Source organism: Somniosus microcephalus, chromosome 10, assembly GCF_052327205.1.
Source record: "Somniosus microcephalus isolate GS21.2 chromosome 10, FLI_Smic_1.0, whole genome shotgun sequence".
Taxonomy (NCBI): domain Eukaryota; kingdom Metazoa; phylum Chordata; class Chondrichthyes; order Squaliformes; family Somniosidae; genus Somniosus; species Somniosus microcephalus.
In genome coordinates this window covers 47021715-48175147 of record NC_140996.1, presented here as the reverse complement: position 1 = coordinate 48175147, position 1153433 = coordinate 47021715, and the positions used below count along the sequence as shown (strand labels likewise).

The 1153433-nt window shown below is 47.1% G+C and overlaps 1 protein-coding gene and 1 pseudogene across 1 annotated transcript; both read right to left on the bottom strand.

Annotated features, from left to right (window-relative positions):
• Positions 1-32935: 32935 nt before the first annotated feature.
• On the bottom strand, positions 32936-47933 carry LOC147111504 (uncharacterized; annotated as a pseudogene).
• A 726573-nt stretch (positions 47934-774506) lies between these two features.
• Positions 774507-783130, bottom strand: slitrk5 (SLIT and NTRK like family member 5). Its single transcript, XM_085998556.1, has one exon. It carries the CDS (start codon positions 781370-781372, stop codon positions 778763-778765), a length of 2610 nt encoding a protein of 869 aa, XP_085854682.1. The 5' UTR covers positions 781373-783130; the 3' UTR covers positions 774507-778762.
• Positions 783131-1153433: the final 370303 nt, after the last annotated feature.

Sequence of the window (1153433 nt, the reverse complement as noted above, 5' to 3'; positions counted from 1 at the left end):
GAATTTTTTTAAATAAGAGTGTAACAGGAAAAAAAGGCCAAAACAAGGAAAAATGGTAAAAAGACAAAGTTAAAAGCTCTATATCTGAATGCACGCAGCATTTGTAACAATTGTAACAAGATAAATGAGTTGACGGCACAAATAGATACAAATGGGTATGATCTGATCGCCATTACAGAGACATGGTTGGAAGGCGACCAGGGCTGGGAACTGAATATTCCAGGGTATATGATAAGTCGGAAGGATAGAAAGAAAGGAAAGGGAGATGGGGTGGCTTTGTTGGTAAAAGATGGGATCAGTGCAGTGATGAGAAGTGATACTGGCTCAGAAGATCAAGATGTAGAATCGGTTTGGGTGGAGATAAAAAATAAGAAGGGAAAAAGGTCTCTGGTGGGTGTAGTCTACAGGCCCCCGAACAGTAGCAATGCTGTTGGACAGAGTATAAATCAACAAATAATGGAGGCCTGTAAAAAAGGTATGGTAATAATCATGGGTGATTTTAATCTCCATATTGATTGGACAAATCAAATTGGCCATGGTAGCCTTGAGGAGTTCACAGAGTGCATCCGGGATGGTTTCCTAGAACAGTACGTAATGGAACCAACCAGGGAGCAGGCTATCTTGGATCTTGGATCTGGTACTATGTAATGAGACAGAATTAATAAATGACCTCATAGTAAAGGATCCTCTAGGAAGGAGTGATCATAGCGTGGTTGAATTTCAAATTCAGTTGGAGGGTGAGAAAGTTGTATCCCAAACCAGTGTCCTGATCTTAAACAAAGGCAGTTATAATAGCATGAGGGCAGAACTGGCTAAAGTGGACTGGGAAAACAAATTAAAGGGTAAGAAAGTTCTAATGCAGTGGTGGACATTTAAGGAGATATTTCATAACTCTCAACAAAAATATATTCCAGTGAGAAAGAAAGATTTTAAGAGAAGGGAGCACCATCCATGGCTAACTAAGGAAGTAAAGGATGGCATCAAATTGAAAACAAAGGCATACAATGTTGCCAAGTTTGGTGGGAGACCAGCAAAGGATGACTAAAAAAATAATAAAGAGAGAGAAAGATGAATTATGAGAGTAAGCTGGCAAGAAACATTAAAACAGATTGTAAGAGCTTCTACAGGCATATAAAAATGAAGAGGGTAGCAAAAGTAAACATTAGTCACTTAGAGGGTGAGGCTGGGGAATTAATAATGGAGAACGGGGAAATGGCAGAGACTCTGAACAAATATTTTGCATCTGTCTTCACTGTAGAAGACACTATCAACATCCCAATAATGGATAATCAAGGGGCCACAGGGAGTGGGGAACTAAAGACAATCACTATCACTAAGGAAATAGTACTCGGTAAACTAATGGGACTAAAAGATGACAAGTCCCCTGGGCCAGATGGCCTGCATCCCAGGGTCTTAAAAGAAGTGGCTGCAGAGGTAGTGGATGCATTGGTTGCAATATACCAAAATTCCCTGGACTCTGGAGAGGTCTCAGCAGATTGGAAAACCGCTAATGTAACACCCCTATTTAAGAAAGGAGGGAGACAGAAAGCAGGAAACTATAGGCCAGTTCGCCTAACATCTGTCATTGGGAAAATGCTGGAGTCCTTCATTAATGAAGCAGTAGCAGAGCATTTAGAAAAACATACTGCAGTCAAACAAAGTCTGCATGGTTTTAGGAAAGGGAAATCATGTTTAACAAATTTGCTGGAGTTCTTTGAGGATGTAACAAGTGGGGTGGACAAGGGTGAGCCATTGGATGTGGCGTATTTGGAGTTCCAGACTGCATTCGATAAGGTGCCACATAAAAGGTTACTGCATAAGATAAGAGCTCATGGAGTTGCGGGTAATATATTAACATGGATAGAGAATTGGCTAACTAACAGAAAGCAGAGAGTTGGGATAAATGGGTCATTTTCTGGTTGCCAAACGGTAACTAGTGGTGTGAAGCAATAAGCAATATTTTAGAAAAATACACCATCCTATGAAAATTCTGATATTATTAAAACATGAGAAACTGGGTTTAAAAATCTAAAAAACCTCAGAGACACAAGCTGTAAACAGAAATACAGGTTTCTGAGATAAAGATCAGTTGTTAACAAAGTTGTAAAAACCACATGCTTTTGAAATGGGAATGGGTTATTGACCAAGAAACCTATTGAAATAGCAGTTTGGTGCTTCCAAAAGGTCTGGAGTTTGGGAGAAACACAATGGAATGACCCAAGTAAAGTGTTAAAAGCCAACATGTTGAACAGAAACATTAAAAGAGGCATGTGCCTTTGGAAAAAAAATGACATCAAGTAAAAGAAACACCTGCTGGTCAAATAGTTTTTATGTTAAGCTTGAAATATGGAGTCCCGAAGTCTGATATGCAACCAATTGAGATAGCTAGAAATGCATGAAACACCCTGGTTAAAGTGGTTTTAATTTACATATTGTAAATATGATACCTATAGAACAGTTTGAAGATAGGACTTCAGTAGATACACCAAGCAATCACATGGTATTTGTATTGAACTTGGAGCAGCTAGCAGTCATGACATCTGCTAAAACCAGTTAAGCCAATATTAAGAATTGAATGAAAGTATTTTGTAAAAATGGCATCAAACAGAAACCATGCTGTCATATTGTTTTTATGATAACTATTGAACACCTAAAGGTAGAGACAGAAGCCTGAGAGTGGGCAGCTGAAATGACAGTAAGAATAGAAAGCATTCAATAGAGGTATCACTAAAGATAATTAGCTTACATCAGCAGAAAACTTCAAAGGAGAAACCACGAAAAAAGAATATAAAAATAAGAGCTTTTCAAACAGAAAGTCAGAAGTCACAGAATGGGCCAAGCGATTCTCTCACTCTTCAGCGGCATCTCTGTAAGTTTTTAACTTTGAGTTTCGGGGATCAAAGAGGTACTTTTAATTTGATTTTGGTGGATGTTCTGGATTTAGAAATAAGTAAGAAATGTAGAATGTAACGAAGTTAAGATTTCAAAATAAGGATCTCTGAGAAATAAGAAATATAAGCTATTTGTTTTTGAACTGTAATGTTGCGATGGACTCACCAGCTGTTAACTACATATCGGTTCTTTAATAAATTTATATAGTTTTAGAATTGTCTCAAATTAGTATTTCTGTATCAAACTCGCGAACTCGAATCTCTGTACATTCTTTGGTGAAGAGTTCCAGAGTTCTGGGGGGTATTCTGGACCCTCATAATATCTGGAAGGTTACAGTCTAGTTAAACTTATTAAAAGTGCTATCTGGAGGACGGTAATATCTTCAGGTCATTTCTTCCCTTTAGGGAGAGATAGCCTGAACCTTTAGACCCAATTAAACTTCTTATTGAATTTGGCTATCTCTAACTTTAGTTGAAGGTGAATGTCTGGGGAGTATGCCTGATCTGGGGTAGCCCGAAAAGGGCTAGGACTTGTAATTATCCCTTCAGTGGGGTGCCACAAGGATCGGTGCTGGGGCCACAACTATTTACAATCTACATTAATGACTTGGATGAAGGAATCGAGTGTAATGTAGCCAAGTTTGCGGATGATACAAAGATGGGTGGGAAAGCAAGTTGTGCAGAGGACTCAAATAATCTGCAAAGGGATATAGACAGGCTAGGTGAGTGGGCAAATATTTGGCAGATGGAGTATAATGTGGGAAAGTGCGAGGTTATCCACTTTGGCAGGAAAAATAAAATAGCCAACTATTACTTAAATGGAGAGAGTTTACAAAATGCTACAGTTCAGAGGGACCTGGGGGTCCTTGTGCATGAAACACAAAAAGTTAGCATGCAGGTACAGCAAGTAATCAAAAAGGCCAATGGAATGTTGGTGAGACCAGGCCTTGAGTACTGCATGCAGTTTTGGCCTCCTTATTTAAGGAAGGATATACTTGCATTGGAGGCAGTTCAGAGACGATTCACTAGGTTAATTCCAGAGATGAGGGGTTTGACTTATGAGAAAAGGTTGAGCAGGCTGGGCCTATACTCATTGGAATTTAGAAGAATGAGAGGTGATCTTATTGAAACATATAAGATACTGAGGGGGCTCGACAGGGTAGATGCAGAGAGTATGCTTCCCCTCATGGGGAAATCTAGAACTCGGGGGCACAGTCTCAGAATAAATGGTTGCCCTTTTAGAACTGAGATGAGGAGGAACTTCTTCTCTCAGAGGGTCATAAATTTGAGGAATTCTCTGCCCCAGAGAGCTGTGGAGGCTGGGTCATTAAATACATTTAAGGTGGAGATAGACAGATTTTTGCAAGATATGGGAGTGGAGGGTTATGGGGAGTGGGCTGGGAAGTGACTTTGAGCCCTAGATCAGCCATTATCTTATTGAATGGCCTATTTCTGCTCCTATTTCTTATGTTCTTATGTTCTTAAAGTCAGTTTTAATTAGATATATTACTTCTAGGCAGTGGTTTACTGGAAAATGTAAGTAAATCATTTAATGATGACATTAAGACTACGTAACCTGCTCACTCTTTTGGTTAATGAGTAATGCAGTCAATCACTATTTGGTTCATTTTTCAGTTAGTCAGCATTCACCAACTTCCTCTGCAAGCAAATATTTCCAAAGCACATTTTTCAACTGAGCCCATTGAACAATTCATAAAATGCATGCTTGATAACATATGAGAATACACATTTAAACTGATGGCAGCATAAAATATGTTTTGAACAATGATTCCTGAAAATGGATTCGTGTTTGTTCAACTTATTCTTACCTAACTGAATGAGTTGTATGATTTGGGAAATGGTCTTGTGAATTGATACTCAAACAACAGCTGAAAATAGATGGAGATGGATCAGAAGCACTTAGCAGATTTTTCCCTGCAGGATGTCCTTTTTGTGAGTTATTTGTACTTGTAACCAAAAATAATACAGTTACACAAAACCCAACAAAGAATCCTTGACTGACTAAATAGCTAATGTTGTACCCCAATGGCAGAAGTAGAAGTATAATATATCGGCACTTCTCAAGCTCTGAGAAACTCATTACATGTGCATTTTATTTTAGAGCACCAGATATATTTTACATTTGATGTGCTTCACAGCATAACCTCTTTTTCAATGTTATGAGTTATTCTCTACAGATGAAAAAGGGAACATCTGCTACATGAGGCAAAAAATAAATCAAAGAAAATTGCAGTTTGCATTTCTGATATCAATTTAGGAAGGGACAGAAACATTACACATGGCTTTTGACACTTCCATTGTCGTGTCTTTTCTTTTCTTTGTTTTTTTTTCACCAATTTATCTCCCCTCCTTTCTTTGTTGGGATATACAGGCACCAGTTATCCTCAATATCTCAATGAAGTAGCCACTATCCATCTGTGAAGGTTCTCCATGATGGATAGCAATTTAACCATGCGGGCGATCACAGTACAGCCTGATCTTCAACTGATGTCCACACATGTGTTGTGCCTGAAAGAGTTTTTGGATAGTGATCTGGAGCTGATACCCTGCCTGATTTTTCCTTCACTATCACATTGTACTGAGACCAATTGTAATGTACCTGCTGCCACTCTGTAGCAATCTTCTAACACAACACAGACCAGAGACTGAACCTGGGACCTTTTTGGTCTGTCTAGCTCAGGTATTCAGGTACAAGATAAGCCCAGTGAGTAATAAAGGAGCATCATGTCCTTTTTATCATATTCCTACAGTGTATAAAAAATATATTTAAAGAAGCACCAACAACAGGATGTAATATTGTACCATTAAATTAATAGAATTAAAGCTGGCAATTCTCCTCCTAGTGACAGTGTTCCGGGGGGGCCTGCCAGACAGCAGTAAGTCTCACCAGTTGCATTTTCATCAATTTCTGCCATAATCCTGTTTGAGTCTGGGCAGGATTGGGAAGGATACTCCAAGCCAAAGCATGATGGGGGTTAAATTGTGCTGTGTAGCCCTCATCTTGTAGGCGCTACATGATCTAACACTCGAAAATGGGGTCCAAGATGCGCGCGCACACTTCCGATGGGAAGTACGCTGGATGCCCTCTTGGTACAGTAGTTTGTGTGCGTGCACCGAATGACTGCCGGAAGCCTGCAGAACAGACAATTTATGACGTCAGTGTATCACGCTGATTTGATGCCAGCGCTGCAATTTTCGAACGCCACACTCCAGCCAGTCTTAACCTCACACAACTGAACACACGTTAAATAAAATGAAGAACCCCCCCACCAGTGCTACTTAAAGGGATCATAAACTACTTATAGGTTAGTTGCTAGATTATTTCTTCTGGCAGTTTGTGTTTTTTTGAGCTTTCCTAGACTTGGTTAAAGTTTGACTAGTGTACAGGGAGTGGTCTGGCTGGTACTGAAGAACTTTTTGTTCAGTTAAAAGTTTTTGCTGACACAAGTAGCTTCCAAACACGGGTGGCCTGGTAGGGCTTCCTCTGGGAATTGAACATTATTGGGAGAATGAAGAGAGGCCACGCAGAGCAGGACAAGCTGCTAGAAGAAGGAAAAGGAGGAGGGCGAGAAGGGCTCTCAGCAGGATGCCATATCCACTGAGGATCTTCAGGGAGCAATTCTCTTACCTCAACTTCAGCGAGGGCCATTGCTTGAGATGTCTTTGTTTCACAAGAGAGGTCGAGACTGAAATCTGCAATCTGCTGCAGCCACAACTGCAACCTCAAAGCAGGGCAAGGACAGCTATGCCTGTGGCTGTCAAGGTGACCGTGGCTCTTAACTTTTATGCATCTGGCTCCTTCCAGGCTACTTCTGGAGCAATAAGAAACATCTCACAGTTTGCAGTGTACTGCTGTATAAGGGAGGTCACTGAAACTCTCTGGGCAGGATTTTCATTGAGCCATGGAGGAGGGATTGGAGGCGTGTGGGGGGTTAAAATCTCAAAATCGGGGGGCATGAACCCCTCCCGCCCCCAACCCACCTCCATGCCAGTTTCAAAGGAGGCGGATACTGTTGTGTATGTACCTTTAAGGGAAGAACTGGTTTTAGACTGCAGTACCGGCAGTGACCACCCCAGTATAAAAGGCCCTAGCAGGCTTCTGTATTTCAGTCTGACGTTGCCCTCCTGTTCAGTAAAGTACCTGTTAAACTGTTCTCCCGAAGTCCGTGTATTATTGAGGCGCGGAATTTACAGTGGCGACGAGTAAGTTCGAATTCACCTGCCGTGTGGCATCATCTCACGGGGATCTCGCCCTGAGAGGCGGGTTCTTGGAGGTCGTAGTCAGAGCAACGGGCGTCGACCACGGGCAACCGCCCAAAGAATTCATCGGTGTTCGGGGAATTGCGGGAGAGACTGTGGAGAGCTGTGCTTGGCTCCCCAGTTAAGGTGTTCCAGCAAATCGTGCTGGTAGCAGGTAGTGCGATGACCTTTCTGGACTGCGGCGGGCTCAAGCTCGATCGAGCGGCTCTACAAAACGGGCCGCGCAGTGTCGCCGGGAAAAGAAAACAAGAGAGAGAGAGGGTGGTGCGCACAGGGTACGGTCGGTGCTCAAGAACCGGGCAGCAGAGAGAAAATAAACGGGGGGGAAGGAAAGCGAGACGCGCCGAAGCCATGGGTCGCCGCCATTACCCCGTAGAATGCTAGGAGCAGCGCGGCAGCAAGGGGAAGAAGGAAAAGTGCGGGAGGCGCCATTTTATCCTGTTGGTGAAGAAGGAAAAGCGCGGGAGGCGCCATTTTATTCCATTGGGGAAGAAGAAAAAGCGTGGGAGGCGCCATTTTAAATCACCCAAGATGCCAAAAAGTGGCAGTATTACTGCTTTCGACAACGAGGTAGAAGATTGGACCACGTATGTGGAAAGAATTGAAGTGTACTGCAAGGCAAATGAGGTGGCCGATGGAAAGAGGGCGTCGGTATTATTGAATTTGATGGGCGCGAGTACGTACGGCCTATTGCGGAATTTAATTTGAGGAGATTGTTAATACCTTACAGGAACAACTAAACCCTACACTGCTGCTGATAGCAGAAAGATTCAAGTTCAATAAAAGAAACCGGCACAAAGATGAGAGCAATGCTGACTATCTTACGGAACTACGCAAGTTATCGAAGCACTGCCAGTTTGGAGCAGGACTGGCAGACACCTTGCGGCATAAGTTTGTCTGTGGGCTCCAGAGTGAAGGAACCCAGAAACGACTACTTTCAAAAAAGGACCTGAAGCTAGAACAGGCTTTTAGCGTGGCAGTATCCTACGAAGCAGCAGCACGGGGAGCTGTGGAAATACAACAGAAACCACAAGAATACAGCGCTAACGAAATGGCATATGGAGCAGAAAAGTGCTATCGCTGCAGCAGAACAACCCATGAGCAGTAGGACTGCTGGTTTAAGGACAAAGTATGCAGGCAATGCGGAAAAATGGGACATATAGCAAGAGTCTGCAGGACGGGTTAGAAAACCAACACGACAAGAACTACTAAGGAACAGTACAGGAAAGTAAAGAAACTGACAGACAGTAGTTCGGAAGATCAGGAGAGTGATAAGGACTCCGGGAGAAGATCACCGAACCATTTGGGTCACCCTCATGATAGCAAGATGGAATTGGACACAGGATCAGCCCTAACTGTCATGAATTGACGAGACTATGAGCGGCTATTCTCACACATACCCTTAAAGGACACGTCCATTGTATTGAAGACATACACGGGGCAAAAGGCCTACCCCAGAGGAAAAATAAGCGTGCCAGTTAAATATAACAGCAAGGAAACACAGAAACTATATATGTATATACTACGAGATGGAGGACCATCATTATTGGGACGTGAATGGATCCGAAAAATGCAATTAGATTGGCATTCCATTCTGGCGCTAACTGTGACTGACAAAAAGGATGATGACGTCGCACCTGGACATCTGTCACAAATTCTATCTGACGCAGAAAAGGTGTTCCAACAAGGACTTGGGACTCTAAAAGGAGTAAATGCAACCATAAAGATTGAGGATAACGCAAACCCAAAATTTTTCAAGGCCAGACCGGTGCCATACGTGATCTGCCCAGCCGTTGATGCTGAACTGGAGAGTCTGGAGCATTCGGGTGTGCTGTCCAAGGTGGACTGGAGCGAGTGGGCCACACCCATCGTTCCTGTAATGAAGAAAGCATTGAGCAGCATGCCTGGGGAGCCAAAGAAGGTTCGCATCTATGGGGACTTCAAGGTGACTGTGAACCCAGTCCTGCACACAGTACAGTATCTACTTCTGCGGATAGAAGATATTTTCGCCTCACTATCTGGAGGGAAATGTTTTACAAAGATTGATCTGGCCCAAGCGTATCTACAAATGGAGGTGGAAGAAGCATCTAGAAAATACCTCACGATAAACACTCACAAAGGCCTTTACCAGTACAATCGACTGGTATTCGGGGTAGCATCAGCCCTGGCTATTTGGCAGAGGGCAATGGAGCAAGTCCTGCAAGGGATCCCGGGGACCCAGTGTTATTTGGACGACATCCTGGTTACGGGCGAAAATGACAATGAACACCTTGCCAACCTGGAGCAGGTGCTCACGAGATTACAGGAATATGGGCTACGAGCCAACTGCCCCAAATGCGAGTTCTTCAGGAGACATATCTCATATTGTGGCCACATGATTGATGAGGAAGGGTTGCATAAGTCGCCGGACAAGATTGAGGCTGTAGTAAAGGCTCCAGCACTGGAAAATGTGTCGCAACTGAGGTCGTTCCTCGGGTTGGTGAACTACTACCATAAGTTCTTGCTGAATTTATCTACAATTCTGCACCCACTGAACACCCTGCTGCAAACTGGAGTGACATGGAAATGGCGTGATGAGTGTAAGCGTGCCTTTCAGGAATGTAAATGCCTAATCACTTCAAAAGAAGTATTGGCCCACTACAACCCAACACTACCGATTCGGTTGGCTTGGGATGCGTCACCCTACGGCATTGGAGCGGTACTGTCACACAAATTCCGTGACGGTTCAGAGAGGCCAATAGCCTTTGCGTCGTGCTCGCTAACCTCAGCTGAGCGTAACTATGCCCAGATTGACAGGGAGGCCCTCAGCCTGGTGTGGGGGGTGAAGAAGTTCAATCACTATCTGCACGGGCAGAAATTCACCCTACTGACTGATCATCAGCCCCTGGTCTCCATTTTTAACCCAAAGAAAGGGCAATCCGGTGATGACGGCGCAACAGCTGCAAAGATGGTCACTTTTTCTAGGGGCACATCAGTACGACATAGAGTACAAGGGTACGAAACAGCATGGAAATGCTGATGGGCTGTCACGCCTACCGTTGCCTACGGTAGAAGAAACACCAGCAGTGGACCCTGTTGAGATATTCCATGCGACCATAGTCGAATGTTTGCCTGTTGCAAACTCGAGTATAGAGAAGGAAACCCGAAATGACCCGACACTCTCTCGGGGCTACGATTTGACGGTGAAGGGATGGCCAGCATATGGCGACAGTTCAAACCGGTGGCAGTGAGTCAGGAGCAGCCCGACTAGAGCGGGCCTTGTGGGAACACAGCATCGGCGGCATTTCAAACCGGCGGCAGTGAGTCAGGAGCAGCCCGACTAGAGCGGGCCTGTGTGGGAACACAGCATCGGCGGTAGTTCAAACCGGTGGCAGTGAGTCAGGAGCAGCATACCAGTTCAACAGCAGGGGAGAGAGGTAAAAAGTAATCAAAGTGTGACGTCACCAGGAAGCAGGTAATTGATTGGTTGGTGAGTATTTGGTTGGTGAGTATATCTCTTTTTTTTTTATACTTTAACTCTGGTTTACAGTTTCTAAGGTCTCTCTGGTGTAGCAGGGACTGTTGGTAAACCAGTTAACTGTAGTGTAATTAGTGGGATTGATTGATTTAATTTAAATTCAATTAATTAAAGGGTAGGTCATGGCAGGACAGCCGGGCCCCGTGATCTGCTCCTCCTGCGATATGTGGGAACTCAGGGACACTTCCGGTGTCCCTGACAACTACATGTGCAGGAAGTGCATCCAGCTGCAGCTACTGACAGACCGCAATGCAGCGCTGGAGCTGTGATTGGACACATACTGGAGCGTTCACGATGCTCAAGACAACGTGAATAGCACATTTACGGAGTTGGACGCACCACAGGTAGAGGTTGGACAGGAAGAAAGGGAACGGGTGACCAACAGGCAGCGTAGGGGTCCCCTGTGGCCATCCCCCTCTCCAACAGATACACCACTTTGAGTACTGTTGGGGGGGATGGCTTATCAGAGGAAGGCAGCAGCAGCCAACTTCCTGGCACCAGGGGTGGCTCTGCTGCACAGAATGGGAGGAAAAAGAGGGGTAGAGCTATAGTAATAGGGGATTCAATTGTAAGGGGAATAGATAGGCATTTCTGCGGCCGCAAACGAGACTCCAGGATGGTGTGTTGCCTCCCTGGTGCAAGGGTTAAGGATGTCTCCGAGCGACTGCAGAACATCTTGGAAGGGGAGGGTGAAGAGCCAGTTGTCGTGGTGCATATAGGCACCAACGATATAGGTAAAAAGCGGGATGAGGTCCTAAAAGCGGAGTGTAGGGAGTTAGGAGATAAATTAAAAAACAGGACCTCAAAGGTAGTAATCTCAGGATTGCTACCAGTGCCACGTGCTAGTCAGAGTAGAAATAGAAGAATATTTCTGATGAATACGTGGCTAGAGGAATGGTGCCAGGGGGAGGGATTCAAGTTCCTGGGACATTGGAACCGGTTCTGGGGGAGGTGGGACCAGTTCAAACCGGACGGTCTGCACCTGGGCAGGGCTGGAACCAATGTCCTAGGGGGAGTTTTTGCTAGTGCTGTGGGGGAGGGTTTAAACTAAAATGGCAGGGGGTTGGGAACATGAGCAGGGAGACAGAGGAAAGGGAAACAAGGATAAAAGCAAAAGATAGGAAGGAGAAAAACAAAAGTGGCAGTCAGAGAAAGCACAAATAGAAGTAAACAAATACGATTTGGTTGGGATTACGGAAACGTGGCTAAAGGAAGGCCAAGACTGGGAACTCAACATCCAGGGGTATTCAATATTCAGGAAAGATAGGCAAAAAGGAAAGGGAGGTGGGGTAGCATTACTGGTTAAAGAAGGGATTAACACAATTGTAATGAAGGATATTAGCTCTGATGAGGTGGAATCTGTATGGGTAGAATTGAGAAATACTAAGGGGAAAAAAACGTTAGTGGGAGTGGTTTATAGACCTCCAAACAGTAAGGCGGAGGTTGGGGATGGCATTCAAAGAGAAATTAAAGAAGCGTGCAATAAGGGCACAGCAGTCATCATGGGTGACTTTAATCTACATAGAGATTGGGCCAACCAAATGAGTAACAATACTGTGGAGGAGGAATTCCTGGAGTGTTTATGGGATGGTTTCCTGGACCAATATGTCGAGGGACCAACCAGAGATCAGGCCATCTTAGACTGGGTATTATGTAACGAGAAAGGATTAATTAGCAATCTTGTTGTAAGAGGCCCCTTTGGTCGGAGCGATCATAATATGATCGAATTCTTCATTAAGATGCAGAATGAAGTAATTGACTTGGAGACTAGGGTCCTCAATTTAAATAAAGGAAACTATGATGGTCTGAGGAGCGAGTTGGGTAGGATTGATTGGGGAATGGCACTCAAAGGGTTGACGGTGGATAGGCAATGGCAAACATTCAAAGACCGAATGGATGAACTGCAGAATTTTTCATCCCAGTTTGGCATAAAAATAAAACAAAAAAGGTGACCCAACCGTGGCTAACAAGGGAAATTAGGGATAGCATAAGGTCCAAGGAGAGGGCATATAAATTGGCCAGAAAAAGCAATAACCCTGAGGATTGGGAGCAGTTTAGAATTCAACAAAGGAGGACAAAGGGATTAATTAAGAAAGGGAAAATAGAATATGAGAGTAAGCTTGCAGAGAACATAAAAACTGACTGTAAAAGCTTTTATAGATATGTGAAGAGAAAAAGATTGGTGAAGTCAAGCGTAGGTCCCTTACAGTCAGAATCAGGGGAATTTATAATGGGGAACAAAGAAATGGTAGACCAACTAAATACATATTTTGGTTCTGTCTTCACAAAGGAGGACACAAATAACCTCCCAGAGATGCCAGGGAATATAGGGTCTGATGAAAGGTTGGAACTGAAAGAAATCAGTATTTGTAGGGAAATGGTGTTAGGAAAATTGATGGGACTGAAGGCCGATAAATCCCCAGGGCCTGATAATCTACATCCCAGGGTACTTAAGGAAGTGGCCCTAGAAATAGTAGATGCATTGCTGGTCATCTTCCAGAACTCAATAGACTCTGGAAAGGTACCCATGGATTGGCGGGTAGCTAATGTTACCCCACTATTCAAAAAAGTTGGTAGAGAAAAGGCGGGGAATTATAGACCGGTAAGCTTGACATCGGTAGTGGGGAAAATGCTAGAGTCCATTATAAATGATGTAATAGCAGAGCACTTGGAAAGCAGTGACTGGATCGGACAAAGTTAGCATGGATTTACAAAAGGTAAATCATGCTTGACTAATCTACTGGAATTTTTTGAGGATGTAACTGGTAAAATAGATAAGGGAGAACCAGTGGATGTGGTGTATTTGGACTTTCAGAAGGCTTTCGATAAGGTCCCGTATAAGAGATTAGCATGCAAAATTAAGGCACATGGGATTGGGGGCAAGGTATTGACTTGGATAGAGAACTGGTTGGCGGACAGAAAGCAAAGAGTTGGAATAAACGGGTCTTTTTCCGAGTGGCAGGCAGTGACTAGTGGGGTACCGCAAGGATTGGTCCTAGGACCCCAGCTGTTCACAATATATATTAATGATCTGGATGAGGGAATTGGATGTAATATCTCCAAATTTGCAGATGACACAAAGCTGGGGGGGAGGGTATGCTGTGAGGAGGATGTTGTGAAACTCCAGCACGATTTGGACAGGTTGGGTGATTGGGCAGAAACATGGCAAATGCACTATAATGTGGATAAATGTGAGGTTATCCACTTTGGTGGCAAAAACAGTAAGGCAGATTATTATTTGAATGGTAATAGTTTGGGAGAAGGGGAAGTGCAAAGAGACCTTGGTGTTCTTGTACACCAGTCGCTGAAGGTAAGCATGCAGGTGCAGCAGGCGGTTAAGAAGGCAAATGGTATGTTGGCCTTCGTAGGAAGAGGGTTCAAGTACAAGAACAAGGATGTCTTGCTACAGTTGTACAGGGCCTTGGTGAGACCACACCTTGAGTATTGTGTGCAGTTTTGGCCGCCTTACCTGAGGAAGGACGTTATTGCCATGGAAGGAGTGCAGCGAAGATTCACCAGGCTGATACCTGGGATGGCAGGAATGAAGTATGAGGAGAGATTGGGTCCATTGGGCTTATACTCACTGGAGTTTAGAAGATTGAGAGGGGATCTCATCGAAACCTATAAAATTCTGTCAAGCCTGGACAGACTAGATGCAGGGCGGATGTTTCTGATGGCCGGGGAGTCCAGAACCAGGGGTCATAGTCTTAGGACTGAAATGAGGAGGAATTTCTTCACCCAGAGAGTGGTGAACCTGTGGAATTATCTGCCACAGAGGACGGTGCAGGCCAGTTCATTAAGTATATTCAAGAAAGAGTTGGATATATTTCTTAAGGCTAAAGGGATCAAGGGATATGGGGAGAAGGCAGGGACCGGGTACTGAATTTGGATGATCAGCCATGATCTCACTGAATGGCGGAGCAGGCTCGAAGCTCCGAATGGCCTACTCCTGCTCCTATCTTCTATGTATCTATGGGGGAGAAATAGGGTGGGTAGCGCCACCTGTTAGCGCCTAAAGAGGAGTCAGTGGCTGTAGCGCCACTGGCTGCGTCTCCGGCGATATTCAGTAGGGGCACTTGCGCTGCGCCGCCACCGATGACGTCATCGGTGTGCGCAGCGCCGCATTCATGCGCCCTTCACGATATTTGGTAGCGAACGCCGCAGTTGCGCTGCTCGCTACCCACGCCCGGTTCACGGGGCCTTACTGTGCCGGCAGCGGCGCAAGTTAAGGTGGAGCTGCGGGGCGGCAGCTTTTCCGGCGGCTGCCTGCCAGCACCTCCGTCCCGGCCTCCTAACCCCCTCCCCGCGGCATTGCCGGCTGTTTCCCGAGAGCCCGGTGTATTGTTTTCTATGTGGGTTCAATGACGACACATTCATGAAAGAGTATGTCTTTTAATCTAAAGTGTGTTCACTTAAGTTAACTGCTTTACAGGAGACACCATCTTTGAGATCCATCTAAAACGAAACTAAACTGCCTCTCTCTCATGCCCTCTGCTGGTAAGGCATAAATAATCAAACAGGCAAATATGCTGGTAAGGCATAATAATCAAACAGGCAAATACCATCACTATTTGCTTATATCATTACATCTCCCTTTCTTAAAACAAAAGTATTTTACTTTTATCTAACAACATGTTTTCTTTGTATTACTCTGCATTTTAACTGTAACACTTAATGAACTTACATTATCATTATCAAGGTTTTTTAACCTTGTTTTGTGTGTTCACATGAAATATGTAAATACACTAGAACTTGAAGAGAGAATAAGATAACATTACTTCCTTCTATAACAAGAGTCCTTAAACTTGCTCATGAGTCTCTCAACAGGCTTCACGTGTCTTGAGAATTTTCTGATTGATTGTCCTTAAATCTGAGTTGTTGCCTCAGATGATGGGTTCTCAGCTGTGTGATCAGGTTGTTCAACAGTATCAGTCTTTTAACCTGCTGTGGCTGGTCCCATGAGAAGATCCTGACGATTTCTTCGCAGAACAGCACCCTCATCTGTCTGAATGGTGTATGATCTTGGTTGGACTTCTCTCAGGACAGTTCCCTTCTGAGTCCATATGTTTGTTTTATCCTTGAACCTTACTTGGTCACCAGTGTGGAGTTCAGGTAGGTTTTGTGTTCCTCAGTTATAGTAGTACTTTTGCTTTTCTTTCTGTTGTTCTTTGAACTTCCTCACTTTCTCCCCCTCTTTTGTTTTCAGGAGGTTCTCCGGGATGGGTAGGTTTGACATTAGCAGACGTCCCATAAGGGGTTGGGCTGGTGACATACCACACTCGAGCGGCGTTGTGCGGTATACAAGCATGCTTTGGTAGAAGTCAGTTCCACTGTCTTTTGCGTTGTACATCAGTCTTTTCACTGTCTGGACCGATTTTTCCACTAATCCATTGGACTGTGGAAAGTGAGGACTTGACGTTGTGTGGACAAAGTCCCACTCTTTGGCAAAGTGTCGGAAACTTGCATTGTAAAACTGGGGTCCGTTGTCTGTGAAGACCTCGCTTGCCACGCCATGTCTGGAGAATATGGCTTTCATTCATGTTATCACAGCATCTGCAGTGGTGGTGTACAGTCTACAAACCTCTGGATACAGGGAGTAATAGTCTGTGACTACAAGATAGTCCTTCCCTTGACATACGAATAGGTCAGCGCCTACCTTCTGTTAAGGTCTGTCTGGCGCTGGGTGTGGCTTTAGTGGTTCTACAGGATTGCTTGCTTGATATTTCAGGCATATTGTGCAGTTTGACACCTCATTTGTCACATCTTGGTTGATTCGTGGCCAGTACATCACCTCTCGTGCTCTTTTCTTACAATTTTAGATTCCCAGATGTCCTCCATGGATCCTTTTTAGCATCTCTTTTCTCAGACTCTTTGGGATAACTATTTTACTTCCTTTGTAGATGATGTCTTTGACCACTGATAGTTCCGCCCTGCAGTTCCAGTACTCTGCCATGTCAGGTGAGCAGTCTTGCTTCATGTTGGGCCATCCATCCAAGATGCTTTTCCTCAGTCGTCTCAGTGTTTCATCTTTGTTTGTCTCTGTCTTTATGAGCTCCATTTTTGCATCTGCTATGGGCAGTGCACTTGTGATCATGTCCACGTAGGCGTTCACGTCTTCATCCATTTTGGTGTTTGCGGGCTCTCTTGGGTCAACAGCTCTGGACAACGTGTCTGCTGTATACATCAGCTTACCCGGGGTGTACGCAACATTCAGTGTAAAGCGTTGCAGCCTGATCATCATTCTTTGTATTCTAAGCGGACAGCCATTTAGTGGCTTTTGGAACAATGCAATCAAAGGCTTATGGTCAGTCTCTACACTGATTGCTTGTCCTGACACAAACTGGTGAAATCTTTCACAGGCGTATGTGATGCTGAGCAGCTCCTTTTCTATTTGAGCATATCGCATCTCCACGTCTGTCATTGAGCGCGATGCATATGCAATAGGTTGCCAGTCGTCATATTTTTGCAGACGAACGGCACCGAGCCCACTCTGTGATGCATCTGATGATATCTTGATGGGTCTCGCTGGGTCATAAAACCTCAGAACTGGTTCCTCTGTGAGCAGTTTCTTTAGATCGCTCCATGACTTCTCATGCTCATGATTCCATTCCCATTCTATGTTCTTTTCAGTTAGTCTTCTCAGTGGCGCCATCTTTTCTGAGAGGTTGGATATGAATTTACCCATGTAGTTGATCATTCCATTAAACCTCTGCATGTCCTTTTTGCATTGTGGCTTTGGCATATTCTCAATGGCGGACACCTTTCTGGGATCTGGTCTGATGCCCTCACTGCTAAGGATATCTCCCACGAATGTCAGTTCTGTCACCCCGAGCTGGCATTTCTCTCTATTCAGCTTCAGGTTTGTTTTCCTTGTTGCTTCCAGCACTTTTTCAGTCTCTCGTCATGTTCAGTTCTCGTGGTTCCCCATACTATGATGTCATCCATCGAGGTATCAACTCCCTCCAGGTGCTCATAGATCATATGGATAGTTTTGTGATACACTTCAGGAGCTGAGGCAATGCCAAATGGTAACCTTAGGAATCTCTATCTGCCAAATGGACTGTTGAACGTGCACAGTCTTGAACTTGCCTCGTCCAGTTTCATCTGCCAAAATCCTGATGATGCATCTAACTTGCTGAAATACTTTGCATTTGCAAACTGTGACATGATTTCCTCACGTGTAGGAAGCTTGAAGTGCTCTCTCTTTATTGCTCTGTTTAGATCTCTTGGATCCAGGCAAATTCTGAGCTTTCCATTCTTTTTGTCCACAACGATGAGGGAACTCACCCACTCAGTTGGCTCATCTATCTTCTGAATCACGTTCAGGCTTTCCATCCTTTCCAACTCTGCCTTCAGTTGCTTTTGAAGAGCAAACAGAACTTTTCTGCATGGATGTATGACCGTTGGCATACTTTTATCTACTCTGATCGTGTGTTCTCCTGGAAGGCAGCCTAGACCCTGAAATAGGTCATTGTACTCTTTCATGAGTTCATCATAGACTGTGTCTCCTTCGCTTTCCACAACGAGGACTCTCTTTACCAGGTTCAGTCTCTCACAGGCTATTAAGCCTAGTATGGCCTGCACATCCTTTGGCACCACGATCAATGCTAGCGTGTGCTCTCTGTCCTTGTGTGTCACTTTGACAATGCATTTTCCTTTCACTTGTATATCAGTACCTGAGTATCCTGTCACTTTCACTTTTGTTCCATGTATCTTTGGTTTGGGTCTAATTTTCTTAAAATCAGTCTCTGATATCACATTAACTTGTGCTCCACTATCCAATTTAAATGGAATGTGTATGTCATTCACTTTTAGTGTCAACATCCAGTCTCTTTTTTCTTTTTTGTTTTCAGACACAACATCCACATAGAACTCGTCTATCTCGCTTTCATCTACTGCATGGACCTTGCTTTGTTGCGCTTGGTTCTTACAGCAACGGGCATAATGGTTGTTTTTGTTGCAACTATTGTATGTTTTACCATATGCTGGACACTTTTTTTTGGTGGATGCTGTGTACCGCATCGACTACATGACTTTCGATTGCCCCTTTCATTTTTGTTCGCTGGCCACGCCTCTTTTTTCACATTGGCGCTCTTTTTGTTAAACGGTTTGTGTCCGTTCTTTCTCACTGCATCCACATTGCAGCTACTTTTACTGAACAGCTCCTTTGCCTGCGACTTCACAGTCTCTGTAGCCCTACACAGTGCTATGGCTTCTCCCAGGTCTAGATTTTGCTCTCTTAGCAGTCTTTCCCTTAGACCATTATCTGGAATACCACACACCAGTCTGTCTTTTATCAGCGAGTCTGTCAGTCCCCCAACTTCACACATTTTGCTTCTGTTTCTCAGTTCAGTCACATACTGATCAATAGTCTCTCCCGTTTTCTGTACACATGTGAAAAATCTGTGCCTCTCAAACGTCACGTTATGTTTAGGTATGCAGTAGGCCTCAAACTGTTCCATTATTTTATCCAGCTTCATTTTGTCTCCATCAGCAGCGAATGTGAAGTTATTATGCACCTCCAGCGCTTCATCACCCACGACATGTAAGAACACTGACGCTTTCATTTTATCACTTTTCTCGTCAGCTCCGATTGCTGCTAAATACAACTCCAAACGTTGTTTGAACCTCCTCCAACTTTCAGCCACATTACCTGTCAACTGAAGCTTTGCCAGTGGGTGTAAACCTTCCATTTTTCACTTCGTTAGCTATTCTCCAAAGGTAAGTAACGATGTTCTCTTTTGGCTTGCTAATATGTGAAGAGCTGATTTCGCTGGGTAGCTTACTTGCCACGACTCCGTTCACTGTCTCATCGAGTTGCTAACTTCAGATTTTTCCTCTTCATCTCTTTCAATCCCTGTTCTGACACCATTTATTTTCTATGTGGGTTCAATGACGACACATTCATGAAAGAGTATCTTTTAATCTAAATTGTGTTCACTTAAGTTAACTGCTTTACAGGAGACACCATCTTAGAGATCCATCTAAAATAAAACTAAACTGCCTCTCTCTCATGCCCTCTGCTGGTAAGGCATAAATAATCAAACAGGCAAATACCATCACTATTTGCTGATATCATTACACCCGGCTCTTCTCCTCGGTGCCGGGCTCATTTGCCGGCACTCGCGATCAGTGGCTCACGCTGTTGCAGGCACCTCCCCCTTAACAGTGGGAGGAAGGCCTGCAGTACCGCAGCGAGCCTTGCCCCGTGTCCCTCGAGGGGCAATGAAACTGAATATCTGGCGATCGGTATCACTCTGATCGCTGCGCTAAATCCTGCGCTCCGCCGACTTTTGCGCCACTTTGGCGCCCCAACCCAATTTCTAGGCCTATGTATCTATGTATGACTCACTGTTGCCAGCATTCTCGCCAAGGAGAGAACAGCTGTCAGTGTGCCGGGAAACCTTGATGTGTGGATCCCAAATGGCAATTCCACCCAAGTTGAGAGATAGAGTGCTCAATGAGCTTCATGAGGGTCATCTGGGAGGGGTAAAAATGAAGAGCCTAGCCAGGGCGTTTGTGTGGTGGCCAGGAATCGATAAAGAAATCGAGGATATGACCAAGAGATGCACAGGATGCCAGAAGGTCCAAAACGCTCCACCACAGGCCCCGCTACATCCATGGGAGTGGCCCTCATCTCCATGGCAACGGGTACACATTGATTTTGCTGGTCCATTTATGGACTCAATGTTTCTAATCGCTGTAGACGCCCATTCGAAATGGCCAGAGGTCATTAAAATGTCCTCCACCACCACGGAGAAAACTATTGCAGTCCTAAGGACCATCTTTGCCAGGAATGGGTTGCCAGAACAGTTTTGCTCTGCCAATGGGCCACAGTTTGTGACTGAGGATTTCCGGAGGTTCCTGAAGAATAATGGGGTGAAACATTACACATCTGCCCCATATCATCCAGCCACAAATGGATTGGCTGAGAGGTTTGTTCAGACCTTTAAAAAGGCCATAAAGGCAATGTATAATGACGACATACCACTACAACACAAGGTGGATAGTTTCTTGTTTGCTTACCGGAATGCGACACATGCAGTAACCAACCAAGCTCCAGCCGTACTGTTCTTCAACCGAAGGCTAAGATGTCGCCTGGATTTGCTCAAACCAAACATAAGACGAGATGTTGAGGATAAGCAATTCCAGCACATAAATGAGAAGCCAACCCGGAGCTTCAAGGTAGGGCAACCAGTCTTGGCCCGCGACTACCGAACAGAAAAATGGCAGCCAGGAATGATATGCACACAGCAGGGACCACTAATGTACACAGTGGACGTTGGAGAGAGCACTGTGAGGCGCCATGCTGACCAGATTCTAGAGTCACAGGAACAAGCCAAACCCGTGCCACGAGAAGGTGCACCTGGTAATCAACCTGAAGTACAGATTGCGTCTACCTCAGAAGCAGTGGTATTGGAAGCTGACGAACCAACCAGTGACCATGAACCAGAATCAGCTTCGCCACAAGAACAGGATACTCGAGAAAGGCGCTATCCAGTTAGGATCAGGAAGCCTCCTCAAAGACTGAACTTATAAATGATTATGTCAGTTGATGTATATAATATCCAGAAAGTTGTAATTAGTTATTATTTAGTTGTTAAATTAATGTTATGTACTGTTTCTCTAAAAGGGGAGGAATTGTTGTGTATGTACCTTTAAGGGAAGAACTGGTTTTAGACTGCAGTACCGGCAGTGACCACCCCTGTATAAAAGGCCCTAGCAGGCTTCTGTATTTCAGTCTGACGTTGCCCTCCTGTTCAGACCTCATTCTCAGCATTGCTGGCTGTGCAGCTGCCTCAGCAAGCAGAAGGAGAAGGAGAAGGAGAAGCCAGACCAGGAGAAGGAGGAGAGTGGAAAGCGGTGGTCTCCTGACCAGGAAGAGGAGGACAATGAAAGACCACCACCTCCACCATCATCATCACAACAACTGGGGTGCCTGGAGAGAGAGGACAGAGGAGGAGAAGGAGAAAGGAGGCCAGCAACAACATCAACCAGGGGAGAGGCCTTTCCCATTACTGCCTCCCCAAATTGGCCTCCACTTCAGGAGAGGGAGAGAGGGGAGAGAAACCACCATCAACCAACACCAACTGTTCGGAAGGAGGGAGGAATATCATCTTTCAGAACATCTGCAGGTGGGTGTTATTTGGGGCACTCTCCCAAAGACTTTGTATTTTAGGTGGGGGGAGAAAAGAAGAAACAAGGCCAGATCATCAAGGGGTGTCTCTGTGTGTGTGTGTGTGGCTCTTGTTAAAAACTAGGCCACACACACCACTAATAAGCACCCCTTCTATTGCCTGACCTGGGACAGCTGGAGCTGCCTAGGTGAAGTCCAATTTCATTTATTACATCGTTAAGACCTGGTGTGTGACTGAGCCTGGGGCATCTCCAGCTTTCCCAAGTGAAGACATCTTCTCCCCCTGCCAGAAGACCACCACCATCAAAGACTTTAAATATCCATCGGAGAGTGCACCCCTGCCAACATCCACCCACCCACCATCCTGAGTGGCAACCCTGCCCTTGCGGCCTCCCTCCTTCCCAACCCCCCTTTCTCTCTCTCTTTGTCTCCCTCTGCCTCTTTCTCTGAGGCACCTCAGTTTCATCTATCTTAATTAATTACCTATTGAGCAGAGGGGAGAAGGCCCCTCTCCCAATTTCAATCAATAAGGGGAGAGGTGTGCCTTCAATCTAAACAGCTCCCTCTGCTCAAATAGAAGACATACAAATAACTGACACCATTAACACCTTCAGGCCTGTGACTTGGGGTGAGTGTAGCCCTTTTTTAGAAAACACCCCAAAATGGCGACTGCATCTTCGCCGGTGGTGGGGCCAGCCACAGCTGCTCCCGCTGCTTCTGCTGCCCCATCACCATTCAGACTGATAAAAAAGCTTGGGGTGAAGAGCTACACTCACCCCACTATGACTATTGAGGCCTGCGTTAAAGCCGTGGCTGGGGTTGTCGGCCACTCAGCCATCGTAGCAGCCTCATAAATGTACGGGAAGGCTGTTATTCCTGGGGTCGGAGCGGACGGTGTCCCTGGCTGTCGCCAAGGGGCTGACCGTGGGCGGGACCTTCCTGCCGGTGATTCCTCTCGAGGCCACCGCGCAGAGAATTGTCATCTCGAACGTCCCGCCCTATGTCCCTGGTGAGCTCCTCCTCCTACATTTGCACCAACTTGGGGAGGTGAGGTCGGGGATCACGCCCATCCCGCTCGGCTTCCGGGAAGCCAGCCTTCGCCACTTCTTCTCCTTCTGGCTCCAGCTATTCATCCAGCTGGCGCGGGAGCAGGACACCGACGGGGCATTCATCGTCCACCACGAGGGGACCACCTATCATGTCTTCTGGACGTCGGACGGTGTGCGGTGCCATGCCTGCAAGGAGGTGGGGCACATTCGGAAAAACTGCCCCGCCTCCAAAGCCGCCAGATCGTCTGGTGCGGCTGAGGCTGGCGCCGCTGCCGCTCCTCCCCCCGGATCTGCCCGCGCGACGGGAACACCTGATGCGCGGTCGACGTCGGGGGCCGATGGCACCAAGGCCTCCGGCGGGGGGGAAGGCAGCGCTTCCGGCTGGAAAGAAGGCGCGGCAAAAAACTAAAAACCTTAGGGCGGGTCCCCCCTTGAAGGGCCAGCCCTTGCCCTTTGCGCCCCTTACACCCGCGCTCCTCGCGGAGTTAATCGGGGCAAACTCGAGTGGGAGGGGCCTCGTGCCCGAGCCTGTGGTCGCAACCGCCGTAGCGGAAACACCAATACCTGCGGCCGGGCTCGGGCCCGAGGAACCCGACAAACCTGCTCCACCGGAGGGAGCAGAGGAGGAGGCCTCTGCAGACATGGAGGTCTCCCTCGCTCCCTCCTTGCTAAAAAGAAGGCGCGACCCCCTGGATGAGAAGGAGGACCGATGGAGGAAGGTCCCTCCGCACAGGGGGAGTCGTCGCCCGCCGCGGCTACTGCGCCCCCCCCCCGCTGTCATCACCACCGGCGATCGGCAGGTGTCGCCTGTCCCTCGGGAGGCTGAGGCAGATGTGTCTGTCCGGCACATGCCTCCCGCGGATGGGGACGAGACCCTGCCTGTGGGGGTGGGCGCAGGACAACCCGCGGCGGAGATTGACATTTTATCGGTGCCGTTACCCCTCGCCAGGTCGGGCGGCCTGGGGTCTGGGTCGGGCGAGCTCGACGAAAATGAGCTCGCCCAATGCGACCCGGACATCTCCCAGGGGCTGCTCGTCCTGGTAGAGGTTTTAATTCAAAACACCCCATCTGCTGAGTTGGAGGTTGGTGGCGGGGAAGAGGATGGCCCCCTGGCTGCGTCTCTGGTGCCGGACGTAGTGGAGGAGCTGGGAATTGTTCTCTCCCCGGTTTTTCCTGTCGTTCTGGCATCTGAGGCGGAGGGGGACTCCGAACCACTGCTGTCTTCTGTCCCGGCGCCCCTAGAGGAGCCCAGGGAGGAATTCTCTGCTGCCGATCCTGGGGGTGGGATCCGGGCGGAGGCGGGGGCCGGCTGGTGCGGCCAAGCCGTTCGCTGCGCACTGCGCGACAGACGGGTCGGCCGCTGGTGACGACCCCCTGGAGGAGGATGGGGACACGGTGATGGGCACGGAGGATGATTTGGACTCTGTGCCACTCGCCGAGTCTCCCCTCATTCCCGTAAGGGAACTCCGGGACTTTATGGCCACGTGCCTGGGTCGGCACAATAAGATCAGGCTGGCCCTCAACATGTGGTCGGAGCTGGCGCTGCTCATCGTGTCCGTCCGCGCCGCCGTTAAAATCATGGGCGCGGATGAGGGCGTGAACCCGCTCGAGCTGCGTCGGCTCAGAACGTTCCTCACTGGGCTGCTGAGGAAGTGGCGGCTGACCAGCGGCTGCGCTCCCTCTGCCCAGTTAGGTGTAGGTAGAGGTTGCACTATGCTTCTGACATGAAGATAACCATAGCCAGCCTCAACATCAACGGCAGCAGGGAGGCGCGCCGTAGATTCAATAATTTCTCGGTCCTTCGGGACGGGAAGTATGCGGTGTGCTTCCTGCAAGAAGCCCACACCATTCCAGGAGACGAAGCCACGTGGCTCCTGGAGTGGCAAGGAGGGGTCAGCATGAGTCACCTCTCCAACAATTCCAGCAGGGTGGCTATCTTGCTGGCCCCGCATTTTCAGCCGGAGATCTTGGGGGTCAAGGAGCACGTGCCGGGCCGCTTGCTCCAGGTCACTGTTCACCTGGGGGGCGTGCCGCTTCATCTAGTGAACGTGTACGCCCCTCAGACCGGTGCGCAGCAAGTGCGCTTCTTCGAAGAAGTGTCCGCTCTTTTGGGCTCCGTCGACGTGGGCGAGTGCGTCATCCTCGGGGGGGATTTTAACAGCACCCTCGAGGCGAGGGACCGTTCGGGTCCCCCGCAAAGCCCGGCGGCAATGGAGAAGTTGAGGGACCTGGTCGGGTCCTTCAACTTGGTGGACATCTGGCGAAATCTCCACCCCGACTCCAGCGCCTTCACTAGCGTGAGGTCTGGGGGAGGAAGGTCCAGAATCGACTGCCTCTACATTTCCCGGGCGTACAGCTCCTGCATTCCGGCGGCTTCCATGCGGCCGGTGCCGTGCACGGACCACCACCTGGTGTGGGCGGAGCTAGCTCTGCTGCGCGCGCGGTGGGGGGTCCGCATACTGGCATTTTAACAACCTGCTGCTGGAGGACGTGCGGTTCCGTGATTTGTTTCGTCGGTTCTGGGCCGACTGGAGAAGGAAGCAGGGGGGCTTCCCCTCCTTGAGGCTATGGTGGGACGTGGTCAAGGCTCACATCCGTCTCTTTTGTCAGGAGTACGCGAAGGGGTCGAACCAGAGGCGGGAAGCCCGGGTCGGGCGGTTGGAGAAGGAGGTGCTCGACCTGGAGTCCCGTCTCGGTCAGGTCGTCGAGGACCCGGCCCTGCGGAAGGTGTATGAAGAGAAGAAGGGCGCGCTGAAGGACCTGCAGCTCATCGGGTCCCGAGGCGCGTACGTGAGGTCGCGGATCCAGCTCCTGCGGGACATGGACCGCGGCGCCCCCTTCTACTCGCTGGAAAAAAGACGGGGGGTCGGTAAGCAGCTCTTGGGGCTGCTGGCCGATGACGGATCTCTGGTCTCGGATCCGGAGGGAATCAGTGCGGAGACCCGCGCCTATTACGGGGCTCTGTTCTGTCGGGATCCGTCCAGCGATGATACGCGCAGAGTTTTGTGGGAGGACCTGCCGAAGGTGAACCCGGAGGGCGCCGAAAAATTGGATGCTCCGCTAAGCCTGGCGGAGCTGACCGGCGCCATCCGCCAGCTCTCCAGGGGAAAGGGCCCGGGGCTGGACGGGCTGACCGTGGAGTTCCACAGGGCGTTCTGGGACATCTTGGGGGGCGACTACGCGCGGGTCCTGGGGGAAAGTTTGGCGACCGGTGAGATGCCCCTCTCTTGGCGCAGGGCGGCCATTGTCCTGCTGCCTAAGAAGGGCGATCTCCGCCTCCATAAGAACTGGCACCTGGTCTCCCTCCTCAGCATGGACTATAAAATCTTTGCCAGGGTCATGTCTGCTCACCTTGGCACCGTGCTGGCCCACATGATCCACCCCGACCAGTCCTACACGGTCCCGGGCCGGACCATCCATGATAACATCCATTTGGTTCGGGACCTGGTCCACCACTCCCAGAGGGCTGGTCTGTCGGTCGCCTTCCTTTCCCTGGATCAGGAGAAGGCGTTCGACAGTGTGGATCACGAGTATCTCTTCGGGGCTCTGCACGCATTCGGGTTCGGGACGCATTTCGTTGCCCGGATCCGACTTCTGTACGCCAGCGCAGAGTGTCTGATTAAAGTTAACGGGTCCTTGACGGCACCCCTTCGCTTCGGGAGTGGGGTGCGTCAGGGATGCCCCATGTCCGGTCAATTATACGCCGTTTGCATGGAGCCTTTCCTGCGCCTCTTGCGGAAGAGGTTGACGGGATTGGCTCTGCAAGGGCCGGGCGTGCACGTGGTCCTCTCGGCTTACGCCGATGACGTGCTCCTCACGGTCACGGATCCCGCTGACTTGCGGAGGATGCGGGAATGCCAGCAGATTTACTCGGACGCATCCTCCGCCAAGATCAACTGGGAGAAATGTTCCGGACTCCTGGTGGGTCAGTGGTGGGTGGACTCCCTGCCGGAGGAGTTCAGGCCTTTTGCCTGGAGCACCACGCACCTGCTCTATTTGGGAGTCTACCTTAGCCCTGCCGAGGACGCCTGGCCGGCGAACTGGCAAGAGCTGGAGGCCAAAGTCACCGCTCGCCTAGGACGCTGGACAGGACTGCTCCGAGTGTTGTCCTACAGGGGTCAAGCGCTGGTCATAAACCAGCTGGTGGCCGCCCTGTTGTGGTGCCGGTTGGTCACTTTGATCCCTCCCCCTGCGTTTTTCGCCAAGATGCAGAAGAAGCTCATCGACTTCTTCTGGGACAAAAGGAAGCACTGGGTCTCTGCCACGGTTCTGAGTCTCCCGCTTAGGGAGGGCGGTCAGGCGCTGGTGTGCCTTCGCACCCAGGCTGCGACTTTCCATCTTCAGACGCTGCAGAGATACCTGTACGTCGAGAATCCTCCGAGATGGTGTGCGCTGGCGACGTATTTCTTCCGCCAGCTGCACGGCCTCAATTACGACACGCAGCTCCTGTTTGTGAAAGTGGGCGGCAGGCGTGCCGGCCTGTGGGAGCTGCCTGTCTTCTACCAGGAACTGCTATGGGTTTGGAACTACGTCGCTTCCAGGCGGAGCTCTCCCCCATCAGGAGCGGCGGCTCTCCTTCGGGAGCCGCTGCTCAGGAATCCGCACCTCCACGACCGCGGGTTCGGGCGGCTGGCGGAGGGCAGGGCTGTGCCTGGCAAGGTGACCAGAGTCGGGGACCTGCTCGATGGCGGAGGAGCGGGCTGGATGGCACCGGAGGAGCTGGCGCGGCGCCTGTCCTGGGCTAATGTCCGGCTTGCGGTCGAAACCATCAAATCGGTAAAAGCGGCACTGGGCCCCGACTCCACTAGGTGTATCGAGGCGGCTCAAGCACGTGGGGCGATCCCGTCTGAGCTTACCCCCGTTCGGACGGAATTCCTCATCGGCGCCCGGACCTGAAACTCCCCTCGGGAACCGGCGCCTCACAATTTGAGCCGTCTCGAGGAAATACCCTCCGTGCCTTTTCATTCCGCGCGGAGGGGTTTCCTGTATGGGCTGCTCCTGCACACTCTCCACTTTGCCATCTTCGTCTGCCGTCTGGACACGCCTTGGCGTGGCATCTTGCTGACCGGCGGAGGCGGAGGTCCCCAATGGAGGGCTCTCTACGCGGGAGTCCTCCATTGTTCCATCGGGGACTTGGCCTGGAGGGTGTTGCACGGAGCGGTCCCATGCAATATGGTTTTAAGTAGGTTCACAGACTCCCAGGCTGCCTGCATTTTTTGCGGCCTGGAGGAGTCCGTGTTTCATGTTTATGTCGAGTGTGAGAGGTTGCAGCCCCTCTTTCACTACTTGAAGGGGCTGCTCCTCAATTTTTGGTTGCACTTCAGTCCCACGCTCTTGATCTGCGGTCACCCGGTGCGGAGGGGAGCGGGCAGGTTGGAGAACCTCCTCATGGGACTGCTCCTGGGCCTGGCCAAGAGAGCCATCAATTGGTCCAGGCAGCGGGTGGTTGAGGGGGTCGTCCAGCCAGATTGCCTGCCTCTCTTCCGCGGCCATGTTCGCGCCCGGGTGGCCCTGGAGATGGAGCACGCGGTGTCCGCCGGTGCGCTTGAGTATTTCTGCGACTGGTGGGCGCCACGTGGACTGGAGTGCATCATCAACCCAGAAAACCAAATTTTAATTTGATTTGTTAAGTTTTAGTTGAACTTTTGTTCATTTACAGTACAATTTGGTTTTTTTTTGGGTCCAAACTAAAAGAGTGCCCTCCTGTTCAGTAAAGTACCTGTTAAACTGTTCTCCCGAAGTCCGTGTATTATTGAGGCGCGGACTTTACAGATACCCGATCTGTGCTCGGACCCGCCTCCCCGAGGCGGGAAGGGGATTAGTGCCAATTAACTTCCTGTTAACAGGTAGTTAACAGGCAGTTTTTAGCCTAATCCCTATTTTTATTGCTGAAATGTGGGATTCCTGATGGCTCCAAACCATGCCAAGTTAGCGAGGCGGACCGTCGGGCTGAAGGGCTTGGAGTGTTCGAGATGAGTGATGGGTGCATGAGTGCAGAGGTAAGTGTGTTTGGTGTGTGTAAAGTGTTTAAAGAAATTTTACTTACATTTACTTACCTTTACAGCCTTCCTTCCTTCAGGTCTCGGGAGTCCCTCATCTCACCGGCACAGAAAGCAGAATGGCCGCGAGCTGTCAAAAGTTGCAGCATTCAGCTTTCTGTTCTGTAGAGATCTTGAAATCAGCATGAGAGGAAGGAATTAACTTGAAGTACAGATTGTCAGTGTTTGACAGCTTCAAACAGCTGTCAAACGCTGATATTTTATCGGTCAAAAGCTTTTGACAGATGAAATGTCAATCTGTGACCTCACCTGTTGCCGGGTGGCCCTTAATTGGCTGGGTGGGCTCAACAAGGCCAATCAAGTGAAAATCGCGTGGGTTGGCCACAACTCAATGGAGGCGGGACTACATCCCCGAAAGTTGTAGTCCCGCCTCCTACACGCCTCCTCAATGAAAATCCAGCCCTCTATATAAAAAGAGACAGTTTAATCTCATTCCCCCTTGCCAGAGACAAACAAACAGACAGTGCGAGCACACGGGTTTGCACAGATTGTAGGCTTCCCCATGGAGCAGGGTGCCATTGGCTGCATGTACATTGACTTATGAGTGCCTCATGTGAACTTGGCCATTTTTCTGAACCGAAAGGAATTCCACTCTCTCAATCTGCAGCTAGAGTTCAACCACAGACAGCTCATCATGTAGGTGAATACCCGTTATCCTGGCAGCTGTCACAAAGTCAAAGGGTGGTTACTGGGTGACAAGGGTTATCCACTGATGACATGGCTTATGACTCCGGTCTGGAACCCCATGCACATTTGCACATCAGGGCTACAATGAGAGCCATGCTGCCATAAGCAACATTATAGAGCACACCATCGGCATCCTCAAGCAACGCTTCCACTGCCTGGACTGCTCTGGAGGAGCCATGCAGCACTCAGCTGAGTGGGTGTTAATATTTGTGGTAATATGCTGCATGCTGCAGAATCTGGCGTTTATGTGGGAACAGACCTTGCCACCGCCTAGAGGTAACAAAGTGGTTGAGGAGCAGGAGCATGAGGAAGAGGAGGAGGAGCTGGAGGAGGAGGAATTGGAGGAAGTGGAGGAGGAAGAAGAGGAAGGGAGGCTACAATGTAGATGGCCCTTTTCTGCCGGGCTGTATGTGATCAAGTAATTCATGAGTGATGCCAGTAACCCTATTCACCAACAATCCCTCGCTCCTTACCTTTCCTCTAACACTGACCATCACATCGTCCCTTGTCCGACAAAACAAAAATACAAAACAACAAAAAAATGCACATTCCAATCCAATTTTATAAATTCAGTCATGACATAATGGCTGGAAAATTAGACCAGTTTGCGCTGACCTTTAAGGTGGATCCCGCGGCTGCTGCCATTTTGGGTAGGTCGGCAGCACTGTCGTTGCTTGCACTCGTTGCAGATATGGAAATGAGACAGATCATGACGTTAATGAGTGTGCACCACTGATTTGATGCACAATCTGAATTTTTGGATGTCGCCGCTCCTTTTAACGCCCTCTCCACATCATGACCAGCTGAACATGTGTTCAGCAGCAGGAAGGATCCCCCATTAGTGCTATTTAAAGGGATCATCAACAAGTTGCAGCTGACTTGCTTTGTCATTTCTACTGGCTCTGCGTAAGTTTGTGCAGCTGCTTTGAGCTTTCTACAGTTATTTAAAGTTGCTGAGGGGACAGGGAGTGCTGCTGTAAGTGGAGAACACCTTGCTTCTCATTTAAAGGGTTCTGCTCACACCACTTGCTCCCAGTCATGGGGACTCTACTTGCAGTCCCCCTCAGGCTTGAGTATGACAGGGAGATGGAGCAGAGACAGCGAAGAAGAAGGCACGATGCTCGCAGAGGGAGGAGGAACAGGAGGGCTCTCGACAGGAGGTCTTACCCAGCTACGAACTTCCAAGAGCAATCCTTCTACCTGCACTTAAGTCAGGAGCAATGTATTAGGAGGTTGGAACAGAACTCTGCCGCCTCCTGCAACCACACCTGCAGCCTCCGAGCTGGGTGATGTCAGTGCTGCCAGTGGCCCTTTAAGTCACCGTGACCCTCAATTTTTTCACCACCTGATCCTTCCAGTCTGGAGCAGGAGACATAGCTAACAGCTCGCCGTCCATTGCTGCTTCCAGGAGATCACAGAGGCTCTGTACTCCAGGAGAAGGGACTTCATTGCTTTTCTCTAAACAGATAGAAGCAGCAGGAGCGTGCACGTGGCTTTGCCAGGATATTGGGATTCCCCATGGTTCAGGGCATCATCAATTGCACACACATGGCTTTGCGCCACACACCAATCTTGAGATGTTCTGTAACCGTAAAGGCCATCGTGAGGGTGCAGCGCTTGTCACTACGAGTTCCTAGACCAGCTCAGGAGGAGGAGGAGTAGAAAGAGGGGAAGGAATAGAAGGGTGGGAGGAGGCAGGCAGCAGATTCCCATTCCATACAGGCTGTTTGCGAGCGTCTCATCAGTATCCGGTTCCAATGAATGAAACCGCAGATACCCATTGCTTACTACTTCCCTATCTTACCATCCTTCTGTCACGGAACATCACAGTGTCCTCTTGGGCACAAAGCTGAAAAGAAAGCCACCACAAAACAAGCATTCCAAACATAATTTATAAATTTATCAAATACAAATCAAAACAACGTCAGCTAATCACACTTGTGCATTCCCTTAGTGTCTGTCTTTCGTGTTCCTGCTCCTAAGAAGTGCTCCCTCAGTGGCTGTAGCATGGCTGGTGGAAGGCTGCTGACTTTAAGTGTTAAAGAAGCCATCCCCTATGGACAAGCCCTGCGAATACACAGGATCTGCTCAGATGAGGAGGAACGCGATGGACACCTACAGATGCTGAAAGACGCCCTCGTAAGAACGGGATATGATGCTCGACTCGTCGATCGACAGTTCCGACGGGCCGCAGCGAAAAATCGTATAGACCTCCTCAGACGACAAACACGGGACACAACCAACAGAGTACCCTTCGTCGTCCAGTACTTCCCTGGAGCAGAGAAACGACGCCATGTTCTTCGCAGCCTTCAACATGTCATCGATGACGACGAACACCTCGCTAAGGCCATCCCCACGCCTCCACTACTCGCCTTCAAACAGTCGCCTAACCTCAAGCAGACTATCGTTCGCAGCAAATTACCCAGCTTTCAGGAGAACAGCAACAACGACACCACACAACCCTGCCACATCAACCTCTGCAAGACATGCCAGATCATCAACACAGATACCATCATCACACGTGAGGACACCACCCACCAGGTACATGGTACATACTCATGTGACTCGGCCAACATTGTCTACCTCATACGTTGCAGGAAAAGATGCCCCGGAGCATGGTACATCGGCGAGACCATGCAGACACTGTGACAACGGATGAACAGACACCGCGCAACAATCGCCAGGCAGGAGTATTCCCTCCCAGTCGGGGAACACTTCAGCAGTCAAGGACATTCAGCCTCCGATCTTCGGGTAAGCATTCTGCAAGGCGGCCTTCTAGACACATGACAACGCAAAATCGTCGAGCAGAAACTGATAGCCAAGGTCCGCACCCATGAGGACAGCCTGAACCGGGACCTTGGGTTCATGTCATGCTGCATGTAACCCCACCTGACGTAGGGTCATCCAGACTCGAGTCGTCGTTGGCTTTTCTCTCTACACAGATGCGGCCGGACCTGCTGTGATTTCCAGCAGAAAAAATGTTTCTTGTCTGTTTTTTGTTTTTCACACAGAGCCCAGCATCTGCAACATTTGACCCCTTGTGACCACACCTCATTTTTCTTTGATGTAATGTTTTCCTGACTGACCTGTTTGGACACCATTCACACCTTTGATTGCTGTGATTATCTCTCTGCTGAGGTGTGATAAATGGCAGTTAGAAAGATACCTGTAAACATCTGATATTATTCTCGGACTATATAAATTGTGTCTTTATGCATCTCTCCACTTCACCTGATGAAGGAACAGCGCTCCGAAAGCTTGTGATTTCAAATAAAGCTGTTGGACTGTAACCTAGTGTTGTGTGACTTCTTACATTAAGTGGGGGAGACTGCAGATGACCTTGCAGGACAACCTCGAGCAGCTCTGGTCATAGAAGCCCCGGCTGTAGTCTGCACCACCTCATCATGGGCGGCAGCAGTCTGTGCTGGCTGGATGACAGGCAGCAGCAAGGGCACAGGCGGAGTGGCAGTGGTGGAAGTACGAATGCTGTTATCCTGAGAGAGGATAGCAGGTTCCTGCTCCACAGACCCATTGCCACTCCTCCGGGGTGGTGCCTCAGCATTTCTAGCCACCTGTTGTGGGATAGATTGATGGGGTGCTGTGAGACCCTGCAAGCCCCTTTCCGCATTCGTAAACCCAGCCACAATGGCAGCTGTCTGAGCTCCAATGCAGCGCTGAGACATTGGGTCATTTCCGTCTGTACTGCAATGGAAGCTGTGCCATCGTCCATCACACGCAACATCCCAGTTGGGTCCCCAAGGTCTCTCATGGAGTTGCCCATCATTTGCATCCTGGAAATCATGGGACCCAAGCTCCATGCAAAGCCCCATGCAGTATTGGAGCTGGACTCTTCCATGCTCCTTGACAATGACCAGAAGCTTGCTGGCAGGTTTGCCATTGCACCAAGCATTTCTGTGTGCATGCCCATCACGTTTCTTCTGAACGCCGCCCCATCAAAGTCATTGTCTGTGTCCTGTGCAGCAGAACACGTGTGCGAACTCGCCCTCTGTCAAGCTGATACCCGAGCTACCCTTTCCCTCTGGCTTGGCTGCAGCCCACTCGTGCCTGATGACTCAACATGTGCAGATCCCACCGCTATGCTAACCCCCAAAGTCCACGCAGTGCCTGTTTCTGAGATGGTGCCTGTGAGTGTCAGATGCAATGACAGTGTGTCTTCTTCTCTTTCACTCTCCTCCTGCATCACTTTGGGGACTAGCTGTGATGGTGGGACTTCTTGGGTATCTGAAAGGAGAAAGGCACAAGGGTCGGGTTGTGGTCAGGATAGGGGGGAAAGCAAGATATCCATCAGCAACTTGTAAGCGAGAGGAGATTGTGGGATGAGGGGAAAGTGGGATGTGAGAAAAAGGATTAGGTATGAGAATACCGTCATCATCAGCAATGCTTTCAACTTCCCCGCTCGCCACGGACTCCGTGACTGCCCCTACAATGAACTCCAGCACTGCTTCCTCCAGCTCTGTCAGGTTCTGCAGACGGGCTTCCCCTCCATCCGTCTGCTGCTGCTCCCATTGGTTATGAGCCACCTTTGCCTGCAAGAGAAAGGAAAGTGCATCAGTGAGTGTGGTTGAATAGCTGGCAGTGTGTGCAAGGTGTGAGATGTGGGTGTGAGTCTTGCCACAGTGGCAAGTGTGTGAGGGTGTGAAATGTGGGTGTGAGTCCTGCCACAGTGGTAAGTGTGTAAGGGTGAAGTGAAGCTATGCTTGTGAGCTATGAGTGGTAATTGCTAGAGATTGTTGGTAGGTGAGTCATGGGGGTGTGGTGCATTGAGCAGTGCGTGAGGCTAGTTATGCAGATGGTGGGATACGGCATTTGATGGTGCATTCACTCACCTTGACCACCCGTGTGAGTCATTAAGCTTTTTTGTGGCACTGGACCCAGGTCCTGGGGACAACACTCGTCGCACTGACAACTTCAGTGATCTCCTCCCACAGCCTTCTGCTGGTCTGCCTTGAAGGCCTCCTGCCCCCCTATGGGTCGAGGACCTGACGGTGTCTTTGAACCCCCAGGACCAAGGCCTCTGGTGCACCATCAGAAAATTTTCTCGCCCTCAATTTTGGCTGTTGGGCGATTACAATTACAATGAGGTGCTTCTGCAACAAAGCTTCTCCCCTTTAAGTAGTGCAGAGTGCCAAGGCCAAATTTATTGGCCAGTAGACTGCACCCGACATTGGCCCCCTGTTCAGCGCTAATCCAATCAACAGCACATTTATCATTATTATGAGCAGGCAGCACAAATGTCGTGTGCTGCCTGCACCACTATGAATGGGCATTATCCAATTTCTAGGCCAATGTATTCAAAAATAAACTAATCACCCTTGTGCATTCCCTTAGTGCCCATCTTCCATGTGCCTTTGCCTATCCTAGTGATCCTATGAGGTGCTTCCCCGATAGCTGCAGCAGGGGTGGTGGAAGGCAGCTGACCGTCAGTTGAGCAGACTGCAGTTGGCCTTGGAGGGTGACCTCGAGTAGCTCTGGGCCTTGGCCTGGGCTGCAGCAGTCTGGACTGGCTGGCTGACAGCAACAGCAAGGTCACTGGTGGAGTGACAGGCATTGGAGCAGGAATGCTGTAAATCTGAGATAGGATAGCAGGTTCGTAATCCACAGAGCCACTGCCACTCTCCCGAGGTGATGCCTCAGCAATCTTAGTAATCTGTTGGAGAACAGAATGATGGAGTGCTGTGATGCCCTGGAAGCCCCTTTGAACAGTGGTATCCAGTGTCACAATGGTAGCAGCCTGAGCTTGCAAGGCAGCAGTCTGAGCTTCGACGACAGCAATCAGATTTTTGATGGCAGATGCTGGTGCTGAAATGGAAGCTGTGACATCGGTCATCAGATGCTGCATTAAGGTGGGTTCCACAGGTGTGCTGATGGCGGTGACTACCCATTCCATGTTGGAACGGATGGGCTCCAAGGGCTGTGCAAAATCCTGTGCCAAGTTGCTGCTGGACTCCTTCATGCTCCTTGACATTGTGTGCAGACTTTCTGGCAGGCTTCCCAGTGCACAAGCATTTGGTTATCAGCACCCATGAGCCTTCTTCTATGGCCTGGCCCATTGAAGTCCTCAGCTGACTCCTCTGCAGCAGAACTAGTGTGCGACCTTGTCCTCCGGTGAGCTGGCATTTGTGCTATCTTTTGCCCCCAGCCTGGTTCCTGCGCACATAGACCTGGTGTCTCAGCATGTGCACATCCCTCCTCTATCCTAGCCTCTAAAATATACTCAGTATCAGTCTCTGAGCTGATGGCTGCATGTGTAAGATCTAGTGACAGTGCCTCCTCATCTTCACTATCATCTTCATCTTCCTCCTCTGACTGGAAAGGTTACAGTTCTTGGGTATCTGAAATGAAAAAGAGACAAGGGTTGGGTTGTGGTGAGGGGAGAAGAGTAACTGAGAAGTGCCTGCTTACACATTCTTCAGCTTGTGAATCAGAAGAGACTGTAGTTTGATGGAGAATTGGGATGAGAGAAGGAAGATTAGGTATGCAGATAACCTCATCGTCAATCCCTCCAGCACCCCCTGTGGCTACAACCTCAGAAATGCCTCATCCCATGATAGCCAGCTCTGTCTAATCAATAGGTGTTTACACATGCAGGCATGCTTGTCCTCCTCCAGTTTTTTGCTGCTGCCTCCTGTTACACACCACCTTCTCCAGCAAGAAAGAGGGAAGTATGCCAGTGTGTATCATGCAAGATGATTGAGTGATGTGGTTGTCATGGTTGAATAGTATGCAAGTGTGTGTGAGCTGAGAGTTGTGTGTGTGAGGGTATTAACAGTGCTAAGTGTGTGAGGGTGAGGTAAAGCCTATGAATTTTAGGGTTGAGTACTGATTGATAGAGATTATTGGTAGGTGGGTGATCTGGGCGTAGTTTATTGAGCAATGGCTGAGGCTAGTGGTGCAGTTGGTAGGATATGCCATTTGAAGAAAGAACGCAATCAACTCATGTCAGGTTGTTATCTTCTTCTTGCACTGCACTATATTCTTGGAACAATACTCCTGTCATTGACCTCCGGCACTATCTCTTCCCACTGCCTCCTGAGCATATGTTTGGAGGTTGTCCTGGCCTCCTGTGGATACAGGATGGCATTCCTTTTCTCCACCTCTTGCACCAAGCCCTCCAGTGCATTATATGAAAAACTTGGTGTACTCTCTCTCGTAAGTTCAGCCATTCCTCAAAGTATCATAGCACAGATTCACTTTTCAAAAAACTCCCACCACTTCTTGCAGCCACAGTGCACCTCCCCTTTAACAGGTGCAGGCTGACTTTAAGTAGCGCTAGCCACTCGCGATATTGGGCCCCCTGCTGATGAATGCAGCCAGTGAACAGCGCGGGTCGCACTGGCTGCACGCAGTAATCATTTTAAACAGCAGGCAGCATGAATTTAACATACTACCTGCAACTCAATGAATGGGGAAGGGTTAATCGCGTACTGCGATCATCACACCCCTTTTCAGGGGTTAGCCAATTTACCCCCCCCCGCCAAATATTTCTACTTTTTCAGATATTGAGATCCAGAATAAAGATGGGAGTATACGGTAATGTTTTAACAATATATTTTACATTTAAAAATAGGTGAATGTGTTTATTACAAGTCCTGCAGCCAGGAGGTAAATAGATTTATACTTACTGTAACATTTGCATACTGAATTATCATTGGCCCGCAGGCATCTGCAAGGAATACCTATTATATTCACATGCGATCACATGCTGAGTTGTCATTGGCCTGCAGGCATCTGTAAGGACTGCTATTGTTTAGAAGACTCAGAGGGTCCTGGCTCCATCTTGCACACACGGTGCTGTACTGCTGTGAGTCAGATCAGACCTGATGCTTCATTAAAATAGTTTAAACTGTAATACTCCGTTGTCCTGCAATTTATTATTTTTGTACAAAGTGTGCAAAACAAGACATGGTGTCAGAGCAGGGATTTGAAATGGACATCGTTGGAGCTCCCTTACCTCGAATGAATTGGGAATCTTTGAACTTACATAGAGAATGGTGCAAGTTCAAGCAACACGTGGAATTGATGTTCTCGGGTCCACTGAAAAGCAAAGGGGAGGAAGAAAGATGCAGTTACCTACTCCTGTGGATCGAAGAAAAAGGGAGACATTTTTAACACATGGTCTCTCACCGCGGATGAAGCAAAGGTACTGAAAAGTTATTTTGACCATTTTGAAGCATATGTGATGCCAAAGACAAATATGATATTCGCTAGGTGCAAGTTTCAGGAGAAAGTACAAGGAGCTAGTGAGTCGTTTGAACAGTTCGTGACTGAGTTAAAACTGCTGGTAAAAGACTGTGTATATGCAGATAAAGATGAGATGGTCAGAGACCACATTTCGTTTGGAATACATTCAGCTAAAATGAGAGAGAAACTTTTGAACGTTGGGTCCGGGCTAATGCTGGACAAAGCTATTGACATGGCTAGATCGCACGAGATAGCCCAAGCACAGTTGAAAACCATAACTGGCGCCACGAGCAGCTCGAGTGAACAGACAGTGCATGCAGTTAATAGACACACACCAAAGAACACTGCCCAGAGAGCGTGTTTCAGAACAGAAAGAACAGCAAGAGTTCTAAAAATCGGCGAAACAGACATAAAACGCTTCAAAAACTGTGGATATTGTGGAAACAACTGGCATGGAGAAAAGGAGTACTGCCTTGCCAAAGGAAGGCAATGTACTAAATGTGGTAAACGGAACCACTTTGCTAAAGTTTGCAAGCCTGTTTTCGGAAAAGCAGTACACACAATGAGTGACAGCCAAATGCCAGATAGAGAGCCAAATGCAGAGGAACTGTTTATTGATTCTGTGTCACAGAAAAAACAGATTTCATGGACTGAGCAAGCCTATGCCGATATTGAGATAGGAAAACAGGGCAAAGAGCTTAAGTTTAAACTAGACACTGGATCTCAGGTTAACATAATTCCTCTGAGTGAGTATCACAGCTTGAAGGATGAGTGTGAGCTACAGCCCAACTCACGCAGACTGACCGGCTATGGAGGTGAGCAGCTCATTGTAAAAGGCTCATGCGTGATGAAATGCAAGTACAAAGAAAGCGGCATGATATTGAACTTTTACATTATTGACACTCAAGCACCTCCAGTGCTAGGTCTAAAGGCATGTTTAGACATGGACCTCATCAAGCTAATGCTATCATTGACAGCACCAGTTGAGTAGCAGACAGTCATGGCGCAGTTTGCTGATGTTTTCAAAGAAACCGGACTATTCCCAGGTGAATGCACTATTCACCTTAACCCAGCAGCAACCCCTGTGGTTTGCCCACTGAGAAGGATACGCCTTGCTCTACGTAGTCACCTGAAGGAGGAGCTGCAGAGCATGGAGAATACAGAAATCATCGTCCGGGAAACAGAACCGACAGAGTGGGTCAACGCGTTAGTAGTGGTTGAGAAACCACATACAGGCAAGCTCAGAGTCTGTCTCGACCCCAGAGATTTGAACAAGGCTATCAAACACCCTCACTACCCTTTACCAATGCTAGATGACATCACACCCAAGCTAGTGGGAGCACGTTACTTCAGTGTAATGGACGCACGATCAGGATACTGGACTATCAAGCTCACGGAAGAGTCATCTAAACTAACAACGTTCAACACACCATTTGGACGCTACCGATTTCTGCATTTACCAGTTGGTCTTATCTCAGCTCAGGATGAATTCCAGCAGAAGATCGACGAAACCTATGAAGGCCTCGACAAAGTAGTCACAATCGTAGACGACATCCTCATCTATGGCAGGAATAGAGAGGAACATGACAGGAACCTCCGTGCGATGCTACAAAGATAACTGGAGGAAGGTATCCTGCTCAACCCCGAGAAAAGCATAATCGGATCCACCGAGATCAGTTATTTCGGGCATCGCCTCTCAACTGATGGCGTTAAGCCGGATCCAGAGAAAATCTCATCCATCAAGAAGATGGAGCCACTGAAGAACCGCGCAGAGCTAGAGACAGTAATAGGCATGGTTAACTACTTAGCCAAGTTTGCCCCGAGCCTCTCCAAAATCAATGCACCTATGCGTCAGTTGCACAAACAATCCAATGAGTTCCTGTGGGACAAACAACATGACACAGCATTTCAGAAAATGAAAGACCTAATCACCAGAGAACCAGGACCAGTTCTTGCCTACTTCAACCCCAACAAAGAGCTCAGACTACAAATGGTTCCGTCAAAGTACGGACTAGGTGCAGCATTACTGCAAGAAGGAAAGCCCATCGGCTACGCTTCCAGATCTCTCACAGACAGTGAAATCAACTTTGCTCAAATCGAGAAAGAGCTATATGCAATTCCGTTTGGATGTAAGCATTTCCACCAGTACGTCTATGGCCGACAAGTCATTGTGGAATCCGACCACAAGCCCCTCAAGTCAATCATGAGGAAACCACTAACCGCAGCCCCAGCAAGGCTACAGAGAATGATCCTTCAGCTTCAGAAGTACGACTTCACAATCATTCAAATCAATCAAATCAAATCAAATCAACTTTTATTGTCATTGTTAGTGCACAAGTGCAGTACAACGAAATGTAGGCTTACGGCTCCCGAGAGTGTACATTTGGATTAAGACATTTAAACATTCAACATACATTTGGCTTGTAGTATATTAACATAAACACAACCATAACCATAATAAATAATAATAATTCACCGTCCAGGCAGACATTCCTGTCGCAGGCACACTCTCCAGAAAGTCTCTTAGCTACCACGACAGCAGCCTCAGTGAAGGCATGGATGTGCAGGTGCACATGGTGTACAACAGCTTACCTGTGAGTGACACAAAACTGAAGGAGATCTGAGCAGGAACAGAGAAAGATGCACAACTCACACTGCTGAGCAAAGTCATACATGAAGGATGGCCTGAGGAAAGGAGGAAATGCCCTCAGAGCATATCTGAATTCTGGAACCACAGAGACGAAATGTCACAAATCAACGGAATTGTCTTCAAAGGGGAGAAAATCATCATTCCTACTTGTCTCAGAGAAGAGATGTTGACAAAAATTCATGCTGGACATATGGGCATGGATAAATGCAAACAAAGAGCACGTGACATTGGCCCAGTAATTCGGGTCCCAACGCGTGAGTACGGACGGAGTACCCACGCGTGGACCTGATGGAAGTGCTGGTTTCTTGCATGCACTACGCATGCGCGGTAAACCGGCATTTCCGAACCTCTGAACCAAGGGGTTCAGAGGTCAAACGCGTGCGTGCAGGAGTCTGCGCGTGCGCGTTGAACTTTCGTCTTTTTTACAGGTTTGCCCGTGCGTGAAGGCCTCAACATTTTACGAATGAAAAAAGCAGACGTAAGGGCTTCATTTTAAAAGGTAAGTGGTCTATTAATTAAAATTAGAACATTTTTTCCACAGGTTTATTATTTTTAAAGACTTTACAGTAAGGTAAGTGTATTTTTAGCCCCGATTTTTTATAAAATTATTTTTTTCAAAATTTAAAATTATTGTTTATAATAGTTTTTTAAAGTTAATTATAGTTCATTTAAGTAGTGCTGTTGTGTCTGTGTGTTGATAGAGACACTGAAGACAGGAATTGGTTTGATAGGTGTTTACTAAACAAAGTCAGGAGGGGAACTAACGGATACAACACAATACTCAGGCTTATATAGCCGAGTGACCATTACAGTACACATGGGGCTCTTAAAGGCACATACACTATAATTCCTCCCCTTTTAGCTAACCAGTACATAATATTTTAAGTAATTATTAATTACATGTTACAAGAAAAATAATCTATACATTGCTGCAGTTAATTAATTATAAGTCAGTCTCTCTGGAGGCTTCCTGACTCGGTCCGGATAACGCCTCGGTGGTGTAGTAGTTTCTGGTGGTGTAGTAGGTTCTTTTGGCAAGGCTGATTCGGCTTGAATGCCAGTGTCGGGTTCATCGGGTTCCAGTATCACTGGATCGGAGGTAGATATGGGTATCTCTACTTCATTGTTAGGCGTATAGAGTTGTGGTGTAGGTTGTCCCTTTTCGGATGACTCTATGATTTGGTCAGCATGGCGCCTTATTATGCTTTCTCCGATGTCCACGGTATACATCAGCGGTCCTAGTCGTGTGCAGATAGTTCCAGGCTGTCATTTCTCGGTACAGTAGTCCCGGGCCAAAACTTGTTGACCTATCTGGAAGGTTCTAGTTGGCCTTTCATTCATGCCTTGAAATTACGGTTCTCCACGTCCCTTCTGATGTTGGGCTTGATCAAATCCAGCCGGCATCTTAGGCTTCTATTGAAGAACATCATGGCGGGAGTTTGGTTTGTAACCATATGTGTTGCATTCCTGTATGCGAACAAGAAGTTATCCACCTTGTGCTGAAGTTTTATGTCTTCATTACCCATGGCCTTTATGGCCTTCTTGAAGGTCTGGACAAACCTTTCAGCCAATCCATTGGTGGTGGGATGGTATGGGGCGGACGTGTAGTGCTTAACCCCATTGTTTGTTAAGATCTTCCTGAATTCTTCGGACACAAATTGCGGTCCATTATCAGAACAGATCTGTTCCGGCAGCCCATTCCTGGCAAATATGGTCCTTAATACTGTGATGGTTTTTTCCGTGGTGGTGGAGGACATCTTTATTACATCCGGCCACTTGGAGTGTGCATCAACTGCGATTAAGAACATTGAGTCCATAAATGGACCAGCAAAGTCGATGTGTACCCTTTGCCAGGGAGATGAGGGCCACTCCCATGGATATAGAGGAGCTTGGGGTGGAGCGTTTTGGATCTTCTGACATCCTAGGCAGCTCTTGGTCATTTCTTCGATGTCTCCATCGATACCTGGCCACCATACAAACACTCTGGCTAGGTTCTTCATTTTCACTCCACCCAGATGCCCCTCGTGAAGCTCCTTTAGCACTTTATCCTGGCGTTTGGGTGGAATCACCACTCTGGATCCACACATCAAGGTTCCTCGGCACACTGACAGCTGTTCTCTTCTTTGCGAGAATGCTGGCAACAGTGGTTCGCCATGTGCTGGCCATCCCTTCACCGTTAAGTCGTAGACTCGTGAGAGAGTCGGGTCATTTCTCGTTTCCTTTTCAATGGCAGAATTTGTTACTGGTAGACATTCCACTATGGTTGAGTGGAACATCTCCACTGGGTCTACTGTAGGTGCCTCTTCTACCGTTGGCAACGGTAGGCGCGATAAACCGTCAGCATTCCCATGCTGTTTTGATCCTTTGTATTCTATGTTGTATTGGTGTGCCCCTAGAAAAAGGGACCACCTCTGTAGCCTTTACGCTGTCATAATGGGAACACCTTTTTCAGGGTTGAATATGGAGATGAGGGGTTGATGGTCAGTCAACAAGGTAAGTTTTTGCCCGTGTAGGTAATGGTTGAATTTCTTCACTCCCCATACCAGGCTGAGTGCTTCCCTGTCGATTTGGGCATAGTTACGCTCAGCTGAGTTCAATGAGCGTGACGCAAAAGCTATCGGCCGTTCCGAGCCATCAGGGAATTTACGCGATAATACTACTCCTATGCCATAAGGGGATGCATCACACCCCAGTCTGATTGGCAGTGATGGGTTGTAATGAGCCAAAACTTCATTGGACGTGATTAAGTCTTTGCATTTATGGAAGGCACGTTTACAGTCTTCGCTCCATTTCCAAATTACTCCTGTTTGTAGCAGTTCATTAAGAGGGTGTAGAAGAGTTGATAAGTTCGGTAAAAATTGATGATAGTAATTTATTAATCCCAGGAACGACCTTAATTGTGAAACATTTTCAGGTGCTGGGGCTTTTATGACCGCTTCAATTTTTTCAGGTGACTTATGCAACCCTTCCTTATTAATTATGTGGCCACAATATGATATTTGATTTTGGAAAAATTCGCACTTGGGGCGATTTGCTCGTAGGCCCCGTTCTCTCAGCCTAGTGAGCACCTGCTCCAAATTGGCAAGGTGCTCGTTGTCGTTTTCTCCTGTTACAAGGATGTTGTCTAGGTAGCATTGAGTCCCCGGAATCCCTTGGAGGACTTGCTCCATAGCTCTTTGCCAGATAGCTGGAGCGGATGCTACTCCAAAAACCAGTCGATTGTGCTGGTACAGCCCTTTGTGTGTATTTATCGTGAGATATTTTTTAGAGGCCTCTTCAACCTCCATCTGTAGATATGCCTGTGCCAAGTCAATTTTGGTGAAACGTTTCCCTCCGGATAGTGAGGCGAAAATATCTTCTATCCTCGGAAGAGGATACTGTACCGTGTGAAGGACCGGGTTTACAGTCACCTTGAAGTCTCCACAGATGCGAATTTTTCTCTGTTCTTCAGATTTATCATTCTTCAATGCTTTCTTCATGACTGGGACGATGGGTGTTGCCCACTCGCTCCAATCTATTTTAGATAATACGCCTGCCTTTTCCAAATTCTCCAGCTCTGCCTCGACTGCTGGACGAATTGCATATGGCACCGGTCTTGCCTTAAAAAACTTGGGAATTGCTGCATCTTCCACTTTTATTGAGGATGTGATGCCTTTCAAGGTTCCTAGGGCTAGATTTTCAGTATAGACAGTTTTGGGGCGCTAACCTTAGCGCCCGCCCGAAGTTAGCGCCCGCCCCAAAGTAGCGCCCCGTTGCCGGAAATTCAGTGGCTTCGCCCTAAGAGGTTGGTGGAGCGCTAAAAGAGGCGTTCCACTACTATCTTTAGGCGCTAAGCCGGCGGTGCAGAGCGCAACACCCGAGCTCGGGCGCAGCGCACGGCAGACACTCTGGTGCCAGTGAGCTCTTAAAGGGGAAGGGTGCATGTGTTTTTTTCAAAGGCAGAGTCTGGGGGGGAAAACAGCAGGAGGAGGAGGAGGAGGAGGAGGAGGAGGAGGAGGAGGAGATGATGATGATGATGATGATGCACCGTTCACAACAACACACTGGATCCTTCCACACAACACATGCAGAATGCCTTTTATAGTGCAGGAGGAGTGCCCTTTAATTTGCGCTCCCCAGGGTGTGTTGCGTTCCATTTTACAAATGCTCTGGGCGCCAGCCGCACAATGGGGCGGTCCGACTGAAGTTTGGATTTGGGGCGGCCAAAGGGCGTTGCACGAGGATGTGACGTCATTTTCTGCGCGCGCATCCGGGCGGCCGCTAAACTTTGCGCCGGCGCTAACGGGCAACTTAATTTGAGGCGGGGCGCAAACTGCGCTGCGCCCGGGCGCTACACGCATAGCGCCCGAAAATCACTTCTCTTAAGGCGCTAACTGCTGGCGCAAGCAACTGAAAATCTAGCCCCTAGTTTCTCTTGAATCACTTCCTTGGCGTTGGCCAAGATGTCTTTTAATCGTTCAGGTATGACGTCATCATCATTTTTTTCCTTACTGGTCACCGTCAGTGCCTGAATGGAGTGCCAGTCTAATCGTATTTTCCTGATCCATTCACGGCCCAACAGCAGTGGACCACCATCTTGTAGAACGTATAAATACAACTTCTGTATTTCTTTGCCGTTGTATACAACAGGCACCCTTATTTTTCCTTTGGGGTATACTTTCTGCCCCATATATGTTTTCAAGATAATGGATGTGTCTTTTAAAGGTATATGCGGAAATAGCCGCTCGTAATCCCGTCGATTTATGACGGTCAGAGCTGATCCTGTATCTAGCTCCATTTTAACTGGGGACCCTGCTATTGTGAGGGTAACCCAAATGGTCTGGTAATCTTCTTTGGCAATTACATTATGTAATTTGAGAGAGCTTAGTCTCTTGTTCCCGGAGTCGCTATCGCTTTTCTGGTCTTCGGAGCTACTCTCCGTCATCATTTGTATCTTTCTGTGCTTTTCCTTATTGATTTTTTCCTTTTCGTGGATTTTTTGTTTCCAGATCGGCATACACGTGTAATGTGTCCCATCTTTCCGCATTGCCTGCATGCTTTTTCCTTGAACCAGCAGTCCCTCTGGTCATGGCTGGATCTGCCGCAGCGATAACATCTCTCGAAACCCCTTGTCATTTCATGGGTGCCGAAGTCTTGTGGCTTTTGCTGTATCTCTGCAGCTCCTCATGCACTGAAAGCCTTGTCCAGTGTTAAATCATTCTCAGAAAGTAGCTTTTTTTGTGTTCCTACACTTAGGAGACCGCAGACGAATTTGTCTCGTAGAGAATCTGCCAGTCCTGCCTCGAATTGGCAGTGTAGGGTATCAACAATCTCCTTAAAATTCTTGTCCATCGGTTCGGCTGGAGTGATTAAGTTTCGTAACAGCTTGTATGTCTTTGCGCCCATTAGATTTAGAAGTACTGAAGCTTTTTTTTCATCTTCTATTCCATTTGCGGTGCAATATACCTCCACTCTTTCCACATATGTGGTCCAATCCTCTATCTCGTTATCAAAAGCATCAATATTGTCAGAATTAGGCATCTTAGAAAAGATATGGCGCTTCCCGCACTTTTCTTTCTTTTCTGCAGAAAAGATATGGTGCTTCCCGTGCTTTCCCGCCGCTGCTGCCGATGACAATGCTATTTCCCGCGGTTTCCGTTCTTTTTAATTTATTTATTTATTTACAGTTGGAGACTCGTTCCCGCCGGACTCTCTCTCTAGGTCTGAACGCCGACCTGCTTGCAGTGCCGGCCATCTCCCGAGTGCTCCCTCCCCATCTGTTACTGCTTGCCTCCGCTTTTGCTGCTTGGCCCAGCTGTAGAGCCAGCCGCTGGAGCCCCAGCCTGATGCCCAGGAAGGATTACCACAGTACCTGCCACCAGCTTGGCCAGCTGGTGAAACAACAGCTTCTTTCACTTCTTGATTCTTCTGGACGCCAGAGGAATCGATGTCCTTGAGGTGCTGCCGAATTGTAGGTAAGGCCGTTTCCACTTCGTCGCCACTGTTGTGTCTGTGTGTTGATAGAGACACTGAAAACAGGAGTTGGTTCGATAGGTGTTTACTAAACAAAGTCTGGAGGGGAACTAACGGATACAACACAATACTCAGGCTTATATAGCCGAGTGGCCATTACCGGCATTACAGTACACATGGGGCTCTTAAAGGCACATACACTACAATTGCGATGTTTTTTAAAATTTTATTTCAAGTTTAAGTACTGTTTTGGGCGCCCGGAGTTTTCACGAGTTTGACAGTTCTTACTATCAAACTCATGAATGAACTTTTGCAACCTCCAATTGGTTGCCCAGTGCTTACGTGATCCCAGCCAACTCATCAAATTAACTACGCCGCTGGATCACGCAAGCACAGTGCGCCGGGAGCTGAACCGGGCCACAGAGAGGAAATGCAAGCAGGCCCAGGCTTCAACTGTCGGCGCGCTATGTAAGTGTAGGTCAGGGGCTTGCACCCGCGGGAAGCCCCCGACACCAATTTCTGGGCCATTATGTTTTGGCCCGGAATGTGCAAACACATTGAGGATATTGTCGGAAAATGTTCCACTTGTCTAGAACGCCGCCCATCAAATGTCAAAAAGCCCATTATACCTCACCGTATCCCAGACAGGCCCTGGCAGGTCGCGGTAACGGATTTGTTCACATGGAACAACGAGGACTACATAGTGACTGTTGATTACTACAGCAGATTTTTTGAATTGGACAAGCTTCACAGCACCACATCTGCAGCTGTGATCCACAAGCTAAAGGCAGCCTTTGCCAGGCATGGCATGGTAGAGACTTTAGTCTCAGACAATGGCCCCCAATACAAATCAAAAGATGTCGAGTTGTTTGCCAAGGCATGGGATTTCACACATGTCACATCAAGCCCACATTACCCTCAAAGTAATGGCCTTGCTGAAAAAACTCTCCAGATTGCAAAAACACTCATGGACAAAGCCAAAGCTGACAAAAGAGACCCCTACATCAGTCTCCTTGAGTACCGCAACACTCCGGTTGACAACTTCACGTCACCAGCACAGCTGTTGATGAGCCGTAGACTTCACTCAATCCTTCCAAGCACCAACCAGCAGCTGCAGCCAGAGGTCGTCAGCTGCAAGGAAATGCATGCAAAACGTGTACAGAGACAGCAACACTAAAAGAGATACTATGACAGGTCAACTAGACTACTGCCGCCGCTGCACAATGGAGAATCCGTCAGAACCCAGGAGCATGACTACTGGAAGCCAGCAGTCATCATCCAGCCAGCTGACACTGAGCGATCATATCACATCCACACCCCAGAAGGACAGGTGTACCGCCGCAATTGCAGGCACCTCCTGAACACCAAGGAACAACACCGTCATTCCAACGAGAGGATCAGTGCAACAGAGTGTGATGAACAGAGCAATACACAAAACACATCATACTTACCTGAACCCAAACCTGAACCTGAACTGTTGACCATTTCAGGAGCATGCTCAGTTCCATACCACACAAGGTCGGGACGAGAGGTCAAGCCTAGAGTTATCCTTGACTTGTGAACTGTCAAAGGGTGTAGGCGGATCGCTGCCATACAAAAAAACTGTACATCGTTATTGAAACGTTGAGATGTTTTCAGTGCTAGTTAAATGCTGACTTTACTTATATGTTGATGCTACTGAGAACATTCTGTAGAAGAAAGGTTCAAAAGTAATGCATAACATTTTTCTTTTAAAATAAAGGGGATGTAACATTTGCATACTGAATTATCATTGGCCCGCAGGCATCTGCAAGGAATACCTATTATATTCACATGTGATCACATGCTGAGTTGTCATTGGCCTGCAGGCATCTGTAAGGACTGCTATTGTTTAGAAGACCCAGGGGGTCCTGACTCCATCTTGCACACACGGTGCTGTACTGCTGTGAGTCAGATCAGACCTGATGCTTCATTAAAATAGTTTAAACTGTAATACTCCGTTGTCCTGCAATTTATTATTTTTGTACAAAGTGTGCAAAACAAGACACTTACCTCCTGGATCCAGGGTGCCTAACATACCCCCCAACGGCCGGAGAACCCCTCCAACGAGGCCTCCGATCACCTTTCCAGGCCTTCTCCCCCCACCCCCAGGCCTCCACCCACAATGATGATGATGATGAGGCTGGCCACCATCCTCCAGTGGCTGGCCCTGATCATCCGGCCACCTTGTTGATCTTCCACCAACCCCCCCCCACCCCCCCGGCCGATCCCTGGCTGACCTCCCCTGCCCACTGCGATTCACTGATCACGCCCCAACCACGATCTCCGACCACCTCCCATCACCTGCCGATCCTGCATCATGACCGATCCTCTCTCCCACCTCCCGAGTGCTCTCCCCCTCCCGATTGCTGATCCCCCCCCTGATCCTGACCCCCCTCCCACCGATTCCGAGCCCCCCCGCCAATCACGATCCACCTCCCGCCAATCCTGAACCCCCTCCCGCGATCCCTCCCCTGCACCGACCCCTCGCATCTGAGGCTTACCTGTCCGCCATCAGCCAGCCAGCCTCTCAGCGTGTCAGCCAGTGGCTCAGTTGGTAGCACTCTCACCTCTGAATCAGAAGATTGTGGATTCTAGTCTCACTCTAGAGACTTGAGCACAAAAATCTAGGCTGAAACTCCAGTGCACTACTGAGGGAGCGCTGCACTGTCTGAGGTGTCGTCTTTTGGATGCTAGGTGGACATAAAAGATCCCATAGCTCTATTTTGAAGATGAGCAGGGGAGTTATCCCCACTGTCCTGCCCAATGTTTATCTCTTAATCAACATGACAAAGACAGATTATCTGATCATTATCACATTGCTGTTTTTGGGAGCTTGCTGAGCACAAATTGGCTGCCACGTTTCCTACATTACAACAGTAACTACACTTCAAAATTACTTCATTGCCTGTAAAGCACCTTGGGACATCTGGTGATCGCGAAAGGCGCCGAATAAATGCAAGTCTTTCTTTTCTTTTTAACCAGATGACATATATTTAAGGTGATTGGCAAAAGAACCAGAGGTGATATGAGGGGAAAAAAAAGTTTTCGCAGCGAGTTTTCATGATGTGCAATACATTGCCTGAAAGGGCAGTAGAAGAAGATTCCATGATACCTTTCAAAATGAATTGGATAAATACTTGAAAATGAATAATTTGCAGGGCTATCGCGAAAGAGCATGGTAATGCGACTAATTGGATAGTCCTTTCAAAGAGCCGGCAGAGGCACAATGGACTGAATGGCCTCCTTTGGTGTTGTATCATTCTATGATTCTATGATTGATTTCCCTACAACTGGATTCTCTTTGAAGTCTTCATGTGGCTTTATAATATAGGGGATTACTGTAATTTCGCTATAACAAAGCGCAGAGTTAGAACGACTTCAAAAAGTATTTTTTTTAAATAGTTAATAATTAATATTAAAGGATCAATAAACTTGATAATAAATGTTAGATTGAAAGCTTCTCATCTATTTCTGGTTATTTTGAAATAGTTTTGATCTCAATGCGAAAGAATTCTGAGCAACGATATGACTCATTTATCAAGGTTTTTGTTTTAGTCATTATAACGTATGCAAGGTTTTGGGTGGAGAAGGGAGAAATGGAATAATAGTTTCAACTAATTAGATACATATGCCAAATTACATAGTTGGCAAAAGCTAACCGAAAGTGTCAAAAAGCTGATACAGGCCCAAAAAACTGACAGACCAAAGACATGGGAACACAAGGAGCTAATCTTAAAGTTGTAGGGGTCGCAAAATCCCCTCAGCCCCTGAAGTATGGGAAATATTAATCCACATCCTGGATGAAGACTTGTGTGATGTAAATTGTCTCTGGGTTAGACAATGTTTTAAAACATACCCAGAACCGCAAAAGGCTGCGTTAAAAAGCTCATAAGCTAGGCAGTACTTGGACACTGGAATCAAAGAACTTTGTGAAAATCGCACACTTTAAGATTGTACATTTTATTAAAAGATGTACTCTTGAGTTCTGGACTGTTTAAATTGCCCAGGGCATAAAAATGGCTGAACAGACCTCATGGAAACAGAATTTTAAAAGGCAGCAGAAAAGGACAGACAGGCTTTTAGCATATGAAAAGCTCAGCGCTGCCCTGTAGTAAGTTTGAATGGAGCCCGAGCTGTCAGTCACTCTGTGGTATTGGGCGGGTCCGGTAACCTACAAACTGCTTGATTACACTGGGGAGTAGCCCGTTTGAATCAGCCAATCATTGGACAGCAAGCACAATGGGTTGCTTACACACATCCATTCACTGAAATTGACTCTACTACGTGATGTCTCCATGTATGAATGGAAGAAGTTAAAAGCCCTTCTCTTGTGTATTCGGACTTTTCAGCGTGAAATTGCGCACGGACCTTTTCGGTGCGAAAACAGCAGGGACTCCCAGGGTATAAAGATTAAGCCCAGGAAGTCCTCTGCCCATTTATTGTCTCTTTTACTCTTTGGGCTGCAGGTGAGCAAGGCTTCTGACCCACTAGCAAGACAATCTAGTGAGAAGTAAAGGGGTGGTAATTTAAGGGAAATGTTGCTAAGATTGTAAGATTTGTTAAGCAATTTTACCGTGATTACTTTGATCGTGTGGTGTAGTTTCTTTAGTTTTAATAAAATTTGACTTTCTTGCATCCAGACCATTTGTCCGTTTTTAATATATCATTAATTATAAGTTCCTCCAGTTGGAACTGGGAGGGGGCATTTAGCAATTCGAAACCGCTGATTGGAATTGGTCACAGTGCAGTGGCAAAGGCTGCCTGACCAGGTAAATTACCATAAACCAGTTAAAGGAGGCCCCCTACAAATTGGCGACCGTGGCAGGACTGGAGGCAGTTTTTGATATGATAAGTGTTCTGGATCTGGAGAAAGCATCAGCTCTTGCTTTTCTTGCTTTCAGTCTGTGGGTAGCCCTGCAGAAGTTAGCAGCAGTGTGTAAGCTGACCTATTATAGTATAGGTGGCTGGGTTAAGAAGGGGGAGATGAGGGTGCGGGAGGAGGTTACAGAGGCCAAGAATTGGGAGTCAGAGTTTGAAAAATACCAGGCGGAGGTAGAACGCCTCATAAGAGAGGTGAATGAGGCCAGAGATAGTGGGATGAGGGTGTGGGAAGAAAATGCACGCCTCACACAAGAGGTCACGAAATGCCAGGCAGTGATAGAATGCCTTGTGCAGGAAGTCACAGAGGCTAGGGACAGTGAGATGAGGCTACCGGAGGAAAACACACACCTCACCCAAGAAGCTAGCGAGGGCAAAAGCCATGCGAGGCACAAGATAGAGTTCCGAAAGTGCCAAATTACAGAAGCAAAGAGTAACGAGATGAGACTGTGGGAAGAGAATGCCCAGCTCACCTCAGAAGTAACAGAGCAGGAGGAAAATGTTAGGGAGGTAAAGGCAGCTTATAAGCTGGCCTGCAACCAAAGATTTAGTGGAGCAGATCATACCCCATGTAACAGAAAGATAGAGAGTTTGGGTATGGAGTTACTAAGGACTAAAGGGATGGTATGTCTCATAAGTCCGAAGGGAAGTCCGTCGGACAGTACCAGCAGCCCAAATCAAACCACCCCACAGGCAGCACCCAGAACAGAGCTGGCTAGGGAATTAGAGACCCCAAGACCGCAGCCCACAGCTCCGAGTTTTGAGGAGCTCTGGCAGTAAGAAGGGGTGGACAATGGGGTGGTAGGAGAACACCAGCAGGTCCCGCTAGGCAGGCAGGGACCAGGACCAGTGTACCCCCTCCGACAATGAAGGTACGGGGCGCCCGTGAATGATAATGACCCAGGGGCTGTTCAGCATACCTATCTGCTACCCTATGATACCCAACAGCTCAGAGGCCTGGTGAAACATATTCCCCTGCTCTCCAAAAAGGGAGACCCCACAATGCACTTCCAAGAGATAGAACAGGCAGCCTGTGTTAACGGCTGTGATGTCGAAGAGAAAGCCAAAATGTTGCTTTTCTCTGTAGATAGTAAGCTCTATCAGACCCTTTCGGATGAGGCTAAGAGAGGGCAGAAGGGTTTTGAGGACCTAAAGGAGGAAATAATGGAAGCCATGGGTGTGAACGACGGCAGTCCGTTCGATCGCATAGGGAAAACACTGCAGAAGGAAGGGGAGACCCCACATGCATTTGCAGACAGGCTGTGGCCAGTCTACAACAGCGCGTGTACTGGGGGACAAGAAAGGGCACACCTGAACCAACGGCAGCAGACCCAATGGCTTAGTTGCCTAGTGTCCATTTGCCTGCCCCAGATAAAAGCAAAGGCAGATGCTTGGTTTGACCACCGAGACCCCCTAGCAACCGAAGAGACTGTAATCCGGCAGCTCACGGTAGCATATAGGAATGGTAGGAATAGTGGGACCCCCCAGCAAAAGGGCAAGGTCCACGAGGTTAAACCTGGGGCTCAATACAAGAAAGGGTGGCGCCAGGAGGGGAGCCGTCCCTCCCAGAACAAGGTCACTTGTTACAGGTGCGGGGAGGATGGCCATTGGCGCAGGGATTGTGAAAAGCCTGGGAGAGACGATAAAGCCAGGACCCCCGCAGCCCCAACTCAGGAGGCAGAGACAGAAACTCCTCCCGATACAGTCGAGTCCGTCATGGAGTCGATAATATCTTTCCTCAGGGCCAATCAGGGAAAGGTAGCAGCCATAAGTGGTGCTGCAGCCCCCTCGCCCACCTCTGCCTCCCCACAATGACTGGAGCCTGCGCAGCCTGTCCGTCTGTGTAATCTCCGGTACGATGAATGGAAGAGACCACTCGCACAGATGGAGGTAGAGAAGGTTACAGGGACTTATTTATTGGATACGGGGGCATCATGCACCGTGATCCATATGGATAATCCCACCACCTCACCTCTGTCTAGCGGGGTTCCATACATACTATCGGGATTCACCATTCAGGAGCAGGCGGGGGTATACTCCAGACCCCTCTCAGTCCATCTGGGCATGCTCCAAACTAAGTGGACGTGCATCCTGGCAAAGTGGAATAAGGAGGAAGGAAAGGGGATCATAGGGGCTGACTTCATGGTGAGCCATGGGATCCTTGTGGATCTCCGCAACCACTGCCTTTGGGGGGCTAGCACAGACAGGGAAGAAGGTGTAGTGGTCATCCCGGGCAAGGAGGCTAAGGGGACCCTGTGTACTGTGAAGCCCAAAGAAGGTTACGACCTCAGGCTCATGGTAAATGGTGTCCCGGAGACACTGCAGGCAGTCATGCAGGCAAACCTCACAGCGTTTGCCACCCATAAACACGACTGCGGGAGGATCACAGGGTTTGAGGTTAAAATAGACGGGGACCCCATGGCCTGACCACAAAAGCAGTACAATTTCCCCAAGGAGGCAGAACCCGACATGGAGGCAGCCATCACCTCCTTAGTTAAACAGGGAGTGTTGAAGCCCATAGCCATTCATGTTAACTCTCCACTTTGGCCGGTTAGGAAACCGGACAATTCATGGAGAGCCACGGTGGACTATTGGGTGCTTAACAGCAATATCCCCGCGTGTGTCCCCACAGTAGAAGCAGTGGCTAATCTTATTAGCAGTATTCTAGCATCGGCAAACATATTCACGGTGCTGGACATTTCGAATTGGTTCTGGTCCATCCCTTTAAAACGGGAGGACCAATATAAGTTTGCCTTCACCTTAAGGGACAGCAGTATACTTGGAACTGTCTGCCACAGGGTTTCCACAACAGCCCCAGCATCTTCCACCAATGCATGAAGGATAGTTTAAAAGAGTTCAGTCAGCCCACTCAGTTACTGCAGTATGTGGATGACCTGCTCTTATTTACCAACTCGGTCAGGGAGCATGGCCCACTACTGGCTGAGCTGCTGGAGCTGCTGCAGAGAAAGGGGTTTAAAGTCAACCGCAAGAAGGCGCAGATCGGTCAGCAAGAAGTTAAATTCCTGGGTCTGACTGTCCGCACAGGAGAAAGGGCCATAGATAAGGCAAGGAGGGAAGCGGTCCAGGAGTTACCGATTCCCAATTCAGTAAGAGGGGTGAGGTCATTCCAGGGATTGACGGGGTACTGCAGGGATTTTATAGAGGACTATGCAGCCACAGTGGCCCCTCTGCTCCGTCCCCTACTCAAGGGAGTGAAGTGGTCCTGGGATGAGGGATGCCAGGCGGCATTTGTTAAGTTAAAAGGAGACCTGCAGACCGCACCAGCCCTAGGAGCGATAGATGGGAAAAGGGAGTTTTTTCTGGAGGTAGCAGCCAGTGGGGATAGCCTGAGTGCTGTGCTGCTCCAAGAGTGGCACGGTAGGCTGAGACCCGTGGTCTATTCCTGCAGAATACTCACCGATGTAGAGAGGAGCTACTCAATTTGTGAAAGGCACCTTTTAGCCACATATTCGGCTGTGAAGAAATCCCGGATCTTCGCAGGCACCTCTCCCATCACCCTCCTCATACACCGCACACCCACTCAGATGCTTTTGGATGGGAGGATTAAAGATGGGACAGTCAGCAGCATCCGCATTGCACACTGAACCCTTCTCCTCTCACAGATGGATCTGAAGGTAAAGGGCCTTTGCGAGCTAAAGCTTGCAGCCAATACCCTGGAACAGCCCATCGATGTTCCATAGATGGGGTATGGGAAGTGAACATAGGTTTACGGGCCGGGATACATCCCATGGGCCGCGAGATCTATGTAGACGGTTCCAGCCTGGTATCCGCTGGGGTACGACTCATTGGTTGCGGGATCTTTGACCCAACGGCAGGCATTGCCTTGGCAATCAAGCTCCCTAACACTATGAGTGCCCAGCAGGCTGAACTGTCCGTGGTGATGTACGTTGTTACACACCCTGACATCTTCCCTACCCCGTATACGATTTGCTCTGACAGTATGTTCACTTGCAACTCATGTACGGAGTACCTGGCCATCTGGTCCCGTCATGGGTATACCTCCGCCAACGGGAAGCCCTTGACAGTAAAGCCCCTGCTGGAGAAAATCCTGGCAGCTGTGGGGGAGGAAGGTGCAGTTTTCATCCATAAGGTGAAAACCCATTCCTCCACAGAACCCCGCAGCCAGGGCAACCAGCAAGCCGATATGCTGGCCAAGGAGAGTGCACGTGCAGGCACTTTCTGGGACCCATATGAGTCCGGGCCAGTGGCAACGATTACAGGCAGGGATGGGACACAGGGAAAATCAGGAATAGTGTTGGACCTGGACCTTAAAATGTTCCAGGCACAGGACCCCGCCCTAAAGGCAATAATTAGCGCAGTGATGGAGGGCAAATGGATAGAGGGCCCCTACAGCACAGCCCCTCTCACTGTAAGGGAGAGCATTCTGTTCAAGGCAGAACAGTGGGTAGTACCCCAGCAACACTGGAGGGAGTTCCTTCAGCTGGCGCATGAGGGGCCGGGAGCGGGACACCCCGGGCCTGAGACCACCTGGCAACGGGTGGAACAGGCGGGATGGTGGCCAGGACTCCGGGATGATGTCCGCGAGTTCTGTGCTAGCTGTCTTCTGTGTGCAGCAAATAATCCCGATCCCCACAAAAGGAACGTGCCCATGGGACACATTAGGAGGGTGGAGGGACCATGGCAGTCGATCCAGATTGACTATATACGGCCCTTGCCCACCACCCAGGGAGGCTACAAATACTGCCTCGTCCTGGTGGATGTGTTTTCCAAGTGGGTGGAAGCCTTCCCTTGAAGGATGGCCACAGCAATGGGGACTGCAAAGATCTTGGTGAAGGAGGTGTTCTCGCGGTGGGGACTGCCCCAGTTCGTGGAGTCTGACCAGGGAAGCCACTTCACCGGCCAAGTCATCCAGAAAACCCTCATGCTGCTCGGTATCAAAGGGAAGTGGCACGTAGCCTACAACATGCGGTCCTCAGGGATTGTGGAGCATATGTACCGTACCCTTGAAGAAAGATTGAGGAAAGGGGCTGTGGGGTCACCCCAAAAATGGGCAGAGACCCTACCTCTGAGTCTCATGGGGATCCGGGCCAGCCAGTCCAAGAGTACAGGGCATTCACCACATGAGCTCATGACCAGCATAGTTATGAAGACCCCCAATCATGTCCTTGCCCCAGTCCTCACTGAAGGCCAACTGCAGGAAATAAACCGGGATAAATTCACCCGAACACTCCTAGAACACCTCAAATGAATTTATGGGCAGGCAGCATCCAGCATGGGGAAGCAGCATCGGAATAACGGGCTGCAGCTCGAGCCTAGCAAGAGCCACCAGTGGGAGATAGGAGACCTAGTGATGGTAAGAAACTATGCCCGGGTGTGTAAGGGGTTTTAGATCGCCGAGGTTTCTCTCTAGTGGCCTCTCTCTCTTCCACATGGTGCGGAGTGGTCCTAAACGAATGGAGAGGGGAATGGAAAATGCGCCAGCCTGTTCTTCGCCTGTGAAGCCCGATAGCATATATGGAACCCCGGTGGACAGAGGTGAGGTGGTAGGGTTATTTGAGTGGATCACGGGGCACGATGCCCCCGTATCCAATAGATAGGTCCCCTGTACCTCCTCCACCTCCATCTCCATGATGTGGCTTTTCCATACATCATATCGCAGCGCGCACAGGTAGACGGGCTGCGCCAGCTCTAGTCATTTGGGTGCAGCAGTCGGAGCTGCAGGAACGACAGGACCGGTGGCGATGGCTATCCTCTCCTGCTCTATCATAAGAAACCGCATTGTCTCTATAATTGACTCTATCACAGCGGGATCCATAGCTGCACTGGCTCCCTTTTCTGGGACAGGGCTGCGGTTTGGACCTGGACTCGTGCTGGGGCGACGGTCTGGGCTTGGGCTTGGGCTGCGGGAGCTTTTCCCTTATTATCCTTCCACGGATTTTTACAGTCCCTGCGCCAATATCCATCCTTCCCACACCCGTAACAATTGAGCTTGGCTTGGGCAGGGCGATCCCCCTCCTGACGCCACTCCTTCTTGCTTCGGGCTGCGGGTTTTGCCTCATGCACTTTTCCCTTAGAGGGAGGAGTCTCCTGACTTCTACAATTCTTGTAAGCAATGTTAAGCTGTCGGAGCACTGTCTCCTCCATGATACCGGGACCTTGGAGGACAAACCACGATTTGGCCAGGGCCTGTATTTGGGGCAATCTGTTCGCAACCAGACAATGGAGCCAATGAACCCACTGTTCGGCGTTCATTGCGGCCCATTCAGGCATGCCCGGACAGCTGCGCCGATACACTGGCCACAGCCTTTCTGCGAAAACCTGCGGCGGTTCTCCAGTTAGCTGCACAGTCCCTTCCACACGGAGGAACGAATTACATTCGTCCACTCCCAGAGCCTCCAAGACCTCTTCTCTGAGTTCCACATACCCTGTCCATCCCCTCTTACTCCCGTCTGAGAGGCACTGAAGGATTGTGCTATCCAGGGAGAAGAGCAGCATCTTTGCCTGTTCAAGATCATCACAATCATTGATGGCAGCTGTTTCCTCTACCTCCCTGAAATGGACTCAGGGATCTCCCTTCTAGGAGAGTTTTGGGAGGTGGCTTATCATCGCTCTGAGTTGTTGGGCACCATGGGGCACCACGAGCTGGCTCATGTGGGGTCCGTCCGCGCCATATGTGGCGGTGGGACCGAACCTCTGGTGCTGAGTAGGACACATTGGTACCGGCTCCGGCTTTACTACCAGGGTTTGTTCCTCCTCCTGCTCCACCTCGGCTACCCCTTCTTTCACCACCCCCCTTCGGGCCAAGCCTCACTATAGCTCGCTGGTGCTGAGGGTTCAGTGGCTGGCGCCACAACTACTTCACAAGGAATCGGATTTTTGGATTCCTGCAAAAAGTCTATGTGACTTGCTTTTGGGCTTATGTGGCATACCATGCCTTTTGCCTTAACCAAGGCCGTTCTTAGGTCTTCTATGGTCTTTTGGCAGGGGCCATGGACTGTGCTCTCAAACCCATGCTCAAAGGACAGCTTGTAAGCTGCCTTAACCTCCACTACTCTCTCCTCCTGCACTCTTAGCTGTTGTGCGAGGCGGGCGTTTTTCTCCCGATTTCTCGCTTCATGAATCTTTGCCTCAGTAACCTGCCATTCCAGGTACTCTATTCTAGCCTGGTGTTGGCTGGCTACAACTTGCCGTTCCTGATTCAGCATGTGAAGCGCTGTGATGAGTTTTTCCCCACCCATGGCCTTTTCCTCTATTTCTGCTGCCTGGGTAGTGATCTTGGCTGCCTGTGCTGCAACGACTCTGTCCAAAATCTGGACTTGTTTCTTGTAGCACGTCAGCCACATTGCCTTTTCCACTGACTTTTTATGTTCTTTGCTCTCTGTCCACCTGATGGCTGCGTCTACCGGACGCCCATCCAGTAAGAGATCGGAAATCCACTGCTTAGTGAGATTTACCTTGCCAAAAACATAATCCGCTATCCTCTCATCCATAACACTTTGTCCATTCAAACCTGGGTCTAATACATTGCAATCCTGCTGCCAGTGCCCTGCCGTGGTCACCATTTTCTGTAAGGGGTTTTAGATCACCGAGGTTTCTCTCTCTAGAGGCCTCTCTCTCTTGCACAGTAAAACCTTGAGTGGTTCGACCCACTCGCCCCTTAGGTTCTAGACACTGGATTTGAGGCAGGAACTACAATGTAGAGAATACTCTATTGGCCAGGTTTAATGGAAACGAAATGAAACTTTATTGCATAAAAGAACAAATCAAACTGCAAACCAATAAGGTACATGGGAGGGAAAAACAAATCATACTACAGTACTGGCTAAGATATATACAGGCATATTATACTTTACAAAATTCATCACGAAATTGGGAAACACACGGAACATCGAGGGACAACAACTCATTGTTAAAATTACCCTCTAAATGCCCACGCCCGAAGCCTATCTAGAACAAATTGTGAGGGGCCAGAAACATGCTCACCAATCCAGTTGGAAAGTATAGAGTTTTGAAACAGGTCTGTGTTTTGATCCTTTCAGGCGTCCTGTCTCCACGTGGTCAGCGCTGTGGGCTGCGACACTCTCTCTTCTTCCTCGAGGTGAAGGTCACGGACAGGCTGGATGTCAGCAGGCCTGGAAGTTGGTGTGGGGAGAGACCAAATGTTTTACCATTCTCATATGGATTTCGTCACACAGCCCAGTTGGTTCACCGTTTTCATATACGTTTCTGTTGTGTCCGTGTATAATAAGACACAGACTGCAGGAGAACGGTACAACAGGTGTTTACTCAACGTGGCTCACGTTGGAACTGATCTGTACAGATTACTACTCAGTGCTATATACAGGTGTGGTCACTGCCGGTACTGCAGTATACATGAGCTGTAAAAGATAGTTCCCCCCTTAAAGGTATATACATTACAATTCCTCCCCTTTTAGATTAACAGTACCATAACACTCATTTAACAATTAAATATCAAACTAATTACAATTAACACTTTTAACATGCAACATTAGCTGAAAATAGTCTATTTATATATTCAGTCTTTGGGGAGGCTTCCTGATCCTTTCTGGATAGCGCCTTTCCCGAGTGTCTTGCTCTTGGTGCGGAGGCGATTCTGGCCCCTGTCGTCGGTTGGTTCATCAGTTTCCGATGCTACTGTTTCTGGGGTAGATGCGACCTGTACGTCGGGTTCATCACCAGGTACGTATGGGCGAGACATGGGGTTGACTTGTTCCTGTGACTCTAGGATCTGGTCAGCATGGCGTCTCACGATGCTCTCCCCAACGTCCACTGTGTACATTAGTGGGCCCTGCCGTGTGCATATCGTTTTTGGCTGCCATTTTTCTGTTCGGTAGTCGCGGGCCAAGACTGGTTGCCCTACATTGAAGCTCCTTGTTGGCTTCTCATGGATGTGCTGGAATTGCTTACTCTCAACATCTCTTCGTACGTTTGGTCAGAGCAAATCCAGGCGAGATCTTAACCTTCGGTTAAAGAACATCATGGCCGGGGCCTGGTTGGTGACTGCATGTGTTGCATTCCGGTAGGCGAACAGGAAATTGTCCACCTTGTGCTGCAGCGGAATGTTGTCATTGTACATAGCCTTTATTGCCTTCTTAAAGGTTTGTACGAACCTCTCAGCCAATCCATTGGTGGCTGGATGATACAGGGCGGATGTGTAATGCCTTACCCCATTCTTTTTCAAGAACCTCCGGAACTCTTCGGACATAAACTGTGGTCCGTTGTCGGAGCAAATCTGTTCTGGCAAGCCATTCCTGGCAAAAATGGTCCGTAGGACTGCAATAGTTTTCTCCGTGGTGGTGGAGGACATTTTGATGACCTCAGGCCATTTCGAGTGCGCATCCACGGCTATTAAAAACATTGAGTCCATGAATGGACCAGCAAAATCAATATGCACCCGTTGCCATGGAGATGAGGTCCACTCCCATGGGTGTAGAGGGGTCTGTGGTGGTGCATTTTGGACTTTCTGGCATCCTGAGCAGCTCTTGGTCAGGTCCTCAATTTGTTTATCGATTCCTGGCCACCACACATAAGCCCTGGCTAGGCTTTTCATTTTTACCCCTCCCAGATGACCCTCATGAAGCTCATTGAGCACTATCGCTTAACTTGGGTGGAATTACCACACGGGATCCACACATCAAGTTCCGCCGGCACACTGACAGCTGTTGTCTCCTTGTCGAGAATGCGGGCAACAGTGGGTCGCCATGTGCTGGCCATCCCTTCACCGTCAAATCATATACCCGAGACAGTGTCGGGTCATTTCGGGTTTCCTTTTCGATACAAGCGTTAGTTACCGGTAGGTATTCAACTATAGTCGAATGGAATATTTCGACAGGATCCACTGCTGGTGCTTCCTCTGCAGTAGGCAGTGGCAGGCGTGATAGCCCATCAGCATTTCCATGCTGTTTCTTGCCCTTATATTCAATCTCATAGTGGTGTGCCCCTAGAAAAAGTGACCATCTTTGTAGTTGTTGCGCAGTCATCACCGGAACGCCCTTCTTTGGATTAAAAATGGAGACAAGAGGCTGGTGATCAGTCAGCAAGGTGAATTTCTGCCCGTGCAGATAGTGATTGAACTTTTTCACTCCCCACACTAGGCTGAGGGCCTCCATGTCAATCTGGGCGTAGTTATGCTCGGCTGAGGTTAGTGATCATGACGCAAAGGCTATTGGCCTCTCTGAGCCGTCCGAGAATTTGTGCGACAACACCGCTCCAATGCCGTTGGGTGACGCATCACATGCAAACCGAATTGGTAATGCTGGGTTGTAATGGGCCAATACCTCTTTCGATGTGATTAGTGTTTTGCTCTTCTGGAAAGCTCATCTACATTTGTCACTCCACTTCCATGGCACCCCAGTTTGCAGTAGGGTGTTCAGTGGGTGTAGTATTGTAGACAAATTTGGCAAGAACTTATGGTAGTAGTTTACCAGTCTGAGGAACGACCTCAGTTGTGACACATTTTCCGGTGCTGGAGCCTTGACTACGGCCTCAATCTTCTCTGGGGACTTATGTAACCCCTCTTTATCGATAACGTGGCCACAATACGAGATTTGTGTTCTAAAAAATTCGCATTTGGGGTGGTTAGCTCGGAGCCCATATTCCAGCAATCTAGTGCGCACCTGCTCCAGCTTGGCAAGGTGATCACTGTCATTTTTGCCCATCACCAGGATGTCGTCCAAATAACACTGGGTCCCTGGGATCCCTTGCAGGACTTGTTCCATTGCCCTCTGCCAAATAGCCGGGGCTGATGCTACCCCGAATACCAGCCGGTTGTATTGGTAGAGACCTTTATGGGTGTTGATTGTGAGGTTTTTTTTTATGCTTCTTCTACCTCCATTTGCAGATACGCCTGGGCCAGATCAATCTTAGTGAAGCATTTCCCTCCAGATAGCGAGGTGAAAATATCTTCAATCCGCGGAAGTGGATATTGTACGGTGTCAAGGATCGGGTTCACTGTTACCTTAAAGTCCCCACAGATGCGAACCTTCCTTGGTTCCCCAGGCGTGCTGCTCAACAACTTTTTCATCACAGGGACGATGGGTGTAGCCCACTCGCTCCAGTCTACCTTGGACAGTACACCTGAATGTTCCAGATTCTCCAGCTCTGCTTCGACGGCTGGGCAGATCGCATAAGGTCTGGCCTTAAAAAATTTTGGGCTTGCGTTTTCTTCAATTTTAATCGTCGCTGTCATGCCTTTAAGTGTTCCGAGTCCTTGCTGGAACACTTCTTTCGCGTCAGTTAAGATATTTGACAGTCGCCCAGGTGTGACGTCGTCATCCTTTTTGTCAGCCACAGTCAGTGCCTGTATGGAATGCCAATCCAGTTGTATTTTCCGGATCCATTCAGATCCCTGTAATGGTGATCCTCCATCTTGCAATACATACAGGTCTAGTTTTGGTGTTTCCTTACCGTTATATATAATGGTCACCCTTATTTTTCCTTTGGGGTAGACTTTTTGCCCCGTGTACATCTACAAAATAAGAATTGTGTCTCTCAAGGGTATGTGTGAGAATAGTCGCTCGTAGTCCCGTCGGTTTATGACTGTTAGGGCTGATCCTGTGTCCAATTCCATCTTTACCTGGACTCCTGCTATCTTGAGAGTGACCCAAATAATTCGGTGATCCTCTGTTGTGATCACATTATGTAGTTTCAGACAACTCAGTTCCCTGCTTTCGGAGTCGTTATCACTCTTTTGTTCATCTGAACTATTCTCCGTCATCTTATGTACCTTCTTGTACTTCTCTTTGGTAGGTTTCTTATTGCTGGTTTTCTTTCCCGACCTGCAGACTCGTGCTATGTGTCCTACTTTTCCACACTGTCTGCACACTTTGTCTTTGAACCAGCAATCATTCTGGTCGTGTGTTGTTCTGCCGCAACGAAAGCACTTCTGTGTTCCGTATGACATTTTGTTTGTGCCATATTCTTGCGGTCTTTGTTTTATCTCTGCAGCGCCCCGTGCTGTTGCTTCATATGATACCGCAATGCTGAAAGCCTTTTCCAGCATAAGGTCCCTTTCAGATAAAAGCCATTTCTGGGTTCCTTCACTTTGAAGCCCACACACAAACTTGTCTCTTAAGGTATCTGCCAGTCCCGCTCCAAACTGGCAGTGTTTCGATAGTTTGCGCAGTTCTGTTAAATAATCAGCATTGCTTTCATCCTTCTGCTGGTTCCATTTTTGAAACTTGAATCTTTCTGCTATCAGCAGCGGTGTGGGGTTTAAATGTTCCTGTAGTATCGTTACTATGTCTTCAAAACTCGTTTCCATTGGCTTCGTTGGGGTTACTAGATTTCGTAATAAACCATACATCTTTGCACCCATTAAATTTAACAATACCAGCGCTTTCTTGTCATCTGTCACCTCATTTGCCTTGCAGTATACCTCTATTCATTTGACATATGTAGTCCAATCTTTGACTTCATTGTCAAATGCGGTGATACTGCCACTCTTCGGCATTTTGAGTGTGGTTTAAAATGGCGTCTCCCAATGGATTAAAATGGCGTCTCCCGCGTGCTCCTTCCTCCCCCGCTGCTGCCAACGCCGCTCCCGGCGGTTCTCGTGGCAATGGCGTCGCCCGGTAGGTTTCGCGCGCTTCTCCTTCGCTGCTGCCAACGCCACTCTCGGCAGTCCTCGTGGCAATGGCGGCGCCTCGCGGGTTTCTGTGCGTCTCTCTCTCTCCTTTTCTTCGACGCTGTTCAGCCCCTGAACACCGGCTGCGCCCTGTGCGCTCTGCCCTCTCTCTCTCTCCCCTGTCGACGCTGTTCGGCCCTTTGCTGTGCCGCTCGGTCGGGCTCTAGACCGCCGCTGTCTGGGAAGGGTTTGTGCACTACCTGTTGCCAGCCCATTTCACTGGACCACCTCGACTGGAAAGCCAAGCCTGGCTCTCGACAGCCTCCCCCGCAATTCTCGAGTCTCTGCTGGATGACTGGGCGATTGCCCGTGGTCGACGCCCGAGTCTCTGGCCTTGACCTCCAATCCACTGATCTCCAGGAACGAGTCCCCGGGAGGTGATGCAGAGTTGCAGGTAGGTTTGAACTTGCCTTGTCGCCAATGTTGTGTCCGTGTATAATAAGACACAGACTGCAGGAGAATGGTACAACAGGTGTTTACTCAACGTGGCTCACGTTGGAATTGATCTGTACAGATTACTACTCAGTGCTATATACAGGTGTGGTCACTGCCGGTACTGCAGTATACATGAGCAGTAAAAGATAGTTACTCCCCTTAAAGGTATATACATTACAGTTTCTCCTATAGTTGTCAGCATCCCGGGGTTGGTCGATGATCTCCTGACAGTTACCCAGGGGCTAGATGCTGACTCGACCGCCCATCTCAAAACTCGATCCTCCGTTGTCTCCGCTTGAACTCCGTACCGATGTAGAAGCCCAGCTGAAGCTCCGGATCCTGTGAGCCTCCTCAGCACCTCGAACTTTCTTCCGCACACTGATATCTACCCCGGGTCTCCAGATATACTTCTCAAAAGAGGCCTTTATCTCCCGCCAAATCAAGGTTAATCTTTGTTTAACTTTTGGCGGGCTGGTATCACAACCGGGTAGTTATTATGTTTTAAACTACTTTGGGATGGCCGGTAACGGCCATCTCTGGTCTGGAATGATCCTGTATTGTTTTGAATATCTTCTTGATGTCTTTAATGGGTCTTTGATGCTCCCTTTATGAATATAAACTGTTTCCCTCTGTCTGGGTAAACATGTAGATGGCCTTGATCTACAGGCCGATCTGAGTGGATCTGCATCCAATCCATATGTATGTGGTTCTGTCTGGTTTCGTTTTCTCCGAAACGGCCTTCCAGAACTTACTGTTGGCTGAATCCACAAAAAGGCTGTCTGGGGACTGCAGGAACCATTTTAAAGTGTCCGAAAAGCTGGTCACGGGGTCTGGTGGCCATTTTGTGTGCCTATTTTCCTGGGCTTCTTTTAAAACAGTCTTTAAAATTAAGGCCTCATCTGCCAATAGACCCTTATAGGACAATGTTCAATTTTGTGAATCTTACAGGCCCCCCTGATGATACTATAACTTGCTTGAAGTATCATAATTCGGGTGAGCAAAATTTTCTGACTCTCCACAATCAAACCATCCCCTGTATTTACCTATCTACGACCCCACGACACATGCATTTCCCATTTCAGAAAACCTACAGTGTACATTAAGCATCTATAGATGGCAATACATTGGAATTAAAATCTGATACACACACATTTCCAGACGTGGAGGGGGACCTAATACCCCTACACCACCTGGTTCGTACACATTGGCCTAGAAATTGAGTTTGCGCTGCGCCAGGGCTTTAGCGCCGGAAGTTAGCGCCGGCGCTAAGTCCCTTTGCGCGCGCCAAAAATTCAGTAGCGCCGCGCCCAAACGGCTGCTGGCGCTACTGAAGGGTTTTAGCGCCTGAAAACTGGTGCAACGCACCGCATTGCTGCGCTATTCCGGCGCTGCGGCGCCCGCTGCGGTGCGGCAGGCTCGGGAAGTGCAGGCCTCCTCCTTCCGTTAAGGAGGAGCTGGCTGCACCCGGCCGCGGCCCGCGCAAATCTCTGCAAAAATGAGCCCGGCACCTCGGACAAGTGCCGGGCTTGCATCTGTTCCGGGGGGGGGGCGGAGAAGTCCGGGGAGGGAGCTGCGGGCAGGCGGCCGGCGGGAAAGCGGTCGGCCACCGCGCCTCCTTAAAGCGCCGGCGCAGACTCCGGCAACACTCGTTTGCCGGAGTCTTAGTTGCGGCTGCCACTGGCGAGGCGGCCGCAACTGAATTTCAGCTTGGGGCCGGGTTACCACGGCAACCGGGACGCTGCGCACACCGATGACGTCATCGGTGCCGGCACAGCGCTACCGGTCTACCGCCGCGGAAGGGCCCCAGGCAATTTAGGAACCGGCGCCAATTGCAGCGCTAGGCCCTCTAGCGCCGCAAAATCGGTGCTAAGGGCACTGAATTTCTAGGCCATTATCTTTTATTAACAACTCACTTAATGAACTTCAATAATAAAAATGAAGTACACACAAAATTGCACATGAACAAACATCAAACATAGAGGAGGGAGGGGAACTGTAACTTTATACATAGCAGCAAAAATCTAAACGGGTGTCTCCTCGTCTACCCGCACATAATGCTCCCTCCATTCTCCTCTGTTCTCATACTTCTGCGAATGTCTGACCCTTTTACAGTGTACAAACAGTAAATAGATCAAAATAAAAACCTGACACACTACAAGGATGTGGGAGCTATCCTAATCCAAGAAGAGACTTCTATATTAGTGAACAGGTCCCACCACGGTGGGGTCACTATATCCAATATGTCTGCCCGTATTTCTAATGTCTTCTGCTCCAGCATGTAAAAATGTTTCTGTGAAACGGCAACGGCTTTTATTATCTTGGTGAGGTGTTCAGGGAGAGGCGGAATGATATACTGAAAATGTGCAATGAATCGTTGCAGATCGGTGAAATTCTCTTCGACAGTGAGGTGAACAGTGGAAGGTTCAGTAATGGGGACAATTTGCTCTTGGGCCACTTGAACTCCTGCCTTGGGTTTGAAGCAGAAACTGCTGCCACTCACCGGACACCAGCCGTGCTGTCCATGTTGGTAGTGGGGCACTGCAGTGGTGACACAGTATGTCCCACCTCCTATATATGCCATCTGCGGGGGCACATGACCTTGTGCCATTGCCTCCATGGTGCAATTTATAGGCTTCGCGCTAGCAGTTCTGAACCCGCACTATGGTTTCGAATAGGCATTCAAGTGATGGGGACACAGTATGATGTGTGCTACCTGGCTCCGGCACCCCGAGAGGTCGGTATCCGTCATTGCATGCTCCCATTGAATGATGTATGTTGGGACTGCTGTGTAGCGAATGTATGCACCGCCTTGAATGACTCCAATGTTCTCCACCCTGTATTCCGGGGCGGGTTTAGCTGTTTTTCCCATAACCGGCATTCTTACCACTATACCCATATTGGTGTGATTAGACCACCCACAGTCCACTGGGACTGGGTAGGCCTCGGATGCTAGTCAGAGCTGGCACGGACTTAATGCATTCTCAAAAGGGTGGAGGGCTGTGAGGTGCTTATTGCTGATCCAGGAGGGGATCAAACCTTGTTTTAAATCCTCCAGATTACTGCGGCCCTCGCCCAGTAACCACGCCCCATACAGCACGCACGCCTCGTTCTGCACAGCCTGATCTGATGCATTCCGATCCTCCCTGATGAGAGCATTTACCGTTTTTGCGTGTTTCGCCAGCTCAGCTATAATTTCTTTTAAGTGTAGTGTCATGGCCTGGTCCTCATTTAACTCAGAACCCAATACCTTATTCTCATCTGTCAGTATCTTTCTTAACCGCCCTTTTAAATCATTGATCTAAGTCTGCAGCTCCATGTCATCCAGAGTGTTGATGATGGAAGTCCCGTTGTTGAAAGCTGTAAAAATATCATTTACTGTACCCCTTCTTTGTCTCCCTACCCTGTCCAAGACCTCATGTGGTGTGGTGTACAGTCCGGCTCTGTCGACATCGGCAAAGTTGAACTCGCAAAACTGTCTGAACATGTTTGCTAACAGGACCTGGTACATTTGCTCCATTTCCTTGGGGCACCACTCTGGCAATCGCACCTCAGTGAGGTTTAAGTTCACTGAGGCCACTGCGTAGTGCACCCCTTGGTACAGCACCTGACCTGTGGGCACTAATACCAATCTGTTCCCGGGTCCTTTGGTCGTGGTGGGGCACCCTTCCTTGCGGGCTTTGGCTACCGGAATCGTGGGCAGGGGCTTGCGGGGGTGGGTGATGAGCTCAGTGGCATTCACCGGGATCTGAGAGTATGGGACTCCGCACGCCCATGTGCTGACGTCCCACCTCATCCCTTTTCCAGCATCCTGCCACTGTCTTTGGAAAAAGATGGAGACGCCTGTGGGGCAGACGCGTTCTGAACCCCACATACAGATGTAAATTCCCTCATCTGGTTCCCACCATTTGTCCCAACAAACACTCAATCCCCCATGAGTCCCCGTAATAGTCCGATGGGTATTGTTACCCAGTCTCTCCCACTCGACCGTGGAGTTCTTCATGGTTTTGCTCAACTTGCGCAACCACCACCATCTGTCCAAAGGAACATGTCCGTAGCATTCTAAACAGATCTTTTTCCCGATGGTAACACTGACTCTGGGCGCGATGGTCCTCACCCTGGGGCACATCAGAGAAGTCTCTCTGTATGCAAAACCCGACTGGCTGGAGTATTCTGTAGAGTTCAACCCCAGCCATCCTGGCCACTTCCCTTCGTGGAAATAGGTGGCTGTTTCTTCAACGTCCCGTCTTCCCGTCCCATCGGTCGCGATGGGGGCTGTGTCCCCGGAACAGCCATACACGATGGAGTCCTTGGTGTAGCCCCGATAGGCCAGGCTGCACCCGATCACCGCGAACGCGACGAGAATCCCCTTCATTATCCTTTTGGTTCCTGTAACAAATTAAACGATACAGCCAGGCTCCCGAGAGATTCTGGCCAAGGTGAAGGCATGATCGGGTCTTTCGACCTCGATCCAAAACAACACACATGCTGGGCAGATCCCAAAACTATTACTTATACACATTATCATCTTAAAAATTACACAACTTAAACTTAACTAAACTTAAACTTAACTTATGTACAACGCCGCCTGTCCCCGGGCAGCTTGCCTAATCCCTGTTTGGACTGCAGCTCACCGCTCCCTGTGGCGGGTCTGCATTGACCTGTAGCTTGGGTCCCTCGCAGCCTTTTGCTGCCAATTGGGGACTGCGTTTTTCCAGGGATTTGCCAAGTCGGTGTCTGCTGGGGTAGGGGGAATCTGGCCAGGTTTATTCTTGGCTTAGGCGACCGAGACGACCTGCGACAGGGTGCCTTGGGCGAGGCTCCCTTAGCGAGTGGACCTGTGGTTGGGACTTTAGCCTTCACGTGGCTCCTCCACGACTGCCAGCTTCGGCTCCCTTTCCTCAGGCTCCGCCCCTTTGGGAGTTGGGTCTGTGGCAGACGACTTCTCCCTACCTCTCCCTACAGTTGGAGAATCTCCGCCCCCAAGTTCTACCTCCCCTATGCCTGAGTCGAGGGCAGGATCCCCGTCCTCCGACTCCACCTCCTCCAGAATCGTGTCAGGGACGGGGCCTAGCTGTTCGGGCTCCCCCCCGATGGCGGTCGGATCAGGGGTAGGGCCTTGGTCTTCGGGCTCCTCCTCGTCTGAGTCCCAGGCCAATGGGGAAACCTCCCAGGTGGGCGGGACAGCTTCTCCCTTCAAGCAGGCTGCGGTTCCAGCCTGTGTGGTCTGTCACTTACTCCACGCCTCAGGCTTAGGATCTTTACCCTCAGACCTGACTTCGGTTGTTGGCTCTTTTGCACCCGGCTTAAACAGTTTGCACTGGTTGATGTGAAACCATTTAGTGCGCCGGGGCAACTTCACTGCGCTGGTGGCGAGGACCGGTGGGTCTTGCACCGACTCCCGTCTAGCCTCTTCTATGGCTCTCTCCCCAGCGCAGATGGTCAGACCTAGGAATTTTATTTCCTGCCGACCGACTCGTGCCTTCTTTGGTTTCACCTTGAAACCATCTTTTCCTTTCTCTCCCGTATTCGCTCCCCAGAGACAATGATGTCTAAGATCCAGGAGAATCCTGTGTTCTACTAGGAAATCAGACCCAAGGACTCCCTTTCCACTCCACGTCTCCCACTTCATTAGGGTACACTTCCACGTGGTGCAGAGTGGTCCTAAACGAATGGAGAGGGGAATGGAAAATGCGTCAGCCTGTTCTTCGCCTGTGAAGCCCGATAGCATATATGGAACCCCGGTGGACAGACGTGAGGTGGTAGGGTTATCTGAGTGGATCACGGTGCACAATGCCCCCGTATCCAATAGATAGGTCTCCTGCACCTCGTCCACCTCCATCTCCATGATGGGGCTTTTCCATACATCATATCGCAGCGCGCACAGGTAGACGAGCTGCGCCAGCTCTAGTCAGTTGGGTGCAGCGGTTGGAGCTGCAGGAACGACAGGACCGGTGGCGACGGCTATCCTACCCTGCTCTATCATAAGAAACCGCATTGTCTCTATAATTGACTCTATCGCAGCGGGATCCATAGCTGCACTGGCTCCCTTTTCTGGGACAGGGGCTGCGGTTTGGACCTGCACTCGTGCTGGGGCGACGGTCTGGGCTTGGGCTGGGGCTGCGGGAGCTTTTCCCTTATTATTCTTCCACGGATTTTTACAGTCCCTGCGCCAATGTCCATCCTTCCCACACCCGTAACAATTGAGCTTGGCTTGGGCAGGGCGATCCCCCTCCTGACGCCACTCCTTCTTGCTTCGGGCTGCGGGTTTTGCCTCATGCACTTTTCCCTTAGAGGGAGGTATCTCCTGACTTCTACAATTCTTGTAAGCAATGTTAAGCTGTCGGAGCACTGTCTCCTCCGTGATACCGGGACCTTGGAGGACAAACCACGATTTGGCCAGGGCCAGTATTTGGGGCAATCTGTTTGCAACCAGACAATGGAGCCAATGAACCCACTGTTCGGCGTTCATTGCGGCCCATTCAGGCATGCCCGGACAGCTGCGCCGATACACTGGCCACAGCCTTTCTGCGAAAACCTGCGGCGGTTCTCCAGTTAGCTGCACAGTCCCTTCCACACGGAGGAACGAATTACCGTCGTCCACGCCCAGAACCTCCAAGACCTCGTCTCTGAGTTCCACATACCCTGTCCGTCCCCTCTTACTCCCGTCTGAGAGGCACTGAAGGATTGTGCTATCCAGGGAGAAGAGCAGCATCTTTGCTTGTTCAAGATCATCACAATCATTGATGGCGGCTTTTTCCTCTACCTCCCTGAAATGGACTGAGGGATCTCCCTTCTCGGAGAGTTTTGGGAGGTGGCTTATCATCGCTCTGAGTTGTTGGGCACCATGGGGCACCACGAGCTGGTTCATGTGGGTTCCGTCCGCGCCATTTGCGGCGGTGGGACCGAACCTCTGGTGCTGAGTAGGACACATTGGTGCCGGCTCTGGCATTACTACAAGGGTTTGTTCCTCCTCCTGCTCCACCTCGGCTACCCCTTCTTTCACCACCCCACTTCGGGCCAAGCCTCACTATAGCTCGGTGGTGCTGAGGGTTCAGTGGCTGGTGCCACAACTACTTCACAAGGAATCGGATTTTTGGATTCCTGCAAAAAGTTTATGTGACTTGCTTTTGGGCTTATGAGGCATACCATGCCTTTTGCCTTAACCAAGGCCGTTCTTAGGTCTTCTATGGTCTTTTGGCAGGGGCCATGGTCTGCGCTCTCAAACCCGTGCTCAAAGGACAGCTTGTAAGCTGCCTTAACCTCCACTACTCTCTCCTCCTGCACTCTTAGCTGTTGTGCGAGGCGGGCGTTTTTCTCCCGATTTCTCGCTTCATGAATCTTTGCCTCAGTAACCTGCCATTCCAGGTACTCTATTCTAGCCTGGTGTTGGCTGGCTACAACTTGCCATTCCTGATTCAGCGTGTGAAGCGCTGTGATGAGTTTATCCCCACCCATGGCCTTTTCCTCTATTTCTGCTGCTTGGGTAGTAATCTTGGCTGCCTGTGCTGCAACGACTCTGTCCAAAATCTGGACTTGTTTCTTGTAGCACATCAGCCACATTGCCTTTTCCACTGACTTTTTATGTTCTTTGCTCTCTGTCCACCTGATGGCTGCGTCTACCAGACGCCCATCCAGTAAGAGATCGGAAATCCACTGCTTAGTGAGATTTACCTTGTCAAAGACATAATCCGCTATCCTCTCATCCATAACATTTCGTCCATTCAAACCTGGGTCTAATACATTGCAATCCTGCCGCGGTCACCATTTTCTGTAAGGGGTTTTAGATCGCCAAGGTTTCTCTCTCTAGAGGCCTCTCTCTCTTGCACAGTAAAACCTTGAGTGGTTCGACCCACTCGCCCCTTAGGTTCTAGACACTGGACTTTGAGGCAGGAACTACAATGTAGAGAATACTCTATAGGCCAGGTTTAATGGAAACTAAATGAAACTTTATTGCATAAAAGAACAAATCAAACTGCAAACCAATAATGTACATGGGAGGGAAAAACAAATCATACTACAGTACTGGCTAAGATATATACAGGCATATTATACTTTACAATAGTCATCACAAAATGGGGAAACACACGGAACATCGAGGGACAACAACTCATTGATAAAATTACCCTTTAAATGCCCACCCCCTAAGCCTATCTAGATCAGATTGTGAGGGGACAGAAACATGCTCACCAATCCAGTTGGAAAGTATCGAGTTTTGAAACAGGTCTGCGTTTTGATCCTTTCAGGCATCCTGTCTCCACATGGTCAGTGCTGCAGGCTGCGACATTCTCTCTTCTTCCTCGAGGTGAAGGTCACGGACAGGCTGGATGTCAGCATGCCTGGAAGTTGGTGCGGGGAGAGACCAACTGTTTTACCATTCTCGTATGGGTTTCGTCGCAAAGCCCAGTTGGTTCACCGTTTTCATATAGGTTTCTCCTATACTTGTCAGCGTCCCGACAGTTACCCCGGGGCTAGATGCTGACTCGACCTCCCATCTCGAACCTCGATCCTCCGTCGTCTCCGCTTGAACTCCATACCAATGCAGAAGCCCAGCTGAAGCCCCGGATCCTGTGAGCCTCCTCAGAACCTCGAACTTTCTTCCGCACACCGATTGCTACCCCGGGTCTCTAGATATACTTCTCAAAAGAGGCCTTTATCTCCCGCCAAATCAAGGTTAGTCTTTGTTTAACTTTTGGCGGGCTGATATCACAACGGGGTATTTATTATGTTTTAAACTACTTTGGGATGGCTGCTAATGGCCATCTCTGGTCTGGAACGGCCCTGTATTGTTTTGAATGTCTTCTTGATGTCTTTAATGGGTCTTTGATGCTCCCCTTATATGAATATAAAACTGTTTCCCTTTGTCTGGGTACACATGTTGATGGCCTTTATCTACAAGCCGATGTGACTGGATCTGCATCCAATCCATATGTATGTGGTTCCGTCTGGTTTTGTTTTCTCCGAAACGGCCTTCCAGAACTTACTGTGGGCTGAATCCACAAAAAGGCTGTCTGGGGACTGCAGGAACAATTTTAAAGTGTCCAAAAAGCTGGTCACGGGGTCTGGCGGCCATTTTGTATGCCCCTTTCCTGGGCTTCTTTTAAAACAGTCTTTAAAGTTAAGGCCTCTTCTGCCAATAGACCCATTTAGGACAATGTTCACTTTTGCGAATCTTACAGGTGGGAAATTTAGAGCCACTCTACATGGGACCCTATAGTATAGTTGATAGGGCCAGCCCCATGGTCTATGCAGTAAAACTACTCCGGTGCACAAAGTGGTTCCACGCCAACCAATGTAAATTGTATAAATCTGACCATACAAGTTCAAGTTCACAGGCTATAAAGACAGGCGCTGTGGCTTGTTTCAAGGGAAAAGTTGTCCGGCCCACCAATTGGGACACTTCCCCGCCCCAGTGGGACCTAAGTTTTGGCCAAAGTTTAAATTTGAACCAGTTATTTAGTTTAGAAACAGAGAAACCGCAGACTGAGAGCAGAAATCTGCAGGCTGCTGTGAGTTCATTCACAGAAAATCGCTTGGGGGGCTCCAGGGACGAGCCGCCTTTTGAAGAGATTGCTTGTGCATGCGTAGTCGCTGGTCTGGAGACAGGAATTCCCCAGTCTTTTGAAAGGCCTGTTCACATAGGCGCAGTTCCCCAGCCCGTGAACACAGCGCCTCCTCTTCAGTTTCCCTGCGCAGGCGCAGTCGTGCACCTGAGGGGAGAGGATTCCCAAAACTGGGTTCGCGCAGGTGCAGTCACCTGTTTGAATACAGAGGTTTCACAGCCTCTGCCGTGGGACTCCAGGGAGGAGGTTTGCGCAGGCGCAGTCACCTGTTTGAATACAGAGGTTTCACAGCCTCTGCTGTGGGACTCCAGGGAGGAGGTTCGCGCAGGTGCAGTCGCCTGTTTAAAGGGGCAATCTTCCCAGCCCACTGCTAGAGTGGTTCCCCCTATGGTGTGGGACTCTGGGGAGGAAGGGATAGCAATTCCTCTTGCAGGGGACATATGGAAGGAGCCGGTACCAGGTTTTGGACCTGGAGAGAAAGATTTTCAGCCACCAGCAGCGGGTGGTGAGGGGATACCTGCCCGCAGTACAGGAGTGGGTAGGGAAAAGGAGACAAACCCGGATTACTGGCAGCTGCCAGGTGTATTAAACAGTGTGGGCTATTTGCATCAGGGGGAGAAGGTTCCCTACCAGCGAGGGCTGTGACCCAGGCTCAGGGTCCGTCAGCCAAAGTTTCCCCCACAGAGACATCCCTCAGAAGGTCTCAGCGGGTCTGCAAGCCCAAAATAAGATGGTCACCAGAGTACCCGCCACAATAAGCAATCTCCCGAGCCCAGGAGGAAACAGATCACAGAGGTCCCCAACTAGCAGCCATAAGCTGCCAGGGACTAGAAGCAGGAGGCAGTCCAGCTTCGCTGCAGGCAGCAGTAATCTGCGACAGTGACACCAGAGATTAGTCTGGCCATCCGGAGACGGGCGGCATTTGTATTATAGCTTTGTGGTAAGTTACCAATGTTTATAGCTTGCTTTTAAGGTGTTTAAATTTTAAGTTTAGAATGTAACTAGTAGTTTTGAGTTTAAGTTTAAAGTTTAAGTTTATAAGTGTGCCAAATGCTTGTATTTTGATCTGAGGTCGAGGGACCCAACCTTGTCTCCACCTAAGGCAGCAGGTCAGTGAGAGACTTGGCTGCATGTCCTTTTAAGTTCTTTTGCGGGAGAGTGGACAAAGAAGCAGCCCTGTTTGCCCAGCCCGAGCTGGGCATCGAATGAAGATATGGTTACACAGAATGTTGCAGATCGCCTCGCCACTGGACAAATCCAGGAGGAGACCCCACAGCGACCTTCGGGAGAAACCAGACAGGGTCCGGAGGAACCAGCCTACTCATCCAACGCAGAAGAGTTGGCCCCAGCTGGGTGGGGCATGGCCCCAACCCAGCACTATCCTGACCAAATTTCACTTGCGGGAGACCTCGCTATTGAGGAGTCATGGTGGGGAAGTGCGGGCGCCTTGTCAGATAGGGACGCGTTCCCCGGGAGTGGGTGCTGATGGCCCGGGAAAGATTGTAAAGGGGAGGGGGAGACCCAAGAGTCACATGGGTGCGTTCGGGGAAGGGAGGAACTCACCCGGGGCCCACGGGCAAAGTTAGAGTGTAAGTGTGGCTGGGAAGGGTTAGTGGGTGGCCGGATCTGGGATCCAAGTTTGAGTGTGGGGCCAGTGAGAGCCGCCACACAGGCACCCATTATTTTCTGCAGCCAGTCGAGGGAAGACGGGAGGGGGAGGGGCTGGGAGTCACGATCCCATGCTCCCCGGTCTCGGTCTGTGAAACATGAGGGGTACCCTGCCTCCACAAAGGGACAAGGGGATGGCTCGGGGCTGGCGGATCAGACTGTTCTGTAAAATCCATTCTGTATGTTTTAAAAGTTTAAAACCATCAAAGGGGGGGTGGAAGGAACATTTACTGCCCGGGTGGAAGGAGCAATACCCACTCGAATTTCGTGACCCATCATTGGCATGTGATGGCCGGGGTTTATTTCAGCATTTTGTTTCAAATGTTTAATGAAGATTTTTGTATTTTGTTTTAGAGGCGTAGGATGATCTCCATGCTTGGGAACATTTTGATTACATTGTATAACCAAGATTGCAACATTTTGCAATATGTTATAATGTAATAAGTGGTGCAGGGGTATGAGACCCCCTATTGTAACATTTTGTAATTGATGTATCTGTAGATGCCTACCGTGCCATGGTTTTTCTTGGATTTGAGGGGAATAGACGGGCCAGGGAATCAGTGATAGGTAGCTATAGGTAAATACAGGGGATGATTGTTTGTGGGGGGTCAGAAAATTTTGCTCACTTCTTCAAGAGGATACTATAAGCAAGTTGGAAGTATCCAAGGGGGGAATGTAGGGGTCGCAAAATCCCCTCAGCCCCCGAAGATCGGGAAATATTACTCCACACCGTGGATGAATACTTGTGTGATTTAAATTGTCTCTGGGTTGGACAATGTTTTAAAACATACCCAGAACCACAAAAGGCTGCGTTAAAATACTCATAAGCTAGGCAGCACTTGGACACTGGAATCAAAGAACTTTGTGAAAATCGCACACTTTAAGATTGTACATTTTATTAAAAGATGTACTCTTAAGTTTTGGACTGTTTAAATTGCCATGGGCATAAAAATTTCTGAACAGACCTCATGGAAACATAATTTTAATAGGCAGCAGAAAAGGACAGACAGGTTGTTAGCATATGAAAAGCTCAGCGCTGCCCTGTAGTAAGTTTGAATGGAGCCCGAGCTGTCAGTCACCATGTGGTATTGGGCAGGTCTGGTAACCTACAAGCTGCTTGTTTACACCGGGGAGTAGCCCGTTTGAATCAGCCAATCATCAGACAGCAGCACAATGGGTTGTTTACAGACATCCATTCACTGAAATTGACTCTACTACGTGATGTCTCCATGTATGAATGGAGGAAGTTAAAAGCCCTTCTCTTGTGTATTCGGACTTTTCAGCGCAAAATTGCGCACGGACCTTTTCGGCGCAAAAACAGCAGGGACTCCCAGGGTATAAAGGTTAAGCCCAGGAAGTCCTCTGCCCCTTTTTTGTCTCTTTTACTCTTTGGACTGCAGGTGAGCAAGGCTTCTGACCCACTAGCAAGACAATCTACTGAGAAGTAAAGGGGTGGTAATTTAAGGGAAATATTGCTAAGATTGTAAGATTAACATTGTAGCCATTTATCCCTCATTTTTGCCATTTGCCTTCCGCTGTTTACCGTGATTACTTTGATCGTGTGTTGTAGTTTCTTTAGTTTTAATAAAATTTGACATTCTTGCATCCAGGCCATTTGTCCGTTTTTAATATATTATTAATTATAAGTTCCTCCAGTCAGAACTGGAGGGGGGAGGGTTTAGCGATTCAAAGCCGCTGATTGGAATTGGTCACAGTGCAGTGGCAAAGGCTGCCTGACCAGGTAAATTACCGTAAACCAGGTAAAGGATGCCCCCCTACAAGTGCAGTGGGCACATCTTAAACCATAGATTTAAAAAGATAATGGGCTGAAAATTCAGTAGGGTTAGCGCCCCATTTGAGGCGCTAGAGGGCCTAGCGCCAGAGTTATGGCCGGTTTGTAAATTCAGTGGGGCCCTGCCATCGGCGTTAGACCGGTTGCGCTGCGCCGGCACCGATGACGTCATCGGTGTGCGCAGCGTCCCGGTTGCTGTGGTGACGGGCCCCAACGCCGAAATTGAGTTGCGGCCGCCTCGCCCGTGGCAGCCGCAACTAACGATGTTTCAGCAGAGTCCTACGCGAGTTAGTGCCGGCGCATTAAGGTCGCGCGGCGGCCGGCCGCTTTCCCGCCGACCGCCTGCCCGCACCTCCCTCCCCGGACTCCTCCACCCCCCCCCCCGCGGAACAGATGCGTCTGGCCTGCGAGCCCGGCACTTCTCCGAGGTGCCGGGCTCATTTTTTTCAAGATTTCAACGGCCAGCGGGCGGGTGCAGGGAGCTCCTCCTTAACTGAAGGAGGAGGCCTGCACTTCCCCAGCCTGCCGCACCGCATCGGGTGCCGCAGCGCCGGAATTGCGCTGCAATGCGGCAGTCAGCGCCCATTTCGAGGCGCTGACACCCTCCTGTAGTGCCGGCAGCCGTTTGGGCACGGCGCTACTGAATTTTTGGCGCGCGCAGGGGGACTTAGCGCCGGCGCTAAATTTCCAGCGCTAAAGCCCTGGCGCGGCGCCAACTGAATTTCTAGGCCAATGTTTTGTACTCGAGATGTGGGCAATTCTGATGTGGCCACATTTATTGCCCATGGCTGGGTGGTGCCTGGCCTGCTGAGCCATTTCCAGCATTTTCTGTTTTTTATTTCAGATTTCCAACATGCACAGTATTTTGCTTTTTTAAAGGTGGCAGGTTCCCTTCCCTAAAGGACATTAATGAAGCAATTGGGTATTTATGACAATCCACCAGCTTTCACAGTTATTTTATCAGGGGCTAGCCAAAAATCATTGATTTAATTAATTAAATTACATAGAGTTACAATCAAGTCCACACCACAGAAATAGGCCATGTGACCTAACTGGTTTATGCTCCACATGATCCTCCTCCCACCACTCTTTGTCGAACCCTATCAGCACATCCTTCTATTCCTTTCTCCCTCATGCCCATATCTAGCTTCCCCTAAATTTGGAATGGCCCCCCAGATTCTCATCAACTTCTACCGTTGCACCATCGAGAGTATCCTGTCCAGCTGCATCACTACCTGGTATGGCAACTGCACCGCCACAGACCGCAAGGCTCTACAGATGGTGGTGAAAGCTGCACAACATACTATAGGAAATAAACTACCTGTTGTCCAGTATATCTACCCCGAGAGGTGCTGGGGGAAGGCCCTGAGAATCATTAAAGACATGAGCCACCCCAGCCACAACCTCTTCACCCTGCTCCCATCCGGTAAGAGATACCAAAGCATATGGTCTCGTACCAGCAGGTTTCAGAACAGCTTCTACCCCCAGGCCATAAGACTCATGAACGTATAAATTATTATTATTTATTACTGTTGTTTTATTTATTATTACTGTATTTTTATTAGTATTTTATCATTGTTATGCCATATTTATTCCAATGTTGGGAGGACTCATAAAAATCAACATTTCATTGTGCAGTACACACGTCTGCTGCATATATGACAAATAAAAAATTGAATTGAATTGAAAAAAAATGCATCTATACTATTTGTCTCAACTATTCCTTGTGATAGCGAGTTCCACATTCTAATCACTCTCTGGGAAAAGAAATTTCTCCTGAATTCCCTATTGGATTTATTAGTGACTATCTTATATTTATGTCCTCTCACTTTGGACTCCCCACAAGTGTAAACATTTTCTCCACGTCTACCCTATCAAACCCTTTCATTATCTTAAAGACCTCGATCAATTCACCCCCCAGTTTTCCCTTTTCTAGAGAAAAAATCCTCAGCCTGTTCAGACTTTCCTCATATATATATCCTCTCAGTTCTCATATCATCCTTGCGAATCTTTTTTGCACCTTCTCCAGTGCCTCAATATCCTTTTTATAATAAGGAGACCAGAACTGTGCACTCTAAGTGAAGTCTAGCCAAGGTTCAATGCAAGTTTAACATAACTTCTCTGCTTTTCAATACTATCCCTCTAGAAATTAACCACAGAATTTGGCTTGCTTTTTTTTTTACAGCCTTATTAACCTGTGTCGCTACTGTGATTTGTGAATGGGTACCACTAGATAACGTTGCTCCTCTACCCCATTTAGAATCTTAATGGCCCGGATTTTGAGGTCAGACGTGAATGAATGACACTAGCTGTTCATCACACTTACACTTGCTCACAGACTTTCTGTGGGCTTTTGCAAGGAAGTTGCAGTTATTAGAAATCCAAACCAGTGGGGCACCCTCTACAAGGGAGCTGTATGTGTGAATGGGGCAAGCAATGGTGTGCCTCCTTAACCAATCAGATTAAAGAATCCATACTGAGAGATTTCCCGCTCAAGCCTGCGTTAAAATTACAGTCGGGTCTCAATGATGTTATGGGGCTGCAACATGCATATGTAAAGAAGGACCCTATTGGTTCTGGGCACGTGTCCTTGCTGCCTGCTCAGGAGAGCAGGTTAAAATTGCAGATGTTGCGATCATGGTGGCTTTTGGACGGATACGAACCAGAGCGATTTTTACTGCCCAGCCGCCAGGTTTCTGCTGAGCGAGTAGGGTTAAATTCACCCCTCTAAACCGGGACATATAAGTTTGAATATTTAATTCAATGCCAAATTATGTACAGTAAGTGAAATAAAGAGAGGCAAAGAAAGATGGGATTAAGAGGGAGAGAGAGATAAAAGGGACAGAAAGAAAAAGTGCAAAAAATTATTTTAAATTTTTAATTTTTAAAAATCTCTAACAATAATTAAAATCTGAAGGAATGAGACACCACACTTGAAAAAGTTAATTTTCTGTGCCAAAGAGGCTGCTTGTCAGTAAATAAGACATATCGCACCATTAAAAATTCACTTACACTTGAATGGACAAACCCTAACTTATTATGGTATGTTTATTGAGTATTGGGTATGTATAGTGGGTAAGTACCACAACTACATGCCCTTCCATGTATTTCAATGGTGAGTATCCAGCGCAGCTTCTGGAGGAGCAGGTCAACTTGGACAGCAACCTCCTATTAAATGAATATTTTGCATCTGTGTTCACTATGGAGAAGGACGATGTAGGCATATGAATGAGGCATGGGGATTGTGATGTACTTGAACAAGTTAGCATTGAGAGGGAGGAGGTACTAGCAGTTTTAGCAGGCTTAAAAGTGGATAAATCCCCAGGCCCAGACGAGATGTATCCCAGAATAACAACAGAAAATGCTGGAAAAACTCAGCAGGCCAGGCAACATCCGTGGAGAGAAAATAGAGTCAACATTTCAGGTGAACCCTTTGTCAAGACTCAAAGAAGCACAGGAAATGAAATAGATTAAGAGGCCAGGCTGGGAGAGAACAAAAGAGAAGAGACAATTGGGCCAGAAATTCCAGGCCAGAAGCGTGAGTGCGCTCGGGGTACTCACGCTTCTGGCCGTTGGAAATGCCGGCGTTCAGCAGGAACAGCGCATGCGGGGAACGCCGGCATTTCCAGACCTCGAGCGCGTGCGACTGCACAGGCAGCGCTTGCGCAGTGAACTTCGTGGATTTCATTCATGAAATCCGTGAGGGTAAGTCCTCAGAACTTACACTGAAAAAAAGCAAGTGTAAAGTGGTTCATTGGCTGCGGAGGAAGATATATTTTATCGTGGAGCTTTTGAAATGCAATATTTTTGTTTGGGAAAGGGAGGGAAGTTATTTTAAGAAATTTTAAGTAAGTTTTAAAGTTAAAATTTTTTTTTTTTTTAAAGGGTTTTCAGAACGGTAGGTAGAAGGAGCAATTGTGGCTGTGTGAATGGAATGTGAGAATGAGTTATGTATGTATGTCCACATATATTCCTTTACGTATATGCATGTATGTTTTATATTCCTTTACTATGAATGTATGTTTTTAATTATGATTTTCCAATAAGTTACTTTCTCTGAAAGTCATAATTAAATAATACATTCATACACATAAGTAAAGGAATATATACATAACACGCAAAGGAATATATACAGACATACATACTTTCAGAAGCTCCACGATAAGAAATATCTTCCTCTGTAGCAACTGTACCCATGCTTTTTTCATGTGTAAGTTGTAATGACTGGACCTCACTGAAAGCATTAATGAAAGCGGCGAATTATACTGCGCACGCGCTGCATGTGCAGTCGCACGCGTTCTGCCTCTGAACCCCTTCGTTCAGAGGACAGGAAATGCCGGTTTTCCCCACATGCACTGTGCATGCTGAAAACCGGCATTTCATCCGGCCAGATGCGTAAGTACCCCAACCGTACTAGCGCATTTGGAAGGGAATTATTGGGCCAACATTTTACATGTCAATAAAATAAAAAATTTAACACTTGCACGACTTGCCCCCTCGCATCTGCGACTGAGGGTCCAAGGAGGTGCATTGAGCAAGAGGTCATCATCGGACGTATCCTCACACTGTTCCCTTTGGGGAACTGTATGAAGTGGTGGAAGGATTTATGGCCGTGATTAACGCTCATTCCGTGACCGTAACCATCTTTGAACCAGCCATTAGGGTGGTTAGTCCTATGGCGGGAGGGTTTTACGGGCTCCCACAACCCATCTGAGGGGGGGGGGCCACCAACACCCACGGATGCAAGTATCCCGCTGGATGTCCACCCAGAATTTAAAGTTGGAGCTCCGACTCCACTTGCCGGGACTGTCTGGAGTGGGGTTCAAAACCCTACTCCTTCTGGCCCAGCGGAGGGGATGCTTACTGCTACGCAAAAGGCCCACTCCGCACAAAAGGTGACACCCATACGTTTCCTGCGCCTTTTCCCTCCCCGTGACTGGAGCCCTATGCTGCCATTTCACGTTGCTAATCGGATTGGGCGTTTGTCATAGCGGTAGGATCCCCGCCGCTGGGCCAGATCAGGGTAGGGTTTCGAACCCCGCTCCAGACAGTCCCGGCAAGTGGAGTCGGAGCTCCGGCTCTAAATTCTGGGTTGACATCCAGTGGGATATTTGCGTCCGTGGGTGTGGGTGGCCCCCCCTCCTTGTATAGCTTGTGGGAGCCCGTAAAACCCTCCCGCCATAGGACTAACCGCCCTAATGGCTGGTTCAAAGATGGTTACGGTCACGGAATGAGCGTTAATCACGGCCATAAATCCTTCCACCACTTCATACAGTTCCCCAAAGGGAACAGTGCGAAGACACGTATGACGACGACATTGCTAAATAAATAAATGGAATTAAAAAAATTCTTTTAGGGCTTTTAAAAGTCTTTAAATTGCTTTAATTCTCTTTAAAACTACTTCAGATTACTCAAAATAATGTAAACATTTTAAAAATTTTATAAAAGTTACCAAAATCTTGAAAAAACTTCCAAAAACCTATTTAAACTGCTGCTTTGCATGTAAAAAAGCAAAGCAGCTTGACAGAAACATTGGGGGCGTGTCCAGTGAAACTGAGACCTCAAGGGGCGTGTCTCACTTACACTGCACGCTCCTGGGTCCGCGCTGGCTGCACTCCTGGGCGGCGTGACGTCATACGCTGCCCGGGATTCTTGTTTCAGTTTCTGGAAGTGCAGGCGTCCCTGGAGCTGATTGGCAGGAGCACGGGGTAAGTGCAAATACGGGGCTTGCACGCGCTGCAAGCCCCGTTCTGGAATTTCTGGCCCATTAAGAGGTATTCAAAATGAGACAAGATGGTGATAGGACTAGTGGAGACAAAAGACGGCTCTAGATTAGGTGTTCACACTAGTCCTATCACCATCTCGTCTCATTTTGAATACCTCTTAATGTCCCCTCTTCTCTTTTGTTCTCTCCCAGCCTGGCCTCTTAATCTATTTCATTTCCTGTGCTTCTTCTAGTCTTGACAAAGGGTTCACCTGAAATGTTGACTCTATTTTCTCTCCACGGATGTTGCCTGGCCTGCTGAGTTTTCCCAGCATTTTCTGTTGTTATTTCGGATTTCCAGCATCTGCAGTATTTTGCTATCAGATGAGATGCATCCCAGGCTGCTGTGTGAGGCAAGGGAGGAGATTGCAGAGGGTCCGACACAAATTTTCAGAACCTCTCTGGCCACAGGGGAGGTGCCAGAGGACTGGGGGACAGCTAACGTAGTACCATTATTCAAGAAGAGTAGTAGTGATAAACCATGGAATTACAGGCCAGTGAGCCTAAGATCAGTGGTAGGGAAATTATAGGAAAAAATTCTGAGGGACAGAATTAGTCTCCATTTGGAGAGACAAGGATTAATCAAGGATAGTCTGCATAGCTTTTTCAGGGGGAGATCATGTCTAAACAATTTGATTGAATTTTTCGAGGGGGTGACTCGATGTGTGGACGACAGTAGTACAGTTGATGTAGTCTACATGAACTTCAGTAAAGCTTTTGACAAAGTCCCGCATGGGAGACTGGTCAAGAAGGTAAGAGCCCATGGGATCTGTAGTGTATGTACCTTTAAGGGGAGAACTACTTTTTACAGCTCCTGTATACTGTAGTACCGGCAGTGACCACACCTGTATATAAACCCTGAGTAGGGATCTGTACAGTTAGTTTTAGAGTAACCCTCATCCAGTAAACACCTGTTGATTGTTCCCTGCAGTCTCTTGTCTAATTATTGAAGGACACACAACATCAAGATACACGGATATAACATTGGCAACGAGAAGATTCAAACCTACCTGCAACTCTGCATCACATCCCAGGGATTCGCTCCTGGAGAACAGTGAAAGAAGAAGGCCGAGTCCAGAAGCACGGGCGTCGACCACGGGAAACCCCCAGTCATCCAGGGGAGATTTGAGCATCACAGGGGAGGCTGTCGAGAGCCGGGCTTGGTTCTCCAGTCACGGTGGTCCAGCGAAACGGGCTGGCAACAGGTACGGCGCAGACCCTTCCCGGACAGCGGTGGCTAGAGCCGACCGACGGCACAGAAAAAGGCCGAGCAGCATCGACGGGAGAAGAGAGAGGGTAGAGCGCACAGGGCGCAGCTGGTGTTCAGGACCGAGCAGCGTCGACGGGAGAAGAGAGAGGGTAGAGCACACAGGGCGCAGCCGGTGTTCAGGACCGAGCGGCGTCAACGAGAGAGAGCAGAGCGCAGCCGATGTTCAAGGGCCGAGCAGCGTCAACGAGAGAGAGAGGCATGCAGGAAAATGCGCAGAGCGCAGCCGGTATTCAAGGGCCGAACAGCGTCAGCGGGGAAGAAAGTAAAGCGCGGGAGACGCCCTTTTGAGCCGCAGCGGAGAAGAAGGGAGAGCGCGGAAGATGCCATTTTGAGCCAGTCTAAACACACCCAGGGATGCCAAAGAGTGTCAGTGTCACAGCATTTGGCAATGAAGCCGAAGATTGGACAACATATGTCGAACGCATAGAAGTGTACTGCAAGGCGAATGAAGTGCCAGATGACAGGAAAGCGCTGGTATTGTTGAATTCAGTGGGTGCAAAAACATATGGCTTGCTGCGAAACCTAGTAACCCCAGAGAAGCCAGTGGAAAAGGATTTTGAAAACATAGTGTCAATCCTACAGGACCACTTAAACCCCACACCGCTGCTGATAGCAGAAAGATTTAAGTTTCACAAAGGAACCAGCATAAAGATGAAAGTAATGCTGAGTTTTAACTGAACTGCGCAAGCTATCGAAACACTGCCAGTTTGGAACGGGACTAGCAGATACTTTAAGGGACAAGTTTGTGTGTGGGCTTCAAAGTGAAGGAACCCAGAAACGGCTTCTATCAGAAAAGGATCTCACGCTGGACAAGGCTTTCAGCATGGCAGTATCACATGAAGCAGCAGCACGGGGCGCGGCAGAGATACAATGGAGACCGCAAGAATATGGCACAAATGAAATGTCATACGGAACAGTGAAGTGCTATCGCTGCGTCAGAACAACACACGACCATAAGGATTGCTGGTTCAAGGACCAAGTGTGCAGACAGTGTGGAAAAGTAGGACACATAGCAAGAGTCTGCAGGTCGGAAAAGAAAACCAGCAGCAAGAAATCTCCACAGGAGAAGTACAAGAAGGTACATAAGGTGACGGAGAGTAGTTCAGATGAACAGAAATGTGATACAGACTCTGGAAGCAAGGAGCTGGGTTGTCTGAAACTACATAATGTGATCAAAACGGAGGATCACCAAACTATCTGGGTCATGCTCAAGATAGCCGGAGTCCAAGGGAAAATGGAATTGGACACAGGATCAGCCCTAACAGTCATAAACCGAAGGGACTACAAGCGACTATTCTCACATATACCCTTGAGAGATACAGAGATTGTCTTGAAGACGTACACGGGGCAAAAAGTCTACCCCGAAGGAAAAATAAGGGTGAACGTTATATATAACGGCAAGGAAACACCAAAAATGGACCTATATGTATTGCCAGATGGAGGACCACCACTACTAGGATGTGAATGGATCCGGAAGATACAGCTAGATTGGCATGCCATACAAGCACTGACTGTAGATGCCAAAAAGGATGACAACGTCACACCTGGACGACTGTCAAAAATGCTAACTGACACACAAGAAGTGTTCCAGGAGGGACTCGGAACACTAAAAGGCATAACAGCGACGATCAAAATAGAGGAAAATGCAAGCCCAAAGTTTTTTAAGGCCAGACCGGTACCTTATGCGATCCGTCCAGCCGTCGAAGCAGAGCTGGAAGGTTTGGAACATTCAGGAGTACTGTCCAAAGTGGACTGGAGCGAGTTGGCTACACCCATTGTTCCTGTAATGAAGAGGTCGTTGAGTAATACGCCTGGGGAACCAAAGAAGGTTCGCATCTGTGGGGACTTTAACGTGACAGTGAACCCAGTCCTTCACACTGTACAATATCCGCTTCCGTGGATTGAAGATATTTTCGCCTCGCTATCTGGAGGGAAACGCTTCACTATGATTGATCTGGCCCAGGCGTACCTGCAAATGGAGGTAGAAGAAGCCTCGAAACAGTACCTCATGATCAACACTCATAAAGGTCTCTACCAATACAACCGGCTGGTGTTTGGGGTAGCATCAGCTCCGGCTATTTGGCAAAGGGCAATGGATCAAGTCCTGCAAGGGATTCCAGGGACCCAGTGTTATTTGGACGACATCCTGGTCACGGGCGAAAATGAAAGTGATCACCTCGCCAACCTGGAGCAGGTGCTCACTAGATTGAAGGATAATGGGCTCCGAGCTAATCGCCACAAATGCAAGTTTTTTCCAGAAGCAGATCTCGTATTGTGGCCACGTTATTGATGAACAGGTGTTACATAAGTCCCCTGAAAAGATTGAGGCAGTAGTCAAGGATCCAGCACCGGAAAATGTGTCACAACTGAGGTCGTTCCTCAGGCTGGGGAACTACTACCATAAGTTCTTGCCGAATTTGTCTACAGTACTACACCCACTGAACACCCTACTGCAAATAGGGGCACCATGGAAGTGGAATGACGAATGTAAATGAGCTTTCCAGAAGTGCAAAGAATTGATCACATCAAAAGAGGTGTTGGCTCATTTCAACCCAGCACTACCAATTCAGTTGGCGTGTGATGCATCACCCTATGGCATTGGAGCGGTGCTGTCGCAGAAATTCCCAGATGGCTCGGAGAGGCTAGTAGCCTTTGCGTCTCGGTCACTAACCTCAGCCGAGCGTAACTACGCCCAGATTGACAGGGAGGCCCTCAGCCTAGTGTGGGGAATGAAAAAGTTCAAACACTATCTGCACGGGCAGAAGTTCACCTTGCTGACTGACCGCCAACCACTTATCTCCATCTTTAATCCAAAGAAGGGCGTTCCGGTGATGACTGCGCAACGGCTACAAAGATGGTCCCTTTATCTAGGGGCGAACCAATATGAAATCGAGTATAAGGGCACGAAACAGCATGGAAACGCTGATGGGCTATCACGCCTGCCACTGCCTACTGCGGAGGAAGCACCAGCAGTGGACCCTGTCGAAATATTTCATTCGACTATAATTGAACACTTGCCAGTAACTAACGCTGATATAGAGAAAGAGACCCGAAATGACCCGACACTGTCTCAGGTATATGACTTGACGGTGAAGGGATGGCCAACACATGGCGACTCACTGTTGCCAGCATTCTCATCCAGAAGAGAACAGCTGTCAGTATGCCAGGGGACCTTGATGTGTGGATCCCGAGTGGTAATTCCACCCAAGTTAAGGGAGAGATTGCTCAATGAGCTTCACGAAGGCCATCTGGGAGGGGTGAAAATGAAAAGCCTTGCTAGGGCTTATGTGTGGTGGCCGGGGATCGATCAGCAAATCAAGGACCTGACAAGGAGCTGCTCAGGATGCCAGAAGGTCCAAAATGCACCACCACATGCCCCTCTACAACCATGGGAGTAGCCCTCATCTCCATGGCAACGGGTGCATATTGATTTTGCTGGTCCATTCATGGACTCAATGTTTTTAATAGCCGTGAATGCGCACTCGAAATGGGTTGAGGTGATCAAAATGTCCTCCACCACCACGGAGAAAACTATTGCAGTCCTACGGGCCATATTTGCCAGGAACGGCTTGCCAGAGCAGATTTGCTCTGATAACGGACCACAATTTGTGTCCGAAGAGTTTTGAAGATTTATGAAAAGGAATGGGATAAGGCATTACACATCCACCCCGTATCATCCAGCCACAAGTGGATTGGCTGAGAGGTTCGTACAAACCTTTAAAAAAGCAGTAAGGGCCATGTGCGATGACAACATTCCACTGCAGCATAAGGTGGACAATTTCCTGTTAGCCTACAGAAATGCGACACATGCAGTCACCAACCAGACCCCGGCCATGATCTTCTTTAACCGAAGGTTGAGATCTCGTCTGGATTTGCTCAGACCAAATGTACGAAGAGATGTTGAGAATAAGCAATTCCAGCACATCAATGAGAAGCTGACAAGGAGCTTCTATGTAGGGCAACCAGTCTTGGCCCACGACTACCGAACAGAGAAATAGCAACCAGGAACGATATGCACATGGCAGGGGCCACTAATGTACACAGTGGATGTTGGGGAGAACATTGTGAGAAGCCATGTTGACCAGATCCTAGAGTCACAGGAACGAGTCAACCCCATGTCTCGCGTACCTGGTGATGAACCCGACATACAGGCGGCATCTACCCCAGAAACAGTAGCATCGGAAGCTGATGAGCCAACCGACGACAGGGGGCCAGAATCGCCTCCGCACCAAGAGCGAGACACTCAGGAAAGGCGCTATCCAGAAAGGATCAGGAAGCCTCCCCAAAGACTGAATTTATAAATAGACTATTTTCAGTTAATGTTGCATGTTAAAAGTGTTAATTGTAATTAGTTGATATTTAATTGTTAAATGAATGTTATGGTACTGTTAATCTAAAAGGGGAGGAATTGTAGTGTATGTACCTTTAAGGGGAGAACTACTTTTTACAGCTCCTTTATACTATAGTACCGGCAGTGACCACACCTGTATATAAACCCTGAGTAGGGATCTGTACAGTTAGTTTTAGAATAACCCTCATCCAGTAAACTCCTGTTGATTGTTCCCTGCAGTCTCTTGTCTAATTATTGAAGGACACACAACATCAAGATACACGGATCTAACGGGATCCAGGGCAATTTGGCACATTGGATCCAAAATTGGCTTAGTGGAAGGAGGCAGAGAGTGATGGTCGAAATTTGTTTTTGTGACTGGAATCCTGTGTCCAGTGCTGTACCACAATGTTCGGTGTTGGGTCCCTTGCTGTTTGTCGTGTACATTAATGATTTAGATATGAATGTAGGAGGTATGATCAGTAAGTTCACAGATGACACGAAAATTGGTGGAGTGGTAAATAGCAAGGAGGGAAGCTTCAGGCTACTGGATGATATAGACGGGTTGGTCAGATGGGCAGAACAGTGGCAAATGGAATTTAAACCTGAAAAATTTGAGTTGATGCATTTTGGGAGGACTAACAAGGCAAGGGAATACACAATGAATGGTTGGACCATAGGAAGTACAAAGGATCAGAGGGACCTTGGTGTGCATGTACATAGATCCCTTAAGGCAGCAGGATGGGTAGATAAGGTGGTTAAAAAGGCATATGGGATACTTGACTTCATTAGCTGACGCATAGGATATAAGAGCAGGGAGGTTATGTTGGAGCTGTACAAAACGCTAGTTAGGCCACAGCTGGAATACTGTGTGCATTTCTGGTCACCACACTATAGGAAGGATGTGATTGCATTGGAGAGGGTGCAGAGGAGATTCACCAGGACATTACCTGGACTGGAGCGCTTCAGCTATGAAGAGAGACTGAACAGGCTGGGGTTGTTTTCCTTAGAGCAGAGAAGGCTGAGGGGGGACCTGATTGAGGTGTACAAAATTCTGAGGGGCATAGATAGGGTAGATAGAAAGGAACTTTTCCCCTTAGTAAAGGGGTCAATAACCATGGGGCATAGTTTCAAGGTAAGGGGCAGGAGGTTTAGAGGGGATTTGAGGAAAACCTTTTTCACCCAGAGGGTGGTTGGAATCTGGAAATCACTGCCTGAAAGGGTGGTAGAGGTAGGAACCCTCACAACATTCAAGAAGCATTTAGATGAGCTCTTGAAATGCCATAGCATACAAGGCTACAGACCAAGTGCTGGAAAATGGGATTATAATAGACAGGGTGATGGCCGGCACAGACACGATGAGCCGAAGGGCCTCTTTCTGTGCAGTGTAACTCTATGACTCTATGTCTCCTGATTTCCATGTTTAACTCCACATGTGTGGACGGCAGAAGTTGCTGTCCAATTTATTCTTATAACGGTGAGCATTGGCAGCCTCAACCTTATTTCTACCACAAAATCACAGCCATTATCCAAGCAGTATGTGGCCTCATTATTCTTCCTACCAAAATGCACCGCCATACACTTTTCTTTATTGAAGTTAATTTGCCAATTGTACACCTATTCTGCAAGTTTATTGAAGTCCTCTTGCATTTTGTCGCATTCTTTCTTTGTGTTAACTATACCCCCCAATATGGTGTCATTCGCAAATTTTAAAATTGCACTTCTGATTTCAGGGTCCAAATCATGAATGTAAATTGTGAACAACAGTGGTCCCAGCACCAATCCCTGTGGAACAGTACTTCCCACTTTTTGCCAGTCTGACTAGCTACCCTTAACCCCTACTCTCTATTATCTGTTTTGTAGCCAACTTGCTATTCATTCTGCTCCACATGCTCTGATCTTAGTTATGAGTCGACTATGCGATACCTTATCGAAGGCCTTTGAAATCCAAATATATTGGCCCAGAAATTAGGATCGGGGGCTTGCCGCGCGTGCAATCCCCTGATGTGCACTGACCCGGCGCACCGACATCTGAAGCCTGGGCCTGCTTGGAATTCCTGTCACTGGCCCGGTTCAGATGTCGGCGCGATGTGCTTGCCTGATCCAGCGGCGTAGTTAGTGCGATGTGCTGGCTGGGATCAGGGGAGGGGAAACTTCATTCATGAGTTTGATTATAAGAACTGTCAAACTCATGAAAAGTACAGGCGCCCAAAAGACTAGTTTAACTTTAAATAAAATTTTAAAAAACATCCCAATAATTAAATAAACTATAAATAACTTTAAAAACTATTTTAAACAATTAATCAAATTATTGAAAATATAATTTTTTAAGAAATCGGGTCTAAAAATAAACTTACCTTACTGTAAAGTCCTTAAAAACAATAAAGCTGTGGAAAAAATGTTATAATTTTAAACAATAGACCACTTACCTTCAAGAATCAAGTCCTTACGCCTCCTTTTTATATGTCTAAAAAGTTCAGGCCCTTGCACACGGGCAAACTTGCCAAAAAGAAGGAAGTTCAATGCGTGCGCGCAGGACCTCTGAACCCCTTGGAGGAAATGCCGGTTTCCCGCGCATGCACTGTGCATGCTGAAACCCGGCACTTCCAACGGGCCAACGCGTACACCGTCCGTACTCACGCGTTGGGACCGGAATTACTGGCCCATTACATCTACTACATTACACTTGTCTACTCTCTCTGTTATTTCTTCAAAGAATTCAATAAGGTTGGTCAAGCTTGGCCTTCCCTTTTGAAAACCGTGCTGATTACTCTTTATTATATTTTCAGTTTCATGGGGGGAAGAATTGGGTTGATTTGCACCTCTCATTAGCTCCACCTTCTGCTTGGGGCGCTACTACTGAATTTCCGGCAGAGGGACGGTAACTTTTTTGGGGCGCTGGTGACGTTAGCACCCCAAAAGGGGCGTCACCCAATTTTTCCCACTAGATGTTTTTCAATTAGATCTTTGAACAAAGATTCCATTATCTTCCCTGCCACCAATGTTAAGCTAACTATTATACAGTTCCTTGGACTTGTTCTATCTCCCTTTTCAAATATCGGAATCACATTAACTGTCCGTCAGTCCTCTGGCACTATTTCCTTTATTAATGATTTTTTATATATATGTAATAGTGCCTCTACTATCTCTTCCCTAACTTATTTTAATATGTGCCGATGCAATCCAGCTATGCCAGGGGTTTAATCCTCTCTAAGTTTGATTAGTTTATCAATTATCTCCCCCCTTTCTATCTTAAATGTTTTTATTCTCTTCTAATGTCATGCGCACCTTATAAGTCTCCCTGGTAAATACTGAGGCAAAATAATTATTCAATATTTCTGCCATTTCGCTGTCATTAAGTGAGTTTATCTTGTGCATCCCTTAGTAGCCCCACCCCTAGTTCCCTTTTGTTAGTTATGTGTCTGTGGAATACATTACTATTTCTTTTTATATTCCTTGATAATTTAATTTTGTAGTTCTTCTTTGCATGCCTAACTGTTACCCTGACTACTTTCCTAACCTTTTGATATTCCCTTTTGTTCTCCTCTCCTTTACCATCTATGTACTTAGAGTATGCCTTTTTCTTCAGTTTCAATTTTACCCTCATGACTTTATTCATCCATTTTGTTTCATTATAGCTAGTTTGCCCTTGTTTTTTAGAGGAACATTTTTCTGCTGAACTCTATTGATCATCATTTTAAATATTTCCCACTGCTGTTCTATCTCTTTGTCTGTCATTTTTCCCCCAATTTAACTTCCCTAGTTCTATTCTCATCCCCTCAAAATTAGCTTTCTCCAATCTACTACTTTGGTCTTTGTCTTACTTATGGCTCTCTCAATCATTATTTGAAAGCTTATTATGCTGGGATTGTTATTGCCTAGACGTTCCCCCAAGCTTACTGCTCTTATCTGTTTTGGTTCATTTCCCATTAGTAGATCCAGCAGTGATTCCTCGCTGGTTGGACTTCTTATGTACTGGGTAAGAAAGTTCTTTATACACTTGTAAGATTCGCAAAATTGAACATTGTCCTATAAGGGTCTATTGGCAGAAGAGGCCTTAATTTTAAAGACTTAGGGGGAGAAATTGGGTGAGTAGCGCCACCTGTTAGTGCCTAAAGAGGCAGTCAGTGGCTGTAGCGCCACTGGCTGCGTCTCCGGTGATATTCAGTAGGGGCGCTAATGGTGGCGTTAGGCATTTGCGCTGCACCACCACCGATGATGTCATTGGTGTGCGCAGCGCCCCATTCGTGCGCCGTTCACGATATTTGGTAGCGAACGCCACAGTTGCGCCGCTCGCTACCCGCGCCCGGTTCACGGGGCCTTACTGTGCCGGCAGCAGCGCAAGTTAAGGTGGAGGTGCGGTGCGGCCGCTTTTTCGGCGGCCGCCGGCCAGCACCTCCGTCCCCGGCCTCCTATCCCCCCCCCCGCGGCATTGCCAGCTGTTTCCCGAGAGCCCGGCACTTCTCCTTGGTGCCGGGCTCATTTGCCGGCACTCGCGATTGGGGATCACGCTGTTGCAGGCACCTCCCCCTTAACAGTGGGAGGAAGGCCTGCAGTGCCGCAGCGTGCCGTGCCGCAGCGTGTGGCGCTGCGGCACGTTGCGCTGCGATATTCAGTTTCAGCACCCTAAGAGGGACGCGGAGCGCCTCGAGCCTCGCCCCGTCTCCCTCGAGGGGCACTGAAACTGAATTTCTGGCGATTGGTATCACTCCGATCGCTGCGCTAAATCCTGCGCTCCGCCGACTTTTGCGCCACTTTGGCGCCCCAACCCAATTTCTAGGCCTTAGACTTTTTGAAGGAATCCAAAAACCCAATTCCATGCAAAGTAGTTGTGGCACCAGCCACTGAGCCCTCAGCACCGCCGAGCTATAGTAAGGTTTGGCCCGAAGGGGGAGGTGGTGAAAGAAAAGGAAGCCGAGGTGGAACAGGAGGAGGAACAACCTCTGGCAGTACAGCCGGAGCTGGCACCAATGTGTCCCACTCGGCACCAGAGGTATGGTCCCACCGACACCAATGGCGCGGACGGACCCCACATGAACCAGATCGTGCTGCCCCAGGGTGCCCAACAACTCAGGGCAATGGTGAGCCACCTCCCAAAACTCACCAAGAAGGGAGATCCCTCAGCCCATTTCAGGGAGGTAGAGGAGACAGCCGCCGTCAAAGATAGTGATGATCTTGAGCAGGCGAAGATGTTACTATTCTCCCTGGATAGCACAATCCTTCAGTGCCTCTCAGCAGGGAGCAAGGGGGGACAGAAAGGGTATGTGGACCTCAGGGATGAGGTCCTGGAAGTTCTGGGAGTGGACGAAGGTAATCCGTTCCTCCATGTGGAAGGGACTGTGCAGCTAACTGGAGAACCCCCACGGGTTTTCGCAGAAAGGCTGTGGCCAGTGTATCGGCGCAGCTGTCCGGGCATGCCTGAACGGGCGGCAATGAACGATGTTCAGCGGGTTCATTGGCTCCGTTGTCTGGTTGCCAACAGCCTGCCACAGATAAAGGCCCATGCCAAATCTTGGTTTGACCCCCAAGGTCCCGGTGTCACGGAGGAGACGGTGCTCCGACAGCTCACCATTGCATACAAGAATTGTAGGAGTTAGGAGACACCACCCTCTAAGGGAAAAGTGCATGAGGCAAGACCCGCAGCCCCAAGTAAAAAGGAGTGGCATCAGGAAGGGAATCGCCCTACCCAAGCCAAGTTCAATTGCTACGGGTGTGGGAAGGATGGACATTGGCGCAAGGACTGTAAAAATCCGTGGAAGGATAATGAGGGAAAATCTCCCGCAGCCCCGGTCCCAGAAAAGGGAACCAGTGCAGCTATGGATCCCGCTGCAATAGAGTCAATTATAGAGACAATGCGGTCTCTTACGATTGCGCAGGGGAGGATAGCCGTCGCCACCAGTCCTGCCGTTCCTGCAGCCCCGACCACTGCACCCCAATGACTAGAATCAGCGCAGCCTGTCTACCTGTGTCCGCTGCGATATGATATATGGAAAAGAACCATCGTGGAGATGGAGGTAGAGGAGGTGAAAGGTACCTATCTATTGGATACGGGGGCATCGTGCACCATGATCCACTCAGATAACCCTACGACCTCACCTCTGTCCACCGGGGTCCCATATATGCTATCGGGCTTCACAGGCGAAGAACAGGCTGGCGCATTTTCCATTCCCCTCTCCATTCATTTAGGACCACTCTACACCACGTGGAAGTGTACCCTAATGAAGTGGGAGGCGGGGGGTGGAAAGGGGGTCCTTGGGTCTGATTTCCTAGTAGAACATGGGATTCTCATGGATCTTAGAAATCATTGTCTCTGGGGAGCGAGTACGGGGGAGAAAGGAAAAGGGGGTTTCAAGGTGAAACAAAAGAAGGCACGGATCAGTCGGCGGGAAGTAAAATTCCTAGGTCTGACCATCCGCGCTGGAGTGAGAGCAATAGAAGGGGCAAGACGGGAATCGGTGCAAGACCCACCAGTTCCCGCCACCAGCGTAGTGGAGTTGCCCCAATGCACTAAATGGTTTCACATCAATCAGTGCAAACTGTTTAAGCCGGGTGCAAAAGAGCCAACAACTGAAGCCAGGTCTGAGGGTAAAAATCCTCAGCCTGAGGCACGCGATGAGTCACAGACCACACAGGCTGGAACCGCAGCCTGTTTGAGGGGAGAAGCTATCCCGCCCACCTGGGAGGTTTCCCCATTGGCCTGGGACACGGACGGGGAAGAGCCCGAAGACCAGGGCCCTCCCCCTGATCCGAACGCCATCGGGGGGGAGCCCGAACAGCCAGGCCCCGCCCCTGACATGATTCTGGAGGAGGTGGAGTCGGAGGACTGAGGTCCCACCCTCGACTCAAGCTTAGGGGAGGTAGAACTTGGGGGCGTAGATTCTCCACCTGTAGGGGCAGGTAGGGAGAAGTCGTCTGCCACAGACCCAAATCCCAAAGGGGCAGAGCCTGAGGGAAGGGAGCCGAAGCCGGCAGTCGTGGTGGAGCCATGGGCTTTGAGGGCTAAAATCCCAACCACAGGTCCACTCGCTAAGGGAGCCTCGCACAAGACAACCCTTCGCAGGTCATCTCGGATGCCTCAGCCAAGAAAAACCTGGCCAGATCTCCCCTACGTCAGCAGACACCGACTTGGGAAACCCCATGAAAAACGCAGTCCCCAATTGGCAGCAAAAGGCTGCGGGGGACCCAAGCTACAGGTCAGTGCAGCCCTGCCACAGGGCGCGGTGAGCTGCAGTCTGAACAGGGATTAGGCAAGCCGCCCGGGGATGGGTGGCGCTGTACATAAGTTTAGTTAAGTTTAAGTTTAAGTTTAAGGTGTGTAATTTTAAGGCGATAGTATGTATAAGTAATAGTTTGGAATCTGCCCAGCATGTGTGTCTGTTTGGGATCGGGGTCGAAAGACCCGATCATGCCTTCACCTAGGCCAGAATCTCTCGGGAGCCTGTCTGTATCATTTAATCTGTTGCAGGAACAAAAGGTACCATGGAAAAGATTCTCATCGCGCTCGCGGTGATCGGATGTAGCTGGGCCTATCGGGGCTTCACCAAGGACTCCATAGTGTATGGATGTTCCGGGGACACAGCCCCCATTGCGACGGATGGGTCGGGCACGCGTGACATTGAGGAGACAGCCACCGACTTCCACGAGTGGAGGTGGCCAGAATGGCTGGGGTCAAACTCTACGGAATATTCCAGGCAGTCGGGATTCGCATACAGAGAGAATTCTCTAATGTGTCCCAGGGTGAGGATCATCGCACCCAGAGTCAGCATTACCGTCGGGAAGATTTGTTTGGTCTGCACGGGACATGTTCCTTTGGACCGATGGTGGTGGCTGCGGAAGCTGAGTAAGACCATGAAGCACTCCACGGTCGAGTGGGAGAGACTGGGTAACAATACCCATCGGACTATTATGGGGACTCATGGGGGATTGAGTGTCTGTTGGGACAAATGGTGGGAACCAGATGAGGGGATTTACATCTGTATGTGGGGTTCAGAACGCGTCTGCCCCACAGGCGTCTCCATCTTTTTCCAAAGACAGTGGCAGGATGCTGGGAAAGGAATGAGGTGGGACGTCAGCACACGGGCATGCGGAGTCCCATACTCTCAGATCCCGGTAAATGCCACTGAGCTCATCACCCGCCCCCGCATGCCCCTGCCCATGATACCGGCAGCCAAAGCCCGCAAGGAAGGTTACCCCACCACTACCATGTGAACTGGGAACGGATTGGTATTAGTGCCCACAGGACAGGTGCTGTACCAAGGGCTGCACTACGCGGTGGCCTCTGTGATTTTAAACCTCACTGAGGTGCTATTGCCAGAGTGGTGCCCCAAGGAAACGGAGCAATTGTACCAGGTCCTGTTAAAAACATGTTCAGACAGTTTTATGAGTTCGACTTTGCCAATGTCGACAGAGTCGGACTGCACACCACACCACATGAGGTCTTGGACAGGGTAGGGAGACAAAGAAGGGGTACAGTAAATGATATTTTTACAGCCTTTAACACAGGGACTTCCGTCATCAACACTCTGGATGACGTGGAGCTGCAGACTCAGATCAATGACTTAAAAGGATGGTTAAGAAAGACACTGACATACGAGAATAAGGTAGTGGGTTCTGAGTTACATGAGGAACAGGCCATGACACTACACTTGAAAGAAATTATAGCGGAGCTGAAGAAACATGCTAAAATGGTAAATGCTCTCATCAGGGAGGATCAGAATGCGTCAGATCAGGCTGCGCAGAACGAAGGGTGCGTGCTGTATGGGGCGTGGTTACTGGGTGAGGGCCGCAGTAATCTGGAGGATTTAAAACAAGGTTTGGTCCCCTCCTGGATCACCAATAAGCACCTCGCAGCCCTCCACCCTTTTGAGAACGCATTGAGTCCATGCCAGCTCAGACTAGCTTCAGAGGCCTACCCAGTCCCAGTGGACTGTGGGAGGTCTAATCATACCATTATGGTTATAGTGGTAAGAATGCCGGTAATGGGAAAAATAGCTAAACCCGCCCCGGTATACAGGGTGGAGAACATTGGAGTCATTCAGGGGGATGCACGCATTCGCTACACAGCGGTCCCACCATACATCATTTGATGGGAGCATGCAATGACAGGTACCGACCTCTCGGGGTGCCGGAGCCGGGGAGCATACATCATCCTGTGTCCCCAGCACTTGAATGCCTATTCGAAACCACAGTGCGGATTCTGAACTGCTGGCGCGAAGCCTATAAATTGCACCATGGAGGCAATGACACAAGGCCATGTGCCCCCGCAGGTGGCATATATAGGAGGCCGGACATACTGTGTCACCACTGCAGCGCCCCACTGCCAACATGGACAGCACGACTGGTGTTCGGTCAGTGACAGCAGTTTCTGCTTCAAACCCAGGGCAGAAGTTCAAGTGGCCCAAGAGCGAATTGTCCCCATTCCTGAACCTTCCACTGTTCACATTACTGTTAAAGAGAATTTCACCGATCTGCAATGATTCGTTGCACATTTTGGGTATATCATTCCCCCTCTCCCTGAACACCTCACCAAGATACTAAAAGCCGTTGCCGTTTCGCAGAAACATTTTTACATGCTGGAGCAGAAGACGTTAGAAATAGGGGCAGACATATTGGATATAGTGACCCCACAGTGGTGGGACCTGTTCACTAATATAGAAGTCCCTTCATGGATTAAGATAGCCTCCCACATCCTTGCAGTGTGTCAGGTTTTTATTGTGATGTATTTACTGTTTGTACATTGTAAGAGGGACAAGCGTGTCCAGAAATATGAGAACAGAGGAGAATGGAGAGAGCATTATGTGCGAGTAGAAGAGGAGACACCCGTTTAATTTTGCTGCTATGTATAAAGTTAAAGTTCCCTCCCTCCTCCATTTTTGATAGTATTCATGTATGATTCTGTGTGTATTTTTCTTTCTTTATGGTATTTTTATTGATATGTGTTGCTATTAATAAAAGAGAATATGTATGAACCAGGTGGTGTAGGGGTATTAGGCCCCCCTCCATGCCTGGAAATGTGGGTGTCAGATTTTAATTCCAATGTATTGCCATCTATAGATGCTTTATGTACACTGCGGGTTTTCTGAAATGGGAAATACATATGTCGTGGGGTCGTAGATAGGTAAATACAGGGGCTGGTTTGATTGTGGAGAGTCAGAAAATTTTGCTTACCCAGAATTATGATACTTCAAGCAAGTTATAGTATCATCAGGGAGGACTGTAAGATTTGCAAAACAGAACATTGTCCTATAAGGGTCTATTGGCAGAAGAGGCCTTAATTTTAAAGACTGTTTTAAAAGAAGCCCAGGAAAAGGGGCATACAAAATGGCCACCAGACCCCGTGACCAGCTTTTTGGGACACTTTAAAATGATTCCTGCAGTCCCCAGACAGCCTTTGTGGATTTCGCCCACAGTAAGTTCTGGAAGGTCGTTTCAGAGAAAACAAAACCAGACCGAACCACATACATATGGATTGGATGCAGATCCAGTCAGATCGGCCTGTAGATAAAGGCCATCTAAATGTTTGCCCAGACAAAGGAAAACAGTTTAATATTCATAGGGGGAACATCAAGAACCATTTAAGACATCAGAAGGACGTTTAAACCAATACAGGGCCATGCCAGACCAGAGATGGCCGTTACCGGCCATCCCAAAGTAGTTTAAAACATAATAACTACCCTGCTGTGCTACAAGCCCGCCAAAAGTTAAACAAAGACTAACCTTGATTTGGTGGGAGATAAAGGCCTCCACGGAAAAGTATAACTGGAGTCCCGGGGTAGCCATCGGTAGCTTTGAGCTTTTGCAGCCTTTTCAGCCTGGAGCCTGTAGCTGGTAGCTTTTGAGCTAGCTTGCTCTTTCGAGAGCCGTGGAGGGACGTCGATCCGGAGACCAGCCAAAAAGGTGATTCGAGTCTGCGTCCCGCCCAGGGTAACCATCGGGAGATCATCGACAAACCCCGTGACGTTGACGAGACGAAGGACAGCAGCCCTTCAGAAGAAACCTATCTGAAAATGGTAAACCAGCTGGGCTCTGCGAAGAAACCTATTTGACCATGATCAAATAGGTGGTCTCTGTCCACGCCGTCGTCCAGGCCCGCCAGCATCCAGCCTGTCCGTGACCTTCACCTCGAGGAAGAAGAGGGAGAGTCGCAGCCCGCAGCACTGACCACGTGGAGACAGGACGCCTGAAAGGATCAAAATGCAGGCCTTTTTCAAAACTCTACACTTTCCAAATGGATTGGTGAGCATTTTTCTGGCCCCTCACAATCTGATCTAGATAGGCTTAGGGGGTGGGCATTTAAGGGGTAATTTTAACAATGAGTTGTTGTCCCTCGATGTTCCGTGTGTTTCCCCATTTCGTGATGACTTTTGTAAAGTATAATATGTCTGTATATATCTTGGCCAGTACTATATTATGATTTGTTTTTCCCTCCCATGTACCTTATTGGCTTGCAGTTTGATTTGTTCCTTTATGCAATAAAGTTTCATTTCATTTTCATTAAACCTGGTCGATCGAGTTTTCTCTGCATTGTAGTTCCTGCCTCAAAGTCCAGTGTATAGAATCTAAGGGGGAGTGGGTCGAACCACTCAAGGTTTTACTGTGCAAGAGAGAGAGGCCTCTAGAGAGAGAAACCTCTGTGATCTCTAAGAAAACCCCTTACAAACTGTACAAACTCCATTCCCTTTTCCCCTTTCCCTACCTCTTCCTGCCAGTTTAATTTGGGGTAGGTTAAATCTCCCATGATTATTATTTGCTGTCTTTTACTCATTTCATAGATTTGCCTACATATTTCTTCCTCCACTTCACTTCCACTATTAGGTTGTCTGCAGAATACCTCTGTTAACCTGCAGGTGCATCCTTGCACTCATTTGATATTGCTCTTTTCCCTCCAGAATACTCTGATAAAGAGGGATGGCGAGTGACATTTGAATAGATGATTTTGTAGACACATTACCATTGCTGTTTCCTTGGCAAACACTTCCATATGACTGATTGGTGCAACTTTAAGAAGATATGCATAGCTTCAGTAGTAAAAGCAAAAAGGAAGCAAAAAAATGACAAATTGTGAGTTTAAAATATAGTCACTCACTATAACCACCAAGCAAACTTCTCTTTAAGAAAAAGGATCTATATGGCTGGATTTTAGCCTCATGTTATTGGGTGCTGAGGAACTGAAATGCTGTTCAATGGCTGACACTGCACTGTGGGGCCGTCACCGTACATTTTTGGAACCTCATTGAACGTGGTGCACTTCTGCTGCACAGATCTTCAGTTGCACACAATCTTTCCCAACAGATTATGGTGCACAATACACAACAGGCCTCAGTGTCCAATGACATGGATTGCCTGTAGCTGATGTGCATCAATACTACTGCAGTTGAACATTGCATTACAAATAGTGTGACACAACAATAAGCAAATTATTAATGCTGGGGTTAGCCCTTCATAGCAGTTGGATTCAAATTCCCAGAGATCATGCTGAAGTCATACAGTGCCCAAACCACACTGCACCTAGAATACTGTGCACAATTTTAGTCACCAAAATATAATGTACAGTATCTAGAATACTGTGTATAATTCAAGACAACAAAACATAATGTACAGTATCTAGAATACTGTGTATAATTCAAGTCACCAAAACATAATGTACAGTATCTAGAATACTGTGTATAATTCAAGTCACCAAAACATAATGTACAGTATCTAGAATACTGTGTATAATTCTAGTCACCAAAACATTATGTACAGGATCTAGAATACTGTGTATAATTCTAGTCACCAAAACATTGGCCCAGTAATTCGGGTCGGTGGCTTGCCGCGCGTGCAAGCCCCTGATATGCACTTACCCGACGCGCTGACATTTCACCTCCAGGGACGCCTGGAATTCGTGTTTGAAAAAGAAGAATCCCGGGCAGCGTCTGACGTCATGCCGCCCAGGAGTGCAGCCAGCGCGAAGCCTGGAGCGCGCTGTGCAACTGAGACACGCCCCTTGAGGTCTCAGTTTAATAGGACACGCCCCCAATGTTTCTCACAAGCTGCTAAGCATTTTTACATGCAAAGCAGCATTTTAAATAGGTTTTTGGTATTTTTATGAAGCTTTTGGTAACTTTTATAAACTTTTAAAAACGTTTACATTATTTTGAAGAATCTGAAGTAGTTTTAAACAGAATTAAAGCTATTTAAAGACTTTTTAAAGCCCTAAAATATTTTTTTTTATTCCATTTATTTATTTACCAATGTCGTCGTCATACGTGTCTTCACACTGTTCCCTTTGGGAAACTGTATGAAGTGGTGGAAGGATTTATGGCCGTGATTAACACTCATTCCGTGACCGTAACCATCTTTGATCCAGCCATTAGGGTGGTTAGTCCTATGGCGGGAGGGTTTTACGGGCTCCCACAAGCTATACAAGGAGGGGGGGCCACCCACACCCACGGACGCAAATATCCCACTGGATGTCAACCCAGAATTTAGAGCCGGAGCTCCGACTCCACTTGCCGGGACTGTCTGGAGCGGGGTTCGAAACCCTACCCCGTCTGGCCCAGCGGCGGGGATCCTACCGCTATGCCAAAGGCCCAATCCGATTAGCAACGTGAAATGGCTGGAATGAGCACAATTCACGGCATTAAAAGAACTCACAATTGAACTGATGATGACCTCAGCAATCTCCTCAACGAGGTGGAGGCGCAGCGCCTGCTCATCATTGGTAATGAGAAGTCAAAGGCGCAGCAAAAAGGACAGATGATAGCTTGGTCTTTCAAGTGGCAGCATAGGGCTCCAGTCACGGGGAGGGAAAAGGCGCAGGAAACGTATGGGTGTCACCTTTTGCGCGGAGTGGGCCTTTTGCGTAGCGGTAAGCATCCCCGCCGCTGGGCCAGAAGGAGTAGGGTTTCAAATCCTGCACAAGACTGTCCCGGCAAGTGGAGTCGGAGCTCCAACTATAAATTCTGGGTGGACATCCAGCGGGATACTTGCGTCCGCGGGTGTTGGTGGCCCCACCCCTCAGATGGGTTGTGGGAGCCCGTAAAACCCTCACGCCATAGGACTAACCACCCTAATGGCTGGTATGAAGATGGTTATGGTCACGGAAGGAGTGTTAACGTGGCCAAAAATCCTTCCACCACTTCATACAGTTCCCGAAAGGGAACAGTGTGAGGATACGTACGACGATGACCTGTTGCGCAATGCACCTCCTTGGACCCTCAGTCGCAGATGCGAGGGGGCAAATCGTGCAATTGTTAAATTTTTCATTTTATTGACATGTAAAATGTTGGCCCAGTAATTCCCTTCCAAACGCGCGAGTACGGTCGGGGTACTTACGCGTCTGTCCGGAGGAAATGCCGGTTTTCAGCATGCACAGCGCATGCGGGGAAAACCGGCATTTCATGTCCTCTGAACGAAGGGGCTCAGAGGCAGAATGCGTGCGACTGTACAGGCAGCGCGTGCACAGTAAAATTTGCCGCTTTCATTCATGCTTTCAGTGAGGTCAAGTCAATTCAACTTACACATGAAAAAAGCATGAGTACAGTTGCTCCAGAGGCTGCGGTTGTTTGGGAAAGGGATTAAAGTTATTTTAAGAAATGCTGAGGTAAGTTTTAAAGTTTATTTTTGTTTTTTAAAACGGGTTTTCAGTACTGTAGGTAGAAGGATCAATTGTGGCTATGTGAATTGAATTTGCTGTGTTTATTAAATGTGAAAATGACTCCAACATTTTTAAGAAAGAAACTTTTCATCAGTAATATATTCTTTTAAGTAATTATGTATGTATGTCTGTATATATTCCTTTGCGTGTATGAATATATTCCTTTACTTATGTGTATGAATGTATGTATTTAATTATGACTTTCAGAGAAAGTAACTTATTGGAAAATCATAATTAAAAACATACATTCATACACATAAGTAAAGGAATATAAAACATACATACATATACGTAAAGGAATATATGCGGACATACATACATACATAATTACTTATTACTGATGAAAAGTTTCTTTCTTAAAAGTGTTGGAAATGTTACATTACTCATTTTAGAACACGCATTCTCACATTCAATTCACACAGCCACGATTGCTCCTTCTACCTACCGTACTGAAAACCCGTTTAAAAAAAAAACTTTAAACTTTAAAACTAACCTCAGCATTTCTTAAAATAACTTTGCTCCCTTTCCCAAACAAAAATATTGCCTTTCAGAAGCTCCACGATAAAATATATCTTCCTCCGCAGCCTTGGACCAACTTTACACATGCTTTTTTCAAGTGTAACTTGTAAGGACTTACCCTCACTGAATCCATGAATGAAATCGATGAAGTTCACTGCGCACGCGCTGCCTGTGCAGTCGCACGCGCTGTGCCTCTGAACCCCTTCGTTCAGAGGACCGGAAATGCCGGCGTTCTCCGCATGCACGGTGTTTCCTGAACGCCGGCATTTCATCCGGCCAGATGCGTGAGTACCCAGACCGTACTCACGCATTTGGACCCGAATTACTGGGCCATTATGTACAGTATCTAGAATACTATGTATAATTCTAGTCACCAAAACATAATGTACAGTATCTAGAATACTGTGTATAATTCTAGTCACCAAAACATAATGTACAGTATCTAGAATACTGTGTATAATTCTAGTCCTCAAAACATAATGTACAGTATCTAGAATACTGCGTACATTTCTAGTCACTGAAACAAATATACGGTATCTAGAATACTGCATACATTTTCAGTCACCAAAGCATAATGGAGTCATTTAGATGCTAGAGGCAGTGCAGATGAGTAACCTATCAGAGGGAAAAACTACATAGAATAATTTGATAAGTTAAATAAATAGAAGGAGAATCAGGTGAGCTCTGTTACAGGCATAGGATCACCCCAACCCTATTGTACTCTGCTCCATCCAGGCAATGCTTTACGCCCAGGTAGTAAAGACAATGGGCTGGATTTTCTTTCAGGTGCGGGTTGGTGTTGTGTAATCTACATTTCGTGTTATCCACACAAATCTAATTCGATGTGGGAGATTGATGCAATTTTAACTTAATTGCCCAACTGAGATCCAGCATGTGGGAACCAATGGCAAATGAGTATTTCCAGTCAGAAAGTCGCATAATATGATGTCATTATTGCTGCTGAATTTAAGGTCTGCAACAAGCTTTGCTTCATCTGCAGGCTGCCAACTTTTTGGCATTTACTGTTAGAGGAACCTGGAGTCACAATGGCCAGTTGCAGACCTAAGGCTGCTCCCAGGTTCGACGACATTGCCCTGCAGGCTTTAGTGGAGGGAGCAAGAGCTCACAGGAGGTGCTCTTCCCTTCATCAGGGAGGAAGAAGCCTCCCCAGCAGACAAAGGCTGTGTGACAGCAAGTGGCAGAAGAGGTCAACTCCTTATCGTCTACCCGCAGAACCTCAATACAGTGCAGGAAGAGATTTCATGATCTTCAGCGCACTGGGAAAGTGAGTATGAATTTCCCATCACTCTCAATCTGATCCCCATTGCCTTTCCTCACCAGCACTCAGATTTAGCAATCTCTTCCTCCACATCCCACTTGACATTGACATCCATGCACCCTTACCCATTCCCCCTCTCTCTATGGTCACATTCACCTAACTATTCGAATATGCAGCCCTCACACTCCCTATCACTCTGATGCTATGAAAACAACTGACAACACACAGGGAGGGCCATTGGTCTTGCCACCGCACTCCATATTTGTCTCCTTCTAAGCATTTATGCTATGGATTCTCTACACTCACCCCTTCATTCTCACTCAACATCCATTTGTCTCCCTCATTGCAGGAAAAGAGAGCTCACAATAAAAGAGAATGAGCGAGGACAGGAGGAGGGCCACCATCAGTAGCCCACCTCACCCCCTGGGAGGAGGCGGTCCTGGAGATCGTAGGAGTGGAGGGCGACGCACATATGGGGGATGGACAGATGGGTGCATCACACCAAGCTGGTGACAGAATAGTTTTCCATCTCTCTCATTGACATTGCATGAGTCACTGATAATATTTCGGAAGCTCTAACAGATGGACTAATGATCACCTGCAATATGCAATGTGCATGTAACCTTGACATCACATCTCTGACTCTTTCCTTTACTCCACAACAGGACCAGCGCAGGCAGCCGTCCCCATTAGCCAGGTGGAACAGACTGAGCCTCCAGACTCCTCAACTTCTGAGGGTGCAGCATCAGCAGAATTCAGTGCACCCAGCACCAGCGCAGACACCCGCACCTCGGTGGGACCTTCGGGACATCGAGTAGTGTTGTCACCTGGTGTATCACAGCTCACAAGTGAGCATCAGCAGATTGTGGAGACAGGGACAGCAGTGGAGAGTCCTAGTCGGAGGGCCCAGGACTCTGCCAGCTCGGCTCAGCTGCATGTCGACCCTTTGCCTCTGGGTCCATCCACAGTATCAGCGGTGATGGCACTCCAGGAAAAGATGCAGTAGGCTCTGGAAGGTTTTGTCTCCAGGGTCGCTGTGAATGTGGAGTGAATGGAGGAGTCCATAGCGAACATGAGCAGAGCCTTTGTGGAGTCATTGGCACATGAACGCATCACCACGTAAAGGATGGCAACCTCTGTAGAAAGGATGGCTACAGTAGAGGAGAGGATGGCTACGGCCATGGAGGAGCTAAGTCGCCAGTGTGTTGAAAACATGGTGATTGTTCAGAATAGACTGACGTCTCTGGAGGAGCGATGGTCAGCTGTTGAACAGAGAAACCAGACCTTCATGGCAGTCCATCTGAGTAGGACTGCCAGTGCAGATACAGGTCCCCATGGCCCCCCTGATGTGCAGCAAGGTGCTCTCAAGCCACTTGCAAGCGCTGAGGGGGACCTGACCCATGAGAGGGAAGTTGGTGGCAGACATCAAGGAAGTGGGTGCTCCTCTCCAAGTGCTCACATTTCTATGCCACTGCAGAGCCCTCGGTCAGAGCCCCACCGGAGTACACACCCAAGTGAGATAGGCGTCTCAACACCTGCACAGCTGCAGGAGCAGCAGACTGCTGATGAGCCCTCACAGGTTCGCTACCCCAGAGGACGCCCATCAAAGGTGTCGAGACAGGAGCAGCAAGAAAGTGAGCAATGGGCCTCCACATCGGCTGAAGCTACAGGGGAAGCACCACGTAGGAGCATGCGTAAGAGAAAGATACTGCACAAATAGTCAAAAGGGAAGTCACTTGTGTGAAATTTGATGTCTTATGTGTAGAAGCCACCATATGAATGATGTACATAAAAAATCTGATGGCTACTGCTGTAGTTGTGCCGTGTGTCATTTTGCAAATGGAACTTCCACATTGATGGCTTAGGATTACTTGCAATTGTCAGTATGGTGGTCAAATTGCTAGGAATCAGCTGATTTGTGGCCATTGTCGATGCTCAGGTAAGAAGATGCGAGGCAAAAGTGCTTGAGTGGCTAGGCTAAGCAAATCTGGCCAAGATGAATGCGTTCATTGCATCCCGGGCAGCTATGTTCTCACGTACTGCTGCCGCTGGTTGATGGGCCTCTGTAGGATGTTCGTTTTCGATCTCCTCCTCCTCCTCCTACGCCATGTTCTTCGCAGCCTTCAACATGTCATCGATGACGATGAACACCTTGCTAAGGCCATCCCCATGCCTCCTGTACTGGCCGCGCTAGATGTGCTCCTATCTAGCTATCCAGCAAGTTAAACACTCATTCAAAATAATTCTTCCTGAAGCCGTTGCTGTTTTGAAGCTTTACTTGAACAAATTTGTGAAACTGTAAACAAAGACAAAGTATGTTTTGTACATAAACTGAGTACTACACATTCGATATTACACAAGATATAAACATATTTACAACAGTAGAATAGACAAATTGTATAACTAACTAACATTTGAACTAACTTCTGTAACTATTAAATTTTAACCTTTAATAAACATAGTATTATCAAAATATTACTCTGACAACATTGCTATTATGCTAAGAACTAAAGATACTCACAGATATTGCATTTGGCCTAACATATGAAGTCAGATTACATTAGATTGTAAGTGGAACTTCTCATAGCAAATTCTCCATTACTCAAGTCAGGTTCTTCCTGGCAAAACTGCTCCCTGGGGTCAACAGGAAGAAAGGTAAGAAGGTCAAATGACCACTCACAGGAAGAAAGGAACAAAGGTCAAATGACCTCACACAGGAAGAAAGGAACAGATGACCTTTCCAGCTTACAAACTGTTAACACAATAACCGCCACCAGAGGGTGCTATTGCATGTAAAAAATGTCCATCGGTCCAGAACACCTCCACTAGTCGCCTTCAAACAGCCGCCTAACCTCAAACAGATCATCATTCGCAGCAAATTACCCAGCTTTCAGGAGAACAGCGACCACGACACCACACAACCCTGCCACAGCAACCTCTGCAAGACATGCCAGATCATCAACACAGATACCATCATCACACATGAGGACACCACCCACCAGGTACATGGTACATACTCATGTGACTCGGCCAACGTTGTCTACCTCACACATTGCAGGAAAGGATGCCCCGGAGCATGGTACATCGGCAAGGCCATGCAGACACTGCGACAATGGATGAACGGACACCGCGCAACAATCGCCAGGCAGGAGTGCTCCCTCCCAGTCGGGGAACACTTCAGCAGTCAAGGACATTCAGCCTCCGATCTTCGGGTAAGCATTCTCCAAGGCGGCCTTCGAGACACACGACAACGCAAAATCGTCGAGCAGAAACTGATAGCCAAGTTCTGCACCCATGAGGATGGCCTCAACCGAGATCTTGGGTTCATGTCACGCTACATGTAACCCCACCTGATGTAGGGTCATCCAGACTCGAGTCATCGTTGGCTTGTTCTCTCCACACAGATGCGGCCGGACCTGCTGTGATTTCCAGCAAAAAAAATGTTTTTTGTCTGTTTTTTTGTTTTTCATACAGACCACAGCATCTGCAACATTTGACCCCTTGTGACCCCACCTCATTTTTCTTTGATGTAATGTTTTCCTGACTGACCTGTTGGGACACCATTTACACCTTTGATTGCTGTGATTATCTCTCTGCTGAGGTGTGATAAATGGCAGTTAGAAAGATTACCTGTAAACATCTGACATTATTCTCTGACTATATAAGCTGTGTTTTTATGCATCTCTCCACTTCACCTGACGAAGGAGCAGCGCTCCGAAAGCTTGTGATTTCAAATAAAGCTGTTGGACTATAACCTGGTGTTGTGTGATTTCTTACATTCCTCCTCATCTGGGGAGGATATGTGAAGAGCCACTTGGTCCTCAGGAATCTGCAAGCCACGACGCTGTGCCATGTTGTGAAGTGCACAGCAAACCACAACAATTCTGGAGACCCTGTCTGCTGCTTACTGCAGGGCTCCACCTGATCTATCCAGGCATCTGAAGTGCATCTTCAGCAAACCGATGGTTTGCTCGATTATTGCTCTGGTGGACATGTGGCTGGAGTTGTAGCTCTCCCCAGCTTCATTGGAGGGTGCCCTCAGCGGCGTCATTAGTCACGTCCTCAGGGGATAGCCCTTGTCCCAAGTAGCCATCCGTTAAGTTGGTCTGGCGGACTGAATAATGGAGGCACACTAGACTGCCACAGTATGAAGGAGTCATGGCAACTGCCAGGGTACTTGGCACAGGCATGCAAAATTTCATTCTTGTGGTCACACACCAGCTGAACGTTAAGGGAGTGGAAGCCCTTGCGATTGACAAAAATACCTGGATTGCGATGGGGTGCCTTAAGGGTCACATGTGTGCAGTCAATGATGCCCTGCACCCTTGGAAAGCCTGCCAGATTAGCTAATCCAACCGCACGCGCCATGACACTTGCTTGATCCTTGGTGAAATGGATGTGATTGTGCGCGAGGGCAAAGAGGGCATTGGTTACCTGCGTGATGCAAGTGTGTGCGGCCACCTGGGAGATGCCGCTGATGTCTGCTGCTGATCCCTGGAATGAGCCTGAGGCAAAAAAGTTGCATGCGGTGGTGACTTTGATGGCCACTGGTAAGGGTTATCCACCTGGTCCTCTGGCCTGCAGGTCTTGTTGCAGCATTGCGCAGATGTCACCCACTACCTCTCGCGAAAGTCGGAGCCGCCTTTGGCATTGCTGCTCAGACATGTTGAGATAGCTGACCCTGTGTCTGTAGACCCTGTTCGGGGGGTATCTCCTGCGCCGACGAGCTTCCAAGCGCTGGCCTCTTCTGGCCTGTGCATCTTCAGCTGGGTGAGCAGCAGCCTGGCGCTCAGGTTGTTGCTGCTGATGTTGGGGCTGCTTCTGTTGTTGCTGCTGCTGTTGGGGCTGCTGTTGTTGTTGCTGCTGTTGTTCGGCCTCATCTAATATCCAGAAGGGAAGGAAATAAATGGCTCCCATGCTTCTGGTGGATGCCTCAGTTGAGGAAGCGCTCAGTGAAACTGGCGAGAGGGGTTTCCCAGGAGGTCACACTGGAGATGGGTGTCAGTCTCCAAACTTCCACAGCTGTGGTTATGCCTTCTAAAAGGTCCCCCAGACCTGAGACTACATAGTCCTGCCACCTGCAATTGATGGCTGATCAAATCTCCTCTTTAATGTTTGACCTGCAGCTGATAGTCAGCAATCCAATTGTGCTCTCGCCAGGTTTCACCGTCGTGTTTCCCACCAGGCGTGTTACATGTGGGAAAAGGGTTAAAATCGCAATGGCCATTCAAAATGGCATTATAGAGGCAATTTAGAGGTTGTTAAGGGCCTTAACAGCCTATCCCGCCTGTTGGAGGCGGGACGGAGTCGGGACCTTTAGACACGATTTTTTGAAAATTGCATGGAGGCGGGATGGATTCGGGGTCAGGCCCGCCCACCAGTTTCTGCAATTTTAACCATCCGCATGCCTCCAATCCCGCCTCCACGGCCCAATGAAAATCCTGCCCAATATCTACCCAATATATCATAATATTGTCAGTCAATTTATTTTTATTTATTTTATTTTAATTGTCTTGTAGTAGATATGTTTTAGTTCTGAAGTTACATAATGAGATCAAGGTATTTATTTGACATTCCTTTTTCCTCTATTTTAGTAGAGGTGTTACCCAAGTTACTTTAAACAAATTAACACTCCTGTTAAAATAGGAAAGAGACCTGTTTAAGACAAAGGTGTTCATGTGCTAGTATCCCATGGGCTAATTTCAAGGCTATTTGAATTTCCAACCCTGTATAAATGCTGCAAAGAGGTGGCTTCATTTGTAGCAACACAAGTGGGACAAATTATTCTAAGATAGCAGCATGAAACTAGTTTTAGAAATGTAATGTCGTAGATGCATTAAACAGAAAAATTATTACACATTGATGCATTTAACCAAAAGCAAAGAATGTGAGCTAATAAGGTGTTGATGAATGCTGCTAATGACTTCTGCAGGCAGCTAATGATAGCTTTTAGTAGGTGGCAAACAATCATTTTTTCAATGTGATGAATAATATGAATGAGTTTGATACATTTTCTTCAAGCTTAAGTTTACTTTTGTCTTCATCCAGATTTTGCCATTATACCTAACAGCCCTGACTGAACAATAATCAGGAAGTATATATTTATTTTTAGCAAACAGTGTAGTAGGAAGCCAAACCAGGTGCTTGTACACGGTTTATTTCTGTAACTTGGATAGCTCATTAGATGTAAATTTTGTACTGACTCGGTAAATGCTACAGAAGGAACAATTATAGATCATTGTCAGGGTGGGGCAGGCTATTTACATGTCAAAAAGCTCCATCTCACTGTTCATTTATCTGGTTTTCTTATCAATGAATTCAGCCTGTCACAATAAAATATTTATGGTATTTGGAGATTAAAGGCCCTATTTTTTGAATGTATGGCCACAGAGTTACTTTATAAAAAGTTTTTTTTTACTGCAAATGGGATTAGAATAGACAGGGCTTGATGGCCGGCACAGACACGATGGGCCGAAGGGCCTCTTTCTGTGCTGTATAACTCTTTGACTATGACTCTATGACTATGTATTTATCAGTTACAAATTGGATCAACTCATGCAATTATTAGGGAATCTAGCACAGGTACACTTTGGGCTGTAACTGGTTATTGCCATGCTGATAAGTAACTCTTTTTCAATGCAACATGTCTAAATATATTGGTGATGGTTACTTAAACTGTCTAATCACTGGCCATCAGCAATAATTACAGTTAAATACCAGAACAAGGTGAAAATGAGGCCACTGACCACTATAAGTCACTGGGGCTAAAGCATTCTTCTTCAGATTCCGGTTGGGCTAATTCGCTGCGTAAGGCCAAAACTGCACAGGGAGCTTTTAATATTTATGCAAACAAGCTGACCCCAGAGAAAATTGCGCAATTAACTCATGGTTCTTCTGCTTTGCCCTGGCACCTAGCCATTCTTAACTGAAGTTTACTGGATTCCAAAATCTACCCTATCCTAGCTACAAAGTTGGATCTCAGAGCAGAGCCCTTGTGAGTGGTTTTGCAGCAGAGTTTCTCCATCTCTGTTGCTACTGGACTCTCATCATTGTGTTAGGATGATGCTCTGTCACTCAGGCACTCGATTGTGCCCAACAAGGAAGCCAGCATTTCACGTTTTTTTTAAAAAATGGCTAAAAATTGAGGAGCGCCCCATTAGGGGGCATTAATTTTGTGGGGGTGCTACTCCCGGAAATAGTATTGGCCCCGCGACAGAAATTGAGTGGTAGCGCCCCAGGAGGAATGCGGGGCGCTACTGGAAGTGCCCCGTGTCCCTCTTGGGGTGAGGGAATATCACGGTGCTACATGCCGCAGTATTGCAGGTCTTCCTCCCCTTCTTAAAGGGGAGGGGCTTTGCCCAATGCAACCCGGGGCCCAGCTGTGCCCCCAGGGATCAGGAGTGCTGGCAAAAGAGCCCGGCACTCAAAAGAAGTGCCGGACACTTGAAGCGTAGCCAACACTCCACAAGGGGGGCGGTTCAGGAGGCCGGGGACGGCAGAGCAGGCAGGTGCTGGCAGGCGGCCAGCAAGAAAAATGGCTGCCCCGCACCTCGCCTTTAAGTAGCACCTCCTCGGCCGCAGGTAGGCCCCACGGACCCCGTCGGACGTATCATCCGGCGGTGAAACAGGGGGCGCTCCCGAAGATCGCGGCCGGGGCGTGTGCGGGGCGCTGTGCACGGCGATGATATCATCGCCAGTGGCGCAGCACTGCGGGGCGCTACCGGTTAGCGTCGCCACTAACATCCCACTAAATTTCGCGGGAGGTGTGTATTGAGTCTGTGGTTTCAATTGCAGTTATACTGAATAACAGGACACAGACTACAGAAGTAAGTAAACAGGTCTTTAGTGATTGAGGGTCAGGGCTGAACTGGGATACACTTTGCTCCGCAGGGTTTATATACCAGTGTGGTCACCACCAGTACTACAATGTACAGGAGCCATCAAAAAGTAGTCCATCACCTTAAGGTATCCTCTTATGGTGGTACAGGTTACATACACTACAATTCCTCCCCTTTTAGCTTAACAGTGTACACCCCAAATTAAACATTACATGGATAACATATATACAATTTACACACAAAACTGTTCAAAGATTCAGTCTCTGAGGAGGCCTCCTGATCCGGGCCGGATAACGCCTTTCAGAGGTCTCTGGTTCTCGTTGCTGGGGTGACTCATCCACTTGATCTCCTATGGATTGAACATCATCATGTACGTTCGAGTCTGAGGTAGATGCTACAGGCTCAATAAGTTCTTCAGCTGGTGTCTCTGCCGTAGACATGGGGTCGAACCTTGTTCTCGATTCCACAAGTTGGTCAGCATGATGTCGTATTACGTTCTCTCCAACGTCTACCGTGTACATCAAGGGTCCTTGTCGTGCACGAATTGTTCCAGGTTGCCATTTATCATTCCTATAGTCCCTGGCCAACACTGGTTGTCCTATTTCGAAACTACGAGTGGCCTTGTTGTTTGCATGCTGGAATTACTTGTTTTCGACTTCCCTTCGCACATTGGGTTTCAACAAATCCAACCGGGACCGCAACCTTCTGTTATAGAACATTATGGCAGGGCTTTGATTTGTCACTGCATGCGTGGCGTTTCGATACACCATCAGGAAATTGTCCACCTTGTGTTGTAGTGGAATATGGTCTTCACTCATGGCCTTTATCGCCTTTTTGAACATTTGTACAAATCTCTCGGCCAACCCATTTGTAGCCGGGTGATATGGGGCAGATGTATAGTGTTTCACCCCATTCTTTTTCATGAATTTCTGGAATTCTTCTGACACGAACTGTGGTCCGTTGTCTGAACATATTTGCTCCGGCAACCTATTCCTTGAAAATATGGTTCTTAGAACTGCGATCGTCTTCTCAGAGGTAGTGGTCGACATCTTAATCACTTCTGGCCATTTAGAATGTGCGTCTACTGCTATCAAAAACATGGAATCCATGAATGGACCTGCAAAGTCGATATGCACACGTTGCCATGGGGCTGAAGGCCATTCCCACGGATGCAGCGGTGCAATTGGAGGTGCGTTTTGAACTTTTTGGCACCCTGAGCAGCTTTTAGTCAGATCCTCTATTTGTTTGTCGATACCTGGCCACCACACATAAGCCCTAGCAAGGCTTTCCATCTTGACTCCCCCCAGATGACCTTCGTGCAATTCTTTCAGAACTCTCTCTCTTAATTTTGGAGGAATAATCACCCTTGTTCCATACATCAATGTTCCTTGACATACGGACAGCTGTTCTCGTCTGGCTGAGAATGCTGGTAACAGTGGTTCACCATGTGCTGGCCATCCCTTCACTGTCAAGTCATAGACAGTGTCGGGTCATTTCGGGTCTCTCTCTCAATACCCGCATTGGTGACTGGTAAGCATTCGATGATGGTCGAGTGAAGTATCTCGACAGGGTCAACTGCCGGTGCCTCTTCCGCTGTAGGTAGTGGCAAGCGCGACAGCCCATCAGCATTACCATGTTGCTTTGTACCTTTGAATTCAATATCATATTGATGTGCCCCTAGGAAAAGGGACCATCTCTGAAGCCTCTGCGCCGTCATTACCGGAACACCCTTCTTAGGGTTGAAAATGGAAACCAACGGCTGGTGATCTGTCAGCAGCGTAAACTTTTGGCCTTGCCGGTAATGGTTAAATTTCTTAACTCCCACACGAGGCTGAGAGCCTCCCTATCTATCTGAGCATAGTTGCGCTCAGCGGAGGTCAATGATCTGGATGCGAAAGCGACTGGCCTTTCCGAGCCATCTGGAAACTTTTGTGAGAGCACTGCCCCGATACCATATGGAGAAGCATCACAAGCTAAGCGAATAGGCAGCGTTGGGTTAAAGTGAGCCAACACTTCCTTAGAGGTGATCAGTGCCTTGTTCTTTTGAAAAGCCCGCTGACAATCATCGCTCCACTTCCATGGTATTCCCATTTGCAAAAGAGTGTTTAGCGGGTGTAACACCGTGGATAAATTTGGAAGAAACTTGTGGTAATAGTTAACCAACCTGAGCAACGACCTCAACTGGGATACATTTTCCGGTGCAGGAGCTTTGACAACAGCTTCGATCTTGTCAGGTGACTTATGGAGCACCTCCCGGTCAATGACGTGGGCACAGTACGAATTTCGCTTTTGAAAGAACTCGCATTTCTGGCAATTAACTCTGAGCCCATATTCTTTCAATCTGATGAGCACCTGCTCCAAATTCGCGAGGTGATCCTTATCGTTATCTCCTGTTATCAGGATGTCATCCAGGTAGCATTGTGTGCCTGGAATTCCCTGCAATACCTGCTCCATGGCCCTTTGCCAAATCGCTGGAGCCGATGCCACTCCAAAAACCAGTCAATTGTACCGATATAAGCCCTTATGCGTGTTGATCGTGAGATACTGATGTGACGCTTCATCAACTTTCATCTGTAGGTACGCCTGCGCCAGGTCTATCTTAGTGAAGTGTTTCCCGCCAGACAGCGAAGCGAAGATATCTTCAATCCGCGGAAGCGGATATTGCACCGTGTGAAGAACCGGATTAACAGTGGTCTTGAAATCGCCACAGATGCGAACCTTCCCAGGTTCCCCCGGCTTGTTGCTCAACGAATGCTTCATGACAGGAACAATGGGTGTAGCCCATTCGCTCCAGTCCACCTTGGACAGTACCCCTGAACGTTCTTGCCCTTCCAGCTCTGCTTCCACAGCAGGTCGTATCGCATAAGGCACCGGTCTGGCTTTGAAAAATTTTGGGTTTGCATGTTCTTCAACCGTGATGGTTGCCGTAATTCCTTTCAGTGTTCCAAGTCCCTGTTGGAACACCTCCTTAGCATCGTCTAAGATTTTCGACAGTCGTTTAGGTTTGACGTCGTCCTCCTTACAGGCATCTACAGTCAGTGCTTGTATGGAATGCCAGTCCACATTTACTCTCCGGAGCCATTCCCGTCCCAGTAGTGGCGGACCTCCATCAGGTAACACATGCAAGTCAATTTTCTGACTTTCTTTACCATTGTAGACCACGTTTACTTTTAACTTTCCTTTGGGGTATACTATTTGCCCCGTGTATGTTTTCAATACAATCTCCGTAACCCTCAGGGGAATGTGCGAGAATAACCTTTTGTAATCATGCTTATTCATGACCGTTAATGCCGACCCAGTGTCTAATTCCATCTTCACTTGGACCCCTGCAATCCGAAGCATGACCCAGATAGTTTGGTGGTCTGCTGTGTTACCCACATTATGTATTTTCAGACAACCCAGTTGCTTACTGCTGGAGTCTGAATCCGTCTTCTGTTCATCCGAACTGTTCTCTGTCACCTTGTGTACTTTTTTGTACTTCTCCTGCGGTGACTTTTTGCTGCTGGTCTTCTTTCCGGACCAGCATACTCTCGCTATGTGACCAAGTTTGCCACATTGCCTGCATTCTTTATCTTTGAACCAGCACTGGTTCTGGTCATGCGTTGTCCTTCCACAACGATAGCACTTTACTGTGCCCAATGCCATTTCATTGGTGCTGAATTCCAATGGCCTTTGCTGTATCTCTGCAGTGCCCCGTGCTGCTGCCTCATGGGATGCTGCAATGCTGATAGCTTTGTCCAGCGTGAGGTCCTTTTCCTCTAGCAGTCGCTTCTGGGTTCCTTCCCTTAGGAGCCCACACACAAACTTGTCTCTCAGTGTGTCTGCTAGTCCTGTTCCGAACTGGCAGTACTTTGATAACTTGCGCAGTTCTGTTAGGAATTCAGCGTTGCTTTTGTCTTTAAGTTGAATTATTTTGTAGAATTTAAATCGTTCCGCTATCAGCAGCGGCATGGGGTTTAAATGCTCCTGCAGGATAGTAACAATATCCACGAAACTCTTCCCTACCGGTTTGTCTGGTGTTACAAGGTTCCTTAATAACCCGTACATCTTCGCACCCATTGAGTTTAATAGGGTTAGTGCTTTCTTATCATCCGGTACCTCATTCGTTTTACAGTAAACTTCGATGCGTTCCACATAAGTGGCCCAATCTTCCACATCGTTATCAAAAGCAGTGATGTTACCCGTTTTTGGCATCCTTGCTGAGTTTCTCCTTCCCCTTTGGATATTATTATTTTTTTTTTTTTTTTTTTTTTTTCCAAGATGGCGGCTTTTCCCGTGCTTGGCGGCTTTCCCCGCGCTTGTCTTCTTCCCCCGCCGACTCAAAATGGCGATTCCCACGCTGTTGCCGTCCACGCCTCCCAGCGGTCCTTTACTTTCCCCTGCGTTGCTGCTCTTGTTCCCCCGCCGCTCCTGCGGTCTTTGTGGCCATAAACACTTTTCTGGCTGCAGCGCATCTCTGCCCGATTGCAGTCCAGCCCCTGACACCGGCTGCGGTCGTGTTCTCCGCCCTTTTCGTCGTTTTCCCTCCCCTTCTCCCACTGACAACTCGGCCGAATTCCCCCCCGTGCCGCTCGGTCGGGCTTACCCGCCGCTGTAGTAGAAGGGATGCTCACTGATGCTTGACTTCGTGGTCAGCAAACCAACCCGGGTTTCCGATGGCCTCCCGTGCGATGCAGGATGTTGAGGGCGGATGCCCTTTTCGATGCCCGTTCCTGAGGACGAAGCTTCCTTTGATGCAAAACTGCCGCAAGGTAAGATCAGACTCGTCGCCACTGTTGAGTCTGTGGTTTCAATTGCAGTTATACTGAATAACAGGACACAGACTACAGAAGTAAGTAAATAGGTCTTCCGTGATTGAGGGTCAGGGCTGAACTGGGATACACTTTGCTCCGCAGGGTTTATATACCGGTGTGGTCACCACCGGTACTACAATGTACAGGAGCCATCAAAAAGTGGTCCATCACCTTAAGGTATCCTCTTAAGGTGGTACAGGTTACATACACTACAGTGTGGGTGGCGCCGCGCCCTGGAGCTAGCTGCTTTGCGTCCCATTAGTACCCTAAGAGGGCACTAACGGGAGGTGCAAAGCAACCGAATTTTTACCCCAAAGAGTTTTAAAGCAATTTGGCAGAGAAATTTCTGCAGGATGGAATAGGCCTGATATGGAATCTCAGCATGGAGGATGGACTGCCAGCTGAGACAGCTGAATAGCAGTGAAATCACAAAATTAAGGAAGGAGATGTCCGATTTAAAGAAAAGTAAGTAATGCTGACTGTCAATCATCATAGATTACTATATAATTCGTCTGAATCATAATCGTCATACCTGGCAATATTCTTTAATTGCTATGTGTACACATATGAATCTTGCATTGATATCAATGGTAGTCTAAGGCAGTGGATTAATTATTCATTTCATTGCACAGTATTATTGGATGACAAAGTCCAACACCGCTTTCAGTGTGCCAGTGCAGCCTTCGGTTACCTGAGGAAGAGAGTGTTTGAAGACCAGGACCTCAAACCCGGCACTAAGCTCATGGTCTACAGAGCAGCAGTGATACCCGCCCTGCTTTATGCCTCAGAGACATGGACCATATACAGCAGGCACCTCAAAGCACTGGAGAGGTACCACCAACGCTGCCTCCGCAAGATCCTTCAAATCCATTGACAGGATAGGCGCACCAACGTCTGTGTTCTTGCTCAGGACAACATCCCCAGCATCGAAGCTTTGACCATGCTCGATCAGCTCCAATGGATGGGCCACATCGTCCGCATGCCCGATACGAGTCTCCCAAAACAAGCGCTCTACTTGGTGCTCCGGCACGGCAAGAGAGCCCCAGGTGTGCAGCGGAAGCGCTTCAAGGACACCCTCAAAGCCTCCTTGAAAAAGTGTAACATCCACACCGACACCTGGGAATCCCTGGCCCAAGACCGCATAAAGTGGAGGAGAAGCATCTGGGAAGGCGCCGAACACCTCGAGTCTCTTCGCTGGGAGTAAGCGGAAACTAAGCGCAGGCAGCGCAAGGAGCGCACGTCAACCCAGGCACCCCACCCACCCGCCCCTTCAACCACCGTCTGCCCCACCTGTGACAGAGACTGTAGGTCCAGCATTGGCCTCATCAGTCACCTGCGAACTCATTTTTAACGTGGAAGCAAATCATCCTCGGTTCCGAGGGACTGCCTAAGACGAAGATTGAACAGTATTATTAACTTGAGTTTATTTATGGCTGTGATGCAAGACAGGCACTGGGACTGTTGTGCAAGGAGAAATAAGGGCTGTTACAAACACAAGTACTAAAGTGTAGCTGAAGAAGTTAATTCTCTAACTATCTAACATATGCCTTTCTCATTCAGTATCTGCAAGGTATTTAGTTTATGGAATTCACCCCACCCTAGCATTGTACAAAATGTAGTGCAGCCTTTACTTCTTCTCATACATTGTATAATTTTCATAGCCAAGAAAAAATGGTATTGTGGTGGCAATAATTAGCATCAACTGGGGGACAGGGGCCAAAACATCAGACCACTCACCCCTCATGAAGAAGCCATAATAGATTACATAGGATTACATAAGATATGCAGCACAGAAACAGGTCATTCGGCCCAAGATGTCCATGCCGGCGTTTATGCTCCACTCGAGCCTCCTCATCTAAATCTGTCAGCATAACCCTCTATTCACTTCTCCTTCTTGTCTAGCCTCCTCTTAAATGCATCTATACTATTCGCTTCAAACGCTCCCTATGGCAGCGAGTTCCACATTCTCACCACTCTTTGGGTAAGGAAGCTTCTTCTGAATTCTCTAATGGATTTCTTGGTGACTATCTTCTATTGATGGCCTCTAGTTATGCTCTTCCCCACAAGTGGAAACATTGGGCTGGATGTTGTCAATGGGGAGCTTTTGGAGGTGGGACATCCACTTTTTGGGTTGTAGTCCCGCCTCCATCAACTTGTGGCCAACCCACGCTATTTTCCCTTGATTGGCCTTGTTAAGCCCGCCCAGCGGTCTTAGCAGGCCAATTAAGGGACACCTAGTTACTGTGACGTCAGTGATTGACATTTCATCTGTCAAGAGCTTTTGACAGATGAAAAATCAACATTTGACAGCTCTGTGAAGCTGTCAAACACGGACAATCTGTCTTCTAACTTGAGTCCTTCTACTCAGACTCAGTTAGAGAGCTCTCCAAACCAGAAAGCAGAGGCTGCAGCTTTTGACAGTTCAGCGGCCATTCTGCTTTCTGTGCCAGCGAGCTGAGGGACTCCCGAGAACTGAATGGAGGAAGCCTGCAGGAGAAAGTAAAGGTAAGTATGTAGGATTCGCAAAATTGAACTTTATATTATAATGGGTTGAATGGCAGAAGAGGCCATGATTTTAAAGACTATTTTAAAAGAAGCCCAGAAAAGGGGGCATACAAAATGGCCACCAGACCCCGTGATCAACTTATTGGGACACTTTAAAATGGTTCCTGAAAATCCTCAGACAGCTTTGTGGATGCAGCCCAAAGTAAGTTCTGGAAGCCGTTTCTGAGAGAACAAAACCAGACACTCACATATACATATAGATTGGATGCAGATCCAGTCAAGATCGGCCTGTAGATAAAGGCCATCTAAATGTTGACCCAGACAAAAGGGAACAGTTTCATATTCATGAGAAGAGCATCAAGGGCCCATTAAGGACATCACCAGGACATTAAAAACAATGAAGGTCATTCCAGACAAGAGATGGCCCATTACCGGCCATCCAAGAACAGTTTAAAATATAATAACTACCCCGTTGTGCAACAAGCCCGCCAAAAGTTAAACAAAGACTAACCTGATTTGGCGCGAGATAAGAGCTTCTGGAAAGAAGTATAATTGGGAGACACACGGGTAGGAATTTGGTTATTCAGCTTTCCAGCTTGCAGGCCTGTCCAGCTTTTGAGCTGGGTAAAGAGGAGCTGCTTTGGGAGAAGATCAGCGTGACTCCTCTCCATCGTTGGAGAGGAAGAAGAAGAAGACTAAGCCGCCATCAAGAAGGTCGTTCGAGCCGGCGTCCCGCCCCGGGGTAAAACATTGGGAGATCATCGACCAACCCCGGGCCATTGACGAAATGAGAGGCCATCGACCCACAGCAAGGACCAGGAGAAGAGACAAGAAAAAAACGACAGAAGAAGCCGAGGTTGAGCAGCCGCCCCCGACCCCCACCTCAGGAGAGAGGTGAGGCGCAGCTCGCTGGGGCTCCACGATCCACGTGGAGACGGGACGCCTGAAAGGATCAAACGCAGACCGGTTTCAAAACCTTGCCCTTCCTAGTTGGATTGGTGAGCATGTTTCTGGCCCTTCATAATCAGACCTAGATAGGTTTAAGGGGGTGGATATTTAAGGGGATTATTAACATGAGTTGTTATCCCTCGATGTTCCGTGTGTTTCCCTATTACATGATGATTTTTGTAGAGTATAATATGCCTGTATTTGCCTTAGTTAGTATTGTGTCGTTATGATTTGTTTGTGTTTTTCCCTCCCATGTAATCTCTTATTTGCTTGCATTTGATTTGTGTTACCATATGCAATAAAATTTCATTTTGTTTCATCAAACTTGGTCTATAAGAGTTTTCTCTACATTGTAGTTCCTGCCCCAAAGTCCAGAGTACAGAATCTAAGGGGTGAGTGGGTCAAACCACTCAAGGTTTTACTGTGCAAGAGAGAGAGGCCTCTAGAGAGAGAAACCTCTGCGATCTAAAACCCCTTACAGAAAATGGCGACCGTGGCAGGACTCTGGCAGCAGGATTGCAATGTAATAGATCCAAGTTTGAATGGTTGAAATGCAATGGATGAGAGGATAGCAGATTATGTCTTTGGCAAGATAAATCTCACTAAGCAGTGGATTTCTGATTTCTTACTGGATGGGCATCCGGTGGATGCTGCCATCAGGTGGACAGAGAGCAAAGAGCATAAGAAGGCAGCAGAGATAGAGGAAAAGGCCATGGGTGGGGAAAAACTCATCACAGCGCTTCATGCGCTGAATCAGGAACGCCAAGTGGTAGCTAATCAACATCAGTCTATGATAGAGTATCTGGAGTGCCAGGTTACTGAGGCAAAAATCAATGAAAGGAGGATCCGGGAGAAAAACGCCCGCCTCGCACAACAGCTAAGAGTGCAGGAGGAGAGAGTAGTGGAGGTGAAGGCAGCTTACAAGCTAGCCCTCGAGCACGGGTTTGAGAGCACAGACCACGGCCCCTGCCAAAAGACCATAGAGGACCTAAGAATGGCCCTGGTTAAGGCAAAATGCATCGTGTGTCTCGTCAGCCCAACAGCCAGTCACATGGACTTTTTAAAGGAATCAAAACAGCCGATTCCAGCTGAAGTAGTTGTGGTACCAGCCACCGAGCCCTCAGCACCGCCGAGCTATAGTGAGACTTGGCCGGAAAAACAGGGGGTGGTAAAAGAGGAGGTAGCTGAGGTGGAATGTGAGGCAGAACAGCCACTGGTAGCGAAGCCGGGACCGGCACCAATGTGTCCCGCTCAACACCAGAGGTTCGGTCCCAACGCCGCCAATGGCGATGTCGGACCCCTCCAGAACCAGCTCGTGATGCCCTATGCTGCCCCGCAATTAAGGTCCATGGTGAGCCATCTCGCACGACTCACAGTAAAGGGAGATCCCTCGATTCATTTCAGGGAGATAGAGGAAACAGCAGCCATTAATGACTGTGATGATCAGGAACAGGTGAAACTGTTGCTTTTCTCCCTGGATTGCACAATCCTTTGGTGCCTCTCAGATAAGAGTAAGAGGGGACGGAAAGGGTATACGGATCTCAGGGAAGAAGTTTTAGAAGTAATGGGAGTGGACGACGGTAGTCCATTCGACCGTGTGGAAGGGACCGTGCAACTATCTGGAGAACCCCCACGGGTTTTCGCAGAAAGGCTGTGGCCGGTGTATCGACGCAGCTGTCCGGGCATGCCTGAACAGGTTGCAATGAACGACGAACAGCGGGTTCATTGGCTCCGTTGCTTGGTTACCAACAGCTTGCCGCAGATACGGGCCCTAGCCAGATCTTGGTTTGATCCCCAAGGTCCCGGTGTCACGGAGGAGACGGTGCTCCGTCAGCTCAACGTTGCGTATAAGAATTGTAGAGGGCAGGAAACACCTCCCCAGAAGGGAAAGGTGCATGAGGCAAAACCCGCAGCCTCAAGCAAGAAGGAGTGGCATCAGGAGGGGAGTCGCCCTGCCCAAGCCAAGCTCAATTGCTATGGGTGTGGGAAGGATGGACATTGGCGCAAGGAATGTAGAAATCCGTGGAAGGATAATAAGGGAAAATTTCCTGCAGCCCAAGCCCAAGCCCAGACCGTTGCCCCAGCACCTGCCCAAACCCAAGCCGTAGCTCCTGCCCCAGCACAAGGAGCTGGTGCAATTATGGATCTCGCTGCGATTGAATCAATCATAGAGGCAATGCAGTGTCTGATGATTTCGCAGGGGAAGATAGCCGTGACCACTGCTCTTGTCGCTCCCGAAACCCCGACTCCTGTACCCAAATGACTAGAGCCGGCGTAGCCCTTCTACCTGTGTGTGCTGCGATATGATGTATGGAGACGACCCCTCGTGGAGATGGAAGTGGAGGAGGTAAAAGGGACCTCTCTGTTTGATACGGGAGCATCATGCACCGTGATCCACGCAGATAAACCCACCGCCTCGCCTCTGTCCACCGGGGTCCTGTCGGACTTCACGGGCAAAGAACAGGCTGGCACACATTCCATTCCCCTCTCCATTCGTTTAGGACCACTCTATTACGTCCGTGAATGCTTGAGACACGGACAACAGGATTTGAACAAAACAAGTCTTTACTGATGGAAGTCAATAGTGAAACTGGAACAACAGAGGCTCACTAGCGCCTTTTATTCAGGGGTGGTCACTGCCGGTACTGCAGTCTGAGACCAGTTATTCTCTTAAAGGTACATACACAACAATTCCTCCCCTTTTAGATAAACAGTACATAACATTCATTTAATAACTAAATGATAACTAATTACAATCACAATTACGATTGCTAGATACATTGGTTAAGTTTAAGCAATTATAAGTTCAGTCTTTGAGGAGGCTTCCTGATTCTGTCTGGATAACGCCTCTTTGGGTTATCAGGTTCTTCTGGCAATGTTGAGTCGGGATCAATGTCGTTGTTTGGTTCATCTGCTTCCAATATTATCGGTTCTGCGGTAGCTGCAATTGGTACGTCGATTTCATTACCAGGTGTATCAGATCGTGGTGTGGAGTTGAAGTTTTCCAGTGACTCTAGAATCTGGTCAGCAAGGCGTCTTACAATGCTCTCTCCAACGTCTATGGTATACATGAGAGGTCCTTGCCGTGTACAAATCGTTCCTGGCTGCCATTTCTCAGTGCAGTAGTTCCGGACCAAAACTGGTTGACCTATCTTAAAACTCCTGGTCGGCCTTTCATTCATATTCTGAAACTGCCTGTTCTCCACATCTCTTCGGACGTTTGGCTTAACCAAATCCAAGCAGCATCGTAGTCTTCGATTGAAGAACATCATGGCTGGAGTTTGGTTGGCAAGCGCATGTGTCGCATTCCGGTAGGCAAACAAGAAGTTGTCCACCTTGTGTTGTAGGGGTATATCTTCATTACACATTGCCTTGATAGCCTTCTTGAATGTTTGGACAAACCTCTCGGCCAATCCATTAGTGGCTGGATGATATGGGGCGGATGTGTAAGGCTTAACACCATTGTTCTTTAAGAACCTCCGGAACTCTTCAGACACAAACTGTGGTCCATTGTCAGAGCAAATCTGTTCAGGCAGTCCATTCCTGGCGAATGTGGTTCGTAAAACTGTGATAGTTTTTTCCGTGGAGGTTGAGGACATTTTTATTACCTCTGGCCACTTTGAATGTGCATCCACCGCAATTAAAAACATCGAGTCCATGAAGGGACCAGCAAAATCAATGTGCACCCTTTGCCATGGAGATGAGGGCCACTCCCATGGATGCAGAGGGGCTTGAGGTGGGGCGTTTTGGACCTTCTGGCATCCTGCACAGCTCTTGGTCATCTCTTCGATTTCTCTATCGATTCCCGGCCACCACACAAACGCTCTGGCTAAGTTCTTCATTTTTACCCAACCCAGATGACCCTCATGAAGCTCATTGAGCACTCTATCCGTCAACTTAGGTGGAATTACTACTCTGGATCCACACATCAAGGTTCCTCTGCACACTGACAGCTGTTCTCTTCTCGGCGAGAATGCTGGCAGCAGTGGTTTGCCATGTGCTGGCCATCCCTTCACCGTTAAATCATAGACCCGTGATAGTGTCGGGTCATTACGTGTTTCCTTTTCTATGTTTGCATTCGTCACAGGGAGGCATTCGACTATGGTCGAGTGGAATAACTCCATTGGATCCACTGCAAGGTCTTCTTCTTCCACCATCAGCAATGGTAGGCGTGACAATCCATTAGCATTCCCATGCTGTTTAGTTCCTTTGTACTCAATGTCATATTGGTGTGCCCCTAGGAAAAGGGTCCACCTCTGCAGCCATTGTGCTGTCATTATCGGTACGCCCTTCTGAGGGTTGAAAATGGAGACAAGAGGTTGATGATCAGTTAGTAGAGTAAATTTTTGACCGTGCAGGTAGTGATTGAACTTCTTCACCCCCCACACTAGGCTGAGGGCCTCTCTGTCAATCTGGGCGTAGTTACGCTCGGCAGAAGTTAACGAGTGTGATGCAAAAGCTATCGGCCTCTCTAAGCCATCAAGGAATTTATGTGACAGTACCGCCCCAATGCCGTAGGGAGACCCATCACACGCCAGTCTGATCGGCAGTGCTGGGTTGTAATGAGCCAATACTTCCCTTGAAGTGATTAAGTCCTTACTCTTCTGAAAAGCCCGCTTACAATCATTGCTCCATTCCTATGCTACTCCCGTTCGTAGCAGGGCATTCAGTGGGTGCAGAATTGTCGACAAATTCGGCAAAAACTTATGGTAGTAATTCACCAATTCGAGGAATGACCTCAGTTGCGACACATTTTCAGGTGCTGGGGCCTTAACAACTGCTTCAATTTTGTCAGGGGACTTATGTAACCCCTCTTCATCAATCACGTGGCCACAATACGATATCTGTTTCTTAAAAAACTCGCACTTGGGACGGTTGGCTCGCAGCCCATGTTCCCGTAGTCTAGTGAGCACCTGTTCTAGGTTGTTAAGGTGTTCACTGTCATCTTCACCTGTCACAATGATGTCGTCCAAGTAACACTGAGTCCCCGGAATCCCTTGCAGGACTTGTTCCATCGCTCTTTGCCATATCGCCGGAGCCGATGCTACTCCGAATACCAATTGATGATACTGGTAAAGGCCTTTGTGAGTGTTTATCGTGAGATACTTCCTAGAGGACTCTTCAACCTCCATCTGCAAATATGCTTGTGCTAGGTCAATTTTTGTAAAACGCTTCCCTCCAGACAGTGAGGCAAAGATGTCTTCTATCCATGGAAGAGGATATTGTACTGTGTGAAGGACTGGGTTCGCCGTCACCTTGAAATCCCCACAGATGCGAATCTTCCTTGGCTCCCCGGACTTATTGCTCAACGTTTTCTTCATGACAGGAACGATGGGTGTCGCCCACTCGCTCCAGTCGACCTTAGACAACACGCCTGCCTTCTCCAGATTCTCCAGCTCTGCCTTGACGGCTGGGCGAATTGCATATGGTACCGATCTTGCTTTGAAAAACTTGGGAACTGCATTCTCTTCTATTTTTATTGAGGCGGTTACGCATTTAAGCATGCCCAGTTCTTGTTGAAATACCTCTTTGGCGTTAGCTAAGATTGTTGACAATCGTCCAGGAGTGACGTCTTCATCTTTTTTACCATCCACCGTCATTGCATGAATGGAGTGCCAATCTAAGTTTATCTTCCTGATCCATTCCCGTCCCAATAACGGTGGTCCACCATTTGGCAGTATGTAGAGATACAATTTCCGTATTTTCTTGCCGTTGTATTCGACAGGCACCCTTATTTTTCCTCTGGGGTATACTTTTTGCCCCGTATACGTCGTCAAGACGATGGATGTCTCTCTCAAGGGTATGTGTGAAAATAGCCGCTCGTAGCCTCGTCGATTCATGACGGTTAGCGCTGATCCTGTATCCAATTCCATTTTAACTTGGGACCCTGCTATCATGAGGGTGACCCAAATGGTTCGGTGATCCTCTTTTGCGATTACATTGTGAAGTTTGAGACAGCTTAGTCTCCTGTTCCCGGATTCACTATCGCTTATCTGGTCTTCGGAGCTACTGTCCGTCATCTTTTGTACTTTCTTGTACGGTTCCTTAGTAGCCTTTTTGTTGTCGCTGGTCTTCTTCCCAGACCTGCAAACTCGTGCAATGTGTCCCATCTTCCCGCATTGCCTGCATATTTTGTCCTTGGACCAGCAGTCCTTCTGGTCATGGTTAGTTCTGCCGCAGCGATAACATTTTGCAAATCCCCATGTCATTTCGTGGTTGCCGTATTCCTGTGGTTTTTGTTGAATTTCTGCAGCTCCCCTGGCTGCTGCTTCATACGATACTGCCACGCTGAAAGCCTTATCTAGCGTCAGCTCTTTCTCTGAGAGTAACTTCTTCTGTGTTCCTTCACTCAGGAGTCCACAGACAAATTTGTCCCGTAGGATATCTGCCAGTCCTGCTCTTAACTGGCAGTGCTTTGATAGCTTTCGTAGTTCCGTAAGGTACTCAGCATTGCTCTCATCTTTATGCTGAGTTCTCCTGTGGGATTTAAATCTTTCTGCTATCAATAGTGGTGCAGGGTTTAGGTGTTCCTGTAGGACAGCAACAATTTCGTTAAAACTCTTCGCCTTCGGTTTAGCTGGAGTAATCAGGTCCCACAATAGGCCGTACGTTCTAGCGCCCATTAAGTTTAGCAATATCGATGCCTTTTTCTCCTCAGCTATTTCGTTTGTCTCGAAATATACCTCGGCTCTTTCCACATACGTGGTCCAGTCCTCTATTGTATTATCAAAAGCAGTGACACAGCCAGCCTTCGGCATCTTGCAAATCTAAAATGGTGCCTCCCGTGCTTTGCCTTCTTCCCCGATTTAACAAAATGGTGCCTCCCGCACTTTGCCTTCTTCCCCTCTGATTAAGATGGCGCCTCCCGCGCTTTGCCTTCTTCCCCGCTGTTGCTAGCACTGCTTTCCACGGTTCCCGTTGCAACCTGCAGCTCCTTGCGGTTTCTTGCGCATTTAATATTTTTTTTGTTGTTATTTTCCCGTCGTGGAACAACCCTGTGGGACTCTTGCCTCCCCCTTCTCGGGTCTATAGGCAGCCCGGCTTCGTAGCACCGGCCGCGCCCTGTGTGCTCCACCCTCTCTCTCTCTTCTTCCCGACAACGCTGCTCGGCCCCGTTGCAAACCACCCGCTCGAGTTCGTGACCGCCGCAGCCCAGGAAGGATCAGTGCACTACCTGCCACCAGCCCGATTAGCTGAAGCACCATCGACAGGAACCAGGCCCCGCTTCCGACAGCTTCTCCAGCAATCTTCAACTCCGCAACACAGGGCGGATGCCCACGGTCGACGCCCGTTTCTACTGCCACTTACTTTCTTCTCTTTCTGGCCTCGACCTCTGCTCACTTCGCTGTAGGAATGGATCCCAGGAGGTGGTGCAGACTGTAGGTAGGTTTGTATCTGCTCGTCGCCAGTATTACGTCCGTGAATGATTGAGACACGGACAGCAGGAGTTGAACAAAACAAGTCTTTACTGATGGAAGTCAATAGTGAAACTGGAAGAACAGAGGCTCACTAGCGCCTTTTATAAAGGGGTGGTCACTGCCAGTACTGCAGTCTGAGACCAGTTATTCTCTTAAAGGTACATACACAACACACTCCATACCACGTGGAAGTGTACACTAATGAAATGGGAGGTGGGGGGTGGAGCGGGAGTCCTTGGGTCTGATTTCTTGGTAGCCCACGGGATCCTCGTGGACCTGAGAAATCACTGTCTCTGGGGAGTGTGTGCAAGCATGAAAGGGGTAGAGGATGCCACTGTCAACCCAACGAAAGCACAGGTCGGCCGGCGGGAAGTCAAATTACTGGGTTTGACCCTCCACGCTGGCGAGAGAGGCACAGACCAGGATAGCCAGGAATCAGTGCAAAATCCACCAGCCCCCACCAGTTGTGCAGTGGAGGTGTCCCGACGCAACAAGTGGTTTCACATAAAATGGTGCAAACTGTTTAAACCGGGTGCTAGAGTATCAGCAACTGAAGCCAGGTCTGAGGGTAAAGATCCTCAGCCTGAGGGGTGCGATGAGCCACAGACCAGACAAGCTGGTGTTGTAGCCTGCTTGGAAGGAGAAGCCGCCCCGCCCACCTGGGGGAAGGCTTCCCCTATGGCCTGGGACTCAGACGAGGAGGAGCCCGAACAGCAAAGCCCCGCCCTCGACACGATTCTGGAGGAGGTGGAGTCGGAGGACGGAGGTCCAGCCCTCAACTCAAGCGTGGGGGAAGTAGAAATTGGGGGTGGAGATTATCCACCTGTAGGGACAGGTGAGGAGGAGTCGTCTGCCACAGACCCAAATCCCAAAGGGTCGGAGCCTGAGGGAGGGAGCCGAAGCCCACAGTCGTTGAAGACCCACGGGCTGTGAGAGCTAAAGTCCCACCCAAATGTTCACTCGACAAGGGAGCCGACCCAAATCCCAAAGGGGCGGAGTCTGAGGGAAGGGAGCCAAAGCCCACAGTCATGGAAGAGCCACGGGCTTTGAGAGCTAAAATCCCACCCGAAGGTCCATTCGCTAAGGGAGCCACGCCCAAAGTACCTCTTCGCAGGTCGACTCGAACGCCTCAGCCGGTAAAACCTTGGCCCGATTCCCCCGTTCTCAGTAAACGGCGACTTGAGAAATCCCTGACAAAACGCAGTCCCCGATTGACAGCAAAAGGCTGCGGGGAGCCCAAGCCACAGGTCACTGCAGCCCCACCGCAGGGAGCGGCGAGCTGCAGTCCAATCAGGGATTAGGCAAGCCACCCTGGGACGGACGGCGCTGTACATAAGTTAAGTTTAAGTTTTAGGTTTAAGTTGTGTAAATATTAAAGTGATAAGTGTTAAGTAGTTTGGAAACTGCTCAGTGTGTGTGCTATTTTGGATCGAGGTCGAAAGACCCGATCATGCCTTCACCTAAGCCAGAATCTCTCGGGAGCCTGGCGGCATTGTTTAATTTGTTGCAGGAACCAGGAGATAGATGAGAGGGATCCTCGTCGCATTCATGATGATCGGATAGAGCTGGGCCTATCGGGGCCGCACTAAGGACTCCACCATTTATGGGTGCTCTGGCAGCAGAGGCCCCGTCGCGACTGATGGAACCGGCCCACGGGACGCTGAAGAGACTGCCATATACTTCCATGAAGGGAGATGGCCAGGCTGGCTGGGGTCGAACTCTACTGACTACTCCAGCCAGACGGGGTCTGCATACAGAGAAACGTCTCTGATGTGCCCCAGGGTGAGGGCCATCGCACCCTGGATCAGCGTCACCGCCGGGAAGAAGATTTGCCTTGTTTGTAACGGACAGGCACCTTTGAATCGCTGGTGGTGGCTGCGCAAGTTGAGCAGCACCTTGAAGAACTGCACAATTGAGTGGGAAAGACTGGGTAACAACACCCATCGGACTATTACGGGAACTCATGGGGGGTTGAGTGTCTGTTGGGACAAATGGTGGGAATCAGATGAGGGGATCTACATCTGTATGTGGGGTTCAGAACGCGTTTGCCCCACAGGTGTCTCCATCTTTTTCCAAAGGCAGTGGCAGGATGCTGGACAAGGAATGAGGTGGGACGTCAGCACACGGGCATGCGGAGTCCCATACTCTCAGATCCCAGTAAACGCCACTGAGCTCATCGCCTGACCCTGCAAGCCCCAGCCCACAATTCCAGTAGCTAAAGCCCTCAAGGAAGGGTGCCCCACCACAACAAAGGGACCGGGGAACGGATTGGTATTGGTACCCAAATGTCAGGTGCTGTACCAAGGGGTGCACTATGCGGTGGCTTCGGTGATTTTAAACCTCGCCGAGGTGCGGTTGCCAGAGTGGTGCCCCAGGGAAACAGAGCAATTATACCAGGTCCTGTTAACAAACATGTTTAAACAGTTTTACGAATTCGACTTTGCCGATGTCGACAGAGCCGAATTGTACACCACACCACATGAGGTCTTGGACAGGATAGGGAGGCAAAGAAGGGGTGCAGTAAATAATATTTTCACAGCTTTTAATACAGGAACTTCCGTCATCAACACACTGGATGATGTGGAGCTGCAAACCCAAATCAATGGTTTGAAAACACAGTAAAGAAAGATACTGACTGACGAGAATAAGGTAGTGGGTTCTGAGTTACATGAGGAACAGGCCATGACACTACACTTAAAAGAGATAATAGCTGAGCTGGAGAAACACGCCAAACGGTAAATGCTCTCATCAGGGAGGATCGGAACGCGTCTGAGCAGGCTGCGCAGAACGAAGCTTGTGTGCTATACGGGGCATGGTTACTAGGCGAGGGCTGCAGTAACCTGGAGGATTTGAAACAAAGTTTAGTCCCCTCCTGGATCAGCAACAAGCACCTTGCAGCCCTCCACCCTTTTGAGAATGCATTGAGTCCGTGCCAGCTCAGACTAGCTTCAGAGGCCTATCCAGTCCCACTGGACTGTGGACGGTCTAATCACACCATTATGGGTATAGTGGTAAGGATGCCAATGATGGGAAAGACAGCTAAACCTGCCCCGGTATACAGGGTGGAGAACATTCGAGTCATTCAGGGGGGTGCGCACATTCGCTACACATGGGTCCCACCTTACGTCATTCGATGGGAGCACTTGAATGCCCATTCAAAACCACAGTGCGGGTTCAGAACTGCTGGCATGGAGCCTATAAATTGCAACATGGAGGCAATGGCAGAAGGCCATGTGCCCCCGCAGATGGCATATATAGGAGGTGGGACATACTGTGTCACCACTGCAGCGCCCCACTACCAACATGGACAGCACGGTTGGTGTCCGGTTACTGACAGCAGCTTCTGTTTCAAGCCCAGGGCAAAGGTTCAAGTGGCCCAAGAGCGAATTGTCCCCATTCCTGAACCTTCCACTGTTCACATCAATGTTAAAGAGAATTTCATCAATCTTCAGCGATTCGTTGCACATTTTGGATATATCATTCACCCTCTCCCTGAAAACCTCACCAAGATATTAAAAGCCGTTGTTGTTTCACAGAAACATTTCTATACACTGGAGCAGAAGACTTTAGAGATAGGGGCAAACATATTGGATATAGTGACCCCACCATGGTGGGACCTGTTCACTAATATAGAAGTCCCTTCTTGGATTAGGATAGCCTCCCACATTCTTGTAGTGTGCCAGGTTATCATTGTAGTTTATTTACTGTTTGTACACTGTATAAAGGTCAAACATTCGCAAAAGTATGAGAATAGAGGGGAATGGAGGGAGCATTATGCGCGGGTACAAGAAGAGACACCCGTTTAGATTTTTGCTGCTGTGTATAAAGTTAAAGTTTTCCCTCCCTCCTCTGTATTATTTTTGACATGTATTCATGTACATTTTAATTTTCGTGTGTGTACTTTATTTTTTCTTATTGAAGTTTATTGGATGTGTTGTTATTATTAAAAGATACTGTGTATGCACCAGGTGATGTAGGGGTATAAGGCCCCCCTCCACGACTGGAAGTAAGTTGTCAGATTTTATCTCCAATGTATTGCCATCTATAGATGCTTAATGTACACTAGGTTTTTCTGAAATAGGAAATGCATGTGGCGTGGGGTCATAGATAGGTAAATACTGGGGATGGTTAGATTATGGAAAGTCAGAAAATTTTGCTCACCCAGAATTATGATACTTCAAGCAAGTTACAGTTCATCACGGGGGAGTGTAGGATTCACAAAATTGAACTTTATATTATAATGGGTTGAATGGCAGAAGAGGCCATGATTTTAAAGACTATTTTAAAAGAAGCCCAGAAAATGGGCATACAAAATGGCCACCAGACCCCGTGATCAATTTATTGCGACACTTTAAAAGGGTTCCTGCAAATCCTCAGGCAGCTTTGTGGATTCAGCCCAAAGTAAGTTCTGGAAGCCGTTTCTGAGAGAACGAAACCAGACACTCACATATACATATAGATTGGATGCAGATCCAGTCAAGATCGGCCTGTAGATAAAGGCCATCTAAATGTTGACCCAGACAAAAGGGAACAGTTTCATATTCATGAGAAGAGCATCAAGGGCCCATTAAGCACATCACCAGGACATTAAAAACAATGAAGGTCATTCCAGACCAGAGATGGCCCATTACCGGCCATCCAAGAACAGTTTAAAATATAATAACTACCCCGTTGTGCAACAAGCCCGCCAAAAGTTAAACAAAGACTAACCTGATTTGGCGCGAGATAAGAGCTTCTGGAAAGAAGTATAATTGGGAGGCACACGGGTAGGAATTGGGTTATTCAGCTTTCCAGCTTGCAGGCCTGTCCAGCTTTTGAGCTGGGTAAAGAGGAGCTGCTTTGGGAGAAGATCAGCGTGACTCCTCTCCATCATCGGAGAGGAAGAAGAAGAAGACTAAGCCGCCATCAAGATGGTCAATCGAGCCGGCATCCCACCCTGGGGTAAAACATCGGGAGATCATCGACCAACCCCGGGCCGTTGATGACACGAGAGGCCATCAACCCACAGCAAGGCCCAGGAGAAGAGACAAGAAAAAAATGACAGAAGAAGCCGAGGTCGAGCAGTCGCCCCCGACCCCCACCTCAGGAGAGAGGTGAGGCGCAGCTCGCTGGGGCTCCACGATCCACGTGGAGACGGGATGCCTGAAAGGATCAAACGCAGACCTGTTTCAAAACCTTGCACTTCCTAGTTGGATTGGTGAGCATGTTTCTGGCCCTTCATAATCAGACCTAGATAGGTTTAAGGGGGTGGATATTTAAGGGTATAATTAACATGAGTTGTTATCCCTCGATGTTCCGTGTGTTTCCCTATTTCATGATGATTTTTGTAGAGTATAATATGCCTGTATTTGCCTTAGTTAGTATTGTGTCATTATGATTTGTTTGTGTTTTTCCCTCCCATGTACTCTCTTATTTGCTTGCATTTGATTTGTGTTACCATATGCAATAAAATTTCATTTCATTTAATCAAACTTGGTCTATAAGAGTTTTCTCTACATTCTAGTTCCTGCCCCAAAGTCCAGAGTACAGAATCTAAGGGGCGAGTGGGTCGAACCACTCAAGGTTTTACTGTGCAAGAGAGAGAGGCCTCTAGAGAGAGAAACCTCTGCAATCTAAAACCCCTTACAAGTAAAAGTTATTAAAACACTTTAGCCTTACCTCACACACTTACCTCTGCACACATGCACCCATCACTCACCAGCACAACGGACATCTCGACCCCTCCAAGCCGTTCAGACCAACGGTCCGCCTCGCTAACTTGGCATGGCTTGGAGCTGTCGGGAAGCCCACACTTCAGGGCTAAAAATAGGGATTAGGCAAAATACTGCCTGTTAATTACCTGTTAACAGGCAGTTAATTGTCAGTAATCCCCTTCCCGCCTCGGGGAGGCAGCTCCCAGCACAGGTCGGATACCCGCCTCCTGGGACATTGGCACAGAGGCGGGTTGGGGGCGGGATGGGTTCCTGCCCCCCGATTTTGCATTTTCCCACCACTTCCGCCTCCAAACCTGCCTCCTTGGGGCTTGGAAATTCGAGCCCATTCTCTCCGTATCCACTCTCACAAAACCTTTCATAATTTTAAAGATCACTATTAGGCCACCCCTCAACCTTCTTTTTTTAAGAGAAAAGAGACCCAGCCTGTTCATCCTTTCCTGATTTGTGTACCCTCACATTTCTGGTATCATCCTTGTAAATCTTCTCTGCATCCTCTCCAATGCCTCCATATCCTTTTTATAATATGGCGACCAGATGTTATCAGGCAGGAGACAATGCATGGCCTATATGATGTAGACGTTTGTGCAGTATTTAATATAAGTGTTTGTGCACTGTGTTAAAGACTGTCACTTGACTTATGTTTAAAGCAGTATTTATGTCCCTCTTTGAAATGTAACATATACTGCTACTGTAATAACAAATGCTTTCAAATGGCCAAATGCTAATCATGTTGGAAGCTGAATGACAAGATCAACCTGGTCCCTTACAGTCTGCAACCTGCACCAGAGGATGCTGCATTGCACATATTCCAGACAACAACCCAGCACCTCACATTTCATAGGATGATCGTGAACATCTGGATGCTGCATGGGGTGAGTTACTGATCATGCGTGAGGAAGTAACAAAGTAGTGGGTATTGAATGACACCTGTAGGGGGTGGCGTGTGCCCAGTCAGCTCTGCCCCTGACTGTCTCTGAGTGGTTCGAATCGCTCCCACACCCCTGGTTTCTAGACACCGGACTTAGGTACAGGCGGCGATACAGAATTAGAGTAGACAACTGGTTTTGTACAAGAAAACCGTAATTTTATTAAAGGCACAATAATGTTACAACACTGGAAAAATCACTAGAATAATTACAGACATATAAAAGTACACTTAGTTGGGAATGGGGAACACACGGCACAACGAGGGAACAATCACATTAATAATCCCCCTACCTTCTCCCACCCCCAATACCTAACTAGATTGAGCTTAGAAGGGCCAGGGATTTATGCTCACCAATGGTGTTTCCTTGACAGTTCCAAACCTGTCGATCAAGCCGGTTGCGGTTTTGGGGTTTGCTCTCTGTGTCCTTTGGGGCCTGCCGTCCCCACGTGGTCTCAGTCTTGGGAACTGCGAAGGTTCCTCAGTTGGGTTAAGTCCGCTGATGTGGTACAGGCACGGTCATGGATTTGTCCGGTAAGTCCCCTTTTCTTTTGGCAGAAATAGGGACAGTAAAGTCTTTTGTTGGATACCTTAGGTTGTAGAGTGGAAACTTCGTGTTTTGTTCTTCTTGTGGTGGTTTGGTCATCGAGTTTTGTTGCGGCTGGGGCTCGGTTGGTGGCCCTCGGTGTCGGATTGGTCGTGTAAGGCTGCGGTTGCGGCCTAGCTGTCTTCGTTTGAGCCTGCCCCGCTGTGCTGTGACGTTGATCTTGCTGTTTGGCTCCGTTCCTCACACCATGCCCCTATGGCTCGCCCTCGATCTTGTTGCTTGGCTTTGTTCCTTATCGTGCCCCGATGGCTGGCCCTCTCCTGCCGCGCGTTTGGCCCCCAGTGTTATGGTGGGCGTTTCTTCGGTGTCAGCGCGGGACAAGAAGAGAAGAATCGAGAGACAAGAGAGACCTTGGCTACTGGTGGGCCTACAATTATACAGGTTCTTCACCCCTTATCTGCGCGCCAAATCAGGTCGAGTGCTTTGTTTAATTTTGGCGGGCTCGTCTAAAGTGTTTACAGTCATTCACCTTAACGGCTTTTGGGGCAGTTGTCTCCTTGCTTAACGGCTTCAATATCCTGGCTGTTTGTCATTTATGAAGTTTAATCGTCTTTTCCTGGCTTGGTAGCTACTTTGAGCTGTTACCGATTATTTATGCAGAAAGTTAATGGCCTCAAGATTAGGTCTATCCTGAGTCGATCTGTTTCAAGATGAAGAATGCATATTCTGTGTTTATCTAGCTGTCTGGCTTTAGAAATGACAAAGTCTTTCACAGGTCCATGCATGCCAGGTTTCTCTTCAAAGCTTTGAATGGGCCTGCTACACACCCTCCTGCTTAGCGGGAATTAAGCATGACTGAGCCCTGTTGAGTGACTTCGTGATTCCATCCTTATAGGACTGTCAATGAAAATTGGGCCATTACATCGGCAAGAAGAGCTTAACAAGTCTCTTTGTTCGGTGCATGAGCAAATGCCAGTTGGAATGGAATGGACTGTGGATTTTACCACTCAGTTCATCATTTAAGTTGAGCAAAAGTTGTCTGCACTACAAACTGCCACTGAGCAACATGCAGCATGACTGGCATCTGCAGGGGTGATATTAAGCATGCAGGGTGAGAATGCACTATCACCATGTCTCAGGAATGATAGCTTGGTGCTGACACCCATACCCCAATGTTCGATACCTGTCAAATTAAGTACTTTTAGATATGAAATACAGATACACATGAGTTGGGGGATTCACAGAGGCCTGCTCTGGCTTTGTGGGAGAACTGGAGACTTGGGGCTGGATTTTGTCATGGGGCGGGTTGGGGGTGGGTCAGGTGGTCGGCGGGTCCCGCCTCCAATAGGAGGTGGGATAATTGAACGATTTGGCCCTAACTGGGCACTTGATTCCCAGCGTGTGGAAACCCCTGGCCCAATGAGTCTTTTGGTCCTGAAACTCACCTCTGATGATGTCATCTATGCAGCTGCATTTAAGGCCTGCAAGCAGCCTTTGTTCATTTTCTGCTTTACAACTTTATTTGGAGAGGCTTCTGAGGGATTTCTTTTGCACAGATGTCAAGTTCAAGGCCCAAGTGTGCACCCCGCTTTGATGAGGACTCCCTCAAAGCTCTGGTGGAGAGAGCCAGAGGTCAGAAGGAAGTGCTGTTTCCTTCCTCTGTGTTAAGTCTGTGTGTTCTAGTTATTGTTAATAAGAATCACTGCACACAGACCACAAGAATAAATTCAACAGGTCTTTACTAGTCGAAGGTCAGGCTGAACTGCCCAATAAATCATTACACAGCACTTATATACCGGTGTGGTCACCACCGGTATTACAGTATACAGCAGCCAAGATAAAGTAGTGCATCTCTTAAAATAGTTCTCTTAAAGGTGGAATGGTTACATACACCACAATCCTCCCTTTTTAGCTTAACAGTATATATTCCCCATTTAACATAACATAATAACATATATACACAACTTCATGTAAAAACAGTTCACAGATTCAGTCTCTGAGGAGGCCTCCTGATCCGAGATGGATAACGCCTTTCAGGGGTCTCTGGTTCTCGTTGCTGGGGTGACTCATCTAGTTGATCCCCTATGGATAGGACATCATCATCAGGTATATTCACTTCTGAGGTAGATGCTTCAGGTTCACTAACTTCCTCCACGGTTGTCTCTGTCGTAACCATGGGCTCGACCCTTGTTCTCGATCCCACCAGTTGGTCAGCATGACGTCGCATTACGTTTTCACCAACATCTACCGTGTACATCAGGGGTCCTTGTCTGGCCCGAATTGTTCCAGATTGCCATTTCTCATTTTTATAGTCCCTGGCTAACACCGGTTGTCCTATTTCAAAACTCCGAGTGGGCTTGTTATTGATATGCTGGAACTGTTTGTTTTCGACTTCCCTCCACACATTTGGTTTTAACAAGTCCAACCTGGACTGCAACCTCCTGTTATAGAACATCATGGCAGGACTTTGGTTTGTTGTTGCATGGGTGGCGTTTCGATATGCCAGTAGGAAATTGTCCACCTTGTGTTGCAGTGGAATCTGATCTTTGCTCATGGCATTTATTGCCTTTTTGAACGTCTGTACAAACCTCTCGGCCAGCCCATTCGTAGCTGGATGATATGGGGCAGAGGTATAATGTTTCACCCCATTCTTCTTCAGGAATTTCTGGAATTCCTCTGACACGAACTGTGGTCCGTTGTCTGAACATATTTGCTCTGGCAATCCATTTCTTGCAAATATCGTTCTTAGCACCGCGATCGTCTTCTCCGAGGTAGTGGTAGTCATTTTAATCACTTCTGGCCATTTAGAATGTGCGTCCACCGCAATTAAAAACATGGAGTCCATGAATGGACCAGCAAAGTCAATATGTACACATTGCCATGGGGTTGAAGGCCATTCCCATGGATGCAGCGGTGCAATTGGAGGTGCATTTTGGACTTTTTGGCACCCTGAGCAGCTTTTCATCAGATCCTCTATCTGTTGGTCGATACCCGGCCACCACACATAAGCCCTAGCAAGGCTTTTCATCTTGACTCCCCCCAGATGACCTTCATGACTCTCTCTCTTAACTTAGGAGGGATAATCACCCTTGTTCCATACATCAATGTTCCCTGACAGATGGACAGCTGTTCTCGTCTTGCTGAGAATGCCGGTAACAGTGGATCACCATGGGCTGGCCATCCCTTTACTGTCAATTCGTAGACCCGGGACAGTGTCGGGTCATTCCTCGTCTCCCTTTCAATATTTGCATTGGTGACAGGTAAACATTCGATGATGGTCGAGTGAAAAAACTCCACCGGGTCAACCGTCGGTGCCTTCTCCTCAGTAGGTAGTGGCAGGCGCGACAGCCCATCAGCATTACCATGCTGCTTTGTACCTTTGAATTCTATCTGATATTGATGTGCCCCTAGGAAAAGGGACCATCTCTGGAGCCTCTGTGCTGTCATCACCGAAACACCCTTCTTAGGGTTAAAAATGGATACCAACGGCTGGTGGTCTGTCAGCAGTGTAAACTTCTGGCCCTGCAGGTAATGATTAAACTTCTTTACTCCCCACACAAGGCTGAGAGCCTCCCTATCTATCTGAGCATAGTTGCGCTCAGCGGAGGTCAATGATCTGGATGCAAATGCGACTGGCCTTTCCAAGTCATTTGGGAACTTGTGTGAGAGTACTGCTCCAATACCATAAGGAGAAGCATCACAAGCTAAACGAATAGGTAGCGTTGGGTTGAAGTGAGCCAACACTTCCTCTGAGGTGATCAATGCCTTGCTTTTGCGAAAGGCCTTCTTACAGTCCTCGCTCCACTTCCATGGTACTTCTTTCTGCAAAAGAGCGTTCAGCGGGTGCAGCACCGTGGATAGATTTGGCAGAAACTTATGGTAATAGTTAATCAACCCTAGGAACGACCTCAACTGGGATACATTTTCCGGAGCGGGAGCCTTCACAACAGCTTTGATCTTGTCAGGTGACTTGTGCAGCCCCTCCTGGTCAATGATATGACCACAGTACGAGATCCGTTTCTGAAAGAACTCACATTTCTGGCGATTAACTCGAAGTCCATATTCCTTCAATCTGGTGAGCACCAGTTTCAAATTTGCAAGGTGTTCCTCATCGTCATCTCCTGTAATCAGGATATCGTCCAAGTAACATTGAGTGCTTGGAATTCCCTGTAATACCTGCTCCATGGCCCTCTGCCAAATTGCTGGAGCCGAAGCCACTTCAAAAACCAATCTATTATATCGATACAAGCCTCTGTGCGTGTTGATTGTGAGATACTGGCGGGACTCTTCCTCAACTTCCATCTGTAAGTACGCTTGCGCCAGGTCTATCTTGGTGAAGTGTTTCCCGCCAGACAGTGAAGGAAAGATATCCTCAATCCACGGAAGCGGATATTGCACCGTGTGAAGCACCGGATTAACCGTGATCTTGAAGTCTCCACAGATGCGAACCTTCCCCGGTTCCCCTGGCTTGTTACTCGATGAACGCTTCATGACGGGAACAATGGGCGTGGCCCACTCACTCCAGTCCACCTTAGACAGTACTCCTGAACGTTCTAGCCCTTCCAGCTCAGCTTCCACAGCAGGTCGTATCGCATAAGGTACCGGTCTGGCTTTGAAAAATTTTGGGTTTGCATGTTCTGCAATCTTGATTTTTGCCGTAATTCCTCTCAGTGTTCCCAGTCCCTGTTGGAACACCTCTTTAGCCTCATCCAATATTCTGGACAATCGTTCAGGTTTGACATCTTTTTTTCCGGAATCTACCGTTATTGTTTTTAGGGAGTGCCAATCCATATTTATTTTCCTGATCCACTCCCGTCCCAGAAGTGGTGGACCTCCCTCAGGTAGTACATATAAGTCCATTCCTTGGTGTTCTTTGCCCTTGTGTACCACCTTGACTTTTATCTTTCCGATGGGGTATACTCTTTGCCCCGTGTATGTCTGCAATACTATCTCCGTATCCCGTAGGGGAATATGTGTGAATAACCTTTTGTAATCTTGCTTATTCATGACCGTCAATGCCGATCCGGTGTCCAATTCCATCTTCACTTGGACTCCTGCTATCTGAAGTGTGACCCAGATAGTTTGTAGGTCAGCTTCCTTACTCACATTGTGAATTCTCAGACTACCCAGTTCCTTGCTGTTGGAGTCTGAATCCGAATTCTGTTCATCCGAACTCTTCTCAGCCACCTTATGTACCTTTCTGCACTTTTCCTGTGGTGACTTTTTGTTGCTGGTCTTCTTTCCTGACCGGCATACTTTAGCTATGTGACCAAGCTTGCTACATTTTCTACATTCCTGATTTTTAAACCAGCATTGGTTCTGATCGTGTGTTGTCTTTCCACAACGATAACATTTCGCTGTACCCAAAGCCATTTGATCTACGCTGAGTACCTTCAGCTGCATTTCCGCAGTGCCTCTCGCTGCGGCTTCGTGCGATGCTGCAATAGTGACAGCCTTATCAAGTGTAAGATCATTCTCTTCAAGTAGCCGCTTTTGTGTTCCTTCTTTCGACAATCCACACACGAATTTGTCTCTCAGTGCCTCTGTCGGTCTTACCCCAAACTGACAGTATTTCGCTAGCTTACGCAGTTCAATTAAATACTCCGCGTTGCTTTCCTCTTTCAGTTGCGTTCTCACATAAAATTTAAATCGTTCCGCTAACATCAGTGGTGTGGGGTTCAAATGATTTCTCAGGACAGCAACAATATTAGCGAAAGCCTGATCCGCTGGTTTAGCTGGTGATAGAAGATGCTTCAATAGCCCGTATGTCTTCGCACCCATTGAGTTTAGTAAGGTTAGTGCTTTATCTTCATCTGATATTTTATTTGCCTTACAATAAATCTCTATGCCTTCTACATACGTGGCCCAATCTTCAACATCAGCATCGAAATCGTTGATGTTACCACGCTTAGGCATCCTCGCAATCTTCTTGAGAAACAAAAAGAAATTTTTCTTTTATTTTTTTTTTCAAAATGGCGGTTTCCCGCGCATGTCTTCTTCCCCCGCCTACGAAAATGGCGGCTTCCCGCGTTTGCCTTTCTCCCCCGCTGGCTGTAATGGCGATTGCCGTATTGCTGTGTTCGCCCTCCCCAGCGGTTCTTAAATCGTGCCTCCCAGCCCCTCTTGCAGTCCGGTCCTTTCCCCCGGCTGCGGCTGAGTTCTACGCGTTTTTTTTAAAATTATTATTATTTTCTCCCGCGCCTCGCGGCCTCGGTAGCTGCCCGGCCTTTTTCCCCGGTCACGGTCGAGCTCTCTCTCGACGCTGTTGCGTCTCCCAGGCCGCTTGCAGCCCGGTCTTTTACACCGGCTGCGTTTGCATTCACCGCGGCTCCCGTGCCTGACGCTGCCCCAGTCTCAGCGCCTCTGGCCCTGACTTCTGTCTGGCTCTTTTCCCCGGCCGTGGTCAAGTTCTCCGCCCTTATATCCTCCATTTTTCCCTCCCCTACTTCACAGCCAACGTGGCCGACTTGCTGCTCGTCGCTGATCGGCTTACCCACCACCGTGGTAGAAGGGATGATCACTGCCTGTTGCTGATGGAAGGCTTCGTGTCAGGATTCTTCCTTGCTCTTCAGACCCGAGTCTTTTCTCAGCAGGATGATGAGGGCGGATGCCTCTTCTCGACGCCTGTTAAACTGCCTTGGATATATCTCTGCCGCAGGGTAAGATCGTCATCGTCGCCACTGTTAAGTCTGTGTGTTCTAGTTATTGTTAATAAGAATCACTGCACACAGACCACAAGAATAAATTCAACAGGTCTTTACTAGTCGAAGGTCAGGCTGAACTGCCCAATAAATCATTACACAGCACTTATATACCGGTGTGGTCACCACCGGTATTACAGTATACAGCAGCCAAGATAAAGTAGTGCATCTCTTAAAATAGTTCTCTTAAAGGTGGAACGGTTACATACACCACAATCTGGGAGGAAAAAGCCTCCCCAGCAGACCAAAGCTGTGTGGCTGCAAGTGGCACAGGAGGTCAGTGCCATCTCAATGTGCAGCAGAACCTGGCTGCAGTGCAGAAAGAGGTTTTATGACCTTCTCCGCACAGGAAAAGTGAGCATTACATCACCGTGACCCTCAATCTGCTCCTCATCTCCTCTCATCACCAGCACTCTTCATTGCCAACCTCTTCCTCCACATCCCACTTGAACCTTACATCTCTGCACCCTTAACCATTCCCTCTCTCTCTATGAACACATTCACTTAACTATTCGACTATGCAGCCCTCACACTCCCTATCACTGTTATGCTATGACAACAACTTACAGCACACAGGGAGGGCCCTTGGTCTTGGACCTCACTCCATCTTTATGTCCTTCTAAGCATTTCTGTTATGGATTCTCTGTACTCACTCCCTCATTCTCACTCAAACTCCACTTGTGTCCCTCATTGCAGGAAAAGAGAGCCCACAATAAGAGGAAAAGGGTGAAGACAGGAGAAGGGCCACCCTCAATAGTCCAGCTCACCAGTGCAGAGGAGGCAGCCCTGGAGATCGTGGGAGCCGAGGAGGATGCGCAAGTGGGGGATGGACAGATGGGCACATCAGAGCAAGCTGGTGACAGAATTGTTTTTCATCTCTCTCATTGACAGTGCATGAGTGGCTGTTAATGATTCTGATGCTCTAACAGATTGACTAATGATCATCTGCACAATTCCATGTGCATGCAACGTTTATATCACATGTCTAACTCATTCCTTTACTCTCCCACAGGACCATTGACAGCCCCGCTCCCCACTGTCCAGGAGGAAGAGCCTGAGCTGGAAGACTCCTCAGAGGAAGCTGCAACCTCTGAGGGCGCAGCGTCACCAGAATTAAGCGCACCCAGCACCAGCGCAGACACTCACACTTTGGTGTGACCTTCGGGAAATAGATTAGTGTTGTCACCTGGTGTATCACAGCTCACAAGTGAGCATCAGCAGATGGTAGATGCAGGGACAGCAGTGGAGTTTCCTCGTCAGAGGTCGCAGGGCGCTGCCAGCTTGGCTCAGCTGCATGGCGACCCTGTGCCTCCGGGTCCATCTAGAAGGAGAGCGGTGCTGGAACTCCAGGAACAGGTGCAGGAGTCTCTGGCAGGTTTTGTCTCCAGGGTCACTGCGAGTGTGGAGCGGATGGAGGAGTCCATCGCTAACATGAGCAGAGCCTTTGTGGAGGCATTGGCACCTGATTGCATCACCCCGGAAAGGATGGCAACCTCCGTGGAAAGGATGGTTACGGTAGAGGAGAGGATGGCTATGGCCATGGAGGAGCTAAGTCGCCAGAGTCTTGAAAACATGGTCATTGTTCAGAATAGACTGACATCTCTGGAGGAGCGATGGACAGCTATTGAGCAGAGAAACCAGAGCTTCATGGAAGTCCTCTGGAGTAGGACTGCCAGTGCTGAAACAGGTCCTCATGGCCCCCCTGAAGTGCAGCAAGGTGCTCTCAAGCCACTTGCTAGCTTTGACGTGGACCTGACCCATGAGAGGGATGTTGTTGCAGACAACAAGGAAGTAGGGGCTCCTCTCCAAGTGCTCACACTTCCATGCCACTGCAGAGCCCTCGGTCAGAGCCCCAAAAGAGTCCTCACCCAACTGAGATGGGCGCCTCATCCCCTGCACAGCCGCAGGAGCAGCAGACTGTTGGCGAGCCCTCACAGGCTCGCAACCCCAGAGGACACCCGCCAAAGGCATCGAGGAAGAAGCAGCATGAAAGTGAGCAAGAGGCCTCCACATCTGCTGAAACTACAGGGGAAGCACCATGTAGGAGCACGCGTAAGAGGAAGATAAAGCACAAGTAGTCACAAGGGTAGACATTGGGTGTTCTGTTGTGTTTAATTGTCAAAAGCCATCCATGAATTAATGTTACAAAATGACTTGATGGCAAACTGTTGAAGTTGTGGGCTGTGTCATCTCGCAAGTGGGACTTCCACATTGAGGGCTCAGGGCGACTTGGAATTGTCAGTATGGTGGTCAGAGTGATAGGAAGCTGCAGGTTCTTCTCCATTGTTTATGGTGTGGTAAGAAGGTACAAGCCAACTGTGTTTTATTTGGGCAGCCTAAGCAAACCTGGCCAAGATAAGAACATAAGAACATAAGAAATAGAAGCAGGAGTAGGCCAATCGGCCCCTCGAGCCTGCTCCGCCATTCAATAAGATCATGGCTGATCTGATCCTAACCGCCAATCTACTATCACAGAACCATCTCCTGAATCTAACAGAATTAGACACACGAAATAGGAGCAGGATCAGGCTACACGGCCCCTGGGCCCGCTCTGCTACCCACAGGGCCATGACCGATCCGAAACTAGACTCATGTCCAAATTCCTGCCCGTTCCCCGTAACCCTTAATTCCCTTTACTTCTAGGAAACTGTCTATTTCTGTTTTAAATTTATGTAATGATGTAGCTTCTACAGCTTTTTGGGGCAGCATATTCCATGGACCTACCACCCTCTGAGTGAAGTAGTTCCTCCTCATCTCAGTTTTGAAAGAACAGCCCCTTATTCTAAGCCTATGCCCCCTAGTTCTAGTTTCACCCACCATCGGAAACATCCTCCCCGCATCCACCTGATCCAACTCCTTCACAAGCTTATATGTTTCAATAAGATCGCCTCTCATTCTTCTGAACTCCAATGAGTAGAGTCCCAATCTACTCAACCTCTCCTCATATGTCTATCCCCTCATCCCCGGGATTAACCGAGTGAACCTTCTTTGTACTGACTCAAGAGCAAGTATGTCTTTTCTTAAGTATGGACACCAAAACTGTATGCAATATTCCAGGCACGGTCTCACCAATACCTTGTACAACTGAAGCAATACCTCCCTATTTTTATATTCTATCCCCCTAGCAATGAAAGCCAACATTCCATTGGCCTTCTTAATCACTTGCTGCACCTGCATACTAACGTTTTGAGTTTCGTGCACCAGGACCCCCAGATCCCTTTGTACTTCAGCACTTTCCAGTTTCTTGCCATTAAGATAATAACTTGCTCTACGATTTTTCCTGCCAAAGTGCGTAACCTCACACTTTCCAGTATTGTATTCCATCTGCCAAATCTCTGCCCACTTACTTAGCCTGTCTATGTCCCCTTGCAGGTTTTTTATGTCCTCCTCACTCACTACTTTCCCTCCCATCTTAGTATCATCTGCAAACTTTGATATGTTACACTCGGTCCCCTCCGCCAAATCGTTAATATAGATTGTAAAGAGTTGGGGACCCAGCACTGACCCCTGCGGAACACCACTAGTTACTGGTTGCCAGTCTGAGAATGAACCATTTATCCCAACTCTCTGCCTTCTGTTAGATAGCCTCTATCCATGCCAGAATATTACCCCCAATCCTGTGATTTTTTATCTTAAGCAATAATCTTTTGTGTGGCACCTTGTCAACTGCTTTTTGGAAGTCTAAATACACTACATCCACTGGTACCCCTTTATCCACCCTATATGTTACTTCCTCAAAGAACTCCAGCAAATTTGTCAAACATGACTTCCCCTTTATAAAACCATGCTGACTTTGTCCTATTAAATTATGATTATCCAAATGTCCTGTTACTGTCTCCTTAATAATGGACTCCAATATTTTACCTACCACAGATTTTAGGTTAACTGGTCTATAGTTTCCAGCCTTCTGTCTACTGCCCTTTTTAAATAAATGTATTACATTAGCAGTTTTCCAGTCTGCCGGGACCTTTGCTGAGTCCAGGGAGTTTTGGAAAATTATTACCAATGCATCCACAATCCCTACCGCCACTGCCCTCAAGACCCTAGGATGTAAGCCATCAGGTCCAGGTGATTTATTCGCCTTGAGTCCCATTATTTTACCGAGTACCACTTCCTTAGTGATTTTGATCGTGTTTAGCTCCTCCCCCCCATAGCCCCCTGTTTGTCCAGTGTTGGGATATTCTTAGTGTCTTCTACTGTAAAGACTGATACAAAATATTCATTCAGTGTTTTTGCCATCTCCATATTTCCCACCATTAATTTCCCAGTCTCATCCTCTAAGGGACCAACATTTACTTTAGCCACCCTTTTTCTTTTTATATAACTATAAAAACTCTTACTATCTGTTTTTATATTTTTTGCTAATTTAATTTCATAATCTATCTTCCCTTTCTTAATCAATCTTTTTGTTATTTTTTGCTGTTCTTTAAAGTTTTCCCAATCCTCTATCCTCCCACTAGATTTGGCTACCTTATATGCCCTTGTTTTTAGTCGAATACTATCCTTAATTTCTTTACTTAGCTACGGATGGCTGTCTTTTCTTTTACACCCTTTTCTTCTCAGTGGAATATATATTTTTTGGAAGTTGTAAAATAACTCCTTAAATGTACACCACTGATCATGTATCGTCTTACCCTTTAATCTATTTTCCCAATCCACTCTACTCAATTCCGCTCTCATACCTTCATAGTCTCCTTTATTCAAGCTTAGCACACTAGTTTGAGATCCAACCTTCTCACCCTCTAATTAAATATGGAATTCAACCATGTTATGGTCACTCATTCCAAAGGGATCCTTTACTAGGACATTTTTAATTAATCCTGTCTCATTACACAGGACCAGGTCTAAGGTTGCTTGCCCCCTGGTCGGTTCAGTTACATACTGCTCAAGAAACCCATCCCTAATACACTCAATGAACTCATCCTCAAGGCAGCCCTGCCTAATTTGATTTGTCCAATTAATATGATAGTTAAAATCCCCCATAATTATAGATGCTCCCTTATTACAAGCCTCAACTATTTCCTAATTGATACTCCGTCCAACAGAGTTGCAACTGTTCGGAGGCCTATAGGCTACGCCCACTAGTGTTTTTTTCCCCTTATTATTCCTTACCTCCACCCAAACTGTTTCATTATCCTGATCTTTTGACCCAATATCATTTCTCTGTATTACAGTGATTCCTTCCTTTATTAACATAGCCACCCCACCTCCCCTTCCTTCCTGCCTGTCCTTCCTGATCGTTAAATAACCTGGTATAAGATGAGTGCATCCCTTGCATCCCGGGCAGCAACGTTCTCGTGTGCTGCTGCCGCTGGTTGAAGCGCCTCCGCAAGCTGTTCGTTGTCACTCTCCTCCTCCTTTTCCTCATCCGAGGAGGCTATGCAATGAGTCACTTGTACCTCAGGCAGCTGCAAGCCATGATGCTGTGCCATGCTGTGAAGTGCACAGCAGACCACGATGATTCTGGAGACCCTGGCTGCTGAGTACTGCAGGGTTCCACCTGATCAACCAAGACATCTGAATTGCATCTTCAGCAAGCCGATGGTTTGCTTGATATTGGATCTGGTGGAAATGTGGCTGGAGTTGTAGCGCTCCTTAGCTTTGCTGGATGGACCCCCTCAACGGCGTCATTAGCCATGTCTTCAGGGGATAGCCCTTGTCTCCAAGTAGCCATCTGCAAAGTTGGTCTGGCAGACTGAAGAGCGGAGGCACACTAGACTGCTGCAGGATGAAGGAGACATGGCAACTGCCAGGGTACTTGGTGCAAACATGCAAAATTTCCTTCTTCTGGTTACACACCAGCTGCACGTTGAGGGAGTGAAAGCCCTTGTGGTTGACAAAAATACCTGGATTGTGATGGGGTGCCTTAAGGGCCACATGTGTGCTGTCTACGACGCCCTGCACCCTTGGAAAGCCTGCCAGATTAGCAAATCCAACCGCTCGCATGGTTACACTTGCTTGACCCTTGGAGAAGTTGATGTAATTGTGCATGTTGGAAAAGAGGGCATCAGTTACCTGCATGATGCAAGTGTGTGCGGCTGCCTGGGAGGTGTCTGCTGTTGATCCCTGGAATGAGCCTGAAGCAAAAATGTTGAGTGCGGTGGTGACTTTGACGTCCACTGGTAAGGGGTGTCCACCCATTCCTTGGACTCCAGGTCTTGCTGCAGCATTGTGCAGATGTCACCCACTAACTTTCGTGAAAGTCTGAGCCTCCTTTGGCACTGTTGCTCAGTCATGTTGAGGTAGCTCATCATCTGTCTGTAAATCCTGTTTTGGGGGTATCTCCTGCAGCAACATCCTTCCCTGCGCTGGCGCCTTCTGGGCTGTGCTGCTTCAGGTGGGTGAGCAGCAGGTTGGCGCTCCTGTTGTTGCTCCTGCTGTTGGTGCTGCTGTTGTTCAGGTTCTGCTGCTGCTGCGGCTGGTCTTCATCCGAATCTGAGGTTCAGGAGGAAAGGAAATAAATGGTTCCCATGCTGCAGGTATATACCTCAGTTGAGGAAGCGCTCAGTCAAGGTGGGGAAAGGGGTTTCCCAGGAGGTCTCAGTAGAGATGGATCTCAGCTTCAAAACTTCCAAAATCAGTAGACCTGCAAAACATTCTCCCAGATCTGAGAAAAGTAAGTTCTGCCACCTGCAAATGACCATTGTGGAAAACTCTGTTTTTATGGTGGAGCTGTAGCTATTAGTAAACCATCCACTTGTGAGCCTGCCAGGATTAACTGGCGTGTTTCAGGAGAGACATGCAGCACATGGGGAATGCGTTAAACTCTGAAAGGCCTCTCAATATGGCATTATAGAGGTACATAAGTGGTTGTTAAGTGCCTTAAGGGACTTTCCCGCCTCTTAGAGGCAGGACCGAAACGGGGTCTGCAAGCCTGCATTTGGGAAAGTTGCTCAGCGACGGGTCGGAGGCGGGATTGGAGCCCGACGGCATTTTTGGCAACTTTCCCACCTGACCCGCCTTCAAACCCACCTCCTCGGGCCTGGCAAAATCCAGCCCTTGGCCTCCATTTGGGACATACACAATGAAGCACAAAAACAGGTGGATGGCTTAAAATTCTTCCAGGCCCCTACCAGCACATGCTTCAGGGCCAGTGAGATGAGAAGTTGCAGCAAGCATCAAGTGCTTTCAGTAAGAATAAAACAGGCTATATTTGGCTTCCAGGGACAACATTCTGTGTATGCAGCATGTAGGTAGCAGTGTAATCATAAGCAGGCCGTTAAGCAACCTCTCAGAAATCTACTGCTTCCATTAACAATCACATAGAATTATAGAGTATCAGACAATCCACAGAGCTGTGGCAGACATAGCACAAGGGGTCAGCACAGCTGAGTACCATAATATAAATATTTACACAGAACATATGCACTCAATGAAATATACTGTAAATGAATTCTGGACATTATAAAGATTGAATTCATGTGTAATTTACTATTGCTAATATACACCCTTAATTTATCTGCAATCAAGACAACAGCCTGGGAAATATGTCACCTTTTTTGCACAAAGTAACATAGATAGATCTCAATGGGGAAAAAATGGAGATATTAGTTTAGATTCCCTTGTCCAGGCCAGGAATGGCCTGACTTTGCTGTTCTGAGGCACTTCGATGACACCCCTGCATAGGCATACCTCTTGGTAGAGCCTAGCGCTAGCAGAAGGAGCAGCTACAGGGCCACCAGGTATGTATCAAGCCTTGAAGATTGAGACCTTCTGGCTGCTGATGGAGGTCTCAATTAGACTCGGGAGAGGGGTCATTAAAAATTCAAAACATCATTGTTTGCAGTCTTTGGCCTGTCCCCTGGAACCCCATGGACCCTCCAATCATTGGGGGTTCAGGGGCAGGCCACAATGCCATGTTTTCAAGGTGGCATGCACTGAGGCATCCAGCAAGTGTTCACATAAGAGAATAAGGCAGGAGGTGGGGAATATCTCATCCCCTCTCATTTAATGGGCTTCATTGGGCCTACACCAACTGTAGGCAGAGACCAAGCTCCGCTCCCCAAAGGAAAGCTCTGGAAATCCCCCAAAATCTGTGGGATATGTTAAAGGGGTAGAACCAAGTCTCTGACCCTTTTTGCTGACCATTTGTGTCAGGGCAACAACAACAACTTGTATTTATATAGCGCCTTTAACGTAGTAAAACCTCCCAAGGCGCTTGACAGGAGCATTATAAAATTAAATTTGACACTCAACCACATAAGGAGATATTAGGGCAGATGACCAAAAGCTTGGTCAAAGAGGTAGGTTTTAAGGAGCGTCTTAAAGGAGGAAAGAGAGGAAGAGAGGCAGAGAGGTTTAGGGAAGGAATTCCATAGCTTAGGGCCTTGGCAGCTGAAGGCACGGCCACCAATGGTGGAGCAATTGAAATTGGGGATGCTCAACAGGCCAGAATTAGAGGAGCGCAGAGATCTCAGAGTGTTGTGAGGCTGGAGGAGATTATAAAGATAGGAAGCCAACGGGGAAGGAAAATTGACCCTCCTGTCTCATCAGCAAACATCAAACTTATCCTTGCCCTCTTCCTAAGCCCTGTCTTGCCATATGCTGTGCATCTTTGCCAAGCATATTTTTACTCATTTCAATGTCAATATTGTGCAGCATGCGACATACCTTTATTATTCTGCCAACTTAATCTGGAGTTGGCAGAATAATGGTGCTAAACATCTCGGAGTAATTCAAACATTGGAATGTTGATTCAGTAGTCTAAAATACACTCTATTATGGTTCTTCCTCTGTGTCAACTGAAATTTTCAAGACTAAGATCAACGGATTTTTGTTAGGTATGGGTAGCAAGGGATATCGAGTAAAGGTGGGTAAATGGAATTGAGGTACAGATCAGCCATGATCGAATAGAATGGACTACTCCTGTTCCTATGTTCCTATTATGTGCCTTGTTATTGGGCCATTCTTGAGAGATAGAGGGGGTCTTCAAAGGTGTCAGCTGATCCGATCAGGCAGTCATATCTCCTATGAGCCTTGTTTTCCCTTTCAAACAGTTATAGAACCCTTGACTCCATCAACTTAAGTGCACTGTGAATACTGCCCAGAAAACAATCAGTTTGTTGTATAATTTTCTGCGCAAAGTTGTTCACCATCTTTATGTCAGGTAAACAAAAACCTTTTTATTGCAAAGGGTAGGTTAATGTAATATAGTGCATGAAAGGTGAGCTGAGTATTCAGTCTTGTACTTGGGAAAATGCCACACATCTGGAAAAATTGGAATTCATCAAACTGCTATTATGTGGCACTGGTATGCTGAAAGGAAACATCCATTACCAATACAGGTAGACTATCCTTCATCCGAAAACCTCGGGACCAGCCGTGTTTCGGTTTTTGGAAAATTTCGGATTTCGGAAGGTATTTTATAAGACTGGGAAATTTGTCGGGGGTGGGTCGGCGGGGGTCCGCGGGGGGTCGGGGGTGGGGGTTGTCGGGGTCGGCGGTGGGGGTCGGCGGGGGTTGGGATCGGCGGGGGGGTTGGCGGGGGTCCGCGGGGGGGTCGGCGGGAGTCGGGGTCGGCGGGGGTGTCGGCGGGGGGTCGGTGGGGTGTCCGCGGGGGGGTCCGCGGGGGGTCGCCGGCGGGGGTCGGGGTCGTGTGCACGACTTACGCTGACCCTCTGCTCAGTGTAAGTCGTGCGTCACTCTGGTCATGTCGTGCGCACGACTTACGCTGAACGAAAAAACCTTCGGTTTTTAGAGGGTTTCGGTTTTCGGAAGTTCAGATAAAAGGTAGTCTACCTGTATTATGCTTCTGCAGGCAGAGTTGGATCAAGAATTCTTGAGGCCCTGGGCACCAAGAACATTAAGGGTCTCAATGCACCCTCAACACAACCCCCTCAATCCATTAAAACAGAAACATGTAATAAAATGCATGGAGAAATACACTTGTAGATTATTGACATACTGAACTAATAATAAAGCAAATTATATCACCATATATTCTGCTTAAATGAAACTGATGCTACCTGCAATTTTTTTGTGTTATGGTGACCATATTTGGCTTGGGCCCCTGGGCACAGGCTCTGTAGGCCCGGGCATTAATCAGCTCCTGTCTTCATGTCGGAAAAGAATAATGTAGCAAAAGTTCTCAAGGACGACTTACTGATGCTGGGCAGGAGCTGAGATTCCTGAAAGGTCTCTTGAAACTTTGCTTGCCAACCGACCTCAAAATGAATACTGACTGATCCTCGTGATGTCTCTAAATGGTACCTGTTAGGATCCAGTTACACAAACGCTTAATGCAAAATTTACCACTGAAAGAATGATTTGGACATTGACTCTTGATTGCATGGACAGGCTGAGGTCAGAGATTATGGCCTCGATATTAACCCCCCCAAGGCGGACAGGAGAAGGTCAAGGGGGTGGGTTAAAAATGAAAAAAACAGGGAACATGGTCCTAACCCTCCGCGTATAGACCCATTGCTATTTTTACAGTGGTGGGTTTTGAGGCATCTGAGTGCCCTGCCATCGAGAGGCATGATACTTCATTAACATATTTAAATCAGGCTCCCACAATGCAATTGGGTAAATTTAGCAGTTTCCCCAGGGGTCGAGAAACCCGGCAGTGAAAGTATGGCGGGAGCTGCCAGCTCCACAAGATAAATGCCTTTTCCAGCACTCCTTGTGGACTAGGAGGAGAAGGAGTGCTCCCCCTGGCCCCTCAAGGAAGCTCAGCTTCCCCTCTGCTGATCGTGGCCTTCTCTCTCTCCCCGCTGCCATGATCGCCACCCTCCCCCTCGCCTCGATGGCCTCTCTCACCAAGCTTCAATCACGGCCTTCCCTACCACCCTCCCCCAAGCCCCGAATGTCAATATTCCTGCCTTGCAATTGCCGTGGACCGTTCCCAAGGGTCCCTGGCTGTGGCCCTCTGCTGCTGGTTGTTCAACCTATCAGCTGGCCAGGTTATCAATTTGGTCAGCTGCTGGGCAGGAAATGGAAGAAATAAATCTTAATGAGGTCTTGCTGATGACCTGGCATCCCCGGCCTTGCCAGGTTCTTCTGCAGTTTTCCACCTTCCCCCACCCCCTCCCCACCTCTCCGCAAATATTGCGGACCACATCTTTGCTGGGCCACAGTCTCCTCAACCACTACTCTTCATTGAGATCATGGCAACTGACTTACTGCTTCACACATGCCACTTAAAGTCTTCTGTTGCTAATAACCAAATGCTCTGAGCAGCTCCAGTAACCACGTGAACATTGCCTATTCGCTCAGCCACTTTGATTCCTGGCTGAAGTGCGAACAATTAGCATATTGTAAGAAATTTGAACATTTCTTTTTAATCCATGTATAACAACCAGTTAACATGGAAAAAAGCAGCAAGTAGTGCCTGTTTTGTGCATTACAATATCTTACACACCATTCTAATGTTTGGAGCATACACTTTAATGCAAATTCATCAATTTACAGCTATTTAACATCTATTTAGCATATGCAGCATCACAAGCTCTCAGATGAAGTTAGATTAACCAGGTGTTGACGAATGTGAGCACTGCTATTTGATGTAATTTGATGATCAACCTTCACGTTGATTGATTGTCTGCAATTTTCAGAGTGAATGTCATCCATCCAACACCTTGGGAAAACCTGCAGTAGAAACAAAATGGTTGCCAGGTGTTTCTGTGGACTACCAGAGAATGAATAAGATGCCAGACATCTGGAACACTGCATTTGTCACCTTCTCATTGAGATGGACATAGTGGCCCTGATATTTACGGGGAGGCAGAGAGGTTGCAGGCCAGGTCGTATATGGCTGAAGAATCCAGCAAGGCCACAGTTGCAGAAGCCCTGCTGCTCTTAAAGGCAGGACCACATTAAGATTTTTTATCTCCGTTTCCCAGCTAGTAGCCAGCCAAATGGACAGCCAGGCTGGCAGGCAGGAGGGAGAACCACTGGCAGGGGGTCCTGACTGTGGAGCCTTGGGGACGGCCCTGGCAACTGGGAGGTGGGAGAGGCCCAGCAATCAGGAGAGATGGGGAGTAATTCGGCAATCGGGGCTGGAGGGAGGTTAGTCATCGCAGCTGGGGGACGCAGAATGCTTCCTTGAGGAGCCTGGAGGGAGCACGCCTGCCCTTCCTGGCCCTCAAGCAATGCAGAAAGAGGCACATATCTTGTAGAGCCAGCAGCTCCCGCCTCCCTTTTGTTGCTGAGTTGTCTGACACCCCGGGAAACATGTGCAGCAACAGTAAGTTTTAAATTGTGCTGCCAATTGCACTGTGGGAGCCCAATTAAAAAAGCTGAAATGCAAAAATTTCACTTTTTAACATCTCCCACTTCCCTCTAACTCTCTCCCACCTGTCATGGAGGTGCTAATATCGAGGTGGGTGTCTTGAACAACGCCACTGTAATCTGCACTTACCTTGGAACTGGGTAACATAAACATTAATAGGCACTGAAAAGTTTACAGTCATAGGCATGGTGTGAAGGAATAAGCCATATTTCAGAAAAATACACCATCATATGAACAGAATTCTGATTATATTAATACATGATATGGGTTTAAAAATCTAAAGTCTCAATGACACAAGCTGTGCAAACAGGCTTCTGAGATGGGATGGTTTGATAACACAAAAGTTGTAAACACCACAAGCTTTTGAAATGGGAATTGGTTAAAAATACTAAAACAATGGTCCTATTGAAATAGCAGTTTGGCACTTTCAGAAGGTTTGGAGTTTGGGAGAAACACAATGGAATGACCCAAGTAAAGTGTTAAAAATTAACACTTTGAACAGGAACACAGAATATTAAAAAACCATGTGCCTTTTAAACGTAACATCAAATGAAACAGGAAACACGATATAATATAACCAACTAAGATGGCTAGGAAAACAAACACCCTAGTTGAAGTGTCTTTAATTTACATGTTGTAAATATGATACCAACAGAACACTTTGAAGAAATGACTTCAATAGATGCACCAAGCAATCACATGGTGATTGTATTGAACTTGGAACACCACGGAGGCAGGAGTCTGTGGTTGTAACCAGTTAAGGTGGTTTTGAATTGAATGGAAGCCCTTCGATCAGAATGGCATCAAATAAATACTACTGTCATATTGTGTTTTGTGGTAAGTTTTTGGAACACCTAAACAACAGATAGAAGCCTGCAAGCTAATGGTTGAATTGGCAGTAAGTATAGAGAAAAGTTGACTAGAGACAATTAGCTTACATCAGCAGAAAACTTCAAAGGATAAAACACTAAAAAAAGGTATAAAAATAGAGCTTTACAAATAGACAGTCAGAAGTCACTGGAAAGGGGCAAAGCGATTCTCTCAACTTCAGAGGCATGCTCTGTAAGTTTTTAACTCTGAGTCTCGGGGATCAAGGTACTTTTAATTTGATTTTGGTGGATATTTTGGATTAGAATTAAGAGTAAGAAATGTAAAAATGTATGAAGTTAAGATTTGAGAATAAGGATCTCTGAGAAAAAGAAATGTAAGCTATTTGTATTTTGAACTGTTAAAGTTGCGATTGACTCATAAGCTGTTAACTGTATGTCAGCTCTTAAATAAATCTATATATTTTTAGAATTGTCTCACAGAGTATTTCTGTATCAAACTCGTGAACTCAATTTCTGTACACTCTTTTGTAAGGAGTTGCAGAATTCTGGGGGGGGGGGTTTCCGGACCCTGATAATATCTGGAAAGTTACATTCTAGTTAAACTTATTAAAAGTGCTATCCGCCGAAGGTAACATTTCACGTCGTTCCTTTCCTTTAGGGAGAGATAGTCTGAACCTTTAGACCCATTTAAGCATCTTATAGAATTCAGCTATCTTTAACTTTAGTTGAAGGTGAACGTCTGGGGAATATGCCTGATCTGGGGTAGCCCAAAAAGGGCTAGGACTAGTAATTATTCCTTCAATGGTTCAAACTGAAGACAACATTTATCTGTTATTAGATCCCTGGTATTCTGAAATTTCATTTCACCAACCTAATAAAAAGTAGACTAAATGTGATCCACCCAGAATGATTGGCTTAATTAGATTGAGTGGCAATTACCATTGCGATAAACTCGCAGATGATGCAGAATTGTGGTTATATTGTCGAGAAAGCTCTTACCACCTAAAATGTTATTGTGTTGCCTTGGTAAAGATCCAAAAAGATTCTCCTGAAAAGTTCTTGATCAATTTTATGTAAGTTCTAAGAATGGCTAAATTCCATAGTGCTCACAATTAACCATATGGCAAACAGGCAACCGCATGATTGTTGTCAATCAAAAGCAAAATACTGTGGATGCTGGGAAATCCAAAATAAAAATAGAAATTGCAGGAATCATTCATCAGGTCAGGTAGCATCTATGGAGAGAGAAACAGAGTAAACCGGGGAAATTTTAACCCTCAAGAATGGGTGGGAGGTAAAAAAATGATTGCATTGTAGAGCATGAGTGCAACCCGGCTCCAACATCGCCACTTCTGGGTTTAACGGAGGCGCGCTTGGATGCCAGCCAGAAACGGACGAAACTGGGGATTTAATTATTGCAGGTGGGTGGGTAGTTATTGGCAACGTCCTTAGGAGACATTAATCTGGCCTTTACAAGTTACTTTTAACTTAACTTAACTTTAATTTGAGCAGCACGGGCTTGGGAAACTGACCAGGGAAATGGAGGTGAGTTTGAGCAGCATTTCAGGTGGGTATTTAAACTTGTCATTGTCTCATCTGAATAAAAGCTGGTGTCTCAGTTCCCTCTGGCAAACGTCTGGCAGAGAGTGCTTGCAGGCTTTCAAACTGACAAGATCTGGATAGGAGGCGGGTTGGATGTGTTTGACAGCAAGTCAGAAGAGGAAGATCATCACCATCCACAGCAATAACGAGGTGCTGTGGTGGGATCAACATGTGCACAAGAGTGAGGTGCACAGGAAGGAGTTGCACAGGAGGGAGGTGCACAGGAGAGAGGTACACAAGAGTGAGGTGCACAGGAAGGAGGTGCACAGGAAGGAGGTGCACAGGAAGGAGGTGCACAGGAGAGAGGTGCACAGGAGAGAGGTGAACAGGAGAGGATCCAAGGTCGCAGGAGGCACTACCCATGTCACAGGGTTTACAGACAGAGGTTCAGCTTCCTTGACCTCTCAGAAGAGCAGTGCTTCCACAGGCTGAGGCTGTCATGTCAGGTGGTGGCAGGTATCTGCAGCATCCTGGAGGAAGACCTTGCACAGCAGAGAGGATTTCAGGTGGAGGAGGATGAAGGGGCTCATCAGTCATCTTTGGATGAGAAGAACATCGATGAAGATGAGGAGGAGGAGGAAGAAGTTGGGGCATCCTTTGTCAGACCAACCCCTTATATTGCTGCCCGGGATGCCCTAATATTGCGAAGGTACACCTAGTGTGAAACATAAAAAATGGAATCCTGCGATCCACTCCTACCACCAGGACCACCCCGCCCCCCAACCCTCCCTTTAGACGAAACAGTCTAAACCACTCATCCGCCCATTGCACATCCGCCCGATGGGTCCTGTCATATATTCATCATGAAGCAAGTTAAACAGCGAGCTGACATTCGGGATGCAATAATGGGCAAGACATGGAAGTGTTGCTAGTCAATATATTTTATCTGCCATCATAAAAAAAAGGAAACTTAACAATATAACATTGTGTTAAACACATGTGCATACCCTTGGTGAATTACAATTTCTTGGCCATATTGCTTCTGCATGGTGCATCCCTTGTGGCTTCAGCAGAGGTAGAGGCAGGCTGCCTTGACTGCTGAGATGCTTTTTGGCCTATGCTCTCCTGGTTTTGGAACCCCTGAGGGCCCCACCAAAGACTGATCCACATTCACCTGTGCTGGGGCAGATTCGGCCATGAGGAGATGAGGCAGCATGTTGGGTAATGGCTGGGGGGTGGGGGGACAACAGGTGAGAAGTGGGAGCACTTTGAGTGGAATTCCCACTTCCATGTCCCCTTTTGCCATCATCACTCTCCTGGGCCAGCACCACATCACTCCTACCACTCTGCTACAGACCAGATTGGTGGAGCTCAGTGACACATTGTAAGGCCGCTGATACGGTGTCTATCATCCTGTTTAAGGCAGCAGACATCATTTGCATGGCTGTGGACATAGCCTGCATGGATTCACTTGAGAGCCATGCTTGAAGCTCCATGGAGGCGACCACTCATTCCATGGCAGATAGTGTCGCAATTCCCTGCGTCACCAATCCACCAGCAATTGAGTTGGAATCTTTCAGCCTCCCTGCTATTGTGGAGAGTTTGTGTAGCATGTCTGATAGTACCTCGCTAAGTTGCTGATGCACTTCTAGCATTCCCCTTCTCAACGATAGCCCCCAGGTTCCAGCATCTGTGTCCAGCTGCACAGAGCTTCGAGTGGATTGCGCCCCCCCAAGCACAAATACTCGCCATAGAAGTGCGAGTATTTGTGCTGGTGCATGGCTGTACATCCTGTGATGGTTCACCCTCAGGAGGATTAAGGTCCTCGGAGGAATCGACCTCTTGCTTTATGCATGAAGGTCCTGGAAGTCAAAAGAAAGGGATATGATTTAGTCATGGCAAAGTCACAATCTTGACAATCACCATACTCAGTCTTCTCATCGTTCAGTCATTGATGAAATAAAGTCAGCATATGTGTGTCAGAGATATTTGTAATTTTGGTACCAGCTACCTATGAGCTACCTGTCACTCAATCTCTGACTGAGAGGGATACAAATGCACTATTTTTCTTTTTTTTATTATTTGTTTATGGGATCTGGGCGTCGCTGGCAAGGCCAGCATTTATTGCCCATCCCTAATTGCCCTTGAGAAGGTGGTGGTGAGCCGCCTTCTTAAACCGCTGCGGTCCGTGAGGTGAAGGTACTCCCACAGTGCTGTTAGGTAGGGAGTTCCAGGATTTTGACCCAGCGACGATGAAGGATCGGCGATACACTTCTAAGTCAGTGTGACTTGGAGGGGAACTTGGAGGTGGTGGTGTTCCCAGGCGCCTGCTGCCCTTGTCCTTCTAGGTGGTAGAGGTCGCGGGTTTCGGAGGTGCTGCCAAAGAAGCCTTGGTGAGTTGCTGCAATGCATCTTGTAGATGGTACACACTGCAGCCACGGTACACCAGTGCTGGAGGGAGTGAATGTTTAAGGAGGTGGATAGGGTGCTAATCAAGTGGGCTGCTTTGTCCTGGATGGTTTTGAGCTTCTTGAATGTTGTTGGAGCTGCACTCATCCAGGCAAGTGGAGAGTATTCCATCACACTCCTTACTTGTGCCTTGTAGATGGTGGAAAGGCATTGGGGAGTCAGGAGGTGAGACACTCGCCACAGAATACCTAGCCTCTGATCTGCTCTTGTTGCCACAGTATTTACGTGGCTAATTCAGTTATGTTTCTGGTTAATGGTAACCCCCAGGATGTTGATAGTGGGGGATTTGGCAATGGTAATGCCATTGAATGTCAAGGGGAGGTGGTTAGACTCTCGCTTGTTGGAGATAGTCATTGCCTGGCACTTCTGTGGCTTGAATGTTACCTGCCACTTATCAGCCCAAGCCTGAACATTGTCCAGGTCTTGTTGCATGCAGGCATGGACTGCTTCATTATCTGTAGAGTTGTGAATGGCGCTGAACACTGCAGTCATCAGCGAACATCCCCATTTCTGACCTTATGTTGGAGGGAAGGTCATTGATGAAGCAGCTGAAGATGGTTGGGCCTAGGACACTGCCCTGAGGAACTCCTGCAGTGATGTCCTGGGGCCGTGATGATTGACTTTCAACCACCACAACCATCTTCGTTTGCGCTAGGTATGACTCCAGCAAGTGGAGCGTTCTCCCCCTGATTCCCATTGACTTCAATTTTACTAGGGATCCTTGATGCCAGACTTGGCCAAATGCTGCCTTGAAGTCAAGGGCAGTCACTCTCACCACACCTCTGGAATTCAGCTCCTTTGTCCATGTATGGACCAAGGCTGAAATGAGGCCAGGAGCCGAGTGGTCTTGGCAGAAACGAAACTGGGCATCAGTGAGCAGGTTATTGGTGAGTAAGTCCTGCTTGATAGCACTGTTGATGACACCTTCTATCAGTTTGCTGATGATTGAGAGTAAGTTTATTGGGCGGTAATTGGCCGGGTTGGATTTGTCCTGCTTTTTGTGGACAGGACATACCTGGACCTCCTCCTCTGCATCTGTTAGTGACTATTTGTGGTGCCCACCTCCAGTCATCTCCCTCTCCCTTGTGTTTTCCCTCTCTTACATAGGATTACATCGGACATACAGCACAGAAACAGGCCATTCGGACCAACAGTTTATGTTCCACTCGATCCTCCTCCCGTCTTTCCTCATCTAACTCTATCAGCATAACCCTCTAGCTTCCCCTTAATTGCATCTATACTATTCACTTCAACAACTCCTGTAAGGGGTTTAAGATCACAGAGGTTTCTCTCTCTAGAGGCCTCTCTCTCTTGCACAGTAAACCATGAGTGGTTCGACCCACTCGCCCCTTAGATTCTGTACTCTGGACTTTGGGGCAGGAACTACAATGTAGAGAAAACTTTTATAGACCAAGTTTGATGAAACAAAATGGAATTTTATTGCAAAATGTAAAACAAATCAAAATACAAGCAAATAAAAGGGTACATGGGAGGGGAAAACACAAACAAATCATAACGATACAATACTAACTAAGGCAAATACAGGCATATTATGCTCTACAAAGATGATCATGAAATGGGGAAAACACACGGAACGTCGAGAGACTGTAGGATTCGCAAAATTGAACTTTATATTATAAAGGGTCGAATGGCAGAAGAGGCCATGATTTTAAAGACTATTTTTAAAAGAAGCCCAGAAAAAGGGGCATTCAAAATGGCCACCAGACCCCATGATCAGCTTATTGGGACACTTTCAAATGGTTCCTGCAAGTCCTCAGACAGCTTTGTGGATTCAGCCCAAAGTAAGTTCTGGAAGCCGTTTCTGAGAGAACAAAACCAGACACCCACATATACATATAGATTGGATCCAGATCCAGTCGAGAACGGCCTGTAGATAAAGGCCATCTAAATGTTGACCCAGACAAAAGGGAAGAGTTTCATATTCATGAGAAGAGCATCAAGGGCCCGTTAAGGACATCACCAGGACATTAAAAACAATGAAGGTCATCCCAGACCAGAGATGGGCCGTTACCGGCCATCCAAGAACAGTTTAAAATATAATAAGTACCCCTTTGTGCAACAAGCCCGCCCAAAGTTAAACAAAGACTAACCTGATTTGGCGCGAGATAAGGGCTTCTGGAAAAGAAGTATAATTGTGAGAACACCCGGGGAAGGACAGAACAGGACAAGGAGACGCAGGAGGCACGCTCGTCAGCTTTCCAGCTTGCAGGCCTGTCCAGCTTTTGAGCTGGGTTACGAGGAGTCGCTTTGGGAGAAGATCAGCAGGACTCCTCTCCATCGATGGAGAGGAAGAAGAAGAAGACCAAACCACCATCAAGAAGACCGTTCGAGCCGACGTCCCGCCCCGGGAAAAAACATCAGGAGATCATCGACCAACCCCGGGCCGTTGACGAAACGCGAGGCCCTCTCCAGGCTCGGGTGAAGAGACAAAATCAAACTACAGAAAGAACCTGACCGGGGTCGAACCGACGATCCCCGACCCCGCCGACATCCAGGCCAGCCGGTGTCCAGCTGCCCCCGACCCCCACCTCAGGAGAGAGGTGTGGCGCAGCTCGCTGGGGCTCCACAATCCACGTGGAGACGGGATGCCTGAAAGGACCAAACGCAGACTGGTTCAAAACCTTGCACTTCCTAGTTGGATTGGTGAGCATGTTTCTGGCCCTCCATAATCAGATCTAGATAGGTTTAAGGGGGTGGATATTTAAGGGTCTAATTAACATGAGTTGTTATCCCTCGATGTTCCGTGTGTTTCCCTATTTCATGATGATTTTTGTAGAGTATAGCATGCCTGTATTTGCCTTAGTTAGTATTGTGTCATTATGATTTGTTTGTGTTTTTCCCTCCCATGTACTCTCTTATCTGCTTGCATTTGATTTGTGTTTCCATATGCAATAACATTTCATTTTGTTTCATCAAACTTGGTCTACAAGAGTTTTCTCTACATTGTAGTTCCTGCCCCAAAGTCCAGAGTACAGAATCTAAGGGGTGAGTGGGTCGAACCACTCAAGGTTTTACTGTGCAAGAGAGAGAGGCCTCTAGAGAGAGAAACCTCTGCAATCTAAAACCCCTTACAGAAAATGGCAACCGCGGCAGGACTCTGGCAGCAGGATTGCAATGTAATAGATCCAAGTTTGAATGGTCGAGTTGCAATGGATGAGAGGATAGCAGATTATGTCTTTGGCAAGATAAATCACACTAAGCAGTGGATTTCTGATCTCTTGCTGGATGGGCGTCTGGTGGACGCAGCCATCAGGTGGACAGACAGCAAAGAGCATAAGAAGTCAGTGGAGAAGGTAGTATGGCTGATGTGTTACAAGAAGCAGGTCCAGATCTTGGACTGGGTCGTTGCAGCACAGGCAGCCAGGATCGCAACCCAGGCAGTAGAGATAAAGGAAAAGGCCATGGGTGGGGAAAAACTCATCACAGCGCTTCAGGCGCTAAATCAGGAACGCCAAGTGGTAGCTAGTCAACATCAGTCTAGGATAGAGTACCTGGAGTGCCAGGTTACTGAGGCAAAGATCAATGAAACGAGGATCCGGGAGAAAAACGCCCGCCTCGCACAACAGCTAGGCGCGCAGGAGGAGAGAGTAGTGGAGGTTAAGGCAGCTTACAAGCTAGCCCTCAAGCACGGGTTAGAGAGCACGGACCACGGCCCCTGCCAAAAGACCATAGAGGACCTAAGAATGGCCCTGGTTAAGGCAAAAGGCATGGTGTGCCTCGACAGCCCGAAAGCCAGTCTCATGGACTTTTTAAAGGAATCGAAACAGCCGATTCCAGCTGAAGTAGTTGTGGTACAAGCCACCGAGCCCTCAGCACCGCCGAGCTATAGTGAGACTTGGCCGGAACAACAGGGGGTGGTGAAAGAGGAGGTAGCCGAGGTGGAATGTCAGGAAGAACAACCACTGGTAGCAAAGTCGGGACCGGCACCAATGTGTCCCGCTCGGCACCAGAGGTTCAGTTCCAACGCCGCCAATGGCGATGTCGGACCCCACCAGAACCAGCTGGTGGTGCCCTACGCTGCCCCGCAATTACGGTCCATGGTGAGCCACCTCGCATGACTCACAGTAAAGGGAGATCCCTTGATACATTTCAGGGAGATAGAGGAAACAGCAGCCATTAATGACTGTGATGAACAGGAACAGGTGAATCTGTTGCTATTCTCCCTGGATTGCACAATCCTTCAGTGCCTCTCAGATGAGAGTAAGAGGGGACGGAAAGGGTATACGGATCTCAGGGAGGAAGTTGTAGAAGTAATGGGAGTTGTTATGTTCATTAATAACTAGTCGTTTTTATTAAGAACAGCTAGCTTTTGCTAGACACTTTATTGAGCACATGTGGACTAGGTACAGTATCTGTAGAGGCATCCATCTTGACTGCTGCCTTGTGGGTAGCCTGGTGCATCGTGGGTAGCCCACTCTTATATACATACAGCACCACCTAGTGTACCATTCCAGAATGACAGGTTACTGATCATTACATCCCCCTTTCTTTGAGGTTAAACAAAATCACTATCAATCAATATCAATCAATCATAACAACATAAACATCTTCAACAGTCAATACATTTTCAATGTAGTTTTCTTTGTACTCAAAGGTTAAGTCTATCAGGCTTTGTTACTTCACGTGTGGATCTTTTCAGCATAGGTAAGTCTGATGTGTTTTCATGAGAGCCTGTATGTGTGTTTGTGTTAGATTGTTCTGGTGGTGAGTGACAAGATTCAGTTGCGGCATTGTCATCGATTTGCTCTTCGATAGTCTCTTGTGTTTTTAGGAGGGAACGGCGGTTCCTCCTGAGAATCTGTCTTTCCTCAGTTCTAACAGTGTATGACCTTGGTCCTACTTCCTCAAGAACTGTAGCTTTCCTGTTCCATGCATCTGGATCTTCAATCCTGACAACATCATCCCTTGTCAATGGTTTCAGAGTTTTGGATGACTTGTCACAGAATCACAGAATCACAGAAACCCCACAGTGCAGATCGAGGCCATTTCGGCCCATCGAGCCTGCACCGACACATATCCCACCCGATCCCCGTAACCCCTACACCAACACATATCCCACCCTATCCCCGTAACCCCACATATTTAATCCCCCTAACACTAAGGGTCAATTTATCATAGCCAATCATCCTAACCCGCACATCTTTGGACTGTGGGAGGAAACCGGAGCACCCGGAGGAAACCCACGCAAACACGGGGAGAATGTGCAAACTCCACACAGACAGTCACCTGAGGCTGGATTCGAACCCGATTTCTGTTTCAGCTTTAACAGTTGAACTCTCTGTCTCAGTTCCTTACTCTGCTTTTCTTTTGCACAGCAGGGTAGCGTGGTACGCAACTTGCGACCCATTAGAAGTTCAGCAGGTGAAGAACCAGAGTCTAAAGGTGAGGCTCGGTAGATCAGCAGGGCGAGATAAGGATCAGACTTGCCTTCTGTCACTTTATTCAGTAGCTGCTTGAGAACTTGAACACCTTTCTCTGCCATACCATTCGACCGAGCATACAAAGGACTGGATGTGATGTGTTGAAAGTCATAATGTGCTGCAAACTGTTGCCACTCCTTACAGCTAAAGCACGGACCATTGTCACAAACGGCAATCCTGGGAATTCCATGTCTGACGAAGATGGATTTCACAGGCATTGTAACACTGCTTGCTGTGGTGCTTTAGAGCAGCGCCATCTCAGGATAGTTAGAATAGTAGTCAATCACTATTAGATAGTCTTTACCGTTTAAATGAAAAAGGTCCATACCAACCTTTTGCCATGGTGCTGTTGGTATGTCAGCTACTATCATTGGTTCCTTTGCTTGTTTGTTTTGGTGTTTCTGACATGTCTCACATTTGCCTATCATGTTCTCAATGCCCTTATTTATGCCAGGCCAATAAACAGTGTCTCTTGCTCTCCTTTTGCATTTTTCAATTCCGAGGTGTCCCTCATGAATCCTTTTGAGCATGTCTTGACGTAGAGCCTGTGGAATGACTATTCTGTTCTGTTTTAGTAATAGTCCACTTGCGACACTCAATTCTGACCTTATTTGAAAATATTTTGGACAGGAACCTTTTGGCCAACCATGATGAATGTTCTCTATTACTGTTTGTAATACTGTATCTTTTACTGTTTCTTCTGCTATTTGCTTTGATTTTGTGTCTGACACGGGCAGCGCAGCAGTGACCATACTCACATGAACACCCACGTCTTCTTCAGTAGAGTTCACTTGACTCATTGTGGGTGTTCGGGATAGTGCATCTGCTAACATTATGTATTTGCCTGGTGTGTAGATGAGTTCAAAGTCATATCTTTGTAGCTTCATCATGAGTCGTTGAATCCTTGGAGACATCTCATTCAGGTTCTTTTTTATGATGGCAACCAGTGAGCTGTGGTCTGTCTCAACTGTGAAGGTGGGAAGTCCATATATGTAGCCACGAAACTTTTCTAGTCCAACTACCAAGCCTAGACATTCCTTTTCAATCTGGGCGTATCGACACTCAGTACCAGTCATAGACCTGGAGGCATAGGCAACAGGCTTCCAATCTTCACCCTCTGCTTGTAGCAAGACCGCACCTAGGTCATCTTTTGATGCATCCGTTGACACTTTGATTCTTTTTGTTGGGTCAAAAAGGTGAGTAGAGGTGTGGTTGTCAGCACGCTTTTGAGGTTTATCCACTCTTGTTCATGTCTTTCTGTCCATGCAAACTCATTTGTTTTACGTAGCAGGTCTCGCAGACAGGCTGTCTTGGCTGACAAGTTAGGAATGAACTTTCCAATGAAGTTTGTCATCCCCATGATGCGTAGCACTCCTTTTTTGTCAGTGGGTCGGGGCATTTTGAGTATGGCGTTTACTTTTTCCATATCTGGCTCTATTTCTTTACCAGATAGATTATCTCCTAGGAAAGTGACTTCCTGGATGCCAAACTGACACTTGGCTTTTTTGAGCTTCAGTCCATTCTGGCGTATGCTCTGTAGCACTTTAGTCAGTCTCTCATTGTGTTCTTTCAGTGTGGAGCCCCAGATGATGATGTCATCAACATAGACCTGAACTCCTTCCAGACCTTCAATTATGTGTTCCATCGCTCTATGAAAGATTTCAGATGCAGATATTATCCCGAAAGGCATTCTGAGGAAACAATACCTGCCAAATAGTGTGTTGACGGTACAGTATTTGGTGCTCTCTTCATCCAGATTTAGTTGCCAAAATCCTTGTGAGGCATCGAGCTTTGTAAAGTATCTGGCACCTGACATTTCACTGGTGATTTCTTCTCACTTGGGAATCTGGTAGTGTTCATGTTTTATGTTTGCATTTAAGTCCTTTGGATCCATGCATATTCTTAGATCATTGTTCTTTTTCTTTACACATACCATGGAGTTAACCCAGTCTGTTGGCTCTTCGACTTTCCTGATGACTCCTAGTGTGGTCATTCTGTCCAGTTCATTCTTGAGCCGGTCACGCAGGGGTGCTGGAACTCTTCGTGGAGCATGTACCATTGGCTGAGCATCTTCCTTTAGCTGGATCTTGTAAGTGAATGGTCGAACTCCAAATCCTTTGAACACATCCTGGAAATTATTCACTACAGAATCCACCGAGTCATCTGGTCTGCTTATGGCACAGTTTATACGGTAGACTCTCTTGACCAGTTCCAGGTCCGCACAAGCTTTGTCACCCAGTAGTGAATCAAGTCCTTCAGCCACAACAGAAAACATGAGATGATGCACTTTGTCTTTGACTGTCACTTTAAGTCTGCATAAACCTAAGCTATCTATTTTCTGTCCATTATAGTCCTTCACTAGTACTGACTTTTTCTGTATTTTGGGCTTTTCTTTCATATTGTTAATGTCACTCATACTGATTAAGTTTGCTTTTGCCCCAGTGTCTAGTTTCAATGTAACTAATGCTCCATTTACCTGCATTGGGATCATCCATTTGTCCTCTTTTACTGCATTAACTTTATGTTCAGCATTGTTAATTCCTGAGGGCTGCACATTTTCTGTATCCTTTTTGATATTGTCACATGACACCATTCCCACAAAACATGTCTCACTTAAATCAGTGTCCTCAATCACATTAACTCGTTGCCCTTTCTTTGTTTTTACTTTTGAAAAGCATTGTTTGGCAAAGTGATTCTTTCCATTACACTTTGTGCACATTTTTCCAAACGCTGGGCATTGTCTTAACTGGTGTTTGTAAACACAGCGTTTACAATTAAAAATGTCATCCTCTGATTGCTTTTAATTTCTGTTCTGCCCATGTTTCTTCCCCTTGTAGGACACAGCTCCGACAGCAGCATTATCACTCATTACAATCGCATCATTATTGATTTCACTGAAAGTCTTCGCGTGCTTTCGAGCTAGCTCGCTGGCTTGGCATATTTTCACAGCATTTTCCAATGTTAGTTCGGTTTCTCTCAACAGACATTCCCTGACCTTTTTATCATGAATACCAAACACAATTTGGTCACGAATCATGGATGCTTTCAGCTCAGAGAAATTACATGTCTGTGCTTTCAGTTTCAGATCGGTCAAAAAGCTATCAAAAGTCTCATTTTGCCGCTGTGTCCGAGAACAGAACACGTACCTTTCATAGGCCTCATTCTTTTTGGGAGAACAATGTGTATCAAATTTCTTTAGCACATCTTCTAATTTTTCTCTGTTCTCCTCTGGATTAAATACAAAAGTATTAAATACCTTTATCGCCTGTGGGCCTGCAACCGTGAGCAGCAATGCTATTTTCCTTGCGTCTGGCTTCATACCATACCCGATGGCAGCAATGTAGATTTTGAATTGTTGTTTAAAATCTGCCAAATGTAGTCGATATTTCCTGTGAGTTTCAAACGCTCTGGTGGCTTCAAATTCTTCATGTCGCGTTGCACAATATTCAGCAGGTCTTACCAATCCTGGTACCATGTTATGTTCATTAATAACTAGTCGTTTTTATTAAGAACAGCTAGCTTTTGCTAGACACTTTATTGAGCACATGTGGACTAGGTACAGTATCTGTAGAGGCATCCATCTTGACTGCTGCCTTGTGGGTAGCCTGGTGCATTGTGGGTAGGCCACTCTTATATATATACAGCACCACCTAGTGTACCATTCCAGAATGACAGGTTACTGATCATTACAGGAGTGGATGACGGTAGTCCGTTCGACCGTGTGGAAGGGACCGTGCAACTATCTGGAGAACCCCCATGGGTTTTTGCAGAAAGGCTGTGGCCAGTGTATCGATGCAACTGTCCGGGCATGCCTGAATGGGTTGCAATGAACGATGAACAGTGGGTTCAATGGCTCCGTTGCTTGGTTACCAGCAGCTTGCCACAGATACGGGCCCTAGCCAGGTCTTGGTTTGATCCCCAAGCTCCCGGTGTCACGGAGGAGACGGTGCTCTGTAGGATTTGCAAAATTGGACTTTGTATTAATAAGGGTCAAATGGCAGAAGAGGCCATGATTTTAAAGACAGCTTTGAAAGAAGCCCAGAAAAAGGGGCATACAAAATGGCCGCCATGCCATGTGACCGGCTTATTGGGACATTTTAAAATGGTTCCTGCAAATCCTCAGACAGCTTTGTGGATTCAACCCACAGTAAGTTTTGGAAGCCGTTTCTGAGAGAACTAAACCAGACCCACACATATACATATGGATCAGATGCAGATCCAGTCAAGATCGGCCTGGAGACAGAGGCCATCTAAATGTTGACCCAGACAAAAGGGGACAATTTCATATTCATGAGAACAGCACCAAGGACTAGATAACAAGATCAGCAGGACATTAAAAACAATGAAGGTCATTCCAGACCAGAGATGGGCCTTTACCGGCCATCGAAAATATTTTAAAATATAATAACTACCCCGCTGTGCTCCCAGCCCGCCAAAAGTTAAACAAAGACTAACCTGATTTTGGGCGGGAAGTGGAGACTGCTGAAGAAAGCTATAACTGGAGGGGTTGGAGTTGTACGGACACTCAGACGGAAGACACGGCAGACACACACTCGGAGAGAGACACACGACCGAGTGGCAGTGGGTGAAGAGGAGTCGCTTCAGGAGAAGATCAGCAAACTCCAGCCCACCATCGGAGGAGGAAGAAGAATCAAGCCAACATCGAGTAAGCCATTTCGAAGCCGGCGTCCTGCCCCGGGGAAAATATCGGGAGATCAGCGACCATCCCCGGGCCGTTGCCAGAACGAGAGGCCATCGACCCAACTTGGGAGAAGAAACAAAAAAATAAAACCCCAATAGAAGAAAACTTCCAGCCACCCCGGCTCGGGAGAAGAGATAAAAACAAACTGAAGAAGCGATGGGAGCCAGCCCAAGGCTCCTCTGACCAGGGTCGAGCCGACGATCCCCGACCCCGCCGACATCCAGAACCAGCCGGTGTCCAGCCGCCCCCGACCCCCACCTCAGGAGAGGTGTGGCGTAGCTCGCTGGGGCTCCACGATCCACGTGGAGATGGAACGCCTGAAAGGATCAAAGGCAGACTGGTTCAAAACCTTGCACTTCCTAGTTGGATTGGTGAGCATGTTTCTGGCCCTTCACAATCAGATCCAGATAGGTTTAAGGGGGTGGATTTTAAGTGTACAATTAACATGAGATGTTGTCCCTCGATGTTCCGTGTGTTTCCTTATTTCATGATGATTTTTGTAGAGTATAAGATGCCTGTATTTACCTTAGTTAGTATTGTGTCGTTATGATTTGTTTGTGTTTTTTTCCCTCCCATGTACTCGCTTATCTGCTTGCATTTGATTTGATATTTTTCCTTATGCAATAAAATGTCATTTTGTTTCATCAAACTTGGTCTACAAGAGTTTTATCTACATTGTCGTTCCTGCCCCAAAGTCTAGAGTATAGAATCTAAGGGGCGAGTGGGTCGAACCACTCAAGGTTTTACTGTGCAAGAGAGAGAGGCCTCTAGAGAGAGAAACCTCAGAGACAACTCTGAAGGAAAACCTCTTACAGCTCCGCCAGCTCAACGTTGCGTATAAGAATTGTAGAGGTCAGGAAACACCTCCCCAGAAGGGAAAGGTGCATGAGGCAAAACCCGCAGCCCAAGCAAGAAGGAGTGGCGTCAGGAGGGGAATCGCCCTACCCAAGCCAAGCTCAATTGCTACGGATGTGGGAAGGATGGACATTGGCGCAAGGACTGTAGAAATCCGTGGAAGGATAATAAGGGAAAATTTCCCGCAGCCCAAGCCCAAGCCCAGACCGCCGCCCCAGCACCAGCCCAAACCCAAGCCGTAGCTCCTGCCCCAGCACAAGGAGCTGGTGCAGTTATGGATCCCACTGCGATTGAATCAATCATAGAGACAATGCGGTCTCTGATGATTTCGCAGGGGAAGATAGCCGTCACCACTGGTCCTGTCGCTCCCGAAACCCCGACCGCTGTGCCCACATGACTAGAGCTGGCGCAGCCCGTTTACTTGTGTGCGCTACGATATGATGTATGGAGACGACCCATCGTGGAGATGGAAGTGGAGGAGGTGAAAGGGACCTATTTGCTGGGTACGGGGGCATCGTGCACCATGACCACGCAGATAACCCCACCGTCTCGCCTCTGTCCACCGGGGTTCCATATATTCTGTCAGGCTTCACAGGCAAGGAACAGGCTGGCGCATTTTCCATTCCCCTCTCCGTTCATTTAGGACTGCTCCGCAGAAACTGGGAGTGTATACTGATGAAGTGGGATGTGGAGATTGGGAAAGGGATCCTCGGGTCTGATTTCTTGGTAGAACACGAGATCCTCGTGGATCTAAGAAATCATTGTCTTTGGGGAGCGGGTAAGGGTAAGCCGGGCAAGGTAGTCATAATCACAGGGAAAGGAGAAAGAGGGACCCTGTGCACCATGAAGCCGAAAAAGGGCTACGACCTCGAGCTCTTGGTCACAGGCGTCGACAAGATCTGCAGGCATTCGTGTCAGACCACCTGACAAAGTTTGCCACTCAAAAGCACGATTGCGGGAGGGTCACCGGGTTTGAGGTCAGAGTAGACGGAGACCCCATGGCCAGACCCCAAAAACAGTACAACTTCCCTGGGAAGCGGAGCCCGACATGGAGACAGCAATATCTTCACTGGTGCAGCAGAGCGTGTTGAGACCGATAGTCACCCATGTAAACTTTCCGTTATGGCCGGTGAGGAAGCCGGACGATTCCTGGAGAGCCACGGTGGACTACAGAGTCCTCAATAGCAACATCCCAGCCTGCGCGCCAACGGTAGCAGCAGTTACCGACCTGATAGGAAGTATTCCAGCCTCCGCGACCACGTTTACGGTGCTGAATATTTCTAATGGGTTTGGGTCCATCCCTTTAAGGAAGGAGGAGCAGTACAAGTTTGCTATTACGTTTAAAGGGCAACAGTACACCTGGAACTGCTTGCCACAGGGTTTCCACAACAGACCCAACATTTTACATCGACGCATGGCAGGGAGTTTAAAAGAGTTCAGCCAGCCCAATCAGCTAGTGCAGTACGATAGCAAAATACTGCAGATGTTGGAAATCCGAAATAACAACAGAAAATGCTGGAAAAACTCAGCAGGTCAGGCAACATCCGTGGAGAGAAATTTGAGTTGACGTTTCGGGTTGGACCCTTCTTCAAAACGGGAAAGAAAAGAAACTAGATCGAAGGCAGGGCTGCGATCGGACAAAAGAATAAAAGAAACAAAAGAAGTAAAAGAGATTAGAAGCTAGACGAGATGGTAATAGGCTGGGATTAGGTGTAAAGTGTACTGGCAGGGCAAAAGATAGCTGCCAGGTGTGAGGGAGAAACAAAAGGAAAGGGGGGGGGAAAGGAGTGGAACAATTACAAGAGAAAATGAAATGGGGGCCGAGCTTATGATCTGAAATTGTTGAACTCGATATTGAGTCCGGAAGGCTGCAGACTGCCTAATCGGAAGATGAGGTGCTGTTCCTCGAGTTTACGTTGAGCTTCCGTGGAACAATACAAGAGGCCAAGGACGGTGAGGTCCGAGTGGGAATGGAGCGGTGCATTAAAATGACAGGCGACCGGAAGCTCGGGGTCACCCTTACGGACTGAACGGAGGTGTTCCGCAAAGCGGTCACCCAATCTGCGTTTGGTCTCCCCAAAGTAGAGGAGACCGCATCGTGAGCAGCGAATTGTATTCTGTAGTGAGTAATTTCCAGGATGTGTTCAAAGGATTTGGAGTTCTATCATTCACTTACAAGATCCAGCTAAAGGAGGATGCTCAGCCAGTGGTACATGCTCCACGAAGAGTTCCAGCACCCCTGCGTGGCCGGCTCAAGAATGAACTGGACAGAATGACCACACTAGGAGTCATCAGGAAAGTCGAAGAGCCAACAGACTGGGTTAACTCCATGGTATGTGTAAAGAAAAAGAACAATGATCTAAGAATATGCATGGATCCAAAGGACTTAAATGCAAACGTAAAACGTGAACACTACCAGATTCCCAAGCGAGAAGAAATCACCAGTGAAATGTCAGGTGCCAGATACTTTACAAAGCTCGATGCCTCACAAGGATTTTGGCAACTAAAACTGGATGAAGAGAGCACCAAATACCGTACCTTCAACACACCATTTAGCAGGTATTGTTTCCTCAGAATGCCTTTCGGGATAATATCTGCGTCTGAAATCTTTCATAGAGCAATGGAACACATAATTGAAGGTTTGGAAGGAGTCTGGGTCTATGTTGATGATATCATCATCTGGGGCTCCACACTGAAAGAACACAATGAGCGACTGACTAAAGTGCTACAGAGCATACGCCGGAATGGACTGAAGCTCAACAAAGCCAAGTGTCAGTTTGATGTCCAGGAAGTCACTTTCCTAGGAGATATTCTATCTGGTGAAGGAATAGAGCCAGATATGGAAAAAGTAAATGCCATACTCAAAATGCCCGACCCACTGACAAAAAGGAGTACTACGCAGCATGGGGATGATAATCTTCATTGGAAAGTTCATTCCTAACTTGTCAGCCAAGGCAGCCTGTCTGCGAGACCTGCTACATAAAACAAATGAGGTCGCATGGACAGAAAGACATGAACAAGAGTGGATGAACCTCATAACAGTGCTGACAACCACACCTGTACTCACTTTCTTTGACCCAACAAAGAGAATCAAAGTGTCAACGGATGCATCAAAAGATGGCCTGGGCGCAGTCTTGCTACAAGCAGAGGGTGAAGATTGGAAGCCTGTTGCCTATGCCTCCAGGTCTATGACTGATACTGGGGCCTAGAAATTCAGTTGCGTTCGCCAGCCGTTAGCGCCTTAGGAGGGGTAGATCTCGAGCGCTATGCAATTAGCGCCCGGGCGCAGGACGATCTGCGCCTACGCCCAACTTCAGTAGACATTTAGCGCTGGCGCAAAGTGTTTGCGCACGCTCAGCTGCGCGCAGAACTTATGACGTCATTTCGTCGTGCAACGCCCTTTGTGTGCCCCAAACCGGAACTTCAGTTGTGCCCGGCCAATGTGGGCGTGGCGGTGTTAAGAACTGTGAAGTGGAATGCAGCAGAGGCCCTGCGGGCCTCGGGGAGCGCTAATTAAAGGGCACTTACACTGAACTATAAAGGCCAGCCATTTTGCTGCAATGACTTTTCTGCAACGGATTTCTGGACAGAGACCAAGGAAGAGACCTTACTGATTTGGCCCAACATAGGAGAGGTATTTTTGGCTTCTGGCCAGAGCTTGGAAATTTGCCTCATTGTCATTTCATTGTTTGCAAGTATATTATGGGGGCTGCATGGGGTTCCAACCCTCAGTTCCAGCATTATGTGCGAAGGGCTCGCAGACGCTGTGTGAGAGGGGCAGCCATGCCTAGACGCAGAGGGGGCATCAGGCGTTGGCAACGTAGGCCTTACCCACTCAGGGAATACCGCCAGCAGGTGTCCTATCTCACCATGACTGCCGCGCAGTGTGTTAAGAGGCTGCGCTTCAGAAGGGAGGTGGTTGCAGAGATCTGCCAGCTGCTTCACAGAGATCTGCGTCCACAGCTGATGTGCAGGACATCTCTGTCGGTGGAAGTGAAGGTCACGGTGGCTCTGAACTTTTATGCAAGCGGCTCCTTCCAAGCCGCTGCTGGGGACATAGCTAACATCTCCCAGTTCGCCGTGCATCGCTGCCTCCGGCAGGTCACCGATGCCCTTTTCACAAGGAGACACCAATTCATCTCCTTCCCCATGACCCTAGAGAGGCAGGAGCAGCGTGCAGTTGGATTTGCGAGGATCGCCGACTTCCCCATGGTGCAGGGCGCCATTGACTGCACGCATGTGGCTTTGCGGGCACCTATCGACAATGCCGAGGATTACCGCAACTGGAAGGGCTACCATTCCCTCAATGTACAGCTGGTGTGTGACCACAGGCAGCGCATCCTAGCTGTCAATGCCCGCTTTCCAGGCAGCAGCCACGATGCATTTATCCTGCGCCAGACTACTGTGGCTGACATGTTCCAGGCACAGCCTCCCCCAAGAGAATGGCTTATCGAGGACAAAGGCTATCCTTTGTGTACATGGCTCATGACCCCGCTCCGCGCGCCCAGGACCCCTGCTGAGGAGGCATACAATGAAAGCCATCAAGCCACAAGGAACATCATAGAACAAACGATTGGCGTCCTCAAGCAACAGTTCCGCTGCCTGGATCGCTCCGGCGGATCTCTGCAGTATTCGCCGGATAGAGTCTCCCAGTTCGTCGTCGTTTGCTGCATGCTGCACAACCTGGCTATCCGCAGGACACAGGCACTGCCACCTCACGTTGGACTACCACCTCAGGAGGACGAGCAGGAGGACCATGAGGAGGAGGAGGAGGAGGAGGAGGAGTACCAGCCCAGGAGGGAGCCACAAGGTCCAAGGGCCGTCCGTCGGCGGCTTATTGAACGACACTTCTAGGCCCCCTGTCAGGGAATGGCTTGTGGCAATGAAGGCACATGAATGCAGCCGCTCCGCAAGCCCTCAGCCGGTTAACGCAACAACCACTTGAAACATCACACATGGACAAGCTGAATAAAGAAAAAGCTTTATTGAACAAACTCAGGGCCCTTCCCACATGAAACCCAAAAACAGACAACACCCCCAAAAAACAGTCAAAAACATATCTCACTCCCACAACCTGGGGAGGAATAACAAAACTTGTCCATCCAAATGGCCTTCATCCTCGGCCTTACCAAAAGAACCCCCCCCATAGACAACACAACCACCCCCATATAAAAAAACATTTGCCAACACACTCTACTTGGTGTGCCGAGAGGGCGAGTCCTTGTCCAGGCTTTTCCGGCCCCTGGTCGACCTGCTGCTCCGCCTCAACCTGGGCCCTGTGGGTGCTGCAAGGCTGGGGGAAGGCTCCTGAGGGGCACATTGCGTGACGGCAGATGCCCTTGGGGGTCGGCCTAGACGAGCTCTGGCCCTCGAGGGGCCGGCTGCTGACTGCTGCAGCTGTGGCTGGGCAGCATCAGTCCCTCCAGCAGCTCGTCGCAGCTTCGCTGGGGGAGTGGCAGTGGCGGCTGCAGCAATGGGGGCAAGCTGGCTGATGCCAGGCGCTCGCTGCTCGCCTGAGACACTGGCACTCGGCCGGGCTGGCACTGCAGCAAGCGCAGCAATCTGGTGAAGGCCAGACCGCTGTGCTGCTGCAGCGCGGCGGGTGCCCTGGCGATGCCTGCCTGACACAGCGAGTGTGGCAGCAGTGAGTGCCCGTACTGCCCTGGTCTGTGCCCGCATCAGACCAGCCAGTGACTGCACGGCACCACTGATCAACTGTCCACTCGCTGCCTGTGCTGCCCTGAATTCGTCCCGACTCGCGTCCTGTGCTGCCCTGAATTCGGCCCGACTCGCGTCCTGTGCTGCCCTCAATTCGGCCCGACTCGCGTCCTGTGATGCCCCGAATTCGGCCCGACTCGCATCCTGTGATGCCCCGAATTGTTCGAGACCCCTGGCCTGTGCTGCCGCGAGTTGTTTGAAACCCCTGGCCTGTGAGGCCCCGAAATCGGACACACTATGAGCCAGGGACTCAATGGCCTCAGGCAACCGTGCCACAACCCCCATGAACTCGGTGTGCCGACGATCCGAGTCCGCGGACATTTGATCAAGGAGGCGCACCTCCTGGGCGAGGACCGTCTCCGGACTGGAGGCCGGACTCTCCCTCTGGGGAGAAGGCAGCCGAGCTGCCCGACCCTTCCCGCGTGGCTGCACGCCACTGGGCCCAGCAACGACACTCCCCTGCAACACTTCCCCCCTCTGGGGAGAAGGCAGCCGAGCTGCCCGACCCTTCCCGCGTGGCTGGACGCCACTGGGCACAGGAGCTACACCCCCCTGCAACACTTCCCCCTGGCTCTCCTCCAGGGAAGACGTGTCCCCTCCATTGCCATCCCCTGGCGCGGATGAGGGTTCCCCCGATGGGCCGCCTTCCTCTTGCTCCTCCTCGTCCTCCTCTTCCGAGGGACTGACACTCGCAGCTTCAGGGACCTCCTCCTCACCAGCTGAAAGCAGGAAGGCACAAGAGTAGCTTTAGAGTGAGGAAAGGGCGTCAGCGAGGGAGGCATAAGTGGTGGCATTCTGCGCATTGGTCGGACAGTGGCAAAGGATGTAGATCTGAAGCGCAAGGGGAACGAGAGAGGTCCAAAAGGTCATGTCCTTACCATTGGGGCCCAGCACAGGGTCGGCATCTCCAATTGCAACGGGGCCAATCACCCGGGCACCCATGAGTTGACCCATGCGCTCCTCCAGGTCAATGAGCTGCTGGAACTTGGGACGGCCTCCCCCGGTGACAGTCCGGCTCTTCAGATTCTGGGCCAGCTTGGCCTGCAAGAGAAAGGACGGCCTCTAAGTACAGCGTGGTGCCCTGTTGTTGTGTGCACTGCCTCCCATGGTTGAATAGCTTGGCCAGTGTGGTGCCCTGTTGTTGTGTGCACTGCCTCCCATGGTCGAATAGCTTGGCCAGTGTGTAAAGTGCAGAAAGTGCAATTGATGTTCATGCCAGTGCCATAGCTGCTGGATGAGGACTGGCCATTAGGCCTTTGAGGTCCCTTTGCCCATAATGTGAGGTGCACATGCAAGGATGAGGAGGACACTGGAAAGGGTACTCACCCTGACAATCCGAGTGAGGTCCTTAAACTTTTTCCGGCATTGGACACCAGTCCTGGGGACATCACAGGTGGCTATGACCCTCTGGGCGATATCCCTCCAGGCTCTCCTGTACACCCTGTTGGGAGGCTTCTTGCCACTGTCCGGGAACAAGATATGGCTTCTCTTCTCCAAAGCCCTAACCAGCACCTTTAAATCATGGCCAGAGAAGCGTTGCGCTCGCTCACGGGCCCTCTGCATCCTTCCTGGCGCTATTTCTCTCCAGCAGCAGTGTTTAGGCCTAGCTGGAAGGCTGCAGTATCCAGGGCGTGGCAGCAGACCAAGTCGACCCTTCCCCCTTTAAGAGCTGGCCGGCGCCAGGGTGTCTGCTGTCAATCAAAACATGACCGCACCTGCGCTGCGCCCGGCCTCGGCGGTATCAGTCTGCACCGCCGGCTTAGCGCATAAGGATAGCCGTGCATCGCCAGTTTTAGCGCTCGAGCAAACCCCTTGGCCAAAGCTACTGAATTTCGGCGAAGTGGCCGCCACTTTCCGGCGGGCGCAAACTTTAGCGGCCGCCCGACTTCACCGCCCCAAAAGTGGCTATACTGAATTTCTAGGCCTGAGTTTCGATATGCCCAGATTGAAAAGGAATGTCTAGGCTTGGTAGTTGGATTAGAAAAGTTCCATGGCTACATATATGGAATTCCTACCTTCACAGTTGAGACAGACCACAGCCCACTGGTTGCCATCATAAAAAAGAACCTGAATGAGATGTCTCCAAGGATTCAACGACTCATGATGAAGCTGCAAAGATATGACTTCGAACAGATCTACACACCAGGCAAATACATAGTGTTAGCTGATGCACTATCCCGAGCACCCACAATGAGTCAAGTGAGCTCTACTGAAGAAGACGTGGATGTTCATGTGAGTATGTTCACTGCTGCGCTGCCCATGTCAGACACAAAATCAAAGCAAATAGCAGAAGAAACAGTAAAAGATACAGTGTTACAAACAGTAATGGAGAACATTCATCATGGTTGGCCAAAAGGTTCCTGTCCAAAGTACTTTCACATCAGGTCAGAGTTGAGTGTCGCAAGTGGACTATTACTAAAACAGAACAGAATAGTCATTCCACAGGCTCTACGTCAAGACATGCTCAAAAGGATTCATGAGGGACACCTCGGAATTGAAAAATGCAAAAGGAGAGCAAGAGACACTGTTTATTGGCCTGGCATAAGTAAGGACATTGAGAACATGATAGGCAAATTTGAGACATGTCAGAAACACCAAAACAAACAAGCAAAGGAACCAATGATAGAAGCTGACATACCAACAGCACCATAGAAAAAGGTTGGTATGGACCTTTTTCATTTAAATGGTAAAGAATATCTAATAGTGATTGACTACTATTCTAACTATCCTGAGATGGCGCTGCTCTAAAGCACCACAGCAAGCAGTATCATAATGCATGTGAAATCCTTCTTCGCCAGACATGCAATTCCCAGGATTGCCATTAGCGACAATGGTCCGTGCTTCAACTGTAAGGAGTGGCAACAGTTTGCAGCACATTATGACTTTCAGCACATCACATCCAGTCCTTTGTATGCTCAATCAAATGGTAAGGCAGAGAAAGGTGTTCAAGTTCTCAAGCAGCTACTGAAGAAAGCGACAGAAAGCAAGTCTGATCCTTATCTCGCCCTGCTGAGCTACCGAGCCTCACCTTTAGACTGTGGTTCTTCACCTGTTGAACTACTAATGGGTCACAAGTTGCGCACCACGCTACCCTGCTGTGCAAAAGAACAGCAAAGTAAGGAACTGAGACAGAGACTTCTACTGTTAAAGCTGAAACAGAAGTCATACTATGACAAGTCATCCAAAACTCTAAAACCATTGCCAAGGGATGATGTCAATGTCAAACAGAAATAGACAGTTTCCTAGAAGTAAAGGGAATTAAAGGTTACGGGGAGCGGGCAGGAATTTGGACATGAGTCTAGGTTCGGATCGGTCATGGCCCTGTGGGTAGCGGAGCAGGCCCAGGGGCTGTGTAGCCTGATCCTGCTCCTATTTCGTGTGTCTAATTCTGTTAGATTCAGGAGATGGTTCTGTGATAGTGGATTGGCGGTTAGGATCAGATCAGCCATGATCTTATTGAATGGCGGAGCAGGCTCGAGGGGCCAATTGGCCTACTCCTGCTCCTATTTCTTATGTTCTTATGTTCCTATGTTGTCAGGATTGAGGATCCAGATGCATGGAACAGGAAAGCTACAGTTCTTGAGGAAGTAGGACCAAGGTCATACTCTGTTCGAACTGAGGAAGGACAGATTCTCAGGAGGAACCGCTGTTCCCTCCTGAAAACACAAGAAACTATCCAAGAGCAGATTGATGACAATGCCGCAACTGAATCTTTTCATTCACCACCAGAACAATCTCATGAAAACACATCAGACTTACCCGTGCTGAGAAGACCCACACATGTAGTAAATAAGCCTGATAGACTTAATCTTTGAGTAAAAAGAAAAAAGTATATATTGAAAATGTATTGACTGTTGTGAAAATGTTTATGTTTATAGAGCACTAACAAAAGTGTTACTGATACCATCTTTATCGTTTTTCTTGAAAATTGATTGATATTGATTTTGTTAACCTCAAAGAAAGGGGGATGTAATGATCAATAACATGTCGTTCTGGAGTGGTTCGTTAGATGGAGCCGTAGAGCTGTATAGAGCTGCATATTTAGTTGTATGTGTTTAAGACTACACTACCCATGATGCACTAGGCTACACAGAAGGCAGTAGTCAAGATGGCTGCCTGCACACAGAAGCACACATGCTGAATCTCTACAGATGTTGTACCTAGAGAACGTGTACTGAATAAATGACTAGCTAGAAGCTAGCTGTGTTCATAATAAGAATGTCCAATTATTAATGAACATAACACTATTGGCCGAGTTATTGGAGCTGTTAGGCAGAAAGGGTTACAAAGTGAACCCAAAGAAGGCACGGATCGGCCAGCAGGAAGTGAAATTCCTGGGTCTGACCATCCGCGCCGGTGAGAGAGCCATAGATAAGGCCAGGTGGGAATCGGTACAAGATCTACCGATCCCCACTACCATAATGGGTGTGAGGTCCGTTCTGGGACTGACCGGGTACTGCAGAGACTTTATTGAGGACTATGCAGCCACAGCAGCCCCGCTGCTCCAACTCCTACACAAGGGAGTGGAGTGGTCCTGGGATGAGGGTTGCCAGGCAGCATTTGAGAAACTCAAGAGAGACTTGCAGACCGCGCCAGCCCTGGTGGCCATAGATGGGGGAGAGGAGTTTTTCCTGGAGCTAGCGGCTAGCGGGAATAGCTTGAGCGCTGTACTGCTTCAAGAGTGACACGGCAAGCTGAGGCCAGTGGTCTATTCCTCCAAGGTGCTCACTGATGTGGAAAGGAGTTTTTCCAATTGCGAGCAGCATCTTCTGGCCACGCATTTGGCTGTGAAAAGGTCTCTGATCTTCACAGGCACCTCTCCCATCACTCTCCTCACCCATCACACACCCACCCGAATGCTTCTAGATGGAAGGATAAAGGATGTGACAGTAAGCAGTGCACACACTGCACGCTGGACCCTCCTCCTTTCACAGATGGAGCTGAAGGTGAATGGTCTCTGCGAGCCCAAGCTCGCGGCCAACATGTTATATCCTGGAACAGCCCATCGGTGTTCCGTAGAAGGGGTGTGGGAGGTGGGCTTAGGTTTATGGGCCGGGATACATCCCACGGGCCGCGAGATCTACGTAGACGTTTCCAGCATGGTATCCGCTGGCAAACCACTCACAGGGTGTGGAGTTTATGACCCCACGGCAAACATTGCCCTGGCGATTAAGCTCCCCGGCACCATGAACGCCCAGCAGGCTGAACTGTCTGCGGTAGTGTACGTCGTTACACACCCCGAAATCTTCCCCACCCCCTACATGATTTGCTCGGACAGCGTGTTCACATGCAACTCATGTACGGATTACCTAGCCATCTGGTCCCGCCGCGGATATACCTCTGCGGACGGGTGACCCTTAACCGTAAACCCCCTGTTAGAAAAGACCTTAGCTGTGGTGGGAGAGAAAGGGGATGTCTTTATCCACAAGGTAAAGGCCCATTCCTCCACGGAACCCCACGGCGAGGGTAATCAGCAAGCGGATACGCTAGCCAGGGAAGGTGCCCGCACCGGCACTTTCTGGGATCCCTATGGGTCCAAACCCGTGGCAGTAATCCAAGGCAGGGATGGGACTCAGGGTACCACAGGGGTAACACTGCCCCCAGACGTCAAGACCGTCCAAACCCTAGATCCCGCCCTAAAAACAGTCCTCAAGGCCATCACTGAGGGCAAGGAAGTAGAGGGTCCATACGGTACAGCAGCCCTCTCCACCAAGGAAGGCATGCTGTTCCGAGAGGAACAGTGGGTTGTGCCACAGCAGCACCGGAGGGAATTCCTTCAACTGGCCCACGAGGGACCAGGAGCAGGACACCCCGGGCCTGAGGTCACCTGGCAACGGGTGGAACAGGCGGGGTGGTGGCCGGGACTTTGGGACGATGTCTGCGAGTTCTGCGCCAATTGCCTAGAGTGCGCTGCGAACAACCCAGACCCCCAGAAAAGGAAGGTGCCCATAGGGCACATCAGGAGAGTAGAGGGACCATGGCAGTCGATACAGGTCGACTATATCGGGCCCCTGCCGACCGCCCAGGGAGGCTATAAATACTGCCTTGTCCTGGTGGATGTGTTCACAAAGTGGGTGGAAGCCTTCCCATGCCGAACAGCCACGGCACTTAGTACTGCCAGGATCTTGGTCCAGGAGGTGTTCTCGCGGTGGGGACTACCACGATTTGTGGAGTCTGACCGAGGGGCTCATTTCACTGGCCAAGTGATGCAGGACACCCTCATGCTCTTAGGCATTGAAGGGAAGTGGCACGTGGCCCACAATCCACAGTCATCTGGGATTGTGGAACGCATGAACCGCACCTTAAAAAAAAAGTTGAGGAAGGAGACGAGGGACTCGCCCCAGAAATAGGCGGAGGCCTTGCCTCCAGTCCTCATGGGGATCCGGGCTAGCCAGTCTAAAAGTACGGGGTATTCCCCGCACGAATTAATGACTGGAAGAGCCCCGGTGCTCACTGAGGGGCAGCTCCGAGAGGTAAATTGGGACAAGTTTGCCCGGAACTTCTTTGAGCGCCTGAAACAGATCTATGGGCAAGCGGCTGGGAACATGGGAAGGCAGCATCAGGGCAACCGATTGCTGCTTGAACCCCGAAAGGCAATTGAGTGGGAAGTCGGAGATCAGGTCATGGTGAGAAACTAAGCCCGAGTAGGGAGTTTAGCACCACTGTACATGGGGCCCTACAGCATTGTAGACAAGGCCAGCCCCATGGTATATGCAGTGAAGCTGCCCCGGCGCACTAAATGGTTTCACAGCAATCAGTGCAAACTGTGCAAACCGGGTGCTAGAGCATCAGCAACCGAAGCCAGGTCTGAGGGTAAAGATCCTCAGCCTGAGGCGTGCGATGAGTCACAGACCACACAAGCTGGCGTTGTAGCCTGCTTGGAAGGAGAAGCTGCCCCGCCCACCTGGGGGGTGGCTTCCCCTATGGCCTGGGACTCGGACGAGTAGGAGCCCGAACAGCAAAGCCCCGCCCGCGACACGATTCTGGAGGAGGTGGAGTCGGAGTACGGAGGTCCCGCCCTCGACTCAAACGTGGGGGAGGTAGAAATTGGGGGCAGAGATCCTCCACCTGTGGTGACAGGTGAGGAGGTGCCGTCTGCCACAGGCCCAAATCCCGAAGGGGCGGAGCCTGAGGGGAGGGAGCCGAAGCCCGCAGTCGTGGAAGAGCCACCGGCTGTGAGAGCTGAAATCCCACCCGAAGGTCCACTCGCCAAGGGAGCATGCTCAAATCCCAAAGGGGCGGAGCCTGAGGGAAGGGAGCCAAAGCCCACAGTCGTGGAAGAGCCACGGGCTGTGAGAGCTAAAGTCCCACCCAAAGGTCCACTCGCTAAGGGAGCCACGCTCAAAGTACCTCTTCGCAGGTCGACTCGAACGCCTCAGCCGGTAAAACCTTGGCCCGATTCCCCCGTTCTCAGTAAACGCCGACTTGAGAAATCCCTGACAAAACGCAGCCCCCGATTGACAGCAAAAGGCTGCCGGGAACCCAAGCCACAGGTCACTGCAGCCCCACCGCAGGGAGCGGCGAGCTGCAGTCCAATCAGGGATTAGGCAAGCCGCCCGGGGACGGGCGGCGCTGTACATAAGTTAAGTTTAAGTTTTAAGTTTAAGGTGTGTAAATATTAAAGGTGATTAGAGTTATAAGTAGTTTTAAATCTGCTTTGTAATTGTCCTATTTTGGATCGAGGTCGAAGGACCCGATCATGCCTTCACCTAAGCCAGAATCTCTCGGGAGCCTGGCGGCATTGTTTAATTTGATGCAGGAACCAGGAGAAAGACGAGAGGGATCCTCGTCACGTTCATGCTGATCGGATGGAGCTGGGCCTATCGGGGCCGCACTAAAGACTCCACCATTTATGGGTGCTCTGGCAACAGAGGCCCTGTCGCGACTGATGGAACCGGCCCACGGGACGCTGAAGAGACTGCTGTCTACTTCCATGAAGGGAGATGGCCAGGCTGGCTGGGGTCGAACTCTACTGAATACTCCAGCCAGACGGGGTTCGCATACAGAGAAACGTCTCTGATGTGCCCCAGGGTGAGGATCATCGCACCAAGAATCAGCGTCACCATTGAGAAAAGGATTTGTTTGAACTGTCTGGGACATGTACCTTTGAGTCGCTGGTGGTGGCTCAGGAAGCTGAGTAAGACCATGAAGAATTCCACGGTAGAATGGGAAAGACTGGGTAACAACACCCATCGGACTATTACGGGGACTCATGGGGGGTTGAGTGTCTGTTGGGACAAATGGTGGGAGCCAGATGAGGGGATCTACATCTGTATGTGGGGTTCAGAACCCGCTTGCCCCACAGGCGTCTCCATCTTTTTACAAAGGCAGTGGCAGGATGCTGGACAAGGAGTGAGGTGGGACGTCAGCACACGGGCGTGCGGAGTCCCATACTCTTAGATCCCAGTAAACGCCACTGAGCTCATCACCCGACCCTGCAAGCTCCTGCCCACAATTCCGGTAGCTAAAGCTCTCAAGGAAGGGTGCCCCACCACAACAAAGGGACCCGGGAATGGATTGGTATTTCTACCCACAGGTCAGGTGCTGTACCAAGGGGTGCACTACGCGGTGGCTTCGGTGATTTTAAACCTGACCGAGGTGCGGTTGCCAGAGTGGTGCCCCAGGGAAACGGAACAATTATACCAGGTCCTGTTAACAAACATGTTTAAACAGTTTTACGAATTCGACTTTGCCGATGTCGACAGAGCCGAATTGTACACCACACCACATGAGGTCTTGGACAGGATAGGGAGGCAAAGAATGGGTGCAGTAAATGATATTTTCACAGCTTTTAATACAGGAGCTTCCGTCATCAACACACTGGATGATGTGGAGCTGCAAACCCAAATCAGTGGTTTGAAACACAGTTAAGAAAGATACTGACTGACGAGAATAAAGTAGTGGGTTCTGAGTTACATGAGGACAAGGCCATGACACTACACTTAAAAGAGATAATAGCTGAGCTGGAGAAACACGCCAAAACAGTAAATGCTCTCATCAGTGAGGATCGGAATGCGACGGATCAGGCTCAACAGAACGAAGCTTGTGTGCTGTACGGGGCGTGGTTACTGGGCGAGGGCCGCAGTAATCTGGAGGATTTGAAACAAGGTTTAGACCCCTCCTGGATCAGCAACAAGCACCTCGCAGCCCTCCACCCTTTTGAGAATGCATTGAGTCCGTGGCAGCTCAGACTAGCTTCAGAGGGCTACCCAGTCCCAGTGGACTGTGGACGGTCTAATCACACCATTATGGGTATAGTGGTAAGAATGCCGGTGATGGGAAAGACAGCTAAACCCGCCCTGGTATACAGGGTGGAGAACATTGGAGTCATTCAGGGGGGTGCGCACATTCGCTACACATGGGTCCCACCTTACGTCATTCGATGGGAGCATGCAATGATGGGCACCGACCTCTCGGGGTGCCAGAGCCGGGGAGCACACATCATCCTGTGTCCCCAGCATTTGAATGCCCATTCGAAACCACAGTGCGGGTTCAGAACTGCTGGCGCGAAGCCTATAAATTGCACCATGGAGGCAATGGCAGAAGGCCATGTGCACCCGCAGGTGGTATATATAGGAGGTGGGACATACTGTGTCACCACTGCAGTGCCCCACTACCAACATGGACAGCACGGTTGGTGTCCGGTTAGTGACAGCAGCTATTGTTTCAAGCCCAGGGCAGGAGTTCAAGTGGCCCAAGAGCGAATTGTCCCCATTCCTGAACCTTCCACTGTTCACATCACTGTTAAAGAAAATTTCACAGATCTGCAGCGATTCATTGCACATTTTGGATATATCATTCCCCCTCTCCCTGAAAACCTCACCAAGATATTAAAAGCCATTGTTGTTTCACAGAAACATTTCTATACACTGGAGCAGAAGACTTTAGAGATAGCGGCAAACATATTGGATATAGTGACCCCACCGAGGTGGGACCTGTTCACTAATATAGAAGTCCCTTCTTGGATTAGGATAGCCTCCCACATCCTTGTAGTGTGCCAGGTTATCATTGTAGTTTATTTACTGTTTGTACACTGTAAAAAGGACAAACATTCGCAAAAGTATGCGAATAGAGGGGAATGGAGGGAGCATTATGTGCGAGTAGAAGAAGAGACACCCATTTAGATTTTTGCTGCTCTGTATAAAGTTAAAGTTTTCCCTCCCTCCTCTGTATTATTTTTGATATGTATTCATGTGCATTTTAATTTTTGTGTGTGTACTTTATTTTTTCTTATTGAGTTTTATTAGATGTGTTGTTATTATTAAAAGATAGTGTGTATGCACCAGGTGATGTAGGGGTATAAGGCCCTCCTCCACGCCTGGAAGTAAGTTGTCAGATTTTAACTCCAAGGTATTGCCATCTATAGATGCTTAATGTACACTAGGTTTTTTCTGAAATGGGAAATGCATGTGTCGTGGGGTCATAGATAGGTAAATACTGGGGATGGTTAGATTATGGGAAGTCAGAAATTTTGCTCACCCAGAATTATGATAGTTCAAGCAAGTTACAGTTCATCACGGGGGAGTGTAGGATTCGCAAAATTGAACTTTATATTATAAAGGGTGAATGGCAGAAGAGGCCATGATTTTAAAGACTATTTTTATAAGAAGCCCAGAAAAAGGGGCTTTCAAAATGGCCACCAGACCCCGTGATCAGCTTATTGGGACACTTTCAAAGGGTTCCTGCAAATCCTCAGACAGCTTTGTGAATTCAGCCTAAAGTAAGTTCTGGAAGCCGTTTCTGAGAGAACGAAACCAGACACCCACATATACATACAGATTGGATACAGATCCAGTCGAGATCGGCCTGTAGATAAAGGCCATCTAAATGTTGACCCAGACAAAAGGGAACAGTTTCATATTCATGAGAAGAGCATCAAGGGCCCGTTAAGGACATCACCAGGACATTAAAAACAATGAAGGTCATTCCAGACCAGAGATGGGCCGTTACCGGCCATCCAAGAACAGTTTAAAATATAATAACTACCCCGTTGTGCAACAAGCCTGCCAAAAGTTAAACAAAGACTAACCTGATTTGGCGCGAGATATGGGCTTCTGGAAAAGAAGTATAATTGTGAGAACTCCCGGGGAGGGAAAGAACAGGACAAGGAGACGCAGGAGACACACTCGTCAGCTCTCCAGCTTGCAGGCCTGTCCAGCTTTTGAGCTGGGTTACGAGGAGTCGCTTTGGGAGAAGATCAGCGGGACTCCTCTCCACCGATGGAGAGGAAGAAGAAGAAGACCAAACCACCATCAAGGGGACCGTTCGAGCCGGCATCCCGCCCCGGGAAAAAACATCAGGAGATCATCGACCAACCCCGGGCCGTTGACGAAACGCGAGGCCCTTTCCAGCCTCGGGTGAAGAGACAAAATCAAAGTACAGAAAGAACCTGACCGGGGTCGAACCGACGATCCCCGACCCCGCCGACATCCAGGCCAGCCGGTGTTCAGCCGCCCCTGACCCCCACCTCAGGAGAGAGGTGTGGCGCAGCTCGCTGGGGCTCCACGATCCACATGGAGACGGGACGCCTGAAAGGACCAAACGCAGACTGGTTCAAAACCTTGCACTTCCTAGTTGGATTGGTGAGCATGTTTCTGGCCCTCCATAATCAGATCTAGATAGGTTTAAGGGGGTGGATATTTAAGGGTATAATTATCATGAGTTGTTATCCCTCGATGTTCCGTGTGTTTCCCTATTTCATGATGATTTTTGTAGAGTATAGTATGCCTGTATTTGCCTTAGTTAGTATTGTGTCGTTATGATTTATTTGTGTTTTTCCCTCCCATGTACTCTCTTATTTGCTTGCATTTGATTTGTGTTTCCATATGCAATAAAATTTCATTTTGTTTCATCAAACTTGGTCTATAAGAGTTTTCTCTACATTGTAGTTCCTGCCCCAAAGTCCAGAGTACAGAATCTAAGGGGCGAGTGGGTCGAACCACTCAAGGTTTTACTGTGCAAGAGAGAGAGGCCTCTAGAGAGAGAAACCTCTGCTATCTAAAACCCCTTACAGGACAACAACTCATGTTAATTATACCCTTAAATGTCCACCCCCTTAAACCTATCTAGATCTGATTATGAAGGGCCAGAAACTTGCTCACCAATCCAACTAGGAAGTGTAAGGTTTTGAAACAGGTCTGCGTTTGATCCTTTCAGGTGTCCTGCCTCCACGTGATTGTTGGAGCCCTGGCGAGCTGCGCCTCGCCTCTCTCCTGAGTTGGGGGTCGGGGACGGCTGGACACCGGCTGGTCTGGATGTCGGCGGGGTCAGGGATCATCTGCTCGACCCCAGTCAGAGGAGCCTCGGGCTGGCCCCCATCGTTTTTTTCTGTAGTTTTTAATTGTCTCTTCTCCCGAGCCGGAGTGGGTCGATGGCCTCTCGTTTTGTCAACGTCCCGGGGTTGGTCGATTATCTCCCGATGTTTTACCCCGGGGCGGGACACCAGCTCGAACCGTCTTCTTCTCCTTCTTCTAGCGATGATGCTACTGATACGATGGCAGCACCACGATGGCTTTTTTTCTTCCTACCCCTGGGTTCCCAGATATACTTCTCATCAGAAGCCCTTATCTCGTGCCAAATCAGGTTCGTCTTTTGTTTTAATTTTGTTGGGCTGGGAGCACAACGGGGTAGTTATTATATTTTAAACTGTTCTTGGATGGCCGGTAACGGGCCATCTCTGGTCTGGAATGACCTTCATTGTTTTTAACGTCCTAGTGATGTCCTTAACGGGTCCTTGATGCTCTTCTCATGAATATGAAACTGTTCCCTTTTGTCTGGGTAAACACGTAGATGGCCTTTATCTACAGGCCGATCTTGACTGGATCTGCATCCAATCTATATGTATATGTGGGTTTCTGGTTTCGTTCTCTCAGAAACGGTTTCCAGAACTTACTGTGGGCTGAATCCACAAAGCTGTCTTAGGACTGCAGGAACCATTTTAAAGTGTCCCAATAAGTTGGTCACGGGATCTGGCGGCCATTTTGAATGCCCCTTTTTCCTAGGCTTCTTTTAAAACAGTCTTTAAAATCATGGCCTCTTCTGCCATTCGACCCTTTATATTATAAAGTTCAATTTTGCAAATCCTACACTCCCTATGGTAGCGAGTTCCACATTCTCACCACTCTCTGGGTAAAGAAGTTTCTTCTGAATTTCCTATTTGATTTCTTGTTGACTATCTTATGTTGATGGCCTCTAGTTTTGCTCTTCCCCACAATTGGAAATATTCTCTGTGTGTCTACTCTATCAAAATCTTTCATAATTTTAAAGACCTCTATTAATTCAGCCCCTCAGCATTCTCTTTACTATAGAAAAGAGACCCAGCCCATTCATCCTTTCCTGATAGCTATACCCTTGCATTTTTGGTATCATCCTTGTAAATCTTTTTTGTACCCACACCAGTGCCTTTATATACTTTTTATAATATGGCAACCAAAATTGTACCTAATACTCCAAGTGTGGTCTGACCAAGGTTCGATACAAGTTTAGCATAACTTCGATACTTTTCAATTCTATCCCTCTAGAAATAAACCCCAGTGTTTGGTTTCCTTTTATATGGCCACATTAAACTGCATTGCCACTTTTAGTGATTTGTGTATTTGTACTCCAAGATTCCTTTGCTCTTCTACCCATTTAGATTCTTATTTTCCAAGTAATATGTAACCTTCTTATTTTTCTTAACAATATTTAATACCTCACATTTATTTGTGTTGAAATTCATTTGCCAATTATATGCCCATTCTGCATGATTATTAATGTCTTGGGCCGCGGTTTTGCTGACCTTGTCCGATCCGTGGCGGGCGATGTCGGAGCCGGCTCCCAAGCCCGCTGCTGGCTCCATCCCACTGCTTGAAATGAATTTCTCTTGATAGAGCTTGTTAAGCCCACCCAGTGCTTTTCCCGGCCAATTAGAGGAAGCAGCTTTGGTGATATCATTTGATGCTGCGTTTTCTGCCGGTTTGCATAAAGGGACCATGGCCAACTTTATTTTCACATTTGTGCTGTCAGTGTTCTACAGCATTGAAGTGCTGCAAACACTGACAATGACTGCATAAAGGCACAGGGCTGCACCCAGGCTCTCCCACAGCACACAGGGAGGTCCTCTTCCCTTCCCATGGGCGGAAGAGATCTCCAACGGAGATCAACACAGCCTGGTTGCACATTGCAGAGGAGGGCACAAGCGGGGATGTGGTGAAGAGAACCTGGGTGCAGTGCCGCAAACATTTCAATGATCTCAGTAGATCACGAAACGTTAGTACAAAGTCACACTCAACCTCATCCTGCTGTGCCTCAAAATCTCGGCCTTGTAATTTGTTGCAGTCCTCCTCACTATTAACTATCCCCCCCAATTTAGTGTCATCTGTAAATTTAGAAATTGTGTTTTAGATTCCAAAGTCTAAATCACTGATATAAATAGTGAACAACATTGGTCCCAGCACTGGTCCTTGTGGGACCCCACTTTCCATCTTCAGCCACTCTGAATAGCTATCATTTACCCCTAGTCTCTGCTTTCTGTCTTGAAGTCAGCTAGCTATCAATTCTACTCCTACAAGGGGCAAAAAAACAGACCTGTGAGTGAGTGAGGTTTAGGTATTCACTCGATAGATGCAGTGCATTCGGTGAGGATGACTATTAGACAGATGCATCACATTGCATTAGGATTGGGGTGAGTGGTAACAGTGGATGGATAAATGGGGAGGTGATGAAGTGCATGGAAAGTGACAGCTGGGAGCTGCTGAAAGTTGAGTGGGTGTGAAAAATGATGTGATGGAGATCATTTAGTGAGACAAAGTGAAAGGGGCTGGGGCTTAAAGCACAGGATGTTGTTGAATCAGCAAATGTACTCACTTTTCCGGACCTGGGTATTACATTAAACTATCTCCTACATTGTATCCAACACTAAGGCACAACATTCCTGCTGCTCACCTCCTAAGCTACCTCCACCCAAGCCTTCTTGTTGAGACTACAGGTTGCTTCCTCCCATTGCTGGGGAAAAGTCTGTCCCTTCTGCTCCTGACTGCACCCAGCAGTAATTCCAACGAGACATCATTAAATCTGGGTGCTGCACTTGCTCTATGTCCACCATCCATCCTGAACACCTTCAACTTCCATTCGTGCATTGTCCCTTTAAATAGAGCTCACATTGTGTCCTGCGGATGCACATCATGTCCTCTGCGCAGCTTAGAGCTGCAAAAACCAGAAGTCAAAATTCATTGGTACCATTGAGTTGAGATCACAGATCCCTACCCATTTATTTGACTTCCAGGATTCACCCACACAACACCACCACCCAGCTCGGAAGCTGCCCTCATATTAATATCCGGGCCAGTGTTTCAGGTCGATGACCTTCCATTCATTTTCAAACATGTCACCCATCATTCATTTGAAGGATGATGTTACAAAGTAAATGTCAGTTTTTTTTTAACATTTTAACATTTTTCATTACCGAGGAGAAACAGCTTCACTTTTACACAAATGGGACGGAATTTTGCCGGCACTCAGGGGATGGGTTCGGAGGCGGGTCCGCTGTCAAAATCAAAAAGATTGACAGTGAGTCGGGATCCCGCTGTCAACCCGCCTCCATGTCAGTTTCCCAAGTGTCGGATCTCTGTCTGCGCTTTACAGACCTGACACCAAGCGGCAGGTGAGCCAACTCAGATACTTAAAAGATTGTTAAAAGGTACTTAAACACTATTTAACCTTCTACTTTCCATTTTACCAGCTTTTTCAAGAGGTACCCAGTGCTCGGGGATCATGTCAGGTGAGTTGGTCGGGCTGTCAATGACTCTCCATTCTTCTGAAGTTGACAGCTGCAAAAGTGGTATAAAAGCTATCATTTCACAGCTGTTCACTATCCAATCTGAGAAGCTGAAGCCTTCAGGATTTGGAACACCCTTTTGAGCTTTATGCAGTTTGGAAGTGTTTGGAGTAAACTCTCTATCCACTGTCACCTCCTTGGAACAACCTCTGTCACTATTGACATTCTGTCATCTCAACTTCAGCTGCCATCTATTCCATCAGCATCGGTGCCCTTCAAAAAATCTCACCTTGGTCCTCAGAATCCCTCCACAATCAGCACCAACACCAAAATTACCAGGCACACCAGCAGCATCAACAACAACATCAACCTTCTCCGCTATCACTTGATGCTGGACAGGATACAGGGCATCAGCACCTGATCACATTGCTGCCCGGGATGTGAGGGATGGACTCACCATGGCCGGAATTACTTCACTTGATGCTGTACACCCTGGCTGCCGATGGTGTGCCAGGTTGGCACCACCCCACACCAGCACCATAAAGCATCCCTACAATGACAATCCATTCCTTTAACACTCATCACTATTGCGGCGTGTGCCCTTATGTCTCACCATTCACTATAACTCATAAAGCCACTTCCAAAGGTGCAGACAAATCTGTCCAAGAAGGCAAAGTGTTCAAAATAAAGGTTTCAATGTTTGACAACACATTAGCAGAAACTCTACATGAACATTGGCTAAAAGACCCAAGTGCCTACCTTTGTGTGTTAGTTAGTATGATTGGACAAGGATGAGGGTGAGTGTGAGGGATGGCTAGTGAGATGGGGAAGTGATAATGTAGATAGAGAGAGAGGGATGGGTGGAGGTGCAAGGTAAGTTGGTGTGAGTAAGGATGTGCAGGAGTAGGGTAGGGAAGGCAGAGTGATGGGGATGTGATGAGTGGCACAGCAGGATGAGGTTGAGTGTGGCTTTGCAGAAACGTTTCATAATCTACTGAGATTATTGAAAGGTTTGCACTGTAGTTTATGTGCTTTAAGTCAGAACAACTTTTTACAGCTCCTGTATACTGTAGTACCAGCAGTAACCACACCGGTATATAAGCTGTGCGCATGCCTCTGTACTCCAGTCTAGAGATGACCCTCCTGCAGTAAAGACCTGTTGTTTGTTTATGTACAGCATCCATGTAATTCTTTATCCACTGAACCACGGATCTAACAGTGGCGACGAGTGTTGATGCAAATCTACTTGCAACATTAAACAAAAAAAATAAAAAATAGTCGAGTCCAGGAACACGGGCATCGACCGCAAGCAACCGCCCAGCAGTCAGGCAGAGATCCAACTTCGCTGGGGAGGCTGTGGAGAGCCGGGCTTGGTTCCCCAGCCACAACGAGCAGTAAGAGACCGACGACAGGTCCAGAGCAGACCCTTCCCGAGCAGCGGCGGCTGGAGCTGACCGACGGCGGAGAGAGAGAGCCGGGCAGCGTCGACGGGGTAAGAAAGAGGGTGAAGATAGCAGGGCGCAGCCGGGGATTGATCACCGAGCGGCGTTGAGGAAAAACACTGCAAACTGGAGAGAGAGAGGGTAAGAAACAGCCGGGTTCTAGACCGAGCGGCGTCGACAAATATCAAGAGAAGAACGCACAGAGCACAGCCAGGGATCACGGGCTGATCAGGGTCCGCGGGGCAAAGCAAAGGGAGATGCCGTTGAGCTGTGGAGAAGCAGGGAGAGCGCGGGAGGCGCCATTGAGCCGCAGAGAAGCAGGGAGAGTGCGGGAGGCGCCATTGAGCCACGGAGAAGAAGGAAGAGCGCGGGAGACGCCATTTTGTGAAATCGCAGCGGGGAAGACAGGCGAGCACGGGAAGGAAGGAAAGCGCGGGAGACGCCATTTTGTGCCAGCGGAGAAGAAGGGGAAGCGCGGGAGGCGCCATTGGGGATAGTTAACGCACAACCAAGGATGCCGAAGAGTGGCAGTATCTCTACGTTTGACAATGAAGTCGAAGATTGGGCGACATATGTGAAACGTATTGAGGTGTACTGCAGGGCGAATGAAGTGCCAGATGCTAATAAAGCACTGGTTCTGTTAAATTCCATGGGTGCAAAAACTTATGGGTTACTGCGAAATCTAATAACCCCAGAGAAGCCGGTAAACAAGGATTTTGGAAGCATAGTAGAAATCCTACAGGACCACTTAAGCCCCACACCGCTGCTGATAGCAGAATGATTTAAGTTCCATAAAAAGAACCAACACAAAGATGAAAGCAATGCTGAGTACTTAACGGAACTGCGCAAGCTATCGAAATACTGCCAGTTTGGAGCAGGACTAGCAGACACGTTAAGGGACAAGTTTGTGTGTGGGCTACAAAGTGAAGGAACCCAGAAACGGCTTCTATCAGGAAAGGACCTTACTCTGGACAAAGCTTTCAATATGGCAGTATCACATGAAGCAGCCGCAAGGGGCGCTGCAGAGATACAACGGAGACCGCAAGAATACGGCACCAACGAAATGACCTATGGAACAGGGAAGTGCTATCACTGCGGCAGAACAACACATGACCAGAAAGATTGTTGGTTCAAGCACCAAGTGTGCAGACAGTGTGGGAAAGCAGGACACATAGCAAGAGTCTGCAGGTCTGGGAAGAAAACCAACAGTAAGAAACCACCACAGGAGAAGTACAAAAAGGTACACCAGGTGATGGACAGTGGTTCAGATGAACAGAAAAGTGACACAGACTCCGGAAGCAAGGAGCTGGGTTGTCTGAAACTACATAATGTAACCGAAATAGAGGATCACCAGACTATCTGGGTTACACTCAAGGTAGACGGAGTCCAAGTGGAAATGGAATTGGACACAGGGTCAGCTCTAACAGTCATAAATCAAAGAGACTACAAGCGGCTATTTTCACACATATCCTTGAAAGCTACAGAGATTGTCTTGAAGACGTATACGGGGCAAAACGTCTACCCCAAAGGAAAAATAAGGGTGAAAGTGACATATGAAGGTCAGGAAATACCTAAAATGGATATATATGTATTGCCAAATGGAGGACCACCACTGCTAGGATGTGAGTGGATCTGGAAGATACATTTAGATTGGAATTCCATACAGGCACTGAAGGTGGAGGCCAAAAAGGATGACGAGGTCACACCTGGACGACTGTCAAAAATGCTAACTGACGCAAAAGAAGTGTTCCAGGAGGGACTAGGAACACTAAAAGGAATAACAGCAACAATTAAAATAGAGGATAATGCAAGCCCAAAGTTTCTGCAGGCCAGACCAGTGCCTTATGCGATCAGACCAGTGGTTGAAGCAGAGCTGGAAGGGTTGGAACATTCAGGAGTACTGTCCAAAGTGGACTGGAGCGAGTGGGGCTACACCCGTCGTCCCTGTAATGAAGAGGTCGTTGAGTAATATGCCTAGGGAACCAAAGAAGATCCGCATCTGTGGGGATTTTAAGGTGACAGTGAACCCAGTTCTTCACATGGTACAATATCCGCTTCCACGAATTGAGGATATTTTCACCTCGCTATCTGGTGGTAAACGCTTCACCAAAATTGATCTAGCCCAGGCGTACTTGCAAATGGAGGTAGAAGAAACTTTGAAACATTACCTTACGTTCAACACCCATAAAGGTCTCTATCAATACAACCGGCTGGTGTTTGGAGTAGCCTCGGCTCCGACTATCTGGCAAAGGGCGATGGATCAGGTCCTGCAAGGGATTCCAGGGACCCAGTATTATTTGGACGACATCTTGGTCACGGGCGAAAATGACGGTGATCACCTCGCTAACTTGGAGAAGGTGCTCGCCAGATTAAAGGAATATGGGTTACGAGCTAATCGCCACAAGTGCGAGTTTTTCCAGAAACAGATCTCGTATTGCGGCCACGTCATCGATGAAGAGGGGTTACATAAGTTCCCTGACAAGATTGAGGCAGTAGTCAAGGCTCCAGCACCGGAAAATGTGTCACAACTGAGGTCGTTCCTCGGGCTGGTAAACTATTACCACAAGTTCTTACCAAATTTGTCTACGGTATTACACCCGCTGAACACCCTACTGCAAACAGGGGTACCATGGAAGTGGGATGACGAACGTAGACGAGCTTTCCAGAAGTGTAAATAATTGATCATATCAAAGGAGGTGTTGGCCCATTTCAACCCAGCACTACCAATTCGTTTGGCATGTGATGCATCACCCTACGGCATTGGAGTGGTGCTGTCGCACAAATTCCCAGACGGGTTGGAGAGGCCAGTGGCTTTTGCGTCTCGGTCACTAACCTCAGCTGAGCGCAACTACGCCCAGGTTGACAGGAAGGCCCTCAGCCTAGTATGGGGGGTAAAAAAATTCAACCATTATCTGCATGGGCAGAAGTTCACCTTGCTGACTGACCACCAACCACTTGTCTCCATCTTTAATCCTAAGAAGGGCGTGCCAGTAATGACTGCACAGTAGTTACAAAGATGGTCCCTGTTTCTAGGGGCGAATCAATACGAAAAAAATATAAAGGCACGAAACAGCATGGGAACGCTGATGGGCTATCGCGCCTGCCACTGCCTACAGTGGAGGAAGCACCAGCAGTGGACCCTATCAAGATATTTTATTTGTCGATAATTGAACGATTGCCAGTAACAAATGCGGATATAGAGAAGGAGACCCGCAATGATCCGACGCTGTCACGGGTATATGAATTGACGGTGAGGGGATGGCCAACACATGGCGACTCACTGTTGCCAGCATTCTCATCCAGAAGAGAACAGCTGTCAGTATGTCAGGGGACAGTGATGTGTGGATCCAGAGTGGTGATTCCACCCAAGCTAAGGGAGAGAGTACTAAAGGAGCTACATGAAGGTCATCTGGGGGGAGTGAAAATGAAAACCCTTGCTAGGCCTTATGTGTGGTGGCCGGGGATCGATCAACAAATCGAAGACCTAACTAAGAGCTGCTTAGGATGCCAGAAGGTCCAAAATGCACCACCACATGCCCCTCTACACCCATGGGAGTGGCCCTCCTCTCCATGGCAACGGGTGCACATTGATTTCGCTGGTCCATTCATGGACTCAATGTTCTTAATAGCAGTGGATGCTCATTCAAAGTGGCCTGAGGTGATAAAGATGTCTTCAACCACTACAGAGAAAACGATTGCAGTCCTACGGACCATATTTGCCAGAAACGGTTTGCCAGAGCAGATCTTCTCTGATAATGGACCACAGTTTGTGTCCGACGAGTTCCAAAAATTCATGAAAAGGAATGGGGTAAGGCATTACACATCCGCCCCGTATCATCCAGCCACCAATGGATTGGCTGAGAGGTTCGTACAAACCTTTAAGAAGGCGATAAAGGCCATGTGCGACGAGGAAATTCCACTACAGCATAAGATGGACAATTTCTTATTAGCCTACCGAAACGCGACACATGCAGTTACCAACCAGACCCCGGCCATGATGTTCTTTAACCGAAGGTTGAGATCTCGTCTGGACTTGCTCAGACCAAATGTGCGAAGGAATGTTGAGGACAAACAATTCCAGCACATCAACGAGAAACCAACAAGGAGCTTCAATGTAGGGCAACCAGTCTTGGCCCGTGACTATCGAACAGAGAAGTGGCAACCCGGAACAATATGCACAAGGCAGGGGCCATTAATGTACACAGTGGATGTCGGGGAGAACATTGTGAGACGCCACATCGATCAGATCTTAGCGTCACAGGAAGGCGTCAACCCCATGTCTCGAGTACCTGCGGATGAACCCGACATACCGGTAGCATCTACTTCAGACCCAGTAGCAGTGGAACCTGATGAACTACCCAATGAACAGGGGTCAGAATTGCCTCTGCACCAAGAACAAGAACCTCTGGAAAGGCGCTATCCCGAAAGGGTCAGGAAGCCGCCCCAAAGACTGAATCTATAAATGGACCTTTTGTTATTGAATGTACATGTAAAAATGTAATTGTTATTTGAATATTAAGGGGGTATTATTAATCTAAAAAGGGAGGAATTGTAGTGTATGTGCTTTAAGTCAGAACTACTTTTTACAGCTCCTGTATACTATAGTACCGGCAGTAACCACACCGGTATATAAGCTGTGCGCATGCCTCTGTACTCCAGTCTAGAGATGACCCTCCTGCAGTAAAGACCTGTTGTTTGTTTATGTACAGCATCTGTGTAATTCTTTATCTACTGAACCACGGATCTTACATGCGCCACTGCAGCCTGGTCCTCCTGACGACATCCCTGATTGTGTCCTGCTGTGCAATGTGCAACCAGGCTGTGTTGGTCTCCTGGGGAGGTCTCTTCCACCCATTGGTGGTCACGTGCTGTGACTCCCTCCATAAGCATATGGAGGAAGTCATGGGAGAGCCTGGGTGCAGCTGTGCACCTTTGTGCAGTGCTTGCCAGTATTTGCAGCACCTCAATGCTGCAGAACGCTGACAGCACAACTGTCAAAATGAATGTGCACATGGTCCCTTTAAGGAAACCAGCTGATAACGCATCATCAAATGACATCATCAGACCCGCTTGTTTTTAATTGTTCGGGAACCTCGCAGGGCGGGCTTAACAAGCCCAATCAGGGCTAAATCATTTCAACAGAGCGCGATGGAACCGGGAGTGGAGTTGCAGTCCGCCACCTACCTCGGCCGCACTTAGCCCACCTCGGTAGACGAAATCGCGGCCATGGAGTGAGACTGCAAAGTAAAACAGACTCTTTGTGCTACACTTTCCATACAGAAAATACCATTATCACTGAACTGCCCTTTACAAAAACAGTGAAGTAATGATTAATTATTTTATTAGCTAACATTAGATATTGCTTTGTGTATATTAGTCATTTATTCTACTTACTCTAGAGACATGCATCCAGACTTTAATGATGCTGGAATATTCAGAACTGTTTTTTTAAATCTTATGACATTTTGCACAGTGATTTATAGAACTAGGAAGAATCACATGCTGTGTGTTTGATTTGAGAAAATTACCCAAAGTCTGTAACCCATTTAATTCATAATAAGCAGAGAAAAACAACTGTCTTATCAGTCAAATCTAATTAAAATGGTCCTGATGAAATGTATACAGTATCTTGGTTATCGTGCTTTGAGTGTTTCACTGATGCTGTATCTGTATATCAAACAAAGTGCTGAGCCCTACTGCTCTTCTTCTTCTTCTTAGGCAGTCCCTCCGAACCGAGGATGGCTTGCTTCCACATTAAAAATGAGCTCGCAGGTGACTGATTAGTCCAATGTGGGACCTACAGTCTCTGTCACAGGTGGGGCAGGCGGTGGTAGAAAGGGTGGGTGGGCGCGGTGCTTGGGTTGACGTGTGCTCCTTGCGCTGCCTGCGCTTGGCATCCGCTTGCTCCTGGCGAAGAGACTCGAGGTGTTCGGCGCCTTCCCAGATGCTTCTCCTCCACTTTGTGCGGTCTTGGGCCAGGGTTTCCCAGGTGTCGGTGGGGATGTTATGTAGGATTTGCAAAATTGGATTTAATATCAATAAGGGTTAAATGGCAGAAGAGGCCGTGATTTTAAAGACTGTTTTAAAAGAAGCCCAGAAAAAGGGGCATACAAAATGGCCACCATACCATGTGATCAGCTTATTGGGACACTTTAAAATGGTTCCTGCGCAACCTCAGACAGATTTTGTGGATTCAACCCACAGTAAGTTCTGGAAGCCGTTCCTGAGAGAACGAAACCAGACCCACAGGTATGCATATGGATTAGATGCAGACCTAGTCAAGATCGGCCTGGAGACAGAGGCCATCAAGATGTTGCCCCAGACAAAAGGGGGCCATTTCATATTCATGAGAACAGCACCCAGGACTAGATAACGAGATCAGCAGGACATTCAAAACAATGGAGGTAATTTCAAACCAGAGATGGTCCTGTTACCAGCCGTTTAAGACATTTTAAAATATAATGGCTACCCCACTGTGCTCACAGCCCGCCAAAAATAAAACAAAGACTAACCTGATTTTGGGCGGGAAGTGAAGCCACTGGAAGAAAAGTATATCTGGAGAGACCTTTTGGCAGTTGGGGCAAGCTTGGACAGTCACAAGGAGAGGAGAGTTGTTGGAAGAGCAAGCACCATGAACAAGCTGGCAGCTGGAGGACACGCAGGTTGGCACACAGACACGCCGGGTTGGAGAGCTGGAAACACGCAGCTTGAATCCGGACACCCAGAAGAAGGAGCAGTCAATCGCAGGCGTCCTGCCCCGGGGAAGCACAATGGGAGATCATCGACCGTCCCTGGGCCATTGCCGGAACGAGAGGCCATAGATCCAGCTTGGGAGAAGAGACAAAAAAATAAAGGTCCCAAGCGAAGAAACCTTCCAGCCACCACGGCTCAGTAGAAGAGAGGAAAGGAACCTGAAGAAGCAATGGGAGCCAGCCCAACGCTCCTCTAACCAGGGTCGAGCCGACGATCCTCGATCCCGCCGACATCCAGGCCCACCGGTGTCCAGCCGCCCCCAACCCCCACCTCAGGAGAGAGGTGTGGCACAGTTCGCAGGAGCTCCACGATCCACGTGGAGACGAGACGCCTAAAAGGACCAAACACAGACTCGATTTCAAAACCTTGCACTTCCTAGTGGGATTGGTGAGCATGTTTCTGGCCCTTCACAATCAGATCTAGATAGGTTTAATAAGGGGGTGGATTTTAAGGGTACAATTAACATGAGTTGTTGTCCCTCGATGTTCCGTGTGTTTCCTTATTTCATGATGATCTTTGTAGAGTATAAGATGCCTGTATTTGCCTTAGTTAGTACTGTGTCGTTATGATTTGTTTGTGTGTTTTTCCCTCCCATGTACTCCCTTATCTGCTTGCATTTGATTTGATATTTTTCCTTATGCAATAAAATTTCATTTTGATTCATCAAACTTGACCTACAAGAGTTTTCTCTACATTGTAGTTCCTGCGCCTAAGTCCAGAGTACAGAATCTAAGGGGCGAGTGGGTCGAACCACTCAAAGTTTACTGTGCTAGAGAGAGAAACCTCAGGGAAACCTCTCAAGGACCAAACCCCTTACAGTTGCACTTTTTCAAGGAGGCTTTGAGGGTGTCCTTGAAGCCCCACTGCACTGTGCATGCCGTACATTTATACAGCATCTTACTACTCAGGGCAAGCCAAAGCACTTCAAATCCAATGGATTATTTTGAAATAAAGTCACTGTTTTTATATAAATATACATGGGAGCAACACCCAACCTACATACATGATCTCAAAAACAACGAAAGAGATAAATTAATATTTAGTCTATTTTGTTCAGAAAGGAATATTGATTACGACAACACCCATCTCTTTAAATACTGCCATCAGGTATTTTATGTCTACCTAGACAGAACCTTAGTTTAACTTCTCATCCCAAAGGTAGAACCCCTTCATTAATGTATTGAAGTATCAGACTAGATAATGTACTTAAATCCTTGAGTGGGGTTTGAACTTATAACCTTCTGCATCAGAGGTGAAAGTGCTACCAACTGAGTCAAGCTGACGTATAGTAAAGACTCAATTTAAAACAGTTGAACAGACAGATGCTGTAGCACAAGTTTGTTTGAATAAAATATTGCTCAGCATTACAGTAAAGATGTTAACAGCTGTTTTTTATGGGAAACAACAGTTTTCACTGTAGGAGTTTTGCTAATTCTGTTTTGTGAAAATTAAACAAACTGCAATGATTCTTTCCTCTCCTACTCATATGCTTATAATGGAAAAGTGCCTGGATTTATATTTCCAATTACTTTCAGGAAGGTTTGGATTATATATATTTTTATTTTCCATATCAGCAAACTAATCATGAAGGATGATTCAATTAGTAAACTCTGTACTGTAATATTAAACTTGGGTAAAAATAATAGTTCACCAAAATAGCCCAAAACATACTGTAAATAATAAAGATGATGAACTGACTTCCAAGGGTATTCTAGAAAGTGATGAATTTTTAAAACCTGAAACAGCTACTTCTCCTTCATCCATGCATTAGAGAAAATGGAAGACCAAGCGACAAAATGTTCCCTGAGCAACTGCGGTGACACCAATGAACTGGTTAAAAGCAGAACATTTAAATAACCCATTAAAATTGTCCTTATAATAACAGCTATACTTCTTGACCTCTCCTGTGATGTAATGGTGTCACTCTGCTCTGTATACACTGATGATCAGTTTAATGGATAGTTCCCATGTCATTTATTGCTGCAATTCACACTGGAAACATATTTTCGATAATCAGTGATGTAACTAAAAGCTCCTACTTTTAACTTTTTAGTTTGAAGGTGAAGGTATATGCGTTGTAGTTAATGGGCGTGTATCAACCGAAACAAGAAAAAAATACACCGCATATAACCAGTAAACACTTTATTACATTCTAGTTAGTAACAATCCAAAAATTGAATAATAACAAGGGTAATGTATTACCCTGGAACACATCTACTTGTATGAACCAAAAGGTTGGTAGTTCTTAAACAAAATAATATAAGAAAGCATGGAACAACAAAAGAGCATTCATTCCATCAAACCTGTTCCTTTAACAGACCCTGAAGGATAAAAAAATGTGCATTATATTTAGTGTCTTAACGTGTCTCAAAGGCATTCACACATTGAATTACTATTGGAGTGCAGTAACTTTTCTTCTTCAGGCAAAACACAGTTGCCATTCTGCAAAAGCAATGAGATGAGAGGACAGATTTTTCTGTTCTTGCACCTGTGCATATTGGATAACCCTTGTGCAGTGAATAGGAGAAAATGAGACAGGGAAAATCACCCGCTCATGAAGGAACCCGCCCGATTTTCCAAACAAATGGATAGAAAATTGGGCAGACTCCCTCTTGGGTGTGTAATCCTCTTCGCCCAAGTTTCCTTTATTTGCTATGCCCAGATGATCCAATATGCCCAAGCATAGGAACAGGAAAATGTGTCCCAAGAGCTGTTTTATCATTGATTCCACCTGATTTCATAAACTGAGAAAAAGATTAACAAATACATTTTAAATAAAACTCCAGAATATTTATTTAATCTCACATGACACATTACTTGCCCATACCTCCCCATGCTTGATGCTTCCACAGTTCCAGCAGTTCAGGAAGCATCATGTTCCACACAGTATACAACCATCTCCATCACTACTTGTAATTAGAGCTCTCAGTTTCACTCCAGCTAAAATGCATTCCATGTTCATTTCGCTCTTCGCTTAAAACAGTTTTTCCTGCAAAAGAACTACTTTTATCCCTGCACAAAACCAGCTTTTCATTCTCATTTATTCACTGTCATTTTTACACTAACTAGACTACAGTCTACAGTGACCTACCTTTCTCCTCCTGGGAGAGGCAGCCCCTTTTTCCTTGACTGAAGCTGGTGTGTGCCAGTGTGAAAACTTGCATCAAGCTGCAGTCTGTACATTCTGCCGTAACAGTTTGGCAACCCTTGCAAGCAGTATCACCAGTGAAAGATCCCGTCAAACCCCTTATTGCCTGTTTCTGTGCCTCACACAGACATCCCCATGACATTCTTAATGTATTTATCTGAAAGAATATCAAACGAGTTTTCATGGATGCTTTTGAGTTAATTTAGACCACTTTGATCATGAGGATCAAATGGCATTCTTAAATTAATTTGGATATTGATTTTTGCAGCAAGGTTATCAAGTATTCCATACGAATATATGAGGCAAGGGTAACATGTCGATATAGCTAAGAGCTGCTTAGAATGCCTTTAAATCTTCACCGTGTCCTTTTACCTTTCAGACTGTGGGCAAAATGGAATCAAAGGAAATTTAATTGGAATATGCTGTGAATGCAACATGATGCATTAAACTTTTATGATAGGGATCCATGCTGAGTGGAAGGCAAGCCATTTGGAAACATTTTTGCTGCTAATTGTCACTGTGCTACTTACATTTCTACTCAGATATAGTTAACACTGGTAATATGAGTATTCATGGGCCTGCTTTGAGAATTTGCTTTTGCAAATATTTCTGTAAAATTGACAAAGTTAGTTATGAATAAGCGTACAAGTTAACAGGAAATATATTTGACTGGTGAAGCAAGTTAGGACAGGAATGTATGCTACGCTTATAAAATTACTCCTTTTCATAATCAGTTCTATTTTTTTTAACTCATCAATCATTTTTCTTGTGATTCCACTGATATTACATGCAGTCAGAATTGTTAATTGAATGACATTGCACATTTATATACCGTTCCAGCAACAATTCTCTGAACTTTGTTTATTTATCCCAGTATAATCCAGAAATAAGTCAATAGAACTGATCCTATTTTGTTTTATTCTCCCCCTCCTTTTTTCTGTAGATTTACTCTCTGCCTCACCCCTCTATTGACAATTTTCAATCCTCGGTGGTGCACAATTCCATTGATACCGGGCTCCCTCAAATATCTTGCTCAAGTGTCTGCTCTACACTTGTAAACCTGAAGTGTTTGTGCATTTATTTAACAGTTGTCCAAATAGACCCACTTGCAGCAGGGATCTCTGGATAATGAGCTGGATTTCTACCCAATGTTTTACTTCCTCATGGGTACTGAGCCTAATTTTGGCACCTCCACTGCCAACCCATTGGGATCAACCAATTCAACAGAGTGGAGACTCAAGCTTGGACTTTCCTGGTTTATATGGTTCAGCTGTTCACCGCCTTATCTAGCTGAACAGAGCATTGTTGCTGCTGAGCCCTTAGGGAATCCATTTAAAATCAGCACTGATTTGGTTTGGTAAAGTATTATGGTGGCATAGAATACTGGAGCATTAATGTGCTGCATCATAGAGTGGTATGACATGGGTTTATGCCCGCAAGTATCGAGCAAGACTAGAGAGGGTGGAAGGATTTTTTCCTTGCATAGTAATGCATGTGTGGTATACACTCCTGACTAAAACAGTGCTGAATGATAGTTGGTAATGGGACTGAATGTTCTCAGGGTAAGTAGAGATAGAAATGTTCCAGTGTTGTATGAAACATGTTGGTTTCATAGCTACTAAAACCATGGAAATATCATGCCATGGGCAGCCAATCAAGGATGAATGATGTCATGTGTAATGCTAGACAGATATTCTTGAGTTTTATTTGATTTAATTTTCAGATAGCAATTTGCATAGCCTTGCCTAATGAGATTAGAAGGGTTGCATAGGGTCCGGAGTAGAACAGATTGTACAAGGTCTGTTGAATAAATGGGCTCGATGGGTCAAAATTCCTTTGCTCGTTCCAGTTACTTATGCTTTCAAGTTTGGAATAACAAACAAATCAAAACATTGCAAAAGGATAAATTATTCAAAAGTGAGCAGTCTCTTTCAGGAATTTGTTTGTCTGAAAATGCCCATGCACTGACAGCAACCTCCTAAGATCAATCTTCTGTCTTCAATTTAATTTCTGAATGGACCATTAATGTCTACACTTCAATTGCTTCTCTTTAGGTGACTGGAGTTAAAGTACCTTTTTACTACCACCAGATATATCAAGCAGATGTTCTTAAGTATTTACAGCCCAAATCCATATTTGTCCTTAGCCAGATCTGGTTGCATAAAATCAGAACTGCATGAAACTTCAATTTGATATTCAATATTAACATATCTCGTGGGGCTAAAAGCAACTTAAATTTTAAAAAAGTGCTGACCTATGCTGGATTTTAAAAGTTTCAAGCTCTTATGGCAGCTCTAGTGTCTAATTTTACTCTTAACCTAATGTTTTGTTTTAACACCAAACCGTGGTCATGATCTATCTACTATTCTGGTCATTTTATTAAGTGTTAGTGCAGTATGAAGCGTGAAATCTTGCAGAAGGATTGAGTTCATCAACTTGAACTGAAAATTTGACAACATGCACCTGGAAGGAGTTTGATTTGAACCTTTTGTCATATATTTAATTGTTAACGAGGACACCAATAATATATTTTCAAGCACCTAGAACAGATGCACCCAGATGCAGCTGGCTGTTTGAAGCAGTTTATAAATTTCAGATTGCTCTGTGTTCAAATGTGATTAATAGAGATTTTGGTTCAACTCTTATCACGTGACATTACTGCGCCATGTTTCAGCAATTATAAGAGACCTATATTCATGTAACATTAACATTATGGCTAACTGCCAAAATACCTGAAACCTGTCTGCTTGAAACAATCTGCATGCACTATAATCTGGTTTATTATGAAAAATGTAATACCATATCAGTTCACCCATCACCAGATGACAACTTTGCATCGATTTCCCTTCCACGCATGACTTGAACCACTTTTGGAATTTCCTTCTAACTCAATATCTTTTCTTTAAAAAAAGAAAACAATGTTCAAACAAAATGCACTTGCACAGCTTTGAGGCATCCAAAACTGATATTCTCCAAGACTAAAACCTGACTGGCTACACTATGGCTAAAAGCCACATCAGTTTAGCATAATATCCATCAATAATTGCCTGACAGAAAGGAAGCAGTTAAAGAAGCAAAAATCTCTTCCTAAACTGCCAGCAGTGATTTGAACAGGACTGAATGGATCTACTGCAACAGCCTCGGCATATCACTTCGAACCACGGTCTGTCACAAGCTTCATTCTGAAGAAAAATGTACATCACCAACAACTTTGTGATTTATTACCTTGCGCTTTGCTTTACCAAACAAAGGAAATAAAACAAAACCATAATATGCAATTTCATGGATTTTTTTTGTTAATTTACATATGCTATTAATTGGTTTTCTAGTTCAATTTCATCTCTAACATTTGAATGGCCAAGCTTTTTTTCTACATTCTAGTGTGTCATCGACCATAATTATCAAGTCATTTATTTGAATACCTCAGTTTTAACACTGAATGTGCAAGTCTGTTTTAGTGCTGCAGAATGATATCATAAACATTGTACATGGCTTTGATAAGCAGTGGTGTATAGGAGCAAAAATGATGGACAGGTAAAGGCCTACTGGTCCATTCAGCCTGTCTCATACAGTTGTGATGTCTTGTGCATCACAATACATTCACTCTCCACCCCACCTGGAGCCATGTAGTCGCTTGGGAGAGGTGAAAAGCCAGATAAAAATACAAGCTAATTGGCAAACAAAACCTGGGAAAATTCCTCTCCTACCCCATTAGACAATCAAAACTCATCCAAGAGATCACATTGGCCCTGATTTACGTTACAGGATGTCTACCTCAGCTAGAAATAGGCCCAACTCTCGCTTGAAGAAATAAAATGAACCAGCATTCATCACACGAGCAGGCAACCTGTTCCACATGTCCATAATCTCTGGGAAAAGAAGAACCACCTGACATCCAGCCTAGTTCTGTCCTTACATAACTTATATAAGCATGACCACTGGTCCTCTTTAACCTATTCAGATGAAAATATTTGTCTACATAAACATAATCTTGTCCCTTCATTATTTTATAAACCTTGATCAAATCCCCTTCTGTCTATAATAACAACAGAAAAGGCTGGAAATACTCAGCAGGCCAGGCAGCATCCGTGGAGAGAGAAACAGAGTTAACGTTTCAGGACTGGGACCCTTCATCAGAACTGGAAAAAGCTGGAAATGTAACAGATATTAAGCGGGTGCAGAGACAGGGGGTGTGGTGTATGTGCCTTTAAGAGCCCCTGTGTACTGTAATGCCGGTAGTGGCCACTCGGGCTATATAAGCCTGTATAGTGTCTTGTATCTTTTAGTTCACCTCCAGACTTTGTTCAGTAAACACCTGTTAAACCAACTCCTGCATTCCGTGTCTCCATTAACACACGGATACAACAGTGGCAACGAAATGGAAACGGACTTACCTGCAATTCGGCAGCACCTCAAGGAGATCGATTCCTCAGAAGAAGGTTGAAGAAAAAAAAAAGAAAAAACTGTGGTTTCATCAGCTAGCCGGGCTGGTGGCAGGTACTGCAATAATCCTTCCTGAGCGGCGGGCTGGGGTTCAATCGGCTGGCTCTGCAGCGAGGCTGAGCAGCGAAGGCGGAGGCAAACAGAGACGGAGGGTGGAGCACTCGGGAGACGGCCAGCGCTGCAAAGCAGGTCAGCGTTCGGACCAAGCAGAGGGAGGGAAAAGTCCCAGAGAGTCCGGCGGGAACGAGTCTCCAACTATTAAAAATATCTGTATAAATAAAAACCGCGGAGAACAGCGTTGTCAGCAGTGGCAGCGGCGGGAAAGCGCTGGAGGCGCCATTTTTTTCTCGGCAGGGAAGAAAGGAAAGCGCGGGAGGCGCCATTTTTTTCAGGATGCCTAAGACTGGCAATATTACTGCTTTCGATAGTGATGTGGAGGATTGGACCACTTATGTGGAAAGAGTGGAGGTATATTGCACAGCGAATGAAATAGAGGATAATAAAATGGCATCGGTACTTCTAAATCTAATGGGCGCAAGGACATACGGGCTGTTACGAAACTTAATCACTCCAGCCAAACCGATGGACAAGAATTTTAAGGAGATTGTTGATACCCTACAGGAGCACTTAAACCCAACACCGCTGCTGATAGCGGAACGATTCAAATTCGTCAGGAGGAATCAGCACAAGAATGAAAGTAACGCTGATTACCTCACCGAATTAAGGAAGCTGTCAAAGCACTGCCAATTCGGGGCAGCACTGGCAGATTCTCTTCGAGACAAATTCATCTGCGGTCTCCTAAGTGAAGGAACACAGAAAAGGCTACTTTCTGAGAAAGATTTAACACTGGACAAGGCTTTCAGTGTGGCTGTATCATACGAAGCAGCAGCAAGAGGAGCTGCAGAGATACAGCAAAAGCCACAGGACTTCGGCACCCACGAAATGACACAGGGTTTCGAGAGATGTTATCGCTGCGGCAGATCCACCCATGACCAGAGGGACTGCTGGTTCAAGGACAAAGCATGCAGGCAATGCGGAAAGATGGGACACATTGCACGTGTATGCCGATCTGGAAACAAAAAATCCACTGACAGAGAAAAATCAATAAGGAAAAGTACAGAAAGGTACAAATGATGATGGACAGTAGCTCTGAAGACCAGAAGAGCGATAGCGACTCCGGAAACAAGAGACTAAGCTGTCTCAAATTACATAATGTAATTGCCAAAGAAGATTACCAGACCATTTGGGTTACCCTCACAATAGCAGGGTCCCAAGTTAAAATGGAGCTAGATACAGGATCAGCTCTGACCGTCATAAGTCGACGGGATTACGAGCGGCTATTTCCGCATATACCTTTGAAAGACACATCCATTATCTTGAAAACATATACGGGGCAGGAAGTATACCCCAGAGGGAAAATAAGGGTGCCTGTTGTATACAACGGCAAGGAAATACAGAAGTTGTATTTATACGTTCTGCAAGATGGTGGTCCACCGCTGTTGGGACATGAATGGATCAGGAAGATACGTTTAGACTGGCACTCCATTCAGGCACTGACGGTGGCCAGTAAGAAAAAAAATGATGATGACGTCATACCTGAACGATTAAAAGACATCTTGGCCAACGCCAAAGAAGTGTTTCAACAGGAACTAGGAACCTTGAAAGGCGTCACCGCCTCAATAAAAGTGGAAGATGCGGCAATTCCCAAGTATTTTAAGGCAAGGCCGGTGCCATACGCAATTCGTCCAGCAGTCGAGGCAGAGCTGGAGAATTTGGAAAAGGCAGGCGTGTTACCCAAGATAGATTGGAGTGAGTGGGCAACACCCATCATCCCGGTCATGAAGAAAACGTTGAATAATGATAAATCTGAAGAACAGAGAAAAATTCGCATCTGTGGGGACTTCAAGGTGACTGTAAACCCGGTCCTTCACACGGTACAGTATCCTCTTCCGAGGATAGAAGATATTTTCGCCTCACTATCCGGAGGGAAATGTTTCACCAAAATTGACTTGGCACAGGCATATCTACAGATGGAGGTTGAGGAGGCCTCTAAAAAGTATCTCACGATAAACACGCACAAAGGCCTGTACCAGTACAATCGACTGGTTTTCGGAGTGGCATCAGCTCCGGCTATCTGGCAAAGAGCTATGGAGCAAGTCCTGCAAGGGATTCCAGGGACTCAATGCTACCTAGACGACATCCTTGTAACAGGAGAAAATGACAACGAGCACCTTGCCAATTTGGAACAGGTGCTCACTAGGCTGAGAGAACGGGGCCTGCGAGCAAATTGCCCCAAGTGCGAATTTTTCCAGAAACAAATATCATATTGTGGCCACATAATTAACGAAGAAGGGTTGCATAAGTCACCTGAAAAAATTGAAGCGGTCATAAAAGCCCCAGCACCTGAAAATGTCTCACAATTAAGGTCGTTCCTGGGATTGATAAATTACTATCATAAATTTTTATTGAACTTGTCAACTGTTCTGCACACCCTTAAGGAACTGCTACAAACGGGAGTAATTTGGAAATGGAGCGAAGACTGTAAACGTGCCTTCCATAAATGCAAAGGCTTAATCACGTCCAAGGAAGTTTTGGCTCATTACAACCCATCACTGCCAATCAGACTGGCGTGCGATGCATCCCCTTATGGCGTAGGAGCAGTATTATTGCATAGATTCCCTGATGGCTCGGAGCAGCCGATAGCTTTTGCGTCACGCTCATTGAACTCAGCTGAGCGTAACTATGCCCAGATCGACAGGGAAGCACTCAGCCTGGTATGGGGAGTGAAGAAATTCAACCATTACCTACACGGACAAAAATTTACCTTGTTGACTGACCATCAACCCCTCGTCTCCATATTCAACCCTAAAAAGGGCGTTCCCATTATGACAGCGCAAAGGCTACAGAGGTGGTCCCTTTTCCTAGGGGCACACTAATATGACATAGAATACAAAGCATCAAAACAGCATGGAAATGCTGACGTTTTATCGCTTCTACCATTGCCAATGGTAGAAGAGGCACCGACAGTGGACCCAATGGAGATGTTCCACTCAACCATAGTGGAATGTCTACCAGTAACAAATTCTACCATTGAAAAGGAAACAAGAAATCACCCGACTCTCTCATGAGTCTACGATTTAATGATGAAGAGATGGCCAGCACATGGTGAACCACTGTTGCCAGCATTCTCGCAAAGAAGAGAACAGTTGTCAGTGTGCCGAGGAACCTTGATGTGTGGATCCAGAGTGGTGATCCCACCCAAACTCCAGGATAAAGTGCTAAAGGAGCTTCACGAGGGCCATCTGGGTGGAGTGAAAATGAAGAACCTAGCCAGAGCGTTTGTGTGGTGGCCAGGTATCGATGGAGACATCGAAGAAATGACCAAGGGCTGTCTAGGATGCCAGAAGGTCCAAAACGCCCCACCACAAGCCCCTCTACAGCCATGGGAGTGGCCCTCATCTCCATGGCAAAGGGTACACATCGACTTTGCTGGTCCATATATGGACTCAATGTTCTTAATCACGATTGATGCACACTCCAAGTGGCCGGAGGTAATAAAGATGTCCTCCACCACCACGGAAAAAACCATCACAGTATTAAGGACCATATTTGCCAGGAATGGGCTGCCTGAACAGATCTGTTCTGATAATGGACCGCAATTTGTGTCCGAAGAATTCAGGAAGTTCTTAAAAAACAATGGGGTTAAGCACTACACGTCCGCCCCATACCATCCCGCCACCAATGGATTGGCTGAAAGGTTTGTCCAGACCTTCAAGAAGGCCATAAAGGCCATGTGTAATGAAGACATAAATCTACAGCATAAGGTAGATAACTTCTTGTTTGCATACAGGAATGCAACACATGTGGTTACAAACCAAACTCCCGCCATGATGTTTTTCAATAGAAGACTAAGATGCCGGCTGGATTTGATCAAGCCAAACATCAGAAGGGACGTAGAGAACCGTCAATTTCAAGGCATGAGTGAAAGGCCAACTAGAACCTTCCAGATAGGTCAACAAGTTTTGGCCCGGGACTACCGTACCGAGAAATGGCAGCCTGGAACTATTTGCACATGACTAGGACCGCTGATGTATACCGTGGACATTGGAGAAAGCATAATAAGGCGCCATGCTGACCAGATCATAGAGTCATCCGAAAAGGGACAACCTACACCACAACTCTATACGCCTAATGATGAAGCAGAGATACCCATAGTATCTACCTCCGATCCGGTGATACTGGAACCAGATGAACCCGACAATGGCATTCAAGCCGAATCGACCTTGCCAAAAGAACCTACTACACCACCAAAAACTACTACACCACCGAGGCGTTATCCGGACCGAGTCAGGAAGCCTCCAGAGAGACTGACTTATAATTGATTAACTGCAGCAAATGTGTAGATTATTGTTCTTGTAAACATGTTAATTAATGATTACTTAAAATGTTATGTACTGGTTGTCCAAAAGGGGAGGAATTGTGGTGTATGTGCCTTTAAGAGCCCCTGTGCACTGTAATGCCGGTAGTGGCCACTCGGGCTATATAAGCCTGTATAGTGTCTTGTATCTTTTAGTTCACCTCCAGACTTTGTTCAGTAAAGACCTGTTAAACCAACTCCTGCATTCCGTGTCTCCATTAACACACGGATACAACGGGGGGGGTGGGGGGGGTTTAGGAGGGGAGGAAGGAATTGAAAGAACATGCTGTGAAAATGTTGCAAATGGGAATGGCAAAATCATACTGCATGAAACATGGGGCCAAGGATTATCTGAAATTGTTGAACTCTACGTTGAGTCTGGCAGGCTGCAAAGTGCCCAATCGAAAGATGAGGTGCTGTTCCTCGAACGTATGTTGAGCTTCACTGGAACAGTGTAAGAGGCTGAGGACGGTGAGATCAGAATGGGAGTGAAGTGGAGAATTAAAGTGACAGGCGACCGGAAGCTCAGGGTCACCCTTACAGACTGAACGGAGGTGTTCCGCAAAGCGGTCGCCCAATCTGTGCTTGGTCTCCCCAATGTAGAGGAGACCGCATCGTGAGCAGCGAATACAGTATATTAAATTGCAAGAAGTACAAGTAAATCGCTGTTTCACCTGGAAGGGGTGTTTTGCACCTGCTTAATATCTGTTACATTTCCAACATCCTCGGCCTCTTACACTGTTCCAGTGAAGCTTTTTCCAGTTCTAATGAAGGGTCCCAGACCTGAAACGTTAACTCTGTTTCTCTCTCATTGAGGTGCTGCAAACACTGACAAGCACTGCACAAAGGTGCAGGGCTGCACCCAGGCTCTCCCATTACTTCCTCCATATGCTTATGGAGGGAGTCACAGCACACAGGGAGGTTCTCTTCCCTTCCAATGGGTGGAGAAGACCTCCCCAGGAGACCAACACAGCCTGGTTACACATTGCACAGGAGGGCACAAACAAGGATGTCATCAGGAGGACCTGGCTGCAATGGTGCAAACCTTTCAATGATCTCAGTAGATCACAAAACATTACTGCAAAGCCACAATCAACCTCATCCTGCTGTGCCACTCATCAATTCCCCATCACTCTGCCTTCCCTACCCTACTCCTGCACATCCTTACACCAACTTAACTTGCACCTCCACCCATCCCTTTCTATCTACATTATCACTTCCCCATTTCACTAGCCACCCCTCATATTCACCCTCATCCTTGTCCAATCATACCAACTAACAACACACAATGGTAGATAGTTGGGTGTTATCGCCAATGTTCATGTAAAGTTTCTGTTAATGTGTTGTCGTACATTGAAATCTTTATTTTCAATAACTTGCATTCTTGGACAGATCTGTGTACACCTTTGGAAGTGGCTTAGTGATTTGCAATGAATGGTGAAACATAATGGTACCCCACCAATGGTGATGAGTGTGAAAGGAATGGTTTGGGCATTGTAGGGATGCTTTATGGTGTTGGTGTGGGGTGGTACCAACCTGGTGTATCATGTGACAGGCAGGGTGTACAGCATCAATGAAGTAAATCTGGCCATGTTGAGGCCATCCCTGGCCTCCCGGGCAGCAATGTGCTTGGGTCCTGATGTCCTGTGCCCTGTGCAGCATCAGGTGATTGCGGAGAAGGTTGGTGCTGTTGTTGGTGCTGCTGGCATGCCTGGTGATGTTGGTGTTGGGGTTCATCATGGTCTGATTCTGATGACCAAGGTGAGATTTTTTCAAGGACACCGATGCTGGTGGAATAGAAGTTTAGATGGCAGAAGCGATCTGTCAATGGGGAGAGAGGTTGCTCCAAGGAGGTGACACTGGATAGAGAGTTTGCTCCAAACACTTCACACCTCCATAAAGCTGAAAAGTGTATTCCAAATCCTGAAGGCTTCAGCCTCTATGTTGGAAATTGAACAGCTGTGAAATGGTAGCTTTTATACCACTTTTGCAGCAGTCAACTATTCAGAGCAATGCAGAGTCATTGAGAACCCGACACACTTACCTGATGTGATCCCTGAGCACCAGGAATCTCATAAAAAACATGGAAAAATCATTAGGACCTGAAAAAATGCTGCTTAAATACCTTTAAGCAGCTTCTTAAGTATCTCAATTACCTGACCTACTGCTTAGTGCCGGGTCTGCAAACCGCAGGCAGAGCCGGCGCTGGACAAATGAACAAGGAGGCGGGTTCAGAGCGGACTTCCGCACCGCTGTCAATCTCTGCCAGTTTGACAGTGGACCCGTCTCCGGACCTGCCCTCTGAGCGCTTTCAAAATTCAGCCCTATGTGTGAGCTTAAACAGTGAATAACAGAAGACTATCTGGTCATTGGAACCACCACACTCATTACCAAAGTTATCCTCATCCAGAATCCAGACAGGCACACTTCTAGCAAGAGTCATTAGTTTCAAACCAGTAGCAGAAACGCCGACCAACATTTCTAATCCCTAGCCAAGGGACGCTGAGACCAATTACAGCATATCTACTGTCACTCTCATTAAGATCAACCAACTCTGTACAGATTACGTTCGACCCTGTACTTTCCTTGTCTATGTAATTCAATATCACAATGCAAGCAGCATTTATACACAGAGCCATCAAGGTGGTTCTAGACTTTAAAAATATTATTGTCAATAATACAATTTAATAAATGTAGAGGGAATTGAAATATTTTAAAAATGCAGTTATCACTTTAAAGGAAGCTCATCCTCTGCCTGTATACCCTGTGTTGGTGGTACCAGCTCCGGCGCAGTACAGCCCTGTGTTGATGCCCTCTGTCCTGTGCAGCATCAGGTGATTGTGGAGAAAGTTGGTGTTGTTGCGGCTGCTGCTGGTGTGCCTGGTGCTGCTGGTGTTGGAGGTGATCGTGGTGGGATTCTGAGGACCAAGGTGAGAGAGTATAAAGGACACCCATTCTGATGGAATAGATGGCAGGTGAAGTAGAGATGTCAGAAGTGATCTGTCAATGGTGAGAGAGGTAATGAGGTCAGACTGGATGGAGACTTGTGTAAAGACTTGCAGCTTGGTGAATGTGTCGTGGAAATGCTTGTGGCTGAGAGAAGATATCTCTGTAAGGTGACAGCTTTTAAAGTACATTTGAAGCTATCAACTCAACAGCTGATTCAATGACCACTGAACTCCTGCCTCAGCTTGACAGATGTGGTCCATGGCCAGCGTGGACCCCATGAGCGAGCTGTCAAATGCAAATGGTAAGCTGAAAATCATTCTTAAGTTTCTCTAAACAAGCCACTAATTACCTGAATTGGGTCCCCGCCACTGTGTGTTGGGTCTGCTCAGTGCTGACAGACCCAACATTGGGAAAGGCGCATGGCTGCGGGTTCACAGCGGAGTCCCGATCCGCTGGGGAAAAAATACTCTCCCACTCATCCCACCACTGATCGTGCCCCCTGACCTCCTGGAAAATTCCGGACAATCTTTCTGTCACTCACATATACACACTCTTTCTTAGGAGTAGTATATTCTACAACTCTATTACAGATATTAAATCATTGTTCTCAGGACATATAACCCTTCCTAGGTACTTAGAAGTATGAAAATTCAACTATTCCTCAGGAGTAAAGGATATATTTTCACATTTTGAAAATATTATGGACAATGGGAGAGTTCATTTTCCTTACTCTGGTATGCGCCCGCCTTCAAGACTTCCACTTGCTTCCTCTCTGATTCTAAAATTCCCCAATGTCTCAAAATTTCCTCCTACTTTTTCTTTCTATGCAAGATCCCTGATACCCATTCATACCTCTAAAATTCCTTTCTACCATTACATGACCACTTTAATTCTCCTTCTCTTGATATATCTGCTTCAGTACATCGTTCCCCACTCATTGACAAGTTCAGCTTCTAAGGAATTTTGCCACATATAAAACAACAAAGCATAATCCCTGACGACCATGTGTGCGGGAAATGCATCCAGTTGCAGCTACTTGCAGACCGCATTGCGGCGCTCGAGCTGCGGGTGGATGAATTTTGGAGCATGTGCGATGCTGAGAGGCTCGTGGATAGCACGTTTAGCGAGTTGTTCACGCCTCAGGGTAGGGCAGCACAGGGGGTGACCATCAGGCGGAGCAACAAAGGCAGGCAGGTAGTGCAGGAAACCCCTGCGGACATCCCCCTTTCAAACAAGTATACCGCTTTGGATACTGTTGAGGGGGATGACTCACCAGGGGAAGGCAGCAGCAGCCAACTTCCTGGCACTGGGGGTGCTCCTGCTGCCCAGGAAGGGGGGAAAAAGAGTGGGAGAGCAATAGTGGTAGGGGATTCTATAGTAAGGGGAACAGATAGGCGTTTCTGTGGCCGTAGACGTGAATCCAGGATGGTTTGATGCCTCCCTGGTGCCAGGGTCAAGGATGTCACTGAGTGGCTGCAAGGCATTCTGGAGGGGGAGGGTGAACAGCCAGTGGTCGTGGTCCACATTGGTACCAACGACATAGGTAAAAAGAGGGATGAGGTCCTGCATGAAGAATTTAGGGAGCTAGGTAACAGATTAAAGAGCAGGACCTCAAAGGTTGTAATCTCTGGATTACTCCCAGTGCCACGTGCTAGTAAGTATAGGAATGGGAGGAGAGAGCAGATGAATGCGTGGCTAAAGAGTTGGTGTAGGGGGGAGGGTTTTACTTTCCTGGATCACTGGGCCTGCTTTTGGGAAAGGTGGGACTTGTACAAGTCAGATGGGTTGCACCTGAACCAGAGCGGGACAAATATCCTTGCGGGGAGGTTTGCTAGCACTGTTGGGGGGGGTTTAAACTAACTTGGCAGGGGGATGGGATACAGAGGGGAGCTGAAATAGGGGGGGATGTGCTGCCAATTATAGAGAAAAAAACAAGTCAGCTTGGTAGACAGGGCAAATATATAAGGGCAAGGCTGGATGGCATCTATTTTAATGCAAGGAGTCTTGCAAATAAGGTGGATGAACTGAAGGTGTTGATAAACACATGGGAGTATGATATTGTTGCTATCACGGAGACATGGTTGAGGGAAGGGCAAGACTGGCAGCTCAATATTCCGGGGTACAGAATCTTCAGGCGAGACAGAGGGGGAGGTATAAGAGGAGGGGGTGTCGCAATATTAATTAAGGAGTCAATTACTGTAGTAAGGAGGGATGATATATTAGCAGGGTCCTCTAATGAGGCCATATGGGTGGAGCTTAAAAACAAGAAGGGGGCAAGCACTTTGCTGGGAGTGTACTATAGGCCTCCAAACAGTCAGGGGGTGATAGAGGAACAGATATGTAGGCAAATCTCAGAGAAATGTGCAAATAATAGGGTAATAGTAATGGGGGATTTCAACTTCCCCAATATTAACTGGGATAGTCAGAGTGTGAAAGGCTCAGAGGGTGTAGAATTCTTGAAGTGCATCCAGGAGAGCTTTTTGAGCCAGCATGTAGAAAGTCCTACAAGAGAGGGGGCGGTACTGGACCTAATTCTAGGGAATGTGGCCGGCCAAGTGGAAAAAGTGCTAGTAGGTGAGCACTTTGGTGATAGTGACCATAATATGGTAAGATTTAAGGTGGTCATGGAAAAGGACAGGGATGGGCCAGAAATAAAGGTTCTAAATTGGGGGAAGGCCGATTTTAATAGGATAAGGCAGGATCTGGCCAAAATGGACTGGGATCAGCTACTTGTAGGAAAATCCGCATCGGAGCAATGGGAGGCTTTCAGAAGGGAGATTGAGATCATACAATGGCAACATGTTCCCGTAAAGGTCAAGGGTGGTTCCAAAAACCACAGGGAACCTTGGATGTCAGGGGATATACGAGAATGGATTAGGAAAAAAAGGAGGGCTTTTGGTAGATACAAAAGGCTAAAGACGGAGGAAGCCCTAGAGGAGTACAAAAAGTGCAGGGGGATACTTAAAAAAGAAATTAGGAGATCAAGGAGGGGCCATGAAATAACACTGGCGAGCAAAATAAAGGAAAATCCGAAGATGTTTTATAAGTATATTAAGGGTAAGAGGATAACTAGGGAAAAAATAGGGCCCATTAGGGGCAAAAGTGGCAATCTGTGTGTGGAGCCGGAAGATGTAGGAGGGGTTCTAAATGAATTTTTTGCATCTGTTTTCACTATGGAGAAGGATGATGTAGACATAGAAATAGGGCGGGGGGACTGTGATATGCTCGAACATATTAACATCGAGAGGGAGGAGGTATTGGCGGTTTTAGCTGGCCTAAAAATGGATAAATCCCCAGGCCCGGATGAAATGTATCCCAGGCTGCTGTGTGAGGCAAAGGAGGAGATTGCGGGGGCTCTAACACATATATTCAGGACCTCTCTGGCCACAGGGGATGTGCCAGAGGACTGGAGAACCGCTAATGTAGTACCATTATTCAAGAAGGGTAGTAGGGAAAAACCGGGGAACTACAGGCCAGTGAGCCTAACATCAGTGGTAGGAAAATTATTGGAAAAAATCCTGAGGGACAAAATTTGTCTCCACTTGGAGAGGCAAGGATTAATCAGGGATAGTCAACATGGCTTTGTCAAGGGAAGATCATGTCTGACTAATTTGATTGAATTTTTTGAGGGGGTGACTAGGTGTGTGGATGAGGGTAACGCAGTGGATGTGGTATACATGGATTTCAGTAAGGCCTTCGATAAAGTCCCGCACAGGAGACTGGTCAAGAAGGTAAGAGCCCATGGAATCCAGGGTGCCTTGGCACATTGGATACAAAACTGGCTTAGTGGCAGAAGGCAGAGGGTGATGGTCGAAGGTTGTTTTTGTGACTGGAAGCCTGTGGCCAGTGGGGTACCACAGAGATCGGTGCTGGGTCCCTTGCTGTTTGTGGTCTACATTAATGATTTGGATATGAGTGTAAAGGGTATGATCAGTAAGTTCGCGGATGATACAAAAATTGGTAGGGTGGTAAATAGCGAGGAGGGTAGCCTCAGTCTGCAGGACGATATAGATGGGTTGGTCAGATGGGCGGAACAGTGGCAAATGGAATTTAACCCAGAAAAGTGCGAGGTGATGCACTTTGGGGGGACTAACAAGGCAAAGGAATACACAATGAATGGAAAGACCCTAGGCAAGACGGAGGGTCAGAGGGATCTGGGTGTGCAAGTACACAGATCCCTGAAGGCGGCGGAACAGGTGGATAAGGTGGTAAAAAAGGCATATGGGATACTTGCCTTCATTAGCCGAGGCATTGAATATAAGAGCAAGGAGGTTATGATGGAGCTGTATAAAACACTGGTTAGGCCACAGCTGGAATACTGTGTGCAGTTCTGGTCGCCACACTACAGGAAGGATGTGATCGCGTTGGAGAGGGTGCAGAGGAGGTTCACCAGGATGTTACCAGGGCTGGAGCGCTTCAGCTATGAAGAGAGACTGGGCAGATTGGGTTTGTTTTCCTTGGAGCAGAGGAGGCTGAGGGGGGACATGATTGAGGTGTACAAAATTATGAGGGGCATAGATAGGATGGATGCTGAGGAGCTTTTTCCCTGAGTAGAGGGGTCAATAACTAGGGGGCATAGATTCAAGGTAAAGGGCGGGAGGTTTAGAGGGGATTTGAGAAAGAACTTTTTCACTCAGAGGGTGGTTGGAGTCTGGAACTCACTGCCTGAAAGGGTTGTGGAGGCAGAAACCCTCACAACATTTAAGAAGCATTTGGATGTGCACTTGAAATGCCATAGCATACAAGGCTACGGGCCAAATGCTGGAATATGGGATTAGATTAGACAGGGCTTGATGGCCGGCACGGACACGATGGGCCGAAGGGCCTCTATCCGTGCTGTATTACTCTATGACTCTATGACTCTATGACTAAAGTTAAAAGGTTCAGGATAGAGAATACAAAATATCAATGATAAAGTCAATTTTTTTCCAGTTCTTCCCTACCTTTAGTCTAATCTTCCTATTTTCCCAACATGTGGGAGGTAATAAAACTAAAGATTATTTCCAATAGCCATTTACTAAATACTATTTTTTACTTACAAGGTATAGTGAAGACACTTAACAGACAAACATCATTACATCACATTTCATTTCTTAGCCGTGAAACCTTGTTTGACTGCTGAAAATGGATATGGGTGGCTGATTAAATTACTGGCTTCATAACCCGAGATCCCATGAGATAATGAGTGACAAGGGGTGCCAGAGTGGTTGCTTGCTTTCACTGTTCACTGGAGCTTATTTCTGTTTCCAAAAATCTTTAATAACAATTACTAAAAGAAAAGTTTTTATCCAGTTTACAAATGAACTTACAACTTATTTCTTTACAGGGAGACATTATTCTCCTTTTGGAGGAGGAGAAATGAATTTTCTTGCAATAATTTAAGATATAAAAATAATAGTGTTATTTACTTTGCAGCATATTACATTTAAAATTTCTCAGTTAATTTCAACAAACCATTTACTGAAGTCATATATAATTGACTTTGGAAAGATTGAAGAAATTAGCTTTGTGCCATATTGATCAAAACAAGTCTAGCTCTGGTTTTTCCTTCCCTCAGGATCATATTATTAACTATTATTTTACTTATATAATAAATAAAGGTATTAAATGTTTGGGAATGAAGAAGTAGAGGGCATTAATGCTGATGTAAATAAAGTACCTGGATTATTGAATGTACACAGAAAAGGGAAAGGATGGTCCTCGTATATAAGAAAATGGGTGCACTGAAACAAACAACATGGGGAATAATTCAATATCGCCCATTTTGGGGTGGTAATATCGACCGGGCGCAAAGTTTAGCACCCGGCGCTAATTATCGCCTCCGACTGCAAAATTTGCCTCTATCGCCCCTGGAGGTGATTTGAGCGCTAAATCAGGGGCTACACACCTCTCTTAAGGTGCAAACGTCAGGGAGCGAGGCGCTACCTCAGAACGCTACTGAAGCTCAGGCGGTGCCAATTACCATGGAAGCCAGACAGACTGGCGCCATCCAGTTCTTAAAGGGGAGGGGCCATCTTGCTGGCCAGCCACTCACTGCTCATTGCAGCCTTGAATTTCGGCCTGGAGAGACCTCAAAAGCAATTGTTTTGGAAGCACTAATGGAGAGGCCCAGGGAAAGAGCACGGTGCTTAGGAACCTCAAAAGTGGTGCTCAGGGCCAAAACTCCTTAGGACAGCATTAAAACCAAAAATTTTGACGACAAGAAAAGGCAGGAAGCACCACCTTTGTCTTGTTTTGCACACTTTGTACAAAACTATTATATTGCAGGACAACGGAGTATTACAATTTAACACTTTTATTAAGCATTAGGCCTGATCTTACTCATAGCAGTATCAGTGGGGAAAAGCCTGGCATTAGGACCCCTAGCCTGGGTCTTCCAAACAATAGTAGTCCTTACAGATGCCTGCAGGCCGATGACAACTCAGCATGTGATCACATGTGAATATAATAGGTATTCCTTACAGATGCCTGTGGGCCAATGATAATTCAATATGCAAATGTTACATTCCCTTTCTTTTAAAAGAAAAATGTTATGCATTACTTTTAAACCTTTTTCTACATAATGTTCTCGGTAGCATAAACATATAAGTAAACTCAGCATTTAACTAGCACTGAAAACATCTCAATGTTTCAATAACGATGTACAGTTTTTTTTTAGGGCAGCGATCCGCCTACACCCTTTGACAGTTCACAAGTTAAGGATAACTCTAGGCTTGACCTCTCGTCCTGACATTGTGTGGTATGAAACTGAGCATGCTCCTGAATCGGTCAACAATTCAGGTTCAGGTTTAAGTTCAGGTAAGTATGATGTGTTTTGTGTATTGCTCTGTTCATCACACTCTGTTGAACTGATCCTCTCGTCGGAATGACGGTGTTGTTCCTTTGTGTTCAGGAGGTGGCTGTGATTGCGGCGGTATACCTGTCCTTCTGGGGTGCAGATGTGATATGATCGCTAAGTGTCAGCTGGCTGGATGACGACTGCTGGCTTCCAGTAGTCATGCTCCAGGATTCTGACGGATTCTCCATTGTGCAGCGGCGGCAGTAGTCTAGCTGACCTGTCATAGTATCTCTTTTTGTGTTGCTGTCTCTGTAAACGTTTTGCATGCACTTGCTTGCAGCTGACGACCTCTGGCTGCAGCTGCTGGTTGGTGCATGGAAGGATTGAGTGAAGTCTGTGGCTCATCAACAGCTGTGCTGGTGACTTGAAGTTGTCAACCAGAGTGTTGCGGTACTCAAGGAGACTAATGTAGGGGTCTCTTTTGTCTGCTTTAGCTTTGTCCATGAGTGTTTTTGCAATCTGGACAGTTTTTTCAGCAAGGCCATTACTTTGAGGGTAATGTGGGCTTGATATGACATGTAAGAAATCCCATGCCTTGGCAAATGACTCGAACTCTTTTGATTTGTATTGGGGGCCATTTTCTGAGACTAAAGTCTCTACCATGCCATGCCTGGCAAAGGCTGCCTTTAGCTTATGGATCACAGCTGCAGATGTGGTGCTTTGAAGCTTGTCCAGTTCAAAAAATCTGCTGTAGTAATCAACAGTCACTAGGTAGCCCTCGTTGTTCCATGTGAATAGATCCATTGCCGTGACCTGCCAGGGCCTGTCTGGGAGACAGTGAGGTATCATGGGCTCTTTGACATTTGATGTGCAGTGTTCTAGACAAATGGAACTTTTTCCGACAATGTCCTCAATGTGTTTGCATATTCCAGGCCAAAACATAATGTCACGTGCACTTTGTTTGCATTTTTCCATGCCCATATGTCCAGCATGATTTTTTGTCAACATCTCTTCTCTGAGACTGGTACGAATGATTATTTTCTCCTCTTTGAAGATGATTCTGTTGATTTGTGACAGTTCGTCTCTGTGGTTCCAGAATTCAGAAATGCTCTGAGGGCATTTCCTCCTTCCCTCAGGCCATCCTTCATGTATGACTTTGCTCAGCAGTGTGAGTTGTGCATCTTTCTCTGTTCCTGCTCGGATCTCCTTCAGTTTTGAGTCACTCACAGGTAAGCTGTTGTACACCATGTGCACCTGCACATCCATGCCTTCACTGAGGCTGCTCTCCTGGTAGCTAAGAGACTTTCTGGAGAGCGTGTCTGCAACAGGAATGTCTTTGCCTGGACAGTGAATGATTGTGAAGTCGTACTTCTGTAGCTGAAGGATCATTCTCTTTAGCCTTGGTGGGGCTGCGGTTAGTGGTTTCCTCATGATTGACTCGAGGGGCTTGTGGTCGGATTCCACAATGACTTGTCGGCCATAGACGTACTGGTGGAAATGCTTACATCGAAACAGAATTGCATATAGCTCTTTCTCGATTTGAGCATAGTTGATTTCACTGTCTGTGAGAGATCTGGAAGCGTAGCCGATGGGCTTTCCTTCTTGCAGTAATACTGCGCCTAGTCCATACTTTGACGCATCCACTTGTTGTCTGAGCTTTGTTGGGTTCAAAGCAGGCAAGAACTGGCCCTGGTTCTCTGGTGATTAGGTCTTTCATTTTCTGAAATGCTGTGCCATGTTGTTTGTCCCACAGGAACTCATTGGATTGTTTGAGCAACTGACGCATGGGTGCATTGATTTCGGAGAGGCTCGGGGCAAACTTGGCTAAGTAGTTAACCATGTCTAGTACTGTCTCTAGCTCTGCGCGGTTCTTTGGCCGCTCCATCTTCTTGATGGCGGAGATTTTCTCTGGATCCAGCTTAATGCCATCAGTTGAGAGGCGATGCCCAAAATAACTGATCTCGGTGGATCCGATTATGCTTTTTGGGGTTGAGCTGGATACTTTTCTCCTGTGATCTTCGTAGCATTGCACGGAGGTTCCTGTCATGTTCCACTCTATTCCTGCCATAGATGAGGATGTCATCTACGATTGCGACTACACCGTCGAGGCCTTCATAGGTTTCGTCGGTCTTCCGCTGGAATTCATCCTGAGCAGAGATAAGACCAAATGGTAAACGCAGAAATCGGTAGCGTCCAAATGGTGTGTTGAACATTGTTAGCTTAGATAACTTTTCCATGAGCTTGATAGTCCAGTATCCTGATCGTGCGTCAATTACACTGAAATAACGTGCTCCCACTAGCTTGGGTGTGATGTCATCTAGCTTTGGTAGATGGTAGTGAGGGCATTTGATAGCCTTGTTCAAATCTGTGGGGTCGAGACAGACTCTGAGCTTGCCTGTACATGATTTCTCAACCACTACTAATGCGTTGACCCACTCTGTCGGTTCTGTTTCCCGGATGATGATTTCTGTATTCTCCATGCTCTGCAGCTCCTCCTTCAGGTGACTATATAGAGCAAGGGGTATCCTTCTCGGTGGGCAAACCACAGGGGTTGCTGCTGGGTCACGGTGAATTGTGCATTCACCTGCGAATAGTCCGATTCCTTTGAAAACGTCAGCAAACTCCTCCATGACTGTCTGCTTCTCAACTGGTGCTGTCAATGATAGCACTAGCTTGATGAGGTCCATGTCTAAACATGCCTTTAGACCTAGCACTGGAGATGCTTGAATGTCAACAATGTAAAAATCCAACATCATGTCACTTTTTTTGTACTTGCATTTCATCATGCATGTGCCTTTTACAATGAGCTGCTCACCCCCATAGCTGGTCAGTCTGTGTGAGTTGGGCTGTAGCTCACACTCATCCTTCAAGCTGTGATACTCACTCAAAGGAATTACATTAACCTGAGCTCCAGTGTCTAAACCTAAGCTCTGTTCCTTGTTTTCCTATCTCAATATCTGCAAAAGCTTGCTCAGTCTCTGAAATCTGTTTTTTCTGTGACACAGAATCAATAAACAGTTCCTCTGCATTTGGCGCTCTATCTGGCATTTGGCTGTCACTCACTGTGTGTACTGTTATTCCAAAAACAGTCCTGCAAACTTTAGCAAAGTGGTTCCGTTTACCACATTTAGCACATTGCCTTCCTTTGGCAGGGCATTGCTCCTTTTTCCCATGCATCTTGTTTCCACAATATCCACTGTTTTTGAAGCGTTTTATGTCTGTGTCACCCATTTTTAGAACTCTCTCTGTTCTTTCTGTTCTGAAACACGCTCTCTGGGCGGTGTTCTTTGCTGTGTGTCTATTAACTCCATGCACTGTCTGTTCACGTGAGCTGCTCGTGGTGCCGGTTATAGTTTTCAACTGTGCTTGGGCTATCTCGTGCGATCTAGCTATGTCCATATCATAGCCCGGACCCAACATTCAAAAGTTTCTCTCTCACTTTAGCTGAATGTATTCCAAACACGATGCGGTCTCTGACCATCTTAACTTTATCGGCATATTCACAGTCTTTTACCAGTAGTTTTTACTCAGTCACAAACTGTTCAAATGACTCACTAGCTCCTTGTACTTTCTCCTGAAACTTGTACCTAGCGAACATCGTATTTGTCTTGGGCATCACATATGCTTCAAAACGGTCAAAATAACTTTTCAGTACCTTTGCTTCATCCGCGGTGAGAGACCATGTGTTAAAAATGTCTCTCCCTTTTTCTCCGATCCACAGGAGTAGGTAGCTGCATCTTTCTTCCTCCCCTTTGCTTTTCAGCGGCATCAACTCCACGTGTTGCTTGAACTTGCGCTATTCTACAGGTAAGTTCAAAGATCCCCAACCCATTTGGGGGAAGGGAGCTCCAACGATGTCCATTTTCAATTCCCTGTTCTGACACCATGTCTTGTTTTGCACACTTTGTACAAAAATAATAACTTGCAGGACAACGGAGTATTACAGTTTAACTCTTTTATTAAGCATTAGGTCTGATCTTACTCATAGCAGTACCAGTGGGGAAAAGCCTGGCATGAGGACCCCTAGCCTGGGTCTTCCAAATAATAGTAGTCCTTACAGATGCCTGCAGGCCAATGACAACTCAGCATGTGATCACATGTGAATATAATAGGTATTCCTTACAGATGCCTGCGGGCCAATGATAATTCAATATGCAAATGTTACAACCTTTAAATAGCGCTACCCCAGCCCCTTTCTGATTTGAAAATGTTCCAATCTACCTGTCGTACCTAGCAGCAGGCGCTAAGGCAGGGGGCACGACTCAATATCCAGTCTGGGATGCTACCATGGCGTTGCACGCTTGACTGACGTCATGCTCTGTGGGAGCAGGAGATTGTGGCGGTAGTGTTTAACACTGCCGCAAAATGACTGGTCAATTTCATGAGCAGCGCTAAAATTGCCGCGCTCGGGCGCTAAGTTCCTAGCGCTCCGTTAGTGCCCCCCAGAGGCACTAACGGGAGGCACTAACCAACTGATTTTTCCCCCCATTAGTTTAATGTGAGCCGGATTATTTTAGGAAAACAAGGAAGGAAAGTTTGTCATCAAATCAATGAAAGTATAATATATTACACCAGTAGGTAATAGTTATTTATGTAGTGATCAAAGTAAAGAATTTGGAAGGCTGTTAAATATCATGGGAGGAAAAGCAAAAGGTCAAAAAAAGAAATCATGGTAAATGAATGAAGGAGAAAAAATATCAAATAAATTTAGGACATTAGACAATGTGAAGAAAGTTGAAACTGTCAATATCACGATGCTGGGGGAAGGTAAAACATATAAATGAAGGCACAGAAAACTCTGGGCAAGAGTGATATCGACATGGGGTAAATATAAACAAGTTAACTGAGATTGGGATTCAATATTACAATATATGGACAAATATGAGATGGGTGACACATTGAATTAAAGTACTGTCCTTTCATCCCTAGGACTTGATTTTGAATCAATGCAAAAATAAATAATTAAAAGAATAAATTAAGAAAAAATAATGATTTGCATTTATATAGCATCTTTGATGACTTCAGGACATTTCAAAGTGCTTTAAAGCCATTGAAGTGTTTTTGGAGTGTAGTCACTGTTGTAATGTAAGAAACACGGCAGCCAATTTGCACACAGCAAGTGCCACAAACAACAACATGATAATCTGTTATATTGATGTTGGTTGAGGGATAAATATTAGGCAGGACACTGTGGAACACTCACCTGCTCTTCTTCAAAATAGTGCTATGGGATCTTTTATGTCCACCTGAGAGGACAGACAGGGCCTTGGTTTAACATCTCATCCAAGAGACAGCACTCTCTGACTGTATTGCACTGAAGTATCAGCCTAGATTTAGTGCTCAAGTCTCTGGAGTGGGACTTGAACCTCCAACTTTAAGACTTTAGAAGTGAGAGTGCTACATCTGAGCCATGGCTGATATGTAAGAAAGGGTAAGTTAATAGAACAGGGAGGAAAGAAAGCATAAAACCAGAAAGTGCTGAATCGGAGGTCAGTCAGCATCTGTAAAGAGAAAAATACATCTTGAATGTTTCAGGTATATGCAGTTCCTCCTTTTAACTGCACCTTCCTCTAAATGCTAATGAGAAGTTTTTTGCATGGTCAACTTGACTTGTAGTACCTTCAAAAGATTTGTTATTTTCCTTTTTAACAATTTTCCCATTAACCACTTAATTTCAGTTTTACAATCAACTTTGTTTGTATAAGAACAACAGAAAACGCTGGAAACACTCAGCAGGTCAGGCAGCATCGAGGAGAGAGAAACAGAGTCAACGTTTCGAGTCGGGGACACTGCCTCAGCTGGAGCATTTTAGACAATTCTGGGAACCACACTTCAGGAAAGATGGACAGGCCTTAGAAAAGGTACAGAGGAGGTTTTTCAGAATGTTCCCAGGGATGAGGGACTTCAGTTATAGAAACATAGAAACATAGAAGATAGGAGCAGGAGTAGGCCATTCGGCCCTTCGAGCCTGCTCCGCCATTCAATGAGATCATGGCTGATCATCCAAATTCAGTACCCTGTCCCTGCCTTCTCCCCATATCCCTTGATCTCCTTAGCCTTAAGAAATATATCCAACTCTTTTTTGAATATATTTAATGAACTAGCCTCCACCGCCCTCTGTGGCAGAGAATTCCACAGGTTCACCACTCTCTGGGTGAAGAAATTCCTCCTCATTTCAGTCCTAAATGGCTTACCCCTTATCCTTAGACTATGACCCCTGGTCCTGGACTCCCCGGCCATCATAAACATCCTTCCTGCATCTAGTCTGTCCAGGCCTGACAGAATTTTATAGGTTTCGATGAGATCCCCTCTCAATCTTCTAAACTCCAGTGAGTATAAGCCCAATCGACACAATCTCTCCTCATATGTCATTCCTGCCATCCCAGGTATCAGCCTGGTGAATCTTCGCTGCACTCCTTCCATGGCAAGAGCGTCCTTCCTCAGGTAAGGCGACCAAAACTGCACACAGTACTCAAGGTGTGGTCTCACCAAGGCCCTGTACAGCTGTAGCAAGACATCCTTGTTCCTGTACTCGAACCCTCTTGCTACGAAGGCCAACATACCATTTGCCTTCTTAACCGCCTGCTACACCTGCATGCTTACCTTCAGCGACTGGTGCACAAGAACACCCAGGTCTCTTTGCACTTCCCCTTCTCCCAATCTATTGCCATTCAAATAATAATCTGCCTTCCTGTTTTTGCCACCAAAGTGGATAACCTCACATTTATCCACATTATAGTGCATTTGCCATGTTTCTGCCCAATCACCCAATCTGTCCAAATCGTACTGGAGTTTCACGACATCCTCCTCACAGCTTGCCCTCCCACCCAGCTTTGTGTCGTCTGCAAATTTGGAGATATTACATCCAATTCCCTCGTCCAGATCATTAATATATATTGTGAACAGCTGGGGTCCTAGGACCGATCCTTGCGGTACCCCACTAGTCACTGCCTGCCACTCGGAAAACGACCCGTTTATTCCAACTCTTTGCTTTCTGTCCGCCAACCAGTTCTCTATCCAAGTCAATACATTGCCCCCAATCCCATGTGCCTTAATTTTGCACGCTAATCTATTATGTGGGACCTTATCCTGTCACTGCTTACCAAGTGCTCTGCTATTACATCTTTTATAATAGATTCTAGCATTTTCCCCACTACCGATGTCAGGCTTACCGGTCTATAATTCCCCGCTTTTTCTCGACCACCTTTTTTGAATAGTGGGGTAACATTAGCTACCCTTCAATCCATGGGTACTGTTCCAGAGTCTATCGAGTTCTGGAAGATGACCAGCAATGCATCTACTATTTCCAGGGCCACTTCCTTAAGTACCTTGGGATTTGGATTATCAGGCCCTGGGGATTTATCGGCCTTTAGTCCCATCAATTTTCCTAACACCATTTCCCTACAAATACTGATTTCTTTCAGTTCCACCCTTTCATCAGGCCCTATGTTCCCCGGCATCTCTGGGAGGTTATTTGTGTCCTCCTTTGTGACGACAGAACCAAAGTATGAATCTAGTTGGTCTGCCATTTCTTTGTTTCCCATTATAAATTCCCCTGATTCTGACTGTAAGGGACCTATGCTTGACTTCACCAATCTTTTTCTCTTCACATATCTATAAAAGCTTTTACAGTCAGTTTTTATGTTCCCTGATAGCTTACTCTCATATTCTATTTTCCCTTTCTTAATTAACCCCTTTGTCCTCCTTTGTTGAATCCTAAACTGCTCCCAATCCTCAGGATTATTGCTTTTTCTGGCCAATTTATATGTCGTCTCCTTGGATCTTATGCTATCCCTAATTTCCCTTGTTAGCCACGGTATGAGGAGAGGTTGGAAAAGTTAGGATAGTTCTCATTGGAAAAGAAAAGGATAAGAGGTGACCTGATAGAGTTTTTCAAGATGATAAGAGGTTTTGATAGCGTAGATAGAGAAAAACTATTCTGTCTGGTGAGTGGATCTATAACCAGAGGTCATAGATTTAAAATCATTGGCAAAAGATCTAGAGAGTAGATAAGGAGAATTTTATTCACGCAGAGAGTTGTCGGGATCTGGAACGCTCTACCTGAAAAGGTGGTGGAAGCTGGTTCCATAAATAATTTAAAAGGGAGCTGAACAGGAACTTGAGGATGAGGAAATTACAGGGATACGGACAAAAAGCGGGGATGTGGGACTAAGAGCCAGCACAGGCACGATGGTTTGAATGGTCTCCTTCTGTGCTGTAAGCTTCTATGATTCTATGGATAAGCCTGTGCATATGCAATTAGGTTGCCATTTGGAAGTCATACATTCTGTCCTTTATTGCTATAACCACAAAGAATAGGATAAACCTAACTCAGGCAATTATGACACTATCAGTCTCCTCACAACGATTAGTGACATGAAAGAAAGACTTGCATTTATATAGCGCCTTTCACAACCACCAGACGTCTCAAAGTGCTTTACAGCCAATGAAGTACTTTTGAAGTGGAGTCACTTGTAATTTGCTCACAGCAAGGTCCCACAAACAGCAATGTGATAATGACCAGATAATCTGTTTTAGTTATGTTGGTTGAGGGATAAGTGTTGGCCAGGACACCGGGGATAACTCCCCTGCTCTTCTTCGAAATAGTGCCATGGGATCTTTTACGTCCACCTGAGAGAGCAGACGGGTCCTCGGTTTAACGTCTCACCTGAAAGACGGCACCTCCAACATGATGGCAGGTGTCATTAATGGTACCATCAAGCAGCATATGGCGATCAATAACATGCTCACCGATGCTTAGTTCAAGAGTCAGTCAGCTCCAGAGCTCATTCCCACCTTGATCCCATTGTGGATACAAGAGTTGAATATGGGAGGAGTGGTGAACGTTGCTGCCCTTGATATAAATGCAGCATTCGAGTGAGTGGAACATGGCAAAACTGAGGTCAATGGAGATCAAAAGGAAAATTTTACAGTGGCTTACTTGACACAAAGGAAGATGGTTATGGCTGTCATTGGCCAATCATTGTAATTCCAGGATATTGCTGCAGGAGTTTCTCAGGGAAGCGTCCTTGGCCAATCCATCTTCAGCTGATTCATAAACACCATTCCTCTATTGTAAAGTAAGGCATTGGGTTGTTCACCGATGATTCTGCAGAGCTCAGCTGCATTTAAAAATCCTCTGATAAAGAAGCAGCCCATGCTAACCTGCAGCAGGAGTTGGACAATATCCAAACCTGGGCTGACAATGTAGGATTCGCAAAATTGAACTTTATATTATAAAGGGTCGAATGGCAGGAGAGGCCATGATTTTAAAGACTGTTTTAAAAGAAGCCCAGGAAAAAGGGGCATTCAAAATGGCTGCCAGACCCCGTGACCAACTTATTGGAACACTTTAAAATGGTTCCTGCAGTCCTCAGACAGCTTTGTGGATTCAGCCCACAGTAAGTTCTGGAAGCCGTTTCTGAGAGAATGAAACCAGACACCCACATATACATATAGATTGGATGCAGATCCAGTCAAGATCGACCAGTAGATAAAGGCCATCTAAATGTTTACCCAGACAAAAGGGAACAGTTTCATATTCATGAGAAGAGCATCAAGGACCCGTTAAGGACATCACCAGGACATTAAAAACAATGAAGGTTATTCCAGACCAGAGATGGCCCTTTACCGGCCATCCCAAAGTATTTTAAAATATAATAACTACCCCGCTGTGTGGTAAGCCCGCCAAAAGTTAAACAAAGACTAACCTGATTTGGGCGGGAGAAAGAGGCTTCTCCTGAGAAGTATATCTGGGGAACCCGGGGGTAGAAACAACACAGTCATCGTGGCGCTACCATCGTATCGGTGGCGTCATCGCTAGAAGAAGGAGAAGAAGATGGTTCAAGCCGGCGTCCCGCCCCGGGGTAAAACATCAGGAGATCATCGAACAACTCCGGGCCGTTGACGAAACGGGAGATCATCGACCAGCCCGAGGCCGTTGACGAAACGGGAGGCCATCGACCCACTCCGGCTCGGGAGAAGAGACAACAAAAAAAAGTACAGAAGGGAAAAAGGGGGCCCGTCCGAGGCTCCTCTGACCGGGGTCGAGCAGACGATCCTCGACTTCGCCGACATCCAGGCCCATCAGTGTCCAGCCTGTCTGTGACTGTCACCTCGAGAGAGAGAGAGAGAGAGAGAGAGATGTGGTGCAGCTCGCTGGGGCTCCACTAACCACATGGAGACAGGACGCCTGAAAGGATCAAAACACAAGACTTCAAAACTCTATACTTTTCCCATTGGACTGGTGAGCATGTTTCTGGCCCTTCCATAATCGGATCTAGATAGGTTAAAGGGGGTGGTCATTTAAGGGTATAATTAACATGAGTCGTTGTCCCTCGATGTTCCGTGTGTTTCCCCATTTCATGATGGTCTTTGTAGAGTATAATATGCCTGTATTTGCCTTAGTTAGTATTGTGTCGTTATGATTTGTTTGTGTTTTTCCCTCCCATGTACCCTCTTATTTGCTTGCATTTGATTTGTTTTACATTATGCAATAAAATTTCATTTTGTTTCATCAAACTTGGTCTATAGGAGTTTTGTCTACATTGTAGTTCCTGACCCAAACTCCAGAGTACAGAATCTAAGGGGCGAGTGGGTCGAACCACTCATGGTTTTACTGTGCAAGAGAGAAAGGCCTCTAGAGAAAGAAACCTCTGTGATCTAAAACCCCTTACAACAAATAGCAGGTAACATCCACACAACATAAATGCCATGCAATAACCATTTTGAACAAGAAAGCTCAGCCCTTCTATGGCACAATTATCACCAAGCCCTTCGCAATCAACATCCTAGGGATCACCTAGGGATCACCATTAACCAGAAGCTTAACTGCACTAGCCATATCATCACATTAGCTGCAAGGGCAGGGCCAAGGCTGGGTATTTAGTAATGAGTTGCTCACCTCTCCAAGCTTCCCCAAAATCTACAAAGCTCAGGTCAGGAGTGTACCAGAATATTCACCATTTGCCAGGATGAGTGCCGCCACACAAAACGCAAGAAGCATTTGATTAGCCTGCCTTGCCTGCAAATGGTGAGCAGTTGAGTGAGGTACCAGACCATATTTCAGCCTAAGCAATCAGCTTCAAAACAGAAAGCAGGAAAAGGGGAGAGAATTGGAAAAGAGAATAGGAGTGTTTGAATGGCCAAATGCTAATAAAACTATATAGCATTTTTCCAAGAGTATTTAAAGAAATGAAAATAGAGTGCTGCTGCTGATTTTTTTCAAAGCTTATTAAATATATGAATAGTGCGAACAAATTGGAATGTAACTAATGTTGTTCCAATTTTTGAAAAAGGTCAAAGCGTGATCCTAGTAACTATAGACCTGTCAGCTTGACATCGATAGTAGAAGAAGCACTGCAATCTATTATAAAGTAAGCAATTCAAAAGCACTTAATGAGAGTAAAGATAAGACACCATGGTTATTTGAAAGACAGGTTATGCCAAACAAAATTATAGAAATTTTTTGAGGAAGTAGCAGAATTGGTAATTGGTGTTAATGTGGTGTATATTGTACATCTTGACTTTCAGAAGGCAGTTTCTAAGGTGTCTCACAGAAGACCTGTGGCTGAAGTGAAAGTTATTTAAATAAAGCAGAGTTGTGAATTGCATAATAAACTGGGTAAAAACAGGAAACAGAAGAATCATTTTAACAGTTTTAATCAGGCAGTGTGAGCAGTGGAGGTCCCGCAGGTCAATCCTGGCACCACTGCTGTTCACAATATTAATATCCCAAATTCTTTAAAATAAAAGACTTAAGTTATCGGATGGCACCAAGTCGTGTGAGAAAACAGATGAAATTTTAAAATGGTCGTACAGAGTTATATCAGCACTTTGACAACAAGGAATTGATATTGACATACTGGAAAACATGGTTAAGACCAGACCTAAAGTACAGTGGAAAGGATTCTGAGAAGGACAACAAAGATGATTCTGGACTTTTGATTTATTGAGCTATGTAGAGGATGCCAACAAGGAGGATAAAAAAAATAAGAGTTTTTGAAATAATTCTCAAATTTCAAGTGAAAATAGATAGATTTGACAACTCGTGGTAATTTTTCAAAACCATTATTTTTCCGTACCTCACAATTTAATTCTAGTCACTTCTTTCAGCTGACATATTGATAGATATAGTAATATTACAAGATTTTGCCACTTCACTAATACATCATCAAAAATATAAAAACCTGTGTATTATTATCTCAGGATTACTCCCAGTGCCACATGCTAATGTGTATAGGAGCAGTATGATAAGACAGGTTAACGTATGGCTGCAGAAATGGTGCAGGAGGGAGGGCTTCAGATTCCTGGGATGTTGGAATCAGTTCTGGGGCAGGAGGGGCCTGTACAGGATGGATGGGTGGCACCTCAACAGGGCTGAGGCCAATGTCCTCACAGTGAGGTTAACTAGTGCTGTGGGGGAGGGTTTAAATTAATTTGGCTGGGGGAAAGGCAACAAAATGAAGCATTAGAGAGGAGATACAAGGTGCAGAGAGGGCGGTGAGAGACAAACAGCATTAGAATAAAGAATAGTTCAGAAATAGGAGGGATCAGACAGGGGGGCAGACTAAGATGGGTTTAGCTTGCATGTGCTTAAATGCACGGAGCATAGTAAATAAGGTTGGGGAGCTGCAGGCATAAGTAGCAACATGAGATTATGATATAGTGACAATAACAGGGACCTGGCTTAAACAAGGGGAGGAATGGGCACTTAATAGTCTTGGCTACAATGTATTCAGCAAAGATAGGGGAGGAAAAAAAGGAGGGGTGGCAGTATTGATCAAAGATACTGGTACATCACCAGAAAGGGATGATTTACTTGAGGGTTCAAAGACAGAATCTATTTGGTTAGAATTAAGGAACAATAGAGGAGTTATTATGCTGCTGGGTGTATACTATAGGCCACCAAATAGTAGGAATGTGAAAGAGGAGCAATTTTTCAGGCAAATTGCAGAAAGATGAAAGAACTTTAGAGTTGTGATAATCAGGGACTTCAATTATCCTAGTGTAGACTGGGATAGTAACAGTGTAAAGAGCAAAGAAGGGAATGAATTCTTGAACTGTGTACAAGAGAACTTTCTTGATTAGCATGTTTCCAGTCCAGCAAGGAAGGAGGCAGTGCTGGATGTGGTTCTGGGGAATGAAGTGAGGCAAGTGGAGCATGTTTTGTTGGGAGAGCATTTGGGAAACTGTGGTCACAATATCATTAAGTTTAGAGTAGTAATGGAAAAGGATGAGGAAAAATCAAATATGAAAATACTCAACTAGAGGAAAGCTAATTTCAGTGAGTTCGAAAGGGATCTAGCCCAGGTGGATTGGAATCAAAGATTGGCAGGCAAAATAATAAATGAGCAATGGGAAGCCTTCAAAGAGAAGATAGTTTAGGTACAGACTAGAATCATTCCCAGGAGGGAGACTTATAGCTATGTTAAAGGCGCTATATAAATGCAAGTTGTTGTTGTTGGGGAAAGGAAGGGTACACAAAGCTAGAGCTTCCTTGATGACTAAAGATATAATGATTAAAACTAAAAAGAAAAAGGAAGGTTCTGATAAATATCGGGTTCACAATTCAGTAGAGAACCAAGCTGAATACAAAATGTACAGCGGAAATCTGGAACAGGAAATAAGAGGAGCAAAGTGAGTGCATGAGAATAGATTAGTGGGTAACATAAAAGGGAACCCTAAAGTCTTTTAAAAACATATAAATAGTAAACGGGTAGTCAAGGAAGGTTGGGGCTGATTAGAGACCAAAAAAGAGATATTCTTGTGGAGGCAGAGGGCATGGCTGAGGTATTAAATGAGTACTTTGCACCTGTCTTCACAAAAGAAGATGCTGCCGACGTCACAGTAAAGTAGGAGGTCGTAGAAAATTAGGATAGGATCAAAATGGATAAAGAGTAGGAACATAAAAGGTTCGCAGCGCTCAAAGTAAAAAGGTTACCTGGTCCAGATGGGATGCACCCTCGGTTGCTGAGGGAAGTAAGGGTGGAAATTGCAGAGTTTCTGGCCAAAATCTTTCAATCCTCTTTAGATATGAGAGTGGTACTAAAGGACTGTAGGATTGCAAATGTTACACACCTGTCAAAAAAGGGGAGAGGGATAAACCCTGTAGGGGGTTTTCCTCGAGAGGTTTCCCTGAGGTTTCTCTCTCTAGAGGCCTCTCTCTCTTGCACAGTAAACCTTGGGTGGTTCGACCCACTCGCCCCTTAGATTCTATACTCTGGACTTAGGCACAGGAACTACAATGTAGAGAAAACTCTTGCAGACCAAGTTTGATGAAACAAAATGAAATGTTATTGCATAAGGAAAAATATCAAATCAAATGCAAGCAGATAAGGGAGTACATGGGAGGGAAAAACACACAAACAAATCATAACGACACAGTACTAACTAAAGCAAATACAGGCACCTTATACTCTACAAAGATCATCATGAAATAAGGAAACACACAGAACATCGAGGGACAACAGCTCATGTTAATTCTACCCTTAAATCCACCCCCTTGTTAAACCTATCTAGATCTGATTGTGAAGGGCCAGAAACATGCTCACCAATCCCTCTAGGAAGTGCAAGGTTTTGAAACCGAGTCTGTGTTTGGTCCTTTCAGGCGTTTCGTCTCCACATGGATCGCAGAGCCTCTGCGAGCTGCGCCACACCTCTCTCCTGAGGTAGGGGTCGGGGGTGGCTGGACACCGGCGGGCCTGGATGTCGGCGGGTTCGAGGATCGTCGGCTCGACCCTGGTTAGAGGAGCCTTGGGCTGGCTCCCATCGCTTCTTCAGGTTCCTTTTCTCTCTTCTCCTGAGCTGGGGTGGCTGGAAGGTTTCTTCTTTTGGGACCTTTATTTTTTTGTTTCTTCTCCCAAGCTGGGTCGATGGCCTCTCGGTCCGGCAACGGCCCGGGGATGGTCGATGATCTCCCGATGTGCTTCCCCGGGGCGTGCTTCTTCTTCTGGGTGTCCGGATTCAAGCTGTGTGTCTGAGCTCAAGCTGCAGGCTTGCAACTGTCTGCGTTCCAACTCGCTTTGGCCTCTTTTTCCAACTGCCAGAAAGTCTCTCCTGATATACCTTTCTTCCAGAGGCTTCACTTTCCGCCCAAAATCAGGTTAGTCTTTGTTTTATTTTTGGCGGGCTGCGAGCACAGTGGGGTAGCCATTATATTTTAAAATGTCTTAAATGGCTTGTAACAGGCCCATCTCTGGTCTGGAATTACCTTCATTGTTTTTAATAGCCTGCTGATCTCGTTATCTAGTCCTGGGTGCTGTTCTCACGAATATGAAATTGTCCCCTTTTGTCTGGGGCAACATTTTGATGGCCTCTGTCTCCAGGCCGATCGTGACTAGATCTGCATCTAATCCATATGCATACGTGTGGGTCTGGTTTCATTCTCTCAGAAACGGCTTGCAGAACTTACTGTGGGTTGAATCCACAAATCTGTCTGAGGTTGCGCAGGAACCATTTTAAAATGTCCCAATAAGCTGGTCACTTGGTATGGCGGCCATTTTGAATGCCCCTTTTTCTGGTCTTCTTTTAAAACAGTCTTTAAAATCACAGCCTCTTCTGCCATTTGACCCTTATTAATATAAAGTCCAATTTTGCGAATCCTACACTCCCCCCTGATGATACTGTAACTTGCTTGAAGTATCATAATTCTGGGTGAGCAAAATTTTCTGACTTTCCACAATCTAACCATCCCCAGTATTTACCTATCTATGACCCCACGACATGTGCATTTCCCATTTCAGAAAAATCTAGTGTACATTAAGCATCTATAGATGGCAATACCTTGGAATTAAAAATCTAACAACTTACTTCCAGGCGTGGAGGGGGTCCTTATATCTCTACATCACCTAGTGCATACACATTACTTTCTAATAATAACATCACATCTAATAAAACTTCAATAATAAAATAAAGTACATACACGAAAAATTCAAAATGCACGTGAATACATATAAAAAATCATACAGAGGAGGGAGGGAAAACTTTAACTTTATACAAAGCAGCAAAATCTAAATGGGTGTCTCTTCTTCTACCCGCACATAATGCTCCCTCCATTCCCCTCTATTCTCAAACTTTTGCGAATGATTGACCTTTTTACAGTGTACAAACAGTAAATAAACTAGAATGACAACCTGGCACACTACAAGAATGTGGGAGGCTATCCTAATCCAGGAAAGGATTTCTATATTAGTGAACAGGTCCCACCACGGTGGGGTCACTATGTCCAATATATCTGCTCCTATCTCTAGAGTCTTCTGCATCAGTGTGTAGAAGTGTTTCTGTGAAACAACAACGGCTTTTAATATCTTGGTGAGGTTTTCAGGGAGAGGGGGAATGATATATCCAAAATGTGCAACGAAACGCTGCAGATCGGTGAAATTCTCTTTCACAGTGATGTGAACAGTGGAAGGTTCAGGAATGGGGACAATTCGCTCTTGGGCCACTTGAACTTCTGCCCTGGGCTTGAAACAGAAGCTGCTGTCACTCACTGGACACCAACCGTGCTGTCCATGTTGGTAGTGGGGTGCTGCAGTGGTGACACAGTATGTCCCACCTCCAATATATGCCACCTGCGGGGGCACATGGCCTTGTGCCATTGCCTCCATGGTGCAATTTATAGGCTTCGCGCCAGCAGTTCTGAACCCGCACTGTGGTTTTGAATGGGCATTCAAGTGCTGGGGACACAGGATGATGTGTGCTCTCCGGCTCCGGCACCCCGAGAGGTCGGTACCCGTCATTGCATGCTCCCATCGAATGACGTAAGGTGGGACCCGTGTGTAGTGAATGTGCGCACCCCCCTGAATGACTCCAATGTTCTCCACCCTTTATACTGGGGCGGGTTTGGCTGACTTTTCCATCACCGGCATTCTTACCACTATACCGATGACGGTGTGATGAGACCGTCCACACTCCACTGGGACTGGGTAGGCCTCTGAAGCTAATCTGAGCTGGCACGGACTCAATGTATTCTCAAAAGGGTGGAGGACTGCGAGGTGCTTGTTGCTGATCCAGGAGGGGACTAAGCCTTGCTTTAAATCCTCTAGATTACTGCGGCCCTCGCCCAGTAACCACGCCCCGTATAGCACACAAGCTTCGTTCTGCGCAGCCTGATCGGACGCATTCCGATCCTCCCTGATGAGAGCATTTACCGTTCTGGCGTGTTTCTCCAGCTCAGCTATTATCTCTTTTAAGTGTAGTGTAATGGCCTGGTCCTCATGTAACTCAGAACCCACTACCTTATTCTCATCAGTCAGTATCTTTCTTAGCTGTGTTTTTAAACCATTAATCTGGGTTTGCAGCTTCATGTCATCCAGTGTGTTGATGACGGAAGTTGCTGTATTAAAAGCTGTGAAAATATCATTTACTGCACCCCTTCTTTGTCTCCCTACTCTGTCCAGGATCTCATGTGGTGTGGTGTACAATTTGGCTCTGTCGAAATCGGCAAAGTCGAATTCGTAAAACTGTTTTAACATGTTTGTTAACAGGACCTGGTATAATTGCTCCATTTCCTTGGGGCACCACGCTGGCAATCTTGCCTCGGTGAGGTTTAAAATCACCGAAGCCACCGCGTAGCGGTCCCCTTGGTACAGTACCTGATCTGTGGGTACCAATACCAATCCGTTCCTGGGTCCCTTTGTCGTGGTGGGGCACCCTTCCTTGAGGGCTTTAGCTACTGGAACTGTGGGCAGGGGCTTGCGGGGTCGGGTGACGAGCTCCGTGGCGTTTACTGGGATCTGTGAGTATGGGACTCCGCACGCCCGTGAGCTGACGTCCCACCTTATTCCTTGTCCAGCATCCTGCCACTATCTTTGTAAAAGATGGAGACGCCTGTGGGGCAAGCGCGTTCCGAACCCCACATACAGATGTAGAGCCCCTCATCTGGTTCCCACCATTTGTCCCAAAGGACACTCAAACCCCCGTGTGTTCCCGTTATTGTCCGATGGGTGTTGTTACCCAATCTTTCCCATTCCACCGTCGAGTACTTCATGGTGCTGCTCAACTTGCGCAGCCACCACCAGTGGTCCAAAGGTACATTTCCCAAAAAGTTCAAGCAAATCTTCTTGCCCACGGTGACGCTGATCCTGGGCGCAATGATCCGCACCCTGGGGCACATCAGAGACGTTTCTCTGTATGCAAACCCCATCTGGCTGGAGTATTCAGTAGAGTTCGACCCCAGCCAGCCTGGCCATCTTCCTTCATGGAAGTAGGCAGCAGTCTCTTCAGCGCCCCGTGAGCCGATTCCGTCAGTCACGATGGGGCCTCTATTTCCAGAGCACCCATATATCGTGGAGTCCTTGGTGTGGCCCCGATAGGCCCAGCTCCATCCGACCATCACGAACGCGACGAGAATCCCTCTCATCGTTCTCCTGGTTCCTGCAATAAATCAAACAATACAGCCAGGCTCCCGAGAGATTCTGGCTTAGGTGACGGCATGATCGGGTCTTTCGACTTTGATCCAAACAACACACATACTGGGCAGATTTAAAACTACTTACACTCTAATCATTTTAATATTTACACACCTTAAACTTAAACTAAACTTATTTACAGCGCCGCTAGTCCCCGGGCGGCTTGCCTAATCCCTGATTGGACTGCAGCTTGCTGCTCCCTATGGCGGGGCTGCAGTGACCTGTGGCTCTGGTTCCCCGCAGCCTTTTGCTGTTAATCAGGGACTGTGTTTTTTCATGGATTTCTGAAGTCGGAGTTTGCTGGGAGTGGGGGAATCGGGCCAAAGTTTTACAGGCTGAGGCGTTCGAGTTGACCTGCGAAAAGGTACTTTGGGCGTGTCTCCCTTAGCGAGTGGACCTTCGGGTGGGGCCTTAGCTCTCACAGCCCGTGGCTCTTCCACGACTGTAGGCTTCGGCTCCCTTCCCTCAGGCTCCGCCCCTTTGGGATTTTGGCAGGCTCCCTTGGCGAGTGGATCTTCGGGTAGGACTTCAGCTCTCACAGCCCGTGGCCCTTCCACGACAGTAGGCTTCGGCTCCCTCCCCTCAGGCTCCGCCCCTTCAGGAATTGGGCCTGTGGCAGATGGCTCCTCCTCACCTGTCCCTACAGGTGGAGAATCTCTGCCCCCAATTTCTACCTCCCCCACGCTCGAGTCGAGGGCGGTGTATTGATTTCTCTGTGGGTTCAATGACGACACATTCATGAAAGAGAATGAGTTTTAATCTAAAGTCTGTTCAACTCTTTATACAGCTTTACAGGTGACATTATGCTAGTGATGCATCTAGAACGAAACTGAAACTAAACTAAACTGCCTTGCTTGTCTCGGACACATGCCCTCTGCTGGTCAGACAAAAGCAATCAATACATGCAAACATGCTGTTAAGGCATCATAATCGAACAGGCAAATACCATCTCTATTTGCTGATATCATTACATCTTCTTTTCTTAAAACAAAAGTATTTTACTTTTAACTAACAACATGTTTTCTTTGTATTAATCTGCATTTTAACTGTAACACTTAATGAACTTACATTATCATTATCATGATCAAGGTTTTTTAACCTTGCTTTGTGTGTTCACATGAAATATGTCAATACACTAGAACTTGAAGAAAGAATAAGATAACATTACTTCCTTCTATAACAATAGTCCTTAAATTTGCTCAATGCGTCTCTCAGGAGGCTTCACGTGTCTTGAGGATTTTCTGATTGATTGTCCTTGAATCTGAGTTGTTGCCTCAGATGATTGGTTCTCAGCTGTGTGATCAGGTTGTTCAACAGTATCAGTCTCTTGACCTGCTGTGGCTGGTCCCATGAGAAGATCTCGACGATTTCTTCTCAGAACAGCACCCTCATCTGTCTGAATGGTATATGATCTTGGTTGAACTTCACTCAGGACAGTTCCCTTCTGAGTCCATGTGTTTGTTTTGTCTTTGAACCTTACTTGGTCACCAGTGTGGAGTTCAGGTAGGTTTTGTGTTCCTCTGTCATAGTAGTACTTTTGCTTTTCTTTCTGTTGCTCTTTGAACTTCCTCACTTTCTCCCCCTCTTTTGTTTTCAGGAGGTTCTCCGGGATGGGTAGGTTTGACCTTAGCCGACGTCCCATAAGGAGTTGGGCTGGTGACATACCACACTCGAGCGGCGTTGTGCGGTATACAAGCATGCTCCGGTAGAAGTCAGTTCCACTGTCTTTTGCCTTGTACCTCAGTCTTTTCACTGTGTTTGCGGGCTCTCCTGGGTCAACAGCTCTGGACAACGTGTCTGCTGTATACATCAGCTTACCCGGTGTGTACGCAACATTCAGTTCATCATAGAGTGTCTCTCCTTCGCTTTCCACAACGAGGACTCTCTTTACCAGTTGCAGTCTCTCAGAGGCTTTTAAACCTAGTATGGCTTGCACATCCTTTGGCACCACGATTAATGCTAGCGTGTGCTCTCTGTCCTTGTGTATTACTTTGACAATGCATCTTCCTTTCACTGGTATTTCAGTACCTGAGTATCCTGTCACTTTCACTTTGATTCCATGTATCTTTGGTCTGGGCCTAATTTTCTTAAAATCAGTCTCTGATATCACATTAACTTGTGCTCCAGTATCCAATTTAAATGGAATGTGTATGTCATTCACTTTTAGTGTCAACATCCAGTCTCTTTCTTCTTTTTTGTTTTCAGACACAACATCTACATAGAACTCCTCTATGTCGCTTTCATCTACTGCATGGACCTTACTTTGTTGCACTTGGTTCTTGCAGCAATGGGCATAATGGTTGGTTTGTTGCAACTATTGCATGTTTTACCATATGCTGGACACTTTTTTGGTGGATGCTGTGTACCGCATCGACTACATGTCTTTCGATTGTCCCTTTCATTTTCGTTCGCTGGCCACGCCTCTTTTTTTACATTGGCGCTCTTTTTGTTAACCGGTTTGTGTCCGTTCATTCTCACTGCATCCACGTTGCAGCTATTGTCACTGAACAGCTCCTTTGCCTGCAACTTCACAGTCTCTGTAGCCCTACACAGTGTTATGGCTTTTCCCAGGTCTAGATCTTGCTCTCTTAGCAGTCTTTCCCTTAGACCATTATTCGGAATACCACACACCAGTCTGTCTTTTATCAGCGAGTCTGTCAATCCCCCAAATTCACACGATTTGCTTCTGTTTCTCAGTTCAGTCACATACTGATCAATAGCATCACCCACGACATGTAAGAACAGTGACGATTTCCTTTTATTACTTTTCTCGTCAGCTCCGATTGCTGATAAATACAACCCCACACGTTGTTTGAACCTTCTCCAATTTTCAGCCACATTACCTGTCAACTGAAGCGTCGCCGGTGGGAGTAAACCTTCCATTTTGCACTTTGTTAGCTATTCTCTAATGGTAAGTAACGATGTTCTCTTTTGGCTTGCTAATTTGTGGAGAGCTGATTTAACTTCAGATTTTTTCTTTTCATCTCTTTCAACCACTTCTGACACCATGTATTGATTTTTTTGTGGGTTCAATGACGACACATTCATGAAAGAGAATGAATTTTAATCTAAAGTCTGTTCAACTCTTTATATAGCTTTACAGGTGACATTATGCTAGTGATGCATCTCGAACAAAACTGAAACTAAACTAAGCTGCCTTGCTTGTCTCGGTCACATGCCCTCTGCTGGTCAGGCACAAGCAATCAATACATGCAAACATGCTGTTAAGGCATCATAATCGAACAGGCAAATACCATCTCTATTTGCTGATATCATTACAGGCGGGATCTCCATCCTCCGACTCCACCGCCTCCAGAATCGTGTTGAGGCGGGACATTGTTGTTCGGGCCCCTCCTTGTCCGAGTCCCATGCCATCGGAGAAAGCTCCCCCCAGGTGGGCGGGACCTCTTCTCCTTCCAAGCAGTCTACAACGCCAGCTTGTGTGGTCTGTGACTCATCGCGCGCCTCAGACTGAGGATCTTTATCCTCAGACCTGGCTTCGGTTGCTGATGCTCTCGCTCCCGGTTTAAACAGTTTGCACTGATTGATGTGAAACCATTTAGTGCGCCGGGGCAACTTCACTGCATATACCATGGGGCTGGTTTTGCCTACAATCTTGTAGGGCCCCCGGTACAGTGCTTCTGAACTCCCCACTCGGGCAGAGCCTCCTACCATGACCTTATTTCCTACTTCCCACTCCTGGGCTCCGGTGGTGGGGATTGATAGATCTTGTACCGATTCCCGTCTGGCTTCATCTATGGCTCTCTCACCGGCACGGATGGTCAGACCTGTTAAGTCTGTGTGTTATAATGAGAATTATTACACAGACCACAAGAGTAAATTTTAACAGGTCTTTACTAGTCGAAGGTCAGGGCGGAACTGCCCAATAAATCATTACGCAGCACTTATATACCGGTGTGGTCACCACCGGTATTACAGTATACAGCAGCCAAGATAAAGTCGTGCAACTCTTAAAATAGTTCTCTTAAAGGTGGAATGGTTACATACACCACAATCCTCCCTTTTTAGCTTATCAGTATATATTCCCCATTAAACATAACATACTAACGAATATACACAACTTCATGTAAAAACAGTTCACAGATTCAGTCTCTGAGGAGGCCTCTTGACTCGGTCCGGATACCGCCTCGGTGGTGTCGTAGTTTTCGGTGGTGTAGTAGGTTCTCGTTGCTGGGGTGACTCATCTAATAGTCCTTCACTGGACTTAACAGCTTGAACTTTCGTAACTTCAGAACCAGCATTGCTGACTTCTAAAGGCTCGAGTACCTTGGGAAATTTTTCTACTTCCAGACTGATTTGGCTCAGTTCGGAGGGATCACGTGCATGACCTGTTAGGGGTGATAATGGTTCAGATGAGTCATCATCTTCTGCTTCTTCTTCTCTATTGTCTTCTATTTCCTCCATCACTTCAGCTTTTGCCTCTGCCACCAATTCCCTGAGTGGCTTATTACTGCTGACACTGCTCACAAAAGGGTGCTCTTTCTTCTTAGCTTTCAACTGATCGATGAATTTGACATAATCCCTTTCTTGCTCAGCTTTGATTCGTTTGGCCTCATTGCGCAGACGGTTTGTGTGTTCCTGATCCATTTTCTCAATCAGCTGCTTCTGCTGTCTTCCCAGATTCTCCAACTCTGTGTCAAAGAACTTTTTCTTTGCATTCATCTCTTGCTCAAAACGGTGAATCATTTGTTCCAATTGCTGTTGTAGTTTGAGATTGAGTTGAGTTCGAGCCCGGTGTTCCTCAGAAATGTGTATGTCTGTAGACTGGACAGACTCAGAATTCTCTGTCAACCTATGTTGTTGTTGTTCAGTGGAATTCTGTTCTGATACTTTGTTCTCTTCTGAAGCATTTATGCACTCCTTCGTTTTTCCATCATTAGTCTGCAAGTCCATTTTAGACTTGTCTTTTGCACATGGGCTGGTCTTACCATCATCAGTTCCAGAGTCTGAGCTGATTGCCTTCACCGAGTTCTCACTCTCGGCTTTGTCACTGTCACTGCTGCATATGCCCTCATCCAATATTCTGGACAATCGTTCAGGTTTGACATCTTTTTTTCCGGAATCTACCGTTATTGCTTTTAGGGAGTGCCAGTCCATATTTATTTTCCTGATCTACTCCCGTCCCAGAAGTGGTGGACCTCCCTCAGGTAGTACATATATGTCCATTCCTTGGTGTTCTTTGCCCTTGTGTATCACCTTGACTTTTATCTTTCCGATGGGGTATACTCTTTGCCCCGTGTATGTCTGCAATACTATCTCTGTATCCCGTAGGGGAATGTGTGTGAATAACCTTTTGTAATCTTGCTTATTCATGACCGTCAACGCCGATCCGGTGTCCAATTCCATCTTCACTTGGACTCCTGCTATCTGCAGTGTGACCCAGATAGTTTGTCGGTCAGCTTCCTTACTCACATTGTGAATTCTCAGACTACCCAGTTCCTTGCTGTTGGAGTCTGAATCCGAATTCTGTTCATCCGAACTCTTCTCAGCCACCTTATGTACCTTTCTGCACTTTTCCTGCGGTGACTTTTTGTTGCTGGTCTTCTTTCCTGACCGGCATACTTTAGCTATGTGACCAAGCTTGCCGCATTTTCTACATTCCTGGTTTTTAAACCAGCATTGGTTCTGATCGTGTGTTGTCTTCCCACAACGATAACATTTCGTTGTACCCAAAGCCACTTGATCTACGCTGAGTACCGCTGCCTTCAGCTGCATTTCCGCAGTGCCTCTCGCTGCGGCTTCGTGCGATGCTGCAATAGTGACAGCCTTATCAAGTGTAAGATCATTCTCTTCAAGTAGCCGCGTTTGTGTTCCTTCTTTCGACAATCCACACACGAATTTGTCTCTCAGTGCCTCTGTCAGTCTTTCCCCAAACTGACAGTATTTCACTAGCTTACGCAGTTCAATTAAATACTCCGCGTTGCTTTCCTCTTTCCGTTGCGTTCTCGCATAAAATTTAAATCGTTCCGCTAACATCAGCGGTGTGGGGTTCAAATGATTTCTCAGGACAGCAACAATATTAGCGAAAGTCTGATCCGCCGGTTTAGTTGGTGATAGAAGATGCTTCAATAGCCCGTATGTCTTCGCACCCATTGAGTTTAGTAAGGTTAGTGCTTTATCTTTATTTGATATTTTATTTGCCTTACGATAAATCTCTATGCGTTCTACATACGTGGCCCAATCTTCAACATCGGGATCGAAATCGTTGATGTTACCACGCTTAGGCATCCTCGCAATCTTCTTGAGAAACAAAAAGAAATTTTTCTTTTATTTTTTTTTTCAAAATGGTGGTTTCCCGCGCTTGTCTTCTTCCCCCGCCTACGAAAATGGCGGCTTCCCGCATTTGCCTTTCTCCCCCGCTGGCTGTAATGGCGATTGCCGTATTGCTGCGTTCGCCCTCCCCAGCGGTTTTCAAATCGTGCCTCCCAGCCCCTCTTGCAGTCCGGTCCTTTCCCCCGGCTGCGGCTGAGTTCTCCGCGTTTTTTTTTATTTTCTCCCGTGCCTTACGCTGACCCGGTCGCTGCGCCTCGTGGCCTCGGTAGCTGCCCGGCCTTTTTCACCGGTCGCGGTCGAGCTCTCTCTCGACGCTGTTGCGTCTCCCAGCCCGCTTGCAGCCCGGTCTTTTACACCGGCTGCGTTTGCATTCACCGTGGCTCCTGTGCCTTACGCTGCCCCAGTCTCAGCGCCTCTGGCCCCGACTTCTGTCCGGCTCTTTTCCCCGGCCGTGGTCGAGTTCTCCGCCCTTATATCCTCCATTTTTCCCTCCCCTACTTCACAGCCAACGTGGCCGACTTGCTGCTCGTCGCTGATCGGCTTACCCACCACCGTGATAGAAGGGATGATCACTGCCTGTTGCTGACGGAAGGCTTCGTGTCAGAATTCTTCCTTTGCTCTTCAGACCCGAGTCTTTTCTCAGCAGGATGCTTGGATGTATCTCTGCCGCAGGGTAAGATCGTACTCGTCGCCACTGTTAAGTCTGTGTGTTATAATGAGAATTATTACACAGACCACAAGAGTAAATTTTAACATGTCTTTACTAGTCGAAGGTCATGGCGGAACTGCCCAATAAATCATTACGCAGCACTTATATACCGGTGTGGTCACCACCGGTATTATAGTATACAGCAGCCAAGATAAAGTAGTGCAACTCTTAAAGTAGTTCTCTTAAAGGTGGAACGGTTACATACACCACAAGACCCAGGAATTTCACTTCCTGCTGGCTGATCCGTGCCTTCTTTGGGTTTACTTTGAAACCCTTTCTTCCTAACAGCTCCAATAACTCGGCCAATAGTGGGCCATGCTCCTCTCTTGAGTCTGTGAACAGGAGCAGGTCGTCCACATACTGCACTAGCTGATTGGGCTGGCTGAACTCTTTTAAACTCCCTGCCATGCATTGATGGAATATGCTGAGGCTGTTGTGGAAACCCTGTGGCAAGCAGTTCCAGGTGTACTGTTGCCCTTTAAACGTAAAGGCAAATTTGTACTGATCCTCCCTCCGTAAAGGGATGGACCAAAACCCATTAGAAATATCCAGCACCGTGAACGTGGTCACGGAGGCTGGAATACTTCCTATCAGGTCGGCAACTGCTGCTACTGTTGGCGCGCAGGCTGGGGTGTTGCTGTTGAGGACCCTGTAGTCCACCGTGGCTCTCCAGGAATCATCCGGCTTCTTCACCGGCCATAACGGAGAGTTCACATGGGTGGCTATCGGTCTCAACATGCCCTGCTGCACCAGTGAAGACATTGATGTCTCCATGTCGGGCTCCACTTCCCAGGGGAATTTATACTGTTTTTGGTGTCGGGCCATGGGGTCCCCGTCCAAACTAACCACAAACCCGGTGACCCTCCCGCAATCGTGCTTGTGAGTGGCAAACTTCGCCAGATGATCGAACACGAATGCCTGCAAATCTTGTGGGACACCCGCGACCATGAGCTCTAGGTCTTAGCCTTCTTTTGGCTTCATGGTACACAGGGTCCCTCTTTCTCCTTCCCCTGGGATAACGACTACCTTGCCTGGCTCACCATTACCTGCTCCCCAAAGACAATGGTTTCTTAGGTCCACGAGGATCCCGTGTTCGACCAAGAAATCGGAACCGAGGATCCCTTTCCCATTCTCCACCTCCCACTTCATCAGTATACACCTCCACTTCGTGTGGAGTGGTCCTAAATGAATCGAGAGGGGAATGGAATGTGCGCCAGCCTATTCCTTGCCTGTGAAACCCGACAGAACATATGGAACCCCGGTGGACAGAGGCGATGTGGCGGGGTTATCTGTTTGGACCACGGTGTACGATGCCCCCGTATCCAACAAATAGGTCACTTTTACCTCCTGCACTTCCATCTCCACGAGGGGTCGCCTCCATATATCATATCGCAGCGCACACAAGTAAATGGGCTGCGCCGGCTCTAGTCGTTTGGGCACAGTGGTTGGGGTTTCGGGAGCGACAAGACCGGTGGTGACGGCTACTTTCCCCTGCGAAATCATCAGAGACCGCATTGTCTCTAACATCGATTCAATCGCAGCGGGATTCATAACCGCACCAGCACCTTGTGCTGGGGCAGGAGCTATGGCTTGGGTTTGGGCTGGTGCTGCGGCAGTGGTTTGGGCTTGGGCTTGGGCTGCGGGAAATCTCCCTTTATTATCCTTCCATGGATTTCTACAGTCCTTGCGCCAATGTCCATCCTTCCCACACCCGTAGCAATTGAGCTTGGCTTGGACAGGGCGATTCCCCTCCTGACGCCACTCCTGCTTGCTTGGGGCTACGGGTTTTGCCTCGTGCACTTTTCCCTTCTGGGGTGGTGTTTCCTGACCTCTGCAATTCTTATACGCTACATTAAGCTGACGGAGTACCATCTCTTCCGTAACACCGGGACCTTGGGGATCAAACCATGATCTGGCTAGGGCCCGTATCTCTGGCAAGCTGTTGGTGACCAAGCAACGGAGCCAATGAACCCACTGTTCGTTGCTCATTAAAGCCCGGTCAGGCATACCCGGACAGCTGCGTCGATATACTGGCCACAGCCTTTCTGCAAAAACCCGTGGGGGTTCTCCAGATAGCTGCACGGTCCCTTATACGCGGTCGAATGGACTGCCTTCGTCCACTCCCATTACTTCTAAAACTTCCTCCCTGAGATCCCCAATCCCTTTTCATCCCCTTTTACCATCCTCTGAGAGGCACTGAAGAATTGTGGGATCCAGGGAGAAAAGCAACAGTTTGACCTGTTCCTGTTCATCGCAGTCATTAATGGCTGCTGTTTCCTCTATCTCCCTGAAGTGAATCGAGGGATCTCCCTTTACTGTGAGTTGTGTGAGGTGGCTCATCATGGACCTTAATTGTGGGCCAGCGTAGGGCACCACGAGCTGGTTCTGGTGGGGTCCGACACTGCCATCGACAGTGTTGCGACCGAACCTCTGGTGCTGAGCGGGAAACATCGGTGCCAGTCCCGGCTTCGCTACCAGTGGCTCCTCCTCACACTCCACCTCGGCTACCTCCTCTTTCGCTACCCCCTCCTTTTCCGACCAAGTCTCACTATAGCTCGGCAGAGCTGAGGGCTCGGTGGCTGGTACCACAAATACCTCAGCAGGAATCAGCTGTTTTGATTCCTTCAAAAAGTCCATGTGACTGGCTTTCGGGCTGACGAGATACACCATGCCTCTTGCCTTAACCAGGGCCATTCTTAGGTCCTCTATGGTCTTTTGGCAGGGTCCATGGTCTGTGCTCTCAAACCCGTGCTCGAGGGCTAGCTTGTAAGCTGCCTTAACCTCCACTCCTCTCTCCTCCTGCGCTCTTAGCTGTTGTGCGAGGCGGGCGCTTTTCTCCCATATCCTCGTTTCATTAATCTTTGCCTCAGTAACCTGGCACTCCAGGTACTCTATCCTAGCCTGATGTTGACTAGCTACCACTTGGCGTTCCTGATTCAGCGTGTGAAGCGCTGTGATGAGTTTTTCCCCACCCATGGCCTTTTCCTCTATCTCTGCTGCCTGGGTTGTGATCTTGGCTGCCTGTGCTGCAACGACCCGGTCCAAAATCTGGACCTGATTCTTGTAACACATCAGCCACACTGCCTTTTCCACTGACTTCTTATGCTCTTTGCTCTCTGTCCACCTGATGGCTGCGTCCACCGGACGGCCATCCAGCAAGAGATCGGAAATCCACTGTTTAGTGAGATTTACCTTTCCAAAGATATAATCCGCTGTCCTCTCATCCATTGCATTTCAACCATTCAAACTTGGATCTGCTACATTGCAATCCTGCTGCCAGAGTCCTGCCGCGGTCACCATTTTCTGTAGGGGGTTTTCCTCGAGAGGTTTCCCTGAGGTTTCTCTCTCTAGGGGCCTCTCTCTCTTGCACAGTAAACCTTGAGTGGTTCGAACCACTCGCCCCTTAGATTCTATACTCTGGAATTAGGCACAGGAACTACAATGTAGAGAAAACTCTTGTAGACCAAGTTTGATGAAACAAAATGAAATGTAATTGCATAAGGAAAAATATCAAATCAAATGCAAACAGATAAGGGAGTACATGGGAGGGAAAAACACACAAACAAATAATAACGACACAGTACTAACTAAAGGAAATACAGGCATCTTATAATCTACAAAGTTCATCATGAAATAAGGAAACACACGGAACATCGAGGGACAACAACTCATGTTACTTGTACCCTTAAATCCACCCCCTTATTAAACCTAATTGTAGTGTATGTGCCTTTAAGAGCCCCAGGTGTGCTGTAATGCCGGTAATTGCCACTCGGGCTATACAAGCCTGTATATTCTGTATATCCGTTAGAACGCCCCCCCAGACTTTGCTTAGTAAATACCGATGAACCAACTCCTGTCTTCAGTGTCTTTATCAACACACGGACACTACAGTGGTGACGAAGTGGAAACGTACTTACCTGCAATTCGGCAGCACCTCAAGGACATCGATTCCTCGGGCGTCCAGAAGACTCAAGGAAGTGAGAGAAGCTGTGGTTTCACCAGCTGGCCAAGCTGGTGGCAGGTACTGCGCTAATCCTTCCTGGGCGTCAGGCTGGGGCTCCAGCGGCTGGCTCTACAGCTGAGACAGGCAACAAAATCGGAGGCAAGCAATAATGGACTGGGAGGGAGCACTCGGGAGATGGCCAGCGCGACAAGCAGGTCAGCGTTCAGACCTGGAGAGGAACTCCGGCGGGAACGAGTCTCCAACAGTAAATAAAAAAAATTCAAAAACGGAAACCGCAGTAAACAGCGTTGTCATCAACAGCAGTGGCGGGAAAGCACGGGAAGTGCCATATCTTTGCTGCAGAAAAGAAAAAAAGCACGGGAAGCACCATATCTTTTCTGAAATGCCTAAGTCTGGCAATATTGATGCTTTTGATAGCAAAATAGAGGATTGGACCACATACGTGGAAAGAGTAGAGGTATATTGCACTGCAAATGGAATAGAAGATGAAAAAAAAGCTTCAGTACTTCTGAACTTAATGGGCGCAAAGGCATACGGGCTGTTATGAAATGTAATCACTCCAGCCAAACCAAAGGACAAGAATTTTAAAGAAATTGTTGATACCCTGCAGGAGCACTTAAACCCAACACCGCTGCTGAGAGCGGAACGATTCAAGTTCTTCAAGAGGAATCAACGCAAGAATGAAAGTAACGCTGATTACCTAACCGAATTAAGAAAGCTATGAAAGTACTGCCAATTCGGGGCAGGACTATCAGATTATCTTCGAGACAAATTTGTTTGCGGTCTCTTAAGTGAAGGAACACAAAAAAGGCTGCTTTCTGAAAAAGATTTAACATTGGACAAAGCTTTCAGTATGGCTGTATCATACGAAGCAGCAGCAAGAGGAGCTGCAGAGATACAACAAAAGACATAGGACTTCGGCACCCATGAAATGACACAGGGTTTCGAAAGATGTTATCGCTGCGGCAGATCCACCCATAAACAGAGGGACTGCTGGTTCAAGGACAAAGCATGCAGGGAATGCGGAAAGATTGGACACATTGTACGGGTATGCCGATCTGGACAAAATAAATCCACAGACAGAGAAAAAAAAATCAATAAAGAAAAGTACAGGAAGGTACAAATGATGACGGACAGTAGCTCCGAAGACCAGAAGAGCGATAGCGACTTCGAAAACAAGAGACTAAGCTGTCTCAAATTACATAATGTACTTGCCAAACAGGATTACCAAACCATTTGGGTTACCCTCACGATAGCAGGGTCCCCAGTTAAAATGGAGCTAGATACAGGATCAGCTCTAACCGTAATAAATCGACGGGATTACGAGAGGCTATTTTCGCATATACCTCTAAAAGACACATCCATTATCTTAAAAACATATACGGGGCAGAAAGTATACCCCAAAGGAAAAATAAGGGTGCCTGTTGTATACAACGGCAAAGAAATACAAAAGTTGTATTTATACATTCTACAAGATGGCGGTCCACCGTTGTTGGGACATGAATTGATCAGAAAGATACGTTTAGACTGGCACTCCATTCAGGCACTGACGGTGACCAGTAAGAAAATAAACAATGATGACATCATACCTGAACGATTAAAAGACATCTTGGCCAACACCAAAGAAGTGTATCAAGAGAATCTAGGAACCTTGAAAGGCATCGCCGTCTCAATAAAAGTGGAAGATGCAGCAATTCCCATATTTTTAAGGCAAGACCGGTGCCATACGCAATACGTCCAGCAGTCGAGGCAGAGCTGGAGAATTTGGAAAAAGCAGGCGTATTATCCAAAATAGATTGGAGCGAGTGGGCAACACCCATCGTTCCAGTCATGAAAAAAGCATTGAATAAAGATAAATCTGAAGAACAGAGAAAAATTCGCATCTGTGGAGATTTCAAGGTGACTGTAAACCCGGTCCTTCACACAGTACAGTATCCTCTTCCGAGGATAGAAGATATTTTCGCCTCACTATCCGGAGGGAAACGTTTCACCAAAATTGACTTGGCACAGGCATATCTACAGATGGAGGTTGAGGAGGCCTCTAAAATGTATCTCACGATAAACACACACAAAGGCCTGTACCAGTACAATCGACTGGTTTTTGGAGTAGCATCAGCTCCAGCTATCTGGCAAAGAGCTATGGAGCAAGTCCTGCAAGGGATTCCAGGGACTCAATGCTACCTAGACGACATCCTTGTAACAGGAGAAAACGACAACGAGCACCTTGCCAATTTGGAGCAGGTGCTCACTAGGCTGAAAGAACGGGGCCTATGAGCGAATCGCCCCAAGTGCGAATTTTTCCAAAATCAGATATCATATTGTGGCCACATAATTAATAATGAAGGGTTGCATAAGTCACCTGAAAAAATTGAAGCGGTCATAAAAGCCCCAGCACCTGAAAATGTTTCACAATTAAGGTCGTTCCTGGGATTAATAAATTACTATCATAAATTTTTACCGAACTTATCAACTCTTCTGCACCCTCTTAATGAACGTCTACAAACAGGAGTGATTTGGAAATGGAACGAAGACTGTAAACGTGCCTTCCATAAATGCAAAGACTTAATCACATCCGAAGAAGTTTTGGCTCATTACAACCCATCACTGCCAATCAGACTGGCGTGCGATGCATCCCCTTACGGCATAGGAGCAGTATTATCCCATAAATTCCCTGATGGCTCAGAACGGCCGATAGCTTTTGCGTCACGCTCATTAAACTCAGCTGAGCGTAACTATGCCCAAATTGACAGGGAAGCACTCAGCTTGGTATGGGGAGTGAAGAAATTCAACCATTACCTACACGGACAAAAATTTACCTTGTTGACTGACCATCAACCCCTCATCTCCATATTCAACCCTAAAAAGGATGTTCCCATTATGACAGCGCAAAGGCTACAGAGGTGGTCCCTTTTTCTAGGGGCACACCAATACAACATAGAATACAAAGGATCAAAACAGCATGGGAATGCTGACGGTTTATCGCGCCTACCGTTGCCAATGGTAGAAGAGGCACCTACAGTAGACCCAATAGAAATGTTCCACTCTACCATAGTGGAATGTCTACCAGCAACAAATTCTGACATTGAAAGGGAGACGAGAAATGGCCCGACTCTCTCACGGGTCTACGATTTAACAGTGAAGGGATGGCCAGCACATGGCGAACCACTGTTGCCAGCATTCTCGCAAAGAAGAAAACAGCTGTCATTGTGCCGAGGAACCTTGATGTGTGGATCCAGAGTGGTAATTCCACCCAAACTCCAGGATAAAGTGCTAAAGGAGCTTCAGGAGGGGCATCTGGATGGAGTGAAAATGAAGAACCTAGCTAGGGCGTTTGTATGGTGGCCAGGTATCGATGGAGACATCGAAGAAATGACCAAGAGCTGCCTAGGATGCCAGAAGGTCCAAAACGCTCCACCACAAGCCCCTCTATATCCATGGGAGTGGCCCTCATCTCCCTGGCAAAGGGTGCACATCGACTTTGCTGGTCCATTTATGGACTTAATGTTCTTAATCGCGGTTGATGCACACTCCAAGTGGCCGGAGGTAATAAAGATGTCCTCCACCACCACGGAAAAAACCATCACAGTATTAAGGACCATATTTGCCAGGAATCGGCTGCCGGAACAGATATGTTCTGATAATGGACCGCAATTTGTGTCCGAAGAATTCAGAAAGTTCTTAAAAAACAATGGGGTTAAGCACTAAACGTCCGCCCCATACCATCCCGCCACCAATGGATTGGCTGAAAGGTTTGTCCAGACCTTCAAGAAGGCCATAAAGGCCATGGGTAATGAAGACATAAAACTTCAGCACAAGGTGGATAACTTCTTATTCGCATACAGGAATGCAACACATATGGTTACCAACCAAACTCCCGCCATGATGTTCTTCAATAGAAACCTAAGATGCCGGCTGGATTTGGTCAAGCCCAACATCAGAAGGGACGTGGAGAACCGGCAGTTTCAAGGCATGAATGAAAGGCCAACTAGAACCTTCCAGATAGGTCAACAAGTTTTGGCCCGGGACTACCGTACCGAGAAATGGCAGCCTGGAACTATCTGCACACGACTAGGACCACTGATGTATACCGTGGACATCGGAGAAAGCATAATAAGCGCCATGCTGACCAAATCGTAAAGTCATCCGAAAAGGGACAACCTACACCACAACTCTATACATCTAACGGTGAAGTAGAGTTACCCATATCTACCTCCGATCCGGTGATACTGGAACCCGATGAACCCGACACTGGCATTCAAGCCGAATCAGCCTTGCCAGAAGAACCTACTACACCACCAGAAACTACTGCACCCCCGAGGCGTTATCCGGACCGAGTCAGGAAGCCTCCTGAGAGACTGACTTATAATTAATTAACTACAGCAATGTATATTATTTTGCTTATAACATGTAATTAATAATTACTTAAAATATGATGTACTGGTTAGCTAAAAGGGGAGGAATTGTAGTGTATGTGCCTTTAAGAGCCCCAGGCGTGCTGTAATGCCGGTAATTGCCTCTCGGGCTATATAAGCCTGTATATTGTGTATATCCATTAGAACCCCCCCCCCCAGTCTTTGCTTAGTAAATACCTATGAACCAACTCCTGTCTTCAGTGTCTTTATCAACACACGGACACTACACTATCTAGATCTGATTGTGAAGGGCCAGAAACATGCTCACCAATCCCTCTAGGAAGTGCAATGTTTTGAAACCGAGTCTGTGTTTGGTCCTTTCAGGCGTTTCGTCTCCACGTGGATCGTGGAGCCCCTGCGAGCTGCGCCACACCTCTCTCCTGAGGTGGGGGTCGGGGGCGGCTGGACACCAGCGGGCCTGGATGTCGGCGGGGTCGAGGATCATCGGCTCAACGCTGGTTAGAGGAGCCTTGAGCTGGCTCCCATCGCTTCTTCAGGTTCCTTTTCTCTCTTCTCCCGAGCTGGGGTGGCTGGAAGGTTTCTTCTTTTGGGACTTTATTTTTTTGTTTCTTCTCCCAAGCTGGGTCGATGGCCTCTCGTTCCGGCAATGGCCCGGGGATGGTCGATGATCTCCCGATGTGCTTCCCCGGGGCGTGCTTCTTCTTCTGGGTGTCCGTATTCAAGCTGTGTGTCTGAGCTCAAGCTGCAGGCTTGCAACTGTCTGCGTTCCAACTCGCTTTGGCCTCTCTTTCCAACTGCCAAAAAGTCTCTCCAGATATACCTTTCTTCCAGAGGCTTCACTTCCCCCCCAAAATCAGGTTAGTCTTTGTTTTATTTTTGGCGAGCTGCGAGCACAGTAGGATAGCCATTATATTTTAAAATGTCTTTAAAGGCTGGCAACAGGCCCATCTCTGGTCTGGAATTACCTTCATTGTTTTTAATGGCCTGCTGATCTCGTTATCTAGTCCTGGGTGCTGTTCTAATGAATATGAAATTATCCCCTTTTGTCTGGGGCAACATTTTGATGGCCTCTGTCTCCAGGCCGATCTTGACTAGATCTGCATCTAATCCATATGCATACATGTGGGTCTGGTTTCGTTCTCACAGAAACGGCTTCCAGAACTTACTGTGGGTTTAATCCACAAATCTGTCTGAGGTTGCGCAGGAACCATTTTAAAATGTCCCAATAAGCTTGTCACATGGTATGGCGGCCATTTTGTATGCCCCTTTTTCTGGGCTTCTTTTAAAACAGTCTTTAAAATCACGGCCTCTTCTGCCATTTGACCCTTATTAGTATAAAGTCCAATTTTGCGAATCCTACAACCCGGCAACTACAGGGCAGTCAGTCTAATGGCAGTGGTAGGGAAACTTTTATGGAGACCAATCCAGGACAAACTTAATTAGCAATTGGAAAAATATGGGTTAATAAATGAAAGCTAGCATAGATTTGTTAAAGGTTTGACTAACTTGATTGAGTTCTCTGATGAAGTAATGGAGTGGGTTGATGACAATAATTTGGTTGATATTGTGTATATGGACTTTCAAAAGACATTTGATAATGTATCACATAATAGACTTGTTAGCAAAATTGAAGCCCATGGGATTAAAGTGGCATGGGAGTATGAGATTAGCTAAGGGACAAAAAGCAGAGAGTAGCAGTGAACGGTTGTTTTTCAGACTGGAGAGAAATGTGCAGTGGTGTCCCCTAGGGGTCAGTGCTGGGACCACTGCTCTTTTTGATATATGTTAATGACCTGGACTTAGGTATACAGAGCATAATTTTTAAGTTTACAGATGACATGAAACTCGGGAATATAGTAAACAGTAAGGAGGATAGTATCTATGATTCTATATCTCATTTTGGCAGTATCAATGCATCAAGAAGTAGTGCTTCATTAGAGAAGCTGAGATTGGGTTGAATTGCATGCTTCAAGCAGACCTCCAGCCATACTCCAACATAAACACTGCCATTGGCAGCAAAGGTAACCACTATTTTCAACATTTACTTGTCAGTCTCCTTTCAGGCATCCATCAGGAACATCATTCCCATCTGCCAATCTATGGGTGCATACCATGTCCACCATGGCCCCCAATGCATGGACAGTCATCTGTCTCATAAAATAATCAAACCACACCCTATATGTTGTCCAATGCTGTATCTTAACTCCCACTTATTCCCTTCCTTCTTTCCTTCCGATGGACCACTACAAGGGCAATAAAAAGAATCAACACCCCAGGCTCGGTGTATCTTACCTGCACTTGCAAAGTGCTTAGGAGGGCTGGGACAGTAGACTGATGAGATTGCTCCTGTTGTATATCTAGAAAAAAAAACTTGTATTACAATGGTTGAATCACATGCAAAATGAGTTCCATTAGGCTTTGGCACCACTTCTTGTCCTTGAGTTTATGTATTGATGGCAGTGAGTGAGTAAGTTGCTAGAGTGAGAATGAAGAGCTTGATAAAAATGCAACTAGCCCTCAACTTAGGGAATCCTACAACTTCCCCATCCTTGACCCCTTCTTTAGCCTTTATGCAAAGTACCCCAAGTGGTCCCTTCTCAACGCAATTAAGGGGCCAGTAATTGTGTAGCTCTCTTCCACTACAAGGTTGTCATCCATGGTTATTATCCACCTTGTCTTGTAAGGAGAGAAACACAGGTAGAAGTTAATATTGCTCAGGGGAGATACCGTGAAACATCAGAAATATTGTACAGACAACAGTGATTACATGAACATGTATCACACAGCTACATTGGTAAGAAAGGAAAATAGAGTCCAACTTGTTAGACCTATTCAATTTGAGTATTATGATTCTTTCCACTTTTTAGTTTATAGTCTTAAATAATTTAGGTTTGAGGATCTGCAATGAAACACTTTACGATGCAAAGTTCGACAGGAAAGTTAGGGAAATGATAGAGGGGGAGGAGCAGCCTCAGTGATTAAGGATGCAATAATTTCAATGATAAGAGAGGATATAACGAGAGGTAAGCAGGCAGTGGAGACTTTACGCGTAGAATTAACAAATAGCAAAGGATTTAAGACTATAGTCAGAGTTGTGTATGGGCCCCCTGGTAGCAGCTATGAAGTGCTAGATTGTATAACTGCAGAGATTAGACAAGCATGTTGCAAAGGCAGAGTTGTTTTAACAGGTGATTTTAACTTTCATATAGATTGGGATAAGCAGACTAGCACCTAACAGAAAGGTAGTGAATTTCTTGAGTGTGTTCAGGATAGTTTTTTGCAACAATATGCAACAAGGGGCCATGCCATATTAGATTTAACAATGTAATGAGCCAGATTTAGTAAACAGCCTAACAGTGCATGAATTTATCTAATTTATTTATCTAATTTATCTAATTTATCTAATTTATCTAATAGCAATCATAACATGATCAAGTTCAACATAGTGTTTGAAAGGGAGAAACGCAAAACAGCTACAAAGATTCTAGATTTAGGTAAGGCCGACTTCAATGGGATGAGACAGAGACTGTCCACAGTAAACTGGGCAAATCTGTTAATGGGTAAAATAACAGAAGATCAGTGGGAGATATTTTACGGGTGTGTACGAGCTGTGTACACACCTGTAGTGGCCTTGCAAGTGCCGGTTTCAGGCATGCGAAGCGCATGCGCTGAAAATCGGCTCTTCCAATCTGTCAAGAATCCTCCTGACAGATCGCACGCCTGCACAAGAGAAGGGCCTCCGCGGGTGGAGAGTTCCACTTTCTGCTGAACCTCTGCCCGCTGACAACCTTTAAATATCTTATGCCTGGTAAAAGCAGGCATAAGGCCTGCTTTTGCCAGCATAAGAGTTTAAAAAAGTTTAAAAAAAAGTTTTTTCCGCTCATTTATAATTTTAAAATACTTTTAAAAAAGGTAAGTTTATTTTTAGCCCCGTAAAAAGCTTTAATTATTTTATTCAAAAAATTTAATTTTTGTTTAAAATATTTAATTTAATGTAATTTTAACTAATTTTAAAAACATGATGTTTCTTTTGAATTTATTTAATGCTTTAGTGTGTTTTTTGAGTGATGCCCATTCATACTTTTGACAGGTCTACGCTGAGAGACCTGTCAAAAGTATGAAGGGAGATTCCCTTCTTCCATTGGTTCCCCATGGCCCACATGATCCCAGGGACGCTTGCGAACCGCATGCGCCCCTGGGATAACTGGGCCTCTGCGCATTTCGTCATGGAGAGGCCCAGGAATGGAAGTGTTGGGACCACCAGAGCCCTCAGGTAAGGGTGTAGATTTCTTTCCAGATTGGAGGCCTCCGCATGCAGGAAGCCTCCAATTGGAAATTACGGGCCATTGTGATACAGAACCAGTTATACCCCTGAAAGGCAAGAGCTCCACTTGCCAGAAAAACAGCCATGGACAACTAAAGAGGTAAGAGACATTATAAAGAAAAGAAAGACTTGCACTTAAATAAAGCCTTTCATGACCACCGGGCGTAGCAAAGAGGTTTACAGCCAAAGAAATACTTTTTGAACTGTAGTTACTGTTGTAATGCCAGTAAAGCTCCCACAAACATAAGAAATAGGAGCAGGAGTAGGTCATTTGGCCCCTCGAGCAATTCAATAATATCATGGCTAAACTTCCACCTCAACGCCACCCTCCTGCAACATCCCCACCTCCCTCGACTCTTCCAACATCTTAAAATCCATCCAATGCACTCAACAACTGAGCCTCCACAGCACTCCAGGGCTGAGATCTCCAAAGATTCACCACCCTCTGAGGGAAGAAATGTATCATCATCTCAGTCCTAAATGGCCGACCCCTCATTCTGAGACTGTGACCCCTGGTTCTAGACTCCCCAGTCAGGAGAAACATCATCCCTGCATCCACCCCGCCAAGCCAGTCCTCTAAACTCTAGAGAATATACACAGACAATCAATCTCTCCTCACAGGACAATCCCCCCATCCCAGGAATCAGTCTGCTGAACCTTCGTTGCACTCCCTCTATGGCTAGTATATCCCTCCCTAGGCAAGGAGACCAAAACTGTACACAATACTCCAGGTGTGGTCTCACCAGGGCCCTATATAATTGCAGTAAGACGTCTCTACTCTTAAACTCAAATCCTCCTGCAATAAAGGCGAACACACCACCCGCCTTCCCAATTGCTTGCTGTACCTGTATGCTAACATTCAGTAATTCGTGTATAAGGACACCCAGGTCCCTCTGAACACCAACATTTTTCAATCTCTCACCATATAAAAATACTCTGCTTTTCTATTTTTCATACCAAAGTGGATAACCACATTCCTCCACATTATATTACATTTGCAATGTTCTTGCCCACTCATTTAGCTTGTCTATATCTACTTGAAGCCTCTTTGCATCCTCCTCACAACTTACATTCCCACCTAGCTTTGTATCATCTGCAAACTTGGATATATTACATTTGGTCCCCTCATCCAGGTCATTGATATAGATTGTGAATAGCTGAGGCCCAAACACTGATCCTTGCAGTACCCCACTAGTTACAGCCTGCCAACCCGAAAATGACCCATTTATTCCTACTCTCCATTTCTGTCCATTAACCAATCCGCAATCCATTCTAGTATATTACTCCCGATCCCATGAGCCCTAATTTTGTTTAATAACCTCTTGTGTGGCACCTTATCAAATGCCTTCTGAAAATCCAAATACACCACATCCAATGGTTACCCCTTATCTGTTCTGCTAGTTACAACCTCAAAAAACTAACAGATTCATCAAACACTATTTCCCTTTCATAAATCCATGTTGACTCTGCTCAATCCTATTCTTATTTTCTAAGTGCCCTGTTACCATGTCCTTAATAATAGATTCTAGCATTTTCACTATTACTGATGTCAGGCTAACTGGTCTGTAGTTCCCTGTTTTCTCTCTCCCTCCTTTCTTAAATAGTGGGGTTACATTTGCTAACTTCCAATCTGTGGGAACTGTTCTAGAATCAATGGAATTTTTGAAAATGACAACCAATACATCCACTATCTCTATAGCCAAATCTTTGAAATTCCGAGGATGTAGGCCATTAGGTCCTGGGGATTTATTGACTTTCAGTCCCAGTAATTTAAGAACATAAGAACATAAGAAATAGGAGCAGAAGTAGGCCAATTGGCCCCTCGAGCCTGCTCCGCCATTCAATAAGATCATGGCTGATCTGATCCTAACCGCCAATCCACTATGACAGGACTATCTCCTGAATCTAACAGCATTAGACACAAGAAAACAGGAGCAGGATCAGGCTACACGGCCCCTGGGCCCGCTCCACTACCCACAGGGCCATGACCTATCCGAACCTAGATTCATGTCCAAATTCCTGCCCGCTCCCCGTAACCCTTAATTCCCTTTTCTACTAGGAAACTGTCTATTTCTGTTTTAAATTTATTTAATGATGTAGCTTCGACAGCTTTTTGGGGCAGCATATTCCATGGACCTACCACCCTCTGAGTGAAGTAGTTCCTCCTCATCTCAGTTTTGAAAGAGCAGCCCCTTATTCTAAGACTATGCCCCCTAGTTCTAGTTTCACCCATCATCTGGAACATCCTCCCTGCATCCACCCGATCCAACCCCTTCATAATCTTATATGTTTCAATAAGATCGCCTCTCATTCTTCTGAACTCCAATGAGTAGAGTCCCAATCTACTCAACCTCTCCTCATATGTCCATCCCCTCATCCCCGGGATTAATCGAGTGAACCTTCTTTGTACTGACTCGAGAGCAAGTATGTCCTTTCTTAAGTATGGACACCAAAACTGTATGCAGTATTCCAGGTGCGGTCTCACCAATACCTTGTACAACTGAAGCAATACCTCCCTATTTTTATATTCTATCCCCCTAGCAATGAAAGCCAACATTCCATTGGCCTTCTTAATCACTTGCTGCACCTGCATACTAACCTTTTGAGTTTCGTGCACCAGGACCCCCAGATCCTTTTGTACTTCAGTACTTTCAAGTTTCTTGCCATTAAGATAATAACTTGCTCTACGATTCTTCCTGCCAAAGTGCATAACCTCACACTTTCCAGTATTGTATTCCATCTGCCAAATCTCTGCCCACTTACTTAGCCTGTCTATGTCCCCTTGCAGGTTTTTTATGTCCTCCTCACTCACTACTTTCCCTCCCATCTTAGTATCATCTGCAAACTTTGACGTGTTACACTCGGTCCCCTCCTCCAAATCGTTAATATAGATTGTAAAGAGTTGGGGACCCAGCACTGACCCCTGCGGAACACCACTGGTTACTGATTGCCAGTCTGAATATGAACCATTTATCCCAACTCTCTGCCTTCTGTTAGATAGCCAATCCTCTATCCATGCCAGAATATTACCCCCAATCCCGTGATTTTTTATCTTGAGCAATAATCTTTTGTGTGGCACCTTGTCAAATGCCTTTTGGAAGTCTAAATACACTACGTCCACTGGTTCACCTTTATCCACCCTATATGTTACTTCCTCAAAGAACTCCAGCAAATTTGTCAAACATGACTTCCCCTTCATAAAACCATGCTGACTTTGTCTTATTAAATTATGATTATCCAAATGTCCTGTTACTGTCTCCTTAATAATGGACTCCAAAATTTTACCTACCACAGATGTTAGGCTAACCGGTCTATAGTTTCCAGCCTTCTGTCTACTGCCCTTTTTAAATAAGGGTGTTACATTAGCAGTTTTCCAGTCTGCCGGGACCTTTGCTGAGTCCAGGGAGTTTTGGAAGATTATTACCAATGCATCCACAATCCCTACAGCCACTTCCCTCAAAACCCTGGGATGTAAGCCATCAGGTCCAGGTGATTTATCTGACTTGAGTCCCATTATTTTACCAAGTACTACTTCCTTAGTGATTTTGATCGTATTTAGCTCCTCCCCCCCTATAGCCCCCTGCTTGTCAAGTGTTGGGATATTCTTGGTGTCCTCCACTGTAAAGACTGATACAAAATATTCATTCAGTGTTTTTGCCATCTCCATATTTCCCACCATTAATTTCCCGGTCTCATCCTCTAAGGGACCAACATTTACTTTAGCCACCCTTTTTCTTTTTATATAACTATAAAAACTCTTACTATCTGTCTTTATATTTTTTGCTAATTTACTTTCATAATGTAACTTCCCTTTCTTAATCAATCTTTTTGTTATTTTTTGCTGTCTTTTAAAGTTTTCCCAATCCTCTATCCTCCCACTAGATTTGGCTACCTTATATGCCCTTGTTTTTAGTCGAATACTATCCTTAATTTCTTTACTTAGCCACGGATGGCTGTCTTTTCTTTTACACCCTTTTTTTCTCAGTGGAATATACTTTTTTTGGAATTTGTAAAATAACTCCTTAAATGTACACCACTGATCATGTATCGTCTTATCCTTTAACCTATTTTCCCAATCCACTTTACTCAATTCCGCTCTCATACCTTCATAGTCTCCTTTATTCAAGCTTAGCACGCTTGTTTGAGATACAGCCTCCTCACCCTCTAACTGAATATGGAATTCAACCATGTTATGGTCACTCATTCCAAGGGGATCCTTTACTGGGACATTTTTAATTAATCCTGTCTCGTTACACAGGACCAGATCTAAGGTTGCTTGCCCCCTGGTTAGTTCAGTTACATACTGCTCAAGAAACCCATCCCTAATACACTCAATGAACTCATCCTCAAGGCAGCCCTGCCCAATTTGATTCGTCCAATTTATATGATAGTTAAAATCCCCCATAATTATAGATGTTCCCTTATTACAAGCCTCAACTATTTCCTGATTGATACTCCGTCCAACCGAGTTGCGACTGTTCGGAGGCCTATATACTACACCCACTAGTGTTTTTTTCCCCTTATTATTCCTTATCTCCACCCAAACTGTTTCATTATCCTGATCCTTTGACCCAATATCATTTCTCTGTATTACAGTGATTCCTTCCTTTATTAACATAGCCAGCCCACCTCCCCTTCCTTCCTGCCTGTCCTTCCTGATTGTTAAATAACCTGGTATGTTTAATTCCCAGGCATTGTCAACCTGCAGCCATGTTTCTGTAATGGCCACAAGATCATACCCATATGTAGCTATTTGTGCCTTTAACTCGTCTATTTTGTTACGAATGCTACGTGCATTCAGATAGAGAACTTTCAAATATGTTTTGTGACACTTAGTTCCTGCTATTGCCCTTTTTATTACTTTACCTTTTACTCCACACCTTCTACCCCTTCCTGACACGCTCTGGTTTTTAATTTCCCCACTGCTACCTAAGTCTATGACCTTCTCTGTTGTCCTTTGTATTATTTGCTCTCTGGGAACCTCCCCCCCACTAGTTAGTTTAAAGCCCTCTCTACAGCCCTAGTTATATGATCCGCCAGGACTCTAGTCCCAGCACTGGCCAAGTGAAGCCCGTCCCAACGGAACAGCTCCCTCCTGTCCCAGTACTGGTGCCAGTGTCCCAGGAAGCAAAACCCATTTCTCCCACACCAGTCTTTTTCTCCAATACTATTTATTTATTATTATTAATTTCTTTCAGTTCCTCATTCTCACTAGACATTTGGTTCTCCACTATTTCCAGGAAGTTTTTTGTGTCTTCTTCCGTTAAGACAGACACACTGGGTTGGATTTTGCCAGCCCTGGAAAGGCGGGTTTGGAGGCAGTACTGCTGGGAAATTTGCAGAATCTGGGGGTGGGTGCCCATCCTGCCCCGAACCCGCCACGGTGCCATCTTCTCAGGAGGCGGGTAGCCGACACGCGCCGCGTCCCGTCTCCTGGAGGCGGGAAAGAGATTACAGCCACTTAACTGCCTGTTAACAGGTAGTTAACAGGCAGTTAAAAGGATTATCCCCATTTTTCCACCTGAGGCGTGGGCTTCCCGATGTCGGGAAACCCTTTCAGGGTCACCGAAGCGAGCAGTGGGTCTGCGGGGGTCGGAGGGTTCCAAAGCTGTGCTGTGACATTAAGTGATGGGAGCGAGTGTGGAGAGGTAAGTATGTGAGATGAGTGGAATGTGATAGAAAATGTTTACTTACCTTTGTTTCTTCCTGCAGGCTTCAACAGTTGGGGATGCGGAGACTCTCGCATCTCACCGGCAGAGATGACAGATGGCTGCTGCATTCTCCGATTTCTGCTCACAAAAGATGTTTGATGAGTCTTGAATACAAGGACTCATCAAACAACAGAGAATGTCACTGTTTGACAACTTCACAGTGCTGTCAAACGCTGATAATTCATCTGTCAAACATTTTTGACAGGTGAAACGTCATATGCTGACATTCTCCGTAACCGGCTTCCACTTAATTGGCCTGCTAAGCCCGCTGGGTAGGCTTAACAAGGTCAATCAAGGGAAAATAGCGTGGTTTGGTCAGAAGTTGATGGAGGCAGGACTGAAACCCTACAAGCAGCAGTCCCGCCTCCAACGCGCCCCCATTGGCAAAATCCAGCCGAAAGGATTTGTTTAATTTTTCTGCAATTTCCTTATTTCCCATATTAATTTCTCCTGTCTTAGCCTGTAAGGGATTCACATATACTTTCATTAATCTTTTTGTTTATACATACCTATAGATGCTTTTACAGTCTGTTTTTATGTCTCTCGCTAGTTTATTCTCATATTCTATTTTCCCTTTTTTTTAAATCAATTTCTTGGTCTTCCTTTGCTGAATTCTAAAATCCTCCCAATCCTCTGGTTTGGTACTCTTCTTTTGATCTAACACTATCTTTAACTTCTCTTGTTAGCCACAGTTGGACCACTTTTCCTATGGGGATTTTGTGCCTTAAAGGAATGTATATTTGTTGTAAATTATGTATTAATTCTTTAAATGCTAGCCATTGCTTCTCTACTATTGTATCTTTTAACGTAGTTTCCCAATCTACCTTAGCCAAGTCGCCCCTCATACCTATCTTCAGCAATGTGATAATGAGCAGATAATGTTCATTGAGGGATAAATATTGGCCAGGACACTAGGATAAGTAGAGAGTTTTTTTACTTCTTGCAAATAATTAATTAGACCATACCCATAAAATATATTCTAATATACTTTCCTCATTAGTTTAAGCTTTACACACAGAGGAGTTTCCCAAAATATTTCAGCAACTGCCAGTGAGACTCTGGGAGGTACATGTTCAAGTTTGATTGCAGTACTGCAGAGCTGAAGCACTTAAATTGGGCTCTTAGATCAAGACAGTGATGAAAATATGTAAACTGCTAAAGCTAGCTCACTTACAGATCAACAGACCTCATGGGCATTAATCACTGGGGAAAGGTACAAGATTCAATGTGAGTAGTAAACCAGAGAATCAGCATAAGCTAACCATTGCCAAATTAGCTGAAGTAGGTCTTGGCTGCCCAATGCAAAGGCCAAAGTAGTACTCAAGAAAAACATAAAACTAAAAGATAAAGCAAGCAAAAATGCTAAAAATAGTACAGATCCTGGTGAATAGGAAGGATAGAAAGAAAAGGGGGACAAAACAGAAAGTAAGAGCTACAAAAAGGAAGTATGAAAAGAAACTTGCAAGGGATATCAATATCAATACAAATGTTTTTTACAATTATATCAGGTAAAAAAGGCTGGTCAGGAGCCTTGAAAACTGATATTGATGATATTGTCAATGATAATAAGGAAATGGCGGACCTGTTGAATAATTACTTTGTGTCAGTATTTACAGTAGAGGAAGAGGATAGCATGCCAGAAATCCCAAAGAAACTAATATTGAATCAGGGACAGGGACTCAACAAAATTAATGTAAGTAAAATAACAGTAATGAAGAAAATAATGGCACTAAAGAGTGACAAATCCCCAGGACCAGATGGTTTCCATCCCAGGGTTTAAAGGAAGTAGGTTAGCACATTGCAGATGCCCTAACTATAATCTTCCAAAGTTCTCTCAATTCGGAAACTGTTCCTTTAGATTGGAAAATTGTGCATGGTTTTCCTCTCTCACCATTGTTTAAGAATGGTGAGAGAGGAAAACCAGGGAATGATAGGCCAGTTAGCCCATGATCTGTTGTCGGAAATTATTAGAGACTATAATTAAGGGTAGGGTGAGTGAACAGCTTGAAAATTTTCAGCTAATCAGAGAGAGCCAGCATGGATTTGTAAAAGGTAGGTCATGCCTGACGAAGCTAATTGAAATTTTTTAAGAGATGACTAATGTAGTAGACATGGGAATATCTATGGATGTTATTTATATGGACTTCCAGAAGGCATTTGATAAAGTCCCGCATAAGAAGCTGTTAACTAAAACTGAAACCCATGGAATTGAAGGCAAATTATTGACCTGGTTAGGAAATTGCCTGAGCGGCAGGAGACAGAGAGTAAGGATAATGGGCAGGTACTCTAATTGGCAGGGATCTGTGTTGGGGCCTCAACTATTCATCATATTTATTAATGATTTAGATGATGGGATAGAAAGCCACATATCTAAATTTGCCAATGACACAAAGATAAGCGACATTCTAGTGTAAGATTCGCAAAATTTCTGCATTTCCCCGAAGGCGGTTATTAATAAACGGGACCCTGTGTGGACATTTTAAATCAAAAAGGGTACCCAAGGTGGCGTCCGTGCCTTGTGGCAGAAAGCCTGTGGGATTTTAAAATGGATTCTGCAATGCAGACAGCTTGGAGAAATCGAAACCAAAGCTGCAGGTTTTTCTGTGAAGAGAGACTTTGGGCTAGATTTTCAGTATAGACAGTTTTGGGGCGCTAACCTTAGCGCCCGCCCGAAGTTAGCGCCCGCCCCAAAGTAGCGCCCCGTTGCCGGAAATTCAGTGGCTTCACCCTAAGAGGTTGGTGGAGCGCTAAAAGAGGCGTTCCACTACTATCTTTAGGCGTTAAGCCGGCGGTCCAGAGGGATAGCGCCCAGGCGGGGCGCAGCGCGGGTGCGGTCATTTTTGGACTGACAGCAGACCCCGTGGCGCCGACCAGCTCTTAAAGGGGGAAGGGACGAATTGGTCTGCTGCCACGCCCTGCACACTGCAGCCTTGCAAAGAGGCCTCAACACTGCTGCTCAGCCCCAGGGAGTCATGGCAACGCCAGAGAAGGCCCGTCAGCGTGCCCTGCGCTTCTCAGAGGGTGATCTGGACATAATGGTCACAGCTCTGGAGGTGAGGCGCAAGATCTTGTTCCCAGAGAGTGGGAGGAATCCAACCCACCACGACTACACCAAAGCCTGGAAGCAGATCGCCCAGAGGGTGACGTTCACCGGCGATGCCCCCAGGACCCACAAACAATGTCGTAAAAAATACAACGATCTGACCAGGATTGTGAAGGTGAGTAGCCTTTCCAGTCTCCTCCTCATTCTTGCATGTACACCTGACATGATGGGCAAAGGGAGCTGAAAGTCCTATTGGCCAGCCCTCAGCCAGCAGCATTGGGACAGTCATGAGCATCACATGGCCATTCGGCACTCTACACTTTGTCCAAGCTATTCCACCATGGGAGGCAGTGCACACTACATCAGGGCTTCACTCTGTCCACGCTATTCCACCATGGGAGGCAGTGCACACTACATCAGGGCTTCACTCTGTCCACGCTATTCCACCATGGGAGGCAGTGCACACTACATCAGGGCTTCAATCTGTCCACGCTATTCCACCATGGGAGGCAGTGCACACTACATCAGGGCTTCACTCTGTCCACGCTATTCCACCATGGGAGGCAGTGCACACTACATCAGGGCTTCACTCTGTCCACGCTATTCCACCATGGGAGGCAGTGCACACTACATCAGGGCTTCACTCTGTCCATGCTATTCCACCATGGAAGGCAGTGCACACTACATCAGGGCTTCACTCTGTCCACGCTATTCCACCATGGGAGGCAGTGCACACTACATCAGGGCTTCACTCTGTCCAAGCTATTCCACCATGGGAGGCAGTGCACACTACATCAGGGCTTCACTGCACACTTACAGCCCGTCCTTTCTCTTGCAGGCTAAAGTAGCGTTTAATCGCCAGGCGCGTGCCAGGGGTGGCCGCGCCAAGCTGCAGAAGCTCACTCGGCTGGAGGAGCGCGTGTGTGTGCTCATGGGAGCCCGTGTGATTGTCCCCACAGCGTGCGGAGTATCCGACCCTCCACTGCCCGGCAATGGTAAGGACCTCGCCTTTTGGCCCTCTCGCGTCGCACTGGCCCATCCGAGCTACCTCCTTTGCCACTGTCCCACCAATGTGCTGAATGCCACCAGTCCTAACTCCCTCGCTGACGCCGTCTCCTCACTCTGAAGCTACTCTTGTGCATTCCTGCTTTCAGCTGGTGACGACCAGGATCCTGAAGCTGCCAGTGACAGCACCTCCGACCAGGAGGAGGAGGAGGAGCAAGCCGGACCTTCGGGGGAACAGTCACGTCCCGCAGGAGAGGAGGAAATGCTTGACACCTCCTCACTGGACGAGTGCCTGGAGGAACTGTCGCAGGGCAATGCAGCTTCTGGGACCAGTGGCGTCCAGCCACCCAGGAGCCGTGCGCGTGGCCCGCGGCCTTCCCCCCAAAGGGGGCAAGGATCAGAGGGGAGTGCTGCTGATCGGCACACTCGCCGCCACCAACGCGGCAAGGGTCCCCTAGTTCGGCCCCCTCCTCCCCAGCGGGAGAGTCGCGACTCCAGTCTGGACACCTTCACCTCGGAGGAGGTGCGGAAGCTGGATAAGATGGCCGAGGATTCGGACCGGCGCCACACGGAGCTCATGAGCGTGGTGGGGCGCATGCCTGAGGCCATCGAGTCGCTGGCGACCAGTGTGCGCGAGTTCGGGGCAGCAACTGCCGCGAGTGGCCGCATGCTGACTGATGCCGTCAAGACCCTGGCGGCTGTGATGCGCGCGCACACCAGGACCACAGGGGCACTCACTGCTGCCACACGCGCTGTCTCAGGCAGGCATCGCCAGGGCAGCCGCCGCGCTAGACCATCCCAGCAAGCCGCCCCTCGGCTGATTGTTGCGGATCCTGCAGTGCGGGCCCGGCCGAGTGCCACCGTGCCACAGCACCAGCCAGCGCATCCCAGACGCCAGCTGGCCCACATTGCGCCATCCGTCGCCGCCATTCCCCCACTGGGGCGTCAAGGGCAAGCGGCTGCAGCTGATGGTGGCCAGGCTCAGGTGCGCCACTCAGCAGACGGCCCCTCGAGGCCCAAACGCCGTGTAGGCCGCCCCCCAGCGGCATCTGGCGGAAGGGCATCTGAGCCTCAGGCGCCTTCCCCCAGCCTCGCAGCAGCCACTGGGCAGAGCTTGCGAAGGAGCAGCAGGCCGGGCAGGCGAGGCAAAAGGCTGGGCAAGGTCTCGCCCTCGCGGGCCACTCAGTAGAGGGTGTGGGCAGCTTTCCTTTTATATGGCGGTGGCCATCTTTATTTTGCCCATGGTTGTGTTGTTGGAGGGCTTATTTTTTGCGTTAGGCCGACGTTGAGGCCCGGTTTGAAGAAAGGTGGAGTGACTCCTCCCCAGTTTGTGGGAGTGAGTCGTTTGTTGGGCTTTTTGTGGGGCCTGTTTATTGTTTTTGGGGATTCATGTGGGAAGGGCTTTTCATTTTTGTGTAATAAAAAATTATCTTTATTCATGCAGTCTCCATGGTTGTTCTTCTTAGTGTTTGTTGGCTTCGCCGGCTGAGGGCTTGCGGAGCGGCTGCATTCATCTTCCCTCATGGCCCCTGGCCATTCCCTGACAGGGGGCTTAGAAGTACCGTGTAATCAGGTGGCGTCGTGCGGCCCTTGGCCCTGGTCGCTCCCTCCTGGGAACGTACTCCTGCTCCTCCTCCTCCTCCTCCTCATGCTCCTCCTGCTCCTCCTCCTGAGGTGCTGGTCCAACGTCAGGTGGCAGTGCCTGAGTCCTGCGGATAGCCAGGTTGTGTAGCATGCAGCAAACCACCACAAATTGGGAGACCCGGTCCGGCGAATACTGGAGAGCTCCTCCGGAGCGATCAAGGCAGCGGAACCGCTGCTTGAGGACCCCAATAGTTAGCTCGATGATGTTGCAGGTGGTTTGATGGCTCTCGTTGTAGGCCTCTTCAGCAGCGGTCCTGGGCGCGCGGAGCGGGGTCATGAGCCAGGTGCACAAAGGATAGCCTTTGTCCCCGAGTAGCCATCCTCTTGGGGGAGGCTGTGCCTGGAACATGTCATGCACAGTACTCTGCCGCAGGATAAAGGCATCGTGGCTGCTGCCTGGGAAGCTGGCATTGACTGCCATGATGCGCTGCTTGTGGTCACAGACCAGCTGCACATTCAGAGAATGGTAGCCCTTCCTGTTGCGATACTGCTCGCCATGCTCCAGAGGGGCCCGCAAAGCCACATGCATACAGTCAATGGCGCCCTGCACCAAGGGGAATTCCCCGAGTCTGGAAAATCCCAATGCGCGCTGATGCTGGCTCTCCAGGGCCATGGGGAAGGAGATGAATTGGCTTCTCCTTCTGAACAGTGCTTCGGTCACCTGGCGGATGCAGCGATGCGCGCCGTACTGGGAGATGTTTGCTATGTCCCCAGCAGCGTATTGGAAGGAGCCGGTGGCATAGAAGTTCAATGCCACCGTCACCTTCACTTCCACCAGGAGAGACGTCCTGCACCTGAGCTTTGGCCGCAGATCTCGGCGAAGCAGGTGGCAGATCTCTGCAATCACCTCCTTTCGGAATCGGAGCCTTTTAACACATCGCGCGGCACTCATGTTTAGGTAGGAGCGCTGCTGGCGGTATAGCCTGACTGGGTAAGGCCTACGTGGCTGACGCCTGTAGCCCCCTCTGCCTCTAGCCAGGGCTGCCCCTCTCACAATGCGTCTGCGAGCCCTACGGACATGGAGCTGCAGCTCTGCGTTGGCACCCCATGCAACCCCCATCAAATCCTGGCAAACACTCTAATTTCCAAAAGGCCACTTGCAGCGCTCTGGCCTGAGTCCAAAAATACCTGGCTCTTGCTGCTTGAAACCAGTTAGCTATCCTCCTTGTTGTGTCTCCAGAAATGCGTTGCACAAGAGTGTTTTCTGAAAAAAGGCTGGCCTTTATACTGGAGAGTACGTCCCCTTTAATTTGCGCCCCCCGGGGTCCGCGCTGGTTGTGTTGCGTTCCTTTTTCCAAACGCTCCGGCCGCCAGCCGCACAATGGGGCGGTCCGACTGAAGTTTGGAATCGGGGCGCACAAAGGGCGTTGCACGAGGATGTGACGTCATTTTCTGCGCGCGCATCCGGGCGGGCGCTAAACTTTGCGCCGGCGCTAACGGGCAACTTAATTTGGGGCGGGGCGCAAACTGCGCTGCGCCCGGGCGCTACACGCACAGCGCCCGAAAATCACTTCTCTTAAGGCGCTAACTGCTGGCGCAAGCGACTGAAAATCTAGCCCTTTGTATTTTGCAACCAGACAGGACTCTGAATTATGCATTAGACCGAATTGGAGACAAAATCTAAATTCAGTTTAGGCCTATAGTAAAGGCCATCAAACAGTCTACATATATTATTGGAAACAGATTAACACAGCCAACGAGGCTGGACAGGCCCATCAAGGAACTTTCATGACAATACAAGTCAATTATCGGGCGGGTAGATGTGATTACCGGCCATCTAAAAACAGTTCGTATGGATTGCTACCATTATTTAAACTAGCCTGCCAAAATTAAGACAAAGCACTAACCTGATTTGGCGCGCAGATAAGGGTTTTCAACAAGGGTATAATTGAAGGCCCCCGGGTAGCACTCGGTGTGTTCGGGTCGTCAGGTGTGTTCATTGGTTGGTTGGTGTGCTGGTGCTGCTCTGCGGCCCCTTGCCCTCGTGGCTGCCGCTCTTTCCCCGTCCCGCGCTTACCCCCTGGCCTTTGCCAGTGCCTTTTCCCACTCGATCTGGACTCGCCCCGGCACCAGGTCGGGCAGACACGGACAATTCAGGCCAGGCGAGGCGGGACGCGACGAGGGGAGGAGGGATGACCACCGGAGGGAAGGCCACCCGAGGAAGACCAGCTGAAGACCAACTGAGGAGATGAACTGAGGGGAGGCTTCGAATTATCGGGCCTCCAGCCTCGGCCGACCTTCGAATATCTGCACACCAACTCAAACTGGCGGCTGTCGACGAAGGATCATCCCTGCAAGGTAAAGTACCCAAACAGAGACTTTAACTTTGGGGTACTCAAACCTGGACAATGCCCTTGCAGCGCCCGGAGACCACGTGACGAAGGCAGGCTCCAGAGAGCATCAAGAGCGAACCCCGAACCCAACCATTGTTTTGAGTCTAACAAACCTTTTGATTGGTGAGCATGAAGTTCTGACCCCTCATAGCTTAATCTAGTTAGGCATAGGGGGTGGGATAAGGATAAGGGGATTGTTAACATAGTTGTTTTCCCTCGATGTGCCGTGTGTTCCCCATTCCCTGTATAAGTATAGTTATGGTTCTCTTGTAATTTTGCCTGTAGAAGTGTACGCTTGTGATTTTCCATAAGATTGTATTAAGTTTTTCCACTTCAATAAAATCTTGGTTTTTGTTTACATCCAACCACCTGTCTACTTGAGTCTTCTCTGTACCGTCACCTTGTACCTAAGTCCGGTGTCTAGAACCCAGGGGCGTGGGAGCGATTCGAACCGCTCACAAAACAGTCAGGGGCATAACTGACTGGGCGTACATGCCTAACACCACCTGAAAGCAGAAAATTACAAAGGGATATTGATAGATTAAGTGAATGGGCAAAACTGTGGCAATGGATTTCAATGTACGCAAATGTGAGGTCATCCACTTTGGACCTAAAAAAGATAAACAAGGTACTTTCTGAATGGTGAAAAGCAAAAAACAATGGAGGTCCAAAGAAACTTGTGGGTCCAGGTACATAGATCATTAAACTGTCATGAACAGGTGCAGAAAATAATCAAAAAGGCTAATGGCATGCTGGACTTTATATCTGGAGGACTAGAATACAAGGGGGTAGAAGTTAAGCTACAGCTATATAAAGACAACACCTGCGAGCAGTTCTGGGCACCACATCTTAGGAAGGATATATTGGCCTTGGAGAAAGTGCAGCGAAGGTTTACCAGAAAGCCGGACTTTCAAGGTTAACCTACGAGGAGAGATTTCACAAATTAGGCTTGTATTCTCTTGAATTTAGAAGGTGATTTGATCAAATGTTTTCAAGATATTGAGGGGAACAAATAGCATAGATAGAGAGAATCTATTTCCACTGATTGGGGAGCCTAGGGGCTAGAAATTGTGTAAACCCAGTTTGGGGCAATAACTTTTATATCAGGTACTACCTCTTCCCTTGGAATGCTAAACGGAGGAAGAGGGGCAGGAATGGCAGAGCGCTGCACAATGTCCCGTACAGCAATGCCAGATTCACTGGCTCCTTCCCTCCCTTAAAGGGAAGGGCCAATGCTGAGGTCATTTAAAGGTAAGGCTGGGAATGGTTGACGACGGTTCCTGCGATTCGTTAAGAGCACTCTAAGAGATTGCAGGGCTGATCAATCATGGAATGGAAAAAATTCAAAAAACTGCACATTGAGGGTGATAATAAAATTTTGGCCTATCCAATGACCACTGCCTTTAATTACCGCTCCCCAAGCGGCCATCCACGGTGACAACACCTCCTGCAGCTGCCGTTGTTGACGCCCGGCAATGCTGCAGGGGGCGGAAGCGAATTTCAGATCTGGGGCGATATCAGGGCACTGCGTACCGGATGACATCATGATCACCGGGGTGCTAGAGACTGAGGCGCTAAGTCTTAACGCCAGCACAAAAGCGGCAATAAATTTCATCGGCGTTGCTCAATTCACTGCGCCTGGTCGCAAAACCATTTGTGCCTCATTATTGCCCCCGGAGGCGCTAACGGGAGGCGCAAAGGAGGCCAATTTCTCTCACATGAACTAGGGGGCATAGTCTCAAAATCAGAGCCAGACCTTTTAGGCGTGAAATTAGGAAATACTTCTACACACAAAGTTTGGAACTCTCTTCCGTAAACAGCAATTGATGCTAGATCAATTGTTAATTTTTAAGCTGAGATTGATAGATTTTTGTTAACCAAAGGTATTAAGGGATATGGGGCAAATGCAGGTATATGGAGTTAGGTCGCAGATCAGCCATGATCTCAATGAATGGTGGAACAGGCTCGAGGGGCTAAATGGCCTACTCCTGTTCCTATATTCCTAAGTTCCTTGATAAGTTTTATTCCATAGACAAAAACAGATCATACATAACTGATCCAGTAGCTACTATTAGTCCAACATTATCTTAGCTGTGAACTTGTCTCTTCCTGGGTGTAGGATTGAATCAAGCCACCTGTATTATCAGCTCTAAAACCACAAACAGAAGTGACCATTGGTTTCCTGTTAACGGTTAACTCGGTAGATCGGCTCATTGCATGATTATATCAGTAAGTGAAAAATGGCTGTATATAAGGCAAATTGAAAAGAGAACTCAGTGCAACTAAGTCTATCACACTGAATTGTAGTTAGTTTGCCCTGGGCACAAGCAAGGTCGAGGCTATTACTATATTCATATCTCGATATTGTGCTTTTATTGTCTAGTTCATAACCAATTCTCTGTACTGCAGGATTTATATATATTTTTAATTATTTGTTTATGGGATGTGGGCATCGCTGGCAAGGCCAGCATTTATTGCCCATCCCTAATTGCTCTTGAGAAGGTGGTGGTGAGCTGCCTTCTTGAACCGCTGCGGTCCATGTGGTGAAGGTACTCCCACAGTACTGCTAGGGAGGGAGTTCCAGGACTTTGACCCAGCGACGATGAAGGATTGGCGATATACTTCTAAGTCAGGATGGCGTGTGAATTGGAGGGGATCTTGGAGATGGTGGTGTTCTCATGTGCTTGCTGCCCTTGTCCTTCTAGGTGGAAGAGGTCGCGGGTTTGGGAGGTGCTGCCGAAGAAGCCTTGGCAACTTGCTGCAGTGCATCTTGCAGCCACGGTACGCCAGTGGTGGAGGGAGTGAATGTCTAAGGTGGTGGATGGGGTGCCAATCAAGTGGGCTGCTTTGTCCTGGATACTGCCGAGCTTTTTGAGTGTTGTTGGAGCTGCACTCATCCAGGCAAGTGGAGGGTATTCCATCACACTTCTTACTTGTGCCTTGTAGATGGTGGGAAGGCTTTGGGGAGTCAGGAGGTGAGACACTCGTCACAGAATACCTACCCTCTGACCTGCTCTTGTTGCCACAGTATTTATATGGCTGGTCCAGTTAAGTTTCTGGTCAATGGTGACCCCCCACGATGTTGATGGTGGGGGATTTGGTGATGGTGAAGTCGATGAATGCCAAGGGGAGGTGGTTAGACTCTCGCTTGTTGTAGATAGTCATTGCCTGGCACTTCTGTGGCATGAATGTTACCTGCCACTTATCAGCCCAAGCTTGAACGTTGTCCAGGTCTTGTTGCCTGTGGGCCTGGACTGCTTCATTATCTGAGGAGTTCTGAATCACACTGAGCACTGTGCAGTCATCAGCGAACCTCCCCATTTCTGATCTTACCTTGGAGGGAAGGTTATTGATGAAGCAGCTGACGATGGTTGAGCCTAGGACACTGCCCTGAGGAACTCCTGCAGCGATGTCCTGGGGCTGTGATGATTGACCTTCAACTACCAAAACCATCTTCCTTTGTGCTAGGTATGACTCCAGCCAGTGGATTGTTTTCTCCCTAATTCCCATTGACTTCAGTTTTACTAGGGCTCCTTGATGCCACACTCAGTCAAGTGCTGCTGTGATGTCAAGGACAGTCACTTTCACCTCACCTCTGGAATTCAGCTCCTTTGTCCATGTTTGGACCAAGGCTGTAATGAGGTCGGGAGCTGAGTGGTCTTGGCAGGTTTTTGATGATTAAGTGCCGCTTGATAGCACTGTCACTGATACCTTCCATCACTTTGCTGATGATTGAGAGTAGACTGATGAGGCGGTAAATGGCCAAATTGGATTTGTCCTGCTTTTTGTGGACAGAATATACCTGGGCAGTTTTCCACATTGTCGGATAGATGCCAGTGTTGTAGCTGTACTGGTAACAGCTTGGCTAGAGGCGCGGCCAGTTCTGGAGCACAAGTCTTTAGCATGATAGCCGGGATGTTATTGGGGCTCATAGCTTTTGCTGTATCCAGTGTGTTCAGCTGTTTCTTGATATCACATGGAGAGAATCAAATTCGCTGAAGACTGGCTTCTGTGATGGTGGGGTCCTCAGGAGTAGGCCGATATGAATCATCCACTCAGCACTTCTGGCTGAAGATGGTTGCAAATACTTCAGCTTTGTCCTTTGCACTCACGTGCTGGGCTCCACCATCACTGAGGATGGGTATTTTGATGGATCCTCCTCCTCCCGTTAGTTGTTTAATGGTCCACCACCATTTATGACTGTATGTGGCAGGACTGCAAATCTTTGATCTGATCCATTGATTGTGGGATCACTTAGCCTTGTCTATAGCATGCTGCCCCTGCTTTTTAGCATGCATATAGTTCTACCAAGACTGTCATAAACAGGTGCATCTGCCACAGGTAGATTGGTGAGGACGAGGTCAAGTAGGTTTTTCCCTCGTGTTGGTTCTCTCGCCACCTGTCGCAGGCCCAGACTCACAGTTACGTCCTTCAGGACTCGGCCAATAGTGATGCTACCGAGCCACTCTTGGTGATGGATATTGAGGTCTCCCACCCAGAGTACTTTCTGTGCCCTTGCTACTCTCAGTGCTTCTTCCAAGTGATGTGATGTTCAATATGGAGGAGTACCGATTTATCAACTGAGGGGTGGGGCAGTAGGTGGTAATCAGCAGGAGATTTCCTTGCCCATGCTTGACCTGAAGCCATGAGGCTTCTAGAGTCAATGTTGAGGACTCCCAGGGCCAATGTGCCACCATCCCTGGGTGTGTCCTGTCCCACCTGCCGGATGGTGATGGAGGAGTTTGGGACATTGGCTGAAAGGTATGATTCAGTGAGTATGACTATGTCAGACTGTTGTTTGACAGCTCTCCCAATTTTGGTAGAAGTCCCCAGATGTTGGTGAGGAGGACTTTGCAGGGTCGACTGGGCGTGCCATTGCCATGTCCATAGCCGGTGCCGGGTGATCCATCCAGTTGTGTTTCATAGCGGTTTGTTACAACTGACTGGCTTTCTAGGCCATTTCAGAGGGCAGATAAGAGTCAACCACATTGCTGTGAGTCTGGGTCACATATAGGCCAGACCAAGTGTAAGAAATAGCTGTTAGATTCAAGGATGGGTTTTAATTCTTAGAACAGAGACTGACAACAAGCAATCGGAAAAAGATAGCATAATTGCCAGCAAGGTCGAATATCAAACATCAAAATACAAATAGAAGTGACAAAGTAATTGTAACATGCAAGGAAACAGGGAGGATAGCACCTGCTAGATAACAAGGAGCCATGAAGCCATAAAATGCCCTTGAGGAAACTTGACAAAACATTCCTCAGAAAGATAAGAGGGAGGCCTTGTCAGTCATGCAGAAAGGGATGGTGAGGGTTGCCTTTCCGCTTCACAATTGGACAATAGGATGGGGATCAAATGATTGACACCAGGTGATTACCAGCCCACAAAAATAACTATAAATATAGACGACTGAGAGAGGAAATCAGGCAGTCAGGGGCGAAGGCTTCTCTGAGGGGGCTATGGCCTAACACGTTGGTTAAGTTTAGCCTCTGAGGTGGCTGATGGCCTAACATCTCCAACAACTTGAGAGATGACCCAACGGAAGTGACCACTGCAGCAGACTGCAGGAATCCACCCAATCCGAGACCACCGTACTGCCTCCCTGTCCGTCCATTCATGTCATTCCAATTCAGGAATCGTAGATCGCTCCTACTGTCACAGGTTGTATGTCTATTATACTCGGCTTGAACCATATGTAATATCTGATTATGCTTTAAAACTGTTGCTCTTTAATAAAAGCCTTACAACTTCTAAAGCCCTGTTGGGTAATCTGCGTGAGTCTGTGATCCTAATCTTTCATTGGTGTCAGAAGTGGGATCACAGAGTTAGGAGTTGTAAGGTTCCGGATGGGATGACCGGAGGGACCGGTCGAACGCACGTGATCATTGCTTAGACTGTGTATAGTGTTTTTTTCTCTCTGAAAGAAGGGAGCGGTAAAGAGCTAGTTGAAAGGTAAAACCAGAAGTACAATGACGTTGGCATATCACCGGGAACAGTTGATAGATAGCTTGAAGGAGGTAAAGCATAAAGTGCAGGAGAGAGAGGGAGAGATAAAGAAGGAAAAAGATTTAATTTGCAGGCTAACCAATCTGAAAACTCAGCAAAGGAAGGGAAAAAACAGGGATATGGAAAGCCAGGAAAAGCTGCTGAGACACCGATGTAAAAAGAGAAAATAAAGAGAAACTTAAAGTTTTACCGACATGGAAGTTATTAACATTTGTGCCGAGACAAATAAAACACAAGATTGCTGAGTGAAAGGAACCGTAAAAAATGCTGGAATTTCAGTTTGTGTGAAAGTGTGTGTTAAAGTGTGAAAGTTTTCCTGACTATGAATGTTTAAGAAGTTACAGTATTTCTTTTGTCTGAAAGTCTGTCTTTAAAAGAAAGATTCTGTTATGTTTGTTTTAGCTCCACCCACTTCTCTGTGATAAAAGTGTTTAAAATTTTTTGTCTTGTCTTGGATTTTGGAAGTTTTAAGAATGTGCGAATAAGATTGTGCCCCAAGAATTGGCAAAAAACCTTTGAACTAATTTAAGTTAAGCTGGTGTGTAAAAACTGAGAAGAGCAACAAAAAGTTTGTTTAACAAAAGATTAAGTTTCAGTCTAAGATTTAACCTTGGAGTCGCGGTTGCTATGGTGAAATCTTCAAACGCAGTTTGATTTGATTTGTTTAAATGTGAAAAACTAATTTTTCTCCAATTATATTCAATGTTTTTACAGTATTTTGGAAAGACATCTAAAGAAAGGGCAATAAGAAATATGACGTAATTTACTGTTTTCTGCAAGAATGTGCTATTTTGTTTTGTTTTATCTGTTCTGTTCATGTTTAGTTAAAGTGTGAAAACACAACTGTCTTTTCGATAGGGAAAGTTTTTTTTATTTACGTGAAGTGACGCAATTGCGTGTGCCTGACCATCTTTCGCACCACCTTCTTAAAAACCTGCAAAGGAGCTAACCCTTTCCACTGACAGCTGTTTAAGTTAACCAAGCAACAGCTTTAGTATGAAATTTAAAGATATTGGACATTATTAAATTTAAATTTCTTAATTTTAAGTTAATATTTCCCAGAAGGAAAATTATGATTTGATAACTTAACCCCTTGGGCTCTAAGTAGAGTCACAATGGAGTCTCTTCTTTCTTTTGTTATATGGAAGTTATCTTGTAAACTAATTGCAGCACTTCTGTCTCTAATGTTAAAACACTATGTAAGCCACCTAGCCTGAGAATCACTTGTTTCTGAAATTGGAAATGGAGGATAAATTTATAGAAATGAAATTGAACACTGTCAGTTCAATAATACTGCTGTTTGGATTTTGGGATAATTTTGAAATGACAAAATGGACTCAGGCACTATACATTTAGTTACTTTTGGGAAAATAAAATATCCTCTAAAATAATGATAAGTAAAAAAGTGTTAACAACTTGGATCAAGTGAGAACGTTTGATCTATGTTTTCTATCTTAAATATTGTACTGGACAGTAAAGTTTTTCCAGGACTCATGAATGAGATATGAATGGTAATTAAAGGAAAATGATTGAGGGTGTAAGATTGAAAAAGAAGAATTACACTACTGAACGGGAATTTTCTAAATTTTCTAGTGAAAGTCAGGAAAGTGTAGTTAAGAATAGTAAATTGATAGCTTTCTCTTAGAGACATTTGTGTTCCTGCCTTTAATGAACTTTTAAGAAAGCTGAATTTGATAGTCTGGCCACTACCCAAGACATCGGGCCCATGCAGAGGAAGATGAGCAAAGATCTCCAGACGACTACAATCTTTTGATAAGATGCCTGAAAGCCTGAGAAAAGCTTGTATTGGATGGTACGGTATGGAGATACCGGTATGAGTGTGCAAATGTGATTCGTTACGTATGAAGCAATTACCATCCAGGAATGTATGGTGAATTTACACTGAAGAACGGGTCTCAGACATGCTCAGTTACTTGACAACAGCAAGACATGAAATGGTTAATGTGGCTCAGGAGAGCGAGACAACTTTTAAAGCATTGACACATACTCCATCAAGAAACTATCTAATTAATGAAACAATCAGAATAGAGTTAAACACACTGGTACCTGTTAGATGGATTGAAATTGAAGTTGAAGTGGAGAGTTACATGGAATCTGGATTGGTACAATTGAGGGCTCAGGAGAAATCATGTTTAGTAAGAATTATCCACAAGATGGATATGAGTAAAAGCGATCTGGAGAATCTTTTAAGTCCATGATTTGTTGATTAGATGTTAAACTGTAAAGTCGCTTGAAATGATTGTAAGACTGATTTTAACTGTGACTGTAATAATTGTTTTTTGTAGGTAACAGAGCGTGGGAAAAACCAGTGCAAATCCAATATGAGGTGAAATTGGTGGTGCCTCCTGTGTCACTACTACCTCAACTACCATGCTTTATGGGTCTAACAGGACCTGCCCCATCAACCAACATGTTTTTAAGTATGAGCTACACAATTGTGTGGCACAATTCGGATACTTGGATATGACATTCCCCTGTTCTTTGAGGGTTTCAGTGAGCTCATGATGCGACTGCACTCCTCCCTAAAGCATTTTTATGTTTTGGAGCAAGACAACTCGAGAATAGATATTGAAATTGACAGCATCGGGGACAACTCACACTGGTGGGATGCTGGGCTTAATACATCAGCACACCCTTAGGTTCATATTATTTCACATGCTCTGGTAGTTATCCAAATTGTAATGATAGTGTATTTGATATATGTAACGTATGTAGTAAGACTTTGATACATAAGCCAATTGGGTACTCATGCCATGACTAACCAGCACTAACAAATTAATTGAGCACACCGAAAGAGAAGATCCGAAGCAATGTAGAGGAGACCCCAGGCGGGGTAACATCAGCAAAGATGGAAGAAACAGAGAATATCCCAGGTGGGGCAGAATTGGAACACCGGAACAGTGAATTGAATTTGAGTAAGGGGTCAGAAGTTGCTCCTTCTCCTCAAAGGAATGGACTGTAAGGAAGGGAGAAATCTTCAAGACTCCCTACAAACGAATGCCCAAGTTGAGAGAGCAATAAGAGATAGCTAGATTAGTCAAGATCCGATTGTGAGAAGTCAATAAGGATATTTCCTTCTCAAAGAAGGGAATTGTAAGAAATAGCTGTTAGATTCAAAGATGGGTTTTAATTCTTAGACCAAGGACTGACAACAGGCAAGCGGAAAAAGATAGCATAAATGCCAGCAAGGTCGAATATCAAGCATCAAAAGACAAATAGAAGTGATAAGGGAATTGTAAAATGCAAGGAAACAGGGAGGATAGCACCTGCTAGATAACAAGGAGCCACGAAGCAATAAAATGCCCTTGAAGAAACTTGACAAAACATTCCTCAGAAAGATAAGAGGGAGGCCTTGTCAGTCATGCAGAAAGGGACGGCGAGGGTTCCCTTCCCGCTTCACAATTGGACAATAGGATGGGGATCAAATGATTGACACCAGATGATTACCAGCCCACAAAAATAACTTTAAATATAGACGACCGAGAGAGGAAATCTGGCAGTCAGGGGCGAAGTCTTCTCCGAGGTGGCTACGGCCTAACACCTTGGTTAAGTTTAGCCTCTGAGGTGGCTGATGGCCTAACACCTCCAGCAGCTTGAGAGATGACCCAACGGAAGTGACCACTGCAGCAGACTGCAGGAATCCACCCAATCCGAGACCACCGTACTGCCTCCCCATCCGTCCGTTCGTGTCATTCCGATTCGGGAATCGTAGATCGCTCCTACTGTCACGGGTTGTATGTCTATTATACTCGGCTTAAACCACATGTAATATCCTTAAACCATATGTAATATCTGATTATGCTTTAAAACTGTAGCTCTTTAATAAAAGCCTTATAACTGCTAAAGCCCTGTTGGGTCATTTGTGTGATCCTAATCTTACACAGGTAAGGACAGAAGATTTCCTTCCACTGAAGGACATTAGTGAACCAGATGGGTTTTTACAACAACCCGATAGTTTCATAGTTACCGTTACTGACTTTTTATTCCAAATTTATTTAATTAACTGAATTTAAAGTCCCCAGCTACCATCGTGGGATTTAAACTCACATCTCTGGATCATTAATCCAGGTCTCTAGGATTACTAGCCCAGTAACATTACCACTACGCTGCTGCTCCCTTGAGAATAGCTAACACTTAACGGGCCAGAAATTCCAGAACGGGGCTTGCAGCGCGTGCAAGCCCCATATTTGCACTTACCCCGCGCTCCTGCCGATCAGCTTCTGGGACGCCTGAACTTGGAGAAATTGAAAGCACATTCCCGGGCAGCGTATGACGTCACGCCGCCCAGGAGTGCAGCCAGCGCGGACCCAGGAGCGTGCAGTGTAAGTGAGACACGCCCCTTGAGGTCTCAGTTTCACTGGACACGCCCCCAATGTTTCTGTCAAGCTGCTTTGCTTTTTTACATGCAAAGCAGCAGTTTAAATAGGTTTTTGGAAGTTTTTTGAAGATTTTGGTAACTTTTATAAACTTTTTTAAATGTTTACATTATTTTGAGTAATCTGAAGTAGTTTTAAAGAGAATTAAAGCAATTTAAAGACTTTTAAAAGCCCTAAAAGAATTTTTTTAATTCCATTTATTTATTTAGCAATGTCGTCGTCATACGTGTCTTCACACTGTTCCCTTTGGGGAACTGTATGAAGTGGTGGAAGGATTTATGGCCGTGATTAATGCTCATTCCGTGACCGTAACCATCTTTGAACCAGCCATTAGGGCGGTTAGTCCTATGGCGGGAGGGTTTTACGGGCTCCCACAAGCTATACAAGGAGGGGGGGGCCACCCACACCCACGGACGCAAATATCCCACTGGATGTCAACCCAGAATTTAGAGCCGGAGCTCCGACTCCACTTGCCGGGACTGTCTGGAGCGGGGTTCGAAACCCTACCCTGATCTGGCCCAGCGGCGGGGATCCTACCGCTATGACAAACGCCCAATCCGATTAGCTACGTGAAATGGCAGCATAGGGCTCCAGTCACGGGGAGGGAAAAGGCGCAGGAAACGTATGGGTGTCACCTTTTGTGCGGAGTGGGCCTTTTGCGTAGCAGTAAGCATCCCTGCCGTTGGGCCAGAAGGAGTAGGGTTTTGAACCCCACTCCAGACAGTCCCGGCAAGTGGAGTCGGAGCTCCAACTTTAAATTCTGGGTGGACATCCAGCGGGATACTTGCGTCCGTGGGTGTTGGTGGCCCCCCCCCTCAGATGGGTTGTGGGAGCCCGTAAAACCCTCCCGCCATAGGACTAACCACCCTAATGGCTGGTTCAAAGATGGTTACGGTCACGGAATGAGCGTTAATCACGGCCATAAATCCTTCCACCACTTCATACAGTTCCCCAAAGGGAACAGTGTGAGGATACGTGCGATGATGACCTCTTGCGCAATGCACCTCCTTGGACCCTCAGTCGCAGATGCGAGGGGGCAAGTCGTGCAAGTGTTAAATTTTTTATTTTATTGACATGTAAAATGTTGGCCCAATAATTCCCTTCCAAATGCGCTAGTACGGTCGGGGTACTTACGCATCTGGCCGGATGAAATGCCGGTTTTCAGCATGCACAGTGCATGTGGGGAAAACCGGCATTTCCTGTCCTCTGAACGAAGGGGTTCAGAGGCAGAACGCGTGCGACTGCACAGGCAGCGCGTGCGCAGTATAATTCGCCGCTTTCATTAATGCTTTCAGTGAGGTCCAGTCATTACAACTTACACATGAAAAAAGCATGGGTACAGTTGCTACAGAGGCTGCGGAGGAAGATATTTCTTATCGTGGAGCTTCTGAAAGTATGTATGTCTGTATATATTCCTTTGCGTGTTATGTATATATTCCTTTACTTATGTGTATGAATGTATTATTTAATTATGACTTTCAGAGAAAGTAACTTATTGGAAAATCATAATTAAAAACATACATTCATAGTAAAGGAATATAAAACATACATACATATACGTAAAGGAATATATGTGGACATACATACATAACTCATTCTCACATTCCATTCACACAGCCACAATTGCTCCTTCTACCTACCGTTCTGAAAACCCTTTTTAAAATAAAAAAATTTTAACTTTAAAACTTACTTAAAATTTCTTAAAATAACTTCCCTCCCTTTCCCAAACAAAAATATTGCATTTCAAAAGCTCCACGATAAAATATATCTTCCTCCGCAGCCAATGAACCACTTTACACTTGCTTTTTTTCAGTGTAACTTCTAAGGACTTAACCTCACGGATTTCATGAATGAAATCCACGAAGTTCACTGCGCAAGCGCTGCCTGTGCAGTCGCACGCGCTCGAGGTCTGGAAATGCCGGCGTTCCCCGCATGCGCTGTTCATGCTGAACGCCGGCATTTCCAACGGCCAGAAGCGTGAGTAAGCCGACCGCACTCACGCTTCTGGCCTGGAATTTCTGGCCCAACATTAATTCTTAAAGTTCTTCTGTATTTCAAGCATCCCAGAAAGATGTGAGTGAAGGTAGAATTGCAGATAACTGCAAAGGATTGTGTCTAAATGGGCATGCATAATAAGCACTAATATGAGGATCAAAAATTGTGAGGGGGATGAAAGAGTGCAATGTATCATTTATACTTTGCAATCATATTTCTGACAATGTCGTGATTCTTGGACTTATGTTTGCAGAGCAAATGGAATGTTTAGACTTCTTTCTGATCTGCAGACACATTCTGTGGGTGTTGCTTTCGGAGTTGACGTGTTGTCAACCCCGACAGATATTTTGCACTCTAATTCTTTGAAGCTTGTGTTTTTGTGTTCCAAATGTTGCTGTCCATCCGAGCCAGACCTGTTTGAGTACCCACTCTAGGATAGCATGTGAAAACATTTGGCATTTCTCTGCTACTCCCATTGCTGTTTTCATGGTTTTTAATACCTTGATGTCAGATTAAATATAATTGCCTCCAGAAATGCCACAGGCTTTAAGATCCATTTGCAGCCTTTTAAGGCACAATGGCGTGGGGGTGAAAATAGTCTTTGGCGGTCGTGCAAAACAGGCAATAACAAATTGCCTTCAATGGAAAGGGGTATAAAACTGGCTGTCAAATCACTCATTTTGCATTACTGTTAAAGACAAGTTTCATCCCTGAATCTCCAGCAAACAAAACTGTGAGTTCACAGTAAGAAAGAGCTTGCATTTATATTGTGCCTTTGACATTCCTGGGATGTCCAAAGGCACCTTACAGCCAGTTAATTACTTTTGAAGCATGCTCACTGTTGTTCTGTAGGCAGGTTGTGCACAATAAGGTCCCACAAACAACAATGAGATAAATGACCAGTTAACCTGATTTAGTGGTGTTAGTTGAGGGCTAAATGCTGGGTGTTCCCTCTATTAATGTTAATGAGATAGGTGATGGAAGTTTGAATGTTGGCAACCTCCAAAAGAATCAGCAGGTGTGTAGCCTGTACCATCTCCTTCCTCCATGGTCCAATGCCCATACAGGAAAATCTATCCAGTTGAGTGATGAATCAACTAGCTCACTAAAATTTCTTTTATCTTTCTCCTTGTCAAGTTCTGTCTCATCCATGAAGTATGCACCCCTCCTAGTCATGCCTCAAACATCAAGGCCTAGAAATTGGGTATAGCCCCGCTTGAGGCGTTAGAACTGGCGCTGCGCAAAGTTTATAGCCAGACGAAACTTATCGCCCCCAAAGGGGATTGTGGCTTGAATTCAGACATTGCACGGGCCTCCTAAGGCACAAAACTTCCGGCGCTGCCCAATATTGGCGCGGACGGGCGCAGCGCAGGTGATCTCAATTACCGATAACCACGAGACTTCCAGGCGCTGGCCGACTCTTAAAGGGGTGGGTCAGTCAGCCTTAGCTTCCACACTCAACGCCCTGTAGGCCTCAGAATCGCCGCTCGCCCTTCTCTGATGCAAAAAACTTGGTCAGGATGGAGAAGGTGAGACAGAGAGCAGAGCGCTTCAGCACTGAGGCTCTGGAGGAGTTGGTGTCCGCAGTGGAGTGCCGTCGAGATGTTCTGTATCCTAACAATGGCAGGAGGCCGAATCAAAAGGATTACCGCCGAGCTTGGAGGGATGTTTCTCAGAGGGTCAACTCCAGCAGCATGGCGACCAGGAGCCCTGTTCAGTGCAGGAAGAAATTCAACGACCTCACTCGGGTCGTTAGGGTGAGTGTTGTTTATGCAAACTTCTGATTCCCTCCATCTGCACCTGACTTCGCGCACCCTGTTGCCATGATGCCCCAATGGCCATCTGTCAGCAAGCACCATGGCCCTTTCTGGGCACACACATGGACATTTGACGCAAGGCATCATGTAAGGTCTCTTGCACCATGGCGGGCATGAGATGATCTCTCAAGGCATCATGTAAGGGCTCTTGCACCATGGGGGGCATGAGATGATCTCTCAAGGCATCATGTAAGGGCTCTTGCACCATGGGGGGCATGCGATGATCACTCAGGGCATCATGTAACAGAACTTCCCCTTCTTTCCCCTGCAGCCCAAGCTGGCGATGATCCGCAAGGACCCGCGTCGAACCGGTGGCGGACCTCCACAAGTGGTCACTCTCACGGATCTCGAGGAGAGAGTGCACCAGATTCTTGGAGGACGTCTGAGTGGTCCTGTTACCACTGCAGCTGCCGACCCCATTGTCGACAGCGAGGGTAAGGCTCTCACCTTTATCAGATTTGCCTTCCACTTGGTCCCCCCACCAGCATGCTTCCTCAGTGTGCAGCCATGTCAGAGCCTTGCCGCAATCTGGCATGCCTTGCCGCCAACCTGTCCTTTTGCTAAAGCCACTCTTCCACCTCCCTGCTTTCAGATGATTCATCACCAACTTGGGATCAACGCCCTGAAGCTGCCAGTGCCAGTGCCTCCGGAGGCGAGGATCAGGAGGAAGCCGGAGCATCCGTTCCAACCTCAGGGGAGCCTACACATCTGCAGACTGGGGATAGTAGTTCCCTGGAGGGGAGGGGGGGGCGCTGTGATGATGAGCCAGTTGCCGGAACAAGCGGCATGCAGCAATGCGAGGGGGGTAGGCAAGTTCGGCCACCGGCTCCCCGGAGGGCAAAGCAGGGAGTGATGACTGCTGCACAGAGTGCAGAGGAGGTGCGTAGCCTGGCTGAAATGAGCACCGAGGCCCGGCTCAGGCACACTGAGCTGATGGCTGCAGTGGGGAGGATGCCTCAGTCGATAGAAACACTGGCAAAGAGTGTGTTGGACATTGGAGCAGCAATGGAGAGGACTGTCCAGGGCTTCGGGGCAGCAATGGGGAGGACTGTCCAGGGCTTCGAGGCTGCTATGGAAAGGACTGTTCAGAGCTTCGGACAATCCCTGGAAAGGTCTGTCCAGGGCTTGTCCGAAGCACTGGCACCTGCCACACAGGTCCTCACTGCTGCCACGCAGTCACTTGCTGGCCTCGTCCACACCCAGATTGAGACAACGCAAACTCTCACTGCAGCCACCCTATCTGCATCAGCTAGGATCACCCCGGGCCCTTCCAGTACCATACAAGGCCAGGAATCAGTGGAGCAGGCGATTGTGGCAGATGAGCCGAACCGGTCCCCTCAGAGAGCCAGTGTGTCGTCCGACCATGGTGCAGGTGTCCTCTCTCGGCAGGTGACCATTGCTCATGCCACCGCTGGAACGTCTGCAGTGCAGCTGCCACCACCTGCAGGGCACACTGCTTCCAGCCATGCTCAGATCAAGCAGCCTGCGTCCACACCCTCCAAGACCAGAGGTCAGCCAGGCCGTCCCTCAGGGGCTTCTGCGCTTCCACACAGTCAGCAGGCATCCCCCAGCCTTGACCCCGCCACTGGGGTTCAATTACGTAGGAGCAGCAGGGAGGGAAGGGGCCGACCGCGAAAGAGAAGTCGTTCTCCATCAAGGGGCAAGCAGTAGAGGGAGGTGCTGAGACGTTTCTTTGCCCAAATTCAAGGACTCCCTCACCTGTTGTGATTGTTGAAATTGGTTTGTTTAGTTTTGCGGCTTTGCTGAAGAGTTAACTGTTATTTTGTTAGTTATGGTTTCTGTTGACATGACGTTGTTATGCTGGAAGGAAGGACTTTTGTGACAATAAAGAAAAGTTTTAATTTGCAATGGTACACATTACTATTTACAGTCATGCTGGCCTTCAGAGGCTTTCAAAGATCCGAAGTGCGCAGGACGAATGACACCCATCATTCCGCCAGAGGGGCCTCGAACCGAGTACTGATGAGCCTCTGACGGATGGCCCTTCCACTTTCAGGAGCCCTCCCATCTTCCACCTCCTCCTCCTCCTCCTCCTCTTCCGCATGCTCCTCCTCCTCCTCCTGCGCATGCTCCTCCTCCTCCTCATCCGCCTGCTCGTCCTCCTCCGCCTCCTCCTCATCCGCCTGCTCTGCTGGACCTTGAGGGACAGCTGGCATTGGCTGGGTGCATCGAATCGCCAAGTTGTGGAGCATGCAGCAGACGACGACGATGTGACCCACTTGCTCCGGCGAGTACTGCAGGGCTCCCCCCGAATGGTCCAGACAGCGGAAACGCTGTTTGAGCACACCAATAGTGTGCTCTACAATGTTCCTGGTCGCCTGATGGCTGCAGTTGTACAGCTCTTCTGCTGGGGTGGCGGCCAAACAGAGTGGTGTCATGAACCATGGGCAGAGAGGATAGCCCTTGTCCCCAAGAAGCCAGCCTCGTGGGCGAGCCGGCCCCTCAAAAAGATCACAAACTGAGGTCTGCCGCAGGATGAAGGCATCGTGGCTGCTTCCTGGGAACTGGGCGTTGACTGCCATGATCATTTGGCGGTGGTCACAGACCAGCTGCACATTGAGGGAGTGGAACCCCTTGCGGTTGCGGAAGTCCTCAGGATTCAGTAATGGCGCCCGCAAAGCCACGTGTGTGCAATCAATCGCCCCCTGCACCATGGGGAAGTCCGCAATAGCAGCGAAGCCCTGCGCGCGCTCCACCTGCTTCTCCAGGGTCAGAGGGAAGGTGATGAATTGACGCCTTCATCTATAAAGGGCAGCTGTAACTTGCCGGATGCAACAATGGACTGCAAACTGAGTGATATTCGCAATGTCCCCAGTGGCTGACTGAAAGGATCCGGTGGCATAGAAATTGAGGGCAACAGTCACTTTAAAGGACACCGACAGAGCGGTCCTGCACCGTAGACGCGGCTGCAGATCCTTAGCAAGCAGGTGGCACAGCTCAGTTACAACCTCCTTCCCGAATCGGAGCCTTCGCACACACTGCTCCTCCGACATTGCAAGGTATGACACCTGCTGCCTGAATACCCTCGCAGCGTACCCTCGGATTGGCCGACCTCCATTGCCCCTCCTCCTTCTGGCCAATCCTGGCCCTCCCGCCGTCTCTCTGCCCCTTCACAGTGTCCGGCCATGAGGACGTGGCCCTCCAAAGCAGCTCCCATTCCGATGCCAGTCGGTCAAAACGCTGTTCGGTGTAGCGCTCCAACTGCTCCAGACAGGTTTGAAGGTTCCAAGTATTCTAAGGCTAAATTCAAAAAAATCTGCTCCACAGTAGCTCACCAACTCTCTCCAGCAACGATCACAATGAACAGGCCAAGTGGCTGCAGCTTTTATACTAGAGCTGTCCCCTTTAAATAGCGCCCCCCGACTCCGAGAAGGGCCTGGTAACGTTCCATCGAACTGTCACTAATAGCGCTAGGCGCAAAGGTTCCGGGCGCCACCGAATATCCGGTCAGGGGCGCCTAAAAGGCATTGCACACTGAAATGACGACATGATCTGCCTGCGCATGCGGGCGCGCGCTAACACTTAGTGCAGGCGTTAAATGTATCTATATATATAAAGCGGCTCTTCTGTCTGTCTGTCCCGATGTCTGTCTGTCTGTCTGTCCGTGTCCTATACGTTTGAAAGTTATAGAGCGTACTGACGCGCGCGTCACCTCAAAAGAAAGCTTGCGATTCCGGACCGGTCATAGGTGTATTTACCTTTCGGCCGGACAAAAACCGCGCCCGTGGTATCTGAAAAACGTTCAGCGTTCCGCTCATTAGCATCTCATTAGCGACCGTGTGACGTCGAGGTCGACCAATCGGACGGCGGGTTCCTTCCTACAGTTGAGTGTCGAGTGACTCGACGATTGACCAATCCTACGCTTCGGTGACCTGACCGGTCGACCAATCGGTGCGTGTGTGGGCGGGCCTTATCCTTCTGAACCAAGGTGAGTGGCCGCCATCTTGATTTTTCACGATTTTTTCCCCACACTTTGTGTTAGGGAAGTAAGGTAAATATTTGAATTATGTGTTAGGGAATTAATTAACAATTTATTTGAGTTTTATATTGTGTTTAGCAACCCCCCCCCTCCTCACCCTCGCGCAGGGGGGACTCGGGGCCTGAAGCTCAAAAAATTTCTCTCTCTCTCTCTCTTTCTTCCCTCTCTCTCTCTCCTTCTCCTCTTCCCTCTCTCTCCTTCTCCTCTTCCCTCTCTCCTCTTCCCTCTCTCTCCTTCTCCTCTTCCCTCTCTACTTCCCCCTCTCAGATTTCACGGTGTCGCGGACGGAGCGCGGGCGGGCCGCCCGAAGTTTCCCGCTCGCTAACGGCCGCCAAGCCGCCCTTGCCTGCTCCCCGCGGGCCGCCTCGCGCCGCCCGCACTGACCGCGCATGCGCCGCCCGCACTGACCGCGCATGCGCCGCCCGCCCGCAGCGGCCGTCCATCAGCCACGCGATACGCGGGGGACCCCAGCTCCGGTCCGTCCCGGCCTCAGAACCCGACCGCGCCTTAAGCGCTAGGCCCCACACGGCCGCTATTGCAACGGCACTGGACCTCAGGCGCTAGGCAGGGGGAGGGGCCGGAGAGAGGCACAGAGGGGAGTGGGGGAGCGGGGGAGTGGGGGAGGGGAGGGGAGGGGTGGGGGTGGGCGAGGGGAGGGGAGGGAGGGAGGGAGACAGGGGAGGGGAGGGAGGGAGAGGAGGGGAGGGGAGGGAGAGGAGGGGAGGGAGGGAGGGGAGGGGAGGGAGGGATAGGACAGGGAGAGGACATGACAGGGAGAGGGGGGACACACAGGGGCAGGGAGACCAAGCGCCCCAAAATTGCCCTCGCAACGCGGGGCTCCCCAGCTAGTAGTCAATATGGGAGGTGTCGCTATCTTGATTGCGCCCGCCCGAACATTGGGTAACGCCCCAATTCTCGGGCTCTTTAGGCGCTAATCGCTGGCGCTACCAACCGAATTTTTAGGCCCAAGTACCTTGCATTGGTTCATACTGAACTTCATTTGCAACTGGTTAACACAACTGCCAACCGTGTTGATGTCTCTTTATAAGATCTTGACTGCCATTGATGAATCCATGGTATTTCCTAGCCTGTTGTCATCGTGAGTTTAACTACTTTGCATGCAGACTGCCATTCCAGGTGAGTTATACATATCAGAAACAACAAGGAGTCTGAGGATCTACTCAATACCTGTCCCATTGACACCTTGCTCTCTTTAAGACTGCATGCAGTTTTCTTTCCGTTAGCCAGACTGTGTTAGCATCAAATGTAAAACATGGGATGGATAAATGCAATACAAAAATTATATTTTTATTTATTTGTAATTTACAAGTCATCTCGGAGGATTCCAGGTAACTTGTCTTGCTCCATCCGTAATGTTTTAGGTAAATGCTCCGATCACTGCTCCAGACAAGAACAATGGATTAGATGGGAAGGTTGCCTGTTATATCAATCATAATTATGATAGATGATATAGGATCCTCCCGGGTAGACCTGCAATAGCAATCGTAATCAGTACAGATGATCTAGGATCCTCCCAGGTAGACCTACAACATCAATTGTAATCAGTACAGATAATTTAGGATGATCCCAGGTAGACCTGCTAAATCAATCATAATCAGTACAGATGATCTAGGATCTTCCCAGGTTGACTAAGAGGCATGTGAGGCTTAGTTACGTATTTACATTCCATCATTAAATTCTCTATTTCCCCAATGTAATTGCACATCTCCTTCCATTTTTCATAGCCTCTCTTGGCAGAAATTCATTGGGGCTCAGATTCGGGCGTGAAATTGGCAATGTTGCCGCAACATCCTCCCAAACCTGGAGCCTTAAGCTGGCCCGAAGTTGGGCCTTGGGCCTCATCTAAATAAATTAGGTGAGCTGTCGCCACCTGTCGCACCTCCTTGGGCTGTTTGAATTTTGGGCCGCCTGCCTCACCAGCAATGGTTAAGCGCACTCTTGCTACATCTGGTTCCACAATAAAAGTAAAAACAATTTTTTTAAACTTACGTTTTTGGTGGCTAGCCGCTTGCTAGGCTGCTCCCATGCAAGCAAAACCAGAGCAGACCCGATGCCTGCTCCACTGAGGGCAGCCCAATTTCCCAGTGGTGTCTTAAAACTGGCATTCAGCCCCTCATTATCATATGCAAGAGGCCTAATGCCTGGTTTAAATCTGAGATGGAGAGATTTTTGTTAACCAAATGCATTAAGAGATATGGGGCAAAGACGGGTAAATGGAGTTAGATCACAGATCAGCCATAATCTCATTGAATGGTGGAACAGGCTTGAGGGGCTAAATGGCCTACTCCTGTTCCTTTGTTCCTATGATTAGGTGGCCACCACAGCCAACTGAAAAGTGGCCTGACCCAATATCAGGTCAGACATCTTTGAGGCGCCCTTGGGACATAGGCCGTTGGTCCCCGATATTGGCCCATGTGACACACATTTTACATTTGCATTACTATTGACTTGTTTCAAATTATTTAGTTTTGAATCCCCTATTATGGAATTTTAACAGAAGTTAAATAAAGTTTTTTTTAGGTTATTAGTGGATGTTCTGTGCTGTTGCTTATGCAAGACTGGTGCATGGTCATTGATGTAAGAAAACTACTAGGCACTTGGTCTGAGTATTAAACAAGGCTTTAATCAACTGTTTTTCAACATGGAAATCTAGTTGTGCCCTTCACTAGTTCCTGTTAAAGAATGTCTTGAGCAAGCTGGGCCCATGCATGAGTATTTATGCTCTCCCTGTACAGCGCCACCAGCAGGCCACCCAGTATTATTTCCTAAGTCATTTTCACATGAATGACAAGATTCATGTCAGTCATGATGTTGAGTTTATAATCTAACCTGTCCCTTTAAGGCCGTTGCTATTAATGGGCAAATTTGGGCATTTGTAGCTCCTACTGAAGTCTCTCCAAGGCCCATTGTAACTGCATTTAAATTTCATCCTGCAAGTCAAGGGCCTAGAAATTCATTATAGCCACTTTTGGGGCGGTAAAGTCGGGCGGCTGCTAAAGTTTGCGCCCGGCGCAAATTCGAGGCCACATCGCCGATATTCATTAGCTTCGCCTTAAGAGTTTGCTCGAGCGCTAAAACTGGCGATGCACGGCTCTCTTTAGGCGCTAAGCCGGAGGTGCTGAGCGATACCGCCGAGGCCAGGCACAGCGCAGGTGCGGCCATTTCTTGATTGACAGCAGACACCCTGGCGCCGGCCAGCTCTTAAGGGGGAAGGGTCGACTTGGTCTGCTGCCACGCCCTGGATACTGGAGCCCTCCAGCTAGGCCTGAACACTGCTGCTGGACCCAAATAGCGCCTCAAAGTATGGAGAAGGCCCGTGAACGAGCGCAGCGCTTCTCAGAGCATGATCTGAGGGTGCTGGTTAGCGCTGTTGAGAAGAGACGCCATATTTTGTTCCCAGACAATGGGAGGAAGCCGCCGGCCCGCGTCTACCGGAGAGCCTGGAGGCATGTCGCCACCAGGATGACATCCAACAGTGAGGTCCCCAGGAGCGCTGTACAATGCCGCAAGAAGCTAAATGACCTCGCCAGGATTGTCAGGGTGAGTACCCTTTCCAGTGTCCTCCTCATCCTTGCATGTGCACCTCACATTATGGGCAAAGGGACCTGAAAGCCCTAATGGCCAGCCCTCATGCAGCAGCTATGGGACAGTCATGAACATCAATTGCACATTGTGCACTTAACACACTGGCCAGGCTATTCGACCATGGGAGGCAGTGCACACAAGATCAGGGCTACACACTGGCCAGGCTATTCCACCATGGGAGGCAGTGCGCACAAGATCAGGGCTACACACTGGCCAGGCTATTCCACCATGGGAGGCAGTGCACACAAGATCAGGGCTACACACTGTACTTAGAGGCCGTCCTTTCTCTTGCAGGCCAAGCTGGCCAATAATAAGAGGAGCCGGACTGTGACCGGGGGAGGCGGACCCCAGATCCAGCCGCTCACCGAGCTGCAACAGCGCGTGGAGCACATCATGGGTGCCCGGGTGATTGGCCCTGTTGCATCTGGAGATGCCGACCCTGTTCTGGGCACCAATGGTAAGGACATCACCTTTTGGACCTCTCTCGTCCCACTAGCGCATCAGATCTACATCCTTTGCCACTGTCCGACCAATGCGCTGAATGCCACCACTCATGCATCCCTCGCTGACGCCCTCTCCTCACTCTAAAGCTACTCTTGTGCCTTCCTGCTTTCAGATGGTGAGGAGGAGGTCCCTGAAGTTGCCAGTGACAGCCCCTCAGAAGAGGAGGAGGAGGAGTAGCAAGAGGAAGGCGGCCCATCAGGGGAACCCTCAGCCGCAGCAAGCCATGCCACTGTAAGGGAGACGTCTTCCCTGGAGGGGAGCGTGGGGGAAGTGTCGGAGGGGAGTGTAGCTCCTGGGACCAGCGGCCTGCAGAAACGCGGGAGGGGGGTGGAAGCTCAGCGGCCTTCTCCCCAGAGGGGGGAAGGGTCGGAGGGGAGTCCAATTGCTGGGCCCAGCGGTGTCCAGCAACGCAGGAAGGGTCGGCCAGTTCGGCGGCCTTCTCCCCAGAGGGAGAGTCCAGCCTCCAGTCCGGAGACGGTCAACGCCGAGGAGATGCGCCGCCTCGAGGACATGTCCGTGGACTCGGAGCGCCGGCACACGGAGCTCATGGGGGTAGTGGGACGAATGCCTGAGGCCATCGAGTCCCTGTCTCGGAGTGTCACCGAATTCGGGGCCTCTCTGGCAGCGACTGGCCAGGTGATCAGTGGTGCCGTGCAGTCACTGGCTGCTCTGATGCGGTCACAGAACAGGGCAGCATGGGCAGTCACTGCTGCCACAGTCGCTGTGTCAGCCCGGCATCGCCAGGGCACCCGGCGCGCTGCAGCAGCACAGCGGTCTGTCCCTCGGCAGATTGCTGCGCATGCTGCAGTGCTGGCCCGGGTGAGTGCCAGTGTCTCAGGCGACCAGCGACCGCCTGCCATCCGCCAGCTTACCCCCATTCCTCCAGCCGCCACTGCCACTCCCCCAGTGGAGCTGCCATGAGCTGCTGCAGTGACTGATGCTGGCCAGCCACAGCTGCAGCATTCACCAGCCGGCCCCTCGAGGGCCAGACCTCGTCTAGGCCGACCCCCAAGGGCATCTGCCATCACGACATGTGCCCCTCAGGAGCCTTCCCCCAGCCTTGCAGCAGCCACTGGCCTCACTTTGAGGAGGAGCAGCAGGGCGTCCAGGGGCCGGCAAAGTTTGCAGAAGGCATCGCCCTCACGGGACACAAAGTAGAGGGTGTGTCCAAATGTTGTTTTTTTTGGAATGGTTGTTTTTTCAAGGCCGAGGATGAGGCCATTTTTGTTTACATCTTTTGTTAATCCTCCCCAGGTTGTGGGAGTGAGCCATGTGTGTGAGTGTTTTTTGGTGGTTTCGTGTGTTCTTGGTTTTCATGAGGGAAGGGCCCTGAGTTTGTACAATAAACCATTTTATTTATTCACATTGTCCATGTTTGATCTTTGAAGTGTTTGTTGCCTTAACCGGCTGAGGGCTTGCGGAGCGGCTGCAATCATGTTCTTTCATTGGCACAAGCCATTCCCTGACAGGGGGCCTAGAAGTGACGTTCAATAAGCCGCCGACGGGCGGCCCTTGGACCTTCTGCCTCCCTCCTGGGCTGGTACTCCTCGTCCTCCTCCTCCTCATGCTCCTCCTGCTCCTCCTGCTGAGGTGGTGGTCCAACGTGAGGTGGCAGTGCCTGAGTCCTGCGGATAGCCAGGTTGTGCAGCATGCAGCAAACGACGACGAATTGGGAGACTCACTCCTGCGAATACTGGAGGGCTCCCCCGGAGCGATCCAGACAGCGGAACCGTTGCTTCAGGACGCCGATTGTTTGTTCGATGAGGTTCCTGGTCGCTTGATGGCTCTCGTTGTATGCCTCTTCAGCAGGGGTCGTGGGCGCGCGGAGCGGGGTCATGAGCCACGTACACAAAGGATAGCCTTTGTCCCCGATAAGCCATCCTCTTGGGTGAGGCTGTGCCTGGAACATGTCAGCCACAGTTGTCTGTCGCAGGATAAAGGCATTGTGGCTGCTGCCTGGAAAGCGGGCATTGACAGCTAGGATGCGCTGCCTGTGGTCACACACCAGCTGTACGTTGAGGGAATGGTAGCCCTTCCGGTTGCGGTAATCCTCGGCATGCTCCAGAGGTGCCCGCAAAGCCACATGCGTGCAGTCAATGGCGCCCTGCACCATGGGGAAGCCCGCTATTCTTGCAAATCCCACTGCACGCTGCTGCTGCTTGTCCAGGGTCATGGGGAAGGAGATGAATTGACGTCTCCTTCTGAAAAGGGCATTGGTCACCTGGCGGATGCAGCAATGCACGGTGAACTGGGAGATGTTAGCGATGTCCCCAGCAGTGGATTGGAAGGAGCCGGTGGCATAGAAGTTGAGAGCCACCGTCACCTTCACTGCCACCGACAGAGACGTCCTGCGCATCAGCTGTGGACGCAGATCTCTGTGAAGCAGCTGGCAGATGTCTGCAACCACCTCCCTTCTGAATCGCAGCCTCCTAACACACTGCGCGGCAGACATGTTGAGATAGGAGAACTGCTGGCGGTATACCCTGGGTGGGTAAGGCCTCAGTTGGCGACGCCTGTTGCCCCCTCTGCGTCTAGCCAGGGCTGCCACTCTCTCACGGTGCCTGTAAGCCCTTCCGACATAAGGCTGAAACTCAGCGTTGGCATCCAATGCAGCCCCCATAATATGCTGGCAAACACTGAGATCTCAATGAAGGCAAAGAGAATTGCAAAGCTCTGGCCTGAAGCCAAAAAGACCTGTCCTAGTGTTGGGCCAAAGCAGTAAGCTCTCTTCCTTGGTCTCTCTCCAAAAATCCGTTGCACAAGAGTGAATGCTGCAAAATGGCTGCCCTTTATAGTGCAGGGTAAGTGCCCTTTAATTTGCGCTCCCCGCGGCCCGCCTCGGCTGTGTACCGTTCCACTTCACAGTCGTTAGGGCCGCCCGGCGCACAATGGGGCGGCGCGAGTGAAGTTCCGGTTCCGGGCGCACAAAGGGCGTTGCACGACGAAATGGCATCATGATCTGCGCGCGCAGCTGAGCGCGCGCAAAGACTTTGCGCCAGCGCTAAATGTCTACTGAAGTTGGGGCGAGGCGCAGATTGCGCAGCGCCCAGGCGCTAAGCGCCTAGCGCTCGAGATCTGCTCCTCCTAAGGCGCTAACGGCTGGCGCAGCCAACTGAATTTCTTGGCCAATGACTGGATTTGTTCCTTTTTTTTCTTTACATTGCTTTGCATAGTAACAAAGGTTAATTTAATTATATAATTTAATAAACATAAGTAAATGTTTTAAAAGTTTTTGTCAGACTTTTGCAGCATTGAATCCTTTCAACCTGACCCTCTGACTTCCCTCTGAAAAGAGTGTGTAAGCCACACTTTTTGATTTCATGGAATAGACTACACAATCAAAATTGAAAGTTATATTATTAAAAGTCTTGCATCCATAGCATCAAACAGCTCAAAAGCATCACATGTTAAAGATATCACAGGTTAACTATTCATGTTCACTGCATGGGTGGTAATCTGGTGGAGTGGATCACATGCCATTATCGAACCTGTCTGATTTTCATTCACCAATGGATGAAAAATTACCATGTATGTCTGTGAGGCAAACAATTGTAATTGGCTCAAATAATCATTATATGTTATATGGGACATGCTGACTGACTCAAATATCCCATTGACTAAATTTGAACCAATCCATTCATTAGTCAGCTCGGGAAAGCCACCAATCAACAAGTAGTAACTATCAGAAAACCAACCAATTAAATTGCTAATTATTTCAAAGGTGCCATTCACAAACCAACATGCACCACAAAATCAACCAATCCCGTTACTCAAACTGTGTGCATCAAGTCTTTTGAGTGGCCTTGTTGTTTCCTTTCACATCTCAGTGCATATTCCTAAAAATTCATACAAAATAAATAGATTAGAAATTACACCATTCTTCAAACAACTTACCTATAAAGTTAAGCATCAATGTGCGTAGATGACTCCTAAAACAAGCAGACCTATGACACATTTACCAAAATATACTATTCTTTGTTATACTTGTAATAAAACCACAGCCAGCAAGTAAAACATCAGGGCAAGACTTCCCAACTAAGCACCAGTCATTGTTTTTCCATGTCATTAATTGCTGAATGTAGCTCTGGTACTGGAGCAGTACAAGTAGTAATCACTGACTTCTAGCTAACGTAGTTCAGTAAAACAAGAAGATAAAAAGCATAAAACTGTCAGCCAATGCAGAGCAACAGTGGGAATAGCATGGCTCAGCATTTCTGCTTTAGTTTACACAATACCTGTATTTGGATTGGTTATTGTCCGAAGCGTTATGGGAAAATGCAGTTTGATCATTTATATACATCATGTTGATAAATGAAGAAGAAAGAAAGCAAACATTAATCAGACTGTGAATCTGGGAAGTAGTGTATTAATTAGTTAATGTTAATGCAAGATACGCAGGCTTAGCAATAGTGAATTACATCAGCAACCAAAGACTAAAAGAGGTCCTCAAATCTTTGTTGCAATCACACTGAAGTGTATTTGTGATGGAAACCACAATATTACAACTACAAACCCAGGCACTTATATTTGTGAATACAGAGCCTGCACTTTTGCGTGTCCATAATAATTAATATTAAGATTTAAGTTTTCATGGAACAGAAAACAAGAGAATGTTTAGCCGAATAGCTTTTGAAATAAAGCAGCTCCATTTTCTTGTGCAATAATTTCTCACAGATTATTTTCTTATGCATGTATGACAAAATTGACATTGACCTTCTGGGTACAGTTTGGGTACAAAAACTATTAAACTGATTTATTGGCACATTAACATTACACTAAATAAACAGTTAACTATCCATAACAACTCCACTCAATAAAAAATAACCTTGACGACACCAGCTGTTACATACATTGAGTCACGATGTTGATCTAAAACAAAGGACTGTTGAGGACATAGCCCTATAATATCTTTGATGCTTGTTAATGTCTAGTATTAAGTAAGTTTATTTTCATCTTTCAATCCTTTGTTTATGAAGGATTATATATGGAAGCAGCATTTATATTTGGATATAAATAAATAAACTGTCACACTTTTAACATTAATTGGAAATTTATTGTTATTAGACTTTTGGGGGGAGAAATTCATTATAGCCCCGTTTGGGGCGCTAACTTATAAAAGTTGAAAAAATTAGCGCCAGGCGTTAATGTCTTTCAACATTTAAAAAATTTGGTTTTGTGCTCCAGGAGGGAAGTAGAGCACTAAATCAAGCGCTCCACTTAATTTCTGGAGCGCAACAGGCAGCGGGCGGGGCGGTAGGTGAGCATCGTTGCACACTGGGCCGAGCAACGCTGGCACGTTGGAAGGTTCCTTCCCTCCCTTAAAGGGAAGGGACATTGCTGCAGGCTCTGCAAGGGAAAAACTTACCTGGCACTCGATGGCAGCCGCGATCCGGCCCGATCAGCTCGATGCACTGCAGCAGAGTGCCGGGCTGATCGATCGCTGGAGAAGAAAAATGGGAAAAAAAACAGAACATAATTTCAGATTTTTTATTACTGACCTCGGCCACCTCGCCTTTAAGTATCGCCCCCGAAGCGTCCGCCCTCCCAATGAACGCCTCCAGCAGCCGTTGGTACTTTCACCCGGTGATGCTGCAGGGGGCGGAATTGCAGTTCGGGTCCGGGGCACTAGCGGGGCGATGAGCATGGTGATGACGTCATGATCTCTGGGTGAAGGAGACCGGGGTGCAACGCCATACCGCCACCGCAAACCTTCCGCCGAATATCGCAGGAGTTGATATTCTCACTGTGCCTAGTCGGTAACTGATTACCGCCCGTTATTGCCCCCCCCCCCACCCGAGGCAATAACGGGAGGCGCAAAGGTACCCAATTTCTCCCCCCAGATCTTTTGCATAGTCTGCATTCTTTAGTAAATTGCCTACTGTTAGCTCCCCCGCCTTCTTGGGGTGCTACCATTTAATATTGTGGTGCTACGCACAACAGTGCCACACATGTTGGCACATAACGCCGCGGTATTACAGGCCTGTCTCCCCTGATTAAAGGGGGGGGCCTAGCGCAGCGTGCACCAGGGCCCTGCTGGAGCACCGGGGAGCTGGGTGCCAGGAAAACAGCCCGGCACTCAAGTGGAATGCCGAGCTGAACGATTGCAGCTGGGACCCCGCTTGAAGAAGCAGAAGTGGGCAGGTGCTGGCAGGTGGCCCAAAAAGAAATGGCAGCCGGCACCTACCATTTAAATTGCACCACCGCGGCCACAAAATCGCCACCCTGACCCTGTTGGACATAGCGTCCGGCCGTAGGTCAGGGGATGCGACCGAACTTCGCAGCCGGGGCACGAGCAGAAGTCATTAGCGGCGGCACGCCCAGGCGCTAGGGGCTTTGCGTCCCATTAGCGCCCCCTGGGAATGCTAACTGGAGGCGCAAAGCAATCCAATTTTTCCCCTAGCACATAGGTTTCTATCAAAGTTAAACTTCTGTTTGACATTCTCCTAATCAGCATCGCAGTCCTTTTTACAATATGAAGTCCATATTGCAACCCTATTGAGAATATTTGCTGCCGGTAATTGGTGTCATATTTCAGCCTTCTCAAATCATTGCGGTTACAGTAGCAGACTAAAACTAGCAGATAGGCAAAGCCCCTGCCTATGGAATGTAACAGATGGAGAAGGTCACAACATTGTATGTTCTTGCACTGACCTTTTGCTGCAGCTTTAATTATTTATGTGCTGTAATTTTTGTGGTGCCAAAATTATTCAGCCTTTGAAGCCTTATGCCCTGGGATTCAGCATTTCAAGTCTCAAAGATCACACTTGTGTTTCTTTAATAATGTGAAGGCAGGGATGTAGTTTAATAAAGAAAAGGCTACTAAATAATTGCATATCAGAGATTGGGTGGCACAGATAGCTATCACTTGCATCTCGGCTTTCATTCAGCTGAGAAAAATTGGATGACAGACCCTTCTCACTTTTTTGGCTACACGATTTGCATTTGCCATTTTAATGAAAGCATTAAGAGCTAGAAATTCATTGCAGAATGGGCAGTATCATTAGAAAAATTGGAGAATTAGTGCCAGGTGCTAATGCTTTAGACTGCATGCAAAATTCATGCTCAATGCTCAAATAAATGATTGGGGCATTAATTCAAGTCTTAAAGCCCAAGCTCATTGGCGTTACACTCAAAGGGTGGACCAATATTGCGTGCAGTCTAAACGCAAGTCATCATTGCCACAGGCTTTTTCCAGTTCTCTAAGGGGAGATTCATTGATGCTGCAGAACCTCATTCTCAGCATTGCTGGCTCAGCATGCAGCAGCAGGTCAAGGGAAGGGAGCCGAAGGACTGAAGCAGCTGTACTCATGGCAGATCCACACCCCAGGGAGAGAGTGCGCAGATTCTGCGATCAAGCATTGGAGTCATTGGTGTTCGCTGTGGAGAGACGGAGGGCAGTGCACTTCCCAACAAGTGGCAGGAGGCCCTCACCACAAGTCTTCGGCACCATGTGGAGTGAGGTAGCGCAGCACATCTCAGGCAGCACTGTGGTCCCCAGGACCCACACACAGTGCAGGAAGAAATTTAACGACCTCACTCAGGTGGTCAGGGTGAGTCAATATTTCAACAAATGCTACAAACCACCATCAGAACCACAGTCTTCACACACTGCCCAAAGCACCACTCCCCCAGCACTCACCCACCAGCAATCTCTACCTACCAACACTCACACCCACATCTCACACATTGCACACAATGACAGCTATTCAACTATGGCAGGCACATCACCCAAAAACATTGCTCCACACTCACTCACACACTTTTCTTTCTCTTGCAGGCCAAGGTCGCTCACAACAGGGGGGAGCAGGAGCACAAGCGGGGGACAAGCCGACATCCAACCACTGTCTGATCTGGAGAATAGAGTGCTGCAGATTATTGGGCACCAGGTGGTGGGCACCATGGCCACTGGCGACATTGACCCCCCTGGGGACAACAACAGTATGTTCATCCCGACTGCTCCTTCTCACATCCCACTTCCCCCTCACCTCACAAGCGTTTCGCACTTTCTAGCTAATCATGCTGTATGGATGCATTTCTCCCTTCCTGCCCCCTCCCCTCACCTTAACCTAACTCTTGTGCCTTTATGCTTTCAGATAATCAGCAAGCACCTGAGCAGCCTGTCCCTGAGGGCACCATAGAGAGAGAGGCAGGAGTAGAGGAGGAGGAAGAATCCATCACGTCACTGCATGTCTCACCCGCAGGCATCAGCTCAGATACGGGCACTACGCATTCTTTAGAGGCTAGTATAGTAGCGGGATCTGCACAGGGTGATGCACCGGGGATGAGTGGGCTGCAGCAAGGTCAGGGGGATAGGGTAGCTCGGGGGTCAGCTCCCTGGAGGGCGAGTTCGTGCATGAGTTCTGCTGCACAGGACTCAGTTGAGGACCTCGATGAGGAGGCATTTAGAAGAAGGGTGATGGGCATGCAAACGGAGATGATAGGTGCAATGACAAAGGAGCGTGGAGGAGTCTGCCTCCAACATTGCACAGAGCTCTGCGCACACCATGGAGCCCATCATTTCCAGTCTGCAAAGGATGTTGACTTCCAGAGAGATTGTGGCGACCCAGACCTGATGCCATGTGTGATGGGTGATCTGGCAGCTTCCATTGCAGCACAGGCGGAAGCGACACAATGTCTTCGTGCTGTAATGCAGTGTATGCTTGTTGTCATTCAATCTCAGACTGCTCTCATGCAATCTCAGCTTGATGCCGTGTGAGCTCTGACTGCTGCCATCTTGTCTGGGTCTACCACCGTTGACCGGGGCTTTCACAGTGTCGCAGCTGGCCAGAAATCTTTGCTTCAACAGATTGCTAGGGATGCTGAGGTGCTGGCCCGGGGGATTGGCATTGGGTCAGTGAAGCAGGAACCTGCTGTCCTCTCTCAGGATGACAGCATTTCTGCTCCCACCACTGCTTCTCTGCCATTGCCCTTGTCGCAGCCTGTCATCCAGCCAGCCCAGACTGCTGCCGCCCGTGCTGAGGTGGTGCAGTCTACAGCCAGGCCTTCCAGGCCCAGAAATGGTCCAGAGTTTTGAGCAAGGCCATCTGAAGTCTCACGCACGGACACTCAGCAGCCTTCCACCAGCCCTGCTGCAGCCACTGGGCCAACACTTCATAGGAGCGCAAGAGTAGGCAAAGGCACAGTAACGACAGGCACTAAAGGATTGCACAAGGGTGAATGGTTAATATTTTTGGTGTAAATATGTGTTCACTGATTTTTGATAAATTTATTAATTCAGTTTGGATTCTTTTGTAGTGGGTTTCATTTCGGCTTTGTGCTGTGATATGGCCTGTGACAGGGATGGAATGATGGGGATTCGGTGAGCAACAGGGACTTGCGGTTTAATTTATTGGGATCGTAGTCTGATGAGGCGATCAAGAACGGTCCTTCCTGAAGGCCGATTGAATGGCTGCCTCCTCCCTCATTCCTGTCCCTCCTCCACCTCGTTCTCCTCCTCCTCCACTGCCTCTTCCTCCTCCTAGGGTGGTCCCACAATCCCTGGTGGTAAGGGCTGGGCCCTCATGATGGCCAAGTTGTGGAGTGTGCAGCAGACCATGACAAAATGGGACACCCACTCAGCTGAGTACCTGAGGGCTACTCCCAAGCGGTCAAGGCAGCGGAACCTTTGCTTGAGTAGACCGATGGTCTGCTTGAAGATGTTCCTGGTGGCAGCATGGCTGTCATTATGAGTGCTGGTTAGGAATGTTGGGGTTGCGGAGGGGAGTCATGAGACAGGTGGAGAGTGGATAGCCCTTGTCTCCGAGCAGCCAGCCACGAACTTCATGTGGTGACTGTAAGAGTGCTGGCACAGGATGAAGATCTCGTTGCTGCTGCCAGGATAGCGGGCATTCACATTGAGGATTCGCTGTCTGTGGTCGCACACCAACTGCACATTAAGTGATTGGTAGCCTTTCTGGTTACGGAAGCCATGTCGGTTCAGTCAATGGCACCCTGCATCATGGGGATTCCCACTATCTTGGTAAAGCCACATGCACATTCATCCTGTTTCTCTCTGCTGATGGGGAAGGAAATGTAGTCCCTTCTCCTTGTGTAGAGAGCCTCTGTGACCTCCCGAATGCAGCGATGGATGGTGAACTGCAAGATGTTTGCTATGTCTCCTGTTGCAGACTGGAAGGATCTGCTGGCGAAGAAATTGAGGGTGACAGTGACCTTGACTGCCACTGAGAGAACCATGGTCGCCCTGATCTGAGGCTGGAGGTCTGGTTGCAGGAGGTGGCAGATTTCTGTGACCACCTCCTTGGTGAAGTGAAGCCTTTTAATACACTGCTCCTTGCTTAATTGGAGGCAGGAGAAGAGCTCTCGGAATACCCTCGGAGAGTAAGGCCTCCTGTTGAAAGCCCTGATGGCCCTCCTGCTCCCTCTGGCCACATGTTCCATTGTTTCTCGCTGCCTCCGCACCCTCCGCAGTAGATCCTGGTGGGACAGGTCGACTGCTAGTACAGCCCCTATTAATGTAAGCCAAGTGTAGCGGTTTGATATTTTTAAGAATAAATGTAGCTAGTTTTTCGTTCCCACAACACTCCTCATACAAAATAACCTATAAATTATTGAATTAAATGGTTGCACAATGTGAAACTGACAAGATAGCACTGAAACTCCACTAACCTGACAGCTGCGACTCATTAATCATGATCCCTTTAAATAACATCCCTGGAGCCGGCTTCTGACTACTTCATGCCAGCTCCCAAAATTATAGCTTCCTGTCACTTCTTAAAGCTAGCCTACAATGCTTAAAGCTACCCTGCACATCTTAAAGGGGAGGTGTATTGTGGCTGGAGCATGTGCTGCTGAGAGTTGTGTAGGAAGTGAACCTGACCAGGGAAACAGTGAAGAATAGCACAACATGGGAGAAAGCGGGCTCCAAGGTTTTTAAAATGCTACACTGGAGGCCTTGGTGGAGGAGGTGGAATGGAAGAGAGATGTCCTGTATCTGCAGGGGGCCAGGAGCAGATAGCCATGGAGGTCAATGCCAGGTGTCTAGCCCTGAGGAACTGGATGCAGTGCTGCAAGAAGTTTAATGACCTCACATGAGTGGTCAAGGTCAGTGAATGCATCATCAAATGCCATTATGTACCAACTGCACCACTAGCCTCAGACACCCAACAATTCACCACATCCCCATCGGTCACCTATCAACAATCTCTAACAATCAGGATCATACTTAACTTTCATATGCTCCACTGCACCTGCACACATTTAGCACTGCTGCGAGCCTCACACCCATATCTCACAGCTTGCACACGCTGCCAAGTATTCAACCATGACAGCCACATTAACCAACAGTTTGCACATCACTCACTAACACACACCCCGTCTCCCTTGCAGGAGAAGGTGGTGCACAACCGGAGGCAGCAGGAGCTAACCGAAGGGGGGCAAGTGTGCTTGCATGTCCTAACCCCCATGGAGGAGATGGTGCTGGCCAATATTGGAACAGCAATTGCTGAACACAGAGCCAGTGGCAGGACTGGATCAATTGAAGATGACGATATCCTCATATGTCCAAGGGGGAGTGTTTGCTAGTACGCTGGGGGAGGGGTTAATCTAAAATGGCAGGGGGTTGGGAACCTGAGCAGGGAGATAGAGGAAAGGGAAACAAGGATAGAAGCAAAAGACAGGAAGGAGAAAAGCAAAGGTGGCAATCGGAGAAATCAAGGCCTAGAAATTCAGTATAGCCACTTTTGGGGCGGTAAAGTCGGGCGGCCGCTGAAGTTTGCGCCCGGCGCAAAGTGGAGGCCACTTCGCCGATATTCAATAGCTTTGGCCAAGGAGTTTGCTCGAGCGCTAAAACTGGCGATGCACGGCTATCTTTAGACGCTAAGCCGGCGGTGCAGACTGATACCGCCGAGGCCGGGCGCAGCGCAGGTGCGGTCATTTCTTGATTGACAGCAGACACCCTGGCGCCGGCCAGCTCTTAAAGGGGGAAGGGTCGACTTGGTCTGCTGCCACGCCCTGGATACTGCAGCCCTCCAGCTAGGCCTAAACACTGCTGCTGGAGAGAAATAGCGCCAGGAAGGATGCAGAGGGCCCGTGAGTGAGCGCAGCGTTTCTCTGCCCATGATTTAAAGGTGTTGGTTAGGGCTTTGGAGAGGAGACGCCATATCTTGTTCCCGGACAGTGGCAAGAAGCCTGCCACCAGGGTGTACAGGAGAGCCTGGAGGGATATCGCCCAGAGGGTCACAGCCACCTGCGATGTCCCCAGGACTGGTGTCCAATGCCAGAAAAAGTTTAACGACCTCACTCGGATTGTCAGGGTGAGTACCCTTTCCAGTGTCCTCCTCATCCTTGCATGTGCACCTCACATTATGGGCAAAGGGACCTCAAAGCCCTAATGGCCAGCCCTCATCCAGCAGCTATGGCACTGGCATGAACATCAATTGCACTTTCTGCACTTTACACACTGGCCAAGCTATTCGACCATGAGAGGCAGTGCACACAACAACAGGGCACCACACTGGCCAAGCTATTCGACCATGGGAGGCAGTGCATACAACAACAGGGCACCACACTGGCCAAGCTATTCGACCATGGGAGGCAGTGCATACAACAACAGGGCACCACACTGGCCAAGCTATTCGACCATGGGAGGCAGTGCACACAACAACAGGGCAGCACACTGTACTTGGAGGCCGTCCTTTTTCTTGCAGGCCAAGCTGGCCCAGAACCTGAGGAGCCAGACTGACACCGGGGGAGGCCGCCCCAGTTCCAGCAGCTCAGTGACCTGGAGGAGCGCGTGGGTCGACTCATTGGTGGCCGGATGATTGGCCCCGTTGCATGTGGAGATGCCGACCCTGTGCTGGGCCCCAATTGTAAGGACATGACCTTTTGGACCTCTCTCGTTCCCCTTGCATTTCAGATCTACATCCTTTGCCACTGTCCGACCAATGCGCTGAATGCCACCACTCATGCCTCCCTCGCTGACGCCCTGTCCTCACTCTAAAGCTACTCTTGTGCCTTCCTGCTTTCAGCTGGTGAGGAGGAGGTCCCTGAAGCTGCCAGTGACAGTCCCTCGGAAGAGGAGGACGAGGAGGAGCAAGAGGAAGGCGGCCCATCGGGGGAACCCTCATCCGCGCCAGGGGATAGCAATGGAGGGGACACGTCTTCCCTGGAGGAGAGCCAGGGGGAATTGTTGCAGGGGGGTGTAGCTCCTGTGCCCAGTGGCGTCCAACCATGCGGGAAGGGTCGGGCAGCTCGGCGGCCTTCTCCCCAGAGGGGGGAAGTGTTGCAGGGGAGTGTAGCTCCTGGGCCCAGTGGCGTCCAGCCACGCGGGAAGGGTCGGGCAGCTCGGCGGCCTTCTCCCCAGAGGGGGGAAGAGTTGCAGGGGAGTGTAGCTCCTGTGCCCAGTGGCGTCCAGCCACGCGGGAAGGGTCGGGCAGCTCGGCGGCCTTCTCCCCAGAGGGGGGAAGTGTTGCAGGGGAGTGTAGTTGCTGGGCCCAGTGGCGTCCAGCCACGCGGGAAGGGTCGGGCAGCTCGGCGGCCTTCTCACCAGAGGGGGGAAGTGTTGCAGGGGAGTGCAGTTGCTGGGCCCAGTGGCGTCCAGCCACGCGGGAAGGGTCGGCCAGCTCGGCGGCCTTCTCCCCAGAGGGAGAGTCTGGCCTCTAGTCCGGAGACGGTCCTCGCCCAGGAGGTGCGCCTCCTCGATCAAATGTCCGCGGACTCGGATCGCCGGCACACCGAGTTCATGGGGGTTGTGGCGCGGTTGCTTGAGGCCATCGAGTCCCTGGCTCATAGTGTGTCCGATTTCGGGGCCTCACAGGCCAGGGGTTTCGAACAACTCGGGGCAGCACAGGCCAGGGGTCTCGAACAATTCGGGGCAGCACAGGACGCGAGTCGGCCCGAATTGAGGGCAGCACAGGACGCGAGTCGGGCTGAATTCAGGGCAGCACAGGACGCGAGTCGGGACAACTTCAGGGCAGCACAGGCAGCGAGTGGCCAGTTGATCAGTGGTGCCGTGCAGTCACTGGCTGGTCTGATGCGGGCACAGACCAGGGCAGTACGGGCACTCACTGCTGCCACACTCGCTGTGTCAGGCAGGCATCGCCAGGGCACCCGCCGCATTGCAGCAGCACAGCGGTCTGGCCTTCAGCAGATTGCTGCGCTTGCTGCAGTGCCAGCCCGGCCGAGTGCCAGTGTCTCAGGGGAGCAGCGAGCGCCTGGCATCAGCCAGCTTGCCCCCATTGCTGCAGCCGCCACTGCCACTCCCCCAGCGAAGCTGCCACGAGCTGCTGGAGAGACTGATGCTGCCCAGCCACAGCTGCAGCAGTCAGCAGCCGGCCCCTCGAGGGCCAGAGCTCGTCTAGGCCGACCCCCAAGGGCATCTGCCATCACGCAATGTGCCCCTCAGGAGCCTTCCCCCAGCCTTGCAGCACCCACAGGGCCCAGGTTGAGGCGGAGCAGCAGGTCGGCCAGGGGCCGGAAAAGGCTGGACAAGGACTCGCCCTCTCGGCACACAAAGTAGAGTGTGTTGCCAAATGTATTTTTATATGGGGGTGGTTGTGTTGTCTATGGGGGGGGTTGTTTTGGTAAGGCCGAGGATGAAGGCCATTTGGATGGAAAAGTTTTGTTATTCCTCCCCAGGTTGTGGGAGTGAGTCATGTGTTTGACTGTTTTTTGGGGGTGTTGTCTGTTTTTGGGTTTCATGTGGGAAGGGCCCTGAGTTTGTTCAATAAAGCTTTTTCTTTATTCAGCTTGTCCATGTTTGATGTTTGAAGTGGTTGTTGCGTTAACCGGCTGAGGGCTTGCGGAGCGGCTGCATTCATGTCCCTTCATTGCCACAAGCCATTCCCTGACAGGGGGCCTAGAAGTGTCGTTCAAAATGCCGACGACGGACAGCCCTTGGACCTTGTGGCTCCCTCCTGGTCTGGTACTCCTCCTCCTCCTCCTCCTCATGGTCCTCCTGCTCGTCCTCCTGAGGTGGTGGTCCAACGTGAGGTGGCAGTGCCTGAGTCCTGCGGATAGCCAGGTTGTGCAGCATGCAGCAAACAACGACGAACTGGGAGACTCTATCCGGCGAATACTGCAGAGATCCACCGGAGCGATCCAGGCAGCGGAACCATTGCTTGAGGACGCCAATCGTTTGCTCTATGATGTTCCTTGTGGCTTGATGGCTTTTGTTGTATGCCTCCTCAGCAGGGGTCCTGGGCGTGCGGAGCGGGGTCATGAGCCATGTACACAAAGGATAGCCTTTGTCCCCGATAAGCCATCCTCTTGGGGGAGGCTGTGCCTGGAACATGTCAGCCACAGTAGTCTGGCGCAGGATAAATGCATCGTGGCTGCTGCCTGGAAAGCGGGCATTGACAGCTAGGATGCGCTGCCTGTTGTCACACACCAGCTGTACATTGTGGGAATGGTAGCCCTTCCGGTTGCGGTAATCCTCGGCATTGTCGATAGGTGCCCGCAAAGCCACATGCGTGCAGTCAATGGCGCCCTGCACCATGGGGAAGTCCGCGATCCTCGCAATTCCGACTGCACACTGCTCCTGCCTCTCCAGGGTCCTGGGGAAGGAGATGAATTGGTGTCTCCTTGTGAAAAGGGCATCGGTGACCTGCCGGATGCAGCGATGCACGGCGAACTGGGATATGTTAGCTATGTCCCCAGCAGTGGCTTGGAAGGAGCCGCTTGCATAAAAGTTCAGAGCCACCGTGACCTTCACTTCCACCGACAGAGATGTCCTGCACATCAGCTGTGGACGCAGATCTCTGTGAAGCAGCTGGCAGATCTCTGCAACCACCTCCCTTCTGAAGCGCAGCCTCTTAACACACTGCGCGGCAGTCATGGTGAGATAGGACACCTGCTGGCAGTATTCCCTGAGTGGGTAAGGCCTACGTTGCCGACGCCTGATGCCCCCTCTGCATCTAGGCATGGCTGCCCCTCTCACACAGCGTCTGCGAGCCCTTCGCACATAATGCTGGAACTGAGGGTTGGCACCCCATGCAGCCCCCATAATACGCTTGCAAACAATGAAATCACAATGAGGCAAATTTCCAAGCTCTGACCAGAAGCCAAAAATACCTCTCCTATGTTGGGCCAAATCAGTAAGGTCTCTTCCTTGGTCTCTGTCCAGAAATCCGTTGCACAAAAGTCATTGCAGCAAAATGGCTGGCCTTTATAGTTCAGTGTAAGTGCCATTTAATTAGCGGTCCCCGAGGCCCGCAGGGCCTCTGCTGCGTTCCACTTCACAGTTCTTAGCACCGCCACGCCCACATTGGGCGGGCGCGACTGAAGTTCCGGTTTGGGGCGCACAAAGGGCGTTGCACGATGAAATGATGTCATAAGCTGCACGCGCAGCTGAGCACGCGCAAACACTTTGCGCCGGCGCTAAATGTCTACTGAAGTTGGGCGTATGCGCGGATCGCGCTGTGCCCGGCCGCTAAGTGGCTAGCGCTCGAAGTCTACTCCTCTTAAGGCGCTAACGGCTGGCGGACGCAACTGAATTTCTAGGCCCAAGGGTTTAAATCAAACATGGCCATAGTAAATAATAATTCTTAAAGGTGTAAGAGTGTTAAAAAAACAAGCCTGAAGGCCGTGTGTCTTAATGCGAGGAGCATTCGTAATAAGGTGGATGAATTAGCTGTGCAAATAGAGGTAAACGGATATGATATGATTGGGATTACAGAAACATGGCTCCAGGGTGACCAAGGCTGGGAACTCAACATCCAGGGTATTCAATATTCAGGAAAAATAGGCAAAAAGGAAAAGGAGGTGGGGTAGCATTGCTGGTTAAAGAGGGGATTAACACAATTGAAAGGAAGGACATTAGCTCTGATGATGTGGAATCTGTATGGGTGGAACTGAGAAATACCAACGGGCAGAAAATGTTAGTGGGAGTGATATACAGACCTACAAACAGTAATGCGGAGGTTGGGGATGGCATTTAACAGGAAATTAGAGACGTGTGCAATAAGGGTACAGCAGTTATCATGGGTGACTTTAACCTACATATAGATTGGGCTAACCAAATTAGTAATAACTAGCTGGGGAGCCCCGCGTTGCGAGGGCAATTTTGGGGCGTGAGCGCAATTTTGGGGTGCTTGGTCTCCCTGCCCCTGTGTGTCCCCCCTCTCCCTGTCATGTCCTCTCCCTGTCCTATCCCTCCCTCCCCTCCCCGCCTCTCCCTCCCCTGTCTCCCCTCCCTCCCTCCCCTCGCCCACCCCCACCCCTGCTCCCCCACTCCCCTCTGTCCCTCTCTCCGGCCCCTCCCCCTGCCTAGCGCCTGAGTTCCGGAGCTGAGGTCCCCCGCGTATCGCGCGGCTGATGGACGGTCGCTGTGGGTGGGCAGGCGGCGCATGCGCGGTCAGTGCGGGCGGCGCATGCACGGTCAGTGCGGGCGGCGCGAGCGCCCCGCGATTTCCCGAGGCTCGCCCCCCCGCGATTTCCCGAGGCTCTTCCCCCCGCGATTTCCCGAGGCTCTCCCGCCCCCCCCCCGCGATTTCCCGAGGCTCTCCCCCCCCCCCCGCGATTTCCTGAGGCTCTCCCCCCCCCCCCGCGATTTCCCGAGGCGCTCTACCCCCCCCGCGCTTTCCCGAGGCTCGCCCCCCCCGCGATTTCCCGAGGCTCTTCCCCCCGCGATTTCCCGAGGCTCTCCCCCCCCCCCCGCCCCCCGCGATTTCCCGAGGCTCTCCCCCCCCCCCGCGATTTCCCGAGGCTCTCCCCCCCCCCGCGATTTCCCGAGGCGCTCTATCCCCCCCGTGATTTCCCGAGGCTCTCCCCCCCCCTGCCCCCCCCCACGGTTTCCCGAGGCTCTCCCCCCCCCGCGATTTCCCGAGGCTCTCCCCCCCCCTATTAAATTGTTATTTAATTCCCTAACACATCATTAAAATATTTACCTTAGTTCCCTAACACACAGAAAGTGTGGGGGAAAAAATTGTGAAAAATCAAGATGGCGGCCACTCACCTCGGTTCAGAAGGATAAGGCCCGCCCACACACGCACCGATTGGTCGACCGGTCAGGTCACCGAAGCGTAGGATTGGTCAATCGTCGAGTCACTCGACACTCAACTGTAGGAAGGAACCCGCCGTCCGATTGGTTGACCTCGACGTCACACGGTCGCTAATGAGATGCTAGTGAGCGGAATGCTGAAGGTTTTTGGGATACCGCGGGCGGGATTTTTGTCCGGCCGAAACGTAAATACGCCTATCACCGGTCCGGAATCGCAAGCTTTCTTTTGAGGCGACGTGCGCGTCGGTACGCTCTTTAACTTTCAAACGTATAGAGAACGGACAGACAGACATCGGGACAGACAGAAGAGCCGCTTTATATATATAGATACTGTGGAGGAGGAATTCCTGGAGTGCATACGGGATGGTTTCCTGGACCAATATGTCAAGGGACCAATATGTCGAGGAACCAACTAGAGATCAGGCCATCTTAGACTGGGTATTATGTAATGAGAAAGGATTAATTAGCAATCTTGTTGTGCGAGGCACCTTGGGTCAGAGCGATCATAATATGATAGAATTCTTCATTAAGAGAGAGAGTGAAGTAGTTGACTCAGAGACTAGGGTTCTGAATTTGAATAAAGGAAACTACGATGGTATGAGGTGCTAGTTGGGTAGGATTGATTGGGGAATGTAACTCAAAGGGTTGACGGTGGATAGGCAATGGCAAACATTCAAAGATCGCATGGATGAACTACCGAATTTGTTCATCCCTGTTTGGCAGAAAAATAAAACAAAAAAGGTGACTCAACCATGGCTAACAAGGGAAATTAGGGATAGCATAAGATCCAAGGAGAGGACATACAAATCGGCCAGAAAAAGCAGTAAACCTGAGGTTTGGTAACAGTTTAGAATTCAGCAAAGGAGGACAAAGGGATTAATTAAGAGGGGGCAAATAGAGTATGAGAGTAAGCTTGCAGGGAACATAAAAACTGACTGTAAAAGCTTTTACAGATATGTGAAGAGAAAAAGATTGGTGAAGTCAAGCGTAGGTCCTTTGCAGTCAGAATCAGGGGAATTTATAATGGGGAACAAAGAAATGGCTGACCAATTAAATACATACTTTGGTTCTGTCTTCACAAAGGCCTAGAAATTCAGTGGCCTGTGCCACCAGTTTGCGCCCAAAGAGGGCTTTTGCGCCACTGGCCACACCTACCGCGATATTTAGCGGGGCGCTAATGGCGGCGTTAGCCTGTAGCGCTGCGCCGCCACCGATGACATCATCGGTGTGCGCAGCGCCCCGCTATCGCCCCACTGGCCATATTTGGTCGCTGCCGCCTCCTCCGCGCCGGCTGCAAACAGCGACCAGTACACAGGGGCCTACCTGTGGCGGTAGTGGGGCGAGTTAAGGTGGAGGTGCGGCCGGCCGCTTTTTCAGCGGCCGCCTGCCCGCACCTCCGTCCCCGGCCTCCTACACCCCCCCCCCGTGGCATTGCCAACTGTCTCCCGAGAGCCTGGCACTTCTCCTTGGTGCCGGGCTCATTTGCCGGCACTCGCGAGCGGGGATCGCGCTGTTGCAGGCACCTCCGCCTTAAGAGTGAGAGGAAGGCCTGCAGTACCGCAGGCTGCCATGCTGCAGTGGGTGGCGCTGCGGCACTTTGCGCGCCGATATTCAGTTTCAGCGCCCCAAGCGGGGCGCCGAAACCCTTGTTTAGCGGCTGGCTTCCACTTGGGGCGCTGAAACTGAATATCCCGCTGGCGCAAGTGGCTCCGCGCGCAGCGGTAATTCCGGCGCTCAGGCGAGCTGGGCGCCCCAAACTGAATTTTTAGCCCAAATAACCTCCCAGAGATGTCGGGGAAGATAGGGTCTAATGAGAGGGTTGAACTGAAAGAAATCAGTATCTGTAGGGAAATGGTGTAAGGGAAATTGACGGGATTGAAGGCCGATAAATCCCCAGGGCCTAATAATCTACATCCTAGGGTACTTAAGAATGTGGCCCTAGAAATATTAGATGCATTGCTGGTCATCTTCCAACATTCGATAGACTCTGGAACAGTTCCCATGGATTGGAGGGTAGCTAATGTTACCCCACTATTCAAAAAAGGTGGTAGAGAAAATGGGGAATTATAGACCGGTAAGCCTGACATCAGTAGTGGGGAAAATGCTAGAGTCCATTATAAAAGATGTAATAGCAGAGCACTTGGAAAACAGTGACAGGATCGGTCAAAGTCAACATGGATTTACAAAAGGTAAATCATGCTTGAATAATCTACTGGAATCTTTTGAGGATGTAACTGTTAGAATAGATAAGGGAGAACCAGTGGATGTGGTGTATTTGGACTTTCAGAAGGCTTTCGACAAGGACCCACATAGGAGATTAGCGTGTAAAGTTAAGGCGCATGGGATTGGGGGCAAGGTATTGACTTGGATAGAGAACTGGTTGGCAGACAGGAAGCAAAGAGTTGGACTAAACGGCTCTTTTTCCAAGTGGCATGCAGTGACTAGTGGGTACTGCAGGGATCGGTCCTAGGATCCCAGCTATTCACAATATATATTAATGATCTAGACGAGGGAACTAGATGTAATATCTCCAAGTTTGCAGATGACACAAAGCTGGGTGGGCGTGTGTGCTGTGAGGAGGATGCCGAGAAATTCCAGTATGTTTTGGACAGGTTGGGTGATTGGGCAGAAGCATGGCAGATGCAGTATAATGTGGATAAATGCGAGGTTATCCCCTTTGGTGGCAAAAACAGGAAGGCAGATTATTATCTGAACGGCAGTAGATTGGGAGAAGGGGAAGTGCAACGAGACCTGGGTGTCCTTGTGCACCAGTCGCTGAAGGTAAGCATGCAGGTACAGCAGGCGGTTAGGAAGGCAAATGGTATGGTGGCCTTCGTAGCGAGAGGGTTCGAGTACAGGAAGTAGGATGTCTTGCTGCAGTTGTGCAGGGCCTTGGTGAGACTATATCTTGAGTATTGTGTGCAGTTTTGGTCGCCTTATCTGAGGAAGGATGTTCTTGCCATGGAGGGAGTGCAGCGAAGATCCACCAGACTGATACCTGGGATGGCAGTAATGACGTATGAGGAGCTATTGCATCGATTGGTCTTGTACTCGCTGGAGTTTAGAATGAGAGGGGATCTCATTGAAACTTATAACATTCTAACAGGACTAGACAGACTAGATGCAGGAAGGATGTTCCCGATGGTCGGGGAGTCCAGAACCAGGGGTCACAGTCTAAGGATAAGTGGTAAGCCATTTAGAACAGAGATGAGGAGGAATTTCTTCACCCAGAGAGTGGTGAACCTGTGGAATTCTCTACCACAGAAGGCAGTGGAGGCCAATTCATCTTAAATATATTCAAGAAGGAGTTAGATATATTTCTTAAGGCTAAAGGGTTCAAGGGATATGGGGAGAAAGCAGGGACAGGGTACTGAATTCGGATGATCAGCCATGATCTCATTGAATGGCGGAGCAGGCTCGAGGGGCCGAATGGCCTACTCCTGCTCCTATCTTCTATGTTTCTACACCTAAACGTTCTTCTCACATCCGACTTCCTCCTCTTCCCACAATCTTTTCTGACTTACAAACTGCAGATAGTGTAAGCATGCACTGCTTAATTTCCCTCCCCCCACCCCTCACCTCCCCTCACCACAACCTTACCCTTGTGCATTTCTCCTTTCAGATACCCAAGAAGTGCAACCTAGCCAGGCAGTGAAGGAACAGCAAGAAGACAGTGATGATGAAGACACACCATCACTCGAATGGCAGCCACCAGTTCAGATACTGACACTGCGCATAATTTAGAAGATAGCATAGAGGCAGGATCTGCACATGGTGAGGCACTGGTCATGAATGGCCTGCTGCCAGAGCAGGGGACACGGAGAGCGCAGGTGCCCGCTCGCCAGAGGGCGACGTCACACACGAGTTCTGCTGCAGATAACTCAGATGAGGACTTCGATGTGGCAGGTTATAGAAGAAGGCTGATGTGTATGCACAATGAAATGCTTCGTGCATTGGGAAGCCTGCCAGAAAGCCTGCGTTCAATGTCAAGGAGCATGTAGGGGTCCTGCACCAACTTGGCACGGGGCTTTGTGCAGAGCTTGGAGCCTATCCTTTCCAGCATGGAAGTGTTGGCCAACTCCATTAGTGCACTTGTGGACAACATTCCTGTTAAGTTGCGCGGCCATGTGGCCACGCAGTGGTTTGGTAGTCCCTTATAGGCCACTCACTGGCTTTACAATGGAAATAACCATGCATGCACAAAAAATTGAATGGGCCACGCAGCCAGTAAAAGGGCACACGCACCCAAAAAAAAATTACAGGGCACATTGCTTGTGGACCTAACCATGATGCAGTATCTGATGGTCAATGTCTCAGCTTCTATTGCAGCACAAACATCTTCCACCAGAAGCCTGAGTGCTGCAGTGGAAGCTCAGCCTGAAGTCATGCAAGCTCAGCTTGCTGCCATCATGGTTGCAGATTCCAGTGTTCAAAGGGGCTTGCAGGGTCTCACAGCAGTCCAGCAATCTGTCCTCCAACAGATTAGTAGGCTTGCTGAGGTGCCATCCTGAGGAAGTGGCAGTGGCTCCATGGAGTGTGAATCTGCTGTCCTCTCTCAACATGGCAGCACTTGTGTTCCCACCAGTGCCCTTGCTGCTGCCTGTCAGCCAACCAGGCCAGACTGCTGCCACCCATGCTGAGATGGTACAGTCCAAAGCTGGACCTCTAGGCCCAGAGCTGCTCGATGTCATCCTCAAAGGCCATCTGCAGTTTCCTCCACTGAAAGTCAGCAGCCTTCCACTAGCCATGCTGCAACCGTTGATGTAGCATTACGTCGGAGCACCAGGACAGGCAAAGGTACACAGAAGACAGGCACTGAGGGAATGCACAAGGGTGATTAGTTTATGTTTGTATGCAATATGATATGATTTCATTTATTAATTAGGTTTGGAATTTTTATTTTGGGGTGTCTTTTATTTTTGCATTGTGGCCAAGATGACGAAGTGATGGTGAGTGACAGAGGGAGGGTAAGGAGTGTAGGACTATTGGTGAATGGGGAATTGGGGTTGCGGTTACTGGTATCTCATTCTAAGTAGTTCTTTTTGTACAGCCCAGGCAGAAAGGGGTTGCCTAGGTTGCTGCCTCCCTTCCTTTTCCTCTTCTTCCTCCTCTTCCTCTTGCTCCTTCTCCTCCTCTTCCCTCTTCTAGCAGTTAGGCCTGCTCTGTGCGGCCTCTGCTCATTCTCCCAGTCATGCTCTATTCTAAGGGGAAGACCTACTAGTGCATTCATGTCTGGCAGCAACTGGCTTGTGGAGAAGTCTTGAAGTCAGGAAAAAGTTCTTCAGCATTTGCGAACCCATTCCCAGTAAACTTTTGCAACTTGAAACAACTATGGAAAGCACCAAACACTTGTAGAATCATACCAACAACCAAAAGAAATCAACCAGCAACTAACCTGTAAGTATTGGATGATCCCTTTGAATAGCACTGGTGGAGGATGCTTCCTGCTACTTAATGTGAGTTCAGCTGTGCGAGGTTAAGAGACGGCATTGGCTGGAGTGTTGAGCTCCAAAATTGCAGTGCTGGCGTCAAATCAGCGCTGCATGCTGATTGACATCATGATCTGTCTGCTCTGCATTCTTCTGGCAGACATTAACTGCTCGCGTACTAATGCCCTCACCATTATGGCGTTTGAAGTGTGCGCGCGGCATCGGATGGCATTTTGGTCCCCTACCACTACCGAGCCTAATTTTGCGCCCATAAAATGACCTATTCAATGCCAAATCTAGACCTGTTTTCTGTTTTGCTCCAGTAACCCCCCTTAATTGGTTGAGACAAAACATTTGGAAGAAAATTATTTAACATTTCAGGGTTATTATAATGCAGGAAAATAAATAAATAGTACAAAGAATATATATAAATAAATCCGAAATGGTAAAATTCTCACTGAATTAAAGGAATATTTAAATACTGGAGTATAAAGATGTAGATCTTTAAAAGTGGGATACCAGGGAAGAAAGTCATAGAAAGGGCAAATGTGATGACATTTATACACGCGGGGGTGGGGGGAAGGGATGCATTTATATAGTGCTTCACATATTTTGGAGTACAATGACTTATGATATGTGGGCAAACACAATAGCCATTTAGCATATGGCAAGATTCCACAGACTGCAATGAAATGAAGGCCAGTTAATCTGTTTTTGATTGAATGTTGGTTAGAACATGAGGAAAATATCCATCACTTCTTCAAATACTACTGTGTATTGTTTAACATCCACCTGAACTGCGAGAGCAGGCAGACAAGGCCTTAATTTAATACCTGAACAAAGTGGGCTGATTTTGTGCTCACATCCTAGAGTAAAGCTTAGTACACACCGCCTAATAACCCAAAGGTGAGAGATCTGCTAACTGGGCCAAGCTGAAACTCTAGAGGAGCACTGAATACCACAGCAAGAAGATGATAATGGATCTGTACTTTTGTGTACTCCATTACAGAAAGGAAATTGAAGCCATGGAAAGGTGCAAGATAGATTCACTAGAATGATACCAGGAATGAGAAGCTATAGTTATGATGACAGACATAAAAACTGGAGCTATATTTACTGGAGCAGAGAAGGTTAAGGGGCGATCTAAAATAATTGTTCAAATTTATTAAAATGATTGAGAGGGTAAATAGTTCAAGATTTTCTATTCACATAGTATTAGGATTTTAAGTGGACGCTTTATCCACTCTGATATCTTAATAGTACATTCAATTTAAATAATCCATGTAGTATTTTTAAATCTAATAATGAGTTTGCCATTTGATGATACCATATACATGGAATTGCACATTATTTAAGATAAATGTATGAGTTACTTGTGAGCATTGGACTGTAAATTTATCAGTGCCAAGTTTTTCTTTTATGTTATGGCTTATTGCTGTCTATATGCAAGGTACCAGTGTGCATCAGTTGGATTTTTTGGATTATTGTATGGCTGGGAAATTTCTTGGCGTGAGAGCAGCTCCAAGGAGGCTCCCAGCCTATTTACATAGGATTACATAGCATAAATGGCACAGAAACAGGCCATTCGGCACAACCAGTCCATGCCGGTGTTTATGCTCCATTCGAGCCTCCTCCCATCTTTCCACATCTAACTCTATCAGCATAACCCTCTATTCCCTTCTCGTATGCTTATCTAACCTCCCTTTAAATGCATCTATACTATTCGCATCAACCAATCCCTGTGGTAGCGAGTTCCACATTCTCACCACTCTCTGGGAAAAGAAGCTTCTTCTGAATTCCCTATTGGATTTCTTGGTGACTATCTTATATTGATGGCCTCTAGTTTTGCTCTTCGCACAAGTGGATACACTGGCCGTGAATTTCCCGTTCTCAGTGGGTCCGTGGTGAGCGACGTCGGTGGCAGCTCTCAGCTCTGCGCCTGTCTTAATCTCGGCCTCTGACATGACTTTCCCCTGATTAGCCTTGTTAAGTCTGCCCAGCGAGTTTCCTGGCCAATTAACTGGAAGCAAGTCTGAAGACATCATTTGATGACGTGTCATCAGCCGGTTTCCTTAAAGAGATCATGCGCAAATTTTCTTTGACATTTGTGCTGTCAGTGTTCTACAGCATTGAAGTGCTTCAAACACTGACAAGCACTGCACAGAGGCACAGCATGCAAGGAGGTTCTCTTCCCTTCCAATGGGCAGAAAAGCCCTCCCCAGGAGACCAACGCAGCCTGGTTGCACATTGCACAGGAGGGCACAAGCAGGGATATTATCAGGAGGACCAGGCTGCAGTGGCTCAAACCTTTCAATGATCTCAGTAGATCACGAAATGTTATTGCAAAGCCGCACTCAACCTCATCCTGCTATGCCACTCTATATCCCCATCACTCTGCCTTCCCTACCCTACTCCGGCACATCCTTACACAAACCAACTTACCTTGCACCTCCACCCATCCCTCTCTATCTAAATTATCACATCCCCATCTGACTAGCCACCCCTCATGTAATGCATATACCTTTAAGTGGGGAACTATCTTTTACAGCTCATGTATACTGTAGTACCGGCAGTGACCACACCTGTATATAGCCCTGAGTAGTAATCTGTACAGATCAGTTCAACTGTGAGCCACGTTGAGTAAACACCTGTTGTACCATTTCTGCTGCAGTCTGTATCTTATTATACCCAGACGCAACATTGACGACGAGGCAAGTTCGAACCTACCTGCAACTCTGCATCACCTCCCGTGGATTCTTTCCTGGAGATCAGTGGATTGGAGGTCAAGGCCAGAGACTTGGGCGTCGACCACGGGCAACCGCCCAGTCATCCAGCAGAGACTCGAGAATTGCGGGGGAGGCTGTCGGGAGCCAGGCTTGGCATTCCAGTCGAGGTGGTCCAGCGAAACGGGCTGGCAACAGGTAGCGCGCAGACACTTCCCGGACAGCGGCGGGCTAGAGCCCGACCGAGCGGCACAGCAAAGGGCCGAGCAGCGTCGACGGGGGAGGGAGAGAGAGGGCAGAGCGCACAGGGTGCAGCCGGTGTTCAGGGGCCGAGCAGCGTCAGAGAGAGGGAGAGAGAGACACGCAGAAACCCGCGAGGCGCCGCCATTGCTACGAGGACCGCCGAGAGTGGTGTTGGCAGCAGCAGGGGAGGAAGGAAAGCACGGGAGATGCCATTTTAAGCCATTGGGAGATGCCATTTTAAACCACACCCAAAATGCCGAAGAGTGGCAGTATCACCGCATTTGAAAATGAAGTCAAAGATTGGACTACATATGTCGAGCGAATAGAGGTGCACTGCAAGGCAAATGAGGTGTCAGATGACAAGAAAGCATCGGTATTGTTAAATTTAATGGGTGCAAAGACGTATGGGTTATTACGAAATCTAGTAACCCCAACGAAGCCAATGGAAAAGAGTTTTGAAGACATAGTAACGATACTAAAGGAACATTTAAACCCCACACCACTGCTGATAGCAGAAAGATTCAAGTTTCACAAACAGAACCAGCATAAGGATGCAAGCAATGCTGATTATTTAACAGAACTGCGCAAACTATCGAAATACTGCCAGTTTGGAGCGGGACTGGCAGATACCTTAAGGGACAAGTTTGTGTGTGGGCTTCAAAGTGAAGGAACCCAGAAATGGCTTTTAGCTGAAAAGGACCTTACGCTGGAAAAGGCTTTCAGCATTGTGGTATCATATGAAGCAGCAGCACGGGGCGCTGCAGAGATACAACAGAGACCGCAAGAATATGGCACAAATGAAATGTCATATGGAACAGAGAAGTGCTATCACTGCGGCAGAACAACACACGACCAGAATGATTGCTGGTTCAAAGACAAAGTGTGCAGACAGTGTGGAAAAGTAGGACACATAGCACGAGTCTGCAGGTCGGGGAAAAAAAACCAGCAATAAGAAACCAACCAAAGAAAAGTACAAGTAGGTACATAAGATGACGGAGAATAGTTCAGACAAACAAAAGAGTGATTACGACTCCGAAAGCAGGGAACTGAGTTGCCTGAAACTACATAATGTGATTGCAATGGAGGACCACCGAACCATTTGGGTCACTCTCAAGAAAGCAGGAGTCCAGGTAAAGATGGAATTGGACACAGGATCAGCCCCAACAGTCATAAAACGACGGGACTACGAGCGGCTATTCTCACATATACCCTTGAGAGACACAAAAACTATTTTGAAGACATACACAGGGCAAAAAGTCTGCCCCAAAGGAAAAATAAGGGTGACCGTTATATATACCGGTACGGAAACACCAAAACTAGACCTGTATGTATTACAAGATGGAAGACCACCATTACTGGGACGTGAATGGATCCGGAAAATACAACTGGATTGGCATTCCATACAGGCACTGACTGTGGCTGACAAAAAGGATGATGACGTCACACCTGGGCGACTGTCAAAGATCCTAACTGACGCGAAAGAAGTGTTCCAGCAAGAATTCGGAACACTAAAACGCATGACAGCGACGATTAAAATTGAAGAAAACGCAAGGCCAAAATTTTTTAAGGCCATATGCGATCCGCCCAGCCGTCGAAGCAGAGCTGGAGAGTCTGGAACGTTCAGGTGTACTGTCCAAGGTAGACTGGAGCGAGTGGGCTACACCCATCGTCCCTGTGATGAAAAAGTCGTTAAGATTGATCTGGCCCAGGCGTATCTGCAAATGGAGGTAGAAGCATCAAAAAAATACCTCACAATCAACACCCATAAAGTTCTCTACCAATACAATTGGCTTGTATTCGGGGTAGCATCAGCTCCGGCTATTTGGCAGAGGGCAATGGAACAAGTCCTGCAAGGGATCCCAGGGACCCAGTGTTATTTGGATGACATCCTGGTCACGGGCGAAAATGACAGTGATCACCTTGCCAACCTGGAGCAGGTGCTCACTAGATTGCAGGAATATGGGCTCCGAGCTAACCGCCCCAAATGCGAGTTTTTTAGAAAACAGATCTCGTATTGTGGCCACGTTATCGAAAAAGAGGGGTTACATAAGTCCCCAGTGAAAATTGAGGCAGTAGTCAAGGCTCCAGCACCGGAAAATGTGTCACAACTGAGGTCGTTCCTCGGGCTGGTAAACTACTACCATAAGTTCTTGCCAAATTTGTCTACAATACTACACCCACTGAACACCCTACTGCAAACTGGGGTGCCATGGAAGTGGAATGACGAATGTAGTCGAGCTTTCCAGAAGAGCAAAACACTAATCACATCGAAAGAGGTATTGGCCCATTACAACCCAGCATTACCAATTCGGTTGGCATGTGATGCGTCACCCTACGGCATTGGAGCGTTGCTGTCGCACAAATTCTCGGACGGCTCAGAGAGGCCAATAGCCTGTCGGGGGTTTTGCTCTGCCCAATTACAGGGGTCTTTAGTGCCTGTTAATGTATTTGGCCTCTGTCTCCTTTATACCCTTGCAGCTTATGTTAGCCTGCAGGTCGGGTGTCACTAAACACCCTCTAAGGAGATAGAGAACAACAGCTTATAGGGGAGGACTAGAATACGGTGATGACCAGCACAGTTTATATCTAATCTGGGGGGTACTCCTGAGCCCAAGGGCTCCTATAGTCCTCTCTCTTTTTCCCTAGCCTGCTGTTCCCTTGTTTGGCGGGTTCGAAGCGCCCTAATGCCCCTATCTGGTTCTAACTCCAGAATTTGGATGGAGAATGGTGCACTTTAAATAGACACTCGGAGACAAGTAGTCCTTGGGAAAAAAACAGGTGACAACCAATTTTATTTGGTTCTACCACAAACGTAATAAACACATACACTCTATAACTATAAATAAAATATGGGAGAGAACGGACATGACGAAAATGTTTTACACTGTTTTAACTTTACCAAGTCCAATCCCACCAACCCACTTTCCTACCTAGACTAGACTGACAGTTGCAGGCCCTTTGATTATACTCACAGCCTACTTTGAGTGCGGTTGTTGGGTTGTTGCTGTTGTTGGTTGGTTTGTGCTTGATGGAAAAGGCTCCCGAAATAACGGGAGTGAATGCCGTCTTCCACAGCCACTTCGGTCGTTGCTGTCTTCTTGTTGATGTCCCCGGGACGGGAGTCGGTATACGGTGTGGTTTCTTGCGGTGATGTTGCGCCGTCTGGTAGTGGAGTAAACGTTCAGTATGCCGATTGAGTCTGGGGTCTGATGGTGGATCTTCTCATCAGCGTGGTTGGAGTTCTTTAGATGGTAGTTCGCCCCAGCTCGTCTCTCCCTCAGCTTCTTAACTCGCTCTCCTGCTCTTTCTTCTGGTCGCCTAATAATCTCTTGGTTCTGTATTTTATAAACAATTGCATTTCGGCATCTTCGCGCCCAATTAAATTGGTGTTTACAAGTGTGAGGGCAGGGGTATTGTTTTGAGTGCACATCGGCTCCTCCAAGTCTGCTGTCCCATTGTGTCAGTCCTGGGACTTGATTATTTTGGGCCACCTCTTAACTGTAGTGATCCCAAAACTATTGTCCCTAGTCCGAGTTGATTAAGGTGATGATGGCCTGTACTCATAGTTCGATTAGGGGTGAGTCACATATTCAAACCTGGGCCGGGTAGTCCCCATTGGCCGGGGATTTCCTTGCTTCAGGCCCGACTCAGTCCCCTGATTGTCCTTTGAGAATGCACTTTGTTTCAATTGGCCAACATCTATGCTTCGCTTCTGAGCCACAGTCCCCTGTATTCAGATATCCCAGCCTGCTTTTCGGGACCACTGCATTGGCCGAAAATGTTGGTTTTAAACTGTATAGGGCAATCCAATTTTGGTCACCTTGCCCTTAGAGGGCTCCAATAAAACGTGGTTGTGGATTTTCAAACCCTACAAGCCTTTGTGTCACGATCACTAACCTCAGCCGAGCGTAATTACGCCCAGATTGACAGGAAGGCCCTCAGCCTAGTGTGGGGAGTGAAAAAGTTCAATCACTATCTGCATGGGCAGAAATTCACCTTGCTGACGGATCACCAGCCTCTTGTCTCCATTTTTAATCCGAAGAAGGGCGTTCCGGTGATGACTGCGCAATGGCTACAAAGATGGTCACTTTTTCTAGGGGCGCACCACTATGAGATTGAATATAAGGGCACGAAACAGCATGGAAATGCTGATGGGCTGTCACGCCCACCACTGCCTACTGTGGAGGAAGCAGCAGCAGTAGATCCTGTCAATGTTCCATTCAACTATAGTTGAATACCTACCGGTAACTAACGCTTGTATCGAAAAGTAAACCCGAAATGACCCGACACTGTCTCGGGTATATGATTTGACGGTGAAGGGATGGCCAGCACATGGCGACTCACTGTTGCCAGCATTCTCGACAAGGAGAGAACAGCTGTCAGTGTGCTGGGGGACCTTGATGTGTGGATCCCGAGTGGTAATTCCACCCAAGTTAAGGGATAGAGTGCTCAATGAGCTTCATTAGGGTCATCTGGGAGGGGTAAAAATGAAAAGCCTAGCCAGGGCTTATGTGTGGTGGCCAGGAATCGATAAACAAATCGAGGACCTGACCAAGAGTTGCTCAGGATGCCAGAAAGTCCAAAATGCACCACCACAGGCCCCTCTACACCCAAGGAAGTGGCCCTCATCTCCATGGCAACGGGTGCATATTGATTTTGCCGGTCCATTCATGGACTCAATGTGTTTAATAGCCGTGGATGCGCACTCGAAATGGCCTGCGGTCATCAAAATGTCCTCCACCACCACGGAGAAAACTATTGCAGTCCTACAGACCATTTTTGCCAGGAATGGCTTGCCAGAACAGATTTGCTCCGACAACGGACCACAGTTTGTGTCCGAAGAGTTCAGGAGGTTCTTGAAAAAGAATGGGGTAAGGCATTACACATCTGCCCCGTATCATCCAGCCACAAATGGATTGGCTGAGAGGTTCGTACAAACCTTTAAAAAGGCAATAAAGGCTATGTACAATGACAACATTCCGCTGCAGCACAAGGTGGACAATTTCCTGTTCGCCTACCGGAATGCGACACATGCAGTCACCAACCAGGCCCCAGCCATGATGTTCTTTAACCGAAGGTTAAGATCTCGCCTGGATTTGCTCAGACCAAATGTACGAAGAGATGTTGAGAGTGAGCAATTCCAGCAGATCCATGAGAAGCCAACAAGAAGCTTCAATGTAGGGCAACCAGTCTTGGCCCGTGATTACCGAACAGAAAAATGGCAGCCAGGAACGATATGCACATGGCAGGGCCCACTAATGTACACAGTGGACGTTGGGGAAAGCATCGTGAGACGCCATGCTGACCAGATCCTAGAGTCACAGGAACAAGTCAACCCCATGCCTCGCCCATACGTACCTGGTGATGAACCCGACGTACAGGTCGCATCTACCCCAGAAACCGTAGCATCGGAAGCTGATGAACCAACCGACGACAGGGGCCAGAATCGCCTCCGCACCAAGAGCAAGACACTCGGGAAAGGCGCTATCCAGAAAGGATCAGGAAGCCTCCCCAAATACTGAATATATAAATAGACAATTTTCAGCTAATGTTGCATGTTAAAAGTGTTAATTGTAATTAGTTTGATATTTAATTGTTAAATGAGTGTTATGGTACTGTTAATCTAAAAGGGGAGGAATTGTAATGTATATACCTTTTAAGTGGGAAACTATCTTTTACAGCTCATGTATGCTGTAGTACCGGCAGTGACCACACCTGTATATAGCCCTCTGTACAGATCAGTTCAACTGTGAGCCACGTTGAGTAAACACCTGTTGTACCGTTTCTGCTGCAGTCTGTATCTTATTATATCCAGACGCAACACCTCACACTTACCCTCATCCTAATCCAATCATACTAACTAACAACACACAAGGGTAGCCACTTGTGTGTTTTAGCCCATTTTCACGTGAAGTTTCTGTTAATGTGCTGTCAAACATTGAAATCTTTATTTTCATCACTTTGCATTCTTGGGCAGATTTGTGTGCACATTTGGAAGTAGCTTAGTGAGCTGCAGTGAATAATGAGACATAATGGTACCCCCCACAGTGGTGATGAGTGTGAAAGGAATGGCTTGGACATTGTAGGGATGCTTTATGGTGTTGGTGTGCGGTGGTGCCAACCTGCTGCATCATGTGGCAGCCATGGTGAACAGCGTCAAGGGAAGTAAATGTGGCCATGGTGAGGTCATCTCTGGCGTCCCGGGCAGCAATGTGCTTGGGTGTTGATGCCCTGTGTCCTGTGCAGCATCAGGTGATTATGGAGATGATTGGTATGGTTATTGGTGCTGCTGATGTGCCTGGTGCTGCTGGTGCTGGGGCTGATCATGGTCAGATTCTGAGGACCAAGGTGAGAGAGTATAAAGTGCGCCCATGCTGATGGAATAGATGGCAGATGAAGAAGAGATGACAGAAGCGATCTGTCAATGGTGGAAGAGGTAATGAGCTCAGACTGCATGGAGACTTATGTAAAGACTTGCAGCATTCTGAATCTGTAGTGGAAATGCAGTTTAGAGATGCTAGTTCTTAAGTGAAGATATCTGATACAACTGGGAGCTTTGAGTTGACATTTGAAGCTGTCAACTCATCAACTCATTCAATCACAACTGAACTCCTGCCTCAGCTTCACTGACGAGGTCTAGGCACAGCAGGAAACTGGTGGGAGACCTGTGAAAGTTGAAAAGCTGGGAAAAACAAGCATTGTTAAGTGTCTGTAAACAAGCCACTAATAACTTGAATTTGCTCCTCCGCCACGGCCTGTCAGGTCTGCTCAGCGCTGTCAGACCTAACATCGGGAAATGCAGGTGCGCGCATTTTGACAGCGGGTTCCCGACCTGATGTCAATCATTTTAAATTTCACAGCTGACCTGCACCAATCAGGTCCGCTGAGCACCAGCAAAATTCCGCCTACACTCTCTGTATCTACTCTTTCAAAGCCTTTCATAATTTTAAAGACCTCTATTTGTTCACACCTCGGCTTTCTCTTTTCAAGAGGAAAGAGCCCCAGCTTGTTCATCCTTTCCTAACATAGAAGATAGGAGCAGGAGCAGGAGCAGGCCATTCAGCTCCTCGAGCCTGCTCCGCCATTCAATGCGATCATGGCTGATCATCCAAATTCAGTACCCTGTCCCTGCTTTCTCCCCATATCCCTTCATGCCTTTAGCCTTAAAAAATATATCCCACTCCTTCTTGAATATATTTAATGAATTGGCCTCTACTGCCTTCTGTGGTAGAGAATTCCACAGGTTCACCACTCTCTGGGTGAAGAAATTCCTCCTCATCTCTGTCCTAAATGGCTTACCCCTTATCCTTAGAATGTGACCCCTGGTTCTGGACTCCCCAACCATCAGGAAAATCCTTCCTGCATCTAGTCTGTCTAGCCCTGTTAGAATTTTATAAGTTTCAATGAGATCCCCTCTCATTCTTCTAAACTCCAGCGAGTACAAGCCCAATCGACCTCATACGTCATTCCTGCCATCCCAGGTATCAGCCTGGTGAATCTTTGCTGCGCTCCTTCCATGGCAAGAACATCCTTCCTCAGATAAGGCAATCAAAACTGCACACAATACTCAAGGTGTGGTCTCACCAAGGCCCTGTACAACTGCAGCAAGACATCCTTGTTCCTGTACTCAAATCCTCTCGCTACGAAGGCCAAAATACCATTTGCCTTCTTAACCGCCTGCTACACCTGCATGCTTACCTTCAGTGACTGGTGCACAAGGATGCCCAGGTCTCGTTGCACTTCCCCTTCTCCCAATCTATTGCCATTCAGATAATAATCTGCCTTCCTGTTTTTAACACCAAAGTGGATAACCTCGCATTTATCCACATTATGTTGCATCTGCCATGCTTCTGCCCAATCACCCAACCTGTCCAAATCATGCTGGAGTTTCTCGGCATCCTCCTCACAGCACACACGCCCACCCAGCTTTGTGTCATCTGCAAACTTGGAGATATTACATCTAGTTCCCTCGTCCAGATCATTAATATATATTGTGAATAGCTGGCGTCCAAGGACCGATCCCTGCGGTACCCCACTAGTCACTGCATGCCACTCGGAAAAAGAGCCGTTTATTCCAACTCTTTGCTTTCTGTCTGCCAACCAGTTCTCTATCCAAGTCAATACCTTGCCCCCAATCCAATGTGCCTTAACGTTACACGCTAATCTTTTATGCGGGACCTTATCGAAAGCCTTTTGAAAGTACAAATACACCACATCCACTGGTTCTCCCTAATCTATTTTACCAGTTACATCCTCAAAAAATTCCAGTGGATTAGTCAAGCATGATTTACCTTTTGTAAACCCATGTTGACTTTGTCCGATCCGGTCACTATTTTCCAAGTGCTCTGCTATTACATCTTTTACAATGGACTCTAGCATTTTCCCCACTACCGATGTCAGGCTCACCGGTCTGTAATTCCCTGTTTTCTCTCTACCACCTTTTTTGAACAGTGGGGTAACATTAGCTACCCGCCAATCCATGGGTACTGTTCCAGAGTCTATCGAATTTTGGAAGATGACCAGCAATGCATCCATTATTTCTAGGGCCACTTCCTTACGTATCCTAGGATGTAGATTATCAGGCCCTGGGGATTTATTGGCCTTCAATCCCGTCAATTTCTCTAACACCATTTCCCTACAAATACTGATTTCTATCAGTTCCTCCCTTTCATTAGACCCTATTTTCCCTGACATCTCTGGGAGGTTATTTGTGTCCTAGTTTGTGAAGACAGAACCAAAGTATGTATTTAATTGGTCTGCCATTTCTTTGTTCCCATTATAAATTCCCCTGATTCTGACTGCAAGGGACCTACGCTTGACTTCACCAATCTTTTTCTCTTCACCTATCTCTAAATGCTTTTACTCTCAGTTTTTATGTTCCCTGAAAGCTTACTCTCATACTCTATTTCCCCCCTCTTAATTAATCCCTTTTTCCTCCTTTGTTGAATCCTAAACTGCTCCCAATCCTCAGGTTTACTGCTTTTCCTGATAGATATAACCTCGCAAATCTGGTAGCATCCTTGTAAATCATTTTTGCACTCTCTCCAGTGCCTCTATATCATTTTTTATATCATGGTGACCAGAGTTGTACACAATACTCCAAGTGTGGCCTAACCAAGTTTCAATACAAGTTTAGCATAACTTATTTAGTTTTCAATTCTACCCCTCTAGAAATAAACTCTAGTGCTTGGTTTGCTTTTTTAATGGCCTTATTAACCTGCGTCGCTACTTTACTGATTTGTGTATTTGTACGCCAACATCTCTTTGCTCTGCTACCCCATTTAGATTCTTATTTTCCAAGTAAAATGTGACCTCCATATTTTTTTTAACAAAATTTGATATCTCACATTTATCTGTGTTAAAATTTGTTTGCCAATTATATGCCCACACTGCAAGTTTATTAATGTCTTCTTGTAATTTGTTGCAGTCCTCCTCTGTATTTGCTATCACCCCCCTACTCCCTGCTTTCTGTCTTGAAGCCAGCTAGCTATCAATTCTGCTACTTGTCCCCTGACTCCGCAATCTCTGACCTTAATCATTAGTCTATTATGTGGTGCATTATCGAAGGCCTTTTGCAAATCAAGATAAATTACATCTACTGCATTAACCTTGTCTACTCTCTCTGTTACCTCTTCAAAAAATTCAGTGAGGTTGGTCAAGCAAGACTTTCCCTTTTGCAATCCATGCTCACTATTCATTATTATATTTTTGGTTTCTAGATTTTCTTCTATTTTTTTCTGTGCCATATTTCTCCTCTGTGCTGTAATTCCAAGCTAAGTGAAAAAACTTTCCTTTTTTGAATCTGAAAGTTATGTATGATGTTTTTTCTACAAACACTTAACATACTTGCATGAAATTCCTCACCTTGCTATTTTAACATCGGCATTAAAATAAACAGCTATGCCTCCATTAAAATAGCAGAGAGCGGAATTTGACATAAACACATATTAAGGGCCTGAAATCCCAGGATACCAATATTCCTTATTCTATACATAATCCAGTTGAATCCTCAATGAGGTTACTTGCTTGTCATTCTTGAAACATAGCTATTACTCTCCATATATTGTGACCCTCAAATTCTACAGCGGTTCTTGAGATCTACTATCATAACTTTGTCAGGATACCAGTGGAACCCACTGGGAATTGCACAAATGACAGTTATGCCACTTCTCTGGGGGGTTCTGCCAATCTCTCACTGAAGTTATGGCAGGAGATCCTCTGAACTCATTAACCAATCATCATGGTAAAGGTATATGAGGATCTGTTCAACTGAATAAATATTCCAATTAATTTGTTGAAAATCTGTTTTGCTGCACTTTGTTTCAAAAACCATCTTCATTGGACAAAGGACAATTCAATGCATAATTTAGCATCAAAGAAGAGAACTTGATAGTTACATAGAAATTCATAGGAACAAGAAAAGGCCATTCAAGCCAACAAACTGGCTCCTTTTCAGGGATCAACCCTACCTGTCTGCCTTTTCACTGTATCCTTCAACCTCAGTCACCTCAGAAATAACTGATGGTCTCTCAAAGCGATTTATACTGTTTGCTTCATTGGGTTTCCTCTGTAATTTAGTCTGTTCAATAATCTATGAATTCATTTTTAATGTTTATTCTCTACCAAAACTGTGGTCAATGGTGTTAAAGAGAAAACTCTCCAATGGCTAACACAAAGGAACATAGCTGTGTTGTCAGAGGCCAATCATTACATTGCTGCAAGAGTTCCTCAGGGAATTGCCTTTGGCCAAACCATCATCAATGAACTTTTCTCTGTCACGTCAGGAGTAGGACTATTCTCTGACAATTTCACAGTGTTCAGCTTAATTCACAACTCCAATAAAAAGGCAGCCCATGTCAGCCTACAGGAGGGTCTGGATTACACTGTGATAATAATTGGCAGGTCATACACTTAAGTAGTAGGTAATGGCTATCTACAACAAAGATAAACCCAGCTATTTCCCCCTGACCTTTAACCATCACCAACTCCCCAGCATCAATATCTTAAGGGGTCACCATTCATCAGAAGTTTAACTGGACCAGCTATATCAATGTTGTTAGCACTAAGACAGCATCAATCTGGCGGTGGCAGTGGCGGTGGTGGGCAGGAGTGAGCGCACGTGGCAGGTGGCAGCTGCCAATGACCAGCGGGAACGGTCTGAGGCAATGGTAAGTATGGAGGGGGGATTCCAGAGGTGATTGCAGGGGTGGCTTGGAGCAGGGGAAGCATGGAGCTCTCCTATCCTCCTGGCCCACAAGGAAATCTTAACAAACAAAATTCTCTTACCTTCTCAGCTCTTCTCTGGGTATGCTGTTCCTTGGCACACGGTGTTCCTGGCAAGGCTGGCACCGGGCACCAAACCGGCAACTGTTTGCCTAAATGGCATCTGGGTCTGTATTATGTTTTCATTTTAATGAGACCGGTCACATGCCTCCTAAAACTTTTTAGTAAAAATCGTGGCTGACATGAATGCAGTGGCAAGCTAGAGGGCAGGAGGCTGCATCTATTTTAATCCCCCACATGCCCCCGTACTCATCGGGCACAGGTTATGGGGGGAAGGTAAAATCAGCACTATAGTTTTAACAAACCATAGCACTGGCAACACCAGTGTCAGAAACAGAAGCCATCTTGTTTGCGATAAATTTTGCCTTTATTGAGCTACTAGGTATTGATTTCATTCAATGTGCAGATCTGATAATTGGCTCGGTAATTGGTAAGATTTACTATAGAAACCAAAGCGAATTGCTGTTGTTGAAAAAGCTTACAGTGGTCCAGATGTTAGCAGCAATGGATAAAATTACTGTAATTCTGGATGCTAGTTCAAAAGAGAAAATGGGGAACATTTTTACAGAAACTAAAACAAGCTCTGTTGCAGACAAAATGGCGAGGGGCATTTCATGTATTTCCGTAATCATATTCAGAAGTAATGGGCCAGAAATTAGGATCGGGAGCTTGCCGCGCGTGCAAGCCCCCGATCTGCACTCACCCTGCGCGCTGACATCTGAAGCCCGGGCCTGCTTGCATTTCCTGTCACTGGCCCGGTTCCGATGTCGGTGCGATGTGCTTACCTGATCCAGCGGCGTAGTTAGTGCGATGTGCCGGCTGGGATCAGGTGAGCACTCTGCAGCCAATCAGAGGAGGGGAAACTCATTCATGAGTTTGATAGTAAAGACTGTCAAACTCATGAAAAGTACGGGCGCCCGAAAGACTAGTTTAACTTTAATTAAAATTTTAAAAAACATCCCAATAATTAAATAAACTATAAATAACTTTTAAAAACTATTTAAAACAATTAATAAAATTTTTGAAAAAATTTTTTTTTTTACGAATTCGGGTCTAAAAATAAACTTACCTCACTGTAAAGTCCTTAAAAACAATGAAGCTCTGGAAAAAATGTAATAATTTTAAATAATAGACCACTTACCTTCAAGAATCCACTGCTTACGCCTCCTTTTTACATTTCCAAAAAGTTCAGTCCCTTGCACACGCGCAAACCTGTCTAAACGAAGGAAGTTCAACGCGTGCGCGCAGAGTCCTGCACGCACGCGTTGGACCTCTTAACCCCTTAGTTCGATGGAGAGGAAATGCCGGTTTCCCGTGCATGCGCTGTGCATGCTTGAATCTGGCACTTCCAACGGGCCCACGCGTGAGTACACCTTCCGTACTCACGCATTGGGACCGGAATTACTGGCCCAATATCTGAGGGTGATTGAATGGTGTTGATACACCATGAGATCATTAGAGGGGTTGTACTGCCAAAGTGTCAACACCCATGTCCTTAGTCAACTAAGAAACAAACTAAGATAAAGTTTTAAAATAGAAGTTCTAAAACAAGACATCATTGAAAATCCCAATCTCCTTGGCCAGCTTTTGTATCCCCAGGAGCAATTCAGAGGAAAGCTGCAAGTGAAGGGTTCTATGTGGCCTACAGACACTTGAATGTGGTTGTACAGTTGGATACATTACCCATGGCAAACATCCAAAATATTGTGCATGGTTCTGTGGGCCTGAGTATTGCAGCAAAATGTATTTGTACAGTGAATACTGGTAGATTACATCTGTTAAGCTAAAATCATATTTTTTCTCACATGAGTAACTATATCAAATCAAATGATGACTTCCAGCTTGAAGGCCATTCCTGCTAGGTTGAAACAGAAAATGCATGAGGTCTAATCAACTAGAAGTTATTCAGAGGATATTCAAAAGAACATAAGAACATAAGAAATAGGAGCAGGAGTAGGCCATTTGGCCCTTCGAGCCTGCTCTGCCATTCAATAAGATCATGGCTGATCTTTTACCTCATCTCCACTTTCCTGCACTATCCCCATATCCCCTGATTCCCTTAATATTCAAAAATCTATCGATCTCTGTCATGAATATATGAATTCCTTATCCTTTGCACACATCAGAAGATCTTGATTAATGTATTGGACAAAGAAAAAGTCCAGCTGAACTGTTAGATATGGTATTTGCCAGAAGATGGAAAATTGTAATTTCACAAAGAAAAAAGTGAATGATTTGGTCATAATCTTAGCAGGGATTGCATAAGATTCAGAGCACAGTTCAATATTACACAAGATTCAGAGCAAGGTTCAATTATTGCACTAGATTTAAAGCAAGGTTCAAAGAGAGCATGAGATTAAGACAGAAGTTCAATGATAGCATAAGTTTCAAAGCAAAGTACAATGATTTCATGAGATTCAGAGCAATGATCAATGATAGTATGAGATTCAGAACAAAGTTCAATGACAGCACGAGATTCAAAGCACAGTTAACTGATAGCATGAGATTCAGAGAAAAGTTCAATGAAAGCATGAGATTCAGAGCAAAATTCAATGATAGAATGAAATTCAGGGCAAAGTTCAATGATAGCATGGGATTCAGAGCAATGTTCAATGATAGCATGGGATTCAGAGCAAAGTTCAACAATAGCATTAGATTCAGAGCAAAGTTCAATGATAGAATGAAATTCAGGGCAAAGTTCAAAGCTAGCATGAGTTTCAAATCAAGGTTAATGATAGCATGAGATGCAAAGCAAAGTTAAATGAAAGCGGGATATTCAAGGCAAAGATCAATGATAGCATCAGATTCAGAAAAAAGTTCAATAATAGAAGGAACTCCAGAACAAAGTTCAAAGTCAGCATGAGAGCCAGAGCAATGTTCAATGTTAGCATGAGATTCAGATCAATGTTCAATGATGCACAAGATTCAGACATAAGTTCAATGACAGCATGAGATTCAGAGCAAAGTTCAATGATAGCATGGGATTCAGAGCAAAGTTCAACAATAGCTTTAGATTCAGAGCAAATTTCATTGAAAGCATGAGTTTCAGAAAAAAGTTCAATGTCAGCATGAGATTCAGAGCAAAGTTCAATGATAGCATGATATGCAGAGCAAAGTTCAATGATCGCTTGAGATTCAGAGCAAAATTCAATGATAGCATTAGATTCAGAGCGAAGTTCATGGTTGCAAGAGAATCAAAGCAAAGTTCAATGGCAGCTTGCGATTCAAGGCAATGATCAATGATAGAATGAGATTCAGACTATATATTCAGATCTACGTTCGATAATATCATGAGATTCAGAATAATGTTCAATGATAGCATGTGATTCAGGCTAATATTCAAAGATAGCATTAATTCCTGACAGAAGTTCAATGATAGCATGAGATTCAGAGCAAAGTTCAACAATAGCTTTAGATTCAGAGCAAATTTCAATGATAGCATTAGATTCAGAGCATAGTTGAATGATGGCATGAGATTCAGAGCTAAGTTCAATGATTGCATGAGATTCAGAGCAAAGTTCAATGATAGCATGAGATTCAAAGCAAATTCAATGAAACCTTGAGATTCAGAGCAAAGTACAATGATAGCATGAGATTCAGAGAAAAGTTCAAAGATAGCATGAGATTCAAAGCAAAATTCAATGATAGAATGAAATTCAGGGCAAAGTTCAATGATAGCATGGGATTCAGAGCAAAATTCAACAATAGCATTAAATTCAGAGCAAAGTTCAATGATAGAATGAAATTCAGGGCAAAGTTCAATGAAAGCATGAGATTCAAATTAAGGTTAATCATAGCATGAGATGCAAAGCAAAGTTAAATTAAAGCGGGATATTCAAGGCAAAGATCAATGATAGCATTGGATTCAGAAAAAAAGTTCAATGATAGAAGGAGCTCCAGAACAAAGTTCAAAGGCAGCATGAGATTCAGAGCCAAGTTCAATGATAGCATGAGATTCAGAGCAAAGTTCAATGACAGCATGAGATTCAGGGCAATGTTCAACAATAGCTTTAGATTCAGAGCAAATTTCAATGAAAGCATGAAATTCAGAGCAAAGTTCAATGATAGCATGGGATTCAGAGAATAGTTCAATGATTGCATGAGATTCAGTCTAAATTTCAATGATAGCAAGAGATTCAGAGCAATTTTCAATGATAGCATGACATGCAGAGCAAAGTTCAATGATTGCTTGAGATTCAGAGCAAAATTCAATGATAGCATTAGATTCAGAGTGAAGTTCATGGTTGTAAGAGAATCAAAGCAAAGTTCAATGACAGCATGCGATTCCGAGCAATGATCAATGATAGAATGAGATTCAGACTATATATTCAGAGCAACGTTCGATAATATCATGAGATTCAGAACAATGTTCAATGATAGCATGTGATTCAGACTAATATTCAAAGATAGCATTAATTCCTGACAGAAGTTCAATGATAGCAGCAGATTCAGAGCAAAGTTCAACAATAGCATTAGATTCAGTGCAAATTTCAATGATAGCATTAGATTCAGAGCATAGTTGAATGATAGCATGAGCTACAGAGCAAATTTTAATGATTGCATGAGATTCAGAGCAAAGTTCAACGATAGCATGAGATTCCAGGCAATGACCAATGATAGAATGAGATTTAGAGCAAAGTTCACTGATAGCATGAGATTCTGAGAAAAGTTCAACAATCGCTTGAGATTCACACTAAATTTCAATGATCGCTTGAGATCCAGAGCAAAATTTAATGATAGCATTAGATTCAGAGCAAAGTTCATGGTTGCAAGAGAATCAAAGCATAGTTCAATGATAGCATGAGATTCCGGGCAATGATCAATTATAAAATGAGATTCAGTCTAAATATTCAGAGCAACATTCGATGATTTCATGAGATTCAGAACAATGTTCAATGATAGCATGTGATTCAGATTAAAGTTCAATGATAGCATGAGATTCAGCATAATATTCAAAGATAGCATTAATTCCTGACAGAAGTTCAATGATAGCATGAGATTCAGAGCAATATTCAATGATAGCATGAGATTCAGAGCAATGTTCAATGATAGCATGAGATTCAGAGCAAAGTTCAATTATGCACTTATTTCAGACTAAATTTCAATGATAGCATGAGTTTCAGAGCAAAGTTCAATGATAGCATGAGATTCAGAGCAATGTTCAATGATAGCATGAGATTCAGAGCAATGTTTAACAATACCATTAGATTCAGAGCAGATTTCAATGATAGCATTAGATTCAGAGCATATTTGAATGATAGCAGGAGTTTAAGAGCAAAGTTCAATGATACCATGAGATTCTGAGCAAAGTTCAATGATACCATGAGATTCTGAGCAAAGTTCAATGATAGCATGAGATTCAGAGCAAAGTTCAATTATGCACTTATTTCAGACTAAATTTCAATGATAGCATGAGTTTCAGAGCAAAGTTCAATGATAGCATGAGGTTCAGAGCAACATTCAATTGAAAGGATATTTATTGTCGTAGCTTCTTTGGGGCTATCCCAGATCAGGTGTATTTTTCAGATGTTCACTTTCAAATTAAGTTTGAGTTAGCCGAATCCTAAAGACGATTAACTGGTTCTAAAGATCTGGGTATCACTCTCTAAGGTAAAGAGCACCCCGAGAATGTTAACATCCTCCAGATAGCAATTTAATACATTTAGCCAGACTGGAATGTCCCAGATATTATGAGGGTCCAGAGATCTCCCCTCAGAAATGTACCTCTTCACCAAAGAATGTATAGAGATTGGGTTTGCGAGCTTTTGATACAGAAGAGTTACGTGAGACAATTCTAAAAATATATAGAGAGTTATTAAAAGAACTGACATGCAATTTACAGTTGGTGAATCAGTCAATCGCAACGTTAACAGCTCTAAAAAGTGAAAAATATGATCTTGTTTTTAACAGAGAATCTCACTTTTAAATCTTTATTTCGCTACATTATTGCACTTCTTAAAAATTTCTACACAGGATATCCATCAATATAAAATTAACTTCGATCTCCGAGGTGCAAAGAGTGGTAGACCCCAGAGCCGCCTCTGTAGTCGAGAATCGCTTTGCCCAATTAAAGCGATTTGGCTACCTCATTGGTGACTTCAATATTTATACCCTTTTTCAGTTGCATTACTTAAGTTTTTTGCTGATCAAAGTTAATTATCACTTATCTTCCTGCTGACTTCTGCAATTCATACTGCCGCATCAGCTTGTAATATTCCAGATTCTGCTGAATCTCCAGGTGTTCTGGGCTCACCTTATAGAAGTTGTGAAGGGCAGATATCCCTTACTCCATGTGTCATCTTTAAGAGGTTTAATCAAGATCTTATATCCAGGGTTAACCATTATTCTGTTCCAACAAGGTCTCCCATTTGGAGCCACGCATTCCTCAGTTTTAATGAAGGTTATTTCTTCAGATTCTACAACTGTCTTATCTCAACAACAGGGCAATTCTTTCGTAAGATAGTATATTTTCTGAAAAGGTTATATAGTTTATTCCTTCACACAATGATAGCAAGAAATTCAGTGCAAAGTTCAATGATAGCATGAAATTCAGTGGAAAGTTCAATGATAGCTTGGGATTCAGAGCAAAGTTCAATGATAGCATGAGATTCAGAGCACACAGCAATGATAGCAGGTGATTCAGGCAAAGTTCAATAATAGCATTAGATTCAGAGCAAAGTTCAAAGATAGCATGAGATTAACAGCAAAGTTCAACAATTGTATTAGATACAGAGCAAAGTTCAATGACAGCTTTAGTTTCAGAGCAAAGTTCAATGATAGCATGAGATTTCGAGCAAAGATAAATGAAAGCATGAGATTCTGAGCAAAGTTCAATGATAGCAAGAGATACAGAGAAAAGTTCTACAAAAGCATTACATTCAGACAAAAGATCAATGATAGCATGAGTTTCAGAGCAACTTTTGATGACAGAATGAGATTCAGAACAAAGTTTAGTGATAGCATGAGTTTCAGTGCAAACTTCTGTAGGGGGGCATCTATTAACTTGATTAAGGTAATTTACCTGGTCTTGCAGCCTTTGCCTGCACTCTGACCAATTCCAATCTTTTACCTGGTTTACGGTAATGATGCGCTATCAATTACTCATAAAAGACTGAGAGTTAAGAGAGTAACTAAAGGCTTTTATTAACAAAAGAACGAAGGTCTGCCTCGAGTGGTCGACCGGTCCAGAAATACAAAGGGCTGGGGAGCAGTCACCTTTATACTAGGACTTGTGGGAGGAGTCAGCCGAGGCATGTCCAGGCATGTACACAGTGGAATACAAACAGTGGTTTACCACATTCACCCCTTGTTTAAAATTGAGTTCGGCGGGGTGAAGTGTATTAAAAGTTAGTGTATTGGAGTCTCTCCGGAGGTCTTGTCTGCCGCTGTGATCGGCGTGGCGACGGCAGGGGTAGTGGAGCTTCCGGTATCGAGTCCTGCGTGGGCTGTGGCACAGGCGTGTTGTCCTCGTAGATGTCGAGCGGGTCGCGGGGCCCAGGCCTGCCGTCTGCTGGGGCTGGATATCGGATCGTGGGGGTGGGTGGTAGTGAGTAGTGGGTTACTGCGGCCCCCGAGGGTGCAAGGTCTCTTATGGAGACTGTGTCCTCCCGCCCGTCCGGGTATGCAATGTAAGCATACTGGGGGTTGGCATGGAGGAGGTCGACCCTCTCGACCAGGGGGTCCGTTTTATGGGTCCTCACGTGCCTTCTCAGTAGGACCGGCCCTGGGGACGTCAGCCATGGCGGTAGCGATGTCCCCGATGTGGACTTCCTTGGGAAGACAAACATTTTCTCATGAGGGGTGGTGTTATTGGCAGTGCAGAGCAGTGACCGAATAGAGTGGAGCGCATCGGGTAGCACATTCTGCCAGCGGGAGGTTGGAAGGCCCCTAGACTTTAAGGCTAGCAGGGCGGCCTTCCAAACTGTCACATTTTCTCTTTCCACCTGTCCGTTCCCCCGGGGGTTGTAACTGGTGGTCCTGCTTGTGGCAATACCCCTAGTTAGCAGGTACTGACGGAGTTCGTCGCTCATAAACGATGAGCCCCGGTCGCTATGGATATAGCTGGGGAAACCGAACAGGGTGAAGAGGTCGTTCAGACATTTAATGACCGTGGCACTGGTCATGTCCGGGCAGGGGATGGCGAACGGGAAACGGGAGTACTCATCAATAATATTGAGGAAGTACACATTGCGGTCGGAGGAGGGGAGAGGCCCTTTAAAATCAACGCTCAGGCGCTCGAAGGGGCGAGTGGCTTTTATCAGGTGGGCCCTGTCTGGTCTATAAAAGTGCGGTTTGCACTCAGCGCAGACTTGGCAGTTCCTGGTCATGGTCCTGACCTCCTCAATAGAGTAAGGCAGGTTGCGGGCCTTGATGAAGTGGAAGAACCTGGTGACCCCCGGGTGGCAGAGGTCATTGTGGAGGGCCCGCAGTCTATCGATCTGCGCGCTGGCGCAGGTGCCACGCGATAGCGCATCCGGGGGTTCATTGAGCTTCCCGGGCCGGTACAAGATCTCGTAATTGTAGGTGGAAAGTTCGATTCTCCACCTCAAGATCTTGTCATTTTTGATTTTGCCCCTCTGCTTGTTGTTAAACATGAAAGCAACTGAACGTTGGTCAGTGAGCAGGGTAAATCGTTTTCCGGCCAGGTAGTGCCTCCAATGACGCACAGCCTCCACAATCGCCTGGGCCTCCTTCTCAACAGCGGAGTGTCTGGTCTCCGGGCCTTGGAGGGTTCGTGAAAAGAAGGCCACGGGTCTCCCCGCCTGATTGAGGGTAGCGGCCAGGGCAAAGTCGGACGCGTCGCTTTCCACCTGGAAGGGGATGGATTCGTCCACTGCGAGCATGGTGGCTTTGGCAATGTCTTCCTTGATACGGTGGAAGGCTAAGCGGGCCTCTGCCGTCAAGGGAAAAGAGGTGGACTTGATCAGCGGATGGGCCTTGTCCGCATAGTAGGGGACCCACTGGGCATAATAGGAGAAAAACCCTAGGCACCTCTTCAGGGCCTTGAGGCAGTGGGGCAGTGGGAGTTCCATAAGGGGACGCATCCGGTCGGGGTCGGGGCCGATGACTCCGTGTTCCACAACACAGCCAAGGCTGGCGAGGCGGTTTGTGCGGAATATGCACTTCTCCTTGTTATATGTCAGGTTCAGGAGTTGGGCGTGCGGAGGAATTTTTCGAGGTTTGCGTCATGGTCCTGCAAGTCACGGCCGCAGATGGTCACATTGTCCAGATATGGGAAAGTGGCCTGCAACGCATTTTGATCTACCATCCGGTCCATCTCCCTTTGGAAGACAGAGACCCCGTTGGTGACGCCAAAGGGAACCCTAAGGAAGTGGTAGAGGCGGCCGTTTGCCTCAAAGGCAGTATACTGGCGGTCCTCAGGGCGGATAGGGAGCTGGTGGTACGCTGATTTCAGGTCAATGGTCGAGAAGACGCGGTACTGCGCGATCTGGTTGACCATATCAGCTATGCGGGGGAGTGGGTAGGTGTCCAGCAGGGTGTAGCGGTTTAATGTCTGGCTGTAGTCGATGACCAGGCGCTGCTTCTCGCCGGTCTTAACGACCACAACCTGGGCTCGCCAGGGGCTGGTGCTGCCCTCAATAATCCCTTCCTTCAGGAGCCGCTCCACTTCGGTTTCAATGAAAACCCTGTCCCCGGCACTGTATCGCCTGCTCTTTGTGGCGATGGGCTTACAGTCGGGGGTGAGGTTAGCAAACAGTGGGGGGGGGGTGACTCTGAGTGTGGAGAGGTTGCACCTGGTGCGCGGCGGGCAATTTGGGAGCTGCTGGCTGCGGACTGTGAGTGGGGGTAGGGGTCCACCGTACGCCATCGTAACACTTTTAAGGTGGCACTGAAAATCTAACCCCAGCAGGATGGCAGCGCAGAGGTCGGGCAGGACCAGAAGTTTAAAATGATCGTACACGGTCCCGTCTACTACGAGTGTCACTACGCAGTAGCCGCCGATGTCCGCCGACTGGGACTCGGAGGCCATAGAAATCCGCTGGTGCGCAGGCAGGACTGGGAGAGAGCAACGCCACACCGTGTCGGGGTGGATGAAGCTCTCCGTGCTCCCAGAGTCAAAAAGGCAGATTGTAACGTGGCCATTTACCTTAATGTCCATTGTGGAACTGGCCAGCTGGTGCGGTCTCGCTTGGTCCAGTATAACGGATGCCAGCGTAGGGGTCGGTGTGTCGCTGCGGGTATCAGATGAGGCGGTGTTGGGGGCCTGCTGCGTTCCGGCTGTCGTCCAAGATGGCGGCGTCCATGATCCCCATGTGGCTGGAGGCGTCCAAAATGGCTGCTGTACCGGTGGTTCGCACAAGGCTGGTGAGGCCCAAGATGGCGGCCCGCATGGCCCACACGCGGCGCTGCTGGGGTTCAGGGTGGCTTTGGCCCTGCAGACGTTAGCGTAGTGTCCCTTCTTCCCGCAGCCCGAGCAGATCGCGTTTTTCGCCGGGCAGCGCGCTCTGGGGTGTTTTGCCTGGCCACAGAAGTAGCATTTCTGGCCTTGGGGCACTGCTGTCTGGCCTTGGGACACTGCTGCGGTAGTTGGGCCGTTGCTGGGGTGTGGCTGGGGTGGCACGGCGCTATGAGGCGGTCCTACCGTGTCCCAGGCTGTCATTCCCCGTGGCGTCCACGGTGCAGAGGAGTAGGCATCCATGCCCCGGTAGGCTGCATCCAATGATAGTGCGAGTTCAGAGGCCTTGTTGAGGTCAAGGTCACTCTGCTCCAACAGTCGCTGTCGGGTGTAATTGGATCTGTGGCCCGCTACAAAAGCGTCCCGGATAAGTTCCTCTGTGTACACGGCGGCCTTTACATCCTTACAACCACAGGCCCGGCCAAGCACAGACAGTGCCTGAAGGTATTCCACGGTCGATTCCCCAGGTTGTTGTTTACGACTCCCCAGAATGTGCCTGGCGCACACTTCGTTCACTGGGCGCGTGTACTGGTCCTTGAGGAGCTTGATAGCGTCCGCGTACGAGGTCGCGTCTTGGATGACCGAGTACACTCGGTGGTTCACTTTGGAGGTCAGGACATCCAGTTTGTCCTCGTCCGATTTGATTGCTGCGGAGGCGGTCAGGAATTTTGCGAAACACTTAAGCCAGTGAGTAAACTTGGTGGATGAGTCCGCCTCCTGATGATCTAAGTCCAGGCATGCTGGTGTGAGGATCTTCTCCATTATAAAAATTTTGTTAATAAAATTGATGCGCTATCAATTACTCATAAAAGACTGAGGGCTAGATTTTCAGTTGCTTGCGCCAGCAGTTAGCGCCTTAAGAGAAGTGATTTTCGGGCGCTATGCGTGTAGCGCCTGGGCGCAGCGCAGTTTGCGCCCCGCCCCAAATTAAGTTGCCCGTTAGCGCCGGCGCAAAGTTTAGCGGCCGCCCGGATGCGCGCGCAGAAAATGACGTCACATCCTCGTGCAACGCCCTTTGGCCGCCCCGAATCCAAACTTCAGTCGGACCGCCCCATTGTGCGGCTGGCGGCCAGAGCGTTTGTAAAATGGAACGCAACACACCCTGGGGAGCGCAAATTAAAGGGCACTCCTCCTGCACCATATACGGCACTCTGCATGTGTTGTGTGGAAGGATCAAGTGTGTGGTTGTGAACGGTGTATTTATGTTTCCGGACACCACCTCCACCACCACCACCACCTCCTCCTCCTCCTCCTCCTCCTCCTCCTCCTCCTCCTCCTCCTCCTCCTCCTCCTCATCATCATCATCATCATCATCATCATTTCCCCCCAGACTCTGCCTATGAAAAAAACACATGCACCCTTCCCCTTTAAGAGCTCACTGGCACCAGAGTGTCTGCCGTGCGCTGCGCCCGAGCTCAGGTGTTGCGCTCTGCACCGCCGGCTTAGCGCCTAAAGATAGTAGTGGAACGCCTCTTTTAGCGCTCCACCAACCTCTTAGGGCGAAGCCACTGAATTTCCGGCAACGGGGCGCTACTTTGGGGCGGGCGCTAACTTCGGGCGGGCGCAAAGGTTAGCGCCCCAAAACTGTCTATACTGAAAATCTAGGCCTGAGAGTTAAGAGAGTAACTTAAGGCTTTTATTAACAAAAGAATGAAGGTCTGCCTCGAGTGGTCGACCGGTCCAGAAATACAAAGGGCTGGGGAGCAGTCACCTTTATACCAGGACTTGTGGGAGGAGTCAGCCGAGGCATGTCCAGGCATGTACACAGTGGAATACAAACAGTGGTTTACCACAGGTAATTCACCTGGTCAGGCAGCCTGCTGCTACACTGTAAACCAATTTTCAAACAGCGGTTTCGAATCGCTACCCCACCTTCCAGTTCTGACTGAAGGACTTATAATTAATGATATTAAAACAGACACGTGGTTCGGATGAGAGAAAAAAAATCAAGTTTTATTAACTAAATGAACTACAATCAAATTATAAACTATACCACACGAACACAGTAAATTACAGTAAAATTGCTTAAATGGGGGAATGCAGATGGTAAAAATGAGGGATTAAATGGCTACAATGTTAATTAAACAACCTTAGCAATATCCCCTTAATTACCATCCCCCAACTACTTACTAGGTTGCTTTGCTGAGGAGTCAATAACCCTGCTCACCTGTGGTCCAGCGAAGTGAGAGAGAGAGAGAGAGAGAGAGAGAGATAGCTTCTCAGGAGCTATTTTTATACCTGGAAAAGTCTGTCTGCAAAATTCGCGCCCAAAAAGTTCCAATAGCAAAAGAAATGCTGTGATTGACTAATTCAAAGTGCTTGGAATGGGTTAATGTGTCTGCACTGTGGGGCCGAAATGTTCCTGCCCACATCCGGACTCAGAGACTAGGGTCCTCAATTTAAATAAAGGAAACTACGATGGTCTGAGGAGCGAGTTGGGTAGGCTTGATTGGGGAATGGCACTCAAAGGGTTGACGGGGGATAGGCAATGGCAAACATTCAAAGACCGAATGGATGAGCTACAGAATTTGTTCATCCCAGTTTGGCATAAAAATAAAACAAAAAAGGTGACTCAACCGTGGCTAACAAGGGAAATTAGGGATAGAATAAGATCCAAGGAGACGACATATAAATTGGCCAGAAAAAGCAATAATCCTGAGGATTGGGAGCAGTTTAGGATTCAACAAAGGAGGACAAAGGGATTAATTAAGAAAGGGAAAATAGAATATGAGAGTAAGCTTGTAGGGAACATAAAAACTGACTGTAATATAGATATGTGAAGAGAAAAAGATTGGTGAAGTCAAGCATAGGTCCCTTACAGTCAGAATCAGGGGAATTTATAATGGGAAGCAAAGAAATGGCAGACCAACTAAATTCATACTTTGGTTCTGTCTTCACAAAGCTGACACAAATAACCTCCCAGAGATGCCGGGGAACATAGGGCCTGATGAAAGGGTGGAACTGAAAGAAATCAGTATTTGTAGGGAAATGGTGTTAGGAAAATTGATGGGACTAAAGGCCAATAAATCCCCAGGGCCTGATAATCTACATCCCAGGATACTTAAGGAAGTGGCCCTGGAAATAGTAGATGCATTGCTGGTCATCTTCCAGAACTCAATAGGCTCTGGAACGGTACCCATGGATTGGAGGGTAGCTAATGTTACCCCACTATTCAAAAAAGGTGGTAGAGAAAAAGCAGGAAATTATAGACCGGTAAGCCTGACATCGGTAGTGGGGAAAATACTATAATCTATTATAAAAGATGTAATAGCAGAGCACTTGGTAAGCAGTGACAGGATCGGACAAAGTCAACATGGATTTACAAAAGGTAAATCATGCTTGACTAATCTACTGGAATTTTTTGAGGATGTAACTGGTAAAATAGATAAGGGAGAACCAGTGGATGTGGTGTATTTGGACTTTCAGAAGGCTTTCGATAAGGTCCCACATAAGAGATTAGCATGCAAAATTAAGGCACATGGGATTGGGGGCAAGGTATTGACTTGGATAGAGAACTGGTTGGCGGACAGAAAGCAAAGAGTTGGAATAAACGGGTCGTTTTCCAAGTGGCAGGCAGTGACTAGTGGGGTACCGCAAGGATCGGTCCTAGGACCCCAGTTGTTCACAATATATATTAATGATCTGGATGAGGGAATTGGATGTAATATCTCCAAATTTGCAGATGACACAAAGCTGGGTGGGAGGATAAGCTGTGAGGAGGATGTCGTGAAACTCCAGTACGATTTGGACAGATTGGGTGATTGGGCAGAAACATGGCAAATGCACTATAATGTGGATAAATGTGAGGTTATCCACTTTGGTGGCAAAAACAGGAAGGCAGATTATTATTTGAATGGCAATAGATTGGGAGAAGGGGAAGTGCAAAGAGACCTGGGTGTTCTTGTGCACCAGTCGCTGAAGGTAAGCATGCAGGTGTAGCAGGCGGTTAAGAAGGCAAATGGTATGTTGGCCTTCGTAGCAAGAGGGTTCAAGTACAGGAACAAGGATGTCTTGCTACAGTTGTACAGGGCATTGGTGAGACCGCACCTTGAGTACTGTGTGCAGTTTTGGTCGCCTTACCTGAGGAAGGACGTTCTTGCCATGGAAGGAGTGCAGCGAAGATTCAGCAGGCTGATACCTGGGATGGCAGGAATGATGTATGAGGAGAGATTGTGTCGATTGGGCTTATACTCACTGGAGTTTAGATGATTGAGAGGGGATCTCATCAAAACTTATAAAATTCTGTCAGGCCTGGACAGACTAGATGCAGGAAGGATGTTTATGATGGCCGGGGAGTCCAGAACCAGGGGTCATAGTCTAAGGATAAGGGGTAAGCCATTTAGGACTGAAATGAGGAGGAATTTCTTCACCCAGAGAGTGGCGAACCTATGGAATTCTCTGCCACAGAGGGCGGTGGAGGCCAGTTCATTAAATATATTCAAAAAAGAGTTGGATATATTTCTTAAGGCTAAAGGGATCAGGGGATATGGGGAGAAGGCAGGGACAGGGTACTGAATTGGGATGATCAGCCATGATCTCATTGAATGGTGGAGCAGGCTCGAAGGGCCGAATGGCCTACTCCTGCTCCTATCTTCTATGTTTCTATGTTTCTATGTTTCTAAAAGGGAATCCAACTGCTGTATTGTCTAATAATGGGTGATTCAAAAACCCATTCATTGCTTAAACTGTTACATATCAAAATCCGTTCCATGGTTTCAGTCTATCATTGTCTGTGAGTGCTTTGAATGGCTGTGTGAACAGAAGCAGTTTCAATCGATTGTCCTGCGGTTATTCTCAAGTGGGCTAATCTCTTAAGTAAATAATAAACTTCAAGTGCTGAGAGGGAAACTCCCGGGTTTGATTGGCAGGTCTATGACTGCCACTGTATCCTCCCACTTTTTCACACAGGCAACTCGAGCTGCTTTTAAAGCCCCAGTATCTTGGCCAATGCTTTCTGTGGTCATTTTAAAACCTTTTTCTGATTGCCCAAACTCCACGGAACAATTATTAATAAAAGTACTGTCTTAAGGTGTGTGAATATTTTCCACAGAGCTCCACGACTCCCGTGTTGTCCACATTCTTTCCATCTCAGAGCAGTCTTTTGCGGTTTTAGGCACATTTCAAAACATTGGCCCAGTAATTCCCCTCTGAACGCGTGAGTACGGTCGGGGTACTCACGCGTCTGGCCGGAGGAAATGCCCATGTTCAGCATGCACAGCGCATGCGGAGAAAACCGGCATTTCCAGTCCTCTGAACGAAGGGGTTCAGAGGCACAGCGCGTGCGACTGCACAGGCAGCGCTTGCGCAGTGAACTTCGTCGATTTCATTCATGGATTCAGTGAGGGTAAGTCCTTACAAGTTACACTTGAAAAAAGCATGAGTACAGTTGCTCCAGAGGCTGCGGAGGAAGATATTTCTTATCGTGGAGCTTCTGAAAGGCAATATTTTTGTTTGGGAAAGGGAGGAAAGTTATTTTAAGAAATGCTGAGGTAAGTTTTAAAGTTTAAATTTTTTTTTTTAAACGGGTTTTCAGTACGGTAGGTAGAAGGAGCAATTGTGGCTGTGTGAATTGAATGTGAAAATGAGTGTTCTAAAATGAGTTAACATTTCCAACACTTTTAAGAAAGAAACTTTTCATCAGTAATAAGTAATTATGTATGTATGTCCGCATATATTCCTTTACGTATATGTATATATGTTTTATATTCCTTTACTTATGTGTATGAATGTATAATTTTAATTATGATTTTCCAATAAGTTACTTTCTCTGAAAGTCATAATTAAATACATACATTCATACACATAAGTAAAGGAATATATACATACACGCAAAGGAATATATACAGACATACATACATAATTACTTAAAAGAATATATTACTGATGAAAAGTTTCTTTCTTAAAAATGTTGGAGTCATTTTTACATTTAATAAACACAGCAAATTCAATTCACATAGCCACAATTGATCCTTCTACCTACAGTACTGAAAACCCGTTTTAAAAAACAAAAATAAACTTTAAAACTTACCTCAGCATTTCTTAAAATAACTTTCCTCCCTTTCCCAAACAAAAATATTGCCTTTCAGAAGCTCCACGATAAGAAATATCTTCCTCCGCAGCCTCTGGAGCAACTGTACTCATGCTTTTTTCATGTGTAAGTTGTAAGGACTTGACCTCACTGAAAGCATGAATGAAAGCGGTGAATTTTACTGTGCACGCGCTGCCTGTACAGTCGCACGCGTTCTGCCTCTGAACCCCTTCGTTCAGAGGACAGGAAATGCCGGTTTTCCCCGCATGCGCTGTGCATGCTGAAAACCGGCATTTCCTCTGGCCAGACGCGTAAGTACCCCGACCGTACTCGCGCGTTTGGAAGGGAATTACTGGGCCAACATTTTACATGTCAATAAAATGAAAAAATTAACAATTGCACGATTTGCCCCCTCGCATCTGCGACTGAGGGTCCAAGGAGGTGCATTGCGCAAGAGGTCATCGTCGTACGTATCCTCACACTGTTCCCTTTCGGGAACTGTATGAAGTGGTGGAAGGATTTCTGGCCACGTTAACACTCCTTCCGTGACCATAACCATCTTCATACCAGCCATTAGGGTGGTTAGTCCTATGGCGTGAGTGTTTAACGGGCTCTCACAACCCATCTGAGGGGGGGGGGCCACCCACACCTGCGGACGCATGTATCCCGCTGGATGTCCACCCAGAATTTATAGTTGGAGCTCCGACTCCACTTGCCGGGACTGTCTGGAGCGGGGTTCAAAACCCTACTCCTTCTGGCCCAGCGGCGGGGATGCTTACCACTACGCAAAAGGCCCACTCCGCGCAAAAGGTGACACCCATACGTTTCCTGCGCCTTTTCCCTCCCCGTGACTGGAGCCCTATGCTGCCACTTGAAAGACCAAGCTATCATCTGTCCTTTTTGCGGCGCCTTTGACTTCTCATTACTAATGATGAGCAAGCGCTGTGCCTCCACCTCGTTGAGGAGATTGCCGAGGTCATCATCAGTTCAATTGTGAGTTCTTTTAATGCCGTGAGTTGTGCTCATTCCAGCCATTTCACGTTGCTAATCGGATTGGGCCTTTGGCGTAGCGGTAGGATCCCCGCCGCTGGGCCAGACGGGGTAGGGTTTCGAACCCTGCTCCACACAGTCCCGGCAAGTGGAGTCGGAGCTCCGGCTCTAAATTCTGGGTTGACATCCTGCGGGATATTTGCGTCCGTGGGTGTGGGTGGCCCCCCCTCCTTGTATAGCTTGTGGGAGCCCATAAAACCCTCCTGCCATAGGACTAACCACCCTAATGGCTGGTTCAAAGATGGTTACGGTCATGGAATGAGCGTTAATCATGGCCATAAATCCTTCCACCACTTCATACAGTTCCCCAAAGGGAACAGTGTGAAGACACGTATGATGACGACATTGCTAAATAAATAAATGGAATAAAAAAAATTCTTTAAGGGCTTTTAAAAGTCTTTAAATTGCTTTAATTCTGTTTAAAACTACTTCAGATTCTTCCAAATAATTTAAACGTTTTTAAAATTTTATAAAAGTTCACAAAACATTCATAAAATAGTAGATAACTTTCTTTCCCTGCAGCTGTGTAACTACAAAGTCCTCTGCAGCTGCTTGGAGAGATTGGGGGCGTGTCCTACTACAATGAGACCTTAAGGGGCGTGTCTCACTTGCACAGCGCGCTCCAGGCTTCGCGCTGGCTGCACTCCTGGGCGGCATGACGTCAAACGCTGCCCGGGATTCTTCTGTTTCAAAATGGAATTCCAGGCGTCCCTGGAGGTGAATGGCAGGCGCGTCGGGTAAGTGCATATCGGGGGCTTGCACGCGCGGCAAGCCACCGACCCGAATTACTGCCCCAATGTAGACAAGTCACATCACCCAATTCTTCATCCACGATGTGGACCAATATTTGCAAACTTCATGGAAAAATAGGGGAAATTTTGCAACCCCTCCAGTTCAATGATAGCATGAGATTCAGAGCAAAGTTCAATGATAGCATGAGATTCAGAGCAAAGTTCAATGATAGCATGAGATTCAGAGCAAAGTTCAATGATGGCATGAGATTTGAACAAAGTTCAAGGATTGCATGAGGTTGAGAGAAAAGTTCAATGATTGCATGAGATTCAGAACAAAATTCAATGACAGCATTACATTCAGAGTGAAGTTCATGGCTGCAAGAGAATCAATGCAAAGTTCAATGATAGCATGAGATTTCGGGCAATGATCAAAGATAGAATGAGAATCAGAGTAAAGTTCAATGATAGCATGAGATTCAGAGAAATGTTCGAAGATAGCATGAGATTCAGAGCAAAGTTCAACAATAGCATGAGATTAAGAGCAAAGTTCAATGATATCATGATATTCAGAGCAAAGTTCAATGATAGCATGATATTCAAACTAAATTTCAATGAACGCATGAGATTCAGAGAAAAATTCAATGATCGCATTAGATTCAGAGCAAAGTTCAATAATTGCATGGGATTCAATGTAAAGTTCAATGATCACATTAGATTCAGACAGAAGTTCAATGATAGCATGTGATTCAGACTAAAGGTCAAAGATAGCATGAGATTCAGAGCAAAGTTCAATGATAGCGTGAGATTCCAGGCATTGATCATTGATAGCATGAGATTCATCCAAAAGTTCGATGATAGCATGAGATTCAGAACAATTTTCAGTGATAGCATGAGTTTCAGAGCAAAGTTCAATGACAGCATGAGATTCAGGGCAAATTTCAATGAGAGCATAATATTCCATGCAAAGCTTCAATGATCGCATAAAATGCAGACTAAATTTCAATGATAGAATGAGATTCAGAGCGATGTTCATGGGAGCATGGAATTCAGGGCAATGTTCAATGTGTAGGGGGTTTCTCTTGCTCGTTCTGGTCTCCTACCAGGCTTCGTGCAATAATTACCCTTGAGCGGTTCGACCCACTCTCCCCTATGGTTCTAGACCTTGGACTTAGGTGCAGGGAACTGTAGTGCAGAGAAAGACTCAATAGACCAGGTTGAATAGCACGAAATGGATGCTTTTATTATTAAACAGTTTGCAGCATTATAAAATACATGTCATAAGCACAAATTAAAGCAACTACAAGCATGCACATATCTATAAACTTAATTCCATGGAAATGGGAAACACACGGCACATCGTAAAAGGGGAAACACATTACGATTACCCTTACCCCCTCCCCTAGACCTAGACTAAGTTTCGACCTGAGGAACTTGGAATCATGCTCACCACTTTCAGATTCGCAAAAGAGGGGGTTCGCAGCCTTTTGGTACAGCTTTCCGTCGTCACGTGGATTTGGAAACTTCTGGCGCAGCTTGTTTTTCTCTCTCTCAGGCGATGAGGCAGTGGACACAGCCTCGATGAGCGCTCGTCATGACTGAATCCGTTGTTGACACGAAGTTGAAGAACTGGCACATAGGAGACTCTGCCACCGATGTGATGTTGTAGAGATGGATGCACATTTACCGAATGGGATGTTGAGGCACTGGAGTGCTAGGCCCGGAGTGTCCTTTTATTTCTCGCTCCCGCCTGGCTTGGCGGTTTTTCAGAGGGTGTCTTCTCCTTCGGCCTGGGTCGTCGATGATCTCCCGACAAAAGTACCCGGGCCACCCTCGTTGTGGCCAAGCCTTGCCTGGCCGAACACCGACCACGTTCCGAAACCGAAGTGTTTAACCGAAGAGTCCGTCCCGAATTTCTTGAATCGCAATTGCTGGAACGTGTTCTCCAAGTGTGAAGCCTGGATCGTGAAGCGAAGCGTCCAGCCTGTGTCCTTACGAAAATTCGCCCTGATGGACTTTTCAAATCTATAGTTATACCCTTTTGGGACAGTCTTATCTCCCGCCAGATCATAGTCCAGTCTTTGTAATATTTTTGGCGGGCAGAAATCTCTGCAGGGGCGCTTTGTCTTGTAACGGGAGCTGGTGATAGCTTAACTTGCCTTCCTGGCCGATAATGTCTTTTACTTTGTCACCGTAACTCGGTTCACATATTGATCGGTCTGGAGATTGCCCTTGATGGCTGTTAAACGGTCTTTCCTTTGTACAGTAAATGGGTTTAAGTGTTCATTCTATTGTCCACCCATTTCTTGATGGGCCCCATCCTGTTACCTGGAACTGTTTTGTACATAGAATCCAATTAAAATATGTATGCTCAGTTCCCTGAGTTTCGGTTTCCCGATACTGGCTTTCGCGGGCTTACTGTCCTCAATCCACAAGCCTGTCTGGCTTGCAGTAGCAGAAATCAAATGGTCCCAGAAACTGATCACGAGGTCCGGCGGCCATTTTGTATGCCCTTTTTCCAAGGTTTTTCTGTATAAGCTTCTTTTGGTCAATAAAGCTGTATTATTAATCCTGTTTTCTTGCGTGATTAATTAATGAAAATGTTGAATCTTACAAATGAGGCACAAGCTTCATACTAAATATCAATGATAGAATAATATTCAGAGCAAAGGTCAATGATAGCATGAGATTCAGAGCAAACTTCAATGGTTGCATGAGATTCAGAGCAAAGTTCAACAGTAGCATCAGATTCCGTGCAAAGTTCAATGATAGCATGAGATTCAGAGCAAAGTTCGACGACAGCATTAGATTCAGAGCGATGTTCATGGTTGCAAGAGAATCAAAGCAAAGTTCAATGATACCATAAATTTCCGGGCAATGATCAATGATAGAACGAGATTCAGACTAAAGTTCAATGACAGCATTAGATTCAGAGCAAAGTTCAATCATAGCATGAGATTCAGAGCAAAGTTCAATGATTAATGAGATTCAGGGTAAAGTTGAATGATAGCATGAGATTCAGAGCCAAGTTCGATGATAGCATGAGATTCAGAACAAAGATCAGTGATAGCATTAGATTCACACTAAAGTTTAACAATAGCATGAGATTCAGAGCAAAGTTCAATGATTGAATGAGATTCAAGCAAAGTTCAATGATAGCATGAGATTCAGAGCAAAGTTCAATGATAGTGTAAGATTCAGAGCAACGTTCAATGATAGCATTAGATTCAGAGCAAACTTCAATGATTGCATGAGATTCAGACTAAAGTTCAATGAGAGCATGAGATTAAAGCAAAGTTCTATGATAGCATGAGATTTAGAGCAAAATTCGACGACAACGTTAGGTTCAGAGCGATGTTCATGGTTGCAAAATAATCAAAGCAACGTTCAATGATAGCGTAAGTTTCCGGGCAATGATCAATGATAGAATGCGATTCAGACTAAAGTACAATGATAGCAGGTGATTCAGAGCAACGTTCGATGATAGCATGAGATTCAGAACAAAGATCAGTGACAGCATGAGTTTCAGAGCAAAGTTCAATGATAGCATGAGATTCAGAGCAAAGTTCAATGATAGCATGATATTCAGAACAAAGATCAGTGATAGCATGAGATGCAGACTAAAGTTCAGTGACAGCATGATATACAGTGCAATGCTCAATGTTAGCATGAGATTCAGAGCAAATGTCATGGTTGCAACAGAAACAAAGCAACGTTCATTAATAGCGTGAGATTGCGGGCATTGATCATTGATAGCATGAGATTCAGTGTAAAGTTCGATGATAGCATGAGATTCAGAACAAAGTTCAGTGATAGCTTAAGTTTCAGAGCAAAGTTCAATGATAACATGAGATTGAGAGCAAAGTTCAATGATAGCATAATATTCAGAGCAAAGGTCAATGATTGCATGAGATTCAGACTAAAGGTCAATGATTGCATGAGATTCAGACTAAAGTTCAATGATAGCATGAGATTCAGAGCAAAGTTCAATGACAGCATGAGATTCAGAGCAAAGTTCAATGATAGCATGAGATTCAGAGCAAAGTTCAATGATTGCATGAGATTCAGCGCAAACTTCAATGATCGCATGAGATTGAGACTAAAGTTCAATGATAGCATGAGATTCAGAGCAAAGCTCAATGACAGCATGATGTTCAGAGAAAAGTTCAACAATAGCATGATGTTCAGAGCGAAGTTCAATGATTGAATGAGAATCAGAGAAATGTTAAATGATCGCATGAGGTTCAGAGCAAAGTTCAATGATAGCATGAGATTCAGAGCAAAGTTCGATGACGGCATGATATTCAGAGATAAGTTCAACAATAGCATGAGATTCAGAGCAAAGTTCAATGATAGCATGAGATTCAGGGCAAAGTTCATTGATAGTATGAAATTCAGAGCAAATATCAATGATTGCATGAGTTTCAGACTAAATTTCAATGATAGCATGAGATTAAGTGCAAAGGTCAATTATTGCATGAGATTCAAAGATTAGTTCAATGATTGCATGAGATTCAGAGAAAAGTTCAATGATCGCATAAGCTGCAGAATAAATTTCAAAGATAGAATGAGATTCAGAGCAAAGTTCAATGAAGCAGGAGACTCAGAGCAAAATTCAATGACAGCATTAGATTCAGAGTGATGTTCATGGTTGCAAAAGGATCATAGCAAAGTTCAATGATAGCTAAAGTTTCCAGGCAATGATCAGTGATTAAATGAGGTTCAGAGCAAAGTTCAATGATAGCATGAGATTCAGACTAAAGTTTAATGATAACATGGAATTCAGGGCAAAGTTCAATGATGCACAAGATTCAGACTAATGTTCAATGACAGCATGTTATTCAGTGCAAAGTTCAATGTTAGCATGAGTCTCAGAACAAAGTTCATGGTTGTAAGAGAATCAAGGCAAAGTTCAATGATAGCTTGAGATTCTGAGCATTGATCAATGATAGCATGAGATTCAGAGCAAAGTTCAACAATAGCATCAGATTCCGTGCAAAGTTCAATGATAGCGTGAGATTCCGGGCATTGATCAATGGTAGCATGAGATTCAGCCTAAAGTTCAGTGATAGCATGAGGTCCAGAGCAAAGTTCAATGATAACATGAGATTCAGAGCAAACTTCAATGATAGCATAAAATTCAGACTAAATTTCAATGATAGCATGAGATTCAGAGCAAACTTCAATGTAGAATGAGATTCAGACTAATGTTCAACAATAGCATTAGATTCAGCACAAAGTTCAATGATAGCATTAGATTCAGAGTAAAGTTCAAAGATTTCATGAGATTCAGAGCAATATTGAATGACAGCATGATATTCAGAACAAAGTTGAACAATAGCATGAGGTTCAGAGTGAAGTTCAATGATTAAATGAGAATCAGAGAAAAGTTTAATGATCGCATGAGATTCAGAGCAAAGTTCAATGAACGCATGAGATTCACAGCAAAGTTCAATGATAGCATGAGATTCAGAGAAAAGTTAAATGATAGCATAAGATTCAGAGCAATGTTCAATGATAGCATTAGATTCAGAGGAAACCTCAATGATTGCATGAGATTCAGAGTAAAGTTCAATGACAGCATGAGATTCAGAGCAAAGTTCATGGTTGCAAGAGAATCAAAGGAAAGTTCAATGCTAGTGTGAGATTCCGGGCATTGATCATTGATAGCATGAGATTCAGCCTAATGTTCTAAGATAGCATGAGATTCAGAGCAAATTTCAATGATATCATGAGATTCAGAGCAAAATTCAATGATAGCTTGAGATTCAGAACAAAATTCAATGATAGCATGAGATTCAGAGGAAAATTCAATGACAGCAATAGATTCACAGCAAAATTCAATGATAGCGTGAGATTCAGAACAAAATTAAATGATAGCATTAGATTCAGAGCGAAGTTCATGGTTGCAAGAGAATCAAAGCAAAGTTCAATAATAGCATGAGATTCCGGGCAATGATCAATGATAGAATGAGATTCAGCCTAAAGATTCAGAGCGACATTCGATGATAGCATGAGATTCAGAACAATGTTCAATGATAGCATGTGATTCAGACTAAAGATCAATGATAGCATGAGATTCAGCATAATATTCAAAGATATCATTAAATCCTGACAGAAGTTCAATGATAGCATGACATTCAGAGCATAGTTTAACAATAGCTTTAGATTCAGAGCAAAGTTCAGAGATAGCATGAAATTTAGAGCAAAGTTCATGGTTGCAAGAGAATCAGAGCAAAGTTCAATAATAGCATAAGATTAGGGCAATGATCAATGATATAATTAGATTCAGCCTAAAGATACAGAGCAACGTTCGATGATAGCATGAGATTCAGAACAATGTTCAATGATAGCATATGATTCAGACTAAAGATCAATGATAGCATGAGATTCAGAACAATGTTCAATGATATCATGAGATTAAGAGCAAAGTTCAATGATAGCATTAGATTCAGCGCAAACTTCAATGATAGCATTAGATTCAGAGCAAAGTTCAGTGATAGCATGAAATTTAGAGCAAAGTTCATGGTTGCAAGAGAATCAAAGCAAATTTCAATGTTAGCATGAGATTCAGAGCAATGGTCAATAATAGCATGAGAATATGAGCAAAGTTTAACAATAGAATTAGATTCAGAGCAAAGTTCATGGTTGCAAGAGAATCAAAGCAAAGTTGAGTGATTGCATGAGATTCCGGGCATTGATCAATGAAAGCATGAGATTCAGAGCAAAGTTCAATGATAGCATGAGATTCAGAGCCAAGTTCAATGATAGCATGAGATTCAGAGCAAAGTTCAATGACAGCATGAGATTCAGAGCAAAGTTCAATGATAGCATGAGATTCAGAGCAAAGTTCGATGATAGCATTAGATTCAGAGCGACGTTCATGGTTGCAAGAGAATCAAAGCTAGGTGCGTTGATAGCGTGAGATTCCGGGCCATTATCAATGATCGAATGAGATTCATACTAAAGATTCAGAGCAACGATCGATGATAGCATGAGATTCAGTACAATGTTCAATGATAGCAGGTGATTCAGAGTAAAGATCAATGATGGCATGAGATTCAGAACAATGCTCAATGATATCATGAGATTAAGAGCAAAGTTCAATGATAGCATTAGATTCAGCGCAAACTTCAATGATAGCATTAGATTCAGAGCAAAGTTCAGTGATAGCACGAAATTTAGAGCAAAGTTCATGGTTGCAAGAGAATCAAAGCAAATGTCAATGTTAGCATGAGATTCAGAGCAATGGTCAATAATAGCATGAGAATATGAGCAAAGTTTAACAATAGAATTAGATTCAGAGCAAAGTTCATGGTTGCAAGAGAATCAAAGCAAAGTTGAGTGATTGCATGAGATTCCGGGCATTGATCAATGAAAGCATAAGATTCAGAGCAAAGTTCAATGATAGCATGAGATTCAGAGCCAAGTTCAATGATAGCATGAGATTCAGAGCAAAGTTCAATGACAGCATGAGATTCAGAGCAAAGTTCAATGATAGCATGAGATTCAGAGCAAAGTTCGATGATAGCATTAGATTCAGAGCGACGTTCATGGTTGCAAGAGAATCAAAGCTTGGTGCGTTGATAGCGTGAGATTCCGGGCCATTATCAATGATAGAATGAGATTCATACTAAAGATTCAGAGCAACGATCGATGATAGCATGAGATTCAGTACAATGTTCAATGATAGCAGGTGATTCAGAGTAAAGATCAATGATGGCATGAGATCAGCGAAATATTGAAAGGTAGCATTAATTCCTGACAGAAGTTCAAAGATAGCATGAGATTCTGAGCAAAGTTTAACAATAGCATTAGATTCAGAGCAAAGTTCAATGATACCATGAGATTCAGAGCAAAGTTCAATGATAGCATGATATTCAGAGCAAAGTTCAATGACAGCATGAGATTCTGAATCAAGTTTAATGATAGCATGATCTTCAGAGCAAAGTCCAATGATAGCATGAGATTCAGAGCAAAGTTCAGTGATAGCATGAGCTTCAGAACAAAGTTCATAGTTGCAAGTGAATCAATGCAAATTTCAACGATAGTGTGAGATTCCGGTCATTCATCAATGATAGCATGGGATTCAGACTAAAGGTCAATGACAGCATGTGATTCAGAGGAAATTTCAATGATGCTCCGGTTTCCTCCCACAGTCCAAAGATATGCGGGTTAGGTTGATTGGCTATGATAAATTGACCCTTAGTGTTAGGGGGATTAAATACGTGGGGTTACAGGGATAGGGTGGGATATGTGTTGGTGTAGGGGTTACGGGGATCGGGTGGGATATGTGTCGGTGCAGGCTCGATGGGCCGAAATTGCCTCTATCTGCACTGTGGGGTTTCTGTGTGATTCTGTGTGTGTGATATCATGAGATTCAGGGCAAAGTTCAATGACGCACATGTTTCAGACTAAAGTTCAATGATAGCATGAGTTTCAGATCAAAGTTCAATGATAGCATGAGGTTCAGAGCAAAGTTCAATTATAGTATGAGATTCTGAGCAACATTCAATTGAAAGGATATTTACTAGTCCTAGCCCCTTTGTGGCTACCCCAGATCAGGTGTATTTCTCAGATGTGCACTTTCAACTTAAGTTTGAGTTAGCCAAATCCTAAAGACGATTAACTGGGTCTAAAGATCTGGGTATCAAACTCTAAGGTAAGGAGCACCCCGAGAATGTTACCATCCTCCGGATAGCACTTTTAATAAGTTTAGCCAGACTGTAACATCCTGGATATTATGAGGGCCCAGAGAACTCCCCTCAGAAATGTACCTCATCACCAAAGAATGTACAGAGATTGGGCTTGCGAGCTATTGATACCGAACACTTATGCGAGACAATTTTAAAATACAGAGATTTATTAACAGAACCAACATGCAATTTACAGTTGATGAATCAATCAATCGCAACATTAACAGTTCTAAAAAGAGAAAAAAATGATTTGTTGTTAACAGAGAATCCTACTTTTAAATCTTTACTTTGCTACAGTATTGCAGTTCTTAAAATTTTCTATACAGGATATTCATCAATATAAAATTATCCTCGATCCCCAATGTAGAAAGTGCAGTAGACCACAGATCCGCCTCTGTAGTCGAGAATCGCTATGCCCGATTAAAGCGATTCTGCTACCTCATTATAGACTTCAATATTTATACCCTTTTTCAGTTGTATTCCTTAAGTTTTTTGCTGATCCAAGTTAATTATCACTATTCATCTTTCTGCTGACTCCTGCAATTCTCACTGCCACTTCAGCTTGTAATATTCCAGATTCTGCTGCATCTCCAGGTGATCTGGGTTCACCTTATAGAATGTGTGAAGGGCAGATGTCCCTTATTTCATGTGTCATCTTTAAGAGGTTTAATCAAGATCTTATATCCAGGGTTAACCATTGTTCTCTTCCAACAAGACCTCCCATTCGGAGCCACACATTCTTCTGTTTTAATGCAGGCTATCTATTCAGATTCTACAACAGTCTTATCTCAGCAACAACAGAATTCTTTCATAAGATAATGGCCCAGAAATTCGAGTCGGGGGCTTGCCGCGCGTGTAAGCCCCCGATCTGCACTTACCCGACGCGCCGGCCGTTGAGCTTCAGGGACGCCTGGAATTGCTGTTTTAAAATGTTGACTCCCGGGCAGCGTCAGACGTCACGCCGCCCAGGAGTGCAGCCAGCGCGAAGCCTGTAGCGCGCTGTGCAACTGAGACACGCCCCTTGAGGTCTCAGTTTAACAGGACACGCCCCCAATGTTTCTGCCAAGCTGCTAAGCATTTTTACATGCAAAGCAGCAGTTTAAATAGGTTTTTGGAAGTTTTTTGAAGCTTTTGGTAACTTTTATGAACTTTTAAAAACGTTTACATTATTTTGAAGAATCTGAAGTAGTTTTAAACAGAATTAAAGCAATTTAAAGACTTTTAAAAGCCCTAAAAGAATTTTTTAAATTCCATTTATTTATTTAGCAATGTCGTCGTCATACGTGTCTTCACACTGTTCCCTTTGGGGAACTGTATGAAGTGGTGGAAGGATTTATGGCCATGATTAACGCTCATTCCGTGACCGTAACCATCTTTGAACCAGCCATTAGGGCGGTTAGTCCTATGGCGGGAGGGTTTTACGGGCTCCCACAAGCTATACAAGGAGGGGGGGCCACCCACACCCACGGACGCAAATATCCCACTGGATGTCAACTCAGAATTTAGAGCCGGAGCTCCGACTCCACTTGCCGGGACTGTCTGGAGCGGGGTTCGAAACCCTACCCTGATCTGGCCCAGCGGCGGGGATCCTACCGCTATGCCAAAGGCCCACTCCGATTAGCAAAGTGAAATGGCTGGAATGAGCACAATTCACGGCATTAAAAGAACTCACAACTGAACTGATGATGACCTCAGCAATCTCCTCAAGGAGGTGGAGGCGCAGCGCCTGCTCATCATTGGTAATGAGAAGTCAAAGGCGCCGCAAAAAGGGCAGATGGTAGCTTGGTCTTTCAAGTGGCAGCATAGGGCTCCAGTCACGGGGAGGGAAAAGGCGCAGGAAACGTATGGGTGTCACCTTTTGTGCGGAGTGGGCCTTTTGCGTAGCAGTAAGCATGAGATTCACACGAAAGTTCAATGATAGCATGAGATTCAGAGCAAAGTTTAATGAGAGCATGAGATTCAGGGCAAAGTTCAATGATGCTCATGATTCAGACTAAAGTTCATTGACAGCATGATAGTCAATTCAATGATAGCATGAGATTATGAGCAAAGTTCAATGGTAGCATGAGATTCAGAGCAAAATTCAATGATAGCCTTAGATTCAGAGCAAAGTTCATGGTTGCAAGAGAATCAAAGCAAAGTTCAATAATTACGTGAGATTCCGGGCATTGATCAATTAATTCATGAGATTCAGCCTAAAGTTCAATGATAGCATGAGATTCAGTGCAAAGTTCAATGATAGCATTAAATTCTGACAAATGTTCAATGATAGCATGAGATTTAGAGCAATGTTCAATGATAGCATGATATTCAGTGCAAAGTTTAACAATAGCATTAGGTTCACAGCAAAGTTCAGTGATAGCATGAAATTCTGACAAACGTTCAATGATAGCATGAGATTCAGAGCAATGGTCAATGATAGCATGAGAATATAAGCAAAGTTTAACAATAGCATTAGATTCAGAGCAAAGTTCATGGTTGCAAGAGAATCAAAGCAAATTTGAATGATCGCATGAGATTCCGGGCATTGATCAGTGAAAGCATAAGTTTCAGCCTAAAGTTCAATGAGAGCATGAGATTCAGTGCAAAGTTCAATGATAGCATGAGATTCTGAGAAAAGTTCAATGATAGCATGAGATTCCGGGCCATGATCAATGATAGAATGAGATTCAGACTAAAGATTCAGAGCAACGTTCGATGATAGCGTGATATTCAGGACAGTGTTGAATGATAGCAGGTGATTCAGACTAAAGAGCAATGATCGCATGAGATTCACTGTGACGTAATAGAACTCACTACGCACTTGGTTTGAGCATAAAGCAAGGCTTTAATCAATTTATTTCAGAACATGGAAATCTAGTTGTAACCACTAGCTCCTTGTCTTTTACAAAATGTCCCTGGCAAGCTGGGGCCAACGCACAAGTATTTATACTCCTTGGACAGTGCCACCAGCTGGCCGTCCAGTGTTATTTCATAGGATGATGAGATTTATGACATTCTACCTGCCTAAAAGATTTGGGAATCCGACGACTTCCTCTTAACCGATTAGGCGGACCATGAATAGCTGCAGTCTTTTAGAGTTTTGTTTAGGGCCAGAAGGCACGACTCCCCGGATTGTGTCTTGGTCCCTGGGCTGCTTGTTCCGTGCCGGTGGATCGACAGCGCCCGTGTTGCTCTGATCAACCCGAGGGAGGCTGGGCAGAACGTGACTCCGGGTGCGCATCCCCACAGGCGCAGAACTGGCTTTGTCCCATTGGTTAGCCGAAGATTGACCGGCGTCCTGGCCTGGGGTGGCCATCCCACGGGGAGCGCTCGGCTCCCTGAGCGGATCCAGTGGGGCAGCCGGCAGATCCCTCGATGTCCCAGGCAGGGCTTCATCCTCGGGGGAGCGCAGAGAGTCGGCCTCATCCCCGCGGGACCCTCCATCAGTCGGGTCCGCGGAACCGACCAAACAGGAAGCCAGGTCCCGGAGCGAGACAGTGGACTCCCGACCATTCCGGGTACCACACGTGGGCGTATGTGGGGTTGACGTCCGTAAGTTCTACCTCGTCGATGAGAAGATCGGTTTTTGTCGATCGGACGAATCTTCAGAGCAACACGGGGCCAGGAGCTGCCAACCATGACGGTAGAGACGCCCCATGGGTTGAGCGACGCTGGAAGCTAAAGAATCGCTCGTGAGGTGTGACATTGGTAGAAGTAGAAATGAGAGACCTGATGGAATGCAACGCCTCAGCGAGCATAGTTTCCCTCTGTTGGTCTGATAGATTGCGTGACCTCAACGCAAGACGAACAGCGTTCCAAATGATAGCATTGTATCTCTCAACCTGTCCATTACCGATGGGATGGTGCGGTGTCGTTTTACTTGTTGCGATTCCCCGTTGGGAGAGATAACTTTTGAGTTCCCTTGACATGAAGGAGGGACCCCGATCAGAGTGGATGAAATTGGACATACCACAAAGGGAAAAGACTTGATCAAGGCATTTGATCACGGTGGAAGTAAGCATATTGGGACAGGGGAAAGCAAAGGGAAAGCATGAATATTCATCCACCATAGTCAGTAAGTAGGTGTTCCGTGTTGAGGAAGGCAATGGCCCTTTAAATTCAATGCTGAGTCGCTGCCTAGGCTGCATAGCGTGTATGTGCGAGCCATCCGATGGATGGAAGAATTGCGGTTTTAACTCCGCACAAATTTTACAAGAGGAGCACATTCTTTTCACATCTTCCGTAGAAAATGGGAGATTTTTAGATTGCACAAAGTGCAACATATGGGTAACGCCAGGATGGCATAAGTCAGTATGAAGATCCGCCAGAGTCAAAGTTGACATAGAAGAACAGAATGCCCATGTGAGGGTATCCGGGGCCACATTCTCTTTGCCGGGTCGATAATGTATGGTGTATCCAAAGGCAGCCAATTCCATCCTCCAGAGTTGTATTTGGTTATTCTTGATCTTAATGTGTTTCTGGTTATCCAGCATAAAGTCCACGGAGCGCTGATCAGTTATAAGTGTGAAATGGCGACGAGCGAGAAAATGACTCCATTTACGTACCGCTTCAATGATGGCCGTAGCCTCCTACTCGACAGGAGGATAATGGAGCTCACTACCCTGCAAAGTTCTGGACAGAAATGCAACGGGTCGACCACCTTGATTCAAGGTAGCAGAAATCGCCACCTCCGATGCGTCGCATTCGACCACGAAAGGAAGATTTTCATCAATGGAATGAAGAGTGGCTTTTTCCAGTTGTCGCTTGAGGAGGTTGAAAGCTGAAATAGCCGTTGCCTCCGATGGAAATGACTTTGCGTGAAGCAGGGGCTGGATCTTGTCGGAGAAGTGGGGTATCCATTTCGCACAATAGGTGAACATGCCGAGTGCCTGACGAAGAGAGCCAAGATTCGTATGGGGAGGGAGCTCCTGAAGCGGACGAAGTCGCTCTGGATCCGGTTTGATGATACTGTTGCCCACCCAGTAGCCAAGGATGTTGACTGATGGTACTGATTTCACAGATTTGGATTCAGTTAAGGTTAAGTTGCGACGACGGAGAACGTCAAAAAATTTCTGGAGATTGGCATCATGCTCCTTCTGGGTATGACCAGCAATGGTGATATTATCTAGATATGGAAAAGTGGCCGTTAAGTTCTCCTGTTTGACTAGGCTATCCATTACCCATTGGAAGACGGCCACCCAATTGGTGACCCCAAATGGAAGGTGACAAAACTGGTAAAGCCGACCATTGGCCTCAAAGGCCGTATACTTTTTGTCACAGTGCTTTAACGGTACTTGATGATATGCGCTCTTTAAATCAAAAGTTGAAAATACCTTGTAGTTGGCAAGGTTATTGACCATGTCATCGATGTGTGGTAGTGGGTAGGTATCCAGGTCGGTATACTGGTTAATAGTTTGCGAGTAATCGATGCAAAGACGTTTCTTGTGTTGCTTCAGAGGATTTTTAACAATGACGACTTGAGTCCGCCAGGAAGATGAATATGGCTCAATGATACCGTCAGCTAGAAGGCAAGAGATTTCTGCCTCGATAAAGGCTCGATCATCTCGGCTGAAACGTCCTGATATAGTAACTATGACTATGGGCTTATATCGGGGGGAAAGATTGGCAAAGAAGGAGGGCTCGTCGAGCGAAGCCACTGAAAGCGCACAAAACGGTACTTTGGAAACAGTAAGCTCCGGCTTTGGCCTTCCAAACTCAAAAGTGAGTCTTTTGTGTTGTTTCTGGAAATCCTGTGCCAGGAGCACATCACTGCATAGGTTCTTGTGCACCCCGAGCCAGGTGGAGAAATAAGTGCGGCCATTGAGAATAAGATCGACAAGACAAAAGCCGGAAGAATTGGTGGCAGTGTCGTCAGAGCCTTTGCAATTTCCCTGTCCGAGGGGTAAATACGCAGTTTTAACTTACTGACAGCCTGCTCACTAATGAAGCTGTCAGAGCTGCATGAGTCGATTAGTGCATTCAAAATGTGTCCATTTATCGAAACATTCGTGGCTGCATGGGACAAACTTAGGGGAAAAACAGCTGTGATGGGTGGAGGGGCAGTTTTACCCTTGACAGCTGTAACCTTAGTAGTGGTTCTTGGGGGAGGAGCAGTTTTATAGATTGCAGCTGTAACCTTAGTAGTGGCTCTTGGGGGAGGAGCAGTTTTATAGATAGTAGCTGCAAAACTAACAGGAGCTCTCGACCGGTACACCTTAGAAAAGTGGCCTTTCTTAGCAACAGCGGCTCTTGACTGGCATACCTTAGAAAAGTGACCTTTCTTGCTGCAATGATTGCAGGTCGCGTTACGAGCAGGACAACATTTCCTATAATGGGATGCTCCTCCACAGAAGAAACACTTCCTTCCAGATTGCCAAGATGCAGCTAGGGCGGGGTCGTCATCAGTGCAGGTTTCTAGGGTAGGGTTGTCATCAGCCGGGTTGGAATCATCATCCATGAGGGCTTCCGCCCGAGGCCTATTGAAAGAGTCACTAAAAGAGATAGCAGCAGCCCGTGCATGTGGTAAAAGATAGGTGTCTGCATTCCTCTTTGCTAATTCCAGAGAACATGCCTGGTCATAGGCAGCCTGTAACTTGAGGGTTTTATTCTCCAACAGACGCTGACGTATGAAGGGAGACGCAATCCCATTAATAAAGGATTCAAGAATTAACTCCTCCTGGTACTGCTCAGCTGTAATAGCTTTAAGATTACAATCCTTGCTTAGCCTGCAAAGTTTCTGAAGGAATTTGTCAAGTGATTCCCCGGGTTGTTGTCGAGTTGTGGCCAGTAGATGCTGAGAACAAATTTCATTTGGGGACTTGACATATAGCTGCTGTAGTATTTGGATAGCGGCGTCTTAGTCTACACAGTCTTTGATATAATCAAACACATGAGGGGATACGTAATTAGCAAGTATCTCTAATTTATCAGGAACATTTTCACCACATACCCTGAGGAAGTTGCTGAAAGTACAATACCAGTGTTTCCATACCTTAGCAGCTATAAGTGAATTCGGGTCCAGGTCGAGGTGGGCGGGGCTGATTAGTTTCTCCATGATGGATCGATTACTTGTCTGAGTTCCCTTCTATGGTTCGAGTCATAGCTGGCTGTTCCCGAAATCACCCAAAGCGTGGAGTCGATATTAAGTTGATTAAATTGATGTAATAAAACTCACTACACACTTGGTTTGAGCATAAAGCAAGGCTTTAATCAACTTATTTCAGAACATGGAAGTCTAGTTGTATCCACTAGCTCCTTTTCTTTTACAAAATGTCCCTGGCAATCTGGGGCCAATGCCCGGGTAATTATACTCCTTGGACGGCACCACCAGCTGGCCGTCCAGTGTTATTTCATAGGTAGTTTCTCGAAGATGAGATTTATGACACAGTGTAATATTGAAAGATAGCATTCAATCCTGACAGAAGTTCAATGATAGCATGAGATTCAGAGCAAAGTTTAACAATAGCATTAGATTCAGAGCAAAGTTGAATGATAGCATGAGATTCAGAGCAAAGTTCAAGAATAGCATGAGATTCAGAGCAAGGATCAATGATAGTATGAGATTATGAGGAAATTTTAACATAGCATGAGATTCAGAGCAAAGTTCATGGTTGGAAGAAAATCAAAGCAAAGTTGAATGATTGCGTGAGATTCCGGGCATTGAACAATGAAAGCATTAGATTCAGAATAAAGTTCAATGATAGCATGAGCTTCAGAACAGGGTTCAATGATAGCATGAGATTCAGAGCAATGTTCAATGATAGCATGTGATTCAGAGAAAAGTTCAATGATAGCATGAGCTTCAGAGCAAAGTTCATAGTTGCAAGAGAATCAATGCAAAGTTCAACGATAGTGTGAGATTGCGGTCATTGATCAATGATAACATGGGATTCACACTAAAGGTCAATGACAGCATGCGATTCAGAGCAAATTTCAATGATATCATGAGATTCAGGGCAAAGTTCAATGACGCACATGTTTCAGACTAAATTTCAATGATAGCATGAGTTTCAGATCAAAGTTCAATGATAGCATGAGTTTCATAGCAAAGTTCAATGAAAGCATGAGGTTCAGAGCAAAGTTCAATGATAGTATGAGATTCTGAGCAACATTCAATTGAAAGGATATTTACTAGTCCTAGCCACTTTGGGGCTATCCCAGATCAGGTTTATTTCTCAGATGTGCACTTTCAACTTAAGTTTGAGTTAGCCGAATCCTAAAGACGATTAACTGGGTCTAAAGATCTGGCTATCACTCTCTAAGGTAAAGTGCACCCCGAGAATGTTACCATCCTCCAGATAGCACTTTTAATAAGTTTAGCCAGGCTGGAATGTCCCGGATATTATGAGGGTCCAGAGATTTCCCCTCAGAAATGTACCTCTTCACCAAAGAATGTACAGAGATTGGGTTCATGAGCTATTGATACCGAACACTTATGTGAGACAATTCTAAAAATATATAGAGATTTTTAACAGAACCGACATGCAATTTACAGTTGGTGAATCAGTCAATCGCAACATTAACAGTTATAAAAAGAGAAAAATATGATTTGTTGTTAACAGAGAATCCTAATTTTAAACCTTTACTTCGCTACAGTATTGCAGTTCTTAAAATTTTCTATACAGGATATCCATCAATATAAAATTATCTTCGATCCCCAAGGTAAGAAGTGCAGTAGACCACAGATCCACCTCTGTAGTCGAGAATCGCTTTGCCCGATTAAAGCGATTCTGCTACCTCATTGGAGACTTCAATATTTATACCCTTTTTCAGTTGTATTCCTTAAGTTTTTTGCTGATCCAAGTTAATTATCACTATTCATCTTTCAGCTGACTCCTGCAATTCTTACTGCCACTTCAGCTTGTAATATTCCAGATTCTGCTGCATCTCCAGGTGATCTGGGTTCACCTTATAGAATGTGTGAAGGGCAGATTTCCCTTATTTCATGTGTCAGCTTTAAGAGCTTTAATCAAGATCTTATATCCAGGGTTAACCATTGTTCTGTTCATGGTGTTCCAACAAGGTCTCCCATTTGGAGCCACACATTCTTCTGTTTTAATGAAGGCTATTTATTCAGATTCTACAACAGTCTTATCTCAGCAACAACAGAATTCTTTCATAAGATAGTGCATTTTCTGAAAAGGTTATATAGTTTATTCCTACACACAATGATAGCATGAAATTCAATGCAAAGTCCAATGATAGCCTGAGATTCTGAGCAAAGATCAATGATAGAATAAGCTTCAGAGCAAAGTTAATGGTTGCAAGAGAATGAAAGCTAAGTTCAATGCTAGTGTGAGATTCCGGGCATTGATCAATGATAGCATGAGATTCAGAAGAAAGTTCAATGATAGCATGAGATTCAGGGCAATGTTCAACGATGCTCACGATTCAGAATAAAGTTCAATGACAGCTTGATATTCAGTTCAATGAAACATGAGATTTTGAGCAAAATTCAATGGTAGCATGAGATTCAGAGCAAAATTAAATGATAGCTTTAGATTCAGAGCAAAGTTCATGGTTGCAAGAGAATCAAAGCAAAGTTCAATAATAATGAGATTCCGGGCAATGATCAATGATAGATTGAGATTCAGCCTAATGATTCAGAGCAACGTTCGATGATAGCATGATATTCAGAACAATGTTCAATGATAGCATTAAATTCTGACAGAAGTTCATGAGGTTCAGAGCAATATTCAATGATAGCATCAGATTCAGAGCAAAGTTCATAGTTGCAAGAAATCAATGCATGAGATTCAGCATAATATTGAAAGCATTAATCCTGACAGAAGTTCAATGATACAACTTCAGATTCAGAGCAATGTTCAATGATCGCATGAGATTCAGAGCAAAGTTTAACAATAGCATTAGATTTAGAGCAAAGTTCAAAGATAGCATTAAATTCAGAGCATAGTTGAATGATAGCATGAGATTCAGAGCAATGTTCAATGATCGCATGAGATTCAGAGCAAAGTTTAACAATAGCATTAGATTCAGAGCAAAGTTCAAAGATAGCATTAGATTCAAAGCATAGTTGAATGATAGCATGAGATTCAGAGCAAAGTTCAATGATAGCATGAGATTCAGAGCAAATTTCAATGATCGCATGTGATTCAGAGAAAAGTTCACTGATTGCATGAGCTTCAGACTAAAGTTCAATGATGGCATGAGATTCAGAGCAAAGTTCAGTGATAGCATTAAACTCTGACTGAAGATCAATGATATCATGAGATTCAGAGCAATGTTCAATGAGAGCATAAGATTCAGAACAAAGATAAACAATATCATGAGATTCAGTGCAATGTTCAATGTTAGCATGATATACAGAGCAACGTTCAATGATAGCATGATATTCAGAGCAATGTTGAACAATTGCATGAGATTCAGAGCAAAGTTCAACAATAACATGAGATTCAGAGCAAAGTTGAATGATAACATGAGATTCAGACTAAAGTTCAATGATAGCATGAGATTCAGAGAAAATTTCAATGTTTGCATGAATTTCCGAGCAAAGTTCAACAATAGTATCAGTTTCAGAACAAAGTTCAATGATAGCATGAGATTCAGAGCAACATTCAGTGATCGCATGAGATTCTGAGCAAAGTTCAAAGATTGAATGAGACTCAGAGAAAAGCTCAACAATAGCATGAGATTCAGACTAAAGTTCAATGATGTCATGAGATTCAGAGAAAATTTCAATGATCGCATGAGATTCACAGCAAAGTTCATTGCATGAGTTTCAGAGAAAAGTTAAATGATATTCAGAGCAAAGTTCAACAATAGCAGGAGTTTAAGAGCAACATTCAACAATAGCAGGAGATTCAGAGCAAAGTTCAATGACAGCATGATACTCAGTGCAAAGTTCAATGATAGCGTGAGATTCAGAGCAAAGTTCAGAGTTGCAAGAGAATGAAAGCAAAGTTCAATGATAGCGTGAGATTCCGGGCATTGATCATTGATAGCATGAGATTCAGAACAAAGTTCAATGATTGCATGAGATTCAGACTAAATTTCAATGATAGCATGATATTCAGAGCAAAGTACAATGATAGCATGAGATTCACAGCAAAGTTCAATGATAGCATGAGAATCCTGGAGTGTTTGCGGGATGGTTTCCTGGACCAATATATCAAGGAACCAACCAGAGGTCAGGCCATTTTAGACTGGGAATTATGTAACGAGGAAGGATTAATTAGCAATCTTGTTGTACGAGGCCCCTTATCGGAGTGAGCATAATATGATCGAATTCTTCATTAAGATGGAGAATGAAATAGTTGACTCAGAGACTAGGGTACTGAATTTAAATAAAGGAAACTAGGATGGTCTGAGGTGCGAATTGGGTAGGATTGATTGGGGAATGTCACTCAAAGGGTTAACGGTGGTTAGGCAATGGCAAACATTCAAAGACCGCATGGATGAACTACAGAATTTGTTCATCCCAGTTTGGCATAAAAATAAAACAAAAAAGGTGACTCAACCGTGGCTAACAAAGGAAATTAGGGACAGCATAAGATCCAGGGAGAGGACATATAAATTGGCCAGAAAAAGCAGTAATCCAGAGGATTGGGAGCAGCTTAGGATTCAACAAAGGAGGACAAAGGGATTAATTAAGAAAGGGAAAATAGAATGAGAGTAAGCTTTCAGGGAACATAAAAACTGACTGTAAAACCTTTTATAGATATGTGAAGAGAAAAAGATTGGTGAAGTCAAGCATAGGTCCCTTGCAGTCAGAATCAGGGGAATTTATAATGGGGAACAAAGAAATGGCAGACCAATTAAATACATATTTTGATTCTGTCTTCAAAAAGGAGGACACAAATAAGCTCCCAGAAATGTCGGGGAACATAGGGTCTGATGAAAGGGAGGAACTGATAGAAATCAGTATTTGTAAGGAAATGGTGTTAGGGAAATTGATCGGATTGAAGGCCGATAAATCCCCAGTGCCTGATAATCTACATCCTAGGGTACTTAAGGAAGTGGCCCAGGAAATAGTAGATGCACTGCTGATCATCTTCCAACATTCGATGGAATCTGGAACAGTACCCATGGATTGGAGGGTAGTGTAATGATCAGTAACATGTCATTCTAGAATGGTACACTAGGTGGAGCTGTATGTTTAGTAAGGGGCTACCCACAAGGCAGTAGTCAAGATGGATGCCTGTACACTAGTCCACATGGCTGAATAAATGACTAGCTCAAGCTAGCTGTTCATAATGAAAACGTTTATTTATTTATGAACATAAAATAGTACCAGGATTGGTGATGTCTGCTGAATATTGTGAAACACGACATGGAAAATTTGAAGCCACCGGAGGGTTGGAAACTCACGGGGAATGTCGACTGCAATTGGCGGACTTTCAAACAACAAATCGAACTCTACATTGCCGCCATCGGGATCGGTACGATGCCAGACACAAGGAAAATAGCATTACTGCTCACGGTTGCAGGCCTGCAGGCGCTAGAGGTATTTAATACGTTTGTATTTGATCAAGAGGAGGACAGAGAAAAGATGGACGATGTGCTAAAGAAGTTTGATACACATTGTTCTCCCAAAAAGAATGAGACCTATGAGAAGTACTTGTTCCGTTCACGGACACAGCAGCAAAATGAGACTTTTGATAGCTTTTTGACCGATCTGAAACTGAAAGAACAGATATGTAATTTCTCTGAACAGAAATCATCCATGATTCATGACCAGATTGTGTTTGGTATTCATGATAAAATGGTCAGGGAACGTTTGTTGAGAGAAACTGAACTAACATTGGAGGATGCTGTGAAAATATGCCATGCCAGTGAGCTAGCTCAACAACATGCAAAGATTTTCAGTGAAATTAATAATAATGCAACTGTAATGAGTGACTGTGCTGCTGTCGGTGCTGTGTCCTACAATGGGAAGAAACAGGGGCAGAACAGAAATGCAAAGCAATCGGAGGATGGCATTTTTAATTGTAAACACTGTGGTTACCTGCACCAGTCAAGACAATGCCCAGCGTTTGGAAAAATGTGCACAAAATGTAATGGAAAGAATCCCTTTGCCAAACAATGCTATTCAAAAGTAAAAACACAGAAAGGGCAACAAGTCAATGTGATTGAGGACACTGATTTAAGTGAGCCATTTTTTGTAGGAATGGTGTCATGTGACAACTTAGAAAAGGATACAGAAAATATGTAGCCCTCAGGAATGGACAATGCTGAACATAAAGTTAATGCAGTAAAAGAAGACAAATGGATGATGCCACTGCAGATAAGTGGAGCATTAGTTACATTGAAACTAGACACTGGGGCAAAAGCAAACTTAATCAGTATGATTGACATTAAAAATATGAAAGAAAAGCCCAAAATACAGAAAAAGTCAGTACGACTGAAGAACTATAATGGACATAAAATAGATAGCTCAGGTGTATGCAGTCTTAAAGTCACAGTCAAAGACAAAGTGCATCATCTCATGTTTTCTGTTGTGGCTGAAGGACTTGATTCACTACTAGGTGACAAAGCTTGTGAGGACTTAGAACTGGTCAAGAGAGTCTACCGTATAAACTGTGCCATAAGCAGACCAGATGACTCGGTGGATTCTGTAGTGAATAATTTCCAGGATGTGTTCAAAGGATTTGGAGTTCTACCATTCACTTACAAGATACAGCTAAAGGAGGATGCTCAGCCAGTGCTACATGCTCCACGGAGAGTTCCAGAACCCCTGCGTGACCGGTTCAAGAAAGAACTGGACAGAATGACCACACTAGGAGTCATCAGGAAAGTCAAAGAGCCAACAGACTGGGTTAACTCCATGGTATGTGTAAAGAAAAAGAACAATGATCTAAGAGTATGCATGGATCCAAAGGACTTAAATGCAAACATAAAACGTGAACACTACCAGATTCCCAAGCGAGAAGAAATCACCAGTGAAATGTCAGGTGCCAGATACTTCACAAAGCTCGATGCCTCACAAGGATTTTGGCAACTAAAACTGGATGAAGAGAGCAACAAATACTGTACATTCAACCCACCATTTGTCAGGTATTGTTTCCTCAGAATGCCTTTCGGGATAATATCTGCATCTGAAATCTTTCATAGAGTGATGGAACACATAATTGAAGGTTTGGAAGGAGTTTGGGTCTATGTTGATGATATCATCATCTGGGGCTCCACACTGAAAGAACACAATGAGAGACTGACTAAAGTGCTACAGAGCACACGCTGGAATGGACTGAAGCTCAACAAAGCCAATTGTCAGTTTGGCATCCAGGAAGTCACTTTCCGAGGAGATAATCTATCTGGTAAAGGAATAGAGCCAGATATGGAAAAAGTAAACGCCATACTCAAAATGCCCCGACCCACTGACAAAAAAGGAGTGCTACGCATCATGGGGATGATAAACTTCATTGGAAAGTTCATTCCTAACTTGTCAGCCAAGACAGCCTGTCTGCGAGATCTGCTACATAAAACAAATGAGTTTGCATGGACAGAAAGACATGAACAAGAGTGGATGAACCTCAAAACAGTGCTGACAACCACAACTGTACTCACCTTCTTTGACCCAACAAAGAGAATCAAAGTGTCAACGGATGCCTCAAAAGATGGCCTAGGCACAGTCTTGCTACAAGCAGAGGGTGAAGATTGGAAGCATGTTGCCTATGCCTCCAGGTCTAGCACTGATTCTGAGTGTCAACATGCCCAGATTGAAAAGGAATGTCTGGGCTTTGTAGTTGGACTAGAAATGTTCCATGGCTACATATATGGACTTCCCACCTTCACAGTTGAGACAGACCACTGCCCACTGGTTGCCATCATAAAAAAAAATCTGAATGAGATGTCTCCAAGGATTCAACGACTCATGATGAAGCTGCAAAGATATGACTTTGAACTGATCTACACACCAGGCAAACACATAGTGTTAGCAGATGCACTATCCTGAGCACCCACAATGAGTCATGTGAGCTCTACTGAGGAAGACGTGAATGTTCATGTGAGTATGGTCACTGCTGCGCTGCCCGTGCCAGACACAAAATCAAAGCAAATAGCAGAAGAAACAGTAAAAGATACAGTGTTACATACAGTAATAGAGAACATTCATCATGGTTGGCCAAAAGGTTCCTGTCCAAAGTACTATCACATCAGGTCTGAGTTAAGTGTCGCAAGTGGACTATTACTAAAACAGAACAGAATAGTCATTCCACAGGCTCTACGTCAAGACATGCTCAAAAGGATTCATGAGGGACACCTCAGAATTGAAAAATGCAAAAGGAGAGCAAGAGACACTGTTTATTGGCCTGGCATAAATAAGGACATTGAGAACATGATAGGCATATGTGAGACATATCAGAAACACCAAAACAAACAAGCAAAGGAACCAATGATAGTAGCTGACTTACCAACAGCACCATGGCAAAAGGTTGGTATGGACCTCTTTCAATTGAATGGTAAAGACTATCTAACAGTGATTGACTACTATTCTAACTATCCTGAGATGGCACTGCTCTCAAGCACATCAGCAAGCAGTGTAATAATACATGTTAAATCCATCTTCACCAGACATGGAATTCCCAGGATTGCTGTTAGCGACAATGGTCTGTGCTTTAACTGTAAGGAGTGGCAACTGTTTGCAGCACATTATGACTTTCAACACATCACATCCAGTCCTCTGTTTGCTCAGTCGAATGATAAGGCAGAGAAAGGTGTTCAAGTTCTCAAACAGCTAATGAAGAAAGCAACAGAAAGCAAGTCTCGTCCTTATCTCGCCCTGCTGAGCTACCGAGCCTCCCCTTTAGACTTTGGTTCTTCACCTGCTGAACTCCTAATGGGTCGCAAGTTGCATACCACGCTACCCTGCTGTGCAAAAAAAAAGCAGAGTAAGGAACTGAGAAAGAGACTTTAACTGTTAAAGCTGAAACAGAAATCACACTATGACAAGTCATCCAAAACTCTGAAACCATTGACAAGGGATGATGTTGTCAGGATTGAGGATCCAGATGCATGGAACAGGAAAGCTACAGTTCTTGAGAAAGTAGGACCAAGGTCATACACTGTTAGAACTGAGGAAGGACAGATTCTCAGGAGGAACCGCCGTTCCCTCCTGAAAACACAAGAAACTATCCAAGAGCAAATCGATGACAATGCCGCAACTGAATCTTGTCACTCACCACCAGAACCATCTGACACAAACACACATACAGGCTCTCATGAAAACACATCAGACTTACCTGTGCTGAGAAGATCCACACGTGAAGTAAAAAAAGCCTGATAGACTTAATCTTTGAGCACAAGGAAAACTATAATAAAAGAATGAAAAGCTTAGAGTTCATAAAGTAAAGCTTTGAAAATGTGTTGACTGTTGTGAAGATGTTTATGTCATTATGATTGATTGATATTGATTGATATTGATTTTGTTTAACCTCTACGGAAGGGGGATATAATGATCAGTAACATGTCATTCTAGAATGGTACACTAGGTGGAGTTGTATGTTTAGTAAGGGGCTACCCACAAGGCAGTAGTCAAGATGGATGCCTGTACACTAGTCCACATGGCTGAATAAATGAATAGCTCAAGCTAGCTGTTTATAATGAAAACGTCTATTTATTTATGAACATAACAGGTAGCTAATGTTACCCCACTATTCAAAAAAGGTGGTAGAGAGAAAACAGGGAATTACAGACTGGTAAGCCTGACATCGGTAGTGGGGAAAATGCTGGAGTCCATTATAAAAGATATAATAGCAGAGCAATTGGAAAACAGTGACAGGATCAGACAAAGTCAACATGGGTTTACAAAAGGTAAATCGTGCTTGAATAATCAACTGGAACTTTTTGAGCATGTAACTAGTAAAATAGATAAGGGAGAACCAGTGGATGTGGTGTATTTGGACTTTCAGAAGGCTTTCGATAAGGTCCCACATAAGTGATTAGCATGTAAAGTTAAGGCACATGGGATTGGGAGCAAGGTATTGACTTGGATAGTGAACTGGTTGGCAGATAGAAAGCAAAGAGTTGGAATAAACGGGTCTTTTCCTGAGTGGCAGGCAGTGACTAGTGGGGTACCACAGAGATTGGTCCTTGGACCCCAGCTATTCACGATATATATTAATGATCTAGACAAGGGAACTAGATGTAATATCTCCAAATTTACAGATGACACAAATCTGGGTGGGCGTGTGTGCTGTGAGGAGGATGCCGAGAAACTACAGGATGATTTGGACAGGTTGGGTGATTGGGCAGGAGCATGGCAGATGCAGTATAACATGGATAAATGTGAGGTTATCCACTTTGGTGTCAAAAACAGGAAGGCAGATTATTATCTGAATGGCAGTAGATTGGGAGAATGGGAAGTGCAACGAGACCTGGGTGTCCTTGTGCACCAGTCGCTGAAGGTAAGCATGCTGGTGCAGCAGGCGTTTAAGAAGGCAAATGGTATGTTGGCCTTCATAGCGAGAAGATTTGAGTACAGGAACAAGGATATCTTGCTGCAGTTGTACAGGGCCTTGGTGAGACCACATCTTGAGTATTGTGTGCAGTTTTGGTCGCCTTATCTGAGGAAGGATATTCTTGCCATGGAAGGAGTTCAGCGAAGATTCACCTGTCTGATACCTGGGATGGCAGGAATGACATATGAGGAGAGATTGGGTCGATTGGGCTTGTACTCGCTGGAGTTTAGAAGAATGAGAGGGGATCTCATTGAAACTTATAAAATTCTGTCAGGACTGGACAGACTAGATGCAGGGAGGATGTTCCCAACGGTCGGGGAGTCCAGAACCAGGAGTCACAGTCTAAGGTTAAGGGGTAGACCTTTTAGGACAGAAATGAGGTGAAATTTCTTCACCCAGAGACTGGTGAACCTGTGGAATTCTCTACCACAGAAGGCAGTAGAGTCCAATTCATTACATATATGCAAGAAGGAGTTGGATATATTTCTTAAGGCTAAAGGGATCAAGGGGTATGGGGAGAAAGGGGTATGGGTACTGAACTTGGATGATCAGCCATGATCGCATTGAATGGTGGAGCAGGCTCGAGGGGCCAAATGGCCTACTCCTGCTCCTATCTTCTATGTTTCTAATTTTCTATTCACAGCAAAGTTCAATGATAGCATGAGATTCAGAGTAAAGTTTAATGATTGCATGAGATTCACAGATAAGTTCAATGATCGCATGAGATTCAGTCTAAATTTCAATGATAGCATGAGATTCAGTGCAATGTTCAATGTAAGTATGAGATTCAGAGCAAAGTTTAATAATAGCATTAGTTTCAGAGCAAAGTTCACTGATTGAATGAGAATCTGAGAAAAGTTTAATGATCGCATTTGATTCCGTGCAAAGTTCAATGATTGCATGAGATTCAGACTAAAGTTCAATGATCGCATGAGATTAAGAGCAAAGTTCAATGATAGCATGAGATTCAGAGCAAAGTTCAACAATCGCATGATTTTCAGAGCAATGTTTAACAATAGCAGGAGTTTCAGAGCAATGTTCATTCATAGCATGAGATTCAGAGCAAAGTTCAGTGATAGCATGAGATTCAGAGCAAAATTCATGGTTGCAAGAGAATCAAAGCAGAGTTCAATTATAGCATTAGATTCTGGGCATTGATCAATGATAGCATGAGCTTCAGCCTAAAGTTCAATGATAGCAGGAGATTCAGAGCAAAGTTCATGGTTACAAGAGAATCAAACCAAAGTTTAATGATAGTGTACAATTCCAGACATTGATCAATGATAGCATGAGATTCAGACTAAAGTTCGATGATAGAATGAGATTCAGAACAAATTTTAACAATAGCATGAGATTCAAAGCAAAGTTCAATGATAGCATGATATTCAGAGCAAATTTTAACAATAGCATGAGATTCAGAGCAAAGTTCAATGAATCCATGAGATTCAGAGAAAAGTTCACTGATCGATTGAGCTTCAGACTAAAGTCCAATGATAGCTTGAGATTCAGAGTAAAGTTCATTGAAAGCATTAAATTCTGACTGAAGTTCAATTATATCATGAGATTCAGAGCAATGGTTAATGATAACATGAGATTTAGAACAAAGATAAACAATATCATTAGATTCATAGCAAAATTCAATGAGAGCATGAGATTCAGAGCGAAGTTCAATGATAGCATGAGATTCACAATAAAGTTCAATGATCGCATGGGATTCAGACTAAAGTACAATGATCGCATGAGATTCAGAGCAATGATAAACAATATCATTAGATTCAGAGCACAGTTTAATGATAGCATTGGATTCAGAGCAAAATTCAATGATAGCATGAGATTCAGAGCAAAGTTCATGGTTGCAAGAGAATCAAAGCAAAGTTCAATGATAGCGTGAGTTTCTGGGCATTGCTCAATGATAGCATTAGATTCAGAGCAAAGTTCAATGAAAGCATGAGATTCAGAGCAAAGTTCAATGATAGCATGGGATTCAGAGCAAAGTTCAATGATAGCATGAGATTCAGAGCAAAGTTCAATGATAGCATTAGATTCAGAGCAAAGTTCAATGACAGCATGAGATTCAGAGCAAAGTTCAACGATAGCATGAGATTCAGAGCAAAGTTCAATGGCAGCATTAGATTCAGAGCAAAGTTCAATGACAGCATGAGATTCAGAGCAAAGTTCAACGATAGCATGAGATTCAGAGTAATGTTCAAAGACAGCATGAGATTCAGAGCAAAGTTCAATGATAGCATGAGATTCAGAGCAAAGTTCAATGATAGCATGAGATTCAGAGCAAAGTTCAATGATAGCATCAGATTCAGAGCAAAGTTCAATGATAGCATTAGATTCAGAGCAAAGTTCAATGATAGCATTAAATTCTGAACAAAGTTCATGGTTGCAAGAGAATTAAAGCAAAGTTCAATGGTAGCGTGAGATTCCAGGCAATAAGCAATGATAGCATGAGCTTTACACTAAAGTGCAGTGCTTGGATGAGATTCAGAGTAAAGTTCAATGATAGCATTAGATTCAGAGCATAGTTCAATTATAGCATGAGATTCAGAGCAAAGTTCAATGATATGAGATTCAGAGCAAAGTTCAATAATAGTATGAGATTCAGAGCAATGTTAAATGATGCACAAGATTCACACTAAATTTCAATGATAGCATTAAATTCAGAGCATAGTTCAATGATAGCATGAGATTCTGAGCAAATTTGAATAATAGAATGAGATTGAGAGCAAAGTTCATGATTGCAAGAGAATCAAAGCAAAGTTCAATGATAGCATGAGATTCCGGGCAATCATCAATAATAGCATGAGATTCAGAGCAAACTTCAATGAGAGCATTCGATTCAGAGAAACATTCATGGTTGCAAGAGAATCGAAGCAAAGTTCAATGATAGCTTGAGAATCCGATGATTGATCACTGATAGCATGAGATTCAGACTAAAGTGCAATGATAGCATGAGATTCCGAGTAAAGTTCAATGACAATATAAGATTCAGAGCAATGTTCAATGAGAGCATGAGCTTCAGAGCAAAGTTCCATGAGAGCATGAGCTTCAGAGCAAAGTTGAATGATAGCAATAGACTCAGATCAAAGTTGAATGATAGAATGAGATTCAGCCAAATTTCAAGGATAACATGAGATTCAGAGCAAAGTTGAATGATAGCATGAGATTCAGACTAAAGTGCAATGATAGCATGAGATTCCAAGCAATGTTCAATGACAGCATAAGATTCAGACCAAAGTTCAATGAGAACATGAGATTCAGAGCAAATTTCAATGATAGCGTGAGATTCAGCCCAAAGTTCAAATATAACATGAGATTCAGAGCAAAGTTCAATGACAGCATAAGATTCAGAACAAAGTTCAATGATAGCATAAGATTCAGAGCAATGTTCAATGAGAGGATGAGATTCAGAACAAAGTTCAATAATAGCATTAGAGCCAGAGCAAATTTCAATTATAGCATGAGCTTTAGAGCAAAGATGAATGATAGCATTAGACTCAGAGCAAAGTTCAAAAATAGCAAGAGATTCAGAGTAAAGTTCAATGATTGCATGGGATTCAGAGCAAAGTTGAATGATAGCATTTGATTGAGAGCAATGTTCAATAATAACATGAGATTCAGAACAAAGTTCAATGCGAGCATGCGATTCAGAGCAAAGCTCAATGATAGCATGAGATTCAGGGCAAAGTTCAATGATAGCATGAGATTCAGAACAACTTTCAATGACAGCATGAGATTCAGCACAAAGTTCTATAATAGCGTTAGAGTCAGAGCAAATTTCAATTATTGCATGAGGTTCAGAGCTATATTAAAAGAAAGCATGAGATTCTGTGCAAAGTTCAATGACAGCATGAGATTCAGAGCAAAGTTCAATGACAGCATGAGATTCAGAGCAAAGATCAATGATAGCATCAGATTCAGAGCAAAGTTCAATTATAGCATTAGATCCAGAGCAAAGTTCAATTATAGCATTAGATCCAGAGCAAAGTTCAATGATAGCATTAGATTCTGAGCAAAGTTCATGGTTGCAAGAGAATCAAAGCAAAGTTCAATGGTGGCGTTAGATTCCAGGCAATGATCAATGATAGCATGAGATTCACACTAAAGTGCAGTGATTGGATGAGATTCAGAGCAAAGTTCAATGATAGCATTAGATTCAGAGCAAATTTCAACGATATGAGATTCTGAGCAAATTTCAATGATATGAGATTCAGAGCAAAGTTCAACAATAGCATGAGATTCAGAGCAATGTTAAATGATGCACAAGGTTCACACTAAAGTTCAATGATAGCATTAAATTCAGAGCAAAGTTCAATGATAGCATGAGATTCTGAGCAAATTTGAATAATAGAATGAGATTCAGAGCAAAATTCATGGTTGCAAGAGAATCAAAGCAAAGTTCAATGATAGCATGAGATTCCGGGCAATCATCAATAATAGCATGAGATTCAGAGCAAACTTCAATGATACCATTAGATTCAGAGCAACATTCATGGTTGCAAGAGAATCGAAGCAAAGTTCAATGATAGCTTGAGGTTCCGATGATTGATCACTGATAGCATGAGATTCTGACTAAAGTGCAATGGTAGCATGAGATTCCGAGGAAAGTTCAATGACAATATAAGATTCAGATCAAAGTTCCATGAGAGCATGAGCTTCAGAGCAAAGTTGAATGATAGCAATAGACTCAGAGCAAAGTTCAATGATAGAATGAGATTCAGACTAAATTTCAATGATAGCATGCGATTCAGACTAAAGTGCAATGATAGCATGAGATTCAGAGCAAACTTCAAAGATAGAATTAGATTCAGAGCAAAGTTCATGGTTGCAAGAGAATCTAAGCAAAGTTCAGTGACAGCATGAGATTCAGAGTAAAGTTCACTGATAGTATAAGATTCCAAGCAATGTTCAATGAGAGCATGAGATTCAGCCCAAAGTTCAGTGAAAGCATGAGATTCTGAGCAAAGTTCAACTACAGCATATGATTCAGAACAATGTTCAGTGACAGCCTGAGATTCATAGCAATGTTCAATGACAGCATAAGATTCAGAACAAAGTTCAATGATAGCGTGAGATTCAGAGCAAAGTTCAATGATAGCATTAGATTCAGAGCAAAGTTCAATGATAGCATGAGATTAAAACAAAGTTCAATGATAGCATGAGATTCAGATCAAATTTCCATGAGAGCATGAGCTTTAGAGCAAAGATGAATGATAGCATTAGACTCAGAGCAAAGTTTAAAAATAGCATGTGACTCAGAGTAAAGTTCAATGATTGCATGGGATACAGAGCAAAGTTGAATGATAGCATTTGATTGAGAGCAATGTTCAAAAATAGCATGACATTCAGAACAAAGTTCAATGACAGCATGTGATTCAGTGCAAAGTTCAACGATAGCATGAGATTCAGTGCAGAGTTCAATGACAGCATGAGATTCAGCACAAAGTTCAATAATAGCTTTAGATTTAGAGCAAATTTCAATTATAGCATGAGGTTCAGAGCAATCTTCAATGAAAGCATGAGATTCCGTGCAAAGTTCAACCATAGCATGAGATTCATAGCAAAGTTCAATGATACCATGAGATTCAGTGCAAAGTAAAAGGAAAAAGGGTGGCTAAAGTAAATGTTGGTCCCTTAGAGGATGAGACCGGGAAATTAATGGTGGGAAATATGGAGATGGCAAAAACACTGAATGAATATTTTACATCAGTCTTTACAGTAGAAGACACTAAGAATATCCCAACACTGGACAAACAGGGGGCTAAAGGGGGGGAGGAGCTAAACACGACCAAAATCACTAAGGAAGTGGTACTCGGTAAAATAATGGGACTCAAGGCGGATAAATCACCTGGACCTGATGGCTTAAATCCTAGGGTCTTGAGGGAAGTGGCGATAGGGATTGTGGATGCATTGGTAATAATTTTCCAAACTCCCTGGACTCGGCAAAGGTCCCAGCAGACTGGAAAACTGCAAATGTAACACGCTTATTTAAAAAGGGCAGTAGACAGAAGGCTGGAAACTATAGACCGGTTAGCCTAACATCTGTGGTAGGTAAAATTTTGAAGTCCATTATTAAGGAGACAGTAACAGGACATTTGGATAATCATAATTTAATAGGACAAAGTCAGCATGGTTTTGTGAAGGGGAAGTCATGTTTGACAAATTTGCTGGAGTTCTTTGAGGAAGTAACGTATAGGGTGGATAAAGGGGAACCAGTGGATGTAGTGTATTTAGACTTCCAAAAGGCATTTGACAAGGTACCACACAAAAGATTATTGCTTAAGATAAAAAATCACAGGATTGGGGGTAATATTCTGGCATGGATAGAGGATTGGCTATCTAACAGAAGGCAGAGAGTTGGGATAAATGGTTCATTCTCAGACTGGCAATCAGTAACTAGTGGTGTTCCGCAGGGGTCAGTGCTGGGTCCCCAACTCTTTACAATCCATATTAACGATTTGGAGGAGGGGACCGAGTGTAACATATCAAAGTTTGCAGATGATACTAAGATGGGAGGGAAAGTAGTGAGTGAGGAGGACATAAAAAACCTGCAAGGGGACATAGACAGGCTAAGTAAGTGGGCAGAGATTTGGCAGATGGAATACAATACCAGAAAGTGTGAGGTTATGCATTTTGGCAGGAAAAATCGTAGAGCAAGTTATTATCTTAATGGCAAGAAACTGGAAAGTACTGAAGTACAAAGGGATCTGGGGGTCCTGGTGCACGAAACTCAAAAGGTTAGTATGCAGGTGCAGCAAGTGATTAAGAAGGCCAATGGAATGTTGGCTTTCATTGCTAGGTGGATAGAATATAAAAATAGGGAGGTATTGCTTCAGTTGTACAAGGTATTGGTGAGACCGCACCTGGAATACTGCGTACAGTTTTGGTGTCCATACTTAAGAAAGGACATACTTGCTCTCGAGTCAGTACAAAGAAGGTTCACTCGGTTAATCCCTGGGATGAGGGGATGGACATATGAGGAGAGGTTGAGTAGATTGGGACTCTACTCATTGGAGTTCAGAAGAATGAGAGGCGATCTTATTGAAACATATAAGATTGTGAAGGGGTTGGATCGGGTGGAAGCGGGGAAGATGTTCCCGATGATGGGTGAAACTAGAACTAGGGGGCATAGTCTTATAATAAGGGGCTGCTCTTTCAAAACTGAGATGAGGAGGAACTACTTCACTCAGAGGGTGGTAGGTCCATGGAATATGCTGCCCCAAAAAGCTGTAGAAGGTACATCATTACATAAATTTAAAACAGAAATAGACAGTTTCCTAGAAGTAAAGGGAATTAAAGGTTATGGGGAGCGGGCAGGAATTTGGACATGAGTCTAGGTTCGGATTGGTCATGGCCCTGTGGGTAGCGGAGCGGGCCCAGGGGCCGTGTAGCCTGATCCTGCTCCTATTTTGTGTGTCTAATTCTGTTAGATTCAGGAGATGGTTCTGTGATAGTGGATTGGCGGTTAGGATCAGATCAGCCATGATCTTATTGAATGGCGGAGCAGGCTCGAGGGGCCGATTGGCCTACTCCTGCTCCTATTTCTTATGTTCTTATATTCTTATGTTCAATAATAGCATGAATTTTAGATCAAAGTTCAATGAAAGCATGAGATTCATTGCAAAGTTCAATGATAGCATGAGGTTCAGAGCAAAATACAATGAAAGCATGAGGTTCAGACTACAGTTCAATGCTGGCATGAGATTCAGAGCAAAATCCAATGATATCATTAGATTCAGAGCAAATTTCAATGAAAGCATGAGATTCAGAGCAAAGTTCAATGATAGCATAAGTTACAGAACAAAGTTTATTTATTTCAAGACAAAATGAATTGAGCAGTGAAAAAGACGAGAAATATATTTATGAAAAGTTAACAGCAAAAATATTTTTTTCTTGGTAATTTATAAGTTAATGTGGACAGCTTAGTGAAAAGATAGTTGAACTGATAAAACCGGTGAATCAGCTTCTGAAAACATACATAATGAAAAGGGTCAGATTCGATAGAAATATATAAGAGAATGCTAAAGGAGCTGTAACCAACTTTATAACTTCACCACTTTTGTTTCAGTTAATTACTGCAAGTCTGCGTGATTTTATCCTGTGATGAGTAGTGTATTGGATGATTTTTGGTCAGAAATGTTTTTTTGATCATTTTCAGTTGTGAGCAGTGTAGGGGGTTTTAGATCGCAGAGGTTTCTCTCGAGAGAGGCCTCTCTCTCTTGCACAGGAAAACCGTGAGTGGTTCGACCCACTCGCCCCTTAGATTCTGTACTCTGGATTTGGGGAAGGAACTACAATGTAGAGAAAACTCTTATAGACCAAGTTTGATGAAATAAAATGGAATTTTATTGCATAATGTAAAACAAATCAAAATGCAGGCAAATAAGAGGATACATGGGAGGGGAAAACACAAACAAATCATAACGACACAATACTAACTAAGGCAAATACAGGCATATTATACTCTACAAAGATCATCATGAAATGGGGAAAACACACGGAACATCGAGGGACAACAACTCATGTTAATTATACCCTTAAATATCCACCCCCTTAAAACTATCTAGATCTGACTATGAAGGGCCAGAAACATGCTCACCAATCCAACTAGGAAGTGCAAGGTTTTGAAACAGGTCTGCATTTGATCCTTTCAGGCGTCCCGTCTCCACGTGGTCGGTGGAGCCCCAGTGAAGTGCGCCACACCTCCCTCCTGAGGTGGGGGTCGGGGACGGCTGGACACCGGCTGCTCTGGATGTCGGCGGGGTCGGGGATCATTTGCTCAACCCCGGTCAGAGGAGCCTTGGGCTGGCCCCCATCATTTCTTCAGTTATTTAATTGTCTCTTCTCCCGAGCCGGAGTGGGTCGATGGCCTCTCGTTTCGTCAACGGCCCGGGGTTGGTCGATGATCTCCCGATGTTTTACCCTGGGGCGGGACGCCGGCTTGAACCATCTTCTTCTTCTTCCTCTCCGATGATGGCCGCTCCTTATATGGCTTTCTCCCATTTTCCACGATGCCTCCTTTCTACCTCTGGGTTCCCAGATATACTTCTCATCAGAAGCCCTTATCTCGCACCAAATCAGGTTTGTCTTTTGTTTTAATTTTGGCGGGCTGGGAGCACAACGGGGTAGTTATTATATTTTAAACTGTTCTTGGATGGCCGGTAACGGGCCATCTCTGGTCTGGAATGACCTTCATTGTTTTTAATGTCCTGGTGATGTCCTTAACGGGCCCTTGATGCTCTTCTCATGAATATGAAACTGTTCCCTTTTGTCTGGTTAAACATTTAGATGGCCTTTATCTACAGGCCGATCTTGACTGGATCTGCATCCAATCTATATGTATATGTGGGTGTCTGGTTTCGTCTCTCAGAAACGGCTTCCAGAACTTACTGTGGGCTGAATCCACAAAGCTGTCTGAGGACTGCAGGAACCATTTTAAAGTGTCCCAATAAGTTGGTCACGGGGTCTGGCGGACATTTTTAATGCCCCTTTTTCCTAGGCTTCTTTTAAAACAGTCTTTAAAATCATGGCCTCATCTGCCATTTGACCCTTTATAGTATAAAGTTCAATTTTGCGAATCCTACAAGCAGTCCTGGGCACCACAACTTAGGAAGGATATATATAGGCCTTGGAAGAAGTGCAGCGTAAGTTTACCAGAATAATACCCGGACTGCAAAGGTTAAATTAGGAGGAGTGATTACACAAATGAGGCTTGTTTTCCTTAGAATTTAGAAGGTTAAGGGGTGATCTGATCAAAGTTTTCATGATATTAAGGGGGACAGATAGGGTAATTAGACAGAAACTAATTCTGCTGGTTGGGGATTCTAGGACTAGGGGGCGTAGTCTAAAATTTAGAGCCAGACCTTTCAGGAGTGTAATTAGGAAACACTTCTACACACAAAGGGTGGTAGAAGTTTGGAACTCTCTTCCGCAAATGACAATTGACGCTAGATCAATTGTTAATTTTAAATCTGAGATTGATAGATTTTTGTTAACCAAAGGTATTAAGGGATATGGACCAAAGGTGGGTATATGGAGTTAGGTCACAGTTCAGCCATGATCTCATTGAATGGCAGAACATGCTCGAGAGGCTAAATGGCCTAATCCTGTTCCTATGTTTCCCTCCTAGTTGTCTCTTCCCCCATCATCTGTTGAATGCATTGAGCGTTTTCTGTGGTATGGCTTCACTGGCACAAGGTTTCCCATGATATTTCACCAATTGGCCATTCTTTATGCCTATGTGTCTCGACTGTATCTGTTTGATCAGAAATGGAATCACAACCAAATTCAATCCTATTGTCACAAGTACAGGTTGCTGAATAAGCCACATGTAGAAGCAGGGGAGGGGGCTGAGGCCAAATCTAGTATCACTACTATCACCCCAGCAGTGATTAATGAACTCAGCACTAGAGATAACACTTATGATCTTCCTGGTATGTCTGGCTCAATAACTCAGTGAAGCAACTCATTAAGCCATAAAGAAAGCCACTTATTCAAAAACAAGCTATTCCATTGTTGAAAAATTGCTGACAGAGGTTCAGGCCACACAAACAGAATATTCAACACTTACACAAATATAAATTTCATCAGCACTGCAGTAATATCCGGGATATAGGCCTAGAAATTGAGTGGGGTTAGCGCCCAATTAGCGGCGCTGGAGGGCATTGCGCTGGAATTATAGCCGTTTCTGAAATTGACTTGGGCCTTACCATCGGCGTTAGCCGGTAGCGCTGCGCCGGCACCGATGACGTCATCGGTGTGCGCAGCGTCCCGGTTGCCGTGGTAACCCGGCCCCAAGCCCAAATTCAGTTGCGCCCGCCTCGCCCGTGGCAGGCGCAACCAACGATTGTGGAAAGGGTTCTTACACGCCTTTGCGCCGGCGCATAAAGGTGGAGCGGCGGCCGGCCGCGTTCCCGGCGGCCACCTGCCCGCACCTCCCTTCCCGGACTCCTGCATCACCCCCCCCGCGGCCCTGATGTGTGTGTGCTGCGAGCCCGGCACTTCCCCGAGGTGCCGGACTCAGATGTCGGGGGAATCCGCCGGTCAGTTGTCGGCTGCAGGCAGCTCCTCCTTAACAGAAGGAGGAGGCCTGCAGTTCCCCAGCCTGCCGCACCGCATCGGGTGCCGCAGCGGGGGATTAGCGCCGGAAAACCCAATTGAACGCCCGTTTTGAGGCGCTAAAACCCTCCTTTAGCGCCCGCCGCCATCTGGGACCGGCGCAACCGAATTTTCGTCGGGCGCTGCCGCATTAACGCTGGCGCAAAATTTCTGGCGCGACAGCCCTGGCGAACCCACAACCCAATTTCTAGGCCATAGTTTCAGATGTTTAATAAAAGAAAGAAACTCTAGCAGTGATATGGGCCCGTATTTTCTGACCGGAGGCTTCCTGTGTGCTGAGGCCTCCGATCTGGAAAAAATCTACGGACTTACCTGAGGGCTCCTGAGGTGCGTATACTCAAAATGTGCAGGGCCCACGTATCCCAGAGGCGCATGTGGTTCGCAAGTGTCCCTGGGATCACGTGGGCCATGGGGAGCCAAAAGGAGATGGAGATATGAATGGAGATCACCCCAAAAACACTGTAAAACATTAAATATTTTTTTAAATCACAGTTTTAAAATGAGTTGAAATTAAAATAAGTTAAATATTTTAAACAAAAATGTAATTAAAAAAAAAATAATTAAAGATTTTTACAGGGCTAAAAATAAACTTACCTTTTTAAAAGTATTTTTAAATGATAAATGAGTGAAAATGTTTTTATTAATTTTTTTCAACTCTTATGCTGGTAAAAGCAGCCATTATGCCTGCTTTTACCAGGCGTAAGATTTCTAAGGGTTTTCAGCGGGCGGAGGTTCTCCAGAAAGCGGAACTCTCCACCCGCAGAGGCCCTTCTCCAGGGCAGGCGTCCGATCTGTCAAGAGCATTCTTGACAGATCAGAAATGCCGGTTTTCAATGCATGCGCTTTGCATGCCTGAAACTGGCATTTCCGATGTCCCTACGGGTGTGTACACAGCGCGTACGCACCCGTAGGGATTGGAATATACGGACTATTAACAAATTTTAACAAATATCCAAAAGTCTGGAAAAATCTACCATTCACTCCTCAACTACAAATGCACAAAAAGAAGGATGAATATTAATTTACAGACTGGCTTATATTCAAAATGGAGCAGTTTTGGAGTCAAATCACAAAGCAATAAAGTTGCTTACAAAGGATTATGCCAAGCTTGATGGAGTCTTTCATTGATAAGCTGGGACTAAGATCCTGATGAAACAAGGTGCAGAGATTGAAAAGCTGTAGTCTCAATGAAAATAAAGCTAGTCCCAAAGTGTTTTCATGCCCTGAAAATAGCAGGATTTCTAGCTTGTAATAAAAAGCTCATTTGGATATAAGTAGTGTAACTATTGTAGAAATATGTCAATGGATACAAATAACCATGCATATCTGTGGGGTGGAGGAGTGTCTGCAGGTTAAAATAAGTAATCAGTGCCCAACCAGTCTTTTGGTTCTAAAGCCATTCGGATAGAAATTTCTTTGCATTTCCCCAAGTTTTTGAGTACAAAATCGTCGTTCCACTTACCAAATTTGCACCAGAATTGCGTACAAAAAGTGTCGGCCACCATATTGGTTAGGGTTCTCATTAGACACCCCGGGTGGCTGCTTGAAATTAATGCTAGCCTCAGTAAAATTAGGACCCCTTTGGAAATTGGTGCCTGGGAGCTATTTAATGGGGTCCCCATCTCTATTCCAGTAAGTCTCTGGATAGTCGATTTGGGGGATTATTGGAGCCATTGTTGGCTGTCTTGGCTGATTTACAGCAGTTTTTGATACAACTTAGCTTTGAAGAGCTGATTTTTGGCTGCAGCTGCACTGTTTGACTCCATTGGCTGCAGAAGGCCCAGAAAAGGTGGGAATGTTGCTGGGAATATCATTGAGGCTCCCACACTGGCGGCAACAGCAATAACAGCAGCTGCACAGACCTGTGAAGGCTCCAGGAATGAGGCAATGCCAAGGAGGTGTTAAAGCATGTGAGTCTTCAGGCACAGGATGTATTATCTCAACATAACAGAGGAGCAGTGTGTGAGGAGGTTGTGCTTCAGCAGGCAGGCAGTCACTGACATATAGCACCTGTTGCAGTAGGAATTGGAGCCAACCACCAGAGCACACACAGCACTGCTTGTGGTGTGAAGGTAATGGTGGCTGTGATAAATCCATGTAGTGGAACAAGAACTCGAAGAGGCGATATCTTAGAATTAGCACAAGTACTTTATTAACAACTGTGTAGCAAACAAAACAGGTCTGCATCCTGGCATTCCACCTTTGCTGACCTTGACAGGAAGCAACCCACTGACCTTAACTAGTGGCAGCACTGGCTACAGCACCACCTGGTGGATAACCTTAATCATAACATCCCAGATTACTATATTCCTCCCCACTTAAGATTTCAGTATGAATTTCTTAACAACCAACCATTCCTAAGGGTCACATAAGAAGTCTCCATTCACTATGTTCCATACGTGATGAATCTAACAGGTCAGTATCAATCTCTCTGGTGGCTTGCGAGGCCTTTGTGAATGTCTAACAGTAAAGTCCCTGCTTGTTTGTAGTGAAGTCACCAGCTGCTCCTGAGCAGTGCTCAGAGTATCTGAATCTGCAACGATGGTTTCCTCTTGAAGAATAGGTTCCTGTGGAATTGTCTCTGTCCATGGTGGTGGCACCACAGATGCACTTGGATAACTGGGGGCAACACTGTCCTCAGCCATTGCATCTGGTGTGGTGTATGTAACCGTTCCACCTTTAAGAGAACTATTTTAAAAGATGCACTACTATATCTTGGCTGCTGTATACTGTAATACCAGTGGTGACCACACCGGTATATAAGTGTTGTGTAATGATTTATTGGGCAGCTCAGCCCAGACCTTCGACTAGTAAAGACCTGTTAAAAGTTACTCTTGTGATCTGTGTAGTAATTCTCATTATAACACACAGACTTAACAGTGGCGACGAGTATGATCTTACCCTGCGGCAGAGATACATCCAAGGCAGTTGACGGGCGTTGAGAGGAGGCATCCGCCCTCATCATCCTGCTGAGAAAAGGGGGGCATGGTGGCATAGTGGTTAGCACTGTTGCCTCACAGCGCCAGGGACCCAGGTTCAAATCTGGCCTCGGGCGACTGTCTGTGTGGAGTTTGCACATTCTCCCTGTGTCTGCGTGGGTTTCCTCCGGGTGCTCCGGTTTCCTCCCACAGTCCAAAGATGTGCAGGTTAGGTTGATTTGGCTATGATAAATTGACCCTTAGTGTTAGGGGATTAAATACGTGGGGTTACGGGGATAGGGTGGGATATGTGTCGGTGCAGGCTCGATGGGCCGAAGTGGCCTCTATCTGCACTGTAGATTCTGTGATTCTGTGATTCTGTGAAAAGACGCAGGTCTGAAGAGCAAAGGAAGAATCCTGACACAAAGTCTTCCATCAGCAACAGGCAGTGATCATCCCTTCTATCACGGTGGTGGGTAAGCCGATCAGCGACGAGCAGCAAGTCGGCCACGTTGGCTGTGAAGTAGGGGAGGGAAAAACAGAGGATATAAGGGCGGAGAACTCGACCACGGCCGGGGGAAAGGACCGGACTGCAAGAGGGGCTGGGAGGCACGATTTGAAAGCCGCTGGGGAGGGCGAACGCAGCAATATGGCAATCGCCATTACAGCCAGCGGGGGAGAAAGGCAAACGCGGGAAGCCGCCATTTTCATAGGCGGGGGAAGAAGACAAGCGCGGGAAACCGCCATTTTGAAAAAAAAAATAAAAGAAAAATTTCTTTTTGTTTCTCAAGAAGATTGCGAGGATGCCCAAGCGTGGTAACATCAACGATTTCGATCCCGATGTTGAAGATTGGGCCACGTATGTAGAACGCATAGATATATATTGTAAGGCAAATAAAATATCAGATGAAGATAAAGCACTAACCTTACTAAACTCAATGGGTGCGAAGACATACGGGCTATTGAAGCATCTTCTATCACCAGCTAAACCGGCGGATCAGACTTTCGCTAATATTGTTGCTGTCCTGAAGAATCATTTGAACCCCACACCGCTGATGTTAGCGGAACGATTTAAATTTTATGCAAGAACGCAACGGAAAGAGGAAAGCAACGCGGAGTATTTAATTGAACTGCATAAGCTAGCGAAATACTGTCAGTTTGGGGAAAGACTGACAGAGGCACTGAGAGACAAATTCGTGTGTGGATTGTCAAAAGAAGGAACACAAAAGCGGCTGCTTGAAGAGAATGATCTTACACTTGATAAGGCTGTCACTATTGCAGCATCGCACGAAGCCGCAGCGAGAGGCACTGTGGAAATGCAGCTGAAGGCAGCGGTACTCAGCGTAGATCAAATGGCTTTGGGTACAACGAAATGTTATCGTTGTGGAAAGACAACACATGATCAGAACCAATGCTGGTTTAAAAACCAGGAATGTAGAAAATGTGGCAAGCTTGGTCACATAGCTAAAGTATGCCGGTCAGGAAAGAAGACCAGCAACAAAAAGTCACCGCAGGAAAAGTGCAGAAAGGTACATAAGGTGGCTGAGAAGAGTTCGGATGAACAGAATTCGGATTCAGATTCCAACAGCAAGGAATTGGGTAGTCTGAGAATTCACAATGTGAGTAAGGAAGCTGACCGACAAACTATCTGGGTCACACTGCAGATAGCAGGAGTCCAAGTGAAGATGGAATTGGACACCGGATCGGCGTTGACGGTCATGAATAAGCAAGATTACAAAAGGTTATTCACACATATTCCCCTACGGGATACGGAGATAGTATTGCAGACATACACGGGGCAAAGCGTATACCCCATCGGAAAGATAAAAGTCAAGGTGATACACAAGGGCAAAGAACACCAAGGAATGGACATATATGTACTACCTGAGGGAGGTCCACCACTTCTGGGACGGGAGTGGATCAGGAAAATAAATATGGACTGGCACTCCCTAAAAGCAATAACGGTAGATTCCGGAAAAAAAGATGTCAAACCTGAACGATTGTCCAGAATATTGGATGAGGCTAAAGAGGTGTTCCAACAGGGACTGGGAACACTGAGAGGAATTAAGGCAAAAATCAAGATTGCAGAACATGCACACCCAAAATTTTTCAAAGCCAGACCGGTACCTTATGCGATACGACCTGCTGTGGAAGCTGAGCTGGAAGGGCTAGAACATGCAGGAGTACTGTCTAAGGTGGACTGGAGTGAGTGGGCCACGCCCATTGTTCCCGTCATGAAGCGTTCATCGAGTAACAAGCCAGGGGAACCGGGGAAGGTCCGCATCTGTGGAGACTTCAAGATCACAGTTAATCTGGTGCTTCACACGGTGCAATATCCGCTTCCGCGGATTGAGGATATCTTTGCTTCATTGTCTGGCGGGAAACACTTCACCAAGATAGACCTGGCGCAAGCGTACTTACAGATGGAAGTTGAGGAAGAGTCGCGCCAGTATCTCACAATCAACACGCACAGAGGCTTGTATCGATATAATAGACTGGTTTTTGGAGTGGCTTCGGCTCCAGCAATTTGGCAGAGGGCCATGGAGCAGGTATTACAGGGAATTCCAAACACCCAATGTTACTTGGACGATATCCTGATTACAAGAGATGACGATGAGGAACACCTTGCAAATTTGAAACTGGTGCTCACCAGATTGAAGGAATATGGACTTCGAGTGAATTGCCAGAAATGTGAGTTCTTTCAGAAGCGGATCTCGTACTGTGGTCATGTCATTGACCAGGAGGGGCTGCACAAGTCACCTGACAAGATCGAAGCTGTTGTGAAGGCTCCCGCTCCGGAAAATGTGTCCCAGTTGAGGTCGTTCCTAGGGTTGATTAACTATTAACATAAGGTTCTGCCAAATCTATCCACGGTGCTGCACCCGCTGAATGCTCTTTTGCAGAAAGAAGTACCATGGAAGTGGAGCGAGGACTGTAAGAAGGCCTTTCGCAAAAGCAAGTCATTGATCACCTCAGAGGAAGTGTTGGCTCATTTCAACCCAACGCTACCTATTCGTTTAGCTTGTGATGCTTCTCCTTATGGTATTGGAGCAGTACTCTCACACAAGTTGCCAAATGGCTTGGAAAGGCCAGTCGCATTTGCATCCAGATCATTGACCTCCGCTGAGCGCAACTATGCTCAGATAGATAGGGAGGCTCTCAGCCTGGTGTGGGGAGTAAAGAAGTTTAATCATTACCTGCAGGGCCAGAAGTTTACACTGCTGACAGACCACCAGCCGTTGATATCCATATTCAACCCTAAAAAGGGCGTTTCCATTATGACAGCGCAAAGGCTACAGAGGTGGTCCCTTTTCCTAGGGGCACACGAATATGACATAGAATACAAAGGATCAAAACAGCATGGGAATGCTGACGGTTTATCGCGCCTACCGTTGCCAACGGTAGAAGAGGCGCCTACAGTGGACCCAGTGGAGATGTTCCACTCAACCATAGTGGAATGTCTACCAGTAACAAATTCTACCATTGAAAAGGAAACGAGAAATGACCCGACTCTCTCACGAGTCTACGATTTAATGATGAAGGGATGGCCAGCACATGGCGAACCACTGTTGCCAGCATTCTCGCAAAGAAGAGAACAGCTGTCAGTGTGCCGAGGAACCTTGATGTGTGGATCCAGAGTGGTGATTCCACCCAAACTTCAACATAAAGTGCTAAAGGAGCTCCACGAGGGGCATCTGGGTGGAGTGAAAATGAAGAACCTAGCCAGAGCGTTTGTTTGGTGGCCAGGTATCGATGGAGACATCGAAGAAATGACCAAGAGCTGTCTAGGATGCCAGAAGGTCCAAAACGCCCCACCACAAGCCCCTCTACATCCATGGGAGTGGCCATCATCTCCATGGCAAAGGATACATATCGACTTTGCTGGTCCATTTAAGGACTCAATGTTCTTAATCGCGGTGGATGCACACTCCAAGTGGCCGGAGGTAATAAAGATGTCCTCCACCACCACGGAAAAAACCATCACAGTATTAAGGACCATATTTGCCAAGAATGGGCTGCCGGAACAGATCTGTTCTGATAATGTACCACAATTTGTGTCCGAAGAATTCAGGAAGTTCTTAAAAAACAATGGGGTTAAGCACTACACGTCCGCCCCATACCATCCCGCCACCAATGGATTAGCTGAAAGGTTTGTCCAGACCTTCAAGAACGCCATAAAGGCCATGGGTAATGAAGACATAAATCTACAACATAAGGTAGATAACTTCTTGTTGCCGTACAGGAATGCAACACATGCGGTTACAAACCAAACTCCCGCCATGATGTTTTTCAATAGAAGACTAAGATGCCGGCTGGATTTGATCAAGCCAAACTTCAGAAGGGACGTAGAGAACCGGCAATTTCAAGTCATGAATGAAAGGCCAACTAGAACCTTCCAGATAGGTCAACAAGTTTTGGCCCGGGACTACCGTACCGAGAAATGGCAGCTTGGAACTATTTGCACATGACTAGGACCGCTGATGTATACCGTGGACATTGGTGAAAGCATAATAAGGCGCCATGCTGACCAGATCATAGAGTCATCCGAAAAGGGACAACCTACCCCACAACTTTATATGCCTAATGATGAAGCAGAGATACCCATAGTATCTACCTCCGATCCGGTGATACTGGAACCAGATGAACCCGACACTGGTATTCAAGCTGAATCGACCTTGCCAAAAGAACCTACTACACCACCGAAAACTACTACACCACCGAGGCGTTATCCGGACCGAGTCAGGAAGCCTCCAGAGAGACTGAATCTGTGAACTGTTTTTACAGGGAGTTGTGTATATATGTTATTATGTTATGTTTAATGGGGAATATATACTGTTAAGCTAAAAAGGGAGGATTGTGGTGTATGTAACTGTTCCACCTTTAAGAGAACTATTTTAAGTGATGCACTGCTTTATCTTGGCTGCTGTATACTGTAATACCGGTGGTGACCACACCGGTATATAAGTGTTGTGTAATGATTTATTGGGCAGTTCAGCCCGGACCTTCGACTAGTAAAGACCTGTTAAAAGTTACTCTTGTGATCTGTGTAGTAATTCTCATTATAACACACAGACTTAACATCTGGAACCTTCATTTCAATTTCCTCGTGTCTGTGAAGCATCTGATCTACATGTCTGCGTACTACCCTTCCATCTCCCAACATGACCTTGTATGATACTGGCCCTGTCATTGTATCTATGAAGCTAGGAATCCACTTTGGTCCATAACTGAAATTCCTGGTAAGGACCGCATCGCCTTCTCCAAAACTTCGGCTTTGTTCTTTTGTCATGGTTCTCTTTTTGTTTGTTTTGTCTGTTTTCCATTTTCCTTTTTAGGTCTGGGTGGAGAAGGTCAAGAGTGGAGCGTAGTCTATGACCTAATAACATCTCAGCAGGAGAGAGTGCTATTGTGGATTGAGGTGTTATTCTGTAGCTGAACAGAACCCGTGACACTTTGGCTGCTAAACTCCCGTCTGCACTTTTTTTTCATCATCTCTTTAAATGTTTGTACGGCTCTCTCCGCAAGTCCATTTGTGGATGGATGATATGGAGCCGAGGTCACCTGCACTATGCCATTTTTTCTCATGAACTCTTTTGTCTCTGTACTCACAAAACAAGCGGCATTGTCACTTACCACGACCTCCGGTAGCCCTTGATTACTGAAGCTCCGATACAGGCAGTCTACAGTAGTAGTGGAGGAAGCAGAATTAACAGGATAAACATCCATCCATTTGGAATGTGCATCAATGATTATGAGGAACATCTTCCTCATGAATGGACCTGCATAATCTAAGTGCAATCTTCTCCATGGTTTATCCGGCCACTCCCAGGGGTGGAGATGAGCCGCTGCTGGTGCCTTCCTGTGTGCCTGACAAGTGCTGCATGTCTTGACTAGATTTTCTATCTCCTCATCAAGCTTTGGCCACCACAAGTAACTCCTAGCCAAGGCTTTCATATGCGAGACCCCAGGATGACACTGATGTAGACTGTAGTGCTGGCTGTGGAATAATCACTCGTGCTCCCCACAACATGAAACCATCCTGCACACTCAGCTCTCTTTTCCTGACACTGTAGGGTGTGAAGTCCGCCCCTTCCGGATGCTGTGGCCATCCCCTCACCACATATTCTCGAACTCTAGACAGTACTGGATCTTTACCTGTCCATGTTCTTACTTGCTCTGTAGTCACAAGTGCCGTGTCAGTATCCTCCAACATCAAAACTCTGTCCTCTGGAGCTGCACGGATAGGTGTGCCTGGCAGTGGAAGATGGCTCAAGGCATCTGCGTTCCCATGGTACTTGCCCGCCTTGTAGACGATGACATACTCATATGCCCTCAACATCACGGCCCACCTCTGGATCCGGGGTGACACCATCTGTGGAACTGCTTTCATTTCATTGAAAAGAGAGATAAGAGGTTTATGATCGGTGCATATGATGAACTTCCTCCCATATATGTACTTGTGGAACCTCTGTAACCCAAACATTACTGCTAACCCCTCTTTGTCTAACTGGGAATAGTTTTTTCCGCTGGTGTTAGAGTTCGGGACATAAACCCTATTGGTCTTTCAGTTCCATCTTCCATGCGGTGTGAAAGAACTGCCCCCACCCTGTAAGGTGAAGTGTCACAAGAGAGAATGATGTCTTTCTCTTCATTGTAGTGAACCAGCACATCCGACGACAGCATCAATTTCTTGGACTGTTCAAATGAAACCCCCTGCTCCTCTCCCCACTGCCACTGTGTCTCCTTACGCAGTAGTTTGTGAAGCGGTGCTAACACTGTTGACAAGATTGATAAATACCTGTTATAATACTTCAGCAGTCCCAGTTAAGCTTTTAACTCAGCCACATTGATTGGAGCAGGGGCATCCTGCAGTGCTTGTACCTTCTCCTTGAGTGGATGGAGCCCAGTGGCATCCACTCTGTGTCCCAGGAACACTGCCAGGAAAGTGCACTTACTCCTCTTGAGTCGTAACGCTGCCCTCTCCAATCTCTGTAGTACCTCTCTCCGAGTACTCAGATGCTCCTGGTAGTTTCTTCCCGTCACCAGAATGTCATCCAGACAGATGGAAACATGTGGAATCCCTTGTAGTACACCTTCAATTGTCCTCTGGAAGATAGCTGGACTAGATGAGACACCAAACGATAAGCGGTTATATGTAAACAAGCCCTTGTGTGTATTTATGGTGACATACTTCTTTGATTCATCATCCAGTGTAATCTGCAAGTATGCATGACTCATATCCAACTTTGTGAATTTCTTTCCTCCAGCCAGGTTTGCAAAGAGATCCTCTGTTTTGGGAATGGGATACTGCTCTAGTTTGGACACCCGATTGACTGTCAATTTATAATCTCCACAGAGTCTTACCGAATTGTCCGGTTTCAAAACAGGTACTATGGGAGCTGCCCATTCTGAACATTTGACTGGCTCCAGTATGTTCTCTCTCAATAGACGGTCAAGCTCAGCGTCTACCTTTGGCTTCATGGCATAAGACACAGGTCGTTGTTTAAAAAACCTTGGTGGTGCCTCATTGTCTACATAAATCTTAGCTGGGGGGCCATTAAATGTGCCAAGTTCCTCCTTGAACACATTCTCATGTTCACTCCACACTTCTTGCAAAGTCAACTGTTTGCCCGCATTTATTTGATGTACTGCTCCCTAGTCTAATTTAAATTCTTTTATCCAGCCCCGACCTAACAGGTTTGGTCCAGTACCCGATACTATAACTACAGGTAGCTGTTCCACTGTGTCCCTGTGCTGCACAGTCACATTAGCTGCACCTAATGTCACTACTCATTCACCTGTATATGTTTTAAGATGCAGAGAGCAAGACTGTAACTCTGGAACTTTTGCACGGTTCCACAATTTTGAGTACTCTGCCTTGTTCATTATGGTTACACCGCACCCTGTATCAACTTCAAAGTTCACCTTAGAGTCATTTACTGTCAGTTGCAATGTGATAGGAGCCACTTTTGGAATGTGCTCTAACATGCTATACATTATGAACATGTCCTCTTCTTCCTCAGCTTCCCCGCTGATCTGGTGTGCTCCCTGTTTTTTCACTTCTCTTCCTTGGTTTTGCTTTCCTCCCCCTTTTTGCTTGGATTCCTCCACAGGTGATTTTGCCCTGCATGCTCATTTTATGTGTCCTTGTTTCCCACACTTGTGGCAGTTTTCCTCCAGAAACTGGCATTCACTCACCAGGTGATCGCCCTTGCATTTATAACATGCCTTCCCATGCTCATGTTGTGGTTTCTGATGCATGTTTAACTTGTGCACAACAACCTGACCTGCAACTTGCTTAGCATTAGCCCTGTCTGAAGCCTGTATTTCTTTTACATCTCGGTTCACTGTCTCTATGGCTTGAGCAAGTTCCAATGCTTTTTCATAAGTAAGCCCAGTCTCGGATAATAATCTATGCTGCATTCGGTCGTCCATTATTCCACAAACTAGCCTATCTCTCAGCATTTCCTTCAGGTTGTTCCCATAATTGCAATCTTGTGCTAATTTACGCAACACCGCGACATAGTCCATTACACTCTTTTCCTCTTTTCTGTTCCTTGAATTAAACTTGAACCGCTGTAAAATCTCACAAGGCTTGAGGTTGAAATGTTCTTTGAGCAAGGCCACTAATTTAACAAATGATTTGTCTCCAGGCTTTTCAGGACTGAGCAGATTCCTCAGCAAACTGTAGGTCTGGCTTCCCACTGAACTAAGCAGAATGGCTTTCCTTTTTCCGGCATCATTTATTTCATTTGCTTCGAAGAAATAACCCAACACTTCACAGTATTCCTCCCAGGTTTGTGCTTGAATATCAAAAGCGGAGACAGTTCCTATCGTGGCAGCCATGCTCTCTTCCAACTGGTAGCTAACTTTAGCTCGTGATTTTGTAGTTTAAAAGTCCCGGCAGACTTCTCTTCTTTATTCAGTGCCCATTTTACCTCGTCGCCAAATGTGATAAATCCATGCAGTAGAACAAGAACTCAAAGAGACGATATCTTAGAATTAGCATGAGTACTTTATTAACAACTGTGTAGCAAACAAAACAGGCCTGCATCCTGCATCCTGGCATTCCACCTTTGCTGACCTTGAAAGGAAGGAACCCCCTGACCTTAACTAGTGGCAGCACTGGCTACAACACCACCTGGTGGATAACCTTAATCATAAAATCCCAGATTACTATAGTGGCTCTCAACTTTCATGACACAGGCTCATTCCAGGCTGTAACAGCTGGCATTTAAAAAAAAAAAATTTTGATGGGATGTGGGCGTCACTGGCTAGGCCTGCTTTTAGTGCCCATCCATAATTGCCCTTGAGAAGATGGTGGTGAGCCGCCTTCTTGAACCGCTGCAGTCCATATGGTGTAGGTACACCCACAATGCTGTTAGGAAGGGAGTTCCAGGATTTTGGCCCAGCGACAGTGAAGGTTCGGCGATACAGGTCCAAGTCAGGATGGTGTGTGGCTTGGAGGGGAACTTGTAGGTGGTGATGTTCCCATGCGTCTGCTGCCCTTGTCCTTCTAAGTGGTAGAGGTCGCGGGTTTGGAAGGTGCTGTTGAAGGAGCTTTGGCGAGTTGCTGCAGTGCATCTTGTAGATGGTACACACTGCAGCCACAGTGCGCCGGTGGTGGAGGGAGTGAATGTTGAAGGTGGTGGATGGAGTGCCAATCAAGCGGGCTGCTTTATCCTGAATGGTGTTGAGCTTCTTGAGTGTTGTTGGAGCTGCACTCATCCAGGCAAGTGGAGAGTATTCCATCACACTCCTGACTTGTGCCTTGTAGATGGTGGAAAGGCTTTGGGGAGTCAGGAGGTGAGACATTCGCTGCAGAATTCCCAGCCTCTGGCCTGCTCTTGTAGCCACAGTATTTATATGGCTGGCCCAGTTCAGTTTCTGATCAATGGTAACCCCCAGGATGTTGATAGTGGGGGATTCAGCGATGGTAATGCCATTGAATGTCAAGGGGAGATGGTTGGAGTCTCGCTTGTTGGAGATGGTCATTGCCTGGCACTTTTGTGGTGCGAATGTTACTTGCCACTTGTCAGCCCAAGTCTGAATGTTGTCCAGGTCTTGCTGCATATGGACACGGACTGCGTCAGTATCTGACGAGTCTCGAATGGTGCTGAACAGTGTGCAATCATCAGCGAACATCCCCACTTCTGACCTTATGATGGAGGGAAGGTCATTGATGAAACAGCTGAAGATGGTTGGGCCTAGGACACTGCCCTGCGGAACTCCTGCAGTGATGTCATGTGATTGAGATGAATGACCTCCAACAACCACAGCCAACTTCCTTTGTGCTAGGTATGATTCCAACCAATGGAGAGTTTTCCCCTTGATTCCCATTGACTTCAGTTTTGCTAGGGCTCCTTGATGCCACACTCGATCAAATGCTGCCTTGATGTCAAGGGCAGTCACTCTCACCTCACCTCTTGAGTTCAGCTCTTTTGTCCATGTTTGGACCAAGGCTGTAATGAGGTCAGGAGCTGAGTGGCCCTGGTGGAACCCAAACTGGGCGTCAGTTAGCAGGTTATTGCTGAGTAAGTGCCGCTTGATAGCACTGTCGACGACACCTTCCATCACTTTGCTGATGATTGAGAGTAGACTGATGGGACGGTAATTGGCCGGGTCGGATTTGTCCTGCTTTTTGTAGACAGGACATACTTGGGCAATTTTCCACATTGCCGGGTAGATGCCAATGTTGTAGCTGTACTGGAACAGCTTGGTTAGGGGCGCAGCTAGTTCTGGAGCACAAGTCTTCAGTAACACCTGTCAGTTTGATGTCCATACGGCCATCAGGCAAGTGACAGGTGCCTTCTTAATGAGGAAGCAGCAATACATCACCTTCTCAATGCAGGCTGCTGATCAGGTGGTGAGAGTTGAGGGGTTTAACTCCATTTCTGAATTTCCCCAGGCGCAAGGTGTAATTGACTGGGTACACATTATCCTGCATTCTCCCTATCACAAACCAGCCATGTTTTATAACAGGAAGGGATTCCACTCTCTGGTCTGTGACAACAGGCAGTGAATAATGTAGCTCTGTGCCTGCTTGTCACTGATTCTCTTCCGGTGCTGGAGGTGATGCTTACTCCCTCTGCCGCCTTCCTCCATACAGTTTGCATCACCCTCTTAAGGGGCTTCCTTCCTTTGGTGCACAATAATCATACTCTTGCCATGTTAGAAGGACCTCCAAGGAAACTTCCAAGAATCAGGGAGCACCTTCTTGCTATTGACTCTCCTGACCATGCTGGTTCAACCATTCTTGTAGAAAACTGATTCTGTTCTTGAACTGGCTGCAGCCTTTTTAAGGTTGCATCAGAACTGTATTTCCCTCCTTCCCGATGGTGGTAAACTTGTTGAGTGGCATTACTGTTTCAAACCTGTCCCTCATAGCAAATGCTAGCCCGGGAAGAAAATGCAATGGAATATCAGTGGGTTCATTTTGTCAGGTGGTATGTACCCTCCATTGCTAACCAGCCAATGGAAGGAAAATCCAGGCCTTAATGTCAGTTAAGGTTTTGTACAGAGCTACTAATGATAAATAGGCCTGTATTCTCTTTGGTAAAGTAAATTCAACAACAACAACTTGCATTTATAAAACGTACCAAGGCACTTTACAGAAACCTCATTAGGCAAAATTCTACACCAAGCAAAGAAGGAGATAGTGGAGTGGTGACTCAAGGCTTGTTAAAAGAGGTTTAGGGAGGGAATTCCAATGCGTAGAGCCTAGATGGCTGAAGGCACGGTCACCAATAGTGGGGTGAAGGAAGTGAGGGATGCACAAGAAGCCAGAGGAAAACAGACTTCTTGGAGCGCTATTGACAGAGGAGAGCAAGGATCAATAGTGCTTGATGTGCTCCAGCCAAATCTACTGATGGATGGCTAAAGCAGTTGTGGGCCTGATTAATCAAGTTTCTGCCTCTTGGATTTGAGGCAAAGATAGGGCCCATACAAAAAAAATGACCAGGGTGGGAGAGAAAGAGGGGGTGATATTCACCGGATATTTTAGGCAGTAAAGAGCCTCCAAGATGACCAAGATGGGGTCTTAATCTGAAACGTTGGTTTAGCCCGTGTTTAGCACAAGATGGCATCTTGCTAATGGAGTTGAAGCTTGCGCGGAGAACGACCACACAGAGGATCATTAAGGGGCTGATTCCCACTTAAATTGCCTGCTAGCACTCACTAAAGAGGTTGCATGGCATTTTGATGGATAGTGCTTGACCTAACTCCCTCTCCTAACAACGACCAGCTGATTGTGAGTAAACAAGGCGTTGTTGATGATTTCAAGCGCTACTTAAAGGCATACTCACCTTTTACTGTTCACTTGCTGCTGGAGGTTTGAAGACGACTTTTGAAACACATCAGGAGACTTCATGGGATACTTTGTCAAGACTTCACCAACACTCAAGCAACATTTATTCTGGGAATTTTCTGAGGACTTCACCTAAAAAGCATAAGTGCTGTGCTACTCTATCTTATAGGAGTCACCAGGGGAAAGGGAGTACTTTGTCATCGGCATCTTGCTAGGGGTCCCCCTTGGTCTGCAGGAGGAATGGGAGGAGGACCTATGACCAGGCAGAGCAGCACCAGCTGCTGCAGGAGAGAGGGATAAGCGTGACAGGATGGCGAGGTGGACTCCCTCCCCCTGTGGATATAGGACATCCCTCCTCCTCTGGATACCCTTCACTTGAACCTCCAGTAACACATCTGAGAACCTGCACACCCTCTGCCTCGGTGCCTGAGTCACCCTGAAACCTGCCGCTGTGTGTCATCAAGCACACTCCACAACTTCAGTGGAAGTGGGTGAATGGAGCCCACATATACTGCTCCATGAAAATTACATGCTAAAACCAGACTTTCAACAGGCATGTCTTATAAGCAGAGGACCCATTTAGCGCTTGTTTTCACCCTTGCACCAAAATAATGCCCTAAGGGTGTTATGGGGACAAGGGCATAAAATATGGAGGTGAGGGTGTGGTTGTGCAAATTGACAGCTGCAGAAGTATCGTGGTTAATGGAGGGTTAAAAACGATGTAGTTGAGAGTTAAGAAAAGATAAAAAAGGAGATATAGTTAATGAGCTGAGGTTCAGAATGACAGCCAAAATGGTCACATAGGGAATCAGCTTACATAGGCATGACAATGATTAGGAGAGACATGTTCTGATTGTAATCAGATGATAGGGAAAAGACAATATGGGTGGTCCCAAAGTTAGTCTGAGGTCATTTCTTGAATTGAAGTTGACTTGGAGTCAGCTTGGAGCATCGACAAAACAATATCCAGGTTCGGAGACTGTTGTAGAGAACTCGCCAAGGCTTCTTCGACAGCACCTCTCAAATCTGTGACCTCTACCACCTAGAAGGACATGGGTAGCAGGCGCATGGGAACACCAGGAGCTAATTCCGTAATAAGTCAAAATAATGCCCTAAGGGTGTTATGGGGACAAGGGCGTTTTCCAGGGTGGCTCCGCTGAAGCAGGTCACCATCCCGAGACTGGAATTGACGGCAGCGGTTGTTGCAGTTAAAGTTGACCAGGTGATGCGTAAAGAGTTACAGCTCCCATTAGAAGAATCTGTCTTCTGGACGGATAGCACGACGGTGCTGAAGTATATAGAGAATGAGAAGATACGCTTCAAGACCTTCGTAGCAAGCAGAATCTCATCCATTAGAGAAGCTACACAACCATCTCAATGGAGGTATGTAAACACCTCATTAAACCCAGCAGATCAAGCCTCACGGGGATTGAAGGCTGAAAACTTCACGAGGAGCGAAACTTGGATACAAGGCCCAAGTTATCTGCTGGAAACAGAGAGATCATGGCCAGAAAGACCAGATATGCCAAGTCAGATTGCTGAAGACGACGTCGAAGTCAAGAGATCAGTCACAGTAAATCTCATAAATACGAAAGAGAGGTGTATTCCATTAATTACTACATAACCAGGCCTATGTAACCTGAGCTTTTCCCTGTGTCCATTTGCATGCGTATTTTGGCTGCTGCTCCAGACCCGAGCCGTTCACTTCTATTTCCACATTTTTCTCCCCCCTTTTCCTTTTCCTTAATTACTCTTCGACTTTCCTACTCTCCTGCCGCTGCCCCAGGTTTGACTCCCTCTCAGATAAGCCTACAGCTTCCCTCTGTGCCTCTCTTGGCATCCTCTGAAGGGCCCATCGAGGCACGTGTCGCTGCCTCCTCATGGGCAGCAAACCCAACTGTCCCATCCTACTTTCACGCTGACCTTCCCACCCAGCGCGCCTGCTGGGGGATAATCTTGCCAATCTCCGCCCCATCCAAATTTCCCGTCCCAGTGCTGGTCCGGTGGACTCTGGCAGTGGGTCAGCCATCATCAACCCTCTCCGCATCTCCCTCCAGAATGTCTGTTCACTTACGAACAAGGACATTGTCATCCATGAGCTTGTCGTGAATGATTGCATCGACACCATGGCCCTGACGGAAACTTGGCTGAGGGGTGATGACACCTTACTTTGCACCACTTGCTCCGTCCAGAACGCCATGGTAGTGGTATGGCTCTCATCATCAAATCACAACTTGGTCTGTCCCCCTACTCCTCCGGCACGTTCTCCTCCTTTGAGCATCTCACCTTATTCCATCCCTCTCACCTGTCATTTAAAATTCTCGTTCTCTACAGCCCACTCAATTACCATAAAAACTTTATTACCAAGATATCTTCACTGCTTTGCTCCCTCAGCCTCTGCACTGAGCGACTTCTTATCCTCGGTGATTTCAACCTCCATCTCAATTCATCATGCTCTCTCTCCTCTGAGTTCACTATCCTCCGATCCTCCCTTAATCTCTACCTCCATGTAATCTCCCCAACCCGTATTCATGGCCATCCCCTCGATCTTGCCATCTCTGGTGGCCTTGCTACTCCCATTGTGCCAATCGCAGATAAGGCCATCTCAGGCCATTTCCTTGTATCCCTCTCCACCCAAATCCCCCTTCGACCACCCCCCAACCCTACTTCCGTCTGTGTCCGCCCCGGAAAAAAACTCTCTCCAACTCTCTTACAACTGTACTTCTGAAATCCTAACTATCGAGCCTTTGCCCTTCCATTCACCACGATATTTCTGCAGCTACAGATCTGCTCAACCACACACTCTCCCCCAATTTTGATGCCCTGGTCCCTATTAAAACAATTACTCTCTCTCACCCTGGCCGTTGCCCCCCGGTACGGCCCTCATCTTTGCTTCCTTAAGTCCAAGGGACACAGACTTGAATGGATATGGCGGACAACTGGTTTAGCCATTCACCGCCAGATCTGGCTGCACCACACAAAGCATTATCAGGTCCTGCTCTCATCTACCAAAATTGCTGACTATTCCAGAATGCAAAGATAAACCCCAGCTCCTATTCCCTACTGCAAACCATGTCCTTAAACCCCTCTCCCCTGTCTCCTCCACCCTCACCTCCGATAGCAAGTGTGAGGATCTCATAGACTTCTTTGTCTCTAAGATTGACACCATCCATTCAGCTGCCTCTGTCACTTCCCTTCCTTCCCTTATCCCACCGGGCCAAACTTGCAATAAGGTTCCCATCTGCTCTAGCTCTGAACTCGCATCTTTCTCCAGTTTCTCTCCGATCTCCCCTCATGACCTTTCCGCACTCATCTTGTCCATGAAACCACTTCCTGCTCACTCAACCCTATTCCCACCAAACTGCTGACAACCCAACTTCCTTTTCTGGCCCCCATGTTAGCTGACATTGCTAATGGTTCTCTCTCCTCAGGTACTGTCCCCCTCTCCCTCAAAACTGCTGTCATCACCGTTCTCCTCAAAAAAACAACCCTTGAACCCCCTGTATTGCAAACTATAGCCCCATCTCCAACATCCCTTTCCTCTCCAAAGTCCTTGAGCATGTTGTCACCTCCCAAATCCGTGCCCATCTTTCCTGCAACTTCATGTTTGAATCCTTCCAATTAGGTTTCTGCCCCTGCCACAATACCGGAACAGCTCTCATCAATTCACAAATGACATCAATTGTGACTGTGACAAAGGAAAATTATCCCTCCTCGTTATTCTCGACCTGTCTGCAGCCTTTGACATGGTTGACCTCTCCATCCTCCTCCAACGCCTCTCCACCGTCGTCCAGCTCGGTGGTAGTGCACTCGCCTGGTTCCATTCTTATCAATCTAATCGTAGCCAGAAAATCACCTGCAATGGCTTCTCTTCCTGCTCCCGCATTGTTACTTCTGGTGCCCCCCAAGGATCTATCCTTGACCCCCTCCTATTTCTCATCTACATTTTGCCCCTTGGCGACATCATCCGAAAACATAGCGTAGGGCGTGGCGCGTGAGCCCAGTCAGTTATGCCTCTGACTGCCCGTGAGCAGTTTGAATCACTCCCACGCCCCTGAGATTCTTGACACTGGACTTAGGTACAGGTAGCGATACAGAAAAGACTCGAGTAGACAGGTGGTTTGGATGTAAGCAAAACTCAAGATTTTATTAAACATTAAAATTAAAACGGTCTTATGAGAAGTTACCAGTATATAAAATTACAGGCAAATACAAATAACTATACTTATACAGGGAATGGGGAACACACGGCACATTGAGGGAAAATAGCTACCTTAACAATCCCCTTATCCTTATCCCACGCCCTATAACTAACTAGATTAAGCTATGAGGGGCCAGAATTTATGCTCACCAATCAAAAGGGGTCTGCTGGACTCAAAACAGCGGTGGGGTTCGGGGTTCGCTCTTGGCGCTCTCTGGAGCCTGCTGTCATCACGTGGTCTCCGGGTGCTGCAAGGGCGTTGTCCAGGTTCGAGTACCCCAAAGTTAAATTCTCTGTTTGGGTACTTTACCTTGCAGGGATGATGGTTCCTCTTCTTCAGCCGACAGTTTGAGTTTATATAAAGATAGTCGCAGGTTGGCTTAGACTGAAGGCCCGATGATTCGAAGCCTACCCTCAGTTTGTCTCCTCTGTTGGTCTCCCCAGTTGGTATTCCTCAGTTGGTCTTCCTCAGTTGGTTTCCCTCCTCCCCTCATCGCGTCCCGCCTTGCCTGGCCTGAATTGTCCATGTCCGCCCGATGCAGTGCCTGGGCGATTTCCAGATGGAGTGGGAAAAGGCACGGGCAAAGGCCAGGGGGTAAGCACGGGACGGGGAAAGAGCGACAGCCACGAGGGCGAGGGGCAGAAGAGCCAAGCAGAGAGAGAGAGCGAGAGAGCGATTGCTACCCGGGGCCTTCAATTATATTCTTTTCGAAAATCCTTATCTGCGCGCCAAATCAGGATAGTTCTTTGTCTTAATCTTGGCGGGCTATTTTAAATAATGGTAGCAATCTATACTAACTGTTTTTAGATGGCCGGTAACCGCATCTACCGGCCCGATAAGTGACTTGTTTTGTTATGAATGTTCCTTGATGGGCCTGTCCAGCCTCGATGGCTTCCTTAATCTGTTGCCGATTATTTATGTAAACTGCTTGATGGCCTTAACTATAGGCCTAACTGGGTTTAGATTTGTCTCCAATTCGATCTAATACATAATTCAAAGTCCTGTCTGGTTTCAAAATAGAAAGTCTCTCTTCACAGAAACTGCAGCTTTGGTTTCGATTTCTCCACAAGCTGCCTGCGTTGCAGAGTCCAACTTTTAAAATCTCACAGGCTTTCTGCCACGAGGCACGGACGCCATCTTGGGTACCCTTTTTGATTTAAAATGTCCACGCAGGGTTCCGTTTATTAATAACAACCTTTGGGGAAATGTAGAAATTTTGCAAATCTTAAACTACCCCCGTGATACTAAAACTTGCTTGAAGTATCATACTTTTAAGGTGAGCAAAATTTTTCTGACCCTCCATACAGACTTTACACACATCCAAGCATGGAGGGGGTCCAACACCCCTGCACCACTTGGTACACGTATCTTTATTAAACCGCGTCGCAATAAAAACAAAAGAAAAACCTTTATTAAAAATAACAAACACGAAAAAGACAACAAACTTCAATAAAAATACAGGGAAAAAGACTTAAACAGGTGTATCTCCCTCCACCTTTACATAATGTTCCTTCCAGATCCTCTGGTTTCGGAATTCTGACCACTAACTTTTTCCTTTGCACTGAATACAAACTAAATACAACACTATCCCTAACTGACAAACCATGAGAATGTGGGAAGCCAGTCTGATCCATGAAGGGACCTCTATATTACTGAAAATGTTCCACCAGGGTGGAATCACAATATCCAGTATCTTAGTCCCTATCTCTGCTGTTTTCTGTTCGAGAGTGTAAAAATGTTCCTGTGAAACTATAACGGCTTTGAGTATTTTGGTAAGGTGTTCAGGGATAGTGGGAATTTCATAGCCAAAGTGCACTACGTACTTTTGCAAATTCGTAAAATTCTCCTTCACAGTGAGGTGAACAGTGGAGGGTTCAGGAATGGGGACAATTCGCTCCTGGGCCACTTCAACTTCTGCCTCAGGTTTAAACCAGAAACTGCTGTCACTAACTGGAACCAACTGTGCTGTCCATGCTGGTAGTGGGACGCGCCGGTGGTGACACAATATGTCCCACCTCCTATATATGCTACCTGTGGGGGAACATGGCCTTGTGCCATTGCCTCCATGGTACATGTTGTGTTTGTACCACTATACACAACTACATAAAATAATAACGCAGCAGAGACTGAGAGTAACTTCAAGTGATCTTTACTGGGTAACTGGAACTTCGGCACTGACTATACAAATCAATATGCGTCTGTTATATACGCTCGCAACTAAGGATGTACATCCGCAAAACAAAGTAGTCCCTTCAATGTTGTATACATTACACTTCCTCCCCCTTTAGTTTAATAGTATATTAACGCAAAATTTATATAATTTACAGTAACCTTTTTGTTTTCTTAAAAGTAACAAAATTCAAATTCCAATATAACATTTTATTTTGTCAACAGCCCTTTTACAAGTCAAGTCTCTGGGGAGGCCTCCTCTGCCTCTCTGGGTAACGTCTCTCCAGACTCTTTTGCCTTTGGGAATGAGACTGTACAGGTTCAGGTGCATCAGGTGGGCTATCAGCACAGGTAGAGCTGTCAGCTGTGGATGAGGCTGGTGCTGATGCTGATGAATCAGGAGTGTCTGTTCCCATGTCAGGTGAGTCTGGGCGAGGTATAGGGGTGTTTTCCATCTGAACATCCAGGATTTGGTCCACATGATGTCTCAAAACGTTCTCTCCCACATCCACAGTATACATCAGTGGTCCCTCTCTTGTGGATATTGTCCCTGGTTGCCACTTTTCCATCCGGAAATCACGAGCAAGAACTGACTGTCCCACACTGAAGCTTCTTGTTGGCTTAGCATTCAAATGTTTGAACTGTTTGTTCTCTACATCACGACGTACATTCGGTTTAAGAAGGTCCATGCGAGATCTCAGGTTCCTGTTCAGAAACATCACCGCTGGAGTCTGATTAGTGGCTGCGTGTACTGCGTTCCAATAAGCAAAGAGGAAATTGTCTATCTTGTGTTGCAGTGATAGATTCTCGCTGTACATTGCTTTGATGGCCTTCTTGAAAGTCTGCACGAATCTTTCTGCCAAGCCATTTGTAGCTGGATGGTACGGAGCAGATGTGTAGTGCTTGATTCCTATTTCCTCATGAAACCTTGGAATTCGTCAGAGACAAATTGTCATCCATTGTCTGTGCAGATTTGTTCTGGTAGGCCATTTCTAGTGAACATGGTCCTCAGAACTGAAATGGTCTTTTCAGCTGTGGTTACTTTCATTTTAATGACCTCGGGCCATTTGGAATGTGCATCGACTGCAATCAAGAACATGGAGTCCATGAACGGTCCAGCAAAGTCGATGTGCACACATTGCCATGGTGATGAGGGCCATTCCCATGGATGGAAAGGGGCTTGTGGTGGTGCGTTCTGGACCTTTTGACATCCTGAGCAGCTCTTTGTCAGGTCCTCAATCTGTTTGTCAATTCCCGGCCACCACACGTATCCACGGGCAAGGCTTTTCATCTTTACCGTACCTAAGTGGCCTTCATGCAGTTCATCTAGCACTCGGTTACGAAGCTTGGGAGGAATCACAACTCGTGAGCCGCACATCAGTGTTCCCTGACACACTGATAACTGCTCCCTCCTAGCTGAGAATGCTGGAAACAATGAGTCACCATGCACTGGCCATCCCTTCACAGTGATGTCATAAACTTTTGACAATGTAGGGTCATTGCGTGTTTCTCTTTCAATGAGGGAGTTTGTCACTGGTAGCTGCTCAACTATTGTCGTGTGAAATACCTCTGCTGAGTCAACTGTTGTAGTTCTCTCTGAGGTTGGCAGTGGTAACCATGATAAACCATCAGTGTTGCCATGTTGCTTGGTCCCCTTGTATTCAATGTCATACAGGTGAGCCCCTAGGAAGAGTGACCATCGCTGTAGCCGTTGTGCCGTCATCACTGGAATGCACTTCCTTGGGTTGAAGATTGAAACGAGAGGCTGGTGGTCAGTTGGCAGTGTAAACTGTTGACCATACAAGTAGTGGTTGAATCTCTTGACTCCCAACACAAGGCTGAGGGCTTCTCGGTCAATCTGTGCATAATTGCATTCAGCTGCAGTCAATGATCTTGAGGCAAAAGCTATTGGCCTTTCTGAGCCGTCTGGGAACTTATGTGACAACACGGCACCAATGCCATGGGGTGAAGCACCACATGCCAGTCGAATAGGTAAGGATGGGTCAAAGTGAGCTAGCACCTCTTCTGAAGTAATGAGTCTTTTACTCTCTTGAAAAGCTTGTTCACAGCTGTCACTCCACTTCCATTGTGACCCTGTCTGTAGCAGTGCATTTAGTGGATGTAACACTGTGGATAGGTTGGGCAAGAACTTGTGATAGTAGTTCACCAGTCCAAGATATGATCTCAACTGAGACACATTTTCAAGGGTTGCTGCATTAATCACAGCTTCAATCTTGTCTGGAGACTTGTGTAAACCATCCTAGTCAATCACATGTCCACAGTATGAGATTTCCTTTTTGAAAAACTCACACTTGTCTCGGTTCGCTCGGAGCCCATACTCCCATAACCTGATGAGCACCTGTTCAAGGTTGGAAAGGTGGTTGTTGTCATTCTTGCCAGTAATGATGATGTCATCAAGATAACACTGAGTACCTGGGATCCCCTGCAGGACTTGGTCCATTGCCCTTTGCCAGATTGCTGGAGCTGATGCTATTCCGAATACCAGCCGATTGTACTGGTAAAGGCCTTTGTGCGTATTTATTGTCAGGTACTTCTTTGATGCATCATCAATTTCCATTTGGAGATAGGCCTGGGCCAAGTCAATCTTTGTGAAGTGTTCCCCTCTTGACAGGGCAGCAAAGATGTCCTCAATGCGAGGCAATGTGTACTGTATTGTGTGGAGGACTGGGTTAACAGTCACTTTAAAGTCTCCACAGATGCACGCTTTTCTTGGCTTTCCTGGTTTTGTGCTGGAGGTTTTCTTCATCACTGGAACTATAGGTGTGGCCCATTCACTCCATTCCACCTTGGGCAGGACCCCTAACTATTCCAAGTTCTCCAGCTTTGCTTCTACTGAAGGGCGAATTGCATAAGGCACTGGTCTGGCCTTGTGGAACTTTGGATTTGCGTTCTCCTCAATCTTAATTTTTGCTTTCATGCCCTTAAGTGTTCCTATTCCCTTCTTGAACACTTCCTGTGAGTCAGAGAGTATTTGTGACAGTCTCTCAGGAGTGGCGTTGCTGCCGTCCTTTGCTGACAGAGTGCTTGGATGGTGTGCCAATCCAACTGTATTTTCCTGAGCCATTCACATCCCAGTAATGGTGGTCCTCCATTTTCCACTGCATAGAGGTTCAATTGCGGTAGTTTTTTTTCTTTGTATGTCACTGTCACTTTTATTTTACCTTTGGGGCACACTCTTTGTCCTGTGTATGTCTTTAACAGTACTTTAGTTGGCCTGTAGAGATCACTGTTAAAGCTGAGCCTGTGTCCAACTCCATTTTCAGCCTAACTCCTGCCACTTCTGGAGTAACCCATATTATTCTGTGATCCCCTGTCTCTTTCACACTGTGTAGTTTTAGACAAGCCACATCCTCTTCCTCTGTGTTTGTGTCACCTTTTTCTTTATCTGAACTGTCTCCAGTCACGTAGTGTACCTTCTTGTATATATCTTTGAAAGGTTTCTTGTTTTCAGTCACTTGATGTACCTTTTTGTTACTCTGTATTGTATCAGTTTTCGGCTTCTTATTTGCTTTGCAGACTCTTTCAATGTGCCCTCGTCTGCCACATTGTCTTTAAACCAACAGTCATTGTGGTCATGTGACATTTTGCCACAGCGATAGCACTTCTTTTCTTGTTTCAGTGACCTTTTATTCATTGAATATTCCAGGGATTTTTGTTTGAATTTCTAAAGCGCCACGTGTTGCTGCTTCCATTGATATTGCAATACTTAGAGCCTTCTCCAATGTGAGGTCTTTTTCAGACAGGAGCTTCTTTTGTGTGCTTTCACTTTGCATGCCACACACAAATCTGTCCCTCAATGCGTCTGATAAGCCCACTCCAAATTGGCAATGTTCTGATAATTTGCGCAACTTTGCCAAATATTCAGAAATGCTTTCATTTTTGCTCTGGTTCCATTTATGGAATTTAAATCTTTCGGCTATGAGCAGTGGTTTGGGGCTTAAATGGTCTTGGAGTGTGTCCACTATTTGTTTGAATGTTTTGTTTGCTGGCTTTTCAGGGGTTAATAAACTACGTAGCAGCTCGTATGTCTTTGCACCCATAACACTCAGCAAAACAGTGGCTTTCTTTTCTACCTCCACTCCGTTAGCCTCACAGTACAACTCCACTCTTTCAATGTAAGTTGCCCAGTCTTCAATGCTGCTATCAAACGCTGCAATCATGCCAATCATCGCCATTTTTTTTCCAAACCCATTTTTCTTTCTTTACTAGTTAGCTAGCATCATGCAAGTCCTGTGCACTTTTCACTTGACTTACGTATCCCCTGCCTAGCTTAGCAAGTGTGCTCCGTTTTCTCTACCTTCTCGCTCCTTTCTTCCAAATTTCGGTGTCCTCTGGATGCGATGCCAGAATAGGAAGACGTAGGTTCATAATTCTCGTCGCCAATTTGTTGTGTTTGTACTGCTATACACAACTACATAAAATAATAAAGCAGCAGAGACTGAGAGCAACTTCAAGTGATCTTTACTGGGTAACTGGAACTTCGGCACTGGCTATACAATTCAATATGCGTCTGTTATATACGCTCGCAACTAAGGATGTACATCCGCAAAACAAAGTAGTCCCTTCAATGTTGTATACATTACAGTGCAATTTATAGGTTTTGCGCCAGCAGCTCTGAACCCACACTGCGGTTTTGAATAGGCATTCAAGTGCTGGGGACACAGGATTATGTGTGCTCCCCAGCTCCGGCACCCTGAGAGGTCAGTACCTGTCATAGCGTGCTCCCACTTTATGATGTAGGGCTGGACCGCTGTGAAACAAATGTATGAACACCCTTAAATGACTCCAATGTTCTTCACCCTGTATACCGGTGTGGGTCGGGCTGTCCTACCCATGACCGGCATCTGAACTACTACTCCCATGATTGTGTGGTTGGACCGCCCACAATCCACGGGGACTGGGTAGGCTTCGGAGGTTAGCCGGAGTTGGCACAGGCTCAATGCATTCTCAAAAGGGTGGAGGGCTGCGAGGTGCTTGTTGCTAATCCAGGAGGGGACCAAACCCTGTTTTAAATCCTCCAGATTACTGCGGCCCTCGCCCAGTAACCACGCCCCGTATAACACGCACACCTCATTCTGCGCAGCCTGGTCAGAAGCATTTCTGCCCTCCCTTATGAGAGCATTTACCATCTTTGCTTGCTTTTCCAACTCCGTTATAATTTCCTTGAAATGGACCATCATGGCCTGGTCCTCATGCAACTCCGAGCCCACTACCTTGTTCTCATCCAGTAATATTTTCTTTAACTGTGTTTTTAAACCGTTTATCTGGGTCTGCAGCTCTATGTTATCTAAACTGTTGATGACAGAGGACCCAGTATTAAATGCAGTAAAAACATCATTCCATACTCCCCTTCTTTGCCTCCCTGAATTACCCAAAAATTCTCGGTGTGTGGTGTCCAGTTCGGTCTTGTCCATGTGGGCAAAATCGAACTCAAAAAACCTCTTGAACATGTCCTTTAATAGGGCCTGGTAAAACTGCTCTGTTTCTTTGGGGCACCACTCCGGTAAATGTACCTCGGTGAGATTTAAAATCACTGAGGCTACCGCGTAGTGTACCCCCTGGCACAGCATCTAATCGGTGGGGACTAGTACCAACCCATTCCCTGGTCCCTTGGTGGCGGTGGGGCAATCTTCCCTGGATAACCTCACCGCTTGCGCCGTGGGTGGGGCACAAGCTCGGTGGCATTGACTGGGAATGGGGTGCAGGGAACCGCACACACCTTCAGGCTGGTATCCCACTTCATCCCCTCCCCGGTGTCGTGCCACTGCCGGTGGAACACGATGGATATGCCTGCGGGGCAGACCGTCTCTGACCCCCACATACAGATATAAATCCCTTGATCCGGTTCCCACCACTTGTCCCAACACACGCTTAGTCCTCCATGAGTCCCGGTAATCATCCGATGGGTGTTGTTTCCCAACCGTTCCTACTCAACTTCGGAGTTCCTCATGTCCTTGCTCAACTTTCTGAGCCACCACCACCTATCCAGTGGAATGTGTCCTTTACACGTCAAACATATTCACTTTCCAATGGTGATGCTGACCCTCATGGTAATGACTCGTACCCTGGGGTACAGGAGGAAGGCTTCCCCGTACGTGAATCCGGTTTGGCTGGAGTACTGAGATGAATTGGTACCCAGCCATCCTGGCCACCTTCCCTCATGGACGTAAATTACGGTTTCCTCCGCATCCCGCTCACTGCTCCCATCGATCGCTAGGGGTGCTCTGTCTCCCAAACACCCGTAGATGTGGGAGTCTTGGACATCGCCCCGTCTCTCTGCACTCATCCCAATCAGGGTGAATAGGATCACGATCCCTTCCATCCCGAAAGTCTTTCTGCAAAAAGATGTAAAAACATGCAGCCAGGTCCCCAAGAGATTATCTGGCTTGGTGAGGCATGGTCGGGTCCCGCGACCTCGACCCAAATATACACTTTTAACAAACTACTTAACTTAAAACTACCCATCACCTTATTTAACTTAAATCAAAAACACCCAAACTTAAGCTAAATAATTACACTTTACTTAAACTAAAACTTAAACTAAAACTATATACATCCGCCGCCCGTCTGCGGGCGGCCAGGCTAATCCCTGGTCAGGCTGTGACTCACCGCTACCCCCGGCATGACCGCACCGTCCTTCACTGTTGGTTCCTCACAGCCCGTGGCTGCTGGCTGATGACCTGTGTCCTTGGACCTCTCCCTGACTCGAGGGGCGGCCCTGAGTAACTGGAGGGCGGGTGACCATGGCTTGCTCGGCTGGGGCATCCGTGGGGACCTTCTAGGGGCTTTGACGGGTGGGGCTTTCTTGGCTGATGGTCCTTTTACCCGAACCGCTGCTCCCCCACGCTTGACCTCTCCCGAACCTGTGCTGGGGCAAGTAACTTTTCGCAGCCTGCTGCTGCGAGCTGAGAGTCTCCGCCCCCAGGTCCCATGGCAGGGTCCAGGGTGGGGTTTTCGACCTCAGGTCCCTCCTTCTCTACACCTGGGTTAGGGGCGGGGTTTTCGCCCTCAGGTACCTCCCCCTCATCTGGATCCCAGAAGAGTGGGGGAGTGACCCAATTGATGGGTGGGATGGCCCCTCCCTTCAAGCAAGCCACAGCGGCTGCCTGTGCAGTCTGTGGACTCCCTCCTGCTGCAGGCTAAGGATCTTTATCCTCAGACCTTTTCCCCAACTGGCTGCTTTCCCCTTTCAGGTGTAAACAGCTTATACTGGATGATATGGAACCATTTTGTACGCCGGGGCATCTTCAAGGCGTATACCATGGGGCTGCCTTTATCTACAATACTGTAGGACCCCATGCACAATGCCTCCAAACTACCTATTCAGCCATAATTCCTTACCATAACCTGATCTCCTATCTCCCACTTGTGGTGCTTCCTTGGGTTGAGCAGCAATCGGTTACTCCGATGCTGCCTTCCCATGTTCCCAGCCGCCTGCTCATGGACCTGCTTCAGGTGCTCAAAGCGGTTTCGGGCAAACCTGTCCCGGTTTGCCTCCCTGAGCTGACCCTCCGTGAGCACCGGGGCTAGTACATGGGTGGGGGTCTGCATAACCCTGCCAGTCACCAGCTCGTACGGGGAATACCCCGTTCTTTTAGACTGGCTGGCCCGGATCCCCATCAAAACCAATGGTAGGACCTCGGCCCATTTACGGTGTGAGTCCACCGTTTCCTTTCTTAACCTTTCTTTGAGGGTCCGATACATGCATTCTACAATCCCCGTTGACTGTGGGTTGTGGGCCACGTGCCATTTCCCCTCAATGCCTAGCAGCATAAGGGTGTTCTGCATCACCTGTCCGGTGAAGTGGCTCCCTTGGTCGGACTCCACAAACTGTGGTAGTCCCCACCTCGAGAACAGCTCCCGGACCAGGATCCTGGCAGTACCCAGAGCTGTGGCAGTTCTGCAGGGGAAGGCCTCTACCCACTTGGTAAACACGTCCACCAGGACTAGGCAGTACACATAGCCCCCCTGGGCAGTGGGCAGGGGCCCGATGTAGTCGACTTGTACCGACTGCCATGGTCCCTCTACCCTCCTGACATGTCCCATAGGGACCTTCCATTTGTGGGGGTCAGGGTTGTTTGCAGCGCACACAAGACAGCCTGCACAGAACTCACGGACATCATCCATGAGTCCTGGCCACCATTCCGCCTGTTCCAACTCTTATGTTCATTAATAAATAGACATTCTTATGAACACAGCTAGCTTTTGCTAGACACTTTTATTGAGCACATGTGGACTAGGTACAGTACCTGTAGAGGCATCCATCTTGACTGCTGCCTTCTGGGTAGCCTAATGCCTCATGGGTAATGTAGTCTTAATATACATACAGCTGGGTAGTGTAGTCTTATATACATACAGCTATATACAGCTGTACACAGCTCTACGGCTCCACCTAATGTCCACTATAGAATGACATGTTATTGATCATTACATCCCCCTTTCTTTGAGGTTTAACAAAATCAATATCAATCAACTTTCAAGAAAACAATAAAGATAATATCAGTAACACTTTTGTTAGTGCTCTATAAACATAAACATTTTCAAAACAGTCAACACATTTTCAAAGCTTTACATTGTACTCAAAGATGAAGTCTATCAGGCTTTTTTACTTCACGTGTGGATCTTCTCAACACGGGTAAGTCTGATGTGTCTTCATGAGATTGTTCTGGCGGTGAATGACAAGATGCAGTTGCGGCATTGTCATCAATCTGGTCTTGAATAGTCTCTTGTGTTTTTAGGAGGGAACGGCGGTTCCTCCTGAGAATCTGTCCATCCTCAGTTCTAACAGTGTATGACCTTGGTCCTACTTCCTCAAGAACTATAGCTTTCCTGTTCCATGCATCTGGATCCTCAATCCTGACAACATCATCCCTTGTCAATGGTTTTAGAGTTTTGGATGACTTGTCATAGCATGATTTCTGTTTCAGCTTTAACAGTTGAAGTCTCTGTCTCAGTTCCTCACTTTGCTGTTCTTTTGCACAGCAGGGTAGCGTGGTGCGCAACTTGCGACCCATTAGTAGTTCAGCAGGTGAAGAACCACAGTCTAAAGGTAAGGCTCGGTAGCTCAGCAGGGCGAGATAAGGATCAGACTTGCTTTCTGTCGCTTTCTTCAGTAGCTGCTTGAGAACTTGAACACCTTTCTCTGCCTTACCATTTGACTGAGCATACAAAGGACTGGATGTGATGTGCTGAAAGTCATAATGTGCTGCAAACTGTTGCCACTCCTTACAGTTGAAGCACGGACCATTGTCGCTAATGGCAATCCTGGGAATTCCATGTCTGGCGAAGATGGATTTCACATGCATTATGACACTGCTTGCTGTGGTGCTTGAGAGCAGCGCCATCTCAGGATAGTTAGAATAGTAGTCAATCACTATTAGATAGTCTTTACCATTTAAATGAAAAAGGTCCATAGCAACCTTTTGCCATGGTGCTGTTGGTATGTCAGCTACTATCATTGGTCCCTTTGCTTGTTTGTTTTGGTGTTTCTGACATGTCTCACATTTGCCTATCATGTTCTCAATGTCCTTATTTATGCCAGGCCAATAAACAGTGTCTCTTGCCCTCCTTTTGCATTTTTCAATTCTGAGGTGTCCCTCATGAATCCTTTTGAGCATGTCTTGACGTAGAGCCTGTGGAATGACTATTCTGTTCTGTTTTAGTAATAGTCCACTTGCGACACTCAATTCTGACCTTATGTGAAAATATTTGGGACAGGAACCTTTTGGCCAACCATGATGAATGTTCTCTATTACTGTTTGTAATACTGTATCTTTTACTGTTTCTTCTGCTATTTGCTTTGATTTTGTGTCTGACATGGGCAGCGCAGCAGTGACCATACTCACATGAACATCCACGTCTTCTTCAGTAAAGCTCACATGACTCATTGTGGGTGCTCGGGATAGTGCATCTGCTAACACTATGTGTTTGCCTGGTGTCTACATCAGTTCAAAGTCATATCTTTACAGCTTCATCATGAGTCATTGAATCCTTGGAGACATCTCATTCAGGTTTTATTTTATGATGGCAACCAGAGGGCTGTGGCCTGTCTCAACTGTGAAGGTGGGAAGTCCATATATGTAGCCATGAAACTTTTCTAGTCCAACTACCAAGCCTAGGCATTCCTTTTCAATCTGGGTGTATCGACACTCAGTATCAGTCATAGACCTGGAGGCATAGGCAACAGGCTTCCAATCTTCACCCTCTGCTTGTAGCAAGACCGCACCTAGGCCATCTTTTGATGCATCCGTTGACGCTTTGATTCTTTTTGTTGGGTCAAAGAAGGTGAGTACAGGTGTGGTTGTCAGCACTGTTTTGAGGTTTATCCACTCTTGTTCATGTCTTTATGTCCATGCGAACTCATTTGTTTTATATAGCAGGTATCGCAGACAGGCTGTCTTGGCTGATAAGTTAGGAATGAACTTTCCAATGAAGTTTATCATCCCCATGATGCGTAGCACTCCTTTTTTGTCAGTGGGTCGGGGCATTTTGAGTATGGCGTTTACTTTTTCCATATCTGGCTCTATTCCTTTACCAGATAGATTATCTCCTAGGAAAGTGACTTCCTGGATGCCAAACTGACACTTGGTTTTGTTGAGCTTCAGTCCATTCCGGCGTATGCTCTGCAGCACTTTAGTCAGTCTCTCATTGTGTTCTTTCAGTGTGGAGCCCCAGATGATGATGTCATCAACAGAGACCCGAACTCCTTCCAGACCTTCAATTATGTGTTCCATCGCTCTGTGAAAGATTTCAGATGCAGATATTATCCCGAAAGGCATTCTGAGGAAACAATACCTGCCAAATGGTGTTGAAGGTACAGTATTTGGTGCTCTCTTCATCCAGTTTTAGTTGCCAAAATCCTCTTGAGGCATCGAGCTTTGTAAAGTATCTGGCACCTGACATTTCACTGGTGATTTCTTCTCGCTTGGGAATCTGGTAGTGTTCACGTTTTATGTTTGCATTTAAGTCCTTTGGATCCATGCATATTCTTCGATCATTGTTCTTTTTCTTTACACGTACCATGGAGTTAACCCAGTCTGTTGGCTCTTCAACTTTCCTGATGACCCCTAGTGTGGCCATTCTGTCCAGTTCATTCTTGAGCCGGTCACGCAGGGGTGCTGGAACTCTTCGTGGAGCATGAACCACTGGCTGAGCATCCTCCTTTAGCTGGATCTTGTAAGTGAATGATAGAACTCCAAATCCGTTGAACACATCCTGGAAATTATTCACTACAGAATCCACCGAGTCATCTGGTCTGCTGATGGCACAGTTTATACGGTAGACTCTCTTGACCAGTTCTAAGTCCTCACAAGCTTTGTCACCCAGTGGTGAATCAAGTCTTTCAGCCACAACAGAAAACATGAGATGATGCACTTTGTCTTTGACTGTCACTTTAAGTCTGCATACACCTAAGCTATCTATTTTCTGTCCATTATAGTCCTTCAATAGTACTGACTTTTTCTGTATTTTGGGCTTTTCTTTCATATTGTTAATGTCACTCATACTGATTAAATTTGCTTTTGCCCCAGTGTCCAGTTTCAAGGTAACTAATGCTCCATTTACCTGCAGTGGGATCATCCATTTGTCCTCTTTTACTGCATTAACTTTATATTCAGCATTGTCCATTTCTGAGGGCTGCACATTTTCTGTATCCTTTTTGATATTGTCACATGACACCATTCCTACAAAATATGTCTCACTTAAATCAGTGTCCTCAATTACATTAACTCGTTGCCCTTTCTTAATTTGTACTTTTGAAAAGTATTGTTTGGCAAAGTGATTCTTTCCATTACACTTTGTGCACATTTTTTCAAATGCTGGGCATTGTCTTAACTGCTGTTTGTAACCACAGCGTTTACAATTAAACATTTCATCCTCCGATTGCTTTTCATTTCTGTTCTGCCCACGTTTCTTCCCCTTGTAGGACACAGCACCGACAGCAGCATTATCACTCATTACAATCGCATCATTATTGATTTCACTGAAAGTCTTTGCGTGCTTTCGAGCTAGCTCGCTGGCTTGGCATATTTTCACAGCATTTTCCAAATTTAGTTCGGTTTCTCTCAACAGACGTTCCCTGACTTTTTTATCATGAATACCAAACACAATCTGGTCATGAATCATGGTTGCTTTGAGCTCAGAGAAATTACATGTCTGTGCTTTCAGTTTCAGATCAGTTATAAAGCTATCAAAAGTCTCATTTTGCTGCTGTGTCCGAGAACGGAAGATGTGCATCAAATTTTTTTAGCTCATCTTCTACTTTTTCTCTGTTCTCCTCTGGAATAAATACAAATGTATTAAATACCTCTATCGCCTGTGGGCCTGCAACCGTAAGCAGCAATGCTATCTTCCTTGCGTCTGGCTTCGTACCGAATCCGATGGCTGCAATTTAGAGTTCGAATTGTTGTTTAAAGTCTGCCAATTGTAGTCAATATTTCCTTTGAGTTTCAACCGCTCTGGTGGCTTCAAATTCTCCATGTCGCTTTTCACAATTTTCAGCAGATCTTCACCAATCCCACTCCTGGTACCATCTTATGTACATTAATAAATAGACATTCTTATTATGAACACAGCTAGCTTTTGCTAGACACTTTTATTGAGCACATGTGGGCTAGGTACAATATCTGTAGAGGCATCCATCTTGACTGCTGCCTTCTGGGTAGCCTAGTGCCTCATGGGTAATGTAGCCTTAATATACATAGAGCTGGGTAGTGTAGTCTTATATACCTACAGCTATATACAGCTCTACACAGCTCTACGGCTCCACCTAGTGTCCACTATAGAATGACATGTTATTGATCATTACACCAACTGCTGCCAGGTGGTCTCAGGCCCGGAGTCCCGCTCCTGGACCCTCATGGGCCAGTTGAATGAATTCCCTCCGGTGCTGCTGCGGCACAACCCACTGTTCCCCCGGAACAGCATGCCCTCTTTAACGGAGAGGGTCGCTGTGCTGTATGGATCTTCTACTCCATTTCCCTCAGCTACAGCGCTGAGGATTGCTTTGAGGACGGGGTCTTGGGCTTGGACCATCTTAAGGTCCGGGCCTAATGTTACCCCTACACTCCGTTGGGTCCCGTCCCTGCCTCTGACCGCCGCCATGGGTCTGGACCCAAATGGGTCCCAGAAAGTACCTGCACGGGCACCATCCTTGGCGAACAAATCAGCCTGCTGGTTGCCTTGGCCGTGGGGTTCTGTGGAGGAAAGAGCCTTCACCTTGTGGATGAAAACCTCCCCTTCCTCCCCCACTGCTTCCAGGATCTTTTCCAGCAGGGGCTTTACTGTGGGTGGTCTCACGTCAGCGGAGGTGTATCCGCGGCGGGACCAGATGGCTAGATACTCCATACACGAATTGCACGTAAACATGCTATCCGAGCAAATCGTGTAGCGGGTGGGGAAGATTTCGGGATGTGTAACAACATACACCACCGCGGACAGTTCAGCCTTCTGGGCGCTCATATTGCTGGGGAGCTTAATCGCTAGGGCAGTGTTTGCCGCTGGCTCGTAAACTCCACACCCCATGAGACGCTCACCAGCAGATACCATGCTGGGACCGTCTACATAGATTTTGTGGCCTGTGGGATGTATCCCATCCCATAAACCTATGTTTACTTCCCAAACCCCTTCAATGGAACACAGATGGGCTGTTTCAGGATATACCATGTTGGCTGCGAGCTTTGGCTCACAGAGACCCTTCACCCTCAGATCCATCTGTGAGAGGAGCAAGGTCCAGCGGGCAATGCGGGCACTGCTCACTGTCCCATCCTTGATCCTCCTGTCCAGAAGCATCTGGGTGGGTGTGTGATGGGTGAGGAGGTTGATGGGAGAGGTGCCTTTGAAGATCAATGGTCTTTTCATGGCCCAATGTGTGGCCAAAACATGCCGCTCACAATTGGAATAGCTCCTTTCCACATTTGTGAGTATCGTGGAGGAGTAGACCACCGGCCTCAGCCGGCCGTGCTGCTCTTGGAGCAGCACAGCACTCAGGCTGTCCCTGCTGGCTGCTACCTCCAGGAAAAACTCTTTCCCCCCATCTATGGCCCCTAAAGGTGGCGCGGTCTGCAAGTCTTCCTTGAGCCTGACAAATGGGGCCTGGCAACCCTCATCCCAAAGCCACTCCACTCCCTTGTGTAGGAGTCGCAGCAGAGGGGCTGCGGTGGCTGCATAATCCTCAATAAAGTCTCTACAGTGCCCGGTTAGCCCTAGAAACGACCCGCACACCCGTTACTGTGTTAGGGACCGGTAGTTCTTGTACCGCCTCCCTCCTAGCCTTATCTGTTATGTATGTACCTTTAAGGGGGGAACTATCTTTTACAGCTCATGTATACTGCAGTACTGGCAGTGAACACACCTGTATATAGCACTGAGTAGTAATCTGTACAGATCAGATCCAGTGTGAGCCACGTTGAGTAAACATCTGTTGTAATGTTCTCCTGCAGTCTGTGTCTTATTATACACGGACACAACATTGGCGACAAGGCAAGTTCGAACCTACCTGCAACTCTGCATCACCTCCCGGGGATTCGTTCCTGGAGATCAGTGGATTGGAGGTCAAGGCCAGAGACTCGGGCGTCGACCACGGGCAACCGCCCAGTCATCCAGCAGAGACTCGAGAATTGCGGGGGAGGCTGTCGAGAGCCAGGCTTGGCTTTCCGGTTGAGGTGGTCCAGCGAAACGGGCTGGCAACAGGTAGTGCGCAGACCCTTCCCGGACAGCAGCGGGCTAGAGCCCGACCGAGCAGCACAGCAAAGGGCCGAGCAGCATTGACGGGGGAGAGAGAGAGAGGGCAGAGCGCACAGGGCGCAGCCGGTGTTCAGGGGCCGAGCAGCATCGAAGAGAGGGAGAGAGAGACGTGCAGAAACCCGTGAGGCGCCGCCATTGCCACGAGGACCACCGAGAGCGGTGTTGGCAGCAGCACAGGAGAAGCGCGCGAAACCTACAGGGCACCGCCATTGCCACGAGAACTGCCGAGAGCGGCGTTGGCAGCAGCGGGGGAGGAAGGAAAGCGCGGGAGATGCCATTTTAAGCCATTGGGAGATGCCATTTTAAACCACCCCCAAAATGCCGAAGAGTGGCAGTATCACCGCATTTGACAATGAAGTCGAAGATTGGACTACATATGTCGAACGAATAGAGGTATACTGCAAGGCAAATGAGGTGTCAGATGACAAGAAATCGTCAGTATTGTTAAATTTAATGGGTGCAAAGACATATGGTTTATTACGAAATCTAGTAACCCCAACAAAGCCAATGGAAAAGAGTTTTGAAGACATAGTAACGATACTACAGGAACAGTTAAACCCCACACCGCTGCTGATAGCAGAAAGATTCAAGTTTCACAAACAGAACCAGCATAAGGATGAAAGCAATGCTGATTATTTAACAGAACTGCGCAAACTATCGAAACACTGCCAGTTTGGAGCGGGACTGGCAGATACCTTAAGGGACAAGTTTGTGTGTGGGCTTCAAAGTGAAGGAACCCAGAAACGGCGTTTATCTGAAAAGGACCTTACGCTGAAAAAGGCTTTCAGCATTGCGGTATCATATGAAGGAGCAGCACGGGGCACTGCAGAGATACAACAGAGACAGCAAGAATATGGCACAAACAAAATGTCATATAGAACAGAGAAGTGCTATCACTGTGGCAGAACAACACATGACCAGAATGATTGCTGGTTCAAAGACAAAGTGTGCAGACAGTGTGGAAAAGTAGGACACATAGCATGAGTCTGCTGGTCGGGAAAGAAAACCAGCAATAAGAAACCTACCAAAGAAAAGTACAAGAAGGTACATAAGATGACGGAGAATAGTTCAGACGAACAAAAGAGTGATAACGACTCCGAAAGCAGGGAACTGAGTTGTCTGAAACTACATAATGTGATCACAATGGAGGATCACCGAACCATTTGGGTCACTCTCAAGATAGCAGGAGTCCAGGTAAAGATGGAGTTGGACACAGGATCAGCCCTAACAGTCATAAACCGACGGGACTACGAGCGACTATTCTCACATACACCCTTGAGAGAAACAAAAATTATTTTGAAGACGTACACGGGGCAAAAAGTCTACCCCAAAGGAAAAATAAGGGTGACCGTTATATATAACGGTAAGGAAACAGCAAAACTAGACCTGTATGTATTGCAAGATGGAGGACCACCATTACTGGGACGTGAATGGATCCGGAAAATACAACTGGATTGGCATTCCATACAGGCACTGACTGTGGCTGACAAAAAGGATGACGACGTCACACCTGGGCGACTGTCAAAGATCCTAACTGACGCAAAAGAAGTGTTCCAGCAAGGACTCGGAACACTAAGAGGCATGACAGTGATGATTAAAATTGAAGAAAACGGAAGCCCAAAATTTTTTAAGGCTAGACCGGTACCTTATGCGATCCGCCCAGCCATCAAAGCAGAGCTGGAGAGTCTGGAATGTTCAGGTGTACTGTCCAAGGTAGACTGGAGCGAGTGGGCTACACCCATCGTCCCTGTGATGAAAAAGTCATTGAGCAGCACGCCTGGGGAGCCAAGGAATGTTCGCACCTGTGGGGACTTTAAGGTAACAGTAAGCCCGGTCCTTCACACCGTACAATATCCACTTCCGCGGGTTGAAGATATTTTCGCCTCGCTATCTGGAGGGAAACGCTTCACTAAGAGAGATCTGGCCCAGGCGTATCTGCAAATGGAGGTAGAAGAAGCATCAAAAAATACCTCACAATCAACGCCCATAAAGGTCTCTACCAATACAACCGGCTGGTATTCAGGGTAGCATCAGCTCCGGCTATTTGGCAGAGGGCAATGGAACAAGTCCTGCAAGGGATCCCAGGGACCCAGTGTTATTTGAACGACATCCTGGTCACGTGCGAAAATGACAGTGATCACCTTGCCAACCTGGAGCAGGTGCTCACTAGATTGCAGGAATATGGGCTCCGAGCTAACCGCCCCAATTGCGTGTTTTTTAGAAAACAGATCTCGTATTGTGGCCACGTTATCGATAAAGAGGGGTTACATAAGTCCCCAGAGAAGATTGAGGCAGTAGTCAAGGCTCCAGCACCAGAAAATGTCTCACAACTGAGGTCGTTCCTCAGGCTGGTAAACTGCTACCATAAGTTCTTGCCAAATTTTTCTGCAATACTACACCCAATGAACAACCTACTGCAAACTGGGGTGCCATGGAAGTGGAGTGATGAATGTAGATGAGCTTTCCAGAAGAGCAAAACACTAATCACATCGAAAGAGGTATTGGCCCATTACAACCCGGCATTCCCTATTCAGTTGGCATGTGATGCGTCACCCTACGGCATTGGAGCGGTGCTGTCGCTCAAATTCTCGGACAGCTCAGAGAGGCCAATAGCCTTTGCGTCATGATCACTAACCTCAGCCGATCGTAACAACGCCCAGATTGACAGGGAGGCCATCAGCCTAGTTTGGGGAGTGAAAAAGTTCAATCACTATCTGCACGGGCAGAAATTCACCTTGCTGACTGATCACCAGCCTCTTGTCTCCATTTAAAATCCAAAGAAGGGCATTCCGGTGATGACTGCACAACGACTACAAAGATGGTCACTTTTTCTAGGGGCGCACCACTATGAGATTGAATATAAGGGCACGAAACAGAATGGAAATGCTGATGGGCTATCACGCCTGCCACTGCCTACTGCGGAGGAATCACCAGAAGTGGGTCCTGTCAAAATATTCCATTCGACTATCGTTGAATACCTACCGGTAACTAATGCTTGTATCGAAAAGGAAACCCGAAATGACCCAGCACTGTCTCGGGTATATGATTTGACGGTGAAGGGATGGCCAGCACATGGCGACACACTGTTGCCAGCATTCTTGACAAGGAGAGAATAGCTGTCAGTGTGCCGGGGGACCTTGATGTGTGGATCCTGAGTGGTAATTCCACCCAAGTTAAGGGGTAGAGTGCTCAATGAGCTTCATGAGGGTCATCTGGGAGGGGTAAAAATGAAAAGCCTAGCCAGGGCTTATGTGTGGTGGCCGGGAATCCATAAACAAATCGAGGACCTGACCAAGAGCTGCTCAGGATGCCAGAAAGTCCAAAATGCACCACCACAGGCCCCTCTACACCCATGGGAGTGGCCCTCATCTCCATGGCAACGGGTGCATATTGATTTTGCTGGTCCATTCATGGACTCAATGTTTTTAATAGCCGTGGATGCGCACTCGAAATGGCCTGAGGTCATCAAAATGTCCTCCACCACAACGGAGAAAACGATTTGTTGCGTGTTAAAAGTGTTAATTGTAATTAGTTTGCTATGTAACTGTTAAATGAGTGTTATGGTACTGTTAATCTAAAAGGGGAGGAATTGTAATGTATATACCTTTAAGGGGGGAACTATTTTTACAGCTCATGTATACTGCAGTACCGGCAGTGAACACACCTGTATATAGCACTGAGTAGTAATCTGTACAGATCAGTTCCAGTGTGAGCCCCGTTGAGTAAACACCTGTTGTAACATTCTCCTGCAGTCTGTGTCTTATTATACACGGACACAACATTATCTATGGCCCTTTCTCCAGCGTGCACGGTCAGATCTAAGAATTTCACCTCCTGCTGGCCGATCTTCGCTTTCCTGGGATTTACCTTGAAATCCTTCTGTCCTAGCAGCTCGAGCAATTCGGCCAATAGCGGGCCATGCTCCTCTTTCGAATCAGTGAACAGGAGCAGGTCATGCACATATTGGACCAATTGCCTGGGCTGGCTAAATTCCTTCAAACTGTTGGCCGTGCACTGATGGAAAATGCTGGGGCTGTTGTTGAAGCCCTGTGGCAAACAGTTCCACGTGTACTGTTGCCCTTGCAAACTTGTACTGATCCTCCCTCCTTACAGGGATGGACCAAAACACATTTGAAATATCCAGCACCGTGTAAGTGGTCGCGGATGCTGGAATACTCCCGATGAGGTCGGCAACTGCTGCTACTGTGGGTGCGCAGGCTGGGATGTTGCTATTGAGCACCCGATAGTCCACCGTGGCCCTCCAGGAATTGTCCGGCTTCCTGACCGGCCATAATGGTGAATTCACGTGCGTAGCTATCGGTCTCAGATAGACCTGCTGCACTAACGAGGACATGGCTGCTTCCATGTCCGGCTCTGCTTCCCTGGGGAATTTATACTGTTTCTGTGGTCTGGATCCGATGTCCTAGGGGGAGTGTTTGCGAGTGCTGTTGGGGAGGGTTTAAACTAAAATATATGAAAGCGGAATTGATTAGAGTGGACTGGGAAAATAGATTAAATGGTAAGACGGTACATGATCAGTGGTGTACATTTAAGGAGTTATTTTACAACTTCCAAAAAATATATATTCCACTGAGGAAAAAAGGGTGTAAAAGAAAAGATAGCCATCCCTGGCTAAGTAAAGTAATTAAGGATAGTATCCGACTAAAAACAAGGGCATATAAGGTAGCCAAATCTAGTGGGAGGATGGAAGATTGGGAAGTCTTTAAAAGACAGCAAAAAATAACTAAAAGATTGATTAAGAAAGGGAAGATAGATTATGAAAGTAAATTAGCAAAAAATATAAAAACAGACAGCAAAAGCTTCTATAGTTATATGACTAGATAATAATCTACCCTCCTGTTTTTACCCCCAGGTGGCCCTGGAGATAGCAGATGCTCTAAGGATCATCTTCCGGAACTCCATTGACTCGGGAACAGTACCCGTGGATTGGAGGGTAGCTAATGTTACCCCAATATTTAAAAAGGGGGGTAGAGAGAAAGCAGGGAATTATAGACCAGTAAGCCTTACATCGGTTGTGGGCAGAATGCTAGAGTCCATTATTAAGGATAAAATAGCGGAGCACTTGACAAATGGGGAAAGGATCGGACAGAGTCAACATGGATTTACAAAGGGTAAATCGTGTTTGACTAATCTGCTGGAATTTTTTGAGGAAGTAACTGGTAAAATAGATGGGGGAGAGCCAGTGGATGTGGTGTACCTTGACTTCCAGAAAGCCTTCGATAAGGTTCCACACAAAAGATTATCATGCAAAATTAAGGCTCATGGGATTGGGGGCAAAGTATTAACGTGGATAGAGAACTGGCTGGCGGATAGAAAACAGAGAGTTGGAATAAACGGCTCGTTTTCGGAGTGGCAGGCAGTGACCAGCGGGGTGCCGCAAGGATCTGTCCTGGGACCCCAGCTGTTCACAATATATATAAATGATCTGGATCAGGGAATTGGATGCAATATTTCCAAATTCGCTGACGACACTAAACTAGGAGGAGGGGTGGGCTCTGATGAGGATGTCAGGAGGCTACAGTGCGATTTGGACAGGTTGGGGGAATGGGCGGATATGTGGCAGATGCACTATAATGTGGATAAATGCGAGGTTATCCACTTTGGGGGTAAAAACAGGAGGGTAGATTATTATCTAAATGGCAATAGATTGGGAGATGGGGAAGTGCAGAGGGACCTGGGTGTTCTTGTGCACCAGTCACTGAAGGAGAGCATGCAGGTGCAACAGGCGATTAAGAAGGCAAATGGTATGTTGGCCTTCATGTCAAGGGGGTTCGAGTATAGGAATAGGGATACCTTACTACAGCTGTACAAGGTGCTGGTGAGACCGCATCTGGAATATTGTGTACAGTTTTGGTCGCCCCATCTGCGGAAGGATGTTCTTGCCATGGAAAGAGTGCAACGGCGATTCACCAGGCTGATACCTGGAATGGTGGGAATGACCTACGAAGAGAGATTAAATAGTTTGGGCTTGTACTCACTGGAGTTTAGAAGATTGAGAGGGGATCTCATCGAAACATATAAAATTATGGCAGGCCTGGACAGGCTGAATTCAGAGAGAATGTTTCCAATGGCTGGGGAGCACAGAACCAGGGGCCACAGTCTAAAAATAGCGGGCAAATCATTTAAAACAGAGATGAGGAAGAATTTCTTCACTCAAAGAGTGGTGAGCCTGTGGAATTCCCTGCCACAGAGGGCTGCGAAGGCTAATTCAATAAATATTTTCAAGAGAGAATTGGATATATTTCTGAAGGCTAAGGGGATTAAGGGTTACGGAGAAAAGGCGGGGACGGGGTACTGAACTGGTAAGATCAGCTATGATCTCAGACGAAGATCAGCCATGATCTCATTGAATGGCGGAGCAGGCTCGAAGGGCCGAATGGCCTACTCCTGTTCCTATCTCTATGTTTCTATGTTTCTATGAAAAGAAAAAGGGTGGCTAAAGTAAATGTTGGTCCCTTAGAGGATGAGACCGGGAAATTAATGGTGGGAAACATGGAGATGGCAAAAACACTGAACAATTATTTTGTATCAGTCTTTACAGTAGAGGACACTAAGAATATCCCAACACTGGACAAACAAGGGGCTCTAGCGGGGGAGGAACTAAATACGATTAAAATCACTAAGGAAGTGGTACTTGGTAAAATAATGGGACTCAAGGCAGATAAATCCCCTGGACCTGATGGCTTGCATCCTAGGGTCTTGAGGGAAGTAGCGGTAGGGATTGTGGATGCATTGGTAATAATTTTCCAAAACTCACTGGACTCAGCAAAGGTCCCGGCAGATTGGAAAACTGCTAATGTAACACCCTTATTTAAAAAGGGTAGTAGGCAGAAGGCTGGAAACTATAGATCTGTTAGCCTAACATCTGTGGTTGGTAAAATGTTAGAGTCCATTATTAAGGAGACAGTAATGGGACATTTGGATAAACATAATTTAATAGGACAAACTCAGCATGGTTTCATGAAGGGGAAGTCATGTTTGACAAATTTGCTTGAGTTTTTTGAGGAAGTAACATACAGGGTGGATAAAGGGGAACCAGTGGACATAGTGTATTTAGACTTCCAAAAGGCATTTGACAAGGTGCCACACAAAAGATTATTGCTCAAGATAAAAAATCACGGGATTGGTGATATTCTGGTGTGGGTGGAGGATTGGCTCTCTAACAGAAAGCAGAGAGTTGGGATAAATGGTTCGTTCTCAGATTGGCAACCAGTAACTAGTGGTGTTCCGCAGGGGTCAGTGCTGGGTCCCCAACTCTTTACAATCTATATTAACGATTTGGAGGAGGGGACCGAGTGTAACATATCAAAGTTTGCAGATGATACAAAGATGGGACGGAAAGTAGTGAGTGAGGAGGACATAAAAAACCTGCAAAGGGACATAGACAGGCTAAGTAAGTGGGCATTGATTTGGCAGATGGAATAAATACTGGAAAGTGTGAGGTTATGCACTTTGGCAGGAAAAATCATAGAGCAAGTTATTATCTTAATGGCAAGAAACTGGAAAGTACTGTAGTACAAAGGGATCTGGGGGTCCTGGTGCACGAAACTCAAAAAGTTAGTATGCAGGTGCAACAAGTGATCAAGAAGGCCAATGGAATGTTGGCTTTTATTGCTAGGGGGATGGAATATAAAAACAGGGAGGTATTGCTGCAGTTGTACAAGGTATTGGTGAGACCGCACCTGGAATACTGCACACAGTTTTGGTGTCCATACTTAAGAAAATACATACTTGCTCTCGAGTCAGTACAAAGAAGGTTCACTCGGTTAATCCCGGGGATGAGGGGGTGGTCATATGAGGAGAGGTTGAGTAGATTGGGACTCTACTCATTGGAGTTCAGAAGAATGAGAGGCGATCTTATTGAAACATATAAGATTGTGAAGGGGCTTGATCGGGTGGATGCGGTGAGGATGTTCCCAATGATGGGTGAAACTAGAACTAGGGGGCATAATCTTAAAATAAGGGGCTGCTCTTTCAAAACTGAGATGAGGGGAAACTTCTTCACTCAGAGGGTGGTAGGTTTGTGGAATTTGCTGCCCCAGAAAGCTGTGGAAGCTACATCATTAAATAAATTTAAAACAGAAATAGATAGTTTCCTAGAAGTAAAGGGAATTAAGGGTTACGGGGAGCAGGCAGGAAATTGGACATGAGTCTAGGTTCAGAATGGTCATGACCCTGTGGGTAGTGGAGTGGGTCCAGGGGCCATGTAGCCTGGTTCTGCTCCCACTGTGTTCTAATTCTGTGTTAGATTTCAGGAGATGGTTTTATTCCTGTTCCTGGCTGGGGTGGAGATTGCCTTTACAGAAGGTAAGTACTGTAGAAAATATAGGGACAGAGTGACCTCCTGGAAGAATTTTGATCGCCTAGATGGGTCGGAGAGGAATTTCCCAGATTTTTTTCTCCCAAATTGGCCATTGGGTCTTTATCTGGTTTTTCGCCTCTCCCGGGAGATCACATGGGTTTGGGTAGATGCAGAGTGATAGAAGATTTGAGGTTAGGATCAGATCAGCCATGATCTTATTGAATGGTGGAGCAGGCTCGAGGGGCCGATTGGCCTACTCCTGCTCCTATTTCTTATGTTCTTATGTTCTTATGGCAGGGGGTTGGGAACCTGAGCAGGGAGATAGAGGAAAGGGAAACAAGGATAAAAGCAAATGATAGGAAGGAGAAAAACAAAAGTGGCAGTCAGAGAAATCAACGGTTTAAATCAAACATGGCCACAGTAAATAATAATTCTAGTACGTCTAAGAGTGTTAAAAAAACAAACCTGAATGCTTTGTGTCTTAATGCGAGGAGCATTTGTAATAAGGTGGATGCATTGGCTGCGCAAATAGAAGTGAACAAAAATGATTTGGTTGGGATTTCGGAAACGTGGCTCAAGGAAGGCCAGGACTGGGAACTCAACATCCAGGGGTATTCGATATTCAGGAAAGATAGGCAAAAAGGAAAGGGAGGTGGGGTAGCATTCCTGGTTAAAGAAGGGATTAACACAATTGTAATGAAGGATATTAGCTCTGATGAGGTGGAATCTGTATGGGTAGAATTGAGAAATACTAAGGGGAAAAAAACATTAGTGGGAGTGGTTTATACACCTCCAAACAGTAAGGCGGAGGTTGGGGATAGCATTAAAAGGGAAATTAAAGAGGTGTGCAATAAGGGCACAGCAGTCATCATGGGTGACTTTAATCTACATATAGATTGGGCCAACCAAATTAGTAACAATACTGTGGAGGAGGAATTCCTGGAGTGTTTACGGGATGGTTTCCTGGACCAATATGTCGAGGAACCAACCAGAGATCAGGCCATCTTAGACTGGGTATTATGTAACGAGAAAGGATTAATTAGCAATCTTGTTGTACGAGGCCCCTTGGGTCAGAGCGATCATATTATGAACAAATTCTTCATTAAGATTGAGAATGAAGTAGTTGACTTGGAGACTAGGGTCCTCAATTTAAATAAAGGAAACTATGATGGTCTGAGGAGCGAGTTGGGTAGGATTGATTGGGGAATGGCACTCAAATGGTTGACGGTGGATAGGCAATGGCAAACATTCAAAGACCGAATGGATGAACTACAGAATTTGTTCATCTCGGTTTGGCATAAAAATAAAACAAAAAAGGTGACCCAACCGTGGCTAACAAGGGAAATTAGGGATAGCATAAGGTCCAAGGAGAGGGCATATAAATTGGCCAGAAAAAGCAATAATCCTGAGGATTGGGAGCAGTTTACGATTCAACAAAGGAGGACAAAGGGATTAATTAAGAAAGGGAAAATAGAATATGAGAGTAAGCTTGCTGGTTACATAAAAAATGACTGTAAAAGCTTTTATAGATATGTGAAGAGAAAAAGATTGGTGAAGTCAAGCATAGGTCCCTTGCAGTCAGAATCGGGGGAATTTATAATGGGGAAGAAAGAAATGGCAGACCAACTAAATACATATTTTGGTTCTGTCTTCACAAAGGAGGACACAAATAACCTCCCAGAGATGCCGGGGAACATAGGGTCTGATGAAAGGGTGGAACTGAAAGAAATCAGTATTTGTAGGGAAATGGTGTTAGGAAAATTGATGGGACTGAAGGCCGATAAGTCCCCAGGGCCTGATAATCTACATCCCATGGTAATTAAGGAAGCGGCCCTCGAAATAATAGATGCATTGCTGGTCATCTTCCAGAATTCGATAGACTCTGGAACGGTACCCATGGATTGGCGGGTAGCTAATGTTACCCCACTATTCAAAAAAGGTGGTAGAGAAAAGGCGGGGAATTATAGACTGGTAAGCTTGACATCGGTAGTGGGGAAAATGCTGGAGTCCATTATAAAAGATGTAATAGCAGAGCACTTGTAAAGCAGTGACTGGATCGGACAAAGTCAACATGGATTTACAAAAGGTAAATCATGCTTGACTAACCTACTGGAATTTTTTGAGGATGTAACTGGTAAAATAGATAAGGGAGAACCAGTGGATGTGGTGTACTTGGACTTTCAGAAGGCTTTCGATAAGGTCCCGCATAAGAGATTAGCGTGCAAAATTAAAGCACATGGGATTGAGGGGCAAGGTATTGACTTGGATAGAGAACTGGTTGGTGGACAGAAAGCAAAGAGTTGGAATAAATGGGTCATTTTCCGAGTGGCAGGCAGTGACTAGTGGGGTACCGCAAGGATCGGTCCTAGGACCCCAGCTGTTCACAATATATATTAATGATCTGGACGAGGGAATTGGATGTAATATCTCCAAATTTGCAGATGACACAAAGCTGGGTGGGAGGGTATGCTGTGAGGAGGGTGTCGTGAAACTCCAGCACGATTTGGACAGGTTGGCTGATTGGGCATTTTAATCACTCAACCATTGGTGGCTGTGCCTTCTGTTGCTTCAGCTTTAAGCTCTGGAATTCCTTCCCTAAACCTCTCCACCTCTCTACCTCCCTTTCCTTCTTTAAGATGCTCCTTAAAACCTATCTCTTTGACTAAGCTTTTGGTCACCTGCCCTAATTTCTCCTTCTGTGGCTCGGTGTCAAATTTTTTGTCTTATAACATTCCTGTGAAGTGCCTTGAGATGTTAAAGGCATTATATAAATACAAGTTGTTGTTGATGTGGCAATATATAGCCATTCCTTCATTGTCGCTATGTCGAAATCCTGGAACTTCTTACCTAACAGCACTATGGGAGTACCTTCACCACACGGACTGCAGAGGTTCAAGCAGGCAGATCACTGCCACCATTTCAAGGGCAATTAATGATGGACAATAAATGCTGGCCTTGCCAGCGATGGCCATATCTAGTGAATGAATAAAAAAAAAGTGAGTATTTTCCAAAACTGTTTGAGGGGTAGAGTATCAGTAGGCAAACTGCTGCAGGGTGTCCAGTGGAAAATAGAGAACCGCGGAGAGGTGGGTTGTCGGCCATGACCCAGCAGAGGTTGATCCAATGGTTCGGTGGAGGTGAGTAGTGGCATCAGTGTCAGTAATGCATACCTGCAGATCCAGGAAAGCAGAAGAGGGAAGAGCAGTGGGAATGAAAGGCAAGAACCCAGAGCAGTGATGTCCAGGGAGGCAGCGAACAGTGAAAGGTAAATCCACTGGCTCAGTACAGATGAGGAAGCTGGTAAGAAGAAAAGCTTTAGGGAAGTGCACAAAAGATTGCAAGCTGCCTTAGCAGTCTGGGAGCTGGTTCAACCCAGTCCAGCGAAGAGCACTGAAGGATGTGTGGAGTCAGCGACCATCAGAAGCAAGTGAAAAGTGAATAGCAGCGAAGAAAAGATCATCCAGCCGCAATAGAGAAAAATAAAGAGCAGGATGCGAACCAGCAGGAACAGATCAGATCTAGCTCCGTGTAGTGGAAATTTCCAACAGAGAATCAGAAAATTGAGGACAAAGGAGCCAGCCAGATATTACAATAGAGGCAGTCCAACAGAGAATACAGTTTTGTAGAAAGCGACTGCAACCATGGCGGTCACTGTAAAGTCCAGAGGCCAGTGGAGAATTGGATTTCGGACCAGGAGAAAGTGGCCTTCTATCCAGGACCCAGCAGAGTAAAGCTGAGAAGTCAACAATGCATTGAAGTACTGTCCAGAAACTCAGCAGCAAACAGCAGCAGGGGAGGGGGTGGGCACCGTACAACTGGTTACCTTAAAAACTGAAGCAACTGAGTAGCAGGTCAGAATTAAAGCAGTCAGGTCTTACAGTGTAGTCCAGCAGAACAGCATAGTCCTGTTGACAGAGGAATCCAGGAGTCCTGGAAATCAAATTTGAGCAGTGTTACAACTGTTGAAAAGAGCACAGTAAAGACACATAACAAACAGGGTCGTGGTATGGGCAATGTGCTCTGTGAAGGTAGCTTTCAACTTGTAACTTAGCTTATAGTTTGAGCTAAATGTACCCACTATTAGGGCCAGGTGATCTTAAGCAAGACCATAGGATGCTATTTTTCCCCCTCCCACATGGCAGCTGTCTTTCATTCTGCCAGCGCAATTCACACTTCATCAAGAGCCATCCTTTGTTCCTTAACATGTCCCATTACCATCTCCTCTTGCCTTGAATATCTCTTAATGCCTCTTTACTTCTCCTGTCTTCCATCCTAGCAGAGACCTTCCCTTTTGTTCTTTCATTCCCCTCCACCATTTCCCAGTCCCTAAACTTGCTTTTAAGCTTGTTCCATTTCCTGCTTTTTTCCAGTTCTGACAAAAGGTCTTCGACCTGAAACGTTAACTCGGTTTCTCTGTCCACTGATGCTGCCTGACCTGCTGAGTTTGCCAATGTTTTCTGTTGTTATTTCAAAGGATGGTAATGGTTGGCCACGGATAAAGTTGCAAAGGAGAGCTCAACCTAGAAATCTATCTATAGAAACATAGAAAAATAGGAGCAGGAGTAGGCCATTCGGCCCTTCGAGCCTGCTCTGCCATTCAATATGATCATGGCTGAGCCTTTATCTCAATACCATATTCCCGCTCTCTCCCCATACCCCTTGATGCCTTTTGTGTCTAGAACCCGCCGTCATCCTGTCCCACACGCGCCTTTCCCTCGGGCATGTTTGCCGGTATGGCAGCGACCCGACCGGCAGAGACGGACGACCTAATTGAAATCATTATGAACTTGTCAAACACTTAAGAGTCGGGAGCTGCCCGCTTAGGAGCCACCTTGGATATATAATTCCCTATTGGCACACCATGATCCACAGCTGAGTTCAATTTTTTTATATCCGTAAAGGGAAATATATTTCTGGTGAGTGTGGCTGCTCCTATTACATCTTAATAGCAAAGTTACTTCAATAATGTGTTGATCTCACTCGGTCTCTATAGAACAGGGATTGACAGCATCCTATTTCAATTAGTGGCAAAATTTATAGCACATTAAAATGTACCTTACTGTGCTGAACCCTGATGTCTCTGTGCCTATTACTATTTTATGCTCAGAGCAGTATTGTAAAAAGTATATCTGGTGCAAAATTTCTGTTTTAGATTATGAAAGTGGGTGCCAGCAAGTGAATGGATGAAACAAACTCATGGACCGGAATTTTCTGGGGTCCATGTGGGAGCCATCGGAGGCAGGTCAGGTGGGAAATTTGAAAAAAGCCAGAGTGGGTCGGAATCCCGACGTCATCCCGCCCCCCACATGCCTTTCCCTCGGGCATGTTTGCTGGTACGGCAGCGACCCGACCGGCAAAGACGGGCGACCTAATTGAAATCATTATGAACTTGTTGTCAAACACTTAAGAGCCTTTTTCCCTCTTCATTTCAAATTTCCCTGCATGGCCACAGGATTCACGTAGCTCTGGAACCACATCTGCCAAGCTGATATGGGAGTTGAGTGGCCATTGCTACAGCTGATTACTTGACAGCATCAAATGTACTATCAAAACTCCGACCTCAAAGCAGATCACTTTCCTCAAGCAGAAGCTGTTGCTGACTACATTGCCAGCACAGATTTAACTTTGTGCAGGCTGCAAGTGTTTCCAGCAAAGTCTCCAACCAGTGACACCTCATTGAAAGAACCTCTCCTACCATTGACAGATTGCTTCTGTCAACTCAACTTGACCTGCCGTCAATTCCATCAGAATGGGTGCCATTTATACTGTCGCACCTTGGTCCTCAGAGTCCTGATTTCCCTGATAGACTGATGGCTGGCTATGGGGTGGGGTGCTACAGGGCAGCCCGTTTCAGAGCAGTGAATGACTGACCGCAACATCATTATTTCCGTGTTTGGATGCATATGCGATAAATCCTGAAGTTAGCTTCAAAGGGGTAATAACAGTGAACGCTGTTCATTCGCTGTTATTACCCAACGCAGATTCTGGGCCATTATTGTTGTATTATTTGAAGACAAAAGAAAAGTCACAATAGCGAGATTCCAGTGAAGTGAGATAATACCAATATGTATTGCCGGCAACTGCCATTACCCAACACTCCATATCTGTGGAGAAGGGGGAACCTAGCTTGGTGCCTTAGAATAACGCTTTTCACAAATTGTATGTATGCAAATTGGTTGTCACATTTTCCTACAACAGTGGCTACATTACAACAATGTCTTACTGCAATTGTATAAGCCCCCCCCCCACGAAGATTTATTTGTTTTTTTTAAAAGAAACCCTGGTCAGACTGAGTTTTAAAATCCAGGGCACAACAAAATGGCTGCAGTCAGACCTCGTGACCGAAAGCCTGTCAGTTTCAATTCGGACCCTGGCAAGCTAACAGCTTGTGCATTTCAATGTCTGCAGCAAGGGGATCATGAAACCAGACAAGACTTTTGCATATGCATTGGGGACAAACCCAATTACAATCAGACCTACGCATAAAGGACATCAAGGTGTTTGCTCAAGCAATCAAAATAATCAGCGGGGCCATCGAGACGGGGCTGGCCCCCATCAAAACACCTTTTGAACAAAGGAGAGCAGTTGCAGAACCGGCAGGAACCGATTACCGGCCATCCAAGTCGATGGGCCAAGATCGATACCTTTTGTTTAATTCCAGCCCGCTCATATCAGACAAAAGAATGAGCTGATTGAGTATAGAGATAAGGGCTACCGAGGGGGTATAACTAGCCTCTCGAGAAGCCTTTCGCTCTCTCGCCTCACCTCCTGCGCCCTGCCTCGCCATCAACCAAGGAAGAAGAACATCAAAGGAGAGCCCGTCCAGAGAGGTAGGATGCCCTGTCAGAGACCTTTTAATTACTGGGGTATCTCTACCTGGACGGTGAAGTCTGTGCAACAGCGGGACCACGTGACATTGGCAGGCAACAGGGCAAAGGGGCAAGGCTTTTCTTTCAACATCTCAGGCTGGTGAGCATTATACTTCTGACCCATCACAAGATAAACTAGCTAGGTGTAGAGGGTGGGAGTTAAGGGGTTTGCTGAATTGTCATTTTAGCCATTTTCCCTCGATGTGCCATTTCTCCTCCCCTGTTAAGTGTAAGTGTACTGCATTTATATTATCCTTTTGTACAGTATTTTTATCTTATTTTCTCTGTTAATAAATTTTGGTTTTCTTTGTACCAAACCACTGGTCTGCTCGTTTGTCTATATCGCTATCTGCCAATAAGTCCGGGGATCAGAACTAAAGGGTGAGCGATCCGAACCGCTCAGAGATAAGGCAGCCAGAGGCATAACCAACTGGCCAAACCAAGTAGCAAAAACCCCCTACAGAATGGCGACCGTCGGCAGGACCCCGGCAGCAGTGTGCGATATAGCAGACAGAGGTGCGGACGAAGGAGCCGTAATGGAAGAGAGGTTGTCCGATTATGTGTTTAGAAAGGTGAATATCACCAAGAAGTGGATACTCACCCTATTACAGGCTGAGCGTCCCATAGATGCAGCCGCCCAGTGGACAGCCAGCAAACAACATAAGGGGTCAATAGAGAAAGCAGTGTGGCTTATGTGCTACAAGAAACAGGTCCTACTGTTGGACGGAGTTGTAGCAGCACAGGCTGCCAAACTTAAGAAATCGGCCCTAGAAATCCAGGACAAGGAGATAGAGATACAGGATAAGGCTTTAGCAGAGGAGAAATTGATAGTGGCGCTTCAGGCGCTAAACCAAGAAAGAGTGCAGACGGCAAAAGAACACCAGGCAAAAATAGAGCGCCTGGAGAGCTGGGTCGCTGAAGTTAAGAATAATACAATAGCAAAAATAAAGCGCCTGGAATGCCAGACTGCCAAAGTCAAAGGTAGCGCAAGGTACAAGGTGGAGTGTTTGGAGTTCCAGGTCAGAGAGGCAAGAGGTAGTGAGACAAGGTTACAGGACACAATTGCCCGCCTAACCCAAGAGATAAGAGAATAGGAGGAGAAGGTTAAAGAAGTAAAGGCAGCATATAGGCTGGCTTGCGACCGAGGCTTTGAGGAAGCAGATCATGGCCCCTGTAGGGAAGAGATAGAAACCTTGAGTATGGCTTTAGCGAGGGCTAAGGGGATGATATGCCTTATCAGCCCAAAGGCAGGCCAGTCGGACTTTACCGGCAACCCAAGCAGAACGGACCCACAGGCAGCGCAAAGAGATGAGCCAGCAAGGGAACCAGAGGTTTCACGGCCACCACCCATAGCTCCGAGCTTTCAGGAGGTCTGGCAGCATAGGGGGGTGGAAGATGAAGTGGTAGGGGAGGTGCAGCAGCCCCCGCTAGATAGGCCAGGGCCGGGACCGGTGAACCCCCTCCGACAACGGAGGAACGGCCCGCCCGGCGATGACGACGAACAAGGAGCCGTCCAAAACCAGTTTGTGATACCGCATGGCACCCAGCAACTCAGGGCCATGGTTAGTCACATCCCCAAGCTCTCCGAAAAGGGAGACCCCTCACTGCATTTTAGAGAGATAGAACAGGCAGCTTGCGTTAATGACTGCGATGACGCAGAGCAAGCCAAGATGCTGCTGTTTTCTCTGGAGGGTAAACTCCTCCAGACCCTATCAGATGAATATAAGAAGGGGCAGAAGGGATACGATGACTTAAGGGGTGAGATATTGGAGGCCATAGGTATGAATGATGGCAGCCCGTTCGCCCATGTAGAAAGAACGGTACAGCTCCCAGGTGAGTCCCCGCAGGCGTTCGCAGACAGGCTGTGGCTAGTCTACCGGAGGGCGTGCCCGGGAACGCCGGAACGAATGTTGATGGACCAAGACCAATTGGCCCACTGGCTCCGTTGTCTAATGACAAACTGCCTGCCCCAAATCCGAGCCCAGGCTGCAGCCTGGTTTGACCTCCGTAGCCCCCAGACCACCGAGGAAATGGTGATCTGCTAGCTCACAATAGCATTTAAAAATATAACGGGTATCGAGACGCCCCAACCCAAGGGGAAAGTCCATGAGTTTAAACCTGGGGGCCAGAATAAGAAAGAGTGGCACCAGGAGGGAAACCGTCCCTCCCAGAATAAGCTGAACTGTTACGGGTGCGGGAAGGACGGCCACTGGCGAAAGGATTGTATGAATCCCTGGAAGGAGAATAAGGGGAGGAATTCACCAGCCCCAGCCCAAAAGGCAGGGCCGGGTATCTCTCCCGCTGTGATCGAGCCACTCCTGGAGTCGATACAGTCCCTACGATCTCTCCTCCTGGCCAGCCAGGGGAAAATAGCTGCCACCACCGGTGTTGTAGTTCCCTCAGCCCCATCTGACTCCCCGCAATGACTGGAGCCCGCGCAGCCTGTCTACCTGTGTGATCTCCGGTCTGACGGATGGAAGAGACCACTCATGCAGATGGAGGTAGAGAAGGTTAAAGGGACTTATCTGCTGGATACGGGAGCATCGTGCGCCATGATCCACGCAGCTAACCCCACCACCTCACCTCTGTCTAGCGGGGTTCCATACGTCCTATCGGGATTCACAGGCAAGGAACAGGAGGGTGCGTTCTCCAAGCCGCTCTCAATCTGGCTGGGCACGCTCCAGACCAAGTGGACGTGCGTCCCGGCGAGGTGGGAAACGGAGGGAGGCAAAGGGATCCCAGGGGCTGACTTTATCGTGGGCCACGGGATCCTCGTGGATCTCCGCAATCATTGCCTCTGGGGAGCCGACACGGGTAAGGAGGGCAGTGTGGTAGTCATCCCAGGAAAGGAAGGGAAGGGGACCCTGTTTACTGTGAAGCCGAAAGATGGTTACACCCTCGGGCTCATGGCCGATGGTGTCCTGAGGGAATTCCAGGCATTCGTGCAAGCCCACCTGGCTGCTTTTGCCACGCACAAACACGACTGCGGGAGGGTCACCGGGTTTGATGTCAGAGTAGACGGGGACCCCATGGCCCGGCCCCAGAAGCAGTATAGCTTCCCCCGAGAAGCAGAGGCTGACATGGAAGCAGCCATGTCCTCTTTAGTACAGCAGGGAGTGTTGAGGCCCATAGCCACCCATGTTAATTCTCCGCTTTCGCCGGTTAAGAAAACGGACAATTCATGGTGAGCCACGGTGGACTATCGGGTGCTCAACAGCAATAGCCCCGCGTGTGCCCCCACAGTGGCAGCAGTTGCCAATCTCATCAGAAGTATTCCAGCATCTGCGACCACGTTCACGGTGCTGGATATTTCAAATGGGTTTTGGTCCATCCCTTTAAGGCAGGAGGACCAGTACAAATTTGCCTTTACTTTTAAAGGGCAACAGTACACTTGGAACTGCTTGCCACAAGGCTTTCATAACAGCCCCAGCATCTTCTACCAGTGTATGGCGGATAGTTTAAAATAATTTATTCAGCCCACCCAGTTAGTGCAGTATGTGGATGACCTGCTCTTGTTTACCGACTCAGTCGGGGAGCACGGCCCGCTGCTGGCCGAACTGCTGGAGCTGCTACAGTGTAAGGGGTTCAAAGTGAACCCGAAAAAGGCGCAGATCGGCCAGCGGGAAGTTAAATTCCTGGGCCTGACTGTCCGCGCCGGAGAGAGAGCCATAGACAAGGCGAGGAGGGAAGCGGTCCAAGAGCTACTGGTCCCCAACACAGTGAGAGGTGCGAGGTCATTCCTAGGGTTAACAGGGTACTGCAGAGACTTCATTGAAGACTATGCAGCCACAGCAGCCCCTATGCTCCGACTCCTACACAAGGGAGTGGAGTGGTGTTGGGATGAGGGGTGCCAGGCAGCATTTGTCCAGCTCAAGGGGGACCTGCAGACCGCACCAGCCCTGGGAGCCATCAATGGGGGGAAGGAGTTCTTCTTGGATGTAGCGGCCAGCGGGGATAGTCTCAGTGCTGTGCTGCTGCAGGAGTGGCACGGCAGGCTAAGACCCGTGGTCTACTCCTCCAGAGTGCTCACTGATGTGGAGAGGAGCTACTCAATTTGCGAACGGCACCTTTTGGCCACGTATTGGGCTGTGAAAATATCCTCGATCTTCACAGGCACCTCTCCCATCACCCTCCTCACACATCACACAGCCACCCAAATGCTTCTGGACGGGAGAATTAAAGATGGGACAGTCAGCGGTGCCCGCATTGCGCGCTGGACCCTCCTCCTCTTGCAGATGGATCTGAAGGTGAGGGGCCTTTGCGAGCCAAAGCTCGCGGCAAATATGGTATATTTTCGGGTGCTCGGGGAACAGGGCGCCGGTGGCGGTCGACGGTAGCGGCGTACGGGAGGCTTAGGAGACAACCGCTAACTTCCACGAGGGAACGTGGCCGGGGTGGCTGGGATCCAATTTGTTCCAGTGCTCCAGCCAGACCGGGTTCACCTACGGGGAGGCCTTCCTTCTGTGTCCCAGGATACGGATCATCACTCCCAGGATTAGCGTCACCATGGGCAAAAGGATATGTTAAACATGCAAGGGACACGTTCCCCTGGATAGGTGGTGGTGGCTCAGGAAACTAAGTAAAGGGATGGGGAACCCCAGAGTTGAGTGGGAATGGTTGGGGAACAACACTCATCGGACTATCACAGGGACCCACGGGGGGTTAAGTGTATGCTGGGATAAATGGTGGGAACCGGATCAGGGGATCTATGTCTGTATGTGGGGATCAGAGAAGGCCTGCCCCACAGGCATTTCCATCATTTTCCGCAGCCAGTGGCAAGAAAACGGGAGGGGGATGGACTGGGAGTCTCGCCTGGATGCATGCACGATCCCATACTCCCCAATCTCAGTTAATGCCACTGTACTAGTGACCCGCCGCCGACAGCCCCTGCGCACGACCGCGACGTCACGGATGACAGTAGAGGGATGCCCCGCCACCACCAAGGGACCAGGGAACAGCTTGGTGCTAGTACCTACAGACCAGGTGCTGTATCAAGGGGTGCACTACGCGGTAGCCTCCGTGATTTTAAACCTCACCGAGGTACACCTACCCACGTGGTGCCCCACAGAGACTGCGCAGTTGTATCAAGCCCTCTTAAAAGATATGTTCCGTAAATTTTATGAGTTTGATTTTTCAGGTGTTGACAGAACCAGACTATACACCCACAAGCTTTTGGATGGGATTGGGAGACAAAGAAGGGGTGCTTTTATCAGATTCCCCCTCTCCCAGAACACCTCCCCAAATTGCTAAAAGGCGTTTTAGTGTCACAATAACACTTCTATACCCTGGAACAGAAGACTGTCCAGATAGGGGCCGACATTTTAGATATTACGACCCCAACCTGGTGGGACATTTTTGAAAATATAGAGGTCCCATCCTGGATCTGTATGGCATCCCACATCCTGGTGGTGTGTCAGTTAGGGATAGTTCTCTACCTGGCGTGCATCCAGTGTAGGAGAAAGGGTCCCAAATTAGTGTTTAAAACCAAAAAGATGTGGAAGGAACATTATGCCCGGGTGGAAGAAGAGATACCTGTTTGAGTTTTGCGTCGCATCACTTAAACGTGATGGTCGTTGTTTGTTATTTTTAATAAAGATTGTTTCTTCGTTTCATTGTGTTATTTTAATAAAGATTGTGACTGTTTGATACTACAGAATAAAAATGTTGTAATGTACCAAGTGGTGCAGGGGTGTTGGAGCCCCTCCATGCTTGGATTGTTTGTAACAAATCGTATTTGCCATCTGTAGATGCCTGTCGTACAACGTGTTTTCCCTAAGTACGGGAAATGTGGGCTGAGGGATTATGGATAGGTAAATACAGGGGAAGGTTATTTGTGGGGGGTCAGAAATTTTGCTCACCTTGGTTGGACAGTTCAAGCAAGTTCCAGTATCCTAGGGGGGACTGAAGGATTCAAAAATTTCATACATCTCCCCCCCCCCAAAGATTTGTTTTTTTTTTTTCAAGAAACCCTGGCCAGACTGAGTTTTAAAATCCAGGGCACAACAAAATGGCTGCGGTCAGGCCTCGTGACCGAAAGCCTGTTAGTTTCAATTCGGACCCTGGCAAGCTAACAGCTTGTGCACTTCAATGTCTGCAGCAAGGAGATCACGAAACCAGACAAGACTTTTGCATATGCATTGGGGACAAACCCAATTACAATCAGACCTAAGCATAAAGGCCATCAAGGTGCTTGCTCAAACAATCAAAATAATCAGCGGGGCCATCGAGACTGGGCTGGCCCCCAGCAAAGAACCTGTTGGACAAAGGAGAGCAGTTGCAGAACCGGCAGGAACCGATTACCGGCCATCCAAGTCGATGGGCCAAGATCGATACCTTTTGTTTAATTCCAGCCCGCTCAAATCAGACAAAGGAATGAGCTGATTGAGCGTAGAGATAAGGGCTACCGAGGGGGTATAACTAGCCTCTCGAGAAGCCATTCGCTCTCTCGCCTCGCCTCCTGCGCCCTGCCTCGCCATCAACCAAGAAAGAAGACCATCGAAGGAGAGCCCGTCCAGAGAGGTAGGATACCCTGTCAGAGACCTTTTAATTACTGGGGTATCTCTACCTGGACGGTGAAGTCTGTGCAACAGCGGGACCACGTGACATTGGCAGGCAACAGGACAAAGGGGCAAGGCTTTTCTTTCAACATCTCAGACTGGTGAGCATTATACTTCTGACCCATCGCAAGATAATCTAGCTAGGTGTAGAGGGTGGGAGTTAAGGGGATTGCTGAATTGTCATTTTAGCCATTTTCCTTCGATGTGCCATTTCTCCTCCCCTGTTAACTGTAAGTGTACTGCATTCATATCATCCTTTTGTATAGTATTGTTATCTTATTTTCTCTGTTAATAAATATTGGTTTTCTTTGTACCAAACCACTGGTCTGCTCGTTTGTCTATATCGCTATCTGCCAATAATTCCGGGGATCAGAACTAAGGGGTGAGCGATCCGAACTGCCCAGAGATAAGGCAGCCGGAGATATAACCGACTGGCCAAATCAAGTAGCAAAAACCCCTACAGCATTGTGTATGCTTTTGTTCTCCTTACCTAAGGAAGGATATACTTGCCATAGAGGGAGGTTCACCAGACTGATCCCTGGGATTGGGGGATTGTACTATTAGGAGAGATTGAGTAGACTAGGCCTATATTCTCTAGAGTTTAGAAGAATGAGAGGTGATCTCATTGAAACATGCAAAATTCTTACAGGGCTTGACAGAATAGATGCAGGGAGGATGTTTCCCCTGGCTGGGGAGTCTAGAACCAGGGGTCATAGTCTCAGAATAAGGGGTCGGCCATTTAGGACTGAGATGAGGAGAAATTTCTTCACTCAGAAGATGGTGAATCTTTGGAATTCTCTACCCCAGAGGGCTGTGGAGGATCAGTCATTGATTATATTCAAGACAGAGAGCGATAGATTTTTGGATATTAAGGGAATCAAGGGATATGGGGATAGTGCGGGGAAGTGGAGTTGAGGTACAAGATCAGCCAAGAGGGAGATTTTCTTTTGGGACAGGCTTCACTTGAGCCATGTTGGGACCAGTGTCCTGGTGAATCAAATAACTAGGGCTGCAGATAGGGCTTTAAACTAAATAGTTGGGGGGGAGGGTTCAGGTGAGGGGAAATTTAGAAAGTTAAAGAGAAAGGACGAGACAATAGTGCAGGTAATGGTAACCAGATTGTGACAGGAAGCAACAGAGCATCCAAATATAAGAGTGCACCAGCAAACAGGGTCAGAGTAGGGAGAAATGGTAAAAAGACAAAATTAAAGGCTCTTTGTCTGAATGTACACAGCATTCCTAACGAGATAGATGAATTGACGGCACAAATAGAAATAAATGGGTATGATCTGATAGCCATCACAGAGGTGTGGTTGCAAGGTGACCAAGGCTGGGAACTGGAAATTTAGGGGTATTTGACAGAAAGGAAAATGACGTGGGCTCGCTCTGTTAATAAAGGATGAGATCAGTACAGTAGTGAGAAATGATCTTGGCTCAGAAGATCAAGATGTAGAATCAGTTTGGGTGGAGATAAGAAATACTAAGGGAAAGAAGTAACTGGTGGGAGATGTCTATAACAGTAGCTACACTATAGGACAGAGTATAAATCAAGAAATAATGCGGACTTGTAAGAAAGGTACTGCAATAATCATGGGAGATTTTAATCTACATATATATTGGACAAATCAAATTGGCAAAGGTAGTCTTGAGGATGAGTTCATGGAGTGTATTCGGGATGGTTTCTTAGAACAATACATTGTGGAACCAACCAGTTGTGAGGGAATAAGCCATGTTTCAGAAAGATACATCATAATTTGAACAGAATACTGATAATATTAATACATGATATACTGGGTTTAAAAATCTAAAGCCTCGGAGACACAGCCTGCAAACAGAAATACAGGCTTCTGAGATAAAAATCAGTTGTTTAACAAAGTTGTAAAAACAAAACAAGCTTTGAAATGGGAATTAGTTAAATATACTAAAACAATTACCGTATTGAAATGGCAGTTTGGCGCTTCCAAAAGGTCTGGAGTTTGGGAATAACACAATGAGAAGACCCAGTTTAAGGTGTTATAAGCTAACATGTAAAACAGAAACACAAACATTAAAAGAGGCATGTGCCTTTGAAAAGATGACATCAAGTAAAAGAAACACCTGCTGGTCAAATAGTTTTTATGTTAAACTTGGAAGACAGGAAACACAATTAAATATGCAACCAATTGAGATAGCTAGAAATGCATGAAACACTCTGGTCAAAGTGTCTTTAATATATACATAGTAAATATGATACCAACAAGAACACTTTGATGCTATGACTTCAATAGATGCACCAAGCAATTACATTGTGTTTGTATTGTACTTGGAACACCATGGAGTCATAACATCTGCTAAAAACCAGTAGAGCCAATATTAAGAATTGAATGAAAGAATTTTGTAAGAATGGCATCAAACAGAAACCATAGCTGTCATATTGTTTTATGATGGTTTTTGAAACACCTAAAGGTAGAGCCATAATTATGCATGTAATCGTTGAATTGACAGTAAGATAGAACGCATTCAAACAGAGAGAATGAATAAGACAATTAGCTGACAACAGCAGAGAACATCAAAGAATAAACCACTGCAAAAAGGGTATAAAAATAAGAGCTTTTCAAATAGAAAGTCAGAATTCGCATACGGGGCAAATGTTTCTCAACTTCACAGGCATGCTCTTTAAGGTTTTAACTTTGAGTCTCGGGTAATCAAAGTAATTGATTATGGTGGATAATCTGGATTTAGAAATAAGTAAGAAATGTAGAAATGTAACAAAGTAAAGATTTGATAATAAGGACCTCTGAAAAATAAAAAATGTAAGCTATCTGTATTTTGAATTGTAAATGTTGCAACTGATTCAACAGCTGTTAAATGAATGTTGGCTCTTAAATAAAACTATATGGGGGAGAAATACAGTTGTTAGCGCCAGCTGTTAGCACCTTAAGAGGGCGATAAGTGGGGCGTGAAGCGACTAGCACCCAGGCGTAGTGAGACCTGCGCCTCTCGCGAAATTGAGCAGACATTTAGCAGTGGCGCAAAACCGCAATGCCCGCTCAGCTGCAGCTCCTTACATCATTTCATTGTGCAACGCCCTTGGTGCGCCCCGAACTGGAACTTCAGTGGCGCCCCCCCTTCTTTCTGCCTGGCACTCCAAGCGACTGGTTGACTGGAATGGTTCCCAGTCGTTGTGGGGTTGTTGGGGGTGCTATATAAAGGAGGCTCTTCCTGGCTTCTTAGTGGCAGCCATTTTTGGACCACTACTTCTGTGTGAGAGCGAGCGAGATTTGCAGAGAGACAAAGGGAGAGGGCTTTCTGCATTGAGTCAGCGCTCGCACAGGTACTTCTGGTTTCAGCCTAGAACTTTGCAGTTGGATTGATTTTTCAATGCCATAGCCTTGAGTGGCCACACATTATGGGGACTGCAATGGGTGCAAACGTTGGGTTTCTCCATTGCATTGAGAGGGCTCAGAGATGCCGAGAGAGAGAGTGCCAATCATGGCCAGATGGAGGAGGGCCGACAGGCGTTGGCACAGGAGGCCTTACCCTCCCAGTGTATACCACCAGCAGTTCTCCTACCTCAACATGCCTGAGGAGCAGTGTATTCGGAGGCTTTGATTCAGAAGGGAGGTGGTCACTGAGCTCTGCCACCTACTTCAGAAAGATCTGCAGCCTCACCTGAGGAGCAGGATGTCTCTGTCGGTGGCAGTGAAGGTGACAGTGGATCTCAACTTCTATGCCACCGGCTCCTTCCAATCTGCTATTGGGGACATTGCCAATGTCTCCCAGTTTGCGGTGCATTGCTGCATCCACCAAGTCACGAATGCCCTCTTCAAAAGGAGACATCAGTACATTTCCTTCCACATGACCCTGGACAAGCAGCAAGAGCGTTCAATGGGATTTGCAAGAATAGCGGGCTTCCCCATGGTCCAGGGCGCCATTGACTGCATGCAAGTGGCTTTGCGGGTGCCTCAAGAGAATGCCAAGGATTACCACAACCAGAAGGGGTTCCATTCATTTAACGTCCAGTTGGTGTGTGACCACAGACAGCTGATACTAGCTGTCAATGCCCGCTTTCCAGGCAGCAGCCACAACGCCTTCATCCTGCGCCAGACTTCTCTGGCAGACCTTTTCGAAGACCCGGCTCACCCAGGCGGCTGGCTTCTCGGGGACAAGGGCTATCCTTTGTGCACCTGGCTGATGACCCCGCTCCGTGTGCCCAGCACCCCTGCTGAAGAACGATACAATGACAGCCATCAAGCGACCAGGAATATCATTGAGCACACAATCGGCGTGCTAAAGCAACAGTTCCACTGTCTGGACCATTCCAGGGGAGCCCTTCAGTACTCGCCTGAGCGAGTCTGCCATTTTGTTGTAGTGTGCTGCATGCTGCATAACCTGGCTATCCTCAGGACTCAGCCACTGCCAGCAGACATTGGAGCACCACCTGAGGAGGAGGAGGAGCACCAAGACGGGAGGGAGGCACAAAGTGTAAGGGCCGTCCGTCAGTGGCTTATTGCAAGTCGGTTCTAGGCCCCCTCTGAGGGAATGGCTTGTGCCATTGAAAGAACATGAATGGAATGGTTCCACAAACCCTGAGCCGGTTAAGGCAACAAATAGTTCAAAGAGCAAACATGCACAATCTGAATAAAGACAAATATTTATTTAACAAACTCTGTGCCCTTCCCGCATGACAAAGAAATACAGAGAAACACCCAATCAAAACAGCCAGACACATAACTGGCTCTCACAACCTGGAGACAATGAACAAAAGAGTTCACCAAAAATGACCATGATCCTCGGCCTTCACTAAAAAAATTAACAGCATTTTGCCACACCTCCTACTTTTTGGCCCGCGAGGGTGATCTGCTTCGCTTGCGAGATTGGCCCCTTCCCACCCTGCAGCTCCTCCGCAATGGGACCCCAGTGGCTGCAGCAAGGCTGGGGGAAGGCTGCTGAGTGTCAGAAAGTGAGTCGGCAGATGCCCTTGGGGGACGGCCTGGACCAGCTCTGGGCCTGGAAGGCCCGGCTGCTGACTGCTCCAACTCTGCATGGGTGGCAGCAGTCTGTCCTATGGGTGGTGGCAGCTGCAGTGGAGGAGTGACAATGTTGGCAGCAGGAATGCTGCCATCCTGACAGAGCACAGGCACTCCCTGGTCAGACAACACACTGGCACTCCCATGGCGCAGCACTGCAGCATGCGGAGCAATCTGCTGAAGCACAGACTGCTGGCGTACTGTGGTGTGGCGAGGGCCCCGGTGAATCCTGCCCAATCCAGCGAGTGTGGCAGCAGTCAGTGCTCGTGTGGCCTTAATCTGTGTCTGCATCAGACCAGCCACTGACTGCATGGCACCACTAAGCACTTGCGTGGAATCCGCCTTTGCTGCGTGTGCTGCACCGAAGTCCTGCAGACTCCTTGCCTGTGCTGCCCCGAAGTCCTTGCCAGTGACTCTATGGAGTCGGGCATCCTTGCCACTGCAGCCATGAGCTCAGTGTGCCTCTGCTACGCCTGGGCACCCATTTCAGCGAGGAGCCGCACCTCTTCTGCGCTCAGTGTAGCAGGACTGGAGGCCAGACTCTCCCTCCGGGGTGAAGGCCGCCGAACTTCCCTACCCCCCCCGCATTGCTGCAGCCCGCTGGGCCCCGGAGCATCACCCTCCTCAGACCCTTCGCCCCTGCTCCCCTCCAGGGATGCAGTGTCCCCATTATGGCCATGGGCTACCTCGGCTGAGGGTGGCACTGATGGTCCTGCTTCCTCTTCCTGCTTGCCTTCAGAATCACTCACAGTGGCAGCTTGAGGGCCCGCCTCCTCACCTGGCGAATCAGCATCTGAAAGCAGGGAGATACAAGAGTTGCTTTAGCGTGAGGACAGGGCGGCAGCGAGGAAGGCATGAGTGCTGCAATGCACTGTATTGGTTCAATAGTGGCAAAGGATTCTGGTGTGAGGCACAAGTGGAAGGAGAAAGGTCAAAAAAGGTGATGACCTTACTATTGCTGTCCAGAGCAGGGTCGGCATCTCTAGTGGCGATGGGGCCAATCATCTGGCCTGCCATAATCCGCTCCACTCGCTGCTCCAGATTGCTGAGGGCTTTAAGGTCAGGACGGCCTCCCCCGGTCCATTGCTGCTGCCTCCTATTGTGCGCCAGCTTGCCCTGCAAGAGAAAGGACAGGCTCTGAGTACAGTGTGAAGCCCTGATCTTGGCTGCAGTGCCTCCGAATGGTGGAATCGCCGTTACAGTGTGAAGTCCTGATCTTGGCTGCACTGACTCCCATGGTGGAATAGCCCTTACAGTGTCAAGCCCTGACCTTGGCTGCACTGCCTCCCATGGTTTGTAAAGTGGTGAATGTGCATGTGAGTTTCATGAAAGGCCCATAGGTGTTGGATGAGGGCTGGGCATTGGGGCTTTCAGGACCCTTTGGCCATAAAGTGAGGTGCACATGCAGGGATGAAGAGGATACTGGAAAGGGTACTCACCCTGACAACACGAGTGAGGTCGTTGACCTTCTTCCTGCATTGCACAGAGGCCCTAGGTACCATGCTGCTGGAGGTCATTCTGTGTGCCACCTCCCTCCAAGCTTTTCGATATTCGTTGCATAGCAGCCTCCTGCCACTGTCCGGAAACAGGATAGATCGCCTGTGCTCCACTGTGCCAATCAGAACCTGCAGGGCCCCCTCACTGAACCACTGTGCTCGCTCCCTGGCCCTCTCCATGGTCCTAGGCGTTAGAATGTGGCAGCAGGTCTGTCCAGGCTGAGAATCAGGGCTCCAATGTGCAGGGCGTGGCTGCAAGCCAAATCGACCCTCCCCCTTTAAGAGGTGACCGGCGCCAGCGTGTCTGCCTGCAATCGCTAACTGTCCACACCTGCACTGCACCCACCCTCAGTGGTAGTGCCTCGCTTATCCGGCTTAGCACCTTAGGACTGTCATGCAGCGCCTGCTTTAGCGCTCCAAGCACCTCTCGGGGCGAGGCAAGTCAATTTCAGTGAAGGTGGCGATAATTTGCGCCGGGCGCTAAATTTAGCGCCCGCTCGACTATAACGCCCCAAACGTGGCGATACTGAATTTCTTGGCCTATATTTTTAGAATTGTCTCAAAGAGTAATTCTGTATAAACTCATGAACCCAATTTCTGTACACTCTTTGAAAGGAGTTGCAGAATTCTGGGGCGTATTCCAGACCCTCATAATATCCGGAAGGTTACTGTCTAGGTAAACTTATTAAAAATGCTATCTGGAGGACAGTAACATCTTCAGTCATTCCTTTCCTTTTGGGAGAGATATCCTGAACCTTTAGACCCATTTAAGCACCTTATGGAATTCGGCTATCACTAACGTAAGTTGAAGGTGAACGTCTGGGGAATACGCCTGATCTGGGGTAGCCCGGGAAGAGCTAGGACCTGTAATTATCCCTTTAGAATGAACAGGCTATTTTAGATCTGGTAATGTGTAATGAGACAGGATTAATTAATGATCCCATAGTAAAGGATCCTATATGGAAGAGTGATCATAACATGATAGAATTTCACATTAAGTTTGAGGGTGAGAAACTTGGGTTTGAAACTAGTGTCTTAAATTTAAATAATGGCAATTACAAAGGTATGAAGACAGAGTTGGCTAAAGTGGACTGGGAAAATAGATTAAAAGGTAAGGCAGTAGAAAAGCAGTGGTAGCCATTTAAGGAGATATTTCATAACTCTCAACAAAGGTATATTCTAGTGAGAAAGAAAGACTCTACGAGAAGGATGAACCATCAGTGGCTTATTAAGGAAGTTGAGGATGGTATCAAATTGAAAGAAAATGCATAGATTAGTGGTAGGCCAGAGGATTGGGAAATTTTTAGAAACCAGCAAAGGATGACTAAAAAAAAATAAAAAGGGAAAAATAGATTATGAGAGTAAACTAGCTAGAAATATAAAAAAAGACAGTAAGAGCTTCTACAAGTATATAAAAAGGAAGAGAGTAGCTAAAGTAAACATTGGTCCCTTAGAGGGTGAGACTGGAGAATTAATAATGGGAAACAAGGAAATGGCAGAGACTTTGAACAAATATATTGTATCTGTCTTCATGGTAGAAGACACTAAAAGCATCCCAATAATAATAAATAATCAAGGGGCAAAAGGGAGGGAAAAACTTAAATCAATCACTATCACTAGAGAAAAAGTACTGGGCAAACTAATGGGACTAAAGGCTGACAAGTCCCCTGGACCAGATGGCCTGCATCCTAAGTTCTTAAAAGAAGTGGCTGCAGAGATAATGGATGCATTGGTTGTAATCTTCCACATTCCCTAGATTCTGGAAAGGTCCCAGTGGATTGGAAAACCGCAAATGTACCACCCCTATTCAAGAAAGGAGGGAGACAGACAGCAGGAAGCCATAGGCCAGTTAGCCTACCATCTGTCATTGGGAAAATGCTGGAATCCATTATTAAGGGAGTAGCAGCAGGTAACTTAGAAAATCATAATCCAATCAAGCAGAGTCAGCATGGTTTTATGAAAGGGAAATCATGTTTGACAAATGTATTAGAGTTCTTTGAGGATGTAATGAGCAGGTTGGATCAAGGGGAAACGGTAGATGTACTGTATTTGGATTTCCAAAAGGCATTCGATAAGATGCCACATAAAAGGTTACTGCACAAGATAAGATCTCACGGGCTGGGGGTAATATATTAGCATGGATAGAGGATTGGCTAACAGAAAACAGAGAGTCAGGATAAATGGGTCATTTTCAGGTTGGCAAACTGTAACTAGTGGGGTGCCACAGGGATCAGTGCTGGGGCCTCAACTATTTACAATCTATATTAATGACTTGGATGAAGTGACTGAGTGCACTGTAGCCAAGTTTACTGATGATACAAGAATAGGTGGGAAAGCAAGTTGTGAGGAGGATACAAAGAGCCTGCAAAGGGATAAAAAAAAATGGCAGATGGAGTATAATGTGGGAAAATGTGAGGTTATCCACTTTGGTAGGAAAAATAGAAAAGCAAAATATTTAAATGGAGAGAGACTACAGAATGCTGCAGTACAGAAGGATCTGGGTGTCCTCATACATGAAACACAAAAAGTTAGCATGCAGGTACAGCAATAATTAGGAAGGCAAATGGAATGTTGGCCTGTTTTGCAAGAGAGATGGAGTATAAAAGTAGGGAAGTCTCGCTACAATTGTACAGGGCGTTGGTGAGACCATTGACTGCAATAGAACCGAATATCAAGCGCTGCGTATAATGGGTGGCTGATCCGAGACGGCCCGTTATGCGCCACCGCTGGAGAAGAATTTCTAGGCCATTGGCTTTGGCAGGGGTACAGCATAAATTCATCAGCGTGATACCAGGGCTTAAAGGGTTAAATTAGTAGGACAGATTGCAAAAGTTGGCTTGTATTCCTTTGAGTTTAAATGTTTGAGGGGTGATCAAATTAATTCTTTGAAATGATAAACGGATTTGATAAGGTAGATACGGAGAAACTGTTCCACTGGCGGGGGTGTTAGAGATCAAGATCTAGACTTCAACTGGCTGGGGGAAGAGTGTGAGAGGAGGTAATAAAAGCAATGATGTCACAACAGGTGAGAGAGCATGATCCAAGGTTCTCTGATGCAGCAGTGGAGGCCTTGGTGCAAGAGGTGAAAATGAGGAGAGAGGTCCTGTGTCCACAGGGGTTCCAGGAGGCCCTCCAGGCAAATTCGTAAAACCTAATGGGAGCAGAAAGCCATTGTGAATGCCAGCACTATAGCCCTGAGGACCTGGATGCAGTACAGGAAGATGTTTAATGACCTCACACGAGTAGTCAAGGTCAGTGAATTCAGCTTCAAATGCTATATCTCACCATCTGCATCAGTAGCCTCACATAATGCTCAATGCACCACAACTGTATCACTCACCTACCAACAATCTCTACCAAATATGACTCATACCCCACATTCCTAGCTTCGCCTCACCCTCAGGTACTTACCACTTCTGCAAGCCTCACACCCAGATCTCACAGCTTGCACATACTGTCAGCTATTCAACTATGAAGGGCATATCACCCAAACACATTGCACCACACTCACTGACACACTGCAGGACAAGATGGCTCACAACCGGTGCTAGCAGCACCTAACTGGCGTGGGACAGGCACACCTGCATAACCAGACCCCGATGGAGAAGATGGTGCTGGCCATTATTGGGAGGTCCATCGCTGAGTCTATGGCCAGCGGCGGGTCTGAAAGAATACAGGATGCTAGTATCCTCATATATAATTCTCCTTCTCACATCTCAATTCCCCCTCATCCCACAATCTCTTCTGATTTTCAAGCTGCACATGATGTAAGCACATACCTCTTACTTTCTCCCCTTCCCCTCAGCACCAGCTTACCCTTGTGCCTTGCTCCTTTCAGATAGACAAGAACTGACACCTGAAAACAGTTTGCAGCATTGTAAAATACATGTCATAAGCACAGATTAAAATAACTACAATCATGCACATATCTATAAACTTAACTCTATGGAAATGGGGAACAGGCGGCACATCGTAAAAGGGGAAACACATTACGATTACCCTTAACCCCCTCCCCTAGACCTAAACTAAGTTTCGACTTGAGGAACTCGGGATCATGCTCACCACTTTCAGATTCGCAAAAAGGGGTTCGCAGCCTTTTCGGCACAGCTTTCCGTCATCACGTGGATTTGGAAACTTCTGGCGCAGTTTGTTTTTCTTACGCGATGGAGCAGCAGATACAGTCTTGATGAGCGCTCGTCATGGATGAATCCGTTACCGACGTGACTTTAAGAACTGGATGCCCATGGAAGACTCTGTCACCGATGTGATGTTGTAGAACTGCACATGGGAAGTTCCTGGTCGAATGGGATGTTGAGGCACTGGAGTGCTAGGCCCGGAGTGTCCTTTTCTCCGGCCTGGATCGTCGTTTTCCCGAGGGTGTCTTCTCCTTCGGCCTGGGTCGTCGATGATCTCCCAACAAAAGTACCCGGGCCACCCTCGTCGTCTTCCGTTCCGCACCGAAGTTACGAATCGTACTGAAGAAATGAATTGTGAATCGTAGCGGTCGAGGTGAAGCGAAACGTAATCGTAGTCGTAATCGTCCTTCCCCCTGATGGACTTTTCAAATCCATAGTTATACCCTTTTGGGACAGTCTTATCTCCCGCCAAATCATAGTCCTGTCTTTGTAATATTTTTGGCGGGCAGAAATCTCTGCAGGGGCGCTTTGTCTTGTAACGGGAGCCGGTGATAGCTTAACTGGCTTTCCTGGGCCGATAATGTCTTTTACTTTGTCACCATAACTCGGTTCGTATATTGATCGGTCTGGAGATTGCCCTTGATGGCTGTCAAACGTTTTTCCTTTGTACAGTAAATGGGTTTAAGTGTTCATTCAATTGTCCGCTCATTTCTTGATGGGCTTCATCCTGTAACCCAAGACTGTCCTGTATTTAGAATCCAATTAATATGTATGCTCAGTTCCCTGAGTTTCGTTTTCCCGATACTGGCTTTCGCGGGCTTACTGTCCTCAATCCACAAGCCTGTCTGGCTTGCAGTAACAGAAATCAAATGGTCCCAGAAACTGATCACGAGGTCCGGTGGCCATTTTGTATGCCCTTTTATCAAAGGTTTTTCTGTACAAGCTTCTTTTGGTCAATAAAACTGTCTTATTAACCCTATTTTCTTGCATGATTAATTACTGAAAATTTCAAATCTTACAGTCCCCCCGTGATACTGATAGCTTGCTTAAAGTATCAATAATCCTTGGTGAGCAAATTTTCCCTGATTCCTCATATCCAAACATTCCTGGTAATTAACTATCTATGACCCTCACGACACATGCAGTTTCCATTTCAGAAAAATTACCTTGTGTACAGTTGGACAATCATAGGCAGTATTATCTTACACTATAACACATTCATCTTTCAGATGTGAAGGGGGCCAATGCCCCTTGCACCACCTGCATACACCTTTTATTAATCAAACAAAACAGAAAACTTATCAATCAGCTATAACGCAACAGTATTCACACACTTAAATCATGCAGTGGCTAAAATCAAGAGTGGAGGGACGCTTTAACTTTTAATACTCAGCAACTTAAACTGGGGTGTTCTCTTCCCCCACTCGTACATAGCGTTCTCTCCATTCTCCTGTGTTCTCGTGCCTCTGGAGGCGTTTGCCTCTCTTGCAGTGCACGAACAGCAGGAATATTACAATTAAAACCTGACACACTACTAGGATGTGGGATGCTATTCTAATCCAGGCCAGGATCTCTATATTAGTGAACAGGTCCCACCATGATGGGGTGACTATGTCCAATATGTCTTTCCCTATCTCTAATGTCTCCTTTTCCAGGGTGTAAAAATGCTTCTGTGAAACTATAGTGGCTTTTAAAATCTTGGTGAGGTGTTCGGGAAGAGGGGGAATGACATAACCAAAATGTGCAACGAATCGTTAAAAGTCCGTGAAATTCTCTTTTACAGTTAGGTGAATGGTGGAAGGTGCAGGAATGGGGACAATCCGTTGTTGTGCCACTTGAACTTCAGCCCTGGGTTTGAAACAGAAACTGCTGTCACTGACCGGACACCACTCGTGCTGTTCGTGGCGGTAGTGAGGCGCTGCCGTGCTGACACAGTATGTCCCACCCCCGATATATGCCACCTGCGGGGGCACATGGTCCTTTGCCATTGCCTCCACGGTGCAATTTATCGGCTTCGCGCTAGCGGTTCTGAACCCGCACTATGATTTCAAAAAGGCATTCAAGTGCTGGGGACACAGGATGATGTGTGCTCCCCGGCTTCGACACCCCGAGAGGTCAGTGCCTGCCATCGTACGCTCCCATCTGATGGCATATGGCGGGACCACTGCGTAACGAATGTGCGCACCCCCCTGAATGACTCCAATGTTCTCCACCATGTATACCGGGGCGGGCTTTGCTGCGGGACCCAACACCTGCATCCTTACCACTATTCCCATGATAGTGTGATTCGAGCGTCTGCAGTCCACTGGGACTGGGTACGCCTCTGCAGCTAGTCTGAGCTGGCATGGACTTAATGCGTTCTCGAAAGGGTGGAGCGCTTGCAAGTGCTTGTTGCTGATCCAGGACGGGACCAAACCTTGTTTTAAATCCTCCAGATTACTGCGGCCCTCGCCCAGTAACCACGCCCCGTATAGCACACAGGCCTCGTTCTGCGCAGCCTGATCGGACGCATTCCGATCCTCCTTAATGAGTGCATTTACCGTTCTAGCGTGTTTCTCCAGCTCAGCAATTATTTCTTTTAAGTGTAGTGTCATGGCCTGGTCTTCATGTAGCTCAGAACCCACTACCTTATTTTCGTCAGTCAGTATGTTCCTTAACTGTGTTTTTAAACCATTGATCTGTGTCTGCAGCTCCACGTTGTCTAGAGCGTTGACAACAGACGTCCCGGTGTTAAAAGCGGTGAAGATGTCATTTACAGTACCCCTTCTTTGCCTCCCTACCCGATCCAAAACTTCCTGTGGTGTGGTGTATAATTTGGCCTTGTCGATATCGGCAAAGTCAAACTCGTAAAATTGTCTGAACATTCGGGTTAACAGTACCTGGTACAACTGCTCCGTCTCCTTGGGACACCACTCTGGCAATCATACCTCAGTGAGGTTTAAAATCACTGAGGCCACCGCGTAGTGTACCCCTTGGTACAGCACCTGACCGGTGGGTACCAATACTAAACCGTTCCCGGGTCCCTTCCTGGTGGTGGGGCACCCTTCCTTCTGGGCTAGTGCTACCAGAATCGTGGGCAGGGGCTTGCGTGGGCGGGTGATGAGTTCAGTGGCGTTTACCGGAATCGGGGAGAATGGGGCTCCGCATGCCCGAGTGCTGACATCCCAACTCATCCCTTTCCCTTCATCCTGCCACTGCCTCTGGAAAAAGATGGATGCGCCCTTGGGGCAAACGCGTTTTGAACCCCACATACAAACATATATCCCTTCATCTGGTTCCCACTATTTGTCCCAACACACACGTAATTGTCCATGAGTCCCCGTAATTGTCCAATGGGTATTGTTACCCAGTCGTTCCCACTCGATAGTAGAGTTCTTCATGTCCTTTCCCAGCTTTCGCAACCACCACCATCTACTTAGCGGTACGTTCCCATTACACACCAAACAGATCCTCTTTCCCACGGTAACGCTGACTCTGGGTGCAAGGATCCTCACCCGAGGGCATGATAACGAAGTCCCTTGGTAGGCAAAACCGAAATTGCTGGAGTATTCCATAGAATTCGTCCCCAGCCATCCTGGCCATCTCCCTTGGTGGAAGTAGGTGGCGGTTTCCTCAACTTCTCGCTTCCCCGTCCCATCCGTCGCGATGGGGGCTGTGTGAATTGTGAATTGTGAATTGTGAATTGTGTCCCCAGAACATCCGAACATGATGACGTCCTTGGTGCGGCCCCGGTAGGCCAGCCCGCACCCGATCGCCGCGAGTACCACGAGAATCCTCTCCATTGTATCCCTGGTTTCTGTAACCGATAAGATGATGTAGCCAGGCTCCCAATAGGTGCTGGCTTAATTAAACGGACGCTGGGGTCCCCTGACCCCACTTCCAAACAACCACACATTCTGGGCAGACTCCGAAAACTACCTTTTAAAACATCCCCATCTTCTTAAACTTTACATACCTTAAACTAACATTGTACTTACCTAGCTTAACTTATCAGTACCTAAACCTATGTACAGCGCCGCCCTCCTTCGGGCGGCCTACTTAATTCCTGTGAGGGCTGCAGCATGCCGCTCCCTGTGGTGGGGCTGCACTGACCTTCGGCTTTGATCCCCCGCAGCCTGTCGCTGCTGAACGGGAACCGTGCCTTTCCTGGGCTGCTCTGGACCGAGGTTGGGGAAGATAAGGAGAATTTGGCCAATGCTTTCTGGGCTGAGGCGTTCGAGTCGACCTACGAGGGGATGCCTTGGGCGAGGCTCCCAGGGCTGATGGACTGGGGGTCAGGACTTTCACCGTCACAGCCTGTGGTCCCACCACAGCTGCCAGCTCCAGCTCCCTTCCCTCTGGCTCCGCCCCCCCGGGGCCGGGATTTGTGGCATCCGACTCCACCTCACCTGTCCCTACAGGTGGTGAGTCTCCGCCCCCAATCCCTACCTCCCCTAAGCTTGAGTCGAGGGCGGGATCTTCGTCCTCTGACTCTTCCTCCTCCGTGATCGGGTCAAGGGCATGGTCGAGCTTTTCGGGCTCTTCCTCGTCCGAATCCCAAATTAGAGGGGAGACCTCCCACTCTATTGGGATGACTCCTCCCTTCACGCAGGCTACAGTTCCAGCCTGTGTGGTCTGTGACTCTGTCGCAGGCTGAGGATTTTTGTCCTCAGACTTGGCCCCTGTTGTTGGCCCTTGTGCACCCTGCTTAAACAGCTTGCACCGCTTCATGCTAAACCACCTTTTTTGTCGGGACACCTCTACTGTACGAGTGTCGCAGACCGGCGGATTTTCCACCGATTCCGGCTCATCCTCCTGGTCTACTGTTCTCTTGCCAGCGCATAGGGTTAGACCCAAGAATTTTACTTCTCGCCGGCCAACCCGCGCCTTCGTAGGGGTTTCCTTAACACTCTCCATCTCCCTCACACTCGTACCCTCTCCCCAGAGACAGTGATTTCTTAGGTCCACGTGGATCCCGTGGGCTACCAGGAAATCAGACCCCAGGACTCCCGTTCCACCTCCCTCTTCCCACTTCATCAGGATACACTTCCACGTGGTGCGGAGTGGCCCTAAACGAAGGGAGAGGGGAAGGGAATGTGCGCCAGCCTGTTCTTCGCCCGTGAAGCCCAACAGACGATATGGGACCCCGGTGGACAGGAGCGAGGTGGTGGGGTTATCTGCGTGGATTATGGTTCACGATGCTCCCGTGTCCAACAGATAAGTTTCCTTCACCTCCTCTACCTCCATCTCTACGAGGGGTCGTCTCCATGCATCGTAGCGGAGCGCACACAGGTAGACGGGCTGCGCCGACTTTAGTCACTTGGGTACAGTGATCGGAGTTTCGGGAGCGCCAAGGCCGGTGGTGACAGCTATTTTCCCCTGCGAGGTCATCAGAGACCGCATTGTCTGTATGATTGACTCAATCGCAGCGGGATCCACAACCGCACCATCTCCTGGTGCTGGGGCAGCGGTCTGTGCTTCGGCTTGGGCTGCGGGAAACCTCCCTTTATTATCCTTCCACGGATTTTTACAGTCTCGGCGCCAATGACCTTCCTTCCCACACCCGTAACAACTGCTCTTGGCTTGGGGGGCGCGATTCCCCTCCTGATGCCATTCCTTTTTAGCAGGAGCTGCAGGCCTCGCCTCGTGCACCTTTCCCTTTGAGGAAGGCACATCCCTACTCTTGTTGTTCCTGTAACTTATCATGAGCTGATCAAGTACTACGTCCTCCGTGGAGCGGGGTTTAGTGGGGTCAAACCATGTTTTGGCCTGCTGCCTCACCAACGGCAAGCAATTGGCGACCAGACACCGGAGCCAATGAGCCCTTTGGTCATCATTCAGCCCGTTCTGGTCCGGCCCCCCCGGACAGCTGCGCCGATACACTGGCCACAACCTTCCGGCGAAAACCCGTGAGGGTTCTCCCTCTAGCTGTACCGTCCTTTCCAATCGGAGGAACGGAGTTCCGTCACCCTCCCCTATAATCTCCAGGATCTCGTCCCATAACTCCTCATACGCCTTGTGCCCCTCTCTTGTTCTCGTCAGGGAGACACTGGAGGAGCGAGCTGTCCAGGGAGAACAGCAGCATTTTGGACTGTTCAACCCCATCGCAGTCGTTAACTGCTGCGGTCTGCTCCATGTCCCTAAAATGTACAGAGGGATCTCCTGACTCGGAGACTTTTGGGATGTGACTGATCATTTCCCTTAACTGTCGTGCGCTATGGGGCATTATGATCTGATTCACGAGGGGTCCATCCTCGCCATCCTGGTCTGGACCGAGCCTCCGGTGTCACGTGGGACACATCGGTGCCGGTCCCGACTCTACTACCTGGTGTTGCTCTACCTCAAGAACCTCTGTGTCTGACTTCTCCGTTTCCTTCCCCGGAGTCCAAGACTCAGTATAGGCGGGAGGTGCCAAGGGCTCAGGGGTTGGTACCCCAACTGCCTCTTGTGGAATCAGTCTTTTGGATTCCTTGGCTAAAAGTAGCTGGCTCGCTGGTGGGTTTATGAGACACACCAAGCCATTTGCCTTTGCTAGGGCCATTCTCAGGTCCTCTAGCTCCCTGTGGCAAGCGCTATGGTCGGTGTTCTCAGACCTATCCTCCATGGCCATCTTATATGCTGCCCTAGCCCCCAAAATACTTTCCTCCTGTGCCGCTATCTGCTTAGCTAGGCGGAAACACCTCTCTCTCATTCTACCTTCACTGGCCTTGGCCTCAACGACCTGACACTCCAAGTAATCTATCCTGGTCTCATGGCGGTGAGTTACGGATTGGCGTTCCTGATTCAGTGCGTTAAGCGATTGAATCAGTTTCTGGCCTCCCGCAACCTTTTCCTCTACTTCTGTTAGTAGCCCTTTGATCTGGGCTGTCTGTGCTACAACGACCTGGTCCAAAAGCTGGACTTGCTTTTTGTAGCACATCAGCCAAACCGCCTTTTCTACCAATTTCTTATGCTCTTTGCTTTCTGTCCACTTGATGGCTGCGTCTAGTGGGCGCCTATCCCTTAATAGGTCAGATATCCATTGTTTTGAAAGGTTTACCTTCCCAAAAACATAATCCGCTATTCTCTCATCCATCACATTTCATTTATTCAGACCTTGATCTAACACACTACATTCCTGCTGCCAAGGTCCTGCCGCGGTCGCCATCTCTGTAGGGGGTTTCTCTTGCTCGTTCTGGTCTCCTACAAGGCTTCGTGCAATAATTACCCTTGAGTAGTTCGAACCACTCTTCCCTACGGTTCTAGACCTTGGACTTAGGTGCAGGGAACTGTAGTGCAGAGAAAAACTCAATAGACCAGGTTGAATAACACGAAATAGAGGCTTTTATTATAAAACAGTTTGCAGCATTGTAAAATACATGTCATAAGCACAGATTAAAATAACTACAATCATGCACATATCTATAAACTTAACTCTATGGAAATGGGGAACACACGGCACATCGTAAAAGGGGAAACACATTACGATTACCCTTAACCCCCTCCCCTAGACCTAAACTAAGTTTCGACTTGAGGAACTCGGGATCATGCTCACCACTTTCAGATTCGCAAAAAGGGGTTCACAGCCTTTTTGGCACAGCTTTCCGTCGTCACGTGGATTTGGAAACTTCTGGCGCAGTTTGTTTTTCTTACGCGATGGAGCAGCAGATACAGTCTTGATGAGTGCTCGTCATGGATGAATCCGTTACCGACGTGACTTTAAGAACTGGATGCCCATGGAAGACTCTGTCACCGATGTGATGTTGTAGAACTGCACATGGGAAGTTCCTGGTCGAATGGGATGTTGAGGCACTGGAGTGCTAGGCCCGGAGTGTCCTTTTCTCCGGCCTGGATCGTCATTTTCCCGAGGGTGTCTTCTCCTTCGGCCTGGGTCCTCGATGATCTCCCGACAAAAGTACCCGGGCCACCCTCGTCGTCTTCCGTTCCGCACCGAAGTCATGAATCGTACTGAAGAAATGAATTGTGAATCGTAGCGGTCGAGGTGAAGCGAAGCATAATCATAGTCGTAATCGTCCTTCCCCCGATGGACTTTTCAAATCCATAGTTATACCCTTTTGGGACAGTCTTATCTCCCGCCAAATCATAGTCCTGTCTTTGTAATATTTTTGGCGGGCAGAAATCTCTGCAGGGGCGCTTTGTCTTGTAACGGGAGCCGGTGATAGCTTAACTGGCTTTCCTGGGCCGATAATGTCTTTTACTTTGTCACCATAACTCGGTTCGTATATTGATCGGTCTGGAGATTGCCCTTGATGGCTGTCAAACGGTTTTCCGCTGTACAGTAAATGGGTTTAAGTGTTCATTCAATTGTCCGCCCATTTCTTGATGGGCCTCATCCTGTAACCCAAGACTGTCCTGTACTTAGAATCCAATTAATATGTATGCTCAGTTCCCCGAGTTTCGTTTTCCCGATATTGGCTTTCGCGGGCTTACTGTCCTCAATCCACAAGCCTGTCTGGCTTGCAGTAACAGAAATCAAATGGTCCCAGAAACTGATCACGAGGTCCGGCGGCCATTTTGTATGCCCTTTTATCAAAGGTTTTCCTGTACAAGCTTCTTTTGGTCAATAAAACTGTCTTATTAACCCTATTTTCTTGCGTGATTAATTACTGAAAATTTCGAATCTTACAGGCACTGGTGGAGGATCACTAAATATAAGAGCACCAAGACACTAATGATGAAGACACAGCACTGTCACTTGATTTCACACACACAGCCACCAGCTCAGATAGATTAGAGGTGGGATCTGCACGTGGTGAGACACTGGCCTGCAGCTTTGCACAAAGCCGTGTGCAAGGTAGGTGCCGGATACCTCCATGCTCCTTGACATTGCACTTAGGCTTACTAGCAGGCCTGCCACTGCACCAAGCATTCTGTTGTGCAAACCCATCAGCGTTCTTCTGTAGACCGCCCCATCAAAGTCCACATCTGTGTCCTCTGCAGCAGAACCCGTGTGCGACCTCGCCGTCCATGGAGCTGGCACCTGGGTTACCCTTTCCCCCTGCCCTGGCTGCAGCCCACTCATGCCTGGTGACTCACCACATGCTGATCCCTCCTCTAAGTTACCCTCTATACTCCACGCAGTGCCAGTGTCTGAGCTGGTTAACGCTGATTTATGCCCATTTATGCCCATTTTAAGTTCAGGTGTATTCTAATGAAATTGAGAGGATACTTGGGCAAAACATGATAGTGGCAAAATGGGAGCAACAGTGGCCACATTTACAGGTCTAACTTTCAGGTTGCACCAACAGAGGAAACTCCAGCACACAAGGTGGAGTGATGGAAAAATTCTGTTCCTCCACTCCAGAAAATGTTGCTCTCAACAGCACTGTGTGGAAAGATTTGTGTTTCTCAGGGGAACATAAATGGAAATTCAGATGGTGTGTTTTCACCAATGACTCACTCTCTCACACCTTTTCGGCACCTGGGTGTTTACGGTGACCTGTAAGCAAGCTGTCCAGTTGCCTCGATAGCAGGAGGTGCAAGACCAATTTGGAAGAGAACGAAGCAAGGGGCAGGGGGGTGGGCAGTGGCAGGGGGGGCGGGGACAGGGGAGATGAGTGGGGGGGTGGTGGGGGGTGGTGCAGGGGTTGCGGGTGGAAGGAAGAAAAGGAGTGATCACTTATTGCTCACATTAGAAGCTAACATATTCTTAAAACAAGTGTGAAGCAAGAAGATTACAAGACTTTATAAATATGTAACCATGTCCAAAACTCAAACAGAGTGTAAGAGCCATAAAAGCTTAAGAAAATACTTTAAAATAGTGGCTAAATGGCATAATACAGTTAATTTACCTGACCGACTTATTGTATTAAGAAACCCCCTATTTTCTTGCTCCAGTAGTATAGTCCGACACCCCCTTCATTCTTGCCACAATGGAACAGTCCCTAAGCCACACATGGGTGCAGCCATTTTACAGTTTAAACTGCACGTGGTGAAAGAGGCAGAAGCTGTGAGGTTTGGAGCAGTACAGTTTTTGACCGTGTTCGTTTATACCTGTTTGCTTTGTAATTCCGTTTGTTAAGTGTTATAGTAAACAGTTTAAAAGACAAAGCTACGTTTGGGAACGTTTTATTTTGACACGCGTCTACTCGTTGTTAAAGGCCCCACAGCTCAGTGGCCTGCCTGTTTGGAAACTAAGAAGCGCCACTACATTAGTCAAAAACTTGCCCCCTAAGAAGGAAGGGATGGAATCGTCGGCGAACGTATACATGAATGGTCACGGAGCCAGACGACAATATAAGAAAGCGAAGGTACAGTGACTGTTACTTGCTTTGTTCATTCTATCGAGAAGCTAAATAAGAGCTGCGGGTAAAATGGCCGAGGCCTTGCGGAGCCAGGAGCTTCCCTCAGCCAGAAGGATTGCTAGCCAAAAGAGGGAAATAAAGCTCACCCCAAAGGCAATGGAAGAGAAGTTACATAGAAGCATAGGTGCAAGGAAGGCTAAATTAGCTCAGATAACTGGAAAAATGAAGATAATTGATCGCCTCATGGAAGATAATGCTAATATTAAGAAAGCTGAAGACATAATGTATTACGATTTCTCCAAGCTGCATGAAGAATTTAATGTACTCAATGAAGATGTATTAGCACTTCTGTCTGAAGAAGAGGGAAACGATGATCAGCACAACTGGTTTGATCTTAAATCAACCAGCATTAAGGACTATATCAAGGCCACGGAACAGTGGATTTTAAAGATTCGTCAAGATGCTGATACAGCAGAGAAAGATAAAGTTGACGATGAAGTCGGACCAGACGATAGCATTTCAGAGACTTCCGCCAGACCGAGCAAAAATCGAAAAGAAGGTAGCTCTGTTTCTGGACGCAGGTCAGTCGCTTCCACCACAAGCTCGTCGCGACGCATGAGAGTGGAGGCTGAACGGGCGGCGTTGATGGCGCGCGCAGCATCGTTAGCGGAGAAGCAAGCTCTTGAATGGGAAGAGGCCCGACTGCAGGTCCAAGAGGCCCAACTGCAGGCCCAACGGGCCCAGGTGCAGGCAAAGAAAGAACAGCTGGAGATAAAAACAGCTATCGAGGTCTCAGACGCCAGGTTGAGTGCGTACGAAGATTATGAAGGCTCACGGGATGGCGGGAGCCACTGCCAGTCAACGTTGTCACATAGAGTTGGATCCAGGGCACCTTCAAGAGTTACAACAGAGCCCGAAGGCAATCCCCTGGCATTACAGCGTGGAAGAGTGGCCTCTCCACTAACAGGAGCACGTGATGCTACCCCAGACGTCAGACGGTCTAGACTAGACCCTGCTGATGACCACCAGAGGCCTGAAGACACAGGGAGAAGCCTATACCGAGTGATGCAACATCAGAACGAAATTACAGAGATGCTTGTAAAACAACAGAATCTGTTTCGACTCCCTCAAAGAGACATACCAGTGTTCCAAGGCGACCCACTCAAGTATAAGCCCTTCATCAGATCCTTTGAACAAGCCATTGACTCCAAAACAGAGAGCAGCAGTGATAAGTTGTACTACCTGGGACAGTACACCAGTGGTAAACCACAAGACCTGGTCAGAAGCTGTGAACTCTTGAGACCGGACCGGGGATACATAGAAGCCAGGAAGTTGCTGCAGGAGCACTATGGTAATGAGCTGAAGATAGCCACTGCATATATTGAAAAGGCTACCAAGTGGCCATAGATCAGATCGGAGGACGGAGAGGCATTGAACGCATACGTTCTTTTCCTCATAGGATGTCGCAACACCATGGAGGATGTTGAATTCATGGAAGAGATGGACAATCCTACGACTATGAGAATCACCATCTCTAAGCTTCCTTACAGGATGAGAGAACAATGGAGAAGAACAGCCTTTGAGATAATGGAGAGACGGAAAAGTAGAGCCAGGTTTGCAGACTTAGTGAATTTCATAGACAAACAGGCTAAAATTGCTAGGGACCCATTGTTTGGAAACATCCAGGATGTCAGCCCGACTACTGATGGAAGAGTGAAAGCCAAGCCTGTTGAATCAAAGACCCTCAGGAAAGGTGGTTCCAGGGGAAGCAGCTTTGCAACTATCGTCACTCAGGCCGAGGAAGAAAGGCCCCAGAACTCCTCTACCAAAAGGAGCAGCACAGGGACATCTGCTGATGCCTTTCAGAAGCCATGCTTATTCTGCCAGAAGAATCATACATTGGATTTCTGCAGCGACATCAAAGCACAGCCACATAAGGACAGAATCGAATTCCTGAAGTGCAACGGCCTATGTTTTGGATGTCTCTCTCAGGGGCACCTGAGTAGAAACTGTAAGCAAAGAACAACATGCAGAGAGTGAACTCGGAAACATCCCAGTCTGCTGCATATCCATAAAGAAGAACAAGTCCCTAAGAAGAGTGAAGAAAACAATACCGACGAGACGGTTGTTTCAAGTGCTCTGGTGTCGCTAGAACCAGAGACTTGTGGACTTACTGGGGCCGGTGACAGTGATTGTATTCTTGCCATCGTACCAGTAAGGATCAAGTCTAAGAGGAGTGAGAAGGTTGTGGAGACTTACGCCTTCATGGATCCAGGTAGTTCAGCAACGTTCTGCACAGAATCACTCATGCGACAGCTGAACGTTAGAGGCAGAAGATCAGAAATCCTATTACGCACCATGGGTCATGAGAAGGCAATGCAAAGTTATATCCTGTCAGACCTAGAAGTGTGTGGACTTGAAGAGAAGGACTTCATAGACCTGCCTAATGTTTTCACACAGAGGGAGATTCCTGTTAGAATAGGGAACCTAGCCCTGCAGAAGGATGTGGATAGATGGCCTTACCTAGAAAAGGTGCGTCTCCCATACATTGAAGCAGAAATTGGCCTATTAATTGGAACCAATGCCTACAAAACTATGGAGCCATGGCAGGTGATAAACAGCAAGGATGACGGACACTACGCCGTCAGGACAGCCCTTGGATGGGTAGTCAATGGACCGGTAAGGAGAGATGATGGCAACAAGTCGAACAAGGAGGAACGACAAAATGTCACAGTTAATCGCATCTCGATCGCAAGCATCGAAGAGCTGTTGATACAGCAGTTCAACGCAGACTTCTCAGAACGCAGCTGTGAGGAAAAGACAGAGATGTCACAAGAAGACCATCAGTTCATGGATTTGATGACAAGGTCTACACAGTTCATTGATGGCCACTATCACATTGGTTTGCCACTGAGAAGACAGACCGCGAAGATGCCGAACAATCGCTGCATAGCAGAGCAACGCGCCATCAGTCTAAAGAGAAAGCTGAACAAGAACCCCGACTTTCACAAAGACTACAAAGACTTCATGAGAAACATCATAGCGAAAGGCTATGCTGTAAAAGTGCCTGAAGAACAGTTGAACAGAGACGATGGAAGGGTCTGGTACATTCCTCATCACGGGGTGTATCACCCAAAGAAGAAAAAGATCCGTGTAGTGTTTGACTGCGCCGCCTCATTCAGAGGAACTTCACTGAATGATCAGCTGCTTCAAGGTCCTGATCTTACTAATACCCTCACTGGCGTCTTGACTAGGTTTAGACAAGAGCTCGTTGCCATGATGGCAGACATAGAATCAATGTTCTACCAAGTCAGAATCCCTGATGAAGGTGCTGATCTTCTGCGTTTCCTTTGGTGGCCAGATGGCGACGTTAGTCAAGCGATGGTGGAATGTAGAATGGCCGTACACTTGTTTGGAGCCACATCATCTCCCAGCTGTGCAAGCTACGCTCTCAGAAAAACTGCAGAAGATGGCAAAGGCAAAGCACCATCAGAGGCCGTGGAGACAATCTTCAGAAACTTTTATGTCGACGACTGTCTGAAGTCCGTGTCAACAGAAGACGATGCCATCGCACTGTCAAGAGACCTTAGAACTCTGTGTTCGAATGGAGGATTCCATCTGACTAAGTGGATAAGCAACAGCAGAGCAGTTCTAGCTTCTATCCCAGAAAAGGAAAGAGCCACTGAAGTCAAAGATCTGGACCTGAGCCACGATGTCCTTCCTATCGAGAGAGCTCTTGGTGTACAATGGTGCATCGAGTCAGACACGTTCAACTTCAGGATAATGGTGAACGAAAGACCATCCACAAGACGAGGGATTCTCTCCGTGGTCAGTTCCATCTACGACCCTCTCGGATTCCTGGCACCACTCATGCTGCCGGTGAAGCTGATGCTACGAGAGCTGTGTAGAGACAAGAGAGGCTGGGATGAAGATATCCCAGAAGGTCAAGCTCAGAGATGGCACAGATGGCTGACAGATTTGCAACAACTTTCTAGCTTCAACGTCAGTAGATGCATCAAGCCCGCGAGTTTTGGAGTTACAAGGACGGCTCAGCTACATCATTTCTCGGACGCCAGTGAGGACGGCTATGGCACGGCTACTTACCTCTTGCTGACAAATCAACAGGGCCAGAAACATTGTGCCTTCCTCATGGGGAAATCCAGGGTGGCTCCGCTGAAGCAGGTCACCATCCCGAGACTGGAATTGACGGCAGCGGTCGTTGCAGTTAAAGTTGACCAGGTGATGCGTAAAGAGTTACAGCTCCCATTAGAAGAATCTGTCTTCTGGACGGATAGCACGACGGTGCTGAAGTATATAGAGAATGAGAAGATACGCTTCAAGACCTTCGTAGCAAGCAGAATCTCATCCATTAGAGAAGCTACACAACCATCTCAATGGAGGTATGTAAACACCTCATTAAACCCAGCAGATCAAGCCTCACGGGGATTGAAGGCTGAAAACTTCACGAGGAGCGAAACTTGGATACAAGGCCCAAGTTATCTGCTGGAAACAGAGAGATCATGGCCAGAAAGACCAGATATGCCAAGTCAGATTGCTGAAGACGACGTCGAAGTCAAGAGATCAGTCACAGTAAATCTCATAAATACAAAAGAGAACTTCGACACAGTGAACAAGCTTGTTAACCATTTCTCAGGATGGCACCAGTTGAGGAAAGCAGTTGCATGGTTCCTAAGGTTGAAAGAGTTGCTGCTACACCGGAGCGGTAAGAGAAAAGAGTACCGAGCCACTATCAGTCAGTCTGAAAGTAACCCTGATAAGCAGAGAATGCTTCTACAGCAGTACATGCATCAGCACAAGACCACATTGGGCAAGAATTCACTGACCGTGGAGGATTTGGCCAAGGCTGAGAAGGAGATAGTTCGCTTCAGTCAAAGACAAAGATACCCAGAAGAAATCGAAGCTCTACAGCGAAATACTCCAATCAAGAAAGGTAGTCATATCTACAAGCTGGACCCTACACTGCAAGATGGAGTACTGAGGGTGGGAGGGAGACTAAACAAATCTGCTATGCCAGAGGAGGCCAAGCATTCTGCTATCCTTTCTAAGGACCTCCGGGTTGCTACTCTCATTCTTCAGCATATACACCAGAGTATTGGACACAGTGGGAGGAATCACGTGCTTGCGAAGCTAAGACAAAGGTACTGGATTCCAGGAGCTAATTCCGTAATAAGAAAAATACTCTCTGAATGCATTGTTTGCAGACGGTTACACACTAGAGCTGGGGAGCAGAAAATGGCAGGCCTGCCTGAAGACCGTTTGTTACCAGACAAGCCCCCATTTACAAACGTAGGGGTGGACTATTTCGGGCCTTTCGAGGTAAAGCGAGGACGGAGCCTTGTCAAGAGATATGGTGTGCTTTTCACTTGTTTGACCATCAGAGCAGTTCATATTGAGGTGGCACACACGCTTGACACTGATTCCTGTATTAACGCCTTGCGGCGCTTTGTCTGTAGAAGAGGACAGGTGTCCATTATGCGTTCTGATAATGGCACCAATTTCGTCGGAGCGGAGAGAGAACTACGGGAAGCGATTGAAGGTTGGAATCAGCTTAAAATACAGGAAGCCATGATGCAAACAGGAATTAAGTGGATCTTCAATCCTCCGGCTGCATCCCACCACGGAGGTGTCTGGGAAAGACAGATACGCACCGTAAGAAAACTACTCAGTTCTGTACTGAAGCAGCAAGCGCTTGACGACGAGGGACTCCAAACCGTTCTGTGCGAGGTCGAAGCCATCATTAATGGCCGACCGATAACTAAGACATCAGATGATCCCAATGACCTCGAAGCCCTGACTCCGAACCACCTGTTGTTGTTGAAAACACAGCCAGCCATGCCCCTGGGAGTCTTCAAAAAGGAAGATCTGTATGCCCGTTGGAAGTGGAGGCAAGTTCAGTATATGTCAGACCTTTTCTGGACCAGATGGACAAGAGAATACTTGCCTCTGCTACAGGAGCGTCAAAAATGGTCCAAAACAAAGAGGAACTTCATTGTCGGAGACATTGTCTTAATCGTGGATGATTCAGCCCCTAGAAATTCTTGGTTGATGGGAAAAATAATTAAGACCATGCCAGACTCCAGAGGCGTCGTTCGTCGCGTTTGTTTGCAAACCAAGACCAGTACCCTGGAAAGACCGATCACAAAGCTCTGCCTGCTACAAGAAGCAGTGTGAAAGGTTCCTGAACGAAAAAAGTGGACATTTATATTGTAAATATGTTGAACTCATTAGTTTATGACTCTTAAGAATGTTTGAGTAATTGATATGCTTCATGTGCCTAGTCAATTAGGGGCCGGAATGTAAGAGCCATAAAAGCTTAAGAAAATACTTTAAAATAGTGGCTAAATGGCATAATACAGTTAATTTACCTGACCGACTTATTGTATTAAGAAACCCCCTATTTTCTTGCTCCAGTAGTATAGTCCGACACCCCCTTCATTCTTGCCACAATGGAACAGTCCCTAAGCCACACATGGGTGCAGCCATTTTACAGTTTAAACTGCACGTGGTGAAAGAGGCAGAAGCTGTGAGGTTTGGAGCAGTACAGTTTTTGACCGTGTTCGTTTATACCTGTTTGCTTTGTAATTCCGTTTGTTAAGTGTTATAGTAAACAGTTTAAAAGACAAAGCTACGTTTGGGAACGTTTTATTTCGACACGCGTCTACTCGTTGTTAAAGGCCCCACAGCTCAGTGGCCTGCCTGTTTGGAAACTAAGAAGCGCCACTACACAGAGGAACAGTCATATATCACACATGGGCATGCTCAGTAGGACAAGCTGGTGTACTGGTTTTAGACAGGGTTATATTGTTGACTCTGAACCAGGTGATTTAAAAGTGATTTGTTTTGTATATTTATGTAAATAAACTTTGTCTTTCTCACGATCTATCTTTAGCTCATTCTATATTTATTAGGAATCTAATGAGACTTGCGTTATAACACCCTGAGAATGGCATTGTTTCACTTTCTTGGTTCCTCTTTAATTATTTGGTGATTTAGTACCCTCATGTGACTTCTGAACAATAGATAAATTCCACTCAAATTCTAGTTTCTTCATATATTTCAGTTCTGAACATATACTACAATGACTGCCCTGACAACAATCATATTAGTGCAATCTCATATATTTAATTCCAAACTTTGGAGGTAATGAAGTAGGTAAGGGGGATTCCTTTCCGAATAGACTAAAAATGTATGGTGCTGAAATTGTGCTGTGGGACACTAACATACAAATGATTAATACGCTCATTTTAAATTCCCCTCTCTGCTATTTTATCAGAGGCCTTAACCCTTTATTCTGCTTCTGGTTTGTGTGCTATGCCTAACCTGGAAGGGCCTCTTGTGAAAATGGAAAAGTGTTTAACTCTTCAGATTAATAGCCAGTTCCCCCAATTAAACAATAATAATTTTATCTCAGCTTTCAATTCTTCTGCTATATTAACCTACTGTTTTATAGTTAATCTCATTTTGATTTCAATAATGTTCTGCTTATTTACCTCACGTTAGCATCGCACTATAGAAGCAAATTCACAAAAATGTCAATGATTTTCATTATAAATTACATGTTTGAAAAAGACTGAACAATCGCTTTATTTTTGCTAATATATAAACTCCACTTATTCTCTTCTATGATTCCATGAAACAAAGAAACATAGAAACATAGAAGATAGGAGCAGGAGTAGGCCATTCGGCCCCTCGAGCCTGCTCTGCCATTTAATGAGATCATGGCTGATCATCCAAATTCAGTACCCTGTCCCTGCCTTCTCTCCATATCCCTTGATCACTTTAGCCTTAAAAAATATATCTAACTCCTTCTTGAATATACTTAATGAATTGGCCTCTACTGCCTTCTGTGTTAGAGAATTCCGCAGCTTCACCACTCTCTGGGTGAAGAAATTCCTCCTCATCTCAGTCCTAAATGGCTTACCTCTTATCTTTAGGCTGTGACCCCTGGTTCTGGACTGTTGTTCATTTTTACCATAACCTCATTTTTTTTGTTGATTTTGTTTAATATCCAAAACTTTCTTCATCTCTTTGCAGCTCCATTAATATACAACAGTGAAACAACATTTTCTGATTATTTGTGTATGGTTTTCATATTTTCTTCAATTCCCTGTTCTCCTCCTGTGTTACTGTTTTGCTGCCTTAGGGCTTGTTAATAAGATTGCTTCTTCCACATATTCCACTGTTTCCTTTGACGTGCGATATTCACTGACTCACCTAAAAATAACACATTTTAACATCAAGGACTAAAGCTAACTCTTGTTCTTCAATTGCAAGTGATTCAACTGCAAAGTAAGCCCAGATCTGTCACTCTGGCACTGTTCTCATTAGCTAATAAGTCCTACAGAGAATTTTCGTCATTTTAGTTACTACGTTATTTGTAAGCATTGATTCCCGCCCGCAGCCATCCAGATGGAAAGGCTGGCTGGCTGTTGGGCGGGCAAGCCTGTGGCACTAAGCCACAGAGAAGAGGGAGGGAGGGATTGGGTTGTGGTGGGGGCGGGGGCAGTGTGGGGGTGTCAGAGGCTGAACTCAAAATTGGTTTTTGTAAGCCTAGACTGCAGCTATTTTCTTGCAAAGTGGACAGAGTCTGTCAGTTTATGGAGCAGAGCAGACTGTTTGATATTTGTGTTGAGCACCCTTTCTCGGAGCACAGCATTGGCAGGCTCATGTTCTCTTCTCACAATTGGTGGATACAATGGGCAAGAAATTGGGCTTGGTCGCACCTTTGTTTGGGTGCTAAGATTGCAATTAGGGTACCAAAATGGCGTCTGCTGTACGCACTTCTGACAGGAAGTGCGGCCGACGCCACATTGGTAAAGGCATTAGCTCGCATGCAGTTAACATCTGCCGGAAATATGCAGAGCGGAGAGATCATAAGTACATAAGAACATAAGAAAAAGGAGCAGGAATAGGCCACTTGGCCCCTCGAGCCTGCTCCACCACTCAATAAGATCATGGTTGATATAGGGCTCAAAACCACTTCCCTGCCCGCTCCCCATAACCTTTCACTCTCTTTTCTTGCATAAATCAGTCTATCTCCACCTTAAATGTATTTAATGACCCAGCCTCCACAGTTCTCTGGAGCAGAGAATTCCACAAATTTACGACCCTCTGAGAGAAGAAATTCCTCCTCATCTCAGTTCTAAAAGAGCGACCCTTTTTCCTGAAACTATAACCCCGAGTTCTAGATTTCCCCACGAGGGGAACATTCTCTGCATCTACCTTGTCGAGCCCCCTCAGTATCTTATATGTTTCAATAAGATCATCTCTCATTCTTCTAAATTCCAATGAGTATAGGCCCAACCTACTCAACCTTTCTTCATAAGTCAAACCCCTCATCTCTGGAAGTAACCTAGTGAATCGTCTCTGAACTGCCTCCAATGCAAGTATATCCTTCCTAAATAAGGAGACCAAAACTGTACGCAGTACTCAAGGTGTGGTCTCACCAATACCCTGTACAGTTGTAGCAGGACATCCCTGCTTTTATACTCCAACCCCCTTGCAATAAGGGCCAACATTTCATTTGCCTTTTTGATTACTTGCTGTACCTGCATGCTAACTTTTTGTGTTTCATGCACAAGGACCCCCAGGTCCCTCTGAACTGTAGCATTTTGTAATCTCTCTCCACTTAAATAATAACTTGCTTTTTTATTTTTCCTGCCAAAATGGATAACCTCGCACTTTCCCACATTATACTTCATCTGCCAAATGTTAGCCCACTCACTTTACCTGTCTATATCCCTTTGCAGATTCTTTGAGTCTTCTGCACAACTTGCTTTCCCACCCACCTTTGTATCATCCGCAAACTTGGCTACATTACACTCGGTCCCTTCATCCAAGTCATTAATGTAGATTGTAAATAGTTGAGGAGCCTGCTCCGATCCCTGTGGCACCCCACTAGTTATCGTTTGCCAACCGGAAAATGACCCATTTATCCCGACTCTCTGCTTTCTGTTAGTTAGCCAATTCTCTATCCATGCTAATATATTACCCCCAACTCTGTGAGCTCTTCTCTTATCATGATGTCAATTAGCTTGCATTGCTGATTTAATGCCATGGCTGCCATTTTGGAGCGCAACTTTCTAGCTGACATCCTCTCTTAAAGCTCACACAGCTGAACATGCATTAAGCAGCAGGTGGGTACAGTAGCATAGTGGTAGTGTTACTGCACTAGAGATCCAGAGTATTTGCCTAATGATCTGGAGAAGTGAGTTCATAATCCCACCACAGACGCTAAGCAATATAAATTCAGTTAATTAAACAAATCTGGAATAAAAAGTCAGTAATGGTGACTGTGAAGCTATCAGATTGCCCACCTTAAGGGAAGGAAATCTTCCTCCTGTAATGTGGTTTAATTTTAACTGCTCTCTGAAATGGCCTATAAGCCACTCAGTTGTTTCAAACTGCTACAAAGAAGAATCTACTAAGAATAAAACCAGACCCCATGAAGTCTCATGGTATCTGGTCAAACATGGGCACAGAAACCTCCCGCTGATGACTGCCCCCCCTCAGCTGATGAATCAGCACTCCTCCATGTTGAACACCATTTGGAAGAAGACGAATCCTGTCTTCACACTGAGGACACATTCAATCATGTTGTGTGGCACTACCACTGTGCTAATTGGAACAGATTCAGAACAGATCTTTCAGCTCAATACTTTGTATCCATGAGGCGCTGTGGGCCATCAGCAGCAGATTTATATTACACCACATTTGTGTAACCTTATGGCCTGGCATATCCCTCACTCACCCATTACAATCAAGCCAAGCCAGGGACCAACCCTGGTTCAAGGAAGAGTGTAGAAGAGCATGCCAGGAGCAGCACCAGGCGTACCCAAAAATGAAGTGCCAACCTGGGCAAGCTACAACACTTGACCATATACATGGTAAATAGCGGAAGCAGCATGCTATAGACAGAGTTAAGCGATCCCACAACCAACGGATCAATCAAAGCTCTGCAGTCCTGCCACACCCAATTGTGAATGGTGGTGGATAATTAAACAACTAACAGGAGGAGGAGGCTCCATGAACCACCCTATCCTCAAGGATGGTGGAGCCCAACACATGAGTGCAAAAGACAAGGCTGAAACGTTTTCAGCCAGACGTGCGGAGTGGATGATTCAGCTCGGCCTTCTCCTGTGATCCCCACCATCACAGAAGCCAGTCTTCAGCCAATTCGATTCACTCCACATGATATCAAGAAACAGCTGAATGCATTGGATGCAGCAAAGTCATCCTGGCTGTCATGCTGAAGACTTGTGCTCCAGAACTAGCCGGGCCTCTACCCAAGCTGTTCCAGTAGTTACAACACTGGCATCTACCTGACAATGTCGAAAATTGGCCAGTTATGTCCTATCCGCAAAAAGCAGGACAAATCTAATCTGGTCAATTACCGCCCCATCAGTCTACTCTCAATCATCAGCAAAGTGATAGAAGGTGTGGTCAACAGTGCTATCAAGCGGCAGTTGATCACTAATAACCTGCTCAATGATGCTCAGTTTGGGTTCCGCCAGGACCACTCAGCTCCAGACCTCATTACAGGCTTGGTCCAAACATGGACAAAAGAGCTGACTTCCAGAGTTGAGGTGGGAGTGAATGTGTTTGATATCAAGGCAGCATTTGATCGAGTGTGGCATCAAGGGGACCTAGTAAAATTGAAGTAAATGGGATTCAGGGGGAAGTCTCTTCACCGGCTGGAGTTATACCTAACACAATGGAAGATGGTTGTGGTGGTTGGAGGCCAATCATCTCAGCCCCAGGACATCACTGCAGGAGTTCCTCAGGGAAGTGTCCTAGGCCCAACTATCTTCAGCTGCTTCATCAATGACATTCCCTCCATCATAGGGTCAGAACTGGGGATGTTCGCTGATGATTGCACTGTGCTCAGTTCCATTCGCAAGCCTCCGATAATGAAGTAGTCCGTGCCAGCCTACAGCAAGACCTGGATGACATTTAGGTTTGGGCTGATAAATGGCAAGTAATATTCGTAACCCACTTGATTGGCACCCCATCTTCCAGCTTAAACATTCACTCCCTCCACCAATGGTGCACCGTTGCTGCAGTGTGTACCATCTACAAGATGCACTGCAACAACTCGTCAAGGCTTCTTTAACAGCACCTTCCAATCCCGCGACCTCTACCACGTAGGCACATGGGAACATCATCACCTCCAAGTTCCCCTCCAAGTCACACACCATCCTGACTTGGAAATATACTGCTGTTCCTTCATAGCCACTGGGTGAAAATCCTGTAATTCCCTACCTAACAGCACTGTGGGAATACCTTCACCAAATGGACTGCAGCGGTTCAAGAAGGGGGGTTGCCACCACCTTCTCAAGCTCAATTATATTTGGGCAATAAATGCTGGCCTGTCCAAATGACGCCCACATCCGTGAATGAACAAAGCAAAAGGACCCTTCACCAATGGGATCGTCCACTACCTACAGTTTAGTGGTTGGTTGGTTTCTTCTGACAGTTGCTACACATCTACACGTTTTTGGATCTTTCCATAGTTGTTTCAAGTTTCAAAAGTGTACAGGGAGTGGTGTGACAGGTGCTGAATTACCTTTTGCTGACTTCAAGGCTTCTGCACAAACCAGTTGCTCCCAGACATAAGTGCACTAGTAGGCCTTCCCCTTGGAATAGCGCATGACTGGGAGAATGAGCAGAAGCCACACAGAGCAGGACAAGCTGCTAAAAGGGAGAGGAGGAGGTGGAGAAGGGCTCTCAGCAGGATGCCCAGGGTGTCCAGGGAGCTATTCTCCAATCTGAACCTCAGCGACGAACAACGTTTGAGACATCTATGTTTCACTAAGGAGGTCTTCACTGATATCTGGCAACTGCTTCAGCCACAACTCCAACCTCAGAACAAGGACGGCATTGCTAATGGATGTGAATACGAACTTGGCTGTAAACGATTATGCATCTGGCTCCTTCCAGGCTGGTGCTGGAGATATTTGCAACATCTCACAGTTTGCCATCCTGTGCTGCATAAGGGAGGTCACTGAAGCTTTCTCTTCAATGAGAGATGACTTAGTTTCCTTCCCTTTTGCCAGAGACAAGTAGGACAGTGAGCACAAGGGTTTGCAAGTTTTGCAGGCTTCCCTAAGTTGCAGAGTGCCATTGACTGCACGCACATTGCTTTGCGGGTAACGCATGTCAACTTTGCCTTGTATTGGAACCAAAAGTGATTCCACTCCCTCAACTTACAGCTGGTGTGTGACCATAGGCAGTGGATAATGCAGGTCAATGCCCGGTATCCTGTCAGCAGTCATGTTGCCTTCATTCTGTGCCAGTCTGCTATGCCAGCTGTACTTCAGCCAATAAAGTATGCCAAAGGGCGCTGCTGAGCGATACATCAGAGGAGATTGTGGGATGAGGGAGAAGTGGGATGTGAGAAGGAGGATTTGGTATTAGGATACTGTTATCTTCAATGATCTAAGAGCATTAAAAAAACAAGCCTGAAGGCTTTGTGTCTTAATGCAAGGAGCATTCGTAATAAGGTGGATGAATTAGCTGTGCAAAAAGAGGTAAACGAATATGATATGATTGCGATTACGGAAACATGCAGCCAGGATGGCCAAGGCTGGGAACTCAACATCCAGGGGTACTCAATATTCAGGAAAGATAGGCAAAAAGGAAAAGGAGGTGGGGTAGCATTGCTGGTTAAAGAGGGGATTAACACAACTGAAAGGAAAGATATTAGCTCTGATGATGTGGAATCTGTATGGGTAGAACTGAGAAATACCATGGGGCAGAAAACATTAGTGGGAGAGGTATATAGACCTCCAAACAGTAATGTGGAGGTCAGGGATGGCATTAAATGGGAAATTAGAGAAGCGTGCAATAAGGGCACAGTAGTTATCATGGGTGACTTTAATCTACATATAGGTTGGGCTAACCAAATTAGTAACAATACTGTGGAGGAGGAATTCCTGGAGTGTATACGCGATGGTTTCCTGGACCAATATGTCGAGGATCCAACTAGAGATCAGGCCATCTTAGACTAGGTATTATGTAATGAGAAAGGATTAATTAGCAATCTTGTTGTGCGAGGTCCCTTGGGTCGGAGCGATCATAATATGATAGAATTCTTCATTAAGATGGAGAGTGAAATAGTTGACTCAGAGACTAGGGTCCTGAATTTAAATAAAGGAGACTACGATGGTATGAGGTGCGAGTTGGGTAGGATTGATTGGGGAATGTCACTCAAAGGGTTGATGGTGGATGGGCTATGGCAAACATTCAAAGATCGCATGAATGACCTACAGAATTTGTTCATCCCAGTTTGGCATAAAAATAAAACAAAAAAGTTGACTCAACCGTGGCTAACAAGGGAAATTAGGGATAGCATAAGATCCAAGGAGAGGACATATAAATTGGCCAGAAAAAGCAGTACACCTGAGGATTGGGAGCAGTTTAGAATGCAACAAAGGAGGACAAAGGGATTAATTAAGAGGGGGAAAATAGAGTATGAGAGTAAGCTTGCAGGGAACATAAAAAACTGACTGTAAAAGCTTTTATAGATATGTGAAGAGAAAAAGATTGGTGAAGTCAAACGTAGGTCCCTTGCAGTCAGAATCAGGGGAATTTATAATGGGGAACGAAGAAATGGTGGAACAATTAAATACATAATTTGGATCTGTCTTCACTAAGGAGGACACAAATAACCTCCCAAAGATGTCGGGGAACATAGGTCTAATGAAAGGGAGGAACTGATAGAAATTAGTATTTGTAGGGAAATGGTGTTAGGGAAATTGACGGGATTGAGGGCCGATAAATCCCCACGGCCTGATAATCTACAACCTAGGGTAATAAAGGAAGTAGCCCTAGAGATAGTAGATGCATTGCTGATCGTCTTCCAACATTCAATAGACTCTGGAACAGTACCCATGGATTGGTGGGTAGCTAATGTTACCCCACTGTTCAAAAAGGGTGGTAGAGAGAAAACGGGGAATTACAGACCAATAAGCCTGACATCGGTAGTGGGGAAAATGCTATAGTCCATTATAAAGGATGTAATAGCAGAGCACTTGGAAAAAAGTGACTGGATCGGACAAAGTCAACATGGATTTACAAAAGGTAAATCGTGCTTGACTAATCTACTGGAATTTTTTGGGGATGTAACTGGTAAAATAGATAAGGGAGAACCAGTGGATGTGATGTATTTGGATTTTGAAAAGGCTTTCGATAAGGTCCCGCATAAGTGATTAGCATGTAAAATTAAGGCACATAGGATTGGGGGCAGTGTAGTGACTTGGATAGAGAACTGGTTGGCAGACAGAAAGCAAAGAGTTGGAATAAATGGCTCTTTTTCTGAGTGGCAGGCAGCGACTAGTTGGGTACCGCAGGGATCGGTCCTTGGACCCAAGCTATTCACAATATATTTTAATGATCTAGACAAGGGAACTAGATGTAATATCTCCAAGTTTGCAGATGCCAAAAAACTGGGTGGGCGTGTGTGCTGTGAGGGGGATGCCGAGAAACTCCAGTATGATTTGGACAGGTTGGGTGATTGGGCAGTACCATGGCAGATGCAATATAACGTGGATAAATGCGAGGTTATCCGCTCTGGTGTGAAAAACAGGAAGGCAGATTATTATCTGAATGGCAATAGATTGGCAGAAGGGGAAGTGCAACGAGACCTGGGTGTCCTTGTGCACCAGTCGCTGAAAGTAAGCATGCAGGTGCAGCAGGTGTTTAAGAAGGCAAATGGTATGTTAGCCTTCATAGCGAGAGGGTTTGAGTACAGGAACAAGGATGTCTTGCTGCAGTTGTACAGGGCCTTGGTGAGACCACATCTTGAGTATTGTGTGCAGTTTTGGTCGCCTTATCTGAGGAAGGATATTCTTGCCATGGAAGGAGTGCAGCGAAGATTCATCAGGCTGATACCTGGGATGGCAGGAATGATGTATGAGGAGAGATTGGGTCGATTGGGCTTTTACTCGCTGGAGTTTAGAAGAATAAGTGGGGATCTCATCGAAACTTATAAAATTCTAACAGGACTAGACAGACTAGATGCTGGAAGGATGATCCCGACGGTCGGGAGTCCAGAACCAGGGGTCACAGACTAAGGATAAGGTGTAGGCCATTTAGGACAGAGATAAGGAGGAATTTCTTCACCCAGAGAGTGGTGAACCTATGGAATTCTCTGCCAAAGAAGGCAGTAGAGGCCAATTCATTAAATATATTCAAGAAGGAGTTGGATATATTTCTTAAGGCTAAAGGGATCAAGGGATATGGGGGGAAGGCAGGAACAGGGTACAGAATTTGGTTGATCAGCCATGATCTTATTGAATGGCGGAGCAGGCTTGAGGGGCTGAATGGCCTACTCCTGCTCCTATCTTCTATGTTTCTGTGTTTCTATGCATTCAGCCCTGCCGCTGGCCATAGCCTCAGCAATGGCCCTTTCAATAATGGCCAGCACCATCTCCTCCATGGGGCTAGTTCATGCAGGCATGCCTCTGCCACTTCAGTTAGTTCCTGCTGCCTTTGGTTGTGTGCCACCTTCTCCTGCAGGAGATAGGGAATTGGGACAGTTAGTGTTGTGCAGTCTGTTTAGGTGATGTGGCTGGCAGTGTGGGCAAGCTGTGAGATGTGGGTGTGAGGCTTGCAGCAGTGCTAAATGTGTGAGGGTGATGTGAATCATATAAATGTTAGTTATGAGGCCTGATTGATAGAGATTGTTGGTAGGTAAGTGATGGGGCTGTGGTAATTTGAGCAGTGCCTGATGCTAGTTGTACAGTTGGTAGGATATGTCATTTGAAGATGCATTCACTGACCTTGACCACTCGTGTGAGGTCATTAAACATCTTGTGGCACTGCATCCTTGGGACTAAACTCATGGCATTGACCTCCATGGCTATCTGCTCCCACTGCCTTTTCATCATATGTCTGGAGGACCTCCTGGCCCCCTGCAGGTTCAGAACATCTCTTCTCTTTCTCACCTCCTCCACCAAGACCTCAAGTGCAGCATCGGAAAACCTGGCTGCTTGCCCTCTCCCATGTTCAGCCATTCGTCTGTCATTCTCAGGTTAAATTCTGTTCAAAAGAACTACCAGCACCTGCTCCAGCTACAATGCCCCTCCCCTTTAAGAGGTGCAGGCTAACATTAAACAGTGCAGGCTAGCTCTAAGTATTGCTAGCAAGTATCAATTTTGGCCCCCTGCTGCTGCATGCAGCCAATCAACAGTGTGGTTAGAAATCATGCCAATGAGCAGGCAGCATGAAGATGGCGTGCTGCCTGCATTACATTGAACTGGCACAGTGTAATTACGCATCGTGATCCCCACGCACGCTTTCGGGAGCTATCCAATATCGCCCCCATTGTGTTTATCCTGCATTTTTTGTTTAGATTTTATATCTGCTGCATCTGTAGCTTTTGTTCTCTTTCATTTCTCATGTTTTGCTTGTACATGGATCTCTGATGTGTCTTTTCACCTTTCTCCCTTTGAAGGTGTACATTCTTTTGTCTTTTGCTTATAAAGTCTCAGGAAATATATATTGGCCTTGGAGGGGTACAGTACAGATTCACCAGAATGATACCATCCTTAGAGGGTTAAATTATGAGGAAAGGTTGCATAAACTTTGCTTGTATTCCCTTGAAGTTTTTAATATGATAAACTAATTTGACAGGGTTAATACAGAGAAACTGGGGTAAAAAATGCATAAGGAGGCCGAATGCCTCAAGAATGCCCGAACAATATTCAGCCTGAAATTTGGTTGGGTCATTTTCAGATGGTTGTTGTTAATGGGTGACAGGCCCTTTTGTATGCTAATGAGGGTCCTCACCCTTGTTTTAGGTACCCACAGAGAAATTGGGCTGCTCTGAGAGAAATAGGCGGCAAACTGCAGCGCTCAGGTTTTCCACAAGTGGAGGCGGCTTAGCCAGTGGCCGCTGCCAAAATGGGTAAGTAATTTTTTGAAATTGCTGTGGAGCCAGGTGGAGTAGGAGAGCTCCTCTTGGCTCCACAACACACCAGGTGGAGTAGGAGAGCTCCTCCTGGCTCTACAGCACACCAGATGGAGTAGCAGAGCTCCTCCTGTCTCCACAACACACCAGGTGGAGTAGGAGAGCTCCTCCTGTCTCCACAACACACCAGGTGGAGTAGGAGAGCTCCTCCTGGCTCCACAACACACCAGGTGGAGTAGGAGAGCTCCTCCTGGCTCCACAACACACCTGATGGAGTAGGAGAGCCCCCCCTGGCTCCACAACACACCAGGTCGAGTAAGAGAGCTCCTCCTGTCTCCACAACACACCAGGTGGAGTAGGAGAGCTCCTCCTGGCTCCACAACACACCTGATGGAGTAGGAGAGCTCCTCCTTGCTCCACAACACACCAGGTGGAGTAGGAGAGCTCCTCCTGGCTCCACAACACACCAGGTGGAGTAGGAGAGCTCCTCCTGGCTCCATAACACACCTGATGGATGCTGCTGGCTGCAATTGGCCGATCTCTACCTTCCCGACACTTCCCCGAGGTCCGCTGCCAGCGAGGCAAACAACCCAAAATTAGTTTTCCAATATAGGTGAATTGCCCCTGTAAGCATGACAGGCTTGCCAAATGATTGAAATGATACCCAAGGCCCAATCCAGGACAAAATTAACAGTCACTTGGACAAGTGTGGATTAATTAAGGAAAGCCAGCATGAATTTGTTAAAAGCAAATTGTGTTTAACTAACTTGATAGAGTTTTTTGCTGGGGTAACAGAGAGGGTCGATGAGGGCAATGCGGTTGACATGGTGTACATGGACTTCTAAAAGGCGTTTGATAAAGTGCCACATAATAGGCTTGCCAGCGAAGTTGAAACCCATGGAATAAAAGGGACTGTGGGAGCATGGATACAAAATTGACTAAGTGAAAGGAAAGAGAGAGTAGTGGTGAATGGCTGTTTTTCGGACTGGAGAAAGGTATACAGTGGTGTTCCCCAGGGGTTGGTACTAGGACCACTGCTTTTCTTGATATATATCAATGACTTGGACTTGGGTGTACAGGGCACAATTTCAAAATTTGTAGATGACAAAAAAATTGGAAGTATAGTGAACAGTGGGGAGGATATTGATAGACTTCAGGAGGACATAGATAGGCTGGTGGAATGGGTGGGCACGTGGCAGATGAAATTTAATTAGAAAAGTGCGAAGTTATACATTTTGGTAGGAAGAACAAGGAGAGGCAATATAAACTAAAGGGTACAATTCTAAAGTGGGTGCATGAACAGAGAGACCTAGGGGTATAGGTGCACACATTTTTAAGATGGCCGGGCAGGTTGAGAAAGCGGTTAAAAAGGCATATGGGTTTATGGGCTTCATAAATAGAGGCAGTACAAAAGCAAGAAAGTTATGATGAACCATTATGAAACACTGGTCCGGCCTCAACTGGAATATTGTGTCCAGTTCTGGGCATCGCACTTTAGGAAGGATGTGAAGGTGTTAGATAGGATGCAGAAAAGATTTACAAGAAAGGTTCCAAGGATGAGGGACTTCAGTTACATGGATAGACTGGAGAAGCTGGTCTTGTTCTCCTTAGAGCAGCGCAGGATGAGAGGAGATTTGATAGAGGTGTTCAAAACCATGAGGGGTCTAGACAGAGTAGATAGAGAGAAACTGTTCCCATTAGCAGAAGTGTCGTGAACCAGAGGACACAGATTTAAGGTGATTGGCAGAAGAATCAAAGGCGACATGAGGAAAAACTTTGTTTACTGGCTAGGATCTGGAATGCACTTCCTGAGAGGGTGGTGGAAGCAGATTCAATCACAGCTTTCAAAAGTAAATTGGATAAGTACCTGAATTTAAACAATTTGCAGGTCTACAGGGAAAGGGTGGGGGAGTGGGACTAGCTGCAGTGCTCTTGCAGAGAGCCAGCATGGGCTCAACTGACCGGATGGCCTCCTTCTGTGCGGTAAGCATTCTATGATTCTATAATTTCCGGTTGAAGCACACTATTCCTGGGCAGCACCAATTCTTGGCCCAAAAAAGGGTCCAGACAAATTTTTACCCCACTATTTCCTATGATGGGGGAATATAGAACTAGAGTGTTTAATCTCAAAATTAGAGCTGCGCCATTTAGGAGTGAAATCAGGAAGTATACCTTCTTGTTAAGTGTTGAGTCTGTGTGTTCCAGATATACTTATTTTAAATAACTGGACACAGACAACAGGAAAAACTTAAACAGGTCTTTACTACTTGAAGGTCAGGGCTGAACCGCTTTACAAATTACTACACAGAGCTTATATACCGGTGTGGTCACCACCGGTACTACAATATACAGTAGCAAGAGAAAGTAGTCCATCTTCTTAAGGTAGTTCTCTTAAGGTGGTACAGGTTACATACACCACAATTCCTCCCTTTTTAGCTTAACAGTGTACACCCCAATTTAAACATAACATGGATAACATATATACAACTTTCATGCAACTGTTCAAAGATTCAGTCTCTGAGGAGGCCTCCTGATCCGAGTTGGATAACGCCTTTCAGGGGTCTCTGATTCTGGTTGCTGGGGTGACTCCTCTAATTGATCTCTTATGGATTGAACATCCTCATGTACGTTCGCGTTTGAGGTAGATGCTACAGGTTCAATAATTTCTTCCACTGTTGTCTCTGCCGTAGCCATGGGTTCGACCCTTGTTCTCGATTCTACAAGTTGGTCAGCATGACGTCGTCTTACGTTTTCACCAATCTCTACCGTGTACATCAGGGGTCCTTGTCTGGCACAAATTGTTCCAGATTGCCATTTCTCATTCTTATAGTCCCGGGCTAACACTGGTTGTCCTATTTCGAAACTCCGAGTGGTCTTGTTATTTACATGCTGGAACTGTTTGTTTTCGACTTCCCTACGCACATTTGGTTTTAACAAATCCAACCTGGACCGCAACCTCCTGTTATAAAACATCATGGCAGGACTTTGGTTTGTCACTGCATGTGTGGCGTTTCGATATGCCATTAGGAAATTGTCCACCTTGTGTTGTAGTGGAATATGGTCTTCGCTCATGGCCTTTATCGCCTTTTTGAACGTTTGTACAAATCTCTCGGCCAACCCATTTGTAGCCGGATGATATGGGGCAGATGTATAGTGTTTCACCCCATTCTTCTTCATGAATTTCTGGAATTCTTCTGACACGAACTGCGGTCCGTTGTCTGAACATATCTGTTCTGGCAATCCATTTCTTGCAAATATGGTCCTTAGAACTGCGATCGTCTTTTCCGAGGTAGTGGTCGCCATCTTAATCACTTCTGGCCATTTAGAATGTGCGTCTACCACTATCAGAAACATGGAATCCATGAATGGACCTTCAAAGTCGATATGTACACGCTGCCATGGGGTTGAAGGCCATTCCCATGGATGCAGCGGTGCAATTGGAGGTGCATTTTGAACTTTTTGGCACCCTGAGCAGCTTTTAGTCAGATCCTCTATTTGTTTGTCGATACCTGGCCACCACACATAAGCCCTAGCAAGGCTTTTCATCTTGACTCCCCCCAGATGACCTTCATGCAGTTCCTTTAGAACTCTCTCCCTTAATTTAGGAGGAATAATCACCCTTGTTCCATACATCAATGTTCCTTGACAAACGGACAGCTGTTCTCGTCTGGCTGAGAATGCCGGTAACAGTGGTTCGCCATGTGCTGGCCATCCCTTCACTGTCAATTCGTAGACCCGAGACAGTGTCGGGTCGTTCCTGGTCTCTCTCTCAATACTCGCATTGGTGACTGGCAAACATTCGATGATGGTCGAGTGAAATAACTCAACAGGGCCAACTGTCGGTGCCTCTTCCGCTGTAGGTAGTGGCAGGTGTGACAGCCCATCAGCATTACCATGTTGCTTTGTACCTTTGAATTCGATCTCATATTGATGTGCCCCTAGGAAAAGGGACCATCTCTGGAGCCTCTGCGCTGTCATCACCGAAACACCCTTCTTAGGGTTAAAAATGGAAACCAACGGCTGGTGGTCTGCTGTGTTACCCACATTATGTATTCTTAGACAACCCAGTCCCTTACTGCTGGAGTCTGAATCCGTCTTCTGTTCATCCGAACTGTTCTCAGTCACCTTGTGTACTTTTTTGTACTTCTTCTGTGGTGACTTTTTGTTGCTGGTCTTCTTTCCTGACCGGCATACTTTCGCTATGTGACCGAGTCTGCCACATTTTCTGCATTCTTGATCTTTGAACCAGCACTGGTTCTGATCGTGCGTTGTCCTTCCGCAACGATAGCACTTTACTGCACCCAATGCCATTTGATTGGTGCTGAGTTCCGATGGCATTAGCTGCATTTCCGCGGTGCCTCGTGCTGTCGCCTCGTGCGATGCTGCAATGGTGACAGCTTTATCTAGCGTATGGTCCTTTTCCTCTAGCAGTCGCTTCTGAGTTCCTTCTTTTAATAGTCCACACACGAACTTATCTCTCAGAGCATCTGCTAGTCCTGTACCAAACTGACAGTACTTTGATAGCTTGCGCAGTTCAATTAAGAATTCAGCGTTGCTTTCCTCTTTCAGCTGCGTTCTTCTGTAAAATTTAAATCGTTCCGCTATCAGCAGTGGCGTGGGGTTTAAATGCTCTTGCAGGATAGTAACAATATTCGCGAAAGTCTTATCCGCCGGTTTATCTGGTGTTACAAGGTGCCTTAATAACCCGTACGTCTTCGCACCCATCGAGTTTAATAGGGTTAGTGCTTTCTTTTCAGCCGGTATCTCATTTGCTGTACAATAAACTTCAATACACTCCACATAAGTGGCCCAATCTTCAACATCGCTATCAAAAGCAGTGATGTTACCGTTTTTAGGCATCCTTGTAAGTTTCTTTAAATATTTTATTTTTTTTTCCAAAATGGCGGCTTCCCGCGCTTGGCGGCTTTTCCCGCGCTTGTCTTCTTCCTGCGCCGACTAAAATGGCGGCTTCCCGCGCTTGGCTTCTTCCCCCGCTGGCTACAATGGCGATTACCGCGCTGTTGCCGTTCTCGCCTCACAGCGGTCCTTACTTTCCCCCGACGCTGCTGCTTTCACTCCCCGCTGTCCTCGTGGGTATTAGCGCTTCCTTTCTTGCTGCGCGTCTATTCCGATTGCAGCCCAGCCCTTTACACCGGCTGCGGTCGAGTTCTCCAACCTTTTTCCTCCGGTCCCGCCCCCCTCCTCCACTGACAACGTGGCCGACTTTCTGCCCGTGTCGCTAGATCGGCTTACCCACCGCCATGGAAGAAGGATGATCACTGCCTGTCGCTGATGGTGGACTTCGTGGTCAGCAATTCCAACCCGGGTTCTCGATGCCTCCCGTGCGAATGCGGTGCTCAGCAGGATGATGAGGGCGGATGCCTCTTCTCGACGCCCGTTCTGGGGACAAAGCTGCCTTGGATGCAATTGCCACTGGGTAAGATCGACTCGTCGCCACTGTTGAGTCTGTGTGTTCCAGATATACTTATTTTAAATAACTGGACACAGACAACAGGAAAAACTTAAACAGGTCTTTACTACTTGAAGGTCAGGGCTGAACTGCTTTACAAATTACTACACAGAGCTTATATACCGGTGTGGTCACCACCGGTACTACAATATACAGTAGCAAGAGAAAGTAGTCCATCTTCTTAAGGTAGTTCTCTTAAGGTGGTACAGGTTACATACACCACAATTCCTCCCTTTTTAGCTTAACAGTGTACACCCCAATTTAAACATAACATGGATAACATATATACAACTTTCATGCAACTGTTCAAAGATTCAGTCTCTGAGGAGGCCTCCTGATCCGAGTTGGATAACGCCTTTCAGGGGTCTCTGATTCTGGTTGCTGGGGTGACTCCTCTAATTGATCTCTTATGGATTGAACATCCTCATGTACGTTCGCGTTTGAGGTAGATGCTACAGGTTCAATAATTTCCTCCACTGGTGTCTCTGCCGTAGCCATGGTTTCGACCCTTGTTCTCGATTCTACAAGTTGGTCAGCATGACGTCGTCTTACGTTTTCACCAATCTCTACCGTGTACATCAGGGGTCCTTGTCTGGCACAAATTGTTCCAGATTGCCATTTCTCATTCTTATAGTCCCGGGCTAACACTGGTTGTCCTATTTCGAAACTCCGAGTGGTCTTGTTATTTACATGCTGGAACTGTTTGTTTTCGACTTCCCTACGCACATTTGGTTTTAACAAATCCAACCTGGACCGCAACCTCCTGTTATAAAACATCATGGCAGGACTTTGGTTTGTCACTGCATGTGTGGCGTTTCGATATGCCATTAGGAAATTGTCCACCTTGTGTTGTAGTGGAATATGGTCTTCGCTCATGGCCTTTATCGCCTTTTTGAACGTTTGTACAAATCTCTCGGCCAACCCATTTGTAGCCGGATGATATGGGGCAGATGTATAGTGTTTCACCCCATTCTTCTTCATGAATTTCTGGAATTCTTCTGACATGAACTGCGGTCCGTTGTCTGAACATATCTGTTCTGGCAATCCATTTCTTGCAAATATGGTTCTTAGAACTGCGATCGTCTTTTCCGAGGTAGTGGTCGCTATCTTAATCACTTCTGCCCATTTAGAATGTGCGTCTACCGCTATCAGAAACATGGAATCCATGAATGGACCTGCAAAGTCGATATGTACACGCTGCCATGGGGTTGAAGGCCATTCCCATGGATGCAGCGGTGCAATTGGAGGTGCATTTTGAACTTTTTGGCACCCTGAGCAGCTTTTAGTCAGATCCTCTATTTGTTTGTCGATACCTGGCCACCACACATAAGCCCTAGCAAGGCTTTTCATCTTGGCTCCCCCCAGATGACCTTCATGCAGTTCCTTTAGAACTCTCTCTCTTACTTTAGGAGGAATAATCACCCTTGTTCCATACATCAATGTTCCTTGACAAACGGACAGCTGTTCTCGTCTGGCTGAGAATGCCGGTAACAGTGGTTCGCCATGTGCTGGCCATCCCTTCACTGTCAATTCGTAGACCCGAGACAGTGTCGGGTCATTCCTGGTCTCTCTCTCAATACTCGCATTGGTGACTGGCAAACATTCGATGATGGTCGAGTGAAATAACTGAACAGGGTCAACTGTCGGTGCCTCTTCCGCTGTAGGTAGTGGCAGGCGCGACAGCCCATCAGCATTACCATGTTGCTTTGTACCTTTGAATTCGATCTCATATTGATGTGCCCCTAGGAAAAGGGACCATCTCTGGAGCCTCTGCTCTGTCATCACCGAAACACCCTTCTTAGGGTTAAAAATGGAAACCAACGGCTGGTGGTCTGCTGTGTTACCCACATTATGTATTCTTAGACAACCCAGTTCCTTACTGCTGGAGTCTGAATCCGTCTTCTGTTCATCCGAACTGTTCTCAGTCACCTTGTGTACTTTTTTGTACTTCTTCTGTGGTGACTTTTTGTTGCTGGTCTTCTTTCCTGACCGGCATGCTTTCGCTATGTGACCGAGTCTGCCACATTTTCTGCATTCTTGATCTTTGAACCAGCACTGGCTCTGATCGTGCATTGTCCTTCCGCAACGATAGCACTTTACTGCACCCAATGCCATTTGATTGGTGCTGAGTTCCGATGGCCTTAGCTGCATTTCCGCGGTGCCTCGTGCTGCCGCCTCGTGCGATGCTGCAATGGTGACAGCTTTATCTAGCGTAAGGTCCTTTTCCTCTAGCAGTCGCTTCTGAGTTCCTTCTTTTAATAGTCCACACACGAACTTATCTCTCAGAGCATCTGCTAGTCCTGTACCAAACTGACAGTACTTTGATAGCTTGCGCAGTTCAATTAAGAATTCAGCGTTGCTTTCCTCTTTCAGCTGCGTTCTTCTGTAAAATTTAAATCGTTCCGCTTTCAGCAGCGGCGTGGGGTTTAAATGCTCTTGCAGGATAGTAACAATATTCGCGAAAGTCTTATCCGCCGGTTTATCTGGTGTTACAAGGTGCCTTAATAACCCATACGTCTTCGCACCCATCGAGTTTAATAGGGTTAGTGCTTTCTTTTCAGCCGGTATCTCATTTGCTGTACAATAAACTTCAATACGCTCCACATAAGTGGCCCAATCTTCGACATCGCTATCAAAAGCAGTGATGTTACCGTTTTTAGGCATCCTTGTAAGTTTCTTTAAGTATTTTATTTTTTTTTCCAAAATGGCGGCTTCCCGCGCTTGGCGGCTTTTCCCGCGCTTGTCTTCTTCCTGCGCCGACTAAAATGGCGGCTTCCCGCGCTTGGCTTCTTCCCCCGCTGGCTACAATGGCGATTACCGCGCTGTTGCCGTTCTCGCCTCACAGCGGTCCTTAATTTCCCCCGACGCTGCTGCTTTTACTCCCCGCTGTCCTCGTGGGTATTAGCGCTTCCTTTCTTGCTGCGCGTCTATTCCGATTGCAGCCCGGCCCTTTACACTGGCTGCGGTCGAGTTCGCCGCCCTTTTTCCTCCGGTCTCGCCCCCCTTCTCCACTGACAACGCGGCCGACTTTCTGCCCGTGTCGCTAGATCGGCTTACCCACCACCGTGGAAGAAGGATGATCACTGCCTGTCGCTGATGGTGGACTTCATGGTCAGCAATTCCAACCCGGGTTCTCGATGCCTCCCGTGCGAATGCGGTGCTCAGCAGGATGATGAGGGCGGATGCCTCTTCTCGACGCCCGTTCTGGGGACGAAGCTGCCTTGGATGCAATTGCCGCTGGGTAAGATCGACTCGTCGCCACTGTTGAGTCTGTGTGTTCCAGATATACTTATTTTAAATAACTGGACACAGACAACAGGAAAAACTTAAACAGGTCTTTACTACTTGAAGGTCAGGGCTGAACTGCTTTACAAATTACTACACAGAGCTTATATACGGTGTGGTCACCACCGGTACTACAATATAAAGTAGCAAGAGAAAGTAGTCCATCTTCTTAAGGTAGTTCTCTTAAGGTGGTACAGGTTACATACACCACATTAAGAGTAATGGAAACCTGGAACTCTCGCCCCAAGAGGCTGCGGATGATGGGGCAGTTGAAATTATCAAGACTGAGATCGATAGGATTTTATTCGGGTATGAAGGGATACAGAACAAAGGTGGGTAAATGGAGTTGAGGCTCAGATCGGCAATTGTAATATATGTGGTAGAACAAATGAAGGACAGAGACAGCATGAGTTGCTAGTTCACGTGCTTGCTTTGCTAGGCCTGAGCACACTGAGCATGCTCGTACTAAACCATGTGACAAACCATGTGATAATGCATTACACTGCTTTCCCCTTAAAAAATGTATGTATTCCCCTTTCAAATACAACAAAACTATGGTCACAACTTTCCCAGCATTACATGTACCACATAACAAAAACTCCTTGCTTTTTTTCTTCTAAATGCACTACAAATCCTACAAATGAACTACAAATCCAGCTTAATAACAGGTTTGCGGAGCCTTCCTGATCTTCTTACAGAAGGTTTTGGTGTTGAACCAGTTTTCAGACTGTTTTGCTTTGGTTCCGAACTCAAAGATGACCCTGTTTCTGTCTCAGATTTGTTTGAATCTGGTACTTCAGTTACTGAAGTCTGAATGGAGTCAAATGCATGTATGTGTTCATGATCAAGTGGTTCAAGGTCACATCTTGGTTCATCTCTAGCAGAGATCATTTGATCTACATGAACACTTCAGATGTTGTCGCCAATTTCAACCAAATATATTTTGGTCCCACCAACCTCTACTATGGTTCCTATATCCCACTTGTGTGAACTCAACTTGCCAGGGGGACTGAGAACACGAACACACTCATTTTGTTTGAAACTGCGTTTTTTCTGCTTCATGTCATAATAACGTTTCTGACTCAACTGTTTCTGTTCAACCCTTGAAGCCAAATTTGGTTGAACAAGAATCAATCGTGTTCTCAATCTCCTCTTCATCGAGATTTCTGCTGGGGTATATCCAGTTGTAGTGTGCGGAGTAGTTCTGTACTTCAGCAAGAAATTTGCTAAACGTTGCTCATGCTAGGTCCCAAACAACCCTGCAACACTTGCTTTTTGAGAGCTTCTTTTACTATTCTGACTGACCTTTTGGCTGCTCCATTTGAAGCTGGATGGTGGAACAAGAATGCGTTTGAAACCATTCCATTTCATGAACTCTTGGAATAGAGCAGAACAGAACTGAGGGCCATTGTCAGAAACAGCTCTTCAGGTAAGCCATGCCATGCAAAGATAGGCCTCAACTCATCTATGGTACGTTCAATTGTAGTATTTGAACCCATGTGTTTCATTTCAATCCAATTTGAATGACTATCTACAAGTACCAGGAAATAATCATTTGCTTTCACACAGAAGTCTACATGTACTCTCTGAAAAGGTCTACCTGGCCATGATCCAGGATTGTAGTGGAGTTTTGGGTGGTTTGTTTCTGCAATTTTGGCAAACACTGCATTTGCTGACAGGTGATTCAAGATCACTGTCCAATCCAGGCTACTAAACAAAACTTCTTGCAATTGATTTCATACTGACGATCCCTGGATGATCAGTATGAAGTTCGGCCAAAATTCTATCTCTCAAAGAAGTAGTTACCACCATTCTGTTTCCCCACTTGATACAACCTTGAAAAGAAAGAAATACTTGCATTTATATAGCACCTTTCACAACCACCAGATGTCTCAAAGCGCTTTACAGCCAATGAAGTACTTTTGAAGTGAAGTCACTGTTGCAATTTGGGAAACACGGCAACCAATTTGCGCTCAAAAAACTCCCACAAACAGCAATGCGATAATGACCAGATAAACTGTTTTTGTTATGTTGACTGAGGGATAAATATTTGCCAGGACACCAGGGATAACTCCCCTCCTCTTCTTCGAAATAGTGCCATGGGATCTTTTACGTTCACCTGAGAGAGCAGATGGGGCCTCAGTTTAACGTCTCATCTGAAAGATGGCACCTCCAACAGAACAGCACTCCCTCAGCACTATACTGGAGTGTCAGCCTAGCTTCATGTGCTCAAGTTCCAGGAGTGGGACTTGAACCCACAACCTTCTGAATCAGAGGTGAGTGTGCTACCAACTTTTTTTTAATAAATATACTTTATTGAACATTAAGAACATTTACAACATCTTCATCATTTCATTGTATGATACAAATCAATTCTGGGTTAGGTTGATTGGCTATGATAAATTGACCCTTAGTGTTAGGGGGATTAAATACGTGGGGTTACAGGGATAGGGTGGGATATGTGTTGGTGTAGGGGTTACGGGGATCGGGTGGGATATGTGTCGGTGCAGGCTCGATGGGCCGAAATGGCCTCTATCTGCACTGTGGGGTTTCTGTGATTCTGTGATTCTGTGAATTCCATCGATCTGCACAGCCATTCCGCCACCACATTTTAACAACAAGACCTGAAGTTTAATTTGTCCCCTGTAACATATATTAATCGATTGTACTTTAAAAATTGGTTGTAAAATACTATCCTTAAATTCCTTTCTGAATAAAACATCCACAGAGCCTTATAATGATCTTTTAGCTTATATTTAAAATACTCTTTTAGATTGATTCTCCTCCCCTTAAAAAACAGAGCATTCCTTCTTTGCACAATCACGAATCTAGCCAAACTGAACATTAAATTAATTGCCGCTCCGCTAGACTCGGGCAGACTCTCCTGCAATCCCCATCTCAAAATTGAGTCCCACGGGATTCCCATTCTCGCTCTTCGGTCCCCACCAGCAAAAAAGCTTCACACAACTGTCGAACATAGTTCTTAAAGTCATTTAACTGCGGACATAACACCAGTAAATGTGACAGAGTCTCATCCCGTGTCCCACACACTGGGCAAGCTGCCGCCTCCACTTGCCCAATCTTGCACAAGACGATCATGGTAAAAATCCGGTTATGAGCCAATTTGAAATCCAGTTCAATCCACTCTGGACATTTAAAATTCGCCCACACTCCCTTCCAAATCCTGTTGATGTCAAGCTGTGGGTATATACTCTGCCAAAACTCCTGACCAGCAGGTGTCTTGAATCTCCATTCTCTAAATACCTCATAGAAATCTCAAGTATTACAGTTGTCAAATTGAATCAACTCTCCCCTTTCTCCAGTACAAAGCTTGGAAAAGCAGGATGCATTTTACTTCCTTTGGAGATTTCCGCATTTATTTCTTCCATCCAATCGTGTGGCATTGCCCTCACAATCTTCTCATACATAATTCCGATTGCTTTTTCCTCTACCTCCTGATCCTCCTCCCACACCATGTCCCTCACTATCGCTTCCGGCAACCAACCTGGAATCACCTCTTATAATACATCTTTCACAGATATAATCCTAGCTTTTATAAAAGCTTGATTAAATAAAACCTCTCCTTTGATGTTGACCCACCTGTTCAAAAATAAGGGCTGTTCTAAAAATTCCTCAGCCCCCTTGGGCATAAACTGCACACTTTTTAAAAATTGGGCCCAAGTCTCTACAACCCCCTTATAAAACCTAGGGAGAAGTTTAATCGATTTCAAAAACATATTATTGTATTCCATATACAATATCCCCTGCCCTCCTATCCCACTTCATTTAAAAAAATGCTCAAAACAACTCTTTCAAAAACTTGTATTTGACTTCTGAAGAAATCTCTTCACCCATTTGATTCTAAAGGATTTTTTCTTCAAATCAATATCTGGGAAATTGAGTCCTCCCTGATTTCTCCATCCAATGATGGTATTGTAAGCCATCAAGGCTGGTTTTGCTTCCCATAAAAACCTCACACAAGCCTCTCTGATGGACTTTTCCGCCCACACAGGAATATCCTCCACCGTCAATAAGTAGCATAGCTTAGATAGCAGGAGGGCAGACAACACTGTCGCCCTTCCTTGCACGTTCAAACACCATCTTACCCATCTTCCCAAAATCTTTTTAATTTTCATAACCTTCGGTTCCCAATTTAATCGATCCACTTCATCCCTGTCTTTCTTGCACCCCATATGCACCCCCAGAACTTCCAAAACCTCCACCACCTTAAAGAGACATTCCCCCAACCATTCCCCCCTACCCCTCCCTGCAACCAGGCATTGGGACTTACTATAATTCACTATGGCTCCTGAAGCTCTACAATATTCCTCCACTACATCCAGAGCTTTCCTCATTGATTCCCCATTTCTCAATGTTAAGTTTGTGTCATCTGCATATTGGTGTATCACCGACACCAGCCCAGAACTGGGGACCACAATCCCAACTGCACCTTGTTTCTTTCGCATCATGTAACCTAATGGTCCTGCTACCAATGTGTACAACAATGGGGACAGGGGACAACCCTGTCTCACTGATCTCTGTATCGGAAAATACTTGGATAGAAAACCATTACATTTAACACAGCTAAATATGTTTGAATAAAAAATCCTTATCCACTGAATGAAATTTTCCTTGAAACCAAATGCTTCCAAAACCTTCAATAAAAACTCATGCGAGACCCTATCAAAGGCTTTCTCTTGATCTATCTTTAATACATAAGCTTCCTTCCCACTCTCTTCCATGAGTTCTATCGCATCTCGGATTGAGACCACAGAGTCTGCGATGGCCCGGCCTATGACTCCATAGGACTGAGAGGGCCAAACTTCCTGCGGTAACACCTCCTTCAAACGATTTGCCATAACCCTCGCCAAGATCTTATAATCCACGTTTAATAATGTGATGGGCCTCCAATTCTTCAGATCCCGTCTATCCCCTTTATTTTTATAAGCTAAGCTTATGATACCTCTCCTCATAGATGGGGGCAGGCTTCCCTCAATTTTAATTTCCTTAAAAACTTCGAAGAGCAATGGACTTAAAATCTCGCAAAATTCTGCACTTAGTCCATCGGACCCTGGGCTTTCCCCCCCCCCCTTCATTCCACTTATTGCTACGTTTATTTCCGCTAATCCTACTTCTTTGTCACACATGCTTCTCTCATCCTCCTTTAAACCCTCTTCAATAAAAGCAGTAACCTTCTCCATCACCAAATTGGAAATGTCTTCTTTAGTATATAACTCTTGATAAAAGTTGCTAGCCGCCTCTAAAATCTCCCCACTTTCATGAATGATCTTCTCCCCAACCTTCAACTCTTCAATTAATGATAATCTTCGTCGCAGCTTTGCTTGCTCTAGAAAATATCCAGTGCATCTTTCACCCTCCAATGCATCTCTAGCCTTTGTACGCAAAATGGCCCCCTTGCATTTTTCAGCTTGCAATAATACCCACTCTTACTTTAGCACCCGGAACTTAGTCTCCGCTCCCTTATCCCCTCCGTCAACTGCTTTACAGACATCCGTAAACCTTTTATTTATATTATTTTCTTGACGCTGGCTAGCTGCCACCCTCTTTTTCCCATAAAGTACCGAAAAACTTTTACCTGATATTTGAAATTATCCCACCAAACTCTTCTTTCTTTCAAGAACAAAGGTTGCTTCCGAGCATTCTTTATTATATTTATAATCCCTTCTTTATAAGCAATTTCTTTCAGGTATTGATTGTTTAAAATCCACACCCCTGAACCGATCTTAACTCTGCTGTTCCTAATTCTAAGAACCAAAGCCGAGTGATCACTAAAAATTATTTTTTTATAATAAATCTCCAACACCTCAGAACTTAACTGTAGGGGGGCATCCTTTACCTGGTTTATGGTAATTTACCTGGTCAGGCAGCCTTGCCACTGCACTGTGACCAATTCCAATCAGCGGTTTCGAATTGCTAAACCCTCCTTCCAGTTCTGACTGGAGGAACTTATAATTAATGATATATTAAAAACGGACAAATGGTCAGGATGCAAGAAAGTCACATTTTATTAAAACTAAGGAAACTACACCACACAATCAAAGTAATCACGGTAAAATTGCTTAACAGGGGAAGGCAGGTGGCAAAAATGAGGGATAAATGGCTACAATGTTAATCTTACAATCTTAGCAACATTTCCTTTAAATTACCACCCCTTTACTTCCCACTAGATTGTCTTGCTAATGGGTCAGAAGCCTTGCTCAGCTGCAGTCCAAAGGGTAAAAGAAGAGAGAGATGCTTCTGGGAAGCTAACTTTTATACCCCTTTTTTGGGGCCCGCCCAGATCTGATGTTTCTGGGCTAAAACAAAAGAGATCCAAACTGTCCACTTGATATACAAACAAATGCTAATAGCATTCAATTGCTTTGTAAACAAAGCATTGTCCTGTGGTCATCTGGAACCACAATTGATTGACAGTCTTGAGTACTAAGCAAACAAAGTCCCTTTGTTCATGCTGGCAGTTTCAAGCAATTGATCTTAGAGTCAATTTCAGTGAATAGATGTGTGTAAACAACCCAGTGTGCTTGCTGTCAGATGATTAACTGATTCAAACGGGCTACTCCCCAGTGTGAACAAGCAGCTTGTAGGTTACCGGACCCGCCCAATACCACAAGGTGACTGACAGCTCGGGCTCCATTCAAACCCACTACAGGGCAGTGCTGAGCTTTTTCATATGCTAACAGCCTGTCTGTTTCATATGCTAACAGCCTGTCTGTTCTTTTAAATTCTGTTTCCATGAGGTCTGTTCAGCCATTTTTAACAGTCCAAAACTCAAGAGTACATCTTTTAATAAAATGTACAATCTTAAAGTGGGCGATTTTCACAAAGTTCTTTGATTCCAGTGTCCAAATGCTGCCCAGCTTATGAGCTTTTTAACACAGACTTTTGTGGTTCTGGGTATGTTTTAAAACATTGTCCAACAATTTAAATCACACAGGTCTTCATCCACGATGTGGATTAATATTTCCCAATCTTCGGGGTCTGAGGGGATTTTGCGACCCCTACATTTCACCCTTGGATACTTCCAACTTACTTGTAGTATCCTCTTGAAGAAGTGAGCAAAATTTTCTGACACCCCACAAACAATCAACCCCATACAGCTACCTACCACTGATCCCCTGACCCGTCTATTCCCCTCAAATCCGAGAAAAACCATGGTACAGTAGGCATCTACAGATACATCGATTACAAAATGTTACAGTAGGGGTCTCATACCCCTGCACCACTTGTTACATTATAACATGTTAAAAAATGTTGCAACCTTGGTTATACAATGTAATCAAAATGATCCCAAGCACAGAGAGGGTCCTACGGTTCTGCACCGCTTGGAACTGTAAAACAAAATACAAAAATCTTCACAAAACATTTGAAACATAATGCTGAAATAAATCCCGACCATCACGTGCCAATGATTGATCACAAAATTCAAGTGGGTATTGTTCCTCCCACCTGGGCTGTATATGTTCCTTCCACCCCCCCTTTAATGGTCTTAAACCTTTAAATATACAGAATGGATTTTACAAAACAGTCTGATCCACCAGCCCGAGCTGTTCCCTTGTCCCTTTGTGGAGGCAGTGTACCTCTCATGTTTCACGGACTGAGACAGGGGAGTATGGGATCATGACTCCCAGTCCCTCCCCCTCCCGTCTTCCCTCGACTGGCTGCAGAAAATGATGGGTGCCTGTGTGGCGGCACTCACTGGCCCCACACTCAAACTTGGATCCCTGATCCAGCCACCCACTCATCCTTCCCAGCCACACTGACACTCTAACTTTGCCTGTGGGCCCCTGGTAAGTTCCTCCCTTCCCTGAAATCACCCATGCGAACCTTGGGTCTCCCCCTCCCCTTTACAATCTTCCCCGGGCCATCACCACCCACTCCTGGGGAGCGCGTCCCTATCTGACAAAGTGCCCGCGCTTCCCCCCATGGCTCCTCAATAGCGAGGTCTCCCGCAAGTGAAATTTGGTCAGGATAGTGCAGGGTTGGGGCCATGCCCCACCCAGCTGGGGCCATCTCTTCCACATAGGATGAGTAGGCAGGTTCCTCCGGACCCTGTCCGGTTTCTCCTGAAGGTTGCTGCGGGGTCTCTTCCTGGATTTGTCCAGTGGCGAGGTGATCCCCAACATTTTGTATAACCATATCTTCATTCGATGCCCAGCTCGGGCTGGGCGAACAGGGCTGCTCCTTTACCCACTCTCCTGCAAAAGAACTTAAAAGGACATGCAGCCAGGTCTCTCACTGACCTGCTGCCTTAGGTGGAGACATGGTCGGGTCGCTCGACCTCGGACCAAAATACAAGCATTTGGCACACTTATAAACTTAAACTTTAAAATTAAACTCAAACCTACTAGTTACATTCTAAACTTAAAATTTAAACAACTTAAAAGCACGCTATAAACATTGGTAACTTAACACAAAGCTATAATACAAATGCCGCTCGTCTCCAGATGGCCAGGCTAATCTCTGGTGTCACTGTCACAGATTACTGCTGCCTGCAGCGAAGCTGGACTGCCTCCTGCTTCGGGTCCCTGGCAGCTTATGGCTGCTAGTTGGGGACCTCTGTGATCTGTTTTCTCCCGGGCTTGGGAGATTGCTCTTTGTGGTTGGTACTCTGGTGACCATCTTATCTTGGGCTTGCAGACCCGCTGAGACTTTCTGAGGGGCATCTCTGTGGGGGAAACTTTGGCTGATGGGCACTGAGTCTGGTTCACAGCCCTAGCTTGCTGGGAACCTTCTCCCCCTGATGCAAACAGCCCGCACTGTTTAATATACCTGGCAGCCTGCCAGTAATCTGGGTTTGTCTCCTTTTCCCTACCCACTCCCGTATTGGGGGCACGTATCCCCACACCACCCGCTGCTGGTGGCTGAAAATCTTCCTCTCCAGGTCCAATACCTGGTACCGGTTCCTTCCATATGTCCCCTGCAAGAGAAATTGCGATCCCTTCCTCCCCAGAGTCCCACACCATAGGGGGACCCACTCTAGAAGCGGGCTGGGAAGCTTCTCCCTTTAAAAAGGTGACTACGCCTGCGCGAACCTCCTCCCCGGAGTCCCACGGCAGAGGCTGTGAAACCTCTGTATTCAAACAGGCGACTGCGCCTGCACGAACCCAGTGTTGGGAAACCACTCCACTCAGGTGTGCGACTGCGCCTGCGCAGGGAAACTGAAGAGGTGCCGCTGTGGTCATGGGCTGGGGAACTGCGCCTGCGCAAACCTCCTCCCCGGAGTCCCACGGCAGAGGCTGTGAAACCTCTGTATTCAAACAGGCGACTGCCCCTGTGTGGGAAAACTGAAGAGGAGCTGCTGTGGTCACAGGCTGGAGAACTGCGCCTGCATGAGCCCAGTGTTGGGAAACCTCTCCCCTTAGGCGCATGACTGCGCCTGCGCAGGGAAACTGAAGAGGAGCCGCTGTGGTCATGGGCTGGGGACCTGCGCCTGCGCGAACAGACCGTTCAAAAGACTGGGGAATCCCTGTCTCCAGACCAGTGACTACGCATGCGTTGGCAGTCTCTTCAAAAGGCGGCTCCTCCATGGAGCCCCCCAAGCGATTTCTGTGAATGAACTCGCAGCAGCCTGCAGATTTCTACTCTCAGGCTGCAGTTTCTCTGTTTCTGAACTAAATAACTGGTCCAAATTTAAACTTTGGCCAAAACTTAGGTCCCACTGGGGTGGGGAAGTGTCCGAATTGGTGGGCCGGCTAACTTTTCCCTTGAAACAAGCCACAACGCCTGTCATTACAGCCTGTGAACTTGAACATGTATGGTCAGATTTATACAATTTAAATTGTTTGGCGTGGAACCACTTTGTGCACCGGGGTAGTTTTACTGCATAGACCATGGGGCTGGCCCTATCAACTATACTATAGCGTCCCATGTAGAGTGGCTCTAAACTTCCCACCCGGGCATAGTTTCTTACCATCACTAGGTCTCCTATCTCCCACTGGTGGCTCTTGCTAGGCTTGAGCAGCAGCCGATTATTCCGATGCAGCTTCCCCATGCTGTCTGCTGCCTGCCCATAAATTCGTTTGAGGTGTTCTAGGAGGGTTCGGGTGAATTTATCCCGGTTTATTCCCTGCAGTTGTCCTTCAGTGAGGACTGGGGCAAGCACATGAGTTGGGGTCCTCATAACTCTGCTGGTCATGAGCTCATGTGGTGAATGCCCTGTATTTTTGGACTGGCTGTCCCGGATCCCCATGAGGATCAGAGGTAGGGTCTCTGCCCATTTTTGGGGTGACCCCACGGCCTCTTTCCTCAATCTTTCTTTAAGGGTATGGTTCATATGCTCCACAATCCCTGAAGACCGTGGGTTGTAGGCTACGTGCCACTTCCCTTTGATACCGAGCAGCATGAGGGTGTTCTGCATGACTTGGCCAGTGACGTGGCTTCCCTGGTCGGACTCCATGAACTGGGGCAGTCCCCACCGCGAGAACACCTCCTTCACCAAGATCTTTGCAGTCCCCATTGCTGTGGCCGTCCTGCAGGGGAAGGCTTCCACCCACTTGGAAAACACATCCACCAGGACGAGGCAGTATTTGTAGCCTCCCTGGGTGGTGGGCAAGGGCCCTATATAGTCGATCTGGATCGACTGCCATGGTCCCTCCACCCTCCTAATGTGTCCCATGGGCATCTTCCTTTTGTGGGGATCGGAATTATTTGCTGCACACACAAGACAGCTAGCACAGAACTCACGGACATCTTCCCAGAGTCCTGGCCATCATCCCGCCTGTTCCACCCGTTGCCAGGTGGTCTCAGGCCTGGGGTGTCCCGCTCCCGGCCCCTCATGCACCAGCTGAAGGAACTCCCTCTGGTGTTGCTGGGGTACTACCCACTGTTCTGCCTTGAACAGCATGCCCTCCCTTATGGTGAGAGGGGCTGTGCTGTAGGGGCCCTCTATCCTTTTGCCCTCCATCACTGTGCTAATTATTGCCTTTAGGATGGGGTCCTGTGCCTGGACCATTTTAAGGTCTGGGGCCAACAATATTCCTGATTTTCCCTTGAGTCCCATCCCTGCCTGTAATCGCTGCCACTGGCCCGGACTCATATGGGCCCCAGAAAGTGCCTGCACGTGCACCCTCCTTGGCCAGCATATCGGCTTGCTGGTTGCCCTGGCTGCAGGGTTCTGTGGAGGAATGGGCTTTCACCTTATGGATGAAAACTGCAACTTCCTCCCCCACAGCTGCCAGGATTTTCTCCAGCAGGGGCTTTACTGTCAAGGGCTTCCCGTTGGTGGAGGTATACCCACGACGGGACCAGATGGCCAGGTACTCTGTGCACGAATTGCAAGTGAACATACTGTCAGACCAAATCGTATACGGGGTAGGGAAGATGTCGGGGTGTGTAACCACGCACATCACCGCGGACAGTTCAGCCTGCTGGGCACTCATGGTGTTAGGGAGCTTGATTGCCAAGGCAATGTCTGCCGTTGGGTCAAAGATCCCGCAACCTGTGGGTCGTACTCCAGCGGATACCATGCTGGAACCATCTACATAGATCTCGCAGCCCGTGGGATGTGTCCCAGCCCGTAAACCTATGTTCACTTCCCATACCCCATCTATGGAACATCGATGGGCTGTTCCAGGGTATACCATATTGGCCGCAAGCTTTGGCTCGCAAAGGCCCTTTACCTTCAGATCCATCTGTGAGAGGAGAAGGGTTCAGCGTGCAATGCGGATGTTGCTGACTGTCCCATCTTTAATCCTCCCATCCAAAAGCATCTGAGTGGGTGTGTGGTGTGTGAGGAGGGTGATGGGAGAGGTGCCTGCGAAGATCCCGGATTTCTTCACAGCCTATTATGTGGCTAAAAGGTGCCTTTCACATATTGAGTAGCTCCTATCTACATCGGTGAGTATTCTGGAGAAATAGACCACGGGTCTCAGCCTACCGTGCCGCTCTTGGAGCAGCACAGCACTCAGGCTATCCCCACTGGATGCTACCTCCAGAAAAACTCCCTTTTCCCATCTATTGCTCCTAGGGCTGGTGCGGTCTGCAGGTCTCCATTTAACTTAACAAATGCCGCCTGGCATCCCTCATCCCAGGACCACTCCACTCCCTTGTGTAGGAGATGGAGCAGAGGGGCTGCTGTGGCTGCATAGTCCTCCATAAAATCCCTGCAGTACCCCGTCAAACCCAGGAACGACCTCACCCCTCTTACTGAATTGGGAATCGGTAACTCCTGGACCGCTTCCCTCCTTGCCTTATCTATGGCCCTCTCTCCTGTGCGGACAGTCAGACCCAGGAATTTAACCTCTTGCTGACCGACCTGCGCCTTCTTGGGGTTGACTTTAAACCTCTTTCTCTGCAGCAGCTCCAGAAGCTCAGCCAATAGTGGGCCATGCTCCCCGACTGAGTTGGTAAATAAGAGCAGGTCATCCATATACTGTAGTAACTGAGTGGGCTGACTGAACTCTTTTAAACTATCCTTCATGCATTGGTGGAAGATGCTGTGGCTGTTGTGGAAACCCTGTGGTAGACAGTTCCAGGTATACTGCTGTTCCTTAAAGGTGAAGGCAAACTTATATTGGTCCTCCCGTTATAAAGGGATGGACCAGAACCCATTCAAAATGTCCAGCACCATGAATGTGTTCGCAGATGCTGGAATACTGCTCATAAGATTAGCCACTGCTTCTACTGTGGGGGCACACATGGGGATATTGCTGTTAAGCACCCGATAGTCCACCATGGCTCTCCATGAATTGTCCAGTTTCCTAACCGGCCAAAGTGGAGAATTAACATGAGTGGCTTTGGGCCTCAACACTCCCTGTTTAACTAAGGAGGTGATGGCTGCCTCCATGTCGGGTTTTGCCTCCTTAGGGAAATTGTACTGCTTCTGTGGTTGGGCCATGGGGTCCCTGTCTATTTTAACCTCAAACCCTGTGATCCTCCCGCAGTCGTGTTTATGGGTGGCAAACACTGTGAGTTTTGCCTGCACGACTGCCTGCAGTGCCTCCGGGACACCATTTACCATGAGCCCGAGGTCGTAACATTCTTTGGGCTTCACAGTACACAAGGTCCCTTTACCCTCCTTGCCCGGGATGACCACTACACCTTTTTCCCTGTCTGTGCTAGCCCCCCAATGGCAATGGTTGCGGAGATCCACGAGGATCCCATGGCTCACCATGGAGTCAGCCCCTAGGATCCCCTTCCCTTCCTCCTTATTCCACTTTGCCAGGATGCACGTCCACTTAGTTTGGAGCATGTCCAGACGGACTGAGAGGGTTCTGGAGTATACCCCCACCTGCTCCTGACCGGTGAATCCCGATAGTATGTATGGAACCCCGTTAGACAGAGGTGAGGTGGTGGGATTATCCGTATGGATCACGGTGCATGATGCCCCCGTATACAATAGATAAGTCCCTGTAACCTTCCCAAGCTCCATCTGTACGAGCGGTCTCTTCCATTCATCGTACCGGAGATTACACAGGTAGACAGGCTGCGCGTGCTCCAGTCATTGTGGGGAGGCAAAGGTGGGCGAGGGGGCTGCAGCACCACTGATGGCTGCGACCTTTCCCTGATTGGCCCTGAGGAAAGATTTTATCGACTCCATGACGGACTCGACTGCATCGGGAGGAGATTCTGTCTCTGCCTTCTGAGTTGGGGCTGCGGGGGTCCTGGCTTTATCGTCTCTCCCAGGCTGTTTACAATCCCTGCGCCAGTGGCCATCCTCCCCGCACCTGTAACAAGTGACCTTGTTCTGGGAGGGACGGCTCCCCTCCTGGCGCCACTCTTTCTTGTATTGAGCCGCAGGTTTAACCTCGTGCACCTTACCCTTTTGCTGGGGGGTCCCACTATTCCTACCATTCCTATATGCTACCGTGAGCTGCCGGATTACAGTCTGTTCGGTTGCTAGCGGGTCTCGGTTGCCAAAACAAGTATCAGCCTTTGCTTTTATCTGGGGCAGGCAATTGGACACCAGGCAACGAAGCCATTGGGTCCGCTGCCACTGGTTCAGGTGTGCCCTATCTTGACCCCCTGTACACGCGCTGTTGTTGACAGGCCACAGCCTGTCTGCAGATGCCTGAGGGGTCTCCCCTTCCTTCTGCAGTGTTTTCCCTATGCGATCGAACGGACTGCCATCATTCGCACCCATGGCTTCCAGTATTTCCTCCTTTAGGTCCTCAAAACCCTTCTGCCCTCTCTTAGCCTCATCTGAAAGGGTCTGATAGAGCTTACTATCTACAGTGAAAAGCAACATTTTGGCTTTCTCTTCGCCATCACAGCCGTTAACACAGGCTGCCTGTTCTATCCCTTGGAAGTGCATTGTGGGGTCTCCCTTTTCGGAGAGCAGGGGAATATGTTTCACCAGGCCTCTGAGCTGTTGGGTATCATAGGGTACCAGGTAGGGTTGCTAGACAGCCCCTTGGTCATTATCGTTCACAGGCGTACCGTACCTCCGTTGTCGGAGGGGGCACATTGGTCCTGGTCCCCGCCTGCCTAGCGGGACCTGCTGCCGTTCTCCTACCACCCCATTGTCCACCCCTTCTTGCTGCCAGAGCTCCTCAAAACTCGGAGCTGTGGGCTGCGGTCTTGGGATCTCTAATTCCCTAGCCAGCTCTGTTCTAGGTGCTGCCTGTGAGGCGGTTTGATTTGGGCTGCTGGTACTGTCCGACGGACTTCCCTTCAAGCTTATGAGACATACCATCCCTTTAGTCCTTAATAACTCCACACCCAAACACTATCTTTCTGCTACATGGGGTATGATCTGCTCCACTAAACCTTTGGTCGCAGGCCAGCTTATAAGCTGCCTTTACCTCCCTAACCTTTTCCTCCTGCTCTATTACTTCTGAGGTGAGGCGGGCATTCTCTTCCCTCAGTCTCATCTTGTTACTCTTTGCTTCTGTAATTTGGCACTTTAGGAACACTTTCTTGTGCCTCGCGTGGCTTTTGCCCTCGCTAGCTTCTCGGGTGAGATGTGCGTTTTCCTCCTGTAGCCTCATCTCACAGTCGCTAGCCTCTGTGATTTCCTGCACAATGCGCTCTATCTCTGCCTGGCATTTTGTGACCTCTAGTGTGAGCCGTGCATTTTCTTCCCGCAACCTCATCCCACTATCTCTGGCCTCATTCACCTCTCTTATGAGGTGTGCTACCTCCGCCTGGCATTTTTCAAACACTGACTCCCGATTCTTGGCCTCTGTAACCTCCTCCCGCACCCTCATCTCACCCTTCTTAACCTAGCCACCAACACCATAATAGATCAGCTTACACGCTGCCGCTAACTTCTGCAGGGCTACCCACAGACTGAAAGCAAGAAAAGCAAGAGCTGATACTTTCTCCGGATCCAGACCACTTACCATATCAAAAAATGCCTCCAGTCCCTTCGTGGTCGCCAATTTGTAGGGGGTCATCCTTTACCTGGTTTACGGTAATTTACCTGGTCAGGCAGCCTTGCCACTGCACTGTGACCAATTCCAATCAGCGGTTTCGAATCGCTAAACCCTCCTTCCAGTTCTGACTGGAGGAACTTATAATTAATGATATATTAAAAACGGACAAATGGTCTGGATGCAAGAAAGTCAAATTTTATTAAAACTAAAGAAACTACACCACATGATCAAAGTAATCACGGTAAAATTGCTTAACAGGGGAAGGCAAACGGCAAAAACGAGGGATAAATGGCTACAATGTTAATCTTACAATCTTAGCAACATTTCCTTTAAATTACCACCCCTTCACTTCTCACTAGATTGTCTTGCTAGTGGGTCAGAAGCCTTGCTCACCTGCATTCCAAAGAGTAAAAGAGAAGAGAGAGATGCTTCTGGGAAGCTATCTTTTATACCCCTTTTTTGGGGGCCTGCCCAGATCTGATGTTTCTGGGCTAGAACAAAAGAGATCCAAACTGTCCACTTGATATACAAACAAATGCTAATAGCATTCAATTGCTTTGTAAACAAAGCTTTGTCCTGTGGTCATCTGGAACCAGAATTGATTGACAGTCTTGAGCACTTAGCAAACAAAGTCCCTTTGTTCATGCTGGCAGTTTCAGGCACTTGATCTTAGAGTCAAATTTCAGTGAATGGATGTGTGTAAACAACGCAGTGTGCTTGCTGTCCGATGATTGGCTGATTCAAAAGGGCTACTCCCCAGTGCAAACAAGCAGCTTGAAGGTTACCGGACCCGCCCAATGCCACAAGGTGACTGACAGCTCGGGCTCCATTCAAACCCACTACAGGGCAGTGCTGAGCTTTTTCATATGCTAACAGCCTGTCTGTTTCATATGCTAACAGCCTGTCTGTTCTTTTAAATTCTGTTTCCATGAGGTCTGTTCAGCCATTTTTAACAGTCCAAAACTCAAGAGTACATCTTTTAATAAAATGTACAATCTTAAAGTGGGCGATTTTCACAAAGTTCTTTGATTCCAGTGTCCAAGTGCTGCCCAGCTTACGAGCTTTTTAACGCAGCCTTTTGCAGTTCTGGGTATGTTTTAAAACATTGTCCAACCCAGAGACAATTTAAATCACACAGGTCTTCGTCCACGATGTGGATTAATTACCGACCTTCAGGGGCTGAGGGGATTTTGCGACCCCTACATAACCCTTCCCGCATTAACACAAAATCTATTCGGCTCTGTCTTAAAACATCACCCACCCAACCTGATTTGGAGAATTCCCTTTTTATGTGTTTCTGGTCCCTCCATAAGTCTCTCAAATTTAAATTTGCCATCATTTTTACAATCATCCCTCTGGAGTTATCATCCTTAAAGGTCATCTGGGCTGAAATGTCCATCCGAGAAAAAAATACATTAAAATCCCCCACTATACAAGAATTTTCCACCTCTGCCACTTCAGTGAATAACCCCCGAAAAAAATTGCAACGCTTGCAATGGTCGTTCGGAGCATACATATTAAAGAGATCGCAATTAAATCCCTCCATTTTTACCCTTAGCTGTAAAAATCTCCCCTCAGTGTCCTTGTCCATCAAGGCAACGTTCTCTTTTATGGACGGACTCACCAAAACAGCCACCCCTCTACGGTTATTGTTCCCACAACTTGCAAACACCTCTCCCTTCCAAACCTTCTGAACTCTTTCTAGGATATCCTCATCCCAAAAGGTTTCTTGCAGACACAACAAGTCCGTGCCTTTAAAACCCTGCAACAACTGCTGCAATTTCCTCTCACCCCTCAGTCCGTTCACATTGATCGAGACCAATGTAATCATGGCTCCAAAGAAGGGAAGTATGCCTGATAATCTCCCCATCATTTAATCTCTGGCCCTTCCCTCCTCACATGCTCCTTCCCAACTTCTCAGGCAGCTGTTGCTTTTTCCTGCAGCCTCCGACTCGTTTTCCCCTCCTGTTTAAACTTTCCCTGCTGTTTCAGCCTCTTCCTTGCATTAAGTTTGGGCCCAGGAGCTGCCATTCCTCCCTCCTTCTGCCTCTCACTAACCTTTCCCTTTCCACATGAGGCCACCCCACCCCCTGACTTCCATGTCTCTGTCCCCCTCTAATTCCTCACACTCAAGCTCTTCTGCAACCCCCTGTGCCTGCGCCCCATCCGATACATAATCCTGCTCCCCATCAGATATTTCATCTCCCATAGAGAGTCTTCCTGCTATCGCAGTTTCTCCCACTGTGCCGCTCCCTTCGACCACATCTCCACCTCTGACCCTTGCACCCTGTTCCCTCTCTCCATGGGACAATGGCGCACCTAAATTGTTCCCTTCTGACATCTCTATCTCTCTGATCCCATCCTGCTGTCCCTTTAAGGCTCATGCCTCTTGCTCCCTCTCCCCATCCTGCCCCCTCCCGCTCACCAAGATATCCAACTCCCCGCCTCTCCCTGGAGCACCCACATCCACCACACACCCCGCTCCCGCCTCCTCTCCCCCCGCAGCCACCAGACTCACCAGGGGCAGCCGAACCGCACTAAGGCTCGATTCTGCACTCGACCCTCGCTGCCCGCTGCTGTCTTTGTTCCCCTCCACAGCACTCGGCGTGTTTTCCGCCATCTCCATCCCGTCCTCCACTCCGCCATCCTCTGTCTCTTCCTGTGCTCCTTTCCCCTTCATTTTACCGGCTGTGTCCTCCGACTGCACCACTCCTCTGGCCATTCCACTCTCATCTCCTTCTCCTTCTCCCATCTCCTCATCACTCATATCGCTCCCTTCTGCCACACACTCACAGCGGGTGGGGCCTTTGTGACACACCCCACAGCTCTCCACCTTGCAGCTCCGAGCGATATGTCCTGACTCAATGCAATTGTAACAATACAAATCAGGACAGTTTCTTACGAGATGGTCATGTCCCAGACAATAGTGACACACCTTTACTTGGTTATCATGCAGCACACGAAAGTACTGCACTCCTTCCAGTGTCTCGAACATCATACTGTACGGCAATGACCTCACCACATCTGGGAACCATACCTTTACATACCTGATTCCGTCTGCTACCCGTGTTCCCGGATAGTAGCTCCTCTTTATTTCAGAACAGATTTTAATGTCCCACGACTCCAAATTTTTGCTCAGCACTTTGTCCTCAATTTACAATGGAAAGTTCAAAAATGAAACCACTGATGCGCTATCAATTCCTCATAAAAGACAGAGAGTTAATCAATAGGCTTTTATTAGCAAAGAACAGAGCATGCCTCTCGTGGTTGCCTAGTATCCAAAAGGGCAGGGGGCTGCAGAGCAGTCACCTTTATACACGAGCATGTGGGTGGAGCCAGGGGCGGAGTCAGCTGAGGCATGCATAGGCACAACAGTGTGCAACAACAACAACAACAACAACAACAATAACAAACAATGGTTTACCACATTCACCCCTTGTTTAAAATTGAGTCTGGCGGGGTGAAGTGTACTAAAAGTTCGTATAAACTAAAAGTTCATGTAATTAACTCTATCAGGTGGCCTTGTATGCCGTCCTGATCGTCGTAGCAGTGGCGGTGATGGTGCAGCATCCAACGCCGAACCTGGCATCTCGTTGAGAGGTTGTGTAGTCAATAGCGGGTCCTGGGGCTGCGGCATGCCGTCTACAGGGGTTGGGGTGTGGGTAGTGGTGGGTGGCGATGGTGGTGTCTCGTGTGGAGACTGTGTCCTCCCGCCCATTCGGGTACGCTACGTAAGCATACTGGGGGTAGGCGTGGGTAGTGGTGGGTGGCGAAGGAAGTGTTTCGGGAGCACCCGAAGGTGCGAGGTCTCGTATGGAGACTGTGTCCTCCCGCCCGTCCGGGTACACCACGTAAGCATACTGAGGGTTGGCGTGGAGGAGGCTCACCCTCTCGACCAGGGGGTCCGTCTTATGGGACCTCACATGCTTCCGCAGTAGGACGGGTCCTGGAGAAGTCAGCCATGTCGGTAACGAGATCCCCGATGTGGACTTCCTGGGGAAGGAGAACATTCTCTCATGAGGGGTGGCATTGGTGGCTGTACAGAACAGTGACCGAATGGGATGGAGCGCCGCAGGGAGGACCTCCTGCCAGCGAGAGGTCGGAAGGCCCTTAGATTTCAAGTTTAAAAGGACTGCCTTCCAGACCGTCGCATTCTCTCTTTCCACCTGACCATTCCCCCGGGGGTTGTAGCTGGTGGTCCTGCTTGTAGCAATACCTCTCGCGAGCAGGTACTGACGAAGTTCATCGCTCATAAAGGATGAGCCCCTGTCGCTATGAATATAGCTAGGGAAACTGAACAAGGCGAAGAGGTCATTCAGACATTTAATGACCGTGGTACTGGTCATGTCTGAGCAAGGGATGGCAAACGGGAAACGGGAGTACTCGTCAATTATATTGAGGAAGTACACATTGCGGTCAGAGGAGGGGAGGGGCCCTTTAAATCGCCGCTCAGCCGCTCGAAGGGGCGCGTGGTCTTGATCAGGCTTGCTCTGTCTGGCCTATAAAAATGTGGTTTGCACTCGGCACAGATTTGGCAGTTCCTGGTCATGGTCCTGACCTCCTCGATGGAGTAGGGCAGGTTACGGGATTTGATGAAATGGAAGAACCTGGTGACCCCCGGGTGGCAGAGGTCATTGTGGAGGGTCTTCAGTCTATCAACCTGCGCGTTGGCGCATGTACCACGTGATAGGGCATCTGGGGGCTCATTGAGTTTCCCGGGTCGGTACAAGATATCGTAATTGTAGGTGGAGAGTTCGATTCTCCACCTCAAGATCTTGTCGTTCTTGATTTTGCCCCTCTGCTTATTATTAAACATAAAAGCTACTGAACGCTGGTCAGTGAGCAGGGTAAATCGTTTTCCGGCCAGGTAATGCCTCCAATGTCGCACAGCTTCCACAATGGCCTGGGCCTCCTTTTCGACAGAGGAGTGTCGAATCTCGGGGCCCTGGAGGGTCCTTGAGAAAAAGGCCACGGGTCTCCCCGCCTGGTTAAGGGTTGCAGCTAGGGCAAATTCAGATGCGTCGCTCTCCACTTGGAAAGGGATGGACTCATCCACTGCGTGCATTGTGGCCTTCGCAATATCTCTTTTTATGAGAGTGAAGGCTGCACATGCCTCTGCTGTCAGGGGGAAGGAGGCGGACTTGATGAGGGGTCTGGCTTTGTCCGCATAGTTGGGCACCCACTGAGCATAGTAAGAGAAAAACCCTAGGCATCTCTTCAGTGCTTTTTGGCAGTGGGGGAGGGGGAGCTCCATAAGGGGGCGCATTCTGTCGGGTTCGGGGCCGATGACTCCGTTCTCCACTACGCAGCCAAGAATGGCAAGGCGCGTGGTACGAAACATACATTTGTCCTTGTTGTATGTTAGATTCAGCCGCTGGGCCGTACGGAGGAATTTCTCTAGGTTAACATCGTGGTCCTGCTGGTCATGGCCGCAGATGGTGACGTTGTCTAGATAGGGGAAAGTGGCCTGGAGCGCGTTCTGGTCAACCATCCGGTCCATCTCCCGTTGGAAGACTGAAACCCCGTTGGTGACGCCGAAGGGAACTCTGAGGAAGTGGTAGAGACGACCGTCAGCTTCAAAAGCTGTGTACTGGCGGTCCTCAGCCCTGATGGGGAGCTGGTGGTATGCCGACTTCAGATCAATCGTCGAGAACACCCGGTATTGTGCTATCTGATTGACCATGTCAGATATGCGGGGGAGTGGGTATGCATCCAACTGGGTGTAGCGATTGATCGTCTGGCTGTAGTCAATAACTAGGCGCTGTTTTCCGCCAGTCTTCACCACCACCACTTGTGCTCACCATGTGCTGGTGCTACTCTCAATAATCCCTTCCTTCAGGAGTCTCGCTACCTCGGATTTAATGAAGCTTCTGTCCCCGGCACTGTAACGCCTGCTTTTGGTAGCGATGGGCTTACAGTCGCGGGTGAGGTTAGCGAACAAGGAGAGGGGGGAGACTTTAAGGGTGGAGAGGCTGCAAATGGTGCGCGGCGGGCGATTTAAAAGCTGCTGGCTGCCGACTGTGAGTGGGGGGAGGGGTCCGTCGTACGCTAAAGTGACACTTTTAAGGTGGCACTGAAAATCCAAACCCAGTAGAACGGCAGCGCAGAGATGGGGCAGGACAAGAAGTTTAAAATTTTTGTATTCTGTGCCCCGTACTGAAAGGGTCACTACGCAGTAGCCACCGATGTCCGCTGACTGGGCTTTGGAAGCCATAGAGATCAGATGGCGCATCGGCAGGACCGGGAGAGAGTAACTGCGCACCGTGTCGGGGTGTATGAAGCTCTCCGTGCTCCCGCTGTCAAAAAGGCAGGTAGTGGCGCGGCCGTTTACCGTAATGTCCATCATGGACCTGGACAGTTGATGAGGGAGAGATTGGTCCAGCGTCACGGAGGCCAGCGTATGGTCAAGCGAGTCGAAGTGGTCGTCAGATGAGGCGATGGTTGAGTCCGGGTCCCCCGTGATTGGAGTTGGAGGCGTCCAAGATGGCGGACAAAATGGCGGCGCCCATGATCCCGATCCCCACGCGGCTGGGGGAGCCCAAGATGGCGGACAAGATGGCTGCCCCCACGGTTCACACGCGGCGTTGCTGGCGTTAGCGGTTTTACCTTTGCAGGCGCTGACATAGTGTCCTTTCTTCCCGCAGCTGGAGCAGGTAGCATTTTTTGCCGGGCAGCGTGCTCTGGGGTGTTTTGCCTGACCACAAAAATAACATTTCTGTGCCTTGGACATTGCTGCAGCAGTTGGAGGTGGCGGTCCCATGACCCAAGATTGCGGCGTCCACGGTGCAGAGCGGTTAGGGGAGAAAGCGTCCATATTCCTGTGGGCCGCGTCGAGCGAGAGCGCGAGGGACACTGCCTTTTTCAGGTCTATTTCTCCCTTCTCCAACAGTCTCTGCCGGGAGTAGTCGGACCTTAGACCCGCAACGAAAGCATCTCGGATCAGTCCCTCCGTGTGTGCTGCGGCTGATACTTCTTTGCAATCGCAGCCTCGGCTGAGTATCCGTAGTGCCCGTAGGAAAGCCTCCACCGATTCCCCAGGCTGCTGTCTGCGGGATCTTAAGAGGTGCCTGGCATAGACCGTATTTACCGGGCGTGCGTATTGCCCTTTAAGCAGATCGATAGTCGCCGCGTAGGTCGTCGCGTCCTGGATTAGTGTATAAACTTGGTGGCTCACCATTGAGGCCAGGATTTTCAGCTTGTTTTCGTCTAGGGTCACAGTTGAGGCTTCCAGGTAAGCCTCGAAACAACGCAGCCATTGTGCGAATTTGGTAGCCGAACCCGCTTCTTGGGGGTCTAGGTCCAGGCATGTTGGTCTGAGGGCTCGCAGCAGCGCCTGCTGCTCAGCGTTTGGCGCCGTCGGTTGAAGCAGCTCCTGCTGTTCACCATTTGGATTCGACATTTTGTTTTGCTAATAAAATTGATGCGCTATCAATTCCTCATAAAAGACAGAGAGTTAATCAATAGGCTTTTATTAGCAAAGAACAGAGCATGCCTCTCGTGGTTGCCTGGTATCCAAAAGGGCAGGGGGCTGCAGAGCAGTCACCTTTATACCCGGGCATGTGGGTGGAGCCAGGGGCGGAGTCAGCTGAGGCATGCATAGGCACAACAGTGTGCAACAACAACAACAACAACAACAACAATAACAAACAGTGGTTTACCACAACCACCACCTCCTCTGAATATAGCAGAGTCACCTCCAAGAATTTCTCACCAAATTTTAGATTGGGTAGCAGTTTTTCCACCTCCTCACGGCCACTGACCATCACCTCCAATCCCATATTCGGCTTTGTTCGGCATTCAAAGCAGTTTCCTTCGCCACAGTCCTCATGAACCGCCTGGATTATATCCCAGGCTCGAATCTTCTTATCTTCACACGGCACCACCACCGTGTTTTCTTTACCAAACCTCCTGAGGTCCTGGCCCAAATCTTTGGGCCTTGTTTTTCCCTTTCCCACCACAGTTTCTTCCCTAATTATATTTCATCACAGGTATATTGTCCTCTGAGGGGCCCGGCACTCCGGACCCCTCAGCAGCCATCTGGCTGTTTTTTGTGGGCCAAAAAGGCCCTGAAACCTGAAAACAAAACCCCAAAACCCACCACCAACATTTTACAAAACTCCTGTAGGGGGGCATCCTTTACCTGGTTTACAGTAATTTACCTGGTCAGGCAGCCTTTTTCCACTGCACTGTGACCAATTCGAATCAGCGGTTTCAAATCGCTAAACCACCCCTTCCAGTTCTGACTGGAGGAACTTATAATTAATGATATATTAAAAATGGACAAATGGTCTGGATGCAAGAAAGTCAAATTTTATTAAAATTAAAGAAACTACACCACACGATCAAAGCCATCACGGTAAAATTGCTTCACAGGGGAAGGCAGACGGCAAAAACAAGTGATAAATGGCTACAATGTTAATCTTACAATCTTAGCAACATTTCCCTTAAATTACCACCCCTTTACTTCTCACTAGATTGTCTTGCTAGTGGGTCAGAAGCCTTGCTCACCTGCATTCCAAAGAGTAAAAGAGAAGAGAGAGATGCTTCTGGGAAGCTATCTTTTATACCGCTTTTTTGGGGCCTGCCCAGATCTGATGTTTCTGGGCAAAAAGAAAAGAGATCCAAACTGTCCACTTGTCTGGGTAGGGTTTGGATAAAGTTGCAGTTTAAATGTGTCCATTGTCTGTGATGGCTTTCGAATAAAGCTGCAGTGGTTTGAATGTGTTCTCCCATTCATTTAAACGGTTCCTCCTCAGTTTGGATGTGTCCACTTGATATACAAACAAATGCTAATAGCATTCAATTGCTTTGTAAACAAAGCATTGTCCTGTGGTCATCTGGAAACGCAATTGATTGACAGTCTTGCGTGCTTAGCAAACAACATCCCTTTGTTCATGCTGGCAGTTTCAAGCACTTGATGTTAGAGTCAATTTCAGTGAATGGATGTGTGTAAACAACCCAGTGTGCTTGCTGTCCGATGATTGGCTGATTCAAATGGGCTACTCCCCAGTGTAAACAAACAGCTTGTAGGTTATCGGACACGCCCAATACCACAGGGTGACTGACAGCTCGGTCTCCATTCAAACCCACTACAGGGCAGCGCTGAGCTTTTTCATATGCTGACAGCCTGTCTGTTTCATATGCTAACAGCCTGTCTGTCCTTTTAAATTCTGTTTCCATGAGGTCTGTTCAGCCATTTTTAATAGTCCAAAACTCAAGAGTACATCTTTTAATAAAATGTACAATCTTAAAGTGTGCGCTTTTCACAACGTTCTTTGATTCCAGTGTGCAAGTGCTGCCCAGCTTACAAGCTTTTTAACACAGCCTTTTGTGGTTCTGGGCATGTTTTAAAACATTGTCCAACCCAGAGACAATTTAAATCACACAAGTCTTCATCCACGATGTGGGTTAATATTTCCCAATATTCGGGGGCTGAGGGGATTTTGCGACCCCTACATTCCGGCCTTGGATACTTCCAACTCTTGAAGAAGTGAGCAAAATTTTCTGACACCCCACAAACAATCATCCCCTGTATTTACCTATAGCTACCTACCACTGATCCCCCGACCCATCTATTCCCCTCAAATCCGAGAAAAACCATGGTGCGGTAGGCATCTACAGATACATCAATTACAAAATGTTACAATAGGTGTCCCATACCCCTGCACCACTTGTTACATTATAACATATTAGAAAATGTTGCAATCTTGTTTCTACAATGTAATCAAAATGATCCCAAGCACGGAGATGCTCCTACGTGTCTGCACCACTTGGAACTGTAAGACAATATACAAAAATCTTCATTAAATATTTGGAACAAAATGCTGAAACATTTGAAATAAAATGCTGAAATAAACCCCGACCATCATGTGCCAATGATGGGTCGCGAAATTCAAATGCGTATTGCTCCTCCCACCCGGGCAGTAAATGTTATTTCCAGTCCCCCTTTAATGGTCTTAAACTTTTAAAACATACAGAATGGATTTTACAGAGCAGTCTGATCCGCCAGCCCCGAGCTGTTCCCTTGACCCTTTGTGGAGGCGGGGTACCCCTCATGTTTCACAGACCGAGACAGGAGAGTATGGGATCGTGACTCCCAGTCGCTCCCCCTCCCGTCTTCCCTCGACTGGCTGCAGAAAATGATGGGTGCCTGAGTGGCATCTCTCACTGGCCCCACACTCAAACTTGGGTCCCTGATCTGGCCACCCACTCATCCTTCCCAGCTACACTGACACTCTAACTTTGCCCGTGGGCCCCGGGTGAGTTCCTCCCTTCCCTGAATGCACCCACGTGACTCTTGGGTCTCCCCCTCCCCTTTACAATCTTTCCCGGGCCATCACCACCCAATCCCGGGGAACGCGTCCCTATCTGACAAGGCGCCCGCGCTTCCCCACCATGACTCCTCAATAGCAAGGTCTCCTGCAAGTGAAATTCAGTCAGGATAGTGCTGGGTTGGGGCCGTGCCCCACCCAGCTGGGGCCATCTCTTCCACGTAGGATGAGTAGGCAGTTTCCTCCGGACCCTGTCCGATTTCTCCCGAAGGTCGCTGCAGGGTCTCTTCCTGGATTTGTCCAGTAGCAAGGTGATCCCCAACATTCTGTATAACCATATGTTCATTCGATGCCCAGCTCGGGCTGGGCGAACAGGGCTGCTCCTTTGTCCACTCTCCTGCAAAAGAACTTAAAAGGACATGCAGCCAGGTCTCTCACTGACCTGCTGCCGTAGGTGGAGACATGGTCGGGTCCCTCGACCTCGGACCAAAATACAAGCATTTGGCACACTTATAAACTTAAACTTTAAACTTAAATTCAAAAATACTAGTTACATTCAAAACTTAAAACTGAAACACCTTAAAAGCAAGCTATAAAAATTGGTAACTTAACACATGTAAGGGGTTTTCCTTGAGAGATTTCCCTGAGGTTTCTCTCTCTAGAGGCCTCTCTCTCTTGTACAGTAAAACCTTGAGTGGTTCGACCCACTCGCCCCTTAGATTCTATACTCTGGAATTAGGTGCAGGAACTACAATGCAGAGAAAACTCTTGTAGACCAAGTTTGATGAAACAAAATGAAATTTTATTGCATAAGGAAAAATATCAAATCAAATGCAAGCAGATAAGAGAGTACATGGAAGGGAAAAACACACAAACAAATCATAACAACACAGTACTAACTAAAGCAAATACAGTCATCTTATACCCTACAAAGATCATCATGAAATAAGGAAAAACACGGAACATCGAGGAACAACAACTCATGTTAATCGTACACTTAAATCCACCCCCTTATTAAACCTATCTAGATCTGATTGTGAAGGGCCAGAAACATGCTCACCAATCCCACTAGGAAGTGCAAGGTTTTGAAATCGAGTCTGTGTTTGGTCCTTTCAGGCGTTTTGTCTCCACGTGGATTCTGGAGCCCCTGCGAGCTGCGCCACACCTCTCTCCTGAGGTGGGGGTCGGGGGCGGCTGGACACCGGCAGGCCTGGATGTCGGTGGGGTTGAGGATCGTCGGCTCAACCCTGGTCAGAGGAGCCTTGTGCTGGCTCCCATCGCTTCTTCAGTTTTTTATCTATTCTCCCGAGCCGGGGTGGCTGGAAGGTTTCTTCTCTTGGGACCTTTATTTTTTTGTTTCTTCTCCCAAGTTGGGTCGATGGCCTCTCGTTCCAGCAATGGCCGGGGATGGTTGATGATCTCCCGATGTGTTTCCCCGGGGCGGGATGCCGGCTTCGAGACTGCCTTCTCGATGTTGGCTTTCTTCTTCCTCCTGTGAGTGCCTGCTTCTTCTTCTGAGTGTGTCTTCCATCTGAGCTCAAGCTGCAAGCTTGCCAGCTCTAGCTTCCTTTTCCAACTGCCGAAAAGTCTTCCAGATATGCTTTTCTTCCAGAAACTTCCGTCTCCCGCCCAAAATCAGGTTAGTCTTTGTTTTACTTTTGGCGGGCTGGGAGCACAGCGGGGTAGTTATTATATTTTAAAATGTCTTAAACAGCTGGTAAAGGCCCATCTCTGGTCTGGAATTACCTTCATTGTTTTTATTGTCCTGCTGATCTCGTTATCTAGTCCTGGGTGCTGTTCTCATGAATATGAAATTGTCCCCTTTTGTCTGGGTCAACATTTTGATGGCCTCTGTCTCCAGGCCGATCTTGACTGGATCTGCATCTAATCCATATGCTTGCGTGTGGGTCTGGTTTCGTTCTCTGAGAAACGGCTTCCAGATCTTGCTGTGGGTTGAATCCACAAAGTTGTCTGAGGTTGCGCAGGATCCATTTTAAAGTGTCCCACTAAGCTGGTCACATGGTATGGTGGCTGTAGTGTATGTAACTGTTCTACCTTTAAGAGAACTATTGTATGTAACCGTCCACCTTTAAGAGAACTACTTTAGGTGTGGCACTACTTTATCCTGGCTGCTGTATACTGTAATACCGACGGTGACCACACCGGTATATAAGTGCTGTGGCAGAATTTATTGGGCAGATTCGCCCTGACCTTCGAATAGTAAAGTCCTGTTAAAGTTACTCTTGTAGTCTGTGTATTACTTCGCTATACAACCCACAGACTTTACAGTGGCGACGAGTTCGCTCTTACCCTGCGGCAACAATACTTCTGAAGAAGTAAACGAGCGTCGAAAAGAGGCACCCGCCCTCGTCGTTTTGCTGAGAGAAAACTCGAGTCTGCAGACCAAGAAAGGAGGAAGGTTTCAAACACGAAGTCTTCCATCAGCAACAGGCACGGATTGTCCCTTCTGCCACGGTGGTGAGTGAGCTGATCAACATGAGAAGCAAGTCGGCCACGGTGACTGTGAGTAAAGGGAAAATAGAAACAAATAAACGGAGGATAAGGGCAGTGCACTCGACCACGGTCAAGGGGGAAAGGAGCCGGACAGAAGTCGGGCCCAGAGGCGCTGAGACTGGGGCAGCGTGGAGCAGAAGCCGCGGTACAAGCGGGCTGGGGAGCGTCGTGAGACAACTAGACCGCGACGGCGAAAAAGGCCGGACATATACCGCGACCACGAGGCGCTGCGACCGGGATCGTAAGGCGCGGGAAGATATAAACATAAATAAGCCACAGAGAACTCAGCCACAGCCGGGGAGGAAAGCACCGGACTGCGAGAATCTGGGAGGCGCGATTGGGGTGAAAAAGGCCAGACAGTGACTGAGACCACGAAGCGCTGCGACCAGATTGTAAGGTGCGGGAAGAGATAAAAATAAATAAACCGCGGAGAACGCAGCCGCAGCCGGGGAGTAAGCACCGGACTGCGAGAGGCTGGGAGGAGCGATTGGGTGAAAAAGGTTGGACAGTGACCGAGGCCACGAAGCGCTGCGACCGGGATCATAAGGCGCGGGAAGAGATAAAATAAATAAATCGCGGAGAACTCAGCCGCAGCCGGGGAGGGAAGCACCGGACTGCGAGAGGGCTGGGAGGCGCGATTGAGAGCCGCGCGAGCGGGAGAGACAGAGCCCGAGCGAGAGCCGCGCGAACGGGAGAGACAGAGCCCGAGAGAGAGCGAGCGAGAGCCGTGCGAGCGGGAGAGACAGAGCCCGAGGAAGACTGAGCGAGATCCAGCCCAGCGGCTGAAACTGTTCGCCGTCAACGGGTTGTACCCAGAGCCGGTTGCCCGGCCGAGAGAAGGGAACGCGCTGAAGCCGAAGCGCAGGCTGTGAACCCCGAAAGCCAGTGGCCGTCGCCCGAGGGAAAAGCTTACCCCTCCCGCCAGGGGAAGAAAAGCGGGAACCGCCATCTTGAAAGTGGGCGGGGAAAGAAGAGAAGCGCGGGAAACCGCGGGAAGCCGCCAGTAGGCGGAGAAAAAGACAGAAGCGGGAACCGCCATTTTGAAAGGGGCGGGGGAAAGAAGATATGCGCGGGGAAACCGCCATCTTGAAAAAAAAAAAAAAAAATTTTTAAAAAGAGTTAAAGAAATATTTTGTTGTTGTTTATCAGGGAGGTGAAGATGCCTAAGCGTGGTAACATCAACAATTTCGATTCCGAGGTAGAAGATTGGGCCACGTATGTGGAACGCATTGAGATATATTGTGAGGCCAATAAAATAGAGGATGATGATAAAGCTATAACCTTGCTAAACTCGATGGGGGCGAAGACATACGGGCTATTGAAGTATCTTCTAGCACCAGTTAAACCGGCGGATCAAACCTTCGATAATATTGTTGCTGTTCTGAAGGATCACTTGAACCCCACACCGCTGATGTTGGCGGAACGATTCAAATTTTATGCGAGAACGCAACGGAAAGAGGAAAGCAACGCGGAATACTTGGTCGAACTGCGTAGGCTAGCGAAATACTGCCAGTTTGGAGGAAATCTGGCAGAGGCATTGCGAGACAAGTTCGTGTGCGGGTTGTCGAAGGAAGGAACGCAAAAGCGACTGCTCGAAGAGAACGACCTTACACTGGATAGGGCTGTCCTTATTGCAGCATCACACGAAGCCGCAGCGAAAGGAACTGCGGAAATGCAGCTGAAGGCAGCGGTCCTCAGTGTGGATCAAATTACTTCAGGTGCAACAAAATGTTATCGTTGTGGGAAGACAACACACGACCAGAACCAATGCTGGTTTAAAAACCAGGACTGTAGGAAATGTGGCAAACTGGGTCACATAGCCAAAGTATGCCGGTCAGGGAAGAAGACCAACAACCAAAAAAAAAATCCATCACAGGAAAAGTACAACAAAGTACACAAGGTGGTTGAGAAGAGTTCAGATGAACAGAATTTGGATTCAGACCCAAGCGGCCAGGAACTGGGTGGTCTGAGAATTCATAATGTGAGTAAGGAAGCTGACCTACAAACTATCTGGGTCATGCTAAAAATAGCCGGAGTCCAAGTGAGAATGGAATTGGACACTGGATCAGCCCTATCAGTCATAAATCGAAGGGATTACAACCGGCTATTCTCACATATACCCTTGAGAGATACCGAGTTCGTATTGCAGACATACATGGGGCATAAAGTATACCCCATGGGAAAGATAAGAGTCAAGGTGAGAGACAGGGGCAAAGAACACCCCGGAATGGACTTATACGTACTACCTGAGGGAGGACCACCACTTCTAGGATGGGAATGGATCAAAAAATAGACATGGAATGGCACTACCTCAAAGCAATAACGAGTGAGGACTCGGGGCAGACAATCAGCTCAGACTCTGAAACGGATGACGATAAGACCAGCCCAAGCATGAAAGACAAGTCTAAAAAGAACTTGCTGACTAAGGTTGGTAGAACGAATGTGGGCCTAAAGGCTTATGCTCCAGAGGAGAACAAAGTTTCAGAACAGAATTCCTCTGAACAACAACAACATAGCTTGACAGAGAATTCTGAGTCTGTTCAAGTTACAGACATATATATTACTGAGGAACATCGAGCTCGAACGCAAACTTATTTCAGATTACGACAGCAATTAGAACAATTGAATTGCCGTCTCGAGCAAGAGATGAAAGCAATGAAAAAGTTCTATGATACCGAATGGGAGAATCTGGAAAGACAACAGAAGCAGCTGGGGAAGAAAAGGGAGCAGGAGCACACAAACCGTCTGCACGAGGAGGCCAAACGAATCAAAGCTGATTTGGCTTCTGAAGGGGCGTGCTCCAATCCGGTGGAACAAGATGTGCCGCAACTGAAGGCGCTGGTTAGCAGGTTGCAGGCAGAAAAAGCTGAGTTGGTCGACATGACTTCCGAGCTCCTACTGAAGTTGGGTGCAGCATCACCGAACGATTCATTTGTGGAAATTCGAATGATGGGGGCTGCGGATGATGGCGAAGTAAAAGCAGCAAAGGAGCCCCAGGACAAGGTTCTAAACAGCCCTGCAGCTAATGGAAAAGGGATGAGGACAGAAGAGTTAACAGCCAGCCAACTCCTCCAGGGCAAGGTTATAAACAGCCCTGTAGTTAATGGAAAAGGGATGATGGCAGAAGAGTTAACAGTCAGCCAACTCATTCATATGCTGAGGGATAAAACTCTAAAATGGGAAAAACTTAAATACGAGCCTCAATCTTCAAAGGGAAGGGAGCTCTCAAAAGTCATTGGAAGAGCTGAGGTGGCAACCCAGACTGAGAAGTCTGCAGCAGAACAGTCCTTAGATGCCAAAAGTACGCTGAAGCACGGCAATGTAGAACAACAGAATACTGAAACAGCTACTTCAGTAGAGGGATTGAATAGTCCGATCAATCAATCTCCGAATGAAGTTGAAGTATTGAAATCACAAATGAGGTCATTAGTAAAAGACTTGCAGGAAGCCCAGAAAAAGCGGGATGAATCTGAATGCATGATGAAGTCTCTTCAGGACAGATGTCGGGATTTGGAACAAAAGTCGGCTAACGTCCAGCTGGGTAAGGAGGAAATAGAAGACCCTCTCGCGGGCCTAGCTCAGGACGACACCGAATATTACCATGATCTGTTGAGTGACACTGAATATTACGAGGACCTGGTCTGCCCAGCTTGTGCTGAGAACTCCCAAAGTGCCGAAATCAGGATGAATCACTTAAAGTCTAAGGAACATAGGGAGATGGTGGCGTTACAGCTGGCAGCTGACAATGGAGCCCCGAGAGTCTCCAAGAAGCAAAAAAAGGAAAAGACGAAGCAGAAGATGATAACCATCTGAACCATTATTACCTCTACCCGATCACACACGTGGTCCCCCGAACGGAGCCAAATCAGTTGGAAAGTAGGAAAATTTCCCAAGGCAATCCAACTGTTTTTTGTTTGTTTTAAAAAGTTAGCAATGCTGGTTCAGAAGTGATGGAAGTAAAGCTGTTAAGTCTAGGGAAGGATGATGGGATGAGTCCCTCTAGCAAGGTGACCCGACTACACCACGGAGGCGTGGTCCGGACCGAGTCAAGAAGATCAGAGACTGAATCTGTGAACTGTTTCCCGCAGAGTCTGAATCTGTGAACTGTTTCCGCAGAGACTACCTCTGTGAACTGTTGTAGCATGAAGTTGGATATGTTATGATGTTATGTTAATGGGGAATATGTATGTTGTAAGCTAAAAAGGGAGGATTGTAGTGTATGTAACTGTTCTACCTTTAAGAGAACTATTGTATGTAACCGTCCACCTTTAAGAGAACTATTTTAGGTGTGGCACTACTTTATCCTGGCTGCTGTATACTGTAATACCGACGGTGACCACACCGGTATATAAGTGCTGTGGCAGAATTTATTGGGCAGATTCGCCCTGATCTTCGAATAGTAAAGTCCTGTTAAAGTTACTCTTGTAGTCTGTGTATTACTTCGCTATACAACCCACAGACTTTACAGTGGCCATTTTGTATGCCCCTTTTTCTGGACTTCTTTTAAAACAGTCTTTAAAATCATGGCCTCTTCTGCTATTTGACCCTTATTAATATAAAGTCCAATTTTGCAAAATCTACACTCCCCCCTGATGATACTGTAACTTGCTTGAAGTATCATAATTCTGGGTGAGCAAAATTTTCTGACTTTCCACAATCTAACTGTAGTGTATGTAACCTGTACCACCTTAAGAGGATACCTTAAGGTGATGGACTACTTTTTGATGGCTCCTGTACATTGTAGTACCGGTGGTGACCACACCAGTATATAAACCCTGTGGAGCAAAGTGTATCTCAGTTCAGCCCTGACCCTCAATCACTAAAGACCTGTTTACTTACTTCTGTAGTCTGTGTCTTGTTATTCAGTATAACTGCAATTGAAAACACAGACTCAACAGTGGCAACGAGTCTGATCTTACCTAGCGGCAGTTTTGCATCAAAGGAAGCTTCGTCCTCAGAAACGGGCATCGAAAAAGGGCATCCACCCTCAACATCCTGCATCGCATGGGAGGCCATCGGAAACCTGGGTTGGTTTGCTGGCCACGAAGTCAAGCATCAGTGAGCATCCCTTCTACGACAGCGGCATGGGGGGGAAGTCGGCCGAGTTGTCAGTGGGAGAAGGGGAGGGAAAACGATGAAAAGGGCGGAGAATACGACCGCAGCTGGTGTCAGGGGCCGGACTGCAATCGGGCAGAGACGCGCAGCAGCCAGAAAAGCGTTTATGGCCACAAGGACCGCGGGAGCGGCGGGGTAACAAGAGCAGCAACGCAGGGGAAAATAAAGGACTGCTGGGAGGCGTGGATGGCAACAGCGCGGGAATCACCATTTTGAGTTGGTGGGGGAAGAAGACAAGCGCGGGAAACCCGCCAAGCGCGGGAAAAGCCGCCATCTTGGAAAAAAAATTAAAATAATAATAATACTAATATCCAAAGGGGAAGGAGAAGCTCAGCAAGGATGCCAAAAACGGGTAACATCACTGCTTTTGATAGCGATGTGGAAGATTGGGCCACTTATGTGGAACGCATCGAAGTTTACTATACAACGAATGAGGTACCGGATGATAAGAAAGCACTAACCCTATTAAACTCAATGGGTGCGAAGACGTACGGGTTATTAAGGAACCTTGTAACACCAGACAAACCGGTAGGGAAGGGTTTCACGGATATTGCTACTATCCTGCAGGAGCATTTAAACCCCACGCCACTGCTGATAGCGGAACGATTTAAATTCTAGAAAAGAATTCAACTTAAAGAAGAAAGCAACGCTGAATTCCTAACAGAACTGCACAAGTTATCAAAGTACTGCCAGTTCGGAACAGGACTAGCAGACACACTGAGCGATAAGTTTGTGTGTGGGCTCCTAAGGGAAGGAACCCAGAAGCGACTGCTAGAGGAAAAGGACCTTACGCTGGACAAAGCTTTCAGCATTGCAGCATCACATGAGGCAGCAGCACGGGGCGCTGCAGAGATACAGCAAAGGCCATTGGAATTCAGCACCAATGAAATGGCATTGGGCACAGTAAAGTGCTATCGTTGTGGAAGGACAACGCATGACCAGAACCAGTGCTGGTTCAAAGATAAAGAATGCAGACAATGTGGCAAACTTGGTCACATAGCGAGAGTATGCCAGTCCGGAAAGAAGACCAGCAGCAAAAAGTCACCGCAGGAGAAGTATAAAAAAGTACACAAGGTGACAGAGAACAGTTCGGATGAGCAGAAGATGGATTCAGACTCCAGCAGTAAGCAACTGGGTTGTCTGAAAATACATAATGTGGGTAACACAGCAGACCACCAAACTATCTGGGTCATGCTTCGGATAGCAGGAATCCAAGTGAAGATGGAATTGGACTCTGGGTCGGCATTAATGGTCATGAATAAGCAAGATTACAAAAGGTTATTCTCACACATTCCCCTGAGGGATACGGAGATTGTATTGAAAACATACACGGGGCAAATAGTATACCCCAAAGGAAAGATAAAAGTAAAGGTGGTCTACAATGGTAAAGAAAGTCAGAAAATGGACTTGTATGTGTTACCTGATGCAGGTCCGCCACTGCTGGGACAGGAATGGATCCGGAGAATAAATGTGGACTGGCATTCCATACAAGCACTGACTGTAGATGCCTGTAAGGAGGATGACGTCAAACCTAAACAACTGTCCAAAATCTTAGACGATGCTAAGGAGGTGTTCCAACAGGGACTTGGAACACTGAAAGGAATTACGGCAACCATCAAGGTTGAAGAACAAGCAAACCCAAAATTTTTCAAAGCCAGACCGGTGCCTTATGCGATACAACCTGCTGTGGAAGCAGAGCTGGAAGGGCTAGAACGTTAAGGGGTACTGTCCAAGGTGGACTGGAGCGAATGGGCTACACCCATTGTTGCTGTCATGAAGCGTTCGTTGAGCAACAAGCCGGGGGAACCTGGGAAGGTTCGCATCTGTGGCGATTTCAAGATCACTGTTAATCCAGTTCTTCACACGGTGCAATATCCGCTTCCGCGGATTGAAGATATCTTCGCTGCGCTGTCTGGCGGGAAGCACTTCACTAAGATAGACCTGGCGCAGGCGTACCTACAGATGGAAGTTGATGAAGCGTCACGTCAGTATCACACGATCAACGCGCATAAGGGCTTATATCGGTATAATAGACTGGTTTTTGGAGTGGCATCGGCTCCAGCGATTTGGCAAAGGGCCATGGAGCAGGTATTGCAGGGAATTCCAGGCACACAATGCTACCTGGATGAAATCCTGATTACAGGAGATAACGATAAGGATCACCTCGCGAATTTGGAGCAGGTGCTCATCAGATTGAAAGAATATGGCCTCAGAGTTAATCGCCAGAAATGCGAGTTCTTTCAAAAGCGAATCTCGTACTGCGGCCACGTCATTGACCGGGAGGGTCTCCATAATTCACCTGACAAGATCGAAGCTGTTTTAAAAGCTCCTGCACCGGAAAATGTATCCCAGTTGAGGTCGTTCCTCGGGTTGGTTAACTATTACTACAAGTTTCTTCCAAATTTATCCACGGTGTTACACCCGCTAAACACTCTTTTGCAAATGGGAATACCATGGAAGTGGAGCGATGATGGTAAGCGGGCTTTTCAAAAGAGCCAGGCACTGATCACCTCTAAGGAAGTGTTGGCTCACTTTAACCCAATGCTGCATATTTGCTTAGCTTGTGATGCTTCTCCATATGGTATCGGGGCAGTGCTCTCATATAAGTTTCCAGATGGCTCAGAAAGGCCAGTCGCTTTCGCATCCAGATCATTGACCTCCGCTGAGCGCAACTATGCTCAGATAGATAGGGAGGCTCTCAGCCTCGTGTGGGGAGTTAAGAAATTTAACCATTACCTACAAGGCCAAAAGTTTACGCTGCTGACAGATCACCAGCCGTTGGTTTCCATTTTCAACCCTAAGAAGGGTGTTCCGGTAATAACGGCGCAGAGGCTTCAGAGATGGTCCCTTTTCCTAGGGGCACATCAATATGATATTGAATTCAAAGATACAAAGCAACATGGTAATGCTGATGGGCTGTCGCGCTTGCCACTACCTACAGCGGAAGAGGCACCGGCAGTTGACCCTGTCGAGATATTTCACTCAACCATCATCGAATGCTTACCAGTCACCAATGCAGGTATTGAGAGAGAGACCCGAAATGACCTGTCACTGTCTCGGGTCTACGACTTGACAGTGAAGGGATGGCCAGCACATGGCGAACCACTGTTACCAGCATTCTCAGCCAGACGAGAACAGCTGTCCGTATGTCAAGGAACATTGATGTATGGAACAAGGGTGATTATTCCTCCAAAATTAAGAGAGAGATTTCTGAAAGAATTGCACGAAGATCATCTGGGGGGAGTCAAGATGAAAAACCTTGCTGGGGCTTATGTGTGGTGGCCAGGTATCGACAAACAAATAGAGGATCTGACTAAAAGCTGCTCAGGGTGCCAAAAAGTTCAAAATGCACCTCCAATTGCACCGCTGCGTCCGTGGGAATGGCCTTCAACACCATGGCAACGTGTGCATATCGACTTTGCAGGTCCATTCATGGATTCCATGTTTTTGATAGCAGTAGACGCACATTCTAAATGGCCAGAGGTGATTAAGATGTCGACCACTACCTCTGAGAAGACGATCACAGTTCTAAGAACCATATTTGCAAGGAATGGGTTGCCAGAGCAAATATGATCAGACAACGGACCACAGTTCGTGTCAGAAGAATTCCAGAAATTCATGAAAAAGAATGGGGTGAAACACTATACGTCTGCCCCATATCATCCGGCTACAAATGGGTTGGCCGAGAGATTTGTACAAACGTTCAAAAAGGCGATAAAGGCCATGAGTGAAGACCATATTCCACTACAACACAAGGTGGACAATTTCCTGATGGCGTATCGAAACGCCACGCATGCAGTGACAAATCAAAGCCCTGCCATAATGTTCTATAACAGAAGGTTGCGGTCCCGGTTGGATTTGTTAAAACCCAATGTGCGAAGGGAAGTTGAAAACAAGCAATTCCAGCATGTAAATAACAAGGCCACTCGTAGTTTCAAAATAGGACAACCAGTGTTGGCCAGGGACTATAGGGATGATAAATGGCAACCTGGGACAATTTGGGCATGACAAGGACCCTTGATGTACACGGTAGACGTTGGAGAGAACGTAATACGACGTCATGCTGACCAAGTTGTGGAATCGAGAACAAGGGTCGACCTCATGTCTACTGCAGAGACACCAGTTGAAGAACTTATTGAGCCTGTAGCATCTTCCTCAGACTCGAACGTACATGATGATGTTCAATCCATAGGAGATCAAGTGGATGAGTCACCCCAGCAACGAGAACCAGAGACCCCTGAAAGGAGTTATCCGGCCTGGATCAGCAGGCCTCCTCAGAGACTGAATCTTTGAACAGTTTTGTGTGTAAATAAATTGTATATATGTTATCCATATAATGTTTTATTTGGGGTGTACACTGTTAAGCTAAAAGGGGAGTAATTGTAGTGTATGTAACCTGTACCACCTTAAGAGGATACCTTAACGTGATGGACTACTTTTTGATGGCTCCTGTACATTGTAGTACCGGTGGTGACCACACCGGTATATAAACCCTGCGGAGCGAAGTGTATCTCAGTTCAGCCCTGAACCTCAATCACTAAAGACCTGTTTACTTACTTCAGTAGTCTGTGTCCTGTTATTCAGTATAACTGAAATTGAAAACACAGACTCAACACTAACCATCCCCAGTATTGACCTATCTGTGACCCCACGACACATGCATTTCCCATTTCAGAAAAATCTAGTGTACATTAAGCATCTATAGATGGCAATACATTGGAGTTAAAAAAAAATCTAACAACTTACTTCCAGGCGTGGATGGGGTCCTTATACCCCTACATCACCTAGTGCATACATATTACCTTCTAATAATAACATCATATCTAATAAAACTTCAATAATAAAATAAAGTACACACACAAAAAATACAAAATGCACATGAATTCAACCAAAATAATACAGAGGTGGGAGGGAAAATTTTAACTTTATACAAAACAGCAAAAATCTAAACGGGTGTCTCTTCTTCTACCCGCACATAATGCTGCGTCCATTCCCCTCTATTCTCATACTTTTGCGAATGTTTGACACTTTTACAGTGTACAAACAGTAAATAAACTACAATGACAACCTGGCACACTACAAGGATGTGGGAGGCTATAATAATCCAGGAAGGGACTTCTGTATTAGTGAACAGGTCCCACCATGGTGGGGTCACTATATCCAATATGTCTGCCCCTATCTCTAAAGTCTTCTGCTCCAGTGTGTAGAAGTGTTTCTGTGAAACAACAATGGCTTTTAATATCTTGGTGAGGTGTTCAGGGAGAGGGGGAATGATATATCCAAAATGTGCAACAAATCACTGCAGATCGGTGAAATTATCTTTCACAGTGATGTGAACAGTGCAAGGTTCAGGAATGGGGACAATTCGCTCTTGGGCCACTTGAACTTCTGCCCTGGGCTTGAAACAGAAGCTGCTGTCACTAACCTGACACCAACCATGCTGTCCATGTTGGTAGTGGGGCGCTGCAGTGGTGACACAGTATGTCCCATCTCCTATATATGCCACCTGCGGGGGCACATGGCCTTGTGCCATTGCCTCCATGGTGCAATTTATAGGCTTCGCGCCAGCAGTTCTGAACCCGCACTGTGGTTTTGAATGGGCATTCAAGTGCTGGGGACACAGGATGATGTGTGCTTCCCGGCTCTGGCACCCCGAGAGGTCGGTACCCGTCATTGCATGCTCCCATCGAATGACGTAAGGTGGGACCCCTGTGTAGCGAATGTGCGCACCCCCCTGAATGACTCCAATGTTCTCCACCCTGTATACCGGGGCGGGTTTGGTTGTCTTTCCCATCACCGGCATTCTTGCCACTGGGACTGGGTAGGCCTCTGAAGCTAGTCTGAGCTGGCACGGACCCAATGTATTCTCAAAAGGGTGGAGGGCTGCGAGGTGCTTGTTGCTGAGCCAGGAGGGGACTTATCCTTGTTTTAAATCCTCCAGATTACTGCGGCCCTCGCCCATTAACCACGCCCCGTATAGCACACAAGCTTCGTTCTGCGCAGCCTGATCGGACGCATTCTGATCCTCCCTGATGAGAGCATTTACTGTTCTGGCATGTTTCTCCAGCTCAACTACAATCTCTTTTAAGTGTAGTGTCATGGCCTGGTCCTCATGTAAGTCAGAACCCACTACCTTATTCTCATCAGTCAGTATCTTTCTTAACTGTGTTTTCAAACCATTGATCTGGGTTTGCAGCTCCACATCATCCAGTGTGTTGATGACGGAAGTTCCTGTGTTAAAAGCTGTGAAAATATAATTTACTGCACCCCTTCTTTGCCTCCCTATTCTGTCCAAGACCTCATGTGGTGTGGTGTATAATTCGGCTCTGTCGACATCGGCAAAGTCGAATTCGTAAAACTGTTTAAACATGTTTGTTAACAGGACCTGGCATAATTGCTCCATTTCCCTGGGGCACCACGCTGGCAATCGTACCTCGGTGAGATTTAAAATCACCGAAGCCAGTGCGTAGTGGACCCCTTGGTACAGTACATGACCTGTGGGTACCAATACCAATCCGTTCCCGGGACCCTTTGTCGTGGTGGGTCACCCTTCCTTGAGGGCTTTAGCTACTGGAACTGTGGGCAGGGGCTTGCGGGGTCGGGTGATGAGCTCAGTGGCGTTTACTGGAATCTGAGAGTATGGGACTCCACACGCCCGTGTGCTGACGTCCCACCTCATTCCTTGTCCAGCATCCTGCCACTGTCTTTGGAAAAAGATGGAGACGCCTGTGGGGCAAGCGCGTTCTGAAACCCACATACAGATGTAGATCCCCTCATCTGGTTCCCACCATTTGTCCCAACAGACACTCAACCACCCGTGAGTTCCCGTTATTGTCCGATGGGTGTTATTACCCAATCTCTCCCATTCCACCGTTGAGTTCTTCATGGTGCTGCTCAACTTGCGCAGCCACCACCAGCGGTCCAAAGGTACATGTCCATGACAAACAAGGCAAATTTTCTTGCCCACGGTGACGTTGACCATGGGTGCAATGATCCGCACCCTGGGGCACATCAGAGACGTTTCTCTGTATACATACCCCGTCTGGCTGGAGTATTCAGTAGAGTTCGACCCCAGCCAGCCTGGCCATCTCCCTTCATGGAAGTAGGCAGCAGTCTCTTCAGCGTCCCGTGAGCCGGTTCCGTCAGTCGCGATGGGGCCTCTATTTCCAGAGCACCCATAGATCGTGGAGTCCTTGCTGCGGCCCCGATATGCCCAGCTCCATCCGATCATCACGAACGCGACGAGGATCCCTCTCATCTTTCTCCTGGTCCCTGCAATAAAACAAACAATATAGCCAGGCTCCCGAGAGATTCTGGCTTAGGTGACGGCATGATCGGGTCTTTTGACCTCGATCCAAAAAACACACACACACTGGGCAGATTTAAAACTACTTAAACTCTAATCATTAATATTTACACACGTTAAACTTAATCCTAAACTTATGTACAGCGCCGACCGTCCCCGGGTGGCTTGTCTAATCCCTGATTGGACTGCAGCTCGCCGCTCCCTGTGGCGGTGCTGCAGTGACCTGTGGCTTGGGTTCCCCGCAGCCTTTTGCTGTTAATCGGGGACTGTGTTTTTTCATGGATTTCTGAAGTCACCGTTTACTGGGAGCGGGGGAATCGGGCCAAGGTTTTACAGGCTGAGGCGTTCGAGTCGACCTGCGAAAAGGTACTTTGGGCGTACTCCCTTAGCGAGTGGACCTTCGGGTGGGACCTTAGCTCTCACAGCCCGTGGCTCTTCCACGACTGTAGGCTTCGGCTCCCTTTCCTCAGGCTCTGCCCCTTTGGGATTTGGGCAGGCTCCCTTGGTGAGGGGACCTTAGGGTGGGACTTCTTTTCTCAAAGTCCGTGGCTCTTCCACGACTGTAGGCTTCGGCTCCCTCCCCTCAGGCTCCGCCCCTTCGGGATTGGGTCTGTGGCAGGTGGCTCCTCCTCACCTGTCCCTACAGATGGAGAATCTCTGCCCCCAATTTCTACCTTCCCCACGCTCGAGTCGAGGGCGGGACCTCCGTCCTCCGACTCCACCTCCTCCAGAATCGTGTCGAGGGCAGGACATAGAAACATAGAAACATAGAAACATAGAAGATAGGAGCAGGAGTAGGCCATTCAGCCCTTCGAGCCTGCTCCGCCATTCCGCCATTGTTCGGGCCCCTCCTCGTCCGGGTCCCAGGCCATCGGAGAAAGCTCCCCCCCGGTGGGTGGGACCTCTTCTCCTTCCAAGCAGGCTACAACGCCAGCTTGTGTGGTCTGTGACTCATCGTTCGCCTCAGGCTGAGGATCTTTATCCTCAGACCTGGCTTCGGTTGCTGATGTCCTTGCACCCAGTTTAAACAGTTTGCACCGCTTCATGCTAAACCACTTGTTGCTTCGGGACACCGCCACTGTGCGAGTGGCGTAGACCGGTGGATTTTCCATAGATTCCGGCTCATCCTCCTGGTCTACGGTTCTCTCGCCAGCGCATAGGGTTAGACCCAAGAATTTTACTTCTCACCGGCCAACCCGCGCCTTTGTAGGGGTTTCCTTAACACTCTCTGGCCTAGAAATTGAGTGCCCTTAGCGCCGATTTTGCGGCGCTAGAGGGCCTAGCGCTGCATTTGGCGCCGGCGCCGAAATTGCCTGGGGCCCTTACGCCGTGGTAGACCGGTAGCGCTGCGCCGGCACCGATGACGTCATCGGTGTGCGCAGCGTCCCGGTTGCCATGCCGACGGGCCCCAGCGCCGAAATTCAGTTGCGGCCGCCTCGCCCGTGACAGCCGCAACTAAGACTCTGGCAATAGAGTCCAACATGTGTTTGCGCCGGCGCATTAAAGGCCCCGCGGCGGCCGGCCGCTTTCCCGCCGGCCGCCTGGCCGCAGCTCCCTCCCCGGACTTCCCCCCACCCCCCCCCCGGAACAGAAGCAAGCCCGGCACTTGTGCGAGGTGCCGGGCTCATTTTTTAAAAGATTTTCGCGGGCCGCGATCGGGTGCAGGCAGCTCCTCCTTAAGGGAAGGAGGAGGCCTGCACTTCCCGAGCCTGCCGCACCGCATCGGGTGCCGCAGCGCCGGAATTGCGGCGCGAAACGGCAGTTAGCGCCGATTTACCGCCGCAAAGACCCTTCAGTAGCGCCGGCAGCCGTTTGGGCGCGGCCCTGCTGAATTTTTGGCGTGCGCAGGGGGACTTAGCGCCGGCACTAACTTCCAGCGCTAAAGCCCTGGCTAAGCCAAAACTCAATTTCTAGGCCTCTATCTCCTTCACACTCGTACCCTCTCCTCAAAGACAATGATTTCTTAGGTCCACGTAGATCCCGTGGCCTACCAAGAAGTCAGACCCCAGGACTCCCGTTCCACCTCCCACCTCCCACTTCATCAGGGTACACTTCCACGTGGTGCGGAGTGGTCCTAAACGAATGGAGAGGGGAAGGGAATGAGCGCCAGCCTGTTCTTCGCCCGTGAAGCCCGACAGAAGGTATGGGACCCCGGTGGACAGAGGCGAGGCGGTGGGGTTATCTGCGTGGATTACGGTGCACGATGCTCCCGTATCCAACAAATAGGTCCCTTTCACACCCTCCACCTCTCTCTCCACGAGGGGTCATCTCCATACATCATATCGCAGTGCACACAGATAGACGGGCTGCGCCGACTCTAGTCACTTGGGTACAGCGATCGGAGTTTCGGGAGCGACAAGGCCTGTGGTGACAGCTATTTTCCCCTGCGAGGTCATCAGAGACCGCATTGTCTCTATGATTGACTCAATCGCAGCGGGAATCATAACTGCACCAGCTCCTTGCGCTGGGGCAGGAGCTACAGCTTGGGTTTGGGCTGGTGCTGGGGCGGCGGTCTGGGCTTGGGCTTGGGCTGTGGGAAATCTCCCTTTATTATCCTTCCACGGATTTCTACAGTCCTTAAACCAATGTCCATCCTTCCCACACCCGTAGCAATTGAGCTTGGCTTGGACAGGGCGATTCCCCTCCTGGCGCCACTCTTTCTTACTTGGGGCTGCGGGTTTTGCCTCATGCACCTTTCCCTTCTGGGAGGTGTTTCCTGACCCCTACAATTCTTGTACGCTACATTAAGCTGACAGAGTACCGTCTCCTCCGTGACGCTGGGACCTTGGGGATCAAACCAAGATCTGGCTAGGGCACGTATCTCTGGCAAGCTGTTGGTAACTAAACAATGGAGCCAATGAACCAGCTGTTCGTCACTCATTACAGCCCATTCAGGCATACCCGGACAGCTGCGTTGATACACTGGCCACAGCCTTTCTGCGAAAACCCGTGGGGGCTCTCCAGATAGCTGCACGGTCCCTTCTACACGGTCGAATAGACTACCGTCGTCCACTCCCATCACTTCTATAACTTCCTCCCTGAGATCCGCATACCCTTTCCGTCCCCTCTTACTGTCATCTGAGAGGCACTGAAGGTTTGTGCAATCCAGGGAGAAAAGCAACAGTTTCACCTGTTCCTGATCATCAGAGTCATTAATGGCTGCTGATTCCTCTATCTCCCTGAAATGAAGCGAGGGATCTCCTTTTACTGTGAGTCGTGCGAGGTGGCCCATCATGGCCCTTAATTGGGGGCCAGCGTAGGGCACCATGAGCTGGTTCTGGTGGGGTCCGATACTGCCATCGGCAGCGTTGGGACCGAACCTCTGGTGCCGAGCGGGACACATTGGTGCCGGTCCCGGCTTTGCGAACAGTGGTTCTTCCACACACTCCACCTCGGCTACCTCCTCTTTTGCTACCCCCTCCTTTTCCGACCAAGTCTCACTATAGCTCGGCGGTGCTGAGGGCTCGGTGGCTGGTACCACAATTACCTCAGCTGGAATCGGCTGTTTTGATTCCTTTAAAAAGTCCATGTGACTTGCTTTCGGGCTGACGAGACACACCATGCCTCTTGCCTTAACGAGGGCCGTTCTTAGGTCCTCTATGGTCTTTTGGCAGGGGCCGTGGTCTGTGCTCTCAAACCAGTGCTCGAGGGCTAGCTTGTAAGCTGCCTTAACCTCCACTACTCTCTCCTCCTGCACTCTTAGCTGTTGTGTGAGGTGAGCGTTTTTCTCCCGTATCCTCGTTTCATTGATCTTTGCCTCAGTAACCTCACACTCCAGGTACTCTATCCTGGCCTGATGTTGACTAGCTACCACTTGGCGTTCCTGATTCAGTGTGTGAAGCGCTGTGATGTGTTTTTCCCCACCCATGGCCTTTTCCTCTATCTCTGCTGCCTGGGTTGTGATCTTGGCTGCCTGTGCTGCAACGACCCGGTCCAAAATCTGGACCTGCTTCTTGTAGCACATCAGCCACACTGCCTTTTCCACTGACTACTTATGCTCTTTGCTCTCTGTCCACCTGATGGCTGCGTCCACCGGACGCCCATCCAGCAAGACATCGGAAATTCACTGTTTAGTGAGATATACCTTGCCAAAGGCATAATCCGCTATCCTCTCATCCATTGCATTTTGACCATTCAATCTTGGATCTACTACATTGCAATCCTGCTGCCAGAGTCCTGCCGTGGTCGCCATTTTCTGTAAGGGGTTTTCCTTGAGAGATTTCCCTGAGGTTTCTCTCTCTGGAGGCCTCTCTCTCTTGCACAGTAAAACCTTGAGTGGTTCGACCCACTCGCCCCTTAGATTCTATATTCTGGAATTAGGTGCAGGAACTACAATGTAGAGAAAACTCTTGTAGACCAAGCTTGATGTAACAAAATGAAATTTTATTGCATAAGGAAAAATATCAAATCAAATGCAAGCAGATAAGAGAGTACATGGAAGGGAAAAACACACAAACAAATCATAACGACACAGTACTAACTAAAGCAAATACAGGCATCTTATACTCTACCCTTAAATCCACCCCCTTATTAAACCTATCTAGATCTGATTGTGAAGGGCCAGAAACATGCTCACCAATCCCACTAGGAAGTGGAAGGTTTTGAAATCTAGTCTGTGTTTGGTCCTTTCAGGAGTTTTGTCTCCACGTGGATCATGGAGCCCCTGCGAGCTGTGCCACACCTCTCTCCTGAGGTGGGGGTCAGGGGCGGCTGGACACCGGCGGGCCTGGATGTCGGCAGGGTCGAAGATCGTCGGCTCGACCCTGGTTAGAGGAGCCTTGGGCTGGCTCCCATTGCTTCTTCAGTTTATTATCTCTTCTCCCGAGCCGGGGTGGCTGGAAGGTTTCTTCTCTTGGGACCTTTATTTTTTTGTTTCTTCTCCCACATTGGGTCGATGGCCTCTCGTTCCGGCAATGGCCCGGGGATGGTTGATGATCTCCCGATGTGTTTCCCCAGGGCGGGACGCCGGCTTCGAGATGGACTTCTCGATGTTGGCTTTCTTCTTCCTCCTGCGATTGCCTGCTTCTTCTTCTGAGTGTGTCTTCCGTCTGAGCTCAAGCTGCAAGCTTGCCAGCTCTAGCTTCCTTTTCCAACTGTCGAAAAGTCTTCCAGATATACTTTTCTTCCAGAAACTTCTGTCTTCCGCCCAAAATCAGGTTAGTCTTTGTTTTACTTTTGGCGGGCTGGGATCACAGCGGGGTAGTTATTATATTTTAAAATGTCTTAAACGGCTGGTAAAGGCACATCTCTGGTCTGGAATTACCTTCATTATTTTTAATGTCCTGCTGATCTCGTTATCTAGTCCTGGGTGCTGTTCTCATGAATATGAAATTGTCCCCTTTTGTCTGGGTCAACATTTTGATGGCCTCTGTCTCCAGGCCGATCCTGACTGGATCTGCATCTAATCCATATGCATACGTGTGGGTCTGGTTTCGTTCTCTCAGAAATGGCTTCCAGAACTTGCTGTGGGTTGAATCCACAAAGCTGTCTGAGGTTGCGCAGGAACCATTTTAAAGTGTCCCAATATGCTGGTCACATGGTATGGTGGCCATTCTGTATGCCCCTTTTTCTGGGCTTCTTTTAAAACAGTCTTTAAAATCATGGCCTCTTCTGCCATTTGACCCTTATTAATATAAAGTCCAATTTGGCGAATCCTACACACAAAGGTACAATACAAATGCCGCCCGCCTCCAGACGGCCAGGCTAATCTCTGGTGTCACTGTCGCAGATTACTGCTGCCTGCAGCGAAGCTGGACTGCCTCCTGCTTCTGGTCCCTGGCAGCTTATGGCTGCTAGTTGGGGACCTCTGTGATCTGTTTCCTCCCGGGCTCGGGAGATTGCTTTTTGTGGCGGGTACTCTGGTGACCATCTTATCTTGGGCTTGCAGACCCACTGAGACCTTCTGAGGGGCATCTCTGTGGGGGAAACTTTGGCTGACGGACCTTGAGCCTGGGTCACAGCCCTAGCAGGCTGGGAACCTACTCCCCCTGATGCAAACAGCCCGCACTCTTTAATATAGCTGGCAGCCTGCCAGTAATCTGGGTTTGTCTCCTTTTCCCTACCCACTCCTGTACTGGGGGCAGGTATCCCCTCACCACCCGCTGCTGGTGGCTGAAAATCTTCCTCTCCAGGTCCAAAACCTGGTGCCAGCTCCTTCCATATGTCCCCTGCAAGAGGAATTGCTATCACTTCCTCCCCAGAGTCCCACACATTAGGGGGAACCACTCTAGAAGCGGGCTGGGAAGCTTGTCCCTTTAAACAGGTGACTGCACCTGTGCAAACCTCCTCCCCGGAGTCCCACGGCAGTGGCTATGAAACCTCTGTATTCAAACAGGTGACTGCGCCTGCGCGGGAAAACTGAAGAGGAGCCGCTGTGGTCACGGGCTGGGGAACTGCGCCTGCGTGAACAGGCCATTCAAAAGACTGGGGAATTCCTGTCTCCAGACCAGTGACTACGCATGCGCGGGCAGTCTCTTCAAAAGGCGGCTCCTCCCTGGAGCCCCCCAAGCGATTTTCTGTGAATGAACTCGCAGCAGCCTGCAGATTTCTGCTCTCAGGCTGCGGTTTCTCTGTTCCTGAACTAAATAACTGGTTCAAATTTAAACTTTGGCCAAAACTTAGGTCCCACTGGGGCTGGGAAGGGTCCCAATTGGTGGGCCAGACAACTTTTCCCTTGAAACAAGCCACAGTGCCTGTCTTTTCAGCCTGCGAACTTGAACTTGTATGGTACATTGGTTGGCGTGGAACCACTTTGTGCACCGGGGTAGTTCTACTGCATAGACCATGGGGCTGGCCCTATCAACTCTGCTATAGGGTCCCATGTAGAGTGGCTCCTAACTTCCCATCCGGGCATAGTTTCTTACCATCACTAGGTCTCCTATCTCCCACTGGTGGCTCCACATACTGCAGTAACTGAGTGGGCTGAATGAACTCTTTTAAACTATCCTTCATGCATTGGTGGAAGATGCTGGGGCTGTTGTGGAAACCCTGTGGCAGACAGTTCCAGGTATACTGCTGTCCCTTAAAGGTGAAGGCAAACTTATATTGGTCCTCCCATTTTAAAGAGATGGACCAGAACCCATTCGAAATGTCCAGCACCGTGAATGTGTTCGCGGATGCTGGAATACTGCTAATAAGATTAGCCACTGCTTCTACTGTGGGGGCACATGCGGGGATATTGCTGTTAAGCACCCGATAGTCCACCGTGGCTCTCCATGAATTGTCCGGTTTCCCTAACCGGCCAATGTGGAGAATTAACATGAGTGGCTATGGGCCTCAACACTCCCTGTTTAACTAAGGAGGTGATGGCTGCCTCCATGTCGGGTTCTGCCTCCTTGGGGAAATTGTACTGCTTCTGTGGTCGGGCCATGGGGTCCCCGTCTATTTTAACCTCAAACCCTGTGATCCTCCCGCAGTCATGTTTATGGGTGGCAAACGCTGTGAGTTTTGCCTGCACGACTGCCTGCAGTGCCACCGGGACACCATTTACCATGAGCCCGAGGTCGTAATCTTCTTTGGGCTTCACATTAGACAAGGTCCCCTTACCCTCCTTGCCCGGGATGACCACTACACCTTCTTCCCTGTCTGTGCTAGTCCCCCAAAGGCAATGGTTGCGGAGATCCACGAGGATCCCATGGCTCACCATGAAGTCGGCCCCTAGGATTCCCTTTCCTTCCTCCTTATTCCACTTTGCCAGGATGCACGTCCACTTAGTTTGGAGCATGCCAAGATGGACTGAGAGGGGTCTAGAGTATACCCCCGCCTGCTCCTGAGCGGTGGATCCCGATAGTATGTATGGAACCCTGTTAGACAGAGGTGAGGTGGTGGGATTATCCATATGGATCACGGAGCATGATGCCCCCGTATCCAACAGATAAGTCCCTGTAACCTTCTCTACCTCCATCTGTACGAGCGGTCTCTTCCATTCATCGTACCGGAGATTACACAGACGGACAGGCTGCACGGGCTCCAGTCATTGTGGGGAGGCAGAGGTGGGCGAGTGGGCTGCAGCACCACTGATGGCTGCTACATTTCCCTGATTGGCCCTGAGGAAAGACTTTATCGACTCCATGACGGACTCAACTGTATCGGGAGGAGTTTCTGTCTCTGCCTTCTGAGTTGGGGCTGCGGGGGTTCTGGCTTTATCGTCTCTCCCAGGCTTTTTACAATCCCTGCACCAGTGGCCATCCTCCCCGCACCTGAATCAAGTGACCTTGTTCTGGGAGGGACGGCTCCCCTCCTGGCACCACTCTTTCTTGTATTGAGCCCCAGGTTTAACCTCGTGGACCTTACCCTTTTGCCGGGGGTTCCCTCTATTCCTACCATTCCTAAATGCTACCGTGAGCTGCCGGATTACAATCTCTTTGGTTGCTAGGAGGTCTCGGTGGTCAAACCAAGTATCAGCCTTTGCTTTTATCTGGGGCAGGCAATTGGACACCAGGCAGCAAAGACATTGGGCCCGCTGCCGCCGGTTCAGGTGTGCCCTATCTTGTACCCCTGTACACGCGCTGTTGTAGACTGGCCACAGCCTGTCTGCAAATGCCTGTGGTGTCTCCCTTTCCTACTGCAGTGTTTTCCCTATGCGATCGAATGGACTGCCGTCGTTCGCACCCATGGCTTCCAGTATTTCCTCCTTTAGGTCCTCAAAACCCTTCTGCCCTCTCTTCGCCTCATCTGAAAGGGTCTGATAGAGCTTATTATCTACAGAGAAAAGCAACATTTTGGCTTTCTCTTCGTCATCACAGCCGTTAACACATGCTGCCTGTCCTATCCCTTGGAAGTGCATTGAGGGGTCACCCTTTTCAGAGAGCAGTTGAATATGTTTCACCAGGCCTCTGAGCTGTTGGGTATCACAGGGTACCAGATAGGTGTGCTGAACAGCCCCTGGGTCATTATTGTTCACGGGCGTACCGTACCTCAGTTGTCGGAGGGGGCACATTGGTCCTGGTCCCCGCCTGCCTAGCGGGACCTGCTGGCGTTCTCCTACCACCCCATTGTCCACCCCTTCTTGCTGCCAGTGCTTCTCAAAACTTGGAGCTGTGTGCTGCGGTCTTGGTATCTCTAATTCCCTAGCCAGCTCTGTTCTGAGTGCTGCCTGTGGGGCGGTTTGATTTGGGCTGCTGGTACTGTCCGACGAACTTCCCTTCGGACGTATGAGACATACCATCCCTTTAGTCCTTAAAAACACCACACCCAAACTCTGTATCTTTCTGTTACATGGGGTATGATCTGCTCCACTAAACCTTTGGTCGCAGGCCAGCTCATAAGCTGCCTTTACCTACCTAACCATTTCCTCCTGCTCTGTTACTTCTGAGGTGAGGTGGGCATTCCCTTACCGCAGGCTCATCTCATTACTCTTTGCTTCTGTAATTTGGCACTTTAGGAACTCTATCTTGTGCCTCGCATGGCTTTTGCCCTCGCTAGCTTCTCGGGTGAGATGTGCGATTTCCTCCTGTAGCCTCATCTCACTGCCCCTAGCCTCTGTGTCTTCCTGCACAAGGTGCTCCATCTCTGCCTGGCATTTCGTGACCTCTAGTGTGAGACGTGCATTTTCTTCCTGTACCTCATCCCACTATCTCTAGTCTCATTCACCTCTCTTATGAGGCGTTCTATCTCAGCCTGGTATTTTTCAAACTCTGACTCCCGATTCTTGGCCTCTGTAACCTCCTCCCGCACCCTCATCTCACCCTTCTTAACCCAGCCACCTATACCATAATAGGTCAGCTTACATGCTGCCGTTAACTTCTGCAGGGCTACCCACAGACTGAAAGCAAGAAAAGCAAGAGCTGATGCTTTCTCCAGATCCAGACCACTTATCATATCAAAAACTGCCTCCAGTCCTGCCGCAGTCGCCAATTTGTTGAGGTGCATCCTTTACCTGGTTTACGGTAATTTACCTGGTCAGGCAGCCTTTTCCCACTGCACTGTGGCCAATTCCAATCAGCAGTTTTGAATCGCTGAACCACCCCTTCCAGTTCTGACTGGAGGAACTTATAATTAATGATATATTAAAAACGGACAAATGGTTTGGATGCAAGAAAGTCAAATTTTATTAAAACTAAAGAAACTACACCACATGATCAAAGTCATCACGGTAAAATTGCTTAACAGGGGAAGGCAGATGGCAAAAACGAGGGATAAATGGCTGCAATATTAATCTTACAATCTTACCAACATTTCCCTTAAATTACCACCCCTTTACTTCTCACTAGATTGTCTTGCTAGTGGGTCAGAAGCCTTGCTCACCTGCATTCCAAAGAGTAAAAGAGAAGAGAGAGATGCTTCTGGGAAGCTATCTTTTATACACATTTTTTGGGGGCCCAGCCAGATCTGATGTTTCTGGGCTAAAACAAAAGAGATCCAAACCGTCCACTTGTCTGGGGTTGGTTTGGATAAAGTTGCAGTTTAAATGTGTCCATTGTCTGTGATGGCTTTCAAATAAAGCTGCAGTGGTTTTAATGTGTTCTCCCATTCATTTAAATGGTTCCTCCTCAGTTTGGATGTGTCCACTTGATATACAAACAAATGCTAATAGCATTCAATTGCTTTATAAACAAAGCATTGTCCTGTGGTCATCTGGAACCGCAATTGATTGACAGTCTTGAGTGCTTAGCAAACAAAGTCCCTTTGTTCATGCTGGCTGTTTCAAGCACTGGATCTTAGAGTCAATTTCAGTGAATGGATGTGTGTAAACAACCCAGTGTGCTTGCTGTCCGATGGTTGACTGATTCAAACGGGCTACTCCCCAGTGTAATCAAACAGCTTGTAGGTTACCGGACCCACCCAATACCACAGGGTGACTGACAGCTCGGGCTCCATTCAAACCCACTACAGGGCAGCGCTGAGCTTTTTCATATGCTAACAGCCTGTCTGTTTCTTATGCTAACAGCCTGTCTGTCCTTTTAAATTCTGTTTCCATGAGGTCGCTTCAGCCATTTTTAACAGCCCAAAACTCAAGAGTACATCTTTTAATAAAATGTACAATCTTAAAGTGTGCGATTTTCACAAAGTTCTTTGATTCCAGTGTCCAATGCTGCCCAGCTTATGAGCTTTTTAACGCAGCCTTTTGCGGTTCTGGGTATGTTTTAAAACATTGTCCAACCCAGAGACAATTTAAATCACACAAGTCTTCATCCATGATGTGGATTAATATTTCCCGATCTTCGGGGGCTGAGGGGATTTTCCAACCCCTACACTCCCTCCAACTCCCAGCTGCAATCAGGCAACCAGCAACACCTGGCTCACTCCTAGCCCCTCCCACCTAGAGAGTGCTACCAACTGAGCCACAGCTGACACGCCACAAGACAATTTATTACGACAGTTATGGAATGGTTTCAGCTCTGTGTCCAGACACTGAGCAGTCCATCCATTCAAGATGTTATCATACACCCTTTTCAGTACTGAGTCCTTTTGAGTCTTAACTGCAATCTCAGCTGCATTCACGTGAAAGTCTTTGTCAACTGCACCTAGCATGAAAATCTTATCTTCACTCCCAACACATGAGTCCTCATGTGGCAACTTGGACAAAGCACCTGCGATTTTGCTTTGATTTGAAGTGCAATATTCAATCGTGTAGTCATAGTGTGACAACACTGCCCAAGCTTACGTTCTTGATGCAGCCTTTGGAGGGATGGCAGATTTGGGCCCCAATATTGCAGTTTGTGATCGGTTATCAGGGTAAACTTTCTGCCGATCAGGAACTGTTGAAATTTCTTGATTCCAAACACTATGGCGTGTGCTTCTTTTTCAATTTGTGCGTAGTTTCTTTCGCTCTTTGTGAGGATTCGTGATGCGAAAGCGATTGGGTTCTCTTGGCCATCATCCATTACGTGGCTTATTATAGCTCCCACACCATAACTGAAAGCATCACATGCTAACTTAAGCTCATGCTTTGTATCATAGTGCACAATAGAGCATCGCTAGAGAGACTTCTCTTACACACGTTGAAAGTTTTCTGCTGCACTTTCGTCCACTTCCACCGGACATCCTTCTTGAGGAGCTCATACAATGGAACTAAAAATCTAGATAACTCAGGTGAGAAACATTCGTAGTACTGGACCATTCCAAGGAAAGATCTTAACTCAGACACGTTCTGTGTCTATTGAGCATTGATGACAGCATCAACATTTTCCTTAACTGGTTGCAAGCCATTTGCATCAACTTTCAGACCAAGGTACACAACCTCGGGCTGCACAAAAGCACATTTGCTCCTTTTCAATTTGACATTGTGGGCATTCAACCTTTGAAGCACTATATCTAACACTTCTAGATTTTCTTCCCAGCCGGTTGTTGTGATCAGCACATCGTCTTGATTGCATAAGCAATTTCGAATTCCTTGCAAAATCTTATCATTCGTAGCCTGGAAAATTTTGTGAGAGGAGTTTACACCATACGGCAGCTTGGTGTTAATGGTCAAACATAGAAACATAGAAGATAGGAGCAGGAATAGGCCATTTGGCCCCTCGAGCCTGCTCCGCCATTACATGAGGTCATGGCTGATCATCCAAATTCAGTACCCTGTCCCTGCTTTCTCCCCATATCCCTTGATCACTTTAGCCTTAAGAAATATATCCAACTCCTGCTTGAATATATTTAATGAATTGGCCTCTACTGCCTTCTGTGGTAGCGAATTCCACAGATTCACCACTCTCTGGGTGAAGAAATTCCTCGCATTTCTGTCCGAAATGGCTTACCCCTTATCCTTAGACTGTGACCCCTGGTTCTGGACTCCTCGACCATCGGGAACATCCTTCCTGCATCTAGTCTGTCCAGTCCTGTCAGAATTTTATAAGTTTCAATGAGATCCCCTCTCAATCTTCTAAACTCCAGTGAGTATAAGCCCAATCGACCCAATCTCTCCTCATACTTCATTCCTGCCATCCCAGGTATCAGCCTGGTGAATATTCGATGAACTCCCTCCATGGCAGGAACATCCTTCCTCAGATAAGGTGACTAAAACTGCACACAATACTCAAGATGTGGTCTCACCAAGGCCCTGTACAACTGCAGCAAGACATCCTTGTTCCTGTACTCAAACCCTCTAACTACGAAGGCCAAAATATAATTTGCCTTCTTAACCACCTGCTGCACCTGCATGCTTACCTTCAGCGACTGGTGCACAAGGTCACCTAGGTCTCGTTGCACTTCCCCTTCTCCCAATCTATTGCCATTCAGATAATAATCTGCCTTCCTGTTTTTGACACCAAAGTGGACAACCTTACATTTATCCACGTTATATTGCATCTGCCATGCTTCTGCCCAATCACCCAACCTGTCCAAATCATCCTGGAGTTTGTCGGCATCCTCCTCACAGCACACACGCCCACCTAGCTTTGTGTCGTCTGCAAACTTGGAGATATTACATCTAGATCCCTTGTTTAGATCATTAATATATATTGTGAATAGCTGGGTTCCAAGGACTGATCCCTGCGGTACCCCACGAGTCACTGCCTGCACTCGGAAAAAGACCCATTTATTCCAACTCTTTGCTTTCTATCTGCCGACCAGTACTCTATCCAAATCAATACCTTGCCCCCAATCTCATGTGCCTTAAATTTACATGCTAATCTCTTATGCGGGATCTTATCAAAAGCCTTTTGAAAGTCCAAGTACACCACATCCACTAGTTCTCCATTATCTATTTTACCAGTTACATCCTCAAAAAAATCCAGTAGATTAGTCAAGCACAATTTACCTTATGTAAATTCATGTTGACTTTGTCCAATCCTGTCACTGTTTTCCAAGTGCTCTGCTATTACATCTTTTATAATAATGGACTGTAGCATTTTCCCCACTACCGATGTCAGGCTTACCAGTCAGTAATTCCCCATTTTCTCTCCACCACATTTTTTGAATAGTGGGGTAACATTAGCTACCCTCCAATCCATGGGTACTGTTACAGATTCTATTGAATGTTGGAAGATGATCAGCAATGCATCTACTATTTCTAGGGCCACTTCCTTAAGTACCCTAGGATGTAGATTATTAGGCCCTGGGGATTTATCGGCCTTCAATCCTGTCAATTTCCCTAACACCATTTCCCTAAAATTCTGATTTCTTTCAATGCCTCCCGTTATTTCCGCCCCTAAGTTCCCCGACATCTCTTGGAGGTTATTTGTGTCCTACTTTGTGAAGACAGAGCCAAAATATGTATTTAATTGGTCAGCTATTTCTTTGTTCCCCATTATAAATTCCCCTGATTCCGACTGGAAGGGACCTACGCTTGACTTCACCAATCTATTTCTCTTCACATATCTATAAAAGCTTTTAGAAACATAGAAACATAGAAGATAGGAGCAGGAGTAGGCCATTCGGCCCTTTGAGCCTGCTCCGCCATTCAATTAGATCATGGGTGATCATTCAATTCAGTACCCTGTCCCTGCCTTCTCCCCATATCCCTTGATCACTTTAGCCTCAAGAAATATATCCAACTCTTTCTTGAATATATTTAATGAACTGGCCTCCACCGCCCTCTGTGGCAGAGAATTCCACAGGTTCACCACTCTCTGGGTGAAGAAATTCCTCCTCATTTCAGTCCTAAATAGCTTACCTGTTATCCTTAGAATATGACCCCTGGTTCTGGACTCCCTGACCATCCGAAACATCCTTCCTTAACCTAGTCTGTCCAGACCTGACAGAATTTTATAGGTTTCAATGAGATCCCCTCTCAATCTTCTAAACTCCAGCGAGTATAAGCCCAATCGACACAACCTCTCCTCATACGTCATTCCTGCCATCCCAGGTGTCAGCCTGGTGAATCTTCGCTGCACTATCCCCATGGCAAGAACGTCCTTCCTCAGGTAAGGTGACCAAAACTGCACACAATACTCAAGGTGCGGTCTCACCAAGGCCCTGTACAACTGTAGCAAGACATCCTTGTTCCTGTACTCGAACCCTCTTGCTATGAAGGCCAACATACCATTTGCCTTCTTAACCGCCTGCTGCACCTGTATGCTTACCTTCAGCGACTGGTGCACAATAACACCCAGGTTTCTTTGCACTTCCCCTCCTCCCAATCTATTGCCATTCAAATAATAATCTGCCTTCATGTTTTTGCCACCAAAGTGGATAACCTCACATTTATCCACAGTATAGTGCATTTGCCATGTTGCTGCCCAATCACCCAACCTGTCCAAATCGTACTGGAGTTTCACGACATCCTCCTCACAGCTTACCCTCCCACCCAGCTTTGTGTCATCTGCAAATTTGGAGATATTACATCCAATTCCCTCATCCAGATCATTAATATATATTGTGAACAGCTGGGGTCCTAGAACCGATCCTTGCGGCACCCCACTAGTCACTGCCTGCCACTCGGAAAACGACCCATTTATTCCAACTCTTTGCTTTCTGTCCACTAACCAGTTCTCTATCCAAGTCAGTACCTAGCTCCCAATCCCATGTGCCTTAATTTTGCACGCTAATCTCTTATGTGGGACCTTATCGAAAGCCTTCTGAAAGTCCAAATACACCACATCCACTGATTCTCCCTTATCTTTTTTACCAGTTACATCCTCAAAAAATTCCAGTAGATTAGTCAAGCATGATTTACCTTTTGTAAATCCATGTTGACTTTGTCCAATCCTGTCACTGCTTTCCAAGTGCTCTGCTATTACATCTTTTATAATAGACACTAGCATTTTCCCCACTACCGATGTCAGGCTTACCGGTCTATAATTCCCCGCTTTTTCTCTACCACCTTTTTTGAATAGTGGGGTAACATTAGCTACCCTCCAATCCATGGGTACCGTTCCAGAGTCTATCGAGTTCTGGAAGATGACCAGCAATGCATCTACTATCTCTAGGGCCACTTCCTTAAGTACCCTGGGATGTAGACCATCAGGCCCTGGGGATTTATCGGCCTTCAGTCCCATCAATTTTCCTAACACCATTTCCCTACAAATGCTGATTTCTTTCAGATCCTCCCTTCCATCAGACCCTATGTTCCCCGGCATCTCTGGGAGGTTATTTGTGTCCTCCTTTGTGAAGCCAGAACCAAAGTATGTATTTAGTTGGTCAGCCATTTCCTTGTTTCCCATTATAATTTCCCCTGATTCTGACTGTGAGGGAACTACGCTTGACTTCACCAATCTTTTTCTCTTCACATATCTATAAAAGCTTTTACAGTCAGTTTTTATGTTCCCTGATAGCTTACTCTCGTATTCTATTTTCCCTTTTTAATTAGTCCCTTTGTCCTCCTTTGTTGACTCCTAAACTGCTCCCAATCCTCAGGATTATTGCTTTTTCTAGCCAATTTATAAGTCCTCTCCTTGGATCTTATGCTATCCCTAATTTCCCTTGTTAGCCACGGTTGAGCCACCTTTTTTGTTTAATTTTTATGCCAAACTGGGATGAACAAATTCTGTAGCTCATCCATTCGGTCTTTGAATGTTTGCCATTGCCTATCCACTGTCAACCCTTTGAGTGCCATTCCCCAATCAATCCTACCCAACTCGCTCCTCAGACCATCATAGTTTCCTTTATTTAAATTGAGGACCCTTGTCTCTGAGTCAACTACTTCATTCTCCATCTTAATGAAGAATTCGATCATATTATGATCGCTCCGACCCAAGGGGCTTCATACAACAAGATTGCTAATTAATCCTTTCTCATTACATAATACCCAGTCTAAGATGACCTGATCTCTAGTTGGTTCCTTGACATATTGGTCCAGGAAGCCATCCCGTATACACTCCAGGAATTCCTCCTCCACAGTATTTTTACTAATTTGGTTAGCCCAATCTATATGTAGATTAAAGTCGCCCATGATAACAGCTGTGCCCTTATTGCACGCTTCTCTAATTTCCCTTTTAATGCCATCCCCAAACTGCGCATTACTGTTTGGAGGTCTATTTCCCACTCCCGCTAATGTTTTCTGCCACTTGGTATTTTTCAGTTCTACCCATACAGATTCCACATCATCAGAGCTAATATCCTTCCTTACAATTGTGTTAATCCCCTCTTCAACCAGAAATGCTACCCCACCTCCCTTTCCTTTTTGCCTATCTTTCCTGCATATTGAATACCCCTGGATGTTGAGTTCCCAGCCTTGGCCACCCTGGGGCCATGTTTCCGTAATCCCAATCAAATCATATTCGTTTACCTCTATTTGCGCAGCTAATTCATCCAACTTATTATGAATGCTCCTCGCATTAAGACAAAAAACCTTCAGGCTTGTTTTTTTAACGCTCTTAGACCTTTTAGAATTATTATTTACTGTGGCCATGTTTGATTTAAACCGTTGATTTCTCTGACTGCCACTTTTGTTTTTCTCCTTCCTATTTTTTGCTTTTATCCTTGTTTCCCTTTCCTCTGTCTCCCGGCTCAGGATCCCAACCCCCTCCCAACCCTCCCCCAGAGCACTAGCAAACACTCCCCCTAGGACATTGGTCCCGGCCCTGCCCAGGTTCAAAGCATCCGTTTTGTACTAGTCCCACCTCCCCCAGAATTGGTTCCAATGTCCCAGGAATTTGAATCCCTCACCTTGCACCATTCCTCTAGCCATGTATTCATCTGAAATATCCTTCTATTTCTACTCTGATTAGCACGTGGCACTGGTAGCAATCCTAAGATTACTACCTTTGAGGTCCTATTTTCTAATTTACCTCCTAACTCCCTATATTCAGCTTTTAAGACCTCATCCCTTTTTTTACCTATATCGTTGGTACCTATATGCACCACAACAACTGGCTGTTCACCCTCCCCTTCCAAAATGTTCTGCAGCCACTCTGAGACATCCTTGACCCTTACACCAGGGAGGCAACACACCTGGAGTCTCGTTTGCAGCCGCAGAAACATCTATCTATTCCCCTTACAATTTAATCCCCTATTACTATAGCTCTACACCTCTTTTTCCTCCTGTCCTGTGAAGCAGAACCACCCCTCGTGCCTGGAATTTGGCTGCTGCTGCTTTCCCCTGATAAGCCATGGCCCTCAACAGTATTCAAAGTGGTATATCTGTTTGAGAGGGGGATGTCCACAGGGGACTCCTGCGCTACCTGCCTGCGCCTACTACTCTGCCTGTCGTTCACCCATTCCCTTTCTGCCTGTGCAACCTTTACCTGCGGTGTGGCCAACTGATTAAACGTGATATCCGCGATGTCCTCAGCATCATAAATGGTCCAGTATGTAATCAATCGCAGCTCCAGTGCCACAATGCAGTCTGACAGCAGCTGCAGCTGGGTACACTTCCTGCACACATGGCCATCAGGGACACAGAAAGTGTCCCTGAGTTCCCACATAGTGCAGGAGGAGCATACCATGGGGCTGAGCTCTCCTGCCATGACTTACCCTTTAATTAATTCAAATTAAATTAATTCAAATCAATCCCACCAATTACACCACAGTTAAATGATATACTTAAGGGCCCTGGTTCACCAACTGTCCCCACTACACCACAGAGAGCTTAGAAACTATAAACCACAGAGTTAAAGTTTAAAGAAGAGAGAAATACTCACCAACCAATCACTTACCTGCTTCCTGGTGGCATCGCACTTTGATTACTTTTTACGTCTCTCCCTCCCTCTGAGCTCGGAGCTCTGAGATTGGTAAGCCTAACTGAGCCTCGCCGCTGCTTTTAACACCACCGCCGCCACCTTGCTCCTCCCAGGTCCACCACCGTTGCCGCTCTGAGGCCTACCTGAGCCTCGCCGCTGCTTTTAACACCGCCGCCGCCACCTCGCTCCTCGCAGATCCACCGTCGCTCAGATAATGTTTGCTCTCTTTGTCAACATTCAGCTGAGCCTAAGAGTGCGACAGGTCAAGTTTGCGATGTAGGTAACGGGTACGGCTTATCCTCAACTGCTTGGTTGATAGTACCTTTGTAGTCACCACACAAACGCAGTTTTTTCTGCTTTGGGCACTACCACAATCGGGATAGCCCATTCACTTTTGTTAGTTTTTACTAGCACCCCGTTCTCTCTGAGTTTCACTAGCTCTTCCTTCACCCGATTTTTTAAAGCATAGGGGACCGGCCTTGCCTTACAATAGTCAGACTTTGCATTGGACTTGATGCGGATTTGCATGCCATTTCCAGTGATGCCCTCATAACTGTCTGTGAACATGCTGTCGTACTTGTTCAGCATTGTGTCGAGTTGCTTCTTTGAAGCATCTACACTGAAGATGTTTTTCCAGTCTAGTTTTAACTTTCTCAAACAGTCATTGCCAATGAGAGTTGGCCTGTTGTTGTAGCTCGCTACAATAATAGGCAGCTTTAATGACTGGCCATTGTGTTGAACTGTACATTCCATTTGTCCACATGTCTCCAGGATGTCTCCGGAGTAAGTTTTTAACTCGACGGTACTCTTTGTAAGAGGTATTTCATTAAATTTGCTCTCATATGTGTCCTTGCTCATGATAGAGCAGTCTGCCGCCGTTTCGATACACATATCAATATATTGCTCAGTCAGTTCTGAAGAAGGGTCATTGACCTGAAATGTTAACTGTATCTCTCTCCACAGATGCTACCTGACCTGTTGAGTATTTCTAGCATTTTCTGTTTTTATTTCAGATTGCCAACATCCACAGTATTTTGCTTTTGTATCAATATATTGCCCGTTGATCAAAAGTTTTGTATGGAAGTCTTTCACATGACTGCTAGCATTGCCGCTAGTGGCATAGATACTGTAGATGCCTAGTTCTTCAACATCAGGTGTGTTCACTTCAATAATGTGAATTACTCCATTTTGTTGTCGCTGCTTTGCATTGCCACGAGAATGGTTCTTACTTCCGGCTTTCGATCTAACTCTGCAAGCTGTTGAAATATGGCCTTGCTTCTGGCAGTGAAAACACTTTGCACTTCTGTATTGGCAGGACTGTGGTGAGTGATTTCCATTGCAGCGATAACAATTCACTGAACTGCTCTCACCAACATGCCTTTGACTTGGTCTCACAACTTTAGGTTTGGTGGTGGCTTTGTGACTGTAGACCTCAGCTGCACGAGTCACTTGAGTTGGATGGAGCTACCTAGCATTCTTAGATGCCATCTCCATAGATAGGGCAATTTTGCATGCTATATCAAATGTTAGGTTCGGTGTGTTCATTAACTTGGACTGTGTGCGCTCATCCACCAGTCCACACACAAACTTATCTCACAATGCACGATCTAAAAATGTGCCTATGTTACAATGCAAAGACAGGTTTTTAAGAGCTACAATGTACTCACTGATGATTTCACTTTGTTTTTGTTTTCTGGTAGTAAATTTATAGCTCTCTGCTATTTCTAATGGCTTTGGGTCGATATGGTCCTCGAGTCTCTCGACAATTTCTTCAAACGACACATCCTTCCCGTTCCCTGGCGTGACTAGGGTTATCAATGTTCCGTAGACATCTAGCGCAATCTCCATTAGAAAAATTGCATTCTTCCGTTCAGAAATTACTTTATTTTGAGCACACTACATGAGTACTTTAAACGTTTCCACTCAAATTTTTAACACTGTGTCCATGATCCCAAGAAATGGTTTTGAGATCCCATTCTCATTGCCAAAAATGTAATATATGTGGGTAGAACAAATGAAGGACAGAGACATGATGAATTGCTGGTCCATGTGCTTGCTTTATTAGGTCAGAGTGAACTGAGCATGTTCATACTAAACCATGTGACAAGCCATGTGATAATACATCAGCAATTATGTAATTGAATGGCAGACAGGCTCAATGGGCTGACTGACCTATTCATTTTCTTATGTTTCTAATGGGAAGGGAAATGGGAGAGGAGAAGATGATTAGGGGCAAAAAGGGGACTGTAGAGTGGCAGGAGGAATTTGAGCCTGGGGTAAAGGGAGGGGAAGTGCAAAGGGGAGGCAATGTTTGGGAAAATATCACAGGATGGAAAACTGCATCGGGAGAGAGTGGAGAGGAGGACCAGATAACTATTTCAGTATTGGGGAGGCAGAAAAACAGTTCATCAAATGGGTGATATGCTCCTTTGCAACAGCATCTAGGGAGATGGAAAACTACCACTGTCGTGGGGGGAAGGAATTGGAAAAGGGAGGGACTAAATAACTGCATAGTAGGCCAGCACAGAACACAGGGACAATAGAGATAGCAAGGGATGAGAAGGCAGAATGATAAGGGAGAGGGGCAGGGAGTGTGTCTGTGTGGAGAGAGGTACAACATTGTGCAATATTAGAAGCATGAGATGAGAAAGTGGAAAGTAGAATATGGTTAGAGGTTGGGGTAAAGGAGAAAGAGCAGGTTAGAGGCTGTGGAAGAAGGTAGGACAGTATTAATGTTTGTCAGGGTGAGGGGAAAGCTACAGCTGGCTTAAACACTGGGAGGGAGACAGGCAAGCAGAGTTAGAGGCAGGGGGATGGGAGAGAATTACCACTAGATGATATCAGAGTGGAGCTGGAGCTCAGGGGAAGTCATTGCCATGCAGCAACCAGCAAATTAAGCTGGGTTACAGCAAAACTGTGGGAGCGGGAGGAGGGCAGGGTTAGGGAGAGGAAATAGTGAGGGAGGGCATGGGAGAGAGAGGAGGGAGTAGGGAGAGACTGAAAGATTGGTGTGGTGGGACAGGGTGTGGAGGAGAGAGGAGGGGAGGAGGGAGTTAAGGATGGAGAGAGGGGGACTAGAAGGGAAGTGGGCTATGGGAAGGTAGGTGAACAGAGGACTACCAAGGCCTGCTGGTGGAGCACAATGGGAGGCATACAGGCTGGCGTGGAGGGCTGGGGAGAGAATCCAGAGACTGTAAATGGGATTGGGGTAATGAAAGAAGCAAAATAATATCAAAAACAGTTTCAACAATGATTTTTAAAAATTAAATTGCTTATATCTGAAAAGTTAGAGATAAAACTGAAAAGAAATTAATTTTACTTGCCCAAGGTGAAAATAACATGGCATCTGAGGTGGCACAAGCATTTCAGTAATATACTCCCAGGCACCACCCATTCGCCAGGGCCGTAACTGCATTCAGGCTGAAAGGCCGTGACTTTGCTGGCGCTCAGTGGATGGGATGGATGGTGGGTCAGCTGTGAAATACAAAATGATTGACAGTGGATCGGGAATCCGCTGTCAAAACACACACACCTGCATCTCCCGATGTTGGGTCTGTCAGCGCTGAGCAGACCCGACAGGCAGCGGCGGGGGACCCAAGTCAAATCATTAGTGCTTTGTTTACAACCATTTAGCAATACTTTTTCCCCAGCTTTTTGCAATTGACAGGCCGCCCACTGGTTTCCCACTGTGCCTAGAACTTGTCTGTGAAGCTGAGGCAGGAGGTCAGTGGCCATTGAATCAGCTGATGAGTTGACAGCTTCAAATGTCAAGTCAAAGCTCCCAGCTGATTGAGAAATGTTCCCTTAACCAGCAGCATCTCGAAACTGCATTTCCACTACAGATTCAGAATGCTGCAAGTCTTTACACAAGTCTCCATCCAGTCTGACCTTGTTATTTCTCCCACCATTGACAGATCGCTTCTGTCATCTCTACTTCACCTGCCATCTATTCCATCAGCATGGGTGCACTTTATACTCTCGCACGTTGGTCCTCAAAATCTGGCCATGATCAGCCCCAACACTAGCAGCACCAGGCTCACCAGCAGCACCAACAACCACACCAAACTTCTCTACAATCACCTAATGCTGCACAGGACACAGGGCATCCGCACCCGACCATATTGCTGCCAGGGAGGCCAGGGATGGCCTCACCATGGCCAGGTTTACTTCACTTGATGCTGTACACCCTGACTGCCACATGATGCACCAGGTTGGCACCACCCCACACCAACAACATAAAGCATCCCTACAATGCTCAAGCTATTCTTTTCAGACTCATCATCATTGCACGGGTTATCGTTATGTCTCAGCATTCACTGCAACTGACTAAGCCACTTCTAAAGGTGCACACAAATCTGTCCAAGAATGCAAAGTGTTGATCATAAAGATTTAAATGTTTGACAGCATACTAACAGAAACTTCGCATGAACATTGGCTAAAACACCCTAGTGCCTACCCTTTTATATTGTTAGTTGGTATGATTGGACTAGGATGAGTGTGAGTATGAGGATTGGCTAGTGAGATGGGGATGTGATAATGTAGATAGAGTGGGATGGGTGGAGGTGCGAAGTAAGTTGGTGTGAGTAAGGATGTGCAGGAGTAGGGTAGGGAAGACAGTGTGATGGGGATTGATGAGTGGCATGGCAGGATGAGGTTGTGTGTGGCTTTGCAGTAACATTTTGTGATGTACTGAGATCATTGAAAGGTTTGCGCCACTGCAGCCAAGTCCTCCTGACAACATCCTTGCTTGTGCCCTCCTGTGCATTGTGCAATCAGGCTGTGTTGTTCTCCTTGGGAGGTCTCTTCCACGCATTGGAAGGGAAGCGAGCCTCCCTGTAGGGGGTGGCATGCGGGTGGTGTTGCTTGGCGCATGCGTGCGCCCAGTCAGTTATGCCTCTGACTGTTTTGTGAGCGGTTCGAATCGCTCCCACGCCCCTGGGTTCTAGACACCGGACTTAGGTACAAGGCGGCGGTACAGAGAAGACTCGAGTAGACAGGTGGTTGGATGTAAACAGAACCAAGATTTTATTGAAGAAGAAAAACTTACTTAATACAATCTCATGGAAAAAGAATTACTAGTGTACACTTCTACAGGCAAAAATGACAAGAGAATCATAATAATACTTATTATACTTATACAGGAAATGGGGAACACACGGCACATCGAGGGAAAACAACGATCTTAACAATCCCCTTATCCTTATCCCACCCCCATACCAAAATAGATTAAGCTATGAGGGGTCAGAACTTCATGCTCACCAATAAAAGGGTTTGTTAGATTCAAAACAGCGGTTGGGTTCGTAGTTCACTCTTGGCGCTCGCTGGAGCTTGTCGTCGTCACGTGGCTTCCAGGCGCTGCAAGGGCATTGTCCAGGTTCGCGTACCCCAAAGTTACAGTCTCTGTTTGGGTACTTTACCTTGCAGGGATGGTTCTTCGTCGACAGCCGCCGGATTGAGTTGGTGTGCAGTTATTCGAAGGTCGGCCGAGGCTGAAGGCCCGATGATCCGAAGCCTCCCCTCGTTTGGTCTTCTTCCGCCGGTCTGCCCCTCGGTGGTTTTCCCTTCTCCCCTCATCTCGTCCCGCCTCGCCTGGCCTGAATTTGTCTGTGTCCGCCTGACCCAGTGCCAGGGCAGTTCCAGATGGAGTAGAAAAGGGCACGGGCAAAGGCCAGGGGGTAAGCGTGGGACGGGGAAAGAGTGGCAGCCACGAGGGCTGAGGAGCAGCACCTGCACACCAACCAAAGAACGCACCTGCCGATCTTGGACACCAACTCACCAACTCTCCGTCTTCACGAACCACGAACCTACTCAATGCTACCCGGGGCCTTCAATTATACCTTCAGTGAAAACCCTTATCTGCCTGCCAAATCAGGCTAGTTCTTTGTTTAATCTTGGCGGGCTAGTTTAAACTAATGGCAGCAATACATATTAACTGGTTTTGGATGGCCAGTAATCACATCAACGGCCCGATAATTGATTTGTATTGTCCTAAAAGTTCCTTGCTGGGCCTTGTCCGGCCTCGATGGCTCAGTTAATCTGTTTCCGATAATGTATGCAGACTATTTGATGGCCTTAACTATAGGCGTAAACTGAATTTGGGTTTTGTCTCCAATTCGGTCTAATGCATAATTCAGAGTCCTGTCTGGTTCCAAAATACAAAGTTTCTCTTCACAGAAAGCCTGCAGCCTTAGTTTCGATTTCTCCCAAGCTGTCTGCATTGCAGAATCCATTTTGGAATCTCACAGGCTTTCTGCCACGAGGCACGGACGCCATCTTGGGTACCCTTTTTAACTTTAAAATTTCCACGCAGGGTCCCGTTTATAAATAACAGCCTTCAGGGAAATGCAGAAATTTTGCGAATCTTACATCCCTGTTTGTTGTGACTCCCTTCATAAGCATATGGAGGGACTCCTGGGAGAGCCCGGGCACAGCCATGCACCTCTGTGCAGTACTTGTCAGTGTTTTCAGCACCTGAATGCTGCAGAACACTGACAGCACAAATTTCAAGGCAAATTTGCACATGGCCACTTTAAGGATACCGGTTGATGATGCATCATCAAATGACGTCCTCCGCCCCACTTCATTCAATTGGCCGGGAAAATTGCTGGGCAGGCTTAACAAGCCCAATCAGGGGAAAGTCATGACAGAGGCCGGGATGGAGCCAGCAGTGGGACCATGAACTGCCACCGACGTCGCCCGCAACGGACCCGCCGAGGTAGGGAAAGTCATAGCCAAATTCCCTGAAAAGCTATCTATCACTGGCTGTCACATTTTAAATAGGATATCCCCATTAATGTAACATGGGTGGCATCAACAGAGGTGTGGATACAATGGGGTAGAGTTTCCGTTAGGTGGCGCTGGTTATTTTAGCGCCATTTGCCCAAAATCTGCCAAACCAGCACAAAAGATTGTGAAACTTTCAGCACAAATTACATTCAGTGCAACTTGAGTTTCTGTGATCTTATGCGCCAGTTTAAAAAGCATGGCGCTAGAAGCAGGCCGTGCCCCCAAAACTGGCCACGCCCCTGGGGGAATTAATCACTATTGGGAGTTTCCACTATTTGGGCTCGTTTGTGGGCCTTCGAGGAGGTTTTAAAAATTAAGCTGGTTCTTTTTGGCACAGGGACACCAATAGGAATGTTTTAAAAGCTTTTGAATGGATTTTTTTTAATGTACTAAAAAACGGACTATTTTACCCCAATATAACTAGTAAATGATTCTATATATTAAAAAAAAATCATTTTCAGTAATTTAAAACCAGGTTACTCGTAGGTAGTGGACAAGACACTGTAATTAAAAATGCTTAATTTTAATTTTCAGCTGTATTAATCAAACTGCATCAAGTTTGCACTTAAATATATCAAGGATATATTTTTTAACGTTTTAATTTCAAAATTTCTTTTTAAAATGCTGCCCAATTGTGCTGGTTCATGGCAGATGTTGTGTTCGGTGACATGCAAATGTGTTTGAGTGGAAACTTGAGAAAAGAAACACTTCTGAAAATGGGGGCAATTTGTGCCCAAATCGGCGAATGCGCTCAAAGTGGAAACTCTACCCCAATTAGTTTTGAAAACCCCACAGGGACTGTTAACATAGGACTTTTGATTGGAAAAATGAAGCACCTTAGGATGTTTTACAATGTTTAAGGCCCTATATATAAATGCAAGTTGCTGTTTGTTAATAATATATAGCTGGATTAAAAATCCAACAATTAGAGTATTGTTAAGGCAGTATCAAGATGCCCTGAACACTACTTCAGCACCAATGGGAGAAAATTGGGATATGATTGCTAATTGCTGCAACCCTACACTTCAATTAACAAAACAAGAAATGTCTGTCGCAAATATACCTGTTGGTTCATGTCTGGAAATGGTATACCAGGCTGACAAGAACCCAGTATTGATATGCTGGGTACATATGTGCCGCCTTCCTTGTGTGTGATCTGACAATGGGGCAGTAATCAAATGACTCATCCAATAAAGTCTTCTTGAGACCCTTGCATTGAACTGCCACATGCTTCTCGGAAAACAGATGAAATTGATAAATAAAGTAGAAAGTGAAAATTGGCAGGCTAAAATTTAGATGTTATCATACGACTGTTTAACATGCTTGTATCAAATTCCTCTCTGCAATTGTAACAGGGTTGTTAACTTGTTTAGAATAAACTAAAATAATGGAGAAATAAATTTGATACATTAACCAGTCACGCAGCAACATTGCCAAAAATAATTTCTTAGCTGACAATACCTGTAGACAACTAAATATACTGTAATAACAACAGAAAATGCTGGAAAAACTCAGCAGGCCAGGCAACATCCATGGAGAGAGAAACAGAGTCAACGTTTCAGGTCGAAGACCTTTCATCAGTGTAGTGTCCGTGTGTTGATAAAGACACTGAAGACAGGAGTTGGTTCATAGGTGTTTACTAAGCAAAGTCTGGGGGGGGTTCGAACGGATATACACAATATACAGGCTTATATAGCCCGAGTGGCCATTACCGGCATTACAGCACACCTGGGGCTCTTAAAGGCACATACACTACAATTCCTCCCCTTTTAGCTAACCAGTACATCATATTTTAAGTAATTATTAATTACAATATATAAGAAAAATAATATACACATTGCTGTAGTTAATTAATTATAAGTCAGTCTCTCAGGAGGCTTCCTGACTCGGTCCGGATAATGCCTCGGGGGTGTAGTAGTTTCTGGTGGTGTAGCAGGTTCTTTTGGCAAGGCTGATTCAGCTTGAATGCCAGTGTCGGGTTCATCGGGTTCCAGTATCACCGGATCGGAGGTAGATATGGGTCTCTCTACTTCATCGTTAGACATATAGGCCTAGAAATTGGGTTTTGGCTTAGCCAGGGCTTTAGCGCCGGAAGTTAGTGCCGGCACTAAGCCAAAAATTCAGTAGTGCCGCGCCCAAACGGCTGCCGGCGCTACTGAAGGGTCTTAGCGCCTGGAAAAGGGCGCTAACTGCCGTTTAGCGCCGCAATTCCGGCGCTGCGGCACCCGATGCGGTGCGGCAGGCTGGGGAAGTGCAGGCCTCCTCCTTCCGTTAAGGAGGAGCTGCCTGCACCCGGCCGCGTCCCGCGCAAATCTGTTTAAAAATGAGCCCGGCACCTCGGACAAGTGCCGGGCTTGCATCTGTTCCGGGGGGGGGGGGGAGAAGTCCGGGGAGGGAGCTGCGGGCAGGCGGCCAGCGGGAAAGCGGCCGGCCGCCGCGGGGCCTTTAATGCGCCGGCGCAAACACATGTTGGACTCTGTTGCCAGAGTCTTAGTTGCGGCTGCCACGGGCGAGGCGGCCGCAACTGAATTTCGGCGCTGGGGCCCGTCGGCATGGCAACCGGGACATTGCACACACCGATGACGTCATCGGTGCCGGCGCAGCGCTACCGGTGCAACGCCGCTTTAGGGCCCCAGGGAATTTTTCAACTGGCCATAACTCTGGCGCTAGTCCCTCTAGCGCCTCAAAAGCGGCGCTAAGGCTAGTGAATTTCTAGGCCATAGAGTTGTGGTGTAGGTTGTCCCTTTTCGGATGACTTTATGATTTGGTCAGCATGGCGCCTTATTATGCTTTCTCCGATGTCCACGGTATACATCAGTGGTCCTAGTCATGTGCAGATAGTTCCAGGCTGCCATTTCTCGGTACGGTAGTCCCGGGCCAAAACTTGTTGACCTATCTGGAAGGTTCTAGTTGGCCTTTCATTCATGCCTTGAAACTGCCGGTTCTCCATGTCCCTTCTGATGTTGGGCTTGACCAAATCCAGCCGGCATTTTAGGTTTCTATTGAAGAACATCATGGCGGGAGTTTGGTTGGTAACCATATGTGTTGCATTCCTGTATGCGAATAAGAAGTTTTCCACCTTGTGCTGAAGTTTAATGTCTTCATTACCCATGGCCTTTATGGCCTTCTTGAAGGTCTGGACAAACATTTCAGCCAATCCATTGGTGGCGGGATGGTATGGGGCAGACGTGTAGTGCTTAACACCATTGTTTTTTAAGAACTTTCTGAATTCTTCGGACACAAATTGCGGTCCATTATCAGAACATATCTGTTCTGGCAGCCCATTCCTGGCAAATATGGTCCTTAATACTGTGATGGTTTTTTCCGTGGTGGTGGAGGACATCTTTATTACCTCCGGCCACTTGGAGTGTGCATCAACCGCGATTAAGAACATTGAGTCCATAAATGGACCAGCAAAGTCGATGTGCACCCTTTGCCAGGGAGATGAGGGCCACTCCCATGGATGTAGAGGGGCTTGTGGTGGAGCGTATTGGACCTCTGGCATCCTAGGCAGCTCTTGGTCATTTCTTCGATGTCTCCATCGATACCTGGCCACCATACAAATGCCCTAGCTAGGTTCTTCATTTTCACTCCACCCAGATGCCCCTCGTGAAGCTCCTTTAGCACTTTATCCTGGAGTTTGGGTGGAATCACCACTCTGGATCCACACATCAAGGTTCCTCGGTACACTGACAGCTGTTCTCTTCTTTGCGAGAATGCTGGCAACAGTGGTTCGCCATGTGCTGGCCATCCCTTCACTGTTAAATCGTAGACCCGTGAGAGAGTCGGGTCATTTCTCGTCTCCCTTTCAATGGCAGAATTTGTTACTGGTAGACATTCCACTATGGTTGAGTGGAACATCTCTACTGGGTCTACTGTAGGTGCCTCTTCTACCATTGGCAAAGGTAGGCGCGATAAACCGTCAGCATTGCCATGCTGTTTTGATCCTTTGTATTCTATGTTGTATTGGTGTGCCCCTAGAAAAAGGGACCACCTCTCTAGCCTTTGCGCGGTCATAATGGGAACACCCTTTTTAGGGTTGAATATGGAGATGAGGGGTTGATGGTCAGTCAACAAGGTAAATTTTTGTCCGTGTAGGTAATGGTTGAATTTCTTCACTCCCCATACCAGGCTGAGTGCTTCCCTGTCGATTTGGGCATAGTTACGCTCAGCTGAGTTTAATGAGCGTGACTCAAAAGCTGTCGGCCGTTCTGAGCCATCAGGGAATTTATGGAATAATACTGCTCCTATGCCGTAAGGGGATGCATCGCACACCAGTCTGATTGTCAGTGATGGGGTGTAATGAGCCAAAACTTCTTCGGATGTGATTAAGTCTTTGCATTTATGGAAGGCACGTTTACAGTCTTTGTTCCATTTCCAAATCACTCCTGTTTGTAGAAGTTCATTAAGAGGGTGTAGAAGAGTTGATAAGTTCGGTAAAAATTTATGATAGTCATTTATTAATCCCAGGGATGACCTTAATTGTGAAATATTTTCAGGTGCTGGGGCTTTTATGACCGCTTCAATTTTTTCAGGTGACTTATGCAACCCTTCCTTATTAATTATGTGGCCAATATATGATATCTGATTTTGGAAAAATTCACACTTGGGGTGATTTGCTCGTAGGCCCCGTTCTTTCAGCCTAGTGAGCACCTGCTCCAAATTGGCAAGGTGCTCGTTGTCGTTGTCTCCTGTTACAAGGATGTCGTCTAGGTAGCATTGAGTCCCCGGAATCCCTTGCAGGACTTGCTCCATAGCTCTATGCCAGATAGCTGGAGCTGATGCTACTCCAAAAACCAGTCGATTGTACTGGTACAGGCCTTTGTGTGTGTTTATCGTGAGATACTTTTTAGAGGCCTCCTCAACCTCCATCTGTAGATATGCCTGTGCCAAGTCAATTTCGGTGAAACGTTTCCCTCCGGATAGTGAGGCGAAAATATCTTCTATTCTCGGAAGAGGATACTGTACTGTGTGAAGGACCGGGTTTACAGTCACCTTGAAGTCTCCACAGATGTGAATTTTTCTCTGTTCTTCAGATTTATCATTATTCAATGCTTTTTTCATGACTGGAATGATGGGTGTTGCCCACTCGCTCCAATGTATTTTGGGTAATACGCCTGCCTTTTCCAAATTCTCCAGCTCTGCCTCGACCGCTGGACGAATTGCGTATGGCACCGGTCTTGCCTTAAAAAGTTTGGGAATTGCTGCATCTTCCACTTTTATTGAGGCGGTGATGCCTTTCAAGGTTCCTAGTTTCTCTTGAAACAATTCTTTGGCGTTGGCCAAGATGTCTTTTAATCGTTGAGGTATGATGTCATCATTGTTTATTTTCTTACTGGTCACCGTCAGTGCCTGAATGGAGTGCCAGTCTAAACGTATCTTTCTGATCCATTCACGTCCCAACAACGGTGGACCACCATCTTGTATAATGTATAAATACAACTTTTGTATTTCTTTGCCGTTGTATACAACAGGCACCCTTATTTTTCCTTTGGGGTATACTTTCTGCCCCGTATATGTTTTTAAGATAATGGATGTGTCTTTTAGAGGTATATGCGAAAATAGCCTCTCGTAATCCCGTCGATTTATTACGGTTAGAGCTGATCCTGTATCTAGCTCCATTTTAACAGGGGACCCTGCTATCGTGAGGGTAATCCAAATGGTTTGGTAATCATCTTTGGCAAGTACATTATGTAATTTGAGACAGCTTAGTCTCTTGTTTTCGGAGTCGCTATCGCTCTTCTGGTCTTCGGAGCTACTGTCCGTCATCATTTGTACCTTCCTGTACTTTCCGTTATTGATTTTTTTTTTTCTGTCTATGGATTTATTTTGTCCAGATTGGCATACCCGTGCAATGTGTCCAATCTTTCCGCATTGTCTGCATGCTTTGTCCTTGAACCAGCAGTCCTTCTGGTTATGGGTGGATTTGCCGCAGCGATAACATCTTTCGAAACCCTGTGTCATTTCATGGGTGCTGAAGTCCTGTGTCTTTTGTTGTAACTCTGCAGCTCCTCTTGCTGCTGCTTCGTATGATACAGCCATACTGAAAGCTTTGTCCAATGTTAAATCTTTTTCAGAAAGCAGCGTTTTTTGTGTTCCTTCACTTAAGAGACCGCAAACGAATTTGTCTCGAAGATAATCTGATAGTCCTGCCCCGAATTGGCAGTACTTTGATAGCTTTCTTAATTCGGTTAGGTAATCAGGGTTACTTTCATTCTTGTGTTGATTTCCCTTGAAGAATTTGAATTGTTCTGCTATCAGCAGCGGTGTTGGGTTTAAGTGCTCCTGCAGGGTATCAACAATTTCTTTAAAATTCTTGTCCTTTGGTTTGGCTGGAGTGATTACATTTTGTAACAGCCCGTATGCCTTTGCGCCCATTAGGTTCAGCAGTACTGAAGCTTTTTTTTATCTTCTATTCCATTTGCAGTGCAATATACCTTTACTCTTTCCACGTATGTGGTCCAATCCTCTATTTCGCTATCAAAAGCATCAATATTGCCAGACTTAGGCATTTCAGAAAAGATATGGCGCTTCCCGCGCTTTTCTTTCTTTTCAGCAGCAAAGATATGGCGCTTCCCGTGCTTTCCTGCCGCTGCTGCCGATGACAACGCTGTTTCCCGCGGTTTCCGTTCTTTGTTTTTTTTAATTTTTATTTTATTTGTTTACAGTTGGAGACTCGTTCCCGCCGGACTTTCTCTGCAGGTCTGAACGCTGACCTGCTTGCCGCGCCGGCCGTCTCACGAGTGCTCCCTCCCAGTCCGCTATTGCTTGCCTCCGATTTCGCTGCCTGTCTCAGCTGTAGAGCCAGCCGCTGGAGCCCCAGCCTGACGCCCAGGAAGGATTAGCGCAGTACCTGCCACCAGCTTGGCCAGCTGGTGAAACCACAGCTTCTCTAACTTCCTGAGTCTTCTGGACGCCCGAGGAATCGATGTCCTTGAATTGCAGGTAAGTCCATTTCCACTTCGTCGCCACTGTAGTGTCCATGTGTTGATAAAGACACTGAAGACAGGAGTTGGTGCATAGGTGTTTACTAATCAAAGTCTGGGCGGGGTTCTAACGGATATACACAATGTACAGGCTTATATAGCCCGAGTGGCCATTACCGGCATTACAGCACACCTGGGGCTCTTAAAGGCACATACACTACAGTCAGGACTGAGAAAAAAGCAGAAATGAAACAGATTAAGAAGCAAGTTTGGGGGCTGGGAAATGGGGGAGGGGATGAAAGAACAAAAGGGAAGGTCTAACACTATTGTCCCCAACAAGCTGGCCACCAAACTCCACACTCGAGGCCTGAACACTTCCCTCTGCAACTGGACCCTGGACTTCCTAACAAACAGATCCCAGTCTGTCAAATTAGGTAACCACACCTCCCCCCCCCTGACCCTGAACACGGGGGCCCCACAAGGATGTGTGCTGAGCCCCCTCCTCTACTCCCTCTTCACCCACGACTGTGTGGCTGTTCATGGTTCCAACACCATCATCAAGTTTGCGAATGATACCATGGTAGTAGGCCAGGTCACCAACAATGATGAGTCAGCCTACAGGGAGGAGGTCCAGCATCTCGTGAAGTGGTGCGCCGATAACAACCTGGCCCTTAACACCAAGAAAACCAAAGAAATCATTGTGGACTTCAGGAAGTCTAAAGGCGGAAGTCACACCCCCATCCACATCAATGGGGCTGTGGTGGAAAGGGTGGACAGCTTTAAGTTCCTCGGAGTCAATATCACAGAAGACCTCTCCTGGTCCCTCAATACCTCCTCTCTGGTGAAGAAGGCCCAGCAGCGCCTAAATTTCCTAAGGAGGCTGAAGGGATGTAACCTGTCACCCCTGATCCCCTCTAACTTTTACCGCTGCACAATAGAGAGCATCCTGACGAACTGTATCACAGTATGGTATGGCAGCTGTAGCTACTATGACCGGAAAGCCCTGCAGCGGATAGTCAAAACTGCCCAACGCATTACCGGCACCCGGCTACCGACCATAGAGCACATATACCAGAAACGCTGTTTACGGAGGTCACGGTCCATCATCAAAGACCCTACCCACCCCAGCCACAGTCTGTTCGCCCTCCTGCCATCTGGGAGACGCTACAGATGCATTCGCACCCGTACGACCAGATTTAGGAACAGCTTCTTTCCCAGGGCTGTCATCCTACTGAACTCCACAAATAAACTCTAAAGCCTGCACATCTGCCAATGCACTTTATTATGGTTATCTTTATGTTAAAGTATTACAAGCCAAATGTATGTTGAATGTTTAAATGTCTTAATCCAAATGTACACTCTTGGGAGCCGCTTGCCTACATTTCGTTGTACTGCACCTGTGCACTAACAATGACAATAAAGTTGATTATTATTATTATTATTATTATTATTAATATTAGGAGGGATGAGAAGACATTACGAGATATTCAAGGCGAGATGAGATGGTAATAGGACAAGTAAAGAGATAAAGGATGGCTCTAGATGAAGTGTGAAATGCTATCGTAAATATACTCTGAATGGGTTTCAATAAAAAACACAACCATACAAGAACAAAAGTAACATTCAAACAGAGCAAAATGAAGCTGCATAATAGGACAAATAACTCTCTATCAAATGACAGATGAGACAGAGCACTAACACCTAAAACACAGTACAAAATAAGCAATAAACTTACTGTACGACCAAACAATATGAAACAAAAGAGAAGTCAGGATAAATCATAAACATTGAAGATATGCTAAAGATATTCTTTATTAAATGACTAGAAGAAGAAATAGCTTAAAGCCGTCTACAAACATTAGGGCTGTAAAAACATGGGGCTATAAACGCACAGCCGTGAGTAGAATAGCAACGTGAATCTGCTGCCACAGTTCTGGAATAGATCCTAGGGAAATTGAGTAAGGAATGTTTTATTAAAAGTGTGAGTGTGGAACATGTCGCACATACAAGCACTCGTGATATTGAAAAATGATTATACGGAATTAATATGGAGATTTTAGCTATAGATATCATGAAGACAACTTTAAACACTGATTTTAATAAAAACCCAGCAAAGGAAATTTTAGATATAAATAAAATAATATAACGTTATGAATTCAAAAAATGGCAAGCAGATAGCAATAAAGTCAGACGATAAAAAAAGAACACTACAAAAGATAACACTAATACAGTGGAGATTTCTACATTATTAAAGGATGTCAAAATGCTTGCTAGATAAAATAAAAATGAAAAAAAACGGATACACAAGTGAAATCCTAACTCCCTAAGCAAAACCTAAACAATTGAATCGAAGCCGAAAGACAGCAGAACATGTTGGAAACGAACTGCAAAGAAAGTATTTGCTTGAACAAAAACCTAATAAAAATGAAGATCTCAAACTAATAGTATACAATAACCCATAACTGGGGGGTGAGGTTACAAGAAAAATAGATCTATTGTTATACAATTGAAAAAAATTAACTCAGAGCAAAAAAGCTATGGAAACTCCTGCTAGATGTTTTAGCTCCAGAATAACCAAAGGATTACACGGCCTCAGTAGAGCAAAGGTAATAAGACAATACCAATTGACTTGGGGCCAAGTTTCCTCCATTTTTAATGACCATTTTATTTTATTAGTGGCAACAATAATGTAGCAGCCAATCATGATGCCCCTACAATAATGATCTCTTCATGGATTCATCTTTGGCTGGCTCCTTATCCTTATCTGCCCCTAGGTGACACCACCTGCAGGAATGAGGTCAGCTTCCTTATGGTAATCGCATCCAACTTGACCTCTCTCTACCAGTTCCCTTTACACCCTGACTGCCTCTGCACTGGCAGACTGTTTGATTTTAAATTGTGGATGATGAAACACAGTTTCTTCCAATTGAGCTTCAGAAAACCAAAATGCACCAAAACCTAACAAAATCTCTTCACACATGCCACTGACTCTGTCCTCCCCTGCACCCCCACCCTCTGTCCCCTCTGCCCACTCCACCCACCCACCCCCCACCCCCCACCCCACCTTGGCTGCTCACTCAGGTTGAACCATGGTGTGCACAGCCTTGGTGTTCTGTTTGGCACACATCTGATCTTCAAACTCTCCATACCAATTCAAAAGACCACTTACTTTCAGCTTTACAACATTGTCCGTTTCTGCTCCCACCTCACTCACCACCACTGAAACCCTTATCCATATTTTTGTCACCTTTGGACTTTACTAAATTCATGGCTTCACCCTCCATCCTACCATTGCAATCATCTCCAGAATGTTGTCTCTTCTCTTGCTCTCTGGTTCTATGATCCTGGTCTCCTGTTCATTCCCACATCCTCCACTTAAATATTTATGCCAGAGCCTTTAACTGTCTTAGCTCTGTTCTCTGGAGTTTCCTCTCAGCGCCGCTGTCCCTCTCTGCCTTTCTCACCATTTTCAAAAGCCTTCTCAAACCTGAGGTCAACCAAGCCTTTGGTCATTTCTTCTATTGCCGTGCCTCAGAAGACCTGGGTCTGTTTCTTTCCTCTGAAAAGTGTCTTAGGGCATTTTTCTATGTAAATACACCACATAAATGTAAGTTGTTGTTCTGAAGCAACTAATGAGAAATCTGATTATCTAACTAGCCATCGTCCTATAAAAGTATTACATGTGCACGCATTATGTTTATAATATCTCAAATGTCGCACATGGCTGTCACAATTTCCTGCATTCAAAGTTTGCATCACACTTGCAACTGATTGGCCAAAATTTTATATTCATAAAAGAGCAACAAAGCAGAACTCTGGAACTATGACTGGTGAGCAAAACCTTGCCAATAAAGAAGTAGAAAAGACATTTATAAAATTGTTCCAATAAACAGTCAGCGCCAACAAATCAAAGCTCAGTAATTGATGAAAATCTACCAATAAACAAAAGAAAAAAACACACCAATTACGTTATATAATTTATTCTCATAAACAACAGCAACAACAACTTGGATTTATATAGCACCTTTAACACAGTAAAACATCCCAAGGCACTTCATATGAGTACTACAGGAAACTTTGGTTTATCCGGAGGTTGTATGTCCAGAAACCTCGATCTACCGGCAGAAATCACGCCCCGAAAAAAGCGCCTCAGTAACCGGCAATGTTGCCGGTTCCGAGTCCGAGTCTCCAATGGTTGCCGAGTTCGTCAGTGGGGGTAGTTCTACAAACTGCCACTACTCGGCCTCTTGGCGCTATCGGAAGTCAGAACACCTCAGAAACCCTGCATCAGGAGTCTCACCCTCCCACGCTGCCGGTAGCCTCTTCTGATCCGCCATTTTTTGGGGTTCCAGTCCAGTACTGTGTGTCTCCAACACTGCTGCAACTCATTGGACTGCATTATGGAAATCCCAAAAGTTGATCCAACCAAAAGGAAGAGAGTGGTGTTAACTTTAAAACAGAAAATTGATATATGCAAACGACTAGAAATGGGAGCGAAGCGTATGCACATTATGAAAGAATTCAAAATCGGTTCGTCAACAATGTACGACATCAAAGCGCAGAAGGATAAGCTGCTCAAGTTTTATGCAAGCTCGCAGGCATCTAAGAGTGTAGAGAAACGGCGCACGCTTCGTAAGCCTAAGCTTGAAGAACTGGATACCGTGCTTTGTCAGTGGTTTGCTCTGTGGCGTTCAGAGGGTGTTCCAATTTCTGGACCCATGCTAATCGAAAAAGCGAAGGATTTTTACGCAAAGATGGAGCTCACTGACAAGTGTGCTTTCTCTGATGGATGACTATCGTGCTTCAAGGCACGGCATGGGATACGACGACTCGATGTTTGCGGGGAGAAGAAATCAGCTGATCACAACGCCGCAGAAGAATACTGCGATTATTTCAATCGGATTGTGCAGCAACATGATTTGTCGCCAGCACAGCTATACAATGCTGATGAAACTGGCTTATTTTGGAGGTTTTTGCCAGAATCAACACTTGCTGGGGCTAGTGAGGCTAATGCTTCAGGTTACAAGAAAAATAAAGATCGTGTAACCGTGCTAATATGTGCGAACGCTGCTGCATCACACCAGGTTAAACTTCTCGTCATTGGGAAGTATAAAAATCCCCGTGCATTTAAAAATGTGAGGCACTTACCTGTTGAGTACTAAGCTCAAGCAAATGCTTGGATGGATAAGGAAATCTTTTCAAATTGGTTCCATCATACTTTTGCTCCATCTGAGGGAACATTTCCGTAGAATAAGGAAACCTGAAGATAGCAAATGCATTTTATTGCTTGATAATTGTAGAGCCCATCCGCATGAATCCGAGTTGGTTTCTGGAAATATTTTCACCATTTATTTGCCACCAAATGTAACTTCTCTCATACAACCCATGGACCAGGGCGTTATCCAAAATCTCAAGTGTCATTACAAGAAAGACTTCCTACGTAGACTGATAAGCCAAGATGACAAGACAGGTATTCAGGCATTTCAGAAGGAATACAATTTTAAAGATGCCATCTTTAATGTTGCATGTTCCTGGAAATTGGTGCAAGGTCACACTTTGAGACAAGCCTGGTGATAATTGTGGCCTTCTATAATGTTTGCTGAAGGTTCTTCTTCAGAGGAGGAATTTCGTGGGTTCAATCTTCGTCCACAGAAGACTACAGTAATGGAAATGGCTGACATCGTGAAAGATGTAGGCCCAGCAAACCCTCTACATCACCTCAGTGAAAGTGATATTGAGCAGTGGGTTGATGCAGATAGAGAAGTTGCTGTTGTGCATTTGCTAAATGATGATCAAATAACGGAGGCTGTTTTGAATCCAAAGAAAGAACATAAGAACATAAGAACATAAGAAATAGGAGCAGGAGTAGGCCAATCGGCCCCTCGAGCCTGCTCCGCCATTCAATAAGATCATGGCTGATCTGATCCTAACCGCCAATCTACTATCACAGAACCATCTCCTGAATCTAACAGAATTAGACACACGAAATAGGAGCAGGATCAGGCTACACGGCCCCTTAGCCCGCTCCGCTACCCACAGAGCCATGACTGATCCGAACCTAGACTCATGTCCAAATTCCTGCCCGCTCCCCATAACCCTTTATTCCCTTTACTTCTAGGAAACTGTTTATTTCTTTTTTAAATTTATGTAATGATGTAGCTTCTACAGCTCTTTGGGGCAGCATATTCCGTGGACCTACCACCCTCTGAGTGAAGTAGTTCCTCCTCATCTCAGTTTTGAAAGAGCAGCCCCTTATTCTAAGACTATGCCCCCTAGTTCTAGTTTCACACATCATCGGGAACATCCTCCCCGCATCCACCTGATCCAACCCCTTCACAATCTTATATGTTTCAATAAGATCGCCTCTCATTCTTCTGAACTCCAATGAGTAGAGTCCCAAACTACTCAACCTCTCCTCATATGTCCATCCCCTCATCCCCGGGATTAACCGAGTGAACCTTCTTTGTACTGACTCGAGAGCAAGTATGTCTTTTCTTAAGTATGGACAACAAAACTGTATGCAGTATTCCAGGTGCGGTTTCACCAATGCCTTGTACAACTGAAGCAATACCTCCCTATTTTTATATTCTATCCCCCTAGCAATGAAAGCCAACATTCCATTGGCCTTCTTAATCACTTGCTGCACCTGCATACTAACCTTTTGAGTTTCGTGCACCAGGACCCCCAGATCCCTTTGTACTTCAGTACTTTTAGTTTCTTGCCATTAAGATAATAACTTGCTCTACAATTTTTCCTGCCAAAGTGCATAACCTCACACTTTCCAGTATTGTATTCCATCTGCCAAATCTCTGCCCACTTACTTAGCCTGTCTATGTCCCCTTGCAGGTTTTTTATGTCCTCCTCACTCACTACTTTCCCTCCCATCTTAGTATCATCTGCAAACTTTGATATGTTACACTCGGTCCCCTCCTCCAAATCATTAATATAGATTGTAAAGAGTTGGGGGCCCAGCACTGACCCCGGTGGAACACCACTAGTTACTGATTGCCAGTCCGAGAATGAACCATTTATCCCAACTCTCTGCCTTCTGTTAGATAGCCAATCCTCTATCCATGCCAGAATATTACCCCCAATCCCGTGATTTTTTATCTTAAGCAATAATCTTTTGTATGGCACCTTGTCAAATGCCTTTTGGAAGTCTAAATACACTACGTCCACTGGTTCCCCTTTATCCACCCTATATGTTACTTCCTCAAAGAACTCCAGCAAATTTGTCAAACATGACTTCCCCTTCATAAAACCATGCTGACTTTGTCCTATTAAATTATGATTATCCAAATGTCCTGTTACTGTCTCCTTAATAATGGACTCCAATATTTTACCTACCACAGATGTTAGGCTAACCGGTCTATAGTTTCCAGCCTTCTGTCTACTGCCCTTTTTAAATAAGGGTGTTACATTAGCAGTTTTCCAGTCTGCCGGGACCTTTGCTGAGTCCAGGGAGTTTTGGAAAATTATTACCAATGCATCCACAATCCCTACCGCCACTTCCCTCAAGACCCTAGGATGTAAGCCATCAGGTCCAGGTGATTTATTCGCCTTGAGTCCCATTATTTTACCGAGTACCACTTCCTTAGAGATTTTGATCGCGTTTAGCTCCTCCCCCCCTATAGCCCCCTGTTTGTCCAGTGTTAGGATATTCTTAGTGTCTTCTACTGTAAAGACTGATACAAAATATTCATTCGGTGTTTTTGCCATCTCCATATTTCCCACCATTAATTTCCCGGTCTCATCCTCTAAGGGACCAACATTTACTTTAGCCACCCTTTTTCTTTTTATATAACTATAAAAACTCTTACTATCTGTTTTTATATTTTTTGCTAATTTACTTTCATAATCTATCTTCCCTTTCTTAATCAATATTTTTGTTATTTTTTGCTGTCTTTTAAAGTTTTCCCAATCCTCTATCCTCCCACTAGATTTGGCTACCTTATATGCCCTTGTTTTTAGTCGAATACTATCCTTAATTTCTTTACTTAGCCACGGATGGCTGTCTTTTCTTTTACACCCTTTTCTTCTCAGTGGAAGAAAATGAAAGTGTGATGGAAACTGAAGACAATGAGATTTCTGAAGTGAACAAGATTTCTTGGGCTAAAGCTGCAGGAGATCTTGCTTCATTCATCAAATTTGCTGAAAGCCGTTCTTGCTATTCTGCCCAAGAAGTTATGCAGCTCCATATTCTGCAGTCTACCTTTCTACAAAAAAGGCAAGAGTCCACTAAGCAAGCAGACATCCTGGACATGTTTAAAAAAGCTTCCAAAAGAGTTGGAGCAGTGGAAGTGCCTGAAGAATCTGTTGAAGTGCATGATCCTGATGACCCAGCTGGCATGGATATTCCTGATGAACCATTTGGCTTGGAATAAGTGTACAGTCAACCACCGTACAGTAATTTATACTGTACTGTACAGTCGTTTAAGTTTTGGTGCACTGCACAGTCGTTTATAAGTTTTGTTTTACTGTTAAGTAATTAAAGAGTTATGGATTACCATCAACTGGCAGTAGTGTACTTAATCAAGCATCTTTCACCATCCATTTAACACAACATTCTGTAGGTGAGTACCCAATTACTGTATATTGCACATTTCTTGATTTTTAAATTTTTCTTTGTTAAAAACAGCCTGGGTAGATAATCCGCTCACCACTCCGGAACTTTTGATAGATCGGCATCACGCCGGTCTCGTCGGTGCCGGATATCACAAAATTTCCTGTAAAAGACAAAAAGTTTTTGACACCAAGCCACATAAGGAGAAATTAGGGCAGGTGAGCAGAAGTTTGGTCAAAGAGGTAGGTTTAAGGAGCGTCTTAAAGGAGGAAAGAGAGGTAGTGAGGCGGAGAGGTTTAGGCAGTGAACTCCAGAGCTTAGGGCCTAGGCAACAGAAGGTACGGCCGCCTATGGTTGAGTGATTACAATCAGGGATGCTCAAGCAGGCAGAATTAGAGGAACGCAGATATCTAGGGGGGTTGTGGGAGATTGCTGAAGGGTTGCTGAAGGAGGTTACAGAGATAGGGAGGGGTGAGGCCATGGAGGGATTTGAAAACAAGGATGAGAATTTTGAAATTGAGGCATTCCTTAACCGGGAGTCAATGTAGGTCAGCGAGCACAGGGGCGATGGATGAACGGGACTTGGTACGAGTTAGGACATGGGCAGCCGAGTTTTGGATCACCTCAAGTTTACGTAGGGTAGAATGTGGGAGGCCAGTCCGGAGTGCATTGGAAAAGTCAAGTCTAGAGGTAACAAATGGTTGGATGAGAGTTTCAAAAGTGGGTGAGCTGAGGCAAGGGCGGAGACGGGCGATGTTACGGGTGTAAAAATAGGCTGTCTTAGTTATGCTGCGGATATGTGGTCAGAAGCTCATTTCAGTGTTAGATATGACACCAAGGTTGCAAACCTAACAATTTAGAGACCATGGAAGTCTCTAAATAAACCATTCATCCAACAGTTTTCTTTCTCAAATTCCAATATACAGGAATCAAGATATAGGGCTGAATTTTCCGTGGTGGTAGTGGGTGCGATCGGTGGTGGGTGGGATGGAAAGTTGTGTTTTTTGACAGCGGGTCTGTCACTGTGGAGCCGACCTGACCTGCAGCAATGGGGGACCCAATTGAAATCATTATGAGGTACTTTACAGGCACTTAAGAGCCTTTTTCCCCCAACTTTTTAAATTTCCCTTCATGGCCATGGGATTTTCTTTTATTTGTTTATGGGGTGCAGGCATCGCTGGCAAGGCCAGCATTTATTGCCCATCACTAGTTGCCCCTTGAGAAGGTGGTGGTGAGCTGCCTTCTTGAACTGCTGCAGTGCATGTGGTGAAGGTACTCCCACAGTGCTGTTAGGGATGGAGTTCCAGGATTTTGAACCAACGACAATCAAGAATCGGCAATATACTTCTAAGTCAGAATGGTGAGTGACTTGGAGGGAAATTGGAGGTGGTGGTGCTCCCATGCACCTGCTGCCCTTGTCCTTCTAGGTGGAAGGGGTTGCAAGTTTGGGAGGTGCTGCCAAAGAAACCTTGGCGAGTTGCTGCAATGCAACTTGTAAGTGGTACACACTGGTCACGGTAAGCTGGTGCTGGAGAGAGTGAATGTTTAAGGTGGTGGATGGGGTGCCAATCAAGCGGGCTGCTTTGTCCTGGATGGTGTTGAGCTTTTTGAGTGTTGTTGGAGCTGTGGAGAGTATCCCATCACACTCCTTACTTGTGCCTTGTAGATGGTGGAAAGGCTTTGGGGAGTCAGGAGGTGAGACACTCGCCACAGAATACCCAGCCTCTGACCTGCTCTTGTTACCACAGTATTTATGTGGCTTGTCCAGTTAAGTTTCTGGTCAGTTATGACGCCCAGGATGTTGCTTATAGGGGATTCTGCGATGGTAATGCCGTTCAATGTCAATGGGCGGGTATAAGACTCTCGCTTGTTGGAGATAGTCATTGCCTGGCAATTGTGTGGCCCAAATGCTACCTGCCACTTATCAGCCCAAGCCTGAATGTCATCCAGTTCTTTTTGCATGCGGGCATGGACTGCTTCATTATCTGAGGGTTTGTGAATGGCACTGAACTCTGTGCAGTCACAGGGAATAGTAGCATAGTGGTAATGTCACTAGGCTAGTAATCCAGAGGCCTGGACTAATGATCCAGAGATGTGAATTCATGGCAGCTGGTGAATTTAAATTCAGTTAATTAAATAAATCTGGAATAAAAAGCTATTACGATTGGATTGTCATAAAAACCCATCTGGTTCACTAATGTCCTTTAGGGAAGGAAATCTGCCGTCCTTAACTGGCCTGGCCTATACGTGACTCCAGACCCAAAGCAACGTGGTTGACTCTTAACTGCCCACTGAAATGGCCTAGCAAGCTACTCAGTTGTAACAAACCGCTATGAAACACAATATTAAGAATGAAACCGGACGGAACACCCAGCATTGACCTCGGCACTGGCTATGGACATGGCAACGGCACACCCAGCCCAGTACACCCTGCAAAGTCCTCCGCACCAACACCTGTGCCAAAATTGGGAGAGCTGTCCACAGACTAGTCAAGCAATAGCATGATATAGTCATACTCACAGAATCATACCTTTCAGTCAATGTCCCAAACTCCTCCATCACCATCCCTGGGTATGTCCTGTCCCACCGGCAGGGCAGAACCAGTAGGGGTGGTGGCACAGTGGTATACAGTCGGCAAGGAGTAGCCCTGGGAGTTGTTAATATTGAATCTGGACCCCATGAATTCTCATGGCTTCAGGTCAAGCATGGGCAAGGAAACTTCCTCCTGATTACCACCTACCGTCCTTCCTCAGATGATGAATCAGTACTCCTCCATGTTGAACACCACTTGGAAGAAGCACTGAGAGTAGTAAGGGCACAGAATGTGCTCTGGGTGGGGGACTTCAATGTCCATCACTAAGAGTGGCTCGGTAGTACCACTAATGACCGAGCTGGCTGAGTCCTGAAGGAAATAACAGCCAGTCTGAGACAGGTGGTGAGAGAACCAACATGAGGGAAAAACCTGCTTGACCTCACCCTACCAATCTACCTGTCGCAGATGCATCTGTCCACGACAGTATTGGTAGCAGTGACCACCACACTGTCATTGTGGAAACGAAGACCCGTATTCACACTGAGGACACCTTCTGTTGTGTTGTGTGGCACTACCACCGTGCTAAATGGGGTAGATTCAGAACAGATCTAGCAGCTCAAAACTGGGCATCCATGAGGTGCTGTGGGCCATCAGCAGCATTAGAATTGTATTCCAGCACAAACTGTAACCTCATGGCCTGGCATATCCCTCACTCTACCATTACCATCAAACCAGGGGACCAACCCTGGTTCAATATAGGAGTGTAGAGGAGCATGCCAGGAGCAGCACCAGGCATACCTAAAAATGAGGCGCCAACCTGGGGAAGCTGCAACACAGGACTACATGCATGCTAAAAAGCGGAAGCAGCATGCTATAGGCAGGGCTAAGCGATCCCACAATCAATGGATCAGATCAAAGCTCTGCAGTCCTGCCACATCCAGTCATGAATGGTGGTGGACCATTAAACAACTAAGGGAAGGAAAGGCTCCATGAATATCCCCATCCTCAATGATGGTGCAGCCAACACGCGAGTGCAAATGACAAGGCTGAAGCATTTGCAACCATCTTCAGCCAGAAGTGCCGAGTGAATGATTCATATCGGCCTCCTCCTGAGATCCCCATCATCACAGAAGTCAGTCTTCAGCCAATTCGATTCACTCCACGTGATATCAGGAAACGGCTGAGCACACTGGATACAGCAAAGGCTATGGGCCCCGACAACATCCCGGCTATCATGCTGAAGACTTGTGCTCCAGAACTAGCCGCGCCTCTAGCCAAGCTGTTCCAGTACAGATACAACACTGGCATCTATCCGACAACGTGGAAAACTGCCCAGGTAGGTCCTGTCCAATAAAAGCAGGACAATTCCAATCTGGCCAATTACCGGCCCATCAGTCTACTCTCAATCATCGACAGTGCTATCAAGCGGCACTTACTCACCAATAACCTGCTCACTGATGCCCAGTTTGAATTCAGCTAAGACCACTCAGCTCATGACCTCATTACAGCCTTGGTCTAAACACGGACAAAGGAGCTGAATTCCAGAGGTGAGATGAGAGTGACAGCCCTAGACATGAAAGCAGTATTTGACCGAGTGTGGCATCAAGGAGCCCTAGTAAAACTGAAGTCAATGGGAATCGGGGGTAAAGCTCTCCACTGGCTGGAGTCATAACTAGCACAAAGGAAGATGGTTGTGGTGGTTGAAGATCAATCATCACAGCCCCAGGACATTGCTGCAGGAATTCCTCAGGGCAGTGTTCTAGGTCCAACCATCTTCAGCTGCTGCATCAAGGCCTTCCCTCCAACATAAATTCAGAAATGGGGATGTTTGCTGATGGCTGCACAGTTTTCAGTGCCATTCACAACTCCTCAGATAATGAAGCAGTCCATTCCTGCATGCAACAAGACCTGGACGACGTTCGGACTTGGGCTGATAAGTGGCAGTTAAAACTCGCATCAAAGAAGTGCCAGGCAATGACTATCTCCAACATGCGAGAGTCTAACCACCACCCCTTAACATTCAACGGCCTTACAATCGCCGAATCCCCCCCCATTAACATGCTGGGGGTCACCATTGAACAGAAACTTAACTGGACCAGCCACATAAATACTGTGGCAACAAGAGCAGGTCAGAGGCTAGGTATTCTGCGGCGAGTGTCTCAACTCCTGACTCCCCAAAGCCTTTCCACCATCTAAAAGGCACAATTAAGGAGTGTGATAGAATACTCTCCACTTGACTGGATGAGTGCAGTTCCAACAACACAGAAGAAGCTTGACACCATCCCAAACAAAGCAGCCCGCTTTATTGGCACCCCATCCACCACCTTAAACATTCACTCCCTCCACAACCAGCGTACCGTGGCTGCAGTGTGTACCATCTACAAGATGCACTGCAGCAACTCGCCAAGGCTTCTTCGGCAGCACCTCTTAAACCCACGACCTCTTCCACCTAGAAGGACAAGGGCAGCAGGTACATGGGAACACCACCACCTCCAAGTACCCCTCCAAGTTACACACCATCCCGATCCTTCATTGTCGCTGGGTCAAAATCTTGGAACTCCCTTGCTAACAGCGCTGTGGGAGTACCTTCACCACACAGACTGCAGCAGTTTAAGAAGGTGGCTCACCACCACCTTTGTTGTGTATGTACCTTTAAGAGAATAACTGGTCTCAGACTGCAGTACCGGCAGTGACCACCCATGTATAAAAGGCGCTAGAGAGCCTCTGTTTGTTACTTTCACTATTGACTTCCACCAGTAAAGACTTGTTTGTTTTCACTCCTGCTGGCCCATGTCTCAATCATTCACGGACTTCACACTGGCGACGAGTAAGAAACGAACTTACCTGCAACTCGGCAGCACCTCAGACGACGTTGTTGAAGGTCGGAGCCAGAAGAAAGAAAAAAAAAATAGAGTCCAAAGAAACTCGGGAAACGGGCGTCAACCATCAATCATCGGTTTGAAAACTTGCAGGAGAGACTGTCCAGAGCCAGGCTGGGTTCCTCGGTCTGTGGTTTCCCAGCTAATCGGGCTGGTGGCAGGTAGTGCTCTGATCCTTCCTGGGCTGCGGCGGGCTGAAGCTCGATCGGGTGGCTTTTCAACGGGGCCGGGTAGCGAGTCGGGAAGCAAAGAGAGAGAGAGAGGGTGGAACACACAGGGCGCTGCCGGTGCTTCGAAGCCGGGCAGCGTTCGGACCGAAGAAGAGGGAGGGAAGTGTCCCAGAGGGTCCGCTCCACGACGGGAAAATAATAAAAGAAAAAGAATCAATATTTAACGTGCAAGAAACTGTGGAAAGCAGCGCTAACAACAGCGGGGAAGAAGGCAAAGCGCGGGAGGCGCCATTTTGTTAAATCAGGGAAGAAGGCAAAGCGCGGGAGGCGCCATTTTAGATTTGCAAGATGCCGAAGACTGGCTGTATCACTGCTTTTGATAATACATTAGAGGACTGGACCACGTATGTGGAAAGAGTCGAGGTATATTTCGAGGCAAACGAAATAGCGGAGGGGAAAAAGGCATCGATATTGCTAAACTTAATGGGCGCTAGAACGTACGGCTTATTGCAGGACCTGATTACTCCAGCCAAACCGAAGGCGAAGAGTTTTAACGAAATTGTTGCTGTCCTACAGGAACATTTAAACCCTGCACTGCTGTTGATAGCAGAAAGACTTAAATTCCACAGGAGAACTCAGCACAAAGATGAGAGCAATGCTAAGTATCTTACGGAACTGCGCAAGCTATCAAAGCACTGCCAGTTCGGAGCAGGACTGGCAGATACCCTACGGGACAAATTTGTCTGTGGACTCCTGAGTGAAGGAACACAGAAGAAGTTACTCTCAGAAAAAGAGCTGACGCTAGATAACGCTTTCAGTGTGGCAGTATCGTATGAAGCAGCAGCCAGGGGAGCTGCAGAAATTCAACAAAAACCACAGGAATACGGCACCCACGAAATGACACGGGGATTTGCAAAATGTTATCGCTGCGGCAGAACTAACCATGACCAGAAGGACTGCTGGTCCAAAGACAAAATATGCAGACAATGCGGGAAGATTGGACACATTGCACGAGTTTGCAGGTCTGGGAAGAAGACCAGCGACAACAAAAAGGCTACTAAGGAACCGTACAAGAAAGTACAAAAGATGACAGACAGTAGTTCTGAAGACCAGATGAGCGATAGTGAATCCGGAAACAGGAGACTAAGCTGTCTCAAACTTCACAATGTAATCGCAAAAGAGGATCACCGAACCATTTGGGTCACCCTCACGATAGCAGGGTCCCAAGTTAAAATGGAATTGGATACAGGATCAGCGCTAACCGTCATGAATCGACGAGACTACGAGCAGCTATTTCCACACATACCTTTGAAGAGACATCCATCGTCTTGATGACGTATACGGGGCAAAAAGTATACCCCAGAGGAAAAATAAGGGTGCCTGTCGAATACAATGGCAAGAAAATACGGAAATTGTATCTCTACATACTGCCAAATGGTGGATCACCGTTATTGGGACGGGAATGGATCAGGAAGATAAACTTAGATTGGCATTCCATTCATGCAATGACGGTGGACGGTAAAAAAGATGAAGACGTCACTCCTGGACAATTGTCAACAATCTTAGCTAACGCCAAAGAGGTATTTCAACAAGAATTGGGCACGCTTAAAGGCGTAACCGCCTCGATAAAAATAGAAGAGAATGCAGCTCCCAAGTTTTTCAAAGCAAGACTGGTACCAAATGCAATTCGCCCAGCCGTCGAGGCAGAGCTGGAGAATCTGGAGAAGGCGGGCGTGTTGTCTAAGGTCGACTGGAGCGAGTGGGCGACACCCATCGTTCCTGTCATGAAGAAAACGTTAAGCAATAAGTCCGGAGAGCCAAGGAAGATTCGCATCTGTGGGGATTTCAAGGTGACGGTGAACCCTGTACTTCACACAGTACAATATCCTATTCCAAGGATAGAAGACATCTTCGCCTCACTGTCTGGAGGGAAGCGTTTTACAAAAATTGACCTAGCACAAGCATATTTGCAGATGGAGGTTGAAGAGTCCTCTAGGAAGTATCTCACGATAAACACTCACAAAGGTCTTTACCAGTATCATCGATTGCTATTCGGAGTAGCATCGGCTCCGGCGATATGGCAAAGAGCGATGGAACAAGTCCTGCAAGGGATTCCGGGGACTCAGTGTTACTTGGACAACATCCTTGTAACAGGTGAAGATGACAGTGAACACCTTAATAACCTAGAACAGGTGCTCACTAGACTACGGGAACATGGGCTGTGAGCCAACCGCCCCAATTGCGAATTTTTTAAGAAACAGATATCGTATTGTGGCCACGTGATTGATGAAGAGGGGTTACATAAATCCCCTGACAAAATTGAAGTGGTTGTTAACGCCCCAGCGCCTGAAAATGTGTCGCAACTGAGGTCATTCCTCGGGTTGGTGAATTACTATCATAAGTTTTTGCCGAATTTGTCGACAATTCTGCACCCACTGAACGCCCTGCTACGAATGGGGGTAGCATGGAAATGGAACGATGATTGTAAGCGTGCTTTTCAGAAGAGTAAGGACTTAATCACTTCAAGGGAAGTATTGGCTCACTACAACCCAGCACTGCCAATCAGGCTGGCGTGTGATGCGTCTCCCTACGGCATTGGGGCGGTACTGTCACATAAATTCCTTGATGGTTTAGAGAGGCCGATAGCTTTTGCGTCACGCTCGTTAACTTCTGCCGAGCGTAACTACACCCAGAATGACAGAGAGGCCCTCAGCCTAGTGTGGGGGGGTGAAGAAGTTCAATCACTATCTGCACGGTCAAAAATTTACTCTACTAACCGATCATCAACCTCTTGTCTCCATTTTCAACCCTCAGAAGGGCGTACCAATAATGACGGCACAACGGCTGCAGAGATGGTCCCTTTTCCTAGGGGCACACCAATATGACATTGAGTACAAAGGAACTAAACAGCATGGAAATGCTGATGGATTGTCATGCCTACTGTTGCCGATGGTGGAAGAAGAAGACCTTGCAGTGGATCCAATGGAGTTATTCCACTCGACCATAGTCGAATGTCTCCCTGTGACGAATGCAAACATAGAAAAGGAAACACGGAATGACCCGACACTATCACGGGTCTATGATTTAACGGTGAAGGGATGGCCAGCACATGGCGAACCACTGCTGCCAGCATTCTCGCCAAGAAGAGAACAGCTGTCAGTGTGCAGAGGAACCTTGATGTGTGGATCCAGAGTAGTAATTCCACCTAAGTTGACGGATAGAGTACTCAATGAGCTTCATGAGGGTCATCTGGGTGGGGTAAAAATGAAGAACTTAGCCAGAGCGTTTGTGTGGTGGCCGGGAATCGATAGAGAAATCGAAGAGATGACCAAGAGCTGTGCAGGATGCCAGAAGGTCCAAAACGCCCCACCACAAGCTCCTCTGCATCCATGGGAGTGGCCCTCATCTCCATGGCAACGGGTGCACATTAATTTTGCTGGTCCCTTCATGGACTTGATGTTTTTAATTGCGGTGGATGCACATTCAAAGTGGCCAGGGGTAATAAAAATGTCCTCAACCACCACGGAAAAAAACGATCACGGTTTTGCGAACCATATTCGCCAGGAATGGGCTGCCTGAACAGATTTGCTCTGACAATGGACCACAGTTTGTGTCTGAAGAGTTCCGGAGGTTCTTAAAGAACAATGGCGTTAAGCATTACACATCTGCCCCATATCATCCAGCCACTAATGGATTGGCCGAGAGGTTTGTCCAAACATTCAAGAAGGCTATCAAGGCAATGTGTAATGAAGATATACCCCTACAACACAAGGTGGACAACTTCTTGTTTGCCTACCGGAATGCGACACATGCGGTTACCAACCAAACTCCAGCCATGATGTTCTTCAATCGAAGACTACGATGCCACTTGGATTTGGTTAAGCCAAACGTCCGAAGAGATGTGGAGAACAGGCAGTTTCAGAATATGAATGAAAGGCTGACCAGGAGTTTTAAGATAGGTCAACCAGTTTTGGCCCGGGACTACCGCACTGCGAAATGGCAGCCAGGAACAATTTGTACACGACAAGGACCTCTCATGTATACCGTGGATATTGGGGAGAGCATTGTAAGACGCCATGCTGACCAGATTCTAGAGTCACTGGAAAACGTCAACTCAACACCATGATCTGATACACCTGGTAATGAAATTGACGTTCCAATTGCAGCTACCGCAGAACCGGTAATATTGGAAGCAGATGAACCAAACAAAGACATTGATCCCGATGCAACATTGCCAGAAGAACCTGATACCCCAAAGAGGCGTTATCCAGACAGAATCAGGAAGCCTCCTCAAAGACTGAACTTATAATTGCTTAAACTTAACCAATGTATCTAGCAACAGTAATTGTGATTGTAATTCATTATCATTTAGTTGTTAAATGAATGTTATGTACTGTTTATCTAAAAGGGGAGGAATTGTTGTGTATGTACCTTTAAGAGAATAACTGGTCTCAGACTGCAGTACCGGCAGTGACCACCCCTGTATAAAAGGCGCTAGAGAGCCTCTGTTTGTTAGTTTCACTATTGACTTCACCAGTAAAGACTTGTTTGTTTTCACTCCTGCTGGTCCGTGTCTCAATCATTCACGGACTTAACAATCTTCTCAAGGGCAATTAGGGATGGGCAATAAATGCTGGCCTTGCTAGCGATGCCCACATCCCATGAATCAACAAAAAAAATGTCATCACACAGCTCGGCAACCACGTTTTTCAAACTGAGGCTTGAGTTCCATGGCCATTGCTCCAGCTGATTAATTGACAGCGTGAAAATCAAATCAAAATAAAAACATGTTGATTGTATCAGCTAACAGATTGATGGAGATTCTGTTTACTTGAAAAGCTACTGGAAAATGTTAATTTTTCACTGGCCATTCTCGGCTGTTGCCTTCCAACTGAACAGTAATTGCAGTGAATTGATCTGCACTATAAATAATGACATATATGACATATGTTGTTTCTGGTCAGGGTTTTCTCACAGTATACTGTGATTGTTCAGTTATACATTAAATCAAGTCATCAACCGTAACAATTTTAGTTTCATCACTCATTCCATTGGTTCAATTTGCTTTCAGTCCCTGAATATAACTAATTTAATTTTTCAGTCTGAGATTTTAGGGTGAATTTCCATGGAGTTTCTCTCACTTGTCCATTGTTAATTTCAACGGAAGAGCTGCAGAAATCCCAGAAACACATTGTAAGCACCACTTACACTATCAGGGATTTCGCACCTCTTCCGCTGAACTTGCGTAAGATTGTAAATCCAGCCATTTGCAATTACATTTAAAATCTGCTTAATTTCATGTATTACCCACACACACACATCATTTATTTGTACCAGTTACTGATACAAAAGTCTATAAATTTGTGACTACTGCACCAATAATTTCACAATTAATGTACTTTTTTAATTATGTTCCTGATAGTATTTGTAGACTGAGTCATATTACTTAATGATAATATTATTAAAATATTTCTTTGTCACTCATATATAACTTTTATTATTTTATTGTAAAGTAAAGATTCAACACCCACTATGTTAGATTAAACATAAATTTGGGCCAACACTTGCGATCGGAGGCTTCCGGACTGCAAAAAATCTACGCATTTACCTGGTGGCCCGGGAGATAGGGAGGCTTGAGATCCCGAGCCTCTCTGGGTCCAAGCGGGCCGAGGCCCACGTATCCCAGGGCACAGGCGGTTCGTCGGCGCCCCTGGGATCACATGGGCCGGCACAACCAATAAAAGAAGGGGATCCCCATTCATACTTATTGGAGTTCCATACGTACGGAACTCCCGTAAGTATGAATGGGGATCACTTAAAAAATACACCAACACAAGAAATACATTTTTTTAAATTACATATTTAAAATTATTTAAATAGCCATTTAATTAAATATTTTAAACAAAAATTAAATTTTTTGAAAAAAAATATAATGGGCCGGATTTTCTGACCCCCACGGGTGCTTACAGGGTGTGTACGCAAATATAGGTGCCTCGCAAGTGTCGGTTTCAGGCATGCAAATCGCATGCGCTAAAACCCAGCACTTGCGATCTGTCAAGAATTCCCTTGACAAATCCTCCCCCTGCCCTGGAGAAGGGCCTCCGCGAGTGGAGAGTTCCGATTTCTGCACAACTTCTGCCCGCTGAAAGCCTTTAAAAATCTTACGCCTGGTAAAAGCCTGCGTAAGGTCTGCTTTTACCAGCATAAGAATTAAAAAAAAAAAAAAAATTTTTAATTTTCACTCAGTTATAATTTTAAAATACTTTTTAAAAAGGTAAGCTTATTTCTAGCCCCATAAAAAACTTCAATTATTTTTTTCAAAAAATTAAATTTTTGTTTAAAATATTTCATGTAATATCATTTTAACTAATTTTAAATATGTGATTTAAAAAAAAAGTTATTTAACATTTAACTGTGTTTTTTAAGTGATCCCCATTCTTACTTTTGAAAGTTCTGTGCATAGAGCCCTGTCAAAAGTGTGAAGGGGGATTCCCTTCTTTGATTGGTTCCCCATGGCCCACGTGATCCCAGGGACGCTTGCGAACCGCTTGCGCCCCTGGGACACCTGGGTCTCTGCGCATTTCGTAGTGGAGAGGCCCAGTTTCAGAAGTCTCGGGCCCTACGGAGCCAGCAGGTAAGTGCGTAGATTGTTTCCGATTGAAGGCAGCCGCACACTGGAAGTCTCCGATCAGAAATTCAGGGCCTATATGTTTTTACAGGGCTAAAAATAAACTTAAATTATTGAAGAGTATTTTTAATTTATAAATGAGTGATAACATTTTATTTTTCTATTTTTTTAAAACTCTTATGCTGGTAAAGCAAGTCTTATGCCTGCTTTTACCATGCATAAGTATTTGACAGGCATTCAGCGGGCGGAAGCTGTGCAAATAGCACAGCTCTCCACTCGCAGAGGCCCATGCCCCGGGGATGCAGGGGATCTGTCATGAAGTGGGTTCCAATCCCGCTGTCAACCTGCCTCCGTGCAAATTTCCCAAAGGCAGCCTCCCAGACACCCGATCGGTCCAGCCACCAAGCAGCGGGATAGCCCCTTAAGGCTTGTTAACTGCCTGGATAATACTATTTTGACAGCGGTTTTACATTTTGCCACTTTTTCTGCGTGTTCCACGCCATTCCCAAAACACACCAGCTGATTGTACCAGGTTCACAAGTAGCTGCCTTCTTCACAGCTGCAGCTCCAGCATAAAAACGAAGCTCTCAAAAAGGCTCAGTTGCAAATGGCTAAACTTTGTTTTTTCAGGTCTTGGAAAACATTTTGCAAGTCTACTGATCCTAGAAATGGTGAAGCTGAGATCCATCTCCACTGTGATCTCCTGGGAAAACCCTCTCCCCACATTGACTGAGCGCTTTCTCAACTGAGATATCTACCAGCAGCGTAGGAACCATTTATTTCCTTTCATCCTGGTCCTCAGGTTCGGAAGAAGAGCAGCCGTGGCAGCAGCAGAACCAGACATAGCAGCAGCACCAACAGCAGGAGCGCCAACATCCTGCTCAGCCACCTGATGGTGCACAGGGCAGAATGCGTCAGCGCAAGGCTGCACCTCACCATTGGAGATACCCCCAACACAGGGTTTACAGGCCGAGGATGACCTTCCTCAACATGACTAAGCAGCAGTGCCAAAGGAGGCTAAGACCTTCGTGAGAGGCAGTTGGTGACATCTGCATAATGCTGCACCAACACCTGGAGCCCAGAGGAGCGGGTGGACATCCCTTACAATTGGCTGTCAAAGTCACCACCACCCTCAATTTTTTTGCTTCAGGGTCTTTCCAGGGCTCATCAGTAGACATCAGCAGCATCTCCCAGTTGGCCGCACACACTTGGATCACGCAGGTAACCGATGCCCTCTTTGCAAAGGCGCACAATTACATACACTTCTCCACGGATGAAGCAAATGTAACCTCGCGTGCAGTTGGCTTTGCAAATATGGCAGGCTTGCCAAGGGTGCAGGGCGTCGTAGACTGCACACATGTGGCCCTTAAGGCACTCCATCACAACCCAGCTGTTTTTGTCAACCACAAGGGCTTCCACACCCTTAACGTGCAGGTGGTGTGTAACCACAGGAGGAATATTATGCATGTTTGCGCAAAGTACCCTGGCAGTTGTCATGACTCATTCATCCTGCGGCAGTCTAGTGTGCCGCCACTCTTCAATCTGCTTAGACAACCTTCTGGATGGCTACTTGGAGGCAAGGGCTATCCTCTGAAGAAATGGCTGATGATGCCATTGAGGAGGCCATTGAACGAAGCTGAGGAGTGCTACAATGCCAGCCACATTTCAATCAGGTCCATCATCAAGCAAACCATCGGCTTGCTGAAGATGCAATTCAGATGCCTTGAGAGAACAGGTGGAGCCCTACAGTACTCAGCAGCCAGGGTCTCCAGAATCATCATGATCTGCTGTGCACTGCACAACATTGCACAACATCATGGCTTGCAGCTACCTGAGGAACAAGTGGTTCAGCACATAGCCTCCTCAGATGAGGAGGAGGAGGAGGAAGAAGACCTTGCGGAGGCAGATAAGCCAGCTGCAGCAGCCGTGAGCACATTGCTGCCCGGGATGCAAGAGATGCACTAATCTTTGCCAGATTCGCTTAGGTAGATGAATCAAACACATGTGGCTGGCACCTTCTTATCACACCATAGACAATGGACAAGAACCTGTGGGTTCCTATCACTCTGACCACAACCATTACAAATGCAAGTCGCCCTGAGCCCTCAATGTGCAACTTCCATTTCCCAGATCACATAGGCCAGAACTTCAACTGTTTGCCATCACTTCTGTTTAATCAAAACACAAAAGGATGACAATGACAAAAATTAAATACACCAGAAAACATAACACCCAAGTGACTACCCTTGTGACTAATTGTGCTTTATCTTCCTCTTATGCGTGCTTCTATGTGGTTCTTCCCCTGTGGCTTCAACAGATGTGGAGGCACCTTGCTCACTTTCATGCTGTTCTTGCTTCGACACCTTTGGTGGGCGTCCTCTGGGTTTGCAAGCCTGTGAGGGCTCAGCAACAGTCTGCTCCTCCTGCGTCTGTGCAGGGGCTGAGATGCCCATCCCAGTTGGGTAAGAGCCCTGGTGGGGCTCTGACCGAGGGCTACTCAGTGGCATGGGAGTGTGAGTGCTTGGAGAGGAGCCCCCACTTCCTTGTTGCCTGGCACCAACATCCCTCTCATGGGTCAGCCCCACTTCAGTGCTAGCAAGACGCTTGACTGCACCTTGCTGCACATCAGGGTGGCCATGAGGACCCGTATCTGCACTGGCAGTCCTACTCAAAAAGACTTCCATGAAGCTCTGGTTTCTCTGCTCAATAGCTGCCCATCGCTCCTCCAGAGATGTCAGTCTATTCTGAACATTCACCATGTTTTCCAGACTCTGGCGACTTATTTCCTCCATGGCAGTAGCCATCCTCTCCTTTACCATAGCCACCCTTTCCAGAGAGGTAGCCATCCTTACCATGGAGGTGGCCATCCTTTCCATGGAGTTTGCCATCCTTTCCGTGGTGATGCATTCATGCGCCATTGCCTCCACAAAGGCTCTGCTCATGTTAGAGTTGGACTCCTCCATCCTCTCCACACTCGTAGTAACCCTGGAGACAAAATCTGCCAGAGACTCCTGCACTTGTTCCTGGAGTTCCAGCACTGCTCTCTTTCTGGATGGCCCCAGAGGCAGAGGGGCCACATGCAGCTGAACAGAGCTGGGAGCGCCCTGAGGCCTCCGATGATGATTCTCCACTGCTGTCCCTGTCTCCACCATCTGCTGATGCTCACTTGTGAGCTGTGATACACCAGGTGACAACACTACTCTGTCTCCCAAAGGTCCAACCGAGGTGTAAGTGTCTGTGCTGGTGCTGGGTGCACTTAATTCTGCTGACGCTCTGCCCTCAGAGGATGCAGGTTCCTCTGAAGTTTCTTCCGGCTCAGGCTCTTCCTCCTGGACAGTAGGGAGGGGGTGACATGAATCTTGTCATTCATGTGGAAATGACTTATGAAGTAATACTGGGCAGCCTGCTGGTGGCGCTGTCCAGGGAGAGTATAAATATTCGGGCATGGGCCCAGCTTGCTCAGGACATTCTTTAACAGGAACTAGTGAAGGAAACAACTAAATCTCCATGTTGAAAACCTTGTTTAATAATCAGACCAAGTGCCGAGTAGTTTTCTTATGTCAGGGGGGTTGTCGATGGCCCTGTAATGGCAGGAGTTAGACATATGATATTAACGTAGCGTGCACATGGAATTGTGCAGATGATCAGAAGTCAATCTGTATGAGCATCAGATGATATATCAGTCATTCAGGCAAAGTAAATGAGAGAGATGCAAGTCTATTCTGTCACCAGCTTGCACTGCTGCGCCCGACTGACCGTCCCCCACTTCCACATCCTCATCGCCTCCAATGATCTCCAGCGCCGCCTCCTCAGCATTGGTGAGAAAAAAGAGCTATGGAAGGTGGCCCTCCTCCTGTCTTAGCCCTCTCTTTTATTTTTATTCATTGATGGGATGTGGGCGTCGCTGGCTAGGCCTGCATTTAGTGCCCATCCCTAATTGCCCTTGAGAAGATGGTGGTGAGCTGCCTTCTTGAACCGCTGCAGTCCATATGGTGTAGGTACACCCACAATGCTGTTAGGAAGGGAGTTCCAGGATTTTGGCCCAGCGACAGTGAAGGAACGGCGATACAGGTCCAAGTCAGGATGGTGTGTGGCTTGGAGGGGAACTTGTAGGTGGTGATGTTCCCATGCGTCTGCTGCCCTTGTCCTTCTAAGTGGTAGAGGTCGCGGGTTTGGAAGGTGCTGTTGAAGGAGCTTTGGCGAGTTGCTGCAGTGCATCTTGTAGATGGTACACACTGCAGCCACAGTGCGCCGGTGGTGGAGGGAGTGAATGTTGAAGGTGGTGGATGGAGTGCCAATCAAGCAGGCTGCTTTATCCTGAATGGTGTCGAGCTTCTTGAGTGTTGTTGGAGCTGCGCTCATCCAGGCAAGTGGAGAGTATTCCATCACTCTCCTGACTTGTGCCTTGTAGATGGTGGAAAGGCTTTGGGGAGTCAGGAGGTGAGACACTCGCCACAGAATTCCCAGCCTCTGGCCTGCTCTTGCAGCCACAGTATTTATATGGCTGGTCCAGTTCAGTTTCTGATCAATGGTAACCCCCAGGATGTTGATAGTGGGGGATTCAGCGATGGTAATGCCATTGAATGTCAAGGGGAGATGGTTAGTGTCTCGCTTGTTGGAGATGGTCATTGCCTGGCACTTGTGTGGTGCGAATGTTACTTGCCACTTGTCAGCCCAAGTCTGAATGTTGTCCAGGTCTTGCTGCATATGGACACGGACTGCGTCAGTATCTGATGAGTCTCGAATGGTGCTGATTGTGGGCTCTCTTTTCCTGCAATGAGTTTGAGTGAGAATGATGGCGTGAGTGTAGAGATTCCATAGCATAGATGCTTAGAAGGAGACAAAGATGGAGTGAGGTGCCAATACCAAGGGCCCTCCCTGTGCGTTGTCTGTTGTTGCCATAGTATCATAGTGATAGTGAGTGTGAGGGCAGCATAATCGAATAGTGAAGTGATTGTGTACATAGAGAGAGAGGGATGGTTAAGGGTGCAAGGGATGTATGGGTAAAGTGGGATGTGCAGGGTTAGGTTGACAATGCAGAGTGCTGGTGATGAGAGGAGATGGAGAGCAGATTAAGGCCAAGTGTGATGTTATACTCACTTTTCCTAAGCTGAACCGATCATTAAACCTTTTTCTGCAATGCACCCATGTTCGAGGGCACATGGATCTGGAGCTCACCTCCTGAGCAATTTGCAGCCAGAATGCTTTGGTTTGCTGTGGTGGCTTCTTCCACCCAGAGGATAGGAAGAGTACCTCCTTGCACCCTATGACTCCCTCCACAAGAGCATGGAGGGAGTCGTCATCAAATCGGGGAGAGGCCTCGGCCCTTGAGGCAGTCATGGCAGCAGTTGTCAGAAGGATATCCAGCAGCAAATAATGAGAGAATGAACCAAGGCTGCATGGGCCCCTTAAATGCAGCTGGCTCACAGACATCAGCAGAAGTGAGTTACAGACCCAAAACACTAATTGGCCAGGGGAGCGCACATGCAGGGACTCAATTGCCCAATTAGGGCAAAGTTGCAAATTTTTACTGGCTGAAAGCGGCGGTGGGATCAGAACCCGCTGACCACCTGATCTGCGCCCAACCTGCCACCAATGGTAAAATCGCGGCCATAGAGTGCAGAAGTGTGGAAATTATGATGAACCTGTATAAAACATTGGTTAGACCCTAACTGGAGTACTGTGCACAATTCTGGGCACCACACTTTAGGAAGGATGTGAAGGTCTTAGAGAGGGTGCAGAAAAGATTTACGAGAATGATTCCAGGAATGAGGGACTTCAGTTACGTTGATTGACTGGAGATGCTTGGGTTGTTCTCCTTGGAGCAGAGAAGATTGAGAGGAGATTTGATAGAAGTGATCAAAATCATGGGGGATCTGGACAGAGTAGACAGAGAGAAACTGTTCCCATTGGCAGACGGGTTGAGAACCAGAGGACACAGATTTAAGGTGATTGGCAAAAGAACCAAAGGCGACATAAGAAATTTTTTTTTTACACAGCATGTGGTTAAGATTTGGAACGCACTGCTTGAAAGGGTGGTGGAGGCAGACTCAATCTGAAATTTTAAAAGGGAATTGGATAATTATCTGAAGGAAAAAAAATTGCAGGGCTACAGGGAAAGGGCAGGGGAGAGGGACTAGCTGAGAGCCGGTACGGGCTCGACGGGCCGAATGGCCTTCTTCCATGCTGTAACCATTCTATGATTCTATGATAACACATTGAGTGGGCTTAATAGGCTCCATTAATGTAAGTTCATTTTGTACAGCGGATGGAGCCAGCAGTGGGATTGGGAGCCAACACGGACACCGGCCACACCGGACCCGCCAAGGTAAGGAAAATTCTGGCCATAGTTTCTCGTGTAAGACATCTAAAATACATAATACATTGGTAAGTATTTCACAAAAGTTATTTTTTATGTCTCTATATCTTCAATAATATTTTTTTCCTTGGAGGTTCAACATCTCTGAAAAGCCATGGTTTTGATTCAATATTCTTTCTAGAGTTATCTTTCTGTTAGCTGAAGAATCTTTACCTACAATTCCCACTATGCTGCAGTCTGAACACATGCACCGTGGTCAGTCTCCCATCATGCATTGGTACCATTTCCCTCAGCTAATCTGTTGAACAGCTCCCTGTCTTCAAGCTATAAAAGTACGTATACATTTGTTTTTCTAAATGATTCCAGAGCAAGCTGAACAGTGAACTGTAGAACTTTCTTATAGTAAGTTTTGTAAGGAAAACTGTTTTGAAGTGCTTAGTTTTTACTTCAGAGGTAGTCTGGCCGAGACAGAGACAAAATGGGTTATTTTTAACCCTCCCTGATTGTCGAGAATGAAGCAGTTAAAATGGAGCAGCTCCATTTCCCGTTCCATTCCTAACAATTCCCCATTTTAATGGGAGTCTCATTAATAAATGCTAATCAGAGTCTTTTTACGTACATCTAGGAACAAAAGAACAGGAGTAGGCCATTTAGCACCTCGAGCCTGTTCCGCCATTCAATGAGATCATGGTTGATCTGTGACCTATCTCCAAATACCCGCCTTTGCCCCATATCCCTAAATATCTTTGGCTAACAAGAATCTATCAATCTTAGATTTAAAATTAATAATTGACCTAGCACACAATGCCATTTGCAGAAGAGAGTTGCAAAATTCTGCCACCCTCCACCCTTTGTGTGTAGAAGTGTTTCCTAACTTCACTCCTGAAAAGTCTGGCTATAAATTTTAGGCTATGTCCCCTAGTTCTAGATTTCCTAATCAGTGGAAATAGTTTCTCTCTATCTACCCTATCAGTTCCCCTTAATATCTCAAAAACTTTGATTAAATCACCCCATTACCTTTTAAATTCCAGGGAATACAATCCTAGTTTGTAATTTAACCCTTGGAGTCCAGGTATCATTCTGGTAAACCTGCGCTGCACTCCCTCCAACGCCAATACATCCTTCCTAAGGCGTGGTGCCCAGAACTGAACACAGTACTCCAGGTGTGATCTAACCAGGGTTTTGTATAGCTGTAGCATACCTCCTACCCCCTTGTATTCCAGACCTCTAGATATAAAGATCAGCATTCCATTAGCCTTTTTGATTATTTTCTGTACCTGTTCATGACATTATAACAATTTATGAACATTGACACCATAGTTTCTTTGGACCTTGTAAAGTCTGTAAGTTGTGCAGTAAATAACTTCAGAGACTTTAGAAGTACAAACAAAACAGGTCTTTACTATTCAGAGGTCTGGGCGATTTCTGATCTAGTTAACGTATCACAACCCTTATATACTGGTGTGGTCACTATCGGTATTACAGTATACATGAGCCAATAAATAGTGCCACCCTAAAGTAGTGCTCTTAAAGGCGAATGGTCACATTCTATAGTTCCCTTAAAGGTAAACGGTTACATACACAACACTCCTCCCTTCCTAGCTTATTACTTACAGAATCCCGTTAAACATACAATCTTCAATTTTATATAAACAGTTTGCAGATATACTCTCGATGGAGTCAACGTCATATAACAATTTACAGATATACTCTCGATGGAGTCAACGTCATATAACTTCATGTTTAACATAACATAATAACATATATAACTTCATGTCAAAACAGATCACAGATTCAGTCTCTGTGGAAAACAGTTCATAGATTCAGTCTCTGTGGTGTAGTCGGTTCACATTGCTGGAGTGACTCATTCAATAGTCCTTCCATGGGTTTAACAGTTTGAACTTCCGAACTGAATTGGCTCCGTTCGGAGGGACCACGTGTGTGATCTGGTAGAGGTAATAATGGTTCAGATGGGTCATCTTCTGTTTCGACTTTTCCTTTTCTGCTTCTTGGAGACTCTCTGGGCTCCACTGTCAGCTGCCAGCTGCATGCGCAGTTCCTCCTTCTCTTCCTCCTTTTTCCGTAGTAGAGCCACCTTCTCCCGATGTTCCGTAGACTTTCGGTGCTCCTCCATGATTTCTGTATGGTGGGAGTCGAAGTTACAAGTTGGGCAGGACAGGACATAGTAATATTCGGAGTCGTCCTGAGCTAGGCCAGCGAGAGGGTCTTCTATGTCCTCCCTACCCAGCTGGACATCAGCCAGCTTTTGTTCCAAATCCAGACATCTTTCCTGAAGAGACTTCTTCACGTGTTCCGCTTCCTCTAACTTTTTCTGGGCTTTCAGCAAGTTGTTTACTAATTACCTCATTTGTGATTTTAATACTTCAACTTCCTTTGGAGATTGATTGATCGGACTATTCAATCCCCCTACCGGAGCAGTTGTTTCAGCGTTCTGTTGTTCAACCTTGACATGAGTCAGCGTACTTTTGGTATCTAAGGGTTGCTCTGCTGCCATCTTCTCAGTCTGTGTTGCAACCTCGGCTATTTCAATAACTTTTGAGAGCTCCAAACCCTTCTCCTCTGACGATTTAAGCTCATGTTCATGGCCCATTCTTACGGTCTCTGTGTTTCTTACAGTTCCCTTTTCTTCCACTGAAAAGATTTCCAGTTGCATCTGTTCTTCAAGTCGTTGGACCTCGGCCATTGCCGCTTCATATTTATTTTGTGTTTCCTTTAATAATTTAACGAGTTCTTGGACATCCTGTATTCCCTGTTCTGGTATGTCTTCCACCACTAATTTTTTTCCTATGGATTGAATCCCTAACGATGAGTCAGCCTTGGCCTGAAGCTCATCAAACATTTCCTGCAGACTTTGTAATTCTTGCTTATGGTCAACCTTTAGTCGTTCATGTTCAACCTTTAGTTGCTCATATGCTTTCACTAACACGAGCTTTTCGGACGTTGCCAAGTTAACCCCTTCCAGGATTGTAGTCCGAGCCTGTTCATACTGTTCTTTCAACTCGTTACACTCTGCTTGCAACAAGTCGTAGAGGTGAACTGGAATACCATCCTGACTTCCTGAAGATTCCTCTTCCTTTGGATCGTTCTGTGTATATTCTAGTTCCTGAACAGCCTCAGGGAGATGTGATTGGTACTTGGCCACGATGGCTCTATGGTCGCTCTCTGCTTGAGCGAGCTGTCTCTGTTGTCTTTCCAGGGACTCCCATTCGGTGTCCCAGAACTTTTTCACCTTTTCCATCTCTTGTAGGAGACGGGCACTCAACTGTTCTAATTGTCGTTGTACTTTGACATAACGTTGAGTTCTAGCCCGGTGTTCCTCCGTAATGCATATGTCTGTAGCTTGAACAGACTCAGAATTCTCTGTCTTTATGCACGCCATCGATTTTCCAACCTTAGTCCGTGAGTTCATGTTAATCTTGTTTTTCATACATAAGCTGGACTTATCGTCTTCCGGCTCGGAGTCTGAGCTGCTTGTCTGCACCGAGTCCTCACTCGTCATTGCTTGTCGGTAGTGCCATTCCATGTCTATTTTCTTGATCCACTCCCGTCCCAGAAGTGGTGGTCCTCCCTCAGGTAGTACGTACAGATACATTCGTGGGTGTTCTTTACCCCTATCTCTCACCTTGACTCGTATTTTTCCCAGGGGGTATACATGATGCCCCGTGTATGTCTGTAATACGAATTTGGTATTTCTTAAGGGTATGTGAGAGAATAGCCGGTGATAGTCCTTTTGGTTGATGACGGATACAGCTGATCCCGTGTCCAGCTCCATTCGTACTTGGACTCCCGCTATTTTTAGTGTGACCCAGATCAACTGTAGATCAGTTACTTTACCCACATGGTGGATTCTCAGACTATCCAGCTCCTGGCTGTTTGGGTCTGAGTCTGAATTTTGTTCGTCTGAACTCTTTTCAGCCACCTGATGCACCTTGTTGTACTTTCCTTGTGGTGGTGGCTTCCTTTGCTTGTTGGTCTTCTTTCCGGACCTGCATACCTTCGCGATGTGACCCAGTTTGCCACATTTCCTGCACTCTTGGTTCTTAAACCAGCACTGATTCTGGTCGTGCGTTGTCTTTCCACAACGGTAGCATTTGGGAGTGCTTGCTGTAATTTGGTCCACCCCGAGTGCCGCCGCCTTTAGCTGCATTTCCGCCATCCCTTTCGCTGCGGCTTCGTGCGATGAAGCTATGAGGACAGCCCTGTCCAGTGTGAGGTCGTTTTCTTCCAGAAGTCGCTTCTGCGTTCCTTCTTTGGCCAAGCCGCATACGAACTTGTCCCGCAGCGCCTCTGTCAAATTCCCTCCAAACTGGCAGTATTTCGCTAGCTTACGCAGTTCGACTAAGTATTCCGCATTGCTTTCATCTTGCCTCTGGGTTCTGGCGTAAAATTTAAATCGTTCAGCCAGCATCAACGGTGTGGGGTTCAAGTGATCCTTCAACACTGTTACGATCTCTTCGAAGGTCTGGTCCACTGGTTTAACTGGTGCTATTAGATGTTTCAAAAGCCCGTATGTTTTTGCTCCCATCGCATTTAACAAAGTTATTGCCTTGTTGTCATCCTCAATTTCGTTGGCTACGCAATATATTTCTATGCGTTCCACATACGTGGCCCAGTCTTCTATTTCTGCATTAAAGTCATTAATATTTCCTCGCTTAGGCATCTTCTCTTTTTGAGAACAGTACAAGTATTACTTTACTTATTATTAATTTTCTTCTCTCTTCTTGAGAACACACCAGCCTTTCTGAAAAATCTTATTACTTTTCTGAAATTCTTAATAATTTCCAAGATGGCGGTTTCCCGCTTCTTCCTTCTTCTTCAGCGGTTTTCCCTGAAAAATGGCGGCTTTCCCGCGCTTCTCGCTCTCCCCGCCCACTTCAATGGCGGTTTTCCCGCGCTTGGCGGTCTTCACCCGGTCCCCCGACGCCGTCTGTCAGCCCGAGTGCGGCCCTTATCTATAATGCGATCGCTGGATCGCGAAGCGGCTGCCGGCCCTTATCTGTAGATCCGATCGCTCTCGCGGCTCTCGGCCCTTATCTGGAGATGCGATCGCTGGCTTGCAACGCCTCCCGCTCGGCTCTGGCTCCCCCGCTCGTGCGGCTCTCGGCTCTGACACTCCCGCGCCTACTCGCAGGCTCAGCGCTTCGTGGCAGCGGTTGCTGCACGGCTTCTCACATTGCCCGCGGTCCGGCTGTCACCCGACGCCGTTGGACCCGAATGCTTTGCCCTTCTCCTCCAAATACTTCTACCCCGTTTTTTTTAAATTTATTTGTTTTAACTACTCACAGTCTCTTCGGCCGCCTTGTTTTAGGCTGATTGGCTCGCTCAAGATGTGGTAGCAGGGTAATCTGTGCCTGTTGCTGCCGCAGCTTTGCTGTTAATCTTCCAGCTTCCAGTAAGTACTATACTTTTAGTAGACGGAGCCTCGTGTTTTCTTTTTGAAGCTCTCTGCTACTGGTTAGTCTTGCCGCAGGGTACGATCGGACTCGTCGCCACTGTAAAGTCTGTAAGTTGTGCAGTAAATAACTTCAGAGACTTTAGAAGTACAAACAAAACAGGTCTTTACTATTCAGAGGTCTGGGCGATTTCTGATCTAGTTAACGTATCACAACCCTTATATACTGGTGTGGTCACTATCGGTATTACAGTATACATGAGCCAATAAATAGTGCCACCCTAAAGTAGTGCTCTTAAAGGCGAACGGTCACATTCTATAGTTCCCTTAAAGGTAAACGGTTACATACACAACAGACCTCCACTGTTTCTAGCTTTTCTCCATATAGAAAGTACTCCGATCTATCGTTAATTGGTCCATCTTATACTTGGCCATTTGCCACAGTTTTGCCCATTCACTTAATCTATTGATATCCCTTTGTAATTTTATGCTTCCATCTACACTGCTTACAACGCCACCTATCTTTGTGTCATTGACAAACTTGGATATGTGGCTTTCATCATCTAAGTTATTAATAAACACAGTGATTAGTTGAGACCCCAACACAGATCCCTGTGGGACACCACCAGTTACATCCCACCAATTAGAGTACCTCCCCATTATCTCTACTCTCTGTCTCCTGTCACTCAGCCAATTTCCTAACCAGGTCAATAATTTGCCTTCAATTCCATGAGCTTCAACTTTAGCTAACATTCTCTTATAATGGACTTTATCAAATTCCTTCTGGAAGTTCCTATTAATAATATCCATAGACATTCCCCTCTCCACTACTTTAGTCACCTCTTCAAAAAATTCAATCAGGTTCATCAGGCATGACTTACCTTTTACAAATCCATGCTGGCTCTCACTGATCAGCTGAATATTTTCAAAGTGTTCAGTCACTCTATCCTTAATTATAGACTCTAGGGGGGAAAAATTCAGTTGGTATGTAAGGATTTCAGGGGTTTCTTTTAAACTGGTTTAAGGTAATCTACCTGGCCAGCAGTCTTTTTGCTGCTGCACTCTAAACCAATTTACAAACAGCGGTTTTGAATCGCCACCCCTCCTTTTGTTCTGAGTGGAGGAACTTATAATTAATGATATTAAAACGGAACACATGGCTTGGATGAGAGAAAAAAATCAAGCTTTATTAACTAAAAGAAACTATAATCACAATATCCAACTATCCCACATGAACACAGTAGAATTGTAAAACTATATAGCAAGGGGATACACACGGCAAAAACGAGGGGTACAATGGCTACAATGTTATTTAAACAATCTTAGCAATTCCCTTAAATCACCATCCCCCCCCTTAACTCCTGCTAGGTTGCCTTGTTGAGAGTCAGAAAATCTCTGCTCACATGGTCCAGCGAAGAGAGAGAGAGAGAGAGAGAGAGCTCACCTATGGTACCAGGAAGTCAAGAGAGCCAAGAGCCAAGAGAGCGAGCTGGCTGCTCAGCCTTTTTTTATACCTGGCGAGCCCCTCACATCCTGCCTTGCAAGGGCTGTGTGCAAAATTAACCCCAAAGCTGTGATAGGCTAACTCAAAGTGGTTAGATTGAGTTAATGTGATTTTCAGAGCTCCCTTTGCTGAAACAAAAGGGAGATACATCTGCTCTATTGTCCAGTACTGGGTGATTTAAAATCCTTTCAAATGTTAACGCTTCCCATTTAAGATACAAAAAGTCTCTTCTGCAGTATCAGGTGTATCTAAACAAATGCTAATAGCATTCAGTTGCTTTGTAAACAAAGCAATGTCCTTTGTCTTCATTGAACCTTACTTCCAGACACAGAAAGCTGCATTCCAAACCTCTTTTGTCATTCGGCCATGTGGTGTGACAGCCATTTTATCCCTGGAAATTTTAAAAGCACATTGCCCAGGGATACTTTAATCAAAAACACGAATCTTCAGAACTGTAAATCATTGCAAATTCTTACAGGTAGCCCCACCCTTTAGCGCTTTAAGAGGGCGCTAAGTGGGGCGCAAACCAACCAGTGCCCGGGCGCGGCAATATCTGCGCCTCTCGTGAAATTGACCGGACATTTTACGGCGGCGCTAAACAATACTGCCCGATCTGCTGCGCACGCAGATCTTGATGTCATTTGAGAGTGCAACGCCATTGGGGCACCCCGGATGGGAAATTCAGTGGCGCCCCCCTCCTTTCCACCTGGTGCTACCAACGACAGGTTGACTGGAACGCTTCCCAGTCGCTGTGGGGCTGGGGTTGGGGGGGGTGCTATTTAAAGGGGGCCTCTTCCTGGCTTTTGTGTGATAGCCATTTTTGCACCACTCGTTCTGAGAGAGAGAGAAAGATTTGCAGAGAGACAAAGAGAGAAAGAGAGACTTCTGCATTGAGTCAACGCTGTCTGAGGTAGTTTTGGCTTCTGACCATAACTTTGCAGGTACTTTGCTTTTTGACCTTCATAACTTTGATTGCCCAGATACTATGGGGGCTGCAATAAATGGGAACGTTGTCCTTCTCCATCACATGAGAGGGCACAGAGATGCAGAGAGAGAGTGGCAATCATGGCCAGATGGAGGAGGGCCAACAGTCCTCTGTACAGGAGACCTTACCCTCCCAGGGTTTTTCGCCAACAGTTCTCCTACATTAATATGTCTGAGGAGCAGTGTTTGCGAAGGCTGCGATTCAGCAAGGAGGTGGTCACTGAGCTCTGCCACCTGCTTCAGCCAGATCTGCAGCCTCAACTGAGGAGCGGGATGTCTCTGTCAGTGGCAGTGAAGATAACAGTGACTCTCAAATTTTATGCCACCGGCTCATTTCAATCAGCTACTGGGGACATCAGCAATATCTCCCAATTCACGGTACATTGCTGCATCCGTCAGGTAACAAATGCCCTCTTTAAAAGGAGACAAGAATACATCTCGTTCCCCATGACCCCGGCCAAGCAGCAAGAACACGCAACGGGCTTTGCGATGATAGCGGGCTTCCCAATGGTGCAGGGTGCAATTGACTGCACGCATGTGGCTTTGCAGGTGCCGCAAGAGAATGCCGAGGATTTCCACAACCGAAAGGGCTTCCATTCCTTAAACGTCCAGCTGGTCTGTGACCACAGACAGCTGATACTCACTGTCAATGACAACTTTTCAGGAAGCAGCCGCGATGACTTCATCCTGCACCAGGCTTCTGTGGCAGACCTTTTCCAGGCACCGCATCACCCAGGAGGTTGGCTTCTCAGGGACAAGGGATATCCTCTGTGCACCTGGCTGATGACACCACTCCGTTTGCCCAGCACCCCTGCTGAACTACAATACAACGACAGCCATCAAGCTACCAGGAACATCGTTGAGCACACAATCAGTGTGCTCAAGCAACGGTTCCGCTGTCTGGACCATTCTAGAGGAGCCCTGCAGTACTCGCCTGAGCGAGTCTCCCACTTCATTGTTGAGTGCTGCATGCTGCATAACCTTGCAATCCTCAGGACCCAGCCAATGCCACCAGACATTGGAGCACCACCAGAGGAGGAGGAGGAGGAGGAAGATGAGGAGGATGATCATCAGCAGCACCAAGGCGGGAGGGAGGCACATAGTGGAAGGGCCGTCCGTCAAAGGCTCATAGCAAGTCGCTTCTAGGCCCCCTGGAGGGAATGGCTTCTGCCATTCAAACAACCTAAATTAAACCATCCCGCAACCCCTAAGCTGGTCAAGGCAACAATGAGTGCAAAGAGCAAACATGTACATTTTGAATACAGACACTTCTTTATTTCACAAACTGTGTCTCATTTCCGCCTGACAAAGTAATAGAAAGAAACACAAAAAAAAGCAGTCATTCACATAACTGGCTCTCACAACCTGGAGACAACATCCAAAACAGTAACAAAAATTTGACCACGAACCTCGGCCTTCAACAAAACAATGAAAAACATTTTGCCACACCTCCTACTTTTTGCCCTTCGAGGGTGATCTGCTTCCCTTGCAAAATTGCCCCTTCCCACCCTGCAGCTCCTCTGCAATGGGACCCCAGTGGCTGGAGCAAGGCTGGGGCAAGGCTGCTGAGTGTCAGAAACTGAGACTGCAGATGCATTTGAGGGATGGCCTGAACCAGCTCTCTGTCTGGAGGGCCTGGCTGCTGACTGCTCCAACTCTGCATGGGCAGCAGCAGTCTGTCCTACAGGTGGTGGCAACTGCAGTGGAGAAGTGCCAGTGGTGGCAGCAGGAATGCTGTCATCTTGAGAGAGGACAGCAACTCCCTGCTCGACCGACACACTGGCACTCCCACGGGGCAGCACTTCAGCATCCGGAGCAATCTGATGGAACACAGATTGCTGGCCTGCTACAGTGCGGTGAGAGCCCCGGGGAAATCTGCCTGATCCAGAAAGGGTGGCAGCAGTCAGTGCTCACGTGGCCTCAATATGCGTCTGCATGAGACCAGCCACTGACTGCATTGCAGCACTTAGCGTTTGTGTGCCAGCCGCCTGTGCTACAGCGAAGTGCTCCACACTCCTTGCCAGTGATTCAATGGATTCAGGCATCCTTGCCACTGCACCCATGAGCTCAGTGTACCTTTGCTCCACCTGGGCGCTCATTTCAGCGAGGACCCGCTCCTCATCTGCGTCCAGTGCAGCAGGACTCGAGGCCATACTCTCCCTCTAGGGAGAAGGCCCCCGAGCTTCCCTACCCCCCTCGCATTGCTGCAGCCCGCTGTGTCCTGGAGCTTCACCCTCATCAGACCATTACCCCCTGATCCCCTCCAGGGAAGGCATGTCCCCAGTATGGGCATGGGCTGCCTCAGTAGAGGGTGGCACTGATGGTCCGGCTTCCTCTTCCTCCTCGCCTTCAGCTTCACTCTCACTGGCAGCTTGAGGGCCCGTCTCCTCACCTGGTGAATCACCATCTGAAAGCAATGATGTACAAGAGTGGCTTTAGCATGAGGACAAGGTGGCAGCAAGGGAGGCATGAGTGCAGCGATTTAGTGATTTGGATTGAAAGTGTCAAAGGCTGCTGTTGTGAGGAACAAGTGGAAGGAGAGAGGACAAAATGATGATGACCTTACCATTGCTGCCCCGAACGGGGTCGGCGTCTCCAGTGGCGACGGGACCAATCACCCGACTTGCCACAATCCTGTGGACGTGCTCCTCAAGATCGCTGAGGGGTTGCAGCTGAGGCTGCCCTCCACCGGTCCGTTGCTGCTGTCTCCTATTATGAGACAGCTTGGCCTGCAAGAAAAATGATGGCGTCTGAGGAAATATGCAGCCATGATCTTGCCTGAAATGCCTCACATGGTTGAATAGCCCTCACTGTATGCAGCCATGATCTTGCCTGAAATGCCTCCCATGATCTTGCCTGAAATGCCTCCCATGGTTGAATAGCCCTCACTGTATGCAGCCATGATCTTGCTTGAAATGCCTCCCATGGTTGAATAGCCCTCACTGTATGCAGCCATGATCTTGCCTGAAATGCCTCCCATGGTTGAATAGCCCTCACTGTATGCAGCCATGATCTTGCCTGAAATGCCTCCCATAGTTGAATAGCCCTTACTGTATGCAAAGTGTGGAATGTGCGTGTGTGTTTGATGAAAGGGCCATAGGTGTTGGATGAGTGTTGGGCATTGGGGCTTTCAAGACCCTCTGGCCATAAAGTGAGGTTGAGATGGAGGGATGAAGAGGTTTTGAAAAAAAGGCACTCACCCTGACGACCCGAGTGAGGTCGTTGAACTTTTCCTACATTGCACATGGTTCCTAGGCACCATGCTGCTTGAGGACACTCTCTGAGCCACCTCCCTCCATACTTTACTGTACTCGCGTGGCAAAGGCCTCCTGCCACTATCTGGGTACAGATTGTATCCTCTGCGCTCCACCCCCGAACCAGAGCCTCCAAAGCTCGCTCGCAGAAGCGCTGTGCTCGCTCCCTGGCCCTTTCCATAGTGCCTGGCTGCTAGATTTAGCCACAGGTCTGCCCAGGCCGAGATTCAAGGCTCCAGTGAGCAGGGTGTGGCTGCAGAGCAAGATCAACCCTCCCCTTTAAGAACTGACCGGCGCCAGTGTGTCTGTGTTCAATCGCTAACTGACAGCACCTGCGCTGCACCCGCCCTCTGAGGTAGCGCCTTGCTCCTCGGCCTTAGCGCCTTAAGAGAGTTGTGTAGCGCCTGACTTAGTGCTCCAACCATCTCCAGGGGCGATAAAAGCCAAGTTTGCTGTTGGAGGAGATAATTAGCGCCAGGCGCTAATCTTTGCGCCCGGCCGATAATTGCGCCCCAAATGGGGCAATACCGAATTTCTCCCCCTGGTCTATAATTCCCTGTTTTTTCTCTCTCACCTTTCTTAAATAGTGGCATGTGGAATTTTCCAATCTAACGGAACGGTTCCTGAATCGAGAGAACTTTGGAAGATTATAGTTAGGACATCTGCAATGTTCTCACCGACTTCCTTTAAAGCCTGGGATGGAAACCATCTGGTCCTGGGGATTTGTCACTCGTTAGTGGCATTTTTTTCTTCATTACTGTTATTTTGCTTACGTTAATTTTGGTGAGTCTCTGTCCCTAATTCAATATTAATTTCCTTTACGTAAATACTGATGCAAAATAATTATTCAATGTGTCCGCAACTTACAATATCACCGTTATCTGTTTTCAAGTGCCCCTGAACATCCTCTTTTTCCTAACATAATTGTAAAAAAAATTTGTGTTGATTTTGATATCCCTTGCAAGTTTCTTTTCATACTCCCGTTTTGTAGCACTTACTATCTGTTTTGTCACCTTTTGTTGTTCTTTGTATCTGTCCCAGTCTCCAGGATCTGTGCTATTTTTTGCATATTTGTATGCTTTCTGTTGTAGTTTTATGTTGTCCCTTACGTCTTTTGCTGTCCACCTGCTCTGAATCATATGACCATGGTGGCATTTTAAGCTGTTCCTGAGAGGGGCGCCTGCAGTGTCAATCCCACCAGTTATAACAGTTCGGAAGCCAGAGAGCCACTGAAAGTAAGAGAAAAACGTTTCTTTAGTGGGGATAGGAGGAGCGGGAGTGCTCCTGTGGGGCCCACAAGAAAAGGACGGGTATCTGCTGCAGCGGGTGCCCCCTTCCCAGCTTCAAGACCCTGGGAGCACCATTCCCTTCAGACTTACCTTTCTGCCGGCAGCCTTCCCTTGGTGCTGGTGGGTGGTCTCCAGGCCATCTGAATTTTACAGTCTGCCGCCTGCCACCTGACTCTTTCCATACAAAACGGGCGAGCAACTGACCGGCAGCATTCAAAGGAGGCCTAGCAGTTAAAATCAGCTGGTTCTCTGACTCAAACTCCTGGGAGGGAATTCTGTCCGCTCCTGCTGGAAATTACAATTGGCCCTAAAAAGAAAGAGATAGAAAAGCAGAAAGAGGCATGGAGGGAGCACAAGAAAGACATCGGCAGAGAGATTCAATAGCGCTGTGCCTGTTTTTCAGGTGCAGAACAGGCACCTAATCATCCGATACAGCAGGTGGGGCGCTCGCACCCATTGCATTCATCATATCCGTTAAAGCAGGAAAAGGGGTGTCCAGGGCCCGCGCCTGAAACAGGCATTAGACCTTGGGCCTGTTTGAGGTCTCCTATGTAAAATTGGGCTGGACTAAATGTAGCAGGCACCGGGCCAGCTGTGTTCAGGAAAATGTGGTCTGCATGCAGCCAAACTAGCAGATCTTAAAGTAATCACTGGATGCCAAATCCAAAATGTGGAGACTGAGGAGCAGAAGTGCTTCTCCCGCCTCCTCTGCAGTGCTGAAGACCATTGCTGGCTCCCGATCGGCCCTTTCCCTCCTTTCGATCTCGGTTCCCCCCTCTCCCAAGACACTGTTCGCAACCTTGGTGTCATATTTGACCCTGAAATGAGCTTCCGACCACATATCCGCAGCATAACAAAGACCGACTACTTCCACGTCAGTAACATCGTCCGTTTCTGCCCTTGCCTCAGCTCATCCACTGCTGAAGCCCTCATCCATGCCTTTGTTACCTCTAGACTTGACTATTCCAATGCACTCCTGGCTGGCCACATACATTCCACCCTAAGTAAACTTGAGGTCATCAAAAACTCAGCTACCCATGTCCGAACTCGTACCAAATCCCGTTCGCCCATCACCCCTGTGCTCGCTGACCTATATTGGCTCCCGGTTAAGCAACGCCTCGATTTCATAATTCTCATCCTTTTTTTCAAATCCCTCCATGGCCTCGCCCCTTCCTATCTCTGTAATCTCGTTCCCCCCGAGATATCTGTGCCCCTCTAATTCTGCCCTCATGAGGATCCATGATTATAATCGCTCAACCTTTGGTGGCCGTGCCTTCTGTTGCCTGGGCCCTAAGCTCTGGAATTCCCTGCCTAAACCTGTCCTCCTCGCTGCCTCTCTTTCCTCCTTTAAGATGCTCCTTAAAACCTATCTCTTTGACCAAGCTTTTGGTCACCTGCCCTAACTCATCCTTATGTGGATCGGTGTCAAATTTTTTTTTGTCTCAAAATACTCCTGTGCAGCGCCTTGGGACGTTTTACTATGTTAAAGGTGCTATATAAATACAAGTTGTCGTTGTTGACCTACCCAAGGGCCGCTGCTGATGACAATGAGGCCCAAAATTGAAAAAGGCATGAGGCCCAATATTGGGTGTGACTTGGCCTACCCGCTCTGGTGCCTGGAACATTTCCTGCGCCCAGTTCACACTGGCTTTTATGAACCAATTTCTAGGCCAATAGAGAGACACAGTGAGAAAACAAGAAGGAGGGAGAGTTAAATGTCTATATTTTTGATGCATTCTAAATGGTTACAGCATTTATCTCTATATACTGCAAATTTAAAATCAATGGTTGTTCACATAAGGGCAAAAGACAAGGCTGAAGCGTTTGCAATCATCTTCAGCCAGAAGTGCCAAATGGATGATCCATCTCAGCCGCCTCCTGAGGTCCCCACCCTCACAGATGCCAGTCTTCAGCCAATTTGATCCTCTCCCTGTGATATTAAGAAACAACTGAGTACACTGGACACAGCAAAGGCTATGGGCCCCGAAAGCATCCTGGCTGCAGTGCTGAAAAATGTGCTCCAGATCTAGCCGCACCTTTAGCTAAGCTGTTGCAGTACAGCCACAGCACTGACATCTACCCGATAAAGTGGAAAATTGCTCAGTTAGGTCCTGCCCAGTAATAGCAGGATGAGTCAAATCCAGCCAATTAAATAAACAAAGTGATGGAAGGCGTAGTTGACAGTGCTATCAACATAAAAACATAAGAAATAGGAGCAGGAGTAGGCCATTTGACCCATCGAGCCTGCTCCGTGATTTAATAAGATCATGGCTGATCTTATACCTCAACTTCACTTTCCTGCACTATCCCCATATCCTTTGATTCCTTTAATATCCAAAAATCTATCGATCTCTGTCTTGAATATACCCAACGACTGAGCCTCCACAGCCCTTTGGGGTAGAGAATTCCAAAGATTCACCACCCTCTGAGTGAAGAAATGTCTCCTCATCTCAGTCCTAAAGGGCCTACCCCTTATTCTGAGACTGTGACCCCTGGTTCTAGACCCCCCAGCCAGGGGAAACATCATCCCTGCTTCTACCCTGTTAAGCGCTGTAAGAATTGTGTATGTTTCAATGAGATCACCTCTCATCTTCTAAACTATAGAGAATATAGGCCTAGTCTACTCAATCTCTCCTCATAGGACAATCCCTCCATCCCAGGAACCAATCTGGTGAACCTTCGCTGCACACCCTCTATGGCAAGTATATCATTCCTTAGGTAAGGAGACCAAAACTGTACGCAATACACCAGGTGCAGTCTCACCAGGGCCCTGTATAATTGCAGTAGGATGTCTTTACTCTTATACTCAAATCCTCTTGTAATAAAAGGACAACATAGAATTTGCTTTCTTAATTACTTGCTGTACCTACATGTTAACTTTCAGTAATTCGTGTACAAGGACACGTAGGTCCCTCTGAATACCAACATTTCCCAATCTCTCACCAATTACAAAATACTCTGCTTTTCTATTTTTCCTACCAAAGTGGATAACTTCACATTTCTCCACATTATATTCCATTTGTCATGTTCTTGCCCACTCACTTAGCCTATCTATATCCCCTTGAAGCCCCTTTGCATCCTTCTCACAACTTACATTCCCACCTAGCTTTGTATCATCAGCAAACTTGGATATATTACATTTGGTCCCCTCATCCAAATCATTGATATAGATTGTGAATAGCTGAGGCCCAAACTCTGATCCTTGCAGTACCCCATTAGTTACAGCCTGCCAACCCGAAAATGAACCATTTATTCCTACTCTCTGTTTTCTGTCCATTAATCAATCCTCAAATTCTTGCTAGTATATTACCCCCAATCCCATGAGCCCTAATTTTGTTTAATAACCTCTTGTGTGGCACCTTATCGAATGCCTTCTGAAAATCCAAATACACCACTACCACTGGTTTCCCCCTCAACTATTCTGCTAGTTACAATCTCAAAAATTCTAACAGATTTGTCAAACATGACTTCCCTTTAATAACTCCATGTTCACTCTGCCCAATCCTTTTATTATTTCCAAATGCCCTGTTACCACGTCCTTAATAATAGATTCTAGCATTTTCCCTATAACTGATGTCAGGCTAACTGGTCTGTAGTTTCCTGTATTCTCTCTCCCTCCTTTCTTAAATAGTGGGGTTACATTTGCTATCTTCCAATCTGTGGGAACCGTACTCAAATCTATGGAATTTTGAAAGATGTCAAACAATGCATCCACTATCTCTATAGCCACCTCTTTCAAAACTGTAGGATGTAGGCCTTCAGGTCCAGGGGATTTATTAACTTTCAGTCCCATTAATTTCTCCAGTACTATTTTTTAACAAATACTAATTTTTTTCAGTTCCTCATTCTCGCTAGACCCTTGGTTCTCCACTATTTCCAGGAAGTTTTTTGCATCTTCTTCCGTGAAGACAGACACAAAGGGCTGGATTTTGCAGGCACTCAGAGGATGGGTTTGAAGGCGGGTCTGCTGTCAAAATAGCAAAGATTGACAGCGGGTAGGAAACCCGCTGTCAACCCACCTCCACGCGAGTCTCCCAGGTGTCGGGTCTGTCTGCGCAGAACTGATCCGACACCAAGCGGCGGGGGAGAAAATTTAGATCATTAAATGCCTTGTTAAGAGCCAATTTAATGCTATTTTGAGGGTACGTTGCAATTTTATGTGCTCTCCCATGGGTTACCCGCTGATCAGGGAACACGCCAGCTCACCCTGTCATGAGTTGAGTCTTTGATTTATCTGATAAGCTGACAGCTGCAGAAGTGGTATAAAGGATCAATTTCAGAGTGCAGAAAATGTTTGTTACTGTATTTGGAGATTTCTTTAGCTTGCAAGTATTTAGAGCCAACTATTTAATCAGTGCCACCTCCTTGGAACAACCTCACTCACCATTGACAGATCGCTTCTGTCATCTCACCTGCAGCTGCCATCTAATGCAGCAACATCGGTGCCCTTGGAAAAATCACACCTTGATCCTCTGAATCTTTCCATGATCAGCCCAACACCAACATCACCAGGCACACCAACATCACCAACAACATCACCAACCTTCTCCACCGTCACCTGATGCTACACAGGACACAGGGCATCAGCCCCTGACAACACTGCTGCCCGGGAAGCCAGCGATGGCATCACCATGGTCAGATTTTCTTCACTTGACACTGTAAGCCCTGGCTGCCCCATTATGCACCAGGTTGACACCATCCCACACCAGCACCATGAAGCATCCCTTTAATGTCCAAGCCATTCCATGCACACTCATCACTATAGCGGAGCGGAGGGGGTGAAGGGATAATTACTAGTCCTAGCCCTTTTTGGGCTACCCCAGATCAGATGTATTGCCCAGACGTTCACCTTCAACTGAAGTTAAAGATAGCCGAATTCTATAAGATGCTTAATTGGGTCTAAAGGTTCAGACTATCTCTCCCTAAAGGAAAGGAATGAAGTGAGGATATTGCCATCCTCCGGATAGCACTTTTAATAAGTTTAACTAGGCTGTAACCTTCCAGATATTATGAGGGTCTGGAATACCTCCCAGAATTCTGCAACTCCTTACAAAAGAGTGTACAGAAATTGAGTTTGCGAGTTTGATACAGAAATACTACTTGAGACAATTCTAAAAATATATAGATTTATTTAAGAGCTGACATACAGTTAACAGCTTGTGAGTCAATTGCAACTTTAACAGTTCAAAAATAAATAGCTTACATTTCTTATCGTCAGAGGTTCTTATTCTCAAATCTTAACTTCGTACATTTTTACATTTCTTATTCTTAATTCTAATCCAGAATATCCACCAAAATCAAATACCTTGATTACCCAAGACTCAGAGTTGTAGGCTTGCAGAGTGGTTCTGAAGCCAAGAATCGCTTGCCCCTTCCGAGCGACTTCTGGCTTTCTATTCTGAAAAGCTCCATTTTTATATCCTTTTTGCAGTTGTAAATCCTTTGACGTTGTCTGCTGATGTAAGCTAATTATCTCTAGTCATTTTCCTGTTGAATTTTTTCTATTCTTACTGTCAATTTAGCTGCTGCATGCATAATTATGTATCTACCTTTAGGTGTTCCAAAAACTTAGCAAAAAATGGCTACAACAGATTTATCTCTTTGATGTCATTCTTATCGAGGATCTTCCATTCAATTCTTAATATTGGCTTAACTGGTTATTAGCAGACGTTGTGACTCCTGTGTGTTCCAAGTTCAATATGAAAACCATGTGATTGCTTGGTGCATCTATGGAAGCCATATCTTCAAAGTGTTCTGTTGGTATCATATTTACAACATGTAAATTAAAAACACTTCAACCGAGTATTTACTTGTTTTCTAGCTATGTCAATGGTTGTATTAAGAATTATGTCTTCTGTCTTTCAAGTTTAACATGAAAACTATTTGACCAGCAGGTGTTTCTTTTACTTGATGTCAACGTTTCAAAGGCACATGCCTCTTTTAATGTTTCTGTGTTTCTGTTCAATGTGTTAGTTTATAACACTTTACTTGGGTCATTCCATTGTGTTTCTCCCAAACTCCAGACCTTCTGGAAGTGCCAAACTGCTATTTCAATAGGGCCATTGTTTTAGTGTTTTTAACCAATTCCCATTTCAAAGCTTGTATGGTGTTTTACAACTTTTGTGTTATCAAATCATCCCATCTCAGAAGCCTATATTGACACAGCTTGTGTCGCCAAGGATTCCAGACTTTTAAATCCAGTATGTCATGTTTTAATAATATCAGAAATCTATTCATATGATGGTGTATTTTTCTGAAATATGGCTTATTCCTTCATAGGGGGAGGGAAGTTATGTCTCAACATTCAGTGGAGCTCAGTAAGACACTTCTCAAGGTGCGTACAGATCTGTCCAATAAGGTGAGGTATTGACAATACAAATCTCACTTTATAACATCACATTACCAGAAACTTCACATGAACATTGGCTAAACCTCTCAAGTGCCTACCCTTGTGTGTTGTTAGTTGGTATGCTTGCAATAGGAAGAGGGTGAGTGTGAGGGGTGGCCAGTGAGATGGGGAAGTGATAATGTAGATAGAGAGGGGTGGGTGGAGGTGCAAGGTAAATTGGTGTGAGTAAGGATGTGCAGGAATAGGGTAGGGAAGGCAAAGTGATGGGGATGCGATGAGTGGCACAGCAGGGTGAGTTTGAGTGTGGCTTTGCAGTAATGTTTCGTGATCAACTGAGATCATTTAAAGGTTGGCGCCACTGCAGCCTGGTCCTCCTGATGACATCCCTGCTTGTGTCCTCCGATGCAATATGCAACCAGACTACGTTGATCTCCTGGGAAGGTCTCTTTGAAGGGAAGAGAATCTCCCTGTTGCTGTGACTCCCTCCATAAGCATATGGAGGGAGTGATGCGTGAACCTGGATGCAGATGTGCACCCTTTGTGCACTGCTTGTCACTGTTTGCAGCACCTCAATGCTGCAGAACACTGACAGCACAAATGTCAAAATCAATGTGGCCGTGATTCCTTTAAGGAAACCAGCTGGTGATGCATCAACAAATGACGTCATCAGACCCACTTCCTGTTAATTGGCCAGGATCCCCGCAGTGCGGGCTTAACAAGGCCAATCTATGGAAAATCATTTTGAGAGATTGACTGCAGACGGGAGTGAGACTGGAACCCGCTATCCAGCTCTCCCACTGCCATCCCGCCACCGCAGGAATATCCAGTCCACAAGAATTTCTTTGCTGAATTTTAAAATCCTCCCAATCCTCAGGCTTACCAGTCTTTTTGGCAACATTATAAGCCTCTTCCTTTGATCTAATACTATCTTTATCTTCTCTTGTTAGCCATGGTTGGACCACTTTTCCTGTGGGGGTTTTGTACCTTAAAGGAATGCATGTTTGTTGTAAATTATGTATTAATTATTTAAATGCTAGCCATTGCTTCTCTACCATCATACCTTTTAATGTAGTTTCCCAATCTACCTTAGTTAACTTGCACCTCATACCTACGTAGTTTGTTTTGTTTAGATTTAAGACCCTAGTTTTGGATTTAACTAAATCACTTTCAAACTCAATATGAATTCTATAATTTTATGGTCACTCTTCCCGAAAGGCCCCTTTACAACAAGGTTATTAATTAACCTTATCTCATTGCATAATACTAGATCTAAAATAGTCTGTTCTCTAGTTGGTTCCTCAACATACTGATCTAGAAAATTATCTTGTACACATTCCATGAATTTGTCCTTCACACTATTATTGCAAATTTGGTTTGCCCAGTCTATATGTAGGTTAAAGTTCCCCATGATTATTGTATTACCCTTGTTACACGCGCCTCTAATTTCCTGATATATACTCTGCCCTACATTACAGCTACTATTTGGGGGCCTATAAATAACTCCCACTAATGTTTTCTGCCCCATGCTGTTTGTTAGCTCCACCCAAACTGATTCTACTTCTTGATTTTCAGAGCTAAGATCCTTTCTTTCTACTGCCTTTATCCCATCCTTTATTATCAGGGCTACCCTCCTCCTTTTCCATTTTGCCTATCTCTTCTAAAAGTTAAGTATCCTGGAATACTTATTTCCCAACCTTTCCCACTTTGCAACCACGTCTCCATAATGGTTATTTTGTTGCAAATGCTTTGCACATTCAGATATAAAGGCCCAGAAATTCGGGTCGGGGGCTTCCCGCGGGTGCAAGCCCCCGACCTACACTTACATATCGCGCTGACATTTGAAGACTGGGCCTGCGTGGATTTCCGGTCTGTGGCCCGGTTCAGCTCCCGGCGCGCTGTGCGTGCGTGATCCAGCGGCGTACTTAGTGCGATGAGCCGGCTGGGATCACGTGAGCACTGGGCAACCAATGGGAGTTTACAAAAGTCCATTCATGAGTTAGACATAAGACCTGTCAAACTCATGAAAAGTCCAGGCGCCCAAAACACTACTTCAACTTTAAATAAAAGTTAAAAAACATTCCAATAATTAAATTAACTATTAATAACTTTAAAAAACTAATTTAAACAATTATTCAGTTATGCCAAAAAATTTTTTTCAAGAAATCAGGTCCAAAAATACACTGACCTTACTGTAAATTCTTTAAAAATAATAAACCTGTGGAAAAAATTTCTAACTTTAATTATTAGACCACTTACCTTATAAAACTAAGTCCTTACGTCTGCTTTTTACATTCGTAAAAAGTGGAGGCCTTCACGCACAGACAAACCTGTCAAAAAAAATGAAGTTCAACAAGTACGCGCTGCCTCAAACGTTGCTAGGGAACTGCCTCTGAACCCCTTGGTTCAGAGGAGAGGAAATGCCGGTTTTCCGTGCATGCGCTGTGCATGCTGAAATTCGGCACTTCCAACGGGCCCACGCGTGAGTACCCTGTCCGTACTCACACATTGGGACCGGCATTACAGGGCCATTGCCTTTAGCTTTGACTTATTTCTATTTTTCCCTGATGTCACCTGAGGCACTGATGCCTTATTACCTTTGTTACTGTCTCTGTCCCTTCCTGACCCACTCTGCATATTTTTACCAAAACTGTACTCTGCTTTAGAGCCTTGAAATTTCTCTTGCTGCTTTTAACTTTACACTTTCCTGAATCCTCCTATCGCACCCGCACCCCCACACCCCTTCATTAGTTTATAGCCCTGTCTACTGTCCTAGTTATTTGGTTCACCAGGACAATGGTCCCAGCCCAGTTTAAGTGGAGCTTGTCCCAACGGAAAAGCTCCCTCTTTCCCCAGTACTGGTGTAAGGGGGGCATCTTTTAACTGATTTAAGGTAATTTACCTGGTCAGGCAGCTTTGCCTGCACTCTGACCAATTTCCAATAAACCAATTTTCAAACAGCGGTTTCGAATCGCTACCCCACCTTCCAGTTCTGACAAGAGGACTTATAATTAATGATATATTAAAACGAACAAGTGGTTTTGAAGTGAGAAAGTCAAACTTTTATTAAACTAAAGAAACTATAATCAAATATTAAATCATACCACACGAGCACAGTAATTACATTAAAATTGCTTAAATGGGGGAAAACAGACAGCAAAAACGAGGGGTAAGTAACTACAATGTTAATTAAACAATCTTAGCAATATCCCCTTAATTACCATCCCCCTAATTCCTTACTAGGTTGCTTTGCTGAGGAGTCAGAAACTCTGCTCACATGTGGTCCAGCGAAGTGAGAGAGAGAGAGAGAGAGAGGCTCACCTGTGATCCCAGGAAGTAAAGAGAGTGATAGCTTCTCAGCAGCTATCATATATACCTGGTGAGCCCCCCCTCCCCCCTGCTGTATGCCTGTCTGGGAAATTTGCGCCCAAAAAGTTCCAATTCACAAGAGAAAATCTGTGATTGGCTAACTCAAAGTGGTTGGACTGGGTTAGAGTCTGCACTGTGGGGACAAACTGATCCCGCCCACATCCGGTGTTCACCTGGGCTAAAACAAAAGGGAATGCACCAGCCCTATTGTCCAGAATGCACACCTGTGAAACCAACTCCTGCATTCCGTGTCTCCATTAACACACGGATACAACAGTGGTGATGAATTGGAAACGGACTTACCTGCAATTCGGCAGCACCTCAAGGAGATCGATTCCTCAGACGAAAGTCGAAGAAAAACAAGAAAGAAAAAAAAAACTGTGGTTTCACCAGCTAGCCGAGCTGGTGGCAGGTGCTGCAATAATGCTTCCTGGGCGGTGGGCTGGAGCTCCATCGGCTGGCTCTGCATCGGGGCCGAGCAGCGAAGGCGGAGGCAAACAGAGACAGAGGGTGGAGCACTCGGGAGATGGCCGGCGCTGCAAAGCAGGTCGGCGTTCGGACCAAGCAGATGGAGGGAAAAGTACCAGAGAGTCCGGCGGGAACGAGTCTCCACCTATTAAATATACCTATGTAAATAAAAACCGCGGAGAACAGCGTTGTCAGCAGCGGCAGCGGCGGGAAAGCGCAGGAGGCGCCATTCTTTTTCTGCGGGGAAGAAAGGAAAGCGCAGGAGGCACCATTTTTTTTTCAGGATGCCTAAGACTGGCAATATTACTGCTTTCGATAGCGATATAGAGGATTGGACCACATATGTGGAAAGAGTGGAGGTATATTGCACAGCAAATTAAATAGAGGATGATAAAAAGGCATCAGTACTTCTAAATCTAATGGGCACAAGGACATACGGGCTGTTATGAAACTTAATCACTCCAGCCAAACCGAAGGACAAAAATATTAAGGAGATTGTTGATACCCTACAGGAGCACTTAAACCCAACACCGCTGCTGATAGCAGAATGATTCAAATTCTTCAGGAGAAATCAGCACAAGAATGAAAGTAACGCTGATTACCTCACCGAATTAAAGAAGCTGTCAAAGCACTGCCAATTCGGGGCAGGACTGGCAGATTCTCTTCGAGACAAATTCATCTGCGGTCTCCTAAGTGAAGGAACACAGAAAAGGTTACTTTCTGAGAAAGATTTGACACTGGACAAGGCTTTCAGTGCGGCTGTATCATACGAGGCAGCCGCAAGAGGAGCTGCAGAGATACAGCAAAAGCCACAGGACTTCGGCACCCATGAAATGAAACAGGGTTTCGAGAGATGTTATCGCTGCGGCAGATCCACCCATGACCAGAGGGACTGCTGGTTCAAGGACAAAGCATGCAGGCAATGCGGAAAGATGGGACACATTGCACGTGTATGCCGATCTGGAAACAAAAAATCCACGGACAGGAAAAAAATCAATAAGGAAAAGTACAGAAAGGTACAAATGATGACGGACAGTAGCTCTGAAGACCAGAAGAGCGATAGCGACTCCGGAAACAAGAGACTAAGGTGTCTCAAATTACATAATGTAATTGCCAAAGAAGATTACCAGACCATTTGGGTTACCCTCACGATAGCGGGGTCCCCAGTTAAAATGGAGCTAGCTACAGGATCAGCTCTGGCCGTCATAAGTCGACGGGATTACGAGTGGCTATTTCCGCATATACCTTTGAAAGACACATCCATTATCTTGAAAACATATACGGGGCAGAAAGTATATCCCAAAGGGAAAATAAGGGTGCCTGTTGTATACAACGGCAAGGAAATACAGAAGTTGTATTTATACGTTCTGCAAGATGGTGGTCCACCGCTATTGGGACGTGAATGGATCAGGAAGATACGTTTAGACTGGCACTCCATTCAGGCACTGACAGTGACCAGTAAGAAAAAAAATGATGATGACGTCATACCTGAACGATTAAAAGACATCTTGGCCAACGCCAGGAAGTATTTCAACAGGAACTAGGAACCTTGAAAGGCATCACCGCCTCAATAAAAGTGGAAGATGTGGCAATTCCCAAGTTTTTTAAGGCAAGGCCGGTGCCATACGCAATTCGTCCAGCAGTCGAAGCAGAGCTGGAGAATTTGGAAAAGGCAGGCGTATTATCCAAGATAGATTGGAGCGAGTGGGCAACGCCCATCGTCCCGGTCATGAAGAAAACGTTGAATAATGATAAATCTGAAGAACAGAGAAAATTTGCATCTGTGGGGACTTCAAGGTGACTGTAAACCCGATCCTTCACATGGTACAGTATCCTCTTCCGAGGATAGAAGATATTTTCACCTCACTATCTGGAGGGAAATGTTTCACCAAAATTGACTTGGCACAGGCATATCTGTAGATGGAGGTTGAAGAGGCCTCTAAAAAGTATCTCACGATAAATACACACAAAGGCCTGTAGCAGTACAATCGACTGGTTTTTGGAGTAGCATCAGCTCCAGCTATCTGGCAAAGAGCTATGGAGCAAGTCCTCCAAGGGATTCCGGGGACTCAATGCTACCTAGACGACATCCTTGTAACAGGAGAAAACGACAACGAGCACCTTGCCAATTTGGAGCAGGTGCTCACTAGGCTGAGAGAACGGGGCCTACGAGCAAATCGCCCCAAGTGCGAATTTTTCCAGAAACATATATATTGTGGCCACATAATTAATGAGGAAGGGTTGCATAAGTCACCTGAAAAAATTGAAGCAGTCATAAAAGCCCCAGCACCTGAAAATGTCTCACAATTAAGGTCGTTCCTGGGATTGATAAATTACTATCATAAATTTTTACCGAACTTGTCAACTCTTCTGCACCCTCTTAACGAACTGCTACAAACGGGAGTAATTTGGAAATGGAACGAAGACTGTAAACATGCCTTCCATAAATGCAAAGGCTTGATCACGTCCAAGGAAGTTTTGGCTCATTACAACCCATCACTGCCAATCAGACTGGCGTGCGATGCATCCCCTTACGGTGTAGGAGCGGTATTATCGCATAGATTCCCTGATGGCTCGGAGTGGCCGATAGCTTTTGCGTCACGCTCATTGAACTCAGCTGAGCGTAACTATGCCCAGATCGACAGGGAAGCACTCAGCCTGGTATGGGGAGTGAAGAAATTCAACCATTACCTACACGGACAAAAATTTACCTTGTTGACTGACCATCAACCCCTCGTCTCCATATTCAACCCTAAAAAGGATGTTCCCATTATGACAGCGCAAAGGCTACAGAGGTGGTCCCTTTTCCTAGGGGCAAACCAATATGACATAGAATACAAAGGATCAAAACAGCATGGGAATGCTGATGGTTTATCGCGCCTACCGTTGCCAACGGTAGAAGAGGCACCTACAGTGGACCCAGTGGAGATGTTCCACTCAACCATAGTGGAATGTCTACCAGTAACAAATTATGCCATTGAAAAGGAAACGAGAAATGACCCGACTCTCTCACGAGTCTACGATTTAACGGTGAAGGGATGGCCAGCACATGGCGAACCATTGTTGCCAGCATTCTCGCAAAGAAGAGAACAGCTGTCAGTGTGCCGAGGAACCTTGATGTGTGGATCCAGAGTGGTGATTCCACCCAAACTCCAGGATAAAGTGCTAAAGGAGCTTCATGAGGGGCATCTGGGTGGAGTGAAAATGATGAACCTAGCCAGTGCATTTGTGTGGTGGCCAGGTATCGATGGAGACATCGAAGAAATGACCAAGAGCTGCCTAGGATGCCAGAAGGTCCAAAACGCCCCACCACAAGCCCCTCTACATCCATGGGAGTGGCCCTCATCTCCATGGCAAAGGGTACACATCGACTTTGCTGGTCCATTTATGGGCTCAATGTTCTTAATCGTGGTTGATGCACACTCCAAGTGGCCGGAGGTAATAAAGATGTCCTCCACCACCACGGAAAAAACCATCACAGTATTAAGGACCATATTTGCCAGGAATGGGCTGCCTGAACAGATATGTTCTGATAATGGACCGCAATTTGTGTCCGAAGAATTCAGGAAGTTCTTAAAAAACAATGGGGTTAAGCACTACACGTCCGCCCCATACCATGCCGCCACCAATGGATTGGCTGAAAGGTTTGTCCAGACCTTCAAGAAGGCCATAAAGGCCATGGGTAATGAAGACATAAATCTACAGCATAAGGTTGTTGGCATACAGGAATGCAACACATGTGGTTACAAACCAAACTCCCGCCATGATGTTCTGCAATAGAAGCCTAAGATGCCGGCTGGATTTGATCAAGCCAAACATCAGAAGGGACATGGAGAACCGACAATTTCAAGGCATGAATGAAAGGCCAACTAGAACCTTCCAGATGGGTCAACAAGTTTTGGCCCGGGACTACCGTACCGAGAAATGGCAGCCTGGAACTATTTGCACACGACTAGGACCGCTGATGTATACCGTGGACATTGGAGAAAGCATAATAAGGTGCCATGCTGACTAGATCATAGAGTCATCCGAAAAGGGACAACCTACACCACAACTCTATACGCCTAATGATGAAGCAGAGATACCCATAGTATCTACCTCCGATCCGGTGATACTGGAACCAGATGAACCCGACACTGGCATTCAGGCCGAATCGTCCTTGCCAAAAGAACCTACTACACCACCAAAAACGACTACACCACCGAGGCGTTATCCGGACCGAGTCAGGAAGCCTCTAGAGAGACTGGCCTAGAAATTCAGTATAGCCACTTTTGGGGCGGTAAAGTCGGGCGGTCGCTAAAGTTAGCGCCCGCCAGAAAGTGCAGGTCAGTTCGCCGAAATTCAGTAGATTTGGCCAAGAGTTTGGGCGAGCGCTGAAACTGGCGTTGCACTCCTATCTTTAGGCGCTAAGCCGGCGGTGCAGACTGATAACGCCGAGGCCGGGCGCAGCGCAGGTGCGGTCATGTTTTGATTGACAGCAGACACCCTGACGCCGGCCAGCTCTTAAAGGGGGAAGGGTCGACTTGGTCTGCCGCCATGCCCTGGATAGTGGAGCCCTGCAGCTAGGCCTGAACACTGCTGGTGGACCCAAATAGCGCCTGAAGCCATGGAGAAGGCCCGTGAATGAGCGCAGCGCTTCTCCCAGCATGCTTTGAGGGTGCTGGTTAGGGGGTTGGAAAGGTACAAAGAGATCTTGTGCCCGGACAGTGGCAAGAAGGCTCCCAGGAGGCAGTACAGGAGAGCCTGGAGGAAAATCGCCCACAGGGTGTCAGTCAACAGCGATGTCCCCAGGACTGGTGACCAATGCCACAAGAAGTACAACGACCTCACTTGGATGGTCAAGGTGAGTACCCTTTCCAGTGTCCTCCTCATCCTTGCATGTGCACCTCACATTATGGGCAAAGGGACCTCAAAGGCTTAATGGCCAGCCCTCCTCCCGCAGCTATGGTACTGGCATGATCCTCAATAGCACTTTCTGCACTTAACACACTGGCCAAGCTATTCGACCATGGGAGGCAGTGCACACAACAACAGGCCACCACACTGGCCAAGCTATTCCACCATGGGAGGCAGTGCACACAACAACAGGCCACCACAATGTACTTAGGGGCCGTCCTTTCTCTTGCAGGCCAAGATGGCCCAGAATTTGAAGAGCCAGAATGTCACCGGGGGAGGCCGTGCCCAGTTCCAGGAGCTCAGTGAGCTGGAGGAGAGCGTGGCTCGACTCATGCATGGCCGGGTGACTGGCCCTGTTGCCATTAGAGATGCCGACCCTGTGCTGCGACCCAATGGTAAGGACATGACCGTTTGGACCTCTCTCGTTCCCCTAGCGCATCAGATCTACATCCTTTGCCACTGTCCGACCAATGCGCTGAATGCCACCACTCATGCCTCCCTCGCTGACGCCCTGTCCTCACTCTAAAGCTACTCTTGTGCCTTCCTGCTTTCAGCTGGTGAGGAGGAGGTCCTTGAAGCTGAGAGTGCCAGTCCCTCGGAAGAGGAGGACGACGGGGACCAACAGGAAGGCGGCACATCGGGCAAAGCCTCATCCGCGCCAGGGGATGGCAATGGAGGGGAGACGTCTTGCCTGGAGGAGAGCCAGGGGGAAGTGCTGCAGGGGGGTGTAGTTCCTGGGCCCAGTGGCGTCCAGGCACGTGGGAAGGGTCGGGCAGAACGGCGGCCTTCTCCCCAGAGGGGGCAAGTGTTGCAGGGGAGGCCAGTTCCTGGGCCCAGTGGCGTCCAGGCATGTGGGAAGGGTCGGGCAGAATGGTGGCCTTCTCCCCAGAGGGAGAGTCCGGCCTCCAGTCCGGAGACGGTCCTCGCCCAGGAGGTGCGCCTCCTAGGTGAAATGTCCGTGGATTCTGAGCGCCGCCACAAGGAGTTCATGGGGGTTGTGGGACAGTTGCCTCAGGCCATTGAGTCCCTGGCTCATAGTGTGGTCGCTTTCGGGGACTCACAGGCCAGGGGTGTCGAACAACTCGCGGCAGCACAGGCCAGGGGTGTCGACCAACTCGCGGCAGCACAGGCCAGGTGTGTCCAGCAACTCACGGCAGCACAGGACAGGGGTGTCCAGCAACTCGCGGCAGCGCAGGACGCGAGTCGCGAGTTCATGAGTGGTGCCATGCAGACACTCACTGATCTGATGCGGGCACAGACCAGGGCAGTTCAGGCACTCACTTCTGCCACACTCGCTGTGTCGCGGAAGCATCGCCAGGGCACCCGCCGCCCTGCTGCTGCACAGCGGTCTGGCCTCCACCAGATTGCTGCGCTTACTGCACTGCCAGCCCGGCCGAGTGCCAGTGTCTCTGGCGACCAGCGAGCGCCTGTCATCAGCCAGCTTGCCCCCATTGCTGCAGCCGCCACTGCAACTCCCCCAGCCAAGGTGCGACGAGGTGCTGCAGAGACTGATGCTGCCCAGCCACAGCTGCAGCAGTCAGCAGCCGGCCCCTCCAGGGCCGGTCCTCGTCTAGGCCGACCCCCAAGGGCATCTGCCATCACGCATTCTGCCCCTCAGGAGCCTTCCCCCAGCCTTGCAACACCCACAGGGCCCAGGTTGAGGCGGAGCAACAGGTCGGGCAGGGGCCGCACAAGGCTGCACAAGGACTCGCCCTCTCGGCACACCCAGTAGAGTGTGTTGGCAACGGTTTTTTTTATATGGGGGTGTTTGTGTTGTGGGGGGGGCTTATTTTGGTAAGGCCGAGGATGAAGGCCAATTGGATGGGCAAGTTTTGTTATTCCTCCCCAGGTTGTGGGAGTGAGATATTTTTGTGACTGTTTTTTGGGGGTCTTGTCTGTTTTTCTGTTTCATGTGGGAAGGGCCCTGAGTTTGTTAAATAAAGCTTTTTATTTATTCAGCTTGTCCAGGTGTCATGTTTCCAGTGGTTGTTGCGTTAAGCGGCTGAGGGCTTGCGGAGCGGCTGCATTCAGGTGCGTTCATTGCCACAAGCCATTCCCTGACAGGGGGCCCAGAAGTGTCATTCAATAAGCCGCCGGCGGACGGCCCTTGGACCTTGTGACTCCCTCCTGGGCTGGTACTCCTCCTCCTCCTCATGGTCCTCCTGCTCGTCCTCCTGAGGTGGTGGTCCAACGTGAGGTGGCAGTGCCTGAGTCCTGCGGATAGCCAGGTTGTGCAGCATGCAGCAAACGATGACGAACTGGGAGACTCTATCTGGCGAATACTGTAGAGATCCGCCGGAGCGATCCAGGCAGTGGAACCGTTGCTTGAGGATGCCAATCGTTTGCTCTATGATGTTCCTTGTGGCTTGATGGCTTTCGTTGTATGCCTCCTCAGCAGCGGTCCTGGGCGCGCGGAGCGGGGTCATGAGCCATGTACACAAAGGGTAGCCCTTGTCCCCAATAAGCCATCCCCTTGGTGGAGGCTGTGCCTCGAACATGTCAGCCACAGTAGTCTGGCGCAGGATAAATGCATCGTGGCTGCTTCCTGGAAAGCGGGCATTGACAGCTAGGATGCGCTGCCTGTGGTCACACACCAGCTGTACATTGAGGGAATGGTAGCCCTTCCGGTTGCAGTAATTCTCGGCATTGTCGATAGGTGCCCGCATAGCCACATGCGTGCAGTCAATGGCGCCCTGCACCATGGGGAAGTCCGCGATCCTGCCAAATCCGACTGCACGCTGTTCCTGCCTCTCTAGGGTCATGGGGAAGGAGATGAATTGGTGTCTCCTCGCGAAAAGGGCATCGGTGACCTGCCGGATGCAGCGATGCGCGGCGAACTGGGAGATGTTCGCTATGTCCCCAGCAGCAGCTTGGAAGGAGCCGCTTGCATAAAAGTTCAGAGCCACCCTGACCTTCACTTCCACCGAGAGAGACGTCCTGCACATCAGCTGTGGACGCAGATCTCTGTGAAGCAGCTGGCAGATCTCTGCAACCACCTCCCTTCTGAAGCGCAGCCTCTTAACACAATGCGCGGCAGTCATGGTGAGATAGGACACCTGCTGCCGGTATTCCCTGAGTGGGTAAGGCCTACGTTGCCGACGCCTGATGGCCCCTCTGCATCTAGGCACGGCTGGCCCTCTCACACAGCGTCTGCGAGCCCTTCGCACATAATGCTGGAACTGAGGGTTGGAACCCCATACAGCCCCCATAATAAACTTGCAAACAGTTAAATCACAATGATTCAAATTTCCAAGCTCTGGCCAGAAGCCAAAAATACCTCTCCTATGTTGTCCCAAATCAGTAAGCTCTGTTCCTTGGTCTCTGTCCAGAAATCCAAAGCACTGAAGTCATTGCAGCAAAATGGCTGGGCTTTATAGGTCAGTGTAAGTGCCCTTTAATTAGCGCTCCCCGAGGCCCACAGGGCCTCTGTTGCGTTCCACTTCACAGTTCTTAACAGCGCCATGCCCACATTGGCCAGGCGCCACTGAATTTTCGGTTTGGGGTGCACAAACAGCGTTGCACGACGAAATGACGTCATAAGCTGCTGAGCGGGTGCAAACACTTTGCGCCGGCGCTAAATGTCAACTGAAGTTGGGCGTAGGCGCAGATCGTTCTGCGCCCGGGCGCTAAGTGCCTAGCGCTGCAAATCTACCCCTCTTATGGCGTTAGCGGCTGGCAAACGCAACTGAATTTCTAGGCCACTGACTTATAATTGATTAACGGCAGCAAATGTGTAGATTATTGTTCTTGTAATATGTTAATTAATGATTACTTAAAATGTTATGTACTGGTTGTCTAAAAGGGGAGGAATTGTGGTGTATGTGCCTTTAAGAGCCCCCTGTGTACTGTAATGCCGGTAATGGCCACTTGGGCTATATAAGCCTGTATAGTGTCTTGTATCTGTTAGTTCACCTCCAGACATTGTTCAGTAAACATCTGTGAAACCAACTCCTGCATTCCGTGTCTCCATTAACACATGGATACAACATATTTACCAGCAGCTATCTGCCACTTATCCCCCAAACCGTCCTTTCTCCTAAAATTTGAGAAAACCGTGGTACAGTAGACATCTTACAGATACATCAGTTTTCAATAAGGGGTCTCATACCCCTACATGCTTGTAAAATTATACAATGTAAACCAAATTTACAAACACCTTTTACATTGTAACTTATTACAAAATGTAATCAAAATGATCCCAAGCACGGAGAGGGTCCTACGCCTCTGCTCAACTTGGGGCTGTAACACATAATACAAAAAAAAACATTAAACATTTGAAACAACATGCTTAAATAAAACCCTGACCATCACGTGCCGATGATGGGTCGCAAAATTCGAGTGGGTATTGCTCCTCCCACCCGGGCAGTAAAGGTACCTTCCACCCCCCTGTTGATTGTCTTAAACTTTAAAACAGGCAGAATGGATTTACAGACCAGCCTGCTCCGCCAGCCCCGAGCCTTTCCCTTGTCCTTTTGTGGAGGCAGGTTACCCCTCACGTTTAAAATTACCTTGGCACAGACCGAGACCGGGGATTATGGGACCAGGACTCCCAGGCCCACCCCCTCCCATCTTCCCTCGACTGGCTGCAGAAAATGATGGGTGCCTGTGTGGCGGCTCTCCCTGGCCCCACCCAGATCCGGCCACCCACTCATCCTTCCCAGCCACACTTACCCTCTTTGCCCGTGGGCCCCGGGTGAGCTCCTCCCTCCCCCGACCGCACCCACATGACTATTGGGTCTCCCCCTCCACTATACAATCTTTCCCGGGCCATCACCACCCACCCCCGAGGAATGCATCCCTGTCACACAAGGCGCCCGCACTTCCCCATCATGACTCCTCAACTGCGAGGTCTCCCGCAAGTGAACTTCGGTCAGGATAGTGCTGGGTTGGGGGCCATGCCCCACCCAGCTGGGGCCATCTCCTCCCCATAGGAGGCATAGGCAAGTTCCTCCGGACCCTGTCCGGTTTTTCCCGAAGATCGCTGCGGGGTCTCCTGGATTCGTCCAGTGGCGAGGTGATCCCCAACATTCTGTCTCCATAACTTCATTCGATGCCCAGCTCGGGCTGGGCGAACATGGCTGCTTCATTTTCCAATCTCCTGCAAAAACTTAAATGGACATGCAGCCAGGTCTCACTGACCTGCTGCTTTAGGTGGAGACATGGTCGGGTCCCTTGACCTCGGACCAAAATACCAACATTCGACACACATGTAAACTTAAACCCTTTGCACTTAAACTTAAAACTAGTTATATCAACAAAACTTAAAATATACCTTAAAAGCATGCTATATTCACACATAGCTATAATACAGAGGCCGCCCGTCTCCGGATGGCCAGACTAATCTCTGGCATGGTCACAGATTGCTGCTGGCTGCAGCAAAGCTGGACTGCCTCCTGTCTCTGGTCCCTCGCAGCTTATGGCTGTTGAGTGGGGACCCCGGTTCTTTGGCTTCTCCCTGGTTCGGGAGTCCACCTTACTCCACTGTAATGTGGGTGACCATCTTTTCTCGGGCTTGCGGACCCACTGAGATCTTCTGAGGGGCGTCTCATTGGCGGAAACTTTGGCTGGCGGACCCTGAGCCAGGGTCGCGGCCTAGCTGGCTGGGCACCTTCTCTCCCATGTCCAAAACCCGTTACTAGCTCCCCTGCAAGAGGAATTGCTATTTCTGCCCCCCCAGGGCCCCCCATCATGAGGAAAACCATTCTAGAGACTGGCTGGGAAGCTGGTCCCTTTAAACAGGCGAGTGCGCCTGCGCAAACCTCCTGAAAAAGAGCCGCTGTAGTCCCGCCGGCAACTGCACATGCGCAGACCTCCTCCTCGGAGTCCCACTGCAGAGGCTGTGAAGCCTCTGGCTTCAAACAGGCATCTGCGCCTGCGCGGGAAAACTTAGGAAGAGCCGCTGGGGTGCCGCAGGCGACTGCGCCTGCGTGAACAAGCACTTTACAGGGCTGGGGAACTGCTACACTAGTGCAGGCAACCGCGCCTGCGCATTCGGTCTCTTTCAAAAAGGTTGGAAGAACCGCTGGGTCTTCCAAGCAGACTTCTGTGCCTGCGCGTCTATTCTGGGAAGCGGGGATCTTTAAACGGCCGACTGCGCTTGCGCGCTCGGCCTCGCAGAGGAAAGGAGTCGCTGGGTGTTCCGGGTTTGCGACTGCGCCTGCGCGAACCTCCTGTTCGCAAAACTCTCCCCTCGGGCGCACGACCGCGCCTGCGTGGGAAAACTGAGTAAGGGCCTCTCGGAGTTCTGGGTCCGTGACTGCGCCTGCGTGAACCCGGTGTTGGGGAACCTTTTCCCTCAGGCGCTCAACTGCGCCTGTGCGGGCAAAGTTAAGAAAATCCGTTGGGGGTACGTGCAGTGGAACCGTGCTTGCGCGAACCTGATCCTGGCAAAACTCTCCCCTCAGCTGCACAACTGCACCTGCATGAACCTTCTGCTCAGATGATTGGGAGATTCCCGTCTCCAGACCAGCGACTGCGCATGCGCGGGCAGTCTCCAAGCGATCTGTGAATGGATGGGCAGCAGCCAGCTGATTTCTGATCCCAGGCTGCTGTTTCTCCATTTCTAAGCCACATAACCTTTCCAAATTTAAACTTTGGTTTGAATTAGGGTCCCACTGGGGTAGGGAAGTGTCCCAATTTGTGGGCTGGACAACTTTACCCTTAAAACAAGCCACAGTGCCTGCCTTAACAGGCGGTAAACTTGAAATTGTCTGGTGGACAAACTCATGTTCTCTTACCCGGGTGGCTTTAAATGGGAAATGTTGGACCGGCACCTGCCTTTGGTCTGGGGCCAAAACTATCCCCTGTGTGCCTCCCTTGTCCCGGATTTCTGCTACTGGACCTGCTCAACAGGGGCCATGATCTACTTCCTCGATCCTTAGGTCCCAGGCCAGCTTATAAGCTGCCTTTACCTCCCTAACCTTCTCCTCCTGCTCTGTTACTTCTGAGGTGAGGCGGGCATTCTCTTCCCGCAGTCACATCTCACTCCTCTTTGCTTCTATGATTTGGTACTTTAGGAATTGTATCTCGTTCCTTTCATTGCTTTTTCCCTTGCTAGCTTCTTGGGTGAGGTGTGCGATTTCCTCCTGTAGCCTCATCTCACAGTCCCTTGCCTCTGTGACTTCCTGCACAAGGCGCTCTATAAATGCCTGGCATTTCCTGACCTCTAGTGTGAGGCGTGCATTCTCCCGCACCCTCATTCCACTAGCTCTGGCCTCATACACCTCTCTGAGGCATTCTACCTCCGCCTGGCATTTTTCAAGCTGGGACTCACGATTCTTGGCCTCTTCAACCTCCTCCTGCACCCTCTTCTCACCCTTCTTAACCCAGCCACCTATACCATGATAGGTCAGCCTACACGCTGCTGCTAACATCCGCAGGGCTACCAACATACTGAAAACAATGAGAGAAACAAGAGCTGATGCTTTCTTCAGATCCAGACCACTTATCATATCAAGAACGGCCTCTTGTCCTGCCGCGGTCGCCATTTTGTAAGGGGGGCATCTTTAAACTGATTTAAGGTAATTTACCTGGTCAGGCAGCTTTGCCTGCACTCTGACCAATTTCCAATAAACCAATTTTCAAACAGCGGTTTTGAATCGCTACCCCACCTTCCAGTTCTGACAAGAGGACTTATAATTAATGATATATTAAAACGAACAAGTGGTTTTGATGTGAGAAAGTCAAACTTTTATTAAACTAAAGAAACTATAATCAAATATTAAACCATACCACACGAGCACAGTAATTACAGTAAAATTGCTTAAATGGGGAAAACAGACAGCAAAAACGAGGGGTAAGTAGCTACAATGTTCATTAAACAATCTTAGCAATATCCCCTTAATTACCATCCCTTAACTCCTTTCTAGGTTGCTTTGCTGAGGAGTCAGAAACTCTGCTCACATGTGGTCCAGCAAAGTGAGAGAGAGAGGCTCACCTGTGATCCCAGGAAGTAAAGAGCATGAAAACTTCTCAGCAGCTATCTTATATACCTGGTGAGCAGCCCCTCCCCCCTGCTGTATGCCTGTCTGGGAAATTCACGCCCAAAAAGTTCCAATTCACAAGAGAAAAGCTGTGATTGGCTAACTCAAAGTGGTTGGACTGGGTTAGAGTCTGCACTGTGGGGCCGAACTTATCCCGCCCACATCCGGAGTTCACCTGTGCTAAAACAAAAGGGAATGCACCAGCCCTATTGTCCAGAATGCTAGGTGATTTAAACCCATTCATTCCCAAACTATGCATATGAAAAGTCCTGTCCAGGGTTTCAGTCTCTCATTGTCTGTGAGTTCCTTTGAATGGCTGTGTAAACAGAAGCAGTTTGAAATCGATTGTCCTGCGGTATTCTCAAGTGGGCTAATCTCTTAAGTAAATAAACAACTTCAAGTGCTTCTGAAGGGAACCTCCCTTTTTGATTGGCAGGTCTGACTCACAGCCACTGTATCCGCCCACTTTTTCACACAGACAACATTACAAGCGGTACAGGCTTTCCAAACCCCACGGTTCTTGGCCAACGCTTTCTGTGGCGATTTTAAAACCTTTTGTGATTGCCCAAACTCCAGGGAACGATTTTATTAATAAGGTACTGTCTTCGGATGTGTGAATATTTTCCACCGAGCTCCACGACTCCCATGTTGTTCATGTTCTTTCCATCTCAGAACAGTCTTTTGCGGTTCTGGCACATTTTTCAAACATTGTAGACAAGTCCCATCACCCAATTCTTCGTCCACGATGTGGACCAATATTTTCAAATCTTCAGGGAAATTAGGGGAAGTTTTGCAACCCCTACACTGGTGCCAGTGCCCCATGAACTGAAACCCATTCCTCCGACACCACTCTTTGAGCCACACATTTAAACCTCTAATCTGTTTGTCCCTATACCAAATTGTGTGTGGCTCTGGTAAAAATCCAGAGATTACTACCTTTGTGGTTCTGCTTTTTAATTTGGATCATAGCTCCTCAAACTCCCTCAGCAGAACCTCATTCCTTGTTCTACCTATGTCGTTGGTTCCTACGTGGACCATGACAACTGGAACCTCCCCCTCCCACTCAAAATTCTTCTCCAGCCACGTGAAGATATCCTTAACCCTGGCAGGCAACACAATCTTTGGAACTCCCAGTCGCGGCTGCAGTGAAAAATATCTATCCCCCTGAATATACTGTCGCCTACCACTAGCACATTCCATTTTACTCCCCTCACTTGAATGGCCTCCTGTACCATGGTGCCGTGATCAGCTTGCCCATATTCCCTGCAGTCCTTGTTCTCACCCACACAGGCATCAAGTGCCTCGTACCTGTTGAACAAGGTCAAGGGCTAAGTCTCCTCCATCACTACATCCTGGGTCCCCATACCTTCCTGGCTTGCAGTCAAACCCTCCTGTCCCTGACCATTGACTATTTCAAATGTACTGCTTAACCTAAGGGGTGTGACTGCCTCCTGGACCAAAGTGTCCAGGTAACTCTTCCCTTCCCTGATGCATCATAATGTCTGTAGCGTGGATTCCAGCTCAACCTCTCTGAGTCGATGTTCCTCTAGCTACAGACACTTACCACAGATATGGTTGCTCGGGATCTCATTGGTCTTCACCAACTCCCACATGCTGCAGTTAAGACACACCACCTGCACTGCCATCTCTATCTAACCTTATTTTATTTATAAAGTTAGTTACAGTATTTATTCAAATGATAATTTTTAGTTTAATTAGTTAATATAGTTTAAGTTATTAATTCAATAAAGTTACAGTAGTTTATACTCTCCCAGTTCTGAATTTAATCCACTAACCTAACCTAGAGTGCAAAAGAGCTGAAATACGCACCAACCAATCACCTTCCTGCTGTGCTGTGACATCACTCTTTGTTTTTTTAAGCAGTCGCTCTCACTGCCTCTGCTCCCACTCAGGTACGTGCTGTGTCCTGTGCCTTCTCAGCTCAGCTCTCTTTATGCCGCTGCTCCCGCCATTCTCACTCAGGTCTGCGGCACTTACTCATCAATAATCTGCTCACCAATGCTCAGTTTTGGGTTCCATCAGGACCATTCGGCTCATTACAGTCTTGGTCCAAACATGGACAAAAGAATTGAAATCCAGAGGTGAGATGAGAGTGACTGCCCTTGACATCAAGGCAGCATTTGATCGACTATGGCATCAAAGAACCCTTGTAAAATTGAAGTCAATGGGAATAAGGGTGAAAAATCTCCACTGGTTGTAGTCATACCTAGCACAAAGGTTGCGTTTGTTGGAGACCAATCATCACAGCCCCAGGACATTGCTGCAGAAGTTTCCTAGGGCAGTGTCCTAGGCCCAACCATTTTCAGCTGCTTCATCATTTACATTCCCTCCATCAAAAGGTCAGAAGTGCAACAGTTTGCTGATGATTGCACAGTGTTCATTTCCATTCGCAATTCCTCAGATAATGAAGCAGTCCATGCCCACATGCAGCAAGACCTGGACAACATCCAGGCTTTGGCTGATAATTTACAATTTCCATTCATGCCACACAAGTACCAGGCAATGACTATCTCCAACAAGAGAGAGGCTAGCCACCTCACCTTGGCATTCAATGGCATTACCATCACCGAATCCCCCACCATCAACATCCTGGGGTTATCATTGACCAGAAACTTAATTGGATCAGCCATATAAATACTGTGGCTGCAGGGCAGGTAAGAAGCTGGGTATTCTGTGGCAAGTGTCTCATCTCCTGACTCTCCAAAGCCTTTCCAACATCTACAAGGCACAAGTCAGGAGTGTGATGGAATACTCTCCACTTGCCTGGATGACAGCAGCTAGAACAACACTCAAGAAGCTCGACACCATCCAGGACAAAGCAGTCCACTTGATTGGCACCCCATCCACCACTCTAAATATACACTCCCTCCATCACCGGTGCACCGTGGCTGCAGTATGTACCATCTACAAGATGCACTGCAGCAGCTTGCCAAGGCTTCTTCAACAGCACCTCCCATACACGTGACCTCCACCACCTAAGATGACAAGGGCAGCAGGCACATGGGAACACCACCACCTGCAAGTTCCCCTCCAAGTCACACACCATCCTGACAAGGAAATATATCGCCGATCCTTCATCATCGCTGAGTCAAAATCGTGGAACTCCTTCCCTAGCAGCATTATGGGAGAACCTTCACCAGACGGACGGCAGCAGTTCAGGAAGGAGGCTCACCACCACTTGTTCATCGGGCAATTAGGGATGGGCAATAAATACTGGGCTTGCCAGCGACACCCACATTCCATGAATTAATAAATAAAATAAAAACACAAGACTTTCACAAACTTCTTTCCAAATATTTGCAAAAATTGGAACAAAAAACAATTTACCCTGCAAATACTGTATTTCTGTGCCCAAATCTTGCACAAGGAGTCAGGTGCAACTGTTGCCAGTTCCCTTTCAATGTGTGATGCACCCTGAACTTACGCAAAGTCATTCATTGCACTAAGTATTTCTATTTTTAGTTTTCATAGTAATTGCACCTCAAAATGTGGAACATGAAGGTGCTTCTTTAAAAGAAAATTACATCATGCTGGTGTGGATCTCTGTTGATATTTCAAGGCCATATTTGCCTCACTTGTTATGGTAGTTGGGACTTAGACAAACCATTGTGTCACTCCCCATTTTACATAGAATTACATAGAATATACAGCACAAAATTTACACTGTAAAGTAGTAAAACTGATTACTTGTTAAGGTCTGGTAAACATTTTATTTTGCTTGCTTTCTTTCTTACTTCACATTTCTTTGCAGTAAATTAAAAAAAATAATATAAATGTAACTGTGCCAGAAACTACTGAATGAAATGTATCTGGATGATGTGTTCTGGGCATTTTATTATGAGATTCACACCCCCTTATTTAATGTGATGGGCTTACTGTACATCACTTCTACATCATGGTGTACTCTGAAGAAATGTAACAGTCACATTTTTGGATTGATGCATCAGCGCGACTGCAGTCCATGAAGGGTAATAACCGACAGAGCTAAAATAATCATTATTGTTGCAAGGCAGTAACTCGCCACTGGATTCAGAAAATGCATAAATGATGACAGCAAAGGTTATCTGATCCGGAGAACTATGCAGTCTTTTAAATATACTCTGCTATTCTTTATGTTATGTATTGTAAGACATGTACATCCTTACTTCAGCCTAACAGTACTTAGAGTTCGGACCCGTATTGGAACAGACAACTCAAGACAAAGATTTCAGGGTAACTATTCTTTATGTAAAATCAACAACGATTACAAGCAAGTACAAGCATACATATGTACTAACACCAACGAGTGATCAGTTCGGCGGTGACTCGTAGGTTCTCTTCTCTGTGCGACCGATCAAGTCAGCCGACTCACTGCAGCAGTCCCGAGTGTCTTTTGACTGCACTTTATTTACCTCAAAACTTAGCAGACCACTCAATGCATATGTGTCCCAGACCACGTTAACAATGGACAGCTGTTGTTTTTCTTTCTCCTCTCCTTATCTGTTAATCAGTGGGGCTCAAGCCGGTTACGTCATTGTCTGAAGAAATTCCTGTTAACAATGGCTCGAAGGTTTGTTTTACAGAACTCTCAAGGCCCACTTCCTTATCTGTGATTTTTACAGAATTTGCCCAGTAACACGGCCCTCAGTCTCTCAAGGTATGCCGGTCCATTAAATTTGGTCAACTTTGAGTTTAGTTAAGTTACTTTACAATGACGATGTATTCTTACAAAGTCCACCCTCAAGTGGCTGTGTATCCGAATGATTGGTCACAGGCACTTACACCTCATTATCATCTTCTTTCCGTGTCTTCTGTAACAGCTTGACCAACTTTCACTGTTTGCGACGCCTGTTGACGTGACAAGTTATTATCAGTAAGTATAACACAATCACCAGCTGAACAATGACCAAGACATGGGAGATAATCCTTATCCATGGGCGAACCTCGATATTCCTACTGATATCCCACCAGGGCGAATCATCCCCAACCCTGGATATTTTGTTTAGTCACTTGTGGATTTCTCGGGCCAAGGTATAACAATGCTTCTTGGACTGATTGATGCACCTCATTAACTCGACCAAGTTTTCTTGCAGCGGTGGGATGTCACAGCTGAACCGAGTCACATACTGGTTCAACTGCTCTTTTAACTCATCCTTTACAGTAATATTTACTTGCTTATGTGAATAAATGCTTAACAACACCCACGCCCCAATTCTCACAGGTCTGATTGGGGGAAAACAAAAGGTTCCCGACACAATAGGACAAGTCATGTCATTACTGTACTCCTATTCCCGGTGCATAGTAGTCACACAATATTCCCCCTTCCCTTGATATGCAGATCGTACGGGGAGGTGCCACCCTGGAGTCACTTTCATGGTACAATTCCACACCACCCTATCCCAATTGAACCCACAAGCAGAGATGCATGTTCCGCTACATTGTAGGGGCAGATGAACGTATCCCGAGCTTGAGCGCATCTGGTAAGATCTGGGGCCAACTATGTAATCCCATCCACTCGGGTCACGTATAGTGGTGGTTCGTCATACTCTAGTAGGTGGTCTTCGCAATGTACCCCTATGTTCTCTACATGGAAAAGAGGACTTGGAGCTGCGTTTTAATATAATATAATACCATCCCTAAGAGGGTGATGTTCTTTTCCTCTGCCAATCACACTGGTGTTTCACCGGGTGCACCTGTACCAATCCTCTGACTTGGTACATAGTCATGGTGAGTTGGTAAGTGGACATCGCCTTCAGATGTCAATCAATCACCCACGAGGGGAGTTTCCCCTCAGCAATGCACTGTAGGTTTTCTCGGGTTTGTTCAACCACCCAAGACCCATACATTATACATACATCTTTTTGCGCGACCTCACTAGAGGCATTCCGGTCTTCCTTTGAAACCTGATTTATCGTCTTAGCATGAGATTCTAGATATTTTACCACATCCTGCAGGTGTATGGTCATAATTTGGTGCTCCTCAATTCCTCTTGCTCCTGATCATTCATTTCACACAAAATTTTCCTTAAACTGTTTCTAACTGTCTTTACAGATTGGTCTAGGCTGGCCAAATCAAGGCTATTAGCGAGGGAAGTTCCAGTGCTAAGATGGTTGCTATGTCATTCACCAGGCTGCACTGCCTTCTGGTATGATTTCCCTGGGCAGTAAACCGAGTACCATTTTCCTCAAATGTGCCATTAGACACATAACCATCCCTAAAGTCAATGTGCTATAATGGCTCCAATTCCAATTCCGCCAGCATTTCACTGATCTCTTCCCAAAATCCCTCTATCAGTTCCTGCATCATTTTCCTTTACAATTGTGCTGTTTCAGGCTTGCACTAACCAGGCAGCCCCAACTCGGTCAGATTCAACATTAGTGGCACTACCTCGTGGTGCATGTCATGGTACAAAACCATTTGAGTCGGGATCACCATCAGCCCACTTGTTGGCTCTGGGGTGTGTCTGGGGCAACTTTCCTGGGCCTTCTGTGCTTTATTCGTAGGGAAGGGAAGTTTAGGACAGGCTTTCAATTCCACCATGTGTATTATTCCATTGTTACATTCCTGCACATGATAGGTCATAGTGCAGTTTGGATGACTACTGTTGGCATGACCGCCTTTCCTGAAACATAGAAACATAGAAGATAGGAGCAGGAGTAGGCCATTCGGCCCCTCGAGCCTGCTCTGCCATTTAATGAGATCACGGCTGATCATCCAAATTCAGTACCCTGTCCCTGCTTTCTCCCCATATCCCTTGATCCCTTTATTCTTTTAGCCTTAAGAAATATATCTAACTCCTTCTTGAATATATTTAATGAATTGGCCTCAACTGCCCTTTGTGGTACAGAATTCCACAGGTTCACCACTCTCTGGGTGAAGAAATTCCTCCTCATCTCTGTCCTAAAAGGCTTACCCCTTATCTTTAGACTGTGACCCCTGGTTCTGGACTCCCCCACCATTGGGAGCATCCTTCCTGCATCTAGTCTGTCTAGTCTTGTTAGAATTTTATAAGTTTTATAAGTTTCAATGAGATCCCCTCTCATTTTTCTAAACTCCAGTGAATATAAGCCCAAGCGACCCAATCTCTCCTCATACATCATTCCTGCCATCCCAGGTATCTCGCTCCACAGCAAGAACATCCTTCCTCAGATAAGGTGACCAAAACTGCACACAATACTCAAGGTGTAGTCTCACCAAGGCCCGATAAAACTGCAGCAAGACATCCTTGCTCCTGTACTCGAATCCTCTCGCTATGAAGGCAACATACCATTTGCCTTCTTAACCGCCTACTGTACCTGCATGCTTACCTTCAGCTACTGGTGCACAAGGACACCCAGATCTCGTTGCACTTCCCCTTCTCCCAATCTATTGCCATTCAGATAATAATCTGCCTTCCTGTTTTTGCCACCAAAGTGGATAACTTCGCATTTATCCACATTATCCTGCATCTGCCATGCATCTGCCCAATCACCCAACCTGTCCAAATCATACTGAAGTTTCTCGGCTTCCACCTCACGGCACACATGCCCACCCAGCTTTGTGTCATCTGCAAACTTGGAGATATTACATCTAGTTCCCTCATCTAGATCATTAATATATATTGTGATAGCTGGGGTCCTAGCACCAATCCCTGCAGTACCCCACTAGTCACAGCCTGCCACTCAGAAAAATACCCGTTTATTCCAGCTCTTTGCTTCCTTTCTGCCAACCACTTCTCTAACCAATCAGTACCTTACCCCCAATCCCATGTGCATTAACTTTACACGCTAATCTCTTATGCGGGACATCATCGAAAGCCTTCTGAAAGTCCAAATTCACCACATCCACTGGTTCTCCCTTATCTATTCTACCAGTTACATCCTCAAAAAATTCCAGTAGATTATTCAAGCACAATTTACTTTTCTAAATCTGTGTTGACTTTGTCTGATCTTGTCACTGTTTTCCAAGTGCTCTGCTATTACATCTTTTATAATGGACTCTAGCATTTTCCCCACTACCAATGACAGGCTTACCGGTCTATAATTCCCCATTTTCTCTCTACCACCTTTTTTAAATAGTGGGGTTACATTAGCTACGCTCCAATCCATGGGAACTGTGACAGAGTCTATAGAATTTTGGAAGATGACCAGCAATGCATCTACTCTTTCCATGGCCACTTCCTTAAGTACTCTAGGATGTACATTTTCTGGCCCTGGGGATTTATCAGACTTCAATCCCGTGTAGGATTTGCAAAATTGAACTTTATATTATAAAGGGTCGAATGGCAGAAGAGGCCATGGTTTTAAAGACTATTTTAAAAGAAGCACAGAAAAAGGGGCATACAAAATGGCTGCCAGACCCCGTGATAAACTTATTGGGACACTTTAAAATGGTTCCTGCAAATCCTCAGACAGCTTTGTGGATTCAGCCCAAAGTAAGTTCTGGAAGCCGTTTCTGAGAGAACGAAACCAGACACCCACATATACATATAGATTGGATGCAGATCCAGTCAAGATCGGCCTGTATATAAAGGCCATCTAAATGTTGACCCAGACAAAAGGGAACAGTTTCATATTCATGAGAAGAGCATCAAGGGCCCGTTAAGGACATCACCAGGACATGAAAAACAATGAAGGTCATTCCAGACCAGAGATGGCCCGTTACCGGCCATCCAAGAACAGTTTAAAATATAATAACTACCCCGTTGTGCAACAAGCCGCCAAAAGTTAAACAAAGACTAACCTGATTTGGCGCGAGATAAGAGCTTCTGGAAAGAAGTATAATTGGGAGACACACGGGTAGGAATTTGGTTATTCAGCTTTCCAGCTTGCAGGCCTGTCCAGCTTTTGAGCTGGGTAAAGAGGAGCTGCTTTGGGAGAAGATCAGCGTGACTCCTCTCCACCGTCGGAGAGGAAGAAGAAGAAGACTAAGCCGCCATCAAGAAGGTCGTTCGAGCCAGCGTCCCGCCCCGGGGTAAAATATCGGGGGATCATCGACAACCCCGGCCCATTGAAGAAACGAGAGGACATCGACCCACTCCAGGCCCAGGAGAAGAGATAAGAAGAAACTGAAGAAATGAAGGGGGCCAGCTAAAGGCTCCTCTGACCGGGGTTGAGCCAATGATCCCCGACCCCGCCGACATCCAGGCCAGCTGGTGTCCAGCCACCCCCAACCCCCACCTCAGGAGAGAGGTGTAGCGCAGCTCGCTGGGGCTCCACGATCCACGAGGAGACAGGACGCATGAAGGGATCAAAACGCAGACCTGTTTCAAAACCTTGCACTTCCTAGTTGGATTGGTGAGCATGTTTCTGGCCCTTCATAATCAGACCTAGATAGGTTTAAGGGGGTGGATATTTAAGGGTATAATTAACATGACTTGTTGTCCCTCGATTTTCTGTGTGTCTCCCTATTTCATGATGATCTTTGCAGAGTATAATATGCCTGTAATTCCCTTAGTTAGTATTGTGTCGTTATGATTTGTTTGTGTTTTTCCCTCCCATGTACTCTCTTATTTGCTTGCATTTGAGTTGTGTTACCATATGCAATAAAATTTCATTTTGTTTCATCAAACTTAGTCTATAAGAGTTTTCTCTACATTGGAGTTCCTGCCCCAAGTCCAGAGTACAGAATCTAACGGGTGAGTGGGTCGAACCACTCAAGGTTTTACTGTGCAAGAGAGAGAGGCCTCTAGAGAGGGAAAGCTCTGCGATCTAAAACCCCTTACAGAAAATGGCGACCGCTGCAGGACTCTGGCAGCAGGATTGCAATGTACTAGATCCAAGTTTGAATGGTCGAAATGCAATGGATGAGAGGATAGCGGATTATGTCTTTGGCAAGGTAAATCTCACTAAGCGGTGGATTTCCGATCTCTTACTGTTTGGGCGTCCGGTGGACGCAGCCATCAGGTGGACAGAGAGCATAGAGCATAAGAAGTCAGTGGAGAAGGCAGTGTGGCTGATGTGTTACAAGAAGCAGGTCCAGATCTTGGACTGAGTCGTTGCAGCACAGGCAGCCAGGATCACAACCTAGGCAGCAGAGATAGAGGAAAAGGCCATGGGTGGGGAAAAACTCATCACAGCGCTTCAAGCACTGAATCAGGAATGCCAAGTGGTACCTAGTCAACATCAGGCTAGGATAGAGTACCTGGAGTGCCAGGTTACTCAGGTAAAGAGCAATGAAACGAGGATCCGGGAGAAAAACACCCGCCTCGCACAACAGCTAAGAGCGCAGGAGGAGAGAGTAGTGGAGGTTAAGGCAGCTTACAAGCTAGCCCTCGAGCACGGGTTTGAGAGCACAGACCACGGCCCCTGCCAAAAGACCATAGAGGACCTAAGAACGGCCCTGGTTAAGGCAAAAGGCATGGTGTGTCTCGTCATCCCGAAAGCCATGCACATGGACTTTTTAAAGGAATCAAAACAGCCGATTCCAGCTGAAGTAGTTGTGGTACCAGCCACCGAGCCCTCAGCACCGCCGAGCTATAGTGAGACTTGGCCAGAAAAACAGGGGGTAGTAAAAGAGGAGGTAGCCGAGGTGGAATGTGAGGAAGAACAGTCACTGGTAGCGAAGCCGGGACCGGCACCAATGTGTCCCGCTCGACACCAGAGGTTCGGTCCCAACGCCGCCAATGGCGATATCGGACCCCACCAGAACCAACTTGTGATGCCCTACGCTGCCCTGCAATTAAGGTCCATGGTGAGCCACCTCGACCGACTCACAGTAAAGGGAGATCCCTCGATTCATTTCAGGGAGATAGAGGAAACAGCAGCCATTAATGATTGTGATGAACAGGAACAGGTGAAACTGTTGCTTTCCTCCCTGGATTGCACAATCCTTCAGTGCCTCTCAGATGAGAGTAAGAGGGGACGGAAAGGGTATATGGGTCTCAGGGAAGAAGTGGACGATGGTAGTCCGTTCGAACATGTGGAAGGGACCGTGCAACTATGTGGAGAACCCACACGGGTTTTCGCAGAAAGGCTGTGGCCAGTGTATCGACACAGCTGTCTGGGCATGCCTGAATGGGTTGCAATGAACGAGGAACAGCGGGTTAATTGGCTCCGTTGCTTGGTTACCAACAGCTTGCCACAGATACGGGCCCTAGCCAGATCTTGGTTTGATCCCCAAGGTCCCGGTGTCACGGAGGAGATGGTACTCCGCCAGCTCAACGTTGCGTATAAGAATTGTTGAGGTCAGGAAACACCTCCTCAGAAGGGAAAGGTGCATCAGGCAAAACCCGCAGCCCCAAGCAAGAAGGAGTGGCATCAGGAGGGGAATCATCCTGCCCAAGCCAAGCTCAATTGCTACGGGTGTGGGAAGGATGGATATTGACGCAAGGACTGTAGAAATCCGTGGAAGGATAATAAGGGAAAATTTCCCGCAGCCCAAGCCCAAGACCAGACCGCCGCCCCAGCACCAGCCCAAACCCAAGCCGTAGCTCCTGCCCGAGCACAAGGAGCTGGTGCGGTTATGGATCCCGCTGCGATTGAATCAATCATAGAGACAATGCGGTCTCTGATGATTTCGCAGGGGAAGATAGCCATCACCACTGGTCTTGTCGCTCCCGAAACCCCGACCGCTGTGCCCACATGACTAGAGCCGGCGCAGCCCATTTACTTGTGTGTGCTGCGATATGATGTATGGAGACGACCCCTCGTGGAGATGGAAGTGGAGGAGGTAACAGGGACCTATCTGTTTGATACGGGAGCATCGTGCACCATGATCCACGCAGATAACCCCACCGCCTCGCCTCTGTCCACCGGGGTCCCATACCTTCTGTCGGTCTTCACGGGCGAAGAACAGGCTGGCGCACATTCCATTCCCCTCTCCATTTGTTTAGGACCACTCCAAACCGCGTGGAAGTGTACACTAATGAAGTGGGAGGTGGGGGGTGGAGCGGGATTCCTTGTGTCTGATTTCTTGGTAGCCCACAGGATCCTTGTGGACCTGAGATATCACCGTCTCTGGGGAGCGGGTGCAAGCGTGAAAGGGGTAGAAGATGCCACGGCCAGCCCAACGAAAGCACAGGTCGGCCGGCGGGAAGTTAAATTCCTGGGTCTGACCCTCCACGCTGGCGAGAGAGGCACAGACCAGGATAGACAGGAATCAGTGCAAAATCCACCGGCCCCCGCCAGTCGCGCAGTGGAGGTGTCCCGACGCAACAAGTGGTTTCACATAAAACGGTGCAAACTGTTTAAACAGGGTGCTAGAGTATCAGCAACCGAAGCCAGGTCTGAGGGTAAAGATCCTCAGCCTGCTTGGAAGGAGAAGCTGCCCCGCCCACCTGGGGTGAGGCTTCCCCTATGGCCTGGGACTCGGACGAGGAGGAGCCCGAACAGCAAGGCCCCGACCTCGACACGATCCAGGAGGAGGTGGAGTCGGAGGACGGAGGTCCCACCCTCGACTCAAGCGTGGGGGAGGTAGAAATTGGGGGCGGAGATTCTCCACCTGTAGGGACAGGTGAGGGGGAGTCGTCTGCCACAGACCCAAATCCCGAAGGGGCGGAGCCTGAGGGGAGGGAGACGAAGCCCACAGTCGTGGAAGAGCCACGGGCTGTGAGAGCTGAAGTCCCACCCGAAGGTCCACTCGCCAAGGGAGCCGAGCCAAATCCCAAAGCGGCGGAGCCTGAGGGAAGGGAACTGAAGCCCACAGTTGTGGAAGAGCCACGGGCTTTGAGAGCTAAAGTCCCACCCGAAGGTCCATTCGCTAAGGGAGCCACGCCCAAAGTACGTCTTCGCAGGTCGACTCGAACGCCTCAGCCGGTAAAACCTTGGCCCGATTCCCCCGTTCTCAGCAAACGCCGACTTGAGAAATCCCTGACAAAACGCAGTCCCCGATTGACAGCAAAAGGCTGCGGGGAACCCAAGCCACAGGTCAATGCATCCCCACCGCAGGGAGCGGCGAGCTGCAGCCCAATCAAGAATTAGGGAAGCCGCCTGGGGATGGGCGGGGCTGTACATAAGTTAAGTTTCAGTTTTAAGTTTGAGGTGTGTAAATATTAAAATAATAAGAGTTATAAGTAGTTTTAAATCTGCTCGGTATGTGTGCTATTTTGGATTGAGGTCGAAAGACCCGTTCATGCCTTCACCTAAGCCAGAATCTCTCGGGAGCCTGGCGGCATTGTTTAATTTGTTGCAGGAACCAGGAGAAAGATGAGAGGGATCCTCGTCGCGTTCATGATGATCGGATGGAGCTGGGCCTATCGGGGCCGCACTAAGGTCTCCACCATTTATGGGTGCTCTGGCAGCAGAGGCCCCATCGCGACTGATGGAACCGGCCCACGGGACGCTGAAGAGACTGCCGTATGCTTCCATGAAGGGAGATGGCCAGGCTGGCTGGGGTCGAACTCTACTGAATACTCCAGCCAGCTGGGGTTTGCATACAGGGAAACGTCTCTGATGTGCCCCAGGGTGAGGGTCATCGCACCCTGGATCAGCGTCACCGCCGGGAAGAAGATTTGCCTTGTTTGCAACGGACAGGTACCTTTGAATCGCTGGTGGTGGCTGCGCAAGTTGAACAGCACCATGAAGAACTCCACAATTGAGTGGGAAAGACTGGGTAACAACACCCATCAGACTATTACGGGAACTCATAGGGGTTGAATGTCTGTTGGGACAAATGGTGGGAAACAGATGAGGGGATCTACATCTGTATGTGGGGTTCAGAACGCGGTTGCCCCACAGGCGACTCCATCTTTTTCCAAAGGCCGTGGCAGGATGCTGGACAAGGAATGAGGTGGGACGTCAGCACATGGGCGTGCGGATTCCCATACTCTCAGATCCCAGTAAACGCCACTGAGCTCATCGCCCGACCCCGCAAGCCCCAGCCCACAATTCCGGGAGCTAAAGCCCTCAAGGAAGGATGCCCCACCACAACAAAGGGACCCGGGAACGGATTGGTATTGGTACCCACAGGTCAGGTGCTGTACCAAGGAGTGCACTACGCGGTGGCTTCAGTGATTTTAAACCTCACCAAGGTGCGGTTGCCAGAGTGGTGCCCCAGGGAAACGGAGCAATTATACCAGGTCCTGTTAACAAACATATTTAAACAGTTTTACGAATTCGACTTTGCCGATGTCGACAGAGCCGAATTGTACACCACACCACATGAGGTCTTGGACAGGATAGGGAGGCAAAGAAGGGGTGCAGTAAATGATATTTTCACAGATTTTAATACAGGAACTTCCGTCATCAACACACTGGATGACGTGGAGCTGCAAACCCAAATCAATGGTTTGAAAACACAGTTAAGAAAGATACTGACTGACGAGAAACAGGTCGTGGATTGTGAGTTACATGAGGACCAGGCCATGACACTACACTTAAAAGAGATTATAGCTGAGCTGGAAAAACACACCAGAATGGTAAATGCTCTCATCAGGGAGGATCGGAATGCATCCGATCAGGCTGCGCAGAACGAAGCTTGTGTGCTGTACGGGGCGTGGTTACTGGGCGAGGGCCGCAGCAACCTGGAGGATTTGAAACAAGGTTTAGTCCCCTCCTGGATCAGCAACAAGCACCTCGCAGCCCTCCACCCTTTTGAGAATGCATTGGGTCCGTGCCAGCTCAGAATAGCTTCAGAGGCCTACCCAGTCCCAGTGGACTGTGGACGGTCTAATCACACCATTATGGGTATAGTGGTAAGAATGCCGGTGATGGGAAAGACAGCTAAACCCACCCCGGTATACAGGGTGGAGAACATTGGAATCATTCAGGGGGGTGCGCACATTCGTTACACAGGGGTCCCACCTTACGTCATTCGATGGGAACATGCAATGACGGGTACCGACCTCTCGGGGTGCCGGAGCCAGGGAGCACACATCATCCTGTGTCCCCAGCACTGGAATGCCCATTCAAAACCACAGTGCGGGTTCAGAACTGCTGGCGCAAAGCCTATAAATTGCACCATGGAGGCAATGGCACAAGTCCATGTGCCCCCGCAGGTGGCATATATAGGAGGTGGGACATACTGTGTCACCACTGCAGCGCCCCACTACCTACATGGACAGCACGGTTGGTGTCCGGTTAGTGACAGCAGCTTCTGTTTCAAGCCCAGGGCAGAAGTTCAAGTAGCCCAAGAGCGAATTGTCCCCATTCCTGAACCTTCCACTGTTCACATCACTGTTAAAGAGAATTTCACCGATCTGTGGTGATTCGTTTCACATTTTGGATATATCATTCCCCCTCTCACTGAACACCTCACCAAGATATTAAAGCCGTTGTTGTTTCACAGAAACATTTCTATACACTGGAGCAGAAGATTTTAGAGGTAGGGGCAAACATATTGGATATAGTGACCCCACCGTGGTGGGACCTGTTCACTAATATAGAAGTCCCTTCTTGGATTAGGATAGCCTCCCACATCCTTGTAGTGTGCCAGGTTATCATTGTAGTTTATTTACTGTTTGTACACTGTAAAAAGGTCAAACATTCACAAAAGTATGAGAATAGAGGGGAATGGAGGGAGCATTATGTGCGGGTAGAAGAAGAGACACCTGTTTAGATTTTTGCTGCTTTGTATAAAGTTAAAGTTTTCCCTCCCTCCTCTGTATTATTTTTGACATGTATTCATGTGCATTTTAATTTTTGTGTGTGTACTTTATTTTTTTCTTATTGAAGTTTATTAGATGTGTTGTTATTATTAAAAGATAGTGTGTATGCACCAGGTGATGTAGGGGTATAAGGCCCCCCTGCACGCCTGGAAGTAAGTTGTCAGATTTTAACTCCAAGGTATTGCCATCTATTGATGCTTAATGTACACTAGGTTTTTCTGAAATGGGAAATGCATGTGTCGTGGGATCATAGATAGGTAAATACTGGGGATGGTTAGATTATGGAAAGTCAGATAATTTTGCTCACCCAGAATTATGATACTTCAAGCAAGTTACAGTATCATCAGGGGGGATTGTAGGATTCGCAAAATTGCACTTTTTGTTATAAAGGGTCGAATGGCAGAAGAGGCCATGATTTTAAAAACTATTTTAAAAGAAGCCCAGAAAAAGGGGCATACAAAATGGCCACCAGACCCCGTGATCAACTTATTGGGACACTTTAAAATGGTTCCTGCAAATCCTCAGACAGCTTTGTGGATTCAGCCCAAAGTAAGTTCTGGAAGCCGTTTCTGAGAGAACGAAACCAGACACCCACATATACATATAGATTGGATGCAGATCCAGTCAAGATCGGCCTGTAGATAAAGGCCATCTAAATGTTGACCCAGACAAAAGGGAACAGTTTCATATTCATGAGAAGAGCATCAAGGGCCCGTTAAGGACATCACCAGGACATTAAAAACAATGAAGGTCATTCCAGACTAGAGATGGCCCGTTACCTGCCATCCAAGAACAGTTTAAAATATAATAACTATCCCGTTGTGCAACAAGCCCACCAAAAGTTAAACAAAGACTAACCTGATTTGGCGCGAGATAAGAGCTTCTGGAAAGAAGTATAATTGGGAGACACACGGGTAGGAATTGGGTTATTCAGCTTTCCAGCTTGCAGGTCTGTCCAGCTTTTGAGCTGGGTAAAGAGGAGCTGCTTTGTGAGAAGATCAGCATGACTCCTCTCCATCATCGGAGAGGAAGAAGAGGAAGAGTAAGCTGCCATCAAGAAGGTCGTTCGAGCCGGCATCCCACCCAGGGGTAAAACATCGGGAGATCATCGACCAACACCGGGCCGTTGACGAAACAAGAGGCCATCGACCCACTCCAGGCCCAGGAGAAGAGATAAGAAGAAACTGAAGAAATGATGGGGGCCAGGCCAAGGCTCCTCTGACCAGGGTCGAGCCGACGATCCCCGGCCCCGCCGACATCCAGGCCAGCCGGTGTCCAGCCGCCCCCGACCCTCACCTCAGGAGAGAGGTGTGGTGCAGCTCGCTGGGGCTCCACAATCCACGAGGAGACAGGGCGCCTGAAGGGATCAAAATGCAGAACTGTTTCAAAACCTTGCACTTCCTAGTTGGATTGGTGAGCATGTTTCTGGCCCTTCATAATCAGACCTAGATAGGTTTAAGGGGGTGGATATTTAAGGGTATAATTAACATGAGTTGTTGTCCCTCGATGTTCCGTGTGTTTCCCTATTTCATGATGATCTTTGTAGAGTATAATATGCCTGTATTTGCCTTAGTTAGTATTGTGTCATTATGATTTGTTTGTGTTTTTCCCTCCCATGTACTCTCTTATTTGCTTGCATTTGATTTGTGTTACCATATGCAATAAAATTTCATTTCGTTTCATCAAACTTGGTCTATAAATTTTTCTCTACATTGTAATTCCTGCCCCAAAGTCCAGTGTACAGAATCTAAGGGGCGAGTGGGTCGAACCACTCAAGGTTTTACAGTGCAAGAGAGAGAGGCCTCTAGAGAGAGAAACCTTTGCGATCTAAAACCCCTTACACCCGTCAATTTCCCTAACACCATTTCCCTACACATACTGATTTCATTCAATTCCTCTCACTCATTAGTCCTTATATTCCCCGAATGAATGTGCCATTGGCAGGGCACGATTTTGCCATCGCTATCTAGTTTGACTGGAATTTCACACTGTGGGGTCATCTGAACATTCTTTATCCCCAAGGGGTCTTACACACCCATAGTTTCCCTTGTGTTCCCGCCACCACCATGGCCAACATAACACAGTCTCTCTGTCATCTTCCAATTGAGCTGGGTTTCAATGGTTCCCCCTAGGTCCCCTATCTGATGGTACCTTGTGTTGTTACCTGCCTTCGCTTGGATAAACCATACACGCGGCTGACTTGTAGTCCCACACTTACATTTTACACTTATCCCCCTCCATTCTCGGGTGGTTATCTGTACTGTTCCCGAGCAACTTGTTTCGCACATGCCCGATATGGATCAGAGGGTACCCTCCCGAGTGGTACCTCGGGGCGAAGTTACTGGGTCAATGGTAATCTGACTGTTGTAACTTGAACCGCCAGGCCTACTTTCACATAATAGCTCCACTGTCATTACTATCGTTCCACTGTAGAGCATTCAGCCACACAGCAACCAAAATAGTCTCCCCATCTTTTCTCTGCCTTGTTCTGGCTTGTGGGAGAAGGGAAAAAAGGTGGTGTGTTACTCCCGGTCCTGCAACCCTTCATCCTACCATCGGCTACTCAGGCTCTATACTAACTATTCGCTATACCACATTGGCCGCTCTTGCAGCCATTGCCTCAGATTGTAACCATACTGTACCTGGGGAGCCGCCACACCAGGCGGAGGTGCTTCATTGGGTGGGAGCACCGCATTAGGCACCCCTTATCCATCATCCCATTGGAGAGGATGAGTCTGCCTCACCATGCTCATGATCGTGGCTTGCTGTCTTCTTGACCTGCTGGTGGGCTGAAAAAGCTTCATCTGGTTAATGTGAAACCATTTGATTTTCTTAGGTAGTTGAACCGCATACACCATAGGACTAGCTTTGTCAACAATGCTATATGGCCCCTTGTAGAGGGGTTCAAAGACTCCCACCCTTGCATAGTTTTGTACCATTACCTGGCTTCCTACTTCCTACTCCTGGGGTTTACTCGGAGCTAAGTGTAGTTGGTTGCATTGGTGTGCCTTCCCAATGTTGTGGATGGCCCTTATGTACATCCTTTAAAGTTTCCCAAAGGTCACTCAGGAATTTATCCCTGGTCACTGCCTCCAGCTGCTTGTCTGTCAAAGTGGGACCAACAGATGTGTGGGGCTTCGCATGTGTCTCCCCGTTCCCAATTCATGTGGGGAGTGACCCGTTCCTTTGGACTCATAACTGCGTATTCCCATAAGGATTCGGGAAAGTACCTCATCCAGCCTGGTGGGGTTTTCGTTCAATTCTTTATGCAGAGCCAATTTCAATGTACAGTTCATTCTTTCCACAATACCTGATGACTCCTCACACTATTGAGGGTATTCTATAGGCCTCCAAATAGTGAGAGGGAGGTGGAGAAGCAAATCTGCAGGGAAATCGCAGAGATATGCAAGAGCTATGGAGTGGTGATATTGGGGGACTTTAATTACCCAAATATCGATTGGGATAATGCTAGGGTAAAGAGAAAGCAGGGGGAGGAATTTATGGAATGTGTTCAGGAGAACTTCCTGAACCAGTATGTTCTTGGCCCAACTAGGAAGGAGGCATTGCTAGATCTAGTGCTGGAGAATGAGATGGGCCAGGTCGACCAAGTGTCTGTGGGAGAACACTAGGGTACGAGTGATCATCGTATCATAAGATTTAGAGTATCAATGGAGAGGAGCAAGGAACAATCTAGAGTGGAACTTCTAAACTGGAATAGGGCTAACTTCAATGGGATGCGAAAGGATCTAGCCAGGGTAAAATGGAACCAAAGACTGACAGGAAAAACTTTAACAGAACAATGGGTGATCTTTAAGGAGGGGATGTTCCAAGTACAGGCTAGGTACATTCCAACAAGGGGGAAGGGTAAGGGAACCAAAGCAAGGGCTCCTCGGATGACGAGGGAGATAGAGAAGATGATGAAACAAAAAAAGAGGGTGTATGATGCATGTCAGGTGAATTCTTCAAGGGAGAACCAGACCAAATACAATAGGTAGAGAGGGGAACTGAAGATGAAAATAAGATTGGCAAAGAGAGAATATGAGAGTAGAATGGCGGTTAACATAAAAGGGAACCCAAAAATCTTCTACCGGCATGTAAACTGTAAGCGGGTAGTAAGAGACGGGGTGGGGCCTATTAGAGACAAAGAAGGTGATATATGCTTAGAGGTGCAGGGCAAGGCTAGAATACTCAATGAGTACTTTGTATCGATGTTTACTAAGGAGGTGAATGCTGACAAAATATCGGTAGAAGTGGAAAAGGTAGAAGCAATGGAAGGGATGAAAATTCACAGACGGGATTTACTGGAAAGGCTGGGTATGCTTAGAGTGGATAAGTCGCCTGGTCCAGATGGCTTGCATACCAGGTTGCTAATGGAATTGGGGGAGGAGATAGCGGAAGGGCTTGCCATAATTTTCTAATCTTCCCTAGATATGGGGGAGGTGCCTGAGGATTGGAAAGTGGCAAATGTGACAACATTGTTCAAGAAAGGGTATAAGGACAATGTGAGTAACTACAGGCCAGTCAGTTTAACGTCAGTGGTGGGTAAAGTTTTAGAAACAATAATCAAGGAAAAAATTAATGGGCACTTGGAGATGTTTAAGTTAATTAAAGAGAGCCAACACAGATTTGTAAAAGGCAGATCATGTTTGACTAATCCAATTGAATTTTTTGATGAAGTAACAGAGAGGATTGATGAAGGGAATGCAATGGATGTTGTCTACATGGATTTTCGGATGGCGTTTGACAAAGTACCACATAGAAGGCTGGTTAACAAAATTGAGGCTCATGGAATAGGTGGATCAGTGGCAGCTTGGATAAGGAATTGGCTTAAGGACAGAAAACAGCGAGTTGTGGTAAATGGCTGTTTTTCAGACTGGAGGATGGTAGACAGTGGTGTTCCCCAAGGGTCAGTGCTGGGGCCACTGCTTTTTTATATATATAAATGACCTGGATATTGGAATACAGAGTAGAATTTCTAAATTTGCCAATGACACCAAACTTGGGGGGGTGAGAATGATACCAATCAACTGCAACAGGACATAGAAATTAGATTAGTCAAGCATGATCTGCCTTTTACAAACCCGTGTTGGCGCTCCTTAATTAGCTTAAACATGTTGGGCTGAAAATTCAGTAGGGTTAGCGCCCATTTTGCGGCGCTAGAGGGCCTAGCGCCGCAATGATAGCCGTTTCTGAAATTCACTTCGGCGCTGCCATCGGCGTTAGCCGGTTGCGCTGCGCCGGCACCGATGACGTCATCGGTGTGCGCAGCGTCCCGGTTGCCGTGGCAACGCGCCCGAACGCCGAAATTCAGTTGTCGCCGCCTCGCCCGTGGCAGCCGCAACTAAGTCTCTGGCAACCGAGTCTTACACAAGTTAGCGCCGGCGCATTAAGGTCGCGCGGCGGCCGGCCACTTTCCCGCCGGCCGCCTGCCCGCACCTCCCTCCCCGGACTCCTCCACCACCCCCCCCGCGGAACAGATGCATCTGGCCTGCAAGCCCGGCACTTGTCCGAGGTGCCGGGCTCATTTTTGAAAAAATCAAACGGCCAGCGATGGGGTGAAGGCAGCGCCTCCTTAACGGGAGGAGGAGGCCTGCACTTCCCCAGCCTGCCGCACCGCATCGGGTGCCGCAGCGCCGGATTAGCGCCGCAATGCGGCACTCAGCGCCCATTGGGAGGCACTCACGCCCGCCAGTAGCGCCGGCAGCCATCTGGGCGCGGCGCTACTGAATTTTTGGCGCGCGCAAGGGAATTAGCGCCGGCGCTAAATTTCCGGCGCTAAAGCCCTGGCGCGGCGTCAACTCAATTTCTAGGCCGTTAACTTTTTCCTTGATTATTGTTTCTAAAACTTTACCCACTATCAGCACTGCCACCCCACCTCCCTTTTCCCCTTCCCTATCTTTTCTGAACACCTTGTACCCTTGAATATTAAGTGCCCAGTCCTCACCATTTTAAAGCCACGTTTCCATTATTGCCACAACATCATATTGCCATGTGGCTAATTATGCTTGTAACTCACCAACCTTATTCACCAGACTTTGCGCATTTAAAAAATGCCTTCTAAACCCATTTTTGAATTTTTTGTAGTCTTTCTTAGTCTGCTCCAACCTAATATGATACTACAACCGCCTCCAGTACTATCTTCTCTCGTACTAGCCAACACATTCACTCTTTTATGCACCTTATTCCTCTTTTCTACTCCTATATGCTGGTGCCCATCCCCCTGCCAAGCTAGTTTAAGCCCTCCCCAACAGCACTAACAAACCTCCCCGGAAGAATATTAGTCCCGGCTCTGTTGAGGTGCAACCCATCCGGCTTGTACATGTCCCACCTTCCCCAGAAATGGTCCCAATGCCTCAGGAATCTAAAGCCCTCCCTCCTGCACCATCTCTCCAGCCACATATTCATCTGTTCTATCCTCCTATTCCTGTACTCACTAGTACATGGCACCTGGAGTAATCCAGAGATTGCTACCTTTGAGGTCTTGCTTTTTAATCTCTCTTCTAGCTCCCTAAACTCTGTCTGCAGGACCTCATCCCTCTTTCTGCCTATGTCGTTGGTACCGATATGGACAATGACCTCTGGCTGTTCACCCTCCCCTTTACTGCCCAGAAGATGGTGAGCAAGTGCCGCTCACAGGTAGAATCGCCTTTTTCTACCTCTGATAATACCTTGGAGGCATAAGCTACCGGTCTCAAATGCCAATTTGTTTCCTGCATAAGGACAGCGCACAAACTGGCATCTGTCGCTGCCACTTCTAAACATAAGCCCTATTTAGGGTCCACAGCTCTTGGGCTGGGGCTGTCTGTAAGTCCCTCTTCAGCTGCAGAAATGCCTCTTCGCGGTTCTCGTTCCACTCCCATTCTACTCCTTTCCTTAACAACCTTAGTAAGGGAGCTACCGTGGCAGCGTAATTCTCTATGAATTCCCTATAGTAACCTTGCAGACCCAGGAATTACTTCAGAGCAGTAACCGAACTCGGACAGTGCAATTCCTGGACTGCTTTGCGTTTCGCCTCGTCTATCGCGCGCTCTCCCGGTCGAAGAGTCAGTCTGAGAAATTGGACCTCCTCTTGCCCTATCTGAGCCTTCTTGGCGTTTATCTTAAAACCTGCTGCATGAGCAACTCTAACCGTTCCTCCAGTAGCCCCTCATGTTCCTCCAGTAGCCCCTCATGTTCCTCCTCACTGTCTGAGAACAGCAACAATTTGTCCACGTATTGGACAAGTTGGCCTGGCTGACTGAACTCTGTCAGGCACTTGGCCATGCGCTGGTGAAAAATAGATGGGCTGTTGTAGAATCCCTGTGCCAGGCAGGTCCACGTATATTGCTGCCCTTTGAAGGTAAAAGCGAACTTATACTGATCCTCTGGGTGTAAGGGAATCAACCAGAACCCGTTGGATATGTCTAGTACTGTGAACATGGTGGCGGAACTGGGGATATTGCCGATCAAATCAACCATGGCGGCTACCATGGGAGCGCAGGCGGGAATGTTTTTATTCAGGAATGTATGGGGGAAAAATTCAGTATCGCCCTGTTTGGGGCGCGATTATCAGCCATGCGCAAAGTTTAGCGCCTGGCACTAATTATCGCCTCCGACTGCAAACTTGGCTTTTATCGCCCCTGGAGGTGATTGGAGCGCTAAATCAGGTGCTGCACACCTGTCTTAAGGCGCAAAGGCCAAGGAGTGAAGCGCTACCTCAGAGTGCTGAAAAGCTCATGTGATGTCAGTCAGCAATGGAACACAGACACACTGGCGCCGGCCAGTTCTTAAAGGGAAGGGTTGATCTTGCTCTCCATCCACATCCTGCTCATTGCAGCCTTCAATCTCGGCCTGGAGAGACCTGTACATCAAATCTGCTGGAAAGAACAATGGAGAGTACCAGGAAAAGAGTTCAGAGTGCAGCCCCCACAGTCTCTTCTAAATCGTTACAAGGAAATGCAAATTAAAATGAACCTGCAAAGTGCTGCTCAGCACCCAAATCTCCATCACACAGCGTTGAATCTCTCCAGAAGTCTCTCTCTCTCTCTCTCTCTCAGAATGCGTGGTGCAAAAATGTCACCAACAAAAAAAGGCAGGAAGTGGTCGCCTTTAAATAGCGCTCCCCCAGTCCCTTCCTGACTGCAAAACGCTCCCCTCAACCTGTCGTTGCTAGCGGCAGGCGGTAAGGGAGGGGGCGCCACTCAATATCCTGTCAGTGGCGCTACCGGGGTGTTGCGCACTCGGCTGACATCACGATTTGCTGTCGCAAGAGTTCGTGGCGGTAGTGTTTAGTGCCGCCGCAAAATGTCTAGTCAATTTCGCACGGGCGCTAGTTGCTTTATGCCTCTTAAGGCGCTAACGGGAGGCACAAACAGCTGAATTTTTCCCCCTTATAATCTATAGTCATCTGCCAAGAAGCATCTGGTTTCGTGACTGGCCAAATGTTGGAAATGACATGCGTCGCGAAGGGCCTCAGTACCCCTTGCTCCACCAAGGACACAACTGCCTTTTCCAAATCTCGCTCCGCTTCCTTGGGGAATGTGCATTGTTTTTGTGGCCTGGACATCGGTCCTCCCCCCACCCGCAGCTCCACTCCTGCCACCCTGCCACAGTCATGTTTGTGGGTAGCAAAAACTTCCTTTGCATTCCGGACTACGGCTTGGTATCTTTGAAGCACCCTGGCCGCTAACGTTTCCAATTTGTATGGTCCGGCAGGTGCTACCACCTACGCTTCTCCATGTCGTGAGGGTATTACAACTATTTCCTCATTATTATCCACCCCACCCCACAGCCAGTTGTTATCCATGTCCACTATGACATTGTGGCAAGCATCCAGTCTGAACCTAACACTCCCAGCCCTGGCTGGTCCCATTTTATTAATATGCATGTCACTTTGTTTGGAGGGGCCCTACCATAAAACTCAACGGTTTTGACACCACCCCAGCCGCTGACTCGCCCATAAAACCTCCTAGGATGTAGGGGGTTCCACTTGACCAGGGAGACCTCATTGGGAAGTAAGCGTGGACTACCGTACTCGACACTCCAGTGTCTACTAAATTGTCCCCTCTCTCTCCCTCTACAATGATGTCTATGCACAGCATTCCCCAATCATCGTTCTGAGTGGACACAGGTACTCGGGCTGGGCGAGGCCCCTTCATGCTTGGGATTACACTCTACCTTCCCCCTTTATCGTGTGTATTTTCCCCCGGGGCATCTAGTCCCGCAATTCCCTCAAGCATTCTTTCACACACCTGGTAACTAATGTGGTCATATCTTCTTGGGTGGGGACGCTTGGCTGTGGCTCCTCTGATTTGGGGATCTCTGACCTTCCTTTCTTTGGGAGCTGACAGCTACACACAAATTGTCCCACACACCACAATTGTAACATTCCCATCCCTCGGCTCCCCTTTTCAGGGTAGTCCCTTCTTGCTGCCACATCAGAGTGGGGCCCCCTTTATTGGGTCCCTTCTCCTTCATTTCGCTGACCTTGCCTTTCGGCTTATTCATCACCCAGGTGTACCTTTTATCTTCCTGGCACGCCTCGAACTGCAGGGTCATTTTCCTCAAGACCCTGGCTTCAGTATTTGCCCCATCCTCTGGGTTAAAATCTGCCATCGCTGCTTGCAAATAGGGCAGACTGAGGGAGATCAGGGTCCACAACCAATGGTTACGCGCTTCTCCGTTCAGGTCTGCACTCCTTCCCGTCCCTCCCATAGCTGCATTATAGGTCGGCCATAGCCTGTCGGCAAATGCCACCAGGTGTTCATTTGGGCCTTGTTCCACATCTGCCATGGCCTTAAAAGGATTCCCTGTTCCTTGCCCCACCACCTGGGCAACCCTTGACTTCAACGCTTCGGTGGGAGACTGACTGACAAAGACACTGGGATTAGGGTAAGTAGCAGCAAGCGCTTGTTCTCCTCCTCATACAGGCCATTCAGAGTAGCCATCTGTTCTATCTCCAGATAATTCCCTTGGGGTCCCCTCCCTGCTCCAACTTCTTCAAATCACAAGACATTTTCCTTAACTCTTTCGTATTATATAGGAACTCAAATTCCCGATCAAATGCACCCCATTCCCCTTCCCTTTCACCAGGTGCCAAGTACCGCCGTTGGCGCATCGGGTTCATGGGTGGAGGCTGAGCTCCTTCCGGCGGAACATTCCCTTGTCCCTTATCCAATTTTTCATCACCCCCCTTCATCAATTTCACTATCACTTTCTTCACTCTCATGTCCATCCTTCCCGAATGAGGAGGTCATGGCACTTACAATGCCTTTTGAATCTGCAACTTCTCCCCCAATTCCCCAATCACTTATTACTTTCAGTGTGATCCCACGGGTGCTCTGTTCCTCTAGAGCCTGTTTCTGGGTGACCCCAAACGCAACCTTTAGGTCCTCATTAACCTTGCTGCCTGCTCTGCCCGATGTCTCTGCTTGGACACCTCCTCCGACCAGACATCACACTGATCCTGGTTATTCATACACTGGCTTGGAAGGTTATTCATACACTGGCTTTGAAGGTACAGTTCTTTTTTACACCATCTTTCCTTTGCCATTTCAAACTTCTCCGCAAGCCTTTTCCTACTTTCCCTTTCTTTTTCTAATTCTCTCACAAGTTGGTTTACCACTGTTACTCTATCATTGGCCTTATTCGGCAGACCTTTGATCTCCTTTAGCATCTTAATTTTCATTCACTCATGATGTTTAAACTGTCTCTGGTATCATTAACCAGACGGCCTTCATTGTCTCTGGCCGACACATGGACCCTTGTGTCCATTGTTCGGCCTCAGAGACCAGGTCATCCCCCTCTATTATGACCCATACCCATCCCTCCTTAAGGGGTAACTTCCCTGTTACATACTTTGTGACTAATTCATCCACTGTCTTTGCCATTGTTTGTTCCGAATGGGTCCCTGTTTGGGCACCAAAATCTGTTAGACATGTAAATTTTTACTCCAGTCTAACAGTACTTAGTGTTTGGACCCATATTGGAACAGACAACTCGAGACAAAGATTTCAGGGTAACTATCCTTTACTTAAAATCAAAAGCAATTACAAGCAAGTATAAGCATACATACTTGATCAGTTCGGCGGTGACTAGTTAGGTCTCTTCTCTGTGGGACCAATCAAGTCACCCGACTCACTGCAGCAGCCCCTCGTGTCTTTCGACTGCACTTCTTATACCCCAAAACTTAGCAGACCACCCAATTCGTATGTGTCCCAGACCACGTTATCAATGGCCAGTAGTTGTTTTTCTTTCTCCTCTCCTTATCTGTTAGTCAGTGGGCCTGAAGTCTGGTTATGCCATTGTCTGAAGAAGTTCCTGTTAACAATGGCTCGAAGGTTTGTTTTACAGAACTCTCAAGGCGCACTTTCTTAGCTGTGATTTTTACGGAATTTGCCCAGTAACACGGCCCTCAGTCTCTCACGATATGCCGATCTATTAAATTTGGGTCAACGTTGAGTTTAGTCAAGTTAGTTTACAGCGATGATGTATTCTTACAGATTGGGTGGAGCTTGAGGGAACAATTTAGTGAGCTTAATACAACAAGAAAACACTGCAGATGCTGGAAATCTGAAACAAAAACAGAAAATGCTGGAGATACTCAGCAGGTCAGGCAGCATCTGTGAAGAGAGAAACAGAGCTAACGTTTCAGGTCGATGGCCTTTCGTCAGAATTGGAAAAAAGATTAAATGGAACAGATTTTTAAGCAAGTGTAGGGGCTGGGAAAGAGGGGAGGGGATGAAAGAAAAAAAGGGAAGTTCTGTGATAGGATAGAAGGCAGGAAAGGTTAAGAGACATTAAGAGATATTCAAGGCAAAAGGCGATGGTAATGGGACAAGTTAAGAAACAAAGAATGGCTTTAGATGAATTGTAAATTGCACTGGCAGAATGAAAGACAGCTGCCATGTGAGAGAGAAGAAAAGAAGACACAAACAAAAGGTTTGGATAAAAAATATATATATGATAGGGGCAGAGGTTATGGTGAAGGGACAATTACTAGTCCTAGCCCCTTTAGGGCTACCACGGATCAGGCGTATTCCTCAGATGTTCACTTTCAACTAAAGTTTGAGGTAGCCGAATTCTAAAGACGCTTAATTGGCTCTAAAGGTCCAGACTATCTCTCCCTAATGGAAAGTAACAACCTGAAAATGTTACTGTCCTCCAGATAGCACTTTTAATAAGTTTAGCTAGACTGTAACATTCCAGATATTATGAGGGTCCGGAAAACTCCCCCAGAATTCTGCAACTCCTCACCAAAGTGTGTACAGAGATTGAGTTTGCGAGTTTGATACAGAAGTCTTATGTGAGACAATTCTAAAAATATATAGATTTATTAAAGAACCAACATGTAATTAAAAGTTGGTGAGTCAATTGCAACATTAATAGTTCCAAAAAGAGAAAGCTTACAATCCTATTATCAGAGTACCTTACTCACAAATCTTAACTTCGCTACAGTTTTACAGTTCTTAAAGTTCTATTCAGGATATCCATGAAAATTAAATGCCTTTGATCCCCGAGGTACAAAGAGTTGGAGACTTACAGGGCCCCCTCTGAAGCCAAGAATCGCTTTGCCCGTTTAAAGCAAGCCTACTATCCTATTTGAGGGTTCAATATTTATACCCTTTCCAAGTTGTATTTCCTTTAAGGTTTTCTGCTGATGCAAGCTAATTATCTCTAGTCATTTTTCTGCTGACCCCTGCAATTCTTACAGTCACCTCAGCTGGTAGAATTACAGAATTATGTCTCTTCTCTAGGTGTTCTAAGTTTACCATTAAAAACGGTGTTACAGCAGGTGTGTTTTTTACTTGATGTCATTTTTACAAAGGCAGATGTTTCTTACTTTTATGTGCTTCTTTATGAAGTGTAAATTAGAACACCTTGTCCAGGGTGAACCATTGTTTCATTCCAAAAGGTTCAGCCTGCCGGAGCCTTTAAGCTTCTGTTTCAATAAGGTTATTGATTCAGTGTCAACAACTTATCTTATCTCAATATGCCAGAATGCTTTCACAGCTTTTTCATCGTTCGGTTTCTAGATTTCCAGACCCAGTTTGTCATGTTTTAATAAGGCCAGAATTCTTTCATAGAATGGTGTATTTTTCGGAATAGGTTATATGGCTTATTCCTTCACAATTGTCTGCAATTGTTGAACTATGTGTTGAGCCCTGAAGGCTGTAAAGTGCCTAATTGAAAGATGAGGTGCTGTTCCTCGAGCTTACGCTGAGCTTCAGTGGAACAATGCAAGAGGCCGAGGATGGTGAGGTCTGAGTGGGAGTGGAGCGGAGAATTAAAGTGACAGGCGACCGGAAACTCAGGGTCCCGCTTACGGACTGAACGGAGGTGTTCCACAAAGCGTTCACCCAATCTGCATTTGGTCACCCCAATATAAAGGAGACCACATCGTCACCAATCTTTTAAATTGAAACTCTGTTAAACTCGGCCTGCAATAATGCTAGGTTTTGTTTTACTGCACACTAGGGGAAACAGTGTATTATATATGGATGAGTTCAACAAATCTGCAATCCCAGCAGGAAGCTGCAATTAAGGTGAGTGCATTGCAAAATATTGTAGCCTTGTCTCTGCCTCCAATCTGAGCAGGGTTAGTTGTAAAGCTAATGGCTACTCTTCGGGACATACTTCCATACTTCCACCTGGTGCTGCATCAGGAAAATGAGGCAGCTGCTGGCACGACATCCCTCCCACTTCATTTGCAAAGCATTTTCATATCCGCATCTGTTGTAAACACAAGTGCACCAACTGCCCCTCATGGGATCCATGGGAAATTCTTCAACAATGTAAAAGGGGTAGAGACCAATGATCCCTGTCATTTTTTACAAGCCCCTTTAACGGACAGAGCGGCCCATTCAAAATATCACGCATGTACGGTTTTTCTATTTAAAAGCTGACAATTTGGCAAGCTGGCTGCACGGACCTTTAGAGCACTGCATGGCCATGCAGCTTAAAGGGAACATTGTTGGGACTCAGCATCACGAGACTCATTTTCCCTGCGCTTTGCATTCAGAACATAAGCAATCCCCAGTTGTAAAACTGAGGAAGGTCGGCGCATATAACTGCTGTTATATTACAAGTATACAAAAAGAAAATCAAATAATTATAAATGATCCATTTCCCCAAAACCCATGGTAGTGTCCGCGTATCAATAACACACGGACTGCAGGGGAATGGTAATAACAGGTGTTTACTGAACAGAGGGTATGCTGGAACTGAAAGTACAGAAGCCTGCTACGGCTTTATGTACAGGTGTGGTCACTGCCGGTACTACAGTGTAAAAGCAGTTCTCTCTTAAAGGTACATACAAAACAATTCCTCTCCTTTTAGATAAACAGTACATAACATTCATTTAACAATTAAATAATAACGAATTACAATTACAATTTTCTCTGTATTTTATACATCAACTGAAGTAATCATTTATAAATTCAGTCTTTGAGGAGGCTTCCTGATCCTGTCTGGATAGCGCCTTTCTCGAGTATCCTGTTCTTGCGGCGGAGTCAATTCTGGCTCATTGTCATTGGTTGGTTCGTCAGCTTCCAATACCACTGATTCTGAGGTAGACGCAATCTGTACTTCGGGTTCATCACCAGGTGCGCATGCTCATGGTATGGGTTTGACTTGTTCCTGTGACTCTAGAATCTGGTCAGCATGGCATCTCACGATGCTCTCTCCAACGTCCACTGTGTACATTAGTGGTCCCTGCTGTGTGCATATCATTCCTGGCTGCCATTTTTCTGTTCGGTAGTCGCGGGCCAAGACTGGTTGCCCTATCTTGAAGCTCCTGGTTGGCTTCTCATTGATGTGCTGGAATTGCTTATCCTCAACATCTCGTCTTATGTTTGGTTTGAGCAAGCCCAGGCGACATCTTAACCTTCGGTTAAAGAACATTATGGCTGGAGCTTGGTTGGTGACTGCATGTGTCGTATTCCAGTAAGCAAACAAGAAATTATCCACCTTGTGTTGTACTGGTATGTCGTCATTATACATCGCCTTTATTGCTTTTTTAAAGGTCTGAAAAAACCTCTCAGCCAATCCATTTGTGGCTGGATGATATGGGGCAGATGTGTAATGTTATACCCCATTATTCCTCAAAAACCTCTGGAAATCCTCGGGCACAAACTGTGGTCCATTGTCAGAACAAATCTCTTCTGGCAAGCCATTCCTGGCGAAGATGGTCCGTAGGACTGCAATAGTTTTCTCCGTGGTGGTGGAGGACATTTTGATGACCTCTAGCCATTTCGAATGTGCATCCACGGCGATTAAAAACATTGAGTCCATAAATGGACCAGCAAAATCAATGTGTACCCATTGCCATGGAGATGAGGGCCACTCCCATGGGTGTAGCAGGGCCTGTGGTGGAGCGTTTTGGACTTTCTGGCATCCTGTGCATCTCTTGGTCATATCCTCGATTTCTTTATCGATTCCCGGCCACCACATAAACGCCCTGGCTAGGCTCTTCATTTTTACCCCTCCCAGATGACCCTCATGAAGCTTATTGAGCACTCTATCTCTCAACTTGGGTGGAATTACCACTCGGGATCCACACATCAAGGTCCCCCGGCACACTGACAGCTGTTCTTTCCTTGGCGAGAATGCTGGCAACAGTGAGTCGCCATGTGCTGGCCATCCCTTCACCGTCAAATCATAGACCCGAGAGAGTGTCGGGTCATTTCGGGTTTCCTTCTCTATACTTGAGTTTGTAACAGGTAGACATTCGACTATGGTCGCATGGAATATCTCAACAGGGTCCACTGCAGGTGCTTCCTCCACCATAGGCAACGGTAGGTGCGACAGCCCATCAGCGTTTCCAAGCTGTTTCGTACCCTTGTACTCTATGTAGTATTGATGTGCCCCTAGAAAAGGACCATCTTTGCAGCCGTTGCACCGTCATCACCGGAACGCTCTTCTTTGGGTTAAAAATGGAGACCAGAGGCTGATGATCAGTCAGTAGGGTGAATTTCTGCCCGTGCAGATAGTGATTGAACTTCTTTACCCCCCACACCAGGCTGAGGGCCTCCCTGTCAATCTGGGCATAGTTACGCTCGGCTGAGTTAAACGAGCACGACGCAAAGGCTATTGGCCTCTCTGAACCGTCAAGGAATTTGTGTGACAGCACTGCTCCAATGCCGTAGGGAGACGCATCACATGCCAACCGAATCAGTAGTGTTGGATTGTAGTGGGCCAATACTTCTTTTGAAGTGATTAGGCATTTACATTTCTGAAAGGCACGCTTACACTCATCACTCCATTTCCATGCTACTCCAGTTTGCAGCAGGGCATTCAGTGGGTGCAGAATTGTAGATAAATTCGGCAAGAACTTATGGTAGTAGTTCACCAACCCGAGGAACGACCTCAGTTGCGACACATTCTCCGGTGCTGGAATCTTGACTACTGCCTCAATCTTGTCTGGGGACTTATGTAACCCCTCCTCATCAATCATGTGGCCACAATATGAGATTTGTTTCCTGAAAAACTCGCATTTGGGGCGGTTGGCTTGTAGCCCATATTCTTGTAATCTAGTGAGCACCTGCTCCAGGTTGGCAAGGTGTTCACTGTCATTTTCGCCTGTAACCAGGATGTCGTCCAATGAACACTGGGTCCCCGGGATCCCTTGCAGGACTTGTTCCATCGCCCTCTGCCAAATAGCCGGAGCTGATGCTACCCCGAATACCAGTCGGTTGTACTGGTAAAGACCTTTGCGAGTGTTTATCGTGAGGTATTTCCTAGATGCTTCTTCTACCTCCATTTGTAGATATGCTTGGGCCAGATCAATCTTCGTAAAGTGTTTCCCTCCAGATAGTGAGGTGAAAATATCTTCTATCCGTGGAAGTGGATATTGTACTGTGTGCAGGACTGGGTTCACAGTTACCTTAAAGTCCCCACAGATGCAAACCTTCTTCGGCTCCCCAGGCGTGCTGCTCAATGATTTCTTCATTACAGGAACGATGGGTGTAGCCCACTCGCTCCAGTCCACCTTGGACAGCACACCCGAATGCTCCAGACTCTCCAGCTCTGCTTCAATGGCTGGGCAGGTCGCGTACGGTACCGGTCTGGCCTTAAACAATTTTGGGTTTGCGTTATCTTCAATTTTTATCATTGCCGTTACTCCTTTTAGAGTCCCAAGTCCTTGTTGGAACACCTCTTTTGCGTCAGTTAGAATTTTTGACAGTCGTCCAGGTGTGACATCGTCATCCTTTTTGTCAGCCACAGTTAGCGCCTGAATGGAATGCCAATCCAATTGTATTTTTCGGATCCATTCACGTCCCAATAATGGTGGTCCTCCATCTTGTAGTATATATTTATACAGTTTCTGTGTTTCCTTGCCGTTGTATTAAACGGGCACCCTTATTTTTCCTCTGGGGTAAACTTTTTGCCCCGTATGTGTCTTCAATACAATGGACGTGTCCTTCAAGGGTATGTGTGAGAACAGCTGCTCATAGTCTCGTTGATTCATGACAGTTAGGGTTGATCCTGTGTCCAATTCCATCTTTACTTGGGACCCTGCTATTATGAGGGTGACCCAAATGGTTCGGTGATCCTCCTTTGCGATCACGTTGTGTAACTTTAGACAACTTAGTCTCCTGCTCCCATAGTCATTATCACTCTCCTGATCTTCTGAACTACTGTCTGTCATTTTTTTTTCTTTCTTGTATTTTTCCTTAGTAGTTCTTTTAGTGTTGGTTTTCTTTCCCGACCTGCAGACTCTTGCTATGTGTCCCACTTTTCCACATTGCCTGCATACTTTGTCCTTAAACCAGCAGTCCTTCTGCTCATGGGTTGTTCTGCCGCAGCGATAGCACTTTTCTGCTCCAGATGCCATGTCGTTGGTGCTATATTCTTGCGGTTTCTGTTGTATTTCCGCAGCTCTCCGTGCTGCTGCTTCATAGGATACTGCCACGCTGAAAGCCTTTTCTAGCTTCAGGTCCTTTTCCAAAAGTAGTCGTTTCTGGGTTCCTTCACTCTGGAGCCCGCAGACAAACTTATCCCTTAAGGTATCTGCCAGTCCTGCTCCGAACTGGCAGTACTTCGATAACTTGTGTAGTTCCGTAAGATAGTCAGCATTGCTCTCATCTTTGTGCTGGTTTCTTTTATGGAACTTGAATCTTTCTGCTATCAGCAGCGGTGTAGGGTTTAGATGTTCCTGTAAGATATTGATAATCTCTTCAAAGCTTTTCTCCATTGGTTTAGCTGGGGTAATTAAATTCCGCAATAGGCCGTACGTTCTCGCGCCCATCAAATTTAATAATACTGATGCCTTCTTTCCATCGGCCACCTCATTTGCCTTGCAGTACACTTCAATTCTTTCCACATACGTGGTCCAGTCTTCTATTTCGTTGTCGAAAGCAGTGATACTGCCACTCTTCGGCATCTTGGGTGGTTTAAAATGGCGCCTCCCGCGCTTTTCCTTCTTCCCCAATGGATTAAAATGGCGCCTCCTGTGCTTTTCCTTCTTCCCCTTGCTGCCAATGCTGCTCCTAACGTTCTAAATAGTAATGGCAGTGCCCCGTGGCTTCGGCACATCTCTCTTCCTTCCCCTCATTTTATTTTCTCTAACGCTGCCCAGCTCTTGAGCACCGACCGCGCCCTGTGCGCTCCACCCTCTCTCTCTCTTTTCCTTCCCGACGACGCTGCACGGCCCCCTTGCAGAGCCGCTTGATCGAGCTCAATCCCGCCGCAGTCCGGAAGGGTCAGCGCACTACCTGCTACCAGCACGATTTGCTGGAACACCTTGACTGGGGAGCCATGCCCAGCTCTCCACAGCCTCCCCTGCGATTCTCTGCACTCCGATGGATCACTGGGCGGTTGCCCGCGGTCGACGCCCGTTGCTCTGACTTCGACCTCCAAGAAGCTTCTTTTCAGGGATGGATCCCCGTGAGGTGATGCAGTACTGCAGGTGAGTTCGAACCTGCTCGTCGCCAGTGTACTGTCCGCGTATCAATAACACACGGACTGCAGGGGAACGGTAATAACAGGTGTTTACTGAACAGAGGGTATGCTGGAACTGAAAGTACAGAAGCCTGCTACGGCTTTATATACAGGTGTGGTCACTGCCGGTACTACAGTATAAAAGCAGTTCTCTCTTAAAGGTACATACACAACACCCATGACTCAACATGTTCGTGTCATGAATTGCTGAATGTGTAGACCAAAATAACCCCAGGCTCATTTCTCATTCTGTGCTAAGTTAACTTAACTCATGTGGGGATGCCACTATTAATCTTAGTACTTTTGAATTAGAAGCTGAAAAATTGACCAAGGTTCCTTCTCCTGATTTCATTCTGTTGATATCCAGTGAGGACAGAATCAAACTTAGATTGGTCTCTAATAGTGAGTTGAGGCCCTTGTAGTTTAATAGTCTCCTTACATTAGCTGTCAAGACTCACACATGAAGAATGGCCACTTGGTACCAGAAGGCCGCTAACACTCTTAAAATCACATCTTAGAAAGTAGTCAGAGCCCTCAGAAGAGGAGTCAAAATTGGGGAGGAAAAAACATTAAGAAAGGCTCTTGGATCCCGCTGCACCTTTTGGGTGCAATCATTCTGATTAATACCCAGGGAAAGAGAACAGAAAGAAAATCAGTCCAGTGCGCAACATTTAGGCAATTGTAACAATGACAATGTATCATGATTCTGATCTAGGTAGCTACTGGAAGTACTAAAATTCTGTAACTAAAGCCCGCAAAGTTTCCATGTAACTATGACGTAAGAGAGGATTTGAGACATTTATTTCCGAGGAGATTTGCGTGTAACTGATTTCCACTGGTTTTACATCAAAACCTTGCTAAGCACGAAATTCCTCGCTCATTTGCTCCATTTCTGAGATACATCCACCAAAGTCATCTGCCACTGAATTACATAGTCCCATTCCCATGCTACAGACCATTTTGTGTGAATTTCCTGGACTCATGCGAATAACGTGCAGGCGTAGATTTATACTCCAGCATTTAGGTGCAGCACAGCCCAAAGCCACCTGATATTGATGTAACTGATATATTGGGAGTGGTGGTTTTCTTCATGATTTAAAAAAAATTCTTACTGAGATCTTCAGCTTACTTAACCAAAGTTCTGTCAATCTCAATGCATCCAAAACTTCTTGCACTTCCACCCAACTCCCACCGTGTTCACAAGGACTAAGCTGCTGAAATGACCTTCCCAATCACCCCTGTACTGCATAATAGTGGAGGAGGAGCAGCAGAGGCAGGAGACTCCGAGAGTGAGGCGTCATGACAGAAGACGACAGCCTGCTTGCTGTTACCCCTGTTGGTGGCGCTGGATTTGCATTTGTTTTGTGCTGGTTTTTCTGCTCCAAGTGCAGGGAAATGAGCTCCACAGGAAATTAATTCCTGTTTCCAGATCGGCGCAGCAAGCGGTGTAAATTTCACCATAATTTCTGCGCAAATGTGTTGCAGGAAATACCGGCCTGAACCAATTTTCTGTAGACTGGTACGTGCTGTAATAACCATTGTTCAGCAACTAGTAGTTACATCTGCAATTAGGAAGTAAATTCAATGCAAATGCATTCCAGCGATGTTGGATAGGATAGAAGATCCCCACTGATAGCCATCATTGAGGTTGTTTATGCATTCCAAGATAGAGTCTACTCATTATGTTCTGTAGAATGTGATTATTTTATTTTTGGGCCTGTTCCTGCTGAGGTGCTTATTGTTGGTTAGCAGAGAACTGTTATAAAAGCTCTAATGAACTCCCATTAACTGATTCCTTCATTATTTTTCCTTCTATTAAGTGAATTGCTTTTTATCTGTTAAACTAATACAGCAAATACAAAAAAAGTTTATAGTTCTATTAATGTATGTCATTCTAAGAAGACTTGCATTTATATAGCGCCTTTCATGACCACCAGATGTCCCAAAGTGCTTTACAGCCAATTAAGTGCAGTCACTATTGTAATGTAGGAAATGCGGCAGCCAAATTGCACACAGCAAGCTCCCACAAACAGCAATGTGATAATGACCAGATAATCTGTTGTTTTGTTATGTTGATTAAGGGATAAATATTGGCCAGGCCATCAGGGATAACTCCCCTACTCTTCTTCAAAATAGAGCCATGGGATCTATTACGTCCACTTGAGAGATCTGAAAGACGGCACCTCTCACATTGCAGCACTGCACTGGAGTATCAGCCTCAATTTTTCTGTTCAAATTTCTGGTGTGGGATTATGAACCCACTACCTTCTAACTCAAAGGCAAGAGTGCTAACCACAGAGCCACAGCTGAAACCATTTTGCAATGTTTTGCACTCACAAGTACAGAATATCCTGTTTCCAAGTGTTCTGGTAGAAAAAATTTACTGTAGCCGGCAAACAAATGGGGCAGGATTTTCATTGAGCCGTGGAGGCGGGATTGGAGGCATGTGGGGGGTTAAAACCCTGAAATTGGGACCACATACCCATACTGCCCCCAGCCCGCCTCCATGCCAGTTTCAAAGGAGGCGGGTACCCGACCCGCACTGGGACCTGCCTCCCCGAGGCGGGAAGGGGATTAATGCCAATTAACTGCCTGTTAACAGGCAATTAACAGGCAGTTTTTAGCCTAATCCCTATTTTCATAGCTGAAGTGTGGGATTCCCGACGACTCCAAACCACGCCAAGTTAGCGAGGCGGGCCGTCAGGCTGATGGGCTTGGAGGGGTCGAGATGTCCGGTATTCAGGTGAGTGATGGGTGCATGAGTGCAGAGGTAAGTGTCTTTGGTGTGTTTAAAGTGTTTAAAGAAGTTTTACTTACATTTCCAGCCTTCCTTCCTTCAGGTATCGGGAGTCCCTCATCTCACCGGCACAGAAAGCAGAATGGCTACGATCTGTCAAAAATTGCAGCATTCAGCATTCTGTTCCGGGGAGATTTCTAAATCATCCTGAGAGGAAGGAATTAACTTAGAGTACAGATTGTCAGTGCTTGACAGCTTCAAACAGCTGTGAAACACTGTTATTTCAGCTGTCAAAAGGTCTTGACAGATGAAATGTCAATATGTGACGTCACCTGTTGCCGGGTGGCCCTTAATTGGCCTGCTGAGCCCACTGGGTGGGCTCAACATGGTCAATCTAGTCAAAATCGCGTGGGTTGGCTAAAACTCGATGGAGGCGGGACTACAACCCCAAAAGTTGTAGTCCCGCCTCCTACACGCCTCCTCAATGAAAATCCAGCCAATGGTGTCTGTCGTTCGTTAGACTTGCCCTTGCCCATTTAATTTCCATGAGACTTTGCACTGGAAATTGCTGTAAGTTGGAGATCAGAATTGCACAGCACCCTCTACAGGGCATCTGGGATCTGTGTGAACAGGGCAAGCAACTGTGCATCTTCTTAACCAATCAGATTGAAGTTTTGTAAAATGAACAGCGCAGAGTCAGAACACGGATGTGGCAATTAGAATGGCCCAGTAATTCCGGGCCCAACGCGTGAGTAAGGATGGGGTACTCACGCGTGTGCCCGGAGGAATTGCCGGTTTTCAGCATGCACAGTGCATGCGCTGAAAACCGGCATTTCCTGTCCTCTGACCCAAGGGGTTAAGAGGCTGAACGCATGCGCGATATTGGGCAGCGCGTGCGACTTGGATTTCCTCTATTTTTAGAGAGTTGCGCGTGTGTAAAGGGCTCCGGCATTAACGCATTGAAAAACCACACGTAAGTACTTAGTTTTACAGGTAAGTGGTCTATTAATACAATTGAGACATTTTTTTTCCACAGATTTGTTATTTTTAAAGAATTTACAGTAAGGTAAGTTTAGTTTTAGCCCCAATTTTTTATATAAAACATTTTTTCAAATTTTAAAATTATTGTTCAAAATAGTTTTTCAGAGTTCTTTATGGTTCATTTAAGTAGTGCAATGTTTTTTTTAATTTTCTTTCAGGTTTAAGTAGTGTTTTGGGGCCAGGAGTTTTCATGAGTTTGACAGCTCTTACTGTCAATCTCATGAATGAACTTTTGCAACCTCCCATTGGTTGCCCTGTGCTCACGTGATCCCAGCCGGCTCATTGCACTTAGTACGCCACTGGGTCACGCACGCACAGCGCGGCAGGACCTCAAGCGGGCCAGTGAGAGGAAATGCAATGCGGGCCAGAATTAAAATGTCAGCGCGCTGGGTAAGTGAACATCGGGGGCTTGCACGCGCGGCAAGATCCCGATCCTAATTTCAGGGCCAATATCCTGTTTCCAAGGGTTGGATTTTCTGAATGGGAAGCTTTTGGAGGCGGGACTGCTGCTTGCTGGGTTTCAGTCCCGCCTCCATCAGCTTCTGGCCAACCAGCAGGATTTTCCCCTGATTGACCTTGTTAAGCCCGCCCGGCAGGCTCAGCTGGCCAATTAGGGGGAAGTCAGTGACAGAGCACGTCAACGTATGACGTGTCATCTGTCAAGAACTTTTGAAAGAAGAAATGTCATCATTTGATAGCTCTGTGAAGCTGTCAAGCACTGACATTCTGTGCAGTTTGATGAGCCCTTGTGTTTAGGACTCACCAAATCTTTCTACTTTGTAGAAATCAGGTGGCTGTTTATTGGAGGATGCAACAGCCAGTCTGTAATCTCCACAATGGAGATGTCGGGGATTCCGGCTCCACAGCGGCTGAAGGATGTAGATAGAAACAAAGGTAAGTTAACATTTTAATAACACTTTACACTCACCTCACATACTTACCGCTCCACACTAGCACCCATCACTCACCTCTACATCACACTTTCAGACACCTCCGTCCCCCGCAGACCTCCTATTCGCCTCCTACATTACCTGTTAACAGGCAGTTAATAGGCTTTAATCCCTTCCTGCCTCCAAAGAGACGGGACCCGGGGCGGGACAGCTTCCCACCTCCTGGCAAGAGGGCATGGAAGTGGGTGGGGGGCAGGTTTGCCACCCAGCCCCAAATTCTGCAACTTTCCCGGCAGTCCTGCCTCCAAACCCGCCTTCTCGGGGCTGAGAAAATCCAGCCCCAAGTGTTTTGGTAAAATTTATGGACCAGTAAATTAGTGAGTTTAATGTCATATTGGAGACAGAAAGTGAAATAAAGAGAGGGGAAGAAAGATTGGATTAAGAGAGAGAGAGTAAAAGAGACAGAAAGAAAAAGTTTTAAAAAAGTAATCTAACGTAATACATTCTTTTTTGAAACCTCCAACAAAAATTAAAAGTTGAAGGAATGAGACTGCATACTTGCAATAGCTAATTTTCAGTGCCAGCAAGGTTGATTGGCAGTAACTGAGACTTATTACGCCCTTAAAAAGGGTACTTCAAATTAAATGGACAAGCCCTAACTTTCTTTGCTGTGCTTAGATTGTATCTACCGTGCAAGTACAGGAACTTCACTCTGTTCAATGCATTTGAGTGAGGAGTCAGACAGCGAGATGACGTTTTCTCAAAGCAAACTGTGGAGCAGTACAACTCGGACACCTACTTCTGGATTTTCATGTTTAACCACGCCTCCGCACTTGCCTGAATTTGCTGTGCGCCATTAGCTTCACCGTTATTTTGATGGTAAAATCTGACCCAATGTCTGCAATTTTCCTAAAGGAGGCAGCTTGAGTGTGGGTCCGCTGCTCAGAGGCTTTCAGACCCGTTCTCGGCTGCCGCCTCCCACAACTTACGATTTTGTTTTAATTGGCCTCGTTACAGTCGACGTGCAGGTCCCTCCAGGAAATTGCTTGGAGGCTGTCAGTTTCCCGCATCTTTTTTTAAAATTCATTTATGGGACCAGGGCACCGCTGGCAATGCCAACATTTATTGCCCATCCCTAGTTGCCCTTGAGAAGGTGGTGGTGAGCCGCCTTCTTAAACCGCTGCAGTCCATGTGGTGAAGGTACTGCCATAGTGCTGTTAGGGAGGGAGCTCCAGGATGTTGACCCAGTGACGATGAAGGATCGGTGATATACTTCCAAGTCAGGATGGTGTGCGACTTGGAGGGGAACTTGGAGGTGGTGGTGTTCCCATGTGCCTGCTGCCCTTGTCCTTCTAGTTGGAAGAGGTCGCGGGTTTGGGAGGTGCTGCCGAAGAAGCCTTGGCGAGTTCTGCAATGTATCTTGTAGATGGTACATACTGCAGCCACGGTACGCTGGTGGAGGGAGTGAATGTTTAAGGTGGTGGATGGGGTGCCAATCTAACGGGCTGCTTGGTCTTGGATGGTGTCGAGCTCCTTGAGTATTGTTGGAGCTGCACTCATCCAGGCAAGTGGAGAGTATTCCATCACACTCCTTACTTGTGCCTTCTAGATGGTGGAAAGGCTTTGGGGAGTCAGGAGGTGAGATACTCGCCGCAGATTACCTAGCCTCTGACTTGCTCTTGTTGCCACAGTATTTATGTGGCTGGTCCAGTTAAGTTTCTGGTTACTGGTGACCCCTAGAATGTTGATAGTGGGGGATTCGGTGATGGTAATGCCATTGAATGTCAAGGGGAGGTGGTTAGACTCTCGCTTGTTGGAGATAGTCACTGCCTTGCACTTCTGTGGCACGAATGTCCAGGTCTTGTTGCTTGCGGGCATGGACTGCTTCATTATCTGTGGAGTTGTGAATGGTGCTGAACACTGTGCAGTCATCAGCCAACATCCCTATTTCTGACCTTATGTTGGAGGAAAGGTCATTTATAAAGCAGCTGAAGATGGTTGGGCCTAGGACACTGCCCTGAGGAACTCCTGCAGTGATGTCCTGGGACTGTGATGATTCACCTTAAACCTCCACAACCATCTTCCTTTGTGCTAGGTATGACTCCAGCCAGTGGAGCGTTTTCCCCTGATTCCCATTGACTTCAGTTTTACTAGGGCTCCTTGATGCCAGACTCGGTCAAATGCTGTCTTGATCTCAAGGGCAGTCACTCTCAGCTCACCTCTGGAATTCAGCTCCTTTGTCCATGTTTGGACCAAGTCTGTAATGAGGTCGGGAACTGGGTGATCTTAGCGGAACCCAAACTGGGCATCAGTGAGCAGGTTATTGATGAGTAAGTGCCTCTTGATAGCATTGTCGATGACACCTTCCATCACTTTGATGATGATTGAGCGTAGACGGATGGGGCGATAATTGGCCTGGTTGGATTTGTCCTGCTTTTTGTGGACAGGACATACCTGGGCAGTTTTCCACATTGTCGGATAGATGCCAGTGTTGTAGCTGTACTGGAACAGTTTAGCTAGAGGCACGGCTAGTTTAGGAGCACAAGTCTTCAGCACGATAGTCGGGATGTTATCGGGGCCCATAGCCTTTGCTGTATCCAGTGTGCTCAGCCGTTTCTTGATATCATGTGGAGTGAATCGAATTGGATGAAGACTGGCTTCTGTGATGGTGGGGATCTTTGGAGTAGGCCGATATGGATCATCCACTCAGCACTTCTGGCTGAAGTTGTTTGCAAACTCTTCAGCCTTGTCTTTTGCACTCACGTGCTGGGCTCCACCATCATTGAGGATGTAGATATCCTTGGAGCCTCCTCCTCCCGTTAGTTGTTTAATGGTCCACCACCATTCACGACTGGATGTGGCAGGACTGCAGAGCTTTGATCGTGGGATTGCTTAGATCTGTCTATAGCATGCTGCTTCCCCTTTTTAGCATGCATGTAGTCCTGCGTTTCATTTTGAGGTACGCCTGATGCTGCTCCTGGCATGCTCTTTTGCACTCGTTGAACCAGGGTTGGTCCCCTGGCTTGGTGGTAATGGTAGAGTGAGGGATATGCCGGGTCATGAGGTTACAGATTGTGGTGGAATACAATTCTGCTGCTGTTGATTGCCCACAGTGCCTCATGGATGCCCAGTTTTGAGCTGCTAGATCTGTTCTGAACCTATCCCATTTAGCACTGTGGTAGTGCCGCACAACACGATGGAGGGTGTTCTCATTGTGAAGACCTGACTTCATCTCCACAATGACTGTGCGATGGTCACTGCTGCCAATGCTGTCATGGACAGATGCATCTGCGACAGGTAGATTGGTGAGGACGAGGTCAAGTAAGTTTTTCCCTCGTGTTGGTTCACTCGTCACCTGTCGCAGGCTGGCAGTTATGTCCTTCAGGACTCAGCCAACTCAGCCAGCAGTGGTGCTACTGAGCCACTCTTGGTGATGGTCATTGAAGTCCCCCACCCAGAGTACATTCTGTGCCCTTGCTACTCTCAGTGCTTCTTCCAAGTGGTGTTCAACATGGAGGACCGATTCATCAGCTGAGGGAGGGCGGTAGGTGGTAATCAGCAGGAGGTTTCCTTGCCCATGCTTGACCTGAAGCCGTGAGACTTCACGGGGTCTGGAGTCAATGTTGAGGACTCCCAGGGCCACTCCTTCCTGTCTGTATACCACTGTGCCGCCACCCCTGGTGGGTCTGTCCTGCCAGTGGGACAGGACATACCCAAGAATGGTGATGGAGGAGTTTGGGACATTGGCTGAAAGGTATGATTCTGTGAGTATGATTATGTCAGGCTGTTGCTTGACGAGTCTGTGGGACAGCACTCCCAATTTTGGCACAAGTCCCCAGATGTTGGTGAGGAGGACTTTGCAGGATGGACTGGGCTGGATGTGCCGTTGCCGGTGCTGAGGTCGATTCCGGGTGGTCCATCCTGTATCATTCTTATTATTTTGTTTCGTAGCGGTTAGTTACAACTGAGTGACTTGCTAGGTCATTTCAGAGGGCAGTTAAGAGTCAACCACATTGCTGTGGGTTTGATGACACGTTGTTTGGATGAGAATTTAAAGGGGCTATGTACCTTTCGGGAAAAATTTCAACGTGATGGTTTGGTGCTGTAAGATATAGAAAGGGGAGCTGACAGTGTCTGTTGTGAACAAAATTTAATGAATGAAATTGCTGGTCATATTATCCCAGAAAGAATGTTATGATTTTTTAAAATATCAATTTGAAAATTTGACTATGAAATGAAAAAGATGCCAGATTTGTTCCAATCATTGGCTTAGTGATTTTAATGCTTTTTTCTCTTAAAGGTGCTGGCTCCTGCAGGAATGGCAGCCCCAATAACTAAGACTGCACTCAGGTTCAATGAGGGCTCTCTCCATGCTCTTGTTGAGGGAGTTAGAGGATGTCAGGAGCTCCTCTTTCCTGGAAATGGAAGGAGGTGGCCTCTTCAGCAAACCAAGGCAGCTTGGCTGCAAATTGCCGAGGAGGTGAGCTCGAGGTCTGTGTGCAGGCACACATGGGTTCAGTGTGGAAAAAGGTTTAATGATCTGCTGAGATCACCTAAAGTGTGGCCTCTGTGTTCTGGGATATGGAAGTTCCAGAGTGAGGGTGATTTCCATGTAGAATGTTGGTGGTGACACTGAGCACAAACCAACGTTTATTGGACAGATGATGCCTGGGGTTTTGAGAATGTCGGACTTATATTCATCTCCATGTGCCAGCCACCTGTGGTTGGAGCGTAAGATGACGCAAATCTGGCATGGATGAGTGCATCCCTTGTCTGACAGCCAGCAATGTGGTCGCCTGCTGCTGGATTGGCCACATCCGACCCCGCAAGGCGTCACTCCCCGTCCTCCTCCTCCTCCTCCTCATCCTCTTCCTCATCCCCTTCATCGTCCTCTTTATCTTCCTCCAAGGAGACTGTGGGCTGAGCCACTTGTTCCTCCGGCAGCACTAAGCCGCGCTGCTCTTCCTCCCAATCTGCTGACCAGGATGAGAGGACGTAAATGGTTCCCATCCCATTTTTATAGATTTCAGTTGAGGCAAGAAGCTTGCAAGCGCACACTCAAAGGGCTGGATTTTGTCAGCCCCGAGGAGGCGGGTATGGAGGCGGGATTGCCGGTAAAGTTGCAGAAAGTGGGGGCGGATGGCAAAGCCGCACCCATCCCACCTCTGTGCCCTTTTGCCAGGAGGCGGGAAGCCGTCCTGCTCCGTGTCCCATCTCCTCGAGCTGGGAAAGGGATTAAATCCTTTCAACTGCCTGTTAACAGGTAGTTAACAGGCAGAAAAACAGATTCGTCCCATTTTACCTTTTCAGGTGAAGGCTTCCCGACCTCGGAAAACCCCGCCGAGTTGGAGGAGTCGAGTAGGAGGTCTGCGGGTGTCGGAGGGGCCTGAAAGTGAGATGTAGAGGTGAGTGATGGGTGCAAGTGTGGAGTGGTAAATATGTGAGGTGAGTGTTAAGTGTTACACAATGTTCACTTACCTTTGTTTCTGCCTACAGCCTTCAGCCACGGTGGTTCCGGTGTCCAGACATTTTCGTTGTAGATTTCACAGACTGGCTGTTGGATCCTCCGAACCAACAGTCATTTGCTTTCTACAAAGTTGAAAGGTTTGATGAGTCCTCAACACAAGGACTCATCAAACTACACAGAATGTCAGTGTTTGACTGCTTCACAGAGCTGTCAAACACTGATTTTTCTTCTTTCAAGAAGTCTTGACAGATGGCACGTCAGACATTGACGTGCTCTGTCAGTAACTTCCCCCTCATTGGCCTGCTGAGCCCGCAGGGAGGTCTTAATAAGGTCAATCAGGGGAAAATCTAGCCCAATGTGTATGTTTGAGAGTTGCAATGGCCACAGTACTCAGTTCAGCATTGGGGTAACCTAAACCGCCAAGATTTTACTTAAGATTACTGCACTTGCTTCTTCTTTTATTCCAGCATACAAACAAATTATAGCAAGCTGAAAATAGTAATGACATACCAGACTTAACATTTTGGACAGTCTTCCGTTACAGATTAAAACCCTTTGGGAAATTTTGCAGTGGAGTTTCTGTTTATAAATATTTCAGTGTGATTGTCTACCACATGAATAACAGGCTATCCACTTAACATGAACTGACTGCCTGACCGATGGTGACTGTAAAATACCAAGCTAATTTAATAACTTATATTATGTAGGAAGACTGGTCTCACGCTGAGAATCTGAATTTAGAATCCAACTTAATAGATAAACATCATGCAGTAGCTCCAGTATATGGATCCTGGATTTAGAAAAAGAAATACATTTTATCATTCTTAGGCTAAGCTGAAAAGGAATAGTTACAACATTATAAGGAAATAAGTACAAAATATGAATGTACAAACTACTCCTTAAACCCTTCCCTGACCAGTAGTGATTACATTCTATGTCTGAAGGTTGCATTCAATTTTGATGGTTGTGGACTAACCTTTACATTTTGCATTTGGCTGGATACCAATTCTTAATTTAGTTACAGATGCTGCATGGTTCATGTTCAAGTTATTCACAGAATGCCACAAAGAGCCATCCTTTTACTGACAGTACAAAGCAGAGAACAATGCAATTTTATAATTAGTTTACTGTCATCCAGGAATTAGATTTGAGTGCAATCACTCAGAGTGAGACTAAGGTTAATAGTGACCTGCATTTAGCAACATTTAATAGTCTCCATAAAATGTTAAATTGCTTCAGCTATTATCATTACTGTACCACCCAAGGTAGCTGTAAACAATGCATGAAGATCACTTGCATTGGATATCAGCCATTTTGCTTTGCCTGACAGGCAAACTAAAAAAGGTAGGAGAGGAAAAGCAATGGCTTTAGTATCATCAAGTAAAGGTTCAAAAACTATAAATCAATTATGTATGAAAAATGGAAGGATGTTTATTATGCTAACACAGAGAAACTATGGGGCATATTCTCCTTTTTCAAAAAGAATTAGGCAAAATGTCACTTTCCCACATATTTTAATGACCAACAATCATAAGCGTAGGCACACGTTATTTTGCGAGGTGTGGTTTTGTGAAACAGATTTTTGTTAGTGAGAGTGACAAGAATCAAACCAATCATGGCAGAACTCTAATAATAATTCTTAAAAAAGTTTCCAGTATTAACTGAGTCATTTAATGGGTAAATAGGGAAAGTATGTGAATCCCGCTGTGGAGTGCACAAAACATTTTAGAAAAGGCTCAGCATCAAATTTATCACATTTGTTTCACTGACACGGCCTTGAAAGACCTTGACATATGCACATTGGAGATATGGGAAGACATTTTCGGTTTGGGAGGACAACTGACAAGAACACTACAGATGAAGACCGAATAGTAATATGCCACAAATCATATGAGCTTAACAGCAATTACTGTGAGAAACTAAAGGGAGGTGCAGTGGACATTTTTTATGTTCAGAAGGAAACATAGAAGATAGGAGCAGGAGTAGGCCATTCGGCCACTCGAGCCTGTTCCACCATTTAATGAGATCATGGCTGATCATCCAAATTCAGTACCCTGTCCCTGCTTTCTCCCCATATCCCTTGATCCCTTTAGCCGTAAGAAATATATCTATCTCCTTCTTGAATATATTTAATGAATTGGCCTCAACTGCCTTGTGTGGTAGAGAATTCCATAGGGTCACCACTCTCTGGGTGAAGAAATTCCTCCTCATCTCAGTCCTAAATGGCTTACCCCTTTTCCTTAGACTTCTGAACTCCCCTGCCATCGAGAACATCCTTCCTGCATCTAGTCAGTCTAGTCCTGTTAGAATTTTATAAGTTTCAATGAGATCCCCTCTAATTCTTCTAAACTCTAGCAAATATAAGCCAAATCGACCCAACCTCTCCTCATACGTCATTTCGGCCATCCCAGGTATCAGTCTGGTGAATCTTCACTGCACTCTCTCTATGGTAAGAACATCCTTTCTCAGATAAGGTGACCAAAACTGCACACAATGCTCAAGGTGTGGTCTCACCAAGGCCCTGTAAAACTGCAGCAAGACATCCTTGTTCCTGTACTCGAACCCTCTTGCTATGAAGGCCAATATACCATTTGGCTTCTTAACCGCCTGCTGCACTTGCATGCTTACCTTCAGCGACTGGTGCACAAGGACACCCAGGTCTCGTTGCACTTCCCCTTTTCCCAATCTATTGCAGCTCATTTAATAATCTGTCTTCCTGTGTTTGCCACCGAATTGGATAACCTCGCATTTATCCACATTATACTGCATTTGCCTTGCATCTGCCCAATCACCCAGCCTGTCCAAATCAAACTGGAGTTTCTCGGCATCTACCTCACAGCACACACGCCCACCCAGCTTTGTGTTGTCTGCAAACTTGGAAATATTACATCTAGTTCCCTCGTCTAGATCATTTATATATATTGTGAATAGTTGGGGTCCTAGCACCTACCCCTGCGGTTCCCCACTAGTCACTGGCTGCCACTCGGAAAATTACCCATTTATTGCAACACTTTGCTTCCTGTCTGCGAACCAGTTCTCTATCCAAGACAGTACCTTACCCCCAGTCCCGTGTGCTTTAACTTTGCATGTTAATCTCTTATGCGGGACCTTATCGAAAGCCTTCTGAAAGTCCAAATACACCATATCCACTGATTCTCCCTTATCTATTCTACCAGTTACATTCTCAAAAAATTCCAGTAGATTATTCATGCATGATTTACCTTTTGTAAATCCATGTTGACTTTGTCTGATCCTGTCGCTGTTTTCCAAGTGCTCTGCTATTACAGCTTTTATAATGGACCCTAGCTTTTTCCCCACTACCGATGTCAGACTTACCGGTCTATAATTCCCCGTTATCTCTCTACCACCTTTTTTAAATAGTGGGGTTACATTAGCTATTCTCCAATCTATGGGAACTGTCATAATTCTCATCATCGAGAAACTACCTATGAAATAACACTGGGCGGCCAGCTGGTGGCACCGTCCAAGGAGTATAAATACTTGTGCGTTGGCCCCAGTTTGCCAGGGACATTTTGTAAAGACAAGGGAGCTAGTGGATACAACTAGACTTCCATGTTCTGAAACAAGTTGATTAAAGCCTTGCTTTAATCTCAAACCAAGTGCGTAGTGAGTTTTATTACGTCAGGAACTGTTCTAGAATCTATAGAATTTTGGAAGATGACCAGCAATGCATCTACTATTTCTAGGGCCACTTCCTTAAGTACCCTTGGATGTAGATTATCAGGCCCTGGGGATTTATCGGCCTTCAATCCCATCAACTTCCCTAACACCATTTCCCTACAAATACTGATTTCATTCAATTCCTCCCTCTCATTAGATGCTATGTCCCCCCGACATCTCTGGGAGGTTATTTGTGTCCTACTTGTGGTGTATGTGCCTTTAAGAGCCCCTGTGTACTGTAATGCTGGTAATGGCCACTCGGGCTATATAAGCCTGTATAGTGTCTTGTATCTGTTAGTTCACCTCCAGACTTTGTTCAGTAAACACCTGTGAAACCAACTCCTGCATTCCATGTCTCCATTAACACACGGATACAACAGTGGCGTCGAATTGGAAATGGACTTACCTGCAATTCAACAGCACCTGAAGGAGATCGATTCCTCAGACGAAAATCGAAGAAAAACAAGAAAGAAAAGAGAAAAGGGAAAGACTGTGGTTTCACCGGCTGGCCGAGCTGGTGGCAGGTACTGCAGTGGTCCTTCCTGGGCGGGCTGGGGCTCCATCGGCTGGCTCTGCAGCGGGGCTGAGCAGTGAAGGCGGAGGAAAACAGAGACAGAGGGGGGGAGCACTCGGGAGACGGCCGGCGCTGCAAAGCAGGTCGGCGTTCGGACCAAGCAGAGGGAGGGAAAAGTCCCAGAGAGTCCGGCGGGAACGAGTCTCCACCTATTGAAAAAAAAAACCTATGTAAATAAAAACCACGGAGAACAGTGTTGTCAGCAGCAGCAGCGGCGGTAAAGCACGTGAAGCGCCATTTTTTTTTCTGCAGGGAAGAAAGGAAAGCGCGGGAGGTGCCATTTATTTTTCAGGATGCCTAAGGCTGGCAATATTAATGTTTTCGATAGCGATGTAGAGGATTGGACCACATATGTGGAAAGAGTGGAGGTATATTGCACAGCAAATGAAATAGGAAATGATAAAAAGGCATCAGTACTTCTAAATCTAATGGGCGCAAGGACATACAGGCTGTTACAAAACTTAATCACTCCAGCCAAACCAAAGGGCAAGAATTTTAAGGAGATTGTTGATACCCTGCAGGAGCACTTAAACCCAACACCGCTGCTGATAGTGGAACGATTCAAATTCTTCAAGAGGAATCAGCACAAGAATGAAAGTAACGCTGATTACCTCACCGAATTAAGGAAGCTGTCAAAGCACTGCCAATTCGAGGCAGGACTGGCAGATTCTCTTCCAGACAAATTCATCTGTGGTCTCCTAAGTGAAGGAACACAGAAAAGGCTACTTTCTGAGAAAGATTTGACACTGGACAAGGCTTTCAGTATGGCTGTATCATACGAAGTAGCCGCAAGAGGAGCTGCAGAGATACAGCAAAAGCCACAGGACTTCGGCACCCATGAAATGACACAGGGTTTTGAGAGATGTTATCGCTGCGGCAGATCCACCTATGATCAGAGGGACCTCTGGTTCAAGGACAAAGCATGCAGGCAATGCGGAAAGATTGGACACATTACACGTGTATGCTGATCTGGACACAAAAAATCCACGGACAGGAAAAAAATCAATAAGGAAAAGTACAGAAAAGTACAAATGATGACGGACAGTTGCTCCGAAGACCAGAAGAGTGATAGCGACTCCGGAAACAAGAGACTAAGCTGTCTCAAATTACATAATCTAATTGCCAAAGAAGATTACCAGACCATTTGGGTTACCCTCACGATAGCGGGGTCCCCAGTTAAAATGGAGCTAGATACAGGATCAGCTCTGACCGTCATAAATCGACGGGATTACGAGCGGCTATTTCCGCATATACCTTTGAAAGGCCAACTAGAACCTTCCAGATAGGTCAACAAGTTTTGGCCCGGGACTACCGTACCGAGAAATGGCAGCCTGGAACTATTTGCACACGACTAGGACCGCTGATGTATACCGTGGACATTGGAGAAAGCATAATAAGGCACCATGCTGACCAGATCATAGAGTCATCCGAAAAGGGACAACCTACACCACAACTCTATACGACTAATGATGAAGCAGAGATACCCATAGTATCTACCTCTGATCCGGTGATACTGGAACCAGATGAATCTGACACTGGCATTCAAGCCGAATCGACCTTGCCAAAAGAACCTACTACACCACCAAAAACCACTACACCACCGAGGCGTTATCCGGACCGAGTCAGGAAGCCTCCAGAGAGACTGACATATAATTGATTAACTGCAGCAAATGTGTAGATTATTGTTCTTGTAATATGTTAACTAATGATTACTTAAAATGTTATGTACTGGTTGTCTAAAAGGGGAGGAATTGTGGTGTATGTGCCTTTAAGAGCCCCTGTGTACTGTAATGCCGGTAATGGCCACTCGGGCTATATAAGCCTGTATAGTGTCTTGTATCTGTTAGTTCACCTCCAGACTTTGTTCAGTAAACACCTGTGAAACCAACTCCTGCATTCCGTGTCTCCATTAACACACGGATACAACACTACTTTGTGAAGACAGAACCAAAGTATATATTTAATTGGTCTGTCATTTCTTTGTTCCCCCTGATTCTGACTGCAAGGGACCTACGCTTGATTTCACCAATCTTTTTCTCTTCACATATCTATAGAAGCTTTTACAGTCAGTTTTTATGTTCCCTGGAAGTTTACTCTCATAATCTATTTTCCCCCTCTTAATTAATCCCTTTGTCCTCCTTTGCTGAATCCTAAACTGCTCCCAATCCTCAGGTTTGCTGCTTTTTCTGGCCAAATTATATGTCCTCTCCTTGGATCTTATGCTATCCCGAATTTCCCTTGTTAGCCATGGTTGAGTCACCTTTTTTGTTTTATTTTTATGCTAAACCGGGATGAACAAATTTTGTAGTTCATCCATGCAATCTTTAAATGTTTGCCATTGCCTGTCCACCGTCAACCCTTTAAGTAACATTCCCCAATCCATCCTAGCCAACTCGTGCCTTATACCATCGTAGTTTCCTTTATTAAAATCAGGACCCTAGTCTCTGAGTCAACTACTTCACTCTCCATTTTAATGAAGAATTCTATCATATTATGATTGTTCCTCCCCAAAGGGCCTCTCACAACAAGATTGCTAATTAATCCATTCTCATTTCATAACACCCAGTCTAAAATGGCCTGATCTCTAGTTGGTTCCTCGACTTATTGGTCCAGGAAACCATCCCATATACACTCTAGGAATTCCTCCTCCACTGTATTGTTACTAATTTGGTTAGCCCAATCTATATGTAGATTAAAGTCACCCATGATAACTGCTGTGCCCTTACTGCACGCATCTCTAATTTCCCATTTAATGCCATCCTCAGCATTACTATTTGGGGGTCTGTATACAACTCCCACTAATGTTTTCTGCCCCATGGTATTACTCAGCCCTGCCCATACAGAATCCATATCATCAGAGCTAATATCCTTCCTTTCTATAATGTTAATCTCCTCTTTAACCAGCAATGCTACCCCACCTCCTTTTCCTTTCTTCCTGTCCTTCCTGAATATTGAATACCCCTGGATGTTTAATAATTTGAAAAAGTACCAAACTAAGGCAAGAATATTTCTATAAAATCCATTCCTATCTATCCAGTCATAGCCAAAGCATCACCTGCGGTTACCTCTGGAGTCCCTCAAGGATCTCACCTTGGCCCCCTCCTATTTCTCATCTAAAAGCTGTCCTTGGCGACAATATCCGAAAACTTAATGTCAGGTTCTATACATACGCTGATGACATGCAGCTCTACCTCACCAGCACTCCATTTGACCCCACCACTGCCTTTGATTTGGCATGCTGCTTGTCCAACATCCAGATGAGCAGACATTTTCTCCAAATAAATATTGCAAAAACCACAGCCATTGACTTTGGTCTCCACCACAAACTCTGTTTCCTATCCACCAACTCCATGCGCTTTCCACTGTCTGAGGGTCAACCTGACTGTTCACAATCTTGGCATCCTATTTGAACAAGGTGCTGAGCTTCAGACTCCATATCCTCTCTTCCATAAGACCGCCTACTTCCACATCCGTAACATCGCCCGTCTTCGCCCCACCTCAGCTCATCTGCTGCTGAAACTCTGGTCCCGCAGTGACAGTGGCAGGTATTTTCCGATGTGTTAGTAGTGGGCGCGATCAGGGGTGGGTCGGGCAGGAATGTTGTTATTTTTGACAGTGGGTCGGGAACCTGATGTCATCCCGCTCCCAGGTGCTTTTCCACCAGGCATGTCTGTCATCACGGAGCTGACCTGACCGGCAACGGCAGGCGACCCAATTGAAATCATTATCTGGTAGTTTACAGGCACTTAAGAGCATTTTCACTTTTTAAATGTCCCTGCATGGCCATGGGATTCATGCACTCGGGAACCAAGTCTGTCAACCTGAGGCGGGAGTTCTGTGGCCATTAAGAACATAAGAACATAAGATAAGAACATAAGAAATAGGAGCAGGAATCGGCCATTTAGCCCTTCGAGCCTGCTCTGCCATTCAATAAGATCATGGCTGATCTTCTACCTCATCTCCACTTTCTTGCACTATCCCCATATCCCTTGATTACCTTAATATTCAAAAATCTATCGATCTCTGTCTTGAATATACTCAATGACTGAGCCTCCATGGCCTCTAGGGTAGAGATTTCCAAAGATTCACCACCCTCTGAGTGAAGAAATTTCTCCTCATCTCTGTCCTAAATGGCCAGCCCCTTATTCTGAAACTGTAACCCCTGGTTCTAGACTCCCCAGCCAGGGGAAACATCCTCCCTGCATCTACCCTGTCAAGCCCTGTAAGAATTTTGTATGTTTCAATGAGATCACCTCTCATTCTTCTAAACTCGAGAATATAGGCCCAGTCTACTCAATCTCTCCTCATAGGACAATCCCCCCCATCCCAGGAATCAGTCTGGTGAACCTTTGTTGCACTCCCTCTATGGCAAGTATATCCTTCCTTAGGTAAGGAGACCAAAACTGTACACAATACTCCAGGTGTGGTCTCACCAGGGCCCTATATAATTGCAGTAAGATGCCTTTACTCTTATACTCAAATCCTCTTGTAATAATGGCCAACATACCATTTAGGGTTAGGGTTAGGGTTAGGGTTACCTAATTGCTAGCTGTACCTGCATGTTAACTTTCAATGATTCGTGTACAAGGACACCCAGGTCCCTCTGAACAACAACATTTCCCAATCTCTCACCATTTAAAAAATACTCTGCTTTTCTATTTTTCCTGCAAAAGTGGATAACTTCACATTTCTGCACATTATATTCCATTTGCCATGTTCTTGCCCACTCACTTGGCCTATCTATATCCCCTTGAAGCCTCCTTGCATCCTCCTCAGAACTTACATTCCCACCCAGCTTTGTATCATCAGCAAACTTGAATATATTACATTTAGTTCCCTCATCCAAATCATTGATGTAGGTTCTGAATAGCTGAGGCCCAAGCACTGACCCTTGCGGAACCCCACTAGTTTTAGCCTGCCAACCCAAAAATGAACCGTTTATTCCTACTCTCAGTATTCTGTCAGTTAACCAATCTTCAATCCATGCTCGTATATTACCCCCAATCTCATGAGTCCTAATTTTGTTTAATAACCTCTTGTACGGCACCTTATCAAATGACTTCTGAAAATCCAAATACACCACATCCACTGGCTCCAGCTTATCTAATCGGCTAGTTACAACCTCAAAAAATTCTAACAGATTTCAAAAATCCCTGTTGACTCTGCCCAATCCTATTATTATTTTCTAAGTGCCCTGTTACCACATCCTTAATAATAGATTCTAGTATTTTACCTACTACTGATATCAGGTTAACTGGTCTGTATTTCCCCATTTTCTCTCTCCCTCCTTTCTTAAATAGTGGGGTTACATTTGTTACCTTCCAATCCCGAGAACCATTCCAGACTCTGTGAAATTTTGGAAAATGACAACCAATGCATCCACTATCTCTATAGCCACATCTTTCAAAACACTAGGATGTAGGCCTTCAGGTCCAGGGGATTTATAGGCTTTCAGTCCCATTAATTTCTCCAGTAATACTTTTTTACTAATATTAATTTCTTTCAGTTCTTCATTCTTGCTAAACCCTTGGTTCTCCACTAATTCCGGGAAGTTTTTTGCTTCTTCTTCCGTGAAGACAGACACATAGGGCTCGAATTTCATCGGGTCGTTGAGGTGGGATTCGAGGCGTGTGGGGGGTTTAAATTGCAAAAAATGGCGGGCGGGCCCAACCCCGCCTCCATCCCGCCTCCAAGCAATTTTCATTAAATTGTGTCTACTGGTGCCGTCTCCGTCCCGCCTCCAAAAGGTGGGATAGGCCGTTAAGGCCCTTAGCAAGCACTAAATTGCTTTTATAATGCCATCTTGATAGGCCTTTGTGATTTTAACCCTTTTCCCATGTGAAGCACACCTGTTCTGAAAAACGACAGTGAAACCTGGCAGTAGCACAATTGGATTGCTGACTATAAGCTGCAGCTCAACCATTAAATAGGAGATTTGATCAGCCATCATTTGCAGGTGGCAGGACTTTGTTGTCTCAGGTCTCGGGAAACTTTTAGAAGGCATAACCACAGCTGTGGAAGTTTGGAGGCTGACACCCATCTCCAGTGCGACCTCCTGGGAAACCCCTCTCGCCACCTTGACTGAGCACTTCCTCAACTGAGGCATATACCAGGAGCATGGGAGGCATTTATTTCCTTCCCTTCTGGACATCAGATGAGGACAAAGACCAGCTGCGGCACAAGCAGAACCATGAACGACAGCAGCACCAACAACAGCTGCACCAACTGCAGCAGCACCAACAGGAGCGACAAGCTGCTGCTCACCCACCTGAAGCTGCACAGGCCAGAAGGGGCCAGCGCATGGAAGCCTGTCAGCGCAGGAGATACTCCCCTAACAGGGTCTACAGACACAGGGTCAGCTAACTCAACATATCTTAGTAGCAGTGCCAAAGGCGGCTCCGAATTTCGTGAGAGGTAGTGGGTAACATCTGCGCAATGCTGCAACAAGACCTGGAGCCCAGAGGACCAGGTGGACAACCCTTACCAGTGGCCATCAAAGTCAACACCCCACTCAACTTTTTTGCCTCAGGCTCATTCCAGGGATCGGCAGCAGATATCAGCGGCATCTCCCAGGCGGCCGCACAAACTTGCATCACACAGGTAACCGATGCCCTCTTTGCCATCGTGCACAATCACATCTATTTCACCAAGGATCAAGCAAGTGTCACTGCGCATGCGTTTGGATTAGTTAATCTGGCAGGCTTTCCAAGGGTGCAGGGCATCGTTGACTGCACACATGTGGCCTTTAAGGCACCCCATCGCAATCCAGATATTTTTGTCAACCGCAAGGGTTTCCACTCCCTTAATGTTCAGCTGGTGTGTGACCACAAGAAGGAAATTTTGCATGTTTGTGCCAAGTACCCTGGCAGTTGCCATGATTCCTTCATACTGCGCCAGTCTAGTGTGCCTCCGCTAATCAGTCCGCCAGACCAACTTAACGGATGGCTACTTGGAGACAAGGGCTATCCCCTGAAGACGTGGCTAATGACGCTGTTGAGCAGCCCATCCAACAAAGCTGAGGAGAGCTACAACTCCAGCCACATGTCCACCAGAGCCATAATCGAGCAAACCATCGGTTTGCTGAAGATGCACTTCAGATGCCTGGATAGATCAGGTGGAGCCCTGCAGTACTCAGCAGCCAGGTTCTCCAGAATCATCATGGTTTGCTGTGCACTTCACAACATGGCACAGCATCATGGCTTGCAGATTCCTGAGGACCAAATGGCTCGTCACATATCCTCTTCAGATGAGGAGGAGGAGAAGGTCGAGGAGGAGGAGGAGGCGAGCGAAAACGAACATCTTGCAGAGGCCCATCAACCAGCGGCAGCAGTACGCGAGTATATTGCTGCCCGGGATGCAAGGAACGCACTCATCTTGGCCAGATTTGCTTAGCCTAGCCAATCAAGCACTTTTGCCTCGCAGCTTCTTACCTGAGCATCGACAATGGCCAAGAACCAATGGATTTCTAGCAATTTGACCACCATACTGATAATTGCAATAATCCTAAGCCCTCAATGTGGAAGTCCCATTCGTAAAATGACACAGGCCACAACTACAGCAGTAGCCATCAGATTTTTTATTTACATTAATCATCTGATGGCTTTTTAATATAATACATCAAATTTCACTCAAATGACTACCCTTGTGACTATTTGTGCAGTATCTTTCTCTTATGCGTGCTCCTACGTGGTGCTTCCCCTGTAGCTTCAGCAGATGTGGAGGCCCCTTCCTCACTTTTTTGCTGCTCCTGTCTCGACACCTTTGGCGGGCATCCTCTGGGTTTGTGAACCTGTAAGGACTCGGCAACAGTCTGCTGTTCCTGCGGCTGTGCAGGGGTTGAGACGCTGATCTCAGTTGGGTGTGGCCTCTGGTGGGGCTCTGACCAAGGGCTCTGCAGTGGCATGGAAATGTAAGCGCTTGGAGAGGAGCCACCACTTCCTTGATGTCTGCCACCAACGTCCCTCTCATGGGTCAGGTCCCCCTCAGCGCTTGCAAGTGGTTTGAGAGCACCTTGCTGCACATCACGGGGGCCTGTATCTGCACTGGCAGTCCTACTCAGAAGGACTTCCATGGAGGTCTGGTTTCTCTGTTCAATAGATGACCATCGCTACTCCAGAGATGTCATTCTATTCAGAACACTTGCCATGTTTTCTGCACTCTGGCGACTTATCACTTCCATGGAGGTTGCCATCCTTTCCATGGTGATGCGTTCATGCACCAGTGACTCCACAAAGGCTCTGCTCATGTTCGCAATGGACTCCGCCATTCGCTCCACACTCGCAGCAACCCTGGAGACAAAACCTGCCATAGACTCCTGCATCTGTTCCTGGAGTTCCAGCACCACTGAGCTTATGGATGGACCCAGAGGCAGAGGGTCGACATGCAGCTGAGCCAAGCTGGTAGAGACCTGCACCCTCCGACTAGGACTCTCCACTGCTGGCCCTGTTTCAACAATCTGCTGATGCTCACTTGTGAGCTGTGATACACCAGGTGACAACACTACTCTATCTCGTGATATTCCCTCTGAGGTGGGAGTGGCTGCGCTGGTGCTGGGTGCGGTGAATCCTGCTGACGCTGCACCCTCAGAGGTTGCAGCGTCCTCTGAGGAATCTTGAGGCTCATGCTCTTCCTCCTGGATAGTGGGGATGGATGCTTGCGATGGTCCTGTGGGGGAGTAAAGGAAAGTGTCAGAGATGTGAGGCCAAAGTTGCATGCACATTGCATATTGCAGATGATCATTAGTCTAACTATTAGAGCTTCAGAATCATTATTAGCGACTCATGCAATGTCATTGAGAGAGATGGAAAACTATTCTGTCACCAGCTTGCTGTGATGCACCCGTCTGTCCATCCCCCACTTGGGAATCTTCCTCCACTCCCATGATCTCCAGGACCGCCTCCTCCCAGGTGGTGAGCTGGGCTACTGAGGGTGGCCCCCCTCCTGCCCTCACTCTTTCCATCTTATTGTGAGCTCTCTTTTCCTGCAATGAGGGAAATAAATGGAGTTTGAGTGAGAATGAAGGAGTGAGTGTTGAGCATCCATAGCATAGGTGCTTAGAAGCAGACAAAGATGGAGTGAGGTGGCAAGACCAAGACCCTGTGTGTTGTAAGTTGTAATTGCATCACAGTGATAGGGAGTGTCAGGGCTGCATATTTGAATAGTTAGGTGAATGTAACCATAGCAAAAGAGAGGGAATGGGTAAGGGTGCATGGATGTCAGTGTCAAGTGGGATGTGGTGGAAGAGATTGCTAAAGCTGAGTGCTGGTGAGGAGAGGCAATGGGGATCAGATTGAGGGTGATGGGTAATTCATACTCACTTTTCCAGTGCGCAGAAGGTCATGAAACCTCTTTCTGCACTGAAGCCTTGTTCTGCAGGTTATTGACAAAGAGTTGACCTCCTCTGCCACCTGGATCCACACAGCCTTGGTTTGCTGGGGAGGCTTAATCCTCACTGAAGAAGGGAAGAGCACCTCTTTACTTGCTCTTGCTTCCTCTAATAAAGCCTGTAGGGCAACATCATCAAAGCGGGGTGCAGACCTAGTTCTCTGGCTGGCCATTCTTCCTGCAGGTGCCTCTAACATGCAAGGGCAAAAGCTTGGCAGTCTGCAGAAGAAGCAAGGCTTGTTGCAGACCTTAAATGCAGCAGCAATGATGACGTCATTGGAGGCGACTTTCAGACTGGAAAAACTCATTGGCCATGGGTTCCCACACGTTGGAACTCAATTGGCCAATTAAGTTAAAATGGCATCATTTTCCCACATCGATTTAGAATCAGGTGGTTAAAACGAAATGCGGGTTACACGACCCCAGCCCGCCCCAGTATCAAAATCCAGCCCATAGGCTGCGATTCGGTCGGCGCTCAGAGAAGTGGGTCAGAGGTTAAAGTGTTATTGATTGATGGCGGGTCCTGAACCCACCATCAACACACTGCCAAACAGCTTTCCCAATTGTCGGGTCCCCGACTTGTGCATGGACCCAACACCTAGCGGCAAGAAATGGATTAAAGGCAAGTACCTGCCTATTAATAGGTACTTGTCATTAGTTTTCAGCCTGCTTTTGGATTTTCCCGCTTCTGGGTCAGGTTTCCCAACATCCGGACACCACGCCAGGTAAGTGTGGCATGTTGTGAGTCTTGTGTAATGTTTGTGAAAAGGTGACAGCTGAAGAAGTGGTGTGAAGGATTCAATGTTGCACATGGTGCCATTCAGAGCAAATAAAATGGTTACTGCATTTTTAAAACATTTACAGATTTCTTTAGCTTACAAGTTTATAAATCCAATTCCAATGCCACCTCATTGGGAGAACCTCTCTCACCAGTGACAGATCGTTTTTGCCATCTCCCCTGCAGCCGCCATCTATTCCAGCATATGGAGGGAGTCATTGGAGAGCTTGAGTGCAAGAGTTCACCTTTGTGCAGTGATTGTCAGTGTTTTCAGCACCTCAATGCTGTCACACACTGAGAAATCAAATGTCAAATTAAAATTGTGCATGGTCTCTTTAAGGAACCCAGCAGATGACGCATCATCAAATGACGTCATCAGACCTGCTTCCTGTTAATTGACCAGTAAGGCCAATCAAGGGAAAATCACATCTGTGGAGTAGAGGCAGCTGGGGGCAGGGCTGGAAGCCGGAAACCAGCTGTCCCGCACCGATCCCGACACCACTGACAAAATCGCAGCCAAAGCATTTGTTTAATTTCTCTGCCATTTCCTTATTTCCCATTATAATTTCTCCTGTCTCAGCCTGTTAGGGGCCCACATTTACTTTCACTAATCTTTTCCTTTTTACATACCATTACATTCTGTTTTATGTCTTTTGCTAGTTTACTCTCATATTCTATTTTCCCCATCTTTATCAATTTCTTGGTCCTCCTTTGCTGAATTCTAAAATCCTCCCGATCCTCAGGCTTACTAATCTTTTTGGCAACATTATAAGCTTTATCCTTTGATCTAATGCTATCTTTAACTTATCTTGTTAGCCATGGTTGGACCACTTTTCCTTTGGGGTTTTTATGCCTTAAAGGAATGTATATTTGTTGTAAATTATGCATTAATTCTTTCAATGCTAGCCATTGGTTGTCTACCGTCATACCTTTTATTGTAGTTTCCCAATCGACCTTAGCCAACGTGCCTCTCATACCTATGTAGTTTACTTTGTTTAGATTTAAGACCCTAGTTTTGGATTTAACTAAATCACTGTCAAACGCAATATAAAATTCTATCACATTATGGTCACTCTTCCCTAAAGGCTCCTTTACGACAAGGTTATTAATTAACCCTTTCTCATTGCACAATACTACATCTAAAATAGCCTGTTACTTAGTTGGTTCCTCAACATACTGATCTAGAAAACTATTTTGCATACATTCCATGAATTAGTCCTTCACACAATTACTGCAAATTTGGTTTGCCCAGTCTGCATGTAGTTTAAAGTCCCCCATGATTACTGTGCGTCTCTAATTTCCTGATTGATACTCTGCCCTACATTACAACTACTGTTTGGGGGCCTATAAACAACTCCCACTAATGTTTTCTGCACCCTACTGTTTCTTAGCTCCACCCAAACTGATTCTACTTCTTGATTTTCGGAGCTAAGATCCTTTCTCTCTACTGTCTTTATCCCATCCTTTATTATCAGGGCTACCCCTCCTCCTTTTCCATTGTGCCTATCTCTTCTAAAAGTTAAGTATCCTGGAATATTTAGTTCCCAACCTTGGCCACTTTAAACCATTATGGTTATTAGATCAAACCTGTTAATTTCTATCTGCACTATTAATTCATCTATTTTGTTGTGAATGCTATACGCATTCAGATATAGAGCCATTAGCTTTGACTTACTTCTATTTTTCCCTGATGTCACTTTAGTCACTGATGCCTTATTACCTTTGTTACTCTCTCTGACCCTTCCTGACCTACTCTGCTTAGTTTTACCCAAAACTCTACTCTGCTCTAGAGCCTTGATATTCCTCTGGCTGCTTTTAAATTTACTCTATCCTGAATCCTCCCACCCAACCTTCGTTAGTTTAAAGCCCTGCCTACTGCCATAGTTATTCAGTTCACCAGGACACTGTTCCCAGCCTGGTATAAGTGGAGCCCGTCCCAACGGAACAGCTCCCTCCTTCCCCAGTACTGGTGCCAGTGCCCCATGAACTGAAACCTGTTCCTCCCACACCACTCTTTGAGCCATACATTTAAACCTCTAATCTGTTTGCCCCTATGCCAATTTCTACATAAGCCACAACAACTAGATCCTCCCCCTCCCAGTCCAAGTTCTTCTCCAGCTGCGAGGAGATGTCTTTAACCCCGGCACTGGGCAGGCAACACAACCTTCGGAACTCTCGGTCGCGGTTGCAGAGAAAAGTTTCTATCCCCCTGACTATGCTGTCCCCTACCACAACTACATTCCCTTTCACTCCCCCCACTTGAATGGCCTTCTGCCCCATGGTGCCATGGTCAGCTTGCTCATGTATCCTGCAGGCTTTTCCCTCATCCACACAAGCAGCAAGAACCTCATACCTGTTGGACAAGGGCAAAGCCTGAGGCTCCTCCATCACTGCACCTGAGGTCCCCTTACTTGCCTGAGTTGCAGTCACACCCTCCTGTCCCTGACCACTAGCCAGACCTGTACCACTACCTAACCTAAGGGGTGTGACTGCCTCCTGGATCAAAGTGTCCAGGTAACACTCCCCATTCCTGATGCCCCGCAATGTCTGCACCTCAGACTCCAGCTCAAAAACTCTGAGCTGAAGTTCCTCAAGATACAGACTCTTACTGCAGATGTGGTTGACCGGGATCACAATGCTCTCCACAAATTCCCACGTGCTGCAGTTGCAGCACCACACCTGCACTGCCATCCCTATATGGCCTTGTTTTATTTAATTAAATGTAATTAAATTTGTATTAACATTATATTAACTTGCTCCAGCTGATTACTTGGTAGCATCAAATGTTCAGTGAAAGCTCCCACCTGACAGATGATCACTTTCCTCAGGCAGGAGCAGTTGCTCAATCCATTTCCACCACAGATTCTGCAGGCTGCATGTGTTTCCAGCAAAGTCTCCATCTAGTGTCACCTCATTGGAGGAACTCTCTCACCATTGACAGAACGATTCTATCATCTGTACTTCACCTGCCATCTATTCCATCAACATGGGTGCCCTTTATACTGCCTCACCTTAGTCCTCAGAATTGGACTATGATGAGCTCCAACACCAGCAGCACCAGGCACACCAGCAGCACCAACAACACCAACCTTCTCCACAATTACCCAATGCTGCACAAGACAGAGGGCATCAGCACCCAAGCACATTGCTGCCTGGGAGGCCAGTGATGGCGTCATCATGGCCAAATTTAGTAACTTTAAGCTGTGCACTCATATGAATGCCACATGATGTGCCAGGTTGATACCACCCCACACCAACACCATAAATCATCCCTACAATGACCAAGCCATTCCTTTCACACTCATCACCATTGCGGGGGGTATCATTATGTCTCACCATTCAGTGCAACTCACTAAGCCACTTGCAAAGCTGCACACAAATCTGTCCAAGAACGCAACGTGTTGAAAATAAAGATTTTTTATGTTTGACACCACATTAACAGAAACTCTACATAAACATTGGATAAAACACCCAAGTGAATACCCTTGTGTGCTGTTAGTTGGTATGATTGGACTAGGATGTGGGTGAGTGTGAAGGGTGGCTAGTGAGATAGGGATGTGTTAATGTAGATAGAGAGGGTTGGGTGGAGGTGCAAGGTAAGTTGCTGTGAGTAAGGATGTGCAGGAGTAGGGTAGGGAAGGCAGAGTGATGGGGATGTGATGAGTGGCACAGCAGGATGAGGTTGACTGTGGCTTTGTACTATTGTTTCCTGATCTAATGTGATCATTGAAGCATTTGCAGCACTGCACCCAGGTCCTCCTGACCACATTCCTGCTTGTGACCTCCTCTGCAATCTGAAACCAATCTGTTTTGGTCTCCTGGGGAGGTCTTTTCCACCCATCAGAAGGGAAGAGGACCTCCCTGCGTGCTCTGACTCCCTCCATATGCAGGGAGTCAGCAGAGAACCTGGGTGCAGCCCTCTGCCTCTGTGCAGTCATTGGCAGTGTTTGCAGCACACTAATACTGCAGTGTACTGACTGCACTCTGCTAGATTAAACTTCAAATCTAAGGTAGCCATGAACCCTTTAAAGATCCTGGCATCATGAGTGACATCACCAGACCTGCTCCATATAATTGGGCCGGGTAACGCGCTGGGCGGGCTTATTAGGTCCCATTTTCAAATGCGGGATGGAGCCAGCAGCGGTGTCATGACCCTGCCACACAACCTCATCCTGCTGTGTCTCTCATCACATCCCCATCACTCTGCCTTCCCTACCCTACTCCTGCACATCCTTACTAACACCAACTTACCTTGCACCTTCACCCATCCCTCTCTACCTACATTATCAGTTCCTTATCTCACTAACCACACCTCACACTCACCTTCATCCTAGTCCAGTCATCCAACTAACAACACACAAGGGAAGGCACTTGGGTGTTTTATGCAATGTTCATGTGAAGTTTCTGTTAATGTGTTGTCAAACATTGAAACCTTTATTTTCAACACTTTGCATTCTTAGACAGATTTGTGCAAGCCTTTGGAAGTGGCTTAGTGAGTTGCAGTGAATGGTGAGACATAACGGTACCCCCCACAATGGTGATCAGTGTGAAAGGAATGGCTTGGTCATTGTAGGGATGCTTTATGTTGTTGGTGTGGGGTGGTGCCAATCTGGCGTATCTTGTGGCAGCCATGGTGTACAGCATCAAGTGAAGTAAATCTGGCCATGGTGAGGTCATCTTTGGAGTACCGGGCAGCAATGTGGTCGGGTGCTAATGCCCTGTGTACTGTGCAACATCAGTTGATTGTGGAGAAGATTGGTGTTGTTGGTGTTGCTACTGGTGTGCCAGGTGCTACTGGTGTTGGGGCTGATTGTGATAGGATTCTGAGGACCAAGGTGGGATAGTTTCAAGGGCACCGATGCTGATGTAATAGATGGCAGGTGAAATTGAGATGACAGAAGCGATCTGTCAATGGTGAGAGAGGTTCTTCCAATGAGGTGACACTGGATACAGATTTTACTCCAAACACTTGCAACCTGCATAAAGCTCAAAACCTCTTCCAAATGCAGTAAGCAACAGCTTCTGAGCTTGGAAAGTGAACAGAAAACAAAGAGTAGAGAACAGAAAACAAAGAGTAGGTATAAACGGGTCTTTTTCTGGATGGCAGGTTGTGACTAGTGGGGTACCGCAAGGATCGGTGCTTGGGCCCCAGCTATTCACAATCTATATCAATGATTTGGATGAGGGGACTAAATGTAACATTTCAAAATTTGCTGATGATACAAAGCTAGGTGGCAGTGTCAGTTGTGAAAAGAATATGAAGGGACTTCAAGGGGATCTCGACAGGCTCAGTGAGTGGGCGAGAACATGGCAGATGGAATATAACATGGATAAATGTGAAGTTATCCACTTTGGTAGAAAAAACAGAAAGGCAGAGTATTTCCTAAATGGTGAAAGATTAGGGAATGCAGATGCTCAAAGGGACCTGGGTGTCCTTGTACATGAGTCACTGAAAGTGAATGTGCAGATGCAGCAAGCCATTAGGAAGGCAAATGGTGTGCTGGCGTTCATTACAAAAGGATTTGAGTACAGGAGTAAAGAAGCCTTACTCCAATTATATAGGGCCTTGGTGAGACCACATCTGGAGTACTGTGTACAATGTTGGTCTCCTTACATAAGGAAGGGTAAACTTGCCATAGAGGCAGTGAAACAAAGATCCACGAGATTGACTCCTGGGATGGTGGGACTGTCGTGTGAGAAGAGATTGAGTAAACTAAGCCTGTATTCTCTTGAATTCAGAAGAATGAGAGGGGATCACATTGAAGCATACAAAATTATTACAGGGCTTGATAGGGTGGATGCTGGGAGATAGTTTCCCTTGGCTGGGGAGTCTAGAACCAGGGGCCACAGCCTCAGGATAAAGGGTAGGCCATTCTGGACTGAGATGAGAATACATTTCTTCACACAGAGGGCGGTGAAGCTTTGGAATTCTCTACCCCAGATGGCTGTGCAGGCTCAGTCATTGGGTATATTCAAAACAGAAGTCGATAGATTTCTGACTAGAAAAGGCATCGAGGGATAGAAACATAGAAACATAGAAGATAGGAGCAGGAGTAGGCCATTCGGCCCCATGAGCATGCTCCGCCATTCAATGAGATCATGGCCGATCATCCAAATTGAGTACCCTGTCCCTGCTTTCTCCCCATATCCTTTGATCTCTTTAGCATTAAGAAATATATCTAACTCCTTCTTGAATATATTTAATGAATTGGCCTCAACTGCCTTTTGTGGTAGAGAATTTCACAGGTTCACCACTCTCTGGGTGTAGAAATTCCTCCTCATCTCTGTCCTAAAAGGCTTACCCCTTATATTTAGACTGTGACCCCTGGTTCTGGACTCACTCACCATTGGGAACATCCTTCCTGAATCTAGTCTGTCTAGTCCTGTTAGAAATTTATAAGTTTCAATGAGATCCCCTCTCATTCTGCTAAACTCCAGCGAATATAAGCCCAATTGATCCAATCTCTCCTCATACGTCATTCCTGCCATCCCAGGTATCAGTCTGGTGAATCTTCGCTGCACTCCCTCCATGGCAAGAACATCCTTCCTCAGATAAGGCGACCAAAACTGCACACAATACTCAAGGTGTGATCTCACCAAGGCCCTGTACAACTGCAGCAAGACATCCTTGCTCCTGTACTCGAATCCTCTCGCTATGAAGGCCAACATACCATTTGCCTTCTTAACCGCCTGCTGCACCTGCATGCTTACCTTCAGCGACTGGTGCACAAGGACACCCAGGTCTCGTTGCACTTCCCCTTCTCCCAATCTATTGCCATTCAGATAATAATCTGGCTTCCTGTTTTTGTCACCAAAGTGGATAATCTTGCATTTATCCACATTAAACTGCATCTGCCATGCATCTGCCCAATCACCCAACCTGTCCAAATCATACTGGAGTTTCTCGGCATCCTCCTCACAGCACAAACGCCCACCCAGCTTTGTGTCATCTGCAACGTTGGAGATATTACATCTAGTTCCCTCATCTAGATCATTAATATATATTGTGAATAGCTGGGGTCCTAGCACTGAACCCTGCAGTACCCCACTAGTCACTGCCTGCCACTCAGAAAAAGACCCGTTTATTCCAACTCTTTGCTTCCTGTCTGCCAACCAGTTCTCTATCCACGTCAGTACCTTACCCCCAATCCCATGTGCTTTAACTTTATACGCTAATCTATGGCAAAAGGGCTGGTGAATGGAGTTGAGGCAAAAGATCAGCCATGATCTCATTGAATGGCTGAGCAGGCTTGAAGGGCCAAATGGCCTACTCCTGCTCCTATTTCTTATGTTCTTATGTTCTTATGTGAGATGAGATCTTTTATAACACATTTGCAGCTTTCAAGTAAAGAGAATATCCCCTGGTCATATAACTCCCGAGCAGCTTACCTGACGTGATCCCTGAGCTGTGGGCGACCTCATAAAATTGTACGGTGAGCTCAATATACCACTTAATGGGCTGATAACAAGGTCATAATGACCTGAATTGCCTCCCCCACTGCTGCATGCCGGGTCTGTTCAGCACTGACAGACCTGACATCTGGTAAAGGCACATGGCGGCGGGTTAACAGTGGAGTCTTAATCCGCTGTCAAAAAAAAACATTTTCCCACCCGACCCGCCTGCTGACCCACCAAAAAATTCACCCCGAAGGCTTCAGTTATATGGAAAGACTAGAGAAACTGGAGTTGTTCTCCTTAAAGCAAAGAAGGTTTAGGGGAGATTTGATTGAGGTGTTCAAAAACTTGACGGGTTTTGATAGAGTAAATAAAGAGAAACCTTTTCCAGTGACAGAAAGGTTAGTAACCAGAGGACACCATTTTAAGGTTATTGGCAAAAGAACCAGAGGCAACATGAGGAAAAATAAATTTAGGCAGTGAATTGTTATGATCTGGAATGTACTGCCTGAAAGGACGGTGGAATCAGATTTAATAATAACTTTCAAAAGTGAATTGCTTAAATACTTGAAAAGGAAAAGTTTTCCAGGCTATAGGGAAAGAGCAGGGGAGTGGGACTAATTGGATAACTCTTTCAATGAGACAAGATGGGCCGAATGGCCTTCTTCTGTGCTGTAGCATTCTATGATCCATGCCTTTGTTACCTCTAGACACGTCTATTCCAATGCATTCCTGGATGGCCTCCAACATCTGTAAACTTGAGCTCACCCAAAACTCTTCTGCTTGTATCTTAACTCATGGCAAATCCGTTCACCCATCTTCCCTGTGCATGCTGACCTACATCGGCTCCCAGTCTGGCTACGCCTCAAATTCCAAATTTTCAGCCATGTTTTCAAAACCCTTACTGGCCTCGCCCCTTCATATTTTTTGTATTTGTTCCTGGGCTGTGGGCGTCACTGGGCATTTATTGCTCATCCCTAATTGCCCTTGGGAAGGTACTGAGCTGCCGTCTTGAAGCGCTGCAGTCCTTGTTGTTAAGGTACCCCCATAGTGCGGTTAGAGAGGGAGTTCCAGGATTTTAACCAGCGACAATAAAGGAACTGCGATATATTTCCAAGTCAGGATGGTGTGTAATTTGGAGGGGAACTTGGTGGTGATGGTGTTCCCATGTGCCTGCTGCCCGTTTCCTTCTGGATGGTAGAGGTCATGGGTTTGGGACCTCCTCCAGTCCTTTGAGATCTCTGTGCTCCTCCAATTCTTGCCTTGCGTGCATCCCCAATTTTTGTTGCTCCACCCTTGGTGGCTGTGCCTTGAGCTGTCTAGACCCTAAGCTCTGGCATTCTCTCCACCTCCCTACTCTCTCTCCTCCTTTAAGACAGCCCTGAAAACCTCCTTCTTTAAACAAGCTTTCTGTCAACCATCCTAATATCTCCTTATGTGGCTCTGTGTCAAATTTTGTTTGAAAGCGCTCCTGTGATGTGCCTTGGGACATTTTGCTGCGTTAAAGGCACTATATAAATGTAAGTTCTTGTTGCTGAGATATAAGTAGTTAAGTGGTAGTTGTAAATATATGTAAAATGGTTGGACTTGCACAGAAAAAGTTAAGAAGGATGTAGAAATAAAGGTATTACAAATAATAACAGCAGGCTAATCTTAATTAGACTACGCATGATTGAAAATAAACTGTGCTGCAGAAATAAATTCTTTGTGTTTAAAGATTAATAATAGGAGGGCAAGAAGTGGGAAAAGTGATGCTGTTTCTCGGGAGAAACTGTTAAACGTGAAATGAGAATTGCACAAGCAATAAGCACTGAAAAGGATTGGACTTGACGATGCTGAACATATTGAAAATAATAAAGGCATGACTGACTTTACATTCAAAGGTACTACAACTGTGTCTTCTTTTATTTCAGCATGCTAACAATTCTAACAAGTTGAAAATAATAATGACTTGCCTGACTTAACGTTTTAGACAGTCCTCTATCATTATCAAAAACCTTTATGAAATTCTGCAGTGGAATTTCTATTTCTAAATATTTTACCAAATTAATGGTTTAGTAATCCAGAGGCCTGGACTAATAATCCAGAGAGCGTCAGTTCAAATCCCACAATGGCAGTTTGAGAATTTGAATTCAGCTTTAAAAAATATTTAAAATATGGAAATAAAAAGCTGGTATCAGTAAATTGACTATGAAGTTGGCAAATTGTCATAACAACTTAACTGGTAAACTTATGTTCTTTAAGGAAAAACTGTCCTTACCCGGTCTGGCCTATATGTGATAGCAAAATACTGCAGATGTTGGAAATCCGAAATAACAACAGAAAATGCTGGAAAAACTCAGCAGGTCAGGCAACATCCGTGGAGAGAAATTTGAGTTGACGTTTCGGGTTGGACCCTTCTTCAAAGCTGGAAAGAAAAGAAACAAGATCTTACTTATATCTACACCCAGAATATCCACCAAATTCAAATATCTTGATTACCCGAGACTCAAAGTTTAAAACTTACAGGCCTAGAAATTCAGTTGGGCGCGCCAGCCGTTAGCGCCTTAGGAGGAGTAGATCTCGAGCGCTAGGCGCTTAGCGCCCGGGCGCAGCGCGATCTGTGCCTCGCCCCAACTTCAGTAGACATTTAGCGCTGGCGCAAAGTCTTAGCGCGCGCCCTGCTGCGCGCGCAGATCATGACGTCATTTCGTCGTGCAACGCCCTTTGTGCGCCCGGAACCGGAACTTCACTTGCACCGCCCCATTGTACGCCGGGCGGCCCTAACGACTGTGAAGTGGAACGGTACACAGCCGAGGCGGGCCGCGGGGAGCGCAAATTAAAGGACACTTACCCTGCACTATAAAGGCCAGCCATTTTGCAGCATTCACTCTTGTGCAACGGATTTTTGGAGAGAGACCAAGGAGGAGAGCTTACTGCTTTGGCCCAACACTAGGACAGGTATTTTTGCTTCAGGCCAGAGCTTAGCAATTATCTTTGCCTTCATTGAGATCTCAGTGTTTGCCAGCATGTAATGGGGGCTGCATTGGGTGCCAACGCTGAGTTTCAGCCTTATGCCGGAAGGGCTTACAGATGCCGTGAGAGTGGCAGCCCTGGCTAGATGCAGAGGGGGCAACAGGCATCGCCAAGTGAGGCCTTACCCACCCAGGGTATACCGCCAGCAGTCCTCCTATCTGACCATGTCTGCCGCGCAGTGTGTTAGGAGGCTGCGATTCAGAAGGGAGGTGGTTGCAGACATCTGCCAGCTGCTTCACAGAGATCTGCAGCCACAGCTGATGCGCAGGACGTCTCTGTCGGTGGCAGTGAAGGTGACGGTGGCTCTCAACTTCTATGCCACCGGCTCCTTCCAATCCGCTGCTGGGGACATCGCTAACATCTCCCAGTTCGCCGTGCATTGCTGCATCCGCCAGGTGACCAATGCCCTTTTCAGAAGGAGACGTCAATTCATCTCCTTCCCCATGACCCTGGACAAGCAGCAGCAGCATGCAGTGGGATTTGCAAGAATAGCGGGCTTCCCCATGGTGCAGGGCGCCATTGACTGCACGCATGTGGCTTTGCGGGCTCCTCTGGAGCATGCCAAGGATTACCGCAACCGGAAGGGCTACCATTCCCTCAACGTACAGCTGGTGTGTGACCACAGGCAGCGCATCCTAGCTGTCAATGCCCACTTTCCAGGCAGCAGCCACGATGCCTTTATCCTGTGACAGACAACTGTGGCTGACATGTTCCAGGCACAGCCTCTCCCAAGAGGATGGCTTATCGGGGACAAAGGCTCTCCTTTGTGTACCTGGCTCATGACCCCGCTCCGCGCACCCACGACCCCTGCTGAAGAGGCATACAACGAGAGCGATCAAGCGACTAGGAACATCATAGAACAAAAAATCGGCATCCTCAAGCAACGGTTCCGCTGTCTGGATCGCTCCGGGGGAGCCCTCCAGTATTCGCAGGAGCGAGTCTCCCAATTCATCATCGTTTGCTGCATGCTGCACAACCTGGCTATCCGCAGGACTCAGGCACTGCCACCTCATGTTGGACCACCACCTCAGGAGGAGGAGCAGGAGGAGGAGGAGGATGAGGAGTACCAGCCCAGGAGGGAGGCAGAAGGTCCAAGGGCCGCCCGTCGGCGGCTTATTGACCGTCACTTCTAGGCCCCCTGTCAGGGAATGGCTTGTGCCAATGAAAGAACATGATTGCAGCCGCTCCGCAAGCCCTCAGCCGGTTAAGGCAACAAACACTTCTAAGATCAAACATGGACAATGTGAATAAATAAAATGGTTTATTGTACAAACTCAGGGCCCTTCCCACATGAAAACCAAAAACAGACGAAACCCCCAAAAAACACTCACACACATTACTCGCTCCCACAACCTGGAGAGGATTAACAAAACAGTGCAACAAAAATGGCCGTCATCCTCGGCCTTTGTAAAAAACAAACATCACATCCTTGGCCTTCAAAAAACAAACATCAAATTCTCGGCCTCAAAAAACAAACACAACTGCCCACACATTCTACTTTTTGGCCCGCGAGGGCGATGCCCTGGGCATCATTGTGTGGCCCCTGCCCGCCCTGCTGCTCCTCCTCAAAGTGAGGCCAATGGCTGCTGCAAGGCTGGGGGCAGGCTCCTGAGGGGCACATGTCGTGACGGCAGATGCCCTTGGGGGTCGGCCTAGACGACGTCTGGCCGTCGAGGGGCCGGCTGGTGAATGCTGCAGCTGTGGCTGGCCAGCATCAGTCGCTGCAGCAGCTCCTGGCAGCTCCACTGGGGGAGTGGCAGTGGCGGCTGGAGGAATGGGGGCAAGCTGGCGGATGGCAGGCGCTCGCTGGTCGCCTGAGACACTGGCACTCACCCAGGCCAGCACTGCAGCATGCGCAGCAATCTGCCGAGGGACAGACCGCTGTGCTGCTGCAGCGCGCCGGGTGCCCTGGCGATGCCTGGCTGACACAGCGAGTGTGGCAGCAGTGAGTGCCCGTGTTGACCTGTTCAGTGGCCACATCAGAGCAGCCAGTGACTGCACGGCACCACTGATCACCTGGCCAGTCGCTGCCAGAGCTGCCCCGAATTCCGCCCGACTCGCTGCCTGATCTGCCCGGAATTCCGCCCGACTGGTGGCCTCTGAGGGCCCGAACTCGGTCACACTCCGAGACAGGGACTCGATGGCCTCAGGCAACCGTGCCACTACCCCCATGAGCTCCGTGTGCCGGCGCTCCGAGTCCGCGGACAAGCCCTCGATGCGGCGCATCTCCTCGGCGTTGGCCGTCTCCGGACTGGAGGCCGGACTCTCCCTCTGGGGAGAAGGCCGCTGAGCTGGCCGACCCTTCCTGCGTTGCTGGACGCCGCTGGGCCCAGCAATTGGACTCCCCTCCGACCCTTCCCCCCTCTGGGGAGAAGGCCGCTGAGCTTCCACCCCCCTCCCGCATTTCTGCAGGCCGCTGGTCCCAGGAGCTACCCTCCCCTCCGACACTTCCCCCACGCTCCCCTCCAGGGAAGACGTGTCCCCTACATTGGCATGGGTTGCCACGGCTGAGGGTTCCCCTGATGGGCCGCCTTCCTCTTGCTCCTCCTCCTCCTCCTCTTCTGAGGGGCTGTCACTGGCAACTTCAGGGACCTCCTCCTCACCATCTGAAAGCAGGAAGGCACAAGAGTAGCTTTAGAGTGAGGAGAGGACGTCAGCGAGGGATGCATGAGTGGTGGCATTCAGCGCATTGGTCGGACAGTGGCAAAGGATGTAGATCTGATGCGCAAGTGGGACGAGAGAGGTCCAAAAGGTGATGTCCTTACCATTGGTGCCCAGAACAGGGTCGGCATCTCCAGATGCAACGGGGCCAATCACCCGGGCACCCATGATGCGCTCCACGCGATGTTGCAGCTCGGTGAGCGGCTTGGTCTGGGGGCCGCCTCCCCTGGTCGCATTCCGGCTCCTCTTATTATTGGCCAGCTTGGCCTGCAAGAGAAAGGACGGCCTCTAAGTACAGTGTGTAGCCCAGATCTTGTGTGCACTGCCTCCCATGGTGGAATAGCCTGGCCAGTGTGTAGCCCTGATCTTGTGTGCACTGCCTCCCATGGTCGAATAGCCTGGCCAGTGTGTTAAGTGCACAATGTGCAATTGATGTTCATGAGTGTCCCATAGCTGCTGCATGAGGGCTGGCCATTAGGGCTTTCAGGTCCCTTTGCCCATAATGTGAGGTGCACATGCAAGGATGAGGAGGACACTGGAAAGGGTACTCACCCTGACAATCCTGGCGAGATCATTGAGCTTTTTGCAGCATTGGACACCGCTCCTGGGGACCTCGCTGTTGGATGTCACCTTGGTGCCGACATGCCTCCAGGCTCTCCGGTTGACGCGGGCCGGCGGCTTCCTGCCATTGTCCGGAAACAGAATATGGCGTCTCTTCTCCACAGCACCAACCAGCACCCTCAGATCAAGCTCTGAGAAGCGCTGCGCTCGTTCACGGGCCTTTTCCATGGTTTCAGGCGCTATTTGGGTCCAGCAGCAGTGTTCAGGCCTAGCCGGAGGGCTCCACTATCCAGGGCGTGGCAGCAGACCAAGTCGACCCTTCCCCCTTAAGAGCTGGCCGGCGCCAGGGTGTCTGCTGTCAATCAAGAAATGGCCGCACCTGCGCTGCGCCCGGCCTCGGCGCTATCGCTCAGCACCTCCGGCTTAGCGCCTAAAGAGAGGCGTGCATCACCAGTTTTAGCGCTCGAGCAAACTCTTAGGGCGAAGCTAATGAATATCGGGGAAGTGGCCTCGAATTTGCGCCGGGCGCAAACTTTAGCGGCCGCCCGACTTTACCGCCCTAAAAGTGGCTATAATGAATTTCTAGGCCACAGAGCGTGCCTGTGAAGTTGAGAAATGCTTGCCCATTCAGCGACTTCTGACTTTCTGTTTGAAAAGCTCTTATTTTTATATCCTTTTTGAATGGTATTTTCTTTGAAGTTTCCTGCTGATGTAAGCTAATTGTTTTATTCATTCTCTCTCTTAAATGCTTTCTATTCTTACTGTCATTTCAGCTGCTGCATGCATAATTATGTCTATTCCTTTAGGTGTTCAATAGTTATCAGAAAAACAATATGACAGCAATGGTTTATGTTTGATGCCATTTTTACAAAATTTTTTCATTCAATTCTTAATATTGGCTTAACTGGTTTTTAGCAGACATTGTGACTCCATGGTGTTCCAAGTTCAATACAAAAACAATGTAATTGCTTGGTGCATCTATTGAAGTCATATCTTCAAAGTGTGCTGCAGGTATCATATTTACTATACATAAATTAAAACCACTTTAACCAGAGTGTTTACTTGTTTTCTAGCTATCTCAATTGATTGCATATTTAATCGTGTGTTTCCTGTCTTCCAAGTTTAACATAAAACTATTTGATCAGTAGGTGTCTCTTTTACTTGATGTCATCTTTTCAAAGGCACATGGTTTTTTAATATTCTGTTTCTGTTTCACGTGTTAGTTCTTTAACACTTTAAACTGGGCATTTCATTGTGTTCCCTCCAAACTGCAGACCTTTCCCGAAGCGCCAAACTGCCATTTCAATAGGGTCATTGTTTTAGTATATTTAACCAAATCCCATTTCAAAGCTTTTATGTTTACAACTTTTTAAACAACTGGTCTTTATCTCAGAAGCCTGTATTTCTGTTTACAGCTTTTGTCTCTGAGGTTTATTAGATTTTTAAACACAGTTTCTCATGTATTAATAATGTCAGAAATCATAGGATGGTGTATTTTTCTGAAATATGGCTTATTCCTTCACAACTCCAGTACCCATACCAATGCAGTTGACTCTTAACTGCCCTCTGAATTGGCCGAGCAAGCCACTCCATTGTATCAAGTTGCTGTGGTTCAAAGAAAAGGCCCACCATCACATTCTCAGGGCAACTCGGGATGGGCAATAAATGCTGGCCTTGCCAATAATGCCCACATCTCAAAGAAATGTAAAAAATCATTTGTTCTGTGATTTGTGCATTATGTTACAGCAACATGTCCATACACAAATTGTGCACAAGTGCTTGCTATTTGATAATATAAGATCCAAAAGGATCAGTGTGCTTCTGTTCTCATTAGGTACAATAATGCAATGGTAGATGCCTGAAGTTCTACAACACTTTGGGCACTGGAGTCCTTTATTATCAGTAATAGGGGCCTAAAGTCTATTCCACGTCTGATGAGCTCTATATGACCAGATAATATCTAGCATGATAGGAGCCTTTGCACCAATTCTGCACATGATTCATTAAGTCACCAGAAATTATTCAAATTAGGTTGCCTCTCCATAATAGGACTGGAGTACTTGAGTAGCATTGAAGACTGTTTCCAATGGGCGTTGAAGTGGAGGTCCGCATAAAAATGATAACATTTAACTCCAGGGCGGTCCTTTCATGGTCACCTTTACTTGAGGCCAAATTTTCTCAATGCTTTCATGGGCAATTCTTCAGTAGGTACTTTGAGCCCTACCACATAATTGTAGCACAGTACAGGCAATAAGCAACCACTTCATTGCACTGGTGTCTAACATTCGATCTTCTGGTCCTCCAAACACATCATGGATTATATGCAGACAATGTGACTAAAATATTTAAATAAAGTGACCTTGCATTGTCATGCAAGATCACTGCAGACCTAGAACAATTGTGCCGGCACTACATTATTGGTCTCAAAGGCCGGAATTTTCTGTACCTGGGTGGGTCAGGTGTGGGTGGTCACCATGGCGGGTCGTGACCCCCGTTTCTCAATTCATCCAACTCCTGAGATTTACTTTCCCTTAATGGCACCTATTAAGGCAGTCCTGTGCGTTACCCGGCCCTATTAAATGGTACGGATCTGATGACATCATAGATGACGTGTTTTCAGCTGGGATATTTAAAGCAGCCATGGCAACATTGCATTTGAAGGTTCATCTCGGATTGTGCAGGTATTGCACTGGACCATTGGAGTGTTGGAAAGACTAGAAAACATGACTGCACAGAGTCAGAGGGCTACACCCAGGTTCTCAGATGACTCCCCCCATATGCTTGTGGAGGGAGTGAGAGCACGCAGGGAGGTGCTCTTCCCTTTTGATGGGTGGAAAAGACCTCCCCAGCAGACCAAAGGAGCCTGGCTCCAAATAGCAGAGGGGGTCAACAGCAGGGATGTTGTCAGCAGGACTTGGGTGAAGTGCTAGAAATGTTTCAATTGTCTCATTAGGTCAGGAAAGGTGAGTGCAAAGCCACACTCAACTTCATCCTGCTGTGCCTCTCATCACATCCCCACCACTCTGCCTTCCCTACCCTACTCCTGCACATCCTTACTCACACCAACATACCTTCCACATTCATCCATCCCTCTCTCCCTATCTACATTTTCACATCCCCATCTGACTAACCACCCCTCAATCTCACCCTCATCCTAATGCAATCATACCAACTAACAACACACAAGGAGGCCACTTGGCATTTCCACCCCACTCCAAAGGGTACAATACTAAAGGGGTTGCATGAACAGAGAGAGCTAGGGGTATATGTGCGCAAATCGTTGAAGGTGGCAGGGTAGGTTGGCAAAGCAGCTAAAAAAGCATACGGGATACTGGGCTTCATAAATAGTGTCATGGGGAAAAATTCGGTTGGTTAGCACCTCCCGTTAGCGCCTCCCGTTAGCACTTAACGACTTACCACCCGAGTGCGGCAATTTTACTGCCACCCACGAAATTGACCTGGCGCTTTTCATTGGCGCTAAACACTACCGCCATGATCTTCTGCTTCCGGAGGTCATGACATCATCGAAGCATGCAATGCCCCGGTAGCTCCCCGATCCGGAAATTGATTCTCGCCCCCTGCTATAGTGCCTGCTGCTAGGAACAACTGGTAGAAGGGTCATTTTGCAGTCGGCTGGGAGCTGGGGGAGCGCTATTTAAAGGCGTGCACTTCTGCTTTTTCCTTTCGGCAAAATATTCTGCATATGCAGGTTGAGAGGGTGAGAGACGTCTGAAGAGATTTACCGCTGTCCTACAAGGAGTTTTGTTCCTCACCAACACTTTTCAGGTTCCCACTTCTGTCAGTTTTATTACTATCATATTTAGAAGATTAAATGGGGCCTGTACTAACTCGGGGCGTTGTTCTCCAGCTTAACCTTCGGAGGCAGCAGAGGTGCAGAGAGAGATTGGCAAATGTAGCCAGAGGGAGGAGGGCCAACAGGGCTCTGCACAGAAGACCTTACCCTCCCAGGGTATTCGAGGAGCAGTTCTCCTACATCCATTTGTCTCAGGAGCAGCGTTTTAGAAGGCTGCGCTTCAGCCAGGAGGTGGTTACTGAGCTCTGCTACCTCCTGCAACCAAAGCTCCAGCCTCAGCTCAGGACCAGGACGTCTCTATCGGTGGCAGTGAAGGTGACGGTGACTCCCACCCATTAGACATGGCATGGGGTCTGGGTTCCCACTGTCTCTGGAATTCAACCATCCTCTGAGTATTCATGGCCGTGATATCGAGGTCCTCAACCGAGTCCTGTGCAGCAGAACACATGTGCGCACTCACCCTCCGGGGAGATAACCCCCGAGCTTCCCTTCCCCCATGGCATTGCTGCAGCCCGCTGGGTCCCGGAGCTTCACCCAGATCAGATCCAAAATCCCTGCTCCCCTCTGGTGAATGCGTGGCCCCAGTATTGGATATTTCACCCTTGGGAGATGCAGGCGGTGAGGCGCGGGCTACATGTCCCTCCTCCTCTCCCCCATCACTGCCACTGTTCGGCTAAGGGACAGGCTGGTCAGCTGGTGGGTCACTATCTGAATGCAAGAAGGTGCAAGGGTGGCTTTAACATGAGGGCAGTGGGGCAGGAAGGGAGCAAGGACTGGAAACAATATAGTTAGAGGGAAAGTGTAAAAGGCTGGTGTTGTGAGGGGAAAGTGGTATGAGAGAAGAGATAAAGCTGACGAACATACCGTTCCTGTCCCCAAGGGTGTCGACCTCTCCAACAGCCACAGTGACGAAACATGACTGGCGATGAGTCTGTGAACTCGCTCCTCCAGTTGTGTGAGGGGATGCTGCTCCGCCTGTCCTCCTGTGTGTTGTTGCTCCCTCCAGTTATGTGAAAGCTTGGTCTGCAAGAAAAAGGTGAGCATCTGACTGAGTGTATAGCCATGTGTTTGGCAGATGTGCCTACCATAGTTGAACAGCTGTTAATGTCTGCAAGGTGTGGGATGTGCATGTGACCTTTATTAGATGGGCATAGTTGTTGGGTGAGTGTTGGGGATTTGGGAATTTACACCATCTGTGCACAGACTGAGGTTGAGATGGTGGGATGTGGTGGTTTTTCAAGCATGTACTCACCCTGATCACCCGAGTGAGGGCGTTGAATTCTTGCGGCACTGGGTGGGAGTCTTTTGGACCAGGATCCTGGATGAAACGTGCTGGGCAACCTCCTTCCAGATCCTTATAAACTCCCGGGGCAATGGCCTCCTGCCAGTGTCTGGAAGCAGCAATGCCCGCCGGCGTTCCACAGCGCCAACCAGAGCCACCAATGCCTGGTCGCTAAACTGGCGAGCTCTTTCCCTGGGCCTCTGAGTAGCCATCATGAATCTTTGCTGAAGAATTTTACCTGCTTGCAGGCCGAGGTCAAAAGCTGCAATGAGCAGCATGTGGCTATGCAGCAAGACGGACCCTTCCCTTTAAGAACTGGAAGGCGCCAGTCCATCTGAGTACCAGGGTAATTGACATTGCCTGAGCTTGAGTAACACTCTTAGGTTGTGCCCCGTTCCCCAATGTTAGCACCCTAAGAGAGGTGTGTAGCACCTGATTTAGTACTCCAATCACCTCTAGGGGCGCTAGAGACGAATTTCACGATCAGTGGCGATAATTTGTGCCGGGCGCTAAAATTTGCGACCGGCCGATATTGGCGCCCCAAAATGGGCGATACCCAATTTTTCCCCTATAGAGTACAAAAGCAAGGAAGTTATGATGAACCTGTATAAAACACTGGTTCAGCCTCAACTGGAGTATTGTGTCCAATTCTGGGCACCGCACTTTAGGAAGGATGTGAAAGCCTTGGAGAGGGTGCAGAAAAGATTTACAAGAATGAATCCAGGGATGAGGGGCTTCAGTTACGTGGATAGACTAGAGAAGCTGGGGTTGTTCTCCTTAGAGCAGAGAAGGTTTGATAGAGGTATTCAAAATCATGAGGGATCTGGACAGAGTAGATAGAGAGAAACTGTTCCCATTGGCAGAAGGGTTGAGAACCAGAGGATACAGGTTTTAAGTGATTGGCAAAAGAACCAAAGGCGACATGAGGAAAAAACTTTTTTATGCAGCGAGTGATTAGGATCTGGAATGCATTGCCTGACGGTGGTGGAGGCAGATTCAATCATGGCTTTCAAAAGGGAATTGGATAAGTACCTGAAGGAAAAAAAATTGCCAGGCTACAGGGAATGGGCGGGGGAGTGGGACTAGCTGAAGTGCTCTTGCAGAGAGCCAGCATGATCTTGATGGGCTGAATAGATGGCAATCTATGGACAATGCTGTGGGGCGGTGCAAATCAGGCGCTGCATGCAGCAGCCATATGGGTGTAATGTCTGAAATTAGGTAAATCTGACAATGAAGACGCCATCCCTGGCCTCCCGGGCAGCCATATGCTCGGGTGCTGGTGGGATATGGATCTCAGGTTCTTACTGCTCCTCCTCCTCCTCCTCCTCATCTTCCAGCTGATGCTACTCCTGCTCCTCCTCCTCTGAAGAGGCTGTGCACTCAGTGCCTTGCTCCTCATGCAGTGCTAATCCTCACTGCTATGCTATGTTGTGCAGGGCGCAGAAGACCATGATGATTCCGGAGACCCTGGCAGGTGCATACTGAAGGGCTCCTCCAGATCTCTCAAGGCATCTGAAATGCATTTTCAGCATGCCTATTGCCTGCTCTATGACACATCTGCTGGAAGTGTGGTTTTCATTATATCTCTCCTCGGCCTCAGTACTTGGCCTCCTCAAGGGTGTCATGAGCCACGACTTCAGTGGATAGCCCTTGTCTCCAAGTAGCCATCCGGAAAGTCTGTTTGCGGCAACAAAGAACTGAGGGAGGGTGGACTGGCGCAGGACAAAAGAGTCATGGCAGCTGCCAGGGAATTTGGCGCACACATGCATGATGATCTTCCTATGGTTGCAGACAAGCTGCACATTGAGGGGGCGAAGTCTTTGTGGTTGCTAATGACTCTTGGGTGATGATGGGGTGCCCTGATGGCCACATGTGCACAGTTGATGATGCCCTGCACCTGTGGGAACCCAACCAGAGAGGCAAAGGCCAGCGCCCATTCAGTAATTCTGGCTTCATCAGTAGCAAAGTTGATATAATTTCCTGACTTGTCAAACAGAGCATTGGTGACCTGTGTGATGTATGTGTGTGTGGCTGACTGGGAGATGCCGCAAATGTCTGCAGCAGATCCCTGGAAGGAGCCTGAGGCAAAGACGTTGAGGGCGCTGGTGACTTTGACAGCCACTGGTAAGGCATGTCCACCTGCTCCTCTGGGTGGCAGGTATTGCTCCAGCAATCTGTAAATGTCTGCGATGACCTGGCACGATAGCCTGAGCCTCCTTTGGCACTGCTGTTCTGTCAGCTTGAGGAAGCTCATCCTCTGCCTGTATACCCTGTGTTGGGGGTATCACCTCTGGCTCAGTGTAGTCCTTAGCTGATACCCTCTGTCCTGTGCAGCATCAGGTCATTGAATAGAAGGCTGCTGCTGGTGTGGCTGCTGCTGCTGGTGTGGCTGGTGTTTTTGGTGCTGGAGCTGATCTTAGTCCGATTCTGAGGTCCATGGTGAAACAGTATAAATGGCACCCATGTTTATTTAATAGATGGCAGGCCAAGTAGAGATGAGCGAAGCAATCTGTCAATGGTGTGATAGGTGCTACCAATGAGGTAAGAGTGGATCCCGACTTTGCTGAAAATAATTACAAACTCTGGAAAGATAAATCTGTGCTGAAAATGCACTCAGCAACAGCCTCTGCTTTAGGAAAGTGCCCAGTGTAGGATTCGCAAAATTGAACTTTATATTATAAAGGGTCGAATGGCAGAAGAGGCCATGATTTTAAAAACTATTTTAAAAGAAGCCCAGAAAAAGGGGCATAAAAAATGGCCGCCAGACCCCGTGATCAACTTATTGGGACACTTTAAAATGGTCCTTGCAAAATCCTCAGACAGCTTTGTGGATTCAGCCCAAAGTAAGTTCTGGAAGCCGTTTCTGAGAGAACAAAACCAGACACCCACATATACATATAGATTGGATGCAGATCCAGTCAAGATCGGCCTGTAGATAAAGGCCATCTAAATGTTGACCCAGACAAAAGGGAACAGTTTCATATTCATAGGAAGAGCATCAAGGGCCCGTTAAAGACGTCACCAGAACATTAAAAACAATGAAGGTCATTGCAGACCAGAGATGGCCCGTTACCGGCCATCCAAGAACAGTTTAAAATATAATAACTACCCCATTGTGCAACAAGCCCGCCAAAAGTTAAAACAAAAGACTAACTTGATTTGGCGCGAGATAAGAGCTTCTGGAAAGAAGTATAATTGAGAGACACACGGGTAGGAATTGGGGTTATTCAGCTTTCCAGCTTGCAGGCCTGTCCAGCTTTTGAGCTGGGTAAAGAGGAGCTGCTTCGGGAGAAGGTCAGCGTGACTCCTCTCCATCGTCGGAGAGGAAGAAGAAGAAGACTAAGCCGCCATCAAGAAGGGCGTTCGAGCCGGCGTCCCGCCCCGGGGTAAAACATCGGGAGATCATCGACCAACCCCGGGCCGTTGACGAAACGCGAGGCCCTCTCCAGGCTCGGGTGAAGAGACAAAATCAAACTACAGAAAGAACAATGGAGACGATGGGGGCCAGCCCAAGGCCCCTCTGACCGGGGTCGAGCCGACGATCCCCGACCCCGCCGAAATCTAGGCCAGCCGGTGTCCAGCCACCCCCGACCCCCACCTCAGGAGAGAGGTGTGGCGCAGCTCGCTGGGGCTCCACGATCCACGTGGAGACGGGACACTTGAAAGGATCAAACGCAGACCTGTTTCAAAACCTTGCACTTCCTAGTTGGTTTGGTGAGCATGTTTCTGGCCCTCCATAATCAGATCTAGGTAGGTTTAAGGGGGTGGATATTTAAGAGTATAATTAACATGAGTTGTTGTCCCTCGATGTTCCGTGTGTTTCCCTATTTCATGATGATTTTTGTAGAGTCAAATATGCCTGTATTTGCCTTAGTTAGTATTGTGTCTTTATGATTTGTTTGTGTTTTTCCCTCCCATGTACTCTCTTATTTGCTTGCATTTGATTTGTCTTACCATATGCAATAAAATTTCATTTCGTTTCATCAAACTTGGACTATAAGAGTTTTCTCTACATTGTAGTTCCTGCCACAAAGTCCAGAGCACAGAATCTAAGGGGTGAGTGGATCGAACCACTCAAGGCTTTACTGTGCAAGAGTGAGAGGCCTCTAGAGAGAGAAATCTCTGCGATCTAAATCCCCTTACAGAAAATGGCGACCGCAGCAGGACTCTGGCAGCAGGATTGCAATGTAAAAGATCCAAGTTTGACTGGTCGAAATGCAATGGATGTGAGGATAGCGGATTATGTCTTTGGCAAGGTAAATCTCACTTAGCAGTGGATTTCCGATCTCTTACTGGATGGGCGTCCGGTGGACGCAGCCATCAGGTGGACATAGAGCAAAGAGCATAAGAAGTCAGTGGAGAAGGCAGTGTGGCTGATGTGTTACAAGAAGCAGGTCCAGATCTTGGACCGGGTCGTTGCAGCACAGGCAGCCAGGATCACAACCCAGGCAGCAGAGATGGAGGAAAAGGCCATGGGAGGGGGAAAAAACTCATCACAGCGCTTCACGCGCTGAATCAGGAATGCCAAGTGGTAGCTAGTCAACATCAGGCTAGGATAGAGTACCTGGAGTGCCAGGTTGCTGGGGCAAAGATCAATGAAACAAGGATCCGGGAGAAAAACGCCCGCCTCGCACAACAGCTAAGAGCGCAGGAGGAGAGAGTAGTGGAGGTTAAGGCAACTTACAAGCTAGCCCTCGAGCACGGGTTTGAGAGCATGGACCACGGCCCCTGCCAAAAGGCCATAGAGGACCTAAGAACGGCCCTGGTTAAGGCCAAAGGCATGGTGTGTCTCGTCAGCCCGAAAGCCAGTCACATGGACTTTTTAAAGGAATTGAAACAGCCGATTCCAGCTGAAGTAGTTGTGGTACCAGCCACCGAGCCCTCAGCACCACCGAGCTATAGTGAGGCTTGGCCGGAAAAACAGGGGGTGGTAAAAGAGGAGGTAGCCGAGGTGGAATGTGAGGAAGAACAGCTACTGGTAGCAAAGCCGGGACCGGCACCAATGTGTCCCGCTCGGCACAGATGTTCGGTCCAAACGCTGCCAATGGCGATGTCGGACCCCACCAGAACCAACTCGTGGTGCCATACGCTGCCCCACAATTAAGGTCCATGGTGAGCCACCTCGCACGACTCACAGTAAAGGGAGATCCCACGATTCATTTCAGGGAGATAGAGGAAACAGCAGCCATTAATGACTGTGATGAAGAGGAACAGGTGAAACTGTTGCTTTTCTCCCTGGATTTCACAATCCTTCAGTGCCTCTCAGATGAGAGTAAGAGGGGACGGAACGGGTATACGGATCTCAGGGAAGAAGTTTTAGAAGTAATGGGAGTGGACGACGGTAGTCCGTTCGAACATGTGGAAGGGACCGTGCAACTATCTGGAGAACCCCCATGGGTTTTCGCAGAAAGGCTGTGGCCAGTGTATCGACGCAGCTGTCCGGTATGCCTGAACGGGCTGTAATGAACGACGAACAGTGGGTTCATTGGCTCTGTTGCTTGGTTACCAACAGCTTGCCGCAGATACGGGCCCTAGCCAGATCTTGGTTTGATCCCCAAGGTCCCGGTGTCACGGAGGAGACGGTGCTCCGCCAGCTCAACGTTGCGTATAAGAATTGTAGAGGTCAGGAAACACCTCCTCAGAAGGGAAAGGTGCATGAGGCAAAACCCGCAGCCCCAAGCAAGAACGAGTGGCGTCAGGAGGGGAATCGCCCTGCCCAAGACAAGCTCAATTGCTACGGGTGTGGGAAGGATGGATATTGGCGCAAGGACTGTAGAAATCCGTGGAAGGATAATGAGGGAAAATTTCCCGCTGCCCAAGACAAGCCCCGACCGCCACCCCAGTACCATCCCAAACCCAAGCCGTAGCTCCTGCCCCAGCACAAGGAGCTGGTGCAGTTATGGATCCCGCTGCGATTGAATCAGTCATAGAGACAATGCGGTCTCTGATGATTTTGCAGGGGAAGATAGCCGTGACCACTGGTCTTGTTGCTCCCGAAACCCCGACTGCTGTGCCCACATGACTAGAGCCGGCGCAGCCCATTTACTTGTGTGCGCTGCGATATGATGTATAGAGACGACCCCTCGTGGAGATGGAAGTGGAGGAGGTAACAGGGACCTATCTGTTGGCTATGGGAGCATCATGCACCGTGATCCACGCAGATAACCCCACCACCTCGCCTCTGTCCACCGGGGTCCCATACCTTCTGTCAGGCTTCACGGGCGAAGAGCAGGCTGGCGCACACTCCATTCCCCTCTCCATTTGTTTAGGACCACTCCACAGTGCGTGGAAGTGTACACTAATGAAGTGGGAGTTGGGGGGTGGAGCGGGAGTCCTTGGGTCTGATTTCTTGGTAGCCCACGGGATCCTTGTGGACCTGAGAAATCACTGTCTCTGGGGAGCGGGTGCAAGTGTAAAAGGGGTAGAGGATGCCACGGCCAACCCAACGAAAGCACAGGTCGGCCGGCGGGAAGTCAAATTCCTGGGTCTGACCCTCCACGCTGGCGAGACAGACGCAGACCAGGATAGACAGGAATCAGTGCAAAATCCACCAGCCCCCGCCAGTCGCGCAGTGGAGGTGTCCCGACGCAACAAGTGGTTTCACATAAAACGGTGCAAACTGTTTAAACCGGGTGCTAGAGTATCAGCAACCGAAGCCAGGTCTGAGGGTAAAGATCCTCAGCCTGAGGCGTGCGATGAGCCACAGACCACACAAGCTGGCATTGTAGCCTGCTTGGAAGGAGAAGCTGCCCCGCCCACCTGGTGGGAGGCTTCCCCTATGGTCTGGGACTTGGACGAGGAGGAGCCCGAACAACAAGGCCCCGCCCTCAACAAGATTCTGGAGGAGGTGGAATCGGAGGACGGAGGTCCCGCCCTCGACTCAAGCGTGGGGGAGGTAGAAATTGGGGGAGGAGATTCTCCACCTGTAGCGACAGGTGAGGAGGAGTCATCTGCCACAGACCCATATCCCGAAGGGGCGGAGCCTGAGGGGAGGGAGCCGAAGCCCACAGTCGTGGAAGAGCCATGGTCTGTGAGGGCTAAAGTCCCACCCGAAGGTCCACTCGCCAAGATAGCCTGCCCAAATCCCAAAGGGGCGGAGCCTGAAGGAAGGGAGCCGAAGCCCACAGTCGTGGAAGAGCCACGGGCTGTGAAAGCTAAAGTCCCACCCGAAGGTCCGTTCGCTAAGGGAGCCATGCCCAAATTACCTCTTCGCAGGTCGACTCGAACGCCTCAGCCGGTAAAACCTTGGCGCGATTCCCCCGTTCTCAGTAAACGCTGACTAGAGAAATCCCTGACAAAACACAGTCCCCAACCGACAGCAAAAGGCTGCGGGGAACCCAAGCCCCAGGTCACTGCAGCCCCACCGCAGGGAGCGGCGAGCTGCAGTCCAATCAGGAATTAGGCGAGCCGCCCGGTGACGGGCAGAGCTGTACATAAGTTAAGTTTAAGTTTTAAGTTTCAGTTGTGTAAATATTAAAATGATAAGAGTAATAAGTAGTTTTGGAATCTGCTCATTATGTGTGTTGTTTTGGATCGAGGTCGAAAGACCCGATCATGCCTTCACCGAAGCCAGAATTTCTCGGGAGCCTGGCAGCATTGTTTAATTTGTTGCAGGAACCAGGAGAAAGATGAGAGGGATCCTCGTCACGGTCATGATGATCAGATGGAGCTGGGCCTATCGGGGCTGCACTAAGGACGCCACCATTTATGGGTGCTCTGGCAGCAGAGGCCCCGTCGCGACAGATGGAACCGGCGCACGGGACGCTGAAGAGACTGCCGTATACTTCCATGAAGGGAGATGGCCAGGCTGGCTGGGGTCGAACTCTACTGAATACTCCAGCCAGACGGGGTTTGCATACAGAGAAACGTCTCTGATGTGCCCCAGGGTGAGGGTCATCGCACCCAGGTTCAGCGTCACCGCCGGGAAGAAGATTTGCCTTGTTTGCCACGGACAGGTACCTTTGAATCGCTGGTGGTGACTGCGCAAGTTAAGCAGCACCATGAAGAACACCACAATTGAGTGGGAAAGACTGGGTAACAACACCCATCGGACTATTACGGGAACTCATGGGGGGTTGAGTGTCTGTTGGGACAAATGGTGGGAACCAGATGAGGGGATCTACATCTGTATGTGGGGTTCAGAACACGCTTGCCCCACAGGCATCTCCATCTTTTTCCAAAGGCAGTGGCAGGATGCTGGACAAGGAATGAGGTGGGACGTCAGCACATGGGCGTGCGGAGTCCCATACTCTCAGATCCCAGTAAACGCCACGGAGCTCATCACCCGACCCCGCAAGCCCCTGCCCACAATTCCGGTAGCTAAAGCCCTCAAGGAAGGGTGCCCCACCACAACAAAGGGACCCGGGAACGAATTGGTATTGGTACCCACAGGTCAGGTGCTGTACCAAGGGGTGCACTACGTGGTGGCTTCGATGATTTTAAACCTCACCGAGGTGCAGTTGCCAGAGTGGTGCCCCAGGGAAACGGAGCAATTATACCAGGTCCTGTTAACAAACATGTTTAAACAGTTTTACGAATTCGACTTTGCCGATGTCAACAGAGCCGAATTGTACACCACACCACATGAGGTCTTGGACAGGATAGGGAGGCAAAGAAGGGGTGCAGTAAATGATATTTTCACAGCTTTTAATACAGGAACTTCCGTCATCAACACAATGGCTGATGTGGAGCTTCAAACACAAATCAATGGTTTGAAAACACAGTTAAGAAAGATACTGACTGACGAGAACAAGGTAGTGGGTTCTGAGTTACATGAGGACCAGGCCATGACACTACACTTAAAAGAGATAATAGCTGAGCTGGAGAAACACGCTAAAACAGTAAATGCACTCATCAGGGAGGATCAGAACGCGTCCGATCAGGCTGCGCAGAACGAAGCTTGTGCGCTATACGGGACGTGGTTACTGGGCGAGGTCCGCAGTAACCTGGAGTATTTGTAACAAGGTTTATTCCCCTCCTGGATCAGCAACAAGCACCTCGCAGCCCTCCACCCTTTTGAGAATGCATTGAGTCCGTGCCAGCTCATACCAGCTTCAGAGGCCTACCCAGTCCCAGTGGACTGTGGACGGTCTAATCACACCATTATGGGTATAGTGGTAAGAATGCCGGTGATGGGAAAGACAGCTAAACCCGCCCCGGTAAACAGGGTGGAGAACATTGGAGTCATTCAGGGGGGTGCGCACATTCGCTACACAGCGGTCCCACCTTACGTCATTCGATAGGAGCATGCAATGACGGGTACCGACCTCTCAGGATGCCGGAGCCGGGGAGCACACATCATCCTGTGTCCCCAGCACTCGAATGCCCATTCAAAACCACAGTGCGGGTTCAGAACTGCTGGCGCGAAGCCTATAAATTGCACCATGGAGGCAATGGCACAAGGCCATGTGCCCCCGCAGGTGGCATATACAGGAGGTGGGACATACTGTGTCACCACTGCAGCGCCCCACTACCAGCATGGACAGCACGGTTGGTGTCCGGTTAGTGACAGCAGCTTCTGTTTCAAGCCCAGGGCAGAAGTTCAAGTGGCCCAAGAGCGAATTGTCCCCATTCCTGAACCTTCCCCATTCCTGAACCTTCCACTGTTCACATCACTGTTAAAGAGAATTTCACTGATCTGTGGAGATTCGTTGCACATTTTGGATATATCATCCCCCCTCTCCCTGAACACCTCACCAAGATATTAAAAGCCATTGTTGTTTCACAGAAACATTTCTATACACTGGAGCAGAAGAATTTAATGAAGGGGCAAGCATATTGGTTTTGGTGACCCCACCGTGGTGGGACCTGTTCACTAATATAGAAGTCCCTTCTTGGATTAGGATAGCCTCCCACATTCTTGTAGTGTGCCAGGTTTTCATTGTAGTTTATTTACTGTTTGTACACTGTAGAAAGGTCAAACATTCACAAAAGTACGAGAATAGGCGGGAATGGAGGGAGCATTATGTGCGGGTAGAAGAAGAGACACCTGTTTAGATTTTTGCTGCTGTGTATGAAGTTGAAGTTTTCCCTCCCTCCTCTGTATTATTTTTGACATGTATTCATGTGCATTTTAATTTGCATGTGTGTACTTTATTTTTTTTCTTATTGAAGTTTATTAGATGTGTTGTTTTTATTAAAATATAGTGTGTATGCACCAGGTGATGTAAGGGTATAAGGCCCCCCTCCACGCCTGGAAGTAAGTTGTCAGATTTTAACTCCAAGGTATTGCCATCTATAGATGCTTAATGTACACTAGGTTTTTCTGAAATGGGAAATGCATTTGTCGTGGGGTCATAGATAGGTAAATACTGGGGATGGTAAGATTATGGGAAATCAGAATATTTTGCTCACCCAGAATTATGATACTTCAAGCAAGTTACAGTATCATCAGGGGAGAGTGTGGGATTCGCAAAATTGAACTTTATATTATAAAGGGTCGAATGGCAGAAGAGGCCATGATTTTAAAGACTATTTTAAAAGAAGCTCAGAAAAAGGGGCATACAAAATGGCTGCCAGACCCCGTGATCAACTTATTGGGACACTTTAAAATGGTTCCTGCAAAATCTTCAGACAGCTTTGTGGATTCAGCCCAAAGTAAGTTCTGGAAGCCGTTTCTGAGAGAACGAAACCAGACACCCACATATACATATAGATTGGATACAGATCCAGTCAAGATCGGCCTGTAGATAAAGGCCATCTAAATGTTGACCCAGACAAAAGGGAACAGTTTCATATTCATGAGAAGAGCATCAAGGACACGTTAAAGACGTCACCAGAACATTAAAAACAATGAAGGTCATTCCAGACCAGAGATGGCCCGTTACCGCCCATCCAAGAACAGTTTAAAATATAATAACTACCCCATTGTGCAACAAGCCCGCCAAAAGTTAAAACAAAAGACTAACCTGATTTGGCACGAGATAAGAGCTTCTGGAAAGAAGCACAATTGGGAGACACAGGGGTAGGAATTGGGGTTATTCAGCTTTCCAGCTTGCAGGCCTGTCCAGCTTTTGAGCTGGGTAAAGGGGAGCTGTTTTGGGAGAAGATCAGCATGACTCCTCTCCATCATCGGAGAGGAAGAAGGAGAAGACTAAGCCGCCATCAAGAAGGTCGTTCGAGCCGGCGTCCCCCCCCGGGGTAAAACATCGGGAGATCATCGACCAACCACGGGCCGTTGACGAAACGAGAGGCCATCTCCACCTCAAGAGAGAGGTGTGGCGCAGCTCGCTGGGGCTCCATGATCCACGTGGAGATGGGACGCCTGAAAGGATCAAACACAGACCTGTTTCAAAACCTTGCACTTCCTAGTTGGATTGGTGAGCATGTTTCCGGCCCTCCATAATCAGATCTCTTATCACAGAATCACAGAAACCCCACAGTGCAGATAGAGGCCATTTCGGCCCATCGAGCCTGCACTGACACATATCGCACCCGATCCTCATAACCCCTACACCAACACATATCCCACCCTATCCCCGTAACCCCACGTACTTAATCCCCCTAACACTAAGGGTCAATTTATCATAGCCAATCATCCTAACCCGCACATCTTTGGACTGTGGGAGGAAACCGGAGCACCCGGAGGAAACCCACGCAAACACGGGGAGAATGTGCAAACTCCACACAGAGAGTCACCCGAGGCCGGATTCGAACCCGGGTCCCTGGCGCTGTGAGGCAACAGTGCTAACTATGTTCATTAATAAATAGACATTTTTATTATGAACACAGCTAGCTTTTGCTAGCTACTTTTATTGAGCATATGTGGACTAGGTACAGTATCTGTAGAGGCTTCCATCTTGACTGTTGCCTTGCGGGTAGCCTAGTGCCTCATGGGTAATGTAGTCTTAATATACATACAGCTGGGTAGTGTAGTCTTATATACAGCTCTACACAGCTCTACGGCTCCACCTAGTGTCCACTATAGAATGACATGTTATTGATCATTACATCCCCCTTTCTTTGAGGTTTAACAAAATCAACATCAATCAACTTTCAAGAAAACAATAAAGATAATCAGTAACACTTTTGTTAGTGCTCTATAAACATAAACATTTTCAAAACAGTCAACACATTTTCAGAGCTTTACATTGTACTCAAACATTAAGTCTATCAGGCTTTTTCACTTCACGTGTGGATCTTCTCAACACGGGTAAGTCTGATGTGTCTTCATGAGATTGTTCTGGCGGTGAATGACAAGATGCAGTTGCGGCATTGTCATCAATCTGGTCTTGAATAGTCTCTTGTGTTTTTAGGAGGGAACGGCGGTTCCTCCTGAGAATCTGTCCTTCCTCAGTTCTAACAGTGTATGACCTTGGTCCTACTTCCTCAAGAACTGTAGCTTTCCTGTTCCATGCATCTGGATCCTCAATCCTGACAACATCATCCCTTGTCAATGGTTTTAGAGTTTTGGATGACTTGTCATAGTATGATTTCTGTTTCAGCTTTAACAGTTGAAGTCTCTGTCTCAGTTCCTCACTTTGCTGTTCTTTTGCATAGCAGGGTAGAGAGGTGCGCAACTTGCGACCCATTAGTAGTTCAGCCGGTGAAGAACCATAGTCTAAAGGTGAGGCTTGGTAGCTCAGCAGGGCGAGATAAGGATCAGACTTGCTTTCTGTCGCTTTCTTCAGTAGCTGCTTGAGAAGTTGAACACCTTTCTCTGCCTTACCATTTGACTGAGCATACAAAGGACTGGATGTGATGTGTTGAAAGTCATAATGTGCTGCAAACAGTTGCCACTCCTTACAGTTAAAGCACAGACCATTGTCGCTAACGGCAATCCTGGGAATTCCATGTCTGGTGAAGATGGATTTAACATGTATTATTACACTGCTTGCTGATGTGCTTGAGAGCAGCGCCATCTCAGGATAGTTAGAATAGCAGTCAATCACTGTTAGATAGTCTTTACCATTCAATTGAAAGAGGTCCATACCAACCTTTTGCCATGGTGCTGTTGGTAAGTCAGCTACTATCATTGGTTCCTTTGCTTGTTTGTTTTGGTGTTTCTGACATGTCTCACATTTGCCTATCATGTTCTCAATGTCCTTATTTATGCCAGGCCAATAAACAGTGTCTCTTGCCCTCCTTTTGCATTTTTCAATTCTGAGGTGTCCCTCATGAATCCTTTTGAGCATGTCTTGATGTAGAGCCTGTGGAATGACTATTATGTTTGTATTAGTAATAGTCCACTTGCGACACTCAATTCTGACCTTATGTGAAAATATTTTGGACAGGAACCTTTTGGCCAACCATGATGAATGTTCTCTATTACTGTTTGTAATACTGTGGCCTAGAAATTCAGTTGGCTGCGCCAGCCATTAGCGCCTTAGGAGGAGCAGATCTCGAGCGCTAGGCGCTTAGCGCCCGGGCGCAGCGCGATCTGCGCCTCGCCCCAACTTCAGTAGACATTTAGCGCCGGCGCAAAGTCATTGCGCGCGCTCATCTGCGCGCGCAGATCATGACGTCATTTTGTCGTGCAACGCCCTTTGTGCGCCCGGAACCGGAACTTCACTCGCGCCGCCCCATTGTGCGCCGGGCGGCCCTAACGACTGTTGAGTGGAACGGTACACAGCTGAGGCGGGCCGCGGGGAGCGCAAATTAAAGGGCACTTACCCTGCACTATATAGGGCAGCCATTTTGCAGCATTCACTCTTGTGCAACGGATTTTTGGAGAGAGACCAAGGAAGAGAGCTTACTGCTTTGGCCCAACACTAGGACAGGTATTTTTGGCTTCAGGCCAGAGCTTTGCAATTCTCTTTGCCTTCATTGAGATCTCAGTGTTTGCCAGCATATTATGGGGGCTGCATTGGGTGCCAACGCTGAGTTTCAGCATTATGTCGGAAGGGCTTACAGACGCCGTGAGAGAGTGGCAGCCCTGGCTAGACGCAGAGGGGGCAACAGGCGTCGCCAAGGGAGGCCTTACCCACCCAGGGTATACCGCCAGCAGTTCTCCTATCTCAACATGTCTGCCGCGCAGTGTGTTAGGATGCTGTGATTCAGAAGGGAGGTGGTTGCAGAGATCTGCCAGCTGCTTCACAGAGATCTGCGTCCGCAGCTGAGGCGCAGGACATCTCCGTCGGTGGCAGTGAAGGTGACGGTGGCTCTCAACTTCTATGCGACCGGCTTCTTCCAATCCGCTGCTGGGGACATCGCTAACATCTCCCAGTTCGCCGTGCATTGCTGCATCCGCCAGGTGACCAATGCCCTTTTCAGAAGGAGACGTCAATTCATCTCCTTCCCCATGACCCTGGACAAGCAGCAGCAGCGTGCAGTGGGATTTGCAAGAATAGCGGGCTTCCCCATGGTGCAGGGCGCCATTGACTGCACGCATGTGGCTTTGCGGGCACCTCTGGAGCATGCCGAGGATTACCGCAACTGGAAGGGCTACCATTCCCTCAACGTACAGCTGGTGTGTGACCACAGGCAGCGCATCCTAGCTGTCAATGCCCAATTTCCAGCAGCAGCCATGATGCCTTTATCCTGTGACAGACAACTGTGGCTGACATGTTCCAGGCACAGCCTCACCCAAGAGGATGGCTTATCGGGGACAAAGGCTATCCTTTGTGTACCTGGCTCATGAACCCGCTCCGCGCGCCCAGGACCCCTGCTGAAGAGGCATACAACGAGAGCCATCAAGCGACCAGGAACATCATCGAACAAACAATCAGCGTCCTGAAGCAACGGTTCCGCTGTCTGGATCGCTCCGGTGGAGCCCTCCAGTATTCGCAGGAGCGAGTCTCCCAATTCGCCGTCGTTTGCTGCATGCTGCACAACCTGGCTATCCGCAGGACTCAGGCACTGCCACCTCACGTTGGACCACCACCTCAGGAGGAGGAGCAGGAGGAGCATGAGGAGGAGGAGGAGGAGGAGGAGTACCAGCCCAGGAGGGAGGCAGAAGGTCCAAGGGCCGCCCGTCGGCGGCTTATTGAACGTCACTTCTAGGCCCCCTGTCAGGGAATGGCTTGTGCCAATGAAAGAACATGATTGCAGCCGCTGCGCAAGCCCTCAGCCGGTTAAGGCAACAAACACTTCAAAGATCAAACATGGACAATGTGAATAAAGAAAATGGTTTATTGTACAAACTCAGGGCCCTTCCCACATGAAAACCAAAAACAGATGAAACCCCCAAAAAACACACACACACATGACTCACTCCCACAACCTGGGGAGGATTAACAAAAGATGTAAACAAAAATGGCCTTCATCCTCAGCCTTCACAAAACACCCATTCCAAAAAACAAAACATTTGGACGCACCCTCTAATTTGTGGCCCGCGAGGGCGATGCCTTCTGCAAACTTTGGCGGCCCCTGCACGCCCTGCTGCTCCTCCTCAAAGTGAGGCCAGTGGCTGCTGCAAGGCTGGGGGAAGGCTCCTGAGGGGCACATGTCGTGACGGCAGATGCCCTTGGGGGTCGGCCTAGACGAGGTCTGACCCTCGAGGGGCCGGCTGGTGAATGCTGCAGCTGTGTCTGGGCAGCATCAGTCGCTGCAGCAGCTCGTGGCAGCTCCACTGGGGGAGTGGCAGTGGCGGCTGGAGGAATGGGGGCAAGCTGGCAGATGGCAGGCGCTCGCTGGTTGCCTGAGACACTGGCACTCGCCCGGGCCAGCACTGCAGCATGCGCAGCAATCTGCCGAGGGACAGACCGCTGTGCTGCTGCAGTGCGGCGGGTGCCCTGGCGATGCCTGGCTGACACAGCGAGTGTGGAAGCAGTGAGTGCCCGTGTTGCCCTGTTCTGTGACCGCATCAGAGCAGCCAGTGACTGCACGGCACCACTGATCACCTGGCCAGTCACTGCCTGAACTGCCCCGAATTCTGCCAAACTGGTGGCCTGTGAGGCCCCGAATTCGGTCACACTCCGAGACAGGGACTCGATGGCCTCAGGCATCTGTGCCACTACCCCCATGAGCTCCGTGTGCCGGCGCTCCGAGTCCGCGGACATGTCCTCAAGGAGGCGCAGCTCCTCGGCGGTGACCGTCTCCAGAATGGAGGCCGGACTCTCCCTCTGGGGAGAAGGCCGCCGAGCTGCCCGACCCTTCCTGCGTTGCTGGACGTCGCTGGGCCAAACAATTGGACTCCCCTCCGAACCTTCCCCCCTCTGGGGAGAAGGCCGCTGAGCTTCCACCCCCCTCCCGCATTTCTGCAGGCCGCTGGTCCCAGGAGCTACACTCCCCTCCGACACTTCCCCCAGGCTCCCCTCCAGGGAAGATGTGTCCCCTACATTGGCATGGCTTGCCGCGGCTGAGGGTTCCCCTGATGGGCCACCTTCCTCTTCCTCCTCCTCCTCCTCCTCTTCTGAGGGGCTGTCACTGGCAACTTCAGGGGCCTGCTCCTCACCATCTGAAAGCAGGAAGGCACAAGAGTAGCTTTAGAGTGAGGAGAGGGCGTCAGCGAGGGATGCATGAGTGGTGGCATTCAGCGCATTGGTCGGACAGTGGCAAAGGATGTAGATCTGATGCGCAAGTGGGACGAGAGAGGTCCAAAAGGTGATGTCCTTACCATTGGTGCCCAGAACAGGGTCGGCATCTCCAGATGCAACGGGGCCAGTCACCCGGGCACCCATGATGTGCTCCACGCGCTGTTGCAGCTCGGTGAGCTGCTGGATCTGGGGTCTGCCTCCCCCGGTCTCAGTCCGGCTCCTCTTATTATTGGCCAGCTTGGCCTGCATGAGAAAGGACGGCCTCTAAGTACAGTGTGTAGCCCTGATCATGTGTGCACTGCCTCCCATGGTCGAATAGCCTGGCCAGTGTGTAGCCCTGATCTTGTGTGCACTGCCTCCCATGGTCGAATAGCCTGGCCAGTGTGTAGCCGTGATCTTGTGTGCACTGCCTCCCATGGTCGAATAGCCTAGCCAGTGTGTAGCCCTGATCTTGTGTGCACTGCCTCCCATGGTCGAATAGCTTGGCCAGTGTGTTAAGTGCAGAATGTGCAATTGATGTTCATGACTGTCCCATAGCTGCTGCATGAGGGCTGGCCATTAGGGCTTTCAGGTCCCTTTGCCCATAATGTGAGGTGCACATGCAAGGATGAGGAGGACACTGGAAAGGGTTCTCACCCTGACAATCCTGGCAAGGTCATTTAGCTTTTTGCGGCATTGTACAGAGCTCCTGGGGACCTCACTGTTCGATGTCACCCTGGTGGCGACATGCCTCCAGGCTTTCCGGTAGACGCGGGCCGCCGGCTTCTTCCCATTTTCCGGGAACAAGATATGGCGTCTCTTCTCCACAGCGCCAACCAGCACCCTCAGATCATGCTCTGAGAAGCGCTGCGCTCGTTCACGGGCCTTCTGCATCCTTTCAGGCGCTATTTGGGTCCAGCAGCAGTGTTCAGGCCTAGCTGGAGGGCTGCAGTGTCCAGGGCATGGCAGCAGACCAACTCGACCCTTCCCCCTTAAGAGCTGGCCGGCGCCAGGGTGTCTGCTGTCAATCAAGAAATGACCGCACCTGCGCTGCGCCCGGCCTCGGCGGTATCGCTCAGCACCGCCGGCTTAGCGCCTAAAGAGAGCCGTGCATCGCCAGTTTTGGCGCTCGAGCAAACTCTTAGGGCGAAGCTAATGAATCTCGGCGAAGTGGCCTCGAAGTTGCGCCGGGCGCAAACTTTAGCGGCCGCCCGACTTTACTGCCCCAAGAGTGGCTATAATGAATTTCTAGGCCAGTATCTTTTAATGTTTCTTCTGCTATTTGCTTTGAATTTGTGTCTGACACGGGCAGCGCAGCAGTGACCATACTCACACGAACATCCACGTCTTCTTCAGTAGAGCGCACATGACTCATTGTGGGTGCTCAGGATAGTGCATCTGCCAGCACTATGTATTTGCCTGGTGTGTAGATCAGTTAAAATCATATCTTTGCAGCTTCATCATGAGTCGTTGAATCCTTGGAGACATCTCATTCAGGTTTTTTTTTATGATGGCAACCAGAGGGCTGTGGTCTGTCTCAACTATGAAGGTGGGAAGTCCATATATGTAGCCATGAAACTTTTCTAGTCCAACTACCAAGCCTAGACATTCCTTTTCAATCTGGGCGTATCGACACTCAGTATCAGTCATAGACCTGGAGGCATAGGCAACAGGCTTCCAATCTTCACCCTCTGCTTGTAGCAAGACTGCACGTAGGCCATCTTTTGATGCATCCATTGACACTTTGATTCTTTTTGTTGGGTCAAAGAAGGTGAGTACAGGTGTGGTTGTCAGCACTGTTTTGAGGTTTATCCACTCTTGTTCATGTCTTTCTGTCCATGCGAACTCATTTGTTTCATGTAGCAGGTCTCGCAGACAGGCTGTCTTGGCTGACAAGTTAGGAATGAACTTTCCAATGAAGTTTATCATCCCCATGATGCGTAGCACTCATTTTTTGTCAGTGGGTCGGGGCATTTTGAGTATGGCGTTTACTTTTTCCATATCTGGCTCTATTCCTTTACCAGATAGATTATCTCCTAGGAAAGTGACTTCCTAGATGCCAAACTGACACTTGGCTTTGTTGAGCTTCAGTCCATTCCGGCGTATGCTCTGTAGCACTTTAGTCAGTCTCTCATTGTGTTCTTTCAGTGTGGAGCCCCAGATGATGATGTCATCAACATAGACCCGAACTCCTTCCAGACCTTCAATTATGTGTTCCATCTCTCTATGAAAGATTTCAGATGCAGATATTATCCCGAAAGGCATTCTGAGGAAACAATACCTGCCAAATGGTGTGTTGAAGGTACAGTATTTGGTGCTCTCTTCATCCAGTTTTAGTTGCCAAAATCCTTGTGAGGCATCGAGCTTTGTAAAGTATCTTGCACCTGACATTTCACTGGTGATTTCTTCTCGCTTGGGAATCTGGTAGTGTTCACGTTTTATGTTTGCATTTAAGTCCTTTGGATCCATGCATATTCTTAGATCATTGTTCTTTTTCTTTTCACATACCATGGAGTTAACCCAGTCTGTTGGCTCTTTGACTTTCCTGATGACTCCTAGTGTGGTCATTCTGTCCAGTTCTTTCTTGAGCCGGTCACGCAGGGGTGCTGGAACTCTTCGTGGAGCATGTACCACTGGCTGAGCATCCTCCTTTAGCTGGATCTTGTAAGTGAATGGTAGCACTCCAAATCCTTTGAACACATCCTGGAAATTATTTACTACAGAATCCACCGAGTCATCTGGTCTGCTTATGGCACAGTTTATACAGTAGACTCTCTTGACCAGTTCTAAGTCTTCACAAGCTTTGTCACCCAGTAGTGAATCGAGTCTTTCAGCCACAACAGAAAACATGAGATGATGCACTTTGTCTTTGACTGTCACTTTAAGTGTGCTTACACCTAAGCTATCTATTTTATGTCCATTATAGTCCTTCAGTAGTACTGACTTTTTCTGTATTTTGGGCTTTTCTTTCATATTGTTAATGTCACTCATACTGATTAAGTTTGCTTTTGCCCCAGTGTCTAGTTTCAAGGTAACTAATGCTCCATTTACCTGCAGTGGGATCATCCATTTGTCCTCTTTTACTGCATTAACTTTATGTTCGGCATTGTCCATTTCTGAGGGCTGCACATTTTCTGTATCCTTTTTGATATTGTCACATGACACCATTCCTACAAAAAATGTCTCACTTAATTCAGTGTCCTTAATTACATTAACTCGTTGCCCTTTCTTAGTTTTTACTTTTGAAAAGCATTGTTTGGCAAAGTGATTCCTTCCATTACACTTTGTGCACATTTTTCCAAACGCTGGGCATTGTCTTAACTGGTGTTTGTAACCATAGCGTTTACAAATAAAAATTTCATCCTCCAATTGCTTTTCATTTCTGTTCTGCCCATGTTTCTTCCCCTTGTAGGACACAGCACTGACAGCAGCATTATCACTCATTACAATCGCATCATTATTGATTTCACTGAAAGTCTTCGCGTGCTTTCGAGCTAGCTCGCTGGCTTGGCATATTTTCACTGCATTTTCCAAATTTAGTTTGGTTTCTCTCAACAGACGTTCCCTGACTTTTTTATCATGAATACCAAACACAATCTGGTCACGAATCATGGATGATTTCAGCTCAGAGAAATTACATGTCTGTGCTTTCAGTTTCAGATCAGTTATAAAGCTATCAAAAGTCTCATTTTGCTGCTGTGTCCTTGAACAGAACATGTATCTTTCATAGGTCTCATTCTTTTTGGGAGAGCAATGTGTATCAAAATTTTTTAGCACATCTTCTAATTTTTCTCTGTTCTCCTCTGGATTAAATACAAATGTATTAAATACCTCTATCACCTGTGGGCCTGCAACCGTAAGCAGCAACGCTATTTTTCTTGCGTCTGGCTTCGTACTGAATCCGATGGCAGCAATGTAGAGTTCGAATTGTTGTTTAAAAATCCGCCAATTGTAGTCGATATTCCCCTCGAGATTCAAACCTCCTGGTGGCTTCAAATTCTCCATGTCGCTTTTCACAATTTTTTAGCAGGTATTTACAACTCTTGGTATCCTGGTACCATCTTATGTTCATTAATAAATAGATATTATTATGAACACAGCTAGCTTTTGCTAGCTACTTTTATTGAGCATATGTGGACTAGGTACAGTATCTGTAGAGGCTTCCATCTTGACTGTTGCCTTGTGGGTAGCCCAGTGCCTCATGGGTAATGTAGTCTTAATATACATACAGCTGGGTAGTGTAGTCTTATATACAGCTCTACACAGCTCTACGGCTCCACCTAGTGTCCAATATAGGATGACATGTTATTGATCATTACAAGATCTAGATAGGTTTAAGGGGGTGGATATTTAAGGGTATAATTAACATGAGTTGTTGTCCCTCAATGTTCCGTGTGTTTCCCTATTTCATGATGATTTTTGTAGAGTATAATATGCCTGTATTTGCCTTAGTTAGTATTGTGTCATTATGATTTGTTTGTGTTTTTCCCTCCCATGTACTCTCTTATTTGCTTGCATTTGATTTGTGTTACCATGTGCAATAAAATTTCATTTTGTTTCATCGAACTTGGTCTATAAGAGTTTTCTCTACATTGTAGTTCCTGCCCCAAAGTCCAGAGTACAGAATCTAAGGGGCGAGTGGGTCAAACCACTCAAGGCTTTACTGCAAAAGAGAGAGAGGCCTCTAGAGAGAGAAACCTCTGCGATCTAAAACCCCTTACACCAGCTGTCAGGTGGAAATTTTTATTGTACTTTTCATGCTGTGCATTAATCAGGTAGATCAATGGTCACTCAACCTCCGCCTCAGGTTCACAGATGTAGTTTTCGAGCTAACAATGAAATCAGCAACAGCATCTGCCTTAGGAAAGTGACCTGGTGCTAGAAATTCATTACAGCCAAGGAATGAGCGGTATCAGTAGAAATGTTGGAGAATTAGCACCAGGCGCTAATGCTTTAAACTGCGAGCAAAATTCATTCTCACTGATAAAACAAATAACTGGAGCGCTAATTCAAGTCTTTAAGCCCAAGCTCATTGGCGTTACACTCAAAAGGTGGACTAATATCGCAAGTCATGATTAACACAGACTTTTTTCAATTCTTAAAGGGGAGGTTCATTGATGCTGCAGCACCTCATTCTCAGCATTTCTGGCTGTGCAGTTGCCTCAGCAATCAGCAGTAGGTCAAGGAGAAGGAGCCAGAGAACTGAAACAGATGTACACATGGCAGATCCATGCCCCAGTGAGAGAGCCCATAGATTCAGCGATCAAACATTGGAATCAAACCCTTAGTGTTAGGGGGGATTAAATACGTGGGGTTACGGGGATAGGGCTTGGGTGGGATGGATGTCGGTGTAGGGACCGGGTGCTAGGGTTGGATGATCAGCCATGATCTCGTTGAATGGCAGAGCAGGCTCGAAGGGCCGAATGGCCTACTCCTGCTCCTATCTTCTATGTTTTCTATGTTTCTATGAAGCATTGGTGTTTGCTGTGGAGAGACGGAGAGCAGAGTTCTACCCAACAAGTGGCAGGAGACCCTCACCACAAATCTTCCGTACCATGTGAAGGGAGGTAGCGCAGCATGTCTCAGGCAGCACTGTGGTCCCCAGGACCCACACACAGTGCAGGAAGAAATGTAATGACCTCATTCGGGTGGTCAGCGTGAGTGAATGCTTCAACAAATGTTACATACCACCATCTGAACCATAGTCTTCACACACTGCCCAAAGCACCACACCCCCAGCATTCATCCAGCAACAATCTATACCTACCAACACTCACACTCACATCTCACACAGTAACGAGAGGCACTAGGGGATTGCGCAAGGGTGAATAGTTAATATTTTTGTTATAAATATGTGTTCACTGATTATTGATAAATTTATTAATTCAGTTTGGATTTTTTTGTGCTGTGATATGGCCTGTGACAGCAATGGAATGATGGGGATGTGGTGAGCAACGGGGATCTGGGGTTTAATTCATTGGAAACACAGTCTGATGAGGTGGTTACAGACTGCCTTTCCGGAAGGCCGATTGAGTGGCTGCTTCCTCCCTCGCTCCTGTTCCTCTACTTCCTCATCCTCCTATTCCTCCTCCTTTCTCTCTTCCTCCTCCTGAGGGGATTCCAGAATTCCCGGTGGCAAAGGCTGGGCCCTCATGATGGCCAAGTTGTGGAGCATGCAGCAGGCCACCACGAAATGGGACACCTGCTCAGCTGAGTACTGGAGGGCTACTCCCGAGTGGTCAAAACAACGTAACCATTGCTTGAGCACCCCGAATGTCTGCTCGATGATGTTACTGGTGGCAGCATGGCTCTCATTATATGAGTGTTGGGGTTGTGGAGGGGAATCATGAACCCATTGGAGAGCAGATAGCCCTTGTCTCCGACCAGCCAGCCATGAGCTGGACGTGGTAGCTGGAAGAATGCTGGCACACCGGTCTGGCACAGGATGAAGGCATCGTGGCTGCTGCCAGGATAGCAGGCATTGACATTGAGGATTCATTGTCTATGGTCGCACACGATCTGCACATTGAGTGAGTGGTATCTTTTGCAGTTACGGAAGATCTCAGGATTGCTTTGAGGTTCCCGTAAAGCCACGTGGGTGCAGTCAATGGCAGTGTGTCCCATGGGGAAAGCCGTTATCCTGGCAAAGCCACATGCATGCTCATCCTGCTTCTCTCTGGTGATGGGGAATGAAAATTAGTCCCTTCTCCTACTGTGGAGCACCTCTGCGACCTCCCAGCTGCAGCAATGGATGGTGAACTGCGAGATGTTAGCTATGTCTTCTGTTGCAGACTGGAAGGATCCGGTAGTGAAGAAATTGAGGGCGACGTTGGCCTTGACTGCCACTGAGAGAGCCGTGGTTTCCCTGATCTGAGGCTGGAGGACTGGTTGCAGGAGGTGGCAGATTTCTGTGACCACCTCCTTGGTGAAGTGGAGCCTTCTAATACACTGCTCCTTGCTTCATTGGAGGTAGGACAAGCGCTCTCAGATTATCCTTGGTGGGTAAGGCCTCCTGTGGAGAACCCTCATGGCCCTCCTCCCCACTCTGGCCACATGTTCCAGTCTTTCTCACTGCCTCTGCTCCCTCTGCCATAGATCCTGGAGGGTGAGGTCGACTGCCAGTACAGCCCTCATTAATATAACCAAGTTTGAATTTTTTAAGAATAAATGTAGCTACTTTTTAGTTGCCACAACACTCCTCATACAAAATAACCTTGAAACTACTGAATTAAACTGTTGCACTATGTGAAACTGACAAGAAACCATTGAAACTCCACTAACCTGAAATCTACAAGTCATTACTGACGATCCCTTTAAATAATGTTCCTGGAGCTGGCTTTCTGCTGCTTCATGCCAGCTCTCCCTGTTGCTGTTTACTGCAAGCACTAAGGTAGGTGGTGACGATGAATTTCACAGATCGGACGCTTAGTCAGCGTTGCACGCTCACTGACATCACAATCCACCTGCCATTGAGGCTCCTGCTGATAACTGTTAGCAGCATCGCTGTGTTGGGCAGGATTTGACCTGCGGCATTGAATTCACCACGCCCCAGCGATAATGCTCTAGCACCACATTAGCATCATCTGCAGGCCCTAATGGGAGGTGCTAAGGTACCGAATTATTCCCCTGTATGATTCTGAAAATTGTAATAAAACCGCTTCAACCGTATGGAGATTGAAATTGCGAACGAATTGTGAGATGATAATGGGCAGATTCAACTGTAGGAAATCAGAATGTGTTCTTTGTTTGTGAAGAGACAAAATGGTGACAGTCAGCAGGGGGTCCTTTGCCTGGTGGTCAGTATGTGTTCTTTGTTTCAGAGGCCACATGGACAAGAAGAAAGAACATGATTGACAAGGAAGCCCCACCCCCACATATCTCAAGGAACAGGAATGTATCATGTGGAAGGAACTCCAATCAGGGAAGGTTTGGAGTGAAACTGACCTATCAGACATTGGCAGAGAGTAAGATAACAGAAGTAACCCAGGGATGGGAGATACAAGATTCAGAAGGAACACTGAAGGAACCAAGAGGGATTCAGAAGAAGCCCAGAAGGCAGAGCAGGAAGAAGAATGAGCTGAGAAAGCTGGCCAGTCTATGTTTCGACATACAATTTCCCTGGACCAAACACCCAGAGATAAAGGAGTATGTATGAAAGTCGGACATATGCTTAGATATTGTTAAAGGGGTACTTTTATGTATGTTTGAATTGCTAAGGGGGTACTTTTATATATGTTTGAACTAATAAGTTGCAGGCATACTCATTGCCGAGAGTTCTTTGAATTTATTGCCAAAGGTGCTTCTATGCACACTCGAATTTTGAACTATAGTGTGAATAAAGACCAATTTTATTGATCACATCCTTGTCTGTCATTATTAAGCTAATTCGTAATTCTTGAGGACTGAACAGTAGTAAGAGAAAGACTTACCTCCTGCCTGCACCCCCTCCCCTACCACCCAGTGTCAGGTAGGAGTTTTTATTGTACTTTTCGTGCTGTGTACAAATGAGCTGGATTAATCGTCACTAAACTTTTGCCTCAGGTTCACAGATGTGGTTCCCAAGCTGTGTGATTCCTGTGGTATTCCAGGAAAATTTGAAAGGTCGTGTTAAAAAGAGGTTTAAGGATCTGACAAGTACCTAATAATCTTCTAAATTAGGTCGGCCACCTCTACCATTCGGGTCACTGCCACACTGGCAAACATCCCCGAGGGAAAGGCACGTGTGGGCGAGATGATGGCAGGTTCCCAACCTGCTCAAAAGTATTTCAAATTTCCTCCCGACCCATCTCCAATTATGCCCATGCAGATGCCAGAAAATTCAGGCCATAATTTCTTATATTCGCAGAACAAGGAGGAGTTAAATAGAATTAACGTTTCAGGTCGATGACCTTTCGTCAGGACTGGAAAAAGTGAGAAGTAACAGATTTAAGCAAGTGCAGGGGCAGGGAAAGGTGGGAGTGGAGGAAAGAACAAAAGGGAAGGTCTGTGATAGGTTGGAAGGCAGAAGTGAATAAATGACAAAAGGTATGATTGTACAAAGCAAAAGGAAATGGTAATGGGACAAGTAAAGAAACAAAAGATGAGTCTAGAAGAGGTGTAAATGGGAATGGCAGAATCATCAAAAGGGGACGTGGAGCAGCTGTACATTTAAAGGATAACATAATGGCAGTAGAAAAAAGTGTCACAGATATCAGCAAGACAGAAATAGAATCCATGTGAATAGAGATCAAAGATAATAAAGGATCAGTCACACTAATAAGGGTAGTCTACAGGCCACCTAATAGTGGAAGGGAGGAGGAGGAAGAAATATGCAAACAAATTAGGGAAATAAGTAAAAAACTTAGGGCTAGATTTTCAGTTGCTAGCGCCAGCAGTTAGCGCCTTAAGAGAAGTGATTTTCGGGCGCTATGCGTGTAGCGCCCGTGCGCAGCGCAGTTTGCGCCTCGCCCCAAATTAAGTTGCCCGTTAGCGCCGGCGCAAAGTTTAGCGCCCGCCCGGATGCGCGCGCAGAAAATGACGTCACATCCTCGTGCAACGCCCTTTGTGCGCCCCGATTCCAAACTTCAGTCGGACCGCCCCATTGTGCGGCTGGCGGCCGGAGCATTTGGAAAAAGGAACGCAACACAACCAGCGCGGGCCCCGGGGGGCGCAAATTAAAGGGGACGTGCTCTCCAGTATAAAGGCCAGCCTTTTTTCAGAAAACACTCTTGTGCAACGCATTTCTGGAGACACAACAAGGAGGATAGCTAACTGGTTTCAAGCAGCAAGAGCTCAGGTATTTTTGGACTCAGGCCAGAGCGCTGCAAGTGGCCTTTTGGAAATTTGAGTGTTTGCCAGGATTTGATGGGGGTTGCATGGGGTGCCAACGCGGAGCTGCAGCTCCATGTCCGTAGGGCTCGCAGACGCATTGTGAGAGGGGCGCCCTGGCTAGAGGCAGAGGGGGCTACAGGCGTCGGCCACGTAGGCCTTACCCAGTCAGGCTATACCGCCAGCAGCGCTCCTACCTAAACATGAGTGCCGCGCGATGTGTTAAAAGGCGCCGATTCCGAAAGGAGGTGATTGCAGAGATCTGCCACCTGCTTCGCCGAGATCTGCGGCCAAAGCTCAGGTGCAGGACGTGTCTGTCGGTGGAAGTGAAGGTGACGGTGGCATTGAACTTCTATGCCACCGGCTCCTTCCAATATGCTGCTGGGGACATAGCAAACATCTCCCAGTACGGCGCGCATCGCTGCATCCGCCAGGTGACCGAAGCACTGTTCAGAAGGAGAAGCCAATTCATCTCCTTTCCCATGGCCCTGGAGAGCCAGCATCAGCGCGCATTGGGATTTTCCAGACTCGGGGAATTCCCCTTGGTGCAGGGCGCCATTGACTGTGCGCATGTGGCTTTGCGGGCCCCTCTGGAGTATGGCGAACAGTATCGCAACAGGAAGGGCTACCATTCTCTGAATGTGCAGCTGGTGTGTGACCACAAGCAGCGCATCATGGCAGTCAATGCCAGCTTCCCAGGCAGCAGCCACGATGCCTTTATCCTGCGGCAGAGTACTGTGCATGACATGTTCCAGGCACAGCCTCCCCCAAGAGGATGGCTACTCGGGGACAAAGGCTATCCTTTGTGCACCTGGCTCATGACCCCGCTCCACGTGCCCAGGACCGCTGCTGAAGAGGCCTACAACGAGAGCCATCAAACCACCCGCAACATCATCGAGCTAACTATTGGGGTCCTCAAGCAGCGGTTCCGCTGCCTTGATCGCTCCGGAGGAGCTCTCCAGTATTCGCCGGACCGGGTCTCCCAATTTGTGGTGGTTTGCTGCATGCTACACAACCTGGCTATCCGCAGGACTCAGGCACTGCCACCTGACGTTGGACCAGCACCTCAGGAGGAGGAGCAGGAGGAGCATGAGGAGGAGGAGGAGGAGGAGCAGGAGTACGTTCCCAGGAGGGAGCGACCAGGGCCAAGGGCAGCACGACGCCACCTTATTACACGGTACTTCTAAGCCCCCTTTCAGGGAATGGCCAGGGGCCATGAGGGAAGATGAATGCAGCCGCTCCACAAGCCCTCAGCCGGCGAAGCCAACAAACACTAAGAAGAACAACCATGGAGACTGCATGAATAAAGATAATTTTTTATTACACAAAAATGAAAAGCCCTTCCCACATGAATCCCCAAAACAATAAACGGGCCCCACAAAAAGCCCAACAAACGACTCACTCCCACAAACTGGGGAGGAGTCACTCCACCTTTCTTCAAACCGGGCCTCAACGTCGGCCTAACGCAAAAAATAAGCCCTCCAACAACACAACCATGGGCAAAATAAAGATGGCCACCGCCATATAAAAGGAAAGCTGGCCACACCCTCTACTGAGTGGCCTGCGAGGGCGAGACCTTGCCCAGCCTTTTGCCTCCCCTGCCCGGCCTGCTGCTCCTTCGCAAGCTCTGCCCAGTGGCTGCTGCGAGGCTGGGGGAAGGCGCCTGAGGCTCAGATGCCCTTCCGCCAGATGCCGCTGGGGGGCGGCCTACACGGCGTTTGGGCCTCGAGGGGCCGTCTGCTGAGTGGCGCACCTGAGCCTGGCCACCATCAGCTGCAGCCGCTTGCCCTTGACGCCCCAGAGGGGGAATGGCGGCGACGGATGGCGCAATGTGGGCCAGCTGGCGTCTGGGATGCGCTGGCTGGTGCTGTGGTGCGGTGGCACTCGGCCGGGCCCGCACTGCAGGATCCGCAACAATCAGCCGAGGGGCGGCTTGCTGGGATGGTCCAGCGCGGCGGCTGCCCTGGCGATGCCTGCCTGAGACAGCGCGTGTGGCAGCAGTGAGTGCCCCTGTTGTCCTGGTGTGCGCGCGCATCACATCCGCCAGGGTCTTGACGGCATCAGTCAGCATGTGGCCACTCACGGCAGTTGCTGCCCCGAACTCGCGCACACTGGTCGCCAGCGACTCGATGGCCTCAGGCATGCGCCCCACCACGCTCATGAGCTCCGTGTGGCGCCGGTCCGAATCCTCGGCCATCTTATCCAGCTTCCACACCTCCTCCGAGGTGAAGGTGTCCGGACTGGAGTCGCGACTCTCCCGCTGGGGAGGAGGGGGCCGAACTAGGGGACCCTTGCCACGTTGGTGGCGGCGAGTGTGCCGATCAGCAGCACTCCCCTCTGATCCTTCCCCCCTTTGGGGGGAAGGCCGCGGGCCATGCGCACGGCTCCTGGGTGGCTGGACGCCACTGGTCCCAGAAGCTGCATTGCCCTGCGACAGTTCCTCCAGGCACTCGTCCAGTGAGGAGGTGTCAAGCATTTCCTCCTCTCCTGCGGGACGTGACTGTTCCCCCGATGGTCCGGCTTGCTCCTCCTCCTCCTCCTGCTCGGAGGTGCTGTCACTGGCAGCTTCAGGGTCCTGGTCGTCACTAGCTGAAAGCAGGAATGCACAAGAGTAGCTTCAGAGTGAGGAGACGGCGTCAGCGAGGGTGTTAGGACTGGTGGCATTCAGCGCATTGGTGGGACAGTGGCAAAGGAGGTAGCTCGGATGGGCCAGTGCGACGCGAGAAGGCCAAAAGGCGAGGTCCTTACCATTGCCGGGCAGTGGAGGGTCGGATACTCCGCACGCTGTAGGGACGATCACACGGGCTCCCATGAGCACACACACGAGCTCCTCCAGCCGAGTGAGCTTCTGCAGCTTGGCGCGGCCACCCCTGGCATGGGCCTGGCGAGTAAAGGCTACTTTAGCCTGCAAGAGAAAGGACGGGCTGTAAGTGCGCAGTGTAGCCCTGATGTAGTGTGCACTGCCTCCCATGGTGGAATAGCTTGGACAGAGTGAAGCCCTGATGTAGTGTGCACTGCCTCCCATGGTGGAATAGCTTGGCCAGAGTGAAGCCCTGATGTAGTGTGCACTGCCTCCCATGGTGGAATAGCTTGGCCAGAGTGTAGAGTGCCGAATGGCCAATTGATGCTCATGACTGTCCCAATGCTGCTGGCTGAGGGCTGGCCAATAGGACTTTCAGCTCCCTTTGCCCATCATGTCAGGTGTACATGCAAGAATGAGGAGGAGACTGGAAAGGGTACTCACCCTGACAATCCTGGTCAGGTCGTTGTATTTTTTACGACATTGTTTGTGGGTCCTGGGGGCATCGCCGGTGAACGTCACCCTCTGGGCGATCTGCTTCCAGGCTTTGGTGTAGTCGTGGTGGGTTGGATTCCTCCCACTCTCTGGGAACAAGATCTTGCGCCTCACCTCCAGAGCTGTGACCATTATGTCCAGATCACCCTCTGAGAAGCGCAGGGCACGCTGATGGGCCTTCTCTGGCGTTGCCATGACTCCCTGGGGCTGAGCAGCAGTGTTGAGGCCTCTTTGCAAGGCTGCAGTGTGCAGGGCGTGGCAGCAGACCTATTCGTCCCTTCCCCCTTTAAGAGCTGGTCGGCGCCACGGGGTCTGCTGTCAGTCCAAAAATGACCGCACCCGCGCTGCGCCCCGCCTGGGCGCTATCCCTCTGGACCGCCGGCTTAGCGCCTAAAGATAGTAGTGGAACGCCTCTTTTAGCGCTCCACCAACCTCTTAGGGCGAAGCCACTGAATTCCCGGCAACGGGGCGCTACTTTGGGGCGGGCGCTAACTTCGGGCGGGCGCTAAGGTTAGCGCCTCAAAACTGCCTATACTGAAAATCTAGCCCATAGAATATTAATCAAGGGGGGATTTCAACTACCCCAATATTAATTGAACAGAAGAGGTAGGTAAAAGGGATAAGGGACTGGAAATCTTACAATGTGTACACGACTCCTTTCTAACCCAATATGTAAAAATCCCAACAACGGAGGATTCGCTATTGAATCTAGTAATGGGGAATGAACCAGAGCAGTTAAATGAAGTAAAAGTAGGGGGACATCTAGGTAATAGTGACCATAATACAATACGCTTTAAAATAGTAATAATTGAAAATGACATAAGTATGCTGAAGTCCAGGGTAATAGATTGGAGAAAAGTTGATTTTGAAGGGCTGAGAATAGAACTTGTGAAAATAAATTGGACAACAATATTTGCACACAATGATGTAGAACAGCAAAGGGAAATGTTTAAAACAGAGCCCAGGAAAAATATATTCCACTAAAAAACAAGAACACACTAAACACTAATGAGACACCATGGATGAATAAAGCCATAAAGGAAAAATTGGGGGTAAGGAAAGAGGCATACATTAAGTACACGAACAGCAGGGGAGAGCATGATAAGGAAAAATATGATGACATTTGGAAAGAAGTCAAAATAAAATTAGGAAGGCAAAGAGTAACAATGAAATTAAATTATCAAGGAACATAAAACAAAATAGTAAAATATTTTACAGGCACATCAATAAAAAAAGAAAGGTCGGGATGGGAATATGGCCACAGGCAGTGATAGAGAGATGGCAGAAATATTAAATAATTACTTTGCCTCAGTATTTACCAGGGAGATAGAACAGGTGGACATGGCATTGGATTATGGGATTAGTAATGAAATAACTGCAATTAAAATAAAAAGAGGAGATATATTAAATAAACTAATCAAACTCAAAGAGAAAAAAAGCCACAAGGATTCCACAAGGATCAGTGCTGGGACCAATGCTGTTCACAATTTATATTAACAATTTAGACATTGGAATCAAAAACACAGGGAGGATAATTCAATTGGTTAGCACCTCCCATTAATGCCTGGCAGGGTGCTAATGAGGCGCTGATGCAGTAGCACTGGGGTGAGGCAAATCCAGTGCCATATGACAAATCTGCCCTTCCCCCTCATAGCGCTGCCACTAACAGTTACCGCTGGGGACTTCAGTGCCAGGCAAATTTTGATGTTAGTGAGCGTGCAATGCTCACTGGGCACCCGATCTGAAAAATTCATTGTCGCCCCCTGCCTTAGCGCCTCACCTCGCCAGTGACAAGTGATGTTAAGCAGGCAGCTGCCAGCTCCAGGGGTGGTATTTAAAGATATCTTCAGTAATGAGTCGCAGCTGTCAGGTTAGTGATCTTTCACTGCTTCCTTGTCAGTTTGACATTGTGCAACAGTTTAATTCAGTCATTTAAAGGTTGTGTAATATCAGGAATGTTGTGGCTACTAAAATTAGTTAAATTTATTCTCACAACATATCAAAGTGCTACACTTGGTTACATTAATGCGGACTGTAGTTGCAGTCGACCTCACCATCCAGGCTCTACAGCAGAGGGAGTGGAGGCTGTGAGAAAGATTGGAACATGTGGCCAGAGGGAGGAGAAGGGCCATGAGGGCTGCTTGAGTCATCCAGCTCCTTCTCCTTGACCTGCTGCTGCTGGCTGAGACGGCTGCACAGCCAGCAATGATGAGAATGAGGTTCTGCAGCATCAATGAACCTCCCCTTTAAGAACTGGAAAAAGCCTTTGGCAATGATGACTTGTGATTAGACTGCACCTGATAATGGTCAGTGTTTCGAGTTAAAGCCACTGAGCTTGATCTTGTATTCCAATCCTTTCTTTGTGCAATGAGACTGAATTTTGCATGCAGTCTGAAGCATTAGCGCCTGGCGCTAATTCTCAAACTTTTCAAAAGTTACCGCCCATTCCTGGGCTATTTTGAATTTCTCCCCCATAATTCCTAAATTTGCGAATGATACCAAATTGGGGGGTATAGTTAATACTGAGGAGGACAGCAACAAATTACAGGAAGACATTTATAAACTTGCAGAATGGGCACATAATTAGCAACTGAAATTCAACAGAGATAAATGTGACTTATTACATTTTGGTAGGAAGAATAGGGAGGTCACTTATTATTTGGAGGGTGCGAGTCTGGGTGGGGTAGAGGAGCAAAGGAATCTCGGAGTACAAATACACAAATCACTAAAAGTAGCGAGACAGGTTACCAGGTCATAAAAAGCAAACCAGGCACGAGGGTTTATTTCTAGAGGGATAGAATTGAAAAGTAGTGAAGATATGCTAAACCTGCATCGAACCTTGGTTAGAACACATTTAGAGTACTGCGTACAATTCTGGTTGTCGTATTATAAATAGGATATAGAGGCACTAGAGAGGGTGCAGAGAAGATTTACAAGGATGATACCAGAAATGCGAAGGTATACTTATCAGGAAAAGATGAACAGGCTGAATCTCTTTTCGCTTGAAAAAGGAAGGCTGAGGGGTGACATAACAGAGATCTTTAAAATTATGAAAGGTTTTGATGGAGTAGATACAGAGAGAATGTTTCCACTTGTGGGGAAGAGCATAACTGGAGGCCATCAGTATAAGATAGTCACCAAGAAATCAAATAGGGAATTCAGAAGAAACTTCTTTACCCAGAGAGTGGTGAGAATGTGGAACTGGCTACCACAGGAAGTAGTTGAGGCAAATAGTATAGATGCACTTAAGGGGAGGCTAGATAAGCATATAAGGGAGAAGGGAATATAGGGTTACGCTGACAGAATTACATGAGGAAAGATGGGAGGAGGCTCGAGTGGAGCATAAACGCTGGCATGGACTGGTTGGGCCAAATAGTCTGTTCCTGTGCCGTACAGCACATGTAATCCTATGTAATAGCTGCCACCTGAAAAAATAGGGGCAGATGTTAAGGTCTGAAATTTTTGAACTCGATGGAACGTGCCTATTGTAAAGTCTGTAGGTATTATGGCGAATTAATACACAGACTACAAGAGTAACTTTAACAGGACTTTACTATTCGAAGGTCAGGGCGAATCTGCCCAATAAATCCTGACACAGCACTTATATACCGGTGTGGTCACCGTCGGTATTACAGTATACAGCAGCCAAGATAAAGTAGTGCCACACCTAAAATAGTTCTCTTAAAGGTGAACAGTTACATACAATAGTTCTCTTAAAGGTAGAACAGTTACATACATTACAATCCTCCCTTTTTAGCTTACAACATACTTATTCCCCATTAAACATAACATCATAACATATATCCAACTTCATGTTAAAACAGTTCACAGATGTTGTCTCTGCGGAAACAGTTCACAGATTCAGTCTCTGCGGGAAACAGTTCATAGATTCAGTCTCTGCGGAAAACAGTTCACAGATTCGATCTCGGTGGATGCGCCTTCCGTGCTTCTTGACTCAGTCCTGACAACACCTCAGTGGTGTAGCAGTTCCCTGTGGTGTAGTCGGTTCACGTTGCTGGAGTGACTCATCCAATAGTCCTTCACTGGACTTAACAGCTTGAACTTCCGTCCTTCTGAACCAGCATTGTTGGCTTGTAAAAACTTGAGTACCTTGGGAAGTTTTTCTACTTCCAAACTGATTTGGCTCCGTTCGAAGGGACCCCGTGCGTGATCTAGTAGTGATGATGATGGTCCAGATGATCATCATCTTCTGCTTCGTCTTTTCCTTTTCTGCTTCTTGGAGACTCTCTGGGCTCCACTGTCAGCTGCCAGCTGCATGCACAGTTCCTTCTTCTCGTCCTCCTTTTTCCGTAGTAGCGCCACCATCTCCCGATGTTCCTTAGATTTTTTGTGATTCTTCATGGTTTCTGCACTTTGGGAGTTTTCATCACAAGCTGGGCAGAACAGGTCATCGTAATATTCGATGTCGTCCAACAGGTCATGGTAATATTCGGTGTCATCCTGAGCTAGGCCAGCGAGAGGGTCTTCTATTTCCTCCATACCCAGCTGGCCATTAGCCAGCTTTTGTTCCAAATCCAGACATCTTTCCTGAAGAGACTTCTTCAGGCGTTCAGCTTCATCCAGCTTTTTCTGGGCTTCCTGCCAATCTTTTACTAATGACGTCATTTGTGATTTCAATACTTCAACTTCATTCGGAGATTGGTTGATCGGACTATTCAATCCCTCTACTGCAGCAGCTGTTTCAACCTTCTGTTGTTCAACAGTGACATGAGTCAGCGTACTTTTGGCATCCCAGGGTTGCTCTGCTGCCATCTTCTCAGTCTGTGTTGCAACCTCAGCTATTTCAATAACTTTTGGGAGCTCCAAACCCCTCTCCTTTGAAGATTTAAACTCCTGTTCAATTTGTTCCCATTTCAGAGTCTTGTCCTTCAGTATATGAAGGAGTTGGCTGACCATTAACTCCAAACCCCTCTCCTTTGAAGATTTAAACTCATGTTCAATTTGTTCCCATTTCAGAGTCCTGTCCTTCAGCATATGCAAGAGTTGGCTGACCGTTAACTCTTCTGACCTCATACGTTTTCCAGTAGCTGCAGGGCTGTTTATAACCTTGCCCTGGGGCTCCTTTGCTGTTTCTACTTCGCCATCATCCGCAGCCTCCACCATTCGAATTTCCACACTTGAATCGTCCGGTGATGCTGCACCCAACTTCAGTAGGAGCTCGGAGTTCATGGCGACCAAATCAGTCTTTTCTGCCTGCAATCCGCTAACAAGCGCTTTCAGTTGCTGAACATCTTGCTCCACCAGATTAGAGCACGCACCTTCAGAAACCGAATCAGCTTTGATTCGTTTGGCCTCCTTGCCCCGACGGTTTGTGTGCTCCTGCTCCTTTTTCTCCATCAGCTGTTTCTGTTGTCTTCCCAGGTTCTCCCACTCTGTGTCACAGAACTTTTTCATTGCTTTCATCTCTTGTTTGAAACGGCAACTCAATTGTTCTAATTGCTGTTGCAATTTGAAATGAGTTCGAGCCCGGTGTTCCTCAGAATTGTGCATATCTGTAAACTGGACAGACTCAGAATTCTCTGTCAAACTATGTTGTTGTTGTTCAGTGGAATTCTGTTCTGAAACTTTGTTCTCCTCTGAAGCATAAGCATTTATGCACTCCTTCGTTTTTCCAACCTTAGTCAGCAAGTCCATTTTAGACTTGTCTTTCGCACCTGGGCTGATCTTATCGTCATCCGTTTCAGAGTCTGAGCTGCTTGTCTTCACCGAGTTCTCACTCATTATTGCTTTTAAGTAGTGCCATTCCATGTTTATTTCCCAGATCCACTCCCGTCCCAGAAGTGGTGGACCTCCCTCCGGTAGTACATATAAATACATTCCTTGGTGTTCTTTGCCCCTGTCTCTCACCTTGACTTTTATCTTTCCCATGGGGTATACTTTCTGCCCCGTGTATGTCTGCAATATGATCTTGGTATCTCTCAAGGGTATGTGTGAGAATAGCCGGTTGTAATCCCTTCGATTTATGACTGATAGGGCTGATCCTGTGTCCAATTCCATTTTCACTTGGGCTCCGGCTATTTTTAGCATGACCCAGATAGTTTGCAGGTCAGCTTCCTTACTCACATTGTGAATTCTCAGACTGCCCAGTTCCTGACCGGTTGGGTCTGAATCCGAATTCTATTCATCTGAACTCTTCTCAGCCACCTTGTGTACCTTATTGTACTTTTCCTGCGGTGACTTTTTTTTGTTATTGTTGGTCTTCTTTCCTGACCGGCATACCTTAGCTATGTGACCAAGTTTGCCACATTTTCTACATTCCTGGTTTTTAAACCAGCATTGGTTCTGGTCGTGTGTTGTCTTCCCACAACAATAACATTTCGATGTACCCGAAGTAATTTGATCCACACTGAGTACCGTTGCCTTCAGCTGCATTTCCGCTGTGCCTCTCGCTGTGGCTTCGTGCGATGCTGCAATAAGGACAGCCTTATCAAGTGTGAGATCATTCTCTTCTAGCAGACGCTTTTGTGTTCCTTCCTTCGACAACCCGCACACGAACTTGTCTCTCAATGCATCTGTCAGATTTTCCCCAAACTGGCAGTATTTCGCTAGTCTACGCAGTTCGACCAAGTATTCCGCGTTGCTTTCCTCTTTCCGTTGCGTTCTCGCATAGAATTTGAATCGTTCCGCCAACATCAGTGGTGTGGGGTTCAAATGATCCTTCAGGACAGCAACAATATTAGCGAAAGTCTGATCCGCCAGTTTAGCTGGTGATAGAAGATGCTTCAATAGCCCGTATGTCTTTGCCCCCATTGCGTTTAATAAGGTGAGAGCTTTATCATCATCTGCTATCTTATTGGCCTCACAATATATCTCGATACGTTCTACGTACGTGGCCCAATCTTCCACCTCGGAATCGAAGTTGTTGATGTTACCATGCTTAGGCATCTTCACTATCTCTCACTATCTTTCTGCGAAACAAACACGAAATTTTTCTTTAACTTTTTTTTTTCAAAATGGCGGTTTCCCGCGCTTGTCTTCTTTCCCCGCCCACTTTCAAAATGGCGGTTTCCCGCTTCTGTCTTCTTCCCCGCCTACTGGCGGCTTCCCGCGTTTCTTCCCCTGGCGGGAGGGGTAAGCTTTTCCTTCGGGCGACGACCGCTGGCTTTCGGGGTTCGCAGCCTGCGCATCGTCTTCAGTGCGTTCCTTGTTCCCTTTTCTCGGCAGGGCAACCGGCGCTGGGTACAACCCGTTGACGGCGAACAGTTTCAGCCGCTGGGCTGGATCTCGCTCAGTCTCCCTCGCTCGGGCTCTGTCTCTCCCGCTCGCTCGGGCTCTGTCTCTCCCTCAGCGGCTTCCAATCGCGCCTCCCAGCCCTCTCGCAGTCCGGTGCTTTCCTCCCCGGCTGCGGCTGAGTTCACCGCGGTTTATTTATTTTTATATCTTCCCGTGCCTTACGATCCCGGTCGCAGCGCCTCGTGGCCTCGGTAGCTGCCCGGCCTTTTTCGCCGGTCGCGGTCTAGCTGTCTCACGATGCCGTTGCGTCTCCTAGCCCGCTTGTACCGCAGCTTCCGTGCTCCACGCTGCCCCAGTCTCAGCGCCTCTGGGCCCGACTTCTGTCCGGCTCCTTTCCCCCAACCGTGGTCGAGTTCACCGCCCTTATCCTCCGTTTATTTTTATTTTTTTATTTTCCCTTTACTCACAGTCACCGTGGCCGACTTGCTTCTCGTGCTGATCGGCTCACTCACCACCGTGGCAGAAGGGACAATCAGTGCATGTTGCTGATGGAAGGCTTCGTGTCTGAATTCTTCCTTCTTCCTTGCTCTGCAGACTCGAGTTTTCTCTCAGCAGAACGACGAGGGTGGGTGCCTCTTCTCGACGCTCGTTAACTGCTTCGGAAGTATTGTTGCCGCAGGGTAAGATCGAACTCGTCGCCACTGTAAAGTCTGTAGGTATTATGGCGAATTAATACACAGGCTACAAGAGTAACTTTAACAGGACTTTACTATTCGAAGGTCAGGGCGAATCTGCCCAATAAATCCTGACACAGCACTTATATACCGGTGTGGTCACCGTCGGTATTACAGTATACAGCAGCCAAGATAAAGTAGTGCCACACCTAAAATAGTTCTCTTAAAGGTGAACGGTTACATACAATAGTTCTCTTAAAGGTAGAACAGTTACATACACTACACCTATTAGAGCTTACGTTGAGCTTGGTTGGAACAGTGCAAGAGGCCGAGGACAGAGAGGCCAGACATTTATTTAATGATGTGGATAATGAAGTACGGCTAAGTTGGCTAAGTTTCCACAGCAATCTGCCATTATGTAGAGAGCAGTGGTGAGTGCATGGTACTGCCGAGCAAGGATTAGCAGAAGGGGGGATGTTGAAGGTCTTACAGTTGCAGAACAGATGTCTGGCATGCTGACTGCCTCTTCTGTGTTGTCACAGGATACACACAGTAGTGGGCATGCTTGCCAAGAGAGGATGTTGAGCATTCCTTCTTGCACACATGGTTAGGTTGCCATACTATTTTCCACTGCTGTGTGTATGAAGCAATGCTCCACATGAATAAGTTGAATCATAGATAGAAAGAGTATCTTTCACGTTGTTCCTATTGCTGAAATGGATATCTTGGGGTTTAAATTCCAAGAAGTAGACTAGACTGGCTTCAGTTTGCTGACAGAATGATTACAGACAACTATGATAAAGAGGTCGACAGACCTCAAAGCTGCCGAGCAATCTACGCTCACAGATCAGCAGGGCTGGTGAGGATGTGCCCTCTCCCAGTGCCACATATGGAACAGCACAGGAATAGCTGATTGGCATTCATGTCAGTTGCATTTTTGCACCACTACACAGCACTGCACAACTGACTGCAAGCACCATCTGTCAGGGCCCCAGCTACATGTTCCTCTGCTGGCCGCCAGAGGGCAGTTTTGGATGCCTCAGTACACTGCTGCCATGCCTCTGGACCTCTCTCCTCAACTGTGTCTTATTAAAGTATTTGGCTCTCCTGTGTCTCATTTGAATAATTGTGTCACGTGACCAATCAGGCCTGTTATTTAAGCTTCCTGTCCTCTGGGCTCAGTCTTGAGTTCTCATGCCTGCAAGTCACAGCTCTCTGCTCGTCCTGTGTTTGAGGAACCTCCTGGAGAAGCTTCTTTTGGGTTTTGTTCCATCTCAGGTCTTACCCTGTGTTTTGGTAAACCTTCTGAGAAGCTACTTTTGGGTTTTGCTCGCTCTCGGGTCTCACCCTGTGTTTTGGTAAATCTTCTGAGAAGCTACTTTTGGGTTTTGCTCAGTCTCGGGTCTCACCCTGTGTTTTTGGGAAACCTTCTGGAAAAGCTTCTTTTGGGTTTTCCTCATTCTCGGGTCTCAGCCTGTGTTTGTGGAGCCTTCTGAAGAAGCATCTTTTGAGTTTTACGCCATCTCTAGCCTCCGGTTGTGTGCCTGCACTTGGGTCCATCACCGTACCGTAACACCATCTCTGAAAGCAATGCATCCACAGTGACTTGAACAAAGAAAACTCCTGGCACTACTGCATGTGCATCAATGCTAGTCGCAAGTAGAGGTAGTAGGCCTTCTGTATCACAAGCAACTTACCAGTTCTTTATTTTAATTGTTCTCATATTGTTCAGTGACACTGGTAAGGCCACATTAATTGCTTATTCTTTGTTGCCTTGAGAAGGTGATGGTGGGGCGCCTTGTTTAACCGCTGCAGGCCTTGTGGTGATGATGCAATGTCAGATTCCATGTGTACGCTGACAACACCCAGCCCCACCTCACCGCCACCTTGATCGACCTCTCCACTTCCTATCATTTGTCACACTGCTTGTCCGACATCCAATGTTGGAAATCTTCTGTGATGTCCCCTGTGGGACCCTGGAAGGATCATAAATATTGTGACCTTCATGGCCACTCGTTATGTGGTGGGTGGTTGGCTGTCTCTGCTCAACTTCATGGACTAGGTGCCAGATGTGTTTGACAGTCTCCTTGCTGAGCCTAAGGGCCTTCCATGCAATGCTTCTCAATCATCCCCAGATATCTAATTGTGTTGCAGTGCACCTGTCTGGGGTGGCTTGTCCTGCAAGAAGTGCACCTTCCATACCATCAGTGCATCCAGGCCACCCTCTCCTCTCCTGGTCCTGCTGTACTGGAAGATACCCAGCAATGGCAGCTGCTCCTGTGATATGAATCTGAAATCTCCTTTCAGCTGACTAACGCTATTTGCACCTCAAGTTCAATTTTCAGTTTTCGTTTTTTATTTCAATCCCCCTCCGCCCACCGTCTTGTAATGCTGCATGTGTTTCCCAGAATTAGCCTTTTCACCTTGACAAGCAGAAACAAAACGTTTTTCTTTTGTTTCTGTGAACACAATTAAGGACGGAACAAAACCACTTTCTGTGGTTTGGCAGCCCATTTGCGCGTGTCTAGTTTTCCATCAAAATTAATCAAGAGAGAAAAATATGGCGTCTATTCATTAAAGAGATATAACAGAATTAATTTAAACAAGAGAATTTGGTTAATTAGGAAATGTTCACGGAGACCCCAGAAAGTGTGAGGTGAAATAACGAATTGTTTATTTTGACATATCCAGGTTAGCTTGATTTGCGCTTAAAAATCCGCAATCTTTTGCGCCAGTTATGCCAATATCGGGGGAATTGTGTCGAGAAATACAGCGCAATCGAGCGGAAACTCCAGGCCAGAATATATTGCTATGTTTTAGCATGATGTAAAAATATAATATTAGGAAAGCATAAATATAGTGGCCCAGAAATTCCGTTCGCAGGCCTCCCGCAGGCTGCGATCTGGAAAAATCTGCACCTGGACCAGAGGGCTCCTGGGAGGCGCAGAGTTCTGTTGCTGGGCCTCTCCAAACTGCCGGTGCACAGGGCCCACGTATCCCAGGGGCGCAGGTGGTTCACAGCGTCCCTGGGATCACATGGGCCATGGGGAGCCAATCAGCGAAGGGAATCTCCATTCATACATTTGACAGGAAGACCTGTCACATATATGAATAGAGATTACCCCCAAAACCATAGTAAAACTTTAAATATTTTTTTTTTTTAAAAACACATTTTTAAAATGACTTTAAATTACATAAATTAAGTATTTTAAACCAAAAAATTTTTTTTTACATTAAAGTTTTTAACGGGGCTAAAAATGAACTTACCTTTCTTTAAAGTATTTTTAAATGATAAATCAGTGGACCTTCCTTTTAATTTTTTCAACTCTTATCCTGGTAAAAGCAGGCCTTGCACCTGCTTTTACCAGGCGCAAGAATTGTAAGTGTTTTCTGCGGGCAGAGGGTCTCCAAAAAACAGAACTCTCCACACGCAGAGGACCTGCTCCAGCACAGCCGGAGGATCTGTCAAGAGCTTTCTTGACAGATCGGAAATGCAGGTTTCCAGCGCAGGCGCAGTGCATGCCTAAAACCGGCATTTCCGTTGGCCCTACGGGTGAGTACACAGCAATTTCTGCCTCATTGAAAACTGAAAAATGAACTTGAGGTGCAAATAGCGTTATTCAGCTGAAAGATTTCAGATTCATATCACAATACAAGCTTAATTTAAGCACTTATGTGCTTTAAAAATGTTTTAGTACACAGCACAGCTGATACAGTTGATTTTTCCCAAGTGGAACTGGAAGTACTACAAAATCCTTCGAGTGCAACTCTTGATGTCAAGTGAGTCATTGAACTCATATCTGAGCAATTATTACTTTCAATTATTGTGTTGGAAGAGTCAGATACTAGACTTTTGTGAACACAGAAGAAATGTTGACTTTTAACTTAAGTAAAATTAAACCTTCTCAGTAATTGGCAACTACAGAGGAAACATGAGTTGGCATTCTTGTAGCTGTAAATCTCCAAATGTCAAGTGAGATACTGAATCATGAAGCTATACACTGCTGTTTTTGTCAGTGAATGCGGATGCAGGAATAAGGACATATTTCAGAAGCCTGGTGGTGCATTCTATTATAGACTCGTGAGATGCAGGCTCTGCAGCATGATTCAGGACACATGGTAACTATCAGTCTCTGGGGGCTGCCTGGAGAGGCACATAGCTGGTGAGATTAAAAAGTGAATTTATAACTTCCCCAGAGGAAATTAAAAGGAAAAATGTTGAGGGTGAACCAACCTGCCATTCTTATGCACTTCCAATAGCCCATTCACAGAATTATTGATAGAAGCCTAAGAGTAAGTTATCACTTCTACCTTTTTAGTTGAGGGAGGTGGAGGAACTCACTCAGCAAAATGGAGGAGAAATAATTAATAATAATAATAAAAAATGCACAGAGAGGTTCAATTTTAATATACTATAAATAGGGTTTGCTTATACTTGAAATATGTAGATTAGAACTGAGTTGGATAAAATTGCCATTCATACTGAATACATTAAGGCTGGGTAGAAGGATAATGCTTCTGTTTCATTGTCAAACTTTTTTAGTTGTGAAATCCATAAATCCATATTTAGGATATGTAAAAAAATATATAGTTTACTTAAGGAACTCATACTTGTCATTTAGTTCTTTTAAAAAATACATTTAGACCTGTTTGAGAACAATTTGTCTACTACAAAATACATGCTGCTTAAATTTGGAGGTAATATTTAATAGTAATGACTTCCTAATATCAGCTATAAAAAAGAGGAAATTACTTCATTTTATATTTTGCCTCTATGTTTCCCTCTCTGTAACATAGGAACATTAGGAACAGGAGTTGGCCATTCAGCCCCTTGAGGCTGCAAGGCCATTTAATTAGTTCATGGTGGACCTGCATCACATCTACATCACTCTGCCTTCCCTACCCTACTCTTGCACATCCTTACTCACACCAATTTACCTTGCACCTCCACCCATCCCTCACTATCTACATTATCACTTCCCCATCTCACTAGCCACCCTTCACACTCACCCTCATCCTAGTGCAATCATATCAACTAACAACACACTTGTGTGTTTTAGCCAATGTTCAAATAAAGTTTCTGTTAGTGTGGTGTCAAACATTGAAACCTTTATTTTCAACAATTTGCATTCTTGGACAGGCTTGTGGGCACCTTTGGAAATGGCTTAGTGAGTTGCAGTGAATGGTGAGATATAATGGTACCCTCCCCCCCGCCTCCGCAATGCTGATGAGTGTGAAAGGAATGGCTTGTGCAATGTTTGCATGCTTTATGGTGCTGGTGTGGGGTGGTGCCAACCTGGCGCATCTTCTGGCAGCCAGGGTTTACAGCGTCAAGTGTCGTAAATATGTCCATGGTGAGGCCATCGCTGGCCTCCCGGGCAGCATTGTGGTCGGGTGCTGATGCCCTGTGTCCTGTGCAGCATCAGTTGATTGTGGAGAAGGTTGGTGGTGGTGTTGGTGCTGCTGGTGTTCGGGCTGATCGTGGTGAGATTCTGAGGACCAAGGTGAGATAGTTTCAAGGGCACCGATGCTGATGGCAGGTGAGGTTGAGATGACAGAAGCGATCTCTCAATGGTGAGAGAGATTGTGCCAATGAAGTGACACTGGATAGCAAGTTTATTCCAAACACTTGCAACCTGCAGAAAGCTCAATCTGTCGTTCAAATGCAGTAAGCAGCAGCTTCTGAGCTTGGAAAGTGAGATGGGAGCTGTTATAGCACATTTGCAGCTGTCAAGTAATGAGATGACCCCCATGTCATACAACTCCCGACCTGCTTACCTGACGTGATCCCCGAGCAGTGTGGACCCTGTGGGTGACCTCGTAAAATGGTATGGTGAGTTGAAAATACTTTTTAAAGGGCTATTAACAAGGTCATAATGACTTGAATTACCTCCCACGCCACTGCATGTTGGGTCTGTGCAGCACTGACAGGCCTGACATCTGCAAAAGTCGCATGGCGGTGGGTTGACAGCGAGGTCCCGACTCGCTGTCAAAACATTTTTTTTCCCCACCCAACCCATCACCGAACGTGCCCGCTGACACCCTGAAGAATTCTTCCCTGAGGGATTGCACAAGGATGATTAGTTAATAGTACAATTGCAAATATGTGCATTGTGTTTATTGATAAATTTCTTAATTGTGTTTGGGATATATTATGGGGTGTCTCATTTCAGCGTTGTGCCCAAGAGAGCGATGTGATATTCCATGACACAGGGATGGTGTGATGGGGATGTGGTGTGCAATGGAGATCTGGCATTTCCTTCATGCGAATCGGAGTCTGATGAGCTGCACATGGACAGCCAGTCCGGATGGACGAATGGGTGCCTCCCTCCTCATCCTCTTGCTCCTCATCCTCATTCTCATCCTCTTCCTCCTCGTCCTCCTCCTATTCCTCTTCATCTTCCTCCTTATCCTCCTCTCCCTCATCCTTCTCCTGAGGTGGTGGCACAATCCCTGCTGGCAAGGGCTGGGCCTCATGATGGTGAAGTTGTGAAGCATGCAGCAGACCACCGCGAAATGGGACACCTGCTCTGGCGTGCACTGGAGGGCTCCTCCCAAGAGTCAAGGCAGCAGAACCATTGCTTCAGTAGCCCAATGGTCTGCTCGATAATGTTCCTGGTGCAGGCATGACTCTCATTATATGAGTGCTGGGCACAAGTGTTGGGGTTGCGGAGGTGAGTCATAAGCCAGGTGGAGGGCGAATAGCCCCTGTTTCCGAGAAGTCACCCTCGAGTTTGCTATGATGGCAGGAAGATAGCTGGCACAACGGACTGAAGCAGGATGAAGGAATCATGGCTGCTGCCAGAATAGTGGGCATTGACATTGAGGATTCGCTGTGCATGGTCGCACACCAACTGCACATTAAGTGAGTGGTAGCCTTTGTGGTTCCAGAAGATCTCAGGATTGTTTTACGGTGCCCGCAAAGCCACATGCATGGGGAAGCCCACTATCTTGGCAAAGGCAAATGCATGTTTGTCCTGCATCTATCTGCTCAGAGAGAAGCAACCGTAGTCCCTTCTCCTGGTGTAGAGAGCCTCAGTGACCTCCCGGATGCAGCAGAGGATGGCAAACTGTGAGATGTTAGCTATGTCTCCTGCTGCAGACTAGAAGGATTCGCTGGCGAAGAAATTGAGTGCCACGCTGACCTTGATTGCTAATGGGAGAGCTGTGGTCACTCTGTTCTCAGGCTGCATGTCTGGTTGTAGAAGGTGGCAGAGTTCTGTGACCACCTCCTTGCTGAAGCATAGCCTCCTAAGACACTGTTCCTTGCTTAAGTGGAGGTAAGAGAAGTGCTGTTGGAAGACCCTAGGTGGGTAAGGCCTCCTGTTGAGAGCCCTCATGGCCCTCCTCCTCCTGCCTCTGTTTGCAGGTTCCGGTCTTTCTCGCTGCCTCCACTCCCACTGCCATAGTTTCTGGAGGGGGAGGTCAACTGCCAGTACAGCCCCCATGACTGTGAGCAAGTGTTGTGAGCAGAAGCCTTTAAAAAGTATTGAGGGACTTCTGCGCTTTAATCAACACTCCTTGTTACCAATAAAAACTTGAAATAACTAAAGAAAGCTGCTTCAGTTGCAGGAAGTAGCAAACAGCTGCTGAAACTGCTGAACCATGTCAGGTGCAATTGATTGGGGATGGTGCCTTTAAATATCACTGCTGCAACCTGCTTCCTACTGGCAGACACCAGCTCTCCCTGTCGCTGTTCTGCACTGCTGTTAAGGTAAGTGGCTAAATCCAATGTTGAAGATCGGGCGTCAAGTGAGTGTTACACACTCACTGACATCACGGTCTCTGTCATTTAAATGTCCTTGGCGCTCGTGTTTCCAGGCAGCGTTATCTGCAGCTCTAAAATGGCCCATGCCGATGGATCCACCACCAGCTGGCGGAAGGGCACCAGCCACCGTCTTTTCGACATTTCATGGCAGCAGCGAATAGCGCTAACGCTTCCAATTTCTCCCCCATGTCTCCTTGTTCTTGATTCCCCCACCAGAGGAAATAATTTCTCCGTATCTACCCCATCTAATTCTTTTAACGTTTTAAACACTTCAATCAGATCACCCTTCAATGTTCTACGCACAAGAAAATACAAGTCAAGTTTATGCCACCTTTTATCATTATTTAACCCTCTAAGCCAATTTAATATTCTACATCATACTATTTTCCTTGTTTAGAATGGCACTCTATCAATTATGCGTGAATATTGTTAATGCCAGATAATTTTGAATGGTTCAAGAAAGATTCCCTAAGTTGGTCAGTTTTCCATTTTCTCCCCCCAGGTATCCTGGGCAAAACTGATGAACTCACTGACAGGGAGAAAATTGGCCAGTAACTAGGATTTTAAAATCTCTTTTCCCAGCTGTGAGTCTATAGTTCTAGCATTGTAGAGGCTGGACATGCCAAGGCAGTGCCAAATCCTCTTGGCCAAAATTCAGATGTCTTCATAAGGACAAGAGGGATGTGGAACACACAGCTAGTCAGTTCTTTACAGAGATTTACCTGATAGTTCAGTCAATAAATGATGTGGTGTTAAAATTACATTCCTGTAAGGTATGAAGCTTGATCACAAACATAACTGATTGCAATCAATACTTTTTCTTCGTAATTCTCCCTTGATTCAGCAATGTCAAGTCTCTTCTGAATGTTTGTGGACAATAATGTTAAATTAGCACATCTAAGCCTATGGAATGCATTTTTACAGATCTACAATTACAAAGCACTATATCATTCAAATCATAAATGACATCGGGTGAGGGGGGGAGGATCATCGGTAGCCGGGGGTGAGGATCATCAGGGGAGGGGATGAGGAACATCAGGGGAGGGGGCGAGGATCATCAGGGGAGGGGGCAAGGATCATTGCGGTTGGGGGTGAGGATCATCGGGGGAGGGAGCGAGAATCATCGGGGGAGGGGGTGAGGATCATCGGGGGAGGGGGCAAGGATCATTGGGGTCGGGGGTAAGGATCATCAGGGGAGGGAGCGAGAATCATTGGGGGAGGGGGGAGGATCATCGGGTGAAGGGGTGAGGAACATCAGTGGAGGGGCGAGGATCATCGGTGAGGGGGTGAGGATCATCAGGGGGGAGGATCATCAGGGGAGGGGGTGAGGATCATCAGAGGGGTAGGATCATCAGGGGAGGGGGCTGAGGATCATCGGGGGAGAGGGGAGGATCATCGGGGAGGGGGCTGAGGATCATTGGGGGAGGGGGGAGGAACATTGGGGGAGGGGGTGAGGATCATCAGGGGGAGGATCATCAGGGGAGGGGGCTGAGGATCATTGGGGAGGGGGCGAGGGTCATCGGGGAGGGGGTGAGGATCATTGGGGGAGGGGGTGGGGATCATTGGAGATGGGGGGTGAGGATCATTGGGGGAGGGGTTGAGGATCACCGGGGGAGGGTGTAATGATATCAGCAAATAGTGATGTTATTTGCCTGTTTGATTATCATGTCTTACCAGCATGTTTGCATGTATTGATTACTTATGCCTGACCAGCAGAAGTCATGTGAGAGACAAGCAGTTGGAGTTTAGTTTCAGTTTCGTTCTAGATGCATCACAAGCATCGTGTCTCCTGTAAAAGCTGCATAAAAGAGTTGAACAAGCTTTAGATTAAAAGTCATTCTCCTTCATAAATGTCTCATCATTGAACCCACAAAGAAATCAATACATGGTGTCAGAAGTGGCTGAAAGAGATGAAGAGAAAAAATCTGAAGTTAAATCAGCTCTCCACAAATTAGCAAGCCAAAAGAGAACATCGTTGCTTACCATTGGAGAATAGCTAACGAAGTGAAAAAATGGAAGGTTTACACCCACCGGCGACGCTTCAGTTGACAGGTAATGTGGCTGAAAATTGGAGTAGGTTCAAACAACGTGTGGGGTTGTATTTATCAGCAATCGGAGCTGACGAGAAAAGTAATAAAAGGAAATCGTCACTGTTCTTACATGTCGTGGGTGATGAAGCGCTGGAGGTGTATAATAACTTCACATTCACTGCTAATGGAGACAAAATGAAACTAGATAAAATAATGGAACAGTTTGAGGCCTACTGCATACCTAAACGTAACGTGATGTTTGAGAGGCACAGATTTTTCACATGTGTTCAGAAAATGGGTGAGACTATTGATCAGTATGTGACTGAACTGAGAAACACAAGCAAATCGTGTGAATTTGGGGGACTGACAGACTCACTGATAAAAGACAGACTGGTGTGTGGTATTCCAGATAATGGTCTAAGGGAAAGACAGCTAAGAGAGCAAGATCTAGACCTGGGAAAAGCCATAGCACTGTGTAGGGCTACAGAGACTGTGAAGTCGCAGGCAAAGGAGCTGTTCAGTGACAGTAGCTGCAACGTGGATGCAGTGAGAAAGAACAGATACAAACCGTTTAACAAAACGAGCGCCAATGTGAAAAAAGAGGCGTGGCCAGCGAACAAAAATGAAAGGGACAATCGAAAGTCATGTAGTCGATGCGGTACACAGCATACACCAAAAAAGTGTCCAGCATATGGTAAAACATGCAATAGTTGCAACAAAAACAACCATTGTGCCCGTTGCTGTAAGAACCAAGCGCAACAAAGCAAGGTCCATACAGTCGATGAAAGCGAGATAGAGGAGTTCAATGTAGATGTTGTGTCTGAAAACGAAGAAGAAAAAAGAGACTGGATGTTGACACTAAAAGTGAATGACATACACATTCCATTTAAATTGGATACTGGAGCACAAGTTAATGTGATATCACAGACTGATTTTAAGAAAATTAGACCCATACCAAAGATACATGGAATCAAAGTGAAAGTGACAGGATACTCAGGTACTGAAATACCAGTGAAAGGAAGATGCATTGTCAAAGTAACACACAAGGACAGAGAGCACACGCTAGCATTAATCGTGGTGCCAAAGGATGTGCAAGCCATACTAGGTTTAAAAGCCTGTGAGAGACTGAACCTGGTAAAGAGAGTCCTCGTTGTGGAAAGCGAAGGCAAGACAGTCTATGATGAACTGAATGTTGCGTACACACCGGGTAAGCTGATGTATACAGCAGACATGTTGTCCAGAGCTGTTGACCGAGGAGAGCCCGCAAACACAGTGAAAAGACTGAAGTACAAGGCAAAAGACAGTGGAACTGACTTCTACCAGAGCATGCTTGTATACCGCACAACGCCGCTCGAGTGTGGTATGTCACCAGCCCAACTCCTGATGGGACGTCGGCTAAGGTCAAACCTACCCATCCCGGAGAACCTCCTGAAAACAAAAGAGGGGGAGAAAGTGAGGAAGTTCAAAGAGCAACAGAAAGAAAAGCAAAAGTATTACTATGACAGAGGAACACAAAACCTACCTGAACTCCACACTGGTGACCAAGTAAGGTTCAAAGACAAAACAAACACATGGACTCAGAAGGGAACTGTCCTGAGTGAAGTTCAACCAAGATCATACACCATTCAGACAGATGAGGGTGCTGTTCTGAGAAGAAATCATCGAGATCTTCTCATGGGACCAGCCACAGCAGGTCAAGAGACTGATACTGTTGAACAACCTGATCACACAGCTGAGAACCAATCATCTGAGGCAACAACTCAGATTCAAGGACAATCAATCAGAAAATCCTCAAGACACGTGAAGCCTCCTGAGAGATTCATTGAGCAAATTTAAGGACTATTGTTATAGAAGGAAGTAATGTTATCTTATTCTTTCTTCAAGTTCTAGTGTATTGACATATTTCATGTGAACACACAAAGCAAGGTTAAAAAACCTTGATCATGATAATGATAATGTAAGTTCATTAAGTGTTACAGTTAAAATGCAGATTAATACAAAGAAAACATGTTGTTAGTTAAAAGTAAAATACTTTTGTTTTAAGAAAGGGAGATGTAATGATATCAGCAAATAGTGATGTTATTTGCCTGTTTGATTGTCATGTCTTACCAGCATGTTTGCATGTATTGATTACTTATGCCTGACCAGCAGAGGTCATGTGAGAGACAAGCAGTTGGAGTTTAGTTTCAGTTTCGTTCTAAATGCATCACAAGCATCGTGTCTCCTGTAAAAGCTGTATAAAAGAGTTGAACAAGCTTTAGATTAAAAGTCATTCTCTTTCATAAATGTCTCGTCATTGAACCCACAAAGAAATTAATACAGAGGGGGCTGAGGATCATTGGGGGCCGGGGGTGAGGATCATCAGGGGAGGGGGGGAGGATCATTGGGGGAGGGGGGGAGGATCATTGGGGGCCGGGGGTGTAGATTGTCGAGGGCCGGGGGTGAGGATCATCAGAGGAGGGGGGAGCATCATCAGGGAAGGGTGTGACGATCATCAGGGGAGGGGTTGAGGTGCATTGGGGGCTGGGGGTGAGGATCATCGGGGGCTGGAGGTGAGGATTATCGAGGGCTGATGCAAGGAACATCAGGGGCCGGTTGGAGCAGGGGAGGTGGGATGGGGGTCTGCCGAAGATTGGCCGCAAGGTGGCTGTAGGAGCAAGGAAGGGTTCTGCAGAAGATCGGGGCCAGGGGGAGCACAGGAAAGGCAGGATGAGTGGGGGGAGAGGTCTCGCGGTGGGATCGGAGGTCTGAGGGCGGGTGATCGGAGGCCTGAGGGTGTGTGGTCGTGGCGGGGTAGCCTGGGGGGTGGTCAGAGTCCTAATAAGGCATTCTCCAATCATGGGGGGGCGGGGGGTTAGGCAGGGACCCTGGAACCAGGAGGTAGGTGTAAAGGCACTTACCTCCTGGATGCAGCAGTCCTCACCTTGCTGTAACTGCCAGGTTTTATGAAGTGTGTAAAACCCGACCAGCTACAGTTAAAAACAAAATGGAGTTTAAGTAAAAGCGTTCCAGCCTCATTAAAATATTTAAATTGACATCCCGCCTCCTGGCAGCCGGTTGGCTGCCAGCCCCACCCCGCCTCCTGTCCCGCCTCTGTTATTTTTAACAATTTAACTACCCTATGCTCCTAACCCACCTGTTTTTTTTAAGTTAAAATTACCCCCCCACTTCTAATTACTATTCAAAGATCTCTTATGCACATTCTGCACATGTGGATGGCAAGTAAAGAAAGAATTCCGTTAAGCTGTGATGCACCTCATGCCCAAATAAACAGTGGACACTCACTCTCGAATCTTTTACATGGAGAACAATGTTGTGAGGTACCACTAATATAACAGGAGGGGTTGGGGGGAAAAAAGGAAAATTGGAAAAGCAAAATGCTTTGTAGTAACTAGTTATATTCTTACCTGCAATTACTGCACTAACCCAGGTGGGCAGAGGAAATGCTTCAAGGACACCCTCAAAGCCTCCTTGAAAAAGTGCAACATCCCTACCGACACCTGGGAATCCCGGGCCCAAGACCGCACAAAGTGGAGGACAAGCATCCAGGAAGGTGCCGAACACCTCGAGTCTCTTCGCCTGGAGCAAGTGGAAGCCAAGCGCAAACAATGGAAGGAGCGCACGTCAACCCAAGCACTCCACCCACCCGCTCCTTTAACCACGGTCTGCCCCAACTGTGACAGAGACTTTAGGTCCCGCATTGGACTCATCAGTCACCTGGGAACACATTTTTAGCGTGGAAGCAAGCCATCCTCAGTTCTGAAGGAATGCCTAAGAGAGGGAGAGCGAGAACCGTTTACCACAAATATTTGTTGAATGACATCAGATAACTACCCCGGAAAGTTGGTTCATGGAACAAGGCAGAAGTAAAGTTGTTTTCTGTGCAGCTACTGACAAAACATTGTTCACAAACAAGATGCCTTTTACATGTCCTGGCACTTTGCACCATTTACCAATTCAGAGAGCAGGCAGACATATTGCTCCCAGGCTTTTGTCAATGTTACTGTTGATTTGGCTCCTGGGATGTGCAGGAGTCTTTCCAAGGTGGTCTGTCCACTTACTTTCTCATCTTCCATGTGGAAGTGCACTTCATCCCCCAATGACAAAGCCGAGATCAGAAACATTTCTTATGCGTAAATGCAAGAATGCACCATTCCATGTGCGCTGCCCATTCTCCTGCCATACATAGTGCTTCTTATATATTTGGAGAGGGGGAGATATGAATGACATAATGCTTAGTAATTATAGATCTGTAAAAAATGCATTCCATAACCTCAGGTTTGCTAATTTATCATTACTGTATCCAAAAACAATTAGAGACTTGAAATGCTGAATCAAGGGAGAATTGCAATTATGTTGGCCGGAATTTTCTGGGGTCCATGTGGGCACAATTGGAGGCAGGTCAGGTGGGAAATTTGAAATAAGTTACAGTGGTTTGGAACCCGCCATCATCCCGCCCCCATGAGCCTTTCCCTCGGGCGCATTTGCCGGTGCGGCAGCGACCCGAACGGCAGAGGCAGGTGACCTAATTCAAATCATTAACAGGTAGTTGTCAGACTCTTAAGAGCATTTTTTAGACTACCTTTCACATTTCCCTGGCTGCCCATGAGATCCAGCAGCTCGGGAACCACGTCTGTCAGCCTGGGGCAGGAGTTGAGTGGCCATTGCTTCAGCTGATTAGATGATAGCATGAAATGTATTATAAAACCTCCCACCTCACAGTTGGTCACTTTCCTCAGGGAGAAGCTGTTGCTGACTGCATTTCCAGCACACAATTTGCATTCTACAGGCTGCAAGTGCTTCTAGCAAAGCTGCCATCCAATTTCACATCATTGTTACAACCTATCACACCATTGACAGCTTGCTCCTCTGATTTCTACTTGACCTGCCATCTATTCCATCAGCATGCGTGTTATTTATACTGTGTCACCTTGGTCCTCAGAATCGGACCACAATGAGCCCCAACACCAGCAGAACCAAGCACACCAGCAGCACCAACAACAATACGACCAACCTTCTCCTCAACCAGCTGATGCTGCACAGGGTTGCACTGCACCAGAGGCGATACCCCCAGCACAGAGTATATAGGCAGAGTATGAGCTTCCTCAACATGAATGAGCAGCAGTGCCAAAGAAGGCTCAGGGTATCGCGCCAGATCGTCACAGACATTTGCACATTGCTCGAGCAAGACCTGCAGCCCGGAGGAGCGGGTTGACACGCCTTGCCAGTGGCTGTCATAATCACCAGTGCACTCAACTTCTTCACATTGCTGCCCGGGAGGCCAGGGAGGGCCTCATCATAGCCAGATTTGCTTTACTTTATGCAGTACACACATATGGCTGCCACATGCTGTTCCAGGTTGGCACCACCCCAAAGCAACACCATAAAGGATCCCTACAATGTCCAAGCTATTCCTTTCATACTGACCACCATTGCTGGAGGTACCGTTATGTTTCACCATTCACTGCAACTCACTAAGCCACTTCCAAAGGTGCACATGAATGTTTCCAAGAGGGGAAAGTGGTGAAAATAAAGATTTTTATGGTTGATAATACATTAACGGACACTTGACATTAACAATGACTAAAGCACCCAAATGGCTACCCTTGTGAATCTACTTGTGTGCCATCTTTCTCTTCCGCGTGCTTCTACGAGGTGCTACCCCACAGTGTGGCTTCTGCAGAGGTAGAGGCAGCCTGCTCACTTCCCTGCTGTGACTGCTTAGACGCTCTTGGAGGATGTCCTTTGGGTTTTGGAGCCTCTGATGGCCCCACCAAAGTCTGCCCCTCCTGCGACTGTGCAGGGGCAACCTCGGCCATTGCACTCCGAGGAGCCTTCTGGGGCTCTGACTGAGGGGGTGGCAATGGGGGAGAAGTGTGAGCGCTTTCAGAGGAGCCCACACTTCCATATCCCCTCTCAACGTCATCCCTCTCATGGGCCACCCGCACTTCCCTGCTAGCAAGGAGCTGGACAGCACATTGCTGCATATCAGTTGGGCAATGAGGGCCCACGTCTACGCTGACATCCCTCCTAGACAGGAGGTCTGCCATATTTGCTCCATAGATAGCCATCTATTCTCCATAGTTAGCCATCTATTCTGCATATAGACCATGTGCTCCTGTGAGTGGCACATTAGCTGCTCCATGCAGGTGGCCATCCTATCCATGGAAGAGCCTACAGTCACCATCGCCTGCAACACAGTGGTGCTCATGTTGGAGATGGACTCCTCCATTCTCTGAACATTTACAGACACTGCGGTCGTAAAACCTGTCAAAGTCTCCTGCACTTCTTGCTGCACCTCCAGGATTTCCCGCTTTTTCGATGACCCACGAGGCTCAGCTTCTGCATGCAGCTGAGCAGAGCTGGAAGCATCCTGTGCCCACCAGTGAGGAGTCTCCTCTGCTGTCCCTGTCTCCACCATCTGCTCTTGCTCACTTGTGACTTGTAACGAACCCGATGATAACACTACTCTATCTCGCGTGGGACCCACCGAGATGTGCGTATCTGCGCTGGTGCTAGGTGCGATTATGTTTGGTGACGGTGCACCATCAGAGGCGGAGGCTCCTCTGAGGAGTCATCATCCTCTTCCTCCTGCACTGTGGGGGGGCTCTTGATGGACCTGTGTGAGAGTAAAGAGATGAGTTAGGTGTGCAATATGAAGAATAGGTACACAAAGCATTATGCACATGATGACCATTCAATAGCTGATAACATCAGTCTCCATATGAGTGACTGATGTATGCCTTGTAGCTCTATGCTATGTAATTCTGTCATCAGGTTGCTGAGATGTCCCCCTCTATCCGTCTCCCACCTCCAGCTGCTCGGCCACTCCCGATACTTCCAACGCAGCATCCTCTACTGTTGTGAGGGTGGCAAATGATGGAGGCCCACCTCCAGTTCTCTCCCTCTCCTTCTTATTGTACACTGTCTTCTCCTGCAAGGAGGGAAAGAAGAGAAGGTTGCGTGAGAGTGAGGGAATGCCTGTACGGAATGGATCAGTTACATCTTTGAAGGGTGACTATGATGGAGTGGGCTGACAATGCCAAATGGCCTCCTTGCTTGTTGTTAGTTGGTATGATTGCATTAGGATGAGGGTGAGTGTGAGGGGTGGCTAGTATGATGGGGATGTAAAAATGTAGATCGAGAGAGAGGGATGGGTGGACGTGCAAGGAATGTTGGTATGAGTAAAGATGTGCAGGAGTAGGGTTGGGAAGGCAGAGTGATGGAGATGTGATGAGAGGCACAGCAGGATGAAGTTGAGTGTGGCTTTGCACACACCTTTCCTGATCTAATGAGATCATTGAAACATTTGCAGCACTGCACAAAGGCCCTCCTAAACACATCCCTGCAGTTGACTTCCTCTGCAATTTGTGCCAGGCTCTTTTTTCTCCTGTGGAGGTCGCTTCCGCCCATTGGAAGGGAAGAGGACCTACCTGCATGCTCTGACTCCCTCCACAAGCGTTTGGAGGGAGTCATCGGAGAACCTGGCTGCAGCCCTCTGCGTCTGTGCAGCCATTGAAACCTCCAGTGTGCTTCCTGCACACTTCTAGATGAACCTTCAAATGCAATGTTGCCATGACCCCTTTAAATATCCCAGCTGAAAACGCATCATCGATGACATCATCATTTAATAGGGTCGGGTAAGGCGCAGGGCGGGCATAATAGGCCCCATTAGCGCAAAGTCGATTTCTGCAGCGGGATGGAAGCAACAACAGGGCCGCGACCCACCACGCCGACCGCCCAGGTACAGAAAATTCTGGCTGTTATGTTTGTGATCAAGCTTCTTATAACAATGTCAGGAAACACTTTAAAATGACTGTTCAAAGAAACATTTTCCATATACAGGAAACTCTCGTTTAAACGGCACCTAAATATCTGGAATTCTCCATTACAGGAAACTTCGCGATACCCGGCACCGACGGGACCGAGCTGCTGCCGATCTATCAAAACTTCCGGATAGACCAGCGCTAATGTTGAAGGATACGGAGGTTTTCATCTCCGTATCTGACAACAAACACTGTTGCTTAGCAACAGCTTGTAAACACTTGACCCGTACCTTGGAAGCTTCTCTGAAGCTGTTGCTTAGCTACAGAGACGCTTTCCAGAGCCTGACTGTTAAAAAAATGCTAGGAGAAGAAAAAAAACCTAACCAAAGTGGCTGCTGAATTCTGCCGTTAGATTGATGTTTCCGGACATACAACCTCCGGATTAACCAAAGTTTCCTGTAACTGGCAAAATTCATACTCCAAAAACAACACCTCAATAACCGGAAATGTTGCTTTAATCCTCCAATTTGCTGAAAGTCAGCCTTGCTACTCTGCCCAAGAAGTTATGCACCTCCATATTCTGCATTCCACCTTTCTACAAAAAAGACAAGAGTCCACTAAGCAAGCAGACATCCGGGACTTGTTTAAGAAAGCTTCCAAAAGAGTTGAAGCAGTGGAAGTGCCTGAAGAATCTGTTGAAATGCATGATCCTGATGACCCAGCTGGCATGGATATTCCTGATGAACCAGCTGACTTGGAATAAGTGTACAGTCGACGACAGTACTGTATACAGTCGTTTATAAGTTTTGTTTTACTGTTAAGTAATTAAAGAGTTATGGATTACCCTCAACTGGCAGTACTGTACTTAATCAAGCATCTTCCACCATCCATTTAACACAACATTCTGTAGGTGAGTACCCAATTACTGAAAACTGCACATTTCTTGATTTTTTAATTTTTGTTTGTTAAAAATAGCTTCGGTAGATAACCCTCTCCGCCATCTGGAATTTTTAATCAACCGCACCATCCTGTGGAGATCACTTCCGCCCATTGGAAGGGAAGAGGACCTACCTGCGTGCTCTGACTCCCTCCACAAGCGTTTGGAGGGAGTCATTGGAGAACCTGGGTGCAGCCCTCTGCCTCTGTGCAGTCATCAAAACCTCCAGTGTGCTTCCTGCACACTTCTAGATGAACCTTCAAATGCAATGTGGCCATGGCCCCTTTAAATATCCCAGCTGAAAACGCATCATCGATGACATCATCATTTAATAGGGCCGGGTAACGCGCAGGCCGGATACCAAAGAGTTTCCTGCAGAACTTTGTGATTTGATTTGGGATTTCATGCTAGCTGCTTCCTGCTGCCTTCCAGCATGGTATTGTACAGTAGGTATTGAAACTAAGTCCAACAAAAATCCAAGCTGGCTGCATGCAGTTGATTAAAAGCTAATGAAAAAAAAGACAAATGATCAATATGGCTAAACATAATAAACCTTTCACTGTTTACATTTTCTCAACATAATTTTTATATGCAATACCTTCTCTCTTTATCACATTTTACAAAAGGATATGTTCTTATTTTGGCTCCTGTCTGCCAAGCAATATTCTTGATTGAGAGGACAGGTAGGTGATCTACTCACAAGCTTCTTCCAATTTCTCTTCCTAACTGATGGTTACCAAATGTTCAAGAGCACCCAGCATTAAATTGCCCTATTATTGCTTTCTCTCTCCATTTGAGGAATCACTTTATTTCTGCTCAGTATGTCTTTTCCTTCTCACCCACCCCCCGCCCTCCTCCAACAGACTGCTGATTACATTTTTCCTACAACCTTCAGCTTGAATTTTTTTTGCACCGTATCTTGATGGAAGTACAAGCCAATAATGGTGCAGCGATGGAAAGGGGTATCTGGGGCCATAGTGAACGGCGAGACCAACAGTATATCTCCTTAACCAATGAGATTTAAGAATTGAGAATGAAATGGAGGAACAACAGAGACAAAGGGTGAATTAGAGTCAAATCAGGTACAGAAACACAACAACAACAACTTTCATTTATAGTAAAATGTCCCAAGATGCTTCACAGGAGCGTAATCAAACAAAATTTGACACCGAGCCAAAGAAGGCGATATTAGGACCGGTGGCCATAAGCTTGGTCAAAGACGGAGGTTTTCAGGAGCATCTTAAAGGAGGAGAGAGTGGTAGATTGGCAGAGAGGATTAGGGAGGGAATTCCAGAGCGTCGGGCCTCAGCAGCTGAGGCACATCCGCCAATGGTGGAGCGGGACTTGGTGTGAGTTAGAATATGGGCAGCAAAGTTTTGGATGAGCTGAAGCTTACAGAGGGTGTAAGGTGGGATGTCGGCTAATTGAGCATTGAAATAGTGGAATCTAGATGTAACAAAGGCATGGGTGAGTGTTTCAGCAGCAGATGAGCTGAGGCAGGAGTGGAGATGGGTGATGTTATGGAGGTGGAAGTAGTTGGTCTTTGTAATGGAGAGTATAGGAACATAGGATCAGGAATAGGCCATTCAGCCCTTCAAGCCTGTTATGCCATTCAATTAGATAATGGCTGATCTGTATCTTAACTCCATCTACCCGCCTTGGCTCAATAACCCTTAATACCCTTGCCTAACAAAAATCTATCAAACATAGTTTTATCATTGTCAAATGACCTAGCTTCAACAGCTTTCCGGGACAGAGAGTTCCAGGTTTCCACTACCCTTTGTGTGAAGAAGTGCTTTCTGGCATCACCCCTGGACACCCTAGCTTTAATTTTAAGGTTATGCCCCCTTGTTCAGGACTCCGCACCAGAGGAAATTGTTTCTCTCTGTCTACCCTGTCAACTCCTTTGATCATCTTAAACACCTCAATTGTATCACCCTTTAATCTTCTTCTATATTTAAAGGAATATAAACCTAGTCTATATAACCTGTCTTCATAATTTAACCCTTTTAGCCCGATATCATTCTGGTCAATCTCTGCTGCAACCCTCCGAGACCAATATATCCTTCCTGAGGTGTGGTGCCCAGAACTGAATGCAATATTCCAGACGGGGTCCAATCAGAGCTCTGTCCAGCTGTAACATAATGCACACCCCTTTCTATTACAGCCCTCTTGAGATAAAGGCCAACATTCCATTAGCCTCTTAAACTATTTTTTGTACCTGTCCAGTATCTTTTATTGATTTCTGTACTTGGACCCTAAATCTCTCTGCTCATCCTCAATTCCTAGTTTCTCGCCATTTAGAAAATATTCTGATCTATTTTCTTAGGTCCAAAAGTGGATGACCTCAGAGTTTCCCACATTGAACTCCATCTGCCACAGTTTTGCCCACTCACTTAATCTATCAATGTCTCTTTGCAACTTTCTGCTCCCATCTACAGTATTTACTGTGTTACCTAACTTAGTGTTGTCAGCAAACTTAGATATATGGCTCTCTATTCCAACATCCAAGTCATTTGACAATATAGTGAAAAGCTAAGGCCCCAGTACAGATCTCTGGGGGACACCACTAGTCACATCCTGCCAATTTGAGTACATACCCATTATCCCTACTCTCTGTCTCCTACCTCCTGACCAAATCTATATCCAAGCCAATAGGTTGCCTCCAATTCCATGTGCTCTCATTTTTGTTAACAGTGTCTCATGTGGAACCTCACTGAATGCCTTGTGAAATTCCATATAAATAACATCCATAGACATTCCCTTATCTACCACTCCCTTACCACTCAAAAAATTCAACTTTGTTCATTAGACATGACTTACCCTTTACAAATCCATGCAGGCTCTCTGATCAGATCATATTGATGAAAATGCTCAGTCACTCTGTCACAAATAACAGATTCAAGTAAATTCCCCACAACAGACATTAGACTAAGAGGCTTACACTTTCCTAGTGTATCTCTCCTGCCCTTCTTAACTAATGGAGTGACATTGGCATTTCCAATCCAAAGATACAATTCCTGAATTGAGAGAGTTTTGGAAAATCATGACTAACGCATGAACAATTTCCTCACCTACTTTTTTTAATACCCTGGGGTGGAAAGAATCGGGTCTTGGAGATTTGTCCATTTTTAATCTTATTAATTTCTCCATTAGCATTTTTAATTATACTGAATCTAGTTAGTTCCTCTCTTAATTTATTTTTTAGTTTGCCTTTTATCTCTGGTAGTTTATCCTCATCCTCCATTGTGAAGACCAATACAAGGTAGCTATTAGTATGGTTGCCATTTCCATTTACAATAACACCTGCATCTGTCATTAAGGCACCCACATTACTCTTAGCCAGCCTCTTTCTATTAATATATATGTAAAAACCTTTAGTGTTGTCATTGATATCCCTCACAAGTTTTTTCTCATAGTCACTTTATGCAGCTTTTACCACTTCCTTTGTATCACTTTGCTGTTCTCTATATCTCTCCCAGTCCATGGGATCTCTACTGTTCTTTGTTTTCGTATAAGCCCTTTCTTTTAGTTTGATACTATCTCTTGCTTCTATTGTTGACAATGGTTGTTTAATTACACACGCTTGCCCTTTAGGGGTATGTACAGGTCGTTTATTTTACCAAATGCTTTTTTGAACACTGTTCATCCATAGTTTTATCCATTAATAGCTCTGCCAAGTCTATTGTGGTTAATTCCTGCATCAACCCTCCAAAATTACCCTTACTTAAATTAAAATCTTGATTCGTGACTCACCCTTCGCCTTTTCAAATCTAATATCAAAAGCTATGATATTATGGTCACTGTTAGCTAGGTGTTCCCTTACCGAATTGACAAATTCAGGTTCATTACACATCAGTAAATCAAACATGGCCTGTTTTCTTGTTGGTTCAAGAACATATAGGCCCAGAAATTCTGGTCGGAGGCTTCCCGCGGGCGTAAGCCCCCAACCTGCACAAACGAACCGCGCCGACCGTAATGCTCTGGGCCGGCATAGAATTCCATTGATGTGCCTCCTCAAACTGCCGGTGTGCAGGGCACGCATATCCCAGGGGCGCAGCTAGTTTGCAGCATCCCTGGGATCATGTGCGCCATGGGGAGACAATCGGAGCAGGGAATCTCCTTTCATAGATTTGACAGGAAGACCTGCAAATCTATGAATAGAGATCACCCTCAAAACATAAGTAAAACTTCAAATATATATATTTTTTTAAATCACATTTTAAAAATGACTATAAATTACATAAATTAACTATTTTAAACAAAAATTTTAATTTTTGAGAAGAATAATTAAAGTTTTTAAAGGGGCTAAAAATAAACTTACCTTTCTTTAAAGTATTTTAACATGATAAACAAGTGTTAAAAAAATGTATTTTACTGATATCACCTCTTACCTTGTTAAAAGCAAGCCTTGCACCTGCTTTTCCAGGCGCAGCTGCTACCCACTTACCCGGACTGCATCAACCTGGAAAAAAACGGAAGTTGCAGGTGTACGCGCTGCCTCTCCGGCACAGGCGGTTGACCTGCGAACCCCTTTATTCAGAGAATGGAAATTCCGGTTTCCAGCGCATGCGCAGTGCATGTGTGAAATCAGCACTTCCGTTGGCCTTATGGGTGAGTACACAGCGCATACACACCCATAAGGAATGGAATTTCGGGGCCATTGTTCCAGAAAACTGTCCTGAAAACACTCAATAAATTTGCTGTCTTTGGGACTAGAGCTATTCTGCTTCCAACAGGATGTAGGGTCAGAAGCTCAGCTCAGGGTCAAATAGGATGTCTGGGTTACAAATGGTCTGGTTCAGCCTCAGACAGTGGCCAGGGAGAGCGATGAAGTTGATGGCTAGGGAACAGAGTTTGTGGCAGGGAACAAAGAAAATAGCATTGGCCTTCCCAATATTTAAATGGAGGAAGTGTCTACTCATCCAATACTGAACGTTGGACAAGCAGCGTGTCAGGGGTCGAGAGATGTTGTGGTGAGGTAGACCAAATGGGTGCTTGCACAGAGTGAGTCAAAAATGCCATGCAAATAATCACTCTGTTTTGGATGATGTCACTGAGGATCAGCATATAGATGAGAAATAGGAGGGGGGCCAAGGAGGGATCCTTGGGGGTCTCCAGAGCTAACAATGTGGGAGCGGGAAGAGAAGACATTGCAGGTGATTCTCTGCCTATGACTGGATAGCTCGGAATAGAACCAGGCAAGGGAAACCCGACTGGCCACAGTAAAACCTGCAAAGCAAGTTAAAGCTGAGGCTTTGAGCCTCATTATCATATTTAAAGTGCCAACCCACCTCATGTGAGAAGGTTGACTGCCCGCACCTTGTCCCGCCTGAGTGAAAGCCGGAAGTCGATGGATTGGAGTGGGCTTCCTGACACGCTTCCAATATTTCCCCATTTAATCCTCCACCTACACCCACTCCCACCCACTCACCTGTGTTAAAATTCTCCTTGATATGTGGAAATCTAGAACTTTCTCCCCCATAAGGCTGGGTCAGCTAAAATTTTCAAGACTGAAATAAATATATTTTTGTTAGGTAAGGGTATCAAGAGATTATGGGGCAAAGGCGGGTAAACAGAGTTAGCGGAACAGATCCGCCCTGATCTAACTGAATGGTCAAACAGGCTTGAGGTGCTGAATGGCCTACTTCTGCTCCTATGATGAGCAAATGGAGTATGCGGTGTGGCTGACGATCAGTAGCCACAGAAAATGACAGAATGGGTTCCAGCTGACTCTGCAATTACTTCATTGCTGGTCACTCTATCATCTCTGTTGATGCCCATCAAATAGGGAATAGGGAATAGAAATCAAATAGGGAATTCAGAAGAAACTTCTTTACCCAGAGAGTGGTGAGAATGTGGAACTTGCTACCACGGCAAGTAGTTGAGGCAAATAGTACAGATGCATTTAAGGGGAGGCTAGATAAACATATGAGGGAGAAGGGAGTAGAGGGTTATGCTGACAGATTTAGATGAGGAAGGATGGGAGGAGGCTCAAGTGGAGCATAAATGCCGGCATGGATTGGTTGGGCCAAATGGCCCGTTTCTGTGCCGTATATCCTATGTAATCCCAACAACATCCTTGCCTAGTACAGTATTTTACTTTGCGTTCGTTTTAATGAAAACACTACCTTATTCATAAAATAGAGTAAAAATATGAAAACTATATTTGAGCTAGTATTTACTGTGTACAATACCTGAAGAAAGTGTGACAATAAGCAGAGAGCTACGGAAGGTGTAGCAAGTTGGGAGATGTTGAGATGTCAATGGCCAGCTTGGTTGTGAAAACTGACTAACTGAAACTAATATACTCTATCAAATTCCCAATCAAATATACCTTTGGTGTACCCCTCATATACATCCTGCAATGCAGTGTATGTCACCAGAGCAAATATTGCCATATTGCTAAAATGCAATTAAAATTCTGTATAAACAATCGTAAAGCTCCCAACACATTTGGAAAAGATATTTCTTGAAGCATGCAAATCTCAGACTTATCAGTGTTAACAAGAAGAGGCAACTTCTTATCAAGGAACAAAGAAATCCAGTATGACAAGACATCTCAGTTTAAAAAAAAAATAACACAAGGACATTTGTTTCTTACCATATTACAAAGATTAACACTACCTTCTGTCCTTTGAAACATTTTTACTGCGGCCTGAAAAGACTTACTACTCATGTGTCCAAGTGTATGTCACTATGCCTATAACATGTTTCAAATAACTTCAATTTTAAGTAATAAATTGGCTGAAAAACTCAATTTTAATTTATGCACAGTAACAATTTGGAACAGATTCTTATAGTTTCTATAAACTTCTGATATGTGTAAAATAAAAATAATCTATAGAAATAACACTTCCAACAGCAGTGTGAATGCATTTGTCACAGGTTGAGTTGCAACATAGAGGTTGCAGGGAAAGTTCTGGGAAATAGACCAAGGCAGTGTTGGTCTGCTTCAATAGAGGCATACTGTTGATGAATGACTTTGTCTGTTTGATGGGTTTGTGGGTAGGGAAATAGAGTTATAATAGTGGAGCACAGGGTCTGGGAAAAGGACAGTTGGAGAACATGCAATGTTGAAGATGACAGTAAATCAGATAAATATGGGGGAAAATACAGATGACATGAGAATGGAGCAGGAAATGTAAGAGACAAAAATAAAAATGAGATTTACAGTCTCAGAAATGGACAAAAAAGTGTCAGTAAAACCAATGAAAAATATAAACAAAATGATCCAATCAAAAAAGACTCTGCAAGATTGATAAATTAAATATGGACCAATCAGGTTTAATTCATTGTGAATAAGCATTATTCATTGTGATTTAAAACTGTGACCCATTTTGGTGTAACTTGCTCTTCAAATTAAACAGTTTCAATGACTTCAATTTCAGGTGTCAGCTGTGGCTAACTGGGTAGCAAGCTCACCTCTGAGTCAGAAGGTTGTGGATTTAAGTTCCACTCAAGTGACTTGAGCACATAATCCAGGCTGACACTCCAGTACAGGTGGACATAACAGATCCCATGGCACTATTTTGAAAAACAGCAAGTGAGTTATCCCCGGTTGTCCTGGCTGAAATTTATCCCTGAGCCATCACTAAAAACAGCTTATCTTCTCATTATCACATTGCTGTTTGTGGGGCCTTGCTATGCTGCTGCGTTTCCTACATTACAACAGTGACTACACTTCAAAATGGTAGTTTGTTGGCTGTAAAGTGCTTTGGGATGTCCTGAGGTCATGAAATGTGCTGTATAAATGCAAGTCTTTCTTTTTTTTACTTTAACAGGTTTATGATCTGCATTATTCTTTTAGATCATGAATCCCAATATTAAAATTTCCCAGATGTTATTGGGTTTGCAAAGTAAAGAGAAAATAAAGTTGCAGTAGGAAGGAGATAAATGAGAAATAAAAGTGTTTTTTCAATATTAAATTTTATTAGAAATTTGTTTTGTTAAAGATGAGGTTACGTGAGAGAATAATGGAACCTGCTCTGTCAGGCCCCGGGATGGGTTGGTACTTGTGTACTTTGTATTTTAGTTGCAGTTATATTCATATTTTGGCTATCCTATATGATCTACTACAACTATATTTGTTATTCTGTAAGATTCAAATTAATTTGGTTCTTCGAAACAGTCTTTTTTCAATCCATTGTAATGTTCATGTTTCCTCTTAATTTCCTTCTAAATCATAGCAATCATAGAAACTTACAGCACAGAAGGAAGCCATTCGACCCATCATGCCTGTGCTGGCTCTGTGAAAGAGCAGTAGGCCATTTATTTATAATTGTCTGGGTGGGTGAAAATCCCAGTAAGTTTCACCTTCACCTATGTTTCTTTTGTTACGTCAGTCAAGGGGAATTTTAAAATCTTTCTGCATCATGCCCTCCTCCATCTTTTCACCATTAAGCAAAAGCATCTTCTTGATTTCCAATTTTCAAATTAGATTTCTGTAACTTCATTGCTTTCTCACACAGACAGTCAGACAGTTTTGATGTATCTGGATGGATTATAGATACTCTGGATATCTTTAGTTACATCTGTTCAATTGGTCCAATAGAAGATACTATGCCAGGCTGCACTTGTAATCTTCATTAAGAGACCAACATGGCAGACCATATATTTTACTGGGTGCACATCATGTGAAAGGATTTGCTCAATACCTTAACGAAATATAGGAGCTGAAATGCCTCTGTGTGCTATTTATAGGCATTGACTAATACATTTGCAACAAATGTCAGTGTGCTACTTTAACAAAATCATTAACCGGTTTGAAATAAATGAGTTCAGGACACTGTTAAAATAGTGCGCACAAGAATTTGATCTGAACCAATGTGCTAAAAAAAAACGATGAAGTCCAAAAAAGCCGTGATTATAATATCAAAGTGCTATGAGGAAACTGAGTAGCTTGATTATATACATTGATGTATCTGCAACTTGCTTGTTAATAGGGTTCTTGGTTATAGGATTAAACCAATAAACCCAATAATACCTCCCTCCCAAAGAGAAAAATTTCAGTAGCATCGATAAAACACCAAGATAATGACAGCAAAAACCCAGCTATGTCTTTATCTTATTCTGGCTATGCTTTGCAGGTTGAATATTCAATAAGAATTATTTCCTTAAAGTAAAAATATCATTTTGTTTTACTCAACATGATATATAGGAAGCATTTCTTGTGACTGTCAAATAATACTTGGTCCAAGGTGAACATAGCAATGCTCTACACTGAGTATTTTAGCTCCCAATTTTACCTTTTTGTAACGAAAGAAAAAAATACTGATAAAACCCAGAAATACTACAATGGAAAAATACCTAAAATGAACACTGAAAGGCTATGCTGGGGGTACAATGTGCATTTTATTACCCTATTTTCCTGTCATGTCTGTTTTTTTTATTATATTCAGTTCAGGTTAGGCAGAAGAGGGATGATGGGAGTAGTTGGGATTCATAGGAATCTTTGCATCACATTGTGTGATGTTTCTGATGTACATGTTGGGCTAATTACCAGGCTCTGGAGAGCAGGTTTTTTTGCAGTTTGTGAAATAATGTAAAAAATAAATGAAATTGTATTCATAAAAAAATCACCAAAACCAGGAAACTCTGTAGGTAGTTAACAAAATAATAAACCATATGAAGATTTAATTTGCTGTAAATTAATGTCAGGTTTGCTCTTTAATCATAAAAGTGTAGCAGATTAATATAATGTATCATGTAACTTTTTTATAAGTATGACACAACAAATCAAAAGCATGTCACAGAGACAGTTAACCATTCCACAAACCAATCCTAAGCATTGTTCACTTGGGTTGCTTCACTGACACTGCTCACTCAATATCTTTCATGATTTAGAAACTAAAACTGTATATTATATTCAACACAATATAATAAAGCAATAAAGGATTGTAATCGCATTTTTTTTACTGAGCACAAAATAAATTATTTCATTAAAATAAATCTTAGTGGTCTACTTTCAATTTTTGCTTTGTGAATTATCTATCAGTAACTTTCCGAGTAATAACTGTAGTAGGGATCTGGCTATGAAATGCTTGTTACTACCTTATGAGTGTATATTTGTGTTACAATTCATGATACTTGGACACTGACTCAGCAAGCCAATTTCTGCTAGGTCCATCAGAAAATCAGATGACATTACAAAGCAGGACCTCATGAGAATTAACAATAATTGGTGTGCATTGTGAACCTTTGGGGTTTAAAACAATCTAAAATATTTCACAAACTGTTCATATTTAGTGAAATATTATTGTAGGCACATATAATGCAAAAAGTAATATACTTATATCAAGTTTCGATCAAGATCAGCAGTGTTGATTCCATCTTTGCATAACAAGTTTAAATTGCACCATCAATTATTAACTTGATGGCTGATTCTATTTCCTCTGTATCATTACAAGGTGCCTACCATTAAGTGGCTTACAACTAACATAGCTGGACAACAAAGCTTATTTGGATTAACGTGAGGCACTACTGAGTTACTTAATGCGTGACAACATCCAACTCACTGTAATGTATTAGTACATGATCAGTTGTTGTTACAGAGTGTCAGCCCAATTCCTGCGTTTTAGTGTTTTTTTTTAAATTTTCAACTTGTTCTAGCCACATTTTGGTTGCACGAAATATGGGTTTCATCTGTGCTTTATTTTTTTGTTGAAAAGGTAAAATCAAAGTAATATTGGGTACAAAACAAATGTTGCTGTTTCACCCTAATGGAAAGTTTCAGTGTTATTTGGTAGACTCTGTACCACTGTTGAGCTAAGTAAAGTACCATTTTTATTTTAGAGGAAGCATTCTTATATCAAATTTAATATGCAAAAGATTGATATACCAGACACAGATTCAGCTAAGTTGTTTTTCCATTATTTTCAGTGTTTTCAAAATAAATATCAATTTCAAAAACTTTGTGGGGAAGAGAGGTTGGACGCTGAAACAGGGAACCCTATGTCTCCGTGATTATGTGAATAAATATTTATGAAATGGCCCCTAGAAGATGGTCAATCAAATGCCTTGGAGTTAGTAAGCTATGTAGATAGTAGATCATGCTACTTTACCAGAATAAACTGTGTCAGTTTAAGGGAATTCTTTGATGATGTCATTGAAGTCATTTGGCAAGTTGCAATATGAAACCCAATTCTGTGCACTCATTTGACCAATCACAGTTCAAAAATGCATCACTGCAAATTATATATTTTTCAGAAAACGTATGTGAGATCAAGCAATAAATATATTCAGAGCATCTCTTAATAAATTGAAATTATGATTTTTTACAGTTTCTTGCATCCAGATTTTGCACATTTTACCAATTTGATGGTTACTAATATTGGGCCAGATCTTGCTGGAAAAGTAACGGTGTGTTAACAACACAAACCATTATTAATGCACAAATCAAGTAGCAAAATCAGGGGATGAAGAGATTCGCCTTGAGTTGCGAATCTCCAGAATTTGCTGGTCGATTTACATCGATCTGCTGTTTGCTTTGCACAACCGGCATCTCGCCTTTAGCCTTCCCATTATTTTTAAGAACTTGCTGGATTTGCACACTATTTGCCCATTAAACTTCCCACAGAAGGTTGGGGCTCATAATTAATAGCGTAAATACCCTTTTAACAACTCAATAATTGTTAATGCAATGTAAATCAATCTCCCCAGCCCAGAAAGGGAACAATTTAAACTGCTGAGACTCATTCCTGCATGTAGTAAATTGTTATGAGATTTTTAAAAATTTCAAAAAAAAAGTTTTCTTAATTTTCCTTTCCGTCTCTTTTCTCTCTCTCTTAATCAAATCTTTCTTTCCCCCTTTTTATTTCTCTTTCAGTACCTGATTTGACTCTGATTCACCCTCATTCTCCATCATTTCTCTGTTTCTTTCTCAATCCATAACGATAATTGGTTAGGGAGATACACTGTTGGTCCCCTCATTCACTAAGGTCCCAGATGTACCATTACCCTCGCTGTGCTGTTATCAGCTTGCACTTCCAACAAGTTACGATGCAAAAGGTTTTGACTTAAGGGTGCAGAAAAAAGTCTAACTAATGGTGCATGCCCCGCTCCAGCAAGATTTGGGCCATTATTTTATTAATTAATTATTTTTGAATATATTCACAACAAGCACAAATAATTGCATTTTTTATGCACACTAAACAGAAATGATATTGGATGTGACTGGGCATTCAAGCAGTTAAGCATTGTTTCTTATTTTTGGAATGGTGATTCATTGATTCAAATGCTACACCAATCTGAATAATGTAGCTATTTCACTTACAAGTGATCATTTTAATGAATAACAGTGATGTAAATACCTCAAGTCACATTCAATTAAACAATAACGAATGTCCAAAACTCTTCCCCTTTAACAAACATATGTTATGATTTACTAATCTTAACAATACCTCTGGTGAGGATGCTATAAATATGTTGTGTTTTATTACACCAAGGTAGTTAAAACCAACAGAGGAGAAAATATAATAAATACTATAAATGTTTTAAGTGAGATAAATTTAGTGCTTCTGGGATGTTGTGGTAGCTTTTTTCAGCAAAGGAGAAAGTCTGGATTCCCTTTATTAATATGTTTCTGCATTGCACCTGAGCCAGGCAAAGGGGAAAGAATGCATCTGCTAATATGCACTGCAAATACCTTTTGCTAGAAATGCTTGCCTACCTTAACATGTACACAGTAAAAACCAAAATGAAAAACAGTACTTTTATGATAAATAACAGTAGCTCCCCACTGTACTGACAACGCACTGGTAATTTCCACATAGCTAGGCCCAGCCCCATCTTAAGTTTGGCCATGATGGTTATATATTTATAAGAAGCAAGTGTGAGAAGGCTTTACTGAATCTTTAGTATAATTTAATCAGTAGATATGGCATTTTTAAAATGAGTTAAGATTTTAATGAAAATAAGTCCACAACTTAAAAACCTTTTTGAGAAATCAGTATAGCTGTAATTTCTAGTAGATTCAAATCTTGCTTTTTACATGAAAATGCCATGAGATCTAATTATCTTTATTTTTCAGATTTCAGTGAGCATTGCATCAGCTTGTGTTTTGTGGCTGAAATGTTTGAGGTAAGTCTGCTGTTAGCCAAATGTCGAAGAAAAGTACTGTACGGTTAAATAAATCTAAAACATACCGCAATAAAAACCTACAATGTAAAAAAGCATTTGTGACTTGACAGTTTGCTTTACACCAAATAATGAACTAAGTGGACTCAATATTAATTCTCACACGCTATAGTTGAGAGAAAATTGTGACAAGTGGTGAAACAATCTTTACATACTACAGCAGTATTATTAAAATGCATCTTAAGCGGTTCAAAAGAATACGGCGTAGAATAGTGGGGAAAGCCTAGCTACTTGAACACATTTTGCTTTAAAATCCCTGTCTTATGAAGACATGATGATGACCTTATTTAGAGACCAATTGATATAGACAATGACTGAATACTGACCAACCGATGGTATGTATTTGTTAATTATAGCATTAGAGAGTGGTGTACAAACACCAAATTTGATGATTTAATTGTGCAGTTCAAAAATACTGCTGCTGACCATTGTGGAGACCTCTACTGGGGACATTAATGCAATCTGTACAATCGGTATTCCAGATCTTGCTCTGACTGCTTCTGTTGCTAAAACTGCTTCATCAACACACCATCACATTAACCCTTAACTCACATATTCTAGTTGCTGCTGGCTCTTGTCGGAAATCCGGTTTGGCAAAAAAAGCAACTCCATGTCAACATATGGCTAAAATGAGCGACAGTAAACCCAGTTTACAAATGCCTTTTTGTTGTACTTTGTTTTCTATTTGGCTTTATTTAATTTGTAGCCAATGCGAAACAATTTGCCATTGTTTTTAAGTTCAACTGCCTCTTACAATTTCTGTTTTTGTTAAACTATATACTGTATATAAAAAAAATATGCCACACAAATAGCCAGTTTGAACACCTGGTGGTGTAATATAACTGCCCCTTTCAGTTATTTTTCTTTACAAGGGTACAGACATTACATACAGATTTGTACAATCCATCATATAGCCCTGCATGGCCCCAGTGCACACACTGATTTGTGCAATTCTGAGATGAATATTAAAGACCCTGAGGTCTCTTTCTAATTTAAAAGTGCAGAATGCATACAAAGACATCCACTTGAAGAATAAGAGCTTCATACTAAAATTAGGGGTGTGCTAGCCTCTTGGAGTTTGATGGAAGGCCATTTTGGCTCTAATTATAAAGACTGCTGAAGCTAGAACCAAACCCGAACTGTGCATTGTACATCACCTCTGACACACAGTGATCCACTGCAACAGGTATGTTGAGTCCTGCGGCATACTGCAATGTATTGATGCATTTTTGTACAACATGCAATATTTCTGATGTCATCTAGGAATAAGCAAAATGTTTTGGTTGGCGAGGTAACTCCCAGGTGATTTTTGTGTGACTAGAAGTAGTTCTCTGCATCTATTTTGTAACTAAAATACTCGGTTTGAAGTACACGTGGAGAAACAACAATCTTACTAACACACTATGATGTAATGCTGTTTTAGTAAAAACAGTATTGTTTCCAGATGTGGGAAAGCTAAGAAAGCAAGAAAGATTGTAATGTCCCTTCAAGGGCAAGAAAACCCAAAACGTTTACTTATGCCTACTGTCATCATATCACCAGGCCAATCTTCAGTTGGGCTCCTTTGATCCTAGCAAATTCAAATGTTTTCAGTGGACCCATTGGTTTTGGTGCACACCCCTAGTTCAAATATCCATTCAAGGTGATAATCTTGTGCCAAGGCACTTTCACCTCAAACATTTATGTCGAACAGAAAAAAAAATAACCAAACCTCAGATAATTAGAAATAAATACTGTATATAAACTCTGTGGCTCAGAACTGACTGCACGTTGTCTGTTTTTCGAGAACTTCGAGGTAGTCCGGCTCAACATGAAGCTTTGCTTTCAGTTCCAGATAGTCATTTCTAATTTGCTCAGCATATACATTACTGGGTGCCCCGTACAGCACCGTCTCCCTCATCCTTTCCGGATGTAAATACTGACGCCTAACTTCATAGTTTGGTGAATAATTATAGTTTGGTGGGCTACCATATTTATAGTCAACACTGTTCCCACTGGGCGATTCCTTTTCGGGCTCTAAAATGCCACGGTAGAAATGATCTACATCTTGCACTGGGGAGATCTCCTCATGGGGCTCTATGGTGCTGATGCTGTAAGTGGGGCTTCTCAGTTGGTTTTCTATCTCCTCGTCTCCGTGGCTTCGGTAGGTGACTTTCAGCTCGTGTAGGTCCCTGTAGTCGTCCACTGAATTGCCCTCCCTCGATCTGTAGATGGGGTTCTTGCACATGTGTCCCAAAGGGTGAGGGATGTATTCGTACACATGACTGGCTGGACTCTTGGCTTTGGGTGCCGACCTGTGGCTGTAAACGCTGTACTGCAGGTTGAAAGAGCTCACGTCGGAGTTGTTGGTGCTGGCTCGGTCACTCTGGGCCTTTTTGCGCCGTTTCATCACCACTACGAAGAGCCCAGCGGCGACGAACACGGACGTGATGAAAACCAAAAGCAAGCTGAGGATGAGGACAGAGAGGGGCACAGAACCTGTGTCAGCGATGTATTGAAAGGGGGTCGCTGCGTTGGTGGCTGCCTCTGTGGACTGGGCAACGGAAGGGGCCGGAGTCGACATCACTATATCAGAGTAATCGGGGCAGATTAAATCAGATTTAATCGTTCGCAGGTCTTTCCCTGCGAAATTTTTGGGCGATTCACAGATCACGTCATTGATAAGAGTGCCGGTATTAAACCTTTCCAGCCAATGCTTCATGCCCACTATATCACAAGTACAATCCCACGGATTTTCGTACAACTGGATCTGTATCAAGGACTTCAGTTGCTCTAGGACTCCAACCATAGGCAGGGATGTGAAACGGTTACTCCGCAAACTGAGCCTGGTCAGATTCAAACCGAGAAAGATGTCAGCGGGGAAAGCCCTCAGCAGGTTGTTATTTAAAAAGAGCAACTGCAAGTTGGGCACGGGCTTAAAGGAGCCGTGCACGATTTCTTTAATGGCATTGTACTCTAAGTACAGGTACTGCAGGCTTCGGAGCCCGTAAAATATTTCCGAAGTGAGCCTTTCGATGCAATTACCATTGAGGTAAAGTCGGCGCAAATTTGTCAGATTCATAAAAGCGCGATCCTGCACGACCTTTATTTTGTTGTTACCCAGATGCAATAAATCTAATCCCGGCGAGTCAAAGAAATCCGAGCGCCGGACGGTCAGTATGTAATTTCCAGTGAGGTACATCTTTTTGGGATTGTAGGGCTTTGGCTCCAGCTCGGATATTCTTTCGATCTTTTTTTCCTGGCAATTGACGTTCAGACCCAGGTCGGAGATCTGCATGTTACACGTGCACTGGCGAGGGCACACTAAAGGCACGGGAGGCTTGGTCTGATAGGCGAAAATGGGGCCATAGTTGTAGCCTTCTTTTAAGGACGGGCCCTTGGAGGTGGGGCGCACACGTGGTACTTTGGGGAGGCGAGTGCCTTTCGGGGCTTTGGGCGGAAACTTCGACACCGACGAGGAAGTGTCGATGGAAGTTGCCGGGGCTGGGGTGGTATAAAAATACCCGTGGGTGGTCAAAGGTGGCATGGGTTTCCAATCGGAGTCGATGTTCATTCTCCTGGGGCAGAGCTCCTGCTTGGCGACCTCGTCCAGGTCCCTGCCGTGCAGCCGGAAGGGGGTCTCGCAAACCACCTCCCCGACCAAGGCCGTGTAAGAAATGCTATCCAGCCAAGCCTTCAGGGCGATCAGCTCGCAAGTGCAGTTCCAGGGATTCTCCTCCAACTGCAGCTCCACCACCCTGTCCATGTGCTCCAAAAGCCCCGCGTAGGGCAACATCTTGAGCCTGTTGCCCCGCAGGTCGAGGTGGGTGAGGGGGACGTATTTGAAAATGTTACCGGCTAGGCTGCTGAGGAGATTGTCGTTCAGGATCAGGACTTGCAGCATGTGCAGTTTGCTAAGCGAGCCGGCTTCGATCGAGCTGATGTAGTTATAATCTATCTGGAGGTATTCCAAATTCTCCAGTCCTGAAAAAGTGTCATCCCGTATCCCTTCTAATTTGTTGTTGTTAAGGTGCAGCCTCCTGGTCGCTCGCAGCCCGTTGAAAGCGCCCGCTTCGATGTCCTGGATCTCGTTGCCACCCAGATGCAGAATAGAAACGCCAGTGAAATTAATGAACTCGTTCGGATACAATCGGTTCAGCAGATTCCCGCTTAGGAATAAATGGTAGACAGGGAACCGCGGCGGGCTGATCTGGAGGAGGCTGATGATCTCGCTGTTTTCACAACCCACGACCAGTATCTCGTCTTTCTCCTCACAGGAGCAGAGATTCTCGCAAATGTCTCCGTAGCTTTCGATGGTTTCAGCCCAAGACAGGACGAAGGATGCAAAAGCGATGGTTTGCGTTATCCAGACATACATTTTCATGGCCCGAGTGCGGATCCGTGTTCACTCTAGTGCTCGGTTGCAGCTTATCACCTTTAGAAGAGAAGAAAGAGTGTAAATACTTTCCATTGCAAACGATCAACTAACGTCACCAAATAACCCCCCCTCCCCTCGCCACCACTTTCACGGGAGGGGGTGATTCCTGGCGGCACCCTCGGCTGCTGAAATTGCCGTTAGATTCCCAACTGATCGCTGCAATGACGTCGAGGTCATCAAAAGTTAAAATGACTTCCGATATAATTCCAGGGATCTGTGCGTTTGCTCGCTTCGAAACCAGATCCTCGAGTGGAAGTTCAATGTACTCATTCAATGCATTGGTCGAGGAGACGCACTCGGCGGATAAGCAATGATTGGAGGCTCTGTTAGTTGAGATAGGAAGTTGCATTTAGTGTTAGCGTCACTTAGCACACACTGCGTTCACGTCACTCGAACATCAACATGCATTTGACTGGATTTCAGAAATATATTCTTCATTAAATCTTTTCGCAGCGTTAGGCTGACAAAGACACTCTTAGCAGTTCCGAATTAAAAGGAAACCTCGACCATTTAAAAAAGGAATTTTGAAAGTAGTAATAGCTCTAATCAAACGTATGGATATTTTGCAAATAATTCCACATAAACTGTTCCATTTGTTTTCACATAAGCCACAACAAAGCCCACACTTTTCGGTTACAGCGACTGAGCGCTCTGAGAGGCTCTTGCGGTTCATATGCTCCACTTAAAAGATGACAAAGTAATGCTGGAAAAAACATTACGCACGGCTTTTCTTTTTTCTCTCTCTCATTCGAACGGAATGCTGGATTTTTCCACTGACTTACCCCGTCTCCCCAAACACTGGCGGGGTTGAAGAGCAGCGCGACATACCCAGCCATATCTGACAGCTTCTGCTTCCACCCGGAATTTCGCAAGAGCTGCCTGGTGAAAGTAGTTAGATTGGAACCTCTGTCATGGATAAAGCTCATTGCCAGTGTTACAGCGCAGGAAATGCTGCTTCTAATCGGCGAGAACTGTCGCAGCTCTTCATCCTTCAGGGTAAAAGATACCCAAGTTGATTAGCGGCAAACCGATGATCTACGTCAGTGAATTAATACCCAAATTTCATCTAGCTAGAAACAAATCCGATCTCCTGCACTTTTCTCTCTCTCCATTCAACCACTGCATTAGAGACTCCGCAAAAAAGAAATGCAAAATTCTACCCACTGATGCTGAAAATCACTTCGTGTCGAGCGCGCTCGCCTTTCGCGTTCCCCGCTTCGCAACCTCAAGGATATCGAATGCACAAGGTTGCAGCGCAGCGTTAGCACAGAATCCTTCAACATTCTCATTCCCTGTAGGAATCCCCCTTCTCACTGTGGACGGATGAGGGCTGTGTTCTTTCCCCTTTATCAGTACCGTCTCCCATTGTTGCCCCTGACGTTGTGTCCATGGGGTAGTTATTTCCTCTCCTCCCAGAAAGTTGCACAATTCCATCAAATATATCAGGATAGAAGACAGCAATAAGAGAGGTTAAACTTCCATGTTGAGCACTATTTGAACAATCGCAGCGTAATCAAGCGAAGCCCGACATAACGTCGCCCTCCGGATCCCCGCTATGTGTGTTTCATGTTTTAATGTCAGAGGGTTTTATTTTTGCATTATTTGCCCAGCGTTCAACACTTTTGACGGCTGAGTCTGGCATCGAGTATATATACATATATATAAACCTGCCTACTTCCAGCACCAAGAGGCAGCGGTGGTTGTTTTAGACCATTCCTGGTACATTCATGTTAATGAAATTAGAATTTACTTACCCAGCTCGGCTCCTGAGAGGTCATAATATTGCAGGAGGTGCTGCGCTTCCGCCCACGGTCCGAGTTAAGCTGTTGGTTTCGATGTGTGCTTAGCAATCCTTAAAGTGGTTCTTCTGCTTATTTATATCTCTCTCTATATATATATATTCTTGTTGTGTGTGGGGCTGTGCTAAAATAAAGGCGCGGGTTTGGCAGCCTGCTTCACGTTAGCAACGTGCCGGTCAGCTGGATGGAAGACTTTCCTTACTCCACTTCCACCAACTTTACCAGGCGATTAACAAGGCTCGCCGATCAACACCAGTCCAGCAGGCTGCTTGCTTGCCCTTCATGTCGGCGCTAAAATAAATATAATCCCATCCTCCCCCGGACGGGTATTACAGCATTTCTTTTAATCGCGAACTGTAAAATATGGCTGGAGCGAACTCGTCTCTTGGTGTGCCTTAAAGTGGAAACCCGGGTTCTGGAGCTGGGGAGTGTGCTTGTCTGGAGAAATCCACTGCCGTGTGAATGTGGACTTCAACCAACCCTCGGGGAATGCGGAAGGGTGTCGCTGGAAGTCCGTTTAATGTAGCTTTGCCTTTCCAGTATCCATTGCCATTGAACGGTAAACGCTGCTGTCAATAGTAACGATAATCCTTGCTGTGATTTTGGAGAAAAAAAGGATTCTTAAATTTGAAATGGAAATTGAAGGTTAAAACATGTAGCACATATAATCTCTGGAAAATAAACCGTCGTGCCCGAGTCTTCTACTAGTTTCAAGCAGTGCTCTTCCTTCGGTTTTATTCGACGTTGTAATTTTTTTTCATTCCACCAAGGCTGATCCAGTCCATATTTTTAAGAGGGTAATAAATCAGCGCTAACAAACCATTTGTAGGAGCGTCAGTATTTAGTGTACTCAGCGTGGTTGTTTGTCATTCCAGCCATTTCCCAAACAGCAGGCAAATAACCAGCAAAAAAAAATTGCTCAGCTGAACTGAGCCTGGCAATGGCCAATAGATGGCAGTGCAGGGTGACAGAAATAAGGACTGATACAGAAAGCTCCATATATTTGACTTTGCTGACGTCCTGGCAAGAGGAAACTAAGAAAGCAATTGTGTGGAAGCACCTGATTTAGGGATGGATTTACCTGGTCTCCGCCCGGGGTCCTATTTCCCACTGCTTGTCAACACATAATATTGGCTCACAATGCGCAAGCCGCCGTAATTGGCGACGGGGCGTCAGAAATCAGAGTTTAAAATTGATGCAGTGATAACGACCAAACAACCCCCCAGCTTTTTTTTTTCATCACCACAGCCCAATAATAATTTTATGTTTAAAAACACATTTGCAATGGTAGAACAGGACACAAGTCGTGGGTTCACAGCACTGAGGCACTGGGATTGTGTTATTGTTTTAAATTGCAGCAAATCTGTTCTTCGCTGTTGAGATGTGCATGTCATTCCCTGTCAGCATTATTATATATTTCAGACTTGGAACAATGAAAAATTGAATAATGAATATATAGGGGGGACTTTGCTGATTCGATTTGAATACTGTTGTGCAAGGCACATACCAGCGATGAGGACTCCTGGCTTGTTACATCTATAACAAGCGAGGAGGACATGACATGGAATTCTGTTGGGTTTGGTCCAGTTTCACCTGAAAATTATAGCTTTGAATGGTAGAGAACAGCCAGCAGTGATCTGACATTCAGAAAAAGAATAGTTTGTGTTTATAATAGTCACTGTATAAACAGAGTTTCTTCTTAAGATGCATTATTTTCAATATCTCTGTTGTTTTAGCTTGTTACATGGATAGTCTTACATTGAGGCCTTTGGCCTACCACCAGCCTCTGACATCTAACCCCTTGGTTCTGCTGTACCTCAGTCTCTGACCTTTGTTTTGAGATCCAGGCCTAATCGACAGCTTTGGCCTTTAAACCAGGGTGCCTGCAGGAATCTTAACAGACCATTCTAGTCTTTTCTCTACTCTGTGGCTACAGCACACTTGACCTAAGCCTTTCTGAGGTTTAAATGTCCCTGTTTATCTGACTTTAGAGCTTCTGCAGCATTCAAAGCTTTACATTTTTCAATAGCATTTTCTCACCCGCAAAGCCTATTTAAAAATCTTTTTTAGGAAAATAGGTCCTGATGCAAATAGTTATAGTCTTACCCTAGCTGCCATAGTTCCCTTTGCATATCACTACCTGGGAGGGCAATTGAATTTAAGCATGTTATGTAGTAAACCTTAGGTCAACAGGACATAGAAACATAGAAACATAGACGATAGGAGCAGGAGTAGGCCATTCAGCCCCTCGAGCCTGCTTCACCAATCAATGAGATCATGGCTGATCATCCAAACTCAGTACCCTGTCCCTGCCTTCTCCCCATATTCTTTGATCCCTTTAGCCTTAAGAAATATATCTAATTCCTTCTTGAATATATTTAATGAATTGTGAATATATTTAATTAATTAAGGACTAAAAGTAAACAAAGGAGGATCAAAAGTAAAAGAACCCAAAAAAATGGAAATTGCAAAGTTGCAATGCACCTATATCAGGACTTCATACAAAGATATCAAATTAATATATTATAATAGCTAACTCTATTTGAAGCTATCAGCAGCAAGGGACATAACTATTTGCTTTGAGCATACATGCCAACCATTAGCTTTTTAAGATGACATCAGGATTTCAACAATGTGTCAGCAATGGGAAAGAAGGTTGCCAATATGAATCAATCAGATCAGCTGGAAGGCAGAATTAAAGACTGTTAGAAGCACTTTTTCCTCCAATAGCTCACAAACTTGAGATGGAAAGGCTTTAAGATGAGCTGATGGTTTCTGAGAGTCATAGTTACAGGAGTGATTATTTAATATTTGTCCCCAAAGAAATTATGTATGACAAATAAATAGCTAAAACACTTATCATTTTATTCAAAGGAACTTTCTAGGACATGCCCAGCTGATGTTTTATGTAAAGGTTTATTTTATTCAACACTAGTTGAAGCCACTTCTAGAGATAAAGATGATGCTCCCTAAAGTAAATGCATTAACTGGCTTCATTTTAGCATCTTTGTCACTGCACTTGTGAAATTACCAAAGTTTGAAAATAGAACAGCGAATGCAGTTGGAGCGGTGATTACTCTTACTTAATTTTTACAAATTACACTGAGCAGCCGATATTTAAGATTTCACTGCACTGTACGACTGTGATGTTAACCATTGGCTTGTTTGTATGTGAGTTATATAACCTGATTATGTTTTAGAAAATTGTTTATTTGAGTTCCTTAGTTATTGTGCTGTAATGAAAGAGAGCTACACTATGTGCATTCGAGCTTTCATCCATGGGATAATGTGAAGATTGACATTCATAATCTATAAGAGTGAAATAGATTATAATTTCAGACTGGAGTCATTAGTTCAGTTGTCCTTGAGAACACAAAAATTCAACTTTTTTTAACTGCATTACAAAAACAGGCAGAGAAAGCCTTTTCAGGAAAAAAGGATATCTTCTTGTGGAGGCAGAGGGCATCACTGAGTTACTGAATGACTGCTTTGCATCTGTCTTCACAAAAGAAGAGGATGAAGTTAAATCTCACAGTAGAGGAGGGGGAAGTAGAGATATTGGATCAGATAAAAAATAGATAGAAAGTTTGGCATCACTCAAAGTTAACAAGTCAGCTGGTCAGATGGGATGCATCCTAGGTTGGTGAGGGCAGCTAGGATGCAGATAGCAGAAGCTCTGACCACAATCTTTCAATTCTCCTTGGATATGTGAATGGTGCCAGAGGACTGGAGAATTGCAACTGTTACACCCCTGTTCAAAAACAGGGAGAGGGATAAACCTAGTAACTACAGGCCAATTAGTCTAATGTCAGTGGTGGGAAAAGCACTCGAGACCATTGTCAAGGACAAAATTAATTCTCAATCAGTGAAGCATGGATTAATAACGAACAGTCAGCATGGATTTGTTAAAGGCAAACTGCGTCTGACTAACCTGGTTGAGTTTTTTGAAGAAGTAACATAGAGGGTTGATGAAGGTAGTGTAGTAGATCTATATAGGGATTTTCAAAAGGCATTTGATAAAGTGCCACATAACAGACTTATTCTGAAAATAGAAGCAGATGGCATTAAAGGGACGGTGGTAACTTTGTTATGTAATTGGCTCAGGGATAGGAGGCAGAGAGTAGTGGTGAACAAATGTTTTTCTGACTGGAGAGAATTATGCAGTGGGGTTCCCAGAGGTTGGTAGTGTGACCGTTGCTTTTCTTGTGACCTGGTCTTGGGCATAGGGAGTACAACTTTGAAGTTTGCGGATGATACAAAACTTGGCAACGTAGTAAATAGTGAGCAGGATAGCAGCAGACCTCAGGAGGACATAGACAGATTGGTGAAATGAGCAAACACATTGCAGAAGCAATTTAACGTGGTAAAGTGATGCACTTTGCGATAAACAACATGGAGAGGCGATGTAATCTAAATGGTATTACTTTGAGGAGAGGAAAGAACAGAGGGACCTCACAAATTTTTGAATGTTGCAGGGCAAGTTGATACAACGGTTAAGAAAGTGTATGAGATACTTGGCTTTGTAAATAGGGACATTGAATACAAAAATAAGGAAGTCATGCTAAACATTTCCAAATCTCTGGTTAGGCCTCAAGCTAAAAATGATTGTTGGCAACAATAACAGTCAAACCCTGAACGTGTTTTTTTGGCATTCCTTCGCTGTTGTAGGGTGTATTAACCTGCTTATCTTAACTTATCTTAACAAATGAGATATCAGCCATGGCTGAGTGGTAGCACTCTCGTCTCTGAGTCAGAAGGTCGTGGGTTCTAAGCACAATCCTGAGATATATGCACATAACCTAGGCTGACACTACAGTGCAGTACTTAGTGGGTGTTGCACTGTTAGAGGTTCCGTATTTTGGATGAGATGTTAAACTGAGGCCCTGTCTTCCTTCTCAGGTGGACATAAAAGATCCTATTGCATGTTTTGAAGAAGAGCAGGGACTTCTCCCTGGTGTCCTGGCCAACATTTATCCCTCAACCAACCACAAACAGGTTATCTGGTAATTATCACATTGCTATTTGTGGTACCTTGCTGTGCGCAAATTTATTGCCACATTTCCTACATTAGAACAATGACTATACTTGAAAATGTACTTCATTGGTTGCAAAGTGCCTTGAGACCTCCTGAGATCATGAAAGGTGCTATATAAATATACAGTATATTTTTTTCTTTTTAACCCCATATAGCTGTACTGAAGTTCTTAGAATGATTTTCATACTTAAGATGGAGGAGAATGTCTGTGGCCTTCTCCCAATCTCCTGCCACAAATTCAGTGGAAGATCGGTGGAAACTCCTGGAGAAAATGTACAAGCCACCATTTTTAGCAAACCTTCAAGGGTTCTGCCAATCCCCCGTTGTAGAGACACTGCTGAAATTCTAGGCCATATAGCTGTAACCCTTCCAAGATAAATTATTTTTGAATTGAAAGACAGCGTTACAGCAGGTTTTAAAATACTAGAAAATGCACTAAGTGTGAAAAAGCATCATTGTGAAGGAGGGCATGCCCATAGATCATCCTAGAAAATAAATCTTATGTTTTCAAGCATTCACATCTTTCTTCAGTTGGTTCTAAGTCCACCACTGCTACAAACTGCCCTTTTGTGTACTTAGGTTTTTAAAAAAATTTGCAATAAAATGATTGCGTGTTGTGCATGCTGGCAGTTTAAGTTATAAGACACCAATGTCCCCTATATTTTCAGTGTCACTCCTCACCTTCACATGTCACAAGGTCCATATCTAGGGCTGTTATTGAGCTGTCAGCTTTGTGGGGGCTGTCTGTTTTTGTTAATTTTCTAGATTGGCATGTATGTTTCTAAATAATACATAATCTGGACTCACTGGACATTCTTGTTAAAATTTTTACTGTGATGGTCTATTATTCCATTATGTAAATTTGTGAATAAGCTGAAAGATTTTGGAAGTTTAATATTTGGGTAGTAAGATTTGTAAGTAGGTAATGAGAACAGTACATTTATTAACGTTTCCTTTAATTAGTTTTATATCACAGTGAGAAGTGAGAAGCTGTTTCTCTGTTGAGACTATTTATGTTCTCCTCTGAACTTTCCCATCCTATTGCACAGTTAGGCATTCATTTCTCACTCGATCCTAAAACTGACTTTTACAGATCTCACCCCAAAACAGCTGGTAACCTGGAGTCCATATATTGTAGCAAAGTGTCCCAAGGTTTGATGAGTTAAAGTGGATACCATGCATAAGTGGGAAATAAGGAGAAGCAATTAAAGGCATGGTTAAATAGGTAACTTTTGCCAAGGTTACCAGCAGAGAGAGAGGGAACGAAATGAAGGAGTTTAGGAAGGAAACTGGAATTCTAGCAAACAGGCTCTGCCATAGATGGTGGAGGGGGAATGCACAGAAAACCAGAGGAATGAAGCATTTAGAACAGCGCACAAGGGTGATGGAGGAGGCCACAGGATTAGGTTGGGGTTAGGCCATGGAGGAATTTATAGATGAGGATGATGATTTTGAAATCAATACGTTGGAAGATGGGGAGCCAATGTAGGTTGGTGAGCACAAGCAGGACATAATGCAGAGAGGATGTGGATGGCAACATTTTTTCAATATTGGAGTATATGGAGGCTATAGCTTGGGAGGCCAGCAAGAAGGGTAAGTGGGGTTCAAAAATGCCCGGGATATGCTCCACTGCATCACCAACCATATTCTTGCAAGTTCAAATTACCACCAGAAGTGATCTTGGGTACACCAAGCACTGGCCAACTGTTCAGCAAACATATTTAAATCAAGGGAATACAATATAGTTGCATCTTGCATTGTTATGCAGCAATCATTATCTGATGTAAATAATGCCTAAATAAAAAAGGCATCATCAAGGCATTCTGCATAAAGGCAGAAGTTACTCTTTGCAGTCACTAGTCCTTTATTTACAATGCTGGCAAACTTTTGCTTTACAACCATTTTATTTCATTTCTATATATGGAAGCCTGGTGAAAGACTGTGGTGGTTCTGTCCATCTGTTTAACTAGAAAATGTTTTCCCCTCTCCACCTCATCACTTCAATCTAGATAGGGCATTGATCCTGGGTCATTCATTCTGATAATGTCACTGTCCTTAACGGGCATAACAGATGAAGAGGAAGAGTAACATAGGAGGATGGGGTAGGTCTGGTAATAGCAAAGGCATCTGTTCCCTGTCCATCAGTACTCAGCCATCGAAAGGTACTGACCTTGATGTACCTTTTTGAATCTGACCCAGGAGTAGTATATCCAGAAACACTGCTTCAATAAAGAAGCAATCCAAAAGCTGTGTGACATGTAGCAACTGGATCTCCATCCCATCTGAGGAACTCCCACTGTCCTCTTTGTAGTAGTGAAAGTAACGATAGCCTGCAATATATCCCAGTCAGCTGTTAATAGGTGCAGCAGGAAAGTGGCAGATACTTTATTTACAAGTGTTATTAACTTCATTAGCTTGTCTATCAATGTGAACTCTCAGCTGGAGAGGGAAATGAGCCTCTATTGAATTGCTGAATTGACCAGAGTGCAACGTACAGCTTATGTGTGACCCTCTTCACTGAGTAATGGATGTCAACAGGCCATCCCAGGGGACTGTCATTACCCCTTCATCCTGACAGGTCTACATACCATCTATATTTCAGTGCCAAAGGGCAGTGAGCAGTTAGATTTTTTGAGACCAGGGATACTCACTTACACCATGGTTTGAGTTATGTTTCTCTCTGTGACGCACCACCCACCACTGAGACCCTGCTCTACAATCCAATAGGCCATCAATGATGCCAACTCCAACTCTGCCTCCCTCCCCACAGACTCCGATTGACAGCCACATTCTCCAATCACACCCCTCTGCCTGAGACTGTGGGGAGGAAGGCAGATTTGCAGTTGGTCCCAACTTCCCACTGAGATGAGAATTCACGGGATTTGAGTTGAAGCCTTGTTTAGAAAATGGCATTGGTGTCGACTGACAGTGATACCTTGTGTGTTCTTAAACAGAAGGGTTTTTTCTTCGATCTTGAGAGGAGAAGGGTACAATTGTGAAACAAGGCAGGATGACAACAGTGTTGCAAGTCATAAAGAAAGACAGGAATTGCAGACCTCCTGGTATGAAAATATTAAGTGGTTAACTGACAGTGCAGTAAGTAACAGGCTATATGTTTGGCCTTGTCTGCTATTGCCAAATAAACAAGGCACTTGGATGTACGAGGTTTATTGTGATTAGAAAAAAATCTAGCACTGCATCTTTACATTGTTCCTCTCAAGAACATATGCAAATTTAAGTTTCTCTGAAGTGTATGGAGAAGGTAGAAACACCAATTGAGACAATGGTCCAAAATTTGCTGAAGCAGGGCATCTCACGGTAAGCACTGAGTTGGATATTTTCCCTCATCCATCAGCTCCAATTAATATTGCGCCGCAAATTGCTGGAAGTGTCAATTAATAACGGCACAGTGAGGACAACGGAGCAACTGGGACCTCGGTGAATGACGGGACCAATAATCTATCTCCTTAAACAATGAAATTTGAGGATAGGGAAAAAAACAGAGTGAATGACAGGGAAGGAAATAAGGTGATTTAGAGTCAAATTAGGTACAGAAAGAAATGAAGACTGGATCAAGAGAGATAAAAATAAGAGGCAGAAAAGAAAAGTAAGAAAAACATTTAAAGTTTGACAGTTAACATTTTAAAAACCTCTAGGAGCAATTTAATACCTGCAGGAGTGAGACTCCATCGTTTCAATTGTTCCCTTTCTGGGTCTCCATGGTTGAGTGGCATGTCAGGACCATAAATCTCATCATTAATAGGGTCCTTATATTGTGAAATACCAGATTAACTTTCTGTGGTGAGTTTAATTTGTATTTAAAGCGCAAATCCAGCAATTTCTTGAAAGTCACTGGGAAATTAATCAACAATTTGTGGTGATTCGCAACTCATGGCATATCTCTTCCTCACCACAAATTGTTGGATTGTTTTACTCACTAATAAGGACGTGCACTTTTATTTTGCAACAACAGCATATTGCAATCTTACAATACAATGGAAATGTGCGTTAAAATCTAGAAGTGATGAGAAGACTCATTGGACGCAATTTCCCCTACCTCAGCGGGTCCGTTGTGGGTGACGCCTGTGGTGGGTCCCAACTTCGCTACTGGCTTCAGCCCGCTAACCAAAATTATTTAACGTTGATTGGACATGTTAAGCACGCCCAGCGTGTTTGTCGGTCCAATTGAAGGAAGTGGGTCTGATGACGTCATTTGATGATGCGTCATCAGCCGGTTTCCTTAAAGGAACCATGCGCAAATTTAGTTTGACAGTTGTGCTGTCAGTGTTCTACAGCATTGAGGTGCTGCAAGCACTGACAAGCCCTGCACAAAGGTGCACAGCTGCACCCAGGCTCTCCCATGACTCCCTCCATCTGGTTATGGAGGGAGCAACAGCACACAGGGAGGTTTGCTTCCCATCCAATGGACAAAAGAGATCTCCCCAGGAGACCAACGCAGCCTGGTTGAACATTGCACAGGAGGACACAAGCAGGGATGTCATCAGGAGGATGAGGCTGCAGTGGTGCAAATCTTTCAATGATCTCAGTAGATCAGGAAATGTTAGTGCAAAGCCACACTCAACCACATCCCGCTGTTCCACTCATCATTTCCTCATCACTCTGCCTTCCCTATCCTACTCCTGCACATCCTTACTCACACCAACTTACCTTGCACCTCCACCCATCCCTCTCTATCTACATTATCACTTCCCCATCTCACTAGCCACCCCTCACACTCACCCTCATCCTAGTGCAATCATACCAACTAACAACACACACTTGCATGTTTTAGGCATTGTTCATGTAAAGGTTCTGTTAATGTGGTGTCAAACATTGAAATCTTTCTATGTTTATTTTGAACACTTTGCGTTCTTGGACAGATTTGTGTGCACCTTTGGAAGTGGCTTAGTGAGTTGCAGTGAATGGTGAGACTTACTGGTACCCTCCCCCAATGGTGATGAGTGTGAAAGGAATGGCTTGGGCATTGTAGGGATGTTTTATGGTGCTGGGGTGGAGTGGTGCCAATCGGGCGCATCATGTGGCAGTCAGGGTGTACAGCATCAAGTGAAGTAAATCTGGCCATGGTGAGGCCAGCTCTGGCCTGTCGGGCAGCAATATGGTCAGGTGCTGATGCCCTGTGTCCTGTGCAGCATCAGTTGATTGTGGAGAAGTTTGGTGTTGTAGTTGGTGCTGCTGGTGTGCCTGGTGCTGCTGGTGTTGGGGCTGATCGTGGTGGGGTTCTGAGGACCAAGGTGAGATAGTTTCAAGGGCACTGTGTAGGGGGTGGTGGGGTTGGCACGTGCGCCCAGTCAGTTATGCTGCTGACTGTTTGTGAGCGGTTCGAATCGCTCCCATGCCCCTGGGTTCTAGACACCGGACTTAGGTACAGGCGGCGATACAGAAAAGATTCGAGTAGACAGGTGGTTTGGATGTAAGAAAACCAAGATTTTATTGAAATTGAAATTAACACAATCTTATGAGAAGTTACTAGTATAAAATTACAGGCAAATACAGAATAACTATATACTTATACAGGGAATGGGGAACACACGGCACATCGAGGGAAAACAAACTATATTAACAATCCCCTTATCCTTATCCCACCCCCTATACCTAACTAGATTAAGCTATGAGGGGCCAGAATTCATGCTCACCAATCAAAAATCTGCTGAATTTAAACAACGGTGGGGCTTGGGGTTCACTCTTTGTGCTCTCTGGGGCCTGTCATCATCACGTAGTCTCGGGGCGCTGCAAGGGCGTCATCCAGGTACAAGTACCCCAAGGTTAAAGTCTTTGCTTGGGTACTTTACCTCGCAGGGATGGTGGTTCCTTTTCCTCGGGCGGCAGTTGGAGTTTGCATGAAGATAGTCACAGGTAGTCAGGATTGAAGGCCCGAGCATTCAAAACTTTTCTTCAAACGTATTCCAATTCGTCTTCCCAATTCGTCTCGCCTCCTCACCTCGTCTCGTCCCGCCTCGCCTAGCCTGGTTTGTCCGTGTCTGCCTGGTGCAATGCCGGGTGTTCCTGATGGAATGGGGAAAGGCACGGGTGGTGGCCAGGCGGTAAGCACAGGATGGTGGAAGAGCAGCAGCCACGAGGGCGAGGAGCAGGAGCGAGAGCCAGAGCCAGAGAGAGAGATTGCTACCCGAGGCCTTCAGTTATACTCCTCCCGATAGCCCTTATCTGCACGCCAAATCAGGTTAGTTCTTTGTCCCAATCTTGGCGGGCTAGTTTAAATAATGGTAGCAATCTAAAGTAACTGTTTTTAGATGGCCGGTAATCGCATCTACTGGCCTGATGTCTGAGCTGTATTGTTATTAATGCAACATAATCGGCCTGTCCAGCCTCGATGGCTTTCCTAAGCTGTTTCCGATTATTTATGCAAACTGCTTGATGGCCTTAAGTATAGGCCTAACTGGTTTTGATCTGTCTCTGATTTAACTTAATACATATTCAAAGTCCTGCTGTCTGCTTTTCAAAATACAAAAGTCTCTCTTCACAGAAAACTGCAGCTTGGGTTTCGATTTCCCCAAAAGCTGCTTGTGCCACAGAGTCCAAGCTTTTTTAAAAATCTTGCAGGCTTTTGGCCACGAGGTGCGGACGCCATCTTTGGGTACCCTTTTTCATTAAAATGTCCATGCAGGGTCCCTTTTATTATTAATAACCTTTGGGGAAATGTAGAAATTTTGCGAATCTTACAACTGATGCTGATGTAATAGATGGCAGGTAAACTTGAGATGACAGAAGCGATCTGTCAGGGGTGAGAGAGGTTGTTCCAAAGAGGTGACACTGGATAGAGAGTTTGCTCCAAACACTTATAACCTGCATAAAGCTCAATCTGTCTTTCAAATGCAGTAAACAACAGCTTCTGAGCTTGGAAAGTGAACAGCTGTGAGATGGGAGCTTTTATAGCACATTTGCAGCTGTCAAGTAATGAGATGATCCCCTGGTCATACAACTCCCGATCTCCTTACCTGACGTGGTCCCCGAGCAGTGTGGACCCCATGGGAGATCTTAAAATGTAAAGGTGAGCTCAAAATACTTCTTAATGTGCTGCTAACATGGTCAAAATGACCTGAATTGCCTCCCCTGCCACTGTGTTCCTGACCCGCTGTCAAAAAAAAACATTTCCCACCTGACCCACCACCAAATGCGCCCACTGACCTTCCCAAAATTTGCTTCCATTATCATCACTGCTGTTTTATCTCACCAAGAGTTTGCTCTTTATAATCACAATGAGTCATTTGAGTTGTCAATCAAGGTAACTAGAAGCAATTGTTTGATTACTATTTTCATCACAATGTTGAGCTGAGAGCCCAGTGGCTCAAAACAATGCCCGTATTGTGGGGGTTTCCCAGGACTATTGGAAATGATTTAACCTCTTGCATAACTGCAGAAATATTGCCGTACCTCGACAAGAAATTCAATGATTTTACTTCTTTTACCTGCGAAGTGGACGATACCACAGATATATCTCAGTTAAGCCATTTTCAATGGTTTTGATATGTGGATGGATATGGGAAACATCGGAAAGGTTTATGGACTGTAAAGACGTTAGTTTAGACAAGAACAGCAATTTCTTTGAAACAAGGGATCTACTCCATAATCACCAAATACAAATATAAAATAAAGGTGGTTTCTCAGTCATATAACAGTGCAGCTGTGATGGCTGGTGAGCTTGAAGGTTTGCAGGCATTCATAAAAACAAATGTTCCACAGGCTCTTTTTGTGCACTGTTTGAACTTTATTCTGCAGTAGGGGGCACAGTGCATCAAACAAACATGTTGGTTCTTTCCAACATTTGTAGCATTTACCACTTGCTGAAGTAAATTAACTGAGCTGATGGGCCTAGTTGCAGGAAGAATATCCTCGATGTATACTGTGCAAGGGACATCAAACATCACAGTGTTATATGCAATCCTCTAAGAGCGAGATAGTCTGTGTGCTGTTTACAAGGGAATGGCACTGTTTAGGATGGTGCATCTTGAAGGCAGGCTTCTGTTTATCTCTTGGCTCTAAAAGTTACCCAATTTCTATTCTTAGCATTCTCTGACCATGATTTCTTTAATATTACTGTTTCTCTGTATGATATTCTACAGCAAAAAAAACCACAGATGTGAATTACTGCAAGGTACAAATTCAGCAAGAATGAGAAAAAAAATCAGAATCTAGGTAGCAAAGAACATGGAAATACTTGAAACTGTAGCTGCCTCATTGAAAATAAAGGCGTGGCCTAGAATTTCAGTATAGCCAGTTTTGGGGCGCTAACGTTAGCGCCCGCCCGAAGTTAGCGCCCGCCCCAAAGTTGCGCCCCCTTGCCGGAAATTCAGTCGCTTCGCCCTAAGAGGTTGCTGGAGCGCTAAAATAGGCGTTCCACTACTATCTTTAGGCGCTAAGCCGGCGGTGCAGAGGGATAGCGCCGAGGCGGGGCGCAGCGCGGGTGCGGTCATTTTTTGATTGACAGCAGACCCCGTGGTGCCGACCAGCTCTTAAAGGGGGAAGGGACGATTTGGTCTGATGCCACGCCCTGCACACTGCAGCTTTGCAAATAGGCCTCAACACTGCTGCTCAGCCCCAGGGAGTCATGGCAACGCCAGAGAAGGCCCGTGAGCGTGCCCTGCGCTTCTCAGAGCGTGATCTGGGAATAATGGTGACAGCTCTGGAGAAGAGGCACAGGATCTTGTTCCCAGAGACTGGGAGGAATCCGACCCACCAAGAATACACCAGAGCCTGGAAGCAGATCGCCAACAGGGTGACGGTCACCGGCGATGCCCCCAGGACCCACACCCAATGTCGGAAAAAATGCAACGACCTGACCAGGATTGTCAGGGTGAGTACCCTTTCCAGTCTCCTCCTCATTCTTGCATGTACACCTGACATGATGGGCAAAGGGAGCTGAAAGGGCTAATGGCCAGCCCTCAGCCAGCAGCTTTGGGACAGTCATGAGCATCAATTGCCCATTCTGCACTCTACACTCTGGCCAAGCTATTCCACCATGGGAGGCAGTGCACAGTACATCAGGGCTACATTCTGGCCAAGCTATTCCACCATGGGAGACAGTGCACAGTACATCAGGGCTACACTCTGGCCAAGCTATTCCACCATGGGAGGCAGTGCACACTACATCAGGGCTACACTCCGTACTTACAGCCCGTCCTTTCTCTTGCAGGCTAAACTTGCCAATAATCGCCAGGCCCGTGCCAGGACCAGGGGAGGCCGTGCCAAGCTGCAGAAGCTCACTCCCCTGGAGGAGCACGTGAGTGGGCTCATGGGAGCCCGGCTGATCGTGCCCACAGCATGCGGAGTAGCTGACCCTCCACTGCCCGGCAATGGTAAGGACCTCGCCTTTTGGCCCTCTCGCGTCGCACTTGCGCATCCGAGCTACCTCCTTTGCCACTGTCCCACCAATGCGCTGAATGCCACCAGTCCTGACTCCCTCGCTGACGCCGTCTCCTCACTCTGAAGCTACTCTTGTGCATGCCTGCTTTCAGCTGGTGACGACCAGGTCCCTGAAGCTGCCAGTGACAGCCCCTCCGAGCAGGAGGAGGAGGAGGAGGAGGAGGAGCAAGAGCAAGCCGGACCATCAGGGGAACACTCAGGTCCCGCAGGAGAGGACAAAATGATTGACACGCCCTCAGTGGACGAGTGCCTGGACCAACTGTCGCAGGGGATTGCAGCTGCTGGGACCAGTGGCGTCCAGCCACCCAGGAGCCCTGCGCGTGGGCCGCGGCCTTCCCCCCAAAGGGGGGAAGGATCAGAGGGGAGTGCAGTTGATCGAGACACTCGCCGCCACCAACGTGGCAAGGTTCCCCTAGTTCGGTCCCCTGCTCCCCAGCGGGAGAGTCCCGACTCCAGTCCGGACACCTTCACCTCGGAGGAGGCACAGAAGCTGGACAAGATGGCCGAGGATTCGGACCGGCGCCACACGGAGCTCATGCGCGTGGTGGGGCGCATGCCTGAGGCCATCGAGTCGCTGGCGACCAGTGTGCACGAGTTCGGGGCATCAACTGCCGCGAGTGGCCGCATGCTCACTGATGCCGTCAAGTCCCTGGCGGGTGTGATGCGGGCGCACACCAGGACAACAGGGGCACTCACTGCTGCCACACGCGCTGTCTCAGGCAGGCATCGCCAGGGCACCCGCCGCGCTGCAGCATCCCAGCGAGCCGCCCCTCGGCTGATTGGTGCGGATCCTGCAGTGCGGGCCCGGCCGAGTGCCAGCGCGCCACAGCACCAGCCAGCGCATCCCAGATGCCAGCTTGCCCACATTGCGCCATCCGTCGCTGCCACTCCCCCACTGGGGCGTCAAGGGCAAGCGGCTGGAGCTGATGGTGGCCAGGCTCAGGTGCGCCACTCAGCAGCCGGCCCCTCGAGGCCCAAAGGCTGTGTAGGCTGCCCCCCAAGGGCATCTGGCGGAAGGACATCTGAGCCTCAGGCGCCTTCCCCCAGCCTCGCAGCAGCCACTGGGCAGAGCTTGCGAAGGAGCAGCAGGCCGGGCAGGGGAGGCAAAAGGCTGGACAAGGTCTCGCCCTCGCGGGCCACTCAGTAGAGGGTGTGGCCAGCTTTCGTTTTATATGGCGGTGGCCATCTTTCTTTTGCCCATGGTTGTTTGGTTCGTGGGCTTATTTTTTGCGTTAAGGCCGAGGTTGAGGCCAGGTTTGTACAAATGTGGAGTTACTCCTCCCCAGTTTGTGGGAGTGAGTCGTTTGTTGGGCTTTTTGTGGGGCCCGTTGATTGTTTTTGGGGATTCATGTGGGAAGGGGTTTTCATTTTTGTGTAATAAATAATTATCTTTATTCATAGAGTCTCCATGGTTGTTCTTGTTAGTGTTTGTTGGCTTCGCCGGCTGAGGGCTTGCGGAGCGGCTGCATTCATCTTCCCTCATGGCCACAAGGCATTCCCTGACAGGGGGCTTAGAAGTAACGTGTAATAAGGTGGCGTCGCGCGGCCCTTGGCCCTGGTCGCTCCCTCCTGGGAACGTACTCCTGCTCCTCCTGCTCCTCCTCCTGAGGTGGTGGTCCAACGTCAGGTGGCAGTGCCTGAGTCCTGCGGATAGCCAGGTTGTGTAGCATGCAGCAAACTACCACAAATTGGGAGACCCTGTCCGGCGAATACTGCAGAGATCCTCCGGAGCGATCAAGGCAGCGGAACCGCTGCTTGAGGACCCCAATAGTTTGCTCGATGATGTTGCGGGTGGTTTGATGGCTCTCGTTGTATGCCTCTTCAGCAGCGGTCCTGGGCGCGCGGAGCGGGGTCATGAGCCAGGTACACAAAGGATAGCCTTTGTCCCCGAGTAGCCATCCTCTTGGGGGAGGCTGTGCCTGGAACATGTCATGCACAGTACTCTGCCGCAGGATAAACGCATCGTGGCTGCTGCCTGGAAAGCTGGCATTGACAGCCATGATGCGCTGCTTGTGGTCACACACCAGCTGCACATTCAGAGAATGGTAGCCCTTCCTGTTGCGATACTGCTCGCCATGCTCCAGAGGGGCCCGCAAAGCCACATGCGTACAGTCAATGGTGCCCTGCACCAAGGGGAAGGCCGCGAGTCTTGCAAATCCCAATACGCGCTGATGCTGGCTCTCCAGGGCCATGGGGAAGGAGATGAATTGGCGTCTCCTTCTGAACAGTGCTTCGGTCACCTGGCGGATGCAGCGATGCGCGCCGTACTGGGAGATGTTAGCTATGTCCCCAGCAGCGGATTGGAAGGAGCCGGTGGCATAGAAGTTCAATGCCACCGTCACCTTCACTTCCACCAACAGAGATGTCCTGCACCTGAGCTTTGGACGCAGATCTCTGCGAAGCAGGTGGCAGATCTCTGCAACCACCTCCTTTCGGAATCGGAGCCTTCTAACACATCGCGCGCCAATCATGTTGAGGTAGGAGCGCTGCTGGCGGTATAACCTGACTGGGTAAGGCCTACGTGGCTGACGCCTGTTGCCCCCTCTGCCTCTAGCCAGGGCTGCCCCTCTCACAATGCGTCTGCGAGCCCTACGGACATGGCGCTGCAGCTGCGCGTTGGCACCCCATGCAACCCCCATCAAATCCTGGCAAACAGTCAAATTTACAAAAGGCCACTTGCAGCGCTCTAGCCTGAGTCCAAAAATACCTGAGCTGTTGCTGCTTGAAACCAGTTAGCTATCCTCCTTGTTGTGTGTCCAGAAATGCGTTGCACAAGAGTGTTTGCTGCAAAATGGCTGGCCTTTATACTGGAGGGTACGTCCCCTTTAATTTGCGCCCCCCGGGGCCCGCGCTGGCTGTGTTGCGTTCCCTTTTTCAAACGCTCCGGCTGCCAGCCGCACAATGGGGCGGTCCGACTGAAGTTTGGAATCGGGGCGGCCAAAGGGCGTTGCACGAGGATGTGACGTCATTTTCTGCGCGCGCATCCGGGCGGGCGCTAAACTTTGTGCCGGCGCTAACGGCCAACTTAATTTGGGGCGAGGCGCAAACTGCGCTGTGCCCGGGCGCAACATGCATAGCGCCCGACATTCACTTTTCTTTAGGCGCTAACTGCTGGCGCAACCAACTGAATTTCTAGGCCATGGTGTTTGCCCGAATCTATTTTGAAATAGTAGATGACACCACCATCCCGTTTTTTGCTTTGTTTGCAGACATCAAGGCCTTGCATTTTCTTGAGTTAGCCAATTCATGAAGGTTAACAGCTTTCAACAAGCAGTTTCCGGCAGAAGCAGTCACATCACTTGTGAATGCCTCTGGTAAGTACTTTGGCCGGGAAATTCGATAAGGCCCGAAAATGGTTGTGAGCTCCACGATGCGAGAGTTGCTCGCGTCCATTTAGAAAGCGCAGGCAGCACGTCAATTTGGTGCTGCCTGCTAATTTAAATGATTTTGGTGCACAGCCTAGTGACTATCGCACTACTGACAGGCTGTGCGCTCAACAGGAGCCCCAAGGTCACGTTGCTGGAGCGACACTGCATTTCCTTAAAGCTAAGTTGTTAGTTTTCAAGGCAGTCTCTACCCCTTAAAGCTGAACTGCCTTCTGCAAAAAAAAATCATTTCAAACTAGGCAGTCTGCAGCTCTTAAAGCTGAACTGCCTTCTGCAAATTAAAAAATGGTAAAAGTGCTTCAGCACTAACACAAATGGCTCAACAGTCCAGGAAAAGGGCACCCAGGGTCTTGCACACAGGACTCGAGCTTTGTGCAGGGGGTCAGCACTGAAAGAGAGGTCCTCTACCCAAAGGGGGCCAGGAGGTCCTCCAGAAAGAATGATGTGGGACCAGATCACCGAGGCCATCACTGCCAGCAGTGTTGCCCCCCCACACCCCCGCCCCGCCACCCCCCAGGACCTGGCTCCAGTGCCCAAAGAAGTTTCATGACCTCAGATGAATGGTCAAGGTCAGTGAAAGCCATCTCCTAGCAACTGCACCACTAGCGACACACACTGCTCAATGCATGACCCCCAGCCACTCACCTACCAACAATCTTTACCAAACACAAGACACAACTCACATTCCTAGCTTCACCTAACCCCCTTGGAGGAGCAGGTGCTGGCCATTACTGGCAGGGGCATGGCTGAGCCTTTGACCGATGACAGGGCTGAAAGAAAAAAGATGCCAGTATCCTCATACGTTACCCTTCTTCTCACATCCCACTTCCCCCTTATCCCATTATCTTCTGAGTTACAAGCTGCACATGATGTAAGCATGCTGCTGTTGCTTTACCCCCTCCTCTCACCACAACTTTATCCTTGTGACTTCCTCATTTCAGACGCGCAAGAAATCCAGCCTGCCCAGCCAGTGGTTGACAATCAAGAGGGAGAGGAAAGTAAAGCAGAGGATGACAAAACACCATCACTCGATTCGACACTCCCTGCCACCAATTCCTCGAGGTGGTCCTGCAAAGCTATCTGCAGTGTCCCCCCACCCCCCCACTGAAAGTCAGCAGCCTTCCACCAGACATGCTGCAGCCACTGGAGTGGCACTGTGTAACATCAGTAGGATAGGCAAAGGCACACGCACAACAGTCACAAAAGGAATGCACAAGGGTGATTAGTTAATTTTTTTATGTAATATTGGATGCATATACAGATAAAGTTCGATTGGAAAGTTTGCTTTGTGCTGGCTTTTATATCAGCATTCTGAGGACACTGTCAGTAACAGAGGGAAGGTCATGTGTGGGACAAACGTTGAAAGGGGAATTGGGGTTGTGGTACTGCAAGCGGATGATTTGATTCTGGATATCCCGGCCGGAAAGGGGCTGTCTGGGTTGCCTCTTCCTTTAGCTTCCTCCTCTTCGGCTTCTTCCTCTTCCTTCTGTGAGCAGCTTATCCCCTTTGCTGCCTCTCCTTGATCTCCATGTGATGTTGCAGACTAAGGTGGACTGCAACTAGAACCCCCAGGACTTTGAGCAAGTGTTGCTCTCAGAGGCTTTCCTTTAACATCTAAAGCCTTGCAAGTGTCCAGCAGCACTCCCTGAACTCCCTGCACACTTTAAGAACTTTCTAAGTGTATTGCACCAAGCCACTACTGCAATACAATGTAAAAAAAAAAGACCAAAAGCTAAAATCGAAACTTACCTGAAAGATGTGTGTCTCCCTTTAAGAAGCACTGGCAGCCTCTCTGTAGTACTGCTGCATACATGTTCTTCCATGTGTGGTTTGGAGAGGGCCGTATGGGAAACGGCGACGTCCAACATCACAGTCATGCATCAATTCAGGCATTGCATGCTGATTGACGTCACAATCTGCATATTTACATGTTCCATGCTGGAAGCGAGGCGGTTGCCATTTTTTCAGCAAAAGCAGCCTTAATGTCCAATGCTACACCCCTGAATTTTGCAGCCTTTGATCAGGATTATTGAAGAATGAATTTGGTGTTATCTTCAGTGACAGTCAATTTCGGGAATGCTCTGTGAAATCATCCGTATCAAAAAAGAGTGAGACTGAGTTTCATGATGTGTTGAGGGAAGCATACTTCTTCTCTTGCTTAGTAGCCACAAGGCCAGTGACAACAGTAACAATTGAAAGAAGCTGTCCTTGCCTCAAATGTATTAAGAGTTGCTTGAGGAGCTCTGTGGACCAGGGATGTCTCTGCACATTAGCAACTATCTCAATTAAAAACAAATTGCTTTCTTACCTTGAAAAACAACCCATTGATACAGCAATGTCATTGAAAGGCTTGCAGCAAAAAGGGACAGGCCACTTGACCTACTCTACTAGACAGGTCTGGAGGGAATCTGCAATATGCTCCTGGTCAAGTTATTTGAATGATATTGGTCTGCTGCATTCCCCTTAATTTTGCCTGAGCCAGAGGTGTCCAACTGCAGCAGCCAAAGGGGCAACCAAATGTGATGGAACAGGGAAAAGGAGAAGATCCTCACTCAGAAGGCCCACAAGAGGTTGCTGAGGAGAACAACCTACAGCATGAAACATCAGAAACAACCTTATTAGGGATGTCTTCTCCCTAACATCTGTAACCCTCTGAAACATACACACTGCCTCCCACTCGTTGCCACCATAAACTACTGCCTCCATAGTTACCTCAAAATAAATAGCTCCCATTACCAAATTCTGCATATCTTCAATAACAATCAGTACCTATAGCTGAAGTATCAACTGCTTGGGAAATTCACATTTATTATTTGTACATCCAAACCATACACACAATTGGTTCTTTACACTACGGTGCTTCCCTTTGATGTTTCTAAGTGCTTTCCTACCTGCTTCTTCCAGGCGGTACCTAAGGGTTGGGATCCATGAGGTTCCTAGCAGATCAGTATCTGTATGAGCATCTTGGGCCAGACGTGGCCTTACTCTTCAATCATCAACGTCCTGAGAAGGACTGACCACAGAATGCATCTGCAGCCCTGAATCTGCTGTATTGCTCACAGTCCAGTAGGATTGTAGAAAACACCATTTTTAGGGCACCCCTTTTCACCTTTAGGGTACTTTTAGGCCATTTCTCCTACACAGCCTCAGCATCAAACATTCCCTGGTTAGGGATATCACAGCCAGATGCAGAGGAATGCTTTCTCCATTCTGCCTCAACAACATGCATTAGCTAACTTCAGATGAGCACCTGAACTGCACCAGTGTGTCATTTTTAAAATTTCCCACACCAGTTGTCCTGTGGCCTTGCTGAGTAAGATTGTTAATTAGTGCCAAATTAGGGACAGTTTTGTTCTGTAAGTCCATGCCTACTAAAAGCTGAATTGAAACTACCCAAACTCATTTCACATAGAACATGCACACAGAGAAGACATTCATCCCATCAATCTGGGCTGAATTTGAACCAGGTCCTAGAGATTGAAGACCAAAGTCTACCCATAGTTCCCATACATAACATCTTTGGCTGTTCAACATTCATACCTGGCAATAGGTGTGCCCTTTTCACTGCACCGGTTTCTTCTTTCTCTTTATCCATCACTTCACTTTCTATTCTGAATCTCTCTGAGCAACCACCTCCTCTCTGTATCTATTGTGCTGCTTTTCCCTTTATTCTTCACTTTATTTGGTCATGATGTACTGGTTGTTTCAGCATTCCATTTATTTCCTGTTCCACAGACAGAATTTCAGGATCAATGTATTTCTCTCAGCTTCAATCTTTCATTTATCAGTGATTCTGACTGACACTTTTACTTTCCATCCTCTCACTTACCTACATCTAGCAATGTGCAATTCAGGTCTGTATCCATGAAGCTACTTAGTATTCTTCCCTCAAGAGTAGGCCTTTTGTCATCTGTATCTTAAATTTCTGTGTTGCAATTATCTTCGCAGCACATTTCTAAGTCCAGGAAATTCTTGAGCATCATGCCTTCACTTCAAGCCTTTCTCCTCCATGCTGCTATTCTCCTATATTTCAGATACTATTATGACTCCCCTCAACTCAGACACAGCCTGATGTGAGCTCATGCATACTTGATATCGGAAGGTTTTATAAAACATGACCACCATTAACCTCACTATCTGTTTGGCTCCTTGGGTGCATACGTGCTCAGTTTCTCCCCCATTCAGTACTAAATGTAGAGAATTAAGACTCCTGAAAATCCTTCATTACAACAGTGACTACATTCACAAGTACTTAACTGGCTGTAAAGCACATTGGGAAATCCTGAGCTCATGAAAGGCACTTTAAAAATGCAAGTCTTTTTTTTCTTTCCTGCATGACTTCCTTTGAAGTCATATTTGGTAAAGCACAGTACATTATGTAATTTAGATAAACGTAGTACATTTTTTGAACCGGTTCACCTGCCTTCTAAGGTTATTCTAACTTTTGTCATCGTATTCTGGTGGATTGCAGTCTAACTTGGCCAAGGTCAAGTCAGTCTCACATCAACTAATTTTCTAATAGAATTGTTTGAGCTTGCCTACATGAAGGGTGAATCAGGAACTATTTGTGTCACCATTTGTAAATGCATCTGTAACCATGGTGGTCTGCTTTCCTACTATGTATTATTCTTCCCATCATTCGGCAACTTCACTGAAAAAATAACTTGTTTAATAAGAAGTGATGGCTGCTGTGTTGGACAACACATAACCCCCTGTGTTGTTTGTATTATTTCCTTTTCGCTTTCTCTTTGGTTGCAATCTGTCCAAGTTTCAGAGAGTTAAGTTATATAGACTGGGCATCATTTCAGGTAAGAAAATTAAATATTCTGAGCGCCCCTTTCCTTCAGCACCCAGCTCCTGCCTGAGCAGGTAGATCTCTTTCCCAAGATTCAGCTTGTTGTGTTGGTGAGTTCAACAACACAATAGAAAATGTAACTTCAAGAGCTTTTATTCTCCTGACTGACATACAAAACAGTCTGCTGCAGAATGTTCCAAATCTCATAGTAGATTCCTCTTTAGTCTTACTGAGCATGTATGTATTTGTGGTTCCCAGAACAGCAATGTATCATTGCTTCTTAAAGCAAACATTCACCATATGACATCAAATAGCACTAAGAAATTAAGGGGTCTCATACCAGAAATTTCAGAATTTTGTTGCACTTTCTTGCACTTGTTTGCTTAGTCACTTTAACATTTATTCCATTTACATGCAAGTTTTATTATAATGTTCTCAGTATAAAATTACATAGAATTTACAGCACAGAATTGTATTCTACCACAATCTGTAACCTCATAGCCTAGCATATCCCTCAATCCAGGCGACCAACCCTGGTTCAATGAGGAGTGCAGAACAGCATGCCAGGAGTACCTAAAAATGAGGTGCCAACCTGGGGAAGCTGCAGCACAGGACTTAGTGAGTTGCAGTGAATGGTGAGACATCACGGTACCCTCCCCCTCAATGGTGATGAGTGTGAAAGGAATGGCTTGGGCATTGTAAGGATGTTTTATGGTGTTGGTGTGGGGTGGTACCAACCTGGCACGGTACCAACCTGGCGCATCATGTGGCAGCCAAGGTGTACAGCATCAAGTGAAGTAAATCTGGCCATGGTGAGGCCTTCCTTGGCCTCTAGGGCAGCAATATGGTCAGGTGCTGATGCCCTGTGTCCTGTGCAGCATCAGTTGATTGTGGAGAAGTTTGGTGTTGTTGTTGGTGCTGCTGGTGTGCCTGGTGCTGCTGGTGTTGGGGCTGATCGTGGTGCAATTCTGAGGACCAAGGTGAGTTAGTTTCAAGGGCACCGGTGCTGATGGAATAGATGGCAGGTAAACTTGAGATGACATAAGCAATCTGTCAATGGTGAGAAAGGTTGTTCCAATGAGGTGACACTGGATAGCTTAAGCAGAAATTCTTTTTTTTTAAATTCATTGGCCTAGAAATTCAGTGCCCTTAGCGCCGATTTTGCGGCGCTAGAGGGCCTAGCGCTGCAATTGGCGCCGGCGCCTAAATTGCCTGGGGCCCTTCCGCCGCGGTAGACCGGTAGCGCTGCGCCGGCACCGATGACATCATCGGTGTGCGCAGCGTCCCGGTTGCCATGGTAACCCGCCCGAACTGGGAAATTGACTTGCGGCCGCCTCGCCCGTGGCAGCCGCAAGCAACGTTCTGGCAGAGGTGCCTTGCACAAGTTTGCGCCGGCGCATTAAAGGCCCCGCGGCGGCCGGCCGCTTTCCCGCCGCCCGCCTGGCCGCAGCTCCCTCCCCGGACTTCCCCCCCCCCCCCCCCGGAACAGAAGCAAGCCCGGCACTTGTCCGAGGTGCCGGGCTCATTTTTAATAAGATTATCGCGGGCCGCGGCCGGGTCCAGGCAGGTCCTCCTTAAGGGAAGGAGGAGGCCTGCACTTCCCGAACCTGCCGCACCGCAGCGGGCGCCGCAGCGCCGGAATAGCGCCGAAATTCAGCGCATAGCGCCAGTTTTCAGGCGCTAACAGCTTTCAGCAGCGCCGGCAGCCGTTTGGGCACAGAAGTAGTGAATTTTTGGCCCGACCAGCACGACTTAGCTCCGGCACTAACTTCCGGCGCTAAAGCCGTTGCTGCGCCAAAACCCAATTTCTAGGCCATTGTCTTGGTAAGAACTGTGGCCTAGAAATTCACTAGCCTTAGCGCCGCTTTTGAGGTGCTAGAGGGACTAGCGCCAGAGTTATGGCCAGTTTAAAAATTCCCTGGGGCCCTAAATCGGCGTTGCACTGGTAGCGCTGCGCCGGCACCGATGACGTCATCGGTGTGCGCAGCGTCCCGGTTGCCGTGGTAACCCGCCCGAACTCCGAAATTGAGTTGCGGCCGCCTCGCCCGTGGCAGCCGCAAGCAACGTTCTGGCAGAGGTGCCTTACTCCAGTTTGCGCCGGCGCATTAAAGGCCCCGCGGCGGCCGGCCACTTTCCCGCCGGCCGCCTGCCCGCAGCTCCCTCCCCGGACTTCTCCCCCCCCCCCCCCCGGAACAGATGCAAGCCCGGCACTTGTCCGAGGTGCCGGGCTCATTTTTAAGCTGATTTGCGCGGGCCGCGGCCGGATGCAGGCAGCTCCTCCTTAACGGGAGGAGGAGGCCTGCACGTCCCCAGCCTGCCGCACCGCATCGGGTGCCGCAGCGCCGGAATTGCGGCGCGAAATGGCAGTTAGCGCTGATGTACCGCCGCAAAGACCCTTCAGTAGCGCCGGCAGCCGTTTGGGCGCTGCGCCACTGAATTTTTGGCGCGCGCAGGGGACTTAGCGCCGGCACTAACTTCCGGCGCTAAAGCCCTGGCTAAGCCAAAACCCAATTTCTAGGCCTGTGTCTTTATCTTTGAAGGTATTTATTTAATATTGCAAAATGCACAGGCTCCAGTATGTAGAACCATATACATTTATTTATGTGTTTGATCCAAACACTTGCAACCTGCATAAAGCTCATTCTGTCTTCCAAATGCAATAAGCAACAGTTCTGCGCTTGGAAAGTGAACAGCTGTGAGATGGGAGCTTTTATAGCACATTTGCAGCTGTCACGTAATGAGATGATTCCATGACCATTCAACTCCTGACCTGCTTACCTGACATGATCCCCGAGCAGCGTAGACCCCATGGGGGACCTGGCAAACTCTGAAGGTGAGCTGAAAATAATTCATAATGCTCTGTTAACCAGGGCATAATGACCTGAATTGCCTCCCCCACTGCTGCGTGTTGGGTCTGTTCAGCGCTGACAGACCCGACTTTTGGGAAAGGCGCATGGCAGTGGGTTGACAGCGGGTTCCAGAAAATTCCCTCCTATATCTCACAATTAGAAATTAGAAATAAAAATTAGAAGAAGTGATTATATAGAATAAAATTTAAGGAAAAGTATTTAATGCTACATTGATTAGTTCCTTTAAGAAAACAAGTTCAGCAAATATAGGTTTAAGAGCAGGATTGAAGGTTTAAGAACAGGATTGAAGGTCATAGTGTTAATTACAGGAACATATGTGCCTCCCTTAAGACACTGAGGGCTCGATTTTGCCAGGCCCGAGGAGGCGAGATTGGAGGCGTGTGAGTTGTTAAAATCGCAAAAAATGGCAGGCGGACCCAATCCCACCACCATCCCGCCTCCGAGCAATTTTCCCACATGTGAGTTTTCTGACCCCGTCTCCATCCTGCTTCCAAGAGGTGGAATAGGCCCTTAAGGCCCTTAACAACTATTTAATTGCCTCTATAATCCCATTTTGAGAGGCATTTCCGATTTTAACGCTATTTCCCACATTCTGCACGCCTCCTCTGGAACATGCCAGTGAATCCTGGCGGCTTCACAAGTGGACTGCTTACTAACAGCTGCAGCTCCACCATTATAAAGGAGTTTTCACCAATCATCATTTGCAGGTAGCAGAACTTTGTTATCTCATGTCTGGGGGAACTTTTAGCAGGCATACTCATTGTTCTGGAAGTTTGGAGCCTGACACCCATCTCCAGTGTGACCTCCTGGGAAACCCCTCTCCCCGCCTTGACTGAGCACTTCCTCGACTGAGGTATTTACCAGAAGAATGGGAACTATTTATTTCCTTTCCTCCTTGACATCAGATTCGGACAAAGACCAACCACAGCAGCAGCAGAACCCTCACCAACAGCAGCACCAACTGCAGGAGCAATAGCAGGAGCTCCAAGCTGCTGCTCACCCAACTGAAGCTGCACAGGCCAGAAGGCGCCAGCGCATGGAAGCACGTCGGCGCAGGAGATACCCCCAAAACAGGGTCTACAGACAGAGGATCAGCTACCTCAACATGACTGAGCAGCAGTGCCAAAGGAGGCTCAGACTTTCGCGAAAGGTAGTGGGTGACATCTGCGCAATGCTGCAGCAAGACCTGGAGCCCAGAGCAGCAGGTGGACACCCCTTACCAGTGGCTGTCAAAGTCACCTCCGCACTCAACTTTTTAGCTTCAGGTTCATTCCAGTGATCAGCAGCAGACACAGCGGCATCTCCCAGGTGGCCGCACACACTTGCATCACGCAGGTAACCAATGCCCTTTTTGCCATCGCGCACAATCACATCAATTTCTCCAAGGATCAAGCCAGTGTAACTGCACATGCAGTTGGGTTTGACAATCTGACAGGCTTTCCAAGGGTACAGGGCGTCATTGACTGCACACATGTGGCCCTAAACGCACCCCATCACAATCCAGGTATTTTTGTCAACCTCAAGGGATTTCACTCCCTCAATATAAAGCTGGTGTGTGACCACAAGAAGGAGATTTTGCATGTTTGTGCCAAGTACCCTGGCAGTTGCCATGACCCCTTCATCCTGTGCCAGTCTAGTGTGCCTCCACTCTTCAGTCCGCCAGACCAACTTTGCGGATGGCTACGTGGAGACAAGGGCTATCCCCTGAAGACATGGCTAATTATGCCATTAAGGAGCTCATCCACCGAAGCAGAGGAGAGCTACAACTCCAACCACAATTCCACCAGATCCATAATTGAGCAAACCATCAGCTTGCTGAAGATGTGCTTCAGATGCCTTGATAGATCAGGTGGAGCCCTGCAGTACTCAGCAGCCAGGGTCTCCAGAATGGTCATGGTTTGCTGTGCACTTCACAACATGGCACAGCATCGTGGCTTACAGATGCCTGAGGAACAAATGGCTCATCACATAGCCTCCTCAGAAGAGGAGGAGTAGGAGGAGGAGGAGAGTGACAAAGAACAGCTTGCAGAGGTGCATTAACTAGCGGCAGCAGCATGCGAGCATATTGCTACCCGGGATGCAAGGAACGCACTCATCTTGACCAGATTTCCTTAGCCTGCACAATCAAACACTTTTGCCTCGCACCTTCTTATCAGACCCTCAACAATGGCCAGGAACCTACGGATTCCTATCACTCTGACCACCATACTGACAATTGCAATTAATCCTAAGCCCTCAATGTGGAAGTCCCGTTAGTGACATGAAACACGCCACAACTGCAACAGTTTGCCATCAGATTTTTTAATGGCAATAAGCATCTGATGGCTTTTCAACATTAAACATAACATTACACCCAAGTGACTAACCTTGTGATTACTTGTGCATTATCTTCCTCTTACGCGTGCTCCTACGTGGTGCTTCCCCTGTGGCTTCAGCAGATGTGGAGGCCCCTTGCTCACTTTCCTGCTGCTCCTGTCTCGACACCTTTGGTGGATGTCCTCTGGGGTTGCGAGCCTGTGAGGGCTCGGCAACAGTCTGCTGCTCCTGCGGCTATGCAGGGGTTTAAACGCCGATCTCAGTTGGGTGGGGACTCTGGTGGGGCTCTGGCCGAGGGCTTTGCAGCGGCATGGTCGTGTGAGCGCTTGGAGAGGAGCCCCCACTTCCTTGCTGTCTGCCACCAACATCCCTCTCATGGGTCAGCCTCACTTCAGTGCTAGAAAGTGGCTTGACAGCACATTGCTGCACTTCAGGGGGGCCATGAGGACCCGTTTCTTTACTGCAATACTACTCCCGAGGACTTGCATGAATGTCTGGTTTGTATGCTCAGTAGCTGACCATCGCTCCGCAAGAGATGTCAGTCTATTGTGAACAATGACCGTGTTTTCACGACCCTGGCGACTAAGCTCCTCCATGGCCGTAGCCATTCTCTCCTCTATGGTAGCAGTCCTTTCCACTGAGGTTGACATCCTTTCCGTGGTGATGCGTTCATGCGCCAACGCCTCCACAAAGGCTCTGCTCATGTTAGCAATGGACTCCTACATTCGCTCCACACTCGCAGTGACCCTGGAGACAAAACCTGCCAGAGACTCCTGCACCTGTTCCTGGAGTTCCAGCACCGCTGTCCTTCTGGATGGACTCGGAGGCACAGAGTCGACATGCAGCGGAGCCGAGCTGGAAGCGTCCTGCGCCCTCCGAAGAGGACTCTCCACTGCTGTCACTGTCTCCACCATCTGCTGATGCTCACTTGTGAGCTGTGATACACCAGGTGACAACTCTACTCTATGTCCCGAAGGTCCCACTGATGTGTGAGTGTCTGCGCTCATGGTGTGTGCGCTTAATTTTGCTGACGCAGCGTCCTCAGAGGTTGCAGCTTCCTCTGAGTGGTCTGGAAGCTCAGGCTCTTCCTCCTGGACAGTGGGGAGGGGGGCTGTCGATGGTCCTGTGGTGGAGTAAAGGAAAGAGTTAGAGATGTGAGATCAAGGTGACATGCACATTGATTAGTGCAGATGATCATAAGTCAATCTGTTAGAGCATTCGATTCATTATCAGTGACTCATGCAATGTCAATGAGAGAGATGCCAAACTGTTCTGTCACCAGCTTGCTGTGTTGCACCTGCCTATCCGTCCCCCACTTGGGAATTGTCCTCGATCCCGGCATTTTCCAGGGCCGCCTCCTCCGAGGTGGTGAGCTGGGCTACTGAGGGTGGCCCTCCTCCTGTCCTTGCTCTTTCCCTCTTATTGTGGGCTCTCTTTTCCTGCAATGAGGGACACAAGTGGAGTTTGAGTGAGAATGAAGGAGTGAGTGTAGAGAATCCATAGCATAGATGCTTAGAAGAAGACAAAGGGCCCTCCCTGTGTGTTTTAAGTTGTCATTGCATCACAGTGATAGAGAGTGTGAGGGCTGCATGGTCGAATAGTTAAGTGAATGTGACCATAGAGAGAGAGGGAATGGGTAAGGGTGCAGGGATGTAAGTGTCAAGTGGGATGTGGAGGAAGAGGTTGGCAAAGCAGAGTGCTGGTGAGGAGAGGCAATGGGGATCATATTGAGGGTGAAGGGAAAGTCATACTCACTTTTCCAGTGCGCAGAAGGTCGTGAAACATCTTCCTGCACTGCAGCCGGGTTCTGTGGAACATAGAGATGGCATAGACCTCCCTGGCCACTTGCAGCCACACAGCTTTAGTTTGTTGTGGTGGCTTTTTTCTCCATGAGGAAGGGAAGAGCACCTATTTATTAGATCTTGCTCCCTCTAACAGACCTTGGAGGGAGGGCTCATCAAATCGAGGTGCACACATTTGCTTGCTGGTGGACATGGTCAGTAAATTAACTCTTTCATACAATGTCCAAAGCGTTTCCAGTCTTCAGAAGAAGCAAGGCCTTAAATCTAGCAGCACTGATGACATCATCGGCGGCGACTTTCAGGATGGAAAGACGAATTGGGCCAGGAGTTCCCACACGCTGGAAATCGATTGCCCAATTAGGGGAAAATCGCTCTTTTTCCCCACCTCACACTGGAGTCGGGTTCAGGACTCTAAAAGCATCTGACATGCCCCAGCCCGCCCACACTGGCAAAATCGAGTCCTGAGTAAGTTGGCTGGAGACCAGAACATATAAATTTGCATTTTGTCTGTGAAGACAATGGCTTGATGATAAAATGGCTTTTACTTCCTTCATAGGAGTAAATTTTTTCCCTGTTTTCAGGCGACAATGGAACAATAGTGGAGGTAAAATGGCAATGCACTATTTTGCATTTCGTTCCTGCTGCCAATCTGCCCGCCATCATTTCCATCCAGGCCTGGAACTACATAGCTAGAGCGCCTGAATGATTATTAAGGTTAGTAAATCAAGGTCCTACAATGTATGTAGGACCCGATGCAATTTTCAGATACCAAAGGGTGAAACGTGCATAGCACTTGCTCTGCCCATTGGTATATGGTGTAGAGTGGCCACGCAAATAATGAGAAGTAAAAGTTTTAATAATTATTTTGGGGGGGCCAAAGGAGAATTAATGCTGACCACACAATTATCCAAAGTAATTCTTTCAGTAGCTTAGCCTCTCCCTCTGGATCAAGTACATTTATCTGAATATTAGGCATGTACAGGAGTTGAGGAATAAGCTGACACTGGGAGATGTGAAAGAAGGCAAATCAACATTAAGAACACTAGAAGCATTAGAAATAAGAAATTAGAAACATGGCAAACCCCAGGTAATGGAAATTAATTTAATATTCAAGCGTATTGCGTGTACAGAAAGGACAGAATAAAAAGGTGGCATATGCATATATATAGGCAATATATGTCAGGACAAATTGACAGGTAAATGGAGTTGATCCAGAGGGAAGGGAAAGTAACTGAAAGAACATAAGAACATAAGAAGTAGGAGCAGGAGTAGGCCATTCAGCCCTTCGAACCTGCTCCAACATTTAATAATATCATGGCTGATCTTCTACCTCAACTCCACCTTCCCGCACTATCCCCATATCCCTTGGTTCCCTTAATATTAAAAACACAACAATTTCTGCTTTGAATATACTCAACGACTGAGCATCCACAGCTCTCTGGGGTAGAGAATTCCAAAGATTCACAACCCTTTGAGTTAAGAAGCTTCTCCTCATCTCAGTCCTAAATGGCCGACCCCTTATTCTGAGACTGTGACCCCTGGTTATAGATTCTTCAGCCAGTGGAAACATCCTCCCAGCATTTACCCTGTCAAGCCCCATAAGAATTTTATACTTTTCAATGAGATCACCTCTCTTTCTTCTTAATGCTGGGGAATACAGGCCTAGTCAATGCAATCTCTCCTCATAGGACAATCCCCCCATCCCAGGAATCAGTCTGGTAAACCTTTGTTGCACTCCCTTTAAGGCAAGTACAGCCTTCCTTAGGTAAAGAGACCAAAACTATACATAGTACTCCAGATTTGGTCACAGCAAGGCCCTGTGTTTTTTTTATTCGTTCATGGGATGTGGGCACGCTGGCAAAGCCAGCATTTATTGCCCATCGCTGCTTGCCCTTGAGACAATGGCGGTGAGCCACTTTTTGAATCAATGCCATCCTTTGTGGTGAAGGTACTTCCACAGTGCTGACTTTGTTGCAGCAGTTTGGTACAACTGAATGGCTTGCTCAGCTACTTCAGAGGGCAGTTAAGAGTCAACCACATTGCTGTGGGACTGGAGTCACATATAGGCCAGACCAGGTAAGGACAGCAGGTTTCCTTCCCTAAAGGACATTAGTGAACCAGATGGGTTTTTACGACAATCTGGTAGTTTCATGGTTACCATTACTGATACTAGCTTTTTTTTAAATTCCAGATTATACTCCAATCTTTTTGTAATTAAGACTAACATACCATTTGCTTTCCTAATTGCTAGCTGTACCTGCATGTTATCTTTCAGTAATTTGTGTACAAGGACACTCAGGTCCCTCTGAACACCAACATTTTCCAATCTCTCACCATTTAAAACATATTCTGGTTTTCTATTTTTCTTACCAAAGTGCTGAAAGAACTACTTTGGATACAATTTTTTAACATGGAAAGATCTAGCTGAGTGCTCGGGTATGCTACAGACCACCATGTCATCACAAGAAGGAAAGGAGTGTGAGAATGGCAAAGTTATTTTAAAGGGTAAGATTACTCAACCTAAAATATATTGGGGAAACCCAACTGGTCTAGAGTCAGATTTGCTAAATATATTGCACAACTACTTCAGGACTCAGAGTGTAAGGGAAGCCATGAGAGGCAGTGCTCACCCTGATCTCGTACTCATAATTGAACGGTGGGTGAGATAGGAAGAAAATTGTGAGGTAGTAATGCATTCCAGAACTTTAGAGAGGAAATTAAGGATGAAGATAGAGCAGTACTTAGACATAATAGAAGAGTTGAGGATAAGTTTTTAAGTAATGAGTGAAAAGGGCAGTTTTGAAAGAAATAGGGACAATGCTGAAAGGTAAACTGGGAAATTTCTCCAAGCTGCTCCTGATCCGCCAGTGTTACTTTGCCGGAAGTGCTGCAAAAGCTCTGTTTATCCAGTGAAGTAATGGTGGTGGAGCGGAAGCAGCTCCAAGGAATTTCCCAGCCAGAGTTAGGCCAATGATGTCGGTGAGCATGGAGCTGAGAAGGGAAAGTCAGGTGATCTGGGACTCGTACAGGACTGGATTAAGGGAATAGATGGTCGTTTCATGAATGAGTTTAACAAAACTGTCAGGAAACTAGAGAAAGAATGAACAAACATATGTTTATATCGTGCCTTTCACATCCTCAGAAAATCATAAAGCACTATACAGCCAATTAAATGCTTTTGAACTGTAGTCACCATTGTTATGTAAGCAAATGCAACAACTAATTTGCACACAGCAAGTTCCAAATAACAGCAATGTGATAATTACCTAGATATGCGGCTCCATAGCTCCCGATTTTTTGATGTTACGGCTGCCGTTTTGTGTCCAAAATGCTTTCCGAGGAGTGCACGCACACTTCTAGTGTGGGCCATGCCAGGTGCCATTTTGGTGAGGTTGTTTGCATCGGCAGCGGGAGCATGCACCAGAAGTATGCAGAGTACGAGATCATGATCTCCTGCCAGCACTGCCATTTTCGACCTCAATGCTTGAACTAACCTTTCACAGCTAAAGATGCATTCAGCAACAGCAGGAAGGACCCCTCACCAATACTATTTAAAGGGATCATCGCCTGCTTTCATGTTAGTTGCTGATTGTTTTCCACTGGCTCTTGGTGAGTTTGTAGAGGTGTGTCTTGGTTTGGTGTCTTATTTGAAGTTGCTGAAGTGTTCAGGGAGTGGTGTGGGAGCATACTTCAAGGCTTCTGCTAAGACCACTTGCTCGCAGACATTGCTGCTGCACTTTCTATCCCCCTTGGCTTGCAGCATGACATGGAGAATGAGCAGCGGCGACACAGAGGAGGAAAAGCTGCTCAAAGAGGGAGGAGGGGTCTAGCGCTCTCAGCAGGAGGCCATATCTAACCAGGACCTTCAGAGAGCACTTCTTCCACCTCAAACTCAGCAAGGAACAGAGCATGCAATGTCTCCGCTTTGCTAAGGAGGTGCTCACTGAAATCTGCCACCTGTTGCAGGCAGACCTGTAGCCTCAGAGTAGGGTGAAGACGCCATTGCCAGTGGCTGTGAAGGTGAGCTTGGCTATGAATTATTATGCGTTGGGCTCCTTCCCGGTTAGAACAGGTGACATTTGCAACATCTCACAGTTTGCCATTCACCGTTGCGCAAGGGAGGTCACTGAGGCTCTCTTTGCAAAGGGAGGTGATTCTTGCCAGAGAGAAGCAGGTGGAGCGAGCACACAGCTTTGCCAGGATAGTAGGCTTCCCCATGGTGCAGAGTGCCATTGACTGCACACACGTTGCTTTGCGGGCGCTGCAAGTGAACTCGGAGATGTGCTGCAACCGAAAGGGGTTCCACTCCCTCAATGTCCAGCTGGTATGCAACCATACTCAGTACATCATGCAAGTCAATGCTTGGTATCCTGGCAGCAGCCACGATGCCTTCATTCTGCGGCTGTCGTTGTACCATCCGTTTTTCAGCCATCACGACAAACCAGAAGGTGGCTACTGGGCGACAAGGGCTATCTGTTGACCACCTGGCTCATGACTCCAGCGCGCAACCCAACCACACCTGAGCATCATGCATATAACAAAAGACATGGTGCCACATGGAGTTTGATTGAGCAGACCATTGGGGTCCTTAAAAAAGCTTCTGCTGCATGGACTGCTCTGGAGGAGTGCTGCAGTACTTGCCAGAGCACGTCTCCAGGTTTGTCATGGTATGCTGCACAGCTTCGCCATCATGAGGGCACAGCCTTTTCCACCAGGTATACGGTGAAGAGCTGAGTGGAAGAGGAGAATGAATATGAGGAAGAGGAAGAGGAGAAGGAGAAGGAAGAGGAGATGGAGGATGAAGAGGAGGAGGAAGAGGAAGGGAGGAGCCAACCAAGACAGCCCCTTTCTGACAGGCTGCCCGTGATCAACTGATCCAACTGCGGTACCAGTGAATGCAACCCCATTTTCCCAATCCTTACCTTCCCTCTGTTACGGATCATCACAGCATCCTCTTGGCTACAATGTTACTATAAAAGCCACCACAAAACAAACATTGCAAACCAACATTTTACATCAATCCAGCCAATATTACATAACTAATTCAACTAATCACCCTTGTGCATTCCCTTTGTACCTGTCTTCTGTGAGCCTTTGCCTGTCCCAGTGCACTTACGCAGTGCTACCCCAATGGCTGCAGCATGGCTGGTGGAAGGCTGCTGACTTTTAGTGGGGAGACTGCAGATGGCCTTGTAAGATGACCTCGAGCTGCTCTGGGCCTAGAAGGCCCAGCATTTGCCTGCGTCACCTCGGCATGGGCAGCAGAAGTCTGGGCTGGCTGGTTTACAAGCAATAGCAAGGGCACTGTTGGAGTGGCAGTGGTGGGTGCATGAATGCTGTCATCCTGAGATGGGAGAACTGGTTCATGCTCCACAGAACCACTGCTACACCCCTGGAGCGGCACCTCAACAATCCTAATAAATTGTTGGAGGACAGATTGCTGGACTGCTGTGACACCCTGCAAGCCCCTTTCAACACTGGTAACTGAAACCATGATGGCAGCAGACTGTGCTTGCATGGCAACAAGCTGAGTTTGTATGACTTCAGTCTAAGCTTCCATTGCAGCACTCAGACGTTGGGTGGCTTCTGCTTGTGCTGCAATGGAAGCTGAGACATCAGCTATCAGACGCTGCAGCATGGGTTGAGTCCACAAGTACACTAATGGAGTTGCCAATCACTTCCATGCTGGAAAGGATGGGCTCCAAGCTCTGTGTAAAGCCCTGTGCAAGGTTGGTGCTGGACTCCTCCATGCTCCTTGACATTACACTCAGGCTTTCTGGCAGGCCTACCAATGCACCACGCATTTCATTGTGCATACCCATCAGCCTTCTTCTGTAGGCCGGCCTATCAAATTCCTCATCTGAGTCCTGTGCAGTAGAACTTGTGTGTGACCTCGCCCTCCGGGGAGTAGGCACCTGTGCAACCCATTCTCCCTGCCCTGGCTGCAAGCCATTCATGCCAGGTGCCACACCATGTGCAGATCCCATCTCTAACCAATCCTCTAAAATATGCAGTGTGTCAATATCTGAGCTGGTGTCTGTGAGTGTGAAATGATGCATCATCTACATCACTTCCTTCTTCCTCTTCCACCTCTTGCTCTTCCACTACTGCCTGGTCAGGTTGCACTTCTTTGCTATCTGAAAGGAGAAAGGCACAAGGGTAAGGTTGCGGTGAGGAGAAGGGAGAAAAGCAGGATGCACATGTTTACAGCATGTGCAGCTTGTAAATCAGAAGTGATTGTGCAATGAGGGGGAAGTGGCATGTGAGAAGGAGGATTAGGTATGAGGATATCGGCATCTTAATTCTTTCAGCCCTACCGCTGGCCATGGGCTCAGTGATGGGCACGCCAATTAACTCCAGCACAGTCTGCTCCACGCGAGTCAGTTCATGCAGGCGCACCTGTCCTCTGTTGGTTAGGTCCTGCTGCCTCCGATTATGAGCCACCTTGTTCTGCAAGAGAGAGGGAAGTGTGTCAGTGAGTGTGGTGCAATGTGTTTAGGTGATGTGCCTGTCATAGTTAAATAGCTGGCAGTGTGTTCAAGCTGTGAGATGTGGGTGCGAGGCTTGTAGCAGTGCTAAGTGTGTGAGGGTGCGATGAAGCTATGAATGTAAGGTATGAGTCATATTAGGTAGAGATTGTTGGTAGGTGAGTGATGGGGGTGTGTTGCATTGAGCAGTGTTTGAGGCTAGTGGTTCATTTGTAAGGCTGTGGCATTTGAAGATGAATTCACTGATCATGACCACTCGTGTGAGGTCATTAGAATTCTTGTGACACTACGTCCATTTCACAGAATCACAGAATCACAGAAACCCCACAGTGCAGATAGAGGCCATTTCGGCCCATCGAGCCTGCACCGACACATATCCCACCCGATCCCCGTAACCCCTACACCAACACATATCCCACCCTATCCCTGTAACCCCACGTATTTAATCCCCCTAACACTAAGGGTCAATTTATCATAGCCAATCAACCTAACCCGCACATCTTTGGACTGTGGGAGGAAACCGGAGCACCCGGAGGAAACCCACGCAAACACGGGGAGAATGTGCAAACTCCACACAGACAGTCACCCGAGGCCAGATTCGAACCTGGGTCTCTGGTGCTGTGAGGCAACAGTGCTAACCACTATGCCACCGTGCTGCCCACAGTAAAAGGACCTCTCTCCTCCTGTCCACCTCCTGCACCAAGGCCTTCAGTGCTACATTTGAGAATCTTGGGAAACCATCCCTCCCCTGTTGCCCCATTAGTATTTCTTCTTCCTGCTTAAACTCTGTTCCCAGCCAGTTGAAATACCTGCTGCAGTCAGAATGCACCTCCCCTTTAAGAGGTGCAGGCTGCCTTTAAGAAGTGCAGGCTAGCTTTAATTGGTACGAGCCTCGCACGATCTTGGGTCCCCTGCTGAGTGTGCAGCCACTCAGCAGCACTGGGCTGCATGCCACAATCATTCTAATTATCAGGCAGCATGAAGTTGGCATGCTACATGCTTTACTTTGAACGGGCGTGGGTTTTCGGGACAATAACATTTTTAGCCCAATCTATTTAAGTAGTGTTGGCTGAGGGATAAATATTTTCCAGGTCACGGAAAACTCACCTGCACTTTTTCAAATAGTGTCAGGGATCTATTATGTGTTTCTAAGTAAGAAAATAGTGCCTTGGTTTAACATCTTATCCAAAAGACAGCATCACTGACAGTGTAGCATACCCGCAGTACTGCACTGAAGTGTCAACCTAGATCATATGCTGCATTCTCTTGAATGGGGCTTGAACAAATGGCCTTCTCACTCAGAGGCAGGGGTACTATCACTGAGCCAAGGCTGTCAATTCTGAAAGCTAAAGTGTATATGTGTTACATGCATTGTCATAAGGTGATCAGAAGGAAGGACTGAGAGTCAAAAGGAGAATGCAAGCGTCATAGAAGGCAGAGGCACCTGAGTTAATGGCCTTGATTTCTGACAAGAAGAAATCCATGAATTCCTTGCATTAAATGGAAAGTACGACTTAAGGGAAGACTTATGTTGATTTTTTGTGTCCTCCGTTTCTCTTCATTTTTTGATTCTAAATATTGATTTGCTTACTCAATTCTTTTAATTGATGGACTGCATAAATCAATTTTCCCATTAGGTGTCAAAAAGTTGAATGGATTGGCTCAATGCTGTCAGATGAATGACAGCGAGAGCTCAGTATTGTGAACATTACTAGTTAATGTGCAACATATTTTACCGGAAAGTGCTACCAACAAGCTGTCAATCAGCTTGAACTGGAATAGTAAATTCGACATCCTACAGGTCCCAAGTCTACACTTTTGCTAACATCAATAAATCTCTTCTCCAATAATCCTACAATGTGCTCAACAAGATAGATCTCATTTCTGGAATAGTATTTGGAAATATTTTAAACTTATTTATTTTTCTACAGTGTGCTCATTAATGTGATTTGAGAACTTTGCAACATACTACAAAATGTTAGCTTTACCAACATCAATGGGCTGGATTTTAACTTTGCAACGCGTTAGGAGCGAGCGGGTCTGCTATCGTGCGGGAAACCTGGAAGTAAGTGCAGCACATCTGTCAGTGGCGTTTTAACCCAGCCACTGCATTACCATATAATTTCTGAGTTTCCCAACCAATTAGCATGAGCGGGCATGATGATGACCCGCATGAGTCGATTTCAACTCCAGTATTTAAAAGCACACTCCAAACATACAATTTGATGGAGTTTGGAGCTGGAAGTACAGTAGAAGGAATTGACAGAATGGAGTCCAGATGTTCAAAGGCTCCACCTTGTTTAAGTGACGTCTCCTGAGATGAGCTGCTGGGGGCTGTAAGGCCGCACAGCGAGATATTGTTCTCTACTGACAGAAGGAAGAAGCCTGCAGGTGAAACAAAGAAGGCGTGACAGGAGGTTTCCCATTTGGTCAGCATAAGAAGGCGGTGCCGCGCTCGTGGATTCAATACAGAAAGTGGTTTAATGACCGAAGCAGGGTAGGAAAGGTGAGTACAGTGGCACATTCACCTACACCCTGATGTACGTATCAACCCAACCCTCTCACTCTGCCTTCCCAAGCCTACTCCAGCACATCACTCCTCACACCAACTTACCTTGCAGGTGCACCCATCCCTCTCTGTCTATGCACTTCCTCACATCTCCATCTGCACATCCACCACTGACACTCACACTCATCTTTATTCAATGTTATGCCTCGCCCTCATAGTCACCCTCAACAAACTCTCTCCATCCTCTTGTTTAACACATGCCATTGCTTTCACTCATAGATCTCTTCTTTCTCTCCTACAGGAGAAGAGAGAACAGAACACGAGGGAGAGGCAGTGAACTGGAGGCGGCCCTCCAGCCATCTCGCAACAGACAGCTGCAGAGATTTGGATGCTAGTGATCAATGGAGTTTCGGCATGCTTGGTGGGGAGATGGGGGCCTCCCAGCTACCTGGCGACAGAATTAAATATCAGACAACCACACAACACTCACTCATGTTGACTTGATCTCAGCAGCGAGTGAAATATGATCATGTGCATAATGATCACTTAAAACAGTCTTACCTTGACAGTTCTAATTCATGTCTTTAATTTCCCACAGGGCTGTCAAGCATCCCACAGGAGGTGGTCCAGGAGGATGACGACGATGACCACTCCTCAGAGGAGCTCACTCCCTCTGAGGGTGGACCGTCACAGGACTCATGCAGACCATGCACCAGCTCAGATACTCACACTTTGGTGAGACAGATAGTTAGGATTTCACCTGGTGACTCACACATCACAAGTGAGCAGGAGCAGATGGTGGAGTCAGGGACAACAGTGGAGAGCATGCGTCAGAGACGGTTGGTAGCATAGTGGTTATGTCACTGGACTAGTAATCCAAAGGCTCGGATTAATGGCAGCTGGGGAATTTAAAATTCAGTTAATAAATAAACCTGGAATGAAACTACCGGATTGTTGTAAAAACCCATCTGGTTCACTAATGCCCTTTAGGGAAGGAAATCTGCCATCCTTACCCGGTCTGGCCTATATGTGACTCCAGACCCACAGCAATGTGGTTGAATCTTAACAGCCCTCTGAAATGGCCTAGCAAACTATTCAGTTGTATAAGGCGGCTCACCACCTCCTTCTCTCGGGCAATTAGGGATGGGCAATAAATGCCTGCCTTGCCAACAACGCCCACATCCCGTGAACGAATAAATTTTAAAAAACAGTGGAGAGTCTGCGTCGAAGGCCACAGGATGCTCTGATCTCTGCTCACTAGATGCTGTAGCTCAGGGGCGCTCGACAAACAGGATAATTCTGGAGCAGCAGCAAAGAATGTGTGATGTACTGGCAGGCGTTCCAGCTGCACTGTGAATACTTGCAGAGAGTTTGGAGCAGACGTTCTCAAGCATGAGTGGCATGATGTCACAGGCATTTGCAATGATGTATTCGTCCATGGAAAGAGTGGCCGCCTGCATGGAGCATCAAACGCCCAATCAAACAAATGGATGCAGGTCTTCACCGATGGCTTGCACACTATGAATGCCACCTTAAATAGGATAAATGACACCCCCAGCTTGGCTGTTCATTGCCCCACTGATCTGCAGCAAAGTGTTCTCCAGCTCATTGCGAGCAGAGAAATGCGGGTGGGCCATGAGAGGGATAATGATGAAAGAGGACATGGAAGTGGGGAATGAGCTCAAAGCACTTCCAATTCATACCCATTGACCCCTCCCCCCCATCCCCAGTCAGTGGCACACATGCTGCCTCATGTCCTAATGGCCGAGTCTGCCCCTGCAAAGGTGTTGGTGGAGCAGTCTTTGGTGGGCCCCTTTACAGGCTTCAAAACACAGAGGACGTCAGCCAAGAGCATCTCAGCAGCCAGAGTAGGGATCTGAGCAGGCTTCCTCCACTTCTGCTGAAGCCACAGGGGTTGCGCCACATAGAAGTGCTCGGAAAAGTAAGAGTAGAGATTTGTAGTTGCACAAGGGTGTGTACATGGGTTGTTGCATAATGTTAGATTGGTAAGTTTCTGTTTTATTTTTGAGCCACATAAATATATTGTTTGTTTCGACTACATTCCCAGCTTGCCCATTTTTGGTTGCTGCCTGGTGTAATGAAATCTGTTTGTCTTGCCTGTATTCGTTTTGCACTCATGTATATTACCCTCCCCCACACTGTGTATAGTTTCACTTCCTCTTTCCTGACTAACCTGGAAGGTTCCAGGTCTTGGCTCTTGGCTCCGCCCCTGACTTCTCTTACATAAAGATCCCAGGATCTGTATGACTCATTCCTGTGAGCCAGTCGGTGTGTTGAGATGTTAGCTCTGATCTTAGTGATTAAAAGCCAACTTGTTTAAGTTAATAACTTCTAGTTTTGTGGTTATTGAAGGCACATCAATTTTAATCACTAAAGAATACTAGGATGGATCGACTCCTAAAACCAGAGCGTCTGGACTTGGATCCACATTCTGCTGAAGCATCAAATCAATTTGGACACTGGCTCAAATGCTTCGAACTCTTCGCGAGGGCCTCATCTGCTAGCGAGGTAGATAAACTGAGTCTACTGACTACTCGCGTTAGTCATCGGATTTATTCGTTCATCCGGGACGCCACCTCTTACACGGAGGCCATCACTATCCTAAAGGCCCAATACCAGAGGCCAGTAAACGAAGTGTATGCCAGACATCTGCTGGCTACACGCAGGCAGCGACCTGAGGAATCAATGGACGATTTCTTACAGGGCCTAAAGAACTTGGTCCGGGACTGTAACTGCAAGGCCGTGACGGCCAACGTGTACTCTGACGAATTGGTCCACGATTCCTTCATCACGGGCCTCAAATCGAATTATATCCGGCAGAGACTGCTGGAGAAGGAGATCCTGGACTTAAAAAAGGCAGTGGCCACTGCACGATCGCTGGACGTGGCCCAGAAAAACTCTGACTCTTATTCTTCCGGCCATGCGGCCCTCACCGCCTCGTGCGCGCCGAGCGGGCCGTCATCTTGGAATCAGCCATCTTCCCCCATCCAGGTCTCAGACCAGCTCTACATCGCCGGAGTCCCCACACAGAAGTTCACCCAGGAGTCCTACTACAGCGGCAATGTCTCGAGGCCCGAAATGCTACTTCTGCGGCCAGGCCAAGCACCCCAGACAACGATGCCCAGCGAAGGACGCTACATGCTTCAAATGTAAGAAAAAGGGGCATTTTAGCAAAGCCTGCAGGGGGAATCCGTTTTCCAACTCCGTCACCGCCTCGTGCGTGCCGTGCGGGCTGCCATCTTGGGATCCGCCATCTTTTCCCGACTCAACGGCCGCCCAGGGCCCAACAGTGGCTTCGATCACGGTGGATCAATCCAGGCCACACCCGTTGACAAAATCCATGATGGACATACAGGTAAACGGGAATTTAATGAAATGTTTAATTGACTGTGGGAGTACCGAGAGTTTTATCCACCCTAGTCTGGTACGGCGGCACTCTTTAACGCTATCCCCTACACGGAGCAGAATTGCTATGGCTGCTAAGCCCCACACTTCGGACATTTTGGGCTACTGTGTGGTAACACTGACTGTAAAAGGCATGGACTACAAGGATTTTAAACTCCTCGTGATGCCAGAACTCTGTGTTAATGTAATCTTGGGCCTGGACTTCCAGTGCCACCACGAAAGTGTCACGCTAGCATATGGCGGGTCCCAGCCGCCACTCACAGTCTGTGGCCTATCAACCTTAAAAATCAGCCCGCCCTCTTTATTCGCTAATCTCGCTCCGAACTGTAGGCCCATAGCGACCAAAAGTAGACGGTACAGTCTGGAAGACAGACACTTTATCAAGGCGGAAGTGGACAGACTCCTGCGGGAAGGCATTATTGAATGCAGTACCAGTCCGTGGCGTGCCCAAGTAGTCATAGTTAAAAATAGCGAAAAGAAACGGATGGTAATTGACTACAGCCAGACTGTTAATATTTATACCCAGCTGGACGCCTACCCTTTACCCCGCATATCAGAAATGGTCAACCAGATTGCGCAATACCGAGTCTTCTCGACTATCGACCTCAAATCCGCGTATCACCAACTCCCCATTAGAACGGAGGACCACCCATACACCGCCTTTGAGGCGAACGGACGCCTCTACCATTTTCTCAGAGTGCCCTTCAGGGTAACAAATGGGGTCTCGGTCTTCCAACGTGAGATGGACCGCATGGTTGACGAGAATAAACTACAAGCTACCTACCCCTATCTGGACAATGTCACTATCTGCGGGCACAACCAGCAAGACCACGATCTAAATCTTGTGAGATTTTTAAAAACTGCCCTAAAGCTGAATCTAACCTACAACGAAGACAAATGTGTCTTCAACACAACCCGTCTCTGTATCCTCGGCTGTGTGGTGGAAGATGGGGTAATTGGACCGGACCCTGACCGATTACGCCCCCTAAAGGAACTGCCCCTGCCACACAATCCCAAAGCTTTAAAAAGGTGCCTGGGATTTTTTTCGTATTATGCCCAATGGGTGCCCAATTACTCTGATAAGGCCCGACACCTCATTAAATCGACGTCCTTCCCACTATCAGCTGAAGCTCGGGAGGCTTTCACCAGTATCAAACAGGACATTGAAAGGGCTGCACTGTGTGCAGTGGACAAAAGCATTCCCTTTCAAGTCGAAAGCGATGCGTCAGACTTTGCCTTAGCTGCGACCCTCAATCAGGCTGGGAGACCTGTGGCCTTCTTCTCCTGAACCCTTCAGGGACCTGAAATCAGGCACTCTTCTGTCGAGAAGGAGGCACAGGCTATAGTGGAGGCAGTGCGGCACTGGAGACACTACCTAGCCGGCAAACGTTTCACCCTGCTCACCGACCAGCGGTCGGTGGCTTTCATGTTTAATAACAAACAAAGGGGGAAAATGAAGAATGACAAAATACTCAGGTGGAGGATCGAACTATCCACGTTCGACTATGATATTGTGTACAGGCTGGGAGCCCTTAATGAACCCCCAGACGCCCTATCGTGGGGAATGTGTGCCAGCATTCATACGGACAAATTACAGGGTCTCTACAGCAAGCTCTGTCACCCAGGGGTCACCCGACTATACCATTTTATAAAGTCCCGCAATCTGCCCCACTCCATCGAGGAGGTCAGAGCAATGACCAGAGCCTGCCGCATCTGTGCGGAATGCAAGCCTCGTTTCTACAGGCCTGACCGTGCACACCTTTTCAAAGCCACACGCCCATTCGAACGCCTAAGTCTGGACTTCAAGGGACCCCTTCCCTCTGCCGACCGTAACGTATACTTCCTCAATATCATCGATGAATATTCCCACTTCCCCTTCGCCATTCCCTGCCCAGACATGACCAGTGCCATGGTCATCAAGTGTCTCTGTAATCTATTCTGCATGTTTGGCATGCCGAACTACATACACAGCGATAGGGGGACGTCATTTATGAGTGACGAACTGCGCCAGTTCTTGCTCTCAAAGGGGATAGCCACGAGCAGAACCACTAGCTACAACCCCCGGTGAATGGGCAAGTGGAAAGGGAGAATGCTACTGTTTGGAAGGCTGTCACGTTAGCCTTAAAGTCAAAAGGCCTTCCGACCTCCCGCTGGCAGGAAGTCCTCCCAGACGTGCTCCACTCCATAAGGTCTCTGTTATGTACAGCCACTAACACTACCCCTCACGAAAAGATGTTCGTTTTCCCCCGGAAATCCACCTCGGGCATATCTCTACCCGCGTGGCTGACGTCTCCGGGGGCAGTACTATTGCGGAAGCACGTGAGAGGCCATAAAATGGACCCCCTTGTGGAAAAGGTACAGCTCCTCCATGCAAACCCTCAGTACGCCTATATCGAATATTCTGACGGGCGAGAGGACACTGTTTCCATAAAAGACCTTGCTCCCTCGGGGAGCGGAGAGAACGATGAGAGACTATCCGAGGAAGACCTACACCAAAAAGAGACAGGACGCCCAGAGGTATCAATACCCAACTTTAACCTGGAGGACACTGCAGATAACCTGGAAGACACTGTGGAGGCCCGGACAGCGGAGGAACCAGAATCCACTCCCCTAGAGGCACCCCAACCGGCTTTGCGCCGATCACTGAGAACCGCAAAACCTCCTGACAGACTCACTTATACCAACTTTTAAGAAATATCACCCCGATGGACTAAATCTATAGAAGGGGTGAATGTAATGAAATCTGTTTGTCTTGCCTGTATTCATTTTGCACTCATGTATACAGGTAGACTACCTTTTATCTGAACTTCCGAAAACTGAAACCCTCTAAAAACCGAAGGTTTTTTCGTTCAGCGTAAGTCGTGCGCACGACATGACCAGAGTGGCGCACGACCCCGACCCCTGCCGACAACCCCCCACGGACCCCCCCGACCCCCGCCGACCCCCCCGCCAACCCCCCCACCGACCCCGACTCCCGCCGGCCCCCCCCGCCGACCCACCCGTGGACCCCCGCCGACCCCGACTCCCGCCGACCCCCCCGTCGACACCCCGCCAACCCCGACCCCCGCCGACCCCCCCGCCGACCCGACCCCGACTCCCGCCGACCTCCCCGCCGACCCCCCCGCGGACCCCCGCCGACCCCGACTCCCGCCGACCCCCCCGCGGACCCCTGCCGACCCCCCCGCCGAACCCCCGCCGACTCCCCCCGCGGACCCGCGCCGACCCCGACCCCCGCCGACCCCCCAGCCGCCCCCCACCGCCGACCCCGACGACCCCCACCTCCGACACCCCGCCGACCCCCACCGCCGACCCGACGACCCCCACCCCCGACCCCCCGCCGACCCCCACCGCCGACCCCGCCGACCCCCACCCCCGCCGACCCACCCCCGACAAATTTCCCAGTCTTATAAAATACCTTCCGAAATCCGAAATTTTCTGAAAGCCGAAACACGGCTGGTCCCGAGGTTTTCGGATAAAGGATAGTCTACCTGTATTACCTTCCCCCACACTGTGTATAGTTTCACTTCCTCTTTCCTGACTAACCTGGAAGGTTCCAGGTCTTGGCTCTTGGCTCCGCCCCTGACTTCTCTTACATAAAGATCCCAGGATCTGTATGACTCATTCCTGTGAGCCAGTCGGTGTGTTGAGATGTTAGCTCTGATCTTAGTGATTAAAAGCCAACTTGTTTAAGTTAATAACTTCTAGTTTTGTGGTTATTGAAGGCACATCACCTGGCAAGTGCCCTTTTCACTTGCCATGAATGGTAAGGCATGAATTGACACCTAGCAATGGGGGGGCTGTGAAAGGGAGGTTTGGATATTTGCAGGACTGCATTGTGTTAGTGTCATTGGAGGGGGGGTGGGGGGTGGGGGGTGGGTGGGGAAAGTGCCTTTTTCATGTTGTTGTCAAATGGGTGACCTGGTAGAACCAAAGTGAACCTCGCAATAATGAGGGCATCCTGGCTTCCCGGGCAGCAATGAGCGCTGCTGTTGGTGCACTGGCCTCATCACATTCTGCCTCCTCCTTCTCTTTCACCTCCTCCTCAGAATCATTTGAAGAGGCTCTGTGCTCTGCGCCTTATTCCTCCAGCAGGTCCAAACCTTGCTGCTGTGCAATGTTGCACAGAGCGCAGCACACCACGACCATTCTGGTGACCCTGCTTTGTACATACTGAAGGGAGCCTCCAGATCTGTCCAGGCACCTGAAGTGCATTTTCAGCATGCCGATGGCTTGCTCAATGACACAACTGGTCATCATATGGCTTTCATTGTATTGCTCCTGAGTCTCATTGGTTGGGTTTCTCATGGGTGTCATCCGTTACATCTTAATTGGGTATCTCTGCGCAGCCAGCCAGTGAGTCTGCTTCGAGGTGCGAAGAGACCAGGGGGGGGTGGACTGTCGCAGGACGAAAGCATCATGGCAGCTGCCTGGGAATCTTGTGCACACCTGCATAAAAAGCTTTTTGTGATTGCACACCAGTTGCACATTGATGGGGAGGAAGCCCTTACGGTTGATGAATACACCTGGGTGATCTGAGGGTGCCTTAATTGCCACATGTGTGCAGTTGATGACACCCTGCACCTGTGGGAGGCCAGCCAGAGCCACAAACCCAACCATCCACTCATTCTGACTGGTGTCATTGCAGGAAACGTGTACATCATTGTGATAAATCCATTAAGTGGAACAAGGACTCAAAGAGGCGATATTGTAGAATTAACACAAGTACTTTATTAACAACTGGGAAACACATACATCAGGCCTGCATCCTGGCATTCGACCTTTTGCTGACCTTAACAGGAAGTAAAACCCCCGACCTTAGCAGCAGCATTGGCTACAGCACCACCCGGTGGACATCCCCAACCATAACAACCCAGATCACTATATCCCTCCCCCCTTAAGATTTCAGTATGAATTTCTTAACAAACAACCATTCCTAAGGGTCACATAAGAAGTCTCCTTTCACCATGTTCCATACTTGACGAATCTAACAGGTCAGTATCAATCTCTCTGGTGGCTTGCGAGCCCTTTGTGAACGTCTAACAGTAAAGTCCCTGCTTGTTTGTAGTGAAGCCACCAGCTGCTCCTGAGCAGTGCTCAGAGTATCTGACTCTGCAACGATGGTTCCCTCTTGACGAATGGGTTCCTGTGGAATTTTCTCTGTCCTTGGTGGTGGCACCACAGATGCACTTGGATAACTGGGGGTAAACCTGTCCTCAGTCATGGCACCTGGAACCTTCATTTCCATTTCCCCATGTCTGGGAAGTATCTGATCTACATGTCTGCATACTACCCTACCATCTCCCAACTTGACCTTGTATGATACTGGACCGGTCATTGAGTCTATGAAGCCAGGAATCCACTTTGGTCCATAACTGAAATTCCTGGTAAGGACCGCATCTCCTTCTCCAAAACTTCAGCTCTTTGTTCTTTTGTCATGGTTCTCTTTTTGTTTGTTTTGTCTGTTTTCCATTTTCCTTTTTAGGTCTGGGTGGACAAGGTCAAGAGTGGAGCGTAGTCTATGACCTAATAACATCTCAGCAGGAGAGAGTCCTGTGGTGGATTGAGGTGTTATTCTGTAGCTGAACAGAACCCGTGACGCTTTGGCTGCTAAACTCCCTTCTGCACTTTTTTTCATTATCTCTTTAAATGTTTGTACGGCTCTATCCGCAAGTCCATTTGAGGATGGATGATATGGAGCTGAGGTCACCTGCACTATGCCATTTTTTCTCAAGAACACTTTTGTCTCTGTACTCACAAAACAAGTGGCATTGTCACTTACCACAATCTCTAGTAGCCCTTGATTACTGAAGCTCCAATGCAGGCAGTCTTTCGTAGCAGTGGCGGAAGCAGAATTTACAGGATAAACATCCATCCATTTGGAATGTGCATCAATGATTATGAGGAACATCTTCCCCATGAATGGACCCGCATAATCCAAGTGCAATCTTCTCCATGGTTTATCCAGCCACTCCCAGGGGTGGCGAGGAGCCGCTGCTGGTGCCTTTCGGTGTTCCTGACAAGTGCTGCATGTCTTGACTAGATTTTCTATCTCCTCATCTAGCTTTGGCTACCACAAGTAACTCCTTGCCAAGACTTTCATATGCGAGACCCCAGGATGACACTGATGTAGTTGCTCTAGGATAGACTGTCGTGCTGGCTGTGGAATAATCACTCGTGCTCCCCACAACACGCAACCATCCTGCACACTCAGCTCTGTTTTCCTGACACTGTAGGGTGTGAAGTCAGCCCCTTCCGGATGCTGTGGCCATCCCCTCACCACATATTCTTGAACTCTAGACAGTACTGGATCTTTACCTGTCCATGTTCTTACTTGCTCTGCAGTCACAAGTGTCGTGTCAGTGTCCTCCAACATCAACACTCTGACCTCTGGAGCTGCACGGATAGGTGTGCCTGGCAGTGGAAGACGGCTCAAGGCATTTGCATTCCCATGGTGCTTGCCCGCCTTGTAGACAATGACATACTCATATGCCCCCAACGTCACGGCCCACCTCTGGATCTGGGATGACAACATCTGTGGAACTGCTTTCATTTCATTGAAAAGAGAGAGAAGAGGTTTATGATCGGTGCATATGGTGAACTTCCTGCCAAATATGTACTTGTGGAACCTCTGTAACCCAAACATTACTGCTAACCCCTCTTTGTCTAACTGGGAATAGTTTTTTTCCACTGGTGTTAGAGTTCGGGACATAAACCCTATTGGTCTTTCAGTTCCATCTTCCATGCAGTGTGAAATAACTGCCCCCACCCCATAAGGTGAAGCGTCACAAGAGAGAATGATGTCTTTCTCTGCATTGTAGTGAACCAGCACATCTGACGACAGCATCAGTTTCTTGGACTGCTCAAATGAAACCCCCTGCTCCTCTCCCCACTGCCACTGTGTCTCCTTGCACAGTAGTTTGTGAAGAGGTGCTAACACTGTTGACAAGTTTGGTAAAAACCTGTTATAATAGTTCAACAGTCCCAGGTAAGCTTTTAACTCAGCCACATTTGTAGGAGCAGGGGCGTCCTGCAGTGCTTGTACATTCTCCTTGAGTGGATGGAGCCTGGCGGCATCCACTCTGTGTCCCAGGAACACTGCCTCATTCCCCAGGAAAGTGCACTTACTCCTCTTGAGCTGGAACCCTGCCCTCTCCAATCTCTGTAGTACCTCGTTCAGAGTGCTCAGATGCTCCTGGTCGGTTCTTCCCATCACCAGAATGTCATCCAGATAGATGGAAACATGTGGAATCCCTTGCAGTACACCTTCAATTGTCCTCTGGAAGATAGCTGGTCTAGATGAGACACCAAACGGTAAGCGGTTATATGTAAACAAGCCCTTGTGTGTATTTATGGTGACATACTTCTTTGATTCGTCATCCAGTGTAATCTGCAAGTAGGCATGACTCAAATCCAACTTTGTGAATTTCTTTCCTCCAGCCAGGTTTGCAAAGTGATCCTTTGTTTTGGGAATAGGATACTGCTCTAGTTTGGACACCCGATTGACTGTCAATTTATAGTCTCCACAGAGTCTTACCAAATTGTCCGGTTTTAAAACATGTACTATGGGAGCTGCCCATTCCAAAGATTTCACTGGCTCCAGTATGTTCTCTCTCAATAGACGGTCAAGCTCAGCCTCTACCTTTGGCTTCATGGCATAAGGCACAGGTCATTGTTTAAAAAACCTTGGTGGTGCCTCCTTGTCTACATAAATCTTAGCTGGGGGGCCATTAAACGTGCCAAGTTCCTCCTTGAACACATTCTCATGTTCACTCAACACTTCTTGCAAAGTCAACTGTTTGCCCACATCTATTTGGCGTACAGCTCCCCAGTCTAATTTAAGTTCTTTTATCCAGCCCCGACCTAACAGGTTTGGTCCGGTACCCGATACTATAACTACAGGTAGCTGTTCCACTGTGTCCCTGTGTTGCACAGTTATATTAGCTGTGCCTAATGTCGCTACTCATTCACCTGTATATGTTTTAAGATGCAGGGAGCAAGGCTTTAACTCTGGAACTTTTGCACAGTTCCACAATTTTGAGTACTCTGCCTTGTTCATTATGGTCACGCCACACCCTGTATCCACTTCAAAGTTCACCTTAGAGTCATTTACTGTCAGTTGCAATATGATAGGAGCCACTTTTGGAATGTTCTCTAACATGCTATACATTATGAACATGTCCTCATCTTCCTCAGCTTCCCCACTGATGTGGTGTGCTCCTTGTTTTTTCACTTCTCTCCCTTGGTTTTCCTGTCCTCCTCCTTTTGGTTTTGATTCCTCCACAGGTGATTTCGCCCTGCAAGCTCGTTTTATGTGTCCTTGTTTCCCACACTTGTAGCACTTTTCCTCCAGAAACCGGCATTCACTCACCCTCGTATCTATAACATGTCTTCACATGCTCACGTTGTGGTTTCTGACTCATGTTCAACTTGTGCACAACAACCTGACCTGCAACTTGCGTAGCATTAGCCCTGTCTGAACCCTGTATTTCTTTTACATCTCGGTTCGCTGTCTCTATGGCTTGAGCAAGTTCCAGTGCTTTTTCATAAGTAAGCCCAGTCTTGGATAATAATCTACGCTGCATTCGGTCATCCATAATTCCGCAAACTAGCCAATCTCGCAGCATTTCCTTCAGGTTGTTCCCATAATTGCAATCTTGTGCTAATTTACGCAGCACCGCAACATAGTCCATTACACTCTCTTCCTGTTTCCTCTTCCTTGATTTAAACTTGAACCGCTGTACAATCTCACTAGGCTTAGGGTTGAAATGTTCTTTTAGCAAGGCCACTAATTCGACAAATGATTTGTCTCCAGGTGTTATGTTCATAAATAAATAGATGTTTTCATTATGAACAGCTAGCTTGAGCGAGTCATTTATTCAGCCATGTGGACTAGTGTACAGGCATCCATCTTGACTACTGCCTTGTGGGTAGCCCCCTACTAAACATACAGCTCCACCTAGTGTGCCATTCTAGAATGACATGTTACTGATCATTACATCCCCCTTCCTTAGAGGTTAAACAAAATCAATATCAATCAATCATATCGACACATAAACATCTTCACAACAGTCAACATATTTTCAAATCTTTACTTTATGAACTCTAAGCTTTTCATTCTTCTATTATAGTTTTCTTTGCACTCAAAGATTAATTCTATCAGGCTTTCTTACTTCACGCGTGGATCATCTCAGCAGAGGTAAGTCTGATGTGTTTTCATGAGAGCCTGTATGTGTGTTTGTGTTAGATTGTTCTGGTGGTGAGTGACAAGATTCAGCTGCGGCATTGTCATCGATTTGCTCTTGGATAGTTTCTTGTGTTTTCAGGAGAGAACGGCGGTTCCTCCTGAGAATCTGTCCATCCTCTGTTCTAACGGTGTATGACCTTGGTCCTACTCCCTCAAGAACTGTAGCTTTCCTGTTCCATGCATTTGGATCCTCAATCCTGACAACATCATCCCTTGTCAATGGTTTCAGAGTTTTGGATGACTTGTCATAGTGTGATTTCTGTTTCAGCTTTAACAGTTGAAGTCTCTGTCTTAGTTACTTACTCTGCTTTTCTTTTGCACAGCAGGGTAGCATGGTGCACAACTTGCAACCCATTAGGAGTTCAGCAGCTGAAGAACCAGAGTCTAAAGGTGAGGCTCGGTAGCTCAGCAGGGTGAGATAAGGATCAGACTTGCTTTCTGTTGCTTTCTTCAGTAGCTGCTTGAGAACTTGAACACCTTTCTCTGCCTTACCATTCAACTGAGCATACAGAGGACTGGATGTGATGTGTTGAAAGTCATAATGTGCTGCAAACTGTTGCCATTCCTTACAGTTGAAGCATGGACCATTGTCGCTAACGGCAATCCTGGGAATTCCATGTCTGGCGAAGATGGATTTAACATGCATTATGACACTGCTTGCTGATGTGCTTGAGAGCAGCGCCATCTCAGGATAGTTAGAATAGTAGTCAATCACTGTTAGATAGTCTTTACCATTCAAATGAAAGAGGTCCATACCAACCTTTTGCCATGGTGCTGTTGGTAAGTCAGCTACTATCATTGGTTCCTTTGCTTGTTTGTTTTGGTGTTTCTGACATGTCTCACCTTTGCCTATCATGTTCTCAATGTCCTTACTTATGCCAGGCCAATAAACAGTGTCTCTTGCTCTCTTTTGCATTTTTCAATTCCGAGGTGTCCCTCATGAATCCTTTTGAGCATGTCTCGACGTAGAGCCTGTGGAATGACTATTCTGTTCTGTTTTAGTAATAGTCCGCTTGCGACACTCAATTCTGACCTGATGTGATAGTACTTTGGACAGGTACCTTTTGGTCAACCATGATGAATGTTCTCTATTACTGTTTGTAACACTGTATCTTTCACTGCTTCTTCTGCTATTTGCTTTGATTTTGTGTCTGACACGGGCAGCGCAGCAGTGACCTTACTCACATGAACATCCATGCCTTCCTCAGTAGAGCTCACATGACTCATTGTGGGTGCTCGGGATAGTGCATCTGCTAACACTATGTGTTTGCCTGGTGTGTAGATCAGTTCAAAGCCATATTTTTGCAGCTTCATCATGAGTCATTGAATCCTTGGAGACATCTCATACAGATTTTTTTTTATGATGACAACCAGTGGGGAGTGGTCTGTCTCAACTGTGAATGTGGGAAGTCCATATATGTAGGCATGGAACTTTTCTAGTCCAACTACCAAGCCTAGACATTCCTTTTCAATCTGGGCGTATCGACACTCAGAATCAGTCATAGACCTGGAGGCATAGGCAACAGGTTTCCAATCTTCACCCTCTGCTTGTAGCAAGACTGCGCCTAGGCCATCTTTTGATGCATCCGTTGACACTTTGATTCACTTTGTTGGGTCAAAGAAGGTGAGTACAGGTGTGGTTGTCAGCACTGTTTTGAGGTTCATCCACTCTTGTTCATGTCTTTCTGTCCATGCAAACTCATTTGTTTTATGTAGCAGGTCTCGCAGACAGGCTGTCTTGGCTGAAAAGTTAGGAATGAACTTTCCAATGAAGTTTATCATCCCCATGATGCGTAGCACTCCTTTTTTGTCAGTGGGTCGGGGCATTTTGAGTATGGCGTTTACTTTTTCCATATTTGGCTCTATTCTATTACCAGATAGATTATCTCCTAGGAATGTGATTTCCTGGATGCCAAACTGACACTTGGATTTGTTGAGCTTCAGTCCATTCCGGCATTTGCTCTGTAGCACTTTAATCAGTCTCTCATTGTGTTCACTCAGTGTGGAGCCCTAGATGATGATGTCATCAACATAGACCCGAACTCCTTCCAGACCTTCAATTATGTGTTCCATCGCTCTATGAAAGATTTCAGATGCAGATATTATCCCAAAAGGCATTCTGAGGAAACAATACCTGCCAAATGGTGTGTTGAAGGTGCAGTATTTGGTGCTCTCTTCATCCAATTTTAGTTGCCAAAATCCTTGTGAGGCATCAAGCAGATTCCTCATCAAACTGTCGGTCTGGCTTCCCACTGAACTAAGCAGAATGGCTTTCCTTTTTCCGTCATCATTTATTTCATTTGCTTCGAAAAAATAACCCAACACTTCACAGTATTCTTCCCAGGTTTGTGCTTGAATATCAAAGGCGGAAACCATTCCTACCGTGGCAGCCATGCTCTCTTCCAACTGGTAGCTAACCGTAGCTCGTAATTTTGTTGTTTAAACATCCTGGCAGACTTCTCTTCTTCAATCAGGGTCCTTTTAGATACCTCATCGCCAAATGTGATAAATCCATCAAGTGGAACAAGAACTCAAAGAGGCGATATCGTAGAATTAACACGAGTACTTTATTAACAACTGGGAAACACATACATCAGGCCTGCATCCTGGCATTCGACCTTTGCTGACCTTAACAGGAAGTAAAACCCCCGACCTTAGCAGCAATATTGGCTACAGCACCACCCGGTGGACAACCCCAACCATAACAACCCAGATCACTATAATCATTGTAAGCCCTGGCAAACAAGGCATTAGCCATCTGTCTTATGCATTTGTGGACCACCGACTGCAAGATCCTGCAAATGCCTCCAGCAGAGCCCTGGAAGGAGCCAGAGGCAAAGAAGTTGAGGGTGGTGGTGACTTTGACAGCCACTATTAAAGCTGACCACCAGGTCTATCTGGCAGCAGGGCTTGTTCCAGCAGCCTAAAAATGTCTGCCTCCACCTGATGCCGCACTCTGAACCTTCTGAGTCACTGGTGTTCCGACATGTCGAGGAAGCTTATCCTCTGTCTGTCGACTCTGTGTGCTGGGTATGGCCTCCTGCCAGCTGCACCTCTCTGCTCATCCCCTCTCTCCTGTGCAGCTGCAGGACTGTGAACAGCAGGCCGTTGCTGCTGCTGCTGCTGGTGCAGCTACTGGTGCTGCTCCTGCTCCTCATCTGAGGTCCAAAGTAACACAGCATAAGCAGCATCCATGCTGACCTGTTAGATCTGAGCTCCAAATGGCAGTTCAGACGTACAATCCTCCAACGTGTAGATGACACCTCCAAAGTTGTAAAAGTTACGTCTCACCATAAGTACTGTGAACAAATCCTTTCACACAAGCATGCAAGGAAGCAGCTGTGAGGTGTCAGTACTTATTGGCATTCTTCAGCGCCCTCAATTGCTGTTGTGTTCTCACCTTCCTTTCACTGGCGAGTTCCAGGAAGCCCGGGAAACCTGTAGACCCACAGTTAAATTGCGAAAGCCATATTAATATCACTGTATTGAGCGATTAACATATTAATGGCCCAGAAATTTGGGTCTCCATGGGTGAGTACGCGCTGGGTACTCACGCGTGGGCCCGATGGAAGTGCCGGTTTCCTGCATGCACTGCGCATGCGTGGGAAACCGGCACTTCCATTCCTCTGAAAGCAGGGCTTCAGAGGTCGAATGCGTGCGCGGGGGAGTTTGCGCGTGTGCTTTGAACTTACGTTTTTTTTACAGGTTTCTCTGGGAGGGTAAGTCTTTAGAATTTAGAAATGTAAAAAGCTGGCATAAGGCCTGCTTTTAACAAGGTAAGTGGTCAATTAATTAAAATTAAAACATTTCTTCCACAGGTTTATTATTTTTAAATACTTTAAAGCAAGATAAGTTTATTTTTAGCCCCGTTAGAATATAAAATAATTTTTTCCAAAAATTTAAATTATTGTTTAAAATAGTTATTTAATGTAATTTATAGTTTATTTAAAAAGAGTGTTTTTTAAAAAATTTATTTGAAGGTTTACTGCTTTTTTGGGGCCGTAGTATTTATAAGTCTTGACAGCTCTTCCTGTCAGTACTTATGAATGGAGCATTCCCTGCTCCGATTGGCTGCCCATGGCCCACGTGATCCCAGGGGACGCATCAAACTAACTGCGCCCCTGGGACACGCAAGCACTGTGCGCCGGCAGCTGGAGCAGGCCCTGGATCGGATTTCCACGGGGCCCTACAGCTCAACGGCCGGCGCGCAAGGTAAGTGCAGGTCGGGGGCTTGCACCCGCAGGAAGCCCCCGACCCGAATTTCTGGGCCATTGAAATTGATAACCCGCCTCTCTCTCTCGAGGGGTTGCATGATCACAGCCTAATGCACTGGAGTTAAATGTGGAAGTCGGCGGGTTTGAACCGGCTTTCCAACGTACTAATATTTTCCAGGACTTAACCCCCCAGCCGCACCCAAACCCATGCGCTCACCCATGTTAAAATTCCCTACAATGACACTTCACCATTCTTTCAGAATTATATATTTAGGTCATTTCAACAATTAAAATATTCTCTAGACGATCAATCTTTTCATAGACATGTCTCTTGCTAATACTTCATTCTCACCACCAAAAACAAGAATTAGTTCAATCTCCTTCCCATAGCCCTTAGAAAATTCTATCAACATGAACCAATCTAATTTTAAACTGATTCTTTACGACTGCACAGTCCTCAATGATAAAACCTCCTTGGAATTAACCCAGGAAAAAGATTTGAAGTATTTTACGGAAAATAATCTCAGAGAAGTGTTAAAATGAGAATAAACGATTTTTTTAAATTGGCACATATTCTATCAGGTATCATTAAAAGACTGCATCAGCCAGTTAAGTTTACCCTTCATCATTTTCCTTGGTGCCCAATTGGTCAACTGAAAAAAACAGGTGCATGCTTTGGTTGTATAGGAGAAAAAAGGCCTAGGAATTCCTGTCACTGTAAAGATTTGCACCAGCAATAATTCAAGGTGATAGCGTAGTCGATTTGGGAGTGCAGCATAGTGCCTGTTTCCTGATTGGTCTTCACGGAGTTCCATATTGTTGGCTGTGAGAGCAAGCTTCTGTGCACTGAAGCACACAAAGCATGCATTAGCTCAGTTAGAAGTATTATTTCCAGCATAATTGGAGGTGATCTGTGAGGCTAAGCCAGAGCTTTCAATTTGCATGTGCAAAGAGCACCTTCCATCCATATAACCAAAGCATTGCAGCTGGGCCAGCATCTCTGTATGTGTTTTTGTTTGTTTCCATACATCATTGTTCTATATATGCTACACAGTGGAGATTGCATTCAGAGCTCCCCTAACACCTGTCTTTATTGAGGAATGTCAACAAGAGTAGGAAAGGGCTGGCAGAGATGTAAGGTGGCCAGACCCACCACTATGCTATGCACGAGGTGTACAGTCCCAGGCACAACTAGCCTGAATTGATGGAAGAGCAGTGCCTTAGAAAGCTAACCGTTTAGTAAATCACTGTTATAAAGGCAAACACAGTAACTAATTCACACACAGCATGGTCCCACAAGCAACAAATAAGATAACTTACCAGTTAATCTGTCTTTGATGTTGGATGAAGGATAAATATTGGCCAGGACACCAGGAAAACTCACTTACTCTTTTTCAAATAGCGCTCTGTGATTTTTTATATTCATCCAAACAGGCAGATGGAGCCCAGTTTAACTTTTCACTTGAAAGATAACATCTCTCACAATGCAGCACATAACAGAAGTGTCAGCCTAGATTAAATGCTCAAATTCAGTGTGATCTGAACCCATAATTTTCTGATTCAGAAGTGAGAACATATCTAGCTGCTCGTATGCATGAAGACCATATAATTTAATAAAAATATATAGATCAACTGGGCAACACCTCTGGTGCTACACCCCGAACTCTGCCACCCAAAATATAACTCACATAAGAACATAAGAATATACGAACATAAGAACGTAAGAAATAAGAGCAGGAGTAGGCCATACGGCCCCTCGAGCCTGCTCCGCCATTCAATTAGATCATGGCTGATCATCCACCTCAACTCCACTTTCCCGCCCAATCTCCATATCCCTTGATTCCCCTAGAGTCCAAAAATCTATCTATCTCAACCTTGAATATACTCGAAGACTCAGCATCCACAGCCCTCTGGGGCAGAGAATTCCAAAGATTCACAACCCTCTGAGTGAAGAAATTCCTCCTCATCTCAGTCTTCAATGGCCTACCCCTTATCCTGAGGCTTTGCCCCCTTGTTCTAGACACTCCAGCCAGGGGAAACAAACTCTCAGCATCTACCCTGTCAACCCACTTCAGAATCTTGTATGTTTCAATGAGATCACCTCTCATTCTTCTAAACTCCAGAGATTATAGGCCCAATCTACTCAATCTCTCATCATAGGACAGCCCTCTCATCCCAGGACTCAATCTAGTAAACCTTTGTTGCACCACCTCCAAGACAAGTATATCCTTCCTTAGGTAAGGAGCCCAAAACTGTGCACAGTACTCCAGGTGTGGTTTCACCAAGGCCCTGTACAATTGTAGCAAGACTTCCTTACTCTTATACTCCAACGCCCTTGCAATAAAGGCCAACATGCCATTCGCTTTCCTTATTGCTTGCTGTACCTGCATGTGAGCTTTCTGTGTTTCTTGCACGAGGACACCCAAATCTCTCTGAACACCAACATTTAAAAGTTTCTCACCATTTAAAAAATATTCTATTTTTCTATACTTCCTACCAAAGTGAATAACCTCACATTTCCCTACATTATGCTCCATCTGCCACCTTACTGTCCACTCACTTAGTCTATCAATATCCCTTTGCAGACTCTCTGGGCTGGATTTTACCAGCCCTAAGGAGGCAGGGTTAGAGGCGGAACTGCTGGGAAAGTCAAAAAAAATGGGAGCGGATCCCGAACCCCCTCCCAAGCCACCTCCAACCAATCTTCCCGGGAGTCGGGTCCCTGATTTGCGCAGGGACCTGACTCCTAGCAGCGGGAAGAGGATTATAGCCACTTAACTGCCTGTTAACCGGTAGTTAACAGGCAGTTAAGAGGCTTTTTCCCATTTTGTGACTTCTGCTGTGGGCTTCCCGACATCGGGGAACCCTGCCAGAGTAAGTGAGACGTGCTGTGGGTCTGTTGTACTGTTTGTGTATAGAGGACAGCTGCGATGTGAAGGATGCAATGGGACACTGATGAGTATCAGAGTTAAGGAAATGTTGAGAAAGTCATTTTTAATGTGTTTAGATTTTTCTGTAGGTGACAAGCTTTGAAGCGTTTGTGTGGCCTCACCTCATTGGGAGAAGTAACAGATCGCTTCTGTACACTCACCTGCAGCTGCCATCTGTTTCATCCTAAAGAGAGAGTCATTGGAGAGCCTGGCTGCAAGGGCTCACCTTTGTACAGTGATTGACAGTCTTTGACAGCACTTCAATGCTGTCAAACACTGTCAAATCACCTGTCAAAAAGAAATGTTTCATGTCCCTTTAAGAAAACCGGCAGATGAAGCGTCATCTGACACCGGCTTTCCCTTAATTGGCCAGCAAGCCTGCAGGGCAGGCTTAACAAAGCCAATGAGGGGAAAGTAGCGTCTATGCATCAGACATCGCTGGGGGTGGCACTAGAACCCAGAAGGCAGCAGTCCCACTCCCAACTCGTCTTGGTAATTAAAATCCAGCCCTCTGTGTTCTTCTCACAGTTTACTGTCCCACCTAGCTGTGTATCATCAGCAAACTTGGATACATTTCACTCGGTCCCTTCATCTAGGTCATTAATATAGATTGTAAATAGCTGAGGCCCCAGCACTGATCCTTGCGGCACCCCACTAATTATAGCCTGCCAACCTGGAAAAGACTAGTTTATCCATGTTAAATCCGTGAATCTTGAGGTATGGTGTTCTTCAATAAATAGACGGAGACTGCAGATGAACAATTAGCAAGTGTTTACTGGATGAGGGTATTCTAAAAACTAACAGTACAGATCCCTACTCAGGGTTTATATACAGGTGTGGTCACTGCCGGTACTACAGTATACAGGAGCTGTAAAAGTAGTTCTCCTCTTAAAGGTACATACACTACAATTCCTCCCCTTTTAGATTAACAGTACCATAACATTCATTTAACAGTTAACACTTTCAACATGCACATCAACTGAAATAGTCCATTTATAAATTCAGTCTTTGGGGTGGCTTCTTGATCCTTTCTGGATAGTGCCTTTCCTGAGTGTCTTGCTCTTGGTGCGGAGGCGATTCTGGCCCCCTGTCGTCGGTTAGTTCATCAGCTTCCGATGCTACTGTTTCTGGGGTAGATGCTACCGGTATGTCGGGCTCATCACCAGGTACGCGAGACATGGGGTTGACTCATTCCTGTGATGCTAGGATCTGGTCGACATGGCATCTCACAATGTTCTCCCCAACATCCACTGTGTACATTAGTGGTCCCTGCCGTGTGCATATCGTTCCTGGTTGCCATTTCTCTGTTCGGTAGTCGCGGGCCAAGACTGGTTGTCCTACATTGAAGCTCCTTGTCGGCTTCTCATTGATGTGCTGAAATTGCTTATTCTCAACATTTCTTCGTACATTTGGTCTGAGCAAATCCAGACGAGATCTCAACCTTCGGTTAAAGAACATCATGGCCGGGGTCTGGTTGGTGACTGCATGTGTCGCATTTCTGTAGGCTAACAGGAAATTGTCCACCTTATGCTGCAGTGGAATGTCGTCATCGCACATGGCCCTTACTGGCTTTTTAAAGGTTTGTACGAACCTCTCAGCCAATCCATTTGTGGCTGGATGACACGGGGCGCATGTGTAATGCCTTACCCCATTCCTTCTCATAAATTTCCGAAACTCTTCGGACACAAACTGTGGTCCGTTATCAGAGCAAATCTGCTCTGGCAAGCCGTTCCTGGCAAATATGGTCCATAGGACTGCAATCGTTTTCTCCGTAGTGGTGGAGGACATTTTGATCACCTCAGGCCATTTCGAGTGCGCATCCACTGCTATTAAGATGGACCAGCAAAATCAATATGCACCTGTTGCCATGGAGAGGAGGGCCACTCCCATGGGTGTAGAGGGGCATGTGGTGGTGCATTTTGGACCTTCTGGCATCCTGAGCAGCTCGTTGTTAGGTCCTCGATTTGTTGATCGATCCCCGGCCACCACACATAAGCCCTAGCAAGGCTTTTCATTTTCACCCCTCCCAGATGGCCTTCGTGAAGCTCATTGATCACTCTCTCCCTTAACTTGGGTGGAATTACCACTCGGGATCCACACATCAATGTCCCCTGGCATACTGACAGCTGTTCTCTTCTGGATGAGAATGCTGGCAACAGTGAGTCACCATGTGCTGGCCATCCCTTCACCATCAAATCATATACCCGAGACAGTGTCGGATCATTTCGGGTCTCCTTCTCTATATCCGCGTTAGTTACTGGCAATTGTTCAATTATAGTTGAATAAAATATTTCGACAGGGTCCACTGCTGGTACTTCCTCCGCAGTAGGCAGTGGCAGGCGTGAAAGCCCATCAGCGATTCCATGCTGTTTCGTGCCCTTATACTCTGTTTCATATTGGTTTGCCCCTAGAAAAAGGGACCATCTTTGTAGCCGTTGCGCAGTCATCACCGGAACGCCCTTCTTTGGATTAAAGATGGAGACAAGTGGTTGGTGGTCAGTCAGCAAGGTGAACTTCTGCCCGTGCAGATAGTGGTTGAACTTTTTCACTCACCACACTAGGCTGAGGGCCTCCCTGTCAATCTGGGCATAGTTGCGCTCGGCTGAGGTTAGTGACCGAGACGCAAAGGCTACTGGCCTCTCCAAACCATCCGGGAATTTGTGCGACAGCACCGCTCCAATACCATAGGGTGATGCATCACACGCCAACCAAATTGGTAGTGCTGGGTTGAAATGAGCCAACACCTCTTTTGATGTGATCAATTCTTTGCACTTCTGGAAATCTCGTTTACATTCGTCATTCCACTTCCATGGTACCCCCGTTTGCAGTAGGGTGTTCAGTGGGTGTAATACTGTAGACAAATTTGGCAAGAACTTATGGTAGTAGTTCACCAGCCCGAGGAACGACCTCAGTTGTGACACATTTTCCGGTGCTGGAGCCTTGACTACTGCCTCAATCTTTTCAGGGGACTTATGTAACCCCTCTTCATCAATAACGTGGCCACAATACGAGATCTGCTTCTGGAAAAACTCACATTTGTGGCGATTAGCTCGGAGCCCATATTCCTTCAATCTTGTGAGCACCTGCTCCAGGTTGGCGAGGTGATCACTCTCATTTTCGCCCGTGACCAGGATGTTGTCCAAATAACACTGGGTCTCTGGAATCCCTTGCAGGACTTGATCCATTGCCCTTTGCCAAATAGCCGGAGCTGATGCCACCCCGAACACCAGCCGGTTGTATTGGTAGAGACCTTTGTGAGTGTCGATCATGAGATATTGTTTCGAGGCTTCTTCGACCTCCATTTGCAGGTACGCCTGGGCCAGATCAATCTTAGTGAAGCGTTTTCCTCCAGATAGCGAGGTGAAAATATCTTCAATCCGCGGAAGCGGATATTGTACCATGTGAAGGATTGGGTTCACTGTCACCTGAAAGTCCCCACAGATGCGAACCTTCTTTGGTTCCCCAGGCGTATTACTCAATGACCTCTTCATTACAGGAACGATGGGTGTAGCCCACTCGCTCCAGTCCACTTTGAACAGTACTCCTGAACATTCCAAACCTTCCAGCTCTGCTTCGATGGCTGGGCGGATCGCATAAGGTTCTTAAAAAACTTTGGGCTTGCATTTTCCTCTATTTTGATCGTCGCTGTTATGCCTTTTAGTGTTCCGAGTCCCTGCTGGAACACTTCTTGTGCGTCAGTGAGCATTTTTGACAGTTGTCCAGGTGTGACGTCATCATCCTTTTTGGCCTCTACCATCAGTGCTTGTATGGAATGCCAATCTAACTGTATCTTCCGGATCCAATCACGTCCTAGTAGTGGTGGTCCTCCATCTGGCAATACATATAGGTCAATTTTTGGTGTTTCCTTGCCGTTGTATATCACGTTCACCCTTATTTTTCCTTTGGGGTAGACTTTTTACCCCGTGTCCATCTTCAAGACAATCTCTGTATCTCTCAAGGGTATATGTGAGAATAGCCGCTTGTAGTCCCTTCGGTTTATGACTGTTAGGGCTGATCCTGTGTCCAATTCCATTTTCAATTGGACTCCATCTATTTTGAGCGTGACCCTGATAGTTTGGTGACCCTCCATTTTGATTACATTATGTAGTTTCAGACAACCCAGCTCCTTGCTTCCGGCGTCTGTATCACTTTTCTGTTCGTCTGAACTACTCTCCGTCACCTTATGTACCTTTTTGTACTTCTCCTGTGGCGATTTCTTGCTGCTGGTTTTCTTTCCCGACCTGCAGACTCTTGCTATGTGTCCTGCTTTTCCACACTGTCTGCACACTTGGTCCTTGAACCAACAATCCTTCTGGTCGTGTGTTATTCTGCCGCAGCGATAACACTTCACTGCTCCATATGACATTTCATTGGTGCCATATTCTTGCGGTCTCCGTTGTATCTCTGGAGTGCCCCGTGTGGCTACTTCATGTGATACTGCCATGCTAAAAGCCTTGTCCAGCGTAAGATCCTTTTCTGATAAAAGCCGTTTCTGGGTTCCTTCACTTTGAAGCCCACACACAAACTTGTCCCTTAATGTATCTGCTAGTCCCATTCCAAACTGGCAGTGTTTCGATAGCTTGCACAGTTCCGTTAAATACTCAGCATTACTTTCGTCTTTATGCTGGTTCCTTTTGTGAAACTTAAATCTTTCTGCTATCAACAGCGGGGTGGGGTTTAAGTGGTTCTGTAGGATTGCCACTATGCTTTCAAAGTCCTTATCCACTGGCTTCTCTGGGGTTACTAGGTTTCGCAGTATGCCATACATTTTTGCGCCCATGGAATTCAACAATACCAGTGCTTTCCTGGAATCTGGCACTTCATTCACCTTGCAGTACACTTCAATGCGTTCTACATATGTCGCCCAATCTTCGACTTCATTGTCGAACGCTGTGACACTGCCACTCTTTGGCATCCCTGGGTGTGGTTAGACTGGCTAAAAATGGCATTTCCTGCGCTTTCCCTTCTTCTCCGCTGGCTCAAAATGGCGTCTCCCGTGCTTCCCTTTCTTCCCGCGCTCGCCCTTCTTCTCCACTGTGGCTTCAAAAATGGCGTCTCCCGCGCTCTCCCTTCTACTCCACTGCGGCACAAATGGCGTCTCCCGCGCTTCCTTTCTTCCCCCGCAGACGCTGCTCAGCCCTTGAGCACTGGCTGCACTCTGCGCGTTTTCCTGCGCGCCTCTCTCATTGACGCTGCTCAATCCTGAACCCCAACTGTGCTTTACCCTCTCTCTCTTTTTGTTTTCCGTCAACGCCGCTCGGTCTTCAACCCCCGGCCGTGCCCTGTGCGCTTTACCCTCTGTCTTACCCCGTCGACGCTGCTCGGCCTTTTCTCTGCCGTCGGTCGGCTCCAGCCGCCGCTGTCCGGGAAGGGTCTGCGCTGTACCTGTTGCCAGCCTGTTGTGCTGGATCGTCGTGACTGGAGAACCAAGCCCAGCTCTCAACAGCCTCCCCTGCAATGCTCAATCTCTGCTGGATGACTGGGTGGTTGCTCGTGGTCGACGCCCGTGCTTCTGGCCTCGACTTTCTTCCACTTTCCTCCAGGAGCGAATCCCTGGGAGGAAATGCAGAGTTGCAGGTAGGTTCGAATCTGCCTCGTCGCCACTGTTAAATCCGTGAATCTTGAGGTATGGTGTTCTTCAATAAATAGACGGAGACTGCAGATGAACAATCAACAGGTGTTTACTGGATGAGGGTATTCTAAAAACTAACAGTACAGATCCCTACCCAGAGTTTATATACAGGTGTGGTCACTGCCGGTACTACAGTATACAGGAGCTGTAACAGTAGTTCTCCTCTTAAAGGTACATACACTACAATCCATATTCTCTGTTTTCTGTCTGTTAACCAATCCTCTATGCATGCTACTATATTAGCCCAACCCCATGAGCCCTTAGCTTGTGCAATAACCTTTTACGTGACACCTTATCGAATGCCTTTTGGAAATCTAAATATATTACATCCACTGGTTCCCCTTTATCTACCCTGCTAGTTACCTCCTCAAAAAACTCTAATAAATTTGTCAAACATGATTTCCCTTTCATAAAACCATGTTGGCACTGCCTAATCATGTTATGATTTTCTAACTGCCCTGATACTACTTCCTTAACAATGGATTCCAGCATTTTTCCGATGACTGATGTCAGGCTAACTGGCCTGTAGTTCCCTGTTTTCTCTTTCCCTCCTTTCTTGAATTCTCACATCTTCTATAAGTTTACAGTTACTTTTCTGCAGGTGGGAAATTGAAGAGAAAAGAAATTCTGAATGTAATGGGATGCATCAATCACTAATTTATATAATGATGAACCATTGTGTTGGTGATGTTCTGGGTATTGTTTATGTATGGCTGTGTAATCATAAAGTAATCTCTTTTGAACAACTTCCAGGGAATGCATACCAGTAAAGTTTGTTGCTTAAACTCTTGAGATTGTAATAACTGTACAGGTAATTATCAAATGAAGGTTTTCTGTTTCTTACATCCTGTAGTTAGTCCTGTTCCTTTTTTCTGTGAATCTCATGATTAGAACTCGCAACATTATAATATACCCAAGTAAATTAAAGTATGTAATTTTCTGTAATCTGAGGAGTCTGTAAATATGATTTTCAGATTAACTCAATAGAAACACCTAATAAGTTACATTTTTAAAAATATCCATGAAGTTAACCACACGTAGAAATTGCAGTTGTTAATAGGAATGCTTAACACATTCATATGATATACCTTTGCTAATTTAACAGAGGTGTGGCCTGAAGGTTAAGACCTCTGTTAAAAGAGCAGGCAGACAAGTGTCATATTAATGTGTAAAGTGTTCTTCTGCTAATTTTTGCAACTTTCATTTCTGGCATCTAAAATTCAAACCATTATGCAAAGCAATCAGTGAAGTATATGCCAGTATATTGGGTTACCCCTCCAAATCCCTTCCTATCTCTGTAATCTCTTTCAGCCCCACAACCCCCCCAGATTTCTGCGCGCCTCTAATTCTGCCCTCTTGAGGATCCCCGATTATAATCGCTCAACCTTTGGTGGCCATGCCTTCTGTTGCCTGGGCCCTAAGCTCTGGCATTAACTGCCTAAACCTGTCCACCTCGCTCCCTCTCTTTCCTCCTTTAATATGCTCCTTAAAACCTATCTCTTTGACCAAGCTTTTGGTCACCTGCCCTAATTTATCCTTATGTGGATCGGTGTCAAATTTTTTGACTTAAAATACTCCTGTGCAGCGCCTTGGGACGTTTTACAACATTAAAGGCGCTATGTAAATACAAGTTGTTGTTGTTGTTACAGGTCTTGCTATACATTTTTGAAAGAGTGAGCAAAACCTAATCTAGACTGACATTTCAGTACAGTACTAAGTGTGCACTGCTCGATGGTGCCATCTTTTGGATGAGATGCCGAGACCCCAACTACTCTCTCAGATGGGCATAAAAGATCCCATTGCATTGTTCAAAGAAGGGCAGGGGAGTTCTCCTGGTGTCTTGGCCAATATTTATCACCCAACCAACATTACCAAAAATAAATTGTATCGTTATTTGTCTTGTTGTTTGTGGGACCTTGCTCTGCCCAATAAAGCTGCCAAGTTTCCCCATATTACAACAGCAACTACAATTCAAAGGTATTTCATTGACTGTAAAGTGCTTAGGGATGCCCTGAGGTTGTGAAAGATGTTACATAAATATGAGTTATTTCTTTCTTTCTTTTTGATCTTAAGTAATGGTTGTTATTTATTCGTCTTGTCCATAAATAGTACACATATAAATATCAGTGATACTAAATAAAGTGTACTTTTATGTGATGGAAAATGTGAAGTTCCAAAAGTAAAATACAGCTAGCTATATCACAAGATAAATTTAACTGATATTTGTAAGGCTGGTGGTACATTAGGATATATCATTTGAAACTGTAAAATGAATTGAAAGGAAGTTCGAAACATGACATTTTTAAATTATAAATATTGTTGCGTGAAATATATCTTGTATGGTGTGCTAAAATATTTCATGTTTTTGACAAAGAAGTGATGGCTCAACAGAAAAATGTCAGTGTGATAGTCATTATTTCATGAGTTGCTGTTTTTAGATATAGGATAACATTGAAATGCTTACAATGCAGATTGAATGGAAACATCATTCACAATCTTGTAAATTACAGTGAGAATTTCATTTTCCTTGTTACTGTTTGCAGCTCCACAACAATCCATTGGAACATAGTTGTAAACTCAATATGATACAGAGAGGCAATTCTATACTACATCATAATGCTGCTTATGGTTGTGCATGTTTCATTATAATTTAAGGACATGAGTGATAGGTGACTATGAATGTGTGGATCAAGGGATTCCAACATCAAATTATGATGCAAACTAAGTTACCAGAAGACAAGAGTTTGAGGCCTAGAAATTCAGTTGGCTGCGCCAGGCGCTAACGCCAAAAAAGGGCTATATTTCCGTCGATAAAACCTTAGCGCCGGAATGCAGACCGATCTGCGCCGACGCCCAAATTCATTTGAGATTTAGCACCGGCGCAAAGTGTTAGCGCCCGCTCGGGTGCGCGCGCAGCTTATGACGTCATATCCTCGCGCAACGCTGTTTTAGCGCCCCAAACCGGAAATTGAGTGGCGCCCGCCCAATGTGGGCATGGCGCTATTAGGAATTGTAAAATGGAACGTTGCAGAGGCCCTGTGGGCCTCAGGCAGCACAAATTAAAGGGCACCTCCACTGACCTATAAAGCCCAGCCATTTTGCTGCAATGACTTCACTGCTTTGGATTTCTACACAGAGACCAAGGGACAGAGATTCCAGATTTGGGACAAGATAGGAGAGGTCTTTTTGGCTTCTGGCCAGTGCTTTGACATTTGACTCTTGCTGATTTCACTGTTGCGACCTTGATTATGGGGGCTGCATGGGGGGCCAACATTGAGTTACAGCATTATGTGCGGAGGGCTCGCAGACGCTGTGAGAGATGGGCAGCCATGCGTAGGCACAGAAGGGCCATCAGGCGTCGCCAACATAGGCCTTACGCACCCAGGCAATACCGGCAGCAGGTGTCCTATGTCACCATGTCTGCGGCACTTTGTGTAAAGAGGCTGCGCTTCAGAAGGGAGGTGGTTGGAGAGATCTGCCAGCTGCTTCACGCAGATTTGCAGCCACAGCTCATGTCCAGGACGTCTCTCTCGGTGGAAGTGAAGGTCACGGTGGCTCTCAGCTTTTATGCAAGCGGCTCGTTCCAAGCCGCTGCTGGGGACATCGCGAACATCTCCCAGTTCGCCGCACATCGCTGCATCCGGCAGGTCACCGATGCACTGTTCGCGAGGAGACACCAGTTCATCTCCTTCCCCATGACCCAACAGAGGCAGCAGCAGCATGCAGTGGGATTTGGCAGGATCGCGGGCTTCCCTATGGTGCAGGGCGCCATTGACTGCACGCATGTGGCTATGCGGGCACCTATAGACAATCCCGAGGTTTACCGCAACCGCAAGGGCTACCATTCCCTCAATGTGCAGCTGGTGTGTGACCACAGGCAGCGCATCCTAGCTGTAAATGCCCGCTTCCCAGGAAGCAGCCACGATGCTTTTATCCCGCGCCAGACTACTGTGGCTGACATATTCCAGGCACAGCCTCCACCAAGGGGATGGCTTATCGGGGACAAGGGCTACCCTTTGTGCACATGGCTCATGACCCCGCTCCGTGCGCCCAGGACCCCAGCGGAGGACTCATACAACGAAAGCCATCAAGCAACAAGGAACGCCATAGAGCAAACCATAGGCGTCCTCAAGCAACGCTTCCGCTGCCTGGATCGCTCCGGCGGCTCTCTACAGTATTCGCCGGATAGAGTGTCCCAGTTCGTCGTCGTGTGCTGCATGCTGCACAACCTGGCTATCCGCCGGACGCAGGCACTGCCACCTGACATTGCACCACCACCTGAGGAAGACGAGCAGGAGGACCATCAGGAGGAGGAGGGGGAGGATGAGGAGGAGCAGGCCAGGAGGGGGCCAGAAGGCCCAAGGGCCGTACGCCGGGGGCTTATTGCTCGACACTTCTAGGCCCGCTGTGAGGGAATGGCCTGTGGGAATGAGCGCACCTGAAGGCAGCCGCTCCGGAAGCCGTCAGCCGGTTAACGCAGCAAACACTTGAAACATGACACCTGGACAAGCTGAATAAATAAAAACCTTTATTTAACAAACTGAGGCCCCTTCCCACATGAAACTCAAAAACACAGAACACACCCAAAAAACAGTCACAAACATATGTCACTCCCCCAACCTGGGGAGGACTAACAAAAGTTGGCCATCCACATGGCCTTCAACATTGGCCGTAACAAAAAAAGGGCCCCCCTCGCCAACAGAAAGACCCCCATAAAAACAAAAAATGCCTTCAATTTCGGCCATCCACAAAAATCAGCCCCCAAAACACAATCCCCCCCATATATACAATGCCGCAGAGACCACACTCTAGCGGCTGTGCCGAGAGGGCGAGTCCTTAGAGAGCCTTCCCCGGCCCCTGCCCGGCCTGCTGCTCCACCTCAACGTGGGCCCTGTGGCGGCCTCAAGGCTGGGGGAAGGCTCATGAGGGCCCCCATGCGTCGCGACAGATGCCCTTGGGGGTCGGCCAACACGACGCACGTCCCGGGAGGGGCCGGCTGCTGACTGGTTCGGCTGTGGCTGGCCAGCATCAGTGGCAGCAGCAGCTCCTCGCACCCTGGCTGGGGGAGTGGCAGTGTCGGATGCTCCAAGGGGGGCAAGCTGGCTGCTGCCAGGCGCGCGAGGCTCAGCAGACACAGTGGCAGTCGTCCGGCCTGGCAGTTCAGCTGGCGCAGCTATGTGCTGGAGGCCAGCCCGCTGTGTTGCAGCAGGGCGGCGGGTGCGGGTGTGACGCCTCTGCGTCAAAGCGAGTGTGGCAGAAGTCAGTGACCGCACTGCCCGGGTATGTGCCTCCAGCTGCTGTGACAGCGTGTCGAAGGAACCACCTCTCTGGCGACTCTCCTCCTGCAGTGCCGCGAGTAGTTCGACCCCCTGGCGTGTGCTGCGGCCAGTTGCTCCACCCCCCTGGCCTGTGATTGCCCGAATGCTGCCACACTCTGAGCCAGGGACTCGATGGCGTGCGGCATCTGCTGCACAACCCCCATGAACTCATGGTGGCGCCGGTCAGACGCCACCGAGATCTCTTGCAGGAGGCGCACCTCCTGGCCGAGGCCACTCTCCGGAGTGGAGAGAGGACTCTGCAGCTGGGGAGAAGCCGGCCGAGCTGGCCGACCCCTGCCGCCTGCCTGGACCCCACTGCAAGCAGGATCTGCCCTCCCCTGCAACACCTCCCCCTGGCTCTCCTGCATGCCAGACGTCCCCCCTTCATTGCCATCCCCTGGCACGGCTGAGGGCTCGCCCGATGGGCCGGCTTCCTCCTCGTCCTGGACGTCCTCCTCCTCCAAGGGCCTGGCACCCGGCGCCTCAGGGACCACCTCCTCCTCAGCAGCTGAAAGCAGGAAGGCACAAGAGTAGCTTTAAAGTGAGGACAGGGCGTCAGCGAGGGATGCCTGAGCGGTGGCATTATGCGCATTTGTCCGTCAGTGGGAAAGGATTTAGATCGGAAGCACTAGGGCAACGAGAGAGCTGCAAGCGGTCATCTCCTTACCAGTGGCTCCCAGCACAGGGTCCGCATCCCCGATGGCTACAGGGCCAGTCACCCGGGGACGCAGGAGTCCAGCGACGCTCTCCTCCAGAGCACTTAGAGCCTGGTAGTGGGGCCGTCCACCACCGGTCTCCACCCGGCTGCGCGCATTTCTTGCCAGCTTGGCCTGCAAGAGAAAGGACGGACTCTAAGTACAGTGTGGTGCCCTGTTGCTGTGTGTACTGCCTCCCATGGTGGAATAGCCTGGCCAGTGTGGTCAGTGCAGAAAGTGCTGTTGATGATCATGCCAGTGGCATTGCTGCGTGAGGAGGGCTGCCCATTATGCCTTTGAGGTCCCTTTGCCCATAGTGTGAGGCTCACATGCAAGGATGAGGAGGACAGTGGAAAGGGTACTCACCTTCACCAGCCGACAGAGGTCATTGAACTTTTTGCGGCACTGGTCCGCAGTCCTGGGCACATCTGAGTTTGAGGAGACCCTGCGTGCGATGCTCCTCCAGGCTTTCCTGAACTCTCTCGTGGGAGCCTTTCTGCCATTGTCCGGGCACAAGATGGGTCTTCTCTCCTGGACAGCATCAATCAGCACCCTCAGTGCATGGTCTGAGAAGCGCTGGGCTCTTTCACGGGCCATCTCCATCTGTCCTGGCGCTATCTTGCCCCACCAGCACTGTTGAGGCCTAGCAGCAGGGCTCCAGTGTGCAGGGCGTGGCAGCAGTCAAAGTTGACCCTTCCCCCTTTAAGAGCAGGCCGGCGTCAGGGTGTCTGCTGTCAAGCAACACATGACCGAACCTGCGCTGCGCCCGGCATCGGCGTTATCAGGCCGCAGCGCCGGTTTAGCGCCGGAACCGAGCATTGCAACGCCGGTTTCAGCGCTCGCCAAAACTCTTGGCCAAATCCACTGAATTTCGGCGCGGTTGCCTGCAGTTTCCGGCGGGCGCTAAATTTACCGAACGCCTGACTTTAGCGCCCCAAAACTGTGCAAACTGAATTTCTAGGCCTGAGAGTTTAAGGGAAAAAAACATCAAATTTCCTTATTGAGAAAGCTCTTAAAAACTAATAAAATGTGATTTTAAACTTCCACTGATCTACCTGAGTTAGTAGTGTCACCCAAAACGTCAGCAGAAGTGGTCCACAACAAGTTAAAGGAGTGAAATGATGTTAAAAGAAGAACAAAGGATAAAAATACTCGTTAAAATGGCTGCCACCACCAGGGAACTTTCCACCAGATTATACCTGAGGTTCCACCAGGGGAAAGCACCAGTAAAGCTCCAATACAGGGCAAAGTTGTATCTGAACAGTGTGGCCACTTCAAATTGAGAGTTTAAATAAGTAAGGAAATTAATGGACACCATTTAGCTCCATTAAGAATAGAGTGATTAAGATCACATAGGACAATATATATGTACAAAGTGAGGGGGAAGTTCTGTTCTTTGTGTCATTTTATGATAAATTCAAACCCACAAATTATATCATCATTCTAAGATGTGTTCAGTGGAACACTGAAATTGTTACCTTGTATGAAGGTAATAATAACAATCTGTATTCCAGCTCAGTTGCTGAAGGACCTAGAATGCTCTTTGACTTATGCTTCAGTATGAAAACAGTGACAATATCCACAATAATTGGCAGTATTGTGCTAATAGTCACAAATATCACTGAAACCTTGCCTTAATTTTGAGGTAAAAGCATATTAGACAATTACATATGTTTCATTAGTCTGATTTATCAATCGTTCATCTTAATTTTGCTTGCAAAGTATGAGAATTATTATTCCTTTTCTAATATGCCAAATTGTACCTAGGATAATTCTGAATAGAAAATAATGATGACAGCTTATGATAAATAATGGAGTTTAAGTACGATCATTTGGAGACTTTAAATGTCAGTCCATTTTTTCTGCAAATAACATTAAAGCATGCACAGATGGTTCTGATTACTGATGAGAGCTGAAGCACACAACCACATTTCTCACAAACTGCAAATTGAAAATAAGAGTCAAATGACTTTTCTTCAAGGATTAACATTTGTTTACTAATGGTGATAGCAGTTGGATAGATCTGCAGGAGACGTGGGAAGATTTTGCTATGTTCCTTCGTAACCAGCATTAAGTAAGTGTGTCAGCAGCCATTTCATCGTGATCTGTGGTGCATGGGTTTTAAATACAAGCAAAAGCAAATCTGTGGGCAAATGGAGGACAGAAGGAAGCAGAAAGCTGACTGCAGAAATTAGGTGCTCGAGGCTGTTGTTCAAGGCATCAAGGAGCGGCATGATATATCCTACGGGGTGAACAGCTATTCTTGCGCCCCAATAAAAAGTGAGTAGGCTGATTTTGGAACAGATTACTAAGAGGGTTACTGCAGTGGCCCTTGCACAGTGGACATGGGACAAAGGAAAAACATGGCTAACCTGAGAAATACTACAAAGGTAAGTAATGAATCTTGACATGGTATGTCATGATTTTAAAAATATATAGTGGGTGAGGAATGGATGTACTATTCAGCTTTCAATGGAAATCCTTGCACAGAAAATAATACATTATGGCCTAGAAATTCAGTTGTTAGCGCCAGCCGCTAGCGCCTTAGGAGGAGGAGAAGTGGGGCGCTAAGAGGTTAGCGCCCGGGCGTGGCATGATCTGCGCCTCTCGCGAACTTCAGTCAAGATTTAGCGGCGGCGCAAAACCGCAGCACCCGCTCAGCTGCGCGCGCAGATCCTGACGTCATTTCATGGTGCAACGCCCTTGGTGCGCCCCGATCCGGAACTTCAGTGGCGCCCCCCTTCTGTGCGCCTGGCGCCCCCAGGGACTGGTAGAGGGGAACGGTTCTGAGTCACTGCGGGGCACGGGGGGCGCTATTTAAAGGGGACTCCTCCTGCATTATAAGTGGCAGCCATTTTGTGCCAATCCTTCTGTGTGAGAGACAGATATTTGGAGAGAGACAAAGGGAGAGAGCTTTCTGCTTTGACTCAGCACTCGCACAGGTAATTCTGGCTTCAGGCCAGACCGTTGCACTTGGATTTAACTTTCAGGGCCATAGGCTAGAGTTGCCACATATAATGGGGGCTGCAATGGGTGGAAACGTTAGCTTTCTGTATTGCATTCAAAGGGCTCAGAGACGCTGTGAGAGAGTGCCAATCATGGCCAGACGGAGAAGGGCCAACAGGCGTCAGCACAGGAGGTCTTACCCACCCAGGGTATACCGCCAGCAGTTCTCATATCTGAACATGTCTGAGGAGCAGTGTGTTCGGAGGCTGCGATTCAGAAGGGAGGTGGTCACTGAGATCTGCCACCTGCTTCGCAGAGATCTGCAGTCACAGCTGAGGAGCAGGACATCTCTGTCGGTGGCAGTGAAGGTGACGGTGGCTCTCAACTTCTATGCCACCGGCTCCTTCCAACCCGCTACTGGGGACATTGCCAACATCTCCCAGTTCGCGGTACATTGCTTCATCCACCAGGTGACCAATGCCCTTTTCAGAAGGAGACGTCAGTACATCTCCTTCCCCATGACCCTGGACAAGCAGCAAGAGCGTGCAATGGGATTTGGAAGAATAGCGGGCTTCCCCATGGTCCATTGACAACACGCATGTGGCTTTGCGGGCACCTCTAAAGAATGCCAAGGATTACCGCAACCGGAAGGGCTACCATTCGTTCAATGTCCAGTTGGTGTGTGACCACAGGCAGCTCATACTAGCTGTCAATGCCCGCTTTCCAGGCAGCAGCAATGATGCCTTCATCCTGCGCCAGACTTCGGTGGCAGACATTTTCAAAACCCAGGCTCACCCACGAGGATGGCTTCTCGGGGACAAGGGCTATCCTTTGTGCACCTGGCTGATGACCCCGCTCCGTGCACCCAGCACCCCTGCTGAAGAGCGATACAATGACAGCCATCAAGCTACCAGGAACATCATTGAGCACACACTCAGCGTGCTCAAGCAACGGTTCCGCTGTCTGGACCATTCCGGAGGAGCCCTAAAGTACTCGCCTAAGCGAGTTTCCCATTTCGTTGTAGTGTGCTGCATGCTGCACAACCTGGCTATCCTCAGGACTCAGCCACTGCCAGCACACATTGGAGAACCACCAGAGGAGGAGGAAGAGGAGGAGGAGGAGGAGGAGGAGGAGCACCAAGATGGGAGGGAGGCACAAAGTGCAAGGGCCGTCTGTCGGCGGCTGATTGCAACTTGGTTCTAGGCCCCCTCTCAGGGAATGGATTGTGCCAATGAAAGAACATGAATGGAGCCACTCCGCAAACCCTCAGCCGTTCAAGGCAATAAATAGTTCAAAGTGCAAACATGGACAATGTGAATAAAGAAATTTTTTTATTGTGCAAACTCTGTGCCCTTCCCGCATGACAAACTAATTCAGATAAACCCCCCAAAAAACAGTCAGAGACATAACTGGCTCTCACAACATTCAGAAAATGAAAAAAACAGTTAAACAAAAATGACCATGATCCTCGGCCTTCATATAAAAAACAAACACAACATTCCCGGCCCTCATATAAAAAACAAACACAACATTCCCGGCCCTCATATAAAAAACAAACACAACATTCCCGGCCCTCATATAAAAAACAAACACAACATTCCCGGCCCTCATATTAAAAGCAAACACAACAGTCTCGGCCTTCATATATAAAAAAAACATTCTTGGCCTTCATATATAAACACAACAATTGGCCACACCTTCTACTTTTTCCCCTGCGAGGGTGATCCACCTCGCTTCCGCGAGTGGCCCCTTCCCGCCCTGCAGCTGCTCCTCAATGGGACCCCAGTGGCTGCAGCAAGGCTGGGGGAAGGCTGCTGAGGGTCAGATGGTGAGACGACAGATGCCCTTGGGGGACGGCCTGGACCAGATCTGGGCCTGGAGGGCCCGGCTGCTGACTGCTCCAACTCTGCTTGGGCAGCAGCAGTCTGTCCTATGGGTGGTGGCAGCTGCAGTGGAGGAGTGACAGTGTTGGCAGCAGGAATGCTGCCAACCTGACAGAGCACATGCACTCCCTGGTCGGCTGATACACTGGCACTCACACGGGCCAGCACTGCAGCATGCGCAGCAATCTGCTGAAGCACCAACTGCTTGCCAGTGACTCTATGGAGTCAGGCATCCTTGCCACTGCAGCATGAGCTCAGCGTGCCTGCGCTTAGCCTGGGCGCCCATTTCACCAAGGAGCCGCACCTTCTCTGCGCTCACCGTAGCAGGACTGGAGGCCTCACTCACCCTCCGGGGAGAAGGCCGCCGAGCTTCCCCACCCCTCCCGCGTTGCTGTAGCCCGCTGGGCCCCGGAGCTTCACTCTCCTCAGACCCTTCCCCCCTGCTCCCCTCCAGGGAAGACGTGTCCCCATCATGGCCATGGGCTGCCTCGGCTGAGTTGCTTTAGAGTGAGGGCAGGGCGGCAGCGAGGGAGGCATGAGTGCTGCTATGCACTGCATTGGTTCGATAGTGGCAAAGGATGCTGGTGTGAGGCACAAGTGGAAAGAGAGAGGTCAAAAAGGTGATGACCTTACCATTGCTGTCCAGAACAGGGTCGGCATCTCCACTGGCGACGGGCCCAATCAGCCGGCCTGCCATAATGCACTCCACACGCTGCTCCAGGTTGCTGAGCTCTTTCAGGTCAGGACGGCCTCCCCCGGTCCGTAGCTGCTGCCTGCAATTGTGGGCCAGCTTGCCCTGCAAGAGAAAGGACGGCCTCTAAGTACCTCTAAGTACAGTGTCAAGCCCTGATCTTGCCTGCACTGCCTCCCATGGTGTATTAGCCCTGACAGTGTCTAGCCCTCATCTTGCCTGCACTGCCTCCCATGGTGGAATAGCCCTGACAGTGTCAAGTCCTGATCTTGCCTGCACTGCCTCCCATGGTGGAATAGCCCTGACAGTGTGAAGCCCTCATCTTGCCTGCACTGCCTCCCCTGGTGGAATAGCCCTGACAGTGTCAAGCCCTCATCTTGCCTGCACTGCCTCCCATGATGGAATAGCCCTGACAGTGTGTTAAGTGCTGAATGTGCAAGTGGTTTTCATGAGAGTCCCATAGCTCTTGGATGAGGGCTTTCAGGTCCCTTTGGCCAGAAGCTTAGGTGCACATGCAGGGATGAAGAGGGTAGTGGAAAGGGTACTCACCCTGACAACCCGAGTGAGGTCGTTGAACTTTTTCCTGCATTGAACTGGAGTCCTGGCAACCATGCTGTTGGTGGTCACCCTGTTCGCCACCTTCCTCCAGGCTTTTTGGTACTCACTGGGAAGTGGCCTCCTCCCACTGTCAGGGAAGAGGACAGGTCGCCTGCACTCCAGTGCGCCAACCAGTAGCCTCACGGCACCTCGCTGAAGCGCTCCGCTCGCTCCCTAGCCTTCTCCATTGTCCTGGGCGTTGAACGGTTGAACCAGCAATGGTCAGGCCTTGCTTCAGGGCTGCAGAGTGCAGGGCGTGGCAGCCAAATCAATCGACCCTCCCCCTTTAAGAGCTGACCGGCGCCAGTGTGTCTGTCTTCAATCAGCAACTGGCCGCACCTGCGCTGCGCCCGCCCTCGGTGTTAGCGCCTCGGCTCGCCGGCTTAGCGTCTTATGATAGTCGTGTATCGCCTGCTTTAGCGCAGCAGCAACCTCTTGGGGCGATGCAACTCAATTTCGGTGAAGTGGTGCTAAGTTGCGCCAGGCGCTAAATTTAGCGAACGCCCAGCTGTAGCGCCTCAAACGTGGCAATACTGAATTTCTAGGCCTATATGTTCCTATGAGAACAGTAGGAAATTCAGCAATGTAGAGTAAAATGCATTAAGTGCACCTTCATTTGCATGTAGAATTCTGATATAAGAAGTAATTAGAGACAAGCAGCTGACCAAAGGGATGTGATTGATAAGCTGGCAGCAAAGCATGAGCAGCCAGTACCACATCAGGATGCAATGACAGGGAAGTGCAACTAACATGAAGAATACCAACCTACCTTCCCTATGCATGATTTTGGAAGGATCATGCTTACATTGTCAACGCAATATATCCCAGAACACAAGACACAGTTATTCTCCTTTCAGGCAAAGTTGACTTTTAATTGCCAGGAGCAGATACAGATAGACAGTGAGCGAATCACTGTAGAGAGCTTACCCCTCTTTGAGATGGCTACGTGGACATCATAGGCCAAGAGATCCAAGATCCCACGAGAATTATAAAGCAGGAGAAAGTCTACCAAGTAAAGGTCTATATTATAATGCTGACTTTATGCAACATTGCCAATAAGTAGAGCATTAACAGAGTAATAGAGCACCATCACAGAGTACACTGTGTCCTGCAAGTGCAGCCACAATTATTATGTCACATATATTGGTTTTGCAAAAATGCAGGAAGTGTCAGAGCCTAACCCTATATACTGCCAGTGAGCACCCACAGCGCCACCATATGAAGCAGGCACTAGCTCAAAGTCATTTACTGGAGGATCATACTTCTGTGGTAGAGGAGGGACCACAAGGTGAGAAAATGTATGAGGAGGGAAGCATAAGCCCTGTTGACAACAGAATACCAAACAGCTATTGGGTGTAGATCCTGCATTGTTACCGGCTGTGCAGAGTCACAGATCTGCAATTCAAATCTGCTCAAAAGAGCATGTATCTGCATGAGTATTAGAGTCTTTAATACAAAAGCAAAGTACTGTGTATGCTGGAAATCTGAAATAAAAACAGAAAATGCTGGAATTCCTCAGCTGGTCAGGTTGGAGAAAGAAACAGAGTTAACGTTTCAGGTCGATGACCTGTCATCAGAACTAATCGGGGGTGATTTTCCCACTGGAGGTGAGATGGAGGTGGGTTTCAGTATGGGTGGGTTTGAAACTCGCCTCCACTGATAGGTTTCAAAAATTTGCGATTTTCCCATGATTGGCCACTTGATTTCAGAGGTGTGGGTTGCCTTGCTCAATTAGTGTTTTGGGACTGAAACTTGCCTTGACAGCACTTTTCCAGTCTGATTTTATGGCTTCTTGCTCCCTTGGCTCACTCCACAGCATTTCTGCGTCTCCTGCACCACCTCCAACATCTTTTGAGAAACCACTATGTCCAATTCCAAGGCAAGAGCCTACCCGAGGCTCTCGAATGAGGCGCTGCAAATGTTGTTTGAGTGGGTGACAGCTAGCATGGAGGTGCTCTTCCACTCATCTCGGAGGAAGAGGCCTGCCAAAGAAACCAAGGCTGTGTGGATACAGCTGGCAAGGGATATAGCCTCCAGATCTGTGTGCAGATTGGGAGATTGATTCTGTGCATTGATGAAATGCCATCCCTGTTGGAAAGCCTTAAAATGATTTGAAGCCAAAATGTTGGCGTTATGCCATCTGTTCTTTTGCCTTAGGCAGCTCCACATTACGGGCACCACCACACTTGCGTTATCAGGTTGGTGGCCTGCGTGAAAGGAGGCCAGAGAGACATGTCCATTGTCAATGATGTCCTAGGATGGAGCCAAGGACATGTGCCAACTTGGGCAAACTATGCAAATCTGGCCATGATAAGTTCATCCCTTGAATCCCGGGCAGCCATGTGCTCGCGAGCTGCCGCTGCCGCTGGTCGCTACACCAGCGCTCTGACCTCCTCCTGCTCCTCCTCCTCCTCCTCCAGATCCTCCTCCTCCTCTAAATCCTCCTCCTCCTCCTAATCATCCTCATCTGAGGTCCATGCAGAAAGATAATGAATGGTTCCCATGCTGCTTGTAGATGCCTCCTTTGGGGAAGTGCTCATTGCAAGCGGGGAGAGGGTCTTCCAAAGAGATCCTACAGTTGATGGAGTCAAGCTGCAGCACCTCTGGCTTCGGAAGGCCTTCTAAAAGTGCTCAAAGACCTTTTAAAGCCAAGGTCTGGCACCTGCAAGTAATCCTTGCTGCAGTAAACGATGTCTTGTTAGACCTGCAGCAGTGAGGAGACCACCCACGAGTCAACTCACCAGGTTTACCTGGCATGGTTTAGGAGGTGTGTGGATCACGCCGAAAAGCTGGAAAAATCACGAGGGCCTCTAAAAACAGACTTAGAGAGGCTCTTAATGAGCATTTAAGGATCTTTAATAGCGCAATGGCCAGCTGGAGGCGGGAGCATTTCCCAACCTCCAAATCCAGCATCGGCAAAATCCCGTGGAGGCGGGTTCTGAACCCGCCCACTTTGATTCTGATTTTCCCACCTTTCCCACCTCCAAACCCGCCTCCTCCAACATCAGATAATCACCCTCATCAGTTTGTCATAATTTCATAACTTTTTATTTCAGAATCTTTAATATGTCTTTGTGTTCACAGCAAGCAATGTGCTAAGAGCTATTGCGAAGGTGTCTGAATCTGCTATCCAAATTTACACAGTCATGGAGAATGCATTATGTGCAGCTGTTATTTGTAAAAGTTGTAGGCAATACCAAGGTGTTGCCAAGAACCAAACATCCAGCCATCATCCAATCTTCCCAGAAGCCACGCATTAATATGTATTAATATGCATGACCTTTTCTTAATGGCCTTTAACAAGCCTTTAATGAGGGAAGTTTATTACTGGTCTCATTCCATTACACTTTGACACATGGGAAGAAAACTGGAAGCAACTACTGGAAGCAAAATCTTAGGACTGGATTTTCTCAATGGGTAGCTTTTGGAGGTGGGACTGCTGCTTGCCAGCTTTCAATCCTGCCTCCATCAGCTTCTGGCCAACCAGCAGGATTTTCCCCTGATTGATCTTGTTAAGCCCACCTAGCGGGCTCAGCAGGCCAATTAGGGGGAAGTCAGTGATGTGACATCTGTCAAGATTTTTTGAAAGAAGGAATGTCAGCATTTGACAGCTCTGTGAAGCTGTCAAACACTGACATTCTGTGTAGTTTGATGAGACCTTGTGGTCAGGACTCATCAAACCTTTCAGTGGATCCAACAGCCAGCCTGTGATATCTACAATGGAGATGTCGGGACTCCGGCTCCACAGCGGCTGAAGGCTATAGGCACAAACAAAGGTAAGTGAACATTTTCTAACACTTTACACTCAACTTACATATTACCATTCCACACTTGCACCCATCACCCACCTCTACATTGCACTTTCAGACCCCTTCGACCCCTGCAGACCTCCTACTCATCTCCTACACCCTGGTGAGGTTCCCCCAGGTCGGGAAGCCTGCACATCGAAACAAAAAATGGGGATAATCCTATTTTCTGCCTGTTAACTACCTGTTAACAGGCAGTTAATAGGCTTTAATCCCTTTCCCGCCTCGAGGAGATGAGATCCGGAGCAGGACAGCTTCTCGCCTCCTGGCAAGAGGGCACGCAGGCGGGTTGGGGGCGGGTTTGCCACCCGCCCCCAAATTCGGCAACTTTACCGGCAGTCCCGCCTCCTTAGGGCTGACAAAATCCAGCCCTTACAGTTTTCTAACACTTTCAGCGCTGAAATAATTCATAATTACTTTTCCATAACTTAGCAGAGAAAGAAAAATATGTCTGTGTTCTAGATGTGTGATTACTAAATATCGATATATGTTAGAATAGATTGTCTGAATAAATAATCAAATACTCAAGTTACATCCCAGCATTTGATAAGGCTTATTGACAACAACCTCATCTTACTGGATACAATCTGTGAATAGTCAATAATTATCCCTAATCCTTATTCTCTTTAATCGTTCCCAATGAATACCTCAACATCATGTACACATTTATGTCTTACATTACTAAGGTTATATTAAAATTTCTTTGCTATTCGTTAGGCATTCAATTACAGTAGCTGCTCTAGATCTCTTTCAGTTTCTTATACTTATCACTTAGCCAGATAGTTTGGTGTCATGTCCTTCCTATCATGTAGAAGCTGTCTAAACAATGGTGAAGCTAAAGAAAATCCTGCAGAGGTCCACCAGTCTCTAGCCCTCTCTTTCCACCAGCCTAGAGGTTTTTCCATCCTCTGTCACCTTCTGTTTTCTATTCCAAGTTAGTTAGTTAATTTACTATTATTCTTGTAACCTTAATCTACTTCATCTTACTGGAGTAGTCCAAAACGGATACACTAGATAGCAATATACAAGCTCCACATACCACATCTTCTGCCTGTAAAAACTCCTATAGACAGCATTGTTGCCTAGAACTCTGTCCTTGAATGTAGAAAGTCAATGCAGAAATAACCATCATTTCATGAACCAAAGACATTGGAACATGCACTTGGTACAGTTCCCTTTAGATATATTCTACTGTGATGCTGGCAAATGTATAAAAACAAAAAACACCTTACATTTGTCCTATGTTCTGTCTGACCTGAAAATCATTAATACTGTCACTGAGCGGAAAAAGGAAAAACAATCCTTTCCCAATCTTTCCATCCTTCACCCAGGTAGTGCAAAAAGTACAAATTCATCCACAAGCATGCTAAAAATGAATAGCGAGACCACTATCACTTGCTCTTGCCTGCAGCACTCATCATTTGACTAGTCTTTCTTGTTAGTATAATTATCTTCAAATGTCATTTTGCTCTGCTGAAAATCCTCAGTGTATTTCTGACAATTTTTATTATTTACTTTCTCCATAACTTTGCTCATGCAAAATATTTAACCAGCATAATATGCATAAAGCTACAATAAAAACAAACAAAAACAGTAATATAACACTGTCCCAAAGTACCTGAGGTACCGCTTGAATATTTTCTGGAGTACGTAACTGGGGGAATATGCGAGTACTATTTTTTGAAGAAATATATTACGGCAATTTTATATCTAATCTGAAGCCTCCTTGAGATCCATTGTTCTCTAAAGTGTTTATTAAAACAATAAAATCTAATTAAAGCAAGGTGCTAATTGTTATACTATTACATTTATTTCAGGCATAACAAGTGATTCATATATTGCTAATGTAAAATATTCTGATAAACATCCTGTGAGCCATTTATTGTTTCAAAGAAATCCGTTCTCCCTAAGTACTTGCAAGTCCTTCTCCATTGTAAAACTGGTTACAAATAAAAGCTGAATAGAAGTTAGTGAACGTACTTCAAAAATGAAAGCAATGATATAAAACTGTGGGCAGTGCAATTGTGATTTTCTGATATGAGCTTGCCATCACCACCAGCGGGTATTCATAAAATCACGCCCTATGCTCAGACTGGACATTGTACCGAAACTGATGACAATGTTTCAATCCTTCCATTTTGTTCAACAGCATTCACCTTTGTAGATCTTAGCATCTGAACTTTTCACGTGTTTGTATGAAATTCATTTTCAGCTGTTTTAATGGAAGCATTACCCATGGACAAATAATCTGCAAAAACTCACTATATCGATCACAAGAGGTTAGATTTTCCAGTGTGTGCGCCTCCAAGGTGGGAATGTTGTCTTCTGAAAGGCCATTGCAGGTCTATATCTAATTAGGGATTCTGTGGCAGCTCCTGCTTGGGAGCTTAAGCATTTGGAGGCCAGATATGCGGCACTGCTGCAACTACACAAAGGCTATTTAAAGGGAATTGATGATTAAGCACAAAACTGAATATTTGGGCAAGCAATGGCGTGATGAACCAGAAGAACACCTCACTTTACTGTGGCAGCAGTGGAGGCATTGCTGTAGGAAGTGGGTGAAACAATCATTGCCGTTTTTTGCTTTCCAGGACAATCTCCCCTCATGTGCACAGTTCAGCGGGGTTGAGAGGAGACGGAGTCAAGAGTAAATGCCATCCACACCCTGCAGAGGATGCTGAAAATCTGACATAAAAACAGAAAATGCTGGAAATACCCAGCAGGTCAGGCAGCATCTGTGAAGATGCTGCCTGACCTGCTGGGCATATCCAGCATTTTCTGTTTTATATAAAGCAGGTGGGTTGTTCACAGTCCTGTACCTCCATTCACAAAGGGTAGATTTTCTAATTCCTACAATGGTTTTCTCCTGATCCAGAGACTTGGAATGCAATTGCCTTTGATCATGACCAGGTATGTGTATTTTTGTGAGGGTCTACGGATATAATTTGTGTCAGAATGGTGGTCTGGGTAGCTCACCTCTGGTGCTAGCTGAATTCCCTGGCACCATAATTAATTTTGCATTTACTTGCCAACTGTAACAGGATTCTATAGCTTGAAGTTAAATGCCTTGTTGCTCCCTGAGCTACAGTAAAACTGAAATTGTAAGTGGCCCTTTCATTATCCCTTCTTCTTTTATGAATTTCTTATTCTGATGAACTCTTGTAAATGCTTCAATAACAGTTGGGTTCGCAATGACATTTTAGATTCCTTCATTGTCGCTGGGTCAAAATCCTGGAACTCCCTACCTAACAGCACTGTGGGAGTACCTTCACCACACGGACTGCAGCGGTTCAAGAAGGCAGCTCACCACCACCTTCTCAAAGGGCAATTAGAAATGGGCAATAAATGCTGGTCTTGGCAGCGATGCCCACTTCCCATAAACAAATTTAAAAAAAGATAATATTCAGCTGGTTTCCTTTCTCATATTCAGTACCATTCACAACTCCACAGATAATGAAGCAATCCATGACCACATGCAACAAGATCTGGACGACGTTCAGGCTTGGGCTGATAAGTGGCAGATAACATTCACACCACACAAGTGCCAGGCAATGACTATGTCCAATAAGCGAGAGTCTAACCACTAGCCCTTGACATTCAACGTCATTACCATTGCTGAATCCCCCACCATCAACATCCCGGGGGTCACCATTGACCAGAAACTTAACTGGACCAGCCACATAAATACTGTGGCAACAAGAGCAGGTCAGAGGCTGGGTATTCTGCAGCAAGTGTCTCAACTCCTGACTCCCCAGAGCCTTTCCACCATCTACAAGGCACAAGTAAGAAGTGTGATGGAATACTCTCCACTTGCCTGGATGAGTGCAGCTCCAACAACACTTAAGAAGCTTGACACCATCCAGGACAAAGCAGCCCACTTGATTGGCACCCCATCCACCACCTTAAACATTCACTCCCTCCACCACTGGTGTACCATGGGCGCAGTGTGTACCATCTACAAGATGCACTGCAGCAACTTGCCAAGGCTTCTTCGACAGCACCTCCCAAAACTGCAACCTCTTCCACCTAGAAGGACAAGGGCAGCAGATGCATGGGAACACCACCACCTCTAAGTTCCAACTCCAAGTCACACATCATCCTAACTTAGAAGTATATCGCCGTTCCTTCATCGTCACTGGGTCAAAATCCTGGAACTCCCTCCCTAACAGCACTGTGGGAGTACCTTCACAGCAAAGGACTGCAGCTGTTCAAGAAGGCGGCTCATCACCACCTTCTCAAGGGCAGTTAAGGATGGGCAATAAATGCTGGCCTTGCCAGTGATGCCCACATCCCATAAACAAATAAAAAAAAGATAAACATCTCCTGCATGTTCAGGTGCCAAAAAGTAAAAAAAATAAAAAAGCAACTGAAAAAAATTAAAATAATACCCCCTAAAACCATTTGCCTCTTTAAAAGGTTTTTGTTTATATGGAACTTTCCTTTGCACCCACTCTAGAGTACACAGTCCAATTCAATTTTTTTAAAGTGGGATTGTTTGTGATTGTACACTTTAGGCAAGTTGAAGCTGGCTCACAATGCATATCGAACAGGTATATAGCAAAATGGATCCCCATTCAATTTTCTTGCCGTTACCCTCCGGTACCATCAGCCAGAAAATCCCTCAGTACTGCACTAGAGTGTCAGCCTAGATATCTGTACTTAAGTTTCTGGAATGAGACTCTGAACCCACAACCTTTGGACTCAGAGGCAAGAATACTACCACTGAGCCAGAGCTAATGCCCATAAAAAACAGAAGATAAATTTTTTGCAAGCCAAACTCAGTCAAACTATGAAATTTTAGTACTGCCTATTTTATTGTATTGCAATGGAACACGAAGATACATTTCCTGTGGGACCGTGCAAAATTTACCCATAGTATCTTAAAGCAAAAGATGAACAATGATCGATAGTGATAGAAATTGATTATCTGAGATGCCTTCTTGGAATTTTTGTGTTCTGGTGTCTTAGATATGAAACAATATGAAAGAAATTTTTACTCAGCACAAATGTTGGTGCAGTGAATCAGCAATGACAACTCAAGTAGAATGTGTGATGATATTTTATCGAAGACAGTTATGTACTTTTATGTGCAAAGTACAATATTAACAGGAAGACCATAAAAACACTGGCTAGGCTGGTTAAAGGATGATATTAAAGGGTAAATTCACTGATCCCAGGATCCCATCTGGAAGAGAGTGAAGGTTGCAGAATCAGTACTACCATGTTGTAGCCCTATATCTGACCTGCGCTCCTTTCTAGCGTGGCTCCCCACTGTAAGCACAAGATTGATGAATTTACCCATAGAGTAAAGAACTTGCTATTATGGACAGAGATATTAGGAAGGCTTTTTGTTGAACCTCAGGGCTGATTAAAGCTTGGATTCTACCAGGCTAGGTAATAAAGGTGAGGACATTAGGGCAGTTCAAAATGCAGTTGAGTGCTAGTCTGAAGGATTGGGCTACTAGAGGGATCAGCTTGATGGACTGAATGGACTAGCTTTCTCCTTGACGGTTCTTGTGAAACAGTTTCATTTAATGCCGGTAGAAAGGTTTGGAGATAGTTTAATCATTTACGACGTCACAACCAGGGAAGGAGCTGATTGGTAAGTAGGACCTGGTGAGTATTTCTACAGTCCAATCATTAAAGGAAAAGTAAGGTCTCTAGTTTAGAGTAAGTAGTGTTTAAAGGGAAGTAACATCCCTAGTGTATTTAATATTCTTTATTTTAAAGGAAGTAAAGGGAGTAAATTAAGGGTAGGACATGGCAGGGCAGCTCGGCAGCATGGAGGGCTCCTCCTGTGCTATGTGGGAAGTCAGGGACACTTTAGGTGTCCAGGGCGAACACATGTGCAGGAAGTGTCTTCAGCTGCAGCTACTCGAAATCCGCGTTTCAGAACTGGAGCTGTGGCTGGAGTCACTGTGGAGCATCCGCAAAGCTGAGATCTTCATGGATAGCACGTTTAACGAGGTGGTCACACTGCAGGTAAAGAGTGCATAGGCAGACAGGAAATGGGTGACTGCCAGACAGAGTAAAAGAACTAGGAAGGTAGTGCAGGAGTCCCCTGGGTCCACCTCCCTCTCCGATGGTTTCTCAGGGGAATGCAGCAAGAGCCAAGTCCGTGGCACTACAAGTGGCTCAGCTGCACAGGAGGGGAGGAAAAAGAGTGGGAAAGTAAAAGTGATAGGGGATTCTATCGTAAGGGGAACAGATAGACGTTTCTGTGTCTGCAGATGTGACTCCAGGATGGTATGCTTCCTCCTTGGTGCCAGGGTCAAGGATGCCACTGAACAGCTGCAGCGCATTCTGAAGGTGGAGGGCGAACAGTCAGAGGTCGTGGTTCACATTGGTACCAACGACATGGATTGAAAGAGGGATGAGGTCCTGCAACAAGAATTTAGGGAGCTAGGTAGCAGATTAAAAAGCAGAACCTCAAAGGTTGTAATCTTTGGATTACTCCTGGTGCCACGTGCTAATGAGTATAGGAATAGGAGGATAGAGCAGATGAATGCGTGGCTAAACAGTTGGTGCAGGAGGGAGGGCTTTCTTTTCCTGGATCACTGGGTCTGCTTCTGGGGAAGGTGGGACCTGTACAAGTCAGACGGGTTGCTCCTGAACCGGAATGGGACCAACATCCTTGCGGGGAGGTTTGCTAGTACTGTTGGGGGGATTTAAACTAACTTGGCAGGGGGATGGGATACCGAGTGGAGCTATAGTAGGGAGTGATGCACATCCAAATATAGAGGAAAAAACAAGTCAGCTTGGAAGGCAGAGCAAATATGTAATGGCACAAGGGAGTATGGCAAGGCTGGATGGCATTTATTTTAATGCAAGGAGTCTTGCGAGTAAAGCAGATGAACTGAAGGTGTTGATGAACACATGGGGGTATGATATTGTTGCGATCACAGAGACATGGCTGAGGGAGGGGCAGGACTGGCAGCTCAATATTCCGGGGTATAGAATCTTCAGGCGAGACAGAGGCGGGTGTAAAAGAGGAGGGGGGGGTTGCAATATTAATCAAGGAGTCAATTACTGCTGTAAGGAGGGATGAGATATTAGCAGGTTCCTCTAATGAGGCCATATGGGTAGAACCTAAAAACAAAATGGGGGCAAGCACTTTGCTGGGAGTGTACTATAGGCCCCCAAACAGTCAGGGGGAGATAGAGGAACAGATATGTAGGCAAATCTCAGAGAAGTGTAAAAATAATAGGGTAAAATTAGTAGAGGATTTCAAATTCCCCAATATTAACTGGGATAGTCAGAGTGTGAAAGGCTTAAAGGGTGCAGAATTCTTAAAGTGCATCCAGGAGAGATTTCTGAGCCAGCATGTAGGAAGTCCTACAAGAGAGGGGGCGGTACTAGACCTAATTCTAGGGAATGTAGCCGGGCAAGTGGTAGAAGTGTCAGTAGGAGAGCATTTTGGTGACAGTGACCATAAATCGGTGAGATTTAAGGTAGTCATGGAAAAGGACAAAGATGGACCAGAAATAAAGGTTCTAAATTGGGGGAAGGCTGATTTTAATATGATAAGGATCTGGCCAAAGTGGACTGGGATCAGCTACTTGTAGGAAGATCCACATCAGATCAGTGGGAGTCTTTCAGCAAGGAAATAGAGAGAATACAACGCCAACATGTTCCCGTAAAGGTCAAGGGTGGGACCAATAAACCCAGGGAAGCCTAGATGTCAAGGGATATACAAGAATGGATTAGGAAAAAAAGGGAAGCTATTGGCAGATACAAAGGACTAAAAACTGTGGAAGCCCAAGAGGAGTATAGAAAGTGCAGGGGGGTAATTAAAAAATAAATTAGGAGAGCGAAGAGGGGGGCATGAAAAAACATTGGCTGGCAAAATAAAGGAAAATCCTAAGGTGTTTTTGTGGTGATTATTCTTGTTTTATAAGAAGCATTGTAATTGGTTGCCTGTTTTCCTGCCTTGAGATATATGCTGTAAACTTATTGGTTAGTTGATTCCATGTGACCTGTGGTGGCCATCTTAAATTCAGTTTTCTACAGTTTGGTTGAGACTGGGTGCTCAACATGTACTTGCTGGTTTTTTAAGGTTAATAAAGCCTAGCTTTTGAAAGGCAATCTACTCCTTATTTCAATTTATTAACCTTTTGCTATAATGGAACGATATCTTCGACCGGAACGATTTAATGCTGACCTTAATTCTGCAGGAGTGGATGATCAATGGAAACATTGGTATCGTACATTTAAAAACTTTCAAGGTTCCCTTTTGCTTTTCCTTGTGCAGATGTATCAGCTACTACAGTTATTAAATGTCTGACTCAACTTTTTGTCATCTTTGGGATGCCTGCGTATATCCATTCGGATCAGGGAAGTTCTTTTATGTCTTCCCAGTTGAAGGAATACCTCCAGAGTCGGGGAATTTCTACTAGCAGAACTACCCCGTATAATCCCCAGGGTAATGGACAGTGCGAACGATACAATGGGGTGATCTGGAAGGCAGTTATGTTGGCTTTGACATCCCGGAACCTTAAGAATACACAGTGGGAAATGGTACTGCCTGATGCCCTGCATTCCATTAGATCATTGCTTTCAACGGCTACTAATGTGACCCCCCATGAAAGGCTCTTCAACTATCCGCGGAGATCCACTATGGGATATTCGGTACCTTCATGGCTTACTATGCAGGGACCTGTGCTGCTCCGACGCCATGTTCGACTGTCAAAGTATGATCCTTTAGTGGAGGAGGTGGAGCTATTGGAGGCAAATTCCCAATATGCTCACATTCGATTCCAAGATGGGAAAGAAAGTACGGTTTCAGTTAAAGACTTAGCTCCTTGTGGTGGCCAGCCCTCTCCTGAGGACATTAACAATAGCCATAATTCAGGTAATGTTGATGTCGTCACAGATACTACGAACATTTCCAATCCTATTGCAGACACTTACAATTCTCTTAGTCTGCCCCCGATGGATGTTCATGACCCTCCCAGTCTACCTTCTAATGGGACTTCCAATCCGGAAACCGTTGATAATCGGGATATTGATAGCCTCCCTGCAGAAGATATTTCTGTGTCTCCTGGTGTGGGAGGGCAAGGAACTCCACCAAGGCTAAGAAGGTCGACACGAACAAGATATCCGGTCGACTGATTAAAAATGGACTTTTAAAATAATTAATAATTTAATAGTAAAATTTTAAAATTGTTGAAGGCATTATACATGTATTGCTCTTGTCATAAATAACTAATTGTAAACTGTAAAGGCTACCTAGGTTGAAGTATATTTTAAAAGGAGGGGTGAATGTGGTGATTATTCTTGTTTTATAAGAAGCATTATAATTGGTTGCCTGTTTTCCTGCCTTGAGATATATGCTGTAAACTTATTGGTTAGTTGATTCTATGTGACCTGTGGTGGCCATCTTAAATTCAGTTTTCTACAGTTTGGTTGAGACTGGGTGCGCAACATGTACTTGCTGGTTTTTTAAGGTTAATAAAGCCTAGCTTTTGAAAGGCAATCTACTCCTTATTTCAGTTTTATAAGTGTATTAAAGGCAAGAGGATAACCAGGGAAAGAGTAGGGCCCATTAGGGACCAAAGTGGCAATCTGTGTGTAGAGCCGGAAGATGTAGGTGAGGTTTTAAATGAATATTTTGCATCTGTGTTCACTATGGAGAAGGACAATGTAGGCATAGAAATCAGGCAGGGGGATTGTGATATACTTGAACAAATTAGTATTGAGAGGGAGGAGGTACTAGTGGTTTTAGTGGGCTTAAAAGTGGATAAATCCCCAGGCCCTGACGAGATGTATCCCAGGCTTCTGTGTGAGGCAATGGAGGAGATTGCAGGGGCTCTGACACAAATTTTCAGTATGTCTCTGGCCACAGGGAAGGTGCCAGAGGACTGGAGAACAGCTAACGCAGCATCATTATTCAAGAAGGGTAGTAGGGATAAACCAGGGAATTACAGGCTAGTGAGCCTAACATCAGTGGTAGGGAAATTATTGGAAAAAATTCTGAGGGACAGAATTAGTCTCCACTTGGAGAGGCAAGGATTAATCTAGTATAGTCAGCATGGCTTTGTCAGGGGGAGATCATGTTTAACCAATTTGATTGAATTTTTCGAGGGGGTGAATAGGTGTGTGGATGAGGGTATTGCAGTTGATGTAGTCTACATGGACATCAGTAAGGCTTTTGACAAAGTCCCACATGGGTGACTGGTCAAGAAGGTAAGAGCCCATGGGATCCAGGGCAATTTGGCACATTGGATCCAACATTGGCTTAGTGGCAGGAGGCAGAGGGTGATGGTCGAAGGTTGTTTTTGTGACTGGAAGCCAGTGGTGTACCGCAGGGCTGTGTCCTTTGCTGTTTGTAGTGCACATTAATAATTTAGATATGAATGTAGGAGGTATGATCAGTAAGTTCGCAGATGACACAAAAATTGGTGGAGTGGTAAATAGTGAGGAGGGAAACCTCAGGCTACAGGACGATATAGATGGGTTTGTTAGATGGGCAGAACAGTGGCAAATGGAATTTAACCCTGAAAAGTGTGAGGTGATGCATTTTAGAAGGACTAACAAGGCAAAGGAATACACAATGAATGGTAGGACCCTAGGAAGGACAGAGGATCAGAGGGATCTTGGTGTGAATGTACATAGATCACTGAAGGCAGCAGGTCAGGTAGATAAGGTGGTTAAAAAGGCATATGGGATACTTGCCTTCATTAGCCGAGGCATAGCATATACGAGCAGGGAGGTTGTGATGGAGCTGTACAAAATGCTAGTTAGGCCACAGCTGGAATACTGTGTGCAGTTCTGATCGCCACACTATAGGAAGGATGTGATTGCATTGGAGAGGGTGCAGAGGAGATTCACCAGGACATTACCTGGGCTGGAGCGCTTCAGTTATGAATAGGGACTGGGCAGGCTGGGGTTGTTTTCCTTAGAGCAGTGAAGGCTGAGGGGGGACCTGATTGAGGTGTGCAAAATTATGAGGGGCATACATAGGGTAGATAGAAATAGTAGAGGGGTCAAAAACCAGGGGGCATAGTTTCAAGGGAAGGGGCAGGAGGTTTAGAGGGGATTTGAGGAAAAACTAATTTGCTAGTATGTGAAACTGCAGATATCTGTATTTGTGCTGGTGCATGGTGCAGTGTGGATAGGTGTGTGAGTGGTATCTACCATGGTAGCATTGAAAAGTGAGTAATTCAGAAACTGCTCTTAAAATATGAAAATGGAAATATCTAAAGTACATAATGTTATACAAAAAGCACACAGACATAGGTGAAAGCATGTTTTCTAACTCTTAATTCAGGTTACACTTCTTATCAGTAAGGTGCCATGGACAACATAAATAGTAATCAAGCTCAGTAGCCTTCTCCAGACTTTGCAGGCCAACAAGTTCTGTTATGACTTCTTCTATTGGAGTCAGGATTTTGGAGTAAGGGGATACATTACTGAGCCAAGTATTGCTGGTGTTCTGGCCAGTGCCCCTCACATAATGATGAATACCTCAATGAAACAGCCATTTGCAGATTAATTCAATGTTGTGACTCCAGTTTCCAGTCAGCGTGTCAGGATCGGCAGCCAGTTTGTTTCTTATAGCAGTTGAGATTCTTATTTCTTGCTGATTGAGATGATAATTGTGGCTCTTTATTGGTGGCTTCATGAACAGTGGGTGTATCACTGGGCTGCTGAGAGGAAAGTGTGGTGTCCCCACATGTTTGCAAATTGCTCACCTTTCACAAACATTTATTGAACTTAAAAGAGCTGAGCACGTGACACATAAGAAAAATCCCAAACAAGGTTCCGATGGTTTAGCTGGAAGAGAGTGGGTTTGAAGATTGAATATATGGTTAGAATGGAACTGTTTTATTATTCTATTTTATAGTAGCATTCATCTTCCTTTGAAAAAATAGAATGGTAATGTGTGGGTAATGTTTAGAGTTCTATTCATCCTTTACTAGATTGATAGTGTTTTTATTTATCATCAAGGGAATACAAAACACAAAGAAGTACTTATTTGTAAGGGGTTTTAGATCGCAGAGGTTTCTCTCTCTAGAGGCCTCTCTCTCTTGCACAGTAAAACCGTGAGTGGTTCGACCCACTCGCCCCTTAAATTCTGTACTCTGGACTTTGGGGCAGGAACTACAATGTAGGGAAAACTTTTATAGACCAAGTTTGATGAAATGAAATGAAATTTTATTGCATATGGTAACACAAATCAAATGCAAGCAAATAAGAGAGTACATGGGAGGGAAAAACACAAACAAATCATAACGACACAATACTAACTAAGGCAAATACAGGCATATTATACTCTACAAAAATCATCATGAAATAGGGAAACACACGGAACATCGAGGGATAACAACTCATGTTAATTATACCCTTAAATATCCACCCCCTTAAACCTATCTAGATCTGATTATGAAGGGCCAGAAACATGCTCACCAATCCAACTAGGAAGTGCAAGGTTTTGAAAGAGGTCTGCGTTTGATCCTTTCAGGCATCCCATCTCCACGTGGATCGTGGAGCCCCAGCGAGCTGCGCCTCACCTCTCTCCTGAGGTGGGGGTCGGGGGCGGCTGCTCGACCTCGGCTTCTTCTGTCGTTTTTTCTTGTCTCTTCTCCTGGGCCTTGCTGTGGGTCGATGGCCTCTCGTTTCATCAACGGCCCGGGGTTGGTCGATGATCTCCCGATGTTTTACCCCAGGGTGGGACGCCGGCTCAAACGACCTTCTTGATGGCGGCTTAGTCTTCTTCTTCCTCTCCGACGATGGAGAGGAGTCACGCTGATCTTCTCCCAAAGCAGCTCCTCTTTACCCAGCTCAAAAGCTGGCCAGGCCTGCAAGCTGGAAAGCTGAATAAAACCCAATTCCTACCCGTGTGTTTCCCAATTATACTTCTTTCCAGAAGCCCTTATCTCGCGCCAAATCAGGTTAGTCCTTTGTTTTAACTTCTGGTGGGCTTGTTGCACAACGGGGTAGTTATTATATTTTAAAATGTTCTTGGATGGCCGGTAACGGGCCATCTCTGGTCTGGAATGACCTTCATTGTTTTTAAAGTCCTGGTGATGTCTTTAACGGGTCCTTGATGCTCTTCTCATGAATATGAAACTGTTCCCTTTTGTCTGGGTCAACATTTAGATGGCCTTTATCTACAGGCCGATCTTGACTGGATCTGCATCCAATCTATATGTATATGTGGGTGTCTGGTTTCGTTCTCTCAGAAATGGCTTCCAGAACTTACTTTGGGCTGAATCCACAAAGTTGTCTGAAGATTTGCAGGAACCATTTTAAAGTGTCCCAATAAGTTGATCACTGGGTCTGGTGGCCATTTTGTATGCCCCTTTTTCTGGGCTTCTTTTAAAATAGTCTTTAAAATCATGGCCTCTTCTGCCATTCAACCCTTTATAATATAAAGTCCAATATTGCGAATCCTACATATTGGCCCTGAATTTGCAGTCGGTATCATGGCATATGCTCAGATACCTTAACTCCATGATGTCTCTCATTTTATTTCCTTATACTAATTATTTTTTATATTTCTTTGCAATTAGTTTTGTTAAGCGAACTCGGGATTTCTGCTTGTGCTTGTGATTGGTCAAGTTCCTACTGCGCAATGGCTTTGCTGCGCATTTCACCTACCCATTCAAGTCAACATGCTGGTGAAAAGTTGGGCTAATTGCCCACCAACTGCGCATTACTTACCCTGAAAATTTTAATGTCTGGTGCAAACAGGCGCAGGAGCCTGTTGCACAGCATAAGGAGAGGGGGGATGAGAAAATTGTATTCTTTTATGCTACAGCTCATAACAATGAGGCACTGGTTTGTGTCTGAGTGGATACAAACTTTTAAAGAAACTTTCATTTGTTCGAGTTTGAAAACAGGACCTTTGTGTACGAAAGACTGAATATTAGAGATATTTAGTAGATGAGAATCATATATGTATAAATTTAAGTATAGCCATTGACCAACTAATATTACCCATAATTACTCCTGGGTAACTAAAATGCTAAGACTTGTTCAGAATGCAGCTGCAAGGACAGTCAAAAACAGTTTTGACCAAGCTTTGATAACAAACAGCCACAGGCTGCGAGTGAAGGTTAAATTGTTAAATTACATATCCTAACGCTAAGCAGAAATTAGAGTTCGCTTAACAAAACTAATTGCAAAGATATTTTAAAAATAATTAGTAAAAGGAAATAAAGTGAGAGAGATCATGGAGTTAACATATCCATCTGATAGATTTAAGTGAGATAGCCTGGACACCATCAAGCCTAGGGAGACAGCGCTGAGATGGGCCCTTTGGTAGAGAAAGGCCTTGTACCACTTGTACCAGGGGAGGCTAGAAATGAAAGAGATATGGTAAATTCCAATGGGGTGAAGAACTATAAACAAGATAACAAGACAGCAGGATAGGGTTGTGGAAAAGTACTGAAAAAGGAGTGGCCGAGATGCTAACCTTAGTCTGCGTGACAATGGTATTTTGACCATTAGAATCAATTAAAGGAGGTGATTTTGTTAAAGACCATATATGGACACTGGCCAAATGAACTTTTGTTAAGAAAAGTGTTAAAACCTCGATACTCAAAGAACAACTTTACACAGATTTACTGCGAGAACAAAGGAACAGACTTAAGACGACGTCATCTGTGTCCAAGAGGTTCCAGAGACCAAGGGCTATCACCTATTGTTAAGTATATTATGCTGTAAGCTTAATAAATCTTGATCTATTGCTCAAACTTACTGGCTGCTGCCTATTGGTGTCTTGTCCAATAAGATCTTAAATTTGTGTCACCGTCTTTGCTGTCCAAAAGCCTTTTGTAGTTTTGATTTAATTCCCAACATATATTTAGATAGGATTTAATTCCCTTTCATGATTTCCTCATGTTATCAAATATTTAAACTCTCAATTTTAGATTATTTAAATTAATCAAAAGTTAGGTAGTCAAAAGAGGAGAAACAAATTTGTTAGGATGAGAAGGTTGTAATTATAGGTTTGTGTACTATAATCTTGGTTTGTGTATTAAATACTATTGCAATCATTGTATTAATAAAGTAGCATTTCTGGCTGCTAAATTATTTAAAATGAGTTGTGGGCAAATCAGCAATCTCTGTTTCCTGATTGTCAGGAAGTGAAAGGAGAACCGCCCCACATGGTCACAGGTTCGCATATACACCACGGTGTGCCCCTGGGATCCATGGGTCCCTACGCTGCACACAATTCTACAGCATTTGAAAGCAACTTTTCAAAGGGGGGTTCGCACGAGGTAAGTGCGATTTCATTCGGATGTCAGCGGTGTACTCATTAGCTATGCCCATGACTGTGAATTCAGGCCATTGTCTATACCAGAAATTAATAATAGCCGAGTCTGGAATTGTACCAAATGAATTGCTGATGTACAGATTTATTAAGAGCACCAAGAGAATCTCTTGAAAGCAGGGAGAGTTAGAAGTTAAGACGGTGATTAAAGAATTCTGACATTTAAAATGTAGTATTTAAAATAAAAGTAAACACCAGCAAAGATAATCAATGCTTGATGAGATAGATGGATCCAGGTGTGTGAATGCTTCAACAATGTTTTCCTGTTACTTAGAAAATATTATATTGGCCCGGATTTTCCAGGGCCTATGACCGCGTAAGCGGTGCGTACAGACTGTAACTGCCTCGAAAGTTCCGGGTTTATTGCACATGCGCGAAAAACCGGAACTTGCGATCTGTCAAGAATCTTCTTGACAGATCCTCTGCATCCCCGGGAAATGGGCATTTGCTGACACGGAGTTGGGCTATTTGCCCAACTACTGCCCAGCGAATGCCCATGAAAATCTTATGTCTGGTAAAAGCAGGCGTAAGGCCTACTTTTACCAGCATAAGGGTTTAAATTAATATTAAAATAAATTTAAAAAAATAATTTTAACATTCAAAAACCTGTAAAATAAGTTTGTGTTATTTTTGGCCCCTTGAAAAATGTTAAAATTTATTTTTCAAAAAATAAATTTTTTCTTTAAATGTTTAATTAAATTGCATTTTAATTAATTTTAAATAAGTAATGATTTTTTTAAATTTCAGCCTTGTTAAAATGTATTTATTGGGTGATTCCTATTAAGTTCATGGGGATTCCGTACGCAAATGGAATCCCCATGAGCATAATGGGAATCCCCTTTCTGATTGGTTGGGCCGGCCCACATGATCCCAGGGACTCTTGCGAACCACATGCGCCTCTGGGATAAATGGACCTCTATTGTTATGTTCATTAATAACTAGACATTCTTATTATGAACACAGCTAGCTGTTGCTAGTTACTTTTATTGAGCACATGTGGACTTGTACAGCATCTTGTAGAGGCTTCCATCTTGACTGCTGCCTTGTGGGTAGCCTAGCCTCATGGGTAATGTAGTCTTAATATAATATATAGCTGGGTAGTGTAGTCTTCTACATACAGCTATATACAGCTCTACTGCTCCACCTAGTGTCCACCACAGAATGACATGTTATTGATCACAACATCCTCCTTTCTTTGAGGTTTAACAAAATCAATATCAATCAACTTTCAAGAAAACAATAAAGATAATATCAGTAACACTTTTGTCAGTGCTCTATAAACATAAACATTTTCAAAACAGTCAACACATTTTCAAAGCTTTACATTGTACTCAAAGATTAAGTCTATCAGGCTCTTTTACTTCACGTGTGGATCTTCTCAACACGGGTAAGTCTGATGTGTCTTCATGAGATTTTTCTGGCAGTGAATGACAAGATGCAGTTGCGGCATTGTCATTAATCTGCTCTTGTATAGATCGAGGTCTCCTTGCGATCTTTGCTTGGAGAGGGTTTCAGTGTGTCCTTCACTCTTCATGCCATAACTCTCAATGTAGTCAATGCACTCTTGAAAAACTGCTGGCAGCTGGATCCCATCATACAGCATAGTCCTCTCAGCAACCTCAGCTAATGGAACACCAAAGATTGGCTTGAGGGAAGAAGGAGTATCCAACGGAACTGCTTCCTGCTCTGGTGCAGGCTTCTTTTTCTTTTTCTCTTTCCACTGCTTAACAACATCTGCTGCGGTTATATCTTAGGACTTTTTCTCCTTGTGTTTTTTCTCTTTGTGCTTCTCTTTGACCTTAAAGTCTTTTTCTTTCTTCTTGAAGAAACTAGGCTTTTTGAAGACATGGATACCCTTTGGCCTTTTCATCCTTGATGGGCTCTCTGCTTCATCACCTGAGTCATCTGGTCTGCTTATGGCACAGTTTATACAGTAGACTCTCTTGACCAGTTCTAAGTCTTCACAAGCTTTGTCACCTAGTATCGAATCAAGTCTTTCAGCCACAACAGAAAACATGAGATGATGCACTTTGTCTTTGACTGTCACTTTAAGTCTGCATACACCTAAGCTATTTATTTTCTGTCCATTATAGTCCTTCAGTAATACTGACTTTTTCTGTATTTTGGGCTTTTCTTTCATATTGTTAATGTCACTCATACTGATTAAGTTTGCTTTTGCCCCAGTGTCCAGTTTCAATGTAACTAATGCTCCATTTATCTGCAGTGGGATCATCCATTTGTCCTCTTTTACTGCATTAACTTAATGTTCAGCATTGTCTATTTCTGAGGGCTGCACATTTTCTGTATCTTTTTTGATATCGTCACATGACACCATTCCTACAAAAAATGTCTCACTTAAATCAGTGTCCTCAATCACATTAACTCGTTGCCCTTTCGTCGTTTTTACTTTTGAAAAGCATTGTTTGGCAAAGTGATTCTTTCCATTACACTTTGTGCACATTTTTCCAAACGCTGGGCATTGTCTTAACTGGTGTTTGTAACCACAGCGTTTACAATTAAAAATTTCATCCTCTGATTGCTTTACATTTCTGTTCTGCCCAAGTTTCTTCCCCTTATAGGACACAGCACCGACAGCAGCATTTTCACTCATTACAATTGCATCATTATTGATTTCACTGAAAGTCTGCGCGTGCTTTCGCGCTAGCTCACTGGCTTGGCATATTTTCACCGCATTTTCCAAATTTAGTTCGGTTTCTCTCAACAGACGTTCCCTGACTTTTTTATCATGAATACCAAACACAATCTTATTATGTCCGTGAATGATTGAGACACGGACAGCAGAGTTAAACAAAACACATCTTTACTGGTGGAAGTCAATAGTGAAACTAACAAAACAGAGGCTCACTAGTGTCTTTTTTACAGGGGTGGTCACTGCCGGTACTGCAGTCTGAGACCAGTTATTCTCTTAAAGGTACATACACAACAATTCCTCCCCTTTTAGATAAAGAGTACATAACATTCATTTAACAACTAAATGATAACGAATTACAATCACAATTACTGTTGCAAGATACATTGGTTAAGTTTAAGCAATTATAAGTTCAGTCTTTGAGGAGGCTTCCTGATTCTGTCTGGATAACGCCTCTTTGGGGTATCAGGTTCTTCTGGCAATGTTGAGTCGGGATGAATGTCGTTGTTTGGTTCATCTGCTTCCAATATTATCGGTTCTGCGGTAGTTGCAATTGGAACGTCGATTTCATTACCAGGTGTATCAGATCATGGTGTGGAGTTGACGTTTTCCAGTGACTCTAGAATCTGGTCGGCATGGCGTCTTACAATGCTCTCCCCAACGTCCATGGTATACATGAGAGGTCCTTTTCGTGTACAAATCGTCCCTGGCTGCCATTTCTCAGTGCAGTAGTCCCAGGCCAAAACTGGTTGACCTATCTTAAAACTCCTGGTCGGCCTTTCATTCATATTCTGAAACTGCCTGTTCTCCACATCTCTTCGGACGTTTGGCTTAACCAAATCCAAGCGGCATCGTAGTCTTCGATTGAAGAACATCATGGCTGGAGTTTGGTTGGTAACCGCATGTGCCGCATTCCGGTAGGCAAACAAGAAGTTGTCCACATTGTGTTGTAGGGGTATATCTTCATTACACATTGCCTTGATAGCCTTCTTGAATGTTTGGACAAACCTCTCGGCCAATCCATTAGTGGCTGGATGATATGGGGCAGATGTGTAATGCTTAACACCATTGTTCCTTAAGAACCTCCGGAACTCTTCAGGCACAAACTGTGGTCCATTGTCAGAGCAAATCTGTTCAGGCAGCCCATTTCTGGCGAATATGGTTCGTAAAACTGTGATAGTTTTTTCCGTGGTGGTTGAGGACATTTTTATTACCTCTGGCCACTTTGAATGTGCATCCACCGCAATTAAAAACATAGAGTCCATGAAGGGACCAGCAAAATCAATGTGCACCCTTTGCCATGGAGATGAGGGCCACTCCCATGGATGCAGAGGAGCTTGTGGTGGGGCGTTTTGGACCTTCTGGCATCCTGCACAGCTCTTGGTCATCTCTTTGATTTCTCTATCGATTCCCGGCCACCACACAAATGCTCTGGCTAAGTTCTTCATTTTTACCCCACCCAGATGACCCTCATGAAGCTCATTGAGCACTCTATGCATCAACTTAGGTGGAATTACTACTCTGGATCCACACATCAAGGTTCCTCTGCACACTGACAGCTGTTCTCTTCTCGGCGAGAATGCTGGCAACAGTGGTTCGCCATGTGCTGGCCATCCTTTCACCGTTAAATCATAGACCCGTGATAGTGTCGGGTCATTCCGTGTTTCCTATTCTATGTTTGCATTCGTCACAGGGAGACATTCGACTATGGTCGAGTGGAATAACTCCATTGGATCCACTGCAAGGTCTTCTTCTTCCACCGTCGGCAACGGTAGGTGTGACAATCCATCAGCATTTCCATGCTGTTTAGTTCCTTTGTACTCGATGTCATATTGGTGTGCCCCTAGGAAAAGGGACCATCTCTGCAGCCGTTGTGCTGTCATTATCGGTATGCCCTTCTGAGGGTTGAAAATGGAGGCAAGAGGTTGATGATCGGTTAGTAGAGTAAATTTTTGACCGTGCAGGTAGTGATTGAACTTCTTCACCCCCCACACTAGGCTGAGGGCCTCTCTGTCAATCTGGGCGTAGTTACGCTCGGCAGAATTTAACGAGCGTGACGCAAAAGCTATCGGCCTCTCTAAACCATCAAGGAATTTATGTGACAGTACCGCCCCAATGCCATAGGGAGACGCATCACACGCCAGTCTGATCGGCAGTGCTGGGTTGTAGTGAGCCAATACTTCCCTTGAAGTGATTAAGTCCTTACTCTTCTGAAAAGCTCGCTTACAATCATCGCTCCATTTCCATGCTACCCCCATTCGTAGCAGGGCGTTCAGTGGGTGCAGAATTGTTGACAAATTCGGCAAAAACTTATTATAGTAATTCACCAATCCGAGGAATGACCTCAGTTGCGACACATTTTCAGGCACTGGGACCTTAACAACTGCTTCAATTTTGTCAGGGGACTTATGTAACCCCTCTTCATCAATCACATGGCCACAATACGATATCTGTTTCTTAAAAAATTTGCACTTGGGGCGGTTGGCTCGCAGCCCATGTTCCCGTAGTCTAGTGAGCACCTGTTCTAGGTTGTTAAGGTGTTCGCTGTCATCTTCACCCGTCACAAGGATGTCGTCCAAGTAACACTGAGTCCCCGGAATCCCTTGCAGGACTTGTTCCATCGCTCTTTGCCATATCGCCGGAGCCAATGCTACTCCGACTACCAATCGATGATACTGGTAAAGACCTTTGTGAGTGTTTATCGTGAGATACTTCCTAGAGGACTCTTCAACCTCCATCTGCAAATATGCTTGTGCTAGGTCAATTTTTGTAAAACGCTTCCCTCCAGACAGTGAGGCGAAGATGTCTTCTATCCTTGGAAGAGGATATTGTACTGTGTGAAGGACAGGGTTCACCGTCACCTTGAAGTCCCCACAGATGCGAATCTTCCTTGGCTCCCCGGACTTATTGCTTAACGTTTTCTTCATGACAGGAATGATGGGTGCCGCCCACTCGCTCCAGTCGACCTTAGACAACACGCCCGCCTTCTCCAGATTCTCCAGCTCTGCCTCGACGGCTGGGCGAATTGCATATGGTACCGGTCTTGCTTTGAAAAACTTGGGAACTGCATTCTCTTCTATTTTTATCGAGGCGGTTACGCATTTAAGCGTGCCCAGTTCTTGTTGAAATACCTCTTTGGCGTTAGTTAAGATTGTTGACAATCGTCCAGGAGTGACGTCTACACCTTTTTTACCGTCCACCGTCATTGCATGAATGGAGTGCCAATCCAAGTTCTTCCTGATCCATTCCCATCCCAATAACGGTGGTCCACCATTTGGCAGTATGTAGAGATACAATTTCCATATTTTCTTGCTGTTGTATTCGACAGGCACCCTTATTTTTCCTCTGGGGTATACTTTTTGCCCCGTTTACGTCGTCAAGATGATGGATGTCTCTCTCAAGGGTATGTGTGAAAATAGCCGCTCGTAGTCTCGTCGATTCATGACGGTTAGTGCTGATCCTGTATCCAGTTCCATTTTAACTTGGGACCCTGCTATCGTGAGGGTGACCCAAATGGTTCGGTGATCCTCTTTTGCGATTACATTGTCAAGTTTGAGACAGCTTAGTCTCCTGTTCCCGGATTCACTATCGCTCATCTGGTCTTCGGAACTACTGTCCGTCATCTTTTGTACTTTCTTGTACGGTTCCTTAGGAGCCTTTTTGTTGTCGCTGGTCTTCTTCCCAGACCTGCAAACTCGTGCAATGTGTCCCATCTTCCTGCATTGCCTGCATATTTTGTCTTTGGACCAGCAGTCCTTCTGGTCATGGTTAGTTCTGCTGCAGTGATAACATTTTGCAAATCCCCGTGTCATTTCGTGGGTGCCGTATTCCTGTGGTTTTTGTTGAATTTCTGCAGCTACCCTGGCTGCTGCTTCATACGATACTGCCATGCTGAAAGCCTTATCTAGCGTCAGCTCTTTCTCTGAGAGTAACTTCTTCTGTGTTCCTTCACTCAGGAGTCCACAGACAAATTTGTCCCGTAGGGTATCTGCCAGTCCTGCTCCGAACTGGCAGTGCTTTGATAGCTTGCGTAGTTCCATAAGATACTCAGCATTGCTCTCATCTTTGTGCTGAGTTCTCCTGTGGAATTTAAACCTTTCTGCTATCAACAGCGGTGCAGGGTTTAGGTGTTCGTGTAGGACAGCAACAATTTCGTTAAAACTCTTCGCCTTCAGTTTGGCTGGAGTAATCAGGTCCCGCAATAGGCCGTACGTTCTAGCGCCCATTAAGTTTAACAATATCGATGCCTTTTTCTCCTCCGCTATTTCGTTTGCCTCGAAATATACCTCGACTCTTTCCACATACGTGGTCCAGTCCTCTATTGTATTATCAAAAGCAGTGATACAGCCAGTCTTCGGCATCTTGCAAATCTAAAATGGTGCCTCCCGCGCTTTGCCTTCTTCCCCGATTTAACAAAATGGCGCCTCCCGCGCTTTGCCTTCTTCCCCGCTGATTACGATGGCACCTCCCGTGCTTTGCCTTCTTCCCCGCTGTTGTTAGCGCTGCTTTCCACGGTTTCTTGCGCGTTTAATATTTTTAAAAAAAAATATTTTCCCATCGTGGAACAACCCTGTGGGACTCTTGCCTCCCTCTTCGCGGGTCTATACGCAGCCCGGCTTCGTAGCACTGGCCGCGCCCTGTGTGCTCCACCCTCTCTCTCTCTTCTTCCCGACAATGCTGCTCGGCCCCGTTGCAAACCACCCGCTCGAGTTCGCGACCGCCGCAGCCCAGGAAGGATCAGTGCACTACCTGCCACCAGCCCAATTAGCTGAAGCACCGTCGACAGGAACCAGGCCCCGCATCCGACAGCTTCTCCAGCAATCTTCAACTCTGCAACACAGGGCAGATGCCCATGGTCGATGCCCGTTTCTACTGCTCTTACTTTCTTTTCTTTCTGGCCTCGGCCTCTGCTCACTTCGCTGTAGGAATCGATCCCAGGAGGTGGTGCAGACTGTAGGTAGGTTCGTATCTGCTCAGCGCCAGTATTATGTCCGTGAATGATTGAGACACGGACAGCAGAGTTAAACAAAACATGTCTTTACTGGTGGAAGTCAATAGTGAAACTAACAAAACAGAGGCTCACTAGTGCCTTTTATACAGGGGTGGTCACTGCCGGTACTGCAGCCTGAGACAGTTATTCTCTTAAAGGTACATACACAACAAATCTGGTCACGAATCATGGATGCTTTGAGCTCAGAGAAATTACATGTCTGTGTTTTCAGTTTCAGATCAGTTACAAAGCTAACAAAAGTCTCATTTTGTTGCTGTGTCCGAGAACGGAAGATGTATCTTTCATACGTCTCATTCTTTTTGGGAGAGCAATGTGCATCAAATTTTTTTAGCACATCTTCTAATTTTTCTCTGTTCTCCACTGGATTAAATACAAATGCATTAAATACCTCTATCGCCTGTGGGCCTGCAACCGTAAGCAGCAACGCTATCTTCCTTGCGTCTGGCTTCGTACTGAATCTGATGGCTGCAATGTGGAGTTCAAATTGCTGTTTAAAAGTCTACCAGTTGCAGACGATTTTTTCTGTGAGATTCAAACGCGCTGGTGGCTTCAAATTCTCCATGTCGCTTTTCACAATTTTCAGCAGATCTTCACCACCCTGGTACCATGTTATGTTCATTAATAACTAGACATTCTTATTATGAACACAGCTAGCTGTTGCTAGTTACTTTTATTGAGCACATGTGGACTTGTACAGCATCTTGTAGAGGCTTCCATCTTGACTGCTGCCTTGTGGGTAGCCTAGCCTCATGGGTAATGTAGTCTTAATATAATATATAGCTGGGTAGTGTAGTCTTCTACATACAGCTATATACAGCTCTACTGCTCCACCTAGTGTCCACCACAGAATGACATGTTATTGATCACTACATCTATGCAGGTGTATGCGTAGAGGCTCAGGAGCGCGAGTCTCCATGGATCCAGGACCATCAGGTAGGTTTGTAGTTTGATTGTGGTTCGGAGGCATCCGCCCGCAAATTCAAGCCCAATGTTGCATTAATGCAGCTAGTAACAGAACATGCTCTAAAGAAAGTAACGTGGAAAGATACAGAAAATTAACCAAATTTGACTGATTTGAGGTTTCAGCAACAACTACAGTATTTTTAATTGTCCAGTTCCCTTTTTGATAGATGTGAGTACAAGTATTGTTTCACTGAGAAGTATATCCATAATATTCGAATAAATAACATTTGCATTAATGCCACAGACGTCCCTTTTGCAGGAAGCTTACACTATTCCATTTGATTCCATTCCAACGCAGGGGTACGGTAGATTACTGGTTATTTTTCTGGATGGGTAATCCAGAGGCTAAACTAATAATCCAGAGAATGTGAGTTCAAATTCCACCATGTCAGTTTGCGAATTGGAAAACAAACCTGCAATTAAAAAGCCGGTATCATTAAAAGTGACCATGAAGCTGTCGAATTGTCATACAAACCCTACTGGTTCAGTAATGTTCTTTAGGCAACGAAACATACTGTCCGTACCCTGTCTGGCCTATATGTAACTCAAGTCCTACACTAATGTGGTTGGTTCTGAAGTGGCATAGCAAGCCATGCAATTGTATCAAACTGTGAGCAGTTCAAGAAGATGGCCCACCACCACCTTCGCAGGGCAACTAAGGGTGGCCAATAAATGCTGATCTTGCCAGTGATGCTCACATTCTGAGAATGAATTTTAAAAAGCTTATTCATGGTATAGATGCAGCTGGATTAATTTTGGCATCTGTAAGGGTCAAGGGTTAAACAACAGAACTATGTGAGTTAGTTCAGTGTCATCTGCACATTATATTCTGTCCTATTTTTCTGTCTCCATTTTTACTGTAATGAAAAACATTTAAAAAAGTGTGTGATACATTCAGTATCCAGTGGGAGTGGAGCACAAATCTTGGTTAGATGCAATTTTATCATAGAATCATAGAAACGTACAGCACAGAAGGAGGATATTCAGTCTATCATGTCTGTACCGGCTGAAAAGAGCTATCCAGACTAATTCCACTTTTCCACTTTCCAGCTCTTGGTCCATAGCCTTGTAGGTTACAGCACTACAAGTGCATGTGGAAGTGTGGGGTGATAAATTTTTTGAGGAAAGACAATGGGCAGGATTTTCATTGAGCCGTGGAGGTGGGATTGGAGGCATGTGGGGGGTTAAAATCGCAAAAACTGGCGTGCGGGACCCCCTGCCGCCTGGTTTCCGAATCCAAGCAATTTTAACTCAGGCATGTCTGATGGTCCTGACTCTGTCCCGCATCCAACAGGCGGGACTGGTTGTTAAGGCCCTTAACAAGCACTAAATGGCCTCTATAATCCTATTTTAAAAGACCCTTGTGATTTTAACCCTTTTCCCACGTGAAACACACCTGGTGGGAAACGCGACAGTGAAACCTGGCGGGATCATTATTGAATTGCTGACTATCAACTGCAGGTCAACCTTTAAAGAGGAGATTTGATCAGCCATGATTTGTAGGTGGCAGGACTTAGTGGTCTCCGGTCTGGGGCAACTTTTAGAAGGCTTAACCATACCTGTGGAAGGTTGGAGCCTCACACCCATCTCCAGTGTGACCTCCTGGGAAACTCCTCTCGCCACCTTCCCTCAGCGCTTCCTCAACTGAGGCATATACCAGAAGCATGGGAGCCATCTATTTCCTTCCCATCTGGGCATTAGAGGAGCTCAAGCAGCAGCAGCGGCACCAGCAGAACCAGGAACAACAGCAGCACCAGCAACAGCAGCAGCAGCAGGAGCGCCAGACTGCTGCTCACCCACCTGAACCAGCACAGGCCAGAAGGGGCCAGCGTCTGGAAGCCCATCAGTGCAGGAGATACCCCCCAAACAGGGTCTACAGTCACAGGGTCAGCTACCTCAACATGTGTCAGCAGCAGTGCCAAAGGCAGCTCCGACTTTCGCGAGAGGTAGTGAATGACATCTGCGCAATGCTACAGCAAGACCTGCTGCCCAGAGGACCAGGTGGACAAGCATTACCAGTAGCCATCAATGTCACCACCACACTCAACTTTTTTGCCTCAGGCTCATTCCAGGGTTCAGCAACAGACATCAGCGGCATCTCCCGGGTGGCCGCACACACTTGCATCACGCAGGTAATCGATGCCCTCTTTGCCATCGCGCACAATCACATCCATTTCACCAAGGATCGAGCAAGTGTCACGGCGCGAGTGGTTGGATTAGCTCATCTGGCAGGCATTGCAAGGATGCAGGGCGTTGTTGACTGCACACATGTGGCTCTTAAGGCACCCCATCGCAATCCAGGTATTTTTGTAAACCGCAAGGGCTTCCAATCCCTTAATGCTCAGCTGGTGTGTGACCACAAGAAGGAAATTTTGCATGTTTGTGCCAAGTACCCTGGCAGTTGCCATGACTCCTTCATGCTGCACTAGCCTAGTGAGCCTCCGCTATTCAGTCCACCAGACCAACTTAATGGAGGGCTAACCCCTGATGACGTTGTAATGATCAATAACATGTCATTCTATAGTGGACACTAGGTGGAGCCGTAGAGCTGTGTAGAGCTGTATTTAGCTGTATGTATAAGACTACACTACCCAGCTGTATGATATTAAGACTACATTACCCATGAGGCACTAGGCTACCCACAAGGCAACAGTCAAGATGGCAGCCTGCACACAGGAGCACACATGCTGCATCTCTACAGATACGGTACCTAGAGAATGTGTACTGAATAAATGACCAGCTAGAAGCTAGCTGTGTTCATAATAAGAATGTCTATTTATTAATGAACATAACATGGTACCAGGGTGGTGAAGATCTGCTGAAAATTGTGAAAAGCGACATGGAGAATTTGAAACCACCAGAGCATTTGAATCTCGAGGGAAATGTCGACTACAATTGGCAGATTTTTAAACAACAATTCGAACTCTACATTGCAGCCATCGGATTCGGTACGAAGCCAGATGCAAGGAAGATAGCGTTGCTGCTTACGGTTGCAGGCCCACAGGCGAGAGAGGTATTTAATACATTTGTATTTAATCCAGTGGAGAACAGAGAAAAATAAAAAGATGTGCTAAAAAAATTTGATGCACATTGCTCTCCCAAAAAGAATGAGACGTATGAAAGATACATCTTCCATTCTCGGACACAGCAACAAAATGAGACTTTTGTTAACTTTATAACTGATCTGAAACTGAAAGCACAGACATGTAATTTCTCTGAGCTCAAAGCATCCATGATTCGTGACCAGATTGTGTTTGGTATTCATGGTAAAAAAGTCAGGGAACGTCTGTTGAGAGAAACCAAACTAAATTTGGAAAATGCGGTGAAAATATGCCAAGCCAGCGAGCTAGCTCGAAAGCACGCGAAGACTTTCAGTGAAATCAATAATGATGCAATTGTAATGAGTGATAATGCTGCTGTCGGTGCTGTGTCCTACAAGGGGAAGAAACGTGGGCAGAACAGAAATGAAAAGCAATCGGAGGATGACATTTTTAATTGTAAACGCTGTGGTTACAAACACCAGTTAAGACAATGCCCAGCATTTGGAAAAACGTGCACAAAGTGTAATGGAAAGAATCACTTTGCCAAACAATGCTTTTCAAAAGTAAAAACAACGAAAGGGCAACAAGCTAATGTGATTGAGGACACTAATTTAAGTGAGACTTTTTATAGGAATGGTATCAAAAAAGATACAGAAAATTTGAAGCCCTCAGAAATGGACAATGCTGAACATAAAGTCAATGCAGTAAAAGTGGACAAATGGATGATCCCACTGCAGATAAATGGAGCATTAGTTACATTGAAACTGGACACTGGGGCAAAAGCAAACTTAATCAGTATGAGTGACATAAAAAATATGAAAGAAAAGCCCAAAATACAGAAAAAGTCAATACTACTGAAGATCTATAATGGACAGAAAATAGATAGCTTAGGTGTATGCAGACTTAAAGTGACAGTCAAAGAAATAATGCATCATCTCATGTTTTCTGTTGTGGTTGAAAGATTTGATTCGATACTAGGTGACAAAGCTTGTGAAGACTTAGAACTGGTCAAGAGAGTCTACCATATAAACTGTGCCATAAGCAGACCAGATAACTCAGGTGATGAAGCAGAGAGCCCATCAAGGATGAAAAGGCCAAAGGGTATCCATGTCTTCAAAAAGCCTAGTTTCTCCAAGAAGAAAGAAAAAGACTTTAAGCACAAAGAGAAAAAACACAAGGAGAAAAAGTCCAAAGATATAACCGCAGCAGATGTTGTTAAGCAGTGGAAAGAGAAAAAGAAAAAGAAGAAGCCTGCACCAGAGCAGGAAGCAGTTCCGGTGGATACTCCTTCTTCCCTCAGGCCAATCTTTGGTGTTCCATTAGCCGAGGCTGCTCAGCGGACTATGCTGAACATAAAGTGAACCAGCTGCCAGCAGTTTTTCGAGAGTGCATTGACTACATTGAGAGTTATGGCATGAAGAGTGAAGGAAACACTGAAACCCTCTCCAAGCAAAGATCGCAAGGAGACCTCGATCTATACAAGAGCAGATTGATGACAATGCCACAACTGCATCTTGTCATTCACCGCCAGAACAATCTCATGAAGACACATCAGACTTATTCGTGTTGAGAAGATCCACACGTGAAGTAAAAGAGCCTGATAGACTTAATCTTTGAGTACAATGTAAAGCTTTGAAAGTATGTTGACTGTTTTGAAAATGTTTATGTTTATAGAGCACTAACAAAAGTGTTACTGATATTATCTTTATTGTTTTCTTGAAAGTTGATTGATATTCATTTTGTTAAACCTCAAAGAAAGGGGGATGTAATGATCAATAACATGTCATTCTATAGTGGACACTAGGTGGAGCCGTAGAGCTGTGTAGAGCTGTATATAGCTGTATGTATAAGACTACACTACCCAGCTGTATGATATTAAGACTACATTACCCATGAGGCACTAGGCTACCCACAAGGCAACAGTCAAGATGGCAGCCTGCACACAGGAGCACACATGCTGCATCTCTACAGATAAGGTACCTAGAGAATGTGTACTGAATAAATGACTAGCTAGAAGCTAGCTGTGTTCATAATAAGAATGTCTATTTATTAATGAACATAACATGGTACCAGGGTGGTGAAGATCTGCTGAAAATTGTGAAAAGCGACATGGAGAATTTGAAGCCACCAGAGCATTTGAATCTCGAGGGAAATGTCGACTACAATTGGCAGATTTTTAAACAAAAATTCAAACTCTACATTGCAGCCATCGGATTCGGTATGAAGCCAGACGCAAGGAAGATAGCGTTGCTGCTTACGGTTGCAGGCCCACAGGCGATAGAGGTATTTAATACATTTGTATTTAATCCAGCGGAGAACAGTGAAAAATTAGAAGATGTGCTAAAAAAATTTGATGCACATTGCTCTCCCAAAAAGAATGAGACGTATGAAAGATACATCTTCCATTCTCGGACACAGCAACAAAATGAGACTTTTGTTAACTTTATAACTGATCTGAAACTGAAAGCACAGACATGTAATTTCTCTGAGCTCAAAGCATCCATGATTCATGGCCAGATTGTGTTTGGTATTCATGATAAAAAAGTCAGGGAACATCTGTTGAGAGAAACCAAACTAAATTTGGAAAATGCGGTGAAAATATGCCAAGCCAGCGAGCTAGCTCGAAAGCACGCGAAGACTTTCAGTGAAATCAATAATGATGCGATTGTAATGAGTGATAATGCTGCTGTCGGTGCTGTGTCCTACAAGGGGAAGAAACGTGGGCAGAACAGAAATGAAAAGCAATCGGAGGATGACATTTTTAATTGTAAACGCTGTGGTTACAAATACCAGTTAAGACAATGCCCAGCGTTTGGAAAAACGTGCACAAAGTGTAATGGAAAGAATCACTTTGCCAAACAATGCTTTTCAAAAGTAAAAACAACGAAAGGGCAACAAGCTAATGTGATTGAGGACACTAATTTAAGTGAGACTTTTTTTAGGAATGGTAAAAAACAAGTTACAGAAAATTTGTAGCCCTCAGAAATGGACAATGCTGAACATAAAGTCAATGCAGTAAAAGTGGACAAATGGATGATCCCACTGCAGATAAATGGAGCATTAGTTACATTGAAACTGGACACTGGGGCAAAAGCAAACTTAATCAGTATGAGTGACATAAAAAATATGAAAGAAAAGCCCAAAATACAGAAAAAGTCAATACTACTGAAGAGCTATAATGGACAGAAAATAGATAGCTTAGGTGTATGCAGACTTAAAGTGACAGTCAAAGAAATAATGCATCATCTCATGTTTTCTGTTGTGGTTGAAAGATTTGATTCGATACTAGGTGACAAAGCTTGTGAAGACTTAGAACTGGTCAAGAGAGTCTACCATATAAACTGTGCCATAAGCAGACCAGATGACTCAGGTGATGAAGCAGAGAGCCCATCAAGGATGAAAAGGCCAAAGGGTATCCATGTCTTCAAAAAGCCTAGTTTCGCCAAGAAGAAAGAAAAAGACTTTAAGCACAAAGAGAAAAAACACAAGGAGAAAAAGTCCAAAGATATAACCGCAGCAGATGTTGTTAAGCAGTGGAAAGAGAAAAAGAAAAAGAAGAAGCCTGCACCAGAGCAGGAAGCAGTTCCGGTGGATACTCCTTCTTCCCTCAGGCCAATCTTTGGTGTCCATTAGCCGAGGCTGCTCAGAGGACTATGCTGAACATAAAGTGAACCAGCTGCCAGCAGTTTTTCGAGAGTGCATTGACTACATTGAGAGTTATGGCATGAAGAGTGAAGGAAACACTGAAACCCTCTCCAAGCAAAGATCGCAAGGAGACCTCGATCTAGACAAGAGCAGATTGATGACAATGCCACAACTGCATCTTGTCATTCACCACCAGAACAATCTCATGAAGACACATCAGACTTACTTGTGTTGAGAAGATCCACACGTGAAGTAAAAGAGCCTGATAGACTTAATCTTTGAGTACAATGTAAAGCTTTGAAAATATGTTGACTGTTTTGAAAATGTTTATGTTTATAGAGCACTAACAAAAGTGTTACTGATATTATCTTTATTGTTTTCTTGAAAGTTGATTGATATTCATTTTGTTAAACCTCAAAGAAAGGGGGATGTAATGATCAATAACATGTCATTCTATAGTGGACACTAGGTGGAGCCGTAGAGCTGTGTAGAGCTGTATATAGCTGTATGTATAAGACTACACTACCCAGTTGTATGATATTAAGACTACATTACCCATGAGGCACTAGGCTACCCACAAGGCAACAGTCAAAATGGTAGCCTGCACACAGGAGCACACATGCTGCATCTCTACAGATACGGTACCTAGAGAATGTGTACTGAATAAATGACTAGCTAGAAGCTAGCTGTGTTCATAATAAGAATGTCTATTTATTAATGAACATAACATGGTACCAGGGTGGTGAAGATCTGCTGAAAATTGTGAAAAGCGACATGGAGAATTTGAAGCCACCAGAGCATTTGAATCTCGAGGGAAATGTCGACTATAATTGGCAGATTTTTAAACAACAATTCGAACTCTACATTGCAGCCATCGGATTCGGTGCGAAGCCAGACGCAAGGAAGATAGCATTGCTGCTTACGGTTGCAGGCCCACAGGCGATAGAGGTATTTAATACATTTGTATTTAATCCAGCGGAGAACAGAGAAAAATTAGAAGATGTGCTAAAAAAATTTGATGCACATTGCTCTCCCAAAAAGAATGAGACGTATGAAAGATACATCTTCCATTCTCGGACACAGCAACAAAATGAGACTTTTGTTAACTTTATAACTGATCTGAAACTGAAAGCACAGACATGTAATTTCTCTGAGCTCAAAGCATCCATGATTCGTGACCAGATTGTGTTTGGTATTCATGATAAAAAAGTCAGGGAACGTCTGTTGAGAGAAACCAAACTAAATTTGGAAAATGCGGTGAAAATATGCCAAGCCAGCGAGCTAGCTCGAAAGCACGCGAAGACTTTCAGTGAAATCAATAATGATGCGATTGTAATGAGTGATAATGCTGCTGTCGGTGCTGTGTCCTACAAGGGGAAGAAACGTGGGCAGAACAGAAATGAAAAGCAATCGGAGGACGACATTTTTAATTGTAAACGCTGTGGTTACAAACACCAGTTAAGACAATGCCCAGCGTTTGGAAAAACGTGCACAAAGTGTAATGGAAAGAATCACTTTGCCAAACAATGCTTTTCAAAAGTAAAAACAACGAAAGGGCAACAAGCTAATGTGATTGAGAACACTAATTTAAGTGAGACTTTTTTTAGGAATGGTAAAAAACAAGTTACAGAAAATTTGTAGCCCTCAGAAATGGACAATGCTGAACATAAAGTCAATGCAGTAAAAGTGGACAAATGGATGATCCCACTGCAGATAAATGGAGCATTAGTTACATTGAAACTGGACACTGGGGCAAAAGCAAACTTAATCAGTATGAGTGACATAAAAAATATGAAAGAAAAGCCCAAAATACAGAAAAAGTCAGTACTACTGAAGAGTTATAATGGACAGAAAATAGATAGCTTAGGTGTATGCAGACTTAAAGTGACAGTCAAAGAAATAATGCATCATCTCATGTTTTCTGTTGTGGTTGAAAGACTTGATTCGATACTAGGTGACAAAACTTGTGAAGACTTAGAACTGGTCAAGAGAGTCTACCATATAAACTGTGCCATAAGCAGACCAGATGACTCAGGTGATGAAGCAGAGAGCCCATCAAGGATGAAAAGGCCAAAGGGTATCCATGTCTTCAAAAAGCCTAGTTTCGCCAAGAAGAAAGAAAAAGACTTTAAGCACAAAGAGAAAAAACACAAGGAGAAAAAGTCCAAAGATATAACCGCAGCAGATGTTGTTAAGCAGTGGAAAGAGAAAAAGAAAAAGAAGAAGCCTGCACCAGAGCAGGAAGCAGTTCCGGTGGATACTCCTTCTTCCCTCAGGCCAATCTTTGGTGTCCATTAGCCGAGGCTGCTCAGAGGACTATGCTGAACATAAAGTGAACCAGCTGCCAGCAGTTTTTCGAGAGTGCATTGACTGCATTGAGAGTTATGGCATGAAGAGTGAAGGAAACACTGAAACCCTCTCCAAGCAAAGATCGCAAGGAGACCTCAATCTATACAAGAGCAGATTGATGACAATGCCACAACTGCATCTTGTCATTCACCGCCAGAACCATCTCATGAAGACACATCAGACTTACTCGTGTTGAGAAGATCCACACGTGAAGTAAAAGAGCCTGATAGACTTAATCTTTGAGTACAATGTAAAACTTTGAAAATATGTTGACTGTTTTGAAAATGTTTATGTTTATAGAGCACTAACAAAAGTGTTACTGATATTATCTTTATTGTTTTCTTGAAAGTTGATTGATATTCATTTTGTTAAACCTCAAAGAAAGGGGGATGTAATGATCAATAACATGTCATTCTATAGTGGACACTAGGTGGAGCCGTAGAGCTGTGTAGAGCTGTATATAGCTGTATGTATAAGACTACACTACCCAGCTGTATGATATTAAGACCACATTACCCATGAGGCTCTAGGCTACCCACAAGGCAACAGTCAAGATGGCAGCCTGCACACAGGAGCACACATGCTGCATCTCTACAGATACGGTACCTAGAGAATGTGTACTGAATAAATGACTAGCTAGAAGCTAGCTGTGTTCATAATAAGAATGTCTAGTTATTAATGAACATAAGAGACGTGGCTAATGATGCCGTTGAGGAGACAATCCAAAGAAGCTGAGGAGAGCTACAACTATAGCCACATGTCCACCAGAGCCATAATCGAGCAAACCATCGGTTCGCTGAAGATGCACTTCAGATGCCTGGATAGATCAGGTGGAGCCCTGCAGTACTCAGCAGCCAGGGTCTCCAGAATTGTTGTGGTTTGCTATGCACGTCACAACATGGCACAACGTCGTGGCTTGCAGATTCTTGAGGACCAAGTGGCTCCTCACATATCCTCCTCAGATGAGGAGGAGCAGGAGGAGGAGGGCAAAAATGAACATCCTGCAGAGGCCCATCAACCATTGCTGCCCGGGATGCAAGGAACGCACTCATCCTAGCTTGATTTGCTTAGCCTAGTCAAACAAAAACTTTTGCCTCGCAGCATCTTACCAGAGCATTGACAATGGCCTAGGACCAGAGGATTGCTAGCACTCTGACCACCATACTAACAGTTGCAAGTATGCCTCGGCCCTCAATGTGGAAGTTCCAATAGCGAAATGACAGACGATACAACTGCAACATTTGCCATCAGAAACTTTATATACAATAACAAAGTGATGGCATTTTTACAGTAAACACAAAATTGCACCCAAGTGACTAACCTTGTGACTATTTGTGCAGAATTTTCCTCTTACGCGTGCTCCAACATGATGCCTCCCCTGTGGCTTCAGCAGATGTGGAGGGCCCTTGCTCACTTTGCTGCTGCTCCTGTCTCGACACCTTTGATGGGCGTCCTCTGGGGTGGCGAGCCTGTGTGGGGTCATCAACATTCTGCTGCTCCTGCGGCTGTGCTGCGGTTGAGATGCCCATCTCACTTGGGTGTGTACTCCGGTGGGGCTCTGACCAAGGGCTCTGCAGTGGCATGGAAGTTTGAGCGCTTAGAGAGGAGCCCCCACTTCCTTGAGGTCTGCCACCAGCCTCGCTCTCATGGGTCAGGTCCCCCTCAGCGCCTGCAAGTGGCTGGAGAGCACCTTGCTGCACATCAGGGGGGCCATGGTGACCCGTATCGTCAATGGCATTCCTACTCAGAAGGACTTCCATGAAGGTTTGGTTTCTCTGTTCAATAGATGCCCATCGCTCCACAAGAGATGTCATTCCATTCTGAACAATGACCATGTTTTCCATACCCTGGCGACTAAGCTCCTCCATGGCCGTAGCTATCCTCTCCTCTACCGTAGCCATCCTCTCCTCTACAGTAGCCATCCTTTCCACGGAGGTTGCCATCCTTTGCGTGGTGATGCGTTCATGCGCCAATGACTCCACAAAAGCTCTGGTCATGTTCGCTATGGACTCCTCCATTCACTCCACACTCACAGCAACCCTAGAGACAAAACCTGCCAGAGAATCCTGCATCTGTGCCTGGAGTTGCATCACCTCTGATCTCATGGATGGACCCAAAGGTAGAGGGTCGACATGCAGCTGAGCCGAGCTGGCAGAGTCCTGCGCCCTCCAACTAGGACTCTCCACTGTTGTCCCTGTCTCCACAATCTGCTGATGCTCACTTGTGAGCTGTCATACACCAGGTGACAACACTACTCTATGTCCCGAAGGTCCTACCGAGGTGTGAGTGTCTGCGCTGGTGCTGGGTGCGCAGATTTCTGCTGACGCTGCGCCCTCAGAGGTTGCAACTTCCTCTGAGGAGTCTGGCTGCTCAGCCTCTTCTTCCTGGCTAGGAGCGATGGATGCTTGTGATGGTCCTGTGGGGGAGTAAAGGAAAGAGTCAGAGATGTGATGCCAAGGCTACATGCACATTGCTTTTTGCAGATGCTCATAAGTCCATCTGTTAGAGCTTCACAATCATTATCAGTGACTCATGCATTGTCAAAGAGAGAGATGGGAAACTTTTCTGTCACCAGCTTGCTGTGTTGTACCCCGCTGTCCGTCCCCCACATGCGCACCATCTCCCAGTCCCACTATTTCGAGTACCGCCTCCTCCCAGGGTGTCAGGTGGACTATTGAGGCTGACCCTCCTCCTGTCCTCACTTGCACTCTTTTGTTGTGAGCTCTCTTTTCCTGCAATGAGGGAGACAAGTGGAGGTTGAGTGAGAATGAAGGAGTGAGTGTAGAGATTGCATAGCATAGATACTTAGGCGACAAAGATGGAGTGAGGTGGCAAGACCAAGGGCCCTCCCTGTGTGTTGTCAGTTGTTTTCATAGCATCAGAATGATAGGGAGTGTGAGGGCTGCATCGTCGAATAGTTATGTGAATGTGAGCATAGAGAGAGACGGAATGGGTAAGGGTGCATGGATGTCAGTGTCAAGTGGGATGTGGAGGAAGAGATTGCTAAAGCTCAGTGCTGGTGAGGAAAGACAATGGGGGTCAGATTGAGGGTGATGGGAAATTCATACTCACTTTTCGAGTGCGCTGAAGGCCATGAAATATTTTCCGGCACTGAATCCAGGTTCTGCGGGTGACTCCCAAGGAGTTGACCTCCTCAGCCACCTGCATCCACACTGCCTTGGTCTGAGTGGGAGGCCTCTTCCTCCCTGAGGAAGGGAAGAGCACCTCCCTGTTGGCCCTAGCCCCATCCACCAATGCCCGCAGGGCCACCTCGTTGAAATGAGGAGCTGATCTGGGCCTCCCGCTTGTCATGTTTCCTGCAGGTCCCACTTACACCAAATGGAGAAATCTTGGAAGCCTGCAGAAGAAGCATGGCTTACTGTAGTCCTTAAATGCAGCAGCAATGATGACATCATCGGAGGCGACTTTCAGTCATGAAAACCCATTTGCCAAGAGTTCCCACACATTAGAAATCAATTGGACAATTAAGTTAAAATTGCATCAATCTCCCACATTCATTTAGATTCGGGTGGATAACACGAAATGCGGATAACATGAAACCATCCCACACCTGAGTTACAATCCTGCCCAATGAATGAGAGTATACACTCAATGGAAAGATGCTAAAGGACGAGCAGAGAAACCTAGGCCGGAATTTTGCTGATGCTCAGCAGACGGGATGGGTGGCGGGTCAGCAGTTAAATTTAAAATGATTGCCAGCGACGATGAAGGAATGGCGATATATTTCCAAGTCAGGATGGTGTGTGACTTGGAGGGTAACTTGGAGGTGGTGGTGTTCCCATGCACCTGCTGCCCTCATCCTTTTAGGTGTTAGAGTTCAAGAGTTTGGAAAGTGCTGCCGAAGAAGCCTTGGCGACTTGCTGCAGTGCATCTTGTAGATGGTACACACTGCAGCAGCCACAGTATGCCGGTGGTGGAGGGAGTGAATGTTTAAGGTGGTGCATAGGGTACCAATCAAGTGGGCTGCTTTGTCTTAGATAGTGTTGAGATTCTTGAGTGTTGTTGGAGCTGCACTCATCCAGGCAAGTGGAGAGTATTCCATCACACTCCTGATTTGTGCCTTGTGGATGGTAGAAAGACTTTGGGGAGTCAGGAGGTGAGACACTCGCCACAGAATACCCAGCCTCTGACCTGCTCTTGTTGCCACAGTATTAATGTGGCTGGTCCAGTTAATTTTCTGGTCAATGTTAACTCTATAAAGCATCTCTACAATGCCGAAGCCATTCCTTTCACACTCATCACCATTGTGGGTGGGGGGGGTGGAGGTTACCGTTGTGTCTCACCATTCACTGCAACTCACTAAGCCTCTTCCAAAGATGCACACACATCTGTGCAAGAACACAAACTTAGAAATTCAGTTGGTAGCGCCAACTCTAGCACCTTAAGAGCGCGAGAAGTGGGGACGGAAGCGGCTAGCGCCCGGGCGCGGCGCGATCTGTGCCTCTCGCGAACTTGAGTGAAGACTTAGCGGCGGCGCAAAACTGCAACGCCCGCTCAGCTGCGCGCACAGATCCTGACATCATTTCATGGTGCAACACCCTTGGTGCGCCCCGAAATGGAACTTCAGTGGCGCCCCCCTTCTTTCTGCCTGGCGCTCGCAGCGACTGGTTGAGAGGAACGGTTCCCAGTCGCTGTGGGACTGGGGGGGCGCTATTTAAAGGGGACTCTTCCTGCATTCTTTGTGGTAGCCATTTTGGACCACTCCTTCTGTGCGAGAGAGAGAGAGACAAAGGGAGAGAGCTTTCTGCTTTGACTCAGCGCTCACACAGATATTTCTGGGTTCAGGCCAGAGCATTGCAGTTGGATTTATTTTTCAGTGCCATAGCCTTGAGTGGCCACATATAATGGGGGCTGCAATGGGTGGAAACGTTGGGTTTCTGCATTGCATTGAAAGGGCTCAGAGACGCCGAGAGAGATTGCCAATCATGGCCAAATGGAGAAGGGCCAACAGGCGTCGGCACAGGAGGCCTTACCCTCCCAGGGTATACCACCAGCACTTCTCCTACCTCAACATGTCTGAGGAGCAGTGCATTCGGAAGCTTCGATTCAGAAGGGAGGTGGTCACGGAGATCAGCCACCTGCTTCAGGGAGATCTGCATCCTCAGCTGAGGAGCAGGACGTCTCTGTCGGTGGCAGTGAAGGTGACAGTGGCTCTCAACTTCTATGCCACCGGCTCCTTCCAATCCGTTACTGGGGACATTGCCAATGTCTCCCAGTTCGCAGTGCATTGCTGCATCCGCCAGGTCACGAATGCCCTCTTCAGAAGGAGACATCAGTACATTTCCTTCCCCATGACCCTGGACAAGCAGCAAGAGCGTGCAATGGGATTCGCAAGAATAGTGGGCTTCCCCATGGTCCAGGGCACTATTGACTGCATGCATGTGGCTTTGCGGGCGCCTCTAGAGAATGCCGAGGATTACCGCAACCGGAAGGGGTACCATTCGCTGAACGTGCAGTTGGTGTGTGACCACAGTCAGCTGATACTAGCTGTCAATGCCCGCTTTCCAGGCAGCAGCCACGACGCTTTCATCCTGTGCCAGACTTCTGTGGCATACATTTTCGAAGCCCCGGCTCACCCAGGAGGCTGGCTTCTCGGGGACAAGGGCTATCCTTTGTGCACCTGGCTGATGACCCCGCTCCGTGCGCCCAGCACCACTGCTGAAGAACGCTACAATGACAGCCATCAAACGACCAGAAACATCATTGAGCACACAATCGGCATGCTGAAGCAACAGTTCCGCTCTCTGGACCATTCCGGGGGATCCCTAAAGTACTCGCCTGAGCGAGTCTCCCATTTCATTGTAGTGTGCTGCATGCTGCACAACCTGGCTATCCTCAGGACTCAGCCACTGCCAGCAGACATTGGAGGACCACCAGAGGAGGAGGAGGAGGAGGAGATGGAGGAGCAACAGCACCAAGATGGGAGGGAGGCACAAATGCAAGGGCCGTCCGTCAGCGGCTTATTGCAAGTCGGTTCTAGGCCCTCTCTGAGGGAATGGCTTATGCCATTGAAAGAACATGAATGGAGCCGCTCCACAAACCCTCAGGTGGTCAAGGCAACAAATAGTTCAAAGTGCAAACATGCACAATCTTAATAAAGACAATTTTTTATTTAACAAACTCTGTGCCCTTCCCGCATGACAAACAAATGCAGAGAAACCCCCCCAAAAACAGTCAGACACATAACTGGCTCTCACACCCTGGAGACAATGAACAAAACAGTTAAACAAAAATGACCATGATTCTCGGCCTTCATAAAAAGCCAACACAACATCCTCGGCCTTCAGAGAAAAAAACACAACATCCTCGGCCTTCATAAAAAAACAACACAACATCCTCGGCCTTCAGAGAAAAAAACACAACATCCTCGGCCTTCATAAAAAAAAGCACAACATCCTCGGCCTTCATAAAAAAAAACACAACATTTTGCCACACCTCCTACTTTTTGTCCTACAAGTGTGATCTGCCTTGCTTGCGAGATTGGCCCCTTCCTGCCCTGCAGCTCCTCCGCAATGGGACCCCAGTGGCTGCAGCACGGCTGGGGGAAGGCTGCTGAGGGTCAGATAGTGATTCGGCAGATGCCCTTGGGGGACGGCCTGGACCAGCTCTGGGCCTGGAGGGCCCGGCTGCTGACTGCTCCAACTCTGCTTGGGCAGCAGCAGTCTGTCCTACGGGTGGTGGCAGCTGCAGTGGAGGAGTGACAGTGTTGGCAGCAGGAATGCTGCTAACCTGACAGAGCACAGGCACTCCCTGGTCGGCCGAGACACTGGCACTCGCACGGGCCAGCACTGAAGCATGCGCAGCAATCTACTGAAGCACAGACTGCTGGGCTGCTGCGGCGCGGCGAGGGCCCCGGCAATTCCTGGCCGATCCAGCAAGGGTGGCAGCAGTTAGTGCTCGTGTGGCCCTGATCTGTGTCTGCATCAGACCAGCCAGTGACTGCATGGCACGACTAAGCACTTGGCTGGAAGCCTCATGTGATGCAGCGACGTCCTGCTGACTCCTGGCCTGTGCTGCCCCGAAGTCCTGCTGACTCATGGCCTGTGCTGCCCCGAATTCCTGTACACTCCTTGCCAGGGACTCTATAGATTCAGGCATCCTTGCCACTGCAGCCATGAGCTCAATATGCCTGCGCTCAGCCTGCGCGCCCATTTCACCAAGGACCGGCACCTCCTCTGTGCTCACTGTAGCAGGACTGGAGGCTGCAGTCACCCTCTGGGGAGAAGGCCACCGAGCTTCCCTACCCCTCCCGTGTTGCTGCAGCCCGCTGGGCCCTGGAGCTTCACTCTCCTCAGACTCTTCCCCCTGCTCCCCTCCAGGGAAGACGTGTCCCCATCATGGCCATGGGCTGCCTCGGCTGAGGGAGGCACTGATGGTCCGGCATCCTCTTCCCCCTCCTCGCCTTCCAATTCACTCACAGTGCCAGCTTGAGGGCCTGCCTCCTCACCTGGCAAATCAGCATCTGACAGCAGGGAGGCACAAGAGTTGCTTTAGAGTGAGGACAGGGCGGCAGCGAGGGAGGCATGAGTGCTGCTATGCACTGCATTGGTTCGAGAGTGGCAAAGGATGCTGGTGTGAGGCACAAGTGGAAAGAGAGTGGTCAAAAAGGTGATGATCTTACCATTGCTCTCCAGAACAGGGTCGGCATCTCCAGTGGCGACGGGGCCAATCAGCCGGCCTCCCAAAATCCACTCCACTCGCTGCTCCAGGTCGCTGAGGTCTTTAAGTTCAGGCCAGCCTCCCCCGGTCATTTGCTGCTGCCTCCTATTGTGGGCCAGCTTGCCCTGCAAGAGAAAGGACGGGCTCTGAGTACAGTGTGAAGCCCTGATCTTGCCTGCACTGCCTCCCATGGTCGAATAGCCCTGGCAGTGTCAAGCCCTGATCTTGCCTGCACTGCCTCCCATGGTCGAATAGCCCTGACAGTGTCAAGCCCTCATCTTGCCTGCACTGTCTCCCATGGTCGAATAGCCCTGACAGTATCAAGCCCTCATCTTGCCTGCACTGCCTCCCATGGTGGAATAGCCCTGACAGTGTGTAAAGTGGTGAATGTGCATGTGATTATCATGAGAGTCCCATAGGTGTTGGATGAGGGCGGGGCATTGGGGCTTTCAGGACCATTTGGCCATAAAGTGAGGTGCACATGCAGGGATGAAGAGGATACTGGAAAGGGTACTCACCCTGACAACTCGAGTGAGGTCGTTGAACTTCTTTCTGCATTGCGTTGGTGTCCTAGGGACCATGCTGCTGGAGGTCACTCTGTGTGCCACCTCCCTCCAAGCTTTTCTATATGTGTTGGGCAACAGCCTCCTGCCACTGTCAGGAAAGAGGATAGGTTGCCTGCGCTCCACTGCGCCAACCAAAACCTTCAGGGCACCCTCACTGAAGCGCTGCGCTCGCTCCCTCACCCTCTCCATGGTCGTGGGTGTAGCGTTGTCGAAGCAGGTCTGTCCAGGCCTAGATTCAGGGCTCCACTGTGCAGAGCGTGGCTGCAAACCAAATCGACCCTCCCCCTTTAAGAGCTGACCGGCGCCAGCGTGTCTGCCTGCAATCGATAACTCGCCGCACCTGTGCTGCGCCCGCCCTCGGTGGTAGCGCCTCAGCTCGCCGGCTTAGCGCCTTATGATAGTTGTGCGCCACCTGCTTTAGCGCAGCAGCAACCTCTTGGGGGCGATGCAAATCAATTTAGGCGAAGGTGGCGCTAAGTTGCGCCGGGCGCTAAATTTAGCGAACGCCCGGCTGTAGCGCCCCAAATGTGGCGATACTGAATTTCTAGGCCAAAGTGTTCGAAATAAAGATTTCAATGTTTAACAGCACATTAACAGAAACTTTGCATGAACATTGGCTAAAACACCTAAGTGCCTACCCTTGTGTGTTGTTAGTTGGCATGATTGCACAAGGACGAGGGTGAGTGTGAGGTGTTCCTAGTGAGATGGGGAAGTGATAATGTAGATAGAGAGGGATGGGTGGAGGTGCAAGTTAAGTTGGTGTGAGTGTGGACGTGCAGGAGTAGGGTAGGGAAGGCAGAGTGATGGGGGTGTGATGAGTGGCACAGCAGGATGAGGTTAACTGTGGCTTTGCAGTAACATTTTGTGATCTACTGAGATCATTGAATGGTTTGCGCCACTGCAGCCTGGTCCTCCTGACGACATCCCTGCTTGTGCCTTCCCGTGCAATGTGCAACCAGGCTGCGTTGGTGTCCTGGAGAGGTCTCTTCCACCCATGGGGAGGGAAGAGGGCCTCCCTGCATGCTCTGACTCCCTCCATATGTATATGGAGGGAGTCTTGGGAGAACCTGGGTGCAACCCTGCACCTCTGTGCAGAGATTGTCACTGTTTGCAGCATCTCAATGCTGTAGAACACTGACAGCACAAATGTCAAACTAAATTTGAGCATGGTCCCTTTAAGGAAAATGTTGATGACAAAATGATGACATCAGACCCGCTTCCTTCAATTGGCTGGGAAGTGCGCTGGGAGGGCTTAACAAGCCCAATCTCAGGAAATACATTTCGGAGGCCGGGATGAAGCCAGCAGCGGGGTGAGACCCGCCACCAATGTCGCCCGCCGAGTTAGGGTAAATCGCGGCCCTAGAGATTAAAATACATAATTCCTTGAAAGTGCGAGTGGAGACAGATGAAGCAATAAAGAAGGTCAATAGCTTTTTGTGTTTTATAACTAGGGGCAGAAATTACAAGAGTAAAGATCTCATGATATATTTGTACAAGGCAATGGTTAAACTACTGCTACCCTGCTTAAATAGTAGAGTCTAAGTAAAACATATCAGCAATTAGACCGTCGTGGAGCAATGCCCCCATGTTGCTAAGTATCTGGGTCAGTGAGATTTCTATTTTAACCAACCATTGGTGCAGTACATCCTGGCTCATGTCCTTCAGTACTGTTTACACAAATGAGGTGAGAGGTTTTAATCACTGAGTCCTGCTATCCTTGGAGCCTTCTATTAAAAGCAGTCTTTTTCAGGAGAATAACAATATGCTTTGAATAAACAGGTACAAGAGTAGACATTACAAATCCCTTTAATAATGGAAAATCTTGTAGGAGTCGTTGACCTCCCACCTGATCTCTGGTGTATCTCAAGCAGCAGCAGTTTTTGTGGTCTTGTTTATAGCTTAACTAAATGCAAAGTAACTTGACTGCAAATTGTTTGACAGCTGCTGAGTGCATTGGATTTGTTAGCTGCATGTGTGATTAATAACAGTCCATCTTCAATCTTTCTCACCTTCATCTGTCAAAGTCTTCCATTCTTTGCCTGCTCTACTGTTTCTGAATAATCTTCATTATTTCCATGTGTGTTGCAACTGCAACAGGTTACTAGTTCAATTTGGGTTAAGTACGCTAAGCTACTGAAAGGAATATACCACATACATATATAATATATAAATATATATAGATAGATATATCTGTGTATACACATGCGCCTTCTTGAAGCCTATAGGACTGATTCCCTGAACGCTGGTTGGGGATTGTGGGCTGGCAGCTCCTGATTTTCTATCCATTTAAATGAATAGATGGAAAATCAGGAGCTAAAGGCCTGCAACTTCTAGCTCAGTGCTCCCTGTGAGTTTCACTCTTAACAATACATGCACAATCCAAGAATGAATCCTTATGTTTATTCACAGTCACCTTCATGGCTCACCTTCACACTTTTCTTTAAGATCAGGCACCCATTTCCAGATATCCCTCAGTTTCTGCAGCTCTATGAGCCTGCAGTTACAACTGGAAATACAGCCTGGCTTGACTGCTTTACCCTCTGGTTCTTGTTGGTTTGCCAGTACTGTAGTGTATGTACCCGTCTACCTTTAAGGAAACTATTGTATGTAACCGTTCACCTTTAAGAGAACTACTTTAGGTGTGGCACTACTTGTTTGGCTTCTGTATACTGTAATACCGACAGTGACCACACCAGTATATAAGTGTTGTGGCAGGATTGCTGGGGCAGATTCGCCCTGACCTTCGAATAGTAAAGACCTGTTTGTTTGTTATTCCTGAAGTCTGTGTCGTTATTTACAGTACAACCCACAGACTTTACAGTGGCGACGAGTCCGATCGTACCCTGCGGCAAGACTACCAAAGCAACTAAAGAGCGTCGAAGAGAGGCAACCGCCCTCGTCGTTATGCTGGGAGAAAACACAAGGCTGCAGCAATAGAAAGGAGGAAGACTTTAGCAACAAAAGCTTCCAGCAGCAACAGGCACTGACTACCCTTCTACCACGGTGCGGAGTGAGCCGATCAGCTGGAAACAAGGCGGCCGCGGAGATTGTGAGTAGGGAAAAGTGTAACGAAATCCGGAGGATAAGGGCTGTGCACTTGACCACGGTCGAGGGCGAGCAGAGCTGGTCAGGAAGTCGGGTCCAACGGCGTCGTGAGATAGCCGGACCGCGATCGGCGGGAAAAGCCGGGCAGCGACCGAAGCCACGAAGCGCTGAGACCGGGAGCAGGCGCGGGAAGAGAGAAACTCAGCCGCAGCCCGGGAGGGAAGCACCGGACTGCGTGAGGGCTGGGAGGCGAACGGGAGCCGAGCGTGTGGGAGAGGCAGAGCTGACCAAAGGAGGCTGCGGGAGAGCCAGTCCAGCGGCTGAACTGTTCTCCGCCAACGGGGTACCCAGCGCCGGTAGAGCCGAACGTGTGGGAGAGAGAGACAGAGCCGAGCAAGGGGGAGAGAGACTGCGCGAGAGCCAGTCCAGCGGCTGAACTGTTATCCGTGAACGGGGTGTACCCAGCGCCGGTAGAGCCGTGCGAGCGGGAGAGAAAGACAGAGCGAGTAAGGGGAGCTGTGCGGAAGCCAGCCAGCGGCTGAACCTGTCCACTGTGGGGAAAGCGTACCCCTTCCACCAGGGAAGAAACGCGGGAAGCCGCCATTAGGCGGAGAAGACGACAGAAGCGGGAAACCGCCATTGAAGTGGGCGGGGAGAGAAGGAAAGAGCGGGAAACCGCCATTTTCGCGGGAAAACCGCCATCTTAACTGCCATTGAAGTGGGCGGAGAGAGAAGGAAAGAGCGGGAAACCGCCATTTTCACGGGAAAAACCGCCATCTTAGAAATAAACAAATAAATAAGAATACTTAAAGAAATACTTGTGCTGCTCCCAAGGAAAGAAAGATGCCTAAGCGAGGGAATATTAACGATTTTAATTCTGAGATAGAAGGCTGGGCCACGTACGTGGAACGCATAGAGATTTATTGTGAAGCCAACAAAATAGAGGAAGACGACAAGGCGATAACATTGCTAAACTCGATGGGGGCAAAAACATACGGGCTCTTGAAGCATCTAATAGCACCAGATAAACCGGCGGATCAGACTTTCGAAGAGATTGTGGCTGTGCTGAAGGACCACTTGAACCCCACACCGTTGATGCTGGCTGAACGTTTCAAATTCTATGCAAGAACGCAGAGGAAAGACGAAAGTAACGCGGAATACTTGGTCGAACTGCGTAGGCTGGCGAAATACTGCCAGTTCGGAGGGAATCTGACAGAGGCACTGCGAGACAAGTTCGTATGTGGATTGTCCAAAGAAGGGACGCAAAAGCGACTACTGGAAGAGAACGACCTCACACTAGACAGGGCTGTTCTTATAGCTGCATCGCACGAAGCCGCAGCGAAAGGAACGGCAGAAATGCAGCTGAAGGCGGCGGCACTCGGGGTGGACCAAATTACCTCGAATACAACAAAATGCTATCGTTGTGGGAAGACAACGCACGACCAGAATCAATGCTGGTTTAAGAACCAAGAATGTAGGAAATGTGGCAAACTGGGTCACATCGCAAAGGTATGCCGGTCAGGGAAGAAGACCAACAACCAAAGGAAGCCACCACAAGAAAAGTACAGCAAGGTACACAAGGTGGCTGAGAAGGAGTAAATAGCCGGATAACGCAATCCCCGATGGAAGGGAAGGTATTGAACTCACAAATGAGGACAGTAGTGAAGGAATGGCAGGCAACCCAGGAAGAGCGTGATGAATATGAATGTATGAGGAAGTCTTTTCAAGAAAGATGTCTAGGGAAGGAACCACAGTCGGCTAACGTCCAGATGGGTAAGGAGGAAGTAGAAGGCCCTCTCGCTGGCCTAACTCAGGACGACCCCGAATATTACCATGACCTGTTGAGTGACACTGAATATTATGAGGATCTGGTCTGCCCAGTTTGTGAGGAAAACTCCCAAAGTGCTGAAATCAGGATGAAACACTTAAGGTCTAAGGAACATAGAGAGTTGGTGGCGCTACAGCTGGCAGCCGAGAAAGGAGCCCCGAGAGTCTCAAAAAGGCAGAAAAGAAAAAGAAGAGGCAGAAGACAATAACTATCTAAAATATTATCACTTCTACCAGCTCAGGAGGGGACCTACGAAAGGAGCTAAATTAGTTGAAAAGTGGGAAATTATCAAGACAGCCAGTTGGTTATAAAAGTCAGCACTGCCGGTTCAACAGGACGAAAGTTCAAGCTATTACATCAAGGAAAAGGCTATGGAGGAGTCACACTATCCATGTGAACCGGCTACACCAAAGAGATGTTGTTCGGACCAAGTCAAGATCGGAGACTGAATCTGTGAACTGTTCCCGCAGAGACTGACTTTGTGAACTGTTTCCCACCGAGATTATATCTGTAAAGTGTTTTATATGAAGTTGAAGATATGTATGTTAATGGGACTCTGTATGTAATAAGCTAAAAAGGGAGGATTGTAGTGTATGTACCCGTCTACCTTTAAGGAAACTATTGTATGTAACCGTTCACCTTTAAGAGAACTACTTTAGGTGTGGCACTACTTGTTTGGCTTCTGTATACTGTAATACCGACAGTGACCACACCAGTATATAAGTGTTGTGGCAGGATTGCTGGGGCAGATTCGCCCTGACCTTCGAATAGTAAAGACCTGTTTGTTTGTTACTCCTGAAGTCTGTGTCGTTATTTACAGTACAACCCACAGACTTTACAAGTACAACATAAAGAATACTTCTCTGTTGCCTCAAGGCATCCACTATGACACATAGCACTTTATTTGCAAATCGGGGTTTGTGTTGTTTACCTTGTTCCTTCATTTTGCCTAGAAATTGGGCACACCATAGCTGGATTGGCTTATAGTGAGTTTTTTTGCATGAAAATTGGCATCTTAGCTGGTTAAGCAGCATTACTGCAGATTCTTTCAGATTGGCCACTCAGTTGTGTGTTAGTTTCAGTACATGCTAACACACCTGAGCTTTCAGAAATCACAGAGTAAAGTTGTGTTTCCCTAACAGTGTGTGAAAAAAATTGCTCAATAACTTCCATTTAATCCATTGTCTTTACAGTCAGAGGAGAATTTCATCCCTAAGTATATTTGCAAATTTTTAATGAATATTTTTGTAATATTATTATGGAGATAAATGTCTGTCTAGAGGCCTCTTCTCCCTCCAACACTTATATGCAGAAGACTCCAGTCTCAGATGAATTCTTCAATGGGATGACAGAACATATCTCTGCGGCATATGGAGGGAGTCATGGGAGAGCCTGGGTGAACCTATGCACCTCTGTGCAGTGCTTGTCAGTGTTTGCAGCACCTCAATGCTTCAGAAAACTGACAGCACAACTGTCAAAATGAATGTGGATGTGGCCCCTTTAAGGAAACCGGCTGATGACACAGCATCAGATGACGTCGTCAGACCCGCTTCCTGTTAATTGGCCGGGAACCTCGCAGGGCGGGCTTAACAAGCCCAATCAGGGCAAAATCACTTGGAGGAGGTGGGATGAAGACGGGTGTGGATTTTTAGGTAGTTTTCTGCTACGGCCGCACCAGACTCGCCACGGCTGGCGAAATCGCGGCCATGTTTTCTGAGTTGCAGATGTCAATATTAATCCCATTGTGGTGGAGCCACTGAATGACTCTGGGCAACTGTATATAATTCCCTTTAACAATGTTCTAACACCAGCCTAAGCCTGTACCATTGTGTTAGACATTACTGTGTTTTGTATAGAGTGTTTGTATGTATGGGGCGTGGCCCCTTTAAGAGCGCGGGAAAACGCGGGCAAACGTGATGACGTCACTTCGCAAACCACATGAATGTCCGGGCAGTCCTCGTGGAATCTCCATCTTGTTAAGACCTGTTTTCGTGGTTCTCCTGTATCGGTCTCAACAAACTGTTTGAATTCGTTTAGTCTTACATTAAAGACCTGTTTGATTGATCTCCTGAGTCGACCTCAGTTATTGGTTAGGAATTCGTCAATTCCTACATTGGTGACCCCATTTTTTGTGAACGTTTTTCGCAAAAAGAACACAGCATGGAGGCCAACACCGTTTCGCTGAAGCTACCGCAGTTCTGGGAGCAGCAAGCGACCTCGTGGTTCATTCAGGTCGAGGCACAATTCGCCCTGAGGGACATCGTTGTGGATCAGATCAAATATCTCTATGTGGTCTCCGCACTCGACAGCTCTACCGCCTCGCGGATCGTCAGCCTCCTCGAGAACCCTCCAACGGAGCACAAGTATGAAACCCTCAAGGCGCGGTTGCTGCGAGTTTTCAGGCTCACTAAATCGGAGCGCGCCCGTCGATTGCTCGCTATGCCCGGGCTCGGGGACTCCAAGCCTTCGGAGTTGATGAGCCAAATGCTCACACTCCTGGGCTCAGAACCGGAATGCTTCCTATTCCGTGAACTATACCTCAGCCAGCTGCCTGAGCAGGTGCAAGCTGCCCTGGCCAGATCCGAGGTGGAAGACTGCGCGGCACTCGCGGCAGAAGTAGACAAAATTTTCGCGGTAACGCAGCAGTACTGCACCGCCATGAGGCGCTCATCCCCCACAGACATCACCCCAGCTCGTCAGCCTGCTGGGCTGTTTCTACCATGTGCAGTTTGGCGCGAATGCGTGATGTTGCCGCCCTCCCTGCAGCTTTCCCCCCAAAAAAACAACTGCGACTACTGAGGAACGGGTCTAACGGGCGCCCCGCGGCCGCCATGGTGATCGGCAACACGGGCAAGATGCTTTTCATCACCGATACGCTCTCCAGTCATCGTTTTCTGTGCGACACCAGAGCGCAGTGCAGCATTTTACCCGCGTCCGCCCTCAATTTGCAAGCAGGGAATCACGGCCTCGCCCTTGAAGCGGCCAATGGCGGAGCGATTCAGACCTTCGGCAGATGGCGAGTGGAGGTGTGCTTCGGGGGGAAACGTTTTCACTAGGAGTTTGTGACAGCCACGATTTCTCAACTCATTCCCGGTGCGGATTTCCTGTGCGCCAACAGCCTCCTGGTCGACGTGAAGAACCAGCAGTTGATCAACGTGGCGACTTTCAATTCTATCCCTTGTTACCGCAGTAACACTACATCGTGCACCGTCGCCTGTGCTTTCCCGCCTCCTGACGAGTTTGCTCGTCTGCTCGCCGAATTTCCCGACGTGACAAGACCCACGTTCTCCTCCACAGCCACGAAACATGGTGTGGAACACCACATCACCACCAATGGCCCCCCGGTCTACGCGTGGGCCTGGCGCCTGGAACCTGGCAAGCTGGCGGTCGCAAAGGCGGAGTTCACGACCATGGAACGGTTAGGGATTATTCGCCGGTCGAATAGTCCCTGGTATTCACCCCTCCATATCGTCCCGAAGCCTGGCGGCGGATGGCGACCATGCGGTGACTATCGACGCCTAAACGACGCCACCACTCCAGGATTTCTCTGCCCATTTGGCAGGGAGCACCGTCTTCTCGAAAGTCGACCTCGTACAGGGCTACCACCAGGACCCAGTGCACCCACAGGACGTCCAGAAGACCGCAGTCATCACCCCATTCGGCCTCTTCGAGTTTCTGCGAATGCCATTTGGGTTAAAGAACGCCGCCCAGGCTTTCCAATGCCTGATGGACTCCGTGCTGCGGGACCTCAAGTTCCTCTTCATCTACCTGGACGATATCCTAATTACCAGTCCCACTAAAGAAGAACATATCTGTCACCTACGCACCCTTTTTCGACGCCTCAGCCAACACAGCCTGATTATCAACCCGGCCAAGTGTCAGTTTGGCCTGCGCCAAATTGATTTCCTGGGACATCACATCACCGCAGAGGGAGCGGTTCCTTTACAAGCGAAGGTAGAGGCGGTGATATCCTTCCCACGCCCGCAAAGCATTAAGGCCCTGCAGGAATTCCTAGGCATGGTGAACTTTTACCACCGTTTCGTGCCTAAGGCAGCATTGCTCATGCAGCCCCTGTACGAGGCCCTCAAGGGCAAGACTGGCAAGAACCCGGTAGACTGGACGGACGACATGGCCCGAGCGTTCGACCACACCAAAAGCACCTTAGCCAATGCAACCATGCTGGCGCACCCGCTGCCAGGAGCCACCATCGCCCTCACCACCAACGTGTCAGACTACGCAATCGGCACCGTGCAAGAGCAGTGGGTGAACAGGACGTGGCAGCCGTTGGCATTCTTCAGCTGTCAACTACGGCAGAATGAGAGACCGTATAGAGACCGTTCGACTGGGAGTTGCTCGCCCTTTTTCAGGCCATCCGCCATTTTTGCTTCCTCCTGGAAGGGCATCCTTTCACCGCCTTTGTGGACCATCACCACTAACTTTTGCCATGGCCAAGACCGCCAAACCGTGGTCATCCCGACAGCAACGTCAACTGACCTACATATCTGAATTCACCATGGATATACAGCACGTGGCCGGTAAGGACAACCTGGTGGCAGACTGCCTCTCCCGCGCGACCGTCAATACAAATCGATTATGCCCTTATGGCAGCGGACCAAGCCTCAGAACCCGAAGTCCAAGCCTGCAGAATGACCGTCACTGGCCTCCGGTTGGCCGACATCAAGTTCAATTCGCCAGGCACCACGCTGTTGTGTGACGTCTCCGTACGGGACCTTCGCCCGGTCGTGCCGGTCGTCTGGCGCCGTAAAGTGTTCATCGCCATACATGGGTTGTCACACCCAGGAATGAAGGCCTCTCAGAAGCTGATATCAGCGAAATACGTATGGCATGGCATGCACAAGGATGTCCGCGACTGGGCCAACACCTGCGTGGTCTGCCAAAAGGCCAAAGTACAGTGCCACGTCAAAGCTCCGTTGGCCACCTTCACAGTTCCAGAGCGACGTTTTGAACTTGTCAATGTGGACTTGGTAGGACCACCCCCACCCTCCCATGGTTTTTCACACATCCTGACCAGGGTTGACCGCACCACCAGATGGCCGGAGGTGGTTTCCCTTTCATCCACTACTTCGGCGGACGTGGCCAGGGCGTTCATTTCCACCTGGGTCACCCGTTTCGGAGTGCCCGCAGATATTTCCTCCGACAGAGGACCGCAGTTTTCCTCCGAACTCTGGAATGCAGTGGCCCAAGGACTCGGTGTCAAATTACAACACACCACAGCCTACCACCCATAGGCGAATGGTCTCTGTGAACGCTTCCACCGATCACTGAAAGCCGCCCGGAGGGCCAGCCTCCAGGACGCTGGATCGGCAGGCAAGCTGCCGTGGGACCTGTTGGGCCTTCGCACGGCCCCCAAAGAAGACCTTCGCTCTTCATCAGCGGAGCTGGTGCACGGTCAGCCGCTGCGAGTCCCGGGGAATTTCCTGCCAGCTTCGACGAAGCCATGGTCCGCGTCTGACCAGCTTACTAGTCACCAGGAGGTGGCCAGATGCTTCGCACCGTTGCCCACTTCGCACCACGGGCTGCAGAGTTCGCACGTTGCCCCGGAGCTTCACAAGGCTGAGTACGTCTTTATTCGCCATGATGCTCATAGGGATCCACTCAAGGTCCCATATACTGGTCCCTTCCGCGTGTTGGAGGCAGGGGACAAAACCTTCACGGTAGATGTCGGTGGTAAACCGGACCACATTTCGGTCGATCGCTTAAAGCCAGCGCATCTGGACCTCGACCGCCCCGTCGAGACAGCACAACCACCGAGATGAGGTCAGCCACCCATTGCCGTTACAGCAGACCAAGTGCAGCCGCCCACCAGACTGCCAGCCGCCCAACAGCCTCCGCCTCAGGAGTACAGGAGTCGTTCTGACAGGCTCATCAGACCCCCTCACCGTTTGACTTTGTCCGTTAAAGCGAATTCTGGGGGGGCGCATGTGGCGGAGCCACTGAATGACTCTGGGCAACTATATATAATTCCCTTTAACGATGTTCTAACACCAGCCTAAGCCTGTACCATTGTGTTAGACATTACTGTGTTTTGTATATAGTGTTTGTATGTACGGGGCGTGGCCCCATTAAGAGCGTGGGAAAACACGGGCAAATGCGATGACGTCACGTCGCAAACCACGTGACTGTCCAAGCAGTCCTCGTGGAATCTCCATCTTGTTAAGACCTGTTTTGGTGGTTCTCCTGTATCGATCTCAACAAACTGTTTGAACTCGTTTAGTCTTACATTAAAGACCTGTTTGATTGATCTCCTGAGTCGACCTCAGTTATTGGTTAGGAATTCGTCAATTCCTACACCACCATCTCTGTACTGAAATATAGTGGCAGCTTGAAAATGTCAACTATGACTGGCCAAACAGAAAATCAGGACAGATATGGATTTTTGATTAGATTCATCCATAGAAGGATGTGAAAATAGGCAACATGCTTTAATAAACTGAAATATTAGAAACATAGAAGATAGGAGCAGGAGTAGGCCATTCGGCCCCTCGAGCCTGCTCCACCATTCAATGAGATCATGGCTGATCATCCAAATTCAGTACCCTGTCCCTGCCTTCTCCCCATATCCCTTGATCCCTTTAGCCTTAAGAAATATATCTAACTCCTTCTTGAATATATTTAATGAATTGGCCTCAACTGCCTTCTGTGGTAGAGAATTCCACAGGTTCACCACTCTCTGGGTGAAGAAATTCCTCCTCGGCCATCGGGAACATCCTTCCTGCATTTAGTCTGTCTAGTCCTGTTAGAATTTTATAAGTTACAATGAGATCCCCTCTCATTCTTCTAAACTCCAGCGAGTATAAGCCCAATCGACCCAATCTCTCCTCATACGTCATTCCTGCCATCCCAGGTATCAGTCTGGTGAATCTTCGCTGCACTCCCTCCATGGCAAGAACATCCTTCCTCAGATAAGGCGACCAAAACAGCACACAATACTCAAGATGTGGTCTCACCAAGGCCCTGTACAACTACAGCAAGACATCCTTGTTACTGTACTCGAACCCTCTCGCTACGAAGGCCAACATACCATTTGCCTTCTTAACCGCCTGCTGTACCTGTATGCTTACCTTCAGCGACTGGTGCACAAGGACACCCAGGTCTCGTTGCACTTCCCATTCTCCCAATCTATTGCAGTTCAGATAATAATCTGTCTTCCTGTTTTTGCCACCAAAGTGGATAACCTCGCATTTATCCACATTATACTGCATCTGCCATGCATCTGCCCAATCACCCAACCTGTCCAAATCGTACTGGAGTTTCTCGGCATCCTCCTCACAGCACACACGCCCACCCAGCTTTATGTTGTCTGCAAACTTGGAGATATTACATCTAGTTCCCGCGTCTAGATCATCATTAATATATAATGGCCCAGAAATTTGGGTCTCCACGGGTGAGTACGCACGGGGTACTCACCCGTCGGCCCAATGGAAGTGCCGGGTTTCTGCATGCAATGCGCATGCGCGGGAAACCGTCACTTCCGATCCTCTGAAAGAAGGGCTTCAGAGGTTGAATGTGCGCGCAGGAGAGGCTGTGCGTGCGCTTTGAACTTAGGTTTTTTTTACAGGTTTTCCCAGAAGGGTAAGCCTGCAGGATTTACACATTTATAAAGCAGGCGTAAGGCCTGCTTTTTGCAAGGTAAGTCATCAATTAATTAAAATTAAAACATTTTTTCCACAGGTTTATTATTTAAAAATATATTAAAGCAAGGTAAGTTTATTTTTAGCCCCGTTAGAATATAAAATTATTTCTTTCAAAAATATAAATTATTGTTTAAAATAGTTATTTAATGTGAATTAGTTTATTTAAAAAGTGTGATTTAAAAAAAAAAATATTTGAAGGTTTACTGCTATTTTGGGGCCCGTAGTATTTATAAGTTTTGACAGGTCTTCCTGTCAATCTTATGAATGGGCTTTTCCCTCCTCCGATTGGCTGCCCATGGCTCACGTGATCCCAGGGGACGCATCACACTAACTACGCCCCTGGGACACGCAAGCACAGCGCGCCGGCAGCAGGGCCAGGCCCCGGAGCGGAATTCCACGGGGCACTACAGCTCAACTGCCGGCACGTAAGATAAGTGCAGGTCGGGGGCTTACACCCGCGGGAAGCCCCTGACCCAAATTTCTGAGCCATTGTGAATAGCTGGGGTCCAAGGACCAATCCCCACGGTACCCCACTAGTCACTGCCTGCCACTCGGAAAAAGACCCGTTTATTCCAACTCTTTGCTTCCTGTCTGCCAACCAGTTCTCTCTCCAAGTCGGTACCTTGCCCCCAATCCCATGTGCCTTAAATTTACACGCTAATCTCTCATGCGGGGCTTTATCGAAAGCCTTCTGAAATTCCAAATACACCACATCCACTGGTTCTCCCTTATCTATTTTAACAGTCACATCCTCAAAAAATTCAAGTAGTTTAGTCAAGCACAATTTACCTTTTGTAAATCCATGTTGACTTTGTTCGATCCTGTCACTGTTTTCCAAGTGCTCTGCTATTACATCTTTTATAATGGACTCTTGCATTTTCCCCACTACCGATGTCAGGCTTACCGGTCTATAATACCCCGTTTTCTCTCTGCCACCTTTTTTGAATAGTGGGGTAACATTAGCTACCCTCCAATCCATGGGAACTGTTCCAGAGTCTATAGAATTTTGGAACATGACCAGCAATGCATCTACTATTTCTATGGCCACTTCCTTAAGTACCCTCGGATGTAGATTATCAGGCCTTGGGGATTTATCCGCCTTCAATCCCATCAATTTCCCTATCACCATTTCTCTACAAATACTGATTTCTTTCAGTTCCTCCCTCTCATTAGACCCTATGTTCCCCGACATCTCTGGGAGGTCATTTGTGTCCTCCTTTTTGAAGACAGAACCAAAGTATGTATTTAATTGGTCAGCCATTTCTTTGTTCCCCATTATAAATTCCCCTGATTCTGACTGCAAGGGACCTATGCTTGATTTCACCATTCTTTTTCTCTTCACATATTTATAGAAGCTTATACAGTCAGTTTTTATGTTCCCTGAAAGCTTACCCTCATACTGTATATTCCTCCTCTTAATTAATCCCTTTTTCCTCCTTTGTTGAATCCTAAATTGCTCCCAATCCTCAGGTTTACTGCTTTTTCTGCCAATTTATATATCCTCTCCATGGATCTTATGCTAACCCTAATTTCCCTTGTTAGCCACGGTTGATTCACCTTTTTTGTTTTATATTTATGCCAAACAGGGATGAACAAATTCTGTAGTTCATCCATGCGATCTTTAAATGTTTGCCATTGCCTATCCACCGTCAAACGTTTGAGTAACATTCCCCAATCAATCCTATCCAACTCGCACCTCATACCATCGTAGTTTCCTTCATTTAAATTCAGGACCATAGTCTCTGAGTCAAATACTTCACTCTCCATCTTAATGAAGAATTCTATCATATTATGATTGCTCTGCCCCAAGGGGCCTCGCACAATAAGATTGCTAATCAATGCTTTCTCATTACATAATACCCAGTCTAGTTGCTTCCTCGACATATTGGTCCAGGAAACCATCCCGTATACACTCCAGGAATTCCTCCTCCACAGTATTGTTACTAATTTGGTTAGCCCAATCTATATGTAGATTAAAGTCACCCATGATACCTGCTGTGCCCTTATGCACGCGTCTCTAATTTACCGTTTAATGCCATCCCCAACCTTTGCATTACTGTTTGGGGGTCTGTATACAACTCCCACTAACCTTTTCTGTCCCTTGGTATTTCTCAGCTCTACCCATACAGATTCTACATCATCAGAGCTAATATCCTTCCTTACAATTGTGTTAATCTCCTCTTTAACCAGCAATGCTACCCCACCTCCTTTTCCTTTTTGCCTGTCTTTCCTGAATATTGAATACCCCTGGATGCTGAGTCCCCAGCACTGGTCACCCTGGAGCCAGTTTCCATAATCCCAATTATATCCTATCCGTTTACATCTATTTGTGCAGCTAATTCATCCATCTTATAACGAATGCTCCTTACATTAAGACAGAAAGCCTTCAGGCTTGTTTTTTTAACACTCTTAGACCTTTTAGAATTATTATTTACTGTGGCCATGTTTGATTTAAACCCTTGATTAATCTGACTGCCACTTTTGCTTTTCTCCTTCCTGTCTTTTGCCTCTATCCTTGTTTCCCTTTCCTCTGCCTCCCTGCACAGGTTCCCAACCCCCTGCCATTTTAGTTTAAACCCTCCCCCACAGCACTAGCAAACACTCACCCTAGGACATTGGTCCCAGTCCTGCCCAGGTGCAAACTGTCCTGTTTGTACTGGTCCCATCTCCCCCAGAACCGGTTCCAATTGTTGTGTCGGTACCTTTCTACCTAGACACAATTAGAACTCGGAACACAGAGATTCAAATATGAAGTGCTTTATTCAGGAAGGAAAGGAAAGTTCTGGAGAGTTCCAAACAAAGAGAGCTAAACTTACCCAAGAGAACACCCAACCATGTATCTGCTGTGACAGTGCCACCACAGGTGGGAGGAGAACACACAATACATAAAATATTCCTCCCCTCTTAAATGAAAGGTCCACATTATTCCTCAACAGGTAAGTTACTTTCAATGCACTCAACTAACCAAGGGTTGAGGTAGACTGCCTCAAACCCTGACTTTACCCTGGAGTTTATTCTGCCCCAGTCTTCTGGGTAAGTCACTAAGCCTACAGATCCAAGCGTCATGGAGGCCGCCGCTCTCTGACAGGATACCGGCTGTCATCATTGGCTTCCACAGCAGTAGGCATTGACACAGGCCTGGATGCAGAAGGTGCCTGTGTCAGTCGAAAGTCAGGAGTTTGCACAAGTGGAACAGTCTCTATGACTTCCTGTGTTGGAGAAGAGCACTGTGGCAAAGGATGCTGGTTTGCAGTATCATCCGGAAATAGTTCAGGCCAACCAGCCATTGGAGCCTCTGTGGCTGTCTCTGCTCCTAGCAACAGTTGATCTGTGTGTCTTCTCCAGACGACGTCCTCGGCAGTCTCAACTGTGTAAGGCCCAGGGCCCATCTGCGCGATCACAATAGCAGGAACCCATTTCGGTCCAGTGTTGTAGTTTTGAGCTAGGACGTGCTCTCCAGAGTGAAACCATCTCTCCTTGGCTTTTTTCTCTCTCTTTTCAACTTGAGCTTGTTGTTGGCAATGGACAACCTGTTCTGCCCTTGGAGGTTTGAGTAAGTCAAAACTTGTCCGCAACTGCCTTTTCATCATGAGCGAAGCGGGGGAAGTTTTGGTCGTGGCATGCGGCTTGTTCCTGTAGGAAAACAGGAAGCTGTTCAGACGTTGGTGGATTGAGCCCTGACCTTGCGATGCCTTCAAGGCGTGCTTCAAAGTTTGCATGAACCTTTCTGCCAGGCCGTTAGTAGAGGGATGATAGGGTGCAGACCTGATGTGTTGGACACCATTCACATGCAGGAAGGTTGCAAACTCCTGTGATACAAATTGTGGACTGTTGTCACTTACGAGTTGTTCCGGTGAGCCATAACGGCTGAACATCTCACCAAGTTTCTCAATTGTTTTCTCTGCCGTGGTAGACCTCATCACAGCGACCACCGGCCACTTGCTACGAGTGTCCACAACCACCATAAACAGCTTCTCTTCGAAAGGACCGGCGAAGTCCACATGTACTCGCTGCCACACTTCTGCAGGCCAATCCCAGGGGTGTAGGGTTGCCAGCTGTGGAACATTCCGGACCATTTGACATGGGGAACATGTTTTGGCTTTCTCCTCAATATTTCCATCGAGTCCTGGCCACCAGAAGTAGCTTCTTGCCATTTCCTTCATCCGAACCATCCCACTGTGGCCTGTATGAAGTTGTTGCAGTATCGGTTGCCTCAGAGGTGGCGGAATGATGACACGGCATCCCCAAAGAAGACAACCTGCCTGGGCGGAGAGCTCATTTCTTTTTGAAACGTAAGGTTTCAAACTAGGAGAATCTCCTATAGCTCTCCCTCGAATGACATCGTCCATTACCTCAGACAGGACTGGATCGTTGCGGGTGTACCTTCGCACCTGAACTGCCATGACAGGTGCTCCCTCCACTTGTCTAAAGTAGAAGATGTTTATCTGACGAGGCTCTGGGGGAGTAACAGGCAAGGGTTGCCTCGAGAGACCGTCTGCGTTGACGTGCAAGTCTGATTTGCAATATTTGATGTCGTATGTGTGTCCTGACAACAGTAAAGCCCACCTTTGCATCCTGCTTGCAGCAAGAGACAGAATTCCGGTGTGGGGCCCGAAGATTGAAGTCAATGGACAGTGGTCCGTCAGGAGTGTGAACCTTCTCCCAAACAGGTAATGATGAAATTTTCAAATTCCAAAAACGATTCCCAAGGCCTCGCGCTCAATCTGTGCATAGTTACTCTCGGCCTTGTTCAAGGTGCGTGATGCGAAGGCGATAGGTTTCTCTTCACCAGAAGGCATGATGTGGGATATGACTGCTCCCACACCATATGGTGATGCATCATATGCTAGCTGCATGGGTAGCTTTGGGTCGAAGTGTGTCAGGACCTCCGATTTCAGCAATGTTTTCTTTGCTTGGGCGAAAGCTTCGTTGCACAGTTCAGCCCATTTCTATGTTTTGCCTTGACATAGCAACTGATGTAACGGCTTCAGCAATGTTGCTAAGTCTGGAATAAACTTCCCATAGTAGTTAAGTAGCCCCAGAAATGAATGTAACTGGCTCAAATTCTGGGGTGCTGGGGCCTCCACGATCGCCTTGACCTTTGACGGCGCCTTATGCAGGCCAGTAGCGTCAATCACATGCCCCAGGTACTCAACTGAAGACTGAAAGAATTCACATTTGTCTTTACGAACTCTGAGTCCGTATTCTTTCTGTCGTTGTAGTGTCGCATCCAAGTTCAGAAGATGATCCTCCTCATTTGTCCCAGTGACAAGGATGTCGTCCAGGTAGCACTGGACTCCTGGCAGTCCACTCAAAATCTGATCCATTGCCCTTTGGAATAGAGCAGGGGCCGACATAATTCCAAACGGAAGGCGGCAGTACCTGTATAGCCCCTTGTGTGTCACAATTGCCAGCAGCTCCTTTGATTTGTCATCGACATGCATTTTCATAGAAACATAGAAGATAGGAGCATGAGTAGGCTATTCGGCTCTTCGAGCCTGCTCCGCCATTCAATGAGATCATGGCTGATCATCCAAATTCAGTACCCTGTCCCTGCCTTCTCCCCATATCCCTTGATCCTCCTAGCCTCAAGAAATATATCCAACTCTTTCTTGAATATATTTAATGAACTGGCCTCCACCAACCTCTGTGGCAGAGAATTCCACAGGTTCACCACTCTCTGGGTAGATAAGCCTGGCATAATCTATTTTGCTGAAATTTTGCCCTCCGGCCAGGCCCGTAAAAAGATCATCAATGAGGGGAAGAGGGTACTGTTCCGCAGACAGCACCGGGTTAATAGTCACTTTAAAATCCCCGCAGATGCGAACAGATCCATCCTTTTTCAGGACAGGAACAATGGGTGTGGCCCATTTGCTCACGCTTACAGGCTCCAGGACTCCATTCTCGACTAAGGCCTCCAAGTTAGCCTCAACTTTTGGCCTAATTGCATAGGGTTCAGGTCGGGCTTTGTGAAACTTCAGCTTGCTGTCAGGTTTAATGTCCAGTCTCACGCTAATCCTTTTCATGCTCCCAAGTTCCCCATTGAAGAGTTCTGCATGTTTGTTTAACACTGCAGTCAGACCTGACTCCCCTTTTGACATCATGCAGACTGCAGGCCAGTCAAGTGTGATTTTCTCTAGCCACGCATGTCCCAGTAGCGATGGGTAATTTCCCTTTACCACATATAGTGGCAGTTTCGCAGTCTGTCCATTCAATTTAACTGTCACCTCAATGGCGCCTCTCATGACCACAGGTTCACCGGTATACGTCTTTAGCACAATGTTTGTTGGCTGAAGGGTAAGATGCTTTAGCATTTTGTTGTAGACAGTGTCTAAAACAAGGGGCACAGCCGCGCCTGTGTCCACCTTCATCCGCACTGATTGTCCCTCCACCAATGGTGACACCCAGTAGCCATTTGAACCACCTGCAACCGTCAGTATATGCACCTCTTCCTCCTCAGAGGTGTCGCTCCCCTCTGTTTTGCTTGTTCCATCATACTGCACTGAATGAAAGCTCTTTTTCCTCTCTTGTCCAAATGCAGACATTTTACTTTCATGCATCCCAGCTCTGTCTGTTCTTTTTTTACCTCTACAGGCGCGTTCATTGTGACCCTTTTTGCCACAATTTCGGCATTCCAGCTCCGTACACCAGCAGTCATTAGCGTGATGGCCCGTTTTCCCACAACAGTAACATGTGCCGTTCCGTGCACCTTTAGGCTCAGACGACACCTTGTGAACTCTCCCTGTTGAACTCAACTGGTGAGCCTCCTTTTCCGCCATCTCCATGGAGACACTAACTTCAATGGCCTTTTCAAGAGTAAGGTTGTCCTCAGTAAGAAGGCGCTTCTGTGTGGCTGCACTTTGCAGGCCACACACAAGTCTGTCTCTAATGGTGTCATTCAGCACCTTCTTGAACTCGCAGTGTTCTGACAACCTTTTTAAAGCAGCAATAAACATCGTCTCTGATTCCCCCTCCTCTTGATTCCGTTTGTGAAATCTAAGTCTCTCAGCAATAACCAGAGGTTTTGGTGAAGAATGTGCTCCAAGAATTTCCACTAGTTGCTTATATATTTTATTTCCTGGCTTATCTGGCTGCACAAGGCTGCAAAGTAAATTGAATGTCTTCGGCCCCATTACACTCAAAAAGGTAGGCACGACCTTTTCGTTTGCTATCGCATTCGCCAATACAAAATTGTCAAAACGTTCCGTATAAGCGCTCCATTGCTCCACATTTTCATCAAAATCACCGATGTTTCCTAATATAGTAGCCATCTCACGTTTCAAATTAAAATTTCTCTTTACTCACTGCACCCATAACGTTAATGTGATGCTGCATTCTCTGTTCCAAGTGTTTTGTAGTCGAAAACAAGAAAGTTCCCACAACGCAGATTCATCTGATCCTCGTTGCCACTTTGTTGTGTCGGTACCTTTCTACCTGGACACAATTAGAACTCAGAACCCAGAGATTCAAACATGAAGTGCTTTATTCAGGAAGGAAAGGAAAGTTCTGGAGAGTTCCGAACAAAGAGAGCTAAACTTAACCAAGAGAACACCCAACCATGTATCTGCTGTGGCAGTGCCACCACAGGTGGGAGGAGAGCACACAATACATAACACCAATATCCCAGGAATTTGAATCCCTCCCCCTTGCACCATTCCTCTAGCCACGTATTCATCTGAAATATCCTTCTATTTCTAATCTGACTAGCACGTGGCACTGGTAGCAATCCTGAGATTACTACCTTTGAGGTCCTATTTTTTAATTTACCTCCTAACTCCCTATATTCAGCTTTTAGGACCTTATCCCGGTTTTTACCTATATCGTTGGTAGTTTAATGCACCATGACAACTGGCTGTTCACCCTCCCCTTCCAAAATGCTCTGTAGCCACTCCGAGACATCCTTGAACCTTGCACCAGGGAGGCAACATACCATCCTGCAGTCTCGTTTGCAGCTACAGAAACACCTATCTATTCCCCTTACAATAGAATCCCCTATCACTATAGCTCTCCCACTCTTTTTCCTCCCGTCCTGTGCAGCAGAACCACCCACGGTGCCAGGAAGTTGGCTGCTGCTGCCTTCCCCTGATAAGCCATCTCCCTTACCAATATCCAAAGCTGTATATCTGTTTGAGAGGTGGATGGTCACAGGGGACCCCTGCACTACCTGTCTGCGCCTACTACTCTGCTTTCTGGTCACCCAATCTCTTCCTGCCTGTGCAGCCTTTAACTGTGGTGTGACCAACTCCTTAAACGTGCTATCCACGATGTCCTCAACATCGTGAACGCTCCAGTGTGTATCCACTCGCAGCTCCAGTGCCACAATGTGGTCTGTCAGTAGCTGCAGCTGGATACACTTCCCGCACACATGTTCATCAGGGACACAGGAAGTGTCCCTGAGTTCCCGCATAGTGCAGGGGGAGCATACTAGGGTGCCGAGCTGTCCTGCCATGACTTACCCTTTAATTAATTCAAATTAAATTAAATCAAATCAATCCCACCAATTACACAACAATTAAATGATATACTGAAGGGCCCTTCTTGAACAGCAGTCCCCACTACACCACAGAGACCCTAAAACTATAAACCACAAAATTTAAGTTCGGAAAAAAGGAGAAAGAGAGAAATACTCACCAACCAATCACTTACCTGCTTTCTGGTGATGTCACACTTCGATTACTTATTACTTCCCTCTCCCTCTGTCAGAGCTCTGAGATTGGTAAGCCTACCTGCGCCGCTGCCTTGCTTTAAATCACCGCCGCCGCCTTGCCGCTTCTCACAGGTCCACCGCCGATGCCGCTGTGGGGCCTACCTGCACCACCGCCTCGCTTTAAATCACCGCCGCCACCTTGCCGCTCCTCACAGGTCCGCCACCACCACTGTGGGGCCTACCTCTACCACCGCCTCGCCTTTTATCACTGCCACCGCTCCTCACAGTTCCGCCGCCGCCGCCACCACTGTGGGGCCTACCTGCGCCGTCACCTCGCTTTAAATCACTGCCGCCGCCTCACCGCTCCTCACAGGTCCGCCGCCGCCACCGCCGTGGGGCCTACCTGCTCCGCCGCCTTGCTTTAAATCACCGCCTCGCCGCTCCTCACAGGTCCGCCGCCGCCGCCACTGTGGGGCCTACCTGCACCATCACCTCGCCTTTTACCACTGCCACCGCTCCTCACAGGTCCACTGCCGCTGCCACCACCGTGGGGCCTACCTGCGCTGCCGCCTCACTTTAAATTACCGCCGCCGCCTCGCCACTTCTCACAGGTCTGCTGCCGCCACCGCCGTGGGGCCTACCTGCGCTGCCGCCTCGCTTTAAATCACCACCGCTGCTCCTCACAGGTCCACCGGCGCCGCCACTGTGCGGCCTACCTGCACCGCCGCCTCACCTTTTATCACCGCCGCCGCTCCTCACAGGTCCGCCGCTGCCATTAGGGCATAGTCCCCACTTGGGTGGTCAACGGTGGTCAACGAAGAAAACTGTGGATCTTTGGTGCCTCATTTTTGCATCCATTTAAATTAATGGACAGAAAATCTGGCACTCTGGGCCGGAATCTCACACACTGGTCTCCCTGCAAGTTTTGGAAGCCCACAAATGAGGAAATAGCACTTATACTTAAAAAATTGATCATGTGAGAGAATATTTGTTTGAGCAGATGTAGAATTTTCCCTTTGATAACTCTAGCAATAAGAATTAATTTTATGAATTTGTGCTCCCAGTGAGTAATTTTGTCCAATGGAATACCAGGAATTCCGTCATGTGTCCCCACAATTTTCTGTCCAACAGTTTCTCAAGCTTACCATCTAGTTTGGATTGGCGCTAGAATCTTCCATGGCTCTGCATGTACAGGTTTACAGAACTGCATGCATTTTGTTTGTTGTTTACAGTTGTGTGACAAGTGTGTCAAAAGGTCATATACAAGCTGTTCAAGGAATACTGTACTGGCAGTTGTTTAGATGCACCTGAGGCACACAGATGGGAAATGTGGCAAAATAATGGATGTGAAAGACATGAGATGAGCTTCTTTCAGTCTCCTGAGCTTTTCCTTGATAACTGAAAACATAATGGCCTAGAAAATCAATTAGGCCCGGAAACGGACAGTGTCACCAAAGGCCAAGGTTAACAGCCGCCTGCTAAAAGTGTGCAAGTATTCTGGGGCTGCCTGCTGATTTACATGAGCAGAGCAGAGAATCTCTAGTGCAAAGTGTTCTTTCCGGTCGTAACCTCAGCAGGAGGCCTAAGGTCGCATCTAAAGGATCTGTGCAGCGTTCTCTGGCAATGTGCTGTTTCAGATCATTTGATGACGGCTACCGGGTTTTGCTGGGTCAGGAGGTACGGAGTCCACTGATGGCCCTTGTAGGGTTGGAGCATTGTCCGTTGTGGCAAATTAGGAGGCATTTGTTTGTCCACAGCTCCCTTCTTATTTCCTTGGACATTTCTCTGGGACTTGTGTGGTGTCCACAAATGGGTACCAGAATGCCTGGTACTCCCACCTTTGCTGGCTGCCATAGGTCCACAGTGTTTCACTCAGATGGCTGCTGTGTGGAGGTTTTTGCTCCACCATGGTGCTGGAGTGGGAGGGGGAGGGGGATGGGGATGCACTGTCTTGCAACTAGCAGTGACAGTGCTCTAGCCTGCAGATCATATAGAGATTCACTCCCTGGCTAGTGGCTGTTAAAGCACAGGCTCAGAACTGGAGGGACTGTGACTGGAATCACCACATAAAGACTGCAGCATAGATATTGTTAAAATGTTGCATGAGAAATCAGTTGAAAGAAATTTAAAAAAGGAAACTTGAACTCTTGTTCGGGAGTTTACTGGTGTAAGTGGTGCAGAAGAGAGTTCAATTAAATTTTTAACAACAGCAGACTTTTGAAGAACTCTTGCTGAGAATACGGTGTTAAGCCTTTTAAAAACAGACTTCAAAACTTTGCCTATTATGTTATCAGTTCCTAAACTAGAAAACTCAATGTATAAAATTGAAGGAAATGCAGATTTGATTATTTTTTCTGAGATTATACAACTGTAGCATGGTATAAAAACAAAACACTGCGGATGCTGGTAATCTGAAATAAAAACAGAAAATGCTGGAAATACTCAGCAGGTCAGGCAGCATCTGTGGAGAGAGAAACAGAGTTAACATTTCAGGTCGAGTTCTGCCAAAGGGTCATCGACCTGAAATGTTAACTCTGTTTCTCTCTCCACAGATGCTGCCTGACCTGCTGAGTATTTCCAGCATTTTCTGTTTTTATTGTAGTATGGTATAGTTTATTTTAAAAGCATTTACCTCCTGTAATGTTTGACTGACTAGGGGTGAGATTTGATGCATCTTATTGGAAGCAGTTTTCACTCCAATTACATAGTCTAAGCTCTCCATAGTTATCAGTTATCGCAGCAGCTGTTTACCGTACAGTTTATAGCTCACCGCCGCTTTCTCGCAGCTCTACACACTGTCAATGGCTGCACGCATGGGTGTGCTTTGGAGAGGGTGGTAAGAGGAGCAGTGAGCTCCAAAATGGATGAGCACACGTCAATTGGGTGTTGTATGCCAATTGAATTCAAACTCCTGGTAATTAAAATATTTGCAGCGAGCGCAGGCAACAGCAGCGCTACTGACCTGCCCAGTATGGCAGCCGCCGCGTTCTGTATCAGAAGTGGGCGGAAGCGAGGCAGATGCCATTTTTTCTATAAAACCAGCCTGAATGGCTGGCATTAAAGCATCAAATTTCTAGGCCCATCACTCCCCAGTCATTCTAATTATATTATCTGGAGGTAGCTCATTTTTACAATGAAAAGATTTGATTGTATCAAAGAAGATGGATTCAAAATTTTCTTCTTATAGGTCAGTAAGCTTATACAAAGTACTAATAGCATTTTTAAAATGCAGAACATCTTTCACAGCCATTAAGGGACCAAGATATTTTCAATTACCTTGTCATTTATGAAACTAAGGGGGGAATTTTAACCTGGAGGAGCGCTTAAGCTTAGATGTGGGTTTAAAACCGGCAAAGATGGCAGCGCGTTGGGAAGCTGGCTCTAATCTGCTGACTTCCATGTTTAACTTGGGCGTGTTAGGCTGGGTGCGCGCAACCCTCTCAGGAGAGGCGGGTTGCCTATTAACATTGCTAATCGCTCAATTGGAGCAATATTTCAACAGACTTTTAAGTTTAACAGTGCAATCACTGGTTTCCTGGGCTTCCTGAAACTCGCCATTGAAAGCAAGGTGAGAACACAATGGCAATTGAGGGGAACAACTGCACTAAATATTCAGTACTCACAGTTGCTTTCTCACTTACTAGTGAGAAAGGGTTTGTTCACAGTATTTTTGCTGAGAGTTTACCTTCTACACTTTAGAGCTCTTCTGAATCACAGCAGGATGGCTGGCGGCTTGGCTGCCTTAGATTGGACCTCGGACGAGGAGCAATATGACCAGCACCAGTACCAGGAACAGCAGCAGCATCAGCCTGCTGTTGAGAGACCTGCAGCGAGACATCAGAGATGGGACCATCAGCAGCAGCAGCTTGTTGCTGAGAAACCTGCAGCTAGACTGCAGAGAGGGGAGCAACAAAGGGGTGCAGCTCGCAGGAGGCACTACCCACGACACAGGGTGTGCAGGCAGAGACTGAATATCCTTGACATGTCGGAACAGCAGTACTTAAGGAGGCTCAGAGTGTCACGTCAGGTGATTGCAGACACCTCCAGCCTCCTAGAAGCTGACCTGCTCCCTGCTGGATCTGGTGACCACGCGTTACCAGTGGCTGTCAAAGTCACCACTGTTATGTTCATTAATAAATAGACATTCTTATTATGAACACAGCTAGCTTCTAGCGAGTCATTTATTCAGTACACGTTCTCTAGGTACAGTATCTGTAGAGATGCAGCATGTGTGCGCCTGTGTGTAGGCTGCCATCTTGACTGTTGCCTTGTGGGTAGCCCAGTGCCTCATGGGTAATGTAGTCTTAATATATATACAGCTGGGTAGTGTAGTCTTATACATACAGCTATATACAGCTCTACGGCTCCACCTAGTGTCCACTATAGAATGACATGTTATTGATCGTTACATCACAGAAGAATCACAGAATCACAGAAACCCCACAGTGCAGATAGAGGCCATTTCGGCCCATCGAGCCTGCACCGACACATATCCCACCCAATCCCCGTAACCCCTACACCAACACATATCCCACCCTATCCCCGTAAACCCAAGTATTTAATCCCCCTAACACTAAGGGTCAATTTATCATAGCCAATCAACCTAACCCGCACATCTTTGGACTGTGGGAGGAAACCGGAGCACCCGGAGGAAACCCACACAAACACGGGGAGAATGTGCAAACATCCCCCTTTCTTTGAGGTTTAACAAAATCAATATCAATCAACTTTCAAGAAAACAATAAAGATAATATCAGTAACACTTTTGTTAGTGCTCTATAAACATAAACATTTTCAAAACAGTCAACACATTTTCAAAGCTTTACATTGTACTCAAAGATTAAGTCTATCAGGCTCTTTTACTTCACGTGTGGATCTTCTCAACACGGGTAAGTCTGATGTGTCTTCATGAGATTGTTCTGGTGGTGAATGACAAGATGCAGTTGCGGCATTGTCATCAATCTGCTCTTGTATAGATCGAGGTCTCCTTGCGATCTTTGCTTGGAGAGGGTTTCAGTGTTTCCTTCACTCTTCATGCCATAACTCTCAATGTAGTCAATGCACTCTCAAAAAACTGCTGGCAGCTGGATCCCATCATACAGCATAGTCCTCTAAGCAGCCTCGGCTAATGGAACACCAAAGATTGGCCTGAGGGAAGAAGGAGTATCCACCGGAACTGCTTCCTGCTCTGGGGCAGGTTTCTTCTTTTTCTTTTTCTCTTTCCACTGCTTAACAACATCTGCTGCGGTTATATCTTTGGACTTTATCTCCTTGTGTTTTTCCTCTTTGTGCTTTTCTTCCTTTGGCTTCTCTTTGACCTTAAAGTATTTTTCTTTCTTCTTGGAGAAACTAGGCTTTTTGAAGACATGGATACCCTTTGGCCTTTTCATCCTTGATGGGCTCTCTGCTTCATCACCTGAGTCATCTGGTCTGCTTATGGCACAGTTTATACGGTAGACTCTCTTGACCAGTTCTAAGTCTTCACAAGCTTTGTCACCTAGTATCGAATCAAGTCTTTCAGCCACAACAGAAAACATGAGATGATGCACTTTGTCTTTGACTGTCACTTTAAGTCTGCATACACCTAAGCTATCTATTTTCTGTCCATTATAGCTCTTCAGTAGTGCTGACTTTTTCTGTATTTTGGGCTTTTCTTTCATATTTTTCATGTCACTCATACTGATTAAGTTTGCTTTTGCCCCAGTGTCCAGTTTCAATGTAATTAATGCTCCATTTATCTTCAGTGGGACCATCCATTTGTCCACTTTTACTGCATTGACTTTATGTTCAGCATAGTCCATTTCTGAGGGCTGCACATTTTCTGTATCTTTTTTGACATCGTCACATGACACCATTCCTACAAAAAATGTCTCACTTAAATCAGTGTCCTCAATCACATTAGCTTGTTGCCCTTTCGTTGTTTTTACTTTTGAAGAGCATTGTTTGGCAAAGTGATTCTTTCCATTACACTTTGTGCACATTTTTCCAAACGCTGGGCATTGTCTTAACTGGTGTTTGTAACCACAGCGTTTACAATTAAAACTTTCATCCTCCGATTGCTTTTCATTTCTGTTCTGCCCATGTTTCTTCCCCTTATAGGACACAGCACCGACAGCAGTATTATCACTCATTACAATCGCACCATTATTGATTTCACTGAAAGTCTTCGCGTGCTTTCGAGCTAGCTCGCTGGCTTGGCATATTTTCACTGCATTTTCCAAATTTAATTTGGTTTCTCTCAACAGATGTTCCCTGACTTTTTTATCATGAATACCAAACACAATCTGGTCACGAATCATGGATGATTTCAGCTCAGAGAAATTACATGTCTGTGCTTTCAGTTTCAGATCAGTTATAAAGCTAACAAAAGTCTCATTTTGTTGCATGTGTCCGAGAACGGAAGATGTATCTTTCATACGTCTCATTCTTTTTGGGAGAGCAATGTGCATCAAATTTTTTTAGCACATCTTCTAATTTTTCTCTGTTCTCCGCTGGATTAAATACAAATGTATTAAATACCTCTATCGCCTGTGGGCCTGCAACCGTAAGCAGCAATGCTATCTTCCTTGCATCTGGCTTCGTACCGAATCCGATGGCTGCAATGTAGAGTTCGAATTGCTGTTTAAAAGTCTGTCAATTGTAGTCGATTTTTTCTGTGAGATTCAAATGCTTTGGTGGCTTCAAATTCTCCGTGTCGCTTTTCACAATTTTCAGCAGATCTTCACCCCACTCCTGGTACCATGTTATGTTCATTAATAAATAGACATTCTTATTATGAACACAGCTCGCTTCTAGCTAGTCATTTATTCAGTACACGTTCTCTAGGTTCAGTATCTGTAGAGATGCAGCATGTGTGCTCCTGTGTGTAGGCTGCCATCTTGACTGTTGCCTTGTGGGTAGCCTAGTGCCTCATGGGTAATGTAGTCTTAATATATATACAGCTGGGTAGTGTAGTCTTATACATACAGCTATATACAGCTCTACGGCTCCACCTAGTGTCCACTATAGAATGACATGTTATTGATCGTTACAACCACCACCCTCAACTTTTTTGCCTCCGCATCCTTCCAGGGCTCTACTGAAGACATATCCAGGATCTTCCAGTCGATGGCGGGCAAATGCATAAGACAGGTATTTGTTTGATGGGTTGTTTGCCAGAGCCGACAATTATGTGAACTTCGCCTATGATGAAGCCAGTCAGAATGAGCAGATGCTTGGGTTTGCTTTTCTGGCTGGCTTTCCACAGGTGCAGAGCATCATCGACTGTAGACACATGGCAGTCTGCACATCCCCAGATCAACCAGAAATGTTCCTGAACCACAAATGCTTCCACTCCATCAATGTGCAGCTGGTGTGCAACCACAAAAAATATTTCTGCAGGTGTGTGCAAGATTCCCAGGGAGTTGCCATTTCCTACGGCAGTCCAAGCTCTCCGACCTCTTTTGACCTGCAAGCAGATTAAGGGGTGGCTGCTATGAGACAAGGGATACTTGGCTAATGACACCTGTCAGAATGTCATATGTCCACCAGATGTGTGATCGAACAAACTATCGGCATGCTGAAGATGTGCTTCTCCTACATTATAACAGTGACTACACTTCAAAAAGTGCCTGATTGGCTGTAAAGCGCTTTGGGAACTCTAGTGGTTATGAAAGGCACTAATTAAATGCAAGTCTTTCTTTCTTTTCGGGAGCCTGGACAGTTCTGGAGGAGCTCTTCAGTACGCACCAGCCAGGGTCTCCAGAATGGTTGTGGCGTGCTGTGCTCTGCACAACATTGCACACCAGTGAGGTTTGAACCAGCAAGAGGAACAATGCGCAGAGCGCAGATCATCCACCGATGATTCCAAGGAGGAGGAGAAGGAAGAAAAGGAAGATGAGGAGGAGGAAGGTGATGAGGGCAATGCAGCACCAACTTCTCATATTGCTGCCCAGGATGACGAGGTATGCCCTTATTAATGCAAGGTTCACTTAGGTAGCACCAGTGGACCGATGTCAGAAACACCTGCAACGGCAACTCTTCCTCCTGTCCCCCCACCCAATGTCGCTGACACAAAGCAGTCCTGCAAACAACCAATCACCCATTGCACATCCACCATTGGTCACCGTCATTTCATGTGGTCCCATTCATCATCAAGCAAGCTAAAAGGTGAGTTGCCACCCAGCAACCAAGAATGGGCAAGATGGCAAAGTGGTGCAAAGTAATAACATTTATATGATCCGACTGAAGAACGGAAACTTCACAACATAATGTTTTCTCATGCAAACCTTTGCAACTACAAAGCTTTACTCTTCCTTTTCCTTTTGCTCCTACATGGTGCAACACCTGTGGCTTCAGCAGAGTTAGAGGCAGGCTGCTCTGACTGCTGAGTTGCCCTGGTGAGCCTGTGAGGGCCCCAAAAAGGACTGCTCCACCTGCACCAGTGCAGGGGCAGACTCAGCTATTGAGACACGAAGCAGCATATTGGGAACTGACTGAAGGAGGAGCAATGAATGAGAAATTGTAGCCGTTTGAGTGGTGTGTCCACTGTAAGATTTGCAAAATTTCTGCATTTCCTCGAAGGCTGTTATTAATAAACGGGACCCTGCGTGGACATTTTAAATCAAAAGGGGTACCCAAGATGGCATCCGTACCTCGTGGCAGAAAGCCTGTGGGATTTTAAAATGGACTCTGCAAAGCAGACAGCTTGTGGATCGAAACCCAAGCTGTAGTTTTCTGTGAAGAGAGACTTTGTATTTTGAAACCAGACAGGACTCTGAATTATGTATTAGACCGAATTGGAGGTGAATCTAAATTCAGTCTACGCCTAAAGTTAAGGCCATCAAGCAGTCTACATATATAATCACAAACAGATTAAGAGAACCATCGAGGGTGGACAGGCCCATCAAGGAACATTCATGACAATACAAGTCAATTATCGGTCCGGTAGATGCGATTACCGGCCATCTAAAAACAGTTAGTATGGATTGCTACCATTATTTAAAATAGCCCACCAAAATTAAGACAAAGAACTAACCTGATTTGGCGAGCAGATCAGAGTAGCAATTGCGGGCTCTCTTCTCTTCTCTTCTCCCTTTGCCCACCCTCGTGGCTACCGCTCTTTCCCCGTCCCGCGCTTACCCCCTGGCCTTTGCCCGTGCCTTTTGCCACTCCATCGCCCTGGCATTGCATTGGACAGACACGGACAAATCAGGCCAGGCGAGGCGGAATGCGACGAGGGGAGGAGGGAAGACCAACTGAGGCAGACCAATTGAGGAGACGAACTGAGGAAGACCGACTGAAGAAGACCAACTGAGGAGACGAACTGCGGGGAGGCTTCAAATTATCGGGCCTTCAGCCTCAGCCGACCATCGAATATCTGCACACCAACTCAAACTGTCAGCTGGCGACAAAGAATCATCCCTGCAATGTAAAGTCCCAAACAGAGACTTTAGCTTTGGGGTACTCGAACCTGGACAACGCCCTTGCAGCGCCCGGAGACCACGTGACGGCGGCAGGCTCCAGAGAGCACCTAGAGCGAACCCCGAACCCCACCGCTGTTTTGAGTCTAACAAACCCTTTTGATTGGTGAGCATGAAGTTCTGACCTCTCATAGCTTAATCTAGTTAGGTATAGGGGGTTGGATAAGGATAAGGGGATTGTTAAGATAGTTGTTTTCCCTCAATGTGCCGTGTGTTCCCCATTCCCTGTATAAGTATAGTTATTCTTCTTATTTTTGCCTGTAGAAGTGTACACTAGTAATTTTCCATAAGATTGTATCAATTTTTTCTCTTCAATAAAATCTTGGTTTTGTTTACATCCAACCACCTGTCTACTCGAGTCTTCTCTGTACCGCAGCCTTGTACCTAAGTCTGGTGTCTAGAACCCAGGGGCATGGGAGCGAATGGAACCGCTCACAAAACAGTCAGAGGCATAACTGACCGGGTGCACGCGCCACCACCACAGGCCACCCCCTACAGAAATGGCGACCACAGCAGGACACCGGCAATAAGGTTGCGATGCAGTAGACAGTGGTTCGGATGAGCGAACCGTGATGGAGGAAACGATTTCTGATTATGTGTTTAGCAAGGTGAATATCACTAAGAAGTGGATCACCACTCTGTTAAGGGCTGGGCATCCGATAGATGCAGCAGCTAAGTGGACAGTGGGAAAGGAACACAAGAAGTCCTTAGAGAAGGCAGTTTGGCTGATGTGCTTTAAAAAACAGATCCAGCTCTTGGACAGGCTCGTTGCAGCACAGGCAGTCGAATTAAGGGAGTCAGCCCTGGAGATCCAGGATAAGGATCTCGCAGGGGAGAAGTTATTAGTAGCTTTGCAGGCTTTGAACCAAGAGAGAGTACATTTAGTGGGAGAAGACAAGGCCCAGTTGGAATACCTACGCTGCCAAGTCACCGAGGCCAAGGGTATTGAGTTCAGGTTGCGGGAGAAGAACGCCCGCTTGGCAAGGCAGATCAGGGAACAGGAAGAGAAAGTACAGGAGGTAAAAGCTGCTTACAAGCTAGCGAGTGAACAGGGGTTTGAGGAGGCAGACCACGGCCCCTGTAAAGAGAGGATAGAAAATCTGAGCTGGGCCCTCTGGAGGGCAAAAGGCATGGTATGCCTCATAAGCCCAAAGGCAGGCCAGGCAGATTTTATGGGGAACGAGGGGAGGACAGTTCCAACATCACCAGTAGTGCCTAGGGACGACCCGGTTTAGAGGGAGGAGACCTCACGGCCACCACCCGTCGTGCCAAGTTTCAGCGAGGTTTGGCAGCAAGGGGTTGTGAAACCAGGGATGGAACCTGAAGTAGAGCCGGAGGTGGAGGCAGAGGTAGAGCAACCCCCGCCCGAGAGGCCGGAGCCGGGACCGATCTGCCCAGCGCGGCATCAGAGGTTCGGCCCACCCACCATTGGCGATAATGAGTGTCCCCTCCAAAACCAGTTCGTATTACCCTTCGACATCCAACAGCTCAGGGTTATGGTCAACCATATCCCGAAGCTTTCCGCCAAAGGAGAACCCTCGATCCACTTCAGGGAAATAGAGCAGACCGCCAGCATCAACAACTGCGATGACGCCGAGAAGGCCAAAATGCTGCTGTTCTCCCTGGAGAGTAATCTCCTCCAATCCCTCTCTGACGAGTGTAAATGGGGCAGAGCAGGTATGAGGAGCTTAGTGATGTGGTTCTAGAGGCCATGGGGATGGATGAGGCAAGTCCCTTCTCCTGCGTGGAGAAGACGATCCAGCTTTCTGGGGAAACCCCGCAGGCTTTTGCGGACTGGTTGTGGCCGGTGTACCGGAAAGCTTGCCTGGTGATGCCAGGCCTGACGTTCCTGAACGGGGATTCCCTGGCGCATTGGCTCCGTTGCCTGGTGGTGAACAGCTTGCCACAGGTTCGGGCCAAGGCAGAAGCCTGGTTCGACCCCAAAGAACCCCAAACCACAGAGCTCATGGTAATAAGGCAGCTAACCCTAAGGTGACAGGGACCTATCTGTTGGACACGGGGGCATTGCGCACCGTGATCTACTCAGCTAACCCCATCACCTCACCTCTCGCTCGCCATGCAGGTCGGATTGCTCCGCTCCAAGTGGACGTGTGTCCTGATGAAATGGGACGTGGAGGATGGAAGAGGGGTCCTGGGGGCCGACTTTATTGTGGGCCACGGGATCCTAGTGGATTTGAGGAATCACTGACATTGGGGGGCAGCAAAAGTAAAGAACGGTGAGATCGTAGTTATCCTGGGCAAGGAAGGGAAGGGGACCCTCTGCACCATGAAGCCCAAAGAGGATTATAACCTCGGGCACATGTTCAGCAACACCCCACCAGAGTTCCAGGCATTTGTGCAGGCCCACCTGGCCACATTTGCCACTCACAAACATGACTGCGGGAGGGTCACAGGGTTTGAGGTCAGCGTAGACGGGGACCCCATGGCCCAACCACAGAAACAGTATAACTTCCCCAGGGAAGCAGAGCCAGACATGGAAGCAGCCATGTCCTCGTTAGTGCAGCAGGGAGTTCTGAGACCGATAGCTACCCATGTGAATTCTCCGTTATGGCCGGTCAGAAAGCTGGACAATTCCTGGAGGGCCACAGTGGACTATCGGGTGCTCAATAGCAACATCGCAGCCAGCGCACCCACAGTAGCAGCAGTTGCCGACCTCATCGGGAGTATTCCAGCATCCGCGACCACTTTCACGTTGCTGGATATTTCAAATGGGTTTTGGTCCATCCCTGTAAGGAGGGAGGATCAGTAAAAATTTGCCTTTACGTTTAAAGGGCAACAGTACACGTGGAACTGTTTGCCACAGGGCTTCCACAACAGCCCCAGCATTCTCCATCAGTGCATGGCCGACAGTTTGAAGGATTTTAGCCAGCCCAGCCAGTTTGTTCAATATGTGGATGACCTGCTCCTGTTCACTGATTCGAAAGAGGAGCATGGCCCGCTTTTGGCCGAACTGCTGGAGCTGTTAGGACAGAAGGGTTTCAAGGTAAATCCCAAGAAAGCGCAGATCGGCCAGCAGTAGGTGAAATTCCTCGGTCTGACCATGCGCGCTGGAGAAAGGGCCATAGAAAAGGCTGGGGAAGGAGAGTCCCGGGACCCCTATCAGGCAGGTCCGGAAGCCGCAGTCAAGGGAGGCACACGGAGGGTAGTTTTGGCCCGGGACCTAAAGCAGGTGCGGGCCCAGGATCCCGTCTGTAAGACCGTTCTGGTGAGGAAAGAGAAAGGGAAGCCCCTAGAAGGTCCGTTCAGGGCAGCGGACGAGCCTTCAACTGTAGGGGGTGGCGGGTGTGGCGCGTGCACCCAGTCAGTTATGCCCCTGACTGTTTGTGAGCGGTTCGAATCGCTCCCACGCCCCTGGGTTCTAGACACCGGACTTAGGTACAGGCAGCGATATAGAAAACTCGGGTAGACAAGTGGTTTGGATGCAAACAAAACCAAGATTTTATTGAACAGGGAAATGTTAATAAAGCCTTAAAAGAAATTACCACTACAATATTTTAGGCAAATACACTTATACAGGGAATGGGGAACACATGGCACATCGAGGGAAAACAATAATCTTAACAGTCCCCTTATCCATATCCCACCCCTATACCTAACTAGATTAAGCTATGAGGGGCCAGAATTTATGCTCACCAGTCCAAGTTCAAAGTCAACAGTTGGAAAAGAAAACAGGTTTTGAGATTTTGCTCTCTGTCCTCTTAGGTACCCCGTCGCCACGTGGTCCTCAGAAGCGCAGTGCTGGAGCTGCTGCCGTGATACACCTTCTTCTCCTCCGCTATCGTCGTCGTCTCACCACGATGGGTCCTCCTTTTCTTCTCCCTCGGGCGATCGTCGTCGGTAACGTTATATTTATCGGACAGTCACCAGTCGTTACCGTTTAGGCCTTATTGGCCATGCACCGAACGCCTGTGTATTCGTTGTGGCGTGGAGACCTGCATTAACACTTTGTTCAACAAGATGCTTGCTGTTATCCTCCTCAGGGACTTTCTCCCTCCCCTCAGGCGTCAGCTTATAAAAAGGCGCTTGGGGGTTTAAATTACCGATACGGTTCTCGCTGCTCTGCTCTGCCCTGATCGAGGTATTATCGTCTTCTTCGTCTCGTCTCGCCTGTCTGACTACTCTACAAGTCCTGGACTACCTGCTCAACTTCGTCTCGTCCCTTTTCGCGGCCTGGGCGTCCTGGATGGCTGTGGACTTGGGCCTTGCTCCCCTTCCCGGCAGTTGGTATGGTGTCTCTGGCTACTGAAAATCTGCTCCGGGGAGAGAGAGCCCGCCACGAGGCCAGGGCACGAGGACGAGCGGCAGCCCAAGAGGCTGGAGCCACAAGAGCAGGGTCAAAGGCAAAAGCAAGAGCGAGCCAGAGCCCTGGACTGCTACCCGGGGCCTTCAGTTATACTTTTTCGAAAAACCTTTTCTTCGCGCCAAATCTGGTTCGTTCTTTGTCTTAATTTTGGCGGGCTAGTTTTCAATAATGGTAGCAATCCATGTTAACTGCTTTTAGATGGCCGGTAATTGCATTTACCGGCCCGATAATTGAGTTGTATTGTTCTGAAAGTGCTTGATGGGTTTGTCCAGCCTTGAAGGCTGTGCTTAATCTGTTTCCTATTATGTATGCAGGCTGTTTGATGGTTTTAACTATGGGCCTCACTGAATTTAGATCTGACTCCAATTCGGCCTGATACATTATTCAAAGTTCTGTATGGCAAAGTTCTCTTCACGGAAATTCTGCAGCCTTAGGTTCGATTACTCCCAAGCTGTCTGCTCTGCAGAATCCACTTTTGAATCCCACAGGCTTTCTGCCACGAGGCCTGGAAGCCATCTTGGGTACCCTTTAATTTTAAAATGTCCATTGCAGGGTCCCTTTTTTATTAATAATCTTCTGGGAGATGTAGAAATGTTGCAATCTTACACAACACAGGTTTTAAAACAGGCCACTGGTTATATCAACCAGTGTAAGCTGTTTACACTTGAAAGGGGAAAGCAGCCAGTTGGGAAAAGGTCTGAGGATAAAGATCCTCAGCCTGCAGCAGGAGCGAGTTCACAGACTGCAAAGGCAGGCGCTGTGGCTTGTTTGAAGGGAGGGACCATCCCACCCATCGGTTGGGACACTCCCCCACTCTTCTGGGATCCAGACGAGGGGGAGGGACCTGACGGCGAAAACCCCGTCTGTACTGGTCTCGCTAGATATACTCCTATCTAGTTATCCAGCCAGCTAAACACTCATTCAAATAATTTCTCGAGAAGCAGGTTGCTGTTTTGAAGCTTTACTTGAATACATTTTGTGAAACTGTAAACAAAGACAAAGTATGTTTTGTACATAGAGCTGAGTACTATACATTAGATGTTACATAAGATACTAGCTGGGGGGGCACCGCGTTGCCAGGGCTATTTTGGGCCGGGCGGTTTAAATCGAGTCCCAGGCTTTGGGCCCTGTCTCTCTGTCCCTCTGTGAATCTGCTGCCGGGCAATATTTGCACCTTTTAATACCTTCAAAGATGAAAGTGAAAGTAGTTATAAAACGTTTTTGGTAAATGTTATGTTATTTTTAAAAGAGATACTAACTTTTTCAAAGCTGGATTAGCAGATTTTGAGCTGGAAGTAGTTGAAGCAATGGCTGCCCGATGCCTGAGCTCAAAATGATTAGTCCCACCCACAGATGCAGCGATTGGCCAACCATCAGGTGACTGAACTGTAGGATTGGTCAATCATGACGGCACAGGATTGGTCGACCTTGACGTCAGTCAATCAATGGTAATTAGCAGATAATGAGTTTACTTTTGAAGGTTTTTGTATAACGTGCGAACAATTTTTGTCCGACCAAAAAGTAAATACACTTACAACCGTCCTGGAATGGTAAGCTTTCTTTGGACGTAACGCACGTGTAGGTACGCTCTATAACTTTCGAGTGTGTAGCCGGACAGACACAGCAAAGGACAGACACAGCAAAGGACAGACACAGCAAAGGACAGACAGACAGACAGACAGACAGACAGATCAATCCTTTTATATATATAGATAGACTAGCTGGAGTGCCCGGCGGTGCCGAGGCTTTTTCGAGGGCAAGTTGTTGTTGGAAGAGAGAGAGAGAGCGACTGGGGGGAAGAGAGAGAGCGACTGGGGGGAAGAGAGTGAGCGACTGGGGGGGAGGGGAGGGGGAGGGGGAGGGGAGGGGTGGAGGGGGAGTGGAGGGGGAGGGGGGAGGGGAGGGGGGAGGGGAGGGAGGGGGGGAGGGAGGGGGGAGGGAGGGGCGAAGTGGAAGGGGGGAGGAGTGGGGGAAGGGGAAGGGGAGGAGTGGGGAGGGAGTGGGGGGGAGGGAGTGGTGGGGAGGGAGGGGGAGGGGGAGGTGGGAGTGGGGGAAGGGGAAGGGAGGGAGTGGGGGAAGGGGAAGCAGGGGAGGAGTGGGGGAAGGGGAAGGGGGGAGGAGTGGGGGACGGGGAAGGGGGGAGGAGTGGGGGAGGAGTGGGGGGAAGGAGGGGGTGGGGGAAGGGGAAGCGATGAGGGGGAAGGGGAGGGAGGAGGGGGAGGCAGGGGGAGGGAGGGGGGAAGGGGAGGGGAGGGAGGAGCGGGAAGGGGGAGGGAGGGGGGAAAGGGGAGGAGAAGGGGGAGGGAGGGGGGAAGGGGAGGGGAGGTAGGGGGGTGAGGAGGGAAGGGGAGGGGGGAAGGGGAGGAGGGAAGGGGAGGGGGAAGGGGGGAGGGGAGGGGGGAGGTGAGGGGAGGGGAGGGAGGGGAAGGGGGGAGTGAGGAGGAGGAATGGGGAGGGAGGGGGAAGGGGAGGGGAGAAGGGGGGAAGGGGAGGGGAGGGGGGAAGGGGGAGGGGGGAAGGGGGAAGGGGGAGGGGGGAGGGGGGAAGGGGGGGAGGGGAAGGGGGATGGTTGGGGGGGAGGGGAGGGGGGATGGGGTGGGGAGGGGGAGGGGGGGAGTGGAAGGGAGGGGGAAGGGGAGGGGAGGGGGGAGGGGAGGGGGGAGGGAAGGGGAGAGGGGAGGGGTGGGGGGAGGGGAGGGGGGAAGGGGGGGAGGGGAGGGGTGGGGAGGGGGGAGGGGGTGGGAAGGGGGTGTGGAGGGGGGAAGGGGGGTGTGGGGGGTGTGGAGGTGGGGGAAGGGGGTGTGGGGCGGGAAGGGGGGGTGTGGGGGGTGTGCGGGGGGGGAAGGGGGTGTGGGGGGAAGGAGGAAGGGGGGTGGGGAGGGGTTTGGGGGGATGGGGGGAAGGGGGTGTGGGGGGTGTGGGGGGTGGAAAGGGAGGGGTGGAGATAAACTTAAATACAGGAAACTTTGTGCTATCCGGCACCCACCATACCAAGCTGCTGCCTTGCCTCAAAACTGCCGTACTCTCCAGAGTTAATGTTGAGAGATACGGAGATTCTTATCTCCGTATTTGACAACAAACACTGTTGCTTAGCAACAGCTTCTAAACACTCAGGTGTGGCCTGCAAGCTCTGTAGCTAAAGCAGTTGCTATAGCTACAGACCTTGCACAGCTTGACTGTTCAAACAAAGCAAAAAAAACAAACAAAAAGAATACCAAACGGCTGCTGATTTTTGCCGGTGGCGCCAGATTGCTGGATAGCTCGCCTCCGGATAGCACAAAGTTTCCTGTACTTATAAAACATTTTTGGTAAATCTTTCTATAACATACACTTCACAACCTCACCAATCTTTTTATTAAAAAAGGGGTGCTCACCTCTCAGTGTGTTGTATCACAAACAATGGCCGCTGCTTGCTTTTCAGTTGGAAAGATTAGGCCCCGCCCACATAGTCGATTGTCTGTCTCGGTCACCAGGACCCGATTGGGAGCACAGAAGCCCCACCCACTCTATGTTCCTGTACTAAAATGGCCGCGCATGCACTCTGTTACACACTGAATCAAAATGGCGTCGCACTGAAACTTTTTTGCCCTCCTTGTCAAAGATGGCTGCCGTTAACCTGGGGCTGTCAGCAGAAGAAATTCCCTCAGCTGCAAACACAGGATCTTTAGATTATTATTCGGGGCTTGCGACCTACCCCAGTTGCTTATGAAGCCTCCCCACCTACCGACCCCGGGAATGGAGCTGAGGCAGCACACCCTCTCCCCTCTGAAAGTGTTGGTCCCTGTCTAGGCCGGGAGCCTGGGTCTAGAGTTGCGCTGCTGGCAGTTGGAGAAGCCTAGGCCCTGGGCCTGGAAAATCGGTGAAAAGTAAGAAAATTATAGAGGTTAGAGAAAAGATTTACAAATTTATTAACTTTTTTAAAAACAATTTGTGTTTTAAAAGCAACTTTTTTTTTGCTGGAAATGTAGATTTGATAAGAAACACGCAGAAAGTGGGAAAAAGAAATGAACAGTTTGGAACCAAGATGGCGGCCACTCACCTCATTTCAGAACAATAAGGCCCGCCCACACATGCACCGATTGGTCGACCGTCATGTCACCGAAGCGTAGGATTGGTCAATCGTCCCGTCACTCGACTCTAGGTGTGCCCGCCCGCACGCACCAGGAACCCACCCCCGCCATGCAGCGATTGGTCGACCGTCGGGTCACTCGACCGTACGATTGGTCGACCTTAATGTTACTCTATTGCTAATGAGCGGATAATGAGATGCTAATGAGCGGCATTTTGAATGTTTTTTGGATACTGCAGGCACAATTTTTGTCTCGCTGAAATGTAAATACGCTTATGACCGTTCCGGAATCGTAAGCTTTCTTTTGATGTAACGCACGTGTAGGTACGCGCTATAACTTTAGAGTGTATAGCCGGACAGACACACCGAAGGACAGACAGACAGACAGACAGACAGATAGACAGACAGACAGACAGACAGACAGACAGATGTATCCTTTTATATATATAGAAGATAAACATGCTTATGACAACAGAATAGACGAATGGTATAACTAAATAGCACTGAAGCTAAACCTCGGTAGCTATCTGCTAATAACTTCTTATCGACAAAGTATTGTCAAAATATTACACTGACAAGGTTGTTATCAAGTTACTAAACAAGGATACTCACAGACATTGCGTCTTGCCTAGCGTATAAGAAGGATGGAACAGGATTGACAATGCCTCATGTGGCTTTCTTCACAACTCAGCAGGTACTTCCTGGAATACTACTTCCGGGGCAAACAGGAAGAAGGTCAAATAACAGCCTGCTATAAAATAACACTGCTATATACTAACTACCACTAGTGGGTGCTATCTGCATGTAATAAGTCCAGAATGCCACCCCTAACCCAGGTATAGTGTGGGAGGAACCTGAGGTCGAAAACCCCGCCCCGGACACAGCCATGGGACCAAGGGGCAGAGACTCTCAGCTCGCAGCAGCAGGCTGCGAAAAGTTACCTGCTCCCAGCCCAGGTTCGGGATGGGTCAAGCCTGGGGGAGCAGCGGTTCGGGTAAAAGGCCCAACGGCCAAGACAGCCCCACCCATCAAAGCCCCTAGAAGATCCCCATGGATGCCCCAGCCGAGAAAGCCATGGTCACCAGCCCTCCAGTTACCAAGGGCCGCCCCTCGAGCCAGGGAGAGGTCCAAGGACAGAGGTCCTCAGCCAGCAGCCACGGGCTGCGAAGGACCGACAATCAAGGACGGTGCGGTCACGTCGGGGGTAGCGGCGAGCCGCAGTCCAACCAAGGATTAGCCTGGCCACCCGGAGACGGGCGGCAGATGTATGTAGTTGTAGTTTAATTTAAGTTTTTAGTAAAGTGTAATTATTTAGCTTGAGTTTGGGTGTTAATAATTTAAGTTACATAATATGATGGGTAGTTTTAAGTTATGTAATCTGTTAAGAGTATATATTTGGGTTGAGGTCGCGGGACCCGACCATGCTTCACCATGCCAGAGAATCTCTTGAGGACCTGGCTACATGTTCTTTTACATCTTCTTTGAAAGATTTTCGGAATGGAATGGATCGTGATCCTATTTGCCCTGATCGGGATGAGTGTGCAAAGGAGGGGTGAGATCCAGGACTCCCACATCTATGGGTGTTCGGGAGACAAGGTGCCCCTGATGATCGATGGGAGCGGTGAACGTGATGCGGAGGAGACCGCCGTTTAATTCCATGAGGGAAGGTGGCCAGGATGGCTGGGGTCCAATTCGTCTCAGTACTCCAGCCAAACCGGATTCACGTATGGGGAAGCCTCCCTCCTGTGCCCCAGGGTACGAGTCGTTACCACGAGGGTCAGCGTCACCGTTGGAAAACGAATATGTTTGACGTGTAAAGGAAACATTCCACTGGATAGGTGGTGGTGGCTCAGGAAGTTGAGCAAGGACAAGAGGAACCCTGAAGTCGACTGGGAACGGTTGGGAAACAACACCCATCGGACGATTACCGGGACTGATGGAGGACTAAGCGTGTGTTGGGACAAGTGGTGGGAACCGGATTAAGGGATTTACATCTGTATGTGGGGTTCAGAGACGGTCTGCCCCGCAGGCATATCCATCTTTTTCCACCGACAGCGGCAAGATGCCGGGGAGGGGGTGAAGTGGGATACCAGCCTGAAGGCGTGCGCAGTCCCATACTCCCTGATCCCAGTCAACGCCACTGAGCTGGTAATCCGCCCCCGTAAGCCACTGCCCACGGCGCAGGCGGCGAGGTTATCCAGGGTTGATTGCCCCACCACAACCAAAGGACCAGGGAATGGGTTGGTACTAATCCCCACCGATCAGATGCTGTACCAGGGGGTACACTACGCGGTAGCCTCCATGATTTCAAATCTCACGGAGGTACATTTACCGGAGTGGTGCCCCAAAGAAACAGAGCAGTTATACCAGTCCCTATTAAAAGACATGTTCAAGAAGTATTACGAGTTCAATTTTGCCCACGCGGAGAAGATCGAACTCTACACCACACACCGAGAATTTTTGGGTAATGCAGGGAGAAAAAGAAGGGGCGTATGGAAGGATGTTTTTACTGCATTTAATACTGGGTCCTCTGTCATCAACAGCTTGGATGACATAGAGCTGCAGACCCAGATAAACAGTTTAAAAACACAGTTAAAGAGGATATTACTGGATGGGAACAAGGTAGTGGGCTCGGAGTTGCATGAGGACCAGGCCATGACGGTCCATTTAAAAGAGATCATAGCCGAGTTGGAAAAGCACACAAAGACGGTAAATGCTCTCATAAGGGAGGACAGAAATGCTTCTGACCAGGCTGCGCAGAATGAGGTGTGCGTGTTATACGGGGCGTGGTTACTGGGTGAGAGCCGCAGTAATCTGGAGGATTTAAAACAAGGTTTGGTCCCCTCCTGGATTAGCAACAAGCACCTCGCAGCCCTCCACCCTTTTGAGAATGCATTGAGCCCATGCCAACTCCGGCTAGCCTCCGAAGCCTATCCAGTCCCCATGGATTGTGGGCGGTCCAACCACACAATCATGGCAGTAGTAGTTAGGATGCCGGTCATGAGTAGGACAGCCCGACCCGCACCGGTATACAGGGTGGAGAACATTGGAGTCATTCAAGGGGGTGCACACATTCGTTTCACAGCAGTCCCACCTTACATCATTAAGTGGGAGCACGCTATGACAGGTACTGACCTCTCAGGGTGCCGGAGCCGGGGAGCACACATAATCCTGTGTCCCCAGCATTTGAACGCCTTTTCAAAACCGCAGTGTGGGTTCAGAGCTGCTGACGTGAAGCCTATAAATTGTACCATGGAGGCAATGGCACAAGGCCATGTTCCCCCGCAGGTAGCATATATAGGAGGTGGGACATAATGTGTTACCACCGGCGCGTCCCACTACCAGCATGGACAGCATAGTTGGTGTCCAGTTAGTGACAGCAGTTTCTGTTTTAAACCCGAGGCAGAAGTTCAAGTGGCCAAGGAGTGAATTGTCCCCATTCCTGAACCCTCCACTGTTCACCTCACTGTGAAGGAGAATTTCACGGATTTGCAAAAATACGTAGCACACTTTGGCTACGAAATTCCCCCTCTCCCTGAACATCTGATCAAAATACTCAAAGCCATTATAATTTCGCAGAAACATTTTTATACACTCGAACAGAAAACAGTAGAGATAGGGACTAAGGTATTGGATATTGTGACTCCACCCTGGTGGAACATTTTCAGTAATATATAGGTCCCTTCGTGGATCAGACTGGCTTCCCACATTCTCGTGGTTTACCAGTTAGGGATAGTGTTGTATTTAGTTTATATTCAGTGTAAGGGAAAAGGTGGGTGGTCAGAATTCCGAAACCAGAGGATTTGGAAGGAACACTATGTAAATGTGGAGGGAGATACGCCTGTTTAAGTCTTTTTCCCTGTATTTTTGATTAAAGGATTGTTGTTTCTTTTGTGTTTGTTATTTTTATTAAAGGTTTTTCTTTTGCTGTTGTTTTTTTGTGACGCGGTTTAATAAAGTTACGTGTACCAAGTGGTGCAGGGGTGTTGGACCCCTCCATGCTTGGATGTGTGTGAAAAGTCTGTAATTTTACTCTCTGTATGCTGATGTACACTACATTTTCACGGAATGGGAAGTGCATGTCTCGTGGGTATATTAGACAGGTAATTACAGGGGAAGGTTGACTATGGAGGGTCAGAAAAATTTTGCTCACTTTAAATGTATGATACTTCACGCAAGTTTTAGTATCACAGGGCGGACTGTAAGATTTGCAAAATTTTTGCATTTCCCTGAAGGCTGTTATTAATAAACGGGACCCTGAGTGGACTGTTTTAAATCAAAAAGGGTACCCAAAATGGCGTCCGTGCCTCATGGCAGCAAGCCTGTGAGGTTTTAAAATGGACTCTACAATGCAGACAGCTTGGAGAAACCAAGCTGCGGGCTTCTGTGAAGAGAGACTTTGTATTTTGGAACCAGACAGGACTCTGAATTATGCATTGGACCGAATTGAAGGCAAATCCAAATTCAGTTTAGGCCTATAGTTAAGGCCATCTAGCAGTCTGCATATATTGTTGGAAACAGATTAACTGAGCCATCGAGGCCGGACAAGGCCCATCAAGGAACTTTCAGGACAATACAAGTCAATTATCGGGCCGGTAGATGCGATTGCCGGCCATCAAAAACCAGTTAGTATTGATTGCTACCATTATTTAAAATAGCCTGCCAAGATTAAAACAAAGAACTAACCTGATTTGACGCGCAGATAAGGGTTTTCGACGAAGGTTTAATTGAAGGCCCCCTCAGGAGCAAGGAGTTCAAGTTTTCGGTCAGGTGTTCGTGTTGGTTGGTGTGCTGGTGCTGCTCTTCGGCCCCTCACCCTCATGGCTGCCGCTCTTCCCCCGTCCCGCGCTTAACCCTGGCCTTTGCCCGTGCCCTTTTCCCACACCATCTGGAACTAGCCTCTGCACCGGGGTCGGGCAGACATGGACAATTCAGGCCAGGCGAGGCGGGATTCGACGAGGGGAGGAGGGAAGGCCACCGGAGAAAGACCAACTGAGGAGAGGCTTCGAATTATCGGGCCTTCAGCCTCGGCCGACCTTTGAATAACTGCACACCAACTCAATCTGGCGGTTGTCAACGAAGAATCATCCCTGCAAGGTAAAGTACACAAACAGAGACTTTAACTTTGGGGTACTCGAACCTGGACAACGCCCTTGCAGCGCCTGGAGGCCACGTGACGATGGCAGGCTCCAGAGAGCACCAAGAGCGAACCCCGAACCCAACCGCTGTTTTGAGTCTAACAAACCTTTTGATTGGTGAGCATGAAGTTCTGACCCCTCATAGCTTAATCTAGTTAGGTATAAGGGGTGGGATAAGGATAAGAGGTTTGTTAAGATAGTTGTTTTCCCTCGATGTGCCGTGTGTTCCCCATTCCCTGTATAAGTATAGTTATTATTCTTTTGCATTTGTATTTTCGCCTGTAGAAGTGTACACTATTAACTTTTCCCATGAGATTGTATCAAGTTTTTCCTCTTCAATAAAATCTTGGTTTTGCTTACATCCAACCACCTGTCTACTCGAGTCTTCTCTGTACTGCCGCCTTGTACCTAAGTCCGGTGTCTAGAACCCAGGGGCGTGGGAGCAATTCGAACCGCTCACATAAAAGTCAGGGGCATAACTGACTGGGCATAAGTACGCGCCAAACAACACCACCACACGCCACCCCCTACAGATTAAAGAAAAAAAATCTTCTTAGCACTTTTGTCCCTTTTGAAGCTGCCTCCTCCTATTTCAATGCTTGGAAGTGGCATGCACCCTCTGTGTGGCAGCAATATATTCGGAACTCACCCTGCATTTTTACTGAACCTTGTCTCAAAAAACCAGAGTGGTAGGGTGGTAGGCCCATCTCTGACAATGAAACCATCCTCAGCCCAGTGTATTGAGGAGCACAATTAATGGAATATACTTGCTGGGTAGGAGCACTCGGCCCCTAAACTCACTCACACCAATGCCCTCTACAGATCCATGTCCAAAAAAAAAAGGTGAGGGTCATCTCCTCACACTCAGACAGCTGCTTCTGCATTGCCTGGCCCACTGCCTGCCCTTGTTCTCTCACAGTGGTTCTGAGGGCTGAGCCTATAAGCCGAGTATATTTATGATGAAGATGTTAGCAAGTGCTGAAGCAGCCCAAACAGCACCCCTGTGTCCAGACAACCTCCCTCCCTGTGCCAGGCCTTCACACATTATCTTGTGTGGTGTTTTGCTGCCAATACTTTTTTGCAGGTGGCTTGTGAAGCGTCATGAACAAGATGTTATTGTCCTCCGTTGCAAATGTACCATTCAGACTCTGTTAAATGAAGTAGTTTTGAAAAGATGGGTCACTGCTCTGTGCAGATTATCTCTGTGAAAATGCAGCAGATAAAAATTTACATTGGGTCCATACCTTGCACAAAGGAACAGCACACATGTATATAAAGTTGTCGACACCATTGGTCTCTCTCTGTGATATCCCTCTAGTCCAATACTCACTCTGCCCTCCAGGAGAGATGAAAAGGTGAAAACTGGATTTTAAAAAAATGTTTGAGGTGTAAATTCCATGGATTTTACTGTGGTAATCTGTATTATTTCCAGTGTGTGCCAGATTGTTTCAAAAAGGGTTCACTGTTCATCTTGTGAACAGTTAACCCAGGTCACTTCATGCATAAATTAATCTCTTGGCTATTACGTGTATTTGCAATTACCCATTCTCTGTTGGCTCTGTTCCTGTTGGAAATGATTTGCTGTAACATTTTAGGATGCATGATTTGACTGTTCTAATACGGCTGCAGCATAACAGATGCACTTTCGCTGGATTCCATTATTCTTGTTGCAGAGGAGTTGAATGTAGAGGGAAAGGGACATGCAATCTATGAAATAAAGATATTTGAAGTTCCTGTACAGAAGCCAAGGCCCGTGGTAGGAATATAAAACATAGGATTCAATAGGTCCTGGAGAGAAAATAAAAGCAAAATAATAAATTCAAAAAGCAAGAAGAGAGATAATGGTTGAGGAAAGGAGGAGGAAGTGAGAAACAGATTACAGATTTCAGAGACGACTGCGGAAATTAATAAAGGTACAAAGGAGATTAACAGCAAAAGATTAGATCTGGTAAGCAATATGAAATGCAAACAGGAGGAGAATAAAGGAAGCACAAGAGATAAATAATGCAGGAACAAAAGCGAAAACATAAGTAAGGGAAATTGAATTATTGTAAAAGAAATATAAGATCAAATAAGTTTGTGGATTTAAGAAAATGCAGAAAAGAACTTGAAAAAAAGGAAACAGTAGTAGAATAGAATAAGAAATAAAAATGTAAAAGGAAAATAAAAGATACAAGGATAAATTACACCTCAGCACTCCTGGAAGTGCATTGGTGAAATTCCATATTCCCAGATTAGAGGAAGTGAAAAACAGGCAGCTGGAAAATCAGGAAATTGAACAGAAAGAATCCTGATTAAGAAAGATTGCTTTCTCACTCTGTGCTGCCTTGAGATTCTGAGACAGGACAGAAAGCAAAGGGTATGTCACAAACAGAAAATGAATAGCAGGTTTTTTAAACTGAAAAAAAAAATAAAAGTGGGAGCTTACTCAGAGAGGATATCTACAGAATTCATTACTTTGTAATGCTCAATATTTTGTTCTGTGACTTAGTGTTGATGACACATGCTTTTACTGTATGAACTTTTGCAATTTGCTGTTAATTGAGCAAGCATTAACTTAAATCCTCACTTCTAGTCTTGTTGCTGGATGTAAATATTTTTAATGATAAAAGAAAGAACTTGCATTTATATAGCACCTTTCACGACTTCAAGACGTCCCAAAGCGCTTTATAGCCAATTAAGTACTTTTGAAGAGTAGTCATTGTTGTATTGTAGAAAACACGACATTCAATTTGCTCACATCTATGTCCCTCCATGGCCTCACCCTTCCCTATCTCTATAATGTCCTGCAGCCCTACAACCCTCCGAGATCGCTGCACTTCTCCAATTCTGGCCTCTTGCACATCCTCGATTTCCATTGCTCCACCATTGGCGGCCATGCCTTCAGCTGCCTAGGCCCTAAGCTCTGGAATTCCATAGGAACACAGGAACAGAAGTAGCCCATTCAGCCCCTCGAGCCTGTTCAGCCATTCAATGAGATCATGGCTGATCTGTATCTTAACTCTATCCACCTGCCTTGGCTCCATATAATTTTATACCTTTGACAACAAAAATCTGTTGATCTCAGATTTAAAATTATTAATTGAGCTAGCATCTACTGCTTCTTGTGCAAGTAAGTTCCACACTGCTACCACCCTTTGCGTGATGAACTGTTTCTTAACTTCTCTCCTGAATGACCTGGCTCTAATTTTAAGGTTATGTCCCCTTGACCTGGAATCCCCGACCCGTGGAAATTTTTTTCTCTATCTACCCTATCAATTCCTTTCAAAATCCTTAAACCTCAATCAAATCACCCCTTAAGCTTCTATATACCAGCGAATACAAGCTCTAATCTCTCCTCATATGTTAACCCTGGCACCCTCCACTCCATCCAAGGCCAATATATCCTTTCTCAGGTATGGTGCCCAGAACTGTACACAGTACTTCAGATGTGGTCTAACGCGGGCTTTGTATAGCTGTAGCAAAACTTCTTCCCCTTTATATCCTAGCCCTCTAGATATTAAAGCTAACATTCTACTAAACTTTTTGATAATTTTATGTACCTGACACTACATTTTAGTGACCTATGTACATGGGTCCCGAAATCTCTTTTGACCGCCACTGTTCCTAGCCTTTCAACATTAAAAAAAATCTTGGGTCTATTCTTTTTTAATCCAAAATGTATGGACTGATATTTACTTGCATTGAAATCCATCTGCCACAGTTTTGCCCACTCACTTAAGAGCTGGAATTTCCGCCAGGAGGCGGGTTCGCGGCGGATTAGCTGTTTGACGGGTCCCGGTCCTGCTCCCGGTTCCAGCCGCTCTGCGTTAACAATTTTGCCTAGATTGGGCTTATTAAGCCCGCTGTGCTCATTACCCGGCCCAATCAGTGGGTGTGGGTCTGCTGATCTCCTGTGATGACGCATTTGAAGCCGCTGTATTTAAGATGGTTATGTCCCCTTTTGCTGTCACTTCCATTTTTCTGCTCCTGAGTGCAGGTGGTTGCAGACACGACAACACATAGAACAAAGCCTGCTCCCTGTTTCGATGATGACTCCCTCCATGTTCTTGTGGAGAGAGTAAGAGAACGCAAGGAGGTACTGTTCCCTTCTAATGGAAGGAGGAAGCCTCCTCAGCAGACCACCGCAGCCTGGCTACAAATAGCTGAGGAAATAGTTGAGGCTTGTAATAAGGGAACATCTATAATTATGGGGGATTTTAACTATCATATTAATTGGACAAATCCAAATTGGGCAGGGCTGCCTTGAGGATGAGTTCATTGAGTGTATTAGGGATGGGTTTCTTGAGCAGTATGCAACTGAACCGAACAGGGGGCAAGCAACCTTAGATCTGGTCCTGTGTAACGAGACAGGATTAATTAAAAATGTCCTAGTAAAGGATCCCCTTGGAATGAGTGACCATAACATGGTTGAATTCCATGTTCAATTAGAGGGTGAGAAGGTTGGATCTCAAACAAGCATGCTAAGCTTGAATAAAGGAGACTATGAAGGTATGAGAGCAGAATTGAGTAGAGTGGATTGGGAAAATAGATTAAAGGGTAAGACGATACATGATCAGTGGTGTACATTTAAGGAGTTATTTTACAACTTCCAAAAAATATATATTCCACAGAGAAGAAAAGGGTGTAAAAGAAAAGACAGCCATCCGTGGCTAAGTAAAGAAATTAAGGATAGTATTTGACTAAAAACAAGGGCATATAAGGTAGCCAAATCTAGTGGGAGGATAGAGGATTGGGAAAACTTTAAAAGACAGCAAAAAATAACAAAAAGATTGATTAAGAAAGGGAAGATAGATTATGAAAGTAAATTAGCAAAAAATATAAAAACAGATAGTAAGAGTTTTTATAGTTATATAAAAAGAAAAAGGGTGGCTAAAGTGAATGATGGTCCCTTAGAGGATGAGACCGGGAAATTTATGGTGGGAAATATGGAGATGGCAAAAACACTGAATGAATATTTTGTATCAGTCTTTACAGTAGAAGACACTAAGAATATCCCAACACTGGACAAACAGGGGGCTATGGGGGGGGAGGAGCTAAACACGATCAAAATCACGAAGGAAGTGGTACTCGGTAAAATAATGGGACTCAAGGCGGATAAATCACCTGGACCTGATGGCTTACATCCTAGGGTCTTGAGGGAAGTGGCGGTAGGGATTGTGGATGCATTGGTAATAATTTTCCAAAACTCCCTGGACTCAGCAAAGGTCCCGGCAGACTGGAAAACTGCTAATGTAACACCCTTATTTAAAAAGGGCAGTAGACAGATGGCTGGAAACTATAGACTGGTTAGCCTAACATCTGTGGTAGGTAAAATTTTGGTGTCCATTATTAAGGAGACAGTAACAGGACATTTGGATAATCATCATTTAATAGGACAAAGTCAGCATGGTTTTATGAAGGGGAAGTCATGTTTGACAAATTTGCTGGAGTTCTTTGAGGAAGTAACATATAGGGTGGATAAAGGGGAACCAGTGGACGTAGTGTATTTAGATTTTCAAAAGGCATTTGACAAGGTGCCACACAAAAGATTATTGCTTAAGATAAAAAATCACGGGATTGGGGGTAATATTCTGGCGTGGATAGAGGATTGGCTATCTAGCAGAAGGCAGAGAGTTGGGATAAATGGTTCCTCCTCAGAATGGCAATCAGTAACTACTGGTGTTCCGCAGGGGTCAGTGCTGGGTCTGCAACTCTTTACAATCTATATTAACGATTTGGAGGAGGGGACCGAGTGTAACATATCAAAGTTTGCAGATGATTTTAAGATGGGAGGGAAAGTAGTGAGTGAGGAGGACATAAAAAACATGCAAGGGGACATAGACAGGCTAAGTAAGTGGGCAGAGATTTGGCAGATGGAATACAATACTGGAAAGTGTGAGGTTATGCACTTTGGCAGGAAAAATCGTAGAGCAAGCTATTATCTTAATGGCAAGAAACTGGAAAGTACTGAAGTACAAAGGGATCTGGGGGTCCTGGTGCACGAAACTCAAAAGGTTGGTATGCAGGTGCAGCAAGTGATTAAGAAGGCCAATGGAATGTTGGCTTTCATTGCTAGGGGGATAGAATATAAAAATAGGGAGGTATTGCTTCAGTTGTACAAGGTATTGGTGAGACCGCACCTGGAATACTGCATACAGTTTTGGTGTCCATACTTAAGAAAAGACATACTTGCTCTCGAGTCAGTACAAAGAAGGTTCACTCGGTTAATCCCGGGGATGAGGGAATGGACATATGAGGAGAGGTTGAGTAGATTGGGACTCTACTCATTGGAGTTCAGAAGAATGAGAGGCGATCTTATTGAAACATATAAGATTGTGAAGGGGTTGGATCGGGTGGATGCGGGGAGGATGTTCCCGATGATGGGTGAAACTAGAACTAGGGGGCTGCTCTTTCAAAACTGAGATGAGGAGGAACTACTTCACTCAGAGGGTGGTAGGTCCATGGAATATGCTGCCCCAAAAAGCTGTAGAAGCTACATCATTACATGAATTTAAAACAGAAATAGACAGTTTCCTAGAAGTAAAGGGAATTAAGTGTTACGGGGAGCGGGCAGGAATTTGGACATGAGTCTAGGTTCGGATCGTACATGGCCCTGTGGGTAGCGGAGCGGGCCCATGGGCAGTGTAGCCTGATCCTGCTCCTATTTCATGTGTCTAATTCTGTTAGATTCAGGAGATGGTTCTGTGATAGTGGATTGGCGGTTCGGATCAGATCAGCCATGATCTTATTAAATGGCGGAGCAGGCCCGAGGGGCCGATTGGCCTACTCCTGCTCCTATTTCTTATGTTCTTATGTTCTTATGTAGGTCAGTGCAAGGCCTATCTTTACACGCACCTGGGTCCAGTATAGGAAGAGGTTCAATGATCTCCTGCGTTCAGCAAAAGTGAGTAAAACAGCACACTTACCTTCATTTTGTTGTGCCTGTCTTCACATCCCCATCACTCTGCATTGCCAACCCTACTCCTGTACATCCTAACTCACCCCAACATCCCTTGCACCATCACCCATCCCTCTCTCCCTATGTACAGAATCACATCCCCATCTTACTATGCACATTCACACTCACTCTCAATGTTATGCAATAACAACTGACAGTTCACAAGGAGGGAACTTGGTATTGACACCTCACTCCATCATAATCTCCCTCGAAACAACTATCCTATCCATTCTTTACACTCATTGCATCACTCCCACTAAAATTGCACTTCTGTCCCTCATTCAGTAAAAGAGATCCCACAATAAGAGGGAGAGGGAGAGAGCAGGAGGAGGACCGCCATCCATGGCCCAGCTCACCCGCGCTGAGGAGACAGCTCAGGACATTGTTAGAGGCGTTGAGGAGCTTGAACTGGGGGACAGAGAGATGGGCTCAGTAGAATAACCTGGTGACAGAATTATTTTCCAACCATCTGATTTGGCATTCAGGAGTGACTCGTATGGGATCTGATGTTCATAGAAATTGAGTGCTCATCATGTGCACAATGGGATGTGTCTGCAGCCTATATATCACATGTCTAATTCATGTCTTTACTCTCCCACAGGACCATCAAGAGCTCCCCTCCCTACTGTCCTGGAGGAAGAGCAGGAGCACTCCTCAAAGGAACCTTCAGCCTCAGAGGGAGCAGCTTCAGCAGAAATGAGCACACCCAGCACCAGCGCAGAGATGCACACGTCAGTGGGTCCAAGGCGGGATAGAGTAGTGTTGTCATCTGGTATCTCAAAACTTACAAGTGAGCAAGAGCAGATGGTGGAGACAGGGACAGCAGTGGAGACTCCTCGTCGGAGGCTGCAGGATGCTCCTAGCTTTGCTGAGTTACTTGCAGACGCTGAGCCTCGGGGGCCATCCAGAAAGAGAGCGGTGCTGGAGCTTCACGAACATGTGCAGGAGGCTCTGACTGGGTTAGCAACCACGGTGACTGCGAGTATGCAGAGAATGTAGGAGTCCATCTCAAACATTGTGCAGGCACTGGCAAATGTAGGTCCCGCCATGGAAAGGATGGCAACTCCATGGAGAACATAAATCCCCAGACTCAGGCGAACATGGTAACACTTCTAAATAGGTGATCAGCTATGAAGGCTAGATGAGCATCTATCGAGAAGAGAAAACAGAGGTTCATGGACGTTCGTGTTATGAGGAATGTCAGTATAGACATGGGTCTTAATGGCCCCACTGATGTGCAGCAAGGTGCTCTGCAGTACCTTGCAAACAGAGAAGTGTGGGTGGCCCATGAGAGGGATGGTGGTGGGAGGGGACATGAAATTGGGGGCTCCTCTCCAAGCACTCATACTGCCATCCCATTGCCAACTGCTCAGTCAGAGCCCCAGATGCCTCCCCCAACAGAGATGGCCAAGTCTGCTGCTGCACAGCCGCAGGAGGAGCAGACTTTGGCGGGGCCCTCACAGGCTCCAAAGCCCAAAGAACGACCGCCAAAGGCATCTAAGCAGGCACAGCAGGGAAGTGAGCAGGCTGCCTCTGCATCTGCTGAAGCCACAGGGGGATGCACCACGTAGAAGCACGCGTAAGTGAGAGCTAACACAAAAATAGTCACAAGGGTAGTCACTTGGGTGTTTTCATATAAATCAATGTAACGTTTGCGTTCTTTTATTTTGTTGTATTAAAGTATTGTCATGTGAATTTTGCAATGCGTTGCCCTATGTGTGCTCACAATTGGAGTGGCACAGTGAGGGGTGAGGGTGCCTTTCCTCTGTAGCAATGGTGGTGAAAGGGCTAGGAATACACCGTTCATTGTAGCGATGCTCTATGGTGTGGAAGTGGGGTCATGCCAACCTTCATGTGCATGTGGCAGCCACATGTCTGTGCGGTCTAAAGTTAAGTGAATCGGCCATGGATTTGGCCATCTCTTGCCTGCTGGGCATCAACATGCTCGCGTGCTGGTTGCACTGGGTCAGCCGCCTCCTCCAGGTGTTCCTCATCTGCAGCCTCATTTGGCTCTTCCTCCTCCTCCTCCTAAGAGGCTGTGCACTCTGCGACTTGTTCCTCAGGCAGCACTAATCCCTGCTGCAGTGCAATGTTGTGCAGGGCACAGCAGACCGTGATAATTTTCGAGACCCTGGCTGCTGCGTAGTGTAGGGCTCCACCAGATCTGTCCAGGCATCTGAACTGCATTTTGAGCAACGCTACTGTTTGCTCTATGACACTTCTGGTGGAAATATGGCTCTGACTGTATGTAGAAGTGCCTTACTTCTTAGCTCTGTGTAATGACTCAATACACTCTTGGATTTGTTAGACGGACAGGCCTTTTATTTTCTCTTGCAAGGGGAATCAGCACCTCTACTCAAGGGGTGAGGCTACTATTCCAATGATACAGCGTAAGCGTTCCATATTTATACAGTGTAACAAACAAGTTTGATTGACATTCCTTTGTTCCTCTATCAGGATACATATTAGATTAATCATCAGGTCTTATGACGTATTGACAGAAGGATCCTGGACACATAAGTCAACCGTTAATCTATAACAGGGCATGAATCGTGTAACCGGAGGTCCTCTTTAATCTTAATCATGTATTGGGAGGGTAGGTTTGCTTACGGTCACGAGTTGTCAGGTCAGTGGTTACTTCAAAGGAACCCATTGTTTCACTTCTACATTCTCATTAAGTGGGCAGACATCTGTTCTTGGCTGTAATCTAAGTACGTGCAATAGCTCTAGTTACACATCGACACTTGCCCAGTGTCAAGTCTGAAAACTTTTACCCAGCAAGCACTTGAAATTAACCCCTTGTATCATGTAGATTTCCTCATTCCCCCCTTTTGTCCTTTCTAAGGACAATCCATTTCGCTAAGTTTAAGAAACTCTGCGTCAAAGGTCTCACCCTTAATATCCTCATATTCAGACATCATTGGTACTGGAGGAGTTGACGTTAATAAGGAAAGGACTTTTGTACTCAATAATTTTAAACAACCAATCAATAAACTAATTAAAATTATTATCATCACAATTGCGATTAAGGCTTCCAAAATTTGCTTTCCTAGTGCTCCTCCCCATCCTGAAATCCAATCCCACATGGACCATGGTTCAGGTTGATGTAGTTTCTCTACAGCCTCCTTTATGTGGTTTACCAGGTTGGTGATATTTTCTGAGCTATCTGGGATATAGGTGCAACATTCGCTTTTTATGATTGCACATGTGCCCCCTTCTTTTGCCAACAAATAGTCCAGAGCCATGCGGTTTTGTAAGGCAACAGTGCGCAAAGCCACCATTTCTGCGTTTACATCGCTAAGAGCATCAGCAGTATCATTGGCTATTTGTTCCAACACTGCTGCCATGTTTATAGATTCTCTTGCTAACTTCCCTGTTCCATACCAGGGAAATGCTATAGCAAAGAACCTTTCAGTTTCTGTAATGGCTCGTTTTGCTCGTGTCCCAGGGTAGCTATCCAAAGATGAAATATGATGTATATAGGGCACTACATATCCCAAATAACATGACCCAGTCCAATTTTGTGGTAACCAAGGGTATGCTCTATGCCCACAGATGAAATAAGTGTTATTATAGGCTTCAAATTTGTTCCATATCTGGTGCATCATTCCTATTCCGTGTTCTCCTTTCCAGATTTTTTACTAGTCAAATTTTGTACTGTGGACAGGTTCCACCATCCCCAATAGGGCCATTCGACTGCACCCGGTGGTTTAGTAGTAGTTTTAGTCAAAGTGTAGTTACATTTGCACTCACTCCATCCAACCATCAATCCTTCTCCATTGTCGTTTACCAGACAGACTTCTCCTTTTGTTTTATTTACGGTTCCCATTGACATCACTAATAGACTCTCTGGATTCCTTTGATTATCATATTGGGGATGAAACCATCCTTCGAATTTCATTAGGTTATATCCTGCTCCCTTCCACTCATCTTCTAGTTGTTCTGGATCTGTCTTATTAAGTTTTCTTTTCTGAGTGGCTAATGTTGAAATAAAGGGCTCTGTAACTGGATTGTTACAAAACATTGGCCTGGCCGTCAGGGCCAGTCCTCCCTTTGGATTACCACTACAGATAACTCCTTCATTTGCAATTCTTTCACTTGGTGACACAGTATCGGGGCATATAACCCATAGCTTATCAAGCTTCTGTCCACTATCTTCTAATATCTTATTCTGCCTAATCCTAAGACTCAGGCGTTGATACGGGGGTACCTGCATAGTGTGATCCTGAAGCTGAACCTTCATAGTCTCGTTATAGCATATAATATAAAAGAAATCACTGTTTAAAAGTACACATTCTTCTATGCATGGTTTGCCCTTCAGGGGATCTGGGTAAATCAATATGGCAGTTTCAATTATCGTTAACAAAGGGAACAGTCTTATTAGAGTCCAAATCCAGTTCATCTTGGCAGTGTATCGTCTTCAACTGATGCCTTCTTACAATGGGACGCATGTATCCATGTTGGTCGCTCCTTTACTTTTACAGTGGTGTTTGTGGTCAGGAGTACTTGGAAGGGTCCCTCAAATCTGGGTTGAAGGCCATTCTTTCGCTTGAAGATTTTTAGACATTATCTCCTGGCTCGTAAGTATGGCACTTTCCTTCAGCGGGATCGACCTGGGCTTCCTTCACCTGTTGATGGAAACTAGAAATGCATTTGGTTAGTGCAATGCAATAACTCAACATATCTTCCTCCATTTGTTTAGCTGTTAAAGGTGCCGAAAAGGGCAATCTGTGTGGTCTTCCCATGACGATCTCGTGAGGCGACAATCCTGTAGTTCTGTTGGTAGCAGACCGCATTGTCATTAAAGCTATGGGTAACAAATCAACCCATTTAAGTCCAGTTTCTTTACACAGTTTTGCAAGCTTGTTTTTCAGCATCCCGTTATATCTTTCCACTAGTCCAGCCGACTGTGGATGATAACTGCAATGGAGGTGCTGGTTAATCTGTAAGGCTTTGCATAGTTCCTTAATCAATGTTCCCGTAAAATGGGACCCATTGTCACTTGACAGTTTTGCTGGTATCCCAAAGCGAGGTACAATGTCCTGCAATAAACATTTAGCAACAGCAGTGGCGTCACTCTTTCTACAAGGAAACGCTTCAATCCATCTTGAAAACATATCAACAATAACTAATACATATTTAAAGCTCATACACACAGGTAGTTCAATAAAATCCATTTGCAAGTGTACAAAAGGGCCCATGGTTTTTGGGTGGGATGCGGGCTGTACCTTCTTTATTTTCCCTGCATTCATGGTCTGGCAAATAGTACAATTTTCACATATTTTTTTTGCCAACTTTGAGATTCCTGGTGCATACCAGGTCTTGAGGATATAGTCCGCCATCCCCCCTTTGCCCGCATGGGTGAATTTATGAACACATCGGGCAATTGGTGATAGTAATGATTTGGGTGCCACCATGCGGCCGTCATGATGAACCCATAAGCCGTCAGTGTTTTTAAAACAATGATTAACAACCCATTCCTTTACTTCATCAGAACTGGCCCTATCTTGATGGGTCAGCACATCATCTAAGGACGGGGGCTGCGGTATCTCTGGCTTTTCCCTAACAGGGAAAGCTGAAACTTGTCGTTCAGTACTTGATATAGCTACTGACTTAGCGCTATCTGCAGCAGCGTTTCCAAGCGCAACCTTGTCCAAATGCCCCGTGTGCGCTTGGCACTTAATAATTGCAATCTGTTTACGTCTCTGAATAGCTAGTAAAAGATTTTTCACTTCTTGTGCATTTTTAATCTGGGTTCCCGAGGAAGTCAGGTAACCGCGAATTTTCCAAATTTGTCATGCTCATGTATTCATTGTCTACAATAGCCAGTCATTCCTAGAAAATGCTTCATTTCTCTTTTAGTTTTTTGGCAACGATGTGTTGCAAACAACCTTTATTCTATCCGGCGTTAACTCCCTGTTTTAACAATGATTCCATCACTGGCTCAATTCCTTTTTCTGCTTTCTCTGACAATGGATACTGTGACCTTTTGGGTAATGGTGCAGCTGGATTAATTGTAACTTTATAGGGCTGTGCAGTCTAATAGTTAGGAGGTATTTTAAATCTTGTCCTGTTTTGTCATAGCAGGCCGTGCAGTGCAATTTTGAATGCCATTTCCCTAGTTTCAGGGATTCCTGGTATTGTTTTATGGAGCTTGTCCCCACGCTCCTAACAGACTGACAAGTTCGGGACTCAAACTTGGGTCAGCAATTTCCCATGCGTAAAGAACAGGGTGTTTTATTTCTGTTACTGAGTACGCATATGCCTTGTCTACTTGGATTTCTACCGTTACTCCTGATGGGGAGCAAATGATTGTAGCATTCATTTTGCACAGCAAGTCTCTTCCACATAAATTCATAGAGACATCTCCTGATAACAGAAAGGAGTGTTCTTCCTCAAATTCTTCTACTTTTACTGTGGGGGGAGTCGATTGATTCAAGCATTGTAGTATTCCAGCCAATCCAGCTATCGGGGTCTTTTTCCCATTAATAGGCATTCCTTCAGAATATCCTTTCCCTAACACCGAAAAGGTTGCTCCTGTATCTACTAAAATGACATAGGTCTCCCAGCTATTTGCATTTTAATTTCAGGTTTGCTGCGTGAATTTAAAGAAACAACGGGCATTTGGTGGTCTGTGGCGCCTGGGGCTGCTGGTGTCAGTCAGTAATTCTGATCTCTATTTCTCCTAAATTCCTGTCCGTTTGTAGGGTAACCTCCTGACTGGTCCGAAAAAGGGTTATGGACAGTGAAATTAGGACCTTTATTCTCTAACGGAGGTCCATTATTGGAGGTTTGGTTCTGACGATTTTTCGCAGGGCATTGGTTTGCCCAATGTCCGGGTTGTCCGCAATTGTAACAATTACCAGATCGTCCATACCCTCTTACTCTACCACGTCTTCCTCTATATTCCCCTCTATTCATCCTTCTATAGTTACCTTGTTATCCTACCATAATAGAGGAGAAAGGTATTTCTTCGGGGTAATCTTTTTTTTTCTGACTCAACAAACATACAGGCAGTCTTTTTATCTGGCTGTTCTCTATTTCTCTCTTGTCCATTAAACATTCCTCGAGGCAAGTAATTCTTTCTATGTTAAATGAACCATCTGAGGGAAAGGGTCTAGTCTTATTTACAGTCCATTTGGACCAGTTCGGTGGGTGATCAATGGATGATTGACCAGTTCTTTAACATAAAGGCTGCTGGCGAGCCTTTCTCGGGTGGCTTACTGGTGCTAGCACCCATTGTAGCAGCTTAAATGGTTCACTTAAAACAATCTTAACTCCCGTGACAATCCGTGATCTGCGTTGTACGCCCCTACAGATCAGATTAATAAACTATACATACGTATCAAAATTACAGTCACATCCAATCTTCTTGGTCTTTACTTCAAATCAGTGTCACAAAGTCCTTGACCATTTGTCACTCCGAGTGCCTTTAGAGTTTCGGCGCCTACTTTATGGTCCCGGCCTTCACGTGGGGCATTTGCCCACTTAATAACCGGCCTGAGGCTAGGCGACTGAAACTCAGCACTTCCCAACTGAATTTAGTCAACTGACTGCAACAAGGTTTTTTTAAAAAATATTTACAACACATTAAGACATATCCTTATGCTTTAAAACTCGAGGGTTCTCAACCCTCGTGGAAGGTATTTCTAACTGGGGAAAATACTGAATCCACAATAGCTTAGTGGATCATGTAAAAGACATCACTATTTTCTCAACCATACATTCCGCCGCGGGACTCACTTCCCCTGCTTGGGTCTTTTCCAACCCCTTCTGCAGTTTTTTTTTTCAGCTTAAATATTTTAGTTAAAACATACAACAATTCCGTAACACTCTATGATCTGCGTGGGACGCCTCTACAGATCAGACATGACTAAACATTAATACATATGACAATAAACAATAAACGATACACTTGTTAAACAACAACCAAAGTGTTACTAAATCCCCAACCTATGCAGCCTTACTGGACAAAGCTGCAAAGTTGATTGATAATAACAAGTAGTTAAATACTCACTCTCATAAACATTAAACATTGACACTGTGTTTCAGACAACCGCCCACTCTTCTCTCTTTTTACCCTATTCCCTTTAGCCAAATCTTTAGCAAAAAGGGCCTTCAATTTGTCCCAGCTAACTTCACCCACTCGCTCTCCCTCTATCCTACTCCCTTTAGCCAAATCTTTGGCAAAAAAGGGCCTTCAATTTGTCCCAACTAACTTCAAGCTGGAACCTTGCTAGTTCAATTTCCAGTAAATCGCTAGCTCCTTAGTTAATCAAATTCCTGACTTAACCTTCTCTCTCTGGTACCTTTATACAGTCCTTTTCTGCACGATCCTGTTCGCGGGGCGTCAGCGCCTCATGGCTGGTCCTCTGTTCCGTTTCTGAAAGGGAAGCAGTCACAACGGCAGTTTAACCTCCGAACCTTGTGAGTCAATTACCCGATGGCAGTACTGTCCAATGGAATAAACAGACTATGCGCAGCTATGCTTCTGGCAGGGAAAGTCCCAAAAATGTGGCAAAACACCACCTTCGGCCGATGGGATTTTCCCAACCGAGCAACGTACTCGGCGTCTGTTAACTCACCAATTGGTACAGCAAGCCATCTTGGTGGAACCTCCAAATTGTAGAAGTGCCTTACTTCTTAGCTCTGGGTAATGACTCAATACACTCTTGGATTCGTCAGACGGACAGGCCTTTTATTTTCTCTTGCAAGGGGAATCAGCACCTCTACTCAAGGGGTGAGGCTACTATTCCAATGATACAGTGTAAGCGTTCCATATTTATACAGTGTAACAAACAAGTTTGATTGACATTCCTTTGTTCCTCTATCAGGATACATATTAAATTAATCATCAGGTCTTATGACGTATTGACAGAAGGATCCTGGACACATAAGTCAACCGTTAATCTATAACAGGGCATGAATCGTGTAACCGGAGGTCCTCTTTAATCTTAATCATGTATTGGGAGGGTAGGTTTGCTTACGGTCACGAGTTGTCAGGTCAGTGGTTACTTCAAAGGAACCCATTGTTTCACTTCTACATTCTCATTAAGTGGGCAGACATCTGTTCTTGGCTGTAATCTAAGTACGTGCAATAGCTCTAGTTACACATCGACACTTGCCCAGTGTCAAGTCTGAAAACTTTTACCCAGCAAGCACTTGAAATTAACCCCTTGTATCATGTAGATTTCCTCATGTAGCACTCCTTAACCTCATTTGATGGCCTCCTCATCAGCATCATTAGTCATGTCTTCAGGGGATAGCCCGTGTCTCCAAGTAGCCAGCCGGAAAATTCATTTGGCAGAGCGAAGAGCTGAGGCACAGTGGACTGGCGCAGGATGTAAGAGTCATGGCAGTTGCCAGGGTACTTTGCGCACACGTGCATGATGCTCTTCCTGTGGTTACACACCAGCTGGACGTTAATGGAGTGGAAGCCTTTGCGGTTTACAAATGCAGCTGGGCTCTGATGGGGTGCCCTGATGGCCACATGGGTGCAGTCGATGATGCCCTGCACCCGTGGGAAGCCAATCAGATTGACAAAGCCTAGCGCCCATGTGGTAACACTTGCTTCATCAGTTGAAAAGTGGATGTAATTGGAGGACTTGTCAAAAAGGGCATTGATAACCTGCGTGATGCATCTATGGGCGGGTGACTGGGAGATGCCGTAAATGTCTGCTGCTGATCCCTGGAAGGACCCTGACGCAAAGAAGTTGAGGGCTGTGGTGACTTTGACAGTCACTGATAAGGGGTGTCCACTCGTTTCTCTGGGCTGCAGGTGTTGGTCCAGCATTGTGCAGAAGTCAGCGACTACCTCTCATGAAAGTCTCAGCCTCCTTTGGCACTGCTGCTCAGTCATTTTGAGGAAGCTCATCCTCTGCCTGTATACCCTGTGTTGGGGGTATCCCTGCGGTGAGGTGCAGCCCTGCACCGATGGCCTCTGCCCTGTGCAGCATCAGACGGCTGAGGAGAATGTTGGTGCTCTTGTTGGTGCTGCTGCTGTGCCTGTTTCTGCTGCTGCTGCGGCTGATCCTCTTCGGATTCTGAGGACCAGGAGAGAGTATAAATGGTTCCCATTCTTTTATTATATATGGCAGTTGAGGATGAGTTGTTATCAGCAGTAAATCAATGGGGAGAGAGCTTATTCCAAGGAGGTGACAGTGCATATAGAGTTCACAACACACACATACAACCTCAATACAGCTCAAATGTGTCCTTCAATTCATGAAATCAGCAAATACTGGTATTTGAAAGTGACCTGATGTGATAGGTTAGGCTTTATGCAGCAGTTGCAGCTGTTCTGAAGTCGCCGACCCGACACTTTGGAAACTGGCGTGGAGCCGGGTTCGTGGCGAGTTCCCAACCCGCCGTCAATCATTTTGAATGTAACACTTGACCCACCTCTGAATTCACCCTCTGAGTGCCGGCAAAATCGCGGCATTAATCTATCAATTGTAGGATTCGCAAAATTGGACTTTGTATTAATAAGGGTCAAATGGCAGAAGAGGTCATGATTTTAAAGACTGTTTTAAAAGAAGCCCAGAAAAAGGGGCACACAAAATGGCCGCCATACCATGTGACCAGTTTATTGGGGCACTTTAAAATGGTTCCTGCGCAACCTCAGACAGATTTGTGGATTCAACCCACAGTAACTTCTGGAAGCCGTTTCTGAGAGAACGAAACCAGACCCACACATATACATATGGATTAGATGCAGATCCAGTCAAGATCGGCCTGGAGACAGAGACCATCAAAATGTTGCCCCAGACAAAAGGGGACAATCTCATATTCATGAGAACAGCACCCAGGACTAGATAATGAGATCAGCAGGACATTAAAAACAATTAAGGTAATTCCAGACCAGAGATGGGTCTTTACCAGCCGTTTAAGACATTTTAAAATATAATAACTACCCCGCTGTGCTCCCAGCCCGCTAAAAATAAAACAAAGACTAACCTGATTTTGGGCAGGAGACGGAAGTTTCTGGAAGAAAATATATCTGGAAGACTTCGGCAGTTAAGCACACAGCTTGAATCCGGACACCCAGAAGAAGAAGCAGGCACTCGCAGGAGGGAGAAGAAAGCCAACATCGAGAAGGCCGTCTCGAAGCCGACGTCCCGCCCCGGGGAAACACATCGGGAGATCATCGACCGTCCCCGGGCTGTTGCCGGAACGAGAGGCCATCGATCCAACTTGGGAGAAGAGACAAAAAATAAAGGTCCCAAGAGAAGAAACCTTCCAGCCACCCCGGCTTGGGAGAAGAGAAAAGAAACTGAAGAAGTGATGGGAGCCAGCCCAAGGCTCCTCTAACCAGGGTCGAGCCAATGATCCTCGACCCCGACGACATCCAGGCCTGCCGGTGTCCAGCCGCCCCCGACCCCCACCTCAGGAGAGAGGTGTGGCGCAGCTCGCAGGGGCTCCACGATCCACGTGGAGACGAAACGCCTCAAAGGACCAAACACAGACTCGATTTCAAAACGCTGCACTTCCTAGTGGGATTGGTGAGCATGTTTCTGGCCCTTCACAATCAGATCTAGATAGGTTTAATAAGGGGGTGGATTTTAAGGGTACAGTTAACATGAGTTGTTGTCCCTCGATGTTCCGTGTGTTTCCTTATTTCATGATGATCTTTGTAAAGTATAAGATGCCTGTATTTGCCTTAGTTAGTACTGTGTCGTTATGATTTGTTTGTGTGTTTTTTCCCTCCCATGTACTCTCTTATCTGCTTGCATTTGATTTGATATTTTTCCTTATGCAATAACATTTCATTTTGTTTCATCAAACTTGGTCTACAAGAGTTTTCTTTACATTGTAGTTCCTGCACCTAAGTCCAGAGTATAGAATCTAAGGGGCGAGTGGGTCGAACCACTCAAGGTTTTACTGTGCAAGAGAGAGAGGCCTCTAGAGAGAGAAACCTCAGGGAAACCTCTCGAGGAAAACCCCTTGCACAATGTCTCTTCGCAATTTTATGCTCTTGTCTACATTACTTACTATACCACCAATCTTTGTGTCATCGGCAAACTTGGATTGTGTTAACTAAATCATTAATAAATATCGTGAATAGTTGAGGCCCCAGCATAGATCCTTATGGGACTCCACTAGTCACTTCCTTCCAATTTGAGCATGTACCCATTATACCTACTTTCTGTCTTCTACTGCCTAAGCAATCTCCTAACTAGGTCAATAGTTTGCCTTCAATTCCATGAGCTTTAATTTTAGCTAACAGTGCCCTCTTTAAAACCTATCTCTTTAACCAAACTTTTGTTCCACCTGTCCTAATATCTCCTTATGTGGTTTGGCATCAGATATTGTTTGAATTTACTCCTGCAAATTGCCTTGGGACGCTTTAATACATTGGCGTAGAAATTTGGTATAGCCCCGCTTGGGGCGTTAGAATTGGCGCTGCGCAAATTTAATAGCCAGATGCAACTTATCGCCACCTTGCGCGATATTGGGTTGCAGCGCCCCTAAAGGTGATTGAGTTGTGAGTTCAGGCATTACACGGGACTCCTAAGGCGCTAACATGCCGGCGCAACCCAATATCGGGGCGGGCGGGCGCAGCACAGGTACTCTCAATTACCGATGACCACGCGACTTCCAGGCGCCAGCCAGCTCTTAAAGGGGTGGGTCAGTCAGCTCCAGCATCCACACTCTGCGCCTTGTAGGCCTGAAAATCGGAGCAGGCCCTTCTCTGGTGCAAAATACTTGGAGCAGATGGAGAGGGTGAGGCAGAGAGCAGAGGAATTGGTGGCCGCAGTGGAGCGCCGGCGAGATGTACTCTACCCCGACAATGGCAGGAGGCCTAATCATAAGGACTACCGACGCGCTTGGAGGGATGTTTCTCAGAGGGTCAACTCCAGCAGCATGGCGACCAGGAGCCCTGTGCAGTGCAGGAAGAAATTCAACAACCTCACTCGGGTCGTGAGGGCGAGTGGTGTTTATGCAAACTTCTGCATCCCTCCATTTGCACCTGACTTTATGGCTACAGGGTGCGCTATGCCCCAATGGCCATCTGTCAACAAGCACCCATGGCCCTTTCTGGGCACACACATGCACATTTGACTCAGGGCATCATGTAAGGGCTCTTCCACCATGGGGGGCATGAGATGATAACTCAGGGCATCATGTAAGGGCTCTTCCACCATGGGGGGCATGAGATGATAACTCAGGGCATCATGTAAGGGCTTTTCCACCATGGGGGGCATGAGATAATAACTCAGGGCTTGATGAAAGGGCTCTTCCACCATGGGGGACATGAGATGATAACTCAGGGCATCATGTAACATCACTTCCCGTCCTTTCCCCTGCAGGCCAAGCTGGCAAGGAACCGCAAGGACCAGCTTCGCACCGGAGGAGGTCGTCCTCAACTGCAGACTCTGACGGATCTAGAGGAGAGAGTCCACCAGATTGTTGGAGGATGTCTGAGTAGTCCTGTCACCACTGCCGCTGCCGACCCCATTGTCCACAGCGATGTTAAGGTTCTCACCTTTTACAGCTGTCTCCTTCCACTTGTTTCCCCCACCAGCATGCTTTCTCACTGTGGACCCATGTCATAGCATTGCCGCACTCTTGCATCCCTTGCTGCCAAGCTGTCCTTTTGCTAAAGCCACTCTTCAACCTCCCTGCTTTCAGATTCTGCATCACCAGCTCGGGAGCCGGCCCCTCAAGCTGCCAGTGCCAGTGCCTCCGGAGGCGATGATCAGGAGGAAGCCGGACCATCCATGCCAGCCTCAGGGGAGCCAACGCATCTGGAGACTGGGGATAGTAGTTCCCTGGAGGGGAGCGGGGGGGGCTCTGGTAAGGAGCCAGTTGCAGGAACCAGCGGCCTGCAGCAACGCGAGGGGGGTAGTGAAGCTCAGGGGCCGTCTCCCCGGAGGGCGAGGCAGGCCACGATGACTGCTGCACAGAGTGCAGAGGAGGTGCGTAGCCTTGCCGATATCAGCGCCCAGGCCTGGCTCAGGCACACTGAGCTTATGGCTGCAATGGGGAGGATGCCTGAGTCGATCAACACACTGGCAAAGATGTGCTGGACTTTGGGGCAGCAATGGAAAGGCCTGTCCAGGGCTTCGGGGCAGCAATGGAAAGGTCTGTCCAGGGCTTGTCCAAGGCAGTGGAATGGACTGTTCCGGCCTTGTCCGAAGCAGTGGAAAGGACTGTTCCGGCCTTGTCCGAAGCAGTGGAAAGGACTGTCCAGGGCTTCTCCGAAGCACTGGCACCTGCCACGCAGGTCCTCACTGCTGCCACGCAGTCACTTGCTGGCCTCGTCCACACGCAAATTGAGGCCACGCGAACACTCACCGCTGCCACCCTAGCTGCATCAGGCAGGATCACCCCGGGCCCTTGCAGCACCACAGCAGGCCATGAATCTGTGGAGCAGTCGATTGTGGCGGATGATCCGGTGCGGCCCCGTCAGAGTGCGAGTGTGTCGGCCGACCACGGTGCAGGTGTCCTCTCTCGGCATGTGAGCATTCCTGATGCCACCACTGGAACGTCAGCAGAGCAGCTGTCACCACCTGCATGGCAGACTGCTTCCTGCCATGCCCAGTTGGAGCAGCCAGCTTCCGGGCCCTCCAAGCCCAGAGATCGTCCAGGCCGTCCCTCAGGGGCTTCAGCGCTTCCAGACACTCAGCAGGCATCCCCCAGCCTTGACGCAGGCACTGGGGTCCAATTACGGAGGAGCTGCAGGGAGGGAAGGGGCCGACCTCGTAAGAGAAGTCAGTCTCCATCAAGGGGTCAACAGTAGCGGGAGGTGCTAAGACGTCTCTTTTTTCGAATTCAAGGCCATCCACACCTGCTGTGTTTGTTTGTTATGTTTTGGTTAGTCTCGCTGGTTTGCCAGACAGTTATCTGTTGGTTTGTTAGTTATGCTTTCTGTTGCCATTACGTTGTCATGCTGGAAGGAAGCACTTTTTTGAAAATAAAGAAAATGTTTTATTTACAATGGAGCTGTAGACTATTTACAATCATGGTGGCCTTCATAGGCGTACCGCGAACTGAAGGGCGCTGTTCCAATCACACCCAGCATTCCGTCAGAGGGGTCTAGAACCGAGTCCTTATGAGCCTCTGACGAATGGCCCTTCCAGTTTCTGGAGCCCTCCCATCTTCCTCCTACTCCTCCTCCTCCTGCTCCTCCTCCTTGTCCGCCTGCTCTGCTGGACCTTGAGGGTCGGCTGGCATTGGCTGGGTGCGTCGAATGGCCAAGTTGTGGAGCATGCAGCAGACAACGACGATGCGCGCCACATGCTCCAGCGAGTACTGTAGGGCGCCCCCCGATGGTCGAGACAACGGAAACGCTGCTTCAGCACACCAATTGTGTGCTCCACAATGTTCCTGGTCGCCTGATGGCTGTTGTTGTACTGCTCTTCTGCCGGGGTGCTGGGCAAATGGAGCGGGGTCATGAGCCATGGGCAGAGAGGATAGCCCTTGTCACCAAGAAGCCAGCCTCGTGGATGAGCCGGGGCCTCAAAAAGGTCAGCCACTGAGGTCTGCCGCAGGATGAACGCATCGTGGCTGCTGCCAGGGAATTGTGCGTTGACCACCATGATCATCTGCCGGTGATCCCAGACCAGCTGCACATTGGGGGAGTGGAACCCCTTGCGGTTGCGGAACGCCTCAGGATTCTGTAATGACGTCCGCAAAGCCATGTGTGTGCAATCAATGGCCCCCTGCACCATGGGGAAGTCCGCAATAGCCGCGAAGCCCTGCTTCTCCAGGGTCACAGGGAAGGTGATTAATTCATGCCTCCTTCTATAGAGGGCAGCTGTCACTTGCCGGATGCAGCAATGCACCGCAAATTGTGAAATATTTGCTATGTCCCCAGTTGCTGCCTGAAACGAGCCGCTGGCGAAAAAGTTGAGGGCAACAGTGACTTTGACGGCCACCGACAGAGAGGTCCTGCACCGTAGCCGCGGCTGCAGATCTTCAGCAAGCAGGTGGCACAGCTCAGTCACAACATCCTTACCGAATCTGAGCCTTCGCAGACACTGCTCCTCCGACATGGTAAGGTATGAGACCTGCTGCCTGAAAACCCTGGCAGCGTATGGTCAGATTTGGCGACGTCCATTGCCCCTCCTCCTTCTAGCCAATCCCGGCCCTCTCTCCCTCTGTCTCTGTGCCCTTGCCAGTTGTTCAGCCAGGAGGACGTTTCCCTCCAAAGCAGCTCCCATTATTATGTCAGACGAGTAAGACGCAGTAATCTCTCACGATCAAACTGTTCTGGACAGGGCTGAAGGTCCCAAGGCTCCGCTGGCTCAATGAGAAGAACGCTCTCCAACTGAAGGTCTGCAACTCTCTCCAGCAGCGAGCAGGATGGCCAGCCCAAATGGCTGCCGCTTTTATACTAGTGCTGTCCCCTTTAAAGAGCGCCCCCGAGTCCGAGAAGGACCTGGTAACGTTCCATCCAACTGTCACTAATAGCGCCAGGCGGAACGGAGGGGGGCACCACTGAATTTCCGGTCCAGGGCGCCAAAAAGGCGTTGCACACTGAAATGACGTCATGATCTGCCTGCGCCCGCGAGCGGGCGCAAAGAGTTAGCGCTGGCACTAAAAGGCTACTCAATATGGCAGGAAGCGCTGGGTTCACTGCGCCCGCCCAAAAATTTGGTAACGCCCCAAATCTCGGGCTCTTTAGGTGCGAATCGCTGGCGCTACCAACCGAAGGCCTAGAAATTCGGTGGGCTGCGCCACCAGTTAGCGCCCAAAGAGGGCACTTAGTGGGTTTAGCGCCACTGGCCATGCCTACTGCAAAATTTAGCGGGGCGCAAATGGTGGCGCTAGCCGTTAGCGCTGTGCCACCACCGAGGGCGTCATCGGTGTATGCAGTGCCCCGCTACTGCCCCGATTGCGAAATTTGGTAGTGCCCCCTGCTGTAACGCCGGTCGCAATTTGTGACCGGTTCAGGGGGGCCTACCTGTGGCGGTAGAGGCGCTGAGGTGCAGGGCGGCCATTTTTTTTGCTGGCCGCCTGCCAGCACCTCTTCACGAAGCTTTCCCCGGCCTCCTGAGCAACCCCCCGTGTTGTGCCGGCTCTCTCCCAAGAGCCCGGCACTTCTCCTCGGTGCTGGGCTCTTTTGCCAGCACTCACGATCTTAGATCGCGCTGCACCAGGCCCCTCACCTTTAAGAAGGGGAGGAAGGCCTGCAGTACCGCAGCGCGCCGTGCTGCAGTGTGTGGCGCTGCAGCATGTTGCGCTGCAAACTTCAGTTGCAGCGCCCCAAGACGGATGCGGGGCGCCTCGAGTAACGCTGCGCTTCTGTTTGGGGCGCTCAAACTGAAATTCCGGCGGGTGCTCGTGACTCCTTCCGGGGTGGTACTTCCGGCGCTATGGCAAGACTGGCGCCCCAAACAGGGCGCCACCGAATTTCTAGGCCTAAAGGTGCTATATAAATGCAAGTTGTTGCCCCACAAATAGCAACGTGATAATGACCCAGTTATGGCCTAGATTTTATTGTACTAATAATGGCGATGCTGTCAGCACTCTTCGATATTACAGGGTAAAACTGACAGTAAATTCTGGCATTCGCATATGTGCAGTTGAGTGAGGAAATCTGGAAGTTGCTGTCAGTGATACCCTGTTCCTCCACAAGGTGCTCTGTTGTAGTCTTCAATGGAATCTGGGCAGAGGTCACTGTAATGGTGTGAACTTACCCGTTATTCTCATTCTACTGAGAGATGAAAATGATAAGGCTTATACAATCAGGAGTAAATGAGATTTTAATGGCATAATAAGTGATAATTACTGCTGAACAACCTCTCTGGCCATGAAAAAATTACTTTACAAATAAGGAGTCTCATTCCTTCAGAAGAAAATTAATGTTGCAGATTTTTAAAAAAAAAAATTTTTTTTTAACGTTTTTGTTTTTTTCTTTGATCTATCTCCCATAATCTCATGTGTATGTCCCAATCTTTATTTTGCTTCCTGTACAATGATTTAAATGTAATTTAAATTTATTTTTTACTTCCTGCTTTGCAGTCTGCGTGTCTCAGTGAGGATTCTTCAATCTGATTGGTTGAAGAGCCTCCCTGCTGCTTCCAGCTGACAGATGCCAGAGATCTTCTGTAGGGGCTGCCGCATTGGATTTGATGCTCGAAAACTAGAAATCTTTGATGACAAGCCCACATAAAGTCTCTGGGCAACTTATACGCAAGGAGAACTGTGAAAGCTGATCCTTTGCCCCCCACAGCAAATTCTGGGCCAAACTGTTTTAGTAATGTTGGTAGAGGGATAATTATTGGCCAGGACACTGGTAGAACTCCTCAGCTCTTTTAAATAGTGCCACAGTGCCAGGGTGGGGATGGGGGCTTATTTTGGCCAATGGTGAAAACAGGCGCTAAATGGGTGCTGTGCTAATAAGAAACGCCTGTTTGAAAGTTTGGATTTAGCACACAATTTTCGGGCTAATTTATGATGAACATGATTTAAATGTGCATGCAGGCGCTGAAACCGACAACGGCAGGATAAGCACTCAAGCGATGATAATTAGACACCATTTTCCTGGAGCCTGCACTCACCCACTTCCACTGAAGGCGTGGAGTGCGCTGGCTGGCAGTGGAAGGATGTTTCAAGGAGCTAGAGAGAGGCCGCCCAGGTTCTCTGATGTAGCACTGGAGGTCCTGGTGGAGGAGGTACAGAGGAGGAGGGATATCTTCTACCCACAGGGGGGAAGCAGGCCACAGAGGCAGCTGATCCAGCGCATGTGGAAGGAGATTGCCCGGGAGGTCACAGCCAGGAGCCCTGGCCCCAGGATATGGCTCCAGTGTGCAAGAAATTTAATGATTTGACACGAGTGGTCAAGGTAAGATCACATTTCACAAACACACTTCTTAATAATTCCACCACCACCACCAACATCACAACCTCAATACACTTCATCCACCATCTAACTATACACTGACATTCACACAACCCACACTATTGCATCCTTCACAGGCACTACTCAAAACCTCAGACACATCTCACAGCTCTTCAACCATGTGAGGCATCACACACACAAATACACATGTCAGTATACTCATTCACAATCATCATTTTTCTCTTCCAGGAAACAATAGCGGGCCAGAAATTCGGGTCGGTGGCTTCCCTCGGGTGCAAGCCCCCGACCTGCACTTACCTAGCGCGACGGCCGTTGTGCTGTGGGCCCGCGTGGGATTCCGATCCTGGGCCTCCTCCAGCTGTCGTCGCGCAGTGCTTGCATATCCCAGGGGTGCAGTTAGTTCAAAGCGTCCCCTGGGATCACGTGGGCCATGGAGAGCCAATCGTAGCAGGGAATTTCTATTCATAGATTTGATAGGAAGATATTACTCAGAATAGTTGGTCTGCAGTTCACTGCTGCATTGCTATGGTAACAAATGGTCTCCTTTGCCACACATTGGCATCCATCAAATTCAAAACTGACACTCAACAACAGCTGGAAGAGCAAACCTAATCCTGTGGTATTCCCCCACGTACAAGGCACCAGTAATTACACTTACATTCCCATCATGCCCACAAGATAGGGCAACTGCGAGGCAGCAAAGTAATGAAGTAGACCTTTGGTCGCCGCTGGTGCTTTGAATTACCAGCCAGAATGGAGTTGGTTGGTTAATTGTAACATATTGTATACAACGTAGCTATTGAAAGAAGCTTGCTCAGTGAGTGAAATTTCTAATGTTCAAATTTTTAAAAATAACATATTTTGCAATAAAATGATTAATGTTATTCCTTGAATTGTCTTTGTGTCTTTTAGTACTTTTATTAAAGTTTTCACTTAAAGGCTGCAGACTTTCCAAACAGCCTGAGCTTGAACATAATTATTTGCCCAAAGCTGTGACTCTGAGATGAATTTCGATTGCACAATCTGAGCAATCCTAAATTCCCAGGATGCCTCAGTGCTGTTCAGTCATCTGTACTGAATGTGTATTTTACTTTAGCTTAAAGCACTTTGGGCAAAGCAGCTTTTCTTCAAATAATTTTGCAAAACAAGGGACAATTTTCAAAAGCCTTATTGAGGTAAAATTAATATTGATTAAATAAAAAAATTCCGGAATGTCTGGTATGTGCATGCCTCTGTCTGTGCATGTTTCTATGTGCATGTTAATGCATGAACCTGTTTGTGTGCATGTTTCTGTGTGTATGTGTATGTGTGTACCTGTGTGCATGTTTCTGTATGTGTGTATGTATGTACCTGTGTGCATGTTTCTGTATGTATATGTATGTACCTGTGTGCATGTTTCTGTGTGTATGTGTGTACCTGTGTGAATGTCTATGTATGTACCTGTGTGCATGTTTCTGTATGTGTGTACCTGTGTGCATGTTTCTGTGTGTATGTGTACCTGTGTGCATGTTTCTGTGTGTATGTGTATGTGTGTACCTATGTGCATGTTTCTGTGTGTGAGTGAGAGACTGAGAATAAAATGACAGTGCTTTAATTACGCACACTGGGGTAGAGTTTCCGCTTTGAGTACAATCGGCGATTCCGGCACAAATTCCGCCCTAAATCGCGTCCATTTTCAAAAGTGTTTTTTTTCCCTGGCGTTTCTGCTTAAACTCATTTGCATGTCGCCAAACACAAAGCTGCCATGTACCAGTGCAATCGGGCAGTGTTTTAAAACATAACTTTTTTTTAAAATGCTGCTTTAAAATGTATTCCTTGATATATCTAAGAGTGGTAACTTGGTGCAGCTGAAAATGGGTTAATCACAAAAAAATAAGCATTTTTAATCGCAGTATCGAGGCACCACCTGTGAGTAACCTGATTTTAAATGACTGAAAATGACTTTAATATACAGAACTATTTTCTAGTTATTTTAGTTAGTCGTCAGTTCCTCAGTGTATTTTTTTAAAAATGTATTCAAAACCTTTTAAAATGAATCTTGCACCCAAAAGACCCAGCTTAATTTTCGATGCTTCCTCGAAGGCCCGTAAACAAGTGCAATTAACGGAAACACCCAATGGTGATTAATTCACCCTGGGGGTGTGGCCAATTGTGTGGGCGGGGCCGGCTTTCTGCGCAATGTTTTTAAAACTAACGCAACAGATCGCAGAAACTCAATTTGCCCTTTGCACTCAAAATTTTATAATTTTTTGCACCGGTTATGCCGATTTCAGCCGAAATGCGCCGAAGAAACTAACGCAATCGAGTGAAAATGCCAGGCCACATTAGCTTTGCTTTTGTGTTTATCCTTCGCTCCCCCTCCTTTTCCTCACCTACACGCTGCCCCTTGGCCGCATTATCTACAGACATGGGAGAGGAATTTCAAAGGCATTTCTCCCGCTCATCCAACATAGCTTTGCTGGAAGAGCCATGGAAACCCATTGATCCCATTCTTCCAGGGATTCTGTGGCTCTTCTGTTGACGTTACAGTGGACAAATGTGAGAATCCCACATGGAAATTCGCCCCCCTGATGACACCCAGCTCCACCTCCACAGCACATCTCTCTACTGCCTCTGTGTTGGCAAACTGCTCAGCCTGGATTTTAACTGCCAGCGAGTTTTGGGCAGGAAATGGCTCTGGCGAGGTAATTTCCTGCCTACCTGATGCAGAACGAGGACAATTTTAACTGCCGGAACTAATTAAAATCCCACTGGCTGACTTCCTGCTGGAATGGGTGGGAAGTGGAGGAAAATCGCACGTTTCGCAGGCACCGCCGACACAAGGTAGATGGTGGGATTGGGTTTTGTTGGGCGTCTTGTGGAAGCCAAATAATTATGCCACGAGAACAGCAGAGACACATGGGAGACCAAAGTATCTGACTTACCATTTAGAATATCATGGAAGATTAAAGAGATTGAATTAAAATTGCCTGGTGGTTTTTTGGGTGGTAAAAGACAAGAGGGTAAATTTGATTAATTTGTATTCCTCGTGCAGAACTTTTTAAACCAGGAGCTCATATCAGAAATTCGGATACAGAGGTTTTGTCCAGTAAAATGAAGTCCTGACTTACACACCTGAAAATCTGTACTTAGGTTCATTTATATTTTCCCCACTGTTATGTGCAAAATAATTTCTTTGTTACACGAATATTTCATTAGTACATACTGACTACAAAAGTTACATGTTCAGCATATGATTTTAATAATGGAAGCGTGCATGATTGCAATATGATTAACACAACGTGATGCTGCATTATTCCCCTGTGCTACATGCATTAGTGGGCTGTATTCTTTCTTATGTACTGCTCCTAAGTGATGCTCTGTTGGAAGGAGGACATGTCCTGAGAGGTGTACTGTTTGCGATTCTGCTGGCTGCATAATACAGTTGTAGATCCACCTATGTGACAGGAATACCCTGTCCTATTCCAACTGTGGGGATCAGCATAAATTGGATTGCTTTTCCTGTCACACTCAGAACCAGAGTAGTTTAGCATGTCTTGATTATTTTCATTGCTATAAAATGTGGTGAATAAATTGTGCTTGTCCCTGAGGAGATTAAATAGATTAACAAGAGTCTGTAATATTACAAATTATACAAAGTTCAGCTCATTTTACACTTTTCCAGCAATGCCCCTTAACTAGTTTTAGCCTTGGCTAGGTGGTAGCACTCTTGCCTCGAAGGCAGAAGGTTGTGGTTCAAGCCCCACTCCAGAGCACAATAATCTACGCTTACACTTCAGTGCAGTAATGAGGTAGTGTTGCACTGCTGGAGGTGCCATCTGAAGTTGACATAAAAGATCCCATGGCACTATTTTGAAGAAGAGCAAGGGACCTCTTCCTGGTACGATAGCAAAATACTGCAGATGTTGGAAATCCGAAATAACAACAGAAAATGCTGGAAAAACTCACCAGGTCAGGCAACATCCGTGGAGAGAAATTTGAGTTGATGTTTCGGGTCGAACCCTTCTTCAAAACTGGCCTCTTCCTGGTGTCTGGTCAATATTTATCTCTTAAGCAACATCACTGAAAACAGGTGGGGCCTGAATTTCCGATCGGAGGCTTCTTGCAGACGGATGCCTCCGATCGGAAAAAATCTACGCACTTACTTGTTGGCTCCGTAGGTCCCGAGACTTCCGGTCTTGGGCCTCTCCACTACGTAATGCGCAGAGGTCCAGGTATCCCAGGGGCGCATGCGGTTCGCAAGCATCCCTGGGATCACGTGAGCCATGGGGAACCAATCAAAGAAGGGAATCTCCCTTCACACTTTTGACATGTCTCTATGAACGGAACTGTCAAAAGTATGAATGGGGATCAGTTAAAAAACAGTTAAATGTTAAATAATTTTATTTTTAAATCACGTACAGTAAACTCTCTCTTAACCGGCAAAATTCAGGAGTAGGTTCAGGTAAGTTTTACTATATATTAGTGGCCATGTAACCGGGGTTCCTGGATCTGTGGCCATGTAACCGGGATTCCTGCACCTGTGGCTGTGCAACAGGGACTCCTGGATCTGTGGCCGTGTAAACGGGACTCCTGCATAAGTGCCGTGTAACCGGGCTCCTGCACCTGTGGCCGTCTGTGGGGCTCTCGTACCTTGGTAAGTATACCTCTGTGGAATCCAGACTTTTTGATCAACCGGCACCACGCCGGTCCCGTCGGTGCTGGGTAAAAAAGAGTTTCCTGTATTTAAAATTACATTAAATTAAATATTTTAAACAAAAATTTAATTTTTTGAAAAATTAATTAAAGTTTTTTACGGGGCTAACAACAAACTTACTTTTTTTTTAAAGTATTTAAAAATTATAAATGAGTGAAAACAATTTATTTTTTAATTTTTTAACTGTTATACTGGTAAAAGCAGGCCTTACGCAGGCTTTTACCAGGCATGAGATTTTTAAAGGCTTTCAGCGGGCGGAGGTTGTGCAGAAAGCGGAACACCCTGCCCTTCTCCAGAGCATGTGTGCGACCTGTCAAGAGGATTCTTGATAGATTGCAAGTGCTGGGTTTTAGCGCATGCGCTTTGCATGCCTAAACCCAACACTTGCGCGGTCCCTATGGATGTACACACCTTGTACACACCCGTGGGGGTCGCAAAATCCAGCCCATTACCTTTTCATTATCTCATTGTTGTTTGTGAGACCTCGCTGTTTGCAAATTGGCTGCCACATTTCGTACATTACAACAGTGACTACACTTCAAAAAATATTTCATTGGCTCTAAAGTGCCTTGGGATCTCCGGGTGTCATAAAAGGTGCTATATAAATGTAAGTTATTGTTTCCTTTAACACAAAGAACACCTTGCTGCTCTAGTTACGACAACCATCCTTTGGGCCTACTCTGGATATGAACCATGTTGTGGTACAGACCAATTCCCACTAAAGGTGAGACATTTTTATATTACAAGGAAGGCTACTGAATTAAATTGAAGTTAAGTGAGATTTACTTTAAATGTTACTCTGTAGTCACTTAGTGATTGTAAGATAAACCAGCATGGTGATTTATATTTAGCTTAATTCAGTGTTAATGGGTCAGAATTTGCTGCAGCAGGACATCTGCCATTAGTTAGACACTCTTCAGCTCCAAGATTTTTTGCCCACAAAGTTGCTGAAAGTGCGAGGGATGGCGCTGTGAGGGAAACAGGGCATCTGTGACCTGAGTGAACAGGGCAACCCACAAGGTATCTCTTTAATCAATGAGATTCAAGGATTGGGAAATAAACATAGAAAGGACTGAAAAGGAAGGTGAAGTAAGCATCTTTAGACTCCCGTTTTAGTTGCATAGCTCAAAATGAGCAAACTTGTGCAACAGGTCTTGGTTCCCTTTCACCTGACTGAGGATGAATTCAGAGCAAGGTACCATAATTGGCATTTGTTCTTTTAATAAATCAATAACCATTAGTTTTAATTGTCCATTTGGGAACATATCAACCAGGTACAGACAGGACAACTATAACAAGGACAGATAGTTTACAAAATTGAAACCTAATGGGAGCACAAAATTACATGGACAAGCTGCACTGGCATAAAAAACAATAGATTTCAATAATTTAAACCGTGCTACATTGATTGTGGTTACACATTTTTTTAAAGAGGGATAGAGTTCCAGGTGAGGATATTTTAAGGTAAATTTTACAAGGCTCTACTCCCTAGGGGCTATTTTATAAATCCACACTGCTGGTGGATGATGCTCCTATTGGCAGTGTGGATTTATAAAATGACCTCCTGTGTGAATCCTTGATCAATGAGAATGCAGAATGTAGAATCAAGAGCGCAGGTCTGTGCATCTGACTTGTGATGCTCCTAACTTTCTGGTAATGAAAAAGGAATCACCAGAAAATCAGGAGTACTGCTAATCAGTCGTGCTGACCGCCTTGCCCAATTCTCCAATCTGCTCACCAACTGGGTGAAGCCTTCCTTTGGGAATAGAGCCTTGGAAAATTTACCCAATTGTGTTGGAGTGAAATCCATAGGTAAAAGAGTTGCGGTCTGAAATTTCTTATTCACTTAGGTTTCCATGAGCTTAGATACAATTGCTAGAGAAATGCTACTCTGTAGTTAGCAAAGTGATACATCTTACCTTCTACAGAGATGGGCCAGTTGAAATGGATACATGAGGAAAATAGTTAATTGAGGCTTTGGAAACACAAGAAACTGTACCATCAAGGCTGTTGCTTTTCCAAGGTCAGCCCATTGAAGGAAATACATACCTTTCCTTCATCTTCCTTTGGCTGGTTTGATTGCTGTACTTCAATGTGACCTATAGTTCTTGACACTGTATTTCACATGATGTTTCAGTAAACATGGTGCTTTGTCAGCAGTAGTGCACCACATGACCCCATACATCTCACCCCATACATCTCAACAAGAGGGGTTAGACCTGAAAATATAAATAGATTTCACTACACTGCTTAAGTTCTGAAGTCCTGACAATGTTGCAGTTTGGAGCGGATCTCAGACTTCCAAATCTGCCTCCAAGCTAGATTTATTCTTTTACTAGGTTTGAAAAATGCCGAGCTGACCTGAATTGCAAGATCTAGGGCAAATATACTGATTCTATCTACATTCTACATTCTTAGTAATTGGTATCACAGCATCACAAATGTCATCCCCCAATACTTTCAATGCACCTATCTCTTAATAATGTCATTGTATTTGAGATGCCTTGAGTCGACACTGATATTTTCTAACCTCCCCTTTTATTATTTTTGTGATTGTCTTAAATTTGTTGGCTCTCATTACCACTTCACTAATCAGTGGAAACAATCTATGACTATCTACATTATCATAACTCCTCACAATCTTCAAGACTTATATCAAGTCAAGCTTTAACCTTCTCAACTTTTGTGAAACGCCCCCAAACTCCTCAAATGACTCTTCATAACTGTAACCCCTCATCCTAGAATGTGAAATGGAATTAAATAACTCCATCTGATAATTTCACTCTGGTTTTACTTGGTAGTAAAAGCACTTTAACAAACAAAATATGGAATTGTCACTACTTGCTGATAAAATAATCAGGACTAAAATGGATTGCCCCTTAATTATGTCTAAAATGTATTCACCTGGGGATCTGCCAATTTAGATAATTTTTAATGGAATTAAATAGTTATCCATGCTTCTTCAAGGAGGAAAAGCTGAAACGCTGAATAATGTTATCAATCATTTTTGGTGTGTGTTTTTAGAGAAAGTTCAAGACACATGGAGGTTGAATTTGTGCAGGGCTTCTCCTGATCATTCGCCATAACTTCAGTGGAAGAACCTTGAAGATCCAGGAGAAATGATGTGAACAGTGCTTCCCTGAGATTTCCATCATCCTCTGCTGAAGTTATAGCAGACGGTCGAGGGAAATTCAACCATTGGGTCCAAGCAAAATATAATAGTGTAAGCAGCATTAAGCAGGTTATTAACTTAGTTTAGAATAAAGGGACAAATGTTATGCTTTTGTTGGTACATAGATACATAATTCAAAAGGCAGAATGTTGTTTTAACATCCTATTCATACACAATTGTACAAAGCTACATGTTCGAAAATTACATTCTTGAATAGTTATGGACAAAGTAACTGCTCAATATTTTTGCAATAGCTGTTTTCTTTTTTTATTGTGAATTTCTGTACTTATGAAGATGAGACATGACAATGCTCGGGAGTTTCAGGCAGAGCTCGTATCAGCATCAAGCACTCTAAGATCAGCTACATAGATACATAGATACATAGAAGATAGGAGCAGGAGTAGGCCATTCGGCCCTTCGTGCCTGCTCCGCCATTTAATGAGATCATGGCTGATCCTTTAATTCAGTATCCCGTCCCCGCCTTCTCTCCGTAACCCTTAACCCCTTTTGCCCGTAGAAATATATCTAATTCCCTCTTAAATATATTTAATGAGCTGGCATACACTGCCCTCTGTGGCAATGAGTTCCACAGGTTCACCACTCTCTGAGTGAAGAAATTCCCCCTCATCTCTGTCCTAAATGGTTTAGCCCTTATCCTTAAATTATGTCCTCTAGTTCTGTTCTCACCCGCCAAGGGAAACATTCCTTCTGCATCCAGTCTGTCTAGACCTGTCAGAATTTTATACACTTCTATGAGGTCCCCTCTCAATCTTCTAAACTCCAGTGTGTACATCCCTAAACTACATAGTCTCTCCTCATAGGTCATTCCCGCCATTCCTGGTATCAGCCTGGTGAATCGCCGCTGCACCCCCTCCATGGCAAGAACATCCTTCCTCAGATGAGGCGACCAAAACTGTACACAGTACTCGAGGTGTGGTCTCACCAGTGCCCTGTACAGCTGCAGCAAGGTATCCCTGTTCCTGTATTCTAACCCTTTTGCTATGAAGGCCAGCATACCGTTTGCCTTCTTGACCGCCTGTTGCACCTGCATGCTCGCCTTCAGTGACTGGTGTACAAGAACACCCAGGTCTCTCTGTACTTCCCCCTCTCCCAATCTATTGCCATTTAAATAATAATTTGCCCTCCCGTTCCTGCACCCAAGGTGGATAACTTCGCACTTGTCCACATTATAGTGCATCTGCCATTTATCCGCCCAATCGCCCAGTCTGTCCAAATCGCTCTGGAGCTTCCTGGTCTCTTCCTCTGAGCCCACCCCCCCTCCTAGTTTAGTGTCGTCTGCAAATTTGGAAATGCTGCATCCGACTCCCTGATCCAGGTCATTAATGTAAATTGTGAACAGCTGGGGGCCCAGGACAGATCCCTGTGGTACCCCACTTGTTACTGCCTGCCATTCAGAAAATGAGCCGTTTATTCCAACTCTCTGTTTTCTATCTGACAGCCAGTTCCCTATCCACGCCAAAACTTTCCCCTTTATCCCATGAGCCTCAATTTTCCATGCTAATCTTTTATGTGGGACCTTATCGAAGGCCTTTTGGAAGTCCAGGTACACCACATCTACTGGCTCTCCCCCATCTATTCTACCAGTTACTCCCTCAAAAAATTCCAATAGATTAGTCAAGCACGATTTACCCTTTGTAAATCCATGTTGACTCTGTCCTATCCTGTCCCCATTTGCTAAGTGCTCCGCTATTTCATCCTTAATGATGGACTCCAGCATTTTGCCCACAACTGATGTAAGGCTTACAGGTCTGTAATTACCTGCTTTTTCCCTACCCCCCTTTTTGAATAGTGGGGTAACGTTAGCTACCCTCCAATCCATCGGCACTGTTCCCGAGTCTAATGAATTCTGAAAAATCATCCTTAGTGCATCCGCTATCTCTAGGGCCACCTCCTTCAGTACCCTAGGATGCATGTTATCAGGCCCTGGGGATTTGTCCACCTTCAATCCCTTTAGCTTCCTTAACACCATATCCTTAGAGATATTGATTTGCGTCAGTTCCTCCTTTGCCAATGTCCCTATTTTTCCCGATATCCCAGGGAGGTTTTTTGTGTCTTCCTTCGTAAAGACTGACCCAAAGTATGCATTTAGTTGATCTGCCATTTCCTTATTTCCCATTATATATTCCCCCGTATCTGACTGCAATGGACCAACTTTGGTTTTCACCAGTCTTTTCCTTTTGATATACTTATAAAAGCTTTTGGAGTTAGTTTTTATATTTTCCGCCAGCTTGTTTTCGTAAGCTATTTTGCCCCTCTTGATTATGCCCTTTGCCCTCCTTTGCTCTATCTTAAACTGTTCCCAATCTTCCGCTCTGGCGCTTTTTTTGGCTATTTTATACGCCCTATCTTTGGATTTTATGCTGTCTCTAATTTCCCCTGTTATCCACGGTTGAGTCACCTTTTTAGATTTCCTTTTATGCCAGATTGGTATAAACAATTTTTGCAATTTTGTCATTCTATCTTTAAATGTTTGCCATTGTTTATCTACCTCCAGTCCTCCCAGGAACGTTGTCCAATCAGACCTACTCAGTTCCCGTCTCATGGCATCATAATTCCCCTTGTTTAAATTCAGGACCTTAGTCTCTGAGTCAATTTCTTCGCTCTCCATTTCGAGTGAGAAATCGATCATGTTATGATCGCTCTGACCCAAGGGTCCCCGTACAACAAGATTACTGATTAGTCCCTTCTCATTGCACAGTACCCAGTCCAATATAGCCTGTTCCCGAGTTGGTTCCTCGACATATTGATCCAGATAACCATCCCTCAAACACTCAAGGAATTCCTCCTCCTCATTATTTTTACTGATTAGGCTAGTCCAATCTATATGTAAGTTAAAGTCACCTATGATGACAGCTGTGCTCTTATTGCACGCTTCTCTAATTTCCCTCGTGATGCCCTCCCTAACCTCTATTTTACTATTTGGAGGCCTATATACCACTCCTATTAATGTTTTTCGCCCCTCGCTATTTCTTAGCTCCACCCATATAGATTCTGTATTAACTGAGTTAATATCCTTCCTTTCAATTGCATTTATCCCCTCTTTTACTAGCAATGCTACCCCTCCTCCCTTTCTTTTTTGTCGATCCTTCCTAAATACTGAATACCCCTGTATGTTAAGCTCCCAGCCCTGCTCACCCTGCAACCATGTTTCCGTAATCCCAATTAGATCATAATTATTAACCTCTATTTCCACAGCTAATTCATCTACCTTGTTCCTGATGCTTCTCGCATTAAGGTATAAAACCCTCAGGCTTTTTTTATGCTCACAATTTTTATGAATTAGTTTGGCCCTTCGTTTTTTGTTCCTCACCCTTTTACCATTTATTTCTGTCTGCCTTTCACTTTCCTCTATTTCACTACATAGGTTTCTAGCCCCCTGCCATACTAGTTTAAATGCTCCCGAATTGCTTTATCAAAAATTACCCCGAGAACATCAGTTCCATCTCTGCACAGGTGTAGACCGTCCCTTTTGTATAGGTCACACCTACCACAAAACTGGTTCCAATGCCTCAAAAATTTAAAACCCTCCCTCTTACACCACTGCTCAAGCCACGTATTTAGCCTAACTATCCTGTTCTCTGTACTCTTACTAGCACGTGGCACTGGTAGTAATCCAGAGATTACTACCTTCGAGGTCCTACTTTTTAGCTTGGCTCCTAACTCCCTAAATTCTACTTGTAGGACCTCTTCCCTTTTTTTAGCTACGTCGTTGGTACCAACATGTATCACGACAACTGGCTGTTCCCCCTCCCCCTCCAGAATGTTCTGCACCCGCGCCGAGACATCCTTGACCCTTGCACCAGGGAGGCAACATACCATCCTGGAGTCTCGGTCGCGACCACAGAAACCCCTATCTATTCCCCTTACAATCGAATCCCCTATTACTATAGCCCTGCCACTCTTTTTCCCTCCCTTCTTTGCAACAGAGCCAGTCATGGTGCCATGAGCCTGGCTGCTGGTGCCTTCCCCCGATGCGTCACCCCCCCCGACAACAGTACCTAAGACGGTGAACCTGTTGCTAAGGGAGACAACCCCAGGGGATTTCTGCACTACCTTCCTGCCCTTGCTCTGCCTTTTGGTCACCCATGTACTGTCTACGCTGGCCTTAACCTGCGGTGTGACCAACTCACTAAATGTGCTATCCACACCCCTCTCAGAATCGTGGATGCTCCAAAGTGAGTCCATCTGCAGCTCAAGGGCCGTCATGCGGTCCCACATGAGCTGCAGCTGGACACACTTCCCGCACACATAATCGTCAGGGACACAGGAAGCGTCCCTGATTTCCCACATGTTACAGGAGGAGCATGACACAGGTCCGAGCTCTACTGCCATGACTTAACCCTTATATTACTTTTTAATTTTCTAGTTTTAGTTTATTTATCGACTTTTGTTTTCCCGAAGCTTACTTAGACCAATGTATACTGTACTCCTCTTATTCCTTTTTAAACTAACCAAATCCCACTAGTTTTGGTTTTACTTTCTAGGAAGGTTTGAGGAAAGTACTTACCAGTTAGTCTTACCTCCCTGGTCTTTCGCTGACTTCCTGGTCTTGTGTCCCCTTGGTCCTACGCCGACTTCCCGCTCCTCCCGGTTCCTGCCCTGCTGAAAAGAAACTGAGACCAAAAAATTTGTGACCTCTGTTTTTAGACAGCTGCTAAAAGACTACTAGGTTAGAGGAGGAGGGTGGGTGGGGTTTCCTACTCTGTAGGAACTCGGGTTTAAGCCACCACCCTCCTTAAATACCTTTCACCTGGGTGCTTCCCACCAGGTCCGCTTCTGAAAAAAAGCTCACGAGCTGGACTTCCGCCTCAGCTGTTTTTTTAAATGGCTTTTTACCTCTCTCCTTCCCTGAGATTGGAGATTGGTGAGGCCTACCTGGGCCTCTGGAGCCTCTTGTAGTCGCTCTGCCGCTCAGCTCCGCCTCCACCCGCTGCCGATGCCGCACTGGGGCCTACCTGGGCCTCTGGAGCCTCTTGTAGTCGCTCTGCCGCTCAGCTCCGCCTCCACCCGCTGCCGATGCCGCACTGGGGCCTACCTGGGCCTCTGGAGCCTCTTGTAGTCGCTCTGCCGCTCAGCTCCGCCTCCACCCGCTGCCGATGCCGCACTGGGGCCTACCTGGGCCTCTGGAGCCTCTTGTAGTCGCTCTGCCGCTCAGCTCCGCCTCCACCCGCTGCCGATGCCGCACTGGGGCCTACCTGGGCCTCTGGAGCCTCTTGTAGTCGCTCTGCCGCTCAGCTCCGCCTCCACCCGCTGCCGATGCCGCACTGGGGCCTACCTGGGCCTCTGGAGCCTCTTGTAGTCGCTCTGCCGCTCAGCTCCGCCTCCACCCGCTGCCGATGCCGCACTGGGGCCTACCTGGGCCTCTGGAGCCTCTTGTAGTCGCTCTGCCGCTCAGCTCCGCCTCCACCCGCTGCCGATGCCGCACTGGGGCCTACCTGGGCCTCTGGAGCCTCTTGTAGTCGCTCTGCCGCTCAGCTCCGCCTCCACCCGCTGCCGATGCCGCACTGGGGCCTACCTGGGCCTCTGGAGCCTCTTGTAGTCGCTCTGCCGCTCAGCTCCGCCTCCACCCGCTGCCGATGCCGCACTGGGGCCTACCTGGGCCTCTGGAGCCTCTTGTAGTCGCTCTGCCGCTCAGCTCCGCCTCCACCCGCTGCCGATGCCGCACTGGGGCCTACCTGGGCCTCTGGAGCCTCTTGTAGTCGCTCTGCCGCTCAGCTCCGCCTCCACCCGCTGCCGATGCCGCACTGGGGCCTACCTGGGGCCTACAGGTGAAGCTTCTTCTGCACTTTCCCAATCTTAGAGGAGGACTACCTGCTAGATCAGTGTGAATTGTTCTATTTCCCAGACCAGCCATCTATGCGGTCTTCCTGAATAAAACACCTAACGGCGTCAAATTGTGGATAGTTAGCTTCCTCAATGGCTGAGTTTGCAAGTACACCTCCTCATGAGAATTTGAGGTATCCAGACCGGGGCCGTCCTGAGGGTCAAACTGTAATCTTTATTGAGTATTATTTAGTCTAAACTGTGCCAATAGTACAAACATTACAGTTGGCCTTGCTTTCTAAGGTGTCAGCCATGGCTCAATGGTAGCATACTTGCCTTTGAGTCAGAAGGTTGTATGTTTAAGCCCCACTCAGTGACACTAGTGCAAAACTCTAGGCTGGCATTTCAGTGTAGTACTGAGTGAATGCTGCACTATCGGAGGTGCCATTTTTCAGATGCGATATTAAACCCTCTCAGATAGATGTAAAAGGTCCCATAGCACTATTTCAAAGAAGAGTAGGGACATCTCCCTGGTGTCCTGGCCAAAATTTATCCCTCAACCAAAATCCCTAAAAATTGAATATTTGATCATTATCTTATTGCTATTTGTGGGATCTTATTGTGTGTAAATTGGCTGCCGCGTTTCCTACATTACAACAGTGACTACATTGCAAAAATATTTCATTGGCTATAAATCATTTTCGGATGTGCTCAGGTCATGAAAGACACTACATAAATGCATGTTCTTTCATTCTTTAAGCAATGGAGGGGAAAAGGCAGTCAAACAACCTGCTGACACTTAAGCCTTGCAAATCCATGGGGTGGCGCATCTCGGCATGAATGTTGAAATGCTTTCCACTCTGGACATCTGCTACTGACCCTGTCAAAGTTCATAGGGTCAGTGAGAGGTCCCTTCATTTGTCTAACATTGGTGGGGGCTTAAGTCTCTAAAGGCGAATCAGGGGTCGCCACATTGAAGTAAATCCAGAATGGTTAGCTGCAGTAGCTCGAGGTGAATTGGGGATCTTTCTTCAGAAGAAAGTATAGTTGCCCCTGTGGCCTCCTTGATTCAAAAACAATATTGTTTCCGAATCTTTGGAAGTCTGGGCCACAATCCCACCCTGGTTCCCCGGATCGGACCTATCAGGCCCTGAATCAGTTTGTATGTCTGATATCACTAGGAGTACTTGCGGCAATCATACGCAAGGGCCCACTGAAATCATAGGGTGTGGAACCTCCGATGTCTGCACCCCACCACCATCCCCCACCCCCTGCTTAAATTAATGGTCATGTTTGGAGCGAGCGGCGGCACTGCTCCCAACAGGCCATCCTGGAAACTTTGATGCTAGACTAGGATCCAATGTACATGGCTCCTGTGCTAATTTCCAGCCTTCTGGCCTCATCCCACCAAAATTCTGGTGGGAATGTGTCTGAATAGCCATGGATTTTCAAGGCCTCAGTACTTAAACAGAGACATGAGGGGTAATGATGATTTTGTGTGATAGTGTAAAACGGGTGATATCGATTCAGCTGCCTGTTATACATCTCTCTAGATTTTCATTTCTATTAACTTCATTCAGCTGAATCGATATCGCCTGCTTTGCACTAGCAGCCAAAGTCAAAATTACCCCACATGAAGAATGGCTACTTAAGTGAAGCAAGGAGGGTGGCTGTCACATATGGATCTGTACCTCATGAAGAGTCACTTCCTTGGAGAGAAATTGAAAAATAGAATTGAGCTGCAGCTGCTCAAACGCATTTTACATAAAATCCTTTTAGCAACAGAGAAGAAAGACTTTCACCTAACAGTTTGGACCAGATTCGTACCCAGATCTCAGAGGTGAAAGGACAGTGTACTCAACTATTCTAACAACCAGTCATCGACTACATAAAATGGAATTAAGTTCATTAGAAAAAACATTTCATGGTTGGGCTCCCAGTCAAAGCTACTATCTATTTTTTCATGTTTCCAAGACTGTATACTAAAACCAGTTATTTCTGTGCTCAGTTTCTGCTTCCAGAGCTTCTGCTGTTTCAGGAGGTTAACAATCACAAAGAGAAAGCATGAGTCAGTGCCTTGCCGCCCAAAAAATCCAGAAAAATATATGTCATCTCAATTAAGACGCTATTGAAAGATTCTGTCAAAAAGCCAGTTGCCTCATTTTAATAAGCAATTAGGCAAAGTTGTTGGTTGTATATTTTACCAGGTTGAGTATCATTAGCCCTTCCAAAAGATTTTGATGTTACAAGCACAAATTACAAAGACTGCAACTGTATAAGAGCAATGAGACCAATGATTGATGTACAAGGATTACCTTATTAATAATGCATGCAGAGTAGCACTACTGAACATATGAAATTGTGCAGAATCCCATTCCAAAGTTACATTCCTTGGCTCGTCATCCAACATTATTGATAAAATTGGTCAATGCAAGGCAAGCTTCTGTTTCACGGCAGCACCATAACTCTGTTGTCCCGGATTCTGATGAAGTTATAATAATAGCAGCTCAGTAAAACATACAGCCAACCTATAAAACTCTAAAAAGCCGACAAGCAGCTGCAAAAATCTAGAACAGCCCCAAGACAGCTGACAACTTAAGAATACACGGTACAATTGTAAAACAGCCCTTAATAAAGGCCTATGATCAAGGCCACTGTTTCAAGGTGACCGAATAAGTTACATTCCATTTTTATTGCATTGGATTTCAAGTTTTATTAAGAGCTTTGGGATCATATTACAAATCAGTTTGTTAATCTGTGAAGACTGAAACCCAGTGGCCTCACATATGACATGAGGAGTAATTACAATGGATGTGCACTGAAACCTGAACTTGTCAAGACTTAAGCTGAAGGTATAACCAGTGGGGGTGATTTTGAATTTTGGGCTATAGAGACCAACTGGCAGAATGCACCAACCAACGGCGAAGAGGTAGCCACTATATTGAGGCCCCGGCCTTATTTGATTCTGCCAAATGGGCGTTCTGATGCCTCTTGCTGGTCTTTGTCCTCAGGAATGTCAGCAAGCTGGGACACTGGCAAAGGCCCTGAGTTAGGTCCTCGTGAAGGGGGCGGTGGGGGGTGGCGATGTCGAGGTGGGGCGAGGCTGGGCCGATGGTGGCCCGCAATATTTTTGTGGAGCCAGGAGGAAAACTGTGAGCCCTTTCCTGATCAAATGCAACCACACATGGGCGGAGCACACACGCAGTGCACGCTTTGACCGTGGGTCCCTAAAAATAACAATCAGGGTCATATCGGGATCTGCATGATAAAGAAGCCTACAGGTTGTTTCAAGCAGGTGGTTCCACTGCCCAGTGGTAGGCCCTTGTGAAAGTCACAGCCCGCCAATCATTGGGGTTAATCATAAATCTACTGACCCCATTTCTGGTCTGTTACTGCACCGCTAATGCTGATTTTCCCAGATGAAAATCAGCCCCAATATTCCATCAATTGTTTTAGAGGGAAAAACTGAAGAGTACATAAGTGAAATTTTTGCCATGGTGGAATTAGATGTTTTTGAAGGGGGAAGTGAGCTCTGAGATGGAGGGAGCTGGCTGCTGAATGAACTTCTCAACTGCCTTGGAAATTTTGATTTTGACATCCTTTTTGGTGCAGTTTGAAGTGTGCTGTGATTCAACATTTGAAGCCAAAAATAATGTATTCTGTAAAGGTTTGTATGTAAAGAATCTTGCATCTGGATACACTTGCTGTATACAAAATTGTATTTTCTGCTGCCACATTTTTGTCACACTTCTGAGTCAACTTTTAATTGTTGTTATAAATTCCTATGCCCACATTTATAATGGCCCAGAAATTCGGGTCTCCACGGGTGAGTACGCGCTGGGTACTCACCCATAGGCCCAATGGAAGTGCCGGTTTCCTGCATGCACTGCACATGCACGGGAAACCGGCACTTCCGTTCCCCTGAAAGAAGGGGTTCAGAGTTCAAACGTGTGCGCAGGAGAGGCTGCGCGTGCGCATCGAACTTACGTTTTTTTTGCAGGTTTTCCCGGGAAGGTAAGTCTCCAGAAGTTAGGCATATAAAAAGCAGTCACAAGTCCTGCTTTTTACAAGGTAAGTGGTGAGTTAATTAAAACATTTTCCACAGGTTTATTATTTTTAAATACTTTAAAGAAAGGTAAGTTTATTTTTAGCCCTTAGAAAATAAAATTATTTTTTTCAAAAATTTAAATTGTTTAAAATAGTTATTTCATGTAATTTATAGTTTATTTAAAAAATGTGATTTAAAAAAAAATATTTGAAGATTTAGTGATGTTTTGGGGCTCATAGTATTTATAAGTTTGACAGCCCTTCCTGTCAAACTTATGAATGAAGCATTCCCTGCTCCAATTGGCTCCCCATGGCCCACGTGATCCCAGGGGATGCATCGAACTAACTGCACCCCTGGGATACGCAAGCACTGCGCGCCGGCAGTTGGAGCAGGCCAAGGATCGGAATTCCACGGGGGCCCACAGCTCAATGGCCAGCGCGCAAGGTAAGTGCAGGTCGGGGGCTTACACCCGCGGGAAGCTCCCGACCCGAATTTCTGGGCCAGTGTCTCTTGTAAACTTGTCATGCTGTAAGTATGCCCTCCTACCAAAGGTGGCACAAGAGTCTCAGTTTTGCACCCAACTCCTCAGCCTGCACTGCAGAGAAGCTCTTATAGTCCAACCAAATCTACTTGTCTGCCCCAAAATGTTTTTATGTTATAATATAAAATCAAAGTATTATTTGAAAATAAGGACAGAATGTTTTGACCTGAAAATGGGCACAGAATTATTTCTTTGTACCTTGGTCCAATTAACACTCCACTCTAAACCCGCTTCAACTGAAGACTACACTCGATCTTGATTTCCTGTGTACAATGCCGTCTATTTTAAATTTTAAATATTAAATATTGAAATAAATCAAATCTTAATTTTTGTACCATCAGAAGGCAATACTCAATGAATATAATAAGCCTATGTCTGCATGAGATATATTTCAATGAGATGATAATATAAAGAATAATATTCTGTAAGCTTACTTAAAACATCATAAAATTATTGAAATAGACATAAATAGTAGTGTCAACCTTGGCTCAGTGATAGCACATTTGCCTCTGAGTAAAAAGGCTGTGGGCTCAAGCCCCACTCCAGAGCTTGAGTATATAACCTAGGCTGATATGTCAATGCAGTAATGAAGGAATGTTGAATCATCCACCTTTTAGATGAGATGTTATACTAAGGCACTGTCTGCCCTCTCAGATGGATATAAAAGATCCCATGGCACTAATCTAAGAAGAACAGGGAATTTCTTCTGGTGTCATGGCCACTAATATACTTCTCCTCTTCCCTCTGAACTATTTCTTCCCTTGCCATGGTCAGTGACATTCGTGTCTCCTTCTCTCTTTTCCTCATTTAATTGCCTGGCTATGGGATATGCATGTCTTGTCTGTCCGTCTGTCTCTCTGGAGCTAGAGTGAAAACAGGAAGCAGCACTGGCAGCAGGCTATCCCAGCATTTGTACCATTAGTAAAAGTGTTCTGATTTAGGATCTACACCCAAAGCATTAGCCTTTTCAGATACTGATCAACCTTCTGTGTATTTCCAGCATTTTCTGATATTATTCCCTTAATTATTGACCAGCAAACCAGGCAGTTTGGAGTGTAATTTGTGGTCAGTACAGGAGGAGGTGAAGACTGGTTCATGGTGTTAGAGGTACACCTTCTTGTGTATCTTGACACAAAAGCGCCCGGAGGTGGCAACGTTGGAATCCAAGACTGAAAATGCAGTAGTAGCGAGAGCTCATGGTGGAAGCCACAGGCTGCAGTTCAGACTTAGCACACTGACTGATGCAGAGAATGTGTATAACTGATCAGATACATTCATTTCTCTTCCCAACTTTTCCCATTTCAATGAATCCAGGCTGCTAAAGCATTTATTGCCAATTTAAGAGGTGGCCTTTCTGAGAAGCTCACTGATGAAATATTGCAGAGTTTATTAGCTCATACTGACAGGTTACTGATGCAGCGGTGACTACTCCACCCCATGGGTTACAGCTGCGGAGCTAAGCTGCACTTGAGTGTATCCGGTGTTCCTATGCCTGATTTACATCATCTAGCGTGATTCTCAATGAGTCCTTGTAATGCCACATCAATTCGATGCTGCACTGCGATTAATATGGAGCAGCATGTTAGAGAGTCACTGGGTTGCTCCTCTGCATCTCTGTGAAAGGCTGATCACACAGCAGGCTGGGTAAGGATCTGGGAGCTGTGTTTTGTTTAACACATAAACCTCTCTCAGACTGCTCAGTCCACCAACACTGATAAGGAAAATGGACACGTTACTGGATTCTGTTACAGACAATATAAACTCACTTATTCTGACAGTAAGAAACTATAATCAGACACTAACAAAACATAATAATGATCAGAATTTTGGGCAGTATTGTGTCTCTGAGTAGATCTGAAATGCAATTACTTTCAACAGTACAGCAGAGCACCAATCACTCAAGCTCTTCTTTTGCGTCTCTGTGAAAGGCCTAGAAGCTGTTTCCTGCTCAGTCCTTCTTAAATGTGCTCGTGACCATAATGAAAGAGAGGAAGGAAAAAAAATAATGTTCCTGAGAGCAAAAAAGCCCTACTGAATTGCTTTGGTCCTGAATTTGCTTTAGTGTTCCTTCCTACACTTTGTTGACTCCAGTCAATCTCATTTATTCACTGTACCAGCAATTTCTCAGGATTTTAAAAGTAATTTTTACTGTGTTCAGTTTATTTTAAAAAATCCATTGCCTTCCTTTCATAACCTTATCTACAATGGAGTCCTCTTCCTGTGAGAGAACTATTGCGCACTTCACAAGAATGCAGTTTAAGGGGACATATATTACATCCAAGAATTGGGATGAAAGGATTAATCTTTTGAAAGATTGTGGCACAAGAAGACAAATTCAGACAAATAAGTGGGCTGAGTGAGCATAATTACCTGAGTTTCCTTCAGTTTTGCTGCCTTGGAGCTGTGAAGTGGAAATCTTGGCCCAGAAATCGCACTGTGTCCGTTTTTTTGTTATAAAATGGCCGCCTAAGGATCCAATATAGCAGGGGGCGTGTGCATGCTCATTCCGCGCTGGAGATATGCCGCCCACAATATTGGATTGTGCTCATACAGGTTTGTTGTTGGCTTGCCCTTTTAGGCTGCTGGTTAACTTCTGGGTGCTATTTTGCCTATTATCTGCCTTCTAAACTGATTGTTGACTTCTGCTAAAAAGTTTTTGCTGGTGCTCGTCTGCTTTTGGCTGCCTCAACAACAGTTTTACTGCAGTCATGGGTGGTCTGGAGGTTCTGCCTTTGGAGTGGATGACGATGTGGAGCAGCCAAGAAGACAGGAGAGAGCAGGAGAAGAGGAGGAGGATGGAGACCATACCCACAGCGGGTCTTCAGGGACCGTTTCTCATACCTCAGCTTCAGTGAGGAGCAATGAGTGAGGTGTCTTCATTTCACAAAGGAGGCTGTCACAGAATTATGTCACCTGCTGCAGGCATATCTCGAGCTCAATGCAGGGCATAGACAGAACTGCCTGAGGCTGTCAAGGTCACCATGGCACTTAACGTTTATGAAATGGTGTCATTCCATGTTGTACCAGGTGACATCAGTGAAATCGCTCAGTTTGCTGTTCACCGTTATATCAAGGAGGTCACTGAGACTTTCTATGACAGGAGGAACAGCTACATAAGTTTCCCAAAGGACAGAGTGAAGCAAGTTGAGAAAGCACACGGCTTTGCTCATATTTCAGGCTTCCCCAGGGTGCAAGATACCATAGACTGCACCCACACTGCCTTGCATGCTCCCCATCACTAGCCTGGCAACTTTCTGAAACAGAAAGGGATTCCACTCCCTCAATGTCCAGCTTGCTAGCGACCACAAGCAGTACACCATCCAGGTCTGTGTCCGGTTTCCTGGCCACTCCCATCAAGACACGGCTATTTCCTGGGAACTGCGCCTCAGCACTCCTACTGCTCTGACAAAAAACAGAGTGCAGGCGTAATGTAACGCTCTGGAAGCTCCTGTCAACATTGGCTGCCAGAGTCAAGATGGCAGACATCTAAGCTTTTATGGCAGCAGTGTATGCTCGTTTACCTATCCTAGTGCTCCTACAAGGTGTATCACCATTGGCTACAGTCGGGCAATCCTTATCACCACCATCCTTACTACCACAAACTAATTGTTGTCCTTCAGCACAGTCTTATGGGTCTTGCCTTCAAAAATGTGGGTAAGTGAGGGTTGCAATAGTGGCGAGAGTACAAAGTGCAGTGTGTGTGCATAGAAGGAGATGGAGTGAAGTGTGGTGCAGTGATTGTAGGAGAGTGAAGGGAAGCGGGGAGGGGAGTGTTGTGAGTATTGAGGTGGCAGGTGATGTGTGTGCGAGCAGAGAGTAAGAGAGCAGGATGCTTACCTTGACAACTCTGGTGACGTCATTAAACTTTTTCTACATTGCAGCTATGAGCTGGGACATAAGCTCCTGGTGTTAACCTCCTCAGCTAACTCTTCCCACTGCTGGTGGGTGTGTTGCCTGTAGGGCTTTCTGGCTCCCAGGGATATCTCCCTCCTCCTGTCCACCATCTGCACCAGGGTCTCTAACACTGCATCAGAGAACCTGGGTGCCATCTCTGGGCATTTTGAGACATTTTTCCACTTGTGAAGTTTCCCTGCTATGTGCAGCCAGTGTGCACCTCCCCTTTCAGAGGTGATTGGTATCTGTAAGTGATGTCAGTGAAGCTCGATATCCCACCCCTCCACCCCAAAAACAAGTGCTGAGCCAATGAATATGAATAGTGAGGGTAGCCCTGGCTGCAGACCTCAGTCATGACAATGAGTTGGCAGCACCAATTCCAAGTGGTCCCAGCGAATGCGCCCGGCTTGGGCACGATCACATTTAAGACCCTTGTGCTTGGTGTTGTAGCAGGCTGCTTATACTCACTGCGAACCAATTGGTGCTCAACATTTTGGCAAACCGAGTCCATTATAAAAGATGTAATAGCAGAGCACTTGAAAAGCAGTGACAGGATCGGACAAAGTCAACATGGATTTACAAAAGGTAAATCATGCTTGACTAATGTATCCATGTGTTAATGGAGACACGGAATGCAGGAGTTGGTTTAACAGGTGTTTACTGAACAAAGTCTGGAGGTGAACTAACAGATACAAGACGCTATACAGGCTTATATACCTGAGTGGTCACTACCGGCATTACAGTACACAGGGGCTCTTAAAGGTACATACACTACAATTCCTCCCCTTTTAGATAATTAGTACATAACATTTTAAGTAATCATTAATTAACGTGTTTACAAGAACAATAATCTACACATTTGCTGCAGTTAATCAATTATAAGTCAGTCTCTCTGGAGGCTTCCTGACTCGGTCCGGATAATGCCTCGGTGGTGTAGTAGTTTTCGGTGGTATAGTAGGTTCTTTTGGCAAGGTCGATTCGGCTTGAATGCCAGTGTCGGGTTCATCTGGTTCCAGTATCACCGGATCGGAGGTAGATACTATGGGTATCTCTGCTTCTTCATTAGGCATATAAAGTTGTGGTGTAGGTTGTTCCTTTTCGGATGACTCTATGATTTGGTCAGCATGGCGCCTTATTATGCTTTCACCAATGTCCACGGTATATATCAGTGGTCCTAGTCGTGTGCAAATAGTTCCAGGCTGCCATTTTGCGGTACGGTAGTCCTGGGCCAAAACTTGTTGACCTATCTGGAAGGTTCTAGTTGGCCTTTCATTCATGCCTTGAAATTGCCAGTTCTCTACGTCCCTTCTGATGTTTGGCTTGATCAAATCCAGCCGGCATCTTAGTCTTCTATTGAAAAACATCATGGCGGGAGTTTGGTTTGTAACCACATGTGTTGCATTCCTGTACGCAAACAAGAAGTTATCTACCTTATGTTGTAGATTTATGCCTTCATTACCCATGGCCTTTATGGCCTTCTTGAAGGTCTGGACAAACCTTTCAGCTAATCCATTGGTGGCGGGATGGTATGGGGCGGACGTGTAGTGCTTAACCCCATTGTTTTTTTAAGAACTTCCTGAATTCTTCAGACACAAATTGCGGTCCATTATCAGAACAGATCTGTTCAGGCAGCCCGTTCCTGGCAAATATGGTCCTTAATACTGTGATGGTTTTTTCCGTGGTGGTGGAGGACATCTTTATTACCTCCGGCCACTTGGAGTGTGCAACAACTGCGATTAAGAACATTGAGTCCATAAATGGACCAGCAAAGTCGATATGTACCCTTTGCCATGGAGATGAGGGCCACTCCCATGGATGTAGAGGGGCTTGTGGTGGGGCGTTTTGGACCTTCTGGCATCCTAGACAGCTCTTGGTCATTTCTTCGATGTCTCCATCAATACCTGGCCACCACACAAACGCTCTGGCTAGGTTCTTCATTTTCACTCCACCCAGATGCCCCTCGTGAAGCTCCTTTAGCACTTTATCCTGGAGTTTGGGTGGAATCACCACTCTGGATCCACACATCAAGGTTCCTCGGCACACTGACAGCTGTTCTCTTCTTTGCGAGAATGCTGGCAACAGTGGTTCGCCATGTGCTGGCCATCCCTTCTGTAGTGTATGTAACCGTTCCACCTTTAAGAGAACTATTTTAAGGGTTGCACTACTTTATCTTGGCTGCTGTATACTGTAATACCGGTGGTGACCACACCGGTATATAAGTGCTGTGTAATGATTTATTTGCCAGTTCCGCCCTGAACTTCGACTAGTAAAGACCTGTTAAAATTTACTCTTGTGGTCTGTGTAGTACTTCTCAATATAACACACAGACTTAACAGTGGCGACGAATACGATCTTACCCTGCGGCAGAGATACATCCAAGGCAGTTGACGGGCGTTGAGAGGAGGCATCCGCCCTCATCATCCTGCTGAGAAAAGACGCAGGTCCGAAGAGCAAAGGAAGAATCCTGACACGAAGTCTTTCTTCAGCAACAGGCAGTGATCATCCCTTCTATCATGGTGGTGGGTAAGCCGATCAGCGATGAGCAGCAAGTCGGCCACGTTGGCTGTGAAGTAGGGGAGGGAAAAACGGAGGATATAAGGGCGGAGAACTCGACCACGGCCGGGGGGAAGAGCCGGACAGAAGTCGGGGCCAGAGGCGCTGAGACTGGGGCAGCGTAAGGCACGGGAGCCGCGGTGAATGCAAACGCAGCCGGTGTAAAAGACCGGGCTGCAAGCGGGCTGGGAGATGCAACAGCGTCGAGAGAGAGCTCGACCGCGACCGGTGAAAAAGGCCGGGCAGCTACCGAGGCCGCGAGGCGCAGCGACCAGGCCAGCGTAAGGCGCGGGAGAATTTTTTTTTTTTTAAACCGCGGAGAACTCAGCCGCAGCCGGGGGGAAAGGACCGGACTGCAAGAGGGGCTGGGAGGCACGAGTTGAAAACCGCTGGGGAGGGCGAACGCAGCAATATGGCAATCACGATTACAGCCAGCGGGGGAGAAAGGCAAATGCGGGAAGCTGCCATTTTCGTAGGCGGGGGAAGAAGACAAGCGCGGGAAACCGCCATTTTGAAAAAAAAAAATAAATAAAAGAAAAATTTCTTTTTGTTTCTCAAGAAGATTGCGAGGATGCCTAAGCGTGGTAACATCAACAATTTCGATCCCGATGTTGAAGATTGGGCCACGTATGTAGAACGCATAGAGATATATTGTAAGGCAAATAAAATATCAGATGAAGATAAAGCACTAACCTTACTAAACTCAATGGGTGTGAAGACATACGGGCTATTGAAGCATCTTCTATCACCAGCTAAACCGGCGGATCAGACTTTCGCTAAAATTGTTGCTGTCCTGAAAAATCATTTGAACCCCACACCGCTGATGTTAGCGGAACGATTTAAATTTTATGCGAGAACGCAACTGAAAGAGGAATGCAACGCGGAGTATTTAATTGAACTGCATAAGCTAGCGAAATACTGTCAGTTTGGGGAAAGACTGACAGAGGCACTGACAGACAAATTCGTGTGTGGATTGTCGAAAGAAGGAACACAAAAGCGGCTGCTTGAAGAGAATGATCTTACACTTGATAAGGCTGTCACTATTGCAGCATCGCACGAAGCCGCAGCGAGAGGCACTGCGGAAATGCAGCTGAAGGCAGCGGTACTCAGCGTAGATCAAATGGCTTTGGGTACAACGAAATGTTATCGTTGTGGAAAGACAACACACGATCAGAACCAATGCTGGTTTAAAAACCAGGAATGTAGAAAATGTGGCAAGCTTGGTCACATAGCTAAAGTATGCCGGTCAGGAAAGAAGACCAGCAACAAAAAGTCACCGCAGGAAAAGTGCAGAAAGGTACATAAGGTGGCTGAGAAGAGTTCGGATGAACAGAATTCGGATTCAGATTCCAACAGCAAGGAATTGGGTAGTCTGAGAATTCACAATGTGAGTAAGGAAGCTGACCGACAAACTATCTGGGTCACACTGCAGATAGCAGGAGTCCAAGTGAAGATGGAATTGGACACCGGCTCGGCGTTGACGGTCATGAATAAGCAAGATTACAAAAGGTTATTCAAACATATTCCCCTACGGGATATGGAGATAGTATTAAAGACATACACGGGGCAAAGAGTATACCCCATCGGAAAGATAAAAGTCAAGGTGGTACACAAGGGCAAAGAACACCAAGGAATGGACATATATGTACTACCTGAGGGAGGTCCACCACTTCTGGGACGGGAATGGATCAGGAAAATAAATATGGACTGGCACTCCCTAAAAGCAATAACGGTAGATTCCGGAAAGAAAAAAGATGTCAAACCTGCACGATTGTCCAGAATATTGGATGAGGGCATATGCAGCAGTGACAGTGACAAAGCAGAGAGTGAGAACTCGGTGAAGACAATCAGCTCAGACTCTGGAACTGATGATGGTAAGACCAGCCCATGTGCAAAAGACAAGTCTAAAATGGACTTGCAGACTAATGATGGAAAAACGAAGGAGTGCATAAATGCTTCAGGAGAGAACAAAGTATCAGAACAGAATTCCACTGGACAACAACAACATAGTTTGACAGAGAATTCTGAGTCTGTCCAGTCTACAGACATGCACATTTCTGAGGAACACCGGGCTCGAACTCAACTCAATTTCAAACTACAACAGCAATTAGAACAAATGATTCGCCGTTTTGAGCAAGAGGTGAATGCAAAGAAAAAGTTCTTTGACACGGAGTTGGAGAATCTGGGAAGACTGCAGAAGCAGCTGATTGAGAAAATGGAACAGGAACACACAAACCGTCTGCGCGATGAGGCCAAATGAATCAAAGCTGAGCAAGAAAGGGAATATGTCAAATTCATCGATCAGTTGAAAGCTAAGAAGAAAGAGCACCCTTTTGTGAGCAGTGTCAGCAGTAATAAGCCACTCAGGGAATTGGTGGCAGAGGCAAAAGCTGAAGTGATGGAGGAAATAGAAGACAATAGAGAAGAAGCAGAAGATGATGACTCATCTGAACCATTATCACCCCTATCAGGTCACGCACGTGGTCCCTCCGAACTGAGCCAAATCAGTCTGGAAGCAGAAAAACTTCCCAAGGTACTCGAGCCTTTAGAAGTCAACAATGCTGGTTCTGAAGTTATGAAAGTTCAAGCTGTTAAGTCCAGTGAAGGACTATTAGATGAGTCACCCCAGCAACGAAAACCTACTACACCACCGAAAACTACTACACCACCGAGGCGTTATCCGGACCGAGTCAGGAAGCCTCCAGAGAGACTGAATCTGTGAACTGTTTTTACATGAAGTTGTGTATATATGTTCTGATGTTATGTTTAATGGGGAATATATACTGTTAAGCTAAAAAGGGAGGATTGTAGTGTATGTAACCGTTCCACCTTTAAGAGAACTATTTTAAGGGTTGCACTACTTTATCTTGGCTGCTGTATACTGAAATACCGGTGGTGACCACACCGGTATATAAGTGCTGTGTAATGATTTATTGGGCAGTTCCGTCCTGACCTTCGACTAGTAAAGACCTGTTAAAATTTACTCTTGTGGTCTGTGTAGTACTTCTCAATATAACACACAGACTTAACACCTTCACCATTAAATCGTAGACTCGTGAGAGAGTCGGGTCATTTCTCGTTTCCTTTCCAATGGTAGAATTTGTTACTGGTAGGCATTCCACTATGGTTGAGTGGAACATCTCCACTGGGCCCACTGTAGGTGCCTCTTCTACCGTTGGCAACGGTAGGCGCGATAAACCGTCAGCATTCCCGTGCTGTTTTGATCCTTTGTATTCTATGTCATATTGGTGTGCGCTAGGAAAAGGGACCACCTCTGTAGCCTTTGCGCTGTCATAATGGGAACGCCCTTTTTAGGGTTGAATATGGAGACGAGGGGTTGATGGTCAGTCAAAAAGGTAAATTTTTGTCCGTAGAGGTAATGGTTGATTTTCTTCACTCCCCACACCAGGCTGAGTGCTTCCCTGTCGATCTGGGCATAGTTACGTTCAGCTGAGTTCAATGAGCGTGACGCAAAAGCTATCAACCGCTCCGAGCCATCAGGGAATCTATGCGATAATACCGCTCCTACACCGTAAGGGGATGCATCGCACGCCAGTCTGATTGGCAGTGATGGGTTGTAATGAGCCAACACTTCCTTGGACGTGATCAAGCCTTTGCATTTATGGAAGGCACGTTTACAGTCTTCGCTCCATTTCCAAATTACTCCCGTTTGTAGCAGTGCGTTAAGAGGGTGCAGAACAGTTGACAAGTTCGGTAAAAATTTATGATAGTAATTTATCAATCCCAGGAACGACCTTAATTGTGAGACATTTTCAGGTGCTGGGGCTTTTATGACCGCTTCAATTTTTTCAGGTGACTTATGCAACCCTTCTTCGTCAATTATATGGCCACAATATGGTATTTGTTTCTGGAAAAATTTGCACTTGGGGCGATTTGCTCGTAGGCCCCGTTCTCTCAGCCTAGTGAGCACCTGCTCCAAATTGGCAAGGTGCTCGTTGTCGTTTTCTCCTTTTACAAGGATGTCGTCTAGGTAGCATTGAGTTCCCGGGATCCCTTGCAGGACTTGCTCCATAGCTCTTTGCCAGATAGCTGGAGCTGATGCTACTCCGAAAACTAGTCGATTGTAATGGTTCAGGCCTTTGTGTGTGTTTATCGTGAGATGCTTTTTAGAGGCCTCCTCAACCTCCATCTGTAGATATGCCTGTGCCAAGTCAATTTTGGTGAAACGTTTCCCTCCGGATAGTGAGGCAAAAATATCTTCTATCCTCGGAAGAGGATACTGTACTGTGTGAAGGACCGGGTTTACAGTCACCTTGAAGTCCCCACAGATGCGAATTATTCTCTGTTCTTCAGATTTATCATTATTCAACGTTTTCTTCATGACCGGGACGATGGGTGTTGCCCACTCGCTCCAATCTACCTTGGATAACACGCCTGCCTTTTCCAAATTCTCCAGCTCTGCCTCGACTGCTGGACGAATTGCGTATGGCACCGGCCTTGCCTTAAAAAACTTGGGAATTGCCGCACCTTCCACTTTTATTGAGGCGGTGATGCCTTTCAAGGTTCCTAGTTCCTGTTGAAACACTTCTTTGGCGTTGGCCAAGATGTCTTTTAATCGTTCAGTTATGACGTCATCATCATTTTTTTTCTTACTGGTCACCGTCAGTGCCTGAATGGAGTGCCAGTCTAAATGTATCTTCCTGATCCATTCACGTCCCAACAGCGGTGGACCACCATCTTGCAGAACGTATAAATACAACTTCTGTATTTCCTTGCTGTTGTATACAACAGGCACCCTTATTTTCCCTCTGGGGTATACTTTCTGCCCCATCTATGTCTTCAAGATAATGGATGTGTCTTTCAAAGGTATATGCAGAAATAGCCGCTCGTAATCCCGTCGGCTTGTGACGGTCAGAGCTGATCCTGTATCTAGCTCCATTTTAACTGGGGACCCCGCTATCGTGAGGGTAACCCAAATGGTCTGGTAATCTTCTTTGGCAATTACATTATGTAATTTGAGACAGCTTAGTCTCTTGTTTCCGGTGTCGCTATCGCTCTTCTGGTCTTTGGAGCTAATGTCTGTCATCATTTGTACCTTTCTGTAATTTTCCTTATTGATTTTTTTTCTGTCAGTGGATTTTTTGTTTCCAGATCGGCATACACGTGCAATGTGTCCCATCTTTCCGCATTGCCTGCATGCTTTGTCCTTGAACCAGCAGTCCCTCTGGTCATGGGTGGATCTGCCGCAGTGATAACATCTCTCGAAACCCCATGTCATTTCATGGGTGGCGAAGTCCTAGGCTTTTGCTGTATCTCTGCAGCTCCTCTTGCTGCTGCTTCGTATGATACAGCCACACTGAAAGCCTTGTCCAGTGTCAAATCTTTCTCAGAAAGTAGCCTTTTCTGTGTTCCTTCACTTAGGAGACCGCAGACGAATTTGTCTCGTAGAGAATCTGCCAGTCCTGCCCCGAATTGACAGTGCTTTGACAGCTTTCTTAATTCGGTGAGGTAATCAGCGTTACTTTCATTCTTGTGCTGATTCCTCCTGAAGAATTTGAATAATTCCGCTATCAGCAGCTGTGTTGGGTTTAAGTGCTCCTGTAGGGTATCAACAATATCCTTAAAATTCTTGTCCATCGGTTTGGCTGGAGTGATTAAGTTTTGTAACAGCCCGTATGTCCTTGCGCCCATCAGATTTAGAAGTACCGATGCCTTTTTATCATCCTCTACTTCATTCGCTGTGCAATATACCTCCACTCTTTCCACATATGTGGTCCAATCCTCTATATTACTATCGAAAGCAGTAATATTGCCAGTCTTAGGTATCCTGAAAATCAAAAATGGCACCTCCCGCGCTTTCCTTTCTTCCCTGCCGAGAAAAAATTGCGCCTCCCGCGCTTTCCTGCCGCTGCCGCTGCTGACAACGCTGTTCTCCACGGTTTTTATTTACACAGATATTTTTAATAGTTGGAGACTCGTTCCCGCCAGACTCTCTGGGACTTTTCCCTCCCTCTGCTTGGTTCGAACGCCAACCTGCTTTGCAGCGCCGGCCGTCTCCCGAGTGCTCCACCCTCCGTCTCTGTTTGCCTCCGCCTTCCAACTCGCTGCTTGGCCCCGCTGCAGAGCCACCCGATCGAGCCCCAGCCCGCCGCCCAGGAAGGATTAGTGCAGTACCTGCCACCAGCCCGGCTAGCTGGTGAAACCACAGTTTTTATTATTTTTTTCTTCGACTTTCGTCTGAGGAATCGATCTCCTTGAGGTGCTGCCGAATTGCAGGTAAGTCCATTTCCAATTCGTCGCCACTGTTGTATTCGTGTGTTAATGGAGACACGGAATGCAGGAGTTGGTTTAACAGGTGTTTACTGATCAAAGTCTGGAGGTGAACTAACAGATACAAGACGCTATACAGGCTTATATACCCGAGTGGTCACTACCGGTATTACAGTACACAGGGGCTCTGAAAGGTACATACACTACAACTAATCTACTGGAATTTTTTGAGGATGTAACTGGTAAAATAGATAAGGGAGAACCAGTGGATGTGGTGTATCTGGACTTTCAGAAGGCTTTTGATAAGGTCCCACATAAGAGATTAGCGTGCAAAATTAAGGCACATGGGATTGGGGGCAAGGTATTGACTTGGATAGAGAACTGGTTGGCGGACAGAAAGCTAAGAGTTGGAATAAATGGGTCGTTTTCCGAGTGGCAGGCAGTGACTAGTGGGGTACCGCAAGGATCAGTCCTAGGACCCCAGCTGTTCACAATATATATTAATGATCTGGACGAGGGAATTGGATGTAACACCTCCAAATTTGCAGTACGATTTGGACAGGTTGGGTGATTGGGCAGAAACATGTCAAATGCACTATAATGTGGATAAATGTGAGGTTATCCACTTTGGTGGCAAAAACAGGAAGGCAGATTATTATTTGAATGGCAATAGATTGGGAGAAGGGGAAGTGCAAAGAGACCTGGGTGTTCTTGTGCACCAGTCGCTGAAGGTAAGCATGCAGGTGCAGCAGGCGGTTAAGAAGGCAAATGGTATGTTGGCCTTCGTAGCAAGAGGGTTCGAGTACAGGAACAAGGATGTCTTGCTGCAGTTGTACAGGGCCTTGGTGAGACCACACCTTGAGTATTGTGTGCAGTTTTGGTCGCCTTACCTGAGGAAGGACGTACTTGCCATGGAAGGAGTGCAGCGAAGATTCACCAGGCTGATACCTGGGATGGCAGGAATGACGTATGAGGAGTGATTGTGTCGATTGGGCTTATACTCACTGGAGTTTAGAAGATTGAGAGGGGATCTCATCGAAACCTATAAAATTCTGTCAGGCCTGGACAGACTAGATGCAGGAAGGATGTTTCTGATGGCCGGGGAGTCCAGAACCAGGGGTCATAGTCTAAGGATAAGGGGTAAGCCATTTAGGACTGAAATGAGGAGGAATTTCTTCACCCAGAGAGTGGTGAACCTGTGCAATTCTCTGACACAGAGGGCGGTGGAGGCCAGTTCATTAAATATATTCAAGAAAGAGTCGGATATATTTCTTAAGGCTAAAGGGATCAAGGGATATGGGGAGAATGCAGGGACAGGGTACTGAATTTGGATGATCAGCCATGATCTCATTGAATGGCGGAGCAGGCTCGAAGGGCCGACTGGCCTACTCCTGCTCCTATTTTCTTTATTTCTATGTTTCTATGTTATGTCACTCATGCTCCTAACCTTGGGTGCGCAGAAGAGGTAACCCATCCAGTGCATTATGGGGTGAACTCGGCAGTCTTCCTGATCAGCTGTTTTGCTGGCACCAGCATGAACAGCACAAATAGGGACTGGAGCAGTTGAATCTGTTTCAAAAGCAGATGGTTGGCTAATATGTTACAGCCTCATTTATTTTTCAGGAATATGTACGCAATTAAGTGGATTGCTACATCCCATAGACATCTTAATTATAGTAACAACTAGCAAATAGTATAAAAAACATTTCCTTTCTCTGTATTTTTGAGTAAAGTAAAAAAAACCTTTAAGTTCAAGGACTGGTTTCCAAGTCCTCCATATTACTGTATAAAATAGATATGACTCTCCATTACCGATGATTCCAGCTTTGCCTATTTGGCTTCTACTTGACAAATAAAGTTTGATTTTCTCTGATATCAGTTTCAAAGAAGCCTATTATATTTTGCAGGATTAAGATCAAATCAAATCAATCATATCAAATCAACTTTTATTGTCATTGTTAGTGCACAAGTGCAGTACAACGAAATGTAGGCTTGCGGCTCCCGAGAGTGTACAATTTGGATTAGGACACTTAAACATTTCAACATACATTTTGTACATATATATTAGCATAAATATGACCATAATAAAGTGCATCGGCAGATGTGCAGGCTTTCGTGTTTATTTGTGGAGTTCAGTAGGATGACAGCCCTGGGAAAGAAGCTGTTCCTAAATCTGGTCGTACGGGTGCGAATGCATCTGTAGAGTCTTCCAGATGGTAGGAGGGCGAACAGACTGTGGCTGGGGTGGGTAGGGTCTTTGATGATGGACCGTGCCCTCCGTAGGCAGCGTTTCTGATATATATGTTCTATGGTCGGTAGCCGGGTGCCGGTAATGCGTTGGGCAGTTTTGACTACCCGCTGCAGGACTTTCCGGATGCAATTTTTCAGGTGTTGTAAAATTCTCTGCTTTCTGATGCTGAAAATCAATTAGGAGCAGAATTGGATTTCTGGCTACTGGTTGCTGTCTAGTGGGCCCTACTGGAAAGTGTGCAGATGTGAGTACAGGATCTGACTTAGCTAGGACATCTTTCTGATCGAATACCTTCTGGCACTCACTGTCTAAGCTCAAACAAGTAAAACAGCCAATTGAGCAAGGTATTATAGGGCTGCTAGTACGTGTGGATGTATACTCCAGCAAGAGGCAGTCTTCAGTAGAGGGGAGAAAATGAGGAAATAATTAAAAGTAATACATTTCTCAATATATTTCCACTTCAGTGACTATATTAGCGTTGAGTTTCCATGTATTTACGCTAGTAATATCAGCGCGATCTGGACGGAATCAGCCAAACCAACACAAAAGATTGGGGAATTTTAAAGTTAAGTGTGTTACGCCTAAAACCACTTACGTTCATGTTTTTTGCGATTTTTTTACAGTAGTTCAAGTTTCAATTCACCCGGATGAGGCACTGCCCACAAAACTTGACAATGCTCCCAGGTCGAAATTGCGAGTTTATGCCAATTGCTCTGGTTCAGGAAGGCTCTTCTAGTCGTGTTCATTTTCTTAGGTGCACTGGCACTCATTAGGCTTGTTTTAAATGTTTATCATATCAAAAAATATTTAATTTACTAAGAAACTGAATAGTGTGCACCAATGAAACTGTTAAATGGTTCAGTATAGGTTTTTTTAAGTCATTTTCAGTGATTTTAAATCAGGTTACTCACAGGTGGAGGGCTGGACACCCTTATTAAAAATGCCTATAAACCCATTTTCACTTGTATTAGTAAAACTGCACCAGGTTCAAGGAATACTTTTGCAATTGAAAGAAATAAAAAGTTGTAGGAATTACCTCTAATTCCTATCTAAGAACTGAGTTCAACTCAGGCATTCAAACAAATGTGTTTTAATGCAAAACTAACGAGTTTAAACAGTTTGTACAGGAGAACCACGAAAACAGGTCTTTGCTGGTCGGAGGCTCCACGAGGACTGCCCAGGCGGTCCCGTGGATGGCGTCATGATGTCATCACATTCTCCTGCACTTGGGTGGTCACGTGATTAGCAGCATGACGTCATCGCGTTTACCCGCGCTTTGCTGCGGTCTTAAAGGGACTGTGCTCCGTACATGCAAACAGTATGTACAAATACAGAAATCACTAACAGACTGGTACAGGCTTAGGTTGGAGCAAAACATCATTAAAGGGAATTATATACAGTTGCTCAGAGTCCCTTAGTGGCTCTGCCACATGCGCCCCCCAGAATTATCTTTTAACGGAAAAAGTCAAACGGTGAGGGGGTCTGACAAGCCTGTCAGAACGACTCCTGTACTCCCGAAGCGGAGGCTGCTGGACGGCTGGCAGTCGAGCGGGCGATTGCAGTTGATCCGGAGTGACGACGATGGGTGGCCAACCTCGTCTTGGCGGCTGTGCTGTCTTGACGGGGCGGTCAAGATCCAAGTGTGCCGGCTTTAAACGTTTGACTGATATGTGGTCCGGTTTACCACCGACATCCACCGTGAAGGTCTTGTCGCCCGCCTCCAACACACGGAAAGGACCAGTATACGGGGCCTTGTGTGGATCCCGGTGTGCATCGTGGTGGATGAAAACGTATTTAGCCCTTTTTAGCTCTGTGGGCACCTGCGATCTCTGAAACCGATCCGGGGACTGGCGCGAAACATCTGGCTGCCGCCTGATGACTGTGAAGCTGACCTGACGCGGACCATGGCTCCGTCGGCGTTTGCAGGAAATCCCCTGGGACTCACAGCGGCTGACCGTAAACGAACTCTGCAGAGGAAGTGTGAAGGTCTTTGGGTGCCGTGCGAAGGCCCAACAGAACCCACGGTAGCTTGTCCGCCCATCCAGCGTCCTGGAGGCTGGCCCTCAGGGAGGCTTTCAGCGATCTGTGAAAACGTTCACAGAGGCCATTCGCTTGAGGGTGGTAGGCTGTAGTGCGCTGCAATTTGATGCCGAGTCCCTGAGCCACTGCATTCCAGAGTTCGGAGGAAAACTGCGGTCCTCGATCCGAAGAAATGACAGTGGTCACTCCAAAACGGGCGACCCAGGAAGAAATGAATGCCCTGGCCACATCCGCCGAAGTAGTGGATGACAGGGGCACTGCTTCAGGCCATCTGGTGGTGCGGTCTACCATGGTCAGAATGTGAGAAAAACCATGGGAAGGTGGAAGTGGTCCTATCAGGTCCACATTGACGTGGTCAAAACGCCGTACCGGAACCATGAAGGTGGCCAATGGGGCCTTGATGTGGCGCTGAACCTGGCCCTTTGACAGACGACGCAGGTGTTGGCCCAGTCACGGACGTCCTTACGCATGCCATGCCAAATGAATTTAGCTGACATGAGCTTCTGAGATGCCTTCATTCCTGGGTGCGACAAGCCATGAATGGCGTCGAAAACCTTGCAGTGCCAGGCAGCCGGCACGACCGGGCAAGGGTCCCGTACGGAGACGTCGCACAGCAGCGTGGTACCTGCCAAATGGAACACAACGTCGGCCAACTGGAGACTAGTGATGTTGGTTCGGTAAGCCTGCACCTCTGGGTCTGAGACTTGGTCCGCTGCCATGAGGGCGTTGTCGATACCCAGATGGACTGCATTGACAGTCGTGCGGGAGAGGCAGTCTGCCACCAGGTTGTCCTTACCGGCCACGTGCTGGATATCCGTAGTAAATTCAGATATGTAAGTCACCTGATGTTGCTGTCGGGCTGACCACGGTTCGGCGGACTTGGCCATGGCAAAGATGAGTGGCTTATGGTCCACAAAAGCAGTGAAAGGACGTCCTTCCAGCAGGAACCGGAAATGGCGGACGGCCAGAAAAAGGGCTAGCAACTCCCGGTCAAAAACGCTATAGGATCTTTCGCTCCGTCTAAGTTGTCAGCTGAAGAACGCCAATGGCTGCCACGTCCCGTTCACCCACTGCTCCTGAACGGCACTGATTGTGTAGTCTGACACATCGGTGGTGAGGGTGATGGTGGCTCCTGGTAATGGGTGTGTGGTAAACCACTGTTGTTAGTATTGTTGTTCACCACTGTTGTTAGTACTGTTGTTCACTGTTAGTACTGTTGTTCACTCTTGCATATTGTTGTAGTTGTCTGTGCATGCCTCAGCTGACTCCGCCCCTGGCTCCACCCTCATGGCTGGGTATAAAGGTCGCTGCTCAGAAACCTCCGGCCCTTTTGGATACCAGGCAACCACAAGAGGCATGCTCTGTTCTTTGGTAATAAAAGCCTGTTTATTACTTTCTCAATCTCCAGTCTTTTGTAGCAATTGATAGTGCATCAATTTTATTACCAAAGTTAAATGTTGGCTGCAGATGCTGATCAACCGATGGCACAAAACGCTGAGCAGCAGGCGCTGCTGCGAGCCCTCAGACCAACATGCCTGGACCTAGACCCCCAAGAAGCGGGTTCGTCGACTAAATTCGCACAATGGCTGCGTTGCTTTGAGGCGTATCTGGAAGCCTCGACCGTGACTCTTGATGAAAATAAACTGAAAATCCTGGCCTTGAAGGTAAGCCACCAAGTCTATACTTTAATCCAAGATGCGACGACCTACGCGGCGGCTATCGACCTACTGAAAGGGCAGTATGCACGCCCGGTTAACACGGTCTATGCCAGGCACCTTTTAAGATCTCGCAGACAGCAGCCCGGGGAATCGGTGGAAGCCTTCCTACGGGCACTGCGGGTACTCGGACGCGGCTGCGACTGCAAGGAAGTATCGGCCGCGGCACATGCGGAGGGACTGATACGAGACGCTTTCGTTGCGGGTCTAAGGTCCGACTACTCCCGGCAGAGGCTGCTGGAGAAGGGTGAAATAGACCTGACAAAGGCAGTGTCCCTCGCGCTCTCGCTCGACGCGGCCCACTGAAATATGGACGCTTTCTCCCGTCATCACCCCGCCCCGTGGATGCCGCAATCTTGGGCCATGGGACCGCCACCTCCGACTGCTGCAGCAATGTCCAAGGCACAAAAATGCTATTTTTGTGGCCAAGCTAAACACCCTAGAGCACGCTGCCCCGCGAAGAATGCTACCTGCTCCGGCTGCGGGAAGAAAGGTCACTACGTTAGCACCTGCAAAGGGAAGACCGCTAACACCAGCAGCGCTGCGTGCGAACCGTGGGCGCAGCCATCTTGTCCGCCATCTTGGGCTCCCCCAGCCGCGTGGGGATCGGGACCGTGGGCGGCGCCATTTTGTCCGCCATCTTGGACGCCTCCGACTTCGATTACGGGGGACCCGGACTCCACCACCGCCTCATCGGACGACCGCATCGACACGCTTGAACATACGCTGGCTTCCGTGACGCTGGATCAATCTCTCCCGCATCAACTGTCCAGGTCCATGATGGACATTACGGTAAACGGCCGCGCCACTACCTGCCTTTTTGACAGCGGGAGCACGGAGAGTTTTATACACCCCGACACGGTGCGCAGTTACTCTCTCCCGGTCCTGCCGACGCATCATCGCATCTCTATGGCTTCCAAAGCCCAGTCAGCGGACGTCGGTGGCTACTGTATGGTGACTCTTTCAGTGCGGGGTACTGAATACAAAAATTTTAAACTTCTGGTCCTGCCCCATCTCTGCGCTGCCGTCCTACTGGGGTTGGATTTTCAGTGCCACCTTAAGAGTGTCACTTTAGCGTATGGTGGACCCCTCCCCCCTCTCACAGTCTGCAGCCAGCAGTTATTAAATCGCCCGCCGCGCGCCATTTGCAGCCTCTCCACCCTTAAAGTCTCCCCCCCCTCCTTGTTCGCTAACCTCACCCGCGACTGTAAGCCCATCACTACCAAAAGTAGGCGTTACAGTGCCGGGGATAGGGGTTTCATTAAATCCGAGGTAGCGAGACTCCTGAAGGAAGAGATTATCGAGAGCAGCAATAGCCCATGGCGAGCACAAGTGGTGGTGGTGAAGGCTGGCGGCAAACAGCGCCTAGTTATTGACTACAGCCAGACGATCAACCGCTACACCCAGCTGGATGCATATCCACTCCCCCGCATATCTGACATGGTCAATCAGATAGCACAATACCGGGTGTTCTCGACGATTGATCTGAAGTCGGCATACCACCAGCTCCCCATCAGGGCTGAGGACCGCCAGTACACAGCTTTTGAAGCTGACGGTCGGCTCTATCACTTTCTCAGAGTTCCCTTCGGCGTCACCAATGGAGTTTCAGTCTTCCAACGGGAGATGGACCGGATGGTTGACCAGAACGCGCTCCAGGCCACTTTCCCATATCTAGACAACGTCACCATCTGCGGCCATGACCAGCAGGACCACGACGTTAATCGAGAGAAATTCCTCCGGACGGCCCAGCGGCTGAATCTCACATACAACAAAGACAAATGTATGTTTCGTACTACGCGCCTTGCTATTCTTGGCTGCGTAGTGGAGAACGGAGTCATCGGCCCAGACCCCGATAGAATGCGCCCCCTTATGGAGCTTCCCCTCCCCCACTGCCAGAAAGCACTGAAGAGATGCCTGGGGTTTTTCTCTTACTATGCTCAGTGGGTGCCCAACTATGCGGATAAAGCCCGACCCCTCATCAAGTCCGCCTCCTTCCCCCTGACAGCAGAGGCCTGTGCAGCCTTCACTCACATAAAAGGAGACAGTGCGAAGGCCACAATGCATGCTGTGGATGAGTCCCTCCCTTTTCAAGTGGATAGCGACGCATCCGACTTTGCCCTAGCTGCAACCCTTAACCAGGCGGGGAGACCCGTGGCCTTTTTCTCAAGGACCCTCCAGGGCCCCGAGATTCGACACTCCTCTGTCGAAAAGGAGGCCCAGGCCATTGTGGAAGCCGTGCGACATTGGCGGCATTACCTGGCCGGAAAACGATTTACCCTGCTCACTGACCAGCGTTCAGTGGCTTTTATGTTTCATAATAAGCAGCGGGGCAAAATCAAGAATGACAAGATCTTAAGGTGGAGAATCGAACTCTCCACCTACAATTACGATATCTTGTACCGGCCCGGGAAACTCAATGAGTCCCCAGATGCCCTATCACGTGGTACGTGCGCCAACGCGCAGGTTGATAGACTACAGACCCTCCACAATGACCTCTGCCACCCGGGGGTCACCAGGTTCTTCCATTTTATCAAATCCCGTAACCTGCCCTACTCCATCGAGGAGGTCAGGACCATGACCAGGAACTGCCAGATCTGTGCCGAGTGCAAGCCGCATTTTTATAGGCCAGACAGAGCGAGCCTGATCAAAGCCACGCGCCCCTTCGAGCGGCTGAGCATCGATTTTAAAGGGCCCCTCCCCTCCTCTGACCGCAATGTGTACTTCCTCAATATAATTGATGAGTACCCCCGTTTCCCGTTTGCCATCCCTTGCTCGGACATGACCAGTACCACGGTCATTAAATGTCTGAATGACCTCTTCGCCTTGTTCGGTTTCCCTAGCTATATCCATAGCGACAGGGGCTCATCTTTTATGAGCGACGAACTTCGGCAGTACCTGCTCGCGAGAGGCATTGCTACAAGCAGGACCACCAGCTACAACCCCCGGGGTAACGGCCAGGTGGAAAGGGAGAATGCGACAGTCTGGAAGGCAGTCCTTTTAAACTTAAAATCTAAGGGCCTTCCGACCTCCCGCTGGCAGGAGGTCCTCCCTGCGGCGCTCCATTCCATTCGGTCGCTGCTCTGTACACCCACCAATGCCACTCCTCACGAGAGAATGTTCTCCTTCCCCAGGAAGTCCACATCGGGGATTTCGCTACCAACATGGCTGACTTCTCCAGGTCCCGTCCTACTGCGGAAGCATGTGAGGACCCATAAGGCGGACCCCCTGGTCGAGAGGGTGAGCCTCCTCCACGCCAACCCGCAGTATGCTTACGTGGTGTACCCGGATGGGCGGGAGGACGCAGTCTCCATTCGAGACCTCGCACCTGCAGGTGCTCCTGAAACACCCTCTTCACCACCCACCGCTACTCCTGCCTACCCCCAGGACACAGTCCCCGCACGAGACCTCGCACCTTCGGGTGCCTCTGAGAGACCACCATCGCTACCTCCCATTACCCATGCTCTGACCCCTGTAGACGGCATGCAGCAGCCCCAGGGTCCGCCACCTGCTACACCTCCTCTGAACGAGACACCGGGTTCACCGTTGGATGCTGCACCATCACCGCCGCTGCTGCGACACTCAGGACGGCTTACAAGGCCTCCTGATAGACTTCAGTACACGAATTTTTAGTGCACTTCACCCCGCCGGACTCAATTCTAAACAAGGGGTGAATGTGGTAAACCACTGTTGTTAGTATTGTTGTTCACCACTGTTGTTAGTACTGTTGTTCACTGTTAGTACTGTTGTTCACTCTTGCATATTGTTGTACTTGTCTGTGCATGCCTCAGCTGACTCCGCCCCTGGCTCCACCCTCATGGCTGGGTATAAAGGTCGCTGCTCAGAAACCTCCGGCCCTTTTGGATACCAGGCAACCACAAGAGGCATGCTCTGTTCTTTGGTAATAAAAGCCTGTTTATTACTTTCTCAATCTCCAGTCTTTTGTAGGAATTGATAGTGCATCAGGGTGTGCCAGCATGGTCGCGTTGGCGAGGGCGGTTTTGGTGTCGGAGAACGCTCGGTCCATGCCATCCGTCCAGTCCACTGGGTCCTTGCCAGTCCTGCCCTTGAGGGCCTCGAATAGGGCTGCATTGGCAGTGCTGCCTTAGGCATGAAACGGTGGTAGAAGTTTACCATTCCTAGGAACTCTTGCAGAGCCTTGATGTTCTGCGGGCGTGGAAAGGATGACACCGCCTCTACCTCTGCGGTGATGCAATGCCCCAGGAAATCGATCTGTTGCAGGCCAAACTGGCACTTAGCCGGGTTGATAATCAGGCCATGTTGGCTGAGGCGTCGAAAAAGGGTGCGTAGATGACAAAGATGTTCCTCTTCGTTGGGGCTGGCGATCAAAATGTTGTCCAGATAGATGAAGATGAACTTGAGGTCCCGCAGCACGGAATCCATCAGGCGTTGGAAAGCCTGGGCAGCGTTCTTTAAGCCAAAAGGCATGCGCAGAAATTCGAAGAGGCCGAAAGGGGTGATGACTGTGGTCATCTGGATGTCCTGTGGGTGCACTGGAACCTGGTGATAGCCCCGGACGAGGTCGACTTTGGAGAAGAAGTTGTTTCCTGCCAAATGGGCAGAGAAATCCTGGATGTGGGGGATTGGGTACCGATCCGGAGTGGTGGCGTCGTTCAGGCGTCGATAGTCGCTGCATGGCCGCCATCTGCCGCCAGGCTTCGGAACAATGTGAAGGGGTGAAGACCAGGGACTATTCGACCGGCGAATAATCCCTAGATGTTCCATGGTGGCGAACTCCGCCTTTGCAACCGCCAGCTTGCCAGGTTCCAGGCGCCGGACGCGTGCGTAGACTGGGGGGCCGTTGGTGGTGTTGTGATGTTCCACACCGTGTTTCGTGGCTGTGGAGGAGAACGTGGGCCTTGTCAGGTCGGGAAATTCCGCGAGCAGACGGGCGAACTCGTCAGGAGTTGGGAAAGCACAGGCCACGGTGCGAGACGTAATGTTACTGTGGTAACAAGGAATGGAATGGAAGGTTGCCGCGTTGATCAACTGCCGGTTTTTCACGTCGACCAGGAGGCTGTTGGTACACAGGAAATCCGCACCGAGAATGGGTTGAGACACCTTGGCCGTAACAAACTCCCAGTGGATCCGTTGCCCCCCGAAGCAAACCTCCACTCGCCGTCTGCCGATAGTCTGAATCACGCCGCCATTAGCCGCTTCAAGGGCGAGGCCGTGCCTTCCCGCCTGAACATCGAGGGGGGACGCTGGCAATATGCTGCACTGTGCTCCGGTGTCGCACAGAAAACGATGGCCGGAGAGCGAGTCGGTAATGAAAAGCAACTTGCCTGCATTGCCAATCGCCATGGTGGCCGCGGGACGCCCATTAGACCCGTTCGTCATTATTCGCAGCTGTTTCTTTTTTTGGGGAAAGCTGCAGGGAGGGCGGCACTGTCACGCCTTCGCGCCAAACTGCGCGTGGTAGAAACACAGCCCTGTTGACTGACGAGCTGTGGCGGCGTCTGTGAGGGAGGGGCGCCTCGTGGCGGCTTCAGTGGGGCATGGGCACCTCGTGGCGGTGCAGTGCTGCTGCGTAACCACAAATATTTTGTCCGCCTCTGCCGCGAGTGCCACACAGTCTTCTGCCTCGGATCTGGCCAGGCCAGCTTGCACCTGCTCAGGTAGCTGGCTGAGGAATAATTCCCTGAAAAGGAAGCATTCCGGTTCGGAGCCCAGGAGTGTGAGCATTTGGTTCATCAATTCCGAAGGCTTGGAGTCCCCCAGGCCGGGCATGGCGAGCAATCGACGTGCGTGCTCTGATTTAGTAAGCCCGAAGATCTGCAGCAATCGTGCCTTGATGGTTTCATACTTGCGCTCCTTCGGAGGGTTCTCGAGGAGGCTGATGATCCGTGAGGCGGTGGAGCTTTCGAGTGCCCAGACCACGTAGAGGTATCTAGTTTGATCTGCCACGATGCCTCTCAGGGCAAACTGTGCCTCGACCTGGATGAACCACGAGGACGCCTGCTGCTCCCAGAACTGTGGCAGCTTCAAAGAAACGGCGTTGGCCTCCATGTCGTGTTCGTTTTGCGAAAACGTTCGCAAAAAACGGGGTCACCAATGTAGGAATTACCTCTAATTCCTATCTTAGCACTGAGTTCGACTCAGGCGTTCAAACAAATGAGTTTTAATGCAAAACTAACGAGTTTAAACAGTTTGTAGAGGAGAACCACAAAAACAGGTCTTTGCTGGTCGGAGGTTCCACGAGGACTGCCCGGGCGGTCCCGTGGATGGCGTCATGATGTCATCACGTTTCTCCCACGCTTGGGTGGTCATGTGATTAGCGGCATGACGTCATCGCGTTTACCCGCGCTTTGCTGCGGTCTTAAAGGGACCGCGCTCCGTACATGCAAACAGTATGTACAAACACAGAAATCACTAACAGACTGGTACAGGCTTAGGTTGGACCAAAACATCATTAAAGGGAATTATATACAGTTGCTCAGAGTCCCTTAGTGGCTCTGCCACAAAGTAACAATTACATTCTATTATGCTGCCCAATTCCACTGGTTCATGGAAGATTTTACGTTTGTGATTATGCAGTTGAATTTTAGTGGAAATTTGAACAGCAATCTAACTAGACAATTTCATGTCCATTTTGGGTGCTTGCTTAACACAGAAAGTCAGCTTTCTTCAGGTTTTCTCTGCCTCCCTCTCCCAGTTGAAATTCCAGATGGTTAAATGGCTGCTGAAGCCAATTAAATACTACTCAGCCTTTTAAGAGGTATAACCACTTCATTTGCCAGCTCCTTATGTGGCCTGGACCTTGTACAAATTATATATGCTGCAAATATGGAATACCAAAAGTGAAAGGCCACAGCAATTGCCAGGATCTGATGCTCAACTACAGTTCTTTTCATTATTTTTCCTCTTCTTAATAATTACTGCACATGTGTGAAGTCTATTCTTCTGATATAATTTTAAATTGATATAGTGTAATGTGTGAGCTGGAGAGGTATGACAACCTGAGAATATTATTCATGCATTTCTAATAAGGGTACAGAGGATGGGCATTGTACTATTTGCTAATTAGTTGGTCCGCTCTAAGGATTAGCAATGGAAGCCACAGTAATGTAATTTTTATGGTTATTGTTGGCACTTAACTTAATGTATTCCCCACTGCAGTTTCTTAATAAGAACCTCAGTTAAAATAACTTCTCTCTGGAAAAGAGGTTTGCTGACATTTGCCCCGTGAGAAGTGAACCCAGAGATAATTAACATTATAAAGCTCCATGAATAAGAATAATGTTATTTTGTAAATTGACTAAACCAAGATGAAAGGTCAAGGATAGACCACCACCAAGGTTAAAAAGAATAGGAGCAAAGATGAGGTAACATCAAGCTTATTTAAAAGAAAATCTAAATATTTTAGGAGGAAAGAAAGACAGAAGGAGGTAATGAGTTGTATATACCTAGAAAGGTAAATTTTTTCACTTACCGTATCGTGTATCCAGGAAGAGCAGGAACGCTCCCCCCAGCTCCACATTAAATTTGAGGGCTGCTGCCGACTATCACTCTCTCCCTTTCCGATTGCCAACCAACACCCTCATCCCCTCCTGAACTCTGCTAACCACCTTGGCCAGCATCCGAGCCCGTCGATCGTTCTTCCCAGGACCAACGAGCTGCCACTGGGGCCATGACTTGCGCCTGTAGCTCACTGGTAGTAAACAACTGGGGCCAACGCACCAATTTTGCATGGTATTGCCATGGCCTCATTAGGCACGTGTAGTGTGCCTTGCACCAGGATCGCGCCGATTCGCCTAGAATAGCTGTCGTCTAATAATGTCACTCATTGAAGAAAATCAACCACTTGAATGAGTTAACAATCTATTGGAAAATTTGACCAAAAACATGAAGCAGTATGGTTCATCAATTCACAATTGTAAACTGTTCTTTTAATTTTTCCAGCTGTGACTGATGTTACGTCCTTGCCATCTTACAATAAAATAAGCAAATGCCTGTATTGTACATGGCTATGCTGAGAACATCTAAGCTGGTGATTGTGATTTTATTGACCTAAACAATCCTTATTAAATACTAATGGATGCACCAAAGCAGAGAAATGTGAGCTTGGGGATTGATTCTTGACTGAATAATAAATAATGAATCCTTCAATCTATTGAACAACCTATTCTGAATCTAATGCTGGTATACAATCGGTTTTCTGTTGCTAGTTAGTTGTTCACATAAATAAGAAGGAAAACCTTTTGCTGCACCTTGTTGTTAAAATGTGTGGATCTGGATTGTGTAGCTGCCGTGAACAGTACTGGAATGAATAATTGGCATCACATTACTTCAGCGAGTAGACAACTTAAAACTGAAAACTATGTTCTTTATCCTTTTTTGTCAGTCAAAAGTGACAAGAAATTGTACATTTGAATGTGCAAGTTTTTATTAACTGAAGTAGTTCTTTGTTAGCTCCCATATAATATGCTGTCCTTAATTTGCTGAACTATACTTCAGAGGAAAATTGGTGCAGCTGAAAAGGCACAAGAAAATGAGTGCTGAAAACAACGATGGTTGTATAGTATAGTACCTATATGTAGTCAGATGGGCAGCAACTGCAAAATGTGGCCTTTTGACAATTACAATTTTTTACCTCTACATCTGCTAACAGTCATTATTGTAACTCCAGCATAATGTGTACAAACAGTCCTAAAAATAAGAATGTAAAAAGCATGCAACAAGAATAGACCATTCGGCCTATTGGTGCTGGTTTTTCTGCAGCTCACCTATCATCTCTATCCTGGTCTTTAGCCAACACATTGCATCTCCTGGGACTTGTCCTGCAAGTTTCTACCTGTGTGATTAATGGTCACGACAACCCTGGAGGCCCAAAAAGGGAATAATGAAACTGTGGAGTCTCACTCCCACAGGTAGTAAATTCATGGAGGTTTTTTTTAATTTTATGTGAAACTTTTTTTTCTTACTTTTCCTTTCTGTCTCTTTCTTCTCTCTCTCTCTTAAGCCACTCTATTTCTGTTTCTATCTCTAATTTGACTCTGTTTTCTTCTCCATCGTTCACTCTGTTTCTTGCTTTATCCTTTTGTTTCATTGGTTAAGGAGCTAGACCATCGGGTACAACCTTTACGAGGTCCCAGATGTGACGCTGACATCGCTGCGCTGTTACCAATCCACATTGCCAGCAATTTGTGGTGCAAATATAGTGCGGTCTGAAGTATGTGGTAAAAAGTCCAGTTCACGTCGCTCACTGCGAGATGCACCATTCCAGCAATTTCTGAGCCAATATTAAAGTTGACTGTTCACAGACATGGCGCTTTGTTTCAAGGAGATTACAATCATACAGGAAAGGGTGCACTCATTTGGTTCTGACTTATTCACGCAAACACTGTGTCAGGGCAAAGAGAGCTGTTGTGTTGTCATAGGGTAGAATGGGTAGTGATTGAGGGAATGCTCTTTTAGTTGAACCTGGGGAAGAAGAAGATGAGGCTGTGGTGTCCAAGGCAGACTGAGTTAGACAGAGGAGAAAACTTCCAAGAGGATTTGACTTCTGAAGCCCCTGGCAGCAGTCAGCGAGGATTCTTCTGAGTACACATCATCCTGATGGTCTGATCCATGTAGTGCTGGATTCATTATAGCAAGGGCCTCCTCGTCAGCTATATCAAGACACAATGATTCTTGAATGGTCAAGTTCTGAAGGGCAAAGCATGCGATCACTATTCTGGACCCCTGATCTGGACCATACTGACCTTGCCAGGCAGCAGAGACTTCTTTTCAACTCCCCAGTCATCTTCTCAATTGCCTGTTTGGTAGTTGTATGTACCTTTGATGCTGTTCAGAGCACTCTGATTGGAGTAATTAAACATAGGAGTAGCGGTGCGCAGTCCCTTCCTGTTCAGATAGATGACTGAGTGTGCTCTGGGTGCTCTCAATAAAATGTGGGTGCCACCAATTGCACACTGGACCTTGGGGAAGCAGTTACCCTATACAGGTGTATGGCTCAATCTCTCTGCTGCCTTGCTGTGATGCCAAAGCTTAAGTATTGGGCTGCTCTGCTGTAAAATATGTTAGTGACATAAAAGCATGCCCATTCTGTTCCCGTGGCTGCCAGAAATGAATCAGACCCATAGATTTTGAGGCGAATAGTCACTTTCATAGTCACTGAGGGACCACCGCGGGTACATGAGTGTGCTTTCAGGTTTTTCTGCAACAGATCACAGAGATGCCCTATTGCATTTTTGATGAATCACATTTTTCTTATGCAGAGAGGTCTTCAATGACCTGTGCTGCCTGTATACCCTTTGTTGGGGGCAGGGGGGCTCGGGAGGTAATTCCAAGTGGGCTACATCCTCCTTAAATGGTGCCTGACTCTCCTTAGCTTCATGCAGTGCTGCTCCTCCTCCTCCTCCATTGTCAGGGTTGGGGAGCCACAGGGCCGTATAAATACGAGGCCGTGCTCTCCGGGCGAGGTAGGTTCTGGACCCAAGTGCAGAAACCAGACAAGAGACACATATACAGTACTTTGTTTGAACTTTACTAGATTTACACATAACCAGATTAACACAAGGGACACAGCAATATACATAAGAACTAGAGACAAGAGAACTAGAGACAAGTTACAAGACGGCTAGTCAAGATAGGAACTCAGGACAGCTTCCATGAGGAAGCCCACTTGTCTATACTGAGCTTGCGACAAGCTACCACAAGGGGCAACCGGCTTGCCGAGGCACAACTCCAGACAAGCTACCCCAAGGGTAATCGGCTTACCAATGCAAAGCTCAAGACAAGATCCCAACGGCTCCCACATAGCAACACGCTAGTCCAAACAGCACCTTACCAAGACAAGCAGCTCAACAGAACAAGACTTAAATACATCTTAAATCCAGAGACAAGAACACAGACTTAGATACATAGCTCGAGAGAACTAGAACACAGATTTAGGTACATAGCTCGAGAGAACTAGAACACAGACTTAGATACATAACTCGAGAGAACTATGGCACAGACTTAGATACATAACTCGAGAGAACTATGGCACAGACTTAGATACATAACTCGAGAGAACTAGAACACAGACTTAGATACATCGCTCGAGAGAACTCGAACACAGACTTAAATACATAGCTCGAGAAAACTATGGCAGCCAGCTTGTAAAGGCAAGCTGTCATAGAGCAAAGCCTAGTCACACAGAGCACCTAGTCAAGACAAGGAACATTGTCAAGACTAACTCCCTGGTTCACCCTAGTGAGGACTGAGCACTGAGTGAAACAACAACAGAACTTATATACCAAGAAAACCAGGTGCCACCCATAAACAGCTAACAGGCTGTTTAAAACTTAACACAGAAAGCAAGGAGCAATTAACCAAGAAAACGAGAAACATTAACAAAGGAACCAACAAGTGAAGGTGCCATCTAGAGGTTACAAAAAGGAACTGACTGGCACCCTCACATCCATAGTCATGGCATACAGTGGTATGTCCATAGGGAAAGGATACCTACCCCTCAGATGCCCCAATTGCAGGTATGGAGGATCTGAAAATCTTGCGGTGATGGGCTGACCCTGTGAGAGGCGCTCAGAAGCCAATGCAGGTCTTTATAGAAAAAAATGCAAAAAAAGATTCAAAAAGCATTCACAAGCCATAGAAATCACAGTAATAAATGTACAGACCAAATTTCAGACCATAACCTCTGCCCCTATTTTTTCAGATGGCAGCTGTTGATGATTCTGCCATTCCCATTTACTCCTCTTCTAGACTCACCTTTTGTTTCTTTACTTGTCCTATTACCATCTCCTTTTACTTTGTAATCATCCCTTTTGTCCTTTAATTTCTCCTGCCTTCCATCCTATCACAGACCTTCCCTTTTGTTCTTTCCTCCCTCCTTTCCCTGCCCCTGCACTTGCTTAAAACCTGTTACATATCTAACTTTTTCCAGTTCTGACAAAAGGCCATTGACCTGAAATGTTAACTCTGTTTCTCTTTCCACAGATGCTGCCTGACCTGCTGAGTATTTCCAGCATTTTCTGTTTTTATTTCAGATTGTCAGCATTCGCAGTTTTTTGCTTCAGTATAAATGTACACACTCATCATTCTCACAAACGCCTCACTTCTGCCTTGGCACGTGATGTGCCAACTACATTCCAGCCTAACTTGCCCAGAGTATAAGACCAGTGTAAAATCAGGAAACTCGCAGCTGGCACATCACTGGTTCTCACTTTGAAAGATGCAAATGAGACCAGTGGGGACTCGGCATGCAGCTCATGGGAAGGCCTGAAAATACAAAGAAATGCCGGGGAAGCGTTTTAAAGATGCACAAGCTTCACCTGAATTTCCTCACTGAAAGAAATTCCTGCAGTGTTCCTGCATGTTGAGTACCCTAAAAACAGGATGGAAATTCTCCCATTTTGTGTTTTCTCTCTTGGTTCACAGTTTTTGTGTAAATCTATTCATGTCTAGAAGCCTACTCTCAGTTCCACTCTTCCAATGTTTAATAATTGAGGTGCAAGCATTTGACTTTTGAGCATGGAGGGTTGTGGAGACTGTACTAACCTCATAGATAATTGATTTCTCTTTCTGCTAGACTCTGTGCTTACTCCTGGGTTGTGTCCACCTGAGAAAGCAGACGGGGCCTTGGTTTAATGTTTCATCTGAAAGACAGCACCTCCAACAATGCCGCACTCCCTCAGCACTGCACTGGAGTGTCAGCCTAGATTTTGTGCTCACGTCTCTGGAGTGGGACTTGAATCCACGTCCTTCTGACTCAGAGGTGAGAGGGCCGTTCTGCACCTTACTCCTCTTATCTACACTCCAATTTTACATAGAATTGCACGGAATTTACAGCACAGAAACAGGCCATTCAGTCCAACTGGTCAATGCTGATGTTTATGCTCCACATGAGCCTCCTCCCACCCTTCTTCATCTAACCTATTAGCATAACCTTTTATTCCTTACTCCTTAATGTACTTATCTAGCTTCTCCTTAAAGGCATCTATGCTATTCACCTCAACTACTCCATGTGGTCATGAGTTCCACATTCTAACCACTCTCTGGGATGAGTCGTTTCTCTGAAATCCATTATTGGATTTATTAGTGACTATCTTATACTTATGACCGCTAATTTTGGACTGCCCCACAAGTGGACATATCTTCTCTGTGTCTACTCTATTAAACCCCTTCATAATTTTAAGGACCTCTGTTAGGTCATCCCACATTTCTAGAGAAAAGGGCCCCAGCCTGTTCAGTCGTCCTGATAGTTATCACCTCTCAGTTCTTGTATCATACTTGTAAATTTGTGCACTCCTTAGCTGGACTAATGCACTGTATGTTACCTATAGCACTTTGAAGGGTTAACATGTGATTCAGCATCATTACCATAGTTTTTTTTTGATTGGCTGCTGAATTGTATGTTAGTTGTAAGGGATTTCAGCTCCAAGAATGTGCTACGAGTAAACCATTGTTCTCATGCCAACAGAAATGGGGGAAGCTTTCATTCAACAGAGTCCATGTGCTAAGGACAGATTAAAGCACTTGCTGTGTAGCTGAGAAACGTAGCTCTGACTTGGATGACCTGGTTCTGTTCTCTAGCTCACGCTGGAATAGCTCACGCTGGAATGCAGTATGTGCTCTGTTAAATAGAGGACTTTTTTTTGCTTGTGTAAACCAATCTGATTCCAGGACAAACCCATATCATTCACACAAATCAACAAAGTTCATGGGCATTCTGGTGTAATGCATACACAAACATGTATGCTTTTCTTGAAATCCAGCATAATTTGTGTGGAAATATAATTCACACACAAACTATTGTGTTCACTTAAAGCAATGCAGTTTCCATGGAAACTAATCGGCCCTACAAGAACAGACACATAATATGAATGCTAAAGGTAAAAATGTATCTTTTTGGCACCACACGTATTAACATGGCTTTAAGGAACCTGCTTATATTTCTGCATTTACAAAATTCACATCATAATTCTCAGCAGAGTCTCAAAATCCCTGGTAAAGATTTACTTGAAGTGACTTCTTTACAGAAATAATGGAACTATGATGTATGTGGATAAGGATGGACCACTGCAGCCCATGTTTGGGATTCTGGGGCTCTATTGCTTAGACAAATAAAACATTCATATTTTATTGCATGAGATTCAACAGGCCACAAATATGTAAGTAACATTTAAATACCGATAATTAGTTCATGTGTAGTTTGAATGACATCCATGCTTTGCTTGTACCATTTGGTTGAGCCCTAAGGACTTTAAGAGTAATAAGCTATCAGTGAACATTTACTGCTTCCAGAATTTGTTTAGAAAGCTTTGGCATATTTGCATGGCTCAGTGCATCAGATAATTTGATGTGCATGCCTTTTATTCCTATGGATCAAATATGTAGATGATGGACGTGTGTAAGGGAAAGCAAGATTACATAGGTTTATCCATAGTGCCAATGGGTAGTAGTAAAGGAATATTGGGCCGTATTTTCCAATTGGAAGCATCCTGCGTGCGGAGGCCTCCGATCTGGAAAAAATCTATGCACTTTCCTGAGGGGTCCCGAGTTGCTTATAGTTCCGATGCTGGGCCTCTCGAACTCCAAGTGCGCAGGGCCCACGTATCCCAGGGGCGCATGTGGTCTGCAAACATCCCTGGGATCACATGGGCCATGGGGAGCCAATAGAAGGGAATCTTCCTTCATACACTTGACAGATAGACCTGCTAAATATATGAATGAAGATCACCCCAAAAACACATTAAAGCATTAAATATATTTTTTAACCACATTTTTTTAATTAATTGAAATTACAATAAATTAAATATTTTAAACAAAAATTTAATTTTTTGAAAATAAAATTAAAGTTTTTTACTGGGCTAAAAATAAACTTACCTTTTTTTAAAAGTATTTTTAAATGATACATGAGTGAAAACTTTTTTTTTACGTTTTACAACTCTTATCCTGGTAAAAGCAGGCCTTACACTTTTACCAGGTGTAAGATTTCTAAGGGTTTTCTGCGGGCGGAGGGTCTCCAGAAAGCGAAACTATCTGCCCGCAGAGGCCCTTCTCCAGGGCAGGCATCTGATCTGCCAGTTTTCAGCGCATGCGCTGTGCATGCCTGAAATCGCCATTTCCGATGTCCCTACGGGTGTGTACACAGCACGTACACACCTGTAGGGATTGGAATGTCCGGCCCATTATTGCTTCACTAGGGCATCCTTACAGGCTAGCCATGGTGTAGGCTTGTTCTGTAAGAGCATCTTGTGAGCTTGTAGCTGTGGCATTTTTACAACTTGTTAAACTGCTCTAAAGCACTATGAGTATGTGATGCTGTGAAGAACATACTCAACAGCTGGCTGTACCTTTCATGGAAAACAGTGTCCAGGAGATGCCATTTCTTTAAGGGACCTTATTATAAATGTATAATAGTTTGACGATCTTTATTAAATCTGTTCAAAAGTTTGCTTTATTTCCAGAAGCAATATTTAGGGGGAAAAATTCAGTATCGCCTCGTTTGGCGCGCCGTTATCGGCCGTGTGCAAAGTTCAGCGCCTGGCGCTAATTATCGCCTCCGACGGCAAACTTGGCTTTTATCGCCCCTGGAGGTGATTGGAGCGCTAAATCAGGCACTTCACATCTGTCTTAAGGCGCTAAGGCCGAGGAGTGTAGCACTACCTCAGAGCGCTGGCGAAGCAAGGAAGGGCAAATCAAAATGAACCTGCAAAGTGCTGCTCAGTACTCAAAACTCCTTCACACAGTGTTGAATCTCTCCAGAAGTCTTTCTCTCTCCCTCAGAATGTGTGTTGCAAAATGTCACCAACAAAAAAAGGCAGGAAGCGGCCGCCTTTAAGTAGCGCTCCCCCAGTCCCTTTCTGACTGCAAAACGCTCCCCTCAACCTGTTGTTGCTAGCGGCAGGCGGTAAGGCAGGGGGCGCCACTCAATATCCAGTCCCGGGCGCTACCGGGGCGTTGCGCACTCGACTGACGTAACGATCTGCCGGCGCAGGAGATCGTGGCGGTAGTGTTTAGCGCCGCCGCAAAATGTCTAGTTAATTTCGCGAGCGACACAAACATCGTCGCGCCCGGGCGCTAGTTGCTTTCCGCCCCATTAGCGCCCTCTTAAGGCGCTAACGGGAGGCGAACACAACTGAATTTTTCCCCCTTAATGTCTACTACCAGCAGAGGAGAGGTTTGCAATTTCATTGTATGATCTACAATGTTCTGCAACTATGCCAATACGTCATGAGAAATTATTTTGTTATTCTAAATGAAGCACAATTATATAACAGTACTTGTACCTGAAAGCAAATACCATACATTTCTGTTCGTCACTCATGTAATGATTTATCAATATATAGGACGTACAAATTCACTTTAATTTGGTGTACATGCCTCATTAATTCCAATTTACACTCTTGAACCAGTACAAAGTTGCTTGTGTTTCAGCTTGACTTAAATTCTAACACTGTCGCTTCAGGATCAGAAATTGCAAATTTAATTTCCATACCAGGAATCTGAGTTCCTAATCTAGATTGATGCTCCTGTCTGGTTCTGAGGCAGTGCTGATTTGTTGGAGGTGCCGCTTTGTGGATGAGATGTTAAACTGATGCCGTGGTTTAGTGGTTCAAGTAGCTCAGTCACACTATCTGAGAAAGAGCAGGGAGATCCTGTTACAATATCTGAGAAAGTGCAGGGAATTCTCTCCCAATGTCCTGCTCAGTAGTCCTCTTCAACCAATACCACCTAAAAAACAGGTTATTTGGTCAGTGCTATTTGTGGAATCTTACCATACGCACAATGCATTTGGCTCCATAACAAAAGCCTCTGCACTTCAAATTGTTTGTAAGTGAAGTGCTTTGAGACATTTCTAAGAGATGTAATAATGTTCAATGCAAGTTTTGTTATTTCCTTTTGGTTCTGATATAAGGTTTAAAACAGTTATGTGTAACAGTGAGTGATGAGTGAGTATAAATAACAGGGGGAGCTAGTGCAATGGAAACTGGTTCATGAGGCTGGAGAGCAAATTTCTGTTGATAGAGAAGCACCTGGGAATAAAGTCGTATTGCTGTTTAAATCCCATGTTTGAGTGTATTTTAATGGAACTCTAATACAACACAAGCTAAGGGTACATTTTTGTTTTCCCCAGGCACATGCATTATCTGAGTTGCAAAGTCATGGACAACCGAACATGACACTTCATTATGGAAAAGCGGCCCTCGTTTGTATATAGGCCAGAATTTAAGATTAAGTTTCAATTTGAAAAAGAGCTCAAATGGTCTGCTGAACTACCTTGAAGTTTCAACTGTAAGAAAAGATCTGAGGGGACAGTTAGTTCTTTTCTAACATTTGAAACTTCACTGGGTCTGCACAGGCATTAAAGAACACATAGACATAACTGTGTGACACAAGGAAGACCTGGGCAAAGCCATGTTTTTCCTTGTACGTTTGTCTAGAATCATATGCTGTGACTTTGAGTAAAACAAGGAGCGTTATGCAACTTTTTTCAAGTCATTAATTCTCTTGTGTGCAATATAAATTTCCATGAGTAAAAACAGGTAGGAAAAATTATGTATTGTATTCAGCTAATAACAAAGCCTTCCCTCGTTTTTGGCCTTTGACCTGCCTTTCTCTCTCTCTCTCTGTCTTTCTGTAATTTGCCTCAACTTTTCTTGTCTCTATTTTACCAATACTACTATAGTCAATAATCTTTAGATCTTTCCTCCTCTGTTCCTCCTAAATTCCAAATATACTATTCTATATAGTCTTCATTTTCCTTGCATCCACACTGTATTGAAATCAAGAATCATCGTACTGTTTCCTACTCTAACTCATCTATTCCCATCAAAAACTGCGGACCTATTTACCTTCCTCAGTCTTTTAATCCTATCAGCTAAGGACTTTTAAAACCCATACATAGCACATCTAATCACGATATTCTGATTTACCTTGTGTTCTCGCTACCCTTTTCAATTTGATGACATCTTGCACTGTGGGCCTTGCAGTTGATCCTTTACCTAAGTCTGCCAATAAAATTTTAAAAATGTGCATGTCAACATTATGAAAATGGCAGTAAAATGGGGAAGGCACTTTTACTAAAGCATAATACTGCGGATGCTGGAAATCTGAAAAACAGAAAATGCTGGAAATACTCAGCAGGTCAGGCAGCATCTGTAGAGAGAGAAACAGAGTTAACGTTTCAGGCCGATGACCCTTCATCAGAACTGGAAAAAGTTGGAGATGTAACAGGTTTTTAAGCAAGTGTAGGGGCAGGGAGAGGGGAGAGGGGAGGAAAGAACAAAAGGGAAGGCCTGTGATAGGATGGAAGGCAAGAGAGATTAAAAGACAAAAGGGATGATTACAAAGTAAAAGGAAATGGTAATGGGACAAGTTAAGAAACAAAAGATGACTCGAGATGAAGTGTAAATGGCAATGGCAGAATAATCAACAGCTGCCATGTGAAAGACAGAAAAAAAATTATTGGGGCAGAGGTTATGGTCTGAAATTGTTTAACGCGATGTTGAGCCCAGAAGGCTGTAAAGTGCCTAATTGAAAGATGACGTGCTGTTCCTCGAGCTTACGTTGAGCTTCATTGGAACAGTGTAAGAGGTCGCGGAGGGAGAGGTCTGAGTGGGAGTAGAGTGGAGAATTAAAGTGACAGGCGACCGGAAGCTCGGGGTCACGCTTACGGACTGAACGGAGGTCTTCTGCAAAGCAGTCACCCATTTCCTGCTCTCACCTTGAAGTAGAAAATTTTATTCATTTTGCATACAATTTCCACCCTTCCCTCACCTTCACATGGTCCATCTCCGACTCTTCCCCTCCCTTCCTTGACTTCTCTGTCTCCATCTCTGGGGATAGGCTATTGAAAAACATTCACTATAAGCCCACTGACTCCCACAGCTACCTGGATTACACTTCCCCCTACCCCACTTCCTGTAAGGACTCTATGCCATTCTCACAGTTTCTCCGTCTCCGCCACCTCTGCTCTGAAATGCCACCTTCCATACTAGTGCTTCCGACATGTCTTCCTTTTTCCTCAACCGAGGATTCCCCTCTACCGTGGTTGACACGGCCCTTGACCGCGGTTGTCACGGCCCTTGACCGTGTCCGTTGTATTTCCCGCACTTTTGCTCTCACCCATTCCCCTCCCTCCCGGAACCACGATAGGGTTCTAGGGTTCCCCTTGCCCTCACCTTTCGCCCCACCAGCCTCCACATTCAACGGATCACCCTCCGCCATTTCCGTCACCTCCAGCATGATCCCACCACCAAACACATCTTTCCCCCCCTTTCAGCATTCCGAAGGGACCGCTCCCTCCGCGACACCCTGGTCCACTCCTCAACACCCCCCAACAGCCCTTCCCCTTCGCCCGGCACCTTCCCATCCAAGCGCAGGAAATGTAACACCTGCCCTTTTACCTCCTCCCTTCCCACTGTCCAGGGCCCCAAACACTCTTTCCAGGTGAAACAGCGATTTATTTGTACTTCTTGCAATTTAGTATACTGTATTTGCTGCTCATGATGCGGTCTCCTCTAAATTGGGGAGATCAAACACAGATTGGGCGAACGATTTGTGGTTCACCTCCTTTCAGTCCATAAGGGTGACCCTAATGTAGAGGAGACCGCATCATGAGCAATTGAATAGAGTCCTTACAGGAAGCGGGGTGGGAGGAAGTGTAGTCCAGGTTGCTGTGGGAGTCAGTGGGCTTATAGTGAATGTTTGTCAATAACCTATCCCCAGAGACAGAGACAGAGCAGTCAAGGAAGGGAAGGGAAGATTCAGAAATGGACCATGTGAAGGTGAGGGAAGGGTGGAAATTGGAAGCAAAGTGAATGAAATTTTCTAGTTCAGGGCGAGAGCAGAAAACGGGTGGCTCGAGCTTCCTGGCTGCAGAGCAGGAAGAGGATTCATGACCTTCTCCGGTCAGGAAAAGTGAGTATGACTTTCCCATCACCCTCAATCTGATCCCCATCGCCTCTCCTCACCAGCACTCTGCTTTGTCAACCTCTTCCTCCACATCCCACTTGACACTTGCATCCCTGCACCCTTACCCATGCCCTCTCTCTCTATGGTCACATTCACTTAACTATTTGACCATGCAGCCCTCACACTCCCTATCACTGTGACGCAATGACAACAATTTACAACACACAGGGAGGGCCCTTTGTCTCCTTCTAAGAATCTATGCTAAGGATTCTCTACACTCAGTCCTTCATTCTCACTCAAACTCCACTTGTGTCCCTCATTGCAGGAAAAGAGAGCCCACAATAAGAGGGAAAGAGCGAGGACAGGAGGAGGGCCACCCTCAGTAGCCCAGCTCACCACCAGGAGGCGGCCGGTGTCGAGGAAGATTCCCAAGTGGGGGATGGACAGACGGGCGCATCACAACAAGCTGATGATAGAATAGTTTGGCATCTCTCTCACTGACATTGCATGAGTGACTGATAATGATTCTGATGCTCTAACAAATTGACTTATGATCATCTGTACAATTCAATGTGCATGCAAGCTTTACCTCACATCTCTAACACTTTACTTTACTCCCCCACAGGACCATCGACAGCCCCCGTCCCACTGTCCAGGAGGAACAGCCTGAGCTTCAAGACCCCTCAGAGGAAGCTGCAACCTCTGAGGGCGCAGCGTCGGCAGAATTCAGCGCACGCAGCACCAGCGCAGACACTCACACCTCAGAGGGACCTTCGGGACATAGAGTAGTCTTGTCACCTGGTGTATCACAGCTCACAAGTGAGCATCAGCAGATGGTGGAGACAGGGACAGCAGTGGAGAGTCCTCATTGGAGGGTGCAGGACTCTCCCAGCTCAGCTCCACTGCATGTGGGCCCTGTGCCTCTGGGTCCATCCAGAAGGAGAGCGGTGCTGGAACTCCAGGAACAGGTGCAGGAGTCTCTGGCAGGTTTTGTCTTCAGGGTCCACTGCGAGTGTGGAGCGAATGGAGGAGTCCATCGCTAACGTGAGCAGAGCCTTTGTGGAGGTGTTGGCACATGAACGCATCACCACGGAAAGGATGGCAACCTCAGTGGAAAGGATGGCTACCGTAGAGGAGAGGATGGCTACGATAGAGGAGAGGATGGCTACGGTAGAGGAGAGGATGGCTATGGCCATGGAGGAGCTTAATCACCAGGATCTTGAAAACATGTTCATTGTTCAGAATAGATTGATATTTCTTGAGGAGCGATGGTCAGCTATTGAGCAGAGAAACCAGACCTTCATGGAAGTCCTCTGGAGTATGACTTCCAGTGCAGAAACAGGTTCACATGGCCCCCCTGAAGTGCAGCAAGGTGCTGTCAAGGGATGTTGGTGGCAGACAACAAGGAAGTGGGGGCTCCTCTCCAAGTGCTCACATGACCATGCCACTGCAAAGCCTTCGGTCAGAGACCCAGCAGAGTCCTCACCCAACTGAGATCGGCGTCTCATCCCCTGTACAGCCGCAGAAGCAGCAGACTGTTGCCGAGCCCTCACAGGTTCGCAACCCCAGAGGATGTCTGCCAAAGGTGTTGAGACAGGAGCACCAATAAAGTGAGCAAGGGGCCTCCACATCTGCTGAAGCGACAGGGGAAGCACCACGTAGGAGCATGCGTAAGAGGAAAATAATGCACAAGTAGTCACAAGGGTAGTCACTTGTGTGTAGGGTTGCAAAGGGGTGGAAAGTTTCTGGTAAATTTCCAGTAAATTTCCGGAAATTTTCCACGGGAAGTTTAGCTTGGGAATTTTGGGAATTTTGCCCAAAAAAGCACATGCTAGCATAATATTGTTTTTTTTTGTATTTCTTTCTTTTTTTCCACAGGTCCCCTCTTAAAATTACTAACAGAGATGGAATCTTAATTATTAAGGAAATTCTTAATCAATATATGTTTATCTTCTTACTTGGCTTGTTTTAATAATTATAAGTTTTGTGTGTGACTGTGAACAAATGTGTCCTGATTGGTTGGATGAGTGGATGAGCGATTAGCTCCCTCTATTTGTAATATTTGCATATCGAATTGTGATTGGCCTGCAGGCATCTGTAAGTCTGCTATAGTTTTTTTAAGATCCAGGTTAGGGGGCCTGAGGGAAGTCATTTTGTTTTCTGCTGATGTTGTGATGATGCAGTAAGTAAATCAGACTTTATACCAAATAAACCAGTTACTTGTTGAACTCTGTTGTCCTTCAATTTAAAATATACAAAATAATACACTATTGGTGATGTAGCATTGTGTGTGTACAGGTCATGCTTCCATCACATGGAGCATCAGCAAAAATGTACTCACCCTGTTGCAATCGTGCTGATCGACCGCAGTTCGACACAGAGATGAATGCCCTTTATTTCTCTGCATAGAACAATGCCACGTTTACCGTCGGATGTGTGGAAGCATTTTACCCCAGGCATTAAAGATGGAAAGACTGTGTACATGTGCAAACACTGTAGAAAGCCATATGTAAAGAATGCCACAAAGATGCAGCAGCATTTATCCAACGATCTTGGATCACAAAAGGTCTTTGCAGTAGTTACTGACAATGCTGCGAATATGAAGGCTGCTTGGGCTCAAGTGGAGGAGGCCTACCCTCATATTACGTTTATTGGGTGCGCAGCTCATGGGCTTAACCTGCTCCTCAAGGACATCATGGGTTTGAGAACCATGGAAGCACTGTACAAGAGAGCCAAGCAAGTTGTTAAGTATGTCAGGGGAAAACAGGTAGTTGCAGCAACCTATAACTCCAAGCAAATGACAAAGAACAAGAACACCACACTGAAGCTGCCCAACAACACTAGATGGGGTGGTGTTGTCATAATGTACAACAGCCTTCTGGAGGGTAGGGAGTCGCTGCAAGAAATGGCAATATCCCAGTCTGGGGATATGGAAACCACCATCAAGAAAAGGTCTCTACCAAGCAAGGTCTTTGGAATGGGGATGGGATATGGGAATCATGCAAGCATATCAGTGCACATACCTGGTGGAAGGGACTTTGTGCATCTGAGGCCCTGTCACCTATTGCATCGGTGATACTCCAAATCCCACCTTCATCAGCGGCCTCTGAACGAAACTGGTCACTTTTTGGGAATACGCATACAAAGGTGCGCAACAGGCTGACTAACAAGAGAGTGGAGAGACTGGTGGCTATCCGGGCGAACCTACAACTTATTGAGCCAGATACAGAAGTGTCCACCACACAGCTAGACACTGACACAGAGGAGGAAATGGACACGTCAGAGCCAGAGTCAGAGAATCAGGAGGAGAAATGAGGAGTAGAAGACTCAGAAGATTCATGAGTAGAAGACTCAAAGGGACAAAATAAGGACAAATTACAGGCTAAATAAGCTGACGCTCTTTTTATTTTATTTTAGATGGGTCTTTTTTGTGGGGGTTCAATAAAGTTCAAAATTATAACCTAAATAAAGTTTTGAAAGCCTGTTTTTATTTGAATGGAACAGTATGTCTATTTTGACGACAAAGATAATATAAGGGTCAGAGACAAAAACCATCAGTGCAAAAAAACTCAAAATTCCCATAAATTCCCATAAATTCCCTAAATTCCCATAAATTCCCGAAAATTCCCATGGAAAGTTTCCTCTTTTAAAAATTCCCAGAATTTTGCAACCCTACTTGGGTGTAATGTGTTTATTTTTGAAATGCCATCAGTTGCTTGTTGTGATAAAAAACTTCTGATGGCAAATTATTGAAGTTGTGGCCTGTGTCATTTCACAAATGGGACTTCCACATTGAGCACTTGGAGTGACTTGCAATTGTCAGTATGGTGGTCAGCGTGATAGGAATCCGCAGGTTCTTGTCCATTGTCGATGGTCTGGTAAGAAGGTACGAGGCAAAAGTGTTTGATTGTACAGGCTACGCAAATCTGGCCAACATGAATGTGTCCCTGGGCAGCAATGTGGTCGCCCGCTGGTCCCTTCTGGCCTGTGCAGCTTCAGGTGGGTGAGCAGCAGTTTGGCACTCCTGTTGTTGCTCCTGCTGTTGCTGCTGCTGTTGTTCATGGTTCTGCTGCTGCCATGGCTGGTCTGCGTCCGAATCCAGGAGGAAAGGAAAAAAATGCTTCCCATGCTTCTGTTATATGCCTCAGTTGAGGAAGTGCTCACTCAAGGTGGGGAGAGGGGTTTCCTAGGAGGTCACACTGGAGATGGGTGTCAGGCTCCAAACTTCCACCACAATGAGTAGGCCTGCTAAAAGTTCCCCCAAACCGGAGACAACAAAGTTCTGTCACCTGCAAATGATCATTGGTGAAAACTCATTTTTAATGGTAGAGCTGCAGCTGTTAGTAAGCATTCCACTTGTGAGGCTGTCAGGTTAACTGGCGTGTTCCAGAGGAGACGTGGAGGCCGTGGGGAAAGTGTTAAAATCAGAAAGGCCTCTCAAAATGGGATTATAGAGGCAATTACCTGGTTGTTAACGGCCTTAAGGGCCTATCCCATTTCTTGGAGAGGGGATGAAAACGGGGTCTGAAACCCCGATTCTGGGAAAATTGCTCGGAGGCGGGCTGGAGGCGGGATCGGAGCTGCCCACCATTTTTTGCGATTTTTAACACCTCACCCACCTCCAATCCCGCCTCCTCGGGCCTGGCAAAATCGAGCCCTTAATCTCTCCTGCCTTCCATCCTATCACAGACCTTCCCATTTGTTCTTTCCTCCACTCCCCCCTTTCCCTGCCCCTGCACTTGCTTGAAAACCTGTTACATCTGCAACTTTTTCCAGTTCTGACGAAAGGGTCATCGACCTGAAACGTTAACTCTGTTTCTCTCTCTACAGATGCTGTCTGACCTGCTGAGCATTCCCAGCATTTTCTGTTTTTATTTAAGACACTTTTACTGCCTGGGATAATCTCCAACACAACCAGCAAAATAGTGAAGCTTTGAAAAGGAATTGGGTTCACTCATATTTCTGACTTCACTTGTGTACCCTAGGCAAGTCGGAAAGCATTGCCTTATCAAATCAGAAGAGATATGTAGGCCGCGATTTTGCCGCCACTCAGAGGGTGGGTTTGGAGGCAGGTCAGGAGTAAAAATCCAAATGATTGATGGCGGGTTGCTAACCTGCCACCTTCCCGCCTCCATGCAACCTTGCAAAGTGTCGGGTCTGTGAGTCCCGATCAGACCCGACACCAAACGGCGGAAGTGACACTTATGGCAGTTAACAGCTTGCTAACTGACTAGATAATCCCTTTTTAACTGCCTCTTCCCATTTTAATACATTTTCAGCATGTTGCCCAATGGGGCGACAAACACGCCAGCTGATTGTGCCAGGTTCAGCAAGTAGGTGAATTGTTGACAGCTGAACCTGCAGCATTAAAGCAGAGGAGCAAAATGGCTGAATTTCAAATGGCAGAACTTTGTGCTTTGAGGTTTGTTACACATTTTGTGGGTCTGTTGAGCTTATGAGTGTTTAAGCTGAGAGTCATATGCATTGTGACCTCCTTGGAATACCCTTTGGCCATATTGAGCGAGCACTTATAGCATCTCTTCCTCAAATGAGATATACACCAGCGGAATGGGAACCATTTATACCCTCTCATCCTGGTCCTCAGAATTGGAGGAAGAGCAGCTGTGGCAGCAGCAGAACTAGGCACAACAGCAGCAGCAACAACAGGAGCGCCAATCTTCTCCTCACCCACCTGATGTTGCACAGGGTAGAGGCCATCAGCGCAGGACTGCATAAACGCTGCCGGAGATATCCCCAACACAGTGTTTACAAGTCGAGGATGAGCTTCCTCAACATGACTGAGCAGCAGTGCCAAAGGAGGCTGAGACTTTCACGAGAGGCAGTCACTGACATCTATGCAATGCTGCACCAAAGCCTGGAACCCAGAGGAGCGGGTGGACACTCCTTACCAGTGGCTGTTAAAGTCACCACCACCCTCAATTTCTTTGCTTCAGGGTCCTTCCAGGGATCATCAGCAGACATTAGCAGCATTTCACAGTCAGCTGCACACACTTGCATCACACAGGTTACTGATGGCTCTTTGTAAAAGCGCACAATTACATTCACTTCTCCACGGATGAAGCAAGTGTAACTGCACGTGCAGTTGGCTTTGCAAATATGGCAAGCTTCCCAAGGGGCAGGGCATCGTAGACTGCACACATGTGGCCATTAGGGCACCCCATCACAATCCAGCTGTATTTGCCAACCACAAGGGCTTCGACTCCCTTAACATCCAGCTGCTGTGTAACCACGGGAAGAATATTATGCATGTTTTCGCCAAGTTCCCTGGCAGTTGTTCATCCTGCAGCAGTCTACTGTGCCTCAGTTCTTCAATCCGCCAAGACAACTTCCCAGATGACTACTTGGAGACAAGGGCAATCCCCTGAAAAAGTGGCTAATGACACAAATGAGGAGGCCATCAAACGAAGCTGAGGAGCACTACAACATGAGCTACATTTCCACCAGAAGCATCATTGAGCAAACCATCGGCTTGCTCAAAATGCGATTCAGATGCCTCGACAGATCTGGTGGAACCCTGCAGTACTTACCAGCCAGGGTCTCCAGAATCATTGTCGTCTGCTGTATGATGTTGTGCACAACATCACACAGCACCATGGCTTACCGCTGCCTGAGGAACAAGTGGCTCAACTCAGAGCCTCCTCCTCCTCCTCAGAGGAGGAGGAGGAGGCGGAGGAGGTGGCAGATGAGGGATGCCTTGCAGGGGTGGATGTGCTAAATACATCAGCACATTGCTGGCCGTGAAGCAAGGAATGCACCTATCTGTAATGATCAATAACATGTCATTCTATAGTGGACACTAGGTGGAGCCGTAGAGCTGTGTAGAGCTGTATGTAGCTGTATGTATGTAAGACTACACTACCCAGCTGTATGTATATTAAGACTACATTACCCATGAGCCACTAGGCTGCCCACAAGGCAGCAGTCAAGATGGATGCCTCTACAGATACTGTACCTAGTCCACATGTGCTCAATAAAAGTGTCTAGCAAAAGCTAGCTGTGTTCATAATAAGAATGTTTATTTATTAATGAACATAAGATGGTACCAGGATGGTGAAGATCTGCTGACAATTGTGAAAAGCGACATGGAGAATTTGAAGCCACCAGAGCATTTGAAACTCACAGGAAATATCGACTACAATTGGCAGACTCTTAAACAACAATTTGAACTCTACATTGCAGCCATCGGATTCGGTACGAAGCCAGACGCAAGGAAGATAGCATTGCTGCTTACGGTTGCAGGCCCACAGGCGATAGAGGTATTTAATACATTTGTATTTAATCCAGAGGGGAACAGAGAAAAATTAGAAGATGTGCTAAAAAAATTTGATGCACATTGCTCTCCCAAAAAGAATGAGACCTATGAAAGATACATGTTCTGTTCAAGGACACAGCAGCAAAATGAAACTTTTGCTAGCTTTATAACTGATCTGAAACTGAAAGCACAGACATGTAATTCCTCTGAGCTGAAATCATCCATGATTCGTGACCAGGTTGTGTTTGGTATTCATGATAAAAAAGTCAGGGAACGTCTGTTGAGAGAAACCGAACTAAATTTGGAAAATGCGGTGAAAATATGCCAAGCCAGCGAGCTAGCTCGAAAGCACACGAAGACTTTCAGTGAAATCAATAATGATACGATTGTAATGAGTGATAATGCTGCTGTCGGTGCTGTGTCCTACAAGGGGAAGAAACATGGGCAGAACAGAAATGAAAAGCAATCGGAGGATGAAATTTTTAATTGTAAACGCTATGGTTACAAACACCAGTTAAGACAATGCCCAGCGTTTGGAAAAATGTGGACAAAGTGTAATGGAAAGAATCACTTTGCCAAACAATGCTTTTCAAAAGTACAAATTAAGAAAGGGAAACGAGTTAATGTAATTGAGGACACTGATTTAAGTGAGACATTTTTTGTAGGAATGGTGTCATGTGACAATATCAAAAAGGATACAGAAAATGTGCAGCCCTCAGAAATGGACAATGCTGAACATAAAGTTAATGCAGTAAAAGAGGACAAATGGAGGATCCCACTGCAGGTAAATGGAGCATTAGTTACCTTGAAACTAGACACTGGGGCAAAAGCAAACTTAATCAGTATGAGTGACATTAACAATATGAAAGAAAAGCCCAAAATACAGAAAAAGTCAGTACTACTGAAGGACTATAATTGACAGAAAATAGATAGCTTAGGTGTATGCAGACTTAAAGTGACAGTCAAAGACAAAGTGCATCATCTCATGTTTTCTGTTGTGGCTGAAAGACTTGATTCACTACTGGGTGACAAAGCTTGTGAGGACTTAGAACTGGTCAAGAGAGTCTACCGTATAAACTGTGCCATAAGCAGACCAGATGACTCAATGGATTCTGTAGTGAATAATTTCCAGGATGTGTTCAAAGGATTTGGAGTTCTACCATTCACTTACAAGATCCAGCTAAAGGAGGGTGCTCAGCCAGTGGTACATGCTCCATGAAGAGTTCCAGCACCCCTGCGTGACCGGCTCAAGAATTAACTGGACAGAATGACCACACTAGGAGTCATCAGGAAAGTCAAAGAGCCAACAGACTGTGTTAACTCCATGGTATGTGTAAAGAAAAAGAACAATGATCTAAGAATATGCATGGATCCAAAGGACTTAAATGCAAACTAAAAACATGAACACTACCAGATTCCCAAGCGAGAAGAAATCACCAGTGAAATGTCAGGTGCCAGATACTTTACAAAGCTCGATGCCTCACAAGGATTTTGGCAACTAAAACTGGATGAAGAGAGCACCAAATACTGTATCTTCAACACACCATTTGGCAGGTAATTTTTCCTCAGAATGCCTTTCGGGATAATATCTGCATCTGAAATCTTTCATAGAGCGATGGAACACATAATTGAAGGTCTGGAAGGAGTTCGGGTCCATGTTGATGACATCATCATCTGGGGCTCCACACTGAAAGAACACAATGAGAGACTGACTAAAGTGCTACAGAGCATACGCCAGAATGGACTGAAGCTCAACAAAGCCAAGTGTCAGTTTGGCGTCCAGGAAGTCACTTTCCTAGGAGATAATCTATCTGGTAAAGGAATAGAGCCAGATATGGAAAAAGTAAACGCCATACTCAAAATGCCCCGACCCACTGACAAAAAAGGAGTGCTACGCATCATGGGGATGATAAACTTCATTGGAAAGTTCATTCCTAACTTGTCAGCCAAGACAGCCTGTCTGCGAGACCTGCTACATAAAACAAATGAGTTCGCATGGACAGAAAGACATGAACAAGAGTGGATAAACCTCAAAACAGTGCTGACAACCACACCTGTACTCACCTTCTTTGGCCCAACAAAAAGAATCAAAGTGTCAACGGATGCATCAAAAGATGGCCTAGGTGCGGTCTTGCTACAAGCAGAGGGTTAAGATTGGAAGCCTGTTGCCTATGCCTCCAGGTCTATGACTGATACTGAGTGTCGATACGCCCAGATTGAAAAGGAATGTCTAGGCTTGGTAGTTGGACTAGAAAAGTTTCATGGCTACATATATGGACTTCCCACCTTCACAGTTGAGACAGACCACAGCCCTCTGGTTGCCATCATAAAAAAAAACCTGAATGAGATGTCTCCAAGGATTCAACGACTCATGATGAAGCTGCAAAGATATGACTTTGAACTGATCTACACACCAGGCAAATACATAGTGTTAGCAGATGCACTATCCCGAGCACCCACAATGAGTCATGTGAGCTCTACTGAAGAAGACGTGGATGTTCATGTGAGTATGGTCACTGCTGCATTGCTCGTGTCAGACACAAAATCAAAGCAAATAGCAGAAGAAACAGTAAAAGATACAGTATTACAAACAGTAATAGAGAACATTCATCATGGTTGGCCAAAAGGTTCCTGTCCAAAATATTTTCACATAAGGTCAGAATTGAGTGTCGCAAGTGGACTATTACTGAAACAGAACAGAATCGGCATTGCACAGGCTTTACGTCAAGACATGCTCAAAAGGATTCATGAGGGACACCTCGGAATTGAAAAATGCAAAAGGAGAGCAAGAGACACTGTTTATTGGCCTGGCATAAATAAGGACATTGAGAACATGATAGGCAAATGTGAGACATGTCAGAAACACCAAAACAAACAAGCAAAGGAACCAATGATAGTAGCTGACATACCAACAGCACCATGGCAAAAGGTTGGTATGGACCTTTTTCATTCATATGGTAAAGACTATCTAATAGTGATTGACTACTATTCTAACTATCCTGAGATGGCACTGCTCTCAAGCACCACAGCAAGCAATGTCATAATGCATGTGAAATCCATCTTCGCCAGACATGGAATTCCCAGGATTGCCGTTAGCGACAAAGGTCTGTGCTTCAACTGTAAGGAGTGGCAACAGTTTGCAGCACATTATGACTTTCAGCACATCACATCCAGTCCTTTGTATGCTCAGTCAAATGGTAAGGCAAAGAAAGGTGTTCAAGTTCTCAAGCAGCTACTGAAGAAAGCGACAGAAAGCAAGTCTGATCCTTATCTCACCCTGCTGAGCTACCAAGCCTCACCTTTAGACTGTGGTTCTTCACCTGCTGAACTACTAATGGGTCGCAAGTTGCGCACCACGCTACCCTGCTGTGCAAAAGAACAGCAAAGTGAGGAACTGAGACAGAGACTTCAACTGTTAAAGCTGAAACAGAAATCATACTGTGACAAGTCATCCAAAACTCTAAAACCATTGACAAGGGATGATGTTGTCAGGATTGAGGATCCAGATGCATGGAACAGGAAAGCTACAGTTCTTGAGGAAGTAGGACCAAGGTCATACACTGTTAGAACTGAGGAAGGACAGATTCTCAGGAGGAACCGCCGTTCCCTCCTAAAAACACAAGAGACTATTCAAGACCAGATTGATGACAATGCCGCAACTGCATCTTGTCATTCACCGCCAGAACAATCTCATGAAGACACATCAGACTTACCCGTGTTGAGAAGATCCACACGTGAAGTAAAAAAGCCTGATAGACTTAATCTTTGAGTACAATGTAAAGCTTTGAAAATGTGTTGACTGTTTTGAAAATGTTTATGTTTATAGAGCACTCACAAAAGTGTTGTTTTCTTGAAAGTTGATTGATATTGATTTTGTTAAACCTCAAAGAAAGGGGGATGTAATGATCAATAACATGTCATAGATACATAGATACATAGAAGATAGGAGCAGGAGTAGGCCATTCGGCCCTTCGTGCCTGCTCCGCCATTCGATGAGATCATGGCTGATCCTTTAATTCAGTATCCCGTCCCCGCCTTCTCTCCGTAACCCTTAACCCCTTTTGCCCGTAGAAATATATCTAATTCCCTCTTAAATATATTTAATGAGCTGGCGTACACTGCCCTCTGTGGCAATGAGTTCCACAGGTTCACCACTCTCTGAGTGAAGAAATTCCCCCTCATCTCTGTCCTAAATGGTTTAGCCCTTATCCTTAAATTATGTCCTCTAGTTCTGTTCTCACCCGCCAAGGGAAACATTCCTTCTGCATCCAGTCTGTCTAGACCTGTCAGAATTTTATACACTTCTATGAGGTCCCCTCTCAATCTTCTAAACTCCAGTGTGTACATCCCTAAACTACATAGTCTCTCCTCATAGGTCATTCCCGCCATTCCTGGTATCAGCCTGGTGAATCGCCGCTGCACCCCCTCCATGGCAAGAACATCCTTCCTCAGATGAGGCGACCAAAACTGTACACAGTACTCGAGGTGTGGTCTCACCAGTGCCCTGTACAGCTGCAGCAAGGTATCCCTGTTCCTGTATTCTAACCCTTTTGCTATGAAGGCCAGCATACCGTTTGCCTTCTTGACCGCCTGTTGCACCTGCATGCTCGCCTTCAGTGACTGGTGTACAAGAACACCCAGGTCTCTCTGTACTTCCCCCTCTCCCAATCTATTGCCATTTAAATAATAATTTGCCCTCCCGTTCCTGCACCCAAGGTGGATAACTTCGCACTTGTCCACATTATAGTGCATCTGCCATTTATCCGCCCAATCGCCCAGTCTGTCCAAATCGCTCTGGAGCTTCCTGGTCTCTTCCTCTGAGCCCACCCCCCCTCCTAGTTTAGTGTCGTCTGCAAATTTGGAAATGCTGCATCCGACTCCCTGATCCAGGTCATTAATGTAAATTGTGAACAGCTGGGGGCCCAGGACAGATCCCTGTGGTACCCCACTTGTTACTGCCTGCCATTCAGAAAATGAGCCGTTTATTCCAACTCTCTGTTTTCTATCTGACAGCCAGTTCCCTATCCACGCCAAAACTTTCCCCTTTATCCCATGAGCCTCAATTTTCCATGCTAATCTTTTATGTGGGACCTTATCGAAGGCCTTTTGGAAGTCCAGGTACACCACATCTACTGGCTCTCCCCCATCTATTCTACCAGTTACTCCCTCAAAAAATTCCAATAGATTAGTCAAGCACGATTTACCCTTTGTAAATCCATGTTGACTCTGTCCTATCCTGTCCCCATTTGCTAAGTGCTCCGCTATTTCATCCTTAATGATGGACTCCAGCATTTTGCCCACAACTGATGTAAGGCTTACAGGTCTGTAATTACCTGCTTTTTCCCTACCCCCCTTTTTGAATAGTGGGGTAACGTTAGCTACCCTCCAATCCATCGGCACTGTTCCCGAGTCTAATGAATTCTGAAAAATCATCCTTAGTGCATCCGCTATCTCTAGGGCCACCTCCTTCAGTACCCTAGGATGCATGTTATCAGGCCCTGGGGATTTGTCCACCTTCAATCCCTTTAGCTTCCTTAACACCATATCCTTAGAGATATTGATTTGCGTCAGTTCCTCCTTTGCCAATGTCCCTATTTTTCCCGATATCCCAGGGAGGTTTTTTGTGTCTTCCTTCGTAAAGACTGACCCAAAGTATGCATTTAGTTGATCTGCCATTTCCTTATTTCCCATTATATATTCCCCCGTATCTGACTGCAATGGACCAACTTTGGTTTTCACCAGTCTTTTCCTTTTGATATATTTATAAAAGCTTTTGGAGTTAGTTTTTATATTTTCCGCCAGCTTGTTTTCGTAAGCTATTTTGCCCCTCTTGATCATGCCCTTTGCCCTCCTTTGCTCTATCTTAAACTGTTCCCAATCTTCCGCTCTGGCGCTTTTTTTGGCTATTTTATACGCCCTATCTTTGGATTTTATGCTGTCTCTAATTTCCCCTGTTATCCACGGTTGAGTCACCTTTTTAGATTTCCTTTTATGCCAGATTGGTATAAACAATTTTTGCAATTTTGTCATTCTATCTTTAAATGTTTGCCATTGTTTATCTACCTCCAGTCCTCCCAGGAACGTTGTCCAATCAGACCTACTCAGTTCCCGTCTCATGGCATCATAATTCCCCTTGTTTAAATTCAGGACCTTAGTCTCTGAGTCAATTTCTTCGCTCTCCATTTCGAGTGAGAAATCGATCATGTTATGATCGCTCTGACCCAAGGGTCCCCGTACAACAAGATTACTGATTAGTCCCTTCTCATTGCACAGTACCCAGTCCAATATAGCCTGTTCCCGAGTTGGTTCCTCGACATATTGATCCAGATAACCATCCCTTAAACACTCAAGGAATTCCTCCTCCTCATTATTTTTACTGATTAGGCTAGTCCAATCTATATGTAAGTTAAAGTCACCTATGATGACAGCTGTGCTCTTATTGCACGCTTCTCTAATTTCCCTCGTGATGCCCTCCCTAACCTCTATTTTACTATTTGGAGGCCTATATACCACTCCTATTAATGTTTTTCGCCCCTCGCTATTTCTTAGCTCCACCCATATAGATTCTGTATTAACTGAGTTAATATCCTTCTTTTCAATTGCATTTATCCCCTCTTTTACTAGCAATGCTACCCCTCCTCCCTTTCTTTTTTGTCGATCCTTCCTAAATACTGAATACCCCTGTATGTTAAGCTCCCAGCCCTGCTCACCCTGCAACCATGTTTCCGTAATCCCAATTAGATCATAATTATTAACCTCTATTTCCACAGCTAATTCATCTACCTTGTTCCTGATGCTTCTCGCATTAAGGTATAAAACCCTCAGGCTTTTTTTATGCTCACATTTTTTATGAATTAGTTTGGCCCTTTGTTTTTTGTTCCTCACCCTTTTACCATTTATTTCTGTCTGCCTTTCACTTTCCTCTATTTCACTACATAGGTTTCTAGCCCCCTGCCATACTAGTTTAAATGCTCCCGAACTGCTTTATCAAAAATTACCCCGAGAACATCAGTTCCATCTCTGCACAGGTGTAGACCGTCCCTTTTGTATAGGTCACACCTACCACAAAACTGGTTCCAATGCCTCAAAAATTTAAATGTCAAAAATAGAATGTCATTCTATAGTGGACCCTAGGTGGAGCTGTAGAGCTGTATGTAGCTGTATATATATATGACTACACTACCCAGCTGTATGTATATTAAGACTACATTACCCATGAGGCACTAGGCTACCCACAAGGCAGCAGTCAAGATGGATGCCTCTACAGATACTGTACCTAGTCCACATGTGCTCAATAAAAGTGTCTAGCAAAAGCTAGCTGTGTTCATAATAAGAATGTCTATTTATTAATGAACATAAGACTATCCATGCCAGATTCGTGTAATTTGATCCATCAACCACATATGGCTGGCACATGGGAATGAATGTCTGGCCGAACTTTTTAACACTCCATACAGCATCTCTGCAATAAACTGTGGTTTTCTATTACTCTCACCACCCACATTACAGAAGAAAGGCACCCTGATCCCCCTCTGTGCAACTTCCATTTCAGAGCAAACATAGGCCAACTCTTTGAATCTTTGTCATTGCTTTTCTTTAATACATTAATAACTAGCTGAAGTGCCCGGCGGTGCCGAGGCTTTTTCGAGCGCATGTTGTTGTTGAAAGAGAGAGAGAGAGCAACTGGGGGGAAGAGAGAGAGCAACTGGGGGGAAGAGAGAGAGCGACTGGGGGGAAGAGAGAGAGCGACTGGGGGGGAAGAGAGAGAGCGACTGGGGGGAAGAGAGGGAGGGGGGGGAGGGGGAGGGGAGGGGAGGGGGGAGGGGAGGGGGAGGGGGAGGGCGGGGGGGGAAGGGAGGGGGAAGGGGGGGGGAGGGGGGGAAGGGAGGGGGGTGGTCGGGGGGGAGAGGATTTAAATTTAAATGGCTACATACAGCTCTACAGCTCCACCTAGGGTCCACTATAGAATGACATTCTATTTTTGACATTTAAATCCCCCCTTTATCAAAAATTACCCCGAGAACATCAGTTCCATCTCTGCACAGGTGTAGACCGTCCCTTTTGTATAGGTCACACCTACCACAAAACTGGTTCCAATGCCTCAAAAATTTAAATCCCCCCTGCGCTCCCTTCCGCCCCCGCCCTCCCCCCCCCGAGGTGAAGACCGCCGATTGCGCGCGCAGCAGGAGCTGAGACGCGGCGTCTCTCTCTGGCTCGGCCGGCGGGCCCGGTTGCCAGGGTAACCGTGACGCTGACCAAGCCCCGCCCCCCGGCCGAGCCAGAGAGAGAGACGCCGCATCTCAGCTGCTCCTGCTGTGCGCGCGGCCCCCCCTCCGAGGGTCGCGGCCCCTCCCGAGGGTCGCGGCCCCACCCCGAGGGTCGCGGCCCCCCCCGAGGGTCGCGGCCCCCCCCCGAGGTGAAGACCGCCGATTGCGGCTTTGCAAGATGGCCGGCTGGCCCGGTTGCCAGGGTAACGCTGGATGCTCAGCAAGCCCCGCCCCCCGGCCGAGCCAGAGAGAGACGACGCGTCTCAGCTCCTGCTGCGCATGCACCCTAGCGGCGCTGGGCTGAGGATCGGCCCTCCAGCCTTCGAGTGGGGCCGGGAGGTGCCTAGCTCGGGCGTGGGTGCAGAGGAGACGCCGAGGCTTCTAGGCCTACCTGGAAAAATGGGGAAAGGTAGGAAAATTAATGAGCTTAGATAAGTTAATTACTTTCTAAATCATTTTTGTAAAGTCTGTGGGTTGTTTAGTTAATTAATACACAGACTCCAAGAGTAACTTAAAACAGGACTTTACTATTCGAAGGTCAGGGCGAATCTGCTCAATACTTCCTGACACAGCACTTATATACCGGTGTGGTCACCGTCGGTATTTCAGTATACAGAAGCCAACAAAGTAGTGCAACACCTAAAGTAGTTCTCTTAAAGGTGGACGGTTACATACAATAGTTCTCTTAAAGGTAGATGGGTACATACACTACAATCCTCCCTTTTTAGCTTACAACATACTGATTCCCCATTAAACATACATTATAACATATATACAACTTTATGCAAGACAGTTCACAGATTCAGTCTCTCTGGAGGTTTCCGGACTCTGTCCGGATAACGCCTCGGTGGTGTCGTAACTTCCGGCGGGGTAGTAGGTGCTTCTGGCAAGGTCGATTCGGCTTGAAGGACAGTGTCAGGTTCATCTGATTCCAGTATTACCAGATCGGAGGTAGGTGTTCTGGGTATCTCTCTCTCAACATTAACCGTGTAAGGTGGTGGAGTAGGTTGGCCATTTGTGGCTGACCCTATGATCTGGTCAACATGGCGCCTTATTATACTGTCCCCAATGTCCACCGTATACATCAATGGCCCTAGCCTTTTTCCGATAGTTCCAGGCTGCCATTTCTCGGTACGGTAATCCCGGGCCAAAACTTGTTGACCTATCTGAAAAGATCTAGTTGGCCTTTCATTCATGCCCTGGAATTGCCGGTTCTCTACGTCCCTTCTGACGTTTGGCTTAAGCAAATCCAGCCGGCATCTTAGTCGTCTATTAAAAAACATCATGGCGGGAGTTTGATTTGTGACCGCATGTGTTGCATTCCTGTACGCCAACAAGAAGCTATCCACCTTATGTTGTAAGTTAATGGCTTCATTACCCATGGCCTTTATGTCCTTCTTGAAGGTCTGGACAAACCTTTCAGCCAATCCATTGGAGGCGGGATGGTATGGGGCTGACGTGTAGTGCTTAACCCCATTGCTCTTTAAGAATTTCTTGAATTCTTCGGACACAAATTGCGGTCCATTATCAGAACAGATCTGTTCCGGCAGCCCATTCCTAGCAAACATGGTCCTTAACACTGTGATGGTTTTTTCCGTGGTGGTGGTGGACATCTTTATTACCTCCGGCCACTTGGAGTGTGCATCCACCGCTATTAGAAACATTGAGTCCATAAATGGACCAGCAAAGTCGATATGTACCCTTTGCCAAGGAGATGAGGGCCACTCCCATGGATGCAGAGGAGCCTGTGGTGGCGCGTTTTGGACCTTCTGGCATCCTAGACAGCTCTTAGTGATTTCTTCGATGTCCCCATCAATGCCTGGCCACCACACAAACGCTCTTGCTAGGTTCTTCATTTTCACTCCACCCAGATGTCCCTCATGCAGCTCCTTTAACACCTTCTGTTGAAGTTTGGGTGGAATCACCACTCTAGATCCACACATCAGGGTTCCTCGACACACTGACAGCTGTTCTTTTCTCTGCGAAAATGCTGGCAGCGTTGGTTCGCCCTGTGCTGGCCATCCCTCCACTGTTAAATCATAGACTCGTGAGAGAGTCGGGTCATTTCTTGTTTCGTTTTCGATCATCGAATTTGTTACTGGTAGACATTCCACTATGGATGAGTGGAACATCTCTACCGGGTCCACTGTAGTCGCTTCTTCTACTATCGGCAATGGCAAGCGCGATAACCCATCAGCATTTCCATGCTGTTTGGACCTTTTGTATTCGATGTCATATTGGTGTGCCCCAAGTAACACGGACCACCTCTGTAACCTTTGCACTGTCATGGTGGAAACGGCCTTGTTAGGGTTGAATATGGACACCAACGGCTGGTGGTCTGTCAGTAATGTGAACTTCTTGCCCTGCAGATAATGATTGAATTTCCTTACGCCCCACACAAGGCTGAGGGCCTCCCTATCTATTTGAGCATAATTTCGCTCCGCGGAGGTCAATGATCGGGACGCGAATGCCACTGGCCTTTCCGAGCCATTTGGTAACTTGTGTGAAAGTACTGCTCCAATTCCATAGGGGGAAGCATCACAAGCTAGACGAAGAGGTAACGTTGGGTTGAAATGAGCCAACACTTCTTCAGAGGTAATCAATGCCTTGCTTCTGCGAAAGGCCTTTTTACATTCCTCACTCCACTTCCATGGTACTTCTTTCCGCAACAGAGCATTCAGCGGATGCAGCACCGTGGATAGATTTGGCAGAAACTTGTGATAATAATTAATCAACCCCAAGAATGATCTTAACTGTGATACGTTTTCCAGAGCGGGGGCCTTCACGACAGCTCCTATCTTGTCAGGTGACTTGGCAGCCCCTCTCGGTCAATGACAAGACCGCAGTACGAGATCCGTTTTTGGAAGAACTCACATTTCTTGCGATTAACTCGAAGGCCATATTCCTTCAACCTAGTGAGCACCAGTTTCAAATTTGTGAGGTGTTCTTCCTCGTCTTCTCCCGTAATCAGGATAGCGTCTAAGTAACACTGCGTGCTTGGAATTCCTTGTAATACCTGCTCCATGGCCCTCTGCCAAATTGCTGGAGCCGAAGCTACCCCAAAAACCAGTCTATTATAACGATACAAGCCTCTGTGTGTGTTGATGGTGAGGTACTGACGCGACTCTTCCTCGACTTCCATTTGTAAGTATGCCTGTGCCAGGTCTATCTTGGCGAAGTGTTTCCCTCCAGCCAACGAAGCAAAGATATCTTCAATCCGCGGAAGCGGGTATTGTACCGTGTGAAGCACCGGATTCACTGTGATCTTGAAGTCTCCGCAGATGCGGACCTTCCCCAGTCCCCCTGGCTTGTTACTTGGTGAAGACTTCATGACGGGAACAATGGGCGTGGCCCACTCACTCCAGTCCACTTTTGACAGTACCCCTGATCGTTCAAGTTCTTCCAGTTCTGCCTCCACAGCAGATCGTATCGCGTAAGGTACCGACCTGGCTTTGAAAAATTTTGGGCTTGCATGTTCTGCAATCTTAACCTTTGCTTTAATTCCTCGCAGTGTTCCCAGTCCTTGCTGGAATACCTCTTTAGCTTCGTCTAATATTCTGGACATCCGTTCAGGTTTGACATCTTCCTTTCCGGAATCTACCGTCATGGTGTTTAGTGAATGCCAGTCTATCTTTATTTTCCTGATCCACTCCCGTCCCAGAAGTGGTGGACCTCCCTCAGGCAACACATACAGGTCCATCCTTTGGTGCTCTTTGTCCTTGTATCTCACCTTGACTTCTATCTTTCCGATGGGGTATACTTTGTGCCCCGTGTATGTCTTCAATACTAGTTCCGTATCCCGTAGGGGAATATGCTTGAATAACTTTTTATAATCATGCTTATTCATGACCGTCAACGCCGATCCGGTGTCCACTTCCATTTTCACTTGGACTTTTGCAATCTGTAGTGTGATCCAGATAGCTTGTCGGTCTGCTTCATTACTCACATTGTGAATTCTCAGACTATCCAGTTCCTTGCAGTTGGAGTGTGAGTCCGAATTCTGTTCTTCCGGACTCTTCCTAGTCACCTCATGTACCTTCCTGTACCTCTTTTGTGGTGACTCATTATTGTTGGTCTTCTTCCCTGACCGGCATACCTTAGCTATGTGACCGAGCTTGCCACATTTCCTACATTCCTGGTTTTTAAACCAGCATTGGTTCTGGTCGTGTGTTGTCTTCCCACAACGATAGCATTTCGTTGTACCCGAAGTAATTTGCTGCACCCTGAGTGCCGCTGCCTTTAGCTGCATTTCCGCCATTCCTTTCACTGCGGCTTCGTTCGATGCAGCAATAAGGACAGCCTTCTCAAGTGTAAGATCATTCTCTTCGAGCAGTCGTTCTTGTGTTTCTTCCTTCGACATTCCACACACGAATTTGTCTCGCAACGCCTCTGTCAGATTCCCTCCAAACTGGCAGTGTTTCGCTAGTCTATGCAGTTCGACCAAGTATTCTGCGTTGCTTTCGTCTTTCCTTTGCGTTCTCGCATAGAATTTGAATCGTTCCGCCAACATCAACGGTGTGGAGTTCAAGTGATCCTTCAGAACAGTCACAATATCATTGAAAGTCTGATCCGTCGGTTTAGCTGGTGCTAGTAGATGCTTCAAGAGCTCGTATGTCTTCGCGCCCATTGAGTTTAGCAAGGTTATAGCTTTGTCATCTTCTTCTATTTTATTGGCCTCACAATAGATCTCAATGTGTTCCACATACGTGGCCCAGTCTTCTACCTCGGAATTAAAATTGTTGATGTTACCACGCTTAGGCATCTTCCTCTCTTCCTGATAACACCACGAATTATTTCTTTAAATTTTTTTTTGTTTTTTTTTCCAAGATGGCGGTTCCCGCAAAAATGGCGGTTTCCCGTGCTTATCTTCTCTCCCCGCCCACTTCAATGGCGGTTCCCCACTTCTGTCTTCTTCTCCGCCTAATGGCGGCTTCCTGCGTTTCTTCCCCTGGCGGGAGGGGTACACTTTCCCCACGGGCGACGGCCGCTGGCTTTCAGGTTCACAGCCTGCGCGTCGGCTTCAGTGCTTTCCCTTTTCTCGGCATGGCAACCGGCGCTGGGTACACCACATTGACGGCGAACAGTTTCAGCCGCTGGGCTGGCTCTCGCTCAGTTCCCCTTGCTCGGGCTCTGTCTCTCTCCCGCTCGCTCGGCTCTACCGGCGCTGGGTACACCCCGTTGACGGAGAACAGTTTCAGCCACTGGACTGGCTCTCGCGCAGTCTCCCTTGGTTGGCTCTGCCTCTCCCGCTCGCTCGGCTCCCAAACGCCTCTCCCAGCCGTCTCGCAGTCCGGTGCTTCCCTCCCCGGCTGCGGCTGAGTTTTTATATCTTCCCGCGCCTACGCCCCCGGCCGCAGCGCTTCGTGGCTTCGGTCACTGCCCGGCCTTTTTCGCCGGTCGCGGTCTAGCTGTCTCATGATGCCGTTGCGTCCCCAGCCTGTCTGTACCGTGGCTTCCTTGCTCCACGCTGCCCCAGTCTCAGCGCCTCTGGGCCCGACTTCTGTCCGGCTCCTTTCCCCCTCGACCGTGGTCGAGTGCACCGCCCTTATCCTCCGGTTATTCTTTTTACTTTTCCCTTACTCACAGTCACCGTGGCCGCCTTGCTTCTCGTGCTGATCGGCTCACTCCTCACCGTGGCAGAAGGGACAGTCAGTGCCTGTTGCTGATGGAAGTCTTTGTCTCTGAATTCTTCCTCCTTTCCAGCTCTGCAGACTCGAGTTTTCTCCCAGCAGAATGACGAGGGCGGTTGCCTCTTCTCGACGCTCGTTAACTGCTTCGGAATTATTGTTGCCGCAGGGTACAATCGGACTCGTCGCCACTGTAAAGTCTGTGGGTTGTTTAGTTAATTAATACACAGACTCCAAGAGTAACTTAAAACAGGACTTTACTATTCGAAGGTCAGGGCGAATCTGCTCAATACTTCCTGACACAGCACTTATATACCGGTGTGGTCACCGTCGGTATTACAGTATACAGAAGCCAACAAAGTAGTGCAACACCTAAAGTAGTTCTCTTAAAGGTGGACGGTTACATACAATAGTTCTCTTAAAGGTAGACGGGTACATACTCTACAATTTTTTAAAAAAACAATATGTGTTTTAAAAGCAACGTTTTTTTTTAAGACGCAGAAAGCGGGAAAAAGAAAGGAAAAGTTTGGAATCAAGATGGCGGCGACTCACCTCGGTTCAGAAGGATAAGGCCCGGCCACACACGCACCGATTGGCCCGGTGGCACACGCCAGCAACCCGGCGTACGATTGGTCGAGCTCGAGGTCACTCTGTCGCTAATGAGCGGATAATGAGATGCTAATGAGCGGAATGTTAAGGTTTTTGGGATACCGCGGGCGCGATTTTAGCCCGGCCGAAACGTAAATACGCTTAAAACCGTCTCGGAAGCTTAAGCTTTCTTTGGAGGTAACGCGCGCGTAGGCACGCCCTGTAAGTTTCGAGCGCATACCCGACAGACGCACACGCGATGACAGACAGACAGAATGACAGACAGACAGACAGACAGATGTACCGATTTATATATATAGACTAGCTGAAGTGCCCGGCGGTGCCGAGGCTTTTTCGAGGGCATGTTGTTGTTGGAAGAGAGAGAGAGAGCGACTGGGGGGAAGAGAGAGAGCGACTGGGGGGAAGAGAGGGAGGGGAGGGAAGGGGGGAGAGGGGAGGGGAGGGGGGAGGGCGGGGAAGGGAGGGGGGGAGGGGGAGGGGAGGGCGGGGAAGGGAGGGCGGGGGGGAGGGGAGGGGGGAGGGCGGGGGGGAAGGGAGGGGGGAGGGCGGGGGGAAGGGCGGGCGGGGGGAGGGGGAAGGGAGGGGGGGAAGGGAGGGCGGGGGGGGAAGGGAGGGTGGGGGAAGGGAGGGGGGAGGAAAAGGGGGGGAAGGGAGGGTGGGGGGGAGGGCGGGCGGCCCCCCCGAGGGTCGTGGCGCGGCCCCACCCCCGAGGTGAAGACCGCCGATTGCGTGCGCAGCAGGAGATGAGATGTGGCGTCTCTCTCTGGCTCGGCCGGCGGGCCCGGTTGCCAGGGTAACCATGACGCTGACCAAGCCCCGCCCCCCGGCCGAGCCAGAGAGAGAGACGCCGCGTCTCAGCTGCTCCTATTGCGCACGCGGCCCCACCCCGAGGGTCGCGGCCCCCCCGAGTGTCGCGCCCCCCCCCCGAGTGTCGTGGCCCCCCCCGAGTGTCGCGGCCCCCCGCCGAGGGTCACGGCCCCCCTCCCGAGGTGAAGACCGCCGATTGCGGCTGTGCGAGACGGCCGGCGGGGCCGGTTGCCAGGGTAACCGTCGACGCTCAGCAAGCCCCGCCCCCCGGCCGAGCCAGAGAGAGACGCCGCGTCTCAGCTCCTGCTGCGCGCGCACCCTAGCGGCGCTGGGATGAGGCTCGGCCCTCCAGCCATCGAGTGGGGCCGGGAGGTGCCTAGCTCGGGCGTGGGTGCAGAGGAGACGCCGAGGCTTCTAGGCCTACCTGGAAAAATGGGGAAAGGTAGGAAAATTAATGAGCTTAGATAAGTTAATTACTTTCTAAATCATTTTTGTAAAGTCTGTGGGTTGTTTAGTTAATTAATACACAGACTCCAAGAGTAACTTAAAACAGGACTTTACTATTCGATGTTGTCCTCCTCTGTTTTAGAAGTGGCTTCTACAACTGAACCAGCTCTAACAAATACAGCACTGCCATATTGTCGATGAGGTCTTTCAATAGCCAGGACCATTCCTGGTATTTTTGGGCGGTTGTTCTCACTTCCTCTATGTGTCTCCTGCAGGCAGAGGACATCACACACCAACTCATTGCATAATGTAGCGAGGATGTTTTGTTTAGCTATAGAGAAACCTTCAACACTAGCAGATATAACAGTCAATGCCGGTCTTGAAAAAGACCCGTGTTTCTGACATCGACGACTACTTCCGTCTTCAGGCATGATGTTCGTACTTGATCAAATTAGCGGTATGAAATCGATGTATACACTACTTGCTGTGCGTGGTGGTGGTAGAATTGGTTGAAACAGGGCCGCGACGTGAACGCTTCTACCTTGACCAGGTGTGTGAGCACAAGGACATTGCGCTGACCTCCTCAGTAATTTGCAGCCAGGCTGCCTTTGTTGAGGAGGCTTCCTCCGGCAATCGAGATGGAACAGAACCCCCCTTCACCCTCTTACTCCCTCCACAAGAGAATGGAGGAAGTCATCATCAAATCGAGGAGCAGCCTTCGATGTTGCAGCAGTCATTTTCAGAGGACCCGTTTTCAGGAGCAGCATAAACCAAATGAAATCCAAAGGCTACACGGGCCCCTTAAAAGCTCCTGAATGGACGACATCAGCAGGGGCAAGCAGCAGACCCGAACCCACTGATTGGGCCGGGTAGCGCACACGGCGGGCTTAATAAGCCCAGTTGTATTTAAATCGTGATTTCGGAGTGGCGGAAGCCGCCCACCACTCAACCCGACTCCAACCTGCCTCCACGGGGAAAATCGCGGCCATACTATCTTTAACTTGTTAACCCTATTAACCAAGGCTTTTATATATTCACGAAAGGTAACTACAAATATTTAACTGTTCTTTTAAATAATATGGGATATGTTGGTGAGAACCATTTTAGTGTCACCTTTCATTGACTACTATGTTATGAAGGTTGAAAGACAACCCAATGCTGAAGAGACTTAAACAAAACAGACTTAACTTATGAGGTAAGATTTTACATCAATTCAATATAAATAAATTAAATCAATTACATTTCATAATAATGGTAATATGAGAAAAACCTACAGCAGAAAATATTGGAGATTTTACTTGGAATGATTCAGTAATAAACAACAATTTTAAGACTTATTTTCAGGGGGAAAAAAATAACCAGACTAACTCATTGCAACTGGTTACAATTTGCAATCTCGACAAGGCTGACATTTGCCATAAGAAATGTCAGTCGAGTGTCATAAAGATATTTCATTAGCATGATTCTGTAGCTAAGAAGTGCCAAGATAGATTATGGTTTGCATCTAGACTGTCTGAAGAATTTAAATAGAAGTGTCACCAATATTACAGAAAATAAGCTTGCATATTTGTATTAGTGCAATATTATTTGAATGTTTGTATAATTAGCAAAGATTTCTCATGTGCACAGTAAACTGCATTCATCTTTGTAATAGATTAAATTATAGCTAGGAGCCAAGAGAAGTGGCATACATGTTTTATTTTCAAGATTTATGAATATTTCTGACTCATATTATATTGTAAAAGCAATGAGGTTACTAGGCAGTTCAATATACTCCAGGAATAGACTTCTGTTGCAGGAATGGCATCCCATTTCATTAACCCAGTTTTCATAACCAGTTGAAAAAAGAAATTGGAGAAAAAATGCCTACTAAAAAGAATTGACTACTGGAAATGACCTTTATTAAAGGTTCCTTCATGCTCAATTTTGAAGGTTTTAAGGGGTCATATTGATTTGCAACACATTAAGACGTCTACAATTGATATGTTGGAGGGAAGCTTGTAGAAAATATCAGGGCATAAGGGAGAATTTCTACCCAAAATTTACAAAAATATGCCCGGAATTCAGAAAATTGAATGACGACCAAAAACTCCCATACCTACTAGGGGAAGAGAGAAGTTGCATAACACTGGCAGCACACTATGTTACAGCTTGCCATAAACAGAGGGACAACCACTAAAGATAAGGTATGAGTATATATAAATTATATGAAAGTATATTTATACACTCAGGGATATATCTGTTTATACACTGTATGGATAGATCTGTATTTTTGTGAACAAACATGAATGTTTTCCAATGCTTTGGCAACATAAGATGTAACTTGTCATGCCAATAAAGCGATTTGAATTGAAAAAAAATTGAATTGAATTGAAGGGAGTTTGTGAGTTTCATCTTTTGCTTGTTGAATGAACAATATTGCCAAGATTCAGTTGTTAGTGGATGAACTGAAAATATAGAAGTGCAAAAATAAACTAAGTAGTGGGGGGGAGGGATACGCTGAGCAGAAATGAAAAAAGTCAAAGAAAAATGAGAAGGCAAAAGTGCAGGCAAAAGATAGGGGTAATGATAACCAGAGTGTGACAGGAAGGGACAGAGCGTATACACATAAGAGTGCATCAGAAAGAGCCGACAGAGCAGAGAAAAATGGTAAAAAGACAAAATTAAAAGCTCTATATCTGAACGCACGCAGCATTCGTAACAAGATAGATGAGTTGACAGCACAAATAGAAATAAATGGGTATGATCTGATAGCCATTACAGAGATGTGGTTGCAAGGTGAACAAGGCTGGAACTGAATATTCAGGGGTATTTGCCATTTTGTAAGGATAGGCAGAAAGGAAAAGGAGGTGGTGTATGTTGTGCCTGTGTGTTGATAGAGACACTGAAGACAGGAGTTGGTTTCATGGGTGTTTACAAAGCAAAGTCTGGAGGGGACCTAACGGATATAACACAATATACAGGCTTATATAGCCCGAGTGGCCATTACCGGCATTACAGCACACATGGGGCTCTTAAAGGCACATACAATACAATTCCTCCCCTTTTAGCTAACCAGTACATAATATTTTAAGTAATTATTAATTACATGTTATAAGAAAAATAATATACACATTGCTGCAGTTAATTAATTATAAGTCAGTCTCTCTGGAGGCTTCCTGACTCGGTCTGGATAATGCCTCGGTGGTGTAGTAGTTTCTGGTGGTGTAGTAGGTTCTTTTGGCAAGGCTGATTCGGCTTGAATGCCAGTGTCGGGTTCATCGGGTTCCAGTATCACCGGATCGGTCGTAGATATGGGTATCTCTACTTCATCGTTAGGCGTATAGAGTTGTGGTGTAGGTTGTCCCTTTTCGGATGACTTTATGATTTGGTCAGCATGGCGCCTTATTATGCTTTCTCCGATGTCCACGGTATACATCAGCGGTCCTAGTCGTGTGCAGTTAGTTCCAGGCTACCATTTCTCGGTACGGTAGTCCTGGGCCAAAACTTGTTGACCTATCTGGAAGGTTCTAGTTGGCCTTTCATTCATGCCTTGAAATTGCCGGTTCTCCACGTCCCTTCTGATGTTGGGCTTGATCAAATCCAGCCGGCATCTTAGGCTTCTATTGAAGAACATCATGGCGGGAGTTTGGTTGGTAACCATATGTGTTGCATTCCTGTATGCGAACAAGAAGTTATCCACCTTGTGCTGAAGTTTTATGTCTTCATTACCCATGGCCTTTATGGCCTTCTTGAAGGTCTGGACAAACCTTTCAGCCAATCCATTGGTGGCGGGATGGTATGGGGTGGACGTGTAGTGCTTAACCCCATTGTTTTTTAAGAACTTCCTGAATTCTTCGGACACAAATTGTGGTCCATTATCAGAACAGATCTGTTCCGGCAGCCCATTCCTGGCAAATATGGTCCTTAATACTGTGATGGTTTTTCCCGTGGTGGTGGAGGACATCTTTATTACCTCCGGCCACTTGAAGTGTGCATCAACCGCGATTAAGAACATTGAGTCCATAAATGGACCAGCAAAGTCGATGTGTACCCTTTGCCAGGGAGATGGGGGCCACTCCCATGGATGTAGAGGGGCTTGGGGTGGAGTATTTCTCTTTTTAAACTTTAGCTCTGTAGTTTATAGTTACTAAGGTCTTTTCTGGTGTAGCAGGGACTGTTGGTAAACCATACAAGCACCTTACAGTTATCTTTAATTGGTGATAGTGAATTAATTTAAATTAATTAAAGGGGAAGTCATGCCAGGAGAGCCCAGCCCCGTGTTATGCTCCTGTTGCTCTATGTGGGAATTCAGGGACACTGCCGGTGTCCCTGATGACCACGTGTGCCATAAATGCATCCAGCTGCGGCTACTAGCAGATTGCATTGTGGCGCTGGAACTGCGGATGGATGGGCTTTGGAGCATTCACGATGCTGAGAGGGTCGTGGATAACACGTTTAGTGAGTTGGTCACACTGCAGGTAAGGGCTGCACAGGCAGAAGGGAAATGGGTGACCATCCGGCAGGGCAGTAGAGGCAGGCAGGTAGTGCAGGGGACCCCTGTGGCCATCCCCCTCTCAAACAGGTATACCGATTTGGATACTGTTGAGGGGGATGACTTACCAGAGGAAGGCAGCAGCAGCCAACTTCCTGGCACCAGGGGTGCTTCTGCTGCTCAAGAAGGGAGGAAAAAGAGTGGGAGAGCAATAGCGGTAGGGGATTCTATCATAAGGGGTACAGATAGGCATTTCTGTGGCCGTAGACGTGACTCCAGGATGGTTTGTTGCCTCCCTGATGCCAGGGTCACGGATGTCACTGAACGGCTTCAGGGCATTCTGAAGGGGGAGGGTGAACAGTCAGAGGTCGTGGTTCACATTGGGACCAATGACATGGGTAGGAAGAGGGATGAGGTCCTGCAGCAAGAATTTAGGGAACTAGGTAGCAGATTAAAGAGCAGGGTCTCAAAGGTTGTAATCTCTGGATTACTCCCGGTGCCACGTGCTAGTGAGTGTAAGAATAGGAGGATAGAGCAGATGAATGCGTGGCTAAAGAGTTGGTGCAGGAGGGAGGGCTTTAGTTTCCTGTATCACTGGGCCTGCTTCTGGGAAAGGTGGGACTTGTACAAGTCAGACGGGTTGCACCTGAACCAGAGCGGGATAAATATCCTTGCAGGGAGGTTTGCTAGCACTGTTCAGGGGGGTTTAAACTAAAATGGCAGGGGGTTGGGAACCTGAGCAGGGAGACAGAGGAAAGGGAAACAGGGATAAAAGCAAAAGATAGGAAGGAGAAAAACAAAAGTGGCAGTCAGAGAAATCAATGGTTTAAATCAAACATGGCCACAGTAAATAATAATTCTAATAGGTCTAAGTGCGTTAAAAAAACAAGCCTGAAGGCTTTGTGTCTTAATGCGAGGAGCATTTGTAATAAGGTGGACGAATTGGCTGTGCAAATAGAGGTAAACGAATATGATTTGGTTGGGATTACGGAAATGTGGCTCAAGGATGGCCAAGACTGGGAACTCAACATCCAAGGGTATTCGATATTCAGGAAAGATAGGCAAAAAGGAAAGGGAGGTGGGGTAGCATTACTGGTTAAAGAAGGGATTAATACAATTGTAATGAAGGATATTAGCTCTGATGATGTGGAATCTGTATGGGTAGAATTGAGAAATACTAAGGGGAAAAAAACATTAGTGGGAGTGGTATATAGACCTCCCAACAGTGAGGCAGAGGTTGGGGATGGCATTAAAAGGGAAATTAAAGAAGCGTGCAATAAGGGCACAGCAGTCTTCATGGGTGATTTTAATCTACATATAGATTGGGCCAACCAAATTAGTAACAATACTGTGGAGGAGGAATTCCTGGAGTGTTTACGGGATGGTTTCCTGGACCAATACGTCGAGGAACCAACCAGAGATCAGGCCATCTTAGACTGGGTATTATGTAACGACAAAGGATTAATTAGCAATCTTGTTGTACGAGGCCCCTTGGGTCTGAGCGATCATAATATGATCGAATTCTTCATTAAGATGGAGGATGAAGTAGTTGACTCAGAGATTAGGGTCCTCAATTTAAATAAAGGAAACTACGATGGTCTGAGGAGCGAGTTGAGTAGGATTGATTGGGGAATGGCACTCAAAGGGTTGACGGTGGATAGGCAATGGCAAACATTCAAAGACCAAATGGATGAACTACAGAATTTGTTCATCCCAGTTTGGCATAAAAATAAAACAAAAAAGGTGACTCAACCGTGGCTAACAAGGGAAATTAGGGATAGCATAAGATCCAAGGAGAGGACATATAAATTGGCCAGAAAAAGCAATAATCCTGAGGATTGGGAGCAGTTTAGGATTGAACAAAGGAGGACAAAGGGATGAATTAAGAAAGGGAAAATAGAATATGAGAGTAAGCTTGCAAGGAACATAAAAACTGACTGTAAAAGCTTTTATAGATATGTGAAGAGAAAAAGATTGGTGAAGTCAAGCGTAGGTCCCTTACAGTCAGAATCAGGGGAATTTACAATGGGAAACAAAGAAATGGCGACCAACTAAATTCATACTTTGGTTCTGTCTTCACAAAGGAGGACACAAATAACCTCCCAGAGATGCTGGGGAACATAGGGCCTGATGAAAGGGTGGAACTGAAAGAAATCAGTATTTGAAGGGAAATGGTGTTAGGAAAATTGATGGGACTAAAGGCCGGTAAATCCCCAGGGCCTGATAATCTACATCCCAGGGTACTTAAGGAAGTGGCCCTGGAAATAGTAGATGCATTGCTGGTCATCTTCCAGAACTCGATAGACTCTGGAACAGTACCCATGGATTGGAGGGTAGCTAATGTTACCCCACTATTCAAAAAAGGTGGTCGAGAAAAAGCGGGGAATTATAGACCGGTAAGCTTGACATCGGTAGTGGGGAAAATGCTAGAATCTATTATAAAACATGTAATAGCAGAGCACTTGGTAAGCAGTGACAGGATCGGTCAAAGTCGACATGGATTTACAAAAGGTAAATCATGCTTGACTAATCTACTGGAATTTTTTGAGGATGTAACTGGTGAAATAGATAAGGGAGAACCAGTGGATGTGGTGTATTTGGACTTTCAGAAGGCTTTCGATAAGGTCCCACATAAGAGATTAGCGTGCAAAATTAAGGCACATGGGATTGGGGGCAAGGTATTGACTTGGATAGAGAACTGGTTGGTGAACAGAAAGCAAAGAGTTGGAATAAACGGGTCGTTTTCCGAGTGGCAGGCAGTGACTAGAGGGGTACCACAAGGATCGATCCTAGGACCCCAGCTGTTCACAATATATATTAATGATCTGGACGAGGGAATTGGATGTAATATCTCCAAATTTGCAGACGACACAAAGCTGGGTGGGAGGGTAAGCTGTGAGGAGGATGTCGTGAAACTCCAGTACGATTTGGACAGATTGGGTGATTGGGCAGAAACATGGCAAATGCACTAAAATGTGGATAAATGTGAGGTTATCCACTTTGGTGGCAAAAACAGGAAGGCAGATTATTTTTTGAATGGCAATAGATTGGGAGAAGGGGAAGTGCAAAGAGACCTGGGTGTTCTTGTGCACCAGTCGCTGAAGGTAAGCATGCAGGTGCAGCAGGCAGTTAAGAAGGCAAATGGTATGTTGGCCATCGTAGCAAGCGGGTTCGAGTACAGGAACAAGGATGTCTTGCTACAGTTGTACAGGGCCTTGGTGAGACCGCACCTTGAGTACTGTGTGCAGTTTTGGTCGCCTTACCTGAGGAAGGACGTTCTTGCCATGGAAGGAGTGCAGCGAAGATTCACCAGGCTGATACCTGGGATGGCAGGAATGATGTATGAGGAGAGATTGTGTCGATTGGGCTTATACTCACTGGAGTTTAGAAGATTGAGAGGGGATCTCATCAAAACTTCTAAAATTCTGTCAGGCCTGGACAGACTAGATGCAGGAAGGATGTTTATGATGGCTGGTGAGTCCAGAACCAGGGGTCATAGTCTAAGGATAAGGGGTAAGCCATTTAGGACTGAAATGAGGAGGAATTTCTTCACCCAGAGTGGTGAACCTGTGGAATTCTCTGCCACAGAGGGCACTGGAGGCCAGTTCATTAAATATATTCAAAAAAGAGTTGGATATATTTCTTAAGGCTAAAGGGATCAAGGGATATGGGGAGAAGGCAGGGACAGGGTACTGAATTTGGGTGATCAGCCATGATCTCATTGAATGGCGGAGCAGGCTCGATGGGCCGAATGGCCTACTCCTGCTCCTATCTTCTATGTTTCCATGTTTTGGACCTTCTGGCATCCTAGGCAGCTCTTGATCATTTCTTCTATGTCTCCATCGATACCTGGCCACCATACAAACGCTCTGGCTAGGTTCTTCATTTTCACTCCACCCAGATGCCCCTCGTGAAGCTCCTTTAGCACTTGATCCTGGAGTTTGGGTGGAATCACCACTCTGGATCCACACATCAAGGTTCCTAGGCATACTGACAGCTGTTCTCTTCTTTGCGAGAATGCTGGCAACAGTGGTTCGCCATGTGCTGGCCATCGCTTCACCGTTAAGTCGTAGACTTGTGAGAGAGTCGGGTCATTTCTCGTTTCCTTTTCAATGGCAGAATTTGTTACTGGTAGACATTCCACTATGGTTGAGTGGAACATCTCCACTGGGTCTACTGTAGGTGCCTCTTGTACCGTTGGCAACGGTAGGCGCGATAAACCGTCAGCATTCCCATGCTGTTTTGATCCTTTCTATTCTATGTTGTATTGGTGTGCCCCTAGAAAAAGGGACCACCTCTGTAGCCTTTGCGCTGTCATAATGGGAACACCCTTTTTAGGGTTGAATATGGAGATGAGGGGTTGATGGTCAGTCAACAAGGTAAATTTTTGTCCGTGTAGGTAATGGTTGAATTTCGTCACTCCCCATACCAGGCTGAGTGCTTCCCTGTCGATTTGGGCATAGTTACGCTCAGCTGAGTTCAATGAGCGTGACGCAAAGGCTATCGGCCGTTCCGAGCCATCAGGGAATTTATGCGATAATACTGCTCCTATGCCGTAAGGGGATGCATCGCACGCCAGTCTGATTGGCAGTGATGGGTTGTAATGAGCCAAAACTTCTTTGGACGTGATTAAGTTTTTGCATTTATGGAAGGCACGTTTACAGTCTTCACTCCATTTCCAAATTACCCCTGTTTGTAGCAGTTCATTAAGAGGGTGTAGAAGAGTTGATAAGTTCGGTAAAAATTTATGATAGTAATCTATTAATCCCAGGAACGACCTTAATTGTGAAAAATTTTCAGGTTCTGGGGCTTTTATGACCGCTTCAATTTTTTCAGGTGACTTATGCAACCCTTCCTTATTAATTATGTGGCCACGGTGGCATAGTGGTTAGCACTGTTGCCTCACAGCGCCAGGGACCCGGGTTCAAATCTGGCCTCGGGCGACTGTCTGTGTGGAGTTTGCACATTCTCCCCGTGTTTGCGTGGGTTTCCTCCGGGTGCTCCGGTTTCCTCCCACAATCCAAAGATGTGCGGGTTAGGTTGATTTGGCTATGATAAATTGACCCTTAGTGTTAGGGGATTAAATACGTGGGGTTACGGGGATAGGGTGGGATATGTGTCGGTGCAGGCTCGATGGGCCGAAATGGCCCCTATCTGCACTGTGAGGATTCTGTGATTCTGTGAATATGATATTTGATTTTGGATAAATTCGCACTTGGGGCGATTTGCTCAGCCTAGTGAGCACCTGCTCCAAATTGGCAAGGTGCTCGTTGTCATTTTCTCCTGTTACAAGGATGTCGTCTAGGTAGCATTGAGTCCCCGGAATCCCTTGGAGGACTTGCTCCATAGCTCTTTGCCAGATAGCTGGAGCGGATGCTACTCCGAAAACCAGTCGATTGTACTAGTACAGGCCTTTGTGTGTATTTATCGTGAGATATTTTTTAGAGGCCTCTTCAACCTCCATCTGTAGATATGCCTGTGCCAAGTCAATTTTGGTGAAACGTTTCCCTCCGGATAGTGAGGCGAAAATATCTTCTTTCCTCGGAAGAGGATACTGTACCGTATGAAGGACCGGGTTTACCGTCACCTTGAAGTCTCCACAGATGCGAATTTTTCTCTGTTCTTCAGATTGATCATTATTCAATGCTTTCTTCATGACTGGAACGATGGGTGTTGCCTACTCGCTCCAATCTATTTTGGATAATACGCCTGCATTTTCCAAATTCTCCAGCTCTGCCTCGACTGCTGGACGAATTGCGTATGGCACTGGTCTTGCTTTAAAAAACTTGGGAATTGCTGCATCTTCCACTTTTATTGAGGCGGTGATGCCTTTCAAGGTTCCTAGTTTCTCTTGAAACACTTCTTTGGCATTGGCCAAGATGTCTTTTAATCGTTCAGGTATGACGTCATCATCGTTTTTTTTTTTACTGGTCACCGTCAGTGCCTGAATGGAGTGCCAGTCTAAACGTATTTTCCTGATCCATTCACGTCCTAACAGCGGTGGGCCACCATCTTGTAGAATGTATAAATACAACTTTTGTATTTCCTTGCCGTTGTGTACAACAGGCACCCTTATTTTTCCTTTGGGCTATACTTTCTGCCCCGTTTATGTTTTCAAGATAATGGATGTGTCTTTTAAAGGTATATGCGGAAATAGCCTCTCGTAATCCCGTCGATTTATTACGGTCAGAGCTGATCATGTATCTAGCTCCATTTTAACTGGGGACCCTGCTATCGTGAGGGTAACCCAAATGGTCTGGTAATCATCTTTGGCAAGTACATTATGTAATTTGAGACAGCTTAGTCTCTTGTTCTTGGAGTCGCTATCGCTCTTCTGGTCTTCGGAGCTACTGTCCGTCATCATGTGTACCTTTCTGTCCTTTTCTTTATTGATTTTTTTTTTCCTGTCTGTGGATTTATTTTGTCCAGATCGGCATACCTGTGCAATGTGTCCAATCTTTCCGCATTGCCTGCATGCTTTGTCCTTGAACCAGCAGTCCCTCTGGTCATGGGTGGATCTGCCGCAGTGATAACATCCCTTGAAACCCTGTGTCATTTCATGGGTGCCGAAGTCCTGTGCCTTTTGTTGTATTTCTGCAGCTCCTCTTGTGGCTGCTTTGTATGATACAGCCATACTGAAAGCCTTGTCCAGTGTTAAATCTTTTTCAGAAAGCAGCCTTTTCTGTGTTCCTTCACTTAAGAGACCGCAGACGAATTTGTCTCGAAGATAATCTGCTAGTCCTGCCCCGAATTGGCAGTGTTTTGATAGCTTTCTTAATTCGGTGAGGTAATCAGCATTACTTTCATTCTTGTGTTGATTTCTCTTGAAGAATTTGAATCGTTCCGCTATCAGCAGTGGTGTTGGGTTTAAGTGCTCCTGTAGGGTATCAACAATTTCTTTAAAATCCTTGTCCTTTGGTTTGGCTGGAGTGATTAAATTTTGTAACAGCCCGTATGTCTTTGCGCCCATTAGATTCAGCAGTACTGAAGCTTTTTTTTCATCTTCTATTCCATTTGCAGTGCAATATACCTCCAGTCTTTCCACATATGTGGTCCAATCCTCTATCTCGCTATCAAAAGCATCAATATTGCCAGACTTAGGCATCTTAGAAAAGATATGGCGCTTCCCGCGCTTCCCCGCCGCTGCTGCCGATGACAACGCTGTTTCAGTTCTTTTTTTATTTATTTATTTACAGTTGGAGACTCGTTCCCGCCGGACTTTCTCTCTAGGTCTGAACGCCGACCTGTTTGCAGCGCCGGCCGTCTCCCGAGTGCTCCCTCCCCGTCTGTTACTGCTTGCCTCCGCTTTCGCTGCTTGGCCCAGCTGTAAAAACCAGCCGCTGGAGCCCCAGCCTGACGCCCAGGAAGGATTAGCGCAGTACCCGCCACCAGCTTGGCCAGCTGGTGAAACCACAGCTTTTTTCACTTCTTTGATTCTTCTGGATGCCAGAGGAATCGATGTCCTTGAGGTGCTGCCGAATTGCAGGTAAATCCGTTTCCACTTCATCGCCACTGTTGTGTCTGTGTGTTGATAGAGACACTGAAGACAGGAATTGGTTTCATAGCTGTTTACTAAGCAAAGTCTGGAGGGGAACTAACGGATATAACACAATATACAGGCTTATATAGCCCGAGTGGCCATTACCGGCATTACAGCACACATGGGGCCCTTAAAGGCACATACACTACAGTGTAGCTCTGTTAATAAGGGATGAGATCAGTGCAGTAATGAGAAATGATACTGGCCTAGAAGATCAAGATGTAGAATCAATTTAGGTGGAGATAAGATATAATAAGGGTAAGAAGTCACTGGTGGGAGTGGTCTACAGGCCCCCAAACAGTAGCCACACTGTAGGACAGAGTATAAATCAAGAAATAATAGAGGCTTGTAAGAAAGGTATGACTATAATCATGGGAGATTTTAATCTTCATATTGATTGGACAAAGCAAATTGGCAAAGGTAGACTTGAGGAAGAGTTCATGGACTGCATACGGAATGGTTTCTTGGAACAATATGTTGTGGAACCAACCAGGGAGAAGACTATTTTAGATCTGGTAATGTGTAACGAGGCTGGATTAATTAATGATCTCGAAGTGAAGGATCCTCTTGGGAAGAGTAATCATAGCATGGTAGAATTTCAAATTCAGTTTGAGGGTGAGAAAGCTAGGTCTCAAACTAGTGTCCTGTACTTAAACAAAGGTAATTACAAAGGTATGAAGGCAGACTTGGTTAAAGTGGACTGGGAAAATATATTACAGGGTAAGACTGTAGAAAAGCAGTGGCAAGCATTTAAGGAGATATTTCATAACTCTCAGCAAAGATATATTCCAGTGAGAAAGAAAGACTCTAAGAGAAGGATGAACCATCCGTGGCTAACTAAGGAAGCAAAGGATGGTATCAAATTGAAAACAAAAGCATACAATGTTGCGAAGAATAGTGAAAGGGCAGAGGATTGGGACATTTTTAAAAACCAGCAAAGGACGACTAAACAAATGATAAAGAGAGAGAAGATGGCTTATGAGAGTAAGCTAGCAAGAAATATAAAAACAGACAATAAGAGCTTCTACAGGTATATAAAAAGGAAGAGAGTAGCTAAACTAAACATTGGTCCCCTGGAGGGTGAGTCTGGGGAATTAATAATGGGAAACAGGGAAATGGCAGCGACTTTGAACAAATATTTTGTATCGGCCTTCACGATAGAAGACACTAAAAGCATCCCAATAATGGATAATCAAGGGGCTATTGGGGTGGGGGATGTAATGATATCAGCAAATAGTGATGGTATTTGCCTGTTTGATTATGATGCCTTACCAGCATAATTGCATGTATTGATTATTTATGCCTGACCAGCAGAGGGCATGTGAGAGAGGCAGTTTTAGTTTAGTTTCAGTTTTGTTTCAGATGAATCTCAAAGATGGTGTCTCCTGAGATGCAGTTAAATTACTGAACAAACTTTAGATTAAAAGACATTGGCCTAGAAATTCAGTTGGCTGCGTCAGCCGTTAGCGCCTTAGGAGGAGTAGATCTCGAGCGCTAGGCACTTAGCGCCCGGGCGCAGCGCGATCTGCGCCTCGCCCCAACTTCAGTAGACATTTAACGCCGGCGCAAAGTCATTGCGCGCGCTCATCTGCGCGCGTAGATCATGACGTCATTTCGTCGTGCAACGCCCTTTGTGCGCCCGGAACCGGAACTTCACTCGCACCGCCCCATTGTGCGCCTGGCGGCCCGAACGACTGTGAAGTGGAACGGTACACAGCCGAGGCGGGCCGCGGGGAGCGCAAATTAAAGGGCACTTACCCTGCACTATAAAGGGCAGCCATTTTGCAGCACTCACTCTTGTGCAACGGATTTTTGGAGAGAGACCAAGGAAGAGAGCTTACTGCTTTGGCCCAACACTAGGACAGGTATTTTTGGCTTCAGGCCAGAGCTTTGCAATTCTCTTTGCCTTCATTGAGATCTCAGTGTTTGCCAGCATATTATGGGGGCTGCATTGGGTGCCAACGCTGAGTTTCAGCATTATGTCCGAAGGGCTTACAGAGGCCGTGAGAGAGTGGCAGCCCTGGCTAGAAGCAGAGGGGGCAACAGGCATCGGCAACGGAGGCCTTACCCACTCAGGGAATACCGCCAGCAGTTCTCCTATCTCAACATGTCTGCCTCGCAGTGTGTTAGGAGGCTGCGATTCAGAAGGGAGGTGGTTGCAGAGATCTGACAGCTGCTTCACAGAGATCTGCGTCCACAGCTGAGGCGCAGGACGTCTCTGTCGGTGGCAGTGAAGGTGATGGTGGCTCTCAACTTCTATGCCACCGGCTCCTTCCAATCCGCTGCTGGGGACATCGCTAACATCTCCCAGTTCACCGTGCATTGCTGCATCCGCCAGGTGACCAATGCCCTTTTCAGAAGGAGACGTCAATTCATCTCCTTCCCCATGACCCTGGACAAGCAGCAGCAGCGTGCAGTGGGATTTGCAAGAATAGCGGGCTTCCCCATGGTGCAGCGCGCCATTGACTGCACGCATGCGGCTTTGCGGGCACCTCTGGAGCATGCCGAGGATTACCGCAACTGGAAGGGCTACCATTCCCTCAACGTACAGCTGGTGTGTGACCACAGGCAGCGCATCCTAGTTGTCAATGCCCACTTTCCAGGCAGCAGCCACGATGCCTTTATCCTGCGACAGACAACTGTGGCTGACATGTTCCAGGCACAGCCTCACCGAAGAGGATGGCTTATCGGGAACAAAGGCTATCCTTTGTGTACCTGGCTCATGACCCTGCTCCACGCGCCCAGGACCCCTGCTGAAGAGGTATAAAACGAGAGCCATCAAGCGACCAGGAACATCATCGAACAAACAATCGGCGTCCTGAAGCAATGGTTCCGCTGTCTGGATCGCTCCGGTGGAGCCCTCCAGTATTCGCAGGAGCGAGTCTCCCAATTCGTCGTCATTTGCTGCATGCTGCACAACCTGGCTATCCGCAGGACTCAGGCACTGCCACCTCACGTTGGACCACCACCTCAGGAGGAGGAGCAGGAGGAGCATGAGGAGGAGGAGGAGTACCAGCCCAGGAGGGAGGCAGAAGGTCCAAGGGCCGCCCGTCGGCGGCTTATTGAACGTCACTTCTAGGCCCCCTGTCAAGGAATGGCTTGTGCCAATGAAAGAACATGATTGCAGCCGCTCCGCAAGCCCTCAGCCGGTTAAGGCAACAAACACTTCAAAGATCAAACATGGACAATCTGAATAAAGAAAATGGTTTATTGTACAAACTCAGGGCCCTTCCCACATGAAAACCAAAAACAGACGAAACCCCCAAAAAACACTCTCACACATGACTCACTCCCACAACCTGGGGAGCATTAACAAAAGATGTAAACAAAAATGGCCTTCATCCTCGGCCTTCACAAAACACCCATTCCAAAAAACAAAACATTTGGCCACACCCTCTACTTTGTGGCCCGTGAGGGCGATGCCTTCTGCAAACTTTGGCGGCCCCTGCACGCCCTGCTGCTCCTCCTCAAAGTGAGGCCAGTGGCTGCTGCAAGGCTGGGGGAAGGCTCCTGAGGGGCACATGTCATGACGGCAGATGCCCTTGGGGGTCGACCTAGACGAGGTCTGGCCCTCGAGGGGCCGGCTGGTGAATGCTGCAGCTGTGGCTGGGCAGCATCAGTCGCTGCAGCAGCTCGTGGCAGCTCCACTGGGGGAGTGGCAGTGGCGGCTGGAGGAATGGGGGCAAGCTGGCGGATGGCAGGTGCTCGCTGGTTGCCTGAGACACTGGCACTCGCCCGGGCCAGCACTGCAGCATGCGCAGCAATCTGCCGAGGGACAGACCGCTGTGCTGCTGCAGCGCGGCAGGTGCCCTGGCGATGCCTGGCTGACGCAGCGAGTGTGGCAGCAGTGAGTGCCCGTGTTGCCCTGTTCTGTGACCGCATCAGAGCAGCCAGTGACTGCACGGCACCACTGATCACCTGGCCAGTCGCTGCCTGAGCTGCCCCAAATTCCGCCCGACTCGCTGCCTGATTTGCCCCGAATTCCGCCAAACTCGTGGCCTGTGAGGCCCCGAATTCGGTCACACTCCGAGACAGGGACTCGATGGCCTCAGGCATCCATGCCACTACCCCCATGAGCTCCGTGTGCCGGCGCTCCGAGTCCACGGACATGTCCTCGAGGAGGCGCAGCTCCTCGGCGGTGACCGTCTCCGGACTGGAGGCCAGACTCTCCCTCTGGGGAGAAGGCCGCCGAGCTGCCCGACCCTTCCTGCATTGCTGGACGCCGCTGGGCCCAGCAATTGGACTCCCCTCCGACCCTTCCCCCCTCTGGGGTGAAGGCCGCTGAGCTTCCACCCCCCTCCCGCGTTGCTGCAGGCCGCTGGTCCCAGGAGCTACACTCCCCTCTGACACTTCCCCCAGGCTCCCCTCCAGGGAAGACGTGTCCCCTACATTGGCATGGCTTGCCGCGGCTGAGGGTTCCCCTGATGGGCCGCCTTCCTCTTCTCCTCCTCCTCCTCTTCTGAGGGGCTGTCACTGGCAACTTCAGGGACCTCCTCCTCACCATCTGAAAGCAGGAAGGCACAAGAGTAGCTTTAGAGTGAGGAGAGGGCGTCAGTGAGGGATGCATGAGTGGTGGCATTCAGCGCATTGGTCGGACAGTGGCAAAGCATGTAGATCTGATGCGCAAGTGGGACGAGAGAGGTCCAAAAGGTGATGTCCTTACCATTGGTGCCCAGAACAGGGTCGGCATCTCCAGATGCAACGGGGCCAATCACCCGGGCACCCATGATGCGCTCCACGCGCTGTTGCAGCTCGGTGAGCTGCTGGATCTGGGGTCCGCCTCCCCCGTTCTCAGTCCGGCTCCTCTTATTATTGGCCAGCTTGGCCTGCAAGAGAAAGGACGGCCTCTAAGTACAGTGTGTAGCCCTGATCTTGTGTGCACTGCTTCCCATGGTGGAATAGCCTGGCCAGTGTGTAGCCCTGATCTTGTGTGCACTGCCTCCCATGGTGGAATAGCCTGGCCAGTGTGTAGCCCTGATCTTGTGTGCACTGCCTCCCATGGTGGAATAGCCTGGCCAGTGTGTAGCCCTGATCTTGTGTGCACTGCCTCCCATGGTCGAATAGCCTGGCCAGTGTGTAGCCCTGATCTTGTGTGCACTGCCTCCCATGGTCGAATAGCCTGGCCAGTGTGTACCCCTGATCTTGTGTGCACTGCCTCCCATGGACGAATAGCTTGGCCAGTGTGTTAAGTGCAGAATGTGCAATTGATGTTCATGACTGTCCCATAGCTGCTGCATGAGGGCTGGCCATTAGGGCTTTCAGGTCCCTTTGCCCATAATGTGAGGTGCACATGCAAGGATGAGGAGGACACTGGAAAGGGTACTCACCCTGACAATCCTGGCGAGGTCATTTAGCTTTTTGCGGCATTGTACAGAGCTCCTGGGGACCTCACTGTTGGATGTCACCCTGGTGGCGACATGCCTCCAGGCTTTCCGGTAGACGCGGGCCGCCGGTTTCTTCCCATTGTCCGGAAGCAAGATATGGCGTCTCTTCTCCACAGCGCCAACCAGCACCCTCAGATCATGCTCTGAGAAGCGCTGCGCTCGTTCACGGGCCTTCTCCATCCTTTCAGGCACTATTTGGGTCCAGCAGCAGTGTTCAGGCCTAGCTGGAGGGCTGCAGTGTCCAGGGCGTGGCAGCAGACCAACTCGACCCTTCCCCCTTAAGAGCTGGCCGGCGCCAGGGTGTCGGCTGTCAATCAAGAAATGACCGCACCTGCACTGCGCCTGGCCTCGGCGGTATCGCTCAGCACCGCCGGCTTAGCGCCTAAAGATAGTCGTGCATCGCCAGTTTTAGCGCTCGAGCAAACTCTTAGGGTGAAGCTACTGAATATCGGCGAAGTGGCCTCGACTTTGCGCCGGGCGCAAACTTTAGCGGCCGCCCAACTTTACCACCCCAAAAGTGGCTATAATGAATTTCTAGGCCATTCTCTTTCATGAATGTATCGTCATTGAACCCACATAGAAATCAATACATGGTGTCAGAAGTGGTTGAAAGAGATGAAGAGGAAAAATCTGAAGTTAAGTCAGCTCTCCACATATTAGCAAGCCAAAAGAGAATATCGTTACTTACCATTGGAGAATAGCTAGCAAAGTGAAAAAATGGAAGGTTTACACTCACCGGCGAAGCTTCAGTTGACAGGTAATGTGGCTGAAAATTGGAGGAGGTTCAAATAACGTTTGGAGTTGTATTTATCAGCAATCGGAGCTGACGAGAAAAGTGATAAAATGAAAGCGTCAGTGTTCTTACATGTCGTGGCTGATGAAGCGCTGGAGGTGTATAATAACTTCACATTCGCTGCTGATGGAGACAAAATGAAGCTAGATAAAATAATGGAACAGTTTGAGGCCTACTGCATACCTAAACGTAACGTGACGTTTGAGAGGCATAGATTTTTCACATGTGTACAGAAAACGGGTGAGACTATTGATCAGTATGTGACTGAACTGAGAAACCGAAGCAAAACGTGTGAATTTGGGGGACTGACAGACTCGCTGATAAAAGACAGACTGGTGTGTGGTATTCCAGATAATCGTCTAAGGGAAAGACTGCTAAGAGAGCAAGATCTAGACCTGGGAAAAGCCATAGCACTGTGTAGGGTTACAGAGACTGTGAAGTCGCAGGCAAAGGAGCTGTTCAGTGACAGTAGCTGCAACGTGGATGCAGTGAGAATGAACAGACACAAACTGTTTAACAAAAAGAGCGCCAATGTGAAAAAAGAGGCGTGGCCAGCGAACAAAAATGAAAGGGGCAATCAAAAGTCATGTAGTCGATGCGGTACACAGCATACACCAAAAAAGTGTCCAGCATATGGTAAAACATGCAATATTTGCAACAAACACAACCATTATGCCCGTTGCTGTAAGAACCTAGCGCAACAAAGCAAGGTCCATGCAGTAGATGAAAGCGAGATAGAGGAGTTCTATGTAGATGTTGTGTCTGAAAACAAAAAAGAAAAAAGAGACTGGATGTTGACACTAAAAGTGAATGACATACACATTCCATTTAAATTGGATACTGGAGCACAAGTTAATGTGTTATCAGAGACTGATTTTAAGAAAATTAGACCCAGACCAAAGATACATGGAATAAAAGTGAAAGTGACAGGATACTCAGGTACTGATATAATAGTGAAAGGAAGATGCATTGTCAAAGTAACACACAAGGACAGAGAGCACACGCTAGCATTAATCGTGGTGCCAAAGGATGTGCAAGCCATACTAGGTTTAATAGCCTGTGAGAGACTGAACCTGGTAAAGAGAGTCCTCGTTGTGGCAAGCGAAGGAGAGACAGTCTATGATGAACTCATGAAAGAGTACAACGACCTATTTAAGGGTCTAGGCTGCATTCCAGGAGAACACACGATCAGAGTAGATAAAAGTATGCCAACGGTCATACATCCATGCAGAAAATTTCCATTTGCTCTTCAAAAGCAACTGAAGGCAGAGTTGGACAGGATGGAAAGCCTGAACGTGATTCAGAAGATAGATGAGCCAACTGAGTGGGTGAGTTCCCTCGTAGTTGTGGACAAAAAGAATGGAAAGCTCAGAATTTGCCTGGATCCAAGAGATCTAAACAGAGCAATAAAGAGAGAGCACTTCAAGCTTCCTACACATGAGGAGATCATGTCACAGTTTGCAAATGCAAAGTATTTCAGCAAGTTAGATGCATCATCAGGATTTTGGCAGATGAAATTGGTCGAAGCAAGTTCAAGACTGTGCAAGTTCAACAGTCCATTTGGCAGATACAGATTCCTAAGGTTACCATTTGGCATTGCCTCAGCTCCTGAAGTGTATCACAAAACTATTCATATGATCTATGAGCACCTGGAGGGAGTTGATACATCAATGGATGACATCATAGTATGGGGAACCACGAGAACTGAGCATGACGAGAGACTGAAAAAAGTGCTGGAAGCAACAAGGAAAACAAACCTGAAGCTGAATAGAGAGAAATGCCAGCTCGGGGTGACAGAACTGACATTCGTGGGAGATATCCTTAGCAGTGAGGGCATCAGACCAGATCCCAGAAAGGTGTCCGCCATTGAGAATATGCCAAAGCCACAATGCAAATAGGACGTGCACAGGTTTAATGGAATGATCAACTACATGGGTAAATTCATATCCAACCTCTCAGAAAAGATGGCGCCACTGAGACGACTAACTGAAAAGAACATAGAATGGGAATGGAGTCATGAGCATGAGAAGTCATGGAGCGATCTAAAGAAACTGCTCACAGAGGAACCAGTTCTGAGGTTTTATGACACAGCGAGACCCATCAAGATATCATCAGATGCATCACAGAGTGGGCTCGGTGCCGTTCTTCTGCAAAAATATGACTACTGGCAACCTATTGCATATGCATCTCGCTCAATGACAGACGCGGAGACGCGATATGCTCAAATAGAAAAGGAGCTGCTCAGCTCACATACACCTGTGAAAGATTTCACAAGTTTATGGCAGGACAAGCAATCAGTGCAGAGACTGACCATAAGCCCTTGATTGTATTATTCCAAAAGCCACTAAATAGCTGTCCGCTTAGAATACAAAGAATGATGATCAGGCTGCAACGCTATACACTGAATGTTGCGTACACACCGGGTAAGCTAATGTATACAGCAGACACGTTGTCCAGAGCTGTAGACCCAAGAGAGACTGCAAACACCACAATGGATGAAAAAGTGAATGCCTACGTGGACATGGTCACATGTGCACTGCCCATAGCAGATGCAAAAATGGAGCTCATAAAGACTGAGACAAACAAAGATGAAACAATGAGACGACTGAGGAAAAGCATCTTGGATGGATGGCCCAACATGAAGCAAGACTGCTCACCTGACATGGCAGAGTACTGGAACTGCAGGGCGGAAGTATCAATGGTTGAAGACATCATCTACAAAGGAAGTAAAATAGTTATCCCAAAGAGTCTGAGAAGAGAGATGCTAAAAAGGATCCATGGAGGACATCTGGGAATCGAAAAGTGTAAGAAAAGAGCACGAGAGGTGATGTATTGGCCACGAATCAACCAAGATGTGACAAATGAGGTGTCAAACTGCACAATATGCCTGAAATATCGAGCAAGCAATCCGGTAGAACCACTAAAGCCACACCCAGCGCCAGACAGACCTTACCAGAAGGTAGGCGCTGACCTATTCGTATGTCAAGGGAAGGACTATCTTGTAGTCACAGACTATTACTCCCTGTATCCAGAGGTGTGTAGACTGTACACCACCACTGCAGATGCTGTGATAACATGTATGAAAGCCATATTCTCCAGACATGGCGTGGCAAGCGAGGTCTTCACAGACAACAGACCCCTGTTTTACAATGCAAGTTTCCGACACGTTGCCAAAGAGTGGGACTTTGTCCACACAACGTCAAGTCCTCACTTTCCACAGTCCAATGGACAAGTGGAAACATCGGTCCAGACAGTGAAAAGACTGATGTACAAGGCAAAAGACAGTGGAACTGACTTCTACCAGAGCATGCTTGTATACCGCACAACGCCGCTCGAGTGTGGTATGTCACCAGCCCAACTCCTTATGGGACGTCGGCTAAGGTCAAACCTACCCATCCCGGAGAACCTCCTGAAAACAAAAGAGGGGGAGAAAGTGAGGAAGTTCAAAGAACAACAGAAAGAAAAGCAAAAGTACTACTATGACAGAGGAACACAAAACCTACCTGAACTCCGCACTGGTGACCAAGTAAGGTTCAAAGACAAAACAAACATATGGACTCAGAAGGGAACTGTCCTGAGTGAAGTTCAACCAAGATCATATACCATTCAGACAGATGAGGGTGCTGTTCTGTGAAGAAATCGTCGAGATCTTCTCATGGGACCAGCCACAGCAAGTCAAAAGACTGATACTGTTGAACAACCTGATCACACAGCAGGTCAAAAGACTGATACTGTTGAACAACCCGATCACACAGCTGAGAAACCATCATCTGAGGCAACAACTCAGATTCAAGGACAATCAATAAGAAAATCCTCAAGACACGTGAAGCCTCCTGAGAGACTCATTGAGCAAGTTTAAGGACTCTTGTTATAGAAGGAAGTAATGTTATCTTATTCTTTCTTCAAGTTCTAGTGTACTTACATATTTCATGTGAACACACAAAACAAGGTTAAAAAAGCTTGATCATGATAATGATAATGTAAGTTCATTAAGTGTTACAGTTAAAATGCAGAGTAATACAAAGAAAACATGTTGTTAGATAAAAGTAAAATACTTTTGTTTTAAGAAAGGGAGATGTAATGATATCAGCAAATAGTGATGGTATTTGCCTGTTTGATTATGATGCCTTACCAGCATAATTGCATGTATTGATTATTTATGCCTGACCAGCAGAGGGCATGTGAGAGAGGCAGTTTTAGTTTAGTTTCAGTTTCGTTTTAGATGAATCTCAAAGATGGTGTCTCCTGAGATGCAGTTAAATTACTGAACAAACTTTAGATTAAAAGACATTCTCTTTCATGAATGTATCGTCATTGAACCCACATAGAAATCAATACGGGGGGGACTTAAAACAATCACTATCGCTAGAGAGAAAGTACTCGGCAAGCTAATAGGACTAAAGGTGAACAAGTCCCCTGGACCCGATGGCCTGCATCCTAGAGTCTTAAAAGAGGTGGCTGCAGAGATAGTGGATGCATTGGTTGTAATTTACCAAAATTCCCTGGATTCTGGAGAGGCCCCGGCAGACTGGAAAACTGCAAATGTAACGCCCCTATTTAAGAAAGGAGGGAGACAGAAAGCAGGCAACTATCGACCAGTTAGCCTAACATCTGTCATTGGGAACATGCTGGAGTCCATCATTGAGGAAGTAATAGCGGGACATTTAGAAAATCATAAATATAGTCAAGCAGAGTCAGCATGGTTTTATGAAAAGGAAATCATGTTTGACAAATTTGCTGGAATTCTTTGAGGATGTAACGAGCAGGGTGGATAAAGGGGAACCAGTAGATGCCATGTATTTAGATTTCCAGAAGGCATTCGATAAGGTGCCACATAAAAGGTTACTACACAAGATAAGAGCTCACGGGGTTGGGGGTAATATATTCGCATGGATAGAGGAATGGCTAACTATCAGAAAACAGAGAGTCGGGATAAATGGGTAATTTTCAGGTTGGCAAACTGTAAACTAGTGGGGTGCCACAGGGATCAGTGCTGGGGCCTCAACTATTTACAATCTATATTAATGACTTGGATGAAGGGACTGAGTTTAATCTAGCCAAATTTACTGATGATACAAAGATAGGTTGGAAAGCAAATTGTGTGGAGGACGCAAAGAATCTCCAAAGGGATATAGATAGGCTAAGTGAGTGGACAAAAATCGGGCAGATGGAGTTTAATGTGGGAAAATGCAAGGTTATCCACTTTGGTAGGAAAAATAAAAAAGCAAATTATTATTTAAATGGGGAGAGATTACAAAATGCTGAGGTACAGAGGGATCTGGGGTCCTTGTACATGAATCACAAAAAGTTAGTATGCAGGTGCAGCAAGTAAATAGGAAGGCAAATGGAATGTTGGCCTTTATTGCAAAGGGAATGGAGTATAAAAGTAGGGAAGTCCTGTTGCAACTGTATAGGATCTTGGTGAGACCACGCCTGAAGTACTGCGTACAGTTTTGGTCTCCTTATTTAAGAAAGGATATACTTGTATTGGAGGTAGTTCAGAGAAGATTCATGAAGTTGATTCCTGAGATGAAGGGGTTGTCTTATGAAGAAAGGTTGAGCAGATTGGGCCTATACTCATTGGAGTTTAGAAGAATGAGAGGGGATCTTATTGAAATATATAAGATTCTGAAGGGGCTTGCCAGGGTAGATGCAAAGAGGATGTTTCCCCTCATGGGGGAATCTAGAACTAGGGGGCATAATTTCAGAATAAGGGGGCACCCATTTAAAATGGAAATGAGGAGGAATTTCTTCTCTCAGAGTGTCGTGATTCTTTGGAATTTTCTTCCCCAGAGAGCTGTGGCGTCTGGGTCATTGAATATATTTAAGTTGGAGATAGTCAGATTTTTGAAAGGTATGGGAGTCAAGGGTTATGGGGAGCAGGCAGGGAAGTGGAGTTGAGTCCAAGATCAGATCAGTCATGATCTTATTGAATGATGGAGCAGGCTTGAGGGGCCAAATGACCTACTCCTGCTCTTATGTCTTATGTTCTTATGTTCAAAGTAGATAGTAGAATCACAATATTTCTTTACTAATATAAAAATTCTGTAGCAATGTAAAAAAATGCAAATACAAAATTCAGTTCTCAGCCTAGCCTATAAGAACATAAAAATAGAAGAATTATGAGCAGGAGTAGGCCATATGGCTCCTCAAGCCTGCTCTGCCATTCAATAAGTTCATGGCTGATCTACGACCTCAACACCACTTTCCTGCCCAATCTCCATATCCCTTGATTCCCCTAGAATCCAAAAATCTATGTATCTATCTCAGCCTTGAATATACTCAATGACTGACCATCCACAACCCTTTGGGATAAAGAATTCGAAAGATTCACAACACTCTGAGTGAAGATATTCCTCCTCGTCTCAGTCTTAAAAGGCTGACCCCTTATCCTGAAACTATGCCCCCTAGTTCTGGACTCTCAGCATCTATCCAAGCTTCCATCTCATAGCTGTTCGCTTTCCAAGCTCAGAAGCTGTTGCTTACTGCATTTGGAAGACAGATTTAGCTTTATGCAGGTTGCATGTGTTTGGAGTAAACTCTGTATCCAGTTTGGAACAACCTCTCACCATTGACAGATCGTTTCTGTCATCTCAAGTTAACCTGCCACCTATTAGATCAGCATTGGTGCCCTTGAAACTATCTCACCTTGGTCCTCAGAATCCCTCTAAGATCAGCCACAACACCAGCAGCACCAGGCACACCAGCAGCACCAACAACAACACCAACCTTCTCCGCAATAAACTGATGCTGCACAGAACAAAGGGCATCAGCACCTGACTACATTGCTGCCCAAGAGGTCAGGGATGGTCTCGCCATAGCTAGATTTACTTCCCTTGACGCTGTACACCCTGGCTGCCACATGATGCACTAGGATGGTACCACCCCACACCAACAACATAAAGCATTGTTACAATACCCAAACCATTCCTTTCACACCCATGACCATTGTGGGGGGTAACTTTATGTCTCACCATTCACTGCAACTCACTAAGCCACTTCCAAAGGTGCACACAATTCTGTCCAAGAATGCAAAATGTTGAAAATGAAGGTTTCAATGTTTGACACCACATAACCAGAAACTTCACATGAACATTTGCTAAAACCCCCAAGTGCCTACCCTTGTGTGTTGTTAGTTGGTATGATTGGACTAGGATGAGGGTGAGTGTGAGGAGTGGCTAGTGAGATGGGGAAGTGATGATGTGGATAGAGAGGGATGGGTGGAGGTGCAAGGTAAGTTTGTGTGAGTAAGGATGTGCAGGGAAGGCAGAGTGAGGGGGATGTGATGAGGGACAGAGTGAGGGGGATGTGATGAGGGGCAGGGCAGGATGAGGTTGTGTCCTCCTGTGCAATGTGCAAACAGGCTGCATTGATCTCCTGGGGAGGTCTCTTCTGTCCATTGGAAGGGAAAAAAACCTCCCTGCATATGGAGGGAGTCATGGGAGAGCCTGTGTGCAGCTGTGCACCTCTCTGCAGTGCTTGTCAGTGTTTGCAGCACCTCAATGCTTTTAGAACACTGACAGCACAAATGTCAGCAAGTGACATCATCAGACCCGCTTCCTTCAATTGGCCAGCAAACGCACTGGGAGGGCTTAACAAGCCCAATCAATGCAAAATCATTCTGCAGTGCAGGCTCGAGCCAGCAGCGAGGTCGGGATCTGCCACCGACCCTGACTGCACCGGACCCGCCGAGGTAGAGGAAATCACAGCCTCTGTGTTTCTTGTATGAGGACACCTACATTTCTCTGAATACCAACATTTAATAGTTTCTCACCATTTAAAAAAACTGACATTTTCCCACATTATATTCCATCTGCCACCTTATTGCCCATTCATTTAACCTGTCTATATCCCTTTGAGGAGGGGTCTTTGTCTCCTCCTCACAGCTTAATTTCCCACCTAGCTTTGTATCATCAGCAAAATTGGGTACATTACACTCTGTCCCTTCATCTAAGTAATTAATTAAGATTGTAAATATCTGAGACCCAAGCATTGATCCTTGCAGCACCACACTAGTGACAGCCTGCCAATCTGAAAATGACCCGTTTATCCCAACTTTCTGTTTTCTGTCCATTAACCAATCCTCTATCCATGCTAATACATTACCTCCATTCCCACAAACCCTTATCTTGTATAATAGCCTTTTATGTGGCACCCTATCGAATGCCTTTTGGAAATCCAAATATACCACATCCACTGGTTCCCCTTTAGCTACTCTGCTAATTACACCCTCAAAAAACTCTAATAAATTTGTCAAACACGATTTCCCTTTCATAAAGCCATGTTGACTCTGCCTAATCATATTAGGATTTTTTAAGTGCCCTGTTGCCTCTTCGTTAATAATGGATTCCAGCATTTTCTCAACAACCGATGTCAGGCTAACTGGCCTGTAGTTCCCTGTTTTCTCTCTCCCTCCTTTCTTGAATAGCAATGTTACATTAGCTATCTTCCAATCCACTGGGATCTTTCCAGAATCTAGGGAATTTTGGAAGCTCACAACCAATGCATCCACTATCTCTGCAGCCACCTCTTTTCGAACCCTAGGATGTAGGCCATCAGGTCCAGGGAATTTGTTGGCTTTTGGTCCCATTAGTTTCCCATATACTTTTTCTCTACTGATATAAATTAGTTTAAGTTCCTCGCTCTCATTAGCCCCTTGGTTCCCCACTATTTTGTGTCTTCTACTGTGAAAACAGATACCAAATATTTATTTAAGGTCACTGCCATTTCTTTGTTCCCCAATATAAGTTCTCCTGTCTCAGCCTCTAAGGGACCAACAGTTGCTTTTGCTGCACGCTTCCTTTTTACATACTTGTAGAAGCTCTTAAAATCTTTTCTTACATTTCTTGCTAATTTACTCTCATATTCCATTTTCTCCCTTGTTATCAATTTTTTGGTCATCCTTTGCTGGTTCCTGATACTCTTCCAATCATCAGGCTTACTACTATTCTTCAGAACATTATAAACCTCTTCTTTTAATCTAATACTAGCCTTAACTTCTTTAGTTAGCCACGGTTGGATCACTTTTCCTGTGGAGTTTTATTATTTCTCAATGGAATGCATATTCATTGAGAATATTGGAATATTTCTTTAAATGTTTTCCATGGCTTATCTACCGTCATACCTTTTAATCTAGTTTCCCAATCTACCTTAGCCAAATCACCCCTCATACCTACTAATTGGCTTTATTTAAGTTTAAGACACTAGTTTCAGATGGCTCTCATCAAAGTCACAAGTGACATCCTTTGTGACTGTGACAAAGGTAAGCTATCCCTCCTTCTCCTTCTCGATCTGTCTACAGCCTTTGACACCGTTGACCACTCCATCCTCCTCCAACGCCTCTCCACCATTGTCTAGCTGGGTGGGACTGCACTCGCCTGGTTCCATTCTTATCTATCTAATCATAGCCAGAAAATCACCTGCAATGGCTTCTCTTCCCACTCCTGCATCGGTACCTCTGGGGTCCCGCAAGGATCAATCCTTGGCCCCCTCCTATTTCTCATCGCCCTTGGTGAAATCTTCCGAAAACACAGCATCAGTTTCCACATGTATGCTGATGATACCCAGCTCTACCTCAGCACTCACTTCTCTCAACCCCTCCACAGTCTCTAAATTGACACATGGCTTGTCTGACATCCAGTACAGGATAAGCAGAAATTTTCTCCAATTAAATATTGGGAAAACCAAAGCCACTGTCTTCGGGCACCTCCACAAAATTATTTCCCTAGCCATCGATTCCATCCCTCTCCCTAGCATTTGTTTGAGGTTGAACCAGACTGTTCGCAACCTTGGTGTCACAGTTGACCTTGAAATTACTTTCTGACCACATTTCCGTGGCATAACTAAGACCACCTATTTCCACCTCCATAACATTGCCCGTCTCCATCCTTGCCTCAGCTCATCTGCTGCTGAAACCCTCATCCATGCCTTTGTTACCTCTAGACTTGACTATTCCAATGCACTCCTGGCTGGCCTCCCATATTCTACCCTGTGTAAACTTGAGGTCATCCAAAACTTGGCTGCCCATGTTCTAACTCGCTCCAAGTCCCATTCGCCCATCACCCCTGTGCTCACTGACCTACATTGACTCCCGGTTAAGCAATGCCTTGATTTCAAAATTCTCATCCTTGTTTTCAAATCCCTACATAGCCTCACCCCTCCCTATCTCTGTAATCTCCTTCAGCCCCACAATCCCCCAAGATATCTGCGCTCCTCAAATTCTGCCGTCTTGAGCACCGCTGATTATAATCACTCAACCATCTGTGGAAATGCCTTCAGCTGCCTAGGCCCTAAGCTCTGGAACCTGCAGCCTAAACCTCTCCACCTCTTTACCTCTCTTTCCTCCTTTAAGATGCTCCTTGAAATCTACCTCTTTGACCAAGCTTTTGGTCATCTGCCCTAATTTCTTATGTGGCTCGGTGATAATTTTTTGTCTTATAGCACTTCTAAGAAGCACCTTGGGACGTTTTACAAAGTTAAAGGCACTATATAAATACAAGTTGTTCTTCAGAATGTCATTCTCAAACTTAATGTGAAATTCTACCATATTATGATCACTCTTCCCTAGAGGATCCTTTACTATGAGATTACTAAATAACCCTGTCTCATTACACAAAACTAGATCTAAAATAGCCTGTTACCTGGTTGGTTCCATGACATATTGTTGTAGGAAACTGTCTTGAATGCATTCTATGAACTCATCCTTCAGACTACCCTTGCTAATTTGATTTGCCCAATCTATATGAAGATTAAAGACCCCCATGATTATTGCATTAACTTTGTTACAAGTTCCTATTATTTCTCAATTAGTACTCTGTCCTACGGTATAGCTGCTGTTAGGGGGCCTATAAACTACTCCCACCATTGCTTTCTGCCTCATATTATTTCTTATTTCCACCAATACCGATTCTACTTCCTGATCTTCTGAGCCAAGATCTTTTCTCACTACTGTCCTTATGGCATCCTTAATTATCAGGGACACCCCACCTTCTGTTCTAACCTGTCTGTCTTTTTGAAACATCAAGTACCCTGGAATATTTAATTCCCAACTTTGGTGACCTTACAACCATGTCTCTGTAATGGCTATTATATCAAAGTCATTTATCTCTATTTGTACCACACCACTCTTTGAGCCACAAATTTAACTCTCTAATCTGTTTGTCCCTATGTCAATTTGCACATGGCTCTTATAACAGTTACCTTTGAGATTCTGCTTATTAATTTAAATCCTAGCTCCTCAACCTCCCTCAGCAGAAACTCATTATTAATTCTACCTATGTCGTTGGTTCCTACGTGGACCACAACAACTGGATCCTCCTCCTCCCTGTCCAAGTTCTTCTCCAGCAGTGAGGCTATGTCCTTAACCCTGGCACTGGGCAGGCAACATGGCTCCCTGTCGCTGCTGCAAAGAACAGTATCTATCCCCCTGACTATACCGTCACCTACCACTACCACATTCCTTATTACTCCCCCCACTTGAATGGCCTCCTGTACCATGATGCCATGGTCAGTTTGTCCATCCTCCCTGGAGTCCTTGTTCTCATCCGTACAGGTAGCAAGTAGCTCATACCTGTTGAACAAGGTCAAGGGCCGAGGCTCCTCCATCAGTATATCCTGGGTCCCCATACCTTCCTGACGTGCAGTCACACCCTCCTGTCACTGACCAATGAATAACTCTTAAGTACTACTGTGTGATTGCCTCCTGGAACAAAGGGGGAGAAATTTGGTTGGCTAGCACTTCCTGTTAGCACCTTTGGGGGCACTAATGACTTACCGCCCAGGCACGGCAATGTTAGCACCACCGGCGAAATTCACCTGGCTGTTTGTGGTGATGCTAAACACTACTGCTACAATCTCCTGAGCCTGAATATCGTGATGCCATCCAGCCGCGCATCGCCCTGGGAGTGGCCCGGACTGGAAATTCATTGACGCCCCTGCCTCAGCACCTGCCATTAGGAATGACAGGTAGAGGAGCTGGTTTGCAGTCGGCTGGGAGCAGCAGGAGTTCTATTTTAAGGCGTGAACTCCTTTTTTTTTATGTCTGCAAACAATGCTGCCTTGTCACTTTGAGAGAAGCAGACAGGCATTTTGACCCATTTGAGGTTTTCCTGCTTGAAGGAATTTTGCTCCTCAGAAAAATTTATCAGGTTTATTTGTCTTACTTTTGATACTGCAACATTTCCAAACCTTAATGGGGACTGTACTGGCACGGGACCTCGCTTCACCGTCAGAGGCAGCGGAGGCAGAGAGAAAGATTGGAAAACGTGGTCAGAGGGAGGAGGGCCAACAGAGCTCTCAGCAGGAGACCTTACCTCCCAGGGTATTCTGGGAGCACTACTCCTACATTCATCTCTCAGAGGTGGTCACAGAGCTTTGCCACCTCCTGCAGCCAGAGCTCCAGCCTCAGCTCAGGACCAGGACGTCTCACTCAGTGGCAGTGAAGATCACTGTCACTCTCAATTTCTATGCCAACGGCTCCTTCCAAGCTTCAACAGGGGATATTGCAAATATTTCACAGTTTGCCATCCATTGCTGCATCTGGGAGGTAACAGATACTCTCTACAGAAGGAGAAGGGAGTACATCTCATTCCCCATGATCAGAGACAAACAGGATGAACGCTCTTGTGGTTTTGCAAGGGTAGCGGGCTTCCCAGTGGTTCAGGGCACCATTGACTGCACCCACATGGCTTTGCGGGCACCGCATCACAATGCAAAGGTGTTCCACTGTGAAGGAATAGCCATTATTCAGAGAAATACACGATACTATGAACAGAATTCTGATATTATTAATACAGAATATACTGGGTTTAAAAGTCTGGAAAGCCTTGGAGACACAAGTCTCAGCAGATAAGGCTATGAACAGAAATACAGGCAACTGAGAAAAGATCAGTTGATAAAAAAGTTGTAAACAGGCTTTGAAATGGGAAAGGGATATTGACCAAGAAACTAAGGCCCTATTGAAAAGCAAAGACTTGCTTCCGAAGAGTCTGGAGTTTGGGTGTAACACAATGGAAGACCCAAGTGTGGTGTTAAAAACCAACACGTCGAACAGGAACATAAAATATTGAGTAAACCATGTGCCTTTGTAAAAGTAACATCAAATAAGACAAGAAACAAGATTAACTATGCAACCAATTGAGATAGCTAGAAAACAAGTAAACACACAGTTAAAGTGGTTTTGATTTACACATTGCAGATATACCAACAAGAAGGCTTTGAAAATATGACTTCAATAGAGACACAAAGCAATTGCATTATGTTTGTATTAAATTTGGATCACCACAGATTCAAAATGTCTGCTAAAAACCAGTAAAGCCAATATTAAGAATTGAATGGACATCAAACAGAAACCATTGCTGTCATTGTTTTATGATGGTTTTTGGAACACCTAAAGGTAGAGAAATAATTATGCATGCAATAGTAGAATTGATAGTAAGAATAGAAAGCATTTGAAAGAGGTATCAATAAAGACAATTAGCTAACATCAGCACAGAACATCAAAGAAGAAACCACTGCCAAAAGGGTATAAAAATAAGACCTTTTAACAGAAAGTCAGAATTCGCTGAACAGGCAAAGCATTTCTCAACTCTCCAGAGGAATCTCTGTAAGTCTTTAACTATGAGTCTCGGGAAAGCAAAGTGATTGATTTTGGTGGATGTTCTGGATTTAGAAATAAGTAAGAAATAAGAAATGTAACGAAGTTAAGATTTGAGAATAAGGATCTCTGAGAAATAAGAAATGTAAGCTTATTGCATTTTGAATTGATAATATTGTGACTGATTCAACAGATGTAAAATGAATGTCGGCTCTTAAATAAAACAATATATTTTTAGAATTGTCTGGAAGAGTAATTCTGTATAGACTCGCAAACCCACATTTCTGTACACTCTTTTGTAAGGAGTTGCAGAATTCTGGGGGGTATTCTGGACCCTCATAATATCTGGAAGGTTACCGTCTAGTTCAACTTATTAAAAGTACTATCTGGAGAATGGTAACATCTTCAGCCATTCCGTTCCTTTAGGGAGAGATAGCCTGACCTTTTAGAGCCATTTAAGCGTATTATGGAATTCGGCTATCTCTAACTTAAGTTGAAGGTGAACGTCTGGGGAATACGCCTCATCTGGGGTAGCCCAAAAGGGCTAGGACTGTAATTACCCCTTCAGATGGTACCCAATGAGTGTGTTAGCGAGTTGATACAGAACCTATACTTATATTAATATCTATATCCATTTTGTAGATTGTTAAGCATAGAAGGAGTGTGACATGAATCTTGTCATTCATGTGGAAATTACTTATGTAATTATACTGGATGGCCTGCAGGTGGCGCTGTCCAGGGTGAGTATAAATACTCGGGCATGGGCCCAGGTTGCTCAGGACATTCTTTAACAGGAACTAGTGAAGGACACAACTAGATCTCCATGTTGAAAAATAGTTGATTAAAGCATTGGGCCCAGAAATTCAGGTCGGGGGCTTCCTGCGGGTGCAAGCCCCTGACCTTCACTTACCTTATGCACTGGCCGTTGAGCTGTGGGCCCCCATGGAATTCCGATCCGGGGCCTGGTCCAGTTGCCGGCAGGCAGTGCTTGCATATCCCAGGGGTGTAGTTAGTTTGATGCGTCCCCTGGGATCACGTGGGCCATGGGGAGCCAATCGGAGCAGGGACTGCTCCATTCATAAGTCTGAAAGGAAGTGCTGTCAAGACTTATAAATACTACAGCCCCAAAATAGCACTAAATCTTCAAATAATTTTTTTTAAATCACATTTTTTAAATAAACTATAAATTACATGAAATAACTATTTTAAACAATAATTTAAATTTTTGAAAAAAATAATTTTATTTTCTAATGGGGCTAAAAATAAACTTACCTTGCTTTCAAGTATTCAAAAAAAATAAACCTGTGGAAAAAATGTTTTAATTTTAATTAATTCACCACTTACCTTGTGAAAAGGAGGCCCTATGCCTGCTTTTTACATTTCTAAATTCTGCAGGCTTACATTCCCGGAAAAAACTGTAAAAAAGACCGAAGTTCGATGTGCACGCACAGTCGCTCCTGCGCATGTGCAGCCCCTCCTGCACACGCATTCAACCTCTGATCCCCTTCGTTCAGAGGAACGGAAGTGCCGGTTTCCCGTGCATGCGCAGTGCATGCAGGAAACTGGCACTTCCATTGGGCCTATGGGTGGGTACCCCGTGCGTACTCACCCATGGAGACCCGAATTTCTGGGCCATTTTTAATTCTTAGACCAAGTGCCTAGTAGTTTTCTTATGTCAGAGTGTTTACCGACAGTGGTTCTAAGACCCAGATTTCAGTCTCTAGAGACGACAAGACTCTGATCAGGCCTTGCAGAGCTTGAATCTGAACTTCCTCAAAATACCATTGAGGTCTAGAAGCTTCTTATAAAGTTCATTTTAAATGCTAACCGAAGTTAGGTCCGATGCGCCTCAATAACTTCAAGGCTCAAAGTTAACTGGATAAAACAAGGCTTTTATTAGCAAAGAAAGATGCCTGTGTCTTCACCTAGCATTCTGCTGTTCTGCTGCAAGACAAGCCTGGGCTTGTCTTAAGTAGGGCCAGGTATGGGCGGAGCCGACACACCCAATGGGGAGAAAGGGGGCGGTGCCCTATATACAATACAAGGTAAAAACACAGGAGCAGGCAATACAATATATGTAGTTAAATACAGAGTCTGATGAATGACATATTTCATCACATTCACCCCTTCTACAGATTTAGTCTGTCCGGGGGTGTGATAGTCCTCTGTGACCGACGTAACGGTTGCGGTGCCGCGGGTGCCGGCTGGGTGTCCCAGGTGACCTCCTGGGTCTCTGCCGGGGGCGCCACCGGGGTTGTTGAAGGAGTAGGTGGTGGGGGTACCGTTGGCTGGTGTTCTTCCGGGGGTGATGAAAGAATAGTGGGTGGGTAATAGTTATTGTGGTTGTTGTCATTGTTGCTGTTGTTGTTGTAGTCATTGTCGTTGTTGCTGTTGTTACCGGCTGGGGCGAGGTCTTTTATGGACACAGTGTCTTCCCGTCCGTCGGCGTGCCGGACATACGCATATTGTGGGTTGGCGTGGAGCAGGTGCACTGGCTCCACGAGAGGGTCCATCTTGTGGCCCCTCACTTGCTTCCGCAAAAGTACCGGACCTGGGGTGGAGAGCCATGATGGTATCGATACGCCTGAGGTGGATTTCCGGGGAAACACAAACATTAGCTCATGAGGCGTGGCATTAGTGGCGGTACACAATAGTGACCGTATTGAGTGGAGCACATCTGGGAGGACTTCCTGCCAGCGGGAGATAGGGAGGCCCTTGGTCCTTAGAGTTAGAGTGACTGCCATCCATACTGTCCCGTTCTCTCGCTCCACCTGACCGTTACCCCGGGGGTTGTAGCTGGTGGTACGGCTCGTGGCAATCCCCTTGGACAGCATGTACTGGCGTAGCTCTTCACTCATGAAGGACACCCCGCTATCCGTGTGGATATAGCTTGGCATACCGAACAGGCAGAACAGGCTGTTGAGGCATTTAATGACTGTGGCGCTGGTCAAGTCTGGGCAGGGGAAGGCGAATGGGAAATGGGAGTATTCGTCCACAATGTTCAGGAAGTAAACATTGCGGTCGACGGACGGGAGGGGGCCCTTGAAATCTAAGCTAAGCCGCTCAAAGGGCCGTGTAGCTTTGATTAGGTGGGCTCTATCAGGGCGGTAGAACCGAGGCTTGCACTCAGCGCAAGTGCGGCAGTTCCTGGTCAGAGACCGAACTTCCTCAATCGAGTAGGGTAAGTTGCGGGACTTTATGAAGTGGAACAGCCGTGTGACCCCTGGGTGGCAGAGGTTGTTGTGGAGGGTCTGTAGCCGATCCCCGGTGGCGTTGGCACACATCCCTCGTGAGAGGGCGTCGGGGGATTCGTTAAGAGCCCCCGGCCGGTATATGATGTCGTACTCGAAGGTGGAGAGCTCGATCCGCCACCTAAGAATCTTATCATTTTTAATCTTCCCCCTCTGTTTATTATTGAACATAAACGCAACCGACCGCTGGTTGGTAAGTAGGGTGAAGCGTTTGCCGGCTAGGTAGTGCTGCCAGTGGCGCACTGCCTCCACGATGGCTTGGGCCTCCTTTTCCACGGAGGAGTGTCTGATCTCGGGCCCCTGGAGGTTCCTCGAGAAGAAAGCTACGGGCCGCCCCGCCTGGTTGAGGGTGGCCGCCAAGGCAAAGTCAGACGCATCACTTTCCACTTGAAAGGGAGTGTTCTCGTCCACTGCCTGTAGCGTGGCCCACTCAATATCCTGCTTAATGCTTTTGAAGGCAGCATGGGCCTCAGCAGAGAGCGGGAAAGAGGATGCTTTCAAGAGGGGACGGGCTTTATCGGAGTAGTTAGGGACCCATTGGGCATAATACGAGAATAACCCCAGGCACCTTTTCAGGGCTTTGGGAGTGTTGGGCAGGGGCAGCTCCCGTAGGGGGCGCAATCGGTCGGGGTCTGGTCCGATTTCCCCATTCTCCACCACGCTGCCTAGTATGCAGAGGCGCGTGGTGTTGAAAACGCACTTGTCCTCATTGTAAGTGAGGTTGAGTTTTTGTGCGGTTTTCAGAAACCTCGCGAGGTTTGAGTCGTGGTCCTGTTGGCTGTGGCCGCAGATGGTGACGTTGTCGAGATAGGGGAAGGTTGCCTGCAAGTGGTGGTCATCGACCATGCGGTCCATCTCCCTCTGAAAGACCGAGACCCCATTCGTCACCCCAAAGGGGACTCTGAGGAACTGGTAGAGGCGTCCGTTTGCCTCGAAGGCGGTGTACGAACGGTCCTCTGGTCTGATAGGGAGCTGGTGGTACGCTGACTTGAGGTCGATAGTGGAGAACACCCGGTATTGGGCAATTTGGTTCACCATCTCGGATATGCGGGGTAGCGGGTAGGCGTCTAGTTGGGTATAGATGTTGACTGTTTGACTATAGTCAATCACCATCCGCTTCTTCTCGCTACCCCTCACCACCACCACTTGGGCGCGCCATGGGCTGTTGCTGCGTTCAATAATGCACTCCCTCAGGAGCCTGTCTACCTCGGTCGCGATAAACCGCCTGTCCTCCCAGCTGTACCTCCTGCTTTTGGTCGCTATTGGCCGGCAGTTAGGGGTAAGGTTCGCGAATAGCGAAGGCGGCTTTACCTTCAGGGTAGCCAGACCGCACACTGTGAGGGGCGGCTGGGACCCACCGAAATTGAGCGTGATGCTTTGGTGGTGGCACTGAAAATCCAGGCCCAAGTTCATGCTCACACATAAATCCTTCATAATTAACAGTTTAAAATTATTATATACAGTGCCTTTAACGGACAATCGTACCGCGCAGTAACCCGCAATAGTCGCTATCTGGGTTTTGTCGTCCATAGAGATCGTGCCCTGAGTAGGGACTATAGTTAGAGAGAGTCGTTGTACCAGACCAGGGTGAATGAAGCTCTCCGTGCTCCCGCTGTCAATTAAACATTTAACCTTGCACCCGTTTACCTCGATGTCCACCATCGATTTGGATAGTGGGTGCGGTCTGGACTGGTCCACTGTGATCGACGCCACTGTAGCGCCCTGATCGGGACAAGATGGTGGGCCACACGAGGCCGGGTAAGATGGTGTCCACGATGTCTGCTCGCGAGATGGCGGACCCCACGAGGTCGGACAAGATGGCGTCCAAAATGGCCGCTCCCACGGCGCGCACGCGGCGGTGGCGGGTTTGCCTGCGGGATTCCCTCTGCACACCTTCCCAAAGTGCCCCTTCTTACCGCACTTACAGCAGGTGGTGCCTTTCGCCGGGCACAGGTTCCTGGTGTGCTTCGGCGGCCCGCAGAGGTAGCATTTGGGGCCCCGATGCATCACGGCGGTCGTAGGGCTTCTGGAGGGAGAGCAGGGCCCCGACGGTGTTGGGTTACCGGGCGGGGAAGATGTCTTCCAACATGGCGGCGCCCTTGGTGCGTATGAGGCGGCGTGGGCCACGCGGCCTGAAGAGTAGGAGTCAGAGTTCTTCTGAGCCACATCCAGCGATCACGCTGTGTCCACAGTCTGTGTCAGATCTAGGCCCGTTTTCTCTAGCAGTCTCTGCCGGATGTAATTAGAGCTAAGGCCTGCGATAAAGGCATCCCGAATAAGCTCGTCTGTGTATACCGTGGCTTTCACGTCTTTGCATTTGCAGTCTTTGCCAAGCACTTTTAGGGTGACTAGAAAGTCCTCTAGCGACTCTCCGGGTCGCTGTGTGCAGGTAACAAGCAGATGCCTGGTGTACACCTCGTTGGTAGGCCGCTGATAGTGGGCCTTTAGAATGTTGCAGGCATCCAGGTAGGTGGTGGCGTCTTGGATGAGTGGAAAAACCCGGTGGCTTACCCGGTTCTGCAGGATCCCGAGTTTCACATCTCCGGTGGCTCTAGAGGCTGTGATGGCTTCGGAGTTGGCCATAAAAAATTCCAAGCACTGGAACCAGTGTCCAAACCGTGCCGATGCATCCGAAGCATGCGGGTCCAAATCCAAGCATTCCGGTTTCAAAAGTTGATCCATCGTTGAAAGTTTGCTAATAAAATTGATGCGCCTCAATAACTTCAAGGCTCAAAGTTAACTGGATAAAACAAGGCTTTTATTAGCAAAGAAAGATGCCTGTGTCTTCACCTAGCATTCTGCTGTTCTGCTGCAAGACAAGCCTGGGCTTGTCTTAAGTAGGGCCAGGTGGGCCGACACACCCAATGGGGAGAAAGGGGGCGGTGCCCTATATACAATACAAGGTAAAAACACAGGAGCAGGTGTTGAGTCTGTGTGTCCCAGTTATGTTTAGGATCAATCACTGGACACAGACAACAAGAATAACTTTTAACAGGTCTTTACTATTCGGAGGTCAGGGCTGAACTGCCCAGCATATCCTTACACAACACTTATATACCGGTGTGGTCACCACCGGTATTACAGTATACAGCAGCCAAGAGAAAGTAGTACATCTCTTAAAGTAGTTCTCTTAAGGTGGAACAGGTTACATACACCACAATCCTCCCTTTTTAGCTTAACAGTTATATCCCCATTTAACATAACATAATAACATATATACAACTTCATGCAAAACACTTCAAAGATTCAGTCTCTGAGGAGGCCTCCTGATTCGAGTTGGATAACGCCTTTCAGGGGTCTCTGATTCTCGTTGTTGGGGTGACTCATCTAGTTGGTCTCTTATGGATTGGACATCATTATCAGGTACATTCACTTCTGAGGTAGATGCTTCAGGTTCACTAACTTCTTCCACGGTTGTCTCTGCCGTAACCATGGGTTCGACCCTTGTTCTCGATTCTACCAGTTGGTCAGCATGACGCCGTATTACATTTTCATCAATATCTACCGTGTACATCAGGGGTCCTTGTCTGGCCCGAATTGTTCCAGATTGCCATTTCTCATTTTTATAGTCCCGGGCTAACACTGGTTGTCCTATTTCGAAACTCCGAGTGGTCTTGTTATTTATATGCTGGAACTGTTTGTTTTCAACTTCCCTCCGCACATTTGGTTTTAACAAGTCCAACCTGGACCGCAACCTCCTGTTATAGAACATCATGGCAGGACTTTGGTTTGTCACTGCATGAGTGGCGTTTCGATATGCCAGTAGGAATTTGTCCACCTTGTGTTGTAGTGGAATCTGATCTTCGCTCATGGCCTTTATTGCTTTTTTAAACGTTTGTACAAATCTCTCGGCCAACCCGTTTGTAGCCGGATGATATGGGGCAGAGGTATAATGTTTCACCCCATTCATCTTCATGAATCTCTGGATTTCTTCTGACACGAACTGCGGTCCGTTGTCTGAACATATTTGTTCTGGCAATCCATTTCTCGCAAATATCGTTCTTAACACCGCGATCATCTTTTCCGAGGTAGTGGTAGTCATCTTAATCACTTCTGGCCATTTAGAATGTGCGTCCACCGCAATTAAAAACATGGAGTCCATGAAAGGACCAGCAAAGTCAATATGTACACGTTGCCTTGGGGTTGAAGGCCATTCCCATGGATGCAGCGGTGCAATCGGAGGTGCATTTTGCACTTTTTGGCACCCTGAGCAGCTTTTCGTCAGCTCCTCTATCTGTTGGTCGATACCCGGCCACCACACATAAGCCCTAGCAAGGCTTTTCATCTTGACTCCCCCCAGATGACCTTCATGCAGTTCCTTTAGAACTCTCTCTCTTAACTTAGGAGGAATAATCACCCTTGTTCCATACATCAATGTTCCTTGACAGACGGACAGCTGTTCTCGTCTTGCTGAGAATGCCGGTAACAGTGGATCACCATGTGCTGGCCATCCCTTCACTGTCACTTCGTAGACCCTGGACAGTGTCGGGTCGTTCCTGGTTTCTCTTTCAATACTTGCATTGGTGACTGGTAAACATTCTATGATGGTCGAGTGAAATAACTCAACAGGGTCAACCGTCGGTGCCTCCTCCTCTGTAGGTAGTGGCAGGTGCGACAGCCCATCAGCATTACCATGCTGCTTTGTACCTTTGAATTCTATCTGATATTGATGTGCCCCTAGGAAAAGGGACCATCTCTGGAGCCTCTGTGCTGTCATCACCGAAACACCCTTCTTAGGGTTAAAAATGGATACCAACGGCTGGTGGTCTGTCAGAAGCGTAAACTTTTGGCCCTGCAGGTAATGATTAAACTTCTTTACTCCCCACACAAGGCTGAGAGCCTCCCTATCTATCTGAGCATAGTTGCGCTCAGCGGAGGTCAATGATCTGGATGCGAACGCAACTGGCCTCTCCTGGCCATTTGGCAACTTGTGTGAGAGTACTGCCCCAATACCATATGGAGAAGCATCACAAGCCAAATGAATAGGCAGCGTTGGGTTGAAGTGAGCCAACACTTCCTCTGAGGTGATCAATGCCTTGCTTTCGCGAAAGGCCCTCTTACAGTCCTCGCTCCACTTCCATGGTACTCCCTTCTGCAAAAGAGCGTTCAGCAGGTGCAGCACCGTGGATAAATTTGGCAGAAACTTATGGTAATAGTTAATCAACCCTAGAAACGACCTCAATTGGGATACATTATCCGGAGCGGGAGCCTTCACAACAGCTTCGATCTTGTCAGGAGACTTATGAAGCCCCTCCTGGTCAATGACATGACCACAGTACGAGATCCGCTTCTGAAAGATTTCACATTTCTGGCGATTAACTTGAAGACCATATTCTTTCAATCTGGTGAGCACCAGTTCCAAGTTTGCAAGGTGTTCCTCGTCATCATCTCCTGTAATCAGAATATCATCCAGGTAACATTGTGTACCTGGAATTCCCTATAATACCTGCTCCATGGCCCTCTGCCAAATTGCTGGAGCCAATGCCACTCCAAAAACCAGTCTATTATACCGGTACAAGCCTCTATGCGTGTTGATCGTGAGATACTGGCGTGACTCTTCCTCAACTTCCATCTGTAAGTACGCCTGCGCCAGGTCTATCTTGGTGAAGTGTTTCCCACCAGACAACGAAGCGAAGATATCCTCAATCCGTGGAAGCGGATACTGCACCGTGTGAAGCACCGGATTAACAGTGATCTTGAAATCTCCACAGATGCGAACCTTCCCCGATTCCCCCGGCTTGTTGCTCGATGAACGCTTCATGACTGGGACAATGGGCGTGGCCCACTCACTCCAGTCTACCTTAGACAGTACTCCTGAACGTTCTAGCCCTTCCAGCTCAGCTTCCACAGCAGGTCGTATTGCATAAGGTACCGGTCTGGCTTTGAAAAATTTCGGGTTTGCATGTTCTTCAACCTTGATGTTTGCCGTAATTCCTCTCAGTGTTCCCAATCCCTGTTGGAACACCTCTTTAGCATCATCCAATATTCTGGACAATCGTTTAGGTTTGACATCTTTTGTACCGGAATTTACCGTTAGTGCTTTTAAGGAATGCCAGTCCATATTTATTTTCCTAATCCACTCCCGTCCCAGTAGTGGTGGACCTCCCTCAGGTAGTACATATAAGTCCATTCCTCGGCTTTCTTTGCCCTTGTGGACCACCTTTACCTTTATCTTCCCGATGGGGTATACTCTTTGCCCCGTGTATGTTTTCAATACAATCTCCGTATCCCGTAGGGGAATATGTGGGAATAACCTTTTGTAATCTTTCTAATTCATGAACGTCAATGCCGATCCAGTGTCCAATTCCATCTTCACTTGGACTCCTGCTATCTGAAGTGTGACCCAAATTGTTTGGAGGTCTGCTTCCTTACCAACATTGTGAACTCTTAGACTACCCAGTTCATTACTGCTGGAGTCTGAATCTGACTTCTGTTCGTTCGAACTGTTCTCTGTCACCTTGTGTACCTTTTTGTACTTTTCCTGCGGTGACTTTTTGTTGCTGGTCTTCTTTCCTGACCGGCATACTTTAGCTATGTTACCAAGCCTGCCACATTTTCTGCATTCCTGATTTTTGAACCAGCACTGGTTCTGATCATGCGTTGTCTTTCCACAATGATAACATTTTACTGTACTCAAGACCATTTGATTGGTGCAGAGTTCCGGTGACCATAGCTGCATTTCCGCAGTGCCTCTCGCTGCGGCTTCTTGCGATGCTGCAATAGTGACAGCTTTATCAAGCGTAAGATCATTCTCTTCAAGCAGTCGCTTTTGTGTTCCTTCTTTTAACAATCCACACACAAATTTATCTCTCAGCGCATCTGCTAGCCCTGTTCCAAACTGACAGTACTTCGATAGCTTACATAGTTCAATTAAAAATTCAGCATTGCTTTCGTCTTTCAACTGCGTTCTTCTGTAAAATTTAAATCGTTCCGCTATCGTCAGCGGCGTGGGGTTTAAATGATTTTTCAGGACAGTAACAATATTCGCAAAGGTCTGATCCGCCGGTTTATTTGGTGATAGAAGGTGCTTCAATAGCCCGTATGTCTTCACCCCCATTGAGCTTAATAAGGTTAATGCTTTCTCATCATCTGGTACCTTATTTGCTTTACAATAAACTTCCATGCGTTCTACATACGTGGTCCAATCTTTGATATCACTATCAAAGGTATTAATGCTCCCATGTTTAGGCATCCTTGCAAGTTTTTAATTTTTTCTTTTTCTCAAAATGGCGGCTTCCCGCGCTTGTCTTCTTCCCCCGCCTACTAAAATGGCGGCTTCCCGCGCTTGGCGGTCTTTCCCGCGCTCGTCTTCTTCCCCCGCCGACTACAATGGCGGATTCCCGCGTTTGCCTTCTTCCCCCGCTGGCTGCAATGGTGATTGCCTTGCTGCTGCCGTTCTCGCCTCCCCAGCGGTTCTCGCTCCCCGACGCTGCTTTGCCTTGCAGCCCCGCTCGCAGCCCGGTCCTGTACACCGGCTGCGTTTGAGTTCTCCGCGGCTCTCGAGCCTTAAGCTGCCCCAGTCGCTGCACCTCTCGGCCTCGATTGCAGCCCGGCCCTTTCTACCGGCCGTGGTTGAGCTCTCCGCCCTTATTCCTTCGTTTTCCCTCCCCTACTCCACAGTCAACGTGGCCGACTTTCTGCTCGTGTCGCTGATCGGCTTACCCACCACCGTGGTAGAAGGGATGATCACTGCCTGTCGCTGATGGAGGGCTTCGTGGTCAGAATTCTTTTTCTTTTTAACCCGGGTTCTCGATGCCTCCCGTGCGATGGTGCTCAGCAGGATGATGAGGGCGGATGCCTCTTCTCGACGCCCATTTTGAGGACGAAGCTGCAGGGTAAGATCAGACTCGTCGCCACTGTTGAGTCTGTGTGTCCCAGTTATGTTTAGGATCAATCACTGGACACAGACAACAAGAATAACTTTTAACAGCTCTTTACTATTTGGAGGTCAGGGCTGAACTGCCCAGCAAATCCTTACACAACACTTATATACCGGTGTGGTCACCACCGGTATTACAGTATACAGCAGCCAAGAGAAAGTAGTACATCTCTTAAAGTAGTTCTCTTAAGGTGGAACAGGTTACATACACCACAGCAGGCAATACAATATATGTAGTTAAATACAGAGTCTGATGAATGACATATTTCATCACAAGGTCCTGACGAAATATTAAACCCTAACCGAGGTTAGGTCTTGAAGAAAGGGCAAATCCTGTCAGAATTGGCCAAGCTTTTTTATTCGAAAATTTAAATGATTGCTTTTTATGGGGAAATAATCCTATCCCTGTACGTCCACAAAACCAAGTGATAATTTTTGAAATAGAAGGCTTTGATGCCGAAGGATCTGTTAGAACTCATGGCACGATTAATGTTGATCCCCAGAACCAGGGGATACAGAATATCCTGTGGAATAATCAAACGAATACTCCAAATCCACTAAATTCCTTAATAATAAGTTGCACACCTGCACAATTGAGAGGCCTAATGAACGGTGCCCAACAAGGTGGTGGCAACTATCGATGAATAGCCAGACCCAGAGCAGCCTATGCTCCTGGGGGCCATGGATTCCGGTTAAGGTGACAAAATCATGATAAAATAAATGACAACAATCTTCGAGAAAACTATAGACAGCTTAGAATCCATTATAATCAATGCTGACAGCCATTAACTCACTCTTATCTAAATGTTGGAGGTGCAATGATTAATGGTCTAGTAAACCAACCCCAGCAGCCACAAATTGCACCCCTAGGTCAAGTAAATCTGACCTATCTACACAACGGGGTTGATTTTCAGTGTGCCGTGAGGCGGACTTTTAGGCGTGCGGGGGGCTAAAATCCCGAATTTGGGGGTCCCGACACCATCCCGCCCAAAACCCGCCTCCATGTAAGTTTCAGAAGAGGCGGGTACCCGCCCCGCACTGGGACCCGCCGACCCGAGGCGGGAAGGGATTAGTGCCAATTAACTGCCTGTTAAGCAAAATGGCTGCGAGCTGTCAAAAGTGACAGCCTTCAGCTTTCATTGCTGGTGAGAGTTCTAACTGAGTCTGTGTAGAAGGACTCAGGTTAGAAGTCAGACTGTCAGTGTTTGACAGCTTCAAACAGCTGTGAAACACTGATATTTCATCTGTCTGTGACGTCACCTGTTGCCGGGTGGCCCTTAATTGGCCTACTGGGTGGGCTCAACGAGGTCAATCAAGGGAAAATCACGTGGATTGGCTGGACGTTGAAGTAGGTGGGACTAAAACCCAAAAGTTGTAGTCCCGCCTCCTTCCCGACAGCTTAATGAAAATCGACCCCAATGTGTGGTTAAACCAGGAAACACCAGCCAGGAAAATACCTGCTGGATTCTAACTAACTTTGATAAATTGGAAACCTGTTGCCAAAATTGGAATGCTCAACACCTGAGGCAACTAGTACAAATGATACTAAGTTCAGACTTAATTCCCCCATTAAACCAGTGCAACAACTGGGTTCAAATATACGCTTATGTTCTCACGGCTACTCTGGGTGGGCATGTAATGGGTTCAAGTAAGGAAATACTCACTAATACAGCCACAACTAAAGGGCTGATAGCTGCCTACAGGTTAGGCAAAGTACTTACACACGATAATTGGGACATTGTTCATGGTTGCCTGGCCAATCAATATCAAAATACAGCCCTCAAACTTGCTTGTGAGGGTGCTCTAAATGATTATCGAGATAACCAACAAAGATGGGATAATGTCAATTGCATTATCCAATTAAATCATGACCTCTTATGTCTACCCCAAACTAAACCTATAATGAGATCAGAAACTAGGGATAAAAAAATGAAGAAGGTACCTTTGGTACTCAAAAAGAAGGACTGTATAGACCCAAGTCTCAAGTCCACCCTGCCCAGACAAAAACTCATGGCTCGGGACCCCCAAGAGAGTATTCCAAAAGGTTTACACCCCCAACACGCCCACAAAATGAGACAGATTCCTCCCCAGAAAGATGGTATTGACGAGGGGCTAGACCTTGAATGGAAAGCAAAGGACAGTGGACTCCCTATGGGGACAGCTTTTACACTGGCCAAAGTTATCAAAGAGGGTAGTGAGAAAACCGAAATTGGGTTCAAAAAGATTCCCGGCAGAACCAACGTCCACCTCAACAGGAGGATCATCAAGAAAGTAAACGGTCCGATAAACCCTATCAGGGATCTGGAAAACATGAAATCCCCAAGAGGGAGGAACAAAAATCAATTAAGATAATTAAAGATAAAGCAGTAAATGAACCTCAGCATCTTGAGGATGATCAATCCCAGCATTGAAGGCCTGGCACCCAGCCAGGACCTTTTGAATTCCACTATGCCTTGGCAACCTTGCCCACAAATGAACACAGCTTGATTAAACTTGTCCAGAAGGGGGAGGCAAAGACCTCCTCGAGCAACTCATTAATAAATACTATCCTTATCTACAAGCCATCCAAAAATAATGTGGCAAGATAGAATATCTCTCCATCATGGAGGATGATAATACGGAAGAGAAAATCAGACAAATACTTATGAGACCACGTACAGAGTACCATCAAGTTATTTACTGTGATGGAACGTCAATGACGATTAAAAAAGAGACACCCCAACAATCCTCAACTAGGATGGGGATAGTAGTAGGGACTTTGAGATTCACAGATTCACAGAAACCCCACACTGCAGATAGAGGCCATTTCGGCCCATTCCTATTCTTTATATCCAAAAGAATTACTGTTTAAACCCCTTGGCCATAAGACAGCACTATATGCTGAAGCTGCAGCATTATGGTATGTTTTAAAGGAAGCAGATTTTATTAAACCCACACTGTGGGAAGAAATTCTCCATTCGAGAATGGAGAAAAAGCGTCAGGTGATTCCTATAAATGGGCATACCACTGGAACAGTACACTCAGAAGGAAACAGCCTTAAAGATGAACAAGCGAAATGTTCGGTCTGCATGACACCCCCTCAAGAGGGGCCTGCCAATGTTAGTGTAATCACTAGGGCAAAACGGGCAGCTAATCAGGATGAGGAACTGATTTAGCTATAAGGCCCAATAACAGAGAATCCACCAGAATGTCCACCAAGGTACTTTTACTCAGAAACCACTACGGGTATTGTACTAGTTAAGTTGCCCAAAGGAAACTGAGAATACCCCCGAGCCACAAACGAGAACAGCTTGTAAAAGAAGCTCACAAGGGTATAAATCAATCACAATGTAGTGCCAGAATAAGATTCTGCAAATTGACCCTCTTATATTGGTGGCCAGGCATGCTTAAAGCCTGTAAAATATAGGTGGCAAATTGTGAGCCATGCTATTCGACTAATAAGTCATCACTAAATTAAGCCACCACCATTGGCTCCTGCGAAAGCTGATGAGCAAATGGGAAAATTCTTTGTTGACTTTATTTGACAACTTGCCCCATTTTTGGGATATAGACATGTTCTTCTTTGTGTGGATGGATGCACTTCCTTCTGGCTGGTGCCCACAAACTGTTTCGGGAAACACACTCGCCAGGGCTATTTCTCATATAATTACTGCAGTTGGTGCATATAGGGGGTGGTGTTTGGAGTCAGCTTTGCCTCTGACTGTATTGAGTGCTTCGAATCGCTCCCATACACTTTTGGTTCTAGACTCCAGACTTAGGTACAGGCTGCGATACAAAATTGGAGTAGACAACTGGTTTGGTGCGAGAAAACTGAGTTTTATTAGAGTCACAAATAAAATTATAACAATTACACTTAGATTACTGGAATAGTTACAGACATTCAAGAGTACACTTGATTAGGAATGGGGAACACACGGCACAACGAGGGAAAAATCACAGTAATAATCCCCCTACCCTTGCCCCACCCCCAATAGCAAACTAAATTGTCCTAAAAGGAGCCAGGGATCATGCTCACCAATAGGGGTTTCTTGACAGTTCGAATTCTGCAAATTAAGCCGGTTGCATTTTGGGGTTCGCTCTTTGTGTCCTTTGGGGCCTGCCGTCTCCACGTGGTATCAGTCTTAGAATCTGCGAAGGTTCTTCAGTTGGATGGAGTCCGCTGATGCGGTTTGGGCGCGGTTGTGGATTTATCTGGTGAATCCCCACTTTTCTTAGTTAGAAATAGGGAGAATAAAGTCTTTGTTGGGTACTTTAGCTTGTAGAGTGGAAAACTTCAGGTTTTGTTCTTCCGGTGGTGGTCTGGTCGTCGAGTTTTGTTGCAGTTGGGGTTCGGTTGGTGGTCTTCGGTGTTGGCTCAATCGTGATGGCCTAGATCATTACCTGTGTAGTGGTAATGATCTGAAGTTATGGTTTACCCGGCCCTTTTGTTACTGCAGTGCTCGTGGTCGGTCCTCGGGTAAGGCTGCGGTTGCGGCCTTGTCGTCTTCGGTTGAGCCTGCCCCACCGTGCCCCCTCGCCGAGGTGTTGCATGAGCCTCCCTGTTGGCTTCCGAGTGAAGATGCAGCGAAGTGGTGGAGTGTTCTTTGGTTACGGGTGGGCCCACAGTTACACTGTTTTTGAATTTTTTATCTGCGTGCCAAATCAGGGTTAGTTTTTTGTCTGATTTTTGACGGGCTCTTTAAGGTGATTATAGCCATTCACCTTAATTGGTTTTGGGGCAGTTGTCTCATTGCTAAATGGCTTTAATGTCTTGTGTATTTGTTATGCATAATGTTAATCGGTGTCTTCCTGGCTTGGTGGCTAGTTCGAACTGTAAGCGATTATTTATGCAGAGTTTTGATGGGCTTTATATTTGTGCAAGGCATAGGGCTAGATTTTCAGTATAGACAGTTTTGGGGCGCTAACCTTAGCGCCCGCCTGAAGTTAGCGCCCGCCCCAAAGTAGCGCCCCGTTGCCGGAAATTCAGTGGCTTCGCCCTAAGAGAGTGGTGGAGCGCTAAAAGAGGCGTTGCACTCCTACCTTTAGGCGCTAAGCCGGCGGTCCAGAGGGATAGCGCCCAGGCGGGGCGCAGCACGGGTGCGGTCATTTTTGCACTGACAGCAGACCCCGTGGTGCCGACCAGCTCTTAAAGGGGGAAGGGACGAATTGGTCTGCTGCCACGCCCTGCACACTGCAGCCTTGCAAAGAGGCCTCAACACTACTGCTCAGCCCCAGGGAGTCATGGCAACGCCAGAGAAGGCCCGTCAGCGTGCCCTGCGCTTCTCAGAGGGTGATCTGGACATAATGGTCACAGCTCTGGAGGTGAGGCGCAAGATCTGGTTTCCAGAGAGTGGGAGGAATCCAACCCACCATGACTACACCAAAGCCTGGAAGCAGATCGCCCAGAGGGTGACCTTCACCGGCGAGGCCCCCAGGACCCACAAACAATGCCGTAAGAAATACAACGATCTGACCAGGATTGTGAGGGTGAGTAGCCTTTCCAGTCTCCTCCTCATTCTTGCATGTACACCTGACATGATGGGCAAAGGGACCTGAAAGTCCTATTGGCCAGCCCTCAGCCAGAAGCATTGGGACAGTCATGAGCATCAAATGGCCATTCGGCACTCTACACTTTGGCTAAGCTATTCCACCATGGGAGGCAGTGCACAGTACATCAGGGCTTCACTCTGTCCAAGCTATTCCACCATGGGAGGCAGTGCACAGTACATCAGGGCTTCACTCTGTCCAAGCTATTCCACCATGGGAGGCAGTGCACACTACATCAGGGCTACACTTTGGCCAAGCTATTCCACCATGGGAGGCAGTGCACACTACATCAGGGCTTCACTGCGCACTTACAGCCCGTCCTTTCTCTTGCAGGCTAAAGTAGCGTTTAATCGCCAGGCCCGTGCCAGGGGTGGCCGCGCCAAGCTGCAGAAGCTCACTCGGCTGGAGGAGCGCGTGTGTGTGCTCATGGGAGCACGTGTGATTGTCCCCACAGCGTGCGGTGTATCCGACCCTCCACTGCCCGGCAATGGTAAGGACCTCGCCTTTTGGCCCTCTCGCGTCGCACTGGCCCATCCGAGCTACCTCCTTTGCCACTGTCCCACCAATGCGCTGAATCCCACCAGTCCTAACTCCCTCGCTGACGCCGTCTCCTCACTCTGAAGCTACTCTTGTGCATTCCTGCTTTCAGCTGGTGACGACCAGGACCCTGAGGCTGCCAGTGACAGCACCTCCGACCAGGAGGAGGAGGAGGAGCAAGCCGGACCTTCGGGGGAACAGTCACGTCCCGCAGGAGAGGAGGAAATGCTTGACACCTCCTCACTGGACGAGTGCCTGGAGGAACTGTCGCAGGGCAATGCAGCTTCTGGGACCAGTGGCGTCCAGCCACCCAGCAGCCGTGCGCGTGGCCCGCGGCCTTCCCCCCAAAGGGGGGAAGGATCAGAGGGGAGTGCTGCTGCTCGGCACACTCGCCGTCACCAACGCGGCAAGCATCCCCTAGTTCGGCCCCCTCCTCCCCAGCGGGAGAGTCGCGACTCCAGTCCGGACACCTTCACTTCGGAGGAGGTGCGGAAGCTGGATAAGATGGCCGATGACTCGGACCGGCGCCACACGGAGCTCATGAGCGTGGTGGGGCGCATGCCTGAGGCCATCGAGTCGCTGGCGACCAGTGTGCGTGAGTTCGGGGCAGCAACTGCCGCGACTGGCCACATGCTGACTGATGCCGTCAAGACCCTGGCGGATGTGATGCGCGTGCACACCAGGACCACAGGGCCACTCACTGCTGCCACACGCGCTGTCTCAGGCAGGCATCGCCAGGGCAGGCGCCGCGCTGGACCATCCCAGCAAGCCGCCCGTCGGCTGATTGCTGCGGATCCTGCAGTGCGGGCCCGGCCGAGTGCCACCACGCCACAGCACCAGCCAGCGCATCCCAGACGCCAGCTGGCCCACATTGCGCCATCCGTCGCCGCCATTCCCCCTCTGGGGCGTCAACGGCAAGCGGCTGCAGCTGATGGTGGCCAGGCTCAGGTGCGCCACTCAGCAGACGGCCCCTCGAGGCCCAAACGCCGTGTAGGCCGCCCCCCAGCGGCATCTGGCGGAAGGGCATCTGAGCCTCAGGCGCCTTCCCCCAGCCTCGCAGCAGCCACTGGGCAGAGCTTGCGAAGGAGCAGCAGGCAGGGCAGGGGAGGCAAAATGCTGGCCAAGGTCTCGCCCTCGCGGGCCACTCAGTAGAGGGTGTGGGCAGCTTTCCTTTAATATGGCGGTGGCCATCTTTATTTTGCCCATGGTTGTGCTTTTGGAGGGCTTATTTTTTGCGTTAGGCCGACGTTGAGGCCCGGTTTCAATAAAGGTGGAATGGCTCCTCCCCAGTTTGTGCGAGTGAGTCGTTTGTTGGGCTTTTTGTGGGGCCCGTTTATTGTTTTTGGGGATTCATGTGGGAAGGGCTTTTCATTTTTGTGCAATAAAAAATTATCTTTATTCATTCAGTCTCCATGGTTGTTCTTCTTAGTGTTTGTTGGCTTCGCCGGCTGAGGGCTTGCGGAGTGGCTGCATTCATCTTCCCTCATGGCCCCTGGCCATTCCCTGACAGGGGGCTTAGAAGTACCGTGTAATAAGGTGGCGTCGTGCGGCCCTTGGCCCTGGTCGCTCCCTCCTGGGAACGTACTCCTGCTCCTCCTCCTCCTCCTCATGCTCCTCCTGCTCCTCCTCCTGAGGTGCTGGTCCAACGTCAGGTGGCAGTGCCTGAGTCCTGCGGATAGCCAGGTTGTGTAGCATGCAGCAAACCACCACAAATTGGGAGACCCGGTCCGGCGAATACTGGAGAGCTCCGGAGCGATCAAGGCAGCGGAACCGCTGCTTGAGGACCCCAATAGTTAGCTCGATGATGTTGCGGGTGGTTTGATGGCTCTCGTTGTAGGCCTCTTCAGCAGCGGTCCTGGGCGCGCGAAGCGGGGTCATGAGCCAGGTGCACAAAGGATAGCCTTTGTCCCCGATGAGCCATCCTCTTGGGGAAGGCTGTGCCTGGAACATGTCATGCACAGTACTCTGCCGCAGCATAAAGGCATCGTGGCTGCTGCCTGGGAAGCTGGCATTGACTGCCATGATGCGCTGCTTGTGGTCACATACCAGCTGCACATTCAGAGAATGGTAGCCCTTCCTGTTGCGATACAGCTCGCCATGCTCCAGAGGGGCCCGCAAAGCCACATGCGTACAGTCAATGGCGCCCTGCACCAAGGGGAATTCCCCGAGTCTGGCAAATCCCAATGCGCGCTGATGCTGGCTCTCGAGGGCCATGGGGAAGGAGTTGAATTGGCTTCTCCTTCTGAACAGTGCTTCGGTCACGTGGCGGATGCAGCGATGCGCGCCATACTGGGAGATGTTTGCTATGTCCCCAGCAGCGTATTGGAAGGAGCCGGTGGCATAGAAGTTCAATGCCACCGTCACCTTCACTTCCACCGACAGAGACGTCCTGCACCTGAGCTTTGGCCGCAGATCTCGGCGAAGCAGGTGGCAGATCTCTGCAATCACCTCCTTTCGGAATCGGAGCCTTCTAACACATCGCGCGGCACTCATGTTTAGGTAGGAGCGCTGCTGGCGGTATAGCCTGACTGGGTAAGGCCTACGTGGCCGACGCCTGTAGCCCCCTCTGCCTCTAGCCAGGGCTGCCCCTCTCACAATGCGTCTGCGAGCCCTACGGATATGGCGCTGCAGCTGCGCGTTGGCACCCCATGCAGCCCCCATCAAATCCTGGCAAACAGTCTAATTTCCAAATGGCCACTTGCAGCGCTATTGCCTGAGTCCAAAAATACCTGGCTCTTGCTGCTTGAAACCAGTTAGCTATCCTCCTTGTTGTGTCTCCAGAAATGCGTTGCACAAGACTGTTTTCTGAAAAAAGGATGGCCTTTATACTGGAGAGGACGTTCCCTTTAATTAGCGCCCCCCGGGGCCCGCGCTGGTTGTGTTGCGTTCCTTTTTCCAAACGCTCCGGCCGCCCGCCGCACAATGGGGCGTTCCGACTGAAGTTTGCAATCGGGGCGGCCAAAGGGCGTTGCACGAGGATGTGACGTCATTTTCTGCGCGCGCATCCGGGCGGGCGCTAAACTTTGCGCCGGCGCTAACGGGCAACTTAATTTGGGGCGGAGCGCAAACTGCGCTGCGCCCGGGCGCTACACGCATAGCGCCCGGAAATCACTTCTCTTAAGGCGCTAACTGCTGGCGCAAGCTACTGAAAATCTAGCCCTAAGTCTTTTTCCTGAATTGATTTGTTTAAAGGGAAGAATACGTGTTCTGTCTCCTCCAGTTGTCTGGTTTCAAAATAACAACTCCGAGCTGTCTCCCACAGGCCCAGGCATGTCAAGGTTTAAGCTTTTGAACTTGACATCCTGCCTGCAGGGTCCCACTGGCAGTTTTCTTCAGGGTTCCCTTATTAATAATTTGGAAATGTGGGAATTTTGAGAATCCTACATGCAACCAAAATCTTGCACTCCATTAAAAGTGGAGACTTTGGGCTAGATTTTCAGTAGCTTGCGCCAGCAGTTAGCGCCTTAAGAGAAGTGATTTCCGGGCGCTATGCGTGTAGCGCCCGGGCGCAGCGCAGTTTGCGCCCCGCCCCAAATTAAGTTGCCCGTTAGCGCCGGCGCAAAGTTTAGCGCCCGCCCGGATGCGCGCGCAGAAAATGATGTCACATCCTCGTGCAACGCCCTTTGGCCGCCCCGATTGCAAACTTCAGTCGGACCGCCCCATTGTGCGGCGGGCGGCCGGAGCGTTTGGAAAAAGGAACGCAACACAACCAGCGCGGGCCCCGGGGGGCGCTAATTAAAGGGAACGTCCTCTCCAGTATAAAGGCCATCCTTTTTTCAGAAAACAGTCTTGTGCAACGCATTTCTGGAGACACAACAAGGAGGATAGCTAACTGGTTTCAAGCAGCAAGAGCCAGGTATTTTTGGACTCAGGCAACAGCGCTGCAAGTGGCCATTTGGAAATTAGAGTGTTTGCCAGGATTTGATGGGGGTTGCATGGGGTGCCAACGCGGAGCTGCAGCTCCATGTCCGTAGGGCTCGCAGACGCATTGTGAGAGGGGCAGCCCTGGCAAGAGGCAGAGGGGGCTACAGGCGTCGGCCACGTAGGCCTTACCCAGTCAGGCTATACCGCCAGCAGCGCTCCTACCTAAACATGAGTGCCGCGCGATGTGTTAAAAGGCTCCGATTCCGAAAGGGGGTGATTGCAGAGATCTGCCACCTGCTTCGCCGAGATCTGCGGCCAAAGCTCAGGTGCAGGACGTCTCTGTCGGTGGAAGTGAAGGTGACAGTGGCATTGAACTTCTATGCCACCGGCTCCTTCCAATACGCTGCTGGGGACATAGCAAACATCTCCCAGTACGGCGCGCATCGCTGCATCCGCCACGTGACCGAAGCACTGTTCAGAAGGAGAAGCCAATTCATCTCCTTCCCCATGGCCCTGGAGAGCCAGCATCAGCGCGCATTGGGATTTTCCAGACTCGGGGAATTCCCCTTGGTGCAGGGCGCCATTGACTGTACGCATGTGGCTTTGCGGGCCCCTCTGGAACATGGCGAGCAGTATCGCAACAGGAAGGGCTACCATTCTCTGAATGTGCAGCTGGTCTGTGACCACAAGCAGCGCATCATGGCAGTCAATGCCAGCTTCCCAGGCAGCAGCCACGATGCCTTTATCCTGCGGCAGAGTACTGTGCATGACATGTTCCAGGCACAGCCTCCCCCAAGAGGATGGCTACTCGGGGACAAAGGCTATCCTTTGTGCACCTGGCTCATGACCCCGCTCCGCGCGCCCAGGACCGCTGCTGAAGAGGCCTACAACGAGAGCCATCAAACCACCCGCAACATCATCGAGCTAACTATTGGGGTCCTCAAGCAGCGGTTCCGCTGCCTTGATCGCTCCGGAGGAGCTCTCCAGTATTCGCCGGACCGGGTCTCCCAATTTGTGGTGGTTTGCTGCATGCTACACAACCTGGCTATCCGCAGGACTCAGGCACTGCCACCTGACGTTGGACCAGCACCTCAGGAGGAGGAGCAGGAGGAGCATGAGGAGGAGGAGGAGGAGGAGGAGGAGGAGCAGGAGTACGTTCCCAGGAGGGAGCGACCAGGGCCAAGGGCCGCACGACGCCACCTTATTACACGGTACTTCTAAGCCCCCTGTCAGGGAATGGCCAGGGGCCATGAGGGAAGATGAATGCAGCCGCTCCGCAAGCCCTCAGCCGGCGAAGCCAACAAACACTAAGAAGAACAACCATGGAGACTGCATGAATAAAGATAATTTTTTATTACACAAAAATGAAAAGCCCTTCCCACATGAATCCCCAAAAACAATAAACGGGCCCCACAAAAAGCCCAACAAACGACTCACTCCCACAAACTGGGGAGGAGCCACTCCACCTTTATTGAAACCGGGCCTCAACGTCGGCCTAACGCAAAAAAAAAGCCCTCCAAAAGCACAACCATGGGCAAAATAAAGATGGCCACCGCCATATTAAAGGAAAGCTGGCCACACCCTCTACTGAGTGGCCCGCGAGGGCGAGACCTTGGCCAGCATTTTGCCTCCCCTGCCCTGCCTGCTGCTCCTTCGCAAGCTCTGCCCAGTGGCTGCTGCGAGGCTGGGGGAAGGCGCCTGAGGCTCAGATGCCCTTCCGCCAGATGCCGCTGGGGGGCGGCCTACACGGCGTTTGGGCCTCGAGGGGCCGTCTCCTGAGTGGCGCACCTGAGCCTGGCCACCATCAGCTGCAGCCGCTTGCCCTTGATGCCCCAGAGGGGGAATGGCGGCGACGGATGGCGCAATGTGGGCCAGCTGGCGTCTGGGATGCGCTGGCTGGTGCTGTGGCGCGGTGGCACTCGGCCGGGCCCGCACTGCAGGATCCGCAGCAATCAGCCGACGGCCGGCTTGCTGGGATGGTCCAGCGCGGCGCCTGCCCTGGCGATGCCTGCCTGAGACAGCGCGTGTGGCAGCAGTGAGTGGCCCTGTGGTCCTGGTGTGCGCGCGCATCACATCCGCCAGGGTCTTGACGGCATCAGTTAGCATGCGGCCAGTCGCGGCAGTTGCTGCCCCGAACTCGCGCACACTGGTCGCCAGCGACTCGATGGCCTCAGGCATGCGCCCCACCACGCTCATGAGCTCCGTGTGGCGCCGGTCCGAGTCGTCGGCCATCTGATCGAGCTTTCGCACCTCCTCCGAAGTGAAGGTGTCCGGACTGGAGTCGCGACTCTCCCGCTGGGGAGGAGGGGGCCGAACTAGGGGACCCTTGCCGCGTTGGTGACGGCGAGTGTGCCGAGCAGCAGCACTCCCCTCTGATCCTTCCCCCCTTTGGGGGGAAGGCCGCGGGCCACGCGCACGGCTGCTGGGTGGCTGGACGCCACTGGTCCCAGAAGCTGCATTGCCCTGCGACAGTTCCTCCAGGCACTCGTCCAGTGAGGAGGTGTCAAGCATTTCCTCCTCTCCTGCGGGACGTGACTGTTCCCCCGAAGGTCCGGCTTGCTCCTCCTCCTCCTCCTGGTTGGAGGTGCTGTCACTGGCAGTCTCAGGGTCCTGGTCGTCACCAGCTGAAAGCAGGAATGCACAAGAGTAGCTTCAGAGTGAGGAGACGGCGTCAGCGAGGGAGTTAGGACTGGTGGGATTCAGCGCATTGGTGGGACAGTGGCAAAGGAGGTAGCTCGGATGGGCCAGTGCGATGCGAGAGGGCCAAAAGGCGAGGTCGTTACCATTGCCGGGCAGTGGAGGGTCGGATACACCGCACGCTGTGGGGACAATCACACGGGCTCCCATGAGCACACACACGCGCTCCTCCAGCCGAGTGAGCTTCTGCAGCTTGGCGCGGCCACCCCTGGCACGGGCCTGGCGATTAAACGCTACTTTAGCCTGCAAGAGAAAGGACGGGCTGTAAGTGCGCAGTGAAGCCCTGATGTAGTGTGCACTGCCTCCCATGGTGGAATAGCTTGGACAGAGTGAAGCCCTGATGTAGTGTGCACTGCCTCCCATGGTGGAATAGCTTGGACAGAGTGAAGCCCTGATGTAGTGTGCACTGCCTCCCATGGTGGAATAGCTTGGACAGAGTGAAGCCCTGATGTAGTGTGCACTGCCTCCCATGGTGGAATAGCTTGGACAGAGTGAAGCCCTGATGTAGTGTGCACTGCCTCCCATGGTGGAATAGCTTGGACAGAGTGAAGCCCTGATGTAGTGTGCACTGCCTCCCATGGTGGAATAGCTTGGACAGAGTGAAGCCCTGATGTAGTGTGCACTGCCTCCCATGGTGGAATAGCTTGGACAGAGTGAAGCCCTGATGTAGTGTGCACTGCCTCCCATGGTGGAATAGCTTGGACAGAGTGAAGCCCTGATGTAGTGTGCACTGCCTCCCATGGTGGAATAGCTTGGACAGAGTGAAGCCCTGATGTACTGTCCACTGCCTCCCATGGTGGAATAGCTTGGCCAAAGTGTAGAGTGCCGAATGGCCATTTGATGCTCATGACTGTCCCAATGCTGCTGGCTGAGGGCTGGCCAAAAGGACTTTCAGGTCCCTTTGCCCATCATGTCAGGTGTACATGCAAGAATGAGGAGGAGACTGGAAAGGCTACTCACCCTCACAATCCTGGTCAGATCGTTGTATTTCTTACGGCATTGTGTGTGGGTCCTGGGGGCCTCGCCGGTGAAGGTCACCCTCTGGGCGATCTGCTTCCAGGCTTTGGTGTAGTCGTGGTGGGTTGGATTCCTCCCACTCTCTGGAAACAAGATCTTGCGCCTCACCTCCAGAGCTGTGACCATTATGTCCAGATCACCCTCTGAGAAGCGCAGGGCACGCTGACGGGCCTTCTCTGGCGTTGCCATGACTCCCTGGGGCTGAGCAGTAGTGTTGAGGCCTCTTTGCAAGGCTGCAGTGTGCAGGGCGTGGCAGCAGACCAATTCGTCCCTTCCCCCTTTAAGAGCTGGTCGGCACCACGGGGTCTGCTGTCAGTGCAAAAATGACCGCACCCGTGCTGCGCCCCGCCTGGGCGCTATCCCTCTGGACCGCCGGCTTAGCGCCTAAAGAGAGTAGTGGAACGCCTCTTTTAGCGCTCCACCAACCTCTTAGGGCGAAGCCACTGAATTCCCGGCAACGGGGCGCTACTTTGGGGCGGGCGCTAACTTCGGGCGGGCGCTAAAGCTAGCGCCCCAAAACTGCCTATACTGAAAATCTAGCCCTCTGTCTCTAATGTCTTCAAAGACTATTGCAAAAATAGGGGGATTGGGTTAGAGCACAGCACATCACGTCATCCGCAATCAGTGGGGCTGGTGGAATGTAAAAGAAAATCGGGAAGTAATAAAGTTATTGGTCAAACTGTTGAGAATCAGGGAAATAAGTGGACCGCCAGCATTCCGGAAGTACAGCTATCACATCTGGAGCAGGGACAGTGGGCTAGATTTTCAGTATAGACAGTTTTGGGGCGCTAAGCTTAGCGCCCGCCCGAAGTTATCGCCCGCCCCAAAGTAGCGCCCCGTTGCCGGAAATTCAGTGGCTTCGCCCTAAGAGGTTGGTGGAGCGCTAAAAGAGGCGTTCCACTAGTATCTTTAGGCGCTAAGCCGGCGGTGGAGAGCGCAACACCCGAGCTCGGGCGCAGCGCACGGCAGACACTCTGGTGCCAGTGAGCTCTTAAAGGGGAAGGGTGCATGTATTTTTTTCAAATAGTGAGCTCTTAAAGGGGAAGGGTGCATGTATTTTTTTCAAATGCAAAGTCTGGGGGGAAACGGGATGATGATGATGATGATGATGATGATGATGATGAGGAGGAGGAGGAGGAGGAGGAGGAGGAGGAGGAGGAGGAGGAATGATTGGTGCCCGGAAACATAAATAGACCGTTCACAACAACACACTGCTTACTTCCACACAACACATGCAGAGTGCCTTTTGTACGAGTGCCCTTTAATTTGCGCTCCCCAGGGTGTGTTGCGTTCCATTTTACAAACGCTCTGGACGCCAGCCGCACAATGGGGCGGTCCGACTGAAGTTTGGATTCGGGGCGGCCAAAGGGCGTTGCACGAGGATGTGACGTCATTTTCTGCGCGCGCATCCGGGCGGCCGCTAAACTTTGCGCCGGCGCTAACGGGCAACTTAATTTGGGGCGGGGCGCAAACTGCGCTTCGCCCAGGCGCTACACGCATAGCGCCCGAAAATCACTTCTCTTAAGGCGCTAACTGCTGGCGCAAGCAACTGAAAATCTAGCCCAGTGTCCCCTAAGAAACTCCATATTATCTAATGTATGGGGTTGAGATGCATACACTGCTTACCCATAGTTCTTTTGTTGCCTCTACACACTCTGAGTCCTTGACCCGACATACAGTCTGTTATTAATGAAAGAACAGTTCAAAGACATAGGGCTAGATTTTCAGTATAGGCAGTTTTGGGGCGCTAACCTTAGCGCCCGCCCGAAGTTAGCGCCCGCCCCAAAGTAGCGCCCCGTTGCCGGGAATTCAGTGGCTTCGCCCTAAGAGGTTGGTGGAGCGCTAAAAGAGGCGTTCCACTACTCTCTTTAGGCGCTAAGCCGGCGGTCCAGAGGGATAGCGCCCAGGCGGGGCGCAGCACAGGTGCGGTCATTTTTGCACTGACAGCAGACCCCGTGGTGCCGACCAGCTCTTAAAGGGGGAAGGGACGAATTGGTCTGCTGCCACGCCCTGCACACTGCAGCCTTGCAAAGAGGCCTCAACACTACTGCTCAGCCCCAGGGAGTCATGGCAACGCCAGAGAAGGCCCGTCAGCGTGCCCTGCGCTTCTCAGAGGGTGATCTGGACATCATGGTCACAGCTCTGGAGGTGAGGCGCAAGATCTTGTTTCCAGACAGTGGGAGGAATCCAACCCACCACGACTACACCAAAGCCTGGAAGCAGATCGCCCAGAGGGTGACGTTCACCGGCGAGGCCCCCAGGACCCACACACAATGCCGTAAGAAATACAACGATCTGACCAGGATTGTGAGGGTGAGTAGCCTTTCCAGTCTCCTCCTCATTCTTGCATGTACACCTGACATGATGGGCAAAGGGACCTGAAAGTCCTTTTGGCCAGCCCTCAGCCAGCAGCATTGGGACAGTCATGAGCATCAAATGGCCATTCGGCACTCTACACTTTGGCCAAGCTATTCCACCATGGGAGGCAGTGGACAGTACATCAGGGCTTCACTCTGTCCAAGCTATTCCACCATGGGAGGCAGTGCACACTACATCAGGGCTTCACTCTGTCCAAGCTATTCCACCATGGGAGGCAGTGCACACTACATCAGGGCTTCACTCTGTCCAAGCTATTCCACCATGGGAGGCAGTGCACACTACATCAGGGCTTCACTCTGTCCAAGCTATTCCACCATGGGAGGCAGTGCACACTACATCAGGGCTTCACTCTGTCCAAGCTATTCCACCATGGGAGGCAGTGCACACTACATCAGGGCTTCACTCTGTCCAAGCTATTCCACCATGGGAGGCAGTGCACACTACATCAGGGCTTCACTGCGCACTTACAGCCCGTCCTTTCTCTTGCAGGCTAAAGTAGCGTTTAATCGCCAGGCCCGTGCCAGGGGTGGCCGCGCCAAGCTGCAGAAGCTCACTCAGCTGGAGGAGCGCGTGTGTGTGCTCATGGAGCACGTGTGATTGTCCCCACAGCGTGCGGTGTATCCGACCCTCCACTGCCCGGCAATGGTAAGGACCTCGCCTTTTGGCCCTCTCGCGTCGCACTGGCCCATCCGAGCTACCTCCTTTGCCACTGTCCCACCAATGCGCTGAATCCCACCAGTCCTAACTCCCTCGCTGACGCCGTCTCCTCACTCTGAAGCTACTCTTGTGCATTCCTGCTTTCAGCTGGTGACGACCAGGACCCTGAGGCTGCCAGTGACAGCACCTCCAACCAGGAGGAGGAGGAGGAGCAAGCCGGACCTTCGGGGGAACAGTCACGTCCCGCAGGAGAGGAGGAAATGCTCGACACCTCCTCACTGGACGAGTGCCTGGAGGAACTGTCGCAGGGCAATGCAGCTTCTGGACCAGTGGCGTCCAGCCACCCAGCAGCCGTGCGCGTGGCCCGCGGCCTTCCCCCCAAAGGGGGGAAGGATCAGAGGGGAGTGCTGCTGCTCGGCACACTCGCCGTCACCAACGCGGCAAGGGTCCCCTAGTTCGGCCCCCTCCTCCCCAGCGAGAGAGTCGCGACTCCAGTCCGGACACCTTCACTTCGGAGGAGGTGCGGAAGCTCGATCAGATGGCCGACGACTCGGACCGGCGCCACACGGAGCTCATGAGCGTGGTGGGGCGCATGCCTGAGGCCATCGAGTCGCTGGCAACCAGTATGCGCGAGTTCGGGGCAGCAACTGCCGCGACTGGCCGCATGCTAACTGATGCCGTCAAGACCCTGGCGGATGTGATGCGCGCGCACACCAGGACCACAGGGCCACTCACTGCTGCCACACGCGCTGTCTCAGGCAGGCATCGCCAGGGCAGGCGCCGCGCTGGACCATCCCAGCAAGCCGGCCGTCGGCTGATTGCTGCGGATCCTGCAGTGCGGGCCCGGCCGAGTGCCACCGCGCCACAGCACCAGCCAGCGCATCCCAGACGCCTGCTGGCCCACATTGCGCCATCCGTCGCCGCCATTCCCCCTCTGGGCCGTCAAGGGCAAGCGGCTGCAGCTGATGGTGGCCAGGCTCAGGTGCGCCACTCAGGAGACGGCCCCTCGAGGCCCAAACGCCGTGTAGGCCGCCCCCCAGCGGCATCTGGCGGAAGGGCATCTGAGCCTCAGGCGCCTTCCCCCAGCCTCGCAGCAGCCACTGGGCAGAGCTTGCGAAGGAGCAGCAGGCAGGGCAGGGGAGGCAAAATGCTGGCCAAGGTCTCGCCCTCGCGGGCCACTCAGTAGAGGGTGTGGCCAGCTTTCCTTTAATATGGCGGTGGCCATCTTTATTTTGCCCATGGTTGTGCTTTTGGAGGGCTTTTTTTTTGCGTTAGGCCGACGTTGAGGCCCGGTTTCAATAAAGGTGGAGTGGCTCCTCCCCAGTTTGTGGGAGTGAGTCGTTTGTTGGGCTTTTTGTGGGGCCCGTTTATTGTTTTTGGGGATTCATGTGGGAAGGGCTTTTCATTTTTGTTTAATAAAAAATTATCTTTATTCATGCAGTCTCCATGGTTGTTCTTCTTAGTGTTTGTTGGCTTCGCCGGCTGAGGGCTTGCGGAGCGGCTGCATTCATCTTCCCTCATGGCCCCTGGCCATTCCCTGACAGGGGGCTTAGAAGTACCGTGTAATAAGGTGGCGTCGTGCGGCCCTTGGCCCTGGTCGCTCCCTCCTGGGAACGTACTCCTGCTCCTCCTCCTCCTCCTCCTCCTCCTCCTCATGCTCCTCCTGCTCCTCCTCCTGAGGTGCTGGTCCAACGTCAGGTGGCAGTGCCTGAGTCCTGCGGATAGCCAGGTTGTGTAGCATGCAGCAAACCACCACAAATTGGGAGACCCGGTCCGGCGAATACTGGAGAGCTCCTCCGGAGCGATCAAGGCAGCGGAACCGCTGCTTGAGGACCCCAATAGTTAGCTCGATGATGTTGCGGGTGGTTTGATGGCTCTCGTTGTAGGCCTCTTCAGCAGCGGTCCTGGGCGCGCGGAGCGGGGTCATGAGCCAGGTGCACAAAGGATAGCCTTTGTCCCCGAGTAGCCATCCTCTTGGGGGAGGCTGTGCCTGGAACATGTCATGCACAGTACTCTGCCGCAGGATAAAGGCATCGTGGCTGCTGCCTGGGAAGCTGGCATTGACTGCCATGATGCGCTGCTTGTGGTCACAGACCAGCTGCACATTCAGAGAATGGTAGCCCTTCCTGTTGCGATACTGCTCGCCATGCTCCAGAGGGGCCCGCAAAGCCACATGCGTACAGTCAATGGCGCCCTGCACCAAGGGGAATTCCCCGAGTCTGGAAAATCCCAATGCGCGCTGATGCTGGCTCTCCAGGGCCATGGGGAAGGAGATGAATTGGCTTCTCCTTCTGAACAGTGCTTCGGTCACCTGGCGGATGCAGCGATGTGCGCCGTACTGGGAGATGTTTGCTATGTCCTCAGCAGCGTATTGGAAGGAGCCGGTGGCATAGAAGTTCAATGCCACTGTCACCTTCACTTCCACCGACAGAGACGTCCTGCACCTGAGCTTTGGCCGCAGATCTCGGCGAAGCAGGTGGCAGATCTCTGCAATCACCCCCTTCCGGAATCGGAGCCTTTTAACACATCGCGCGGCACTCATGTTTAGGTAGGAGCGCTGCTGGCGGTATAGCCTGACTGGGTAAGGCCTACGTGGCCGACGCCTGTAGCCCCCTCTGCCTCTAGCCAGGGCTGCCCCTCTCACAATGCGTCTGCGAGCCCTACGGACATGGAGCTGCAGCTCCGCGTTGGCACCCCATGCAACCCCCATCAAATCCTGGCAAACACTCTAATTTCCAAATGGCCACTTGCAGCGCTGTTGCCTGAGTCCAAAAATACCTGGCTCTTGCTGCTTGAAACCAGTTAGCTATCCTCCTTGTTGTGTCTCCAGAAATGTGTTGCACAAGACTGTTTTCTGAAATAATGGATGGCCTTTATACTGGAGAGGACGTTCCCTTTAATTAGCGCCCCCCGGGGCCCGCGCTGGTTGTGTTGCGTTCCTTTTTCCAAACGCTCCGGCCGCCCGCCGCACAATGGGGCGGTCCGACTGAAGTTTGCAATCGGGGCGGCCAAAGGGCGTTGCACGAGGATGTGACGTCATTTTCTGCGCGCGCATCCGGGCGGGCGCTAAACTTTGCGCCGGCGCTAACGGGCAACTTAATTTGGGGCGGGGCGCAAACTGCGCTGCGCCCGGGCGCTACACGCATAGCGCCCGGAAATCACTTCTCTTAAGGCGCTAACTGCTGGCGCAAGCAACTGAAAATCTAGCCCATATTATCCAGCCGAATGGCTAGTCTATTTTTTAAAATGTCTCCATAGACAATATCAAAAGATGTCCTGAAGGATACCAAAAAGGAAAAACAATACAAAGTGCAGTCATACACTTGTCTTTAAAGACCCAGCTTTGAGTACAACACAGGAAATGGATGCGATCGAAATACTGACGACGGGAAGTCAGAGGGAAGTCAGAAGGTGTCACCGACATTTCTATACATTGCTTGGCAATGCATCAGGAATTGGATTTGCGAAAAGCAACAACCGAAACAAGGAAAGATCAATGAGTTACTTCAGCGAAGGAGGAAGACACCGCGGATAAATAAAGGAATCAACTAAGTGCATGGCAAGGCCTTTACCACAACACGCATCTGTACACACGCCGGATCGAAGGAACAGTGTGTAAAGCTTCAACTAGTTTCAACTGATGTGTTCTTGACTCATATCAATAACTCATCTCTACGGAACATACATCTGCCGATTGGACATCCGAAGGACATTGTTGTTTCACTCATAGCATGACTATGTACCTATCATCCTTATAAATTGTGTACAATTTAACATAAGACAAAACATTGTCCTAGGATGAATTAAAAGGAATTTTCATGTAGCACATGATCGTGCATCTTCTAAAATTAATATGCTATTGCAACCTCATGAGCAATATTGACCAAACACTGCCCTGAAGTTTTAAGCTCATCTTTTGGTCAAGGCGGGGGGTGTGAAGGAATAGCCATGATTCAGAGAAATGCACAATATTATGAACTGAATTCTGATATTACTAATACAGAATATACTGGGTTTAAAAGTCTGGAAAGCCTTGGAGACACAAGTCTCAGCAGATAAGGCTATGAACAGAAATACAGACATCTGAGAAAAGGTCAGTTGATAAAAAAGTTGTAAACAGGCTTTGAAATGGGAAAGGGATATTGACCAAGAAACTAAGGGCTAGATTTTCAGTATAGACAGTTTTGGGGCGCTAACCTTAGCGCCCGCCCGAAGTTAGCGCCCGCCCCAAAGTAGCGCCCCGTTGCCGGAAATTCAGTGGCTTCGCCCTAAGAGGTTGGTGCAGCGCTAAAAGAGGCGTTCCACTACTATCTTTAGGCGCTAAGCCGGCGGTGCAGAGCGCAGCGCCCGAGCTCGGCAGACACTCTGGTGCCAGTGAGCTCTTAAAGGGGAAGGGTGCATGTGTTTTTTTTCAAAGGCAGAGTCTGGGGAGGTGGAGGAGGTGGAGGAGGAGGAGGAGGAGGAGGAGGAGGAGGAGGTCGGAAACATAAATACACCGTTCACTGGAGCCTTCCACACAACACATGCAGACTGCCATTTATAGTGCAGGAGGAGTGCCCTTTAATTTGCGCTCCCCAGGGTGTGTTGCGTTCCATTTTACAAACGCTCTGGACGCCAGCCGCACAATGGGGCGGTCCGACTGAAGTTTGGATTCGGGGCGGCCAAAGGGCGTTGCACGAGGATGTGACGTCATTTTCTGCGCGCGCATCCAGGCGGCCGCTAAACTTTGCGCCGGCGCTAACGGGCAACTTAATTTGGGGCGGGGCGCAAACTGCGCTGCGCCCGGGCGCGACATGCATAGCGCCCGAAAATCACTTCTCTTAAGGCGCTAACTGCTGGCGCAAGCAACTGAAAATCTAGCCCTAAGGCCCTATTGAAAAGCAAAGACTTGCTTCCGAAGAGTCTAGAGTTTGGGTGTAACACAATGAAAGACCCAAGTGTGGTGGTAAAAACCAACACGTCGAACAGGAACATAAAATATTGATTAAACCATGTGCCTTTGTAAAAGTAACATCAAATAAGACAGGAAACAAGATTAAATATGCAACCAATTGAGATAGCAGGAAAACAGGTAAACACACAGTTAAAGTGGTTTTGATTTACATATTGTAAATATAATACCAACAAGAAGGCTTTGAAAATATGACTTCAATAGAGACACCAAGCAATTGCATTATGTTTGTATTAAACTTGGATCACCATGGAGTCAAAATGTCTGCTAAAAACCAGTAAAGCCAATATTAAGAATTGAATGGAAAGCATTTTGTAGGAATGACATCAAACAGAAACCATTGCTGATATTGTTTTTATACTGGTATTTGGAACACCTAAAGGTAGAGAAATAATTATGCATACAATAGTAGAATTGATAGTAAGAATAGAAAACATTCGAAAGAGGTATCAATCGAGACAATTAGCTAACATCAGCACAGAACATCAAAGAAGAAACCACTGCCAAAAGGGTATAAAAATAAGACCTTTTAACAGAAAGTCAGAACACACTGAACGGGCAAAGCGTTTCTCAACTCTTCAGAGGAATCTCTGTAAGTCATTATTAACTATGAGTCTTGGGAAGTCAAAGTGATTGATTTTGGTGGATGTTCTGGATTTAGAAATAAGTAAGAAATAAGAAATGTAACGAAGTTAAGATTTGAGAATAAGGATCTCTGAGAAATAAGAAATGTAAGCTAATTGTATTTTGAATTGATAATATTGCGACTGATTCAACAGATGTTAAATGAATGTCGGCTCTTAAATAAAACTAAATATTTTTAGAATTGCCTGGAAGAGTAATTCTGTATAGACTCGCAAACCCACATTTCTGTACACTCTTTTGTAAGGAGTTGCAGAATTCTGGGGGGTATTCTGGACCCTCATAATATCCGGAAGGTTAAAGTCTAGTTCAACTTGTTAAAAGTGCTATCTGGAGGATGGTAACATCTTCAGCCATTCCGTTCCTTTAGGGAGAGATAGCCTGAACCTTTAGAGCCATTTAAGCATATTATGGAATTCAGCTATCTCTAACTTAAGTTGAAGGTGAACGTCTGGGGTAGCCCAAAAGGGCTAGGACTGTAATTACCCCTTCAGATGGCACCCAATGAGTGTGTTAACAAGTTGATACAGAACCTATACTTATATTAATATTTATATCCATGTTGTAGATTGTTAAGTATAGAAGGAGAGTGACATGAATCTTGTCATTCATGTGGAAATTACTTATGTAATATTACTGGGTGGCCTGCAGGTGGCGCTGTCCAGGGTGAGTATAAATACTCGGGCATGGGTCCAGGTTGCTCAGGACATTCTTTAACAGGAACTAGTGAAGGACACAACTAGATCTCCATGTTGAAAAATAGTTGATTAAAGCCTTGGGCCCAGAAATTCAGGTCGGGGGCTTCCTGCGGGTGCACTTACCTTACGCGCTGGCCGTTGAGCAGTGGGCCCCCATGGAATTCCGATCTGGGGCCTGGTCCAGCTGCCAGCGCGCAGCGCTTGCGTATCCCAGGAGTGCAGTTAGTTTGATGCATCCCCTGGGATCATGTGGGCCATGGGGAGCCAATCAGAGCAGGGAATGCTCCATTCATAAGTCTGACAGGAAGTGCTGTCAAGACTTATAAATACTACGCTCCTGGGCCACTTGAACTTCTGCCTCAGGTTTAAAACAGAAACTGCTGTCACTAACCAGACACGAGCTATGCTGTCCATGCTGGTAGTGGGACGCGCCGGTGGTGACACAATATGTGCCACCTATATACTCCTATATACGCTACCTGCGGGGGAACATGGCCTTGTGCCATTGCCTCCATAGTACAATTTATAGACTTCGCGTCAGCAGCTCTGAACCCACACTGCGGTTTTGAAAGGGCATTCAAGTGCTGGGGACACAGGATTATGCATCCTCCCTGGTTCCGGCACTCTGAGAGGTCAGTACCTCTCATAGTGTGCTCCCACTTAATGACGTAAGGCGGGACCACTGTGAAACGAATGTGTGCACCCCATTGAATGACTCCAATGTTCTCAACCCTGTATATCAGGGCGGGTCGGGCTGTCCTACCCATGACCGGCATCCTAACTACTACTCCCATGATTGTGTGGTTGGACCGCCCACATTCCACAGGGACTGGGTAGGCTTCGGAGACTAGCCGGAGTTGGCACGGGCTCAATGCATTCTCAAAAGGGTGGAGGGCTGCAAGGTGCTTGTTGCTAAACCAGGAGGGGACCAAACCCTGTTTTAAATCCTCCAGATTACTGCGGCCCTTGCCCAGTAACCACACCCCGTATAACACGCACACCTCATTCTGCGCAGTCTGGTCAGAAGCATTTCTGTCCTCCCTTATGAGAGCATTTACCGTCTTTGCATGCTTTTCCAACTCGGCTATGATCTCTTTTAAATGGATTGTCATGGCCTGGTCCTCATGCAACTCCGAGCCCACTACCTTGTTCTCATCCAGTAATATCTTCTTTAACTGTGTTTTTAAACCGTTTATCTGGGTATGCAGCTCTATGTCATCCAAGCTGTTGATGACAGAGGACCCAGTATTAAACGCAGTAAAAACATCATTCCATACACCCCTTCTTTGCCTCCCTGCATTACACAAAAACTCCCGGTGTGTAGTGTAGAGTTCGGTCTTGTCCACGTGGGCAAAATAGAACTCGTAAAACTTCTTGAACATGTCCTTTAATAGGGCCTGGTATAGCTGCTATGTTTCTTTGGGGCACCACTCCGGTAAATGTACCTCCATGAGATTTAAAATCACGGAGGCTACCGCGTAGTGTACCCCCTGGTACAGCATCTGATCGGTGGGGACGAGTACCAACCCATTCCCTGGTCCCTTGTTGGCAGTGGGGCAAGCTTCCCTGGGTAACCTCACCGCCTGCGCCGTGGGCGGAGCACAAGCTCAGTGGCGTTGACTGGGATCGGGGTGTAAGGGACCGCACACACCTTCAGGCTGGTATCCCACTTCATCCCCTCCCCGGTGTCGTGCCACTGCCGGTGGAAAGCAATGGATATGCCTGCGGGGCAGACCTTCTCTGACCCCCACATACAGATATAAATCCCTTGATCCGGTTCCCACTACTTGTCCCAACACACGATTAGTCCTCCATGAGTCCCTGTAATCGTCCGATGGGTGTTGTTTCCCAACCGTTCCCAGTCGACTTCAGGGTTCCTCATGTCCTTGCTCAACTTTCTGAGCCACCACCGCCTATCCAGTGGAATGTGTCCTTTACACGTCAAACATATTCATTTTCCAATGGTGACGCTGACCCTCGTGGTAACGACTCGTACCCTGGGGCACAGGAGGGAGGTCTCCCCATACGTGAATCCGGTTTGGCTGGAGTACGGAGACCAATTGGACCCCAACCATCCTGGCCACCTTCCCTCGTGGAAGTAAACGGCGGTCTCCTCCGCATCCCGTTCACCGCTCCCATTGATCGCCAGGGGTGCGAAGGGGTCTCCCGAACACCCGTAGATGTGGGAGTCTTGGACGTTGCCCCTCTTCTCTACACTCATCCCGATCAGGATGAATAGGTTCATAATCCATTCCATCCCGAAAATCTTTCTGCAGAAAGATGTAAAAGAACATGCAGCCAGGTCCCCAAGAGATTCTCTGGCTTGGTGAAGCATGGTCGGGTCCCGCGACCTCGACCCAAAGATACACACTTAACAGACTACTTAACTTAAAACTACCCATCACCTTATTTAACTTAAATTATAAACACCCAAACTTAAGCCAAATAATCCCTGGTCAGACAGCGGCTCGCCGCTACCCCCGGCGTGGCCGCACCGTCCTTGACTGTTGGTCCTTCGCAGCCCGTGGCTGCTGGTTGAGGTGCCTGTGTCCTTGGACCACTCCCTGACTCGAGGGGCGGCCCTTGGTAACTGGAGGGCTGGTGACCATGGCTTTCTCGGCTGGGCCATCCATGGGGACCTTCTAGGGGCTTTGACGGGTGGGGCTTTCTTGGCCGCTGGGCCTTTTACCCGAACCGCTGCTCCCCCAGGCTAGACCCCTCCCGAACCTGGGCTGGGGGCAGGTAACTTTTCGCAGCCTGCTGCTGCGAGCTGAGAGTCTCCGCCCCCAGGTCCCATGGCTGGGTCCGGGGCGGGGTTTTCGACCTTAGGTCCCTCCCTCTCTACACCTGGGTTAGGGGCGGGGTTTTCGCCCTCAGGTCCCTCCCCCTCGTCTGGATCCCAGAAGAGTGGGGGAGTGTCCCAATCGATGGGCGGGATGGCCCCTCCCTTGACGCAAGCCACAGCGCCTGCATGTGCAATCTATGAACTCGCTCCTGCTGTAGGCTGAGGATCTTTATCCTCAGACCTTTCCCCAACTGGCTGCTTTCCCCTTTCATGTCTGAACAGCTTGCACTGGTTAATATAACCAGCAGCCTGTTTTAAAACCTGTCCTAAAGCTTCATCCGCTGCCCCGAACGGACCTTCTAGGGGCTCCCCTTTCTCTTCCCTTACCGGGACGGCCTTACAGACGGGATCCTGGGCTTGGACCTGCTTTAGGTCCGGGGCCAAAGCTACCCCCTGTGTGCCTCCCTTGTCCCGGACTGCGGCTACTGGGCCTGCTCTGCAGGGATCCCACAACTCTTTTTCCCTAGCCCTCTGCTCGGCCACGTCGTTGGTCCTTTGGCTACCCTCCCACGTGGTAGGGAGGGATCCCAAAAGTTTGGCCAAAGGTTTGACCATTCCCCCAGCCTGCTCATTCCCTGTGGTTCCCATTGGGCTAAATGGGACCTCGTTAGACTCGAGTGGATTGGTCGTGTCTTCCGGATGGACCACCGTGCTGGAACCTCCAGTGTCCACTGAATATCTCCCCTGCACCGTCTCCACTCGCATCTTAACACAGGGCCTGCTCCCCTCATCATTTTCAAAGGGACACAGGTCGACAGACTGCGCTGGTTCTAGTCAGGGCTGTGGGTTGGATGTGGCTGATGGGGTCAGAGCACCGGTAGCGGCTGCTACTCTCCCTTGGCCAGTCAATATGGACCTCATCGCATCCAAAAATGACTCGACCACTGTGGAAGGGGTCCCTACCCCCGCCTTTTGGGCTGGGGCTGTGGAATGCTTTCCCTTGTTACCTTTCCAAGGGTTTTTGCACTCCTTCCGCCAGTGACCATCCTTCCCACACACGTAACAATTGGTCTTGGTGTTGGGGGGGGTTACTCCCTTCCTGGTGCCACTCTTTCCTTACCCGGTCCGGGATTTACCTCATGCACCTTTCCCTTGGGTGGGCGTGCATCAGCTTCCCTACCTATTTTGTAAGCCAGAGTGAGCTGCCTAATTACCGTGAGTTCGGTGGTCTGGGAATTTTTGGGATTGAACCAGGCTTCTGCCTTGGCTCGGACCTGTGGCAAGCTGTTTGCCAACAGGCAATGGAGCCAATGCGACAGGGAATCCCCGTTCAGGAACGCCCGGTCCGGTGTCCCCTGACAGGCCCTCCGGTACACCGGCCACAGTCGATCCGCAAAAGCCTGTGGGTTTTCCCCTGAGAGCTGGATCGTCTTCTCCACACAGGAGAAAGGACTTCCCTCATCCATCCTCATGGCTGCCAGAACCGCATCTCTAAGCTCCTCACATCCGCTCTGCCCCCATTTACACTTGTCAGACAGGGATTGGAGGAGATTACTCTCCGGGGGGAATAGCAGCATTTTGGCCTTCTCCGCGTCATCGCAGTCGTTGACGCTGGCGCTTTGCTCTATTTCCCTGAAGTGGATCGAGGGGTCTCCCTTTGCAGAAAGCTTCGGGATATGGTTGACCATAACCCTGAGCTGCTGGGCGTTAAAGGGTAATATGAACTGGTTTTGGAGGGGTCCCTCAATGTCCCCATTAGCGGGTGGGCCGTACCTCCGATGCCGCGCTGGGCACATCGGTCCCGGCTCCGACCTCTCGAGCGGGGGTTGCTCTACCTCTGCCTTCACCTCTGGCTCCACTTTGGGTTCCACCCCCCCTTGCTGCCAAACCTCGCTGAAACTTGTCGCTACGGGTGGTGGCCGTGAGGTCTCCTCTCTCTCAACCGGGTCGTCCCTGGGCACTACCGGTGACGGAACAGTCCTTTCCTCGTTCCCCATAAAATCTGCCTGGCCTGCCTTTGGGCTTATGAGACATACCATGCCTTTTGCCTTCCAGAGGGCCAGGCTCAGATTTTCTATCCTCTCTTTACTGGGGCCGTGGTCTGCCTCCTCCAACCCCTGTTCACTTGCTAGCTTATAAGCGGCTTCTACCTCCTGTACTTTCTCTTCCTGTTCCCTAATCTGCCTTGCCAAGCGGGCGTTTTTCTCCCGCAACCTTAACTCATTTCCCTTGGCCTCGGTGACTTGGCACCGTAGGTATTCCAACTGGGCCTTGTGTTCTCCCACTAAATGTACTCTTTCTTGGTTCAAAGCCTGCAAAGCTACAAATAATTTTCCCCCGCAAGAGCCTTATCCTGGATCGCCAGGGCTGACTCCCTTAACTCGACTGCCTGTGCTGCAACGAGCCTGTCCAAGATCTGGATCTGCCTTTTAAAGCACATCAGCCAAACTGCCTTCTCTAGGGACTTCTTGTGTTCCTTTCCCTCTGTCCACTTAGCTGCTGCATCTATCGGACGCCCAGCCTTTAACAGAGTGGTGATCCACTTCTTAGTGATATTCACCTTGCTAAACGCATAATCAGAAATCCTTTCCTCCATCACGGTTCGCTCATCCGAACCACTGTCTAATGCATCGCAACCTTGTTGCCGGTGTCCTGCCATGGTCGTCGTTTCTGTAGGGGATGGCCTGTGGGGTGGCGCGTGCGCCCAGTCACTTATGCCTCCGACTGTTTATGAACGGTTCAAATCGCTCCCATGCCCCTGGCTTCTAGACACCAGACTTAGGTACAAGGTGGCGGTACAGAGAAGACTCGAGTAGACAGGTGGTTGGATGTAAACAAAAACCAAGATTTTATTGAAGAGGAAAAATTGATACAATCTTATTACTAGTTTACACTTCTACAGGCAAAAATACAAAAGAATAACTATTATACTTATACAGGGAATGGGGAACACACAGCACATCGATGGAAACAGCTATCTTAACAATCCCCTTATCCTTATCCCACCCCCTATACCTAACTAGATTAAGCTATGAAGGACCAGGATTTATGCTCACCAATCAAAAGGGTTTGTTGGACTCAAAACAGCGGTGGGGTTTGGGGTTCGCTCTTGGTGTTCTCTGGAGCCTGCCATCATCACGTGGTCTCTGGGCGCTGCAAGGGCATTGTCCAGGTTCGAGTACCCCAAAGTTAAAGTCTCTGTTTGGGTACTTTACCTTGCAGGGATGATTCTTCGTTGTCGGCCGACAGTTTCAGTTTGTATGAAGATAGTCGCAGGTTGGCTGAGGCTGAAGGCCCGATGATTCGAAGCCTCCCCTCAGTTCGTCTCCTCAGTTGGTCTTCATCAGTCGGTCTTCCTCAGGTGGTCTTCCTCAGGTGGTCTTCCCTCCTCACCTCGTCGCGTCCCGCCTCGCCTGGCCTGAATTGTCCGTGTCCACCCGATGCAGTGCCGGAGCGGTTTCCAGATGGAGTGGCAAAAGGCACGGGCAAAGTTCAGTGGGTAAGCACGGGACGGGGAAAGAGCGACAGCCACGGGGGCGAGGGGCCGAAGAGCAGAGAGAGAAGAGAGCGATTGCAACCCAGGGGCCTTCAATTATACTCTTTTCGAAAACCCTTATCTGTGCACCAAATCAGGTTAGTTCTTTGTCTTAATCTTGGCGGGCTATTTTAAATAATGGTAGCAATCCATACTAACTGTTTTTAGATGGCCGGTAATCGCATCTACCGGCCCGATAATTGACTTGTATTGTCATGAATGTTCCTTGATGGGCCTGTCCAGCCTCGATGGCTCTTTTAATCTGTTTTCGATTATATGTGTAGACTGCTTGATGGCCTTAACTATAGGCCTAAACTGAATTTAGATTTGTTTCCAATTCGGTCTAATACATAATTCAGAGTCCTATCTAGTTTCAAAACACAAAGTCTCTCTTCACAGAAAACTGCAGCTTGGATTTCGATCCACAAGCTGTCTGCGTTGCAGAGTCCATTTTAAATTCCCACAGGCTTTCTGCCACGAGGCACGGACGCCATCTTGGGTACCCTTTTTGATTTAAAATGTCCACACAGGGTCCCGTTTATTAATAACAGCCTTCGGGGAAATGCAGAAATTTTGCAGATCTTACATTACACAGCGCTTCCAACAAATGAGACAGCACATGGCCTTTGCGCAGAACAACCATATCATTACAGCCAGCTCGCAGCCCTATCACCGGGCAAGGTCAAATGAGAAACAGCACAAAATTTGCTACATCGCAATAAACATTTATTATTCTGCACAACTCTCCCTTATCAAACACAACCAATAATAAACAAACATACAATATATGAACAAACACAACTGGTTCTTAGCAAACAAAATGATTTCTTACCAAGCTGAACTATATATTTACACACACTCCCCCCAGTTGCTATTAACATTTTATTTAATCAGTCTTCCTCAATGATTTCCCTCTGCTTTGCAATACCCACCTCTCAACCCTACTGCTGCTCCGTAATAGAAACATAGAAGATAGGAGCAGGAGTAGGCCATTTGGCCCTTCGAGCCTGCTCCGCCATTCAATGAGATCATGGCTGATCATTCAAATTCAGTACCCTTTCCCTGCATTCTCCCCATATACCTTGATCCCTTTAGCCTTAAGAAATATATCCAACTCCTTCTTGAATATAATTAATGAACTGGCCTCCACCGCCCTCTGTTGCAGAGAATTCCACAGGTTCACCACTCTCTGGGTGAAGAAATTCCTCCTCAGATCAGTCCTAAATGGCTTACCCCTTAGCCTTAGAATATGACCCCTGGTTCTGGACTCCCCAGCCATTAGAAACATCCTTCCTGCATCTTGTCTGTCCAGGCCTGGCAGAATTTTATATGTTTCGATGAGATCCCCTCTCAATCTTCTAAACTCCAGTGAGTACAAGCCCAATCGACACAATCTCTCCTCATACGTCATTCCTGCCATCCCAGGTATCAGCCTGGTGAATCTTCGCTGCACTCCTTCCATGGCAAGATCATCCTTCCTCAGATAAGGTGACCAAAACTACACACAATACTCAAGGTGCGGTCTCACCAAGGCCCTGTACAACTGTAGCAAGACATCCTTGTTCCTGTACTCGAACCCTTTTGCTACGAAGGCCAACATTCCATTTGCCTTCTTAACTGCCTGCTGCACCTGCATGCTTACCTTCAGCGACTGGTGCACATGAACACCCAGGTCTCTTTGCACTTCCCCTTCTCCCAATCTATTGCCATTCAAAAAATAATCTGCCTTCCTGTTTTTGCCACCAAAGTGGATAACCTCACATTTATCCACATTATAGTGCATTTGCCATGTTTCTGCCCAATCACCCAACCTGTCCAAATCATACTGGAGTTTCACGACATCCTCCTCACAGCACACCCTCCCACCCAGCTTTGTGTCGTCTGCAAATTTGGAGATATTACATCCAATTCCCTCGTCCAGATCATTAATATATATTGTGAACAGCTGGGGTCCTAGGACCGATCCTTGCGGTTCCCCACTAGTCACTGCCTGCCACTCAGAAAATGACCCGTTAATTCCAACTCTTTGCTTTCTGTCCGCCAACCAGTTCTCTATCCAAGTCAATACCTTGCCCCCAATCCCATGTGCCTTAATTTTGCACGCTAATCTCTTATGCGGGACCTTATCGAAAGCCTTCTGAAAGTCCAAATACACCACATCCACTGGTTCTCCCTTATCTATTTTACCAGTTACATCCTCAAAAAATTCCAGTAGATTAGCCAAGCATGATTTACCTTTTGTAAATCCATGTTGACTTTGTCCGATCCTGTCACTGCTTTCCAAGTGCTCTGCTATTACATCTTTTATAATGGACTCTAGCATTTTCCCCACTAAGTGTCAGGCTTACCGGTCTATAATTCCCCGCTTTTTCTCTGCCATCGTTTTTGAATAGTGGGGTAACATTAGCTACCCTCCAATCCATGGGTACTGTTCCAGAGTCTATCGAGTTCTGGAAGATGACCAGCAATGCATCTACTATTTCTAGGGCCACTTCCTTAAGTACCCTAGGATGTAGATTATCAGGCCCTGGCGATTTATCGGCCTTCTGTCCCATCAATTTTCCTAACACCATTTCCCTACAAATACTGATTTCTTTCAGTTCCTCACTTTCATCAGGCCCTATGTTCCCCAGCATCTCTGGGAGGTTATTTGTGTCCTCCTTTGTGAAGACAGAACCAAAATATGTGTTTAGTTGGTCTGCCATTTCTTTGTTCCCCATTATAAATTCCCCTGATTCTGACTGCAAGGGACCTACGCTTGACTTCACCAATCTTTTTCTCTTGACATATCTATAAAAGCTTTTACAGTCAGTTTTTATGTTCCCTGCAAGCTTACTCTAATAATCTATTTACCCTTTCTTAATTAATCCCTTTGTCCTCCTTTGTTCAATCCTAAACTGCTCCCAATCCTCAGGATTATTGCTTTTTCTGGCCAATTTATATGTCCTCTCCTTGGATGTTGTGCTATCCGTATTTTCCCTTGTTAGCCACGGTTGAGTCACCTTTTTTTGTTTTATTTTTATGCCAAACTGGGATGAAAAAATCTGTAGTTCATCCATTTGGTCTTTGAATGTTTGCCATTGCCTATCCACCGTCAACCCTTTGAGTGACATTCCCCAATCAATCCTACCCAACTCGCTCCTCAGACCATCGTAGTTTCCTTTATTTAAATTGAGGACCCTAGTCTCTGAGTCAACTACTTCATTCTTCATCTTAATGAAGAGTTCGATCATATTATGATCACTCTGACCCAAGGGGCCGCGAACAACAAGATTGCTAATTAATCCTTTCTCGTTACATAATACCCAGTCTAAGATGACCTGATCTCTGGTTGGTTCCTCGACATATTGGTCCAGGAAACCATCCCGTAAACACTCCAGGAATTCCTCCTCCACAGTATTGTTACCAATTTGGTTAGCCCAATCTATATGTAGATTAAAGTCACCCATGATGACTGTTGTGCCCTTATTGCACACTTCTTTAATTTCCCTTTTAATGCCATCCCCAACCTCTGCCTTACTGTTTCGAGGTCTATATACCACTCCCACTAACGTTTTCTTCCCCTTAGTATTTCAATTCAACCCATACATATTCCACATCATCAGAGCTAATATCCTTCATTACACTTGTGTTAATCCCTTCTTTAACCAGCAATGCTACCCCACCTCCCTTTCCTTTTTGCCTATCTTTCCTGAATATCGAATACCCCTGGATGTTGAGTTCCCAGCCTTAGCCATCCTTGAGCCATGTTTCCGTAATCCCAACCAAATCATATTTGTTTACCTCTATTTGCGCAGCCAATTCATCCATCTTATTACGAATGCTCCTCGCATTAAGACACAAAGGGCTAGATTTTCAGTATAGACAGTTTTGGGGCGCTAACCTTAGCGCCCGCCCGAAGTTAGCGCCCGCCCCAAAGTAGCGCCCCGTTGCCGGAAATTCAGTGGCTTCGCCCTAAGAGGTTGGTGGAGCGCTAAAAGAGGCGTTCCACTACTATCTTTAGGCGCTAAGCCGGCGGTGCAGAGCGCAGCGCCCGAGCTCGGGCGCAGCGCACGGCAGACACTCTGGTGCCAGTGAGCTCTTAAAGGGGAAGGGTGCATGTGTTTTTGGAGGAGGAGGAGGAGGAGGAGGAGGAGGAGGAGGAGGAGGAGGAGAATAATAATACACCGTTCATAACAACACACTGGAACCTTCCACACAACACATGCAGACTGCCGTTTATAGTGCAGGAGGAGTGCCCTTTAATTTGTGCTCCCCAGGGTGTGTTGCGTTCCATTCTACAAACGCTCTGGACGCCAGCCGCAGAATGGGGCGGTCCGACTGAAGTTTGGATTCGGGGCGGCCAAAGGGCGTTGCACGAGGATGTGACGTCATTTTCTGCGCGCGCATCCGGGCGGCCACTAAACTTTGCGCCGGCGCTAACGGGCAACTTAATTTGGGGCGGGGCGCAAACTGCGCTGCGCCCGGGCGCTACACGAATAGCGCCCGAAAATTACTTCTCTTAAGGCGCTAACTGCTGGCGCAAGCAACTGAAAATCTAGCCCAAAGCCTTCAGGCTTGTTTTTTTAATGCTCTTAGACCTATTAGAATTATTATTTACTTTGGCCACTTTTGATTTAAACCGCTGATTTCTCTGACTGCCACTTTTTGTTTTTCTCCTTCCTATCTTTTGCTTTTATCCTTGTTTCCCTTTCCTCTGTCTCCCTGCTCATGTTCCCAACCCCCTGCCATTTCAGTTTAAACCCTCCCCTAGAGCACTAGCAAACACTCCCCCTAGGACATCGGTTCCAGCCCTGCCCAGGTGCAAACTGTCCGGTTTGAACTGGTTCCACCTCCTCCAGAACCGGTTCCAATGTCCCAGGAACTTGAATCCCTCCCCATTGCACCATTCCTCTAGCCAAGTATTCATCTGCAATATCCTTCTATTTCTACTCTGACTAGCACGTGGCACTGGTAGCAATCCTGAGATTACTACCTTTGAGGTCCTATTTTTTAATTTACCTCCTAACTCCCTATATTCCGCTTTTAGGACCTCATCCCGTTTTTTACCTATATCGTTGATGCCTATATGCACCATGACAGCTGGCTGTTCACCCTCCCCTTCCAAGATGCTCTGCAGCCGCTCTGAGACATCCTTGACCCTTGCACCAGGGAGGCAACACGCCATCCTGGAGTCTCATTTGTGGCCGCAGAAATGCCTATCTATTCCCCTTAAAATAGAATCCCCTATTACTATAACTCTCCCACTCTTTTTCCTCCCGTGCTGTGCAGCAGAGCCACCCCTGGTGCCAGGAAGTTGGCTGCTGCTGCTTTCCTCTGATAAGCCATCCCCCTCAACAGCACTCAAAGTGGTGTATCTGTTTGAGAGGGGGATGTCTGCAGGGGACCCCTGCACTACTTGCCTGCGCCTAGTACTTCGCCTGTTGGTCACCCATTCCCTTTCTTCCTGTCCAACCTGTACCTGTGGTGTGTCCAACTCTGTAAACATGCTATTCACGATGTCCTGAGCATCGCGAACACTCCAGTATGCATCCAATCGCAGCTCCAGTGCCGCAATGTGGTCTGTCAGTAGCTGCAGTTCAATGCACTTACTGCACATGTAGTTTTCAGGGACACAGGAAGTGTCCCTGAGTTCCCACATATCGCAGGAGGAGCATATCACATGGCCGGGCTGTCCTGCCATGACTTACCCTTTAATTAACTGAACTTAAATTAAATCAATCAATCCCACTAATTACACTACAGTTAAATGGTTTACCAACAGTCCCTGCTACACCAGAGAGACCTTAGTAACTACAGCCCACAGAGTTAAAGTTTAAAAAGCAGAGAAATACTCACCAACCAATCAATTACCTGCTTCCATGGTGATGTCACACTTTGATTACATTTTACCTCTCTCCCCCGCTGATGAATTGGTCGGGCGTCACCTCACTACTCCTTTTATAGTCGCTGCGCTGCTCCACTCCCAGGTCCAGCCGCTGTGGTCGGGCCTCACCTCGCTGCTCCTTTTATAGTTGCTGCGCTGCTCCACTCCCAGGTCCAGCCGCTGTGGTCGTGCCTCACCTCGCTGCTCCTTTTATAGTCGCCGCGCTGCTCCACTCCCAGGTCCAGCCGCTGTGGTCGGGCCTCACCTCGCTGCTCCTTTTATAGTCGCCGCGCTGCTCCACTCCCAGGTCCAGCCGCTGTGGCCGGGCTTCACCTCCCTGCTCTTTTTATAGTCGCCGCGCTGCTCCACTCCCAGGTCCAGCCGCTGTGGTCGGGCCTCACCTCGCTGCTCCTTTTGTGTAATGTGGCCCCAGTGGCTGCAGCAAGGCTGGTGGAAGGCTGCTGAGCCTGGGAGCCAGAGACTGTAGATGGCCTTGCAGGATGCCCTCGACCAGCTCTGGGCCTGGAAAGCCCAGCTGCAGACTGCACAATCTTAGCATGTGTGGCAGCAGTCTGGGATGGCTGGGTTACAGGCTGCGGCAAGTGCAATGGCAGAGTGGCAGTGGTTGGAGCAGGAATGCTGTCATCCTGAGAGAGGGCAGCACATTCCTGCTCGACCAACACACTGCCACTCCCCCGGGGCAGAACCTCAGCATCTGGAGTAATCTGCTCGAACACAGATTGCTGGTCTGCTGCAGCACTGTGAGATCCCTGGTGGATTGTGGGTGACACAACGATGATGGCAGCAGTCAGCACTTGCGTGACATCAATCTGAGACTGCATGAGAGCACTCTGAGATTGGATGCCAGCAACCACTGACTCCATTACAACACTATGCTGTTGCGTTGTTTTGGCCTGTGCTGCAATAGCTGCTGCCACCTCACCCATGACACGCGGCATGAGGTCTGGGTCCCCACGGTCTCTTTGTGAGTCAACCTTAATCTGCAAAGTGCCAAGGATGGGCTCAATGGTGTGCGCAGAGATGAGTGCAATGCTGGAGGCGGACTCCTCCAAAATCCTAACCAGTGCATCCATGCTCTCGGGCACTCTTACCATTGACCCCATGAACACAGTATGCATGCTCATCATCTGTGTTGTCATCGCCTCAACTTCGAGGTGCTCATCTGAGTCCTGTGCAGCAGAACTCGTGCGTGCACTTGCCCTCCGGGGAGATAGCCCCCGAGCTTCCCTTTCCCCATGGCATTGCTGCAGCCTGCTGAGTCCCGGAGCTTCACCCACATCAGAGCCATTTCCTCTGCTCCCCTCCAGCGACCATGTGGTCCCATTATTGGATGTTTCACCCCCGGGAGACACAGGCAGTGAGGCTCCGGCTTGGTGTTCATCCTCCTCTCCCACCTCACTGCCACCGGGAGGCTGAGGGACAGGCTGGTCAGATGGTGGCTGATTATCTGAAAGCATTAAGGCACAAGAGTGGGCTTAACGTCAGGGGAGGGGGACAGGAAAGGAGCAAAGAATAGAGACAGTATACTTAGATGGAAAGTGGGAAAGGCTTGTGTTGTGAGGGGGAAGTGGTATGAGAGAAGAGGGAGTGGAGATGAACATACCGTTGTTGTTCCCAAGGGGTTCGAGCTCTCAGACTATCATAGCACCAGTGATCTGGACTGCGATGATGCTGTGCACTCGTTCCTCCAGCTGTGTAAGAGGGTGCAGCTCTGCCTGACCTCCTCCTGTGTGTTGCTGCTCCCTCTTGTTCTGAGCAAGCTTGGCCTGCAAGAAAAAGGACAGCATGTGAGTGAGTGTGCAGCCATGTGTTTGGCATATGTGCCTACCATAGTTGAATAGCTGTTAATATATGTAAGGCGTGAGATGTGGATGTACATTTTAATAGGTGGGCATAGTTGGTGGGTGAGTGTTGGGGAATTGACAGTTTATACCGTCTGTGCACAGAGTGAGGTTGAGATGGTGGGATGTAGAGGTTTTCGAAGCATGTACTGATCCTGACCACCCGAGTGAGGTCGTTGAACTTCTTGCGGCACTGGGTGGGAGTCCTGTGGGCCACACCTCTGGCCAACACGTGCTGGGCCACCTCCCTCCACAACCTCCTGAACTCCTGCGGCAATGGCCTCCTGCCAGAGTCCGGGAACAGCACTGCCCGTCAGCGTTCCACAGCCACAACCAGAGCCTCCAATGCCTGGTCGCTAAACTGATGAGCTCTCTCCCTGGGCCTCTGAGCAGCCATGAGATTTGTGGTTGATGGATTGCAGCTCCTTGCAGGCCCAGTTCACAAGCAGCAATGATCAGAGTGAGGTTGTGCAGCATGATTGAACCTCCCCTTTCAGAACTGGAAGGCGCCAGTCTGTCTAAGTACTTGTAATTGACAGCGCCTGAACTTGAGTAGCACTCTGCGGTAGCGCTTCGCTCCCCGACGTTAGCACCTGAAGAGACGTGTGTAGCACTAGATTTAGCACTCCACTTCCCTCTAGCGGTGCTAAAACTGAATTTCGCAGTCGCCAGCACAAAAGTTTGCACCCGGGCGATGTTAGCACCCCAAAATGGTCGGTAACAAATTTTTCCCCCAAAAGTGTCTAGGTAACTCTCCCCCTCCCTGATGCAGTGCAATGTCTGCAGCTCGAACTCCTGCTGAACAACTCTGAGCTGAAGGTCCTCGAGCTGCAGGCACTTACCATTGATGTGGTTGCTCGGGATCTCGTTGGTCTCCACCAACTCCCACATGCTGCAGTTATGACACACCACCTGCACGCCCATATCTATCACCTTATTTGATTTATATCATTAATTACAGTTTTTATTCAAACAATTATTTTTAGTTTTAATGTTTAGTTTTAATTAGTTAATTTAGTTTAAGTTATAATTTAATAAAGTTACAGTCGTTAATACTCTCCCAGTTCTGAATTTAATCCACTTACCTAACCTAGAGAGCAAAAGAGCTGTAATACGCACCAACCAATTACCTACCTGCTGTCCTGTGACATCACTCCTTATTTTTTTTTGTTTTTAAATCGCTGCTCAGCTCCCTTTATGCCACCGCTCCCGCTCAGTTCTGCGCTGTGTCCTGGGCCTTCTCCGGTGCTCCCTTTATGCCGCCGCTCCCACTGCTGCCACTTCCGCTCAGGTCTATAGTGGAGCAGGTATTATACAGAGGTGTCAACTTTTCCACAGACCAAGATGACTGTTATAAATCTTCTAGAAACTTTTTGTGAAAAGAAACCCATTGGTGCAGGCCTGACAGCAGATCGCCACCCACCATCGTAGTTAGGGCATTGTCTATGGTGGAGGCCCTAAATGAAGGCAAAAATTTTCTCGAAGTGAATGAAATATGGAACTACCACATTACACAATTAATGAAGTACTACCTTTCACCATCCAGGTCTGACATCTTGGAACTGAGCCAATGCAGGATTATGAGGTTACATTCTTCATTGGTTCTCTTTGACCATATTTAGTTAGGCTGTATTACGTAGGAATAGATATCATATGGTTATTACCACTCACGTTACCCTTGGAGAAGTGTGCAAGCAATCAGGGCCAATCATATGAGACTTCATTACTATAATTCTTTAAAAACAATTAAACTAATAAAATTGATTAAAGCGGAACATAAATGTCAGATGAGAACATGTTTGGGTTTGGCTGTGATTTTGAAAGTCCCAAGTTAAAACTCAAGAGAAGATTTTCTGTGTCTTCAGCCATGGAAAGGTACACAGTGCATAATTTCTTAAGAGCAGGTTCCTTGCAACAGGCAAGGATTTGGAGAATCTACCCTTTACTGTTAATGGCCAGAATTTCAACAAATGTCTTGTTCAACAGCCACTCTCAGGAATGATGAAGGGAGATGGCATTTCTATATCTTACTTTATTGAAAGAAAGTCAGTTTGATTTTCTGTTTATATGACAAGTTACTCTGGTTATATGAATTACAGTGACAGCCCGTATAATGATCCAGATCTTTATAATGATGAGAAGCATAGATAATATAAATATAAATAAACTATTTAACGTACACTGATAAATAATGGTCAAAAGTATAAAATTAACAAGCCTCAAGCAAGATACATATTGAGGAAGAACTTGTGGTCGGTAGGACAGCGTACTCTCAGAGTACGCTGTCATACTGCCTTTGAAATTGACCGCAAGTTCAGGATTTCCACTTGCGGATGCAGTAAATCCCGAATTTACGATGTGTCAAGTTTCGACTAGACAGATCATCTGCTGCATCTGTCAAATCCTCATTGTTGGTGAGAAGTTGGGCTAATTGCTCACCAACTGTGCAGCAATTACACTGGAACATTTTACGACTGGTGCAAACAGGTGTAGGAGCCTGTTTGCACAGTGTAAGGGAAGGGTGGATGAGAAAAATGTATAAATAATTACAAATGAACACATAAAAGCATTGTGTATCAACCTACCAAGCAGCTGTAAAGACTTGGTTTGAGGGATGAGATGTTTTATTTTTTTTTAAATCTTGCAGAGTCTGCAAGACTCCAAATTACTCCCTGTGCTTTTTAAAGACAAGTACTGCACTTGTCAAATAAATATTCACACAGTTTAATTTAAAATTTGATTAATATCGGGCATCAGAGATTTCTACTTCCTGATTGGCTAGTGAAAGGAGCACCACCCCACATGATCCCAGATACGCTTATGCACAATGGAGTGCCCTGGGATCCATGGGCCACTACTCTGCAGCATTTCAAAGCAAGTTTTCGTTTGGGGCCTTGCACCAGGTAAGTGCAGATTTTGTTTGGAGAGCGGTGCCGTACTCCTTAGCTATGCCACCGACCACAATTTCAGGGCCATTGTTTTCTACGTCCTTAGTTTGATTTTGTTCGATTATTTTTGCCTTTTAGGGTGAGTTGGAGCAAGAGATGTCAGCATGCGACAATGGAACATGATTCCATTTCTGGCACCCAGCCTCAACATCTAGCAAGCCCAAGTCAGATATAGCACAGTTAGATGCAGAATAAAGCTGTACTATTCTGCCCCAACAATCTGCCTCAGCTCCAGCTACAGATGAAGATTATCTCCACTGTACTGGTATGACATTTCCGCTTCCTACATCCGCCATGCTATGGACTCTGTGAGCTTCACTGCTAATCTTTTAACATCAGTTAGCACCAGTGCTATGGGCCATGTCCAGCAGAAACAGATTTAAACTATTAGATCACTACTCAAATAGTCTGTTTTGACTGTTAGTTGTAAGGCCTAGAAATTGAGTGGGCTTAGCGCCCATTTTGCGGCGCTAGAGGGCATTGCGCTGGACTTGCAGCCGGTTTTGAAATTGACTAGGGCCCAACATCGGCGTTACACCGGTAGTGCTGCGCCGGCACCGATGACGTCATCGGTGTGCGCAGCATCCCGGTTGCCATGGTGACGGGCCCCAGCACCGAAATTCAGTTGCGGCCGCCTCGCCCGTGGCAGCCGCAACTAAGACTCTGGCAACAGAGCCTTACACGACTTTGCGCCGGCGCATAAAGGTGGAGCGGCGGCCGGCCGCTTTCCCGCCGGCCGCCTGCCCGCACCTCCCTCCCCGGACTCCCCCACCACCCCCCCCGCGGAACAGATGCTTCTCGGCTGCGAGCCCGGCACTTCCCCGAGGTGCCGGGCTCATTTTTGTGGCGATTTAACCGGCCAGCGGGCGGGTGCAGGCAGCTCCTCCTTAACTGAAGGAGGAGGCCTGCACTTCCCGAGCCTGCCGCACCGCATCGGGCGCCGCAGCGCCGGAATAGCGCCGCAATGCGGCGCGTAGCGCCAGTTTTCAGGCGCAAACAGCCTTCAGTAGCGCCGGCAGCCGTTTGGGCGCGGCGCTACTGAAGTTTTGGCACGCGCAGCGCGACTTAGCACCGGCGCTAAATTTCCGGCGTTAAGCCCCGGCGCAGTGCAAACTCAATTTCTAGGCCTAAGAGTCCTATCATCCAATCAGTTTGGGTTAGAGTCAAACCAATCTCCTAGAAGAGAAAGGGCAGTGTACTAATACAGACCCAATTGCTCCATTTATTTGTTCAGGGGCCAATCATTCAAACTGTCCTGGAGGCTGATCTGAAACCTTTGAGATGTGGAAGAGTATTAATGGCTGGTAACTGCTGCATACTGGATTTGCTTGGTTAAAAGTTTGACCTATTTTCTGTATGAATAAGAAAATGCCATTCTGCTCAACTAGCTTCATGCCCTTTCAGGAACTATCCTATCCCGTCTTCCCCTATATCAAGCCCATGCTTCTATTTACTGCTGAATCAGGAACATTGGTTAGAAATTCCCTATCTTAATGCCACCCGTTTGCGAGAAATGGCGGCCGATGCTCTAACGCCCTTCTCTGGTGCAGGACTCGGCAGCCACCATTTTGGTGAGGGCCTTAGTGTTGCCGATAGCAGTGCTGACCCTGGAGATGTAAATGGGCAGAGAGTAACATCTATCAATGTGCAACACCGACTTAATGTCACGCTCTGTGAACTTCGACCTTAGCGCTGAGTTCAGCGCTGGATTCTAAGCTCGCTCTGAAAAATGAGCATTCAGCAGACTGACAAAGATGCTGTAAGCACATCTTAAAGGTAAGTTTGCATTTAAGCTTTCGGACTGGATTATTTTAATTTTATTGAAGTAGGGGCTTGGTGCAATACATGTTAAAAGTTTTTAAGTGTGCAGGGAGTACAGGGAGTGCTACTGGATGCTTGTAAGGTCTCGGATGCTAAAGGAAGGCCTCAGAGAAGACAGAAACTGCTGGAAATACTCAGCAGATCAGGAATCATCTGTGGAGAGAGAAACAGAGTTCACATCTCAGGTCAAGATGCTGCCTGAGCTGCTGAGTATTTCCAGCATTATATGCTTTTATTTCAGATTTAGAGCATCTGCTCGCAGAAGGAAGAGGTAGACGCAGGAGAGAAGGAAGCAGGAGAGGAAGACACAAAATAGGAAGAAGCAGAAAAGGAGGAAGCAGAAGAGGAGGAAGCAACTCAGAAAGCCCCATTCTGGCTGGGATAACCGGGATGGAATCATCCGCCCGCAGTCACAGTGATCACAACCCCAATTCCCCTTTCAACGGCCCGGATTTTGTGGCCGGCGGCATAACTAGGGATTACGCCGCCAGCATCCAACCCGAATGCGCACTTATCTGCTGGGAACCCTCCTCCAAGAATTTGCTGTGAGATGCTGTGGAGCAGAGGGCAGCACACCTTGTGGACCCACTTGAAACAAAGCTATCAGAGTATTATTTTCTGGCAATACCACTAGGGTTATTACTCAAATTTGTAGGGGGAGAAATTCATTATAGCCCAGGAATGGGCGGTAACTTTTGAAAAGGTTGAGAATTAATGCCAGGTGCTAATGCTTCAGACTGCATGCAAAATTCTGTCTCATTGCACAAAGAAAGGATTGTAGCACTAAATCAAGCACTAATGGCCTAGCTCAGTGGCATAAACTCGAAGCACTGACCAATATCAGGAGCAGGCTAATCAAAAGTCATCATTGCCACAGACTATTTCCAGTTCTCAAATGGGAGAACATAAGAACATAAGAAATAGGAGCAGGAGTAGGCCATTCGGCCCCTTGAGCCTGCTCCGCCATTTAATAAGATCTGGCTGATCTTCTACCTCAACTCCACTTTCCTGCACTATCCCCATATCCCTCGATTCCCTTAATATCCCAAAATCTATTGATCTCTGTCTTGAATATTCTCAACGACTGAGCCTCCACAGCCCTCTGGGGTAAAGAATTCCAAAAATTCACCACCCTCTGAGTGAAGAAATGTTTCCTCATCTCAGTCCTAAATGGCCGACCGCTTATTCTGAGACTGTGAACCCTGGTTCTAGACTCCCCAGCCAGGGGAAACATCCTTCCTGCATCCACCCTGTCAAGCCCTGAAAGAATTTCGTATGTTTCAATGAGATCACCTCTCATTCTTCTAAACTCTAGAGGATATAGGCCTAGTCTACTCAATCTCTCCTCATAGGACAATCCCCCCATCCCAGGAATCAGACTGGTGAACTTTTGTTGCACTCCCTCTATGGCAAGTATATCCTTCCTTAGGTAAGGAGACCAAAACTGTACACAATACTCCAGGTGTGGTCTCACCAGGGCCCTATGTAATTGCAGTAAGATGTCTTTACTCAAATCCTCTTGTAATAAAGGTCAATATACCATTTGCTTTCCTAATTGCTTGCTGTACCTGCATGTTAACTTTCAGTGATTTGTGTACAAGGACACCCAGATTCCTCTGAACACCAACATTTCCCAATCTCTCACCATTTAAAAAATACTCTGCTTTTCTATTTTTCCTACCAAGATAGATAACTTCACATTTCTCCACATTATATTCCATTTGCCATGTTCTTGCCCACTCACTTAGCCTGTCTATATCCCCTTGAAATGTCTTTGCATCCTCCTCACAACTTCATTCACACCTAGCTTTTTATCATCAGCAAACTTCCCTCATCCAAATCATTGATAAAGATTGTGAATAGCTGAGGCCCAAACACTGATCCTTGCGATACCCCACCTGCCAACCCGAAATAATATCACCATTGCTGGTCATGACCAGAAGGAGCATGATGCCAATCTCCAGAAATTTTTTGACGTTCTTCGTCGTCGCAACTTATCCTTAAATGAGTCCAAATCTGTGAAATCAGTACCATCAGTCAACATCCTTGGCTACTGGGTGGGCAATGGTTTCATCAAACCGGATCCGGAGCGACTTCATCCACTTCAGGAGCTCCCTGCCCTACGAATCTTGGCTCTCTTCGTCGGGAAATCGGCATGTTCCCCTATTATGCGAAGTGGATACCCCACTTCGCTGACAAGATCCAGCCCCTACTTCACGAGAAGTCACTTCCATTGGAGGCAATGACTATTTCAGCTTTCAACCTCCTCAAGCGACAACTGGAAAAAGCCATGCTTCATTCCATTGATGAAAATCTTCCTTTCATGGTCGAGTGCGATGCATCAGAGGTGGCGATCTCTGCTACCTTGAATCAAGGTGGTCGACCCGTTGCATTTCTATCCAGAACTTTGCAGGGTAGTGAGCTCCACTATCCTCCTGTCGAGAAGGAGGCTATGGCCATCATCGAAACTGCATGTAAATGGAGTCATTTTCTCACTCGTCGCCATTTCACACATAACCGATCAGCGCTCCGTGGCCTTTATGCTGGATAACTGGAAATGCACTAAGATCAAGAATAACAAAATACAACTCTGGAGGATGGAATTGGCCACCTTTGGATACACCATACATTATCGACACAGCAAAGAGAATGTGGCCCCGGATACCCTCAAGCGGGCATTCTGCTCTTCTATGTCAACTTCGACTCTTGCGGATCTTCATACTGACTTATGCTATCCTTGTGTTACCCATATGTTGCACTTTGTACGATCTAAAAATCTCCCATTTTCTATGGAAGATGTGAAAAGAACATGCTCCTCCTGTAGAATTTGTGCAGAATTAAAACCGCAATTCTTCTGTTCATCGGATGGCTCGCTCATACACGCTATGCAGCCTATGCAGCAACTCAGCATTGACTTTAAAGGGCCATTGCCTTCCTCAACGCAAAACACCTACTTACTTACTATGGTGGACGAATATTCACGCTTTCCCATTGCTTTCCCCTGTCCCAATATGCTTACTTCCACAGTGATCAAATGCCTTGATCAAGTCTTTTCCCTTTATGGTACGGCCAATTTCATCCACTCTGATCGGGGTCCCTCCTTCATGTCAAGCAAACTCAAAAGTTATCTTTCCCAACGTGGAATCGCCACAAGTAAAACAACACCATACCTTCCCATCGGTAACGGACAGGTTGAGAGATACAACGCTATCATTTGGAACGCTGTTCGTCTTGCACTGAGGTCACGTAACCTACCAGACCAGCAGTGGGAAACTATGCTCCCTGACGTGTTGCATTCCATCATGTCTTTTCTTTCTACTTCCACCAATTTCACATCTCATGAGCGATTCTTCAGGTTCCAGCGTCGCTCCACTCATGGGACGTCCCTACCATCATGGTTGGCAGCTCCCGGCCCCATGCTGCTCTGAAGATTCGTCCGATCTTCCAAAAACGATCCCCTCATCGACGAGGTGGAACTCATGGACGTTAATCCCACTTACATGCACATGCGATACCCTGATGGCCGGGAGTCCACCGTTTCACTCTGGCTCCCTGTCCAACCAGTCCCACGGACCCAAATGATAGAGGGTCCCACGGTGATGATGCCGACACTCCGCGCTCCTTTGAAGATGACGCCCTACCTGGGACATCAAGAGATCTGCCGGCTACTCCACCAGATCAACTCAGGGAGCCAAGCGCTCCCCATGGGATGGCCACCCAAAGCCAGAATGCCAGTCAATCCCTGGCTACCAAACAAAATGCAGCCAGCTGTAGTGGGGTATCTTTTCACTGGTTTACGGTAATTTACATGGTCAGCAGCCTTTGCCTGCTACCCTTAAACCAATTTAAACAGCGGTTTCGAATCGCTACCCCACCTTCCAGTTCTGACTGAAGGACTTATAATTAATAATATATTAAAACGGACAAGTGGTCTGGGTGTGAGAAAGTCAAACTTTATTAAACTAAAGAAACTGGAATCAAATTTTAAACTATACCACACGAACACAGTAATTACAGTAAAATTGCTTAAATGGGGGAAGGCAGATGGCAAAAATGAGGGATTAATGTCTACAATGTTGATTAAACAATCTTAGCAATATCCCCTAAATTACCACCCCCTAACTCCTTACTAGGTTGCCTTGCTGCAGAGTCAGATAACCTGCTCACCTGTGGTCCAGCGAAGTGAGAGAGAGATAGCTTCTCAGGAGCTATCTTTTATATCCTGCCAACTCCTGTTTGGTGCTGAAAAAGGTCTGTGTGCAAAATGTGCGCCCAAAAGTTCCAATATACAAGAGAAGGCCCATGATTGGCTGACTCAGATGGGTTTGGAGTGGTTTAATGTGTCTACACTCTGGGGTCAGGATGTTCCCGCCCACCTCCGGAGCCCCCTGGGCTGAACAAAAGGAATCCAACTGCCGTATTGTCTGAGTGATTCAAACCCATCCATACTGATCTCTTTCAAAAGTCCTTTTCTGGAGTTTCAAAGGTGCCTCAATTGTGTGTGTAAGGGGTTTGAATGGGTTTGGATTTCTGTGTAAACAGAAGCCTTTGATTCTGGTTTGACTGAAACCACCCTTAAGTGCTGTGTCAACAGACAGCAGTTTCAATCGATTCTCTCCGCGGTTTCTACTCAAGTGGGTTAATCCCTTAAGTAAATAAACATCCTGCAGTTTCGTATAAACAAACCTTGCCTCTCTACAAATGGAAACTCCCTGGTTTGATTGACAGGTCTTTCACACAGACACATTACAAGCTGTACAAGCTGCTTTTCCAAGCCCCACTGTCCTTGGCCAATGCTTTCTGATGACCATTTTAAAACCATTTTGTGATTGACCAGGCTCAAGGGCACAAATTCAAATCAAATGTACTGTCTTAATGTGTGCGAATATTTCCACAGAACTCCTCGATTCCGGTGTTGTCCACGTGCTGTCCATCTCAGAGCAGTCTTTCGTGGCTCTGAGTATGCTTTAAAAACATTGATCCAACCCAGAGGCAATTCAAAACACATAATTCTTCATCCACGATGTGGACCAATATTTCCCGATCTTCAGGGAAAATAGGGGAATTTTGTGAACCCCTACAAGCTCTGCACCTGTGGGGACCCGAACCCGGAGTCACGATCTCCGCAGTCTCCCTCAGGTTGATCAAGGTGACACGAGCCCTCTCAACCCACCAGTACGGATCAAGCAACCCAGGGACCCAGACACGGTCCGGGGGGACATGCCTTCCAGCCACAAGCGAAGAGCTAAACAACTGTGGCTATTCGTGGTCCAGCTAATCCGTTAAAAGGAAGTCATCGGACTTCCAAATCTTTAGGGAGGAAGAATGTTATGTATTCGATCCATGTGTTAATGGAGACACGGAATGCAGGAGTTGATTTAACAAGTGCTTACTGAACAAAGTCTGGAGGTGAACTAACTACACAAGACGCTACACAGGCTTATATACCCGAGTGGTCACTACTGGTACTACAGTATACAGGGGCTTCAAAAACATAGTTCCTCTTAAAGGTACATACACTACAATTCCTCCCCTTTTAGATAAATAGTACACAACATTTTTACAAGAACAATAATCTACACATTTGCTGAAGTTAATCAATTACAAATTCAGTCTCTCTGGAGGCTTCCTGACTCAGTCCGGATAACGCCTCGGTGGTGTAGTAGGTTTCGGTGGTGTAGTAGGTTCTTTTGGCAAGGTCGATTCGGCTTCAATGCCAGTGTCGGGTTCATCTGTTTCCAATATCACCGGATCGGAGGTAGATACTATGGGTCTCTCTGCTTCATCACTAGGCGTATAGAGTTGTGGTGTAGGTTGTCCTTTTTCGGATGACTCTATGATCTGGTCAGCATGGCGCCTTATTATGCTTTCTCCAATGTCCACGGTATACATCATCAGTCCTAGTCGTGTGCAAATAGTTCCAGGCTGCCATTTCTCGGTACGGTAGTCCCGGGCCAAAACTGGTTGACCTATCTGGAAGGTTCTAGTTGGCCTTTCATTCATGCTTTGAAATTGCCGGTTCTCTACGTCCCTTCTGATGTTTGGCTTAACCAAATCCAGCCGGCATCTTAGTCTTCTATTGAAAAACATCATGGCGGGGGTTTGGTTTGTAACCATATGTGTTGCATTCCTGTACGCAAACAAGAAGTTATCTACCTTATGTTGTAGATTTATGTCTTCATTACCCATGGCCTTTATGGCCTTCTTGAAGGTCTGGACAAACCTTTCAGCTAATCCATTGGTGGCGGGATGGTATGGGGCGGACGTGTAGTGCTTAACCCCATTGTTTTTTAAGAACTTCCTGAATTCTTCGGATACAAATTGCGGTCCATTATCAGAACAGATCTGTTCAGGCAGCCCATTCCTGGTGAATATGGTCCTTAATACTGTGATGTTTTTTTCCGTGCTGGTGGAGGACATCTTTATTACCTCCGGCCACTTGGAGTGTGCATCCACCGCGATTAAGAACATTGAGTCCATAAATGGACCAGCAAAGTCGATATGTATCCATTGCCATGGAGATGAGGGCCACTCCCATGGGTGTAGAGGGGCTTGTGGTGGGGCGTTTTGGACCTTCTGGCATCCGAGACAGCTCTTGGTCATTTCTTCGATGTCTCCATCGATACCTGGCTACCACACAAATGCTCTGGCTAAGTTCTTCATTTTCACTCCACCCAGATGCCCCTCGTGAAGCTCCTTTAGCACTTTATCCTGGAGTTTGGGTGGAATCACCACTCTGGATCCACACATCAAGGTTCCTCGGCACACTGACAGCTGTTCTCTTCTTTGCGAGAATGCTGGCAACAGTGCTTCGCCACGTGCTGGCCATCCCTTCACCGTTAAATCGTAGACTCGTGAGAGAGTTGGGTCATTTCTCGTTTCCTTTTCAATGGTAGAATTTGTCACCGGTAGACATTCCACTATGGTCGAGTGGAACATCTCCACTGGGTCCACTGTAGGCGCCTCTTCTCCCGTTGGCAACGGTAGGCACGATAACCCATCAGCATTCCCATGCTGTTTTGTTCCTTTGTATTCTATGTCATATTGGTGTGTCCCTAGGAAAAGGGACCACCTCTGTAGCCTTTGCGCTGTCATAATGGGAACGCCCTTTTTAAGGTTGAATATGGAGACGAGGGGTTGATGGTCAGTCAACAAGGTAAATTTTTGTCCGTGTAGATAATGGTTGAATTTCTTCACCCCCCACACCCTGTTGATCTGGGCATAGTTACGCTCAGCTGAGTTCAATGAACGTGACGCAAAAGCTATCGGCCGCTCCAAGCCATCAGGGAATCTATGCGATAATACCGCTCCCACGCCGTAAGGGGATGCATCGCACGCCAGTCTGATTGGCAGTGATGGGTTGTAATGAGCCAACACTTCCCTGGACGTGATCAAGCCTTTGCATTTATGGAAGGCACATTTACAGTCTTCGCTCCATTTCCAAACTACTCCCGTTTGTAGCAGTGCGTTAAGAGGGTGCAGAACCGTCGACAAGTTTGGTAAAAATTTATGATAGTAATTTATTAATCCCAGGAACGACCTTAATTGTGAGACATTTTCAGGCACTGGGGCCTTCATGACCGCTTCAATTTTTTCAGGTGACTTATGCAACCCTTCTTCGTTAATGACATGGCCACAATATGATATTTGTTTCTGGAAAAGTTTGCACTTGGGGCGATTTGCTCGTAGGCCCCGTTCTCTCAGCCTCGTGAGCACCTGCTCCAAGTTGGCAAGGTGCTCGTTGTCATTTTCTCCTGTTACAAGGATGTCATCTAGGTAGCATTGAGCCCCCGGAATCCCTTGCAGGACTTGCTCCATAGCTCTTTGCCAGATAGCCGGAGCTGATGCCACTCCGAAAACCAGTCGATGGTACTGGTACAGGCCTTTGTGTGTGTTTATCGTGAGATACTTTTTAGAGGCCTCCTCAACCTCCATCTGTAGATATGCCTGTGCCAAGTCAATTTTGGTGAAACGTTTCCCTCCGGATAGTGAGGCGAAAATATCTTCTATCCTCGGAAGAGGATACTGTACCGTGTGAAGAACCAGGTTTACAGTCACCTTGAAGTCCCCACAGATGCGAATTTTTCTCTGTTCTTCAGATTTATCATTATTCAACGTTTTCTTCATGACCGGGACGATGGGTGTTGCCCACTCGCTCCAATCTACCTTGGATAACGCGCCTGCTTTTTCCAAATTCTCCAGCTCTGCCTCGACGGCTGGACGAGTTGCGTATGGCACCGGCCTTGCCTTAAAAAACTTGGGAATTGCCGCATCTTCCACTTTTATTGAGGCGGTGGCGCTTTTCAGGGTTCCTCGTTCCTGTTGAAACGCTTCTTTGGCGTTAGCCAAGATTTCTTTTAATCGTCCAGGTATGACGTCATCATTTTTTTTCTTACTGGACACCGTCAGTGCCTGAATGGAGTGGCAGTCTAAACGTATCTTTCTGATCCATTCACGTCCCAATAACGGTGGACCCCCATCTTGCAGAACGTATAAATACAACTTTTGTATTTCCTTGCCGTTGTATATAACAGGCACCCTTATTTTCCCTCTGGGGTATACTTTCTGCCCCGTATATGTCTTCAAGATAATGGATGTGTCTTTCAAAGGTATATGCGGAAATAACCGTTCGTAATCCCGTCGACTCATGACAGTCAGAGCTGATCCTGTATCTAGCTCCATTTTGACTGGGGACCCCGCTATCATGAGGGTAACCCAAATGGTCTGGTAATCTTCTTTGGCAATTACATTATGTAATTTGAGACAGCTTAGTCTCTTGTTTCCAGAGTCGCTATCGCTCTTCTGGTTTTCGGAGCTACTGTCCGTCATCACTTGTACCTTTCTGTACTTTTCCTTATTGACCTTTTTACTGTCAGCGGATTTTTTTCCAGATCTGCATACACATGCAATGTGTCCCATCTTTCTGCATTGCCTGCATGCTTTGTCCTTGAACCAGCAGTCCTTCTTGTCATGGGTGGATCTGCCACAGCGATAACATCTCTCGAAACACGGTGTCATTTCATGGGTGCCGAAGTCCTGTGGCTTTTGCTGTATCTCTGCAGCTCCTCTTAGAGTCATAGAGTCATAGAGTAATACAGCACGGATAGAGGCCCTTCGGCCCATCGTGTCCGCGCCGGCCATCAAGCCCTGTCTAATCTAATCCCATATTCCAGCATTTGGCCCGTAGCCTTGTATGCTATGGCATTTCAAGTGCACATCCAAATGCTTCTTAAATGTTGTGAGGGTTTCTGCCTCCACAACCCTTTCAGGCAGTGAGTTCCAGACTCCAACCACCCTCTGGGTGAAAAAGTTCTTTCTCAAATCCCCTCTAAACCTCCCGCCCTTTACCTTGAATCTATGCCCCCTAGTTATTGACCCCTCTACTAAGGGAAAAAGCTCCTCAGCATCCATCCTATCTATGCCCCTCATAATTTTGTACACCTCAATCATGTCCCCCCTCAGCCTCCTCAGCTCCAAGGAAAACAAACCCAACCTGCCCAGTCTCTCTTCATAGCTGAAGCGCTCCAGCCCTGGTAACATCCTGGTGAACCTCCTCTGCACCCTCTCTAACGCGATCACATCCTTCCTGTAGTGTGGCGACCAGAACTGCACACAATATTCCAGCTGTGGCCTAACCAGTGTTTTATACAGCTCCATCATAACCTCCTTGCTCTTATATTCAATGCCTCGGCTAATGAAGGCAAGTATCCCATATGCCTTTTTTACCACCTTATCCACCTGTTCCGCCGCCTTCAGGGATCTGTGTACTTGCACACCCAGATCCCTCTGACCCTCCGTCTTGCCTAGGGTCTTTCCATTCATTGTGTATTCCTTTGCCTTGTTAGTCCCCCCAAAGTGCATCACCTCGCACTTTTCCGGGTTAAATTCCATTTGCCACTGTTCCGCCCATCTGACCAACCCATCTATATCGTCCTGCAGACTGAGGCTACCCTCCTCGCTATTTACCACCCTACCAATTTTTGTATCATCCGCAAACTTACTGATCATACCCTTTACATTCATATCCAAGTCATTAATGTAGACCACAAACAGCAAGGGACCCAGCACCGATCCCTGTGGTACCCCACTGGCCACAGGCTTCCAGTCACAAAAACAACCTTCGACCATCACCCTCTGCCTTCTGCCACTAAGCCAGTTTTGTATCCAATGTGCCAAGGCACCCTGGATTCCATGGGCTCTTACCTTCTTGACCAGTCTCCTGTGCGGGACTTTATCGAAGGCCTTACTGAAATCCATGTATACCACATCCACTGCGTTACCCTCATCCACACACCTAGTCACCCCCTCAAAAAATTCAATCAAATTAGTCAGACATGATCTTCCCTTGACAAAGCCATGTTGACTATCCCTGATTAATCCTTGCCTCTCCAAGTGGAGACAAATTTTGTCCCTCAGGATTTTTTCCAATAATTTTCCTACCACTGATGTTAGGCTCACTGGCCTGTAGTTCCCCGGTTTTTCCCTACTACCCTTCTTGAATAATGGTACTACATTAGCGGTTCTCCAGTCCTCTGGCACATCCCCTGTGGCCAGAGAGGTCCTGAATATATGTGTTAGAGCCCCCGCAATCTCCTCCTTTGCCTCACACAGCAGCCTGGGATACATTTCATCCGGGCCTGGGGATTTATCCATTTTTAGGCCAGCTAAAACCGCCAATACCTCCTCCCGCTCGATGTTAATATGTTCGAGCATATCACAGTCCCCCCGCCCTATTTCTATGTCTACATCGTCCTTCTCCATAGTGAAAACAGATGCAAAAAATTCATTTAGAACCCCTCCTACATCTTCCGGCTCCACACACAGATTGCCACTTTTGTCCCTAATGGGCCCTATTTTTTCCCTAGTTATCCTCTTACCCTTAATATACTTATAAAACATCTTCGGATTTTCCTTTATTTTGCTTGCCAGTGTTATTTCATGGCCCCTCCTTGATCTCCTAATTTCTTTTTTAATTATCCCCCTGCACTTTTTGTACTCCTCTAGGGCTTCCTCCGTCTTTAGCCTTTTGTATCTACCAAAAGCCCTCCTTTTTTTCCTAATCCATTCTCGTATATCCCCTGACATCCAAGGTTCCCTGTGGTTTTTGGAACCACCCTTGACCTTTACGGGAACATGTTGCCATTGTATGATCTCAATCTCCCTTCTGAAAGCCTCCCATTGCTCCGATGCGGATTTTCCTACAAGTAGCTGATCCCAGTCCATTTTGGCCAGATCCTGCCTTATCCTATTAAAATCGGCCTTCCCCCAATTTAGAACCTTTATTTCCGGCCCATCCCTGTCCTTTTCCATGGCCACCTTAAATCTTACCATATTATGGTCACTATCACCAAAGTGCTCACCTACTAGCACTTTTTCCACTTGGCCGGCCACATTCCCTAGAATTAGGTCCAGTACCGCCCCCTCTCTTGTAGGACTTTCTGCATGCTGGCTCAAAAAGCTCTCCTGGATGCACTTTAAGAATTCTACACCCTCTGAGCCTTTCACACTCTGACTATCCCAGTTAATATTGGGGAAGTTGAAATCCCCCATTATTATTACCCTATTATTTGCACATTTCTCTGAGATTTGCCTACATATCTGTTCCTCTATCTCCCCCTGACTGTTTGGAGGCCTATAGTACACTCCCAGCAAAGTGCTTGCCCCCTTTTTGTTTTTAAGCTCCACCCATATGGCCTCATTAGAGGACCCTGCTAATATATCATCCCTCCTTACTGCAGTAATTGACTCCTTAATTAATATTGCGACACCCCCTCCTCTTATACCTCCCCCTCTGTCTCGCCTGAAGATTCTGTACCCCGGAATATTGAGCTGCCAGTCTTGCCCTTCCCTCAACCATGTCTCCGTGATAGCAACAATATCATACTCCCATGTGTTTATCAACACCTTCAGTTCATCCACCTTATTCGCAAGACTCCTTGCATTAAAATAGATGCCATCCAGCCTTGCCCTTATATATTTGCCCTGTCTACCAAGCTGACTTGTTTTTTTCTCTATAATTGGCAGCACATCCCCCCCTATTTCAGCTCCCCTCTGTATCCCATCCCCCTGCCAAGTTAGTTTAAACCCCCCCCAACAGTGCTAGCAAACCTCCCCGCAAGGATATTTGTCCCGCTCTGGTTCAGGTGCAACCCGTCCGACTTGTACAAGTCCCACCTTTCCCAGAAGCAGGCCCAGTGATCCAGGAAAGTAAAACCCTCCCCCCTACACCAACTCTTTAGCCACGCATTCATCTGCTCTATCCTCCCATTCCTATACTTACTAGCACGTGGCACTGGGAGTAATCCAGAGATTACAACCTTTGAGGTCCTGCTCTTTAATCTGTTACCTAGCTCCCTAAATTCTTGATGCAGGACCTCATCCCTCTTTTTACCTATGTCGTTGGTACCAATGTGGACCACGACCATTGGCTGTTCACCCTCCCCCTCCAGAATGCCCTGCAGCCGCTCAGTGACATCCTTGACCCTGGCACCAGGGAGGCAACAAACCATCCTGGATTCACGTCTACGGCCACAGAAACGCCTATCTGTTCCCCTTACTATAGAATCCCCTACCACTATTGCTCTCCCACTCTTTTTCCCCCCTTCCTGGGCAGCAGGAGCACCCCCAGTGCCAGGAAGTTGGCTGCTGCTGCCTTCCCCTGGTGAGTCATCCCCCTCAACAGTATCCAAAGCGGTATACTTGTTTGAAAGGGGGATGCCCGCAGGGGTTCCCTGCACTACCTGCCTGCCTTTGTTGCTCCGCCTGATGGTCACCCCCTGTGCTGCCCTGCCCTGAGGCGTGAACAACTCGCTAAACGTGCTATCCACGAGCCTCTCAGCATCGCGCATGCTCCAAAATTCATCCACCTGCAGCTCGAGCGCCGCAATGCGGTCTGCAAGTAGCTGCAGCTGGATGCATTTCCCGCACACATGGTCGTCAGGGACACTGGCAGCTTCCCTGATTTCCCACATGGAGCAAGAGGAGCAGAACACGGGTCTGAGCTCTCCTCCCATGACTTACTCCTTTAATTAATTAAAAAATTTATTCAATACCCCAGTTACAGGTATACTCTAGGGCGCTTTATTTACCAACTGTCCCCACTACACCACAGAAATGTACCACAGAATTCAAGCTTGTATTGAAAAGAGAGAAATACTCACCAACCAATCACTTACCTGCTCCCTGGTGACGTCACACTTGGATTACTTTTTACCTCTCTCCTCTGCTGTTGATTTGGTGTGCCTCTGCCTTGGCGCCGGTTTTTATACCGGGCTCACCTCCTCCGCTGCTGCTCTCCCCCGAACTGGTCGGGCCTCTGCCTTGGCGCCGGTTTTTATACCGGGCTCACCTCCTCCGCTGCTGCTCTCCCCCGAACTGGTCGGGCCTCTGCCTTGGCGCCGGTTTTTATACCGGGCTCACCTCCTCCGCTGCTGCTCTCCCCCGAACTGGTCGGGCCTCTGCCTTGGCGCTGGTTTTTATACCGGGCTCACCTCCTCCGCTGCTGCTCTCCCCCGAACTGGTCGGGCCTCTGCCTTGGCGCCGGTTTTTATACCGGGCTCACCTCCTCCGCTGCTGCTCTCCCCCGAACTGGTCGGGCCTCTGCCTTGGCGCCGGTTTTTATACCGGGCTCACCTCCTCCGCTGCTGCTCTCCCCCGAACTGGTCGGGCCTCTGCCTTGGCGCCGGTTTTTATACCGGGCTCACCTCCGCTGCTGCTCTCCCCCGAACTGGTCGGGCCTCTGCCTTGGCGCCGGTTTTTATACCGGGCTCACCTCCTCCGCTGCTGCTCTCCCCCGAACTGGTCGGGCCTCTGCCTTGGCGCCGGTTTTTATACCGGGCTCACCTCCTCCGCTGCTGCTCTCCCCCGAACTGCTTCGTATGATACAGCCACACTGAAAGCCTTGTCCAGTGTCAAATCTTTCTCAGAAAGTAATCTTTTCTGTGTTCCTTTGCTTAGGAGACCGCAGACGAATTTGTCTCGTCGAGAATCTACCAGCCCTGCCCCGAATTGGCAGTGCTTTGATAGCTTTCTTAATTCGGTGAGGTAATCAGCGTTACTTTCATTCTTGTGCTGATTCCTCCTGAAGAATTTGAATCGTTCCACTATCAGCAGCGGTGTTGGGTTTAAGTGCTCCTGTAAGGTATCAACAATCTCCTTAAAATTCTTGTCCATCGGTTTGGCTGGGTGACCAAGTTTCGTAACAGCCTGTATGTCCTTGCGCCCATCAGATTTAGAAGTACCGATGCCTTTTTATCATCCGATACTTCATTCGCCTTGCAATATACCTCCACTCTTTCCACATATGTGGTCCAATCTGCTATATCACTATCGAAAGCAGTAATATTGCCAGTCTTCGGCATCCTGAAAATCTGAAATGGCGCTTCCCGCGCTTTTCCTCCGTCCCCGATGGATCAAAATGGCGCCTCCCGTGCTTTTCTTTCTTCCCCGCCGAGTTAAGATGGCACCTCCCGTGCTTTCCCACCGCTGCCGCTGCTGCCAACGCTGTTCTCCGCAGTTCCCGTTGCGACCTGCAGCTTTTCGCGGTATTTCTATTAAAAAAAATATTTTTTTTATATATATCTCT

Coding starts and splice junctions, on each gene's coding strand:
- slitrk5 (XM_085998556.1), bottom strand. CDS start 781,372: ATGAAAATGTATGTCTGGATAACGCAAACCATCGCTTTTGCATCCTTC.